This window comes from Symphalangus syndactylus, chromosome X (assembly GCF_028878055.3).
Source record: "Symphalangus syndactylus isolate Jambi chromosome X, NHGRI_mSymSyn1-v2.1_pri, whole genome shotgun sequence".
NCBI classification, from domain to species: domain Eukaryota; kingdom Metazoa; phylum Chordata; class Mammalia; order Primates; family Hylobatidae; genus Symphalangus; species Symphalangus syndactylus.
Window position 1 is genome coordinate 31,029,312 of NC_072447.2, and position 1,153,433 is coordinate 32,182,744.

Sequence of the window (1,153,433 nt, forward strand, 5' to 3'; positions counted from 1 at the left end):
TAAATAGGACCCATGCAGCAACATGAATGAGTCTCAGAAACAAAACTAACCTATAGTGATAAAATCCAGAAAGTAATTGGAGGGACTTGCAGGGGTGGGGAAGGTAGGTACATGGGGATTGACTGGAAAGAGGCAATAGGGACCTCTAAGATGGAAGAAATGGTCTATGTCGGCCTGGCTCGGTTCAAGCCTATAATCCCAGCACTTTGGGAGGCCAAGGCAGGTGGAACGCTTGAGCCCAGGAGTTTGAGACCAGTCTGGGCAACATGATGAAACTCGTCTCTACAAAAAATACAAAAAATGAACCAGGCATGGTGGTATGCACGTAGTCCCAGCTGCTCTGGAGGCTGAGGTGGGAGGATCGCTTGAGCCCAGGAGGCAGAGGTTACGGTAAGCTATGATGGTGCTGCTGCACTCCAGCTTGGGTGACAGAGCAAGACCCTGTCTCAGAAAACAAAAAATGAAATATTCTATGTCTTGATTTTGCTATCGGTTACACAAGTACATAATTGCCAAGACCCATGGAACTGTATACTTAAGATCTATCTAGGCCAGCTGCAGTGGCTCATGCCTGTAATGCTAGCACTTTAGGAGGCTGAGGTGGGCAGATCACTTGACGTCAAGAGTTTGAGACCAGCCTGGGCAACATGGGGAAAACCCGTCTCTATAAAAAATACAAAAATTATCTGGGCATGGTGGCATGCACCTGTGGTCCCAGCTACTTGGGAGGCTGAGGTGGGAGGATCAGTTGAGCCTGGGAGATCAAGGCTGCATGAGCCGTGTTCATACCACTGCACTCAAGCCTAAGTGACAGAGCGAAACCCTGTTTCCAAACAAACAAACAAACAAACAAAACCAAACAAAAACTATATGTTTTATATCAATTATACTTCAATTTAAAAAGTAAGACCCCCCTTTTGTCCCCACCCTGCCAAAGAAGATGTCTGCCCAGACAACCTAACTAGTGCAAAAAATTCTGTTTCAGGCTAAGTCCCTCTAGGTAAGACACAAGCTCTGTTGGACTTGAACTCCAGGTAGGAATTAACCAACATGCACTATGGCTCTATCCTATCTGAACCTGAGGATCCTGTGGTTTAACTAACCTACTTTGGTGTTTTAGTAAAAGCTGCCTTTCCTGCCTCAATTTTTATTTTCCTTTTCTGTCTTAGCTTTTCTGGTCTTTTGACTACAAACATTTGTTGATAAGGCATGATATATATGAAAAAAATTTGTTGTCTTTTTTGAGACTTATTCCATCTCTTTTTAAAAAAGGAAGCACAATGGTGTGTTTGACTTTTCTTTTCTTTTTTTTTTTTGAGATGGAGTTTCACTCTTGTTGCTCAGACTGGAGTGCAATGGCGCCATCTCGGCTCACCGAAACCTCCACCTCCTGGTTTCAAGCGATTCTTCTGCCTCAGCCTCCCGAGTAGCTGTGATTACGGGCATGCACCACCACACCCAGCTAATTTTGTATTTTTAGTAGAGACAGGGTTTCTCCAAGTTGGTCAGGCTGGTCTTGAACTCCCGACCTCAGGTGATCTGCCTGCCTTGGCCTACCAAAGTGCTGGGATTACAGGCATGAGCCACCGTGCCCAGCCCTTTTCTTTCCTTTTTTTTTTTTAGAGACTGTGTCTCACTCTTTGCCCTGGCTGGAGTGTATTGGTGCCATCATAGCTCACTGCAGCCTTGACCTCCCAGAGCTAAAGTGATCCTCCCACCTCAGCCTCCTGAGTAGCTGGGACCACAGGTACGTGCCACCAAGCCCAGCTAACTTTTTTTGTTTGTTTGTTTTGTTTGTTTGATCTTCAGAGAGAGATCAAGCAGGATAAAAAATAAGAAATGACCATTGAGTTAGTGGTTATGATGCCATCCACGCTGTTAGCAAAAGTCATGGAGCAGAGCAGACAGTAGACAGATTGTAAAGGATAGAAAGAAGGGTAGCAACAGCGCCTGTGAGCCTCTGTTTCTAAAATTTGGAGACTGTTGTTGCTTTTGTTTACTTTGGGTTTTTCTTTCTTTGATTTTTGCTCTTCCCTGTCTGCTTTATTAGTGCCAGTTTTCAAGCAGTTAGTGTGCATCTGCCATGCACAGGAGCTGTTCCTGGAGCTGCTGGGATGCAGAGATGGCGAGGCCCCTCCGCGTCCTCCATGAACAGATATCTGAGGATGAAGAAAAAGAGAAGCCAAGCACAATGGGCATCACTGAAGATGATGAATGCCCTATGAGCCCTGCTATATACTGAATATACGTATCCCTCCCAAATTCCTATCTTGAAATCCTAACTCTCAAGGTGATGGTATTAGGAGGTGGGGCCTTTGGGAGGTGATGAGATCATGACGGTGGAGCCCTCATGAACAGGATTAGTGTCTTTATAAAAGGGACCCCAGAGAGCTCACTTGCCCCTCCCATTATGTGAGGATACAGCGAGAAGGCATCATCTATGAATCAGGAAGGAGGCCCTCACCAGACACAAAATCTACCTGTGTCTTGATTTCAGACTTCCAGCCTCCAGAACTGTAAGAAATAAAAGTTGTATGTAAGCCACACAGTCTACACTATTTTATAATAGTCACTGGAATGGACTAAGACAAGCCCCCAGGTTACCTGGAGAGATTTGTTTTTAAAAATTGAAGAGACTTGACCATATTTAGGTAGGAAGATAAAATCTAGAGGATTATTAATGTGAGTTCATGTTGGTACCTTCTAAAAGTGAACTTTGCCACATGAAGCCAGAGGCATTCATTATCTTGAAGATTTTTTTAAAGACTATTACAGCAGGAATGCAAAAACAAAGTAAATATCTAACTTTTAATCACCAAAATAGGCTCTGAAACCCATTTCAGGGGTTTCAGACAGTGAAAACAATTTCCACACAGCTTACTACTTGTATCAACATGCCTTTGCTATCCCCATTCATGATTAGAAAGAGCCTAAATCAATCCCTTATTGTGGTGGGAATTGTACAATTTGAAATTCAGGAGCTCTGTCTCTCAGTAGCCAAGTTCCCTGCGACAAAGAGGGCTTATTAGTTGTGATTGTGTTCAGCTGCAAGCTAAAAAAAAGCTAAGAACGGCTTTTCAAAGAGATGTTTATTTCTCTTATCAAGAAAAAATAATGTGAAACATATAACAACGCAAGAGGGTGACTGAAAGTCTTCCAGATGTCATGTGACAGCACTATCCAACAGGCCTGCCCAAGGTTTATTTCATTCTTTAGGAGAATGTATCTTTGTTTGACCCTTTTTTTTTTTTTTTTTGAGACGGAGTCTTGCACTCTCGCCCAGGCTGGAGTGCAGAGGCGCAATCTCGGCTCACTGCAAGCTCCGCCTCCCGGGTTCGCACCATTCTCCTCTCCTGCCTCAGCCTTCCGAGTAGCTGGGACTACAGGCGCCCGCCACCACGCCCGGCTAATTTTTTGTATTTTTTTTAGTAGAGACGGGGTTTCACCGTATTAGCCAGGATGGTCTCGATCTCCCGACCTCGTGATCCGCCCGCCTCGGCCTCCCAAAGTGCTAGGATTACAGGCGTGAGCCACCGCGCCCGGCCCTGTTTGACACTTTTAATTAGGGTTCATACTCTGTAAACTTACAAGTAAACGTGTAGATTTTTGACCAAGAGTAGTAGAAAGGATAACCCCAAAGGTTATGGCTTTATTGCCCTGTAGGGTATTAAGGGTTTTGATGCTAACGTGCTTATATCAGCACATTTTTCTTGTTTGAATATATAAATTTCTGTCTCTCAAATGATCTTTGAAACAGCTTTCCTATGCTGCAGGTTTCTTCATGAGTAAGTCAAGTAAATTTTTTACACACATTCATCTATATTTAGGACTATGTGGGAGTGGGATGAAGATCTGAGGTCTAGCTGTTCCTTTAAAGAATTTTCACCAGTTCTGTTTTTGGCTCTACCCTGCAACCCACCTTCAGCAGGCTCTCTCCTTCTAATTCCTAAGCTTTTCTGGGGTTCTGTGACACAAATCACCTTGCTTCTTCTTGGCTTCCCACCTTGCAGGCACTTAGCTTTTTCTGCTTTATTGTGTTATTTGCCACTTGGCCATCTACTTTCCAGCTTTCAAAATTTTGTTGTCATATCTCATCTGCTGTCATTTTGATGGGTGTTTTGATTCCTTGTGAGTTTATGTCTTAAAAAATTTCCTTTCAGTCTTTCTAGTGGGGTTTGAAGAGGGGCCTAAGATGTATACATATATGAGATCAATCTGCCTTGCTTAACTAGAACCGAATGTGATTTCAAAATGTAGCCCCAAAATACAGCAGTGGTTTCTTTCTCCACAAATGAAGAAATTCATCAAAGGTTGAAAGAAGGCCAAATTCCTTGTGATTGAGCTGTTTGGACCTTGGTCTGATTTCCTTAAAAATATTTTTAAAAATATTTATGTCCAATATTTTATGCTGAACATTATAAATCACAGTATTTTGGATCTCAAGTGATAAATTCAGACTATTCAATGTATTAAACACAACACAACTATTGGGTATTTTTCCCAAGAAAAAGAAAACAGGCTGGGTGCAGTAACTCACACCTGTAATCCCAGCACTTTGGGAGGCCAAGGCAGGAGGATCGCTTGAGGCCAGGAGTTCAAGACCAACCTGGGCAACATAGTGAAGTCCTGTCTCTACAAAAATATTTAAAAATTGGCCGAGTGTGGTGGCACGTGCCTGTAGTCCCAGCTATTCAGGAGGCTGATATGAGAAGATTGCTTGAGGCCAGGAGTTGGAAACTGCAACTGCTATGATCTTGTCTCTGCACTCCAGCCTGGGCAGCAGAGTGAAACTCTTTCTCTAAAAAATAAATAAATAAGAAAATAAATAAAATAAGAAATCAATATATCAAAGGGATACCTGCACCCCCATGTTTATTGATGCACTATTCACAATAGCCAAGATATGAAATCAACCTAACTGTCCATTAACAGACATATGGATGAAAAAAATGTGATATATATAAAAATGGGATACTATTCAGTTATGAAAAAAATGAAATCTTGTCATTTGCAGCAACATACATGGAACTGGAGGTCCTTATGTTGAGTGAAATAGGCATAGAAAGACAAATACCACATGTTGTCACTCATGTGGGAGCTGAAAAAGTTGATCTCATGGAGATAGAGAGTGGAATGACAGAAACCAGAGGGTAGGAAGGGTGTATGGGGTGGGAGGTGATGAAGAAAGATTAGTTAATAGGTACAACCATACAGTTAGATAGAAGGAATAAATTCTAATGCTGGATAACAGAGTAGGGTGACTGTGGTTAACAAAAATGTATTGGATAGTTCAAGATAACCTGAAGAGAAGACTTGAAATGTACCCAACACACAGAAATAATAAATACTCAGGTGATGGATACCCTAAATGTCCTGACTTGATCATTATACATTCTATGGATGTAACAAAATATCACATGTGCCTCAGAAATATGTACATTATGTATTTTATGTGTATCAAATACATAAATAAATGCACCACTGAATTGCACTTTGGAAAGTAGCAAGCACTGGGACATGCAGAAATGGTCCTTGCTGGCATTATCAGTGTCACACTTGTATGCAGTGTCAGCATCTTTTGCTTGATAGTTAATGCACTCTGGTGTGGAAAAGCCATCTTATGCATGCTCCTATGACTTTTCACAGTATGTTGAAGAAACATGCTCTGAGTAGTGGCAATTTAGTCAGATTACTTCCATACTGATTCAAGAAGCATATTGCTAACATCCAGCAGTCCTAAGTGAATAAAGGAGTGTGAAAAAACTGTCATTTTACTAAGACACTAGAGTTGACATCTATTATTGGCCCATCTCCATCATCCATTCAAACTTTTCTTGGTATATGTATTTGATTTTTCTTTGGGATACCAGCCCTCCTTGCATGTCAGACTCTGCGCTTTGGGGAGAGTTGAATTAATCCCCTTCTCCTGGGGTGGATGGTGACTTAGGTGTGACCAGTCAAAGCATTGCCTTCCCTTGGCCATAGAAACTGATTCATGGATGGGCATGTGACCCAGTTGGACTTAGCCAATAAATTCTCATAAACTTTAGTTGGGGCTATTGGAAGAGTGGCATGTTGGACTTCAACATGAGAGCATATGTGACTGGAATAGCTGGAAGACACTCTGCAGAGCCTGAAATTGAAGCTAACATGGCAGAAGGCAGAGAGGAAAGATGGAGACAAAACCAGTGTGATGATATTGCTTGAGTATCTGAATTCAATTGTATGAGCAAATAAACACTCGATGGCTTAAGGCAGTTGCAATTATTTTTCTATCACTTGCCATCAATCTGACTCACCTAGCAAAGCTTGGCATTGCTGCTTGCATAGCGGGTGCTACCTCAGTACTGGTGCCCACAATAATTTTTACCTAAATAAAAAATCACTTTTGTAACCTGGGTATTCAGAGATCAACAGAAGAAAACACTGAGCACATATCACTCATGTATGCTCATTACATATGCCAAAAGCAAACATATTTTAGCTGTAATGTAAAATATCTGCTCACATAAACACCATAAGTACTTGTTTTTGCAGAATGCCATTGATATTAGATGATGTACAACACCATCATTTGATAAGAGAGTTTTGCCAACAGACCATTCAATTTTCCTTCTTGCACAACATTTCTATTAACTTTGTGACTGGTTTTACAAAGTTCTTGGCAGCAGTACAACTTGAACCTTTAGCATCCTGGAAAGCACAATTTTTAGCTTATTCTGGAAAATCTCAGTGGGTTCACCAGAGAGGTCATTGTGCATTGTTTTTGAAAAGCATAAAAAGGCTGTGGTGGCTTCCTGCCACTATTTGACAGTTTCATAATAGGTGAAGCACAGGCATCTATAGATAGCATCTAATTCTCATATAATTATTGTATTTCTCATTCCTATTCGTTTTTTTCTGCCACCACTGTTACATATTCTTTTGCCCCAGTAATACAGAGTCATACTCTATATTCACACTGACTTCTTATGTATTATTTATATTTATGAATTATCCCGCACTGCAGTATTTAGATAACTTTTTCTTAACCCCTTTTATACTACAATGAACTGTTGATCCATTTTTAAAAACTGGGAATATAATGGGGCACTATGGTTACAACAAAAAATCCAAATTGGACAAATGTAAGTAATAATATGTAAATGACAAAAATATATTAGCTGACATCAAATGTAATCTAGCAACATATATATTAGCTGACATCAAATATACCCTAGAAACTGAATATTACCAAAAGGAACTGACTAATAGAGTCTTTATAGTGAATGCATAAACTTTAGGATTGTGATGATAATTGAAAACATAATGAAGTTTCTGTGAAAATCATAATTTAGGCCAGATGTGGTGCCTTATGCCTGTAATCCCAGCACTCTAAGAGGCTATGGTAGGCGGATCACTTGACATCAGGAGTTCGAGACCAGCCTGGCCAACATAGTGAAACCCTGTCTCTAGTAAAAATACAAAAACTAGTCAGGCATGGTGGCATGTGCCCGTGGACCCAGCTATTCAGGAGGCGGAGGCAGGAGAATCATTTGAACCCAGGAGGCGGAGGTTGCAGTGAACTGAGATCATGCAACTGCACTCCAGCCTGGACGACAGAGCAAGACTCTGTCTCAAAAAGACAAAAAAAACAAACAACAAACAAACAAAAAACACAGTAAGGCATCCCATGCTCATGGATTGGAAGAATTAATATTGTTAAAATGCCCACGCTACTTTAAGCAATCTATAGATTCAATGTAATCTGTATGAAAATACCAATGACATTCTTCACAGAAATAGAAAAAAAATTCTAAAATTTGTATAGAACCACAAAAGACCCCAAATAGCCAAAGCAATTCTGAGCAAAAAGAACAAAACTGGAGTCATCACACTACCTGACTTCAAAATATTCTACAAAGTTATAGTAATCAAAATAACATGGTAGGGGCATAAAAACAGACACATAGACCAAAGGAACCGAATAAAAAATTCCAGAAATAAATCCACACATTTACGGCCAATTGATTCTTGACAAGCCATCAAGAACATACAGCGGGGAAAGGACCGTCTCTTCAATAAATGGTGCTGGGAAAATTGAATATCCATATGCAGAAGAAAAAAACTGGACCCCCCTCTCTGACCGTATATAAAAATCAACTCAAAATGGATTAATCATCAGGAAAATGTAAATCAAAACCACAATGAGATATTGTCTTACTCAAGTTAAAATGGCTATTACCAAAAAGACAAAAAATAACAAATGCTGGCAAGAATGTGGAAAAAAGAAAACTCTCATACTGTTGGTGGGAATGTAAATTAGTATAGACATTATGGAAAACAGTGTGGTGGTTCCTCAAAAAACTAAAAATAGAAATATACAATCCAGCAATCCCACTGCTGGGTATATATTTAAAAGGAAGGAGATCAGTATGTCACAGAGATATCTGCACTCCCATATTTATTGCAGCAGTATTCACAATAGCCAAGATACAAAATCAACGTTAGTGTCCATCAATGGATAAATGGATAAACAAAATATGGTATGTATACTACAATGCTATTCAGCCTTAAAAAAGAATGAAATCCTGTCATTGCAGCAACATGGATGAGCCTGGAGGTCATTATGTTAAGTGAAATAATCCAGGCACAGAAAGATAAACATCGCATGTTCTCACTCATATGTGGGAGCTAAAAAAAAGATGGGTTGCATGGAGGTAGAGAGTAGAATGGTGGTTACCAGAGGCTGGGAAGGGAAGAGGGGAGTGGGGATGAAGAGATGTCAGTTAATGGGTACAAAACATACAGTTACATAGAAGGAATAAGTTCTAGTGTTTGATGGCACAGTAGGGTGACTATAGTTAACAATAATATGTTGTATATTTCAAAATAGCTAGAAGAGAAGAATTGCAATATTCCTAACAAAGAAATAACTGTTTGAGGTGATGGGTATCCTAAATACACTGATTTGATCATTACACATTGTATACAGATGTCAAAATATCATGTGTCCCATAAATGTGTACAACTGTTATGTATCAATTTTAAAAAGTGATTGGGGACAGGAAAGCCTTGACAATAGGAGGAAGAACCATTGGCATCAATATTATGATTTGCCAGAATATCAGCAGCCCACAAGTTGGGTGGGAAGTATGTTTTTGAAAAGATTTTATTAAGTAAGAATTTATATGTTTCGAGACATTAATTTTTTAATTAAAAAATTTTAAATTGTGGTAAAATATACATAACATAAAATTTACTATCTTAACTATTTTTAAGTGTAGTTCAGTAGTGTTAAGTATATTCACATTGTTGTGCAACCAATCTCCAGAACTTTTTCATTTTGCAAAATTAAAACTGTACCCATTAAACAGTAACTCCCCATTTCCTCCCAGCCCCTGGCAACCATCATTCTACTCTGTCTATGAATTTGACTACCCTAGGTACTTCATAAGTGGAATTGTACAGTATTTGTCTTTTTGTGATGGGCTTCTTTCACTTAGCAGAATATTCTCAAGGCTCATCCATGTTGCAGCATGTGTCGGAATTTTCTTTTTTTTCTAGGCTGAATATTCTTCCACTGTATGTGTATATCACATTTGTTTATCCATCTCTGTTGATGGTATTTGTGCAACACAATTATTATTTTTTAAATTTAGTTATTATTTACATGTATATATACCCTACTTAATTCTTATATAAGCTGATATGAGACAGAAGTTTCATTGAGTTAAAAAATAAATAAATAAATAAATAAAACCTACCTAGAGTTAGCCGTACTAAGTTTTGGATGTGTGATTTTGAAACTTGTTAAAAAGAAAGCTTTACATTAACTTCACTATTTAAGATCTAAACCTAACTATTTTCTGGGCTCAGGAAGCTTTTCTCTAATGAATTATATATATATATATATATATATATATATATATATATATAATCATATATATACACACATATATAATATATAAATATATTATACATATTAATTAATATATATTATACAGTTATATATAAATGTATAATATATATTTATATATGGACACAGACTCATATATGTACCTGTAATATAGAATGTTTATATGTCTCCTGTTCTTTAAGTAAACCAGATATATGACCCAACAAAGAAATAGAGGTGATTAGTCATTTACTAAAATGATTCATAATAAGATTTATTTTAAATCTTGTCCTGAATTTGTTTAAATTTCACTTATTTTTATAAAAATCAGGTTTATACAGAAAGTTTCAGAGATATATCTGAAACATATCCCATCACAGGGGTTATCAAGTGAAACACAACTCCCAACACAGGGTGGGAAAGAGAAATGGCTGTCAGGAAGCCTGGGAAAAGGTTAGAGAACTGCCCTCCCCAACTGGATATTCAGATGAAGATGCCTCATATGGTTCTACTCTCTGGAGACAAGGAATTCTTTTGGGGGCCCTGATCCAGGCTAAGAGAGAGGCAAGGAAAGACAAGATTTAGAAAGGGCACCATTTGAAAAGGTTTACTCCTACTGCTCTCACTGCAGAGTCTTTATGTTTGCTTTTAATTGACATAGTCCAATATGATCATGGCATTTTCACAATGCAATGAAGTGGTGAAAGAATGGCAACACCTCATGTGAAGTGTTACCTCTTTGGATCAGTGTAGACTGATATGTCTGGAGAGTTAAATTCCAAGCATGACTTAGGCAAAAGAGAGGAACTAGATTGTTCTCTTACCCACTACACAGTGCTCTTCATTTGCTTCTACAAGGAAATAAATAGGGATGTGGTAGTGGCATGCTATGTATTTAAAAACGCTTTTTCTTTATTTAGATATAATTCACATCCCATAAAATTCACCATTGTAAAGTGTAAAATTCAGTAGTTTTCAGTATATTTACAAAGTTGTGCAGCCATCACTAATAATTCTAGAACACTTTCATCACCTCAAAAAGAAGCCCCCATTTTTCCTCAACCTACTCCTACCCAGCCCCAGGCAATCACTCTGTCTCTCTAGATTGGCCAGTTCTGGACAGTTCATAAACAAGTCTATTTATATTAATAGAGATTCATGCAATATGTGTCCTTCGTGTCTGGCTTCTTTTGCTTGGTATGTTTTCAACGTTTATCTGTGTTGTAGAATGTGTCAGAATTTCACTGAATAATATTCCATTATGTGCCTATATCACATTTTTTTAATACACTCATCAGTTGTTGAACATTTGGGTTTTTCTACTTTATGGTTATTATGAGTCATGCTGCTATGAACATCTGTGGACAAGTTTTATGTGGATGCATGTTTTCATTTCTCTTGGGTATATACCTAGGAGTGGAACTGCTGGGTGATACAGTAACTCTATGTTTAAATTTTTGAGGAACTGCCAGACTGTTTTTCAAAGTGGTTGCACCATTTTATATTCCCACCAGGAGTGTATGAGAGTTCCAATTTCCCTGCATCATCACCAACACTTGTTATTGTCCCTCTTTTTGATTATAACTGTCCCAGTGAATCATGTTACATATTTGATGAACTCTCATATACTTGGCTAAATATGCAGTTTAAGCCAATTCTTTAAAACAATACCTGGAGACATAACATGCTTGTAAAAAGTTTCTAATAGTGATTTCCTAAAGGATCAGAAGTCTGTTGAGGCATTGCTATGTGGGATCTGGCTCCAGAAACCATAGTTGTTTTTTTTTTTGTAAATCTCTGTTGGCTTAAATGAAACAGCTGGTTTCAGTCAAAATTGAGGATGAGTTTTATGAACTACAAAATGTTTCCAAGTTTTCTGTTGCACAGGCCTTGGATTAAAGCCTCATTGTGCATTAAAGCCCTTTTCTGTCAATGCAAGTACAGTACTCTAGTTCTAAAATGGAAATAATTACAGAGGTGATCAACTTTTTAGTGTTTTATTCCAGTGTTATTATTTTTATAGTTACCTGATTGGCATGTGTAATAATACGGAAACTGTTTACAAACACATATTCTTCCAAGAGGTTCTGAAGCTTAAAAAAAATCCAGTTTATTTGCAGTGCTCCTGTACTTAACTCCCATTTTAGTTAAAGGGTGGAGTCTCACGAAGATAATACATCACATGCTAAATAAACATCCTCTTCAAAATGAACATACACTTCTATTTCTTCTCGTGTGAAAGGAAAGCAGCCATTGTCATCCAGATGTGCTGAACTTTCTCATGAAGTCTCATTCTAAAACAACAAAAAAATTGGACTAGTTGCCAGGTATTTCACTGTTTTTAAAGAGAAAGGCATGTCTTAATATTGTTATTTTGTTTCAAATTTCTGTTTAATGTTAACATTCAAAAGCACTTAGATACCGGAGTTGCACTGAGGGCTTACATATAGGAATGAACAAATGCGGCTGCAAATGGATTGCTGATAAGAGTTGATATGTATATATATATTTATAGTATGTAAATATATACTTAAAGTATATATTTATACTTTAAGTTCTGGGATACATGTGCAGAACGTGCAGGTTTGTTACATAGTTATACACGTGCCATGGTGGTTTGCTGCACCCAACAACCCGTCATCTACATTAGGCATTTCTCCTAATGCTATCCCTCCCCTAGCCCTGCACCCCCTAACAGGCCCTGGTGTGTGATGTTCCCCTCCCTGTGTCCATGTGTTCTCATTGTTTAACTCCCACTTATGAGTGAGAACATGCAGTGTTTGGTCGTCTGTCCTTGTGTTAATTTGCTGAGAATGATGGTTTCCAGCGTCATCCATGTCCCTGCAAAGGACATGAACTCATCCTTTTTTATGGCTGCATAGTATTCCATGGTGTATATGTGCCACATTTTCTTTATCCAGTCTATCATTGATGGGCATTTGGGTTGGTTCCACATCTTTGCTATTGTGAAGAAGTGGTTGATATATTTTTAAAATATTTTGTTACAAAAAATTTCAAACATAAAAAAATTGAGAGATTGATATAACACTCCTCCTTGTACCTATCACTCAGCTAAAACAGTGGTCAGCACTTTCAAAATCGTCTTTCAAGCTATCCCCTTCCTGTTTTTTTCTTTTGTACTTGAGTATTTTAATGCAAATTCAAGATATCATGTCATTTCACCCATAAATAATACAGAATGCATTGGTAAATGGTAAGGGTTTCTTTTCTTTTTTCGAGACGGAGCCTGGCTCTGTCACCTAGGCTGGAGTGCACTGGCGCGATCTCGGCTCACTGCAGCCTCTGTCTCCCAGGTTCAAGCGATTCTCCTGCCTCAGCTTCCCGAGTAGCTGGGACTACAGGCGCGCCACCACCATGCCCGGCTAATTTTTTTGTATTTTTAGTAGAGACGGGGTGTCACCATGTTGGACAGCATGGTCTTGATTTCCTGACCTCGTGATCAGCCCGCCTCAGCCTCCCACAGTGCTGCGATTACAGGCGTGAGCCATCAGGCCTGGCCAAGGGTTTCTTTTTCATAAACACCATGACATTATATGACATTATTACACTTTAAAAATAAACAGTGTTCTTTAACATAATTGAATACTCAGTCCATATTCAAGTTTCCCTCGTGGTTAACGGACTTTATTTTTAACTTTTTTACTATTGGAAATTTTAGATATATACAGAAATGAAGAGAATAGTAGAATGAACCCCCATGTAACTACTACCCACCTTCAACAATGATCAGTTCAAACTCAACGTTTCGTGACCCACATGTTCTTCTCCCCTGCCCCTTATAGCTTTTATCTTTCAATCATGGACATTTAAACAATTTTCTACTGTGGTGACATTCACCTAAGGTAAAATTAACCATTTTCAACATTTCACCAGTGTACAATTAAGTGACATTTAGTAATTCACGATCTTGTGCAACCATCATCACTATCTAATTCTAGAACATTTTCATTACTCTGAAAGGAAACTACGTACCTACTGAGCAGTCACTCCCCATTACCCACTCCTCCCAGCCCTGCTAACAATCTGCTTTCAGGCCCAGCATGCTGGCTCACATCTGTAATTCCAGTACTTTGGGAGGCCAAGGCAGGAGGAGCACTTGAGTCCAGGAGTTTGAGACCAGCCTGGGCAATATAGCAAGACTCTGCCTCTACAAAAAAATTCTTTTCTACGAAAATTAGCCAGGCATGCTGTTGCACGCTTATAGTCCCAGCTACTTGGAAAGCTGAGGTGGGAGCATCACTTGAATCCAGGAGTTTGAGGGTGCAGTGAGCCATGATCTTACCAGTGCACTCCAGCCCAGGCATTAGAGCGAGATCCTGTCTTCAAACAAACACAAAAAACCAATCTGCTTTCTTTCTGTATGGATATGCCTCTTCTGGATATTTAATAGAAATGGAAGGCCCCTAATAATTTTGAAATGAATCTGAAACACTGTAAAATTTCATCCATAATACTTCAGTACATATCTTTAAAAGATAAGAACTCATTTTTAAAAAAATAACCACAAGACTATGATCACACCTGAATAATTAAATAATAATTACTTACTATCACAAAATATCCAGTCAGTGTTCAAATTTCCATTTGTGTCATAAATGCCGTACATTTGTTTTAGTTAGTTTGTTTGAATCCGGGGCCAAAAAAGATCCACAGATCGTGATTGGATTATATGCATTTTAAACCTCTTCTCATGTAGAATTTCCCCAGCCATTTCCTTTTCCTCACTTGTAATTTATTTAAGAAATAAAATTGTCTTGTAGAGAATCCCACAGTTTGCTTTGGCTGTTTGTTTCTCTGTGGCAGTGTCTAACATGTTTTTCTGCCTTCTGTATTTCCTGCACTTTGATGGTTTTGTCTAGAGCTGCACTGTCCTATGCGGTGGCCAGTGGCCCCATGTGTTTATTGAACACTTGAAATGTGACCAGTCCAAATTGAGATGGCTGTAAGTGTAAAATACACATCAGGTTTCAACGGAATGTAAACTATCTAATTACTAATTAATTCTTGTTGATTTCATGTTGATATGATGATATTTTGAGTTATATAATTGTTAAAGTTAATTTCAAATATTTCTTTTTAGTTGCCTTGAATGTCGCCACTAGAAGATTTAAAATTACATATGTGGCTTGCATCATATTTCTGTTGGACAGTGCTGATTTAGAGAGACTTGTTAAAATTCAGGTTTGCTTTTTTGGCAGTTGTATTTCGTAAGTAGTTTTGGGTGTGTCTGGCCAGAAGCACATAATGTCTGACTCCTTTTGTGATGTTAGCAGCCATTGATGATCAATGTTTGGATCTATTTATTCATTAGGAATTGCAAAATGGTGATATTTTAATTCTGTCACTCGTTTGGTACTTAGTTGCTGAAACACATAAAGACAAACCCGCCTGTAATCGCAGTGCTTTGGGAGACCAATGTGGAAGAATTGCTTGAGGCCAGGAATTCGAGACCAGCCTGGGCAACATATGGAGCTTCTGTATCTATAAAAAAAAATTAAAATTAAATTTAAAATTAGAATTAAATTTAGGGGCCAGGTGGCATCCACCTGGAGTCCCAGCGACATGAGCTGAGGCTGGAGGATTGCTTGAGTCCAGGAGTTCGGTTACAGGGAGCTATGATCATGACACTGCACTCCAGCCTGGGCAACAGAGCAAAACCCTGTCACTAAAAAAAAATTTTTAAAAAAGAGAAACCCCCCTCACCTACCTCATCTATATTTGGTTCCCCAGTGGTAAAGATTGATATGGAAGGCGAGGTCAATGTTTGATTATCTCCCTTTATTTACCAATTCTCAAAATTATCAGTTCACAAGCCATTGATAGACTAAAAATATTTAGGCCGGGCGCAGTGGCTCATGCCTGTAATCCCAGAACTTTGGGGGGCTGAGGTGGGAGGATCGCTTGAGCTCAGCAGCCTGGACAACATGGCAAAACCCTGTCTCTACCAAAAATAAAAAAATTAGCCAAGGGTGGTGGCACATACCTGTAGTCTCAGCTACTAGGGTGGCTGAGATGGGAGGATCACCTGAACCCGGGAGGTGGAGGTTGCAGTGAGCCAACATCGTGCCACTGCACTCCAGCCTGAGTGATACAGTGAGACCCTGTCTCAAATAATAATTTTTTTTTTTTTTGAGATGGAGTCTTGCTCTGTGGCACAGGCTGGAGTGCAGTGGCACCATCTCTGCTCACTGCAAGCTCTGCCTCCCGGGTTCATGCCATTCTCCTGCCTCAGCCTCCCGAGTAGCTGGGACTACAGGCGTCCGCCACCACGCCCGGCTAATTTTTTGTATTTTTTTATTTTTTTTTTAGTGGAGACAGGGTTTCACTATGTTAGCCAGGATGGTGTCGATCTCCTGACCTCGTGATCCGCTCGCCTTGGCCTCCCCAAGTGCTGGGATTACAGGCGTGAGCCACTGCGCCCAGCCAAAAACAAATTCTTTAAAAATATTTAGGACTGCTTATTTTTATGTGCGTCTCAGGAAGATTTACAAAGCTTACAGAGAAATGAAGATGCAGGTTATAAGCAAATTGAATACCATCTGCTCTTAAACTGTGATAAATGCTACATAATAAATGGCTTGTAGACATCAAGAATGTCAAGGTCATGAAAGACAAAGAAAGACTGATGAACTGCTTCAGATTAAAGGAGGCAGGACCATTAAGTGCAATGTATCCTGGAGGGGATCCTGATTGAGGAAAAAAAAAAGGTTTGGTTTTTTTTTCCCTTTTACTTGAAAGTACATTAGTGGGACAATTGGTAAAAATTGAATAAAATTTGTAGATTAGATGATAGTGACTTCTTTTATTTTGATAATCGTATTGTCGTTATACAAGAGAACATCCTTGTGTTTAGGAAATGTACACTGAAGCACTCAGGGGTAAAAAGGGTATTATGTCTGCAACTTATTCTCAAATGACTCAGAAAAAGAAAATAGATGGAAAGTGGAAATGAAAATTTAAAAAATCTCAGGATCCTCTAGATTTCTTATGCAACAGGAAAGGTCATTGCAACACTCTCTTCCAAATAAATAGCTGTTACTAACATTAACACAGCAGTCAGATCCCCGTGGAGAGGTAAAAGGCCTCACGTATCTGTGAAGGACGGCCTCCACAGATTATTCGTAAGTAAATTCTTTGCTGACCTCCCAGAAAGAAGGACACGCCAATGGTAACTTTAGGTCTACCTCATAAAACTAGTCTGTTCCATTCTGCACTGATAATGTCATCACAAGCTTATCTTCCCAGGTGCAGAACAAAGACAAGGCTCATCCCTCCTCCTACCCGGAGACGTCTGCATAATTGACTCTTCCTTTACTCACTTTCTCTTTTCAGACATTCACTTCATCTTATACGAAATATAGTATTTGCCTAACTGCCCACCTGCCCCTGTTCCTACACACCTGTCCTCCCTTTAAGGAAACGTAAAAACACAAAACCTGAAAACTTCAGAAAAACAGCAGCCGATGTGTCTGTGGCTTGTGTTTTTCCCAGAAGCGCTCTGAAGTGGCTTAATAAACTTAGATGATTGAGACTTATGCCTCAGGCACTCACTTCAATTGTCGAGATAGAGTGAGAGAGAGAGAGAAGCAGAGAGAGAGAGAGAAAAAATAATAATAAACGTTTGTTGATAAAGCAAATGTGCTAACATTTGGAAATTCTGGGTTAAACGTATACAGGGGTTCTTTGTATTATTTTTGCAATTTTCTGTGAATCTCAGATTAATGCAAAAAGTTAGCAAAATAAAATAATGCTCATGAATTTTTTAAAATCCTGTCTGTTCTAAGTTTATGAATAGATTGACATTAATTTGACCCCAAAATAATATTAAAAAGCACTTTGCAAATTTGAGAGAGACTCTGAAAAACAAGAGAGAAGTTAGGAACCAGTGTTATGGTTTAAAATGTACCCATAAAATTTCTTCATGTGTCACCTCTGAGACTGGGTCATAAAAGGCAATATGGTTGCAGAAGCATTTTCTCTTAGATCACTAACTCTGGGTTTGGAAGCCAGCTGCCATGTCATGAGGCCACTCAGGCATCCTGTGGAGAGGCCCACATAAGAAGGAACTGAGGCCTCCTGCCAAGAGCCGTGTGAGTTAACTGTCTTGAAAATAACTCCTTCAGCCTCAATCAGGACTTTAGATAACTACATCCCTGGTCAACAGCTTGATTGCAGACTCCTGAGAGACCCTGAGCCCAAGCTGTCAGAGGCATTGGAGCCAGATCGACTCCATCTTGAATAGGGGCTGGGTAAAATAAGGCTGAGACCTGTTGGGCTGCATTCACAGGAGGTTAGGCATTCTAAGTCACAGGATGAGACAGGAGGTTGGCACAAGATACAGGTCACAAAGACCCTGCTGATAAAACAGGATGCAGTAAAGAAGCCGGCCAAAACCTGCCAAAACTAAGATGGTGATGAAAGTGACCTCTGGTCGTCCTCACTGCTATTATAATACATTGACATGCTAAAAGACACTCCCACCAGTGCCATAACAGTTTATAAATGCCATGGCAACATCTGGAAGCTACCCTATATGGTCTAAAAGCGGGAGGAACTCTTAGTTGCAGTGGTGGGGGAGGACAGCAGTAGTGGGAACTCCTCACTCCTTTCTTAGAAAACTTATGAATAATCTACCCCTTGTTTAGTATATATCAAGAAATAACCATAAGTATACTCAGTCAAGCAGCGCATGCCACTGCTCTGCCTATGGAGTAGCCATTCTTCTGTCTCTTTACTTCTCTAATAAACTTGCTTTCACTTTACTCTATAGATTTGCCCCAAATGCTTTTTTGCACAAGATCCAAGAACCCTTGCTCACTTGGAAAGGGACCCCTTTCCAGTAACAGAGCCACCCAGCTAAGTCACTCCTGAATTCCTGACCCTCAGAAACAGATAGTAAATGTTTGTTGTTCAAGATGCTGTTATGCAGCAAGAAATGACTAATACAATTCCATGTCTTAGGCACCTTGAACTCATACTGCTTGGACAGCTGCCTGAATACAAAATTAATCTTTTCCATCAGATTCTGCTATAATATATAAATTAGAGTAGATGAAGAGGGGGACATTTCCAAGACACAACCAAATCTACATTGTCACTTTGGAAACTGTTATTCATGAGATTATAGTACTTGTTCAGAAGTCATCAGGAAGCAGCTAAACTAAAATTTAAGTTTTCAGTGACTGTCTGGAACTCCTAGAGAAGAGAATTAAATAAATGAGAGTAAAAATGTGAAATAAGACATGAAGTTGGGAATGAAATCATGTCACGAAAGTAGGTTTAAACTTGGAGGGAATTTAGTTGCAAAGGAAAACATAAACCTCTTATGGAAGGAAATCTCGGAAGGACACTTTACCACTGTGTTTCTAGTACTTTCCAGGTAATTCTGATTCCTCCCTTGATTTAAATCGACATCATTTAAAAAAATTTAAGTTTCTATTTTAATTTCAGGGGGTACATGTGCAGGTTTGTTGCAAGGGTATGTTGCATGACGCTGAGGTTTGGGCTTCTGTTGATCCCATCACCCAGATAGTGAACATAGTACCCAATAGATAGTTTTTCAACCCTTGATTCCCCCTCCTTTTGGAGTTCCTAGTGTCTGTTGTTCCCATCTTTATGTTCATGTGTACCAAGATTTAGCTCCCACTTATAAGTGAGAACATGTGATATTTGGTTTTCTGTTTCTGAGTTAATTCACTTAGGATGATGGCCTCCAGCTTCATCCATGTTGCTGCAGAGGACATGATTTCATTCTTTATAATGGCTGCATAGTATTTCATGGTATATATGTACCACTTTTTCTTTACCCAATCCACCATTGATGGGCACTGAGGTTGATTCCATGTCTTTGCTATTGTGAGTAGTGCTGCGATGAACATGTGAGTGCATATGTCATTTTGGAAGAATGTAAATCAACAATTATTTATTAAGTATCAGATGAGTAAGGTACGCTCTTTGTCTTCAAAACGCTACTTGGAAATATCCTTAACTATGAAAAAGGGTGTACTGGCCTCATCGTCCTCATTTAGTTCCTTTGTTTGTTTCTATGGTTCTGTATTAAGAAGAAGTTTTCTTTTTCTTTTTTCTTTACACCAATGTCACTTGCCAAAGCAGTTTTCTTATTTAAAATTTATCTCCAGAAAGAACTTATGTAGCAAGAAGAGGAATGCTATGTGTACAAGAGTTATAGTTCACAGAGCAGGCATCACTGTCAATGTAAATCAGTTAACTGAAATTGTGATTTATGTACCTGCACTCTCCTGTGAGTCGTGACACCCCCAAGGAAGTGATAAATGCATTTGTGGCCTTACAAGGCAGAGAATCAAATCCCAGGTGACTCAGTAGCCACATCAACCTGGTCAAAGTAGAAGAGGGTAGGAAACAAAAATGAAGAATGAGACCACAATCTATATTTACAGTAAAAGGATCCTGTTTGCAGTGCTGGGTTAGCAGTCTTTGTTTATTAAGCATAATGCTATATAGACTGTACTGAAAGCACTTAAATATTACAGGTTGGCTTGTGCTGCACATGTTCTTTTGTGAGATATGGATCGTATTACTCTCTGATATAAAATCCTGGCTCAGGTTGGATTATTTGGGAGCAGAAACTGAAACGGGGATTTTTTGTGTTGGTGCCTCGATGGGGAAGCGCTCTCAGAAGAAGGGGTGTGAGGGAAGCAGGATGGGGCTGGAGAGGGAGCTAGGCAAGGAAGTGGCCTCTGCTGGAGACTTCCCTTAGCCTGAGCCCACGGGCCACTCCGGAGCATGATCAGAACCAGAGTCGGTCCCACTTTGAGTCAAGGAGCTGGCCTTTTAAGGGAGTCAGTCAGTCCTTGCCTGTGGGCTGTTTCATGGCAGGTGGAGGTGTAACCTCCCTGAAGTGACTTGTTTGGCTGAGGGTAGTGTCCAAAGAAGGGAGCAGCTGTGAACCATTAGCAGACAGCACTCACTGGTATGTCCATCATCTGGTGAAGGGAATCTTGGCAGTAAACCAACAGTGCCTACCCTAGGTCTGAAATTTTCTCACGGTCATTATGGCAGAGTCTGGCCAGATATTCCCCAAACTCCTTACTTCTTCTTGGGTACACAGCTTGATAATATTTCCTAGCCTTATTTGCCATATGACTGATTTCCAATCAACGGAAAGCAGAGAGGTGATTTGTGCCACCTCTGAGCCTGACCTCCCCATAAACCCCCATCTTTCCAGCTCTTCTGAGTTCCCACTTGCTTTCTTTTTCTAACCACTAGATGCAGAAGATCTAGTGGAGGACTTTGAGGACCTAGGGGATGGAGGAGCCAGTAGATGGTGTCCCTGAATGAATATGACTAAAACCACCCTTTCTACAGGGGTGACATGAGCAGGAAATAAACCGGGATTATGTTAACCCACTGACATTTGGGGATTGTTACAGCAGTTAGCCTACTCTGACTCATTTGAATGTTCCATTTTTCAGAAACATAACCAGCTTTGGAAAATTTGATTTTCAGAATTCTATCAATTTCATCAATTATAGTCCTTGCTCTCAACTTTATGATGACTAAAATGCTGAATAACTGAAAAATTCTTTCTTAGTCTTTTAAAAAATAAAAAAAACTCTAAAAATACAGCTCTAATGATACATTTGAGTATTATGGGCAATTTTTTAAAGCACCATGAAAAGATATGGTCGCGATAGTAATTATCCAAAACCCTGTTCTGGGAAACAAAGCAGGAAGCTGCTTTCCCAAGGTTAACAAGTAGTGAGAACTCTTGGCTCCAGTTTGTCTGACTTAACTATTGGGCTTTACCAGTGCACGGAAAGCTTTTAACATTTCTGCTCAGCCATTCCCAGGGATACCAAAGGCTTAATTCCATGGAGAGGGGTGAACTGTTTGATACTTTACATAAGAGGGCAGCAGGGCTGCTGGGAACAATTCTTTGTTACTTGAGAGCAGCCACCTTCTCAGTTTGTTGGGCTTCAGAGGACACAGTTGGTATAGGAAGAAAGAGGGCACATGATCACACATCTGCATGGGTGCACGTACACACACACACACGCACACACACACATACACACAAGGGTGGGTGTAAGATATAACTTCACCAAAATTCCAAGCTGGTTTTATGGTAGACAGTCATTTGTTTGTTATTTTTTAGACAGGGTCTTGCTCTGTCACCCAGGCTGGAGTGCAGTGGTGCCATCTCAGCTCACTGTAGCCTTGACCTCCCAGGCTCAAGTGATCTTCCCACCTCAGCCTCTCAAGTAGTTGGGACTACAGGAGCACACCACCATGCCTGGCTAATTTTTGTAGTTTTTGTAAAGATGAGAACTCACTATGTTGCCCAGGCTGGTCTCGAACTCCTGGGCTCAAGCAATCCACCGGCCTTGGCCTCCCAAAGTGCTGGCATTACAGGCCACCATGCCTGGCCGAGACAGTAACTTGTAAGATTTAATTGTCGGCTGGGTGCAGTGGCTCACGCATGTAATCCCAGCACTTTGGGAGGCTGAGGCAGGTGGATCATGAGGTCAGGAGTTCAAGACCAGCCTGACCAACATGGTGAAACCCCGTCTCTACTAAAAATACAAAAATTAGCTGGGCGCTGTGGCAGGTGCCTGTAATCTCAGCTACTCAGGAGGCTGAGGCAAGAGAATCGCTTGAACCTGGGCAGCAGAGGTTGCAGTGAGCCGAGATCATGACACTGCACTCCAGCCTGGGTGACAGAGTGAGACTCTGTCTCAAAAAACAAACAAAAAAAAAGATTTAATTGTCATTAGTGGTTTGTGGGGCATATACGGGTTCAAGAACTTTAACCCCTGTCTTTCTTGATGAGTTTAGAACTACCTGGGTAAGGTCCATGTGTACTTCAACCCTGTTGTTGCTAGACTTGGGTTGGAGATGATGATTAGGATTGCAGCCACACTCAGGCTACTTCTTACGTATTCTATCCCCTTACTTCCCCCACCTCAGAGTCTATAAAACAGACCTATACCTGGGAAGCTGCAAGGAAATTGCTGTCTTCTAATCATCAAGTCCTGCAGGTGGTAACAGAGAGGACTCAAACTACGTGTGCTTTCTAGATGGAATCAGGGTTAGAGTGGGGGTAGAGTGGAGTCCCCTCTGAGGGCAACAGAATTCAGAAATGGTAGTAGGAGAGGGAGGTAGGAGAGACAGAAAGAGAGAGAGAGAGAAAGAATATTAGTCTGTTCTCACACTGCTAATAAAGACATACCTGAGACTGGATAATTTATAAAAGAAAGAGGTTTAATTGACTCACAGTTTCACATGGCTAGGGAGGCCTCACAATCATGGCAGAAGTTGAAGGAGGAGCATAGGCACGTCTTACATGGCAGCAGGCAAGAGAGCTTGTATAGGGGAACTGCTCTTTATAAAACCATCAGATCTCATGAGACTTATTCACTATCATGAGAAGAGCATGGGAAAGACTCACCCCCATAATTCAATTACCCCCCACCAGGTCCCTCCCATGACACGTGGGAATTATGGGGGCTACAATTCAAGATGAGATTTGGGTGGGGACACAGACAAACCATATCATGGAGGAAAAGAGAGAGAGAGAGAGAGAGAATGAACCAGGAATGATCAATTTCTTCTCCCTTTCATCACTTCTCTTTCCTTAGAGAAGAGTGAGGGGGACTAGGAGAAGTGCCAATGTTACTTCATCAATATTCCCTCCTGAGGAGTAGAGAGGAAGCTTTCTCATGAAAATAATGAGGCCAGGGGAGTAGGATTCTCTCTCACACTGTTAAAGATCTGCCTTTTTTCACTAATAGCAGAAAAAAATATTAAAATCATTCAAACAGGTGATTATTTAGTGTTTATATTGGTCCATCCCTTAATCAATACCTTTCAAAATTCACCAATCTTTGAGATACACTCAATAGTACAGTCATGCATTACCCAATGATGGCTACGTTCTGAGAAACATGTGGGGTGTCTTCGTTGTTGTGTGAACATCACAGAGGGTACTTACACAAATCTAGATGGTACAGCCTACTACACACCTAGGCTATGTGAAAGTTGTCAGAATCAAAATGGAGTCACTTGTGTTAAAAAAAACAAAACAAAAACCTGACAAATAGAGCTGAGGAAGGCTATGAAGAGAGGGTTCTCATACTTGTATGCCTGATAACAAAATTACAACAAAAGACTGCAAAAACTGCAAACTTGCACAAATGTCATCACAACCTTCTATAAAGACATCTGCCCAGCAACTGCCTGTCTAACCTTGAACTGGTGCCATCCTTGTTATTGATCCTTGTCGCCAAAAATAACCATTTCAAAACAATTATGTAACCTTCATTTTTCCTTGAAAAATTTTTGTCTTCGTTTACCTCCATGAATATGCACAAGTTTACTGTGGCATACATATTCCCATTGCAATGCCCTATTCCCAAATGAACAACATTTTCTTTTCTTTTCTTTCTTTCTTTCTTTTCTTTTCTTTCTTTTTTTTTTTTTTGACAGAGTCTCCCTCTGTTGCTCAGACTGAGTGCAGTGGTGCAATCACAACTTACTGCAGCCCCAGCATCCTGGGCTCAAGTGATCCTCCCACCTCAGGTTCCCAAGTAGCTAGGACTACAGGTGCACGACACAATGCCCCACACCCAGCTAATTTTTGTATTTTTTTTGTAGAGACAGGGTTTTGCCATGCTGCCCAGGCTGGTCTTCAACTCCTGGGCTCAAATGATCCACCCACCTTGGCCTCCCAAAGCACTAGCATTGCAGGCATGAGCCACCGTGCCTGGCCATAAACATCATTTTCTTTTAGAGAGCCTCTCTCTGACATTTAAGTTGACAGCTATATGGTACAGCCTATTGATCCTAGACGACAAACCTGGAAGCACAGCATGATTGTATTAGTCCATTCTCACACTGCTATAAAGAAATGCCTGAGACTGGGTAATTTATAAAGAAAAGAGGTTTAATAGGCTCATGGTTTTGCAGGCTGTACCGGCAGCATCTCTTCTGGGAAGGCCTCATGGAGCTTTTACTCATGGTGGAAGACAAAGTGGGAGCAGGCATCTTACATGGCAGAAGCAAGACTGAGAGGGGTTGTGGGGAGGCGCCACACACTTTTAAACCACCAGATCTCATGAGAACTCACTCACCATCATGAGAACAGCAATGAGTGGAGGGGGCTAAACCATTCATGAAGGATCCACCCCCATGATCCAATCATCTCCCACCAGGCCCCACTTCCAACACTGAGGATTAAAATTGAGCATGAGATTTGGATGGGGACATACAGCCAAACCATATCATTTTGCCCCTAGCACCTCCCAAATCTGATGTCCTTCTCACCTTGCAAAATCCCATCATGCCTTCCAAATAGTCCCTGAAAATCTTAATTCATTCCAGCATTAACTCAAAAGTCCAATGTTCAAAGTCTCATCTGAGGCAAGGCTAGCTAGCCCCTTCTACCTATGAGCCTGTAAAATAAAAAACAAGTTAGTTACTTCTGGGATACAATGGAGAGATAGGTATTGGGAAAATACACCCATTCGAAAAAAGAGAAATTGGACAAAAGAAAGGGGCTACAGGCCTCATGCAAGTCTGAAACCCAGCAGGGCAGTCATTAAATCTTAAAGCTCCAAACTAATCTCTTTCGATGCCATGTCTTGTATCCAGGACACACTGGTGCAAGAGGTGGGCTCCTAAGGCTTTGGGCAGCTCCACCCCTGTGCCTTTGCAGGGTTCAGCCCCCATGGCTGCTCTCATGGGCTGGCATTGAGTGCTTGTGCCTCTTCCAGGTGCAGGGTGCAAGCTGTTGGTGGATCTACCATTCTGGGGTCTGGAGGATGGTGACCCTCTTCTTACAGCTCCACTAAGCAGTGCCCCAGTGGGGATTCTGTGTGGGGGCTTCAACCCCACATTTCCCACTCTGCACTGCCCTAGTAGAGGTTCTCCATGAGGGCTCTGCCCCTGCAGCAGTCTTCTGCCTGGAATCTAGGCTTTTCCATATATCCTCTGAAATCTAGGTGGAGGCTCCCAAGCCTCAACTCTTGCACTCTGCACACCTGTAGGCTTAACATGAGGTGGAAGCAGCCAAGGCTTGTGGCTTGTACCCTCTGAAGCAGTGGTCTGAGCTGTACCTGGGCCCCTTTGAGCCAGGGCTGGAGCAAGAGCAGCTTGGATGCAGGGAGCAATGGCCCAAGGCTGCACAGGGTGGCAGGGCCCTAGGCCTGGCCCAGGAAACGTTTCTTGCCTCCTAGGCCTCTGGGTCTGTGATGGGAGAGGCTTCGATGAGGGTCTCTGAAATTCCTTTGAGGCCTTCTCCCCATTGTCTTAGGTATTAGCACTTGGCTTCTTTTTACTTATGCAAATTTCTGCAGCCTGCTTTAATTCATCCCCTGAAAATGGGCTTTTCTTTTCTACCACATGGCTAGGCTGCAAATTTTTCAAACTTTTACACTCTGCTTCCCTTTTTAAGTTCCAGTTTCAGGTCATTTCTTTGCTCACATATATGAACATAGGCTGTTAGAAGCAGCCAGGTCATATCTTGAACCTTAGAAATGTCTTCTGCCAGATACCCTAAATCATCTCTCTCAAGTTCAAAGTTCCACAGATCCCTAGGGCAGGGGCACAATCCAACCAAGCTCTTTGCCAAAATGTAACAAGAGTAGCCTTTGCTCCAGTTCCCAATAAGTTCCTTATTTCCATCTGAGACCTCATCAGCCTGGCCTTCACTGTCCATATCACTATTAGCATTTTAGTCATAACCATTCAATCAGTCTCTAGGAAGTTCCAAACTTTCCCACATCTTCCTGTCTTCTTCTGAGCCCTCCACACTTTTCCAGTCTCTGCCGATTACCCAGTTCCAAGGTCATTTTCATATTTTCAGGTATCTTTATAGCAATGCTCCACTCCTAAGTACCAATTTTCTGGAAAAAAAACCATAACGTAAAGAATATCTCTGCAATGGGAATAATTGGATTCCATGAGAAAGAATAAAAAAGAATATCTCTTGATGTCTCTTGGCTATTTCTGAAAATATGATCCTTCTGGCTTTTCTGGCCATCATGGAGCCAAAACAAGTGTGTAAGCTTTGAACCACAAAAAAGTATAAAGATATTCCCTTCTAAAAGGTTCTTATTTACTGTCAGCTTTAAGGGATATGAGTGCTTCTAGTTTCTAAATTCTTTTCTGTGTTTATTTTGAAGTTTGATAACTATTTCTTCTATTGAAAAAACTTGTAGAAATAAAGAACAGTACTTGGCATTCCTTAGATATTAACACATTTTTACAAATGCCATTTTTTTTCCCTCCTGTGCCCTGGGTATTACTGCTGTTGGGTCCCTTTTGGCTGTGCCCCACATCTTTTGTTGAGAAGCTTCTCTCTTACATCCTGGAGACCTTCAGAGCTTCCCTTTCTTCTGACCCAGCCTGCTGTCCCTCACTCATTATTTCCTGGTTGCCAAGTCTCTGGGGCTCCTCCCTTTCTGTCATGTCCTTTTACCTCCCCAGTTCCACCCAGTCACAGTCAACAGCCATCTCAGCCCCCCTGATCAAGCCTTCCTGGCTGAACTCTGGCTCATGAATTTTCTGTCTTGTCTCAACTCCCATGGCAGTTAACCCAGAGTACACAGTTTAGCACTTAATTATATATTGTCTTTCATTTGTTTTTATTTGTTGTGTTAGTTTTGTCTCTTCCAGTGAGGCTTCAAACTCCTTGAAAGCAACATATCTTGTATTAAAGAAAAATTCCTCTTAGTACTCTGGTAGGGATACAGTAAATACTCTTTGTTCTATCAATAAATGTCAGTTGTCTCACTGATAGATTGATAGGCACAGATGTGAGACTTTCTACCTGTCTCTGTCATATCTGGTGTTAATAAATATCTGTCAAATTTATTATACTTAGTTGAGTCATAAAGATCAGTTCTGAATCTGGTATTCAGTGGGACAAATCACACTGTCTCTGTATCCATTTTCTCATCTGCAAAATGGAGATTAAAAATGTCTTCCCAACCTACCTCAGAGAGTTACTATGAGGCTTAAATGAGATAACAGTTACAAAAGTGCTTTGAAAAGCTTTTCAGCTTTTCTTCTCCACTGCATGAATATTAGGGATTATTATAGCTCACATTTCCTTTGACAGTAGTCACAGGGTAAAGTAAGGTTTGGTGTTTATCACACAGAGTGTGTCCCTTTCTAGCCTTTATTAGGATGGTGGGCCATCCTCAGGGAAACCTGAGTACAACCGGAAAGGTAGGAAGAGAATAAATATCTGGCTTCCAGTTTTCCTGAGAAGGTATCACAACTATGGAAACTACAAAGGTGGTGAAATTTCTTTTCTTTTCTTCTTCTTCTTTTTTTTTTTAAGACAGCTTCGCTCTGTCATCCAGGTGGGAGTGTAGTGGCACGAACTCAGCTCACTGCAACTTCCGCTTCCCAGGTCCAAGAGATTCTTGTGCCTCAGCCTCCCGAGTAGCTGGGATTACAGGTGTGAGCCATCACGCCCAGCTAATTTTTGTATTTTTGGTAGAGACAGGGTTTTGCCATGTTGGCCAGCCTGGTCTCAAACCCTTGGCCTCAAGTGATCTGCCCGTCTTGGCCTCCCAAAGTTCTGGGATTACAGGCATGAGCCACCGTGCCTGGCCTTCTTTCCTTTTTTAAATTCTTTTTTTCTTTTTAAATTTTAAATAGAAATAGGGTCTCATTATGTTGCTCAGGCTGATCTGGAACTCCTGGGCTCAAGTGATCCTCCTGCCTCAGCCTCGCAAAGTGATAGGATTGCATGCATGAGCTACCACGCCCGGCCAGGTGGTGAGATTTTGAAATGGAAATTCCCAAATGAAGTTAGCCTTTATTGCTCCTAATTTACCTATCCTTTCTGCACTCTTGTTCCGTTCTGAAGCTTTCTGTTGTTTTAGTTCCCTCCTGGCAGGTTGGATGCAAGACGTGGTGTAAAGAAAGCTTAGTGAAGAGGTGAGAACTTCTTCCTTCTGGAGAAGATCCTCTTCTCTGTTCCATTTTTTTCCAGATTCCAAAAGGGAAATATTACTCTGGCTATCACTGAGGTTGGCATCATTTTTTATTTTTCTTCTTCTTATGTATCTCTCTTCACTCTCTCCCCCTTTCCTTTCCTTCTTTTTGTATTTACAATTTCATGATTTTTTCCCCTTCTCCTCTCTTCCTGACCTTGGTCCTTTAGTTGACCACAATACCGAAGTATATTTGTTATTGTCAGTGGTATTTCTTGAGATGTTTTTTGTCTTCTGTTTTCAACAAAAATAAAACTATTTGGGGTGAAAGTTTTATATATCCCTTTATTAAAGCAAATTCTAAAATGTATTAACTTCTTTTATTGATACATAATAATTGTACATATTTATGGGGTACATGTGATATTTTGATACATGTATACAATGTGTAATCATCAAACCAGAATAACTGGCATATTCATCATCTCAAACATTTATCATTTCTTTGTGCTGGGAACATTTCAAATCTTCTAGGTATTTTGAAATGTACAATAGGCATGGTGGCTCGTGCCTGTAATCCTAGCACTTTAGGAGGCTGAGGCAGGTGGATCACTTGAGCCCTAGGAGTGGGCTAGCCTGGGAAACATAGCGAGACCTTGTCTCTATAAAAAATAAAAAAATTAGCTGGGCATGGTGGTGCACGCCTATAGTCCTAGCTACTCAGGAGGCTGAGGTAGGAGAATTGCTGGAGCACAGGAGGTCGAGGTTGCAGTGAGCCGTGATTGCACTACTGCACTCCAGCCTGGGTGACAGATTGAGACCCTGTCTCAAGAAAAAAGAAATACACAATAAACTGTTAATTATACTCACCCTACTTTGCTATCAAACACTAGATTTTACTCCTTCTAACTGTATTTTTGTATCCATTAGCTAACTTCCCTTTGTCCCCCAGCCCACTCTTCACAGGCTCTGATAACTATTGCTCTACCTCCATGAGATCAACTTTTTCAGCTCTCACATATGAGTAAGAACATGTGATATTTGTTTTTCTGTGTCTGGCTTATTTCACTTAACACAATAACCTTCAGTTCCATCTATGTTGCTGCAAATGACAGGATTTCATTCTTTTTTATGGCTGAATAGTATTTCATTGTGTGTATATAACACATTTTCTTTATCCATGCACTACTGATGGACACTTAGGTTGATCCAAATCTTGGCTATTGTGAATAGTGCTGCAATAAACATGGGGGTGCAGGTATCTCTTTGATTACTGATTTACTTTCCTTTGAATAAATGCCCAGTAGTGGGATTGCTGGATCATATAGTAGTTCTGTTTTTGGTTTTTTGAGAAACTTCCATACTGCTTTCTATAAGGGCAGTACTAATCATATTCTCAACAGTGTAAAAGCCTTTCCTTTTCTCTTATATATGGAGTGAGATGATATCTCACTGTGGTTTTGATTTGCATTTTCCTGATGATAAATGATGTTGAGCATGTTTTCATATACCTGTTGGCCATCTGTATGTATTCTTTTGAGAAATGTTTATGCAGATCCTTTGCCCACTTTTTAATGGGATTATTATTATTTTTTTGCTGTTGAGTTCCTTCTATATTCTGGATATCAGTCTCTTATTGGATGAATAGTTTGCAAATATTTTCTCCCATTCTGCAGGTTGTCTCTTCATTCTGTTGATGTTTCCTTTGGTGTGCAGAAGCCTTTTAGTTTAATATATTTCCATTTGCTTATTTTTGTTTTTTTGGCCTGTGCTTTCAAGGTCTTAGCCATAAAATCCTTGTCCAGACCAATGTCCTGAAGCATTTCCCCAATGTTTTCTTCCAGTAGTTTTACAGTTTTAGGTCTTATGATTAAGTCTTTAATACACCTTCAGTTGATTTTTGTATAGGTGAGAGAGACATAAAGATCAAGTTTTATTCTTCTGCATATGGATATCTGGTTTTCCCAGCACCATTTATTGGAAAGACTGTCCTTTCCCAATGTATTTCCTTGGTGGTTTGTTGGAAGTCAGTTGGCTGTAAATGTGTGGGTTTATTTCTGGGGTCTCCAGTCTGTTCTATTGGTTTATGTGTCTCTTTTTATGTGAGTACCATGCTGTTTTGGTTACTATAGCTTTGTAGTATATTTTGAAGTCAGGTAGTGTGATGCCTCCAGCTTTGTTCTTTTTGCTCAGGATTGCTTTGGCTATTCAGGGTCTTTTGTGGTTTTATACAATTTTTAGGATTGTTTTTTCTATTTTTGTGAAGAATGTCATTGGTATTTTGATAGGGATCACAGTGAATCTGTAGATTTCTTTGGGTAGTATGGTCATTTTAATAATATTAATTCTTCCAATCCATGAGCATGGGATGCCTTTCCATGTTTTTGTGTCCTCTTCAATTTTTTAAATCAATGTTTTGTAGTTTTCTTTGTAGTAAAATATATTTTTTATTAGTGCTTAACCCTAGACTGATGTTTTCTTTTGGGTTAGTGTTTCCCAGTGAGGCTTCATGCATATATTTCTGCAGGTCTTCCCAGGAAAAATTAAATTTAAAAAGAGAATTTTTGGAAAAGAGATGCAGATATGTGGGCCTGATGCTGGAACTTCCAGTGCAATGGTGGGACAGACTTTTTTTCCAGTGGCTTCTTTTCTGGTCTCTCTCTCTCTCTTTGAGACAGAGTCTCGCTCTGTTGCCCAGGCTGGAGTGCAGTGGTGTGATCTTGGCTCACTGCAACCTCTGTCTCTCAGGTTCAAGTGATTCTCCTGCCTCAGCCTCCCAAGTAGCTGGGACTGCAGGCACTCACCACTATGGCCCAGCTAGTTTTCGTATTTTTAGTAGAGATGGGATTTCACCATGTTGGCCAGGCTGGTCTCGAACTCCTGGACTCAAGTGATCTGCCTGCCTTGGCCTCCCAAAGTACTGGGATTACAGGCATGAGCCACCACGCCAGGCCTGGACTTTCTTTTAAAGGTGGCTAGAGGGCCAGGCGCGGTGGCTCAAGCCTGTAATCCCAGCACTTTGGGAGGCCGAGGTGGGGGGGGGTGGATCTCCTTAGGTCAGGAGTTCGAGACCAGCCTGTCCAACATGGTGAAACCCTGTCTCTACTAAAAATACAAAAATTAGCCAGGAGTGGTGGCAGATGCCTGTAATTCCAGCTACTCGGGAGGCTGAGGCAGGATAATCGCTTGAACCCGGGAGGTGGAGGTTGCAGTGAGCCAAGATTGTGCCATTGAACTACAGCCTGGGCAACAAGAGCGAAACTCCGTCTCAAAAAAAAAAAAAAAAAAGTGGCTAGGGTACTAGCCAGGGGGAAACAAGCACATTTGAGAAATATAGTGTGTATGCTTTAGGATAGGGAGGAATGGAGAGAGAGAGGAGGACATGGACACGGGTGGAAAAATGTGGGTTTTCGCGCTGATTTTTGGCGTGAGCTTGAACAAGTTTTGTACTTAAAAAAAATGCCTGTTTTACTACTAAAATAAGTTCTTCCTTTGGAGAGTGAGGGTCCTCTGTTACTGAGGTTTGTATTTTCAGGCCCTAGCATATAAATCTGCTACACACGAGATATTCAACTAGTTTTGGAGGAACGAAGGTGAACATGGCAGTTTCCTCATCTGTAAAAGCAGGGTTTGGACGAAATGATCTGCAAAGTGGGTCTTTTTGTACTCTTACTACTCTAGTATTTACGAGTAACCGATGTTATTCCTTATTAAGTCTCAACTCCTGGTTTGAGACATGTCTGAGGAGGTGGCCTAACTCCAATACCACCCTGAACACTCTGGGGTCAGTGGGACCCTGTTTGTACAGACGTCTGTGTCTTCCAGCTCTTTAGGACATAAGCAGTATTGCTATGGAAGAAAGGAAACCTAATTTCCCATGCTTTGTCCCTTTCTGGAAAGGGCATGGCGTGGTGTGGGCACCACACCTGCCCCAGCCTTCTAGCGAGAAAACAACACAACCTTCCCCGCTCCCCGAAAAGAGCTTTTCTCCAGTTGGGTCTAGATGCCCCCTTCCCAACCAGGGCGGATGGCCAAAGACTCCGCTCCCTTGCAGGGTAGGCTTGGAAAGGCACGGGGCCCGCCTTCCTGGGCAGTGGAGCCGGTGACCGGCGGAGGGCGGGCGGCGCGCTGGGTTAGTTACCTGGCGCTGGGCGGGGCATGCGGGAGGCGGGGGCGGGGCCGGGGTGACATCTCAGGCTGCGATTGGGCCGCGCCGCGCCTGTCTCCATGTGCCGCGCGGCGGAGGCACAACATTCAAGCCCGGGGGCGGGGCCGGCGCGCGCCGGGAGGAAGCGGCCGCGCGGCAGCTGCGGGGCGTGGGGGTGGTGGCGGCGGCGGCGGCGTCGGCGCGGCAGCTGAGGCCGAGGAGGCGGTGGCTGTGGCGGACGCAGCGGCACCCCAGCTAGGGACAGGGTTCCGCCGCGCCCCCTTGCTGGCCCCATGGAGGCGGCAGCGGCGGCTGCGGCGGCAGCGGCGGGCGGGGGCTGTGGCTCCGGGCCGCCGCCGCTGCTGCTGAGCGAGGGCGAGCAGCAGTGCTACTCTGAGCTCTTCGCGCGCTGTGCCGGCGCCGCAGGCGGGGGCCCCGGGTCTGGGCCCCCCGAGGCTGCCAGAGTCGCCCCCGGCACGGCCACTGCGGCCGCCGGCCCCGTGGCTGACCTGTTTCGGGCGTCGCAGCTGCCTGCCGAGACGCTGCACCAGGTGGGTCCCTCCGCCTCCTGTCCCTGCGGGTCTGTGGGGCAGTGTGTGCGGGGGCGGAGGTTGCGAGTGGGGCGACAGGGCTGCCCCCAGGGACCCGGAGGTCTCGGCCAGTTCTCAGAGAGAGGACTCTGCAGCCGGGGATGGCGGCGACGCCCTTGTCCCCGGGGGACACCAGCCTCCTCCGCAGCTCAGCTCCTCGCCCAGTGCTGGGTGCGCTCTCCCCATCTTCCTTCCCTGAGACTGTCTGACACTCCCTCCCCTCCCCCGGCCATTTCTGGGGTTCTGCAGCCGCCCAGACCCAAAGTTTGTCCTGTTCTGGAAGTGGTGTTTGTTTTGGCTGCTGCCTGGTTTAACCTCTGCTCGCTGCTCCTGCCCCTCCCTCTCCTGAGTGGGTTCTCAGGGTGCCTTGCTGGGATTTCAACTTGAAGGGTGTGTGTGTCTGTAGGGTTCGAGGCCCAGGGCTGAATGTTGTCTTCTCTATGTAGTTGTGATATATACGTATCTGCTATATATAATTGCCCATAACATATTTCTAAATATTAATATTAAATCGAAAACCTTAATGACAAGTTGCAGAACAGGCACACGGGACTGCAAGAGGACGTTTGTCAAGTCAAAACCAAATTTCCCATTTGAGGTTAGAGGTGGACTTCAGAAGTCCACCATGGGAAACAGCTGTAGCTTCCCATCTATCATTACTTGGACTTGAAATAGAATTGAAAGGTAAGGGATGTCATAGCTACCACCTTTTGGCTGTTCTATACTTGGAAAAGGACTAGGGGATGATACATACCAGACGCTGTTTTTGTTTTGTGCTTTCCTTGGAGCTTGGAGAAAGACTACTTGATAAGCCTTTGTCTGTCATTTCATGTCACCAGCACTTCATGGTGATCAGATTGTTAATATCAGGTTCAAAACGTGAAATGAAGCTTTTCCTAAAAGCAATAGTATGAATGTTATTAACACCAATGGAATATTTAGAGTGGCGAGTGGTATTTTAAAATCTAGTTTCAAGGGAGAACTGAGGGTTTTATGGTTCACTTGAAATGTCATTGTGTTCATACGTATTTTTTAAAAAATTACTTAAGACTGCGTTTTATACTGCTAGAGTGTTTTTACTGCTATATGTTTGTGAGCATAACTTTAGACACTTTGTAATCTTTCACCCTTTTGAATTTGGGATTTCTGAAAATATAACTAGTATTCACAGAACTTAGCATGGCTGTTTGTCCCTAAAGAAGTCCTTGATATGTAGACAGTTCTGCCATTGCTGATGAGTAGTTGAGCTGAATCAGGTAAAGAGAAAGTCAGTGTCTTAAAACACAAACCATGGCTATTACATGAGGCCCTCAGAATACTCCTGAGCATAATACATTTATTCAGTGCTGTAGCTGCTTCCCAGCTGAAAGAGGAATAATTGACTGAGGCTACGCAGCAAGTAAGTGACAGCTGGGTACCTATTAAGGCTTATTTTGTTGTCAGTAATGCATCGGATAAGAGGAGGTGGGCATAGTAAATCTGAATATGTTGGTTGATGCCTCCTTAGGAATTGGGAAGAAGGATTTCCTGATGTTAAAACCCATGCTTTCTTGAGGTACATATAGTTTTAAAAGGACCCAAGGCACAGTGCCTGTGTGTGAATGAGATTATATTTTTGATGTCCAGTTGAGATCTGCTTGCAAAAGACTGATTCAGATACTGGCAAAAGGGGACATCCCTACGAGATTGCTTGGAGTAAATCTCTCAGAGCTTGAAGCTCCCTTATTCAGCCTAGCAAAACAAAACACATCATCCCCCTTTAATCCAACAAAATTACCATAACTCAATATTCTTGGTACAGGTGAAAATGAACATTGAAGCCATCCTGGACATGTAATCCTAAGAGAGTCAAACAAAGTCAGCAACCAGCAGACACCTAATTTTCACCCATCACTTTGGTGGTGGTGGTGGTGTGTGTATGCTCCATCCACTTTAATTTGCATTACCCCATCAGTGTCTTAGCCATTCTTTAAAACAAACGTAGATGTTTTTACCCTTTCCCTGTTAAACAGGAACCTGTAAGTTGAGATTTAAGTGCCCCAACAGGTATAACTACTCAAATCTTGGAGGCACTAACCAGCCCTGATATTTTCTATGGTAACAACCAGGTTTTCCTCTTAATAAGCGTACAATTAAGATTACCATAATAATGTTCCAGGAAGAGTGAGAATCTTACCACAAGTAAATGGTCTATAAAAATACTTATTTTTTATTTATTTATTTTTTGAGATAGTCTCGTTCTGTTGCCCAGGCTGGAGTGCGGTGGCGTGATCTTGGCTCACTGCAACCTCTGCCTCCCGGGTTCAAGCGATTCTTCTGCCTCAGCCTCCGGAGTAGCTGGGACTACAGGCGCATGCCACCACGCCCGGCCAATTTTTGCATTTTTAGTAGAGATGGTGTTTTGCCATGTTGGCCAGGCTGGTCTCGAACTCCTGACTTCAGGTGATCAACCCGCCTCAGCCTCCCAAAGTGCTGGGATTACAGGCGTGAGTCACCGTGCCCGGCCTTAACATATTTTTTAATAGACTATTTTTTTTTTCAGAGCAGTTTTAGGTTCACAGCAAAATTTAGTAGAGTACCCATATATCCCCTGCCCTGACACACCCGTAGCTTTCCTTACTCTCAACATCCCACATCAGAATAATAGAGTTTTTACAATTGATGAACCTACATTAACACATCATTATTCCCCAAAGTCTATATATTAGGGCTCACTCTTGGTGGTGTACATTCTGTAGGTTTGGACAAATGTATAATGACATGGATCCACCATTGTAGTATCATACAGAATAGTTTCACTGCTCTAAAAATCTGTGCTCTATTGATTCATCCCTCCCTCTCCACTAACACGTGGCAATCACTGTTTTTTTTTTTTTTTTTTTTTTTTTACTGTCCCCATAGTTTTGCCTTTTTTAGAATGTCATATAGTTGGAGTCATACAGTATATAGGCTTTTCACATTGGCTTCTTTCATGTAGTAATATGCACTTAAGATTCCTTCATGTCTTTTTATGGTTTGGTGGCTCATTTCTTTATAGTGCTGAATAATATTCCATTGTCTGGATGTACTACAATTTATTCACCTACTGAAGGATATCTTGGTTGCTTCCAAGTTGGGCAATTATGGATAAAGCTGTTATAAACATCTGTATGCAGGCTTTTTTGTTACATGCAGGATATAAGCTTTTGACTCATTTGGGTAAATAGCAAGGGGCATGATTGCTAGATTGTATGGTAAGAGTATATTTAGTTTTATAAGAAACTGCCAAACTGCTTTCCAAAGTGATTGTACCGTTTTGCGTTCCCATCAGCAATGAATTGGTTTCTTTACAGAGTATTTATTTTCCTTTGCTGACTTATTTTAACGGCAGGATTCTAGCACTAGGTGGAAAACGTATGAGTTTCTGATGTGTGTCAGGTACTGTCCTAGGTGCTGAGGTTATAATAGTGAATCCAACATAATCTCTGTCTTCATGGAGCTTATGTTCGCATGCAAATGTTTTTACACTTCAGAGTTTTTATTTTGTTGAGAAAAGACTTGAAATATAACATCCAAAAATAAAATGTCAGCCTGGTGCTGTGGCGCACGCCTGTAGTCCCAGTGCTTTGGGAGACCAAGGATGGGAGGATTGCTTGAGGCCAGGACTTTGAGATCAACCTGGGTAACATAGTGAGACCCTGTCTCTACACAAAATAAAATAGCCGGGCATGGTGGCATGCGCTTGTAGTCCTAGCTACTCTGGAGGCTGAGGCAGGAGAATTGCTTGAGCCCGGGAGTTCAAGGTTATAGTGAACTATGATTGCACCATTGCTCTCCAGCCTAGGCAACAGAGCAAAACCCTGTATCAAAATAAAGTAAAATAAGCCTGTCAAACCCAAACCAAATACGTGTCAAACCCAGACCTGATTCTCACCACACACTATGCCTTCTAGTAAAATGCTGGCCTTTGAATACCAACAAAATACTTCATAACCTGGGAAACCAACTACTCTAACGTTTGTTGCTCTGTCTTGAAATACTAAACAAAACCATTTACCTGTTCGTAGACATATTTTCTTTTTCTAGTTTAAAAGTATTCCATTCTGCCATTTTCCACCTAGTGCTAGAATCCTGCTCTTAAAATAAGTCAGCACAGGGAAATAAATACTCTATAAAGAGACCAAAAGACCTTTTAAAATAGGCTGTGGCCAGGCCCAGTGGCTCATGCCTATAAATCCCAGCACTTTGGGAGTCTGAGGCCGGAGGACTGCTTGAGCCCAGGAGTTCTAGACTAGCCTGGGCAAGATGGCAAAACCCCATCTACACACACACACACACACACACACACACACACACACCCGCTACCTACCTCTCTCTGGGGCATGCCTGTAGTCCCAGCCTTTCTGGAGGCTGAGGTTGGAGGATCCCTTGAGCCCAGGAGTTTGAGGCTGCAATGAGCCATTATGACACCACTGTACTCCAGCCTGGGTGAAAGAGTCAGAGCCTGTCTCATAAAATAAGTAAGTAAATAAATAAAATATCTACCTTAAAGCAGCAAGTTTTATATTTGATGTAATGAATTAACAGACCGCTTTATAATATCTATCTTTTAGGATAGTGTCAGTCTCTTGGAATGCTGTGCATCTTCCAAGTCATTAAAATTGGTTTTCATTAAAAAATTTTTTAACATACACACATCTTATTGGAGTTCTCTTTTAAAATTCAAAAATGAGAACATTATTTTTTCAAAGCCAAGTAACAGAAGAGTATATAAAAAAGTCAATTTTGTGCATATCTTTTTACATTTCTTTCTATGCTCATGTAAAACATACATGACATGTAATTATACACATATGCTCCACATCTCATCTGTATTAATTTTTTTAATTATACTTTAGTTCTGGGATACACTTGGAGAACGTGCAGTTTTGTTACATAGGTATACACGTGCCATGGTGGTTTGCTGCACCCATCAACCCATCATCTACGTTAGGTATTTCTCCTAATGCTATCTCTCCCCTATCCCTGCACCCCTGAATAGGCCCTGGTGTGTGATGTTCCCCTCCCTGTGTCCGTGTGTTCTCATTGTTAAACTCCCACTTATGAGTGAGAACATGTGGTGTTTCGTTTTCTGTTCCTGTGTTAGTTTGCTGAGAATGATGGTTTCCAGCTTCATCCATGTTGGTTTTCATTTTTATGATAGTTAATTCTTGGACATTAAGGGGAATAATTATAAAACACTGTTGCTTCCATATCAAGGGAAATCACTGAATGATTAAAAAAACCCAATAAGTGTTGTCTGATTGTTTAAGCAGCTTTCATTGAGGTAAATAAGTGAAACAAAGCTGTGAGAAGTAGGGAATATTTAAACAATTTGTGCGCATGCCCTCACCTTTGGGGAGAAGTCTTTTCTGAAGGCTCTCTTCTGATTTTTTGAAGCAACTGTTTAATCATTAAAGAAAATTATAGGTAAAAGACAAATTCTTGTGAACTTTCGCTCATTGCTAGATTATTAGCCAGAACTATTTTTTAAAAATGTAAATGAAACAACTTTATATTTTTACATCTTTAGATCGTATCATTTTGTAACTATACTTTAGGGAAAGAGAGGCCAGCATATTAAAACAGTAACTAGGGGCTGGGCATGGTGGCTCATGCCTGTAATCCTAGCACTTTGGGAGGCCGAGGTAGGCGGATCAACTGAGGTCAGGAGTTTGAAACCAGCCTGGCCAACATAGCGAAACCCCATCTCTACTAAACATACAAAAATTAGCAGAAGAATTGCTTGAACAGGAGAGTCGAAGGTTGCAGTGAGCTGAGATCACGCCATTGCACTCCAGCCTGGGGGACAAGAGTGAAACTCCTTCTCAAAAACAAACAAACCAAAAAACAAACAAACACACACACACACACACACACACACACCAGTAACTAGGACTAACTATATGCTGTTTTAGATTGACAGTGTTCTTTTTTTCCAAAAGAGAATGAATGCCTTCAGATGTAGGAAGTACCAGAGCTAAACCATTGCCTGGTTAAAAGGAGTACCTCTGCATAATAGTTACTTGTTGACTCTTCTGTAATAAAATATTTCAGGCATGTAAAACTAGAGAGTTACCCAAGAAATAACTGTGTATCCACCACTCCGTATAAGTAGAACAGCCCAGCTAGAGTGAAAGCCTCCTATGTCCCCTTCTCTGGTCCCATTCCCCTCCCTCCCTACCCTGGAGGTTACCAGAGTCCTGAATTTGGTGTGCATGATTTGAAGATTTCTTTCTACTTTTATTGTATGTATATGTGGATATATATATTTGTGTATATATACATCACTAAAAAAGATATTATTTTGGATGTCTTTTCAACTTACGGAATATCGTATTCTGTGTAACCTTCTGCAACTTGCTTTTCCTCTCATTGTTATGTTTTTGGAATTCATCTTGTTGACACATGTAACTTCAGTTCATTTATGTTTCCTTTTAAAAAATCTTTACTACTTACGTTTACAATGACTCATTGTTACAGTGCAGTAGAGAGCCTTATGCCAAAGGGAAGTAGGTGGCATTTTTCCTTATTTATATAGAATGTCACATGACTGGGGGACTGTTCGAAACGTGTATGAAAATTAAGAACACCTTCATAGATAGCAGAATGCACACTTATATTCTTGAGCATGCTAGGGGATGTTTGAGCTAATTAATTGGCTTTCATGGGCTTTCTTTTTTTCTCATCTTTTATTTTTTTGAGGCAGGGTCTTGCTCTGTCACCCAGACTGGAATGCAGCAATCTGCATTGCAACAATCACTATAGCCTCAACCTCCTGGGCTCAAGCAATCTTCCTGCCTCAGGCTCCCGAGTAGCTGGGAATACAGGTGTGCAGCACCAAGCCTGGCTAATTTTCTTTTTAAAAATTTGTTGTGGAGATGGTGTCTCATTATGTTGCCCAGCCTGGTCTCAAACTCTTGGGCTCAAGTGATCTCCCACCTCAGCCTCCCAAAGTGTTGGGATTACAGGTGTGAGCCACCACACCCTGCCATTTTTCATCTTTTTAAAAATGGAACATCTCAAATAAGCAAGTAGATAGAATAGATAGAATAATGCATTAAACCCTGCTGCACTTGCCACTCAGGCTCAACAACTGTCAATGCATGGTTAATTCAATTCCATCTACATTTCTATCTTTGTTCCCTCTCTCATTTGTTATCCTGAAGCAAGTCGCAGACATCATATGGTTCATAGGGCTTATCTTTAAGGAAGGAACCAGGGTGGGTAGAAGGAAATGGAAACATGCAGGGGTTTAGGTTGGCCAGAAAAGGTACCTGTGGCCTATGGTCAAATGGCAAGACTGATGATGGTTCAATACTGTCAAGCCTTTGGCTGTCACGGAGATAGACGTGCTTGAGAACTGATTTAGAATAGTTGGGAAACCTGTAGGGAGATTGAAAAAGTAACCAACTGAAGACCAGGAATGCAAGATGGATTTGAACATTGTTCTAGTTTCACACTCCTAAGTAGGGGCTGTCCTATTTTAAGGGTGTAGACAATTGGTTTTGAGGAAATCTTGGGTTGTTTTTGCTAATTATTTGTAACTTTTTTTTTTTTTTGAGACAGAGTCTTGCTCTGTCGCCCAGGCTGTAGTGCAGTGGCGCAAGGTCGGCTCACTGCAACCTCCGCCTCCCAGGTTCAAGCACTTCTCCCTGCCTCAGCCTCCCGAGTAGCTGGGACTACAGGCGCCCACCACCATGCCTGGCTAATTTTTATATTTTTTAGTAGAGATGGGGTTTCGCCATGTTGACTAGGCTGGTCTTGAACTCCTGACCTCAGGTAATCTGCACACCCTGGCCTCCCAAAGTGCTGGGATTACAGGTGTAAGCCACCGCGCCTGGCCTATTTATAACTTTAAAAAGAGGATTTGGTTCCTTTCCAGGGTTTTTCAAACTTTCTATTTGTTTCGTATAGGCAAGTTTCTCATGTTTTGTATTTATGGCATTCTATTATTCATACTTATCTGTTGGTGGGCAACTAATCAACCTGGGTTGCTCAGGACTGAAGGGTTTCCTGGGGGCATGGAACTTCAGTTTTCAGACAGTCCTAGGCAAACTGGGATGGTCACCCCCTCTCTTGGTTGCTGCGTTAGTTATCTATTGCTCTATAATGAATTTCCACAAAATTAGCAGCTTAAAGCAGCACACAGTTATTATCTCCCAGTTTCTGTGGGTTCGGGAGTCTGGACATGGCTCAGCTGGGTCCTCAGCTCAGAGTTTCATAAAGCCACAGTCAAGGTGTCTGGAGCTTGGAGACCTCTGTGGAGGTCCAACACTTGGTTGCAGAATTCAGTTCCTTGTGATTTTAGAACTGAGGCTCTCAACTTCGAGGCCTCCTGCAGTTCCCTCCACATGGCCTTCTCCATAGGCAATTCACAACATGGCTGTTGGCTTCTTCAAGGCCAGCAGGAGAGTGTCTCTCTCCAGTCAGCTCAGACAAGTGGCATCCCATCACCTTTGCCATAGTGCATTAGTTAGAAGCAAGTCACAGGTTCTGTCTGCTCTCAAGGGGAGGGGATTATACAAAAGAACAGAGACTAGGAGGTGAGAATTTTGTGGGGGACACCTTAGGATCTTTCCACCACACTTGCTTTCCAGGATTTGTCTGAAGTAGAAAATTATTTTGTTGAGCCTTTTTGCGGCCAGAATATACATATGTTTTGCTCAGCCACTAATTTAGAATTCCTTTATCTTTTTAAGAAACATTTTCATGCATAATTCATCCTAAGTAGAACTGGCAAATATGTAACTTCTTAGGTATTTTCAATTTTAGTCTTTAGGCAATTGTTTTTCCTCTTAACTAGTAGGAGGCAGGAAAAAAAAGTGGAAAAGCAGATGCGAATGCCCTGCCTGGCTACTCCTGCACACAGTGCTCTAAAGCAGGCCTTCTCAGCCTAGGTCAGTTCTGGGGTCTGTGAATTTAGATGTGGAAAAGAACTACATCTTTTTTTTTTTTTTTTTTTTTTTTTTTTTACTAACTGCCCTTCCCCCAACTGAAATTGAGCACTTCCTTCTATTATGCATGTAAGCAAAAAACCACAGCAGTTTTTTTTTTGTTTGTTTTTTTGTTTTTTTGAGACAGGGTCTTGCTCTGTCACCCAGGCTGGAGTGCAGTGTCGCAATTTTGGTTCACTGCAACCTCTGCCTCCTGGACCCAAATGATCCTTCCATCTCAGCCTCCCAAGTAGCTGGGACTTCAGGTGCATGCCACCACACCCAGCTAATTTTTGTATTTTTTGTAGAAACAGGGTTTTGCCATGTTGCCTAGGCAGCAGGGTTCACTGTTTTCGGTCAAATGACAGCAATGCTGCTGGCAAGTCCATGGTCAGCAGTGAGATCCCCTCAGGCTGCTGTGGTCCCTCCTCCTCCAGTCTGTCCTGCAGGAAGCTCAGAGTGAATGGATGCTCAGCTGTTTCCTCTGAGACCTCACCAGGGACAGTTCCTGCAGTCCTGGCTCTGAGCTCTGCTCCTGACCATTTTATCTGGCCCTCTCAGCTGTGCTTCACTGCAAAGGAGGAAGGACAAGCCTCTCTGGAGCCAGTGCCAGCTGCTTGTTGGGCCTGTTTTATTTACTACTGCTATCTCTACTTCAGAGACTTGGGCTAGAACATAGACTTGAAGAAAAAAGCCATTTTAACAGACTTAAGAAACTCAGCCATCCTCATAATACCATTCAGAACCAGGAGAGGCCATTATTAACATTAGGCTAGTAGGAAATGTTCACTTTGACTGAATTCATTTGTAACACTTTGCCACTGGTTTACAAGAAAAATACTTTGGTTCAGTCTCCTGGAGGTAGGTAATTACATGTTTCACCTGTGTTAATTTTCCAAATAATTAAAGTGAATCCCATAAATGCCAGCAATTAAGAATTGTTGTTTTTGGCCAAGTGTGGTGGCTCATGCCTGTAATTACAGCACTTTGGGAGGCTGAGGCGGGCGGATCACTTGAGGCCATGAGTTTGAGGCCAACCTGGGTAAAATAGGGAGACCGTGTCTCTACAAAAAATACAAAAATTAGCCGGGCTTGGTGGCATGTGCCTGTAGTCCCAGCGGCTTGGTAGGCTGAGGCAGGAGAATTGCTTGAATCCGGGAGGTGGAGGTTGCAGTGAGCCAAGATTGTGCCACTGTACTCCAGCCTAGGCGACAGAGGCGAGATTCTGTCTCAAAAAAAAAAAAAAAAAAAGGTTGTTTCTTAAGTGCAGACCTTCTGAGATGTGTAGTGCTTGCCCCATGCCTTCAAAAGAACATATTTAATACAATAATCTCTTTGTCTCTCCTTTACTTCAGAGTCAGCCTTGTGAAAAACAGATGATGATATACCAACAGTTGTTTGCCCTTGGAGGTGTTTGGTGTGCTCTGCTTTTTGAGTTTTGTTTTTTGGATTTCTTTAAAATTATTTTAAAATGTTTTAACTCCTCTCCTTTGCATACTCTCTGGTACCCTTATAGTCCCAATACTGAGTAAAGCATGTAAAATTTAGCATGCAGATGTTTTAGCCTCTTTTATTCTTTGTTCGAGATCCAGATTTTTTAGTCTCAGCATGACTGACACTTTGGGGCTGTATCATTCTTTGTTATGGAGGACTGTGCTGTGCATTGTAGGTTGTCAAGTAACATCCCTGGTCTCTACCCACAAGATGCCAGTAGCTATTCTTCTCCTGATTGTGACAATAAAAAATGTTTCCAGACATTGTCAGATGTCTCCTGGGGGCAAAATTTAGTTCTACATATATGATGATAACAACCGTGGTAGCAGCCAACATTTGTTCACTATCATCCCCATTTTGAAGAAAGCAAAAACGGAGGCACTGGGGTTCACTTACTTGCCCAAGGTCACATAGATAAAAGCGACTTCTTGAAATACTTTTCATAATATATATGGGTTGACTCTCAGTCTTAATTGAGGAGACAGACTGAAAAAGAATGTAAAAATGGGGAGTTTCCTGATGATGTCTCAATTGAGAGGCTATTGCTTTCATAGTGATTCTGTGTAAATGCTGGAATTCTTGCTTAAACGGGGTGATTCCATGGGCATGTGTCTGAGTAAAGGACTTGGATCATTTCTAAGAAGGTTCTGTGGCATGAAGTAGAATGTAAGACAGTCTAGGGTCAAGGATAACTGATCAAACTTTGAAACCAAGGAAGCCATAGGAAACTGGGGTGAGGCTATGCATCACTCAGGGTCCCACAGGAAATGGCATGCTCAAAGGGTTTTAGTGAAAACAGGAATGTTGAGGCATGAAGGGACTAGCAGCAGGAAGCTATTGCCATTCCTAGACCTGGAGGGGCAAAGGGAGGGGAGGGAATGTTGTTGCTGGAGCTGTGAAAGGTACTCCCTCTACAGGAACAATAGTCATGAAAGAATACAGCCTTTGCTAGAACTATGGCCAGAGAGGGGCCAGTGGGATGAGGGGATGGGGGAGAAGTAACCAATTTCTGTTTCCTGCCCTCTGATTTGCTGCAGTGCCTTTCATTGTTCTAACCCAACTAGAAGCCAGAGGCAACAGAGCCTGAGTGTTGAAGCTTATCGAGGTTAGCCTCTTGGACTGAGTGGATGAAAAGGGCTGAGAGTGGTACTAGGGGGCAAATAGAGCAACAGCCAGCACAGGCTACGAGCAGGAGTGGGAAACACTACCGTGAATCCTAGGGAGGATGGGGCATGGCCAGTGATAGGAGCAACGAAAGTCTTTTTGTGCCAAAAAGAGCCTGGGGATACAGACCTCCATGAAGGAGAAGAGAGGGTTGGATAGGAATGACTGGTTCATCTGAGGTTCTTCCTATTTCTCCAAGGAAGCCTTGAAGAATGTGGGGTTGTCTGTTTGCATTTGTATATGGAAGTACGTGTGTGTGTATACTTTTATTTATTTTGAGACAGGGTCTTGTTCTGTCACCCAGGCTGGAGCACAGTGGCACCATCACAGCTCACTGCAGCCTCTACTTCTTGGGCTTAAGTGGTCCTCCCACCCAGGCTCCCCCAGGTAGCTGGGACCACAGGCATGTACCACCATGCTCGGCTGATTTTTAATTTTTTTGTAGAGACAGGGTCTCACTATATTCCCCTGGTTGGCCTCACTCCTGGGCTCAAGTGATCCTCCCACTTTGGCCTCCAGAAGTGCTAGGAATACAGGTGTGAGCCACTACACCCAGCCTGTTTGTATACTTTTTGGTCAGAGTGAGGCTTTCCATGAGTTGGAGTGTTTGTCCTTATTCATGACACTGGGAAAACATACAACAATGGAGTGACCCTCTTGCAGATTCTGCTAGGAGTAGCTACATATGGTGGGAAAGGTTGCTATGGGAGTGGAGATAAATTCAAGGCAGTAGAGAGTGCTTTATAATGTTTGGGGGTATGGCCAAGCATTAGTTTTGCTTTTTCCTTCCCAATAGGATACGATTTCTGTAGCAATTCTTCCTTACCCCAAAATAGCTATATGTGCTCCCAAAAAGAAAAAGCCCAGGAGCAGATGGCTTCATGGCTGAATTCTACCAAACATTCAAAGAAGAGTTAATACTAATCCTTCTTAAACTCTTCCAAAAGACAGAAGTAGAGAGAGTACTTCCAAACTCATTTTTTGAGGCCAGCATCACCCTGATTTCAAAGCCAGACAAAAGATACCAAGATACCATAAGAGGAGACCACAGGTTAGTATCTCTGATGAACATATATGCAAAAATCCTAAATAAAATACTAGCAGACCAAATTTAACAACACCTCAAAAAGATTATACACCATGACCAAAGTGGCACTTATCCCTGAGATGCAAGATTGGTTTAACGTATATAAAACAATCACTGTAATATGCCACATTACCAAAATAAGAGATAAAAATCCAGCCAGGTGCGGTGGCTCACACCTATAATCCCAACACTTTGGGAAGCTGAGGTGGGAGGATTGCTTGAGGCCAGGAGTTCAAGACCAGCCTGGGCAACATAGTGAGACACTGTCTCTACAAAAAATTAAAAAAAAAATGAGCTGGGTATAGTGGCATGTACCTGTAGTCCCTGCTACTTGGGGTGCTGAGACAGGAGGATCACTGGAGCCGAGGATTTTGAGGCTGCAGTGAGCACTGATTGTGCCACTGCACTCCAGTCTGGGCAGCACAGCGAGACCCTGTCTCTAAAGAAAAAAAAAAAAAGAGAGAAAAACCCATGATCATTTCAGTACATGTAGAAATAGCATTTGACAAAGTTCAACAGCCTTTTGTGATAAACATTTTCAACAAAATAAGTTTAAAAGGGAATTTCCTCAACACATTAAAGACCGTTTATGTAGAGTCCACAGCTAATATCATAATCAGTGGGGGAAAACTGAAAGCTTTTTTTCTAAGATCTGGTACAAAGCAAGGATGCCCACTCTTGCCACTTTTATTCAACACAGCACTGGAAGTACTAACATGAACTCTCAGACAATAAAAAGAGATAAAAGGCATCTAAATTGGAAAAGAAGAAGTAAAATTATCCCTGTTTTTAAATGTCATGATCCTATATGTAGAAAACCCTGGACTCCACAAAAGGCCTCTTAAAACTAATAAATGAGTTCAGTAAAGTTGCAGGATACAAAATCAGCATACAAAAATCAGTTGCATTTCTTTGCACCAATAATAGTCTATCTGAAAAAGAAATCAAGAAAACTGTCCCATTTATGATAGCATAAAAATAATACAATATTTAGGAATACATTTAATGAAGGAAGTGAAAGATCTGTACATTCAAGATTTTAAAATATTGATGAAAGAAATTGAAGACACAGATAAATGGAAAGATATCCCGTGTTTATGCGTTGGAAAAATTAATAGTGTTAAATTGTCCACACTACCCAAAACAATATACAGGTTCAATGCAATCCCTATCAAAATACCAATGGCATTTTTCACAGAAATAGAAAAAACAACTCTAAAATTCATATGGTATGACAAAAGACCTAGAATAGCCAAAACAATCTTGAGAAACAAAAACAAGATTGGAGGCATCACACTTCCTTATTTCAGATTATAATACAGTATAAAGCAGTAGAAATCAAGATAGTATATCCTGGCATAAAAACAGACATATAGATCAATAGAATAGAACAGAGATCTGAGAAATGTACAGTATATATACAGAAATCCAAGTATATACAGTCAACTAATTTTTGACAAGGCCACCAAGGAGACGCAGTGGGGAGGAAAGGATAGTCTCTTCAATAATGATATATGGGAAACTGGATATTCACAGGCAAAAGAATGAAGCTGGATGCTTATATACAAAAATCAACTCAAAATGTGTTTTTAAAATCTACAACAAAACCTCAAAATGGAAAAGAAGACCTAAATGTTAATAACTCAAACCATTGAACTCCTGGAAGAAAACATAGGGGAAAAGCTCCTTGATATTGGCCTTGGCAATGATTTTTTGGACATCACACCAAAAGCACAGGCAACAAAAGCAAAAAGAAGCAAGTGGTACTACATCAAACTAAAAAGCTTCTGCATGACAGAGGGAACAATCCGCAAATAAAAGCGCAGCCTATGAATTGGGAGAAAATATTTGCGACCCATATATATGATAAGGAGTTAATATCAAAAACATATAAGGAACTCCCAGAACTCAATGGTAAGAAAACAAATAACCCAATTAAAAAATAGGCAAAGGACTTGATTATTCATTTTCCCAAAGAAGCCATACAAATGGCCAACAGGTTGTGAAAAGGTACTCAGTATCACTAATCATAAGGGAAATGGAAATCAAAACCACTATGAGATATCAGCTCACACCTTTTAGAATGGCTATTAGAAAGACAACAGATAACAAACGTTAGGGTATGGAGAAAAGAGAACCCTTTTATACTTTTGGTGGGAATGCAGATTGGTACAGCCATTATGGAAAATGATATAGAAGTTCCTCAAAAAATTAAAAGTAGAACTACCATATGATCCAGCAATTCCTCTGTTGGGTATGTACCTAAAGGAAATGAAGTCAGTGTGTCAAAGAGATATCTACACTCCTGTGTTCATTGCAGCATTATTCACAATAGCCAAGATATGGAAACAATTTAAGTGACTATTGATGGATGAGTGGCTAAAAATATCGTGGCATACACACACACACACACACACACACACACACACACACACACACACGACAGAATATTATTCAGCCTTAAAAAAGGAGATCATGCTATTTGTGACAACATGGATGAACTTATGCTAAGTAAAATAAGTGAGACACAGAAGGAAAAATACTTCATGATCTTATTTATCTGGAACCTGAAAAAAGAGTGAAATATATAGAAACAGAATAGAAGCATGGTTACCAAGGGTGGGAACGGGAAGGAAATAAGGCAATGTAGGTCAAAGTGTACAAACTTGCAGTGATGTAGGCTCAATAAGTCTAGAGATGTACAGCAGGAGGACTATGGTTAATAATATTGTATATGGAAAATGTGCTAAGAGTAGATTTTAGGTGCTCTTACTTCTTCTCCCCACAAAGGTAACTATGGAAGGTGATGAGTATGTCAGATTGCTTACTGGTAGTAATCATTTCACTATGGATATGTATATCAAAACATCATGTCATACATGTTAAAGTTATGCCATAAAAATAGCTATATGTGGGCCAGGCCAGGCATGGTGGCTCATGCTTGTAATCGCAGCATTTTGGGAGGCTGGGGCAGGAGGATTGCTTGAGGCCAGGAGTTTAAGACCAGCCTGGGCAACATAGTGAGAAACCTGTCTCTCCAAAAATGTTTTTAAAAGTTAGCTGTGTGTGGTAGTGCATGCCTTGATCCCAGCGACTCGGGAGGCTGAGGCAAGAGGATTGCTTGAGCCCGAAAGGTCGAGGCTGCAGTGAGCTGCGATTGCACCACTGCACTCCAGCCTGCGTGACAGAGTGAGACCCTGTATCTTAAAAAAAAAAAAGATTAAAAAATAGCTGTATGTGTATATGTATACATTCAGGATTTGTTCTATTTGTTTTCTTTTTCTTTTTTTTCATAGGCAGTGGTCCATGGCCTAAGGATTTCTTTATACATTGCTCAAATCCACTAAGGCTCTATTGAGCAAACCACGCCTTAAAAATCTTACAATCCTCTTCATATATTTTAAAGGCAAATGCAAAGAAATAGTTTTGTTCTGTTTTGCATTCTTCATGGGTTAACATATCTTCTGGAAAACTTGTTGCTATGGCAATGGGATATTATCTATCTTGGTAATGTATTACATAAAAATAGCCCTTTGTGTTTGAGAATGATGTTAGTAACAGGTGGTTGGGTGAATGTATAGCAGGCTGCTTTGTCAAGAATAGTTTCCCAACATTCCATTGTTTAAAGTTGTGAAATCAAAATGAGTATTAATTTTTTTCTCTCTCAAAATGTAATTTTATCTGGAAAAGGCAGGCAGTGGTGCTCTGTTTAATTATGAATTACAAGCCTTCCTTTGCAGGTCAGGTCAATATGATGATTGAAGCCACCTCTCACTGTAATAAGTAAACGACTTCCCTATTCTTTCTGTCAGGGTGTGCAGCACAAGGTTGCACTGGGGGGCTGGTAGGGATAATTTTCCCATTCTTGAACACATTGTTCTTCCTAAGCAACTCGTACTTATAAACCAAGAAGTAGGAAGTGGTCAGGTGGAAGAGATGAGCTCTGAGCTGTTAATCAAATCCGAATTTCTTGTAGGTTCTTAGGTGGAACAGTTCCTTGGGAAAGGTCAGATTTCCATGTTGCTTTTAGTATTGAACTCACACATATAACCAAGGATAGAATCTGACCCAAATCTTATTTTTTCCTTTGAAAAATCCTTTGGCCAGTTTCTTAGAGCAGTAACTCTCAAACATTTTGTCGTCATCATCTCACTTTTCTTCTGCTTATCAAAATGAGTATTGATTTAATTGTAATGAGTAAATAACAGCTTCCTGCTACTGAAATGAAATTTACTCTAGCTTTGAGAATTTGAGAGACCCTCTTAAGAAAATACCACAGCTGGAAATTTGAGACCTAAAAGTAATACAATTTGAGTATCCCATATCTGAAATGCTTGGGACCAGAAGTGTTTTGGATTTTGGATTTTTTCAGACTTTGGAATATTTGCATTTACATAATGAGATCTCTTGGGGATGGGACCCAAGTCTAAACACGAAATTCATTAGTGTTTTATATACACCTTATACACATAGCCTAAAGGTAATTTTATACAATATTTTAAATAAGTTTGTGCATGAAACGAAATTTCGACTGTGTTTTGACTATGACCTGTCACATAAGGTCAGGTGTGGATTTTTTCATTTGTGACCTCATGTCAACACTTAGAAACTTTCACATTTTGGAGCATCTTGGATTTCAGATTAGGGATGCTTAATCTGCAGCTCTAATTCTGATATGCACGGTACTACTGCAGAGATGGAACCATTGCCTTTGTCTTTTCTGTTGGAGTCAGTATGGATCTCTTGCTACTAATAATATAAGAAGAAAGTGTTGACTGGTTTGCTGGGTGCCCAATACTGCTCTTAGAACATTTTATGTATTAACTCATTTATTCCTATAAACATTCTTGACAGTTTTTGTGACTATTTCCCAGATGAGGCGTACTTGTTAGCATGTCTTTCTGTTTGTGGTAAACATTCTTGTGTATTGGAAGACTTGCTTACTAGCATGTCGAAGTGTTCTTCATATTGAAAGCATTCTTCTATCAGGAGTTGACGTAATTCAGCCTGTGGGCCAAATCCATCCTGCCACCCATTTTTTGTGTATTTTATAAGCTAAGAATGGTTTCTGCATTTTTAAATGGTTGGGAAAACATAAAAAGAATAATTTGTGACATGTGAAAATTACATGAAATTTAAATTTCAGTTTCCATAAACAGTTTTATTGGATCACAGCTTCACTCATTTGTTTACATATTGCTATGGCTGCTTTCGAACTAGAGTGGCAGAGTTGAGTAGTTGTAATAGAGACCATATAGCTCCCAGACCCTAAGAAAAAGTTTGCCAATCCCTTCTCTATATTCTTCTCTATCTAGAATGGCAGATGGTCCTCAATAATAACAGCAGATTGGTCAGGTGTCATAGCTTATGCCTGTAATCCCAGCATTTTGAGAGGCCAAGGTGGGAGGATCACTTGAGCCGGAGTTCAAGACCAGCCTGGGCAACACAGTGAGACCTAGCTCTACAAAAATTAGCCAGGTGTGATGGTGCACGCTGGTGGTCCCAGCTACTTGGGAGGCTGAAGTGGGAGGATTGCTTGAGCCTGGGAGGTCAAGGCTGGAGGGAGACGTGATCACACCATTGTGCTCCAGCCTGGGTGACAGAGTGAGACCCTGTCTCAAAAAATATATAAACAGATTGGATTTATGTACAGGTTGATATGTATATTAATTTTCTTTTGGTATGCAATATATTTTTCTTTCTTCCACTAAATGTTTCTCTGTCATAAGCTCGGTGTCATGTACTATGGCATATCTCAAATATACTTGATTTCAGCTCTTCGCATACCCATATTGGTTTTCATAATAATCATAACCCTTTCCAAATGAGGGAGAGTAATGAATTTTATCATTTTATTAGTTAGTGTGCTTCCTTTGCTAGATCAGGAATTATATCTCCTAGTAATTATAACCCTCTATTTATTTTTAACTATATTGCTTTCTACTTTTGGGCTTTCAGCCAACATATAAATATTGACAGTTTAATAATCTGAACTAAGCCACCTGGACTGATTGTAATATTTTAATTTAATAAATCTTGCATATAGTTAAGATTACATCTTCTACATTCATCAGATTGGATTTAATGCACTCACCATAATCAACTCTGGAACATTCTTGCAATTATTATTGTTATTTTTAAAGGTTTTCTCCTTTGTCTCTTGTTTTCCCACTTTTTTTTTTTTTTTTTTAAAACGGAATCTCCCTCTGTCGCCCAGGCTGGAGTGCAGTGGCGTGATCTCGGCTCCCTGCAACCCCCGCCCCCTGGGTTCAAGCGATTCTCCTGTCTCAGCCTCCTGAGTAGCTGGGACTACAGGTGTGTGCCACCGCGCCCAGCTAATTTTTTGTATTTTTAGTAGAGACGGGGTTTCACCATATTGGCCAGGCTGGTCTCAAACTCCTGACCTCAAGCAGTCTGCCTGCCTCGGCCTCCTGAAGTGCTGGGATTATAGGCGTGAGCCACCGTGCCTGGCCTGTTTTCCCACTTTTTAAAGTAACAGCCTTGTTGAGATGAAATTCACATACCATATAGTCACCTATTTAAAGTGTACAATTTCAGTGGTTTTAGTATATTCACAGAATTGTGTAACCATCACCACTATTTCCAGAATATTTTTGTCACCCAAAAAAGAAACCCCATACTCACTAGCAATCACCCCCAGTTCCACCATTCCTAGGCAGCCATGGATCTACTTTTTGTCTATGGATTCGTCTGTTCCAGACATTTCATAGAAATGAAACCATATAGTGTGTGGTCATTTGTGATTGCCTTCTTTCACTTAGCATGTTTTAAATGTACCATGTATCAGCACTTCTTATTGCCAGTTCTGTTGTATGGCTATACCACATTTTATTTATCAGTTCATCAGTTGACAGACATTTGGGTCATTTTCACTTTTTGCCTATTATGTATAATGCTACTCTGAACACTTGTGTATAGGTTTTTGTGTGGACATATATTTTTATTTCTGTTGAATATATACCTAGAGGTGGAATTGTTGTGTCGTATGGTAACTCTGTGTTTAACCTTTTGAGGAACTGCCAGGCTCTTTTGCAAAGCTGCTGTACTATTTGACATTCTTGTGAGCAATATATGAGGGTTCCAGTTTCTCCACGTCCTTACCAATGTTTGTTATTGTCTATCTTTTTGATTATGGCTATCCTAGTGGGTATGTAATGGTATCTCATTGTGGTTTTAGTTGGAATTTCCCTGATGACTAATAATGTTGCATGTCTTTTCATGTGCTTATTGGCCACTTGTATATCTTCTTTAGAGAAATGTGTATTTAGATCGTTTGTCCATTTTAAATTGGGTTGTCTTTATAAAATATTGAATTGTAAGAGTTCTTTATATATTCTGGATTCAATACATATGATACAATACATGTAATACATATTTTAGTCTTCTATCAGATAAATGATTTGCAAAAATTTTCTTCCATTTTGTGAGTTGTCTTTTTACTTTCTTGATGGTATCCTTTGAAGCATGAAAGCTTTTAATTTTGATGAAGTTTATTTATTGTTTTCTATTGTCACTTGTGTTTTTGGTGTCATATTTAAGAAACCATTGCCTAATCCAGGATCACAAAGATTTCACTTACATTTTCTTCTAAGAGTTTTATAGTTTTAGCTCCTATATGTCGGTCTTTGATTCATTTTGAGTTAATTTTTGTATGTGGTGTGAAGTAGGGGTTCAACTTCATACTTTTGTATATGGATATCCACTTGTCTTAGCATCATTTTTTGAACAAACTGTTCTTTTCCTAATGAATTGTTTTGGAACTCTTGTGCAAAATCAATTGACCTTATGTAAATGTAAGGGTTTATGTCTAGACTGTGTCAGTATCACACTGTCTTGATTTGTTTAATCTGTTTTTGAGGCAGACTTTCGCTCCCTGATCTAAAATTAAAATGTTTCACAATTGGTGATGTCTTATATGCATCAAAACTTGCAGACTGGCTGTAAGTGGCTTGAGAAAATATATTGGAGACTAAAGTAGGGCTGTTGGAGACTCACAGGAACCAAATAGTTGGAAGGTGGGGGAGTGAGAGAGGCAGTAAGTTGGATGCTTCCCAGGTGTTTAGCAGCCATCCCAAAATGACAGTCAAAAATAGGCTAGCTTTACATAATTTCAAAGTTAGGTACTGATGGTTCCAGTTTCTTTTTACGGATTCTTTTAAGAAGTGCTGTATCACCAAATGCTATTGATGGCATAGAAGACAACACTGTGGAAAAATATGGACATTGACCAGTCCGAGTCAAAAAGATGTACAGATATTCAATTCTAAATGTGAGGAATTTTTAGGAAAACCTTGAGCAGTTAATTTTGCTTATTTCCCTTTCTATGTGTATATGAATTATAAATGAAACGTCTAAAAGAGCTCCTTTAATAAGCCTAAGATAAATGCTAAGTTGTAGAGTACTGTGTCATATCTTATTTGGCACTTTTTTTAGTGCCACCTAAAATACTGGTGTTTTAGCTTTGAGATGCTCTTATCCTCCTGCTTCCAGCTGTATCTACACCTCAGAAGGAGCTGGGTCCTTTCCCAGAGTCTGTTGTATAAATTAACCTTCTTCCTGTAGTCACTCTATGTCCATCTGTTTCCCAGCCACTTTAATTTTGTTCTCTTTTTCCTTTCTCTTGTGCTTGTAGGTTTAAGTCTTTAAAACAAGCCAGGTATTGTTTATAGTGGAGTTTTGAGTAGGAGTGGAGGTTAACATGTACATCAATCTAGTAGGAATATTCATTCAATCACTCAAGGGATGAGCTTATAGAAAAGTTACAAAAATAGTAGCATTCCCTTATATTCCTCACCCTGCTCCTTTAATGTTAACATTTTATATAAGAGATCAAGAATAGGAAATTAATCTTGGTACAGTATTATTAACTAAACTACAGGGCTTATTTGAATTCCATCAGTTTTTCCACTGGTGGTCTATTTCTGTTCTAGGATCCTGTCCAGGATCCCATATTGCATTTAGTTATTATTTCTCCTTAGTCTTATCCAGTTTGTAATGATTTCTTAATCTTTAATGATACCTTTGAAGAGTACAGATCAATATTTTGTAGAATGTTCCTCAATTTGTATTTGTCTGATGCTTTCTTATGAATAAGGTTGTTCATTTTTGGCAAGAATATAATGATGCATATTTTTCAGTGTATCATATCAAGGAGTTCATGATGTTGATGTGTCTTGTTACTGGTGACATTTACCTTGATTCCTTGTTTAAATTGCTGTCTACAGGGTTTCTCTACAGTAAAATTATTACTTTTTCTCTTTATGGTTAAAATATCTTGGGGGAGATGCTTTGAGACTAGGCAGATATCCTATTTATCCTCAAATTTTTGTCCATTGATTTTTTTCATTCTTTGGTGGATCACTCTGTATCATAGAGTATTTGTGACAAATATTTGATTAGCAGAAATAAAGCTATGCCCCACAAGAAGCAAAGATCAATTACATTGAAATCCTATTGTATTGGTTAATATAACGCTGGCAGCTGTGTTCCTCAACTTTCAGGAGCTTAACACAACAGACGCTTTTCTTTTCAATATGGGCATTTCTGGTTGTGTAGGCAGTTTTCTGCCATGTTAATTCAAGGATCCAGACTAAACTTTTTATACTGAAGTAACTTCAAACTGACAGAAAATAGGGATGCAAGAGTAGTACCAGGAAATCCTGTATACCCTTTACTAGATTTACTTAACATTTGCTACATGTGCCTTATTATTTTCTTTCTGTCTATTCATATATGTATTTTATATATCTGTATTTATATATTGATTGCCATATACTAAATCACTTGAGATTAAATCACATACATCATGTTCTTCTATGCCTTAATAGTTTAAACTTAATATATTTATTTGTTTAAATCTAGTATACACAGTTTCAGAATTGCTAACCCATATCTGTTTGAGAAATACTTTCACTAACTAGATTACAGCATTTATACAATTCTTTTATTCTTTAGTTTTGCAATATCTAGTCAAGATATGATTTTCCAGTTTCCCACTGAAGTATTAAGTTTGAAAACTGTACATAAGCACACTGTTATTCAAATTTAGGAAATGTAATATCAGTACTTTAGTATGCAGTCTGTATTCCAGTTTCATTAATTATCCCCAAAATGTTCTTCAGTGGAATATTTTTTTTTCTCCTGATACAGTATCAAGTCCAGGATCACGTATTGAATTTATTTATCATGACTTTTTAGTTTCCTTTGATCTGGAACAGATCTTATAAGCCTTTCTTTGTCTTTCATGACATCGACATTTCGAACAATGACAAATTTATGACATTGTTTTGTAGAATGTACCAAATTTGGGCTGGGTGCTGTGGCTCATGCCTACAATCCCAGCACTTTGGGAGGCCGAGGCAGGTGGATTGTCTGAGGTCAGGAATTCGAGACCAGTCTGGCCAACATGGTGAAACCCCATCTCTACTAAAAATACAAAAAACAAACAAACAAAATTAGCCAGGGCACCTATAATCGCAGCTACTCGGGAGGCTGAGGCAAGAGAATCGCTTGAACTTGGGAGACAGAGGTTGCAGTTAGCCGAGATTGCACCACTGCACTCCAGCGACAGAGCGAGATGCTCCATTTCAAAAAAAAAAAAAAAAAAAGAACGTACCAAATTTGGGTTTGGTTGATGGCTCCTCTTGTTTAGATTGAGATTATGCATTTTTATAAAAACTTTTAGGTTCAGGGGTACATGTGCTGATTTGTTGTATAGGTAAATTCTTGTCACGGGGGTTTGTTGTACAGATTATTTCATTACCCAGGTACTAAACCTAGTATGCAGTAGTTTTTTTCTCTTCTCCCTCCTACCACCCTCCATCCTCCAATAGGCCTCAGTGTCTGTTGTTGTTCTCTGTGTGTCCACGTGTTCTCATCATTTAGCTCCCACTTACAAGTGAGAACATGCAGTATTTGGTTTTCCGTCCCTGCGTTAGTTTGCTAAGGATAATGGCCCCCAGTTCCATCTATGTTCCTGCAAAGGACATGATCTCATTCTTTTTTATGGTTGTGTAGTATTCCATGGTATATATGTACCACATTTTCTTTATCCAGTCTATCACTGATGGGCATTTAGGTTGATTTTATGTTTTTGCTATTGTGAATAGTGCTGCAATGAACATATGCTTGCATGTGTCTTTATGGTAGAATGATTTATATTCCTTTGGGTATATACCCAGTAATGGGGTTGCTGGGTCGAATGGTATTTCTGTTTTTAGGTCTTTGAGGAATCGCCACTCTGTTTTCCACAATAGTTGAATTAATTTACACTCCTACCAGCAGTGTGTAAGCATTCCTTTTTCTCTGCAACCTCACTGGCACTTGTTTCTTTTTGACTTTTTAATAATAGCCATTCTTACTGATGTGAGATGATAGCTCATTGTGGTTTTGATTTGCATTTCTCTAATGATCAGTGATGTTGGGGTTTTTTTTCATCTGCTCGTTGGCCAGATGTATGTCTTCTTTTGAAAAGTGTCTGAGATTATGCATTTTTGTGTGGAATACTGCATAAGTGACATGTCCTTCTCAGGTAATGCATCAGGAGGCACATGATGTCTCAACCCCTCACTGGTGATTGTAATTTTGATCATTTGGTTAAATTACTGTTTGCTTAAGTGTAAACTATTTTTAGATATGACGTATCAGAGTGATCAATACTGTGAAGCCTCTTACAACAGTGTTTAGATTGAAAAATTTTGAGTGAAAAGCCTTTCACAGTCATTCGGATTGAATATGCCTAACATGAAATCCAAACTGTTTTAACATTTCTTTCAAGTCATTTTCTACTATGGAAATAATAATGCACGGTTTAGCCATGCATGAGTTTTATTTCCTCATGCAGGCATTTATTTCTTTAAAAAATTTAAAGTTCACTGTAAAACTTACCATTTTAACCATTTGAAGTGTACACTTCAGTGGCATTAAGTACATTCACAATGTTGTGCAACCATCACTACCATCCATCTCCAGGACTTCTTTATCATCCCAAACATAAACCATATCTACTAAACAGTAGCTCCCCAATTCCTTCTCCAGCCCCTGGTGACCTCATTTTATATGCCATCACAATATTTTAGAATAAACACCAACTTCCTGGGGTAAGATCATTTGACTTTTGCTCCCAGATCAGAATTATGATAAAAATATTATTTGCTATATACTAACAGGGCAATTTCTGGATTTTGGCATGAGTTACTATAACTCTAAATCCTGGTAAGGGAAGCATTTTCATTCTGAGAGTAAACAAAAATAACCATTAGTATGATAATCTTTACCTCTGGGGGTGGGGTATTTTGGAGGGGGTGCGTACAAAGAGAGGTGAAATTATTCCTCTAGGGTGGCAGACCAGAGTTTAAATTGTTTCTTATGTTTTTCACCTTGGTTGTCTACCAATTGGATATAGTCACTCAGATCATCCATGTTTTTGTGCCTGGTTTGATAGGTATAAATACCTATAAATTGGAATAAATTCTAGCAGTTAGAGGCCCATGTTCCTTGGTCTGTAAAGTGAATATAACAAAACTGACTTCTCTCCAAAGGGTGCTTTGAGACAAAACTGTAAAACACTTTGCAGAGTAGAAGGGGGGTCCTTATTTTTAGTAACATTCCTCAGTGGTCTTCAAGAACTCACCTACTGCCAATCATTCCTCTGAGTTAAGAATATATATTAGAACTAGTTTTAATAGCACTATAAACTATAGATAGCATGGCCATATGTCCCTGTTTGCCTGGAGCTGAATAAATAACTACAGGTTCAAAAATACTCAAATAATAAAATTGCCTAGGTGGTGACCTACCTAGTTTGTTGCTGTATGGTGTTGGGTATCTCTTTTTTTTCCTTGACAAATTTGAAAAGGCGTTGAAACCGTGGGCAGATTCCTTGGTTCAGATGAGCTGTAATAGGAGACACCAGGACAAGCCTGAGTCTCTTGCTCTTGAAAGATTAGCATATTGATAGATTGCATACCTGTTATCAGTTAGGTAGGTATCTGCCAAACCATTTGCAGAGTTTCTCTGGAGTTCATACAGTTGGGAAGAATTCCTAGAGGCAAGAGGTCTTTTACCTGAAGATTCAGCAGTTACTATAGGGGCCTTCTTTTGGCTTCTTGCTCTTGGGACACCTTTACTTGAATGAGGTAGTCTCTTGCCAATAGTGCCTGTAGGGCCTTAATGATTCCTATTGGGATGAGTTGGCCAGAAGTGAGGCTCTCCACTTCAGGTTGAAACTAACTTCTGCCTGAGTATTAAGGATGGATGATTCTGAGGTCCTGAGCCAGCTGGAAGGACTTTCATTCACTTTCTACTCTTGTCTGAAGAATGCTTAGGCTACCTTACTGTTACTTCTCTGGTGGTACCAAAGGCCATGTAATGACATGGCTGGATGTGATCACTCACGCCTGTAATCCCAGCACTTTGGGAGGCCAAGGCGGAAGGATGACTTGAGCCCAGGAGTACAAGACCAGCCTGGACGACATAGGAAGACCCCCATCTCTAAAAAATTTTTAAAAATCTAGCTGGGCATGTTGGTATACTCCTGTAGTCCCAGCTACTCGGCAGGCTGAGATGGGAGGATTGCTTGAGCCTAGGAGATTGAGGCTGCAGTGAACCATGATCACACCACTGCACTCCAGCCTGGGCAACAGAGCAAGACCCTGTCTCTAAAAAAAGAAAAAAAAAAAAAAAGATGTGATGATTGCCTCTTTCGGTTATATCCTGCTGCCTAAGAGCCCACCCCAGAACTTAGTGGCTTAGGATAGCCATTTTCATAGTTTTGTCAATGAGGGATTAGGGAAGATGTCAGCTGAGCTCTTCATTTCTGCTCCAGATGGCATTGGTTGGGCAATGGGACTGGAGGTTCTACTTCTAAGATAGCTTCTTCACTCTTATGAATAGCTCCTCAGTGTCTGTGGCCAGTCTCTCTCCATGTGGTATCTCATCCACCCTGGCCTTTCCACATGCCTTAGGCTTCCCACATCATGGTGGTTCCTGGGTAGTTACTCTTCTTACAGAGTAGGATGAAATGAAAGCCTCTATTCTAAATTCAGTTAAATACTGGTACAAATATTTAGTACTGGGATTATGGGATCATTTTCTTACATCATAATTATAACCCAATCAGGGTAGAAAACTGAAAGAAAGAAGGACACTTCATTTTCTTTGCTCTTTGTGTGGATGATGGGTTGTACAAATAGCAGGAGGTTCAACTTTTGGCTTGTTTTGGATTACTGAGCACCATCCTTCAGAAATGATTTCCTAATACTTTCCCGGCCATCTGGCATGAGCACAGAAGACCTTTTACTCAATAAAAGTAAGCTAATAATAATAAGTTGAAACATCTTGATAATAAATATATTTGTACAGCTTTTCAAATCCCAGGTTATTGAAATTCTGTCAGCCTTGGCTGGTTTCCATGCTCCTTCTGTGCCCTTGTGTTTTCTTTCTTTTTTTTTTTTTTTTGTTGAGCCACTCCTGCTGACTTCAAAAGGATGCTCTGAGCCCTAAAAGGAGGAGCAGTTTTGCTGGGATGCAGAAGTGAAGGTAAGGCTTGGATTCAATTACAGTAATCTCAGAAGTTCTTGGTAGAAGAGGGGCACAGAATCCCAGCCTCCATTTTGCAGGTAAGGAAGAAGAAGTATAAAAAGATAAAATGGCTTTTCTTAATGTCAGCATCTGATTCTTTACCCTCTTTCACCCTAGCAACGATTGTTAACATAAAACAGATGTTCCTTGGACAAGAGAAAAATAATAGAACTGGATCTTTTTCATGATCCTTCATTTATTATTTGTAGCACTGGATCTCTAGGAAAAGCAATGTCGATTCTAACTAGAAATTATGGGGCATTTATTAACACATGAGGCAAAATTATGAGGAAAGGTGAGAAACCAAGTGGCTCCTAGCTTCTAACACCTTATTTTATATGGTGTAAGTTAATGAGTGATTCATTTTTAATGCAATAAAAAAGGAAATTTCTGATAGGCTTTACCTTAACTTCACATTGCTGTTTATATTACAGACAAAATGCTAAAGTTAACAAGTGTAAAACGCCCTAGGTCAGGGTTTTGAATGCCCACAAGCAATTCTCTAGAATTATTTTGAGTGCTCAGATTATAGATTTGCCCTCATACCATATACTGTATTACCTATCACTGCAAGATTCTTTATAGGGTGTCAAGTATGTGGGAGGATTTAAACTAATTGTCTTAAATGCTTCATGGGATAGGAGATCATCCAATGGGAACTGAATGTTTTCAGTTAGGATGTTTCCATGGATACTATTAAGCATGACAAGATTCATAGCCACAGGAGATTTTTACTTACTTCAATATTGATTAAGAAATCTGAGAACAATCTCAAGAAGTGTAGGATGTAGGCGGAGGATAAATTTTGAGGATAGTCTAAAATTTGCTTTCTCTTCCATAGTTAAGGCTTAGTCCAGAAAAAGTCTAGGCAGTCAGCCAAGATTTATGTCAAGAGAATGTCCAGAATAAAAGTGAACATGGGTTGTTTCATTTACCCCAGGTGTATTTATTTATTAACATTTATTTAATGTTACTTATTATTTGTTTATTACCATTAGCTTTCTTATGTACTCAGTACAAAGCATTAGAATTACAACCCTTTGTATCTCTGTTGTTTATGAGGAAAACATCCTAAATAGTGTCTACAGACATTTTAAAATTCACATTCCTCTGAGAAAGGTTTATCCCTTAGGTTATTACTTTTTTTTTTTTTTTTTTGCACATGGGTTTTTTACCTGGGTTCTCAGATCTCCAAGAAGTCGGTGAATAGAATTCAAGGTGACTTCTTGGATGGAGAAAAAGTACATCTTTATTTTGACCAACCATGGATATTTAGCATTTTCATCAATTAATGAATGCAGGTGACAAATCACAGTACTATTGGCCCCATCTTTGAGTTTGTCCTCAATAGCTCACAGATATTTTCATATTGTATCACAGCTGTTGCAGATATCTTGAAATATTGTTTATTCTAATCACTACTTCAAAATTTGGGTGGTTATTGGCATTATCACTGTTTTTTTTTTTTTTTGAGCCAGTCTTTCTCTGGCACCCCCAGGCTGGAGTGCAGTGGTGTGATCTTGGCTCACTGTGACCTCTGCCTCCCAGGTTCAAGGGATTCTCCCGCCTCAGCTTCCTGAGTAGCTGGGATTACAGGCACATGCCACCATGGCCCGGCTAATTTATTTATTTACTTATTCTTTATTTTTTATTTTTTTTAGATGGAGTCTCACTCTGTCGCCAGGCTGGAGTGCAGTGGTGTGATCTTGGCTCACTGCAACCTCCACCTTCCAGGTTCAAGCAGTTCTCCTGCCTCAGCCTCCCGAGTAGCTGGGACTACAGGAGTGTGCCACCACGCCCAGCTAATTTTTCTATTTTTAGTAGAGACGGGATTTTACCATGTTGGCCAGGATGGTCTCGATCTCTTGACCTCGTGATCCACCTGCCTCAGCCAAAATGCTGGAATTACAGGCATGAGCCACCGTGCCTGGCCACATTACCACCAGTTCTTGATACTTAATGCCATAACAAAAGGCACATGTATCACTATATCAGAAATTACAGACGTGAGCCACTGTGCCTGGCCACATTACCACCAGTTCTTGATACTTAATGCCATAACAAAAGGCACATGTATCACTATATCACAAATTAGCATTTTATATTTTAATAACGATTTCAATATAAGTGGCTTCCCTTGTAATCATATATTTTATTTTTGCACTTGAAAATATAATTCCTAAAAGGGATCCATAAGGCTTCACCAGACTGCGAAAGCGTCCATGGCACAGGACATTAAGAACCCTGTTCCAAATGGAATGAAGATTAGAAGCACCATCATATGTTCATTTTCTGATCGCAGTTTAAGAAAGAGTTTCCTACTTAAGTGCTTTTCACAGAAAATCTGAACTTAAAGGTTAAAAGGGAATTCTTTTGTGCTGGCTCATGTGTGGGCCCTACAAAGTACTTCGCAGTCATATCTGACTTTCATTTGAGAGTTTGTCTTCAGAAACAGAAGAAGAAAAGGCATTCAGGTATATGACAGGTTGCATTCTGTAGAACATTGTTAAATCTATGGGAGGGGAGAAAAGTTCCATTCAATGTCTTGTGGATTGTGGTAGGAGTCAGTCGTGTTCTTGCAGAAATTTCCCTAGACAGTGCCTCTTGCCTCCTCCTTTCTTGTCCCACAGTACTCCATGGAGCAGATGTGGGAACTTGGATGCCTGATGGGAATTGTAACCCATGCTGTGCCTTATCCTGGTGGGGACTGATCTGAGGTTTATCCATGAAACTGTGTCAGTTCATGGCTGGGAGTAGGAATGCAGAAAACACAAACAAAATGACTGCAGGAAGGTTTAAATAAAATCTCGCACGTGGCTTTTCCTTAACACATTATTTTGCAAAAAGTGGCAGAGTGAATTTGCTGTGATATGATAGCATCATTCTGGACTTTTACTTGATTAAGGGCAACCACTTTATCTTTAAAGCAGTTTTTGTCGCCTTTTAGTGTTCTCTAGCAGAATGCTGAAGGAGCACACATAAGGAGTGGGGAGTTGGTATTTGGTTCTGTGACAAGTGCTATCTTATAACAGAAAAATACATATTTTTGTGAAACTTCAAATGCATTTTTATTCCCCAGCACATCTGTGATTCTGGATCCACTACCTTCTTCCAAGTGTGATCAAGCACTGTACCTGACAGTATCGATTATCCTTATCCGTAGGCAAAAATTGTATTACATTTATTTTACAGTGATCTGGAAAAAAAAGGATGACAACAAAAACCAGACACACTTCATTTCTATTCCGGTAACATTTTTTGGTAATAATTTATTACTGTACAAGTCATACACCATGTAAGTCACACATTTAAAGTGTCAAATTAAATGGTTTTTAGCATATTCACGGGATCGTGCCATCATCACAGTCAAATTTAGAACACTTATTACCCCCAACGAGAAACCTCATACGCTTTGTCACCCCCCTATTGCCCCCCAGTTTTCTAACCCCAGGCCCTAACAACCACTAACCTACTTTCTGTCTCTATGAATTTGCCTCTTCTGGCCATTTCATATAAATGGAATTACACATTTTATAACCTTTTGTGACTGGCTTCTTTCACTTAGCATAAAGTTTTTTAAGGTCTACCTATATTAGAGTATGTATCAGTACTTTATTCCTTTTTATGGCCAAATAATATTCCATTTTCTGGATATACCAGATTTTGTTTATCCATTTATCTGTTGATGGACATTTGAGTTGTTTCCATTTTGTGCTATTATTATGAATAATGCTGCTATGAACATTCATGTATACATCATGTATACATTTTAATGTGGACATATGTTTTTAGTTATCTTGAGTATATACCTAGAAGTGGAATCATATATATATGTTTTTAAACCAAAATCAAATTTTAATGTTGCAGAATCCCTGAAGCACTTTTAGGAATTGTTCACTTCCATAGAACAGTTTGCAAATCAGTGTTAAAGTGGAGAGAGTGTTGATTTTTTTGTGCATGTATTTGGTAGACATCGTTTGAATCTTGATTTTATAGGCTGTGTGAATTTTGTCAAGTTACCTGTGAACATCTTTTTTCCAGTATAGAATGTTAGTACCTCTGGATGTTTTAGGAGTTGATAGACTGTATTATTGCTTAAAAAATTAACTGTCCATTTCTTACCATCAACTTTGGCCACGGATTTGCTTTGGGCAGTGGCCTGTGAGGGGAAGTGATGTGTGCCTTCTTCCAGGCAGAAGCTGGTGGTTTGCCTCATCTCTTTTCCTTTCTGCCATGATGACCATTGATGTTCCAGTTGGACACAGGCTCCATCAGCTTGTGTATCAGAAAGAAAATGATGTGGGCAGAGCCCTCATAGATTTTGTTGCATGAGTATGGAAAAAGTGTCATTTTAAGCCATCAAGATTTGGTGACTATTTGATACTTTAGCACAGTGGTCCTCAAGCAATGGCAGTTTTGCATTTCTCACCCTGAGATACCTGGCAATGTCTGGAGACATTTTTTGGTTATCATACATGGGGAAGTGCTCTGGGCATTTAGTGGGTAGATGCTGCTAAGCATCCAACACTGCACAGGACAGCTCCCACAACAAAGAATTATCTGATCCAAAATGTCAATAGTGCTGAAGTTTAGAAACCCTGCTTTAGTATAACCTAGTTTATCCTGATTAAGGTAGGGTGTTGAGAAGATTAAATGGAAAAAAATATATAAAATATAGCACACAGGGTGGTCTTTTTTTGCTGATTATGTGACAGAGCTTGGCAATGGCTCTGAGGTCTTCCCTTGCATTTGTGGGTCTTTTCCAACTTCCCTAGGATTCAGTATTCAGTTAAATCGTAGTTGTGTTTATAAATCAAGGCTCATTTTTAGCAGAATCATGTACCCTTTAAAAAAGGGGGAGAACTAACATTAAATGCTTGTTTGGCACCAGGCACTTTGTATGTGTTTGAATTTTTACAGATACTCTCTGAAACTGATATTCCTTACCTCCATTTTGTTTTGTTTTGTTTTGTTTCGTTTTGAGACAGGATCTCGCTGTGTTGCCCAGACTGGAGTGCAGTGGTGCGATCTTGTCTCACTGCAACCTCCACCTCCTGAATTCAAGCAATTCTCCTGCCTCAGCCTCCTGAGTAGCTGGGATTACAGGCATGTGCCACCATGCCCAGCTAATGTTTTGTATTTTCAGTAGAGACGGGATTTTGCTATGTTGGCCAGGCTGGTCTCTTAACTTTTGGCCTCCTGTGATCCCCCAGCCTTGACCTCCCAAAGTGCTGGGATTACAGGCATGAGCCCACATGCCTGGCCCTCCATTTTGTTTTTGATGAAGACATTGAGGCACTGAAGTTAAGTAATTTGACCAAGATCACACGGCTTATAAGTGGTGGGCCTAGAATTTGAAGCACATCTGTTTGCCTCCAGAACCCTCTTCTTTCCACACTGCTATACTACCTCTTTAGCAGTGGCTTTAACATAGAGAAATGAAGGTAATGCCTGGTTTCTAACAATTATGTGTTGTATTAGTTATCTATTGCTGTATAACAGGTTACCTAAAAACTTAGCACTTTAACACAACAAACAGTTATTGTCTGACATAGTTTTGAGAATCAGTAATTTAGGAGAAGCTAAGCTGGGTGGTTCTGGCTCAGGATCTCTATGGAGATTGCAAACAAGTTGTCTTCCAGGGCTGCAGCCATCTGAAGACCTGACTGGAGCAGGAAGATCCACTTCCATTGTGGTGCACTCACAGGGCTGTTGGCGGGAGGCCTCAGTTCCTCACTATGTGGGTCTCTCTTCAGGGTTGCTTGATTGTCATCATTGACATGGCAGCTGGCCTCCTTCAGAGTGAGAGATCTGAGAGAGACAGCAAGGCAGAAGCCACAATATCTTTTGTGACCTAGCCTTAGAAGTCACAGATGATCACTTCTGCTCTTTTCTATTGGTCACATACACAACCCTGATATAATGTGGGAGAGGATGATACAACGGCATCAAGAATACTATGAGATGGAAATCATTGGGGGCCATCGTGGAGGCTGGTTACTACATGTTAATGATCCTTATTTGCCATAGTTACAAAATTATGAATTATATTTCCTTTTCATATTCTAATATTCCAAACACCTGTTTTGTACTTTAAGATACTCAAATCATTTAGAATATGAGTGAAAATACAAATTGGCTTTTGTAAACACTTAGTGAATGGGTAAAATAAAGGCCGTGGTACAGATACTTCATTGGGGAATTTTTTTTAAAAAATAGGTTTGACTAGCTGAGGCTTCTTGAATCCTGAAAAGTTTGGTCTGATGTACTTTTTTTTTTTCCCTGGAAATTCTCCTTGTACCAAACACTGAATTCTTCATTTGCCAAAGTCCACCCAACTTTCTGATGTTTTTATTGCTGGTTTGATGTGCTTGAATGCCAGCCAGAGTATAAGGTGAATGGTAGATGCAAGGACTGTGCAGTTTCCATGGAGACTTCTTTCAGGAGCCCTTCATTTTTTCATTCAGCTATTGCTGGGAGGCATCCCCTTCCAGTTAATGTGTGGTACACCTCAATTTTAGTGGCTCTTAGAAAGGGGCTCAGTTTATACAAATTTAGAATTGAGGTTTTTTTTTCTCTGTATATCTTCAATGTTAAATTAGATTTCCATGAAACTTGAAGATGCTAACTGGAAATCTTCCTGAAGCAGTTTAACTATACTTTTGTTTATTATACTTGATTTTGAGCTTTTGGGAATAAAAGAAGGGCCCTGGCTAGGTACAGAGGTATATGGATTTACTGTGTCTAATCGTGCAACCATGAAATAAACGTTTCCACTTCAGGAATCAACCCATCACTTTTTAACCACTGTTGTTTGCATTGGCTTAGAGCTTTGTGCTTCCTTGAACTATTTTCCTTTTTTCTTTCAAAATTGTGTTCAGTTGGTTGTGACCAATTTTACACAGAGACTGGCTCACTCACTTATGTTCTTGACTCCTGCTGTCCCAATGTCATGCTTCATTTACACGGGGATAGCTTTTCCTGGCTTTATCTGTTGACTTGACATCCTGTGCATCATATTTCTTTTCTTAGATATAGAGAAGACTGAAAAAAAATCCACGATTTGAAGAAAATTTGCAAAAGTGCAGAGCAATGTGAAAGAGATAGCTTTAATTTTAATTTTCACTGTAGTCAGAATAGGTGGCCTCCTGATGGGCAGACTTGCTTTCTCATTTTACTCTGTCCAGTGTAGATACCCAGATCAATCAAGGTCAAGCTGGTCTGGTCATTAATACAACTTTTGGTTTTAAACACAGCTGTGTACGGGGGTTCTTAGCATTATTAATAGAGGTTATAATGAAAACAAGGTATAGTCATACAGTTGTCTGTGTGGGTAGTGGCATATAGGTGGAGTTGTTGCTTAAGATCTGAAAGTCAGGAAGCCTGAGGTTTTTGTAATTTTATTCATTATCAATCTTTTATTTTGATCATTATAAATGCATGACTGGTGCTATTTTCCAATCCTGAGGTTTTTTGGGAAATTTTTTTTGAAAAGAGGCCAGGATGAGGATAAAAATTAGTTTTGAAAATCCATTTCAAAGACTCATAATGCTGTGCTCCATCACTGAAATTTTAATGCAACTTATATATTGTGCTTTTACCTTTGGGACTAGCATTCTTAAAAGCTGACTTTTATTTTGGACTTTCTAATATGTGTCAGCTATGTCAGCTCGCGAGTGTGTTTTTATCTGTGCATCATGTTATATTGGGACCTGGGTGGAATGTAAATCTTTTGCTGGCCTAAATCTGAGTCTAATCCTCTGCATGGCTTTGGTAGAAAATCAATTTCCTCTGCTCTGTCAAGATTTTTCAGGTCAGTGCTCTTTGGAAGTTTCCCAATTCTCTTAGATTAAAATAGATTTTGTTTCCGTGCTACATACTGGTATTAGTTAGTAGGACACTGGGATCTAAAAGCAAGAAAACAGAGGCAGACAAGATATCCATGAATTCTTCTATTTCAGTTAACTTGTTGACATACTGCACCTTTGAGGAACCAAGGAGTTTGTGTGCTTTCAGGCATCATTTGGGGGAGCAATTGTAAATGACTCCTGTAGGTGAGGCTGTGCGCTTAATTTTAATGAGTTCAAGTTCATTAAGTGACCTGCTCACTGGGTCATTAGAAGTGACCTCACTAGAAGTGAATGGTAAAGAGAAGAACTACCTAAGTTCCACTCAGTTTGTTTCACTACTGTGGGGTATTGGAAGTAGAGTGACAACTTGGACTTTCTCAGTTTTAGCACTGAAAAGTCCCACATCCCAGGAACTTACTCAGTCCCCAGCAAACTAGGGGGAGGGGAGGATGGTTAGTCACCCTAGCAGTGAAAAGTAAGGGGATGGATGGTTTGGAACTGGCTAGTACCCTTATAGATTTTTTTTTCTGAGACAGAGTCTTGCTGTGTCACCCAGGCTAGAATACAGTGGCATGATTATGGCTCACTGCAGCCGCGACCTCCTGGGTCCAAATGATACTCCCACTTCAGCCTCCCCAGTAGCTGGAACTACAGGGACAAGTCACCACACCCAGCGAATTTTTATTTATATTAATTAATTAATTAATTAAATTTTTTGTAGGGACAGGGTCTCGCTTTGTTGCCGAGGCTGGTCTTGAACTCCTGGGCTCAAGTGATCCTCCTGCCTTAGTCTCTCAAAGCACTGGGATTACAGGTGTAAGCCACCATGCCTGGCCATCTTATAAATATTTTAAGGAGGGATTTATTAGAGACATGTAGTACCTTGCTGCCCAGTGATGCTAGTGAATGAGTGACTCTACTTTGATTTCACAGAAGAAACAATGGAAAGAGGAGAGATGGAAGTTTTTCTACCTAAACTTTCTAAGAGGATGTGTTTGGGGGATGTGTTGGTAAAAAGTTATTAGCATTAATGTTTACCTTTATCTTTCTCATAGATAATGCAAAGACCTTTAACTCTACGTATCCCTCCTTTTAACTTATGTTGTCATTGCCTTATATTTTAATACTATATATTAAACTCTACAAGACGTCATTATTTTATGCAGGCATTGTTTATTTAATCAGAGTTCAGCAAACTTTTTCTGTAAACGCTAGATGGTAAATATTTTAACTCCTGCAGGCTTTATAGTCTGTGTCACAACTGCTCAACTCCACTCTTATAGTGCCAAAATGGCTATAGACAATATGGAAATGATTGTGTGTACCCATGTTCTAATAAAATTTATTTACAGAAACAGACAGTGGGCCAGATTTGGCCTGCAGGCTTTACTTTGACAACTCCTAATTTAGATTTATCTACATATTTATTTATTTTCCCTTCATTTCTTGCTGTATCTTTGAGGTTCTACCTGGGATCATTTTCAAGGCAAGGATGTCTATTCTCATCACTGTTTTTCAACGTTGTGCTAGAAATTCCAACCAGTGCAATAAGGCAAGAAAAGGAAATAAAAGGCATACAGCGCAGAAAGGAAAAAAAAATGAAACTGGCCAGGTACAGCTGCTCATACTTTGAGAGGCGAGGCAGGGGGATTGCTTGAGCCCAGGAGTTCCAGACCAGCTTGGGCAATGTAGGGCGACCCCCATCTCTACAAAAGTAAAAATAAAAAAATTACCCGGGTGTTATGGTGCATGCCTGTGTTCTCAGTTACTTGGGAGGCTGAGGTGGGAGGATCAGTTGGGCCTGGGAGGTCAAGTGAGCCATGGTGATTGTATCACTGCATTCCAGCCTGGGCAACAGAGTGACACCGCCTGTCTCAGAAAACAAAACAAAAACCTGTCTCTATTTGCAGATGTCATGATTGTCTACATAGAAGACCCTAAGAAATCTACAATCTACAAAATAACTCCTAGACCTAATTAAGTGAGTTCAGTAAGGTTTCAGGATATAAGATAAACATACAAAAATGAGTTGTATTTCTACATACTAGCCGTAAACAAATGGACACTGAAATTAAAAATACAATACCATTTACATTCACTCAAAAAATACTTGGGTATAAATCTAACAAAGCATGCACAGGACTTGTATGCTGAAAACTATACAATGCTGATGAAAGAAATCAAAGTCTAAATAGATGGGGAAACATACCATGTTCCGGGTTTCAGGATATAAGATAAACATACAAAAATGAGTTGTATTTCTACATACTAGCCAGAAACAAATGGACACTGAAATTAAAAATACAATGCCATTTACATTCACTCAAAAAATACTTGGGTATAAATCTAACAAAGCATGCACAGGACTTGTATGCTGAAAACTACAGAATGCTGATGAAAGAAATCAAAGTCTAAATAGATGGGGAACATACCATGTTCTGGGATTGGAAGACTCAACATAGTAAAGATATCATTTCTCCCCCAAATTGATATACAGGTTTAATGTAATTCCTGTCAAAATCTTAGATTTTTTTGTAGATATAATTATAAAATTTATATGGAAAGGGAAAAGAACTAGACTAGCTGAAACAATTTTGAAAAAATAATAAAGCAGGAGGAATCAGTCTGTAAGATTTTGAGACATATAACTACAGTAATCAAGACTGTGTGATATTGGTGGAGGGATACATGTATAGATCAGTGGAACAGAACAAAGAACCTAGAAATAGACCAACAGAAATATGCCCAATTGATCTTTGACAAAATTGCAACAGCAATTAAACAGAGAAGGAAAGATAGCCTTTTTGACAAATGGTGCTAGGTCAATTAAACATCAATATGTCAAAAAAAAAAAAAAAACCCCTTGCCGTAAATAGTACATGTTATATGAAAAATAACTCCAAATGTATCACAAACTTAAATGTAAAACATAAAACTATAAAAATAGAGAAAATCTTCAGGATCTAAGGCTAGGCAAAGAGTTCTTAGACCTGACACCAAAGGTATGATCCATAAAAGAGTTGATAAATTGGATTTCATCAAAATAAAAAATACTTACTCTGAGAAAGACCTCATAAGAGGATGAAAAGGCAGTCTACAGAGTGGGGGGAAATATTTGCAAACTACATATCTGACAAAGGACTGGCATCTAGAATATATAAATAACTTTCAAAACTTAACAGTAGAAAACAACCCGGTTAGAAAGTGGAAAAAATACAAGAAGGGACATTTCACTGAAGAGCATATACAGATGACAAATAAGCACATGAAAAGATGTTCAATGTAATTAACCACTAGGGAAATGTAGATTCAGACCAAAGTGAGCTATCACTACATACCTATAAGAATGGCTAAAATAAAAAATAGCGATAGCATCAAATGATGGCAAGGCTGTAGAGAAATGGAATCATTCATACTTTGCTGATGGGATGTAAAATGATACAGCCCCTCTGAAAAACAGTTTGGCAGTTTCTTAAAGACAGGCACTTATTATATTATATAAACATACAACTCATTTTTGTATGTTTATCTTATATCCTGAAACCCGGAACATGGTATGTTTTCCCATCTATTTAGACTTTGATTTCTTTCATCAGCATTGTATAGTTTTCAGCATACAAGTCCTGTGCATGCCTTAAGAAACTGCATGCCTTAAGAAACTGCATGCTTTAAGAAACATGCAACTACCATATGACCCAGCAATTGCACTCCTGGGCATTTATCCCAGAGAAGTGAAGATTTATGCTCATATAAATGCCAGTATGTGAATGTTTTATAGGAGTTTTATTCATAATGGCCCATAACTGGAAACAATACAGATGTTCTTCAATGGCTGAATGGTTAGACAAACTGGTATATCCATAGCATGGAATACTACCCAGCAGTAAAAAGGAGTGAAGTACTGATACATGCAATGATCTGGATGGATCTCCAGAGAATTATGCTGAGTGAGAAAAGCCAATCCTGAGTGGTTTAAATACCATATGATTCTATTTATATAACATTCTTGAAGTGACAAAATTATAGAAATGAACAGATTAGTGCATGCCAGGGGTTGAGGGGGCAAGGGCAGGAGTAAAATGGATGGCTATAAAAGGCATGATGAAGCCAGGCATGGTGACTCACACCTGTAATCCCAGCACTTTAGAAGGCTGAGGTGGGTGAATTGCTTGAGGTCAGGAGTTTGAGATCAGCCTGACCAACATGGTGAAACCCTGTTTTTACTAAAAATACAAAAATTAGCTGGGCGTAGTGGCAGGCGCCTGTAATCCCAGCGACTCTGGAGGCTGAGGCAGAAGAATCACTTGAACCTGGGAGGCAGAGGTTGTACTGAGCTGAGATTGTGCCACTGAACTCCAGCCTGGGCAACAGAGCAAGACTCTGTCTTAGGAAAAAAAAAAAAAAAGGCATCATGGAGGGGGTCCTTGTGGGCATGAAAATGTTCTCTATTGACTGTATCAATGTCAACATTATGGTTGTGATATTGTACTGTAGTTTTACAAGATGTTACCATTGGGAGGAAGTGGGCAAAGGGTACATAGGATCTCTGGGTATCATTTCTTACCGCTGCATATAAAACTACAGTTGTCTCAAAAGGTTTAATTAAAAACGTATTTAAGAAAAAGAACCCCAGGATCTAAAAAGATCAGAGTAAGAGAATCACAAATGCTAAATAAGAAGTTTTGTATTTGGTGATGTTCTGAAATTCTGGCTCAGTTTTGTTATGAAATGGAGCCACGTGGGTCCATGTGAGTGAGTCCCTGTGCCTAGGTGTATGATTGACTTTTTCCCTCAAGTGCTTCTAATTTGGGATGTTCTTCACTGTGTGCCCTTTGAGTGTCTCTTGCCTCTGGTTTTTTGTTAGACAAAAAAACCAGTTTTTAAATGTCAGTTCCAAAGTCTTTTCTGAGCACGGTTAACTTTTATGATTTCATTTATGCAGTGGGTTTTCACCTAAGGGCCATGGTTTCTAGACACTAGACTCGTTTTTCCCAAGCGATTCTTCTCTTTGCCTGTGTGATGGAGAGATTCATTCTCTTCTCTTTTGCAGTAGAAACTCCGGTTTTGAGCTGGGCACCTGGATGCCCAGAGTAAAGGTTGTACTGCCCACATTTCATTGTAGCTAGGTGTGCCTGTGTGACCAAATATGAACCTTCTATTTAGATTAAGCCACAAAATAAGTGGAGCTATCAATTGGCTTTAACAAATATTTAGTGAATAGGTAAAATAAAATACCTTATATAAAAGCTCTGTGTTCTGGTTTAAATTGTGTCCCCCACAAAAAGATATATTAAAGTCTTAACCCCTAGTACCTCAGAATGTGACCTTATTTGGAAAGAGGGTCTTTGCAGATATAATTAATTTAAGGTGAGGTTATACTGGAGTAGGGTGGGCTCCTAATCCAATATGATGAGTGTCCTCAGAAGAAGGCAGTCAGGTGAAGACACAGACACACAGTGGGAACCCCCTATGAAGATGAAGATTGAAGCAATGCATCTACAAGCCAGGGACTGCCTGCGGCTGCAAGAAGCCAGGTGAGACACATGGAGCTGATTCTCTCTCACAGCCCTTAGAAGGAACGTGCCCTGCTGACACCTTGGTTTTGGACTTCCAGTCTCCAGAACCGTGGGATAATAAATACATTTCTGTTGTTTGAAGCCACCCAATTTGTAGTACTTTATTATAGCAGCCCTAGGAAACCAATATACTATGCTTTTGATATTATTTTTAGGATGTTGTGGTTTGAATATTTGTGTCTCCCCCAAATTCCTATGTTGAAACCTAGTCTCTGATGCAATAGTATTAAGAGGTGGGGCCTTTAGGAGGTGCATGAGGGCAGAGCCTTCATGATGGGATTAGTGTTCCTAGAAAAGAGACTTGAGGGAGCTTGTTTGCCCCTTCCAGTATGTGAGGATACAGCAAGAAAGTGCCATCTATGAGGCAGAGAGTGAGCCCTCACTATACACTGAATCTGCTGGCACCTTGATCTTAGACTTTCCAGCCTCCGGAATGGAAAGCAATTTCTGTTGTTTATAAATTACTGAGTCTAAGGTATTTTGTTGTAGCAGCCCCAACAAACTAAGACATGGGGTATTTTAAAAAATGGGTTGAACATTCAGAGACTTCTTAATCTGAGTCCTTAGATATTTGGACTGACTCTGCCTTCTTTTTCCAGGGAAAAAATCTCATTGTATGAAACATAGACATTCTTCATTGCCCCAAAGCCCTTCCAACTTCCTTATGTTTTTATTGCTGGTTTGATGTGCTTGAATGCTAGCCAAAGTATAAGGTGAATGGTAGATGCAAGGACTGGGCGGTTTCCATGGAGACTTCTTGCAGGAGCCTTTCCTTTCTCAGTTCAACAGTTGTCAAGGAAACATCTAGTTTCAATTAAATAAATGTTGGTGGGGTCTGCCAATTTGAGTGTCTCTTGGAAGGGGGATTTGGTTAAACTTTTTAAAGATCGTAATAAACAAATTCAGAGCAGAGCCTTTTTAGGTTTCCTTCCAGTTATATTAGGTTTTTCTGTAACTTAGGGATGTTAACTAGTCCTCTGTCTGAAGTGATCAGACTATTTATTCATATGCAGAAAATGTTATTTTTGAGTATTGTGGGGAGGAAAACTGAGGCTCAAAGAAAGAGAGGCCAAAGCCAGGGAGCTGGTGTTACATGGCACCAGCTATATATACATGACTATAATCCATGCTCTTTAGTACGTCCTGCAGGATAAGAGATCCAAAGGGCCTGACCTTTACAAACTGTTTACAGGCTATGGAGTTTGCTGGCCCAGCACTGTGTGTTTATTGCTTCTAGTTAGCTATTGTTGTATCAGTGGCTGGAGTTGGTGATGGTTCACAGAAATAGTGGTGAGAGTACAGATTCTAGGTATATGCAATTCTAATAAATGAAACTTCTCTAGTGTTACCTCTATTGTGACAGCCTCCCCATTGTGCTCTTTGTCAAACAGTAAGGTATGGTATATTGCAAAATGCTCATAATACTTTGCAACTCTTCCCATCAAGAGGTAGAGTCTGTTTCTCTATCCTTAGGATCTTGGCTGCCCTGTTGATTTGATCTGACCCTGGAATACAGTAGAAAAGACCTTGTGTGGGTTTTGATCCTAGGCGTGAGGTAGAGCTTCAGTTTCTTGCTGCTTTGGGAACTCTGCCACCTTGTAAAAAAGCCCTGGCTGGCCTCCTGGAGGAAGAGAGACTATGTAGAGGAAAATGAAGGTACCCAGACAACCCAATAGTCAATTGCAGAAGCATAAGTGACCCTCATCTGAGATCAGTGGTGCCTGGCTCGGATCAGTATAATTGTCCAGCTGAACTCAGCTCAAATTACTGACCCCCAGAATTATGGATTAAATAAATGCTGTTGCTTTAAGGCACTTAAGTTTTGGGGTGGTGTGTTACACAGCAGTAGATAATTGATACAGCCAAGTTTGAAAGCTCTGGAATGATCAGGGCTCACCTTTGACCTGTCCTCTATAAAACCCAGGATCTTTAGTAACACAGTCCTGTTAATAACAGAACTTGCCTGTGGCTAATCTAAGCGGAAAAGCAGTTTATTGGCAGGATATTGTGTAGCTACATCTTTCTTCAGGAAGACCGGGGACAAGGCTTGAAAACTGCACAACTAGGAGGCAGTACTGCCGGAACTACAGCCAGATAACCTCACAGAATTGGTAGCTACTGAATATTGGATGCCTCCACCTACACCACCAACATTGCCTGCATTGGACGTCAGGTGTGGGGCTGCTCCTGGAACTGGATGTTGTTCCTGTAACTAGAAAACAATCATCTACTGTTCTTGCTGTTTCACAGCACTCATTACTGATTCAGATGCCCATGTGCCACATGTTTATAGCAGCGCAATTTGTAATTGCAAAAATAGGGAGCCAGCCCAAATGCCCATCAATTGAGTGGATAAAGAAAATATATCAAAAATATATTTTATATATGTGTGTGTATGTATATGTATATGTGTGTATATATGTGCGTATGTATATGTATATGTGTGTATATATACACATATACATAGGCACACACATATATATATATACACACACACATACATACACTATGGAATACTACTCAGTCATAAAAAGGAATGAAATAATAGCATTTGCAGCAACGTGGATGGAGTTGGAGACCGTTATTCTAAGTGAAGTGACTCAGGAATGGAAAACCGAACATTGTATTTTCTCACTTATAAGTGGGAGCTAAGCTATGAGGATGCAAAGGCATAAGAATGAAACAATGGATTTTGGGGCCTTAGAGGGAGGGGTGGGAGGAGGTGAGGGATAAAAGACTACACATTGGGTACAGTGTACACTGCTCGGGTGATGAGTTCATCAAAATCTCAGAAATCAGCACTGAAGAACTTACCCATGTAACCAAATACCATCTGTTCCCCCAAAGCTATTTAAATAATAATAAAAACAAAAACAAATGCCTGTGTGGGTGGTGTCTGGCAGAGCGTAGGTCTTGTGCCCATACCCTGATTGAAAAGAAATCAGGAAAGTGAGAATCTGACACTTTTAGGTTATTTAGCTGAAAGCAGGTGGAAAATTTCATAAACACTGGCAAGGGGTTCGGATAACAGGCAGCCAAAAGAAAAATGGCAAATGTTCATTAGTTTCTATTGTATACTCTGGTTAGCTCAGTTGGTTACAGCACAGTTATGATGAAGCCAGCATTGTGGTTTGTTCTTAAGTTCTATTGAAAGAAAATAGTTCTGAGGTTGTCCCCCTTACACCTGCTCTCTCTCTCACAGATGTGTGCTGATAGCCATTTGTAAGGCCAGGAAATAGTGGGGCCTAACTTGCATCTGTCTCTGGCTGCTAAGGTACAAAGAGTATGTGTCTTTCAGTTGATGGGCCCGGAGATTCCATTCACTGGCATAGTGTGCCACATAAGAGAACTGAATGAATGGTATCTGTGTGAATCTAAGGGGTTGGCTAATTGCGCAGTGAATTTGGTTCATGTAACATTTATAATACAAATTGTTGGGCAGCAAGATCTTTCAGTCCAGATGGTTTCTAGTTTTTCAGGATTTCTCTGATAACTTCTCTGAACTCTGAAATTCTTATTTGCAAAACCATCCATATAGGGTTCGTTTAAATATTAGAAATAATACTCATAAAGAGAAAAGCATAATGCCTAGAGGATGTATAATAGATGTTCAATAAATGTTGATCATCTCCCTCAAACTTCTTAGATGCACACACCCCAACCAGATTAGAAAGTCTTTGAGGACACGGCTTGCCCTTTTTGTGTTGAATCTCTCTCAGTTATTAAGTGAAGACCCAATTCAATTGTTAAAATAATAAATGCACCTCTTGCCTCCCTGACATTCTGGCAGCCTCACTCTGCGGAGGCTGGCCCGGTTCAAAGCTGGCTGCTCCAGGGCACTAAAGCTGGAGAAGGGCCCTTCCACCTTGTTCATAACTGTGGACAGTGAACTGTACTTGGGATAGAGCATCTTGGGAACAATAAGGACCTAGACCCAAGCTCATGCATTGTGGTGGGACTGTCAATTTAGGGGGATGGGTAGATTTTATCAGATCTGTCAGTGGAAAGTTTGGGGAGATGGAATAGTATCTACAGGTGGTTCCAGGTAGGAGGAAGAGATCTACCTGGCTTCTAGGGATGTCTATCCTGGGAAGCATTGCTCAGTGGCAGGAGCTGTAAGAGTAGGGAAGGTTTAGGAATTTGGATATCAGGGAAGTGTCAGCAGGTAGCTGGGGATGAGGTGCAGGACAAAGACAGATGAGAGGAAGACCAAGCCTTAAAGTGATGAGTATCTAGATAGGGAAGAGGATGGATGGGTATAGCTTGGACACAGAAAGGGGATTCAGTCATGGAAAGAGGTCAGTCTGCAATATAATGTGGCTATCAGGTCACAGGAAGGCCAAGAGCAGGACAGGTTTGGGGCTTGGTTCTGGTTAGTTGAGGCAGAGCCCCTTAGAGGTGTTTGGATTTGCCATGGTGATGCAGGGGACCTGAGTGTGCTGGTTGTCAGGAGATCTTGTTGTTGGGAGAACAGTCATGAACAGGGTAGAAAGGCCCTTCTCCAGCTTTAGTGTGCCTTGGAGCAGGCAGCTTTGAGTAGGGCCAGCTTCTTCAGAGAGAGCTGCCAGAATGTCAGAGAGGCGAGAGGTGCATTTGTTATTTTAACAATTGGATTGGGTCTTCACTGGGAGCTCTACAAAGAAACTAAATTAGTGAAGTCAGATTGCCTATCCCACCAACAATGGATGTTTATGGTATGAGTTTAGCTCTATGCTAGAGAATCTCAATATATTTAGATTTGGGCTCGAGAGAGAGAACTTCAATGTGATCTGAGACTGAACTTCTATTCACATTCATTCCCCGAGGAAGCATGTTGAGGATCTATGTGTAATATACTGATGTTCCATTTACTTGAAATATCCTGACTTGCTCTATTCTTCTCACTTAGCCATTCACTTCTCTAAAAAATAAATATGTATATGTGTATGTGCATGTGTGTAAAATATAGAATAGACTGAAATCAACAAACTTATAAAAATACCAAATAACCTCAATCTGTAATTTTATTTTTGAAAAGCACTAAAAATGTCAATAAATGAATTGTCTGAAAAACTAATCCTTTGGCTGGTGAGATAAGTCTGAGTTGCCAGAACCAGTTAAAGCTTTATATAATTTGGCAGTACATTTGCGTTCACCTGAGATTTCTCTGCCTCCAGCTGTACAAAAATTCTGTGATATGCAGAGCCTCAAAACCTGGGCCAGAATGCTGAAACTAATTTTCTTTTGTAATCTGAGCTGTAATTGCATTTTAACTCAGTTCTAGTGTGAAGACTGCTTTTGTATGTGTGTGTGTTTACTTCATGTCATTAATTTCTGGCATTTAAGTTAGTGCCTGGCACATAGTCTACCCTCAGTAAATGTTAGTTCTTACTGCCAAGTCTACTGTTCTTTCCTTCTAAACCAGTGGGGTAGATGCTTCCTTTGTGCCTCAGTGGTTCATTCCCTTGCCCTCTTCCCCTCTCCTCACCCTTGAGTTGTTAGATCCTGGTTTTGCCCCAGGCAGGTGCCAACCCCGAGGAACTCCTGACCCTGTGGTGATGCATGCCTGCATGTGTGCAGCCAGCTGGGCAGCTTGGAAAGCCATAGTATTGACTTGCCAAATAAGGACTAGTTTACAAAAGTCATAAGAGATCACTGTCATCAACTGCTATCACTATTATCCTTTCTCTTTCCAAAAAACAATTTAGGTGCATAATAAAAAAATCTGTAGAATTACTCTGTCAAGCCTATGTATGCCCATCAGTTGTGCAAGAACCTCAGTTCCTACTTCTAATGAATTTTATACTGATTATCCCAGACCTTTCTGCCAGCCCCCAATAGCAGAGGAGAGAATACACTGTGGGAGTCAGGGGCAACCAAAGCAGCTAGTCTGAGTATAGAATTTCTTTGAATTCTCATCTTTAAGAACCATGCTCAGCTGGGCACAGTGGTTCATGACTGTAATCCTAGCACTTCGGGAGGCCAAGGTGGGAGGAACACTCAAGCCCAGAAGCTTGAGGCTAGCCTGGGTAACATAGTGAGACTCCATCTCTATTTTTTTTTTAAAAGAACCATGCTAATTCTTATTTGATTTCTTAACATATCTCTGGATTTTAATATAACCCCCCCAACCAAAGGCTGAGTAAATTTCTGGGAGGATGTGTTGTGTTTCTCTTTGGCTTTCCTTCGTGGAATCAGGTAATTACAAAATGACTTACCTGAGGTTCTATTTCTTGATATCCTATGATCGGGTGGAGTCTCTGATCCTTTAAAATTTTAAACAATTGATTTGTTTGAATAGATTGATAGAGTCACATAATTCAATATTCAAAGATACAGAACACCATATGTGGGGGTTCTCATCATGCCATGGAGAGTTAAAACACAGGATGCATATGTATTTTATTTCATGAACCTTCCTAGTTGGAAATCAATGGGATGGGTGCTGTGGGGAATGCAAAGATGATTTTTAAAATGCAGGACTTGCCCTCAAGAAACTTATAGTCTTGTAGGGGAATGTAGCAGGTGTACTGAGAGTCATAGTAAAAAGTAGAAGTGGTATGTACCAAAAGGAGAGGTTGAAACCATAATTTTAGATTTCACCTGTAGAATTCCTTTTTATAGAATCTGTGCATCTCAGAAAAGCCTTGTACTCTGTCTTGTCTTGTTACTGAAACACCAGGGGTTTGGTCTAGGTCCTGCTGCTTGCCACACAGAAAGCCAATCACTGAGACAACAAGTATTGCCAAGAAAGAAGGCTTAAATCTGGTGCTTAAGCTGAGGAGATGGGAACTCAGTCTCAAATCCATATCTCTGACTGGTTAAAACTAGGGATTTATATAGCAGGGAAGAAATGTAACAATGTGTAAGAAAACATGAACTAAGGAGGGGCAAAGAGGTGTATGGTACAGTGACTGATGAGTTTCAGATCTTTGATACTTTTTTTTGAAAAGTCCTTTTTTGAAAAAAGGACCTTTTTTGAAAGGTCCTTTCCTGAGGAAGAAACTCAGATAAAACAAACAAGTTTCAAGCTTTAAGACCAGAAGGGTCAGTTTCTATGTTTATCCAAAACAACTGTCTATGGGACTGTTGGGTTAGTTTCAGTCTGACTGCTAATTCCAGTACATGAGACAAAGAGAGGTCAGGTGTCTTCTCCACAGTCACCCAGTCGCACTAGACAGTGCCACCTTCGACAAAGATAGCTAGTTTTAATAAAGCAAACTACTGCTTTGTTCTGTTGCTTAGAAGAAAGAGTACTGCATTTGTGAGTTAAATCTGGGTTTGGTGAGTGGAGACTTTTGAAGCTTTGTTCAGCTGTAACCCAGGGTTCCCCAGTTTTTTGGGTACGTTCTGTGAAAAAAGACCTATCTTGTCTCTACAAAAAATTTTTTTTTAAATTAGCTGGGTGCGGTGGCACATGCCTCTTGTCCCAGCTACTCAGGAGGCTGAGGCGGGAGGGTGGTTTAAGCCCAGGAGTTCAAGGCTGCAGTGTGCTTAACTGTTGCACCTTGAGTTCTTGTTTCAAAAAGTTCCATGTAGAAGCACAGTCTTGGAAAAGCAAAAGCCCATTTGGATCCAGAGATGCCTGAGTTGGAGATGAATTTGGTGAACTCTCCTCATTACCATACTAAAAATCCCACCCAGGAAGGAGCTTATTTGCCATTTTCTATACATGTATGTAGAAGCATGATTGGTGCCTGCACTCCCTTTACTCCACCTCTGTGTACAATGACTCAGCTAACTAGCCCAATAAAAGCCTTGTTTTCACCTTTGTTTGGGGAGGCACCTTCCTCGTTGCAAGTAATAAAACCCTGTCGTTATATCCTCCTTAGTTGGGGTCATTGGACTGTAACCTGCCAGGTGATTGAACCCACCTATTGTGTGGGTAACAAAATCCTGGTGACCCAAATGGGACTCAAACCCACTTGGATACTTTGTTTTGAAATCATAGCAGATGGAAGGGGAATGGTTCTGGGGTATGTTTATAATATTTCTTCCTGACTTGCGGTTAGGTTGTATTCTTTACAACTTTTCTAATTTTATTTTTAATAGATAATAATGGCCTGGTGTGTTGGCTCTTTTCCGTAATCCCAGCACTTTGGGAGGCCAAGGTAGGCAGATTGCTTGAGTCCAGGAGTTCAAGACCAGCCTGGGCAATGTAGGGAGACCCCCACCTCTACAAAAAGCAAAAAGGTAGCCAGGTGTGATGGCACGTGCCTGTAGTCCCAGCTATTTGCAGAGGGCTGAGGCGGAAGGATCACTTGAGCCTGGGAGGTTGAGGCTGCAATGAGCTGTGATTGTGCCACTGCTCTGTAGCCTCGATGACAGCGTGATCCTGTCTAAAAAAATAAATGGATGATATATCCACATGATTCAGAATTGAAGAGGTACAAAATAATAACCAATAAACTCTTTGTCCCCACTGTGTCCTAGCCACCTTGATTTCTTCCCTGGAGGCATCCAGAAGCCAATTTTGTTAGTTTCAACTTCTGGAGATGGCTTATAAAAACATAAGTAAATGCATCTATATTCAACCCCGTTTTAGAAGAAATGACACCTACTATATCAGCTGCTTTCTGTGCACCTTGCTTTTTTTCTTTTTCACACTTTAGCATGATGATTTTTCTGTATTGGCACATAAAGAGCTTCCTCTTTGTTAGTTGGTGGTTTTTATGGCAGACAACTGAATCCACCCTAGATGGTTAAGCCAAAAAGGGATTCGGATTTTAGGTAACTCATGGAATCCTTTGGTGGGCTGGAGGAACAGGCTAGCATCCGGGTGCCCAGAAACAAAGCCCCAAGACACACATAGTACTAGCATTAAGTGGAAGCCACCTGTGCTGCTGCCTCCACTGAACAGCAGATGCTAGGTATTTGACTTGACTGCAACTGCCTCTACCTCCACTGCTCCACCAGGAAGGCAACCTAGCAGTGACACCTGCAAAAGTAGAAGCTCTGAGCAGAGCCCCTTTCCTTACATTTCTCACTTCTAAAGCAAAGTCTGGTGTGGATGTATCTGATTAGTGGTGACTAGGTGACACATTTGCATCTTAGCTTCAATAGAGTCTGGGAATTTTATTCTCAACTTTTAAACTTGGAAGTGGGACTTGTAATAGGTGAAATTTTTGCAAATAGAGAAATAATTTTCAAAATATGATGGACAGTCACAGATATGGCAAATGTCCACTAGAGCTGCTTAGAATTCCATCGTATGGATCAACCACAATTGATTAAACTAATACCTTAGATGGTAGACCTCTAAGTGTTTTCTAGTTTTCTAGTCTGTGACTTAGGCAATACTGTATTAATGACCATATACATGTGTCATTTTGCTAATGTAAAATGGAATATAAATTTCTAGCAGTGGAATTGCTAGATCAAAAGGTAAATTGTAATTCTTATGGATATTGCCAAATGGTTTCTGGATGCTATACTGATCCTTGCTTCCACTAGTGATGTTCCTGATTTTTTTTTTTTTTTTTTTGCCCAGAGTCTTTTCCTTTTTTAGATTCCATCTGAGCCAGAGTGGCAGGCTGAGTGTTCCCTGCTACTGGGATGAGTTTTGGGCCTTGGGCCAAGAATGCTGACAAATCAGATCTGGGCCATAACCTATGCCAATATAGACTATATTTAGCATCTGGACTGGATTTGGCTTATAGTTTATTGTAGTCCTTCTAGCCCTAAATTAAATGGCATCTTGGGGTATCTAAAAGATAATGTTGCTTCCAAAATTGATTTGCAATGTGGGAGTAGCTTACATCTTGGATTGTTATGTGTTCACTAATGCATAAAGATGTTTTCAAAGAATGGTTCTAAAGAATTATAACACCTTTTCTCTTTAAAAAAGCAAAATCTTATTTCTAGTGTGTGAACTATTGCATAGATTTTGCCAATATCTGAACTATGGCATCCACTTGCTCTGGTTGGTTGCCATGAAAGTTTATAGTAACATAGGAAGCTCCTGTTTGAAAGCTCCTGAAAAATTTAAACAAATGTATATAAATGGGTGAAAAATGGGGGCTGAGGAAGAAGGTGAATACATGTGTTTTCTTCTCATGGAAGTGTTCACTATTTTTTATTTAAAAATTTTTTTTTAGAGACAGGGTCTCACTATGTTTCTCAGGCTGATCTCGGACTCCTGGGCCCAAGTGATCCTCTTGTCTCAGCCTTCCAAGTAGCTGGGACTACAGGCACGGGCCTCCACATATGGCTGTGTTTGCAGTCTTTAAGTTGGCATTTACCTAGTGCAGTTGATTATTTCAGGAAAATACACTTTCTACATGGCTACTGGGGGTATCTGAAAGGATATAAACTATAGCCCAGGGAAGTAGCATGTTGTTAGGCAGGGGTTAGTAACTCTTTCTGGAAAGGGTCAGTTGGTATTTTAGGCTTTGCAGGCCAAGAAGCAGAATCAAAGATATTACATAGGTAATTCTATAACAAGAGAAAAAATAAACTTCTACAAGCTTTTTATTGACAAAATTCAAAATATAATAACTGAGGACTGTTTTTTTTGGTAATACAGGTCTACTCATAAGAAGAACAGCATTCTTATTTTGGGGATAACATTTTGCTTAATGGGATTCAAAGAATAGTGTTCCCTTTCATCAAATCGATTGCAAATGTTCATCAGTAAATACCATTTGTTTTCTTCTTGTGGGCCACAGAAAACCAAGCAGTGGGCTGGATTGACCCATGAGCAGTAGTTTTGCAACCACTGATGTAATGGAAAGACCATGAGCTTCGGACCTGGGTGCATGTAGGTTTGAGTACTGGCTCTGAATTTGTGACCTTGAACATATCACTTAACCTTCTGAGTTGGGAAGGTTTATTTGTGTATAAACTGGGTGTAATGACACCTATCTCATGGAATAAATATTACCCCCATCCTTATGATTTTGCATTAGTATTCTAGTTCTGTAGATGCTGATATAATTTAGCTAGACTTGCCTAGAAAATTAGTATTTAACAGATTTTAAAGCTGACTTTTCAAGGGATAGAACACTCGCATGGTCTTAAAGTACAATGTAAAAATATAGCTTTGCAATGAAGAGATCTGGCAGTCACCACATTAATCAAATGGCCAAGCTTTGCAATCGGTACCAATGGTGGGATGTTCTGACATTGTGCGCCCCTCACTGCTGTGTACCTCTCACTATATCACAGTATCACCTGTGTGGTGTTCTTGCCAGAAACGTTTGACTTTAATGTAATCACAAGAAAACAGACAAATCCAAAACATGGGATGTTCTGAGGACAACTGGCCTGGATTCTTAAATGATTCAGTGTCATTAAGAACCAAGGGAGATTGTTCTAGATTAGGGGGAGACTAAGGGAAAATAAGATAAAAATGCAGTGCATCAACATTGACTAAATCCTGGATGAGGAAAAGAAAATTCAGGTCTGTAGGCATTTTCTGGATAATCGAGGAAATGTGAATGTGGACCATACGTCGTATGTTAGTCCGTTTTCACACTGCTGATAAAGGCATATCCGAGACTGGGAAGAAAAAGAGGTTTAATTGGACTTACAGTTCCACATGCCTGGGGAGGCCTCAGAATCATGGCGGGAGGCAAAAGGCACTTCTTACATGGTGGTGGCAAGAGAAAAATGAGGAAGAAGCCAAGGCAGAAATGCCTGTAAACCCACCAGATCTCATGAGACTTGTTCACCATCACAAGAATAGCATGGGAAAGACTGATCCCCATGATTCAATTACCTCCCCCTAAGTCCCTCCCACAACACGTGGGAATTCTGGGAGATACAATTCAAGTTGAGATTTGGGTGGGGACACAGCCAAACCATATCATGTTGTATGATAATATTGTGTTAAAGTTGATTTCCTTGGGTGTGGTGATGATGGTGCAGTGGTGTACGAAAATATCCCTGTTCTTAGAAGGTGAATAGTAAAGTACTTAGGGGTGGTGTGTCATGAGGTGTGTCTGTAACCCACTTTTCAGATGGTTTGGCAAAATGAGAGGGAAGGAGGGAGGGAGAGAGAGAATGTGTGTGAGTGTGTGTGTATGTAGAATAGGTGATTCTGTGCATTGCTGCTCAGTTCTTAGCATAGCACTCAGCACATTGCTTTTGATAGGGAGGTGCCCAATCAAAACTTGTTAAACTAACAAGTACTTTAAGGTTTTGGTAGGATTCTCTGAAATCACACCTCAGCACTGCCTGTCTGCCCTCTCTTTAGCAGTGTCGTTTGGCTTAGGCATATACTATAATGCCTAATGTTGGGTAATCAGATATGGGGGTTCATGTTTTCTTGAGTAGCTCACCCATGTCCCTCTGGACTGAAAGTCTCTCTTCAATGTTAAAGTATAAATGAATGGGAAAGGAAAACCCAGCATAGAGGTTGACCGGCGTGTTCAGCTGTTCCCTGAGAGGCTGAGGTACAATTTGTAAGCATGTACTTCAGATTCTCTTTTGTATTTCTGTTGCTGAGTTTGCCCGCTTGGGCAGGGTTGACACCCCCTGGGGCTGTGCTGAGTAGAAGGAGGTGCATCTCTGGAGTTCTGACTGGCTGGAGCATCACTGAAGTATTCTCCTGGGCTATGAGGGCTAGGGCCAGGATAAAGAATGGCGGATGCCTTTCCTTACGCCTTGACCCTAACCGGTACCCTCTTAGCTGAGCAGGAAGGGAACAGAGAAATTAATATTCTCTTACATTCCTGCAGGAACTCTTATCGCTATATGGTGTGAGATGACTAAAGCCAATTTAGCAGCTACTTGTAAAAGTAATACAAGAGGAGGGGAAGAAGAAAGATTCTGCCGCAACAGGCTGTGAAGACTAATTCAACATTCATTTATTGAGCTACTGAGCATATAGCAGGCACAGTAAAGTATGAGTCCCCGGGGGATACAAATAATAAGAATATACCCTTGCCTTCTGCTGGGTACTTGGGGCATAGGGAAAGGAGATGGGCTACAGTGGAGATAATTATCAAAATACCAATTGTGTTGTGTTGCAAGGCTAGGGATGTGATAGAAAGCTAGTAAAAAGTGTTGTGGGAATGCAGAGAACATGCCATGTGGAATTGACTACAGTTTCAAAGATAAGGTTGGTCTTGAGGTGACTTGAAGAATGAGCCTGGCAGGCAAAGAAATGGGCATCTGGTGTGACTAAAGTCTTAATTAGCTGCAGGGTGGGGAGGAGAGAGACATGACGATGTTGGAAAGGTAGTTTGGGCCAGACAGGAGGGCCTCAGAAGCCATGCTTGGTTTCACAGGAAGGGCATGAAGAGTCCTGGAAGCCCTTTGAAGTTGGAGGGTGATGTGGTTTTGATAAGAGGTCACGGAGGGAATGTAGAAGCTGGTGTGTGAAGGTGCATGAGTCTGGAGACAGGACTTGAAACAGTCGAGGCGAGAACAAAGAATCTGGATTTTGCTAGCTGCAGCAGAGGGAGAGTAGAAAATGGGGTGCTCTTGGAGAATTCTTCCAGCCCCTCCCACTAGGAGTTTTTACATTTTCAAATCTTTCTAAGGAAACCTTTAATAATACTCGAGAGAAGCTTATTTAAACCTTTGAACAGTTCTGAAAATGTATTACATTTCAGCCAGGAAAGAAAGTATTATTTCAGGCAAACTGGAACATGTGTAGACTGGTTACTCAGCACAGTCGCCTAATCTTACAGAATTAGGTAGGAGGGAAGCTATGTTAGTGGCCTTCAACCTTCTTCTAGAACTTTGTTCAGATTTCTCCCAAATGGTCGGTGAATTTTTCTGATTTGTATCCAGCATCCCAGCCATTTAGTGTACATCTGTAAGCTGTAAGGAAGTTGATTTAATCTATTCCTTTTTTTCATCTCTTGCCTTCCACCTGCGAAAACACTACTCCATAGGTTCTTATTCTGTATTAGGAATTTGCACAATGTGTAACCTAAGATGGATCCAGCTGGGAGTTGGATCCAGCTGGGAGTGTTACAGGTTTAGAGTTTAGACTAAAGAAGAGGAGTGGAATCTTTTCATTTTTTTCCCCTTTATTTTGAGGAAAGCCCAGTGATTTGGACTGTTTGAAGGATCAATCATATAAAATATCTCCACTAATTGAGTATCTGGGATAAACTTTTTTTTTCACCTTATTTTCTTTAGATACCATTAAACATTTCTACCCACAACTTACAGCTTTTCCATGGAGATTTTAAACTTAGAAAACTTTGAACCTTGATGAATGAAAAAAACCTTTCAGAACTAACCTTTTTTTTTTGATTCAGAAGTCCATGTGTAAGTTCCAAAGGTTTATAATTCTTTTCTCTTCCTTGAGGCTTGACTATTTCAGAATGTTCTTGGTATGTCTCTTGGAGGTTTGGTGTACAAAGAGCAAGGAAAGTAACCTATGGGCTTAACTCACGTATGTGTATATATTCTACTTTGGCTCCAAAGCAATGATTCTAGTGGTGATATGGGACCAAGGGACAGATTTCAAGGTAAATAAGGCCGTTTACTAATGTCAGATTAAGGTATTAGTCTTCAAGTACCATAAATGTTTTACCAGCAATTTCAGTTACCTGTAGTAAAGAGCTTTCCAGTTCGATGTGGTAGTTATGGTAAAGGAGCAACTGAAAGTTAACTTGATAGTAGATTAACACTCACTGAAAATATAGTTGTTATTTTTTCACATACCAAGGATTACAATTTCTTTTTTTTTCCTATTTTTAAAATAGAGACGGGGTCTTGCTATGTTGCCCAGGCTAGTCTTGAACTCCTGGCCTCAAGCGATCTTCCTTGAGGCCTCCCAAAGCGCTGAGGTTATAGGCGTGAGCCATTGTGCCCAGCCTACAATTTCTTAATATTAGGAGTTATTCTGCAAGACAACTATCTCAGTGTTGGAACTACACTAATGTTGTTGGTGTGTTTTTTTCCTTGTGTGGGATAGTCTGTATCTTAAGATTTGTAATGTATATATTCACAGTAAGGGCTACATTATAAAATTCAGAGACATTTTATTTTTGAGGGTAGGTTTCATTCACTAGATTGAGAATTTGTTGACTGTATTTTGGGTGCCTATCCTTATGCTAGGAGATGAATGGAAGTTGCCCCCTGTCATTGAAGAGAAGACATTTTAATGGGAGGCAGAGATAAACAGATAATTAATTATAATGTGATACATTTGGAAATAGTCACAAAAAACTTGAATATGGAGATTTTCAAAAGTACAGAGAATAGGATATTGAACCCTCATGAACCCATTACCAAACTTCAACAATTACTAACTCTTGGTTATGCTTGTTTTACCCATATGCCCCACCTCCTCCCTTCCCCCTTTTATTTTGAAGCAAGTCTAAGACACTGTATCATGTGATGGACATTAATAGATACTTGGATAGAGTACTCTGAGAATACGCTGGGAAAACATATTGTATCGGGACGGGGAAAGGAGCTACAGAAAAGTAACATTTGCCTTCAATCTAGGTGGGGAGGAGGATGTTGTTGTTCCAGGTGATGGGATGGAAACTGACAATTATTGCAATGTCTTGAAAAATGTGTATATAGAACTTTTTTGTTCCTCTGAACTGAGCACCCAAGATGTAATTTCCAAGATTAGGAAATTGTTTTGCCTGAGGACTTTATAAAAATAATTAATTCACTTTTAATTTAGATAAACTAGAATAATCCATGAATAGTGGTAATGACTAATCTGTTCTCTTTTCACCCCAGTGACTTTCTAGACTTTGAACATTAGAATGCACTCCCTGAAAAAGTCACTCTCCTTTGTAACTAGAGCAACAGCTATCCTTTGTCACCTTTATTTTTCTCTTTGGAAGAGGAGAAATAATCAGTGGCTCACTTCTGAAACATCATGAGTAGGTAGAATTTAGTAATCTGAATTAAAAACCTCCCTGTAAACTAAAGGAAGAGGAAATTGACCAGTGGGCACACATAGGTTCTCAAGGGACTTTTTTGGTTAGCCACTAGGTGAAATCCTTGAGATTTCATCATGTATGTTGTCTCATTTTCCTGTTGTGAAATTGGGTGTTCAGCATTGTTTTTCTTGTCTGTTCTCAGATCACAGAACTGTGTGGTGCAAAGCGGGTTGGTTATTTTGGTCCAACACAGTTTTACATTGCCCTGAAATTAATTGCTGCAGCACAATCTGGCCTCCCGGTGCGGATAGAGAGTATTAAATGTGGTGAGTATCTCACATTTGTATGTTTTATTGTCCATGGCGAGTTGCTCATTTATGAGAGCCATTTTTAATGGGTTTAAACTTTTGTGGAATTTCTCCTTGCTTCCTCCAACTCTTGTGCAAAACAAAATAAGAAAACTTAGCAGGTAGGTAGCTTAGTTTCTTTCTTTTTTAAATGGGGAAAATTCCGAGAGTAACCTGAGATTAGTTCATTTTAACTGATTTGCAGTTAAAATAGATTTTATTCTTTAGCAGGATGAGATTGGGCCAGGAATTCTAGAGCCTGTGGCAAATAATCACGTTGAGTTTAATTTTCCACTTGAGGTATCTATAATGTTATTGAAGGCTCTGTTAGGGATTAGGGGAGGAGTAACAAGGGAGTTTGAGTGGAACTATGCCTTTTCTCTTTTCCATCCCTGCCAGTGCTCAGCCTTTAATTCTCAGTTTCCAAAGCGCTATTCTGATGCTAGTAAGTACTTGGGTGTTACCAAAGTTTTGGCAGAATGAATTTATCTTCTTAAGGTTCTGATTTAATATTTTCTCATCTTGCCATCCCCGCCCTCAACCCACTATATGCTTGAGCACTTTCTACAATTTAAACAAAAAGCAAAGCCCCCAACTATTAGCAGTATTTCTGCTGCCTCAGGATTGGTTTTAAAAATCACCTTTAAAAAAGGTGATTATTCAAGGGGTGTGCCAAGGTCCTCTGAAAATTCACTTTGATACAGATTACTTTCATATGTCCATACAGGTATGTAGGAAATTTTCTTCTTTTTCCTATTCTGAGGTTAAAAACCTCTTAACTGTTCATGCCTGTCCTGTGAAGTCTCTGATAGACATACAAGTGGATTCAGGATTTATGGTGAGCCCATGGAAACCTCCTAGGACAATCCAAATGGCTGAGAAGATTGCCATAGATGGCTGGCTATGGAAGACCAGTACCTTCACACTAACCATCAGGAGGTGGCAGTCATCATGCGAATCTTTATCAGGGGGCTAGCTTGTGCCAGACACTTTCATTTAATCCTCATGACACCCTACTAAATTTGGTACTTGTGTCAGTTTGCATTGCTTAGGATAAGCTGCGATAACAAATGTCACAATCTCAGTGCCTCAACAAGACAGAGGTTCATTTTCCACTTTGCAGTGGGTCAGGGTGACCCTCTAGGGCAGCTGCCCTCTATGTGGTGACCATGTGATCCCGGCTGCTTCATCTTGTGGCACCTCCAACACAACACCTGTTCCCATAATCGCCACACCAAGGGAAAGAGTATCTCACCTTAGCGGTTAAATGCTTTGGCCCAGACATGACTGAAGTTATTGGTGCCCACAGTGCGTTGGCCAGAACTTGTCACATTAATCCGCTTCAACGCAGAGCAGGTGGGAGAACACAATTCTCTCCTGTGCCTGCAAGGAGAGGACAACTGTGAGTCTCTACTGTGGCTGCACACTGCAAGTCTCTACTATGGTTATGGCTGCACACTGCAGGTCTCTGCTATGGTGCTGCCGTTGTTTGTATCTTACAAGTATGGAAATTTGAACTTTAGGGAGGTTGAGTAACTTACCTAAGAACATAAGGTTAGTAGAATTCGGAGCCAGGATCTACTTCTGGTCCCCATGCTCTTAATTTCTATGCAAAATAGCCTTGTCTCAATTTTTCCTGTTTAGTAAGATGCTGACAGTAATCTGTTATGGAATATTTTCTGAATGGGAAAAATATTGGACTCGAAAGGCATCCCTTGGTATGACAGAATTTGGTTCTTTGAAATAGGTTTCTTGATGGAGTGTCATTTGACAGGCAGGCCTAGTATTCATTGCTGCAAGGCATAGCGGTTATTTGCTTTGATTAGTTGAAAGTTGCATCACGCTGAATTTGGATTTGTGGTAGGCACTGATAGTTTTTATTCCATTGTAAATGATCATTAACCTTTCTTATAGTATCTTCCAATTTTATCTTCTGGAAAACTTAGAGCTGCTTTATTGTATACAGAATAAATTTTTGACACTTTTGTTACTTATTTTAAGTTAGACCTAAGTCTTTTACCTGATTTGTGCCCAGATTGACAGTTTAATTTCCTGAGGGCAGGGAGCAGGATTGTTGAAGTTATCGTTTGTGTAAAGGATTAACAGTTTATCACAAATATAAGGCTTTCTCAGTTTTGTTTTATAAACCCGGTTGCTGCCTTTTACCTCTGAGGGTTTATATATGCCCAGAGTTAATTCTGAATTATTTTCCTTCACCACTCCCTACTAATCCATTTAAAGATTGATTAAATAAAAATTATTTCCAGTTAGCATATGTTGAATAAGAATTAGGGCAAGATTGGGCCAAACTTTGAGCTGCCACTTAGAATTTTCCGGTTTGTTGCTTGAAATCTATTAGCTTAATGCTTGATGACACAAATCTTGAAGGCCAAAGAGATCACTCTGTGAGAACCTAATCTGAAAGGCTGTGCTAGCCCTGTCACACCCAGGGCGTCATACCCAGGGAGTTGTGGGTGGATACCCTTATGTCATGAATAACATGCACCTGTGTGTATGTGCGTGACCCTCTAATCCCTAGTCCTTCCCATTTCGGTAAATGCCACCACCATCCTCAGCTGCACAAGCCAGAAACCCAGCAGCCACCCTGGATTCCTCCTTTTCTCTCACTCCTTAATAGAATCCATCAAAAGTCCTAGCAATGTGGCTCCAAACTTACTCCCTGTTGCCTCTATCTCTTTGTCCCTACTAGACCAGGCAATCTTCAACTACTTACCTGGATACCACAGTGGATTGACATCCTAGCCCCTCCTCTCTTCTCTACTGTGATCTCTCTTTTCCCACTGGTTTTTTGTTTGTTTGTTTTTTGACAGAGACTCGCTCTGTCACCTAGGCTGGAGTGCAGTGGCACAATCACAGCTCACTGCAGCCTTGACCTCCTGGGTGCAAGGGATCCTCCAATCTCAGCGCCCCAAGTAGCTGGGACTACAGGCATGCACCACCACTCCCTACTAATCCTACTAATTTTTGTATTTTTTGTAGAGATGGGGTTTTGCCATGTTACCCAGGCTGGTCTTGAACTCCTGAGCTCAAGTGATTGGCCCGCCTCAGCCTCCTAACTTTTTTTTTTGAGACAGGGCCTCACTCTGTCACCCAGGCTGGAATGCAGTGGTATGATCACGGCTTATTACAGCCTCTGCTTCCCAGGCTCAAATGATCCTCCTGCGTAGCTGAGACTACAGGCATACATCACCATGCCTGGCTAGTATATATGTCTTTTTGTAGAGATGGGGGTCTTGTTATGTTTCCCAGGCTGATCTCAAACTGCTGAACTCAAGTGACTCTCCTCCATCAGCCTCCCAAAGTGCTGGGATTATAGGCATGAGCCACCATACCCAGCCTCTTTTCCTACTTTTGAAAGTGTGATCTTTTCAAAATACACAGCAGATTATTCCATCCTCTTCCTTTAAACCCTCCAGTAGTTTGCTTGTTGTATTTTGTAAAACATTCAAAGTCCCTACACTGATCTGTAACACCCTACACAATCTAGTTCTTGCCTACTTTTCCATCCTCATCTCAAACCTCAAACCCTTGCTCACTACCTGTTCCCCAGTCTCAGTGGCCTTCTAGCCATTTCTGGGTGACCTCTTTCCTGCTGCAGGCCATATGCCCATTTTATCTTGCGGTCTTGGGTTCCTAGGGATCTGTTTTTCCTTTCTGCTTCCCCTGGCTGGCTCCTTCCCAACCTTCAGGATTCAGAGTCTGTCCCTACTATCCTACCGAAAGTAGTTCTGTCAGATTCATCAATTCATGAAGGAACCAGCATATGGTAAAACTGGCTCAAGAAAGTATAGAGAGTCAGATTTATTTATAGTCATAGAAAGAAAGGATGCTGGAATAGAATTGCTAAATTAGGTATAAAGCTAATTAACGCCTTACGGGTAATACAAGTGCAACTTGGCTATTGTCCTTTTTTCTAAGATGAAGGTATTTGCATTGCCGTCAGACAAGAATTACTTGTTAGCTAACAGTTTTTTCCAAGTTAATATATACCCTTTTAGGATTATCAAATGCCCAACCAAGAGTAAACAGTAACTCAGAGCAGAAGTCCATATCCCTAGGAAGTGAGGTGATCCTTGGGTGGGCCTGCTGGGTAATGCTTCTGCAGGGCAATCTCCTCCCCACTTTGTTCTTTCCCAGTATCTGTTTCCTGATAGCACTTAGCAGAGTTTGCAGATATTCCTTACTGGTTTCACTATTTTTTTGTCTGTCTTCCTCACTTGTCCAGCTTGTGTAAGGGGGAGGGAAGAGGATCTGACACCCCTTGCACTGTGGGGCATTATAGGCACTCAGTGTGTATTGGTTGAGTGAATGAATGAAGAGATGCATGTCCACGCATGAGGAGGGTGTCTTAATCATCTGCCACTCTTTAATCTAAAACGATTGGAATTCAGATTCTCCTGGAACTCCAGAGGAGTTTTTACAGAAGTCATCTCAGTCTGCGTATCATCTTTCTTAGGCACTGATTCTCAACCTTGTCTGCACTAGAGAACCACCTGGAGAGCTTTAAATGTAAAATAAAAAAATACAGATGCCTGGGTCCATCTCCAGAAATTCTAATTTCATATATCAGCAGTCCAGTCTGAGCATCAGGATTTTTAACAGCCCTCCAGGTGATTCTCGTATGGAGACATGTTTAAGAATAAAAGCTGCATCAAGCATTTTCAAGAGCTTTGCTTAAACTGTGTGTGTGTGTGTGTGTGTGTGTGTGTGTGTGTGTGTAGTTACAGTAGCTGCATCTGAACTAGGGTGCTGCATGACACAGGGCACATGATTTAAGGGGGCACTTACTGTCAGGGCAAGTGCCAACTCTACATTTACACCACCCTGAGAGTGCGTGCCTCCTTAAATGTTGGCACTAGGTATCTCTCTAGCCCCACCCTAGTCTGAGTTGGGGTTAAACAGATGGCAAAACAGCTAGGGCAGAAGGAAAGAAGGTGAAAATTAAGGACTGGTAGAGAGTTTCTGATGAGGAAATCATGTGGTGAACATTTGCCCTGGGACCTGCTGTTACCTTTCTTTCCAGGGTCTGAAGTTGAGCACGTGTGAGGACTGAGGGAAGGTTAGGCAGAACCTAGAGTAGGGTTTCTCATCATTTTTGTGCCAGGAGCCCCTTTGGCAGTCTGAAGCCTGTGGGCCCTTTCTCAGAATTATGTTTTAAATGCAACAAAGACATGGGATTATAATGGAAACCAATTATACTGAAATAATCACTAAAATAGTTAAATTGTTATATAACAACATACATGCTTCTAGGCCTGGCATGGTTTCTCATGCCTGTAATCCCAGCACTTTGGGAGGCCGAGGTGGGCGGATCACTTGAGGCCAGGAGTTCGAGACCAGCCCGGCCAACGTGGTGAAACCTTGTCTCTACTAAGTTCAAGACCAGCCCGGCCAGCATGGTGGAACCTTGTCTCTACCAAAAATACAAAAATTAGCTGGGCGTAGTGGCACATGCCTGTAATCCCTGCTACTCAGGAGGCTGAGGCAGGAGACTAGCTTAAACCCAGGAGGTGGAGGTTGCAGTGAGTCAAGATTGTGCCGCTGCACTCCAGGCTGGGCAACAGAGTGAGACTATATCTAAAAAAAAAAAAAAAAACCAACCCCCAAAACATATATGCTTCTTTATTAATGCATTAAATAAAACATCTAACAGAGTTTGAAATAACCACTACTTTTTCAAATTAGTAATATGCATAAACAGTACTTCAAGATGTCGGCCCGGCATGGTGGCTCATGCCTGTAATCCCAGCACTTTGGGAGGCCGAGGCGGGTGGATCACGAGGTGAAGAGATTGAGACCGTCCTGGCCAACATGGTGAAACCCCATCTCTACTAAAATAGAAAAAAATTAGCCGGGCGTGGTGACACACGCCTGTAGTCCCAGCTACTCAGGAGGCTGAGGCAGGAGAATCACTTGAACCCGGGAGGCGGAGGTTGCAGTGAGCCAAGATCATGCCATTGCACTCCAGCGTGGGCGACAGAGCGAGATGCCGTCTCAAAATAACAACAACAACAACAAACAAAACCCTAATCTGATAGGTGCCAAAGTTACCGGTATTGCTAGTGATAATATAGTGGCTTGTTGCCTACATTCATAATGGAAAGAAATGCTAAATTTCAGTTACAGTAGGGAAAATGAAGTTGTAATTTTTTTTTTTTTTCCTAGTCAAGGTGACAGACCCTGTGATTTCTTTTCACTAGTTCCTTTGGGAGCCTGTGAACTCTGATGGTGCAGTGACATGATTCATGTAGTCTTTGGGGCTGTGTTCCCCAAACTGGTTTATGGTCTGGTTGCAGTCTGGCACAGTTTAGAATTAGGACAAAAGAATGAGTTATTTATAAAACTAAATGTATTAAAATCTAAGATTGGGTTTTTTTTTTTTTTGGTTCCTCTTGTTAAGTGTCCTTTGTGAAATTGATAATGGGTAATAGTTTGGGGCAAAATTCTTGACGAGATAAAATGTTGGCAACTTTATGTTGGCTTTCTTCATTTCTTTTGTTGTTGTTGTTGGGGGAGAGATTTTTCCTATTTTGTGAAATCCCAAAATTTGTGAGCCACTGTTGTGGTCACGATTCTACTGCCAAGAAGACACTGAGGCAAATCATTGAATTCCCTTGGACTCCTCCCTTATCTGCAAAACAGTTGTTCTCCACCTATGTGATTTCATCCCTTTAGGGACTTTTGGCAATGTGAGGAGACATTTTTGGTTGTCCCAGCTGCGGAGGGGGACTGCCTGGCATCTAGCCGGTAGAAGCCAGGGATGCTGCTCAACACCCTACACTGCAGAGGACAGGACCCCCTCTTCCAACACCAACAAACTTATCTAGTCTAAAATGCCAGTAATGTTGAGACTGAGAAAGCCTTCTGTAAAATAAGGATCAAGACTTAGGAACTCTAATCCTGCTGCCTTGCTTCCTGTGCTCTAGTTAGTTTTTTTTTTTTTTTTTTAATCATACAAGAAAGGTAGAAGGATTTTGCAGCATTGAGTCCTATTTCTGTGGCTTTTGTTTTTGAAGAAGAATTATTTTATTCAAGGAAAAATAAAAGTAGTTATTCTCTGGTTGAATTGAGGGTGGAGGTCCCTGTGCTTTGCCTCTTTGACAAACCCTCCCTATCTCTTAGGGCTAGGAGAGAAATCTTTTGAGTGTGACAATGAGTTTGGTAATTCATAGAAAAGACAGGATAGGAAGCCCAAGGGCAAAGAAAGAAGCCCAGGAGGTAAGGTTATAGCTGGCTGTGTGTGTGTGTGTGTGTGTGTGTGATGTGTGTGTGGTGTATGTGTGTGTGTCCACACAGTGTCTCTGTATTTTGAACACTAAATACTATGTTGGGATGTCTCATTAAGCTAAGGTCAACTCATCTTTTCTGACTGACGTCCAACCCAATCCCCCTTTCCTTTTTTTTCCTCAGTGTTCCTTTGTCAATTTCCTTTACCCCCCCTCTCCCAGCCCTGCTACAGGGACACAGAGCTGCTTTGGACAAAGTTCGCCTACGCAGGTTCACTGACTGTACGGCTGGACATTTGTGTTTTCTAGGGGTCTGTCCCTCTACCCCATACCCCTGTCATTAGCTCTATTGTTGCTCCTTCCCAAAGGTTCTCCCCAACCTTCTGAGCTGTGGATTTTCACCTTATTTGTAAAAATCTTTGTTGTGGGATTCTTTGACAATCTAATAAAAGCTCTGGATCTTCGCAGGAAAATACACACTGACATTATGTAAAAAATGTTGCCTTCAATGTCAGGGGTTTCTGGACCCCTAGAGCTGGTTCATGGAGCCCAGTGAAGAGCCCTTCTTCCAGAGAAATGCAGTGTATGGGATGGATGTAGAGGATGTAAGTTGGAAGAGGTATAGTGGGGAAATTGAAGCCCAAAGAGGTAAAGTAAAAGGGATGCTGCTTGCTAGCAGCAGAGCCCAGTGGATTGTGGACCTCCTAACTCACTCCTGGGGTTCTACCCGTGGTATGGCCAGGAAATTTAACGTATCCACCATCCTTCTCTGCCAAAAATTTACAGGATCACCCTTCCCATTGTAACCTCCACCCTGCCATCTGGCTATTACCTACCCATTTCCTAATTGACAAGTATTTCAGATCAATGGGCAGATAGGAGGATAATAGGAGACTAGATGGCTTTGATTACTCAGGCCTGGGTTGATAAGACTGGCCTGATGTTTTTTTTGTTTGTTTTTTGTTTTCCCCCAAAGTAACTTCAAGAAAATGTGTAGGGATGGTTTCACTTTGGAATTGTAGAACATTATTGTCATAATTCTTTGTTAACGTATAAGTAGCTGGTATAAGTGAATAGGTAACAAAAAGTAGTAGGAGTGAAGGGAGTCAGGAGTCAAGAATTTTTGTTATGGTCATAGCTCTGCCACTGTATTGCTGCATGACTAAGGCAAGTCTTGCTCTCTCTTTCCTGGGCTTATTTCCTCACCTGCAAAATGCAGACATTTGAGCAGATTTTCTCTAGATTATTTTCTGAAATGCCACAGTTTCATGCTAAATGTTCAAATCTGTACTAGGAAGAATTTTAATGTTCAGGATGGCAATATAGTCTTGTGGCTGGGAATGTAGGTCCTAGCAATAGGCTACCTCATTATGAATCTTTCCTTCATTACCTTTTATTTGTGTGACCTCCGGCAGGTTTCTCAATTTCTCTGTTTCAAATGACTCACTGGAGGAAAAGATATACCAATAACACCTGCCTTATAGACTTATTGTAAGTACAAAATCAGGGAATCCCTTATCAAACATTGTAGACAAGCATCTACAACTGTGTTATTTAATATGGTAGCCACTTGCCATGTGTGGCTATTGAGCACTTGAAGTGTGGCAGTGTGGCTAGTGTGACTGAGAAACTGAATTTTTAATCAAATAATTTAAATAAAAGGCTTCAAACACTGTAAAATATTTTCTGTTAAATGCAACCTTATTGATTTAGTAGGACCACATTTCACTTCAACCATTGAATTCTGTAAGACGAGGGTCAACAACCTTTTTCTTTTTTTTTCTTTTTTTAAATTTTATTTTATTATTATACTTTAAGTTTTAGGGTACATGTGCACAACATGCAGGTTTGTTACATATGTATCCATGTGCCATGTTGGTGTGCTGCACCCATTAACTCGTCATTTAGCATTAGGTATATCTCCTAATGCTATCCCTCCCCCCGGCCCCCCACCCCACAACAGTCCCCGATGTGTGATATTCCCCTTCCTGTGTCCATGTGTTCTCATTGTTCAATTCCCACCTATGAGTGAGAACATGCGGTGTTTGGTTTTTTGCCCTTGTGATAGTTTGCTGAGAATGATGGTTTCCAGCTTCATCCATGTCCCTACAAAGGACATGAACTCATCATTTTTATGGCTGCATAGTATTCCATGGTGTATATGTGCCACATTTTCTTAATCCAGTCTATCATTGTTGGACATTTGGGTTGGTTCCAAGTCTTTGCTATTGTGAATAGTGCCGCAATAAACATACATGTGCATGTGTCTTTATAGCAGCATGATTTATAATCCTTTGGGTATATACCCAGTAATGGGATGGCTGGGTCAAATGGTATTTCTAGTTCTAGATCCCTGAGGAATCACCACACTGACTTCCACAATGGTTGAACTAGTTTACAGTCCCACCAACAGTGTAAAAGTGTTCCTATTTCTCCACCTCCTCTCCAGCACCTGTTGTTTCCTGACTTTTGAATGATGGCCATTCTAACTGGTGTGAGATGGTATCTCACTGTGGTTTTGATTTGCATTTCTCTGATGGCCAGTGATGATGGGCATTTTTTCATGTGTCTTTTGGCTGCATGAATGTCTTCTTTTGAGAAGTGTCTGTTCATATCCTTCACCCACTTTAAAGGGTCAGATAGACTTTGTGGGCAGTATGATTTTGGTCACAACTACTCAACTGTGTTGTTGTAGTATGAAAGTAGCCATGGACAACATGTAAACAGAGGATCATGGCTGTGTGCTAATAAAACTTTATTTATAAACACTGAAATTTGAATTTTTAATTTTTTTTATTTTTTATTTTTGAGACAGAGTCTCACTCTTGTCACCCAGGCTGGAGTCTGCAGAGGCACGATCTCAGCTCACTGCCACCTCCGCCTTCCGCGTTCAAGCGATTCTCCTTCTTCAGCCTCCTGAGTAGCTGGGACTACAGGCCTGTGCCACCACACCTGGCTAATTTTTGTATTTTAGTAGAGATGGGGTTTCACCATGTTGGTCAGGCTAGTCTCAAACTCCTGACCTCAAATGATCCACCCGTCTTGGTCTCCCAAAGTGCTGGGATTACAGGTGTGAGCCACTGTGCCTGGCCTGACATTTGAATTTCATATAATTTTCACATCATGAAGTATTTTTCTTTTTTTTTTTGCAAATATTCAAACATTGTATTTGCGGGATGTACAGAAATAGGCAGCAGACTGGATTTGGTCCCTAGGTATACACCTAAGATAAATAAATTCATGTCCATCAAAAAACATTTATAAGAATTTCACAGCAGCTTTATTTACAACGGTCCCACGCTGGAAACAACCCAAATGTTTATCACAGGATAGTGGATTAAAATTTTCAATATATTCTTTTTTTTTTTTTTCTTGAAACAGGGTCTTGCTCTGTTGCCTAGACTGGAGTGTAGTGGCGCCGTTTTAGTTCACTGCAACCTCCACCTTCCAGGCTGAAGCCATCCTCCCACCTCAGCCTCCTGAGTAGCTGGGACTATAGGTGTGCACCACCACGCCTGCCTAATTTTTGTATTTTTTGTAGAGATGGGGTTTTGCCATGTTGCCCACACTGGTCTCGAACTTCTGAGCTCAAGAAATCTACCTACCTCGGCCTCCCAAAGTGCTGGGATTACAGGTGTGAGCTACTGCTCCTGGCTCAGTATATTCTTTTTTTTTTTTTTTTTTTTTTTTTGAGACGGAGTCTTGCTCTGTCGCCCAGGCTGGAGTGCAGTGGCACAATCTCGGCTCACTGCAAGCTCCGCCTCCTGGGTTCACGCCATTCTCCTGCCTCAGCCTCCCGAGTAGCTGGGACTACGGGTGCCCACCACCACGACCGGCTAATTTTTTGTATTTTTAGTAGAGACGGGGTTTCACTGTGTTAGCCAGGATGGTCCCGATCTCCTGACCTCGTGATCTGCCCACCTCGGCCTCCCAAAGTGCTAGGATTACAGGCGTGAGCCACCGCGCCCGGCCGGCTCAGTATATTCTTAAAAGTGGATTGCTCCATAGCAATGAAAAAGAATGAACTATGTGTACAATGCATTGGGTGATTATCACAGACAAAAAGGTTGTAAAATAAGCTTGTCACAAGAACAAATACTGTATATTCAATTTACGAAGTTCCATAATGGCAAAGATAATCTGCAAGTATAGAAATTAGTACAGAGGTTGCTGGGTGGAACAAAGGGAGGGGATTACTGGAAAGGAGCATGAAGGAAAATTCTGTATCTTAATTTGGGAATTTGGGTGTTGGTTACAGGGATATATATATATATATATATTTATCAAAATTCTTCAAGTGGAACACTTACAGTTCCCTATAAATCATCCCACCATACAGGATACTCTTTACATAATTTAAAAAGAAATCAATTAGTTGCTTACATTTAACATTATAATAATAATAAAATACAGTAAAATACAGATTTCTGTCCACAATGGCTCACATTCCCATGTAGCAACTATCAACTAGAGCTGTGCTGTTTCAGTATGGTAGCCAGTAGCTGCATGTGGCTGTTGAGCACATAAAATATGACAAGCAAATTGAGGTATGCAAGGAGGGTAAAATATACATGGGAGTTTGAAGGCTTAATATGAAAAAAATGTAAAATATTTCATTAATAGTTTTCAGTGTTGATTACATGTTGAAATGATAATATTGGGTTAAAATAGATTATTAAAATTTTGCCATTAAAAATGTTTTGAAATTGAAAATTTTTAATTGTGATAAAATACAAATAACATTTCCCATCTTAACCATTTTTAATGTATAATTCAGTAATGTGTAAATATAGTCACATTGTTGGGTAACTAGTTTCTAGAACCTTTTCACCTCACCTTACAAAATGGAAACTGTATTCATTAAACACCTTCCCATTTTCTTTTTCCTACCCAGCTCCTGGCAACTGCTGGATAGGAAACTGCCTTTTTTTTTTTTTTTTTTTTGAGTGCAGTGACGCGATCATGGCTTACTGCTACCTGTGCCTCCCAGGCTCAAGAGATTCTCGTGCCTCAGCCTCCCAAGTAGCTGGGATTACAGGCGCATGCACCACTACACCCAGCTAATTTTTGTATTTTTAGTAGAGATGGGGTTTTGTCATGTTGGCCAGGCTGGTCTTGAACTCCTTGCCTCAAGTGATCTGCCCACCTCAGCCTCCCAAAGTGCTGGGATTACAAGCGTGAGCCACTGCACCTGGCCTGCCCATCTACTTTCTGTTTCTATGAGTTTGGCTACTCTTGACGCCTCATATAAGTGAAACCGCACAGTACCTGTCTTTTCGTGACCAGCTTGTTTCACTTCTTCTTTTTTTTTTTTTTTAATGTGGCTCACATTCTTTTTTGGTAGATAACATTGAAAGATTGTGAACAGCTGCTGCCATTTTGATGGAACATGAGTTCTCTGCCCAGCACCCTCCACTCCATATTGTCTAGCTAATGAGGCTCAATGTCACTTGCCATTTATTATTGCATTTATGCTGTTTACATTTTTTCTAATGGATTGAGGAGATTGAGGTTTTTTTTTCTTTTCTTTTTTGTGTGACAGGGTTTCACTCTGTCACCCAGGCTACAGTGCAGTGGCATGATGCAGCCTTGAACTCTCAGACTCAAGCGATCTTCCTGCCTCAGCCTCCTGAGTAGCTGGGACTACAGGCATATGCCACCATGCCCAGCTGATTTTTTATTAATTTTTTTTAACAGAAGGGGTCTTACTGTGTTGTCCAGGCTGGTCTCAAACTGCTGGGCTCAAGCGATCCTCCCACCTCAGCCTCCCAAAGTGCTGGGATTACAGGCGTGAGCCACCACTCCCAGCCTAAAGTATTCCTAATATATCTGTATCTCTATCAAATATGGAAAAACAAAGGATTTTTCTCTTTTGTAGAGGGTCAAGTGTTTAAAAAGGAGCAGGCATAATTTTCTTTGTGGAAGGGAAAAATAGTCATTTATGTTTAATATACAAAGCATTTCTATGTTCAAAGAATGTAACCTAAGATACCATTATGAAACAAATTGTCATCTTGGATGGCCACTCTCATTGTCTCCTCAGACCCTCTAAACATTTAGTGTGAACTCTTACTTTGTTTACTGTGTGTTAATTCAATTCAGTTTGAGAGACAAGATTCTAACCAATGACTACAAATAGACCTTCTTCTTGACAGACATCATTGTATAGCAGATACTTTATTGATTAATTTTTTTCAAAGTTTCACTATCAAATTTTGTGTACGTGTGACTAGGAAAAACATTCAGCTGAGTATGGTGACTCATGCCTGTAATCCCAGCACTTTAGGAGGCCAAGGCGGGAGGATTGCTTGAGCTCAGGAACTTGAGACCTGTCTGGGCAATATAGCAAGACCCCATCTCTACGAAAAATAAAAAAAGAAATTAGCCGGCATGGTGGCAAGCACCTGTAGTCCCAGCTACTCGGGAGGCTGCGGCAGGAGGATCAGTTGAGTATGGGAGTTCAAGGCTGCAATGAGCTATGTTAGTGCCACTGCACTTCAGTCTGAGAGACAGACCTTGTCTCAAAAAAACAAAAACCAAAAACCAAAAACCAAAAAATATTCAGATTGAAAATTTACAAACTACTTTTACCTTTCACTTTTTAAAAGCTTGCATCAGTTTAAGGGAAATGGCACCTTCATGAAAGTTTTCCATGATAAGAATATTATTATGTATGGTTATAATTCTGTTAAGTGAGAGTTGCTTGGAACAACCTGACCAAAGAAAGTATGAGAGAAATTCAGCTATATTTTGTCTTTTGCTGTTTGGTGGCTGTCTGGGGGAGAGAGGTGGTTTTCTAGGCACATAGTTCTAAAGAAATGCCATAGACAGGGTGGAAGAATGTGTGAAGTGACAATGTCCTAGACAATATCTGGGAGCCCTACTTACATCCTAATACAATAATTGATATTCATAATTCAGTTAGTGTATTCCATTGTTCCTTGGAGGTATCTGTTGAATGCCAGTAAGACACTGGTCAGGGAGCTTATAAATACTGAGCATTTATTTCTTTTCTCCCTCAAGAAGTACTTGGAAGTAGAGTCATCCTTTTATGGGTAGATCAGGGTGCAAATTATTTTATGTGATCTTGTTTCATCTTTTTAGATCCTTTTTCCTGACTGAGCTGGAGCACATATCTGAGACCAAAACCATCGGATTAGTTTATATTTGATTTACTAAGAATCTAGAGTTTCTTTTCTCTTGCTTTTTTGCTTTTGAAGCCCATTCCTGCTTTGAGTGCTGGAGAGCTGCCCGAGATTGGGAAACATTAAGATTGGTTACTCTATTTATGTCTCTTGGGCCCTTGGCTGATTGATCACACAGGGATTTGTCATATTGCCTGCTTCTTTTTTTTTTTTTTTCTTGGACAGAATTTTGCTCTTGTTGCCCAGGCTGAAGTGCAATGGCATGATCTTGGCTCACTGCAACCTCTGCCTCCTGGGTTTAAGCAATTCTCATGCCTCAGCCTCCTGAGTAGCTGGGATTACAGGCGCCTGCCGCCACGCCTGGCTAATTTTTGGTATTTTTAGTAGAGATGGGGTTTTACCATGTTGGCCAGGTTAGTTTCGAACTCCTGACCTCAGGAGATCCACCCGCCTCCTCCTCCCAAAGTGCTGGAATTATAGGCGTAAATGAGCCACTGCGCCTGGCCGCCTGCTTCTTTGAATCAAATGTGAACATAGCAACTAAAAGTAAACATCATGTGGATGTTAGAGAACCAGGGGCCTTCTTTGCCTGGGGAGCTCTAGGATACTTGCTTACTGTTGCTAAGATGTTTTCTGGCCTTAGCACAGCATCAATCATTGAAAGTGCAGCTGTGTTTTTGGAATAGAGAGCTGATGGAAGTGCAAAGGCACACTGATGAGTATTATCCTGAACAATGGATACAGATGCAAATCATTATGCATAATCCATAATGTCCCCATTTTTGTAGGGTTTTGTGCTACGTGATTGTGTGTGATTTGATGTGCTGAGAACTAGAAGTGTGCCAAAGTATCATTTCCGCTTTCAGAACAGTTTTGTTAGAATTTTGAAAGATAAGTACATATACCAGACCATTGCTTTTCAACTCTTTGTAGCATTTTGAGTGGCTAATGGTTTTGACAGAAGAATGTGGCTGAATGATAGATTGATTGCTCTGACTTGATATTGTTTTCCTTATTCCATTATGAAAAGACAACCAGAGATTGGATGTGAAAATTCCTTAAAGAATTACATAGGGTGAGAAACTGTTCTACCCACTGTTCGCCACAGGAACAAGGGACCTTTCTGTAGAGCACTGGTAAAGTACCAGCTTGCCTGCATTCAAACCGTGGCTCTGCCACAGATGAGTTGTGTGATCTTGGGGACATTACTTAGCTCCTTTATGACTGTTTCTACTTTTGCAATGAGGGGGTGGTAATGATAGTTTTATCGTACAGAGTTGTTGTGAGGATTAAATGAGTTAATATTTGCAAATCTTTAATACTGTGCCTGGCATATTTAAGCACTATATGAATTTTACCTGCCACCATTTGTCACTTATTATTGTATTATACAATGTCATATCCTTTTTCTTGGTTGTTGGACTGAAGGATGAAATGGGAGATCAGTCCCAAATCTGAATTTATTCTGTGATTTGGCAACAGTGAAAAACGTTAAGCCAGAATACTTTGGTTAAACCATAGCATTTGAAAAATCAGGACGTTATTATAGGAGTACTCATTGTATCTAAATCTAAATTTATATTTAGTGCTCTGGAATTTTTCCTCAAAAATGATTCATCTTTTGGCCATCGAGTTCCCCTTTTTTGCAGTTTTTAAATAAAGTCTGACTAGAGCTTCTTTGATTTCTGATCCTAAAGAATTGCCTCTGCCTCGCTTTATGATGTCAAAGAATGATGGTGAGATACGATTTGGGAACCCAGCTGAGCTGCATGGAACTAAGGTTCAGATTCCATATTTAACTACAGAAAAAAATTCCTTCAAAAGAATGGACGATGAGGATAAACAGGTAAACAGTTTGATCAGACATGTTCATTTGATTCTGACCATGAAACCGCATGTAGCAGGGCCTCGTATCTACTGTTCAGCTTCCAGCAAATCTCACCATTTGGAACCCAATTAGACTTGGAAGTGAGCCAGTAAAGTTTTCTCCTAGCAAGAAAGAGAGACTGACGCATATGAATCACCACCAACCACTTAAGGGCCCTTTAGAGCTTACTTTAAAGTAGAATTGTGTCTAAAATAAGGCTACCGATTTAATACGTTTATTGATTTCACTAGATCAGTGGTTTTCTAAATGGATTCTTGGAAATGTAACTTCCAGGAGTTTTTAATAGGTTCTCTTCTCCAAAAAGAAGTCTGTAGAAAAGCTTTCTCCTATTATAATAAATGTGTTTGGAGAATGCTGCTTCATATTCCCTTGTTGAGGGAAGGACTAAATCCTCAGTCTTGGAAATTCGTAGTGCACATTAGCACGGTAAAAGCCCTGGGAAGTTCTGCAGTAAAGAGACCTGGAAATCTGTGTTTACTAAACTTCTTTCACCAGGAAATTCTTTCTTGGGGAATATATTTGGAATACTATCTTGGGAAATGCTGCCATTACCCATTTAGCAGGTTTGGAACCAGAATAGGGAGGATAGGCTTTTAAAATTAGACCACTAATTGCAATAGTCAGATGATGATTGGTGGAGACAACAGTATAAAATCTCAGAAGAGTGGGCCTATCCAGAAGAAGTAAAAGTCTACACATTAGTGTACCCTGCAGGCATCAAGGTATAGATCATACTTCCAGCAAAGATACTGAATCATGCAGAGAAGTCAAATTATGTTCAACATAGTGTCTTCTATAAGGTAAAGAAATTTATTGTAGGAACACTTGAGGCTGGGCACGGTGGCTCACGCCTGTAATCCCAGCACTTTGGGAGGCCAAGGCGAGTGGATCACAAGAGGTCAGGAGTTCAAGAGCAGCCTGGCCAACATGGCGAAACCCTGTCTCTACTAAAAATACAAAAATTAGCCGGGCGTGGTGGCATGTGCCTGTAGTCCCAGCTACTTGGAAGGCTGAGGCAGGAGAATGGCTTGAATCTGGGAGGCAGAGACTGCAGTGAGCTGAGATCACATCACTGTACTCCAGCCTGGGCCACAGAGCAAGACTGTGTCTCAAAAACAACAACAACAACAACAAAAAAAACAAAAACAAAGACAAAAAAAACACTCGAATGAAAATGTTTTTAAAATGCAATGAATATTAAACGATTATGTTGGAAAACTAACTTCTGTGACTTACCGTGTGTTGTTGTGTAGATGAGGTCTTGCTACAGAAGTTTTATATGGATAGTTAGGGGAGGTGTAGCACATCCTGTTAAACAATTCCATGTACTGTCACTTTCATAATTCTGACACATTTTAAACCAGTTCTTCAGGGATATATTTAAAAAGGAGGAGGTACAGGAATTTTCAGTCAATATTCTTTGGCATATTTTCCCACCAGCATTTGGAGAGGAATGAGGGTCCACTGTCCCACGGTGGTTGATGCCCTGGGAAATTTCCAGGCCCAGTCCCTGATTGTGTGAATGAGAGTACATCCTTTCACTTCAGGCTGAGTTTATGCATGCCTCACCCAATCAATGGGTGTGAGCTCATGCTTTAGAGCAAACATATTTTGCTTTTTCTTGAAGAAGATTATTTGATCAGTATTTCAGATTACATATTTCTCTTTAGACTAAGGGAGCCTATATATATAGTCTGTGGGTTGATAAAAAGCGTTGGTTTGGCTGGATGTAGTGGCTCACGCCTGTAATCCCAGCACTTTGGGAGGCCAAAGCAGGAGGGTTGCTTGAGCCCAAGAATTCAAGACCAGCCTGGGCAACATAGCAAGATCTCATTTCCCAAAAAAAAAAAAAAATTAGCTGTGTGTGGTGGCGCATGCCTGTAGTAGCTACTGAGGGGGCTGAGGTGGGAGGATTGCTTGAGCCCAGGAAGTCAAGGCTGCAGTGAGCTATGATCACGCCACTGTGCGCCAGCCTGGGTGACAGAGCGAGACCCTGTCTCAAAAAAAAAAAAAAAAAAGCACTGTTTTCTTGGTACTTGAGTATTCCAAAGTTACCAGTCTACTAGTAAAGTTTTTTAAAAAGAGGGAACCCAGCAGCAGATAAGGTTGCTTACTTTGCCTAGGGTTCTACATCAGGTTCATATTTGAATTGAGATTCAAATTGTAGCTTGTTAAGATTTCATCTTAGTGTTTGGGAGTAAGCTGGTTGGAATGGTTTACCTATAATGAATTGTTTTGCAGTCTCTCATTGTTAAAAAAAAAAAAGCTAGCATTTTACTTTGACATAGTAAGCTCCAAGAATATTAAGTATTAAGCATTTAGAAATATATATTTTAATATTCACATTTGCTGGAAGACTTGATAAGTATAAATCCAGGAAATAAATTTATTAATGAATGAAAATGAAATTTATCCACAGAGAGATCACAATTGGGAGCGGGTATGAATGTTATTTCATGTGATCAGCGTCTTTCATTTTCCAAAGGAAAATATTATTGGAATAACCAAAAGTGTTTCAGGCTGGTTTTAGTAATTTAGGTAACTCAGCACTGAGGAGATTTTATTCTCTGGGAGACTTTTTGAATCCTCAGACACTGCTGTTTAACCATGCTGCATTTTTGAGAAAACATTTCCCCCCATTTGTTAAACCAGCTGGGTCACCAGCAGTAGAATTGCGTTATGCTTCCTGACTGCAGCTCAGAACGCCAGGCTTGAGTGATCGCCTCTGAACTCTGATCTGGTTCTTTGAAGCAGGAAACACAGTCTCCCACGATGTCACCCCTCGCCTCCCCTCCTTCTTCCCCGCCTCATTACCAGAGGGTGCCCTTGAGCCATGGCTACAGCAAACTGCGGAGCAGCGCAGAACAGATGCATCCAGGTAAGAGGCGACCTGGGGGCCAGCTGTCCCAGGCAGTGTCTTAGAGACTCCTTAATTTACCAGGCAGTGATGCTTCAAGCTGCTTAATTTCCTGATTTAATTACCCCTGTCTTTGGAAACATGGCTCAATTTAATTTTATATTGTCAAGCTAGGTTTTTTAAAAAAATTGATTTAAACATATTTGAGTAATATTTCATCTCCTGGTCCTAGAAACTAGTTCGTCTTTAGACTTTTAAACAGCTAGATGATTTAATCTTTCATATACAGATTTTATTGAATAGAACATACCATGTTAAGGGCTTGTATTTTTTTGGAATTGTTATTCCTTTCTGCAAACACACCAAAGATATTTATATAGTAACTGCTTTAATGAAATTTCTTAAGAAATATAACTGCAAAAGCAAAAGAGTTGATCCAACCTTTGAAGACTGAGCACATAAATGAAAATATATAGGTCCTGTGCTTTGGAATAAGGATAAAGGAAGTGCTAGGGGTAGCATTTTGCTGAGGGGTATGTAGCATGCACAGTTGTGGGGTTGCCTTCTTGCTCACATTTATGCTCTGCTGGCCTCATTAGGTGGTAAAATACGTTAGTTCTGAGGATGACTTGCAGAGTTGACTGCTTAGGCTGCAGTGCCTAAAGCACTGGAAATTCACTGCAGCATCTTGTGCCTCCTGGGGTTCAGACTCCTAGTTTAAGATATGACCAATTAAAGGTATTCTAGAACTGGATATCTGTAACCCCGCCCCCCCCCCCCGTTTTGTGGACTGTGGCCCCAAATGACCCAGTTTCTGCAGGTTTTTACTGCATTAAAAATAGTGGTGACTTTTAGAGGGACACAGAAATAAAACTGCGTGCTAGGCTGAATAAAGAGAGGCTGTAATCTTGCAGAGAGAAGCAGGCGTGGCATAATGGCAATCGCTTTTGATTGGAAGCAGAAGTTGTGTGGGTTTCTGTGACTAGCTGTAGGACTTTGGGCAGGCCATTTAACATCTCTGAACCATGATTACCTCTTCTCTCTTAAAATGGAGTAACAGTATCCTAGAGGGGTATTAGAGGATTAAGTGAGAATGTGAGTATAAAATCTGTTTGGAAATTAAGTCCTATGCACGTGCAAGATGATGTTGCTAATGGATAGTAACAAAAAAATCACTGTCCTGTAACGTGAATATCTCAGTGGGGTTAGAAACTAAATGGAGTTGAGAATTCTTCATTTTCCTCTTATAGTTTCCCTGGTCTGATTTCCCTATTTTCAGGAGTGGGTTTGTTTTTTTTCTATTTCTAATCTTACTTGGGTTTGGAAGTTGGTTTTTAATTCACAGGTCAAACTGTTTTTGTTCTACTGAGTCAGCCTGTCAGCAAGTTCTACCTTTGGTATTCCTTAGAAAACTTTTCTGTTCCTCCTCCTTAATGCCCCGTTCCCTCCTCATTCCATACAAATTGGGCTTCCATTCCCCCAGTGGTAAGGAAGCAGCTTGCTTCTCTCCATCTTTCTTGACTCTCAGCAGCCTGTGCCAAAGCTGTCCATGCCTTCATTTCTTTTCATACTTTTTAAAAAGTGAGGTAAAATATACATATGATAAAATGTACACGTTTTATTTGTTCATTTTTGAGACAGGTTCTCACTTTGTCACTCAGGCTGGAGTGCACTGGCACGATCATGGCTCACTGTAGCCTTGATCTCCTCCCACCTCAGCGTCCTGAGTTGGTGGGATTACAGACATGTGCCACCACACCGGGCTAATTTTCTTTTTGTATTTTTTTGTAGAGATGGGATTTCGCCATGTTGCCCAAGCTGGTCTCGAACCCCTGGACTCAAGCGATCCGCTCTCCTTGTCCTCCCAAAGTACTGGGATTACAGGTGTGAGCCACAATGCCTGGCCATGCACATGTTTTAAATCTTCAATTTGAGTTTTAGCAAATGGATAGGCCCTTGTAGCTACCACTTTGATCAATAATTGAACATATCCATTATGCCAGAGATGACCCTCTCCGGTCACTCCCTGCCCCCTAATGCAATCACTGTTCTGATTTTCATCACCATCATTAGTTTTGCTTCTTCTAGAACTTCGTACGAATGAAAACACACAGAATGACTAACTGTACTCATATGTGTTTGCCATCTTTCCTTCAGCATAATGGTTGAAATTTATCTGTACTGTTGTATCAGTAGTTCATTCCTTTTTATTATTTAGTAGTGGGATATATTGTGTGAATGCATCACAGTTCGACGATCTATTCTCCTGGTGCTGGACATTTGAGTTGTTTCCAGTGTTTGGCTATTATGAATAAGGATACTATGAACATTCATGTATGAGTCCTTCTGTGACATATGCTGTCATTTCCCTGGCTCCTAGGAATAGAGTCACTCAGTTTTAGGGTAGTAGTATATGAAACTGCCAAAGAGTTCTGGTTTGACACTGAACTTCAGAGTGATGAAATCTTTAGGTTTTGTTTTTTTGTACACCTCCCCTTGGAGAAAGATGGTACTTCTAGTTCTTATTAAACCTCTTGTAAGGGGATCAAAGAATTATTTGTTTTGCATTGTATTGCATGTTTGGGGTTTCATTTGGGAAGAAAGAGAGTTGAGTAATAGCTACTTTTTAACCTTCTGAATTCAGATCCAATTGAGGAAGGAGCGAGAAGTCAGACAATTGATGGCCTGAATATCAGCTTTTTTATTACTGATATAGCTGATCAGCGCACGTGTCTTAGATTTGTGACCAGATGGGCTTTAGACACTCACCTTTCCAGTCACAGGCAGGCTTGGCCATCCCAGGTTTCCCACACAAGTAGGAAGAGAAAATGTGCCTCTACAAAAATGGCCCCCCATGCAGCTAAGTCTTCATCCAAGCCCTACTGATGAGATAGGTCTGTCTCTTCCAAGGGAAGGCCCTTGTAGGTGAGGGATAGAAGCCAAGGGCCAGATGGTGGACTGTTCCCCCATGTGTCTCCCCTGGAAGTAGAAGTAGAAGCTCTTATGGGAAGCAGAGGCATGTGGGATTCACTTCCTAAGGAAAGCCCGTGACCGCTAGCACCCCAACCATGTTGAAATCAGTTCACTGTGTTTCAAACCTTTTGGCAGAGAGCAATTGGTATTAGTGATTTAATTCAGTGCTCCATCAACACGGAATGATTTTAAAAATCCTACTTCTCAGAAGACAATGGCGGCCTACCAGCTGAGACTTACTTTTTAAAATTTGGATTATGTGCTCTCTATGTATGTATGTTTTGCAGTTTTTATATCTGTATTCATTCTTAGCAGGTTCTGAAAATCTACTTGATGGGTTGCCAGGCAATTGTTTTGCTATTTTAATGTGTGTTAATGTATTGTAACATTGTGTTCCAGTTACTAGGAAGAAATACAAAAAGCAGATGTGAGCCCAAGAGTGATTTATCATTCTTGATGTGCTATTGTTGTACCTTCTTTATTTTAAAAAGAGCAAACTATGTTAAACATGAGGTCATAATAGGCTGCTCTGCTCTCTACCTAATTTTATTTGTAAGTAAGCTACAGAAATAAAACATTTTACTTATTTATGTATTTTCAAAAACTTGAACTATTAACCTATAGAGATGAGAAAGAATTTCAACTTGGTGATAATTTCTGCTTTCTGTTGGAGCTCCATACTACCTGGTTATGTTTAATTGTCTCCCTGCCATATTGGTAAGGTCATTATTAAGTCTTCTGGAAATAAAAGGAGTGAAAACAACATACATTCGTTTTTGTGGCTTAAAAAGTTATTTTAAAGGCAGCAAAATTGTTTTTTAAAAGTTTGGTTATTGAATAGTAGAATAATAAATATAAAATATATTTATTCATTTTTGTAGTCTTCTCTACATGATTTTACATTCTGTTTGATTTATTTTTCAAAAATAGTGTTGGTTCTTAGTGTTCAAAATGCACATTAGTTTTCTTCTTGGGGAAGTGAATGATCAATGGAAGACATTTACACAGGGGGGATATATAGAATTTACCTCATATTTAGAATTTGAACACTTATGACACTTTTCTAGCTATTGTTGCTTTCTATCCCAATTGAAGTTCTCACTGTTCCACCTTCACAATTTATTCCTAATCATAACCCAGTGTAAGTATTTTTCTGCTTATCATGAATTGGTTGAATGTCTTTAGATTGTTTAGTGAAATTGTGCCAAAGAGAATCAGGGGTTGTCAGTCCTAGATGGCCCTATGAGTATATACTCATGATTTTGTTGCCAGTTCTTTCTTGAAAAGCAGAGGCTGTATCAGTTTGAATGTGAAGTCATAATTTTTGGATGGAATCTTTGCATACCATACTGACTTTCCTTTCTGCTGTTTCAGCACCTTATGAAGCTAGGCAGCCCCTTGTCCAGCCCGAGGGATCCTCATCAGGGGGCCCAGGAACCAAGCCCCTTCGGCATCAGGCTTCCCTTATCCGGGTAAGTGATGATGCAGGCTTATGCCAATGGGACAGTAGAGTCAAGCTTTGGGCTTCGGGGACATGGCTTTTTGATGGACCGCTTTTCATTGCAAGGAAGATATAAAACTGATCCTTCATGCAAATATTTCATGTCTTGTTTGGTTGCTTGTATAAATTCCTAAATCTTTTCTACTGTGTATGTTTCTGCGCCTTCTCAGTGTCTCTAGAATAAACTAGGCTGCTTATTGATCTTTAGTATATCTGAAATGTCCCTCTTCCTTCAGCTATCTAATCATTAGCCACCACTTTCAGGAGAGCTTCACTTTTTCTAAAGCAGCCCATCTTGTCTCTGCCTTATTCTTTATTATTACTCATTTAATGCATAGTTAACTGTTTTCCATTTTTTTGTGCCTCTAATTACATGGTAAACTTTTGGAAGGCAGAGGTAGTTCTGTATTCTCTCTCAGTGCCTAGACCAAGAGAACAGTTATTGTACAATGGCAGCAGCTGCTGTTTCCTTATGTAATAAATACAAAAGAAATATTATGGCAAAAGCTTCTGGCTATACCACAGCTTAGACAATTTCAGCTTCCCTTTCTGCAGTGTTTTCCTTTGGATAAAGAGCTCTTATTTTGTTCTCTGTCTGCAGCTGTTGCCTTGTGTAGTGTCTCTGGGTCCTGTGCTGGGGAAGTTATATTCTCAAAGAAGGGTGTGTGTGTGTGTGTGTGTGCACGCGCAAGTGTGCAGGTTTACTGTTTGACACTAAAGAGGAAGTGGGGCAGTTTGTATAACATTTCAGTCATCTAACTCGGGAATAAGGAACATTTTTACACAAGCACTTCTACTCAGAATAGAAGGGTGGTGTCAGACACTCCCATAAAGACGTGGGCTGCTAGTTTGGAATAGAATAAACAAAGTCTAAAGAAGATCCTGGGGTTCATGGAATACCTTCTGGGGACGGGGCACTGTGTTAGACATGGTGCAGAACTTGATTTTCTAAGGTGGGACTCTGTACAAATAATTTCTTAAAGATAATAACTTAGCCATAGGCTATTTTTTATATTTAATGCTTCCTACAACCATAAGATCTAGTTACTGCTGCTTCTAATAGTATAAGTGAGTTGACTGTGGTTGAGAGAGGTCAAATAGATGGTCTAAGGTTTCATTCATAACTAGTCAGTGGCAGAGCCCGAATTTGAATCCAGGCCTGTCCAATGTCAAAACCTGCTCCTTTCATTACTTTGTCCTACATTAGAGTCCCATATTACAAGAAGGCTAGGTTCTAGAGTTGCTACATAAAGAAACATTGGGTGTAGTAAAAAATACTCTTGAAAAATCCCTTATTGGTACCACATTGGAGAACCAATATGCCATTTGCTCCCAAGGCCAGTGCAGCTCAGTTTTATCCCCAAGTTGGAAAAGACACTTGTTTCTTCAGCTGAGCTCCAGATGTAGTAGTTGGCTGTGTTTAGAGATCCTGTGGTACAAAAATATGTACCTTTAAACATGAGAATCACACCCACTGTGGAGTGAGGTTTACGTTAGAAAAGTATCAATAGGACTGGGATTTATCCCTAAGCTCTCCAAAATGTGGCTGTGTAGGTTCCTACAGAGTGTGTCCTGGGAATACAGAGGCCAGATCCTGAATGGTTAGGATGATAGTCAAACTACCAGTGCATACTGAGCTTTACAGCAGTGTGACTGGGCTCACTAGACCCTTTCTACCTAGCCCCTGGATGGCATGGGCATGGATGCTCATTTGGATTGGCACCCTGTGGCTTCTCTTCTAATCTCCACATTCCCTTTTCTGCTGACAAACATGCTTCATGAGCCCTTCACTCAACTAATATTTAGTGAACACCTATTAAGTGCCAGGCACTATGTTGAGAATACAAAAATGAGGTATAACACTGACAGTTTCTGCCCTCATGGAGCTACTGGAGAGATGGTCATTAACCAAACCACCACAAAGTAAATATATAATTATGATGTGGGATATCAGTAGGAATTACACTGTACTTTGAGGATGAAAATGGGCATGGGGTATGACCTAGCCTTGAGGGGCAGGGGCTGATCAAAGAAGGCTTCTGGTGGGGGAGCAACATTCGAGTTGGAATAAGGGTACATAGGTGTTACCCAGGTGACGGGGTGGGAGTGCGGAAGCAAGGTGACAAGATAGAGGGAACCGCATATACAAAGACATTTCCTGTGGGTTTGCCATTTTATGGACATTATCTCTTTCAGTGCCCACAGCTATCTTATGACGTAATTAGTGTTGTTATCCCATTTTCAGATAACAAAACCTGAGGTTTAGAGACCTTATTTAATTTGCCCAGGTTCACAGCTAGGAAGTGGCAGGGCTGGAGTTCAAACACTGGACAAGGTTCCTCAGTCTCTGGCTCAGGAACCAGATGGATGGTGGTGTCACCTGCTGAGCTAGGAAGCCCTAGATGAAACACTGGCACTGGGGAAAGATCACAAGTTCAGTGTTTGATGTCAGGAACTGAGGTTTTGAGATAGTCCAGAGAAGCTGTCGAAGAACTGGTAGATTATGTGGGTCTGGAGCTTGGGAGAGAGCTTAGGCTGGGCATAGGTATTTGGCAGCAATTGGCTATCAGAAGGTCTCATGGTATAGTGCAGAAAAAACCAGACAGGTGCTCGCCCAAGTCCAGCAAAACTCTATGTGACCTTGGGCAAGTTCCTTCTCTTTTCTGTAATACAAATGACGTCGAATGGATTTAACAGCCCATTGTAACAATCAGCAACAGTCCGATTCTCTTAATGTGTCTGTGGTTTTCATGGCTGGTGTGTTTTTCTTTCCTCTGTTCTTAGGTTTCCTTCTTATGCCTGTTAACTTGGTTTGGCTGGACTCCATGTTCCAGAAAGCAAAATCCCAACCTGGATTAGTCATGTAGATGAGGGGATTTGAAGTGAAGGTTCTTGGTGATAAGGGATTAATGTTTACTGGGCATGGTGCTAGGCCTAGGCTGGGGTGACTAATTCCCCTCATGTTGTCACGTTAATGTGCCGATGGCAACCTTCTTTCTCTTCTAACTAGTTCTCTGGCCTTGTATTCAAGTTCTTCCTGCCTGATTACAAGGGGGCATGTCCTCTGGGTTCTGGGGGAGGCCTTTAGGGACTCCCAGCCAGTGCTGTTGCAACCCATGGTGTTGGCGTTTTAGAGGTGCTTATGCCAATCCAGTGCCTAAACATTGGAATGATTTGTCTTTTTGCTTACTATTTTAGGAATTTCACTTTTGTTTGGGTGTTGGATTTTTTTCCCTTTGAAATTTCAGACCCTAAGCATATCCTATGTTGGTGGATGATTGATAGTGCTTTGTAAAGAAATTATAAGACTTATTTTCTGCTTCATCTGTTATCACATGTTTACAGGTTGTTTTGTGGTTTGTTTTTCACAAATTACCCTCAACATCTAGATGGTGTAGTCATTTGTAATTTTGCTGGCAAAAGATTTAGAATTGCACGCTTTATTCCTACTGTTCTCAGCTGCCTCTGTTTTTGCCAGGGTCGTGAGAAACTTTATGTTAAGCCCTTTTCTTTATTGTCTCCTGGCAGCTGTGGACACTGACCATCTTCTCGAAATGCTCTCATCATTTGGTGTCCATTATGCCTGCTCTCCTGGTTTTCCTTCTGCTGCTATGGCTGCCCCTGCCTCATTTTTTTCAATCCTTCTTCCTCTGCCATCCCCTTGTTATGCTGGAGACCGCTGGGCCTACTTCTCACTCTACTTACTCTTTAGCTATGTGGATGCTGATGACCACATAGCACCATCTGCCAGACATCTTCACTGTAATGTTCCACTGTCACTTTCAGCTGACATGTCTTTCTCATAAAATCAGCTTTCACTCTTCCACTCCTAGCTCCACCCACCTGTCAGCACAGGCCAGAATGCTGGTCATTGTCTTTGACTTCTCTCTCTCTCCTTATGCCTGTTCAGTCCCCAAGTCCTGACTATACCACTTTTCAAATAGCTTGTGTCTGTCCATCCCTCTGTACTTCTTTGTTCAGGCCATTATCCTTTTCACTGATTGTATTGTATCAGCCTCTCTCTTGTTTCTTCTTGCTTCCACCCTTGCCTTCTTCCAATTCATTATTCTCATTGCACATAAAAACAATCTTAAAAACACAAATCTAATCATCCTGCTGACTTGATTGAAGCCTGTCCCTCTCTGCCCATGGTCTTAACATGTCATCCATGTTGCTGTCTGGCCCTCGCCTACCTCTTCGGCCACAGCAGCTCACTGCCGCTCTCCCTCCACTCTCTGGCCATTTCCCGGATGGTCAGTGTTCTCTGCGTGGGAGCCTTACTCTTCACCCTCACTTTTGCCTTCTTTGTTTTCTCCTTTGTCTCAATTCATCTATGCTTTTTTCCCCATTGAGAACGTGAAATGTGTTTTCTGATATTTTCTTGTATATGCGATGTTTCCTTTTTTTTTTTCATTCTTAAAAAGAAAAAGGTCCATTGCTTGTCAGCTCATTTATATGTGAAACTCAGCCAGAGGGATGGGTGTCTGATCATTATTGGTTTCCCATCTCAGAGGCAACCAGGGTTGCCTGTTTCTTTTGTATCATTCTAGGAACATTTTCCGCATGTACATGCAAATATAGGTATTCATATATATTAATATGTGTGTGTATGTGTGTGCATGTGCTATATGTATATGTATTTATATTTATATGTTTATTTATGTTTTTAGACGGAGTTTTGCTCTTGTTGCCCAGGCTGGAGTGCAATGGCACCATCTCAGCTCACTGCAACCTCCACCTCCTGGGTTCAAGCGATTCTCCTGCCTCAGCCTCCAGAGTAGCTGGGCTTACAGGCATTCTCCACCATGCCCAGCTAATTTTGTATTTTTAGTAGAGATGGGATTTCTCCATGTTGGTCAGGCTGGTCTCAAACTCCTGACCTCAGGTGATCTGCCCGCCTCGGACTCCCAAAGTGGTGCAATATATTTTTACCTGAATTTAGGGAGACAGGTTTGGCAAATGAAATATTTTTCCAGCTAGATCACACTAGAAAAAATTATCTTTTATTTAAAACCAAAACACATTCACTTTTCAAACCCTCAGGATACTGTTGTGATGTTTTCTTTGCTTTTTGGAGGGATGAAAGTAACAGTTTTCTAGAACATATTCTCAACACTCACTACTCTTCTTCAGAGATGAAAAAATGACAAACAGAATTTAGATACCTCTATTACTCTACCATTCCTCAGGGGGCTTAGCTATATTTTTGGTGTAAGTTTTCTAATGATCATGTAGGGGAGGGGATGTTAGGCATTGTTAGCCAGCACCATATTCATCTCGAAGTGCATAACTTGAAAAATGTTTATTTAACTTAGTTATCTCCTTTCCTCCTCATCTCAGTTTCTTGCCGTACCTCCTCCCCTAGATATAACTGCAGGTACTTACAGCCAGACATAGATGATCTCCACTCCTTGGGTCCTCTTGGAACCCAAGAGAAAAGGCAAGTATGTGAAAAGATGATTAAAGAAATGAATATTCCTGAGGCTCTGTCAGAGTGGTGTTGGCCTGAGTCAAAAGATAATTGATAGTCACCACAAATAAATTGTTCCTTCTAAGAGCTTTGATGAAAACAGCAGGAAATAGCCTTTTGGGGAGGCTGATATTGCACCGAGAGATCTTCTTGTGGCATGAAAGATGTTTTATGGGTAGACTGGACCAGGATGCAAGCAGGAAAAGGAGAGCGGAGGAGTGAGAATGACTGATGGTTTGGGATGGGATTGAGTGAGGTGGGTTAGAGTCGAGTCATGAGAGAGTTGGTCATCTGAGTTTGGAAGAAGAGTGAAGCAGGTAAACAAGCGGGGCATACTGGGTACTGTCTTGGCCACTCTGGTTGTCTAACCTAATACCCAGACCAGGGAATTGACCCACAAAGCAGGTCAGGCCCACCCGGGTTCTTTTGGGGATCAAGAATTATTTACCAAGGCATTACTTGGTAAGTAAGTGTTCATACGAATGTGTGTGAACTCTCAAGCACACTTGTTCTTCAGAGCAAATACAGATTTTAAAAATATATCAGACATTCAACAGGTACAAAAGGGCACAGTGAAAACTGTCCCTACCATTTCCCCACTCAGCCACTCATCCCAGGAGCAACTGATATGACCCATTTATTTTGTATAGTCCTATACAAAACATTTATATAATACTGTATATGAAGATCTTTTTTATATACAAGTGAAAATAGGTATTATATATAATTATATGTAATATGTGCAAAACACAGTTATGCTTTTTTACACATGTGGTGGCATACTATACGTCTAACATGCATTTAGCACTAACTATAAGCTTTATTAACGTTCTATAGCAGCACATAAAGTACTTTCTCATCTTTTGTTTTTTACAAATGCATAGTATTTCCTTGTCTGCATCTTGTGTAAATCATTTAGCCAGCCCCTTTTGATTGACATCTCGTACTTGCAATCACTGCGTTGTTTGCAGATATATGGGGACCAATTCCTAGAAATTGAATTATTGGGTGAAAATGCCTATATATTTGTAATTTTTGATAACGACTTTCAAATTGGAGGTATAGCAGCTTATGTACTTGCCAACAATATATGAAAATGTCTATTTTCTCGTACCTTTGCGAAAACAATGTGCTAACAAATTTATGGGTCTTTGCCAATCTGATAGGTGAAAAATGATAGCTCACTGTAGTTTAATCAGCATATCTCTTTATTAGTGAAGTGAAATATCTTAAGTTTATGAGTCGCTTGTATTTCCTTTTCTGTGAACTGTTGATTCATATCCAGTGCCCCTTTTTCTTTTGAGTATTTGTTTGTCATTCTTAATGGCATGAAACCAGAAGCTGGTCTGTCTTTTCCTTTGGACCAGAGATATACTGGAGTGTGTGTGTGGAAGATTTCTCCCTGAGTGGTGAGAGGAGATGCTGGCACCTGAGGCTCTCGAAGGAGGTTATGGACCCCAGCTGCTTCCCAGTTCTGGAGAACCCCAGGCCTGCCTGCAATGGGGATTTCTTGTTTATAAGGTCATGACAATAAAGTTGAATTACTTAGTTTATGGGTAGAGATTAGGGCTAGAAAAAATCCTCTGTTGTTAGAGATGGTAAATGTCAACACTGTGTGTGTGCGTTGATCTCTCAGCATTGATTAGACAGCTAAATTCTGTTCCTTTCACTGAAATGGGAGGGAGGAGGAGATAGAGGTAGAGATAAAGATAGATAGAGGGAGAGAGTATGAGTGTGTGTGTGTGTGTGTGTGTGTGTGTGTGTGTGTTTGGAAGAGTGAGTTTGATGCCTTTTCTAGGTATGTATTTGCTTTATTCTTGAGATCTTCTTTCACCAAATTCATTCCCCATTTCATCTGAGACCCCAGCTGGACGTTTATACCATCTCCTAAGGGGTCAAAGGTTAACATGTCCTCCAGGTGTCCTACTTCACTGAGTCTACTGTAGAACCCACATATACCTGAATGGACACTATTGCCACAAGGAGGTCCTATTTTTTCATAGCCTCCAGTCTCCTGCTTACTTATTTTCTTCACTTGCCTGTAGTTCTCTTTCTGATTTTCTAGCCCTTAACTTTTGAGGAAGGATTTCTAGCCCTTAACTTTTGAGGAAGGAAACATTTAATCTCAACTGATACTGAAGTTTATTTTCTCAGTGCCAATCTTTTCTACTTGTTTCTTTTTTCCTTTTCTTTTCATTGATTGATTGATTGATTGATTGATTGAGATGGAGTCTCGCTCTGTTGCCCAGGCTGGAGTGCAGTGGTGCGATCTTGGCTGACTACAACCTCTGCCTCCCAGGTTCAAGCAATTCTCCTGCCTCAGCTTCCCAAGTAGCTGGGACTACAGGCGTGTGCCGCTGCGCCCCGCTATTTTTTGTATATATTTCTTTTAGTAGAGACGGGGTTTCACCATGTTGGCCAGGGTGGTCTTGAACTCCTGACCTCAGGTAATTCACCCACCTCGGCCTCCCAAAGTACTAGGATTACAGGCGTGAGCCACCATGCCTGGCCTCTACCTGTTTCTTAGTGTATTCCACAGGTGCTCACTGTGTACCCACACTTCTTGACAATAAAACAGATGTTTAGTTAATTTAGCCTCCCAGATGTACCTGAAAACACTGGGTTGAACCGCTGGTTCCAGGCAGTACTTTGTAAATCTGGAAGGGATAGTAGCTTATTCCCCAGGACCTTTTGGTCTCAGTTATATGCCAGGCTACGGATATGGAAGACTTCTTTACAACTGGCACCATTTTAGCCCCTGGGCCTAATCAGTCTTTCCCTTGATCTCAGGCGAGCAGGGAGTGTCATGCCCCCGCAGTTGCCTATCCCAACAATAGTCACTACTGACTGAGGTGCTTCCTTGGTCCCAGTGCTGTGCTGGCCCTTTGCAGTCCTCCCAACAATCTCACAAGGTAGGTATTACATCTTCCATTTGTCCATTTGGAAATACTTAAGTGGCTTCCATGAGTCAGCCACCATGCCAGGGGTACACTGAGGAGTACACATACAGCCTCTTGCTCTCTAGGTGCGTGCAGTCAAAAGGGGGAGATAGATTTGAATCAAATGATCCCACCTATGCATGTGGAATTAAAAACTGGCAATTGCCCTAAAGGCCTTAAAACATGGTACCATGTAGCAAAGGAATCCAGCCTATAGCTAGAAAGTGAGAGAAGGCTCCTTTAACAAAGTATCTGTTGAGCTGAGCTGTGAAGGATGAATAGAAGTTAACCAGGCTAAGGAAGGATGGTACTGGGAGGTGAGGAGAGGAGTGTTTCCTGTAGAGGTAAGAGCCTCTCCAAAACCGCACAGCAGAGCTGGGCTGCTGAGAGAGCTTTGCTTCTGTCACAATCAGAAAGCTACAGCATTGGGAAACTGCTGCCCTAGTGTCAGCTCCAACCAGATCCACACTACAAACAACCTTGGTAGCCACATGAAAGCTTTGTTCCCTGCCCGTAACTCGGGTCTGCATCAGTCTTCCGTGGGTGTATTTGTTGAGTGGAACCTAAGTCCTATTCGGAATTCTAGCAGCAAAGGTGTTTTGACAGTGGAGTTTTTAGCTAGCCAGCTTGTGCAGTGCTGGGACTTACGCCGACGGGTGGAATGGACTCGTGACCCAGTCTCTACCATATTTCACAGGGAGAGCAGATACATTTGAAGAACTGAAAGAAGGCAGCTGTGGCTAGAGCCTGGAGTGGGAGGGAGATGAGGTCGGAGAGGGAGGCAGGGCCCTGTGGGCTATGTGACTGCCTTGCAGGTGGGAGCTGATGGCTCAGAAGTTAATTTACTGGTTAGTAAGTGACCATGCCAGATTGGAACCCAAGTCTGTCTGCCTCTGGAACCTGTACTCTTTTTGTACCTCCAGTCAGTAGCCTCATTCTCCAAAGCATTCTTGAATTCTGTCCAAGTTGTGGATGCATCTGTTTCCCATCTGAACTCAGACTGCCTTGAGTGTGAAGGGGAGAACGTAGTGAAGAGACAGGCAGCCTTGGCCTGACCAGCAAGGACGAGGGTGGGAACGTCATCGCTTCGTTAATGGAAGTCTGCAGCCTTGTCAGAGTCTTCTCTTACTGCTGATTTCTCATTTTTCTTGGCTTTCTCCTCTAAGCAGAGCACAAAATCCTGATAATAGTGAAGGAAAAATGCCCTTCTGGAACAGCAAATCTTGGCCCCTGAGGGGAGAATTGGAGGCAGTGGTTACTAATGAGCATTTCTTATGTTAATCAAAATACTGTTAGCGCCACATACTGCAATCACAGTAAAATGATTACATACCTGGATTGTATGGCTAGCTCTAGGATTCTTTTGTGATGACGTGCCAGATGCTTACATGCAAAAATTATGTGAGAAATAAAATGGTGCTCTGTCAGTATGATTTAATAGTTCGCCAGCCAAAATCTAAAACTAAACTAGATGTTGGGGAGGAAGGTGTAATACAGCATAGTCATAGCTCAAGCACAGATCCTCAATCTGCAAAATTGCAGGAGTGATTTAGGCATTGCAGTGAGGTTCTTTTTGTAATAAATCCTCTGTTTTTACAGGATGGATGAACAGATAGAGATAACTATAGAGCATGATGATCAAGCATACATACTTTGGACCCAGTTTGTATTCTGGCTCTACCATGTGCCATAAGTGTGTGGTCTTGGTAAATTACTTCGCTTACCTAATCCTCAGTTTCCTGTTCTGCAAAATGGGAATTACCGGATTTACCTCGCAGGGTTGTGAAGATGAAAATTGATTGTGTGCATTAGGTACTTACAGTGCCTGGCGCTTAGCAAAGCAATGAATACTTGTTACCTGACATTCTTGTGTGTCTAAGTGATCGTTTTAAAAAGTATAGCTTATTGTAATAAGCAGCAACTGTGTGTTGCACATTAGGCTCAGAGAGATTCCTACAGTTTGGCAGTCAGCCTTCTGAACTATTGAAATTAGATCCCTAAGTAAGTTTGGTAATATGTGGTTAAAGGCATCTTTGAGGGTTTATTTCCCTGAAGAAACAGATAAGGTTAAATTTCTCTGTTGGGACTTAATTTTAACTAACTTCTCTACAGAAAAACCAAATTATTTATTGTAACTTCCTGTGACTCTATAATTATTTTGAAATAAAGACTAGAAAGAAGGAATTTTTTAAAAAGTTCTCTGACTTCAGAGGTAAGGGAGAGGGCTCAGCCTTTATAATGTTGGATGACATTATGTGATAAATGCATATAAAGTTCAACTTCAGTCAGTTTAAGGGAACTCAAGTTAACCTTTCTCTGTCTCTAGATGGGGATTGAGAATTTTTTTGAATGTTTGTTTGTTGACTCATTCAGCAAATAACTTGAGTGTTTCGTATGTGTTAGTCACTTTTCCAGGCATTTGGGATATAGCAGTGATCAGGATAGACAAAATTTTCTGTCCTTCTGGGTTTTATGGGATAGTATGGGGTAGGGTGAGAGGCAGAGCATAAACAAGATTGATAAAGTGTAATTTGGAATCGTTTCATGTTAAAACAAAATTGCTAAGCTCTGTCTCCTTTCCTAGGTCCTTTTCTTCATTTCTCATTGAACGCTTTCCCCACAATTTTACTTGAGCTGTCTTTTCTTTTTAACTGGGAATCTCCTTTAAATCCATGGAAGATAAACCTATATTACTCAAACACAGAAAGACTGCTATAAAAATGAATCAGCATCCTGGTCCTATAGATAGTCTGCATAGATAATTAAATTAGAATGAGAAAGTTGTTTGGGCTCATAATGGTCTAATGTCATTGGTCAGATTGCAAAACCACAATAGCTTCAGGCTTCCATCTCCAGGATGGGCTGTGTGGTGGTGAAGGGCAGATCTTCCTTTCCTTTGGACCTTGCTTGAAGGATACATTCACTGGGGGAACAGCTGCTATAGCAAAAAGGCCCCACATTTTAATGACTTTGCAAAGTTGGTATATTTCTCACTAATATAACAGTTTGGCAGGCCGCTGTCCTCAGCATGGTGATTCATGCACCAGAGCTCCTTCTGTCCTGTCACTCTGCCATCGTCTGTTCAGTGGGCACATAGGAAAGAGAGTAGAGGAGTGCCACAGGGTACTAGTCCTGCCTGGAAGTAGGGTGGGCCACTGGTGCTCACATTGCAATGGCTACAACTCAGTCATATGGCTGCATGTAACTTCAAGGGAGGCTGGAAAATGTCATTTCTGGTTGGGCAGCCACTTAGTGACACCTCTACACCAGGCATAGTAGAGCATGAATTATTGGAGGAGTCTGCTGTAATCCCACCTATCCGCACTGCCACCACTTGCCTCTGTGACTTTTTTTTCTCAGCCCCATGACTGACCAATTCCCATGATCTTTCTTTAGGCAAATTAATATTCACTTGGGCCATAGTGTAGCCTCACCAGCCCATTAGCTATCCTTTTCTTTACAGTAATCAAGTCTTCTCACATCTTTGCTAACGAGATCGTTTTGATCAGCAATTGCCTTGTGGTAGTCTTATTTCCAAAATATTTTTGGCGGAGGAGGCGTCCTCAGATATTCACTGTGGGCTTAGTATGAGCTTTTGATACTCTAGATAGTTTGTTTACTAAGGCACTAACAGGACACTGTTAAAAGATCATTACCCCTCATAGGCGAAATGGCTGGACTCTAAAACAGCATTTATAGGATGCCTTCGGGGTAGGTTTATATTTTAAACAGAAATGTTCTATGATTGAAACAATACACACACCCTTCTTAAGTTCTATCCAACAATGCTTCCTTGCAATTCATATTATTTAGCTTTGTTTGATTTTTAAGATAGTTTGATAGTAGGGGTAAATGTTACCTTTTGGGATTTTATTAATAGTATTACTTTTTAATGAGTCTTTTGAAGTCTTTCATTATAAACAGCCTGCTTTCCCCAGAGATAATAACTTGCCATGCCAAATATTTGCATTTCACTTGAAACAAAACCAAGGGGTTGAATGTTTTAAATATAAGCAAATCTAATTCTCCTGTGTCTAGAGAAACTGTATAATGAACCATATGTATGTGGCTTAAGCAGACAGATGTGAAAGATTTCTCCCTCTCTCCTTTTATTTAAAAAACAAAACACTGGCAGAGCTCAAAATTGGCACCAAGTAGCAAATATCTCTGCTCAGCCAACAAAACCACTGGAGCTGGAGTTGACCGGGGGAGGCCTCTTTAGGGTGCATGCAAAAGTGGAGCTTTTCCTGGTCCTGGCTTCTACTTGGAAAGCTAAGGCTCCACAGCTTATTCGCCCTCATTTCTCAGTGCCTTCAGGCTTCACAATGAGCCATTCTCAGGTGACTGACTTTTCAGATATTTGAGAAGATTGTTGTAGTTGATTGTTGGGTTGGTTCAGAAGAGATGGGTCCATGCATCTGGGTCCTGCGGTGACATGGCCTCTAGCTACTGACGAAGAGGTGCTGAGCTACCAAACAGACTCATAGGCTTCCTTTCACAAAGAACATCATAGGGCAGTGTTTCCACATCTCTTGCAATACAAGACATACCTCTGAACTTCCTCAAGCCTGCCAATAAGTAGAGCTCACACTACCTTTTAGTATCTGTGATGTACCTGCCAGGGAGTATAGGTGGGATAAAGGAGTATCTGATATGGCTCCTGTCCTTCACATTGAAACGTGGGTGAAGATGTTTAGGAACACTTTAAATGTTCGAACCGTGGTACTTACCATGACTATCATAAAGATTCATATATATTTTTTTGAGACAGGGTCTTGCTCTGTCACCCAGGCTGGGGTTCAGTGGTGTGATCATGGCTCACTGCAGCCTTGACCTCCTGGGCTCAGGTGACTCTCCCACCTCAGCCTCCTGAGTAGCTGGGACTACAAGTGCATGCCACCATGCTTGGCAGTTTTTAAATATTTTTTGTAGGGATGCGGATTTGCCATGTTGCCCAGGCTGGTCTCAAACTCCTAAAGTCAAGTGGTCTGCCTGCCTTGGCCTCCCAAAGTGCTGGGATTATGGGTGTGAGCCAACATGCCCAGCCAAGATTCGTATTTTTTTAAGATGCTCAAATCACTTGGTTTATTAAATCAATTTCAAGCATACAGCGAGAAGCAAGGGGAAAGAGATGGGGGTAGGTTAGCACACTTAGTGCAAACCAGTAGAAGGGCCACTCTGTGGGTTACACAGAGCTCATGTGCCCTCTCCCTTTGTCCTAAGGCCTTTCTAGGTTTAGGGAGTAGGAACTCTCCTTGCCCACTTCAGTTTTCTTGAAAAGGAAGAGGAGTTGGGGTTCTCATGGGAATCTAAGAAATGAGAGCCAAGGAGTGGCCCACTGGTCTGTAGGGGTGGGAGTTCTTGGCTGTTCATGCTTGTTCTGCTGTTAACAGGCCTTGCCCTGGTTGCGTTAAGTTTGCTCCACTGTCCACTTATCTTTAGGCTTCTGCAGCCTTTCTTGCCCCCCGGCTTTGTGTCCTTTCTGTACCTACCTCCCAGTTTGTGCTGATGCTTGGTTCTGGCGCCCTCATAACTTTAAGCCCCACTTACCCTTTGTCTATACCACAGCCCCACTGAGCATCTGTTTAGGGTCTACTTTCTCTGCTCATTGGCCTTGATATTTCTCATCCACATTCCCAAGAATGAGCATCTGACCTAAGCCCTTGTCAGAGCATCCCAAAGGCCGGTATACTCTGTGCCCACGAACCCTTACTCCCACTCAGGTGATGCCAGGCGTGAGGTGGGTCATGGTGCCCATACAAAGCTGCCAGGCCCACCTTTGCAGCAGAGCATGGGAACGAGCGGTGCCGTCTGTCATGGCCGTGGGTATGACAGGTACATTGGAGGATTTGAGCAGGGGAAGAGTGTTCTGGGAAGAAGACAAACATCTTACCCCTGAGGAGTGAGCATGTGCAGTCCTGCTGAGAGGAGGCTGGGGTGCAAGGCTTCTGAAGGCCAGGTGGAGGAGGTGGACTTTTCTGTTAGGCAGCAGGTCATCTCTGCAGGCTTTTAAGCAGAGCAGTTAATCACCCCCTTCTGTTCATTCCTGATTTCTGTCGTCAGAGTAGACCTGAGACCTGCTAAGAGGCCACTAATGCCACGCTGGAGTGAGGTGATGTCGAGAGGAGCTAGAAAGCAGATGGTTATGGCATTGAGGAAAGAGCACACATGGGCTGACAGGGACAGCTACGCAGCAGCTTCATGAGCAGGAGGGAAAGGGCATGTTCTAGGGGAGCAGCAGCTTCCATGTTAGACTCAGGAATGCAGCAGACCCAACATCCAACTTGGAGATTTCTTCTCTTTTTCTTTTTTTTCAATGGAACCGTATTTTCGCAAAATGTTACAGATCAGTTATAGCAAACAGAATGGTGATGGTCAAGGAAACCGACTCTGGGCTCCTTTTTGACTGCAGCAGCTATGTGGAAACAGCTGCAGCTGTGATAAGAGCTGCCCAGCATGGAGATTTCTGTGTCTTCATTCGCTGGGAAGTGGTGGGACAGAGCTTCTGACCCACATCCCACCTTCTTCACGAATCATCTTTGCCACCAAATCGTTGACTCATAGGTGTCTGTTCTTGTCTCTCCTGCCCATGCCTAGCTTTTAGGTTCCTTTGCTCCGGCCATTTCTGTCAGGGCTGACCTGGAGGGCAGTGCTCCTATGAGTTCTCCACATTATATCATGGCCAGTAATCTAATCCAATTCAAGCTGACATCCTCCACCCTATGTTCTACCAACGGAACCTGATCAGACATCTGGGCTCATTCAGAAAGTGCTGCTAGGGCATGGCTTTGGAATTTGGTGGGAGCATTTTGGAAGGTTGTGTGGTCTGTTTGGTTGTTTGGTGCTTGGACTGGATTTTGATCTTTTTTGCTTTATTTTTATTGAGACGGAGTTTTGCTCTTGTTGCCCAGGCTGGAGTGCAATGGCGCGATCTCAGCTCACTGCAGCCTCCACCTCCCAGGTTCAGGTGATTCTCCTGCCTCAGCCTCCCGAGTAGCTGGGATTACAGGCGCCCGCCACCACACCTGGCTAATTTTTTGTATTTTTTTTTTTAAGTAGAGATGGGGTTTCACCATGTTGGCTAGGTTGGTCTTGAACTCCTGACCTCAGGTGATCCACCCACCTCAGCCTCCCAAAGTTCTGGGATTACACGTGTGAGCCACTGCTCTGGGCCTGTTTATTTTTATAATAATAAGAGGTTTTTGAAAAAAATTCAGATAGATGCAACCCAGTTAAAAAAAATCCCGTTATACAAAATCCTGCCTTTGAATAAGAGATTTAAAAAGATGGTCATTATTTGCTGCCTGCAGGGGTTCACTAAGGGATATTGGTAAGTTCCCTGAGCTCGGAAAAAGGATAATAATTAATACCCACTTACATCTCCAAAGTCTTGAGGTGCTCAAACAAGTAGGAGTGTGTGAAATGCTTTGTACATATCAAAGCATTCTGTGAAATTTGAGGTATTAACTAATGGATAATGACTTCTTGAACATTTAAGAATGGTTTGATTTACATTTAGTAGAAACTCATCTAGTATGAAAATGATACACTTATTACAAATGACTAACAACCCTACAGCTCTCAACCTCTTTATGTAACCTTCCTTCTGACTAAAGGACCCAAATGACTTTGAGGAATAGCCTGTTTGCTGGGTGCATTCTCACTCAGCACTTCTGGAAATATCCATTCTACAGGTAGTATTTCATCTCATTGTCCTGGCCTTCCCAAAGCACCCTTAACCCAAGGTGTGAGATGTCAAAGTAATACATATTTTACTTCAGAGATGACATCTCAAGGTTTTACAGTAGCTCAACATTTTCTAGTCTCCTTTCTCTGAACATTGTCAGAGGGGAGACAGGCATTCCTGGGAAGAATTAATTCCTGGAATGGTGTGTGCGTGGGTGTGGGGAAGGGGAGGAGATGGCCGGCTGTCTTTTCTAGGGTTAGTGGGTGGAATTGCCCTCCCAATGATTAATTCCCTCCTTGACAGTGTGTTCAGAAGCAGGCACCTTGATGGCTCTTTAGCAGCAATACCCCTCCCCTTCTTTCCTAGCCTCCTTTTGTCATAAAGCCTCATTTTTTTTTTTTTTTTTACCTTTTTTTTTTTTTTGAGACAGAGTCTCACTCTGTTGCCCAGGCTGGAGTGCAATGGTGCGACCTCCGCTCCCAGGTTCAACCTCCGCTTCCCAGGTTCAAGTGATTCTCTTGCCTTAGCCTCCCGAGTAGCTGAGATTATAGGCACGCACCACCATGCCCAGCTAATTTTTGTATTTTTAGTAGAGATGGGGGTTTCATCATGTCGGCCAGGCTGGTCTTGAACTCCTGACCTCGTGATCTGCCTGCCTTGGCCTCTCAAAGTGCTGGGATTACTTGCGTGAGCCACTGTGCCCAGCCAAGCCTCATCCTTCTTGTGTTCACCTCTTGGTCCTGTGAAGGTGGCCCTTGGCAAGTACCTCTTTAGTCTTAGGGTTCATGGGAGGCATAGAACGAAGGCCCACGCCTCCTCCTAGCATCAACATTTCCCTTCGTCTGCCAGTGCCTACCTTAGCTTTGTTTTCTCCCACACTACTTCCCTGGTTTTCTAGGCTCTTAAATCCTCAAATTTGACTTGCATGCCCTCTAGTGGCAGGTCTGATGCACCCCTTGTTACCCTGTTTATTGTGGTACCATAACAGCTGTTCTCACCACCCAGCTCTGTTACTAAATATTATCTGTAATTCACAAATGCCGAATGAGAGGTTCAGTGGTCCTGACTTGCCACTCAGGTAGGAGCTAGAAATGTGGGATTTGAATTGGAGCTTTTGATTCCTGGATTTATACAGCGTTTCAGTGTAATGGCAACAGTAAAAAAGATGTGGTTATAGCTGTTCTAGTTTCTTTTTTGTCGTTTAAAAAGAATCCAGATTATTTTACTATCCACTCAGCTAATCTGAAAGAATGAAAATGTGAGGAATAGTGGAAAATAAGAATGATCATCTTTTTTAACCCTTTATTACGATTAGAAATTTTTGTCACTTACTGAGTATTCAGTATTTCATGCCTCAGTCCTGTTAACTTTGAAGAATACAAAAAATATATAAAGCATGATGTCTGCCCTTAAGTTTCTGTTCTAGTTAGATTCTAGTTATGAGGCCGTTAAATTTCTTCACCTGAGGAAAAAAATTAAGCATAACACATGATAACTTTTATTGGTGTTTAATTTTTCTACTTCTCACTAAAGACAGGTTCTCTGAGCATTTACTTTTTAATTTATTCTTAAAGTCCTTTTCAGTGGAGAGAGAACTACAGGATAACAGCAGTTACCCTGACGAACCCTGGAGGATAACAGAAGAACAGCGCGAGTACTATGTCAATCAGTTCCGATCCCTTCAGCCAGACCCAAGCTCTTTCATTTCAGGTAAGAATGTGGGCTCCCCAGGCATCACTCTCACCAGAATCACAGCCACCATCTTGAGAAATCATTCACGCAAAATGAGTATGGCAGCCTTCTGTGATTTCAGTTTGTTTTTCATCTAAAGTCGAATTTCTTATCAGATGTAAACCATGCAGAAAAAGAGTTGCCAATGATGTTTGGAAAATTATATTTCCATTTCAAAGGGCTTAAGTGGGAATTTGGGGGGAACTTGGCCCAGACCCTGCACCTTATCAGCTGAGGCTGATAAGTTCTTGAAATGCTAGCATGTCGCCCCAAGGGGCCACCTCTCATTGCTTCCTTGTTATATTAGAGCTCGGGCAAGGACAGAATGTGGCCTTCTAAGGAGCTGGTGTCACAAGTCTTTTTATGTTATATGTGCCTTCAAACTTCAAACTCAGGCTCGTTTTCTTTGGCTCAAATGTTTGTCCTCCAGTTTTTCTGAGAGAAATTAAAATGGGGGAGGAAAATTGGCCAGTGCTTTCCTGCTTGTCAGTTCTTCTGGGTTGTCTTCAGGTATATAGATTCCTGTTGAGTTCTCATGTAAAATTCAAGCTGAGAGGAACTGGTTTAATGCCAGCGTGGCTACATTTTACCAGGCTGAAAGACTAACAGTGAAACAGTAGAGTCTAGAAGAAAAATTCATAAAGCTTTCTTTTTAGACTTTAAAATTTGAAGAATAACAGTATGTCCTTAATAATTGTAACCTGCCATGTTGAAGTATGGGCAAAGATTAGTTTTATCTTGTGAAATGAGGCACATAATTGAAATATACTTGTATAAGTAATTGCAAACATCATTTACTGATTGGTGGTAATGGCTGTATTGACGGCAGAATAGTACAGATACAACAAATTAATGTTGACGTCATGATTAAGGAAAATATGCAGAAACCCATATTGCACGATTTGACCACTTGCTAACCTTACCCCGTGCTCATGTGAGTTTCTTCACGACATATGCAGATATTTAGCCAAATACAAACAGGTACTTGTTAGAAATGTTTTTGTTTTCTTTTAACTTTTGTATCTTGCAGAATTTCAGATATAGACACAACTAGACTGGCTGGTACAACAAACCTCTGTGTACCTATCACATAGCCCCAGTGTTTCTCTTACCTACAGTTAACACATAAGGTTGTTTCAGTCAGTCAATGATTGTGGTCCCATAACAGTATCACGGAGCTGAAAAATTCCAGCTCCATTCATCACCTAGGGATGCCGTAGCCATCATGATGTTGTAGCACAAGGCAGTGCTCCCATAAATGTGATGATGCTGGTGAAAACAAATCTGTGCTACCAGTCGTATAAAAGCCTAGTACATATGATTATGTACAGTATATAATACTTAATAATAAATGGCTATTATTAGCTTATTATGTATTTATTATGCTATACTTTTTTTCTTTTTCTTTTTTTTTTTTTTTTTTTTTTGAGATGGAGTCTTGCTCTGTCGCCCAGGCTGGAGTGCAATGGTGCAATCTCGGCTCACTGCAGCCTCTGCCTCCCGGGTTCAAGTGATTCTTCCGCCTCAGCCTCCCGAGTAGCTGGGACTACAGGCGCATGCCCCACACCTGGCTAATTTTTGTATTTTTGGTAGAGACGGGGTTTCACCATGTTGGCCAGGCTGCTCTCAAACCCCTGACCTCATGATCCACCCGCCTCAGCCTCCCAAAGTGCTGGGATTGCAGGCGTGAGCCACCATACTTGGCCTTTTATTATGCTATACTTTTATTGTTATTTTAGAGTATACTCTTACTTATGTATAAAAAAAAAAAGTTACCTGTAAAACAGCCTCAGGCAGGAACTTCAGGAGGTATTCCAGAAGAAGGCATTGTCATCCTAGGAGGTGGCAGCTCCCTGTGGGTTATTGTCTTCTTCTAGTCACCTCCACAGTATAGAGGTGGAAGACAGTGTTATTGATGGTCCTGACCTTGTGAAGGTCTAGGCTGATAAGTGTTTGTGTTTCAGTTTTTAACTAAAAAGTTTATAAGTGTTTGTGTTTCAGTTTTTAACCAAAAAGTTTAAATGGTAAAAAAATTAAAAATTTTAAAAATAGAATAATAGAATAAAGATAGAAAGAAATAAAATATTTTTGCACAGCTGTGCAATTTTTTTAAATTTTTAAATTTTTGTAGGTACATAGGTGTATATATTTATGGGGTACATGAGATGTTTTGATACAGGCACACAATATGAAATAAGCACATCATGAAGAATGGGGTATCCATTTCCTCAACCATTTATCTATTAAGTTGCAAACAGTTTGACTACACTCTTTATTTTAAAATGGTACAGGGTGTTTTTGTTTTAAGCCAAGTGTTACTACAATGGAGTCAAGAAGGTTAAAATAAATTTTAAAGTTTATGAAGTAAAAACTTACACCCTAAGGTTAATTTATTATTGATGAAAGGAATTTTTTTTTGGTAAATTTAGTGTAGCCTGAGTGTGCAGTATTTATAAAGTCTACAGTAGTGTACAGTAATGTCCTAGGCCTTCACATTCACTCACCACTCACTCTCTGACTTACCCAGAGCAACTTCCAGTCCTGCAAGCTCCATTCATGGTAAGGGCCCTATAAAGGTGAACCATTTTTCATCTTTTATACCGTATTTTTACTGTGCCTTTTCTATGTTTTTTTTTTTATTTCTTTCTTCTTCTTCTTTTTTTTTTTTTTGAGACAGGGTCTTACTCTGTGCCTAGGCTGGAGTGCAGTGATGTGATCTCGGCTCACTGCAGCCTTGACCTCCTGGGCTCAAGTGATCCTCCCACCTCAGCCTCCCTAGTAGCTGGGACTACAGATGCACATCACTATGCCTTGCCTGGCTAATTTTTTTGTAGTTTTTTTGTAGAGAGGAGGTCTCTATGTGGCCCAGGCTGTTTTCTATATTTAGTTGTGTTTAGATACACAAATAGTTACTATTGTGTCTCAGCTGCCTATAGTATTCAGTACAGGAACATGCTGTACAGGTTTGTAGCCTAGGAGCAGTAGGTTCTACCATCTAGCCTAGGTGTATAGTAGGCTATACCATCTAGGTTTGTGTAAGTACACCCTGTGCTGTTCGCACAATGAGGAAATCACCTCATGATGCATTTCTCAGAACGTATCCCTTTTTCTAGAAAAGGAATCTCATAATATGTGGTCTTTTGTGTCTCTTTCATTTAGCATAATGTTTTAGTTTTTTTTAATTAAAACATTTGTGTGGGTACATAGATGTATATGTTTATGGGGTATGTGAGATGTTTTGATACAGGCATGCAATGCATAATAATCACATCATGGTAAGTGGGGTATCCATCCCCTCAGGCATTTATCCTTTGAGTTACAAACAATCCAATTACATTCTTTATTTAAAATATACAGTTAAGTTATTGACTATAGTTACCCTATTGTGCTATCAAGTAGTAGATCTTATTCATTCTTTCTAACTAGTTTTCTGTACCCATTAGCAATCCCCTGCCTCGCCCCTACTCTCTCCCTGCCACTACCCCTCACAGCCTCTGGTAACCTTCCTTCTACTCTCTATGTCCATGAGTTCAATTGTTTTGATTTTTAGATCCCACAAATAAGTGAGAACATGCGATGTTTGTCTTTCTGTGACTGACTTATTTCACTTAACATAATGATCTCCATTTCCATCCGTGTTGTTGCAAATGATTGGATCTCATTATTTTTTTAATGGCTGAATAGTACCCCACTGTGTATACATACCACATTTTATTCATCCGTTGATGGACACATAGGTTGCCTCCAAATCTCAGCTATTGTAAACAGTGCTGCAACAAATATAGGAGTGCACATATTTCTTTGATATACTGATTTCCTTTCTTTTAGGTATATACCCAGTAGTGGGATTGCTGGGTCATATGGTAGCTCTAATTGTAGTTTTGTGAGGAACTTCCAAACTGTTCTCCATAGTGGTTGTACTAATTCCCACCAACAGTTAGCATAATGTTTTAAAGGCTCATTCATGTTGTATGTACCAGAATTTCATTCCTTTTTATTGCTGAATAATTCCATTATATCAGTATATCCCATTTTATTTATCCACTCATCAGTTGATAGGCATATGGTGTTCTTCCACTTTTGGAGTATTAAGAATAATGCTGATTTGAATATTTGTGTACCAGTTTTTATGTGAACATACATTTTTATTTCTCTTGAATACATACCTAGGAGTGGAATTGCTAGATCAAACTGTATTGGGAGGTGAAAGCATTCAAATTCAATCTCAGTAAGGTCTAACATTTCAAGTACAGCTGGGTCTTGCAGTTATGTAACATGTAAAGTGGAATGATTGCCTGATTTCAATTGATACAGGTAAATCAACAATGAAGGAAGAAAGATTCCTGGATAAGTTTCTCAAAATGCCACTAGGAATTCTTAAATCTCACCAAAAGCTTTCCCAAGATGTCTGTCTTATCTCTGTGTGGTGTGATCAATGGTATTAATTTTCTTCTTTTTGGTCAGTTTTCTATTTTCTGTTTGAAATTTCTATTTGAAATCTGCCAAATTTGCTCAAAGTTTTGAAATTCATCTTTTAAATTTTTGGAAAAATTTTGCAGATTTTGGTAAAAATTAAGCAGAAATTAATTTATGTGATTTGCATCTTTCATGAGCATTATGTTATTGCTTCTTTTGCCCTATTGTAATTTACATATTTTTAAAAAAGCTATTCATGTGTTGCTTTTGGTCCCATGATTCATAATTGCTTTGAGGAATAAATATGTTTGTGGTTATACAGAAGAGATTGCTGTATGAAAAAATTGTGATTCATTTGTATATAAATGTAAAAGCTACTCTAGCTGAGTAATTAATGGTTTATTTAAACAATGGCATTTGACAGGTTCTGTGGCCAAGAACTTCTTCACCAAATCAAAGCTTTCCATTCCAGAACTCTCCTATATATGGTAAGTACAATTAATGCCATATGACATTCATACCATCATCCATAACTCATCCTTTTGTTCCTACCTTTGCATTTTTTAAAGTCTTATGTTTTGAATGATGTTTTTAACAGACTACAAGAGTGAATACAACTCAGATTTTTGTTGCTGTGAAAATTAAATGTTATATGAAAAGCACAGTGAACAATGTCTGGCACATATTAAGCACTATGAGTGTTAACTATTATTTTAAAGTAATTTCCTAATTATTATCCCCATCTCAATCCCTTTTCAGTCTAGGCAATTGTGGGCACATGAGACTTACCATCCTGTAGATTTCATTTTCAGACTTTTCTACTAGGTGTGATACAAGTAACCAGAGGAGCTTGACAAGCTATTTTTTATATTTTATAAGGCTGAGTGAACAGAAGATTGAGGAATATTTTGGAGTTAGGTTAGGTTTGACTATTCTAGCTGCCTCTGAGCTTTGTAAATTTGGCTGGTGTTTATCAGTTGGGCCCTAATCCAGACTTGCAGCTGTGGTATCCACCGCACCTTTATGCCCTCTGGTTCCAGAAGGGCTGTGCTGGGATGGTCCAGATGGCTCTATTTGCATTCATGAAAATGCTCGGTGCTGCTGTAAACTCTCGGCTGTGTGTGGGCTAGTTCTTCCCCAAAACTGGGCGGGAGATCGCACTGCTATAAATATATAATTAAAAACATTGGAATGTTTATATAAAGCTTTTTGCATGAGGATTTACAGAATTAGGATAGGATTTAAAATTGCTTGTCATGTTTTGTGCATCTTATTGGAAAACTATTCCAATAATACTCATGCATGTCAGTGTATCTGGGATTCTGAGCTGGATTTAGGTTCTTCAACAATATATACTCTGGCATAATTTTTTTGTTTGTTTTTACAAGCCTTATATTAGTTTTGTTTTTGTTTTGTTTTTTGTTTGTTTGTTTTTTTGGAGATGAGGGCTCACTCTGTCACCCAAGCTGGAGTGCAGTGACATGATTATAGCTCATTGCAGCCTCTGACTCCTAAGCTCAAGCAATCCTCCTACCTTAGCCTCCCAGCTAGCTTTTCATTTTTTTCTAGAGACAGGGTCTTGCTATGTTGACCAGGCTGGTCTTGAACTCCTTGCCTCAGGCAATCCTCCCGCCTTGGCTTCTGAAAGCGCTGGGATTACAGGCAGGAGCCACCATGCCCGGCCCTTATATTAGATTTTCTGGCTAGGGAAGAAAAAAGAAATTATCATTTTGAAAAGAATACCATTTGTTTTGGCAGAATTCCCAGTCTAAACATTATTGGCATGAGGCCTCCTATCTTTTTGTTGAGACACGCCTATGAAAGCTGAATGGTGTTCTTTCGATCCAGCATATGAAGCAGTTTCCTGACCCCTCACCCTGGGGAACAGCTATTTCAGGGCCCCAGTGCATTCGAAATTGGAGGAGGAGGATGTGAATGGTCTAAAGGAAAGTTATGGAGCTTACCTTAGAAATATATTTTCTTTCAAATAGTAATACCTTTCTAGAATAATTTTGTATATGTCTTATCTCTATGCTTGTCCTAACACAAGTACACTTGTCCCTGTCTACCTAAGAGATGGTTAAGCTTATGGGGTCTTAGATAGAATACTTTGGCAAGTAAGTTTCTTTTGTGCTGAGTAAATAGGTCTGTGCCTTTTAGTGGGAAATAATGACTGAAGTTAAGCCTGTTTAAGACTCCCCCTTTCTTCCTTTTTGTCTTATCTGGTTCCAGTCTTCTTTAGTTACTAGTTTTATCCTAAAACATAATTCATTCCATTTTTTATTGAGCTTACTTGTATTTTCCCAGGAGGGAGTTCTCAAGCAAAGAACAGTTTGGTACAAAAATTTACGTGACTTGAAAAGTTCAAGGTTTTCCCTTAAAGCTGAAAAACAAAGAGCTTATTTCTGTGCTCCAGGTAAACTGCGTAATGGCTAGGACAACTATAAAATGCCTGGGGCCACCCTTCCTCTGCCTGTTTTGAACACCATGTCCAGGGCTTTTCACCCCATGCAGCCTGCATTTACTGAATGACTGTGGACTTCTGGGTATCATTTTTATTTCTGTGCCGTAGTTTCTTGTCCTATGTCCTCAGTGTTGTAAGACACACCAACTAGGGAACCTGAATAATTTAAATTTTTATTTGTAAAATGCTACTGATGCTGATCCCATCAATCGGCATTTTTCTTCCTCGGAGTGGCTCCCAGAGATTTCAAATGGATTTGGCTAGGAGAGTTTGGGTATCTGGTAGGGCCATCACCACAGAGTCTGGGAGTTTTATTGGCATGTTTGGGCCAAGTAACTTGTTCTGTAAGCCCCATGGTAGGTACTCATGACATTTGTTTCATTTAGGGAGCTTAGTGATGCTGACTGTGATGGAGCCCTGACCCTTCCTGAGTTCTGTGCTGCGTTTCATCTCATTGTGGCTCGGAAGAACGGCTACCCATTGCCTGAGGGCCTGCCTCCAACTCTGCAGCCAGAATACCTGCAGGCAGGTAAGGCCTCACCATCAATTGTAAACCTTAAGTACTTTTCCTCCAGGCTGTGTAAAAAACTTGTTTCTTGAAATGATGTCCAGATACTTTGGGGAGTCCTTGGTATTTACAGTTATTGTTCTTTAACTGCTGTTAGACTTTCACATCTCATAATGTGAGGAATAGGGCTGATCTGGGTAAGTGTGTATTACCTGTTTTTCTCATTCTATACCATCTGGGTGGATTTGAACCAAAGTCACTTACCCTTTCATGACAGTTGTGAAATAGGCAAGTACTGAACCTCACAGCTGGTATAAAATGAAGAGGAAGATCCTGTAGAGCCAAGTGTTAACTTGGCATTTTTAGGCACACCCCAGTGTCTCTGGGTGGCCCTGGGCAATGGAGTGGAATAGAACTCTTATACCTAATTTAAAAGTCAAAAAATTAGCCGGGCACGGTGGCTCACGCCTGTAATCCCAGCATTTTGGAAGGCCGAGGCGGGTGGATCGTGAGGTTGGGAGATCGAGACCATCCTGGCTAACATGGTGAAACCCCGTCTCTACTAGAAAATACGAAGAAAAAAATTAGCCGGGCATGGTGGTGGGTGCCTGTAGTCCCAGCTACTTTGGAGGCTGAGGCAGGAGAATGGCGTGAACCCAGGAGGCGGAGCTTGCAGTGAGCCGAGATCGCGCCACTGCACTCCAGCCTGGGAGAAAGAGTGAGACTCTGTCTCAGAAAAAAAAAAGAAAAAAAAAAAAGTAAAAAAATTACATGCAGTGAAATGTGCAAAGTGTTGTCACCTTAAATGTGTGCTTGATGAATTTTTGTGTATGTATACACCCATGTAACTACAATCAGATGAAGATATAGAATATTCTAGCATATCAGAAGGTTAGAACGGTTATATTTCTCCTTAATAAAACAGTCTCGCTCAAATTATTGTTTTGGACCCTTTAGATGGGAAAGAGTCATGGTGAGTATAACGTGTATTAATTCCTTTGGGAGAGTAGAAAAATTAATAGTGTGTCTTGCCCTTTTCAAAGGCAAGTGGGCACTGGTCTGATTTCCATTATTCATGGAAGTATAGTGCTCATTGAGAGGCCCCAGAAACAGCTGGTGCTTTCAACAGCCTTTCTCACTTTTTTTTTTTTTTTTTTTTTTTGAGACGGAGTCTCGCTCTGTCGCCCAGGCTGGAGTGCGGTGGCGCAATCTCGGCTCACTGCAAGCTCCGCCTCCCGGGTTCACGCCATTCTCCTGCCTCAGCCTCTCCGAGTAGCTGGGACTACAGGCGCCCGCCACCACGCCCGGCTAATTTTTTGTATTTTTAGTAGAGACAGGGTTTCACCGTGGTCTCGATCTCCCGACCTCGTGATCCGCCCGCCTCGGCCTCCCAAAGTGCTGGGATTACAAGCGTGAGCCACCGCGCCCGGCCCTTTCTCACTTTTTAGGGAAGGGCTGTTAAAGAAATGAGAGCTTAGTCATGGGTGATTATTAGCAAGAGGGAGCAGTGTCTAAAGAAACTTTAATTACTTATTAGTAGAGTATAAATTTTGTGATTAGATCTGCAAAAGGCCTTAGATTATCTTGTCTAGCCCTTTCCTCATGATGACACCAGATTCAAAGTGGCAAATGTCTTATCTAAGTCAGTCTCGGGGCCTCTGACTCTCTTAAATAAAAAGTCTGTCATTTTCTGTGTTAAATAGTGAGAGAATAGGAACTCAACCAAAGGGAAGAGGCCAAGTTTGTGGCTGCTGCTAAGTGACAGGTAAACATGTTGGGGGAAGAGTGACCCATTCTGGGATCTTCTTCAAATGTCCACATAAAATATATGAAGGGGAGAGTTCAGAGAGCAAAACCTACTAATTTCTGGCTTGGATTTTGCTAACAATACCTGCTTTCTGCCTACTGCAGGCTGTAACTCTAGCCTGCTGCCCTTCCTTAGATGCTTGGAAGACTCTCATGGGTCCCAGGAATTAGCTTGCAGTTGAGGAGCATGGGAAACTCTTCTTTTCTCTTTGGTGTCTTTCTGTGTCCATCTCATTCTCTCCCTCGTCTTGTCTTGTCTTGTCTTGTCTTGTCTTGTCTTGTCTTGTCTTGTCTGTTCTTTCTGTTTCTCCTGAATCAGGGCAAAGAAGCACTGGCATTCTGGGGGCTATCTTGACGCCTACATGGCTCTCATTGCCAAGGCAGTGCAGGGTCATAGAGGAGCCCCTTTTCTTGGGATTGGAGACACATGGGGCTTTTGTCTCTCTCTAAAGGGAATTAATAGCTGGCAAAGGGCCAAGTTCTGTTCTAGGGTTATATTTAATACTTTCACTGTGTCCTCTTTCAAGCCCTGGAGAGAGTCCTGGGTAACCTCATCTCCCATACCCACACTGAGTTTTCTGTTTGGGGGTCATGACTAGTACTGTTTTATTGTTTTGATGCCATATGGCCATGGAACCTGTGGGACATGCCATGACTCCTTATTTGGTAAGTCACTTTTGTAGGTGTCCAGGTGTTTCACAGACTATTTCAAAAGTCACTGACATAACGGCTGGGTGTGGTGGCTCACGCCTGTAATCTCAGCACTTTGGGAGTCCAAGGCAGGTGGATCATTGGAGGTCAGGAGTTTGAGACCAGCCTGACCAACATGGTGAAACCCCATGTATTAAAAATACAAAAATTAGACAGATGTGGTGGCACACACCTGTAGTCACAGCTACTAGGGAGGCCAAGGCAGGAGAATAACTTGAACCTGGGAGGCAGAGGTTGCAGTGAGCCAAGATTGTGCCACTGTACTCTAGCCTGGGTGACAGAGCGAGACTCCATCTCAAAAAAAAAAAAAAAAAAGTCACCGACATAATTTTTAGACATCTGAAAGCCCTGAGCTAAAAGTATGTTACCAGGAAAGAAGTAATCTCTTGATTCCTTTCCTACTGCCAATGGCTTCTTTTGACCTGCTTATTCAGTAGAGGAGAATCTATAAAAAAGAGTGCCAATGAGCCCCATGTTTCTTCCTGGACTTTTATGGAGACTGTCAGCATGCATTTATACAGGAACAAGGGAAGAATCCGTCATATACACTTCAACTAAACAAAAATTGCACATCATTTCCAGAGCTTGTGGGATTAATCTTAAATAATAATTATATAGTTCTAACAGAAAACATGAAAGAACCCATAAAACTCTATCAAACTCAGTGATGGTATATTTTAAAATGCTTTATCACCTATGTTTATCATTGTATGAAGCTTAAGAAAATGGCCAGAACCACCCAGGTCTCCTCTGCTTTTTTTGCTTTTCTTTGCAAAATATGAGTGATCCTATTCATTTTTTTTGTTCATTTTAATGGCATCTCATTTACTGTTTTTCTTTTTTCTTTCTTTTTTTTTTTTTTTGAGATGGAGTCTCGCTCTGTTGCCCAGGCTGGAGTGCAGTGGCACAATCTTGGCTCACTGCAAGCTCCACCTCCCGGGTTCATGCCATTCTCCTGCCTCAGCCTCCAAAGTAGCTGGGACTACAGGCACACGCCACCACGCCTGGCTAATTTTTTGTATTTTTAGTAGAGATGGGGCTTCACCATGTTAGCCAAGATGGTCTCGAGCTCCTGACCTCACGATCCACCCGCCTCGGCCTCCCAAAGTGCTGGACAACGCGCCCGGCCTAGTGTTTTTTTTTTTTTTAAAAAAAACTTAACTCTTACCTTTTTCCAACTTTTTTCTAATCTATATTCACTCTTTAAAAAATCTAATCCAGTTTTTGATAAGATTGGTGAAGAGTATAAATTTGGTTGATATCTTCATGCATTCATAACTAGACAAGCTTGTTTTCTAAAATAATAATTTTTTTTTTTGAGATGGAGTCTTGCTCTGTCACCCAGACTTGAGTGCAGTGGCATGATCTTGGCTCACTGCAATCTCCGCCTCCCGGGTTCAAGCAATTCTCCTGCCTCAGCCTCTCGAGTAGCTGGAACTACAGGCACCTGCTACCATGCCTGACAGATTTTTGTATTTTAGTAGAGATGGGGTTTCACCATGTTGACCAGGATGGTCCCAAACTTCTGGCCTCAAGTGATCCACCCACTCGGCCTCCCAAAGTGCTGGGATTACAGGCATGAACCACCCACCACACCTGGCCTGTTTTCTAAAATAATGGAACAAGACTTGTATCTGATGCCATTTTACTTGCAATTATGGAAATAGTCCCTTTTCCCTAATAGTAAAACTTCAAGAACAGAGTTGTATTAGTTGGTGGCTTACCCACTAGCCTTTTGATAGTTTCATCCAAAGTCTCCTTTTGATAGTTTCATCCAAAGTCTCCTTTTGATAGTTTCATCCAAAGTCTCCTTTTGATAGTTTCATCCAAAGTCTCCTTTTGATAGTTTCATCCAAAGTCTCCTTTTGATAGTTTCATCCAAAGTCTCCTTTTGATAGTTTCATCCAAAGTCTCCTTTTGATAGTTTCAGCTGGGTGAGATGGCTCACGCCTGTAATCCCAGCACTCTGGGAGGCTGAGGCAGGAGGATCAATTGAGGTCAGGATTTTGAGACCAGCCTGGGCAGCATGGTGAAACCCCATCTCCACCAAAAAATACAAAAATTAGCCAGATGTGGTGGCATGCACCTGTGGTCCCCAGCTACTCGGGTGGCTGAGGCAGGAGAATCGCTTGAACCTGGGAGGCAGAGGTTGCAGTGAGCTGAGATAACGTCACTGCACTCCAGCCTGGGTGACAGAGTGAGATTCCGTTTCAAAAATAATATAAAAATAAAAAAATTAAAAAGTCACCTTTTGATAGGTGATTGGGTGGGTTCTGGTAGAAATTTTTGCCATAGAGTTTGTTAAAAAAATACCTATGGAGTACTTACTGCATGAGAGGTACCACATTGTTCACTGTGGTCAGAATGCTGCATGAAACAGAGCTCCTACTCCCATGAACTTGTGGGCAGTTGATACGTGCCATGAAGGGGAAGTACAGGCGCAGCAAGAGGGTGCATGATCTTAGGGAAGATTTCCTTAAACGTTTGGGCTGAGATGTGAAGGCTGAGCTAAGGACTACATAGGTGAAGAAGAGAGAAGCTTAGGTTCTGGGAAGGGGGAACAGCAGGTATGCTGGGGAGGCTCTGAGGGGGCTGGGAACATAGGAGGAGTGGGAATTTCAGGCCACAGTGGCTGGCGTGCACAGAACCAGGGTAGAGGGGCTAGGTTGAAGCTGAGGAAGAAGGTGGGGAACATATGACGGGCAATAATGTCACCTTATTTTAGGCAGATAAGTGACACAATCAGATTTGCTACGTGAAATGATCATGCAGGTTACTGTCCAGAGAACAGGTTTTGAAGGGCACAGGTAGAAACCAGAAGACTAAGTTGTGGTAGCTGGCCAGTCAGGAGCAGCGGGGTCCTTGCAATGGGGAGGCGACAGTGGGATGGAGAGATGTGGACACCTTGGAGGGAGATTTAGCAGGTAATTGACAAAATTTATAGTTTTGGAAAGTGTTAGCTTTCTTCACAGGAAGATCCCCTCATGATAAAGCATCAGTCATATAATACCAGTCAGAGCCTTGATTGATAGACTAGAAAGAGAAATCGGTGAAATTCAGACCAGAGTAAGCAAATGAACAAATTAAGGTACTTGTACTCAACTCCATGTGGTGCTGATATTCAGACCAGTACTTCCTTACTTACTGTATGTATGTATGCATGTATGTGTTTATTTAAATTAGATAGACACGTAGGTAGGTAGATAGGTAGATACAAAGACAGATGAGACAGGGTCTCACTATGTTGCCCAGGCTGGTCTCAAACTCCTGGGCTCAAGCAATCCTCCTGCCTTGGCCTCCCAAAGTGCTGGCATTACAGGTGTGAGCCACCATGCCTGGCCAATGGCCAGTACTTTACTGCAGAAGGATATTGGCATTTCAGTCCCTGATGGGAGTGGGAGAGTGGGGAAAGATTAAAAACAATGCCACTCCACTTTTCACATTTGATTCAAATTTTTTTAAACCTTGCATTACAATTTTATTTCCTAATAGCTTGTTTTGACAAATTTGATTTGTAGCTTCTGTTTATTATCTGCCACAGTCTGCTTTTCCTCTTTGGAATATTGACAAATTTTCTAGCTGTTGAGGTATTTCTTTCCTAATTACTTTGTGACAAAGTAGTGAAGCAGAATCTGCTTCTAAGACATAGCCTGGTGTGAAGTAATTAGCTTACCAAGTAGCCTGATTTTTCCTCATGTGAATTCACTCAACTACGGAAATAACAGCTAGTGTCACTATTACATATTGAAAGAAACCCTTAATGTGATTTTTTTTCTTTGTTGTAAATCAGCAAGAATTTATGCTCTTATTTTTATCATTCCTGCCAACCAAGGAGATAAATATTTCGTAAAATCATGTTGGGTGCACATCATTATAAGATCTTGCCTATTTCCAACAATAGTTAAATGATGTATTTCCTTAGTTAATGTCCCTATACATTAGAAACTACACTAGTAACATAGTTAAGACCTACATATTGTGATAGTGATGGTTATTGTGGAAAATTACTATGCTATAACATGAAGCGTTCAGAGCACATACCCTTCAGCCAGACTGCTGAGAGTTCAAGTCCCCGCTCTTCCATTTATCAGCTGTATGACCTTGAGTAAGTTGCCCTGTTCTCAGTTTCATCACATGTGAAATGGGGATAATAGAAGTACTGGGTTGTCCATATGAAGAACTGAAAATACTACCTCAGCATGATGAATGCCATACGTGGTCTATCAGAGCTAGCTGGTTTTGTTGTTATATTTAGCAAGCACAGAAAAGCTGATGGGAAACACTGATTACTATGGCTATAGGAAATATTCTTATATATTCTTTTTGTTTCTTCTTAGCTTTTCCTAAGCCCAAGTGGGACTGTCAATTATTTGATTCTTATTCTGAGTCACTGCCGGCAAATCAACAGCCTCGTGACTTGAATCGGATGGAGGTAAAAAATCTTCATATGCTGATAAATAAGGATGTGTATGGAGTTAAATCCATTAGCCTATGTTCTTTATGAATTCTGGAAAATGAACTTTTTTTTGTTTGAAAATGAGCTTTTATAACATTTCCTTTTCATACTTGGTAATTATTAATACTTTGATGCTCAACCTTTCAGATCTAGACACCAGATGTATCTATAATTTTTTTCCCTTTTCTCCCTAAAACTGGATGTGGTAAAGTAAGTAACATAATCTCTAGACCTTCTAGATGTGAAATGTAGATGTAGCCAAACTAAGCCAGAAAATTCTAGCCAAGTTATTTACTTTAACCGAGCTTTAATTCCCTAGTAAACAGTTTTAATTGTATTTTTATCAGTTGGGCATTAGTAAGCTATACTGAACCAGAACTGTTTTGAGAAGAGGTTTGAGAACTTTATATGAGGGCCCCAAATCACATTTGGAACTCCCTCAGGGTTTTTAGCTTTTGGACCAAATGAGGACTGATTTGGATGATCCCCAGAAGGAACTTGGAGAATTCCCCCAGTGTTGGGCCATGGATGGAAGGGCTTAGCTAAGTGCTTAGGAAGCGTTAGCTATGGATCAATAAATAGGAGTTGTTATAGTTATTGCTGTCATCACCATTGTCATTATCATCATCATCACCATTATGATTACTATGATGACAATTTAGGATACCTGCTGTTCCTTTCCTTTAAAGATCTGGAAATGTTTAATAAATGGAGCTTTATTCACAGACTCCATAATAGTCAGAGACTATTAGAGTCCTCTGACCCTAGTTGAAACCATTGCAAGATGATAGAAGTCAAAGGCAGGGAACAGGGACATTTCTTTAATATCTTGTGACTGTGCATGATGATTTATTTTCTCACATGAGGCCCTCATGCCTGTAGCATGTGTTATGGATGGCACCGTCTGCTCCCCTGTGAGCCAGTCAAGCCTGCCTTTCCAGTGCCCCTCTGACTAACATCTCTCTGCCATTTTGCTTCTCTTTCTTTGAGTTGTATCCTCCATGGTACTTTCCTCAGATTTCTACTCATGGGAAAAAGACATAAAGAAAAGTCACTTCAGGAGGAATGACAGATGTGCATTTGAAGAATTTTGGTTAAAATTTTTTTTTCTGCAGAATGCATATGACAAAGAGACAGATAAAATAGTTTGCCACTTTTCATGGCCTTCAGTTTACTTTGGGGCTTCTAGCAGTGTTTAAAGAGCTTTGTTTATCAAGCCAGGATGGATACGTCTATGGCTCTCTGACTATGTGTGTGTGTGTGATGGGCTCCCCCTGCTTGCATAAAATGATGAAGTTATTCGTTGGTCCTCTTTAAAATGGCCATAAAATCTGTTACACACGCACACCCTGATGTCTGTTTTACTCTGTTACACACACACACACACACACACACACACACAGTCTCTCTCGCTTGCTCTCTCTCTCTCTCTCTAATGTCCTGGATGACGTTACATATATTCACCTTTGTGGATATTATATGCAGCTAGTTTTATATACTTTTGTATACTTTAAGTGGCCTCCTTGGGGAGGGGAGATTAAAAACTACCTAGTCTTTTTTTTTTTTTTTGCCCTATCTAAAGAAGAAAGCAAAACAACAACAAAAAATCCCTCTTTTCCAACCAAATTGTTATTTTTGAGGATGCTATGGTTTTAGACAATGAACGCAGTAAACAAAATTCAAGGACAAAGTAATAGGGTTTATTGATGATTTGTTCATTTAAGAAGTACGGGTCAGATTGCAATAATGATTCAATATTTCATGTTCTTCTAAGCTATTACTGATTGTTCTTTCTACCAGTCTTTTAATCTGTCGTGAATGCACGGAGTTTAATTAGATTTTGGAACCAGCCCTGTGATCGATGACTCCAGTATAGGTGGTTGTGTTCTGAACAAAGCTGCAGGTGATTTAGGTCTCAGGTCATGAGAAATTGGCTTAGTGATACATCTTTTTCTAAAGAAAGCAGAGCTGTAGCCGTGTACTTATTTCCATTGAGAATTACAGATGATAATTTCAGGTATATTTCTTTTTATGAGTGTCTCTTACATTACTGGATTTCTTTCTTTTTCTAAACAGCTTTATTGATAGAGACTTTACATACCATACCCATTTAAAAGTATACAATTCAGTAATTTTTATTATATTAACAGTTGTTCCACCATCACTACAGTTTAATTTTAGAAAAACATCATCAGCCCAAAGAGAAACCCAATACTCACGAGCAGTCACTTCCTATTCCACTGTCTCTGCCAGCCTCTGATAATCACTAGTCTATTTTCTGTCTCTAGATTTGCCTATTCTGGACATTTCATATAAATGGAAGCATATAGTATGTAGTGTTTTGTGACTGCATTCTTTCACTTAGTATAATGTTTTCAAGGTTCACTGAGATCATAACATGTATCAGTGCTTCATTCCTTTTCAATGCTGAATAATATTGCATTGTATGGATATGCTACATTTTGTCCATTCATCAGTTGATGGATATTTGCATTGCTTCCACTTTTGGCTTTTGTAAATAATGCTGCTATGAACATAGATGTACAAGTTTTTGTGTGGATGTGTGTTTTCGGTTCTCTTGAGTGTATACCTAGGAGTGGAGTTGTTGGATTGTATCATAACTTTCTGAGGAACCACCAAACTGCCTTCCAAAGCAACTATACTATTTTACATTCTTCCACTAGCAGTGTATGAGGGTTCCAATTTTCCCACATCCTTGTTAACACTTATTGTCTGCCTTTTTGATTTTAGACACCCTAGTGGAATGAAGTGGTATCTCATTGTGGTTTTGATTTGAGTTTCCTAATGATTAATGATGTTGAGCATCTTTTTGTGTGCTTATTAGTCATTTGTATATCTTCTTTGGCCAAGTGTCTACGTCCTTTGTCCATTTTAAAATTGCATTACTTGTCTATTGAATTGTAAGTGTTCTTGTGCTTTTGGCATCATATCTAAGAAACCATTGCCTAATATTAAATCACAAAGATTTACTGCCGTGTTTTCTTCTAAGAGTTTTGTTTGTTTGTTTTGTTTTGTTTTTTTGAGACGGAATCTCGCTCTGTCACCAGGCCAGAGTGCAGTGGTGTGATCTCAGCTCATTGCAACCTCTGCCTCCCGGGTTCAAGCAATTCTCCTGCCTCAGCCTCCTGAGTAGCTGGGACTACAGGTGTGCGCCACCAAGCCCAGATAATTTTTCTATTTTTAGTAGAGACAGGGTTTCACCATGTTGGCCAGGATGGTCTCAATCTCTTGACCTTGTGATCCACCCACCTCGGCCTCCCATAGTTCTGGGATTACAGGCGTGAATCACTGAGCCTGGCCTCTTCTAAGAGTTTTATAGTTTTAGACCTTTACATTTAGGTGTGTGATTAATTTTGAGTTAATTTTTGTGTATGTTCTGAGGAAGAGGTCCGACTTTATTTTTTTGTATGTGGATTTCTAGTCGTCCCAGCACCATTTATTGAAAAGATGTTTTTTTCCCCATTGAATTGTCTTGCACCCTTGTTGGAAATCAACTGACCATAGATGTAAGGGTTTATCTCTGAGTTTTCAGTTCTATTCTATTGATCTATATGTTTATGACTATGCCAGTACCACAGTGTCTTGATAATTTTAGATTTGTAGTAAGTTTTGAAATCAAGAAGTGTGAATCCTTTAACTTTTTTCTTCTTTTTCAAGAATATTTTGCTATTCTGACTTCCTTGCATTTCCATATGAAATTTAGGACAAGCTTGCCAAATTCTGACAAAAAAAGATTGCATTGAATTTGTAGATCAGTTTGGAGAGTATGGCCACCGTACCAATATTAAGTCTTCCAACTCATGAACATGAGATGTCTTTCCATTTATTTAGATATTTAATTTCTTTCAACAATTTTTTGAGTTTTCTTTTTATCTACATTGCCTACTTCTAAATTATGTTATTCTCCAAAGGGGCCTGATTTATAATGCAGGTGGGAAAAGACAATGAAAGAAATGCACTGTTATGATACATTGTCTGTTCTATTGGAGATAGTAGACTTTGAATAGAAAATTATATCTGGATACTTCGTTTTAATGAGTAAATCCCAGCACTATGTGAGGCTGAGGTGGGTGGATCACGAGGTCAGGAGATTGAGACCATCCTGGCTAACACGGTGAAACCCTGTCTCTGCTAAAAATACAAAAAATTACCCGGGCATAGTGGCATATGCCTGTAGTCCCAGCTACTCAAGAGGCTGAGGCAGGAGAATCACTTGAACCCGGGAGGTGGAGGTTGCAGTAAGCCAAGATTCTGCCACTGCACTCCAGCCTGGGCGACAGAGCAGGACTCTGTCTCAAAAAAAAAAGAATTACCTGAGTGAAGACTGTTAAATCTTAGACCAGTTTTCTACTGAGTAATACTTCGGTCTCTTTCTTCAGATCAGTTTAAAAACAAAAGTATTGCTTATCTCTCTGGGGTTGTTTAGGTTCTGAGAGGTAAACCAATTAACTTTTTGGAACACCAGATGGCTCCAGGCATTTACTCTCCTTCCTTCAAGATAAATGTTACAATTTATCTTTATTTGATTTGTGACTATGTTTTAAACATAAACAGTATCAAAAGACATATGTTGACAAGTCTTCCTCCCATCTACCAACTCACCTTTCAATTCTTACATATCTTTTCAGAGTTTGTGTATATAAATAAAGCAAATGTGTATATATATTATTCTTGAACTTAATCTTATAGGCCTTAGAGTGCATATTCTTTTCCAGCTTTGAGGTATAATTGACAAAAAATGTATATTTATGATGTTTTGATCTATGTATATATTGTGAAATGATTACTGCAATCAAGCTAATTAACATATCTGTCACCTCTCACATAGTTACCTTTTTTTGGTGTGGTGAGAACATTTAAGATCAACTTCCTTAGCAGTTTTCAAGTATACCATACATTGTTATTAACTATAGTTAGAATGTGTGTTAAATTGAGAATTTACAAGAAGTAAATTTACAGTAAGTAGATTTTAAACGGTTTAAAACTAATTCATACTTGATAGATTTGGGTATTCATATTAGTGTAAGGACTTCCCCCCGTTTGCATTAGGAGAAAATTTTAATCTGCTCATCAGTAAAATTCTTTTATCCTACAACAAGAAGGCTATTTTAATCAGGTTTAGACACCATCTGCATGACAGATCTTGGCAAACACCCACATTGTGGGGCCACTTGTCAGAACTTCTTTGTGTTTGTGAAAAAATACATAAAGAACAGGTTTGTTCTTGGCCAAATGGACAAGAGTTGCTATGCAATTCTGTGGCTGAATCCCAGTCTGAATTCAGATTTAATACATGTGCCTTAATCTGAATCATTTTTTCCTCTGTGTATGTAAAATTTCAATACAAATTAACATATACCTCACTAGGAACCTAAAAAAAATAAGATAGTATTAAATGCAGGGTTTACTGCAGATGGAAATGTTGGCAAGAAATAATAGCTTTTAAGACATTTTCGGCCAGGTGCGGTGGCTCACGCCTATAATCCTAGCACTTTGGGAGGCTGAGGCGGGTGGATCACGAGGTCAGGAGATGGAGACCATCCTGGCTAACATGGTGAAAGCCCATCTCTACTAAAAATACAAAAAATTAGCCGGGCGTGGTGGCAGGCGCCTGTAGTCCCAGCTGCTCAGGAGGCTGAGGCAGGAGAATGGCGTGAACCCGAGAGGTGGAGCTTGCAGTGAGCCGAGATCGCACCACTGCACTCCAGCCTGGGCGACAGAGCGAGACTGTCTCAAAAAAAAAAAAAAAATTTTTTTTTTCGTCGTATGTGTGCATCACTTAATTTCTATTCCAACCAGTTTAATTCATTTACTTTTCTTTTTCAAAGAAGACATCTGTTAAAGACATGGCTGACCTTCCTGTCCCTACCCAGGATGTAACTAGTGATGACAAACAAGGTAGGAAAAGAGTGAGTTTTCTTCCTTAACCAACCTTCTACCTCTGTTATCTTATCTACTCCTCTTGGAATGGTGGCTTCTAGAGCATATGAGGGCGGTTCTCAGCATGTAAGCACATTTGGATAGATTAAGTAGTTCAAATCATTGTCATAAAACAATAGTTAACAAAGTGGTAGCAAGAGCTTGAGTGTCCAGAGTCTTCCAACTCATTGGCCCTTTAGTCATTGCTGACCCTCAGGCTACTCTTAACACCTTACACTGGAATCTGATTGTAGCAATTAGGAAATGACAGGAAGCTGAACAAATTGAGAACTTAACATGTTGTGTTTGCGGATGTGATCCCAGACATCAGTGTAAATGCACATTTGCACACAGCTCTAATCCATGAGGAAGTTCTCTTCTGGACAGAGCTTCTGTCCTTAGTGTTTATCTGTTTCTTGGCTTTGCGAGTGTGGGAGTGTGACATGGAGCCCAGCTACAATTTTCCTATCTTACTGGGCAGCTGAGAAGCAGTGCAGCACAGCATTCCTTGTTAGAGCTACTCCCAGGGAAGAGTTGGCCTGGGAATATCTAGAAGTGTGGGAGGGACCCTCTCCCCCACCTCCTATACTTGGTGTAGTGCTTTATAATCTACCAGGTCCTTCCTCATATACTGTCTTATTCAGTCCTCACAAAACTGAATGGAAGCTGGTAAGTTTTATCACCTGAAATTTAGAGATGAGTAAACTGAAATTCAGACACTATGAATCATTTGCCTAGTTATTAAGAAAAAGATTTGGGACAAGAACCAAGATTTTTTCTAAGCCTCAAGCCAGTATTCTGCCTGTTATTTGATATTGATTTACTACCCATGAATGAGAGGCTCATTTGAAGGGACTAAAAATCAGTGAAGCTATTTCAGGTTTTATTGTTGAGGCCTGCCATTGATTAGGCATTGTATGGGGGCTAAACATGAAAAATAAGTTTTCCATTAAGTGACAGTAATTGCATGTTCTCTGTTTAAATACTTGCTTCGGAGAGACAGGTAGAACTTGACATTGTCTGCAGTAGCATGTACTCTGACCATTCTCCTAACTGCACAGTGGAATAACTGGGCAAACTGTAAAAATATTGAAGCCTGGATTTCACTCCCAGGGATTCTCATGTCATCAGTCTGGGTGTCAGGAATGAAAGAGGGAGAAACTCCCAATACTTCCTAGTAATACTCCTCCTATCTGCTTGAGGTGCTCTCTCTGGAAAGTTGAAAATACATCTTTGCTCTTTGTAGAAGGAGAACCTATTTCCATACTCCAGGAGGTCTTTATTGTTTTAGTAAATGCTATAGCAACTTTTAGAGGTTTGTGAGACCTGTTTTTGTAAGTGATGACTAGCGATTCTTTGTTTTAATCCAGTTTGCCTCAGAAATAACATTTTATAGTTTTAATTTTTTTTCCTCTTTTCTCTTTCTTGTTGCTTAAAAAACAAAACACCACTAGCTTTGAAAAGTACTATCAACGAAGCCTTACCAAAGGACGTGTCTGAGGATCCAGGTAGGAGAAAACCATTTTTGTATACTTTCTATATAATTATTTAAAAATAAAAAACAGCAAGTCAGTGAGTAGAAGACTGATATCTCTGTGATAGTGTGTCTGTTTCTGTCTATTTATTTGTCTTGTATTTTATTATAAGGAAACCTTTTGGCTTTTTACCCTTTCTCTCTTTTCAGGTATGAGAACAGGGTGATATCTTTTCAAGTTTTTAAGTTTCACTGAAAGGATCACGAAGGATCACTCCGTGTGAATATAGGGTCTTGTTACTAAGTGCAAAATTGAGAAGGCTTGAGGTTGAGACGATTTCAACAAGCCATTTTGGGTTTTGTGTAGAGTAAGGAACTTATAGGGTAGATCAATTGGAGGCCCAGAGTTGGTATTTTCCATTTCCAAAGCAGAAATCTCAAATATTTTTATTATGCTTCACCACCAGGAAGGCAACTATATGTGCTTATATATGGAGTGGATTCCAAGGAGAAAAAGAAAAGTTGTCCAGGTTTTTGGAGCGTCAGACCTATGTCTGTGGAGTCACGGAGAATGGCTGCCCCTGTGTCCTCAGCTCTCTGTTGATGGAGCCATCATTGAACCAAGTTGAATCTAGTTAAAAAAACAAAGTGGCTACAGAAGACATTACTATTTGGAGCTCTAGTTATAAGGATATGAAAGAAGTTGTTGCTTTCTCTTTTGCTATTTTATTTCTTGCATATTTTTAATAAGTCAATCATGTTTGTTGTGATAAGCTAGCTATCATCCTAGGCTTATTTGTTGAAAGTTGGAACAGAGGAATCAATATAATCTTGAGGCTTATGCTGTGGTACAATATTTCCCAAATGTCAAGTTCATTCAGAGTTTCAAAGAGAGATGGGTGGAGGGAGAGGAAGGAGTTGGGGGAGTGGGAGAAAAATACGGTAGGGGGAAGGAGAGAGAGAGAGAATATGAGAATGAGAATAAATATGAATGAATGTGGATGATGAATTTCAATTATGGAAGCCTGAGAAGCTGTATTTTTAGGCAGCTCCCCAGTTGGTTCTGGTACATAGCCTATTTTGGGAACCACCAGCTCTGGAAGGTGATGCTACAAAATAGAAGGTTATAGATCAACCATGACTCCAAAAGTGATGGGAATTCCCAAGCTTAATTTTGACTCTCGAAACAGATTTGAATTCATTCCTTATTGGGTGAAATGCTCTGTTAATGTAGGCCAACGCCTGGGGTCAGTTCTTTCTAGCTCTTATTTCTGGAGCTAAAGTGGATGCATTCCAGTTTTCGTAAACTTCATGTTGTAGTATTAGTAAAAGCTGTTTAAATTTGGAGTGTTAAATTGGTGCTTCTCCAACAGCCTTTGAGGATCATAACTCTTCCTACTTTTTTTTTAAGGGATTTTAGCACAAGATCACGTGTCCTCTTGGGCATGAGCTTTAGATCTCATTTTTAACATTCCTTCATTGACTAGGACATGGCATCACCAAATAAAACTTGTTGGGTATGCCACAGCATGGGAAGTATGTCAGAATTGATTTCTCATTGTGCCCGGCAGCATGCTATGTGTTTTCTGATTTGTTCTTCCCACTACTGCCCCTCTCTGGGTATGAGGGAGTTCCTCATCTTAAACATAGTTAATCCCTCCTTTTCTGGGAAATGTTTGGATTCCCAGTGGGAGACACAAGCGTTTCAAGGTGGTGATTTAGAATTCTGGATGGCTGTCCTTGCCATGTGGACCTCAGTTCAGTTGCTGCCTTTTGGAGGGTTAATCTCTAGGCCTGCTCCTCTTTCCATTCCCATTTCCTGGAAAGATGACATGCCTTGAGTGTTCTAGGAAGTTGGCATTCCTCTTCCCTCTTTCCAGCTACATGAGAAGCTATGATCCATTTGTTGTAGTTGCTGAGAGTGTCTGTATTAGTGGCGTCTTAAGAGATTTTTTAAACCAATATCCCATTCCAACCTAATTCAACAGAGCACCATGCACAACGATGGTCTTTTTCTTGATGTTTGTGGCCCATATTGAGGTGTTTTCAGCTGGTTCACCCTCACAGTGCTGTCTTTAGACTGCTGTTGGTGATTCTAGCAGCCGCTCCATTGCCAACTGTCACCCCATGTTTTTATTGGGGTAGAGCAGTTCTGTCCTTCCATTACCTGCTCTCACCTGCACCTCCTTTGCTGTCCTAGAAGAAACTAAATTTAGAAACCAGATTTCCAGGCTTGAAAAATTAGGAGCCTTTATTTATGCACTCTACAATAGTAATATTTTGCAATTCTAAAGTACATTCAGTTTTTAAAGTACTTTCACCTTATCTGTCCCTGTGAGAAAGAGACTGCATTTTTATTGCCTTTGTTTTCTAGGTGAGGAGACTGAGGTTCAGGGAAGTAACAGCTAGTTAGTGTCATGGCCAGGAGGAGGGCCTTAGTCTCAGGACTCCTGGCCTGGTCTCTAGTCCTGTCTCTCCACTACTCATCCACACCCTCACCCCATCTGTCTGTCTGTCTGTCTGTCTATCTCTCACCAGCAGGGCTCACCCCTCCTTCCACACCCATCCCTACCAGCAAAAAGACAAAGATAATGGCAGTTGACAAAGGAATTAACAGTCACCATGGTCTGGTTTGGGGAACAGTATTTTATCATGGCCGGGACCTCTCCTACCCACGTATTTCTTGAAAGCACTGGGGCCTGAGGGAGAAGAGGGCCACGGAGCCAGCTGCAGGCAGCCTGTGCAGAGGGCTTCCCCAGCTCTGCGGTGAGTCTGGTCCACTCTGTCCACCCAGCCCCAAGGCAGCCTCCTGAGCTGGGAGAGAGGCTTCCTGAGGCCGCTTTCTTTCCTGCCTGGGGTTTGTAGGAGGGAGGGAGGTCTTTTTCTGTCTATATCCAGGTGTGGGTGCACGATAACGGGCAAAAGGGGACTCAGACTCCTTGGGCTTTCCAGGCTTTCCTGCACTCTGGCAGCGTTTCAGCTGTTTGAAGCTGGGAGATCCCTGTGTTCTCACTACAACAAGCCAAAATGCTTGGGTTGGGAGAAGTGTTTTCTTGTGCAGCTGACCAGTAGTTTGCTTTGTGCCTTGTTAGCATTTATGAGGATTTTCACCTCCCCTCTCTGCCCTGTTATCTAACCCAAGGATTTTAATGATCGTCATAAATTCAGGCTGCTTCATACCAAGGAGGGTTTTTATCTTTGGAGCAATGTAAAAGAGGACGAGCAGCATTAGGAGATATACCTAATGCTAAATGACGAGTTAATGGGTGCAGCAAAACAACATGGCACATGGATACATATGTAACAAACCTGCATTGTGCACATGTACCCTAAAACCTAAAGTATAATAATAAAAAATAAAAAGAAGAAAAAAAGAAAAAAATAAATAAATAAAGAGGATGAGATAATGCAGTGAGACATTTTCTTTTTGGAAGAATTCATGCAGACAAAGAAATTACATTCTTCTTGTTCTGTGTTACTAGCACCTTTTCTATGATTTTTTATGACATTCTATGATGAAAAATTTGCAATGTTTTTAACACCTGAGCATAGCTACTGGTTCCTAAAGTTGTCTTCCATAGAGGATTGAAAGCATAAAAAGAGGATCAATGTTTTTGTAAATGTTTCTAAGTACTCCTCACAACTTGTGATGGGGAAGAAGGCTGTATGGGTGTTGGCAGTGAGCAAGTTAGTTTATGATTTAAATTTGATGAGGAAAAGTCATATGGCTGGGAAAAGATTCAGCGATTTTGTTCATAATTCTCTATATGATTTGATCACAGACGTGGGACACAAGGATATTTTCTTACAGGAGAAGCTGTATAGCTCATTTCCACTTACTTGTGAGAGCTTTGTTTTTTTGTGGCCATGCTGCTCTGGTAGTGTATTTTTTTTTTAAACGTGTAATTAGACTTCTTCCCATCCTTCAGGGTAGACTAGTTCAAAATCTGTTACTAGACTATCATGATAGACCAAGAAACCCTCAAGTGTGAATCCGTCATTATATAAAAAGACAACCCCTTTCAAGGGGTTGTCTTTTTATACTGGAATGTCTTCATTAATCAACTTGGATTTGAGAATGGCCTCTCAAATAGTGCTCTGACCAAAGGAAAAATATGCTGGGTTTTCTTTCCTTTTAATCGTTTCTTTAGATTTTGAAATAAAACAAGGAAATCATGAAAATGTGGGAGCCATCCAGTTCTCCACATGGGCACTTTTACCTCACATTTACCTGTTGATGTGTTCTGTACTAGCCCAGGTGCTGCATATAAACTTGTTTAACTGCAGAAATGAAACCCAAGCAATATCTTTGTTTCAGCAACTCCCAAGGATTCCAACAGTCTCAAAGCAAGACCAAGATCCAGGTAGTGTTCGTTTAATTTCTGCTTTAATGCCCTTTGTGTCCTGCCCCTGCCTAGAAATAAGAACCACAAACCAAAAACCCAACCCATGATTTCCTCTTCTTTTAGATGTAAAGCTTAGGATATGAGCCATTTCACTCGTGCATGGCCTGATGGGATCATGCAGTAATGCTGGGAGCCTTGGTTTCTGTGGTCATTAGTGCTAGAAGGTGGCCACTAATGCCCTATGGCCCCTCAACGTGAAGTGGATTGTGTGAGATGACCCAGTTGTTGCAAGATGATAACTACTAGGGGGAAGTAGCTTTGGAAAGAGGAAAATATGGGTAAGGTAACAAACACGAAAATTTGCTATCATGACAAGGTGAACACCAAAAAGTAAAAAGTCTGGGTAATAAAATCTATAGTAGGGAAAGAAAATGCTTCTGATAACTTCAGTGAAGCTTGCAGTTTCAGGTAAGCGATGTTTATGGTCTGTTTGAGCCTATCTTAGTGCCCCTCTCAGCTTCACATTTTTAAAGAGGCTAGTGCAAGAGAGAAAGCCAGTAAGGCAGAGCTGTGGTTGATGTGAGACTCAGAAAAGAGGCACAGAGGGGAAATACAGAGACACTAATAGAATTAATCCATTAAGGAAGGGAAATGGTATTGGTACTGTATTTCACTGGTAGAACTGCAGTGTAAGATAGGATAGCAAGGATACCATGTGTGTGTTTTGTGTTTTGCTTTGGCTCTTAGTGACATTTTCCCCTCCTTTGCCTACTAGACACAATCCTGAAAAAGCAAATTTAAGTCTGATCATATTTTATATGCTTGAGATACTGATATTTAAGGAACCTCATCTCTTTGTAAGTCAAAGAGTTATCCTTTAGTTTATATCTGCATTTTCCAAATTGGGGTTTTGTTTCCTTGTTTATGTAAGATACAGATATCTATATTTTTATATTTATCCATATTTAAAAACAATAGAGTAATTCATTTAGGTAGGAAGAAAAGGTGTAGCATTCTTTCTGTGGTCAACACATTTACTCATCTTTTTTAAAAGGATGAATGGATCTTTTACAAACTAGTCTGTACTAGTTGTGGGATATGCTTTCACAGTAGGAATTGCCTTTGAATTGCAGAAATCTGTTATGTGTACTATGTTAACCATAAATCGAACCTCAAAGTTTTAGCTTCTGCTGACTTCCTCTCTCCCTGAAAGCCAGTGAAATTATAAAATCTCATAGCCACATGTTCTATTATTAATGTGTCTGGCTAAATTTTACATAATATCCTTTCAGAGATTGTGCTTTTGGTCTAATTTGGAGGATTTTATTTTCATTACTTCCCACTGGGAAGAAGAGAATTGAATTATTTTTATCCTCCTTTTTGAAATAATAAAGTTTTGTAGAAATATAAGTGAAAGAGGGAAAATCACCATTTTAACACCACTGCGTTCATCATTTTGTTAACTCCCTGCACATTTATGTTTTAATTGGTTGCAGCAGTCATGGTTATACAATCTCACTTATTATATTCAGTAACTTTCCACATGAAGATATAAACATACAGGTTATATATGAAAATAAAATGAAAATGAGGAATGTGCGCTGTGGGATTGTGTGCTTAACAATGTGCATACATACACATTATTTACACATACATTATTTCTTTTTTGAGTGAAAGATGTCACTAAAGCTATATGTGGCATAGAAAGTTCTTTTCATTTCTAGCTAGGGGCTCTAATTGTCTTTTTTAAGTGAAGTGTTCCCATTTAAGAACCTTGTCCTTCCGTATTGGTTCCCTTTGATTCTTGTTGAAAGAGCCAGAGCATTCTTCCCTGCTAGTTTCTGCCTGTCGTTGCCTTGCCTGTCTTGCCAGTTATGTTACAGGGACCACCCCAGAACATGTCACATGCCATTATGGTGGCTTTATTAAAGTTGCAACCTTGTAAGACAGACAGAACCCTCAACTACCACAAAGAATCCTTGAGAAACTTATTCAGGAAAATAAAAACTCACAGTGTCAAAAACAGCTCTGTCAAGAACTGAAGGGGTTTAATAGTAACTGATATATTCTAATTTCGTAAATGCCACTCTAATAGCTAAGTACGAAGAAGGTTTTCAGAGGTTAATTTGTCTCTAGGATGTACCTCTGACTCAAAGGTCATTTTCTGCTTTGACTTGAAGCTAGTTGAGAAGCTAAATACAACAGATGTATACATCTACATCTTAGGGCCTTTTTGTGATCATCGTATTGGGAACCCGTCCTTAAACCTATTCCTAAGCAGTGTATGGAGCTGAATTTTATTTGGAAAGTAAGTAGGTCTCCAATAAATATTCTAGTTGCTATCACCAAAGTATTTCCCCCCCTGACTCATAGGCAGTATGAGAACACTTTAAAAATGGGATATAGAAACAGAGATTGGAGTTTGAATCGAACTGTGTAACTTTCTATCTGACCTTTTGCAAATTATTTAGTTCCTTTTTAAAAAGATGGTATTACCAGAGTTACAATCTCAGAAGTTGCCTAGTTAATTATGCCTTGCTATAGATTGAGTAAGAAGGTTAAAAATGAGACTTTTGCTTTCTCAGGGAAAGACAAGCTAGACCCCTCAATCTGATTGATGTGTGTTTTCCTTTCCTAGCTTCGTTTGTGGCATATTCCCCTGAACATTGAATTCTTACCCTCAGCTTATCTGTCCCAATTCCACATGAGCCTGTCATCACATTTGCAAGTGAACAGGAGAAAAGTTCTCTGATCAGTTTATACCATGAAGCCCTTCTGTTAGAACATGGAAATACCTAAGCTGAAGGGCTCCATATTATTCTTATTAACAATTCCAATAGAAATGGATTTGAATTTACACAAAGTTTTTTTGGGGAGTTGATTTAAATCTAAGGTATAATAAGAACAAAGAGGTTGAAAATATCCCAATTCATAGTTGGATTTGGACAATTATTGTACATAGTGGCATTCAATGGCTAATAGAATTTATGGCTACTTTGGTAGCTCATCGGTTCCTTGTAGTCACTTTGACTTTGTGGGTATTTTCCATTTCACCCCAACTTCAGAGAGTAAAGCTTTGCTATTTCCCTTCTGACCTTCCCTTATTTTGCTACAGATCTTACTCTAGTACCTCCATAGAAGAGGCCATGAAAAAGGGCGAGGACCCTCCCACCCCGCCACCTCGGCCACAGAAAACCCATTCCAGAGCCTCCTCCTTGGATCTGAATAAAGTCTTCCAGCCCAGTGTGCCAGGTGAAGTGCCCCTTGTCCCCTGAGCCCTTTCGTTTCCTGTTGGAGCCAATGGATGTGTGTCTGCCACAGTGGCCTCTGTGAGTCCGGAGAAAGAGCAGACCTGGCAGTTAAGCATTCCGTGAAGGTCTTCACATGGCTATGGTATTCTTGGGAGAGAAAGCAATTCTAGACACATATGTAACACATGTGTCTGGAGCCTTGCCCACACTTGTTATGGATCAAGAATTAGGAAATTCTCTACCAAGAGGATAAAAATGCTTCACTCCCATGCAGCCTGCTGAGTGTGTGGCTGGGGTCTTACTCTCTGCTTCATTGGTAATTTGTGAACAAGATAGATCGCTGTCTGTCATTTCCTCAGATGCCTGTGTGGTCTTCTATGACAGATCTTGGAGATTAAGGCCTAGCTAGAACCTTCTCCTGCATTTTACACTTATGGAGAAGATCCTGTGTCCTGTAGGATTTAATGCTGAGGGGACTCTGAATCTGACTGATGGGTGGTTGGTGGAGGGTCCTAGGGCAAGGGCTCCTTCAGGTGGACTGCTCTGGGCTTCTGGGGATGGAATGTTCTTGAGCCAGCAGTTGTGTAGCTGGGCTGGAGGCGGGCGAGGCCCAGAGGGGCCCTGTCTGCTTCCTTGGCTTCCTGTGAAGTAGGAGATATCCTCCTAAGGAATAGAAGATGAGAGGCATGCCTTTGCTTTAGTGAAGGTGATAGGATACAGTGCTGTCCCAAGTGTTATTTTGGGAGCAGCAAGGGCCTTTCCACTGACTCATGCAGGCAAGCTATAAATACAATGATTTCCTGGAACTTTTTCTCCATCTATGTGCATTTTAAATCAGGCCAGCCTCAGATGCTAGTGATTTGCAGATTATTATCTTTTCTACTAAAGCAAGAAAAGACTATCCTTGGCTCACACATTAGCATGACCTCTGTGTCTGGGCAGAGCTCAGCATGTTTTATTTGTTCTAATAAAGTATTCTCCTCACAGTAAAGTTATAGATTGTTTTTTAATATACTAAAATCTGGAACTCTCTATCAAATTTAATTCTCTGCCATGAGTTCATCAGACAAAAATTTGCCTTGAATTTCCTCTCATACTTTGATCTGAATTCTGGCATAAATTTCATAGTGACTGGTATGTAGGGTGGGAGTAATCACAGGTGATGATGCTATAAAAATTTCACATGGCTGGCGGATTATGACCTGGAAGATTTTCCTATGGATGCAAGAAGATTAAAACAATCTGGGAAGCTATCTCAATACCTTTACCTTGTAAAGAGGGAGGCTGGAAATGCTCACAGGTCTCTCTCAGGTTGTGTGACCCAGTAAGGGGATGCCACTATACTGGAGAATTCACATGCTGTGGTTTTTACGACACTGCATCACATAGTCGAAGAGACAAAACTGGGTTTGGAGCTCAGCTCAGCTGCTTATTCACTGTTTGATTTTCAGCAAGTAGCTTAATGTTTGTGCATCTCAGATTCCTAATCTGTACAGTAGAGCCAATACTCCATGGAGTTGTAAGGTTTTGGTGAGATAATAAACATACTCTAAATACGGGTTGAGTATTCCTTATCCAAAATGCTTGGGATCAGAAGTGTTTCAGGCTTTGGATATTTTTGGATTTTGGAATATTTGCATTATATGCTTACCAATTGAGCATATAATAAAAAAATCTGAAATGCTTCAATGACCATTTCCTTTAAGTGTCATGTTGGCACTAAAAAGTTGAGGGTTTTGTAGTATTTCGGATTTTGGATTTTTGGGATTAGGGATACTCAACCTGTAGTACTGTATTTGGCCCACAGGCCTTAGTAGGCATGTAAGGCCCATATTCCCGTGGCCTGCAAGTATCAAGAATTTAATGCCTGAAATGGCAAGCCTCCACCGATTAGGATAACACCCCAGCTTCCTTGACCCGTGGTGGACAATTCTGTGATTCCTCCTACCCAGTTTCTCAGAAGGCTCGCAAAAGGACTGAACCCCAGTTGCCTGCCGTAGTACACCATTCATTGATGTACTTTTTCTTGTTTTGCTTCCCTCCTGCCCTGTCTCACTTTCCCCTCACTCGAATAATATACCTGTTCTCAAGTTCATATGTCAGGGGCTTCTTTAGGGAAAACCTGAATTAAGACAGCTTTCTTTGATATCTCTGTGTCGATGTGACTTCAAGATGAAAAGTATTTTGGTTTGATAACGCCCTGATGAGGTCCCTTGTGGTAGGGCCTGATAAATCTAAGATTTAGACAAATAATAGCTAGGTGGGTGATGTCTCTGTTCATAGCCTAATTCCATTGTCTTTTCAGTACAAATTTATACAGATGAAATTTTAATGAGCAGTTTAAATTTATCACATGAAGAATAGAACATTTCTGCAGTATGAAAAGCAGCTGGTATAATTGCATCTACTTTATTTATTTTCATGTTGGTTAATTCTCACAGAAAAGTATAAGGGTCTGTCTAAATTATATAGAATTTTAGTGTATTGCATATTGCTAAAAATTAATTATCGAAATGCTGACAAACTAGAAATGCATGAAATAGAGCTTAAACCTACCAGAAGAGTCTACTCTCTGAGAATCATGGTGTACATGTAGGCATCCCTTTGCTGCACTTATCTTTATGTATCACTTTAGATAAATGGTATCACACTATGCTTGCTGTTCTGTATCCTGATCTTTCCAATTAACCATCTTTCTATTTCATATGGAGGATTGCACCGTTCCCTTTAAGGTGTGCCTGATATGGATATATCATGGTTGACTGTGCTTTGATGGAGAGATCTCTCCCTCCTTCTCTCTGCCTTTTCTCTTCCCCATACTTTCCTCTTAAGCTCACCCAGCACCCCATGACCCCAGCCCCCATTCCTTTCTCACCCTTGCAAACAAAGCTCTCTCTCTCTCCACCCCGACCCCCGTGTCCTCTTCATACCCCTCTGTTTCTCTTTTTGTCCTTCTCCCCCATCACTCCTTCACAGGTATGAGCCTCCCCTCACCCTCCCCTTGCCAAGCTTCCTCACACCACCACCTTGTTCTTATAATATAAACAAGGCAGAGGTTATTAATAATTTCATGTCCATATCTTTGTTTCATCATCTAATTATCTTCTTAGGTTAAATCCTGCTGGTTGGAGTTGCAGGGTCAAAGGCTGTAGATGTTTAAAGTGTAGCTATATGTTGCCAAAGGGTGAGGTGGAACACCTGTCAACTTGCTCCGTCATCAACACTGTCTAAAAGTGTTTCCTCACAATCTTGCCAAAACTGCTTCATGTTCATCTTTTTAATCATTACCTATATAATAGGCAGTTTCATGTCCCTGATTCCTAGTGAGGCTGAGAATCTTTTTGTATTGTTATTGGCCATAAATATTTCTTCTCTTATGATTTGCCTGCTCAGAAGGCTTGGCCAGCTTCTGTTGCTACATGTCTCTTTGCCTAACCACGGGGACCACTTCTTTCTTCTTCATTTTGCCTACGTTCTGGACCTCCCTCCTGTCAGGCACTTGGGAATGTGAGGGTGGCCATGGGGAAGCCTACCTCACCTGCTGCTCTGCTGTTCCTTGTCCCTCCAGCCCCACCCCCCCGTATCCTCTCCTTCTGCCAACTTTATCACTTAAGACAGACTGCCTGGGTCACCCTGTTTATGACAATAGAAGAATAAGGAAAGGTAAAGAAAAGAGGGGAAAAATAACGTGAGATGAAGTAAGATGTGGACTTGAGTTGAAAGGGAAAGATAAAATGCAGCGCTTGTTTAATAAAATGAGACTCACAGGATTGTGAAAAGCAGAGTGATTGAAGCTAAGGTGCTGAGACAGAGTGGCTTAAAGTGGAGTGATAGTGTGGAAAGGAAATAGGATGGAGAGAAGATGCAAAGAACAATGAAAGAGGAAAATGAAGAGAAAGATGGGATGGATGTTACATAGGAGTGATGATGTTTATCCAAAGGAAAAAGCAGGAAATAGAATAAAAAATTGTAGAACCAATGGAAGGAGAGTCCACAGACTCTTGGCGTAGGATTCAAGTAGCATTTAAAGAAATAGCTTAGAAGTAGGTGGCATTAATGCCTTTACATTTATGAAAATAGGTAACATGATACGGGGAAAAAGAACAAAGGGCTGATTTAGAATGTAAATCTATAAGAATGAACAAGGCCAACTTTGGAAATATAGAACAGTTGGCTTCAACTTTGGCATCTGTAAAGAGAGTGTGAATGTGTAATTTATAGTAGCCTAGATGATTCCAGGGCCCTAGGTACTGGCATCAGACCCGAGGCATGTGTTTTCATAAGGAGAAGTGGATACACTGTGATTGCTGTGTGTAACAGGGAGATCACCATTTGTAATAGCTGACCCAGTTCTTGGAGCCGTTGCCTCACAGTCCCACACAGCTGCTGTGTTTGAGAGATAGCAAAAATGTGCAAGAAAGTCTAAGTCAGTGACAATGGAAGTATGCAAAACCCAGAGGCAGTCAGACCCGGAATTTGCTCAATGATGTTTGGATTTTATAGCTCTATATTTATAGCTATGAAACATCTTTTATTACTGAGATTCCTGTAAGAAAAATCACACTAAGCTGGTACCTAACCTCCTTTTCCTCAATGAAACAGTTATTTTTGTGAGGTAATTTTTTTTTTTCATAAAAAGGGGTTTCTTCTGTCCACGGAGTCAGTAAGAACTACCCCTCTCTTCCACTCTTGATTCAGACCTGCCTCTTCTCAAAGCCATGCCTGAGGTTTGTAGCCTGAGGTTTCCATGGTAACAGTAAAAAGCCTTAGCTCTGCCTTGTTCCAGTCATTGAGCATCTGTCTGGCAGAAGGGGCAGAGATGGTGTGGAGGAGACATAGCCATTCCTTTAAAGTTTCAGACCGGGCATTTTCATCATTTCCACTCATATCTAGCTGGGGGGACCTAGGCCCATGGATAGACCTAGTTGCCAGGCAGCTGGGAAATGTAGTCCTTGGCAGGGCAGCCATTTCCCAGAAATACGCTTCTTACTGCAAAAAAGGAGAAGGGGATGTTGATGGTCAGTTTTTTTTTTTTTTTTTTTTAAAACCACACCCCATATGGCCAAATACATTGAGATCCATACGTTAAAACCATTGTGATGGCTGAACAGAACACATCCGGGGCTAGTGTCTGTCCATGGGTAGCTAATTTCCTGTCTCTGCTTTAGATATGCTGATAATAACAACTCATTCCATGGTTAAGAAACTATGGCATATCCATCCTATGGAATTGTATGAAGCTGTTAAAAGGAACAGGCACGTATACCACATGGAGAGCTCTCTCGGATAAATTAAGTGACAAAAGTATGGTGCAGAATGTGTATGTTTATAAATGTGTAGACAATTTCAGGATGATGCTAAAGAAACTGGTAATGATAGTTGCCTCTGGTCAAGGGGAACAGTATGACTGAGGACAGGACTGGGAAACAAGCTTACTTTCTGTTGAATGCCTATTTGTATCTTTTTAATTTCGGTTCAGGTACAGATGTCACCTATTATAAAAAATTTGCTTTTCACTCTTTAGCTACAATGATGGTATCTGAGAGTACCAGAGATGTCTTTCCTGCCTGAGATTACCTATCTCAATCTTCCCTACGATTCTGTATTCGGGGTATCTTTATGACCATCTGCTACCACCTCCTGGAATGCAGCTGAAATGACAGAAGTGTTCCGAGCACTTTTTTTTTTTTTTTTTTTTTTTTTTAAAGACGAAGTCTTGTTCTGTCACCCAGGCTGGAGTGCAGTGGCGTGATCTCAGCTCACTGCAAGCTCCGCCTCCCGGGTTCGTGCCATTCTCCTGCCTTGGCCTCGCAAGTAGCTGGGGACTACAGGCACCTGCCACCACGGCCTGCTAATTTTTTGTATTTTTATTAGAGACGGGGTTTCACCGTGTTAGCCAGGATGGTCTCAATCTCCTGACCTCATGATCCACCCGCCTCAGCCTCCCAAAGTGCTGAGATTACAGGCATGAGCCACTGCGCCCAGCCCCGAGCACTCTTTTAAGCTCTGATGCGTTCTTCAGATTCCATTTCAGTGCCTTTCCAACACTGAGGAGTAGTTCTGGAGGACCTCCCAAAGATTACATTGTGAGATGTATAGTTGGGTAAAACGTCATGGTAAGGGCTCTGTCTTAACTTGGAAGTGGCTGTGTTTATTGAGTGGCGAATTGAGAAGTCTTTCCTGGGTTTTCTGTAAATGAATATTTGTTTCTGTAACTTAAGAAGTAGGTAAACTCCTTGGGAGTAAGAGATGTTCCTAATACCAAACTTACCTTTCAGGTTCTCTAAAAGATGAATTTGGCCACAAAAGCAGCTGTGACCTTATAGATTTCCTTACTGTATTTTTCCTGTGAGTGCTACTTGTTTCTTTTAAAATCTAGTGGGACTATGGGATTCCTGACCCACCCCAAACTTTTGGGTCCACAGTGCACAGCTAGCCAAGAGTTCAATTTGGCAGTCTGGGCAGTTTTTTTTTTTAATGAAAGCTTTATTGAGATGTAACCCATATACCATAAAATTCACCTTTTTAAAGTGTACAATTCAGTGATATTTAGTGTATTCATAGTGTTATATAACTATCAGCACTATGTAATTTCAGAATATTTTCATCCCCCCAAAAAGAAACCCCATACCTATTAGCAATCATTCCCATTCCCCCCTTTTCTTCCCCTATCCCTTGGCAACCACTAACTTACTTTCTGTTTCTATGGATTTGCCCATTCCGGAATTCTGTATTAATGGAATCATACAATATGTGGTCTTTTGTGACTGGCTGCATTCACTTAGTATAATGTTCTCAAGGTTCATCCGTGTTGTAGCATGAATCAATACTTCATTCCTTTTATGGCTGAATAATCTTTCATTGTATGGATAAACCACATTTTGGATATTTGGGTTGTCTCCACTTTTTGACTATTGTGAATAATTCTGCTATAGATGTTGATGTCCAAAGTTTTGTGCAAACATATTTTTTCTTTCTCTTGAGTATATAGGTAGGGCTGGAATTTCTGGTTCATATGGTAACTCTGTGTTGAACATTTTGAGGATCTATTGAAGTATTTTCCAGAGCAGCCGAACCAATTTATTTCATTAGCAATTTATGAGGATTCCAATTGTGTTTCTTCACATCCTCAAAACACTTGTTATTGCCTTTTGAATTTTAGCCATCCTAGTGGGCATGAAGTGGTATTGTGATTTTGATTTGCATTTTCTAATGGCTAATGATGTTATACATCTTTTCATGCACTTATTGGTCATATTTATGTTGTCTTTGGAGAATGTTCAGAATCTTTGCTCATTTAAAAATGGGTTGTCTTTTTATTGTTGATTTGTAAATGTTCTTTATATATTTTGCATAAAAGTTCCTTTACAGATATTTGATTTACACATATTTTCCTGCATTCTGTGGGTTGTCCTTTCATCTTTTTGATGGTGTCCTTTGAATCATGAAAGATTTTAATTTTGATGAGGTCTAATTTATGTATTTTTCTTTTGTTGCTTGTGCTTTTGCTGTCATATCTAAAAAATGATTGCTTAACTCAAGGTCACAAACACTCCTCCTTTCTTCTAAAAGTCTTATAGTTTTAGGTCTTACATTTATGTCTTTGTTCTGTTTTGAGTTAATTTTTTTATATGGCATGAGATAGGAGTCCAAATTCATTTTTCTGCATGTGGATATACAGTTGTCCCAGTATCATTTGTTGAGAAGACTACTAATTATCCATTTAATTTTCTTGGCACCTTTGTTGAAAATCAATTAACCATAAACATAAGGATTTATTTCTGGACTCTCAGTTCTGTTCTGTTGGTCTATAGGTCTATCCTTATGCCAGTACCACAGTGTCTTGATAATTGTAGATTTATAGTAAGTTTTGAAATTGCGAAGCGTGAGTCCTCCTGCTTTATTCTTTTTCAAGATTGTTTTGGTTATTCTGAGTCCCTTGCATTTCCACATGAAATTTATGATCAGCTTGTCAATTTCTGTAAAAACAAAAAAGCCAGCTGGGATTTTGGATGGCTTGCATTGAATTCGTATATCAGTTTGGTTAGTATTGCGGTTTTAATAACATTAAGTTGTCCAATGCATGGACACAGGATGTTTTTCCATTTATTTAGATCTTTAAGTGTCTTTCAACAATGTTTCAGTATACAGGTCTTGCATTTCTTTTGTTAAATGTATTCCTAAAAGTTTTATTCTTTTCGATACAATTCTAAATGGTCTTTAAAATAATTTTCATCACATTATGCATGTTTTCTTCATGCCTTTTTTATATACATTATACATTATTTCTTGGAGATATCCATGTCAGTACTGATAATTTTGTATTTCTTTTATATATCATCTATATGCTGGCTACTCTATTAAAAACCATATTATGAAAAATTTCAAATTTATGCAAAAGTTGAGAACCTCCACCCCCATATTATTTTGAAGCAAATCCCAAATATCATATAATTTTATATATAAACTCTTTATATATCTAAGAGATAAGGTCTTAAAATACTTGAGCACAATACCTTTGTCATACATTACAAAATTAACAATAATTCTTTAATGTCATTTAATATTTGGCCAGTGTTCATATTTCCTGAATTGTCTCAAGTATGTCTTTTTATACTAGTTTGTTCCATTCAGAATTCAAACAAGGGCTACATGCACATTGCACTTGTTTTCGGCATATTTTAAGTCTCTTAACCGATAGGTTCTTCTCTCAATCTTTTTTTTCTCTTTGCTATTCATTTATTCATAAAAAATCATCTACCCTGTAGACTTTTTCACATTCTGTATTTTGCTGATTGTTCTTCCATCCCCTGTATTTCCTATAAACTGATAGGTAGGTCTAGGCTTGATTAGAGTTAGTTTAGATTTTTGACAAGAATACTACCTGAAGATGCTGTGTACTTCTTACTGCACCACATTAAGAGCTCTCTAGTGTCTAATGCCTTTATTTTTGTGATGTTTGATTGATTAGTGGGTTTACGTAGTATTAGCCTCATCCGTGTGTTACGATAAAGATCCCAGCGACCTTTCAAATAATGGTTTTATCAGCTATTGATCATCATTGCCTACATCCAGTGGTGTGTCAGTAAATGTTTAACAACCGGCCACTTGCCAATTTTTATGGTGTAAACACTCCTGCCACGGCTAATTTCATTCCTACTGATGTGTTACTGAATGTGGAGTTTGGAACAGATGCACACAGCTGGCTCTCACAAGCTGGCATGAGCTTTTTCCAGCAAACCACTGCTTAGATCCATTATTTCATTGGTAGTTGCAAAATGGCGATACTCTATTTTTTCTACCTTTGTTAATTGGGACTATGGTTTATTTAAGCATTTTCCTATTGTTGGACATTTAATTTGTGACTATTATGAAGCTTGTGAGCTGAAGGAGATCATAAAACAATATAATTCTCAGTACATCAGTAAATTCTTTATATACATCTGAATTTATAGAATTGTATGAAAACTGAAATAGACTTCAGTAATGGTGACCAGAAAAGTGTCTTATTCAACCAGTATTTAATGAGCATTTACTGGGTACTTGGCACTTTGGAGGATCCCAAGAGGAATAGGGATATGCCCCTAAACTTTGCTAATCAATGTCATAGTTGTGTGTGATTGTTAGAAGGGTTTAGAGTTTGGGTGGTTGCTAACTAGAATGATCAGTGGATTTGTGGGCAGGGGGTGCACAGGGCTGGTGAGCTAAACTTTGAAGGATATGACTTTTCAGTCAAATCCTATTCTTTTTTGACATCTGTCTTGATTTACTTCTTATGACTAGTTTCCTGGGAGTCTACTATAGTAGCCTCAGATCTGGCTTGCTTGCTTTGTTCTTTCCTTCATAAAGCAACAGGATTAATTTTCTGCAAGCACAGCTATGATCACTTCCCTACTCAAAACTCTTCAGGACCTGCTATGTAAACACCAAATTTCTGGTGGAACTGAACCCGAAGCCATGTGATTGTATTAGCTCAGTAAGGGACACAGTACCATGGCCTGGAGTGCCTGGGGAGGAGTGTATTACAGGAAGGAAGTAGAGACTGGAAGATTCAAGTTGGCTGGCTGGCCAAGAAAAAGGGAGACTGGTGGAGAAGGAGTTTGTAGATGGTGTCTTTGGGAAGTCTTAGGAGAACATCCCATTAGGGTGGTAGGGTTAAGCCAGATTGCAAAAGATTGTGGCATAAGCAAGGAACTTTGGTGTGGAGAAGTTGTCATCACAAAGTCATTTTGAAATGTTGAAGGCTTAGCAGTTGTGCTGACTGTATGTCACATTTTAAAAAATAATGGTAGTGGCCAGGTGCAGTGGCTCATGCCTGTAATCTCGGCACCCTGGGAGGCAGAAGTGGGTGGATCACCTGAGGTTAGGAGTTCAAAACCAGCCTGGCCAACATGGAGAAACCCTGTCTCTACTAAAAATACAAAAATTAGCCAGGCGTGGTGATGCATGCCTCTAATCCCAGCTATTCGGGAGGCTGAGGCTTGAGCCTGAGAGGTGGAGGTTTCAGTGAGCCGAGATCGTGCCACTGCACTGCAGCCTGGGCAAGGATACAGTGAGACTCTGTCAATAGATAGATAGATAGATAGATAGATAGATAGATAGATAGATAGATAGATAGATTAGATAGATAGATTAGATAGATAGATAGACAGATGTAGAAAAGAGCCAGTTCCAAAATGATAGACTCTTTTTGTAGATTGCCTTCCTCCTAACACACATTTGTATTCTCTCTCTCCCCCACCGCATTATTCAGCACTAATGAAAGTGTGATGGAAACAGCTGCTAGTGAATGAATACTAACTAATCCTGAAAAAAAGATGTATACTTCTTGAAATTTTAGTTTGATTTACCTGAAAACATATACAGAAACACAACTAGTGATTTCAACCAACCCAAGAGTTTTAATAGTAAAATGCTTAGGAGGAATGCGTTTGTGTAAATGTAATATGAGAGAGGAAACCAGACACCCATCTTTAACCAAGATTGAATCTCATGCATTTTTGTCACTTAAGTCTGCCCATGTCTCCATCCAGGACCTAGTTAACCCTTATTGCATATCCTATGGTACAGGAAAAAGGAGTTATTAGTAAACATGGATAAATTTTAGAATCATGAAGTGTCAATGCTAAAAGAGAACTTGAATGTCATCTTGGCCAACTCTCACATATTACCGATGAGGAGACTAAGATCCAGGCAATATAATGGCTTTGTTCTCCATCAGAATCTTTCTTTCCTTTTTTTTTTTTTTTTAAGACGGAGTCTCTCTCTGTTGCCTAGGCTGGAGTGCAGTGGTGTGGTCTCAGCTCACTGCAAGCTCTGCCTCCGAGGTTCACGCTGTTCTCTTGCCTCAGCCTCCCGAGTAGCTGGGACTACAGGTGCCCACCACCACGCCCGGCTAATTTTTTGTATTTTTAGTAGAGATGGGGTTTCACCGTGTTAGCCAGGATGGTCTCAATCTCCTGACCTCGTGATCCGCCTGCCTCGGCTTTCCAAAGTGCTTGGATTACAGATGTGAGCCACCACATCCTGCCCAGAATCTTTCGAAGTTGGGAAATCTTTGTTCAGATCTTTGTTGCAGCAGATTTGGTATCAAAGAAAGCAGTCTACGTTAAATTAATTTGGAGGGCACACCCTACTGCTTTTCTACGGGCAATAACACTAATTAATATCTAAAGTTAAAGGATGTATTAAAGAATGAATATGGTAACCTTTGCAAGGCACTCTTTAATGTGTTTTTTTCTGTGTTTTCTTCTATGTGATTTAAAATGTTAGTAGATTTCTCTGAGGTACTTCAGAGAGATAGGAAAGGAGCTTTTGCCTTCATAGATACTTGGAAATAATATATCTATTTTCTTTTTTTAATTTCAGAAATGAAGTTATTATTAAAAGCTCTAAATATAGCAAGAATATAAGACAAATAGTATACTGGACATCCAGCTTCAACAGTTAATCAACTGTATCCCATCTTGTTTCATATCTGTCTTCCCCCACATTATTAATTATACTTTTTTCTACCCTTAGCTTAAAAAAACTTTATTGAGTTATATAGATCATAAAGTTTATCCATTTTAAGTGTAAAATTTAATGATTTCTAGTAAATTTATCAAATAGTGCAACTTTCACCATAATCCAGTTTTAGGTCATTTTCAGGACTCTGATAATACTCCACATACCTGTTTACAGTTATTCCCCATGCCCAGCCCCAGGCAACCACTAATCTATTCTGTGTTTCTGCAGATTTTCCTTTTCTGAACATTTCATATAACCGAATCTACAATATGGGGTCTTTCGTGTCTGACTTTGTTTACTTAGCATGATGTTTTTGAGGTTCATTCCTGTTGTATCATGTATCAGTACTTAATTCCTATTTATTGCTGAATAGTATTCCATTATATAGCTATATCACGTTTTGTTTATCTAGTCTTCAGTTTGACAGACATTTGAGTTGTTTCTGCTTTTTGCCTGTTATGAATAATGCTGCCATTAATATTTGAATACAAGTCTTTGTGTGAACATACGTTTTCATTTCTCTTAGCTAGATATATAGCGGTGGAATTGCTGGGTATGTGGTAAATTTATGTTTAACTTTTTAAGAAATGGACAAATTGTTTTCTAAAGTATCTGCACCATTTTACATTCGCATCAGAAATATGTGAGGGTTACTATTTCTTTATATCCTCACCCACACTTATGATTATCTTTTTGATTATCCTACATCCTAGTGTGTGTGAAGTGATATCTCATTGTGGTTTTGATTTGTATTCCCCTGATGATTAATGATGTTGAGCATCTTTTCATGTGCTTATTAGTTGTTCCTGTATTTTATTCGATGAGATGTTGTGTTAGTCCGTTTTCACGCTGCTGATAAAGACATACCCAAAACTGGGCAATTTACAAAAGAAAGCTTTAGTCGGACTTACAGTTCCACGTGGCTGGGGAAGCCTCACAATCATGGTGGAAGGCTAAAGGCATATCTCACATGGTGGCAGACAGGAGAAGAGAGCTTATACAGGGAAATTCCCATTTTTAAAACCATCAGATCTCGTGAGACCCATTCACTATCATGAGAACACCATGGGAAAGACCTGCCCCCATGATTCTATCATCTCCCACCAGGTCCTTCCCACAACACACGGGAATTATGAGAGATACAAGATGAGATTTGGGTGGGGACACAGAGCCAAACCATGTCAGATGTCTACTCAAATCATGCTCATTAAAAAAGTGGGCGTTTGTCTTATTGTTGAGTTGTATATTCTGTAATTCTTTATATATTCTAGATACAAATCCTTTATGGATAGATGATTTGCAAATATTTTCCCGTCTGTGACTTGTCTTTTTGTTTTCTTAATGATATGTTTTGAAGTATAGAAGTTTTGAGTTTTGACAAAGTGTAATGTTAAATTTTTTCCTTTTGGATTGTGCTTTTGATGTCATATCTGAGAAGTCTGCCTAACCCAAGGTCTTGAAGATTTTTTCTTGTTTTCTTCTAAAATTTTTATAGTTTTAGCTCTTACATTAAGATCTTGAATCCATTTTGATTTAATTTTTGTATAAGGTGTGAGGTAAGGATCTAAGTTAATCTCTTCGTATATGAATATCCAGTTATCCCAGCACTGTTTGTCAAAAAATACTCTCCTTTTCCTGTTGCCTTGGCACCTTTGTTGAGAATCACTTGTCTGTTAAATATAAGGGCTTATTTTTGGACACTGCATTCTGTTCTGTTGATTTATATGTTTATTTTTATGCTAGCACTATACTGAATGTTTTTTAACACAGGGGAGTCATACATAATCTTGCAAAGAGGTAATCCCATGACTCAGAAGTCTAAGTATTTGCTACAATGGCATATTTTTTAGATAGTATATAGTATCTTATTTACTTCATTTGTGGTTTGTAGCATGTTCAGAAGGATCCTTTGAGCTCCTTGAGGTTGCAATACTTTTTTGCTTTGAAGCCTTCTGTCATGCTTATTCCCTGAATGTAGAATACCCTCTGTCTAGCTGTTTATCCTCCATCTCTGCATTTTTCTGCTCTGCCTGCCCTGTAGGTTCAAAATGTGGTACTGATTACTGCTCGATAGTAGCCTTGTGTCCTTGGCAAGGTCATTTTATTTCTCCAGGTCTTAATTTTCTCATCTGTAAAGTGAAAGAATCAGATTTGATCTCACTACTTTTCTAAACTCAGTCATTAATGTTTTCCTTGTTGAACAGTTACAAGGATGTGTAAGTTAATCTCTTTTAACTGGTAACAAAGTATATTCTGTTCCATAGAGAATTAAATGAGCTTGTATTTTGGGGGGTGGTGTGTGGTCGTCAGGGGATAGAGGCAGGTATTTCTGGAAAGGTGTTCTTGGCAAACATTTTGTTACATACACTGGTGTATATGCCATACATGTCCATCACTGTGTATGCTGGGTGATCAAGAGGTATGTATAAGGTCATACATGCTTTTATGATTAGAAAGGAAGAAAGAATGAACAATTTCTGTTACAAAGAAATAGCCATTTTTATGAACTTGCCAAGAAGAGGAATGGTCCTTACTGATGAAATCCTTAAAGCTTTGCATGTGGCTCTTTACTTGATTGATATTTAAAAGTATAGGTCCCACTGAGAGGCTCCTTTCAACATTTTCCATTCCTTGAGTGTTTTTCCCCCCTTTGGTATTCGAATGCTTTTATTTTCTTCACATAAAATATTCCTAGTTAGGGGGGATGGGAGCCCCTTTCCACAGCTGAAGTTATTCCAAGTTTTGTTCCCCTGAAGAATCGGCTCTCTGTTCCTGAAGCTTTCAATGGCCACATCTGCTGCTTTATTTCCACTCAATAAGTTGGAATATATTTTCATTTAGTTATTGATTAGGGGCTATGTAAAAATCTGAAGGAAATTAGTAAATAGTAATGTTTATGAATAATGTTTTACCTAGAAATTTCTAAGCATAATGAAATAAGAGGATAAAAATTGTTAGAGGTTGGAGTTTTGGATGAAGATACTAGGAAGCAGAGATCCAAAAGCAGAGATCCAATAAATCAGTATCAGAATCTGCATGTCTTTCAATAAACTTAAGAAATTGTTTTAAACAGTAGGAATTATTAGTCTGTCTTCTGAATTTAGGATTAAATGACAGTTTCTTTTCCTGAAGTTTTTAATGTGGTTTTCAGGATTGGGGTATTTATTATTTTCCTTTGGATTACACTTACACAAATTTTTGGCTGGACAAAGCCTTGCTGATATCTAGTATCCCACTTTATTAACTATAATATTTGACAAACCTGCAATTGCTTGACGAGTATGGTCACTTTTTAAAGTATGTGGGAACAACATTCTCCTCCCGTCTTCTTGCTTTCTTTTCCCTCCCAGGAAAGCAGCTGTTACTATTAACAAGTACATTGTCATCTTTTGCAAATGTACACTAGATTATTCAGCTATTTTTTTTCCTTTGCCTTTCACCATGTGATCAAAGTATTTTTTAAATTTCACTTTGCATGAAGGTGTACTTTTTCTTTTGACTGATTAGGGCATACTGGATAAAATATTTGGATCCAATTTTAAGTCAAGAGCAGACTGAAAATATTGTAAGAGAAGATTTTTAAAATTAAATTTAATTCCAATTTCCACCACTGTGCGAGTACCGACCAAACATAAGGCAGTGTGTTTAGGTGCTGTGGGAGACAAAAAGATGAATTAGACAAAATTGATAGAATGTAGCTAGATTAATATCTCCCACCATTAAAGGAAAGGAACACAGAATTATAAATGCAAGGAAGAGATTTTTCAGCAGCAGCCGAACAAGGAAAAATGCATGAGTTAATGCTGTATATATATATATATAATATATATATAATATATATATATATATATATATATATATATATATATGTATTTTTTTTTTTTTGGAAAGAGTGGCAACTGAGAGAAACCTGAGGCTTTGGGTGCACTTCTGACTCTGCCTGCTTCCCTGCAGAAGCTGTGTGTGAGTAGGCAAATCTTGAGAGAGTTCTCATCGAGACCCTAGATCTAGAGCAAAGTGAAATGAATGAGTACTCTTAATTTTCCTTTTTCATGACTAAGGGTCAGTGGAAAGACTTCAGGAAAGAGAGCTGGAAAAGTAAATAATCATAGCTGATATCCTGATATTGTAGAGGGGAAGGCCCAGAGCTTCATGCTGAACTGGGGACAAACTGAAGTCTGAGAAGTTCCTCCAAGGCCATTGATAGAACTCCAAGACTTAGGAGAGAATGTGCTCTGCTGCAGGGTTTTAAAATGTTGATTATTTTGGTATTTCCTTCGTAATTCTAAATAACATTATTTGTGTAACTTCTTGTAGATTTCAATTTTTGCCATCATCTTCCCTCCCCCAGTATCTTTCTCCTCCACCCTTCTGATATATTATAATTTTGGTTAGATTAATATTTAGTGTTTATATTATTGTTGTTATAGCCATGTAAGACATATAGTAAATTACTTTTTTTTTACTTGCACAGGTTTTTGTTTGACTTGGAGTGAATAATCAACTTGTTTCTTTTCAATGTACTTGCCCCTGATTCAACCACAGACTTCTTCAATTTTCCAGAGTTCCTCTTATGAAATTCTCACACCTCAGGTGTTCCGTCAGTTTCAGCTTTTTGAAGAAATATAAACTGATTGTCTTCAATGCCTGGTACATAGTTTTCATCATGGGATCTCTCTACACTGTCATCCAAGGATTCCCTTCCTCTTTTTCCCATGTTGGATTTCTTTTATTACTGTATCCTGTGTCTTTCTCTTTCTTTGTTTACTCTCTTGTTTTGGTGAGGCACATCCTTTAGCAGCTTCCTTAGAAAGGGTGCGTGGAGCTCAATTTGAGACCCTGAATGTCTAAAAATGTATTTAATTGTATCATCATGCAGGCTGCTAGTCTTGGATATACAATCATCAGTTGGAAATAAGTTTTCTTTACAATTTTGTTGGAATTGTGCCAATGGATTCTAGCTTCTAATGATATATGAAGAAGTCTAAAACCATTTGGACATCTGATCCTTTGTATATGACTTGCTCTCTTCTCCCATGCCCTGCTGAAAACTTGTAAATTATTTTGACTCTAGTACTTTGAAATATCATGATATACCTTGTCATGAGTCTGTTTTCTTCCATTGTCCTGGGTATTCAGTGGGTCCTTTAAATTTAGAAACTCATATTCTTCATTTCTGGGAAATTTTATTGAACCATTTAATTGATTATTTTTCCTGCCGTTTTCTCTGTTTCTCTTTGTGGATCTTTTATTTGGCTACTACCCTATTTTCTGGAAGATTTCCTCAGATTATTTTTGACCTTTCTATTCTCTTTCTGCTATCTTACTTTTAATTTCCGAGTATTCTTTTCATTTTGTTTTGTTTTCTGGATGTTCTTTTTAAATAGCATCCCAGCATTTCACCTTAGCAAACAGCATTTCTTATGTCTTACTGAGACTTTCTCTGATGACTCTAGTTAAAATTTTATCTGTCACTCTCTACCCCATTGTCTCTTTTCTCAGTAGAATATGAGCTTCATAAGGGTATAGCTTTTTTTTTTTCCTGTTTTTCCCATGGATATTTTCCCAGTACCTTGAACAATACCTCCCACATAGTTAGTGTTTAAATGTTTCTGGAATAAACTTAATGATCATTCTGATGATAATAATATATATTTTAATGTTTTCTCCTAGTAAAGGTCTAGTCGGTTTCTATGAGGTAATTTCTTCCTGTTTTTATTGATCCCTACCTTAGGTTAGAACATTTTCTGTAGATATCTGGTAATACTTAGTCACCCACTTATATTTAATAATGAAGGATAAAAAGTTGCTTGGAATATATGAGCAAATTGATGGAAGTTGCCAGCTATTGGCTTCATGGTAGAATGGTCTGGCCAGGCCGTCTTGTCGAAGATCCCTTGATATCAACTCTTTAGATGTGTCTTCCTGGCTGATCTGATTCTCTGGAACACATTCTGCTAATCTCTGGGAGGAAGCAGCAATCTGGGAGCAGAAGGGAAGAAGGCTGGAAGAATCTCAGCATCCAAAGTGCATATTTTTACTGAATCTGTCTGTTTTCAGCATGGCCCTCATGCCTTCATCTGGGCCTGGTGCCTTCCCTGAAAAGAAAACTATATCTAGCATTTTGCTGGAGTGAGAAACATGCTGAAACTGTGCAGAATGTGGGAGAAAAAACTGCTCCTAAACTGCTTCAATCAGTCTTTTTTTTTTTTTTTTTTAATGAGGATGGAATATAATCCTATAGATTTTAAGGTAGTTTAAAGAAATATTTGTTGATCACTTACTGTATTTTGAGTTATCGCGTGAGACAGGTATAAGGCATAGCTACTACAGCAGAGGGGACTGTAAGAGTAGGGCCCCTGAAGCCAAAAACAGCATGAAGAATAGCTAGAACCAGATCCTGAAGGGTCTTGTCAAAGTATGACCTTTTCCTGAAGGGTAGGAAATAAATCCACTATTAGTTAATTGCTTTAGGTTTTTATTGCTTTCCTCATTCTACCCCTACATTCAGAGGTGTTTGATGCCACCAATTCCTGAGAACTGGGGGGCTTCTGTGGTACAAATTGGCTACTCCCTGCTTTCTCAGATCTGTCTAGTCAGCTATCAGTTGCTCATCTGTTTTCCCAGTTCCAAATTTAAACAAGAGCACTTAAACAGTTCTCTCCATTTTTCTGTTAATGAGTTAAGAGTGAGATTAGCTGCATGTATTTGAACTGCTGTCTATACTCAAAAGTCTTTGGATAGGACATTTAATAAAACGTTGGGTCATACAGCAGAAACGAGGAGTTTTACACAGTATCAAGCCAAGATTTTAGTTTAAAGTGGTCCCAGGTTGATAGTACCCTCAGATTTCTGGCAGAAGCGATGGAGGGAAGAGGAATTCACTTTCCACATGCCTCGAAGTTTTCCTATAGGTAAAGTTCCAAGGAATTTGAGTTTAGAGTCACAGGTTGCTAAACACACTAGGAAATGAAGCACAATGACCAAGAACAAACAGGAAATACAAAGCCCTCAGATATTGAAATTATATAAATATGTTGAAAGAAAAGAGGAAGAAAATGAGTGGCCAAGAAATTATAAAAATGAAAAAAACATTTTCAAAAAAGACCAAATAGAACTTCTAGAAAAGAACAATTCTGTAACATAAACTCGAAGACTGGATTTTGTTAGACATTAAGAACAGCTAAAGAGGGAATTGGTTACTTGGACAGTAGATCGTAGAAAATTATCTAGAACACAGTACAGTTAGAAAGCTCTTGAAGGAGAGGGGAGAGAAAAATGGTAGAAATACAACATTTAAAGAATCACTGAGAATTGACCAAAATTAATGGGTTGCTACATGGTTCAGAAATTCCAGTGAAGCTCAAACAAGTGATAAAATAAAATGATGATAGAGAAATACATGTGCAGACATAGGATAAAGTTTGATATTTCAGAGTACCCAAAACAAAGAGGAGATCTTAAAAGCAACCAGAGAGAAGATGGGCCATCTAACAAAAGAGTGATTCGACTGAGAGCTGGCTTCTTACTAGCAATAGTGGAAACCAGAAGGCAGTGGAATGTTACCGTCAATGTGCTGGGAGAAAATAGCTGTCAATTTAGAATTCTATACCCAATTAAATCCTCTTTCAAGAGAGGAAAAATGACTTTTCAGTCAAACAAACTAAGTTTGCTACTAATAGACTTCTCAATTAAGGAAATTCTAAAAGACATACTTTAGACATCATAAAATAAACTATAATGGAAATTAGGAAGCTTTTAGCACTGAGTGATAATATCACAAAGAAAAACCTATGATATTCTACTAAAGAGGTACTTGGAAAAAATTGATAACCCTAAATGCTTACATTAGAAAATAAAAGCTACAAATTAGTGAACTAAGCAACCAATTTAAGGTAGAAAAAGAACAAGATATGCCCAAAGAAAGTAAATGGAAGAAGATAAGCAGCATTAATAAAACAGAAAGCAAGCATACAATACAGAGGCTCAAAAAAGTTAAAAGTTGGTTTTTTGAAAAGAGTAACAAAACTGACAAATGCCAGCTGAGATTAGTGAAGAAAACTGGAGTATGAGGAATGGGAAAAGACAATTACACATGCAGAGATTAAAATAATAATAAGGGGGGTATGGACACCCTTATGCTAATAAATTTGAAATTTTAGACAATGAATAAATGCCTAGAAAAATATCATTTATCAGAATCAACTTAAGAATTAGAAAGTCTGAAGAGTCCTATAACAATTCAAGAAGTAGAATCATAGTTTAAAATCTTGTTTAAGGGGTGGAGCCAAGATGGCCGAATAGGAACAGCTCTGGTCTATAGCTCCCAGCCTGAGCGACACAGAAGACGGGTGATTTCTGCATTTCTGTTTGAGGTACCAGTTTCATCTCACTAGGGAGTGCCAAACAGTGGGTGCAGGACAGTCGGTGAAGCGCACTGTGCGCGAGCCAAAGCAGGGCGAGGCATTGCCTCACTCGGGAAGCGCAAGGGGTCAGGGAGTTCCCTTTCCTAGTCAAAGAAAGGGGTAACAGACAGCACCTGGAAAATCGGGTCAGTCCCACCCTAATACTGCGCTTTTCCAACGGGCCTGGAAAACGGCACACTAGGAGATTGTGTCCCGCACCTGGCTCGGAGGGTCCTATGCCCACGGAGTCTCGCTGATTGCTAGCACAGCAGTCTGAGATCAAACTGCAAGGCTGCAGCGAGGCTGGGGGAGGGGCGCTCGCCATTGCCCAGGCTTGCTTAGGTAAACAAAGCAGCCAGGAAGCTCGAACTGGGTGGAGCCCACCACAGCTCAAGGAGGCCTGCCTGCCTCTGTAGGCTCCACTTCTGGGGGCAGGGCACAGACAAACAAAAATTCAGCAGGAATCTCTGCAGACTTAAATGTCCCTGTCTGACTGACAGCTTTGAAGAGAGTAGTGGGTCTCCCAGCACGCAGCTGGAGATCTGAGAACGGACAGACTGCCTCCTAAAGTGGGTCCCTCACCCCCGAGCAGCCTAACTGGGAGGCACCCCCCAGTAGGGACAGACTGACACCTCACTCGGCCAGGTACTCCTCTGAGACAAAACTTCCAGAGGAACTATCAGACAGCTGAATTTGTGGTCTCACGAAAATCCGCTGTTCTGCAGCCACTGCTGCTGACACCCAGCCAAACAGGGTCTGGAGTGGACCTCTAGTAAACTCCAAAAGACCTGCAGCTGAGGGTCCTGTCTGGTAGAAGGAAAACTAACAAACAGAAAGGACATCCACACCAAAAACCCATCTGTACATCACCATCATCAAAGACCAAAAGTAGATAAAACCACAAAGATGGGGAAAAAACAGAGCAGAAAAACTGGAAACTCTAAAAAGCAGAGCACCTCTCCTCCTCCAAAGGAATGCAGTTCCTCACCAGCAATGGAACAAAGCTGGATGGAGGATGACTTTGACGAGTTGAGAGAAGAAGGTTTCAGACGATCAAACTACTCCGAGCTACAGGAGGAAATTCAAAACAATAGCAAAGAAGTTAAAAACTTTGAAAAAAAATTAGACGAATGGATAACTAGAATAACCAATGGAGAGAAGGGCATAAAGGAGCTGATGGAGCTGAAAGCCAAGTATCGAGAACTACGCGAAGATTGCAGAAGCCTCAGTAGCAGATGCGATCAACTGGAAGAAAGGGTATCACTGATGGAAGATGAAATGAATGAAATGAAGCGAGAAGGGAAGTTTAGAGAAAAAAGAATAAAAAGAAATGAACAAAGCCTCCAAGAAATTTGGGACTATGTGAAAAGACCAAATCTACGTCTGATTGGTGTACCTGAAAATGATGGGGAGAATGGAACCAAGTTGGAAAACACTCTGCAAGATATTATCCAGGAGAACTTCCCCAATCTAGCAAGGCAGGCCAACATTCAGATTCAGGAAATACAGAGAACGCCACAAAGATACTCCTCAAGAAGAGCAACTCCAAGACACATAATTGTCAGATTTACCAAAGTTGAAATGAAGGAAAAAATGTTAAGGGCAGCCAGAGAAAGGTCGGGTTACCCACAAAGGGAAGCCCATCAGACTAACAGCTGATCTCTCGGCAGAAGCTCTACAAGCCAGAAGAGAGTGGGGGCCGATATTCAACATTCTTAAAGAAAAGAATTTTCAACCCAGAATTTCCTATCCCGCCAAACTAAGCTTCATAAGTGAAGGAGAAATAAAATACTTCACAGACAAGCAAACGCTGAGTGATTTTGTCACCACCAGGCCTGCCCTAAAAGAGCTCCTGAAGGAAGCACTAAACATGGAAAGGAACAACCGGTACCAGCCCCTGCAAAAACATGCCAAATTCTAAAGACCATCGAAGCTAGGAAGAAACTGCATCAACTAACGAGCAAAATAACCAACTAACATCATAATGACAGGATCAGATTCACACATAACAATATTAACTTTAAATGTAAATGGGCTAAATGCTCCAATTAAAAGACACAGACTGGCAAACTGGATAAGGAGTCAGGACCCATCAGTGTGCTGTATTCAGGAAACCCATCTCACGTGCAGAGACACACATAGACTCAAAATAAAGGGATGGAGGAAGATCTATCAAGCAAATGGAAAACAAAAAAAGGCAGGGGTTGCAATCCTAGTCTCTGATAAAATAGACTTTAAACCAACAAAGATCAAAAGAGACAAACAAGGCCATTACATAATGGTAAAGGGATCAATTCAACAAGAAGAGCTAACTATCCTAAATATATATGCACCCAACACAGGAGCACCCAGATTCATAAAGCAAGTCCTCAGTGACCTACAAAGGGACTTAAACTCCCACACAATAATAATGGGAGATTTTAACACCCCACTGTCAGCATTAGACAGATCAACGAAACAGAAAGTTAACAAGGATATCCAGGATTTGAACTCAGCTCTGCACCAAGCAGACCTAATAGACATCTACAGAACTCTCCACCCCAAATCAACAGAATTTACATTTTTTTCAGCACCACACCACACCTATTCCAAAATTGACCACATAGTTGGAAGTAAAGCTCTCCTCAGCAAATGTAAAAGAACAGAAATTATAACAAACTGTCTCTCAGACCACAGTGCAATCAAACTAGAACTCAGGATTAAGAAACTCACTCAAAACCACTCAACTACGTGGAAACTGAACAACCTGCTCCTGAATGACTATTGGGTACATAATGAAATGAAGGCAGAAATAAAGATGTTCTTTGAAACCAACGAGAACAAAGACACAACATACCAGAATCTCTGGGACACATTCAAAGCAGTGTGTAGAGGGAAATTTATAGCACTAAATGCCCACAAGAGAAGGCAGGAAAGATCCAAAATTGACACCCTAACATCACAATTAAAAGAACTAGAAAAGCAAGAGCAAACACATTCAAAAGCTAGCAGAAGGCTAGAAATAACTAAAATCAGAGCAGAACTGAAGGAAATAGAGACACAAAAAACCCTTCAAAAAATTAATGAATCCAGGAGCTGGTTTTTTGAAAAGATCAACAAAATTGATAGACCGCTAGCAAGACTAATAAAGAAGAAAAGAGAGAAGAATCAAATAGATGCAATAAAAAATGATAAAGGGGATATCACCACTGATCCCACAGAAATACAATCTACCATCAGAGAATACTACAAACACCTCTATGCAAATAAACTAGAAAATTTAGAAGAAATGGATAAATGCCTCGACAAATACACCCTCCCAAGACTAAACCAGGAAGAAGTTGAATCTCTGAATAGACCAATAACAGGTTCTGAAATTGTGGCAATAATCAATAGCTTACCAACCAAGAAGAGTCCAGGACCTGATGGATTCACAGCTGAATTCTACCAGAGGTACAAGGAGGAACTGGTACCATTCCTTCTGAAACTATTCCAATCAATAGAAAAAGAGGGAATCCTCCCTAACACATTTTATGAAGCCAGCATCGTCCTGATACCAAAGCCTGGCAGAGACATAACCAAAAAAGAGAATTTCAGACCAATATCCTTGATGAACATTGATGCAAAAATCCTCAATAAAATACTGGCAAACCGAATCCAGCAGCACATCAAAAAGCTTATACACCATGATCAAGTGGGCTTCATCCCTGGGATGCAAGACTGGTTCAACATATGCAAATCAATAAATGTAATCCAGCATATAAACAGAACCAAAGAGAAAAACCACATGATTATCTCAATAGATGCAGAAAAGGCCTTTGACAAAATTCAACAACCCTTCATGCTAAAAACTCTCAATAAATTAGGTATTGATGGGACGTATCTCAAAATAATAAGAGCTATCTATGACAAACCCACAGCCAATATCATACTGAATGGGCAAAAACTGGAAGCATTCCCTTTGAAAACTGGCACAAGACAGGGATGCCCTCTCTCACCACTCCTATTCAACATAGTTCTGGAAGTTCTGGCCAGAGCAATCAGGCAGGAGAAGGAAATAAAGCGTATTGAATTAGGAAAAGAGGAAGTCAAATTGTCCCTGTTTGCAGATGACATGATTGTATATCTAGAAAACCCCATCGTCTCAGCCCAAAATCTCCTTAAGCTGATTAGCAACTTCAGCAAAGTCTCAGGATACAAAATCAATGTACAAAAATCACAAGCATTCTTGTACACCAATCACAGACAAACAGAGAGCCAAATCATGAGTGAACTCCCATTCACAATTGCTTCAAAGAGAATAAAATACCTAGGAATCCAACTTACAAGGGATGTGAAGGACTTCTTCAAGGAGAACTACAAACCACTGCTCAATGAAATAAAAGAGGATACAAACAAATGGAAGAACATTCCATGCTCATGGGTTGGAAGAATCAATATCGTGAAAATGGCCATACTGCCCAAGGTAATTGATAGATTCAATGCCATCCCCATCAAGCTACCAATGACTTTCTTCACAGAATTGGAAAAAACTACTTTAAAGTTCATATGGAACCAAAAAAGAGCCCGCATCGCCAAGTCAATCCTAAGCCAAAAGAACAAAGCTGGAGGCATCACACTACCTGACTTCAAACTATACTACAAGGCTACAGTAACCAAAACAGCATGGTACTGGTACCACAACAGAGACATAGATCAATGGAACAGAACAGAGTCCTCAGAAATGATGCCGCATATCTACAACTATCTGATCTTTGACAAACCTGACAAAAACAAGCAATGGGGAAAGGATTCCCTGTTTAATAAATGGTGCTGGGAAAACTGGCTAGCCATATGTAGAAAGCTGCAACTGGATCCCTTCCTTACACCTTATACAAAAATTAATTCAAGATGGATTAAAGACTTATATGTTAGACCTAAAACCATTAAAATCCTACAAGAAAACCTAGGTAATACCATTCAGGACATAGGCGTGGGCAAGGACTTCATGTCTAAAACACCAAAAGCAATGGCAACAAAAGCCAAAATTGACAAATGGGATCTCATTAAACTAAAGAGCTTCTGCACAGCAAAAGAAACTACCATCAGAGTGAACAGGCAACCTACAGAATGGGAGAAAATTTTTGCAACCTACTCATCTGACAAAGGGCTAATATCCAGAATCTACAATGAACTCAAACAAATTTACAAGAAAAAAACAAACAACCCCATCAAAAAGTGGGCAAAGGACATGAACAGACACTTCTCAAAAGAAGACATTTATGCAGCCAAAAAACACATGAAAAAATGCTCATCATCACTGGCCATCAGAGAAATGCAAATCAAAACCACAGTGAGATACCATCTCACACCAGTTAGAATGGCCATCATTCAAAAGTCAGGAAACAACAGGTGCTGGAGAGGATGTGGAGAAATAGGAACACTTTTACACTGATGGTGGGACTGTAAACTAGTTCTACCATTGTGGGAGTCGGTGTGGTGATTCCTCAGGGATCTAGAACTAGAAATACCATTTGACCCAGCCATCCCATTACTGGGTATATACCCAAAGGACTATAAATCATGCTGCTATAAAGACACATGCACACATATGTTTATTGCGGCACTATTCACAATAGCAAAGACTTGGAACCAACCCAAATGTCCAACAATGATAGACTGGATTAAGAAAATGTGGCACATATACACCATGGAATACTATGCAGCCATAAAAAATGATGAGTTCATATCCTTTGTAGGGACATGGATGAAACTGGAAAACATCATTCTTAGTAAACTATCGCAAGGACAAAAAACCAAACACCGCATGTTCTCACTCATAGGTGGGAATTGAACAATGAGAACTCATGGACACAGGAAGGGGAACATCACACTCCGGGGACTGTTGTGGGGTGGGAGGAGGAGGAGGGACAGCATTAGGAGATATACCTAATGCTAAATGACGAGTTAATGGGTGCAGCAAAACAACATGGCACATGGATACATATGTAACAAACCTGCACATTGTGCACATGTACCCTAAAACCTAAAGTATAATAATTAAAAAAAAAAAAGAGAAAAAAAAATTTGTTTAAAGAAAACTCCAGCCTCAGGTGGCTCTCCTGGGAAAATTTTTATTTGATATTCAAGAAAAAGTTTCCAATCTTATACAACCTATTTAAGAGTATAAACAGGGCATGGTAGGGGGTGGGGGGTGGTGCTCTCCACCTGAATGAAGCGTAATAGAGGACCATATGAGAAAGGAAATCACTTGCAGGTCTCACTCATGAAGATAGTTGCAAAAATCCTAAACAAAATATCAGCTAACCAAATCTAGCAGATATAAAAAACTTACCAAGTTGAGATTATCCCAGGTCTGCAAGGGTGTTTTAATATTAGACAATCCAGAATGTAATTTACCACATTAACAAATTATAAGGAAAAAATAATACCATCATCTCAATGGCTAGAGTTACAGCTCCGATTAAAATCCAACAACAAATTATCCTGAAAAGAAGTCTCAAAATAAGGATAGGAATTTTCATAATAATCTATTTTTTCAGGGATTACATATCTATAGTTTTATTAAGACAAAAACTGAGAGTGTGGTATGAGGTTTACATTCAAACAGAGTTTTCAAAGAAATCTAACACATACCTAAAAAGATTTTACAATGTAGCTCTAGATCCAAGTCTAGATAATATCAAGAACTGATGGATCTCATGACTCAAGACAGAACATTTTGGGCATCAGTTACTTCTTAGAATTTGTTAAAAAATGGTTTTGTGTGTGTGTGTGTGTTTTAAAGTGAACCACTGCCCAGTATGAAAGTTTATTCTTCTCCTGAGACCAAGGCTTTTGAAATCACTCAACTCTTGAGTCAATTCAGTGAAACTTGTGCTGTCAGTGACTGAACCCTGCCACCAATGGTTTCAGAGTTCAAAGCTCAAAAGAGAATGGCACCAAAAGTTGTCCCAACTAAGAGTATGGGCCCTTTACTTTCCCTCCTGTCTTATCTCCTCTACCACCTTCTTCCCCTTCCCAAACACCTCAGCCAGTGGCTACGATGAACAAGCTGATATTTATAACTTCATTATTGGAAAAGAAAGGGTCTTCTAATTTCAGGAATTAGCACCTCTGAGGCAGAATGACCTGCTTGTACTGTATACTCTCCAATAAAAGACCTTCCTTCCTCAGTCAATTTCCATCTCCAAAATGGCAACTCTGGTAACTTATTAACTGGCTTAGTCATTTGTGAGACTAAGTACATTAAGTTTAGGCAGGGAACACTGTGGCTTATAGATTTCAGACATTCACAGCTTTTAAACAGTCTCTCACAGTCCGTATTTATGGTGCCAGTGACATTTTTTTCAAAGGTAAAATATTCTGGACATAGAAGCAAATCATTAGTTTTCTGTTCTTTGCATTGCTTCACCATTTCCCCTATCAGGCCCCAAATTGTAATCAAAATGATGCTACCCATGTCCCTTTCCCCCCTCCCCATTCCTCCCTCTCCCACGTAATACACCAGTAATAGCCAGAAACTACACATGTGCTACGCTGTAAAAATGTAGAGTTAACACTATTGGGAAGAAAGTTGTGCGTTGCGGAGATGCTCTTTGATTATCTACAGTATTTTTTTGCTCTCCCACACACCCAGTTCTGCAAGTTTTGTCCTTCATAAAGGGCCCTTTGCTTTTTCTCAGCAAAGTGTGGAAAAGGTTGCCTTGAAGCACTTATACCCCTTCCCCTCCGCTGGGACGGTTGTGCAAACTATACAGCTTGGAACGGCTTTAAAACACTTGGGCTGCTGCAGGGAACAGAAACGATACTGGCTCTTCAAAGGGCATCTTCTCAAGCTACCTCTATGGTGTCAAGACAAGTAGAACTTCTTTCCTTCCCACTTGAAACCCACAGTCAGATGTGACAGAGGCTGCTACTCAGGAGAGTTAATCCTTGTCATCTGTTTTGTCATCATCCTCTTTGGGGTAGGAATCACGTCAGCCTTTCCTCATAGAAGGATATTACAACCCGTGGGCATTTGACATTGACTTCCTTGGCAGGGACCAGGTCAGCCTCATCAGAATTTTTCCCTTTCATCAGGAACATGAGCTCTCCACTGGAGTCTGTAGCTCCAATAATCTGCTCCGGCTCCAAACCCCAAGCAAAGCCTCGTGGCTTTTCTGACTCTTCTTTCTTCTTTGGTTTGCTCTCCTCTCCCTTATCTTCAGAATCAGAATCAGCTTTGTGCTCGCCTCCCTCCGATTTGTCTGTCTCATGTGCTGTTTTCTGTGATGGCAGAAACTCATGAGGTCGGGGCAATCCAAGTTCTCTTCTGGCTCCCATGTGTTGTCCTCATCTGAGAACCCCTTCCACTTTAGGAGGTACTCCACTTTGCCCTTTACCAATCAACGGTGGAGAACTTTTTCCACCACGTATTCCTGTTTCTCCTCTTCTAGCACCTCCTCCACTTTCTTCTTGTTTTGTTTTTTCCCCATAGCATGTGCCAACTTTCTGGTGTAAAGGGTGATGCTGCTCAAAGCAGCGCCCAAGAGCTGGAAAGGAATCGGTGCTGCGCTATTGGCACGTTGGGTCGGCCAGGGCAGTGGTGCTCAGAAAAGCAGCAAGGGTAGCCGCAAAGGAGCCCCTCACTGAAATGGCGTACCGCAGGCCTCGGCCAATGGCCCTCCTCTCAGCCGAACAAAAGAGCCTTGTACTCTGTGCTGCCCACTGCCCACTGCCTGCACCGCTTTCATAATCTATTAAAGGGTATCTACAACATACCTACAGCAAACACCAACACCATACCTTATGGTGAGCTAGTAAATGCTCCCCTTTGAGATCAAGAGAAGACGAGAATGCCCATTATCACCATTTAAATTCAACTTTTACAGTAGATAATTCTAACTAGGTAAGACTGGAAAAATAAAAAATGTGGCAAAGGTACTGAAAAGAGGAAACAAAGCTGCTCTTAGTATTTGTTTAATATGGTTGGGCACAGTGGCTCATACCTGTAATCCCAACACTTTAGGAGGCCGAGGTGGGAAGATTGCTTGAGCCCAGGAGTTTGAGACTGCAGTGTTAATGATCACGCCACTGCACTCCAGCCTGGGCAACAGAGTGATATCCTGTCAAGTATAATATTTTTGATACAAGTGTGGGGGCTTCCCCCCAAAAAATGCTCTCAGAATTTAATGAGGAAAATAACCTATGCTAACTCTTGTTTTTTTTTTTTTTTTTTTTTTTTTTTTTTTTTTTTTTTTTGAGATGGAGTCTGGCTCTGTCGCCCAGGCTGGAGTGCAGTGGAGTGATCTCGGCTCACTGCAAGCTCCACCTCTTGGGTTCACGCCGTTCTCCTGCCTCAGCCTCCCGAGTAGCTGGGACTACAGGCGCCCGCCACCACGCCTGGCTAATTTTTTTTTGTGTGTGTGTTTTTAGTAGAGATGGGGTTTCACCGTGTTAGCCAGGGTGGTCTTGATCTCCTGACCTCATGATCCGCCCGCCTCGGCCACCCAAAGTGCTGGGATTACAGGCGTGAGCCATCGTGCCTGGCCTCTATGCCAACTCTTACAATGAGAGATTCAAAATGAACAACGGACATATACCTGTGATACTGTTTTGTTGCTTGAAGCTCAATTGTGAGAAATTAAAACAGAATTCCATATTAAATGGCCTCAGTCTTTTACCCTATTTCTTCTTCATATTTGGGGCAATTTCTGATAAACCCCAATAAATGGTGTTGTAGGTGACATGCTTTTATCTAAAAGTGTATTCAGAAATAGACCCACACATCATCTTTTGCAAGAGCAGGGCATTTGTCTTTTTAAAAAAATTAACCATACAAAAGAACTTAATGAGATCCGAATGAGGATCTAAATACTGTTCCTGATAACTCTCAAGGCAGTGAGTAGGAACAGTCAGCCACAGGGCTCACCTGGTTGGTTCCTCTCTCTCAGGGGTCACTGTCTTTTGTTGCCTGATTTTCTAGTGCCTTGAAAACTGTTGTTTCATATTTTTTTTTCTATGTGTTTTTGGTTGTTTTAAATGGGTGGGTAAATCTGCTCTCTGTTACTTCATCTTGGCTGGAAGCACAAGTCAATTTAATTAAATGGCTCATCATTTCTTGTATACTCCTCTTTTTTGTTAATAAAGAGTTGTTTTAACACACATTACTCTTAATACAATTGCTTGGCCTTTCCCTTAGAGGCTTGCATAGATTTATTTTATTTTATTTTATTTATTTATGAATGAGACAGGGTCTCACTCTGTTGCCCAGGCTGGAGTGCAGTGGCACAATCATGGCTCACTGAAGCCTCAACTCCTGGGTTCAAGTGATGTTGCCGTCTCAGCCTCCTAAGTAGCTGGGACTACAGGCGTGCACTACCACGCCTGGCTAGTTTTTGTATTTTTTGTAGATAAGGGGTTTCTCCATGTTGCCTATGCCAGTCTCAAACTCCTGAGCTCAAGGGATCCGCCTACCTTGGCCTCCCAAAGTGCTAGGACTACAGCACGAGGCACCATGCCTGGCTGGTTTCATTTGTTTTGAAAGTAACTGTTAATTTTAAAGGTCCAATCTGTGAGGATCTAAAGAGTAGGAGCCCTGAGATGAATAATTCCTGAAGGCTTTCAGCATTCTCTCCTGCTGTGTGCTTTGTTATTGACAGCTGTTCAAGGTCTCACCACCTCTGGAGTTTTGACCCACCAATGTGTTTCTTAAATTTGAATGAAAGACAGATTGAGAGAAATCATAGATAGGCCAACATGATTGTACCATATCCGTGCACTGGCTCAAAATGAAAATCTCTGTGATATTACCCTGAGTTACATTTGTGGAACACACCAAACTCCATCTTCTAGCTTGTCTGATCCAGCTAGCTAAGGGAAATCAAAAGTAATTTGCAAAATCTTTTATGTTCTTTTATGTTCTTGGTACATTGCTCTGATTTATTTTTTAAGGCACAGAAAATTGTCCAAATGCATAGTACAAATTTGCAAATAAACTACATATAGTTATTTGGATGATGGTGTTTTTCTAAGGAGTTTGTAAAGAATGTGGTTTAACTTGCCAGTGTGTAATGCTAAACTTTTTTCTTGTGTGTTCTTATGAACTTTATTTATAATTTCATAGCAGCTGTTTATTTTCATTGCTAAGGTACAATTCAGATGTTCTTGGCTTAACAGTATTCTCTGTATCTCACAAAATTTAAAATTAGACTGATACTTTGTAAAGATTCTTCAGATGTGGCCAGAGTATTCTAGAAACAGCTTTAGTTATCCCTGATAATAAATATTAGGGCGAGAAAAAGAAATTGAGGTCTTTGAAGAATCCCTAAATATCATTTCAGTCCATCACTGTCAGCCTCCCTCACTGCTTTCAGATCCATTCCCAGGAGCATTTACAGGGTGGCCAAGCTTCCTCATTTGGGTTCCAGCTCCCTTAGTTTCTGTAGCCTACTCATTGAGCTAATGAGCAGTGTAGTGGCTGAGAGCTAGGGAGAAATATGAGAGAAATCAAGGAAGACCCTTTCTGACTTTTGTCCTAGATTGTTTGAAACCAAATAACATTAGAATAATGAGGAATTGACCACCTTTCCCTTGCTGCGTTTTAGATGTCTTTTCTGTACTGTTTTATTATGTCGTCTTAATTATAACAGCCTACATAAATACTTGAGTTTGGGTTAGGATGAAAATGAAAAAGGGATTAGAAATAATGTGTACTCTTTTTTCTTAAGCCTTCAGAAGGATTGTAAAAACTTAAAGATGTTAAATGCAAATGCCATTGCCATTCCAAGTTAACAAGCATAAGAGTTTTTTGTTGTTTATTTTTGGGGGTGATCCTTAACAGTATGTGTTTTTCTTTTCAGCTACCAAGTCAGGATTGTTACCCCCACCACCTGCGCTCCCTCCGAGACCTTGTCCATCACAGGTAGGAGACATATTTGATTTATGTTAACTGTTCGGTGGTAGGGAAGTTGTCCTATCGCTGTGCTTCTTTGAAAGGGTTGATCACCACAGATCTGGTCCATGAGATTCTCAAGCTGATACCCTGTGAAGAGAGCAGAGAGTGGTTTAATTTATTCTCATCCAGCCAGCTCCCCAGCCTCATGTGGAAGAGAGAAAGTTTCCTCAATAAGCCACCAAGCATACATATACTAGTTCACTCTTGGCTGTCCAGGGGTGCGTCTGTTTTCATCTCCAGAGAAGGGTAGAAGAAGGGGCCTCTCTCTAATTGGAGGTGGGGACATGGTTTTTCTGTATAGTATATGCAATCTGGGGGCCTATATTTTCGTCAGCACTTTAGGAGCTATGTTAATTCTACATAAATGAAAAATAAATGGTTATCAACATGGGGTTAGTGCCGTGGTTTTGGCCTATGGTGCTTTCTTTAGGATGGTATTTTTCCTCAGAACAAAAAGCTGAGATAGCAGGAGGGGGAGAACATGTCACCAAGATCTGTTTCACCCCTAAATTAATTCTGCCTTATTTACATGTGCCACTATGGCCTTATTCATCAACACTTTGCAGAGCTGAAAATGAGAAGCAAACAGTGGAGTGTGGTATATGGTGCTACAGATCTTTCCTTTTGTTAATTGCTGCTGAAGAAACTTTCTATCTTTAAAGACCCTTTCTGATTTTTGGCAGAAAATGTTGGGAAATTTCTCTGTAGACAGTCTCTGTTTCTACTTCATTGTTCTGGGTGGTTCAGAGCTATCCTTCCATACGGGGACATCTCAGGACTCATGAGTCACTGAAACCACTTTTAACACATGCTTGTCCTTCTTTCAGTGAATGAAATGGTTTTTAGCATCCACTCAACCTTGAGATGCAAATACTATGAGGTATTGGCTTCCTGCTTTAGTGCGAAGGGTAATAAAAAGCCCATTTCTTCCTGACCTGCATATAAACCAGCGAGAACTCCTTTCCAGGATGTAACATTGGCCTTAAGAGATATTGGTTGAACCGTCAACAAGTATTTATTGAGTCCCTGCTGTATATCTAATGCCAAACCTTAGTTTTGCCCTAAGCCTTTCATTGGCTGTAATTTCTTCTCATTCAAATTATTAGCTATGTCTATTGAGCATCTCCAATAAATCAGGCATTGTGCTAAGTGCTTTCAGTGCATTATTTAATCCTCACAAAACCCCTCTGAGGTAGATACAGGTACTAATATTATCCCTTTTTTTTTTTACAGATAAGCAAGTTGAAGTATACGGGGGCTAAGCAAGTTACCCAAGGTGGCATAGCTAGTAAATAGTAGAGCCAGCTCCCAAATTGCAATCTGTCTCCTAAAGGCTCCTTGTGTCACCATCACTGGAGTCTGAGTGGCTATGTATACAGCCAGACAGCAGATCCATTACACTTGCAATGGAGGCTTTCATCACAGGCCCCTAAGGAGGACCTTGATGAGATGAGGCTCCTGCTCCACACTAACAGCAAACCTGGACTTTGTCACAACAAAATGAGCAGGCATTTGCTAGCTGTTAGTTCAAGCCTGGGGCTTGAGAGCCACCTGGTTGAATGCATGGAAGACCTATCTGAAATGGCTTTTGTAACCAACCTTCTAGCTTTCTCTTGCTTCACAAATGCCAGTAGTTACTTCCCGGTCCCAAAATATGCTGCTGCTATCAACAGTCTTCATCTGAGCTGCTTGAGGTGGGCTTCTTGCCTGCTTTTGGAGCTTAGTCACCAAAGATCTGACTGGGGGATCTGGGAATTCTCTAGTCACTGTTAATGAATGAGTCTGCTTCTTTGTCTACCAGATTTCCCATCACAATATAAACAGTGAGCCCAGTACTCAGCCTAAGCCTCTGGCTCAGCTGCCTAACTATGGAGATTTCAGATTTCAGGAACAGGTGTGTAAGAAACGGAGGCAGAAGATACACATTCCATTTCTCTCCCCTATTCCCTCCTTTCACCCATTGTAAGTGGGACACACATATTCAAATATATGAAGTCCTGGGCAATAAACACATGGTTATATTTAGTTTTTGTGCCATGTCAAGTTGATATTGACCCTATGAGCGTCTTACTAACCACTTTGTATGGGACACCTATATATTCTAGTCTTTCCCAAACTGCTTGTGATAAAACAGTCTCTGGGAGTTATTAATAGGGCTCTGTGGTACACATTTGCAGACTGCTGCCCCTCTACCCCTCTGGGAGAGTCACTGTGCAAGTGAGCTCACTAAAGGCTTTGGAGGCCTACAGTAAATAAAGCTAGTAAATTTTGTTAAAGCCAGCAATTTCCTAGCTTCTGTGACCATTGATATCTTTATTTATAAAGTACCTGTTAGGATACAAAATCAGTGTGCAAAAAGCACAAGCATTCCTTTACACCAAGAATAGGCAAGCAGAGAGCCAAATCATGAATGAACTCCTATTCACAATCACTACAAAGAGAATAAAATACCTAGGAATACAGCTAACAAGGGATGTGAAGGACCTCTTCAGGGAGAAGTACAAACCACTGCTAAAGGAAATTAGAGAGGACACAAACAAATGGAAAAACATTCCATCCTTATGGATAGGAAGAATCAGTATCGTGAAAATGGCCATACTGCCTGAAGTAATTTTTTTTTTTTTTGAGACAGAGTCTCGCACTGTCGCCCAGGCTGGAGTGCAGTGGCGTGATCTTGGCTCACTGCAAGCTCCGCCTCCCGGGTGCATGCCCTTCTCCTGTCTCAGCCTCCCGAGTAGCTGGGACTACAGGTGCCTGCCACCACGCCCGGCTAATTTTCTGTATTTTTTAGTAGAGACAGGATTTAACTGTGTTAGCCAGGATGATCTCGATCTCCTGACCTCATGATCCACCTGCCTCGGCCTCCCAAAGTGCTGGGATTACAGGCATGAGCCACCGTGCCTGGCTGCCCAAAGTAATTTATAGATTCAATGATATTCCCATCAAACTACCATTGACATTCTTCACAGAATTAGGAAAAACTATTTTCAATTTCATATGGAATCAAAGAAGACCCCATATAGCCAAGAAAATCCTAAGCCAAAAGAACAAAGCTGGAGGCATCATGCTACCTGACTTCAAATTATACTACAAGGCTACAGTAACCAAAACAGCATGCTACTGGTATCAAAACAGACATATAGACCAGTGGAGCAGAACAGAGACCTCAGAAATAACACCACACATCTACAACCATCTGATCTTTGACAAACCTGACAAAAACGAGCAATGGGGAAAGGATCAAAGGTCAAAATAAAGGGCTCTATTTTAAAGTAAAATCAGGTTCTGATAAATTTATCATTTGGCCTAGATAACGTTGTTTTAAATTTATCAAGGTTGAATATTCAAGTGGAATCCTTGTTTTGTGTAATGTATTTTTCCTTTGTTAACTTTGGCAGTACCTTTTACTATATGTTCGCTAGTTATAGAATCGGTTCATAGATTGCTCAGAGCTACTCATATCTCTGGATTCATGTATTACGAAGAAACAATTCCATTTCAGACCAGCTTGTGTTGATTGAATCTCAAGTTTTAGAAGTTCTCTTATGAGGATTTCTTAAATTTGAAAACTACTATTCTGAAGTAGTTAGGGACCATAGGCACACACTACCAAACCTGGCTTTCCAGGTTTTAAGTATGTAAGAAAAATGAGCTTGTACATTTGCAATATGCATACAGAGATATATAAAGATCGTTTCTACATACACCAAAAGCATATATTCTTTTATCAAGTGAGAGAGATGAAGTATAGGTTTTCAGCATAACATGCAGTTTAGCTGGCTTATACTTATTGAAGCACCACTGTGATATGAACATCTGGATTAAGTTATATAAATGGGGCCCTGGAGTTAGGAAAAGGAATAAGTTAAAGGAAACATCTTTTTGTTTTTCATACTATAGGTAAGATCAAGAAGAACCTAGTGACTATGTACAAAATTAAGTAGTTTGTGTTTCACATTTTCCTGTGGCAAGACTAGAGACTAGGGCATGGTCTTTTGGCTCAGCTCAGAAGAGGTGACTTTTTTTTTGAAAAAAGACTCATTTATAGCATAAATAACCAAAAAGCAATTAAACTATTTCATATAGAGCAGTGCATTCTTTTGGTTTTTTTGTTTGTTTGTTTTTGTTTTTGTTTTCTTAAGATGGTCTCGCTGTGTCACCCAGGCTGGAGTGCAGTGGCGTGTTCAGGGCTTACTGCGGCCTTGACCTCCCAGGCTCAAGTGATCTTCCCACCTCAGCCTAAAGTGTTGGAGATTACAGGCGTGTGCTACTGTGCCTGGCCTAGAGCAGTGTTAAAGTGAGAGCTAAATGTATTAGTCCACTGTTTGTGTCATTTTAATAAATCCAGTAAATTGCCATCTGTAGAGTTTGTGTTTATTCTTTTGTTTTTTGTTTTTTTGTTTTTTTGTTTTTTTGAGACGGAGTTTCGCTCTTGTTGCCCAGGCTGGAGTGCAATGGCGCGATCTTGGCTCACTGCAACCTCCACCCCCACATTTCAAGCGATTCTCCTGCCTCAGCCTTCTGAGTAGCTGGGATAACAGGCATGCACTACCACACCCAGCTAATTCTGTATTTTTAGTAGAGATGAGGGTTTCATCATGTTGGCCAGGCTGGTCTCGAACTCCTGACCTCGTGATCTGCCCACTTCAGCCTCCTAAAGTGCTGAGATTACAGGCATGAACCACCGTGCCCGGTGAGTTTGTGTTTATTCTGTAGGTCAGTTCTCTGCTAAGGGACTATTTGGTACTTCAGTAGCTAAGTCCTTTTAATAATGTTGATCTCATGACAGTTTTCTTATGGCAATTGTGATAGAGCCACAGCTTCAGTGTAACTATAATAAAGAAAAGATTTTGAGGGTGCAAAACATTATCTTTTAAGTTTTCTGTTAGCACCACATTTGATAAATTGGGGTTCCCTGCAGACTAATGTGCTCAGAATTTTCCTATTTCTGCCACTGATTTCTCACCTTATGCGTAACAAAGTATTCCTCACTAGCAATGTAATTAGTACTAAAAATAGCACTGGAAGGTGAAAGCACTGTGGGAGAAGCATTTGATGAATACCTTTAAGCTTAGAGAGACCAAGAAGACTCATGGAAGGGGTGAGATGACCAATGAAATTAGTTTTAAAGAAACAACAGAACCTTTTTTTTTTTTTTTTAGCTGGCTAAAAGATACAGAGCTTTACTGCAGATTAAAAACAACAACTACAACAACAAAACCCAAATGCAGAGAAACAGGCATGCAAGAGTTCTTGGTATGTTTGAGGAGCTGCCTGAGATTTGGAAAGCCAGATTGTAGGGAAAATGGCTGTAGTGTTCTGGAAGTGACCATGGGGAGCAAGCCTCCTACTCACTTCTAGTTCCAGTTCCGGTAGGGATGTGGGAGAGAAACAGCCCCTACCAAAGGAGTTCTGTCTGGGGAGCAGAAACTGACAGGAGGACAGGGTTTTAGTTAGCCCAGTGGTTCTCACCCTTGGCTGCACAGTGGAATCATCTGGGGGATCTTTGACCGTGCTGAGGCCTGAAGCCCCTCCCAGAGATTTTGGCGTGTGGTGCTGAGGTCCGGCCACTGGGAGGTTTAAAAACCTCCTCAGGTGATTCTGAAGTGCAGCCAGAGTTGAGAAGCACTGAATTAGGGCAAGAGGAAGGAATGCTCAGAGAAGAGGTTGAGAATATAGGGAATTTTATTGATGAGTTCTTATAGGGCACAATGAAAGGGGTTCTGGAGTTGGGGAGGCATGAGGTCAGCTTAGGGGATATACTCAGACCCTATGGGGACAAGAACTCAGATCACAAGGGGCCTGGGAGTCAAGGGATTCTTGTGGTGACTGATGTGAACAGGGCTAGAGGATGTGACAGGAAGGTCCTGCTGGAAGAACTAGTCACTGTGTGCCTCAGGTCCTGTGTGTACTACTGTGAGAGGCTAGCTGTGAACACAGATGGCCTCGAGAGGAAACCAGAACAACTGTGGTCCATTCAGTTAATTCCTCATCTAACTTCGTCATCTGGCTAGAATCAGGTCCTGAAAGTGATATCAAACCCAATAGGAATATGGCAGTCATGCTACTCCTTTTCAAAGACTAATTTTTTAGACACAGCTTTCTATAAAATACTACATTTGTTTTATTTGGAAGTAAAAACTGCAGCTCACTTAAACTTAAATGGCAGTTCATAGGCCGTGAATTTGTGAAATATTCAACACCGTTTTAAATACTCTATCCTTTTAATTAATATCCTGTCATTTAAATTATTCTTTCCACAAGTTAATACACAGTTGGTGATTCAAAATAGTAAATTTTTCTGGGAGAAATTAAGAGTTTTAGACCACACATACTTTTTTTTGGGGGGGGGGGAGGAATTCCTGGTGATTATGTAAGTCTCTTACAGGGCTATCTAATCCATTTTTAAGTGTTAATTTTATTAAAGCATAACATACATACTGAATCTATTTTTAACACATACTAAATCAATTTTTAAGATAGTAAAATGAAGTACAGGTTGAGTACCCCTTGTCTGAAATGCTTGGGACCAGAAGTGGTTTCGATTTCAGATTTTTTTTTTTTTTGGAATATCTGCATTACACTTACCTAGTTGACCATCTCAAATCTGAAAATCCAAAATCCTAAATGCTCCAGTGAGCATTTCCTTTGAGTGTCATGTTGGTACTCAAAAAGTTTTGGGAGGCCGAGGCAGGTGGATCACCTGAGGTCAGAAGTTCGAGACCAGCCTGGCCAACATGGTGAAACCTCATCTCTACTAAAAAAAAAAAAAAAATACAAAAATTAGCTGGGCGGGGTGGCAGGCGCCTGTAGTCCCAGCTACTCAGGAGGCTGAGGCAGGAGAATCTCTTGAACCTGCAAGGCGGAAGTTGCAGTGAGCCAAGACCGCGACATTGCACTCCAGCCTGGGCTACAAGAGCGAAACTCCGTCTCAAAAAAACAAACAAAAAACAAAAAAAGAGGCCAGGCTCAGTGGCTCATGCCTGTAATCCCAACACTTTGGGAGGCTGACGCGGGCAGATCACCTAAGGTCAGGAGTTTGAGACCAGCCTGACCAACATGGTGAAACCCCATCTCTACTAAAAATACAAAAATTAGCCTGGCATGATGGTACGTGCCTGTAATCCCAGCTACTTGGGAGGCTGAGGCAGGAGAATTGCTTGAACCCAGGAGTTGGAGGTTGCAGGGAGCCGAGATCGAGCCACTGCACTCCAGCTTGGGTGACAGAGCGAGACTGTCTCAACAACAACAACAACAGAAGTTTTGGGTTTTGGAGCATTTTGGATTTTGCATTTTCGGATTTTGGATACTTAACCTGTATTATATTGTTGTCAACTTTCAAATATCTATAAGAAAATAGCAAGAAACATTATTTAATGTAAGCAATAGAGAAATGTCACTGCTTTTAAAATTGCATGTTTGTTTTTTCTTTATCAAATTAAAACTCCGTGAATAAACACCAAACATCATGAAATCTCTTGCTATAACATATTCAAATGACCTCATGTAATATATAAAAGTCATTGAATCACCTTAAGATACTGCCTGTTAAAGCATATTTATGAACTTTCAAAGGCATATACAACATCCTAATTTTTACTCATCAAAATATGAATTTAATATGTATCAAGATAGTTTCTATTCATACATGTATTAGAAAATCAGAAATTATTCCAAAGTGAATTTATAAACATATATCACCTAAGTTGCCACCTTCATTTTCCTCCAAAGTGTTACTTTGTTCTGTCCTACAGTGTATGCTGTAGATTAGCTGAAAATCACAACATGTTTTTATTTTTTTTTTATTTTATTTTTTTTATTATACTTTAAGGTTTTAGGGTACATGTGCACAATGTGCAGGTTTGTTACATATGTATCCATGTGCCATGTCACAACATGTTAATGAGTATTTCAGTGATTAAGGAAAGAAGATATAAACCAAGGCTGTACCTTCATTTGTGATGATGAAAGAACATACTGAAAGCTGTACCACACTGTGCTGAATGTAGTAATATGAATGTGTCTGTCTGTGGTCTTATCCTTAGTCCTGCTATTGTGTAGCTCTGTGGCTTTGTGGGAATTAAGTAAGTTAGTCTCATGGACCTATCGCCCCTTCTATAAAATAAGAAGATTGGACTAGAGGGATCCTACTAGTGCTAAGATGTCTGATTCTATTTTGTATTCTCTGTTCAAGAATATTTTTTGTAATATAGATAAAACATGAGGAATACAGTTGAGGGACAAGATAGGTTGGACTAATTTTCCCTGCTCCTCCCTGCTAAGTACAACTAAAACCCCCAGAAATACTATAATGGAAAGATAATTTTTTTTTTTTTTTTTGAGACAGGGCCTCGCTCTGTTGTCCAGGCTGGAGTGCAGTGGTGCGATCATAGCTCACTGCACCCTCAACCTCCTGGGCTGAGGGGACTCAGTCTCCTGAGTAGCTGGGACTATAGGTCCATGCTGCCACACTGAGCTGATGTTTTTATTTTTTGTAGAGACAGGGTCTTCCTATATTGCCCAGGCTGGTCTCAAATTCCTGAGCTCAAGCAATCCTCCCATCTCAGCCTCCCAAAGCCTTGGGATTACAGGTGTGAGCCATCATGCCTGGCCAGAACAAAGACTTTGAAAGGTTTAAAGAGGAAAGAGGACTGGCATGACAGTGAACTAGAGACTTCAAGTAAACAGAAGACCAATAAGGAAATAGAAAGCTTGAACAATACCATGATTCAACTTCATAGATAACTATAGAACACTCAGCATCAGCACAATAGACATTTTTCTCAAGTGCACTTGGAATATTCTTCAGGATAGACCATGTGTTAGGCCACAAAACAAGTCTCAATAAATTTAAAAAGATTGAAATTATATTAAACATCTCCTCTGATGTCAATGGAATGAAACTAGAAATCAATAACAGAAGTAAAATGGAAGATTCACTAATATGTAGAAATTAACATACTCTTAAAAACACAAAGAAGAAATTATAAGTGAAATCAGAAAAGACCTTGAGATGAGTGAAAACAAAATCATACCAAAACCTAAGGGATGCAGTGATAGCAGTACTCGGAGGGAAAGTTTTAGCTATAAACACTTAACATTAAAAAAGAAGGGATCCAAAATCAATAGTTAGCTTTACACCTTAAGAAACTGGAAGAAGGCTGGGCGCAGTGGCTCACACCTGTAATCCCAGCGCTTTGGGAGGCCAAGGCGGGTGGAACACGAGGTCAGGAGATCAAGACCATCCTGGCTAACACAGTGAAACTCCGTCTCTACTAAAAATACAAAAAAAAAAAAATGTTATTCCGGGCATGGTGGCGGGCGCCTGTAGTCCCAGCTACTCGGGAGGCTGAGGCAGAAGAATGGTGTGAACCCAGGAGGCGGAGCTTGCAGTGAGCCAAGATTGCACCACTGCACTCCAGCCTGGGCGACAGAGCGAGACTCCGTCTCAAAAAAAAAAAAAGAAACTGGAAGAAAAAGAGCACACTAAATCCAAAGCTAGCAGGACAGAAATAATAAAGAGTAGAGTGGAGATAAGCAAAATAGAGAACAGAAAAACAACAGAGAAAATAGTTGAAAAGTTGATTTTTTGCAAAGATCAACGAAATTGACAAAACTTTAGCTAGACTGACCAAGAGTATAATTAAGCATGTGTTAACCTCTGGTTAAAATAAAGGGCTCTATTTTAAAGTAAAATCAGGTTCTGATAAATTTATCATTTGCCCTAGATAACATTGATTTAAATTTATCAAGGTTGAATATTCAAGTGGAATGCTTGTTTTGTGTAATGCATTTTTCCTTTGTTAACTTTGGCAGTACCTTTTACTGTATGTTCGCTAGTTGTAGAATCGGTTCATAGATTCTACATGCTCAGAGCTACTCATGTCTCTAGATTCATATATCACGAAGAAACAATTCTGTTTCAGACCAACCTGTGTTGATTGAATCTCAAGAGTTTTGGAAGTTCTCTTATGAGGATTTCTTAAATTTGAAAACTATTCTCAAACAGTTGGCACTGAATGACAAATTCAAAAGACAAAGGAAATGGCCATAGTGATAAGTGCAAGGAGAAGAGAAGGTGAGAATTAGTAATGAAATACCAGCATTGGAATGGAGGAGAAAAGTGTAAGCCTGTCCCCCTTCCTTCTTTTTGAAAGAAGCACTCAGCATTTTGCTCTTTATCAACAAATGTCTTTAGAATTAATCCTAGTAACTAATTCAAAAGAAAGGAAAAGTTCTATGATGACATTTGTTTTAGTATTATAAATAAAAATAAGAACAATACAGACCACCTTAATGTCTAGGAAGAAGGCACTGGTCAAGGGTAATGTATATCTGCCTAATTAGAATATTAGGCATCTATTAAAATGACTACATGACAAAACAGTAGAAAAGAGGGGTAACAGCTGAATACAGAAGTGTTTCCTGATTGTACCACTTAAGTATATGGTAGACCTTTGATGGTAAGGTTTTCTCATCTCTGAGGGTGACCTTGAAGATCCATGGTGCATGGTAATTGGCCCCTTTCCAGTGGTCGGATTTTGAATTACTTTTAGATTAGCCACTGTTCCCTTCCCAGTAGGGTTTTGAGATTCTTAGCTCCTTAGTGAATTTCTACTAACTCTTTTTAGGGGTCTAAAGGGATCGCTTAGGTAACTCATTTATAATTTACCTATCTTTGGAAACTACTTTTAGAGATCAGCTCTCAGAAATAGTGATAAGACATATATTGCATAATTACATTGTTACGATGACTCTAGCAATTGTGAGGTTCAAAGAAATAGTGTACTGAAGTATTATCATCTAGTCATTTTTTAAATCTGTGTTCTTTGGATAGTAAACTCTTATTGCCCTCACTCTTAGATAATTTTGCTGTGTACAGAATTTTAGACTGGAAGTAATTTTTCCTCAGTATTTTGAATGCATTACCTCCTCTTCTAGCATTTATTGCTGCCACTGCTCTGGATTGTACTGTCAATCTATTTTTTATTCCTTTGGTGCAGCTTTGTCTTTCCTCTGGGATTGCTTTTAAAAGTTTATTTTTATTTTCAGTGTTCTGTTTTGATGGCGCTGTGATGGGTTTAAGCCTAGATTTAAATTTGTTTATGCCAGGTGACACTTGGCATGCATTTTCCTTCTGGAAATTCATCTTTAATTTTAGGACATTTAGTGATATCTCTGTGGGTTTTGCTTCTCTACTTATTTCTTCTGTTTTCTTCTTGAACTAACTGTATTTCTGTCAACACATTTCAAAAAAAACTCTAGTAATGTGTCTTTCATCTTTTTTTTTTCTTTTTTGAGACAGGGTCTTGCTCTGTCACCCAGGCTGTGCAATGGGATGATCCATGGCTCACTGCAGCCTCAACCTCCTGGGCTGAAGCTGTCCTCCCACTTCAGCCTCCTGAGTAGCTGGGACTACAGGCGCATGCCACCACACCTGGCTAATTTTTTGTATTTTTTGTAGAGATGGGGTTTTTTCATGTTGCCCAAGCTGGTCTTGAACTCCTGGGCTCAAGCAGTCCTCCCATCTCAACCTCCTAAAGTGCTGGGATGTACAGATGTGAGCACCGCACCTTGTCACTTTCATCTATTTATATTGTGATCTTTCTGGGCTTGCTCTGGATGAAATCTTCATCTTCCAAATTAAAAATCCTCTGCATAACTATATAGCCTAGAATTTTTCCTATTCTGTTATTAAGACTCTATCACTATTCTTTGATTCTAGATTTTATAATCCATTCTTTTTTATAACAACCTGTTCTTGTTTTATTTTTCCCTATTTTTGTTTTATACCCATCTATTCTTTTTTAGGATCTATTCTCCACTTTTAACTTTGAGGATTCTAAAATACTTAAAGTTATTTTTAACTTGTTCTATTTTTGTTTTTGTCAGGAGCGAATTTGCCTTTTTTATTTGGCTGTTCTACCATGCTTTTGGGAATTTTGTTTTGTAGGCTTATTTTGAGTTGGAGTTCAATCTCATTCTCAGTTCTCTGAGCTCCTCCCTTTCTGCTAGTTCAGTGGCTGTCTCTACCAACTATTCCTGGCATCCATGGCTTCCAGTCAAGAGCTGATTCTTATACTTGAAATACAGCACTTCCATCTGGTGCAGGTGTCAGGGGTCTTGTAGATGGCACCCAATAGTGCTTAGCCCAGAACCAGGCTTCAGTGTTATGTCTGCTTCAGTTCCTTTCCTAAGTAGGCAACTCAGAGCGTCTCCACAGGCTTCATCTTGGTTTTGCAGCTTCACAGGTAGCAAAGTGATACCTTAGCCTCTGGCATCAGGGAATGAGCTTTGTACCAGTCCCTGTTATTAGGAGCTCTCAGCTGCCTCTGTCTGCTTCTGCACCCTCTGCCTGACCTACCACTTTGTGATTTGGCCCCACAGGGACCTTTATCTTGCTTCTGAGTGGGACTGAGTCTTTTAAATTTTAACACTTCATGCTGACACCCTCACATCTGTCATTGCATATCATTTTATGGAAGGGGAAGTTGAGATTCAGAGAGCAGAAGTTAACTACTTGGGCCTCGCAGTTGGTAAGTAAGCCAGCCTGCTGTGGAAGAAAAGGGCTGGAAGGGGGTTTCTGGGGAAGTGCTAGAAATTTAATAAGCATGTAGAGAGAGAAAAATCATTCACTACACATCACAAAAATTAACTGTAGATCTGCTAAGTAAAAGTTGATTAAATTTCTACACTCTATGCCCACCAATAATTTTCTAAATGTGAACTCTTTCCTACATTAATCTCAAATGCTTATTTTTAAAGTGCCTTCCCCAGTGCAGACTTACATTCATCTTAGCCAAAATGGCCTTCACATTTGGTCTGTGGGCCATATTTGATGTAGCAAAAGGCCAAGGGTAACCCTTATCCTACCCCCTAAAAGGGAACAGAAAGAGAACTTTTGCATAATAAATATTTATGCATTTCAAAATTGATTTTAAGAGTACACAAACCATAGAGGCTTTGCGATTCTTCATGTATTTTATTAATTTATCAAGCACTTCAACAGAGTGCCCAATGCTCTTCTAGATGCTTTACAAATATTAACTCATTTAGGCCTCACAACAACCACGTGCGGTGGGTTCTATTGCTATCCTAACATTGCAGATAAGTAAACAAGGCACAGAGAACCTCAGCAACTTGCTTGAGGTCACTGACAGAAAGAAAGAGTTAAGGCTACGATTCCTACCTTGGCTATTTAGCCCCAGTGTGCCAGCTCCTACTATACTACTATGCTGTGCTGTGAAACCACGTCTCACAATTACTTTATTAACAATCAAACTGACACACTATCTTTGTCAGGGATACATTTTATTTTATGGCACTAGTTAAAAATTAGCTTTAACTCACTTCTGGTGACTTGTTTTCTTAGGTTCTTCCTCATTGTATTATGTCCATGATATTGTTATATTATATAAAGCTCACTCTGCTAGTGTCATTCTTCTGGAAGATGCCATAAGTTCATCTAATCATTTCATCAGATGTTAACGGAATGTGCTCACTGTAGGCCCACAGTTTGCTGAGAACTATAGGAGCACAAAGATTGTGATGTGATCCTTATCCTGTAGCTCCTTTATGCTGCGTCACCCTCTCACAGCAGTCATGCCCAACACTATCTATTCTATAGTCTCTCATGGTTCTTAGAACTGAGTCATTTTCTGTGTGTCTCATTTAAACCCATTTCTTAATGCTTTATTGACACAGGTTGTAGGCAATAAACTGGTCACCATGTTTCTAATAACTAACAATATAGCCCAGTTTTCCCCCTGGGGGCTCAGTTATGGTGGTTTTCTAGGTTTCTGAGCAATGGAATCCTCATTTCTCTTCTCTGCCACCCCCTATCGCATTGTGAGTTTTTTTTTTTTTTTTTTTTTTTTTGAGAAACAGTCTTGCTCCATTGCCCAGGCTGGAGTGCAGTGGCGCGATCCTGGCTCACTGCAACCTCTGCCTCCCGGATTCAAGCAATTCTCCTGCCTTAGCCTCCCAAGTAGCTGGGATTACAAGCACATGCCACCAAGTCCGGCTAATTTTTGTATTTTTAGTAGAGGTAGAGTTTCACCATGTTGGCCAGGCTGGTCAGGAACTCCTGACCTTGTGATCCACCTGCCTTGGCCTCCCAAAGTGTTGGGATTACAGGCGTGAGCCACTGTGCATGGCCCACACTGTGACTTTAAGGAAGCACTCCTGAGGGGGTCGGGGAGGAGCAGATGTGGATTGGGAGGATGCCCAAATGTGCTACTGTGCTAATGGGAAAGGACAATGGAGGACAACGAGGGGTTGGGCTCAGGGAGGCAGCCTGACAGAGGATTTAAGAGCATGGGCTTGGGGTTTCAAATCCTGTCTCTGCCTCTTACTGGCTTTGTGACTTTGGGCAAGTTAGTCTCTCTGTGCCTCAATTTCATCATCTGTAAAATGAGGATCATGGTAGTATCCATTTTCATAGGGTTATGATGATTAAATGAGTGAAGATCTCTAAAGCACTTAGAATGATGCCTGGTGCCATAGTCAACCCTCAATAACATTTAGCTGTTATAATTATCATCACCACAGGCCTAGTGAAACAGAGGTGGGGTCTAGTTGGCAAACACAGAACAGACTCCAGATAGCTAGAAATTAGTTGCCACCAGCTCAGAATGAGTGCTGAAGTGGCTCACTAAAGCACTTGCGGTCAAAGCACATTGTTACCCTCATCTGTGACCTTTCATGGGCTATCTCTCTGCCTATGTCAGGAGTTGGCAAACTACAGCATACAGGCCAAATCCATATGGTCACCTGTTTCTATAAATAATGGAAATGTGAAGGAGAATCAATTGGCAAGAGGCACGCATAGGGCATCTTCAACCTTTTCCATCAGGGAAAATGAGTCTTGAGAATCCTGCCATAGATCAAAAGAATGGCAATGAGAAGAACCAGTGGACAGATGGATAGGCCTCCCCATCAGCCTTTAACCCTGCTGCTCTTATCTCAAGGATCATATGCCTGTGTCTGTGGTTTCTGATTTTTCCTTGAGGACCTTTGACTGATATGATCTGTCTTTCAGACTTTACTAGCAAAATTCTGAGCAGTATCTTTTATATAACTGGCAGCTTCAAAGGCCTGCAGTGGATAGGCCTCCCCAACCCTGTTTCGCAAGCATAATTAAAAGAAGCCAGACTAGGCCTCATCACAGTATTGTACCTTGAAGGAGAGGAAGAAGAAAACAAGCCTGTCCAGAGAAAACGGGGTAAAGGAATTTTTCCTCCCAACTTCCTCCTAAATACCCTGCTCTGCCCAGCAAATTTTGTAGGTATCACCCGGTGGTGTGTTGGTAAACCTTCTTCCCTGCGGAGTGGGGGAAAGCCCCAATTTGCAGCCGTTGTTGCTGTCTGTGTTGTTTATGCTCCCACCATGCTGACTGCAAGTGGAGCTGGGAAGAGATGTGTATCATCGGCTCACTAACACTAGCATGCTCTGTGGTAGACAGCTTCCCTTGCCTCTGAATCCTTGTGTCAGGATTCTACGTGCCAGGCAACAAGAGCTTTTTTTCTTTATGTATCATGCCAGTGATTTTAGTCTAGGGCACTGTTTTAGCCCAATCCCAGAATGTGCTATTAGAAATGGGGTCATATTTTTGAAGTTGCTAGGGGCAAAACTTCCCTCTTGTTTACGTTTAACTTGTGCCACTAGGTGGCACTTTAAGTACATTACAGGAAATTGGCTCTACTGGATTTTTAAAACTTTTTTTTTTTTTTTTTTTTTTTTGAGACGGAGTCTCACTCTGTCACCCAGGCTGGAGTGCAGTGGCATGATCTCAGCTCACTGCAACCTCCGCTTCCTGGGTTCAAGCAGTTTAGCTCACTGCAACATCCACTTCCCGGGTTCAAGCAATTTTCCTGCCTCAGCCTTCCGGGTAGCTGGGACTATAGGCATGTGCTACCACACCCAGATAATTTTTGTATTTTTAGTAGAGATGCGGTTTTGCCATGTTGGCTAGGCTGGTCTCAAACTCCTGACCTGAGTTGATCCGCCCACCTCGGCCTCCCAAAGTGCTAGGATTATAGGCGTGAGCCACTGTGCCCGGCCCAAAACACTTTTTATTGAAGTATAATATGCATGTAGAAAAGCAAGTTGCACATTTAATGTGCAACTCAATTTTCACAAGCAGAACACATGCATATAATCAGCACCCAAATCAAGAAACAATATTACTAGCACCCCAGAAGCCCTCCTTGTGCTGTTTTCCAGTCGCTATCTCTTATTCTTAGGGTTACCACTGTTCTGACTTCTAACAGCATAAATTAGTTTGACCTGTGTTCTACTTTATATAAGTGGAATTATGCGGTATATACTCTGTCTGGCTTTTTATTAAATGATGTTTGTGTGATTTATTCATACTGTTGTGTGCAGTTGAGATCATTGCTGTATAGTATTCCATTGTATGTGCAAATATAACACTGTTTTCTACTATTGATGGACATTTTTATACTTTTCAGATTTGGGCAATTATGAATAGTGCTACTGTGAACACTCATATCCAAGTTGTTGAGTGGATGAGTGTTTTCATTTCTCTTGGCTATATACCTAAGAGTAGAATTTCTAGGTCATGGTGTAGGCATATGTTCAGCTTTAGTAGGTACTGCCAAACAGTTTTACGAAGTGTTTGTACTGATTTACACTCCATTAATGGTGTTCCCACTCCAGTTCCACGTCCTCATCAATGCTGAATTTATTTTATGGATGGTTCCTAACTCTTAACATAATTTTTATAGCTCCCTTTCTGGCCAGCTATTTCTAATTGAAAATTTTTAAAGCCACATTATTCTGATGGACATGGCTCATGCAGGAAGGGCTGTGTCAACCCAAAAGGGGACATTTATCACAGTCTAAGTGTGAACTATCAATAAGTCAGAAAGGATGTTACTCTAACACTCCATCACACTGATACACAGAGCAAAGGAACCAGGAAAGGAATTCAGATTGTAAGTGTGATAAGACATCGGTTCATAGGCCAGGGCTCTGAGGCATTTTGAAATTTGTATATACATTTGTTGTTATTGCCAGGCCTATATATGTCAGGAATTGGGGCCCAACAGAAAGGATTTCTAAAGGCCTCATAATGAGGTACCTTTCAATTGTGCTGCTGGTGGGTGCCTGTTTTAGTAAGGGTCTCTTTGGTTTGGCAAGAGGCATGCATGGGGCATCTTTCTTCAACCTCATCCCTGGGGAGCGTGAGTCTCTAGAGAATCCTGCTTTAGATCACCTTACCTGTGAGGCTCATGTTGTTGACTCTGCAGATGGTGTTATAATATGGCTTTAGGTATGTGATATAGAGAGTGCAGTTCAGACTTGACTCAGATTTCTGTTCCATTACTAGAAACTGGACATAGAAGAACAAAACCCAGGTCATGGTCAAAATATTTGTCTTTTAGACCAAAATAAAGTGCTCATAGTCCTTTAGTTGTAACAATAAGTCTGTCTCATGGATGTTGTCCATAATCTAATGGGTTCCAAGAATCCCCAAGGCATTCTGTCATGTGACTGCTGAATCCAGCAACTAGTTGCCCATTATAGTCACTGGTACCCACTTTCACCAAAGTTGTTCCTGAGCCCCTCTGTCAGTGTTTTCCTGAGTGTCTCCAGTGTTGGATTGTTCTACCGAGGGGGATGCCCACCAGAGATGTTCACTGCACACTGCCTGAGATATCTATGTTAAAGCAGCCATGAAACATGAAAGTCTGAAAGGGCTTTTATTTTTAAGATTTTCTCCCCTACAATATTAGTAGCAGTAATATCCAGTGGCACAGATTTAGACTGTGGATAGCCTGCTTTGTGGGATCTGCTTATATTCTAAATTGGAGCCAGCATTTTCTCAGGCTAGGTTTTCATCTGTTTGGCAAGGAGGAAAATGCCCTTATGTTGGATTGGCTGCTGCTTGCAGTAGGAGGAACTATGCCTGGGAAACCAATCATAATTTTAATCCTAATGATAATAGTAGCTGCTATTGTTGAACAGTTACTATGTAATTGTGCTTAGCACACTAGACAGATATTTTGCTTAATCTTCACAATATTGTGAGTTAGGTGAATTATCCCACTTTGCAGATGAAGAAATTGCAGCTCAGAGAGACTAAGCATGTGACCAGCTCACACAACGAGCAAGCAGAAAGCCTGGGTTTGACTGCAGAGCCTATATCCTCTAACTGTTCTGTGCTTTGTGGGTGCAGTTACCAAAGGATGAATTACTGACCTCTTCTCCAGTGGAACATGAAACAGTATTGGGTTCATTGCTGGCTTATTCCACACATTGATTAGAGGACCTGTTGTTTGCTGGCATTCAGCTTAGGTATCAAGAAAATGATAGGGAAGCAAGACAGATCCTGCCCTCCAGGTGCTTACCATTCGTTTATCATGTTCTGTCTCTCACAGGTGACTTCAGTCATGGATTTCGGTAATCATTCTTGCTAAGAATTCAGTCTCTTGGACCTTCTTGAGGCTCTATTTACCCCTCTCTCTGAGCCTGGTTGGGGAATGATGGGGTGGAACAGTGGTGTGCTGCGCCATTGGTTCTACATCTTCTGTGACTGGGTCTAGCAAATGGCTTTCTGTTGTGTTCTTGCCCAGCGGAGATGGGGGACAGGTGAAAACTAGGCACCAAATGACATTTAGAATACTGACAGAATGCTGGAAAGGCCCTGGAGGCAGCAGCAGGATTGTCTTCTCGTCTGCCTAGAATTTAGCTGCTGCCTTTGTGATCCCCATTCTTGGAATCCACCTGGATCCTTGGATGATAAAGCCTGAGTTCGTTTTTCTGACCTGCCAATATTGCAAACCTAAAAAAAAAAAAAAAAAGTTACCTATTATCCACACCTTGGCAAAGTTCTACAGATAGACTTCTTTTTTTTTTTTTTTTGAGACAGAGTCTTGCTCTGTCACCCAGACTGGAATGTGGAATGCAGTAGCCAGATTTCGGCTCACTGCAACCTCCACCTCACGGGTTCAAGTGATTTTCATGCCTCAGCCTCCTGAATAAATGGGATTACAGGAGTGTGTCACTATGCCCAGCTAATTTTTGTATTTTTAGTAGAGATGGGGTTTCATCATGTTGGCTAGGCTGGTCTCAAACTCCTGGCATCAAGTGATCTGCCTCTCAAAGTGCTGGGATTACTAGCGTGAGCCACCATGCCCAGCCAGACTATTTTTTAAGTGGTATTTGACTTTTTTTTGTTGTTGCAAATTTGACTTTTAAACAAAATCTTACTGCTGAAGATTTTGCCCAGCTGCAAATATTTATCTATAGAACCATGTGGCATATACCCCCACTCCCTCTATGATGAATGGATGAGAAAACAATTAAGAAGCTTAGTTAGTTTTGCAAGAGCACCTGTGGACTTGCCCAGACTAGGGCCTTGGAGACTTGGTTTTCTCATCTCTTAAATGAAGAGTTTGGACCATCAGTGGTTCCCAGTTGATATGGTCTGGCTGCATAAAAATCACCTAGGGTGCTTGTTAAAATATAAGTTTCTAATGCCCCATCCCTAAGGGATTCTGATGAGGGAAGTCTGGAATAGCATCTACAAGTCTGAATTTATAAAAAGTTCCCCAGATAATTATCCTGCTCCGGTTATATTTGGGAGCCACTGGGCTAGAGGGTCTAGAACAAACATAATTAAGTTGGGGAGAAACTTCCAATGTGCTTGAAGATTTGGGGAATACCTATATGCCTGGAGCAGGTTCCATATGGGCGAACTAACCCAGTTATGTTGCAGAGGTAAATTGGAGCCAGAGGATGGAAGACCTTTAACTGGCTGAGGGATTGTGTTGTATGCCATAGGCCCTGGGGAGCCAGTGAAGGGCTTTGAGAAAAAGCATTTTGATTAGATGGTGCTTTACAAGATTAATTTCTTAGTGGTGTGCAGGGTGGATCAGACTGCACTAGAACTGAAGGCTGGAAAAAGACCCAGTGAAGTCTTTGCAGTGGCCCAGGTGATAAGTGTGATGAGTACTTGGACTCAGATGGGACCAGTGGGACCTTTGTAAAGCTAACCTGCCTCAGTGGAACTGGAATCTGAGACATACTGTTTTAAACTCCTTAAAAAATGCATAATTTATTAATGTCGTGTTCATCTGCCTAAACTATTATAATTAACTATTTTTATTGTGTTTTTGTCCAGGAGGTTTTAAAGGAGCCCTGTAAATAAATTCATGCAGAGAAGTAGTTGGCAGCAGCAACAGCTGCAACCGCAGGGAGAAGGGACCCCCTTCTGGCCAGGCAGCAACCTCATTCTCACCCTGCCTCCATACTCTAAGCCAAAGCGAGAGGGGAGGGGAGTGCAACAGGGGCCCCTGGAGTTGGATCTGCCAACCACAGTGGAGAATGCACCTCCCCAAGGGTTAGGTGTGGAATATGGCATTTGGCATTCAAGTCAAATAGAATGTTCTTCCTTTGTTCCTCTAAAATCCAGTCTATAGTCAGTGTTTCTCAAAGTATGTTCCACAGAACATTTGTTCTTCAGGATGTTAATAGAAATTACATGAGAATAAGGAGATGAAACCAAATAAATTTGGGAACTGATGGGCTATGCAAAGGCAAGTGACTTCCGTTCAGAATTTCAGAGTGTGTAATGTTCTATGTGCTCAGTGAATCTCCAAGGGGGAGATAGACCAGGCAGTGTTTCCTAAGCTTATCTGTAGATTCTTCTTCCCTCTAGGCCAGGGGCTAACAAATTATGGCTCATAGGCCTCATCTATCCTACCACTTTTTTTTTTTTTGTAGATAAAGTTTATTGGAACACAGTTGTGCCCATTCATCGTATTGTCTGTAGCTGCTTTAGCACAACAGGAGAGTTGCAGAGTGGCTACAGAGGTAGTCTGGCCCTCAAAGCCTAAGATATTTACTATCTGCCCATTACAGAAAGGTTTGCTAATCCCTGCTCTAGACAATTCATGGAACTGGTGCTTCCTGGTACCCCCTTTCAGAGATGCTACTAGAAGAAGATATATATGGGTTGTTCTAGCACTGCTTTATGATAAATCTGCCTAATTTTATTCTGTTTCCGTACTGCCATAATTCCTGCCTCTTGCTTTAAACTACTTTATCTCTCAACCATTTACCCATTATCCAGGATCCAAACCTGGGTTCCATGTGTCCTTATCTTTTCTTTCACTCACAACATTCCAAAAATGGCCAAGGGTGTCTTCAATTTCCAGTCCGAGTAGCTCTTAAGACAGCCCGAACCCATTCCTACCAACCTGGCCTAGATGACCATCATCTTTTCTTTTTCAGCATTCGAATTAGGTTCCTTTTCACCAGGTATGAGTTGCCTCTAGTCCTTTTTACTCACTGGATCTAGAATAACCTTTGTAAAATACAAATCTAGTCAGATTGATTCCTTACTTCAAATCCTTCAGTGGCCCCTGTGGCCCTCAGGATAAGCTCAGATCCTCAGGATGGATGTGTGTCAATCTGGTTGGGCAAACAGAAACTACTCCTGGTATTTCCTACTGGAAGAGATTTAATTTAAGGAATTAGTTACTTAAGAAAAGGAGTAGATATTTCCAGGCTTCTGCCTGCTGTGGCGTAGAGAAGGGCATGGAAATGGGGGATGGTGTTGAGTGTCTAGCAAATGACCCAGAACAAACCAGGTCTGAGAAACCATGTGTTACCCCCTGCTGCCCTTCTCCAGCTTCAGCTCTCCCATTTTTCTCCTGACTCCTCACCCTTCTTCCACCCTGCAAGTCCCCAAATTCTAGATATATCAGGATGCCTTTTTATCCCCCCAGAAACTTAAAACAACTGACATTTACGAACTCACAGTCTCTTTGGGTCAGGAACTTGGGAGTGACTTAGCTGGGTGGTTCTGGGTCACATCCTCTTGTGAGGCTTCTGTCAAGATGTCTTCCAGGGCTGCAGTCATCTGAAGGCTTAACTGGAGCTGATGATCCACCTCTAAGATGGCTCACTCACAGGGCTGTTGGCAGGAGGCCTCACTTCTTTGCTGTATGGACCCCTTGTTAGGACTGCTTGGATGTCCTCACAATGTGGCAGCTGACTGTCTCCAGAACAAGTGATATGAGAGTGAGAGATAGAGATAGAAACAGAGACAACAAGGAGGCGCATACTAGAGTGCTTTCAGTCCCCTCTCCTGGGAGTACGTTGCATAGGTCAGCTTCCCTAGAAGCAGAACCTGAGATGAGGATTCTTGAAAAGTGATTTGTTGAAGGAGTGCTCTTTAGGAAAAAACCTGGAAGGAGGAGAGGGAAGAAAAGTAGGGAAGGGGAAGGAGCCAAGCAATGATATAGTCTCAGAAAAAATCTGACCTTGGCCTAATCCACACAGGCAGGATTCTGGTACGTAATTGCATAGTGGAGTTAACCCTGTTTGAGACAGGGGACTGGCCTTTTATATCCTTCTCTAAGTCAGTCATTATAGGCTGCTGGAGGTGGGGGTGGGAGGTAGGCTCCCATTAGTTGAGAATAAGTCTCTAGAGAAGAGGGCGGCTGTGAGTCCTCAGTAGCTAACACTCAGAGCAGCTGGGGGATGGTGTGCCAGCCAGGGAAAGGTGACCCAGGTGGGGCCAACACAGCACCTACTACAGTGGGCCTCCCCCTACCCATGTCCCAAGCACCTACCATGGTCCCTGACATACCAGAGGTATGAAAGAAATATCTGTGTAATTGAATAAATGAATGCATAAAAATGCTTAGCCTCTCTGGACCTGTGTCCATTTCTGGGAAGCCAGCTCAGCAGGGATCATACTGTCCCATCAACCATGGGAATGGTCAAAGACCCAGGACAGTTTGCCACATCATGAGTGGCAGCACTGTCTAAGTCCAGGATTTTCATTGCAAAATTAGAGTGAAGGTACATTTGCCATTTGTGAATAAGGAAGTATTAATATTACAATATTAGATATATATTTTTAAAAGGAACTCTAGCTCACATTTCAGTGAGCTCTTTGCTAAAAGTACATTTTCCTGGTTTGTCACATCCTGACTGGGTACATGTTGTTACACATGGAACCATGAGGGCAGAACTGCCATTTGTTATATTAATTGTAATCCATATATCTGTTTTTTTCCCACAAGAATCAGTCACTGGATTTCAGTTCAGAAAACCAAAACTTTTGGACAAAGCCCTATTGTGTTGGCAGAGTTGTTCCCTGTGACCCCAAATACACAGAGGAGGAAGAGAACCACTGAGGCCCCCTGTTTTCTTGGATTATCATTCTTCCAAAGTTGGTAACTTAGAAAAGTCTCAAGAAATAGCAAAGAAACCTCCCCACCTTATTCTGCTTTCCACATCCCAAGCCTAACATAAGCCTCAAACTATTTTTATGAAGGAAAGCTTACTGTGAAGAGGGTCTTTTACATGCCTAAATCTCATTAGTTTTTCTTATCACACAGCCGGTTATCTTTGCCCATCTCTTTTCCTGGGATAATGTCTGGCTCTGTCAAGGCTGTGCCTTATTCTGGGACCTTCCTAATGCCTGTGTTCCAGGTCCCTCCTGAGATTCGCTCCTCCGAATGCTTGATAGATGGATCAATTTAGGGGATTGATGGTCAGATTTAGCCTGACATAACACCATGCAGTGGTCTGTTACCAGACATAGAGCTGGAAAACCCAGGCCTCTGCATACAAGTTCAGGAAGGTACATTTGCAAATGAAAAACATTTTAAGACACATCTCACAGCTGCTTCCTCATCCCCCACCGTATTGTTTGTGTTTTTAGAGATGTTTAAGAGAAAAGGAGGCAATAACAAAGACACTGTGCTGTGCTTTGGAATCCTCACTTATGTTGAAAAAGGGTCCATTTATCATCTCCTTTGATATTTCCACAAGGAGACTTTGCTCATCTCACCAGGGAATGGAGTGGTAGAGCAAACACTTCTCTGTCCACCTGATGATGGAGGAGAACCAACTAACTGAAAGGCAGAGAGCCTGAAATTATTATCCTCTCTCTGCCTGTCTGCTGCAAGATATTACTACATACCTGTGGTCCCTGCAGGAGGCTGCATGCGTAGACTTGGGCCAGAACATATATTACCTTCCAAGCAATAGATTTCTAGGTAAAAGGCAAGAAGGGGCCTCAGGTTCAAGTTGCATTCTTCAGCGTGGTTCACAGGAGGCCCTGCATTCAGGTGGTTACTGGGCCCTCACTCAGCTGTTAATAAAACTGACTTTTGGCTCATAGAGCTTGGAGTATGCCTCCATTTGTATGAACCTCCAGGGAAAGCAGGGTGAGGGCTTGTGTTCCCTAGACTCCTGACAGTGAATGGCTCCTGGACAGCTTTGCTTGGTTGTTTCCCAGGTACTTCAAACTCAGTCTGCCTAAAGATGAGTTCCCCCTCACTCCTGCTTCTCCTGTGTTTCCCATCTTGGGGATTGACCTTAGTGTTCTTGTGGTAGCCCTGGCTGAAATTATGGATGTTGGAGCATGGGAGACCCTTTGTGAACTTACTTTTGGGTCTTTCTCACCATTCCCACACATTGCTGTTTTAGCCCAGGCCTCAGCTGAGACATCACCTGCTCCTGAGTCTTTGCCGACCCATGAGACTGGGTACTTCTGTATTCCGCATACTTGCCCTCCACAGTCCACTGAAGCAAGTTGGCTTTGTCACTTCCCTGTTGCTGCCACTAGACTTCAAGCTTCTTTTAAGCAGGATCTGTATCTTGTTCATCCTTGAGTGCCAGTGCTAGCACAGGGCCTGCTTGTAGTAGCTGCTTAATAAATATGTCTTGAATGAGTAACACTCAGGCCTGAGAGTACCTGAGACTGTATGGCATAGTGGTTATAAGCTCAGCTTTGGAAATCAAGGCCTGTGTTCAGACTCTGCTATTTGTGTGATTTTGGGTGAGTTCCTTAACTTCTTGATCTTCAATTTCTTCACCAATAAGATGGGGATAATAACTACTTCCTAGGGCTGTGATGATGAATTGCAATGATCCATGCAAAGCCCTTTGATCAATGTATGACACATAGTAAGTGTTGTGTGCATCATAGTACCTATTAGTAACAACAACAACAGTATAGTTATGTTTAATGGAAGGGAGAAAGCTATAAGAACTAGTTGGAACTAGAAGTGAGGAATATTGAGTGCTTGCATAGCGGATTTAGAGGAGATGGGGAATTGCTTGGGATAAAATGTAGGAACAGATGGGATTACCCTGGGAGAGAATGAACAGGGAGGGAAAAATGGGTGGAGCAACTAAAGACAGAACCTTGAGAAATCCTACATTTGAGGGATAAGAGGAGTTAAAACAGGAAAAAGAGTGAATAACTACAGTTAGGGAATTGCAGCTTCTCAGATGCCAGGGGCAGGAGTTTAAAAAAGATAGTCAAAGGTACTATACTGGGCAGAAGATCAATGAGGAGAAGACGAGAAGAGGTAGCCATAATGTGTTAAATGGGGGTATGTTAGCTCCCTTGGGAGCTAGCCATTTCAGTGGAGTCAGAGGAAGAAGCCATGCTCTGAAGGAGGTTAGAGAAGGCCAGGTTAGCAATGAAGTGGGCATGCTAAGTCAGTTTGTTGTGCTACAATGTGTGTTTCTGTAATGAGGATTATCTGTGGGTCAGTAGATGACTGGTATCAGTATGATGTAGAAGTCACGTTGTTTCATATGTAGGGTTCATTCTCAGCACATGAATGTTTTGGCATCACTGGCTACTAGTGGCTGAAAGCAGACTAACACAGCTGAAGGCAGAAGACTGGGGGAAATGGGGGACATAAAGAGCTGCTCCTGAGGTGCAGTCACCCTGTGTTCTTCCACTTGGCTGATTGGCACCCACTCTGTCTTGAAGTGCTTTGGGGACATTCCTTGCCAATCTTGGTGAATTTAGTCACTGATTCCATCCCACTCAGCACCCTCGACCCTTCTGATAACTCCTTTGACCACAGTCCCCCTTCCTTTTTTAAGAAGGGCCATATTTACTAGAGTGTTTTTTTTTTTCCAAACTTGTGTCCAGCTTTATTAAAGATACTTTTTGTGAACAATCATGGTATTTCAGGCAGGACATGAGCGACAATCATTAACAGTATACAACTTTCAGACTCCCTCCTTCAATGGACTTCCAAAATCAGAAAGCCATGGTAAAACCCAATGAAGTCTTCATTTGGTACCCTGAAGAGGGAAAGTTCAGAGTGAGGGTTGACATTTCACATTCAACGTGCTGTTTAACAACTTTTCATGAGCTGACCCTGACTTTCGGGATGGCAGAATTTATCTGAAGATCCACAATCTAGAAACAGAGCACGGGTCTTTCAAGGGTTCTCGCTGGAAAGTCCAGATTGCCAGCCTGACTGGTAACCAGTTACTGGGGGCCAGACCCCAACAGGTATCTGGGTTTGAGGGAGTTAAGTGTATACTGAAGGCAGAGAGGGAGAGGGGGACATAAAGAGGAATTTGTTTCTCCACACCACAAGGCCTTTGAGTGAAGGTGACTCTGTGTGTCAACGTCAGACAGTCCCTCTTTCTGGGAGCCAAGAAGATGTCTTTCAAAACTAGAAGGGAAAGGTGTTTTCTCCACATCAGTCCAGCTTCATAGACATTCTTTTTCTTTTTTTTCTTTCCTGAGACGAAGTCTCGCTCTTGTTGCCCAGGTTGGAGTGCAGTGGCACGATCTCGGCTCACTGCAACCTCCGCCTCCCGGGTTCAAGTGATTCTCTTGCCTCAGCCTCCTGAGTAGCTGAGATTACAGGAACCCACCATCACGCCCGGCTAATTTTTGTACTTTTAGTAGAGACGGGGTTTCGCCATGTTGGTCAGGCTGGTCTCGAACTCCTGACCTCAGGTGATCCACCTGCTTCGGCCTCCCAAAGTGCTGGGATGACAGGCATGAGCCACTGTGCCTGGCCTCAGAGACATTCTATTAGTGACATATACCCCTTCTCCATAAAACAACAATGACGTGTTCGGTGTGCTAACAACATGGCTTAAAATAAAAACATAAAAACAATTCTGCATTTTTATAAAACTTAATAAAAAAAATACTTCAAACTGCACAGTCACCAGAAATACACAGTTATCAAAAATGCACACACTTCCCTTGGCATCCCCAGCGCCTTCAACTTTCTGTGCCTGCTCTGTTTTGGCCTCTGCATTTTCTGCAGTTATTCCCCTCTTTGCCAGCATGGGCTTTTTCCTTTTTCCCCTTTACCTTCTCTCCCTTCTTTGCAGGGACCTCTTTAGGCTTGGGCTTTGGAGGAGCAGGTTTGGCAGACAACCTTGCACATCTTCTCTGTGGTTTGTCCTCACTTTGGTTTTATCTCCTTCAGCGTCCCCTTCAGCCTTTCTCTTGGGCATGATGGTGGTGACTGCAGTGGAATGTAGGTGCTGGATCCGGGGATGCAGCAGCACGTGGGCTTTGGTTGGCCTGGGGTATAGTTCTTACCTCTTCTTCTTCACACTGCTCATAGAGTATTTCTTTATTAGAAATTTAACATTTAAAAAAATCAGTGTTTTTAATGGTGATGATTGTTTTTGTTGGTGCTCAAGTTAAAATCTTTTTTTCAACCCTGTTTTTCTGATAAGCCTTGTTATTTTTAGAGTTTGTTGTTGCGAAGCATTAGTTTTTTAGCAATACATATGTTCAATTACAGAAGAAATTCCCATGATTCCTTTTCCTAAGGCTGAACAATCTGGGAAGGAGGGATGGGAGGGTTAATAGCAGCATCTATGGGAGGTTTTTCCCAAGGATCAGCAGATGTAAGCATTCTTGGCTGCAACTTGGCTTAAATCAGTTTTCCCTTGGTGACTATCTTCCTAAGTGTTCTTTATTATATATTTAGGTGATTGTGTTTTTGCATTTCTGTCCTCTCTCTGATCTCTTGCTACAGTCTGAACAAGTGTCGGAGGCCGAGTTACTCCCACAGCTGAGCAGAGCCCCATCCCAGGCTGCAGAAAGTAGTCCGGCAAAGAAGGTAAAGTCAGCCTGAGGATGCTGTCAGATGGCGTTGCGAGTCCCACCCCTGGGCTTCTTATCTCTATTAGCTGATCTATTGTTTTAAGGTTTCTGTGTCCTGAAATGAATGTCAATGATCCAGATTTCCTAGAATGTGGGTTCTTTGTGAAGACTGGGGTCCTGAAGATTCCTGGGCTTGACCCTTAATGCATTTTGTACATGACAGTACATACTCAACCTCCTTAGCCCCCCAGCTAAACATGGTGGCCTTGTTTATGGTAAGAGCTAAAAGGGCTCTGGGGAGGGACAGATGTCTTTAGCAAAATCCCATCCACCTGCTAAGCCTCTGTGAACACCTCTTGGGGTGGGGTAGTCTCTCCTTTTTGGTCTTTGTACCATGGTTTCCTCTTGCATCATGGCATTTTCACCTGGCATCTAACCAGCCATGCCATTGGGTCACCTTTAATTTGCTCAGTAAGTACCCCTCACTCATCATGCTCTCCATTCATCTCCTCACCTTCTTCTCGTCCTTCTCCCAGGCTCTTCTCCCTTCAGAGAGAGTGGGCCTTGGGCTTAGGAGCACAGGTGAGGTAGAGGCCTCCAAAGAAGCAGGCCAACTGTGTCCTTCCAGAATACACTGTGGCTCTTCTTCTTGACTTTATGTAGGAATTGGGGATAGGAGAATGATGAGCAAATGACTAAGACCTTTAAAAACTTCCAAAGCTTAGGGTTTTTTTTGTTTTGTTTTTTGTTTTTTGTTTTTTTTTTGATACGGAGTCTCGCTTTGTCGCCCAGGCTGGAGTACAGTGGCGCGATCTCGGCTCACTGCAAGCTCCCAGGTTCACGCCATTCTCCTGCCTCAGCCTCCCGAGTAGCTGGGACTATAGGCGCCCGCCACCAGGCCAGCTAATTTTTTGTATTTTTAGTAGAAACGGGGTTTCACCGTATTCGCCAGGATGGTCTCGATCTCCTGACCTCGTGATCCGCCCGTCTCGGCCTCCCAAAGTGCTGGGATTTACAGGCATGAGCCACCGCGCCTGGCCAAAACTTAGGTTTAAAAGGCTTCAAAGTGAGGCAGGAGCCTATCTTGTCTTCAGCTAGGAAAGGCCCCATGGTGTGAGATGCACACAGGGTCTGTGTGAGTTTCAGGTGACAAGAAGTAATAGACTTCTTGAAACATTTAAAAAGAAAAAAGGGAAGACCACTGGACTCTGATGACTGTGTCCCCCCAGTTCTTGCTGAGCCATGGGTCAGTAAATAGAGTACCCTCCTGATCTTGGGGTTGGGGCTAAAGGAATGTGGGACACTGGAAGGAAGAGTGGAGGGAACATTAAAATGTTTAACTTTTTAATTTTTATTTTGTTTTAAATCCACAGGATGTACCGTATTCTCAGCCACCATCAAAGCCCATTCGTAGGAAATTCAGACCAGAAAATCAAGCTACAGAAAACCAAGAGCCTTCCACTGCTGCAAGTGGGCCAGCTTCTGCAGCAACCATGAAACCTCATCCAACAGTCCAAAAGTAAGTAGACCACATAAACAAGAGTGAGGTAGGAATCTCGCTCTGAGATGTCCACGGATATGTAAATGTGCTGACATTTACATGCACACCAACAGAAGGATTTCATGGTTGTAAATTTTATCTTGCTCATCTCTGTGATGGGATTCAAGTCTCCCAGTCACATAGAAGGCTTTATAAGCTATAGGGCTTAACCTGACCTAAAGGGGCGGGCAAGTCCTAGGCTGTGGTGTTTGGTTTGGTTTGATTTCTTTCCCTTCCTCTCACCTTCTGTTGTTTCCTACTCCTCTTCCTTGTGAGGGCCCAAATTTTCCTGGCAAGACGAAAGTATTGTAAGTGGCAATTTTGCCTCTCTGCCTGTGTTATCTCCTTTTCCTTCAGGGCAAATGGCTAGCTCCTTCACCCACAGACACACTTTAGGTAGGTGTGGTATGTGATTCTTTTAAAATCTCCGTAAAGAGTTTCTGTTGTTGGTCGCCTCAGCACAGAATGGATACATGCAGAACTTCCATTATATTTATCTAACCAGCTGGAACAGGTATTAGAGGGAGGGTGAAGACACCTGTGGACATGGCCAGGGACTGAGACAATGATGCTCTGGACAAACTATCCTTCTCTGTAAAACTTTGGCTTTGAGAAGAGCCATCACTTGCTTCAGTTTCTTTGTAGTGAAATTGAGGGAGGTGTTGAGGACAGAAACCTGCTCCTGTCACTTGACTGCCAGTGAGCCTGACCGGTCACTAACATAAATGCTCAAGACCCATCATGACCCTGCTTTTGGGGTCTTGCAGGTCTCAGATGCTGCTGCAGATTTTCTTCTGCTTCCACTGTTGTAGAACGAAAAGCAGCAGGTTCTGTGGGAAATGTTAGTAACTTGTCTTTGAAGCCAAAGTCCCATTCTGAATCTCTGCAACCCTCTCCCTCAGAAGATTTTCTTTTTTTCAAATGGACAGGTCCCTGGTGGTATCAGTCCATAAAGGAAGTATATTTTGTTCATCACTTTCACCGAGAACTTTGACCATCTTCCAGCCCCTGTTAAGCCTGGAAGGTGAATCCCTATCAGGGACAAAGATGGCTCAATTTTCTTCCATGTTTTACCCCAGCACTCCACTTTAATTTCAGCTTCATGTCAATTTTAGTCAGCAGTGGCTTAACAGTCTCCAGAGTAGATGTCAGGGCATCTGGTGGAGTTCATACAGAGATCTTTTCTTTTTCTCTTTTTTATAACAGCTTTATTGCAATATAATTCACATAGCATACAGTTCATGTTTTTAAATGTACAATTCAGTGGTTCTTAGTTTATTCACAAAGTCATGCAACCATCACCACAATCTAACTTTTGTCATGCCTAAAATAATATCCATGCCCGTTAGCAATCACTCCCCATTCTCTCCTTCCCCCTCAGCCCCTGGCAACCATGAATCTCCTTTCTGTCTCCATGGCTTTGCATATTCTTGTCATTTCACATAAATGGAATAATGAAACGTGGTCTTTTGTGACTGGCTTCTTTCACTTAGCATAATATTTTCAAGGTTCATCCAAGTTGTAGCATAAATCTGAACTTATCTTTTTATGGCTGAATAATATTCCATTGTATGGATAGACCACATTTTATTCATCCATTCATCAGTCAATGGACATTTTGGTTATTTCTGCTTTTTGGCTCTTAAGAGTAATGCCACTATACTGTTTGTGTACATGTTTTTGTGTGGACTTACGTTTTCATTTCTCTTGGGTCTGTACCTAGGAATGGAATTGCTAGGTCATGTGGTAACTCTATCTTTAATATTTCGAAGAACTACCACACTTTTCATAGTGGCTGCACCATTTTATGTTCCTGTTGGCAATGTATGAGGGTTCCAATTTCTCCATTTTGTCAACACTTACCTTTTTTTTTTATTATAGCCATCCTAGTGAGTGTGAAGTGTGATCTCATGGTTTTGATTTGCATTTCTTTTGTGGCTAATGACATTGATGATCTTTTCATGTGCCTATTGGCCATTTGTTTATCTTCTTTGGAGAAATGTCTATTCACACCCTTTGCCCACTTTTAATTGGATTATTAATCTTTTTATTTTTGAGTTATGAGTTCTTTATATATTCTGGATACAACTCCCTTGTCAGATATATGAGAAAATTGAGCCATCTTTGTAAATATTTTCTCTCATTCTGTGGGTTGTCTTTTCACTTTCTATTTATTTTTATTTTTATTTTTTAGAGACAAAGTCTCACTCGGTCACCCAGGCTAGGGTGCAGTAGCATGATCATGGCTCATTGTAGCCTCGAATTCCTGGGCTCAAGTGATCCTTTCCCCCTCAGCCTCCTGAGTAGCTGGAACTACAGGCATGAGCCACCATTCCCAGCCAATTTCATTTTATTTTTTGTAGTGATGGAGTCTTACTGTGTTGCCCAGTCTGGTCTCAAACTCCTGGCCTCAAGTGATCATCCTGCCTCGACCTCTCAAAGTGCTGGGATTACAGGCCTGAGCCACTGCACCCAACCAATTATCAATATTAATCAGATCTGTACAGTGGTCACAGTCCATTCTAGTTCAGTTGCTCTTGTCTAGAACCCATCTCCCAGTAATGGCACATATGGTTGTTTTTCTAGGAGAACATCAATTGCTCTTTTGCTCTAAGAATTCGGTGTTTCTTGCTGTGGGATGAAAGGTTGTAGATTATCCCTGTGGTAACCACACTGATTTATCATCCCAACCATGGACGGTTTTGAAAAGTAAAGAGAGCGCTAATGTACTTATGCTGGACAGACAGTTTAAATGGAGACTGTAATGGGTACAGTAGGATGCGTGGTCACTCTGGTTATGCCTGTTCTGTGAATTTGCTGTTAATTGGGAAATACTGGTATTAAAACGTTCTGTATTTTTCTCAAGAGCCACAGATATATGCTGGTCCATGCACATACACATGAGTGCACATTTATGCACACACACACACACACATATACTTAGGCATTCATGCCTAATAATAAATAAGGTAGAGGTAGGTAGTCTGGGTAAGTTAATGTAGAATTTTTGATAAAAAGAAGGTTCTTGTGTTATTTTCCTTCAGACTTGTTCACAGGGGACACCTGCAGGTCTTTTAAGTGCTATTAATTCTTACACAAAAAGGGCATTCCAGTTAATATGGTTTGTCAGGAAGAAATACTTATTAAAATGTCTTGGAATAAATGGAACACAAATGTTTGAAAAGGCCCACTTCACAGCTTTTATTCAAGTTATAAAATGGGAATTACTTCAGGTGTAAATAATTCATCCCAACAAATTGGTTTCATTTGTTGTCTATCTTCCTGACCGCCTGTGAATATGAGATTTTATTTTTGGAGCCCTGTGTTGTTAACCACTTGTTAGTTTAACACCTCTCATGAATCAGAGTTCTGACCCTCAAGGGTCCAGACCTCTAAGTCCTTTTTCACCGAAGTGTTTGTGCTTTTCTATAGGCAGTCTTCCAAACAGAAGAAGGCCATTCAAACTGCTATCCGCAAAAATAAAGAGGCAAACGCAGTGCTGGCTCGGCTGAACAGTGAGCTCCAGCAGCAGCTCAAGGTAAGGAATGAGTCCCAGCTTTGGATGACCAGGCTTTTCCCTGGCTTTTAAAAAGTTTTTTTTTTTAATTTAATAGGCATATAATAATTGTACATATTTATTGGGTGGGGTACATAGTGATGTCTCCATACCTATCATATACAGTGATCTGATGTGACCATTGGCTGACCATTTAGTTCCATCCCTGTTGATAAGACTTGCCTCTTTGTTCTCAAACCCTTTTTGGAAGGTGGAGAATTACTGTATTTAAGTTTCATGGGTTGGTTCTTGCATAGTCAGAGGAAGACTAGTGACTTTAATATGTAGGCTTCATATTGTGTGTGAGTTAAAAGGAAAGACAATCTATTACGAAGGCTGTTTGAAGCATTCTTTATTATCCAAAGCTTCTGGGTAATCCCTTAATAATTTACATCCTCTCTGAAAGAGGATGTAAATTCTTATTTCAGTAGAAGGAAGTCACCCTGATACTATCAAAGGCCAGCCCCTCCTCTGGTACCTTGCAAATGGTTCCATTTCACCTTCTCAACAACATCACCCCTGTTTCTCTTCATCATTACTCTCCCCTGTGTTAGTTTCTCAGGGCTGCTATAACAAAATACCACAAATGTGGTGGCTTAAGATAACCAAAAACGATTCTCTCACAGCTCTGGAGGCTAGAACTCTGAAATCAAGATATTGGCAGAGCTATGCTCTCTTTGAAGGCTCTAGAAGATAATCCTTCCTTACCTCTTCCCAGCTTCTGATGTTGCTGGCAGTCCTGGGCATTCCTTGGCTTGTAGCTGCATCACTCCAATCTCTGCCTCTGTTGTCACATGGCCTTCTTCCTGTATCTCTCTGTGTCTGTGTCCAAATTTCTCTTCTTATTGTATCCTCTTATAAGGACACCAATCATTGGATTAGGACCCACCCTAATCTAGCATGACCTCATCTTAACTTGATTACATCTGCAAAGGACCTATTTGCATATAAGGTCACATTTACAGATACTGGGGGTTAGGACTTAAACATATATTTTGAGGGGACATGATTCTATCCACTATATCCCCCAGTTCTCTACTGGATCATTCGCCATCCACATGTAAATATGCTCCAGTATTGTCCATTACACTTGGCCAATTACTGCCTCATTTCTTTGGTCCCCTTCACAGCAAAGTTTCTTAGGAGTGGTTTTTATTCATTATCTGTACTTTCAAACCAGTAATTTTCTCTTCCTTCCACTTCAGTTGGCTTCGTCCTCCTCCGCTCACACCCGTCTTGTGGCTAAATCCAATGGGGCTGTTTTAATATTATTATTTCATTTCAGAAGAATTCTACACAATTGATCATTTCCTCCTCTGAAATTGCTTTTATCACTGGTTTTTGACATACCATACTCTCCTGGTTTTCCTTCTGCTTCACTGGTGCTTCCCATTTTCATTCTCTGCTGTCTCTTCCTTCCCTGACTTAACTTTTATACCCCAACCTCATTTGCCCCAATATTTTAGTATGAAAATTTTCAAACATACAGGAAAGTTGAAAGAATCATAAGTGACTGCTTGTATAGACATCACTTCAGTTCTACAATAACATTTTACTATACTTGTTTTTAATCACGTATCTACCCATTTATCCTTGTGTCCATCAGTTCATCTTATTTTTGACATATTTTCAAATAAATTGCAGATATCTGTATACTTTCCCTGAATGTTTTAGCATGCGTATAATTAGCTAGAGTTCAATATATTTTTACAGTTTTTTCTTATGATGTAAAATGTTTATACAAAATGCATGCACAAATATTATTATTATTATTATTATTATTATTATTAGAGATGGAATCTCGCTCTGTTGCCCACGCTGGGGTGTGGTGGTGTGATCTCGGCTCACTGCAAGCTCCGCCTCCCGGGTTCACACCATTCTTCTGGCTCAGCCTCCTGAGTAGCTGGGACTACAGGTGCCTGCCACCACGCCCGGCCAACTTTTTGTATTTTTAGTAGGGACGGGGTTTCACTGTGTTAGCCAGGATGGCCTCGATCTCCTGACCTCGTGATCTGCCCACCTAGGTCTCCCAGAGTGCTGGGATTACAGGCGTGAGCCACTGAGCCAGCACAAGCACAAATCTTAAGTGTACATTTGCTGAGTTTGTAACAAGTACATGTACTTACGGAATCCAAACCCCCAAAAGATAGAGAATATTACCATCACCCCAGGAAGCTCCCTCATGCTTTTTCCTAGTCAATTCCTGCCCTACCCACAGAGAGGCAATCACTATTCTAATTTTTATACCATAGTTTTGCCTGTTCTATAACTTTATATAAGCGGTGTCTTACAACTTATACTTCGTGTAAAGCTTCTTTCACTTAGTATTATGTTTTTGAGATTCATTTATATTGTTGTGTGTATCAGTAATTCATTCATTTTTATTCATGAGTAGTATCCCATTGGGTGAATATGTTACAGTTTGGTTATCAATTCTATTGACAGACACCTGAGCTGTTTCCAGTTTTTTGACAATTTGGAATAAAACTGCATTTTTGAATAAGTCTCTGTATGGAAATATGTTCTCATTTCTCTTGGATTGGGATTCGTAGGTAACATGGTAAGTGTATGTGGTTAGTTTCTGAGAAACCGCTAGATCGTTTTCCAAGGTGGTTGTAGCAGTCTTTACTCCTACCACTGATGTATGAGAGTTCCAATTGTTCCGCATCTTTGCCAACATTTGGTGTTATGATTCTTATTAATTTTAGCTAGCCATGTAGTGATATAGTTTTTATCATCTCTTTGCTGACTAATTATGTTGTCCACTTTTCTTTGTGATTATTTACCTTTCATATCTTTATGAAATATCTTTTCAAATGTTATTTTTCTCCAAAGTAGTCTATAGATTTATTACAAAACCAGTAAAAATCCCAGCAGGATTTTTTGTGAGTATAGACAAGCTAATCCCAAAACTTACGTGTAAAGGCCAAGGAGCTGGAATTGCTTAAACAAATTTGAAAAGGAAGAACAAAGTTGGAGGAATCACTTTACTGTCAAGCTCCAGTAATCAAGATGCTGATGCATAGATCAGTGGAATAGGATACAGAGTCCTGAAATAGACCACATGAAAACAGCCATTTGATCTTTGACAAAGGTGCAAAATCAATTCAGTGAGAAATAATAGTTTTCAACAAATTGTTTTATAACAATTTGTCATTTGCATTTAAAAAAAGAGCCTTGATCTAAGCCTCACATCTATACAGAAATTAACTTGAAATGAGTCATAGATGTAAATGTAAAACATAAAGCTATAAAATTTTTAGAAGAAAACATAGAAAATTCTTCATGATCTGGAGTTAGAAATAACACCAAAAGCACAATCTATAACAGAGAAAAACTAAAAAAATTGGACTTCATCAAAATTAAAACCTTTTATTTTGCCAAGCATAGTTAAGAAAATTAAGAGACAAGCTGCTGAGTGGGAGAAAGTATTTGCAAAACACATATTTGATAAAAGACTTATAGCTCAATTATATAAAGAACTCTTAAAACTCAATAATAAGAACTCTCAAAACCAAAACATCTCAATTTAAAAATGGGCAAAGGATTTGAACAGACACTTCACTAAAGAATATATAAAGATGGCAAAAAAGTACATGAGAAGATATTCAACATCATTAGCCATTTGGGAAATGCAAATTTAAACCACAATTACATACCACTATACACATACTAGAATTGCTAAAACAAAAAATGTGACATCACCAAGTGCTGGCAATTAGAACTCTCATTTATTGGTGGTGGGAATGCAGAATGGTACCACCACTCTGAAAAATTGTTCAGCAGTTTCCTGTGAAGTTATACATACACTAACCATGTGACCCAGCTGTCTCTCTACCTTAGTGAAATGAAAGTTTATGTTCACTCAAAAATCTATATATGAATTTACATAGCAGTTTTATTCATGATAGCCCAAACCTGGAAACAACACAAATATCCTTCAAAAGATGAATGAATAAATTGGGATACATTCATACAATGGAATAGTACTCAACAGAGAAAAGAAATGATACACAACTTGGATGAAACTCAGACATTATACAGAGTGAGACAAGCCAGTATCAAAAGGTTGTGTACTGTATGATTCCTTTTATTTGACATTCTTGAAAAGGTACAACTATACTGATGTGAAGCAAATCAGTGGCTATCAGGGGTTATGCATGAGATGAGAGTTTGTATGAGTAGTCCCAGGGAACCTTTGGGGTTGGTAGAACTGTAATGTATCTTCTTTGTGGTGGTAGTTACACAAATCTGTACACTAAAAGAAAAAAATTGTTTTACCCTATGATAATTTTAAAAAGTTATTTTTTAAGTGTCAAAGTTCATTCTGTTTTATAAAACTTTGTATGTGAACTTGTTTTGTTTCGCATTTTGTTTGGTTTTGGTTTTCTCCTCTCTCCCTCTGCTTTGGGGTAGGCCAGTTTCATCCATTATTCTCTACATTTGGTGGGCCCTTTTAATTTGGAAACTGATATTCCCCAGTTCTGAAGAGTTTTTTATTTTCATTTTTGTTGTCGTTGATTATTTCCTCCCCCCCTGCCCTCACCCCCATTTTTTTCTCATTCTCCCTTACTGATATTCAGACATTGGACTTCTCAGCTTAGTTTCTAATTTTCTCATATTTTCTCTTCTGTTTTCTTTCTCTTCTTCCTACCTTTTCTTCTTTATTTTTGTCTATTTCTGGAAACTTAATTATATATTCTAAATCTTCTGTTGTTTAATAACCAATAATTTTTTGTTCTCTGTTTATTTTTGATGATATCCTATTCTTGTTTCATTGTTGTGATCTTTTTTTAAGTTATACTTTAAGTTCTGGGAAACATGTGCAGAACTCATTGTGATCTTTTTTATGGTCATTTTTCTTTCTTCTTCCTGAATAGTTTGTGTGTGTTGTGTTGTGTTGTATGTGCTTTATCTTAGATGCTTTCCTTCGATATCTGATGGCCCTTCTTTGCTCATATTTAAAAGGAAGATGAAAACACTGACTGGAAGTTCATTGCATGTTGTGAGGCTTGTCAACTCTGAGCTTCACTGTCTGGCAATTTGGCTCGGCTGTATAGTTGGGGAACCCCCAAAGGGAGTATGATTAGCTCTTTCCTCTTGGTCTGGTTGGGGTCTCCAGAGTAGAGACTGTTTTGGTCACCTACATGGAGGGAAAGAGTTGGTTCAGTGGAGCAAGAGGGCTGTAGGTCTCAGCAGTCCAGGATATTCCTTCACTCTCCCTATTTCTGGCCCAGTGTCTTGTCCTCAACTGTGCTTGTTTCTTGCTAATCCAGATGCTATCTGTTGTACCTTTTCAAGAAATAAACCTTCAGCATTCTGCCCTGGTGGCAGGAATGATCTGGGGATCTAATTGCTTCTGAAACAGATTTTCAGCCAACACTTAAAATTTTAGCCAACCCCCATCTCCCCTTATGTACTCCCACTTTCATAGGTATCTGGTGTTGCCAATTTGAGTCTTTCAGGAATTCTCCTATGTAAAATCAAATTGGTTCTTATTTTTCTTCATGTTAGCTTGGGACTCAGCTTTCTTTACTTGATCTGTGTGAGTGGAAAAGTTCTAAGTCTAGTGAACAGAAGTCTGAAGAATCATTGAAACAGAACTATAGTCATAGCCCCTCAATTAATTCCCAGGCTAAGCCAGTTTATAGATCCAGAACCTCTTGAATGTTGAAGGGGCATCTATGTCTCCTTAAGGAAGGACCCCACTGTGCAGCCAAAAATTTACACTGCAAATCTTTCTCCCAGCCTTTCCCAAGGGGACCCTGCTGCCATTTGCCAGGGTGACTGTGCATTAGAGGAAGGGAAATAATTAGACTTTTGGGGAATTACTAGACACTAGCTCTGAACTCACACTAATTCCAGGAGATGCAAAGTGTCACCGCGGCCCATCAGAGTTGGGGCTTAGGGAGATCAGGTGATCAATGGAGTTTTAGCTTACGTTCGTCTCACAGTGGACCCAGTGGACTCCCAAACTCACCCTGTGGTTATTTCCCTAGCTCTGGAATGCATGCTTGGAATAGACATACTCAGCAGCTGGCAGAATTCCCACATTTATTTTCCTGGATTTCCTAAGTCATTTACCATTCACCAGTTTGCCACTCAGCTTTCAAATTTTATTGCTATCATCTTGTCCCTTTTGTTTTCCCTGTCTTGTGGGTCCGTGACTTTTTCAAAAGTTGCTGTATTGTTTTAGTGGTGCTCCAGGAGGGAGAGAGTGTGGTACCCCCTGGTCAGTCTTCCATCTTTACCTGAAACCTCTATCTATACTGTTTTGCTAGATGATGTTGTATGGTCTCATGGCTTTGAAGACCATCCATAAACTAATGAAACCTAATTTATGTCTCAAGCCCTACTTCTCCTTTACTCTGTGCTCTAGACTTGCATACATAACTTCTTACTTAATGTTTTCTCCTTAGATATCCAATACACATCTCAGATAATTAATTGTCAACCCTCTCCTCGAAATACTCATTTCTTATCTAATCTTCTCATTCTCAATATCACTAACAGCCAGCTACTTTCTTCATACAAAAATCCCAGGAGTCATCCTCAGATTTTCCTTCTCTCCTACATCAACTTCATCAGCAAGTCCTACCAGTTCTAGATTCAAGATTTATCTGGAATTCGTCCACTTCTCTTCATCTTCATGGCTTCTACCCTGACGGAAGCCATTTTCATTTCTCACCTGGGTCCCTGCAGTAACCTCCCAGTTGCTCCCCTGCTTCCACTCTCACCCTGCTATAATCTACTGTCTACACAGTAGCCAGAGTGAAAATTTTGAATTTTAAGTTGGGTCATGTTCCTTCCCTGATTAGAAACTGTCAATGCCGGGCTGGGTGTGGTGGCTCACGCCTGTAATCCCAGCATTTTGGGAGGCCAAGGTGGGCAGATCACGAGGTCAGGAGATCGAGACCATCCTGGCTAACATGGTGAAACCCCGTCTCTACTAAAAATACAGAAAATTAGCCGGGCGTGGTGGTGGGTGCCTGTAGTCCCAGCTACTCGGGAGGCTGAGGCAGGAGAATGGCGTGAACCCAGGAGGTGGAGCTTGCAGTGAGCCGAGATAGCGCCATTGCACTCCAGCCTGGGCTACAGAGCCAGACTGTGTCTCAAAAAAAAAAAAAAAAAAAAAAAAAAGAAACTGTCAATGCCATCCCCGCTACACTTCCATACTCTTTCCTCTGCCCACAAGGCCCTGTACGATCTGGCTCCTTGCTTAAATCTCTGACTTCATTTCCTGCCAATGTCTTCCTTGTTCCATCTACTCAGGTCACACAGGCTTTTTGTTCATCAAATTCACCAAACTCACTCGCTCCTCAGGGCCTTTGCAGTTGCCCTTTTGTCTCTGTGAATATCCTTCCCCTCATATCTTCATATGGCTCACTCCTCATTTCATTTAAGTCTTTGCTCAAGTAGTGCTAACTCTGAGAAGCCTTCCCAGGGCACTCTCTCTCCTTTATCCCAGATCCCCCTCTGTTACTCTCTATTATGTTATCTTATTTCCTTCTGGAAGTATCTTGTTCATTAACTTTATTATCTTTCTCAAGTCATTTGAATATAAGCCCTATTGCTCTGATCTGGCATATTCTTTGCTGATACCATCACAGCTAGAGCATTACCTCACCTGTAGGAGATAGAAACCAAAAGACTTCTGGCTGGGTGGCTAGGAGAGCATGTGAATAAATGCTTGTGAAGTTGTATACTGACTATTAGTATGCTGATTCTTCTGAATCTCACAATTCAGCCTTTATACAGGATTCTTTCCCACCTTGACTGATTCTACTTGAATACCTTTATGTGTCCCCTCTCTTCCTGCCAAAAAATCTATTTTAGGCCCGAAAGTTTGAATTCCCAAATAGCAGATTGCTCAGCCTCTTTTCTACCTTTCACCCAGATGTCGTACCTTACACCATATGTTGTGCAGAAACCTGGATGAGACTTTGGTGGAGTGGCAACTAGCGTACCTTTTTGGCCCTCAGACCTGACTATGGTGCGGGATTACAAGCCAGAGATTGCAACTAGAAATTTAAGTCCTGTTGGCTCACTGCTCAGTATTGGGAGTCTGGTTTTGCTTTCTGCTCTCTCCTAGTCTTTTAATTTTTAATGACTGTCTCTACCAGCTACTGATCTTGTTAAAACAGGCTAAAACTAGGGCAGGGTAGTAGAGGGGAGTAGGTCAGTTTCATTTCATCAACTTCAGAAAGCAGTTGAGAGATTACAATTGTGAAGCCCCTTTTGTCTGGTCACCAGCATTAAATCTGATACCTCCCAGTCCTCCTGTTCTTGAGTTATACAGCACTTGTATTTGTGGGTCCAGTTATAAGTTTCCGTTTAATATCTGATGAAGTAGGGATGAATTCAAGAAATGACCCCTTTGCTTTTTTGTTTTTCTTGTGTTTTGTACAACTTAGGAGGTTCATCAAGAACGAATTGCATTGGAAAACCAATTGGAACAACTTCGTCCAGTCACTGTGTTGTGACCCCCCATGGTTCAAGTGACAGTGGGTGACCTTGTCTGCCAAGATCTTTCTTTTGAATGTTTTGAACCCAACTACTTGTCATAGATGTTTGACTGTGTCAAAAGCTGTGAGCAGCAAAATATAATCCATATGACCTTTTCTCTTGCACTTCACTTGTATGTTTTACTGTGGTGGAAAAAATACTTCAACTGATTATCACACTTGAAATGCTAATTATCAGTGGAATTTGTCTCCTATTCTTAAGTACTTCTGCAAGGTATTAGATGCTGCTCCTTACCAAAAATCAGTCTTCTAGCAAATAAAAATAACTTAGAGCATTATTTATTTAAAGAATTTATGTTTTCTATAAAACCTTATAACCAAGAACCTTCAGGATGCTTGTAACCAAGTACTTTCAGGATGCTTTTTGTATGTATATCACATAGAGTAGGTTGGTTTCCTGAGTAATTGGGATTCCAACTAGATAGTCATTGGTGTGACCATAATAAAAACAAAAGCTAAAATAAAAGCATCAGATTTAGACTGGCGCTGTGCCCTCTACCACTATATGCCAAAAATTGCTTCTCTAGTGCCATTTTGATATTATATCTAGCTATAAATAATACATGACTATTGTTTTCTATTGAATGTCAAAGACTTACTGGGTCTTTACACCTCTGTAAAGTGGAGGTTTTGGCAATGAGCTATTTAACCTGGCCAAGCTAGGCTGTCAACCCAGACAACTCAGTCCTTTCATGTAAATTTTTGGGCAAGAGAAGTCTGCTTTGACTGCCTTGCCTGACCAAATTAAATAAATAGTTGCCAGATCTCTACTTTTATCCTGCATGGGATAATATATCTGTAAATGCATGAGTTTGGAAACCACCCATCAAATACGAAAGGCTGATGAGACTGTTAGGATTGATAAACATTTGTTGTTTGAACCCAGGTATCCAAACTGGGGAAGAAGGGGAAATGGTTGTTACCAACAATCTCTAGTAGTTATTTTAATCTTTATTTTAACCTGGATTGCAAATGTATGGGGTATGAAGAGATAAAGAAAGTGGTCCTCATGCTGGATATATGACTGTTTTGTTCTCTGTAAAGTGTATTCTTGGGAAGTGATTGGTTTATATCAGATTCAGAGGAGCCCAATTAACTCCAGTGTAGGTAATGTAAAACAGTAAGCTCAAATTGCAGAAGCCAGTATCCTACAGAAATTGAAGTAGCTACTGCTTCTCCTTAAAGCCCAAGTTGAAAATGGGACCTCGGGGGCACAGGGCTACTGACCCTCACAGGGCATGCCAGCGTTAACACCACTTTGAGAGACTAATGGCAAGAGATGCTGTCTCTTTTGCATTTTACTAATTTCCCCATTCTTAGGGTAGCAGGGTGGGGGTGTACAGGGTCTTTTTGAAGCAGTTTTGGATAGGTTTGCAATATGTGGGATTCAGCCTTTGATTTCAATAGAGTTGAGAGCTTTTAGAACAAGCAGGCATTTATTTAATGTTTCCTTAGTCCATTGGCAAACTTTATCAATAGCTTAATGGCAGAGGATAAAGGCTCAAACAGATGATGTTTTTCCACAGAAAAACAAATTGTCAAATCTACTCCGTGCATATTTAAGGATTTTGAATTGATTTTGAAAATCATGAAACTTGACTATTTCCCTATTCCCTTTTTTTCTTCCCCATTTGCTGCCTTTTTTGTTTTTGTGGGGGAAGGGTTGGGAGTAAGTTTAAACTCTTCCGAAGATTATGAATGGGTCAGCACAAATTTTTAGGCAACTGCTTTTTCCATGTTCTGAGATCTAGGGGCTACAACAAATTTTATCAGCAGTGTTTTTTTTTGTTTGTTTGTTTGTTTGTTTTTTTTTGAGATGGAGTCTCGCTCTGTCACCCAGGCTGGAGTGCAGTGGCAAAATCTTGACTCACTGCAACCTCCACCTCCCGGGTTCAAGCAATTCTCGTGCCTCAGCCTCCTGAGTAGCTGGGATTACAGGCGCCCACCACCACGGCCGGCTAATTTTTGTATTTTTAGTAGAGATGGGATTTTGTCATGTTGGCTAGGCTAGTGTCGAACTCCTGACCTCAAGTGATCCACGCGCCTTGGCCTCTCAAAGTGCTGGGATTACAGGCGTGAACCACCCGCCCGGCTATCAACACTGTTCTTATTGCAGACGTTTCACAGCATGTTTGGCTTTTGGTAAATTCAATCCAGGAAATACTAGCATGTGCACTTTATCTCATAATCTTCCAGTACATATGCTCTCAGTTGGGATAGCACTTCATTTCCATTAGGCAGACGTATAAACTAAGGAATGTTAGTCTGCAGTGTTCATTTTAAAAATATTGACATGCTTTTCCCCTCCCCTCCATGAAGTCAGTGCCAGAGTGAGCCATATTGGGAGGTTGGGGTTTTGTTTGGTTGGCTTGGTTTTCATTAAGGGAAAAAACTTGCACTGGACAATCAAATTCCCCTGAGTTTCATAATCTCATCAATATTTTAAGATAGGCAAGCACACACTAATAATAACTGTACCTACCTTCTTGGGTGGACTTAACTGTAACCACAGTTTATTAGTTGCTTAGAAGTGAATTTTTAAAAAACAGTTAAATGTGTGTGCATAACACACAAGTAATGACACACTACTATTATTATTACCTAAGTAGTGCTCATCCTCTCTTTCTGTGTTTTCTTAGGATGTACACTTTAATTTAGGATTGTAACGCCTGATAATATTTCTATGAGCCTTTAATGTGATTTATAGGATGGCTGAATTACTGAAATCACCATTATACCTCTTCCATAAAACTACTCCAAGATTAGACCTGCCTGTTGGGGAGAATTCTGTAGACAGAAGGTCAATGTTGTCCCCATCCATAGGGGTTGAATTACCTTGCTGTTAAGTGGTCTTCCCCCATTGGGATCCTACAGTCCCCCAGATGAAAGCACAGTAGTAGCTGACAGCTGGCTTATTTGGTCCCTCGGCATCTCTCGTACGTGACATATTGCTTTTGCTACTTTCCTATCCAGCAGACATCAAAGCAAAACTAAAAGGTAGATATCTGGAATGAATGTATATGTTGTAATTGAGGCAGATATTTGCCTTAATTGGAAGGATCTAACTGCTTTACAAATATTAAACAAGTGCTTGGGCATGATTGGGAGAGGAGGCAGCTTAGCTGGAAGCTGTGCCCATCTTACTGTCACTGGAGAATAGGATGTCAGAGCTGGGCAGGACTGGTACCCATCACTTGCAGTTTGCATGTGGGGAAACCAAAGCCCTAAGAAAAAGCAGTTGCTGGCCCAAAAAATCCATAGAAAGAGGTAACTTGTGACAGATTTGGGGCACCAACCTGATTTTATGGCTTTCGAGTTAGATTCTCTACCCTCTATCAATACTAAAAATAGATTAGGAGGGTTTTTTTTCTGTTTATCATGTTGAATTTCATTGACGTAATTAGTCTTTAAATTTGAATACATGTTTTAGGGAGTTTAGTTCTAGAAATTTCTCTTGGATTGAAGTGACAAAATCTGAAAGAAAAGAATATGACTGAGCTATTTGTTTTCCTGAACACCTCACCTTTTAGGATGCAGTAAGTTACTCTGAGTTTCTTGGCAGAGTTTTTGACAGCTGTTGCTTTCAATGGATTCTATTCCTGTATTCCTTATGGGAGGTTGTTTTTAAAATAGACTACTGCGATTGAAATGAACTCAATATGTAGTTAAGTTATAGTTTTCTTCAATGTATTTTTAGTTACTTGGGTCACAAATGTTCAATTTCAGCATATTTTAGGGTGAGTAATCAAAAATGTGAATTTGCCTTTGATTTCCTACCACTGTCTGAGCTATCATAAAGCATTCTCTTTAGTTGTGATTTGATTCTATAGTCTGTTTCTAAATGACATTTGTCTGTTTCTTAAATGATCTCACAGCCATGGTAATAATAGATGTGTACTCAGAAGATCAATAAGGTAATATTGGAATTCATATGTTTTTTGCAATTAAGGCAGGCATTTGCCAATGTCTACTTTCAAGCAGTAGTTGGAAAGATCTCAATTACAGTATAACACCTTAGAGCTAAAAACATTTGTTCAACACAAACTAGAATCACACCTTCTCACTAGATATCGCCAAGGGAATGTGGTTTTAAAAATAAAAAGAAAAGAATATAACGTATCATAGCAACCAGAGCTTCCCATATTATTGACAAGTAGGGATCATTAGGTTCTGGTTTGAACATTCTGAATGTGAACAAAATGAAATAGTAGTTAAGAGGTGTTTTCCCACTCTGTTTAAAGAGAACACTGGTAATTTTGGTTTTTCTTTCTAACTGCTTTACTGTTTCAAGTGTATTCTTTTAAAACTCTGATTTCGAAGGATCAGTTGAATTTATACTTTAGTTATGGGTGTTTTGTTACTTTTTTTTTGTGTCATGACTATGGTTCAATTTCCTAGTAAGAAATGGGGATTTGTGTTTTTGGAGTCCTCAGCTCACGTCTTGTTCCTCCTTCAGCACAAGCTAAGGGAGATCCCACCAGCACCGATAGGTCAGTCATTGATGGCAATTTGAATGTGGATATTACTCTGTGAGCCACCCTGCTTCGCTTGTTTGTAAGGAGAAATGCATCTGGTTATGTGAATTTCCCAAGAGCAGCAGACATGGAGGGCCAGACTTTAAAAGCAATGCAAGCAGATTCGAAGAGCTGTTGCCCTCCTCTAAAAAAGGCTTTTGTAGGCTGTGTTACATGCATGCCCTAAAGCAGTCAGTCTGTTAGTATGAGCAAGACATCCGAAGTACACAGTTGCTTTTAGGCTTGTATAGTTATTTTCTACACATGCCAACACACATGATGATAAAGGAACCTTTTCTAGGAGGCATTGCAGGGTTTCAATACACAGGACATGTTCTAGTTACAGAAGCCTTGCTCTGCTGTCAACAATTCGGTAATGCTCATTTTTTCATGTTTTGTGAATACTCTGGTCTTGCTGTAAGCTAATGTCATGGCTGTGGGATATAAGAGAAGTGGGGTTATGACTCTGAAGACCAGAAGACACCAGACTTTAAAAGGGCTTAAATTGGAATTTGGGAACTACAGTAAAGAAACCTTCGGATACCAATTCCATCCTGAAGCCCTCTGTTGAACAACAGGGCTAGATCCTAAAGCTCTTTCAGGGAGCTCTCCCCTGGGGCTGGAACAGTTGATTCTGCAACCCCATTTTGTGGAGATTGGATCAACTGAGTTGTGTTATTTTTGTTTTAAGTCACCTTGTGCGAGAACCTCAACCGCACCTATCTTGGGAACCGGGTATACCCTTTTCTTTAGCACTGCCATCCTTTTTGTCTTCAGCACAAATAAGATGTTCAAGTGAGCCAGAAGCAAGAAGAGCCGTTTTAGTCTTCATAGCTATTGGCTAAGAGAGATAATGAGCTGATGGTCTATTTTAACCTTGAAAGTAAAAATGTATATTTTTTCACTACAAGTACATTGAACAGTAAAAAGCGTAACAGCAAAGTATATATTTGATGCCTTCTGTCTTTTCATGATAATGTGCTAACAAGTTGTGTTAATATTTTACTCAGCCAGAGTCTCATTCATTTGCTAAGCATTGGGAACATTATGTATATTGACCTTAAACATAGGTGTCCTATATTTGGATTGTGACTTGTAGACTCAAGCTAACCTTACTGCCTCTTTTTCACACTTGTTGAAGTCTGTGAAGAACATAGTTAAAGATCTCCAACTTTGGAAAATATACATGATGTGAAACTGGGGTGCTATGTTAAAAATAAATGTATGATAACTAAGTGTGGGTTTTATGGAGTCTTGGTGTCAATATATTGTGATTTGCATCTGGTCTCATGCATTTAATGAAAATGATGGGAAAAGGAGTTGGGAGTCTTTCCAATTAAGTCAAAGTCTGAGATTTGGTTACTTTTACCTCCTGGTGATCTAAGACAGGTTCTTAAATAACTGCACACAGTAAACACTTGGCAGTCATAGGATATCATGGCTGACTCACAGTGCATTTTAAAGATCTGCTAAATTGAAAACTTGGCTTAATGTGGGGCCAGATTATTTGCTTTATCTTGTCACTGTTCTTTTGTTCAAAAATATTCCCATCATGATGTCTTTAGCTGGAGTTGGGGTGATGGGGAAGAATCAGGAAGAGTTGGCTTGAAATCTCAACCAAGTAATCTGGCACCCTAGTTACAGTTTCTTACCTTTAAAATTTGAATAATTTGGGGAGGTACCTCTCCTGTTGGGTGAGGGGTTTTATTCCATATTGTGAATGCAAATGGTGGGCTACACATAGGATATTTCCAGTCTAGTAGTCCCAAAGGACAAACTAACTCTGGAAGAATCATCTATCATTTGGCCCATAAGCTTGGATGCTGGAGATCACCAGGCCCTGACCATTCCTAAGCATTGATATGGATGACTGACTGGGTCATTTACTTTAGAGATAAAAGGGATCTGAGATAATCTATGCAAGCAGTTCTCAAAGTGTGGTCCCCAGACTAGCAAAATCAGCATCATCAGGGACTTACTAGAAATGCAAATTCTTGCCACCCCTGCCCTGCACCAACTGAATCAGGAACCTGGTAGTGGGACCCAGCAATCCATGTGTTAATAAGCCCTCTGGGTGATGCTGATGTACGCTAAAGCTGGAACTACTGACTAGCCAATCTCATTTTACAGTCAAAGAAACTGTGGTGCAGAAAGGCAAAACTGACTCATCCAGAGTCTCAGCTGATTCAGAGCAAAGGCTAATTGTGTTTCCAGGGCATAGTTTTTGCTGTGCTACATTTTCTATCCATGAGTTTGTTCCTTCCCATGACCCTCCTTCCATCGATATTTATTTAATGTGTTCCTCCTGTTTAACTGAGCACTGTGTTAGGAGCTGGAGATGAGACTAACAAGACACAACTCCTTCCCCCAAGGAGCCCACAGTCCAGTGGGACAGAGACCTACAAATGCATTGCAGTGCAGAGTGGGATAGGTGCTATGTTGTATAAGGGTAGGACAACTGCTGTAACAAAGAACCCTGGGAGTTCAATGAATCTCATTCACCTCACCATCCAGGGTGGGTGCTTACAGTTGTCGTGTTTTCCTTGTGGTTGTTCAGGGACCCAGACTCCTTACATGTGTGGTGCCATTGTCCCCTAGGGCTGGGGAGTTTCCTCCCTTTAGCCAATGGTTTGAGAAAAGAGAGATGGTGGAGAAGATACAATTACCTTTCACAGAAGTAACACACATCACTTTTCTTCATTTGGAATTCAATCATCTGACAAAAGTTAACCACAAGGGAGACCAGGAAATGTAGTCTAGCTGTGAGCTCCAGAGGAAAAAGTTTTGGTGAACACAGTATGTACCAGAAGACGCAAGGCCAGGTTGCTCTGAGAACACACAGGAGGGGTATTTAACTCAGATTATGAGGATTCAGGAAGGCTTCATGGAATACTCTTAAAAGAGGGATAGGCACTTACTAGGAAGAAGAGGATATTCCAGGCAGAGAGAGCTGCATGTGCTAGGGCGGGATAGGATAAGAACATGATATATTCTGGAACTGCAAAGAAATTCTCATGTGGATGGAATAGATGGTGTCTTAATTTGTTTTCTGTTGCTTATAACAGAATATCCAAAACTGGATAATTTATAAAGAAATGAAACTTATTTCTTACAGTTATAGAGGCTGAGAAGTCCAAGGTCGAGGGGCCACATCTGGTGAGGGCATTCTTGCTGGTGGGACTCTCTGTAGAGTCTCAAGGTGGCGGGCGATATCACATGGTGAGGGAGCTGAGTATGCTAGCTCAGGTCTCTCTGCTGCTGCTGCTTATAAAGCCACGAGTCCCAATCCCATGATAACCCGTTAATTCATGAATGGATTAATTCATTCATGAGGGCAGCCATCATGACCTAATTAACTCTCAAAGGCCCCACCTCATAACACTGCCACTTTGGGGATTAAGTTTCAATGTGAGTTTTGCTGGGGACAAACATTCAAATTATAGCAGATGGATATGGAATATGGAGCAGAGAAGGACGCAAAGGTAGGGCATGAGGCCAAATGGGAAGGCCTTGCTTGAGAAGGCATAAACCACCCTGAGATTACAGCTCTTTTCAAGATTTAAGAAGTGCATGAAGTTGCTTACTTCATGAGTATTCAAGGAATGATTTGTGTTCTCCCAAATTTTTCCTACTCTCTAGAAAGGAAATGCTTTACTGGAAGATTGTAAACTAATGTTTTAACATGGACCAAACCTGCTAGTTTAATTTGTTATATATCTTCTGGCATGTGTTTGGGCAAAGGACCAAAGCCCAGAACACAAGTGACTAAACCCTGGTAAGCAGGAGTCCTAGTGAATGATGTGAGACTTTTTCTATCTTCAGCTCTTTTTGAAAGGGGAGATGTCATGGGCCCTGAGATGACTGAGAGGTGCAGGACTCCCTTTTTATCAAGAAGTCTATCAAAGGGCAGAAATAAAGAGTGTGGAAATGAAGCTGAAATATACAATTCCATTTGAACAAGAGTGCTCTATGAGTTTATTAAACACTTTTGAAAAATTACCAAGCCTGCAGGAGAAAATGCTTCAAGTAGAGCATCTCCATGGCAAACTGTAACTTCAAAGAACCCTGCTGTATTGTTTTTCAAATGTGAAGTGTTCTGGAAGTGTGAACAAAAGTATTTCCAGACTCTGAGTGGTGTTTACCTCATTGCATTTTTCTTTCAAACATAGAGGGAAAAGGATCTTTATCTTTGGGTATTAAATTATAACCCAGATGTATTTTCCTTTATTTGCCCTGAAATCCTCTTAGCAGATTTGGCAGAAAGAAGGAATTGACAAAGAAACTGTAAAAATTTCAAGATTCACCTGTGAAAATCCTCTAGCATCATCAGCAGGAGACATTATATATGTGTGTGTATATATATACACACACACACATATATACACACACACGTGTGTGTATATATATATATAAAATACATATGTATATATATGTATTTTAAAACAACAATAGCCACAGTAATTGTTTAGAATGTAGACCAACAAAATATTTTTTAGGAGGATGAGTATTTTATCATTGACATTGTTTAGACTTAACGGGTTCATGGTGATGATAAAAGCCAACTAACTTTTAGTCAATTTTATTGTTTTAACGTTTTCTACAGAGAATACACCCCTTATTCTTGTACCTGGGGTGGACCATTTCTATCCTGGGCATAGCACTCAGAGAACAGAGTGAGTGCCTTCATCCCTGTGTTAGAGTTAATAAAAACTACAAGGCTGAAGGAAAGCCGGGGGAAGAAAGATAATGCATAGGGAATGGAATAAAGGATACCAAAGTAAATTAAATACAGATACAGAGAATTGTGATGCAGGTCCTTTGAAATTCAAATGAAATTGGCTTGAACTTCAACCCGTGTGTGCTGGGAGCCTGCATCCCAATCTTTCTGGAAGTTCTGAGAGGCAGAGGTAATGGTGGAGGGACCGATGTTTTTATCCTAGTCACTTCTGGCTCTGATATGCTTCCTAGGCATTAGTTTGATAGATTGACCATCTATTTTCCCCCCAAATATCACTTACATGAGGCATTTGTGTGTATGTGTATGGAGGATGGGGTGGAATGGAAATGGGGCAAAATTCATAGAATATTTAGAGAGATGAGAGCTTTTAAATAGTTTATATCCAGAACCACCACATTGCACAGCTCCAGGGGACATTGTTTATGTTGTATTTTTAAATTTATTTTTTAAAAAATTTCTGACCATGGCAAGGACATCACCTTGTATTTTATGTGATAAGAACAGCCCTTGGAGTTGGTGATGCAATTGTCCTCTTTATGGCTCCATGCTGCATAGTCCACTCTTCTCTCAAAGTGTTCTTCTTTTTGCTTTTTATAGATGTATTGTTCTGCTTCTGCTGGCTGAAGGAAGGTGAGGAGGTGGGAAATTTAGGGGTCCTGTAACCATTTCTAACCCAGTTATTCTACCCCCACATCAGATCTCTTCTACGCTTACTGTTTCCATTATGGGTTTAGGCCAGTTGTTCTCAACTGAGTGCAATTCTGCCTCTGCAGTGTCTGGCAATGTCTGCAACTTGGCAATGCCTAGAGATAGTTTTGGTTGTCACAACTGGGGGATGCTACTGGCATCTAGTGGGTGGAGGCCAAGGATGTTGCCAAATATCCTACAGTGCACAGGACAGTCCCCCACAACAAAGAATGATCTGGCCCAAAATGTCAATAGTGCTAAGATTGAGAAACTGTTACAGAAGAGCCCTCAGCCTTCTCTCCCTTTCTCTCAATTACCCATAGCAATTTAGCCTTCTTACCATTATCAGGAATAACCTTTCACATGGTCAAAGCTATATCAACAGGTTCTGGTAAATTAGTCCATTAATTCAAATATCACCAGGGTTCAGGTGGCAATATAAATTGAGTGAAGTGAGTCAGGAGTAAGATGAGAAGTGGGCACTGGCCCATCTGCTTCAGTGGTAGGGAACAATGGGGTAATGGTGGGGACTGTGGCAAATTGGAGACTGCATACCCTGTGTATAAAGGCAGCCCTAAATTATTGCCATGCAGGCACCTGTGTTGATAAATGTCAGATTCCTTGAGAGAGACTCAATATCTTGCCTCCCTCATCCCACAGTAATCCCCTTTTGTGTTATTTACTTTTTTAGTTGGGTTGTTACATACACACATGCACCAAATGTAAGTGTGCAGCACAATGAATCATCAAGATAATACGGAAGAACGAACTTGGATTTAGACTACCAGGTTCCAAGACTTACATAGCTACAGTAATTAAGACAGTGTAATATTGTTGCAAATGATAGGTTAATGGTACAGAATAGAGAGCCCAAGTACATAGCCACACATATATGATCCCTTAACTTATATATATATTTTTAAAAAGCCATCATAATTCAGTGGTGGAAAAGATGTTCTTTTCAATAAACGATGGTGGAGCAATTGGATATCCACATGGAAAAAAATGAACCCAGAAAACCTACCATGCAGAAAAATTAATTCAATATGTATCATAGATCTGAATGTGAAAGGTAAAACAATACAGCTTCTAGAAGAATGCATAGGATAATATCTTCATGTGTCTCATGAAAAGTTTTTTAAACAGGGCATACAAAGGACTAACTTTAGAAAAAAAATTGATACATTGAATTTCATTAAAGTTAAGAACTTTTTATCAGAATTCAGGACTAAGAGAGTTTTGGCAAGCTGAAGAACAGTAGAACTTATTTGCAATACATCTGTCAAGGATACTTGCCTGTTTTTTCTGTGTTGGCAACTATGTCTAATTTAAAACACTGAGGGGAAAGAAACCACTGTGCAGGCTGACAATACACAGGCCAAACAAAACAGGTCTGCAAGCCAGGTTGGGCCCACGCATTGCCTGTTTGCGACCTCACCTTCAGCAGCACAGAAGAATGAAAGAGGCTTTAACATTTCCACATTTTCTCATTCTTTACTCGACCAGCCTCAGTGAGGGGAAACAACAATGTAGACATCTGTTTCCAAATAATAAGAATTTTCCCTTAGATGGCAGAACGGCTGGTTATAGTGAGTTTAGGTCTTAAATAAAACTTTCTTCCCGATAGATGCAATAATTAAAGAATATTTCAAAATATGATTCCATCAAATTGTTTTCACTGGCTCCTACTGTGTGTTCAGCTTGGCTTGGCTCTGTGAAGACCACAACTGATCCCTTTTTCACTTTGTTTGCTCTCTGACTCTAGAATTTCTCAGCCTCCCCAGATGACACTTTAGAGACCTGGGAAGTCAGCTTCAAGCTTCGATGAGGCAGAAGTCATGCAGAAACAGACTGAGTTTGAACTTTTTACGTTTCAAGCTCATTAATATCCAACCTCCTTACTTTCTACCTCCTTCCCAGACTCTGGTTCTAGTCTCTTTCCTTCTTCAAGCACCACTCTTACTTAAGTTGGAGGCAATGGGGTGAGGTTGGAGAAAATTTCCTCTTGTTACCTCTTGTAACCCCACTGTTAGGATGAATAAGAGTAGGTGGCCTGAAGGATGGCACCCTGGAAGCATAACATAGTTGATAAAAACATAGGGTTTGGAGTTAGACTGCCTGGATTCAAATCCTGTCTCTATTCCTTTCTAACTTTGTAAACTTGGGCAAGTTATTTGCTTCTCTGTGCCTCACTCCATCATCTATATGTTACCGATAATAGTGCCCCCCACCCTCCCAATGCACATCACTTAAAACAGTGCCTAGTAAGTGCTAGACATGTGTTTGTTAAATTAAAAATTGACTGTTGCCTGGTTACCTGTGAGGCCTTGGAATTGTGCTGAACATTGGGAAATAGATGTGACCCCTGTCCCAGAGAGTATCTCAAATACCACCAGTCCACTCTTGATTTAAAGATGGGCAAACAACTTGGCCAAATTGACCCTCCTCCTTTCCTTGAACTGGCCAAAATGTGACCACTGGATGATTTGATGACATCCTTCTTTTTGTGAAATCCAGTGATGTCTAAAATCCAAAGCCACTCAGAAGATGATTAAGATCATTCTGTGGAATTCTCTCTCCTAAAAATTGAAACTATTTGAAATTGAAATTATTATGCAGGTGAGGAAACCTTTAACCTTGAGAAGTGAAGTGACTTACCCAGGATCCTTGTTATGGTGGCAGAGAGCTTACCAGAATTGTGTCCGACAATAATGTGGAAAGCAGAACTTGTGAATGATGAACTTATAATTTTCACTGAGGAGATTTCCAAGCAAAATGTTGAAGGTACACATTGGTTTGTTCTTTTTCTTTTTAGCTAAATGTGAGAGGAAAGAGATAAGTTGAGGGAAGAACCATTAAACAAAAGGGAACCAGTACTTGATGGTTTGGGAAATCCTTAGTCTATTGGGATTGCCAAGGTCAAAGTATTCAGTCACATAAAGGCTCTCTAAAGAGGTTAAATGTGTGACTCACAGATTCTCACAGTCAAACCAGGGGGTCTTTAGAAAGCTTAAGAGCATTATCCCTCAGCCATTTTAGCAGAAGTCAAAAACAGATGAAGTTATTTCAAAAATTGTAAGGACCTGGCTTTCATTCCATGACATCCATGGGAGATTACCAAAGTTCTTAAGAATTGTATACCAATAGAAACACTGTTGGCTTGCACCAAAAGGAACAGAGAGTATATTAAATGGAAGAAGGCTGTTATATCTCCCAAACTCTGCTGGCAGGCAGCAAGCTGATATAAATACTTAGGTACAAACAAATACCAACTTTCATAAAAAAGGGAGGATGACTCAAAGGGTGGGACCAAGAGTCCAGAGGGTGAAGCTGAGAGCCCAGAAGGTAAAGTTGAGAGCCAACAGAGGATTATTTCTAGTCCTTGAAACCTAATGGAGTTTGGCTGGACTTAAAAATTGCTTTGGGTCAATGATTCCTTTTTCCCTTCCATTTCCTCTTTTTAAAAAACATAATGTCTTTAAATGTTACCCAATGCCTGTCCCACCATTGTATGTTGAGAGCAGATAACTTCTTTAGTTTTATACATCCACAGATGGAGAGGAATTGTGCCCCAGAAGTTATAGGGATTATACCCAGAGCCATATCTGTACTTAGTTTAGATGATGTAAATGACAAGATGTGGAACTTTTGAACTAGTGAGATTTAGATGAGATTTTTGGACTTTGAGTTGATGCTGTAATGGGATGAGACTTTTGGGGACCTTGGGATGGGGTGAATATATTTTGCATATGGAATGGATGGGAATTATAGGGGCCACCAGAGGGCAGACTGTGATAAGCAGAATTTTGGCTGTCATGATCTCCACCCTCTGATGCTACTCCTGTGGTTATAGTATGTTACATGGCAAAGGGGATTTCACACATGCAATTAAGGTTACTAATCAGTTGACCTTAAAATAGGGAGACTATCTTGGATGGAGTGGGCAATGTAATGAGGAATGCAAGGCAACCATAAGGAACTGAGAAAGGTTTCTAGCTAGCAACAAGTGAGGAGACAGTGACCTTAACCCTATAGTCACAAGGAACTGAATTCTGCCGACAACTTGAATGTGCATGGAAGCAGATTCATCCCCAGAGCCTCCAGAAAGTATCATAAACCTGCTGATCTCCTGCCTTTTTTTTTGAGAAACTCTAAGCAGAGGATTCAGTTGAGCCATGCTGTACTCATGTTTTTGACCTAAGAGACTGTAAGATAATCAATGTTGTTTTAAGCCACTAAGTTTATGGCAATTTGCTACAGCATCAATAGGAAACTAATACAAAGTCTGTATTCAGTTTACAACATTATGGTGTCCACCAGGTATTCCTTGGAGTTGGAGTAGGATGGGATTGGGGAAAGACCAAATGATAAAAGGCCCTTTCTGATCTCTCCAAGCATTCATGGTTTTTATGAAAGACTGTCTTTTGGAAAATGGAAAAGATTCTAGAGGTATAGTGGCTTAGTGGCTGCTTCTGATATTTTAACTTGTCCATTTCTCATCTTCCTCTCCCCAGTTCTGTGATAGCCTTGAAAACTAATAGCCTGCAGAGTAAAGAAGTAAAGACTGGCTTGGGTGTGCTTGATCTATGCAACTGCAGTGAAAACCAGCAACCTGGTAGCCATTGGGTGAGTCAGAACAGAGTTGGAGCTCTTTTAAAGCCCCATTCTTAGAGAACTGTCATAATTTGACCTATTTTATATTTCCCTGGGAAATCTCACTCACAATGCTTGTCTTTATTTGACCTGACTCAGACCTCATCCAGTGTGAACTGCCTTCTCCTCAAGGGCATTTGTCAAAAACAATCGGCAACAATTGTTTAATATCATGGCTGCCTGAGGCAGTGGTAAAAGTTGAGACAAATAACAAGCTAACTAAAAAACATAAATGGAAAAACTAGGGAATGAGATGTTCATAGATGGCCTTGAAAAGCTGTCACATATTCCTGGAAATTTAGAAGGCTACACACATGTTCACATGTACAGGTTTGAGTGCATACTAAGGGCTGCATAAATGCTGAAGAAATAACTGAGAAGGTCACTTCTGACTGACCTTAGGCTTCTGCATAAGCAGAAAGGGAAGACTAAGACAGAGTTCTAAACTAGTTCTGTAAGTTAACCAATGGCTTATAACAATTAAAGAAAAATGGCTGCATCTAGACAAGAACTGTAAGAACATTCATACTGGCTGAGTGTTAAAGATGTGTCCTAACATGCACAGAAAGCCCCTCAGCAAAGACTCAGATTTATTGGTTCAAGGCATTTAAGGAAATGACAGTACAATTATTAACTACTAAGCTGAGTAGAGACAAAGAATACAGACTTTACAGAATTAGTTCAGGAATGTCACTGAACAAAGAGCAACAACACCAAACAGCAACAACAACAAACCATGGGGAGGAGGAAGAATCTGATTTTCAGAGTTGCCACATCACATTATACAAAATGTCCAGTTTGTAATGACAAATTATAGGATATAAGAAGAAACAAGAAAATATGCCCCAAATATGGGAGTAAAAGCAATCAATAGAAACTGTTCTTGAGAGGCCCAGATCTTGGGCTTATTGGACAAATACATAATTTAAATTAGCTTTTTAAGTATATTCAACAGTGAAGGGAAACCATATCTCAAAAACTAAAGGAAAGCATGAGAATGTTGTCTCACCAAATAGAGAATGCCAATAAAGAGAAATTATAAAAGCAGACAAATAAAAATACAGGGTTGAAAAGTACTAGAGGGGAAAAACAGCAAATTTCTTTAGGCTGAAGAAAGAATCAGTGAACTTGAAGATAGGTGAATTGAGATTGTTCATTCTTAGGAAAGAAATTTAAAAATGAAGAAAAATGAACAGAGCCTCAGAGGCCTATGGGACACTGTCAAGCATACCATTAGTTGTATAGTGGGAGTCCCAGAAAGAGAGAAGACAGATAAAGGTGCAGAAATAATGGGTGAAACCTTCCCAAATTTGATGACAAACATGAATCTACAAATCCAAGAAGCTCAATGAACTCCAACTTGGAAAAACTCAGAGCATCACACTAAGACACCTCATAATCAAACTGTTGAAAATCAAAGGTAAAGAAAGAATCTTGAAAGTAGCAAAAAAGAAGCAACTCATCACGTACAAGGGATGCTCAATAAGATTAAGAGCTGATTTTTCACCAGAAACCACTGAAGCTAGAAAATAGTGGGATGACATATTCAAAGTGCTGAAAGAACAAGTATCAACCAAGAATTTGATATTCAGCAAAACTGTTCTTTAGACATGAAGTCATTCTCAAATAAACAAAAATGGAAAGAATTTGTCACAAGCAGACCTGTCCTACAAGACATATTAAATACTGAAATGAAAGAACACTAGATAGTAAGTCGCCACATCAAGAAATAAAGAACACCAGTAAAGGTAACTACATAGGTAAAGATAAAAAACAGTATAAATATACTTTGTTTGTAACTCTTTCTTTTCTCCTCTCTGATTTAAAAGACAACTACATAAATCAATAGTTATAAATATGTTGATGAACATATAATGTATAAAGATGTAATTTGTAGAAAAATAACAGCACAAAAGAGGCAGGAAGGAATGGAACTATGTAGGAGAAAAGTTTTTGTATATTATTGAAAATCAGTTATGAAACTAGATTTGTATACGTTAAGATACAAATTTTATATGTTAAAATGTAAGTTCCAATACCCAGGGCAATGACTAAGAAAATGACTCAAAAATATAGCAAAATGGTAGATGTAGATCTCACATTATTAATAATTACATTAAGTATAAATGGGTTAAACACTCCAATCAAAAGGCAGAGATTGACAGAATAGATTACAAAAAGCATGATCCAATAATACATGGTCTACAAGATATATACTTTAGATTCAAAGACACAAATAAGTTGAAAGCAAAAGGACAGAAAAAGATATATCATGAAACAGTAATCAAAAAGAGCTAGAGTGGCTGTACTAATATCAGACAAAATAAACTTTAAGACAGAAATTGTTACTGGTGACAAGGACATTTTATGATGATAAAAGAGTCAATTCATCAGGAAGATATAACAATCATAAACATGTTGCCTTAAAACAGAGTCCTAAAATACATAAAGCAAAAGCTGTCAAAATTGAAGCAAGAAATAGACAATACTTGTGAAATGCAGCTAAAGCAGGGCTTACAGAGAAATTTATAGCTGTACATACCTACATTAAAAAGGAGAAAGATCCCCAGTCAATAACCTAATTTTCCACCTTTAGAAAATTAGAAAAACAACAGAAAACTAAACCCAAAGAAAGCAGAAGAAAGGAAAGAACAAAGATTAGAATGGAAATTAATGAAATAGAAAATATAAAAACAATAGAGAAATATCAATGAAACCAAAATCTGGGTATTCAAAAAGATGAACAAAATTAATCAACCTTTATTGGGTCAATTCTGTGGTGTTTTTGAATCAGTTATCTTTTATGTCCTTAGCTCCCCTTCTTCCATTTTCTGCAGGGGTTATTTCTAACCCTCTTCATTTTCCTAGACATTCCACCACCACCACCACTACCACCACCACCACACACACACACACATACATACACACACACTCACACACCACTTGAACTGAATTTACAGGAAATACACTTGTCATTTTCATAGAGAAACCATCAGATGGGAAATTCTTCAGCTTCTGACCACCAAACTTACTAAGCAGCCCTGATTCACTCCATGGATCTATTGAGTCAGTCAGACTGTGAGAGAAGCCTTTGGCAATGACTTTTGAAAACAAACTGCATATTTAAGTGGATGATGAACCAGTTTGGATAAACTAAGGGACCCTGGACCTTTGCCTACTGCCACCAAAAGAACCAAGGTGGCTTCTGGCTGCTTTGCTTGGGATGGGCTCAGCAATGAAGTGCCTATTTGTTTGCTGGTTAGAAATTGTTCATAGTGTTTGCCTTCCTGGGAATCTTGTTCTCCCCTTGGGCATTTAAAGTGGGTTCAATATTTTCATGTGGCTTTCCTCAGAATTCTGTTTTAAGGGCTGCTACTCCATTTTTATTCCATTTGCAGGGAATCAGATTGTAAACCAATCTGCACCCTATTTAGTTGTCTGAGGGAGGAGCAGAGTGTGCTTTTGAACAGATTCTGCTTTTGAAAATTACTTGGAACGTGCTTTTTGCAATGCCCTGGCCTAATGTCGAAGCATCATGCCAGAGAGGTTGTTTTTAATTACTCATTTACTTCTAAGCTTGGGAAGCAGGAGTGGTATGAAGGGAGGAGAGGTTGGGTGGTGGGGAGGAAAAAGAACAGCTTGTGTACTTGTTTGCTCATGGTGGTGAGAATGTTATGCCCTGTCCTTACTCTTGAAGAGAAATTATTCATAGCTTTATACAAGTAACCTGACCCCTCCTTGCAAAAGGCACTGATATATATGTGAACAAAAGAGATATCCTTGCATTTGCTGAAATAAAGAAAAAAGAGAGAAAGAAAAAAGCAGGCAAGCTGTGGCTTCTTCTAATGCTCTATTCCTAAAATTCCTTTATGCCTTCATGATCATTATATATAATTTTTATGATTATATTGGGTTCCAGCACAAGAGGGAGGCTAAATAATTCCAAAGCTCTCTTTTGATGCTCTGATCCTCTCACCGCTGACCTGTGTGATAATAGCAGTAGAGGGGTTGGAAGTTGCTGTGGGAAGAGAGGTGGAAGAGGTGTTGCTTTCTTTGTCACCCACAGAGTCCTTGAATGTATTTCTCCTCTGGTACCAGAGGGTTTGTGTTGTCAGTTAAGCCCAGAAAAAAAGAATTATAGTGGCTAAGACACAGAGTGATTGGGCTTATCTGGGAGTCCAGTGACCGTGGGCTACTACCCAAGAAGTGCAGTTGTTTCATTGCTACTAATACACAGCCTGCTGTAATGGCGGAAAATAATAAATGAGCCCAGAACATTATGTTGGGTTTTAGCTCATTGACTTAAAAGGCTGAGCTATAATTTCCCTGAGATTTTTACAGTCATGAACATCTGCTCACAGGAGCCTGCAACATCTGCAGCACTTGTAGTCATTCTTTGCAAAGGACCATAAAGTTTATAGAAAAACGAGTCTACCCAGACATAGAGGAGACCTGGCAGAACCACCTTCCTGGCTGAGAAGTTTATTTTATATTCCAGCCTGAGCTACAGAACATTGTGTGCCTACACTTGAGGATGTGTAGAGAAAACAGAGCTGGGATTTCTTCTCTGCCCTTCTCTACACACATGTGTATGTCCCAGTCACACAGAGTCCCTGCTGTATGCTGGGTGCTTTCTCATTTATGCTATCTTCTTTAACTCTCATAGCAGCCATGTTGGTGGCCACTAGCTCTTTCCACAGTGGTGCATACATATGTACACTGACAATTTTAGGTGTACATACTGATTTGGGAATTTTTAAGCCCCAAATATAAGTTTCTGTAGTCTGGATTCACAATTATGTGGTGAGGAAAAGGTAAATAGAGGTAGTGTCATATAGAAAGAGGACTGGGTTAAGATTGGGAGACCTCAATTCTGATCTCAGTTCTGGGGGCTTTTTATGTTGATTTTTTTGGGGCTTCTATTTCTCATGTATACAGTGTGGGAGTTGGATTTAATTTTCTCTATCTCTTATAGTTCTCATGCTAAATAAACCAGGAATCAATACCCAGTATGACTTCAACCATATAAAATAAATATGTAGGAAGAAGGCAAGAAGGAACTATGCCACAATGTTTTCAGAGATTGCCTTTGGGTGGTAGGATTATGAGGGAGCACTAACTATGTTCTTTGTTCTTTCTGGCTTCTTCCAAATCTTCTATAAAGCATGTATATTATATCTATGATCTGAAGAACATAGTAAAAATTTTGAACCATTTGGTGAAGATAGCACTGCCTTTTTATTGTATTATCTCCTTCTTCAGATAGACTTCTGTTACAGCCGCCAGACCAATGTAACACCTCTCCTGAGTCTTCCCTACTTAACTATTGTCCACTCAGTTCCCTCCCATGGTACTGCCTCAGACATGCTTACTTGTTGCTTTGGGTGTTTTAAACTTTATGGTATATATGTGTGGTTTGTATATACAATTAGATTGAAAGATTCTCAAGACTGGGGGGAGTGGGTCTTCTGCTTGTTTTTATTTGTTTGTTTGTTTACAGATGCTCTGGTATTACCCATTGTAGGCACTTACAGTTACATGTTGACAGAGCAAATGAGTGAAATAGTACATTCCAATGTCTTGGATCTAGGAGTTTCTTCCATTACGCAGCCAACAAAACTGACAGAACTTTGCATTAGGGGCCAAGATTGGATTTTAAAAACTTCTGTCCAATGTGGCTGCTGTTTTCCAGAAGCTTGTAGTTCAGCAGGGGAGATTATACACGTTTATGAATGTCTGCAATTAAAAACTGTATGATGGGTGCCACTGGAGTGATGGAAACTTTGGAGCACAGGATCTCTGAGGAGGAAGAATTTACTTCCAACAAGATATCAGGGAAATTATACCTGACATTTTTGGCACCTCACAAAACCTCTGGTCTCCCTCTGGTTTCAAACACAGCTGCAGTGGATAGTTCCAGGCAAACTTGGAGCCATGCTGACAGCATCCCACCTCAAGTCGGCACATGTATCTTTCTGCCTCAGGGCTTTCTCTAATGCTGTGGGAGCTGGCTTGGTCGATGTGCAAGAGCAGTTTAAAAGTGTGGGGAAGATACTGTTCAGTGGGGTAACTCTCAACCAATAGAAGGTGGGGGCCAGGCATGGTGGCTCACCAGTAATACCAGCACTTTGGGAGGTGGAGGTAGGAGGATTGCTTGAGCCCAGGAGTTTGAGACCATCCTAGGCAACATGGTGAAACATCGTTTATACAAAAAAAATACAAAAATTAGCTGGGCATGGTAGTGCATGCCTGTAGTCCCAGCTACTTGGGAGGCTGAGGTGGGAGGATCTCTTGTCCTGGGAGGTGGAGGTTGCAGTGAGTCAACATTGCACCACTGAACTCCAGCCTGAGCAACAGAGCAAGACTCTGTCTGAGAGGCATCCCACAGCTTCTCAGGGATCTCTGTGGAATTTACCTCTCACTGCCTACAACAGTGATCTCAGTAGAGCACCCTTATATTGGCTTGTCCTCCATATCTGTTTTACTGTCTTCACTTCTTCACCCAATATCTGCACTCAGGTTCTTGTCTCAGGCTCTGTTTCTGGAACAACTTAAACTAAGGCAGAAGCCATTGTGGATTCAGAGGCATTTGAACTGGGCCTTGTCCACAGGCAAAGACAAGGAGAAAGGGGAGGTTTCAGTTAGAGGCACATTGTAGAGAAGGCATGGGAGAGCACAGTACATTGGTTGCAGTAGTAGTTTTGAACTTCCTCTTATCAAGATATGGAATCTGTTCTCTACCCCTTGAATCTGAGCTGGCTTTGATATGCTTTGTCCAATAAAATGCTGCAGAAGAGGCTGTGTGAGTTCTAAGCTTGGGCCTCAGGTGGCTCAATACAATTCTGCTCTCATTGTCATAAAGCAGAAACTGCCATATTTGCAAGCCAGGACTAGCCTGCTGGAGGATGAGAGACCATGTGAAGCAATGACAAGCTGTCCCAGCTGAGGAAACTTCTAGACTTATAGCCCTCAGCCAGCTCAGCAGCTGACCACAGACATGGGTGAGCACAACTGGACCAGAAGAACCTCTCAGCTAAGCTCAATGCAAATTGTGACTTGAAGAACTGTGTTGTTTTAAGCTACTAAGTTTTGGAATGGTTTGCTATGCAATGAAAACTAACTGATATATCCAGGGGAAAACTGGATCATCCTGATGAGCTAGAAGATGGCATCCATGGCGAATTGGGGGTACATTAGGGTTTGAATGCCATCCTAAAGATTTCAGCATTAATTCAGTAGGTAAAGAAGCACTGTGGGGCCAGGCATGATGGCTCATGCCTGTAATCCCAGCACTCTGGGGGACCGAGGCAAGAGGATCCTTTGAGCCCAGGAGTTTGAGACTAGCCTGGGCAACAAAGTGAGACCCCATCTCTACAAAAAATGTTAAAAAATTAGCCAGGTGTGGTGGTGCATGCCTGTAGTCCCAGCTACTTGGGAGGCTGAGGTGGGGGAATTGCTTGAGCCTGGGAAGTTGAGGCTCTAGTGAGCTGTGATCATGACACTGTACTCCAGCCTGGGTGATAGAGTGAGACTCTGTCTCAAAAAAAGAAACAAAAGAAGCACTATGGAAGAAAAGACTGTCTGACAATCAAAGATTTGGGTTCCCCATTCTGTAGTGTTGAGTTTTTTGCCAGGGAGGGTCTACCCAGCCAGGGACTGTCTTGTCCCAGTTCTTTTTACACATGACTAGTTCTCTCCAGTGGGATGCAAGTGGCAGGGGTGTGTGTAACCTTCAGGCTGAGATGGCTAGGGCTTAGGTTTAGGACTCTCAAAGCTCTCCCTCTGTCCCATCTGGTAGTTGGATGATACCCAGGCAATCTTACACCCACAGGATGGTAGAACCTCAAGATGGACACACCCCAAATTCCTGAGTCTCCCCTTGGAGGAGAACCATTCAACAGAGTGGACTTTGCATGAGCAAGAAATAAACTTTTATCATGTTAATTCATTGAGATTTGCCGGTTGTTACAGCATCTGGCATTGCTTGCCCTGATGAATGTTGGCATCATCACAGGAATTTGAGTTGAGTATTGTACACCTCAGAGCAGTGATTTGGAGATGTAGGCTTTAGCCGCCAAAGGCAGGGCAAAATGGCTCCTCCAGCGTTCTGGTACTAAGAAGACAATGACCTGGATATGGCTTTGGCTATGAAAGCAAAAAGGAAAGCACCAGAGTAGAGTGTCCTTTCAAGTTAGACATTTTCCTTCCAGGGTAAGAAGCTGGTTAAATTGTGGACAGTCCTACCATGCACAAGAAAATATTTACGCCTAAACTTGTTTCCATCTGTTTGGTTGTTAGTTATAAAACTTGCTCTAGCATTTCAAGATTGGAATCTTCAAAGGCCAGTTCTTCAAAAACAAACACATCCGAAGGTTCTTTTAAAGGGTAATGATAATAATGCCAGACCTGCCAGAGAGGCACTGTCCCTTCTCTGAGTCTGGGATACATTGTTCCTTTCGGCCATGCACTACTGAGATCCTCATCCAAACAAAATGGATACCACCATTTGGCTGCTTAGTTTTTCTTTGTGAGTGGACACAGGCCCTCTTGAGGAAATAGGATGATCTTTAGGAATTTTCTGGGGAAAGATTTAGATGGATTTCACTTCTGGTCACTCTGGGGGAAATTCAGTGCCTGTCCATGGGAGTGTTTTGGAGCCACATGCTTCTGAGAGAGACTCATCCCTTAGAATTGCTCCTTGAGACAACAAGCCATCTTTGGCACTTTGGAGCTGTGGCACTGCCACTAGTAACTTTGCTCCTTTGTGACATTGGTTGGCTTGGCCTAGCCTCTGCCCACCTCTCTCTGCCAGACTCCAAAGGCCAGGTCTGTCTTAGACAGGGAAAACTTTGTAGGACATCCTTGACTCCATCTGTCTGGCTGGCAGGGTGTTTGCCTATTGCCTGTGGCCACACCAACAGACGCCCTGCTTACAGGTCCCCTGGTGTTGGCCTCTCCCCTGCTCCAGCCTGTTTGTCAAGTCTCCTTGGCCTGGCCTGCCCCAGCCAAGCCCAGATTTTGACAATATCCCAAGGGCAGCTGTATCTCTTCAGCTGTGCTTCATGGCGGCCTTGGAGTGCTTCCCACCCAGCTCCCAGAGGCCTCTGGAATGTTGAGAGAGAGCTTTGACCTAGACCTGGCTCACCTCACACCATAACTAACCAGTTTATTATAGCATGCAATAAATCTCAAACCAGTTTGACTCAGATTCTTAAAGGGCCAGTTCCAACCACCCCATGTCATCCTGGCAGAAGCATAACGCTAATTTTATTAAACCTCTTTTTAACATTGAAATGGGCAAAATGTGTCTTCAGCATCCCACAGCATCCACTTTAGGTCTTTCAAGAGATGTGAGATTCCTTCTAATATCTGAACATATATGCCATAATTATAATTTTTTTTGAGACAAGGTCTTGCTCTGTCACCCAGCCTAGAGTGCAGTGGTGTGATCACAGCTCACTGCAGCCTTGGCCTCCGGGGTTCAAGTAATCCTCCTACCTCAGCTTCCCTAGTAGCTGGGACTACAGGTGCACACCACCACACCTGGCTAATTTTTATATTTTTTTTGTGGAGACAGCATTTTGCCATGTTGCCCAGGCTGGTCTCAAACTCCTGGGCTCAAGCAGTTTACCCACCTCAGCCTCCCAAAGTGCTGGGATTACAGTCGTGATCCACTGGCTCATAATTATAATTCTTATGTTTTTCTTCTGCACTTGTTTTAAGAACTGAACCTAAGAATAATACTGGGACTGAAATATTGGCCACCCCTACGATGGGAGGTTGGTTAATAATAATAATGATGGTGGTAACACTAACCAATGTTCATTGAGTACCTATTACATGTCAGGCTCATTTAAAGATAAATTATATACATGATCTTATTGAGTCCCCATGATACCCTTGCCCTGTGAGAGATATTATCCCATTTTATAGATGAGGAAACAGATGTACAAAGGCCAAATCATTTGCCCAATTTCAGAAAATACAATACTTGGGTAGCCAGGCTTAGAATCCTGGCCATGTCATACTAGAATTTGTGCTGTTAGCTCTGTTATCCTATATCTTGATTTGTGGCAGACAGGCTGATACGGTTTGGGTCTGTGTCCCTGCCCAAATCTCATAGCGAATTTATAATTCCCAGTGTTGAGGGAGGGACCTGGTGGGAGGTGGTTGGATCATGGGGATGGATTTCCCTCTTTCTGTTTTTGTGATAGTGAGTGAGTTCTCATGAGATCTGGTTGTTTAAAAGTGTGTAGCACCTCCCCCTTCACTCTCTTTCTCCTGCTCCACACATGTAATATGTGCCTACTTCCCCTTCACCTTCTGCCGTGATTGTAAGTTTCCTAAGGCCTCCCAGCCATGCTTCCTTTGCAGCCTGTAGAACCATGAGCCAATTAAACTTCTTTTCTTTATAAATTACCCAGTCTCAGGTAGTTCTTTATAGCAACGTGAGAACGGACTACAGGCCCTAGGTGAATGGTTTTTCTGTCTTAATTAAATCTGGGACCAATGATGGTAGAATTTTTTCTATACTGGAACAAACAATTGAGAGTTATTTATTCTGTTTAATTACACTAGGCAGTGTCAGCTCTTCAAAGCAGAAAAATTCAAGTAACTTCCTAGAATTTCAGAATATAAAATTAATACATAATTTTACCACCCAGAGATAACCACTGTTAACACTTGAACATTTTATTTAGTATTTAATTTCAATGTTTTCTAATAGAATATTAATAATAAAAGTAATTTTAGAAAGTACAGAGAATCAAAAAGAAGGAAATCAAAGTCATTCCAAATTTTACTATATTGCTATTTTTCAGTCTGTGTGTGTGTATGTGTGTGTGTGTATGTGTGCATCATAGTCCTTTATAATCTGAGCTTTGTAATTTAATAATATTTTATAAATGTCTTTCATCTAAAATAATACCTCTATTAGTTTTCTATTTCAATGTAACAAATTACCACAAATTCAGAGGCTAAAAACAACACATATTAGTTATCTTACAGTTTCCATGAATCAGGAGTTCAGGCACAGTTTAGCTTGATTCTCTGCTCAGAGTCTCACAAGGTTGCTAGCATGAGGTAGGTAAAGCTGTGTTCTGATCTGGAGGTTTGACTGGGGAAGAATTCTCATCTAAGCTCATTTGAGTTGTTGACACAATTTATTTTCTTGAAGCTGTATGACTGCTTCTTCCTGGCTGTTGAATGGAGGCTGCCCTTAGGTCCTAGAGGCCACCCACAGTTGCCTGCCAGGTGGCCCTCTCTGTAGGCAGTTCATAACATGGTGGTTTGTTTCCTTAAGGCCTGTAAGATAAGTATTATATCTCTATCTCTATCTATCGTAATCTAACCACAAGAGTGACACCTCATCACCTTTGCCATATTCTATTTGTTAGAAGCAAGTCTCAGGTCCTGCTCACACTCCACAAGTGGAGAGCATTACACAGAGTGTGAACATGAAGCTACTCTAGGATCCATTTGCCATACACCACTTAGAATTGAGCCACACTATTTCTGCTTTTGATACACTATTTAATGAATCCCTTATATTTGAACCTTAGTGTTCCAATATATTTTTGTCATTTTAAATAAAACTGCAGTGATCACCCTATTACCCTTGTGGTTCAATCTTTTCATAGACCCTTAATTATTCCGTTTTCACAAATTATAAAAGATGGATGTGTTGGGTTAAAAAGTTCACATATTTTAGAGGCAATTGATAGTGTTGCTAAATTGCTCCCTAGATCAATTTCCCCGGGTGGTGTAGGAGGGCACAGGAGGCATTTTAGCAAACTAACCTAAGTTAACATTTGTAAAGTGCTTGAATAATCCTGGGCACACTGAAAGGTCATATGTACATATTAAGTCAAATGAATTAAAAAAAAAGAATTGAGTTACTTCATCCTCACAACAACCCTGTAAAGTAGGTACTAATGCTTTTCCCATTTTATAGAAGAAGATGAGGCCAGAAGGGTAGGCAAAAGGTGACTGACTTAAATACCAAAGGCCTGAACTGCATCCCAGCTTCTTCACTCATCAAGCATATGACTAAGCAAATTATTCTTCCTGTCTGAGTTTATTGTCTCCTTTGTCAAATAGGGTTAACAGCACTTACACTACCTTGCGTACATCAAGGGAGTTAATGCTTGGGCCGGTACTTGAAAGCTGTAGACCAGCGATTCTCACCTCTGGCTGCACAGTGGAATCACCTGGGGAGCTTTAAAAATGACAGATGCCAGGGTCCTGACCCCAGAAATTCTGATGTAATTGGTCAGGGTCGTGGCCTGGGTATCAGGATTTTTTAAAGCTCCCAGGTGATTCTAATGTGCAGCCAGGGTTGAGACCCACTACTAGAGCCACCCACACTTGCCAGGGATTATTTCTGCATACAGCTAGGAAGCAACATTCAGTTCTTGTTCTCTGTTCTGAGCTGTCAGGAAATGGCCTGCTAGGGTCAGGCTGGAATCAAAGTTCTGTCTTAAACTCCAGAGTCAACTCAGTCTGCTAAGTTAGTTTGGGAAGCCATCAATTACCTGCTGTTTTACCCTCTGGTGTGGGTCCCTGGGCAGCGGGGCATCAACCTCAGCTGTGCTGGCAGGGCTGCTTTTCAATGGAGCCTGCTGTCACTGCTGCCGCCACTGCTGCTGCTGCTATTTTTCTAGAAGCCAAAGCAGATCCTCACATCAGAGCTTCAGCTCCCTGCTGCCTGTCAGTCACAGCTGCATGACTGAGACTGAGGGAACAGATGCCTGGCTGCCCGCCACTGGAGCTGGGTAGCAGATTTGCTGAGGTGTCTTCGGGGCCAGGCCAGCCTTCCAGTTCGCTGTGAAGGCTGGAGATGAATTTCTCTGGGCAGCCAAATGCAGTTCGAAATGAACGTGATCAATCAAGGGAATGAAAGCCTTGGTCAAGCGGCCCCAGCATGACAGAAAAGGCCAGCACCAGCCTCTGCCTTTCTCCTACGCTTGAGAAATTGGGAGAAGGTATATGTGTGTGCCATTTTGCTGAGGTCAAACACTACCCAGTGATTATGGGGGAAATGGTGGTATAGAGAAAGACAAGGAAAAAAAATGGAAAACTCTTATTTCAGGCAGGCCTACTAGGTGTCAGGCATTGTATGGGCACGTTAAATGCATAACCTCATTGAATCTGAGTGATAGAACCACAAGAATTAGACATGGTTATCTCCATTTTACAGATAAAGAAGCTGAGCCTTAGAGAGGAAGCCTCCTTGTGAGGTCACATCACTAGCAAATGACAAAAGCAGAATTCATGCTTTCACCTGCTGGCCTGCATAGCACTTATTTTTTGCATACCGCCCTGCTTCTCAAATTGGGAAGGGACATTTTTGATCCAGGCAGCTAGTTTTTTTGTGTAAGTTTCTTTGCCTCTCATTAAGATTGTTGCCATCAGGGCCCATCCTTGGCTCAACAGTGCAATATTGAAGGTTGCTTTTGTCATGGTCCAGCTTCTTCATTGAATTAATTTAGGCAATGTTAGCTGCTATAACAGACAAACCCCCAATTCTGAGGGGCCTAACACAATAGACATTTCTTTCTTGCTCACATAAAGTCCAGCTGGCCGTGTGAGAATGAAGGTTTTGCTCCATGCAGTCATGCAGAGATCCAGGTCCCTTCTGCCTGACGCTCTACCCTCCCCTAGAGCTTCAGTGTCATCCACTAGGTCCTCTGCCTCAGAAAGGCAGGTGGGGGAAGGAAGCATGGAGGATCCTGTAGGAGGTTCCACAACCCAGGTGAGGACACAGTACACCTTACTTCTGTCCACATTCCATTAGCCAGAACTCAGTCATATGTCAATGCCTAAGCCAAGGCAGGATGGGGAATGCATCTAGCTGTGTGCCACCCAATAACCAGCACCCACGTCTTGGTTGGGGGGGCTGCCCTAGGCTGCCAGCATCTGCTTGGTCCTTGGGTACAGATAGCTGGGATTGCCCAGGGACAGCCCATTGGCAAAATGGCTGATGGGTACATGGTGTAAACTCCCCCTTGTCCCCTGATGGAGACACTATCTCCAGAGCACTGCTGCAGGATTAAGTCAAAGTTTTATCTCCATGGGGTTTTCCCTGATGCACCCTTGCTTGGCCTCCTTCCCTTCTCAGTGCCACTTCTACAACCCTCAACTGGCTTTTAATACAGATTTACCCACACCAGAGGGTAAAGCAGCAGGTAATTGATGGCTTCCCAAGCTAACTAAGCAGACTGAGTTGACTCTGGAGTGTTACACAGAGATTTGATTCCAGCCTGACCCTAGTGGGCCATTTCCTGACAGCTCAGAGCAGAGAACGAGGACTGAATGTTGCTTCCTCAGCGGTATGCAGAAGAGAAGGAAAAGGATTTCAGTGAACATAGAGTAGTTCTGTTCACAACCATGTATGCCCCTGAAGTCTCTTCATTCTTGAGGCCTTACCTTCTTGATCTTACCCACACCCTCTCCAGAAACCCATCCTACACTTCATTTCAGTTCTCCTCTAATTGATAAATACCTTCTACCAAACGTCTGCCCATCGTGCATAGGTCAGGGCAGGAACACCAACGGTACCCAGCCATGGCTCTGCTGAAGGTCTCTATGGGGCCACCTCACACCCAAGTGGCACTTGGGCTAAAGACCATGGGCCTCTCACAAGACCTCTGGCCCACCTTCTGCTGGCCCTTCAGAGGCAGGAGTCAATAATGGGGAGGCTGCCAGCCCTTGGCTTATCTCTTCGTTTGACTAATGATGATGAATGTCAGTGTGTGACTCCAAAAGCCCGACTGCTTTTCCTGCAGTGTCTCCTCCTCGGTGTGTTTTCTTTCTTCCTTAGCTCTGCTAGCTTCAGACCCCAGGGAAATGATGAGTTTTACAGTGATGGACAGTAGGGATTTTTCACAGCTGCTAATTCTGAAATCCCAAGTCAGCAGGATCTGTGCTACCAAGACACATGATTTAGAGGCACTCCATTAAGACTGAAAATGTTCCCTTAGTATTTCCATAACCCTCTGTGATCAAGGACGCTTATACCTTTAAATTTCCTTCAGAGCAAATATGGCAAGGAAGGGCCCAGTTGATGTCAAATGAGCATTCTTTTGCTAGCTCCCTTTCCCAGGTGAAAGTGCTCCCAAATCCTTCCTCATTGGAACACGAGGAGGAGTGGTCAGGACTCAAACCTGTGTGCCTTTTCCATGACGCTTTTCAGAAACACGAGGGCCAGCCTGAGCAAAGTTTATCTGTGATGCTACTTTCAGTAGCTTCCAGGAGAACTATTTGCATTTTAGTGGGGAAGACCTTGGTCTAGAAAACACAGGGGGGGCTCATTACCTTGCCAAGAATGGAGAGAAACAGGGCAGTTGCTGAGGGGAGGCAGGCCTTGTGGCTTATGGCTGAACTAGGAGGCAAGCTGGCCCAGATGCCTGTCACCAGATTGTGAATGCAAAGGTCTGAGGCTTTTAAGCAAACTTCTCTTTTCTGCTCCCCTCCAATCAATCACTTGAACAAAAAATCCCTATCTCAGGCTCTGCTGCTGGGAAACGTAACCTGAGACCTACTTAGGGTTAGATTAATACCAGCTGTTTCAGTTTTCTCTTGCTGCCTTAACCTGCTACACTAGGCTTGTGAATTTGGGAAATAAGTAGAGAGAAACCTAAAATCAAGGGATGTCCTACCTACAGCTTATATGACCGAAAAAATATCAGGAGTTGGGGGAGAAGTTGCCCTGGATCTCAGCCAAGAGTGTGTTTGCTGTCAGTGTCTGGTCTCAACTCTACAGGCCTAATCCTCCAGAATGAAGGAGGAAAAGACATTTGGAACTCCATTAAGGGGTTACCTGCCGAGTGGGGGTTGCGAGGGCACAGGTGTAGGAGGATGCAATGTGGGTATGGGAATTGTTCTTTGGAGACGAAACTGTTAACTAAAAGTACTAAACCCCCAAAGTAGATGTAGCCACAGAGGAAGGCCATGGTTTATGTTTTTGGTAAATAGAGGAGACATCTAAGTGGAATAAATAAGCAAGGCCAAAAACCCAAGAACATTTTTTTAATGTAATATTCTGAAATGCACTCATGGCCTCACTTTGCACAGTAACACACTTACCTCCGGGGCTTTGTCTGACCATGTAACCTTGTTCATTTATGTGGTAGGGAGCTTTTCTGCCCAGCTAATCTTTCATTCTTCCAGTCTCCTGGTTTGAAATGCTCCATTCTGTCAAACCAAAACTGTAAAAAGAAGAAAAGCATAGAATAAAAAGCTGAGCTGAGATGCTTTTCCTTTCTTTGCTGATGACTGTGAATTATTGTGGTTGAATGATAACTCCCTCTGGGATAGATGGTAAGTGATGAATGGGAGCTGCAGTGCTAGACTGACATCTTGTGGAAGGGAGTTGGTTGCCAAGGCCATTAGGAGGTCCCTGTGGGTCCCTAGCCCCCTTGTCTTTAACTTTGCTACGCTATGGGCATAAAGGCATCTAACCACAGACAGGGGCTCTTGAAGTCTTTGGATAGGCCAGGTGCGGTGGCTCATGTCTGTAATCCCAGCACTTTGGGAGGCCAAGGCGGGTGGACCATGATGTCAGGAGATCGAGATCATCCTGGCCAACATGGTGAAACCCTGTCTCTACTAAAAATACAAAAATTAGCCAGGTGTGGTGGCATGTGCCTGTAGTCCCAGCTACTTTGGAGGCGGAGGCAGGAGAATTGCTTGAACCTGGGAGGTGGAGGTTGCATTGAGCTGAGATCATGCCAGCCTGGCAACAGAGCGAGACTCGGTCTCAAAAAAAAAAAAAAAAAAGTATTTGGATAATCCTGGTAGGTTAATTTCCATAAGGTTTAGTGCACAGTTGGCTCCCCTGTTCAGTCTTTCCTTGACTTGGTTTGCATACACCAAATCCAACCCTAAGAGATGACTCCACTCACATACTAATGAAACAGCATCACATTATGGAATGAAAAAACAGACCAGGTTTTTAATCTTAGTTTCATCACTTACTAGCTCTGTGAGCTTTGTCTGGCAGAACTGTATTTTCCAAAGGTGGCTGCAGTAGTAGCTTCTATCTTACATGTTCTTCTAGAACTTTGCCTTCCTCCATCAAAAGGTGGAATCTAATGCCCCTCCCTTTGGAGCTGGCTGGGTGGATTTGTGGCTATTTCCACAAATAGAATGTGGTGGGAAGTGATGTTGCATGACTTCAGAGGTTAGCTTCTAAAAGGATCATGCAACTTCTGCTAGATTCTTTTGAGACACTCACTCTTAGAATTCAGTCACCATGCTGTGAGAAAGCCTAAGCAGCCTGTGGAGTGGCCTAAGTGGAGAGAAACCAAGGACCCTGACCCACGATCCTGACTCAGCTCCTAATTGACAGCTGACACCAGCTTACCAACCATATGAGTGAACCATCTTGAAAGTAGATCTTCCACAGCCCAGTTGAGCTGCCCCAAATGATACCACTGAAAACAGAGACGATCCATCCCTGCTGAGTCCTTCCTGAATTGGATATTTGAGGGCATACATCAATTATTATTATTTTTAACAATAAACTTTAATAATGAGTTTTGGGGTGGTTTGTTGCACAGTAATAATAGGTAACTGCAACATTTGGGACCCAAGAGTCCCACATTTCAGAATACATTTTATAGATATTATCAGTAGATCTATAAGGATGTCTTTGTGCTATGGCTGTAGGGGAAAAAAAACCCTTGAAGCAACCAGAACACCAGGCAATTAGAAATGATTGCACATATTGTATATCCTGTTTGTACCTTAGACTGTGCAGTTATTGCAAAGAATCAATTAGCTCTATATTAATTGCCTTAGAGAGATGGCTATGATGTATTGTTAAGGTAGAAAACCATGTTACAGAGTAATTTATAATATGATCCAACTTTTGTAAAAATGGACAGCAATTAACTCCCTCTGTACATGTGTATATATGTTTGTAGGAGTGTGGAGAATTTCATAGAAAGACACATACCATGATGATAACATTAGACACATCAGCAATATAAGGGAGTGGGGCAGGCAGGAATCATGGTCACAGTGGTGATACTGAGGAGGGTCTTAGAGTAAAAATATTAAATTTATACATCTTTGGATTGTTTCACTTGGTACAATGACCATATCTTGTTTTTGAAATAAAGGAAGTGCAAGAAAGCAAAAGAAACTTTCCTACTAAGTTTAAGAAAGAAAGGAATAAAGGGCATGGAACTTGGAATCTGACAGATCTAGATTTGAATCCCAGATCTGCTATATACTAAGCGATCTTGAGCAAGCTACCTGACCTCCCTGGGCTTCTGTTTCCTCACCTGGAAAAAGGAAAAATAACAATGCCTACTTTGCAGTGTCATTGTGAGGATTAAAGGAGAACATCATTTTGTGTGATTACCCTCAAAATAAGCCTTAGTTCCGCATATCCAGTCTCGGTTGATGTTCCACCTGAAAAACATAGTCCAACAGACAAAAAAGAAAGAAATTAGCACTTCAGGCTTTGGTTCTCTCTCTCTCTCTCTCTCTCACACACACACACACACACGCACGCACACACACATGCACACACAGAAATGCCAAAAGAAAATTGTGGGGGCAAGTAAAATGTTACAACACTTCGTGGAAATCCTTTCGCCTACCACTTTTCCTGTCAGTAACCTCCACACAGATTATAGTGAGGATGATGATGCTAATGATGATGATGATTCATTCATCCTTGACTGTGTGCCAGAAACTTTGTGTTTTACATGTATTATCACATCTCAATGTCAAAAATAGGTAAGCAGAAGAGTGCCAGGATTGTTACCCAGGCAGTCTGGCTGCAAAACCAGCCTTCTTAACCATGCTGTCTCTTGCTGGCACCCTCAAATTCGCTTTCTCTACCTCTCAAATCCCCAATATTTCAATCAGAAATATTTTGAAATATATCTCCTTTCTCCCACTCAGTTCTTCCTTGCCTAAAAGTATACTGTCTTCATTCCAGGCTAGACATAGTACCTGGACTGCTCTTCATGATCATGAGCCATGTAGGGCTGCCCTAGACTAGAAGCCCTGGAGACTTCTGGCCCTGCTCCTCCCTCACCCCCCTAGGGGGAAGCATAAGGAGTCTTTAACATGGTCCTTCTCTCACTGTGACCTCTAAGGGAAATTATTGTGGACAAGTAGGTGAACAACATTTTCTGTCTCAGGCTATGGTAGGTTGCAAGGATGGTCACAAATTCTTCCCTTCCCCGTATCCACACTCTTGCAATGTTTGTGGAGCTGGTCTGTGAAGGGGTGGGTTGCCCCTCCACACCTGTGGGTGTTTCTTGTTAGGTGGAACGAGAGACTTGGAAAAGAAAAAGACGCAAAGTATAGAGAAAGAAATAAGGGGGCCCAGGGGACCAGCGTTCAGCATATGGAGGATCCCGCCGGCCTCTGAGATCCCTTAGTATTTATTGATCATTCTTGGGTGTTTCTCGGAGAGGGGGATGTGGCAGGGTCATAGGATAATAGTGGAGAGAAGGTCAGCAGATAAACACGTGAACGAAGGTCTCTGCATCATAAACAAGGTAAAGAATTAAGTGCTGTGCTTTAGATACGCATACACATAAACATCTCAATGCCTTAAAGAGCAGTATTGCTGCCCACATGTCCCACCTCCAGCCCTAAGGCGGTTTTCCCCTATCTCAGTAGATGGAACATACAATTGGGTTTTATACCGAGACGTTCCATTGCCCAGGGACGGGCAGGAGACAGATGCCTTCCTCTTGTCTCAACTGCAAAGAGGCGTTCCTTCCTCTTATACTAATCCTCCTCAGCACAGACCCTTTACAGGTGTCGGGCTGGGGGACGGTCAGGTATTTCCCTTCCCACGAGGCCATATTTCAGACTATCACATGGGGAGAAACCTTGGACAATACCTGGCTTTCCTAGGCAGAGGTCCCTGCGGCCTTCCGCAGTGTTTTGTGTCCCTGGGTACTTGAGATTAGGGAGTGGTGATGACTCTTAACGAGCATGCTGCCTTCAAGTATTTGTTTAACAAAGCACATCTTGCACAGCCCTTAATCCATTTAACCCTGAGTTGACACAGCACATATTTCAGAGAGCACAGGGTTGGGGGTGAGGTTATAGATTAACAGCATCTCAAGACAGAAGAATTTTTCTTAGTACAGAACAAAATGAAGTCTCCTATGTCTACTTCTTTCTACGCAGACACAGTAACAATCTGATCTCTCTTTCTTTTCCCCACAGTCTGGCCATGTGACTTGATTCAGTCAATGGGACAATAGCAATCATGACATAAGGAGACTCGAAAGGTGCCTGCATAATGGGGCTTGCTACTGCAGGACCCTTCCACTATGTGACCAAGCCTGGGCTAGCCTGCTGGAGAATGCAAGACCACACGGAAGAGAACCAAGGAGCCCCAGCTGACTAGCAGCTGACTGGTGATGCATAGCAGGCCCAGCAATCTGCTGAGCCTGGCCTAGCTCAGAAACACTGCACAGCTGAATCCAATTCAAATTGCCATCTATAGACTCATGTGCTCAATAGTGGTTGATCCATAGTTAGCTTTATGTAAAGCATTCAGGACATACAAATAGGTACTCAAGAAATATGAGTTTTCTTCTTCCCCTTTCCCTTGCTCCATAATCACTCTCTCTCTTAAACTGATAAAGGTAAGGGCATTCAAGTAAAGCTACACAGTTAGCCAATTCAAGTAGGGCCTGTGACTTTTTGTTCACATGGGTATTTTCTTGGCCAGCACAAGTTGTGCTTGAACTGACTGCCTCTTTCTGTCTGTGGCTGAGCATATTTTCCCAAAAATGGCCATAATATTTCCAGTTTCACATGCTCTTCCAGAACCTTGCTATTCCCCTATCAACAGGAGGAGTCTATGTTGTTTCCCCCTGAATATCGGGTGGGACTTTGCTACAGCCTCAAGGAATAGAATACAGTGTTATTTGTGATTAGTAATAATAGACTTCAAAGGCTAGGTCATAAAAGGCAAAACATCTTCTACCTAGTGTGCTCCATCTGTCTGTCTGTCTGTCTATCTATCTATCTATCTATCATCTATCTATCTATCTATCTATCTTAGGACAGGCTCCGTTGAAGTCCTGAGCTGCCCATGTAAGAAGTCTGGCTACCGTGTGGCTGACATGTTGGAGAAGCCACATGGAGAGACCTTACAGAAGTAGAGAGAGATGCCTGCGGAGCCCCAGTTTTTCAGCCCAGGCACTGGAAATTTGACCGAATAAGGTTGCAAGATGTACAGCCCCAGCACCACTCTAACTGCAACCACCTCTCTGGAGCAACAGGTAACTTTACCATGATAGTTTCAGATATAGTCTCCATGCCCTATGCAGTTGGCAGCTTTTTTCCTTATGTGCATAATCCACTGGTTGAGAACTCAAGGCTGCTGCTGGCCAAGGGGACAGTGAGCATGACAGCCAGTCATTAGTAAACAATAGAAGTACAGTCAGAACTCACAGAGTCAGAAAATTAGGAAGGGAGTGCTGAATTAGGGAAAATCAGAAATAAAATTATTTTTGGCCATTTTAAAATGGAATGCTATTTTGCGTCTTTCGAATAGTCACACTAAGAAAGACATGCAGCCCAGTGACTGGCATCGCAAGGGCATTTGACGTGAAACAAGAATAGTTAACACTGAGCGAGCACCTACTATGTACCAGTATTTTATGTATGAGTATTTTAATCATCACACACCACCATATGGGAGGTACTATTATTACCTCATTTCAAAAAATCTGCCAAGCATCACACAAGTAATAAATGGCACAGTTGAAATTTGAATCTGGCAGACTGGCTGTGGAGTCCATGATTTTAATCAGCAAACTATACAGTTTCTTGATAATTGTTAAATAAACCAATGTTTCCAAATTAACTTCTAAGAAAAATAACATTTTAAGCAAGTGGTTTATAAGCAAATGTGGATATCTTGGGAGACTATAATGGGAATTCTGGTGAAAAATGTTCAAAGGAAGAATGTTCCTTGAAGGAGGTTCTGCCTTCAGAGAACTTACTAGGGAAAATTTGAATCCTATTCACAAAATTGTAAAAACAGGAATTATGAACCAAATACTCTATTCTACACACAGCCGATGCTGGATTTATGTTTTATCTGCTTTAGTAAGTATGAGGAAAACTTCATATGCCTATTATTAATAATTAACAATAAAAACCTGTATGAAATATGAAGAAATGATACACTTATTCACCACCTTGTATCCCAAAATTATATATAATTATTGTCAATTAAAAATAAAATTAAACCAAAAAAACTTCTCAATAAAAGTTGTAGAATAAGTATATGAAGAGTAAAGCAATACCAGTGACCTAAAGTTTATTAGACCCATGGATCAAGTTACAAAATTTTGCTACAAGCCAGCATATGTGCTGTATGAGGCATTCCTTCTAAAATAATTCCAGAATCTGATCCCTTCTCACGACCACCACTGATACTTCTCTAGTCTAAGCAGCATCTTCTCTCCCCTGGACCTTACAACAGCCTCCTAACCAGGCTTCCAGCTTCCACTCTTGTAATTCTACAATCCATCCTCCACCCTACAGCCAGAGTGAACTGTAAAAGATGGAGATCAGAGAACTCTAAAAGATGGAGATGAGATGATGTCATTCTTCTGTTTAAAGCCCTCCAGTGGTTTCTTACTGAACTTTGCTCACCTTTCTGATTTCCCCTCTGGCCGCATTTTCCCTCTTTCACCAGTCCAGCCACACTGGCCTTTATGGTATTTCTTGAAAACACACCTAACAGGGTTTGACTTGCAATTTCCTTTGCCATAAGGCCTTCACGTAACTGGCTCCTTCCTTTCATTTGGATCTCCGCAAACAGGTCACCTCTTTAGAGAGGTCTTCCCCAAATATGTTACCCATAGTACTTCTTCATCACCTCATCCTCTCTGTTTCTTTTAATGTACATGTTATAATCTGTATTATCATAGCCATCTATTTGTTTTCTTCTTTACTTTCTGTCTTCCCCATATCAGTTAGTCTTCCCTTCATCAGTTTTATTGTGTAACAGACTACCCCAAAACTTAATGGCCTAAATAATCACTTACTCAATTACTTATGATTGTGTGGGTTGCCAGTTTGGTCTAGGCTCAGCTGAGTGTTTCTTCTGCTTGGGCGAGGGTTGGCTGATTTGGGCTGGGCCTGCTCATGCACGTGCTGTCAGCAGAAGGATCGGCTACAGCTGGTTGTTTTATAATGGTCTTCGTTGGGAAGGCTGGAGTACTGGGGCCTTTCTCCACATGTTCTTGCATCCTCTAGCAAGTCAGCCCAGGTTTGTTCACATGTCAGTTGTAGTGTTCCAACAGCTTGAGAGTGGGAGATTTTGGGCTTCTTGAACTCTAAGCTAGGAATTGCAGTGTTACTTCCGTTGCATTGGATTGGTCAAACAAGTCACTAGACCAGCCCAGATTCAAGGAATACAGAAATGGGGTCTTCCTCTTGAAGAGAGAATTTGCAAAGCATGGCAGCCAGTATTGCATTTTATCATGCCCCCATTGGATTGTAACTCCGCGAGAGCAGAACTTTGGCCCTGGTCCATGGACTGGTGTTTGGAAAGTATTGCTCAAAAGCCCAGAACTGTGCTACATTCTGGTCAATCCCATATTCAGTCCTCGCTTGGGCTTAAGTTATTCAAGATGTGGCAATTCTGCCTTTCACATTAACCCACTCTGGAATGCAACCACCAACTGAGAAACTGTCGCTTTAGAGAAAAATTACCCAAGTTGGAATGGAGAGAGGAGAGGGGGTAATATGAGAAACTTTAAATTGAAGAGTGAGGCTGAAAATCTGTCACGTTCTATAAGATAAAAATCTTCTCAAAAGGGCACATCTGCCAAGACTGCATTTTCACAGGCAGTCTTGACTGGAAACAAGGTCAGCATGAAGCGAGTGTCCTCTCTTCCAGCCAGGCCTTGGGAGGGAGTGGAGGGATTTTGATGAGGACTAAATTGGATCCCCCAAAGGTGGGGCTCTGTGTCCTATCTAAAGAAAAAAAAATCTTCTTAAATTGGCTAGAAATGCTAGCAAGGGCAACCTCATCCTTGCTGTGGAATTAGAATTAAGTTACATAGGATTTTCTCCCTCCTCACACCTGAACTGTTTCAGAGTATACTCCATCAAAATATACATATTTCAGAAGGAAGTCATTAAATTAGTCAGCCCATCAATAAGTATTTAGAGCTGACCTACCATATTTGCAGTGCTGTGCTGAATATCTTGAGGACACCCCAAAGTGGGAGATTCTGCTTCAGAGAACTTAGTAGGGACACACAGTCCCTGAAGGTGCTAACAGTGGACACTGTCTCCTGGCAGCATTCCTTGCAGCTGGGGCAATGAGTCTTTCATTGAGGGAGGATTTGGGAGTACAGTTTCACGTCTATCACAACTATCCTTTATTGAGCAATTCAAATGTGTGGACATTCTGCTCAGAGCTTTGTGTTATTATGCAATTGAGTTTTTATGACAACCCTCTCTTGAGGTGAGTGCCGTTAGTATCACATTTTATCAATGAAAACTGAAACCCAAAGTTATAGGACTAATTGGTGGTCAAGCCAAGATTTCAACTCACATTTGTCTAACTCCAGCTAGAACACTATGCTAGCCTTCCAGTATAAGATTACCAGTAGTAAACATAATCAGTAGCATTTATTGTGTTCTTATCACCAGGCTTTACAGTATTATTTTATTTAATCCCCACCATAGCCTTAGGAGATAAAGTTATTATGTCCGTTTCACATATGGAAACACAGAAGCACAGGGAGATTAAGTTCATGCCCAAGGTCACAAAGCAGGTCAAGGTGGCCCTGGATTTTCTCATAATTTTAGTAACTGATGGTGACCCTCCTGTACCTTCTTGTTCTGGGTGCTGACCTGATTCAGTGGTAGGAGAGCTGCCATTGTTCCACCCACCCACAAGTACCTAAGACACATTAAAATGGGAACCATGTATAATGGATGTTGGAGACTCAGAAGCAGGGAGGGTAGGAGGAGGGTGAGGGATTAAAAAAACTACATATTGGGTACAACGTACACTACTCAGTTGACAGGTGCACTAAAATCTCAGACTTTACCACTATACAATTCATCCATGTGACCAAAAATTAGTTATATCTCAAAAGCTATTGAAGTAAAAAAAACTAAAACAATGGGAACCATGGCTTTTTCCGAAAAACCTTGCCACTGACCCCGATCCCACTCCTGGTGGGCCTATCATGGATTTTATTCCTCTTGCTGCCCTAAATCCCCTCCCTGCCGGAATCTTTACAAGTCTTTTCTTTTGCTTTTTCATTATGGGAGGACGGCTCTGCAGAAATCTCTTCCTTCCCTCTTTGTCTGTCATGTTTTCCCCTTCTAAGCAGGCTGCAGGGACCAGGGCACACAGCCAAGAAGAGGGAAGGAAACCTTCAAATCCAGGCTGCAGAATGGGCCCTCCTTAGAAGCTCCTGAGAAAAGAGATCTTGAGCAGCTGACACAGAGGAATGTGCCCGGAATGCAGCAGACTCCTGTCAGCTTTATTTCAGGCAAATTAAAGCTGACTGCAGAAGGGGCCAAAGAAACCCAGCCCTTCACACTCTTCTTGGACATAACACCCAGCTTCTATCTTGGAAGATTCCAACTGGACAGGCTCCAGAAATTACTGCAACTAATGCTTTCATTCTACATAGGATGCGACAGAAGCTCAGAGAGCTCAGTGGCTAGTCCAAGGTCACATGGTCCTTTAGTGACAAAGCCAGGCCTACAGAACCCAAGTCACTTTTCTTTCCAACCACCTTTCAGCAGGGCTTCCTGCTTTGAGACCTTTGGGGACCACCTTCACAATTTTGGCCACATCCATAAATCATCTGTGCCAATAATTGCTTAAGATTTTCTCAAAATTGACTAATGTTTTAAATAGAAATTATTGAAAAAAGGAAGCTTTCCATCACCAGTTTGTCCTGGTTTTATATTTTTTCTAATAACTATACAAAATATAAAATTATATCATTTTGTACCCCACAAGCAGTATGCCTTTCACTTTTCTCGGAAACCAGGTCTCAGAAGTAACCACAATGAGGTATAAGCGTCGCTGAGTTCAAGTTTCTTCTTGGTTACTTCCCAGCTGCAATGTCATGGGCAAGTCACTTCACCTTTCTGAGCCTGTTTTCTTAGCTGTGAAATGAGAGTGAATACTAATTCTCACTTCTGCACTTCTTACAGGGTTGTCATGAGAACCAAACATGGGAATATACTTGAAAGAGCTTTATTCATTTAGAGAAGCTAGACCAATGGAAATTTTCATTATTACTCCTCTTAGGAGCTTCACTGTTTTCCCATTTACAGTAGAAATATTTCTTCGGTTGCCCACTTTCCAAGAGATATGAAGGTCTCCTGGTGCTGGTCCCACTCTTTTTGAGGACAGAGTGTCTCTGAGCAAATCCCTTAGTTTCACATGCTTATCTGTCCTGTGGGGTTTCTACTCCTCTTTAGTACTCGAGGACATGCCCAGCCAGATGATGAGTGAAGGTCTGGTTTTACACGGTTTGATGAACAGACTTTCCTAAACACCATGTCCAAAGTCTTCAAAGTTAGTGAGAAAAATATCCTAGGAAAGGCTCAGCTGTCATATCCAGCCCTGGCTAGCTCTGGACAGAGGAAAGGAAAATGCTGACCTATAGCTAAGAAATCTGGAAATCTGATCTGAATTTCCAGTTATAAAGTATTGAAAGGAGTGTCAGTTTGTAGGCCTTGTCCACTGGAACTAAAATTTAAGGGTAAATTTCACCAGAGATAATTCATTTTCTGATTTTTTTTTATTATTATCCAGTCTTTGTGTTTAAAGATCTTGAAGAAAGAGCTTGTTTGGGCTTTTAGATTTATAATGGATTGTCATCAGGGATATGTGTGTGTACCATTCATAGCACTTATGTGCCAGGCACTATTCTGGAATTTTACAAATATTAACTCATGTAATTGTCTCACCAACCTGTGAAGCAGGTACTATTAGTAGCCTCATTTTATAGACGAGGAAACTTAGGCACAGAGTAATTAAGTGGCTAGCCCAAGGTCAAACAGCTAGTATTGGGCAGATCTGACATTAAAACCCAGACAATATAACTCCAGGATATCTTTTTAACTACTCTACTATGTTATGAAATATAAACATACTGAAAGTCTAAATTCCATCTTTCAAGGCCTAATTTCAAAGGTTCCTGCTGCTTGAAGAATTTCCTAATCTAACACAAGAGAAAACTTCCTTAAACTCCAATTGTGCATTCTCTGTATCTCTCTAAAGGCATATGCCACTTTCTTTTCTTTCTTTTTTTTTTTTTTAAGACAGAGTCTCGCTCTGTTGCCCAGGCTGGAGTGCAGTGGCGTGATCTCAGCTCACTGTAACCTCTGCCTCCTGGGTTCAAGCAATTCTCTTGCCTCAGCCTCCTGAGTACCTGGGATTACAGGGGCCTGCCACCACACCCAGCAAATTTTTTTGTATTTTTAGTAGAGATGGGGTTTCGCCATGTTGCCCAGGCTGGTTTTGAACTACTGAGCTCAGGCAATCCACCCGCCTGGGCCTCCCAAAGTGCTGTGATTACAGGCATGAGCCACCGCACCCAGTGGCACACGTTACTTTCTAGCTTGCTTTAGAATGATTTTTATTTGTCTTATTTTCCTCTCTCCTCTCTCTCTCTCTCTCTCTCTCTGTGTGTCTCTGTGGTGTGTGTGTATGTCTGTGTGTCTGTGTGTGTCTGTGTCTGTGTGTGTGTATTCCTTAATAGTTATTAGTGCCCTTCACAAAATATTTCTGGCTCTCCACTTCCAGGTGTAGAGTAGAATTGCATTTCCTTGTCCCCTCCTTTGCTATGGCATGGCCACAGACAATATTTAAGAGAGTGGCTGGTCTATCTGCCCAGGTCCCTAACAGAACATGAAGGGAAGAGTCATGTCAAGCTATGGTGGACAGATATTGTGTGCAAGATATAAATGTTTTCTTGTTGTAAGAGATATTTGTTGTTCAAATATTGGGGCTATTTGTTACCACAGCAAAACCTAACCTACACTGACTGATGTAGTCTAGTTGGTCCCCAGTTTTAGTCATCAGTATGCAGTATGGGAGATGGACAACTTCTTAAGAACTACATAGTTTGGCTTTTGGAAGGGAAAAAATTTAACGAGGGATGGAGGTGGACCTTAACACGAATATATAAAAGGTATCCATATTGGAAAGGAAGAAATAGAGTTCATTCTACTTACAGAAGATGTTATTATGTGGAAAATCCTAAAGAATCTACAAGAAAGCTCCTAGAAATAATAAGTCAGTTTAGCAAGTTACAGGACACAAGACAAATACACAAAAATTTACCATATTTCTATATACTAGCAATAAACAATTGGAATTCACAATTTTACAGTAGCACCTCCAAAAAGTGAAACATTTAAGTGTTAGTCTTTCAAAATATGTATAGGATCTTTATGCTAAAGGCTACAACACACTGAAGAGATAAACCAAGGAAGGTCTAAACAAATGGGAACATATACCATGTTCATCCATCAGAAAATTCAATATTGTTCTCCACAAATTGATCTATAAATTCAATGCAGTCCTAATCAAAATTCCAGCAGGATTTTTTTGGGGGGTAGATATGTATAAACTGATTCTAAAATTTACATGGAAAAGGAAATGGACTAAAATAGCCAAAATAACTTTGAAAAAGAGCAGAGAAGTAACACTATTTAATTTCAATACTTACTATAAAGCCACATTAATCAACATAGTATGGTATTGGTGAAAGACAGAAACATAGATCAATGAGAAAGAACAGAAAGTCCAGAAGCTAACCTACTCAAATATGGTCCATTGATTTTCATTAAAGTTGCAAAGGCTATATGCAGTGGAGAAATAATAATATTTTAAATAAACGGTGCTGGAACAATTGGACATCCATATGCAAAAAGATGAACCTTAACCCAACTTCACAACTTATACAAAAATTAACCTCAAATGGATCATAGACATAAATATAAAAACCAGTAAGCTATAAAGCTTTTAGGAAAACAGAGGAGGAAGTCTTTGTGACCCAAGGAGTCCTTAGACATGACACAAAAAACATGATCCATAAAAGAAAAAATTGATAATAAATTAGATTTTATCAAAATTAAAAATGTCTGCTCTTCAAAGGACATTGTTAAGAGAATGAAAAGACAAGCAGATTGAAAGAAAATACTTACAAATCACAATTCTGACAAAGAACTGATATCCCAAATATACAAAGAACTCTCCAAATTCAGCAATAAGAAAAATGGGCAAATGATTTGAACAAACATATCATCAAAGAAGATATGTGAATGATAAACAGGTATATTAAAAGAAGCTCGCCATCATTAGTCATTGGGGAAATAAAAGTTAAAACCACAATGAAATACCACTTCACACTTATTATAATAACTACAATTTTTTAAAAGCAACAATATCAAATGTTGACAAAGATGTACAACAATTGGAGCTCTCATACATTGCTAGTGGGAATGTAAAATGATAAAAACACTTTGGAAAACTGTTAGTGTCTTATAGAGTTAAACCCACATTTACCAGCAATCCTACTTATAAGTGTTTGCCTGATAAATGAAAACATATATTCATATAAAAACCTGCACATGAATTTTATAGCAACCTTATTCATAATTGCCCAAAACAAGGCATAACATATATGGCGGGGAATACTCAGCAATAAAACAAAATGAAATATTGATACCTGCAACAACATGGATTATTCTTAAAGGCCTTCTGCTAAGTGAAAGAAGTCAGGCCCCAAAGGCAACATACTGTATGATTCCATTTATGTGACATGTGGAAAAAGGTAAAACAACAGATCAGCACTGAAGAACGCATCGGTGGTTGCAGGGTTTAAGTGTGGGACAAGGAGTTGATTACAAAGGGGGCACCTCAAGGGAATTTTTTGGTGTGATAGAACTGTGTCTTGATTATGGTGGTGCTTACAGAAGTGTATCATTTGTTCAAGCTGATAGGACTGTATGCTACAAAGAGTGAACTTTACTGCATGCAAATTAGAAAATAGATAAATAGAAACAACAAATGCATATATTATGTGAGCTTGGTACACCTGCTAATTTTTTTGAAATCTCTCTCTCTCATTTTGAGTATTTAAATCACTCTGGAATCAGTGCCTGTCAGAGATAGATTCTGCCTCCTACGGCCGATGTGTGTGTGTGTGTGTGTGCGTGAGCGTGCGTGTGTGTGTGTGTGTGAGCGTGCGTGTGTGTGTGTGTGTGAGCGTGCGTGTGTGTTTTCTGTCTCTTTAACTCAAGTTTCCAAGAGAGTGGAAATCATCCATGCTCAAGTAATTATTTCATCTCCATCTCTGCATGAGTCACCATTTTGTTAACAGGAGACAGGAAAAGTCTCTGGAGGCATGTTAGCATGAAGTGCTTATCCTGCCTCAGACTGCAGTGCCAATCTCTCATTTGGTTTCCCACTAAGTATGCCTACTATTGTATCAATTTGCCTCCTCCCAATAATCTGTTGGGTGGAGTAGTCAACTGGCCCTGCTACATGTCCTGGTGTCCACAGATCCACAGATGAGAAGGAGGAGGACAGGAAAAAAGGGTGGCCTGGTCCAGTGTCCCATGAGGTGAATGGGGGAGCAATTCTCCCTTATATTTTTTTGAAACTTTAAAATTTTTGGTCTAACATTTAGTTTACACAGTAAAAGGCATAAAGTGTACAAACTCTTAAGTGTTTTACTTGATATGGTTTTGTATATACCCAAATAACCACTACCCACATGAAGATATAGAACCACTTTCGGCACCCCAGATGGTTCTTCGTGCCTCTTTTCACTCAGTAACTATCTCCCACTCCTTCCCAGAGGTAACCACTCTTCTGCCTTCTATCACCATAGAATAATTTTGCCTGTTCTCAAACGTCATGTAAGTGGTATTACACAGTGTGTACTCTTTGTGAGCATGGCTTCTTCTGCTTAACATAACACCTGTCAGATTCATCCATGTTGTACGTATCAGAATTTTATCTGTGTAGTATTCTATTGCATGAATATTCAATAATTCTTTACCCACTGTGAACGTTTGAGTTTTTGGCTATTATAAACAAAGCTGCTATGAACATTTTGTGCATGTCCTTTGGTGGGCATATGCATGCATTTCTCTTGAGTTTATAGATAGGAGAGGGATTTTTGGGTTACAGGAGATGCATATGTTTAGCTTTTAGTAGACATTACCAAACAATCTTCTAAAGCAATTGTATCATTTTGTGTTCCCACCAGCAATATATGAGAGCTCTTGTTGCTTCACACCTTGTCAGCACTTGGTATTGTCAATGTTCTTAGTTTTAGCCATTGTGGTGGCTTTGTGATTGTATCTTATCATGGTTTTAATTTTCCCCTTGAAATGTACATGTGTACCCTTACTGTTGTCCCAAGGAGGAGAATTTCTGATTGGTTTGAGGGATGTGGAGTGGGAGTGGCAATGGCAGGTGATGGGATGGTGGGAGAAGCACTTTCATTAGGAGGGAGGGCTTGTGAATTGTCCCAGCATTGCAGTCCAAAAGGGGGTAGCATCCATGTGCCTATTTCCCTAAAGGCTGTTCCCTCAGAGGGCTGGCTCATTATTAACAGGCATACTCATTTCTCCAGGAGGCTGTGCTTGAGTTATGACAGGCAGAATGTGTCCCCCTCCTAAGCAGATGGGCTGCTTGGAAGCTTTTTCTGGTACTATATGAACTGGTGTGGCATTTCCAGTCATTTGTTTTCAGAATGACAATGTGTCAGTTTAACTACCACCCCCCTGATACACTTGCCAATAAGAAGAGACAGTGAGAAAACAGCCCAAGAAACAATTATTTATCAAGATGGGGGAAACCAAAACTCACTTTTACCTATTTATTTGGTTCGTCGATGACCCTCTAAGCACAGGAACCTCCAAAACACAGATCCATCAAGCAGGTGAGCTATCAGTCATTTTACTGTACATTTCCTCAGATCTATTCTGATTTATGGTGGGAAAATAATGGAGAAAACTGGGGATGCATCGACAGTCCTAAGTGCTCTCTGCGTTCATTTTAGCTGGCCCCAGCCCCAATGCCTGTGATAACCCAAGGAAGAAGTCATCAAATAAACTGACAAACAGCACTCATCAGCTTGAGAATTGAATATCCAAGTATGAATTCTAACCTGCTACTTGCCAATTGTGTGACCGTGGCATGTTAATTGGTGTTGTGTAGCCTCAATTTCTTCTTTTGTAAGTACAGACACTAAAGTTTATCTTACAAGGATTTTTTCAGTGGTAAAGATTAGTTGGAACAACAAATATGAAAGTACATAACATATTTAATAGGTTCTCCATATATATTACTGATCTAATAGCCAAAAACAGCTCAGATGTCCTTCTACAGGTGAATGATTAAACAAACCATGGTATGTACATCCCATGAAAAACTACTCAACAATAAAAAAGGGACAACGATGCATACAGTACAAACAACTTAAATGAACCTGCAGAAAATTATGCCAAGTGCAAAAACCCAATCTTAAAAAGTGACATATTGTATGATTCCATTTATATAATATTTTGGTAATGACAAAATTTTAGAAATTGAAAACAGATTAATGGTTGCCAGTGTTTAAGGATGGGAAGATGGCTGGGAGGAAGGTGGGTAAGATTAAAAAAGGATTATGAAAGGACTTTGTGGTGACGAAACTGTTTAATATCTTGAGTGTGGTGATAGATACACAAACCTACACACGTGCTCAGATTGATAGAACTAAACACACACACGAGTACAAGCAAAACTGGGGAAATCCAAGTAAGTTCTACAAATTCTTAATATTCTGAATGTAATATTGAACTACTTTTGCAAAATGTTACCATTAGGGGAAACTGGTTAAAGGGCATGTGGACTCTCCCTATTATATCTTATGACTTCACCTAAATTGACAATTACCTCAATAAAATTTCCAATTAAAATATTACTGATCTCTTTAAGTGTAACGTGGCATGGATTATAAGAAGCACTATTTAATAACAAGCTCAATTTAATAATTTAAGACAAAAAATACACTGCCTTATTAAATCTATTTTTAGATTGCAGGATAAATCCTGACTTGAGAACTATTAAAATGTGGTTGTGAGGGAGGGAGAAATTGCAAGCTAAATTAAGGAAATTTGATAGTTTCTAGCAGCTTCTATTTATCCTCCTTCTTCATGCTCTCTCTTCAGATAACCAAAGTTTTCATTAAGCCTAATTCCAAAAGGAAGAAAGAACCTCTGGCAAAAGAAGCCACACAAAGCTGTTGTTGACTTAATTCATTTATTTATTTGTTGCTTCTCCCTCGTCTGCCCACCTTTCATGCCTAACTCATCATTGAGCCCTAGAATAATAACTTGTAGATAGTGTGCATTATATATTCGGTGAAGATAATGAAAGAATTTTAAAACACGATTGCTGATTAGGGTAATTCCTAAGTTACAGGAATAACAGTCTAATGGTAAAATGTTTAGCACCTTGGCAGTTTGGGATAAAAATCATTTCGGCCCTGTTCAAATAGCTCAACAGAACCGCCTGCCCACTGTAACCTTAACAAAATCCATCCTTTCCCAAATATATATTCCAAGTTTTAAAAATTGAGCCTAAAATTGTAAGGGTATGTACACATTGGGAAATGAAATTGTCATTAACACAAATGTGACTTCTGGTGGGTGTTCTAGATCTATCAGCTGATAATTGATGATGAGAATTTTGTCTTCTAAATAAGGAGGATTCTTATTCTGTCCTGGGAAGCCACTTTAAAGTGTTTTACCTGGTATGTTTGAGGTAATATTTAAAGATTTTGCCCTCTGGCTTCAAAATTCCTCTCTTGATAACAATAATTAACTTGAATTAAGGTTTATGCGAAATGCAATAAAAATAACTCAATATTTTAATTATTGGCAAACCAATTTTCATTTTCTTGAAGTAGAAATAATGAAAAAATAGATTCCAACACTCCACTACTTCCCATGATTTTATTATTTTAGATGCGAGGATAATGTTTTAAAATATTATCCAAATGTGTTTTCCCTCTTTGATGGGTAGTTAACTAAAGGAGGAGGAAGAGGAAGAGGAGGAGGAGAAGAAGAAAAGAAGAAGCACCTGCTGTTCTTCTGCCATTAAGATTATGCAATAAGATGAAGGCCTACTGTCTTGGGAGGAGGAGGTAGATACAGCGTAGGACAAAATAGTCATTGCTCAGTTTTAAATTTCAACTAGATTTTTAAAAAACCCTTACTGGGGCAATAGTCTTGAAAGCCAGACTAAAAAAAGAAATAAAGGAGTTTTCCTAGGGCTCCCAAAGTTGGGCCCCTGTATAATAGAAACCAAAGCTTAGATGGTTACTATGGTCTGAATGTTTGTGTCTCCCCAAAATTCATTATGTTGAAACCTAATCTCTAATATGATGCTACTAAGAGGTGGGGCCTTTGGGAGATGATTTGTTCATGAGGGGAGAGCTCTTATGAATGGGATTAGTGCTCTTATAAAAGAGGCCCCAGAGAGCTGCCTTGCTCCTTCCATCATGTGAGGACACATCAAGAAAATGCCATCTTTCAACCAGGAAGTGGACCCTCATAAGACATAAAATCTGCTGGTATTTTGGTCTTGGACTTTTTCAGCCTCCAGAAATATGAGAAATAAATGTTCATTGTTTATAAGTGACTTGGTCTGTGGTATTTTCTTATAGCAGCCCAAAATGGACTAAGACAAGAGTTGGCAGTAGAAAAGCCATAGAGTAGGAAAAACAGAGACACAGTGAAAGTCAGGGACACTCCTGCACACTGGAGAGGGAACAACCTTCCAGTTCTTGGAGGTGACACTGGGCACAGAGAAAGGAAGAAGATGCAAGTGTCCCTCTACATTCCCATTCTTTCCATCATCCAAATAGCCCTCTTTCGGGGCAGAAGTAAGGGGTGGTAGGAACACCCAGATAGGCTTGGGAGAATCTGAGAGCACTGGGGTAAGCGACCACCTCACCAGGCATATCCTGGATTAATACAAGCATTTCAGAGAAACTGGCAACAACATTGTGCCTCCTTCTTGATGAGGAAGAAGCCAAGTAACAGCAGTGGAGAGAGGTACCTCCATAGCCTCACAGTCTCGCATACTTCAGAGGCGGTAGAGAGTTCCAGGACCCCTAACTTGGGCACAGAAACATTGAGAGGAGAGATGTGTTCAAGAAAGTCCGAGGACAAGGAAGGTGTAGAGTTTGGGGACCTCACAATGGAGGCAATGGCAAGGTCTATGATCAATAGCAGAAGATGCCAGCACAATGTCCAGAAACTAGCCATAACTCAGTGGAGACCAGGGCAGGATGCCAAATGAGTAGGTGGTCCAGGCTACTCCCAGAGGATAGCAGGAGGACCAGGCCATCTTTTCTCAAATCATAAAATTGCACCCAGTTGGCTGGGCACGGTGGCTCATGTCTGTAATCCTAGCACTGTGGGAGGCTGAGACAGGCAGATCGCTTGAGCCTCGGAGTTCGAGACCAGCCTGGGTGTAAGGTACATGGATGTGCTTTGGTCAAGGAATAGGCTGAGGCAGATATCCAGTCCTGCATGACTCAGTGAGTATGGTGCACAGGCACACACCTCCACTTGCTATATAACTTGTTTGTGTAAGTTCATGCTTGGCTCTGAGCCACTATTGTCTATAAAAGATATAATTGCCCTGCTAATGCTGTATAGGGGTTCTTGGGGCTCGGCTTAGCTCAACATGGCTTGACATGGTAGGCATGCTGGTGCCCAGAGAAAGAGAGAGAGAGAGAGCCAAAGCTATCCATCTTGCAGATGGACAGGAGGGAGCCAGGACACAGCTCGGCTTGCTCATGCCCAGAGACAGAAAGGGTTAAGCTCCTAACCCTGAAGGCAAGGGAGAGCTGGCCATGCAGCTGCAGCCATGGGGGCAAGCAGAAGCCGCAGAACCAGAGAAGACAGCTGAGAGAAAGGTGGACAGTGTGAGAGAGCTAGTGTCAGTAAGCTATTGATGAGAGCCGCTGCTGAATAAAACTACATTTCACCTGCCTACAGCCCCCCAAGTGTTCTTTCTGCCCATCCGCCCACTCCCTCGGACTTCAGCATGGGCTGGACCTGGACCCCTGGATCTGACACCGGGCAACATGGTAAAACCCCATCTCTACTAAAAATACAAAAATATTAATCAGGCATGGTGGCATGTGCCCATAGTCCCAGCTACCCGGGAGGCTGAGGCAGGAAGTCGCTTGACCCTGGGAGGTTGAGGCTGCAGTGAGCCATGATCGCACCACTGTACTCCAACCTGGGTGACAGAGCGAGACCCTGTCTCAAAAAGACTTTTTTAAAATGGACCTAGTAACCGTATTGGGAAAAAGAGGGGGAAGAATTTTTGATAGATAGGGAAAAGTCAGAAAAACAGTACACTTGAAAGAAGCAATTAAAGCTAAGAAACTGAGATGTCTATAGTTAGCACCATCAATAGGGACAGGAGCTCAAGAGCAAGGAATAAAGTTATATTTCTCTATGCCCTAGTTGGTGAGTTTTAAATTTTGACACTGGTATATATTTTTATAAAAAGTATAGTTTATTCAAAGTAGAATGGGGGAAAGGGATGTGGCAAGTGCTCTCACTGCCCCACCTATATCCCCTTGGCATTTACCACTTCTGTGTGTGTTTGCCTGATATCCAACTGCCAGCACCTGCAACCCCTTGCCTAAGAGGTTTATCTGGCAATTGGAACAAGTTTGTCCCGGGAAGGCCGGTAGTGCTGGGGAATTAACACTTCCCAGGGAATTGCCCGTAGCCAATGACTGATGGGAGTTGATGGATAAGTGCCCTGGCTCACGCATCCCTTGGCTCTGAGGTATGTGATCTACACTGTCTTCCACAGTCCCCAGTGGGTTTAAACTCTAATTGCCCACAGGGATAACTCATTTGACAATGCACACTTCCCATCCCTTCTCTGTCTCAATTTTTCCACTTCATTCTTGGTGTTTTCCAGGATCACCACCTCAATAAATAATTTGCACTGGAATCCTTTCCCCAGAGTCTGCTTCTGGGGGAACTCAGACTATCAGGGAAGAATATGAGTGGAAGAATGGCCCAAGATAGAGGTAAGCAAACTTTTTCTGTAATGAGCCAGATAGTAAATATTTTAGGTTTCGTGGGCCACATATGACTCTCTGTTGCATATTCTTTTTGTGTGTGTTTTTTACAATCTTTAAGAAATGTAAAAATTATTCTTAGCTTGAGGGCTGTACAAAAACAGACCATGGGCCACATTTGGCCCATGGCCCACAATTTGCTGATTTTAGGAAAAGAATCTATTCTGATAAAGATTTTAGATTCCAAGGGAGATTCTTCTCTAGCTCAGTGCCTAAAATTCTGGTCCTTAATATACATTTAGATTTGTTTTCAATCTCCCTTTGGAAGACAAACATTAAAAGAAAGAAGATGAGTAGGGCAAACTAGTGACAAGCAGTTTGAAACATTTAATTAGAAGTTCAAAATTGAAAAAGTCAGGAAGGGCAAGTTAAGAAAACAGGGCCAGGTGCATAGATTGGAATAGCTGGGGCTGATACTGCTCACAGTAGAAGGTAGTATCAGATTCCCCAGGCTTTTCATTACTGGGCTGCCATCATTTATTTTAGCAGAGTAACTTTTGGTAAGTCACCTGATTTCTCCAAACCTAAGTTTCTTCATCTGCAAAATGAGGACAATGATGATCATGATGATAGTGGTAATATATGCCCAGTAGGGTTGTTGTGGCATTTGCACAGTACTTGGCCACATAGTAAGCACTTCCTTAGTGCTACAATTGGATCAGAGCACCATCCTGAAATGTAATTTGTTCATTCATCTCAACATATACTAAGCACTTATTATATGCCAGGAACTGTATACTAGGCTCTAGGGGGCATGAAGGTGGAGACGATGGAGAAGAGGGCGGAAGGGGTATTCTTAGTAGAGAGAACAGTAAGAGAAAAAGCTTGGACAAATGTCAAGCATGGGGTGTTTTCATAGAACATAGAGTAGTAGAACATGGCTAGATGGTAAGTTGACAGATGAGGAGGGCTAGGAGGTAAGGAATTCTGGGAAATGAGTCCAGGGCTAAATTTTAAAAAAGCTCTAAATTATTTCTAAGTCTTTGAAGGTTGAGTTTATATTGTGGTTGATGGGAAGTTACTAGTAGATTTTAAGAAGGGAAGTAAAAAATTCAGGCGAGTTTTTGATGAGTCTGGCAGAATGGATGCTGTATTGGTGGTGGTTATCAGGGGAGGTTGGTGGGCTTGGAAGCAGGAAGATTATTTAGGAAGCCATTGTCTTGTGTATCAGTTAGCTTTTGCTGCATGATAAACTACCTCAAAACTTAGTGCTTAAAGCAAAAACTATTTGTTTAGCTCACAATTCTGCATGTTGGCAATCTGGGTTGGCTCAGCTGTGTGATTCTTCTGGTCTCAGCTGGGCTCACTCATGCATCTGCAATCAGTGGCTGTATTGCTTGGGAGCTGTCTGGCCTATGATGGTGTCAGATGTGATGGCTTGTTTCTGCTTCATTTGGCCTTTCATACTCCAGCAGACTAGCCTAGGCTTGTTCACAAGGCTGAGTTCCAAGACAGTGAGTAGAAATGCACAAGACCTCTTTAGGTCTAGGTCCAGAATTGGCACAACATCACTTCTGCTTTATTCTCTTGGCCAACATGTATCACAAAACCAGCTCAGATTCAAGGGAAAGCAAACAGAGTTCCTCTCTTAATGGTAGAAACTGCAAAGTCACATTGCAGAAACTGTGGATACAGAAAGGGGAATAATTGTGGCCATTTTTGTAAAACATCTCATGCACCATAGTGCAAGCAGAAGATGCTTAAGGCCTTAACTAAAGCAATAGCACATGGGAGTGAAGAAAAGGGGTTCCATTTCAGAGGGATACTCCTTAATTTCCAGCTTGGGTGGCTAGTTAGTGCTGCCAACCTTTCTAAGACAGGAAATAAGAAGGAAGAATGCAGATTGTCAGTAGGAGAATGTGTGGGAACTGGTTTGGGATGATGGTCAGAGATGCTGCTGGGATAATGAATTCAAGATGTTAAGGGGTCAGGGTCTTCCTTTCCTCCATGGGCCCGATAGGACTGTCTACATTTCCAGGTTCTTGACTTAGCTCAAGAATGTTGATACCCTGGGTCCATTTCCCCTACAAATCTGTGCTATACACTCCTCAGGTAGGTTCCATTCCACTGAAAGCTTTTCATTTCTAAAAGACACATTGTCAATTCCCCATAGCTCTATTTAAGAAAGCCTTCCCACTTCCCAGCCTGGTTTTTGTGGTCATCTATTGCTGTATAAGAAGTTACTCTCACTGGGCACAGTGGCTCATGCCTGTAATCCCAGCACTTTGGGAGGCCAAGGCGGGTGGATCACTTTAGTCCAGGAGTTCAAGACCAGCCTGGGCAACATGGCAAAACCCCATCTCTACAAAAAATACAAAAGTTAGCCAGGCGTGGTGGCACATGCCTGTAGTCCCAGCTACTTGGGAGGCTGAGGTGGAAGGATAGCTTGAGCCTGGGCAGCAGAGGCTGCAGGTTGCAGTGAGCCAAGAGTGCACCACTGCATTACTGCCTGGGTGACAGATCAAGACTCTGCTCCCTGAAACAACAACAACAAAAAAAAAAAAAAAAGGAAAGAAAAAAGAAATTACTCCCAAACTCAGTGACATAAAACAACCACTTATTAGGCTCATGGCTTCTGAGGTCAGGAATTTGGACAGGGCACAGCAGAAGTGGTTTATCTCTGTTACTCAATGGGGCCCCAGTTGGGAGACAGAGGCTACTGGTGACTTGACAGCTGGAGGCTAGAATCGTCTGAGGACTTGTTCACTAATATGTGATGTTAGCTGGGGAGATTGGCTAGAATACTTATACATGACGTCTCCACATAGCCTGGGCTTCCTTACAATATGGTGGTTCTATTTCAAGGGTGAGCATCCCAAGAAAGAGAACGCCAGGTAGAAGATAGAGTAGCTTTTCAAATCTGGTTTTGAAAGTCACACATCACTTCTGCTGAATTCTAGTTGTTGAGGCAGTCATGAAGGCCCACTTAGTTTCAACAGAAGGGAAAACAGACTCTACTTGTTGATGAGAAGTAGCAAGTTTCTGGAAAAGCATGTAGAACTGCTTTTTAATTTTATTAATTTAATTTTTTATTGTTAAGGCGGTTTTGGGAAAATATTATCTGCCTTACAGGTCTATTCCCTTTCTCAGTAGATTAGCAACCATTAGATACACTTCTACCTATTTTTTCTCCAGCCCCTCATTTTATAGAGTCTTATTCCACCTTCTTACCATTTCCATCCTTTTCTTAAAAAAAGAGGAGTGTTCCTCTGTCTCTCCAGGGTCCACTCTCCTATACACTCCCATGATACACCACTCCTTACTCCAACCTGCCTGGAAATTTTGTCTTTCTGTATCTTCCTCACTCTCACCACTGAATATTTGCCCTCATCTCACAAGCCTTTTCACATCTTCCCCATCCTCTGAAGTCCCTTCCTGGGAACTTGCTTCCTCCTAAGGTAATGTCTTGGCCCTTGTTTTCCACTTAGCATTTAATTATTTTTTTAATGTGTCTATACTTGCTTCCATTATGTCTTCACTATGAACCTTTTTCTTAGTCCTTTGAAACATGGCACATCTTCCCTTTTAAATCTGTTGACCCTGCTCTCTTACAATTTACCAGTGTCATCTTAAATTAAGTTTCATAGCCATTTCTTAATTCACATAATCTTTATTCTCTCTGAAGTGTTAATCAATGTTGACTGTGCCTTTCGTTTTGAAACTCTCCCTTGGCCACTATGATGTAAAACCTGTAAATTCTCCTACTTCTCTGTTCCTTTTCTGACTCTACTTTCTATTCTCAACGCTTTAAGGCAGATGTCCTCAAAGATGTTTCCCTTGTACATTTTTAGGGGGTCTCTAAGTTGTCCTCATGGCTTCAGAGCAACCTCCCTATTGTGAGGACGACTTTCAACTCTTTGACCCAGCTGTGACTTTACCCCTGAACCTTTAATTGTCAATTACTTTCTTAACAATATGTCCAAAGCTTCCCTCCAAATCTGCTTTCTCTTCTCTACTTCCTGTTGGAACTTATTGTGAGGACTGCTAACAGTTTTACATGTTCATTCTCACTTCTTTCTTTTAGTAACAGGATCCCCTGAATTTTAACAGAAATATGCCTGCCCAGCCCCCCTTGCAGCTGGATAGGCTTATGTGATTAAGTTTGGTTCAGTGGGACATGAGCTGGAGTGATATGTGCAACTTCCAGGTCATCTCCTTAAAGAGAGTGCCTCTAGCCCTGGAACTTTTCTTTCTTCTTTACACCCTACAGATAAGAACAAAACCCTAAGGGAATGGCAGATCCACAAAATGGAAGGAACCTAGATGCCTGAATAATTTCTAACATTGGCCTTATCAGTAATACATATGAATGATATTTTGGCCTGCATAGGCTGACTCTTTTGTCTTAGTTCTCATTTGGTTGGGAACTCAGAGAAGGGAGAGTGCACTATTTATTGGTCCCCTGACACTCTCAACACTTGCTAAGAGCTCCAAATGGTGTGTCCTTCTCTCTCTACATTTCCTTTCCTTCCCTTCTTTTGCTTCTCATTTCCCTTCTCTTTCCTTCTTTCACAAAAGCTGAGAGATGGGAGGGGTTGCTCTGGATTTCAGGGGACATGAGAGCATTAAATCATCTCAGGATCTTTACACAAGTGTTGGAGCTAAAGTTGGAGTGGTTGGAACCAAATTCAAATTTCACCTTTTGGGTGAAGCCTTCTCAGCCTCCTCTGGAGTATTTATTTATTTATTTATTTGTTTGTTTTATGTTCTCTGAGTTCTCAGAGCACTTGGTTGCAATCTCTGCTTTGGTACTTGCCTCCTATTACTATAATTTAGCTGTTTGCGCCCCTGGACTGTGCTGTCCTCAAAGGGAATGATCATTCTAGGCTTATCTTTGTATTCTCACTGCCTGTCACGGTGCCTGGTAAAAAGTACATGCACAATAATCATTTGTCAAATGAAAAAATGAAGGACAGGTGGTAGATGTTCAATAAATGCCTGTTTTTTATAGAATGCAATAGTTACCGTTTATTGGATTCTTTCTATATGCCACAGACATTTATATATGTTAGGGTCTAATACAGCACTTAGTAGCTTGCATTATGGTCACCCCTTTTTACAGATATGGAAACAGAGGATCACAGAAGTTAAGAAAGAACTAAGGTTGCCCAGCTGGTGAATGACTAAGCTAGTATCTGAACCCATGTCTTTATGACTATAAAGCTTTTCTTCTCTTCGCAGTATCACACTGAATCTCATTTATAAGGCAGATTTATGTAGTTATATTCCTTGAGGCCTTGCAAAATGGGATCAATACAGAACCCAGGGAAATAGTTGTCATTTTTTTGTCATCCTTTTCCCACTTCCCTTGCCAACCACCATTTATTGAGAATCTACTGTTGGGAGATTATTCCTCATGAGTCTCTTATACATCTGTGCATCTTGCAAGCAGACTCACTGCTCTTGATTCTGGACTACCTTTTCAAGGATGCCTTGGAAGACAGACATAGTGCCTCCCTCCAGAGCAAAGGACCAATACCCTTACCACCTAGAATAATAAAGGCAATGGCTCCTTCTGGAGCAAAAGGAAAAAATGTGTACTGTCCATTGTAAAAGATTCAGGTTTTCTAAGCTCAGGGTTTCTCTCCTGTAATAGAACCCACTTGCATATGCAGGTATCACCTGGCCCTCTCTGGATCATCCTGTGGGAATTGGGGCTTGGAAGACTGATGCAAAAACTGCTGATAATCTGTCTATGATTATTCTGTGAGTAATAAACTGTCCTTCATTTCTGACCCAGGTGTCTCATGTCTTCTACCAGCATCCATAAAACTGTGACAGGCTAGCTTGTTAGTTTGCAAGTAGCATCGAATCTTAGACCCTTTGCAGTTCTTGACACCTACTTTGGGCCAAGTGCTTTCACATACAGTGTATCTCATCTTCACAATAACCCTTTGATGAAGGTGTGAATAGCCCCATTTTCTAGAGGAGGAAACAGATTCCAAGAGGTTTAGAAATGTGCCCAAGTTAGTGGCAGGGGTTGGATTTGAACTCAGAACTATATGTTTCCAAAGCTGTGTTTTTTCCACAGTTCTGTAGAAATCCTGTAACCATAGCTCCTCTTTGCTTCAGGGAAAGAATGAGCCTTGGTTAGGTTACTTACACTGATCAGTGCCCTAAAGAGTGTCCTAAAGAGTAGAGGACAAAGCCATTCCACGAACAGCCTTCTACTTGACTTGTGAAATCTTTGGAAATTCAGAGCTATTTGAAACAAAAACCTAACTCCCCACTATATTTCATCTCTCTGTGGCTTTTTACATATATATTCTCTGTTATTGCAAAGCTCTACATGGAATTTGAGATTCTGGCAGTTGGTGATTTTTCTCAAGGAAGAGAAACATTAAGACGTTTGTTCTTAGAAAAATAAATCAGTGTATGTGACATGCGTGCCCACATGTATATACAATGGAGCAATCTATTCAGAATTTATTTTTATATAGAGGACTGCTGTTATGCAAATATACAGACCCACTCTATATTTTAAAGACATTTTCTACATAGAGAACGAGGGATGGCGCAAAGGGGAAGGAGACAGAAAGACACTGAAGATTGCATGGACACACCAAATAAATCTACCTTCCTTAGGCTCTTTGAGACGTCTTTGGAATAAAGGTAGTATGATGGTTTGAAAGCATATTCAATATTTTAACTCAACCTCTAGAGGGAGAGCTCTAAATGCTAATGGGTTATCTGTTGTGACTTCTTGAGGTCCACATTACTGTAACTCCACAATAGCATCAGAGCCCCTTTGTTTAAGAAACTGAGTAAAAACAGCAACAACACCTGACTCTTTATGCCCCAAATCTAGTTTTAAAACCTGCTTAAAATGACTTCTCTCCAGTATTTGCTGATGAAAGATCAGATTAACATTGATGGCATATCTTGCTGTCCTCTACTCCACACTCTGGGATGTGGGCCCAAGTGTTAGGAAAATGAAAGGAAGATCAGGGGCCCATCAACCTCAGACCTAAGCCTCGAACACAAAAACAACTGCCGACGCCCCCACATGCTTTTCCACCCACCTCCAGCTCCCAGACTCAAGTCTGATTTCACCACGTTCACCAGAGCAACCCCCATTCCTGGTTTCATTAGCATAATTGTGGCTGCGAGAGCACATGGCAAAGATTACAGTTTCCATGACCTCACTGATTCTGGAAAGCACACTGATATTTCAGAAAATATATGTATTCTTTCCTTCTGAGATTAAGAACAAATCTAATAATGCATACAGGATGCCTCCTCTGAGCCTTCTCCTCTTACCACTCCCTCATTCCCCCAAGTACAGATTCTCCTATTCCTTTTCACACAACCAAATTCAGGAATCCATTGAAAAGAATTCAGGGTTAAGAAGTACAGACATGGGCCACTTATCAACACTCTAACCAATAGATGTGGTCCAATGTCTCCTGCATACCTCTTTTTGGAAATGACTGTGCAATGCCTAACCTAAAATGTATAGTACTTGCATAACCTTCCCCCATCAAACCCAGTTGGACAAGTAGGTAATTTTTTTCTCCATATAATTGCCCTCTTGGTGAGCTGCTGTAGTGGGAAGCAGCAAAAAGAGCTCCTTTTTAGCAGACTCTGCTGGTTCTCTGTCCATATCCCGTGAGCTCTTAGCATTTCAGAGTGCTCCCACTGACTTCCAAGTGGCAGCATCTACATCTCTGTGCTTGATGGCTTTTTATGGAACAGCAGAAACCACTCCGTACCTATATGTGGCAGGTTTGAAGCACCAAGGAATTACCACTGCTGGGAGCAGCCTTCAATGACTTTGCTGTTAGTGTATAACACCTCAGTTCCCTTTCCCTTCATGTGGGATAAATTTGAGACCTGTGTTTTTCACCACGTTCCAGAGCTTCCCCATGGGATTAATTTCAATTACCTATTGTGAGCAGAAGGCTTGATAATGTACGCCTTATCCAATGCCTTGCCTTCTCTGAATTAACTTCCCACTTTCCTACACGTGTTCTCAACTCCTCCCAAATAAACTATGTACTCGCTCTGAATTCTTCACAGAACTCAAACTATGATAACTGCTAAAGGTTATATAAGATCACTGAAGAAGTTCCATTAACCCGTAAGCTGAAAGTGCAAGGAAGCAAAGGAAGCATGGGGAAATGATTCTGCTACTCTTTAGAGGCTCCAGCAGAAGTGAAAACTCTGGCAATTAAGTTGCATGTGAACAAATGCATTAATTTTAGCTTCTGTTGGTCAATTATCCTCCAAACAACTCAAGCAGCCCCCTCGAGTTTGGTCATTTTTAAATGCTTGCTCACCAGTCAGTCTTCTTGCCACACTGTCATCTCTCCAAGTGGATAAAGTTGAAACCAGCTTTGCAAAAATTATAACATAAAATTATGGCAGTGAAAGAGATCTGATCTAGTCAACTCCATCTTGCCTTTAATCTCCAAACTGTCCTTGGTCATTCCTGGGTGTGGGCAAAGCTAACTTTGGGAGAAATTTAATTTATAGTTTAAATGATGATAGCCCTTCCCAAAAACTAAATCGCCCTTATAAAACTAATGCAAGTCCACCAAGTTAGGAGGATGAGAGTGGCCTGAATTCTGCTGGATGTCACAAGATCTGCAATTTCCCCAATTACTCCTGTAATTAACATCACTATTGTAGAACCTAAGATTGTTCTTTTGAGGTGTCTTTTCAAGCTTTTGCATTTCTGATGACCTGATGGCACCACCCGGACCAGTGACTCACTCAGTCCTGTGGCCCCCACCCAGAAGCAGACAGTGCGCAAGGACCATTTTCCACACTCCTATGATTGCATCCCCAACCAAGCAGCAGCACCCATTTCCTAATCCCTGCCCACCAAACTATCTGAAAATCCCTAACCTCCAAATTTTCTGGGGAGGCTGATGTGGGTAATAACTGTGTCTCCCACATGGCATAGCCAGGTTTGCATCAGTTAAACTTTCTTTACTGAAATGCTGTGGTCGCAGTAAATTGATTTTGTCTGCGCAGCAGGCAGGAAGAACCCATCAGGTCATTACAAAGTGAATATTATTTCTTGATGGAAATAGCCTTTATAGGCAAAACTCTGTCTCTACAAAAAAAAGTGTATATATATATATATATATATATACTTTAAACTATATATAAAGTATATATAGTGTATATATAGTGTATATATAAAGTATATATAGTATATATATAAAGTATATATATACTATATATACTATATATAAAGTATATATACTATATATACTATATATAAGGTATATATACTATATATACTATATATAAGGTATATATACTATATATACTATATATAAGGTATATATACTATATATACTATATATACTATATATATAGTATATATACTATATATACTATATATAAAGTATATATACTATATATACTGTATATAAAGTATATAAAGTATATATACTATATATACTATATATAAAGTATATATACTATATATACTATATATAAAGTATATATACTATATAAAGTATATATACTATATATACTATATATGAAGTATATATACTATATATACTATATATGAAGTATATATACTATATATACTATATATGAAGTATATATACTATATATACTATATATACTATATATGAAGTATATATACTATATATACTATATATGAAGTATATATACTATATATACTATATATGAAGTATATATACTATATATACTATATATAAAGTATATATACTATATATACTATATATGAAGTATATATACTATATATACTATATATGAAGTATATATACTATATATACTATATATGAAGTATATATACTATATATACTATATATACTATATATACTATATATAAAGTATATATACTATATATACTATATATAAAGTATATATACTATATATACTATATATACTATATATAAAGTATATATACTATATATAGTATATATAGTATATATACTTTATATAAAGTATATATACTATATATACTTTATATAAAGTATATATACTATATATAAAGTATATATACTATATATACTTTATATAAAGTATATATACTATATATAAAGTATATATACTATATATACTTTATATAAAGTATATATACTATATATAAAGTATATATATAGTATATATACTTTATATAAAGTATATATACTTTATATAAAGTATATATACTATATATAAAGTATATATAGTATATATACTTTATATAAAGTATATATACTATATATAAAGTATATATACTATATATACTTTATATAAAGTATATATACTTTATATAAAGTATATATACTATATATACTTTATATAAAGTATATATACTATATATAAAGTATATATACTATATATACTTTATATAAAGTATATATACTTTATATAAAGTATATATACTTTATATAAAGTATATATAGTATATATAGTATATATACACTATATATACTATATATACTTTATATAAAGTATATATACTATATATAAAGTATATATACTATATATACACTACATATATAAAGTATCTATACTATATATATACTATATATACACTACATATATAAAGTATATATACTATATATACTTTATATATAGTGTATATGTATACTATATATAAAGTGTATCAAGTATATATACTATATATAGTATATATATAGTATGTATATATACATATATAGTATATATATAGTATGTATATATACATATATAGTATATATATAGTATGTATATATACTATATATAGTATATATAGTATGTATATATACTATATATAGTATATATAGTATGTATATATACTATATATAGTATATATATAGTATGTATATATACTATATATAGTATATATAGTATGTATATATACTATATATAGTATATATATAGTATGTATATATACTATATATAGTATATATAGTATGTATATATACTATATATCGTATATATATAGTATGTATATATACTATATATCGTATATATATAGTATGTATATATACTATATATCGTATATATAGTATGTATATATACGATATATCGTATATATCGTATATATACGATATATCGTATATATATTATATACGATATATCATATATATACTATATATATACGATATGTAGTGTATATAGTATATATAAAGTATATATAGTATATATAAAATATATATAGTATATATAAAGTATATATATACTATATATACTATATAAAGTATATATATACTATATATACTATATAAAGTATATATATACTATATATACTATATAAAGTATGTATATACTATATATATACTATATATACTATATAAAGTATGTATATACTATATATATACTATATATACTATATAAAGTATGTATATACTATATATATACTATATATACTATATAAAGTATGTATATACTATATATATACTATATATACTATATAAAGTATGTATATACTATATATATACTATATATACTATATAAAGTATGTATATACTATATATATACTATATATACTATATAAAGTATGTATATACTATATATATACTATATATACTATATAAAGTATGTATATACTATATATATACTATATATACTATATAAAGTATGTATATACTATATATATACTATATATACTATATAAAGTATGTATATACTATATATATACTATATATACTATATAAAGTATGTATATACTATATATATACTATATATACTATATAAAGTATGTATATACTATATATATACTATATATACTATATAAAGTATGTATATACTATATATATACTATATATACTATATAAAGTATGTATATACTATATATATACTATATATACTATATAAAGTATGTATATACTATATATATACTATATATACTATATAAAGTATGTATATACTATATATATACTATATATACTATATAAAGTATGTATATACTATATATATACTATATATACTATATAAAGTATGTATATACTATATATATACTATATATACTATATAAAGTATGTATATACTATATATATACTATATATACTATATAAAGTATGTATATACTATATATATACTATATATACTATATAAAGTATGTATATACTATATATATACTATATATACTATATAAAGTATGTATATACTATATATATACTATATATACTATATAAAGTATGTATATACTATATATATACTATATATACTATATAAAGTATGTATATACTATATATATACTATATATACTATATAAAGTATATATATACTATATATATACTATATATACTATATAAAGTATATATATACTATATATATACTATATATACTATATAAAGTATATATATACTATATATACTATATAAAGTATATATATACTATATATACTATATAAAGTATATATATAGTATATATATACTATATATATACTATATATACTATATAAAGTATATATACTATATATATACTATATATACTATATAAAGTATATATACTATATATATACTATATATACTATATATACTATATAAAGTATATATACTATATATATACTATATATACTATATAAAGTATATATATACTATATATATACTATATATACTATATAAAGTATATATATACTATATATACTATATATACTATATAAAGTATATATATACTATATATACTATATATACTATATAAAGTATATATATACTATATATATACTATATATACTATATAAAGTATATATATACTATATATATACTATATATACTATATAAAGTATATATATACTATATATATACTATATATACTATATAAAGTATATATATACTATATATATACTATATATACTATATAAAGTATATATATACTATATATATACTATATATACTATATAAAGTATATATATACTATATATATACTATATATTTATATATATTTATATTTTATATATATTTATACTATATAAATATATATAGTATATATATTTATACTTTATATATATTTATACTATATAAATATATATAGTATATATATTTATACTTTATATATATTTATACTATATAAATATATATAGTATATATATTTATATATAGTATAAAGTATATATATATAGTATATAAGTATCTGGGCATGGTGGCAGGTGCCTGTAGTCCAGCTACTCAGGTGTTGGGGTTTGGGGTGCTGAGGTGGGAGAATCACCTGAGCCCAGGAGGTTGAGGCTGAGGCTGAGGCAACAGTGATCTGTGATCTTGCCACTACACTTCAGCTTAGGCAACAGAGTGAGACCCTATCTAAAAAAAAAAAAGGAAAGAAAGAAAGACGGAATGAAAAAGAAAGAAAGAAAGAGGGAGGGAAGGAAGGAAAGAAAGAGAAAGAAAGAAAGGAGGGAAGGGGGGAAGGAAGGAAAGAAAGAGAAGGAAAGAAAGGAGGGAGGGAGGAAAGAAAAGAAAAAGAAAAAGAAAAAGAAAATAGCCTTTATATATAAGGGGGTTGGGGTTTCTATCCCAACTCACTCATTTGTGGTGTATTGGCAAGTTTTCAGATTCTTTTGAGCTTCAGTTCACTTGTCTCTAAATCTCTAAATTAAAGGCAAAAATGTCCATTACATTAAGTCATTCATTTAACAACTATTTTTTGAGCTCCTACTAGTTACCAGTTTTGTGCTAACTCCCTGGGGATATAGTCATAAATGGCTATCATTTCTTCCCTCAGGACACTCACAGCACAGATGTCGAGGACTCTGAAGCAGACAGCTACTTTCACTAACTCCATGACTTCACTACACCTTTGTTTTTTTCTTTGTAAAGTGGGACCAATTTTCTCACAGGGTTGTGAGAATTAAAATCTATGATCAAGACAAAGCACATAGGAAATGTTCAATTAGTGGGTAAGACATAAGAAGAGTACAAGAATTGATATTTATTGAGTACTTACAACATGCCAGACATGGCTTAAACATTTTAAAGATATAAACTCATTTAGGCCACTCAAGAACCCTCAGAGGTAGAGGTTATTCTTTGCTATTTTTATCATCCCCATTTTAGGAATAAAGAAGTGCAGAAAGGCCAGGTAACTTTTCAAAGGTCATCTAGCTAATATACAGAGACAGGATTTGAACCCAGGTGTGTGGCAGGCCAGATCTTACTAATGCAGGCCTCCATAACAACTGTTTCAGTACTGAGTGGTTCAGTTAAATATTAAAAGCCAGTGCCTGTATTACAAAGGCTGGGATGTAACAAAAGCCCACCAAGAGTTTTTGCCTAGGCCTTTCCTGCGCCTTAAGGCATGGCAAAAAAAGAAAGAATTCTTTTTTTTTGAGACGGAGTTTCGCTCTGTCACCCAGGCTGGAGTGCAGTGGCGCAATCTTGGCTCACTGCAAGCTCCGCCTCCCGGGTTCACGCCATTCTCCTGCCTCAGCCTCCCGAGTAGCTGGGGCTATAGGCGCCCGCCACCAAGCCCGGCTAATTTTTTTTTGTTTTGTATTTTTAGTAGAGACGGGGTTTCACCGTGTTAGCCAGGATGGTCTTGATCTCCCAACCTCGTGATCCGCCCGTCTCGGCCTCCCATAGTGCTGGGATTACAGGCATGAGCCACCGCGCTGGCCCAAAGAAGGAATTCTTAACAGGACCTATTCAGGATTAAACAAGTTTTACTGTGGGTCTGAAGAAACTCCCCAGGCCTCCACAAACAAGTTGATTGGGGGTCTGAAGGAACTCCCCAAACCTCCGTGATTTGGCAGGAGACAAGATAAGGCTAATCACCTCAGCACCTGGACCCAGTTAGGTTAAGTAAATTTATTGAGGCTCCAGAGGAAGGTCTTCAGGACTCAGACCTTAGTTATAGATTAAAAGAAGTTAATCACTTGTGTCTTTAGATGAATGCACACTTACATGTAGACATACAGCTTAGAAGGTATATAAGCTCTGGAAAACTTTGTAATTTTGAGTTGGTCTGGTGATAATTTCCAGGCCTTCTCCCTGTAACCAGTTGCAGAAATAAAACTCTCTTCCTCCCCAGTTCATCTGAATCTAGTTACTGAGCTATGAGAAATAACAGCCCAGCCCTCAGTTTGGTCCAGGAACAGGTGATCTAGATTCAGAATCCATACTTTTAAACTCACACCCTTGCTTCTCAAGGTGTGGTCCTTGGAGGAGTGTATTAGTCTGTTCTTGCATTGCTATAAAGTAATACGTGAGACTGGGTAATTTATAAAGAAAGAAGTTTAACTAGCTCCTGGTTCCACTGGCTGTACAGGAAGCATGATGGTAGCATCTGCTCAACTTCTGGGGAGGCCTCAGGAAGCTTACAATCATGGCAAAAACCAAACAGGAAGCAGGCACATCTTACATGCACAGAGCAGGAGGAAAAGAGTGAGGGGAGGTGCTATACAGTTTTAAAACAACCAGATCTTGTGAGAACTCTATCACTAGAACAGCACCAAGGAGATGGTGCTAAACCATTAGAAACCACCCCCATGATCTAATCACCTCCCACCAGGCCCCACCTCCAGCATTGAGGATTACATTTCAACAGGAGATTTGCACAGGGACACAGATTGAAACCATATCAAGAAGCTTGTTAGGAATGCAGAATCTTGGGCCCACCCTAGACCTGCTGAATTGGAATCTGCATTTTAATGTGATTCCCCAGGTGAATCATGTGCATATTACAATTAGGCACTGCTGTACACCATGCCAATTGGAGTTTGATCAGTTGAGGGCTTCATTGGAATTATGTGTAAAGTGCTATTAGGGCAAAAGTCCAGGAAGGCCTGGACTGAAATTAATTCAGTAAATTAGAATGTATTTTCTCTGAAAGTCATTGGTTAGTAGGTGCTCAATAAACACTAAAACACACACACGCCACCATTGTGAACATGAGCACGGGCCAGCGACTTGTGAAGGCCTGGCTTTTTCCCTGACTACAGCTGCCTCAAAGATACCACTGGCCTTAACTCAATCTGCATTTGTCATTGACCATTAGGCATTATTGCTGACAGCCATGTACTCTTATACCTTGATGGCTCAGGAAGCAATTTGCATAGGCACGATTGTTTTGGTTTTTTTCAGCTTCTTTGTTGTCATGGTTACTCAGTTTATTTGCATCTTCAAGCTTCTTTCACATTAACCTGAAAGCCACTCAGAGGGTCTCCTTCAAGGAGGGGGAAATCCACAGGAAGGGTGAAGCAGAGTCTTAAATCCCAAGTGTCTGGGTGATGGTTTTTAAATTCAGGCATCTCTAAAACAGAAATAATTTTTAAGATTCTGCCTGAAATCACAAGTCATCTGGAGTCCTCATCTTCAGATCTGGTGTTGGAGCTCTGTATCTTGTATGTGCATTGTCTCAGTGGCAGAGAATGTGTCCTGAAGCAGAAAAAAAGTCATAATGTTACTCAGTGCAAAGACTATAGAGAGAACGTACATTTCTCAAGGCAATTTCACTCTTCCAATTGCTCAGGAAAAAAAAAAAGGTTACCTTCTTAAGCCTTTATCTTTGATGATGTCAGTCATCAAAGAAACCCAAGGCTCCTTGGTCATCCCTCACCTACTTACCCTCGTCCCCAGATGATTTTATGCATCTGTTTTAGTCATCTCCTGTACCCAAACCACTCAAAACCATAATGGCTTAAAACACCAACCATTTTCTCTCTCATGATGCAGTGGGTTGAATAGGTTCAGCTGGATGGTTCTTTTGCTCATGTTGTCAGCTGGGCCAGCTATCATCTGAGTGCTTGATTGGACTAGAATGTCCAAGATGGCTACTCACATGACTAGCAGTTGATGCAGGCTTCTGGTGGAAAGCTCCAGTAGGCAGTTGGTCAGATTTTTTTGGTTCCCCTCCTTGTGGCCTCTCCAAATGGCTTGGGTCACTAACAGTATAGTAGCTGAGTCTCAAAAGGAAGTATTACAAGGAAAGAAGTACTCTATTGGTCGAGAGACTGCATTGATTCAAGGGGAGAGGAAATAGGCTCTCTTCTTCCTGAGGAGCCCATTAGAAGGGCAGGACTTGTTGGGGAATCCTTGGAGATAGCTTACATAATCCCCCTTCATGACTTTTTTTGTTTACCTTTCCTCAACTCAAACTTTGCTACTGTGCCCTCTGCCTTTGAAATTCTTATTCAGTCATCAACAAAATTCCCTCTAGCCTAAGTCTCTTCTTTGAATGTTTCCTTTATTTTCTTGCTCTACATGAAATCTGATATTTTCCTGAGGACAGAGCTTTTCCTGCCACCCTCTGAGGTGATGGCTATTTTCTCTCCTATGCTCCTTATATTCCTGAACTGGAAGGTGGGATGGATGCCTTTCCTTGCTGTTCATTTCCCAAGACTACTGGGAAATACCATTGTTCCCAAGACTATTCTCCCTCCACACTAATGCCATCCCTCTCCCTATCTTTGACTCTTAGGTTGTTGGATTATACCACCCACTGCTCTTCTTGGTTACTGTCATTGGCCAACCCTATGTCACTCTCTCTCTCTTCTTCCTCTGAGATTTTAGACCTCCCTCATTGTCAGTTTCTCTAATACTGCTCTTGTCATGATTCTTGGGGATTTCCATACCATGTCAATAACCCTTCCAATATTCTGCCTCGCTGTACCTTGACTTTCCTTCCTCCAGTGATTTTGTCTCTTCCCACTGCAGCTGCACACCTGCATAGTCATACCCAAGAATTATTTCCAATTCCTTTGCCTCCTCCATAATTTTTGTTCTCCCAAGGCATCCAATCCAAGCAATTGTTTTGATTCTGTAAAATGTAGAGCTGAGTCATGACAAAATTACCCACAATACTCTAAATGCTTTTGGACAAATAGCAGAATGGTTTTAGTCAGTTTATTTAAGAGCTGCTTGACAGAGATGAGCAAGCATTCACCAATTGAATTTCATGTTCAACACTGAAATGAAGAGATCTGCTCAATCCACTGACACATAACAGTGTGTGTGCATAATGCAGTGGTGATCATGCTGCATTTAGAGTCAGAAGAGCTAAGTTTAAGTTCGATGTTTGTTGGGCATTGCGATTCATTGAGCAATTCACTTAATTCCTGTAAGCATCAGTTTCCTTGTACAAAACTACTACAAGACATTCAGCTGAGTCCATCTCATTATATTCTTTTGAGGATTAAAATAATATATGTGATGTTCATTTGTAAACTGTCAAAGACCTTACAATGTTATTTTTTAATGCGAATTTATACCAGATTTTGGTCTGAAGAATAGAATGATAGCCAGAGTTTTAACAAAAATGCCCTCATTTTTAGAATAAATAAAGGTATATTTGAAAGGTTTTCCAAGGAGAGTTGATTGTTAGAAGCTATTTATTTCTGATGTGTTTTGATACCTGTTCCTAATGTCCAGCAATGCAACTTCTGCTTATTTTAGGGAAGCTCGTTTTGTGACAAAGAACAGTTTTTAGTGCCCTTTTTTTCTTGAGACAGGGTCTTGCTCTGTCACCCAGGCTGGAGTGCAATGGCATGATCATGGCTCACTTGAGTCTTGACCTTCCAGACTCAAGTGATCCTTCCACCTCAGCCTCCTGCATAGCTGAGACTATAGGCATATGCCATTCTGTTCAGCTAATTTTCATTTTATTTTTTTGTAGAGACGAGGTCTTGCTATGTTGCCAAGGCTGGTCTCAAATGCCTGGGCTCAAGCAACCTCCCACCTTGGCCTCCCAAAGTGCTGAGATTACAGGTGTGAGCCACCATGCCTGGCTGGTTTTTTAGAGCTTTATGATATTATTTCTTTCAAATTAATATTAAGGGTTATTATATGCCCTGCACTAAGTGTTGGGGATATACTGGTGGGTATAATAGGTGCAATGCCTCCCCTCACAGAACTTTTAGCTGGGCCAATCAACAATCACACGATTGTGTAAAGAGCTGGAAAGAAAATAGGCTCAGACTAGGAGGGCCCATATTAGATAGATCTAACTTAGCAGAATGTTGAGAAGGCTTCCCTGAGGAACTAAGATCTGAGGGAAGGTAGAAATCAATTATGTGAAGAAGAGAGGTGTATTAGTTTCTGACTGCTGTTGTAAGAAGTCACTACTAATTTAGTTGCTTAGAACAGCATAAATTTATTATCTTATAGAGGTCAGAAGTCCTAAAATCTATGTGTCAACAGGGCTGAATTTTTAATGGAGGATGTAGGAAATAATTCATTTCTGTGCCTTCTCCAGTTTCTAGAGGCTACCTATGCTTCTAGAGGCCATCTTGGCTCATGGCCACTTCCTTCATCATCAAAGCCAGCAACATAATATCTTTAAATCTCTTTCCTCTCTGACCTCTACTTCTCTTATCACATCTCCTTCTCTGGCTCTGACTCCGCTGCCTCCCTCTTTCCCTTGTAAGGACATGTGATTACAACGAACCCACGCAGATAATTCAAGATATTCTCCCTATCTCAAGATCCTTACCTTAATCACATCTATAAAGTCCCTTTTGCCATATAAAGTAACATATTCACAGGTTCTGGGGTTGGGACATGGACGTCTTTGGTAGAGGTGTTATTTGGTCTACTGCAAGAGGGAAGAGCATTTTAAGTGGAAGAAACAACATGTGCAAAAGCCCTGGGGTTGGACAGAGTATCTCAAATCAAAGGGACTAGAAGTAGGTCAGTGTGGCTACAGCCCAGAAGCTAGAGAAAGGATGGGACATGAAGAAGCTAGAGAGATAGGCAGGGACTAGACCTATATAGGACCTTTCAGGCCATGTAAAATGATTTTGCCTGGATCCTCAAAGCCATATGAAAACACAGGCTTTAAGCAGGAGAACTGGCATGCTTCTATTTACATTTTGAGAAGACAATTCTGCTGCAGGCTGTGGAGAATGGACTGGAGGAGCTAGTAGTTGAGGTGAACAATAATGACAGCTTGTACTAGCTGGAAATGGAGAGAAGTTGAAGGATGGGAGAGATATAGGAGGAAACTCAACAGGGCTGGATAATGCTTGGTTGTGAGGCTTCAGCGAGACAGAGGAATGAAGGATGCCAAAAATAACTAACTGGCTTCAGTCCTGCATCCTTGGGATGAATGATGACGCAACTCATTATGATAGGGAACAGGTCATGAACAAGGATGAAGTTTGTTTTGGACACTCATGAATTTGGTTTGGAATTGCTAGGTTTGGCATGCCCTTGAGCCATCCATGAGGAGGTGTCATGTAGGCCATTGGTAGAGGTCTGGAGCTCAGAGGAGAGGTCTAAGGTGGTGATAGAAATTTATGAGCCATCGTCATTTAAATGTCTGAGGTACGGTGTGAAGGAGTTTTTTAGGAAGAGTGGATGGGAAGGGGATGTAGTTAAGGGCCAAGGATTAAGGAACTCCAAAATTTAATAGCTTGGCAAGGAGGACAAACCTACTAAAAACAGAGAGCCCAGAAAGGTAGAAAGAAAAGTTAGCAGGACATTATTTCCTTGAAGCCAAGGGAAGTGAATTTTTTTTTTTTTTTAAAGTAGTGACTGGTCACCAGTGTCAAGAGGAGAACAGAAAAATGTCTCTTGGATTTAATGATGTTATCAAGTACATTCCTCAGCAGTGTAGGGCTGCCTAAGTCTGTATATTTCTTCTCGTTTTTTTGAGATGAAGAAACTAAGCCACACTAGAAGAAAATAACTTAACCAAGGCAAAATCACAGGAAACGGAACTGGGCGAAGCCAGTTTCTTATTTGGAACCTCAATCCTCTGATACCTGTGATCCCAGGTTGAGCTTACAGCTCTCCCTCTTCTTTGTTAAGGTCCAAAGAAATTACCAGAAGTGCAGCACTTTATACACCATTGGCACTCAAACATTTATTGACGGATTACTTGAAGAACTCACACATTTCTTCCTGACATGTACTAATCTTACCCACAGGAATTAGCAGTTCTTACTCATTTACTGCCTCAAGTTTCTTATTCATAAAACAAACAAACAAACAAACAAAAACCAAAAAACCCTTCTGTCTTATTCATTGAAGTATGCTTTTTAAAAACCATAATAGCTTTTGCATTCTCACATGCCTGAGAGATTATTTTTGTATTGTGTGCTCTTGGTCATTTCCTTCTTGTGTGTGAAAATGTTTGGGAACAGTTCTTTGTGTAGACAAAGTGGAAACAATATTTTTAAATGGAAGAGGATGTTTTCACTGTGGAAGAGATGGTAGACAGGGCATTCACAAGTTTGACCTCCCAACCAGGCTCTGAAAAATCATCACGAACCAGCTTTCCACCATTTGTCTTTTTTTTTTTTTTGATGGGCCCATAGCTTGAACCCAGGAGGTTGTAGTGAGCCAAGATTGTGCCACTGCACTCCAGCCTGGGCAACAGAGTGAGACTCTGCCTCAAAAAAAAAAATGGGCCCATAGTACTTGCTGCTACTGAAGAAAAGAAACAGAAGTTATGAGCAGAAAATGAAGCTCTATGTGTGTGTGAATAATTTGGTACTTTAAGAATGAAACAGAACTACCAGCAGTTTTACTCCTATAATCAACAGAATTGAACACACTTGGATGACTTGTAGCCAAAATGTTCATAGCAGCATTATTGCCAAGAGCCCCAAACTGAAATAAAAAGCCCCCAATTCTCATTGCATCAGTTAGCTTCTGCTGCATAACAAATTACTCCAAAACTTAGCAGTTAAAAAAAACAAATTATGATTCTGGAGTTTAGCAATTTGAACTGAGCTCAGCTGGGTGGTTCTACTAATCTGAGGTAACCAAAATCAGCTGAGCCTGTCTCAGACCAGAGAATAACTCTCTAGTAGAATCTAAATTAAATACAAGTTGTTGTGATAAGCCACTGCATTCTGGGTGGTTGCTATCCAGTAATAGATAACTGATACAAAGCCACCTCAGCTCATGGTCTTAAAGGGCATAGGTAAGTTTCTCAAGTTCCTAGAATAAAAGATATAGCAGTTATTTCCTCTAAATTTTCCCTTCTCCTTTGCCCGAAAGACAAATTCATGATCTTGAAAACAGAGCAATTGTGGAAACTGCTGAAGTTTTTCTTAGTGAATGTAGTTATAGGCATCTTTAAAATAAAATTATTTCCTTAGGTGCAGTTTCCTGCCAATTTGCACAATCACCTGGAGTTTTATACAAATCTTTAAAAAAGAGTGTCTTAACTGCAACACTACTGACACTTTTGACCAGATAACTCCCTTTTGTCCTATGTGTTGAAGGATGTTTAACAGCATCGCTGGCCTCTACCCACCAGATGCCAGTAGTCTCTCCTCCAGTTACGGCAACAAAATATCTCCAGATAGACGTTGCCAAATGCCCCTGTGGGGCACAATTGCTCCTGGTTGAAAATTACTGCTCTTGAAAAACCGTTTAGGGAACATCAATGCAGGTACTACTCTGAAAACTAAGGAGGGTGATGGGAATGGATGACAGTGAAGCAAGTGAAGAAATAGGGAGAGAGGGATGAACAAATATAGAGAGAGGAATGAACATTTATTCAGCTCCAACCATGTGCATTGCTAAGGTCATTAAAGTCTCACAAAAGTCTTGTGAAGAAGATACCATCACCTCATCTTACAAATGAGGAACTAGAGGCTTAGGGAACATAAGTAACAGGTGAAGCTGGTAATGTAAGCCAGGTGTGTCTAATTCCAATATCCACCATGGATCCAGGGCTGCCTCCCATTTACGTCAAAACAAGTCAGAGATATCCAGCAGTAGCCACCCAAAGATGGTCGACGGTCCTAAGAAGGGAACACAGGCCCTTCTATAATGACTCAAAAGGCAGTATCCCAACTCCGGTGAGTGACTGTGGGGAGTGCAAGGCTCAGGGAGGGTTATAAAGCAGTACACCATTCACCATTAACAGCTTTCTAGGGCTTAGGTTGGAGATGGAGAACTGTTATTAGTTTAAGATAAGAAGAGAGTGATCAATTGAAATCCACCAATAATGTCCACACCTCATTTCATTATTTATTTTTTGAAAGGGAGTCTTGCTCTGTTGCCTAGGCTGGAGTGCGGTGGCATGATTTCGACTCACTGCAACTTCTGCCTCCTGGGTTCAAGCCATTCTCCTGCCTCAGCCTCCTGAGTAGCTGAGATTACAGGCGCCCGCCAACACATCCGGCTAATTTTTGCATTTTAGTAGAGACGAGGTTTCACCATCTTGGCCAGGCTGCTCTTGAATTCCTGACCTCCAGTGATCCACCCGCCTCGGCCTCCCAAAGTGCTGGGACTACAGGCGTGAGCCACAGTGCCCGGCCACACCTCATTTTATTCTACATTTCTTTTTACAAATTTTTTTTGAGAAAAGTTCTCACTGTGTCACCTAGGCTGGAGTGCAGGGGCACAATCTCAGCTCACTGCAACCTCTGCATCCCAGGCTCAAGTGATCCTTCCACCTCAGTCTCCTGAGAATCTGGGGCCACAGGCGCATGCCACTGTGCTTGGCTAATTTTTGTATTTTTTGTAGACAAAGGGTCTCACCATGTTGCCCAGGCTGGTCTTGAACTCCTGGGCTCAAGTGATCCTCCCACCTTGGCCTCCCAAAGTACTGAGATTACAGGCATGAGCCACCATGCTCAGCCTTTAAAAGATTTTTTAACCTTTAAACAATGCATCTAACATATTTTAACAGACAATGCATGCACATAGTACTAAATTTTACAGTAAGCAGTAAAGGATAAGTTTTCCTCCTATCTTTCACCCCTTTCTCGTCCCAAAAGGCAACCACTGTTATCAGTTTTTTGTGTATCGTTCCAGAGATATTCTATATTTAGTCAAGCAATATATGTATTTTTTTCATCAATGGTGATATAGTACACATATTTTTGGCACCATAACTATATATGTGTGTGCTCATGCATACATATGTAAATGTATATTTGTATATGGATACACACAGAGATATATATACAGTCATGCACCACATAACAATGTTTTGGTCCATGACAGAAATGACAGTGGTCCCTAAGATTATAATGAAGCTGAAAAATTCCTATCACCTAGTGATGTCATAGCACAACACGTTACTTGCGTGTTTGTAGTGATGCTGGTGTAAACAAATCTACCACGCTGCCAGTAACATAAAAGTTCAGCACATACAATTATGCACGCTCCATAATACTTGATAATAATAGGCCATGTTACTGGCTTATGTATTTATTATATCATGATTTTTATTGTTATTTTAGAGTGTACTCCTTCTACTTATATGTTTTGTAAAAGCTAACTGTAAGGCAGCCTCAGGCAGGTCCTCCAAGAGATATCCAGAAGAAGACATTGTTATCATAGGAGATGACAGCTCCATGCATGTTACTGCCCCTGAAGATCTTCCAGTGGCACAAGCTGTGGAGGTGGAAGACAGTGATATTGATGGCTCTTGCCCTGTGTAGGCTTAGGCTAATGTGAGTGTTTGTGTCTTAGTTTTCAACAGAAAATTTTAAAGTAAAATAAAAAAGCCATAGAATGAGGAGAAAGTAAAGAAAGAAAATATTTTTGTACAGCTGTACAATGTGTTGGTGTTTTAAGCTAGGAATAATTACTAAAAAGTCAAAGTTAAAAAAATTGAAAAGTTTATAAAGTAAAAATGTGTAAATGTTACAGTAAGCTAAGGTTAATTTATTATTAAAGAAAGAAAAGTTTTAAAATAAATTTAATGTAGCCTGTGTACAGTGCTTATAAAGCCTGCAGTAGTGCACAGTAATCTCCTAAACTTTCATATTTACTCACTACTCACTCACTGCCTCACCACTGCAACTTCCAGTCCTGTAAACTCCATTTATGGTAAGTACCCCATACAGATTGATAAGGTTTGAATTTGTGTTCCGACCCAAATCTCATGTTGAACTATAATCCCCGCTGTTGGAGGAGGAGCTTGGTGGAAGGTGATTGGATCATGGGGGCGAATGGCCCCTTGCTGTTCTCGTGATAGTGGGTGAGTGCTCATGAGACCTGGTTGTTTAAAAGTATGTGGCACCTTCCTCTTTGCTCTCTTCCTCCTTCTCCAGCCATGTAAGACGTGCCTGCTTCCCCTTGCTTTCTGCCATGATTATAAGTTTCTTCAGACCTCTCCAGCCATGCTTCCTGTACAGCCTGTAGAACTGTGTCAGTTAAACCTCTTTTCTTCATAAATTACCCAGTCTTGGGTAGTTCTTTATGGAAATGTGAGGATGGACTGATACAAAGGTGAACCATTTTCCATCTTTTATACTGTATTTTTACTGTACCTTTTCTATGTTTAGCTATGCTTAGATACATAAACAGTTACCATTGTATTACAACTGCCTACAGTATTCAGCATAGTAACATGCTGTACGGGTTTGTAGCCTAGAAGCAATAGACTATATCATATAGTTTACGTGTGTAGTAGGCTGTACCATCTAGGTTTGTGTAAGTCACTCTATGATGTTCACACAACAAAACTACCTAACACGCTTAGCTTCTCAGAATATATCCCTGTCCTTAAGTGAAATGTTACTGTGTGTGTGTATATTTATAATCTTGGAGCACCTCTGAAATTAGTACATTAAGATCTGTCTCTTTTGAATAGTTGCCTAGTATTCCATAGCAGGAATATGGAATAATTTGGCAAACTGTTCTTCTAGTGATGGACATTTAGATTGTTTCTATTCTGTTGCCTCAGTGAATAACCTATACACACATTTTTTTCCCATTATGTGCAAGTGTATCTGTTTATCCAAATTGAATTTAATTACTTTACATTTCCTCTTTCTTCCTGCAGTGTCAGTGCTAAGATCAGTGTAACTTTGGAAGCAAGGAAAAAAAAAATAGAGCATCTGAACAAAATATGAAATACACAATTAATCTTGATAAATCAAGCCTCAAAGGAAAATAGGAGAATGATCATAAGTGGTAAGTAAAATATTAAGTTGCCTGATTTCTCAGGCCCCAGATTCTTCATCTAGAAACTGCTAGGAGATAGGACCTCAGCTATTCTTCAGTGCATTCCCCCTCCACGTTTTTACATATGAGGACACTGAGATCCAGAGATACGTGGAAATAGAAATGCTCAGTTAGATTGAAATCTAAGTATTCGAAGTTCCAGTTCTGTGCTCTTTTCAATACACTATCACAATGTCCTTCTCAACCCTACTATTTTGAAACTAAGAAAAAATTATTCTTTAAAACCCAAACAGACTGCATCCACTTCTGCCTTCTAAAGTGGTAGCATAATTCAACAGTGAACTAATCTCTGCTACCTTTTAATAACAGAAACTTGGGAATGACAGAGAAAGCAAAGATGGATATTTCAAAACCTCTGCCAATAAAGTATTTGGCCCATTTTGTAACAAGATATAGAATAATGATATGTGCAGGTGACTGCCCTTCTAGGCAGAGGAGTAGTGAGCTAAAAGACTTTGCATAATATTTGAGGGGAATGGGACTTTCCAGGGAACCCTGAGACAATGAACCCCAAAGGGGATAATCAAGAAGCTTTAGAAGATAAAGTGTGGCTCAATATCATGGAAGGGTAGCCTAAATATTTTATAAAGATAAAAATGTCTGATATTTAAGCTGTGTGGCCTTGTTGCGATACAAACTCAGACTTTAAAGGAAGCCAGTTTCATACACAAATATCTTCTGTGTGTGAACATTTTTGGTTTATGGAAATGAAAAAAAGAGAGCTGAGTTCTACATACAACTTAGGCCAGATCAGAGATTCAAGAACAACAATGAGAAAAGAGATAACAAGGGAGAGACCACGACCTGTGGGAATGACATTTTAAAGCCAGAGGGGATCAGGTTAAAAGGAAGCCTTCCAGCAGAACCTGAGAGCACTTAGACACTGAAAATCACTATACAAAGTGAAAGGTTACTATTATTTAATGCCTTTCCCCTTCTAATGATTAGGGGGTGAATAAGGAATCATTTCGGAATGTTTTGGTTGCACATAATGGAAAACATAACTAACGTTGCTTTAAATAAAAACTTTATCTAACAAGAAGACTGAGGGCAGAAGTTCTAGGATTATTTCTTCAACTCTACCAAGTCAGGGCACTGAGTCGGCATCGTGTGATTCTCCTGCCACTTTCTCCCTCAAGTTCAGCAGCCACAACTCTGTGCAAACTCGTCTTTAAAATACCTTAAAACTCATGGTCAGAAGATGGGGAAGGGAGAAAAGTGTTCTCCTTGTATCAGAGGGAAGAAGCTTTCCTGGGAGTCCCCAGGAGGCTTTACCTCTCTTTGGCCAGATCTGACTCATTCCATCCCCAGCTGCAAGCTAGGGGGTGCTGAGAAGCAAGCATGCTCATCCCTCACTTAATTACTTTATTTTTTTCTTGAAAGCTTTGCCTCTAAGTGGTAAGCTGTTGATTTTTTTTGAATTCTATTACTTTTAAGGGAAACATTACACTGTGTTCTGTCCCAATCCAAGATATCCAAGTAATTTTCACAGATAAGAAAATATATTCAGTGAGCAATGAAAACAAATTTATATAATAAATTAAGAACCATTTGAAAGTAAGCATATACAGTTTGTACACAAAATGAAATGTAATGAGGAAAAGCAGACTTGATAGGGATGGTGGAGGAGAGGGTGAGGGATTCATATTTTTGGAAGGTGAATTATTTTGTCTACACCATTTGCTTCACCAGCTTTCAACTTAGGGGAGGCAGTTCATAATTATTTTGTACCCTAACTTTACTTAAAAGGTATAGACTAGAAATCACCTTTAGGGCAAAATAAAAGCTAAATGTGAGAGTGTGTTGAAACGTGAAATTGCACATGCACAAAGACAAAGGAAATGTAGACAGCACATCTTTATCCCTCTCACTTGGCATCTGTATGCAAAGCAGAACATTGTAGGCTCATTCAAACATGATGCTCATTACAAATCTGTTCCATATGATATGCTCTGACAAGTAAATGTATGTCAAGTAAAATTTGTGAGCATGACTTAGCCTGCAACTGAAATGATGCAATATCACGTCTTATAGCGTATTTGTTTGGTATGTTTGGGGAACAAAAAAAGTCAATATATTGAAAAAAAATGAGTCATTGTTCAAAAAGTGTCACAACCTTTTAAGAGCCATTATGACAAAAAGTCATTAACTAACAGTTGTTATGTACAGTGAAGTCTGTACCTGGAAAGGGGGAACAGAATCATCTCAGCTGGTTTCTCACTAATCATAGCCACCCTTTAAGCCTGGGAATATTGCCAACCCTAACCAAATTAGAGTCTCTTCTCACAGAGAGGGAAGGTGGCTGTTGGTTAGGTCACTGAGTGTGTCTGCCACAAGATATCTGTTCCCTTCCAGATTGCTTGGAAAATGTGCATTATGCAAGAAGTTAACTGAGGCTTGGTAATAAGACTTCCATATAATTTTAATCACAGAATAGAATTTTCTTATAAATACTATACTGGCAAGTAATTGATGGCCAGTTGCTGGTGCATCAGTATCCCACAGACAGGCAATAGCCACACTCCACACCACAGACAATGGAACTTTTGGCACTTGCATTGAAATGTGAAGATCTATTTGCGTCATTGTCCCTTTAGCTATCCAATTTGGCATACCCCATTCTGCTTGCCAGACTTGGTGAAGACTCCTGTGACAATTTCTCAGTGCCATCCTTCATGGCTATGAAGCATACCTCAAATCACTTTTCAGATGATCAAACTTGAAGCTTTCTATTTTTTGGACTTGCTGGCTTTGAAATTGAGTTATTGATTCAATGGCCCTTTACTGAGCATCTATTATAGGTTAGGCACTTTGCTCAGTCCTGAAGAAAATTTGAGACAAATCAGACACGACCGTTCCCTCAAAGAGCTTACAGTCTAACAGAGGTGATAAAATATGAGTAACAATTCTAAAATGTAGAAAGTAGTATCTGTACCATAAAAGTGGGACAGATAAATGTTTCTGAAAAAAATTAGGAATATTTATTTTTTAAAAAAGGAATATTTATTAATATCCTTAAAATTTTCATGCCCCTTGATCTAGTAATTCAAATATATCTGACCTAGAAATTCTTGGACCCCTAAAAATTCCACACATAAATTTCGGCAAATTCCCTTAAAGAATATGCAAAAGTGTGGTTATATGTTTTATTGCATTATTCTTGGGAAAGTATCCCTAATTTTGTCTAATTCTTAAATAAAAACATTAATTCACTACAATACTCCAACTTCTAGAAACCCATCTTAAATAAGTGATTAGACACGTAGACAAAGCTTTATTATTAAGGATGTTTATCACAGCATTATGTATAATAGTATAAAACTGGAAATAACCCAAATATCAAACAACTGTAAATGAGTTAATTATAGTACATCTGCACAATGGAATTTATATTCCTGTTGAAACAAGACTTCAGAAAATTAACGACATGAAAATGTGCTCATAATAAAATGTTAAGTATAAAAAAACTGTATCCATGGTATGCTCTCAATTACGTTAAAAATCATCTGAAAGGCTAAAGGGATAACAGAAGAAAATGTTAACAATGATTATCTCTGTGTGTTGTGGGATTAAGAGTGATTTTTTTCTTTAATCTTTTCCATATTTCTCAACTTTTCTACAATGAGAATGGATCACTTCACAAATGAGAAAAAAATTAAAATTTTGTGAAAACTAAGCTAAAGCATCATGGCAGTTCTGCAGTGAGATCCCTTTTATTTGGGAAATCAGAGAGGTCTCTTAGAGGAGGTGGCTTTTGAGCATATCTTCAAACCATGGCCACAGTCGACCTTCTGCGGGGCTAAGAGAGGGCAATCAAGGAGAGTGGTGGAAGATGTCAAGAGTTGTAGGACAGTGCTCCATGTAGAAGCTGGGATGTGGTGATGGTCTAATCACTCTTTCCAGAAGTCCTGGTACAGGGAGGGCCAGCCTACTTTCAGGCAAACAGCAGTTGTGGAGTGTAGGCTGACTCCTAGGGCTTCTTAAGACTCCTGAGAGGTAGCCTCTGCTGTCCAGAGACCCTTTGCATTCTGCAATAGAGAGTTCAACATGGGGTTACACTGGATAAATTATGAAGGGTAGGAGTAATCAAAAGTTTGGCAGGTGGACTTTTTTGGAGGGATTAGTCAAAAATTCTGAGATTTAGGAAAGAACGGTTAGAAAGCAAAAAATTATATATCTCTTTGTGACTTGAATTGTTTTGAGGCCAGCTGTCTTAGTGTGAAACTGCCCTTTTCAATCCTTTACATATCTAGAGGAAAATGAAAGCTGGTAACAGATTGATTAACGCCATAAGATGTATGATTACACTGCATAATGTTTATTTGTACAACTTACTATTCTACATTAGCTTTAACAAGACAATAACTTTTAAGGAACTGATTATGCATTTTGACCCATTCATTCATTTGGGGAACGGCACGTAAGAAATTAACTCAAAAAGGGAAAAATAGAAATTTGTATAAAGTAACTGTTTTTGTAACAGAGGAAAAAAATGTTAGAAGTCTACTCGCACAAGAACTCAAGGGTACTGAAATATATTAAATAAAAGGAATATAGTATTATGAAAATTATTAACTAATAGGTTTAAGAGTTGTATGGATACAACCATAAATTCATGTTAGGAAAAAAAGCACAAAACTAGTATGTATAGATTAATTCCACTTTGTTAAAAGCATATCTGTACAATATTAGGTCACAGTCTTAAGAGTAGTGGATGATATAAGGTTAAGAGGAGTTGGGAGGTCTGCACTGCTATGCTGGATGGTTTTATTTTGGCAACCAGTATTCATTCCCATTTCTTTATATGATCTCCAAACTACTGAGGAGCTAGAAACCTAGAAGCTACATTTCCTAGAAGACCTTGCCATCAGGCTGCCAGGAAACAGTCCACCAATGAGAAGCCCCCTTGCAAGATTTGGAAGGCAGAAGAGAGGCAGAATCCATTGTAATAGCAACAGGAAGGTATGTGGGCTTTGCCAGATGGGGTTTTCAGCAGCTTCAAGGCATTCTCTTGTAAATCACTTATTATTATTATTTTTTATTGTTGTACTTTAAGTTTTAGGGTACATGTGCATAATGTGCAGGTTTGTTACATATGTATACATGTGCCATGTTGATGTGCTGCACCCATTAACTCGTCATTTAGCATTAGGTGTATCTCCTAATGCTATCCCTCCCCCCTCCCCCCTCCCCACAACAGTCCCCAGAGTGTGATGTTCCCCTTCCTGTGTCCATGTGTTCTCATTGTTCAATTCCCACCTATGAGTGAGAACATACGGCATTGGTTTCTTGTCCTCGTGATAGTTTGCTGAGAATGATGGTTTCCAGTTTCATCCATGTCCCTACAAAGGACATGAACTCATCATTTTTTATGGCTTCATAGTATTCCATGGTGTATATGTGCCACATTTTCTTAATCCAGACTATTGTTGTTGGACATTTGGGTTGGTTCCAAGTCTTTGCTATTGTGAATAGTGCAGCTATAAACATACGTGTGCATGTGTCTTTATAGCAGCATGATTTATAATCCTTTGGGTATATACCCAGTAATGGGATGGCTGGGTCAAATGGTATTTCTAGTTCTAGATCCCTGAGGAATCGCCACACTGGCTTCCACAATGGTTGAACTAGTTTACAGTCTCACCGACGGTGTAAAAGTGTTCCTATTTCTCCACATCCTCTCCAGCACCTGTTGTTTCCTGACTTTTGAATGATGGCCATTCTGACTGGTGTGAGATGGTATCTCATTGTGGTTTTGATTTGCATTTCTCTGATGGCCAGTGATGATGAGCATTTTTTCACGTGTTTTTTGGCTGCATAAATGTCCTCTTTTGAGAAGTGTCTGTTCATGTCCTTCACCCACTTTTTGATGGGGTTGTTTGTTTTTTTCTTGTAAATTTGTTTGAGTTCATTGTAGATTCTGGATATTAGCCCTTTGTCAGATGAGTAGGTTGCAAAAATTTTCTCCCATTTTGTAGGTTGCCTGTTCACTCTGATGGTAGTTTCTTTTGCTGTGCAGAAGCTCTTTAGTTTAATTCGATCCCATTTGTCAATTTTGGTTTTTGTTGCCATTGCTTTTGGTGTTTTAGATGTGAAATCCTTGCCCATGCCTATGTCCTGAATGGTAATGCCTAGGTTTTCTTCTAGGGTTTTTATGGTTTTAGGTCTAACATGTAAGTCTTTAATCCATCTCGAATTAATTTTTGTATAAGGTGTAAGGAAGGGATCCAGTTTCAGCTTTCTACATATGGCTAGCCAGTTTTCCCAGCGCCATTTATTAAATAGGGAATCCTTTCCCCATTGCTTTTGTCAGGTTTGTCAAAGATCAGATAGTTGCAGATACGCGGCGTTATTTCTGAGGGCTCTGTTCTGTTCCATTGATCCATATCTCTGTTTTGGTCCCAGTACCATGCTGTTTTGGTTACTGTAGCCTTGTAGTATAGTTTGAAGTCAGGTAGTGTGATGCCTCTAGCTTTGTTCTTTTGGCTTAGGATTGACTTGGCGATGCGGGCTCTTTTTTGGTTCCATATGAACTTTAAAGTAGTTTTCTCCAATTCTGTGAAGAAAGTCATTGATAGCTTGATGTGGATGGCATTGAATCTATAAATTACCTTGGGCAGTATGGCCATTTTCACGATATTGATTCTTCCAACCCATGAGCATGGAATGTTCTTCCATTTGTTTGTATCCTCTTTTATTTCATTGAGAAGTGGTTTGTAGTTCTCCTTGAAGAGGTCCTTCACATCCCTTGTAAGTTGGATTCCTAGGTATTTTATTCTCTTTGAAGCAATTGTGAATGGGAGTTCACTCATGATTTGGCTCTCTTTTATAGATTGGTGTATAAGAATGCTTGTGATTTTTGTACATTGATTTTGTATCCTGAGACTTTGCTGAAGTTGCTTATCAGCTTGAGGAGAGTTTGGGCTGAGATGATGGGGTTTTCTAGATATACAATCATGTCATCTGCAAACAGGGACAATTTGACTTCCTCTTTTCCTAATTGAATACCCTTTATTTCCTTCTCCTGCCTGATTGCCCTGGCCAGAACTTCCAATACTATGTTGAATAGGAGTGGTGAGAGAGGGCATCCCTGTCTTGTGCCCATTTTCTAAGGGAATGCTTCCAGTTTTTGCCTATTCAGTATGATATTGGCTATGGGTTTGTCATAGATAGCTCTTATTATTTTGAGATACGTCCCATCAATACCTAATTTATTGAGAGTTTTTAGCATGAAGGGTTGTTGAATTTTGTCAAAGGCCTTTTCTGCATCTATTGAGATAATCATGTGGTTTTTGTCTTTGGTTCTGTTTATATGCTGGATTACATTTATTGATTTGCGTATGTTGAACCAGTCTTGCATCCCAGGGATGAAGCCCACTTGATCATGGTGGATAAGCTTTTTGATGTGCTGCTGGATTCGGTTTGCCACTATTTTATTGAGGATTTTTGCATCAATGTTCATCAAGGATATTGGTCTAAAATTCTCTTTTTTGGTTGTGTCTCTGCCAGGCTTTGGTATCAGGATGATGCTGGCCTCATAAAATGAGTTAGGGAGGATTCCCTCTTTTTCTATTGATTGGAATAGTTTCAGAAGGAATGGTACCAGCTCCTCTTTTTACCTCTGGCAGAATTCGGCTGTGAATCCATCTGGTCCTGGACTTTTTTTGGTTGGTAAGCTATTGATTATTGCCTCAATTTCAGAGCCTGTTATTGGTCTATTCAGAGATTCAACTTCTTCCTGGTTTAGTCTTGGGAGGATGTATGTGTCCAGCGATTTATCCATTTCGTCTAGATTTTCTAGTTTATTTGCGTAGAGGTGTTTACAGTATTCTCTGATGGTAGTTTGTATTTCTGTGGGATTGGTGGTGATATCCCCTTTATCATTTTTTATTGCGTCTATTTGATTCTTCTCTCTTTTCTTCTTTATTAGTCTTGCTAGCGGTCTATCAATTTTGTTGATCTTTTCAAAAAACCAGCTCCTGGATTCATTAATTTTTTGAAGAGTTTTTTGTGTCTCTATTTCCTTCAGTTCTGCTCTGATCTTAGTTATTTCTTGCATTCTGCTAGCTTTTGAATGTGTTTGCTCTTTCTTTTCTAGTTCTTTGAATTGTGATGTGAAAATTTTCTTTAAGAATGTTGAATATTGGTCCCCTCTCTCTTCTGGCTTTTAGAGTTTCTGCCGAGAGATCAGCTGTTAGTCTGATGGGTTTCCCTTTGTGGGTAACCCGACCTTTCTCTCTGGCTGCCCTTAACATTTTTTCCTTCATTTCAACTTTGGTGAATCTGACAATTATTTGTCTTGGAGTTGCTCTTCTCGAGGAGTATCTTTGTGGCGTTCTCTGTATTTCCTGAATTTGAATGTTGGCCTGCCTTGCTAGATTGGGGAAGTTCTCCTGGATAATATCCTGCAGAGTGTTTTCCAACTTGGTTCCATTCTCCCTGTCACTTTAATTCTGCAGAGTTGTTCAGTACTGGCCCAGCTCCAAAGGTGAGAGTGAAGATTCCTAGAGGCTGAGAACTGGCTCAGAGACATGTTTCAAAGTGGACCAGTCATACATGCCCTCAAAGTAACTAGACTCACAATATATTTCTTCTCACCCCACCATGCCATCAAGTGGATTTTGAAATTCACCTAAACCCATATTTGTACTTGGAGATATAGGCTAAGGAATGAATGAAATGTAGGCAGGCATTGAGTGAATTTATTTTAAGACACTCACCTCATTAAGGATTCCCCTCACAAAAGAACTTTGCAATGTGTTCAATAGCCAGAAACAAGGTTGGTAATGAGCTTGGACAATGATAGAATGGGAACATGCAAATGTATTACCTTGTGACATTGCTTATATTCTTGCCTGGAATTTTGACATAGTTCTTGTAGGCGTATTTAGTTTTTGGGATGCCTGTGCTTTATCCTCCTAAGGAAACCGTGAGTTCCTTGAGGTTGGGGAACTCACTTTTTTGCTTCTCTGAATCCTCCATATTTCTGAGCACAGTATAAGTTAGATGGCAAGCTCTGTAAAGTCAAGTAATATTGCTGTCTGTTTCACTGCAATATCTCTAGTACCTAGTAGAGTATCTGGCACATAGTAGGGACTAAATAAATATTGAATGAATGAATAAATGTGTCATCAGATACTTCATAACAGCTGTTGAATGAAAGAGTGAACTGATGCATAAATGTATGAGAATGAATCAATTCTTGAAATCTGGTGCTGGCATCCTCGAAGAGCCTAGGGTTATGGATGTGATTACAATAGTTTACAGGAAGAAGGGCTACTAAAAGCATACCTACGTTTGCATCTTTCATTTACAGAAGGAGATGGCCTTTGCTGCCTTGATTTTTGCCACTTGCTGAGTCTTGGTCACCTGGTTATTAAAAATTGCTTCATATGCTTTCCATTCATTTCTCTTTTGCTCAGCTTCTGTGCTTTAGGGGTTCATTTCCCACTAATGGGACTTGTTGTCTCTTAGCTCAGTGTGACACTACTCTGAAGACCTTGGATCAGTTTCCATGGTTACTTCTTCTGGGATTCTGCTTTTGGAAACCTTGTGTTCTTTCCTTACCTTTAACTTCCATCTGAGAAACTTAAATACACACTTCAGGGTCCTCCAGAGTGTTAACATTCTTCCTAGAAATGCTTCAAACCACAGAGGAGAGAAATCAAGGACTTCACATTCCTTTTCTTCTGTTATAGATGGAATGGGGCACATGATTTGATCCTGAAACCCCTTGAAGGACAAAGAAATCTAGATATTTCCTGCAAAAAATAAATAAAAAGACTTCCCCATATTGCCAAAGCCACAGTCTCTTTATTCCAAGTGATTCATATCACAAACATGGGCATTGCCATCAACATCAAAGACTTTTCTTTCTTCTTTCCTTTTTTATTTCTTTCTTCTCCTCCTCCTTTCTTCTTTTTCTTCTTAATAATCCTCATGCTAAACTATTTACTGATGTGCCTTGCCTTGAAGTGCCTTAAATGTGTTAGTGACTGAGAAGAAAATCAGAAAAGAGTAAGGCTGGTAGAAATTGGGAGACAAAGGCAATTTTCTTGTGAGGAATTTCAAAAACTGAACAGATTTATGAATTAAATTTGACTTTCTAAAGTCTTCTACTCCTTCTCCTCCTGGGATTATTATTGAAGGTCTAAACAATGAGAAACTTCCAGGGAATCAAGTTCCGGACTCACGTTGGGTACACCCAGATACACTTGTGGATCCCAATGGACTTCAAATAAATGTCTGAGCTATGCAGTCAGTAATAAAAAAAACACCCTGGGGGGACACCTCCCCTTTTTGGCTCCCTTCCACCTGCCTATCCAGTCTCATCTCTATGCCTTCATTTCCCCTATACAATCTCTTATTCTTTCTTCAAACAGCTCCTCGCGAATTCTCTTCCCAGCTTCCAATGGCCCAGATAGTAAAATTAGAAGAAACCATGTCTAGTTCTTTCCAGTGGGGCTCCATGTATTCAGCAGTTCTTCAGACCCCATGCTCCATGCTTCTATTCTCCAGAGGTATGCTTGGCTCTGGAAAGAGCATAAGGCAACCAGGCCTTTTCAATGGGCTTACTGCTTCTGCCTAAACGGCAGGAAGTTTAACTGGATTCCCTTGTGGATATTCCTATCTTTACAGGTCTTTACACTGTGGCCAGGCCTGTCCTGGTAGCATGGGCCCATCCCTATGCCACTTGGGAGCTGATATGGTTTGGCTCTGTGTTCCCACCCCAATGTTGTGTCCATTGTAATTGCCAGTGTTGGGGGAGGGACCTGGTAGGAGACGATTGGATCATGGGGGTGGATTTTCCCGTTGCTGTTCTCATGATAGTGAGTGAGTTCTCACCAGGCCTGGTTGTTTAAAAGTGTGTAGCACTTCCCACTTCTCTTTCTCTCCTGCTCTGCTATGGTAAAACATGCTCGCTTTCCCTTCGCTTTCTGCCATGATTATAAGTTTCCTGAAGCTTCCCAGCCATGCTTCCTGTACAGCCTGAGGAACTGTGAGTCAATTAAACCTCTTTCCTTCATAAATTACCCAGTCTCAGGTAGTTCTTTATAGCCGCGTGGGAACGGACTAATATAGGAGCCCTCAGGGAGGAAGCAGCAGTAATGGGGTTGGAATCTGGAAGCATTTTGGTAGGCATTATGGGGTAGTGCTAAAAGTGCAGGTTCTGAAGCCAGGCCACCTGCGTTCACATTCTTACTTCCCTGCTTACTAGCTGAGTAATCTTGGGCAAGTTGCTTAGCCTGTCTGTGTCTTTGTCTTCTTATCTGTAAGGTGGAGACGATAATAATCGTACCTGGCTGTTCTGAGTATCAAATGAGTTAATCACATAAAGCACTTAGAATAGTGTATCCACATGGTAAGAACCCAAAAAGTGTTGTCTACTATTATTATCCACATCAAGGCTTCTTTCTTTTCTCAGTGAAACAAGTACTGGTCAAAGTCCTGCTTCTGCCGCTTTGGGGCTATGTACTCTTAGAGCAACCCACATATTACAGCTTCCCTGCCATTCCTACCATGAACAGCCACAACTAAAGCTGGGCCTCAGTTTCCCCAAGATAGTTAGGAAGGTTAAATGGGTTAATGGGCATGTAAGTACCTGAAAATGAATAATAGTATGTTTTCCTTCTTGTTCTTGATGATCAAGAACAGATCTCTGGGTGATATTTGACATCTCTTTTTTCTCTCATATCTTTTTCTTTCCTTCACTCTTTGACTCCCTTCCTTCTTCTCTGACTTTCAACTCTTGTTCTTTTCCTACTTAATCTCTTATAACTATTTTGCCAAATTATGTCAAGCATGAGAAAAAACAAGGGCCCGAATAACCCTTTAAAAACATTGTTGAGTTTCCATCTCCCAGGTCCTCCTTTGGTGAGTGTAGAGTGGCTGAAAGGAGGAGCCCAGTAGGCCTCCTCTTTCTGGGCCCCGGTAGCCTAGGCCGGGGCAGTGAGGACCCAGTGTAGGGATCCTATTTCCCCTCTGCTCATTAGCCACTCATCCTGCTCAGCCTGGCTTACTAACTACCACCTCAGGGGCTTCCATGAGCCTCCTTATGGTCTGGAGCTATTACATCTATCATATTACAGCTTTTCTCCATCCTCACCATGCATGGCTGCAACTGACATCAGCATTTGAAAAGAATAGCCATTCTCTTCCCTCCTGTATCAGTTAGCTTATGGTGCATAACAAGTCACCCTAAAACTTAGTGGCTTGAAACAACAAGCTATTACTTAGCTTACAGAGTTGGCAATTTGGGGTAGGCTCAGCTGGGTGGGTCTACTGTTGCCTCATTTGGAATTACTCATGTACCTACAGTCAGCTGCCACCCAGAAACATGGTTCTGCTTCTGCAGATTGACTGGCTATAAACTAGGATAATGGGGGAAACTGCACCATATGTTTCTCATCATCTATCAGGCTAGCCCAGGCTTCTGCATATGGAGGTGGTGGCAGGGGCTTTAGAAGTAATGGAAGGAAATCTCTAATATACATTTTTCAAGTCTCTGCTTCTGTCACAACTACTATTGTTCCTTTGGCCAGAGCAAATCACATGACCAAGCTCAGGGTCAGTATGAGAGGGGACTATCCAAAGGCTGGATACAGAGAGGTATGAAAAAATTGAGGGCTACTACTCTAACAATCTACCACACCTCCTGAGAATGCAGGACGTGACAACTAATTTCAAAGTCCCTGTCACATATTTTTTTTCCCCCATAGAGCCTAAGGCCCTCATGAAAATAGGCACATCTGGTGAAATATCTCAGAATTCACAAATTGGATATGAACACTGGTTCTTCAAAATACATTAGCCCTCTGTCAGATTGCCTTCAAATATAAGTGTATCCTTCTTTAAGAAAATCCAGGCTCTGAAAACAACTACATTAGCAGTGGCTCTTAACTCATTTTTTTTTTTTTTTTTCTGGAGATGGGAAGGTAGTCACAAACTCCTTTCAGAATCTGATGAAAGCTTAGTACCTGCTTCTCAGAGAAATTCACATTTATGCATAGACACAGAATGTTGCTTATAATTTCACGGGATTCACAGATTCCCTGAAGCCAAACTCCAATTTAAGGAACTTTTCATCAGAGGGGGAATATATACTTTTATAAAAGAATTCCTCTGAATCCAAAAGGATTTGCCATAGGCTTGCTTATTGAAAGGAAATTGATTCATAAACTACACTGCCTCAGGTTTATCTAGAACACTTCCAAAAACATTAGTTTGGTTAGCTTGCTCTTCAATTAGGAAAAATTTAGTTTCCACTTGACTTTTCAGGAATTGCATTGATTAAAGTCCAGATGGGCTCCTTTAGATCTATTTCTGTGCCTGTTCAGGCTGATTCTTACAGACATTACATACATCATGTACCAATGCCAGAGAATGTGGCCAAGGCAAGTGAAAATATATAAGCCATTAAGAACATTTATGGGTAGATTGGCTATAGGTTTAAGCCATTCTTTCATAAGCATTTTTTAAAAAAAACTAAGTTCCAAAGTCTAAGGGCTTTATTATATCATTTAAGGATGCTTTTGGTTGCAAGTAACAGATGACCCAACTAAAATGGGCTTAAACAATTAGATAAGCAGGCTCTAGGGCAGAGTTAGTGGCTCAATGACATAGTGGCTCTAATTCTACTTCTCAGATCTTCTCTTTGATTTCCCTCTTGGTTCCAAGAGGACTGTGGCAATTCTGGGTGTTACACACAGGTGACGATTTCCAGAGGCAGAAGAAAAAAAGAAACCTTTTCATGAGCAAGGGAAACCTTCCCAGAGACCTCCATTGGCTATTCTATAGGTCTCAGAATTGTCTAACATGACAATATCTAAACTAGTCATTTGTCTGGCCAGACGCTGTGGCTCACGCCTGTAATCCCAGCACTTTGGGAGGCTGAGGCAGGTGGATCACCTGAGGTCAGGAGGTCGAGGCCAGCCTGGCCAGCATCGTGAAACCCCATCTCTACTAAAAAATACAAAAAATTAGTCGGGTGTGGTGGCATGTGCCTGTAATCTCAGCTACTCGGGAGGCTGAGGCAGAAGAATTGCTTGAAACTGGGAGGTGGGAGGTTGCAGTGAGCCATGATCGTGCCATTGCACTCCAGCCTGGGTGACGAGCGTGAAACTCCGTCTCAAAAATAAATAAATAAATAAATAAATAAAATAAAAATAAAAACAAACGAAAAAAAACCTAGTCATTTTCAAGGGAAAGGCTAACACCCTGATTGGCTTTGACCAAAAAGTATTTCCTCCCTGGTTCTGGGGAGAGGTGTGGCCTCCCCTGAAGGACATGGCTTCTACTTGAAGGGTAAACAAAAATCAGTGTGTTCTTGGCAAAAAGAAGAGGATAGAATGGTCATTGGCTGGACAATGCACAGTGTCTGTCACAGGGCTGTTTAACTTAGTGCTCATTTTGAATGGGCAACCTGATCTTTTATGGAGCAAGAGAGAAGGAAAAGCTTTTGCTAACGTAAGTCATGGGAGAAGTGACTTCTGAAATATCACAAAGGCTGATTCCCAAACAGTTGGGAAAGAAGCCGATGGTCAACATAAAGGGGAAAATAAAGAATAACAGCTCAAGGATGAGGGAGTTGAGCAAAACACAGTGTGCCAAAGAGGGCACTAATATAGGTTGGTGGCAGGAGGTGAATGTAGTGCAGAAAATAGAGTAAGAATGAGGCATAAGGATTAAATAGGAGCATGATTACAGAGGAGGAGAATGGCAAGTGCATCACACATACTCAGCAAGATGGCAAAAGAGAGACTTTGAAGGGGAGTGGGATGCAGGGAGGGACAATAGGATGAGGCCGAAATATTGAGCTGCTGATCTGTGCTTGGCATGTGCTGGTTACTTAGAGTAGGTGCTGAGCTGCTCTGCTTGCATCCCGTGGTCCTTTCAGAATGCTTTGGCCCACTTCCAACTGCAGGTGGTGGTGCCTGCATGCCTGAGGGCTCATTTCTGCCCCCTCCTACCTGCTAGACAGTGTGAAGGTTGAGGAATTAACACCCTCCTGGAGTAGCCCTCAACTAATAACTCTTAGGAATTGGGATGTAAATACCCCAGTTCCCTCAACTCTTGTTTGAGATAATTCTGAGCTAGAGGGTTTGACGCTGTTTCCCAGAGTTTTCCTGCAGGATGAAATCAGTTGCCCACTGTGGTAGCCAGCTTACCAATGCCCCCTTTATGGGCTGTCTCCCTTCTCTGCTTCGCTTCTCCCACTTCCCTACCAGTCTACTCTGCACCTCCCAAATAAACTAGTTGCATCTGAAGCCTGGTCTCATGATCTGCCTTATACACAGTTACCACAACAACCCTAAGGGTGGTAGGTATTATCAGCTCCAATGGAGCTGACTCAGGCAGGTCAAGGGAACTTCTCAAGCTCATTCAGTTGGTAAGTGGCAGAGCTCAGATTGAAATCCAGGTCTGTCTGGCAAAAGCCCATTCTCTTTCCCTAATAACAGTTTGTATCTTGGTGATATTGAACAAGACGCTAAAGCAAAGACTGGAGGGCCTGGATGAAGCTAAGAACTGTGGGACTGCTATGCCACATGTCCACAACCTGTTCTAGGCAGCAGCTGGTTGCTTTAGGATTTACATCTATCAGGCATTTTCAGGCCAAAGTTCAAGAAGCCGAGGCAACATGTCTGCTTGTAAGCATGGTGAGATGAGACAGACCAAAGACCGTAGTCACCCACAGTGTATCAGAGGACCCATAGAAGAACATGGACCCTGATTTCAAATTACAATCTGAACCAGAACTAAGATGAGAACTCAGGGTCTGACAGACCATTGCCTATAGCTTGGACTACATGGAAGAGCTTTCCAGGCAAGAATGTGACCAGTGAAATATATCATACATGGTTGACCATTGAGGCAGTTTGATGGATGGGTTAGAAGATGGACTTTGGAGTCAGACAGATCTAGATTAGAATCTTATTCCATCACTTTCTAAATTTCCATTGTTCTGGCAGCTCCCCACCTCCAGAACTTAAATGTCTCTGTTTCTTTCCTAAGGGCATTCACTGACATCACTGGAGACTGCTCAGCCACAAGTAGGTACAATTCAGAATCACTGGGTGGGTTAACACCCCTGGGGGAACTCTCAACCAATGAGGAATGGGAGTCAGTGGATACATGCTGCAGCCTCTCCATATTCCAGTGAGATGATTCTGAAGGTTTTTTTTTTATTCCAAAAAATTTTGATTTCTCAAAGGATCCCCAGGAGAATTGAGCCTCAGTTGCCCAGAGCTCTAAGCCACTCATTAATGCACTTATTTATTGTTTTTTGTCCCATCCGTATGTCACTATTACCAAGTTGCTTAATTTTCTTAAGCCTATGAAATTCAAATCACGCCGTCATCACAGAGTTGCTGTGAGGATGGAAAGAGCTCCTATGTGTAGAGTGGTCTGTACTTAATAAGCATTCAAATAAGAACATGGTTATTATTGATTCCTTGTTTTCAGCGGTTAAGCTCCATCTCTGCAGTCCCAGTTCCTCCACTAGGTGGCAGAATATCAACATTCATCATCCATGGATGGCATGTCTCTTAGAGTAAGTAAAATAAGTAAATTACAGACTCTGAGGGACCTTGGCCAGCGTGACATGAGAAGGGCAAGCCTATGATTAAAAACCAACCCAAATAAAATAAAGAAAGTGGTGCCCTGAAATTCCAGCCTCAGTCAGATCATTGTCTGATTTACGGCTTTGAAAGGTAGAGACTGTTGGATGAATTCCCAAAGCAACATGGGGAACCTGTATGAGAGAAGCAGGTGGAGTCTGTTTACAAAAAATTACTGGGTGCCATTTTCCCATGCCTGGGGTAATCCCAAGTCATGGGAGATGGTGGGGGAATGGCAAAGAGCCAAGGAGAACCCAAACAATCACACAAACAAAGTAGAACTTGGAAAGGGTCAGTGTGATCCTGTGGTCAGTTTTGGGGCAAAAACCTTACAGGATTATATGTTACTCCTTTTGGTAAGATGTTTGTATCACTGGACAAATCATACTAGCTGAGGATTCATCAACTCTCTGGTTAAAGCGTGGGAAGGATGGACCTTTATCCACTGGCTTCCATCCCTCCTTGGGTGAAGGTTTACCCTGGGGTATTAACCTCACCATACATGCAAGGAGTTAAGATGCAGGCATTTAAGGCAGGAAGCTATTGGCATGTTAGAAACTGTCTACCACACCTGCTGATGAATTAGGTGGGAAGATGAGATATGGGTTGGGGGCATCAACAATGACTGCTACAGCAGTGCTTTTCAGAATTTAGGGTATATACAAATTACCTGAAGATCCTGTTAGGTTGTGGATTCTGATTCTATAGATTTTGGGTGGTGACTAAGATTCTGCCCTTATAACAAGCTCCCAGATGATGGTGATGCTGCTGGTCCGTGGACCATATTTTGAGAAGCAAGGGCTAAACTATTCTTTAAACCAGTCTTGCTATTTATTTTATCATCCCACATCATTGTTAACCCAAACAACACTGCAGGTACTAGGACCCTTGAGCTTTGGTGTTTCCCTCTCTGGACTTTCAAAATGGGGGGCTTGGCTTAGGTGAGCTATTCCTAATTGGGATAGCGGATGTTGGGAGGATAGGAGAGAGGAATCTTTAAAATGGCATTTCAATATTTAGAAAACACCAAGGTATTTTTTTAAGCTACAAAAAAGTAAAGTAGGAACAAATCTTCTGAGCTGGCCAAGATCCACAGAGGGCAACTCTAGTTTCACATCTCCTGGTTTCCTGAAGGTGACCTAGAGATTTTCATTTTTACGTAAAGGAAGGTATTGGTTCTAAAAGGTTGAGAAAGACTGGATTTGAAGATCCATAAGACCTCATTCAGGTCTAATATCTTTACACTGCATTTTATATAACCTGTTATATTGTTATATCAAATTACCAACTAATGTCTGTCTTCCCCATTGGCCTAGAAGCTTCTGTAAACAGGGATTCATCTGCATCTCTATCACCCACTATAGTGCCTGGCACGTAGTAGATGCTTAGTAAATCCTTGAATGTGTGCATGAGTCTATGGATTTCTTAGCTATAAAAAAATTGTGATGCTACACACGAGGTTGAGCTACACTCTGCCTTTTCAAAAATGTCTTTCAAGATATTTTTTGATCTATATGGTACTAACCCCTTTGAGGTTTTATTGTAATGGAATTCTAGCCATATACAACTCTATGTCCAGAATTTAATAACCTTATTAATTAATGAGAGCTGCTCCAGGGCAAGGACCATTTAGTGACATCTAAATGACTATTCTTTGGCAGAAGAAATGGTTGAAAATGATGCTTTAGGCTGGGCGCGGTGGCTCACCCCTGTAATCCCAGCACTTTGGGAGGCCAAGGTGGGTGGATTGCCTGAGCTCAGGAGCTTGAGACCAGCCTGGGCAATATGGTGAAACCCCATCTCTATAAAAAATACAAAAATTAGCTGGGCGTGGTGGTGCACGTCTGTAGTCCCAGCTACCTGGGGGGCTGAGGTAGGAGGATCGCTGGAGTCCAGGAGGTTGAGGCTGCAGTGAGCCAAGATCGTGCCACTGCACTCCAGCCTATGTGACAGAGTGGGACCCTGTCTCAAAAAATAAATAAATAAGAAAGGAAAGAAAGGAAAAAGAAAGAAAATGGTGCCTTGGAGTAAGAAACATCTGCCCTGGTTTGCCACGGAAGAGGAGTCTGTGGAGTACATTTGGATGGGCTTTGCCTGATTGAGCTTGCCAGGGAGAGGCGGAGGCACCACTAATTACATGTCTTGCATTATGGGTTGGAAGTAGATACACAGAGCAAATGCTCTGGCCCACAAAGCCCCAAAATGCGATGAAAGCAACGTAGACTTCAAGTTCATTTTCAAAATTCCCAGCAATGCAGAGCAAAGCCAGCTATACGATTTTTTCCTCTTGTTTTCACGTGGCACTTAAGACACAAAAGAATAAACCAACTGAAGATCTGGAAATCAACTTGCAAATCCAGAAAAAAAGTGGTAAAAATTATAGAAAGTGACTATGTTAACATGTAATTTTTATTAATTAGTAACTCTCTTGAGCCCTTGCTGTCCTTGAACTAGGTCAGCACCATTGCTTTGCTTGATTTTATACAAATTTGATCACACTCAGTTAAAAATTGCTCTTCTCCAGGTAGGTCTCAGTTATATGACAGCCAAAGGGATCTTCCTAAAGGGAACTTGGGAGGCTGAGGCAGGAGAATCACCTGAGCCTGGGAGGTCGAGGCTGCAGTAAGCTGTGATCACGCTACTGCATTCCAGTCTGAGTGACAGAGTGAGACTCTGTCTCAAATAAGAATAATAGTAATAATAATAATAGAAAGAAAGGAAGAAAAGTGGTAGAAGCAGCAGGCACAATGAGAAACCCAAATGGGCAGTGAATGGGATAAGTGAGCAACCCTGCCTTGAGGTTCAAAAGAGAAACTCTATAATTACAGAATGGGGAGGCCAGCTTAGCAGCAGCCCATAAAAGTAAAAGCTAAGAGGGTTCAGACAATCTCAAGAAACCAACAATGAAATGCAGATGCCCAATGGCTAAGTATCTGTGGCGGGGTAGTTGGACTACATTTCCCAGCCTTCCTAGCAGTTGGGTGTGGCCATGTGACTGAGTTCTGGCCAATAGAATGTGAGCAGAAGTGAGGTCCTCTATTTCTGGATCTGGTCCATAAATATTGTCCACACATGCTCCTGTATATTTTTTCCCTTTTTATCTTTGCTGTTGTTGTTGAGACAGAGTCTTGCTCTGTCACCCAGGCTGGAGTGCAGTGGCACAATCTTGGCTCACTGCAATCTCCACCTCCCGAGTTCAAGCGATTCTCCTGCCTCAGCCTCCAAAGTAGCTGTGATTACAGGTGCACACTACCACCCCTGACTAATTTTTGTATTTTTAGTAGAGACGGGGTTTCACCATATTGGCCAGGCTGGTTTTGAACTCCTGGCCTCAAGTGATCCACCTGCCTTGGCTTCCCAAAGTGCTGGGATTACAGGCATGAACCACCTCACCTGGCTCTCCCTTTCTATCTTGACACAAATAAAACAGGTGACTTGGGAAGTTGTGTGTTGGATATAACAGAGCCACAAGATGGAAGAGGCCTGAGTCACTGAGTCACTGCTTGGAGTAGAGCTGCTTGACAATCAGAAGTTTCTGTGAGAGAGAAATAAACCTTTATTAAGGTGTTGAGATATTGCGGTTTATCTGTTTCATTATTTTAATTAAATTTATAGTCATTGGCTGTATTAATAGAGGGATTGTAGGAAGAGCAAAGGAGGGTGCAGTTTTGCTATTCTGTAAGGGGGATTTGGTCAAACATGCACATAAATGAAAGACAAGAGTGATAAGGAAGTGGGAAATGATCTACTGGTGAGTATAAAAGCAAGGGGCTTCAGCCTAAAGAAAACTTTGGAGTAGAATAATAAGGGCATATAATATCTATCTTTAAAGTCTTAGCAGTATGTCACAAGGAAGAAGGTTTAGAGTTATGCTGAGGCGTTCCAGAGAGCAGTGCTAGGAGCAAGATTTGGGCTCAACGTAAAGAACTTTCCAGCTGGGCGTGGTGGCTCATGCCTGTAATCTCAGCACTTTGGGAGGCCAAGGCAGGAGGATCACTGGAGGTCAAGAGTTCGCAACCAGCCTGACCAACATGGTGAAACCCCCTCTCTACCAAAAATATAAAAACATTAGCCGGGCGTGGTGGCACATCCCTATAGTCCCAGCTACTCGGGAGGCTGAGGCAGGAGAGTGGCTTGAACCCGGGAGGCAGAGGTTGCAGTGAGCTGAGATTGCACCACTGCACTCCAGCCTAGGCAGCAGAGTGAGACTCCATCTCAGATTAAAAAAAAAAAAAAAGAACTTTCCAATAATTAGCACTTCCTCAAAGTAAACTGGCCTTTCTTAAAGCCTTCTTCTGTTGATTAACCATTCAGCATCCATTTGCCCCTTCTTCTCTGACTACAGAACCCCAATTTTGTTGAAGTATTGTCCTCATGTGATTATGGGAGAGGGAACTCCATGCCCAGTTCTAGGGATGGATCCTGATTAGTCCAAGCCATTCAGCACATGGCATTCTCTTAGTGGCTCTTGCTGGTCCAAAGATTGGTACATACCCTAAGCCAACCCAATCAGATTTAAAGGAAGGTCTTCTATTTCATGGTTAGGAGAGAGGGTTTCCCCCTGTCCTGCTGGACATTCATCAGAACTCATTAGTCTTAACTGTCACTGACAACCATCTTGTGGCCATGAGGGAAACCAGCTTTAGGATGAAACCAGCACTGAGGATGGCAGAGCAGAGAGATGAAAAGGGCCTGTCCATTAAGCTGCTGATCATCCTGAGCCTGAAGGCTCTTCTCCCCTTTGATTTCACTTTGAGTTGGAGTTTCCCTTATTTCTAGTTTGAAACATCCTAACTAATACATGGATCCTGAAGAGGTTGAGGAATACAGGTTGAATATTGCCTTGTCATCAGAACTGCTGGAGGGTTATTCTACCCTGGGCAAGTAGGTGGGCCTCCCAGGGTACATCCAACTCTGAGACTCATAAACTCTGGTAAAGGACTTACAGCTAACTTCATTTAAATTAAAACATAGGCTTCCTTACAAGTGTCTGGAAATCCATTTTGTTACAATCATGTGTTGGATTTTGTCAGTTACACACCTGACCTACTCCCTTCCTGCCTCCATTTCCCTTTGTAGGAAGTTTCCTGTAACAGAGACAATTCTTTGTCCACTGAAGATTTGAACTTCCAGAGTATAGATTGATTGATTGATTGATTGATTGATTGATTTAGAGACAGAATCTTCCTCTGTCACCCAGGCTAGAGTGCAGTGGCGCGATCTCGGCTCATTGCAACCTCCGCCTCCCAGGTTGAAGCAATTCTCCTGCTTCAGCCTCCTGAGTAGCTGGGATTACAGGTGCCCGCCACCATGCCCAGCTAATTTTTGTATTTTTAGTAGAGACGGGGTTTCACCATCTTGGCAAGGCTGGTCTCTAACTCCTGACCTCGTGATCCACCTGCCTTGGCCTCCCAAAGTGCTGGGATTATAGGCATGAGCCACCGCACGTGGCCACAGAGTGTAGAATTATTGATGAAAGCAGCTGCTTACTAGGAATTACATTTCCTAAGTCTCCTTACATGTAGTTGAGGCCAGAGACTTGTTCTCCTCAATGGAACGGTAGCAATATAAAGAATATAAAGAATATAAAGATGTGATATATATCACATTTGGGTCAAGAAACTTAAGCAGTGAGTGTACCTTCATTGTCTTTGTTCATTCTCCAGTTGAATACAAAGGACTCTAAAGCCCAAGAGGAGGGTGGAGCCACAATATGGAAGCAATCTGGGTAGTGAATAATCATGTGGAAGGTTGACCACCAACCAGAAATACTTGTGTTGTACAGTTACATGACTGAGGAACGCACTTTCATTGTGTTAAGCTGTTAAACTTTGGGGTTCGTTTGTTGCTGCAGTTAGCATTGCCCTAACTGATACACCTCCATTGTGCGTGGTCTCAGTAGGAGGGCCATAGCAATCTCGGCCACCTGCTCATGCTCTCATTACAGAAGCTGAAGGGGTCCAGCCTGGTTCAGCTGCTCCCTGGTTCAGCCTACATTTAAATAGGCAATTAGACACTTGCTCCTGGGATACTGAGTCTCAAATAAGGGACACAAAGATGCAGGGAAAGTTAAGAATCAGACATATAACAGTGGTAACAGAAACTTGAGGAAAATATGGTGCTTATGGCAATTGAGCTTTGGCTGAGGTTTCTACTACTTCAGGAGCACACTTGGGTCCTGCTGGTTGTCCAAGCATTGTCCTCCAGCTTCTGATTGATTCTGTTAGCTCCTGATAGCCAGCTAATTAATTCCCCCTTTGCTTAAAATAATCAGAATTATTTTCTTGCTTGTAATCACTTGGGGATGCATAATAAGTGAAGGCTTTCCCTTACAAAATTCTGTATTTATCTCAGCATTTAACTCTGCCCTACCATCTTAGATTCATGATCTAACAGCCATTGAGGTTGGCATTTCTCAATTTCCTCCTTTCATTGACTGCCTGTCCAGATAATCAAGTCATTATTTATTTTTTTCCTTTTGTTGACAGTTTGGTCTCTGTCCCAGCTTTCAGCAATTATTTTCCTCTCTTGCCTTACTTACACATTGTCCTCACCTATGCATTTTCATGACATTTCTACTTGTTAACCATTTCTACTATTGAGTTGTACTTGTACCATCCAATTAGTAATCTGTAACATTTTTCTGATGGTAGACGGGCATAGTTGGCAGAGAAAGCACTGAACCCATTGTCCTAGACACCTGTTCCTGTTACTTACAAGATATGTGACCTTGGGCAAATCATTGAACTTGTCTGTCCCAGAGACTTGTTTTGCAAAGTATTAGAATAAAAGACTATACGAAAATCTCAGGATCAGTTACAATGACAACAGTTAATTAAAAGCAAAATAGCTAGAGAAATACAGTTGAAGAGAAGGTAGGAAAGTACGAAGGCAGGAAATCTACGACCTTGCCTGCGAAGTCAAGAGGTGAGAGGTAGGAATCAAGGAGGGACTATTCATTGGTACATGCACACTGCCATCAGCTGATGGGAACTACACAATTATGTTTTTTTTTTTTTTTTTGAGACGGAGTCTCGCTCTGTTGCCCAGGCTGGAGTGCAGTGGCGCAATCTCGGCTCACTGCAAGCTCCGCCTCCCGGGTTCACGCCATTCTCCTGCCTCAGCCTCTCCGAGTAGCTGGGACTACAGGCGCCTGCCACCACGCCCGGCTAATTTTTTTTGTATTTTTAGTAGAGACGGGGTTTCACCGTGGTCTCGATCTCCTGACCTCGTGATCCGCCCGCCTCGGCCTCCCAAAGTGCTGGGATTACAAGCGTGAGCCACCGCGCCCGGCACAATTATGTTTTTCTTTTTCAGCTGACTTTATACTTTTGGTTCATCCTTAAATACCACTCCCGAAGAGAATCCAAGATGAGCAGTGGCCCTGCTTCGACATTTTATCCACTCCTTGCACACAGTGAATACAAGACAAATTTGATACCCCACAGCTGTCTTTTACATCATTCAATTTAATTTCTCAATTACAAATTCTTTTGCAACATCTCTGATTAGCTGTTCATATTTGGAACTGAACTGCATTAAAAACTCCACCTCTGCCTCCCAAGGTGTACTGGGGACAAGATTTGGTTCCTTTTAACACCGGGCCTCAGTTTCCTCATCTGCAAAATGGGGTAGCTAAACTGAAGCCCCCAGGGTTCAGTCTCGGGTCCCAGTGCACTGTGGTGCTAGAACACAATCTTGTGACTCCTGAACATCTGTTTAGACTCTGGATGGAGTTAGCTCAGCCTCCTCTGCCTTGTGTTTTAGATGAGCCATCTATGCAGATGTTTTGTACACTGGGTACATGACTTCAACAACTTAACCACAAGCGGGGCTTCCTTCATGACTTCCCATGCGTTGAGGCCTCTCTTTGTCATCCACTGTCCAGCTTGCCTTTGTCTCACTGTTCTTTCTCTTCAGCTACCTCATGTACACGTCTGCCCTTTCCCTTTACTTCCTCAAAGCAAAGGATGAACTGCCTGGAGTTTTTCGTCTTGTTGAATACCTTCTCTTCCCTTCACTGGGGTGGAGATTGTTGTCATGGTAACCTACAGCCAAAGGTTCTAAGGTCGACACTAAATCCAGCCAAGTGGACTCATATACATGGCTGCAGAAGGTCAGGACAGAATGTTTCTCCAAAACTGAAGACTTGCTAATAAAAAACATAGTATTTAGCTGCTCTGACAACTTTTCATAAAATTTCCCCTTTTCTTTAGGAGTCACTTGACAAATAAGAGAGGATGGGGGCCAATTTAGTTCAATTTGCTAACCTTTTTGAATGTTTTTATAGATAGATACATTCATCTCAGACCATCTTTTGCCTTTGAAAAAATTATCTTCTCCTCTAAAGCATATTCTCTTGAACTTTACCCAAGAGGAAAAACAAAATGCAGGAAACATGAGCTTGAATAACTAATAATATTCAGATAATATTCATCAGGTATTATTCAAATAAATATTTTGAGCAGTATCCTCTCCCAGCCACACCTATATACACATACCTACACCCTTTTCTAACTACCTCCCCATATAACCAGATGAAACTTGAAGAAAAAATAGTAATGACTCCACAGAATTTGGAAAATGCTGGGCTAGCTCTGCCTTTCTGATTATTCCACATAGGTCCAAGGCCAAGTATAGAAGCAGTTGGTTAAGGACAATATGGTACCATGGGGACTTGGAGGGTTATAGAATGCCTGAGCCAGGCAAATTCTTTTCAAGTGGAGCTTACAATAATTGAAAATAAGGAGGCTTAGAATGTAGGAATTCCAGCACTTTAGGTGCCATCATGAAACATTAGGAGCACCCGGGGCCCCAAGATTCAGGCGAGCTCTCTGTTTGAGGCTTAGAATAAAAGGCATGTTGCTAACTGTGACAAAGCTGAAAGGATCCACGCACAGCCTAGGAGCAGAAAGGATCTTTCTGCTCCTAGGCTGTCAGACTGTATTTGTGTCTGCCTGAACTGTTCTGAAAAGATCCTCCTTTCCTGAATCACTAAGACCCCCAGACAATAGAGGAATGGAGTGGCAACGCTCCCTGTGCTAAGCAACAGATTGGAGATGTGGGAGTGGGAGTGGGAGCTTTTATCTTGGCTCTGTTACTCACAGCCACCACTGAACCCAACGCTAATGGCCTCAGCTTCCTTGGCTACTCGGGTGGAGGTAGTCCAAGACAGTAAGTCACAATGCGATACGCCGCCCCCTCCACTTTAAGCTACTATCATTTCACACTGGGGTTTTAGCAGCAGCCTTTCACTTGGTCTCCTTGCTTCCACTCTTACCTCCCTATAGCCTACTGTCTACCCACACCAAAGCCAGAGTGATCCTCACAAAATACAAGTCAAATTATGTCCCTCCTCTGTTCAAACCCCTCCAATGGCTTCCTAGTATTCTTACTATAACTTACAAGGTCCTACACAATCTGCCCCACACCCCCATTACTTCTCTAACCTCATGGACTATTACCTTCTCCCTCTGTTACTTTGTTCCAAACATACTGGCATTCTTACTTGAACTTTCAATTCACGCTTCAGAGCTTCTGCAATTGCTGTTTCCTCTGCCTTGAATGGTCTTTCAGCAGCTACCTGCATGACTTGTTGCTTCGCCTACTTCAGATCTTTTCTCAGAGGCTGTCTTCCAAATGAGGCCTTCCCTTATCACCTTATTTAAAATTGTACCTGAGTGGTGTCACCAACATGGTGGAATAGGAAGCTCCTAACTCTCCCTCCACCAGTGGACACACCAAATAAACATCTATCCATGGATCAATTCCCTCTGAGAGAAAGTCAGAGACTGGTCAAGAGACTCCTACCCACCAGGCAACTGAGAAAACATTCACCTCAAATGATATGCTTGGGTATGGCACTGTGCCAAAAAATTGGGAAAGGAATCCCCAACACCCAGTTTCTTCCTGTGGAGAGGAGGATCTGGATCTCACATATAGGGCCCAAGCCCTAAGTTTCCCCATGGTTTGACTCTTAATTCACCAACTACAAAAGCAGAGGGGATTAAACACACTCATGTCCCCTAGACCATAACAAAAAAAAGTGGTGAGTTTATAATGGTGCACGAGCACTTCCAGGGCCTTCATCCCCCTGGGAACAGTGCAAAGAAGGGGCTTAAAAAAACACAGCCATCTGTTTGGGTTTGAGAAACATCCCTCCAGCAGCTGCCTGGCAGCCTGGCTTCTAACTTGCATCAGGAAGTTAAAGAGACAGTCAAGTATTAACCTGCTGCCAGCCTTGGAAGAGTTTGCACTCACATCAAGCACCCCAACTCTTACAACGCCTACCCAAGAGATTGCATACTAAATCTCCTAGCTCTGGGAGCAGAAGGAACTAGCATACATGTGTCTCTCTAGACTGCAGGAAGAGGAGCAGTGGCTTTCTGCCAGCCTGCAAGCTTTTTAAGGGACTCCATCCCCCCTAGGATCAATACTGAGAAGGGGCCTGTTTCTCTCCAGAAGGGGTTTATAAAGCATCCCTCCAGTAGCTAACTGGTGGTCTGACTTCTAACTAACTTACATTGGGGAGTTAAAGGGACAGTCAATAACCCACCATCAGCCTAGGAGGAATTTGTACTCATAATAGAAGCCCCAACTCTTACCTGCATTTATAATAAATCTCCTAGCTCTGAGAGCAGAAAGGACCAGCATACATATTTATCTCTAGGTCACAGGAAAAAAAAAGCATTTTTAAACAGGTATGCAAGTACCTTCAGGGAATTTATCACCCTGGAGTGATACAGAGAAGGGGCCTCCAAAAACACAACTCCCTGTTTCTCCCCAGTAAGGGTTTATGACACACATCAGGAGCCCCAGTTTTCAAAGCTGCCTCCTGAAGGACTCTATCATCAACTTAGTAGCTCTGAGAACAGAAGGGACTAAGCATATGCAGGTCTCCCTTGATCCAAGAACAAAGAGATGGGTTTAAAGGGCAATCCAAACATTCCCAGGGGCTACATCTCCTTGGAGCAGTGCAGGAAAGGAGCAGGAATGTGCAGCTCTCACCTTCTTTCCAGAAGGGGCTTATGACACACACTTCCAGTGGCTACTTGATGAGCTGGTCTCCAATGAACTTGCATTGGGGAATTAACACAGTAAACAAACAATAGCCCTTTGGTAGCCAGAGCCAGAGCTTGGCACTTCATGGGACCTCCACCTGGATCACCTCAGAGATAAATCCAGGCCTACCTATTCTTTTTGGAACGAATTTGGCTATGCACAGTGTCATGACCTAGCTCTGGAAGTCAAGTGGGCTTTGTGATCCTGAGTGACCCAAGACCATAGAAGACAAAGAGGTGGAATATAACAAGTTCACACCCAGTAGCTAGTCCTCCAGGATGAGAAGGTGCAGGCTGAAAGTGAGTCCAAGTATTTACCACAGATCTTCTCCCTAGCTTAGTGCAGAGAGAGTTGTAGATAAACACTCACACCCAGCCTCATCATAAAGATAGAAAAAAATGGAACACTTCCAACACCCCAACCTTTCCAGTTACATTTAAATACCCTGGATCCTATCATACCAGTCTTGGGGTACTGACAAGATGTGGCACATCCTAAGCTCCAGGGGACCACCAAAAACAGAGATGGTAGTCTGGACAAACACAAAAATTAGAGAGGTGTCTTAAAATTTCTGGCCAGATGGATTGGTGGAAACCTTCTCCTACACAAGGCTAGTCTAACAAGACAGAGAGAAGTAAGTGGCTTATAAAATGCACAGAAACCAACACAGAGAATCAAGGAAAATGAAGAAACAGGGGGAATATATTCCAAACAAAAGAACAAGATGAATTTCCAAAAAGCAGCCTGAATGAAATGGAGTTCTGCGATTTACCCAATAGGGAATTCAAAGTAATGGTCATAAGGATGCTTAGAAAAGACAAGACAGCAATGTAAGAACAAGCTGGGAACTTCAATGAAGAGATAGAAAGTATAAGAAAGTAGCAAACAGAAACCATAAATCTGAAGATGCTACTACTGAACTGAAAAATTCAATAGAGAGGTTCAACAACAGAGTAGATCAAGCAGAAGAAAGGATCAGTGAACTTGAAGACAGGTCACTGGAAATCATCCAGTCTGAGGAGCAAAAAGAAAAAAGAATGAAAAAGAGTGATGATAGCTTAAAAGACCAAAGGGACACCATCAAGTGGGGCAACTTATGCATTATCAGTGTACCAGAAGGAGAAGAAATGGAGAAAAGGACAGAAAACATATTCAGAGAAATAGTGCTAGAAAATTTCCCAAGTCTATGGAATGAATGAAAAATCAGAGCCAGGAAGCCTGTAGGACATCAAATAAGATGAATCCAAAGAGAGCCATATCACAACACATCATAGGCAGAATGTCCAATTTAAAGACAGAAAGTATTGAAAGCAGCAAGAGAAAAGTGAATTGTCATATATAGTAGAACCCCCATAAAGCCACAAGAAGACTTCTCAACAGAAACCTTGCAAGCCAGAAAGGAGTGGGATAATATATTCAAAATCCTAAAAGAAAGACTGTTAACCAAAAATATTATACCTAAGAATCCTGTCTTTCAAAAACAAAAGGGTGATAAAGATTTTCTCAGACAAACGAAAGTTGAGAGGATGTTTCACCACTAGACATGCGTTACAAAAAATGCTAAAGGAGGTTCTTCAAGCTGAAGGAAGAGGACACTAATTAATGACATAAAATTATGTGAAAGTATAAAACTCACTGGTAAAATAAGTACATTGTCAAACCCAAAACATTCTAATACTGTAATGGTGGTGTGTAAATCCATTGTATCTCTAGTATAAAGGTCAAAAGGCAAAACTATTAAAAACAACTAAAGTTACAATAATTTGCTAAGGGATACATACTATTAAAAGATGTAAACTGTGGCATAAAAACATAAAATGTGGGAGGAGGGGGTGTAAAAGTGGAGAGTATGTGTATGCAATCAAAATTATGCTATCAGACTAAATTAATCCATTATAAGATGTTTTATGTAAGCCTCAGGGTAGCCACAAACCAAAAAACCTGTAATAGATCCACAAAAGATAAAAAGAAAAGAACCAAAGCATACCACCACAGAAAGCCATCCAATCACAAAGGAAGAAAGCAAGAGAGGAAGAAGAGAACAAAAGATGTAAAAAACAACTATAAAACAGTTAACAAAATGGCAGGAGTAAGGCAGTACTTATCAATAATAACCTTGAATGTAAATGTATTAAATTCTCCAATTAAAAGATATAGAGTGGCTGAATGAATTAAAAAAAAAACTGGCTGGGCATGGTGGCTTATGTCTGTAATCTCAGCACTTTGGGAGGCCAAGGCGAGTGGATCACTTGAGGCTAAGAGTTCAAGATCAGCCTGGCCAACATGGTGAAATCCCATCTCTACTAAAAATATGAAAATTAGCCAGGTGTGGTGGTGCACACCTGTAGTCCCAGCTACTTGGGTGGCTGAGACAGGAGAATCACTTGAACCTAGGAGGCGGAGGTTGCAGTGAGTTCAGACTGCACCACTGCACTCCAGCCTGGGCAACAGAGTGAGATTCCATCTTAAAAACAAACAAACAAACAAAACACTATATGTAGCCTACAAGACTCACCTCACCTTAAGGATATGCATAGACTGAAAGTGAAGGGATGGAAAAAAGATATTTTATGCAAATGGAAACCAAAAGAGAGCAGGGGTAGCTATGCTTAAGTCAAAAATTATAAAAAGAGACAAATAAGGTCATTATAAATAATAAAGACGTTAATTCAGCAAGAGGATATAACAAATGTAAATATATATGCAATCAATACTGGAGCACCCAGATATATAAAGCAAATATTAATAGATCTAAAGGGAGAGATTTATAACAATACAGTAATAGTAGGGGACTTCAACACCCCACTTTCAGCAATGTACAGATCATTCAGACAGAAAATCAACAAAGAAACATCAGAGTTCAACTACACCCCAGACCAAATGGACCTACCTGACATTTACAGAACATTTCATTCAACAGCTGCAGAGTAGACATTATTCTCATTGGCACATGGAACATTCTTCAGGATGGACGATATGTTAGGCCAGAAAACTGCCTTAACAAATTTTTAAAAATTGAAATCATATCAAGTATCTTTTCTGATCACAATGGAATAAAACTAAAAATCAATAACAGGAGGAACTTTGGAAACTGAACAAATTCATGGAAATTAAGCAACATGCTCCTGAACGACCAATGTTGAATGGAGAAATTAAGAAGGAAATTAAAACTTTTTTTGAACAAATAAAAATGGAAAAACAACATACAAAAACCTATGGGATATAGCAAAAACAGTACTAAGAGGGAGCTTATAGCAATAAATGCCTACCTCCAAAAAGCAGAGTGATTTTAAGTAAACAACCTAATTATGCACTCAAGGAACTAGAAAAGCAAGAATAAACCAAACTCAAAATTAGCAGAAGGCAAGAAATAATAATGATCAGAGAAGAAATAACTGAAATTGAGACTTAAAAATAAAAAAATTAACAAAACAAAGAGTTAGTTTTTTGAAAAGAAAAATAAAATTGACAAACCTTTAGCTGAACTAGAAAAAAAGAAGACCCAAATAAATCAGAGATGAAAAAGGAGACATTACAACTAATGCTAAAGATATATGAAGAATCATTTGAGACTATTATGAACCACTGACGACACATCAACAAACTGGAAAATCTAGAAGAAACAGATACATTTATAAACATATACAACCTAACAAGTTTGAATGATGAAGAAATAGAAAATCTGAAAAGAACAATAATGAGTAGTGAGGTTGAGTCAATGATAAAAAGTCTCCCAACAAAGGAAAGCCCAGGACTGGATAGCTTTACTGCTGAATTCTACTGAAGAAGAACACCAATTCTTCTCAAACTATTCAAAAAAAAATGAAGGGGATGGGAGTTTTGCAAACTTATTTTATGAGGCCAGCATTATCCTGATATCAAAACCAGACAAGGATGCAACAACAACAAATACAACTAAAGGACATTATCCTTGATGAACATAGATGTAAAAATCCCCAACAAAATAATAGCAAATGAAATCCAATAGCACACCAAAAAATACTATACACCATGATCAAGTGGGATTTATCCCAGGGATGCAAACATGATTCAACATATGCAAATCAATACACATAATACATTACATTAACTAATGAAAAGACAAAACCATATGATCATCTCAATAGGTGCAGAAAAAGAATTTGATAAAATTCAACATCCCTTCATAATAAAAAAAACCCTTTCAAATTAGATATAGAATGTACTTCAAAACAATAAAGGCCAAATATGACAAACCCACAGCTAACATCATACTGAATAGGGAAAAGTGGAAAGCCTTTCCTCTAAGATCCGGAACAATACAAGGATGCCCATTTTCAGCACTTTTTTCAACACAGTAATGTGTTGCTTCCTCAAAGCAAGAGAGGAAGTTTTAGCCAGAGCAATTAGGCAAGAGAAAGAAATAAAGGGCATCCAAATTGGAAAGGAGAAAGTCAAACTGTCACTGTTTACAGATAACATAATCTTATATTGAGGAAAACCTAAAGACTCCACTAAAAGACTGTTAGAGCTGATAAATAAATTCAGTAAAGTTGCAAGATAAAAAAAATCAAATTACAAACATCTATAGAAACAGTGATATTAGTATAGAAACATTGTTTCTATATACCAATAATGAACAATATGAAAAGAAATCAAGAAAGCAATCCCATTTACAATAGCTACAAAAAAAATTACCTAAGAATAAACTTAATGAGGTAAAAGATCTCTACAATGAAAACTATAAAACACTGATGAAAGAAATTGAACAGGGTACACATTAAAAAATGGAAAGATATCTCATGATCATGGATTGTAAGAGTTAATATTGTTAAGATGTCCATACTACCCAAAGTGATCTACAGATTCAATTCAATCCCTGTCAAAATTCCAATAACATTTTTCACAGAAATAGAAAAAACAATCCTAAAATTCAGATGGAAACCACAAAAGACACTGAACAGCCAAAGCAATCCTGAGTAAAAAGAACATAGCTGATAGCATCCTCCTATCTGACTGCAAAATATACTACAAAGCTATAGTAACCAAAACAACATGATACTGGCGTAAAAACAGATACATAGACCAATGGAACAGAGGAGAAAACCCAGAAATGAATCTATATCTTTATAGCCAATTGACTTTTGACAAACGTGCCAAGAACATACATTGGAGAAAGAACACCGTCTTCAATAAATAGTGCTGGGAAAATTGGATATCCATATGCAGAAGAATGAAACTAGACCCCTATCTCTCACCATATTCAAAAATTAATTCAAGATAGATAAAAGATTAAATGTAAGACCAAAGCCTATAAAACTACTGGAAGAAAACACAGGGGATATGCTTCAGGACATTGGTCTGAGCAAAGATTTTTTGGATGAGACCTCAAAAAGCAGAGGCAATAAAATAAAAAATAGACAAATGGGATTATATCCAACCTAAAAGCTTCTGCACAACAAAGGAAACAACAAAATAAAGAGAACCTAGAGAATGGGAGAAAATATTTGCAAACAGTTCAACTGACAGAGAAGTAATATCCAAAATATATAAGGAACTCAAACAACTCAATAGGAAAACAAACAAAAAACCAAATAATCGGATTTAAAAATCGACAAATGTTCTGAATAGACATTTCTCAAAAGAGGACATACAAATGGCTAACAGGTATATGAAAAATTGCTCAATATCACTAGTCATCAGGGAAATGCAAATAAAAACCATGATGAAGTTTCATCTCACCCCAAGTACTGGTGAGGAAGTAGAGAAAGGGAAATTCTTATGCACTCTTGATGGGAATGTAAATTGGTACAGCCATTATGGAAAACAGTATGGAGGGTCCTCAAAAAATTAAAAATAGAAATACCATATGATGTAGCAATCCTACCATGGAGTATATATCAAAAGAAAGAAAATCAGCGCATTGAAGAGATAGCTACACTCCCATGTTTATTGCAGCATTATTCACAGTAGCCAAGATATTAAATCAATCTAAGTGACTATTGACAGATAAATTAATAAGGAAAATGCGATACATATAGAAAATGGAATATTATTTGGCCATAAAGAATGAAATTCTGTCATTTGTGGCAACATGGATGAGCCTGGAGGACATTATGTTAAGTGAAATTAGCCAGGCACAGAAAGACAAATAACCACATGTTCTCATTTATATGTGGGAGTTAAAAAAATTGATCCCATAGAAGGAGATAACAGAATAGTAGTTATCAGAGTTTTGGAAGGGGAAGAGTACAGGGGCTAGGGAGAAGCTGGTTAATAACACAAAATTACAACTATATAGGAGGAATAAGTTCTTTTTTAATTCAAATTTTCAGAGGCTTTATTCTATTTTTTAGTTTTACTTTTTTAAAGGTTTTTAAATTTTTCAGTAGATTTATGGGGAACAGGTGGTGTTTGGTTTCATGAATAAGTTTTTTAGTGGTGATCTCTGAGACCTTGTTGCACCCATCACCCAAGCAGTGTACACTGTACCCAATGCAGATAGGAGGAATAAGTTCTAATGTTCTATATAACACAGTAGGGTGACTATAGTTAACAATAATTTATTGTATCTTTCAAAACAGGTAGAAGAAAAGATTTTTAATATTCCCAACACAAAGAAATGATAAATATTTGAGGTGATGGATATGCCAATTACTCTGATTTGATCATTACACATTGTATACATGTATGGAAATATCACAAGTACTCCATAAATATGTACAATTATGTATCAACTTAAAAGTTTAAAATAAAATAAAATTACATCTACTCTGTGTTAGTCAGCTATTACCAGAATGAGGCAGCATAACAAAACATGCCCAAACTCAATGGTTAACAAGCATTTATTTCCATACTCATGAGTTCATCTGAGACTTGATTCATTTAGGATGGGCCTTGCTTGGGCTTAGCTCTGCTTTAGGCTGTGGGTTCGGTTTAGGTCTGCTCTATACGTGTGTTGAGGCACAGAATTATGGGGAAGTAGGTACCCTGGACATGCTCTTCTCATGGTGTATCATCACAGCATAAGCGTCAATCCAAATAACATAAGCAATATTGGTCAAAGGAAATCACATGATCAAACCCAATATTAATGAGGCAGAGAACTATACTCTGCCCACACTGGGAGAAAGAAGGGAAAGAATATTTGCTGAACAATCACCCAAATTATCACACACAGACACACAGATACTCACGCACACACCTCCCACCCATCTCCATATCTCCCTTCCATGCTTTGCCTTTCTCCTTAGGGCTTATCACTACCCTACATATGACATATTTTACTTATCTGCTTTGTTTATTGTCTGTCTCTTTGGTTAAAATGGAGACTCTCCGTTTTTATTTATTTATTATAGTTTTTGGGGTATAGGTAATTTTTGGTCACATGGATAAATTCTTTAGTGGTGATTTCTGGGATTTTAGTGCACTCGTCATCCAAGCAGTATACACTGTACCAAATATGTAGAGACTTTCCATTTTTAAATGGAGCAAGAATTTTTGTTTGTTTTGGTGTATCATCAGTACCTTGAAGAGTGCCTGGAATCTAGTGGACACTGCATAAATATTTGTTGAATGACAGTAAAGAAGTCCACCCATTATCACTGAGGGCACATTCAAAGAAATTCAGAAATAAGTTCTAGGCTCTTAAAGCCTTCTGAATAGGGACATTTTCTCCGTAAAAGACTGGTCTTATCATTATATCTACCATATTACTACCTCTATTACCACCATCATCAACACCATTCTTCTCACCACCCCTATTATTATCATGATTATCATTACCATCATCACCATTACCATCATAATCTCCATCAATATCACTATTACCACCGTTTTCCTCACCACTGTCATTGTCACTGTCACCATCACCACCAGCACCAACACAATTACCACTACCACCATCACCACCTATATTGCATCACCATCAACGCAATCCCCATTTCACTTCTACCATGATCAGCACCACCACTACTGTCACTGCAATCACCACCTTCACCACATTGCCATCACCACAGTCATTACCATCCCATGCCTACCACTATAATCATCACTACTCCCATCTCCATCACCACCATCGCTATTATTATTAACATCATCTCCATTATATAGTGATGATGGACAGTAATACTGATTCCACACAGCTCTCAAACTAATTGCAGTATGGGAAGCAAAAGAAATGATCATTCTGTCCCAGTAGGGTAGCTGCAATGAAAAAATTCCAATGTGAATGCAATGAATCTAAATGCCCATCAACAGTAGACTGGATAAAGAAAATGTGGTAAATATACACTACAGAATACTACACATCAATAAAAAAGAATGAGGTCATGTCCTTTGCATCAGCATGTGTGCAGCTGGAGGCCATTATCTTAAGCAAACTGACATAGGAACAGAAAACCAAATGCTGCATGTTCTCACTTATAAGTAGAAGCTAAATATTGAGTACATATGGACACAAAGAAGGGAACAACAGACACCGAGGCCTATTTAAGGTAGAGGGTAGGAGGAGGGAGAGGATCAAAAACTACCTAGCAGGTATGATATGGTTTGGCTGTGTCCCCACCCAAATCTCGTCTTGAATTGTAGCTCCCATAATTCCCACGTGTCAGGAGAGGGACCCAGTGGGAGGCAATTGAATCATGAGGGCAGGTCTTTCTTGTGCTATTTTCATGATCGTGAATAAGTCTCATGAGATCTGATGGTTTTATAAATGGGAGTTCCCCTGCACAAGCTCTCTTGCCTGCCACCATGTAAGTTGTGACTTTACTTTTCCTTTGCCTTCCACCATGATTGTGAGGCCTCCCCAGCCATGCTGAACTGTAAGTCTATTAAACTTCTTCCCTTTGTAAATTACCCAGTCTCATGTATGTCTTTATTAGCAGTGTGAGAACAGACAAATACAGTAAACTGGTGCTGGGTAGTGGGGTGCTGCTGTAAACATACCAGAAAATGTGGAAGTGACTTTGGAACTGGGTAACAGGCAGAGGATGGAACAGTTTGGAGGGCTCAGAAGAAGACAGAAAAAAGTGGGAAAGTTTGGAACTTCCTAGAGACTTGTTGAATGGCTTTGACCAAAATGCTGGTAGTGACATGGACAATAAAGTCCAGGCTCAGGTGGTCTCAGATAGAGATAAGGAACTTGTGGGGAACTGGAGTAAAGGTCACTTTTGCTATGCAAAGAGACTGGCGGCATTGTGCCCCTTCTGTAGAGGTCTGTGGAACTTTGGTTTGAGAGGGATGATTTAGGGTAGGTGGTGGAAGAAATTTCTAAGTGGCAAAGTGTTCAAGAGGAAGCAGAGCATAAAAGTTTGGAAAATTTGCAGCCTGGTGATGTGATAGAAAAGAAAACCCCATTTTCTGGGGAGAAATTCAAGCTGGTTGCAGATATTTGCATAAGTAGCAAGGAGCCAAATATTAATCACCAAGACAGTGGGGAAAATGTCTCCAGGACATGTCAGAGGCCTTCATGGCAGCCCCTCCCATCACAGTCCAGAGGCCTAGGAGAACAAAACGGTTTTGTGGGCCAGGCCCAGGGTCTTGCTGCTTTGTGCAGTCTTGGGACTTGGTGCCCTGCATTCCAGCCGTGGCTAAAAGGGGCCAACATACAGCTCAGAGCATTGCTTCAGAGGGTGCAAGCCCTAAGCCTTGGCAGCTTACATATGGTGTTGGGCCTGCGGGTGGACAGAAGTCAAGAATTGAGGTTTGGGAACCTCTGCCTAGATTTCAGAGGATGTATGGTAATGTCTGGATGTCCAGGCAGACATGTGCTGCAGGGGTGGAGCCCACATGGAGAACCTCTGCTAGGGGAGTGCAGAAGGGAAACGTGGGGTGGGAGCTCCCACACACAGTCCCCACAGGGGCACTGCCTAGTGGAACTATGAGAAGAGGGTCACTGTCCTCCAGACCCCAGAATGGTAGATCTATGGACAGCTTGCACCATGTGCCTGGAAAAGCTGCAGACACTCAATGCCAGCCCATGAAAGCAGCTAGGAGTGGGGCTGTACCCTGCAAAGTCACAGGGGTGGAGCAGCCCAAGACCATGGGAACCCATCTCTTGCATCAGCATGACGTGGATGGGAGATATGGAGTCAAAGGAGATCATTTTGGAGCTTCAAGATTTGACTGCCCTGGTGGATTTTAGACTTGCATGGATGGGGCTTGTAGCCCCTTCATTGTGGCTAATTTCTCCCATTTACAGATGTATTTACCAAATGCCTGTACCCCCATTGTATCTAGGAAGTAACTAACTTGCTTTTGATTTTACAGGCTTATAGGTGGAAGGGACTTGCCTTGTCTCAGATGAGACTTTGGACTGTGGACTTTTGAGTTAATGCTGAAATGAGTTAAGACTTTGGGGGACTGTTGGGAAGGCATGATTGTGTTTTGAAATGTGAAAAGGACATGAGATTTGGGAGGGGCCGGGGGTGGAATGATATGGTTTCGCTGTGTCCCCTCCCAAATCTCTTCTTGAATTATAGCTGCCAGAATTCCCATGTGTCATGGGAGGGACCCAGTGGGAGGTAATTGAATCATGAGGGTGGGTCTTTCTCATGCTCTTCTTGTGATAGTGAATAAGTCTCACAAGATCTGATGGTTTTATAAATGGGAGATCCCCTGCACAAGCTCTCTTGCCTGCCACCATGTAAGATGTGGCTTTGCTTCTCCTTTGCCTTCCACCATGATCGTGAAGCCTCCCCAGCCATGTGGAATTATGAGTCAATTAAATCTCTTTCCTTTATAAATTACCCAGTCTCAGGTATGTCTTTATTAGCAACAGGAGAACAGACTAATACAGTGTACTATTCTTATTACCTGGGTGACTAAATAATCTGTATACCAAAGCCCTATGACATGCAATTTACCTATATAACAAACCTGCACGTGTATCCCTGAAACTAAAATAAAACTTAATAAACAAACTCTCAATCTGAGAAAATTATTTCTCTTAAGAGCCCCAGAATAAATATATGGCAATTATACAATCAATATTTACTACAGCTTCAGAAATGCCACTCACTCTTTTGGAGGTCTGCAGAGATTGTCAAACCTCCAATTTTAACTTCTAAGGGATACTGAAATTTTCTCCACTTCCTCTTTCCCTTATCCTTTGGGAGGGAAAAAAGTTGTTTACTAAGTTGTTTTCTTTGGTCACTTAAAGTTCATTACTTCTTGTTGCATAATAATGGGCCATGTGACTCCTTATTAATCTTTTCCACCCTGAAGCAAAATCTTTTCCTGAATCGTTACTGCTTCTCCAGTTCTTTGTAAACACTGGCTGACAAAAATGTGTGGGTGCTGGAAGGCCTCCAAATACCAGAGATAAGATGAAAGTCCATCAAATCTCTACTTCAGATCAGTTCTTTCTGCTTAAACAGTAAGGCAGTATAGTCTTTCTCTTAACTCTACTTGGTTTTGTTTTTGTTTTTATAATTTTCCTCTTTAAGGCCAGATTTCACTCTAATTTTGTCTGGTCTGTGACTCTAAAATTATTTGATAAAGCCTCCACTTTATTTATTTATTTTTGCTGAAGACATCAAATGAATCAATTTGACATATGGAAAAATACTAAAAGATCATCCTCATAAAATATTGTGTCATGGGTTGGGGAAGGGTCTGTTGAGGATAGTATACAGAAGAAGAATTTTATTTAATTCTTAAAAGCAATTTTCCCCTAAAGGGAAGAAATTGCCACTGTTTGACTTTGGTCCCAAATCTGCTATTATGATGAAACACGAATAAGTTTATACTGTATGTTTGATGGCAATGCATCTGATTTAGATTCTATTAAAATCAATGAAAAATTATTGGCTGGAGGAGGAGGGATGGTTGAAAGAAGAACATTAGAGTTTCCTGAGAAGCCTTTTTTCTTTTGTGAGAATGAGAGAATGTTCCACAGGCAGAGGGAGAAAGAGATGAAAAGGCCTATACTGTTAAGAAGCTAATAAAGAGACCTTTGCACAATGATTCCCAGACAATGATGTGGTTGAGATTCAGTGTCTGCTGTGCGCATCTGACACATCAATAAGTTGGATATCTCCAGGGCTGATGTCAAGAGATGTAGCTGTGTAGCTGCCCTAGCTATTGACCCCAAACCAGTCAGGTCAAATCTGTGTTTGATTGTTCCCATCATTCTCTCATTCCTCTAAATGATTCTTGGTTCTAGTTGGCTTTGGGCTGGACTAGCCTGGAAAAACCCCAGGCTGCACTCTGCTGAGGGGCAGTGGGAGCCATCTCTACCCCAGGAGCCCAAAGGCTATCCCCAGCTGAAAGGAGTACCTGGTGGTAGCAAACCTGAGCTGCAGCAACTCTGCAAAGGATGCTGGGAGAGCAGCTGGTCTGTGCCAAGGGAATCTCTACTGAGCTGAAAGTTTTGCTGTGCGAGACAGGACCGCCTCTTGACAGGGATGCTGAGATTTGAACTTGGGAGGTGCTCAGTTGTTATAAGATATTGGACAGGCACTTCCTGTAAAAGGATTCTGTTTCAACTAAATAGTGTTCAGTTTACAGTTACTTTGGACCCAAAGAAGGAATTTTTGTCTGTTTGGATTGTAACAAGGTCTCTGAGTGGAGATGCATAGACAATTTATAGAGGAGTGGGAAGGAGGGGGGCAGGGCGATAGAGTAGTGTCTTGTAAGTGAGGCTGCATCCCTATCTCCTTATCCTTTAGGCCTCTTTACTGAAAAGTCAGCTAAGAAGTAGATCTGGGTTCCAAAAGGTACTTGATGTTTTATGGATCAAGCCTGAGAAAAGCACATCTAAAACAGAGGTTACAGAGTTTTGCCTGCTGTGTTCCCCAGGATGCAGATTCTGATGGAGAGATTCGTGTGCAGAGAGTTTATTAGGGGTGCTCTCAGGATCAACACCTGTGAAAGAGGAAAAAGTAGCAGGATTTGAACTACAGTGAAGTTGCAACACAGGTCTCTGTTGATCCTGTGGAGAGCTCTAAAGCATTGGCCCATCATCAGATGAGGGCACCTCCAGTAAAGGGGCACACCTTTGCCAAGGAAGATATTTCCATCAAGGGAAAAATGCTGTCTCCAACACTCCAGGCAGCTGGGGGAATGAGTAGTTCAATTCTGAAGGGCGGATCAGGGTGGCATGTCAGAGCATCCACTACACTGAGCTAGAAAGAAAGCTAAAGAATTTGGTTTTCAACTGGGCATGGTGGCTCACGCCTGTAATCCCAGCACTTTGGGAGGCCAAGATGGGCAGATCACGAGGTCAGGAGATCAAGACCATCCTGGCTAACATGGTGAAACCCCGTCTCTACTAAGAATACAAAAACAAAATTAGCCGGGCATGGTAGTGGGCGCCTGTAGTCCTAACTACTCAGGAGGCTGAGGCAGGAGAATGGCGTGAACCCAGGAGGCGGATCTCGCAGTGAGCTGAGATCACGCCACTGGACTCCAGCCTGGGCGACAGAGTGGGACTCCGTCTCAAAAAAAACAAAAAAAGAATTTGGTTATCTTCTAAAGAAAAGGGAGGGGTAGGGGAGGTGGGTGACAATAAGGGAAGGAATAAAGATGTCATACTAATTTATCCCTTTTTAGTTTCAATTAAAAAAAATTGAGTGCTTACTGGAGTCTAGGCATTAGAGATATACAGATGAACAAGACAAGAATCCTCCCTCTGAGAAACCCATAGTCTGCTGGAAAGATAGGTGTATCAGAAATTAACCACCAATCAACATGATTATGAAGGCACTGAACAGGTAGAATGTGGTGCAGAAGGAGCTGCCAGCTAAACTAATATGTGCTACACTTTAGAAAAACAACCATTTCTTGGCCGAGCGTGGTGGCTCATGCCTGTAATCCCAGCACTTTGGGAGGCTGAGGTGGGCAGATCACCAGAGGTCAGGAGTTCGAGACCGGCCTGGCCAACATGGTGAAACCCTGTGTCTACTAAAAATACAAAAATTAGCTAGGTGTGGTGGCAGGCGCCTGCAGTCCCAGCTACTTGGGAGGCTGAGGCAGGGGAATCACTTTAACTCTGGAGGCGGAGGTTGCAGTGAGCTGAGATCGTGCCACTGCACTCCAGCCTGGGTGACAATAGTGAAACTCCATCTTAAAAAAAAAAAAAAAAAGGAAAAGAAAAACAACCATCTCTTGAAGTTTTCTTTTTCCCATTCTTATGAAGAAGAGCTTTTCTCCTGAGTTGTTACTCAGGAAAGTGCAATTGTCGATAGTGTCAGATAAATTATTTTCAAAAACATTAGCACTTTCTTTTGGATAAAAAAATGTTTGGTGACAGAAATCCGAAAAAGGGAAGAGGAAGGGAAGGTGGGCAACAATAAGGGAAGTAGTAAAGACAATGTCATAGCCACTTTTGCAGAGGTGGAACTGGAACTCACATTTTCTATCCTCAGTCCAGAGTTCTGTTTTTTCCCCCAGCACTGAATTTTCCCTGCCCAGCCCTTCCCACCGAGTACCCTTTCTTCCATTAACTGATATTCTCTTTGCTGGAGCACACTGTCTATACTTGGTTAGGTGAAATCTCCTGATGGCCATGGACCTGATCCCCCTGAGAGACAATCAGCCTTGCTCCATTCCCTGGCCACAAAAATGTACCCTTAGCGGAATTCTTGCTGTGGCGTGCTCGTGTTCCCACTACAGAGCAAGATGAGAGGGAGGGGATAGATCAGTGCAAACTGATCAGCAAGACCAAGGTAGATATTACAATATTTTAAAAGTATATTTTTAGAGACAGGGTCTCACAATGTTGTCCAGGCTGGTCTTGAACTCCTTGGCTCAAGCGATCTTCCTACCTCAGCCTCCTGAGTAGCTGCGACTACAGGTGTGCGCTACAGTGCCCAGCTGGATATGCAGGTATTTATCACCTGGTGCATCATGGAACCCCACTAATCAGGCTGAAGGCAACCAGCGTGGCTAAAACTGTGCAAACAGGTTGAGTATCAGCCTGTCCAGGATTATTCTTAAAAATTGAAGCATTTATCTTCTAAAAATAATTTCTATTTGTAAAGAGCATTCTTGTTATTACCATTGAGCCAATTATTTTCCTAATTTATTGAACTGCTAAATTGTAGTATTTCCAGAAATTAATCAAAGGTGAACTGGAGCAAAGACTAACATGTTTCTCCTGTAAGCAGGAGGGCTGGAGATGACACTAAAATTATCGATGGGGCTCCCAAAGAGGCTTCAACAGCCACACATCTGAAGCCTGTGTTTCTTTATTTCCTTATTCCTTTTTCTCTGTAAAACCAAATTAACAATGTCTCTTGGTTGCAATTTACTTTCATTAAAATGACACTCTTATATGTTCACAAGTAAGGTTATTTTTAGTCTTCTTAAAAATGTTATAAATTTAAATACATACAAGAAAGATGGAGAAGAGTGTAATAAATACCTGTGGTCTCACCTTCCAAAATGACGAACTTTAACATTTGGTCATTTTTGCTTCAGATTTGAAGTGAAGTTGAAGACTCCTCCTGCTAATCTCACACTTCTCCCTCATTGCCTTCCCCAGAGGCAATCACTATCACAGATTTTGTATGTCTACTTCAGGCGCTATGGTTCTCAACCCTGGCTGCATATCAGGATTACCTGGGAGTCTGTTGAAAATCCCTGGTTTCTGGACCAATGCCGGAAAAATAAAATCAGAATCTCTGTAGGAAGTAGAGAACTCAAGCCTCAGTTAGTTTTTTTCTAAATCAAAGTGATTTTTATTCATTTCTTCAGTATGATTTTCTCAGATTCTTAAGAATATTTTTGTGTATGTTTTTCACCCCCTATTTAATGTAGATATGGATATGTAGTTTTACTTCTTGAAACTAAGGATCACTACAGTGACAAAGGGAAGAACTGAGACTTACCCTCTTTCCCCACATCAGTAGTTTTTAAAGCTCCTCAGCTGATCCCAATGTGCAGCCAAGACTGAGAACTAACCACTGTCTAGCCCATGTTTGTATACTTTTAGTACATGTGTATCTATGAAAAATGCATTTTATTGCCTGTGTGTATTTTATTTATTTTTTATTTTTTGAGACAGAGTCTCACTCTGTTGCCTAGGCCAGAGTGCAGTGGTGCGATCTCAGCTCACTACAGCCTCTGCCTCCTGGGTTCAAACAGTTCTCCTGTCTTAGCCTCCTGAGTAGCTGGGACTACAGGCACCCACCAGCATGCCCAGCTAATTTTTGTATTTTTAGTAGAGACGGGGTTTCACCATGTTGGCCTGGCTGGTCTCAAACTCCTGACCTCAAGTGATCTGCTCGCTTTGGCCTCCCAAAGTGCTGGGATTACAGGCATGAGCCACCATGCCTGGCCTGCTTGTGTATGTATTTTAGAAGAATACGTAAATGAGATCATAGTATAATGTTATGCACCTGCATTTTTTTTTTTGCAGACAGGGTATTTCTCTGTTGCCCAGGCTGGAGTGCAGTGACGCAATCATAGCTCATTGCAGCTTTAACCTCCTGGGCTCAAGCGATCCTCCCACCTCAGCCTCCTGAGTAGCTGGGACTACAAGTGCCTGCCACCATGCCTGCTTAATTTTATTTTAAATTTTGTAGAGATGGGGGTCTCACTATGTTACCCAGGTTGGTCTTGAACTCCTGAGCTCAAGCAATCCGCCCACCTCAGCCTACCAAAGTGCTGGGATTACAGGCATGAGCCAGCAGACCCAGCCCTGCATGTGGATGTTTTACTCAATATTGTTTTCTTAAAAAATTTTATATTGGGCCAGGTGCAGTGGCTCACGCCTGTAATCCCAGCACTTTGGGAGGCTGAGGTGAGTGGGTTCACGAGTTCAGGAGTTTGAGACTAGCCTGGCCAACATGGTGAAACCCCTTCTCTACTAAAAATACAAAAAAAATATTGCTGGGCGTGGTGGCTCATGCCTGTAATCCCAGCTACTTGGGAGGCTGAGGCAGAATTGCTTGAACCCAGGAGGCGGAGGTTGCAGTGAGCCGAGATCACGCCACTGCACTCCAGCCTGGGTGACACAGTTAGACTCCATCTCGGGAAAAAAGAAAAAATGTTTATACTGAAATCATTTTAGACTTACAGATAAATTGCAAGAATAGTATGAATTTCCCATATGCTTTCAACCCAGGTTCCACTACTGTTAACATCTTTCATAATCATAGTACAATATTGAAATCAGGAAATTAAAATTGATAAAATACCATTAATTGATCTGTAGGCCTTATATGGATTTTGTCAGTTTTGTCACTAATGTCTTCTTCTGGTTCGGGGTCCAATTCAGAATTCCATATTGCATTTAGTTGTCATGTCTCCTTAGTCTCTTTAATCTGTGATAGTTCCTCAGTTTTTCCTTGTCTTCTACTACCTTTGCACTTTTGAATAATATTGGTCAGTTATTTTGTAGAATGTCCTTCCATTTGGGCTTGTTTAATGTTTTCTTGTGATTATATTGAGATTATGCAGTTTTAGCAGGAATCTCACAGAAATGATGTTGTGTCTGTCTTAAGCCATCCTATCAGTGGTGCATGATGTCAATATGTCTTATTACTTGTGATGTTAACCTTGATCGTTGGTTGAGGTGGTGTCTGCAAGGTTTCTCTACTATTTTAAAGTTATTATTTTAAGCTTTGTAATTAAAAAGTATCTTGTGAGGAGAGGCCTTGTCACTATGTAAATATCTTGTTTCTAATCATACTTTTGCCCACTAATTTTAGCATCCGTATTGGTTAGCTAGGGCCACCATAACAAAATACCATTGATGGGCTTAAACAACAGAAATTTATTTTCTCACAGTTCTGTAGGTCGGGAGTCCTAGATCAAGGTGTCAGCAGGATTGGTTTCTCTCAAGGCCTCTTCTCTTGGCTTGCAGATGATCACCTTCTCACTGTATCCTCATATGGCCTTTTCTCTGAGTGTGCATTCCTGGTGTGTCTTCCTCTTCTTATGAGGACAGCAGTCACATCAGATTAGAGCCCATTCATATGACCTCATTTAACCTTAATTACTTCTTTAGTGGCCCCATCTCCAGATATAGTCACATTTGAGATTAGGGCTTTGACATAGGAACGGGGTGGCATTCCGTCCAACAGCATACATTAATAACTCTTGCCGGTAACAACTATTACTGTGGTCTTTGCCAAATGGTGATGTCTTTCAATTTACATCATTTCTTCTATATGTATTAATATAATTAATTCTACTTTAAGAAAGAGCTGCTCCTTAAGTCTCCATTTATGTATGTATGTATTTATTTATTTATATCAGTTTAGATTTTTTTCCTGTGGGTTACAAACTGTTACTATTATTATTTTCTTGTTCAAATTGTTCTAGATTTTGCCATTGGGAGCTCCTTCAAGTTAGTTCCATATCCTTTTGACATGCCCTCATCATTTTTTGAGCACTTCCTTACTTTCTGGTACCATAAGATGTTTCAGGCTTATCTTGTATTTTCCCTGCCCCAGCCCTGAGATAATTATTTCTTAAGTAGACCTGGTTTCTTTTGTGGAGAATTGTATTTAGAAATCAAGATGTGCGCACTAGGCGTGCTCATTGCTACTACGGTGTCATTACTTCCTCATGCTCTCAGTTAACAGAGTTAGGGAATATATGCAGATATGTTCATGCATGTATAATATACACCTATATCTATTTCTATACCTCTCCATATGTACATATGTTTAAACTATGAGTTCATACTGATACTTCCTTCAACACAGCACTACAGGGTTCCTTTTAGCCTTTCTCTTTATTTGTAGTTCCATTTCCTAACAGTGAGAAACTTGGTTCTCATTATTCATGATAAATTTAGGTATTTGCTAAGCCCTACTATACACATAGAGCAGTTTCAGAATTGCTAATCTAAATCCCTGTGGAAAACAATTTTGTAACTGGAGAACAACATACACTGTTTGCTCTCTTTAACATACGGTATACAATCAATCTTGCTAAACAAAGCTACTTAGGTTAGTTCTTTTCTTTTCAGTGTGGTTATATTGTTCACCTGCAATACAGTTAGACTCATGTGTTAACTGATTGTATTCTATTTTGAACTCTCCTTACATATCAGTTTTAATTTCTTAGGGTATACAAAGCATTAACATAGTTCTAAAAGCCAGAACTAACCAAAAATGTATACACATACAAGTGTCACTTTAATGTCTGTTACATATTCCCCATTCCCTCAATTTTTTCAACTCTCTTCCCATGCACCTCCTGTAGTTACCCAGTCTCTTCAGTTTCTGGTTTATCCTTTCTGTATTTCTTTTGCACAACTGGGCAGATACATGTGTATTTTCTTATGTCCTCTTCTTTTTTGCATGAAGGGTAGCATGCTACTCTTTTGTACTTTCCCATGTTTTTTGTTTCATTCACCATTATGTCTTGGAACTCACTCATCAGCTTTCTTATTCTTTTTTTTTACATTTGTGTAGTACTCCCTCATGTAAATGCTCCATTTATTTATTCAACCACTCTCCTATGTATCAGCATTTGGTTGTTTCCAATATTCTATGATTACAAATGATGCCACAATAAATAACCTTGTTGCATATGTACTTTTGTTTTGTTTGACAAAAATACATCAGAAGAAATATTGCTGTATCAAAAGGTAACTTGCATATGCAATTCTGTACATATTGTTAAATGCCCTTCAGAAGGATTGTATGAGTTTGCATGCCCACTAATAAAGTATGAGAGTGCCTGTTGCCCACGGCCTTGCCAACACAGTTTGTTCTTACACTTTTAAAGTTTACCAATCTGACAGGTAGGAAATGGCATCTCAGTGTTGCTTTGTTTTGTATTTCTGTAATTAGGTGAGTTTGAACATTTTTCGTATGTTTAAGGGCCATTTTTAGAACTTTTTTGTGAGTTGTCTGTTCATGTCTTTTTTCAATTATTCCATCGATTTTTTTGCCCTTTGTTCTTCAAGTATTTTTAAGATTAAAAAAATGCTTATTGTGGTAAATAGGTATAACACAACATTTACTGTCTCAACTATTTTTAAGTACACAATTCAGTGGCATTAAGTACATTCACAATGTTGTGCAACTATCACCGCTATCTGTTTCTAAGACTTTTCCATAATCCCAAACAGAAACTCTGTAACCATTAAACAATAACTCCTTATCCCCCACTTCCCTCCATACTATTTATTAACAATATGTTCTTTCTCTACTGATTTATAATAGCATCTCATTTACATACCAAGACCCTACAAATGCTTGATTGTGATTACTCTTTTGTACTTTCCCATGTTTTTTGTTTCACTCACCATTATGTCTTGGAACTCACTCATCAGCTTTCTTACTCTTTTATTTTTACATTTGCATAGTACTCCCTCATGTACATGCTCCATTTATTTATTCAACCACTCTCTAAAACTGCATTGGTTTTATATACATATTACCAATTTAGAAACGTAATCTTGGAAGAAGCAAATAGTTTACTAGGCTCAAAGAATTTTTGATAGAAAGGGGCTTCAGAAATCATTGAGGTCAGTTTTCAATGGCATCTCATCGTTTTCGTAGATGAAACTAAAACCCTTCATTTTAGTTCAAGAAGTTCCTCATGATCTGATCCATGCCTGTCTCTCTAGCGTTTAGTCCTGCCTCCTTCCTCCTATATCCCACTGAATTTCTCACCTTTTCTCCTCCTCCACAATGCTGTTTCATGCCTCCAGACCCTCACATGTGCTGTTGCATCTGCCCAGAACCTCATTCCTTCTTCTTCTGAGTGGCTTAGCATTCTGATCTCATGTCACTTCTACTAGGAAGCCTTCTCTGACCTTTTCACTTGAGCCAGAACCTCCTCTCTTGGACTCTTGCAGTAGCTAGATATAATATCATCACGGTCTCGTTGTGCTATATTTTAATTGTGGGTTTACTTGCCTATCTCCCCCACTAGAATATGAGTTCACTGAGGCCAAGGACTGGGTCTTCATCTTGTGTTCTTTTTTTATCACTAGATACAAAGAAAGCTTGGTAAATAATTATAAGTTCATCTAAGCTTGGCTTAAATTCTTCAAGTAACAGACAGTTTGCTACCTCAAAGAAAGCCTGTTACATTTTTACATTATTTGAAAGTTCTTCCTCACAGCAAGCTGAACTCTGCCTCCTAGTGATTTCTAACCACTTGTCCTTGTTCTGTCCTTAGGGCCTAAATCTCTTATTAAAAGACAGCGATCTACTCCCCAAACTGGGCTTTGGCCAGCGATACAGCTGTAACTGGTAGTTCTTTTTGAAACAATTTAGGACTGCTTGTTTTGGGTAGGAATTCTCCTTTTCAATGAATATTTGATTTAAGGTAAGAAAAAAATTGAGTTTCTTCTAAAGTGTTTCAGTCTGTTATGCTATTTTGGTGTGTCCCCAAAATCTGCTTTCCTGAAAACATTTTGCTACCTTAATTCAAGCAAAGTAGTTACATTCAGCACATTATTTGTCACTTCAGTGATGACAGTTACCCTTTCCCTCCACCTTTTCATGCAGACTCAATGGATTTCACTGGATTCTTTGTTCTTTGTTCTGGGCATTCTGTGGTGCTGACTTGCTAGCAGTTCTGTGCGCTATCATGTTACTGCTCAGTGCCCCAGGCTTTGGCTGAAGAGGCCTGGCCTAGATCTGCCCATGAGTTCTGGTACCACATCTGCAAAGTTCTGTGGAAATGCCGCACCTTAGCACAGGCTAGAGTTTCTCAAAGGATCATCTGCATTAGAATCTCTCAGCGAATTGGTTAAAAATGCAGATTCCTGAACTCCTACTCCTGATCTTCCAGGTGAAAATCTGAGGATGAGGCCTCATAGTGCATATTTTAAGAAGCCTCTGGATGATTCTCATACAAACTAAGGTGAAGAACCACTGTCCTAGATGTTGGCAAAATAATCAACAAATACACCATCAGTCATCTGTTCTGGATATTCATTTATATCTACGTAGATGCAAACCTGTATCAATGTCCTATCTACTCATTTTGCTTTTTTCTCAATTATAAGCTCAGTGAGGGCAGAGATCCTATCTATTTTGGTCATTGTAGCCCCAGTGCCCAGGATAGTGCATGGCACATAGGTGCTGTTGAATGAAAGCACAGGAAGCAAACATGTCTTTCTCATTGATCCTTGTAATACTGGGAAAGGCTACGGTGGAAATGAAGTGAGAGGCATGGGAACCAAAGGAGAAAACTAAAATGCATGTAATCACAGTGTATGGTGGACCCAGAGCTCTGGAGAAAGCCCTCCCATTAGTTAGTTCTGTAGGTGCAAGGTCTTCAGGCCATTCTTTTTGACTGAGCAGCTGTACCTTGAAGAGACAGAGACTCCAATATGAATTCCTCCCTCCACACCAACCTCAATGTCTTTGGAGTTTGAGGAATGAGGGAAAGGCAAGATATGACAAGGGATTGCATTGTCATATCATCACTCATCACTCAAATTAAAGCCTCAAGGAATTTTAATAATAATGGCTATAACAATTACTTTGAGAAGGTAGGATGTGGAGTTGCTGTGAATCACACAGACTGGGTTTATATTCCAACTCTTACTAGCTTAATTTCTCTTTACTTCAGTTTCTTCATCAGTAAATGGAGATAACTTGATTATGTAATCCATGTGTGCTAGTTAAGGTAATGTCAGCTACCATACCATAGACACCCTCAAACCTCTTGGTTTACTACAATTGAAGTTTATTACTAGATCACATAAAGTCCAAATGGACGTTGTGGTCTGGTGAGTGGCTCCTCTCCGCATGGTGATTTGGGGACCCAGGTTCTGTCTATATTGTAGAGTCCTCAGCTAGAACCTCTGCATTCAGTCAACAGACAGAGGAAGAGAAAGTGAGAAGGCACACCAGCTCCTAAGCCACTTTGGCATGAAAGTGACACATGGCCATTTCCACTCAACATTTCATTGGGAAGAACTAGTCACATGGTGAATCCAGAAGCAAGGGAATATGAGAAATGTAGTTTAGTTGTGTGCTCAAGAAGAAACATGTATCACTTTTTGTTTCATTACAAGCAATCACAAAACTTAGTGGTTTCGAACAACAGCCCTTTATGTAGCTCGCAATTCTGTGTGGCAGCAATTTGGGCTGGGATTAGCTAGGCAGTTATGCTGATTCCAGTCAGACTCACCTGATCTCAGCAAGGCTTACTCATGGCAAATGTGGTCAGCTGCCATGTTGGCTGGGGACTGGTTAGTCTAGGATGGCCTTATCTGGAAAAGCATGTCTTTATTCCATTTGTCTCTCACTCTCCAGTAAGCTAGGCCAGTCTTGTTTATATGGCAGGTAGGCAGGCTCCCAAGAGCAAGAGCAAAAGTCTGCAAAGCGTGTTGAGGCCTAAGCTTGTAAATCACACAAGGTAGCTTCTCTCATATTGTTGTCCAGAATCAAGGAGTAGAGATATATAAGCTGCAAAGAATTGTGGCCATTTTTGCAACCTATCAAAAAGAGGAAATATGTTTAATTAAACAGGTGGTCTATAACTTGTTTAACAGAGTATGTGACATCACAGTAAGTTCCCAATAGATTAATCTATTGACATTATTATTGTTATAATTTATTGAATATCTACTATATGTTAGGCTCTGTACTAGGCAATTTATATATATATATATAATCTTATTTAATTACCACAACTATTTATTTTACATATGAAGAAACTGAAGCTCAAAAAGATAAAGAAAACTACTGAAGGCCATTTGATTAATAAGTGATGGTACCAAAGCTCACATTCCCTACTTCCTTATGTCTTAGGATGCAAACTAAACTTGGATTGCCTAAAACTCTGAAGGAGAAACAAAACTTGAAGCTAAGATGAAATTAAATATTTAAGAAGGTCTGAGAAATGACATGCGAAGAAAGAACCTGGCATTCTGACCTGAAATATGAGGGTGATGCCCAGTGCCAGTTTTGGCAGATGACCCTCAAGTTGGTCACAGCTCATCTCAAGGGCAAAGCAATGATGATTATTGTGACTCATTTGATATCGTATGTTGCCTGGTTCTTTCCCTTTTCACAGAGGATGAGGAAATTCCTTTCTGATCAAAGAACCTGTGTTAGTGTTAGAAGATCTTGAGTAGAAGGAAGGAGGTAGAAGGCAAGTGGGTAGAAGAAAGGGAAATTTAGCTTAGGAGGAGAAAATACTGGAGCAGAGGAGGAGTTTAAAATCCCCTAGGCCAGATATTCCCAGCATCTTTTGGGAATGAGGACACAGATAAGATAGAACTTTGTTGATATTATAGACAAGGCTTAGAGAGCATATCTTGAAAAACATATTGCAGTAACCTCATTGCCTCTCGGCAGTCTGTAGCCCATAGGTTGGGAACTGGGGGTCTAGTCCTGAAGAATAGATAGGTTTAATTTTGAGACCAACTCTATTAATTTGGTAGTGATTACTGGAAGCACTGTGTTGAGATGGATTCTGAGGACACATCCAGATGTTAACAGAAAAGATTGCTATGAGTGATTATTGATCTCTCTCACTGGTCTGGACAAGGATGGAGGTGGCATGTATACTAAGTATGTTTTCTATCTCTGATACAGTCACATCTTCATAAGAAGAACTGCAGCAAAGAAAGTTGGCATGATTTTCTTCCTATTACGAAGTGAGTTAATAGAAGCAAACCTAGATCCCTGATGTCCTGATTCGTGCCTTTTCCATGACACTAAGCCAGTTAAAGAACCATATTTTTTGTTACCATTTATTCTCAGGCAAAATATGTTTTTCAATTTTCTTTCTATGTTGCCCCTGTTTTTTCTGGAAGTCTGCTTTCATGCCAGACACAGTATAGTTTTCTTCTTTCATTTAAGAAAACAAAATTAACCAAAGCTTATTCGGGGATTGCCTGGTGAATTTAATGGATTGTCGAAAAAAGGGTCTCATCTCTGCCCCATTTCCAGGTCCACCCTCTGGTTATGACACATTTGTGCCCAAGCATTAGACTTTGAGATTAGAGGACTAGGTCATCGCTGAACTAAAATCTAGTTCAATTCAAGAAAACCCGGTGAAAGTCTCCTTTTCTCCTCCTTTTCACACCATCCTCAACCTCCAAGTCCTCTTGTTCTCTTTCTATTTTAATGCTTTTCAGGCACCTGAGATTAATTAATTTGTTTACTCATATGCACACTCCTGCCCCCACCACACACACACACCTCTATACCCATGAATCTTGAGGTTCCCACAAAACCTTTGTTCACCAGAGCTAGAATGGATTTAGGCTTCATCCAGTTTATCTTCTGAGGACATTAAGGCTCAGAGAGGGCAGAGCTTGAAGCCAATGTTCCAGGATCCAGTACGCAAAATGGCCAGTTTGCTGAATGGCCAATGCACAACCCAGTCTTGCTTTTGTGAACTCTTTAGTTTATGGGTTTTCATTTTGTCTTCATTTTAAGGATTGTTACGTTTTCCTCTGCCCCAGCTTTCTCCTACTGCAGCTGAGTCTGGGGAGAAGAGAAAGGGGAGAATGAAGAGCATGAAAAGATTGCATAAAGAATGTGAATAATTTCTCTTAGCATCTTCTCTATTAATAATAATTAAAATGCTTCAGATATATTCAGAATGTATTATTGAATAAGACTCTATTAATGAAGGACTCTAAGAAAGAACATACTATCATGACCCCATTCCCCTGATAAGCATATGAATAAATTTCCCCTGTACCCCTCAGTTTTCTCTCTCTCCCTCTCTCTGGTCCTCAATCCTAGAAGCCTTTCTTCTTATCGTCTCTCAATTCTCTCAAAACACCAAGCCCTTTCCTATCTCATGACCTTTGCACTTGCTGTTCTCTGTGCTTTGAATGCCCTACCCCCTCTTAGCATCAATATCTCCCTGGCATTTTTAAAGTCTCAGCTTAAATGTTCTCTTTTTAGTGAGGCTTTACTCAGTCACCTAATATAACTTCACCACTTTATCCCATGTATCAGTTAGTTTTTGCCATGTAACAAACACCTCAACATTTAGTAGCTTAAAACAATCAGCGCTTATTTAACTCATGATTCTGCTGGGCCCAACTGGGCTCACTCATGGATCTGAACTTGGCTGGTGAGTTGGTGAGGTCTCAGATGACCTCAGTCACATGTCTAGTGGTTGGCTGGCTGTCACTTGGGGTGATGGGGATAACAGGGCCATATATTGCTTATTCTCCAGAAGGCTAACCCAGGCTTATTCACATAATATCTTAGAGTTCCAAGAACAAGAGTGTAAGTCCTTAAATGTAAACACTTTTCAAGTCTCTGCCTGCATTGTATTTGTTGTGATCCTAGTGGCCAAAGCATATCAAAAGGCCACCCCAGATTGAAGGGGAAGAGAAAGACTTCACCTCTTGAATAGAGAACACAAGTAGAGGTTTGAAAAGCCCTTGCATATTGGAGTTTGCTCTCTCACTGTGCTTGGGACCCTGAAGCTACTGTATGACAAGCCTAGTATAGCCTGCTGGAGATTGAGGCTACAGGGAAGAGAATTAAGGTGCCCCAGCTAATAGCCTGCCAATCACCAGACATGTGAGTGAGGCTGTCCTGTATCATCTGGCTTCCAGCTGATCCACCAGCTGAGTATAGACATGTGAGAGAGCTGAGCAGAGATCAGCAGAGTCAGCCCAGATTTTTAAATCACCTGGTCAACTCACAGAATTGTGAGCTAAATAAAATATTTATTGATTTAAGCCACTGTGGTTTGGGGTGGTTCGTTACACAACAAAAGCTAACCAGTACGGGGGGCTTGATTAAGAAACCAGACTGAATCAGAGAATAATATATGATCTTATGTGGTTGGGTCTTGTAGCTGACAGTGTTAATGCCCCACCCTTAATTGGTCAGGCCATTTCTGTCCATGTTTATCTGACTTCCAACTGCCAATTTCTGCATTTTTTTTGCCAAAGGGCTTTCTCTGGGCACCAGAGCCCACCTTGCCTGTGCACACAGTGGGCCAGAAGTTCTGGAGAATTGACATTTACTATGAGCAGGCTTCAACCAATGATGAATGGGAGTTCATGTATATATAACCCAATAACTTGCAAAATGAACAATATTTTCCAAACCATCTCCTGGAGTTCCCCAGTGGGATTGTGCTCCAGGAATTGGTAAAGAGCTTCCAGGTTCAGCAGACGGGAGGACTGCTGGCCAGGGCCTTTGGTATGCTGCTTCAGTGAGGAGCTCCACTGCCGCCACCCTGCTTGCTGCCTTCCTGGGTGCCACTCCCCCAGTGAGTCCAATAGGACATGCTCCTCTCAGGCTCTTGGATGCTGCTCTGAGCAGTGTCACCCTTTACACTAGAAAGCTGTCAGAAACTATGGGGGAAAAAACAAAACAAAACAAAAAGGAAATAGAGGAGGTGCTAGAAGAGGAGGAAGAAAATTATGTGGTGGAGAACATTGTCGACTGTAACTGGTAAAAGGCAAAGTGGAGCACCTCCTAAAGTGGAAGAGTTTCTTAGATGAGGATGACTCTTGGGAGCCAGAAGAGAACCTGGATTGCACGACCTCATTGCTGAGTTTCTACAGTCACAGAAAATAGCACCTGAGACAGACAGATCAGGAAGAGGCAAGTGCAAAGCTCATTCTCATTCTGAGTATAAGGGAGAGGAGAGCAAACCAGAGAAGAAAGAAGAGTCAGAAAAGCCACGAGGCTTTGCTGGGCTTTGGAGCTGAGCAGATTATTGGAGCTACAGACTCCAGCAGAGAGCTCACGTTCCTGATGAAATGGGAAAACTCTGATGAGGCTGACCTGGTCCCTGTCAAGGAAGCCAATGTCAAGTGCCCACAGGTTGTCATATCCTTCTATGAGGAAAGGCTGATGTGGGCATTCCTACCTGAGGAGGGCAATGACAAAAAAAGATGGCAAGAATTACTTCTCCTCAGCACCAGCCCCTGTCAAATCTGGCTGGGAGTTTCAAGCGGAGAGAGAAGGAGTTAAGACTTGTGTTGACATCACAGAGGTGGCTTGAGAAGAGTCCTTTGAAGAGCCAGTATAGTCTCTGTGTCCTGCAGCAGGCCAAGTGCTTCAAAACTGTTCCAAGCTGTGTAGCTTGCACATGGTTCCAGTGGAGGGGAAGAGGGATAAGTGTTTCAAGGCAACCTTTGTTGCACTTTGCTGAGAAAAGCAAAGGGCTTTCTATGAAGGACAAAACTTGCAGAATTGGGTGTGTGAGAGAGCAAAAAGATACTGTAGATCCTCAAAGAGCGTCTCCACAACCCTCAGCCTTCTTCCCAATAATGTCAACTCTGCATTTTTAGAGTGTAGCATTAGGTAGTTTTTGGCTATTACTGGTGTATGCTTTGGGGGAGGGAGAGATGGAGTGGGGAGAAATGGAGATGGGTAGCCTCATTTTGATTACCATTTGGGACCAGATTGGGAAAATAGTGAAACAATGGAAAGGGCAATGATTTGTTTCTATGTCCAGAATATTTTACATTAAACATGTCATTGGCACCATAAATAAGGACTGTGAGAGAATGTTTAAAAGCTGTTAATAAGTATGTTCATACCTCAGTGTCTTGTGTATCCCAAAAGTATATACACCCACTATGTACCCACAAAAATTATTTTTTAATTAAAAAACCTGAATGTCTGAAACCTATAAGCCAAGGTATTCCCTGCTTGAATTTAATGCTATTCCCCACAAAGAACTAAGCCAGATCATAAGTTACCAAAGCTGCCATTTTGCAGATGGAAATTGACTGAGGAGGGAAAACCTTTTATTGGAGCCTATACACAGGTAGATCATTCTGTCTTAGAGGTGCTAATTCCTGAAATTAGAGAAGAAAACCCTTTATTTTCCAATTATGAAGTTATAAATATCAGCTTCGCCATCCAAGCCACAGGCTGAGGTGTTGGGGAAGGAGAAGAGGGTAACAGAGGAGATGGAAGAGTAGGGAAAGGCAAGGGCCTATGCTCAGGATGGAGAACTCTTGGAGCCTTTCTGTTTTTTGAGCTTTGAACTCTGAAACCATTGGTGGCAGGTTTCAATCACTGACAGCACAAGTTTCATTGAATCAATTTAGGAGGTGAATGATTTCAAAAGCCTTTGTATCAGGAGAAGATTAAACTTTCATACTGGGGCAGTGGTTCACTTTAAAACAAAACAAAACAAAACAAAAAACATTCTAAAAGGAAATCCTAAGAATTAAGTGATACCCCAAATGCTCTGTGTTAAGTCAGGAGCTCCATCAGTTCTTGATATCATCTGGAGCTACATCGTAAAATTGTTTTAGGCGTGTGTTAGGTTTCTGTGAAAACTTTGTTTACATGTAAACTTCATACCACATTGTCAATTTTTGTCTTAATAAAACTATAGATTTATGTTTTTAAAAAGCACTTCCATCATCACCTCCCTGCTCTTGTCTCATTCATCTCTAGCCTGATCTGGAAACATACGGCTCATTTAGGCTGTGTCACTGGCTGAAGCTGGACATTTGAATGCAAAAAATTTGGCATGATGATTTTGAAGTGGGGAGGGCAGAGCTTTTGATATGGTTATCAGAGATAGAATGAAGGTCAAGGATAGGAAGAAACTGGGAGACAAGAGAGAGGAATGAGACTGGGGAGAGATCTTCTCTATCTTATATAGCAAGAAACAAAAGTTACAAGTTTAATATGTTCATTTTTCTTTTAATAGTCTTTTTTCTTCCAATACTATTTTTAGGTGTGTGCTTGTTTGATGTATAATTTACATATAGTGAAATACATAGATCTTCAATGTACTGTTCAATGAGCTTTAGTAAACGTATATGCCTGTATAAGCCCCTCACAAATCAAGATATAGAGCATTTCAATCACCCCCAGATTGTTCCCTTGTACCCTTTTGCAGTCATTCCTCATTCTTCACCAGAGCTAATCACTACTGTGATTTCTATCATTATATATTATAATTGGCTGTTCCAGAATTTCATAAAAGTGAAATCATATAGTATGTACTCTTTTATGTCTTGCTTCTTTACTCAATACAGTGTTTTTGAGATTATCCATGTTGTTGTATATATCAGTAGTTCATTCCTTTTTATTGCTGGATAGTGTTTCATTGTATGACTATAGTATAATTTATTTATAAATTCTCATGTTGGATATTTGCGTTGCTTCTTGTTTTTATCTATTCTGAATAAAGCTACTATGAGTATTTATTTACAAGTCTTCTTATGGGCATATATTTTCATTTCTCTTGAGTATATATCTAAGAGTGAAATTGCTGGATCATAGGGTAGGTGTGAAGCCTTTGCTCTGGTTGCCTTTGTGACTGACTCAGTTTCCCCAGCCCTCTGCCTTGCCTGCCTTCCTTCTGGGTCTAGAGTACTAAGATTCCAGCAAGCATTCTGTGGAGGGGCCTCATGCATTCCCCTGCAAGCTTCAGAGCAGGAAATAGGGGAGGGTCAGGAAATAGCATAGGGCTAGAAGTTAAGCATGAGTGATTAGGAGACCAGGGTCTAGTCTTGGTTCTTCCATTAATAATTTTGAGGCAAGTAATTTTCTGACCTTTAATCTTCCCCATTGGCTGCTCTTCAAGACTCTTTCCAGATGGTTCTACACCTGTCTTGTGAGTTCATAATAGATGCTCAGTTAGAATTTGTTTCCCTATGTAGGAGAGGGAAAAGTATTAAGTTATTTGTTTTTCTCCTGACTACAAGACATTAACATAGTTATTTTTTCACTGATTTTCCTGCCTTCTGATAAGGGCAGGTGCTAAGGATGCTGTTTTGTTTTTGTGACCTGGATGGCTGATAAAGGATACAAATAGGGGAAGCCAAGAGAGGCCAGACTAGAAGGAAGAGGAGGCTCTAGAAGGACAGCAAATAGATGATGACGGGGTGTGTGTTTGTGTGTGTGCATGTGTGTGTACGTTGGGGGTGCTAGCATAAAAGCAAGAGAACGAAAAACACACAGAGAGAAGATGGTTGCCACAAGGAGTAAACTTTGGGGAAAAAATATGTTTTGAAGCAGTTTTGCTGAGTCATGATCAATGTCAACAACTCTTTTCCCCCTTACTGAGAAAACTGCAGAAATACAGCCATCATTCTACAGTCTTTTCAGGCTTGGATATGTGTTTCTAATGACCTTAAGGCCAGAGGAGAATTTTCCAAAGGGACCCTACGATATTTAGGTTGAACGAATGAAAGTATTAGGATAAAAGCTAACGTGCTGTAACAAAGACACCTAACAACATCATAGCCTACAGAACCAGGAAGTTGATTTCTCTTTCAGGTAACAATTCAGAGGTGCATGATCCAGATTAGTGAAACAAATCTCCTCCACAGTCAATCAAATCTGAGGTCCTTCTATATTGTGGCTCTAAGGTATTGTTGTTATCTGTATAGTTGAAGCTAGATTGCTGTGGGTTCCAGTTGGTGAGAAGAAGAAAGACAACATGGAGACATGCCTACCATCTTAAATTCTAATTCTGGAAGTGGCATACATTATTTCTTCTCACATTCCATTGGCCAGAATTCAACCATATGATGAAGCTAATCTCAAGGGACACAGAAGTGTAGTCAAGCTGTGTGCCCAGCAAGAAGGGGAGAGTGGATTTTAAGGGACAACTGGCAGTATTTACCCCAAAGAGAAAGCCTTTAAATCCCCCAAGGGACTGCTTGGGGGGCCATTTTATTCATGTCCTGAGGGAATAGCAATATTCTTCAGGCTTCATTGAGACTTTTTTCTACTCTGGCCTATCCCGCATCTGTCTTGTGTGTGTGCACTCACACCATGTTCTGATGGGCTTTGGGCAAGGGGATTATTTACAGTTCTTGAATCCTTGCTTGATACCAAGTTAGGCTAGAGCTGCATGTGCTTCAGGAGCAGGGTAAAGCAGGAGGGAAGCGAGCTAAAGGGCTCTGTCCCTTCCCCCATGTTTGTCTCACAGTGGGGAGTTGAAACTGAAGTCTCAAGTCCCTCTCCTTTCCTGGAAAATCTTCCCTAGCCATATGTGTCCTTTTCTACTCACCTTCATTATCCAATAATCTTTTTTATTCCGTCTTCCCTCACAGACCCCAATAGTGTTGACTGACTATGACAGTATGTAATTGAATGCAGAGTATTCTTCCCTCCAATATGATTAGTTAACCTTCATCCCATATGCAGTTAAATCACCTTCAAAAAGATGCAGCTAATGTCTCCATCCTACAAATTCCTCCTGAGGTGTTGAGTGGTATGTGCTTGGGTGTTCCTCCATGGTGACATCAATGCCAATTTTATTAACTGAGCACTTCCTCTCCTCTTTCTCTCTCTTCTTTCATGACTTTGACTCTTCAGTTTTTCTTTATTCCAAGCCCTCCATGGCCTGTGAGCCAAGTCCACACTGCCAACAGGTCCCTTGGAATGGCATCCTATATTTGGCTTGTCCTGAGGGACAAGCTGACTTGTCATTAGCTGACTCCAGGCAAATGAGATATCTCAACCTAGACCAAAAGAACTACTTGGACAAACCTCAGAATTGTTCTAAGTAAACGGGGACTGTTTTAAGACAATAAGTTTTGGGGTGGCTTGTGATGTAACAAAAACTAACTGATACAACTAAGCAGCCAGTGCATATATGTTTGCATGTCTACGTGTGTGTTTCTATACATGTGTCTCTTGTCTCTTACACTTTGCCCCGTATCCATAACAAATGTTCCCAACATGTCCTGAAATCAGTACAGTCGGTTAAGACCTTTACTCGGATGCTCTGTAGGACCTTCAAGCTTGGAAAATAAACATATAGTAAAGGAGTAAGTCTCCTTTTTCCTCTCTCATTCCTTTCCTGTCCCATGCTCCTGAACTTGGAGCCTGGCCTGGCCAATCTGAAGGAAGGCGGTACCTGTAATAGAATGCCCTATATTCCTCATTTCCCTGGAGATATTGCTTCTCCCTGGCAGCCCCAGCAAGAGGGATGAAAGAAGATATCTGTGTGCTCCTAGGTTCTTCCAGTCCTAGGGAAAGGAAGGACTACTATTGGTGCTTTCTTCCTTCTCGTCATAGGGTTCAGATACCAGAATCTTACAGCCTCTCCCACTGCACCTCATACCCCACAAGGGTTGGCTGTTGCTGATGGCTTTTTTAGGCAAGTTCCCAAAGAGTGTTCTTATATATCAGATGTGGCTATTGGTTCTTAAACCACATATTTGGCATTTCTGGGTATGAGGAGTGGGGGACTCCTTTGGTTAGACAAAGCCCACATGAGATCCTGTCTTTACTGTTAGTTTTCCATATTTGAGTGGGCAAGGTTGGCCTAATTATTACTTGACCTCTATAAAATATGTTGATTTTATTTTGGAAGATACTGTAGTAAATATAGTTTTTATGAAATGTAAGTGGCTAGCAATAGGACTTCTTTCTTTCACTTTTCTCTGTCCCACTTTTTCCCACCCCATTTCTATACATGTTTCAGCCATGAAAATCATTTATATTTCTTTAAAATAGCTTCACTGAGGTATAATAAAGGAAAAAAAAGTATAAAAGTTACCTGTTTAAAGTGTATAATTCAATAGCCTTTAGTAAATATACAGAGTTGTGCAACCATTAATACAATCCAGTTTTAGGAGATTTCTATCTGTATTACTCCATTCTCACAGTGCTATAAAGAAATATCTGAGACTGGGTAATTTATAAAGAAAAGAGGTTTACTTCGTGCATGGTTCTGCAGGCTGTACAGGAAGCATGGCAGCATCTTCTTCTGGAGAGGCCTCAGGGAGCTTTTACTCATGGCAGAAGGCAAAGTGGGAGAGGCATCTTACATGGCAGGAGCAGGACCGAGAGAGAGAGGATAGATGCCACACACTTTTTTTTTTTTTTTTTTTTTGAGGCGGAGTCTCGCTCTGTCACCCAGGCTGGAGTGCAGTGGCGCAATCTCGGCTCACTGCAAGCTCCGCCTCCCGGGTTCATGCCATTCTCCTGCCTCAGCCTCTCCGAGTAGCTGGGACTACAGGCGCCCGCCACCACGCCCGGCTAATTTTTTGTATTTTTAGTAGAGACGGGGTTTCACCGTGGTCTCGATCTCCTGACCTCGTGATCCGCCCGCCTCGGCCTCCCAAAGTGCTGGGATTACAAGCGTCAGCCACCGTGCCCGGCCGATGCCACACACTTTTAAACAACCAGATCTCATGAGAACTCTATCATGAGAACAGCACTAGGGGGATGGTGTTAAACCATGAGAGACCACCCCCATGATTCAATCACCTCCCATAAGACCCCACCTCCAACATTGGGGATTTCAATTCAACATGAGATTTGGGTGGGGACACAGACTCAAACCATATCACCATCACACCCAGAGATCTCTTGTGCCATTTGCTGTCAGTCCCCATTCCCACTCTCAGTCCAAGGAAACCACTAATCTATCTTCTGTCTCTATAGATTTGCCTGTTCTGGACATTTTATATAAATGGAATCATACAATATGGGAGGTTTTTTTTTTAAAAAATAAAGACAATACTTAGGATAAAAATTTGCTAAAGACATAAACATGTTTATAAAAGTTGCTCTTCCTTTGAAAGGTTGATTCATGAGTATGAGCAAGATAACTTATCTTGGTTTGAGTTCCCTCAAAGAAGATGCCAAGGCAAGGACTTGAGGGTAGGTAGTTTATTTGGGAGGTAATCACAGGAAACAAAAGTGAGGAAGTGGGGAGAATGAGACACAGAGGGGAGAAAATACAAAACAAATAAAAAGCATACAGTGAGAAGATTACCACTGTGGACAACTGGGGCTCAATTCCACTGAAGATTGCCTGAGAAACCACGTGGAGTGTGCTTCTGCAGAAGCTAGGGTGTTTATCTGCCATGCTAGTTTGCTAATGCTGTGTAACAAATTACCCTAAATGTAGCAGTTTAAAGCAACAATTAACATTTATACTCTCTCACTGTTTTAAGGGTCAGGAATTTGAGGTTGGATTAGTTGGATGGTTCTGGCTTGGGGGTCTCCCTTTAAGATTGCAGCCAAGCTGTTGGCTGAGGCTGCAGTCAACTGAAGGCTTGACTGGGGTTGGGGGATCTGTTTCTGAGATGGTGCACTCACCTGGCTGACAACTCAGTTGCTAGCTGCTGCAGGAGGCCCCAGCTCTTTACCACATGGCCCTCTCTGTAAGGTTACTTGAGTGTCCTCACAATATGGCAGCTGGCTTTTCCCAGAGCAAGTGATCCAAAAGACAACAAGGTGAGAGCAGCAATGCTTTTTGTAATCCAGCCTTTAAAGTTGCACACCATTATTTCCTGCTGTATTATACTGGTTGCAAAGGTCAGCCCTATTTTTTTGTGAGGAGGACTGCACAAGGGCATGAATACCATGAGGCAAGGATAATTGAGGTCACTTTCAATCCCGAATACCATATCCATTAACTCCTGTTCTTCATTGGTTGAGGGTTATCCTGTGGGGTGAGTAAGCTCCAGGAGGGACTGCTGGAAGCCTCAGGCAGAGGGTTAGTAGGCGTTTGAGGTAAGAAGCTGCCAACATTCCAGGAATTATCTACTGTGGCTTCAGGTAAACTCAGAGGTGGGCCTACAGGGGCTATGGGACAAAGCCTCACAAGCATCTTCCAGATGCCCAAGGATTCCATCACTGAGACAGTTTTTCAGGTCCGCCATTGATAATGAAAAGAGAAATCTTCCACAGCTCAGACTTATAGGTGGAACAAAATGATAGGTCGTCAGTGAGGTATTTATACCTTTGGAATGCCTCAGTGAGGTATTTATACCTTTGGAATGCCTTCTAGGTGACTGCCACACCAGACTGAGCTTTGGGTTTTTGTAAGCCCATTATCCCCAAGGAAACAGCTCCCAGAACACCAAAACCACCCTGCTCCTCATATTGCTACAGAGTGTAAAATCACAGGCCAGTCCTGGGCAGAAGTCCAGCCACATTCTTGATATATGGGAAGGGAGCTGGATTCAAAGACAGAAGTCAAGATTTAGAGCCTCAATGTGGTGAAGGTCCCTCTCAAGGTAACCTGGGGTAGCAGGAAATGATGACATACCAATGCTTGGAAACACTGCCAAGCACTGGATTTAAATCACTGACATCAATGGGTTCCATCACTCATGCCACTGAAATCTGCTATCCTATAAAGGAGCAAAAACAGGGGGAGATAGGGGAAGGTAGGAACAGGATAACAGAGAGAGGAGAGGAAACAGGCCTATAACTGAGTTAGGCCCCTTGCTGAATGGCCAAAGCTAGAGGAACTATATGTCCTGCCTGGTCCAGGACAATTCTGGTTTAACCTGTTGTTCTGGAATAGTTATCTATAGCACCTCCTTTTACTCTCAAAAGCATCTAGGTTTGGGTGGTAAATTACATGTTTATCTTACCCATAGCACACAGTACTGTCCCAAACATGATCTTCCTCATAATCAGTTATACATGTTTAATGTCTGTCTTGTCTGCTTAGCTGTGACTTCTGGGTGGATAGGGACCACATCTAACTTTTACACTACTCTATCTGTATTGAAGTATTGGCATTTGTGAAGTGCTCAATATATACTTTGCTTACTTATTGAATGCATGAATGAATGAATGAGTGGCTGAATCAATGAATGGATGCACTAGCTCTGTTTAAAAAGATGTGGTATGATTGGAATGAACTGAGGGGAAGGAAGGGGGAAGTCATTAAGTCTAAAATTCCAAGGGGAGCCATAGGAAGCGTGTTTTAAAACCCCAGGTCAAGGCTTTATTCAAATGTATTTCTTTTATTTAGTTCCAGCGGCTCTGGGGCCAGATGGTGTGTGCTCACAAATAGAGCTGCTGCTGGTGAAAAGTATGGGGCTGTGAAATGTTCAGAAAAGCCCCAAGTGTGAGTCAACAGGCTTTGCATCTCTGCTCTCTAAGGGTCTGCTCTGTCAGCAAGTGGTTCTAAAAGCCAAGAAATTGTGTTTTCTGTGGCATGGGACTGTAATGCACATTTTCTGTATTATTTCCTTTTTAGGGAGAGGGACCCAAGCATTTTGCCACCAAATAAGGACCATTTATGGACTACTCAGTCACATTTGCTGAGAGCTAGCTGGGGCTGTCACGTGATTCTAAGCATAAACTTTAGCCCATCTCACAGAGCCAAGAGTGCAGGCACAGTGTTCATGAGATCAGAAAAAAAAAAAGAGAAATGAAAGTTGAAGCCAGAGTTCTGCACAAACTGCTATATGGTGGCTAATTTAGAGGGGAAACTTCAATATCTCTAGTGGTAAGGTTTGATTTACCACCCCAGCTTGTCCAAGGACATTAAAAACTCCCAAGCATTTGGGTCTTAAATTCCCCAACAGAAGTTGCTAGTATTATTTTTCATTTAGATTTTAGAAATAGAGTGAGGACGCTTCATAAGTCATAATATCTGGCTTTTCTTTCTTATTCTGCCATTAGGTTGTTGTTTAGCAACCTACTTAACATTTTTTTTTGTTAGATGTTTTTCTTCTAAAGTGGGAAGCACTATGCTGACTACATCATTATAAGACTAATGCCTTGTACATTGTTATTATAAATATTGATAAAATATTCACGTCCTCCCATTCCAGTCTTTTCCAAGCATAATTCCAGAACACACCCTTCAAAAGTCTCCCCAAAATTAGAAAACTTCACAGCAAACTGTCTGATATTTAGTACCTACTAGAATACATATAATTACAGTGCAATAGCAGCAGGCTAAGGAAGTAGATAGTAAGTAGTCATATTATAGTTGAAAGGCGGAAGATGGATAGAATTTAAATAGGCAAGCAGGAGAAAGGGCCTTCCAAGAAGGAGAACAACATTGGTAAAGTCATGGAGCAAGGGCTGGCAAACTGCAGCCTGCAAACCAGATCCAGCCTGCTGTGATTTTGTAAATAAAGTTTTATTGGGACACAGACATGCTCATTCATCTATGTATTGCCTATGGCTGTTTTCATGCCACGGCAGTAGAGTTGGGTAATTGTGACACAGACTGTATGGCCCCCAAAGACTAAGATATTTACTATCTAGCCCTTTTATAGAAAAAGTTTTCTAAGTCCTAACACAGACCATGGTGGAAGTGGAGTCTAGGATTTTTCCTGATCAGAATGGGGTTTCAGAGAATGTGAGTTGGAACAGAGTGGATGGGGCCAGGTGACAGAGATCTTCAAAGCCATTGTGGTAGGAAGCAGGGAGCAGGCTCATGGGGAGTGGACATTGCTTTTCTCGCCCTGCAGTAAATTCAGTCTCAGTCCCAGATACTGAGAATATAGAGGAATGGAAATTGCTTAAATTTATTGACTACATCTATCCTATCTGTCAATCCATCCATCTATTCATCTGCCCACTGAGCATATATTTATTTATTCTTACAGAATCATTTTGTTACTCAAATAAAACATGGTAATTGTAGGGAAAAATATTTTGAAAAATACAAATGAGGCCTACCCCCGCAAAGTAGAAAACCACCCGTAATCCAACTAACCACAGATAAAACCACTGTTAAATTTCAGTGTGTGTCCTTTTAATCTTTTTTATTGCAAAGAAAAAGAAGTTTTGGTTAGGTGCATACTATATGCCAGGCAGTATGCTAAGCATTGAGGATACAAAATGGTGTAAGCCAATAGCAAAGGCAAGGAATCAACCTAGATGCCCATCAACAGTGAACTGAATGAAGTAAATGTGGTACATATGCAACATGGAAGATTGTGTAGCCATAAAAAGGAACAAAATCATGTTCTTTACAGCAACATGGGTGGAGCTGGAGGCCATTATCCCAAGGGAATTAATGCAGGAACAAAAAACCGAATACTGCATGTTCTCACTTATAAGTGGGAGCTAAACATTGAGTACATGTGGACACAAAGAAGGGAACAAGAGACACCAGGCCCTACTTGAGGGTGGAAGGAGGTGAGGATCAAAAAGCTACCTATCGGGTTATGTTCATTACCTAGGTGACAAAATAACATGTATAACAAACCCCTGAGACTTGTGATTTACCCATGTAAAGTACATGTGCAAAATCTGCACATGTACTTCCTGAACTTAAACTAAAAGATGGAAAGAAAAAAAAAAAATAAAATAAATGGTATAAACTTGGCCTCAACCTCAAGAATGAAGAGCAATGACTGAAATTGCTGAAGTATAGGGTGAGAAGTATAATAATAGCTGCCTGCAGAGATAAAAGGAAAGCAGGGCAGAAGGAGTGATCACCTTTTCCTGGACTGTTATATTCAGTGTGAGCCTTAGAAGGTGTCTGTGAGTCAGCTAGGTGGCCAGGAACATTCCAGACAGAGGGGAAAGTAACTGGTGTTTCCCATGTGCCTGTTAGGTGCCCAAGAGTTTTATTTGCAATGTCTCATGTAGTCATCGAAACTACTCTGGGCAATGGGTATTATCACTCTCACTTTACAGATGAGAACTTGAAACTCTCAGAGGTAAGGCATTTGCCCAGGGCCATTCAGATAGCTTGAGGTGGAGGCAGTATTTGAGCTCAGAGCTGTTCCCCATGCTTTTCCCAGTTTATCGTGCAACCTCCCCATTATAAACAAAGTCATGGTGGCTACTTTCACTGGTTTTATTTAACAAATATTTATTGAGCATCCACTGTGTACCCAATAAAGTATACATTGACTGTATTCTCAAGAAGCGCTTTAAAAACCCTCACGAGTGTGTGTGTGTGTGTGTGTGTGTGTGTGTGTGTGTGTGAAATAATAATTTCTTCCCTCCTTGGTTGTAGGACTCTTGATCCGTTCTTGGAGGATGTGGACCAAGCATGTTGCATTGTGTGCCCCCTAGAGAAGCCATACTAACTGGGTGATTTTAGAACCCCCAAAATGGAGATGGAGGTTGCCAATCATTCATTAAGTCGGTCAACCAATTACCAGCTCCGGTGGGGTTGAGCTCTGTGTATGAAGCGGACAAGGTGACAGGAAAGTAACATTCTTCCATAGTTGCCACTTTCAAAAGAAATGGCTGCCTAATCGTGGACGGAAGACATAGGCCAGGCTCGACAATCAGTGCTGTAGGAGTTCTAGGGAAGGGGACTTATGGTGGACTGAAGAGACCGGGGAATGCTTCCTAGAGCAGTGATATTTCAAACATCTCTTACCATGGCTGGCCAGATAGCAAGCATGAAGAGGAGAGGAGAGGTTAAAGTCTCACTTCCAAAAACACGGGAGGACCACCTGTCGAGTACTATGTTAACTATTTGGGCGATGGGTTCACTAGAAGCCCAAACCTCGCCATTATGCAATATACCTGTGTAAAAGACCTGCACATGTACTCCCTGAACCTAGAATTAAAAATAAAATAAAATTAAAATTAAAAACCCAGGAGATGCTTTAACCTCCAAATTCCACTGGGAAGGGTGTGTGAAAGTTGGAGGGCGGGGATGTGTCTCACTCTCCCTTTCTCTGGAACACACACAAAGCCACCCACAGAGTTAGTAAGTTGCACCATAAAATATGGCATGGCCATAAATGAAATTACAAAGGAATCGCTTCCAAAGGCTTCACCTTGAAACCTTAACTTCTACATTGAGAGCACACCATTTATTACCACTGCTGCTGGGAAAAGGAGCTGTTAGTGTAATACAGAGAAGAGAAGACAGGCAGGCTAAGGAGCAGAAAATGGTAAGATTTATTGTGGGAATAAAACCCTGAGTGAATTGCGTCTTGTTAAATGTGGGTGTTGGGACCATTGTCAAAGCAGCTCACTCCAGGAAAACACAATGGTCTTGCTGGAAAATTCTCTTCACTGCTCTGCACCTCTCTTTCTCTCTTTGTATGATGTCATGGTAAGTGATCTGATAAGAAAGGATTAGTGAGCAGGAAGATACTTTTTTTCCCTTTAGGTTCCTTGGTCCAACTGTCCCTTTACCACTTTATGTATGACTTCTTACTCAGGTGACCTTCTAACCTACATTCAACAGAACTCTTGTGAGGGCTTTCCATGGGGCAGCAACTGGGTAGGGGAAACAGTGATGAATAACAGTGTTCTCATCCTTACCTTAAGAGATCTACCTGAGCTTGACCTCTGGACCTTCTTATGTCTGGGAGGATGTGCAACCATCAAGCTAATCTTGGCATCAACAACCTGAAGCCCCATAAGAACCTGGCTTCTCCTATTTTTGGGAGAGTTAAAGTTCAAGATTCTAGCCTAGCCAGAGAGCCTAGGGTTCTCTTCTGACTTCTTGTCAACTATAAGCTCTTAATATTGGGTAAATGATACAAACAAACAAGACCGGCACTGTCCAATAAAACTTTCTGCAATGATGGAAATGTTCTGTATTTTCACTGTCCAATATAATAGACAGTAGCCGCAGGTGGCTATTGAACACTTGAAACGTGGCCAGTTGGAACTGAGATGAGCTGCAAGTGGAAAATATACTTTGAATTTCAAAGCCTAGGTACCCTCATCCTAAATAATGCAAAACATCTCAGTAATAATTTGTATGTTGATTCCATGTTAAAAGTATAATCATGTGGGTATACTGAGTTAGATATGCTATTAAAATTAATTTCACCTGTTTCATTTTACTTTTAAATATGCTACTAGAAAATTTTATATTATATATGTGGCTTGCATTATATTTCTGTTGAACACCACTGTTCTAAACCTTGGTTTAGAGGGGCTAGACCAGAGATTGGAAAGGTGAACTTATCTCAAAATTGCTATAATTTTCCCCACACCTGACCCATTGGGAGTTGACTACCGGACAGTGGGAACTGTGGTCAAGGTGCTGTCAGTGCCCCACCCACAGCCTCTCAGCACTTGCCATTCTAGAACATGCTGAAGTCATCCTATTTCAAGAACTTATAGCTCTTCCCCTTACAGTTCTTTTTTTTTTTTTTTTTTTTGAGACAGAGTCTCGCTCTGTCGCCCGGGCTGGAGTGCAGTGGCGCAATCTCGGCTCACTGCAAGCTCCGCCTCCCGGGTTCATGCCATTCTCCTGCCTCAGCCTCCGAGTAGCTGGGACTACAGGCGCCCGCCACCGCGCCCGGCTAATTTTTTGTATTTTTTAGTAGAGACGGGGTTTCACCGTGGTCTCGATCTCCTGACCTCGTAATCCGCCCGCCTCGGCCTCCCAAAGTGCTGGGATTACAAGCGTGAGCCACCGCGCCCGGCCCCCCTTACAGTTCTTGATCAGCCTGCAGGAGGGGAGCCTAGCAATGCCTCCAAATTGACAAATGGGATCTAATTAAACTAAAGAGCTTCTGCACAGCAAAAGAAACTATCATCAGAGTGAACAGGCAACCTACAGAATGGGAGAACATTTTTGCAATCTACACATCTGACAAAGGGCTAATATCCAGAATCTACAAAGAACTTAAACAAATTTACAAGAAAAAAACAACACCATCAAAAAGTGGGCAAAGGATATGAACAGACACTTCTCAAAAGAAGACATTTATGTGGCCAACAAACGTATGAAAGAAAAAGCTCATCATCACTGACTATTAGAGAAATGCAAATCAAAACCACAGTGAAATACCATCTCATGCCAGTTAGAAAGGCGATCATTAAAAAGTCAGGAAACAACAGATGCTGGATAGGATGTGGAGAAATAGGAACGCTTTTACACTATTGGTGGGAGTGTAAATTAGTTCGACCGTTGTGGAAGACAGTGTGGCGATTCCTCAAGGATCTAGAACCAGAAATACCATTTGACCCAGCAATCCCATTACTGGGTATATACCCAAAGGATTATAAATCATTCTGCTATAAAGACACATGCACACGTATGTTTATTGTGGCACTATTCACAATAGCAAAGACTTGGAACCAACCCAAATGCCCATCAATGATAGAGTGGATAAAGAAAATGTGGCACATATACACCATGGAATACTATGCAGCCATAAAAAATGATGTGTTTGGCTGGGCACGGTGGCTCACGCCTGTAATCCCAGCACTTTGGGAGGCTGATGTGGGCAGATCACAAGGTCAAGAGATCAAGACCATCCTGGCCAACATGGTGAAACCCTGTCACTACTAAAAATACAAAAAATTAGCTGGGCATGGTGGCACATGCCTGTAGTCCCAGCTACTTGGGAGGCTGAGGCAGGAGAATCGTTTTGAACCCGCAGGCAGAGGTTGCAGTGAGCCGAGATCATGCCACTGCACTCCAGCCTGGTGACAGAGTGAGACTCTGTCAAAAAAAAAAAAAAGAGTTCATGTCCTTTGCAGGGACATGGATGAAGCTGGAAACTGTCATTCTCAGCAAACTAACACAAGAACAGAAAACCAAACACCGCAGGTTCTCACTCATAAGTGGGAGTTGAACGATGAGAACACATGGACACAGGGAGGGGAACATCACACACAGGGGCCTGGCCGGGGGTGGGGGGCTAGGGGAGGGATAACATTAGGAGAAATACCTAATGTAGATGACTGGTTGATGGGTGCAGCAAACCACCATGGCACGTGTATACCTATGTAACAAAACTGCACGTTCTGCACATGTACCCCAGAACTTAAAGTATAATAATTTAAAAAAAGAATTCTCGGCATGTAATAAATTAAAGTTGGAGGATAAATATCCCAGTTTCCATGCCCCTCAAGTGGCACACTCTAAGGTATTTCCTACACAGTTTTTTAGAGTTCCCCAGCAGGGTTGAGCCTGAGCAACCCACAGTGGTACCCTGCACAACAATACTCCCTTTATTGGCTTCCTTTCCTTCCCTATTTCACCTCCCCATTCCTCTACAAGTGCTTCCTGGGGTCACCTCCTAAATAAACTACTGCACTCCCATTCTTTTCTTAGGGTCTGCATCTGGGTGAACTCAACCTAAAATAGCCAATTAACTAGCCCTGAAAGGTAATGATGTTTAGAGGCACTGTCCCAGGAGCCTTTGAATGGCTTCTCCTGTTTTATCAGTTCATCAGGATCTCTTGCACATTAACCAACAAGTAGATTGCTTTGTGTTGTTCTCGAGTTTGTCCTATCCCATAGAACTGCAGACATAATTACTTGGCACCCTCTCCTTGCCCTCCCAAACATACCACCTCACATGAGTTGGCATTTTCAGCTACATTTTGCCTGTATTAATGACTTCTATTTTAATACTAGTTTCCAACCTCAATTTTCATCAGACCGAGCTCCTAGTTTCATTTTCTCCTAATTGTAATAAGATGCCACAAGACATCTTAAACATGATGGGTCTGGGTGGGTGTAAATTGTTTGCTGCTGTTGAAGACACACTGGGAGAGAATCTTCCGGGATCTGACAGGAAATTGTTCCAGATGTCAGAAATCCAGCGCCAAAAAAATAAAAATAAGCTCCAGTTACTAAACTGATTAAGGTCTGGTATTTCAGAAATAAGAGAGCCTTCAGGATGAACAAAATGTGAAATCTCTGGAAATGGTCCAGAGATTCAGCAAATATATGGTTTAGGAGTATTCTGGAAGCTGGAAGATGGCTTGTGGCCAATTAAAGAATCATTTTCTTATGTCACATGAGAGATTAGAATCCTAGAAGAGCAGGAAGATATCTTGAAAATGCTCTTATCCACCCTTCACTCTCTAATTTTATGAGTGAGAAAAACGAAAGCCCAGAGAGGTGAAATGATGAGCCTACACACGCACTGATAATGAGCTGAAACTAAAACCAAGACCGGTTCCTTTTTTACAACCCCAAAGCATTATCCCCTAGTCTACACAGAAGAAACAATGATTCCAGACCAACAACAATTGCTTCCACCCCATAACCAGTGAGGACTGGAGAGTCAGGACATCCAAGGGAAAGACTATAATTCTTAGAGCCATCTCTTGGCTGTGCAAAATGATGGAAAACACATTTGGTAGCTCCTCCGGGAGGGTACCCAGGGTCTATCTAGAGGGCTGGCCTGTGAAATACACTGCACTAAAAATAATCCAGCTGGGCATGGTGGCTCATGCCTGTAATCCCAGCATTTTGGGAGGCCAAGGCGGGTAGATCACTTGAGGTCAAGAGTTCGAGACCAGCCTGGCCAACATGGTGAAACCCTGCCACTACTAAAAATACAAAAATTAACTGAGTGTGGTGGCATGCGCCTGTAATCCCAGTTACTTGGGAGGCTGAGGCAGAAGAATTGCTTGAACCCAGGAGGTGGGGGTTGCAGTGAGCCAAGATCGCATCACTGCTCTCCAGCCTGGCGACAGAGTGAGACTTCATAAAAAAAAAAAAAAGTCCAATATGGTGAAACAGCATGAGAACCAGAAGAGTCTTTCTGGTACACCCTTATGATCTTATGATGCTGGGCTCTGTGCTAGGCCCCCAAGGATCTGAATCTGTTGTAGACTTGTGCTCTCCTCTGAAGTTGTTTCTAACTGAAATGGTGGAGACAAGGCAGACAATAAGCCTATTTAAAATATATAAAGGTGATTACCAAGTCTCTTTCACCACAACACTCATAAGCTCTTCAGGATTAGAGACTATATTTTTATTGATTAATTCACAAATGTAATCAACAAATTTACTGAGTGCCTACTATAAGTCACTATAAGTCACAGTTAATTTTTTCCCATAAGTTACTGGGGTACAGATGGTATTTGGTTACATGAGTAAGTTCTTTAGTGGTGATTTGTGAGATTTTGGTGCACCCATCACCCGAACAGTATACATTTCACCATATTTGTAGTCTTTTATCCCTAGCCCCCTTCTCACTCTTCCCCCCAAGTCCCCACAGTCCATTGTATCATTCTTATGCCTTTGCGTCCTCATAGCTTAGCTCCCACATATCAGTGAGAACATACAATGATTGATTTTCCATTCCTGAGTTACTTCACTTAGAATTATAATCTCCAGTCTCATTCAGGTTGCTGTGAATGCTGTTAATTCATTCCTTTTTATGGCTCAGTAATATTCCATTTTATATATATATAAATATATATATATATAAATCACAGTTTCTTTATCCACTCATTGATTGATGGGCATTTGGATTGCTTCCACAATTTTGCAATTGTGAATTGTGCTGCTATAAACATGCGTGAGCAAGTACCTTTCTCATATAATGACTTCTTTTCTTCTGGGTAGATACCCAGTAGTGGGTTTGCTGGATCAAATGGTAGTTCTGCTTTTAGTTATTTAAGGAATCTCCACACTGTTTTCCATAGTGGCTGTACTAGTTTACATTCCCACCAGCAGTGTAGAAGTGTTCCCTGATCGCTGCATCCACGCCAACACCTACTGTTTTTTTGATTTTTTGATTATGGCCATTCTTGCAGGAGTAAGGTAGTATTGCATTGTGGTTTTGATTTGCATTTCCCTGATCATTAGTGATGTTGAGCATTTTTTCATATGTTTATTGGCCATTTGTATATCTTCTTTTGAGAATTGTCTATTCATATCCTTAGCCCACTTTTTTGATGGGATTGTTTGTTTTTTTCTTACTGATTTGTTTGAGTTTGTTGTAAATTCTAGATATTAGTCCTTTGTCAGATGTATAGATTGTGAAGATTTTCTCCCACTCTGTGGGTTTTCTGTTTACTCTGCTGACTATTCCTTTTGCCGTGCAAAAGCTCTTTAGTTTAATTAAGTCCCAACTATTTATCTTTGTTTTTATTGTGTTTGTTTTGGGGTTGTTGGTCATGAAATCCTTGCCTAAGCCAATGTCTAGAAGGGTTTCTCCAATGTTGTCTTTTAGAATTTTTATAGTTTCAGATCTTAGATTTAAGTCCTTAATCCATCTTGAGTTGATTTTTGTATAAGGTGAGAGATAAAGATCCAGTTTCATTCTCCTACATGTGGCTAGCCAATTATCCCAGCACCATTTGTTGAAAAGGGTGTCCTTTCCCCACTTTATGTTTTTGTTTGTTTTGTTGAAGATCAGTTGGCTGTAAGTATTTGGGTTTATTTCTGGGTTCTCTATTCTGTTCCATTGGTCCATGTGCCTATTTTTATACCAGTACCGTGCTGTTTTGGTGACTGTGGCCTTATAGTTTGAAATCAGGTAGTGTAATGCTTCTAGGTTTGTTCTTTTTCCTTAGTCTTGCTTTGGCTATGCGGGCTCTTTTTTGGTTCCATGTGAATTTTAGAATTGTTTTTTCTAACTCTGTGAAGAATGATGGTGGTATTTTGATGGGGATTGCATTGAATTTCTAGATTGCTTTTGGCAGTATGGTCATTTTCACAATATTGATTCTACCCATCCATGAGCATGAGATATGTTTCCATTTGTTTGTGTTGTCTATGATTTCTTTCCACAGTGTTTTGTAGTTTTCCTTGTAGAGGTCTTTTGACTCCTTGGCTAGGTATATTCGTAAGTATTCTTTTTTTTTCAGCTGTTGTAAAAGGGATTGAGTTCTTGATTTGATTCTCTGCTTGGATGCTGTTGGTGTATAGAAGAGCTACTGATTTGTGTACATTAATCTTGTACCTGGAAACTTTGCTGAATTCTTTTATCAGTTCTAGGAGCTTTCTGGAGGAGTCTTTAGAGTTTTCAAGGTAAATGATCATGTCGTCAGCAAACAGTGACAGTCTGACTTCCTCTTTACCAATTTGGATGCTCTTTATTTCTTTCTCTTGTCTGATTGCTTTGGCTAGGACTTCCAGTACTATGTTGAAGAGGAGTGGTGAGAGTGGGCATCCTTGTCTTGTTCCTGTTCCTAGAGGGAATGCTTTCAACTTTTCCCCATTCAGAATTATGTTGTCTGTAGGTTTGCCATAGATGGCTTTTATTACATTGAGGTATGTCCGCCATATGCCGATTTTGCTGAGAGTTTTAATTATAAATGGATGCTAGATTTTGTTGAATGCTTTTTCTGCATCTATTGAGATGATCATGTGATTTTTGTTTTTAATTCTGTTTATGTGGTGTATCACATTTATTGACTTGTCTATGTTAAACCATCCCTGCATCCCTGGTATGAAACCCATTTAATTATGGTGGATTATCTTTTTGATATGTTGTTGGATTTGGTTAGCTAGTATTTTGTTAAGGATTTTAGCATCTATGTTCATCGAGGATATTGGTCTGTAGTTTTCTTTTTTGATTATGTCCTTTCCTGGTTTTGGTATTAGGGTGATGCTTGCTTCATAGAATGAGTTAGGGAGGGTTCCTTCTTTCTCTATCTTGTGGAATAGTGTCAAAAAGATTGGTACCAATTCTTCTTTGAATATCTGCTAGAATTCTGCTGTGAATCCGTCTGGTCCTGGACTTTTTTTGTTGGTAATTTTTAAATTACCATTTCAATCTTACTGCTTGTTATTGGTCTGTTCAAGGTATCTAATTCTTCTTGGTTTAAGCGAGGAGGGTTGTATTTTTCCAGGAATTTATCCATCTCTTCTAGATTTTCTAGTTTATGTGTGTAAAGGTGTTCATAGTAGCTTTGAATTATTTTTTGTATTTCAGTGGTGTCAGTTGTAATAGCTCCTGTTTCTTTTTTTTTTTGAGATGGAATCTCGCTCTGTTGCCCAGGCTGGAGTGCAGTGGCATGATCTTGGCTCATTGCAACCTCTGCCTCCCGGGTTCAAGTGATTCTCCTGCCTCAGCCTACTGAGTAGCTGGGATTACAAGCAACTGCCACCATGCTTGGCTAATTTTTGTATTTTTAGTGGAGTTGGGGTTTTGCTGCTATGGCCAGGCTGCTCTCGAACTCCTGACCTCAAGTGATCCACCCGCCTCTGCCTCCCAAAGTGCTGGGATGACAGGCATGAGCCACTGTTCCCGGCCCTGTTTCATTTCTTAATGAGGTTATTTGTATTTTCTCTTTTCTTTTCTTGGTTAATCTTGCTAATAGTCTATCAATTTTATTTATCTTTTCAAAGAACCAGCTTCTCATTTATCTTTTGTATTTTTTTGTTTGTTTGTTTCAATTTCATTTAGTTCTGCTCTGCTCCTGGTTATTTCCTTTATTCTGCTTGGTTTGGGTTTGGTTTGTTCTTGTTTCTCTAGTTCCTTGAGGTGTGACCTTAGAGTGTCAGTTTGTGCTCTTTCAGTCTTTTTGATGTAGGAATTTAGGGCTATGAACTTTCCTTTTAGCACTGCCTTTGCTGCATCCCAGAGGTTTTGATAGTTTGTGTCATTATTGCCATTCAGTTTGAAGCATTTTTAAATTTCCACCTTGATTTAGTTTTTGACCCAATGCTCATTCAGGAGCAGGTTATTTAATTTCCATGTGTTTGCATGGTTTTGAAGGTTCCTTTTGGAGTTGATTTCCAGTTTTATTCCACTGTGATCTGAGAGAATGCTTGATATAATTTCAGTTTTCTTAAATGTATTGAGGCTTGTTTTATGGCCTATCATGTGGTCTAACTTGGAGAAAGTTCCATGTGCTGTGGAATAGAATACATATTTGCAATTGTTGGATGAAATGTTCTGTATATATCTGTTAAGTCCATTTGTTCCAAGGTATAGTTTAAATCCATTGTTTCTTTGTTGACTTTCTTTCTTGATGAACTGTCTAGTGCTGTCAGTGGAGTATTGAAGTCTCCCACTATTATTGTGTTGCTGTCTATCTCATTTCTTCAGTCTATTAGTAATTGTTTTATAAATTTGGGAGCTCCAGTGTTAGGTGCATATATGTTTGGGATTGTGATATTTTCCTGTTGGACAAGGCCTTTTACCATTGTATAATGTCCCTCTTTGTCTCTTTTAACTGCTGTTGCTTTAAAGTTTGTTTTGTCTGATAAAAGAATAGCTACCCCTGCTCGCTTTTGGTGTCCATTTGGATGAAATGTCTTTTTCCATCTCTTTATGTTTATGTGAGTCTTTATGTGTTAGGTGAGTCTCCTGAAGGCAGCAGATAGTTGGTTGGTGAGTTCTTGTCTACTCTGTGGTTCTGTATCTTTTAAGTGGAGCATTTAGGCCATTTACCTTCAATGTTAGTATTGAGATGTGAGGTACCATTGCATTCATCATGCTATTTGTTGCCTGCGTTCTTTGTTTTTTGTTTTTGTTTTTGCTTTTTAACTTGTATTTTTATTTTATAGGTCCTGTGTGGTTTATGCTTTAAGGAGGTTCTGTTTTGATGTGTTTCCAGGATTTGTTTCAAGATTTAGACCTCCTTTTAGCAGTTCTTGTAGTGGCAACTTGGTTGTGGCGAATTTTCTCAGCATTTGTTTGTCTGAAAAAGACTGTATCTTTCCTTCATATATGATGCTTAGTTTCACTGGCTACAAAATTCTTGGCTGATAATGTTTTGTTTGAAGAGGTCAAAGATAGGGCCCCAAATCCCTTCTAGCTTGTGGGGTTTCTGCTGAGAAATCTGCTGTTAATCTGATAGATTTTCCTTTATAGGTTAGCTGGTGCTTCTGTCTCACAGCTCTTAAGATTCTTTCCTTTGTCTTTGGATAACCTGATGACAACGTGCCTAGGTGATGATTTTTTTGTGATGAATTTCCCAGGTGTTCTTTGTGCTTCTTGTATTTTGATGTCTAGGTCTGTAGCAAGGCCAAGGAAGTTTTGACTATTCCCCCAAATATGTTTTCCAAGCTTTTAGACTTCTCTTCTTCCTCAAGAACACCGATTATTCTTAGGTTTGGTCATTTAACATAATCCCAGACTTATTGGAGGGCTTTTTTCATATTTTCTTATTTTGTTTTTCTTTTTCTTGTTGGATTGGGATAATTTCACGACCTTTTCTTTGAGCTCTGAATTTCTTTCTTCTACTTGTTCAATTCTATTGTTGAGACTTTCCAGAGCATTTTGCATTTCTATAAGTGTGTCCAATGTTTCTTGAATTTTTTATTGTTTTTTCTTTAAGCTATCTGTTTCCTTGAATATTTCTCCCTTAACTTTTTGTATTGTATTTTGGATTTCCTTGCATTGGGCTTTGCCTTTCTCTGGTGCCTCCCTGATTAGCTTAATATCTAACTTCCTGAATTATTTATCAGGTAAATCAGGGATTTCTTCTTGGTTTGTATCCATTGCTGGTGAAATAGTGTGATTTTTTGGGGGTACCAAAGAGCCTTGTTTTGTCATATTACCAGAGTTGGTTTTCTGGTTTCTTCTCATTTGGGTAGGCTCTGTCAGAGGGAAGATCTAGGTCTGAAGGCTGTTGTTCAGATTCTTTTGTCCCACGGGGTATTCCCTTGATGTAGTATTTTCTCCCTTTTCCTATGGATGTGGCTTCCTGTGAGCTAAACTGCAATGATTGTTGTCTCTCTTCTGGGTCTAGCCACCTGGCAAGTCTACCTGGCTCTGGGCTGGTACTGGGGGTTGTCTGCAGAGTCTTGTGATGTGAACTGTCTATGAGTCTCTTAGCCATGGATATCAGCACCTGTTCCAGTCGAGGTGGCAGGGGGGTGCAATGGACTCTGTGAAGGTTCTTAGTTTTGGTGGTTTAATGCTCTATTTTTGTGCTGGTTGGCCTCCCAGTGGTAGGTGGGGACCTAGATCTCCCAAGATTATATGCCCTTTGTTTTCAGCTACCAGGGTGGGTAGGGAAGTACCATCAGTTGAAGGCAGGGCTAGGTGTGTCTGAGCTCACACTCTCCTTGGGCGGGCCTTGCTGCAGCTGCTGTTGGGGATGGGGGTGAGGTTCCCAGATCAATGGAGTTGTGTACCTAGGAGGATTATGGCTGCCTCTGCTGAATCACGCAGGTTGTCAGGGAAGTGGGGGAAAGCCGGCAATCACAGGTCTCACCTAGCTCCCATGCAAACCGAAGGGCTGGTCTCACTCCCACCATGCCCCATCTAACAGCCCCAAGTCTGCTTCCAGGCGGTGGGCAAGCCGGGCTTGAGAACTTGCCCCAGGCTACCCACCTCCCAGCTGTGAAAGAAAAGGGCTTGGTTCTTCCCTGGCCTATGGAGTCTACACACTGGATTCACGCCCTGAGTTCTGGCCAGGAGGCTTCTTGCCCCGTTCAAATTGTTACAAAGTTCAGCTGGAGATTTCCTTCTCCCTGTGGTGTTTCCCCACCCTCTGCTCCTCTGGCTGCCCTCCCAATCAATCCCTGTGGTGCCAGGCAGGAATGGCCTGCTTGGGGACCCAGCAAGCTCCCAGGGCCTTCCTCTGCTTCCTCTGTCCCTGTATTTCACTTGGCTCTCTAAATTTACTCAGTTCCAGGTAAGGTTGAAAACTTCTCCTGCAAACAGACCTTCAGTTTCTCCTGTGCAGGTGTGTGTCGGGAGAGGAGGCTCTCCCTTTCCCACTTTCACAGTTGGGGTGCTCACAGTATTTGGGGGGTCCTGCAGGAGCAGTCCACTTCCTTCAGAGGGTCTGTGGGTCCTCTCTGGATTGCAAGTTTGTTCTTGCAGTTGATCTGGTGCCAAAATTCACAGTGTGAGCCTCCACATACTGCGCTGTCCATCCGAGTTGGAGCTGCAATCTAGTCCTGCCTCCCATCCGCCATGATCATCAGTTTTATTTTTTTAGGGCAGTTTTAGGTTCGCAGCAAAATTGAGTGGAAGGTACAGAGATTTTCCATATGCCCACTGCCCCTACAGTGGCACAGCCTCCCTCATTATCACCATCCCCCACTAGAGTGGTACATTTGTTACCATTGATGAACCTACATTGACACACCATTATCACCCAAAGTCCATAGTTGACATTAGGGTTCATTCTTGGTGTTGCATATTCCATAGGCTTTGAGCATTATAAAAATATAGTAGTAATAATTGTACTGATCATTCTTCAGCCCCCTACCCCAAGATGCATTCTCTATCCTTCTTTGCTCTGATCTGTGCCAGGAGAAGCAGACTGCATCACCCACACTCCCCTGCCAGCTGATTTCTAATTGGATTTAGCCAATGAGAGGGCCCAGCAGGTGATAAAGAAGGCAGTAAGAGAGAAAGTTTAGAATATTTTTTTCCCTAGTCTCTCCCTGTTTCGGCACTCCATCTCTGGTGAGAGCTGGGTCCCTTCATAACAACATATCCTGATAGGTGGCCCCTTTTCTATGGCCCAAGCTCTCACTGGGATCCAGTGACACTATTTCCTCCCCATCTCCTTTAGCACGCGGAAGATACTAGTCGCTCATCATAGTTTCTTGATGTTTTAATATCCCTTGTTGGTTCCTTTACCTTGCCCATAAAGTAATCTCTTCATTCAAGTCTCTTCATTTGAACCATCTGGGCTGAGTTCTTTTTCTTGTTGGAACCTTGATTCATATCAACATAACAGCAGCAGCCATAATAACTCAACAACAACTTTGTTGAATGCTTACAATGTGCCAGGTGCTATGCTAATCCCTTCAAAAGCATTGGCTGTATTAAGGGATAATTGTCAAAGAAAGTACAATCATGACTTTCATACAGATGTAAATTGAACACATGTTGATAAAGACTCTCTCTTTGACTAAACTTTAGACAGGCTCCTCTGAACCTTCTTTTTCAACTAGGCCTCATTCTTGGGCCTTGTATTCAGCCTGCCTAGCCCAGTTTTACAAGAATCTTGCTAAGTCAGTTTAGTGAGAATCTCCCCCTCCTTGAAATCTGATTACTTTTGATATCTGATCAAATTCCTCATTCTCCACCTTTGATGTCTGATCACCCTGGCCTGCCTTCAGCAAGAATCCTGTTAAGTAGGATTAGCAAAAATCCCCCTACCGTTGATGTTTCCTCTTAGTAATTTTCCATCCACTGCCTCCCCGACCGCAACTCTGCTCATGGGCTACAAATCCCCATCTGTCTTTGTTGTATTTGGAGTAGAGCCTGACCTCTCTCCCCTATTGTGATAGTCCTGATGTCTCAATAGGCCTGAATAGTCTTCCTTACCATTTTAGCAAGTATCAGAATAATTTTTCTTTAACAGTTATGGTGACTTATGAGTGAAACAGGATCAGAGTCATCATTGGATCCTTAAGCCTCTCACCAGGACCCCAAGTAAAGATAGATTAGAGATTCATTGGTAGTCCAACTCCTGAGCTAATGCTCTGAATACTAGTCCACTGAAGCAGGGTATGGACCAATTTTTAATCTTAACATTCTGAATATACTCTCTGAGGCTAGGATAGAATCTCAGCATTTTTTATTTGAAAGGCACCTCCTGAGCTGGAAGGTCTTCTTGGCTCCTTGTTTCAAGGAGATATTCACTCCCTGCCTGACCCTTGGGCTGAAAGTCCTTCTTTCTGGCTCTTTGTTTCAAGTGGGGATTTATTACCTGATTCTTGTGCTGAAAATTTTTTGTTGGCTCTTTGTGAAGTCTCTCTGTGCCTTTTATTTGATCTTGCTTCTCTCATAGGAATGTCTGAAACCCCCCTTCTGGAATTCCTGTTGACTATATGCTCCACTAATAGGGTACTTTTTCTGTCCACTTTCTTTCTTGTTGGCATGATTTTACTAAGAATAATCTAGAACTTCAATGGCTTCCCCAAACTAACTCTTGTAAGACCTCTCCCTTCCCATCACCTCTGCTTCTCCTTCCCCCTTTTGCCACCTTAAGTCTTCAATTCAGTACCGTTGAGTCCCTTCATGCCTTTATCTCTTCTATCCCTCTGTTCACTCCTTGACAGACTTTTCCTATCCCACTCCAGCCCCTCAATTCTCTATCGTCACTTGAACTTTAGCCCTCCTACCTCCCACTGTGGGGATCTCAATGGACTCAGGGACTCCTAATGGCAACTAGCTAAGGCTAAAAAGAAAAACAGAGTAATTGGAAACAGACTGGATATTTTATTCACTCAGATGGATTTTGGAAACACCCAGACAGCCACTTGGTATTTGCAAAAGACCCCTCACCTAAAATTTGGTCCACAGCCTCCATAATATTACATATCAGGGCAAAAGAAAATCTTAATAATCTCCTCTGCAAATATTGGCAAAAAGCATTAGCCTCATATTGAGCAGGTAACCTTAACTTTTTTCATCTGACAGAAACACAATTCAGATAAAAATGTAAAGTGGAGCAAAGAGCCAACTATTTTATATAAATTAGTGAGTTTATGTATGTATGTATGTATTTATTTATTTATTGAGACAGAGTCTTGCTCTGTTGCCCAGGCTGGAGTACAGTGGCATGATCTTGGCTCACTGCAACCTCTGCTTCCCGGGTTCAAGAGATTCTCCTGCCTCAGCCTCCTGAGTAGCTGGGATGACAGACATGCGCCACCATGCCTGGCTAATTTTTGTATTTTCAGTAGAGATGGGGTTTCACCATGTTGGCCAGACTGATCTCAAACTCCTGACCTCAAGTGATCCACCTGCCTCGGCCTCCCAAAGTGCTGGGATTACAGGCATGAGCCACTGTGCCCAGCCAAATTAGTGAGTTTATATTACTGTATTTTTACCTGACTCATGGTTAAAATTTTAGAATGGAAGCTAGAAGGCTTCTATTTGTGTCTGTTTATATGTTCACTTAAGTATGTAAATGTGTATATGTGATAGTTTCCTACATCCAGATGGTATTACCAAGTTAATTCACAAAATCCCATAAAGAAGTGCTATTCAAATTGGCTTACATATACATAAGCACTTACATAAATTAAATATTTCTAAAACTCTCAGAAATATAGAACTAACCCAAATATTTTTCAAGTGCATACAGTTTAGGTAAATCTTTGGCAAATAAGACTAGTGTGATATTGGTTTCATAAAAACAGATATGTCTTCTAAATTATCATTATTTATAATATGAATATACATTTGTATTCTACTTGGGTTTACTATTCAAATAAGGTAATATTACCTCTGTCAAATGATTACAATTATAAATACTATAAATTCAAACTAAACAAATGTATGAGTAAAGATGCACGAAAATGAATTTCTTGATATCCATTAGTTCATGTATATCAACAGCAGCAGTAAAACAAAAAACTCATGTTTTTTTTTTTTAGGTTTTTGCTTTTTGATACTTGCCTAATGTGCATGTGCTATAAAAATATTTATCAGGGAAGTAACTTGAGATGATGGCTAGCTTTGTTTAATGTCTTAAGAAATTTTTATGAACAATCCAAGCATAATTGTTAAGACCATGTGTGTTAAGTTGATGTAAGTAGAATGAAAGTTGGACAATAAGGACAAAGGGAAACGGTATGCAAAGCTTGTGAGGTATGTAGGATATATATTTGTTAAGGGAAAAAGAATAATTTTGTCCTAAAGTATAAAGAGGAAAATGTAGGACAGAAATTGAATGGATATAAAAAATTGTAGAAAGAGAGTGATGTCAGCAAGATGGAGGAATAGGAATTCCTGGCCCTCGTATTGCCACAGAAATACCAATTCAACAATTATCCACAAAATAAAATACCTTTATGGTAGGTCCAGAGTCCAGTTGACAGGCTCTAGCACCTTAGTGAAGAACACAATCAGAGAATGCCCACACTAAAAAGGGTAAGAAGAATATTTTCACTTTACCTGCATTATCTTTCTCCCAAGCTGGCACAATTCAGGGCCAAGAGAGACCCACCCTCAGCTTGTGATTTTTCCTAAGGGGGAAAGAGAAGGCGACGTGAACATTCAGCTTCCCTAGTCCTTGAGGGTGCTGCCCAGAATGCTTCTCTCTCTCCTCACCCAGAATGCTGAGGGAACCAGTATGACTAGATTGCCTGGGGGCAGCCAAGAACAAAATAAAGGGACACGTTCTCAAACAAACTGACAAGCAGATTTCAACAACCAGCCTGCAGACCCTGCCAGCCAGCCTGTGGATCCCACTGGTCATCCCATCCACAGACCCCAGCAGCAAACTAGCCCATAGACTTTGGTAGTCAGCTTGCACATGCCCCCATAAATGGTGCCTCATGTGCCCTCACAGATGGCACACAGATACCAGAAGCTGGCATGGATCTCTGCAGCTGGCATGGATCTCTGCAGCTGGCTCAACTGCAGAATTTGGAGAAGGTTCACAACCTTGTGATTGATTACTCAGGGAGGAGGGACAGAATTGGAGCTTGCACCCCTTGTTCCAACATCTTGGTGCACTGATCTTGGGAAAAGAATTAAACAGCTCTCAGAACCTGGCATGGCTCTGCAGGATTGAGAGAAGACCTAAAATCCTAAGACTTCTCCTCTAGGAAGGAGCAAGAAGAGTGGAGCAGGTGCATCCATAGAAAAGTTCTGAGAGACACCCAGAATCTCTAGCAGGATTGACTGGTAAGGGTCTTTCCCTAATGAAGCCAATTCATAAAGATTAAAAGAGGTGACTGCTTCTTCAAATGTGCAGACACCAAGACAAAGCCACAAGGAACGTGAAGAATTGGAAAAAACATAACACCAACAGAGAACCAAATAAAAATTTAGTGACTGACCTCAAAGAAATGTAGATCTACACATTTTCTGACAAAGGATTCAAACTAATCATCTTAAAGAAGCTCAGTGATCTACAAGACAACACAGAAAAGTAAATGAAGTCAGAAAAACAATACATGAACAAAGGAGAAGTTAAGTAAAGAGATAGAAATCACAAATAATCAAATAGAAATTCTGTAGCTGAGGAATAAAATGACTGAACTGAAAATTCAATAGAGAACATCACACATATACTTGATTGAACAGAAGAAAGAATCAATGAACTTGAAGACAGATCATTTGAAATTATCCAGTCAGAGGAACAAAGAAAAAAGAATGAAAAAAAAAGAGTGAAGAAAGCCTATGGAACTTATGGAACACCATCAAGTGAACTAATATAGACATTATGGCAATTCCAGAAGTAAAGAAGGAAGAGAAAAAGGCAAAAGCTTATTTTTAAAAATAATGGATGAAAGCTTCCCAAATCTGAGGAGAAAAATGAACATCCAGATTCATGAAACCTAAAGAACCCTAAAATATTGAACTTAAAGAGGTCTACACTGAGATACATTATAATTAAATTGTCAAAAGTCAAAGACAAAGGAAGAATTTTGAAAGCAGCAAGAGAAAAATGACTTGTTACTTACAAAGGAGCCTCCATAAGACTATCAGCAGACTTCTCAGCTGAAACTTTGCAGGACAGGAGAGAGTGGAATGACATATTCAAAGAGCCAACAGGAAAAAAACCTGGCCAACCAAGACTACTATACCTGACAAAACTGTCCTTCAAAAATGAGGAAGAGACAAAGACTTCCCTAGAAAAACAAAAACTGATGAAGTTTGTCACCACTAGACCTGCCTTACAAGAAATGCTAAAGAGAGTAAAGGTAGTTCTTCGAGTTGGAATGAAAGAACACTAAAGAGAAACATGAAAGCAAATGCAAGTATATCTCTCACTGGTAAAAGTAAATATACAGACAAATATAGATTAATGTAATATCCCTGTGTTGTTCAAGGTAGACTATATATTGCTACAAAGAAATCAAATCAAAAGAAAGATGGCAAAAGAAAAATAGAAGAACAAAAGAATCACAAAACTGACAGAAAACAAATAATGAAATGGCAATAATAAGTCTTTACCTATGAATAATTGCTTTAAATGTACATGGATTAAAGTCATCAATAAAAAGATATGGCCAAGTGCAGTGATATGCATCTGTAGTCCCAGCTACTCAGGAGACTGAGCTAGGAGGATTGTTTAAGCCCAGGAGTTCAAGTCCAGTCTGTGCAACATAGTAAAACCCAATCTCTAAAAACAAACAAACAAACAAAAAAGATATGGAGTATCTGAATGGATAAGAAACAAGTTCTAAGTATATGACATCTGCAAAAGACTCACTTTAGATTTAAGGATGCACATAGGCTGAAAGTGAAGGGATTGAATAAGATGTTCTGTATAAATGGTAACCAAGAAGGTTTAAGTGGCTATACTTAGATAATTAGACATTAAGTCAAAAGTCAAAAAATGTCACAAGAGACAAAGAAACTTATACAATGATAAAAGGTCCATTTGACAAGAAGATGTAACAATTATAAATAAATATGCACCCAACATCAGAGCACCAAAATATATAATGCAAGCATTGACAAATTTGAAGGAAGACACAGTAATACAATAATAGTAGGAGACTTCAATACTCCACTTTTATTTTTATTTATTATTATTATTATTATTGAGACATGGTCTCACTCTGTCACCCAGGCTGTAGTGGAGTGGCATGATCACGGCTCACTACAGCCTCGACCTCCTGGGCTCAAGTAGTCCTCCCACCTCAGCCTCCTGAGTAGCTGTGGCCACAGGCATGCACCACCACATTCAGCTCATTTTTAATTTTTTTGTTGAGACGGGGTGCTACTTTTAATAATTAATAGATCACCCAGAGAGAAAATCAATAAGGAAATAGCAGACATGAACAACAGTATAGACCAAATAGACAGACCTAACAGACATATACAGATCATTTCACCCAATAGCAGCAGAATATACATGCTGAAGCACTCGTGGAACGTTCTGCAGGACAGATCATATGCTAGGTCACAAAACAAGTCTTAACAAATTTAAGAAGATTGAAATCATTTCAAGTATCTTTTCTGACCACAATGGAATGAAAGTAGAAATCAATAACAAAAGAAAAACAGCAGAATTTAAAAATAAATGGATATTAAACATTTTTAAACAACCATTGGGTCAAAAAAGAAATCAAAGGAAAATATCTGAAGATCAATGAAAATGAAAACATAACATAACAAAATTTATGGGATGCAGTAAAAGTAGTACTAACAGGGAATTTTATACTGGTAAATGCTTACATTAAAAAAGAAGACCTCAAATAAACAACCTAACTTTACACCTCAAGGAACTAGAAAAAGGAGAGCAAACTAAGTCTAAAGTTAGCAGAAAGAGGAAATAACAAAGATTAGAGAGAAATAAATGAAATAGAGAATAGAAAAACAATAGAAAATTTGATGAAACTAAAGGTTGGTTTTTTGAAAAGACAAAATTGACAAAACTTTAGCTAGTCTAAGAAAAATAGAGAGGACTCAAATAATTAAAATCAGAAATTAAAGAGAAGACATTGCAATGGAAGCCATAGAAATAAAAAGATCATAAGGGACGATTATGAACAATTATACACCAACAAACTGGATAATCTAGAAGAAATAGATAAACTCCCAGAAATATAAAACCTACAAAGACTAAATCAAGAAAAAATAGTAATTCTTAACAGACCAATAACAAATGAGATTGAATCAGTAATCAAAAACCACTCAGGAAATTAAAGCCCAGAATCTGGTGACTTCACAAGTCAATTCTATCAAACATTTAACGAAGAATTAATATCAATTCTTTCTAAACTCTTCCAAAAATAGAACAGAGAACCCTTCCAAACTCATTTTATGAGGTCAGCATCTCCCTGATATGAAAGCCACACAAAGACATCACAAGAAAAGGAAACTATAGGCCATTATCCTTGATGAACATATATGCAAAAATCCTCTACAAAATATTAGCAAACAGAATTCAACAGCATATTAAAAAGATCATTTACTATGACCAAGTGAGACTTGTCCCCTGGGATGAAGGGATGGTTCAACATATGCAAATCAATCAATGTGATACACTGCATTAACAGAATGAAGGATAAAAACTACATGATCATTTCAATAGATGTGGAAAAAGCATTTGGCAAAATTTAACACCATTTTATGATAAAAACTTTCAATAAATTAAGTGTAGAAAGAACTTACCTATCACAATAAAGGCCACATATGAAAAGCTCACAGCTAACATCATATTCAATGGTGAAAAACTAAAAACTTTTCCTCTAAGATTTGGAAAAAGACATGGATGCCCATTCTTACCACTTCTATTCAACATAGTACTGGAAGGCCTAGGCAGATAAATTAGGCAGGAAAGATAAATAAAAGGCATGTGTATTAATCTGTTCTCATGCTGCAAATAAAGATATACCTGAGACTTGGTAATGTATAAAGGAAAGTGGTTTAATTGACTCACAATTCAGCATGGCTGGGGAGGCCACACAATCATGGCAGAAGGTGAAGGAAGAGCAAAAGCACGTGTTACATGGAGGCAGGCAAGAATGTGTACAGGAGAATTCCTCTTTATAAAGCCATCAGATCTCGTGAGACGTATTCACTATCATGAGAACAGCATGGGAAACCACCCCCCCATGATGTAATTACCTCCCACAGGGTCCCTCCCACAACATGTGGGGATTATAGGAGCTACAATTCAAAATGAGATTTGGGTGGGGACACAGCCAAACCATATCAGCATCCAAATTGGAAAGAAAGAAGTAAAATTACCTCTGTTTGCAGATGACATAATCTTATATGTAGAAAACCCTAAAGACACCTAAAAAAAAAAAAAAAAACCCAGAACTAATGACCAAGTTCAGAAGAGTTCCACAATACAAAATCAACATACAAAAATCAGTTGCATTCCTATATACTTACAATGAATTATCTATAAAGAAAGATAAGAAATCAATACTGTTTACAAAATCATCAAAAAGAATAAAATACTTAGGAACAAACTTAACCAAAGAAGTGAAAGACTTACACACTGAAAACTATAAGACATTAATGAAAGAAATTAAAACAGATATTAGTACATGGAAAGATATTCTGTGTTCATGCATTGGAATAATTAACATTGTTAAAATGTCTGTACTACCCAAAGTCATACAAACAGAGAGTAACATGGTGCTTGCCAGGGTATTGGTGAAGAAGGAAATGTAAAGGTACTGGCCAAAGGGTGCACAGTTTCAGTTATACAGAATGAATAAGTCCTAGAGATCTACTGTACAGCATAGTGCTTATATTTTACAATACTATGTTGTACATTTTAAAATTTTCTAAGGGGAAATTTCTTATGTTAAGTGGTCTTATCACATGAAAAAGATGATAAAGATGGTGGAGGAAACTTTTGAAGGTGATGGATAGGCTTATGGCATAGATTGTGGTAATGGTTTCACAGTTGAATGCTTATATGTAAACTCATCAAGTTGTATACATTAAATATGTACAGCTTTCTGTGTGTCAATAATACCTCAATAAAGTAGCTAAAAAAGTTGTAGAAAGCTTACAGAAAAGGAATCTTGGAAAAGGAATCATATGTGATCAAAGTTAGCTAACATCATTTATTTATAAGGTTTTTAAAGAAATGAACTTCAGGCTGGGTGTGGTGGCTCATGCCTGTAACCCCAGCACTTTGGGAGGCTGAGTTGGGCAGATCACCTGAGGTCGGGAGTTCAAGACCAGCTTGACCAACATGGAGAAACCCTGTCTCTACTAAAATTACAAAATTAGCCGGGCATGGTGGCACCTGCCTATAATCCCAGCTACTTGAGAGGCTGAAGCAGGAGAATTGCTTGAACCCGGGAGGTGGAGGTTGTGGTGAGCTGAAATCAAGCCATTGCACTCCAGCCTGGGCACCAAGAGCAAAACTCCGTCTCAAAATAAATAAATAAATAAAAATAAATAAAAATAAAGAAAGGAATGAACTTCAATATCAAAAGTACACTGATACAGTTTGGTTTTATCTCTGTTAAAAATGATGAAGTATTCTTGGATTGCTGATCTGCTCTTAATAAGAGATTATAAGAGGTTTTTCTTTACCTTTTCAGTAACCTACCTAGATAAAAAAGATTCTGTGCTTTATGTTAATCTTTATCATGTTCTTGATTATTTAAGAGGACTGAGTCTTTTTACTTTTTTTTTTTTTTTTTGAGATGGAGTCTTGCTCTGTCGCCCAAGCTGGAGTGCAGTGGTATGATCTCGGCTCACTGCAACCTCTGCCTCCTGAGTTCAAGCGATTCTCCTGCCTCAGCCTCCCCAGTAGCTGGGATTATAGCTGCCCATCACCACGCCCAGCTAATTTTTGTGTTTTTAGTAGAGACAAGGTTTCACCATGTTGGCCAGGCTAGTCTCGAACTCCTGACCTCGTGATCCACTCGCCTAGGACTCCCAAAGTGCTGGGATTACAGGCATGAGCCACCGTGCTCTGCCTTCTTTTTACTTTTTAAAAGAGCTAAGGTTTTTCTTCAATTATGTTACCTCCTATAGTTATTTTTGAAATCTTTGATGTTATTTTGGTTAAATAAGTAACTAAATATTGTTTCACAGTGACATAGAATCCCACCTAGCCAAGTGTTTAAACCTTTTGACATCTTTAACAACTTCCCCTTGGTTTTGTTTTTGTTTGTTTGTTTGAGATGGAGTTTCGCTCCTGTTGCCCAGGCTGGAGTGCAATAGCGTGATCTTGGCTCACTGCAACCTCTGCCTCCCGGGTTCAAGTGATTCTCCTGCCTCAGCCTCCCAAGTAGCTGGGATTACAGGTGTCCACCACCACACCTGGCTAATTTTTTTTTTTTTTTTTTTGAGACAGAGTCTCGCTCTGTCACCCAGGCTGGAGTTCAGTGGCGCAATCTCGGCTCACTGCAAGTACCGCCTCCCGGGTTCACGCCATTCTCCTGCCTCAGCCTCTCCGAGTAGCTGGGACTACAGGCGCCCGCCACCACGCCCGGCTAATTTTTTTTATATTTTTTAGTAGAGACGGGGTTTCACCGTGGTCTCGATCTCCTGACCTCCTGATTCGCCCGCCTCGGCCTCCCAAAGTGCTGGGATTACAAGCGTGAGCCACCGCGCCCGGCCAACACCTGGCTAATTTTTGTAGTTTTAGTAGAGACAGAGTTTCACCACGTTGGCCAGGCTGGTCTTAAACTCCTGACCTCAGGTGATCTGCATGTCTTGGCCTCCCAACATGCTGGGATTACTGCACCCGGCTGACCCAAATCAATTCTAAGTTAAATTTTACTGATCTCAAACTGACTTTGAGAAAATCCTAAAGGATTTGTTCTTTCACTTTGTAAAAATAAATTAAAAAAAAAAATTAGGTTTATTTAATATGTTGAACTGCATAAAAAGCATTGTCAATTAAGAAGAGATGCTTAATCTTCCCTAGGTAATATTAGCATGAGTAAACCTTTTTTTTTTTGAGACAGTCTTGCTCTGTTGTCCAAGCTGGGGTGCAGTGGCGCAATCTTTCCTTCCTTCCTTCCTTCCTTCCTTCCTTCCTTCCTTCCTTCCTTCCTTCCTTCCTTCCTCTCTTTCTTTCTTTCTTTCTTCTCTTTCTTTTCTTTCTTTCTTTCTTTCTTTCTTTCTTTCTTTCTTTCTTTCTTTCTTTCTTCTCTTTCTTTTCTTTCTTTCTTTCTTTCTTTCTTTCTTTCTTTCTTTCTTCTCTCTTTCTCCTTCTTTCCTTCCTTCCTTCTTTCCTTTCTTTCTTTCTTTCTTTTTTTCTTTCTTTCTCTCTCTCTCTCTCTCTCTCTCTTTCTTTCTTTTTCTTGGGTCTGGCACTGTCACCCACTGGAGTGTATAGTAGCATGGTCTTGGCTCACTGCAACTCCCCCATCCCCCGGCTAAGGCAATCCTCCCACCTCAGCCTCCCAAGCAGCTGGAACCACAGGCACACACCACCAGGCCCAGCTACTTTTTTGTACTTTTGGTAGAGACGGGGGTCTCGCCATGTTGCCCAGCCTGGTCTTGAACTCCTGAACTCAAGGGATCCACCCACCTCAGCCTCCCAAAGTGCTGGGATTACAGGTGTGATGCTACCAATTTCCAATTATTTCTAGTTTCCTCCAATATCTGGCTACAACTCTCCAACTTAACATTTTCAATTTTTCTCCCACTCTCCTGACTTGGCACCACTGAGAGCTAAAACCCGATTGCCAAGAACTTTATTGGGACTCTAGGTTGTTTGTAGCTGATTTCCCCCAGGACTTAAAGAAGCCCTGCAAACTGAAGCTAGACAATGAGGAACCTTCATGCCTGGAGCTGCTGCTGTGTAGGTCACTCAGGATGCTTAGAACTCAACATCTAGAAATCTCCTTGATTGACTGCTGTAATACCAAATCTAACAGATGGTTCAGCTTGTCCCTAATGAACAAAAGGCAGCCAAATGAGAAATGGACTTATATTGTTCAAAGGAAAAATGAGTCTCTTCTTTTAGCAAGAGTATTACTAAGTCAGTTTAACATGAATCCCCCCACCATTAATATCCGATTATCTTGGCTTACCTTTAGCAAGAATCCTAAGTAAATTTAGCAAGAATCCTCCTTCCCTTGATGTCTCTTCTTAGTAATTTTTATCCACTGATTCCCACTCACTCTGCTCGTTGGTTATAAATACCCAGTTGTCTTTGTTGTATTCAGAGTTGAGTCTGGCCTCTCTCTCCTATTATGATAGTATTACAGGAAAGGGGTCCTGATCCAAACCCCAAGAGAGGGTTCTTGGATCTCACACAAGAAAGAATTCAGGGTAAGTCCACAGTGCAAAGTAAAAGCAAGTTTATTAAGAAAGTAGTGGGCCAGGCACGGTGGCTCATGCCTGTAATCCCAGCACTTTGGGAGGCCGAGGCGGGCAGATCACGAGGTCAGGAGATCCAGACCATCCTGGCTAACGCGCTGAAAACCCGTCTCTACTAAAAATACAAAAAATTAGCCAGGTGTCATGGCAGGCGCCTGTGGTCCCAGCTACTCCGGAGGCTGAGGCAGGAGAGTGGCGTGAACCCGGGAGGCGGAGCTTGCAGTGAGCCGAGATTGCACCGCCACACTCCAGCCTGGGTGACAGAGCGAGACTCCGTCTCCAAAAAAAAAAAAAAAAAAAAAGAAAGTAAAGTAGTGAAAGTACAGCTACTCCATAGACAGAGATAGACAGAGTAGGACATTCCTCAAAGTAAGAAGAGGAATGCGCCTACCCTTGGTACAATGCCTTTATATATGGGGAGATGTGCTCTGCTATAAGGGTTTGTGACGAAGGATTAATTTTCTTAATTACTATATTTTGCAAGAATCAATATTATTATCTTTAAAGCAAAATTAGGAATGCCTTTGTTTTCCAGATATCGGGATATCTGGACACTCTCAAGTCTGGGTCTGTTTAGTACACATTATTAATTTGTTCCCTGAACCTTAAACATCTAGAGGCTAGGAATGCCTGATTTTCTGAGAACGCAGCCTAGCAAGTCCCAGCCTCATCTTCCTAGCCCTCACTCAAGATGGAGTTGCTCTGGGTCAAACGCCTCTGACAATAGTGCTGACACGTATTGCAATAGTCCTGAATAAAGTCATCCTTACCATTATAACAAGTGTCAGAATTTTTTTTTTTTCTTAACAGTGTTAAAGATTTAACTCATTAGTAAGGGAACTGGTAACATGTTACAACCAGTTGAAGGGAGAGTCAAAGAACAAACATGTTTATAGATCAGAAATATTGAAATGAATGTGCAAATTGAGGCAAAATTGGTCTCTTCTACAGTGGGGGAAGGAAATAATTTAAACCTCTACTGGACAAATTATAGAATTTACCTGTCTATGGACACAAATTATTTTGCAAATACAGAGTTGTAAATTAGCTCAATGGCAATGAAAGGCTAGAATCATATAACCAGAAAAGTTGTGCTGTAGATTACTGATCATGGGCCAAATGCAGTCCATTGTCTGTTTTTGGAAATAAAATTTTATTGGACACATTCACTTGTGTATTGTCTATGGCTGGTTTCATTAAGTCGAGTAGTTGCAGCATTGGCCATGTAGCTCACAAAGCCTAAAATATTTACTACCTGGCTCTTTACAGAAAAGATTTCCCTTTACCTCTGTGCATAATTTTCCATTATTTTTTTTTCCCCTACTAATAAGGAACTTTACAAAAAGGAAACTAAGACCAGTAAGTGGAGAACCAGAACTCTAACCCAGGTCAGTCTGATTCTATCATTTGTGCCATGATCAGTGAGCAATTTAGCTAGCTCTAGTAACAAAAAACAATCCTGAGGCTTGTTATAAAGCTCCAAGCATTTCAACTCTTTAGAAATTATTTCATCTTTAAGAAAGAAAATGTTGTCTTTAAAAAGGTATGGGTGCATGTGCATGTATTTGTGTATGTGTGTGTGGAGGGGTGGGATTTAAGAAAGGAGTGACTGCTTTGTTAGCTAATTAGCAAAATTTTACTTTTATTTCTTGGTCTAAAACTACTTTCACAAAAGCAAATGAATTAAATTGCAGCACATTTGTTCTAGACAGGGTTCCAGTTGTACAGCATCGAGCAAGGAATTGAGCCAGAAACTGAAAATTATTTCAATTTTGTAGCATTTTTCTTTTAACATTTGCTCCTTCTGAATCTGTCCAGCACCACAGCTCTCTCTATACTCAGTGCAAGTTCACTTTGGTTTTTGCTTCTTAAAATAGTTAACTCTTCCCTCTTTCCCACTGTTTACACCTTTTTTCTATTTTAAGGCAGTTGAAAGTTCTAGTCTCTGAAAAGGATTATGTAGGTTAATTAACATTAAAAAGCCCCTTCTTGGCCTGGCGTGGTGACTCACGCCTGTAATGCCAGCACTTTGGGAGGCCGAGGCGGGCAGATCACAAGGTCAGGAGATCGACGCCATCCTGGCTAACATGGTGAAACCCTGTCTCTACTAAAAACACAAAAAATTAGCCAGGTGTGGTGGCACAAGCCTGTAGTCCCAGCTACTCGGGAGGCTGAGGCAGGAGAATTGCTTGAACCGGGGAGGCAGAAGTTGCAGTGAGCCGAGATTGTGCCACTGCACTCCAGCCTGGGCAATAGAGTGAGACACTGTCAAAAACAAAAAACAAAAACCCTTCTTTTAGTATTTAAAATCTCTAAATACCACCCCCACTACCCACCTGTCCCCTATTTTTTGAATAGGAAGGTAAGATGCAACACTCCAGGGGGAAGAGAAAGTTCTGAGATCAAGCCCAGCCCAGTCTATTCTCCAGTCATCTGTGGTCATCGTGTCTTTAGTATGAGGTTGCACTGGAAATCTTTGTTAAATCTTTTTTTGTACATGCTCATAAATAATGCTTCTCAGAGTATCACTAATAGTCACAAGAGACAGTGGTGAATTTCAATGACTGAACTGCCATGGAGGAAATGAATAGACTGTTAATAGGATCACTCTGGAATAATAGCTAAATTATTAAACTGTAGTGTGGTGGGTGTCACTTCCTTAGTGTGGCAAATTAGATTTGAAGGTGCAAGTGTGAACGTCTCAGGAATATTCCATTGCACAGCCCGTTGGAGTGATTCTAAGCTTTTCTGTAGCCTTCTCTCCTTTACCAGAGCTCATGATTATTTTTATTTTCCATTGGCTTTTATTAATAAAGGATGTAGCCAACAGTATCAGTTTTCTGCCATATCCCCTCTGCATCCACCTCTACACCAAAAGGTCTTTATTGCAAATACCTGCAATGCCTTGCCGGAGGAAATTTTCTAGCCCTAGGAGCATCTAGTATTGCCCTCAGGGCAAGCCCAAAGGGTTGAAGAATTAATCCTTCAAAAAGCTACCCTCATCCAATGATGGATGTGAGTTGGTGGATCAATACACAGCTTCCCCACTCCTTGGTTGGAGTAGCTATGAGGTAGAGTAACTCAGGGGTGTGGGGCAGCCATGGCCTCTGAGAGTTCCCCAGCAGGACTGAGCTCCAATTGTCCCTCATGTTTGATAATGCTCCCTGTATTGGCTGCCTCCCCTTTCTGTCTCATTTCACCTGCTGTTTCTTGCTCCCAAAGGAACGACTTGCATTCACATCCTTGTCTTAGATTCTGCCTCCAGGGTAACCCACATAAAGACAGACAGTGAATATAAAGACTTTTCTTCACCAATTTATCATGCAGCAAAGGAGAACACTGTAATTCACTTTCATAGAGCAGCCTTGCTGTCTCAGTCCGTCTGGGCTGTTATAACAGAATACCATGGACTGGGTGGCCTAAACAACAAATATTTATTTCTCACAGTCCTGGAGACTGGAAAGTCCAAGACATAACACCAGCAGATTCTGGGTCTGGTGAGGGCCTGCTTCCTGGTTCATAGACAGCTGTCTTCTTGCTGAGTCCTCACATGGTGGAAAGAGCAAGGGAGCTCTCTGGGGGCACTAATCCCTTTCATGAAGGCTCTGCCCACATAACCTAATCACTTCTGAAACCTACCTCCTAATACCATCATTTTGGGGATTAAGATTTTAACATATAAATTTTGGGGGGACACAAACATTTAGTCCATAACATTTCCAAAGTCCTTTGCTCTTACAGGAAGGCAGCATGTTGCAGCGGGAGAGCCATGGGCTGTGGGGTTAGATTCAACCTTGAGTTCAAATCCTGTCTTTGTCATTGACTGGCTGTTTGACCTGTGTGACCTTGCTCAAGTTGTTTTGCCCCAGTGAACCTCAAGTTCCCCATTTATTTAAAAAAAGAGATAATGATACCTCCCTCCAGAATTGCAAAAGAATGAACTATGTAATGTATATCAACAGCTCAGTACAAGTGCTTGGCATGTAGTAGCAACCCAAGAAATGTCCGTTTCTTGACCTCCAGTAAGTTTCTCCTCAATCACTACCGGTAGAATGCAATGTTCTTGTCCTTGTAGCATTTCTCATGGGAGAATAAAGCAGATACCCAGAGTGAGAATATATCAAGATACCAAGTTTCATGTTATTGCAAACAATAGTAAAGATAACTGTAAAGAAAACCTTGTCTAGCTAAAATGTTTTTCTGGTCTATCTTTTATTTTGGAAAAAGTTTCTAACATTACAGAAATAAACTGAGTTGTACTAATATTCCATTCTTGTCATTCCATGTATAAATAACTGGATGGCCAAAGTGACATTTAATCTGCCTTCAATCATACCCTCCATTCACCCACAGGGCGCCTGTGGCCTTCCTGCTGCTATCTATTGTCCTCTGGCCTTCCACTTTCCACCTGCTCTCTTTCTCCTCAGTTGTCTGGAGCCTGCAGTTTTTGGCTTTCACCACTACCAGTGACCAAAGACCTTACCAGTCAAAGTCCAGCTCCCCAGAAGATCACTGGACATGGAGACAGGCATGATTAAAGGAGACACACAAAGCACTAAGCATAAAAGGAAAACAATTGATACCTTCTGATTATACTTAAATGAAGAACTTCAGTTTGACAAAAGACACTATTAAGGAAAAGAAAAAGCTTCTATTTCTGTAGGGAATACTAAAAAATAAAAATAAAATAAAAAAGAAAGAGAAAAATCAAGCCATAAAGAGAAAAATCAAGCCATGAAGAGAAAGAAGACATTTTCATCTCCTATACTCAATAAAGGGCATTTATCTAGAACATTTGAAGCACTCCTATAAATTAAGAAAGAAATAGAAACCCAGTAGAAAAATAAGCAAGAATTGAACATAAACCATACAAGGTATCCAAATGATCAATAAACATAATAAGACATACTCAACCTCATTACTAATCAGAAAAAGGCAAATTAAATTCTTCACTATGCACCAAATAGATTGGCAAAAATTAAAACATCTCACATTACCAAGTATAACCTAGGATGTGGAGCAACTGAAACTCTCATATACTGGTGATAGGAATGTCAGTTGGCACCATCAGTTTGGGAAACAATTTGACATTTGCTGTCAAAGTTGAAGATGCTTATACCTAATACCCCCACAATACATACTGTATAATTCCATTTACATAGCTTTTGAAAACAGAAAAAAAAAACAGTCCATAGTTTATGGATGCATACTTATGTGGCAAAAAAATAAAAGTAAAAATAAAACACTGCAAGGAGGTTATTATCATAAAGTCAGGGAAATGGTTACCTCTAGGGAAGAGGGAGGGATCTGTGATGAGCCAGGAGTACAGAGGGGTCTAGTGAAGGGGTTAGCAAAGTTCTATTTCTTGACCTGGATAGTAGTTATAAGAGTGTTTGTTGTACAATAATTCACAATGCTGCATGTTTGTGTTTCATATACTTTTCTATATGTGTGATCTATTTCATTATAAGAAAGTAAAAAAACTTCCTCAAAGTCTACCCGGAGAAACATTGGTTCTGAGATTTTAATATACCTTACAAAAAGAGTTCCATGATCAAATACATTTTGGAAGCGCTGAAGTAAATGAAGGCCAACAAGCCTTTAATATGTCAAGGTATACTGTGAAATTCCCAGACGAGTAAAGAGTGTACTGTGACTGATGAGACCACAGAACCCATTTTCTAAGGGACCTCTTACAGAGCACACACTTAGGAAAAGTATGTGGAAAACAACATCATAGAGCAAGTCCCTGTTTCATGAGCCATTTGAGCTTGTCCAAGCAAAGGCTTCAAGAGCCTTATGCAAAACAAAATGCCAAGCAGCAAGTAGCAAACAAATGAAGTTTTAGGTGGTGCTGAATTGGAGGCCCTTCCTATTCTTAAAATCCTTATCATTTCAAGTGTCTACTCAGTTGATTCCAAACACTGAGTGGTGAGAGGTCAGTCCATACCCATACCCCTGCATAATAAATCTGGCCCATAGCCTTACTTATCTCTCTAGCTATATTTGTTCTAGTTTTCATAGTGACCATGTTGATAACTGTTTTTCTGTGGATGGATGGGCCATTCCATATTTGCTCACTTCCTGCTATTTTATGTCGATTTCAATCACAGCTGTTTACAAGTAAAATCATTCTGACGGAATCAATCATCTGCTCTGATGCTGTTGATACAATTCTGTTCTCACTGGACATGATATCAGTTAGCTTTCACTGTGTAACAAACCACCCCAAATCTAGTGGCTTAAAACAACAACAACAAAAATCCTGTTGTCTGACAATTTGAGTTGGGCTCTGATAGATGAGTCTTCTGCTGGTCTCAGCTGGGTGATACTCATGTGCCTGCAGGCAGCTGCTGGGTCAGCAAGGATATTGGCTGGGTGTTAGCTGAGGCAGCCATTTGAGTTCCAGCCATGGATCTCTCTCATCAGCCACCAGGCAGCCCTGGATGGGCTTGTTTCTGTGGCAGCTTTCACAAAAGTCCCAGGAATAACAAGAGAGGGATGGCTTTAATGTGGCAAGTGCTTTTCAAATCTTTGTTTGCATCACATTTGTTATTGTCCTATTGGCCAAAAAAATCGTATGGCCAAACAGTATAGAGTCAGCATAGAAGGAGACTACCTAAGGACAAGGGTACAGAAGACTTGAACAAATTGGGGGCCATTACTGCAACAATCTCCCAAAGGGACTTCTGGTATCATAACCATTAATTGTCAAAAGTATCTCTCAAACTGAGCTGACTTATGGTAGCCTCTGATACTAGTCAAGTTCACCACTCAGTTGTATTTTTAAAAACAAATGTGTTCATCATTCTTTTGAAGGAATGATCTGAATAGAAAATGCTGATTTAAATGGAGGTGTATTAGGGCTCTCTAGAGGGACAGGACTGTAGGATATATGTATATATGAACGGGAGTTTATTAAGGAGTATTGACTCACAGGATCACAAGGTGAGGTCCCACAATATGCCGTCTGCAAGCTGAGGAGCAAGGAAGCCAGTCCCAGTCCCAAAACCTCAAAAGTAGGGAAGCCAGCAGTGCAGCCTTCAGTCTGTGGCCAAAGGCCCGAGAGCCCCTGGCAAACCACTGGTGTAAGTCTAAACGTCCAAAAGCTGAAAAACTTGGAGTCTGATGTTTGGCGGCAGGAAGCATCCAGCACAGGAGAAAGATGAAAGCTGGGAGACTTTGCCAGTCTAGTCCTTCCACGTTCTTCTGCCTCCTTTATCCTAGCCATGCTGGCAGCTGATTGTTTTGTACCCACCCAGATTGAAGGTGAATCTGCCTCTCCCAGTCCACCAACTCAAATGTTAATCTCCTTTGGCAGCACCCTCACAGACACACCCAGGAACAACACTTTGCATCCTTCAATCCAATCAAGTTGACCTCAATATTAACCATCACAAGAGGTTTATTTCATTTACAAAGATATGAAGAAACGTAAACAATTTCCCCTAAGGAAAGTGTGCAAGGTGATTATTCAAGGAAAATTTTATTTATAACCTAAAAAACAGGAATTCTAGGAGATATAGATTTTTATTACATTGCATTTGTTATAGAAATACAAAAGCTATGACCTTTCCTTTGGTTTGTTCTTTTTATTTAACAAAATCTGTTCGTTGCGTGTGATTGTTTTTTAACATGACTCTGTCCTGTTTACGGTTTAACCGTTGCAGCCTTCAAATTATTAACCCAAGACTGGATATATTAACTCTGTCTGTTGGAAGAGAAGAAACTTACCATGTTGGGTAATTATGACTGTAGGAAGGCAATAACGAAAAGGCAGACCAGGCCCAGGCCTGCTTTCTGTTGTCTTCAGGCATTGACAGTCTATGGCTGTGGCCATGCTGAGTTGGAATGGGACTCACATCTCGAAGTCACAACAGTATCTGGAGGCAATTTCTCTCAGGAAATGGCAAGGATCATCAGGTGACTCCAGATGGGATCATCAAACTTGATTCCCTTTGACCACCTAAGGCCACTATCTTGTATCATGACTGCAATAAAAGACTGTCACCAAGAATTTTATGCTCCCAGTCCTGTCTTCTACAGTAAAGATCTCCTATATTTTTGCTTTGAATGACATTGAACTCTATAGGTAATTTAGAACTTGGTGGAGTCATAGTTTTTAAACTTTTTATTGATGAGATGATAATGATGATGATGAACATGACAGAGAGTAGCAGCTCTTGCCAAGTTCTTGACAAGAGTCATATCATTTAATCTTTATAACCACCTTCTTGTCTCTATTTGACACACAAAAAAATCAAAGGAACCAAGAGATTGATTTGCCCAAGGACCCGTGACTTATAAATGGTGGCTTTGAGATTTGAACTTAAATATAATCTGACTCTAAAGTTCTACTCTTACCTACTCAACCACATCACCCCCGTTAAGAACTTTCTGGATATGTGTGAACATCATCATCATCATCTAGACTTTTGTTGGGCATTTGCTGTTTGTAGTGTATACAGAACTGTGCTGGATGAGTGGTATAAAAATGCCTCTTGCACAACGGAATGTGGGATAAACAATCTTATAAATAGCTCTCTCTAGTTAGCTGTCTTGATGAATGGGGAAAATAGGAATTATAAGAACTTGTCAATTGGCAAACCTGCTTTTAGTTAGAGGCTTAACACCCTCCACCCCCTTTAATAAATTCCTGCGTAAGAGTTGATAACAAGCAGTGAAATTGAACCATTTGAGTTCTAGCACATCTTCTCTATCACATCCACTCCAACATTTTTTTGTTCAGTGAAATCATATAAAGTTAGAAAACTCAAGAAAGACCAGGGAGCGTCCTGGATATCTCACAGCTGTAACTTTCAGAAACCAAATCATTGAGAAATTACCTTTCAGATTAGGTATGGCTTTGTCTCTTGAGTCATGCTAGTTAAAAGCACAGACTCAGAAAATAGATTGTTTGGGATCAACCACAGATCTGTCATTTCACCAGCTGCATGAGCTTGTACAAATTACTTAACTCTCTGGGCCTCAATTTTTTGAACCAGAGAAATGGAGTGATAACAGTACACTCTGCAATGGAATTAGCATGGGATTGAGATAATATATGTAAAACACGTAGTGCCTAGCACAAAGTAAGTACTATTTAAGTGTTAGCTGTGACTATAACTATTGTGCTAAACAGCTGAAATCAGGTAGAGGCTTTCTTTTTTCTACTTTTAAAAAAATTTTTAATAGAAAAAGCTATTCTTTTCTCTGATTTTAAAAGTAATGCATCTTCTTTGTAAAAGGTCAGAAAATGCAGAGTTACTAAAAATTGCTTTAAACTTTTAAGTATCGAAATTCTATTATCCTGGTGTCTTAGTTTGTTCAAGTGATAAAATACTTTAGACTGAGTAATTATAAACAAAAGAAACTTGTTGCTCACAGTTCTGGAGGCTGGAAGTCCAAGATCAAGGTGCCAGAAGATTCAGTGTCTGGTGAGGACCTATTTCTCATAGAGGACACCTTCTGTGTCCTCAGATGATGGAAGGGCAAAAGGGCGCTGTCAAGCTTTATTTGTAAGGGCACTAATTCCACTCATGAGGGTTCTGCTCTCACGACCTAATCACTTCCCAACAGCCTCACTTCTTAATACCATCACATTGGGGATTAGATGTCAACACAAATTTTGAAGGGCCAAAAACATTCAGACCACAGCACCTGAGAGAATATATCAAATCACTTAGAACTCAGTGGCTTGAAGCAAAAATCAATGATTACCTGATGGCTCTGTGCATTGGCAATTTGGGCTGGGCTCAGTGTATCTCTGCAGTCTTCTAGAGGCTTGGCTGGGGCTGGATGGTTGAGGACCGCTTCATTCACAGCGGACAGTTGGCCAGGGCACCTCAGTTTTCCTCTAGTCATGTTGTGATCTTGTAGTTAGGCAAAGCTCCAAAACAGAAACCCTTTTCAGACCTCCACTAGTACATCTGCAAATGTTCCTTTGCCGAAGCAAGTTACATGGTTAAGCACAGGATCAAAAGGGCAAGACACAGACTTCACCTTTGAATGGGAGGAGTGCCAAAGTCACATTCCAAAGGTACAGGCATACAGAGATAGAAGTAATTAGTGGCCATTTTTTGCAATTCATCACAGCCAAATACTGTTAAAAACTATATATATATATATGTGTGTGTGTACATATATATATGCAGCACATACCAACACATGAAAAATACACACCCAAATGAAATCATATGAAACATGATGTTTTGTAACTTGTTTTTTTTCCATTAATTACATACTGGGGACATTTTAATGTTCTTGCTTTAAGGTGTGCATAATTTCCCAATGTTTAGTTTTATCATGACAGATTTAACCAAAGTCTCTTGTGTGACTTTTAGGTTGTTTCCAATTTTATGATAAACTTCTATGTACATACATTTTTATACATTTTTCTCATTAGTTCTTTGGTATACATATTTGAACTTCTGATATGTAGTCATAATACTCCACAGAAAGATTGTATTCAGAGATGATATTTAAAATACTTAACCACCGAATGGATACTAACCTTAGCATTGAGGAAAGTCCTGGAGGTAATCTTTTAGTTGCTGAACTCTGGAGAGGTCCAGATCCTGTGAGAGAGAGCTAGGCAGCTGGGGTAGTGGGGAGTGGTGGGATAAGTTATTTACCTTTATAACCATACCGAATATTAGTCCCAGAGCAATGTGTGGAAATCTCCTTTTCCCATCACCATCTCCAACCTGAGATTTTGTCTACTTTTTTCATCTTTGCTAATCTGATCCATGATAATGATGAAAATAATACCATATTTTATTTTGTATTTTCCTAGTGAGAACATTTTTTAAGTTTCATCACCATTTGTATTGAGTTCGTGTTGTTGCTTTTAATGAATTGTTTGTTTATGTCTTCTGCCTATTTTTCTTTGAGATGTTAATTTTTTAATTAAAAAGCTAGTATTTATTGATGCCTTACTACACGCCTAAGCCCTTATAAGACATACCTATTTTAATATTCACTATGACCCTATAAAGTTATTATTATTCCTATTTTAGAGATGAGAAAACAAAGGCAGAGGTTCAGTATTGTGCTGGGGTCAGGATTCCAACCGAGACAGTGAGAGTCCCTAACTCAGGTTCCTTGTCCTTCTGCTCTTTTCTGTTGCCTCTGCAGTACTTACTGGTAAGAACTTTTTACATACGTATATGTAAAAAAAAAAAATTATGAGATGCCTCAAACTGTGTCATACATGTTGCACATTTTCCCTAGTTTGTCATTCTACTTTTAACTTTCCTTACCGTATTGCCTACTGTACAGGAGTTTAAGCATTTTATGGGTACACTTTAAACTTCAATAAGAAGTTCACAAAACTACTTAATGCGGTCAAATATTTCAAGCTTTTTTCTTAATGGATTCTGCCTTGAACATCATTCTCAGATGTTCCTCATGTGGAGAGTATAAAAATATTCACCTATATTTTCTTCTAAGATAGTGAACTTCAGAATTATATGAATTAACAAAGTACTTAGCTTCTTATGCCCTACCTCAGACCTACTGAACCAGAATCTCTACAATAAGGACTAGATGTGTATGTTTTTAAAAAGATACCAAAATGTCTAGTCCAAAAGGACTGGTATACATAGATTTACCTCTTCTTATTCCCCAAAGCACATGAAATTGGCTGAAGACATAATAAATTAAGAATATATCTACAAAATCAATTCCAGATGGGTTAAAAACTTAGTTGTAAAATCCCAAGCTTAACTTTTAGAAGCACACATAGGAGAATAGTTGTGTTAGTAAGGGTTCTCTAGAGAAACAGAACCAATAAGAGATACTTATGTGTGTGTGTGTGTGTGTGTGTATACATATATATATATACACACATATGTGTGTGTATACATTTACATATACACACATACATATATGTATATATATTATAATATATACATATATGAGAGAGACAGAGAGAGGGATTTATTTTAAGGAATTGGCTCACACAGTTGTGGGGGCTGGCAAATCTGAAATCATGAGAGCAGGCCAGCAGGGGAAATTCTGGCAGGAGTTGATGTTGCAGTCTTGAGTCCAAAGGCAGTCTGGAGGCAGAATTCCTTCCTCACTGGGGGACCTCAGCCTTTTTTTCTCTTAAGGCTTTCAACTGTTTGGACAAGGCTTGCCCCCATTATGGAGAGTAATCTGCTTTATAAAGTCTACTGATGTAAATGTTAGTCATATTCAAAAAACCACCTTCACAGGAACATCTAGACTGGTGTTTGGCCAAACAACTGGACACTATAGCCTAGCCAAGTTGGCACATAAAAATTAACATTCACAATATCTTTTTGACTCTGTGGTAGGGAACAATTTGTTAAATGAGACACACACATACACACACACTGAAGGATTTGATAAATGGTTTGAACAGGAAAAAAAGTGTTGCATTTTCTTTCTTTCTTTCTTTCTTTCTTTCTTTCTTTCTTTCTTTCTTTCTTTCTTTCTTTCTTTCTTTCTTTCTTTCCTCTCTCTCTCTCTTCCTTCCTTCCTTCCTTCCTTTTTTTTTTTTTTTTTCCAAGATGGAGTCTTGCTCTGTCGCCCAGAGCTGGAGTGCAATGGCACGATTTTGGCTCACTGCAACTTCTGCCTCCTGGGTTCAAGCAATTCTCCTGCCTCAGCCTCCCAAGTAGCTGGGATTACAGGCGTGTGCCACCACGCCTGGCTAATTTTTGTATTTTTAGTAGAGACAGGGTTTCACCATGTTGGCCAGGCTGGTCTCAAACTCCTGACTTCATGATCCGCCCCTCTCGGCCTCCCAAAGTGCTGGGATTACAGGTGTGAGCCACCGCACCCAGCCAAGTGTTGCATTTTCTGACCTTGTATAGTTCTTCCCCATCATTTGAGGTGTCCCGAGTAGACCAGAGTCCACATTAGATAATACACTTCATGGGATCATCACGACTTGCTTCCTTGCCAAAGAGCTATTTTTTTTTTTCATTTCTGTAATGCCTGATAAACACCAAGAAACATAGTACAAGAACATAAAAGAGACAAGTGTGTTTTAATTTAGGTATCCACAAACCTAGATATTAGCTGTGGTACTACAATATCCCAAGCCAAAATACCAAACAATGATGGATTTATCGTTGCCTTAATTGAAAACAAGCCTGATTTATTTTGTAAAATTCAACCTCAAAACACAACTCACCAGACATGATAGGGAATGCTTTTTATGCCGAACTAAAAAACAAAATACTACTCAGTACAGTGGACTTGAAAATTTTCTTGCTGTTAATAGATCTCCCGAATGGCTGTGATCTGTTGGATTTAATACATTCAGGTTTTGGCAGCTGCTGAGGACTGAAAACAAGCCGTTCCATACGTTATTACTTAATAAAGAAACTAGGTCACAAAATAGCCCTTTGGTGAATTTTTTAAAAAGATTCTGAATAGCCCACTTCCATATTTGAAAACTGCTTGTCACCAAGTACGCTTGGCAAAGCAGCAATGTGATTAGCAGCTTCCTTATCTGAAACTGTGTTAAATTGAGAGCAACTTGGGTGTGCTGTTACTTTCATCTCTTCATTTGGCACAGATGCCTCAAACATGGTGCACCCACAACAAATATTTGCTCAACAGAAAAGCATCCCTCTCTTTCCTTTTATATTTTGACGGCCTGACACTGACCCACTGATTCAAATGTTTGAATTGGTCACCTTTAGGAACACATTCTCATGGGACAGGTAAAAACTTTTTCAAGAGTTTAAGGTAGCACTGATCTGCTCTGCTAGGCTCAAAATGTTTTTTAAATGTTTAATTGGAAGACATTTCCACCCACTGGTCCCTTTAAAAACAAACTTTTTTTAAAAAGAGATTTTTTTAAAAAAACTGGTGGATTTTAAGCTTTGGTTTTTTATTTCAAAACAATACTTGTTTTGAGTTGGATTCCCCAGTAGTGGCCTCTGACATGAAGATTCAAAAAATCCAGTAAGGGAATGGGAGCAGAAAGGGGAGAGTGCCCAGAAGGTGAGATACCCAGCAACATCCGGAAGAGGCGGACAGCCCTACTCTGGGGGCAGTGTAAGTCCTTATCAGGGAACAAGACAGCTAGACTATTTGTAGACCCTCTCCCCACCAACACCATGATAATGGATCCGGACTCCCTGCATCATGGACTCCCAGGCACTTCTGGCAACCTGAGGACTGTCCTCCAACATAGAGATGCAGATGTCAGCTGTGTGTGGAGCACAGGGGGACAGGTGAGGATGAAGATGGTAAAGGGCTCCAAGGAGACATATGCAGACATCAGATAGCATCACTATTCCTCAAGGGATCATTTGTGAAGTTCTCCTCTACAAATGAAGAGGAAGCCCAGGATGAGGGGAAGGAGGTACTACATATGTAATGTAAGATTTGAGGCAGGCAGCCATATTTTCTCTGATGTCCCTCCCCGTAAGTTGAGTCAACAGAAGAGAGGTTCAGAGGAGTTTGGCTTGAAGATGGATGACTTCGAGTATATGATACTTCCCTCATGAAGGCAACTCTACCAATGGATCCCAAAGGCTGGGGAGGTGGTGGACAGTGAGAAGGTCTGGAAATCAAGAGCAGAAAATCAATCCTGAAAGGGATGCTTGGGTCAAAGACTGAAAAATTAGCTCAAGCTAGGGCTTCACTGAGGAGAAGGGGATTGGAGGAAAAAACTGCAACTGGAATAACCATTATTATAATACAGTTATAAAGCTATATTGTACAACATATACAATAATGCAATATACAAATAATTTAAATAATTGCAGTACATATTGAATGCACTATCCACATTTCAAGTGCTCAATAGGCATGTGCAGTTAGTGGCTACTGTATTGGACAGCAAAGCTCTAGGACATTCCATCACCACAAAAAGTTCTGTTAGACAGTGTTTGTTCATGTAGAGCTTATTGAACGTATTAAGAGTTGAGATGTAATGGCCTCACTTTCATCCCAAACTCTTGTTACCTCCCTCTTCATATTCAGCTTATAATAAGTCAAATTTAGCCACTGGGATTTCCCTGAAAAATTTGGAGAGGCAAATTGAAGATGAATAGTACAGAAACATTTTAAAAACTTTCTGTCAGGAGCTACTTTTCTTAAGTGACATTTGATTTCTTAGGTCTAACCTGAGTTTTTAGAAGTGAAATGTTAACTCAGAATTAGTAGAAATTGAGCTTCAGATGAACTATTAGAACAATCAGAGTCATCTTCACTTTCTTTTTAGATTGCTGTTTTCCATTATTGATTTGTTTGTGTACTTGTTACTCTTTATAAGGGAGAGGAACAAAATGTGATCTTAAGAAGGAGGAGACAAGAAACCATACAGGAGTAGAAGAAGTGCCAGGATCCAACTTTGTCACTCTCTCCTCCACTACGATCTCCACGTGGCCAGAGGACGGGACTTAGCTGCTGGGAGAAATTCCCTCCAGACCAAGTGACCCAGTAGAATTTGGGCATGGTATTTGCACCATCTTCAGATCTGCTGCTGCATTCATTGACATCCAGGAACATTTGTAAATTGTGGATTGCCTCCTGGACCACCAGTAAAAGTCCAGGGTTGAGGAGATCCTGTGTTATCATTGATCATCTTTTTTCCAAAGTTGAATTTTAGCTTGTCTTAATTTGGGGATCCACAGAAGACCCTGACACAAGGATTCAAGTGCAAATAGTTTATTCATGGGTGATCCCAGAAAAGACTGGTAGAGGGGGTGGTGGGGAAGAGAGAAGAAAGGGAAGGAAGCCACTAAAGGATACACTATCAAGCAAATTTCAAAGTGGAAACTCTGGGATCTAGTGCCTCAGAGTTATCCCACTGAAAGGCAAGAGAGCTGGGGCATTTATCCATCATCTCCCAATGGCCACTGATTGAAGGATGCTGGAGTGTAGGGTACAGGAGCACTTTGGGCCTATTGTATGCAAGAGAAGAGAAAGCCCTCAGACAGAGAAATGCAGGTTTGGTCACTCAGGCCAACATGCAGGGAAATGGCAATTAATGTGAGATACAGGTGCAGCCTCTACAATCTGCAACATGATTTATTTTTACTTTTAAGCAGGCAATATAGACCTAAGCTTCTTAGAGTACCGTCCATCCATGTCCCAGTAGGGCTGACCCACTGGCACAGAGAAGATAATGAATCACTGCCAAATGCAAAAACAAAAGAACGTTTAATGAACAATGCAGCCTTTGGTCAAAACATCTCAAATAGTTGAGAGTGAGGATGAAGCCTTTGGTATTAAAGGCCTCTGAATTGAAAGAGTGGGGAAAAAGTGTTCTGGCTTTCACACCAAAGAAGACATCAAAAAATTTATTTTAACCACTTGCCAGAGGATACATGGGCTCCTTGTAGATTCTGGAATTTTTGAAAGAGAATTATCAAAACTTTCTGCTGAGTCTGATGAAGCCAAGCTGGGACATCTGTGGGCCAGGAATAAGTATATATAATATATGTATTTATTTATATTATATAGATGCATATATATATATATATATGTTAGTTGCATCTGTGCCATTGTTTGTGTTTGCAAAACATGCCATATGTTGACAGCCAGACATATGTTCAGCTATATGGAAGATCAGTCAAAGAGAAAGAAGAGCTGAAGCAGCAAAAAAAAGGGAGGTAGAAGGAAATATATGAAAGAGAGGAAAACAAACTCTTGTGACTTTGGCTAGATGGTGAATTCCTTGAGCATAAGGGGTATGTTTGGGTCATCCTTAATCCTCATTGCCTACAGTTGTGCTGGGTACATGAGAGATGTTTAGTGTATCCTGAGGATGAAAAGAGGTAGCATGTGTAGGGTGCTTAGACCCATGTCTGCTACATACATAATGCATGACAAGTGTAAATTGAATTAATGAAGGAGAAGCTGTTAGAGCTAAAAAGACTAAAAGAGCTAAAAAGACTGATATAAAGAAATTTCTTTCTTTTACACATGAAACGTAATTTTGGAGGTGTGATGTGGCAGGTTGGGGCTGATTCTGATCCCATTCTATATCCTTTTCATCATTACACGGAAGGAATATAAGAAGAAAAAATTGAATAAAACCTTAAAATGTAGCCAGTCAGGGATCATTTTGTAGTGCAGTCCCTGAGCTGCCTGTGGTATGTGCAGGAAGATTTTGCCTGTCTTTGACCGTTTGATGTTCCATGCACATTTTTAAATCTGCTTATCAAGTTTTACAGAACAAACAAGTAGAAACATTATTATTTTTATTGAAATTACATTGAATTTGTGTACTTAAAGAGAACCAGCACTTTCATATGTTGACTCTTCTGATTCATTTTGATAAACAATCCATTTATTTAAGTCTTCATTAATTTTTGTCAACAAAATTTTGTAAAATTTTTAGTGGAGATCTTGGACATATTTTGTTAACATTACCTTGGATCTTTGGTATTTTTTTGATGCTATTCTAAATGGTATGTTTTAAATTTTTCATTTTCTGTTTGTTGTTGGTATATAGAAGTGCAATTGATTTTTTTTAGTGCAATTGATTTTTAAATGTACTATATATCCAGCAACTTTGCTAAACTCTCTTATTTCCAATTAATTACCTGTAGGTTATTTTGGATTTTCTTATGCATACAATCACACCATCTGCAAGTCATGATGGTTTTCTTTCTTTCTTATTTTTAATTGTTTTCCTTTTCATGACTTTTGCATTGCCCAGAGCTCTCAGAACAATGTTGAATAGAAAATATCCTAATAAGCACACATGTCTTATTTCTAATATCAGAGAGAATACCTTCAAGGTGATGGGTACATGAGTATTAATTTAATAATTTCTGCATTTTGTGTATGTTTGAGAAATTGATTAATAACAAAAAAGTTATTTCTAAGGGAAAGCTTTCAACACTTCATTGTTAAGGATGATGTTTGCTGAAGGTTTTTGGTAGATACTCTATCAGATTGAGGATGTTTCCTTCTGTATCTAATTTGCTAAAATCTTAAATCATGAATAGAAGCTGTACAAATAAAGTTTTTATTGGCATCAATTGAAATGAGCATATGATTTCCACACTTTGGTTGGTTATTGTAACAAATTGCATTGATTTATTTGCTAATGTTCAAGCAGCCTTGCATTCCTAGGATAATGCCAACTTTGTTATTAGTGCTGTATTTTGTTAATATTTCATTAAGGATTTTTACATCCACCCCATTCTGTCCTTGTGGTGTTTTGCTGCCTAGATTATACTAGGATTAGATAATAAGTTGGGATTTACTCCTTTTTCTATTATCTGGAGAAGTCTGTTTAAGATTAAGAGCTACGGCCGGGCGCGGTGGCTCACGCCTGTAATCCCAGCACTTTGGGAGGCCGAGGCAGGTGGATCACGAGGTCAAGAGATCAAGACCATCCTGGCCAACATGGTGAAACCCTGTCTCTATTAAAAATACAAAAATTAGCCGGGTGTGGTGGCTTGCGCCTGTAGTCCCAGATACTTGGGAGGCTGAGGCAGGAGAATTGCTTGAACCCAGGAGGCAGAGGTTGCAGTGAGCTGAGATCGTGCCATTGCACTCCAGCCTGGCAACAGAGCAAGACTCCATCAAAAAAAAAAAAAAAAGATTAAGAGCTACTTCTTTCTTAATTGTTTGGCTGAACTAATCAATAAAGCCATGTACATCTGGGATCTTCTCCACCAAGCTTTTCTTTATCATGTCAATTTTGATAAGTTGTCTTTATATAGTGATTGTCTATTTTATCTAAATTTTCTTTTGAGGAATATAAAATATTTATAACGTCAACTGATCATTTTAGTGTCTATATGAGTTTTTCAGTCCTGACTTTGATAATTTGTGCTGTCTCTTATTTTTCAAGATTAGACTAACCAGAAGTTTATCAATTTTATTAGCCTTTTAAATAAAATCAAGTTTTGGCTTTGTTAAGCCTCTGTAATATATATTTGTTTTCTATTTCAATATTTTTCTTTTTTATTATTTTTGTCTACTTTCATTGGATTTATCTTGCTATTCTTTTTCTAACATATTAAAATGAATATTTAGCTCATTAATATTGACATTGTTTTATGCATTTTAAGGCTATACAATCCCCTCTAAACACTACATTTGTTGCATCTCTCATGTTTTGATATGTAATATTTTTTCATATAGTTCAAAATAATTTCTGCCACAGAGTAAAAAGTTATTTGAGAACAGGATGTTCACATCATCTCCAACTATCACACTACAGATTACTTATTAATTACAAAGTGAGAAAAGTACCTTGTGGCTCCTTGATATTTCACCTAACCTAGTGATCAAACTTGGCATCATCAAAAATGGGATAAACACATTCTATGTCTCCTGATGTGAGGCAGTGGGAAGCATACAGCATTAACTATGTAGTTTTCTCACCAAAAATGTTTAAGCTAAACCTGATAATGAGGAAACAATCAGACATGGGGTATTCTATAAGAAAATCAGCCTGGACTCTTCAAAAATGTCGATGTCATGAGAGACCACAAAATAAAACAAAGAAAAGAGGATTATTCTAGATGAAAGGAGCTAAAGAGCCATAGCAACAGAAACTAATGCATGATCTTTAACTGGTCCTGAATACAAAAACAAACAAACACAGCTATAAAGAATATTATTGGAACAATTGAAGAAATTTGAAAATATTCTGCAGTAAATAGTATTATAGCAATTCTAATTTTCTTGGGGCAGTAAGGATATTGTGGTTATATAGGGGAGCATCTTTATTTTTATAGAATATATAGTAAAGCAACATGGTGTCTGCAATTTTTTTAAACAGGCCATACACACACATATAGAAAGAAAGAAAAATAGTATGGCAAAATGCTAACAACTCATGATTCTAAGTGAAGTGTATTCAAGTGTTTTTTAAATTTTTTTATTTAATTTTTTTTATTATTATTATACTTTTAGGGTACATGTGCACAATGTGCAGGTTTGTTACATATGTATCCATGTGCCATGTTGGTGTGCTGCACCCATTAACTCGTCATTTAGCATTAGGTATATCTCCTAATGCTGTCCCTCCCCTCTACCCCCACCCCACAACAGTCCCCGGAGTGTGATGTTCCCCTTCCTGTGTCCATGTGTTCTCATTGTTCAATTCCCACCTATGAGTGAGAACATGCGGTGTTTGGTTTTTTGTCCTTGCGATAGTTTACTGAGAACGATGGTTTCCAGTTTCATCCATGTCCCTACAAAGGACATGAACTCATTATTTTTTATGGCTGCATAGTATTCCATGGTGTATATGTGCCACATTTTCTTAATCCAGTCTATCGTTGTTGGACATTTGGGTTGGTTCCAAGTCTTTGCTACTGTGAATAGTGCCGCAATAAACATACGTGTGCATGTGTCTTTATAGCAGCATGATTTATAGTCCTTTGGGTATATACCCAGTAATGGGATGGCTGGGTCAAATGGTATTTCTAGTTCTAGATCCCTGAGGAATCGCCACACTGACTTCCACAGTGGTTGAACTAGTTTACAGTCCCACCAACAGTGTAAAAGTGTTCCTATTTCTCCACATCCTCTCCAGCACCTGTTGTTTCCTGACTTTTTAATGATGGCCATTCTAACTGGTGTGAGATGGTATCTCATTGTGGTTTTGATTTGCATTTCTCTGATGGCCAGTGATGATGAGCATTTTTTCATGTGTTTTTTGGCTGCATAAATGTCTTCTTTTGAGAAGTGTCTGTTCATGTCCTTTGCCCACTTTTTGATGGGGTTGTTTGTTTTTTTCTTGTAAATTTGTTTGAGTTCATTGTAGATTCTGGATATTAGCCCTTTGCCAGATGAGTAGGTTGCGAAAATTTTCTCCCATTTTGTAGGTTGCCTGTTCACTCTGATAGTAGTTTCTTTTGCTGTGCAGAAGCTCTTTAGTTTAATTAGATCCCATTTGTCAATTTTGGCTTATGTTGCCATTGCTTTTGGTGTTTTAGACATGAAGTCCTTGCCCATGCCTATGTCCTGAATGGTATTGCCTAGGTTTTCTTCTAGGGTTTTTATGGTTTTAGGTCTAACATGTAAGTCTTTAATCCATCTTGAATTAATTTTTGTATAAGGTGTAAGGAAGGGATCCAGTTTCAGCTTTCTACATATGGCTAGCCAGTTTTCCCAGCACCATTTATTAAATAGGGAATCCTTTCCCCATTTCTTGTTTTTGTCAGGTTTGTCAAAGATCAGATAGTTGTAGCTATGCGACATCATTTCTGAGGGCTCTGTTCTGTTCCATTGATCTATGTCTCTGTTGTGGTATCAGTACCATGCTGTTTTGGTTACTGTAGCCTTGTAGTATAGTTTGAAGTCAGGTAGCGTAATGCCTCCAGCTTTGTTCTTTTGGTTTAGGATTGACTTGGTGATGTGGGCTCTTTTTTTGGTTCCATATGAACTTTAAAGTAGTTTTTTCCAATTCTGTGAAGAAAGTCATTGGTAGCTTGATGGGGATGGCATTGAATCTACAAATTACCTTGGGCAGTATGGCCATTTTCACGATATTGATTCTTCCAACCCATGAGCATGGAATGTTCTTCCATTTGTTTGTATCCTCTTTTATTTCATTGAGCAGTGGTTTGTAGTTCTCCTTGAAGAGATCCTTCACATCCCTTGTAAGTTGGATTCCTAGGTATTTTATTCTCTTTGAAGCAATTGTGAGTGAGAGTTCACTCATGATTTGGCTCTCTGTTTGTCTGGTATTGGTGTACAAGAATGCTTGTGATTTTTGTACATTGATTTTGTATCCTGAGACTTTGCTGAAGTTGCTAATCAGCTTAAGGAGATTTTGGGCTGAGACAATGGGGTTTTCTAGATACACAATCATGTCATCTGCAAACAGGGACAATTTGACTTCCTCTTTTCCTAATTGAATACCCTTTATTTCCTTCTCCTGCCTGATTGCTCTGGCCAGAACTTCCAGCACTATGTTGAATAAGAGTGGTGAGAGAGGGCATCCCTGTCTTGTGCCAGTTTTCAAAGGAAATGCTTCCAGTTTTTGCCCATTCAGTATGATGTTGGCTGTGGGTTTGTCATAGATAGCTCTTATTATTTTGAGATACGTCCCATCAATACCTAATTTGTTGAGAGTTTTTAGCATGAAGGGTTGTTGAATTTTGTCAAAGGCCTTTTCTGCATCTATTGAGATAATCATGTGGTTTTTGTCTTTGGTTCTGTTTATATGCTGGATTACATTTATTGATTTGCGTATGTTGAACCAGCCTTGCATCCCAGGGATGAAGCCCACTTGATCATGGTGGATAAGCTTTTTGATGTGCTGCTGGATTTGGTTTGCCAGTATTTTACTGAGGATTTTTACATCGATGTTCATCAAGGATATTGGTCTGAAATTCTCTTTTTTGTTTGTGTCTCTGCCAGGCTTTGGTATCAGGATGATGCTAGCCTCATAAAATGTGTTAGGGAGGATTCCCTCTTTTTCTATTGATTGGAATAGTTTCAGAAGGAATGGTACCAGTTCCTCCTTATACCTCTGATAGAATTTGGCTGTGAATCCATCAGGTCCTGGACTCTTTTTGGTTGGTAAGCTATTGATTATTGCAACAATTTCAGAGCCTGTTATTGGTCTATTCAGAGATTCAACTTCTTCCTGGTTTAGTCTTGGGAGGGTGTATTCGTCAAGGAATTTATCCATTTCTTCTAGATTTTCTAGTTTATTTGCGTAGAGGTGTTTGTAGTATTCTCTGATGGTAGATTGTATTTCTGTGGGATCTGTGGTGATATCCCCTTTATTATTTTTTATTGCATCTATTTGATTCTTCTCTCTTTTCAGTGTATTCAAGTGTTTTTGTATTACTTCAAATTCGCTATGATTTTGAAATTTTTCAAAATAAGAAGTTGGGAAGATATTTTGTAAATTTTAGTGTAATTTCTTTTTTGAACGCATGAGTTACTTAGAAGGGAATGTCAATCTTTATAGATTTCTGATCATTTTTTGTTATTGATTTTTAAAATATTTTCCTTTCAATCTGATAACATATTTTTCACGACTTTAATTTTTTGAAATTGGTTGAAACTTGTTTTGTGGCCCAGTATATAGTCAATGTTTGTAAATGTTCAATGTGTACTAGGAAATAAAAGTGTATTTTGCAGATGTTGGATGGAGTATTCTATAGATGCCCATTAGATCAAATTTGTTAGCTATTTTGTTCAGTTTTGTATTTTTAATGATTCTTGTCTGGTAACTATCAGTTATTGGGGGAGGGATGTTATAATTTCTCACTATGATTGTGGAAATTACCTATTTCTCCTTGTGGTGTTGTTAATTTTGCTGTATGTATTTTGAAGCCATGCTATTTGCATATCAACTTAAAGTTATTATATCATCCTGGTAAGTTTTATCTTTATTATTACAAAGAATGTTGACTTTAAAGTCCATTTAGTCTGGTATGGATGAAGCTATGCCAGAATTCTTTTTGTTTGTGTTTGGATGGTATATATCTTACCATCATTTTACTTTCACTTGTTCCATTTTCTTTTGTTTCTGATGATTTCTTATAAACAGCATTTAGTTGGATTTTTTGTTTTTAATCTATTTATTTCAACCTATGTATATCTAAGTATATTTAAATAAAATTTCTAAATCCACAAGATGTTACTGTTTTATACAAAGTTCATTTACATGTAGCCACACATTTATCATTTTCATGGTTCTCTTTTTCTGCCTTTCTAACATTTGATCTTGTTTCATTTTCTTTTTTCCTTCTGCCTGAAGAGCTTCATTTAATGCTTTTTAGCATTCTTTAGCATTGATTTGCTCATAGATAACTCTCAATTTTTGCCTGAAATAATGTTTATTTTGCATGTTTTATTGAAGAATATTCTCACCGGATATGGAATTCTAAGTTGTCAGTCATTTATTTTCAGTACATTGGATATATTAATCATCTGTTTTCTGCTTTCTACTCTTGCTGTTGAAAAGTCAGCTGTCAGTCTAACTACTGTTTCTTTTAAAAGTATCTGTCTTTTTCTCTGATTTCCTTTAAAAGTTTGTCTTTGCCCTTAGTTTTCTGCAATTTAACTATGATCTGTCTAGGCTGGATTTTATATATAAAATCATCTGTTTTTCTGTCTTCTCGCCTTTGGGAATTCCAATAAACATAATGTGGACCTTCTCATTCTGTCCTTTGTAATCTCACTCTTCTATAGTTTCCTCCCTTTGGTCTCTCCCTGTCTTAATCTGGATAATTTCTTGTGACCCTTCTTCCCATCCACTGATTCTCTCCTCAGCTGCTGATAAAGCTGTCAATTGAGTTGTTAATTTTGATCATTTTATTTTTCAGCTCTAAAATTTGTATTTTCTCTTTGAAGTTGGCTTTGTCATGTTTTATATTGTCTCTTTCTTGCTGAAATTTTCATGCTTGGCTTTTATGTTCTTCAATATAATAAGTGGTAATTTTACAGTTTGTATCTAACAATTCTGCATATGTCACCCATCTGTTACTTTTTTCTATCATCTGCTGTTTTCAATTACCCTTAGCCATGCTATCTTGTTTCCTCATGTCCCTGGTTATATTTTATTGTGTGCTGGATATTGTATATAAAAAATTATTTGTATCAATTATTTGTTACCTAGGATGATGCTACTTTCTTCTGGAAAAGATTTGCTTTTGCTTTTGCTAGATCCTGGAGGTGAGAGCAGTCTAGTATCACCTTTATTCAAAGTCAAAGGTTGGGATTTTTGGAGCCCCCGGATGATGGCAAAACCAAGCGGCAAATCCTGTAAAGGCTCATTTACTTCCTTTTCATTCTTCCTCAAAGGGTGCGGCCTTCAAGATCTCAGTGAAAAGAGAGGTACTTTACCTGGGTTCCCACATTTCATGGGCCTAGATTTTAACTTTTATCCTCTAGTCCCATGAAGCTGTTGAAAGTGCATCTCAGTGGTCCCTTCCAAATCAGAAAAAGCCCCTAGGACAGAAGTTGCTCTGAGTGCTTTTCTTAACTTTTAAGGTTACTGTCCTTTTCTGGATCTGATTGTTGCTCACCATCTCATAGCTCCTAGATGATTTTTAAGATGTTTCATATATTTTGTGCAGGTGAGTAATGTAATTGTCTCTCTGCTCCAAACCCATCTGTTACAGACCGAGTTGTGCCCAAGCCCCCTCCACCCTCCACCCACACAACCACACACACACAAATTCCCGTGTTGAAGCCTTAGCCCCCAATGTGATTGTATTTGGAGATAGGGCCTGTAAAGAGGGAATTAAGGTTAAATGAGGTGATAAGAGTGGTACCCTAATCCAACAGGACTCATGTCCTTATAAGAAGAAGAGTCATCAGGGATGTGCATACACAGAGGAAAGGCCATAAGAGGACACAAAATGAAATCAGCTGCAAGTCAGAGAGAAAAGTCTCAGAAGAATCCAAGCTGACTGACACTTTGATCTTGGACTTCCAGCCTCCAGGATTGTGAGAAATAAATTTCTGTTGCTTAACCCACCCAGTCTGTGGTATTGTGTTATAGCAAGACTGATACAACACTCTTCTGTACTCCCTCCTGTGATGTTGGGGCAGAGACTGTGCAAACCCATTTTTTCTTTTCAAGCTGGCTACCTAGGGGGCACTAGAGGAGATTGGAAGGCAGGAGATGGAGGAAAGGACATTCTCCTTCCTGTCTGCTTCGTGTTCCTGTGAGCATCACACCAGAAGCATGGCACCTTGACAGTGGCAGTTAAATCTAGTTTGCAATTTTCTAACACTCCAGATCACCTTCATTGCCACCCTTCCCCACCACCACTCCCCCATGAGATACCAGCACCACTGGTTGATGTCACTTCCTGAGGGGTCTGGGTCTCAGCCCAATGGGACCCTCCTCCAAGCTTCTAAGTTTTTATAATTCCTGTATCTCTTTCCTCTGCTTCCCAGCCCCAGGAGTTGTAGTGGCCTGCAGCAGATGTTACCTTTGTAATAACTTAGTGTTCTCATTTTGCATTTTCCATTACCTGGTTAATAACTTCATACCTAGTTGACAGTTCTTTATGTTAAATTATCTTCATTAAAATGGGTGATTTCTGTCTCTTCATTAGATTTTCATTGATTCATATTTCATTAGTGTTTTATGTATCTTCTGTGAGAGTGTTGGTCAAAATTGCTGTTCTCCCATTAGCAAAATTAGAAGCTCCTGCCAATGTTATTATTATGTTATTCAAACAATGGTTGCATTCGTTGCATCATCACTAAGGCCAAACCATGTGGTTTTTGCCCCAAGATAGGTGATGGGGAAGTCCTATTTTTAAATGTGTCGTTATCCTCTTTCATGGGGGGATCTTTCAGCTCTGTTAGGAGAGATGTACACCTCTGGTCTCACAGGGGGCTGTTCCCCTTTCAGACTGGACATAATGAAAGGTGGCCTGGCCTGCAGTTTAAAGGTTTGTGAAGAGCAGCTGATATGGTCACTCAACTCGAGACATCACCAGCACACATCATTACTGCATTTTGACTCAGGCTGAAGGTGGCTTACTAACCACCTCGGCTTTTTAGACTTACAATGATGTGTCTGAACAGGATCTTGCCTATCACCTGGTCCAATGCCCTCCATTCCTAAGTGAAGAAACTCAATCTGGAGGTCCTATGGCCTAATTAATACAAATCAGGAGTAGGACCCGGAATTGCTGACACTATTCCAGTTCTCCTTTCCTTCTTGGCTTTAGTTTCTTATGTGCCCACATGCCCATCCGCCTCCGGCCTATCTTATGCTTTGTCTTCTGCTGTCCACCTTTCTAGTCCCCTTGTCTCCCTCAACCCTAATGCATACTGTGCTTCAGCTAAGCATCATTGTTCATTCTTCCCTGAGCACAACACTGATGGTCTTTCTTCTGAACCTTTGTTCCCATTGTTTCCTCTGCCTAAGATTCCCTTCCCCCTAATCAAACTGTTAAAATCACCACCCATCTTCAGGGTCAGTGTAAATGCAATCTCTGTCATGCATCCTTCCCTGGAATACAAAGCTGGAAATAATTTCTCCATCCTCTGTGTTGCTATGACACTCTGTATTTCTGTTGGAACATCCATTAGTTGTACCTTTTTTATAGTTGTTTATTCTCATTTTTTCTCTATGAAATTATAATCCACCTGCATGCAGAGATTCTTTCATCTTTGACCCTCCTCAGTGCCTATCACAGAAGCTTCCATAGAGTAATAATAATAATTGGTATTAAGCCTCATGTTTAAAGTTTTACGTGGATTCTCCCAATAACCCTATGAAGTCAATGCATTTACACATGAAGAACCTGAGACACAGAGAGATTGAGAAACTTGCCTAAGATAACACAACTGGGGACTCCGTCTCAGGGCTGCTAATGCCAAAGTTCAAGCTCTTATCTACAATGCTACACTTCCTTCTAAGGACTATGTGGGGACCTGAATCTATTTTATTGTTATTAAACACTGAAAAGATAATTTGTACTTGGAAAGTATTAAATACTTGAATCTATGAAATTAGTTGTTATCCAAGTGAGGAAGAAAAAACGAAAACACTAAATAAAGGTTAAGATCCCTCAAATGTTTCTCAGTAAAAAGTGAAATGCACTTCAAATTATTTAAAATTTCTGATCTCGTCTCTCTATTTCGAGAGTAAAGTGTAAGTCCTCTCCCAGTAAAGAATGATTTTATAAAGTGTAATGTGGTTTATGAAACCTTTAAAATGCATGGAAGGAAAGAGAACAACATGAGTCATTATTATTAGTTGGCTTAAATGTTATGAGAACTCTTGTGGGTGAATAAGGGCTGGCATCACTTCAGGAGTCTGCCATTCTTGGATGGGTGTGGGATTATCGTGCTTTATTTTTATCACCTCAAGTGGGACATAACTAACTACAGCAGTGTCAGTTCTGTAGGATACTAAAGATTAGTATAGGGCTCATTTTCCTCACTGAACCCCCAAACCACTTGGTAGCTGAGGGGATTTTAAATGCAAGGATACATAACCAACCATTCCTCAGAACAAGGCCTTCTAAAACATTTGGCCCTGAAAAGAAACCCAAGGAGTTAGGTCACAGTTGGCCGGAGTTACTATTATATTTTACTTGGAGGAACTACAACAAGGAAGTGATGGGTTAGCAGTAAGGTGGGACACAGTTTTGTGTTTACCTGAGAGGCTGTGTGGTGAAGTGTTCAAGCTTAAGGAAGCTTTGACAGCAGACAGGCAGACCCCAGACCGCCCATCTGGGCCTGCCATTTAATAGCTCAGTGACATCGGCTAAGTTACCTCGACTCTAAGCTGCACTTTCATCCTGAGTCAAATGGGGATAATGATACTCATCTTAAAAGGTTGTTATGATGACTTAATAGCACAGTGTGTCTTCCCAGACCTGAGTCATTCCTATATTACCATATCTGTCAGGGTAATTTTGAGGAAACTTTAGGAAAGGGATCTGTTACAAAAGTGTGGGCAGGGCTCAAGGGAACCAGCTGAGGGACAGTGCAGGACCCAAGGTTAGCAATTGCGGGGAGCTGTTATCACACCAGGCCTGAAGGAGGCAAGAGGAGAAAACACACACAGGACTGGGGAGCTGTTTAGAGAAGGCTGCAGGACCATGGCTATCAATGAAGGGCCCAGTCAGCCTGCAACAGTCCAGCTGGAGAGGAAGGCGGGAACCGAGCATGTACCTCAGCCTCACTCTCTGCCTACCTGCCATCTCCTGCTGGGGCTTCCCATTGGCTGAGCCCAGCAAAATGCCAGAAGGGAGTTGATAATATGGTCCATGTCAGTCAGCTTCCTGGTAGAGGACAGAGGGAAGGAGGCAGACAGAAGTGGGTGCAGAGGGGCAAATGGAACCTATCACTACACTGCCTTGATTAATGTTTGCCCATTTCCCTTTTAAAATAAAATTTCCTTTTATTAACTGAAATAAATTTGCTTTCTAAAAGAGACTTCTTAAACCTCGTCCTAAGCAATGATATCCATGAAATCACAGGTTGGATGTGCTAGTTTTTTTCCTTATAATATACAGTAAAATCAATATTAAAATGGAAAGTGTGCACATATGTACTACATTTTGGGAAGTTTGGTCTCAGTTCAGAGCTTGGAACATAGTAAATACTCAAGACAGTGGTCATTTCTGTTGCCGGAAGTTGCAGATGAACATGCAGTGGAACACATTGTGCATATTCAAGCTAACTTTAAAAAACGTATGTTACTATTACTAACATGATGTTTTCCCAATGCATTTTCTAACCATATATTGCTAATTTATAGAAAAACATGATACAAGTGAGTTTTGTGTATTTTTAAAATAACTGGTCCACCTTAATAAATTTGATTATTTGGCCCATTGATTTTCCATTAGATTCTTTTGGTTTCTGCAGGCAAACAAGCACATCATCTGGGAATGCTGATAAGTTTTTCCTCTTATTGCTGTTTAATGATGTCTTATCATAGTAGCTAGAACCTATAGGGCAATATTGAACAACAATGAAACAACAGTGGTGGTATCTGGAATTCTTTGTTTCTTCCTTACTTCAGTGGAAATGCTTCTAGCTTTTTGTTGTTTGATGTTTTTAGTAACATTAAACATGATGTTGGCTATTGGCTTATGAAAGATATTTTATATCTTGTTAAGGCAGTGTCTTTATATTTCTGGTTGATGAAGAATTATTATCAGAACGGGCATTGTGTTTTACCAAATACTTTTTTTTCTTCTTTCTAATTATTTTTTATTTCAATAGCTGTTGGGGTACAAGAGGTTTTTGGTTATGTGGATGAATTATATAGTGGTGAATTCTGAGATTTTAGTGCACCCGTCACTCGAGTAGTGTACATTGTACCCAAAATGTAGTATTTTTTATCCCTCACCTCCCCCTTCTGAGTCTCCAAGGCCCATTATATCATTCTGTATGCCTTTGCGTACTCATGGCTTAGCTCCCACTTATAAGTGAGAACATACGATTTTTGGTTTTACATTCCTGAGTTACTTCACTTAGAATATTGGCCTCCAGCTCCATCCAAGTTGCTGCAAAAGACGTTGTTTCATTCATTTTTAGGGCTGAGTAGTATTCCATGGTTTTATATATATATATATATATATATAAAGAAAATTATATATATATAATTATATATATATAAAGAAAATTATATATATGTATATATATATACATATATATAATTTTCTTTATCCACTCATTGGTCCATGGGCACTTGAGTTGGTTCCATATCTTTGCAATTGTGAATTGTGCTGCTATAAATGTATGTGTGCAGGTACCTTTTTTGTTTGATCACTTCGTTTTCTTTGTATAGACACCCACTAGTAGGATAGCTGGATCAAATGGTAGATCTACTTTTAGTTCTTTAAGCAATCTCCATATTGTTTTCCATAGAGGTTGTACTAATTTACATTCCCACCAGCAGTGCAGAAGCATTTTCTTTTCACCACCTCCACACTAACATCTATTGTTTTCTGACTTTTTAATAATGGCTATTCTTATAAGAGTAAGGTGGTATCTCATTGTGATTTTAATTTGCATTTCCCTGATGATTAGTGATGTTGAACATTTTTTCATATGTTTTTTGGCTGTTTGTATAACTTCTTTTGAGAAAAGTCTATTCATGTCCTTTGCCACCTTTTTGATAGGATTGTTTGTTTTTTTCTTGATGATTTGTTTGAGTTCCTTGTAGATACTGGATACTAGTCCTTTGTCGGATGCATAGTTTGCAAATACCAAATGCCTTTTAAATGTCAGCTGAGACCTTACATTTTTGGAATAAACCCTGCTTGATTATGATGTATAATTATTTTATTATATTGTTTTATTATTCTTTCTAGAAGAGTTAGATCTTGGTTGAATAAAAGGAGAGTGTGTATGCCTAAAAAGTCTTGTTCAAGATTTAAAAAATTTTTTTAAAATTATTTTTAAAGATTTTTGTGGGTACATAGTAGGTGTATATATTTCTGGGGTACATGAGATGTTTTGATACAGGCATGCAATGCAAAATGAGCACATCATGGAGAATGGAGTATCCATCCCCTCAAGCATTTATCCTTTGAGTTACAAACAATCCAATTACATTCTTCGTTATTTAAAAATATGCAAAGAAGTTATTACTGACTATAGTCATCCTATTGTGCTATCAATAGTAGGTCTTATTCATTCTTTTTTTTTTTTTTTTTTTTTTTTTGAGACGGAGTCTCGCTCTGTCGCCCAGGCTGGAGTGCAGTGGCGCAATCTCGGCTCACTGCAAGCTCCGCCTCCCGGGTTCACGTCATTCTCCTGCCTCAGCCTCTCCGAGTAGCTGGGACAACAGGCGCCCACCACCACGCTCGGCTAATTTTTTTTGTATTTTTAGTAGAGACGGGGTTTTACCGTGGTCTCGATCTCCTGACCTCGTGATCCGCCTGCCTCGGCCTCCCAAAGTGCTGGGATTATAAGCGTGAGCCACCGCGCCCAGCCCTTATTCATTCTTTCTATTTTCTTTTGTACCCAGTAACCATCCCCACCTCCCCCCCAACCCCTCACTACCCTTTCCAGCCTCTGGTAACCATACTTCTACTCTCTATGTTCCATGTTCAGGATTTTGAGGAACTAAACGTGTACATAAAATTCAAGTACACAGTTTTTTGTGGTTCATAAGCATGATGATTGGGTTTTCATGCTCATGTGTGAGATGTGCCTCCCTCAAACCTTGTTACGACGTTGGCACGTTACCCATCTGATGTGAAAAAAATTACATACTATTTACTCTGATGAAGAATAAGGATGTAAGAGCCTATTAGTAAAATTGTATGTTGTGTGTAGAATAACGTTTAAAATAATGTTATATGAGAAATAACTGTAGTTGCAGTTTCCCAATAAAATAGAAACATCCTTCCCTGGTATGCAGGCTATTGAGTCACTATTTTACCTCCAGCACCTTAGTAGTTTCTCAAAGAATGGAGGGACCGAAAGTTAGAAGATTCTGTCTCAGCTGTTCTTGCCCTTTCAGAATAGAACTCAAGGCAGAGATTAATTTGGGCCTTGAAAATCTTTCTACTTTTTTTCTGCTCCAGAATCAGACTTTTCTTTTTCTGTACCTACTTAGAGTAGGTAAGTTTATCCTAGTATGAGCAAAGACAACTAAGTAAGTAAGTAACAAACCAAAATGTAGCATAAAGGAGTTGTATGTATGTGTGTGATGCACACATATGCATGGAAGGGATGTACTTTACATTTGTTTTTTTGTTGTTGTTGTTATTTTTTTTAATTTTAGTAGAGACGAGGTCTCACTATGTTGCCCAGGTTGGTCTCGAACTCCTTGGCTTAGGCGATCCTCCTGCCTAGGCCTCCCAAAATGCTAGGATTACAGACATGAGCCACCATGCCTGGCCACCTTTCTAATCTGCATAAATCTGGGCCACCCTAGTGTTCACCTCCGCTTAGTGCATATTCAGAAGATACACTGCTCTAAGAATCCAAATTAATTGAAAACCTATTTAAATTGTTTACAGCAGTATCCACAAAATGTGAAGAGGGAATTCCATTCATAGCACTCAGCCAAATTCCTCTTCACTCACCTTTCATCATAACTTCATCATCACAACTATTGCATTATGATGAAAGCCCCATTTCTTTTCCATTTCTTTTCTCTTCCTTGAAGTTACGTACTCTTGACCCTTCCCATTGCAAACCAATCAAACTCTTTTCAGTTCAAGCCCTCACCCGTTGGCCAGATATGTATGTTAAGTCCCAAAAACTATTAGGCAAAGGCAAAATCCTTACTAGGCAGAGTTTTTATTTTGTTTTGTTTTCCCATAATACATGCAAAAACAAAATTTCCAGGCAACCTTTAAACTTTCGCTTACCCAGGCCTTTAATTTTCCCCCTCCAGTAAATATTTCACCATGTTCTCATGTGATAGATTCTAAATCCCCTCCACCTCCATCAGTGAAATTATAGAAGAGCCAATAAACGACAAGGGGTCAAAAGCAGGGAGACCTGGGTAGTCCAGGACCTAGCAAAGGAATTCTGCAAGTAATGAAGTGTTGCATTTGTTGGCAAAAACATGGTCACAAAAAGTACCGTCTCTTCTACTTGGCCTGGTTCCCTTGAAGCTGAAGTTTCCCAAAAAGTATTACTAAAGTCTCAAGAAAGAGCTACAGGAAGAACAAGGTGCATTAAGATGTCTCTCTGCTTCTTAGAGCTGGAGGGTTTCCAAGGGCTGAGATACATCTAGATGGAGGAGGGGGCCCTGACTGCCTTGGGCAGTTTCTGTCCCTGCCTTTGCCCCTGCCCATGCCCCTCAATCTCTAAAGCCCAGACACCCCCTCCAGCAGAGTGATGAGCCTATTTTTAAAGACCAGGCATACTCTGAATGAATAATGACTTCTCTTTTTCTCTACTCTGTGCCAATCAGTGACTCATCAACCATTTTCTAAATGACTATGTTTTCATTCCCCAGTTTCCTTCACAGTGCGATATTAGAGAAGATTAAATGCAGCCCCTAGCTGCCTCCCTCTGCTTTTCTGCGTCTTGTTTTAGAGATGTTAATGCCCCCAAAATAGAAGCATTTCGTTGAATACTGATCATTTAGTGGCAAGTGAAAACACACACACACACAGCCGTGTTAGGGAAAGGTTTGTATGACTTCCAGGAGGAGGATGGGTAAAAAGAAAAGAAAGTGGTATCCTGGACTATGATGGCAAATGTGGTATCTCATCTGGACCTCATTCCCTGCCCCTCACTGGACTCCTAGATTTCCAGGCTGGAGCCCTTTATTAAGGAGCTACCTACACTTTGTATAGTCACTTTCTACTCCTTGCTATTCTCTTACTGCCAAATCGTTGTTTTCTTTTCTAGGGTTTTCTCTTCCTACTCCTGCTCCCGGACATCACTGTTTCCAAAATGAGGCTTGCCTTTTTTCCCAGGGGAAAAGAGAGGGTTTGGATGGTGAACATAAACTCATCACCGTTTTTGGGCTAGTTATATTTCACTTATCCTGCTGCTGATGGGCCTGTTGTCTTATCTTCTTGACCAAAAAGAAGAAAAAAAAAAAAAAAGAAAAGAAAAAGAAACCCAACAACCCAATCTGTGCCAGGGATTTTCTATTTGTTCTTCTCCACCTTGCTCTGTGGCCCATGAGCTTCATTTACATGGATTACATCAACAGAATTCTCTAGTCCACAGACTTCCAGATGAGTGTGAACCGGGGAGAGCATCAGAAGTAGATTTGGTGGGTTGGGGGTGGGAGGACAGTGAGATTTAGGTATTTATTCTGCTCAGTTCCATCTTTGGGCCGATTCTGTCCCCTGCCCTAAGGTCACTGCTTCTTTCAAGAAAGCCTGCCTACATTACTCTCTCCTTCTGGTAACCACCCTTCCTTTGGGCCTAGGGGTGGTAACAGCTCTGCTGCTAAGTCCTGAGTCCTTGCATTGTGCCCACTTGCTGCCATTGTGTAATTAGTCCCTCAGTAAAAGAACACCAACGTGGCACATGTATACATATGTAACAAACCTGCGTGTTGTGCATATGTACCCTAGAACTTAAAGTATAATAAAAAAAATAAGTTAGTACAATAAAAAAGCAGAGTTCATTATTTGTTTACAGCTTTTCCAAGAAAGCCTTATTGAAATATAATTGCTATTCAATAAAGTGCACATATATAAGAAATTAATTGTACACTTATACGTGTACACTCATGAAATCGTAATCACAATCAGAATAAAGAATATATCCTTCGAAGAAAAAGAATGCTCTTCAAATCATTAATTGGTTTCCTGTTAAGATCCCAACTGGCTCTATCTTCACCTGTTCTCCGTCCCCACCCTACCCTGTCATCCTACTTTGCTCTGATTTTTCTCTCACTTCCTGCAGCATCTTCTGGCCTCCTTAGGCCTCTAGCAAGAAGCACAGCTAGCCTTCTGAGGCATCTGCTGACCCTTAGAGAAACAGATCAAAGGGGCACAGTGGCAGGGATGAGTCTTTCTGGAGCAAGAAGTACGGCCTCTCAGAAATCTTCAGACTTATGATCTCAACGTGTTGTGCATGAGCTTCAGTTGCTGGGGTTAAAGGATGGGGATTGATTTGGAGCTGGTATCCCTTGACTAGAGCAGTGATTGAAAAAAAAAATGGAGCTGGATTTTTTTATCACGGCTCAAGCCCTCCACATTACAATGTACTTGTCCTGAGCCTACAGGACTTCTTCCTCTGTGAATCATTCCCAGATCATCTAAGGCCACAGTAAGCTCTACAGCAACTGCATCTCAATAATCATAATAATCATAATTATAATCATTATAATGGCTACCAATTACTGAATGCCAACTCTGAACCAGGCGCTCTGCCTGGCTTTTTGCGTCAGTAAACCAAATGGAAGTTTCCGTCTCACTCTTAAGGGCTGGCTTCCGCACGGTATTTGAGAAAAGGTCACGTTGAATCCCGATCCATTCCCAAGTTGTCCACTGGGGTCTCTTGGCTTCCCTGAGTCACGTGTTACTTCCGGTTCCACCAGGGGGTGCAAAGAACTTCACTGTGGGTGGAGGTCTGGAGCCCTTAGAGGGCCTGCACTTCGGTATGTCTGGGAGTTTTGCGGGGTGGGGGCGGAGGGGGGTGTAGTGATGATTGCCGAGTCCCAGCTCTCACTTTCCTTCCCGACACAGCCAGATTGTGATGCGGGTCTGTCAGTCTGTGAGGAAGGTTTGAGTAGCATCAAAGGGAAAACTGCCTGTGAAGGGAAGGATGAAAAATCGCAGGACCCTTTGAGGTGTTTAGCTGTCACAGGGGGACTCTTAGAAGCACACCCCAGTTCATGTCCTGGCCCTGGCTCTCCACCTCCACCTCAGGTCAGCTCTCTCTGTGGAAGCCCTTGCTTCTTCCACCTCTGCCTCTCCCCTTTTGGAAATGTTCATCCACTGGGACCATTCTCACCCCCAGGATGCATCCCTCTTCCCCCAGCAGGACCCCTCCTCCAGTGCGAGTTAGTCAATGGGAGGACCTCTGCCCTGTCCCCTGGGTGGTATATATCTGTTCTCTCTCCCTCAAGACCTGCACGCTAAGGTGAGGGACAGATGCATGTCTTTACTCTTCAGCTTGTCTTGACAGTAGCTGTGGGCAGCGCTCTCTCTCTCTCTCTCTCTCTCTCACACACACACACGCGTGTGTACACACACAGACACACACACACACACACACACTTGCAGAGATCTCCCAAGGACAAATATTGATTCTCAGGGTCAACATAGTCTACACCCAGATGGAGAAAGAATTCTTTCCCTAAGTGCTTCCACATTTTGCAAGGCCCCTCTTCCACAGTGAACTTGGTACTTCACATCATTATATGATAGCAGTTGGTTTGTCTATTCATTTTTCCCATTCAAGTTGCTCAGTCTCGGCTCTTTGAGAATGGACTCTTTAATGGCCACCCCTTTCTCTATGCAAAGACCCAGTCCAGGTGGAGAGATGGCCAACTATATGAGATATTGCATTTCTTAGTTAAGGTCCCTCCTCTGCCTGATGGAGTGGGTTTGGTTTCATTCCTCCAGTTCCATATATCTTAAGCTCTAGACCCTCACAACTTCCTGGGGTGGCTGAGATTCTTTTCCCACATTCTTTGCCCTAGTGAATGGCCCATCAATCTGGGGACCTAAGAATTGGCCTTTTCTCATTTCATGCTCTAGCCCTTATATCACATACATTACCAAGTTCTGGTGATGTTAACTCCTTGACTGTTTCTGGAACTTATCTGCCTCTTTCCATTCCTCCCACTTCCACCACTCCCACCATTGCCGGCATGGTGGCTGCCAGTCCGTTCATCCCGTCATCCTTCCCATCCTTTATCTGCCATTGCTGTTCACTTTTTCACTACTTGTATGTGGTCATGCCTTCCCCAACTAAACTGCAAGCCTATGAGGGCAGGAATTTTGTCCATCTGGTTCACTTCTGTATCCCTTGTGCCTGGCACAGTGCCTGGTAGGTAATAGGCGTTCAATACTTACTTGCTGAATGAATGAATTGTTGAGTCCAATTCACTTATCGCAGAGGCTGGGAGATAAAGCCCCTAGCACTGTCTTGTATACAGGAAGCTGTCGAAGAATACCTGTTGGATAAATGAGTGTTTCTTTTGCTCAAGGCCATGTAGCTAATTAGTGGCAGCACTTAAATCAACTGGAGTACATTAGAAACACCTGGGGAGTTAAAAAAATTCCTGATGCCCAGGCTGTACTCTAGACCAATTAAAGTAGAATTTCTTGGGGGGGTCTAGGTGTAAATATTTCTTAAAGCTTGCCAGTTGGTTCTGATGTTCAGCCAAGGTTGAGAACCATAATAAATCATGAAGTAGGGCCAAGGTAACCCCACAGTCCTCATACTGCATCTAATAGAAAAAGTTTGAGAAAAATTAAAAACCTCACTGAGTGAATTGAACATTGAATGCCCTCAAATAGTGGTAGCTTGTGGGAGAAAGAGAGTGCGTCATCATGTTGGGTTGGGGCCATACCCTGGTAAGAACCAACATGTGTTAATCTCCAAAAGTGAACCCTGAGGGCAGAGAAATTGTTTTGTAAGGTGGTTGTAGGCACTAGAAGAAAATAGGTAATAAGAATGTATTCGAGACTGGTTACTGGGACGCTATTGCCTAATAATCCTCTTAGACCACAGAAGAGTAACTCCAGAGATTTGAGGTGGATTTTTTGTTTGCGTCATTTAAAATGGGCAAATCTCCAGCTGTGTTTACCAAGGAAACCCTTTTAGGCAATGATGGGTAATAGGTCGGAGGAGTTGTTTTCTCCCAGAAAAACATCATGTTGGATAGCAGCGGTACTTGGTGGTTCATATTATCCCAGAATCGCCAACCCCTTTGCTTGAGGCTTGTTTTCAGAACTGCCATATGTGAAGCTGGGAATTATGACTTGAAAGAGAAGTGAGAAAAGAAAGGATGGGTGATTTGCCCAAGGACTGCTTTAAGTCATTGAAATCACTGGGAGAGAATGCTGTTCTCAGAGTTCCCAATTTTGAGCCCCTGCTCCATCCTTGGGGTGTTACCCTAACCACAGAGGGCCAATGTCGTGCAATTAGAACTCCTTACAATGACAGTTTCTTAAATACATTACTGGGTTTCTTAAAATATGAGGGAATAGCAAAGTAAACCACTGTCCAATAGCACAGAATTAGATTTTGTCTATTTGTAACATATATAATAAATAGACACTGACGTTAATATATAAAGTACTTAAGTTAGGTATTATGACTCAATACAATGTTTAATTAAAATACTATGTTTACATGGCCAATACTTCTATTTATAAAGAATTGCCCAGAGGGATTTTGCAGAGCTATGAAGATGCATGGACTAGCCTGTCAATTTGTTCTAGGTTTTAGCCATTCAAGTGGCATACATAGGAGAACAAGTCTAAGGAGGAAGAAAGGTTATACCAATTCCAGGGCTTTACTAAGATGGAATCCTGTTTTGGGTGGAAAAACCAAGCCATAGTTATTGTAAAGCTGATGGAATTGGCCCAAATGGAAACTCAATTTCAGTAGCTTTTCTTACCTCCCAAGTCTAACAGTTCTCTCATGTTACCTTCATTTTACACATTGCTTTATTCCTCTGGTGTGAACATAATCTGCAGTGTATATTTCATGTGTTTTAACATTAAAAACAATAAACCAGCATGCAAGAATTCAGCATGGATTAATATTGAAAATGTCAGTGGTTGGAAACATGCAATCTTGAAATCAGAAGGGTCATTTAGGTCAGTTCCTTCCCTCTAGGTATTTGAATGCTTAAACACCAAGATGTTGAATTTGGAGACAGGTCATTGTAAAAGATCTCTAGGACTAGAGAGTCCATAAACTCAATTCAGGGTTTCTACAGTCAAGAGACTTGTATCATTTGTTTATTTCATATCTTATCACATTTTTTCCCCTGGGTTAAGCCCAATTCTTCCTGTTTAGAAAAAATTACAGTATAAGGAGACAGGTCCTAGGGCAGAGGAAGGTTTCATAGGTTATGGGACACTAACAAGGTAGTCTTTGCCAAAAGTGGTCACCTTAGGGCTGTGCAATGAAAGAGTAGGGAAGACTGGGGCAATGTTCTACTTCTGAATACTTAAGAACTGTTATCTAATTATCTACTAATATGATAAAAGATTAAGTTTCCAAGGCATGCTACAGCTGCAAATTGAGCTTATGGCAGAACAAGCATAGTTACTCAGATCATATGTGATTTCAAAAATCAGCTATCTCAGCATTTCCATTTTATGAACGCTTGAATCCCTTTGAAAGTAATGCCATCTTTCCAGTTCCTTGAAATATTAAAAGATCATTTTCTTCTTTTTGTATGGTAAATAATTTAAAAACCCAATTTTAAGCAAATACTGTTTAATTTTAGGTTAATAATGGATTAAACAAGTAATTAAAGCTTACTAGGAAACACAATGTAATTTTTTACTACTATTCATAATCTATAAAGACAAATTTTAATATTTTCCTATTTAACAAATGATATTATTTATTGGCCTTAAATTTCTTATATAATAAAAACTAGACTGTCAACAAATTAAATCGACATATTATTTTGTATGTGGTTCTGGGACTGAACGTACATCAAAATTCAGTAGAAATTTAAATCTATGTTCAGACATCAAAATAGACAAAAACTATTTTCGTGACATGATGTTAATAATTTATATTGTACTTTTTGTATATGACACATTTGAAGGTTTTTAAAAATGATAATGTAGGATAAAAGTTTTAATGCTATTTTCTATGAGCATAACAAATCACAGTGTGAATAGTTTTTATTTAGTGCAAATGCAAAATGGTAAAATTATCACTATACTTTCTAAATTTAACATTAATTATTGAGGTACCAGAAACATCCTGACGAGTACATAAGATTTTGATAAGTTGAATACTGATCTAGAGGAGATTATCATAATTATTCCTGTTTTTATGCTTCACATTAACTTGTGCCTCAATATTAAGAACGCTTATGCATCTTATCTTATGCACTGGCCAATTGAAGGCCAAATTATGATTAGTAGTTAAAACTATTAGCATGTTACACTGGTCAGAACCAACATGGTGGCTAGCTATGTTTAGTTGGGTGATGATATATTGTGTGAGTTATAAGCAAGCCCCTCTAATTTCTACTAACCTTAATTCAAATGGGAATGTTTTCTGATGGTTTGTTCCAAAGGAGAAATGCAACAAATTCTATTCCTTATTAATTAAAGAAAAATGGCAACAGACACTGCCTTAGATCAGGATCCTAGGAGCAGAACCTGAGGTGGGGAATTTTCAGTGCAGATGATTTAGTAAGATAATGCTCCCAGGAGAAACCTGTGAAGTATGAAGGAAGCAGAGGTGGCAGGGGAAGGATCTAAGCAAAGATGTGGATTCAGGAGAAGGCCAGCCTCAGCCTGATGCCATAGAGAGTGCTGGAGTGTGAGTACCAGCACAGGGTTTGTTTTACACCCTACCATTGAGTCATTGGCCATGGGCTTCCCTTCTTGGGGGGATATAATCTTCCAGGAGGGACCCTCTGAGATACAGGAAATCCTCCAGAGCAGGGTGCACCTGTGAGCAGTTAACGTCCACAGCCATGGAGGCTGAGTGTGCTGGCTGGGTGAAAGGAATCTGGAAGGGGAATCAACCATCATCTGCTACAGACATAATTTCTTTTTATTATTTTAAGTATATAAACCCAGTAGAAGCAGCTCCTGAATACATAAACTGTTTGTTGTGGAACAAATGAATGTTTAATATTGAGTGCCTGTCTCTCCCTAATTGTCTCTCCCTAATTGGAAGTTAAGCTCCATAAGGGCAGGTCTTGATCTCATTAGTTTGCAGATGATTCCTTGGTTCCTAGAATAGTCACAGACACATAGTAGGTATTTGTCAGATAACATCTATGGAATGAATGAATGAGACAGATCCAGAGCCCTCATCTCCTGAGTTTTGTAGCATTGCTTTGTAGGGAATTGGTACTCCTGCCAGTCAGAACCACATCTGACTGCTTGTACAGTGGCCGACCCAAATAGGGGCATTTTTCTCACAAATACAAGAAATCTGGAGTGGGGCAAATCCAGGTATGGGAGGACACTTGGCTTTATCATTTATAATCCAAGAGCTTTCTCTCCTTTAGCTTTACCATCCTTTGCATGTGACTTTTATCCTCATGTATGACACGGTCACAGGATGGCCCTTCCATCTCAGTCTGGATTCCATTCTGGTGTGTGTGGGGGGGGTGGGGGGAGAGGAAAAGGGAAGGAGCAGGAAGCAGCAGCCCCTGTATCAGGAAAACAGAAACATTTCCAAAAATCTCTAGCAGATTTCCATGTAGATGTCCTTGTCCAGAACTGTGTCATCTGGCCAATCCTGAATGCAAGGGACTCTGGGACTATTAGCAGATTGGCTGGTGACATGGCCACACAGGACAAAATTGGGATTGTGTTAGGAAGGAAGAAGGGGATAACGGGTGTCTGCCACTGTAGCAAAACTACACCAGGCCTATGGGTGTGTGAATACAAATACCCAACAGCAAAGAAGGCAACATTCAAATAAAAATAGAAAATAATTTTAAAAACTCAAAATCCCTTCTTTCTTCTTTTTCTGCTTCTCTATCCTTTTATTATGACTTTCTTAGCAACCAGAGGTGAAGTTGTCCCCAAAGTCAGTAGGCAGGAAATACTTTAAACGTGTTTCAAAACAGATCAAAATGAAGCTGTAACTAAGGCACTTGCCTACAGCCCTTTTTTTAACAAAATTCTTGTACCACTGTTTATTTTCATCCTAGTAGCCTGGCATTCCATCTGTACACTAGTGAGTGTGTAGGATGGTCACCTTTTAAATTCTTTTTCTCTACAGTAGGAAATTCAGACTCCTGCAATGTTTCTGCTAGTGTTGTCGTTACTATAGGAGACTCCTAGCTGCTATTGTGCTTTATAGCAAGTCTTGAGTTTCTCCATGGAGAAGGTTTTATTATTTCCAGACTCTTATTGAACCCATTATGAGGCCATCGAGACAGGATGAGAAATAAAAATGACTACTTTGTGCACTGGGCTGTTATTCCTGGATCTTTACAATTGAAGTGGAGAAAGAAAACACCTCCGAAAAAATAATTTAAGAGGCGTGGCTGGTTGGTTGTCTCAGATTTGATCCCAGGAGTCCTGTAGTTCATGCACAGATATGAAAAGGACCACATAAGTACATTTTAGTGACATTTTTTAGTTACAAATCTCCTGGTGACAAAATCACCTTTCCCATTAAGGGTCATCTGGGTGCACAATTTAAGGGTTGGCCTTTCTATTAAAGTGCCTTTGCTCCAAGAGTTCTGAATTTCCATTTACAGAGGAGTTCTTTCTCTGAGTGTTTGATCATGCTGGGTTTGAAGTGGTGTGTTGATATTTTTGTGCCTTTGTGTTCCCCATTCATAAAATTGGCTGTAATTTTGGTTGTATTGATGAGGAGGCACTGAGTCAAATATCCTGGCCCCAAGAGGGTAAGACACCATTTCTGCAAGTAGATTTGTTAGCTAAGTTCATCAGAAGGGTATAACAGTTCCTTCCAAAGAATAAGACTCTCACCTAGTATTGCTAATTGGCCAGATATTGTTTTTGTTGTTTGTTACAGCTTGTCTAATGCAATATCATATATTATTATCCAAGTGAGCGTCTTACGGTGATGTTAACTTGTTATACACCCACATAAAATATGTTATTCTCTGGTTTTCTTATTAGATTTACTAACATGTCATTGTTGTACCATTAACATTTAACAGCCTAGGAAGAGGAAAGAACATGTTATATTGTACAACTCTTGGCAAAGCCAACACTGATATAGAGAAGTCATTAAGCTTCGTGAAGTTTTTACTTTCTTGTATGCAATTTCTTATCATTAATATACAGTTTGTATTCCTCCCAGGCCCCCTGATTTTGTAAAGGAAATAGAAGGAGAGAAAGGGGGAGGGGAGCCAGGAAGAGACACAAATGAGACTGAGCCATTTCTAGTGCCTGCACTTACATCAGTGATTAATCAAACTAATGGGGAGTTCTAATTCGGTGCTTTGCTACCCTTAAGCCCTGTAATTGCGGTGTCTCTGAACCCAAAGGAAACACGTTGCGCTCTGCATGCCCAGGCGCATAGCTTTTAAATCTTCATAACTCTGTAATTACTACAGTGCTTTCCTTCAAATCTGGCTCAATTTCACTTCCTTAATGAGCACCACAATCTTGATAAAGTTTGAAGTTTGCTGCCTCTGCTGTTCGCAAGGACTCAACCCCAGACTGATAATGTGAGTTGTAGATTTTACTCCCTCAAGTTTCTCTCCAAAAGAGCTGATTTATTACAGGACCACCACAGTCAAAAGCACTTCCTCTGAGTCAAGGCCAGCACTGGGTGTTTTCATCACAGAAGGGTGCTTGGGGAGGAAATTCTGAACAGTTAAAAAGTGGGGGGAGCTTATGAACCCCTGGAGAATGGCTGTTTAGCTTTATTAGCACCCTGTGCCCTAGAGACTGTGGTTCATCCTACCTAATTGAGGACTTTTCTTCATAGGAAATATATTAAAAATCTTCCACTTCCTCTTTATAAACTGAGCCCTGCCAAAGAGTGAAAATTATAAATCAGCTATTTTTTAAAAGAAAAAAACCTACATAATTTCCACATTATTTCTCCTACCGCCGGGTTTTCAGGGTTTTTAAAAGACTTGCTGGGAATGCCATTTAGTGATTACAGTCAAAAGCACATTTTCTCCTGCAGCTGTTTGGAGGGTGTCTTAGTTTTAGCCACTCTGTTTTGTTTTTAACCATGTAGCGCTGCTTCGTCTTGGCTTTGGTCTTTCCGTTTCTAACCTGTGAGAACCAGCGCCGAAGCTTGCGTTGTCTTTAGAATCCCTGCTCCAGTCTATGTTTCCCCCAGACAGTGTTAATCGCTCTGGGATTCTGAATAGCACTTAATTCTTATCTCTATTATAGCTTGCCTGGCGTTGCACTACAATTATTTGTTTACGTGTCTGTCTACCCCACTAGACAGCACCCTTTGAGAGCAATGTTTATGTCTTCTTTCCTTTTATATCTCTGGCATCTCACAGAGGCCTAAGCACCCAATAAATGTTTGCACTCAGTAAATGGAAGCATCCGGTCAATGTTTGTTACATCACCAAAGGAACGAATAAGTGAATGAAACTCCATTGTTGTTTGCTATCACCATCTGCTTTAATTCTGTCAGTTATTTTGAGTTACGTATTTGCAGTTCTGACTAAATCCAGATTTGGCATGTTTAAAATTATATTCAGTTGTAAAATGTGAGGCTAGGATTTTTGAAGATTAGAAAGAAGTAAGAATTTCTCCCACAGGAAACAATGTGAGTAATCAACAGTTCTCTGCAAAGGAAGATAAAAAGGCTGGTTGGAATAGTCTTTGTATTCACAGTCTTTGGCATTTTGGGAAAGCCACTTTAATAGCATTATTTTTTCTGCCCATGTTTTCCTATCAATAAAATGCAGAGAGAAACCCCTGTCCTTCACACTTGATAGACTAAATGAAGATTTTTAAGGAAGAAAAGCACAAGCTGAAACAGGGGAAAACCTTCAATGGTGGTATATAGTCTTTTTTCTCCCTCGAAACTATACACATGGTAGTTATCAATATATGTGTAAATATATTTATGTGTATGGTGGATTAATATTTTGATGTATTAATATGTTTCTCTCCCAGTGTTTCAAGGGAATACCTATACACAAAGCCACATTCAAGGTTCCTGAACTGGAAGAACTTGGACTTTACAGTTGCAAAAAGTAAGCTATGAAGGCTTTGGACATCATAAACCACACGTATGGAAGAATGCATGCTTCCTCATTCAAGATGGCATACAACCATGGGCTGTGAACTTCCTCCCGTGAGCCAGCAAAACTAAAGGAAAGAGGGATTTGGGGACTCTCAGAGCTCAGCAACTAACATTAAACTTCGGAGAACCTCTTGGAAAGCCTGACGATGGTGGCCTTCTGGTGTGGGAGAGAGAGGAGTGAGTAACATCTTTCTGTGACCCTTCAGTCGGCTATGTGTATGAGCTCTTTCCACCTGTTTTAAGGCTCTCTGAAGTTTATCCTTTATTTTTCTCTGAAGGTGTTGTTCTGTACTGTAACTTTATTTGTAAGTGCAGTTTAAGTGTAGGATAGCCATGAGCTCCAAAAAGTTTTCTGCTTCATTGTGAACCACATGACTCTCCAATGATTTCCCAAAAATGACAACCTCACCCTCCTCCACTCCTCACCACCCAATTTCAAATCTGCTCTTCTTCCTTCACGAGATATTGTAACATTGCCTTTTATGTACAAACTATATTTATTTACTTTCAAATTGTAGCCCTTCACCTATGTAAACTTGCTATATTTTTCTATCTGTGAAATGGTTTAAGTAACTTAGCTTGGGATGGAATGCTCATAATTTTTTCCAATAAAATTAATGGAAATATTTTTCATTTAACAGGTTTTTACTTAGTGGCAGGGCTTTTTAGGAGTAGATTACATCGATTAAATGAGGAATAGGTGCAATTAGGTGGAGGAAAAGACACTTCAGTCACTATAATTCAATGATTATGCTAACGTGCCCCATGTATCTCCTGGCATTTCTTAGTCAAAAGAAATATTTTCAAGTATAAATAACGGTAGGATATTCGAATCAGAACATTTTTAGTGAAGAGTGTTTTAGGAATCTCTGCTTTGCAGCTTGTGAGGTTCTATAGGAAGCCTGACTAGGGTTCTGTGGAGGCATGAGGACAGCCAGGTTGAGGACAGTGGTGCCTCATGGCGCTCTCAATGCTGATCTTCAAGTTCAGCAAAGCCCTTCTTCCTTCTGGGCTGGAGCAGGCAAGAATGTAACTGTGGGGCGTGGTGACACAGACAGGATCTTTGGTTCATTTTACAATGGATACAGTTTATACTGACCAAACATTTGAATTTATGGGCAAATTGTGCTGGCCTTTGTGCTGCATGAATGACTGCTGGGAATTAGGCGATGGGGTCATTTAAAAATGTTTCCTTTCCCTTCTATTTTGGCTACAAGTGCATGGTAAGTATACATGTGTACATGAATAGGAGGCGGTGTGATTGGGAGAGATCAACACACACCTAACAATCTGGTGTAAAAATCTGGCTTCTGAAAGCAACCTTGACTTCATCAGAACTTTTTGTGGGAAAATTTGGAGTAAAATGTCACAATTCAGGATTTAAACAAGAAAGACACAGCTCCCAGGTATGCTGAAAACTCATCAGCTTAAGACTATTCACATATCCTGTCAGGATTACATGTGTTGCTACCCTTTTTAAAATTTCAGTATTTTAGTTCTAGAAAGCAGGAATAAAACCCAAAAATGTGTGTAGGGGTGTGTGTGGGGGGGGTAATTCACATGGGAGGGACTTGAGTTGGGAAAAGGGTAGGATGGGGCCAGCAGGCTGTCTTGAAGTTGCCTTCCCAAAGCTAGCAGTTTTTCATTTAGATGGTGTCACTAATGTAAAACAATCGTTATGTTTTCTAAAGATACCTTTATTCATATCTTACAGAGGACTGGGAAAACATCAACCAACCGTATCAATGAATATGATCATTTGCATTAGTTTTGGTTTTGGTGACTTTGAAGGAGGGTGTCTTTCTCCCCAAATAAAACAAAAACAAAAACGTAATGTGCTCTTGGAAAGGTCGCTGGGGACCACCACCAAAGGAAGGGGAGAGGACAGCGAGAATGAAGGAGATCAAAAGCCAAAATTAAAGGTTTTTAAAATTTTAACCAAAGGGCTTTATTAGCACACAAGTCAGAGTCGAGGAGATTACAAAGAGGGCACTCCTTTTTGCATCTTTGAACTGTGCTTTGAATCATTTTGAAATCTCTGCTTGAATCTGAGCTGATCACTTGGGGGCAGACACTAAGGTAGCTGGCCTGTTTTTTAGCTTAATTACCCCCTTGAACCCTTTCTCTCCTGGGCCTTTGCCCTTCCTTTCTGATCATGTCTTTTGGGAGCCCTGGAAGGAACTTGCCAATAATCTGAAACTCCCTTTAGGAGTGAAAGTCCCACACCACTTATTCATTGCCCCTGTCAGTGCTCAGATGGGCCCACTCCACTGGCGCCCTTGCTATTAATAGGACAGTGCTAGGTAAAGAAGAGTGAGAGGCAGGGCAGCCTGTTGCCACAAGGCTTGCTAACCAGATGCCTTTAATATCCCTCATTGTTCTCCATGCTTCCATGTGTTTAGGGAGAAGTGTCTGGCTTGCCTACCCAGCAGAACTCATGTTCAGAATTTTGAACGTATTAAAAAGTCAAGCTCAATTTAAAAACAGCTAGCTCAACGCTTTTCAGATTTGTGAGATAAAAAACAAACCTTAAAAGACCTTGTTCCAAAATATTCTTTTCTTTCATTTTTTATTTGGAAACAAAACCAAATTCAAAGTTGCAAGAAATGTACAATGAACCCTGATATGCCCTTAACCTAGACTATTTTGAACATTTTGCCATATTTTGTTTTTTTGTCTCCCTTCATACATACACATCTTTATTATTATCATCATTCTTCTTGTTGTTGTTACTGAAACATTTATGTGTATTTTGCAGACATCACGGCCCTTTACCCCCAAAGCCTCAGCCTGGATCTTTTATGAACAAGGATATGTCCTTGTCAATTTTTTTTTTTTTTTTTTTTTGTAGAATAAGACAAGGGTTTGTTGAAGCCTTTAAAACCAAAGCGTGGGCCAGTCCAAAGTGCTGACTGTTGGAGCCTCCTCCCTCTCCCGCCTTTAGAGGGAGGAGAGGAGACACCACCGCAGGTCTGGAGGACTTTATTGTTGCCATAAAACATATTTTTTCCATGTTCTCTTTAGAAACACGAAAAGAGGCTGCATTCCCAAGATTTGGCTTGTGGCTTTAAAATAAAAAATATTTTTACAGTATACTTTTTGGAGGCATGAAAGCACGTGTTTTATTAACATTTCCCAAACTCTTTTTACGTTTTGGTCTGACGGCATACAGCCTGCAGCCTGCTGCAATCGAAAATGCATGCCTTTTTAGAAATTATACCTTTCAGTTAACTGAAGGGGAAAACTTTCCCTTCTTCTGTAAATCATCATCTCTCTGATGGAGAACTTTAAAAATCCGGTGTATGATCAGCACAGTAGGGTGACGAGGAGGTAATGCCGTTTATCTCACCCAACGTGCAATGAGTTTCGTAAGCAGTTTTCTGGGGATTTTGCTCATTGGTGGTTTGGGTCTCATTCATGATATTCTATAGAGCCCGTGCCCAAAGCAGGGGGCCACGTGATGCTTGGGAAGGGGTATAAACAGCACTCTGGCTGCTCTGGCCACATGGAGATGCGCCTACGCCCTTTGCCCTCCCCAGTTGTCTCCTTGCGTTCCTAGAGCCCGGGGATCTCCGAGGAGCAGCCCAGTTTTCCCTGTAAGAACCCAAAGGTCTTGTACAGAGCTGGAATTCGGCGAAAAACTTGCTCCAACACGCCAAATCTGCCGCATCCCCAATACCCCACCCTCTTCCCTCTGCGCTTACTGCCCACACCCCTACTCCCAACTTGAGGACTCCCCGCCCCCACCACGCTGACAGTCTCAATTCCAACCCCTTGGATGTGAGGAAGTGTCTTTGCGCCTGAACGCGCCCAGCACGGCGAGGCCACCAGTGACTCCCAGCGGCCGCACAGGGCGCTGCGCCCCCCTCGCCCCGGCCTCCCCCGCCCTGCGTCCGCCCCGTCACCCCCGCGCGGCCTCCTGCGCCCGGGCTGGAGGCAGATTCCTCTCTCCGGGTTTTCAGAGCGCCTTTCCGAAACCTCCTCCCCGCCCAGCCAGGGAGAGAGATCCCGGGCGCAATCGCTCCCCGGAGCGGCCGAGGGGCGCGCGGGGAGAGGCCTGCGCCGGGGTACTTTCAAACTGAGGAGCGCGCACACACTCACACCCACCCACCCACTCACCCACACACACACAGACACACGCACGCCCATTTATATAGGCGGCGGCGACGGCAGTGGCCGGGGTGGCGACGGCGAGCACAGAAACGATGGAGCTGAGCCAGTCGACCCTGGTTGGAAGCAAGTGAGAAGAGACCAGGAGCACCCCTAAATTTCTGTGCGGGGCGCTTGTCATCCTCCCCAGAGAACGGTGCACCCGAAGGAGGACTGGCTGGACTGATTTGCTAGGGAGAGGGCGGGGAAGAGGAGGCCAGGTGAGCAGAGAAGCCCCCTGCGTATCCGGACTGCCAGATCGCGCCTTTGCCGGACTCCTGCCCCCTCCCTGCTCAGGTGGGCGCGCCCGGTCTCCAGCTCACAGGGGCGCTCGGAGGAGACCAGAAAGTCGCCGCCTGGCTGCGCGGGATGCCTTTCGCCAAGCGGATCGTGGAGCCGCAATGGCTGTGCAGGCAGCGGCGCCCTGCGCCCGGCCCAGCCATGGACCCGAGCGGAGGCAGCGCTGAGCCGCCGCCGCCCCTGCAGCCGCCCGGCCGGAGGGACCTGGACGAGGTCGAGGCGCCAGGGCCAGAGGAGCCAGCCCGCGCGGTCACTGCACCTTCAGGGCTGCCACCGCCGCCGCCGCCACTGCCCGCGCCGACCGACCAGACTCAGCCGCCGCACGGAGAGGCGTCCGTGGCTGGCGAGGAGAGCACGGCGGGGATCCCGGAGGCGGCGCCCGCAGCTGGCGAGGCGTCCTCGGCGGCGGCGGCGGCGGCCGTGCTGCTCATGCTGGACCTATGCGCGGTCAGCAACGCCGCTCTGGCTCGTGTCCTCCGGCAGCTCTCGGACGTGGCCCGGCACGCTTGCAGCCTCTTCCAGGAGCTCGAGAGCGACATCCAGCTCACCCATCGCCGCGTCTGGGCGCTGCAGGGCAAGCTCGGCGGCGTGCAGCGCGTCCTCAGCACGCTTGACCCTAAGCAGGAGGCAGTGCGTGAGTACCCCCGCCGGCCGCCCGCCAGGCTATGTGTTTCCGCGCCGCACCCTCGCGCCCTCCCCAGCGGCGGCAATCCCAGCCCCGCGGCGCCGCGCCCGTTGCAGCCTGCACCTTACTACTCTCGCCTTCCCACCCTTCCCATCCCCTGGGACCCACCCCAATCCTCCTGGGGCCGAGTGGCTGGGCTGGACCCCGGTTCAGTGACGTGGACGGTGGAAAGTTAAAAGGGCGACCTCTGAAGTCGCAGGCAGCGTGGGCTGAGAAGGAGCAGGAAGGGAGCGTTTATGGGAGCACAGGAGGCAGAGAGGGTCTGTCCTTCACCTCCGGGGCTCGCCTTTCACGTCCTTCACGGGGGGGTAGGGAGGAGGGTTGCAACTCCTGTGGTTTCCAGAAGCCCAGCCCTGAGCCCTGTAGCCCACCCCATGCATGTTCAGGGTTGGGGGTTCCAGGAGTAGTGAGTGTTCTTTTGAGACTGCTGCAGCACCGCGGCTGTTTCGTCACTCGCTGTGACCTCAGGTGCTGCCCCGAGCTCCGAACTTGTGCCTTGCCCTCGTGTGCGACGTAGCGTGGCGCTGCTCGCCTCCTAGACTGAACTCCGTAGTGCTTCTGCCGAAAACCCTTGTGGCCCGGAGGGACCGCGGGGAGGGTCAGGGAGAGATGAGGGGGGGAGTGTCAGGGGCCCCGGGGAGATCGAGGAGACAACTGGGCATCTTTTCTGCCCTGAACAGCCCAGGGTTCCTACTAAATGGCTCTGTGCCATCTGCCCCCAGAGGATCCCACAGGCTGTCTTCCTCCGCCCCGGTGCACTGTCGCCCAAATCTACTGGCACGTGGACTTAGGTATGAACTAGTCTGCTAGGCGGGCTGCAGGGAGACGACGAGGAAGGAAGTCTGGGAGACCCCTGGGCATCTTTGCTGTCCGTTGACTTTGCTCTTACGACACCCAGGGGCTCCCAATAAATAGTCATTCTATGTCATCTCCCTTCCGAGGGCAGTCCCCTTGGCTCAGGATCGCCCAAATCTGGCGACGGCAGAATCATTTAGGAACGACTTAGGAGGTAGACAGGGGCGCTGGGTTGGCGCGACGGTCCTTTGGCGCCTAGTCAGGCTGCGACGCTCGCGGCCAAGGTGATGTCAGCGGCTCTGACTTACGTAAGAAGCTTCCTCGGTTGCTGCAGCAGCTGCGCCGGTGCGCAGTGGCCTAGGAGCGCGCGGGGCGGAGGCGCTTTGGAGGCATCCTTCCCTGGGGATTTCCGGGCACCTCTGCCCCACAGCCCAGCTCAGCCTCCTAGCGGTCCCTGCCCACCCGCGTGTTCTCTCCCTCTTCCCCTCCTCCTCCGAAAAACCCTTTGAACCCCGTCCCGGGAATTCACCGCTTTTCTGCAATAACAATAGTAATAAGCGTAATGAATAAATGATGTGCTCGATCGGTTTTCGCAGCTGTAAAAGAGCCGGAGTTGGGTTAATGACTGGTTGTTTAAAAGGGCAATTCCGGGGATGAGTTCTGGAAAGAATTAGGACTGCCATAGGCCAAGTCGTATTTTACTTTTGGGACTTGAAATGAGCGTTTTAATCCTGCCTCCTTTTTACCCCAAACCACACAGCAGGGACAGGCCCTTCACTTTCAACAGCGCAGGTATCTGGGGAGTGCGGTTGTGGGGAGTGGTGATTTCACTTCAAAAGAACTGGAGGGAAGTTTTGCAGACTGTTGAGTGGTACATACATTTCCCGCGCGCGTGTGTGTGTGTGTGTGTGTGTGTATGTGTGTGACACACCTCTCCTTAGGTTAGATTTCACACGAGTGAAACTTACTGCCAGAGCAGAATGTGCCCACTTCTTTCTCTCTTTAGATGCAGCAGTGGGCAGTTATGTACCTGGAATGTATCAGAGTTCTTTCAAGTCCTTTTAACTGTTTGGGGTACAAACTAATAGTTAATAGAGATAAGAGAGGATCTTGAGTGTGTGCATATAGTTGGTGAATATATACTCTATACATATTTGTACATGAATAATAAAGATGGGGCTGATTTCTACCTGGGATTTAAAATCTCCTATTATTTTAAATTTTATTTTCTAAAATGCTATATCTCCACACTTTATGTCCAGATCTCTCTCTTCTCTTGTTCATTTAAATTTGGGATGGCATTGTTCTTGTTTGATGTCATAAAAGGCATTACCTTTGGGAGAAAAAACACACTATTACGTGTCTTGGTTTAGGTTTCCTAGAATGCAGAGCCTGAGACAAGGATTTCGATGCAATTAATTTATTTGGGAAGGGTTCCCTGGAAGCACAGAGAGGGGGTAGGGAAGTGAGACAGGAAAGGGAGGAAAGAGGAAAGCCAGTACACCATGTAGGCTGGTTAGCCCTGTGGGCAACTGGGGTTCAATCCAGCTGGCGACCGTCTGAGCACACACCTCAAATGTGTTCCACTAATAATTAAGGAAGCTGGAGTATTTATGCACCAACTTCTTCTTCTCACAGATGGAAGTAGCACCTGGGGCATGAACTCCATGGCTTCTGAGTCTTGCCCCACATGTAGTCCCAGCATGCTCCCAGGGCCAGGTAGAGAGATGCAAAAAGCCTATGATATGCACAGGAATGTTGACAGAGGTCCTCTGGGGAGGGCAAAGTAGCTGTGGGTAGGTCACCAGTGGCATCAGCTGCATTGTGCATCTATCTCCCTTTAGTATTGCTCAGGCCTAGGGGAGTTTGAAAGGGAGAGGAAGACTAAAAGTAAACCTTACTTTTTTTCTCTTCCTTTGAGGGTGCCTTCACACCCCCTGTATATCCTTGTCACCTGATCACAATTCCCCTGCGCAATCTGCTTGCTATTTCATCCTTGGACAGCTGCTTCCTGTTGCCCTGAGACAGGCTGGGGGGCTTCTTGCAGAGGCAACATGATCTGATGTACACTTTGGAAGAGTCACTCTGGAAGCAAGTCTGGTGGCTAGTAAACCAGTTAGACACTGTGACTGGTGATGGTGGCTAGGACTAGGGAGGTAGCTGTAGAGACGGTGAGAAGTGGTTAGATTCTGAATTCATTTTGGAAACAGGATTGTCAGGACTTAACTGATTTGATTGGGTACAGGGTGTGAGAAAAAAATAATTAAGGATGACTCCTAGTTTGTTGTTTTTGCTCGAAAAGCTTAAATAACTTGTAGAATGTGGCTGGGCACGGTGGCTCACGCCTGTAATCTCAGCACTTTGGGAGGCCGAGGCAGGGAGATCGCCTGAGGTCAGGAGTTTGAGACCAGCCTGGCCAACATGGTGAAACCCCGTCTCTACTAAAAATACAAAAATTAGCCAGGTGTGGTGGCAGGTGCCTGCAATCCCAGCTACTTGGGAGGCTGAGGCAGGAGAAATGCTTGGACCCGGGAGGCAGAGGTTGCAGTGAGCCAAGATCGTGCCATTGCACTCCAGCCTGGGCAACAAGAGTGAGACTTCATCTCAAAATAATAGTAATAATAATAACTTGTAGAATGTATTACCGTTTGTAGAAATGGGGAAAGCTAGTGGGAGAGTGAATATTTTCTTGTGGAGGGAATGGAATCAATAGTTTTATATTTGAGCCATGTTAAGTTCGAGATACCTGATGTGTCTTACACAATTACATGTGTGAGTTGAGAGGTCCAGGCTGGAGATGTGAATGTGAGACCTAAGCATAGAGACAGTATGTGAAGCCTTGGAGCTAGACACAGTGGAGATAGTAAAGAAAAGGAGGCCAGGACTTAGCCCAGGGCAGTCCAACTTGGAAAGCTTCACAGGGGAGGAGAAAGGCTGAGAAAGGACAGCCAGAAAGCTAGAAGGAAAATCAGAAGAGTGTAGTATGATGCAAGCCAGGAGGTGTTTCCAGAACTGGGGAGAAGTCAACTTGGTCAAGTGCTTCTGAGAGGAAGATAAGCACTGAGAAGAGGCTATTGAGTTTGGTGACCTGTAATTAATTAGTGGCCTTGAGAGGTGCCATTTCATTGGAGGGGTGGAGATGAACGCCGAATCAGAGGTGTTGGAGAAAGAATAGGAGAGGTGGAGAAGAAATAGCAACTACAGACAGCTTTTTTTTTTTCACTCTGTCACCCAGACTGGGTGCAGTGACTTGATCATTACTCACTGCAGCCTTGACCTCCCCAGGCTCCCATCTTAGCTCCCCAAGTAGCTAGGACTACAGATGTGCACCACTACGCTAGGCTAATTTTGTTTTTTTTCGTAGAGACATGGTTTCTCCATGTTGCCCGGGGTGGTCTCAAACTCTTGGGCTGAAACAGTCCTCACGCCTCCCAAAGCGCTGGAATTACAGGCATGAGCCACCGCACCCAGCTCTACAGACAACTCTTGTAAGGCGTTTTGCTCTGAAGGGGAGTGGAGAAATGGAGCAGTGGCTGGAAGGGAATACAGTATCAAGGAAAAATGTCTTAAAATGTATCGATATTTTAGGCATGTTCAGATTCCAAGAGAAGGGTGAATTGATGATCCTGGGGTAGAGAACTGAATAATTATGGATATCATTGAGAAGCTGAGAGGGGATGAGATGAGAGCACCATTTCATCCATGGCCCCTGGAGGGAAGCTGAAGGATACAAGCAGGGAGGCAGGTGGACTGGTGAACTGCTGGTGGTGGGATGGGGTGTTCTTCCATAAGGGGATCTATTTTCTCTGTGAAGTATGGGGTGAGGTCATCAGCTGAGAGTGTTGGCAATGTGAAGAGAGAAGAGAGGGTGTTAATAAGTTGTCTCAGGGAGGGAACGTGAAGGCATTAAGGAAGCGTATTGGGATGATCTCACTGTGTTGAGAGCCTTCTGAGACTGATGGTCATCAATTTGAAGAGTCCAACTTTTCAGTCACTGAAACCTGAGACTTTGGAAGTACTTCATGGGCTTCGACTCCAGGATTTTCATCTTTAGGCATTTTAATGTTGCTGGCATTTTGGTTGCTGTTGATTTATTTAGTTACTGAGTTTTAAAATAAATTTTATATTAAAGTTTAACATTCCCACAGAAAAGCACACAGACCATAAGTGTTCATCCTGGTTAATTTTCACAAAGTGAACAGCTCATGTAAACACCACCCAGATCAAGAAATAAAATGTTACTGCACCTGAAACATCCTCCCCTCCCTTCAAGCCACCTTCAGTCAATATCCCCCTTCCCAAAAGTAACAACTCTCCCAATTTCTACCCTTATCAATTAGATGTTCTTGTTTTTGAAGTTTATATAAGTGAAATCATGTATACTTCTTTCTAGCATTATTCACTTCACATTATGTATGTAAGATTCTTTCATCTTATTGCATATATAGCTGATTGTTCATTCTCATTGCTGAATAAAATTCCATTGTGTGTACATACCACAATTTCTTGATCCATTCTCCTGATGATGGATGTTTAGGTTGTTTCTGTTTGGGAGCTATTGCATGAACAATTTTTTCTGCATGCTTCTTGATGAGCTTATGTATACACAGTTATTTGGTGTGTATCTAAAAGAGGAATTGCTGGATCAAAGGGGATGATTTGTTTGGCTGAACAGTTTTCTACACTGGTTGTACCAATTTATAACCCTGGAAGTATATGAAAGTTCTGGTTGCTCCACATCCTCACTGATATTGGTATTGATGTTTAAATTGTAGCCACTTTGGTGGATGTGTAATGAAATCTCATACTGGTTTTGATTTGCATTTCTCTAATGGCTTGTGAGACTGAACACCATTTTATATAATTTTTAACTACCTAGATATTCTCCTTTGTGGATTACTTGTTCAAGATATTTGCTCATTTTTATTTCTCTTTTCTCTCTCTTTTTTTTAACTTTTATTTTAGGTTCAAGGGTACACGTGCAGGCTTGATATATAGGTAAATCATGTGTCATGCCGTTTGGTATACAAATTATCTCATCGCCCAGGTAATTGCTTATTTTTCAGTAAAGTTCTTTGCACCTTTTCTTACTGTCTTACAGATGTCTTTTATGTATTTTGAATATGAGTCATTTGTCAGCTGTATGTATTTCCAATACCTTCTCTTACTCTGTGGCTTGCCTTTTCACTCTCTTAGTGTTATATTTTGAGGGCAGAAGTTCTTATTTTTGTATAGTCCAGTTTATCAATCCTTTTCTTTATGGTTATTGTGTTTTTGTGTTCTCTCCTGTTTGTTCTTAAATTCTTCACCAACCTCGAGGTCATGAAGATATCTCAAAAGTTCTAGAAAGTTTTTGTTTTGCCTTTGTCATTTAGATCCATGTTTCATATGGAATTGATATTTGCAAATGGTGTGAGGTAGGGCTCAAGATTACTTTTTTCCCAAATATGGATGGACAATTGGCCTACTGCCACTTATTGAAAAGATCATCATTTCCCCATTGTACTGCAGTGACACTTTTGTTACCTCCCCCACCTATGACTTTTCTAGAACTCTGTGCTCACCTTTATCTTAGCTTTTTTCATTCTGTACAGTAGACATTGTTGGTGCCCTGTCTATATTCCTTTAGCTGTCATCTCTTATGCTGAAGGCTACTTACTGCAAACTCCTGTAACTCTGCCTGGAACTTTTGTTTTGTACTGGCTTATGGACCATGCTTGGCCTTGCCTGTTGGGAAGGCCAGAGGTGCCAGCAGGTTAATGCCTCAGAAGCAGCACTCAACCAAATATGGACAGGGAATTGGTGGAAGAATGCACCAGTGCCATTACTCCTTGGATAGGAGAACTCTGCTGCATTTTCTCCACCATTTCTCAGAATTCTCAAGTAGGACTGAGCTCCAGTTACCCACAGTGATGACTTATTTGATGACACATCCTATCTTTGCTGTCTTCCTTTCTCCATCTCACTTCTTCACTCACCTATGGGTGTTTCTGGAGTCACCTCCCACATAAACTACTTGCACTCAAACCTGTACTCGCAGTCATAGGGTCTACTTATGGGGGAACTGCAACCAAGACAATCTATTTAATCTTTAAACTGTGAAGGCAAAGACCTAGGGCTGGGGGTATGGTAGAGATGAAGTTTCTCACTCTTTTTCCTTAAACCGTTTAGCCCAGGATTATTATATTAGCCACACCCCCAGCCCCTGCCAGAACACTCTATGGTGTGTGTATTAGTCTGTTCTCTCACTGCTATAAAAAAAACATACCTGAGACTGGGTAATTTATGAAGAAAAGAGGTTTAACTGACTCACAGTTTTGCAGGCTATACAGGAGCCATGGCCAGGAAGGCCTAAGGAAACTTACAATCATGGCGGAAGGAAAAGGGAAAGCAAACACATCTTCACATGGTGGCAGGAGAGAGAGCAAGAGGGAAGGGGGAAGTGCTACACACATTTAAACAACCAGCTCTCATGAGAACTCACTCACTATCACTAGAACAGCAAGTGGGGAATCTGCCTCCATGATCCAGTCACCTCCCACCATGTCCCTCCTCCAACATTGGGGATTATAATTCAACATGAAATATGGGTAGGGATACAGAGCCAAACCATATCAGTGGGTCTGGAAATAGCTGTTACTACCATTAGTGGATGCAGAGTTTGAATCCCTGTCTTGGCATGGGAGAGCTTCAGTGCTTCAGCAGTGAGAAGGGTAACAAAAGGAACTCAAATCTATGATAATGAAGACATACCCCCTAAATTTCTCCATGTTCTATTGACAAGCCTTTGAGAGTGTTGTTTATTGCCCTTTGGAATGCATAAGTGACAGCCCCAGGAGATCCAAACTACCTATTTGAGAAGGATAATTTTCAGCCAGAGCAGACACAGAAACTGCTAACCTCTGAAAGGAACCAGGAGGTAATACATTGGGTGAATTGATCATTTTGGGTTGGTGTGGCAACACTGATCATGGGCTTATTCTGGTTTCGGAAGGGTGGTCCTCCTTTTCCTTCCCTTTCTGTTCAGTCTACCACTTGTAAAAAACCTTCACAGTTTGGTTAGTGTGTTCTCTTGGATGTTTCTGTAATTGTGGTTAAGTTTCTTTTCCTCCTGGCCCTGCTCAGTGAGTTTCTGTGAGGCATTATGAGATCCTAACAGCTTCATTGAAAACTGCTTTGAAACCCATCACAGAACAGCTGAGAAGAACACAATCTTTCAAAGGTTTAATAATTCATGGTTGTAATTTCCTCATAACCAGTAGCAGCATCACATTTCTTTCTAGACTTTTCTTGTAGTACTGGATTGGGCTTTTAAATCAAAACTCCTGAATTACTTTATCTAAGAAATCCTTGAGATTCTGTTGGACTGATATTACTGAGATGATAATGATAAAGATTTCTTTCTTCCTGTGTGTGGAGGCCTTTTCTACACAATGCCATCAGGACAGTGTAAAGTCCACATAAACTCTCAGAAACATCTTCAGTCTCAGCACTTCTAGTCTACTTTTAATGGGCATTACTTTCAAAAGGCAATGACATATAAAAATCTCTCCTATTGTCCCATGTTAGTCCCAGAGTCTTGAAGATTCACTGATTTTGTATGACATTTTGAAATTTTAGGGTCAAGGACAATTTTAAATATAGTTGGAATTTTATTTGATAGTTCAGCTTAATTTCTTTTTGCTTTATTAAAAATTGTGGGGCACAAGATTTTGAGGGACATTCTATTAAAAAATCATAGGAGGAGTAAGACTGGAACAATCACAAAAATTCCTGCAAGTTTTTGTTGCATCAAGAATTTTTCATGAATCCTATCTTAATAACAAGTGGAAATAAAAATAATGAGGTAGGAATGGTTCCTGAATGTAAGGATCTCATTCTGGGGTTGAAATTTTTGAAACAAAGTTTTAGAGAGCCCACCCACCAGACTAAGCCCAGAGGGCAGGGAAATTGTCTACTTTATTTTTGTGAATGACTAAAACAGGTATGGTCAAGTTTTGTTTCTGACATCTCTCAATCCATTAATGTACATGAGGTTTGGCTGTATTGAATGAGTAATCTGAGGACCTGGGCATTCATGTGCTAAAAAATTGCTTAATTCTGGGAGGCCAAGGTGGGAGGATTGCTTGAACCCAGGAGTTCGAGACTAGACTGGGCAACATGGTGAAACCCCATCTCTACAAAAAATACAAAAATTGGCCGGGCATGATGGCATGTTCCCGTAGTCCCAGCTACTCAGGAGTCTGAGATGGGAGAGTCGCTTAAATCAAGGAGGTGGAGGTTGCAGTAAGCCAAGATCATGCCACTGCATACCAGCCTGGGTGGCAGAGTAAGATTATATCCCGAAAAAATTTTTACTTAATTATTTTTTTATTTTGTTTTCATTTTTTGTGTGTTCTAAGCTTAATTGGTGACAGATATGTGACATCTCAAATCATGAGATTGCTCCTCAGTTTTTAAAAACACTGCATAATATTCCCCTGCACAAACGTGCTCAAAGCATTTAACCACCTTTTACCCATATGGTGGCATTTTCTTGGTTTTAGTTATTCTAAACAAATCTCATATAAACAGTTTCCATATATATGTTTGCTTATATGTATGAATTTTTAAGAATGGTTTCTTAAAAGTGTAATTGCTGGATCTAAATATATCTTGCCTACATCCTTCGAAGTGAAATTAACCAAGAATAAAGTTAATTTAACAAGAGTCCTAGAATCTTGGAATCATAGAGTTGGGAAAGACCTTAGTACCCATAGAATCAAACTTCTCACCCAGAGTGGGAATCTTTTTTAAGATGTCCCAAATGGCAGCTCATCTGGTTTCCATGCCCTCTGAGACTCCAGGGAGTGGGAAGTGGCCACCCCTGCCCCAACTGTATTGCTGGATAGCTCCCATTCTCAAACAGTCCTTATCTACATTGAGAGTGAATCTGTCTTTTTGTAATGCAAGCCTTTTCATCTTTGTTCTGGTGTCTCATGTCATACGGAATCTACCTATAACTACTTGTCTAGAACATCTTTTAAGGGTCTGGAGGTTACTGTTATGGCACTGTCTAAGCTTTCTTCATCCCAGGTAAAACAACTTCAATTCCTTCAACCAGGCTTCCTAATGCCAAGTTCCCAGGCCATTCCCACTCTGGTTGTCCTCTACCACAGGTGCAGGGCACAAATGGACCCATTCCTTTCTTTATAAGAATGTCCCAGGCCAGGCGTAGTGGCTCATGCCTCTAATCCCAGCACTCTGGGAGGCTGAAGCAGGTGGTTCGCTTGAGGTCAGGAGTTCAAGACCAGCCTGACCAACATGGTGAAAACCCGTCTCTACTAAAAAATACAAAAATTAGCTGGGCGTGGTGGCATGCACCTGTAATCCCGGCTACTCGGGAGGCTGAGGCAGGAGAATCACTTTGAACCCAGGAGGTGGAGGTTGCAGTCAGCCGAGATTGCACCATTGCACGCCAGCCTGGGCAGCAAGAGCAAAACTGTCTTAAAAATAAATAAATAAATAAAAGAATGTCCCTAATGTGGTCCTTGTTTTAACCACTGCATGACACTGTTGGTGTAAAAATGCTCTTATGGCCCAGCAAACTCCCTTCCTTTATAGTGGCAGTTTTTAACATGAGGTTTTCTTTATTCCATGTGTGCAGTTGGTGTTTTGAACTTAAATTTCACAAGAGTCTCCCATTGTCTCTGTTAAATTGAATCTTGCTTGCTTTGCTCTTTCATTTCCAATCAGTGGTGATGGTTTAAAATCTTGATTCAATGTGTCAGCTACTGCTCACAGTATTTTGCTCTCTGCATACACCATGAACAAGATTCTATGCTATCACCCACATCTTTGATAAAATTATTGTTCAGATGGATTCAAGGCCAGAGCCCACTGGCAGGCAGTACTAGCAATGTTTCTCCAAGTTGAGATCTATTAATCAACATTCTTTGGGTATCATTGTTGCAGCAGCCACAGGTGCACTCCCTTACCTTCCTGTTCAAATCACATTTCTCCACCTTACTCACAATATCTATCATCATGAGCAACTGTTAAGTGGTTTGCTGAAATCAAGATACCATATGTCTGTAGCATTCTTTTGATCTCCCGGTGTAATTACCGTACTCAAAAGGGAAATGAGGTTAATCTGGCTCAAATTGGACTCAATTCCAGCAATCAGAGGGGCCATTTTAATTTTCTTATATATAATGGGTAAGGAGTTTATTTGGGGGAAATCTGCTTTGGCATGTTGGTCACAGAATAACTGTAACATTGGACTACAAGGGGACTCTGTGGGTCTTAGAGTTCATTTCTCTGACTCTAGAGTGCCAGAGTGCTTTCCCCTTCCTTTCTTTTAAGGTACCTGGATGTCCTTGTTCTCTGTTCCTTAAGGAAAGGTTGAAATTCATGATCTTTTGGCATTTGCTGAGGCTCAGTTTGAGTAACATTGGCAAGTGTCTGGTTTAGCTAATTGTTGAGAAGCAAGAGAGTATGTGGTGAAGAGAGTAGACTCTGAAGCTGGACTACGTGGGTTCAAATCCCAGCTCCACTCCTTCAAAGCTGTATGACTCTGGACAATTTATTGAATTTTTTTTCTTCATCTGTTATGGAATGGAGATAAAAGCAGTATTGATTGCATCAGGTTGTTGACAAAACTAAGAAAGTTAAGGTGTGCAGGCACTGAGAACTGTGCCTTGCACATGGTTGGCCTCTGGTAATTATTGGCTATTATTGGCTATTTTATTGATACTATAATTGGATCAGACAGAGTAGGAGGTATGTGTTAATTTCTTTCAAGTAGGTGAAAACCTGTGTCTGAATCTGTGAAGTGCTGGGTCAGGGTAAAGTATACAGCTGACCAAGCAATGCTGTGTGTCTCTGCCTGGTCAAAGATGTCTATTAAGGTTCTTTGTTGTTGTTGTTGTTGTGGCTTCTTTTTGTTATGCAGAAAAGTAGAGAAAAAATTGACCAATAATCTTATTATCCAGATTCATTCGTTTATTACACAGGAGTCACTATTCTAGGCCCTTAAGTTTCATCAGTAAACAAAAAGTTACCAGGACCTTATGTTTCAATGGAGAGAGACAAATCCTAAATAATAAACACAATACATTTGACGAAATTACAAAACATGTTGGGAGGTAGTAAGTGCTGTGGGCAAAAAGAAACTAGAGCAAGGTGAAGGTGATCCAGAGATTTGGGGTGGGGTTACCATTTTAAATGGAGTGGTCAGGTGGGCCTCATTGAGGAAGTGGCATTTGAGCAAAGATTGGAAAGAGGTAACGGTAAATTACATAGAATGCTGGAGGAAGAGTGTTCCAGTGGAGAGAAACAGAGCTAGTGCAAAGGCCCTGAGGTGAGAGCATGCCTGGTGTGATCAGGGGACGGCAAGGAGGCCAGTGTGGTGGATGAGGAGTTAGCAAGGAGGAGAGTAGGAGGATAAGAGGCCAGCAAGGAGAAATGGCAGTGGGGCGGATCACCTAGGGTCTATTAGGACTTTGCCTTTTGCTCCAAGTGGAGTGGGCAGTTATTGAAGGCTTTTAAGCCCAGGAGAAACATGATTGATTTAGAGTTTAAAAGGATCACTTTGGGTATTGTGGCAAGAAGAGACTGCGGGAGAGGCAAGAGGGGTAGAAGCCAGGAGACCAAGTAGGAGGCTTTTGCAGTAATCCTGGTGAGAGACAGTGGTGGTCTGGTAAAAGTATTGAGAAGTAGAGCTGTTGATGGTTTTTGTTTCATGTTTGGGGCTAGGCATGCAACTCATACAGAAGGGTACAACACTGAAAGGAACAAGAAAACCCTCCTCTCCTCTCTCACTCTGCCAGACTTGCTCCAGGTCTAATGCGTTTTGCAAAACCATTGAATGTTGAGGAAGTAGGCACTTCTCCTATGGTCTTGTTGATTAATCTGCTGTCTTGGAAAAATTTAAAAAGTGTCCTAACTAATACTCTTTTAAAAAAAATCAAGATATAATTTACATGCAGTGAAATGTACAGATCTTGATGAGTTTTAACAGCTGTATCCGCCTGTATAACACACACCCCTATTAAGATAGGGAACATTCTCCTCACTCCAGACAGGTAATACTACTTTCAGGTAGGAAAGCAGTATTTGAACTCTGATAGCCTAGCACTATCCCCTACCAAGGTTGTTGTGTGAATATGGGCACAGAAGAAGATAATTCCATGGGGTGCTTCTGGGCTTTCGACCAAGACTAAGAATTAGTGATTCCATGTATAAGATATCCAAGACAAATTGAAACAGTGGAGTTTCCTCACTTTTGGTCTGATGGTGTTGGGCTGTTTATGACATCATCGTGCTGGATTTAGGGAGAATCAGGTTTTTGACAAGGATAAAAATCTAGCCTCAGAGGCCCCAGGGGTGACTTAGAAGTAGGAGCCTTTTATTTTCTTATTTATTTATTTATTTATTTATTATTTATTTATTTTTTGAGACAGAGTCTCGCCCTGTCATCCAGGCTGGAGTACAGTGGTGCAATCTCAGCTCACTGCAACCTCCACCCACCGGGTTCAAGCAATTCTCCTGTGTCAGCCTCCCAAGTAGCTGGAATTACAGGTGCCCGCCACCATGCTCAGCTCATTTTTGTAGTTTTAGTAGAGATGGGGTTTTGCCATATTGACCAGGCTGGTCTCGAACTCCTGACCTCAAGTGATCTGCCCGCCTCAGCCTCCCAAAGTGTTGGGATTACAGGCGTGAGCCACCGCGCCTGGCCAGTAGGAGCCTTTTCTATGATAAAGCTAAAATAACATTTTTAAAAAACATGAAAAAAAAAGACCTTGATACTCTCTGGTATATTTCTAAGTAGCAGGAAATACTGATTTGCAAACTGTGTTTTCAGCTCATGCTGATGCTTGAAGCCTGGATGGAGGACAAAATTGTTTAGAATTGGGTTTATGACTGTCCTATCTAAGTGCATTCAGATTTGTGAAATAAGAAGCCCTATTCTAGAGTTCAGTTACTCTTGATTTTTCCTACTAGAAATCTAAGGGAAAGAAGAGGTAGTAGCTGTGAGGGCAGATGACAGCCCGTGAGATCTAATGTTCATTAGAATATAACATCAATATTTATGTTTCTCTCCAGTCTACATCTGGACTCTGTTCCTTGAGCCTGTATTTATATTTTAATAATGCGAGGAAAGCTTTATTTTCCTTTTAAATTTTGTGTCAGAGTTCTGCTACCTCAGCCCACCCCCTCCCCACCCCTGAAGTGATTCATTTACAAGATGGCGCATGTTTATTGAGAGTTTGATTCTAGAGATTAACTTCAAGAAGTGCATCATGAAGTGCAGCAGGAATAAATACCACAGAAATCCTTTTCCATGTGAGAAGTCATAGGGCTTTCTGCTGCACAAACAGGAGAGACGGAGGCTTCAAAGTTTGGGGCAATGTGGGGGAGAAGTGGGAAAACCTAGAAGAGACATTGGGAAGGGTTCCCTGGAAGATTTTCAAACAGTATCACTTGTGTTAAATGCCTTTGGTATGAGAAAAGAGATGTTGGAACCCTGCTCAGGTATCAGATGTCACCCAGTACTCATCTGGCAAACTTTTAGCCTTTGCTAATTAAAACTAATCCAATTGCATGAAGAAAAATATATTGCGTAAGCTTGCCTCTTGTGTGGCTTTATTTTAACCCTTTGCCCCATATCCTAATACCAGCGAATCTCAGGCTGGTTACAGGGTAGAAGACGATAATGAGAAATGGGGTTCACTTACAAATAAATTTCAGTCAAGACAATGAGTGGAGCAGGCTGTTGAGAATATTGGCTTGTAAATGTAAAATTGAAGCCCTCTTGGGTTTTCTTGATTGATTTGTCAGTTCAAAGGTTTTAGTGGCTGTTGAGTGGGAAGGAAAATTAAAACAAACGAACAGACAGACAGACAGACACCCTCTTTTAATTATCAATTTATGCTTTGCTGTCTTTCCAAGTTGCTTTGTGTGCTTCTCTGTGGCCCGGCCAGCCTGGTTGGATCAAGCTTTGCATTTTTAAATCTTAGTTTCAAGGTTTACTCTCTGAGGGACTGGAGTTTTGTCATAATCACATGCTTGCGTTCCTAACCTGAATAAACTTTCTAGTTAAAAGTGTATCTCAGTCTTTGATTCTCTCAGTTCCACCACTTACCAGCTGTGTGACCTTGGACAAATTCTTACCTCAGTTTGCATATCTGTGAAATGGAGATACTATTGGTGCTCATTTTATAGAGTTGTGTAGATTAAGTGATTAATTCATGGACAGTGCCAGCAGTGTATGGCATATACACAGTATACATACTATGGGCTAATATGTGTACGCCATTGATAGTACTGCTTTTGTTGTTGTTTTATCATTATTATTATCAAGAGGCTTGGGTAAAGGATGTAGGTATAAAAATGGATAAAACCCAGCCCTGTGACTTCTGAACCAGTGTAAACATTCTGGTCAGCTGGATGCGTGTGAAATGGGAAGAGAAGAATGCTGCTCATTTTCTGACTTGGCTCGTCTAACTCACGTTGTGAAGTACTGCAAGAACAATTTAGCATCTGGCTGCCATGACACTCTCATTCTTGGGGAGTGTGTACTTCTGCTGATGGGTGGAGGAGGCCTGGATGTGAATGTTTGCCATCATGGAAGTGGTGGTGTAGAATGCAAGCACCCATGCCTTTGCTTTGTGAGACCGTCTGTATCTTTTCCTATGATGACGGTATCCTCTCCTATAATGACATGTCTTCTCTTTGTAGTCAGACATCAGGCATGGAAGAGCTAGCAGAGGGGAGATTATGGATCTGGCATGGCAGAGAATGCCTAAGTGTTCACCAACTCCTTCCCTTTTGCTCCTGGGTGCATGGCTAGACTACATTTCCCAGCCTCCCTTGCAGTTAGTTGCAACCATGTGACAGAGTTCTGTCCAATGGAATGTGGAAGTCATAATTGCTCCAATTGTAGGAAGGCCATATAAAAGCTCCTAAACAACCCTCTGTAGTTTGTTTCTTCCCCACTCTGCTGGCTGCATGCAGAGGGTTCAACAGATGATTCCGAGGCCCTAAGGGATGGTAGGGCCACCAGATGGAAAGAGCCTGGGTTCCTGAATCACCACATGAAAGGCTATCTGCCAACACTTGATTTGATTTCATGTGAAGAACAAGTAAACTTTTATTGTGAGATTTAGGGGATGTTTGTTACAGCAGTTAGCCAACCATGACTAACACAGAGGTACAGTGCTGGGAGCAAAAAGGGCCAGTTTTCCTGAAAAGGCACAGATGACAAAGTTACTCCAAAGTATTTGATGTTCCTTCTCTGAATAAAGGATGTACTAAACTGCAGAGTTTTCTTTTTTGAGAGATACAGAATTCCTATGTGTGACCGGAAGCCATGTGACAGCTTTCCCTGAGTAAGCAAATGGAAATAAAAACTTGTTAGCAGAGTTCCAGTTTCTAGAGAAATGTTGCTACCAAAAGAATTCATTCTGCCTCTCTCCCTTTCTCTCTCTCTTCATATATAAATGATATAGATTGGTTTGTGACATGTTTAAAACCTAATTATAATGCAAATAACAAATGTGCACAAATCATGTGTGTACAGCCTCAATGAATTGCCTCAAAGCAAACCGAACACAGCTTTAAAACTAGTACCTGGGACAAGATACAGAACATTTTCAGCCTTCTAGAAATCCTGCCAATGTTCTCTTCTGATCCTGCCTTCCCAAGGGTAGCCATCATCCTGACCTCTGACAGCATAGATTACATTGGCCTGTTTTGGAATCATATAGTATGTGCCGTTTCTATATCTAGATTTTTTGTTCAAAATTATATTTCATGATCCATTCATGTTGTTGCATGTAGTTGTAGTTCATTTATTTTCATTGCTGTATAGTATTCCTTTGTATGAGTATACCATGGTATGGGCATCTGGATAATTTCCATTGTGGGCTATTTTGAATAATGCTGCTGTGAATATTCTAGTTCCTGTCTTTTGGTGAATGTACCTACACATTTCTGTTGGGTTAAAAACTTCTTTCCTTGGAGTTTTACAAAACTTTCTTCCTCAATAAGACATTTCAAGGCTGTGACAATGACTGTTCTTATTCCTTGCTGTACCTTGACTTTCTGATCTACACCAAGCAAAAGCTTTGATCTGTTTTTCTGTAATGTAAAAGATTATCACTGATGTTTAATAACAAAGTTCTGGTGCCTAAAATAGCAGAAACCCGATCTACTTAAAAGGAACCCCCCCAGCTTTAAAAAAAAAATTGGAGCATAGTTGTGGGGCCTTTTGATTCACAGACAGTGGCTCTTCACAAAGCCATGTTTCAAATCACTTGCAAACCCTGTGTAATTGGAGTTTGACATCGGAATCTTTATTGGCACTGCTTCAGCTCTTCCTCTGTGAGGAGAATCCTCTTGGATTTTCAGATTGCATCCTTTCCTTGGGGAAACAGTGGAGGAGGAAGAGTGATGAGTTCTCTAATCACTTGGTTGGATTAGCCTTAGAGTTATCGAGAGTTGCTTTCTATAAGTGCCTGTACTATCAAGGTTTCATGGAAAATCTAGGCAAGGCAGAACTTCCTCAGAAGGACAAGAGACAAAGAAGTGGGGATGCCCTCCTATCCATAGCTGAGAGGGTTTATCCTTGTGGTTCTGCTGTCAGAGCCTTGGATGTCTGGTCTGAGATGGAGCAACCCCAGCTAGACAGAACTTTGTAGATTTAGGGGTTTAAAAGGCCTCAAGCAAATTCTAAAACTTTCTTTGAAACCCCTGGCATAGGCTTAGTTTCCCTGACTCCCTTGCTGAGTTTGAAATACTGGACTCAATGAATAGTATGACATTCCGCCCCCCACCGCACCCTCAGCCCCACAGGGTCTCTCACTGTTTGGTTTGAAATGACCATGATTGGAGAATTGAGGGGTGAATGTTTTAGTCTGAGCCTTTCCCTTCAAGCATATCAGGAATATCTGAAACATCTTTGAGGCCAAAGCAGACCGAAGGCTGCTTTGTGTTTTGATTGAACGTTTAGTTCACTTTGGGCGTGAGCTGTGTGACGCCTTTACAGTTAAGTCTGAAAAAATGGTTGTGAAAAGCCCCCGGGGGACCTGGCTGCTGAGTGACACACAGCTGGGCCTTTGAAAGTGGGCTTTTATGATAAATTTGAACATGGTTTTAGACCTTACTATAAGTGCTTCATTTTTTTTTCCCCTAACTACAGAATAGGTGAGCTGATTTTTCCATGAGGGAATTGCTTTGGAACATTAACCAAGATTTTCTTCAAATATAGAGGTGACTATGTAATTTGCTTGTGCCTTTTAAAAACTGATGGAGGCCTAGTGAGGCATCTCTGTGAAGTCAGAAGTTAGACAAGGGATGCTTTTCTTCACTTGCCAGGTGTGGAATGCAAATGAGCTTCGTGCAGAATAAGAGGCCTTTAAAAGTCCAGATTGCCTCTGAGGACCTGGTAACTCTTGCTTCAATCCACTACTTCTCCCAGGTTGCCTATCTTTTCTGTAGGTGACAGCTAAGCCCATGGCCTACACTTTGTCTTTCTTCAACCCCCCAACTTCTTCCTATGGCCAACCCCACCCCCAGTTTTTGGAAGATCGCTGATTTTTTGTCTTAGATGACTGAGTGTTATCAACAGGGTTCTAAATGTGTTGAGGCAGATACGAAACAAATTCACACATACCACCCCGATATTTCTTGTGTGACTGCCTTCTGCTAGTACAATGTCACGTTATTTCACAAGCCCCTCAAAATTCTGTGATGGAAATAGTATAATATTCTTTTGGTAGATGAGGAAATGAAGGCTCCACTAGTGGCTTTAAGACCGCAGTGTTAAAAAATTGTCTGGTCTTGGATTCAAATGTGGTCCTTGCATCTTCAGTTTGGGCACCTCCTCTGCTCTACCCTACTTCTCTCTGTCAGCCTACTACTCTTCCTCCCATCACCACCACCTTATGGCCACTGAGGTGACATTCTCCCTCCCAGTTTATTATGGAGAAACAGAGGCAAAGAAAAAAAAGAAAAAAGACATGAGGACAATGTCCAGGTGCAACTTTCAACACTCAAAAGGGCTGGGATTAGAACATCTAAGCAAAAAGGCCCATGAATCAAGAGGTACTTCTGGTGCAGCCAGAGCAGGCATACAACTGGGTTACAAGTTAACACGTGTACTTGGGTGAGGCTGTGGCTATCTGTCTGGTTCTAATTAGTTGCTTAGTTTTCCCCCCAAATTAATAGGAACATGCTGATTGTCTAAAATAAGTCATTCACTACAGCAGGAGTCATTTTATATATCAAGGCCTTTACTATCTAAAGCCAAAACATTCACCTCATGGATACACAAGTTTCTTTTCTAGCTCAGTGGTCACCCTTTTGTATTCTCTAAGGTTGCTTCAAGGCTGGTGTAAATGAACTGTGGGGGACCCCAATTCAGGAACAAATCAACCCAAATTATAATAGATTGCCATTTTTTTCATTTATTCAGATAGGCCAAGGTGAAAAAATGATAATGGTCAAGTTTGGGGTGGGCATAAGGGTAATTTTAGACACTACTGATGGAACTATAAATTAGTATACTTTTTCTGGTAGGCAGTTGGCATACACAAAAAGCTGTATGCCAAAGATTTTATTTCAGAATTTAATCTAAGAAAATAATTGCAAAAGTAAATAAAAGAAAATAATATATAAACACTTCAGTGCTGCTTATAAGTAAGAAATATTGGAAATATCCTAAATGATTAACAATAGAAAATTGGCTGAACAAACGACATTACTGTGCATTGGTATAGCAAACAACGTTACTACACATTGGTACAGTGAAATACTTTATCACCACTAAAATGATTATCCAAATGGATATTTATTAGCCCAGAAATATGTTTATGATACATTCCAAAGTTAAAATGACTTGTTACCAAATACTGTGCATTTTGTTGCATGTTTATTAAGAAGATATAAGAATACAGGAAAAAATCTCTGGAAGGGTATATACCAAATCAGTATTTTAAAATCATATTTTGATCGTGATCCACTATGAGAAATACATTTTGCATTTGTGAGTCAGTAGACACATGTAGCTGAAACAATAGTTTATTAACAATACTTGTATTTTCTTATGTGGTACGTTCTAATATGTTTATTTATTTATTTTCTCTTTTTTACCGTATTATCCTATCCTATCCTTTCTTACCCTATTCTACTTTATTCTAATTCTATTCCTTTTCTCTTCTCCTTTCTTTTGTTTCATTTTTTAAAATGCTAGTCATGACCTATTAAGTTGATTTTATGATCTCCTAATGAGCCACAAACCACAGTTTGAAAAACTGCTCTCAAATGTTAACAGTAGTTATGTCTAGCAGGTGGTAGATAACTCTGTTTTGTGAGGAGACAAGATTACTGTGACTTCTCTGTGTTACTTATATGATCTAAAAACTAATGAAAATTTGAAAAATGGTATAATAATTCCATTTATAAACAAATTGATGCCCACAGCTTTTTAGGAGGATACTGATTGTATAAAGTAAGATGCCTGCTCTGCTCTACAGCTATTGGGCATTCAGAATGTTCTGGGAACTTTAAAGAACATTGTGGCAGGAAAAATATATCCATTGAGACACATAGTTTAAATAATAGAACAACAAGAAAATAAAACATGACTTTACATCTTCAAACTCGAAAGATCATCAGGCATCCATACATACTGCTTTACCCCAGCAATGTTGCATCCTGTCTGTGGGATTTATTTCTATTTCTGATCCAGATTGCATTTTTTTTCATACTCATTCCCCACCTTAAAAAAAAAGCTACTAAATTCACCAGACTTCTTTCTGGCCAGCTTATCTTGGCTTACAGTACTGTTGAAGTTAGCCTCCTTTAAAGCTAAAGATAAGTTTAAATGGAAGGTAGTCATTAAGAACTTAGATCAGGAAGCAAAAGCTTTAAAGGAGGATGGGAAGAATCTCTGGCTAGAGCCAGTACACTTCCCTATGGGCTTCCTGCTTTCAGCACAGAGCTGGAAATCTGCAGAACAACCCCAGGAGCCCCTCCTGGCATGGCCGCACAACCAACCGGGTGGCATGTTAAGTGAGCTTTCCCTGGGTCTTCTCTGGGAAAACCTTGATGAATAATAAATTCCACAGAAATGATGCAGCATCACTGGGGTAAAGTGATGTGTATGGGTGCTTGGTGATCTTCTGAGTTTGAAGGTGTAATATCATGTTTTATTTTCTTGTTCTATTAAATCTCTGGGCACCATGAGCTAACTGACCATGAGGGAGGGTGATCTGCTGGGTTGTGGTTGGGGAGAGGCTGGCTGGCATTTTCAGGGAAAGAGTATGGAAAGAGATGCTTCCTGCCTTCGAAAGGAATTACTGATAGGAAATAACCGGAGTTGCTTTAAAAGATGTAGTTCAACCATTGTGGGAGTCGGTGTGGTGATTCCTCAGGGATCTCGAACTAGAAATACCATTTGACCCAGCCATCCCATTACTGGGTATATACCCAAAGGACTATTAATCATGCTGCTATAAAGACACATGCACACGTATGTTTATTGCGGCACTATTCACAATAGCAAAGAGTTGGAACCAACCCAAATGTCCAACAACGATAGACTGGATTAAGAAAATGTGGCACATATACACCATGGAATACTGTGCAGCCATAAAAAATGATGAGTTCGTGTCCTTTGTAGGGACATGGATGAAACTGGAAAACATCATTCTCGGTAAACTATCGCAAGGACAAAAAACCAAACACCGCATGTTCTCACTCATAGGTGGGAATTGAACAATGAGAACTCATGGACACAGGAAGGGGAACATCACACTCCGGGGACTGTTGTGGGGTGGGGGGAGGGGGGTGGGACAGCATTAGGAGATACACCTAATGCTAAATGACGAGTTAATGGGTGCAGGAAATCAACATGGCACATGGATACATATGTAACAAACCTGCACATTGTGCACATGTACCCTAAAACCCTAAAGTGTAATAAAAAATAAAAAAAAAAATAAAAAAAAAAAAAACACTTAGGGAGTGAAGAAATAGACTCTACTTCTTGACTGGAGAATTTCAAGGTTTTTGGACACAAGAAGAGGAGAATTGTTGCCTTTTTTGCTATCTACCACAAGAATACTAAGTTATTGCTATACCTTGTCTTCTTAATTTGGACATTGGAAAAATACATGTTTGAAACACTATCTAATTCTAAAGCCATTTTTACAAGGATCTGAAAGCATGGCTCTTTCTATACCCCATGGGGATTCCTACCTACTTGAGTTTTCTCTTTTTTCTTTTCTTTTTTTTTTTTTTCAGACAAGGTCTTGCTCTGTTGCCCAGGCTGGAGTGCAGTGGTACTATCTCAGCTTACTGCGACCTCCACCTCCCGGGTTCAAGTGATTCTCCTGCCTCAGCCTCCTGAGTAGCTGGGATTACAGGTGCACACCACCATGGCTGGCTAATTTTTGTATTTTTAGTAGAGACAGGGTTTCACCATGTTGGCCAGGCTGGTCTAGAACTCCTGACCTCAAGTGATCCACCCGCCTTCGCCTCCCAAAGTGCTGGAATTACAGGCATGAACCACCATGCCCGACCCCTACATGAGTTTTCAAATTGTTTATATTTGAGACAGGTGATAGTTACTGCTTGTGGTAAGGGACACTGTACCCTAAGAACATTCCTGCTTTACTCCCAGTCACAGTCTTTCCATCAACAACTCTTCCTATGGAAAGGAACCTTCAGCTCTTGATTCTGTTAGGTGTCTCTGAGGGATAAATTTATCCTCATCATTTCCACAAACATTTATTGTTGAGTGACTCTTACGTATCATGCACCTCTCTAGATATTGAAGATACAAATAAGTCTAAGATGGACCCCTAACTTCGGGTAACTCACAGTCCAGCAGGGAAGGAAGAAAGATATACAGATTGTTACAGTGAAATAAGTTGGGAAAGATGGCTGGAAATTGAATTTTTTCAGTGGTCATTGTTTTCTTTGTAATAAGAAGGTGTGGTTGTATGATCACCCAAATGGATGTAGGAATGGCATTTGACAAAATTCAGATCCTTTCATGACAAAAACCCTTAACAAACTAGCAGTAGAAGGGAATTTCCTCAATCTGATGAAGTACATCTATGAAAGACTTACAGCTGACATCATACTTAACAGTGAAAGATTGAATGCTTTCCCCTAAGATTGGAAACAAGACAGGCTGTCCATTCTTGCCAATTATATTTAACATTATACTGCAGATTCTAGCCAGAGCAATTGGAAGAAAAAGAAATAAAGGCATCCAATTGGAAAAGCAGAAGTAAAAGCATCTCTACTCACAGATGACATAATCTTGTATATAGAAAATCCTAAGGAATCCACAAAAATTATTAGAACTAATAAATGAGTTTAGCAAGCTTTTAGGATACAAGATCAATACACAAAATTCAATTGTATTCTATACACTAGCAATGAACAATCAGAAAAAGAAATTAAGAAAACAATTCTAAGGCCAGGTGTGGTGGCTCATGCCTCTAATCCCAGCACTCTGGGAGGCTGAAGTGGGTGGATCACGAGGTCAGGAGTTCGAGACCAGCCTGGCCAAGATGATGAAACCTCGTTTCTACTAAAAATACAAAAATTAGCCGGGCGCAGTGGCAGATGCCTGTAATCCCAGCTACTCGGGAAGCTGAGGCAGGAGAATCACTTGAACCCGGGAGGCAGAGGTTGCAGTGAACCCAGATCGTGCCACTGCACTGTAGCTTGGGTGACAGAGCAAGACTCCGTCTCAAAAAAAAAAAAAAAAAAAAAGAGAGAGTGAGAAGAAAACAATTCTATTTACAATAGCATCAAAAAGAATAAGATATTTAGGAATTAATTTAACAAACGAAGTGCAAGACTCATGCACTGAAAAACATCAAAGTTCATTGAAGGAACATAAAGAAGATTAAATAAACAGAAAGACATCTTGTGTTCACGGATCAGAAGATTCAATGTTTGCGAGATGGCAATACTCCCTAAATCAATATACAGATTCAATGCAATCCATATCAAACTCTCAGCTGACTTTTTTGCAGAAATTGACAAACTGATCCTAAAATTAATGTGGAAAGGGAAGGAACCCAAAATAGCCAAAAAACAGTCTTGAAAAAGAAGGACAAAGTGGGAGAACTCACACTTCCCAGTTTTGAAACTTATTACAAAGCTACAGTAATCAAGACAGTGTGGAGCTGGTATAAGGATGCAGATATAGATCAATGGAACAGAGTCAAAAGTCCAGAAATAGGTTTTTACATTTATGATCAGTTGATTTTCGATAACGGTGCCAAGACAATTCAATGGGGGGAAACAATAGTCTTTTCAACAAATGGTGCTGGGACAACTGAATATCCACATGCAAAAGAATGAAGTTGGGCCCCCTCCTCATATCATCACAACATTTAACTCAAAAGCAGTCATAGCTTTAAATTTAAGAGTTAAAACTATAAAACTCTTATAAGCAAAGTAAGTCTTTATGACCTTGGATAGGGCAATTAATTCTTAGATATGAATCTTACAGTACAAGTGACAAAAGAAAAAATAAATAGGACTTCATAGAAATAAAGAATTTTGTCCTTCAAAGAATGCCATAAACAAAGTGAAAAGTCAACCTACAAAATGGGAGAAAGTATTTGCAGGTCATTTACCTGAAAAGGCACTTTGTATCAGTTTCCTAGGGCTGCTGTAACTACTGACCACAAACCGGGGTGGCATAAGACAACAGAAGTTTATTTTCTCAGTTCAGGAGGCTGGAAGTCCAAAATCATGGTGTTAACAAGGCCATGCTCTCTCTGAAGGTTTTAGGAAAGAATCCTTCCTTGCCTGTCTCTTGGCTTCTGGTGGTTGCCAGAAATTCTTGGTGTTCCTTGGCTTTTAGACACGATTACATTCTGTCTCCATCTTTGCATGGTGCTCTCTTCTCAGTGTGTCTTTACATGGCCTTATTATAAGGATAACAGTCATTGGAGCTAGGGCTCACCCTAATCCAGTGTGTCCTTATCTTAAATTGATTACATCTGCAAAGAGCCTATTACCAAGTGAGGTCATATTTACAAGTACTGGGGATTAGGACTTTAACATATCATTTCGAGGTGCACAATTCAACCCATAACAGGCTTGTATCCAGAATACATAAAGAACGTATATTACTCAACAATAAAACGACAACCTTAGTTTTTAAATGGGCAAAAGATTTGAATAGATATTACTCCAAAGAAAACATAAAAATGGCCATAAGCACATGAAAAGATGCTCAACATCATTAGTCACCAAGGCAATGCAAATCAAAACCACAATGAGATACCACATCATCATACCCATTGTGAAGGATAAAATAAAAAAAGGCACACAATAGCAAGTGTTGGTGAGAATCTGAAGAAATTGGAACCGTCATACATTGCTGGTGGGAACAGTTTGGCAGTTCCTAAAGATGTTAAATGTAGAGTTACCATATGACCCAACAAATTCACTCCTAAATATATATCCAAGAGATCTGAAAACATATTCTCACATAAAAACATGTACATTGATGATCATAGCAGCACTATTCATAGTAGGTGAAATGTTGAAATAGTACAGATGTCCATCAACTGATGAATGGATAAAGAAAATGTGGGATATCCATGCAGTAAAACATTGTCAATAAAAAGGTGATTAAAGGCAATAAAAATTACTGATACATGCTACAACATGGATGACCTTTGATGACCTTTGAAAACATGCTAAGTGAAAGAACACATATTGCATGATCTCAATGATATGAAATATCCAGAACGGATAAATTTATAGACAGAGAGTAGATTAGTGGTTGTCTAGGGCTGGGAAGAAGGGAATGGGAAGTGACTGCTAATGAGTATGGAGTTTCTTTTAGGGGTGATGAAAATATTCTAAAATTAGATAGTGGTAATTGTTGTGCAACTCTGTGAATATACCAAAAACCATCGAATTACACATTTTAGAGAGTGAATTTCATCTCAATAAAGCTGTTAAAAAATAAGATGATGTCCTTTACCAAGAGTAGAGGGTATTAGGGGACTTGAGGAAAATGTTGAAGATTTGAAATTCCCATTCAAAGGAATAAGAGAGGGAGATATATTAGTCATATTAGGCTAGCTACTGTAATAAACAGACTCCAACTTTCAGTGACTGAACACAAGAAAAGTTTATTTCTCTCATACAGTTGTCTGATCTTGGTCAGGTGACCATCCTCAATGGCTCTCCTCCAAATGGTGACTCAGGGACCCAGGTTCTTTCCATCTTTTGTCCCTGCTATCTTTTTGGTCCTTGGTCTTTTGGATCTTTAGGTCCTGGGCCTCCCCACCCATATGCTGGCTGGGGAAAGAGAATGGAGGATTGAACCTGGGAGGGTTTTATGGAACAGGCCTGGAGGTAACTTCCTTTACTTTCACTCACATTCTCTTGGCCAGAACTCAGTCACATGGCCACACCTAACTGCAGGAGGGATTGGCACATACAGTCTCCTTATGTGTCCAGGAGGAAAAGATAAACAGGTTTGCTGAACAGCTAGCCAGCTTCTGCTACAAGGGCTGACCAAGGACAAAGAGAACGATTGCAGGCTCCAAGCCCAGCTTGAGGTGGCATGTTTTCGTGGCTGAGAGCAGGGCTGGATCGTTTTCTCCCACTGTTCTTGGTGGAACATTCATAGGTTGAAAGTACTGCTATGGGGCACATTCCTGCTGGTAAATGTAGCCCAGTCTCCACCGGTAATATCTGGTGATGGAGTAAACACTAGAGCAACCTTGAACACTTTGGCATCTTACCCACAGAATGAGAAATGTAGCCATGCTGTCCACACTGTCATTCAAAGGGGAGCAGGAGATGAATGTGGGAAATAAACTGCTATTTCTTTGCACTTGGACAAGGGTTGAATAAAAATAAGACTCTGTCCCCTTTTAAGGTTGTGCTTTAAATAGAAATCTGACCCAGGCCCTTCTTGATCTTTTTCTTCCTGGATCCCTCTCTCTTAGTGTCCTTCACTCCTGGCCACATCTGCTCCTTTGTGGCTGAGGGGCCTGAGTTCTCCTTGGGAACCAGATTGCCTGGTGGATCCCTCAGATTGAAGCCCCCTCCCCACTTACCTTTTCATGAGTTTCCAGGGCTACCCGGACAGGTGCAGTTATTTTAGTTATATTTCTATAGTGGTTGTGCCTGCCCTTCTAGACAACTGCCACCTGTCTTTCTGACAGACTGTTTGCTTGTGTCTGGCTGCTAATGCTGTAGTAAAAATCACTTCGCTGTCCTGTCCTTGTTTTCAGAGGCACTTGTCTCTTGGTATAATGCTGGATGTTTAATGGGCATTGTTTATAAGGAGTGTAAGACGGAATAGTACAGCCTCTTGCTTTGTGTCCTAATTCCCTCTGGGCTTGCTGAAAAGGATGCTGGGAGTGAGGCCAGGCTGGCAGGAAGAGGGATATAAATTAGAAAGGGAGGGAGCACCAGGGCCAGAGAGAAGTGATTCTGTTAAGAGTGGGCCCTCAGAAAAGGTGGCCAAAGGTCTAAATAATAATGACCAAAGTGTGCAGTAAGGAGGGTGGGATCCGGGTTGGTGTCAATGTCTAAGAGTCTGAAGCACTATATTGGTTTCTGGAAGGGGTTTTCAACTGGTGATTATGTTTGCCTTGCCTTATTCTCCCCTAATCCATTCTCTACACTCCTGCAGAGTGAAATCTTGCAAGGTACAATTCCTAGTTCACGTTCTTCCATGGCTTCTTATAATAATATCTAAATGAACTGGTTTTCAAGACCATATGAGCCTGGCCCCAGCCTCTCTCCAGCCTAATCTCTCCTTCTGCCTCCCTAGATTCATTGCCATGGCCCCAGTTCTAAGATTCTTCTGTTTCCTTCTTATACACCAAGCTCTCCAGCACTTCATACAGCTCCCTCTGGTCCCAACTTTGATACCACTTTTTTCCTGGTAGCTTTCCTGACTAACCGTCCCCATTGAGTTAGTTGCCCATAACACTCTGTGTCTCTCTCTGTCTCTTTCCAATGGCAATTATCTCACTCTATTGCAATTACCTGCTTATTTTTGTGCTCCTTCACTAAACTGGAAACTTCATAGGATCAAGGACCATGACTTAGTCCACACTGTACTCCCAATTCTATAGTCAGAATAGGCTAATTTCTGTAATAAAGAACCCCAAAAGTCTCAGTGTCTGAAGACAACAGAAGTTTTATGTCTTACCCACGTGGAATTCAATGTGGGTGTTCAGTAGATAACCTTCTACACTGTTATTCAGCAATTAGGCCTCTTTCATTTTGTAGTTTTCTTATCTCCTGGGGCTGTTCTCTCTTTCCAAGTCTGCATCTGACAGACAGATGGAAGAAGAGGGAATGGAGAATTGTATAGGAAGGTTTTTAATGGGCTCTGCCTGGAAGTTGGATACTAAACCCCCACTCATATTCTATTGGCTGGAACTCAGTCATATGACTGCATATACCTGCAGGAGCTGCTGGAAAATGTCATCTAGCCATGAGCAGGCTTGGTGAGCAAGTAGTGGGTCTCTGCATGCCACCAGTTAGTGCCTGCCTGGAATGTGGTAGGAGCTGAGTGAATATTTGTTGAGTGAGTGAACTTTGGATTCTAGGTTTCATCTTGATTCTTAGGTGATGCAGTTTAATCATCAGGAGGGACATGTGATGACTGATCACAGTGGATTTCAGGGCTCTGGGCACCTTGGAAGGGTTACGGATAATGATAGAGAGAAAAGTAGTGCTGCCTAGGAGTCCAGCTCCCAGTGAGGTGCTTTCCGTCAAATCCAACAGGGAAAGAGATTTTTAAAAATTAATCTTGAATTTTCATTTTTTGGAGAGGACAAAGGAGGAGGTAACAGAGAAGAGGAGTGAGGACTGCTTCCTGGATTTTGTAGACTGTGACAGTGTCAGCTTTTTCCACACATGCCTCCTAGGTTGATGGAAGTAGTGTGTGACATGCTGGTGCATGCACCCAGCTGCCTGTCACTCCCCTGCTTGAGAGGGAACAGGTGTGTAGTAGCACACGTGATGTGTCCACTCTCTGTTTCACAGTTAGAGCATCCCTGAGGCCATGCTTCCTCAACTGAAACATCCACTCAGGCTTCACCCACAATCCAGTTCCCTATGGGTAGAAGAGAACTCATTCCCCTGGTGGGTAGGCAGAAGCAAGAGAACCACGTTGTGAGAGCTAGCATGGACCAACAATTTAGTTTGAAAATTTGCCTCCAAAGACTCAACTTCTGGAAGAGCTGGGATATAATAACTCCTTACCTGTGGGTGGCTCTTCAGAATTTTCTAAAGCACTTTCCCACACCTTATCTCATTTCATCCTTGTAACAACATGGTGAGGTAAGAAAGCCAAGAGTTATTATGTCAGTCTTACAGATGATAAAACCGAGGCTCAAAGTAGCTCAGATGACTTTCCCAAGACCACTTGGCTGCTTTTCCTCTCCTGCCATTTCCACCCCAAACCCCCTTGTTCACATTGGTAAAGTAGTTTCTAGAAGATGTCCTCTTAGTTTGCAGTCAGGGAGACTGGAAAATATGTCTCATGACTGACCTTATCCCTCAACACTGGCCATTTATTTTCCTGTCTAAACAAGCAGGTCTGCAAGAAGCTACCACAAAATCCTCCCCTATGTTTACATCTCTGTGAGCTGTGGATCCATGCCTTCCAGTGTCCCCTTCGATTGTTGGTGGAGAAAACCAAGACAGCTAAAATGTTTCCCAGGTTGCAGCACCCCACATCTCAGCTAGTTACAGCAGTGTCTAGGTGGAGTTGTGCCATGGGACTCTTTTTCATTAAAACAAAACAAGACAAAACAAAACAAAACAAAACAAAACACCACAGAGCTAGGACATTTTAATGTCTGTGTGTGCGCTGGCTAGGACACACTACTGTTGCACTCACAGGAATCATTAACACCGTCTCCCAACCTTACTCAGACAGAAAGCTGACGTTACCTTGCCGTCCTACCTAATTAAAGATGAAGGCTATAGTTTCCCCAGTCTATTATAGTCTAGTTTCTGTATTTTGCCATTGCAGAGGGAGAGGGAGAAGCTAAAGGTTGACTGTGATGTGGGAGGATGCAGCCAGGGGCGAAGAGGGTGAGGATGAGTTGCTTACCCCACAGAACCTAACACCAAATTTTTAGCATCAAAATCCTAACAGCAGAAAGAAAGTATCCCTGTGGAAGAAGGACTGGGCCATGTTAATTCCCAAACCTTCCATCCTTCCTTCCTCCCAACGGCTCAGGTATACCTGAGAAACCTGCATCTGCTGGCATCATCTCCTATGCATTGTTTTTGCAGAAGCAGAGCATGACCGACATCTAATAATATCTATGTTGGTATCTGTCTTAGCAAATCCTTTCTGTATTAAAAGATTAATGTAGTAAATCCAGAGTTACAGGGAGATTGTGGTGTTTCCTCTTCTGGTGTCAGAGTGTTGTTTTCTTAATACTATATTTTGTTTTCCTTTTTCACTCTCCCTTCTCATCCCTATAAACCATATTTTGAAGCCCTTCTCCAATTGCTTGATTTTCCTAATAGTAATAAAAAGCCTAGACAATTTGGATGGCATCTGTACCACCTCTTTTAGGGATTATAACCCAATTTTTCTCCAGCAGTGAAGTTATGGGTCTTTTATGATCTGGCTTTAGGTCTCTTGAATGAGGCTGACATGAGGATGTAAGGCTTGAATCATAAGATTTTAGGAAAGGCTCTGAAAAGCAAGCTCTTTCTGAGGATTGTTGAATTTTTTTGGGGTGGGGAGATTATTTTGCCAGTGTTCAGGTAAGAATTCACATCTGCTTCTGTTACTAGTCATGATAGCTGAATGGTGTCCTTCATTCAGATACTGTGTAGTGATCACTTACTTTGAATTGCATATTAAGACATGTGACCATATAACCTTTTATTTGAACCAAGCAATTTACATGGTGGAGCTGAAGATTGGTTGTTACTGGTTCATTTTTAGTGAGCACTGACTGTTTATAAGACTCTATCCTGGTCAGACTCTCTCTTGAGGTCTCCCAGGGTAAGTCAGCCAGACCGAGACTGACCCAAGAAGATGGGGCAACATTCTGAAGAAAATAGAAAATAGTGCTGTCATGTGGTGAAGAGGCCAGGGAGCATTTGTTTCCCCATGCCCCTACCCACCCCGTTATTTATTGATTCTGCTCATAACGTAACAGTATATGTATTTTTGTTGTTGTTGTTGTTGTTGTTGGAGACAGGGTCTCACTGTCACCCAGGCTGGAGTACAGTGATGCGATCTCCTCTCACTGCAACCTCCGCCTCCTGGACTTAGTCCTCCTACCTCAGCCTCTCTAGTAGCTGGGACTACAGGCATGTGCCACCATACCTGGCTAATTTTTGTATTTTTTGTAGAGATGGGGTTTTGCCATGTTGCCCAGGCTGGACTTGAACTCCTGGGCTCAAGCGACTCTCCCACCTCAGCCTCCCAAAGTGCTGGGATTACAGGCATGAGCCACTGTACCTGCCTGAACAGTGTATGCACCTCTATAAATAATGATCAGATGATCAATATTAATGTATTGCTTGGTTCAACTCCCAGCGTGATGTTTAATAGCACATGGTGGGTGCTCAGTAGATGTTTGTGGTATTGAAGCAATGTGTTTATTCTATGTGTTTTCCACTAGACTATGAGTTCTTTGGAGTCAGGGCCCATGTGTCCTTTGTCTTTGTGTCCCCAGCCCCATCCCCAGTGCCCAGTACATAAGGAATATTTGTTGAGCTCCCACAAAACAACATCCGTCAAGGATTGTTCAAATCCCTCCTTCCAACTTGTTCTCCCTTCTCCCTTAGGATAAGCTCTTTTCTTTTATTCTAGTGCCTCAGCCCTGAGAGAATTTTTTTTTCCAAGTAATTACCAACTCATGTCATCGGATGCCCATTTGACTAGTCCCAGTGTGTATTAGTCTACTAGGGCTGCCATAGAAAGTACCATAGATTAGGCGATTTAAACAACAGAAATTAATTCCTCATGGTTCTGGAGGCTGAGAAGCCCAAGATCAAGGTGACTGCCAATTCAGTTTCTGGTGAGGGCCCTTTTCTTGTCTTGTAGATAACTGCGTTCTTGCTGTATCCTCACATGTTAGAGAGAGAGAGAGGGAGAAACCGACAGAGAGAGGAGAGAGAGAGAGAGAGAGAGCAGGAGGGAGCATACAGGCTCCCTGCTGTCTCTTCTGATAAAGATACTAATTCAACTGGATCAGGGCTCCACCGTCATGAACTTGTTTAACCTTAATCACTTCCTTAGAGCCCCCGTCTCCAAATACAGCCCCACTGGGGGTTAGGGTCTCAGCATATGAAATTTGGGTACAAACAATCAGTTCATAACACAAGGTACTTGTTGCCCACTGTAACATCTGCTGTTTCCCGATCAAGACAAAGGTGATGATAATTAAACATGGTACTAGACTATTCATGTTAAAAAGCATAGTACCGTGTGTGAAGCATCTTAAATGAGTCAGGCAGGAGCACTTAATGAAAATCTATGGTCAATCGAACATAGGTTTACTGTGCCCTTGTCTTTTCCTTCCATTATGTCTTTTTTTTTTTTTTTAATTACTATTCCATGGGGATTCTTCTAAGCTTGTCAATTACAGACAGGTGCTCTTGTTTTGGAGACAGAGCAGCAGTTGTAAAAAGAGGTGAAACTGGAAGGTCAGGATAAGCTGGGTTATGCCATGGCAATAAACATCTCCCAAATCCCAATGGCTCATATAACAAATGTTTCTTTCTCCCCTACACTACATGTCTAAGGGGTGTCAACAGGGGTGCTCTGTTAGTTGTAATTGTTCTTGGATCCAGACTGATGGAGGCTTCATTTTGACACATGTGTCACAAAGGAGAATATAGTAAATTGTATACTGGCTCCTAAAGTTTTCACCTAGAAGTGCCACATACCACTTTTGCTCATCCTTCATTGGCTAAAGCAAGTCACATGGCCACATCCAACCTCAAAGAAGTAGGTGAAACAATCTTACTAAGAAGGAGGAGAGCTAAAGCTTTCCTTTGGCAAACGGCACTGATTAGTACTATAATGGGGTAATAATGAGGCCTAGGTAAACAGGGTAGGACTTGAGCAAAACTTGTGGCACAAGTGAGAAATTTTATGTACTTAATGGTTTTTTAGAAAAATGCTGCTTCCAAAACAGCTCTAACATCCAGGATTTCTTGCCTAGCCAGTATTTCTGTGCCTAGAGTGAGATTCAGAGAATGAAACCCTTTTTTACTGAGATCCTGAGAGTTGCCTTTCAAGTGTCCATAGAGTATAAATAACAATAGCCTCAAAGAAACAATTAAAGGCTCTCCGGGTGGCTTATCTCAGATCCACTGAGAAATGAAAACCCCCAAACATGCCAGGACACTAAAAAAATGGCTGTGTCTGAGGGTGGTCTCCTTGTCATGATAAAGCTTTCTCCTCATCCTTCCTGAAAGTGATACCACCCTCATGTTAGCAACAGTATCGCTGTCTGGAAAGGGGCTGGCTGAATCTGGTGGGATTACTTTGAGTTGCATAAACACAGATTGAATTAAGCATGGCGAGTTGATGATGGGGAGTGTAGAAAGAGTCAGGACCTTGCGTTGGGATAATAACTAGTTCATTATCTGCCTAGATAAAGGTCGTACAGGCTTTTAGCAACAGCATGGAAAGGAAACCAGATTGACCTTTCTGACGGCAACTCTCTGCTTTTTTTTTCAGACCTTAGAACACCAGCGAGTAAAGAAATCCGTGTCCCTCCTGACACCTTTCCTTTCCCTTTCCTGGCATTTCCAAAACGCAGGTCTTCATTTCCATTGGTTTTGAAATGGCTGCCTTTGTTTAAATTACTTATAATAGAATGTTCCTGGAAAACTCTCACATAAGCCCATGAGCAGATGTTAGTATCTTATATGCCTCCAATTTTATATGCTATATCACACCTCTTTCTTGCTCCAAAATTTTGCCTTTGCATCAAAAAAGGCAAACATCCTATCATTTAGTCAAAGGAAACTTCTGCTTCTTGGGCTATATCTTCCAAATTTCTTTAAAAGAGCTCATTATGAATCATTTGGAAGGAGCCAGCACACCATATTGTCTTTGTGTGAAACTTAGAAAGCAGTGTGGTGTGGGTGGAGATACGTCCAACTATAAAGAGAAATTATAGTTACAAGTGGCTTTCAAGACATTAAGGATATTTTGGAGTCTTAAATTAAGCAATGGCAGGTTAATCTTTTCCCAAGAGGTGGTGATTTTGGCTAAGTATCATGAAAGGGTTACCCCAATGTTTTCAATGAGGTTTCAAGTGAATGATCGTCTCTTATTCATTTTTCATAATCATTTTAATATGCCACATATATTCCAAAATGAGTTGGCAAATTTATTTTCTTTCTGCTACCTTAGAAATCTTGTCAATAAAATGAAGACTAGTAATATGGATTTCTTACGTAGCTATCATTTTTCTTTGTGAGAGAGTTAAGATGTGTACTTCAGTAAGAGGAATGGGCTGTGTTGAATGCCAGATCATAATGAGGCCTCCTGGCGCCAATAAATTACATTTGCTCTAGGTTGACTAGCCATGGAATGAGGTCATGTATCCTTGATCTGGATCATGAATGTGACAGCCTGCATCTACATACGGTATAACCCAATCATTGCTACCGTACTATACTTCATCACAGTCTGTGTCACCTTCAGGGCATGGGTTTGACAGAAGATGACAGTAGTGATGCATATTATGCTCAATCGTTAGCCTCAAACAGCAAAAGGCCTTACATTTAGATTTTTTTTTAAAAGAAGACAATTTTATATCACCTACAGATAATTAACAGGCTCTGTGTGAAAAATGAAATTAGAAATATTGAACTTAGAAATAGAGGAAAAAATGAAATATTCTTTGAAATATATCCAGGTAGTGCAGAATAACCCATGACCATATTCTGTAAGATTTTCTTTTTCCTGGCTCCCTACCCTATGTTTATATTCACCCCAAATGCACTTTTAATCACAGCTTTTTCTCCATGAGAAATAAGAACAAGTAATTTTTTTTGAAATAAGATAATCTGTTTTGTAAGGGGTAAGTGTTTTATCCAGGAAAGATGTATTTCACAATGGTATTAGAATTATGTGTAGTTTCATACTTTTGGTAACAGGAGATTTTTAGATGAACGTTCAGCCACCCCGATTATTTATATAGCTCCCTGAAGTTTGCAGTGACATAGAATGAAGTGATAAAGAATGATGGTAAATGTCATTACGGTGTTAAGTGCATCTTTTCATATGAAATAGTGAGAAAAGCCTTGTGCATATATGAAGCTCTTGAAATATGGATGAGTAACATTAATGTGGCTCCATTTCAATGATATTTATATACTCGAATAATGTATTCTTTTATAATATATATTATATATTAAGATAACATATATGCATTCTATCATCATATCAAGAACATAGTTCAAAAATGTTTTCAAAGAAATTGAGATTGAAAACAAGCGTTGCTGGGTGCAGTGGCTCATGCCTGTAATCCCAGCACTTTGGAAGGCCAAGGCCAGCAGATCACTTGAACCCAGGAGTTCAAGACCAGCCTGGGCAACATGGCAAAACCCCATCTCTACTAAAAATAAGAAAAAATCAGCCGGGTGTGGTGGCATGCACCTGTAATCCCAGCTACTCAGGAGGCTGGGGTGGGAGAATCACCTGAGCCCAGGAAGTCAAGGCTGCAGTGAGCTGTGATCGTGTCACTGCACTCCAGCCTGGTCAATGGGAGTCAGACCCTGTCTTAAGAAGAGAGAGAGAGAGAGAGAGAGAGAGAGAAAACAAAGGTAGCAATTATGCTGTCTCAAAAGTTCCTTTTAACTGAATACTTAGTGTGTCCTGATATTAACATCACTTTCCAATAATCTGAAAAAAAGTCTAGTGCTTGTTGACTCAAACTTGAACAATGTTTGCATGTTGACTTATGCGTGAGTCAGAAGGTATCCATTATCTTAATCAAAGATTCACAATTTTTTTTCTGTAAAGATCCAGAGAGTAAATATTTTGAGCATTGCAGATCATGAAGTCTCTGTCACAGCTCTTTAACTTTGTCACTGAGTGCGAAAGCAGCCATAGACAATACGTAAATGAGTGAGCATGGCTGTGTTCCAATGAAAGTTTATACAAAAACAGGTGGTGGGTCAATTTGGCTTGTGGGCTGAAGTTTGTCAGCCTCCGATCTTAACTATGAAGCTTTTAAACTTAGCCTAATTGAAAAACTATTTCTATATGGCACCTAGTAGAATATGTGACTACCTGTGTATTTAGTGCTTGTGTGTGTGAGCGTGCACACACACACACACACATTCACAAGAATGAAGCTTTACATGCCTTTTTGAGATCAGTCTGGAAAAACTCCTGTACATGTAATTTTGTCTTACAGTCAATAAATATGTTCCATTTTCTAAATAAATACTCCGATTCTCTATGGGATTGTGGCTACCTTATCCAACTAAAGTTTATGTAGTGTTGTCATTGTTATCTTTTCTCCTCTCAAGTTCATTGCATCATGATCATATGGGTTGCTTAATTATTACTCTTTAGTGGTGATGATGCTATTCACATGGACTTTTTTAATGTGGGCTGTGCAAGTCACTTTTGTTATGAGTCATTCTCTCTTGATGTCATTAGCTGTTTTAAACTAGGCATTAATTGAAATGAAACCACAAACTTGGTTAGATTGATTAATCTTTTCAGAGTCTATTCAAAATACTTTCCTTTCTTCCCAGAAAAAGAAAACTATAGTCATTTGCCCAGAAATGGGAGAGAATCATGCTTTTCCAAAGGCGAAGACTGTTTGTTTTGAAAACTGGATTTATTGGGATGATAAATCTGGCTTGTTCTATCTGCTCACCTGTTTGTCCTCGGGGGAGCTATCACTCTATTATCCTTTTACACTGGAAATGTTGAAATGATAGACAGTTCCAAAAGTTGCACCCAAAGAAAAAGCAGATAAGCATAGAAAAAAACTTACTCTTCTACTTTGGATATGCTTTGAATCAGCATGCTGGGGCACTTCCTTATAAGAGGAAGGCAATCAGACAGGAGCTTTGGTCTTTTGTAACCAGGTCCTGCCTTGTATTTGGGAAGCTCTGTCATATAGAGAATCAGGTTGCAGGTCTTACCTTCTAAACTCTCAGCTTTAACTTTTCTTTCCTGTTTTTTTTTTTTTTTCTTTTTTCAAAGAAATAATTGATCTTTCCACATCTAAACTGCAGGTGCAGAAAGGCACACAAAATGACACTGTCCCAAGGTCCAGGCTACTTCTTCTGGACATTTGATCTGCCAGGTCAAATTTCCAGGAGGACTGGCCCAGACAATGTCAAGATGAGAATTTTTTCCCTTACTGCTTTCTGTGCAATTGGTTGCAGCATCTCTGCAAAACCACTGACATTCTCTTAACCTTAGTTTGCTTTTTTGTGAAATGAGTGAATCCCAGTACAAGGCAGCAGCAAACAAAGGTGTAAAAATCACCTGAGGCAGGATGGCCAGAAACGAATCCCGGTGGCTTGAGGTACAGTTGTGCATTCATAAATTCCATCTGCATGTTTGGTCATGAATGTTAGTGTGACATTTCAGTCATTTAAATCATTGATGGTCATGTACTTTTATGTGCAATTTGCTTTTAAAAATATGTGGGCTTTCCAGGCTTTTATTTCATAATGTCCCCCGCCCCTCCCCGCGCCAGTGAAACAATTAGGTAATATGTTTTAGAGAATGCCCCTTCTTAGCTTGGGCCTGTTTTCTCTAAGACGTTACTAGCAGTTTGCTCATTAGCAGTGACAAGGAAACGGCACCAGAGATGCTTTCCCGAGAGGTCTCCCTGCACTGGGACCTGGGAGGTGGCTGAGACCCTGGGAGTTTAACATGAGGGCAAAGGGGAACAAGGATTTTCCTAGCCTATGATGTTTTCAAGTATCCACTCTGAAAATGATGAATTGGATGAATTCTACTTTAGGATAGGCAACACAGAGAGAAAGACAGACAGACCTTCCCCCTCCTTCCCCCCTTCCACAGAGGCAGAGGAAAAAAAGATTAGAGGCAGAGCAGCAAGGGTTCAAGAATGGAGGACAGAAAGGCAGAAGAGAAAATGGTGAGGCTGCAGTTCTCTGTTGCCCTTGGCAACACTGCATGGGGGTGGGGGTTGGCTGGTATCTTGGTACTGAGCCTGCCCTGTCCTGCCCCAGGAGGTCGTGGGATATCACATAGGGGTGGAGACCTCGCTGGGGACAGCTGAGCAGATGACAAGTCTGCACCAAGAACAAGCAAGTGTTCTCTGCCGGGACACTGGCTCTATCTATCTGGCTCCTTCCAGGACCTTTTGAACTTGTTTCCTGGGACACGATATAGCCCGCTTGCGGCTCCTGTAGATATTCGTTTTTCCTAAGTGCATTGATCTATCAGAGTAAAAACTAGCCAAAAATAAGAATGGGGAATGAATCAATCCTCTGGACTCCTCTTTCCTCTGCCTTCCCGAGTCTCCATGGTATCAGATGGCCGGTTGCAAACATTTATTTCTGACTGAGTGCCCTGATTTCTTTAGTCTCTTATCTTCTCCCTTTCCCTCCTTCATTTCCTTATCCCTTTTCCCCTCTGCCCTCCTCTCCCCACAGCTTTGGTAAGAAATAGCCAGCCTTGAATTCAAGCATAATTGCTCGGCAGGGGGGACTTCCTTGAAAAAACCTCAAATTTTTGGGCTGTAACAGTGGAAATCTGTTTGAACCCTTGAACTTCCTTTATTGTTGAAATGACCACCTACAGAAACATGCTGGGGGAAAGTAGCAGAAGCACAGTGGTCCCTTTTATGGGAAAAACAGTAGCTGGAATTATTTCACTTTTGCAAGAATTCTGTAATGAGGAGGCATTTCTGAAGGGAGAGTATGGCACAAACATTCCACAAGTTGGAGATGTCTGGCCTGCGATCGGGATATTGTAATAATCGATGTTTCTGGGCTTAGAAACAGAGTCTTCATTCTTTTTTTGACCACAAGCATAGAAGCTGGTAACTGTAGCATTTCTGTCTACTTTTGTTGCCATTTGCATCGGCTCGCCCTGGGTACTGGAGATTTTCAGGCGCAAAAGCTGCAATAGAAAGGCGACCGGTATTTGCCTCTTAGAAAGTAACATTGGCATGCTATGATTGCTCTGTATTTTCCAACCAACAGACTGTGTGGACTCTTTCCTCGGTTCACTCAGGCACCAGGATATCTTCCATTTATGGATGCCCTGTTCAGTCAGTGTGCCAGAGAGGGCTTCTGCGTGGGTGGACATACACTGATAAATCTGGGAAGTCGTTGCTTTCAGTCTCTCTGTCACCCTCATCCTCTCTCCACCCTACCCCCCAGCGTTTTCATCTTAAACCGAAAATCAGAGTATGCCATTTATCTGCTTAACAAATGCCTATAACCCTCACCTATACAAGATAAAGTTCAAACTCCCTAGCAAGGCGTAGGTCTGAACCCAGCTCACTTTTCCCAACTCATCTCTTTACACTTCCCTGCTTCCCCTGGACTCCAGCACATGGGATGTGCAGGTCTCCAGATCTATCATGTTTATTTCACTTCACTGCATGTGCTGTTGCTCCTGCTGCTTAAAATACCTTTTCTTCTCTTTTTCACTGCAAGCAACTCCTACTCACACTTCCAAGCACAAGTGAAATATAACTTCCTCTGTGAAGTCTTCCCTAACTTCATCTGCTCACTCCATCCACTTTGCTGCTAAAATGTTTTCATATTTACAGATATTTCTCTTAACAGTACTTACTGCATGGGACTGTAATCAAATGTTACATGCCTGTTGCAGTCTGCTGCAAGCCTGGTGAGGGCCGGGGCCATATGGTATTCTGTTTTGGATTCTTAGGGCCCAGCATAGCACCTGGCACCTAGTAAGTATTCAGTAAATATTTTCTGAATGAGTGGTTGAGATCCATTAGGAAAATGTAGGAGTGTGTGTGTGTGTGTGTGTGTGTGTGTGTGTGTGTGTGTGTGTGTGAGAGAGAGAGAGAGAAAGAGAAACAAACTAGGGAGTGCGTGTTTTGAGTTGGAAGGCAGTTACTGCGATTGGTGTAAATTGTTATCTAGTTACAAAAGAGTCATAGTTTTCTTTCGGTGAGCCTTGAAAAAGGGGGTGTTCTCTTCAAGAAATAGATAATTACATTCACCCTCTTTATCACCCTTCTGGACAAACACTTCGATGTTGTTATGTGATGACACAATGCTTCTGTATTTGTGGGTCTGTGTGAATTTAAGAAAACAGAATACACACACACACACACATACACACACACAGAGTCTGAGTTTCAAAGACACAAAAACTAAGTTTTTTTTTTTTAATTGAAGTATTGCATACCAGGGTCAGAAATTTTTTTTCTGTAAAGGACCAGATAGTAAATACTTTAGGCTTTGTGGGACATTTAGTCTTTGTCACAGCTACTCAAAGTCTGCTGTTGTAAAGAAAAAGCAGCCACAGACAATATGTAATTCACAAGAACATATTTTTTTTAAAGGTTTTTAAAATTAACATACAAACTCTCTACACTTAAAAAGTGAACATTCAGTAATGATTTTATCTGAAAAATTATTCTTTTCCTGAAACCTTTTCAATTATATAAACCATGTTAGGGTAGATAAGCAGAGCAGCAGGAGCAAATGCACTAAGATTGGGTGATTGCATCAGAACCACTTTGGTTTCATGTCATCATGTCAACCACAAAACTTGTGATGAAACTCTTCCACCTGCCAAAAGTAAAACAAAATGCAATATAAAATCCAAGTTTTTAGCAATAATTTTACTAACTTATGGCCTTCAGGGTCCATTTTGTCATTTACAGTGATTAATCATTGGCTTATCTGAGAAAGAAATTTTTTCTGCATTACTGTTCCTTATTGGCATTGTGTTAATCAGACCAATCCTAATTGGGCATTAAAAACATGTTCATAGAAGTTACAGTGTGGTCAAGATATCTGCATATTCTGCAGAATGTTCTGTGAACAGTCTAGTGACTTACATTTGGATGAGAAATAAAAGACCATGGATTTTGTGTGTCAATGTTGTACCTTTGGTTAATTTTGCAATTTTCCATTTTGTTAGTGATGGCTTCCATTTGCAGCCACATTTGCAGATGCCTCATTTTAAGCAACTCAGGTCAGGATTATGCTTGACACCCAAGCACATGTTCATGAAAGAACTTCAAAAATTGCAAAGTCCTGGAAAAGCATAGGCTTCATTTTTATTATTTATTATGAGGCTCCTCAAATCTCCTCTTAAGCATGAAGCCTGATATTTTCACTGCAGAATATTTGGAAGGTGCTGTCCTTGTCCATCAAGGACTCTTTCCAACAAAACCAAGTAGCAAGACATTAATGCAAAAAGAGAAGGTAAACAGTGAGCTAGATGGCAAATATATGTGTGAATGCCTTGATGTTATGAGAGAGCAAGTTGGTGCATTCAGAGAATTCATTCATTCTCTGAATGTTGGAGACATTTTACTATTGCTTATTTACAAATAGGCTAGAAGTGTAGAGATAACCTCTTCATCATCCTGAAATGGACTGGCCCCTCTGGGTAATTTCCTCCTACATTTCTGGGAGAAATTTTACAACTACAGTTTCTTCAGCTGGGCCTACCTGGAGAATGTCCCCAGCAGTCCCAAATCTAATCTGTCAAAACAGGATAGTTTCTTTCTCCTCACTCTTGGCTGCCTTCAATCCAATGCCAGGGAGGCCAGAAATTCCCTCAACTTCTTCCAGGTTCGGGCCACTTTGCAGAAAAGATAAACCTCTATTATCTGAGGATTTGTGCATCCTCAAATCTCTATGTGGCATTAGAGCCTATGACATATTTTTGCAAAGACCTGGTGCAATGGTCCTTCCCAGTGCATTTTCACAAGTCTTCTCTTTGTGATGATGTTTATTCAGCCCATTTAATTGGAAGTGAAGGAAAGAGGAGAAATGAAAAGAAACTGAGGGCATGAGAGAGTCAAAGAATGAATAAGGAAAACTAAGGGATGGAGGAAAAGAAGGAAAAGAAAGAACAGCTCTAACAGCAAAGAGCAAGTAGAGGAGAATATTGATGTCAGGCTGGAGACTGATAAACGTTAAGTTTCACAGCTAAGGCTCTCAGAGCAGAGACCACTCCTTCCTTCTCTTGTGTATGTATTTGTGGATAGAACCAAAAAGGAATGGGATTATTCTGCTGTAGATATTCTTGTCGCAGTTTTATCTTAGTGTCTTTATAGTTTAACATATATCCTTTCCTTTAATTAAATGCATCGTAAAATCAGCAAGCTTTGCTATAGACTTTCATAAACAGAATTTTCCCTTTTTAGTAAGGAGCCTGGAAATCTGAAGGACATGGTACTGCTTATGGGCAGATCGTTTGTTTAAACTCTTCAACGGCCTGCCATCAGCACCAGGAACATTTTTAAATCGGGTTCTGAGCTGTTAATCTTTGGTTTGCACTAAAATTCTCAATTGAAACATTTTTCTTTTTCAAGTGGACCTTCTGAATCTGGACGTAAACTTCTGCCATCTAGTGTGTTTCTCAGAATAGGAACATTTAAAGAAAGCTTTTGTGTGACTGCCATTTCTGGATTGAAGTGAGAACAAAAATGTAGACAAAATGCACGTGTAGACAACATGAAAAAAATAACTGTTGTCTTTAATGCTGTGGGAAGCCTCGGTGGTATTTGTTCTGAATTGTGTCAATTTATGTAATGTTGCTTAAACTTGGTCTGCTGCTTTAAGAACCATATATGTGCCCATGTGTGCATATATATGATAGAAAGAGAGAATATTTCTAGATTTAGTGTATAAAGAAAAATGGCCTAGAAGTTCTAGAAAGTGAGAATCCGTTAGTCATGGCCATGAATCGCCCACCTCAAGGATCTGTTGCCAACCAACTGTAAGATATGTACCATGAAAAGCTAAAATTGTTTCCTGATATCACTTTAAAAGGTAAGGTATATGATAGCTTCTATTCTAGAAAGTCATAATTTTGAATTATCAAAGTGCCTTGCTTATAAATACTTTTGGAATAAGTAATTCTATCTTTCCTAATATTTCTAGATATTGGGAGCAAATTCATGTTTACCTTATGTGTATCCCTCATGGATTTTTCCATTTCCATTGTATTAACTGTGACTTTCTTCAGCAAATCTGGTGGTTGTAGATTTATTTTAATTCTCTGTGCCATAGTATTCTACCTCAGCATGCAATCTGCTGATTCCTTCCCCTTTCTAAAATGAGCTTGCATTTTAATTTTTAAAATTAGTATTAACCAGGTAATAAATATTAACTGAGTACCGACTATGAACCTGACTCTGAGAAATGTCATAATGAGATATTTAATGAAAACAATTTGAGAAGCTAAAAAATAATTTGCCAAAGCATATAATTTATTTGCTAGTGCTTTGTTCATTCATCCATTCACCCATTAACCTGACTTCCATCTTCTTATTCCCCATCTGCTCATCCATCCACCCATGCACCCATGCACTCATCCAATAATCCATTCATTAATTTACTCACTCATCCATTTATTCACACACTCATCCACCCATCCACCCATCTATGAATCCACCCATCAATTCATTCTTCCATCTACCCACTTACTGAACTATCCATGTACCCATCCACCCATCTATTCATCCACTCATCCATTCTTGCACCCATCTACCCATCTACTCATTCACCCATCCACCAGTCCACCCATCCATTCAGCCACCCATCCACGCTTCCACCCATTCACTTGTCCATTCATTCATCCATCTGTTGTTCACCAGACAGATGCTGAAGGCCTTTGATGGTCTTGCACTTACCTTGGCCTTTTAAATATAAAGTTGGCAAAGTAGTTCCTGTCTTCTTAAAGCTCAAAATCCAAGCAAGGAGACAGACCACATAAAATATTATTTGTAAATATTTTGAACTTCCTTATAGAAAAGCAATCTTCAACCTCACAGTGGCCTAATCTCAGTAAATGTGTATTGGCATTCTTTAATAGTTATCATTAAAAAATACTAATTTCTCCTTTGGCAACTGAATATTGTTTTCCTGCATTCTTCTGACTTCTTACTTAGAGTTATAACATTTTTATAATGATCTGTAATGGTATGCTTTTAAAATGGAAATAAGAAATATAGAGACAGGTGTTACATGGAGGGGGCTACTAAAATGTAGGAATTCATTTGGGGGACAGATGAGAATTTACTGGTTTTAAAAGTACTTGACATCTTTTTTTTTTTCAGTAGCAGGAAACTGATTTTTTTTATTCTTGGGAGGGAGAGGGCAGGGGTGGTTTCTTAATTATGAAGTGCAATTGTTTAGATTTTTAAGTAGTGTTATTCCTGTTATGAGCTGCCCCAGGCAGCCACATCAAAAGCAGCTCTACGTGTGTGTGTGTGTGTGTGTGTGTGTGTGTGCGCGTGCGCGCATGCTCGCACACACATGCACATGCCAGCCTGGATTGTGGAGACAGACCTGGTCTCTCAGACCTGGATTTAATTTTATTGCTTGAAGGAGAAATAAGTTGGTGTGTTCTTTCTGGCGGAGAGTCATTTTTTCCTGCCTTGTTTCCTAGCTATCAATTCTGTATTTGCATTTTAATTAAGAAAGAAAACAACTGTTGGAAATGAAATTTAGATGAAATCTGTGAATATTTACCATTTGAACGAGTGGTGTTAACATAAGTCTACCTGTTGAAAACCATGGTTTTGAACTTTTATACTGTGGCTGATTTTTTCTTTTTTGTACTTTTTGTTTATTTTATTTTATTTTATTTTATTTTTGAGACAGAGTCTTGCTCTGTCGCCCATGCTGGAGTGCAGTGGTGTGATCTTGGCTTACTGCAACCTCTGCCTCCCAGGTTCAAGCAATTCTCCTGCCTCAGCCTCCCAAGTAGCTGGGATTACAGCTGTGCGCCACCACACCTGGCTAATTTTTGTATTTTTAGTAGAGACGGGGTTTCACCATGTTGGCCAGGCTGGTCTTGAACTCCTGACCTCAGGTGATCCACCCACCTCGGCCTCCCAAAGTGCTAGGATTACAGGCATGAGCCACCGCGCCCGGCCTCTACTTTTTATTTTTAATTAATGTTTTCCTTTTCAAAAAATGAGATATAACTGACATACAGTAATGTGAATAAATCTTAAGTGTATGCCTTGACAAATTTTGATGTGTGTACACATCTATGTGACCACCAATCAGATACAGATATAGAACATTTCCAGTGATCCAAAAAGTTCCTTCATGCACCTTTTTCAGTCAATACTCATACCTTGCCTTTCACACAGTAACTACTATTCAGACCTCTGTTATCGTAGATTTCTTTTGTTTGTTTTTGAACTTCATATAAATGGAATCGTACAATAATAATATGTATCTTTCGTGTTGGGTTCTTTTGATCAATATTATGCCTATGAGACTTCTAAAGTAAATAAACCTTATGCTTTTATTCACAGACTGAGGTAACAAAACTATCGGGATTCTACTTAGGTTCTAAAAAAGTAGAGTTGCTAACTGAGTTGTTGTTTGTTGGGTTTGTCTGACTTTGTTTTGGCAACAGGAATTGGTCCCAGTGATAGGGCAGCTAATGATTCAGTCCATTAATCTATAGGTTTTTATTGAAAACCCTCTATATGCTCAGCATGTGTCTCATCTCGATGGTTCTTTTCAAATCCAGGGTTTCCCACCCTCAGCACTACTGACATTTGGGGCTGGATCATTCTTTGCTGTGGAGCTGTCTGTGCACTGTAAGATGTTTAGCCACACCCCTGTTCTCCACTCACTGGGTACCAGTGGTATCTACTCCTCTTTTGTCCAGTTATGACACCAAAAATGTTTTGAGATATTGCCAATATCCCTGGTGAGGCAGAATTACCCTCAGTTGAGGGTCACTTGTCATAAACCTACTGCCACTGCTTTCTACATTTTAGTTCACAAACTTTTTTGGGTACTTTCTGATAAGAAGAACCTATGAGACACTTTGGAAGAGTAGGGAAGGTGGGCTCCAAGTTCTTTATTTGTTATGTACTTGGTTGAGTGAAGCACACAGTTTTCATTTCTAGGGGTGGGTAATATTATGAAAAAAAGGTAGAAATTGGTAAGATTTGATAATAGCTACTGACAGGGTGACTGGATCAAACTTCAAAGTGGCAATTCTGAAAATGCACTAGCAGTCTGAATCTCCAAGTGATTTTTAGGCCTTTTGAAAAATGCAAGAAATTCTAAGACAAGACCACCACAGTTTGGAACTATGCCTTGAGTAATAGGCCTGGGATAGACATGAAATTCCTAAACTGCATTTAATTAGGAGGTTTTGATCAGGGTTCCAACTGGCATTTGCAGCTGAGGTTTGATTAAGAGAAAGTCCTGTCTCAAAATATGAGAAAACTTGAATAATAAAAGCACTGTGCCAATGGCTTTTCATGTATTTGTTTAGAACCTGCCTTGGTTCCAGGAAGGATTTAATGTGGATTTCTATCATTGCATGTGCTGTCTTCATCAATGGTTTAAAATATCAACCAGGGTGAAGATATAAGAGAGGAATATCGAATCATTGCTTAGAAGAAGACTTGAGCAGGCATCTCCTCCTCCTCCATCTAAGCTTCAAAAGAGGCCTTCCCTAACCAGACAGTCCAGTGAGATAATGAATTAATTAGAGACTTGGAAGGGTTAGCATGAGAGCCTTGTCTGTCTTGCCTCTGGCCCTCTGTCTGCTCGGCTACATCCTGGTTAGGAGCTTTTGGCAGTCCTCAGGTTGGGGATGAGATACCTTGGCAGGCTTGAGTGGGCATCAAAGACACCAGGAAGGATCCCAGCCCAGTTTCTGGCAATTCTATCTGTCACCGGGTTTTATGCCTGTATTCAAAATATTCCATTTCTCCATCTGTAAAATGGAGATAATCCTTCCTCACCTTGCAGGGATGTTGGGAGGATTAATTAGCTAGTGTTCCTCAAGTGCTTTGAAGATGAAAAGGCTTGTGGAAGTGCTCAGTATTAAGGCAAGGCAGTGAATGCCTGCTGGAAGTGCTCTTCCTTTCCTCACCCTCTTGTCAGCAGTTGTGTTTCTCTTGCCTTTTCTGCGTGTTTCACAGACCAAAGTGCTGGCATGGTAGGCAGGACAATGCATGGATCAGCACAGAACAAAGACAGTAACGCCTTATTTTATGCCTTGCTACTAACTTGGCTTATCAGTTGGCATGACCTCTGAAGATCTCTTTGCTCCAAATGTTTTAATCATCAAGTTCTGGTGCTTATCCAAGGTGATCCTAATCTACTTTGGGGTGGAGGGAGGAAGTGGTGTCAGGAGAGGTCAAACCAGACCACCTTGAGCTGGAAGCTCCGAAGGAGAAGGATTCCTTGAAATGGAGGTAATTTTTGAATTATAATAAGTGAGAAGACTGCAAGGGAGACAAGCTGAGAGACAAATGCTCTGTGCTTTTCTCCTCACTTTCACAAACAGGAGAAGAACTTCCACTGACCTAGCAGTAGTTTGCTCCTCCAGGCTGTCATGTCTTCTGATCATGTCTTTTATGAGGTGAATTTCTCCTCATGAAAGACCAGACTTTGAGGAGAGATCCTGTGCAGGTCCCTACAGTGTGGAGATGGATTGATTGGGCCTACAGATTACAGCTAATCAATTCATCCTTTGCTTCCCAAAGGTTTATGCATTTGGGTGGAGTTCACAATGAGTGGTCTGGGTGCAGGGCCGTGTGGAGAAGCATGTCCACTGCTCTTGCCCCGGTGGCTTCTTTAGATAATCTTGCAATCTTCACAGGTTCTTTTCTAGGTATGTTATTGTTTGGAATAACTCCCTTGAGTTTGGAAGAAGAAAATGAATAGTACCAGGTTTACTCAATCGTTTGTTAGTTTGCTTGTTATCTTAAAAAATTCTATAAAATTCTTTTGAGAAGTTTCTCTGCTCATTGATCTTGAAAATCTCCTTGCTTTAGAGAATGGATGTGCTCCTCATATGCTAAGGATAAACCAGATTTTGGTAAATTAGGTTATCTTAGGGGTCCCAGGTGAGTTTGCCATTTTAACGATGCTTAGAGTGAATCCTTGTATAAGGGAAAGTATCTTGTATATTCCGTATCCTTTAGGAACTCACATATGTTGACTTTATCAAATGTTGGGGTGGTGGTGAGGCTAAAGACCAATAGGCGACATATGGCAGGATCTCCCCTCCAAGTGACCCTCTGGAAGGGGCTATACTTACTTCATTTTGGTGGAGCTCATCATAGGGTCAGGAAAGCAGGGAGAAAGCTGAGCAACTGGCATTTATAGATCTTTCTCTTTAAATTAGGCTTGCTTATGATCTGTCTGGTCTTTATTCTTCTCCATGTCTGAAACTGAGTTCCTTGGATTCCCTTCTCTTCAAAGCCCTCTTGGCAACCTTCCGAGGAATGGCAGAGTTCATTCTGATCCACGTCCGGTGAGTGTAGCTCAACCATGATGGAGCTTGACCTGTCAAATTCACAGAAAAATGTCCATTACATATTCCAACTGTTCCTTAAACATGCTCCCTAAGAGCTAGTTCCATTTGTTAGCTGTCAGAACGATGTGGAGGAATTGCTCCAGACCCTCGGATGTCATCAACCACTTTTGTTTATACACCAGTTATTTTCTCTATTAGCAAATCAATGTTTGGCAAAAAGAAAGCATAGGCTAAGAACTTTTCCTGATGAGTTGCTGCTCCCAGCCTTGGAACTCTTTCAGCCAAAAAAAAAAAGAAATTGAGGAGGAATTCAGTTTTACATGTTTTCCTTCCTGCTTACATGAACTGAGGAGGCCTACCTGAAGCTGAATCCAAGCACCGCCTTCGACGTTGGTAAAGATGGGGCTCTGAGCTCACATATCACCTTGGAAACTGGATCCTGTTACTGCTGGGAAAGGAATGCTTGGTTGCCCAAAGCATTAAGATAGGGAATGTGGAATCCACTTCTCAGTGCTCCTGCCTTGGATCAATCAGGTAGGACACTACCGAGAGATACAGACATGATGGACCAAGTAAATTCTCCAAAGTTTGATTCTCTCTGGATCCCATGGATATGGGAACTGTGATGTCCAGGAGATCTAGAGAGAATCAGAGTTTCAGTGAGTGAAACTTAGAGTGTGTGCTGCTAGGATTTTCCTCATAAACCTGGGTGTTTTATTCTTATGGGCCAGAGAGTTATTTCATTTCCAAACCCGTGATGTAGACTTCTCAGAAATTCCAGTGGTGTGGAGGATCCAGCTTCTATCAGCTCACAAGAGCTGATTGCACATATCTCTCCCCAACTGCTGTTCAGTGACATCAAGTTGGTAGCTTGAAATCTGCCATGATGAGAGTATTTACACTATAGAAATTGGCAAATATGGCAAATAAGGGTCCCCACCACCCATGCTTGTGAAACATCTGCCAGCACACCTAGGAAATTATCCTAACACGTAACATCCCCTCAGGCTCACTTATGGGGGCTGTTTAGCTTCAGGGGAGGAAATCCCCTTTGCTCTGATCTCATTGTGTGTACCTGCTTTGCATAGGCAGACTGCCCCTTGTTCTCTCATCTATTAAACTCGGCCTGAGAGAGAGCTTCATGAGGTGGGCTGTGTGACAGGAGACCACCAGGGTAATGAGTCTGTTCCTTTCACTGCTCAGCTATATGACAGGTTATTTTACCTCTCTAGGCCTCAGCTTCCTCTTCGCTATAATAAAAGTAATTTAGATCGTTAAATAATTGCTAAGTTTCCTTGTAGCTTCGACATTCTGCAATCTGATGAGTGCTTGGCTGCTGGAAAATGTCATGTGTTTCAAAGGCTTGGGGCACATGCACATCATTCACAGTGACCAGCTCAGCTCTCTCATTTTCTTTCTGGGTCTTGGGCTCCCAGTAATTCTACTTTTATCTGGACTTCTATCTTCAGCATGAATGAGCAGGGTGCCTCTAAGTGAGAAGCATAATTGATTAGTGCCTTCCATCTCGGGGTGTCAAAGCACTTTCAAGGCAGTAGTCAGTATCCATCATGGTTGCTCTGCAGGGAAGACTGCCTGAGAGTGCCTGTTTTGCAAGGGATCTATCACAGTGGTGGACCAAGAACCCAGAATTATTGGCTTGTCTTTTAATCAGAAAAGGGGCTACTTCTTGGTCTTAAAGAAGTTCCAGCTTTGAGATTAATCTGCTGTCTATAACCCCAGATCACTTGGCATGCTCGGCCTGGCTGACCTGCTGACAGAACTTGATATATTTCCCATCTCTCTAACATGGAGATAAACCTGAATAGGATTTTGCTAGTTCAGAGGATTTGGGGATACACGTTTAGGTAAAGTTTTCCTATAACATTCCTTAAAAGAGGTGTGGTGTGGGTTTGTGTTGGGAATTGAGGCTACACTTAACGGAATGTGGAAGAGACCAAATCCACCTTTATGGGGTGCCTGGATGGAAAAGGGGTACTGATAGGAAGTTAGGACTGACCACAGACTTGGGCTGCTTTGTGATTTTGCTTACAGTCTTGCCAAGACCTAGCACGTGCCAAAATATGTGTCTCTGGGCCCTCTCTACCCAAATGTACACATTGACATGCACCAACTCATGCCGCTGTTGTTATGATTGTGTTTATGAAGCCATTTACTCTTGAATCAAGAATCTGAGTGCCTTGCTGATTGTTTGTAGGTTTGTTGTCCACTGTGCCAGCTGACTGGGCTGTGTGTGTTCAGTGGCTGAAGCCATGATTCCCACAGCTGAAGGTTTGGGCCATTGAGTCTGCCACCATAAAGCACAAGCTATGTGAAGGGCTGGAAAAGAAGTAAATTCTTGTGGGATTAACTCCAAAGCAGAAGTATAGTTCTGTCTTGTACAGATAATAGAGGCTGGGTTCAAACTTATTGGGGTCACACTGCCAGCTGTGACCCACAGTGGAGGTCTACCACCTTTTCTTGTTGGAATACTTTCTAAGAATATATTTAAAAAAATCAAGCACCCCTTGTATATTTTACATTTGATATCTGAATTTTCTAATCATAAATTGAATTCATCACAAAAGTGTATTTTCCAGCACATTGTATATTCTCACAGCTCAAAGTCTGATGCATGGGTCAGCAACATCAGCATCCCCTGGCAGCTTGTTAGAAATGCAGAATCTTGGGTCTCTCTCCAGCCCCACTAAATCAGAATAAGCATTTTAGTAAGATTCCCAGGAGATTCATGTGCACATTTAAGTCTGAGAAGCACTGGTGTATATCATATACATGCTTTAAGTATATCTTCATTAAAACCTTTCAATTTATGAAAAAATTATTAGATCAGGGTACACGACCTAACTGCAAAGTCATTTCTTATTGTCAAACCATCAGCCAAGCCAGACTAACTTTTAGTCAGTATAAAGAAAGGAGTTTCTTCATTGATTCAGGTGAATGTGTTAACATGTATACTTGGCCAGTCTTCATCCTTCTGAGTTCTGGTTTTAGGATAAGTAGGCAGCTGGCTGGCCAGATAGATATATAAGGCACAAAGCTGTGCTTTGAATTTGTTGCCTGAATAAAATATGGCACTGTTGCCTTCAAATCTTTTTGAAATGTTCTTTCTTTGCCCTGGGAATTCTCCTTCTAAAGTGATGCTGACTCAAATGATACCTCGGTTTGGGGCTGGGGAGATTTTTACTCCTTAGGAAAATGCACCCTCGTAAGATTGAGAATAGGTGGGCAATTTCCCTTTCTTTATTAAAGGAGGAGGAGGGCAGCTGTGAAAAAGGGAATATGGAGAAGCAGAGCTGCCACAGAGATGGCAGGTCAGCTTTGGGAGGCACGCATATGGAAGCAGAAAATATGGAAACTGAATCTCTTAAAGCTATCCATATGCCTATATACTGCCAGAAAGTCTCTGGGGACCCCAGTGGTAGGTGAGCCCAAGTTTAAGAAAGTTGAGTTGGAGAATCAATTAATGCCCTTTTGGAACTTCCTGGTTTCCAGCCTTTTTATCTCCTTGAATGCACATGTCTCTCTCTCTCTCTTTGTGTGTGTGTGTGTATGTGTGTGTCTATGTATAAATAAGAGTCATTAAGCCCCAATTCACCACAACCAAAGCTTTTGCCTGTTCCCTCATCTCCTCTTGAATTCCAACTGCAATTAAATTTATCAAATATTTATTTAATCCAACTGTGCATCAGGCACTACACCAGGCATTGGTGATGTAGAGATGACCAATGGAGACAACAATAGTCATTGTTGATAACAAAGACGCACACACTTGTGGAATTCTATAGAGATTTTCAAAAGAAGGGATGGCAAGCAACTTCCAATGTTATCCTTGGAAATCAACCTCCTTATTAGGGGGGAAGTTCCTAAAGAAAGGATAATGAAGTCTGCTAAAGAAAAGATGCATCTGCCTGTGTGTACTGGGGGATGTGTGTGTGTGTGTGTGTGTGTGTGTGTGTGTGTGTGCGCATGCGTGCGCTATACAGATTAAACCATTGCAGACCTGCAATGTTTTCCAAGTGCTTTAATGTTTAATTCTCTTTGATTTGGTCCATGGTGACATCAGGTGTTCCTGCGGGCAATTCCAAGGTGTCTGAGGACCCTTGCTGGGTATCAAAATCCAGTAAGACCTTTGGAGAAATTGAAGAAGGGGAACTTTGTTGGTTTTTAGGCCAGTCTTATAATTTCATTCTGTTTTTTGTCTGAAACACACATGCACGGAATCTTTTATCGTCCGTTAGGCATGTGTCCTACCAATCACAAGACTTAAGATGAGAAAAATAAGCAAATGTTTGATGGAGAGAAAACAGCTGTTGGAACCCTGGATCCATGCATTAGAAAAGAATGGTGAGAGAGAACTATTGTCCCCTTTGAGCTGTGGCCCATGGTAAATTGTTGACTCTGATCCTAGGGTCAGGTTATTGCTGAGTTGCTGTTAGCTTTAATAATTATATAATGGCCTTCCCATTTTTCTACCCCATGTGGATCATTTTGGGGGTTTGTGGTGAGAATGCTCTCTAGGTGGCATCACAGAACTTCTCACCAATGCTGTTTAGGGGACCCTTGGGCCCAGTCTCCTCCTTCTATGCCTGACATTGCAGCTTGACCTGCAGCACTTGCTGCCTTTTCCCCCTCACTGTACCCACTTTGGTTAACTTGGCTGAAGGCTGGAAACCTCATGAAAGAGGTTCATGGCTATGAACACCCAAAATGATCTCAGATTCAGATTATGCACATATTTTTCCTTCCTTCCTTCCTTCCTTCCTTCCTTCCTTCCTTCCTTCCTTCCTTCCTTTCCTCCATCCCTCCCTGCCTTCTTTCCTTCTTCTTTCTCCTTCCTTCCCTTCTTTCCCTCCCCTCCCTCCCTCCCTTCCTTCCTTGCTTCCTTCCCTCCCTCCCTCCCCTCTTTTTTCTTTCTTTCTTTCTTTCTTTCTTTCTTTCTTTCTTTCTTTCTTTCTTTCTTTCTTTCTTTCTTTCTTTCTTTTCTTTCCTTTCCTTTCCTTTCCTTTCTTTCTTCTTTCCTTCCTTCCTTCCTTCCTCTCTCTCTCTTTCTTTCTTTCTTTTCTTTCCTTTCCTTTCTTTCTTCCTTCCTTCCTTCCTTCCTTCCTTCCTTCCTTCCTTCCTTCCTCTCTCTCTCTCTCTCTCTTTCTTTCTCTCTTTCTTTCTCTTTCCTTATTTATTGGGTGCTAAACATTTATAGCATAAAATGTTTATTTTAAAAAACATTTAAAAATAACAGCTTTATTAAGATATAGTTCACCCATTTAAAGTGTACCCATTTAAAGTTTAGTGGTTTTTAGTGTATTCACACAGTTGTGCAGCCATTACTACATCCATTTGTAGTCACTCCTCATTTACTCCTCCCTGCAGCCTCTGACAACCACTGATCTACTTTTTGTTTTCAAAGATTTGTCTATTCTGGACATTTCATATAAATGCAGTCACACAATATGTGATCCTTGGTGTCTGACTTCTTTCCCTTAGCATGATGTTTTCAAGGTTCATTTATGTTGTAGCATGTATCAGTATTTCATTCCTTTTTATGGATTAAATACATTCCATTCTATGGATATACTACATTTTATTTCTCCATTTATTCATTGATGGACATTTGGGCTGTTCCCACCTTTTTGCTATTATGAATAGTGATGCTATGAATATTTGTGTGCAAGTCTTTGTGTGGACATATGTTCTCATTTCTTCTCTTATATACCTAAGGAGTGGAATTTCTGGGTCATATGATAACTCCATGTTTAACCCTTGGAGGAATAGGTTATGCATTTTTGACCTGTTATTGTCCCATGAGGTCTGAAGGTGGGAAAGGTAGGGAGAATAACTTCTTATGGGGTAGACATCAATGGATCTCAGCAGTGCCCAGGCTGGCAGTGCCATTTTTATGGGTGTAACAAGTTTATCTTCTTCAGCCCTTTGAGGCCTCATTTTCCAGAGACTACTGGCCCTCCCGGGTCTGTGACCCTGGCGAGAACTAGGATTTTTTATTTTTAACCTCTCATAAGGGATGCCTACGAAATATGACCCACTAGAGTGCTTGGTGGACTGTCAGCTCTGTATCTGTGGGGAACAAAATCCAGCTGTTCAGCTCGGTTAGCTGCCGTCTCATCTGGAACTGCCTTTCCTAGGTTTATTTCCCCAAACAATGGCCCAAGTTATAGCCTTGTGGTTGCCAGCCCCCTTTAATTTGGTCCTTAGTTACATAGTCTGTTATTTGTGCTGTGACTGGCTGTGATTGAAGGGGTATGCTTTTTTCTAAACTCGACAGTGTAGTAAGATGCTTGATGGACTCCAATAATTCATCTAATCCCATGAAGAATGTGAGGAGTGTGTGTAGTGGTGGTGAGGGGCATGGCACACTGAGGGGAAAGTACCTTTAAAACAAAATACTGAATTTAATATCAGATCAGGCTGATGTTAAACCTCTGCTTTCCATATGAGAATACTTTCCCAGGGGCTTTAATTATAAAATGACAAAAGGGTCTTAGTGCAATTTCATTGACGAATAGCCTTCTGGTGTGGATTTCCATGACACAAGCAGGGCTAACTAAGAGCTTCGTCACTTATGTTCCTGGAGCACATAGAACAATTTTCTCCCATTTTGTTGAACTTACTTGAACTTGGGGTAGAATACCTCCCTGGACTTACACTACCAGCAGGTTTAGGATCCAAGTTTCATTTATGTGTCTTCATCCCATGTATAGCAGTGGCTCCCACCATTGGCAAAGACTGAACTTGGAATGCCTTGCTCTGGAATTCAAGACCATTCGTGATTTAGAGTATAGTGGATAAGGAGGACAGCTATGAAGCTATGCTACCCAGGGGGTAAACACAGCTCTGTGTGACCCTGGACAAACAATTTAACTTTTCTAATCTGTAGAATAGGAATAAGAATACTGTCTACCTCATGTGGTTGTTGGGAGGATTAAATAGGTTGACAAATGTAATATATTAGAAAGGTGCTTAGTCAGTGCTTAGCTGTGCTTGTTGTTATTCTTATCCTATGTTCTGTCCACTCATGGCTGTTGGCCCTGCTCAGATACCATCTCTTCTATGAAGCTGTGCCTGAGTGTGTCTTCCTTACTGCTTTGTGCACAGTACCAAACATAGTGACTAGCATATAATAGATACTCAATAAATATTTGTTGAATGAAAAATGAATGAATATTTGTTGAATGAATGCATTTTCCCACTTGGGAGCAATCCACTGTTCCTCTATGCTTTTATATCACTTTGCCTCTACCTCCTTTTATGGAGTTTTCTACATTTAACCTTTATTTTAGCTAATTGTGCTTTAGATGCAACCCCTTCTCTAGAAGGTCAGCCCTTGGAGAATAGTGCCTGGGTCAATTGTTTTGGTATTTCCTGTTAGGACTTGCATGGAGGGCCATAAATATTTGGTAAATAATTCATCCCTTTTGGAAACAATGTTCTTAAACCATTAAATTGCTAGGTGCTTTTTTTTTTAATTAACTGAACACAAACACAGAGACATATGCATGCAGAGACAGTATCCCTCTAACAATTTCATGACATGTTGCCTTCTTTTTTGTTTTCCTAAAGGACATGATAAAGGTAAAATTTGAAGAGGTAGGCGACAGCGGGAGCCAGAGACTCATAATAAATAAAAATGTGAGTTCAGTTCAAAGAACAGGTTGATATTAAAGTTTTATTGGAGTTCAACAATTTCAGAAAATATATAGGTTTCATTCTTCTTTGAACTCCTTCAAATGTTATTTTTGTTCCCCCCTTTTTTTTTTTGAGACAGAATCTCGCTTTGTTGCCCAGGCTGGAGTTCAGTGGCACAATCTCAGTTCACTGCAAGCTCTGCCTCCCAGGTTCACGCCATTCTCCTGCCTCAGCCTCCCGAGTAGCTGGGGCTACAGGCACCCGCCACCACGCCTGGCTACTTTTTTTTTTTTTGTATTTTTAGTAGAAACGGGGTTTCACTGTGTTAGCCAGGATGGTCTCGATCTCCTGACCTTGTGATCCGCCTGCCTCGGCCTCCCAAAGTGCTCCCTGTTTTAAATAAAAGCTCACAAAGCCCCTTGGTTGTCTGAAAAATAATGGACTATTTGACTTGAGTTCTGGGATTGGAAGCTAGTCACTGTTGCTGTGCTTCTTTGGTTCATAGCTGGAAATGCTGTGGTTGTCTAGTGGGGAGCTGGGCTTGCCTATTCCAGGGCATGGCTGGTTAGAGAGAATGAGAAGTCACTTGGCCGGTGGTCCAACAGATCAGAGCAGAGTTAGTCCACACACAGGCCAGGCTCCTTCCTGGATGCCTAGAGGAAAGGTGGCAGGTCAAAGGGAGATGGATGCCAACTGGCACCTGAAAGGATCCCTGCACTTGGTTTGGGATCAGACAACACTTGACCAAACTGGAAAGCAGAGAAGTAAGTTTTACTGAACTCTTTCACACATATTCTAGGGGAAGAAGCTGTGTGCCTGAAAAACAGGAATATGGAGTGGTTAAAGGTGATTTTTCTTCACTTTGACCTTTGAATTTATGGATTACATGTACCCTGAAGTTTTGGTAAATTGGTGCAGTTTTAAAAAGCGTATATTATCCACGATAAACTAACTTCTGTAACATCCCCAAACCTCAGTGACTTAACCCAATAAGTGTTATTTCCCACTCATACCATTGTGGGTTAGCAGCGGGTGGAGAAGAGTGCTAGGCTACATATGGTCACTCAAGAACCCAGGCTTCTTCCATCTTGTGGCTTCATTCTCTCTTGGGCCTTGGAGTCCTCCACTGGATCTCAAATTCAGCCAGCAGCCCAAGGATGAGAGCAAGCGAGTGTAGGGGAGTGCAAAGGCAGTTTTTATGGGCTTTGCCTGGAAATGGCGTTTATCACTTCCATCCACATTCCACTGGGCATCCTTAGGCCACACCTAGCCACAGGGAGTTTGGAAGCTGTGGTGTAGCAGTGTGTCCAGAGGAAAGGCAAATGGTTTGGTGAAAAACTAGTCAATCTCTGCCACAAAAACCCAACTGGAAACTTTCCCTCTCAGTTGGCGTAAGGAGAAACAGAATATTTTACTGTAGTTTAGAAAATGCTCGATTCAAAAATTGCTACCAATGTGTCCTGGGGAAAGAAAGACCCAGCGCTGAAGACACAAAGCACATTCATTCATTCAAACGTTTTTTTTTTTTTTTTTTTGAGACAGAATCTCACTCTGTCACCCAGGCTGGAGTGCAGTGGCGCGATCTCAGTTTACTGCAAGCTCCACCTCCCGGGTTCACGCCATTCTCCTGCCTCAGCCTCCTAAGTAGCTGGGACTACAGGCGCCCGCCACCACACCTGGCTAATTTTTTGTATTTCTAGTAGAGATGGGGTTTCACTGTGTTAGCCAGGATGGTCTCAATCTCCTGACCTCGTGATCCACCTGCTTCGGCCTCCCAAAGTGCTGGGATTATAGGCGTGAGCCACCATGCCCGGCCTTAAACAAGTTTTTATTAAGCACCTACTCTGGCCCAGGCATTAGGTTGGGTGTGAGGGCTGTGATGGCAAGCAATACCCAGAAGCAGCTCCTGCCTTCTTGGAGCTGGCATCTGTTGGAAGCCAGGCAATTGAATGAACAAATTCCATATACTATGAGGGCAATGTGAGGAAAACTAGGGGTGTTATGGAAGCTCATAGCTGGAGCCCTGGGCCAGGCTGGGAGAGCCAGAGAAGCTTCTAGAAAGAAGTGACATTTCCACTGACACCCAAAAGGAGGCATATGAAGAGTTCATCAGCTGAAGGAAGGCAGGGCAGTGGATATGTGCCAGGCAGAGGGAAAAGCTCAGTGGTTTTCGGCCTTGATTGTACTTTGGAGCCACATGAGGTAGACCGGGCCAATTAACTCAGAATCTTGGGTGGGGTGAGGGATGGCAGAGTAGGTCCAGATATCAGTTTTGTTTTGTTTTTAAAAGAAACTTTCCAGGTGATCCTGATGTGCAACCAGGGTCAAGAGTCATTAGAATGGCAGGCTCAAAGAGAGGCCAGGAGCAGTAAAGCACCTAGCTGTTATGTGAGGGACTGAAGGCTTTCCAGGTTGCTGAAGGCATCCCAAAGTGAGATGTGTCATGGGATCGGTGGGGAACAGGGCAAAAGGGGGAAAATGGTTCATTGAGGAGAAGCCACTTCCCAGGCACTCTTTCCTGTGTGTGGAGAGAGGGATCCTTTTTCCCCAGAGCTCCAAGCCTGGTGGGGCTTCACAAGCAGTGAGGTTCTGCCTGCGGGCTCTAATTATCTCCTCCCCTGCCCTTGGTGATTTGGGGAGGGCAAGACAAGCACAAGGACTGGGAATGTGAAAACCTGCCTCTCCCTCTGAGTTCTTAAGCAGAAAAGGGCCAAAGGGCAAGCCCTGCTCAAGAGTTGCTGTTGTTTGCGTTTCACTGGGGTTGGGCAAGTTGCAGCATCAGAATTGTCAGCTTATGGTTCAGCAGGCTAGTGAGTGGAGTTACAAAGAATCCAGTGGGATTTATCTGGTCAGCATGGGGTCCTGCACATAATGGAGGAGTCCACTGGCTGTTGTTTCTGCCTCCTCTTGGGCCTATCAGTCTTTGCCACCATCAGGAGAACCGTGGAGACCCTCAGGTCCCAGGCCTGCATACTAAACAGGCTTGGGTTTTGCAGGACTCATGCTGCCTTCCCCAGGCCACATTGTTTTGCTCATGTGTTTGGAATACCCTGAAATCCTTGCTATCAAAGATGCCTGTGCCCACCCGAGGAGTTACCTTAAAATGAAAAGCAAACAACTTTGCTCTTATTTAGAAAGCATGAAACCAGTGCCTTAACCTTATGGTTTTATCATTCAAACTACAGAGTTGGAAAAAGTGTGTTTTTTTTTTTTTTTAAAAAATAAAACTTCAAAAAGTTGGGGCTGGGTGTTGAATTGAAGTCAGGGTTGTGTCTCTCAGAAGGCTGTGAGGTTTTGGGGGAAACATCCCAAATATAGAGGATAGCTTGTTTAAGAATAAAACTGAAGGAAAAGCTTAGACTCATTCTTACTATTTTTCTCACAAAATCCCCTATCGTTATTGGGTTTTTCTCAGAGATTTAAAGAAAAGCCCTCCCTTTATCTGAGCTCTGTCTTCTCATGGGGGCCGCTTGGGCATGCATTTTTCTAGACACCTTGGACACTTGCTGTGGAAACAGATGTTTGCAAATGATCTATATCTGGATGCTTTCCTCATAAATATATATGGATATATAGGAACTACTTTAAAAATAAAATTTTAGTGATTATTTCTGTGTTATATACTGCAGCCATTTTGCCGGGAGATTCTTGGTAAATATTTAGGCTAAAAAAAAAAAGAAAAAATCAAGCCACCTCTCCCCTGGTGGTTTCCTGCTGTGGGGGACCAGCTGTGGCAATATGGAGCCTGACTTGTATCTTTTCAGATATGTGAGTGTAATATCCAGCTGAATGCCTGGGTTTCCATCACCACACAGGAAAAAGATATCTACTGGAATCCAAGAAGTCCAGGAGAGTCACCTTGGGTTCTGTGCCAGAAACAACCTCTCTTACCTCAAAGTTCTGCCAAAGTTCTCCCATTTGACAGCTGGGGAAACAGAAGACTTGAGATGCCAAGTGCCTTTTCCAAAGTTATGCAACTAGTTAGTGGCAAAGCTAGGACCGGAAACCTGGTCTCCTGATGCTCGGGGAAAGCTCATTACCTCAGCAGAGATGGCAGGAAGGTTTCCTATTGCATGCCGTCATCACTTGATAGTAGCTCAACACTACATGGAAGTACTTGTTGAGAAGGATACTGCAGCTTGATATTCACACACCCAGCAAACATGCGGTGGGCCATTAGCTTGGTCTGCCTGAGGTACAGGTGAGAGGATTCGTTGCACTTTGTGTGTGTCTTCAGCTGTTATACCATGCTGTGTTTTGATTTTTTAAGTACCATGGGTTCAAGAGTTCCTGTTGCCCTCCCCTGCTGGTGCAAGCCCAAGCTTCTTTAGGATGACCTGATAGACACACATGCACACACACATTGTAGTCCAAAAGCACCAGGAAAACCATTCATCGTTTAGAAGAATTAGATGCCTCACACTAGGAGGTTTTGATGCATTCCTCAACTTTGACACATTGAGGTTACATTGTCTTTCTCTTCTTATCATTTGTTCTCCTTCCAGTCACCCATTTCTCTGGTAGGCAGGCTCTTCAGGCAAGGGTCACAAAGTGCTGTACCTTCCCTCCTTGGGAAATGGGGCCCAGATCCAGGATAGCAATGAGATCCCTGGGCCTCTCCCAGGGAGGCTTCAGTTTTCAGTGTCATAGTGATCAATTCCCTGGCATCTTTTTAGATCACAATTTGGGAAGCAATTGACATTCCGTTTTTCCTCATCAGCCAGTAGCACTTCCTGTAAGGTTTGAGTGAATTGCCTAACCACACTAAGCCTCAGTTTTCCCATCTGTAAAATAGAGATAGTGATAGTTTCCACATCACAGGACTGTCATTGGATTCAATAACACATATAAAGTACTTGGCAAGTGTCCAGCAAATGTTCCCTATTATTTTTAAGTCACAGATACAAGCCCTTGAGGAAGCATCAGTTGTGTATGCTAATTTTGTGTGTGCTGTGTGTGAGCATTTCAAAGAGAGGGAGGGAGAGGAAGAGCAAACGAGCGAGCTAGTGGTCTGTGCCTAAGATGCATTTCAAAACATCATGCTGTATGTGATAAATACAATTTTTATTTGTCAATTAAAAATAAATTTTTTAAAAGATGTAGTGACACATGGAGAATTGCCATCAGGTTTGCCGGTTTGTGTATTGTTTAGGCTGGTGCATTTGAAACTTTAGTTCATACATGGATCATCTAGGGATCTTATTTAAAATGCAGATTCAGTAGGTCTGGGCTCAGGGCTTGGGATTCTGCATTTCTCACAAGCTCCCAGGGGATGCCAATTGTGTTGGTCTGTGAACCCCACTTTCAGAAGCAAGAGTTTCAGGGACTGATGCTGTCCTTTACAGTTGGGATAACCAGAAACTTCATGGCCCCACGGCCAATTAGCTGGATCGCTGTATCCAGCAACTGATACCTGCTGTAGAAAAAATACTGAAGCACAATTCTGAAGAGCCAGATCCTAGTCCTGAGAGGCAGTGAGTGAGTCATTTTCCTCCCTAGGCCTAGGCAGCTTTCTGATCTTTAAAGGAGGTGGGGAAGGTGCTCTGAGACCTTGCTGTTCCCAGAGTGGTTCTCGGCCCAGCATCATTGGGCCACCACAGATCTCCTGTACCCTAAACTGCATTTGAACAAGTTCCCCAGGAGATTTGCTTGCACGTTAACATTGGAAAAGCACTGGTCTAAGACTCCTTTCAGCTAGAAGATTCTGTGAATCTGAAAGTTCTAATTCTAGCTCTGGTGACAAAAATCTACAAAAACAAATCACTCCAATTATAAAATGGGGATGTCTTCAGCAAGAAATAGTTCTCCAACACCCTCCTTGGTGATATACAGAGATGGCCAAACTAACAAAATTTAATCTGAACCAGCATTTGCCTGAATTTGGTTGGGAGGGGAGAGTGTTGAGGATCCTGATAGAAATTGGAAATGAGGCACTAGATACCATATTTAGATTCTGTGGCTTCTCTAGACCCAGGGGAGGTGTTATGGGTAGTGTTGGGGAAGCATGTGGTCTGGAGTAATGGCCTCCACCATCACTGATACCTCTCTAGGGACCTCAGCGAATTTCAGCATGATCTCCCCATCTTTCCAGAGAAGTCCCAGACCTAGCATCAGTTCCTCCATCTTCCTTCAAAATTGGTGCACATTGACAAAATGGGGAGAAAGATGGCAGGGGTGGGGGGTGGGGCATGTGCCCATAGGTCTACATCCTAAGGTCACCTTCTGCTCTTTGATGGGGATTGAGGCTAAGAGTGAAAAACTTGTATTCTGTTGAATCCAAAAGGAAGAAGCAAAATTGTCCCAAGACTTCTGTTCCATGGAAATTTTTTGAACTATAAAAATGTCATATATATATGAAAAAGAGAATGCTATAAGAAACACCACCAAGATTAAGAAATAAACTATTACAAAGAAAACTGTGATTGTAGATTTCTTCCTAATAGCATCACCTTCTTCAACCACACCCTGAAATTTGGTGTTAATAACTCCCAGCCATGTCCTCATATTTTAATATATATATTATATATTCCTAAGCAGCATTTGGTATTATTGTGCGTGTTCTAAAATTTGTAGACCTTGTTTTGTACTGTTTGTATCTTTCTGCAACTTGTTGTTTTTGCTCAACGTTATGTATGGAGATTTATTCATATTGTTGCTTGTAGCTCCCATTGATTCCTTTTTAATTGCTATATAGAGTTCATTATATGAAACTACTTCAGTTTATTTATCTATTCTCCTATTGATAGACACTTCAGATGCTTCTAGTTTTTCTTCCTTCAAACAATGCTACAATGAACATACATTGCTTTTGTGCATATATGTGTGAGCTTTTCACAGAGTGTGTTGTGACCCATTCATGGATCACGAACTTGAACAAATGGGTTGCAAATAGTATTTTAGAAAATGACATAGAATCAACGGCTTTGGAAAATATCAGAATATGTTGCACATGGTAAGAGTAGTTACTGTTTCATTAAACTTGTCTGAATGACAAAGTAACAGAATTTACTTTGACACCCAATTAAAATGGAAACCAGGCCAGGCGTGGTGGCTCACACCTGTAATCCCAGCACTTTGGGAGGCTGAGGCAGGTGGATCGTTTGAGGTCAGGAGTTCGAGACCAGCTTGGCCAACATGGTGGAACCCCTGTCTCTACTAAAAATACAATAATTAGCTGGCTTGGTGGCCCATGCCTGTAATCCCAGCTACTCAGTAGGCCAAGGTGGGAGAATTGCTTGAACCCAGGAGGCAGAGGTTGCAGCAAGACGAGATTGTGCTTGTGTACTCCAGCCTGGGCAACCGAGCAAGACTCAGTCTAAAAAAAAAAAAAAAAAGGAAACCAGTTTAATGATACAGTAACTACTTTCACCATGTGGGTCACGGTCAACAAATGTGAAAGTTCCAGGGTAGGAGATACACCTGAGGATGGACTCGCTGGGTTGAAGTCCGTGTATGTCTTTGGCTTTGTGGGAGACTGCCAAATTGCTCTTTCAAGTGTTCCAGTTCACAAGTCTAGGAGATTTTACATCGCAAAGTGCAAGGAAAAGAAATGGACCTCAAGGACAGATGGAAGCCAGAGATTGAGTGAGAAGAAAATAAAGCTTAAAATTGCCACCTCCTTGCTCTTCTTGTATGCCTCTTCACCCTAAGTAAACATTATGGGTTTTCATGACCTTGTAAATTTGCTTTTAATCTTGAAAAAGAAAAAAGTTTGGAAGGAAATTCCTTGTCTTCCTGTCTCTCTGGCCTCAGTTCAGGAAGGGGCGAACTGGAAGGAGGTCAGAAATAAGCAACCCCTTTCCTTTTTGGAATCCATTAATAACAAGTTTGAGGTGAGCTGTGGCTAACCTTTGCTCTCTAGCTGCCGTTTGCAGTTTTTCAAAGTTAGACAAAGATTTCTCTGGATCAGAGTCAGTGGTGCCATTGTTGCTGTTTGTTTTAAAATTAAGCGGGGATTTGGGGAGCCTAAGGAGCTATCCTCCCATAGGTCATCTCTCTGGGGGACTGGGTCAGTTTCTGTTCTTGTTCCAAACTCTCCCAGGAAGGCCAGGCTCTCAGTGACTGCCCCTCACCCACCACTCCCAGCTGTGAACTGTGTTCTGTCTGACTTATACCCTATTTTCCTGGAAATGTGTATTCTTTTCCACTCTGCATTGCACAAGTAAGACCTAGTGATATAAAGACGGCAGACGTTGGGGAAGAGGGAGCTCCCGAGTCCTCAGCCTGGCCCCCTCCTCCGTGCTGGTCCTGGTGCTCTGCACCTACCATCCGTAATCTCAATTCATCCTTGCAATACCCTTTTCTATAGATGAGGAGACTGAGGCTCAGAGAGGTTGGATGACTTCCCCAGGTCAGTCATCCAATAAGATGTAACTCCTAATCTTTATAGAGCACTTTCTACATGCCAGGCATTATTCTAAGCACCTTACACGATTCTCTTTAAATCCTCCTCTCATTCCAGTGAGAGTGTCATTATTATCTCAACTATATAGATGAAACTGAGATACTGAGAGGGTGAGAATGTTTACTGAATTGTGGCTTGCACAGTCACCTAATATTTTGGCGCTTGACACTTTCTATTTTCTGAATGTCAGTAATTAGTGACTTGGTTATCCTGCCCTGTACTGTATCATGGGTAATGCCCCTTCCCACCTTCCCGTCTCCCTCCTTTCCTCCTTCCAGTCTTTCTTTCCTTCCCTCCTTTCCTTCCTTCCTTCCTTCCTTCCTTCCTTCCTTCCTTCCTTCCTTCCTTCCAGCATTTACCAATAGGCAAGGGAGGTGTTCTCTGCCCCATGGGAACGTGAGACAAGCATGCACAGCACAGGGGAAGCAGTGTGTTCACAATGACAGTGACCATATGTAGTTAAGGGCCAAAATGAGTGAACGGCGCAGAGATCAGAAAAGGAGGAGCTGGGTGAGCCTTGCGGGAAGTCTTGTAGATTTCACCGGTGAATTTCTACTCACTGAAGCCAGTGGTTCTTAAACTTGAATGAGCATCGGAATCACCTGGAGGACTTGTTTAAACAAGATGTTTGGGCTCACCACCCCTGCCCCCAAGTTTCTGATTTAGTAGGTCTGGAGGGAGGCCTGAGAATTTGCATTAGTAATAAGCTCCTGCTGCTGCTATTTCAGGAATCACACTTGGAAAATCACTGACACAAACAGTAAGTAAGATTTTTTAAGTGGCAAGATAAAGGAAATGAGTGTGATCTGTGTATTAGTCAGGATAGGTTAACTGTCATAACAAATAAATGCTAAAGTCTTTGTGGTGTAGCACAGTAATATTTGATTTCTTGCTCATGTTACAGTCCAGTGTGGGTTGACAGAAGAGTGCTCTGCTCCACGCAGTCATTCTAAGGACCAAACTCCTTCTACCATTGGCTCTGCCACACCCCAGTGCCAAAGAGCCCTGAATTGAGCCAGAAGATGAGGGAGGAAAATATGGCGGATTTGGCAGGTTTTTATGGGTCAGACCTAAAGGAGAAACACATTACTTCTGCCCACTTGCCGTTGGCTGGAACTCAGTTACACACCTCTACTTAACTGCAAGAAAGTCTGGGAAATGTGTCCCAGCCACGAGGTTCCACATGGAACTTGGTTTGACTAGAGAGGAGCATTCAACATTCATGTTGAGAGAATAAATGGACGTCTCATGCTCTTCCAAGGAAATTTGCATCAGACAATTCGGGTCATTATTTAGCATAATTATAGCATAGATTAGAGTGGGGGGTAAATCACCAGATTTAGGCCCAGATGCTCTTTATTCAAAAGCAAAATAGCTGACTGTAAAGTTACATAACTTCTCAGTACCTGTTTATTTTTTTCTCTATAAAAACTGGGATAAGATATACGTGAAAATCACTAGCCTGGTGCTAAGCACATAAAAACAGAGTAGTTATTCCCGTGTTTTCTACATTCAGATGGACAGACAGTGACAAGCTATTGTGGCCCTGAGAGCCCCTTCATGTGGACAGCTGTGGGATTCACATTTTAAAGGACATGGGCACGACCTGATCTCAGCAGTTGCATGGCTATTCTAAAGACTGCTACACTGATGTCTCAGATGTACCCTAGGAAATCAGGCCATGCCAGCAAGGCCCAAGGGAACACATAGGCCTCAGACCACAGGATTCATTAAGTACTTGGTTTCTGGAGTCATACTCCCTAGAATCAACACTATTACCCAGCTAGATGACTTTGGCCTTTGGACCTCAGTTTTCTCATGTGTAAAAAACACGAATCATATTACCATGTTATAGAGTTGTTGTGACAATAGAATGAGAAAAAGCCAGCGACTATATACTGAGAAATATTTTCGTAAATTTCCTAGCCTCCGGTGGTATTCTACTATGTCTTCCTCTTGGCATGGTTAGCCGAGGCCAATATGGATAGAGGTTCTTTGAGCATGTAAACATGCTATTCTCTGTTTGGTCTTAGGACGGCCACCTGGTGCTTGCCAGAGCCCTGTCCTCTCCCCATAGCTTGACTGTCCATGAATGATTCTGGGTCCCCTGAACTGTCCATGCACATGAAAGCAGGCTGAGGGAGGAGGTGGTGAGGAATACTCTGAGCTCTTTCTTAAGGCTGCACCTACATGCTTGATTAGTGACCCACTACTGAGTGAGCCCAGCAGTGGAGATGAGTCTCCTGGGCTCCTTGATGGCAGTAGCAATACCTCTAAGGCTCCCCACCTCCTCATCCCAGCCCCATTGCAAATTTCCTTCATTCCATCTTGTAATTTGCTCTGTTCAGGTCTGGGCCCTTTAAAAGCCTTTCCCTCCGCCTTGTTCAAATGGTGCAATTGTGGGTGATTGAAACCACATTTTTATACGTGTCGAAATCAGTTCAGCCCTTAGAAAGAAATCTTAATATAAATTGGATCATATATCCTAAGTGGATGCCACCAGCTAATTCGTTTGTTAGACATTTCAGCTACATGGGATTAAGTGAGTGTTTACTCTTAAGCAGTTACATGTGGGCTTCATTAATACACACACTCTGGCATGGCTTGTGCCTAATATCTTGTCAAATAAGGGAGTGTATAGAAGTAAGGGAGCCCTTACTTCCCCAGTGGAATCAGCCTCTCTTAGCTACCAGGGTGAGACTGAGGGAGGTGACTGGCTCTCTCTGACTTGATGTTCCAGAAACTTGGTGTCTTGCACTTCCATTAGCTTCTCTGTAAAACAGAGGAGGGCAAAATGAGGGCCCACACATGTGCATTAGTACAAAGGGGACATGGATCTGGAAACTCATTGTGTGCAAGCAGGCACAAGGGGCTAGAAAAACATCTATTTTGGAAAATGTTTCTGCCCCTAATTGAAATTAGCTTTCCTGCAGCTCCTGACAGGCCGTGGTCCATACCCTTACTAGGCCAGGTTGGGTCAGGGACCAACAGCACCACATTCTTGAGTCCCACCCTAGACCTACTGAAACAGAATCTAATTTTAATGTCCAGTGTATGTGCATTAAAGTTTAAGAAGTGCTTCTCTAAGCCATTTATTGTCAAACTTAGCTGCACGTTGGATATAACTGGAGGGTTTATTAAAATGCTGGTGCCTGAGTCCCATTCCCGACATTCAGAAGTAATTGGTATAGACTGTGCCTGAGCATCACATTGGGATGTCTGCAAGCTCCTTAGGCGATTCTAATATACAGCCAAAGTTGGGGAGCACTCCTCTCACTGGCTGTGCCTCAAGTTTCCCCCCATATTTTAGTGCATTGCAATGCCTGGTTTGTAGTTGGCTGGGAGGATTTGGGGAGGCAACCCTGGGAATTTACCCAGCACACCACAGGCACCCAGAGGCCTCTCTTCCTTCCTACCTTCACCACATTTCCTTCTGTCCTTCCTGACTTCCCATTTGTCCACTTCCTGAAGAGTTTTCTTTGGCCCAATATGTGAGAGTGTTGGGAAATGGTGCTGAGAAGGGTTCTGGAAGTCTTACGCATTTTTTTTTTCCATCCAGAACTGTCTTGTTGGCTTTGTGTTTTTGTAATGTTGTAGCAAGAGCATCATTTATTTATGATGGCTTTTATTTCACCCCCAGTTTATACTATTTTTTTTGGTACTACCAGCCAGTGAGCACTGAAATGTGGGGGAAAATGAGTTTGGAAATGCTTCCTTCCTGGTGCGTGTGCTGGGATGCAGACTTGTATCTGAAATTTTGGATATGTGCTATTGGCTGCTTGTGGTGTAGATCAGAGCCCAAAGGGCACATCAAGCATTTCATTTGGCCACGAGATTGTCTTTTACAACAGAGGAGGTAAGGTATTTTAAACAGGATCTGTGTTAGGCTGGGAAGCCCACACAAGATGGGAAAGACTCATTTCTCCTAGGTCCTTCCCCCTAAGTACAACTAGAAACCCTGGAAATAATGCAAAAAAATAAATAATGCTAACAGTATCTACTTACCCCAAGGGTAAATGCTGCCCTAACTTCTGACATCATAGTGTTATCTTGCCTCTTTTTGTGTTTTAGGTAAATGGAATCATTTAGTTTGTGCTAAATGATTTTTTGTGTATCTGGCTTTTTCCATTCAGTGTTATGTTTTTGAGATTCACCCACGTTGTTGTGTGTAGCTGCAGATTGTTCTAGGAAAGAATTTTGACAAAACATTGATCTTGGACTCTTGGCAGAGTTAAGACTTGAGTAAAACTGAATCTTGCAACAGTTTTTACTTTTTCTCTTAGTATAGAAGCATAAAACCTATTAAATGAACAGAATTTAAAAAATAAAGATAATTGTTCTTTAACAAACAATTGCTGGCTTTGCATTTTCTCTTTCCTCCAAAATCGCTGAGGTCTCAACTTACTGACTGCTAAAAAAAAAAAAAAAAAAGGGACTCTGTATATTTTTAAATGAAGAGTGCTGTTTTTACCTAAATCAATCTGGCCTGGTATATGACAACATTAAAAAAAAAAAACCTCAAAGAGCCTAAAAACTTGCCAACCAAGCAAGTAATTACGCTGAACCCCCTTGGATCCCCTTGGACACTCTCTAATTAGATGTCCTGGGTCCTCCCAGTTCTTAGTCTTTTTAATATCTGTTTTTCTCCTTCTCATATTCGGACCTTACGTCTTCCGTTTAGTTTCTCAATTCATCCAAAACTGTATCCAGGCCATCATCAATTATTCTATATGACAAATGCTCCTTCTAACGACCCCACAATATCACCCCTTACCACAAAATCTTCCTTCAGCTTAATCTCTCCCACTCTAGGTTCCCACGCTGCCCCTAATCCCACTCAAAGCAGCCCTGAGAAACATCGCCCATTATCTCTCCATACCACCCCCCAAAATTTTTGCTGCCCCAACACTTCAACACTATTTTGTTTTATTTTTCTTATTAATATAAGAAGACAGGAATGTCAGGCCTCTGAGCCCAAGCTCAGCCATCACATCCCCTGTGACCTGCACGTATACATCCAGATGGCCTGAAGTAACTGAAGAATCACAAAAGAAGTGAAAATGGCTTGTTCTTGCCTTAACTGATGACATTACCTTGTGAAATTCCTTCTCCTGGCTCCTCCTGGCTCAAAAGCTCCCCTACTGAGCACCTTGTGACCCCCGCCCCTGCCCGCCAGAGAACAACCCCCTTTGACTAATTTTCCTTTACCTATCCAAATCCTATAAAATGGCCCCACCCCTATCTCCCTTCGCTGACTCTCTTTTCAGACTCAGCCCACCTGCACCCAGGTGAAATAAACAGCCTTTTTGCTCAAAAAAAAAAAAAATCAATAAAATAAAAGTAATAACAATAATCTCCAACTCTGTCACCCAGAGAGAATCACTGTTAATATTTTGGTGTATATCCTTCAGGTTTTGTTCTGTACATGTTTTAATAAAAGTGGTTTATAGTCTACATATTGCTTTGTAAATTGATTTTTTTCACTTATTAGAGCAAGAATATATTTCTGTGTCACCAAATATTCTTTTACAACATCCCCTTTAATTATTGCAGATTTTCTTTTTTGGAAAACAAAATTAGGCTTAATAGATCTTAAACTTCTTTTTTTTTTGCGTGAACTTATGAGTTGCTTCAGCTTTCACTGTCATAAAGATGCGATCAGTAAGTAACATCGCCAACTCTTTAATTTTGGCCTAAATGGCGCATTTGACTGCACCTGGCTTGTGGGTGCCAGTTGGTGTTTGCTCGGTGGTGAGAAGCTGGGTAAGATAGTTGTCAAGATAGGTCTCCATGTGTTTGTGAAATGAAGGCCAATATTAATTGTCTACTGTCTTGATTTCTGCTTATTTTCAGAAAGCCAGGAACTAAGGGGTGATGTTTCACTGACTTACCTTTAGGGTAGGGATTATGAATTTTCTCTTTCCCATCTGCCCCAAAGTCAAATTGTGTCTGCTAGGCATTAGGATCACAAGATTCTAACTCTGAAAGCACTTCTTTTTAATTTTATGAAATAATTCAATTCTGTTAACTAGCACCTGTGAGCACTGGTTGATTTTTTTTTTTTTCCCCCTCTTTTTACCACAAGAAATTAAGTGGGAATTAGATATCTAATTATTATGCAGTTTTCTAACTGAGGGCGAAAGGGACAGGTGGACATTGTAGTTTTTATTGGTGATGTTATTGGAGTGTTTATAAAACACAGAACTGTTTTGGAAAACTTCAAAGTATTTTAAGCCAATAAGCTCACTAATGATGAGGAAAAGGAAATAAAATTTCAATGTTTTTATATACATGCAGTGGCCAAAGTCCAAGTAATTTTGGCTAATATCAACATTTGCTGGCTAGCACTTTGAAAACGAATAGACAAAGTATTAGCAAGATTTTGAGTCAACAATAAAAATTTGGACTTTGGCCACACACACACACACACACACACACACACATACACACAGAGAGAGAGAGAGAGAGAAAGAGAGAGAGAGAGGATTTTGTGGTTCTTTCTTCTTTAACTGTAAAACAAGAAGAAATAGCTAGATCTGAAATTCTTTGAGATCTTAAGAAGTATAACTATTTTTGCTTAGAAAGGCCTTTCCTTATTTCATACAATATGTTACTGGCCATCCTGGGATTTCAGAGTCTTTAGCTCCATCGCTGTTCCATTCCCAAGTCCCCTCCTTGTTGAACTGATCTTTAAGATTGGGTTTTGAGTTGCTTCCTTCTGATCCTTTTATGTATAGCAGTATATTTTCATCCCATGGTAACCTCCTGGGTGAAATGTTGGAGACAGATATATTACAGGATATTTGTAATTATACTAGAAGATGTTTTAGTGGGAAAGTTCCTTACTTATGATCACAGCATCTCTGAAAACTTTCATCGCTGTCTAGAAAAAAAATCTTTAGAGTTGTCAAATATATTCCCTTTAGAGCCATGGACATCTTGATACTACCTAATGCCACTTCCCTATCTCTCTCCAGCTTGGAGATCTGGGACATTTCATAGATGTCATGGAATTCTAAAAGTCCACAGAATTTCTAAGATGATACTCTGGGATGACTTGATTTTGTATCTAGTATTTGCTCTAATGAGAATTCAAGTAATCCAACTGCCTTTCTCCTTTCATGAATATCCACTGTGGTTGGGGGCCCATGAATCAGGTCTCCCATCAGGAATTATGGCCATTTGGTGACTTCCAGCTCACATAGTGCCATCTCAGAATGAGTGAACCCAGTGTGCACTCAGGAAGGGAGACATTTGAGTTCTCCAGACCTACTTAAGGCAAATATTTTCCTTATGAACGAGGTTCCTCTCCTTGTTTTACACTTCCTTTACTTTGATCTCTTGCCTCTGGTTTTTAATGAGCAGGAGCTTTGTAGGAAAGTGAGGAGAATTTTTGTCATCTATAGCCTGAGCAGAGGGGAGTTGAAGTTGCATATGTGTGGGCATACACACACACACGTGTATGTAAGTATATGTGCATATATATGTGTGCATCTGTGAGCATGTGGTTGTATGTGCACACTGCACGTTTGCTGGTCTAGGCATTAAGGGTATTGCCTAGATTATAATAATATCTAATCTTTATGAAGTACCATGTTTCAGGCAGTGCTCTAAGCATTTAATCTCTACAATATCTATGGCAGCAGGTACTGTTGTTGTCTCCATTTTTCAGGTGAGGAAACTGAGGCACAGAGGTATGAAGAAATTTACCTGAGGTCACACAGCTAGAAAATGAGAAAGCTAGGCTTCAGACCCAGGCTGGCTGTTTCCAGCTCTTAACTTGCCCACTCAACTGAAAGGGAAGTCCCTATGGGACGCAAGACCTCCCCCATCTTGCTCCAGATAAAGCTGAATCTTGTTATAATTTAGCTCATTGCCCCATGGCAGTGGGTCTGATGTCCTACAGAGCAGACCTAGAAGTGGATTTTGAATACCTGAGAAGCTAGAGCTGTAGTGTTCGTGCATTAGGGTCAGAGGACCTGAGCGTAGCGTGTTGTTGTGTTTGGGGACCTGTCATCATATCTAGGGCTGCATTTCTGATAGGAAGGAGAAAGGTGGCATATCAGTTACGTGCGGTTCAAAACCAAGCAAAGTCCTCCTCTGAGATACAGGTCAGAAGAGTGATTATCTTGGGAGGGGCCTGAAGAAGTTTGCTGGAGCACTGGGAATATTCCATATTTCGACCTGAATGACCTTAACATGGCTGTATACTTAAGTTTTATGCACTTTACTGTCTGTAAGTGATGTCTCAATTAAAAAGTACATAAAAATGGAGGCATTTAAATTGACTTGTGGCACTATTGTAGAAGCAGTGTGAGGGATGCCAAGGGAGAGGAATAGACATATTTGATGCAGATTTAAAGGAAAAATCAGTCAGGGGTTTAGAGATGTAGATAGCTCTTAATCTGTAAGAATCAGAAGTGATTTCCAGGAAGACACAGTTGCTTATATTCGGAAGACAATAATTTTATTGCTCTTAATTTCATCTTTTTTTTTTTTATTTGTATTTTGGCTTCTAATCCCCCTGAGCATTTGTGTGTTTGCCCTGCCTTCATTTGATTCTGGCTCTGCCTTTTAAAACAGTTGCTGCTGCCACCTCTCCCAAGTTCTGAAAGATTTACAAATGTTTGAACAGAGAAACAAAGACAGAAAATGGGAGACATGGTCTGGTTTGTTGCAAATGGCTTTTCCTGCCAAGCTGCGGGGAATGGTATTTGGGCCAGCTTTGCCTTCCTAATTGGAACCATAGCTCCTTGGATTGCCTTCAGATTGAAAACTTGAGGGTCTGCCACTCTGCAAGGACCATTCCATGCTGGGACGCTATGTACCAGGATTCTCACTTTCATTGGCCTGTAAGAGAGAACAGCAGAGTTCCCTAATCAGTTTGGCTAACACTGAAAGGGGAGTAGCAAACTTCTAATTTTTTATAGGTTTTATACTTCTCTGCTACTCTCTTCATGCCCCGCTCCCCCAGAGCTGTAATAATAATACCAGCTAACATTTATTGATAGCTTACTGTGTGCCTGATGTCACTCTAAGCGTTTTGCATGTGTTAATTCATTTAATCCTCACCAACTCTGGAAGCTGGTATTGCTGTTGCTCAATATAGATGAAGAAATTAGGCACAGAGAGGTGAAGTCAGTGGTCCAAGATCACACAGCTGGTAAGTGACAGAGCCAGCATTTGAACACAGTCTGGTTCCAGAGTCTGAGCTCTTATTCACTGTCTAAATAAAATTGATTCCCTGGGTTGGGCGTGGTGGCTCACGCCTGCAATCATAACACTTTGGGAGGCTGAGGCAGGTGGATCACCCGAGGTCAGGAGTTCGAGACAAGCCTGGCCAACATGGCGAAACCCTGTCTCTACTAAAAATACAAAAATAAGCTGGGCGTGGTGGCGCATGCTTGTAATCTCAGGTACTTGGGAGGCTGAGGCAGGAGAATCGCTTGAACCTGGGAGGTGGAGGTTGCAGTGACCCAGGATCATGCTACTGCACTCCAGCCTGGGCAACAAGAGCAAAACTCCGTCTAAAAAAAAAAAAAAAATTGATTTCCTGGTGAGGTGATCTCCACAGCTGTCTTTATACAATCTAGACCCGTCCCATTCAGCCACTAGCAAAACATGGCTATTAAGTACTTGAAATGGGGCTAGTTGGAAGTGAGATGTGATGTGCTGTACGTGTAAAATACACACTTGGTTTCAAATACTTAGTACGACAAAAAGAATGTACAATATTTGTTAATAAGTTTTTATATCGATTACATATTGAAAAACATTTTGGATATATTAGGCTAAATATAATAAATTATTAATTTTACCTGTTTCTTTTTACTGTTCTTAATGTGGCGACTAGAAAAGCTAACATTACACATGCGGCTCATATTGTATTTCTGTTTGTTTCTAGTGCTGAGCTAGACCTTCCTTCCAATCTGCTACAAATACAGTAAAATTTTGTTCTAGCATAGTCATGGGTAAAATGGACTTGGGAGTAACATACCACACATTAAATTCTATTTTCCACCACCATCACCTTGCTGACCATGTACAATTCGACAGTTTTTTATATATGAGGGAAAAAATCCAAACCTTTAATGAATGTCTGTCATGCACCAATTATGGTACCACATCCTTTCACATAATTAATTGCATTTAATCCTTGTAACTTTTCTATTAGGTCTGTATCATCAGCTCCATTTTACAAACAGGGAAATTGAGGTTTAGTTTAGCAACTTGTCTAGATTTCTGTTACTAATAAGGGGGAAGAGCAAGATTTAGATATAGGTCAGCTGACTCCAGTTCTAATAGCAATTCTCCCCCAAAATGGTCTATCTCTTATAGTATGTATCTCATTCTGCATTGTGTTTGAGATAGTTCTGCATGCTTTACCCTCTTATATTTGTTAAATCCTTATGAAAAGGTAGTGTAACCTATAGTAGGTCACAGTCAATGTTCAGTGAACCGAATTGCTTTAACATATGTTGTATGAAAGACCTAATTCTAATATTGTCCTATGGAGTTTGGTATTTGCCCCATTATTTTCCTCTTAATTGCTGTGGCTAGATTACTAAACCTGCATCCTTAAATTGCTATTTTATGTCTCTATGGCTTACTGAGTCTTTGGAGCCCTGTTGATTTATGTAATTCTTTGATTTAGTAAGTATTTATTAAGTATATACTATGGGACATTTACTGTGCCAAGCCATGGGAATCCAAAGGAGACCAACAATTCCTGAAGGGTCCTTGCCCTCAAGGAACTTATGGTTAATTGGGAGGTAGATATATGTAAATAGGCAATTATGATGAACATGGTTCCTGCCTTGATAGCAGTAGGTGAAAGGGTTTGGGGGCACATTGTTGAAGCACCTCACCCAATCTTAGAGGATATATGAAGGCTTCTCAAAAGAGGGGAAGGGAATGCAAAGTTTCGTTTCCAGCTTAGTGAAAATAAAAATACGATTTTTTTTCTCTAATGCCCTGAATTTTATTCATGAAATTTTGCTATGTAGATAGGACGTGGAGGCTGTACAGAGACAGGAACTAAAGGATAATCTAAATCTGGGGCCTCCCCGGGGACCCTGCAGTGGGGCCCATGGTCTCCAGTGCAGTGCTCCACCATTCCCTGGGCTCGGTATCTCTCAGTTTTTGTTGTTGTTGTTTTTCCCCTGTAATTACCCTGAGTCAAATTCTGGGCTTTCCTCTGTACTTTCTTTCAGCTTTGACTTCCACCTGTAATTGCATTTTTGCAGTGTGTCTCAGTTCACATTCTCCAGGGGAGCATGAGAGAGAGAGGCTGTCTGATCTAGATCATTTTAAAAATTCTTATTTTCAAGCCACATCATTGGCTGCTTACCAGGCAATAGTTAGGTTGACCTTGAATCTGGTGCTCACCCTTGGTCCAATCAACTATGGCATGAGAAGGGTCAGGAACAGATGGCATAAAAGAAAAAGGCTGCCAAAGTCACTCTTCTACGTGCATGTCTTTCCTGAGCTGTGGTAGGTTGGGCAGTTTATCCAGGGATGTGGCATGGCAGGCCACTGACCTGGAAAGTTCTTTTAATACCTACAGACACAATATAATGGATGACAAGTGAGCAAGTTGGAAAAATCCACAAGCCTGTCTCTTTAATTTTACCAGGGGCAGTCCCCGGATCCCTTGCTTTGAGATTATTTAGCTGTAGTTAAACCAGGCTTGTAGTGCCATGTCCCAGAACATAATCTTTTCTTCATTGTCAGGGCCTCAGAGTGTTATTTCAATATTTAGAAATTTCCCTCCCCCCACCACCAAAAATTGGCTGTTGACATACAGTCTCATTGAAATAGGTAGCTCACTGAGTTCCTTTTGAGCAGTCTATCCATGTGGCTTGTCTTTAGGACCAAGGGCAAAGGTTGATCCTAACCTGAAATCCACACCCCCCACCCAAAGGACCTGTGTGTAGAAGGCATGGGGTTCAGGAAAAAATGACATCTTTAGTTCCACTAATTTTGAACTGGAATTTAGCATTTCCTTCCATTACAAATAAAGACACAAATCACAGTAGTGTTAGCTGTACCTGTAACTTGGTCACTAGCAGAAATCATAGACATTTCTGTATCATGTTACAGTTCCTATTGAGATCTCATTATTACCTCAAAATTATGATGGTATAAGACTCACTACTAGATCTTGTTATTCAATGTGTTGATAAACAAGCGCACATTTTACTGTATGACAAATTTGCTGTTTAGTATTTGGATAACTGTATTTTGATACAATTGATTTGCTTTATAATCCCATGCAGTTTACCTTATGCATTTAAAATAACTGTTCTGACATGGGGTCCATTGGTTTCACCAGCTTTCCAAAGGGGCCAACACACAGCAAAGGTTTGGGACCCCTGCTCAAGGATGTAATCCTTTGATGAACAAACTCATCATGGAGGTCACTGCTCACTCTAGGAATTCCTACTGATATGTAGCAGTCTGAGAGAGGGAAATCCTGAAGCTGAAATCTTACAGTGATCCTGGGGAGGATGATTCAGGTGATTCGTAGTCAAGAGACAAAGCTATGCAAGTAGAACAGTAACTTAAAGAAGACGGCAGCAGGGGGCCTTTAATTAAAGCCATCCTGATGCAGCCACACCCATGGTATGTCTATGTCTATGAGTGTGCTCCACAGAGTGCATGTCTTCTTGTCTGATTGTTAATCAGCCCCACGTTTGTAGTGTTATTGAATGATATGAGTCCTTAAGTTGATGCTTCTCTTTCCTGGATTAGAAGGAAGTAGAGCAGGCAAATTTTGTATAGGAGCCCAACTCTGAGTCTTTGGAGCCCTGTTGATTTATAGGCTATTTGATAGCATTGAAGCTTATTGGTTAACCAGTCCTTTCCCACTAGAAAGCCAAGTAAAGGAAGGTGCTGGGTAGATGGGATGAAGGAATAAGCTCAGGGCAGAAGAGACCACAGAAAACATGGGCTACAGCAAGTCAAGAACTCCTCATGGACACCATCTTGTCAGTGGTCCTAGCCACTGGCAATCCCAGGTGGACATTCACATAGGCTACTTCTGAGGTTCTCCTGGTACCTGACTCAGAGCTACTGACTCCCTTTCTATTCTAGTCACAAGCAATCCATTCGTTCATTCTGCTAGTGGAGATTTACAAGCTCAGTTCAGCAGCTGAATGTTGGCTAGAAGGCCTCTTGGTGAAAAGAACTCAAGTTTGGAATAAGGAAACCGAAGTTCTAACTTTTGCTGTTCTAGTGACAGCTCTGTGATCTTGCAGGAGCCATATTGTCTCTGTCCACTTCAGTTTATTCATCTGTTAAATGAGTTCGGTAATAAGTTGCCTTCTAGAATTCCTGGGAGCACCAAAGGGTATGAAAACACTTGAAGAAGAACAAAATCATATGAGTGCACAAGGGAATATCATAAGGCATCTATGGACTCCATCATAAGAGCTTCATGGCAATTTCTTCTTGCTGTCTTTCCATTTGGTGTTCATTGAAGAGAAGGGCCTGAGGGACTGAAGTTTGTTTCTGTGCCTGGAATACCACTAATGGTCATCTGTCCAATTGCAATCAGAGAGTTTAATTTTATGTTCAATCAGAGCAGGGTTCCTGTTGGTTTCTTCCTCTTAGAGGTTGAGCTCCAAGCTTAAGCATGAGGGATATGTGCAGATTTCCTTCTTTACATGGGTTTAATATGGCTATCCCAGAGGGTGCCAGAGGGGAGAGAGGGTTATAGGTAATAGTGAAAAGTAAAGTGGAATTGCCCTTTAATTTCCCCTCTACTACTTTTGTCAGGGGCTGGCATCCCCAGCAACTGTGAGCTAGAATCCCAGGGCTTTGGAAGGATCAAATGTAGTTTCTCATACAAAAAAATACTAGAAATGTTGGTGTTGGAAGAAGAGTTTCACAAGACTAATAGCTACCCCTGGTTACCTCCCAATAGCTAAGACAGCTCCTCTTCCTCCTTCTCCTCCTCCTCATCATCATGGCCATCAGCATCACCACCACCATTACTATCACCATCATCATCACCATTATCATGATAACATATTCCATAGCTCATTCCTATGCTGGAGAACTGTGCCAGGTGTTATGTACATAGTCTCATTTAGCTCCAGCAACCACACTCAATTGAATGTAGGCAACTGAGGCTTAGAGAAGCCAAGTGGCTTGACTAAGGACACAGCTGGTCAAGTGGTAGAATTGGAAATTGAGCAGGTCTGCTTGAACCCAAAGCACATACCCTCAACTAGCATACTATATATAGTCTCTTTGGCACTTGATAAACCTGTGATGAACACACGAGCAAATGGATAAAATAATAAATACCAGAGGATGGAAAAAAAGGACTAGGGTTCATGGTAGTGGATTTACTGGAGTGTCATTTATTCTATCATTGTCTCCTCACTTTCCATCCCAAATATTATTAAACCCTGTTGTCCTGTTCCTGTACATCTCAACTCAGAGTTGAGCTGCTTTTGCTTGATGTGGCAGTTGAACCCCTCCCTAAATGCCACCATGGTGCTACTACAGGGCTCTTGAACCGTGGACTGCAAGGTGGTGTGTAATTTGTAGCCAAGGCAGGCAAAATGGAGCTCTTCACAAAATTTCCTGGAGATATTTGCAGGGAAGCAGCCCCTTCCTGAGAGGAAGGAATTTGGAATTTACAAAGGGGCTGTGAGGTGCATTTTATTACCTGTCACCTCAGCCTGCCAGATACCAGAAGAGACGCTGTGTCCTTTTGAAGCAGCCAGGCTCATTTGTAGAAACACAAATATAGTATGTTTTTTTGCCCATGAAGAACTCATGTATGGAGATCTATGCATACAGACATAAATGTGTATACCTCTGCACATCTTGGTTTGTATAAAATCTAGGCTCCTGGTCCCTGGGAGATCTTATGCCAAATTATAAAATGAAGTCCATTTGTTCATCTAGAAGAGTCTGGGTTATTGGTTTATAAAAATTTGCCCATTGTGAGGCCTCCGAGCCAGTTTAGATAAACAGAGATGGCAAATAATTATCTGCAGATCTGGGATTTCAAACTGGACAAGGGAGAGAGGAAAGAGAGTTGAGTTGCTATTTTTTAATCCAACCTTCCTCAGTTCCATGTTGGGGATCAATAAACTATAAAAACAAGAAGAAAAAGCTTCAGAGAAGAGAACCAGTTGCAGCTGGCAGAAGAAACCTGCCATTGAAACTGGTAATGCCATTTTAATTAGGCTAAAACCTGAATGAGCGCCGCGTTAAGACCTTCTCCTTGGTGCCCTGGGTCGCTGGGAGAGAGAATGCGCTCCCTTTGTGTGCTTTGCCAAAGCCCACCAGCTGCTACCTTGCAGGAGAGTTACATCTGAGTCACTGGTTTCCAAAAGGGCGACAAGTAGGCTATGTGTGGCTGAATGAGAGGGGCCTGTCTTTTCTTGATCCTGCCAGCTTGGGCCTGGACTCAAGCCATCACAGCAATGGCTCTGATTTGTAAATGGGTTGGATGTTTCAAGAAGCTGCTACAAGAGCAGATTGGGGGAGGATGGGAAAACCAAATAGGGTGAAGAAAGAAAGCTGTAGGACTCGGCTGGGATTTTTGAGGCCCAGAAGGCTGTTTTGTTTATCTCAAACTCCATAAGCTGAGATGTATCTTGCCCTTGAGGGGATCAGTTTTTAATGATAATGATGATGAAGATAGTGTTGATAATAATAATGCAAACAAAAATTAACAGTGAACATTTAACAACCCCTTTCTGTGTATCAAGTGCTGTTTTAAGTTTATCATGTCAATGAGCTCAGTCTTGATTCTAGCCTTGTGATGGCAGTTCTCCTGTTATTTCCATTTTAGAGATGAGGAAACAGAAGAACAGAGAGGTCGTCTTAGTCCATTTGTGTTTCTATAAAGGATAACCTGAGGGTGGGTAATTTATAAAGAGAAGAGGTTTACTTGACTCACATCCTGTAGGCTGTGCAGGAAGCATAGCACCAGCATTTGCTTCTGGTGAGCACCTCAGTAAGCTTCTACTCGTAGTAGAAGGTGAAGGGAGTCACCTGGCATCACATATCAAGAGAGGAAGAAAGAGAGGGGGTGGAGGGAGGGGCCAGGCTCTTTTTAGCTATCAGTTCCCATGGGACCTAACAGAGTAAGAACTCACTCCTGGGCACCAAAGCATGCATGAGGGATCCACTCTCACAACCCAAACATCTCCCACCAGGCCCCACCTCCAACATTGGAGATTAAATTTCAACATGAGCTTTGGAGGAAACAAATATCCAAACCATAGCAGAGGTTAAGTAACTTACCCCAAAATCCATAGCCAGCAGACCAGGATTTAGAGCTGGAGACTGCGATATTTAAGACAGATCTCAGGAAAGGACCCAGTGGGCTTAAGATTTAAAGTATGGAGAGCATCATATACAGTGAAACCTCAGACTCTCAGCTTTATGAGGGTAGAAACCATGTATATCATGTTCATCGTGGGATCCAGCACAGAATGTATTCCAGGCCCGACACAGTCAGTGCTTGTTGACTCATTGATTTTTGATAAGGCAGAGAAATGCACAACCAAGACATGAAACTTTGTTACATAAATTTAATGAACAAATGCCTATATTTATATTTGTTCTTTTATTTAAAAAATATTCTATTGAGCCTCTACTATGTGCCAGGTGTTAGAAGTAGAAAAATAAATACAATGTGGTTTTTTTTGCCCAGGAAGGACTCATGTATGGAGATATATGCATACAGCCCAACCTTTTCTCTCAGTTTCTCTCACTTGCTGTCTGGGTCTCTCCTAAGGCTCGTCATGTGTTACCTGGTGTTAAAGTTTTGTTTTTCATGTGTTTGTGTGTGCATGCATTCTTTTTGTTTGTTTGTTTGTTTGTTTCTTGACAGTGTCTTGCTCTGTGTCCCAGGCTGGAGTGTAGTGGCAAGATCTCGGCTCACTGCAGCCTCCGCCCCCTGGGGTTCAAGTGATTCTCATGCCTCAGCCTGCTGAGTAGCCGAGACCACAGGCGCACACTACCACACCTGGCTAATTTTTTTTATTTTTAGTAGAGATGGGGTTTCACCATGTTGGCTAGGCTGGTCTCGAACTCCTGACCTCAAGTCGTCCACCTGCCTCGGCCTCCCAAAGTGCTGAGATTATAGGCGCAAGAGGGAGTCTCACTCTGTGGCCCAGTTTGGAGAGCAGTGGGTTGACATCGGCTCACTGCAACTTCTGCCTCCCGGGTTCAAGCAATTCTCCTGCCTCAGCTTCCTGAGTAGCTGGGATTACAGGCGCCTGCCACCATGCCCAGCTTATTTTTATATTTTTAGTAGAATTGGGGTTTCGCCATGTTAGCCAGGCTGGTCTCGAACTCCTGACCTCAGGTGATCTGCCTGCCCTGGCCTCCAAAAGTGCTGGGATTACAGGTGTGAGCCACCGCACCTGGCCTGTGCATGCATTCTTTAGGTCCAGTAATTGATTATAGTTACTTCAGGCAAACTCCACCTATTATTCACCTTTGTAACCCCAGGAGCAGTGCTACTCTAAGTTTGGTCCATGGACCAGAAGCATTAGCATCACTTGGGAGCTTGTTAGAACTGCTGACTCTGGACTCTACCCCCAGACCTACTGCACTAGTAGCTCTGGGGGTGGGACCCAGGAATTTGTGTTTTAGCATTTCTCCAGGAGGTCCCCATGCATGCTCCAGTTTGAGAAGCACTGCTAAGGATAGGGAAGCCAGGTTCTGTCATGTGTGGTTGCTCAATAAATAATTTTTGATTGATTGCCTACATAAATTACTGCATGAACAGGGAAAGTGGGTTGGTCTTACTAGGTCTGGGCATGACTCCAGGCATCCATTTTGCCAAGTCTGCGGAGACTGTGAGGAGGTGGAGTTGTATTTCCTTCCCTCTCCGAAAATTTGGATGGATGTGTTTAAATGGCTGGGAAGATAGACTCCATCAGCATCAATGTGGGAAATGGTGAGCAACTGAGCATGTAACCTGATGGGAACCGAGTGAATGGGCCAGTTCGTAATGAAGGCCAGAAGATAAAACAGGGTGGAGGGATGATTTCACAGAAGGGCTGAGAACTCTGTGCAGATGGTTTGGGGCAAGATGCTAAAGCCACAAGTTTACAAGAATTGTATGCTTGGGACTCTTGTCTGTTCCAGGGACTTATTACAAATTAAGCCCTCCCTATTCCTGCATATGTGGCAGAACCTTGCTGTAAATCTATTTCAAACTGTTTTTTCTTTCTCATCTTATTCTCCTTTTCTCTTTCTTTAACTCTTCCTTCCCTCTCTATCTCCTTTTTTCTTTCTGACCAAGAGGCTATTGTTGTCCGTGTTTTGATCAGGGCTAAAGCTACCCTGTGGCATAACATTTGTCAAGGACAAGGATGTGTGGGTTTTTGTGAGTAATCAGCAGCTGCTTTTGGAGTCATGGTTTTAAGGAATCTCCCTCCCTCAATAGTGTGATCATTCCCTCCTCCCAACACCCCCTTCCAAAAGAGAAAACTTGCATAAGAGCAGTTGGCTCAATATAATAAAATACAGCTTGGCATCATGAGCTATATAAACAAGAGGCATTTAATATACTGCACAGAGTTTTGGCAGTGGGAGGGACAGTAGCAGCCAAGGACACACATATGGCTGGGTTTAGCAGCATCCTGGGCTCATGGGAAGAGGATCCCCAGCTTTAGATCCCTGTTGGGGGGAGGTGGGGTGAACAAGAGGTTAGAAAGATGAAGATGGTTCAGCATCCAGGGAACATTGTTATACCCACATTTCCCCAAGTACAATGTTTATTTATTTTTCATAAACAATCACCTAGTGCTTATTTTAGGCCAGGCACTGTTCTCTAAGCCTTTACATTTTTCAAAGCAGCTTTATTAAGATATAATTTACATACCATAAAGCTCACCTATTTTAAATGCACCATTCAATGATTTTTTTTTAGTGAATTTACAGAGAAATGCTACCATCTTCACAATCTGACTCTGTCACCTCTTATGCCCATTTACAGTTAATTCCAGATCCCACCCCCAGCCCCAGACAACCATTAATTTACTTGCTGTCCCTATTAATTTGTCTTTTCTGGACAGCTGATATAAATTGAATCATATAATATGTGATCTTTTGTGACTGGCTGCTTTCACTGCGAGTAATGTTTCTGTTTGTTCCTTTTGATTGCCAAATGGCATTCTGTTATATAGATAGAGTGCTTTACATTTATAACCTCGATTCATTCTTATAAGAACCCCATGAGGTAGTTGCTTCTGTTATCAGCAATTACAGATGAGGAAACTGAGACACAGTTAGGAAGTTGAGGGGTAACGATTCAAGCCCAGGGAGTCTGACCTCAGAATCTGTGCTCTTGGGCTCTCTTGCTATGTTGCCTCTCCATAGGTATAAAATATGTATTCACTTCTAACTTGGAGAGTTTCTTTTATGTAATGACCACTGAATTTCTTGAATACCTACTTTGTGTGTGGAACTTTGCTAGGTACTGTGATGGACTGAGACAGGTTTTGTACCTTCAAGGAATGTAGCATTTTATTTGGTAGAGAAGACTCAGATCCATGTGATCAAGTGGATTCTCTAGGGCCACACAGGATTCCATATGATCCAAAGCCTAAATGCACACGCCAGGTATCGAAAGTCAACGAGACAATGATGGTAGTGAGAAGAGCCAAGGAAAGCTTTTCAGGGGAGATGACACTGAGCTAGTTCCATCTCCTTGGCCTAATCAACCCCAAATTCCATGAATGGAAGCTTGGAATTATTTAGAGCCCACCGTTTGTCATCATGTCCCTTCCAAACACAAAGTCCTTTTCTTGGTGTGTTCCAACTTTTAGATCCCATGTGTGTGACTATAATTACACCAAGAAGCTTTTCCTCTTAAGCTGATTTTAATAGAAATGTCTTAAAGAGGGGTTGTTCTCTTTAGAAAAACTAGTTGCTTCACAACATCCAGTTCTTGGGCTGGCCACAGAAGCCTGGCAGACAGGGAATCAGAAGTAAGAATGGTACATGGAACTACATGTTAGACTCTACAAGGCCTGTTTCAGTTAGCTTGTGCTGTGTAATAAACCACCCCAACACATAATGGCTTAAAACAACAACCATTTATTTGGCTCACAATTCTGTGGGTCATCCAGGCAGTTTTTCTGCTCTGGACTGGCTCAGCAAACCTTTTGGGCTCACATATGCATCTGTGGCCAGCAGGGCTTGTGGCTGAGCCACAGATCTGGCTTTTGGCTGGCCATTGGCCAGGGTGACTTAATTCTCTTCCATGTGGTCTCTTATCCTTCAGCTGACTAGCTCAGGCTCATTCACAAGGTAGACAGACACAGGGTTCCTAAGAGCAACAACTGAGTCCCAGTTCCTAAGCCTCTTTTCAAGCCTCTGCTTGCATTATGTTTGCTAATGGCCCATTGTCCAAAGCAAGTCACATGGCCAGCTCAGATTCAATGAGTGAAGAAATAGATTCTACATCATGATGAGAGATCTGCAATGTTATATTGCAAGGATGTTAATGCAGAAAAAGGATGAATTTGTGGCCATTTGAATAATTATCCACCAAGTTAGAGAGTATAATAGCGACAAGGTCAGCCAACACATTTATTAAATGTTTACAGAGTGTAGGTACTATTTAAGTACTATATATATATTCATTTAAGCCATACAACATCTCTGAGAGCTAGGTGTTATTTTTTCCCTTATTTTTCAGAGGAATGACTTGTATCTCTGAGAAGTGAAGTAAAGTGAGAAGTTGGCCAAAATCATACAACTAGTAAGAGGTGGCCCCAGGATTCTCTTCCAGGCAGTCTGGCTTCAGAGTCTGTGGGCTCTTAACCACTATACCATCCTGCCCATTATGAGCTTATTGAAATTGAGTTGATGTGCCACCAAACTATAGGGATAATGATTAGTACATAGTAACATTAATTGAAGACCTAGGATGTGCCTGGCACTGTTCCAAGTACTTTACATACGTTATGGTATTTAAATATATGTAAAGTACATTGAAATGTACTTTATGAAAGTACAAGGAGGCAATCTGATCCATCAAAGACTGCTTTTATCCCCATTTCACAGATGAGGAAACCAAAGCTCCAAGAAGTAAGTTATATGTTGAAGAGGTTGCACAGTTAGTATATGGGCAAGTTAAGATTCAAATCCAGGTCTGAAGGGTCAACTGTCATATCTAGTTCACGGCATCATTTCACTTATTTACACTTTATTTCACAGTCTCAATTTACAGACGTGGGGGAGGGGGATCTGGAAACTCTCCAGAACATAGATGATAATAATAAGAAAGAAGAATAAGGGGCATAGAGCAGAGCATCTAGAGTCATTGTCACAAAGCCCATGTATTTGCTGGGGAAGTTTTTTAGTTGATATTAATATTTCTTGTCCATTGTGTATGTTGGAGCTGACTGTGCACTGCCCTCACTCCAAGGGGCACCAGTAGCGTGAGCTGTGATGCAAATAGCACACTGGGTTGTGCAATGTGGCACCCATGCAGTGCTCCCATGCTCACTCATCTGGGTCTCCACCTTGCATAAATTAGCAAAGCAATTAAAATGGACTTAAGTAAAAAATCTGACAACAGCTTATAAGCTCATTACCATAGGACAATGAAGGAAATCTCCTCGGAAGAACTAGTTTACCAAAAAGCACAACAACTCAAAGTACGAGAGTTTGGGCAGTTGATGTAGAGACAAATAGCCCATAAAAAGCACCATAGCTCCTGGCGGTTTGCTGGGGGGCAGGGCAGGTCATTGTCTTGCTACTTGGTTTAATGGCGGGTTCCCCCCCCCCCCCGCCCCGCCCCCGGAGGAAGAAAGGTTAGATTAGGTTTATATGCTTTGGTGTTCAGAGGAAGGAATTAAATAATGTAATTTGGAAAGGTTGTCATAGATGATCATGATGATGATATTAGTATTTCTTGGGTAAAGCATGTCATATCCTGAAAGGCCAGATAAATAGGATATTACTGAAACTGATATTCCAGGGTTGCTGTGGCCTCTTGTGATCCCTGACTTTTCAGATTTTTGCCTCTTGATTTTGTTGGGGCCAAGGGAAAGATTCCCTTTTGCCATCTGGAGGTTCGCTGAAAATCACCAGCGAGAGGCAGATTGATTAAACTGTTAAAAAGGCATGTAAATGTATTTAACATGTATACATGTGAGCCTTCAGGATGAAGACCTAAAGATCTAGGGGAAATTCTCCATTTTTATGCTTAGGCTTAACAAAGTATGGAGAGCTGTGGAGAAACAGGGATAAAAAGGGCCTGATCGAATGCTGATAGACTGAGTGGGGAAACCCAGCAAGGCCTGTCTGTCTAGATCCTTCTTGGCCTCTCTGAGCAGCATTCCTTTCTCCTGGGTGTGGGGCAGAACCCTCTGGAATGGGGGCCTTATGACCTGCAGTCAAACAAAGTAGGTCCAAGAATTTTTTTTTTTTTTTTTTTTTTTTTTAATTATACTTTAGGTTTTAGGGTACATGTGCACAAGAATTTCTTTATAGCCAATTTTTACACAGAAAAGCAGAGTGAAAGTTAGAGTTGTATTTTTAGGTTTATGGCTGGCTTTGGGGAAAAGGTGTTCTGGTTTCTATGACCCGCCTTGGGGGAGAGGGATTCTAGTTTCCATGGGTAGCCTTGGAGAGAATGGGACTGAGAGATAGAGGCAGGAGAAGGTCAGAGAAAAACTTTTGCTTCTGAGGCTGCTGCTGAGGCCTTCATTTTGGGGTATTGCTTTTTGAGTCCCACCAGTTTCCTGTAGGGTTGATGTAATTCCAAAGACAGAAAAGTGAGGACTCTCAGAGATCAAGGAGATGGCCCAGTGACCCTTTAAGACTTGTGAAAGAGCATGACTCAAGCAGCTTTCAGACTCAAGAGGTGGCTGGTTCCTCACTGGGAGGGTTTGCACCTAGCCTTGAGGGTGGTTGTGAAGAGTCAGTGCATAACAATGAGAAGCCACAACAAGCAAGTCTGTCCTGGATTGACCAGTGTCCTGAAATGAGTCCCCACCTCCACACCCCACCTCCTATAATTAAGTGATGGAAAGGACTCCCATTTCTAAAATGCTCTGAAGATCAGATAACAGAGGGAAAATGAAGATAAGGGGAGAGGTTATTTTTCTGAATCTCTAGGGTTGGTGCCAGCAGGCAGCTGCAAGAATCAACTTGGAAGATCCCAGCTTCGTGTTTCACTGGAAAATGGCCCACCATTGTGCTCAGAGAAAGCTTTCATCCTCCCTTTGTCCCACCATTGTCCTCCTTTACTTTATGAGAACTTTGAGAAAAATCCTAGAGCCAGATGCCTCATGTCCCCATATATAGCCAGGTCTGCCTTTGGTCCGCCAGCAGCCATGTCATGGTAGCGGTGCATCTGTAAAGGGAGAAGAGGAGGCTAGAGTCAGCTGCATGGAAACACCAGCCTGCCAAACCAAGGCGGTCATGATCTCTGATGCTCTAGCTGGCAATATGTGGACACTGGTATTATATCGGCAAAACGCTTTAAATTCCTGGGAAGGAAGATGTAGAACAGAAGGTGGGAACTTGCAGCCAGCTTATGAGAGCCATTACCATGGCCAGCAGGTCACTGATGCACAAATGCATATTTATGGGGGCAGCAAGGAGATCAGTGTCTCCAGGTAAGTCCCTTGGAGTGACTGCAATTGTGGATTGTAGGTGTCTGGGGTGCTGAGTTTGACCAGAGCTCAGAAACTTTTGGATGGTTTTGGGAAGAGTGCAATGATACTGTGGGGCAAATAAATGGATGCAATTGGCTGCTTGACTCATGAAAGTCTTGGTAAATGCCCCAAAGCAAAAATATGGAAGGAATTAAAGAAGTACTTTGGAGGCCTCGATTTAAATTTCTTTTCTGTGTATCATATGTGGTCAAGACAGCAGCAGAGACATTAAAGGAAAGGGCTCTTTGTGCCCTTGTTGGTGCAGGGCTCAGATAAGGGTGAGGTTGTTCTTTGTTAATACTTATAATGGTATTTATGGAGAGGAATAAAAAAATGAAATTCCCTTTGGCTAATTTCTCAGATTGCTGGAGGAGTAGATGAAGAGGCAAGAATAGGGTTGCATGCATCTCAGAAGAATCTGCTCTTCCAGGCCAAAAAAAAAAAAAAAAAAATTACTCCTTACATAATGGAAGCTAGAGTCTAAGAGAATGTTCCCTTTCTCTGGGAACACATCATTTTTGCTTTTCACTGTTTTATACTTTTGTGTGTGGCAATTTCTATTTGCCCTGTCTATGTTAAAGCATCATATTCATCAGTGTGAGGTTCTACTTTATCATGTGTAATGTCTAACATGCCAAAGCTGTTTTACATCCATTTCCTGAGAGAGCTTAAATCTTGCTGTGTGCTCACCCAGTGACACTCTCCTTGCCCCTGGGGAAGCAGCATTCTGCCGGTCTATTCTTTCCTCTATGGCCTACCTTCGTTATATAACGGAATTTGAATGTCTAGCATATGGTGATTAGCTGGGACACCGGGTGTGTAAGCATGCCCTGTGAAATGATGTGCATCTGCATGCATGTGCCTTCCTACAAATGCAAACAGAGCACAGATCACAGATGTGGTTATTGTGGAGGTAATTATACATTTGGTCTGAAACCAAATAAAGTTTTGCCCTCCTGCCCTGTCGGGCATCATATTTACCTCATTGACCAAGAGAGAGCTGCAGTGGGGCAGGCAAGAGGGCGAGGCTGGAGCGAAGGAGATAGAGATGCCATATGGAAGTGGTTGGAAAACAGATGGGGGAAGTCTGGAAAAATCCAATTTGTTGTTCTCAGGTGTTTAAAGGAATGTCTCCATGTTAGGACATTAGAATGGATTTCAGTGCTCAAGACAGGTTAGAATTAGATGATGCAAGGCCACTTCCCAGGTAGAATTGGTATATAACTAAGCTTTGAATAATGATGTTGAATTAGTGGCTGATCAATAAATGGAAAGGCTAGGTCTATTTATTAGGCAGGCTTGAGTGGAAGAAGTTGGCCAGAGTTGGGCTAGTCAAGCACCTCCTAGTGGAAAGAAGAGTCTGAAAATAATCTTATTGTAATCTTGTCAGCAATAAAATGGGATGGAGGAACAGAAAGTTCCTTGCTTGAGGGCTGACGAATCCGGTTGCATCACTGAGGCAGAAGCCACTGCCAGGAGATCTGTTATCTAACGGCAGACCCCTAGCATCTCCTTCGTTATTATCACCTCAGAGGGGGGTTTTGATGCAGTCCAGAAACATAGACCTTCCTGTCCTGGGCAATGCACATATCCAACTTTTATGCAATTGTCTGTACCTTTAGAGGTGACAGAAGCTTGTTTGATGTGTTTGGTCCCGTGAGGTGAGAAGCTGGACACTCTCTTTGTAGATTCCTTTCATGGGCTTCTGTTGAAGAAAATCAGATTTGAAAAGAGTCATGCATAAGCTCTGGACGTCCACGTGAGCCTGCTGTTAATGTACAAAGGCCAATGGACCCACAAGGAGTAAAAGATTTCTTTTTACTGGCTCCTGTACTCAGCATCTAGTCTCAGGGCATAAGAGCTTAGCAGGCCCTGGAAGGGCTTCAGATTCCTGGTCCTCAGACATGGTAAGAAGAAGGGAACAGCCCTGGATCTCCTGCTTGACTCCTAATCCAGTGGTCTTTCTGCTCTACCATTTTTTAAAATTACCTTTTCTTCTACATTACCTTAATTTTCCTAATTAATGAAGATGGTCTTACTGAAGTTGCCTTTTCTTTCTTTTAAATTCCAAAAAAAGAAAAAAAGACAGAGACGTACTTTTACTTACTAAGGGGAGTTCATCTAGTTTCCCAAAACTGTTGTTCTGGCCGGGCGCGGTGGCTCACGCTTGTAATCCCAGCACTTTGGGAGGCCGAGGCGGGCGGATCACGAGGTCAGGAGATCGAGACCACGGTGAAACCCCGTCTCTACTAAAAATACAAAAAAAAGTTAGCCGGGCGTGGTGGCGGGCGCCTGTAGTCCCAGCTACTCGGAGAGGCTGAGGCAGGAGAATGGCGTGAACCCAGGAGGCGGAGCTTGCAGTGAGCCGAGATTGCGCCACTGCACTCCAGCCTGGGCGACAGAGCGAGACTCCGTCTCAAAAAAAAAACAAAAAAAAAAACAAAAAAAAAAACAAAAAAACTGTTGTTCTTTCCTTTCAGTGACAAACACAGCATCTCATCTCTTGGTTTCATTTAAAACTAAACAAATGAACTTAATAAGGTTTCATGATTATAGGAGTTGGGCATATTGAGTTCCTACTACCTTAGGACTCTTTCTTGAGAATGGAGGGCCATGGGGAGGTGATATTAAATTTCATAGTGATTAAAATTAGATTTTTAGTTCATAGCAATTTAGTTTACCATTCTTCCAAATTATAATTTTGCCAATTATAATTGAACATGTTTTTAGAACCTGAATTTTCTCACTTAAAGTTATTCCCCTAAATATCGTTTTAAAAATTAAATTAATTACCATTGCACTAATTAATTCCTTAATTGGCTCTTAACCCAAGAATTAGATTGCCTAGATTTTAACAGAGAAAGCAAAACAGACAAAAACAACAAAACCACACAAGGATTTTTTTCTTAACCAGAATATTCTGAAGGGATCATTTGATCAGATCTATGGTATGTAGGTGAAACTGGGATAAAACATTTTTTAAAAGACATTATATAATTGATAAGAGCCATATTTTTGACTTGATTAATTGGTTATTTTGATTAATTAAAAATATGTAAAATATACTTAGACCCTCTCCATGAGAAAGAACAAATTTGTGGATTTGAACACATGATTATAAATAATCATTTTTATTTTTGTCTCTTACCATCCCCCACTGCCACCCCAGGGATTTGGGAATGGGCTGTCTCTGCTTATATTAAGAACATGTAAAAAATAGACTCATTGATCTATCATAACAGAGAAAGGAAACAAAGCCATGGGATTTCTAGACATGACATGTAATTCTTATACTCTTCTCACCTTCCATACCCTCTGCTGGTTTTTCCCATCGTGCTATTTGCCAGTGTTAAAAAAAAATGAGGAATGAGCTCACCATGTCATCTAAAATAAAAAAAGAAAAGTTCCTTGCCATCGATCACAGTTTGTAAAGTACTTTAAAATCTTTCTCTAGCAGCTTAGATGTGAGCCTTTGGCAGCTTCAGCCATATATGAGGGGCCTGAAAGAAGGTGTCTCGCAGTGTGGAAGTTGCTGTTTCCATTCACTCTCAGCTCATCATTTAAAGAAATTGGGAGAGAGCTTTTTTTTTTTTTTTCTTACTGAGAACACCAAAACCGATGATCACCACAGGAAGACTTAGTTACTATCACAGCTCAACCTCACCAAAAATTCTTTTTCATTTTTTTTAATGTTTATTTATTTACTTACTTACTTACTGAGACAGGGTCTTGCTCTGTCACCCAGGCAGGAGTGCAGTGACATGATCATGGCTCACTGCAGCCTTGACCTTCTGGGCTCAAACTCTCCTCCCACCTCAGCCTCCCAAATAGATGGGACTACAGGCACATGTCACCATGCCCAGCTAATTTTAAAAAATTTTTTGTAGAGACAGGGTCCCGGTATATTGCCCAGGCTGGCCTCAAACTTCTGGACTCAAGCAATCCTCTTGCTTCAGCCTCCCAAAGTGCTGGGATTACAGGTGTGAACCACCTCGCCTGGCCTTAATACATTTTTTAAGTTGAAGCATAACATACACATAGAAAACTGTACCAAAATTAACAGTATAGCTTGGTGAGTTTTTACCAACAAATATTATAAGCACCCCAGAAGCCCTTCCTGTCTCTGTCTACCTGCCCTGCCCCCAGGATAGCCACTCTTATGACTTCTAACCCCTTAGATTAATTTTCTTGTTTGGAACTTTATGTAAATGGAATCATACAGTATGTGCCCTTTTATGCCTAGTCTCTTTTGTTCCACATTATGTTTGTGAGAGTCAACCATGTCATGGTGTATAGTGGTGGTTCATTCATCCATGTTGCATTCCATGGTGTGAATAGACCACAATGTATTGATCCAGTCTGCTCTCTGTGGGCATTTGGATATTTTCCAGTTTGGGGCTATTACTAGCAGTGCTTCTGTGAATATTCTTGGATGTGACTTTTGGAAAACATGCGTTTATATTTCTGTTGGGTGTATATCCAAGAGAGAAAATTCTTGATCATTCAAGAGGGACTATTCATAAATCTTGTTTTGCTTTTTTCCTCCATCTTCTCTAAGAGAGGGTAGTTATGGGATTTCAGGACTGGAGGAGGCCCCACAGAACATGTATCTGGCTGGTGTTTTTCTGATTCTGCCTCAATATCCTCTAAGGAGTTCAGGCATCTTCAGTGAGGGGAGAGGCGAGCTTGTGTGGGGCCCTGGGGCTCTGCTTCAACCAGAGCAATGCCCCCTTCATCTGATTCATAGACAGTGGTGAAATTACAAAGAACATATTGTTTCAAGAATGAGTTCTATAAGTTTGTTTGAGTCTCACTGTGTCACCCAGGCTGCAGTGCAGTAGTACCATGGCATGATCTCGACTCTCTGCAGCCTCCGCCTCTTGGGTTCAAGTGATTCTCGTGCCTCAGCCTGCCAAGTAGCTGGGATTACAGGCATGCACCACCACGCCTGGCCAATTTTTGTATTTTTAGTAGAGAGATAGAGTTTTGCCATGTTGGCCAGGCTGGTCTCGAACTCCTTACCTCAGGTGATTGGCCCGCCTTGGCATCCCAAAGTGCTGGGATTATAGGCCACCATACCCAGCCGTTTTTGCTTGTTTGTTTGTTTTTTGAAGCGCTTGAAAAGCGATGATTTGAGTTTATTGTTTTCACTTGAGAAAGGGGAAAGCAGGCCTACACAGCAGACTGGGGTGGATTGATGTACGTGGTGGGTGCTGGCATTTTATGGGTGCTATTTTATACAACCCTGCAAATCAACTCTATGAGACAGGCATGTTCTTATCCCTATTTACAGCTGGGGAAACTGAGGGGGCGAAGCAGCTAAGTGACATTCCTAAGGCCACCCATCTAAACGAGGCAGAGCTGAATCCAGGTGGTGTGACTCCAGGGCTTCCCCCTGCTCCCTTAATTATCCAAACCAGAATACTCTACTCCCACGCACTGCCCATTTCACAGTCTCCGTCACAGACTGTCAAGGGCCTGCATGAGCCATTATGGTGACAGTGGTTTACTCTTTGGGTTTTTGTTTCTCTGGTATGTAAAGCTATTGCGCAAGAAGCCAAGGCGTAATATAGAGACAGGCCCACATGAAACTGACTCCTCCACTTAAGTTCATTTCAAAGCAGCGTGTAATCCTTCGTGCTTACCCTTTCACATGCCCGATGTTATATGATTGTTGCTGGAACCCTGTGAGATAAGCATGGTAAGTGCTACTGGCCCTTATTTTGCCAATCTCTCTGCCCAGGTCTCTTTACCTGCTCACTGCACTCCAGCTACCACTGGCTTCCTAAATATGCCACAGGTCCTTTGCACTTCTTGTTTCCTCTGGCTGGAATTCTCTTTTCTCAAATATTCTCATGGCTTGCTTTCTTGGTTTCTTCAAAGCTCTGCTCAAAATCATCTAATGAAATAGACCTTTTCTTACCTCCCTATCTAAAATGACATCTCCATCATGTTCCACTGCCTGATCTACTTTACTTTTCTTCAAGGCAAGTCTGCTTCCTGACTTGTGACATATTTATTTACTTTGTTTCATAGCAATTGACAGACAAGGTAGGCTTCAGGTGGGATGGGAGTGTGGGGGGGTGTTGATCATTGTGTATCTCTGGCACATCAACAAATATTTAATGAATGAATGAAACTGGTGTTAAAATTTAGATACTTTATACCCAAGGAGGGTAGCTGGAACTTATGTTTAATGGGATAAACTTGTAGGTGCTATATCTCCTTACATTTCTAATATTTGTTTTGCTTTCTCTCTTTTATCTTGATTATTCTTGCCAAAGGTTTATCTTTTCATTGAACTTTTCAAAGAACCAGCTTTTGGTTTGGTTGAGCCTTTTATTCCATGCCTTTCTTCTTGTTCAGCTCTATATTTATTTACTTTAGTTTGTATATGTCTGTTACATCTCTGCACATTAAGGATTGTTTGAGTGCAGAGACCATAGCCAACCACAGCTATGATGAGGCTTGCTGACTAGGTTAGACCCTTGAGCCACCATGTCTGGGGGTCTGTGGTTTAAATCTCTCCTTTGCCAAGATTTCCCATTTTTGCATGAGCCACCGGGGTGGAAAAGAGCAACACTTAGATTTTTAAAAAATAACAAATTATCCAATTATCATTTTAACTAAGCTATTTCAAAACAGCATTTCAGTTGGTAGGGGCTGGTTTCTAACCTATGAATATGATTGCTGTTATAGTATCATTTGTTAATTCCTTTATAACAAATGTCTTCTATAGCTTGCAGTATTACTTATATTATTTTACTGCTGTAATTGAAACCATAGGGAGATGAAGGTTATGCTAGAATGAAAAAGTTCAAACCACATTTTGGGGCTCTTTTTTCCAGATCTAAGTGAAATCCGTGTTAGAATAACAAGACAGAAAATCTGTCTCTGTAATTAGGAAATTACTGGAGTCAGAATCAAACTGTAGGAAGGTGCATAGCTAAGGAATGCTTCTAAGACAGTAGAAACTAAAGCCTTATGTGAACAAGGAGAATCTCTGTGCATGGACCTTCAGGGATGGGGATATGTGCTTGCAGGGGCAGGGAGGGGATTGATGGGAGCTCAGTATCTACTTAAAGCACTTAACCTCTGGGGTGAAATCTTAGTCCAGAGAACACTGAATGGTTTCACAGCAAAATGTCATCTGATGAACCCTGCTGTATAAAGTGGCGGAGAAGTGGTCGTAAATTTGTTCGGGGATTCTTGTGGCTCATTCTGACTTTGGTTTGCAATATGATAGGTTTGATTTTCCTAGGAAGTCTCCTGATGCCATGTCCACTTGTGTTAAGATCAAGGCATTTAGTTGGTATGTGAAATGTGATCAGGGAATGCACCAAGGATTCGGCATCTTGGGGGCATTATTTCTGATCCTAAGGTAGATCAGAGAAAGTGAAAGGGAAGGAGAAATGATGAGGGAGGGCAAGATAAATAGATAGACAGATATTGAAAGAGAGAGAGAGAGAGAGACAAGAGACATAGCCGGGCTGTTTAGGATTATGAAAAAGCACATCTGTAGTGCCCTGTTAAAGATGAAAATTTTACCCCAACCCCATTTTTCAGGCTCCCACCATTAGATCCACAGTGAGAGAATGTGAGAGAGACAGAGAGATCTGATTCCCAATATTCCTTTTGGCTTGAAGCTCCTTTGATTCTAAATGCAGGGAAGGACATTCTCTGCAAGGCAGAGCAACTTTCAACGTACCTTGAGAGTTCAAAGGTCAGTGTTTATCTCTAAGTGCTGTTCAACTGTGAGCACAGGAAATGTTCCCTGCAAATCCTGTGTCCAGGGGAATTTGGGTCCAGCATCCAGACCACCATAGACGCAGGTTAGGGTGCTTTTTAGAGTCGGATGGGAATCAGTCTGGATTTTTTGGACCCAAAGGACACTGACCTGGTGGAGTGATGTAGCCACCATGTGCAGAACAGTTTTCATGGGTGAGTCTCTCAGCGTGTGATACCAAAGGCGTGTTTCTTTTAGCAAAAGGAATTCAAGTTCCAAACAGCAGCTGTAACAGAAGGAAAAGGTTGTATTCTACTTTTTCAAAGGTGTCAAAGGAATAGAGACCACGGATTAAGTACAAATTTGGGTAAGGAAGATTCAAATTTTCCAATGATTTGCAGACAGTGAAAAGTTTGAACATAAACACACATGATTTATTTACCACAGAATATCAAGACTGTCCAGCCAAGTCAGGAAGCAAGTGTGTGCCAATAAAATCTTGACAGATACCAGAAGAAAAATGAGAACCCAACTTACTAAGTGGTGGGAAAGAATAAGTGGTGGTAGATGGAATTCTTTTTAAAGAGCCCATATAGAAATGAGTGAGTGTAGTGTTCTTGAACAGTGGCCCATTTATACTGGAAGCTATTTCTTTGACATATATGAACCAGCCAGATCACTGAGAGGGAGGATGCTTCTTGCCACAAGAAGAGTAATCTGATTGTTTTTCCTCAAATAAATAACCAATTTATTATCGACCCAGATATGCAATTGTTAAAGACACTAAGGTTGTCCTGTTCAATATGGCAGCCTCTAGCCGCAGAGCTGTAAGCACTTGAAATGTGGTTAGCGCGATTGAGGAGCTGAATCTTGAATTTCATTTAATTTTAATGAGTTTAAATTTTAAAATGGGTGTTTGATTCAGTTATTGGAAAAGTTTTTGTTCTTTGCAACAATTCTGGTATGTGAATCTACTTTTTCAACCATTTCATGAAATCTAAATATAGATCAAGTAATTCTGATGAAAATTTACCATCCAAATTGAGCTGTGCTTTAACTGTAAAAACACATGGGATTTCAAAGACTTAATATAAAAAAAGAGAATGTAAAATATCTTGTTAGTAAATTTTTTACACTGATCACATGTTGAAATGATAATATTTTAGACATAATGGATTAAATAAAACACATTATTAAACTTAATTTCACCTCCTTTAAAAAAATTTTTTATGTGGTTATTGGAAAAAATTTAAATTACATATGTGGCCTGCATTCTTGCATTATATTTCACATGAACAATGCTTTATCTATTTATTTATTTATGTTTAACTTTTATTTTAGGTTCGGGGGTACACGTGAAGGTTTGTTATATAGGTAGACTTGTGTCATAGGGGTTTGTGGTACAGATTATTTCATCACCTAGGTATTAAGCCTACTACCCAATAGTTATTGTTTCTGCTCCTCTCCCTCCTCCCACCTTCCACCCTCAAGTAGACCCCAGTGCCTGTTGTTCCCTTCTTTGTATGAACAAGGTTTTACGTGCCACCTTTGGTGGATAAGGCCAGCTTTGCCACTGAAGATTGAAATGAACTGGGAAATGAGAAAAATGGTGAATCCTTTACTCTTGTATGAACTGAAAGTTTTCCCTCCTCTTCCCTTCTGTTCCTGAGCCTAACCACTAGGTGATTTATTTAATGTAAGTCTTTATATCCTGAGAAAGCTAGGTATTAATGAACTTTGTCATGTGCTGTTTAAGTCTTAAGCTCAATGAAGAATCTAGTTTGTAAGTGATTTTAGGACAACGTGCTTCCTTCTTACGCATCTGTCTTAGGTTGGGTGCCTAGGACAGACTCTGAGATGGAGACCTGTGCACAGGAAAGCTACTGGGGAGTGCCAGTGGAATCAACACCTGCAGGGAGTGAGGGAAGCAGGGCTGGGCATAGGGAAGAGCTGAACCACCATGCAGTACAGCAAAGAAAGACCTCAGCTGTGGAAGCAAGCTGGCCCTTTAGAGTTGTCCCAAATTGAGGCAAGCGGGCCTGGCCTTTGTATTTTCCAAATGACCAGTCTTTGGATGCAAGTTTCCTCTAGGTAGGGGGCAGGAGCTTGGGTGAGGCAGCTCCTTTCTGCAGAAGGCAATTCCCAGAGCAGGAAAAAGCTGTGAGCTCTCAGAAGCCAATAATCCCAGCAGCTGGGATATGGGGTACCTCGATCCGGAATGAGAGGTCTTGGAGGCACCCCACAGCATCCACTATGACATCTCAATCTTGTTCTAATCATAAGCCCCCAGCCAGACCCAGACAGGCAAAGCCTTTCAAATGGCGTCATCCTAGACCTGGGGAACTGAAAAAACTCCCTGTGCCTGAGAATGAGGAGTAGGGTATGTGTCTTCTTGCATTCCTCTCCTTCCTGCCCTGGAATGAGCCATAATTTCTACAACACAGATGTAATAAGGGATTGGGGGAAGGGAGGGAAAAACAGAGACAGAGAGTAGAAGGATGAATCAATATGACTCAACCACTTATAAATCCCCCAGTGGCATAGATAGGCAGAGAGCCATTTTACTTTCCTCTAACTTCTGAATTGGGCTGTAGCCACAACCCAGCAGCTATTCGGAAGTGTGGAGAAGGATGAGAAGGAAGCCTGGTCCCAGAGCAGACACCCTGCCCAGATCAATTTAGAAAGAAGTCAAGACCGTCAGCTTAGGCTAGTATTTCACTGACTTCCAGCCACACGGAGAACGAATGTCACTCAGATAATAAGCCAAGAAAGAGAGCAGGTCTTGGCCTCCAGTTCTTTCAGAGAATGACCTGCGGTTGCTGCAGAGGAAATAAGAGCTTGGTAGCCATTCAGTCCCTGAGAGCTTGACCCCAATTCTTCTCTGTGTGTCTGTCTGGCCATCCATCTGGTTGTTCTGTTTCCCGTTTTCTATTTTGTCCTTTAGGACAAATTTTCATCTTAGTATGGCTTCTTCCCAAGCATCTCCCCTGCCTGTTTGCAAATACTGATTCATCAGAGATGCCCAACAGCCTGTGATCATTGGGCAGGGGCATTTTCCCATAAGCCTTTTCTGCTTCTCCTGCCAGTTATCTTTAATTTAATAGATATTAAATTACATGTCACACATATACATGTCACACATGCACATACTCACAGAGGGATGCACACATTCTTTAACTCACACACACCTCTAAAAGCACATTAGTGCAAACTGGGTTAAAGGTGCTTCCAGCTACCTCACTTCCCTTCCTGTCCCTCACCTCGTCCTTTTCCTATCTCCAGCCACCTTGCTCTTTGCCTCTCATTTCACGCTGCCTCTGAGAGAGAAATCTCATTATTTCTGATTTAGGGGCTCCTGTGCCCTCCCCTGCTACATGTCATGCCCACTGCCAGCTTGTTACAACATCACAAGAGAATTCGGAGCTCTGATTTATCCGCCAGAGGAATGCCTCCAGGGAGGATGGGGGTGGGTGAGACTGGAGACCAAGAAAGGGTGTAAAAGTGGGGAGGGATTGGCAGAGAAAGCCTGAGTTTTTAGAGCCTTGGTAGCTTCAGGATGCTTGGATTAGCTGGGTTAGACCACACTATGAATACAGCACATTTTGTCAGAAGCCTAAAGAAGAAGCAGTGCAGCTTTTGTTTATTTGATTTTGGAGATGGGCTGAGGACATGTCATTGGGGCTTGGGCAGAGCTATTGAGGGATGCTACAATGGGCTTTTTAATCCCTCCCTCCCCTTTTCCTCCTGGAAAGTAGTAAATGGTGAGGACAGTCATGTAACTTATAATTTAACAGTCTTCATAAATCCATCTTTGCCCCATTCATTAGCCTAAGAGCAGGAATTAGATGTCTTGTGTTGAGCTTAACACGTGGGCACATAGTGGGATTCAGAAAATGTTTGCTCCATATGTAATGCAGAAATCAGCCAGGTCTTCCTACTGTCTTGGATTTGGTTCCCCCAGACACAGATCCTGGCATAATGATTCAAGTGAAGGTAATTTATTTTGTGTGTGGGTGTGTGTGTGGGGGTAGGATACAGGATAACACTACCTGTAGGTAGTGAGAATATGATACAGGGAAGGAGGGCAACAAGTAAAGGACATTATCTAGCTGAATCCTACAGAAGGATTATCTCACCCAAGGGACAAGGGAGCTGGAGTATTTATACACCAACCTCCCAATAATCATTGCTTGGAGGCTGCTCCTGGAGGCATTCATTAGTTCCTTGGCAATTCCAGCCCACCTCGTGCACTGGCAGAGTGACCTTCTACAGTCCTGGTTCAGGAAAATTAGCCCGTAGGCTCAGAGATGCAGGCACTAGCAGTTGGAAATCTCCTGGTGCTCACCTGGAAGGTCTGAGGGATAGGTGCAGGGGCACTGACAGAGTCTGCTACAGTAGCCAAGTTTCATACATCCATTTATCCACTCAACAAATATTTATTCAACCACTCCTATGTTTCTGGGACTGTTGTAAGTGTTGAGGATACAACAATAAACAAAACACATACACATCTCTGTTTTCGGAGAACTTGCAGTCTAGTGGAGGTGACCAACATAAAATAAATATGTTATACTCTCCTTAGGTGATGACACTGTAATGAAAAGAAAAATAAAGGTGGGGAATAAGGATTGCTTAGGGTGCCATATTAAATCAAGCAATCAAGGAAAGCCTCACTGAGAAGTGGATATGTGAGTGAAAACCTGGAAGGAATGAGTCATGTGGATATCTGAGGAAGAGAGTTCCAAGCAAAGGAAATAGTAAGTGCAAAGGCCCTGAGGCTGGGGTGTGTGCCTGTCATATTTGAGGAATAGCAAGGAGCCTGGTGTGGTCAGAGCTGCATGGGTAAGGCATGAGCTATGGGAGAAGAGCTCAGAGAAATCCCAAGGTGAGGGCAACAGTGCAAGACATGCAGGATCTTTTGGGTGATTGCAAGGCCTTTGCTTTTTACTCTGAATGAGATGGGGAGTCATTGGGGAGCTTTAACAAAGAAGGGACACATTGTGGCTTATGTTACTGTGTTGGGAACATACTGAGGCAGGGCAGGGGTGGAGGCAGGGGTGGATGGAAGCAGGGAGATCTTGTCCAAAGCACATCTTCTAGGACCGTCTATTTTACTCCATAATAAATGAATTAAAGATGAGAGTGGGAACAGGTTTCTTGAGCCCTACATGTGGAACTGGCATGATACAATTTTTGCTGCATTTTGTTGGCTAAAACAAATTATAAAGTGTGACTAATTTCAAGGGATGGAGAAATAGACTCACCTAGTGATGGGAGGGGTTGTAAAGTCCCTTCGCAAAGGGGTGTGGATAGAGGAAGGCAAATTATTGTGGTCATTTTTTGCAAACAATCTACCATGGCAAATGACCTCAAATTGAACTTTGAATATCCCAGTTCTTAAAATATCCTGGGGCTACCTCACCTCATGTTATGGAGTAAAATGGAAGGTCCAAGAAGATATGCCACGTTCACTTTAGATCCTGCCCACCACAGATGTCAGTGGGTATTCATGTGCCAGGCAGAGATGAGGAACTAATTGTGAAGCTACTTCCACTTAACCGCTTTGCTCCTTTTAACCCTAATACCATGTCCTTTGGCCAGCTTCTTCTTTCCCTTCTCATCTTTGCTTCTTCCAGTTCTCCTTGAGAACAAACACTCAGTCCCTTGTGTCATGAAGAAGACTTTGCCAGATCTTTAGTAATCTTGTTCCTGAACACTTTGCACTAAGTTTCAAAGTTCACATCAAGTAGTGACCAAGGAATTTTCCCAACCAAAATCAGACCTCCATCTCTAACGTGCTCAAGATGAATTCTGTGCCAGTTGTTAATATAATCCATTTTTGATGTGCTTTATAAACGAATAGGCTTGACCTTGAAACTGACACCAAGGTTCTGTGGGTTGGGTGGAGAATGGTATTATAGATGTGGTGTTGACAGAGGTCTCGTTCTATGCTCTTTTGCTAATGTAGTTTATGGCTATTGCTTCTTGAAGCCAAGGTCTGCGCCTCTTTCTTTGATTCCCCTCCCAATACCTAGGACTTTGTAGATTCTGAAGTAATGTGACCTTGAAATTTAAGGTGAGTTTCTACAACAGTCTATCTAATATCTTAGACCTTCCCCTCTTCTCAAGCTAGGAGGGAAGGATCTCAAAGAATTCCCGTAGATTAACTAGATTTTTGTATATCTAGACCAGTGCTGTCCAATAGGATTTTCTGTGATGCTGGAAATGTTCTGCATCTGCATTGTCTAATATGGTAGCCACTAGCCACTTAGGGGTATTGAGCACTTGAAATGTGGGTAATGTAACTGAGGAACTGAATTTTAAATTTTCTTTAATTTTTGTTTAATTTTATTTGAATTTTTTTATTATACTTTAAGTTCTGGGATATATGTGCAGAAGGTGCAGGTTTGTTACATAGGTATACACGTGCCATGGTGGTTTGCTGCACCCATCAACCCATCATCTACATTAGGTATTTCTTCTAATGCTATCCCTCCCCTAGACCCTCACTCCCTGACAGGCCCTGGTGTGTGATGTTCCCCTCCCTGTGTCCATGTATTCTCATTGTTCAAATCCCACTTATGAGTGAGAACATGTGGTGTTTGGTTTTCTGTTCCTGTGTTAGTTTGCTGAGATAGATGGTTTCCAGCTTCATCCATGTTTCTGCAAAGGACATGAATTCATCCTTTTTTATGGCTACATAGTATTCCATGGTGTATATGTGCCACATTTTCTTTATCCAGTATATCATTGATGGGCATTTGAGTTGGTTCCAAGTCTTTGCTATTGTGAATAGTGCTGCAATAAATATATGTGTGCATGTGTCTTTATAGTAGAGTGATTTATAATCCTTTGGGCATATACCCAGTAATGGTGTTGCTGGGTCAAACGGTATTTCTGGTTCTAGATCCTTGAGGAATCACCACAGTGTCTTCCACAATGGTTGAACTAATTTACCAACAGTGTAAAAGCATTCCTATTTCTCCACATCCTCTCCAGCATCTATTGTTTCCTGACTTTTTAATGATTGCCGTTCTAACTGGCATAAGATGGTATCTCATTGTGGTTTTGATTTGCGTTTTTCTAATGACCAGTGATGATGAGCTTCTTTTTCATATGTTTGTTGGGCACATAAATGTCTTCTTTTGAGACGTGTCTGTTCATATCCTTTGCCTACTTTTTGATGGGGTTGTTTTTTTCTTATGATTTTTTTTTTAAGTTCATTGTAGGTTCTGGATATTAGCCCTTTGTCAGATAGATAGATTGCAAAAATGTTCTCCCATTCTGTAGGTTGCCTTTTCATTCTGATGATAGTTTCTTTTGCTGTGCAGAAGCTCTTTAGTTTAATTAGATGCCATTTGTCAATTTTGGCTTTTGTTGCCATTGCTTTCCATGTTTTAGTCATGAAGTCTTTGCCCATGCCTATGTCCTGAATGGTATTGCCTAGGTTTTCTTCTAGGGTTTGGACTCTCATTTACAATTGCTACAAAGAGAATAAAATACCTAGGAATCCAACTTACAAGGGATGTGAAGGACCTCTTCAAGGAGAACTACAAACCACTGCTCAAGGAAATAAGAGAGGACACAAACAAACGGAAAAACATTCCATGCTCATGGATAGGAAGAATCAATATCATGAAAATGGCCATACTGCCCAATAATTTATAGATTCAATGCTATCCCCATCAAGCTACCATTGACTTTCTTCACAGAATTAGAAAAAACTATTTTAAATTTCATATGGAACCAAAAAAAAGAGCCTGTATAGCCAAGACAATCCTAAGCAAAAAGAACAAAGCTGGAGGCATTATGCTACCTGACTTCAAACTATACTACAAGGCTACAGTAACCAAAACAGCATGCTACTGGTACCAAAACAGATATATAGACCAATGGAACAGAACAGAGGCCTCAGAAATAATGCCACATATCTACAACCACCTGATCTTTGACAAACCTGACAAAAACCAGCAATAGGGAAAGGATTCCCTATTTAATAAATGATGTTGGGAAAACTGGCTAGCCATATGCAGAAAACTGAAACTGGACCCCTTCCTTACACCTTATACAAAATTAACTCAAGGTGGATTAAAGACTGAAACGTAAGCCCTAAAACCATGAAGTTTTAATTAATTTAAATTTAAACTTAAATACGATATTAGCCTGTGCATCTCTAGACAGTGCTTCTCAAACTTTTCTATTGAAGTCCTCTTGATGGTAGAAAAAAGATAATGCATACCCTGATGGTTTGGGGGCTTCAATTTTTCAAGTACAAAATTACTTTGAAGTTAGTTTAAAAAATGCACGGCGATTTTGCATTTCTCTTTATAATATGTATACTCTAACATGGAGCCAAGTGTATGGTCTAGAAACATGTGCCCATGACTTCCTTAGTACATGGCTTCCATGCAGTCTTGAGGGGTCATGATGGCCAGTTAGACATAGATGAATGCATTGCAAGTAAGTTGGCTTAAAGTTTAAACTTTACATTCTTCCTATTTTTAGTGCAGCCTGAGAATAAAAACATCTCATCAAACACTCATTCAGTGTTATGAACGACCTTCTGGCTGGTATAGGTTATAACCGTCTTACTGCAGTGCAAACCTCCTATTTGATTTAAAAGAAAATTCTCTCCCAGAAATCTCTTCAAGTGCATTTAATGAATAAGGCGGTGTCCGTAACTTTCTGTGACATTTACTTTAATAAGCCATGGGAGTGATTTAGTGATCAGTGGGCACTGACATTTGAGGAGGGAAAGATAAACTTTGCTGCTTCTGACATGACTTTTTTTCTTCTCCTCTTGACTCTGGTCTTGCAGCCATGGAAACTTTGTTTCCTGAGAGAGATGCTGTGTTCTCTGGCTTTTGGAAGTAATCTATTTTTTTTCCTTTAACAGGCAGCCACAAATTAATTTCTCTTTTGTGTATTTGATGTTGCAAGTGTTTCTACTGAGTAGAGTATGTTTTCCACAGTATTTGAACTTTCTGTCTTGTTTTTCTTGTGTGTGTGTGTGTACATGTTTTTCCTCAACATGGAATTTGTTCTATCATGTTTGGAAGAAAAAACATGGAATAAAAAGGATTTTAAAGGGAAGATTTAAAAAAATCACTACACAAATACATATATAACTACAATTATAACCCTGACTATATATATCTGTACAATCACCATACAGACCAAGATATATAAGAACATTGTCCTCACTCCTCAGGAGGTTCTTCTGTGTCCCCATTCAGTCCATACACCCTGCCCAAGAGGCAACTATTCTGACTCGTGTCACCATAGATTAATTTTTTCCTGTTCTTAAACTTCATGTAAATAGAATCATATAGAATACAGTTTTCACTTACTCTTAGCCAAAAGGTCAAGAAGCAATCAAAATGCACTTTCGACATTATGTCTATGACATTCATCCATGTTGTGTGTATCAGTACTTCATTTTTAAATTGCTGTATGAGAGTCCATTATATAACTATATCAATATTTATTTCCTGTTGATGGGTATTTGGGTTGTTTCTAGCTTTTGGCTATTACAAACAAAGCCGCTGTGAATATTCTTGTACTTGTTTTTTGATGGACTTCTATACTTTTCTCTTTGGGCATATACTTAAGAGTAGATGGCCGGGCGCGGTGGCTCACGCCTGTAATCCCAGCACTTTGGGAGGCCGAGGCGGGCGGATCATGAGATCAGGAGATCGAGACCATCCTGGCTAACACAGTGAAACCCCGTCTCTACTAAAAATACAAAAAATTAGCCGGGCGAGGTGGCGGGCGCCTGTAGTCCCAGCCAGTCAGGAGGCTGAGGCAGGAGAATGGTGTGAACCCGGGAGGCGGAGCCTGCAGTGAGCCGAGATCGCGCCACTGCACTCCAGCCTGGGCGACAGCAAGACTCTGTCTCAAAAAAAAAAAAAAAAAAAAAAAAGAGCAGAGTTGCTGGGTTATCAGATTAAAAGGAAGGTTTGGCTGCTCTAACAAAGACCCAGTATAACAGTGCCTTAGACAAGGTAGAAGTTTATTTCTTTCTCATATACTAGTCAGGGACCTAGGATCAGTTCATCTTGGTGCTCTGTTATTCCCAGCGTGAGGTCCTCATTCTGGTGGTCCAAGATGACTGACCGCCATGTCCACATTCCAGACAATGGATAGGAGAGAAAAGGGGGAAGTCAACAACATGCCCCTTCCGCAGAAGACAAACTTCACTAGATTCAGGCACAACACTTTTGCTGAGACTACATGGATCAGGATTTGATTCACGGCCACCCTCCCACAAAGTGCAAGGAGTCATCTGTATTTTGGGAAGCCTTATGCTCATCTAAATATAGAAGAAAAGAGGGATAGATATTGGGATATTATGAACACCTTCTTCCAAAGCTTACTTCTTGGGGTTGACAGATGCCCCACTTGGGAGAATGAGGGTGTAAGGTCTATGTTGCAAGGTTCTTCCCTAACCCAGGAGAACCTCTGAGAACTTTCCTGACTCCTTGGAACAATTATACCAGCCATGCCACCTAAACTTACTAAGCATGGGTATTGTCAACTCGTCACTGGTACACAGCTGTGTCCCCAATAACTGATCTGTTTTCTATTGATACAGTTTAGATATTTGTCCTCTCCAAATTTCTTGTTAAAACTTGATCCCCAGTGTTGGAGGTGGGTCCTAGTGGGAAGTGCTTGGGTCATGGGGTTGGATCCCTCATGAATGGCTTGGTGCCCTCCTCAAGGTAATAACTTCTTGCTCTATTAGTTCATGTGAGAGCTGGTTGTTTAAAAGAGCCTGGCACCTCCTCTCTCACCATGTGACATGTTGGCTCCCCCTTTGCCTTCCTCCACGAGTGGAAGTTTTCTGAGGCCTCACCATAAGCAAATGCTGGCACCATGCTTCTTATACAGTCTGCAGAACCATGAGCTAAATAAACCTCTTTTCTTTATAAATTACCCAGCCTCAATTATTCCTTCATAGCAGTGCAAATGGACTAATACATCTGTAAATAGAATATTGTTACACTTATTTTTTTCACTGTTTATTGTTATTTTCCTAGCAGGAGACTGCATCTTGGCTCAGTCACTTATCAGTTTGTGTTGTCTCAGAATAGTTGCTTATTCTCTCTGAGCCTCTGTTTCATCATCCATAAAATGAAAAGAAAAATGCCCATCTTGAAGAACTATTTTCAGTAACAGAGATAATATACACCCAATATAACTGGAGCTCCACCTGGTCCAGACTTTGTGTAGTATCACAATAGGAAACGTGTAGCGACCAGAAGTGATAGTAGCGACCAGAAGTGATAATAGAATAGAATCCTTGTTTCTCAAAATGTTAAAGGAGAGATCCAATTCATAACCTACAGAAACAGTTCTTTTTAAAAAATCTGCCTCTTTTCATCTCTCAGGGACACCTAAGCATCTCAGAAGGTTCTTTCTCTCTTTTGTCTGCATTCTTCTCAATTCTTGCAAACTCTCCCAGACTCTCTAATAGCCCATCTATATGGATGCTTATTTTCCATCCCTTTACCCACTTCTTTCCACCTTGATTCTTTTCCTCTTAGAAGGAAAGAGGCCATGATTTTGCTTACATCGTTAGTGCTTTTGTCTGTAACATGTGTCTGATGTGTGTCACATAGTAGAAAATCAGTGGTTGCTATTTGCATTACTATCAAGATGAAGATATTGGTCTTCTTTGCTTATCTAGGCCCCACTTAAGAGTTCCAGTAGAGATGATTACCACTGAGGTTGACTCTGACAGCAGGGATATGTGGTGGGTGGGCTGTTGTTAGTCATGACAACTGTTATGCAGTTTACAAAGTATTTGAGTTTCATTCATTCACTCATTTAATTTATATCCATTCATTTATTTATTGATGCCTTTCAACAGTTCCAAAAGAATCGACAGAAGAACATCCAACAGAGGATGAAGTAAATAAATAATAAATATGATCAAAGGGAAATAAAACAAACCCCTCCAAAATGCATACCCCAAACTGATGTTCATCTCAGAGGCATTGGGGAAGCTAGAGGAATGTGACTATCCAGCCTCGCAGTCATTTTGAGGATGAAAGCTTAAGAATCATGTGATAATGCTTACCCAGGTATAAACTGCTCAAGAGATTATGTGGCGAAATGAGCTTTATCTCCCCAGTGTGCACCTTTGTGACTATGGTGGATGCCTGGTCTATTTTGCCTGATTTCTGCATTGCTGCCCTAGTGGCTGGCTTTGAACAGAAGAGGCACTGCGCTATCAGCTCCCAAGATCTTGCGGCCCAGCTGGACCTCAGATACCCTTAATCACTTGTTATTCATCACAGACAGCTTAGTGAGTTTTTGGTATTCTGAGGACTATTAAAAGATGAGCTTTTTCTTTTATTAACCTTTATTTTACGTACGGGGTACATGTGCAGGTTTGTTGCATAGGTAAAAGTGTGTCACGGGGGTTTGTTGTACAGATTATTTCATCACCCAGATATTAAGCCTAGTATCCATTAGTTATTTTTCCTGATCTTCTCCCTCCTCCCACCCTCCACCCTCAGATAGACTCCAGTGTCTGTTGTTCCCCTGTATGTGTCCATGTATTCTCATCATTTAGCTCCCACTTATAAGTGGGAAGATGCCATATTTAGTTTTCTGTTCCTGCATTAATTTGCTATGGATAATGGCCTCCAACTCTATCCATGTCCCTGAAAAGGACATGAACTCTTTCTTTTTTATGGCTGCATATGGTGTATATGTACCACATTTTCTTTATCCAATGTGTCACTGATGGGCATTTGGGTTGATTCCATTTCTTTCCTATTGTGAATAGTGCTGCAAAGAACATAAGCGTGCATGTGTCTTTATAATGGAACGATTTATATTCCTTTGGGTATATACTCAGTAATTCATAACAAGTTTGGGTGCTGGATCCTTGGCTGTGGTATACGGGAGCCAGCTTGTTCACAAGAGCCAGTTGTGTGCATTTCTTCCCAATTCCATGTTCAGTGACATTACGTTGGTAGCTGACGTGAAGTCAGCCATGGTGGAAGTATTTACACCACAGAAATCAGCAAGCACTACAAGTCAGGACTTTTTTTTCCCCTATGGAAAGTCATTTGCTAAACACTTACCAGCATAATGTCAAGTAAAATAGATGCTACTGTTTCGAAGAGCTGTGGAAATAATTTCAAGGCATTCTCTGGACTCAAAACTGCTGTGTGACATTGCAAAAGAATTCCAGATAATGCTTACATCTGACCCGAGAACCCGAATGGAATTATCAGAATTCCAGGTTGGGAGACTCAAGGGTTGAACATTGTGATGAATGTCCTTGATTTGTTTGAAAATCATATGGGAGAGAGGAGGTTGGAATTTTCTGCTGAAGCCAGAAGCATAAAGCCTGATATCACATCCAGGGCCAGGACTCTGAAGCATTCCCTTCAGGGCAGCATGGAGTTCAGCTGAGATGATCCTTCCTGACACATCCTTTAAGAGACAGAGAGGATGACAAGAGAACAGAGAGGGTTATCTCTCTGCAGCTGATGCCCTTATCCTAGTAACTCAGCTGACAAGGCATCCTTTGGCTCCCGGTTGTCAAATCAACCAGCACTTTCATGTCTTCACAGCCAGTAGCCAAGGCTGGTGTGTTGGCTGTAGCCAGAGAATTGTTCAGGATCAAAAGTCACCACAACCCCTCAAATACTGCTCTAAATGTACCTAATTAGCCAGGAAACTTTTCAATCTTTGTAGTTCTTTCAGGATGCATCTATTTTGAATAGTGACTAACAACGTAGGCTTTGGAGCTTCACTAAATTGGGTTCAGATCCTGCTTCTGTTACCTACCACCTGTGTGACCTTGGGCAAGCAGCTTTACTTCAGTTTTCTCATTTCTAAAATGCAGATACTAATAATATTTAGCTCAAAGGTTTGTGGAGAAGAACAAAAGGACTGCTTCATCACATGTTTCTAAGTGTTTTGAGTAGGCCAGGAGAGCTCCTGCAGTGGAATTTCTGCTGCCGACTTTTGGGTGCCCACTCATTCCCAATGGGAAGGATAAGAGACATCTCAGTGCTTTTTTAGGGAGCTCTTGAAGTGTCTCAGCAACATGACGAAGTATTAACTGCCCAAGCAGCAGTTTATCCACAGTCCCTCTCTATAAGGTGAGCTCCATTTCGTCTGCAATGCTTGAGCCAGCCAGCAAAATTATTTACTTCCTAAACATTTTTCCAACCTCCAAAACAGCTCACAGGTGCGGACCCTCTGGCCTCCAGGAATCTTCTAGTGCTGAAGGTACCATGTCTAGGTTTTCTGAATCACAGATCATGGCAGAATATTCGTGATTGGTACTTGTTGAGGACATCCACTTGCCATGTTTCCAGGACTCCAGATGTAACTGTGGCCAGTTCCTGTAGGAGTCAAAGCATGAAAGTAACTCAGGAAACACCCAGTCAGTGGGGATGGAGTTGGGAATTGCATCCAGTGCTGTCATGGATTGGAGAGCCTTGTCTGGGGCCAGGTAAGCCATAGTTAGGATTTCTGGTGGGTAAGAAAGGGAGAACACCGGGCAGTAAGCACCATCCTCCTATTCAGTGGATTTCTCTTTTAAATTTTTTTAAAGTTTTATTTTATTTTTAATTGACAAATAATACTTGTATGTACAACTCATAGAATTAGAGAGTAGAATGGTATTTACTAGAGGCTATGGGGAGGGGATGGGGAATGGAGACATTTTGATCAGTGGCTTTCTTGATGTTCTGACACCTCGTGGGGACATGGAGCTGAGACTTTTCCAGGGGGCATCTGCCCCACTGCTGTCACTCAAGTAAGTCTGTTAATGCCCCAGAAGCTGTGAGAATAATAATAACGATAATAATAAAGTAGCTACCATTCTTAGTATCACTCCAGGGATTCTTGTTGTTTGTCTGAAATATGGCAATGTAGTGAAACCTATGGATCCCTTCTCAGAATAATGTTTCTTAATGCATGAAGTATAATACATAGGATTACAAAGGAAGCCAAGTATATTGAAATACAGTTATCAAAGTATTTTAAAAATTTCAATATTATAATAGATATATGCTGCTTTATTACTACATTAAATAACAAGAGTTAGTGGTGAGTCCAACAAGCATTAGAATTTGAAGTAGTGGTGGTGTAAATAATATTTCAATACAGCAACTTTAACGTGATATGAAAATATCTGTAATTCCTATTGGTAAGAAACTCACAAGTACTGCTAATACCACCGTGGTTTGTTACTTTCACTCATAATTGAAGGAAATATTAAGTTTCAGTTACAAATGAATGAAAAATATCTATTTGTGGCTCTCTTGACCAGTTTAGGAACTTCTGTTTGTGTCAGGCATTGTGCTATTTTCTGAACGTGCATTATTCCTAGCCTTACAATCCAGCAATGCTGGAGTTCTTATTCCCATTTTACAGATAAGTGCACTGAGGTTTGCAGTCAGACTAACTCAGCCATGGTCACATAGCAGTGGAGCTTGCTGTCCAGGCCAGGGCTTTGTGATAAGCAGAGCTCAGGTTTTCCCTCCCACACCTTGCATGCCTTGAACTCCTGAGCCACATTTCCCCCTGAGAGACATTGGGATAAGAGATGCCCAGGGACTTTTAAAGGAACATAGTAAAGGCACTCTTTCCTAGACTTTCCATAGTTCTCCAAAGAGAAAGCAAGCTCCTTTCTTCTTCTGAAAGCCTGTCCTGTGGAAGTATCAAGCAGCTTTACTCTTGGACCTCCAGGGCCACATTTTGGGAATTCCCTTGAGTCTCCCAGCAAATAGTAGGTGGTCCTATTCCACTGGTGTGCCAGAGCTGACATGTAAAGGCTTGCAAGAGCAAATTGTGTACATCTCTTCTCACATTGGTAGCTTGAAATCAACCATGGTAGAACTATTTACATCATGGAATTCCTAAACACTACTAATGAAAGCGTTTTTATTTTAAAAGCCAGTTGTTTAACATTTACTCTTGAACATACTTCTTTGTCCCTCATGTGTTCCCAGTCCTCACTCCTCCAAAGGAAAGGGTTTGAGCAACCAACCACCACACAGTTGGAAGAACTAGCCTGCCTTGGTAACATAAGGTCTTGGCTTACTTGCTTGCTGTCTTCCTCCTTCCTGGGTACTGAAGCTGTTTTAAAATATAGGTTTTATTATTCTTCAGGTACAGTGAGGCCAACAGATCAGGAGATGGACAATTCCATTGAAAAGACAGTTTGTTACTCACAGATCCTCCCAAGAGGAGGGGCTATACCACACCATGGGGGCCCACACAGGGAAGCACTAGGGTGGGTCAGGAGACAGGAGAGGGTGCAACTGTGGACAAGAGTCTTACTTGTGGTTTTCATGGGAAGGAACAGGCAAGGCAGGGTAATCAGGCTTTGGACTGGCTAGTTTCAGGAATTTCAGTGGGCTCTGGGGCATCCCAGGGCCAGGTACCAGACAACTAAGGACATCTATGCCTTCGTTGTCTGGTACTTGGCCCTGGGTTGATTAGGGCAGGTGGATGGTGACCTGGAGTGTGAGAGCTCCATAAAGGAAGTGGTTGGGATGTGGACTCTGGATTGGTTGGTTCACATATGAAAGGAGCTCTCCCAGGTGAGTTGTTTGCTATCTCTAGGAATTACCCAGCCCTGGGAGGGGCAGCTCCTCTAGGGTGAACAAGGCCTCGAGATGTCAAAGCATCAAAAATACATAATTAATGCAAAAGCCAACACTGTCCTCAGAGTGGATGGCAGCAGCATTAGATTGGAGTGATTTCCCAATAAGTGGTGTGAGAGGCCCACCTCTTAAATAGCTCCAATGGCGAGAATGTTTTACATCGCACGTATTGGCAGCTCCGTTGTCCTCATAAAAAGAAGCATGATAGAAAGTAAAAGCTGAGACTTGATGGCCAATTTAAGCTTGAGATAACTCTGCTGTGGTAGATCTAAAGAGGCTCCCAGGTTACCTACGTAGCACCAGTCTGAATCCTATGTGCACTAATTCAAACTTCAGGGGACACACATTTTGCATTTCTACAAACCAAGCGAGTGTTAGGAAAAATAAACACTCACCAGTTCTTTTTATGCTATCACATTGTATGTTGCACATAAGAAAAAAATATGCTTTCTAGAGAGTTGTAAACATTCTGCACACGACATCCATTATGTTATAGCTCGCAATGGGGTCCAAATGGAATAATCTGCAGACTAAACCCTTTCTTTATCCCCAGAGCTGAGGCTGAGGTCAGTAGGACAGTGTGGGTGAAACAGCTTCTGAGGTGCCCTCCGACTCTGAAATGTGCTGACCTGGAGTTTTGCCAGTTGGCTCAGGTTGGATAATAGACTGTTATATGGCCTACATCTAAGGGATGATAAAATAGCAGCCCAGACCTTGATCCCTGCTCCTGCCAGGTTCTAAAGCATCAGCTCTGGGTGGTGGGGGTGGGGTTCCGGATGGACTGCTTTTCAGTTTTCCCAAGCCCCAGAAAAGCAGTCAGCTGTTACAGACCAGGATTGCTTTATCCTGAAGGAGAGGAGAAATGCAACTTACTGCCTTTCCGATCCTAGGTTTGTGCTGGGTTGTATTGAGCAAAAACATGGCAGCGTTTTGGATTCTGAACATCAGTGGCAATTTGAAGGCTGTAGAACTTTCTATAGGGCTGAGAGGATCCTGGACACTGACAGCCTTCCTGTTGAGCAGACACATGGCTGGCTAAAGACTTTGGTGGATTCCAGAGGTGATCATGGCATGCAAGCCTTCCTCCCCTAGCTGGGACTAATATATCACAGGGCACAACTTGGCTTCTAAGAATCAGCATATTAGGCAGCAAAACATTATTTCACTGCAGGAACTAAATGGAGATGGTCCTGAAGCATGTGTTTCCCCAGCACCTAGTGTGACGTCTGTCTGCATGTAGTAGGTGCTCAGTAAATGGTAGTTGAGTGAATGAACAGATGCTCGTTTTATGTATCCTACAAGGAAAAGACAACAATTCCTCCTATTGTTTCTTTTAATAGTGAGAGTTGAGGCCAGGCGCGGTGGCTCACGCTTGTAATCCCAGCACTTTGGGAGGCCGAGGTGGGCGGATCACGAAGTCAGGAGATCGAGACCACAGTGAAACCCCGTCTCTACTAAAAATACAAAAAATTAGCCGGGCGTGGTGGCAGGCGCCTGTAGTCCCAGCTACTTGGAGAGGCTGAGGCAGGAGAATGGCGTGAACCCGGGAGGCGGAGCTTGCAGTGAGCCGAGATTGTGCCACTGCACTTCAGCCTGGGCGACAGAGCAAGACTCCGTCTCAAAAAATAAAAAATAAAAAAATAATGAGAGTTGGCCAGAAATGGAATGGAGTGACTTTTGAGATTTAACATTACAACCTCAAAGTATACAAGCTGTAGCTAGATGGTAAAAATAACAGTATCTATTGGTCACTCATTGCTGTATAACAAATAACTCTAAAATTCAGTGGCAAGTATCTATTGTCATGTTTTCAGTTTTGCAGATCAGCCATGGTGACGCTGCTTCAAGCTGCAGGTCTGTGCATTGATTACCTAATGTAGGCTGCGCTTGGTTCTCATCTTCAGGTTTGGTTCCAGTCTGTTCCACATGGCTTTTGTGCTTCTGGGACAGTGGGCTCTCCAGGGCATGTTCTTCTTATGGCAATGGCAGAAGCACAGGAGGACAAGCCCCACAGAACAAGCACATTTTAAGCTTCAGCTCACATCGTATTTGCCAACATCCCATCAGACAGAGCAAGTTATATGGCCAAGCCCAAAAACAATAAGTAGTAAAATATACTTTGCCTTCAGTGAGACCAGGAGGGAAATTAGTTATCACTGAACAATAATAAGCAACAACAATAATAAATGAGCAATAAACAAACTACCTACCGTTTATTGGATGTTACTGTGTGCCAGGCACTGTTCTAAGCATTTTCCATGCTTAGAACATTTTCCGTACTCATTTTCCAATAAACTTATCTAACCACCATAACAACCTAATGGGGTAGGTGCTGCTATGGTTAAGCTCCATTTTACAGATAAGAAAACTGAGGCACAGAATGACTGATGAAGTTGTTGCAAGGCACACATCCAAGAGGCAGTGGAACCAGGATTCACATCCAGTTAGTCCAGCCCCAGTGCCTACTCTCTTAGCCACTCTACTCTCCTGCTCCCCAAAGCAAGAAGCATGCTAAACAACTTTGGGGCACTTTGAAGTTTGCAAAATGCTAGCACAAATGTCTCATTTAATATTTCATGGAAGCCGGGATAGGCTATTTCCATTTACTAAGCACGAGGACACTGAGGCTCAGAGAGGTTAAGGAACTTGCCCAAGTCACACAGCTGGGAAGTGACTGAGCCAATATGGAGTCCCGAGCCTTGCTTCTAGCAGGAATTCCACTCTTGTGAATGAGGAGCAACTCAGCAGTTATCCAGGGTTTTTCTCTGCCTTTGGGCCTTGGGAGGCTTCTAATTTAGGGCGCCCACCCTCCAACACAGCCATTTACTTTACTTATTTATGTATTTTCTGGCTGGAGGATTTGTGCCCTTGTTCCTTGGAATGGGATTGATGTCATGGCAAGATAGCTGTGCTCTAGTTCTCACGGTCTCCAAGGCCTTAGTTTCTCATGACATGGCATGTCCCTGAGTGTCCCCTTCTCTCCCTGATGCACCCGCCCTTGCTTTCTTCCTCTACTGAATGCTGGGACAGCCTTGGCTGTCCTATGTGTCAGGTTACAGGCTCAGAAGGGCGAGACCAGCTCAGTGGCTGTAATTTTAGTCCTGGATGAAAGGCAAGGGGAAGCAAAGGGAACTCTTTAACAGGTGTACCCAAGCCACAAGGCTCTATCTCCTGAACTCTGGTAGAAAGCAGACACTTAGGGAAGTGTCTCAATGTGAGCAATATTTTCAGGATCCAAAGCCCCCCAGTGTGGGGAGTGCCAGGGAGTCAGGAGTTCCCAACACCAAAATAAAAAGTGCGGATTGACAGCTCTGAACATAATCTTGTGCTTGCTGCCCTCTGCAGTGTAGTGGGGGGCAGGGGGTGGGGGTTTATGCCAATATATGCTCCCATTCTTGCAACCAATTTAAACAAGTCTCAAAACCAGCAAAAATCCTATTACTGTGTTTCTCCTCACCTGTATCCTGCCGGCATCCCACCTGCCTGCCTTTTCCTCCCACCTCGCCGCCTCGCTTCTGTCAGAATCTGATGGCTACACAACTGTCATTCAGGAGTTTCCGCTACGGGTAGAGATTCCCATAGATAAGGCACAAATGAGCCAGAAAGGACAAGCAGAGAATGTTACATTTTATTTGGCCCACTGCCCAACATTTCTTACCTCATTGCCTGAATTCTGTCATACTAGAGTCAGGGCTTATCTTCAAGACACTGGAAATTTCCAGATGCTTCCAGCTCCCTTTCCCCCATTTTGAGCCTTCCAGTCAGGGTGACGCTTGGGCTTGAGGGCTGAAGGACCTGCATTTTTTGGTGGGGGAAGGGATGGGAGACGTTCTGCAGCTACAGGCAGGAGAGGCCTCCTGTGGGGTTACAGGGGCGATGGAAGTATGCAATCACCACGTCCAGAAACTTGACCTAGACCTGGAAACTAGAGCCGGCATTTCTAACTTTTTCTATGCCATGGACCCCTGGGGCAGGCTGGTGAAATCTGGACTCTTCTCAGACTGAGGTTTGAAAATATGTAGAATTACAAAGGACCTACAGTTACTATGTAAATTCAGTTATGCAAATATGAATTTGTGATATAGTAAAATATGTGCTTCTTATTAACCCACGAATTATCAAGATCTAGTTGAAGTGTTAAAGTTGTACTATTTCCAGATATCTGAAACAACTGTTTCTGTGATGTGAAAATATCTGTGTTTTCTTTTTTTCTTTCTTTCTTTTTTTTTAATTATAATTTAAGTTCTGGGATACATGTGGAGAACGTGCAGTTTTGTTACATAGGTATACGTGTGCCATGGTGGTTTGCTGCACCCATCAACCCGTCATCTACATTAGGCATTTCTCCTAATGCTATCCCTCCCCTAGCCCTGCACCCCTCGGCAGGCCCTAGTATGTGATGTTCCCCTCTCTGTGTCCATGTGTTCTCATTGTTCAACTCCCACTTATGAGTGAGAACATGCGGTATTTGGTTTTCTGCTCCTGTGTTAGTTTGCTGAGAATGATGGTTTCCAGCTTCATCCATGTCCCTGCAAAGGACATGAATTCATCCTTTTTTATGGCTGCATAGTATTCTGTGGTATATATGTGCCACATTTTCTTTATCTAGTCTATCACTGATGGGCATTTGGGTGGGTTCCAAGTCTTTGCTATTGTGAACAGTGTGGCAATAAACGTACATGTGCATGTGTCTTTACAATAGAATGATTTATAATCCTTTGGATATATGCCCAGCAATGGGATTGCTGGGTCAAATGATATTTCTGGTTCTAGATCCTTAAGGAATTGCCACACTGTCTTCCACAATGGTTGAACTAATTTACACTCCCATCAACAGTGTAAAAGCATTCCTATTTCTCCACATCCTCTCCAGCATCTGTTGTTTCCTAACTTTTTGTTTTTTTTTTTTTTTGAGGCAGAGTCTCGCTCTGTCACCCAGGCTGGAGTGCAATGGCAAGATCTTGGCTCACTGCAAGCTCCGCCTCCCAGGTTCACACCATTCTCCTGCCTCAGCCTCCCCAGCAGCTGGGACTACAGGTGCACGCTGCCACACCCAGCTAATTTTTTTGTACTTTTGGTAGAGATGGGGTTTCACCATGTTAGCCAGGATTGTCTCGAACTCCTGACCTTGTGATCCGCCTGCCTCGGCCTCCCAAAGTGCTGGGATTACAGGCGTGAGCCACAGCACCTGGCCCTGTTGTTTCCTAACTTTTTAATGATTGCCATTCTAACTGGCGTGAGATGGTATCTCATTGTGGTTTTGATTTGCATTTCTCTAATAACCAGTGACGATGAGCTTTTTTTCATATGTTTGTTGGCCGTATAAATGTCTTCTTTTGAGAAGTGTCTGTATATATACTTCACCCACTTTTTGATGGAGTTGTTTTTTTCTTGTAAATTTGTTTAAGTTCTTTGTAGATTCTGGATACTAGCCCTTTGTCAGATCGATAGATTACCAAAATGTTCTCCCATTCTGTAGGTTGCCTGTTCACTCTGATGATAGTTTCTTTTGCTGTGCAGAAGCTCTTTAGTTTAATTCGATTCCATTTGTCAATTTTGGCTTTTGTTGCCGTTGGTTTTGGTGTTTTAGTCATGAAGTCTTTGCCCACGCCTATGTCCTGAATGGTATTGCCTAGGTTTTCTTCTAGGGTTTTTATGGTTTTAGGTCTTATGTTTAAGTCTTTAATCCATCTTGAGTTAATTTTTGTATAAGGTGTAAGAAAGGGGTTCAGTTTCAGTTTTCTGCATATGGCTAGCCAGTTTTCCCAACACCAATTACTAAATAGAGTATCCTTTCCCCATTGCTGGTTTTTGTCAGGTTTGTCAAAGATCAGATAGTTGTAAATGTGTGGCATTATTTCTGAGGGCTCTGTTCTGTTCCATTGGTCTATATCTCTGTTTTGGTACCAGTAGCACGCTGTTTTGGTTACCGTAGCCTTGTAGTATAGTTTGAAGTCAGGTAGCATGATGCCTCCAGCTTTGTTCTTTTTCTTAGGATTGTCTTGACTATACGGGCTCTTTTTTGGTTCCATATGAAATTTAAAGTCGTTTTTTCTAATTCTGTGGAGAAAGTCAATGGTAGCTTGATGGGGATAGCATTGAATCTATAAATTACTTTGGGCAGTATGGCCATTTTCATGGTATTTATTCTTCCTATCCATGAGCATGGAATGTTCTTCCATTTGTTTGTGTCCTCTCTTATTTCCTTGAGCAGTGGTTTGTAGTTCTCCTTGAAGAGGTCCTTCACATCCCTTGTAAGTTGGATTCCTAGGTATTTTATTCTCTTTGTAGCAATCGTGAATGGGAGTTCACTCATGATTTGGCTCTCAGTTTGTCTGTTATTGGTGTATAGGAATGCTTGTGATTTTTGCACATTGATTTTATATGCCGAGACTTTGCTGAAGTTGCTTATCTACTTAAGGAGATTTTGGGTTAAGACGATGGGATTTTCTAAATATACAATCATATCATCTGCAAACAGAAACAATTTCACTTCCTCTCTTCCTATTTGAATATCCTTTATTGCTTCTCGTGCCTGATTGCCCTGGCCAGAACTTCCAATACTATGTTGAATAGGAGTGGTGAGAGAGGGCATCCTTGTCTTGGGCCGGTTTCCAAAGGGAATGCTTCCAGCTTTTGCCTATTCAGTATGATGTTGGCTGTGGGTTTGTCATAAATAGCTTTTATTATTTTGAGATACGTTCCATCAACATTATTGAGCGTTTTTAGCATGAAGGGGTGTTGAATTTTATTGAAGGCCTTGTCTGCATCTATTGAGATAATCGTGGTTTTTGTCATTGGTTTTGTTTTTGTGATGGATTACGTTTATTGATTTGGGTATGTTGAACCAGCCTTGCATCCCAGGGATGAAGCTAACTTGATCATGGTGGATAAGCTTTTTGATGTGCTGCTGGATTTGGTTTGCCAGTATTTTATTGAGGATTTTCGCATCGATGTTCATCAGGGATATTGGCCTGAAATTTTCTTTTTTTGTTGTGTCTCTGCCAGGTTTTGGTATCAGGATGATGCTGGCCTCATAAAATGAGTTAGGGAGGAGTCCCTATTTTTCTATTGTTTGGAATAGTTTCAGAAGGAATGGTACCAGCTCCTCTTTGTACCTCTAGTAGAATTTGGCTGTGAATCCATCTGGTCCTGGGGTTTTTTTTTGGTTGGTAGGCTATTGATTACTGCCTCAATTTCAGAACTTGTTATTGGTCTATTCAGGGATTCGACTTCTTCCTGGTTTAGTCTTGGGAGGGTGTATGTGTCCAGGAATTTATCCATTTCTTCTAGATTTTCTAGTTTGTTTGCATAGAAGTGTTTATAGTATTCTCTGATGGTCATTTGTATTTTTGTGGGATCAGTGGTGATATTCCCTTTATCATTTTTTATTGTGTCTATTTGATTCTTCTCTCTTTTCTTCTTTATTAGTTTGGCTTACAGTCTATCTATTTTATTCATCTTTTTTAAAAAAACAGCTCTTGGATTCACTGATTTTTTTGAAAGGTTTTTCATGCCTCTATCTCCTTCAATTCTGCTCTGATCTTCATTATTTCTTGTCTTCTGCTAGCTTTCGAATGTGTTTGCTCTTGCTTCTCTAGTTCCTTTAATTGTGATGTTAGGGTGTCGATTTTAGATCTTCCTCCTTTCTCCTGTGTACATTTAGTGCTATAAATTTCCCTCTAAACACTGCCTTAGCTGTGTCCTACAGATTCTGGTACATTGTGTCTTTGTTCTCATTAGTTTCAAAGAACATCTTTTTTTCTGCCTTAATTTCATTATTTACCCATTAGTCATTCAGGAGCAGGTTGTTCAGTTTCTATGTAGTTGTGCAGTTTTGAGTGACTTTCTTAATCCTGAGTTCTAATTTGATTGCACTGTGGTCTGAGAGACTCTTTGTTATGATTTCCATTCTTTTGCATTTGCTGAGGAGTGTTTTACTTCCAATTATGTGGTCAATTTTAGAATAAGTGAAATGTGGTGCTGAGAAGAATGTATATTCTGTTGATTTGGGGTGGAGAGTTCTGTAGATGTCTATGAGGCCTGCTTGGTCCAGAGCTGAGCTCAAGTCCTGAATATCCTTGTTAATTTTCTGTCTCGTTGATCTGTCTAATATTGACGGTGGGGTGTTAAAGTCTCCCACTATTATTGTGTGGGAGTCTAAGTCTCTTTGTAGGTCTTTCTATTGGTGATGGAGTAACAGGTTCTGTTCATACTATTGTGGTTTGTTGCCTATGATCATAACTAAAAGGAATGCTACATTTCAGTTAGAGATGACTAAAAATAAAATTTTAAATTTCTCTCCAAGTTTCTGGACCCCCTAAATTCTAGCTTAAGGTCCCCTGATATAGGATGAAGCTACATGGTGACTTGTAGGTTCTTGGAGGGCAGATATTATGTTCCAACCACTTACATACTTGAATTCTGTTTTTTATTGTGGAAAATGTCAAATATATAATAAATGGAACAATATGATGAACCTTTCCTAGGTACCTATGAACCAGCTTCAACTATTACGAACTCACAGCCAATATTGTTTCACCTATACGTTTACCCACTTCCCTTCCTATGTTGTTTTGAATTCAGACCTAGACACTGGATGGTTTCATCCCATACTTTGACTTATACATAGCAGGTGGGCCATTACGTATTTGTGGATTGCTGATGGCTTGATTTAGAAATGCCATTAGAGGTGCTTGCTTCCAGTGATCATGGGTCAGTGTCCCTGAAGTGTGGACTGGGGTCAGAGAATCCCCTCCCTGTCCTCAGTAATGGTCTATTCCATGCTTCCCAGCACATACCTGATGCTGCGTTATTTATTTATTCATTTCCACATCTATTTTCAGTCTTTTTCCACTGCAGTGTAAACTTCATGAAGGAAAAGGCTTTGTCTGCTTGTCCACTGCATCGCCAGTCCCCCAGCACAGTGCCTGGCATATAGTAGGTGCTTAGTAAACTCAGTACATTTCGAATGAGTGGATGGCTAGGCCCCCTGAATTGAAAGTGAATGAGGAAAGGGAAGTTATGGAGATGTATGCTATTTCTACTCAAAAGTAGGGTCCCTGTACCACAGCATCAGTATCTTCTGGAAGCTTGTTAGAAATGCAGAATCTCAGGCCCCACGCCTGATCTACTGAGTCAGAATCTGCATTTAAACAAGATTTTTAGGTGATTCTGTAGTTACATAACAGTTTCAGGAGCACTGCTTTGCCACCTTAACCTGCAAGGGAGAGAATGACAACCAGGAAGAGCTTTCCATTGATTTCCAAGATGTTACCAACCAGGACGGCAGGGCAGGGCAAAGGAATGCACTCATTGGTGAGTTAGGGATCCTAGTTTTGAAGTTTGGTTCACTGGGCCTCTGTTTCCTTATCTGAAAGGTGGGTGAATAAGACATTGCTCCAAGGGTTATGGGAAGATTAAATGAGGCAATGGCCCTGGTATGAAGTACAGAGCAGGTCCTGGATGACTTTTTTTTTTGACAGAATTTCACTCTATCACCCAGGCTGGAGTGCAGTGGTGCAATCTCAGCTCACTGCAGCCTCTGCCTCTTGGGTTCAAGCGATTCTCCAGCCTCAGTCTCCCCAGTAGTTGGGATTACAGGTGCACACTACCACACTCAGCTAATGTTTGTATTTTTGGTAGAGACGGTATTTTACCATGTTGGCCAGGCTAGTTTCAAATTCCTGAGATCAAGTGATCCATCTGCCTTGGCCTCCCAAAGTGCTGGGATTACAGGAATGAGCCACCGTGCCCGGCCCTGGATGACTCTTGAACTAATTCCACATGGCTGTCTTTCCAAAATATGAAGGAATGATATTTGTTCATTTTTCAAATGCCATTTGATATTTTTGACTTCTGACTCCAAACTTGTCTGGGAATCTACCCCCTTCTGTTTAATCATAACTGTGGAGAGTACTTGGAAAAAGTGTGAAGTACGAGGCTCACCTTTGGTGCTCCCAGCCATTAACTTCTGCACCCTTTCTCCTTTTCTGAGATATCCTTCTCCTTATGGGGCATCACAGATCCTCTTCCATAAGATCCTGCTCCCAGGCAAAACAGCCAAGATCACAGTCACATAGCATTTCATTCCCTGAGAACTGGGGGTCCTTGATGGTAGAATAAAATTGTTTTCCTTGATGTAGGTATCAGAGGGCTAGTGGGGGAATTTTTAAAAAACCCAAAATGTTTTGCATGTGCATGCCATTGAGGAAGGGACTTCCCAGCCATTGAAATATTATAACATCCCATGGATAAGTGCCTGCTTTGGCCTTGGGTGTTAAGAGTTCTGATGGTCACAATCACTTCTTTGTGTTGGAGCCATGGACCAACAAGGTTGGGTCAGTTCAGCTCAAGAACAGTTGGACAGATTGAGGCACTTCTTACTTCTAAACTCACATTTGGCTGTTCTAATCTGGAGGTATTCAAAACAACTGGCTGAGGCAGGGAAGCGGAACTGAAGCTTTTTAATGCTTACAGGGAATATTGATAGCCCAGGTGAATGCTCCTCACCCCTTGCCTCCAAACACTCCCTAGCCTTGCCTCACACATCCATTACATGATACTCTGTGTTTACCCGGGGCTTGTCCCAACAGAACTTAGTAATCCTACTTCTATCTTGGCCTGGCTGTGTATTTACATGGTAAACATTTCTACAAAAGACAGGGAAGTATTCACTTCAAAATACCCTATAAAAATTGCCCTTTAGAGATGAGTGGATAGGAAAAAGCAAACATTTTATATTTATAAAATGAATCATTTTTATAAAAATGTTACTTTTAGACCAAAAACTTAATAATAATAATATTGTTGGTAGCACAGTAATACTTGTATAGATCTGTTTCGCATTGTAGAGATATATAGATGTATTCTTTCATATACATAATTTCATCTAAGCTTCTCAGAATCCAGTAAGGTAGACACCATTATCTCTAGTTTTAAAAATGAGAAAACAGGGGCTTAGGAAGGTTGTATGAATGTCCAGTATTATGCTTCTAGGCAGCCTGAAGGTAAGGATATGAGGCTAGGTCTTCTCAGTCAAAACTAAATGCCTATTGGCATATTTCAGCCAAGAGTACCTCAGAAGCCAGTTGTAAACCCATTGGCACACAGCTGTCTCAAAGTATCTGTACCATTGAGTGTTTAACCAGGAAAATGAAACTACTGCAGATATTTCACACAGAGGGAATTTAATATAAGGAATTGGCTCCACTGATGATGGAAGAGCTGAGAAGTCACACAGAGAATGGTGAGGTAACCTGGAGTTTAGCAATGGTAGTAACCTGCTACCTCTCTCAAGCTGGAGGGACATAGGGAAGGGGCCAAGCTACCAGAACCTAAGGGCTGGTGGCACTCTGGCAAGGCTGGAACAATGGTAAGCCAGCCTGGAGGGAGTGGAAACCCCAGAGGATACATGGCCATGGTCTCTAAGAGTGAAGGGAGGAAATACCCTACCTTTTCCCCTCCTCCTGCCCTCCAACCTCCTCTGGGTGCCTCCTCTTGGCTGAGCCCAGCTAGAAGCCAGTAGACCTGGGATATGCAGCCTGCAGGGGTAAGCAAAGCAGTAGAAGGTGAGGAATGTATCTAGGGGAACAGGCCCAGGGCAGCACAGAATCTTTTATTCCTAGGTATGGGTGCACTCTTGGAACTAGGTTTGTGCCATTGAATATTCCTCCCCCAAGGACCCCTGATTTAGCCTGTTTCTTTGGTGACACCCATCTCCTAGTTGCCCCCCCACCCACCTCAAACAGGCTTGACAGCAATCCGTTTTTGACCACTTTCCAGGATAAAAAAGGAAAAGCTCAGAAGTTTGTAAAGGTGAGAGAAAGTGGTTTAGATTTGTCCAGTTATGCGTTTGAGACCCAGATAGAAACTCCTGTTGATTTTGGGACACAAAGACCAAAGCTCCAGTCATTCAACAAAGGACTGTGTCAGTGAATATCTTGGCAAGCAGATGTCAAAAAGAGCACTGCCAAATGTCCTGCCAGGAGAACTGGTTTGGCAACAAGCTGATAGACCCAAAGGACTAGAATACACCACCCGTTCTTCTTCTAGATACTATGTAATCAGCTCTGATTAAAATAATAATTTCAACCTTTGTTATTTTGCAAAACCCTCTCGCAATTTGCTGGATTTTGCAGGACTGTTGTCTTCCTCTATCCACTGCCCTCCCTCCACTCCCAGGATCCTGCTTTCCATAGATATTTCTCTGTTAAAGGTAAGTTTGTTTGCAGGACTTTCTTTGCTGTCGTTCATTCCACAACCCTCTATGTAGATAACTGGAGACATCTGATGCCCTTAAACTAAAATGGGAAAACCCTGGCAGAAGAAAAATTGTGTCTGTGGTTCATAGCAATTTTGCAAATTTTTACCAATGAAAAAAGAAACTCATGGTTATTTGGGTTCATGACTGGGATGAGATAAAAAGGAAACCCTACACCTCATTCAGGGTTGGGTGCACAATAGGTTCTCATAAAAGAAATGCTCGCTGAATGGATGGGAACATGCAAAATGTACAGTACCCTGTTCATTCCCTTTGACAGGTGCCTTTTTGTTTTAAATATACACGGCAGCATTTGATAGCATGCAACTAATGCCTTGGAGTTTTTCTGGGGACTTAATAAAGCCCAAATAGTAAAAAGTCTTCAAGGTTGTGTTTGGTTTCTTTTAAGGAGTTGCTACCTCTGTCCTCTGTACTGTTGAGTTTATGATGAATTTGAGGTTTATGTATACGTTGAGTCACTTTATCTGCTTGATCACTTTTATATTCTGTAGCTTTAAATATTTATTATGCAAGCTTTCAGAGAATGACATAACAGTCATGTATCAACCATTCAGTTCTACCAAAGCTAACATTTCTCCCATGCCTGCTTTGTGTTTAAAGAAATAAAATGTTAGTTAGAATTGAAAGCCCCTGCTTTCCCATCCTAATCTAATTCTGTCCTTTCCCCAGTGTTAACTTTTATTCTAACTTTTGTATTTCTTCACCTCGATATGTTTTAATATTATTACTATGTATGTATATATTCAATAATAGTATTAACATGTTTTTAAATTTTGCAGAGCTCATATAATGTATGTGTCATTCTGTAACTTGCTTTATGATTTAAACATATCGATACACATGGTGTACTGTATTCATCTTTAACTGCCCTGAGGAATGCTATTAAATGAATACAGTACAATTTATTTATGCATGCTCCTATTGATGGGTATTTAGGTTACTTCCAATTTCTTGCTCCTGCAAACAGTGCTGCCATAAATAATTATGTCAAATGTCCTTATGGCACATGGGGGAAAAGGTCTCTAGGGCAGTGGATCTCAATCTTTTGTACACATAAGAATTGCCTAGGGATCTTTGAAAAGTCCCACTGCCAGGTTGCACCCAGACCAATTAAATCCGAACACTAAGGTGAAGCCCAGGCACCTGTATATTTTTAAAGCTCCCCAGATGATTCCAATGTGCTACCAGCATTGACAGCCATTGCTTTAGGTCATATAACTAGAAATGAAGTTTCTGGGCCAAAAAGTTTGTTCCTCTTCAGCTTTCTCGATATTACCAAATTATTCTCCAATGTGGTCTTTCCAATGGAAATGCCACCAGCAGGGTATGAGATCTCCTGTGCCTGTGGCATTATCTCACCTAAACTTGATGGATCTTGTCCCTGCGGGGATCTCAAAGGGATCTGTCGAGAGATATCCCTTTCATGGCCTCCCACACCTGCCTCTATCTGATTCATCCCCTGGTAAAAATTTTGCCTCGCTCAAAAGTCATGGAGTAGGAACCGTTCTCACAAAGTGTAACTAAAAACTTGGGGCATCCAGCACCACATGATTTTGCAATTCAGGGTGTTGCAGTCAAGAGGTTGTTGCCATTCATTCTTGTTTGTATAGTCTAACATTCATTTCATGGCATGATGTGGTGCTTATATGTGATGTCTAGGTTTGGGGGTAGAAAATGATACAAGCCTTGTTGCTATGATGTTGCTATACCTTCCATTTAGCCACAGGTCCAATATGATAGTGCCCTGAGCATCTGGAAAAACAAGATGCTCAGCCCAAACTCATACTTCCATGATGGTTAGATCAGAGTTATTGTGGAGAAACATCAAAGAGATCCTAGCCTTGACCTTAATCAAGCTATAGCTGTGTAGAAATAAATATCTTCTAGCCATGATATCCTCTCTCTTTGGACATTCTGGACACTTGAGTGAGGTTTTTTAAGCTGCTCACATGCTGAAAACTTATGTTAAACCCTCTCCCTGTATTGGTGCAGATTTAGAAAATTTCATGGATAAAAATTGATGGGGTTATAATTGTTATCCACTTTGAATTTAACAACCTTAAACATAATACAGTAAACTTCCCTCATAGTGTGCAAGTAAAATGCCATGCCATGAGGTCAATGAAAAATTGGGCAAGTCTTCATAGCTACCTGGCCAGGAGTTCCTGAAGTCTGACTATGTGATCAAAATCTGTTCTAGCACTGGCTGCAGTTTCTGGTGGCAGTGGACCTCTCTGGCTTAAATATTCATGGGGATGATTCTGGGTCCTATGGTTGGCTAGGATACTCCAGGAATCTCCTGGGGGAGTTGGCACTCTTTCATTGGCCTATTTGGGGAGATTGGGTCAGAAGAATACTGGGGATTCAGGGACTTACTGTCTTCCTCCCTGCATCACTTGCTGACACAGGGTTGCCTGCCATTTCCCAGTCCAGCCTCACCTTCCCCTACACAATTCTTCTATCCACTTTCCCCTAAATAGAACTTTATTTTGCCCCTTTTTGAAAGCACAACACACCACTAACTGCATTAAATCCAGAATCTTGCTATCATGGGGTGCCTTATTGCAGGGTTTTACTCTTGAACTTATCTTTGCTTCCAACTCTGTGTCTTGGATTGGGTTCCCTAGAGACAGCACCCGACACAGGGATTCTAGTGCATGTGATTTATTGGGAGAGAGTTCTCGGGGGAAACCTGTAGGAGTATGAAGGAAGCTGAATGGGGCACAGGACACTGCTGAGCTGGAATGTGGTCTCAGATGGAGCCTAGCTTTGCTTTTATCTGCAGGGAGAGAGCTTTTGTCATGGGAAAGGAGTGACTTACCTTCCAGGCAAGGTGGCTCTCATCAGCCAAGGAGAACTCTCCTGAGAAGTGAGTAGTTGTGAGACACTAGCAGCCACCACTCACAGTATCTGGAGAATAGCTACACAGGCCTGGTAAAGGGGATCTGAGTGGGGCACCCTGTCCTGGGTGCAGGGCTCTGAAAGGAGATGAACTTTCAGCTCTCACACATTGCCATGCAGGGCTCTGAAAGGAGATGGGCTTCATGTGGATAGTCAAATAACAAGCATGACATCCATGGGTATGGAGTGCTATAAAATGACTATGTTTAATAATTCATGTTTCTTCTGGCTACAGGTCTGAGTGTATTTTGCTGTTTTAATCTTAATCCTGGAATTGAGTCTGGGACTTCCTCCGTGCCTGTAAACCACTTTGATTTTATGTTGAGAAGCATTCTGAGGCACATGTGTGAACTGATAACCAGGATAAGTGGCATGATGAAATTAATCCCCTAGTAGATGGGAAAGGAAGGCCAGTACCTTTCCCAGTCTGGGCTTCTAGAGATGATTCACAAGCTGGGGCTTTAAGGCATGGAGAGCAAACAGCAGACACAGGAGTGTTGGATGCAATTGCTTCCTTAAGCCATAAAGCTGGAGAACCCAGATGATTGAAGTGAATGTTTGCTAGGCTGAGGTCAGGTTTGATTTTGCTGGGAGCCTTCCTTGATTCTGATTGTGTCTTATCATTTGTTTGTCTTCTGAAGGTTGTCGAGGAGGAGGGAAGGATTCATAGAGATGCCCTGGCTGTGATCCCATTGTTGCCGGTTGTAATGTCTGGCCACGTTTCCTCCTGGGGTGTCTGATTAGAACTTCCACTCTGATCAAGCAGCAGGAGCAATCAATAGCTAGGTCTGTGCCTCCTTTTCTATGTGAAGCTAGGGAAAGGACTTTATGAGCTTCAAGCGGTGCCTTGATGGAAGACTTTACGCCTCTGCACATACTGTCAGATGCTCCCTCAGAAGAGAATGACAAGGGTTCAAGGTAGCATGGAATAGGGACAAGTGTGTGGGGCTTTTGCGTTAGGCAGACTGGGGTTTGAATCTTGATTGCAGTGCTTATCAGCTGTGCGAGCTTTCTTAGTTGAGTCCCTTACCTGCTCCCAGACTCAATTGTTTCACCTGAAAGTGGGGATAATAGTACCTGTTTTAAAGGGTTAGTTGAGAGATTAAGTGAAATAGTGTTGTATAAATTGCCTGTCATGTTGTACATACTCAATAAGTGACATCTATTATTAGAGCTTTCTTTAAAAGTTGTGCTGCATTTCTGATTTATGGGGAGGTCAGAATAGACAGAGCTAATAGCCCTTCTTGAGGAGATCAAGAAAGGGATCAGGCCAGGCAGGGTGGCTCACAGCTGTAATCCCAGCACTTTAGGAGATTGAGGAGAGAGGATTTCCTGAGCCCAGGAGTTTGAGACCAGCCTGGACAACATGGCAAAACCCTGTCTCTAGAAAAAAAATCAGCCAGGTGTGGTGGTGCCTGCCTGTGGGCTCAGGCTGAGATGGGAGGATCACTTGAGCATGGGAGGTTGAGGCTGCAGTGAGCCGTCATTGTACCACTGCACTCTAGCCTGGGTGACAGAGCAAGACCCTATCCCAAGAAGAAAAAAAAAGTGGGGGGATTAGGATATTTAGAAGGACTTACTTCCTTGAGACCATAGCCAAGGTGGAAATAAGAGAAGGTCAAGATGTGTGGGTGGGGCCCGCACAGTGGCTCACACCTGTAGTCTCAACACTTTGGGAGGCAGAGGCAGGAGGATTGCTTGAGCCCCGGAGTTTGAGACCAGCCTGAGCAACATGGGGGAAACCCCATCTTTATAAAAATTAGCCAGGCATAGTGGTGGGCGCCTATATTCTCAACTATTCAGGAGGCTGAAATGGGAGGAACGCTTGAGTCCGGGAGGTCAAGGCTTCAGTGAGCCATGATTACACCCATTGCACTCCAGCCTGGGCAACAGAGCAAGACCCTGTCTCAAAAACAAACAAACAAACAAACAAAAAGATATGTGGGCTGGGTAACAACAAGTCTTGAATGTTCCAGGACAGTGATGATTTCAGATATTCCCTTTCAGCGAGAAACCAAGTATATAGATTTGGGGTTCATAGAAAACATGATCACTATCCTTGTGAGAAAATGGAGCTCTAGGCCAACTTACTTGGGAATATTAAGAGTCTTTGGCACATCTTCAAAGAAAAGTTTCCCCATGGGGTTACTTCTGACGTTTATGCTTCCAGTTTCAATTGTTTGTTGGAGAGTCCATTGAACTCAGTTAATTCTTTTTATTTACCTCAATGTTCGATATGACAAGCCAACATTTTAAGCACTATTCTAAATTGCAGCTTGTGTACACTCGGGAAAAAAGGGCCTATTCGTCTCCTCGGGTCTCCTCCATTTTTTTCTTCCTGCGTTGGTTAATGCTCCCTTCTCCTTGTTGAATATTTGGAAGTTTCCTTCCAAAGCTTGGGAAGGGCTAGTTTCACAGGAAGGTCACGTGAACACGATCTCTTGGGCAGTTCATTGACTCTGCCCAGCTTTAATCTCTGCAGTTGGAGCAGGATAGTGAAGGGCAGTGGACAGACACTGCCCTCTCCCTCTCCATTTATTCTCCTCCTTCCATGCCCCTTTTCTGCCTGGAACCTTCTCCATGCTCTAGTTAACAAATGTGCATTTCAGCATTCAGGCTGAAACTCAACTGCCAGCACAAGGCAACTAATGCCATTTGACTTAAGAACAATCTGCATTTAAGAAGTCAGGGTTAGGCCGGGCGCAGTGGCTCACGCCTGTAATCCCAGCACTTTGGGAGGCCGAGGCGGGCGGATCACGAGGTCAGGAGATCGAGACCATCCTGGCTAACACGGTGAAACCCCGTCTCTACTAAAAATACAAAAAAATTAGCCGGGCGAGGTGGCGGGCGCCTGTAGTCCCAGCTAGTCAGGAGGCTGAGGCAGGAGAATGGCGTGAACCCCGGGGAGGCGGAGCCTGCAGTTAGCCGAGATGGCGCCACTGTACTCCAGCCTGGGTGAAAGAGCGAGACTCCTTCTCAAAAAAAAAAAAAAAGAAGTCAGGGTTTTCTAGTCTGCCCGATGCTTCTGCTTTAGAACAAATTAAAGAGGGGGACCTGAGCCCATCTTTATATCCCAGCTTTATCCATTTACCTGTCAGAAACACACCGTGTTTTCCTTTGAGTTTCTATACATCCCACTTTCAACTCTTCCCTCTCTTGTGCCTCCAGTATCCTGAGTCTGCAGTTCCCACCTCCATAGCCCCCAATGCACACTGTGAACATCCTCTTTAAAAATGACTTAATCTTTCTAGAACCTTAAGGCTGGCGAAGAAAAAAATATCAGTGCATCCCTTGCCTTCCTGGCCCTTATAAATTTTAAAATGACACAACATGTGTTTCTAGAAGGGAAAGTGTTATTTGAATTCTTGGGTTTTGCCCTGGCAATGATGGGCCTGTTAACCTCCCATTAACACTGGCTTTTTGATGATGGCCAAACCATTATCCTTTTCATTTCACTTTTTTAAAATTACTGCTTGATTACAGTGAAAGTGTTGTATAAAAATGGTAATGTTGGAGTGACGATACCCCACTTTAGGACCTCAAGATCCCAGTGACTTTATTTTGCTTAAAGAAACATTTATATGGTACTTACTATGTGTCAGGTCGTGTCCTGTGTGCTTTACAGCTACAAACCCACTTAATCCGTATCGCAATCCTATGTGATATAGACTACTGCTATCTTCATTTTACAGATGAGGAAATAGAGGCCCAGAGAGGTCAGGTAACTTACTCAAGGTCTTGTAAAATGCTGGGATTTGAACCTACTCATTCTGGCTCCAGAGTCCCAGCTCAGAACCACTAGCACTGTTTTCTCTCTGTTGAGGATTATCTGGGACACCATTTCTTTATTTGTACAATGAAGGAGTTGAAATGTATAACTTCTGAATTCATTCCAGGACTAATATCATGGGGGACAGCGATAATTTCAGGGTGTTTTGTAGGCCATAACACCTGGCTTTTATCATTTTTGTCCTGACCCATGTGTTGAAATAATTATTTTGGGTACAATATTCTGTGCATAACTCTTAAGTCCCATGCCCAGCCATTCTGTGATCTCAACATTGAGCAGGAGAAACAACCCTTGAATGAATTGACTTCCCAAAGCACATTCCAGGACCCACCAATGCAGTGCCACGTTTGAAAGAAAGGGTTCCCCAGACGGGAAGTCTGGGAAACACTGCATATCACATCTCACCCTTTTGAGGAATCATAGTACACTGAACATGTTGGAAGAACCTGGTTGTTCTGCAATTGGGAAACCAATTCAACTTTGATTATTCAAGTGTTTACCGTCCTTGTCTTACAAGGAAATCTACTCTTTGAGCAGCATTTTATTAGCATCCCCTACAACCAGGCTTCTGAAAGACACTAGGGGCACACTGGCTGACACATTTTTATAAGTGGTTTCTACAGCTTTGAATCTGCAGAGATGTGAAAGTTTTCCTCTTTTGTGCTGGTACCCATCTGTGTATATATAGCTGTATAAATATTAGGAACAACAGGAGTCTTCTGTAAAAAGATTACATATCTACCACCTCTTGAGATTCTCAGCTAACAAGATATGTATACTTCTCCCGCAGCCATCCTTATGGTGAAAATATTCACTGAAATACAAACTGTACATGTAAAGATGTGAAATTGACCCTCAAGCTGTCTCTCCCTTCACAGTTCCATGCCAGCTAGAGAATGTGGTCAAACGTTGACTTTCTCTCACCCTCTTCTTACATCATCTTTTCTTCCCATATATTCTTGGGCTTTTTCTGTATTTATTTCCTTTGGCTTTCCATTTCTATTTTCCCCTTCTTCCTCTACCTTTCATAATTCCCAAAGACAAGGATGTTCAGGAGAGAGAGGACTGGCAGCTAACAGAGCAATGTCCCTAAACACTGGGGCTGGGTCACCACATGTGGCAACGCAGTGTTTCCATTTGCTGATTTATTATTTTTACAATGCCCACTTGCAAAAAGGGTTTCTTTACTCCACTTGCTAGTTTTCTTTTATGGTGTGTAATTTTGAATTAAAAAATTAAAATACATGTACACTGTTAAAAATAAAACCTAACTCTAAAGAAAGGAATAAAATAAAATGAAATGTGAAAGTCTTCCTCTCCCCTGAGTTCTAGTCTTCTCTCCAAAGATAAACACTGCTAACAGGTTCATGTGTATCATTTCAGAAAGGTTTTATTCAACTACCTATGTGTGTGTGTGAATATATATGTATATATATAATGTAAATCAATCTATCTCATACTACACACAATGTTCATTATCTTGTTTTTTAGTTGCCTTAATAACAAACCTTAGACATCTTTCTAGTTCTAAATTAGCTACTCATTTTTTTATCAGATGCAGAATATTTAAAACTTTATAATATATTGAACCAGTACCCAATGACAGATGTAGGTTTTTCCATTTTCTGTTATCAACATTGCTGCATTGTGTATTCTTTTACATATAATTTGGCTTACTTTTGCAGCTATGTCTGGGAGTAAATTCCATACAGTGGAATTGCCAGTTCAAAGGGTGATATGTTTTCTAACTGGAGAAAAGTTTGCCAAATTGCCCTCCAATTAGGTTGCACCATTTGTGTTTTTTACCCTGTGTGTACGAGAACCTTCTTCCTTCCAACCTGCAACAACCTTAGGTATTACCAAGCTTTTAACTTTTGCTCATCCGAAATAGCTGATACAAGTTATATTTACTGATTTAAAATGACGACTGTCATTTTTATTGTGATTTACTTTACAGAATACAGATTACACCTTCTTATTTAATCTGCATAATGAATAGTGACATCGGGATCAGTGTTTTTTTTTTTTTTTTTCCATATGAGGAAGCAGAGGCTCAAAGAGGGAAAGTGACTTGCCTGAGCCAAGCAGTGAGAGAACAGAGAATCAAAACCAGGTTTCCTGACTGAAGATTGATTGATTGACTGATTTTTCTAAATTGCACTGTCTCCAGCAGGGGTGAGGGTGAAAATATTGTGTGGATATGTGTGTGTATGAGTGTGTGTGCATGTGCCTGTATATGCATGTGTGTGCATCTGTAATGGGGAGCCGGGGCCTGAGGAGGGAAGATGACTGAATGTAGGATCTTTTCCCTTCTTCTCCCCACTAGTCCCCCTTAATACCCTGAAAAAGAATCACATTTGAGCATCAGGTGCTTTCTTCAACATGATCAGATTTAATTCTCACACCCAGCATCATTCTTCCTCATCTGACTCTCAGCCAAATCCTCACTTTGTGGATCCCACAGAAATAGAACCGAGGAATACGGAAATAAGAGGCCATGTGTGAAATTTAAGTTAGAGCCAAGTCAGAACTTTGTCACCTCACATTTCTAAAGCACTCAGTCCTAGAATCAGCACCCACAGGCTGCCTTTCTTTTCTCTTATTCACACACACCCCACTTAAAGTCAGGTGCACTTGGCTGGGTGCAGTGGCTCACGTCTGTAATCCCAGCACTTTGGGAGACCAAGGTGGGCAAATCACCTGAGGTCAGAAGTTTAAGACCAGCCTGACCAACGTGGCAAAATCCCATCTCTACTAAAAAATACAAAAATTAGCCAGGTGTGGTGGTGGGCTCCTGTAATCCCAGCTACTCAGGAGGCTGAGGCAGGGAGAATTGCTTGAACCTGGGAGGTGGAGGTTGCAGTGAGCCGAGGTCACACCACTGCACTCCAGCCTGGGCGATAGAGTGAGACTCTGTAATAAATAAAAAAATAAAATAAATAAATAAATTAATTAATTAATTCAGGTGCACTTGTCCTGATGTTACTGAGAGACTTCGGGGACTTAGAATCTTTGCCTCTTTCTCCTTGTGACTGCTGGTAATTCCTTGAGAGAGAGGGTAACTACAGAAATGTCCGCCTTTTAAATTCTCAACAAGATAGTGGATTGGCCTCTAGCATCTATTCTCACATCCTTCCAGCATATCTTCCTGTAATGTGCTAGGGAGGCTGGAAAGCTAGAAATGATGTTTTGCAGACTCCCTTGCAGCTAGGTTCCAGTTGGAAAGTAGATTTTGTTAAGTAGATGTAGCTACTTAATCCACTGGGGGATTTTTCAGATTCACTGGCTTCTAGGGCATAAATCTGTGACATACCTTCCCCCTGCCACATTTAAGGCTGGGGAAAAAAACACCAGTCAGATTAGATGACTAATCTTGCTAAAATGGAGTATAGTTTGAAGTGTCTACTTTTCAGATTCCTTACTACCTTTTGTAGTTGACAGATTTTTTCCAGTCTGCATCTGGGTTGTATTACAATCCCAATGGCCAGTCTTATTAGGCTTCTTGCTAAAGCAAACAATCCCTAAGTAGCCAACAAACAAAAACAGGACAAAAGTTTCTACTCTTCCTTTGTAAAAGGTGACATCTTCAGATGCCATATATTATGGGCTTCATAAATGTGTACATAGTTGATGGATCATTAACAATAATGAAATGAGTGGAGAGATAATGTTATTGATGTTTTGACATCTGGGGTATTTCTGTGGTGAGATATTTTCTGTTGTAACTTGGGTGCTCCTGTGAACTTGTCTGTCACACCTTTCCCGCCCTTCACTTGTGCTGGAGTTTTGCTTTGAGATGGGAAAACACAAATACCTAAAAAAACATACCTCACCCCACTGTAATGAAGATCAAAGTGAAAAAATGAAGAATGGCAAGACATCCCAGGTGTGTTTTTAAATTCCCAGAAAATTTTGCCTCTGGGGATTCTCTGTGCTTCTTGCCAGAAAAGGTTTTCCTTTTTAGAATGTAAGGCACTGTTGCTTATTTTTCAGTTACAAATGGGGATTTTTAGTAAAGACCTGGCCCCCTCTCACCATTGTTTACCTGAGGTGTCTGATCACTTTCTTTATTGGCATATTGCCCAAGACATAGACAAAACTGCTAAAGAGTTTTGGATGCATTAGGTGAGCAAAAGGTGTGTGTTCCTCTGTCTCTAGAGCACAAATTCGATTAGCCCTTTTTATTAGGAGTCAAGAATGACATTCAGTCTTAACCTAGCTCATCTCTCACACTGTGGCTTTGGTGTTTTATCTTCTTTCTCTGAAAGATGGGGGCAAGCATGATAAAGGACAGCATTTCTTGGGTGTTTACTCTGCCAGGCATAGTGCTAAGTGTTTTGCATATGCTATCTCATTTAATCCTCATAGTAAGCCTGAGGTTGTTATTGTTATTATTATTATTTTGGAATTGTATATTTTTTCATTGAGGCAAAATTTGCATAACAAAATTAACCATTCTGGAAGTGAACAATTCAGTGGCATCTAGTACATTCACAATGGTACAACCATTGTGATGAACTGTGGTACAACCATCACCTCTAGTTCTAAAACATTGTCATCACCCCAAAAGGAAATCCCATATCTGGTAAACAGTCACCCCACCATTCCCATTTCCCCCCAGCCCCTTCCCACCACCAATCTACTTTCTGTCTCTATGGATTTGCCTATTCTGGACATTTCATATAACTGGAATCATACAATATTCATTCTTTTGTGACCAGCTTCTTTCAGTTAGCATAATGTTTTCTACGTTCATTCACATTACAGCAGGTGTTAGTATTTCATTCCTTTTTATGGCAGAATAACATTCCAGTGTATGGATATACCACCTTTTGTTTATCTTTTTTGTTGTTGTTTGTTTGTTTGTTTTTGAGATTGGGTCTCACTGTCACCCAAACTGGAGTGCAGTGGCACAATCTCGGCTCACTGCAACCTCCACCTCCCAGGCTGAAGCGATTCTCCTGCCTCAGCCTCCCGAGTAGCTGGGATTACAGGCATGCGCCACTACTGCCCGGCTAATTTTTGTGTTTTTATTAGATGGGATTTTACCACGTTGGCCAGGCTAGACTTGAACTCCTGACCTCAAATTATCCACCTGCCTCGGCCTCCCAAAGTGCTGGGATTACAGGAGTGAGCCACTGTGCCTGGCTCACCTTTTGTTTATCTATTCATCTGTTTATGTAGTTTTGGGCTCCTTCTACCTTTTGGCTATTGTGAGTAGTGCCATGTGAACATTTGTGTGTGTATTTGCTTGAGTACTAGTTTTCATTTCTTTTGGGCATATACAAGGAAAGTCAGCATGTGGAAGTGTGGGTACAGAGAAGGTAAGTATGCTAGTAAGGGTTGGAGATAGGATTCAAACCCAGAGCCTTCATGTAACCACCATGTGGTGCTGCTTCCTATAATACAGCACTGTCCCTGGAATCCCTCTTAGGGAACTAGCTTATAACAAAGTCTCTTTAGCATTTGGTAATGAAAGTCCTGCAGGCGTGATGGGGTTCAGGTAGAATCCCTTTAAAGTATTCACTGCTCTCCAGCAAATGGTGTTGTTGGGAGGCATTCTTCTTTATTCTTGAACTTCAGGTAATAGTTAGAAGTTATGTATGTATGTATGTATGTATGTATGTATTTATGAGACAGAGTCTTACTCTGTTGCCCGGGCTGGAGTGCAGTGGTGTGCTCTTGGCCCACTGCAACCTCCGCCTCCCAGGTTCAAGTGATTCTCGTGTCTCAGCCTCCAGAGTAGCTGGGACTACAGGCACCCGCCATGATGCCCGGCTATCTTTTGTATTTTTAGTAAAGACGAGGTTTCTCCATGTTGGCCAGGCTGGTCTCAAACTCCTTACCTCAGGTGATCCACCTGCCTTGGCCCCCCAAAGTGCTGGGATTACAGGCGTGAGCCACCACGCCTGGCCCAGTAGTTAGAAGTAATTTTAATCTCTATGGCATGTTACTCTTAAAAAATATTTTTACATAGGGTTTTCATTTGGCCATTATAACAACCATCTGAGGTAGCCAGCTTTATAACTTGCATCTCCATTTTACAAATGAAGAAACTGGGACTCAGAGAGGTCAAGGAACTTGCTCAAGGTCACACAGCTTAAAGGTAGACAATCCAGGGCCTATACTGGGTCTTCTATGGCCTTGGTGCCTCTCCACTTAGCAATCAGAAATGGTTAGAAAATAGGCACATGCAAACTGCCTTCTTTACTTCAAAAGCTAGTTGTAATAAAGGAGTGAAGTTTTACAGCTATCATGCCATAATAATGGTAACAACAGCAGCCACAATAGTAGCAGCAGACAATTCCAGCGTCTCTACATTGTGCTTATGCAGCAAATATAATCCAGCACACAGTGACTTTCTACTAACATTTTCTAATCAGTGCACGTTAGTATGTGGAATAAGCATCATAAAAGCTCTCAATCCTGAAATGTGTACCCTTGTCTCCTAGGGTCTACCTTGAGGTTTATCCCCGACAGTTGTTCATCCTTGGTGACCTTATCATTGACTACAACTAGAAACTGTTATTTTATTTCTCTTTTTCAGTATCTCCTTCTATTTCCCACTATCTCGGATAGTATGAACCGTCTCCTGTTTTGTAGTTAAGCACCCTGGAAGTGAAACATCAAGTGAGCAGAAAGAGCTAGGCACAGAATTCTGGGTGCCTTTCTAGAACTTTCCAAATTGCCTTGCTTTCCCTCGGAGGGCTGAGCCCACCACACTTCTCCCTGAGTATTGGTCATGGGCCTTTACACAGGCTCCCAGTCTAGGTCTCATTCCACCTCATGAATTTACTGGTCTGCAGATGCCTACCTCCTGCTTTCTTGTTGGAATATTTGTTCCTAAGATGTCATGTGAAGATTATTTCAATGTGAACCACTACTAGTGAACAATGGGGAAAGCATTGCTTCCCAGGATGGCCAGTACATACCCATGCCCAAGGTTAGCACTGTTCCTATAGCAGCAGCTGAGCTGGTACTTAAGTGGTGAGGTTATAAATTGAGTGGTGAGGCTGTTTAGATTTTCCCAAAGTAGCCTGGGTGGCTGGTCTCTCCATTTCCCTTTATCCATGAGGGATGGTTCTGTTTTTCTGATTCAGACATTGTTACATGTAAAAATAAACTCCAGCCTTATTACTCTGACATTTTATATCTGGACATTTTTTGATGTGGGCATAAGGCTTCAGTGGCCTATTTAACTGAAGACATAGACTTATTTACTCATCAATTCTAAAGCAATATTCTGTATCATTCAGTTTCATAGATGAGGGCTTTATTCATTTGACCAGCCTCAGAAATGAGCCATATTTGGGGTTAAGGAAAAATAAGGAATTGAGGCTGATGCACAAGAGATTGTCCCTGGTTGTAGATGGACTGGCTGGCTGCAGAATTCCAGTTCTGTGTTCAGCCATGGGAGGTGAGGTGGGATTGCCTTGGCCTTAAGCTCTAGGAGATTAAATGTGCAGCAATTTCCTGAAGCCGAGTTATCTCTAGGAAGAGAGAAGCTATTCTGGGGCCTTAAGTCACCGTACTTGTGGGTGGGCAGGATGTGACCTTGGCTGGGAGGCCCTCATGCCTGCCCCCTCGAGCTCTCTATAAGCCACTTACTGCCGTTGAAGATTAAGGGAAGAGACAAATGACCATAGCCTGCCTGCCACCTCCTTGTTTTCTGATAGTGGGTGCAGTTGGGGGCTAGAGGGTCTGAGCACCACCGTAGGTCTCTCCATAGTGATTTCTGGGCACTCTTCTGCCCTGTCACATAGTATAGGAACTTCTCCTGAGGCCAGTCAGAATCTGGCAGAACTAGTGTATTATTTGTTTGGCATTGTTTCCCAGGCTTGCCAGATAAGACAGTCACCTTTGGAGGCTGGCAGTGGGATGGGGAGAGGTTTGTTCATGATAAAAAAGCTTCTTAGGCCCTTCCTCTAGAGAATTTTATTCAATAGATGTACGGTAGGTCCCAGGAATCTGTATTTTAACAAACCTTGTGTTATTCCTAGTGCCAGGCAAGCTTGGAAAACACTGGCTTACAGGAAGAGGTTTTGAAATGTGCAGTCCCATCTCTTGTCTTCTTTTCTTCTGCAGTATTTTTCCCTTTTCTGCCTTGGTGGCAGATGCTCATGAGAAGATGACTCACATCCCTTGGATCTTACCACTTCAGTGTGTTCCAATGGGATTTCCATCTATTTACAGCTCATTGCCTTCCTGGGGACTCAGGAAGGAGGGATCCATGAGGGATGGTTCTGTCCTTCTTATTCAGACATTCAGGCTGGAATTAACCCCAGGAGCAGCCCTCAACCAGGACCCAAGAGGAGTTGGTGTATAAATACCCCAGCTCCATCGCCTGTCAGCTGGGATAAATCTGAGCCATGTCCTGCACCATTTCCCAGAATTTCCCAGTGGGATTAAACTCTAGTCATGCACAGTAATAATATGCTTGACAATGCACTCTTTATAGGCTGCCTTTCCTTCCTGTCTCACTTACTTGCTTCTATATTTCCTTATGAGCATTTCCTTGCCCCTCAAATAAACTACAGTCAGTTCTGCTATAACATGACAAATGAGTTTCTAGAAAATCACCATGCTATGCAAAATTATGCAATAAAAACCACAGGGCTTGTGGGATAAATGAGATTGGGGGCACAACACTTAAAAACGTAGTGATATATAAAAAATAAGATAGGAACCTAATAAAAATTATAGTTTTACACATATTGTATGTTTTAAAAATGCATAAGTACAAAAATAGATATGGCATTTTACCTAGAAAAATCCCTGAAGGTGGCTTGTGGAAGTGGTCATTGGAAGAGTTGCAGCTTGTGACTTACCATGCAAGAGTGGAAGGAAGGTGGTCAGAAACCCAAAGGAAAATTTTAACACCAGATATGGATGGTTGTGGCTTCTAAGGTGAACTGAGGTAGCTGGTCGATGTTCAAGGTGTGTGTATGTGTGTGCATTTTGTAAATGCAGCTCAATTCAGCTGGGTGCACTTTTCTGTGTTCACCTACTATTTCTTTCAGACAAAATGGCACATAAGCAAATGTGAAATTTGCATGATGCCCAAGTCATTTCCTAATGTATCAGTCACATTGGAACAAATTTTTGTTTTTAAGACAAGTGTTTAGAGCAGAATTTTCCATACTTGTACTAGTGTTCCTGTTGCAGGGCTTGCTAAAACTAAGCTAAAATTACCTATCAGTGACAGCTTGATGGTGGTTTTATTTTTTAAGTGGCCCTTTCTCCTGTTGAACAAGGCTGATAAGCAAAACACAAGCCCCTTCACACCCAAGTAAATTCAGTAGAGACTGTGGCTGGATGTAAGAAGTGACAACTTAAGCCAGAATGTCCCTGTTGGAGGCTCTGCACTCCAAGTTACCTGGTCTCACCTGCTCATTTTCTTGTAACTCACCTGGGGACTGCAACCCTGTTTTACAGGTCTTGAGAATCTTGGCTGCCTATTTACAGTTTCTTGGAACGGGCTTAAACCTAAAATCAAATGTCAGATTATTACGAGCCGAAGCAGAATTCTGTAAATGCACAGTTTCTTCATTAGGGGAAAAAATTAAAGTGGAACCTTGGTAGATATATTACTCACCTGCATTCAGTACTTCCCAGGAGGTAAAATTACAGTATGAGCTCAGTGCATTCTTAATTTCCCATGGCAGGTTACAAATGGGCTCTTTTCTATTCTACAACTTCTTTAATCTCAATACCTTATTTCTCCCACGTGTAGCTCTACACAATCAAGCAACTTATACACCACATGGCTCATTTGTCTAACTGGTTCTGCTTTGGTTTCAAGTTCATGCTTTCTATAACCTTGATTTTGACCTGGGTGTGCATGCAGGCTGCAAGTTCAATGTTTTTCAGAATGTGGACTTCAGATCAACCACATCAGAATCTCCCCCAGAGAGCTTGTTGCAAGCACAGCTTCTTGGGCTCCACCCTAGACCTCCTGAATCAAACTATTTTGAGAGTGGGGCTCAGGGATCTACATTGTTTTCTACAAGCTATTGGGTGATGCTTATGTGCGCTCAAGGTTGAGACTCACTGGTTTCGACCAGTGGGTCTCAGCTGGGGCCAATTGTGCTCCACAAGGGGACATTTGACAATGTCTGGAAATGTATTTGGTTGTCACATCTGGAGGGAGGTGCTACTGCCTAAGTAAGTAGAGGCCAGGTGTGATGGTTAATATTGAGTGTCAACTTGACTGAAGGATGCAAAATATTGTTCCTGGATGTGTGTATTAGTCTGTTTTCTGCTGCTGATAAAGACATACCCAAGACTGGGCAATTTACAAAAGGAAGAGGTTTAATGGATTTATAGTTGCACGTGGCTGGGGAGGCCTCACAATCATGGCAGAGGGCAAGGAGGAGCAAGTCATGTCTTATATCAGTGGTGACAGGCAAAGAGAGAGCTTGTGCAGGGAGCCTCCCCTTTAGAAAACCATCAGATCTCATGAGACTTTTTCACTATCACGAGAACACCATGGGCAAGACCTGCCTTCATCATTCAATTACCTCCCACCAGGTCCCTCTTCCAACACATGGGAATTCAAGATAAGATTTAAGTGGAGACAAAGCCAAACCAAATCAGCATGTCTGTGAGGGTGTTACCAAAGGAGATTAACATTTGAGTAAGTAGACTGGGAGAGGCAGACCTATCCTTAATCCGGTGGGCACCATCTAATCAGCTGCCAGCGTGGCTAGAATAAAGCAGGCAGAAGAATGTGGAAGGACTTGACTTGCTGAGTCTTCTGGCCTTCATCTTTCTCCTGTGCTGGATGCGTCCTGCCCTCAAACATCATACTCCAAGCGCTTCAGCTTTTGGACTCTTTGACTTACACCAGTGGTTTGCCAGGGGCTCTCGGGCCTTTGGCCATAGACTGAAGGCTGTACTGTTGACTTTCCTGCTTTTGAGGTTTTGGGATTGGACTGGCTTCCTTGCTCTTCAGCCTGCAGAAGGCCTATTGTAGGACTTCACCTTGTGATCATGTGAGTCAATTCTAATAAACTCCCCTTCATCTATACATATATCCTGTTCTGTCCCTTTAGAGAACCTTGACTAATAACACCAGGGATGCTGCTAAACTTCCTATAAGTGCACAGGACTGCCCCCAGGACATGTAAATGGTGCCACGGTTGAGACACCCTGGTTTCAACCCTGAGAGATTTCTCCAAGGTCTGCTGCACTTATAGGGCTCTTTCCTTTGTCATTATTTTCTTTGGTTTCTTTACAACCAGATGGCTTAGAAGCAACAAAGTTCTCTGGATAAGCAGAAATGTGTGTGAGGGCAGACTGGCAGCTTTATGTGGGTAGAACCAGGGTTGGCATGAGTGATCACTGACTCCTTGAAAGATGCCTTCCCCAGAATCCAAGAGTTGAACTATAAATCAGGTCAGCTTAGGTCATCCTAGAGATGAGGGGCCCTTGCAGAGTTGGAGCAAACAACACAAATTTGGAGAAGCAGAATGGGCTTTTCTTTCAGTGTGTGTGGATTCTTTGTCAAACATACTCAGTTGTTATTACCTGACATGTACATGATACAGTGAAACCTGGCCCTATTCATCACCTAGGACAGTGCCTGTATGACCCTTCCATGCTTCATGTGTTACTGACCTGTGCCTACTAAAAACTCTGCAAATATCTTCTAAATCATCAAAGAGGGGTTAGTGTGTTTAATACCATTTCAACATTGGGAGTATTCCATTGCGCCATGAATCTTTGAAAACTGGTAATTTATGTATATGATAAATGGTGATTCAACTGCCAGCTCTGAAATTCCGAGTCTGTATTATATACCAAGGAATATTTATCTGTTTTATAAGTCTATTATTCAGTGATAAGACTTGTCCACATTATGTACAAAGAAGGATGTTTCGACTGCTAACTAGTGAGATTTTACAAGTTCTTGTATATTATTGAAATGTTTTTGTATATGCTGTAGCTTGAATGTAGAACCTTTTTCGTCTATAGCCAGTTGAAGTCTGGAAAACCTTTTAGGATCCTTTAAAATGACTAAAATGTTAGCATGGTTTGGATAATTATAATGCTTAACATCTATTGAGCACTCACACCTGCCAGATGCTCTTCTAAGCACTGGACATTTATTTTGCTCATTCAATTCTCACAACAACCCTATGGGATAGAGGTATGATTATTGCCATTTTACAGATGAGGTTAAATATGAAGGACACGCAGCTAGTAGATGGCCAAACTACAATTGGAACTCAGTCAGTCTGGGTTCTTAACAAGAGTATTATTCTGCCTCAATTACTTCAAATGTAGTCAATAATTTGTCACATCTGACTTGAATCAAGTGAAATAATCATTAAGATGATTTTCCTGGTCCAGCATAGAAATGGGATGCAAGTCACGTATAATTTTAAGTTTTCTAGGAGACAAACTGTTAAAAGATGTAAAAAAAAAAAAAAGTGAACTTAATCTTAATAGTATATTTTATTAACCAACATATCTGAAGTACTATAATTTGAACATGTGATCACTATAAAACATTGTTAGCATTTTACGTTTTTCTTTTGTAGTATGTCTTTGAAGTTCTGTGTATATTTTACACTTACAGCACATCTCAATTCAGACTAGCCAAGTTTCAAATATCCCAAAGCCATATGTGACAACTGGCCACCATATTGGACAGTGCATCCTTAGCTGATACTTGGTGAGAAGCATTAGGCTTGGAGAACTGAGTTTGAATGATTTTTGAAAGGCAGGAAGATTGTTTTCCAATCCTGCTTATTTAGCTCAAGTCAGAGAGAGGCCTTAAATGTTTTTGCATATTTTGACAGACTTCGGTGGCTACTTCTTTCCAGGGGCTGGCTTCTGCAAATGGACCCAAGCATTTATACCCTCATGTGCACACATGCCCCTCCTCTGCCAATAAATATCCTTGAAAGGGGATTTAACTTACAACACACACACACACACACACACACACACACACACACACACGAAGAAAACACTGACCATCTTTGTTACCAATGTGTTATTTTCATTGGATTGAGGAGTGTACAGGAGGGGAGAGATGTTTCATTTGTGCCTGTGTGATATCTTCCTATGTCTGCTTGACCTTTCAACCTCCACATATTGCCAACCTGGCCCCAGTGTAATTCAAATGGAACACACACACACGCGTGCACATACACATTTTAACCCAGGAATGGGAATATATGGATCTACAGTCTTAAAAGCAAAAGCTTGTTGCATGGCTAGCCCAGAACTCAAACAAAGCTCCCACACTTGTGTCATAATGGCATCAAGTTTGATGAAAGACATCAGCTCAACTCAGAAGCATATAGGGCTGCTTTAGAGCCTAGAAGAGCAAGTGCCTTTTGTGTATCTGTCTAGTGGAAGACATCTATCTCTGATTGCTGGATAAAATGCACAGAGGCGCCCCTTGAACACTCAGACCAACAGGAACATTAGCCATTGGTATTGTCATCTTTCTTTTAATTAAATTCATGGGAGCAAGTGGTTCTTCTAGAAAAACACAGTCATTGAGAAGCAACATACTGCAGTGAGAAGATCATGGATGAAAGGTTTTAGTCTTGGCTTTTGCCATTAACTAGCCATGTGACCTTCATCCCTCTAAGCCTTTGAGATAATAAAGGGACTTGGGATTAGATTTCAATCCAGGATGCACATTAGAGTCACTGAGGAGTTTGTTGTTAAATGTTGATGCCCAAATCCAATTCTAGACCAATTAAATCAGAACCTCTGGGGTTGGAGCCAGGTTGAGAATCACTGGATTAAATGATCTGTAATTTTCCTCTAAGTCTTCAATGCTATAGTGGATCACCTGTTACAGATAGTATAGCATATTACCTACTTCCAAGCCTTTGGAAGGAAAGTGTCATTTGCATTGTGTGCCTCCTATTCCTTTTGAATCAGTCAGGGCCCTGGTTTCAGGGTGGGAAGTCAAGTTAGGCTGCTATCTGCCTCAAAATCTTCATTCCTAAGGAACTACTAGTATTGGGGAGAATGTTAGAGGGCTGAATGTGTTGTAAATGGGCCCTCACTCTTGGTGGAAAATTAGGGGACCAGAGAGGAAGAAGAGGAGGATTTAGGTGTCTAATTTCAAATGCTATTTGTTTGTAAGAGAGAGAAAATGCGTTTATTTTAATTCAATTTCAATTAGGCCCTTTCCAGTCTCAGAAATGATTTAAGGTATCAGGGGAGGAGAACTAACATTAGGTGTCTCCATTCCTCCCTCCTGAGAAGAGTTCCATAGAGAAGGAAATGCTCTGGTGTGTCTCATCCGTATTCCCTAGAGTATAGATGAAATCAGAGTATTTCAAGGGTGGGTGATTGTATCAGTCAGGACCAGCCCAGTAACAAATGACTCCCAAATCTCACCGGTTTACAACAGCAGATGTTTATTTCTTGCTCATGAAAAACATCTGATACAGGTCAGCTACAGCTCTCTCCTGTCTCTTTCACTCCAGGACTGGGGCTGATGGGATTGGTCTCTGCCTAGAACACTGCTGGCCCAAGTGGCAGATAAAAGAAGAGAAAATGGTGAATCACACACTTGATCTTAATGCTTATGCTCAGAAGCGACATAACCCTTCTGCTCACACTTAATTGGCCAAAGCAAGTCATGTGGCCAAGCCAACTCTGAGTTCAACAGAGCAAAGATGGGGATGTGTCAACCTTCTGCAAGGATAAGGATGAAAACAGTAATACAATCTACTACGGTAGCAAAAGATGCTGTAGTAAAGAGAGTCACAAACTCCCATCTACACAAAGAGTGACCGCATGGCCACAACCCAAGTTAGCTCATAGCTGTCGTGGCCTGCCTCTCCCCGCCCCTCCAGTTGATCTACCAGAGTTCACTTTTGCCCTGAACACACCAAGCAAGAGCCCTTGGGACATACTGTAACAGCAATTCCTGTCATACTGGCCTCTGCTGATCTTTGACCTTTCCAAAATCCTTCCATCTGCTGAAAGATGCTTGTTTGCTCTCCATGCAGATTTACTGATGACTTGAACAAAGATCTAGGATGGCCCCAGCATTTCCACCTGGCGGCAAGGAAGCATGGTGGCTGGGAACAATGGTTCTCAAATTTGGCTGCACACCAGAGTCACCTGGGGAGCTTGAAAAAATACTGATGACTAGGTCCTACTCTCTGAGATTCTGATTTAGTTGATCTTGAGTGCAGCTTGGGCTTGGATGATTCTAACGCAAACTCTGAGAACCTCTGGTTAAAAGCACCGGCTTCCCAGCCAGCTGAGACCTGGGTTCACAACTTGACTTTCCCATTTCTCAGCTGTGTTGCTTTTGTCCAAGTTACTGTATTTCTCTGTTGCTTGGTTTTCTCATCTGTCTCTATGTCATAGGCTTTTGTTGTGATAATTAGAGGAGGGTGAATAAAGCACTAAGTGTTGTGCTTAGGTCCTAGTAAGTGTTCAATATGTATAATAATTGTCGTTACTGTCATCATGCTGCAGCTTCCTGTGCTGCACCAATGCCTCCTGGAAAAACCAGCTGTTCTACTAGATTGGCCATTGAAGAAATGGTTGTAAAAGCCATACTGTGCTATTAAACATGATTACATTTAGCAATGGTCTAAGCAATGGGAATGAATGCAGCTTGTGGCTTTCCTTGACTTCTCAAGACCTCACAGCAGAAAAAATCCTCTGGACTTTCTGGAACCCTCACCACTCATTCTTTCATCTCCAGCATGGAAGGCTTATTTTGGGGGAAGTGTTTATGATAAAACCAAAAAGTAAAAAAGAACGAAATGTAACGATTTTGAAATGTGTCTTTCCATTGTTTTGCGGCCCATTTTAGTTTCCAATATGAATGAGCAAGCTGTTGAGAAGTAAGGGGGACAGCCTGTTGCTGTCTTCCCAGGGCCTTACACAACAAGGAGGCTTGGGCCAGCTGGACTGAGACCCAGGAGCACTTGCACACGCACACCATTCCCCCGGATGTTCCGGAGTGTGTCTGGGTTTCACTTTGAAATAAAACACGAAACATGGGAAGTGCCAGGAAGGGGCAGGGTGGCTATCAGATTAAAAGAGCTCTAATACCACTTGCTTCTAGCTATAGTCGTATTTCTTTGTGGTTTAGGATAACCCACCGGGACCACCATCCTGAGGGACTTAGGGGAAGGAAGAGAGATGATCACTGGTGTACCTCCCATCATCATCATCATCATCCTCATCATCCTCATTTCATTTAAAATAAGCATGTAGGGCTCTTCAGTCTTTTAATTCTGATTTAGCAAGTTATTTGCCTCTTAATCTCTCAATTCCCAACATAAGGCATTTCCCACTCCCCACCCCCACCCCCATTTGTGCTTATGGAGTTTTTAATGATTTAATGAGCAAATGTCAAGACTTACATTTCTGTTTCCAGGAACTAGTTCTTGATCATTCCTAATTCTTTGCATATGACACACACATCAGAGTTAGTTCCATTTGACATTTGTGAATTTATGAGAAACCTCATCTTTGTGGACATTTAAAACTTGGCTGCACCCATTGAATCCACCCTAGGGAATAATTTTGCAAGGTTCCCTAAAGGATTAGGCGAGATAACCAATAACATGCTATTTCTGCAAATTCCAATTCTTGGGGGGCTTTGATGAGAAAGGCACTTTTTCATTTTTGTTTTCTTTCTCCTGCAAACATGGAAAATAGGAATGTCTCTGAATGATTAAGATCTAAGAGTGGATAATGAAAGCACAGACAATGATAGTCTTGCTGACTGCCAAGAAAGCAAGCTCTGTAGGGATTTGGGGCTGGCTCGGAGGATAGCATGGATTGCTCACATTCTATTTGGACAGAAAGTAGAATTGCTGGATCTGAAACATTTTACCCCTTTTAGGAATTGCTTCTCCAGTTGTGGACATCCAGCTGGGTTAACATGCTGTCTGAAGGGCATCATGCTTATTGTCATGTTAAGAGGGGTTGTAAGGGAAGAGAGGGAGAGACTGGAGAGAAGAAAATTAGCAATTTTTAAATGGAATTTCCCTAAGCATGATTGGAAAGCAGAAACACATTTCCATCCATTCTAAATATTGCCGTCATTATTTGGGTGAAATTGTGCAAGCATGAACCCTCTCTCTTAATTGCAAGTGTGATTTCAAGATGGAGAAGAGGCTGAAAGTAGAGGGTGTTTTCATTTATTTGAACTGGGATGCATACCCTGCCACCACGCTCTTTATTTACAGGTGTATTTTAGAGCCTGCTTTCTCAAAGTGGGATCCATGGAGCCAGCAGCATCGCATCGTCAGGGAGCTCATTAGAAACAAAGACCCTCAACCCCACCCCAGACCCACTGAGTCAGAATCTGCATTTCAGCCAGGGCCCAGGATGGCTGGCTCGCATGCACAGTACGGTCTGAGAAGCATTGCTCTGGAGAATTTTAAAGAGTTATAGATTCTTTCCCTGCTGCATTGACTGTCTGCAACCCAGTTACGTGAAGGAGCCCAATCTGGCCCTCTCTAAGCAGCACAAAGCTAGGGGCCTCACTGTGTGCTCAGAAATGTTATATCCATGGTGGGAATAGAAATGTTCTGTTCCAGAAAGTCTAGTTGGAGGGATGGCAGGGGCAGGGTGGCAGATCTGTTTGAGATGCCTCTTCCTGTAATGTGTGACCGATGAGATCTTGCAGAGTTAAGCTGGGCCTCCCATTTCTCTATGCTTTTGCTACTGAGGAAAATCTCCAGTGAGGTCTACCTTTTTCTCCTGCTCACTATCCCTTCCCTCTTTTTTTTTTTTTTTTTTTTTTTTTTTTTTTTTTTTTTTGAGACAGGGTCTCACTCTGTCAACCAGGCTGGAGTGCAGTGGCATGATCTTGGGTCACTGCAGCCTTGACCTCCCTGGGCTCAAGCAATCCTCTTACCTCAGCCTCCAGTATACCTGGGACCACAGGTGCACGCCACAATATGTGGCTAATTTTTTTGTCTTTAGTAGAGACAGGGTCTTACTGTCTTACCCAGGCTGGTCTCAAGTTCCTGGGATCAAGTGATCCTTCCACCTCAGCCTCCCAAACTGCTGGGATTACTGGCGTGAGCCACCATGCCTGGCCTATCCCACCCGCTATTCTCCTACAAATATCTATTACATCTAATGCATTATATGTTTCCAAAAGTGCTTCTTTGGGAGAGATGTCTGCTCAGTTTTTGCTAGCTTAATTTTCTTCTTTTAATCATTCATTCATTTTGCAAAGCCAAATGTATTTTTATTTGCTAGTGCTTCATTTTCATTATTAAGCTAGCTAAGGCCTGGTCACCATAGCTGAAGCAAAGTGGAAAACTAAGAAACGGTCTTCATTTAGCCGAATGATGTTGGAAAATCAGGGTTTGGTTCCAATTCTCTGGATAATTCCCTGGTTGCTTCATTTTGGTTTGGCAGAGGAAGCAGCCAGCATGCTCAGCCCTTAACTGGGTTTTGTCAAAGTCAAGATACCTTGCTCTCTGCTCCCCTGGGGGTTGTGGCATGAGGCCCAGGCTTGGAAGACAGAGACAGGTAGGTCCTGGGCCACAGCCATGTCCAGCTACAAGGGCCACTTGAGAGATGGTGTCCACTGTTCTTTGTGGCATTTTAAGGTCGTGCTTTCTGATTCTCTGCTTTGTGCTGCCTCCGAGTCACCTGGAGCAAGCTCTTAGTGTGTGGAATCTGGCCTCGGAGGAATGCAGTGGCTCCTCCAGAGCCGCCCCACTGACATGTAGGATAAGGGGGCGGGAGGGAGAGCTGGAGAATATTTCAACCTTGGCTTTTTCCAGATGGTTTGGCCTGGTTGGTGCTGTAGCCTCTGAAGAACCTGTGTTGGGAGTGGGGCTCTGTGTCAGGCCCACAATTTCCCCCTGGGGGCAGCTCTGACACATTTGCTCAAATAGTAGCCAGAAGCCGCCCCCACTGCCCCATCTCCCCCATCCGGAAGCAGCCCAGGGCCTTCTGTGGTCCAGGTTTCGGGAGCTGCAGCCGCCTGGGTGTGGCTGCTCTTCTGAAGTTCCCGGTGCTGCCATCTGGAAAACCCGGACTGGATTTCAGTTCAGGCCTGGCCCAGAGCAAATGTGGGCTTGCCTGTAGCAGGGAAGCTTTCTTTGTGAGGTGTTGATTTAGAGACCCCGAATGTTAATTTGTGAAGTTGGTGGTTGGCCTGTTAGGAGCCATCTTGTGACACTTCCCCTAAATCTTTCCTTGCTTTTCTTAAGATAATTCCTCTCCAAGTTATTATGTGAGAACCCAACAAGGCCACCTTCAGTAACTGCAGTTGGGAAACTGATGTGGCTCCGTCATGCAGTTCTAATTCATCTTCTTCCTGGTACCTGCTCTAGTTACATCAAGAAGTCAGGTTTGCACTGGTGTATGGTTCTATGTTGGAGGTCAGAGGTCGTCTCTGAGGTTACATTGTCCATCACTTGTTAGGAAAAAAAAATGGATAAGGAAGACTCTGAAGAAAAAACTTCTCGCATTGGTGACTGCCTTTTGAGGAGTTGTCCATGGTCAGCAAGGCAGTTCTGTGGCTAAGTATCATGAGTCTAGCATGTGTGCTCATGGAGTTGGAATATGGTGAGTAGGGATGGTAGTGGGGAAGTACAGAGTGCCTGATGGCTCTGCAGGGAGAGAACTAGGGCACCATCAGGCTGAGTCTTAGAGTCTGGCAGGACTCAGGCCTGACAGAATGCAGGAGTGCTGGAATGGAAACTGAGGTAGCAACACAGTCACATGATTGGGTGGACACAGCAGCAATTAGGAAACTCAGCAGCAGGTGCCACTTGAGAGGCAGAGACCCAGCCTTCCTGCCAGGGATGTCTTTCCAGGGCCCACCCCCCCAGGCCTTGATCTCTGCTGCTGCCAAAAATGGCAGGGCTGACACAGCAGGATTGCTTATCTCTACTGAGCAGATGAGGAAACTGAGGCATAGAGCAGCCATGAGACTCATCCCAAGGCTCCTGACAGTCCAGAGGCAGAGCCAGTAGTGGGGGCAGTCTCCCCAGATGAGCTGACCTCAATGGATCTCTACACAGAAGAGGGAAAACAGATAGGGCGGCATCCGATAAATACCCCAAAAGTTCATCTTAGAACCTGTGAGTCCCTGCTTGTGTTTCTTGGCTTCCCAGGTCCCCTCACACCTCAATAAAAGCCCAGTCTTGTCTTTCTCTCCCAACAGTGCCGGCAAAAGAAATAAGACCTCCAACCACCACGGTGAAAAACCTGCAGGAAGAAAATGTTCACAAAGAGTTGAACCATTGCCCGAAGTGGTTTTGGTTTTCTTTCAAGGCCTGCAGCATCCTGGAGTGCCAGGGGCCTGTGGTCACAAAAGCTTCATCTCAAAAGAAGCTAAGAGGGGGTCCATTCTGGGGAATACTCTGGACAGTGCTATGAAGGGTAGCTGGGAAGAGAGCTGGCTCTCTGCTGCATATTGACTACTCTGGGGTCCAATTTTGTCTTGCCCTTGCCCTTACCCACCGATAGCAAGCTCCACAATTGGTGATGTTTGCTTGTTTGTTTCACTTTTTATTTTGAAATAATTAAAACTTACAGGACAGGTGCAAGAATAGTGTAAAGAACTCCTGTATACCTTTATCTAGATTCACTAATTGTTCGTATTTTGTTGCATTTATCCCTTCTCTCCCCCACACTAATTCAAGTTCATATATATGTAAATTTTTTTGCTGAACCATTTAGGAGTAGGCAGCTGTCATCAAACTCCCTTTACCCCTTGCATTTCTCAAGAATGAGAATATTCTCTTGTATATGTGCAGCTATCAAACTTAGAAAATATAATATTTATTTCATACTTTTATGTAACCTGTGTCCCAATAATGCCCTTTATCACAATTTTCTTAAGGTTCACAATCTAGTCCTGGATCCCACATTGCATTTAGTTGTCCTGTCTCTTTTGTCTCCGTTAATCAAGAACAATTCATAAATCTTCCTTTGTCTTTAGTGGCCTTGACATTTTTGAAGAGTACCAGTCAGTTATTTTATAGAATGTTCCTTGATTTTGGTTTCTCTGATGTTTCTTCACATTTACATTTGGATTTAGGCATTTTTCAGTTGGAATGCTATATAGGCGATGTAAGTGATTTGTTCTCTGGGGACCATATCAGGAGGCACAGATGTCCATTTGGCCCTTGTTGGTGAGGTCACATTTGATTAGTTAAGCTGGTGTCTGTGTAGCTGTTCTTTTTCCTTTTGTAATGAATAAATATAATTTGTTGGAAGATATTTTGACATTATGTAAATATCCCATTCCTCATCGAACTCTCTCCACCTAGCTTTAGCATTCATTGAGGATTCTTGCCTGAATAATGATTTACTCTAATGGTTTCATCCATCATCGCTTCTATATTTCTTAGTCCAAAATAGTCTTTGATTGGATGGGAAGGCATACCGAGCCTGCCGATCTTAGTAGCTGAGCTCACAGGGAGGAAGGGCCTTGATTTCCTCCTTCGACCCTGACTGACAGCTCTTTTGAAGCAGTCCTGTTCTGTTGGGTGTGTGTTTTGACACATGTAGTAACTCATTTTGGACATACTTATTGTTTACTACATAACTTTCAAGTAAGTTTTTAAATACTTTACAAAAAAATGGTAGGATGTTGGTTGCGTATGTTATCATTTATTTTTGTGGCATCTGCTGGAAAATTGCACCTGGTTCTTTTACACAGTGTTGATCAACAGAAACCTGATCATGATGATAGCAATAATAATATCTTCTCACCATCTGAACCCTGCTCTAGAGAAAGGGATGAAATTAGAGAGATTGTTTGAATTCTGAGAAGGATGGTTGGACTAAAAAGGAAAACCAGCTATTGGAAGCAGATGAATTAAGTAAAACATGAATTTCCAGGAATGTTTCAAAATACTTGTGTGGGAGTTCTTTTTGGAATGTTAAAGCAGTGAATGGCATTGCTTGGAATTTTGTTTTTTTCTTTATTGATTTTGGTTCAAAACGAATCCTTAATCAGTTTCTAGCCAGTTCATTTTTGTCTATTTTTTGCAGCAATTTACTTTTTGTTTTCTTTTTTCTTCTTTTTTTTTTTTTTTTTTACAGTGGAAGGGGTTTTTATGGGAGAAACCTTTGATTATTGTTTTGGTGGGCCTAGATATTAAGTTCTTGGTTTTGATTTTTGTCTTTTTAAATAGTTCTTTATAGCCCATAGTAAGAACAAAGGACTAATCGGGAATGTTTGGGAGGCTTCTCAGCTCTTATATGTTGTTATAACACTGATTGTTATAGTTGCCATTAAGGTTAATGTTTTCAGAACAGCAGCAAAAGCTATAAGTGGACATGAAGGAAAAGCAGCTGTTTTTCATAAAACTTACAGATGAACCAATGCTAGTTACTCCTGTGATGAGTGATCTAGAGCAGCCTTTCCCTAGTGTGTGTGTTCCTCGGAATGTGCGTGTATATACACACAGAAGAGAGAAAAGGGAGAGTAAGTTCATGGTCAAATAAGTTTCAAAAACATTGCATATCGTAACTCCATATTGGAGAATCACAAGGTTAAAAGAGTATAGTTAATGCTTTGAATGTTATACCTTTGCTATAAAACAAACTACCCCAAAATGTAGTGGCGTTGAACAACAAACATATATCTTAGTCTGTGGCTGAGCTCAGTGGTTGTTCCAGTCTGGGCTAGGCCAGGCCAGGTGGTTGTAGCTGGGCTAGCGCATGTGTCCACAATCAGTGATAGGTCAGCTGAGGCCTAGCTGATCTAGATTGGCCTCATCTGGGATGTTCCCCCTGGCAGTGTCCTCTTATCGTCTAGCAGGCCAGCCTGGGCTTGTTCATATGGTGATCACGGAATTCTGAGCATGTGAGCAGAAGTGTGCAAGGCCTTTCGAGATCCAGGCTTGGAACTCAGACAGTGCCACTTCTGAATTGCATTGGCCAAAGCAAGTCACAGAACCAAACCCAGATTCAAGGGTTTGAGAAATAGACTCCACCTCTCGATGGGAGGGCTTACAAGGTCTCATTGCAAATGGATGGAGAGATACCGAAAGGGGAATGATTGCAGCCATTTTGACAATCTAGCACAGAGATCAACTAATACGTGACTGGCTATTATTTCTATGCACATTTCTGGGTTTGGGAGAATTTGTAGGGGAGGAGGAAAAGAGATACAGATCATTTATAATTGCAGAAAGTAAAAATAAGACTTCAGTTGGGATTTAATGAGCTAATCTATTTCAAGTGCTTTGAACTCGCATGTAGTAAGAGCTCTATAAATGTGGCTGTTATTATTATCATGAATGCATATGTCACTTGAGGTCCTCAACCTCACTTCGAAGTGAAGCAGGAAGATTCATTTGACAACAAAATGAACAAAACTTCAGATACTTGTGCAAAACATATAATCAAGTGAAGGAATTTAAATAAAATACCCCCAGCAAAAACAGTCTGGAGCACAGAACAGACATTTTCCTCTGGGGGTTGAGGGTGGGAAGATGTGTCCAGTTTTGCCTTCTGTGACCAGTTCACCCTGTTAGGCTTGTTTCCGAGGTAAGGTCAGAGCTTGCCGGGTTCTTGCTAAACTGGAGTCTGTAATAAAGAGGGTACCCAGGTGTGAAGCGTTTTATGTTCTCAGGACTTGTTCTTTGTTTCTTTAGTTAGCCTTTATCACGTGCACTGGAGCCTTGGAGGGCTCTGCAGTGGCTTTTGTTGCATGATAAAGGCGGCGCGTAGCTTTTCTTTGGCTGACTTGGGCTCCCAAGTGAAAAAGGCAGAGGGGGCCCTGCCAGCTTCCCTGGCTCTGCCCCTTCAGGGCATTTCGGGGAGCAGTCCAGTGACTGACGCCAAGTGCCCTTGAGCACTGTGCCAGCCCCCTTGACTGGAAGCTGGGGGAAGGAAACTTTCTCAGGCCCTCTCTCTCAGGCCCTCTTTGCTTCTATTTCCCCTTTCATTTTGTGGTCTGAGCAGCCCCCGCCCCTCCTTGCGTAAACCCCTCTGCAGTTAGCATCAACAAATCCCAAGTTGTTTGTATGTGTGTCTAAAAGAAAAATTCTCTGAGGATTAAAAGCAGACACAATAGAGGGAGTGCTCCCTTTTGCTTTAATCACTTCAGGCTCCTACGTGTTGACAGGAAGTTTTGTTAGTATCCAAGTTTAAGGAAAGGAGCATTCGGGGGTGGCATTTTTTTTTTCTTTCCTGCGTTGAATTCTTAAAGTAAGTTTGATAAGGTATCTGGTAAACCACAAGCCGCTCCCTTTTTAAATAGGCTTCACTGCCCCCTTGGCCTGCCTATAAAAGCACTGCTCCCTTCAAAGGGACCCATAATCATGCTGAGTCTGTGGGTTGCACGACTATACCCACTGGTCTTATCTGCAAGTTGAGTTTGATCTTCCTGGCTGAAATCTGTGAGATGTTCCTTTATGTCTCCACATTCTTTTCTTCCCTTTCTGCTCCCAACCCCACCCCCAAATTAATTGGTGTCTGGTGACTTTCTCTAGCGCTTCCTCTTGTTTTCTGTGGCTTTTGTCTAGGGCAGTGGGGGATGGTGAGTCTTCCCTCACCCCCAGGGGACATGTGGCAATGTCTGGAGACATTTTTGGTTGCCACAACTGGAGAAAAGGGGCTTCTGGTGACGAGAAGCTAGGGATGCTGCCAAACCTCCTACAATGCACAGTGCAGCCCCCACAGCAGAGAATGATCCAGCCTCAAATGTCACCAGTGCCACCACAAGGAGCCCCTGATCTAGCAGGTTGCTTTCTGGTAGGGTGCTCCTGCTTCTGATATGGCTCCTCCCTCTCTCTTCTTCCTCAAGAGGACTGTTCTTGTGTCTAGTATTGGTTACATCACCCCTGCCCTTAAATAACTAAACTCACAGAAGGAGAAAATTTTTCCTTAAGGATGCTACTGACTCTGGAATCCTTGAGTTACATGTGAATAACTGGGTCGTGCATGTCAGCATTAAGAAATAATCACAGAACTCCTGATTCTGGGTTGCTCTGGGTGGCAGCTGTGCTGGGTTTACCAATGGAGGAACTTCATGGCTGCTCATCTTTGACTCTTTTTCTGAGGAACCAGATGTCTCTGGGAGTGCTGACTAACTCACCCCTTCTTCAAACACGCTGTGTGGCTTCAGGATATGGCTGCTGGCTTTAAAAAAGAAGGAAAAATAAATTAAGACACCCACACTTCAAGACAACCCCTGTGAGTATATGTTATACTGGGAATGCCCCATTTCTCAAATATTTATAAATATATGGTCTCTTGGAATGTTCCAGGTCTGTCATTTGGGAAGGTTAGACAGCCCTGGGCCACCATCCTTTTTCATAAGCACAGGACACTTTCACAAATACCAGATTGACAGCTGGGTGATGCCAAGGGAATGGTGATGTGTTGCCCTGTGTATATCTGGGATGTGTCAGACATCCCTCCCTTCCTTCCTTTCCTTTGTTTTCCCTCCCTCCCTCCCTTCCTTCCTCCCTCCCTCCTTCCCTTCCTTCTTTCCTTTCTTTTTTCTTCCTCCCTCCTTCCCTTCCTCCCTCCTTCCCTTCTTCCCCTCCTTTCTTTCCAAGCACATCAGTGAGAATGTAGCACAGCTTGATTTTCTGAAGTCCGTCAACTACTGTGTACTGCTTGTCAAGAAGGGTGCTATATAAGCTGAAATGCTGCTCTAAATTTCACATTATCCCTTCCTGCTGCTCATTGAGTTATTTAATTAGAAGCTGCCATATTTTCTAGGGAAAACACTTTGAACAGAAGGCCTGATTTCACTGAGAATGGATGCCTTTATTATGTGTCAAGGAGCTAAAAATTGCTAGTAAGATGTTAGTGTGTATATGTATATGAAATACAGAAAAGTGCACGTACATATATGAAGAGCAATCAAAAGAGAAATGCGAAGGGTTTGGAAAACGAAGAGGCGTCAGATCCAGTCGATGATTTGGTTCCTGCTCAGGAGTGTGTAAGCTTCAGTTGGCTCCAGTTTGGCTAACACTGCAATGCCTTTAGTGTCACTGAAGCCGACAAAGAAAGCTGACGCGTTGTTTTTCTAGGGGAAAAAGAAATGCTCTCCTTCCACATTCCCAGTGCAGACAATAGCAGAAAACAGAAATGAGACCGAACTGCCCAGAGTCCACACAGACTCCAGCTCAAAGTCTTTGAATTATGTATTCAATTCTTGCCACTTTGCACATTTTCCCTTAAAAGAAAAAAAAAATCAGTTCATAGTAGCTCTTAAAAAGCATGGAGGGGGCATTTAGGATTCAATTTATCCCAAGAGACAGATTTTAAGTTTCATTCTTAGGAGGAGATTTCTTTCTTTCTTTCTTTTTTTTTTTTTGAGGCAGAGTCTCGCTCTGTCGCCCAGGCTGGAGTGCAGTGGCGCAATCTCGGCTCATTGCAAGCTCCGCCTCCCGGGTTCACGCCATTCTCCTGCCTCAGCCTCTCCGAGTAGCTGGGACTACAGGCGCCCACCACCACGCCCGGCTAATTTTTTGTATTTTTTTTTAGTAGAGACGGAGTTTCACCGTGGTCTCAATCTCCTGACCTCGTGATCCGCCCGCCTCGGCCTCCCAAAGTGCTGGGATTACAAGCGTGAGCCACTGCGCCCGGCCTCTTAGGAGGAGATTTCATGTTTAGGGTATGACAGTGTGGAGTTCATAGGAAGGGATGTCAGCTGAAACCAACTGCATCCTGTCTTTTGAGTTTGTTTTCCCTTTGGTGTCCCCTGTTGACATGTGCCTTTCACTTCGCTTGGAGACTCTCTAGATGTGCAGGCTGCTTCACGTCCTTTAGGTTCTTCTGTGGCAGCCAAGGGGATTTCCTTTTTTCTTCCCTCTATTTCTGGGCCACAGAGAGGAAAGAACAAAGATGCTTTCCCTGCACTGACTCCAAGTTGAAGCTAATCAAACTCCCCTCTGAAAGGGCTTAATCATTTTAAAATAGCTCGAGAATAACTTGAAAGTGACTTTCAGTGAACACGTCCAGCGATCTCTGGATTTAAATCCCCTCCTCTCCTCTCCCTCTCCAGCCAGGTCACTGGATGGGAATGGCTTATTTCTATCTGCTCGCTAGGTTTTTCAGTCCTGCCGAGAGAGACGCCAGTGCTGGGCTTTAATGTGGAGGAAATTCAGTTAAGGAGCATGACATTTCTCAGGTTTCTGGAGAGATGGATGTTTTGGCTTATGTTGAGTGCTACCGACCCCATTTGTCACCAGCAAGCAGGTGGATAGTCCCTTAACTTCTCAGAATGGGGTGAAGGGATGATTTGGACCCTTGCTACTCAAAGTGTGGTCCTCGGACTAGCAGTATCGTCTCCCCTGGGAGCTGGTTAGAGATGCAGAATCAGGGCTCCACTGCTGACCGACTGAATCTGAATTTGCTGTTTAACATGATCCCCAGGTGATTCAGAAGCACATTAATGTTTCAGAAGCGCTGGTCCAGGGCAGCGGTTATCAAATTTGAGCATACATTGGAATTTGTTTCAACAATCCCATTAAAACACAGATTGCTCAGCCCTCCTTTCAGAGTTTTGAATCCATCAGGTTTGAGTCAGGGCCAGAAAATCTGCATTTCTTCCTTTCTTTTTTCTTTTTTTTTTTTTTCAGACAAGGTCTCACACTGCTGCACAGGTTGGGGTACCGTGGCACAATCATAGCTCACTGCAGCCTCAAATTCCTAGGCTGGTCTTGAACTGCTGGCCTCAAGTGATTCTCCTGCCTCAACCTCCCAAATTCCTCCTGGAATTTCAGGCGGGAGCCACCCTGCCAGCCAAATCTGCATTTCAAACAGGTTCCCTGGTGATGCCCATGCTTCTGGTGAGGTGGAGGAGCACACATTGGGAATAGCTGCTCTCAAGGAACCCTGGCCCTTCTGGCAGCCTTTATTTCTCTCTCCATGGAAACCCTCACACCAGCCAGGCTACGCTTGCCCCCTGCCTCATGCTTTTAATTCCCTTCCCCTTCATCCCTTTGGAGACCAGTACGTCCCCCTTATGAACCTCCCCCATTTCCTAGCTGTGAATCCAAACCTACACTTTCCTTTCCTGGCCACTCTGAGCTTTCCCATCCCCCTTCAGTGGCCCCCCAGTTCTTCCCCTGGTGCCCCAGCCTTCCCAGTTAGATTGCAAGCTCGAAGTGGGCCTCCCCCTCCCTCACTATCCCCCTAATCCATCACCAGGATCATTCATTTCACTGCCCAGTGTCTCTCAGATCCCTCTTCTGCCCTCTACCCTAACTACCACCCCTGTGGTCTAAGCCCCGTCTTCTCCTGCAGCTGTCTTTGGAGGTCTCCTTGTAGCCTCTCTTGCATTTGTCCAGTCTCTTTTCTACTATCAAGTCCAAGTGACCTATTCAAAGTCTCCTGCACCATTACTCCCTCCCCCTCCTCTGCCACTGCTTCAGCTCTTTCTGTGACATCATTGGTCATAGCCTACAATCCTGAGCATGGCCCTGAAGGCCCCTAGGGTGGGCCCTGGCTATGCTTCTGTCTTTCTCTCTGCTGCCCTCCCCTGGCTTTGTGCTACAGCCATACTGGCGTATTTTCAGGCCCCCACAGGGCCTTTGCACAAGCTGAGGTGCTTTCTCCAGCCCCACCTCACCTGCTTAGTGCCTCAGCATCCTGCCAATGGCCCCTCAAGCTTCCCCAGGGAGGCTTCCTCTGACCTTCCCCAGCCAGTGAGATTCCTTTCTTGTTGACCCTCCTTCTTATCCTCATAGTGCTTTTTGCCCTATGCAGTTATATATCCAAAGTGTGACAATTGGATTAATGCATTAATGCATGTCTCTCCTGCTAGACTATAAGTTCCATGGAGTGAGGACCCATTCGTTTGTGTTGATTCTTGTCTCCCCAGGAGCTGGTATCTAGAATGCACCCAACAAACATTTGTTGGTGAGGCCAGTGGGATCCTTTGCAACTCCATGCAGTGGTTCACACCCCACATAGACTGTCCACTCCATATAGGGGGTATGTAGGGGCATGGGTCTCCTAAAATATGATACTGGAAAATGAAAACTTTTAAAAATTGTTTTAAATATATAAGAATTCAGCTCTGAATGTCTAGATAATTGGTAGCATGAATTGGCCCTCGAGGTCAGGAAGACTTCTTTGCTCTGGTTTTAATTAGTGCAAAGCGGAAGCCATTTCTATGTAAATGAATCAATCCATCGAGGCACACTTCTTCAGCCCTGATTATATGCCAGGCACTGGATCGGAGCCCCAGGAAACAAAGATGAATGACATAGTCCCTGCCCTTGAAGGGAGGAAAAGCAGATGGCTGATCCCTGGAGACCTTCCTAGCAGTGAAGAATTCAGTAACAGTATGGACGATGGCAGCAGAAGTGTGCCTGGAGTTTAGCATCAACCTCAGTGCTCCCCTCACTGTGCATTTGAAGGCTTCCTCCTTGACAAAGACAAGAGCAAATTCAGAGAGCCTGAGACGTCACCATGGGCTATGGTCTATAGAATGTCTCCCAGGAAGGGATGAGATCTTGGTCCTTCAGTGAAAATGCCAACATTATTGGAAGAAAGCCTAGACCAAGGAAGGGGCTAGGGCTGGGGTTCTGGAGCAAACTAACTGCTAACCTGGGTTCAAACCCTGACCCAGCCACTTACTGCTGGGCAACTTGGGCCCTTTTCTTAACTTATCTGAGCCTTAGTTTCTCATCTATGAAGCGGGTATAATAGCTTCTACCAGTGGAGCCATGGGGAGGAATAAATAAAATCCCGAGTGTGGGGCATTCAGCACAATGCCTGTAGTATAGACATGCTGAATCTATTGTTATGATGAGTATTAGCTCTGCAGAGCAGGGCCTACCAAAGACCTACGTGGATTTTTCTATAATGAACAACAACCATCACCAGAAAAGGCCAGTAAGTTGCTGTGTGGGGGCAGCAAAGACATGGGAGAGGGCCAAAGCTCTTAGAGAAGTGAAAGTCATTGGCATGGCTGTATATGGAACTGTCTCCAGTGTGTGAGTCTTTGTGCTGAAGTCCTTTACAGATTTTTCGGCAACTTTTTTTTGTAAGGCTGCTCGTTGATTTTTATTTTTTTGAGTGAGACAGGGTTTTGCTCTGTCACCCAGGCTGGAGTGCAATGACACGATCATGGCTCACTGTAGCCTCGACCTCCCATGCTCAAGTGATCCTCCTGCCTCAGCCCCCCGAGTAGCTGGGACTACAGGCATGCACCACCACACCTGGCTAATTTTTGTATTTTTTATAGAGACAGGATCTCTGTATGTTACCCAGACTGGTCTTGAACTCCGGAGCTCAAGCAGTCCACCTGCCTCGGCTTCCCAAAGTGCTGGGATTACAGGTGTGAGCCACTGCACCTGGCCTTGTTGACTTTTAAAATTATGACTTTTAAAGCAATCAGGGAATAATCATTTTCAAGTACTGAGCACAAAGTGCTGACTCCCGCTAGGAAGATGGACAGGGCTGGGGTAATAGGCATGGCCTTGGGTCTTGGAGAACTGAGTTTGCTTCCTGACACAGCCCTTTGGGTCCCACGACCTTGGGCAGCCCCCACAGCTTCTCTAAGTCTTGCTTTCATGGCCTGCACTATGAGGTTAATAGTAATGGCTATTCTGAGGGCTGTTTTGAGGATTACAGGACATAAATACAGAAATGTCTAACACTATGTCCAATAAATTGTTGTTTCTCTTCTCTTGCCATTAATATGCACTTTTCTTGAGCAAAAGTCTTGTCAGCACTTAACAGAATTAATTACAAAACCTAATTAAGGGAGTCTATAAGTGTGATATTTTACTGTTTTCTCCCTTTTGATGATGAGTTCTGTCACCTACTGAGAGGAAGAAAGGCTTCTTCAGACTGTTGCCTGAAAGGCCATTGTGTGTGTGTGTGTGTGTGTGTGCACGTGCACATGCGTGTGCATGTGTGCATGCACACGTGTGTCTGCTCTCACATTAACACACTTTGCCCAGGATGCATTCATGATGCCCTGGCAGCCAGTGGGTCTTTGGAAGGAATTCATAGGATTGAGACTATGAGTTGATTTCATGAGCAGAAAATTGTATATTTTGACGAGAGAACATTAGAGAATGCCTCCTGAAGAAGGTCACAAGGAGGCCAGTGTGGTTAACGATGCCTGGAACATTGACTTTTGGGAAGTAATGCCGTGTTTTTCTTCCCCCAGGCCCATAGTTACCTTTGCTTAGCCAGCACACGCCCTCATGTTGGAGACCTCGGTGGCTCTTGGTGGATTTTTGTGTTGCTGTAGCTTTCCTGTTTTGAAAGTTAGGGACAAGAGCTCAGAAAGCAGCAACGTCTTCAAAGAGAGACATTAAAAGTATAGTTATGACTCTGATGACTCTAGTGGCCCCATAAATGGCAACTCCCCAGGGTCTATGGCTTCATGAGAGACCCTTGGCCAAATCCACTGTGGGGTTCCAAAATTTAATTGTATGGACTCTTCCAAACATAAAGGCAAGTTTATAAAAAATCATTTCCAACAATTTCCACAGGCCCTGGTTGTTTGATAAGTGCCCAGATTCATGTTCAATGTTTGTCCTTGCTTTTCTAGCAGATGCTATTGGTGCCCACCCACAAGTTCTTGGCATCTGGTGTCCCAGTGCACACCTGGAGAGTGTCCTACTCCAAGTGTCTGCAGTTCTCTGCCTGAGGGCTTTGTGTCAGCCTTCGAGCAGGGCAGGCCCAGAGTGCCTGGGGATTAATGTTCCTGAACAGCCTTCAGTCAATGAAAGATGAGAGCTGGAGAATCAATACCCTAGCTTCCTCACTTCTCAGGTGGGCCAGCTCTGAGCTGTGTACTACAGTGACTCCCAGAGTCTCCAAACAAGATTGAGCCTCAGTTGCCTGTGGCAGAAACCTGTTTCATAACCTACCTTTATGGCTTCCTTCCCTTCCCCGTCTCACCCCCTCTCCCACTATGTTTCCTGAAAGCATCTCCCAAATATATCCCACCGTTTCCTCTGACATTGGGCATTTCTTGAGATTTTGTCCCTCCTCTATAAAATGATGGTCACATGTTGCTTACGCTGGGGTGTGATAGGTGGGTCAGGTGGAACAATGATTTGTTGCATGGGATGAACTGAGCATTCCAGGTCATCTAGAATCTCTGTGCCTACTAGAAGCAGTAAGGGAGGCCCTCTCCTAGCCACAACCAAAAGCACCCCCGACACTGCCATATACCTGTAGGGGGCAGCACCGTCCCTAGTCAACCACTGCTAACAGATATTTCTCATCTGCTCTAGTTTTGACATTCTAAGGTGAGTTGATTGATCAAGAACCTCAGACTGGGATAGCGCCCACCATGGTATATTTCAGTCTGGGGAGTGGTGAGGAATGGCTGAATGGTAACTTTTTCTTTTAGAGACAGGTCTTGCTCTGTCACCCAAGCTGAAATGCAGCAGTGTGATCACAGCTCACTGCAGCCTTGGACTCCTGGGCTCAAACAATCGTTTTGCCTCAGCCCCCCCAGTAGCTGGGACCACAGGCACCCACCACCACGCCCAGCTATATTTTAAAAAGCTTTTTGTAGATATGGGATCTTGCTACATTGCCCAGGCTGTTCTTGAACTCCTGGATTCAAGTGATCCTCCCATCTTGGCTTCCCAAAGTGCTGGGCTTGCAGGTGTGTGCCACTGCACCCAGCTGGTAACTCTTGAATAGATTCTGTATCGTCAGAAATAACCACTGACTTGCCTCCTTCCTGAAATGTTGAAGAAGGAAACATTTAACTCATTCCCTCTGCTTCCCTAAACTCCTTGGCCAAGTTCCCCCTTCATTCACTTGACAGGTCTTCCCTGTGTCTGTAGCTGGTGATGAACTTTAAAAACTTGCAATCGGGCCGGGCGTGGTGGCTCCCAGCACTTTGGGAGGCCGAGGCGGGCAGATCACGAGGTCAGGAGATCGAGACCATCCTGGCTAACACAGTGAAACCCCATCTTTGCTAAAAATGCAAAAAATTAGCCGGGCGTGGTGGCAGGCGCCTGTAGTCCCAGCTACTTGGGAGGCTGAGGCAGGAGAATGGCGTGAACCCGGGAGGTGGAGCTTGCAGTGAGCCGAGATCGCGCCACTGCACTCCAGCCTGGGCAACAGAGCGAGACCCCGTCTCAAAAACAAAATAAAACAACAAACAAACAAACAAACAAAAACAAAACAAAAACTTGCATTTGGACCTATGTGTGCTCCAAAAGCACTGGCTCTTTCTTAGAGCCAGCTCATCCCTGGGCAATAACATCTCCAGCTGTCTCTACCTAGTCAGAAATCCATGTGTAGATTATAGAGGGAAGGAAAAAGTACTGGAAGGTTTGCTCCATCTGAGTCAGAGTCAGATTTGTGATTTATTGATTTATTCCTGAACCATTTGTTGTTCTGCTAGTGGGGTGGTTTGGGATCATCACCATTTTCCTTTCTGTTTCTTACAGAAAAGTTAGAGGAACCCAATAAATTGCTTCTTTTTCTTTAAGAAAATCTTAAAGTATATTCCTGCGTGGGCAAGATAGGTCTCACTTATGCCACACACCTAGCCACTGTCTGACACGTAGGAAACCTTCCATAAATGTGTACTGTGTTGACTGATCAACAAGTTGTTCTTGTTCATTGCATGAAACCTTTGAGAATGTTTCTTTGCAAAGCCTCTTTTTTCCATTCTAAGAAGGTATTTGAAGACCATGCTACCAGGATTTTATGGTGTATGGTGAGTTGAATTTTTCCAGGAAGGAAACTTTTGGGGAATTCTAATCTTGATTTTCCATAAAGTGATTGAACTGTGGAGATAAATTGAAATATGAGTCATGAAATGTGTTGAAATAGCAGCAAAGACTTGCCAGATGGAAAGCAAAGCAAAGACTCTTGTCATGTCCAAGCAAGACAAAGACCAACTTACAAAAAAAGGGTAAGTGGGGCATCTTCCTTCCATCTCTCCCATCTCAGGCACATATATGGCATCAAACTTGAAGTGAAGTTTCTGGTAGATGTTTTGCCTGTTCTGTTAGGTTTTGGAATCAGCAAAACTGACCAGCTAAGTTCGATCAAAGCACCATTAGGAGATGAGAGCTTTATCTTTAAATGTGATCCAAGCATAATGAACAATGAAATTCCTGTGATTCAAGGTTTAAACTGGGGCAAATCTACACCTAGAAGAAGACAGAATCTCTTTGGATGAGGAGGAGAAAGCAAAATGAATTGGAAGTAAATTATGTAGCTGAAAAATTTCCGGTAATATGCTTCCTAGCCTGCCCCAGGCAGAGATAAGGACAGTGTCCTGCCTGGTGCTACCCTGAGCTAACTTCTCAAAAATCAGACACTCTGGAGGTGAATTTCTGTAAAAGGACAAAGTTGAACTTCAAAGTAGAAAAGTATCAGGTCCCCCCAAAATGGAGGTGGCCTGTTGGCTCAGCAGAGTGGCTAAGTCAAGTAGGAAATGTGGCGTCTGGCCTAGCAGTGACAGGAGTCTATGTTGCTTTAGGGGTTAGACAAAGGTCAGCAAAGCCAAAGGGTTTAAAAGAGGCGGGCGTGGGGACTGTCCTGCTCAGCTTCCTGACCCGCCAGGCTGATGTCAGAGGGTTTATTCAGATTTGAGGGCTTTTGTTTGGGGGGATTGGAGTGATTCCTAAGAGACAATGCCCGACTGGAGGCTGGGGGCACGCGACGCCTGAATTGAATTTGGGCAGTTGCTGAGCAGATGGGGATCAGAGGGGAAAACAAAAGGGAAGCTGTTCCCAGCACATCCACAGGAAGGGAGAATTGCAGAGCCAGCCGCGGGCAGGAGGGCTTCCTGCTCAGCCTGGCTGTGGAGGCCTCCAGTGCCCACATCTTGCGGAAGGCCAAGCATTCCCAGGGCTAGTGGGACTTTGGCCCTTTCGCAGAGAGGAGAGAGGGTGGAAGTGGAGGCAGGTCAGGAGCATGAACTTCTTGAGTTCAGATTTCAGGTTTGTGCATTTCCTCATCTGCAGGCTGACAAGGTTCCTGGACTCATATAGTCTCACACCCTCATTTTCAGGTGCAGGAGCTGAGACCTGTAAAAGTGAACTTCCTTTCCTGGACTCTGTCAGTGTCTTAGGTTGGCTTCCTCTAAAAGCAGACATGACATGAGGAATGGAGCAAACGCTCTTTGCTTAGGGGAGTCCTGGAAGCAGTGGTTAGGGCCTGGAGAGGTAACACAGGGACGAGAAGGAAGCTGACATAGGTGCATTAAAAAGTAGGCTCCCGGCATGGGCAATTGGGGCTCTGTCCTGCTGGGGACCTCTGGGAAACTAAGCAGAACACACTTCAGAGTTTCCTGCCTGGGGGGGTGAGGAAGCTGGGGTGTTCTTCATAATTCCTGCCGTTTGCTGATTGCTCCCAGAGATGTTGAGTCCCTGGCACTCCTGTGCTCCAGTGACCAGAGAAAGCCCTCAGGGAGAGGGTCATAGGTGTATGGAGCAGGAAGCCATGAACACGTGCAAAGTGGGAAGGGGCTTCACCAGATAGATTTCTGGTCATGCTCTTATCAATTTCCTTAGCTTGTGGGGAAGCCAACCTTTCTGAGGCCAGGAAAGCATTTCTCTGGGTGCTCAATGTTGCACAGACGGATCAAAAATGCTTTTCTTTGCTCTTAAGTGGGGCATGCACTTCTCTTCTTCCTGGGAGCGCGTTAGATGTCCAGGTTGGATGTACAGTGACTCTCCCTCTCTCCTGCTTCCCTGTCTAGCCACTGCCCTTGTCTTTCTGCCTCCCTTTCAGCCAGGCTTTTTGGCTTTCCATTTTATTTCCAGTAAAAGCCAGAGTCCCAAGCACCTACAGGAGTCTACAGGATGGGCACATGCCCTCTACCCACATGCCTCTCTGATGACACCTCTACAATTTTTCCTCTTTCTCACTGCATCCCCACCGCACTGCCCCCTTGTTGCTTCTCAAGCCTACCATATACGCAGGGTCTTCCTTCAAGGCCTTTGCCCTTGCTGTTCCCTCTGCCTGGAATGCTTTCCCCTGAAAGCATGGCTCTGGCTCTTTCCTCTTTAGGAGAGAGTCATATCTTGCCTTATTGGTTAGTGAGGCCCTTCCCAACCACCCCATTTAAAACATCACACAACCACTCCCTTTCTCTGTCCTCCTTCCCTGCTTGATGGTTCTCCACAGTCCTTAATGCTCTGCAACACAGCATATAATTGGTTTATTTAACTTTACACCATGTATCTGCTTCTCTGCTTGACCTCTCTTGAATATAAGCTTCATGGGGTCAGAGACCTGTGTCTGGTTCACTGCTGTATCTCCAGTGCCTAGAATTGTGCCTGGCACATAGTAGATGCTAAACAAAATTATTGAATGAATGATCAGTAGCAATTAGACAATGTTTTCTCTTTTCCCTCTTTTCTCTAGCTCTCAGCACATGTCTGGGACCTTTCTGCCCTAAAATTGAAGCATTCCCGGGGAAGTTTCTCCTTGTGCAGTAGACAGAACAGAGGCTTTGGACCCTAGCAGACCTTGGTTGGAACCCCTAGGTTCAAAACCCAGCTCCTCCAAAATTCTAAACGTTACCAGCTCACCAATATCCAGCTCTCCCCTCCTTTGGGCACATGGAATCTTATACTCCTCAGTGCTCTTTAATGGGGCAGGGTCACATGACTAGTTCTGGCCAGTGGACTTTCAGTATAGAAGAGCAGGTGTGAGGTTTCTGTTTGCTTTTGTCACCTGCCTCAGCAAACCCTGAAGCCACATGTGGAGATGGTGGAGCCTTTGTCAGCCTGGATCCCTGAGTAATCATGTGGAACAGAGGCTTCTACTATCCTGCTTTGGACATGTGATGTGAACAAAAAGCAAACCTTTAATTTTGGAGTTATTTGTTACTACAGCATAACCTAGCCTATTCTAACCAATAGAATTAAGTACTAGTGGTGTTGCTGTGGGAAAGTCATTTCACTCTGAGCCCACACTTTCTCATTCATTAATAATCTTTGTACCATAGGGCAGATGTTCAACGTGGTATGTTGAACACACTCATACTTTAACTTATGACTTCCACAGTAACCCCAGGGAGTTGTTGCTGAGGACTCCATCTCTCTTACAGATGCAATATCTCAGCCAGGTAGACATAGCACGATGCCTTTACAGTCAGAAAAGGAAGCAAATTCTGTGACATGGGACTATCGGGGGGTTTCTTGGTGCATTTGGGCCTTGACCTGGGTTCTTTAGAATCGCAAATTTTGCCACCAGGAAAAGGCAGAAGAGATTGTGATTGATAAAAGCTAAAGGAGTCTGGGCCAGAAGAGCTACATATGAGTTCTGTGTCTATACAGCATGTGACTTTGTTATTTAAGAAAGTAGAATGTCAGGTTGAGGGAGAGAAAAACAGATCAGGCCAAAACTACTAGGCATCTGATTTGGGTGGTGGAGAGACGGTGGGCAGAAGAGAACAGAAATGATGAAATCTGGGTCCTAGTTCTTGATAAACTGTCAACCCTCTGAAGAACTTTGGAAAATTAATTTCACTTATCTGAACTCTGGTTAGGGCAAAACACAAGTCATTTCCCAAGAATCTTTAAATAATGAGCATCATCACAATTGTAAGGGCTCACACTTACTGAATGTTTATTGTGTGGGCGGGGCACGGTGGCTCATGCCTGTAATCCCTGCGCTTTGGGAGGCCAAGACGGGTGGATCACTTGAGCCTAGGAGTTCAAGACCAGCCTGGGCAACATGGCGAGACCCCATCTCTACAAAAAATTAGCTGGGCATGATGGTGTGTGCCTGTAGTCTCAGCTACTTGGGAGGCTGAGGCGGGAGGATTGCTTGAATCTGAGAGGCAGAGGTTTCGGTGAGCCAAGATTGCACCAATGTACTCCAACCTGGGTGATGGAGTCAGACCCTGTCTAAAAAAATAAAAAAAAAAAAAATGTTTATTATGTACTCCTTGCCTTGCCTTTAGTGGATTACTTGAATCAACTCATGTGACTTTCTCCACATTTCACAGATGAGGAAATCAAGGCACAAAGAGGTTAAGAGACTTGCCTGGAGTTAAGTAGCAGAGTTGAGATTCAAACTCAGATAGTCTGACTTCAGAGCCAGGTTTGAATGTGACTGGTTCCTGCACAAGGCTTTTCTATGAGATGCGTAAAATGCTTTAGTGGACAGATCTTTCCATTTTTCCCTCTGGAGGGGGTTTAATTGGTATTTGTCTTCCCTCTTCCTCACAGGGTGATTGCAAAGGTGAACAGCTTAGTAACATACTGGGAGTGGGAGTAGTGATATAGCCCACTCTGCAATGCAGGGTGTGTGATTAAACCTGTAAATTAAATGTTGATAATGATAATGATTTTTACTTTACAGATAATATTTATCACGTATTAATAAAATATGGAGTAAGATGCACGTAAGTAAAGAATGTAGTTACTCTGTCCAGACCCTCTGGAATTTTTTAAGGGTCTTTGCCCTACTTCAGCTTTGATGGGCTTTCAGCGGCCAGCCCTGCAGCTCCTCTTCCCAGAATTGTCTTTGGACTATTGGACCTGCATTGACCCCAGGATGAAAGAGCCCAGTGCATCTGAGTTTGCAAACACACACACACACACACATACACACACTTTAGCCAAAGACTGATGGGTACAAGAGCCCAGCTGCCTCACCTGAAATTGAGACAACTTTGAGGGTGTAACTCACACTCTAGAGTTCCCTGTGCGACCTCAGTGGAACTTTGCCGGAGACCTTCGCCTTGCTTAGCTCTTGCCCTTCTCTCTTGGGAGCATCTCTTATCCAATAGCTTGTAATCCTGATTTCCTTGGGAAAAAATGAGAAGAGAAAACATTGAAAAACAAACCAGTAGGGACATCTAAAGCTTCAAAAGAGGCGTGGCAAGGAGGGCTTGATCTTCTTGGTTTGACAAGTCATTGTTTGCTGATTGCTTGACATCCATTACAGAGCCAGGCCTGCCACCAGCCATCTCTGCCCCACCTCCCTGCCAACATCGTCCTGCAAGACGGCCAGGGCCTTTTGAAGCAGCCTGTGGAGAGCCTGCCAGGGTTCTGTGTACTTGCATGCCTGCTCCCCAGTTGCAGAGGAGCAGTTTTTACATTTCTGCCACTTGCCTGACCTGCTGCGGCAAAGCAGCCCACTGGGGAAACTTGGCATCACTGCCTGGCACTGGTGCTCATTCCTTTCTGGCATTGGCCCATGCCAGCAGGAACAAGGACAGTGCCAAGCATGCCACCATGGTTGTGCCAACCAGTTCCACTGCAGCAGTGGCCTGCGGATGCTTGAGCCTGCCCGGCTGTCATTACAACTAATGCCAAAGACACTGAAGGGGGTTGGCCATTTCCTTGCAATTTTCTTTCTCCAAGCAATTGTGGCTTGCTGGGTCAGCTTCAGAAGCATTTATTATTCACATGCCTGAATCCAGAGAAGGTAAAGCTTCTACAAAGTGACACAAAGGGAACTTTTCCTTGTGGAAGTCCTGAATCCAGAGAGAGAGAGAGAGAGAAATGGGGGAGAAACAGACCACAGGGACAGAGAAAGTTGAGATGCGTAGTACTCAGACCTGGGTTCAAGCTCAAGATCCATGACTTCTAGGCTGGATAACCTTGGGCAAGTTATATGATCATTCTAAGCCCCAGTTGTCTTGTCTACAAAATTGGTAGAATGATTATATCCAGCTTGTAGGATTTTTATGAGGAGTAAAGGAGATATAAGTAATAACACAGTATATAACACATAGTATTTATTCAATTAATGTTAGCTGTTACGATTACTTGTATATTATTAATAATGTCCTCATACGTGTTTTATCCTCTGGGGGAGGTGGTATAAAGCAGTGCTTCTCAAACTTTAGTACATAATAATCATCAGGAGAGTTGGTCAAAATGCAGATTTCTGAGCCCTGCCCCCAGAGATTCTGATTCTACAGGTCTGTATTTCTAACAAATTCCCTGGTGATACTGGTGATGTTGGTCCACGGGTCACACTTTGAGCGGCAGCATTGGTATAAGCCACAGGGCAGCATTATCCTTATCTGCAACAGATATTCTGATGCATTTGAGGGATGGATGCAATGCATTTCGTCTTAGTTCTTGCTTTACCTGCCTGCAACTCCTATTCCATTTGGCTACAGAATGAGTGCTTAACATTGTCCTAAGCATTGATAAGATGAGAAGGTAGAAGCTAATGCCTAGAAAAACTAGCATAACTAGGAAATGCTTAGAGCTTGAAGGTTGATCCCATTGCTGAACCTGACGCTACTTAGAAGTCAGAACATATTCCAGTCACAGATAAGTGTGGGTTCCTCTTCCCAGGGAAGGCAGATGGAGCTGATGGAAGGAAAACATGCTCATTGTCTGCTTCTCTTGTACAGAGCTCATGCAGGGGGGAAAATAAGGGTGCTTCAGAAATACTCTGTAGGCAGTTCTTGTTTTTTTTTTTTTTTTTTTTTTGTAGTTATGAGACATGAAATCAAAGACTGTTACTATCAAAATAAGAGGCTAGATGGCTCTCCATGTCCTGTCAATTTCCCCTAACATCTTCCTGTGTCAGTGCTTTTCCATGCCCCCTCCTGTTTTTCCTTTTGATACCAGGAGCTACTTCACTCAAAAGTGCCTGGATTCTAGGAGTACCTTGGTTTGGGGCCATTCAAGGCCAAAATGAAGACAAAGAGATGGAGCTGCGGGGCATATATAAATCGTGGTTTCTTTCTTATAATTTCTTTCCAAATTTTTCTAATTGCCCACAATTAGGAAGTGTCACTTTTATAGTCAGAAAACCTAGATACTATTTTCTTTCCATCAAGATTGATAAGTCTGTCCATAGCCTATAACAATAGCTAATACCCTTAAGTGCTTTGTCTCAGCCATGCAGACACTATGCTAAGTATTATCATGTATAACATCATTTAATTCTTGCTACAAATTGAATGACATTAGAATCGTTGTCCCCCTTTTATAGATAAACAAATGGAGACACAAAGAAGTGAAGTGACTTGTTCAATGTTGTAGGGCTGGAAAGCGACAGAGATAGGATTTGAATCTGACACTTTGGACTCAATTTTTAACCATGATGCTTTGTGTATAATCACAACCATGTAAAAAATATTAGCCAGGCAAAAATTCAAGAAGGAAATGTATCAACATTTGACATTGATTTGTCTGGATGGTGCAATGGTACGACTATGGACTTTTTTCCTTCTGCTGATTTTCTGATTATTTCCTCAATGACCATATGCTATTTTTCCAATAAAAATACTTTATTTATTTATTTATTTATTTTTATTTGAGACAGAGTCTCTGTCTGTTGCCCAGGCGGGAGTGCAGTGGCGCGATCTCGGCTCCCTGCAACCTGTGCCTCCCGGGTTCAAGCGAATCTCCCTGCCTCAGCCTCCTGAGTAGCTGGGATTACAGGCACCCGCCACCATGCCTAGCTAATTTTTGTATTTTTAGTAGAGATGGAGTTTTGCCATGTTGGCCCGGCTGGTCTTGAACTCCTGACCTCAGGTGATCCACCTGCCTCAGCCTCCCAAAGTGCTGGGATTACAGGCATGAGCCACCACACCCGGACAATACTTTATTTATTAATTGGAAAAAATCACTTAGCTCAGTCTCTTTCCTCCAAGTTCAATGTCTAAAGTCATCCCGGGCAGATGATCTTTTGTTATTCTGTGAAGAGTCCCAGCGACACTAACTCCGCAGGAGCTAGTCAGTTTGGTTAATCATTCCATAGATTTACCTATGTGAGGCCCCAAAACTGGCTGACTCCATTTTCAGGATGGAAGGACTCCTTGTAATCATGTACTCGCCCTGCTGGGCAGGGACCTGCTGTCAGGAGGCTGTGCCCTTTGAGCTGTTCCTCCAGGTGTTGAAATGAGCTTGTGCTGATCATCCAAATTCCTGCTTAGCCACCTTCATACCCCAAAGCCTGCACTGAAGAGTGTGATGGCCAGGGCTAGAGATCAAACTTGTGCCCTTGGCCTCTTTATTGATCTGGGGAGGCTAATTGCTGGAACAAGCAATTCCCAAATCTCAGCAGCTTAATACAATAGACATTTATTGTTTGCTCGGCTAATAGTCCCATTTCAACGTTTTCTGTTTCAACATTTGGCAGGAGGTCCTCCACCTGGTCATTCGGAAACCAGGCTCTTCCACTCTAGAGTTTTCCGTTGGATCGTCTATACCTGGCCAGTCCACAGAGGAGTCTCACCAGTAGGAGATGTCTGTGGGCCAGATTTGGAGGTGGTATACATCACATTGGCCAGGACCCATTCACATGGGCACCCCTGACTGTAAGAGCAACTGGGAAATGTAGTCCAGCTCCTGCCTGGGGAGCACATAGCTGTCTCTGCCATGGGCCCATTCATTTGTTCCATAAATGTTTTTGGAGTGTCTGCTGTCCAGATACTCCATACATTGGTCAGTGTCCAGGCCCATGGACATTGTTTGTGTCCTGTTTGCTGTAGGAATGAGGCATTTTGTTTGTTCTCTAGGTCAGAGCCAGATTTGGAAGGGTCCTATTCAAGTCCAAGCAGAGGTCACTGTGCCTGACTTCTAATCTTTTGGGGGAGTGCACAAGGTATTGTTGCCCCTAAAAACACCATGGTTCCCATATCAGTTGGGATTCAGCCCAGGGAAGAGCAACATGCCAATTATTATAACAGAGAATTTAGCAGAAGGCATTGGTTAAACAGATCTAAGAGGATGGAAGAGGCAGAAAGTGTAGCAGAGATGGGAACTGCAGAAAGCAGTGAACACCCTTAAGACTGGGCTGACAAAGGGAAGGGATTAAGGTTATGAAAACTTTGGAGTTAATACCCTGCAGAGCTGAGGCCCAGACACCTGAGGAGGAAGTGCTGCCTGGCTAGTGCTGGCGTCTCAGAGGGGGTACAGTGAGACTGGCTCAGGGACTGCCAAAAAAGGGGACTAGATTCTGGGGCCAATTGCCACTGCCTGAATGAAGGGCTATTATTAGGGAATGCTCATGGAAACAGGAGGAAAGGGAGGCACAGGCCCCTTCTTCTTCCTCCATCCTGCCAGTCTCTGTCTCATTCCCCTCCTGGCAGGGCCAAACAGGGTACAGCTGGCAAAACGGAAATGAGGTGTTCAGAGTCCCAGCCCTGGTATCACAGAGCAGAGTATAGAAAAAGTGGGTTTGAAACTGAGAGACAATAACTTAATAAATGGTGCAGGGGCTTTGTTTCAAGCTCACACAATTTATGTTTTGGCTGCATGGTGCAACCACAGTGGAGCTTCAAGGGGTCACTCACCCAGAGAAACCTCTGAGTGTGATCTATTCATTCATTCATTGGTTCACTGAGCACATAACTGAATGCCAGGCATGTGCTTGGTACTGGAGATAGAGCTATAAATAAGGCAGTTCTTGCCCACAAGGAGCTCACACCACACCTGTACACACGTGGCGCACACATGCACGTGCACACATAGATGCACATGACGTAAATGAAACAAGGAATGGAGAAGCACTGAAAGATCTGGGATTAAAGACACAGGGCTTTTTTATTCTTGGCTGCTGCCACTGAAAGATTGTGTAGAAATGAGTTTAGCTTTTCTCATTGAAGAAAAATGAGAGGAGGAGAAGGTGGCATTTAACACGTCCTTGGCATGGCATGGAGATCATTGATTGTTCTGCTGCCTGGACTTGTTCTGCTGATCGGGGTCAGATCAAGTGGAGAGATTGACCTTGACTCAACAGAATGAGAAAAGTATAAAATAAATGACGGCAGTCAGTGTACGCTGGCCTCTTGGAGGCCTCTGCTTTCCTCCCTGGGGTCCAGGAGGAGTCTGCTCCTTTTCTTTGCACCCTTTAGGCATTTGCTGCAGGGTGCCCAGAGCTAAACTTTTTCTCACATTGGGAAGGCGGTACATTTTCCATGATTCTGTGTGAGTGGAGAAGAAGGGCCCTGCAGGTATGATTTTTTTCCTTTAGTGTAACAAGTTTTCCACGTGGGTGTCCTCATTTGACATTAATGGAGCACCTGCTGTGTGCCAGTCACACCAGACAGGCTCTGTGGATTCAAAGCAGTGAGCAGTGTGCACTGCTGAGCACATCCCCACCCCTCTGATCCAGGCAAGTCATGAGTCATCTGGATACCCCCTTTCTTCGTGTATTGAGCATCATGTTGCAGGGGAGTCCTGCCATTAGTTATACGACTGAGGGAAGCCACATACTTTCCTCGAGCCTCTGTTTTCTCATCTGTAAAATCGGAAGTGAGATTAGGTGAGCTCAGGAGTCCAGCCAGTATTCATTGAGAGCCCACTCTGTGCCATACTCTGCGTGTCTCTAGGCTGTCATTATGGTGACCCATTTAACTTAGCATCTCCCATACAGTCCTCATTTTATATAGTTTGATTCCTTTCAATAAAGGGAAGTTCTAAATATATAACCAAATGTGATTTAATGTTTTCTGTTTTCTTTAGACATTTTATCTGAGTTGGGAAAAATGAGGCTAAGTGTTAGAGATGGTGGCTGTGGGGAAGTAATGCAGGTGTTTCTGTTATCTCTTGCTGTAACTTAGTGACTTACAGCCACATACACTTATTCTTTCTCATGATCCTGTGGGTCAGCTGGGCAGACTGCCAGGTCTGAGCTGACTCAGCAGGGCTGGAAGGTCTAGGACGGCCTCACCTCCACGGCTGGTGTCTCGGCTGCGGCAGCTGCATTGTTGGGTCCTCTCTCCATGTGGTCTTGTGCCTTCCAGGAGGCTAGCCCGGGCTTGTTCACATGGTGGTGGAAGGGCCTCCAGAAGCAAGCAGGAGAGGACAAGCCTGGAGGCACAGGTGTTTCTTCATGTCTCTGCTTGAGTCAGACTTGCTATTTTCTCATGGACCAAAGCAAGTTGCAAGACCAAGCCAGAATCAGCATAGGTGGCGAGGACCCAAGGGCCATTCTGCACACAGTTTTTGCTGGATGTAAGAGATACCAGAGACATTTTGGAGGCTTGTTTCCACATGGGGGCTGGGCTGGCTAGAGGGAGGCCAACTGTGAAGGTGTCAAGGACATGGAGCTTGATAAGAAAAATGGTGAGGCCATTAAGAGCCAGGAAACCAGAAGGAAGAATAGATTTGACGAATGAGTTTTTTTTTTTTCCCCACGCAGATTGGGGTGCAGATGGGTCTCACACCAGTGCTATCTAACAGACTGCTTGAAGTCATTCAGCACATTCTTCCTGGGCTCCATCTATGTGCCAGTTTTGTGGATCCCCAGGGAACAGAGGCTGAGGTGGGGGTAGTAACATAGTAGAATCATATGAGTTCTTGACATGGAGATGATGGGAGAAAAGATGAATTTACAGGAGAGATTCAAGACTGCTAGAAACTAGGGCCATGCATGTATGCACATGCACCCCCCCCCCACACACACACACATCCCTGCATGCACATACACATATAGACATGCATGTGCCCCTACACGTGTATGCTCTCTCACACACTTGAACACACATCCTCATGTGTACATGCTTGTAGATGCCACACGTGTATATGTACCACATACATGCATGATCTTCCAAACAGCCTCAGAGGACTCACAGAAGCCCATCCTAGGGGATCTATGAATTGCAGAATAAAAGCCAGGCTGCAGAGAGAGGAAAGGGAAGAGGGCTGACAACAGGCCCCTGGGGGATGGCTGCCCCTCCTTGCTTTTAAGGTGAACGTTGAATCAAGACACCACCATGCTCTGCTCTGCATAATGCTTCCCGAAGTACAATTTTGTAACGTCATACTTGTCCCATTTTTTTTAAGAACGGGGTTGACACATGTCTGTTTAAATTAATTTTCCCGTCTCTATGGATGCATTTGGGGGAAACAAGTTTTCCTGCTTAAAAACAAAGAGGGTAGGGGTGGAGAGACTGGAAGAAAGGGAGGGGGAAACCTATTTAAAAAGGTTTCAAGATGAGTAGGCCCCTCATTAAAAAAAAGAAAAGAAAAGCTAGGCTGCAAATTAGCATCAGAAAAACAGCCCTCTTTAGTGTCTGCCAGGGCCGGGGCCAGGTCCTTTGGTGGCTGTGAATAACAGGCCCTTCTGGAAACTGTGGAAGGCAACAAGCACTGTCCTTGCCTTGCTGCCTGAAGGGCTGAGTTTTTCCTTTAAGTACTACTTTGGTGCTAACTGCCCCCGTTGTTCCTGGATCTCTTCGTCCCAAACACTCAGCAAAAATGTGGCCTCATCCCACCCTCCACCCTCCCCACTACCACGAAAAAGAAAGACAAGCTGTCGGGTGCCCCTCCCTGCAAGCCCAGGACTCTCCTCCTGTTTCTGTTTAGAGGTTTTCAGCTGACAAGAGTGTCAGCTTCCATCCCAGCACTCAATGGCATTACAACCAGCTTTTCACAGCAGCGGTGGGTGTGAGGATGCGCTGACCACAGAAACGCTCGTTTCTGTTTAGCAGAAGCCTGAGGGCGCAGGGTGGCAGCTGCTGCTACAGTCTCTTACAGAAATGGGCACCATTTATTCTCCAAGAGGAAGCTCAGGATGATCTTCTCAGAGGTAGAAGGGCAGCTGATATCAGGACCAGAGAAAACAGCTGGGGGATGAGGGACGGGAGGGAGCAGGAAGAGGGATGGGGAGAAAAAGAATTGAGGAAGCCTTTAGCCCTGGAAAAGGAACAAGTGTGTTTGAGTTGGGCCACATCTTTGGTCTGAATGGGGGGACTTGAACAGGCCCCTTGGGTCAAGAAGGGATGTCTTTTAGAGACCACGAGGGATTTGGAAGAAAGATTGAATTCATTATTACTAATGGGGAGCTCAAGTTCAAATGCAGGGCATTTAAACTGCTTGCTATAGGGTCATGATTTTTCTTAAGATGGTAAAAATAAATGTAAATAAACAGCTAAGGTGTTGATTTCTTGACACCCAAAGCCTTCAAAGACACAACTCTCACCATCTTGCTTATACATACAAGATGCACACACATGCGCACGTGCACACACACAGCTGGCTGGCTTTGTGAGGCAGAAGGGAATTCACGTCACAGGGCAGTCTGAGCTTGTTCCTGATCACACACTTAGCTTTTCCTTTTTGAACATCTCAAACCTTCCTTGGACTTGGCATTGCCTCTCAAGACACATCCTGGGGAGACGAATGTTTCATTGTTTGGGTGCTTTCAAGATTCTAACTCACTAAAGATAAGGCTGGTGGATGCCTGGGTCAGCCTCTAGTGGCACTGTGGTGTTGCAGCAATGAGCAGTCAAAGGCAGGATATAGCCAAGGGTGCCTGGATTTTGCTATTGCTTAGCCATGGGGTGGCCATTGGACACCAATGTCAGGGGCTGGTCTGCTGGCCTGGGGCTGAGCCACACAGGTCTGGCTTGGAGTCACAGAAGTGGTCTAGTTGGATACCCATGGGGCTCCTCTCTTTGCTCCAGCCCCGCTAGGTACCCTGAATGTCTGGAGTTTAGGAGGCAGAGGACACCAAAGCCACTGTTGCCTGTCACCTGGATTACTGAGGCAGCCTCCTAATGGTCTTCCCACTTCCCCCTCTGCCCACCTCGAATCCATTTTGCATACAACTGCTAGGATAGTCATTTTAAAAGAGGTCATGTCACGTCTCTCCACTGCTCAAAACCATTCAAAGGTTGCCAACTCACTCAAGGTACAAGCCAAAGTCCTGGCTTTGGAGTGGCCCACAAGACCCTATGTGATCTGGCCCAGTGTATCTGCTACCATTCACCCCGTCTGCACAGCTCTATGCAGCTGCACTGGCTTCCTGCTGGCCCTAGAACACACCAAGCCCATCCAATCCAGGGTTTTCTTTCTTGCTGTTCCTCTGCCTGGAACAGTCTTTCTCCAGATATCTATGTGGCTCCCTCCCTTATGTCCTTCAGAATTCACCTTTCCTGACTGCCCTATTAAAAATTGTCACCTGCTAGGCTCTCTGAACCCCCCTACCTCACTTAATTTTTCTCCATAGCATGTATCGCCTTAACTATGTATTTTGTGTATGTGTTTTGTTTAGTATCCACCTCCCCCACTAGAGTGTAGGTTGCATGGGGGCAAAGGTTTTTGCCTTATTTAACACTGTACCTGTGGGTCCTAGAATGGTAGGAGCTCAATAAATGTTCCTACAAAGAATGAATGGATCTGGACCAGAGAATGTCTTTCTGGATGACACCCAAATCATCACTCAAGTCCTGGCACTTCAACTGAGGTGCAGAAGCCAAATTCTTTTTCAGCCTTGAAGACTAGAGTAAGCGGGATGGATTGTCTCTGGAACCTGCCCCCTTCCCCAGCAGTCTTGATGTTGATGGCTGCACCTAGGCTGGCCAAAGCTGCCCTGTCAGATCTTCCTCCCGTAAACACAGCACTTGAAATAAAAAGAATGGCTTGTTTCCATGGCATCTGTTAGAGCTCCTTGGTCTGGTAATACTTGTACTTAAAGCTTCATCATGGTGGGGTGCAGGGGGGCCCCTTGATGAAGCTGCCGGTCCCATTAAGTGGTAGCATGCAGCAGGTGCACAAGTGCAGAGAATCAAATGAAGGAGGGTGGCCTTTCCGTGTGCTTCCCTGATGTGCCCCTCTCCTCCTTGTGCCTGTTCGTTGCCCTGCCTGCACCCTTTCACAGATGTTCCCTGCAGTAGACTGGGCCTGCCACACTGCAGCTGTGGGAGGAGGAGACCCTTGTAATCACTGCAGCCGTTCAATGCAGGGTGCTCCAAACAGCCGCCAGTACAGATCATATGGGTTTTCTGTTATAGTATTTAGATGCTATTTATAGAGTATCTGCTCTGTGCCAGGTGTTTTACACATATCTTTAGTCTTTACAAGAATCCTCCCAAAGAGGCATTATCATTCCTCTTTAAAGGGAGGAAACCGAGGCTCAGAGAGGTTACTAACTGGTCCAGGACCAATTAGGAAAGTAAGTAATGGAACTGAGTTTTACCAAGGTCTGGCTTTAAAGACCACACTACCTCCATGGCTACCTTGCATCTTAATGCAGGTTTTGCACTACACAAGTCCAAAGGCATTCTGAATGGTGTCTCCTGGAGTGTGCAGTTTGCATAGCTGTACACAGCCAACCCTAACCATCTGCTGGGAATAGTATTTGGCTGAGGGATCAGTTATATCAGTTTGAAATGCATTCCACTGTAAGGAATAGAAAACCTGAACTCTTGGGGCAGGAGGGCATTAAACAAAAGGGGGTTTTAGTTTTCTCACAGAGCACAAGGTCTAGAGATAGGAGGCTGTAGGGATTGGTTCAGCAGCTGAACAGTGCTGGGTTTGGTGTCTCAGAAATTCTCTTGGCCTTTCCTCATGATTGCAAGATGGCTGCTATAGCTCCAAGCATCATGTGTGTGTTCTAGGGAGAAAGAAGATGAGGAGGGTGGCATTAGTCACATCTGTTCCCTTTTTATCAAGAAAGTTAAACTTTCCTAGACTTCCATCTGGGATCTTTGAAAATTTGAATTTCAAGGCTTTAAGAGAGAGGGGGTGGGGAAAGAACTCTAGGCTAGTGCCTGCCACTCCAGTATTTGTGACTTCCTAGCCAGATGCATTTTAGCAGACCCTGTGGTCAGTAGTGTTCTGTTCTTTTTATGGCCACACCAAACCAACAGAGTTTATTTGTCCTGGGATGAGGCATAGAAGAAGAATCGGAAGGCAGAGCGATGCTCAGATATGGGTTGTGGCCTCCCTGAAATAGAGAGGAATTCTAGATCCTTCATGCTCAAAGCATAAGCATCATCCAGGAGCTGTGAGAAATGCAGAATCTCAGGCCCCAGCCCAGACCTACTGGATTCGAGTCTGCATTTTGGCACAGTCCCCAGGTGATCCACGTGCACATTAGTGCTTGAGAAGCACTGTTTCCAGAAATTGACTGATAACACAGGACTTCTTCTTTACTTTCACCAAAGTTCTCACAGCTTTCAGCTCTTGGGCGACCAACTCATCCTGGTTTGCCCAGGACTGTCCCAGAGTTAGTGCTGACAGTCCCACGTCCTGGGAGACTCTCCAATCCTGGGCAGACCACCCTATCACTCTTATCTGTGGGGGTCCTACCCTCCTCCTCCCACCAAACTAAGGCAGAGCCTATAACCAAGAGGCAGAAAGCCTAGAAAACTTCCTCTGAGGAGTCAGGAAAGATAGATAGATGGTCTTTCCTTTGGGGTATGGAATTGAACAAGTCCTGAGCCAGGACTCACAAGAATAAGAACATGGCAAGGCCCTCCCCTCCCAGTGGGAGGTGTGGAGAGCTGGCAATGAGATGGTTAAGAGCCCCGAGGGCGTTTGATCCAGGTGGGTCTGAGGTATCATTACTGGACTTAATAATACATTAACAGCTAGCATGAATGGGTTTTGGATTAAGAACCTGGTAACAAAGCAGATTAACTCTTTCCTCACTTCTTTCTTTCATCCCTTCATGTTTCTTTCTTCCTTCTGCCAAGAAAATAGAAAAGAAATGCCCAAATCCCACACAGGAAGCATTTGTCATGAGTAGCACTGGTGACTCAAACTTATTTTTTAGCCCTGCCAGCCAAGAGCAACAGGAATGAACTTGAGTGATCTGATTTATTAGTGAAAAAAAACCAACTACAAACTTATCCTGACCTCATACCTCCTCCCAGACCTTCCCGTTCTGCCTCCCAGCCTCCTTCTTTCCTTATTCATGCCCTGGGCAGCCCCTGTGGCTACCTGGAAACTCCTGTTTCGGGGGCCGGGTAGGGGGGCGGTGCTCAGGCCTCAAGCTCCATTAACAAATATTTGCAATGGGCCTACTGGAGTTGGAAAGAGAAGACGGAGCCTGGCTATGGATGCCTGGGTGTCTGGGAGCCACTTGACAAGTAACACAGTGCAACACAACAGAACTTCTGTGTGCTACCTACAGAATGGGGGCAAGACATTCTAGAACACTGGGGACAACTTCCTTAAGAACTACAATTTGCTCCTTCATTTTGGCCATTCTGGTGGCTCAGTGGAGTTTTGGGAAAACTCTCCCACACAGCTAAGGAGAAGAATGCCTTCCCCCAGGGCCTTTAGTCAGCTCTCTGCAGCCCAGCATGTCCATATGTGTCTCCCTCTTAACTACTGTGCAATTGTCTAAGAGATGTTTTTGATTCAAGGAAACTGTTGACCCAGGAGCCTTGCTGTAGACTTGCTGAGCTGCTCCAGACCCTTCTGCCGTCCATAAGGACAGCTGTGAAGTGTCAGGGTGGAGTTCCTCATTCCAAGCTTCTGTGACTAAGTTTTGTCAGTGCCTTTCCTCAGAACACTGTGCAGAGACCTTTTAAACATTCCATATTCTCATACACAGGCCAGAGCTGGAGAGGGACATGGGTCATGAGGATGGTCAGGGATGACAAGGTGATGATGACAAGGTCATCAAGGAAGATGTTCCCGTTAGGCACCATTTGCCGAAAACAGGCAAATAAGGGCAGCCCCTGCCTGGTCTCAGCTCTGGAGTGTCAAAGCCTTCTGGGCCAGCCAGGTTTAAGTCAGCTCCTTCAACGGCTGGAGGTCTGTGAGTTTAAACAAAAGCATGTTATGCAGAACAAGGAACTGTGTCGTGGTTGGCCCAACAGGACCATTCTAGTAGGAGCCATTGTTCACTGACCCGTATATGTTGAGACGCGTGTCTGTCTGTTGTCCCAACCAAATGATTCTTTATTGTACTGTATTTGTCTCCAAGAGTGTGAAGCCCAACTGGAAGACTCATGTTTATTTTGCAGTACTGTCAGGAATGGCTGTTTCCTTTTTTTGTTTTCTTTTTTAAAATTATACTTTAAGTTCTGGGATACATGTGCAGAATGTGCAGGTTTGTTACATAGCTATACATGTGCCATGGTGGTTTGCTGCACCCATCAACCCGTCATCTACATTAAGATATTTCTCCTAACACTATCCCTCCCCTTGCCCCCCACTCCCCAACAGGCCCTGGTGTGTGATGTTCCCCTCCCTGTGTCCATGTGTTCTCATTGAGAAACAGCTGTTTTCTAAGGGACAGTGGCCATGTTTACAACTACAGTGACCGTTAATCTTTGAGTTAGAAGAATCTTCCTTTCAGGGAGTTCATTGTGTTGATGCTGAGGGGGACTGTGTGAGGGCTGTTCAGGAAGTGGGGTGGGGCTGGCAGTGGGTTATTTTTGTTTTCAAACCTTGGTTTGGATTTGTTTCCCATTCAGTAGTTTATCTGTCCCCTCACTAGACTGTAGGGATGATTTGAGCTCCAAGGCCATGAATCTCTGTTGCATGTGGCTGACTACCTAAAGCAGGGCTTCTCACAGTGGAGAATGCATAGCATCATCTGGAAAGCTTGACAGTGCCCAGATGCTGTGCTCTCCTCTCAGGGATTCAGATTCCATAGGTCTGGAGTGGGGCCCAAGAATTGGCATTTCTCACAAGCTCCTAGATGGGCCTGATGCTGCTGGTCTGGGGACACACTGAGTAGCAGTGGGTCAAAAGAGGTGCCAAGTGCTGTTCCTCTCTCTAGCTCCTGCTTAGCACAGATTGCATATGTTAGGATAAGAGGAAATCAATGTGATCTCTACCTTTCCTTTTGAGCCTAACTCTTAATTTCCACTCTTCCAATCCTCACTGAGGGGGGAAGTTAAGATACCATCTTGGAGTGTGAAGCAGGAATCCTAGGTCCTAAGGGATTTGCCTGGATTCCCCCCATACTCCCTCCTCCACCCACCCCCAGGAGGTTTTGGGGGCCTAGGAATTCCGGCTGGCACTGCAGTAGCAGGCGGCTTGCATCTGGAGTTACACCCTTCAAAGGTCTCTGGAGGAACAGGAACAAACCGGAGGAGAAAATTACATTTGAAATAATTTATTTTCACATGCAGGGGAGAAATCACATTTGGTCTAGATTCATGTAAAGAAAACAGAGATTAGATTTTTTAAAATGTGTTGCTGGCAAGAGAGAAGAGCAGACGGGTTTGGATAAAATACACATTCTGTTGAAACTGGCCTTCAATCCCAGACTACATTTAAAGGGGTTTTGAGTTAGCCTATGGAGGGGAATCAAGTCTGGATTTTATTTTCAATTGTTTCTTTCTTTTGAAATACTTCCTAGGTTGGGACTGGGAGTGACAGAAACATCTGGACTGCAGGAAAGATTGTTCCTAGAATTCCGAGGTTTTTCTATCTGAGCAGGCTGATTTAGAAGTCTTATCCAAGACGAGAGAAGATTTTCTCTTGGAATTTCTGGCCAAAGCCAGAAGAAACAGGAGTCTGGGGAAGGCAAGGAGGGCAAGCTGGAGCAAGAAGCGAAGGCTGCACAGGCCATGCAAATGGCCACGCCCGGAGGGCTCCTCTATAGAGCCTTAGTGTGGAAAAGGGTCAGTGTCAGGTTTAAGTCCGTCACAAAGATGATTAAAGAAACAACCACAGCAACACCTGATGCTTATTGGGTACTCACCATGTACCTGGCTGTATGTTCATCATCATATGAAATCCTTACTTAGCTCTATAAAGTAGTTACTAGCATCATCTCCACTTTATAGATGAAGAAAATGGAGAGAAGTTAAATAATTTTCCCAAAGCTGTACTGGTAGGAAGTGGCAGCGTTGGGTTCTACAGCCAGGGCTGTCTGACTCAGATGCCCATTCCAAGAATCAGTTTAGATAATGATATAATAATTACCATCAGTAGCATTATCATTGTCAGTAAAGGGCCATTGTTTGTGTGTATGAAAATTGGTTAGGTTGGGCCGGGCGCGGTGGCTCACGCTTGTAATCCCAGCACTTTGGGAGGCCGAGGCGGGCGGATCACGAGGTCAGGAGGTCGAGACCATGGTGAAACCCCGTCTCTACTAAAAATACAAAAAATTAGCCAGGCGTGGTGGCGGGCGCCTGTAGTCCCAGCTACTCGGAGAGGCTGAGGCAGGAGAATGGCGTGAACCCGGGAGGCGGAGCTTGCAGTGAGCCGAGATTGCGCCACTGCACTCCAGCCTGGGCGACACAGCGAGACTCTGTCTCAAAAAAAAAAAAAAAAAAGAAAAGAAAATTGGTTAGGTTGGATCATATGAAAGAGCTATTTTTGTAGGCAAAAAATGGCTGAACATTGGTAATTTCATATGACTTAACAAAATATCATACCTTATGATTGGTGGGAGGAGGGATAAATTGTGTTGTAACTAAAAAATGGACTACTATACAGGAATGAAAGATGACTGGCTTAAAACATGGAGATATATATATATTATATACAGTTAGATAGATAGATAGATAAAACATACTGTTGAGGAAAATATCTCATTGCAGAAAGATACATGAAATATAATACCATTTATATATAGATAGGTAAATATATACAAAGCTATTTGTTGTTAAGGGAGATTGTGTGTGTGTGTGTGTGTGTGTATTCAGGCTTTCTCTAAAGACAGAGAAGACCCCTCTGATGGTTCTCTTGGCAGTCCAGATGTGTGAGAGAGTTCAAATACCCTCCAAGAGCCATCCACTTAATGATGAGAGTCAGGGTGTAAATATCCCAGCTCCTTTGCCTCTGGGAGAATATTTAGTGACAGAGATTCTGTGATATATATATATCTTGCTGCATTTCAATTTCAGTCTGGTTCCAGAGAGCATCTGGAGAGGAAGGAGGGGAAAGTGATGAAGGTAGAATACAAGGAAGGGGCTTTAAGTATCTTTGTAATTTGTTTTTTTCTAAGGCTGCATGCTACATGGGCCGTACACAAGTATTCACCAGGTTATTCTTTATACCTCTTTGCATTAGTTGTCTATCACTGCATAACCAATCACCCCAGAGCTTATCGGCTTAAAAGAACACACATTTACGATCTCACAGTCTCTGTGGGCCAGGAGTTTGGGCACAGTCTAACTGGGTCCTCTGCTCCGGCTCTCACCGGCAGCATTAAGGTGTCAGGTGGAACTGCAGCATCTCAAGGCTCAACTGGGGGTGGATTTGCTTGAAGGCTTGCTCATATAGCTGTTGGCAGGCCTCAGAAGGTCCACTTCCAAGTTTACACACATGGTTGTTGGCAGGATTTTGATTCTCATGGGCCACTGGACCAAGGCCTCAGTTCTTCACTGGCTGTTGCCCAAAGGCCTCCCTTAGTTCATTGCAGTGTGTCCCACCTCACAGGGCAACTCACAACCTGGCAGCCAGATTTATCAGGGTGAGGGTTTTGAGAGAGAGAGAGAGTAGTCACAATATTTTATAACCTACTTACAAAAGTGACATCCCATCACTTTTGCTGTATTTTGTTCATTAGTAGTCAGTCACTAGGTACAGCCGACACTCAAGTGGAGGGATTTACACAACAACATGAATACTAGGAAGCAGGGATCACTGGGGGAGCCCTTAGAAGCTTGCCTGGTACAATATGTCTGAAATATCTTACAATAAATTTTGAAGAGAAAAAACATATTTAAAGGTGAATTAGAACTGATTCCTGGCGTTACAAACTCCTTAATCCTCAGTGGCAGCAGCCACATTTCTGGCTGCTACTAAATCTTGCCTGTGCCTCCTGCCCGCATCTCATTCTCCACAATGTACATCATAATCGATGACAAAATTAATTAAGGATGTTTTCTCATTACTAGATTTAGAGAGATGTCAGCATCATATCAAAAGTGCTTTTATTTCTTCAACTATACCTTTGTGGAGTCAATGGTAACAGTACCTTTCAGAAGTCTGTTTTCCAAGAGTGCCCGTTGGCTAGAGTTGTAAGGAAGGCGTTGTGGAACAGTAAGATGTACATGGGCTTCGTAGCCAGAGAGCTAAGTTCTGATCCCCGCTCCACCTGTTACCGGCTGTGTGATTTGCTGACAGATACTTACACTCTTAAAAAGCTAGTCTTCTCATCTGTGAAATGAGAGGAATGGTACCTATCTCAAAGCTTCCTGGAGGATTAAATATAGAAGAAAACGTGTGCTAGTCCTAGGGCAGTGATCAGCACAAAGTAGGCACCTGAAAAGGTGAGGAAAGTTTCCTCCAGATCTCTTACCTTCCAAAATGCTATGTACCCCTTCATGAGCAGGCTGTGCAAATTGTTTTGAAGGGTGACAGTGTTGGGATGCCATGAAAAAAAGGGATCTTCATAATTTCTCATTTGACCCCAAGATTAATTTCCTATTATAAACTTAAAGTTTCATGCATTCATTGATTCATTTTTTCATTCATATACACACTCATTCATTCAACAAATAGAATTTCTTAAAGAAAGTAAAGACCAATCTTCTTCAAAACTCTAATGCCTTTTTATCTCCCAGGGGTGGATAGGATAATCCAAGTTACATGTAAGCAATTTCTCATGTCCAGGGTAGCAAAAGCATCAGAGGTGGTGCAAATCTACCTGTTTTCCATGTGGCTCCCTGAGAGGGCTGTTCCATCAAGGGAAGATGCTCCGATGTATGCTAGCCTTTGAGATTTTGGCTTAGTAGAGGAGAGGAGCTAGTGCCCAGAAGGAAATACAACACCATGGGATAGAGGTCCATGTAAACATGTTCTTTGTGGAGCCCTGCCTGCCACTAGGATACCCACCATCCCCACTGGTTGACTTACTGCTACATACTGGCCTTTGCATCCAAGAAAGATTGTAGTACTTGACTTCAGAGACCTTTAAGCGGAGGCTTGATTTAAGCCTCCTGAGTCAGCTGAGGTGAGGCAGGGTGCTCTTAGCTGGAACCTGGGCTAAGGCATTGCACCCCCATTGAAGAAAAAAAGTAGAGCAAAAATCCATATTGTTTATTTATGAATTATATGCATGTGTTGCTGTATTAATAAGTTACTTACTATAACAGTCTCTAGGCCCCTGCCCATATCCCTAACCTTTCTCATTTAGAGGAAGCCTTCTTTTGATAGCCAACTGCCAGATTCTTCATCTCTTTGCCTGCAGTCTTTCTCTAAAGATGGAGAAGACCCCTCTGATGGCTCCCTGGGCAGTCCAGACATGCAAGGGAATTCAGACACCTCCCAAGAGCCCTCATCCACTTAATAATGGGAACCAAGGTGTAAATATCCCAGCTCCCTTGCCCTTGGGAGAATACTTAGTAGCGGACATTCTGTGCTTCTTTTGCAGCTTCTCCCTGTGAGACTAAGCTCCAGTTACTCGCTAACTCTCTCTTTATTGGCTTCCTTCTCTTCCCTGTTTTACTTCCCCATCGCCCTATCAGGGTTCCCTGCACCTCTGAAGTAAACTCTTTACCCTGGAATCCTTGTATCTGAGTCTGCTAGAAAAACCCAATTTATATTTAAAAAAACCCATAAAAACAGACCATTTAACAGTACATAAATATACATACATGTACACATAGTCTAATGTTTTTCCTTACCCCTAGAGTGCACACTCTGCATTTTGAAGGCCGCTGGTTTAAGGAACTTAGAGGCTCCCATTTCAGTCTTGTAATCTGATATCTCAAGGTTGATATCAGAGTCAGCCCTCTCTCCCTTGGGCTGCCTGCTTCCAAGCCCTGTTTAACTTACTCAGGGTGGCTTGGCATACTTTCACGTTGATTCATGGTAGTGATTTCTGGGTCACAGGCTAGCCAACTGGAAGGAGATCTTCAGGACTGGATTTGCTGCACTCCTGTATTTGAAAGAATAATTTCTGTATCTTGGACTTCCAATGAGGAAACAAAAACAAAAACCTCCAAGTTCAGAGTTGGACAAAAGTTTCTCCACAGGCACTTTACCCCACTTTGGGACCTCGTAGTTTCTCTCAGTTCAGCTCTCTGTGTAAGGGAGACCAGGCAACAGGTACATCATTGCCACCTTGAATCATCCTGCTATTACATGATGGGCAGCCCCATGAGATCGGGATGGTATGAATATTCTGACTTGTCATCTTTAACCCCAGCACATGGTTCAGCACTATGTAGACATATAAACACACTTCAAACAGCCTTTTGCTAGAAAACAGACTCTACTGGCCCCAGCATAAAGATTTGCAAGAACCGAATGCTCCCTTATTTTCTCTCTGCCTGGAACAAAGCCTCCTATTGTTTTTCAGGTGATCACATTCTTTAGACATTCAAGTTTAAGTTGTTCCTCAACAGCTGAATTCAAAGCTAGAGGCTTACTCTGCTGGCTGTGCCTGCACAAGCAAACAGTCCCACCCAAAGGCCCTTTTCTCCAGGGCCTCCCAGTGGCCTTTGAATGATTTTGGTCTTCAACATCACAGTCTCCCAGAATGCTTATCAGAGGACAATGTCACCCGCTTTCATGCCTGCCCACCATTTCTACTCAAAAGCCACTCCTGTTTCCCTACAGATAGCTCATTCTCTCAGAAATGAACCTAAAGCAAATAAATGTCCAGTGAGGCCTGGCTTGTAGGGAAAGTCTTGTGTATCCCTATGCTCTTCCAGGTTGGCCATCCAGGACATAAGGTCCATGAGCTTAATCTTGTTCTAAGTTCCCTCGAATTTCCCATTGACTCTATTTTCCTTGGCTGAATAGATGTTGTTGCTCTGTAATAGTGAGAAACAGTATCTGTGGTGATGGAACAGGCAGAAATAAAAATATTTCCCTAGCTCTTTCCTCAGTCCTAATGCCTACAAGTCTTGCCCCTTACCTTTGCCAGATCATCCACTTGGGAGGATTCAGAGGTGCTGTCTCCATTCCATCGTCTGGGAAGGAGAAGAGGATTCACACAAGTTTCAATTTTGTATTAAAAAGTCTCCTCTTGTAGGGTTTTGAAGGGAGGAGGAAGAGCCAAGAGGAGTCTACGTCTATACTCCTCAAGCCACTGGATAGAGTTACTTTGAGTTCTTCACACATGCAAGTGCACACACACACACACACACACACATCATGCCTTCCCAAGGCACTGGCGTGGCTTGGCAGGAATGCTGGATTTGTGCTTGGAGAGCTGTCCACTGCTTGGTGCCCACTTTTAGAAAATAAAGAAGTGACCCAGGTTCATGGGTGAAGTTTTAATGAGATATAAGTCACTGAAGCAGTCAGGGAATAAACCCCAAGAACAGAAATCATGATGCTAATCTCCCAAAATAGGGCAATAAAATGTTGAAAGGTCTTAAGGGGTTGTGAGAGGAAAGATCAGGGAACTGGGGCACGTTTGTCTAATCTTGAAGGATGATATGAGGGATCTAAATTCATATGTTGGTCAGGAATAGACTCCTACTCCACATGAACCAAGGTTTGGTGTTTCTGGCTTTCATCTTCCCTAATATTTGTTCTCACCCTTTTCCTTAGTATGTGTGTATGTGTGTGTACTGTAGAAAAACCCCATGCTACTGTCCTGAAATTGTAGATTCTATAAATGGATTGGGAATGACCATCTTAGGTTGGGTTCGTCAGAAGCAAACCCTAAAACAAGGCATCAAGTGTAAGTAGTTTATTTGAGAGGTGGTGGAAAAACTGATAGGAAGAGAGGAAAAGGGGGTTAGGAAAGGGAATGAAGCCAAGGAAGGGTTATTAAGTGAATTGCTACTGTGAGTAACTGGAGCTGAATCCCAAGGGAGACTCTGGGAGGCTATGCATAGAACTCAGAGTTATCCCACCTGAGGGGTGAGGCAGCTGGGATATTTATACTCCCAACTACTAAGAATCGTTTGTTGAGAGATACTCCTGGAAGTTGCGAATTCCCCAGAATTTCAGGCCAAACCTATGGGTATAGTGGCCTTCATCAGTTATGGGAAAAAGCCAGGCACAGAGACACAGGTAGGGGTCTTTGGAAGTCAGGTGCAGTGAACTGAGGTGAGAGGTATAAGGGAGATGGGGAGGGCACTGATGGTGGCTGCTATAATCACAAAGGGGTGGGTATGTAGATTGTTGGGGAGGAAGACTTTCTCATAGTTATGGTCTTGATAAATATTCCTATCCTTTAATAAAATATAATGGAAGTTTTGGAATAATAAACAAAGAATCTTTAAAGAAAGAGAGTTTTACAAAAACCAGAGGATAGTGGTGTGGGATCCGAAAATTAATTATACTATACATTTGAAATCTGTGTATTTCACTGAAAACAAATTATACCTAAATTTTAAAAGAAGCAGGTATGAGATTCCAGATTGTAACATCTTTCAATAGAATCCTAAGCTCCTGCGTATTTGAGATATACTTGCCTGAATCCCTAAAATTCTGCCTGGGCTGTGGACCAATAGTTGAAGCATTTTCTCTAGAACTTCGGTCAGAAAATGTTGAAATGTGCTCTGGGTAGTGACTCCCCAACAAGAAAGCAGGCTCCTTCAGCTGCTTCTGTGCCATGGTTTGTGCCCACGCTGCCTTTTCTAGGTTTTCCTTGTGACCATGGCTTGCATTTTCTAAGAGAAACGACTAGGGATTTCATGTCTGGGGCCACAGGACAAACATCTGCAATGCAGAAGAAACTGACAGAGAGAGCCTGTTCTTACAAACTTAACCTGTTTGGTCAAACTAGCTGAGTCCACCTGCCATGCCTAAATAGGGAAATGATGATGAGATGATGTCCTAGGACGGGCACTAGGTCAGGACTGACCTCAGTGCCTGGCACATAGCGGGTATTCAGTTAATGTTTAATGGGCTGAGCAGATTTGCTCCAGCTCACTGACATCACCTATGACTAGCCTCACCTGAGAACAGAACAGGGTGGAGGTGGGAGAAGCACCAATAATGTGGAGGCCATCGGCCCTCCTGTTCTTTCTTGAAGGACCCAGATATGGAGCTGGTGAGGTGGGCCTTCACAGCAGAGGAGCTTTCTAATGACTTTTCAATTAATTGACTTGAAGCTGATGGGGAGAGTGCCAGAGTCTGAAAAAGATGAAAGGTATTGAAGAGGAAAAGCTTTGATGTCACTGCAATCCCATTCAGATTTGGAAAGGTTTTTTCAGGAACTTTATATTTTAACCACAAAAGCCTCATAGGGTCGATCAGTCACGCAAGAAGATTTTTGTCATTCGCTGGGATTGGTGGGTGATGATAGGTTGAATGGAAAGCCAGAAAGGAAGGGCTGTGTGTGGTTTCTGTGGGTGGCAAATGTATGTGATGGAGTGGGTGGACGGGTGGGGGAGGTGGAGAGGAAAGGTACACAAGGAGGGAATGGGGGTATGTAGGTATGAATTACATTTTCAGGGCAGTGCTATGCCTATTCTACAAGGTTTGGCATGGATATGTTTTTTCAACAGGTTTCATTCGTTTAGACTCAGTGACTTCTTACTGTGTTTGTTCCTAAAGCTAGTCTAATCTAGGTATAGTAACCAATATAACCTGACCATTTAGATACATGCCCACTCCCATACAGCATATTTGTGCAAAATTTAAATAGTCAGAAAACTTACAGAAGTACAATTACCTCGCAGATCAATAATGAATACAATTTTAGAAGTAGACAGACCCGAAACAGCAATTGTGCTGTTTTCTGCTAATGGTAAGACCATGGAGGTCTGGATGTGAAACTGATCTCTCATCCACCTAGACCAGGTCTTGGCCTTGGTACTCATGACGTTTAGGGCCAGGTAATTCTTTGTTATTGGGACTGTCCTGTGCATTGTAGAATGTTTAACAGCATCCCTGGCCTCTACCCACTAGATGCCAGTTGTACTGTTCCCTAGTTGTGTCAACCAGAACTGTTTCCAAACGTTGCCAAGTAGCTCCTGGGGGACATGATCATTGCTGATTGAGAACCACTGGCCTAGATAGAAGCCTGGTGGGTCCTAGAATCCAGCACTTATTGTACTGTCCTATGCAATTTGGGGGTTTCAAACGATGATGCTTATATGGCTTCAGAATCACGTACAAACATTGAAATGGAACGATTCTGTGTGTGGTGTGCATGCTACAATTGGCAATGTTCAAATGCCAGCCAGGCTATTTGTCTTACCAGGACACTCCATTCTCTAAAAGCTCTAAATGAGGTGTTTCTTTTTCAGAATGTGTTAGGTTAGAGCATGTCAAATTGCCATTTTTTTGTGTATGGCCCTAACGGTCAAATACCAGCAATTTCATAGATTTGATGGGAACACAGCAACTTTAGGAGATATGTCCTGAGCACCTACTGAAACTCCCCGAAATTGTGAATGTGGAAATGTTTGTTTAGGCTCATGACTCTGTCCCGTCACATTTCAAAGGCGAGTTCAATGCTTCCATGCGGAGCCTTGCACCACAAGCTAACTGCATTGCAAAATTCCCCTCAAGATTTCTTTCTCATCCTGTGGCAAATTGGGTATAGCCACATTTTTTTTTTTTTTTTTTTTTGCAACAACTCCCATTAAGAGGTGGAGCCTATTTCTCCACCTCCATTGAATCTGGGCTGACTTTGTGACTTGCTTCGAGCAACAGAATGTGGCGGAAGTGGTATTGTTCAAGTTTCAGAACCCAGATCTTTAAGAGGCCTTGTAGTGTCCGCTTTGTAGTGTCCCTCTTGGCCACTGTCCTGAGACTGCCCTGCCAGGAAGCTGGTGTAGCTCACTGGAGGATGAGTGGCCATGTGGAGGACTGCCAGGGCACCCTGCTAACAGCCAGCACCACTAACCAGACGTGTAAGCAGGGCCATCTCAGACCTTCCAGTCTGCTGACCCTCCAGCCAAATCCAGTCAAATGAGCGAGTCCAGATAAGACCAGCAGAAACACCACCGAGTGTATGCACATAATCATGAGAAATCATAAATCATTGTTGTTTTAAGTCACTAGATTTTGGAATGGCTTGTTATGCAGCAGTGGATAACTCATAAACATCCCATGGCAGCTTTACAGCTTTTAACAATTTCTTAGAGTTTGACTTCAAATAGAGAGCAGTGAACCCATGCTCCCCTGGGCTGCTGGATGGTGGCTAGCATCTCACTAGCTGAATGCCTCATTCACACCAGCCTTGCAGTGGGCACCATTCAATCACATTTTTCAGGAAAACTGCTGATTTCTAAATTTGGAAGCTAGGAGAGAGGGCCAAAAAGTTATAAGTAAAAGCTACACTAGGCCAAGTGGCTGCTTTACGTAATGATCACCTGCACAGCATTCATATGTAGTAGATGCCTCATATGTTCTGCCCATGAATATACACCACATACAAATGTCACACATATACATATATACCCATTGCCTACTGAGTTTAACCATGCTCCATATCTTAGGCATGGTTATGTGACTGAAAATATCTTAAGCCTACATTTCCTATTATAGTTTGGAAGGGGATATTTCAAACCAAGAATTTCTTCACAAATGGTGAGCCGTAATTGACTTTCTGTCTTTTTTTTTTTTTTCTTTTACAGGGTCTTGCTCTGTTGCCCAGGCTGGAGTGCAGTGGTGTGATCATGGCTCACTGCAGCCTTGACCACTCTGGGCTGAAGCAATTCTCCTACCTCAGTCTCCTGAATAGCTGGGACTACAGGTGCGTTGCACCACACCCAGCTAATTTTTAATTTTTTTTTGTAGAGACGGGATTTCACCATATTGCCCAGGCTGTTCTCTAACTCCTGGGCTCAAGTGATCCTCCTGTCTTGGCCTCCCAAAGAGCGGGGATTATGGGCATGAGCCACTGTACCCTGCCTGACTTTCCATGTTAATCACTGAACATCTCTTTTGATCTTCAGCGGATGCCTTAGGAAGCCCTTTCTCTATTATGTAAGGAAAACCGTACTTAGCATTCTCACTGTAGTTAGAACTCACAATTCTTTGTGATTTCTTTAATGTTGCACACACCAGCTCCCACTGGACTTTACCTACGTGAGAAGAGAAATTCTGTCTGTCTCTTTGCTCACGGCATCCCCAGCTCATAGCGCAGGGTTTGGTCCCTGTTTGTTCCTCAATAAATTTGTGGACCAATGAACAAATGAGTAAATGAATGAATTATGGAAGCTGAGAGCCAAGAGAGACCTTAGAATTCATTGTCTTCCATCTCCTGCTCTGCTTTGTAAGAGAAGACACTGAGATTCAGAGAGGATTAGCATTTTTTTTTTTTTTAATTCCAGGATTTTTTTCCTTTCAAAAGCCACTTGATACACCTGCTTATCTGATCCGTTACAGCTTGTGATTATGGAAGAGGAAACACTGAGAATTCCTTCTTGGACTCAATGGGATGTACTGTGAACATCCCTGACATTGGGCTAGCCTCATGCCATTCAGGGCAGGCTTCTGTCCACCCCATTTAACCCTGTGACTCATTGAGGGGTAGCCAGACCCACCCGGGCACTGAGCAGGCACCAGATATACCTCTCAGAGTTACATTATAATCACTATTCATCTGCCTGTCAAGCTGAGCCCTTTTCTGTGCTCCGGAATGTGAAAGCAAAATGGCCTTTTCCATTTTGAAGCTAATAATAGTTCTCATCTTGATTCTACTTAACACTGAACTGAAGATTTGGCCTCTAGGGTGAAGCTCATAGTTAATTCATTTATTTTAAAAATAATTACAGAAACCGTAAAAGATACATCCCAATTGGGCCCACGAGTGGTCTGATTCTCAGTGTTTCTCAGTAACCAGTTGTGTGCTGGGTGCTTGAAGAAATGCGAATGTGGCAACTGCGTTTGAAGCCTTAGGCAGAAGGTGAAGCCGGAATGGAATTCCTTTGCAGTCACTCTGGTTAGGAGCAGCGATGCCCAGCCTCCTGCCACCCACTCACTTCATTCTCTGTGATGACCTAAATGAGAAAGACAGTTGGCTTCCTTCCCCCTCAGCTCCGTCCCCCATGCAGACAAACAGGCTGCATCCCTGGCAGACTGCACCAGGGTTATGTGCTGTCTCATCCATTCGAGAATGATCTATAGCTTCAAAGGAAAAAATTAACAAACAAGCAAAGTCGACCCCTGTCTAGGAGGAAATGGATGGGTTTTGGGGCTTCCACCTCCCCTCCACATATTGCCTATGCCCCTGAGCCCCAGGGAAAGAACAGCTAGTGAAGAAAAGAAGCTGTTTCTAGTTGTTTGTGGGGCAGGGAGAAGAGAGAGGGGGAGGAAGAGAGAGAAAAGGAGAGGAGGGAGAAGGAGAGAAGGAGGGAGAAGGAGAAGAAGAGAGAGAAAGAAGGAGAGAGGGAAACAGGCAAGAAAGAGGAAGAGAAAAAATATCCAGACAGGGGAGGAAGGAAGAAGAAGGGAGAAAGGGAAAAAGAAAGAGGGAGAGAAAAGATAGGGACTAGCTTAAAAGAGGGCAGAGCAGTGATTCAAGTAGTGATTTCAAAATGTGAATAAAGCTATTTAAAGTATCTTTTCCCTCCCTAATTTCACTGTGTCCTTCCAGATATACTTGTAAGTAGCCCCTCCCCCACCACCCCGTCCTCTTGTCTAATTCTGAAATATAATGGAGACTTGGCAGCACAGGCCTCAGGCAATTCATCCCCAGAAGCAGTAAATAAATTCAACCTTTCCATGGTATCTGGCTACAAACGTCAAAGAGAACAGTTCCCACCCTCCTGGCCTCTTGGTTAGCTAGCATGAAAGCCATGGACTTGTTGCTGGGCACATCAGAAACAGCTGTCCATGTCTCAGCCTTTCCAATTCCAGAGTGCCATCCAGGTGAGCTGTCCCACATAGAAGGCAGCCTCAGAGAGGGCCTTCCCCTCCATGTGTGCTGGATGTGATGTTCATGCTAGCGCAATGGAGAACCCATATGGTTTGCCATATGTATTATCACTATTCAGGGTAAAAACTAAGTGAGATAATCTATATCAAGCATATGGCACATAGTAAATGATCAGGAAATAGTAGTTACTATAATCCGATGGCATAATAATAGCCAACAATTTTTTTTCTCTTTAGCACTATGTGCTGGGAACTATTCTAAGTAAATCTTTTTTTTTTTTTTTGTCTTAATGAAACGAAAGTTTATTTCTTGCTCATATAAAAGTCTATTTCAGTCCAGACAACTCAGCGGGGAAATTGTCCTTCATGTAATAGATCAGTATTCCAGGTTACTTAGTTATTATTATTATTATTATTATGCTTTAAGTTCTGGGGTACATGTGCAGAACATGCAGGTTTGTTACATAGGTATACACGTGCCATGGTGGTTTGCTGCAGCCATCAACCCATCACCTACATTAGGTATTTCTCCTGATGTTATCCCTCCCCTAGCCCCCCACCCCACAGAGGCCCCGGTGTATGATGTTCCCCTCCCTGTGTCCATGTGTTCTCATAGTTCAACTCCCACTTATGAGTGAGAACATGCGGTGTTTGGTTTTCCGATCTTGTGATAGTTTGCTGAGAATGATGGTTTCCAGCTTCATCCATGTCCCTTCAAAGGAAAGGAATTCATCTTTTTCATGGCTGCATAGTATTCCATGGTGTATATGTGCCACATTTTCTTAATCCAGTCTATCACTGATGGAAATTTGGATTGGTTCCAAGTCTTTGCTATTGTGAATAGTGCTGCAATAAACATACGTGTACATGTGTCTTTATAGTAGAATGATTTATAATCCTTTGGGTACATGCTCAGTAATGGGATTGCTGGGTCAAATGGTATTTCTAGTTTTAGATCCTTGAGGAATCACCACACTGTCTTTCACAATGGTTGAACTAATTTACACTCCCACCAACAGTGTAAAAGTGTTCCTATTTTTCCAAAACCTCTCCAGCATCTGTTGTTTCCTGACTTTTTAACGATCGCCATTCTAACTGGCATGAGATGGTATCTCATTGTGGTTTTGATTTGTATTTCTCTAATGACCAGTGATGATGAGCATTTTTTCATATGTGTTGCCTGCGTAAATGTCTTCTTTTGAGAAGTGTCTGTTCATATCCTTTGCCCATTTTTTGATGGGGTTGTTTGCTTTTTTCTTGTAAATTTGTTTAAGTTCTTTGTAGATTCTGGATATTAGCCCTTTGTCAGATGAATACATTGCAGAAATGTTCTCCCACTCTGTAGGTTGCCTGTTCACTCGGACAATAGTTTCTTTTGCTGTGCAGAAGCTCTTTAGTTTAATTAGATCCCATTTGTCATTTTTGGCTTTTGTTGCCATTGCTTTTGGTGTTTTAGACACGAAGTCTTTGCCCATGCCTATGTCCTGAATGGTATTGCCCAGGTTTTCTTCTAGGATTAAAATGGTACTAGGTCTTACATTTAAGTCTTTGATCCATCTTGAGTTGATTTTTGTATAAGGTGTAAGGAAGGGGTCTAGTTTCAGTTTTCTGCATATGACTAGCCAGTTTTCCCAACACCTTTTATTAAATAGGGAATCGTTTCCCCATTGCTTGTGTGTGTCAGGTTTGTCAAAGATCAGATGGTGGTACATGTATGGTGTTATTTCTGAGGCCTCTGTTCTGTTCCATTGGTCTATATATCTGTTTTGGTACCAGTAGCATGCTGTTCTGGTTGCTGTGGCCTTGTAGTATACTTTGAAGTCAGGTAGCATGATGCCTCCAGCTTTGTTCTTCTTGCCCAGGATTGTCTTGGCTATGCGGGCTCTTTTTTGGTTCCATATGAACTTTAAAGTAGTTTTTTCCAATTCTGTGAAGAAAGTCATTGGTAGCTTGATGGGGATAGCATTGAATCTATAAATTACTTTGGGCAGTAAGGCCATTTTCACGATATTGATTCTTCCTATCCATGAGCATGAAATGTTTTTCCATTGTTTGTGTCCTTTTATTTCCTTGAGCAGTGGTTTGTAGTTCTCATTGAAGATGTCCTTCACGTTCCTTGTAAGTTGTATTCCTAGGTGTTTTATTCTCTTTGTAGCAATTGTGAATGGGAATTCACTCATGATTTGGCTCTCTGTTTGTCTGTTATTGGTGTATAGGAATGCTTGCGATTTTTGCACATTGATTTTGTATTCTGAGAATTTGCCGAAGTTGCTTATCAGCTTCAGGGGATTTTGGGCTGAGATGATGGGGTTTTCTAAATATACAATCATGTCGTCTGCAGAAAGAGACAATTTGACTTCCTCTCTTCCTATCTGAATACGCTTTATTGCTTTCTCTTGCCTGATTGCCCTGGCCAGAACTTAAGACTATGTTGAACAGGAGCAGTGAGAGAGGGCATCCTTGTCTTGTGCTGGTTTTCAAAGGGAATGCTTCCAGTTTTTGCCCATTCAGTATGATATTGGCTGTGGGTCTGTCATAAGTAGCTCTTATTATGTTGAGATACATTCCACTGATACCTAGTTTACCGAGAGTTTTTACCATGAAAGGCTGTTGAATTTCGTCGAAGGACTTTTCTGCATCTATTGAGATAATCATGTGGTTTTTGTCATTGGTTCTGTTTATGTGATGGATTGCATTTATTGATTTGCATATGTTGAACCAGCCTTGCATCCCAGGCGTGAAGCCAACTTGATTGTGGTGGATAAGCTTTTTGATGTGCTGCTGGATTTGGTTTGCCAGTATTTTATTGAGGATTTTCCCATTGATGTTCATCAGGGATATTGGCCTAAAATTCTCTTTTTTTGTTGTGTCTCCATCAGGCTTTGGTATCAGGATGATGCTGGCCTCATAAAATGAGTTAGGGAGGATTCCCTCTTTTTCTATTGTTTGGAATAGTTTCAGAAGGAATAGTACCAGCTCCTCTTTGTACCTCTGGTAGAATTCGGCTGTGAATCCATCTGGTCCTGTACTTGTTTTGATTGGTAGGCTAGTAATTATTGCCTCAATTTCAGAACCTGTTATTGGTCTATTCAGAGATTCGACTTCTTCCTGGTTTAGTCTTGGAAGGGTGTATGTGTCCAGGAATTTATCCGTTTCTTCCAGATTTTCTAGTTTATTTGTGTGGAGGTGTTTATAGTATTCTCTGATGGTAGTTTGTATTTCTGTGGGATTGGTGATGGCATCCCCTTTATCATTTTTTATTGCGTCTATTTGCTTCTTCTCTCTTTTCTTTATTAGTCTTGCTAGCGGTCTATCTGTTTTGTTGATCTTTTCAAAAAACCAGCTCCTGGATTCATTGATTTTTTGAAGGGTTTTTTGTGTCTCTATCTCCTTCAGTTCTGCTCTGATCTTAGTTATTTCTTGTCTTCTGCTAGCTTTTGAATGTGTTTGCTCTTGCTTCTCTAGTTCTTTTAATTGTGATGTTAGGGTGTCTATTTTAGATCTTTCCTGCTTTCTCTTGTGGGCATTTAGTGCTATAAATTTTCCTCTACACCCTGCTTAAATGTGTCCCAGAGATTCTGGTACGTTGTGTCTTTGTTCTCATCCGTTTCAAAGAACATCTTTATTTCTGCCTTGATTTCGTTATGTACCCAGTAGTCATTCAGGAGCAGGTTGTTCAGTTTCCATGTAATTGTGTAGTTTTGAGTGAGTTTCTTAATCCTGAGTTCTAACTTGATTGCACTGTGGTCTGAGAGACAGTTTGTTGTGATTTCTGTTCTTTTACATTTGCTGAGGAGTGTTTTACTTCCAATTATGTGGTCAATTTTGGAATAAGTGTGATGTGTTGCTGAGAAGAACGTATATTCTGTTGATTTGGGGTGGAGAGTTCTGTAGATGTCTGTTAGGTCTGTTTGGTGCAGAGCTGAGTTCAAGTCCTGGATATCCTTGTTAACCTCCTGTCTCGTTGATCTGTCTAATATTGACAGTGGGGTGTTAAAGTCTCCCATTATTATTGTGTGGGAGTCTAAGTCTCTTTGTAGGTCTCTAAGGACTTGCTTTATGAATCTGGGTGCTCCTGTATTGGGTGCATATATATTTAGGATAGTTAGCTCTTCTTGTTGAATTGATCCCTTTACCATTATATAATGGCCTTCTTTGTCTGTTTTGATCTTTATTTTAAAGTCTGTTTTATCAGAGACCAGGACTGCAACCCCTGCTTTTGTTTTGTTTTGTTTTTTTGCTTTCCATTTGCTTGGTAGGTCTTCCTCCATCCCTTTATTTTGAGCGTATGTGTGTCTTTGCATGTGAGATGGGTCTCCTGAATACAGCACACCAATGGGTCTTGGCTCTTTATCCGATTTGCCAGTCTGTGTCTTTTAACTGGGGGCATTTAGCCCATTTACATTTAAGGTTAATATTGTTATGTGTGAATTTGATCCTGTCGCTATGATGCTAGCTGGTTATTTCGCCCATTAGTTGATGCAGTTTCTTCATAGCATCAATGGTCTTTGCAACTTGACGTGTTTTTGCAGTGGCTGGTACCGGTTGCTCCTTTCCATGTTTAGTGCTTCCTTCAGGAGCTCTTGTAAGGAAGGCCTGGTAGTGACAAAATCTCTCAGCATTTGCTTGTCTGTAAAGGATTTTATTTCTCCTTCACTTATGAAGCTTAGTTTGGCTGGATATTAAATTCTGGGTTGAAAATTATTTTCTTTAGGAATGTTGCATATCAGCCCCCACTCTCTTCTGGCTTGTAGCGTTTCTGCAGAGAGATCCGCCGTTAGTCTGATGGGCTTCCCTTTGTGGGTAACCTGACCTTTCTCTGGCTGCCTTTAACATTTTTTCCTTCATTTCAACCTTGGTGAATCTGACAATTATGTGTCTTGGGGTTCCTCTTCTCGAAGAGTGTCTTTGTGGTGTTCTCTGTTATTTACTGAATTTGAATGTTGGCTTGCCTTGCTAGGTTGGGGAAGTTCTCCTGGATAATATCCTGAAGAGCGTTTTCTAACTTGGTTCCATTCTCCCCATCACTTTCAGGTACACCAATCAAATGTAGATTTGGTGTTTTTACATAGTCCAATATTTCTTGTAAGCTTTGTTCATTTCTTTTCACTCTTTTTTCTCTAATCTCGTGTTCTCACTTTATTTCATTAATTTGATCTTCAATCACTGATATCCTTTCTTCTGCTTAATCGAGTCAGCTATTGAAGCTTGTGTATGCTTCATGAAGTTCTCGTAATGTGGTTTTTAGCTCCATCAGATCATTTAAGCTCTTCTCTACACTGTTTATTCTAGTTAGCCATTCATCTAACCTTTTTTCAAGGTTTTTAGCTTCCTTGCAATGGGTTAGAACATGCTCCTTCAGCTCAGAGAAGTTTGTTATTACCGACCTTCTGAAGCCTACTTCTGTCAACTCATCAAACTCATTCTCCATCCAGTTTTGTTCCCTTGCTGGCAAGGAGTTGTGTTCCTTTGAAGGAGAAGAAGCTTTCTGGTTTTTGGAATTTTCAGCCTTTCTGCTCTGGTTTCTCCCCATCTTTATGGTTTTATCTAACTTTGGTCTTTGATGTTGGTGACCTATGGATGGGGTTTTGGTGTGGATGTCCTTTGTGTTGATGTTGATGCTATTCCTTTCTGTTTGTTAGTTTTTCTTCTAACAGACAGGCCCCTCAGCTGCAGGTCTGTTGGAGGTTGCTGGAGGTCTACTCCAGACCCTGTTTGCCTGGGTATCACCAGCAGAAGCTGCAGAACAGTAAATATTGCTGCCTGATCCTTCCTCTGGAAGCTTCATCCCCGAGGGGCACCTGCCTATATGAGGTGTCTGTTGGCCTCTACTGGGAGGTGTCTCCCAGTCAGGCTACACTGGGGTCAGGGACCCACTTGAGGAGGCAATCTTTCCATCATTAGAGCTCGAATACTGTGCTGGGAGAACCACTGCTCTCTTCAGAGCTGTCAGGCAGGGACGTTTAAGTCTGGAGAAGCTGTCTGCTGCCTTTTGTTCAGATATGCCCTGCCCCCAGAGGTGGAATCTAGAGAGGCAGTAGGCCTTGCTGAGCTGCGGTGGGCTCTACCCAGTTCAAGCTTCCCTGCCACTTTGTTCACACTGTGAGCATAGAACCATCTACTCAAGCCTCAGCCATGGTGGACGCTCCTCCCCCCACCAAGCTCCAGTGTCTCAGGTCTATCTCAGAATGCTGCGCTAGCAGTGAGCAAGGCTCCATGGGCATGGGACCCACAGAGCCAGACAGGAAGGAGTCTCCTGGTCTGCTGGTTGCAAAGACAATGAGAAAAGCACAGCATTTGGGCAGAAGTGTACCGCTCCTCCAGTTACGGTCACTCATGGCTTCCCTTGGCTAGGAGAGGGAAATCCCCTGACCCCTTGTTCTTCCCAGGTGAGGCGACACCCCACCCTGCTTCGGCTCACCCTCCATGGGCTGCACCCACTGTCCAACCAGTCCCAATGAGATGAACCAGGTACCTCAGTTGGAAATGCAGAAATCACCCATCTTCTGCATCGATCTCACTGGGAGCTGTAGACTGGAGCTGTTCCCATTTGGCCATCTTGGAACCAGCCCCCCTATTCTAAGTAAATCTTAAATCAATCCTATGATGTAGGTGCTGTTACCATTATAGATGGGGAAACTGAGGCACAGAATGGCTCCAGTTCCTAAGACCTAGACATGAGAGTCTGTTTTAACATGATGATATTGATCCTTCATGAGCAGAGACAGTGACAATGAAGGGAGAAGAGTATTCAATAATATCCGTTGCCTCCTCTCCATCTCTGGCACCACTGCCTAAAACTACTGCATACTCTTACCTGGACCATAGCAGCTGCCTCCTTCCTGGCCTCCCTACATCCACTAGTGTTTGCTGCAGTCCATTCTGCACACAACCATCAAAGTGATCCTTTAACTCATGGGCCACACGCTGGCGTGCCCCTTTATAAACTCTTCCTTTCCTTCCCACTGCACTTAGGATGAAATCCAAGCTCCCGGCCATGGCCTGCAAGGCCCTGCATGACCTGGCAAGCTGTTCCCACCTGTCCAGCTTCATGCTGGGCCGTACTCCCTCTGGCTCAGCACCCCCTTGGCACACTGGCCCATCACCAGTTTTTAAAATACATACAAGCTCTTTCCTGCCTCAGAGCATTCATACCTACTGTTTCCTCTGCTATTTTTCCCATCACTTCATCCTCCAGAACTCTGCTTAATGTTACCTCCTCATAATTGAGTATCCCTCCCCCTCCTCCATTTTTTCTGTATCTCAACACACTCATTATATCCTTCATCAGTCTTCTCACAATTTATTAATAGAAGTCTTTTCATTTATTTGAGTAGGTCCTTGATTTCCCCCACTAAACTGTAAGCTCCATAAAAGCAATAGCCATGTCTATATTGTTTGCTGTTGTACCTCCAGCACTCAGCACAATGCTCCTCTCATGGTAGGTGTGCAATCAATATTTATTGACACACAAGTGGCTGGTGTATCTGGCATGTCTAGGATGTCTATTTGGAAGCATGAAGGGTTATGGCTGGGGCTCAGCTCCTCTGACTTCTCTGACTACCCCAAATCTTCTTTATACCCCCTTGCCTGCCATTGTGTGCCCCAGACACGAGCAAAGGCCTGTCTCATTCCAGAGAGTGGTACCCTCCTTGGAATTTCAACACAAAGAGGCCACAGATCTGTTGCACAGCAAGAAAACATAGTGTCTGTTGCAGTTGGTTCTCTTGGCCTTGTGGCAGGATGCAGAGCGAAAAGTAGAGGGATATTAGAAGTTCAATAGTTCTCTCAATGTCTAGAGTATCCAGGAAATGTTATTCCCTGAATAGCATTTATAGAATATCTAATATGTTATTCTCTCACTATCCTCAGCCACCCAAAATGGTTGAATCTCTGACTCACAGATAATCAATCATGTATATATTCACCCTCCAATAATTTAATATTACAGAAAGTAAACCAGAATTCAGCTTTGCAACTTTGGAGTTAATTTCTTCTTTGTATGATTACTAGAGACATTCTCTGATAAGGGTAACGGGATGTATAGATTTGGTCTCTTCCCACCTTCCTGACATTCCTTGAATTTTCCTCAGAAAGACTGATCCAAGGCAAATCACATTTTTTCTCATCACCCCACCTTTGTCCCGGCCAAAGGGTGAACTATGGGAAGATCTCATGGGTGGTGTTCTAAACAACTTTCCCTTGATTAAATAACCCTTCTCCCAAGGGCTATTTGTGTGGTTTAAATTACTTAAAAATAAAACAAACAATCCAGAGTAAGAGAATTAGTTTGAAAAACAGAAGGTTACCAACAGCCTTGCCCTGTACAGCTGGAAAAGATGTGAAAAGCACAGGCTCTAAGCACCCAAGAGGATAAATAAACGTGTCGCAAGTGCCATTAAGAAAACACATCTGCACACTGTCAATGGTGAGGATAAACACACGATTGTTTTCCCTTTCACAAGAAGCAGTGATGGGGAAAGGCGACTTATGGACCCTATCTAGTTCTGTTCAATTTACAGCATCTCAAGGTTGAGGGATGGGCACTTATCCAGACTTGATGCATTCCCAAAATCTCTCATCAGAAGCAAATCTTCAAAGAAAACAAATAGTATGTTCATTCTCCTCCCAGTGCGCAGACAGGAGAACAAACAAGGAAGAAAATGCCCTAAAGGTTATCTGGTGGACCTCAGTTGCCCGAGATTGTGTTTTTAGACCCGACATCCTTCTCTGGTTTTCCTCCTTCTCCTAATCCCCCTGCCAGTAGGAAGATCAAATGGAACTGACATAAATATCCTTCCCAGCTGTTAAGTGTAGTCATTGTTTCTTCTTTTAACACTACACTACACTCTAAACTTCCAGGCTCCATCAACTTCCCTAGTGTCTTAATGAAATAGATTATACATTTTTATGAACCATAATCAGAATTCATGAAAGATAACTGGAAGCCTAGGGAATTATGATGGATCCATTGAAATCCTCATGGACTTAATTTGAGAAAAAGTTCAAATGCACAAGAAAATAAAGGTGACCTTTTGGAGATGCCAGGCACCTGGAACCTCTGTGCTTTGTACTTCTAGGGTTACTGATAGTTTGCTATAGAAGTCGTAAGTTGAATCTTCTTCATTTTTATTAGATCAAATGCCTCTTATATTATGTGCCTAAATCAGAAAATGGAACACGATGAATGTCTTACACCAGGCTTAGAGTCAAACATCTATATGCCCTTAGCCACCTGAATTTTAACATTTGATCTCAAGTGGATTAAATATCCACTTTAAATTGAAATACCCACTTTAAATTGAAAACCTCAATTTTTCATACTAATAGAAGGTGGCCAAAAAAACCTGCCAACACCTCAGAAATCATTCACATTTGACTTTGGAAAGTGTTCCTGGTTTATTGGCTGACATGCTGAAAGTTGGCTGTAAAGATAATAATGAAGAAATATGGGAACTGACTCAGAGTTAGAAACCTGTCTACATCTACCTCATTCTGTCTTGTCTCCCTTCCTCTACTTTCTGTACTTCATCAAACTCTTTCCATTTTCTCATCTTTAAAAAGGGATAGGAGTGTTTTGGCAGGGTGGTTAAATGAGAATGTTTCTAAGGACTCCTCCAGTACTACAGTTCTGCGATTTAATAGAACATATATGCCCTGATATAACTTCCAGCTATTCATTCATTCATTCATTCATTCATTCAACAAACTTGTTTGTGTGAGTGGCTGTTAGGTGTTACTGTGCTAGCCGTGAAACTAGCACCATTCTTGTCCTAGAAATAATATAAACTATGTTTGTTAAATATGTAGTAAGCATTTCATAAATGCTCTTGAAGGGTGTACACAATAGAGGCTATAACAGCTTCTCTGAACAATCCTGTGGTTAATGATGTTCTTTAATTTTGCCAACATCCAATACCTCATGTTAAAGACTTTTAGCATTTTCCAGATGTTGGAAGTGATCAGAAAATTATATATTCTCAGTAACTATGAAGAATAATCTGAGTTCTTAGTTGAGGATACTGAGGCCCAAGAGATATATCCTTCATCAAGTTTACATGTGGGTAGAGGTAGATGCCTCCTGCATCCCAGTGTTGGGGTAGTTAGCTAAGAAAGTAGGCTCGAGGCCCAACTGCCAGGGTTCCAATTCTGCATCTGCCACCTATAGGTTAAGTGATCTTGAGCAAGTCATTTAACTTCTCTGTGTTTTAGTTTCTTCCTCTGTAAAGTGGGGCTGAAATAGTAACTGGCTGCATAGGGTGTATGGATTCAGTGAGTTCCTATATATCGAAATACTCAAGAGTCTAAACAGTATAGTTTCATGTGTAATAACAGCCATTAGCAACAAGAAGTAAGGCTGGACTGTTTTCTCACATATGGCAGAAATTCAATTGGTGTTATAAAATAATCAAAACTGGTAAATAGCCAGTTCTTAGATCTATCTGTCCAAGATATTTCATGAGCAGATTGTATTTCCACAAAGAAAGAAAAACCTGTTTACAACTGTACCTGGCATATAGTAAGTGCTCAATACATGTTAGCTATTATCATGCTGCACTGCTCTCATCTCCTGCAGTGTTGGAGAGGGTATTTGAAGCGCTTTATTGGAGCCAAAGGATAATGCTCCCACCCCCTGACTCTGTGCGCATGTGTGTGAGTGTGTGTGTATGTGTGTGAGTGTGTACCAGTGTACAAAAAGGTGTGTTGTAGTGGAAAATCAAGTAACTCACTCAGTAAATTATCTCAGCCAAAAGTTCAGTTGCAGGAAATCAAATTCAGATTTGTAAGCCTGGTGAAATTCAAATTCCTTTTAAACATTTATTGCCATTTCTAGGCAAGAAACATTTCCCCTGATCATATCGTTCTGGCTGGGAAGCCTTGCATTTTAAAGCAAGTAAAAAGTGAAAAAAATAATTCTCAGTACATGACACAATTTACAGTTAGCTCCTCAGGAATATGTGTCATGTTTTAAACTTGAGTAGGTTGATGCTCTCCAAACATCCCAGTGCTTCATATTTATAGAGTGCTTTATTTTAGTGTGTTAACAATGAATGAGAAAAAGCGGAACTTTCTGTAGGCATTTTTTCCTGATGCTATTTTGATTTGAATGCAGCCTTGCTTGCTTCTCCTGTCTTTTTCAAGCACTATAGGATTCCATTCTCTCTCTCTCTCTCTCTCTCTCTCTCTCCTTTTTATCCCCAAAGGAAACACTTCAATTGCCTTTATTGATGACGAGAGGAAAAATCTAAACATCAGGCAACCAGGCTAATGAGGGACAGGCGGACATGCCAACTAACAAAGAACAAAACCAATTACCCCCTCTTTGCGCAGGCATAGCGGATCCAGACAGAAACAGTGAAGAACTGTAGCAGATACTATGAGTGCCCTACCCCTATCCCCTTGGTCCAGTTGGTGGTCACCTGTAGCTCAGTGGAAATCGGCTACACACCTAGTTTCTCACCTCAAGAATTGCAGTCTCTCTGTCTGAAGGCTTTCTCTGGGCTTCAGGAATGTATTGAACACCCACTCCACCCTGCTGCAGAGTAACCGGCAACCAAAGTTGGGTGAGGGAGATGATTTGGTGGGAGAATACCCTAGATTCCTCCCTGCCTTGGTGAGATGTGTTCTCTACTCTCCCTCAGAGGCTCCCCAGCAGGATGGAGTCCCAATTGCCCACAGTGGCTTGTACTGGCATCCTTCCCTTCCCTGTCTCACATCCCCCCCTCTCTTTCTGGCCTTCCTAGAATTACCCAAATCGTGCACCTGAATCATCCTTTCAAGGTCTGCTCTTTTGGGGAACTCAAAATAAGACAAAGACCTAAAAATATTTCACCAATGATAGTCATTATCCTGCCCCTTTCCCCACTCTCTCCAAATGCCAGAAAAAAAAAAAAAAAAAGAAGGGAAAAGATGGACTGTAGAGCTATCATATAACCCTTCATTTGAGCATTTTTTAATGCCATACACTAGTTTGGGATGTACAATTCTCTTTAGGTACTTAAAGCTAAGGTTTCTTCAGCTGCTAATTTTCATTAAGCTATTCAACAAGTATTAATTGAGCACCTACTATGTACCACACACTATCCTGGGTACTGGGATGATATTAGTGAACAAAGCAGAGAAAGTCCCTTCCCCCTTTTCTCTAGTGGGAGGGGGCAGACAAGAAACAATAAATGTAATGAATAGATAAAGTAGATAGTATGTTAGAAATTCATAACTGCTACGAAATAAAGCAGTCTAGCCGAACACTGAGCACAGGAGCTCAGCATTGGGAGGCGTGGGGAACTGGTTGCAGTGTTAACTAGGGTTAGCAGTAGCTTCTCTGTCTCCTGCGGAGGACAGAGTGTGGAGCTGGATGCTGTGATGTGTTGCTCCTGCCAGATAGCCACTCCCCCTTCTCATTTCCCAAGTCAGTCTCCAAGGAGAAGCTAATGCTATTAATAGTCACTAAGGACAGGAAACAAATGTCTGTCTTCTCTCCAGATGGAATTCTTTGCTCACATTGACTTCTTTACTCATAACTAGAGCTTGGCTAGCAGTATACATCAAGAAGTAAATGTTCAATGAATGAAGCATGTGTGTCGGGAACTCTCTCTGTTTGAAGTCCAGTTGAACTTTAATGGGCAACCTTGCTGCAGCCAGGACCACTGGGGCGGGGAGGGCAGTGAGGAAATTGGAGAGTGTGCCTCGTTCAAATTTCCCTGTAATTAAAAGTGAAGCTTAATCATTAGTTTCAAAGGCATGGGGTGGCTCTCGAGCATAGTAGGGAAATCTGAGTTTCACCTTCTCTTGCCTCCTGGGACTATGCAGACGTGATCTCAAGGCTGTGACTCTGGATGAGGTTACCAGGGAGACAGGAAGCAAGTGGCAATTCCAATATCCCTCTTCACAGGGTGACATCAGAATGTGAGAGGACAGGGCTCAGGTTAATTCTGGCAACATCTATTCCTCGTATTGTTCCTGGAGAGGAGTGAAAGTGTGGAGAGAGAACTGGGCCAAATCTATGACTGGGAAAGAAGGTGGAGAACTGGTATTGAGGAAACACTGGAGGCTTGCACCCAAGAGTTGATGGTAGAGGGTCCCCCAGAAATGGGAAGAGAGACTGGAGGTGGGGGAGCCAAGCCAAAGAATCCAGCTGAGAAGACACAGGGGCCACTGCAGAGGGTGTTTTGGGCATTGGGACCACCAGCCATGAAGTGAACGGAAGGAAGGGAGAGAAGTCAAAGACACACAGGAGAAGTGTGTTGGAATTGGCTAATAATTCCAACAGAGTAAAATAAGGCCGCTGCAGCTGGTTTCTTCTCCACTCTGTGCTTTCTGTGGAATCGCTTGGAGGAAAGGCAGGCTGGCCTTTGGAATTAACAGGTTAATTAGGAAATTGGGATTTCCTGCTTTCTAGGGTTGCCTTTCACCGTCCCCTTCGTGGTGACTTGAAACTGATGAAGGCAAGATCTCCTGTGAACGTTTGGAATGAAACACTTTGTCAGGAAAACAAGCAAGGAAATTTGACAGCTGCTTGATGTAGGACAGTCATTAAATTTTCAAGAATGTAGGTCTTCTATTATTTAGTGACGTTAATCTCTCTTCCAAAAATGAAACAAAAAAGATTCCAGAATTGCAGAGTGAGGAAGTTGTGTCCTGCCTCCACACTCCCTTTCTTGATGGGGCTACTGAGCTGGTCCCGTCCGGCCATTGAATTAAAATCAGATAATGCAGTTGGGTTTTCGGGAGCTGTTATGAAGGCCTCAAATTTATTCAGTTTCCTCACTTACTTTCTCTTTTCTCTCCCGTTACCTACTTTTTAGCTATTTCCCTACTTTTAAAACCCAGCATAGGAGAAATGGGGCGAAGAAATAAAACTTCAGTCAACCATTTGTTCTGTTGCCTGAGGGTGTTTCCGGGAGGAAGATTTGGTACAAAGGGAAGTTGAAATGCTGGCCAAAAGGAGATTTTACAAAATTCTGTAGCTTTCCTTGTTTCCTGTCACTGAAGAGGGATAACTGAGAATTGATATATTTATTTTCCAAGAAAGGCTGAAACATCATAGGGGGTAAAAGCAAGGTTGTGTAGCAGGGTTTTCTTCAACTCCATCTATACCTAGAAGTGAGAGGGGTTGTCCAGTTGGGAGGTGGATGAGGGAATGATAGGAACTGCTCCTCTGGTGGCTTTGAGAAGAGAGAGTCCTTGGCCTTTTCTTGGATGTGCTAGAGCTCTTCAGACATGGAGGACAGTGCGCTCCCTGGGCATGCTAGGATACAACCTGACTCTGCACAGAGAAGCCTTTTAGATGCATGGTGTGTTTCCCCACATTCTAGGTGGGTGCAATGGGGGCTAAGTGCTCAGGGGTGAATCCTGCCTCTGCAACCTTCCTGCAGCACGACCTAGGTCAAGTCACTTAGTCTTCGTGTGCCTCAGTTTCCTGTTCTTTAAAATAAAGATAATAAAACTCAGGTTGTATAAGTGTGTGCTCACAGGCAGACATTCATACCCATACACATATGCACACAGGTATGTAAAATGGATGCCAAGTTAGGAGGGGCCATAGCCAGCTGTGAGTCTGAGCTAACTGGGTCAGGATGGTATGGGCATTGAGGCCCTGTCTTGGCTCCCACTGGGACCATATGCCAACCTACTGATTGAGTCATTGGTTTGGTCTTTCTGTCATAAGTTGGAGTTTAACTGCTCTGGGAAGAATCTGGATGTTTTATAACTTTTGGGGTAGAACATTCCACCAGGCTTTTTCTGCATGTCATTTGGAGTGCCACTTTCCGATGATCTTGCATAGCTAATCAACAAATATTTCTTGGCCACTGTGTACATAATTCTAGGTGCAGGAGATACAGGGGTTTGCAAGTCAGATAAGGTCCTTGAGCTCAGACAGCTTATATCCTAGGGAAGAGAGGGAGATAATGAACTATGTCAGGTGGCGGTAAGTGCTATGGGAAAGATACCACAAATCCATCCCATAACAAGTAATGCCTCCAAATCCATTCATTCATTTGGTATTGATGGATCGTCTGAGGATGATGTAACGAGCCTCCCAACTTCCAGGTGTTTACACAAATCAATCCTCTCTCCTTCCTCCCTAAACATGGTATCTTGGGTTCAAGGGAATGATCTGGAGTAGTTAATCTTGAGCAAAACTAATTCAGCCTTGAAATGCCCACCAGACGTGGCCCCCCAAACAAATTATTTCCACCAAAGGAATGACAAAGGTGAATTCGGAAGACCTAGATTTGGACTGGCTGTTGTGAGGAGGAATTCCCCCAGCAGATAAGCAACTCCTGAAGGAAACGAAGGAAAGTCAGTCTTCATGCCATCCCACCTTGCCTCACCCTGCCCCACTTCACGTTTTAAACCAGAGATGTCCACAAATTATTGTAGGATTTCCCTGTATACTTTCCTTTGTTAGGTTTGACTGGGGATAATATCATAGCTCTAGTGAAAGTTTTCTGCTATTTGGTGGGTTGTAAATTGAATCTTAATGAGGTTTTAGAACAATGTTCATGTAAAAATATATTTAGGCCATTTCCAAAATGGAGCTTATTAATCCAATTATGCAAATGGATGTGGCAACCAGCAGATGTCCCTGATTCTTCTTCCTCTCTCTCTGTCTCTCTCTTTTTCCTGCTCTGTTTTCTGAGAGGGTTGGGATTTGGCATAGAGGAAGCCCTGATCGAAGTGGATAATTTGTTTGCTGAGACAGGCAGTCCTGTGTCTCTGTAAGAAGACAAGAAGCTTTCCTTATGGGGGTTTGATGGGCAGTGAGGAGAGTTTGAGCTGCCGAGTTTTCTAGATTCTCTGATTTGAAAATTAGAGACTCTCAAAAGAAGTCTGTCCTTCCTGGGTAATTGCATCCTGACACTGTTGAACTTCCTCTGGGTTTCGACTTTCACACCCCTCAGAGGCTCTGAGGAGGGAGGACAAAGGAGAGGCCACCCCTTCCCTGGGGAGGGAGGGCACGGTGGGGCACACACCCCAGCTACTCGGGTGGCTACTGCTCCTGCTTTCTGGGCAGAGAAGCTGGGTGTCTTGTTTCTCCTTTTCCTCTTGCCTGCTGCGTTGGTGGGCCTCCTATTTGTGTTTGTTCACCATCAGTGTCTCGTGGCAGCTGCCACTCAAAGTTCTGTTTTTGCAAAAGGCGGTGGCATCAAAGATAAACATTGGATTTGGCAGTAATTCACGAATTTTATTCAGCTACTCTGTTCTTGTGATATGAACAAACCTTGTTAGACCAGAGCCACTAGTGTGGAATTTGGGATGTTGATTCACCAAGGACTAGAAAATGAGTAATGCTGGGAAAGCTGGGAGAATATTTAAAATGCCTCAGAAGATGAAGCATTTTAAGCATCCCCAGTCACTTGAGGTCCCCTATTTTCAATACCTCTTCACAAACAGTCTCCCTAGAAAACCTTACTGGGTGGTACTTGGTTGGCCTGGCTTCAACACTTAAAGACGAGAGCTATACTTTCTTTTAAAATATTGTCATCAATATAGGAACTTAGCTTTTTTTTCATGTCGTCTGAATTAGGCTGACTTTATAGCTTGCAACATCCTTTTTAATTGCAGAAGTAATGCAGTTGCTGGCGGCTAAAAAAATGATAAACAGAATGCATACAATTTTTATTTATTTTTGTGAGGATAGAGACAGGGTCTAGTTATGTTGCTCAGGCTGGTCTTGAACCCCTGGCCTCAAATGATCCTTCTGCCTGGGCCTCCCAAAGTGCAGGGATTATAGGCATGAGCCACCGTGCCTGGACTACAATTTTTTAAAAGTGGAAAGTAGCCCCTCTCCAAACTGTTCCTTAAAGTTAATCATTATTTATTATTGCTCTAGCTGTGTGTCCTTGGACTGGTTACCTAACTTCTCTGTGCCTGTTTCCTCATCTGTAAAAGTGAGACAATATTAGCACTTACTTCATAGGGTGGTTGTGAGGATTTAGTGCAATATCTGACATTTTCTGGGCTAAACTACTATTAGCTATTGTTGTGAGTAGTATGTGCTTTTTCTGTATATCAGTGCTGAGTGCATGTTTCTTAGATTCACACCTTTAGGGGTATGGCAAACATCAATGAGCAGTGTTTTGCCAGCAGCATTTTCACCCAGGATGGGGCGATGTGAGTGAAGAAGCAGGGCCCTCTATTTGGTTTTCTAAAGATCCAACGGAATCCAGTGCGGTTAGATTTTCTTCATGGTTGCTCTCTTCGGTAAGAGAGGAGAATACCTGGAATGGGCCTTTTGCTCTGAGGAGGGGTCCGCCAGGTAAGGCTATTCCTTCCCTTGGACGCACCTGCAGCCTTCCTACAGATGCCACCATCCAGAGGAGGCCCCACATCCCAGGGATATCATGGGGGATTTATGGCCAAAAATAATAATAATAATAATTAATAATAATAATAACTCAGACTGACTTAGAACCAAAATCACATTCTAGATGAGCTGATGGAAGATCAATTGAGGTTTTAGGGGTTTTTTTATGAAGTGAAAAAAAGAACTGTTTATTTTGCCAATTTCACTGTAAAAAATAATAAGAGTGTGTCTCTGGGGTTGTTTGTACATAGAAAGCAGAAGAAATGAGAAGAACCTTGAAGTCATCCGGCAAAAGGCGGGACCAGACTGGAGATGCTTTTTTTTTCTCTTTTCAAAACCAAGAGTGTATTTGTTATCACACAATTTAATTCAAAAAGTCCAGTGGTAGAGTCAGAGCACCCATCTCCTTGTCTTGGCTCTGCCACCAACCAGCTTTGGGGCCTGGGACAAGTTACTTAACCTCTCTGTGCCCCCTCTTATCTATTTAAGAATATGGGTCTGGAAGTTCTTGTCTTGAAGAACATGTTGGTGGTCTGAGAGCAGTGACGATGAGGTGCTGTGGGTTGGGTGAGTGTGGGCATGTCTGTCCTTTGTATACTGCAGACTCTCTTCTCTGGATGTGCCAACTGAGAATGGCTACAAGAATATCAGAAAACAAGCCACCGCCCTAAAGGTACTTAGATCCAAAGAAAACCCAAAGCACACATGTAAAAGCTGCTCAAACACGTACAAAGGAAAGCATACAATTATAGTCGCCACAAGAGCATTTAATAATAATAAGATGCCTGAGAGAAAATGTAGCTGGGAACCCACATGGGATTGACAGAAGGACAGGACACTATGTCACTTGCTTTTTTAATAAAGAGATCAGATTCTCCTTTTAAACCACATGCTCCTTGGCCACCTTCTGTGAGCAAACACAGGATTTGTCAAAGATCTGAGAATGCTGCTAATGTTGCTTGACCCCTGGTAGGACTAGAATCCATGACTTCCTTAGCCCAGCCCTCTAATCAACCCTGCCCATCCACCAGGTCTTGGGAAGCTGGGCGGAGATGCCATAAGCAAAGGACTGCTGGCTGAAGCACCATGGGAAGCATGGATGCTCCTGCTCTGTGGCCAAAATGGCACAGCAGCCCTGAAAAAACTTTCTCGGCTGTGCTGTAGGCTTTCCACAGGCTAGTTATTATTTTTTGAACCCTCTGAGATTGACAGGGCAGGAAATGGTATCACGATTTTCTCTTAACTTCTAAAGTGACTTGCTATAGTCACCTAGGTTTTTCATGAATTATAGAAGAGAAGGGGCCTAAAAACTGAATTTCCCAATACCTGGGACAATGCTGATTTAGTAAGTTGGGGTTTCTAGGAGAAGATAGAAATGCATTGACATATATTAATCCATTGATTAATTAGTTTATGAGGCAACTGCCATCTACATTAAAGAATACACATTTTTTTCACTTAATAAAAATGAGATCTCTCTCATACACTTCTTAAGCTTCTTCCAAAAACAAACTACCAAACTGGTAACTGTCCAATTAGTTGGAATAAATTGAACAGGCGCCCTCAGTTAATTGTCAAACTGAGTAGTCTAAAAACCACGTAACACCACCAAGCACAGAGTGTTCCTTCCCTTCCTCACCAGGTGTGCTGCTCTGGGAACAGGGTTGAGAACCCCTTCCAGTTTCAGTCCAGTGAAGATACGTTCTTTGGCTATGAACTAGAAGCCAGTCCTCCATGCAGTGCCTTTCGGGCTGGAGCCAGTTGTCCACTAAATCTGCTTGGGAACTGATTTGTTAATTATTCTTTTCCTTTTGTGACATTTTTCAAGATAAACTTACTTGGGCCAGCCTCCTAGAAAACCTTTTAAAATGCTAATTACGCAATTGTGCGAATAATGTAAAAATGAGTCCTGTGGTGCACTCAGCACTTGACTAATTAACAAGCAGTAAATGAATCCTAGCCTAGCAAATTCTGTACCGGGCCATGTGAATGGCAGAGAGCTTCCTGGAGCCACAGCTGGAAGAGTGGTTTTAAGCAAATAGGTTCTTAGAGAAATTGACCAGTGAAAATCAAGAATTATTTGGTCATAGCATAATCTTTTACCAAAATTGAATATCATTGGTGGATTTGATTCAGCAAATGTTTGTTGAAGCCTTGTAAGGCTCTATAATAGACCTAGGGAACAAGGATACAAAGATGAATTAGATATGAAGGATGTCCTGAAAGCTGATGATCTTGTGAAAGACAGAGGCGAGTAATCAGAGACTACAGCGGGATGGCTTTTAGCTGCAAGGACAGAATACCATAGTAATGGTGGCTCCAATAATAAAGATTGTCTTACAAAATATAATGCCTGAATGTAGATGGTTCTAGGGTTGTCTCTTCCCATTCTTTTGCTTTGTCATTCTCAGCATGCTGGCTTTGTGTTCTTAGGCTTGTCTCGTTCGTGATTGCAACATGGTTGCCTTGTTCCAAGCATCATATTCCAAAATAACAGAGTTCAAAAGCAGTAAGCAAGTCAGCGGCTGGGGAGGGGTGCAGTATGGTAGGAGATCTATGCTCTCACATTGCATTCACAAAAATAAGTCACATGGCCACTCCTAGATGCCAGGGTTGGGGAGAGGGTGCCTGGAAATCCAGTCTGGCTCTGCAGCTACTTTCCATCAGCAGCTCAAGACTACGGGAGGGATTAAAAAATTTTGTTGGCCAGTTGGACATCTCTGCTACATAATACAGTACGTGCTGTAGTACAGATGCATACAGAAGACAGAGACAGTTAATTCTGCCTTAAAAAATAATGGGAGGTTTTGTAGAGGACCTGACAGCTTAGCTGAATCATCAGGTGGATGACAGAGAGAAATGTGCAAAGCATAGAGGCGTGAAAGAGCTTATCAAGTTATTGTGCTCCTTGTGGGGGAATTATTTTGCCCTCTTTCCCCATTTTTTGGTCAAACCTCACTATCTAGCAAGTCATTTAACTCTTCAGGGTTTCAGGATCTTCATCTGTGAAAGTGAGGCAGTTGGACTCTGTAAACATAAAATGGTCTCCATTGTTCTTTCCTCCCTTTTTTGTTTAAACCTTCAGAGTAGAAGTTACATGGATATTAACAGTCTCAACATTTCTTGTACAGATATAGCAGGGTTCTTTAATCTTATCTCCTCTATAAAAATACATTTCAAAAATTTCTCAGGGAGGCAATGTGGTATCGTAGGCAGAGCATGAGATTGGGAATCACGGATCTACATTTGAAGCCAAACTTTGTCATTTCCTTGCTCTGTGACCTTTAGAAGACACAACATCTTTAAGTCTCAGTTTCCTCACCTGCAAAATTGAGATGATAGTACCTGTATTCCAGGTTTCTTGGAAGATTTAGTGATAACTGTTTTTCCACACATAGCACAGTGTTAGATACTTACTAGGTTCTCAATAATTCACAAAAGAAGAAATACAAATACATGAAGTTTTATTTTTATTTTTTAATTTTTTATTTCCATAGGTTTTTGGGGAACAGGTGGTATTTGGTTACACAAGTAAGTTCTTTAGTGGTGATTTGTGAGATTTTGGTACACCCATCACCTGAGCAGTATATACTAAACCCAATTTGAAGTCCTTTATCCCTTCCCACCTTCCCACCCTTTTACTCCTGAGTCCCCAAAGTCCATTGTGTCATTCTTATGCCTTTGCGTCCTCATAGCTTAGCTCCCACTTATAAGTAAAAACATACGATGTTTGGTTTTCTACTCCTGAGTTACATCACTTAGAATAATAGTCTCCAATCTCATCCAGGTAGCTGCAAATGCCATCGTTTTGTTCCTTTTTATGGCTGAGTAGTATTCCACGGTATGTATGTGTGTATATGTGTAACATTTTCTTTATCCACTCGTTGACTGATGGTCATTTGGGTTGGTTCCATATTTTTGCAATTGCGAATTGTGCTGCTATAAATATGCGTGAGTGAGTATCTTTTTCGTATGACTTATTTTCTTCTGGGTACATACCCAGTAGCGGGATTGCTGTATCGAACGGTAGATCGACTTTTAGTTCTTTAAGGAATCTCCACACTGTTTTCCATAGTGGTTGTACTAGTTTACATTCCCACCAGCAGTGTAGAAGTGTTCTGTTTTCACTGCATCCATGCCAATGTCTATTATTTTTTGTATTTTTTTGATTATGGCCATTCTTGCAGGAGTAAGATGGTATTGGATTGTGGTTTTGATTTGCATTTCCCTGATCATCGGTGATGTTGAGAATTTTTTTTCATATGTTTGTTGGTCATTTGTATATCTTCTTTTGAGAATTGCCTATTCATGTCCTTGTTTGAGAGCAATACATGAAGTTTTAAATGTTCAATGAGAAATAACTCTGTGTGTGTGCAAGTGTGTATGTATCAAATGGGCAAACATTTTTTAAATTGGTGATCCCCAGCATGGGTGAGGGTGTGATGAGACAGAGATTCTCATATATTCCTAATGGGAATATGAAATGATACATTTCTGGGGGACTGTGTGGCAGTTGGAATCTGTCTTTTGAAAATGTTCAAACCCTTTGACCTGGTAATTCAAAATCTAAAAGCTTATGCTAGGTGGACCATCTATGATGATATGATAGGATACGATTAGTATAAAGTTGTTCATCTTGGTGCTATTTGGAATAAATAATATTGGAATCATCACAGATGATCAACAACAGACAATTTGTTAAATGAATTAAGCTCCATTCATGGTTTTTAGTATTACCCAGATATTAAAAATCATGTTTTGGGAAGATATTTAATGATATGGAGGAAATGGTTGTTATATAAAATTATTTTAAAAAGGCAGTCTATAAAACAGTATATATAGTATAGTCCCAGTATATAAAATTATTTAAAAAGGGCAGTCTATAAAACAGTATATATAGTATAGTCCCAGTTTGGTAAAAACAAACACCATAAATGGAAAAATGACTGGCAGTAAAATGCCAAAATGTGAAAATGATTATCTCTGGGCACTGAAAAAACAAGGGTTTTTTATTTTCTTCTGTGCCTCTGAATTCTCCAAGCTGTCTTGCATTGTGCATGTAATGATGTGGAAAACTCTTATAAAATTAAGAGAAAATATCATATCAGGCTAGAATAATTACCAAAAATGTCAGAATACAAATGGACTCCAACCATGTAAGAATACACACACATCCCCCCCCAAACACACACACACAAAGAAAAACCAAGAAGATGAAAGGAACTACGTCCAACTCTTAGAATTTTCTCTGAGATGGTGGGATGATGGATTATCATCATTTTCTTTTTTATACTAGTTTGTATTTTTCCACTTGAATAGAAAAAGAAAATCGCCACCAAATAAAACCTATAAAGAGAAGTTTTCTTGAGTACTGTGTTCCATGTAGTCACTGGCTCTGGTAGCCATAAGCAACACATAAATCTGAAGGCCAGGACTTCTTTTACCCCACAGCTGGGGAATCATTTGTCCTGTGTGGAACCTGGTACCCATGTTAATCCTCTGCCTCCTGAATACATCAAGTCCCACATTGTAAAAGGCAAAAGGGCAAGGCCAGAGTTACTGTTGATGGAGAAAATGAGTGGGTTTTGCTGGTGTAAGAGATAGCAATAGAATCTGCCCTCTAGGTTGCAGGGAGGGCACCCTGCATTTTGCAAACTTGTGCTTGCTGATCCAATAGGCACCCCTGGTTGGATGCAGGGAGCTCTCTGGTGGCCAAAGGGTGTCAACGCAGCAATTTTTGCACTTTCACAACCAAACCCAAGATCTACTAGCCGAGATCAGAAGCCGATGCATACTTGCAGATTACATTTTAAGCCCCCATAATGGGTAGGAAAACATCTGTCTCTATTCTTTCCATGGTATTTGGTATGAAGACAGAATCCTCCACCCTGCCCTTAAAATTTCACATAGAATAGGTATGCTTTCTGCCTTCGTGCCCAGGTCAAACTCACTTGACACTGCTTAGTTTTAAACTGTGTAATAAATTGCCCGAGGTGCACCAACTAATGTGTGACCCCGGATCACACTGCTTGCCCCACAAATCCATACTGTGTGAAATTGACCTTGTTGGTTGTTTTTCAAGTGGGTCTTTATAGCATCATAGAATGGAAGGAGCCTTAGAAACAAAAAGACTGAGACAGAGCTTGCTGAAAGAAATGACTCATTACTGGCTGAACCGGGAATGGAATATATTTCCCATCTTGAGAATTTTGTCCAGCAGGCTCCCTCATTTCTCTCTGGGTGCCTTTATCTGAGGTGGCCAACTTGAAACCAAAACTAAAGCTTCTGACTCTCTCATGGTTCCTGGATAGTCTTGTATTTCTGTGTATTTGCATCCTACTGCGCCTGTGCATCTGAGATGGAGTGGTCCACTGGTGTGTGTGTGTGTGTGTGTGTGTGTGTGTACATGTGCAATCACTGTAATAGTCACTGTATACCTGTCTATCTCTGTCATTTTATTTAGGCATAGTCCATACACTCAACCATATTATACATTCCTTGGAGATGATCTTCTGTGTCTTTTGTACTTCAGTATAATACTATCCAGAGCTGTTGGAGCCATTAGCACAATTCAGGCTACTTTCTTTGTAAGCCATGATTGAAAACAATGTCTGACTCATTTGGGTCCTTAGACTCAGGATTTTGTTTATAGAATATTGTTCTATATTTAGCTCTTGTGTCAGCCCTAGGTTTTAAAGAGGCCTGAAGATTAGTGGAAACTTACCCCCTGGGTATTCTAGAATGTTCCATTGAGAGGTAATTAAGGGGAAGAAAAGGAACAACTTGTACTCCCCAATTGGCAAGCCAGCGACTTGGTTATATATTTCTTTTTGCTGGAGCAAAAGAGCTTTGAATTCTATCCCATTTTAACATCGTCTCAACAATCACCAAGGTAGTTTAATAATGGCATCTTAGAACTTTGCCTGGCAAATGGAAATCTGAGGATAAGCCCTGAAATGTTCTCTATAGTCCATTTGAATGTTCTATCAAATTTATTCGTTTTGACAATGACTTTTTAAAAAAAGAGAAATGTGCCAGGAAATGATAATTTTAAGTGAACCTTAAGAATGTTATAATAAAGCCCAGTGCTAAGACAAAGCAAGGACCAGCTTGGTGGAGGGTTTTGGAGGCAGACCAATGGGGTTTGATTTTTGACACTGCCAAGCTGGGAAGGAAGAAGTGCAGGGGATATAGACAGGGCGGATGGGACCTAGATGGTTGTTACATGTGTGTGATGGGTATGTGGAATTTCATGGTAAAGTTCTGTCTACTTTGGGTATGTTAAAAATTCATCATTCACCATAATAAAAACCTAAACATTTTTCCAAAAAAAAAATTTAAAAGAAGAAGGAAACAAGCTTGGCCAAGGGCATTCAACAAGTAAGTGGCAGAGAAAAGCAGCAGCATGTAATATAAGAGGATACTTATTGAAACATCATGGCACAAAATTAACATGAGCACAGGCTTTGAAGTAGGATATGAGTTCACGTCATGACTCTTACTCCATTTGTAAACCTTAAGTCATTTAACCTCTCTGACCTCAACAGTCCCCTCTGCTATAAAATGAGGATACAACACTCACCTCCCAGAGTTGCTGCGACCATGAGAAATTAACATATATGTCAAGCACCTAGAACTCTATTTGGCCTTGATAAGCATTCCTGCTTTTATTATTAATATAGTAAGCAGATTAAGAATCCCAGTGGATTCCAGTGGGCCCACTGGGAAGGAACGTATTTCGGAGTCACCATTCCTTTGGTCTTCAGGAAAACAGGAGCTCTTCGGGCACATGGGGAAGACCAGCCAAGAAGTCTCAATTTCTTAGAACTTGGTAGTTCGGGAGTCTCTTTCAGGCTGCAGCAACTTAATGGGGATGATTTCCCATCAAATCCCAAGGGATACCTAGTTGTTTTGATAGGAGAATGAAAGAATCCTTCACACAGGAAGGACTTCAAGAATAAATGACTTATCAGTGTGGAACCAAGCCCCTGATCTCCTGTTTCCACCTCCATCCAGGTACCCCTGGATTCCCAAAGGAAGAGGTATGCAGCTATTGTCAGCAATGAGCTGTAAACTTCTTACATGTCTATGTCTATGTCTATTTTACTTCTGTATCCACAATACATGGCTCACAAGGGATACTAAGGTTTTGAGGGGTTTTATGATGAATGGATGAGTAGATGGACAGATGGATGGGAGAGTAGGTGGATGGATGGATGGAGGAAACTGACCTGAAGCGGGATGCCTGTGTGTCTGTGTATGCTAAGAGTAGAATTTTCTTTTTCAGTTTCTTTTTCATACCTGTTTGTCCTTTCTTGAAGTCTCCACTAAGGAGAAGCACCTACTACGTACCAGATAGTCTACCAGTGAGTACCTATTGTGTACCAGGTAGGATAACAATGAACATCTAGTTTTTATATTGTTTAATCTTCCCAACAACTCTGTGAGATAGGTCTTATTAACACCACTTTACAGATGAAGAAATCTATGTTCAGAAAAGTTGAATAACTGGCCCATGTTTACCCACTTTATATAATAAGTCCATGCTCTTTCTGGTACACCATGCAATGTAAGCATCCCTATAGCAAAAGCAAAACAAAACCAAAACCAAAACCGAAAACAAAAACAAAAAACATGCCAGTGTAGAAGTGAGGAAGGGGGTCACTAACTCAAAGGCAGAAGAAAGTCCAGTGGAAGAAAGGGAGTCTTTGCTTGGATATCTGTGAGAGGGTGGGTGGCAGGTGAGGGAGGGCATGGATCAGTAAAGGGAAGATAGAGGTACCTGGCAGTCTTACATGCTGAGGCTTCTCCTCCAAGTGGAATTCAGTCATTGGTTGGAAGGAGTAAGGTGGATTACTCTGTCTCTGTTCTGCCTGGGGTACCCCTGGGATCGGGCTATTCCACCCTTCCATGCAATCTCTGTCAACAAATTCTAAGGCAACTCGGAGGCAGTGGGGGAGACTGAAGGTCTTGCCTATCCTATTGTCTTTGTTTAGGTTCAGAAAAAGAAGCAAACAGAACAGGAGAAGACACTGAGACATTGATTCTTGTGCACGCGCTTCACTGAGAGCATGCTCTCAGAAGGGGCATAAGGGAAGCAGGCTGTGACTGGGGAAATGTTCTAAGCAAGTTTGTGGCCTTAGCTAAAGACTAGCTACAGTTCAATCTCACTGCAGCTGGAATTGCACCACAGAGTTGATCCCACCTTGAAGTAGGGCACTGGCCTTTTGTACCATGCTATCAGCCAGTCATTAGCTATGGGCTGCCTCTGGGAGAGGAGGAATCACCTTCTGAGCTAGATGATTCCCACTGGCCAAGGGCAATTCTCCAGAGAAGTGAGTTGCTTTTAGCAGCCAACACTCATAGCTGGTGGGGAGGAGGATTCCACCAGAGTTAAGGGGATCTGGGTGGATATCAACAGCAGCCACTACACCCACCAAGCTGCTATATATGTTCCTGCTGACATGGAATATATGTAGAAGTTCTGTAGGGATTTTGGCTCTTCTCATTCAGATGCAGGCTGCCTTGTTGGGTGCAGATAGCTCACCTGCAAGCTCATTCTTTGATCCTGAAGAAGAGTGGGTACCAAGCAAGGATCCTTTCCATGAGACTGATGGTATAGACACTTTCCCTACCCATTCTTTGGAGCCATCTGCTGCTGAAGTCCTTCTCTGTCTCAGTTGAAATTTAATGTGGCGACATCTGTCCTAGGGTTTTGACTTTAATGGCATTTATCATGCACACTTCCCTTTGATGTAGGACAGCCAACCTCATGACATCTTCTGTCTTCTATCTCCAGGTTTTATTTCTCCTCTTAGTTTAGATGTCCCTCATATTCTCTCTAAACTCCTGTCCAACCCTTCCCTCTCAAATCTTGTTAATGCTTAACCTGGGGTCAAGGTTTCTTTGGGTGCAGAACAATGAAAAGGCAATTAGCTAGCTGGCTTTGAGTGCTAAGGGAGTGAAAACTGGTTATGACTCTAACTTGAGACATTCCTAAGAGTAGACCTTTCCTGTATGGTCAAGTCTGAAAGAAATAAACGGATGTGGGCTTTTTTCTTGCCTTTAGACTTTATGGATTAGTCATAGGATCTTGTTGAAATTATTCAGTCCAGAAATAAGTGATTAACATTTAACTTCTTTAATGGGCAATTACTCAACAGCTATGCCAGTGGGTAAATATTTACTTATCATTTATTCCAAGGAGTGAATGTTAACTTGAGTCAAACAGTTACTTGTATTGGTTCTTTAATAGCGGAAAAGTGAATTTATGTGGCTCTAAGAGTTCCAATTTCCCACCAACTAAGAACTTACTGAAGGATGTTCAGAGCCCTGGGCTGGAGTTAAATTACAGATAATTTGCTTACCTACTCCCTCCCTCCCTCCAAAAAAAAAGATGAAGATTTTTTTGTACTCACCACTATTTATTGAAATCTGGTAGCTTCAAATCTCACAAAGCCAAACAAATTCACTCAGTTTTTCAGTCTGTAGGTCTGTGACAGCCTCTGTTTACCACAAAACTGCCTGTATCTTGTCACTATGGATGCAAGTCAAAGCAGAGGCAAAGTCTGGATGATGAATGGCTTGTTCTTAGTAATGTGCTTGTAATTGTTCTTCCTTAGAATGGGAAGGATGGCTTGGGAGGACCTGTCTATCATAGAGGGAGTTGGCAGCTTCCAATCTCTTTGCTTGCTTGTCTACAATGCAGCCAATGGGACTAATTCAAATATCCCAGACATGCCCAGATGGATTCACAGAGCATATGGCTTGAAGACTCAGTTATGGGAATAACAGGCACCATTTCTGAGACTTTCAATTCACTTCCAACAAATACATTTTAATCAACAGGCAGGAAACCAAATTAAAAGTTGAAACATGAACCAAGGTCAAAGGTTAAGGGCCAGGATGTGGGATTTTGGTGTTCATGCTCCAGGTTTGGCCTACCATGCAGAGAGGTCAAAGATGACTGCACAGGGAACCGCTGGGAGACAGGAATGTGGTGTTCCAGTTTGTAGAAAGTTTGAGAGTCTGGAACTTGGTATATTAGTCAGTACCAGCCACTCCAAGTCTCAGGGGCTTCACACAAAGTTTATTTCTTGTTCATGTCACATTCCAGGCATGGGAGTGGGGAGGTGAGGGATGAGGACGTATGTTCCACGCAGGCATTCAGACTCCCAAGCTCCTTCCATTTTATGACTTCCCTGTGCCCTAAGGCCTTCAAGTCCACCTCAGCTACTGCATCCAGACTGCAGATGAGGCAAAGAGAAAGTGTGGAGGATAGCGTGGAGGTTTTATGGGCCCACCTATATTCTGGCCAGAACTGTCACGTGGCCCCACTAACATGCAAGGGAGGCTGGGAAACAGAGTCACCTGTGTGCCCAAGGTGTAAAGGGAAATGTTTTGGTGTAAAACTAGCCAGTGTGTCATACATGGCTTCAGGAACTTAAGACTGTTCTTTTTTTTTTGAGACGGAGTCTTGCTCTGTCGCCCAGGCTGGAGTGCAATGGCACGATCTCAGCTCAGTGCAAGCTCCACCTCCCTGGTTCACACCATTCTCCTGCCTCAGCCTCCCGAGGAACTGGGACTACAGGCGCCCGCTACCATGCCCAGCTAATTTTTTTTTTTTTTTGTATTTTTAGTAGAGACGGGGTTTCACTTGATAGCCAGGATGGTCTCGATCTCCTGACCTCGTGATCTGCCCGCCTCGGCCTCCCAAAGTGCTGGGATTACAAGCTTGAGCCACCGTGCCCGGTTATTCTTTTTTTTTTTTTTTTTTTAAGAAAAAACAAAAAACTGGCAGAGGTAGGGACAAAGGGTACATTCTTCCTCAGTGAGCATTTGGAAGAGAGCTGGAGAAAGAGCAAAAGAAGAGAGCAGGCTAGAAACGACTTAAAAATTACTGGGATATTCCTGGAGAGTTGCCAAGCTAGAGGAGATTCACTTCCACTCATAATGGGAGATAAAAATTGTTCTCATTTGGGTTTATTTTTTTTCCAGGCACAGGCTTTAGAGGGTGAGTTAAACTTCCTAAAGCAAAGGATTAGATAAGAGAGAACTCAGCTTTGATTGAAGAGCCAGCTGTGTCAGAAAGTAACAGGGAGAGGAAGAGTGGGTCGAGCCACACCGCGGGTACCTGATTGTGGTGGACTGTGGAGGTTGCCTGTAAAAGGAGACACTCCTCAGGCTCCTCATTCACTAGGGATGTTCAGTGAAGAACAAACTCAAGCGAGAGAGGGTGCCCAGAATGATCGCAGGCTCATTTCTGGGAGGGTAGGACACTCCTGCTTGATTCTCTCTCTTCTCTTGCTTTTCTTTTCCTGTCTATGAATGCAGCCCTGTCTTAGTCAGCTCTTTTTGGAGGAGACCTGTGATGGAAGGGAAGGTTCTGACTGGGAGCGAGAGGAAAGACCAGGGTTCAGGGCCTGCCCTACCCAGCAGGTAGATTCAGGGGGCTGTGGCCTGGCATGGGTCCTGACTGGATGGCACTCTCCCTCCCCAGCAATTCCAACAGGACTTCTTGGGCGGACTCTTTTGTGGCAGTTCCTGGCAGTCCCAGATGTGGCTCGTTGTCAAGCCTCTGGACCAATGCCCGGAGCCTGTTGGGAGTCCAGACTCCAAGTCAAGAAGAACAGAATTAACTGGCCAGGCGCCAAGATAATATTTTTCCCTTATAAGCAGGAATGCTGCCTAGGAAATAAGTTTAACTCCTTTCTTATTTCCTTAACTCTTCTTTAGTCTCCTTTAAAGTAGTTAGTGATCATCAAAAGACATTTCTAAGTGTGCCCCCACAAAGAAAACTTTTATTTAACAAACACTTATATGATGCCTACTCTGTGCCTTACACTAGTGTTGTACAAGTATTAATTTATTAGATTGTCACAACAACCCACAACAAAGGTACTATCATTATCCTCACTTCACAGATAAGGGCATACAGGTGAAAAAGGCTTCATGGCTTCCCTAGGGTCATGCAGCTTATAGGTGGTAAACCTGGGATTTGAACCAAGGCAATCTAGTTTAGAGTCTATATTCACTATATTGACCCTTTCTATGTTCTTTCCCCAAAGAAAACGTGGATTGCTTTCATAAAATGGTATAACATACATATAGAAAAATGCACAGATCCTAAGTGTACACTTCCCTGAATTTTCACAGACTGAACACACCTAAGTACCTACTCTCCTCACAAAAAAACCCCGAAGATCACTGGCCCCAGAAGAGCCCCTTCATTTCACTCCCCACCCCAGGGATAACCCGTATACTGATTTTTCCTTCATTATTAGTTTGAACTGTTTTTTGAACTTATATAAGTGGAATAATACAGCCTACTTTCTCTTATGTCTGATTTCTTTCCCTCTGCATCACCCTGGTTGTTGAGTATAGTTCAAATTTCTTTCTTTTGGTTGCTGTGTAGTATTTCATTTTCTGAACATATCACAAGTGATTTATGAATTCCATTATTGATGGGCATTTTGCTAATATCCAGTTTGGGACTTTACAGAGAATGCTGCTATATACACATCTTTTGGTGAACACATGGATATAGTTCTATTGGGCATATACCCAGAAGCGCAAAGCCATAGGGTAAACAAATATTCTGCTTTCACAGGCACTGCCAAGCAGTTTTCCAGAGTGGGGGCACCAATTCACAATCCCACCAGCAGTGTGCAAGAGTTCCAGTTTTGCTAACATTTGGGATTTTCTGTCTTTTAACTTATAACCATTCTGGTGGGTGGCAGAATTTTTTTTTGTTTTCTTCTGTTTTAAGAAAAATAGACTTTATTTCTTACAACAGATTTAGATTTACAGAAAAATTGAGATGATAGTAAAGACAGCTCCCATATACCTCCCACCCTGTTAACATCTTACATTAGTATGGTACATTTCTTAACAACTCATGAACCAATACTAATATATACTAATATATTATATACTAATATGTTAATATACAATACATTATCATTCACATAATTATTTTTAAATTGCAAATGCACCCAGAAAATGAATAACAATGTTAATGTCTTTTATGTAAAATGAGGACCATTAGATAACAGTTTGCCAGTTACATTATTTAAATAATGGGATGGGTTGATGACTCTAGTACCGTTCTTTGCTGGATAAAGTCAAAACCACCAGTTGATGCAGGGAAGTTGTTACCTAGCATAAACCTTTATGATGATCATTCTGTATCAGTGGGGCTCCTTTTTAAATGTCCATTCTTGGGCCCCTCCCCACACTAAGAATCAAAACCTCTGGAGATGCAGACCAAGAATGTGCCTTTTGATCAAGAAACTTCAGGTGGTTCTAATACATCCTAAAGCCTGATAACCTATGTTTTAGACATAGGAAAGCAAGCCCAATAAATAATGCCTGTAATATTTGAAGTCTAGGGGGCATATCATTTTCTGGGCTGGGCAGCTAGTACTAAGACACTAATTTAGTTCTGATTTTAATAATGTAAAGGTATATGGACAAAAAGGCAGCCTGTCAATACCAGAGTTCTAAGGAGGATGACTCTTGAGTTAGGTTTTCCAAGACCTTGAATAAAAAAGTTGCACTGGAAAAGTTAAATGATGCTGCCATCCCCAGGGGGCAAGGCAGCTGAAACAGAGACAGAGAGAGAGAGAGAGAGAGAGAGAGAGAGAGTGAGTTGGGGATTGTGGCCCTTTGGCATCTCAAAAGGAACTTGAATGTCAGACAGGGTGTGGAGGACAGCAAGAAGAGATCAGTGTGTAAAATATTCCAATGGCAAATTCCAGAAAAGCCTCAGCCACAGCTAAATGGGACAAGAAACAATATACGTTAATTTAAGACGACACCGTCAATTTAGTGGCATGTTTATTGAAATAGCCCTTTGCATTCTAAAAACAGCACTAGGGTATGGACCTCTGAATCCCTGCAGGAAACTGTACAAATTCCTAGGAGGGAACAGCAGCCCCAAGTCTGACTTTAATAACAAAAGGCAATTATTTTTAGTATTTTCCAGTAGATCTCAGCTGTCTGGTATTGTCAGGCTCTATTCATGGAGAGGTGGAATTTGGAGAGAGTTAATTCAGTGAATGGTGAGTGGGGGAGGGAGGAAGGGAAGGAGGAAAATAAGGTAGGGAAAAAACACAGAAAGGTTGGTGGGCGGGGAGCAAGAAGGAAGGAGAGAAGGAGAGAGAAAGGAGAGAATGAGAATATGAATGGGAGCTTGTGAGCTTTTCCACTCTGGTACTATTATCTGGCATCATGGCCCTCAAGGCAAGGTGCCAGTCATATAATAATAAATGCCAAGATCAAACCTCTAGGAACAAATACAAAGGGACTCTAAAACAAGCAATTTGTCAGACTGGTTTCAGGGTACAGAGAAGCATAAAGAACTTGGGAGAAAGTAAGTCACCGATAAATTCTCATGGAAACAACAGGAAAGCCATTGGTGCTAGCATTGTAACTAATTAAGAAGTGGTAAAACCATAGAGGGGGTGGCATTGGAGGGGATGGTGGCAATGGGTTATGAAGGAGAGGAAGGGTATGGAATTAATTTTTTAAAAGCTGCTTGGAAAACCCAAACTTGTAGATTCAGCAGGTTTGATAGATGAATACCTGGGTGAGGAAGAGAAATGGACATTGTGTTTCCTGCCAATTATGTTTGAGAAATCATGGAGAAGCAGGAAGATTGTCAAGTGGAGAGATGACTCTGTAGAGCATTTGTCATTCATAGGAGGTAAAGCACAATCTTGTCAATTACAGGTCAGAAAAAGAACATTATTTTGTTCTCAAAGTAAGGAATAAACACGGAGGAAAATACTAAAAGATTCTAGGTGTGGTGGAACTGTTTATGATGGGCAGCTTCCACATCTTAAATCAAGACAAATGCATTTGATGATGGAAAGGAGCCATCATCCTTAAAAACTTGTGTAACTATTGGACAAGAAAGAAGAACATTATGTCTAGAGCTTTAAAAGATGTTTCTATGGTGTCCTAGGAAATCTTGTGTGGAAATTCATCCAGATTGGCTTGGATACTAGCAGTCTCATGTAGATTTTTCAAGTGGCTTAAGGAGCACAGTCCCCAAACGATAATTCATAGAAACATTTCAGCCTGGGAGGAATATAACGACTTAGTTTTTAAAGGTTTGCTGTTCACTGGTGCTTCATTCGATCCCACCCTCGATACTCTGGGAAACACTGTGAGAGATACTAGCCTCTTTTACATAAAAGGACATATAAACTCAGAGGCATTAAGTCACTGTCTAAAGTCACAAAGCTTATTTAGAAGCTCAGATCAAGTTCTCAACTATTGTTATTTAACCTTGAGAGTCACTTTTCAACACGTTCTCTTACAAACTTGGCTTTAACATATAAATGTGAGGTGTCAGTGCATGCCAGGAAGATAAGAGGATTGCAACCAAAGTCCTCCTGTAGAACTTAGAGCTGTTGACTAAAACAGCAAACAATTCCTCCTTCTAAATAATGCAAGCTAGGATTCCTAAGGAATAGCATTGGTGAGATCAGGCATAAGAACTGATCACACACACAACAACAACAACAACAAACAAACAAACAAACAAAACAGAGAACCAAACCTATGTGGCTCTCAAGGCATTCCTTGGCGAACTAGGTGATAATCTGAGAAATCATTTTAGAATCTTCCCAGGAAAGCATCCTGAGTGCTTAGAACTGGTAAGGCAGGGAAGAGATGAAGAATCACCCCTTCCATCCACATGGGCCTCTGGTCTTTGGTAATAACTGACAATGTTTCCTACTGTGCCTCAGAAATTGGGTGGGGCAGGCTTTCAAGGATGAAAAGGGGAGATTGCTCAACTGGAGAGGGCCCACTATACTCTAAGAAAGGAGTGAGTCTCTGGAAGGTGCCAATGAGACACTGCTAGAGAAAGGTAGTGTATTTGCTGCAAATGGAGAGGAGATAAATATCCTAGTGAGATACCTATGACCTTGCATGAAAAACAGTATGGAGTAGCCTAGCATGGATGCTGCAAGTGGCTTGCTGCTTTACTAAGCAAGTTAACTTTGACTTTTTTTTTTCTCTGAGAACTGTATTTAGGGAAAGAGAAAGGTTCAAAGACAGAAGACAATGTTTATAGTTCTTTTTTTTTTACATTTTTAAACTTTTAATAGACAAATAATAATTGTGGATATTTATGGGGCACAACTACAATTTTTTTTTTTTTTTAAAGACAGGGTCTTGCTCTGTCACCCAGGCTGGAATGCAGTGGTGTGGTCATAGCTCACTGCAGCTTCTAACTCCTGGGATCAGGTGATCCTCCTGCCTCAGCCTCCTGAATAGCTGGGGTTACAGGCGTGTACCACCACGCCCAGCTAATTTGTAAAATTTTTCTTTTGTAGAGACAAGGTCTTGGTATGTTGACCCGGCTAGTTTCCGACTCCCAGTCTCAAGTGGTCCTCCCACTTTCACCTTCCAAAGTGTTGGGATTACAGGTGTGAGCTGCTGCAACCAGCCTATAATTCTTTAAGTGGGGTTTCTTCGGTGTGTGTTTGTGTGTGTAGGGAGGGCCCTTAGAACATGAGGCTACTTGGCAACAACCCAGCTGCTGTTAACATGAGAAATTTGTTAAACTTTAATTTCCATTTTTATGTGCATTTGTGCACACATTTGTATTTCTTTTCTTTGGAATTTAGCAACAGTGATTTTAGGCTTGGGGGTTTAAATCAAGATAAACTACTTTCCTTCTTTCTGAAGAGTGAATTCAAGAAATATGGTGGCCAAGAGCCAGAATAGTCTCAGACGAAACATACTGGCTTCATTTGGAGATACTGCATTGATTCTTGTAACCATTTCAAATCTCTCTCCAAGACATTTCAGAGCTCAGAAAATAGAACAAAAGGAATTTACTTTTTTTTTTCTCTTTCCAGAATCTACAGCTTCTCACCAATGCCTACCAAACCTACTATACAGTTAGACATTTCTTCATTTACTCACATTCTCATTATTAATGGTTCAAACAAAGAACATAATAAAATACAGTTAAAAGTGCCAAAAGGTGTTTCTATGACTTCACACCGTGGCTCAACACCACCTTAACATTACTGCTTTCATAGCCAAGTCAGTAAGCCTCTTAAGCCTTAAGTCTGATTTACACCCAAAGCTAGAGTGGCAGTAAGAGGGGGCACATATTTTAATAAGCTACAGAAACTTCTTTTGCCCATAGCATTGGCCCAGGTGCTATTAGCTTGATTTCAATGACCTCTCATAGTCATTGAAAGGAAGACTACAGATTCCCGAAGGGCTATGAGTTTGCCTCTTTGATGACCTCTTATCTTTACCCCATATCATACTACTCTGGGACCTTATGAATATCACTTAAACAATATCTGTGTCCTCATAATAAAATATTATTAATATACTTTTAAATAATAGTGTTAAAATAGATCAGTTAATAATAGTGTACAAATACAAGGTATTTTATGTAGCACAAATATATATTAATAAATTACATCTCCAGATAAGAGTTGTTTATATCAAGTTAATGGTACATTGCTTTAATAAAGTGTCTCCCAAACTACATGGTTTCCTCAGGATATTAATAGATCACACACACACACACACACACACACATACATATTAATATGGTCCAAAAAGTTTGAGAAAACTGGATGATTTAAAAATAAAATGGGTTTCTTTATTGCAGAACCTATCAAAGCCTTTAATATCCTGAAGTACATTATAACTCTCTCAAAGAGGATCAAACATGAAGGGTTTTCTAAACTCGTTGGAAGATGCAGCTCTGTTACCACATTTGGGATTGAGTTCTATAAAACACATTTTCAGAGATGCTGGTTTAGAATGTAACTTCCTGCAACAGTGATCCTTTATAGGGCAGGCAGGCCATGCCTCTAGGAATGAGGAATTTCTGGGACTATTCAAGAGGAAGAAGGGGAGAAGGAGTTGTTGACCAAGGGTAACCAGGTATCTGAATAATTAAGGTCTTGAGGCCAGGAACTCCTTGAGGACTCTTTGAGGTCACCATGATCAGCATGTAGCATAGGTATTTGTTATTTGACTGTTGGGTGAATGAATGCATGCATGCATGAATGAATGCTTCCTCTAAACCTGAGTAAGCCAAGCACCAGCTGGTCCTGATTATCTTTGGACCCAGGGTCAGATGAGAATGTAAAATGCATCCTGGTGATTTGAGGTCGCTCACATTAGATAAATGACCAAATCAGATGAAGAAATGTCAAAGCTGGCTCACCCTCGGGTGTCTCACAACCGTAGCCCAACCACAATAAAACATTCAAGGGCAATTCAGGTTGGGGCAGGAGGTGCCTGATGCCTCCCAGTTTGACTTGAGAAAGATGAAGGCATGTCTGTTTACATTCTGAGGTGGGTTTTAAAGACAACATCGTGGATATTCTCCTCTGCTCTTACACTGACATAAAGGGGCATCTATTCTCAGATGCAGGTCCTGACAAATCAGTGTGTCAGTTGTAAGCTATGCCTCAAGTAGTTTGTTATTAATGCCAGACATTTGGGAATGTCTTACTTTTAAATATGAATTAGAACAGATTTAAGGCTATAGCTAACTTCACTCTCACTCCCAGCTTGATATGCTTTCTTGAGTGAGAGAGAAAACAGCTTGTTTGCCAGGAATTGTATTCGCTTGCACCATCAGATAGATGTATCTTATTGGAACAAAAATGATGAGAGTGCTGTAATAGAGGTTGGAGAAATGCATCTTCCACACAGATGCTAAGCGAGAAACTAGGTAAAGCGCTGGTCCAAAGACCCTTAACTACAAGCCAGTGGGTAGCTTGGTTAACTTAGATTTTCTTCTCTTTCTTTGGGGCTCATAATGTTTTCCCTGGTGGTGCAAATCTTGATGCTCTCTCACCATGGGTCAGCCACCTCAGCCCCTTTAGTATAGGGGCCCTAAAGGTCTCTTGCCCATTGTCTTTCCTTCATACAATTAGCCCTATCCCCCATCTTAAGCATTCATTGCCAAGGAGTGCCATTCCTCTTCGTTTTCTGCTGGCCGTTCTTTGTCCTCAGCCCTAGGTGGAGGTCCAACTTCTTTGTATCTTCTCCTGTCCCTGCATACAATGAGAAGGGGCTAGCCGGCCTCCAACTCTGGAAGAGTTTGTCACTGTGGGGAAAGGGTTAATGTAACCTTTCCCCTTCTCTGTGGAAATCTGTCCCTGTTTTAACTTTCCAGCTCTGTTGCCCTGGAAACGTGGTGAAGGTGGAATGTCAGCTGTGTTACCAGGCAGTATTGCTTATAGTAGAAATGACCCAATTGTTAAATTGCTTTTATGCCACAGGATCGTAAATGAATTTGAATACCTGGTGAAAAACCATAGCTTTGGGCTTCCCTGAGTGTCAAACTCTTGGTACTAGCATGTCCCATATGGGGCCCCTGGAAACTCTAGTTGTTTACAAGACATATGAGCTCCTGTGGGGTATGGGGCTTCTAAGCCAAGATGGACCCTATACTCTCTGAAGTGCTTCTTGTCTGTTTGCACCTGAGCTGCCACTTGGGGTTCCAGAGAGGAGGCCCTGGACAGCATGTGGGCTGCTGTGAAGACTCCCACAGAGGAGGGATGCCTGAAGCTGTCCTCCTGGCCATGGTGGTTCCTCGCAGTTTGTTTATGAGTAGACTCCCAGAAGCAGTGGCCTACAGTGGTCTTGTGAATCAGTGTTTTGCTGAACTGAAGGAGGTCCCTGGTAGACATAAGAGTCACGTGAGGGTAGGCTTGCTCTCCATACTTGCTGGGGCTGACGTGACATGTTGTCTTCCCACCAAGTTTCCTCACACATGCTGGTCTGGCTCTTCAAACATAAGTTTGCAGGGAGTTGTTTCTCTGTCACTGGAAGATATTCAGAGCCCACTTCCATAAAAAATGACCCTGTTGATTTATTGTCTTTGATCAAAAATGACCAGTTGGAGGGGCCAAAAAGGATTTCTATTCCCAGTTTTTCTAGAAGTTTTCTATTTTCTACAGATGGGGTGGTTTGTACTGCTTTTAAATCTCGTAAATGCCTTGCACTCCCAGAAGCCTCCTTAACATATAAGTTCCAGAAGGCTGGAGCATGTTTTCAGTGTTTCATTTTACTGAGCATATTCAGCTCTGCCACTATTTGTGGGCTCATTGGCACAATTCATACTGAGACTCCTCATTTAGTGGGCTGAACTTGGTAGGAGGAGTTCAATAGCCAACATTTATTGAGCACTTATAACGAACCCAGGAACCGTTCCAAGTGCTTTACGTGTATTAACGCATAAACAACACCACTATGAGGTAGGAAATATTACTTACGATCTTCGTTTTAAACATGAGGCACATGGGGCACAGAGTACATTAAATGACTTGTCCAAGGCCACATAGCTTGTAAGTGACAGAGACAGTGCTCACACTCAGGGAGTCTGGCTCCAGGACTCAAGTTGCCCCACTGAGTCTCATGATAAAAGCAAGATCTTGTCCAGCCTCAGGGAGTTGAGGGTTGAGGCAGTTTGAGGGTGTCCTTGGTGGTCCCTGGTGTACTTGGTGGATCCAGAAGGAGTTTCCCACTGGTCAAGCAAGGAAGTGGAGGATGTTTTTGGTCCCTGCCTTGTAGAAGAAAGCAGAGATAACCTACCCCATCGGATTACTCATCCAACAGCATTTACCAAGCATCTCCTCTTCAGCGCTGTAGTGACTGCCAAGGATACAACAGTGAACCAAAAGGCTCCAACTCCCAGCCCTTGGGGAGGTTCTACTCTAGTGCATGTCCTGGTCACATTCTCCCATCCACAAAAATGAGGAAGGGGAGAATCAGGAATAGGAAAATAAGTACAAAAGTAAGGAAAGAGGAGGAAGGAGAAATGGTTCAGGCTTTTCTGTTCCTCCCCCTAGTAAGGCGTTATCTGTTTGCCGGTATGACTCCTTTCCCCCTCCTGCCTCACCCCATCACAAAACAAAATGGAATCACTGATAATACTGCCTCATAGAACTTTCTATGATGATGGAAATGTTCTAAATTTGTGCTGCCTATTAGTGTAGCCACTAGCCACACTCAATCAAGTGCTATTGAGCATTTGAAATGTGGCTAGTGTGACTGAGGAACCAAATTTTTTATTTTCTTAATTTTAACTAATTAGACTATAAATATAAATATATGTGAGTACTGGCTTCTCTAGTCGACAGTGCAGCCCTAGAACTTTCCCATCCTGAATATGGCATCAAGACCCCTCTTCCCAGCCTGATCCAGATTTCGTTTCTTTTCTTTTTTTTGAGACAGGGTCTGGCTCTGTCACCCATGCTGGCGTTCAGTGGCACGATCATAGCTCACTGCAGCTTCCATCTCCTGGGCTCAAGCAATCCTCCTGCTTGTCTCCAGAGTAGCTGGGACTACAGGCACGCTACCATGCCCAGCTAATTTTTTTGTTTTTAGTAGAGATGGAGTCTCACTATGTTGCCCAAGCTGGTCTTGAACTCCTGTGCTTGAGTGATCCCCCTGCCTCCACCTCCCAAAGTGTTTGGATTACAGGCGTGAGCCACCATGCCTGGCCAGGTCCAGGTTATTCCAATAAATTCCCAAATTGCACTGGGAAAAGTTTAAAGAGGTGGCCAGAGCTGTAGCTTTCAAATGCGCATTGATGGATTAAAATTTAAATCCACAAACATGGGCCGCAAAACTCCAAATCCAGTCTTTCTCTTCAGAGTTGAGTTTCCACCCACTGCTGTTTCCTTTGAACACATTTCCAGGTAGCTAAGTAAAACAAGAGATGCTCAAAAATCGTTTTTGTTCAAAAAGACAAGTAGGAGGCAAGAGAAAGGGCAGGAGGGGAGTGAAAGAAAGGCTGATATTGTAGCATCCTACCAATCTTTGTTTCTAAATCTCGGCAGCCTTGAAAGAGAACATTAAGATATCTTTTACTCTCAGGCCTGGCTTCCCAGGGAGAAGGAGCCATAAATGAAAGCCTGCTTTGTGTGGCTATACTATGACTGCAGAAACAATGAAAAGACTTTTTTTTTTTGGATATAAGTTTGTGTGTGTGTTGAAGCCCTTGTCGCTACAAAGCAATCTCACAATTAGCTACTGTTCACCTTCTTGGCTCCAGTTTTTCTAAAAATAATTATGATAGTAACTTTTTAAAAACCTGCTATCTATACTCAAGGCAATTTCTTGGATCCTAAAGGATTTAACAAATAGTACTCAAAGCCTCAGGCCCTAGCTGAGCTAATCAGCTTGAAACTTGAGCAGTTTTTAAAGACTGAATCAGATATAAAATACCCTTCACTGAAATCCTGGCTGTTGGGATTTAGGCCAAGGTTGAGCTTTGGTTGGGACACACCAGCCCAGCCAGGAATCCATTGGATTGGTCAGTGCTCAGACCATACAGTTGTGAAATATTTTGAATATCACCCCTGGATATTGTGGCTGTGCCAAGCCTCCAGGAAATGAAATGGTTGCAGTGGGAAGGCACTGAGCCACCCCATCATTGATTTATTTAATGCCAAATTGAGTCAGACAGCCAGGGAGACAGGTGTGCAAATAAATAATTACCTTATGGAAAAACTTGAGCCAAGGCTAAAGTGGAAGTGTTTATAAAAAGCTGTGGGAGGCCAGAGGAGGAAGACATCGTTTTGACCTGGGGTATCAGAGAAGTTTGAAGGAGAAGGTGATATTTGATCTGGATCTTGAAGGATGAGTAGGAGCTCACCAGGACACAGGGCATTCTAGGCAGAGGGAACAATGTTTGAAACACCAAAGAGAGGAATCATAAGTTCCATGTGTTTGAGCATAGCATTTGGGTGGTGGTGGTGGTTAGGGTAGGAAGTCCAACAGGAGATAAAGTGGAGGATCTTTGTTGGTGTCATATTCTGAAGGGCTTCCAATACCATGGCAGAAATTGACTTAATCCTGTAAATAATAGGGAGCCAAGACAGTTTATGTTAGCATGTTGAGAGATGATGGGGTTTGATTTGGAGGAAGACATTTACAGTCATGTGACAACATCACCAGAGGAGACAAATGGACTAGTGTGTTGGGGAAATTAGCAAGGAAGCAACAGTTCTCATGAGAGTTAAGGGGACCATTGATCTATGGCAGTAGCTGAGGTGATGATGGGAAGTAAGGAGTGGCTGGAGTTGAGTGCTACTGAGACATAGGATTAGCAGCTATTGGTTACTGGATTTGGAAGACAGGAAGGAGGTGAAGATGGTTCTGAGGACTCTAGCTTGGTGGGCCTAGTGGAGATGGACATTTTAAACTAAGATGTGGCAGCCTTGGGTAGAAATGGGATGTTCAACTTTAGACAGGAGACTTTTGAGATGCTTGGTCCAGGAGATAATTGGAAGTCCATCAGCATGTTATACTAGCCCTACAGTTGAGCATGAAGGCTTTTCTCTTTCAGTTCTTTCTGAGTTGTTAATGATCTGTTATATTCAACTGGCTTTCCTTATTTGTTACACAGTCGAATAGTCAAGGTTCCCTCGTGACTGCAGAGTTTCTACAGAAGTACTTAAAGATGATCACCTGGCTGGAAGGAGACTTCTCTTGAAGTCTCCATTGCATAGGAAACACATTGCTTTTAACTGAATTGTGTATTATGGGTCTATAAAAATAGGACAAGGAAAAAGAACTAATATCAAATAAATCACTTTAGGAATATTACCAAAACATAATTCTTTACCTCTCACATGAGTGGTATAATCAGTTGCCCTGGGACTGATCAACACAAAATAAAACAAAACAAATATAATTAATGAAAATGTGTTACTGCATACTTTGCTCTCATTATAAGGGATACTTAAATGGTTTTATAGAGGCAGAATAATTATTTGTTCCTTTGGGGTAGATTTTGGTGGGAATCTGATGGATATTTGGAGGGGCTAATAGCCCTCCAAGTCATCCTTTAGTGCTGCCATTATGAAGACTTAATTCCAATACATCAAGCTGAAAATTTCTTTTCTAATGTCCAGATCTATCACCTTGTGGCCACATTGCTTCTTGAAGATCCTGTTTCAACTACAGAGATTTAGCTACTGGAGTTTTGCTTGTTTCTATTGGATTGAATTCTACATCTATTGAACTGTTTCTCTCATGAATCATTCACAGGATATAGCCAAAGTAATGTAACTTTGTCCCCCTTTATTAAGGCTTTTATTCCCCCTTGTCTGGGCGGTGATAACACTTGCCTCTCCAAAGACTGTGAGAAGTCATTGTATGCAGTGAATTTAGATACCTTCCTGGGTCTGTGATCTGCAAACTTCACTCCGTGTAATCACATAGATCTGTAACCACTACTCATGTATGATCCTTGGTGAAGTCTGCTAAAGATTACAGCAGATATGCCCATTTAGAAACTTTTACTGGCTACTGTTTTGTTTCAGGATGGCTGGCAGGACCACAAATTGAGCTTAAGATGAATCTTGAAACCCTTTAGCCATGCCCCACATTTGATTAGAATCAGTCAACCCCTTTGAAAGTTATCATGAAACAAATAGGCAGATAAAAGCAAAATGCTGAGTGCCCGAGGTGAAACAGACCCCTTGTTTTGGTTGGTTATTTGATCTCAACCCATATCCTGTCATTAGGCACATTGTCAGATTTAAGAACTAATTCTAGACTTCCATTTATATGAGGGAAGCCAGTGAACACAATAAGAGGGGAGGGGAAAACCCACATGGTTTGTTGCAGCCATGCCTACCCTCCGCTTTCCTTTTCCTTGTTCCAGAGGCACCTTTCCTGCATTCAGGCTCAAGGCTGTGCCTGCACATGTGGACCTAGATCAGTGGACAAAATGTGCTCTTAGCTAGTTGAAGGCTTTTAGCCCTCCCCCTACTGAAACATAACATGTGATTTTCTGGTTTAAAATAAAAAGTTAAGGGGAAGAACTATCAAAGGGAAAGAAACATTTTGAAAAGTTTTTCTTTTCTTTTTTTTTGAATAGAAGAAACTTGTCTGACTGTTTCATAATAAAGTTGGCTTAGCAATGTTAGTTCCATTTAAATTATCATCGACAGGTAGGTTAGGGAAGACTATAGGGCAAAATTCTCAAACTTTCAGTATTTTCAGCAGACAAACAAGAGCCAAATTATCCACACTCAGGTACTCAGAGAAGAGATAAGGGAGTCTCCCTGGGAGTGAAAGCCAAGGGTCTTCAAATCCATACTATTAAGGAGGGGACCTTGTGAAATTTGTGTTCTCAGGGTGTGTAGATGCAACCAGTTAGCGAACTGCCACGGAAGCAAAGATGTCAGTGTTGGTTGCTGTTCAGATCTTGTGCATTTGAAGAGAACCAGAATTTTTGGTACTTTTGGTAAAGAACTTTTGGTAAAGCACAAATGCATGGTTAGTTAATGAGATTCAATAGTAAAATTCATTACTGCACCTCGCCCCCCTCCACAGACAACAAGTTTCTTCTAGGATTGCCCCCCACACCCCCAGCATGTTATTATGAAAGGTTTCAAACAGCACAGTTTTCCCCCAAAGTACCAAACATCACCGAACTGGAACAAGTAGTAGGAATTTGAATCAGGTAGATTCAGACACCAGATTGACTTTGCATGTTTCCCCATGACTTTTTTTTCTTTCTTCTTCTTTTTTTTTTTTTTTTTTGGCGGGGCCAGACTTACACATTATTGTGAAAATGTGGCCGTTCATCTTGCTGAAATAGACAAACACCGTCTTCTGGCACTTTGAGCACCTCAAGTTTGAAACTGCTAGTCTTCTATTTCCTGCCTCTTTCCCCCGGTTCTGTCAATCATCCTCCCACACTCCCACTTCCAAGACCCCCCAGTCTCAGAGGCATCTTTGGTGCTCCCTGTCCTTTGCTTCTCCAGGTCCAGCTGGGTGACAGGTCTCCCTTGGAAACATCTCTCCCAGCCTTCCTTGTTCCTTTCTGGTTGCTACTGCCCTACTGCCCCCCAAATTTATTGAGCATTTTTTCATGCCACATCCCATGCAAAGCACTTTCTACACATTATCTCATTTAATTCTTATGGCAGTCCTATAAGGAAGGTAATTATTATCCTCATTTTGCAAATGGGAAAATAGATCCACACTACTTTTGCCCTGATTGCTGCCCTGTTCACTGCACTCTGGAAATGCCTTGGATCTTCCGTCTGGTCCGCTGTTTCCCATGTTTCCCATGTTTCTGTGCCTTCCTCGTCTCTCTATCCATCCAAACTCTGCTTATTTTGCCAGGCCCTGTTCTGGTGTCCACAGCAGGAAGTGATCATTCCTTAAATCAGAGCTCTAACCACCTATACCACTCTCTTGTTCACCCTCAAACAGAGCCTTGGAAGGCATTTCTCTCCCATGTGCATGTCTTATCTTCCAAACTCGATTGCATCCCCTTGGCTGCCTGTGATAGGTATGCTGTATAGATGTACTGATTGCTCATTTTTCAAAAGTAATTGCTGTTTTCATCACTTTTTTTTTTTTAACATATTTCATAGTCATGATACAGTAATGACATTGAATAAAAAAGTAATGGTGCTAAGGCTGGGCACACTGGCTCAGGCCTGTAATCCCAGCACTTTGGGAGACTGAGGCAGGTGGATCACTTGAGGTTAGGAGTTCGAGACCAGCCTGCCCAACATGGTGAAACCTGGTCTGTACTAAAAATACAAAAATTGGCCGGATATGGTGGCAGGTACCTGTAATCCCAGCTACTTGGGAGGCTGAGGCAGGAGAATCGCTTGAACCCTGGCGGCAGAGGTTGCAGTGAGCTGAGATGGTGCCATTGGTCTTAAAGGCAGTGTCCCAGTGTTTCCAAGTGCCAGGGTTAAGATCCAAATGGCCATTTGTACTACAAGAACAACCCTCCCCCCTAGATTCAGTTTATTTGCAAGGCCTAACTTCATTTCCTTGAGACCTTCTACTTGTTCTGGTCGCCATAATCTTTAGAACAAGAGCTCTTCCCTTCTGACTGACTGTGATGAAAGTAGCATTTTCTGCCCCCCTTCTTAGAGCTTCAGAAACTGAGTTTCTGAAGGCACATCTAATGGCAGCACTGGAGGAAAACCCATCCCTGGCATCTGAATTCAACCCAGGTTCATGTTTAGAGCACAAATCCCACTTCTGTTCTTGTAACTTCTCATAAGAGAATGACCCTTCCCCTCCACAGTGCACGCATTCTATTCAGTTCCTTTTAAGGTGGCCTTTTAAAGAAATATTTTAAATGTACTGTGACAGTGGGATAATACTGAAGAGTGCAGTTAAACACAAGAGACTTGAACTTCAGATAATGGTCAACAAGATCATTCTGACCGGTGGTTCTATTGAGAACGACAAAAAATGATGGAAAAATATAAAGAAGCTACAGATCCATCAGTTCCCCATGAAATTGAATTAATTAATGGGTTTGTGGTTAATCTGCTAGTAGACCCACTTTGCTCAATATGCACTTTCTTCTGGGGGTAGCTATAGGGGCATAGTGTTTGGTTTGTTCTTGTGAGATCAAAAGAGACACCTGGTATCACTTAGTATCAATTGGACTGGGGAGGTGGTGTTAAAGTGCTGAGCGTCCTCCAGAAGAAAGTCTGCACTGTTGAGAATACAGGGAGAGAGAGAGGATGATAGCTATAAGCAGTGGCCCTCACTTTTCAGAGGCGTGGAGCTGTTGACAGAACAAATAATCACATCTCAAAGACTTTGAAGCTTCTCACATGGTCAGCAGACAAGGGGCCGCAAGGCTCAACCATAAATGCTAGAATTAGTTCTGAGAGCAGAAGGAAGGACTTGCCTTTGCTTGAAGCCAAAACCAATCTGAAACCACAAGAACTGAGGGCTAGGGCTAGGCAGAAAGCTTGCTTTTGAAACCTGAGCTCTCCTTGCAGCAGTGGTGGGGGTGGGGGTGTTGGTGTATGTTCCACTCGTACAAGCAAACCCTCTCATAATTTTGACCCTGAAAAAATTACATAATCCTTTCATCACAGCGGGTTACATTTTCCAAGGGCAGAGCTTTGACTTACAACTGATTATAGGTGTATTGTTAGGACTCCAGCACCCACGCTTGATATGTGTTTGTTTCATTTCCAATGTTACATGTATTGTCAACAATCTACACTCATGCTACCTCACGCTTGAAAATTAACTCAAGAAATCACAAAATGAAGACTTTTTCCCCTCCTTAGCAATTTCCCATCTTCATTGTGTGATAAAGGTTTTTGCTAACAGCCAAGTACCGCACTAGACATTAGGTGGGTTCATTGGGCCTGTGGTCTGTTATCAGTGTCTTGTGTTAATCCAGGCTTTCTTCCAAAGAGTTTGCAGTGCTTTTTTTCAGACATCATATCATGTCACATCTCTTCTTCCTTCTGTGTTCCCTAATCTCACTTAATAACAACACCATGAGCTCCTTTCCCTCTTCCCTTACTTCCCTGATAGCTTAATATTCCACTATGTCTTTTGCATCTTCCCTCTCTTTCTCACTTTTTCTTTCCCTGTCCCAGGGCAGGCTCTTGTCATGTGTGTATATATATATATATATATATATATATATATATATATATATGGTCTCACTCTGTTGCCCAGGCTGGGGTGCAGTGGCACATTCATGGCTCACTGTAGCATCAATCTTCTGGGCTCAAGTGATCCTCCCACCTCAGCCTTCTGAGTAGCTGGGACTACAGGTGCATGACAACACGCCCGGCTAATTTTTTTTTTTTTTTTTTTTTTTTTATAGAGATGAGTTTCCTCCATATTGTCCAGGCTGGTCTCCAACTCCTGGGGTCAAGCGTTCCTCCCACCTCGGCCTCCCAAAGTGCTGTGATTACAGGCGTGAGCCACTGCACCCAGCCATGCTCTTGCTGTTTCTTGCTTGGAGTATTGCCATGGTCTCCATGAGCCCATCACTCCCTTCCTCCAAAACCACACTAGTCTCAACTGATTCACTTGTCGTTTGGTCCCTTTGGACTTTTCCAACCTCATCTGTCAGGACCTCTCTCCCTTTTCCCCCACACCATTCCCTGAACGCACTATCCACTTACATGCATTCCTTGGCTCAGCTGTTTACATCATCTGCACTGCCCACCCCCCGCCCCAACCCCACTGACAACATCCTGCATGCCTATCACAGTTCATCTTCAGTGTTACTGCATGGAAAGCCCACCCTGATTGATACTCATAGGCGGAATTCATCACTGTTCACCCTTGTGCTCTGGGAGCCCTTTATTGTGAGCTCAATTTCAGCATTTAGTTCCGTCTACCTTTAAAAAAATAGTTAATTACGTGCCTGAAAACAACTAGATTGCAAACCCCTTGAGCCCAGGGACTATGTCTCATTTGTCTCTGTGGCCCACTATAGCACCCAGCAAGTGGCCTGGCCCTAATGACAACCCGGTAAATGAACAGAGTGAGCGATATCCCTGTATCAAAGGTAAAGAAAGATTAGCATTTTCTGCTGTAAGGATGGCTAAAGGGATTCATTTGTCCAAAGTCCTTCAAAGGGCAAGTCAAGTTGAGACACTGTCACTTCTGTCACAATCCCCAGTTGGCTGGGTGGCACCACCTCTTCAGAGATCTTGGCACTGGATTTTTGGTTGCCATTTGTTATTTTATACATTGGGTGGGTCTGTATGTATGTGCATCTGTGACAAGAACTTGGCGGGGCAGGTAGATGACATCTGCTTGTGCAAATCTCTTTTTATTCTTGAATATAGTTGTCCCTTAGAAATATAATGCAAAACACGGATGTCATTTAAAAATATCTAATAATCAAATTACAAAAGTAAAAAGAAGCAGGTGATGTTAGTTTTGATTATGTGTTTTATTTAGCCCCAAATGTCCAAACGATTACCATTTCAAAATGCAATCAATATTTTAAAATTATTAATGCGATGTTTCATATTTTTTGTATTGTCTTCAAAATCCCATATCCATTGCACACGTGCAGTGCATCTTAATTCAAATGCTTAATTTTCATCAGAAATACTTGATATGTATTTAGATTTCATAAGATTTACAGTTGAAAAAGTAGATACACATATCCAAATTCTTCCAAATGTATTTAAAATTTTCCCAATAACTGGATTTAATATCAGCCTCTACATTTACATTTGAATTAATTAAAATTAAACAAAATTTTTAAATTCCATTCTTTGGACACACTAGCCTTGTTTCAAATGCCCAATAGCCACATGTGACTAGTGGCAATTGTTTCGGGGCATACGGTCCTAGGGCACAAAGATTTCTAAGTATCATTCAGCTTATTCCTCTGTCCTCATAATTTCATTGTAAAAGAAAAAAAAAGTGTGACAGGGATAGTTATTAGAGACCTTCGATTAGCCAGCTGCCTTTCCTCCCCAGCCTTGCCATCAGCTTTGTGAAACTGGGGCCTACTGCTGGCTTCCCTGGACTGTCGTGAAAGTAATAGGATTCTGTTGACAAAGCACTTGAAAATCCAGGGATGAAAGGGCCTGTGTAATTCCCGGGTTTGTTGGCCAGGCTAGGCTGTGAATTGGGGTCTGCGTCTATACTGCAGCTGCCCCTACACAACCACACTGATCTGTGCTTCCTTCTGCAGCCAAGGTCTACACCAGCATCTCACAGCACATGAGTCAACTGCATGTTTTATCGTCCACAGCACTGGGATGCCATGTTTTTAGATGCTCATGGCTTTGATTAGATTATAACATATTTGAAGTTTCAGTGCTTAACTGCTTTTGGGTGATCAAATATGTGGAAAACATCTTTCTCAGCCAAATAGCATATTTTCCAAATCCAAAAGAATTGAATATATTTTTTGCCCTCCTTCAAGTTTCCCATTGAATGTCACCCCAGAGACCAATTTAAAGCTTGAAAAGTTTAGACCAAAAATATTCGGGAACAAATGAAAATGAGATGTGTCACCTAAGCCAGTATCCAGTCGGTGTCTCATGCAGAACTGTGAAAGCACTCGGTATTATTTATTTATAATAGGAAACCAGGGTTAGGAATTGATTTCCCCAGAATGCTGCTAGGGCGAGGCATGGAGCCCTGTGGCTGGCTCTGATGTGAGATTTGAGACCTAAGGGGAAACTGAAATGACTCTACACCCTTAAGGGTTTTGAAACAGGTGCAGTCTCTCTTCTTTCCCTCTGGGAAGCATGCTGTCCACAGTTGGATGAATGCTTCAGCAGCAGTTCACTGAGCTCTTGGATGAAAATGGCAAATTTCTCCCCAAATGAGCTTATTATCTGCTGCTGTTGGGTGCAAGGCATCCCTCAGCTATGGCGGGAATTACAGCTTCCATCTGTTCCCTAATGTGAAAAATGTGTGCAGGCCTCTGTGCTACCAAGCTACATGAACTTTAGACATTCAGATCTGCTGACACATTTGGGTCGCGGCCTCAGAATGGCTTTTGTCAATTATTTCATTACATATCCAAATAACCATCCTGAGGGTGGTCTGGATTTGTGATCTGTGACAGTGTGGTGCTGACATATTTCTTGCCCTTGGAACTATCTGTTTTTTGGCTTTGTTTAGGGATTGATGATATATAAGTACTCAGTATATTTAATCATTATTACGTTTGAAGTTAGCACAGTACCACCATTATGAAAAATTCTTGAGCCAAATCCACATCATTAATTCTTGGCTTCTTCCCAAACTCTCCAGTCTTTCTCCTTGCTCCATTATTTTGTTCAGACAAATCAAATAATGCTTTGTGCTTAGAGAGCAACTTTCATCAGAAAATTTTAAGAACCTCTGCAAATTTTTATTTCTCTAAGTACAAATAAATATCTTCGGAGAGCCATGCATATTTAAGCATGTTTATTTGTGCTGGGTTTTTTCAATGGGTAAGAAAAATTATGGCTTTCTGTGTGCTCACTTTGGAATAGAGACATGCAATGTACAGACTTAAATTTTACTTGACATATTTAATAAATATCCTTTGTGTAAGTGATTAGGTACAGAGTCATATATGTTCTTGAGAATATGGCCAGGCATTAGTTTCTTCTACTAATTTTATATACTTGAACATTGTCAGAGTTACAGCTGGTGCATTAGGTGGATAATTTGTTTCTATCAATTAATAACTGCTTCTGATTGTCACCTGGAGGAGGAAATGCTTTGACTAAAGTAAGCAGGAGTAACTCATCAATTGAAAATTACAGTCTGTTATTTAAGACTTAACTTGAAGTTTAATTGTTGTTGGGTGGTCTAGTGGTTGGTTAATTGGTTTACTCAATGCTACAGATCTATTTTCACAAACTGATCCATTCTGTGTTTTTTTACACTGTTAGGTGTCCTTATGGCACAGAAAATGCTAGACATTTACCCAACTCTATATTCTTTTTGTTCTGGACACACAGAGAGACTACATTTCCCAGCATTCGTTGTAGTTAGTTAGATAGAACCCTGTGATTGAGTTATGACGAATGAGATGTGAGCAGAAGTAATGGAGTCCACTTTCAGCCCTGGCCTTAAATTTTTCCTTTCTAGTCCTCCAAATAGTCTCTCCTTATTGGCCTGTTAGCTAGATTCAGAGAATCTGGTGACGTACACTAGGCCTGTTGGAGAAGGTGGGGCCACAAGATGGAAGGAGCCTGATTCCCTGAATGACTGCATGGAGCAGAGCATCTCAACTGAACTGTGTGTGTGCTCAGCTCCAGTGTGACAGAAGCAGGAAACTGACCTCTGTTGCCTAAAGCCAGTGAAATATGAGAATTGTTTGTTACACTAGTTAGCCCACCCTAACTAATCTTGTATATGTGGCAGAAAATCAGTACTCTCCTCATACACATTCTACAAGTTTCAGAGGGGCATGTAGAACACACTTCCCTGTAATTTACACTGAACAGGAGGTCGTGAAAATGCATAACCAATGAGCCATGTGGCTCTTTGATCACCATGTCCAATTAAGCCACATGGTTATGTGATTTTCTGGTTTGAGTCAGCTTTTTATCTGGGGCAGATGCAACTGTGGATAGCTTCTTGTAGTAAAAACTGATCATTTCAGTAAGTGGCTTCTCCAGAGGATGGAGAGGAAGGTACAGAAATTCATGTTAATTACCAAACACTTCAGGCTTTAGCTTCAAATTTTTTTTCTCTGAGAAACCTTTCCTAACCCCACTCATGTCTGGGTTGCTTGCCTCCCATGCCTCCCACCCTGTGTTCTTGCCACTGCCCATGCACCTACAGCGACTTCTTACCTCACTGGCTGGTAATGTCTAGCTCTTGATCTTGACTCTCTTTCTTTGTAGACCATATGTCTCAGAGGGTAGGGGCCATTTAAACTTGGCTCAGTGTTGTGTCCCCAGCATTCTGCCCAGTGCCCTACACATACATGTTGTTGGCTGAACGATTAAAGGAAATAAATGAATGACAATGGGATTTTGGTTATTAAGCATGAGCAATAGCCTTAGGATCGTTCATGAGCTGCTCCTCAGACCACTTAAGTAAGGCAGGCTATATTTTTTTTTCCTGCCTAACAATAGGAAATATAAGAAGGGAAACTGACGTTCATTTTTGATCAACAGTCAAAACACAAATCAGAATTAGAAATAAGGGCAGAATCTATTTTCAGGTTTTGGTTTATTAGCCCCTGTGAGTTTTTAAGAGTTGAAACTCAACTAATTGGTAGCCCAAATTCCTTAACAAAAACGTTTTAGAGCAAAAATACAAGTAGAAGTTAAAGCCAGATCATCTGTTTATGGCCCAAGACAGCTCTTGATGTTTTACTCTTTTTGTGTGTTCATTTGATGAACATTTATTGAGCCTCTTCTGTGGCAGAGTCTGTTTCTAGGTGCTGGGGCACAGTAGTGCACAAGACAGAATGAACCAGCTCTCAAGAAGGCAACAGTTGAGTGGTAGACAGACTGACAATAAACAATCAAGAAAATGTCAGATGGGATAAAGTTCCCTGAAAAAAAAAAAAAAAAAAAGGGAACAGATTGATGTGATGGAAAGTTCCTGGATCCCGAAGATTCCATAGTCAGGAAGGCCTCTGGGGAGGGGATATTTCCCTGACACAGAAGTTGAAGCCTGAATGACCAAAAGTAGTCAGCCATATAGAAATCTGGGAGGAGAGTATTCTGGGCAAAGGAACGTATCTGGATTTCTCTGCTCCCGAGATGAGGGAAAGTGGCCTGTCCAGGAATGGGACTATGTCTTGAGTGGTGGGAGCAGAGAGTATACTGGGTGGGGAGGGGAAAAGTGGAGGGTTGGAGGAAGGAGTTGGGGTGAGAGACAGGTAGAGGGTTGTTTGTGGAAAGCCTCGTTTGCTCTGTTTCCAGAGTCCACATTTAAGTCTGAGAGCAATGGGTAGCCATGAGAGAGATTTTAAGCAGAGGAGAAGAATGAGCCACCATGCATTATAGGAAGAACACTCTGCTGTTCTGTAAAGAAATCACCCCAACCCGGGACCCAGATGAAGGCCTGATTACGGGAAAGGTCAGAAGGTGTGAAAAGAAGCAGCCAGGTCTGGAACCGCCTGGGAGGCAGAATTTAAGGCCCTTGGAAGTAGACTGGACCTGGGGATTGGGACAGAGGACAGAGTCCTGGGCAATGCCCAGGTTCCTGGCTTGGGTGTTGGACATAGAGATTACAGGTGCCCACCTCTGAGACAGGAAGCTCTGAGGAAGAGTGAGTGTGCAGAGGATGCTGACGAGCTGGTTCTGGCCATGGCCAATCTGAGGTACCCATGACATTGCCTACAGGGACCATACAGGAGACATTTAATATGTGGCTAGGCCAAGATAAAAGAGGTAGGCATTCTGGGTAAACGACCAGGTGCTAATACGGAGGAAGAACACAAGGAAAGGCAGGATGAGGTCAGATTCTGAACGTTTAACCACTTGATTTTATATGACATTTATTTTTGCTTCCTTGTCCATCTCCTCAAGATGTTGAATAGTCATTTCTGCCTCTCCAACCTAGTCTGCTGCAATCTGGGCTTTCCCTGGTCACCCTTCTGCTCCTACCCATTAGCTTTTATCCTCAGAGATCTTCCCCTTCCCAACACATGATCTTGCTATTTCTTTGGTCCTTTCTCTGGGGCTCTAGGAAATGAGCCCCCCAGATAGTGACTCATTCCCTGAACATTAGTGATGAGCAGGCTGCTGCTGGAGCCTGTGTGCAAGCCTGGGTTTATGCCCTAGCTCTGCTGTTCTCTAGAAGTGTGGTTCAGGCCTCCCTTTCCTCATCCGTAAAATGAGGGCATTGGACTGAACAGTACTTTGAGCTTTAACATTTTCTCATTCTAAGTTGTCTCAGTCCTCGGGGTGAAGTGAATGGCCTCTTCTGAATTGGCAGTTGGAGCTAGTGTAATAGCCATCAATACCTGAGAGAGAATAGCTTTTGTTTGTGTGTGCAAGGCCCTGAGGAGGCTGGGTGGGCTGCAGCTGTTCAGCTTCAATTAAAAACATACACAAACCTCCTGCTTTGTTTCGGTTTCAAACCTTGACCATTTGACTGAGTGTGTCTGAATTCCTAAGGCTCCAGTGTAGGTGTGGGGAGGCACTACTCCACAGGCTTCATTCAACCCCCTTGCTTTTCAAATTTCATTTATTGAAGGCAAGAGAGATTTCGAAGTCCTGGAGATACAAGGAAAGAATGTACCTTGGCTTTAAAAGCCGTTGGCAAGCAGCTTCCCGTGCCCATTTATCCATCCCTAGTCAAGGGCATCTTAAATGCAAACATGGGTTTGTGAGCCCTGGTATTTGGGCAGGCATTTCTAAGTGGCTTAAGAGAGAAAATGAGTCTGTCAGTTATGAAGAGTCTACCAACCGCCTGTGGTGGTCTTGAAGCAACCTCACTTCCTCCTACAAAGGCAGGAGTCCCCATGGCTAAACAAAATCATGTTCTGGAACCTCAGGCAGCTGTCCTGTCACTTCAGGGTGGGCTGTGTGCACAGGCCCTAGGTCCTGAGGCTGCATCTGTACCTGCTTGGGGCAGGAATAAGTTGATAGCCTCCGGGATGTTGGGGTACACCCAGTAAGCAAGCCATGACCAGAAATGAGTTGCAATTCCACTGAGTGTGGTGATGGCCTGGACAGCAGGGCGCAGAGCAGGATCCTGGGCAGATGCAGGATGATGGGTGCTGCAGGCCAGCAGAGCAAGCATTTAGGGCCCTGCAATCAGGCATAGTTTGAGAGGTCTAGCAGTCAGGATCATCAGAAGTAGAGGCAAGGTGTATGGGAGGGCTCCACTGGTGGGCCAATGCCCGGACAGAGAGGCAGAGAGGGGTTTCTCAGTGACCTCTTATTTTATTATTTTTAAAAAAAATTTTTTTAGATGGGTTCTTGCTCAGTGACACAGGCTGGAATGCAGTGGTGTGATCATAGCTCACTGCAGCTTCATCCTGCAGAGCTCAAGTGATAGTCCCACCTCAGTCTCCCAAACAGCTGGGACTATAGTCATCCACCACCATGCCCTGCTAATTTTTTCTTTTATTTTTTGTATAATAGAAACGAGGGGTCTCCCTATGTTGACCAGGCTGGTCTCAAACTCCTGGGCTCAAGCAATCCTCCTGCCTCAGCCTCCCAAAGTGCTGGGATTATAGGCACAAGCCGCTGTGGCCGGCCCTCAATGGCCTCTTTGATGTCCGCTGCAAAGTGTTGTTGGCTTTCCAGGCAGGGAGAGGGGAATTAACATGAGGCAGAGGCAGCTACTGCTTACCAATATGCATGTTCTTCTCTTCTTCCTGGACACACGGCCAGGAAGACTAAATTTCCCAGCCTCCCTTGTGGTGGTGGAGTCGTGCTAGACAGTGAAGCCCAGGCTCTTTCTCTTCCTTTCATTTGCATGTGCCTGTGGGAAGTGGGGATGGGGGTAGGGGGGGAGGTGGAACTGTGGCTAGGCTAGGAGATGTAGCTTGTTCCTGATGAAGGTTGGGGTGAAGTGCTCGGTCTTCCGAGAGGCCTTCACAATCTTCCCCAGAGACCTGGGTGAAACACAGGATATAGGTATGAGTCTCAACTGACAGGAACCTATGGTATTGGAAGTGATAGAGATGGCAAAAAGTGATTTCTTGACTGGAAAAATATCCCCAGGGGCCTGCTGGTGAGGTCACATTCATGTCCCTTACATAGTGGTGCCCTCTGTGAATCCTGGCCTCTCGGTCTCTCCTCACTGTCTCCCTCAGTGGAAGAAAGGAACACAACGTGACACACCTCCATCCTCCATGCTCTTCTTCCTCATGCCACACCCTTCCTTGCCCTCTGTAGCCACACCCTGGGCCTTCACTGTCAGTGTAGCCTGCAGGGTCTGCATAGCACAATAGCTCGCGTCACATCTCGAATTATCAGTGGAGTTGTAGGTCTCAAGCTCAACTGCCTACACAGCCAGGCAGCCAGCTTCAGCGTGTGACAGAGTTGGCATAGCATACTAAGGAGTAGTGGGGACTGAGATGCTGTTTGTGTCGTAAGCAAATAAAGGCATTCAAAGTCAATTTAAATATACGTCATCGTACTGTTTAAGCAGGACAGCTCCCCCCAAGCTGCCTACCTCCAAATGAAATCTTCTACTATTATTTATTTCTCACAAGCACTAATGAAAGGGCAAAACTACAAGCCATGTCTGAAAATTCTGGTTTACCCTTTTCTGTGCCTAGCAGAGCATGGTGTAAAAACAATAATTAGTATTTGATTTCTTTTTTTACCCTTTGAGTGATGTCTAACATACATACAGAAAAGCATCCAAATCATACAATTCAAGGAATTATTACAAAGTGAACACACTCCTGTACCGGCTACTAGGTCAAGACTTAAAACATTATTAGCTTCCCAGGATACCCCATGAGCTGTTCTTCCTCCCCAAAGGAAATCACTCTCTTGATTTCTAACACCATAGATTAGATTTTCCTGATTTTTAACTTTAGAAAAATGGAATCATACAACATGTACTCTTTTGTGTCTAGCTTTTACTCAACATTATATCTGAGATTCACCCATACTGCATGTGACAGTGGCTTGTTCATTCTCATTGCTGTATAGTATTCCATGGTGTGAAACACCAGAATTTCTCTATCCATTCTACTATCAATTAGCATTTGGTTATTTGTGGGTTTTGGACTCTCACTAATAGTCCTGCAGCATGAGAGAAAGCCCTCAGGCAGAACAACTGAGAGAACTGGATGTTTGTGGTGGGAAATGGTCACAGTAGCAACAAGTGGACTTAGAGGTGAGCCAAGGCATGATGGGAAGAGATGACAACAGCATCTGCTACCAAGCCCCTCTAGAACAGCAATTGTCAAACTTATAGATCAGGACAGTTTTATACTATTAAAAATTATTAAGGGCCCCGAGTGCTTTTGTTTGTATGAGTTATATAAATATTTATCATATTAGAAATTAAAACTGAGAAATAAAAATATTTTCTTAGTAATTTATTTCAAAATCAACAAACAATAATTACATAGACTACATTATGTATATTACATGTTTATAAATAAAATATTTTGAGGAAAAAATTCTATATTTTTCAAAACCAAAAATGTCAATGAGAAGAATGGCATTCTTGCACTTTTTTGCAAATCTCTTGACTAGCAAGCAATGTGGCTTAATAGAAGACTGCTGGATTCTCATATCTGCCTCTATGTTCCATCTGGTATGGTATCACATATCACTCATGAAAGAATGAGTGAAAATGGCAAGTAGTGTATTCATATCATTATAAAAATAGTTTTGACTTTGCAGACTCCCTGAAAGGATCTCAGGGACCCCCAGAGGTTCCCTGAACAAAACTTGAGAACCACTACCCTAGAACACCATGGCCAAGTGCCAGCCAGCTTTAGAATAGAAACGTCCAATGAACTGAAACCTCTAAGTTAGCCCACACAATGGGGAGTTGCTACTTACTGCAAATCACCATGAATTAATTTGCTTCTTAGCTGATTAAAAACCCATATTTTCTTCTCAACACTTTATAATCCTTCAGTTTGAAATGTATTGCTTTTGTTCATTTTAAGCCAGCAATGTGCATTAGAAATATGATGTGAGTCATTTACATAATTTAAAAATTTTTAGTAACTATTTAAAAAATGCAAGAGAAATTGGTGAAATTAATTTTAATAATGAATTTTATTTAGCCCACTCTTTTTAAAATATTATCATTTTGGTATACAAAATCAACATAAAGTATAATCATAAAAATCAAATCATATAAAATCAATATAAATTATTAATGAGATAGCTTACATTCTTTTTTATACTGTCTTCAAATTCCAGTGTATATTTACATTTATAGCACATCTGAATTCAGATGGTAAATTTTCATCAGAAATACTTGATCTGTATTTAGATTTCATATCATTCTATAAAATTTGAAAAAGTAGATTCACAAATCCAGGTTCTTCCAAATGTACTTAAAAGTTTTCCAATAACTGAATGCAGTATCCATATTCAAATTAATTAAAATCAAATGAAATTAAAAATTCAGTGCCTTATTCACACTTGCCACATTTCAAGTGCTCTATAACCACATATGGCTAGGGGCTGCCATATTGGAGAGAGCAGATCTAAATTTTTAATCCTTTGCTTTTCTTATCTATTCTATCCCTTTGTTCTTCAGTGCTTAGAAACTTGATTAGGAAAAACTTACTCATTCTCATTATTTGCCTAGAAAACTGGTGCCATGATGGATTTCTTCATAGGCAAGTTAAGATATTTGACAAAGAGAGAAGTAAGGGTGGGAGAATCACTGTGTAGCCGTAGTTTGCAATGGCAGGTTCCCTTTCAGCTTGGCTTCCAGGACTTTCTCATTTGATATTTTCACATAACTAGAATAATCTCACTTTGTTTCTGAAACAGCTGTGAAATATGCTGCAGCCCCCAGCCAGCCCTGGAATGGACTTCTTTCTGGTTGGACATGGCAGAAACTTCAATGGGATGACACTATGGACTTAGACCAGGCTGCTGTGCTTATTTGAACTAAGCACTGGGAAGTTTGCTAAGTTCTTAGTGATGAACTCCACATCAGTGTCAGAAAGATAAGGCAGGTTTTCTTGCCTTTTGTCTCCTTGCCTTCATTCAATGGTATGCTATCCAAAAGGTAAAGGGACCTAATGGAATGAAATTCTAAGTCGAAAATACAGCTCTGAGGTTAGCATCTTATAACTCAAAGGCAGCAAAAATAATTTAACAAGTTTCAAAGGAGAGAGCCGAAGAAAGTCTGTACAGAGTTATTTAAGGATTTTGTTCTGTTTGTGAACTGCATCACTTCCAAGCCACTTTGAATATAGGAAAATGAAAAGTTACTCCATTTGACACAATGGGGATCTCTTACTTATTACTCTCCAAATGAAAAAGATGAATTCCAAGTCTAAACATTTGATCCCATTGCTGCAAGTTTTGTGGCTGGTCAATTGTTTGTCATTGAATGGGCAAATGAGAAAAATGAGTTTTATCTCCCTCTAATATTTCCCCTTCCTCAAGTTGATTACTTAAGCTTTTAGCCAATCTTACAATTCCATCGTATCCATTCTCCTAATGTTGGACTCAACAAGAATTCTGCATCTGGGTGCATGATGTCATTTAAAATAAATCTAAAAGGAACTGGAAAGCTTCTGGAATTTCCTTATCTGAGGTAGCCAAGCTAAATAGACTTGACTGGCATCCATCAGGAGCTCAGTGAGGGCTAGCACCATTCTGGTTGAAATGATTTCATGCTAAATGACATGCCAAGACTGAAGTTTTCCTGGGCTCCTTGTTGAACCAGATACCCTAACTTTTCTGCTTCCAAGCCCACAGTGCAGAGTGTCAGAGGACCAGTGACCACACAATACTACTGGCTAGGCACAAAATGCCTTTCAATTAATACAATCAACTCAGAATCAGGAGTTACATAACTAATACAGCAACTGTGCACCATCTTGAATACATTTGGATTGGGGAAGCCAAGCCTTTTCTTTAGCACTCACACTAAAGGTACCAGAGTCATCAAAAGATGAACAAAATTTCAATCTGAGTGCTAGAACTATTAGGGACCTCAGTGATCATCTAATGCTGTCTCTCTTTTCCTGATGGTCTTGCTCTTAGGACCATTTTAATGTTCTTTCTCCTTTCTGGGTAAAATACAGTAAATACAGTTAATACAGTTTTGTTTTTACTAGGATCCTCATGCAATCTTAGGTGAAGTGTTAGCTAGTTCTAGAACTGTAGAAAACTCCATGGTTTCTCCTCCTCTCCCATGCCCAAATCCTCTTCTACCTGCTGGCTGATGCCTCTAGTTTTACCATTCCAAGTTGGTCCTCTCAGCAATAGGCTTGATTTCCATTAAAATGCAAAAACCCTAGGACAGGCTTAAGCCATTATCAGGTGTTTTTCACTTTGTTGTGAAGGAAGGGTCAAAGTAATATGTTGTGGAATGAAAGTTTTATTTCTGTAAGGCCAGAGGGTTAGAGAAAGGAAGAGGAAGTGCCAGCCTGGAGGGCAAAAGGTTCTAAACTGGGAACTTGGGGGCCCACATGGCAGCTCCACAGACTCTCACTCCTTCTCCCAAAATGTCTTTACTTGTATGTATTTGTCTTCGGACTCCCTGTGGTGATCAGGTACTTGGTAATTGTTCTTGCTAAAACTGGAGCTCTGCCAAGTGGAAGGTTCCAAACTGAGAGGCAGCTCAAACCCGGGATGAGGGTCCCCAGCCTTGTCAGAAGGGTGTGTTAGTGCTTTTTTTTTTTTTTTATCCCAGTTTGTGGAAGCAGCACTGGGGATCTGTGCAAAGAGGGAAGGGTAGAGTGTTGTTTTCAACTTCATTTGATATGGGAACTCTTTATCCGGGCTCAAAGGAGAGCATAGGGGGTATATGTCGCCACTCATGCATGCATATGCATACTTACACCCATGGACTCACACACATACACACACAACTCTGTCTACACGTGAATGTTCCTCCTGAAACACTCAGCAAAGCAAGTGACAGATGTTTCCTGTGGGTAGCTGGGATTTCAATCCTGCTCTTGCTTATTGTCTGTTTTACTAGGGTTGGAATGTGAGTGATGGGAGATGGTAAATCTGTGCTTTCTGAGGTGGGATAATGGGTTCCCTGCCATTTATCATTGGGGTAACCCAGCATAGTGGTCAGGAGCCCAGGCTCTGCCATTTACCACCGCCAATGCCTTGGGCAAGTTGTTTAACCTCTCTACACCTCAGTTTCCTGATCTGTAAAATGGAGGTAATACTATTATCTATCTTGTAGAGTTGCTGTAAGATTTAACTGAAATAGCACATACAAAGAACTTAAAACCATGCCTGACACATAGTAGGTGTTCAATACATATTTGCTAAATGAATAAACCATTAAGTTTATCATTATTATCATGAAGAAACTTCCATTGCATGTTGGCTTTAGATTTAGTGGAAACAGTGAGGAGAGAGTTAAGAGTTGTGACTTCTGTTATTACAGTAGGGCCAGATTGCCCTGCAGGCTCATCTACAGATATTTCTCAGTGTATGAAGGAAAAGGGAAAACAACAACTAAATGCCTGAAAACAAAACAAACAATGAAATCTGGGGTGAGGGGGAGAGGGAGATTGACATCTTGCAATTGAAGAACAGCTTCTGGAGAGACAGTTGAGTCAGGCCTGGATATTTCCTGTTTTTAGCTCCAGACTTTAGTTGGAAGTATTGTGCTTCCTCCTGAGTTGAAATGAATCACAAAAGCAAAGCATATTCTCTTTTTTGCAGCACTCCTCACTTCTTGCTCCCTTCTCTGTTTCTTGTCCTGGGTCTCTGCCCTGATATGGAAACCAAAATGGTAACATTTCCTTGATGAGAGCAGAGACTGAGTAGCGTGGGGCTCTATAGTGGTATGGAGAACTATGTAAACTCTTCTTGGTTAATCTCCTGATGAAAAGCAACTGATGAACTCAGGAACTGGGTCCTGAGTGCTTTATCACTGAGGCTCCCCATTTCTTGACCATGTGGTGAGGACGGCTTCAACGGACACTGGCATCAGGCCTGGTGGATGGAGGTTGGAGCAGCTGAGGGTCAAGGCAGCTCCAGGCCACAGCCAGGCCTTTAATTTTCCACACATGTTCACATATGTACAGGAATCCAGCAGATGGGCTGCAAGCAAGCTTAGGCAGCAATCCACTGACAAGTAGCAGTAGCTCTGAATAAATCACATTGGCCTGGGCTGCAAATTTAGCTCCAGGGAGTGGGGACTCAGGCAAACAAGAAGAAAAAGGCATTCACCCAATTTTTTCCTGAAATGCCAGAGGAACAAAACAGGTCAGTGGTGAATACAAAATTAGCTTCTGGCTACCCTCCAAAGTGATCTGACCTATTTGGGACTCATCAAGAATAGGGCAAAGGAAGTTCAGTTGCCTGCATCTTGATCTGTCAAGGGAGAAGAGAGAGGGTACAAATCGCCAGGTGGCCAGATTCCCTGAGTTACTGGTTATGGAGCATATGAATGGATAGGGCTGGAACTCATGAGAAGGGCTCTGGGACATTGACTTTGGGCCAACTCCTAGCACAACTTAGCATGCAAATGATAACCCTGGTGGATGCACTGGTAATCTAGTGTGCCAGCTTGGTGGCCCTGGCCACTGAAAGGAGTGTATCGCATTCTGAAACCCTTCCTGCAGTCTAAGGCCATACCACCCTGAATGCACCCAATCTCATCTGAAACCCTTCCTTCAAGTTAAACTCATATCCAAGACCCTTATGTAAAAGGGGACCTTAGGCCAAGCCAGCAAAGGGACATTAGAGCCCTAGTAGAGTGCAAAGCTGACCACAACTCCTAGCAGGTCGGAGCTGGTAGTGGATGCTGTTAGTGCCCTGCCTACATCTCCTTTACAAGCTAGTGCATTGGTCCTCCAGCTGCTGTGAGTGTTGGCTGCTAAATGCTATAGCTGCCCTCTTCCCCAGAGACTTGCTGTTGGCCAAATGCAAGCCCCATCAACCATCTCACCTCCAGGTGAGACCAGCTCTGTGGTGCATTTTGTGCCCCAGAGATCTCAGTGGGATCAGGCTGGAGCAAATATCCAGCTGAGACTATACTCCTGCTCAGTCCCTTCCCCTACCATATCCAGCTTCCTTCATGCCCCTTCTACTAAGAGCACTCCCTCCATACATTACTTGAACAATAGTGTCAATCTTAACTTAGACTTTGCTTCTGGATAACCCAATCTTAGGCAGAGTTGGGAGGAGGGGCATTTATGAATAGTCTCAAACCTGACTGCACCTCAGAATCACCTGCGCAGCTTTAAAAATACAGATTCCCAGGCCCCACCTCCAGCGATTCTGATTTAGTGGGTCTGGAGTGAGGCCTGAGATTCTATAGTTTTCCTGAGTTCAGTGTTTGGTAATTTTAATGCATCTAGTCCTTTGACCAATGAGAACCACTCATTCTAGCCCTTTGTCTTTATTTCTCTTCTTAGATCTTCTGAGAAACATTCATTGATCAAGTTCAGGGACAACTCACACAATCTGTCAAAGACATTAAGAAGCAGAGATTTAAGTCAAAAGATCCACAGTCCTTGGCAAATCTCTTGGAGTCCAGCATACAATGCTGACTCTCAGAACTTTCTCAGCAAATTGCATCTTTAAATTTTTTTCATATGTATCCTGAAATGTAAAGGTTTATTTTGTTGGGAAAAGGGAGAGACTTTTGAGACATCAGGTTACCATGGAGTTTTCCAAAAAGGGATATTTGACCAAGTTTAGAATATAATTAATGCTTTCCATCCTCCATGCTCAGAAGTGTTAACCTATTAACCCTCCTTTCACTAACAGACCTAAATCTTCATTATTGTTGGTTGTGTGGATGATTTAGTGATGAAATTCAAAGAGAAACATTTTGTTTTGTTATCAGAGACTCTATATTAGGAAGATTTATGAATAGGTTCTCATGAAAGACACAATTCTAGGGATTTTTAAGCAGATGGACAATTAAATAACTGAACGAAGGTGGCTCAGACTAATGCAGAATAGGGGAGTATTCTAGATTTTGTAATGATATTGATGATAATAGTGATAAGAACAGCAACAAAACATGATTGCTAAGATTTGTTTCAGTGCTTAGTATGTATAAGACCAAGCACTAATTATTTGATCTGTATTATCTTATTTAATCCCCCCAGCAACTCTTTGAGGTAAATGTATCTGTTGGGGGATCAACAAAGGCTTTAAAAAGATGAAACTTTATTTCTCGCTTGTGTAAAAGAAGTTAAAGGCTTGTATGCAGACTCAGCAATAATGAGGTACCGAGGCTTCTTCCGGCTCCCAGTTCCACTGTCCCTAGATTGTGGCCCTCATCTTCACAGTCTAAGATAGCTGCTGGAGTGCCAGTCATCACATTATTGGCCTAAGCATCAGGATGAAAGAAGGAACATGCCCCTTGTCTTCTGGGGAGTCTTTCTAGAAATCCCGTACCACAGTTGCTTTGACCACATTGGCCAGGTAGCAATCCCTAGCTAAAAGGGAGACCTGGATATGTAGAATTTTGGTTGTATGGCAATGGGTACAGTTTTTTAAATGAGATTTTATAAATTTGAAAGAGAAGGAGAATGTGGAAGGTTTACTAAGAAATTGACAACTTATGCCACAGTAGGTAATATTCTTATCCCCATTTTGCAGATAAGGAAAATAAGGCACTAAGAGACTGAATGACTTGGTGAAGTTCACACACTATAGGTGGCAGTCACAGTAGGACGCAATTCTCTATGATCATCCCTCTCCTGACTGCTATTTCATCCTGTCCATTTTTTTTTCCGATTTTGTAAAACAGTTTTTTTTTTTTTTTTTAGAAAAACATTTGTTCATTTCCTGCTTTCGTCTTGGTGTGCCTTTTACCACCTTTGCATAGATCCTAGCCATTCTTCAAAGTTCAGCTCCAATGCCCCAGAAAGCCCTCCCTTGCACCCACAACTGCTTTCTAGTAAATATTTATTGAGCACCTATTATGTGCCAGGCACTCTTCTAGGCACTTGGGCTTCATCAGTGATTAAAAAAAACAAAAACAAAAACAAAAAAAACCGAAGACCCCGGCTAGCTTAATAGTTCTGTGACCTTGGTCAAGTTCTCTGAGTCTCAGTTCTATGTGTGTAAAGTGGAAATAATAAAAATTACTGTGCAGAGTTACTTTATTATTGTTGTTGCTATTATTGTTATACTATTGTACTGTATTATTATATTCCCCTAATGAGAAATGCTATTCCTTATTAGGCTGTAAACTTCTGGGCAGGAATAGTATCCAAAGCCTTCTGGTATCACTCAAATACTTGATCAAAGTCGGGGCTTATTAAATGTTTTTTGAGTGGATAAAAAGAGTTTTGATGTAGAGAGAACTTCCTGCTTACTTATGCTGTAGATTTAGGAAACAGTAATAAACAGCCTGAGACCCATAGGAAGGGTTTTTTTTGGGCGGGGGGGGGGTTGCCCAATTTAAACTGTGAGTGTTGGTGAGTGGTGTCCTAAAGCAAAACAAGAATGAGTAATAATCTACTCCTCATACTCTTCCGGAAGTCCTCAGAAAGAAAATATATCCTCTTCCTTTCAGTTTCTTTTTTTCACCTTCACTGATAGATTTCATGTTCCAACAAGTCCTGCTGATCTCCTTTTGTGTTTTATTTCTGTCTCCTAATTCTCTTCTCCATCTCTGATCTTTGCTACCTATGGGAATAGGGCTGCTGGCCTAGTGTCCACAGAAGAAAACTTCTGGAAATCAGGAGGCATGGTGCATCCAGAGTCCTAGAGCTGTTACATTCTAGTCCTGCGGACAGCACCCCAGCAAGAGCTAACCAGTGCTTGCATCAAAAGTGCACATCAGGTTTGTTGAGCACCAAACTCCCTTTATTTTGCCATCTCAGCCCAGCTTTCCCCTCAGCCCTTCTGCAAAGGTGAAAGGCAAGTTCACAGGATGCAGGGCCTTCTTTCTTCCCTGACATCTGGTTTGATTCTGGGCAGCTAAATAGTGGCTTTGCCATGAACAACAAAAGCTAATTCACTGTGGTGGTTTTTAAACACCAAGTGCAAATATTTTTCCTTTTCAGCTTGGGGTCACTGGAAGGGAAAAAACAGGGCTGAGAGGGAGATTAACCTTTTAAAACCTATTATGACTTCCCAGAAAAAATAAAACAATGGCAGCATTTCCTTTCATTCGTGAGAGTCTTTTCATGAGTGATTGTTGTTTGAGGCAAGATTGGGGCCCTGAAGAAGATTTTTAAATACTAGCTTAGCTTGGTTTTCTACTCAAAAGGCCACCATGATTGCTTTTAAGAACCCACACAAATCCCTGTAAAGCCCAGGGCCACCCTCTTTGCTTTCTCTCTCTTCTGTCTTCATCTCTGGCTGACCTTCCCTCCTCTCCAGCCCTTTGCTTTCTTCCCTCAATCAGGGGCCTGACTCTCTGCTAAAGGGAGGGGATCAGTGCAATTAGCAGGATTTTAGGCAATGGCCATGCCAGCCATTGATGCCACTGACAGATGCTTGGGAGGCTGAAGATTCTGTCTGGGTCATTTCTCTGAGGTTCCAGCCAGACTTTCTGTTGATTTGGGCTGTCTTAATGCATCCCAGAGCCTCAGCGCCATTCAGTTCCTCTTCGGAAACGAAGTCACCCATTCTGGTTCTTGCTGCGCATGATTAAGGAGCAGAAGTATCCAATACAGGGAGTCACAGCCATTAGCAGAAATCTGGCAGATGAGGAAAAAGCAAGTCTATCTGCCTCACTAGTAGTTCTTTTAATGTTCTCTCTGGACTGCAAAGGAAAAGCTCGTCTCTCACTCTTCATTAGTTTATCTTCTTTCCTTCTCTCTTCCCTTTCAGCTTCTGCACACGGATTCACTTGCTGGGCTCAGGTGGGAGGCAAATCAGGTGCCATGACAACATAAGGCTATTAGGGCAAAAATGTGGAAGTACCTAAATTCTCCCTTTCTTGTCAAGAGGAAGATCTGAACAGGGTCCAGGATGGTTGCTGTTTGTGAAGTGGTTTGAGTATTCTTGCTATGCGCTATTACTGCTGTTATCAGCATCATGAGAGTCTAACATGTTGATACAGGTGGTGTGTGTTGGGGCGGGGGGGTGGGTGGGAAGGGATCAGAAATTGATTTGTAGCCTGCAAAGAGCAAACTCCAGTTGTATCGCCTCCACCCGCACCATTCTTGTCCTTTCGGTGTGTGTGCAAATATTTGCAGACCTGTTGAATAGCGCACCCTCACACCAACCTAAAATTTTACAGCCAAGTAAGCCAGCCCCATCCTGGTGAGAAGAATGGGTGGCAACCTGGGGCAGCTGTGGAGCGATGGGATGAAATGTATTCCTTCTCCTGATCAGGCAGTTGGTGTAGGGGCTGGGTGGCTGTGGCTCCCTGGATTTGGGTATTTGTCCAGCTTCCTGTCTCTGGCAGTGTGCTAATGGTTTCCATAGCCACATGGCACTTGGCAGAGCTTCTTAAACTGGTGTGGCCGGAGACTCTGCATTCTAACAAGCTCCCAGGTTGATGCCTATGCTCCTAACCCCCTGGCCAACTGCAATTGGAGTAGCAAGGCTGTAAAGAAGTCCCACTGCGACCTAAACTGCTCCAGGGATGAAAAAGGAAAGTGCTAAGCCCCTCCTCTGGAGACAGGGTGTGTCCAGGCTGCCCTGGAGTCCTGATTTGCCATTCAAGTGAACCCTGGAGGGATTAGCAGCCAGCCTAGCACTTGGGTGAGACCATCTCCCCCTCCAGGGGGAAGTCCTAGAGGCAGCACAGAGGTTCTGTGAAAATCTGCCATCCTCCTCGCAGAAGGTTGCCCTCTCTCGCCCTCCATCCCCCCCTGCCCTGCTTGCTGACTTAAGCAGATCAGCTTTCAGCTCTCTGGCATTCAGAGACGTCTTTGCATAAAAGAAAAGGCCCTTCCTTAAGGAGCAGAGCGGGAATCCAAGCATGGCTCTGGCCTGCTGCATGCCCAAGAATGCAGGTATTTGGGGTTTGCAGCATTTCTTGGCAAGACAAAGGGGAGGGGGAGGCTGGGTCTAACGAAGAGGGGCTTGTGCTGTAGCCACCTCCTATTCTGGGGGAGAGGAGAAGTATGCTTCCCAGTGAAAGTGAGCCCTTTCACAGGAACAGCTGTGAGGAGGGGAATCTGCACTTGACCCTCACTCAAGGCTGACTTTGACATTTAGGGTCAGTGGCTCCTCAGCTTTGAGGACCTTGCATTGTTCATACTGGCTGGCCAACGTTTTCACCTTTGCTCTCCTTCTGAGGCATCAAACTACCCAAGACAAAGAGGACAACCCTTTCTTCCTTCTCCTCTTCTGCTCCGACATTTGAACGTCTTAAAGAAGGGCTAGAGGGTAGCTCAAGTAGAGATTCCAGGGCAGGATTCCGGGGCTCTAGCCCAGGACTGCTGGGAAGGGGCCCCATCCTGCATGGGCTTGCACCAGGCCCTATGTTGCTTTCTTCTCCTCCAGCACTGCCCCCTCCAGTCTTCTTGGAATTCTTCAGTATCTTACCTTCATCCTGAGATTACAGAGAAAGATTTATTTATCTCCCAGTGTCCCCAAAACAGCCCTGAACTGAGAGTCCCCAGACCCAAATCCCCCAACCTCTCGTTTCTGTTACATCTTCAATGGCCTTACACAAATCTGGTTAAACCACTGTGGGGCCTGTCTTGATTTCTTTAGCCCTCTAAGCCCTCCTTCACTATACTTCTTTATCACATAAGTTTGGCCATGCAATTGAACCCTATTTGCAAAGCACTGAACTTTTTACAGTATTCTTCCAGCACTGGGATTATTAGTCCTTCAGTTGTAACTCAGGCTCCTTAATGTCAAGGACAGTGCCTTACTTTCATTTCTTGCTATGCGCTATTAGGTTGTTCCGCAGGAGATGGCCAGTGTGACAGTTGACGCTGGCCGTTCTCCTTGCCTCAGCTAAACCCCTTCACTGCACATTTGCCTCCACTGCCTCTGCGGAGGCTGACCCAGGGCCACGTTTCCAGGGTCTCCTATTAGCCCAACTGCTACCAACACCGTGTATGCAGCCTTTCTTAATGAAGGGTTTGTCCTACCTGCTGTCTGAGAACACTCTCTCTGAGCTGCCTTTCCAGGCCATGATGATGGGGAAGCACTGTTGTGTGCAGCTTTGTTACTTAAGATCCCTCAGGAGAAGAAGGAAGCATGCCTGTGAACCAGGCAGCTTCCAATGGGTGTCATGGAGCCTCTATCAGTTTGTTCAGGACATTGTGGTTTCTGAATTTTGTGGCAGAGAAGTTGTTCAAATACAAGTCCCTAATATCATATATATTTATGATAAATAACCATTATTTGATGGGCAGGCCAATTATAACAATTAAACACCTCAGACCAATCAAATCAGAATCTCTGGGAGTGGGTCCAGATAACAGTGCATGTTTTTAAAGCTCCCCAGGTGGATTCCAATGTGCAGCCATAAGAAGTAAGAACTGCACTCCCACCCAAACCCCCAATTCCCCTCAGGGAACCAAGGAAGACAACTAAGGGCCTACGTTCATACATTTTCATACAGATCAGTGGATTCAGGAGAGAGCGTCCAACAGCCAGATAGTCTATTTATTAGGCCTGAAGAACTAAGTAATGGGCGAGAGTACCAAAGAAATAAGGCCCTGCCAGAAGTTTCAGTTTAGGCTCAATAAAAAAGTTGAGAAGGCCTTTAGAATAGCTTGACCCAGTTTTCCCTCAAGAGTTGAAGATCCAAGGCCTATGCATGGCTGACAGACCAGGAAGGGACTGGGCGGGGGTGGTGGTGGTGACAGGGCTACTTGGCAGAGGGCTCAACTTTTTTGAAGCTGCTGGCATGTCATGAGTTTGACTATCTTTGGGCATTAGTCTCAGCAAGGTCATGGTACTCCTGCCAACTCTGGATGGTTCACAAGTGGGAAGACTAGGCCCTTAATCAAAGATGCCTTCAAGTAGGACTTGGCAGATACTGCATTCAGCACAATAAAAGCTGAGGGGAAAATGACTGCTTTTACCTTAACACATTTTATTACCACCAGGTTTCATTATAAAAATGTTAGAGGTTTGGGTGTGTGTTTATTACATAAACAATGGAGTTACTCTGATCTTCACCAGCTTTCAAACTGGAATCTCAAACGGAGTTCTATTTACTAGATTTAAAGCCGTGGGACAATTGTTTCTCATGACTGCCTTATAAGCATAGGAATAATGCAGGGAAAAACAAACTCTCTGTTTTCTTTCCTTCTCAACCCCTGCCAAATTTCCCCAATCTGGAAGAAGGCACAGCCACGTGCTGGATGTTGTAGCTGATAGACTATATTTGGGCTAGGCTTACCAGGGATAGGATGGTCTTCAGGAAAAGTGGGCGTGTGACTCAAAGTTCAGGCTCCTGTTGTGTCTAGCTTAGAAAGGTGTCCTGGAGGCTTGGACAGGTGTGAGAATCACTTAAGCTGATCAGGCAAACTCTCGGAAACACAGACCCTTATGCCAACCCATAGTCAGTGGTCAGAAAGTACAACAGCTATTGTCATTATGTGTTCCCAGATCTCTGGGCATTTGTCTTTTCCAGAAGCAAAGCTTTCATGTCATTATCAATGTCATCTTGGGTCCTTTAGTTCATTCCTGGGAACCCTGCATTCAGAGGGAGCAAGGCATAGGCTGCCACTGTCTTATGGCAAAGACCATTTTGTCAATTTTACTGATGTTCTGTATTTTAAAATTAATGTATCTGATTTTATATTCTTTACTTGAGATTTTAAATTATTAAAAATATTTCTTAAATTGAATGTTTCATTAAAAAATGTGAGAATTGAAAACTATAAATTTACCTCAGAGTATAGCTTTGGTAATTTCCATTGGTTTTTCTATGTGGGCTTACTGTTGTTGGTTTCATCCTCTGAATAGTTAGTTTTGGGCAAGACAGCATGGTGTGAGGAAAATGGGCTTTGGTGTCTGCCAGATCTGGATGTGAATCTTTACTCTGCCCTTTATCAGTTGTGTGACTAAGTTATAGGATCACAACTTCCTTATTTCTAAAATGGAGACAATAATATCTGCTTGTTGTATTCTTTTTTTTTTTTTTTTTTTTTTTAGATGGAGTCTCACTCTGTCGCCCAGGCTGGAGTGCAGTGGCGCAATCATCTCAGCTCACTGCAAGCTCTGCCTCCCGGGTTCACGTCATTCTCCTGCCTCAGCCTCTCCGAGTAGCTGGGACTACAGGCGGCCGCCACCACGCCCGGCTAATTTTTTGTATTTTTAGTAGAGACGGGGTTTCACCATGGTCTCGATCTCCTGACCTCGTGATCCACCCGCCTCGGCCTCCCAAAGTGCTGGGATTACAAGCGTGAGCCACCACGCCTGGCCTGCTTGTTGTATTCTTTAAACGAGGATGAAAGAATGCAGGCAAAGGACTTAGCATGGTGCACCTAGTAGATGCTCAATCCATGGTTGCTATGGATAATAATAGCAGAAATAATAAATCACTGGCACAGGCAAAAGCTTTGTGGCTGGGAAGTGCTCTCCATTTGCATGTCTTGGGCAGAGGGCCAGGACAGTGGGTATCCTTTCTGGATCAAACTACTTATCCTAATGTCCTCCAGAGACACTGGCAGATGGGACATGAAATACCAACAGTGTGCCTAGGGGAGGGCATGCAGCCAAATGTTACACTGAATTGAGCACGCCAAGGCAATCCAGGAAAAAACTCAGCACAAAAACTCACCATTCAGAAATTCCCCTGAACTGTCTTGATCTCATTTTCTCTTGTGGGATGTTCCTCAATGAACTGAGCTTCCCTACCCCAGATCTGGCTTCTTTCCTGGCTACCCAGCTGGGTTACTTTCCCCTCTGTAGGGTTTTGACTGTACATTATAGCCAGATCCTTGAGGGAAGTGAGCATTTGGGGAGTAAAACTTTATGGAGCAGCATCTCTGTGCTGGGCATTAGGCTTGGCTCTGAGCATCAAACATGTCTAAGTCACAGTTCTGTTCTTGAGGATTTCCAAGTCAGATGCCTTAGTTCATTTTCTGTTGCTATAACAGAATACCACAGACTGGGTAATTTATAAAGAAAATAAATGTATTACTCACAGTTCTAGAGGCTGAGAAGTCCAAGATCAAGTGGTTGCATCTGGTTGGCTTCTGGTGAGGGCTTCATGCTGTGTCATAACATTGTGGAAGGCATCGCAGGGTAATAGGGGGGTTGCACTGAGAGCCAAGCTGGCTTTTATAACATATCTACTCTTGTGATAACTAACCCATTCATGTGACAACCCATTTAATCCATTAACCCATTAATCTATTAATCCATTTAATCCATTAACCCATTAATCTGTTAATCCATTAATCTGTTTATCCATTGGGTTATGGAAAGAGCCCTCATAACCCAATCACTTCTTAGAGACCCAACGTCTTAATACTGTTAAATTGGAGATTATGTTTCCACATGAGTTTCTGAGGGGACAAACATTCAAACCATAGCATCAGGAGAATACTGACCCGTAAACATCAGAAAGGCTAAACACAGTGCCTCGAGGCCCATCCACAGGAAAGAGGAACCAACTCTTTCTTGTGGGGTGGCATGGGAAGCCAAGTGAGGCTGATGGAGGAGAGGACTTTTGAACTGACTTTGTCAGGATAAATAGGTTAAGATGTATCAAGTTTTCGGTAAGTTTTTAAAAATGTCTACTTGCCTTTGGTTGCTTCTTGCCTTCTCTGAGTCTGCGGGGCATAGGAGGTGATGGAGGAGATGGTAATATTTAGGAAGGGATAAGGCTGCAGGAAGCTATAAGCAACTGTAATCTGCTATCCACACTCTCTCCATCCTGCAGAACTCCACTGTATATAGAGGTAAACTGAAGTGGAAGTTACTTATCTGTGTTCAAAGCAGAATCTTCTAATTTTCTCTGAAGCCCACCCTGTACTTCTGAATACTTTGTTGGGTAGCATGGCTCTCTCTCTCCTACTCTTTTTGGCTCAGCAAGAATACCAGAAACTCCACTCTCCTGAAGGGTATTACTTTTCATGGCCTTGCATGTGGCTATAACTCATTGATCTTGAATGTAGCTGCACCCCTGGCTCCTGAAATGGCAGAAAGGACATACAGAAGGGAATTAATCTCAGCCATATCCATTCGCAACTGAAACACAGAACTGGTTCTTCAGCATCCAGATGCCAAATGTCAAGCTCCAATAAGAGGAAAGATGCAAATGCTTCCTCAGCTTCAAGGAACTGAGGCCTCCCAGGAATGTTGTCTTTGCTCCTTTCTTGATCCCACCTTTGCAATTGAGTGAGGAGGAAGTTTTCATTTATTCTTCAAGATAGAGTAAATCACTCTTCTCTCATCACCTTGTCTTTGTGTTATTTGGCCATTAACAACTAAGCTCCCTCTTCCATCTAAGTTTTTTACCCCTGGAAACATTCACAGACAAGTAAGAGCTGGATGATTAATTTCCGAATAAGGATGTGTTTGAGAACAGGCCAGGGGCACACATCAACAGCCACATAGCCATCGGCTTAAACGGATGATAAATTCTGCATCCCAACTAATACAGGCCCATAGTTCCTGCTTTGAAAACCAGGGGTGATGACAGGGACCATGGGTTTCTAGTGCTTTCCACACCTGTCTCAGAAAGCAAGCAAAATAACCACTTGGGAGAATTAAGATACTTGTGTGTTGAGTGTTTTTCCCTAAGAAAGAGTTGATTTGTTGCTTCTTTTGATTAGGCTTTTATTTTTGCCCTTCTACCTCTCTCCACTGAGTTTTTAGTTGCTTCTTTTTTATTTTATTTTATTTTTTTACACAAAAGACATCATGGGTAAGAAGAGGAGATTTTATTTTGAAGAACAATGACCACATTAACAAGGTGACAACAGATAAGCTAAAAGTCACTCCATTTTCTGCCAGGGAAAAATGTCCTTTGCTGCCAAATCACATTCTGCTTCTCTTTGTCTACTCTCCTTTTATGGGAGGGTGGCAGGCCCAGCCACTGATGGACTCAGAAGAAATATCTGGGAGATAAGATACACCCTTGATTCATATGAGAAAAGAAGCTTTTGAGTTCAATGATAAAAAATAACTTCCTTTCCTGTTCCACAACATTCTTGTGGCTGGAGCCCTCTGTAGGACAACGACATTTCTCTGCCCTTGGTCCAACATATCAAGCTGAAAATAACTATGAATTCGGAAACTTGGTAAAGGGCAAAAATCCAGTTTATTGCATTTAATAGATATCTAGGCTTAGATTAGATTCTGTAAGTATAGAATCTGCCCTACATCCTGCTCTATATTTGGGGCAAAGCTGAGAACCTCTCTATCTTTAAAGTGTCACAGCTACATTTGGAGACTCAACCCATTCAGCATTCTGTGAAAGAACAGTAGAAGCAAATATCCATGTGTGATTATATTCCCAAGTATGTCTATTTAAAAAAGAAAAGAAAAGAAAAAAACAAACTTCAAAATGATTGGAGAAATAAAAACTGGATGTGGGATGGAGGAGGTGACAAGGGAAAGGAAAGGAAGCTTCTAAGGAAGTGAGATTTGAGCTAGGCTTTGATGAATTGGTAGAAATATATTAGCCAGAGAAACATTTTAGGGTATATCTTTTGTTGTTGTTGGAGTCTCGCTCTGTCACTCAGGCTGGAGTGCAATGGCACAATCTTGGCTCACTGCAACCTCCGCCTCCTGGGTTCAAGCGATTCTCCTGCCTCAGTTTCCCGAGTAGCTAGGATTACAGGCGCCTGCCACCAGGCCTGGCTAATTTTTTTGTATTTTTGGTAGAGACGGAGTTTCACCATGTTAGCTAGGATGGTCTCGATCTCCTGACCTCGTGATCCGCCCTCCTCGGCCTCCCAAAGTGCTGGGATTACAGGCGTGAGCCACCGGGCTCGACCTAGGGTATATCTTTCTAAGTTTTGGTTTCTTCTACAAAATCTCATAGGCTTGTTGTGAAGATTTAATGGCATAATTAAAATAGTGCACATGGCACACTGTTGGGACATAAGGACTGAATAAGTGGTTGCAGTTGTTGTCATTGCTACTATTATTATCATTGCAATTAGGAGGTGGTATTGGAAGTATGTGAAAAGAACCTTCGTAGGGACATGATGCTATTACCACAGGTAATTAAAGCCCTTTTTCCTGGCCCCTTTTTCTCTGATCTTATCCCATTCTTTCTGAGACTGTCATCTTTTATATTTTGGCATACTTTGGTTAATATTAGTTCACTTCTGGCAAGATGAAAGCAGACCCAACCAAGTATCAAAAGATTTTTTTTAACCCCACTCCATTTCCCAATATAACATCTTATACACTGATTTACAATTTCAGTAGAGGGTGGATATTCGAGTGAAGATGTAAATATAAAACCAATAGCTTATGCTATAATTTCTCCAGGGGTCTTTGTTTTTAGCAACTTATTTTAGCAATTTCAAAAAATATTCACTCCAGTTATTTTGATTTTCTTCTAATCTGTTTATCTTCCAGTGATTTCATTCAAGTCACAAAGGAAAGGTGTTTCTGGAAATAAGCAATGAAACATTTCTTTTTTAAGTTTAGCGGTTAATATGGCAGTATTTTTGCCTCATAAGTGATGAATATAATGTGTTTAAGAGGGGCTTGTCCATTGATGTTAGGGACTGAGGAGATTCTCACATGCAGTGGTTGGGGGAAACCAGGATGTTAATGTTAAAAGTAATTTAATGACTCATGTGCTCAGGAGGATTATGCTAATTGCTTGGTCATAGCTTATCCTCATCACAATCCTCTGATGCAGGTACAATTATTCTTCTCATTCCATAGATGAAGAAAATGAGGCTTAGAATATTTACATAACAACTTGCCCAAGATTACAGCTCAGTTGTTGTAGAGCCAGAATTTAGACTCAGTTCTCTCTGGCTCCAAAACCTATGTTGTGTGTGTGTGTGTGTGTGTGTGTGTGTGTGTGTGTGTGTGTGTGTGTTTTCCCAGTAGGTTATACTGTCTGCAGGGGTTTGAAAGTAATGATCCCAAACTAAACATGGGAGTGATGTTTTTAGGTTATCATACAGTGCCTTGGGGAAAGTGGGAGCTCTCAATGAGGTTAAGGGTTAAAAGATGTGCTATGGCCTGTGCTACAATCTCTGTTTAGTTCATCCAAAGTAGAAGGAATTTAGTTCTGATTTGAAGGTGCAAAAACTGATCAGAAGTAATGGCCTCAATCAAAATACAAGACTGTGAACTGAGAAGTGGTGTCACTTGGACAAGGGACAGAGCCAATAGTGTCCTGTGTCTTGAAAAAAGGGAGGGGCATGGTAGGTAAAGCCTGTTACCTTCACTTTTGGTTTCTCTAATGACACTAGAACTTTTTGCTAATTAACTTGATTGCCTGCAACTCATATATTTATTACTAAGCATTGTTTATCAATAACATATTGTTCAAATATTTGTTTCCCAGGAGAAGGTTGTAAATGTCCTCTGGGATCATAAAAGGTGATGGATTAACAAGTGCTGGTAGTTGTGGTAGGTCAAGAAGTTACAATGCAGAATTTCCCATACTGTTGTTTGGATATGTTGGCAGGTCAGCATGAAGAGATGGTGTTTTTCCATGATGAGAAAGATGATAGTTTGTCCTCTAATTTCTTAGCTTTAGCATCTGGTGAAGTTGCTTGCAGGGACTATATTTTATCTCATTCAAAGTCTCTGAATGAAGTAACAAGTAGCAAATATGATTACAACTCTGTAGTTACAAAAACCTAGTTTTAAATGTCTCCCATCTACAATTGGCTATCTTCATACCACCATCTGCCTTCTCAAATTTCCCAAGGCCATTTGCTGTGGATACCACAAAGCTGCCCTGGGCCAACAATGCCACCTGTTGACTGGAACAGAGAACTCTTGGATTCAACATCTTTTTCCCCTCCACCTCCTTTCTTGCACCTTGGAATGATAATGCATGTGTCTCTGAAGTTCCCCACACCAGCCAGATGTTCCAGTCATACAAAATTGCTTGCAATTTCTCATCACATCATGCTCTCTCACACACCTACAGGTCTGTGTACACTAAAACCTCTGAATGCTTTTATGACCTATTTTGCCCGGCTATTTCTTCAGTTTAGAAGCCTTGGCTTAAACATCACTTTTTTGGGGGAAGCCTTCCCTGAAATTGCCCAGGGTGATTTAGATATCTCCCTTTCCATAGCCTATATGTAAAGGAAAGATAGTTGTGCCTGTCTATCTTTTAGTGGATGGTGGTGCTTCCAAGGGAAGAGGGTGAACCAGTACCCCTATAAGGACCTGAGCCAGTGGTGGAGATAGGGAGGGATCAAGTCAGGCATGGCCCCAGTCTTTTATATCATCATCTGAATTTTTTTTTTCGTAATTGCATGCCTCATCCTAAACATTCTTATAAAATTAGCACTATTATCTATGTTATGTAATATAAAATAATCTCTCCTCAATCATTGAGTAAAGCTAGTGGTCCAGGAAGATCCTTCTGTATTTATCCTGTGGCTTCCTGAACTGCCAGGCACACTACAGCGTATCTCGGGAGTATGCATAAGTCCCTCTGAAAACCAGGTATAAAATAATGTCTCTCAAGGCAGCCATTCAATGGTCTCCTTCAGAGTAGGCACTAGGTCTTTCATCTCTGCTATAGTATTGTCTAGTGGATTTTAGATACTCAAGAAATATTATTTTTTGGAATGAGTTAATCTTTCAAGTGATATCAGACATAATAAAGAATCAGTGTCATTAATCTTCAAAATGACAGATATTTCATTTGTAGACCCCAAAGTCTCCATCAGTCTACTACTCTTTCTCTAATTATTCTTGCATTTTATCAGGTACTGGCATTTAAAATTAATTTTTAAAACTATCTTCTTGAGTTATATTAACATTGTTTACTCACTACCATGATACCAGTATTGTTTTCCACTCTTCATTGCAAATACATATTTTCCAGCAATATTATGGGGGAAATAAGCCTTGATGGAAAAACCCGGAACTCTAAACACCATCTGTAGTTTCTTTTCCATGGGAAAATATGTCCTGAATTAAAAGAGAAAACTGACTTAGAAATGAGCTTCGGAACACTTTGAGGCTGAAGAAGACTGCATTCAAGCATCAGACCCCTGCATCCTATGGCTCCAATTTATACAGATTACTGCCCAAAGCCTGGGGGCCTAAGGGAAGGAGCCTAAATCCAGAGACACAAAGTGACATCCTAGAACTGCTGAAGTGGGCAGGGAGGACCTCAGTGTGGTCCCCCGCTGGGCTCTTTCAGAGTTCTATCAGCATCATCATTAGGCCATCTTGGATACATATTGACCATCCCAGAAAGCCAGAAAACTTCTTTCTTACAAATCCTACTGAGATTTACATCTTTATGATCCCAAAACTGTTCCCTCTTGAGACAAGAAACATCCGAATCATCTGTTTTCTCTGTTTTAAAAAGTCAATTTTTAAAAATATTGTTTGTTAAGAAATATTTATGAATGAAGGAGCTCCTATGTGCAAAGCAACTTTCTAACACATGGTCCATTTATTATGAAATTATTCTGCAGAAACTTCCTGTTGCTTTGTTTTTCTCCTTTTATGTATGTATGTATGTATCTCTTTAGAGACAGGGTCTTGCTCTTCTGACATCCAGGCTGGAGTGCAGTACCGTGATCACGGCTCACTGCATCCTCGATCTCCTGGGCGGAAGCAAGCCTCCCACCCCAGCCTCCCAAGTAGCTGGGATTAGCCACCATGCCCAGCTAATTTTTTTTATTTTCTGTAGGAACAGGGTCTCACTATTTTGCCCAGGCTGGTCTCAAACTTCTGGCCTCAAATAATTCTCCTGCCTCAGCCTCCCAAAGCGCTGGGACTACAGGCATGAGCCACCATGCCCAGTTCCCTTTCTCCTTTTAGAAGTGAATTACTCTAAACCAAAACCTTACAAGAGCAAGCCAAACTGTGCCTTGATTCTCTTTCATGTCAAAGTCTAGGTGGTAAGACATGGATAAGGGGCTTTTTGACAAGAACAGGAGACTTCTTTACCTGGCTTCTCTAGTAAAGCTTCTAGTATCTCAGAGGGGCCGTTGATTCTCCATACCTGGTCATTTCTCTTTCCTGCTATTCCACTCAACCCTATCCTCAAATGAGGAAACCTTCCATCCCAACTGAGTACATGATACTTTTATATCTCCTCTGCTCTGGAAATGTCATTTCTGATTCTGCTGGGAAGGCAACCAATGGAGGTCTCAGCCTAGAGCCTTAATCCACTGTCCTGGGCATGTTCTCAGACTGGGAAAAACTGTTGGGAAACAAGTTCAGAACCTGAACTAGGTGAGACTGCAAATACTGGTATAGACAGATTTGTTTTAATTTATAAGGTTGCTCAGCAAAACATCCCCTTTTCTGGAACATAATTAGTATGTTTTTAACTACAGATGTAGAAAAATTATTTAGGGTACAGACCAATATATTTTCTTAGGTTTATAAGGAAGGTTTCCTTCTCTCTGTTTCTCCTTTATCTACTCTTTACGAAACCTTGCAAGAGTAGACTAAGAGGGACCTCCTTTCATTACACATCTTTTTTCCTACGAAGCAAAATGAACTAAATTAGTTCATTCACTCAGTACTGTAAATACCAAATGAAAAAGCCATAGATGTATAGATGTAAGTACTGCTTCTGTAATGATTTTTTGTGTGTGTTTGTATAACTAGAGGGCACTGGGAGAAAGAAAAAAGAAATTATTCAAAGTTCAAAGGCTCCAAGATTTACTAAGAAAATAAGAAAATGGAAAAAAAAAAAAGCCCAAGCATTCACATGCTAAGATAGCTGAAGGATCAAGTAATATGTTACCCCAGCATTTTCTTCAAAAGAAATGGCTTTTGTAGAAACTGGTAGAAAGTCCAAATCCGAACATTTTTTCTGATTATAATAAATAAAGCTAGTAATCCCTGTAGAGATTAAGAATGCAGGCTTTGGAGTTGCTTTCACTATGCTGAAATTCCAACATACAGTCAAGGTTGAGAACACTGCTTTAAGTACTTAGTTGTAACTTCCTTTCTCAGATAGTTCAATTTGGCCCTAATTTGGTTTATAATTACAGCATTCTTTCCTTCCTTTTGAGAGTCTCCATCTGTACATTTCCCAAGTGTGTGGAAAGGGAGGGTGGACATCTCTTTCCCTCTCTCCCACCTGTGTCTTTGCATACCTTATCTTCTTAGGAAGACAGCATGACTGTTGTTGTTAAATACAAAACTGACCCCATATTCTAACAAATCATAGTTCTTCTTGACCCATAGCATTACTTTTTAATTTCAATGATGGATTTCTAGGGGTCATGCATTGGCATTAGCAGTCTTTAAACACATCATCTCTTTTTCTCTTCCTTCCATCCACTGATTGTTTCTTGAGGGAGGCTCTGAGCCATTCACCTTGGTGATTCTTTCCCTCAAACCATATCACCCAAAATCAAGCTGACAAGCCCAGGATTGGAGGACGAAAGGTGGTCTTCTGGAACTGTATCCATAGGAATCCTTTCCAAACTGGCACTTTCATGGGGCATATTGAAGTATTGTGAAGACCTTGAGCAGCGACAGTATTTGGAGCCATCAGAAAGGATTTACCTTTTTTTTTTTAAGTCTTTAGTTTATGATCCTTGTGCTCAAACCAACAATCTTCAACCATTAGTATCTGTTTTGACATATGGCCGGAAATTTATTTTAAAGAACAGCATTAGTTAGCCTTTTCTGCATAAAAAATCACCCAGTACTTAGTGGCTTAAAATTTACTAGGTGATTCTTCTGGTCTGGGATGGCTCAGTTAAGCTCTGTGGAGTTTGCTTATGTGTCTATAGTCAGCTGGGACTGAATGACCTAGAGTGGCCTTATTCATGTCTGGTGATTAGCAGACCAAGATGGGGGTAGGGGACAACTGGGCCACCTGTACCTCGTCATCCAACAGGCTGGGCCAGGCTTCTTCATGAGCAGCAGTAAGCAGGGCAGGCGCCAAGATCAGCAGAAGCAGAAGTTGCAAGGCTTCTTGAGGCCCAGGCTCAGACATGTACAATGTCACTTCCACCACATTCTTCTGGCCAAATCAGGTCATAAGGCCTGCTCAGATTCAAGGTGGAGAAATAGACTCCACCTCTTGCTGGGAAGAGCTGAAAAGTACCATGGCTATTTTTGAAATTTACCGCAATAACGAAGCACCTGTATTTGCAAATTTTTATATACATAAATTAAAATGGATTTGAAGTTCTTCTAATAGTAGGGTAACTCTCCTTGTATTCAAATAAATGGGAGAAAAGGGCGTGGGAATTTCCCATGGTTGTGATAATGAGTGGTTCGTGTAAATACCATGGGTCATGAAAGAAAAAGGTTTTGAACAGCTGCCCAAGAGACAGTGTAGTGAGGTGGAAAGAGCATGAACCTTGAAATCAGACAGACCTGTGTTTAAACTCCATCTCTCCAACTTGTTAGTTGGATGGCCTTGGGCAAGTTATTTAACCTCTCTGAACATCAATTTCCTCACCATAAAACAGGAATAATAATACCTAAGGCACATATCTGTTGTGAGGATTAAATAAGATTATGGGGTAATGCCCGGAACCTAGTAAAGAGCCATTTCATGGTGCTAGTTTCCTTCCTTGACCCCTTAATTTTGTGAAATTGGTGTGTAGTGGGCATAGTGATTCTTTCATTCAGAATCAAAGCTGTCCCACCCCTTTCCCTTCCAGATACCAGCTTGTCTTTTTTCACATATTGCATATCTTTGAGAGATGACTTCAATACAATATTTTTCAACCTGGGATCTTTGCAATGTTTGCAAACATAAACTTACAGTTAAAACTTCCAAGACAATTCTTAGCTTTGGTGCTATAGATTATTCACATTTTTGAGTTGTGCATAGCTTGCTTTTTCTTTATAGTCTGGATATACTGTGCAAGTTTGGAAACCCACCATTAGAAAAGGAGGCTTTGAAATAGTAGAAGTTGGGCAGCAATGTATGGGAACCATGTTTTTTCAGAAAGGATGCATTTACATTGGATAAAGTTTTCAAACATATCCAGGAATTCTAAGTAGTGAGGTTAGTCTTTGGGGGCTAGAGGAGGCCAGGTTGGGCAAAACCTTTGCTTAATCTTCTCCTCTGATGCATTCTATAGGGCTCCATTTTGGCTAAATCATCATAATTCCCACCAAGACAGCACAGAATGATAATGGTTTTGTTTATTATTTTATATTCATTGCCGGTATATGCAAAGTTTTATAGCCTGCTGTAAATCGAGAGGGATTGTCACAGCTGTTACTTATTTTAACAGGTCACAATACAGTAGTTTATGCCAGATGGTTTGGAGAATTTTGAGGGAGAAATTTTATACAGGCAGCCATATAGATACTAGCTTGGGTAGTCACACCCTGAAATTAATTTACATTTGTTATGATATAAAATATATATGAATAAACATATAGTTCCTTATGAATGAGTGATCCATTTTATAGCAGCTATTTCTTCTGGAAGTCAAGGGAGTCCCTTGTGAGCAGTGGTGGGGCAGCAGCAATAGTAATGTGCTGCTACTGGGATAGGTGAGAAGTAAAGCTCCACCACATGCATAGCTCTGGAGGGGACATTCAACTTGCTCCAGGGAAGTAAGCCTTGGAGACAAAACTGAGTTTTCACAATTGGGTCTCAGCACATATTTCAGTCAAAGAGAATAAAGCAGGAAACTCACCCTAGGTAAATAGAAGGAGAGAATGGGTATGGTATAAATACAGTAGAGCTAGAATTGGGATCCTCAAGGTCACCCTCAAGGTCAGTCTGGGACCAAAAGGTTATCCAGCCCTGGGCAAATCACAGAACATATTACTTCCCTTGCAGATGCTGAAGTTTATGGGTAGAATGGCCAATTCTGGATGCTCAGCAGAAACAGGAAGATAAAATAAGTACTGATGATCAGAAATCATTTTAGAAGGTATTTTTGGTTCCAAGTCTCATAGAAAAATTGACTTACACAATGAAAGACGTAGAGAAAATTTTACAGATCATCTCTACCATCCTTATTTTATAGATGAAGAAATAGACCAAGAGGATCATTTAAATATGATTGTCTTAGTTTTTTTCAATAAAGAAGTAAAATCAGACTGTCAAAGTATTTGGGCTCCATTGGCTTCCTCCAATCTTTGTCCCCTTGATCCAGCCCCACGAGTTCCTCTCCTGTATCCCACCTCATGCTGGGAAAGGACCACATTCCCACCTATCAGAATAATCCAAAGACCAGGTGTAAAGCACACCTGGATTTTCTTGGTAAATTGTCTGAGGCATAAAGTTAATATACCACCTCTTGAACTGAATTAAAACTATTTGGCCTTGTAGAGTCAATTCTTCCAGCTCCTGTAAAAGAGGAGTCAATTAAGATCTGTTTGTGTCAACAAAATAGTAAATTAACCAGAAAAGGTGAATTTAAAATGGAGATTTGGAGCATATAACAGCTAAAATCTATATGTACAAAATCAGGAAATGACAGTATTTTGACAATTGAATAGTCCATGCATGTTGAAGGACAGAACTGGAATCTGTATCATGGAGTCCCCCAAGATGGCTAGTAGAAGAATGAAAGCTTTGAAAATTTGTAAGCTCAGCAATACAGAAATACCCCCACTCTTCTCAGGGCTGCTGAAATTCCAATAACTTCGGCTTTTAGGAATACAGCACCAAACCTGGAAGTAAGTGAAAAGAGTTTCCCAAGGCTACAAATAATTGTATCCTTTTGGCTCTTGCCAGAGAATTGGTAACTCTTCTTTAATGGACAGATGTTTCCCAGCCATGGCTGTCTGTTATCTCCAGCTCACTGGAGACTTAAACTCTGGGGAAAGGAACTAGAAGAAAGTTGCAAAAGGAATAATAGTGGAGAACTAAATACCAAGGAAAGAGCATGGAAATCCAAAAAGGAGTCTTAGAAATGTGTTACCATAGAGACCAATAATAAGCTTTCTTAATAAAGACCCTAAGTAATCAACGAAACATTAAATTATGTTTTGTAGCATCTGATTAAAGAGATAGGAAGGTGAATTACTCAAGGTAGGCTAATTCTGGTAATAAACCCCCAATATTTTAGTGTCTTACCTTTCACTTTCCTTGCAGTTTAATGCTGGTTAGCTTGCAGGTGGGTACCTAGGCTCTTCCCATCTTGGGAATCCACCATCCCGTATAGCCTCTGTGTTCAGCCAGCAGGGAAGACAAGAAAGCGTGTGTAGGAATAGGTAAGAGTTTTTATGTGCCAAGGCTGGAGGCACACGTAACTTCTGCCCACATTCCTTTGGCCAGGACTCAGTTAGAGGGCTGTACGTAACTGCAAGGGAGGCTGGGAAATGTAGTTTAGCTGTAGGAGAAAGAAGGACACTGTTTGGTGGACAACTAATTAGCCAGTTTCTTCCAAGGAAAGTATAAAATATGCTTCAGAACAATAAGGGGTTTCCAAAAATTGTTCTTGGTTGGATAAACTTTAGTTATATGGAAAATTACCTATGTAGACTTTACCATTTCCTGGCAATACCAGTTAAAGGAAATAGTTATCTCCTGAACCACACTGTAGATCAGAGGTTGGCAAATTATGGCCCATGGGCCAAATCCCACCCACTCTCTATTTTTGTGAAGAAGGTTCTATTGAAACACAGCCACATCCATCCATATATGCACCATCCATGGCTGCTTTTGAGCTACAACAGCAGAGTAAAATAGTTGCAACAGAGACTACATAGCCAGCAAAGCCTAAAATACTTTCTACCTGGCCCTTTACAGAAAAAGTTTGTTGACCCCTGCTATAGATCATCACTGTCCTAATGCAATTGTCTGTGAGACCTGGTATCCTTGGCTTTCAGTAAAAACATCAGTATGTTGAAGAGACATCTGCACTCCCATGCTTATTGCAGCACTAATTGCAATAGCCAAGATATGAAATCAACCTGTGTCCATTGACAGATGAATGGATAAAGAATATGTGGCTTATATACACAATAGAATACTATTCAGCCATAAAAAAAGAATAAAATCCTATCATTTGCAGCAACATGGATGAAACTGGAGGGCATTATGTTAAGTGAAATAAGCTAGGCACAGAAAGACAAACATGGCATGTTCTCACTCATATGTGAGAGCTAAAAAAAGGATCACATAGAAGTAGAGAGTAGAATAGTGGTTACCAGAGGCTGGGGATGGTGATGTGGGGATAAGGAGAGTTTGGTTAATGAATTAAAAAAATTACAGCTAGATAGGTGGAATACGTTCTAGTGGTATATAGCACTGCAGGGTGACTATAATTAACAAGAATTTATTGTATATTTTGAAATAGCTAGAATAGAGGATTTTGAATATTTCCAACGCAAAGAAATGATAAATGCTTTAGATGATCAATTTGCTAATTACCCTACTTTGATCATTACACATTGTACACATGTATTGAAATATACTGTATGCCGAAAATATGTATAATTATTAAGTATCAATTAAAATAATAATTTAAAATACATATCAGAAAAGTAGGATACCTATATGGACTGGGATGTAAACTCAGTCCTTAGAACGTCAGCTCCAACTGGGCCCAGACTCTGCTGTATCCCCACAAGCACCCAGCACAGTACCTGGCATCTAGGAGATACTCAATAAGGGCTTATATTTGAACCTTTGAGCCATAGGAAGCATCGGGCACCCTAACCACCGTATAGGGGATAGGGGGACCTAAAAAAATGCAGTATGAGCATTATGTGTGAAGACCTCAAACACAGGTAGGAAGGAACATCTTTGTTGAGCTTTTATTATGTGCTAGGCACTATCATGGTGCTTTATTGTTTTATTTACTCTTTTAAGCAACCCTATAAATTAGGTATTCTTATTTTCATTTTACAAACGAGAAACTGATTCAAAGAAGATTCAAGATTCAGAGAAGTCAAATAATTTTCCCAAGGCCACACTTGTTAAGAAGTGGAGGAGCTAGGATTCAAACACAGGTCTTTCTGGGTACAAAGCCTATGTGGTTTTCTTTTCTTTTTTTTTTTTTTTTTTTTTTTACCTCTCTGCCATGGGACTTGCTAAAATCTCATTCAAATTTAAGCAATCTAGTTATATCATTATTTTTGCCGTCACTGTTAACAACCACCTCATTATTGTAAAGATCAATACAAAGGAGAAAAGACATGGCCATTTTCATTGCTTTGTGGAATTCTGCAGACTTCATTGTCAAGGCTCTCCCGTGTTAGAGCAGACCTGAAAACCCCGAGCAATGCAGTTCATTTCCTTGGGCTGCATGATTAGTGACTTGGCCACTAGCTACCCACGCACTTGCCAGGGACTGCTGTCGAGGGCAGCCATTTTGCTCACCCTAATGTAAATTCTCATGTCAAGACCTGAGAGGTTTGAGTCTGTACATGGTGAGGCTTCCTGTTTGAAGTTGATCTGAGAGCTTGTTAACATACAGATGGCCAGGCCTCACCCCAGAGTCTGATTTAGCAGGTCTGGGAAGGCCTGAGAAGGTGTATCTCTACCAAACCCCCAGGGGCTGCCGGTCCTTTCAGAAGCAAGGCTAAGGGAAGGACTTTCCTTTACCTTTGAGAAGCTCTGACTGGTATTCCCAACCACTTCACATCTCCCATCAGTAGCCAATCCATCAAGCCTTCCCAAAGCCTCAGGGCTCCAAGTCTGCCCTTGGCAGGCAGAACTCCTCCCACTGACCCCTCGGTGACATTTGACATTATAAATCACCCTGCCTTCTTAAAACTCTTTCGTCCATCCCCCTGTTTCTGAGATGGGGCCCTTCCCCTCTTCCATCCGGGTCTCCTGCTTCTCTGAGTAATGTCTCTCTTCCTTTCTGATGACCTTTTCCTTTACTCACCCACCCCTTAAACTTTGGGGTGCATGGCTGTCTTCTCACCTTCACTGGGGGAGTGGCCATGCCATCTCCTCCCACCTCATCCTTCCTGTCCCAGCCACACTCTGTCTTCCCGGGGACTCCCACGAGATTCTCTGTCGTTGCCAGCAGCTGGCAGCCCTCCAAGGAGGCTAGTGGAGAACAGCTAACCCAGACTGACTTGGGTTCTAGGTGATACTTCATGTGACCACAATCATTAATTCATAGTAATGCCAATTAGGAAATATTCTTTATTTCACACACAGGCAAACCCCAAGATTTCTTATGACCTTGGCGAGTGGAGTGTTTCACAATTGTGAATTCTGGAGAAGTTACAGGCCTGGTGGATATAGTATTGCCCACACATGCAAATCTGCCCAGCGCCTAAACATCCCTAGTAGAAAATAGGCAACCCAGTCAGAAAAGAGTCAAGTTTTCCCTAAATAGGTTTCAAAGACATATTACCAAAAACAACATCCCACAAGTCATCTTTGGATAATTTCATTCACTGGGTTTCTTCTTGTTATGTATGGTATTCGGATATATCCCATAAGTGTTGTCTTTGAAGTGGCCCTAAATGGCTCTCTGCCTTCTGCATTAGGTCGCTATATGGAGAGCCTACCAACTTACGCTATGGGCACACACTGCCATGGTTTTTAACCCTGGTTCAACCTCAGATCTGGTTTAGTAAATCGCCGCTCCCTGGAGATGAATACATGGCAGCATTGTCCTTGCAGTGTTTTTCAGCCTGGGCAGGGTGACATGTGTCTAGGATGCGAGGTTTCAGCGTCCGGAGATGAATGGGGGGAGGGGACGCAATGTCACATTTTTCGGGTGCTCTAGTCCTGTTATATGCGGGCACATGCTCTACGCCAGTCTCTGTCCACCCTCTTGCCCGGGCTGGAGGGGTTGGCACGGTCGGCGTTTCTGATTCCTTCCTCTGCTGTTGGCCATAGACTAGGGATAAGGGAGGTGAGAAGAGAGCCACGGGGGTGCGGTGCTGAGCAGCTGCGGTCGGTCCAGCCTGTTGGTGATGTGCGGAGCCCGCCGCCACTCTGGGCATGGGTAACGCGCAGCCCCAGCGGTCGCGCTACGGGAGAAGGAACACAGAGGTACAAGAAATCCGGATCCGGGATCCTCCGCAGCCTCCGGCTTGTCTAAGCTCACAGGCCGGGCTTTGTGGCTGGCTCCCGCGCACCACCGAGTTTGGGGCTGGGGACTGAGTCCTGCAGCTCACTGCAGCTGGCGGCAGGGGACGGATTATTTTTAGCAGGTTCCCTTTAGCCCGGTGGAGCTGGGAGATACTCGCGGAGCCAGGCGGCTGTCCGCGAAGCATTGGTGCAGCCGTGCCTTGCTGCCCGGGAGGTTTGGCTGCCGCAGTCCTCTCCATTCACTGAGCTGTAAATCGAAGCTGTCTACACCGGCAAGGCTCTCGATCCCAGCGTGGCCCCAGGGCTACGTCCCGCCCAGGTCTCCCGGCACCTGATTTCCCAGTGGTCAATTAGGTGTCTCAGCCTGCAGCATTGAAGCAGTGGAGGGGCCAATGCCCCTGCTTTGATGGAGCGCGCCGTGCGCAGAGACCTCCCCAGTCGACTTCCTCATCAGAAGGCAGCATCCATTCATAATTCTCTGCCTGTGGACCGAGTTAGGCTGGAGCTGGGCATGGACTCCTGCGATCTTTCTTTTGGCATCTAAAGGAGAAACTAAGATAAAAGGGAAAAGGAAGTGGGAATGCAGTCCTAACGCAACAAGGCGCTGGGAAGTCCCCGAGAGGCCTCTCTTTTGCGGGGAGAGGGAGAAGAGGCAGATTCCGAGCCCAGCGCCCCAGCCAGCTGCTGCTTCGCTGCGGAGCCGGCACGCATGCCTACCTCACCTGACGGCCGCATTCCCGGGGAGCCAGCGCGGGGCCCGGCGGCGCGCCCAGGGCGCACGGGCGGTAGGATTTCTGCACCAGGGGAACGATGCACGGGCGGGCTGCCCAGGGCCGAGCCTGAGCCTGAGCGGGCGCCGGGGGAGGCTAGCCTCGGCTTGGCGCCCCACCGCAACCCTCCGGGATGCTCTGCGACTCGCAGCCCAGGCCATGCGGGTGTGTGAAATGGGACCAGCCTGGGGGGAGAGGGTATGGGCAAGTGACATCATTTTACACTAATTTCTCGCACCTCTGGGTACTGGGTGAACTTGGGGGTTGGGGGAGGCTCGAGGCGCAGCCCAGCCGCGCGCTAGCCCGAGAGAAGATCCCCCTTGGTCGAGATCTGAGAGCTGGGTCCCCTTGGCAGAGCTGAGCGAGGGTGAGCCGACAGTCCAGGTGGACCGCGCATAGCTCAGAGGGGCGAAGGGAACAGCGCTGGCTTTCAGGGGTCTTTTATTATTTTTAAAAGCATATTGCAGCTGCAGCTTTTAAGTTTGCCGCCTCCTCCCTACCCCGATCCCGGGTTCTGGGGCGGGGCGGCACTTTTCCACTCTGCCTACCCTCTGGGTGGAGGGGTCTGCAGGGGCTGCAGCGTCTGGTGTTGGGTTTCCTGCAGGGGGAATGAGGATTCCACAGCGCTGTGAGTGGAAGGGCGCCCTGAGGTTTGGCCTTTTGAGGGCTTCTAAGAGCTGGGGAGAAGTCGGGGATCCCGCTTGGTGCCCTCTCCTGTTTTCCTGCCCTGCCACTTGGTGTTGGATGACATTTTGCCTGTGCAGGGGTTTCACTGTCAAGGAGCTGTGATGCTGTAAAGCAAATGGACTGTTAGGATGAGCTGGAAGAGAGGGGAGTGAGCTGGAGCTTTTCCTTTTGTGGCAGTGTTAACCCCATCGCCCCCACCTCTCTGGCACACCTGTCCCCTGGGGTCATCATCTGTGCGCATGAGTGGGGCAGCCTGACCCACTAGCCATTCCAGGGACAGTGAGCCAAAACTGGACTTGCTCAGGGCATGCTAGGCCAGGAATGTGTGGGCAGTGAAAGAGCAACACCCTCCCTCAACCCCCTGAGGGGAAGACTCAGCAGGCCCCGCCATGATGGTGCAGTGTTTTGCCATAGTGTGGTATGCTCTGGAGTTTTGGAGCTCTTGTTTTATGAGGTTTTTATTTTACAGTTTCTTGCCTCTTGGTGACCAGTTTGTTTTTCACAGCTGCTTGTGAGCAAGGCAAAGATAACAGCATCTAAAAATAGCCCTGCAGTTGGAGGTACAGCTTGGCTTGACCCCGCTATTAGAGGGGTGGGGTCTCCCTTCCCAGCTCCCTGAGGGTGGGCCAGACTTGGACCCCCAGATAGCCTCAGACCAGGTCCACACATCCTTCAGAGCAATTCACCTTCAGGTCTCAAGGCAAGGCAGGGATGCTGAGTGCTGGTCCATGTGAGAAGGGCAGCAGCTCTGAGAAGCCTCATCCATTCCTGGGTGAGGCCCAAAGCCACTGGGCTGCAAGACTGGAGGGTGGGAGCCTGGACAGGGGTCCCTCTTTTGCCCCCAGCCATGGATATCCATCCTTGGCTTTATATCCCCTGGTTGGATCCAGCCATATGTATGGGGCTTCCTCCTTTGCACTTTAAAGCCAACAAGCAACTCCCTCACAATGGAGTTCGTTCCAGAATACAGAGGGACAAAAGGGGCCAGGTGGCACTCAAACCATGCCAACTTCCTACTGTGTTGATAGCAGCTGGGCTACTACTCTTTCCTTTCCAGGTGGAAACCCCTGGACAGTTGGCTGAGGAGCCTCTTCCTGGTCAGCAGGAGGGTGGCCCCAGCCTGTCTGAAGGGGGCCGCCTCCAGCTGATGGTGAAGAGGCCACCTGGAATGGAGATAGGAAGGGACTGAGGACTTTGCAGTGATTGCAGTGGAAGCAGGAAGTGCAGGTTTTCTGTGGGTCCTAGATTCTGTGAGCCTGCTAGGCTCCCCTCATTATTTATTTTCAAAAGCCTTCATTTCTTCCCTGTTCACTTTTTCTTTCGTGGTGATGGTGGTAAAGTCCAGCTTGAAGAAAAAAGGCCCCCTCTGTTCTTGATTTGGTTGGATGATAGGATTTTTATTTTTTTGGCAAGAATGCATTAGCAATTGATGAAAAATGTAAATGCCTATTTTTTCTCCAGTGAAATAAATGAACTAAACAGCAAGGGAATGTAAGGGCAAGCATTCTCTGTTCAAGATGGAATCTACCAAGTGATTTTCTCCTCTCTTTCAAAACGAATTTTGATTTAAAATTTTTACCTTTATTTTCTGTATGTCGTAACTATAATCATTGGGCAACTATTAAGATAGAGATCGTGATTGGGGGGAAGAGACCAGGAAACAGCACCTTTGAGATATCAGTCATTCCTCTAGTCTTCTAGTGGAGACTTGTGCACAGTTGCTAGTTTATCTTTAAAATTTCCACCATCTTTGTGTTCCCCATGGAAGACAAAGGATTAATGATGATGAAATGTAGTATAAGGACCCAGTGCAACAGTGGCCAAGTTTGGCCACCTTAGAAGAGTAGATATGGGAAGACCATGGGTTGAGATTTCAGTTTTATAAGAACATCATTGGCTTGGCTCGACCTGTACCAAATAAGATATCAATGATCCCTTGGTCTTAAATAGAAAGGGCTGCTTCCTCTTGAAGATCAGAACCTAAACCAGCAATTGACTAGAGACCCGCAGTGAGCATATTGGTCAGGGAAGGATAAACACCATAATAGGTGAGCCCTAAATTTCAGGGTTTAACACAATAGCAGTTTATTTCTTACATAATGTCAAACCAGCTTTGTGGCTTGTGATTATAAGGAACCTAGTCTCTTCTCTTCTTATGAATCTACCATTCCCTAGGGCCTTGAAGCCCCTGCTGGGTCTTCTGCATCCAGCCAGGAGAAGGGAAAACAAGAACATGGAAGATTATCCTGGAAGTAGCACCTCTCACTCCCACCCACATTCCCTGGCCAGAACTCAATCACATGGCCACATCTAACTGCAAGGGGACTGGGAAATCTAGTCTGTGTGCAGTTTGTGCTATGGCAGTACACTCTGTGGCATGGAGGGGCCCTTTTTAAGCTCTACTTTGAGATTGGAGTTTGGCTCTGGACAAGTCATATGGCAAATACAGATCTCCATCTTAAAAATGGTGGTAACTCCACCTCCTCTTTCCTGTCTCAAAGGGATTTGGAAAGAGGTAGCAACATAAAAGGCTCCTACAGGGACCATCTGGTCCAACCTCTGTAGGCAAGGTCATTATCATTTTCCTCAATTTATAGATAACTTTCCCCATATAACACAGCTGGTTTATAGCAGGGCTGAAATCATACCTAGATCCCCTTCTCTTGGCTCAGTGCTCCTTCTACCATGCTATGTTGACCCTGCCCCCTTATGAAAACAGTTATATAGAATATTGTTTCTGAAAGCTGACATGCTTTCATAATGTGTAGTCATTAAAAATGACTTCATATGATTTAAAATCCATGTATGATCTTCTTCTGGTTCTTACTGTATAATCACTTATAATCAGGCAAAGAATAACCAGACACTAATCTATGCCCTGCACATATATAGCTCATTTAATCCTCACAATAACCCTAGGAGGTAGAGGTTATTATTATCCCCATTTTATAGATGAAGAAACTGAGGCACAGAGAGAATAAATAACTTGCCCAAGGTTTTATGGCAAACAAGTGACAAATTTGGGATTCGATCCTGGGCACTATGGCTCCAGAATCCAACCCTGGATTATTTTACTATACTACCTTTCTGATCTGGTAGACTCCTTCTCAAGCCCTTTCTGGGATGTCCAATTGGGACACTTTTAATTTCCTTTTTAAGTGAGTGACCTTGAAGATCCATGAGGGGAGTCATTTGTAAATTTGCTGAGGCATGTCTTTGAGCCTCAAGCATATAAAATGGATACACAGGATTGTGCTACTTAGCTAGTGAAGAAGCTCAGCTCCCAACCTCCAGCTCCAACAGCCCAATGAAGTTTGTTTTTTTTTTTTTTTTTCTGAGACGGAGTTTCACTCTGTTGCCCAGGCTGGAGTGCAGTGGCGCAATCTCGGCTCACTGCAAGCTCCACCTCCCGGGTTCACGCCATTCTCCTGCCTCAGCCTCTCCGAGTAGCTGGGACTACAGGCGCCCGCCACCATGCCCGGCTAATTTTTTTGTATTTTTAGTAGAGACGGGGTTTCACCGTGGTCTCGATCTCCTGACCTCGTGATCCACCCGCCTCGGCCTCCCAAAGTGCTGGGATTACAAGCGTGAGCCACCGCGCCCGGCCGAAGCTTTTTTTTTTTCTTTCAAGATTTTTGGGATAGACACTACTGTGTAGTCCGTTACCACTGTGAAGTAATAAAAATGTCTGTTTCTTTGTGAAAAGCAGCCGTGGTCAACCGTAACCTTTGGTGCAAGATTAAGAGGCAGTTGACTTGGTAGGGGCAGGCAAGGCCATCACAGTCACTTAACTCTGGAGGAAACTGCTTTTTGTGGTTGTTTATCTATTGTTGCAGGAGAAACCACCCCCAAAATTTACTGGCTTAAGATACAAGCCAATCTATTGGTTCAAAATTCTGCAATCTGGGATAAGCTCAACTTGACAGCTCTGCTAGTCTTGCTGGTGGTTGGTCAGATGGTATGTCACCTGCAGGCAAGGTCCAGCTGGGTCACTGGGCTGGCTGTGCTTACGTCTCTTTCTGGGTAGTCTCAGGGATTCTCCCTCTCCACATAGTCTTTCCCAGTGGTCTTTCCATGTGATCGCTCCAGCAGGGTAACTGGATTTCTTACCTGGCAACTCAGAGTGCCCAAGGATGCAAAGGCAGGAGCTTCCAGGTTTTCTTAGGTTGGGCCTGTGTCTTGTTTTACCAACAGAATGAGGCAAGTCACAGGCCCAGCCCAAACCCCAGGTAAGGGAATTAACCAAGGGCATAAATAACAGGAGACATGGAAACAGACATCCACAAAGGTAAAGTCTGAAGCTTCTGTATTTACAAATTTGAGGATTCCCAAAGATCTCAGGAGGAGTTGACGGTACATTAAAATGTAGGTTAAATAAAATCCATTCCTTTTGCTCCAATGGAGCAAGACTATTATATTAATAGATGCTTGATTCTTTCTTCATCCTGAAACTAACAAATCATTTATGCCCTATGGAAGCATCGAGGCTGTAGATGTGACTGCCCAAAGAGAAGGGGAACAGAAGTGTGTGACTTCTGCTCTCTTGCCGCTGCCATACTGTCTCAAAGGTATCTATTTTTAAAAAGGTATCAATACCTATCCTCAGACATAAACTAAGGATAGTTTCTGAAAAGGCAGGAGCATACCAACTGGATGAGAAGATAGATAGGAGTATTTATTTTTTCTTTTTATTATACTTTTAAGTTCTGGGACACGTGCAGAACGTGCAGGTTTGTTACATAGGCATACATGTGCCATGGTGGTTTGCTGCACCCATCAACCCATCATCTAGGTTGTAAGCCCCGCATACATTAGGTATTTCTCCTAATGCTATCCCTCCCCTTGCCCCCCACCCCCCGACAGGCCCCAGTGTGTGATGTTCCCCTCTTGAAGACAGGAATATTTCTAATCTCCATTTACTTTTCTCTGGCAAGTCACACATTCCGAGGGGATTCAGCATGCACAACAGGAGTCCCTGCCTGCCTCAGGAGGCAGAGCTGCTCTCCTGCAGAAACGGGCTAGTGGGTTCAATCCATTGGGACTCCATTTCAGATTATTTTCCCCAGGCTTCTGAGTCACTGTAGTCAGTGAGGGTGCAGTGGCTACTTTGATTCACTGTCTACCCCTCTTCATCAGGGCTCAAGCACTTATTCCACAAGCACTCATTTGCCAGAGCTAGGCGCGGTGGCTGACAGCTCGCAGCTGCATCCCTCTTTGGGAATTGTCCTTCCCTGAAGAAAGTCACCCCGTCTAAGGTCACACTCCTTCCAAGGGCAGCACTCATCTGATGAATGGTCAATACAGTAGTATAAAGGCCCACCCACCTTGCCTCAACTCAGGACAATTCTATAGGGCCATCCCAGCTCTAGAGCTCCCCATGGGATGGGCTGAGCCTTTGTTGTGACTCTCCTAGCCCAACTTCTCGCTCTGCCCAGCCCTGCTTAATCCACTTCCTCCACAGGTGTTGCCCCAGAGAACATTTCCTGATACGCTTCCCACACCCCAATTTCTGTCTCAAAGCTTACTTCCAGGGAACTTTCTTGGAGGTCAAGTGAAGGAGGGGTTATAGATTGGGCTACTTCCTACTACAGGCTGGGCCACTGTGGGCACACACAGAAGTGGGACATCCAGCCTGGGCCTTCCCCAAACTTCCAATTGAGAAGACATGACAAGCACTTAAGTGACAGCATGAGAAGTTAAGCAAACATAATGTACCAGGGTCACAAGTAAGTCTGATGCCTCTAGGATTTTCCCCTCCTCATACTACCCCTTACAACATCCCCCAAAGTTGTATTTTGTGTTTTTTTAGGGGATGGATGATTCATGACATTGATTATATGGTTAACAATTGTGCCTAAGTGCTCTCCCACCTGATTATTTCTTCCTTTGGGCATGGCACTGGCAATCAAAATTTATCTTTCAAATTAAGGCTATAATTATATTTTGATAAAGATCTAGCAATTCAATGAGAATGAAATTTTGAGGGTTGCCAGGATACGGATGACTCTGGGTTACAGAGAAGGGTTTGCATGCAGAATACTAATAGGTGGTTCAGCGCTCTTATCTAGACCTTTCCAATAGCGTCTGATAATGCAGGCCCATCAAGTACTGTTTCTCTGCTATTATTCTAGCAGGATAAAAGTGATGAAAGATATAAGCAGGGTTTTATGAATGAAAAGGTGATTCATCAGATGTCTTTTGGTCTATCTCACCACAGTTAAGAAATACAGTAATAATAATGTGGTGTTACCTCAAAATCTAGGAGACAAAAAGCTTTCTCTTATTTCCTTGCTTCCTCTTTTATTGTAAATAAAAGCAAAATGTCTTAGATATTGGGTTATTGTTTTTCATTGGGAATAGAGACCTGTGTTTGCAATGGTGTTGATTCCCAGGAAAATAGAAACAGTAGAAATTGGTATGATGTTATATTTTGACTTTACTTTTCCTTTCCATTTTACTCTGATTATTATTCATTCATTCATTCATTCATTCATTCAACAAATGTGGACTCCCTAGTATTGTGCAGGCTCTGCTTGAGGAATCTAAGAAAGTTTAAAATGGATAACCATGCATGGAAATAATAAATAATGATACAACACAGTAGCATCCAACATGTCATTTCGTGGCGTGGGGGGAAGGAAGGAGTAATATTTTTTGTTAAGTGAGATATAATTTACATACAGTTGAGTTATGCATAAGTCTTAAGTGTTAAGTTCAATGAGCTTTGACATATACATCCATGTAACAACCTCCCAAAACAAGATATAATGCATTTCCATCATCCCAAAATGTCTTCAGTACTCCTTTCCAGTCTCTCTCCCACACCTTTTGGCAACCATTATTCTGATTTCTATCATATAGATTAGATTCACCTGTTCAAGAGCTTATATTAAATTGAATCATAAGTATGACTTTAAAAAATGTCCAGCCTTTTTCATTCAGCATGGTATTTTTGAAATTTATCCATGCTGTTGTATGTATCAGTAGATTATTCTTTTTTATTGCTAAGCAGTAATCCATTGTAAGAATATACCATACTTTATTCATTGACTTAGGCTGTTTCCAGTTTGGGGATATTATGAATAAAGCTTCTAAGAATATTCTTGTACAAATCTTCGTGGATTTACATTTTTCGTTTCTTTTTGGTAAATATCTAGGAGTGAAATTGCTTAGTTATAGGGTAAACGTATGTTGTTTAGTTTTATAAGAAACTGGCAGAGATTCTTCAAAAATTGTATCATTTTGCACTCTCATCACCAACGTATCAGAGTTCTAGTTGTTCTGCATCCTCATCAATCCTTAGTATGTCAGGAGCCATTCTAGTGGATATGAAATGGTATCTCATTATGGTTTTCATTTGCATTTCTGTGATGACAAATAATGTTGAACACCTTTTCACGTGCTTAGTAGACATTCATATATCTTGTGAGGTGTCTAATTAAGCCTTTTTCTCGTTTTTAATTCTTTTGTCTTTTTATTATTCATATTTTTTATTTGTAGTAGCTCTTCATATACACTGAGTAAAAGTTCTTTGTTAGATATTTGTATTGCAAATATTTACTCCCAGTCCTTACCTTGCCTGTTTTTTAATAGTGTTCTCTTGATAAGCAGACATTTTTAATTTCGACGAAGTCCAATTTATCAATGTTTTCTTTTATGACTAGCCTCTTTTGGGCACTGTCAGAACAATCTGCTTCCCTCAAGTTCATGAATATTATTTCATACATTTTCTTCTAGGAGTTTTATGGTTCTAGCTTTTATGTTTAGGTCTATGGTCCTTCTCTAATTACTGGTTGTGTATGGAGTAAGGTAGGGTCAAAATTCATTTTTCCCCATATGTATATTTAGTTGTTCCAGAACCATTTGTAAAAAGAAAACCAGAAAACTCCTTCCTTTCTCCCATGGAATTGACTTAACGCCTTTTTCAAACAATCAATTCAACTGTGTATGTGTGGGTCTATTTCTGAATTCTCTGTGCTGCTTCATTGATCTGTATGTCTACTTTCTTGCCAAAACCACACTGTCTTGACCTCTGTAGATTTATAGTAAGTCTTGAAATCAGATAGTAAAAATCCTCCAAATTTGTTCTCTGTCAAGATTGTTTTAGCTATTCTAGAACCTGTGCATTTTCATATACATTTTAGAATCAGCTTGTCAATTTCTTCAAAAAAGCATGGTATGATTTTGATTGGCATTCATTTGAATATATAGATGGATTTGGAGAGCATGGACATTTTTAACAATGTTGTATCTTCAGGCCCTGGATATGCTATAGCTTTTGATCATATAGGTCTTCTTTAATTTCTCTTAGCAAAGTTTGCAGATTTTAGTGTAGAGGACTTGTATATTTTCTGTTAGATTTGTTTGTCCTTTGTATTTGATATTTGTGATGCTATCATAAATGGTATTCTTTTTATTTCATTCTCTAATTTTTCATTACTAGTTTATATATAATAATATATAAATCTATACAATCAATTATATTTATATGTATGTATATATAAATATATAAACGTGATTGATTTTTATATATTGACCTTTTTGTATACAGTGACTTTTCTAAATTCACTCTTTAGTTCTAGCAGTTTTTTTGTAGATTCCATAGGGTTTTTAACCTACACAATCATGTTGTCTAAATAATGACAGTATTCTTTTTTATCTTTTTGTCTTATTATACTGGTGAGAGTGTTTTTTAAAATTCTTCCCAATCTTAAGGGAAATCAACGTTTCACCATTAAGTATATTAGCTATAGATTTTTCAAAGATGCCTGTCATCAGGTTTCCATATTAGGATTATATAGACTTCATACAATGAGTTGGGAAGTGTTCTCTCCTCCTCTATTTTCTAGAAAAATCTATGTAAATTGGTATTATTTCTTCCCTAAATGTTTGATAGAATTCACTGGTGAAGCCATCTGGGTCTGGAATTTTCCTTGTGGTTTTTATTAAGAATTCCATTTCTTTAGAATTTACAGGACTATTTGTATTTTCTATTTCTCCTGTGTCCCTTGCTAAGTTTTTCAAGGAATTTTCCGTTTCATCTAAGTTGTTAAATGTATCAATACTGTAGGCTAGAGTAGGCAGAAAAACCAAACATATCACTTGAAGTAGGACTTTGAAGAGAAGAGATTGGCTAGACAAGGAGGGGAGTCCTGGGGAAAGAATGGTGTGAGAAAAGACATGGGGTGTGGGATTACCAATGGTGTGGGTTGTTTAATGTCGATTATCCCCATCTGGTTGTAGTGGAAGTTTTGGGTAAAGAAGAAGAGGAAAACGATGATAGAAAGATACTTTTGAGCCAGATCAGTGCCAAATTGAGGAGTTTAGATCTTATGTAGGAAATGAAAAACCCCTATATTATTTTCAAACAGGGGCACGGCCTGCAGAAATGGTATTGAGGGAAATGATTTAGAATGATGGATTGGTGAAAGGAGAAGGGTAGAGGTAAATGCAACTCTTTTAGAATGGTGCAGTATGCAGTAGTAAGCACTGCCTACAAGTTTGATAAAGAATGGAGCTAGGACCGAGTAGGGAAAGGCCTCTGAGTATTTATTTCTCTGTACACAACGTGGTGTGATGCACCTAGTACAAACTTATCACACTCTTAATATTTTCTCTCTTCCCATATCCATCTCCTCACCTGGACATCCAGCTCCTCTGGGAAAAGACCCCAAGGTTTATCTATGCTAAAGTACTAGTGCCAGCATGCAGTAAACACTTAGTTAATACCAAGTGAATGAATGAAAGCTGAAAATATGAATGAGCAACTGGATGAATGAATGAGTGAATGAATGAATGAATGAATGAGCAGGCAGGATAAAAAACTGGATTTGTCAGGATAGGATAGGCTATGCTATGATTACAGATAAGCCAACAAAGCTCAGTGCTTTAACACAATAAAAGTTCTCTTCCTTCCTTACACAAAGTCTGGTGTAAGTCATGTACCCTCCTAGCAGCAGGGGAAAAGAGAGAACAAAGGCTCTTGGGAAGTTTGGTTAAGGATCCAGCGTGGAAGTGGTGTACATCACTTCTGCCTACATCCCATTAGCCAACACTGAGTCATTTGGCCCCCATCGAACTGCTGAGAAAGCTGGGAAATACAGATGTGGAATGGAAATCTGGTAAACACTAAGGACAGTTAGAAAGGAGCAAAAGGGAGCCCTAAAACCTATTTGCTATTGCTTCCAGCCTGAGAGAAAGCTAAGTCCTAGAAATGTTAAGGGACTTATTGAGGACTCCCCATACAGATTACAGATTACTTCTGCCAATAGAGCTCAGACTCTCTGGCCTGCCTTTCAGGCTCTAATATTTATAATCTCGTGGCTCACTTATTGCTAACTAATTTTTAGAAGCCAACTCCTCCAAGAGGAACTGTGAGCAGAACGAAGCACTAATAGACTCTGCCGTTGGTTACGCGGTAGCTCCAGCCAGAAGCACAAATGGAGAGAGGCAGGATATGGGTCAAGGCAGGGAGTTTTGATGATAAACCTCCCAGGAGTCAGCAAAGCAGTCCTGCTTTGGGAGGCATCTGTGCTGAGCTCATGCCAGCTGCCTAAAGAGAACTCCACATCCTCTGTGATCTGGAGTCTCCCGTTCAGGATCAAACTAGCTTCCTCCACAGGGCCTGGAATGCATGGCGAGGGCTCTGTGGCTTTGGAAAATGCTGCCGAGGTGACTCAGGTGGAGCCAAAGATGTGAGGGGAAGGACCTCATCTGCTGCAGGAGGGTAAACTAGATGGAAGGAGGTTGTGTTCCTCAGCCAGATGTAGGTATTGTTTGGTTTTCAGAGTGGTGTGAGCATCAGAGATGATGAAGGCCAAGCACATGGGATGAAGCTTGGCCTAAGGCGAGTTCTCAGGAGAAGGTATTGGCGATAGGAGGATAACCATGGAGAAGGAGAAAAGAAGCCTCTCATCTTTCTTAAATTTGGCAAGGAGAGGGGGCATCAATGACAATGCATAGAGCCTGCTGCATTCCCCTGGAGGCAGCTTCCCTAAGCAGGGTCATGGACAGTCCCCCAGCTCCCCTGCACCAATCAGTGGTTACACATCAGACTTTCTGCCTCACATTTTTTTTCCTTTTTAAAGGTACAGTTAAGGGCCAGGCATGGTGGCTCATGCCTATAATCCTAACCCTTTGGGAGACCAAGGCAGGCAAATCATTTGAGCCCAGGAGTTTGAGACCAGCCCTGGCAACATGGCAAAGCCCCACCTCTCTAAAAAAAAAAAAAAATACAAAAATTAGCCAGGGGCGTTGGCACACACTTGTAGTCCCAGCTACTCAGGAGGCTAAGGCGGGAGGACTGCTTGAGCCCAGGAGGTCAAGGCTGTAGTGAGCTATGATCACGTCACTGCACTCTAGCCTGGGTGACACAGTGAGACCTTGTCTCACACAGACACACACAAAAGTACAGTAAGTACAGTTAAATAGAGTGAACGTAAGAATACAAAAAAAATGACAGAACTCTCAGAAAATGAGCCATCAGAGAAATGAGAAGTGAGCATATTGGAGGAAATCATGAAAGAAAGGATTAAAGGAGATACTGTAACTGTGAAATGAGGAAAGTAATACCTGTTCTGATGCCCTTTGCCTTACTCCTTCTGTTCCTGTATTCTGGCTTTGCTGTTCCTCAAACATTCAAACAAGATCTGACCTTGGGTCCTCTGCACTTGCTGTTCTTTCTGTTTGGAATTCTCTTACCACACATTTTCACACAGCTCGCCCCTTCACTGGATCAGGAGCCTGCTCAAATGTCACCTTTGCAGAGATGCCTTGCCTAACTACTATCTTAGTTTGAATTCCCCCAGAAGTAGACCCTGAGACAAGGATTCGAGTACAAGTAGTGTATCAGAGAGACGAACCCAAGTAACACAGCAGGGGAGTGGTGAAGTGAGAGGGAGAAGGGAAAGGATCTAAGAAAGGTGTGCTATCAAGCAGCCACCGTGTGGGTAGCTGTGACTCAGTCCTGCTGAGGAACTCTGGGAGATAGTGTAGAACACACTTCAGAGTTATCTCGACCACAGAGGAGGGCATCTGTCACTGCTCCAGTGTGTGCCCTGCATGTGGGCCAAGCATTCTCCCATTGTCAGAGGGGAAAAAAATCCCCCTTAGGCAGAGGGTCTTGGGGAATCATGAGAAGCAGCCTTCTGAGTGTTGAAGTGAATGCTGAAGGCACATTGGCAAGGCAAGAAGCATCTGCCACAACATCCTCTCTAAAATAGCAACCCCATCACTCTTTATCACCTTGTTCCACTTTCTGACTTCATAGAATTTACGCCACCTGACAGTACATCTGTATGCTTATTTGTCATCTATCTCTCCCAGTAGACAGCAAGTTCCAGGAAGACAGAGACCTCATATGTCTTTCAGTGCCTCAGACGGGGATAGCGGGTGTTTGGTAATTATTTGTTGAGTGAATGAATATTCAGAGAAAGACTGAAACTCGTTGACATCAATATTATCCTCAGCACATGAAAGAGTGAGAGAAGCAGGGCAGAAATCAGTTGCAGGAACGAAGGTAAGCATTGGACAATGAGAGCCATAGTAGGGTCTTCAATATGAATGGATAAGAACGTTATTCCAATTTCCTGGTCTGATGTTTCTGGGGACTTAAAGATTTCATCCTTGCCATGGCCATAACAGCTATTATTTTTTGACCTATATACCATATGGAAACAACAACAAGAGTTTCTTTGCAGGCTGGGAAATTTAATATATCCAAAAAAGGGTACCCTAGTCTTGATCCACTAGAGGGCTCGGGCCAAGGACAACAGGGAAAGAAATGTGAATGGGACAAAGGAAGGAAGTAGGGAGAGAGAGTGATGGAGAAAGTGCGGTTCAGGGAAGCAGGTGGCAAAGGAAGGGCCTAACAACCTTGGAGTCCTCACTAAAAATGGAATATTCAACTGGGATTTTATTAACTTTGAGATGAGCATTTGGAGACCTATTCAAGTAAACACAACCCACCCCAAAGCCCCAAATCCTCACTTGTTACTGTAAAGGCCTGTTAGTCCCATAGTTCAGGCCCTGAATGCTCTGCTCCAGGCCCCTGGCTTGAATTCACCCCAGGAAGAAGAAACTTCTGCAGCGTGTTGTTGCTGAAAAGGTAGCTTGCCTGGGCAGCCCCAGTAGATCCTGCTCTCTGTGGCTTTGCAGAAAACCCCATCACAAAGGACATTGGCGTTTCTAGAATGGACTTGAGCCCATAGCTACTATTGAAAGAAGACTCAGAAGTACACAATGGGAAGCTGACACAATGGTGAAAGGGATGGGAATCTGGGCATCTCTGTGTGCCACTTGTCCCAAGTGGCTTTTGTTCTGGAAAGAACAGACTTTCCTGTGGGTGGATAAAAGGCAAATAAATGTTGTATTCACCAAACCTATTGGTTTGACAGCTTTTAAAAGCAAGTACAAAAAGTCAGAAGAGTGGCCAAAGCTCATTCTTAAATAAAATGAGATTCCCAAGTTGTGTTTAGGTTCCAATTGCCTTCTCTTCAATACCTTTATCTTTTCATGTAAACATTCTTGCCCTGATATTTAATTCCTCACAGAACTGACAGAAGAAGCCTCATAACCACCCACTAACAGGGGTCTGTGCTATGTCTACACAGGACTGAATCAGCACATTTAATTGAATTCACTGGCAACTTTTGGGAAACATCCAGTTAGAGGACTGGTTTATGGGTTGTGTAAGTGTAATGAAATAATTAATGGTTCTCATTTGTTACTGGAATGCCCAGATTAGCCAGCTGTTTTTGCAATGTCAAATTCTGTCAAAAATGCTTATGTCTGGAGTTGATCCATTGTTAGAACAATCAGTGTGACCCTACGTGTGGCTTGGACCATTGCTTGGGTTCAAAACAGACCTCTAGTCTGATGACACTGACTCATTCCATTCGGTTTGCAGGTTGGTGTCATCTGCAATTTCACCTCTATTCCAATTGCTGCATGGGTTTGAGGGCTTAAAAAAAAACATACAAAAAAGTACTTCCTTACTCTTTGAGGTTATAGAGTAGCCCGTTCCTTTTCTGATCATGGTCTTTGGCCAAGTTGGTCTGGCCTGGATGTCTCTGAGTGAGTGAGCTCTGCAACAAAAGTCACTATCTGGGGCTGGAGGGTGCCTGAAGGCCAGAGGTGGTGTTGGGTTGGGTGACTTCCTGAGAGGGTGCTGGGAAGGCATCTGAGCATGGGCTAGGCCACAGGCACTCCCAGTTCCTCATGCACTGCCTGAGGATTCGCCCTGAAGAGAAATCAAACTCACCCTTTGGGCCAACCAGGTGCTTGCAGCTTTCACTGGCAAGTCTTGGCAAGGGGTGTGTTAGAACAAAGAGTTACTCCACCTGCAGATTCCAAGAGCTAATTTGAAGGTTGAGTTAGAGAAGAAAAAGCAAAAGAGGGGGGGAAAAAGCCAGCACTTAGCAGAGCTGCAGCAGAAAAGCAGAGCCCCATTTAGTGTACCCTCCCGCACAATCTTCATTTCTGTGGATGCCCCAAAGCAACTCCTAATTCAGCCTGACTCCTATGCATCTGGCTTTCAAGGAAAAGCTTTTGTTAATACTGACTGTAAATTGAGGGGGTGGCTTTAGCAATGTTTTCTGAAGAACAAAAACTTTGGCAGATTATTTCTATAGCACACCGGTGTATTTAACAACATTAGACAACCTTATTAGTTCATAGCGCAAGCATTTATGCAGTACCTACTATGTGTCCAACACTGTGCTTGATGCAGAAATATAGAGAATAAATACTCCTTGCCCGGAAAAAGCATCTAGTTTGACAGGGAAACAAGCAATTAAAACAGTGTATGGGTGGTCCTGTCTTGTTAACCCAGGTCCCCGATTCAGAACTGATCACCATTTAGGGAGGGACTGTGATAGGATTACATTTGTATAATAGTAGTCTAGAAATCATGTCTTCTCAGCAAACTAAAAGAGGAAAAGATGAAAACATTGGTCATCCCCTTACCTAAAAGTACCAATGACTTAAAGGGACATAAAAGCATCCATTGACATGATAGAGCAGTGAAAGCAGAAGCCCACTTCTGGTAAGAGCTGGTAAGATACCAAAGCACTGGAAGGGCGAGCCTCTAACTGCACTCTTGCCATCTGAGTTGAGAGGGATGGGACATACAGGAAGGAGAAACTAAAGAAAAGCACATAATCAAACAATGATACAATAGAAACCATGTCCTAGGCTAAATAGGGACCAAATGAGTACTCATAGCAATGATACAGCGAGTTCAGTGAATTAGTGTACCATTAGCTGCTGTAACAAACCCCAACATCTCAGTGGCTTAATAAAATTCAGGTTTATTATTCACTTGCATAGTGTCCAAAATGGGTTTGCCTCATTGGTGGGTAGCTCTTCTCCTAGCTGGAATTGAAGGATGCAGATTCCTTCCATCTTAGGAATCTATTGTCTTCAGTAGATGACTTCTAAGGTCTCTGTACTCATCTTCATCAAGAACATGAAAGAGGATGTGTGGCAGGTTTCAATGGGCCAGGCTGGAAGTGGTGTGTGTCACTTCTGCTCACATTCTACCAGGTGGACCTCAGCATATGGCACACCCAACTGCAAGGGAGGCTGGGAAATATAGTTTAGCTTTGTGCCCAGAAAGAAGAGGAAATGGCTTTGGTGACCAGTGAAGCCAGATGGCCACTCTGAGCTACAGAAGAGGTCATTCCACTAGCTTTCAGCTCCATGTGAACAGGGACCCTCACTCCCTCTCCTTGGTGTCTCCGATGCCTACACTTGAGAATCTCAGGCCTTCCTGGTCATTAAGTTGCCATTGTCATTTCCTCAATGCCACATCTCCCACTATTCTTACTCTCTTTCACATCTCCCTGTTGTAGTTCATCAGAGTGCTTATCACTACCAATGACATTCTTCCTTATCAATCAATTTACTTACTGGCTTTTGTCCCACCTGGAAGTAAGTTCCATAAGGACAAGGACAATGGCACATGTCATGTCCACCATTCTATTGCAGTGCCTAGCACAGTGGTTGGCACATGGGAAGTCCTTAATAACTCATTGATCAATGAATGAATGAACCAACTGGGCCCTGGGAGGTCTTGGATGGCTTCACCAAGGAGGTGCAACTTGAGCTTGGTATTGAGTAGAATTTGTCTGGGAGAAGAGATCAAGAAAAGAAAGGACATAGATTAAAAGGAGACAAAAAGGACCACAAGATATACAGATTGAACCATTTATGGAATTGAGCCAGATCCATTCAAGTCACATTTGAGCACCTATTACACACAGGTCAGTGTTCTAGACCATTGCTCAGCTGGAAGATGAAACACACACACACACACACACACACACACACACACACACACACAAGAAAGCTCATCTCTATCCTCAAACAACTTGTCTTGAGCTCTGCTTTGAGCCAGGGACTAAGACACTTCCCTTTACATAAGAGGGTTAAGTTTGAGCTCCACATCCCGACCACCAAGGCCCTCCACTGAACCACTTCAGTCTTCCTTTCTGGGGTGAACATGGTCTCCCCACACCAATATCTGCTCCTTTGTGGGGAAGTGATGTGGGGTAGAAAGATCTTGGGCCTTGGAATCAGATGTATGTGCTTCCAGTCCTGCCTCTATGGCTTATCATTTTGCGGCCCTCGAGCAAGCAACTTAACCTTTCTGTGCCTATACAGTAAGTTGGAGATAATGAAACGTTCATCCTGGGTTTATTGTGGGAACCAAATAAGATTAGCTATACCGAGAGCCTAACCCGCTGTGTGGTTCATGGACATGCTCACTAAGTCATCTTCATCTTCTTCCTAAGCAGCTCCCTACATGCGCCTCTCTGATTCACATGACTCCTGGCCAAGCCACAATGAACTACTCCTGGGACCTATACCAACAGACTCGTTCTAACCTTCATATTAGGTTGGATCACAGGAAATTGCTAATATTAAAAAATTTTTGCCTCAAAAGCGAAATTCCAAATGGTTTAACCTAATGCTTTAGCATATGCTGATCTCTCCCAGCATTTGCCGATCCTAGCCAGCCGTTAACCCTCCTCCTACTTCAATGTTACCTCTTCCCTGCACCCCTTCCCTAACCAGAGAGCATGTCTCTTGAACTTGTGTGGCAGCACACTTGATCCTACCTTGGATTATCACCTAATTTGTCTAATATGGCTACCAGGTTATAAACTGCTTGACGGCACTGATGGTGTTCCTTTCTCTTTAAAGCACCTCTGCACAGTCCCTTGGACATAATAAGAGGTGACATGTTTCCTTTCCCAGACCCAAGTGTGATTAGCTGGGGCCTCCAGTACACTTGGAGGGATTGGGGTCAAGCTTTGCTGATGATCCTCCGCACCATGCCAGCCAGCACCGGGGCCCAAGGCACTTGTTCTCTGATGCGACCCTCTAGAATCAGTTGCCTGTTATAACTTTGCTCTCTCTTCTCCCCTCATCTCTGTCTGCCTCAAATCAACCTGAGAAGAGAAGCACAAAATGCCTTGAACTTGGGAGGGGGAAATAGGGTGTCATTTATCTGGCTTGAGTGATTATTGAGTTTTTGGCTCTTCATTTGCTTACTTAAGAGCTGTAACATTGAACCATATGAAATTGCCAATATTCAACTATTTTGACCTACAAAAATGTCAATTTCATTGGGTTCAACCTAGTTTTTAGTATTTGGACTCAGGCACAGTCACTCAGGGGTGAAGCTGTCTGATCCCTGTGTGTGGTCTACTCACCAAATCCTTGGTAGAGAGATCCCCATGGAGGCTACTCATAGCTTCTGATAGGCCTGTGGCCTTTAGTAGATTCTGCCATTGCTTGTGGAGTTCCCATCATAGGCTCTGGATTCCAAAAGGGCCAGTTCATATTTCCCTTTTCCCTGCAGGTGCCAACATATGTGTTTGATCTCTGGGATAAATGCCAAGACCTCCAGACTTAAGTTTTCAAGTCTTCTGGAGATCAAAGGCTCTCCTCATCACTGTGTGGGCTTCTCTGTGCTGTTACTCAACAAAGCAAGGCCAGCTCCTGCAAGGGCCAGTGGCAGAGTTCACGAGTCAAGGAAGGAAGGGGAGGAGCTCCTAGTTTTCGAAATACTGCAACATGTGGAGCAGATGAATGTGAAGGGAAGGAAGGCTTTATGTTTTTCTCAAATAAACTGGAAATCTAAATTGCAGGAACTTTACATGAATTTTAGTTATTTATTAACTAGATCCACCTGAATGGGATGGCCAGGAGCCTTTCATAGTTTTCTCATTTTATGTACCCAAAGGAATACACAGGACCTTAGCAATCATTGCACTTAACACCTTCAATCATTTCATGTGACTTCCAAAGAAAGTACCCTTTACTGTACATTGCTAGTAGAAAATATCCTAATGACAAATGAAAAACAAAAAGAAATCTAAAACTGAATTAAGTTGTCTTATTGTAGTCATTTTGCAACTATTCAAATAAGTAATTATGCCATTAGGAATCAAGATTTTCAGCACAAGAGAAAAGAGATCAATTATAAAATCAAGGAAGTTAAATTAAAACCTGTAATCTTAGATTTGAATTGGCAATAATGTTTTAAACTCATGATTTATTTTCACCTTCTGAAACTTACATATTTTCTAGTCCTGTCTACTGAAGAAGTCTAGAACCAATGACAGCCTAGCAACCATGAATACCCCTACCATGCAGAGTGTGGTCTCTAAAGTCTGTTCCCTCTGAGAGGAGTCAGGGCTTCTTCAAGAAAGGGCTGATTCTAGGTCTGAGGCAGCAAATGTGCAAAATGAACGTAGGACACCTCCCTTGATACCACTGCAGACTCAGCTAGACTCAAGCTAATTGAGTCACAAGAGAACCCATCTCTTCTGACACCAGAATGAATCCATTATGGGTTAAGTATTTGCCACTCATCTAGCTATGTCTGTTATAGAGAGCACATAACTCATTACAAATATCTAGGCTTTTGGGTTGGAAATGTCCTCGGAAAAGAATGCCTTTTGGCTTGCAGGCTCATGTATTTATAGCTTCTTTGTTGGCCCAATAAAGAGTATCACTTCTCTTCTACCTGCAAAGATACTAATTAGCAAGTAGTGATTCTAAGTAAGTGTAGCGGAGGTGGTATGTGGGGCCTTTTGTAAGTATTTTAAAATTTTCCATCATCACTTATGCTCTCTAAGTAGATTTTAAGAGACTAACCTCTACCTAGGAGAAGGGATTTATTAGCATATATAATTGGATGTCATGTGCTAATTACCTTACTGCTTCACAATCTAACCAAGCCAAGGGCATCTGTCCAGGAGGACAGAAGAGACTCCATGCGCCATATTGAAAAATAGAACCCTTTTTTTTCTTATATCCAGTGGCTGAGTGCAGTGGTTCTTGAATAAAATGGTGATTTTCACATGCTTTTTCTGACCTGCCTGTCCCACTCCAGCTCCATTTTCTTTCCTGGGATGTCAGAGGCACCCATGTTTATGACATCTCATCTTAGTTTGAACAGGAGTGAAGGGATTTTAACATGTCATACTCATCTTCGTGGGTGCATTGCCTCCTTTCTTCTCTATTTTCCCATGGAGACAGCCTGCTTTCAAGAAACTATGAGTACTAAAGGATGATACGCACGGTCTTCCCTGTAATCGGCCTCACCTGGTTCATCTCAACTAATGGAAACAGATTTGTGTCATTCACCAAGGAGTTTTATTTTTAACCCTTGTTAAGCCCATAATCTTGGAAGTATTTCTTAACTATTTGTTTCGCTCTCCTGAAAGAGCAAATTCCTTATTTCTGATCAGTATTATCTTTCTATACTTTTACTTGTTTGCAAACTTGTAACACTGACAGTGTCTCTTCAGGGGGTGTGAGGCTGACAAAGTAAAGATTGGGTCAAGCCCCCATTTCTCCTACCCTGGTTTAAGCTCAGGCATGGAAGCCTTGAAAACTGGCACAAATGTTTCATGACTTGGTGATGGGCTGGTCATTTTCAGTACAGGTTGCTGAAAAGCAAGCACTTTACTGCTATCTAAGAGCACAGTGACCCTTCTGGTAAAGATGACCTTGGAGTTGAACTAATTATTAGACTGAACTATTGAGATAGGTTTTTAAGGTCAAGATGGCTGAATATCACCAATTTAATATGGTTCAATCTAATACCTACCTTGTTACCTGGCCTCTGTGGTCCACTGACTGGCAACATCAGCATCCCCCTGGGACTTGTTAGAAATGCAGATTCTCAGATCCCATCCAAGACCTACAGCATCAAGATTTCTGGCAGTAGAATTTGTTTTAACAAAGTCTCCAGGTGATTCCTATGCATACTGGAGTTTGGGAAGCTCCATTTTAATCTATTATGTTAATATTTAAGTCTGCCTTTGAGGGCAGCCTTCTTAGTTCCCCAATGGTGTGGTTTGTATCCATACAGCCTCACATACAATGATGGTTCCTGCTTAAGAACAAATATTTTCATCAGCATCGTTGAGGCAGGATGGTACATTTTGACAAGAACAATTATGAATCCTCTGCCTATTGTGTGCTCTGTGGAATGGTAGCTTAAACCGTACAATTTCTAGCCTTGCCAAGTGACTGCCACCTTAGTGTCTGGTGTTTTTAACAGGATGTACTTTGCTGATATATATATCAAACACTAGGCCATGTGTACGTCTAAGATGCCAGTCTGCTCCCCATCCTTTGATTAGGGAGCTGAACTCTGGGGTTAGCTGTGTCTTGATAGCCTCTGTTCAAACTGGCCAAGGAAAGGACAGCCCGGTTCATGCTAAGGAGAGCAAAATCTCCAGTCTTGCCCATAGCATACTCACAATCACATGGAGAATGTGGCCTCGACAGGGGTTTTTAAAGAGAGTTGCTCCTTGCGGTCTGTGTTATAACTGAGAGCTAATCCAAATCCAATGCTGGGAGAATGGGTAAATAAACTACAGTACACCCACATGGTAGAACATTATACAGCTATTAGTAAGTATTGAGGTTGATTCACAAAGGAAAATTCTTTTATTTTATTTTTGAGACAGGGTCTCACTCTGCCACCCAAGCTAGAATGCAGTAGCACAATCTCAGCTCACTGCAGCCTCCACCTCCCAGGCTCAAGAGATCTTCCCGCCTCAGAGTACCTGGGATTACAGGCGCACGCCACCACACCAAGCTAATTTTTGAGGTTTTGTTGTTGTTGTTGTTGTCTGTAGAGATGGGGTTTTGCTGTGTTGCCCAAGCTGGTCTTGAACTCCTGGGTTCAAGTGATCTGCCTGCCTTGGCCACTGCATTTGGCCAAATTCTTTTATTTTTAAAAAGCAGTATACAATAGGGTATATATGCTATATCTCAACTATTTAGAAATGTACTTACTTGAAAAAACTGCTTGGAAACATGCTAGCATGCTAACAGTGGCCTTTGGTGACAGGATTAAGGGTGGCTTTTTGTTGTTCTTTTAGACTTTTTTGAATGACTGTGTGTGTGAGAGAGAGAGAGACAGAGAAAGAATTAGTCTGTTCTCACAGTGCTATAAAGAAATACCTGAGACTGGGTAATTTATAAAGAGAAGAGGTTTAATTGGCTTATGGTTCTGCAGGCTGTACAGGAAGTGTGGCAGCATCTATTCCTGGGGAGGCCTCAGGGAGCTTTTACTCCTGGTGGAAAGCAAAGCAGAATCAGGCTTCTTACATGGCAGGAGCTGGACTGAGAGGGGTTGGGGGGAGGTGCCACACACTTTTAAAGAACCAGATCTCATGAGAACTCACTATTGCGATGGCAGCACCAATGGGGGTGGTGTTAAACCATGAGAAACCACCCCTGTGATCCAATCACCTCCCACCAGGCCCCACCTCCAACATTGGGGATTGCATTTCAACATGAGATTTGGGTAGGGACACACATCCAAACCATATCAAAGAGAGAGAGAGAGAGCTGTATTTTAATCTTTGTAGCCCTTTCACTACTACATAATAGACATTTAATAAATGCCTGAAAGAAACAAAGAATAAATGAATACTACATCATAAGCACTTGGATGACAGGGATCCTGTCTTAGCCCTCTGTGTGTCCCCTAGTTTCTAGCCCAGAACTTTGCAAAAGTAGCTGCTCAATACAAGTGAGTGGGTTTGAATAAAGGTCCAGACTCCCAGAGCTGCTGGACATGTCAACTTTATCTAATACATTTTTCCTGCTGAAAAACCAAGTTTGTACTGCACCTGAGTCAGTGCTTTCTATAAATCAGAGACTCTTCTAAAATATCCTCAGGCCCTAGAATGTGTACTATCTCTCTAAGGTTGTGCCCTCCCCCACTCACTTTCCCCACCCCTGCAATTTTTCTTTGTTTTCCCACATTCCCCTCTCTACCCCTTCTCTCTAACCTCTTTTGATAATGCCATCCATCCCCTCTCTAGACCCCTGTGATTGAGAATTTCTTCTTTGTATTGAATCTAAATTTCTTCTATTGCAATCCTGTGGATAAATGAAACCCATAGTTGGTGCAAAACCCCACTTGAGCTATTTGTGCCAATTTCATTTCCCTGCCAAAGTATACAGGGAGTCATTAACAAGTAACAAAAGCAATCAAACACATTTCCTTTAAGAACTTACATGGGACAATGCCTGGCATTGTCAGGAATCTCAAGAAGTATAAGCTGTGGCTCCTCTTGTCAGGGGCATAAGGATGTGGCTGCAGATGTGTATGGCAATCTAAGATAGTCTGTGAGGAGTGCAAATGAGAGGTGGGAAACAGTGAGTGGTCCAGCAGCTTGGGGGTGGGAGGTAGAAGGCTTTTGTTGAAGATGAGGCTTGGAGGGTAGATAGATGGCAAACAGTGCAGGCATTCTAGGTATACAAGCCAACCAAGGTAACCAAGTTGGGCTCTCCTTTTTCCCTGATCCAATCCTCTTCTGAGTTATTTGCTCTGGAAAACTCAGAATGCAAAAGAGACAGAACACAGGGAAGGAAAGGAGTTCAGATATTTCATATACTGAATACCTGAGTACATTGAATACCCAGCTTTCTATCTTTAACCAGAAGGACGAAAGGGGAGTGTGTGCGTTTCCACTGCTGTAGCAAAGGTTTTCCATCAATGTCATCTTTCCCTGATGATATGTATACTCTAAGTCTCAAAGTGGCTCATAGTTGTTGCTGGTAAATGGGCAGGGCCCTCTCTTGCAGCCATAGTCCCCTCAGAGCAGCTCTTGGCGGGTGTGTCCTTCTGTAAATAAACACAGGGCAAACCCTGGCTTCTGTGGCTGGTTCATCTCAACAACTGCTCTCTGAGCTGAAGTGCACCTGGAATTTTAAAATAAAAATGGATGGAATGTGTACTATTCACAGGTGAAAAGTGTTTTTCCCCCGCCTAAAGACAATCTGATAAATGTGAAAGGTAGAAAATAATGACCGAGAGACACGAAGGGTGCAGAAGCTAGGCTGATTATCCCCATGGGAGGAAGAGGCTGCCGAGGGAAGTGCATGGGCCTGGGCTCAGAAGACCTTGGCTTTGGTTTTTGCCTCTGCCAAAAATCAGCTCTGTGATCTAGGGTCAAATATTTTAATCTCAGTTTTCTCATCAGCACATGAAAGGAGTGGCCTAAACAGTGGCTTTCACAGTGTTTTGACTGCTACTCAGAGTAAGAAACACATTTTTACATCACAACCCAGCATACACACACAAACACACACGTGTGTGCACATGCACATGTGTGACACAAGTGATAGCTTCACAGAACAACACTGCATACAGTGCTCTTGGGTATTTTCCAGTCTGCTTTATTTTATTTCATTGTTTCTGTTTGTTTGTTTGTTTTTTAATTATACTTTAAGTTCTGGGGTACATGTGCAGAATGTGCAGTTTTAAAATGCTAGTCTTGACCTGCTAAATGGATTTCACAATCCACTAATGTGTCATGCTCTTGCAGCTTGAAAAAAAAAATACAGAAGTCCATAATTTCCGAGGTCCCTTCCAGTAGTAGAATCCAATGACTCTGCTAGATGCCTAAAGGAATTTTCTTAAAACAATAGCTGAGCTGTGACAGATGACTATGTGCTTACATTCTGGAGGAAGTGTCTGGTATAGAACATGGCAGCAGAATGACCTGAAGATAAACAAGTAAATTACAAACTGCTGCTAAGAAGAATGTCTAGGACTGCAACTCTGCCACTGGCTCAGAGTTAGGATCGCTGAGTCATTACACTAAATGCTGTCCAAGTCAATAGATGGCAGAGACTTGGGGACATTGAGCCTGTCAGAGAGGTCACAGGCTCCCCAGTTGTGGGCAGTCTTCTTTCCAGTTTCCAGAAATGAGACCCTCAAAGAGTGATCTTTAATAGCCTCATCTTTGTTTATACTTCACTCAACAAGAAGACAGGCAAAATAAAGCAAAAAGAAACTTGGAGAGCTCCAGACTTTCCTCTTGTGAATTTGGACCCTGATCCTGGCCTCCCAATCTTCTTTTGTTTTCAGCCCAGGAAAGAGAGCTAATATTTATTAAGCAGTGACACATGCCAAGGATGTTGTTACTTAACTGGAGCCTGAACCACTGCGTGAAGGCTCTGTGATTTCCCTTTCATAGAAGACTTGCTCTGGATCACACTGATGCTGTGATCCATCTTTCCATCCCAGAGCCCAAGCTCTTTCCACCAGCCCATCCTGCCATAGCTTAACTACAGAGTCTGGGTGGATTTTGGTGACTGGCATCAAATGGAGGGCAGGACAGGACAGGGCAGCACAGCACTCAGAGATCAAAAAGTTCAAACCCCTCCTTTGTAAAGATGGGGAACTTGAATCCAGGAAAGGTTCAACGACTTGCACAATGTCACATGGTGACAGAACTGCAACTAGAACAGGCTTCTACTGGTCTTTCCACAGGACGTTGGACATTAAAACAACAATGGTAATAGTAATAATTAAACAGTCTTCCTGGTATGAAGCATCGTTTTGTTTTAGAAGCTGGGAAAACTATTTCTGTGGGAAAAATTGTTCTAGATCTTTTTAGCATACAAATAAACACACAGATATGTTCTCCTGTTCTGTAAGTGTTGGAATGTTTCAAGATGCTGGAATTTGTTAAGAGACTTAAATCTTTCTGATGCTGAGAGGTGAACATGAGACACTTCATCCATAGTGGGGAACGAATCTGAATTATTATGGTTCTACAGAACAGGAAACCCAGCAAGGAAAGACTCTGGGAAACTGGCTCTGGCTTTAGGCTGCTCTGCAGGTGACAGGAGACTTGGTGGTCCTTGCTCTCCTTGTACTTTACCCTGTTCCTTCCTCCAAACTGCCAAGCAGAGTGGGCAAGGGGATGGTTACCAAAGAAGAAAGGGCAGGCAGGAATAAATAGGTTCACTTACTGAAATCCCCTTCCCATCCTCCCAATAGATCTGAGCACTCAGGCAGCAGCAACAGACACCTTAGGGAGATTTCCCATTTTGCTTACCAAGCTGATGGCTCCTGAGGATTGGCTTCAGCGTAGCAGGGACCCGGAGAACAGACCGGCTACGTATCTGTGACACTGACAGACAATTTCAGATGCTTATTAATTGATTAATATGCCAACACACTCCTCCCTGTCATGGGGCACCAGAACGGATGGTTTGTGGAGGGATGTGTTCCTGCCCACAAAGCCGTGTGTTGGGGGTGGCTGTGATGGTAGAAGGGCAGGAAGAAGATTAGCAAGGTGTGGGTGGGTAAATGTGTCTGCAGGCACTCTGAGAACGTTTAAAAATTTTTCTTCCCTCCCTTGAAGGGGTACAAATTCCATTTCTGAGTCATTTTGTGCATTTTTCTGAAAATTTCACCACACGTAGCAGTCAAACTTTGATCTCAGCTGTCACCTCCCCCTTCTTAAGGAAGAAGGAGTAGCAGGGGAGAAAGCCAGTGTGGGGTGGGGATGTGAGGTAAGGAGGCTTTCTAGGAAGGGAGGCCAAGAATAAGCATTTTGCACTGCTCCCAGGGGGGCATAAAGCTGTAAGGCAGTGGGATGCTCACAAGGCTAGGAAAGAGAGAATCAAATGAGTAGCACCCCTAGCAGGGCAGGGGAGATGGGGCTAGAGAGGCTGGGGCAAGACTAAGTTTGCCCCTGATTTTTACCCATTCCCAATAGTTCCTAAAACCAAGCTTCCTCCTGCTCTTAGAAATGAGCCTAGTCTTTCCAAGAGAGTGGCAGCCACTAGTTTTCCTTAATGTCTAAGTTAGCTCATTTCAGAGGACCCCAGTGACCATATCCATCCTTCCAATACATCATTATGAATCAAGATCTTGACAATTCCATTATCTCCAGTGTTTGACAGGGGAATGAACTACGATCAGTCTATAAAGACTTTTCATTGCCCTGTGGACATTTCCTGCGATGGCATTTTCTTTCAGCAGTTTGGTTTTGTGGTATCTGTTTGTGGTATTGTCTTTCTGATATAATAGAACACATCTTCCCAACCTCCTGCTAGGCACTTTCTGGAAGAGTCACTCAGTTCTTGGTTATACCTGATGCTATGGATGATACAGAGAGTAGCAGTTCTGAATCTTTGTTCTTTATCTGGAAAAGCACTAGATCCTTTTTATGTGGCAGATGGCCCATTCTCACTCCCCTAGCCCATCACCCTTAGCTTAGGGAAACTTATTTCAATATTGGTTTGGGAAAGGGTGGCTTAGAAGCCAAACAGAGATGGTTTCTGATCCCAGATCTTCTACTTACCAGGTGAATGACTTTGCAAATTTACTTACTTTCTCTGAGTTCCCATTTCCTTATCTATAAAATAGGGGCAATATTTTCCTCTTTGAGTTGTGTGAGGGTACCATGATATTATTAATATAATGCACCTGGCTTAGAACTTGGCATATGGTTGGAGCTTCCCACAAGAGCTTGTAGTCTTAGATGAGGGAAAAGATACATCCAAATAACCTTTTTCCTGTTGTGGAGGATAAAAATGACACATAGAGCCTTATTTCCTGTTGTAACCCTTGTCATTATCTTTCCCTTTCTTGGAGAGCAGTAACAGAGGGGAGGAAATGACAAGACAAAGCAAGTGACTGACTCTAGAGAAGTAAAGTAGTGGGAGTGTGCATTAGTGATATGGTTTGGCTATGTCCCCACCCAAATCTCATCTTGAATTGCACCTCCCATAATTCCCAGTGTCATGGGAGGGACCTAGTGGGAGGCAATTGAATCACAGGGCCTGGTTTTTCCCATGTTGTTCTTGTGGTAGTGAATAAGTCTCATAAGATCTGATGGTTTTATAAAGGGGAGTTCCCCTGCACATGCTCCCTTTGCCTGCCACCATATAAGACGTGACTTTGCTCCTCTTTTGCCTTCTGCCATGATTGTGAGGCCTCCGCAACCATGTGGAACTGTGAGCCCATTAAACCTCTTTCCGTTATAAATTACTCAGTCATGGGTATGTCTTTATTAGCAGCATGAGAATGGACAGACTAATACAATTAGTTTTCTATTATTATTTCTATTATTGCATAGCAAATCATTGCAAACTTAGCACCGTAAAACACCACCTATTTATTATCTTTCAATTTCCAAGGGTCAGGAGTCTGGGTATGGGTTAACCGGGTCCTCTGCTCAGGGTTAACTGGGCTGAAATCAAGGTGTCAGCTGGGCTCATCTCATTTCATCTCATCTCATCTCATCTCATCTCAGGCCCAGAGTTCTCTTTCAAGTTCATTGGTTGTTGGCAGAATTCAGTTTATTGAAGTTGTAGGAGTGAGGCCCTCAGCTCCTAGAGGCCACCTGCCATTCCCTGCCACATGTCCCTCTCCACAACACGACAGTTTGCTTCTTCAAGGCCAACAGAAGAGCATCTCTGTTGCTTTTTGTCTCTTTTAAGTATTAACTCAGGATTATACGCTCTCTTTTGATTAACTCAAGTCGCTTGAGTACAGACTGTAAAACCCTTTTCGCCTTGTAATGTAACATAAGTCACAGGTTCTTCCCACACTCAAGGGAAGAGGATTATACAGGGTATGTGCACAAGAAGGCAGGAATCTTGGGAATCATCCTAAAATTCTGCCTATCACACAGTGGCCCCTGGATGTATCCAAATAAACAGAGGAAAAACCTTCTTGCTTTGCTTTGTTCCATTTTTATGAGAACAAACATTCCTAGGGCACTAAGCCTGCTATCTTGCATAACTCAGCCATGGTGAGATTGTTAAAAAGGGAGGAAAAGGGAGCATGGTGAACCCGAAGATGCAGGGCAGCCTTACAATGGCAGTGGAGCAGCTCATGAATGAATGGATTCAACTGTGGTTGAACTGTTACTTAAGAAAATGAATAGATTTTTTAAAGAAGGAAAAAGGGGACAGTTTTCCCTGGAAGAGCTCTATTAGTGCCTGTCTGCCTGCCTCTAGTGGACACATAATACTAGTTAATGCTCTGTGACCAAATGACGTCACTGAGAGCAAAGGCATTAAAGAGTTTTCCTCCTTTCCCTGTCTAAGAGATAGACAGGATGGTGGCAACTGATGAGTGAAATGTTCACCTGCTAATATGTGGCAGAAATCCGATTTAGCTTCTCAATGGAGAAAGAAAAAGATTTTGGAAAGAAAAAGGTGACGATCCCTGGCCCTGAAGGTTGTCATTGTGAGGGCTGGTTCTTCCCGGGGGCCATGACTAGGCTGCCCATGCTGGAACTCATGCATTACTCTTTGTATCTGTGAATTCACAGTCCCAAGCAGCAGGCAGAGTTTAGCAGCCCAGGAACTCAGCACTGGCTTGCCCAACAAGCACAGTAGAAATGTGTTTAGGGTATCAGCAAAGCATGGGCACCAAAAAATGCTTTTTTTTAGGTAACTTGATATTTAATATTTAATAATGAGGGAAGAGAATTTGCTGAACATCTTTACACTAATTTTATGATATGCCAATTGATTCTGAAATTTGGGATCACCTACTGCAGAAAAGTGGAGGTGGAGGAGTGAGGACTATAACCTTTTTGGTGTTCAAGGCCCCTAGAGTCTTGATGCCTGAGACCATCCCTAGGGAACTGTATAATACCAAAATAGGAAAAGTCTGCCAGTGTCATTGCTCCCAAACTATTTCATCCAGGCAGAATCACAGTTAAGCCATTTTGCACAAAGCCAGAGAACAAATGCTTTATGAGGGTAGGGATTCCTGTGTGTTTTGTTCTGTGCTGTGTTCCAACACCTAGCACCGTGCCTGAGACTAAGAGCTACTTGGGAATGTTCCATGGGTGGATGGATGTTTCCATTTTCAGCAGCCTCTTCCCTTCCCTCATGTTGCCCAACTCCTTTCACTCCCACAAGATCCCAAGGCATCATCAGAAGACATTTTGTGTTTCTCAAACCTGCCTGATGATAAAAATAACTTTTCACATAATATAGATTACCAGGCCTTTCTTTTGGAAATTCTGATTCAAAGTCTACACTGATGCCCAGGAATCTGTGTTTTTGACAAGCACTTCTGATGAGTCTTTTCTTCAGAGTAACATTAAGATAAATAGGAGGGGCTCAGGTTTTCCCCACACAAGAATTAAAGAGCCATGGCCACTTGACCTGGTTTCTGAGGGGCTGTCAAAAGTTGCCACCCTAAGCCTCTGGTCAGCAGTGCTAAGGGAATGAAGGACTAGAAAAGAGTCTTCTGGTCTACCACTTAGTCACCTTGGCCCAGCCCTGTATCCTGGCTCCCACCTTCCTGAAAAGACGAGCCTAAAAGGAAGGGGTGCTCAGAAGCCCCTCTACTTCTAGGACTGCCCACCTGGCTTCTTGCCCATTCTTTCCACAGGCAGGCTTTCTGTTCTGTCCCTTCTCCCAGCTGTCATGAGCACATGAATTCATGGTCCTCTCTGTTGGGTTTAGTAATGACCTCTGCCCCCATTGGGTAGGAGTTGACTTTTGCATGCAGGGAGAGCCTGATTTCTTGGTCAATCCCCCATTACTCAACCAGAGTGGAAAGAGATGAGACTGGGAGGTGGGAGGAGTAGGGTGGGCCCAGGACAGGAGTCTGGATCTGGATAGCGTGTCTGGAGGGTAAAGCAGACTGGGCCAGTTCTTGCCATTCCCGAGGCTGACAGGCTACCCAGGTACTTGTGAGGTCCTCTTTGCAGCCATTTCTTAGTAAAAATCCTCTTGGTTCCTAACATCTGCTTCCAGCAGAATTTCTGTTTAACTCATGGAGAGTTCCATCCTAGGATCCATGTGTACATGAAGAAGATGAGAGTGAGTTAAATGCTGTGTTTGGGGGAAGGAAGCCTGCCTTCCTTGATCTCTTGAATGAGTTGCAAAAACTCATCTTGCATCTGCCTCAATACTCATTACCCCTATGATGGTTTCTTTAATGCGTATGCTCACCCCTGGGTGAAACCAAGGAAGAGCATTGCTTTGAAAGATGACAGGCAATGGAGCCGGTAGGTGTAGGACATGATAAGGATACCTTGGGGACGGGACCACAAGGGACAGAGGCAGGGCAAGGTATAGGCCAAAGTTCAGGTTGACAGCAGGGGCGGTGTGCAGAACTACAGCTCTGAGGCCCTGCGGCCAGAAGGCTGGAGCTGAGGCAGCCTTTCCATTCATCTCTGAGGCTTTCCTCCACATTTTTCAGAAACAGGACCCCCATCTCCACCCACAAGCAGGCTAGCCAGGGGCTTGTCAGTGTTGATGAGCGACTGTGCCAAGGGTGAGGAATGAAGGTACGGAGAGGAAATTAGCTAGTCATAGGTAGACGGTTGGTGTCTTGGAGCCTCCCGTGCCTCGGCTCAGGGGCAAAGGTTGTCCCTATCAGTATCGTAAATGCCAAACCTTTCTCCCGCCTTGAGTTAGTTCTTAATGTGAATGCAGTAGTCTGGACTTCCACTCCACCCAGACTTTACTCCTGTCCTCTTCCCTATCCCAGGGTTGGCCAAAAGCACAACTTAAAGCCACTGATGGACAATGCCCTGTTTCTTTGTCTTGCAGCTGTCTCCAACCTGGACATCGAGAGTAAGCTGAGTGTGTACTACCGCGCCCCGTGGCACCAGCAGCGCAACATCTTCCTCCCGGCCACAAGGCCACCCTGCGTGGAGGAGCTGCACCGCCACGCCCGGCAGAGCCTGCAAGCCCTGCGCAGAGGTGACAGATCCTGGGCTTGGGGGCTTTTGCGGGAGACAACTCAGAGGTTGTCCCATCCAGGTGTCCTCTGTCCCATCAGCCCCAACACACCCCTTTATTGTAGCAAGTACTTTGAAACGCTCCCGTTTCTACCCTGAAATGAAATCCATGGGTAATATGCCCTACCCATACACATAAGAAAAAACAATATTATGGTCTAAATATGATAATAAAGAGAAATTAAAAGGAAATCATTTATAATAATATCTATTTCAATATGCAAATGCTCAGGCGTGACCCCACTGGAAGACATCATGAAGCAGTCAGATGTTTGCACTTGTCAAAAGTAAGTCTGGATTAAGTACAGACCTTCAGAAACTATTCCGAGGGGCAGGAGAGCATGGCCATAAAAACTGGTACATTCAGTATATATTAGATATGGGCAAAAAATAAATACTTTGGATTATAATGAAAAGGGAATTTGGCTTGACTCACAAATAGGCACTAGGTTTTTCCCCTATAAGAGATTCTGATGGAACATTTAAAATTGTGTGAGACCTGGGACACATTTTCATTGACCATCCTCTGCATTGTGGGATGGCTGTCATCTTTGGCTCCCATCCAATCATTGTAACAATTAGAATGATCCCCTAGAGGGCTCTTCTGCTTCTCTCGAGAACCAGTGATCGGTCTAATGCCCCCATTCTTTAGTGGGACACGTGGAGGCCTAGAAAGGTGAGAAAACTTGCTCAGGGTCACACATAGCAGGTTAGGTGTGGTACCAGGACCCAACCTAAGCCTCTGAAATGCCTGCCAGAGCTCTTTTCCTCCTTGCCATACACTGTGTCTCATGGCAATAGATACTGATATTTACATGTCTCTCACAGTCCTGAGAAAGCTAGAGATAACAATCTTTTAAGAAATGGCATTTTGCAAAAGTATTAAAATGCAAGTAAAATATTTTAATGTCATTATCAAGGTGGAGAAACAAAATGGTGATATTGTTTTCATCTTACTTATTCCACATTTGTATAACTCCTGCCTTTTCCCCTATCCTTATCTGCAATAGTTTGTTGCCTTCAATTATCATCTTTTTTCCCTCCTCATCTTTTTTTTCCTTTTAATGAAAGAGCTAACCTCCTAATATCCCTAAAGTAATTGTTTCTAAAAATTTTCCTTGGTTATTAGGGGAAGACATTGTGACACTTACAATGAAGAGTGATGATCAGTATCCTCTAGAAACATCTTTGGCATACTTACCATTCACTTCAATTTTATAGTTGGCTAAGAAGTTCTTTTTTAACTTAAGCCACCTTCTGAAAATCTTTCTTTCCATGCTTGCCATTCCTTTGCAGCCTGGATTAGGCACCCTTCCCATAATATCCTGTGCATCCTCCCATCCTGCCACTTAGAAGCTTATAATCAACCACTATGGGCCTGTTTTGCCAACCAACCACTAATAAGCCATTAATCTATGAGCAACTCAAAGGCAAGGATGATATCTTATTAATTAATTTAATCAAAGCACTTAGCATGAAGGTGACATATAGTAGGTCCTCAATGAACATTTGTGGAACTGAATCAAGTTTTGCAAAAAACTGGTTGAACATTGAGGGCACAGGATGACTATAAAGGAATCTCATTGTTCTCACCAAATCCTTTCTCAGGTCCCATCATTCGAAAGCTTGGGTAACATTAGCCTTTTAGGTATAATTATTTTTATCCCTTTATTTTATTAATAAGTCATCCCTGATTAGGATTTTATGGATTCCACCAGATAACACAAAGCTGCTCGTAAACTATCACATTTCACTGCTTTGTCAGGTTTAGACTTAAAGCAGAACTGAAGAACAGCAAGTGCCAATATCAGTTTTCTCTGAACTTCCTCCTGGGGGGCGGTGAGAGAGGGATGTGGGGCCTCCTGGGGTTTGGAAGGAAGACTGTGGAGATGCATTTTACCCTCCACAGACTGGCTTGTTTTGCGGTTGGCTCAATAGCATATCTTGGGTGTAGTAGTTTTAATAGCACTGCAGAGAGCCATAAACAAGAATTATAGCCATCATGGAATTAAAAACATGCAGTGTAGAATTAAAATTAGAAAGTGACTTTTTTTTTTTAACCTTGTCCAAGAAACACAATAGCATACTGCTGTATTCATCAGCATAATCTGCTTCTGCCATCTGGTGGCCATGAATAATACTGACCTATCAGACAACTGCCATGCTCAGCAAACGCTGCAGTGAGCATCCCTGTAGGTTCTCTATTTGGACAGCTGGAATAGCCTTGCTTCCACCATGAGGGAGTGGATAATGAAACATAGACAAATGAGGCTGTGGTGGCAGCAGCTCTGTGCTTCTTTTGGAGGTGAGACTGTAAGGAGAGAGCTGGAGGACCAAGATTAAAACCTAGAAATTGGCTGTCTTCAAGATCTGCTTGATAGCAAACCCCCCAACAAATTTTATTGAAGGCAAGGGAGTGTTCTAGAACCTAAGGGTCAAAAAGCAATAACATATGCTGCCCACAAGGAATCCCTGGTCTAGTGGAGAGACAGACAAGTAACCAGGTAATTTCAATACAGTGATTGATAGGGAGGCTAAGAAGAAATGTACCAAGTCATTTCATAGAGCTTCAGGGAGGGCTTCGTGGAGGAAGTAGCATCTACATGTATTTCAAGTTATTTAGGCTCTGATTACTTTTTCCCCCTTTTCTTAGTAATTCTTTAATGCTCAGAGCCAGTAGTGGCTTTATGTGATGCTATCATTTATGTTTATAAACTATGGAGAGAGAGATTCATAAGCAACCATAAATAGATAATTATATTTTATATTTCCTTTCCTTTCAAGTTTCAGGCTGCAGCATAAGTTTCATTGGTCTAAGGGAATAAGGAGCAAGATTCCACTGCAGTTTCAGGCTCTAGTGGACTAATGTTCTCCCTACCTCAGCACCAGAAAAAGGTATTATTAGGGAGCCACTAACCTAGCCTGCCTACTCCCAGCCTAGGGCAAAGAAAGACATATATTTAAGATTGTGTAGGAGGGGAGCAATTGAATGGAAAATTGAGTTGATATCTCCCTTCCAACTACTCCCCTCCTTTCACTTCTTCCTAACCAGTAACACCTGTAAGTGACTCTTCTGTATTGATTTAAGAAAGTAAACACTTTTCCTTGTGTTACCCATTTAGAAAAGCCCACTGTTTGCTTGCATAATGATGGTGGCATTGGAGGTGGGCACTTTAACAAGGAAGACATTTATCTTAAACAGCCTTCTGATAAACATTGACTTTGGAGGCAGTTTAGCAAAGACTACCTACATGGTTTTGAAGACTTTGCTCTGATTGCTTATGGGAGCCAACATTTGTCAGAAGAATCCCAAGCAAAGGGAGATGGGGAATACTATCACATCTTCTCGACACAGACACTACGTTCAGGCAGCGAGGCACATGGACAGCCAAGTCAGACATGGATAGAAAACAGAAAGTTCAAGAGTGCTCAGTTCCTAGTTTAGGGGGCAGCACATTGAATGGGGCAAAGAAAATGGAGCCAGCATTGGGGAGGCCTGTCAGAAACAAGTAACAGGACCTAGAAAAGCCCATGGCAGTGAAGGCACCCACCACAGCCCATTCGAAATACAGAGAAATGAAATACATTCTAATTTTAAAAGACTAGACTTTGATGAAAGCATAAATTCACTCTCAGTCACTCAGCAAACATGTGATGTAAATACTCCCAGCATGAGTTATTTCCAGGTACCAACAGTTGAAAAATGGACTCACACAAATTCCTGAATATGTAGCAATCAGCTCCCCTGAGCCAGTGACAGCCAGCTCCTGTACCCAGTGGGTGGGCCGGGCAGCTCTGTTGTGTCTGTACCTACTTTCCACTCCAGTACTCATGGCAGCAAATCTTCCACTATGTTCTCAACTTTTGTTGTTGTTGTTGCTTATGTTGTTTTGAAATAAGTCACACTGAACTCAGAAGTGAGCCCTCTTGCACAGATTATGAGATGGACCCACTGAAATGTACGCATCCAATTTCATATTAATAGTAAGTGAAAGTTCAATTAAAAACCATTCTGAAAATCTTATTTGGTATCCAAATTAGCTAAAGTAATGAAAACTCACTTTTTTTTTTCAGCCTTTTGCTAACACTCCCAAGGGGAAAAGAGAAATTGAAAATGCCAAGTGTATTTCAGTATTACTGCTTTTTCTCCTTCTCAGAACACCGGAGCCGGAGCGATCGCCGAGAGCAAAGAGCAGCTGCCCCGTTTTCCATTGCAGCTCCTCCACTGCCAGCCTACCCTCCAGCTCACAGCCAGAGGAGGCGTGAGGTTAAGGACCGTCACTTTTTAACGGTAAGCTTGGTGGCCACCTGCAGCCCTATGCTTGCTGCTGATGAAACATCAGTTTGTCTGGGAGTCAGTTTCCTGCCTCTCAGTGAGAGAGGCTGGGCTGGCTAAGAGCTCAAATCATGGGCATTTGGGAACAAATTCATTTCCCCTCCTTTCATTACTGAAAGAAATGCCTCTTTTTTGGAATACAGACATATTTTTTAGTTAACTGGTAGCACAATGCAGTAAAGCAAGAATAGTTACAGACTAAAATCAGGGAAAAAAATACATACTTCAAACCTCAGTTCTTCTGCTTGCAAGCCGAAGGACTCAGGATAGGTTACTTATGTTCTTTGCCCTCAGTTCCCTCATCTATAATATAGGGATACTAATAGTACCTGGTTTATAGGGCTAGAGGATTAAATGAGATAAGGCATGTAAAGCGCTTAGCCCAATGACTGACTGATACAGAGTAAGACCTCAAGAAATGTTAACCACAGCTGCCACTACTGTTATTACTAGTGAAGTGACAGCATGGCTGACTTGGTGGGGTGATCTGGTAAAGAACTTAAGTGATGCGAAAAATTACCATTTGAAGAGTAATCATGCCATCATTTCATGCTTTCCCATTCTCCAAAGGAGGCTAGTTCTCCAGGGTAACTTAATACCATGGTGACATCATCGCCTCTGGGGCTTTCAGCCCTGACCAGATGGATGTGGCTGTAACTCAGCCCAAGCCCTCAAGCATGGGTCACAGATGATAAAGCTGAGCCCAGCTCAGAACACCTGCAAACACTATCAGCAGCCACTACAAACACATCACCGCAGATGTGCCTTCTGGGGCCTCAGTGGGGACAACTGAGCACTTTGTGCCTCTGAGCAGGCATCATTGAAGTGAGGGACTATGGCTTTTGTGACCAAATCAGCCCACACTGCCTGTCTGAATGTCTGCATTGCTGCTGTCTTGTCTAAAGAAGTTACAGTAGTGTGGGTGCGAGTCAAGTGTTTCATTAGAAATTAAATTTGCATGTATGACTCTAAATTGTGCACTCTCATGGCTTTTACAATATGCAAGAGAGATGCCAAATATTTCAGTCACACTGTGCCAAATATCCAGCCAAAAACAGACTTTATCTAAATGAATCCACATGATATAACATTCACATAAGACCTTGAGTGATATTGGACAAAATATAAAAACATTTTTCCTATTTGTAGCTGGACTGCAGGCAGGTCCTTCAGTGCTCATCAAGTGCACACTGAGTGCCATGTCTCACTCACTACATTGCTGCACTGCAGCCCAAGGATAAGAAAAGGAGATAAGGGCCTCTTAGGGCTTTCTAGTTCTTCAGATTAGAGCAGTTTCACATGCTAGTGATTTGTCATAAAGCAGAAGTTCTTAAGCAGCTCAAATCTGCTTGCTGAGGCATTTGCTTTTAATGAGGCATTTTCTGCATAAAAATGCTAAAATATTTTCCCATTCATTATAACATGTTTTATGGCTAATTAAGTTGGTTCTCTTGGAAGGGGGAGGTGAAAGAGAAGGATTTTGAGCATTTACAAAAATTACATAAAATATAACCCTTTCTCATGATCTGCATAATTTTTAATAGTGTCTAAATACTAAAGTAAGACTATAGGAAAAGGCTTAAAATGATGAATAGCAACGAGAGTACTTCATTTACTTACCCAACAAACATCAATAAGAGAGGACTATGGATTACACTTAGGTAAACTTCAGTAAGTTTGTCCATCCCAAATGATAATACTTAGTATTTCTAAGTAATTTTAACTGTTTTATTTGTTCAAGAGTTTGGGTCACTACAAGGATTAGAAGATTTTCATTTGAGTTATATCCCTTAGGCCTGGATAGAACATATTTCAAACTTACAAGACTGTATATTGCTGAAAGACAAATGGCTGCAGGTATAGGGACAGGAAATTTGTAGTCAAATTGCTGGATAGACATTTTCTTAGACAACTCTCCTTTCATGTATGAGATTTGGTGAAGCCATGCTTTTCTTCCTTTAAGAAAGCATTCATAATGAGATTGATATACAGTCTTCTGCAACTCTGCAGGCTATTGTACTGTACCTTGGTCATTAATGGCATGGACCATGAAGCTAAACTGCCTGACTTTGAATACCAGCTCTACCACTTGCGAGCTGTATGACCCTGGCAAGTTAGTCATTTCAGTGTCTTGGGGATAGAAGTAGATAGTACCTCATAGCCTTGGCATGAGAATTGAACATGATAATACATGTAAACAGTACCTCATACATAAGCACTACATAAACATCAGATATTATTATTATTAGCCAATAAATTCCCTGAAGTATCTATAATATGGTGATAAGATCATAGGTCTAACCGTGTTTAAATCCCAGCACTACAACTTTTTGGATGTGTGACTTGGAAAAAGCTATTGTATCTTTCTGACTTCCAGTCTCTTTATCTGTAAAATGGGGATAATATCAACTTTACAAGGTTGTTAAGGAGGCTAAATATGATGTTTTATAAATAATATTAAACTATTTTATAAATAAGATTAAACTATGTATATGTATTTGTATTTGTGCAGTGCCTAAAATACCTGAATGTGAGTCTATATTCAAAATTGTTTACAATAAAATTCTTACCATCAAATGAAAAGCCTGTAACATATACTCACATATAAGACTAGAGGAAGTATAAATTGTTACACTCTTTCTAGAGGGCAAAACTCTAAATATTCATAACTTTGATCCAGCAATTTTATATCTAGGAATTTACCCTAAGGCAATAATCAGTGTATGCAAAGATTTATTCACTAGGGTGTTCATCAAAGCACTGTTTACAATGGGAAAGTTAATCACAAATATCCCAAATGTCTAACAATAGGGATTTAGTTTAATGAATACTGATATAACTATAGGATAGAATACAATATCAAAAGTAGTGTTAGAGAAGAACATTTAATGACATGGGAAAATGTATATTTTATTATCAGGGATTTTTCCATAGTTTATAAATTTGTGTATAGTATAATCTCAAAAAATGTCAATGAGTGTATATGTATGTGCACATATACATATGCATAGGGGGAAAAGGCTGGAAGGTTGTATATCTGTGATTCCCAAACTGTGTGCTGAGGTGCCTTAGGGCACTGCAGTGAACTCCTAAGGGCGCCATGGGATATTTTAAAATTTCAAGGGACAAAGTGTCATCTGTCTAGTAGCATCTGGTGATGGCTCCAAAGTAACCTCATAACTCCTACAAGTGAGAAGAGAGGACGCTTGGTTTCTTGACATTTAATTTGTACCAAAAGTTCTCCAGGGGGAACTCATGGGAAACAGGACGAGCCAATTTAGCATAAAACCCTAAACCCTTTGTTAGCTGAAAATTCAAGGAGTATCTCTAATTAAAGCCCATCTAAGAGTCCTTACTTATCAAGGGTGGCAAAGGAGGTCACTTCACGGAAAGGCTTCCTTAAAAAAAAAAGGGCATCTATTCCATCCTGCTGGATTTTGAAATTCTATAGCCAGAGATTAGTTTAAGATGATTTATTTGGGACATGAAGTTACTGTGGACCTGAGCTACAGAGAAGAGATTGAAACACACTTGACGAAATCAACACTTGCACATAGCATCTCAACCTTTTCTTTAATGCACCACATAAACTACAGCTTTAGGCTGGTAAAGGATCTGAAGAGTTATCTGGGCCTGGCTAGGAACCAAATGTAAAAAGTTTGTAGTAAAAATGTTCCCAAGGGCAATATGAAAGAGAAATTGCCTGGGATCAACTTCTGTCCACATGAACTCTTGGCTGCAGACTGACTTGTTAAGCGTCAGAATACTGATTATTTAGGGAAAGGTAGGGAGAGGAAAGGGTTCCCAGTGAGGTGTGTTTGTGTACTAAACAAAAACCCACTTACTGAAAGTCATTTGCCTCCAGGCAGAATTTCTGGGGAATTTTTCTTCCTTGTCTAGGCTGTGGTCAAATTGAGAATGGCAAATGTGTATCAAAACAGGAGCATTTGCCAGAGCTGTAACAGGTAGCCTGTTCCCTGCAAATCCAACCATGTGTTTTCACTCTTGGTACTAACCATTAGAAATAGTCTACACAGCCTTTCTTTGGTAAGAAACAATACTTTTATGTGCTCAAAAACTATTAGACTTACACTTACAGTGCTGATGGCTAGAAAGTAGCCTGTTTGAGGCAGTTGAATACACAGGTTTTTTGGTGGATCAAAATATACACTGAGACTCCCAGGTAGCTGACGATAACAGTGATACCCTAGGTCCCCATCTCCCATTATTTCCTCCAAAAATAATATAGAACAAGAAGGGAAAAATAAAACTACACAGAAAAACACACCATCAGCATAACTTGAGGACAGAGAATTCCCAAACATCAAATTGACTGTTAAGTAAAAAGAGAGAAAACACCAAGTCTCAGCATATTTCCTCCTGTTACAAGGTGAGGGAGGGCAGATTCAGAAAGCTACATGGAAGAGATGCACTAGCAGTGGGTCCTAAGATTGATCTAAAACCACCACCAGAAAAATTGTCTGCCCTAAGTCTGAAAAATACTACAAATTTTTTCAGATAGACACAAACTACAAAAAAGGACCTAAAAGTATGCATATTTTACAGGAGCAGTTTTCTCTATGTAAAGCTTCTGGGGGAGATAAAAGACAAACAGGAAGGGAAATCTGCCCTTCAGCAATTGGGAGTGAAGAAGAAAAGAGGCAAAAAGGAAATTTCTAGGACCCTGCAAGACAAAATAAAACCAAAAAATTCAAGGGCACGCAGGAGTTGTGTGTGTCCTTCAACTCCTGCCTCACCACCAAAACAAACAAATACACTAAAATATTTGAACTTCAACAAACTGACAGAAGATGGTGCCATTAAACTAGGGATCTTGTGAAACACACCAAAGCCACACAAATGAGTAAGAGATAGATTAGCAGATCCACATAGAGTGATTGCAAAAGATCAATGAAAGAATACATGAAGCAAGGGTTTTATGTCCAACCATGCTGTTCATCAAGTATAGAAAAGCAATTTTCAACATACAGGAACTTAGAGAATTCTGCACCCATGAGTCCTTTATGAGGCATCTACCACAGGACAAGCTTCATCCAACCAAGGGATAATTGGGGAAATGTCAGCAAAAGGATGGGTAGCATACATTTTAATACATGTAAATGTAGATCTAAAACTAAAAGTATAGTAGAGGTGAAGATAGAAAACTAAGGTGCAATTTTAAATGTTGTGACAACAGAGAATGATACAACTAAAAATGAGAGAAGGGAGAGGTAAAGAAGAAAATAGAATAAGCTAATTGATTACTGTCTAGGCAATAAGTGGCTGTTAAAGGATACCAATAAGAACTAGTTAACCAGATAGTAAAGGCTTGAATAATAAAACAGGGGACTAAGGACATTAAAGTGGTATAAGAACAAAGAAGACTACTAGCAAATAAAAAAAAAAAAATACAAATCTTCCTAAACACCAAAAAATTGTTTTATATAAAGAGAGAAGACAACACATCTTACAGAGGAAGAAACATAACAAATATAACAAAATACACATAATTATAACATTTATCAGAGTTTAGTCATATCAACGAATATGAGTGAGCTTAATTTGCCTATTTAAAAACTTTTCAATTTGGCTCACAAAGCAAACCCAACTATATGCTCTATACATTAAACACACACAAGATTTTTATTTATTAATTAGGTCCTGATTGTTTGAAAAAACATGACCAAGAAAAAGAGAGAGAAAACACAAATAAAATAAGCAATGACAGGAAAAAATACCACTGAAACAAAAGAAATTTTAAAAATTATAAGAGACTATTTTGCAGACTTCTGTGCAAATAAATTTGAAAACCTAGATGAAATGGATAATTTCCTAGAAGAATAAAAATTGCCAGAATTGGCCTCATTAGAATTGGTAAGCTTAAACAGACTGACTTCCATGGGAGAACCAGAAGAAGTTATTAAGGAGCCATGCCACTAAAAAACATCAGGCCTAGATGGTTTCCCAGAGGAATTCTACTAAACCTTCAAAGTCCAGATGTTCCCAATGCTCTATAAATTGTTTATGAACATTGAAAATGAAGCAAAACTTCCCTATTTCTTTTATGAAGCAAGTATAACATTGACACCTAAACTGATAAAGACAGTCAGACCAATATCACTCATGATTATTGATTCAAAAATACTAAATTCAACATTAGCAAACAGAATATAACATCATATTATATTAGGAGATTAATATGCTGTGACTAATGGGATTTATTCTAGGAATGGAAGGTTGGTTCAGTATTAGGAAATCTATTAGTATCATATATCATATTAACAGATCTAGGAGGGGAAAACCCATATGGTTAGCTCCTTGGATACTGGCTAAGCTTTAAACAAAATTCAGTATCTATTTTTAATTAGAAATGCCTCTAATGTTTCCATACATATATGCATATATGTATGTATATATATCTAATGTTAGAGAAAACCCCATTTACAGCAATAACAAAGAAGACTAAATACTTAGGAATTAATTTACCAGAAATGTGTAAAACTTCTATGAGAAAAACTTTAAAGCACTCCTTAAAGACACAACATTAGACTTTTTCAAATAGAAAGACATCCCCTGTTCTTGGATAGAATGATTCAACACTACAAACAAATCAGTTCTCTCTAAGTTACTTAATAAGTTTAACACAATTTCAATAAAAATACCAATAAGCTTTATTTTATGGAGTTAGATACTTATGGGAAAACAAACATATAAGACTAGCCAGGAAAACACTGAAAAAGGAAACCTAGCCCTACCAGACGTTAAGACATATTTAAAGCCTCTATAATTACAAGATTGTGGTATTGGCACATGAATAGACAGATGTATCAGTAGAATAAAACACAAAGTCCAGAAAGAGACCAGAGTATATATAAAAACATTCAATAAAGGCAACATCACAAATAACTGAGGCAAGAGATGGAGTTTTTTAATGATGCTGGAACAACTGCATAGCCATTTGGTGAAAGGAAAAATTTGATCAGTGTTTCTCAACCTCAGCACTGTTGACATTTTGGGCCAAATAATTTTTTGTTATGGGGACCATCTTGTGCATTGTGCAATGTCTGCCAGCATCCTTAGCCCCTCCCCTCACTTGTGACAACCCAAAATATCTCCAGACACTGCACTATGTTCCCTGAGGGGACAAAATCACCTCTAGTTAAAAATCATTTAATGGGATGCATACTACCATACACAACAGTAAACTCCAAATGGATCAGGGACCTAAACCTAAAAAATGAAACCACACAAGTACTAGAAGAAAATATGCATGAACTATTCTTTGACCTCAGTCCAGGGAAACACTTTCTAACTCTGGCTAAAAATACAGAGGAAAGAAAAGAAAAGAAAAAAGAAAAGATTGATGCATTTAAACAGTAAACATTTTTGCAAGCCCAAACACCATAAAGGAAATCAAAAGACAACTGAAAAACTGGGAGAAGATATGTGCAACAGAAAAAGGGCTAATACCTCGAATTGATAAATACCTCTTAAAAATTGAGGAATAAAGAAAAGAGCAAAACCTTGGAAGAAAAATTGAGGAAAAGATGTGAACAGACAATTCAGAAAAAATATAGACATGTTTCTTAAACTGAAAAAAAATTGTTCAAGCTCACTCTCAATTAGAAATGCAGGCCAGAGCATTATGCAGCCTAGAATCCCAGCATTTTGGGAGGCTCAGGCGGGAGGATCACTTGAGCCCAGGAGTTTGAGACCAGCCTGGGTAACATGGTGAAACCCCGTCTCTACAAAAAAATACAAAAATTAGCTGGGCCTGATGGTGCATGCCTGTAGTCCCAGCTACTCAGGAGACTGAGGTGGGAGGATCACTTGAGCTTGGGGAGGTTGAGGCTGCAGTGAGCTGTGATCACACCACTGCACTCCAGCCTGGGTGACAGAGGAGACTGTCTCAAAAAAAAAAAAAGAAATGCAAACAACACTGAGATTCCACATATTACCTATTAGACTGGCAAAAATTAAACAATGTAACAATATATTCTGTTAGTGAAACTGGAGAAACAAGCACTCTCATACATTGCTGGTGGAAATTCAAACGTGGTCCAACCTAACTGGGGGCAATTTGGCAATATCTAACCAAACTACATACGCACTTACCTTTTGCTTCTGCAATTCTACTAAAGATACACCTCCAGTAATACAAAAAGGTTATTTCTTTCAGCATTGCTAACAATTACAAGATGTTGGAAACAACCCAAATACCTATACATAGAAGAGTGATGGAATAAAAGAAGCAGGAAGACCTTTATGAACTGATAAGGAGTGATTTCTAAGACATATTCTTAATTGAAAAAGGCAAAGCCCAAAAAAGTGCCTACAGTACACTACTCTTCATGTTAGAAAGAAGGGTATGTGGTCATATAGCACATAATAATGCTTCTGTCAACAACAGACTGCATATAGTCTGTTGGTCCCATAAAATTATAATGTCATATTTTTGCTGTACCTTTTCTATGTTTACCTGTGTTTAGATATACAAATACTTCACATTGTTTTACAATTACCTACTGTATTCAGTACAGTAACATGCCACACAGATTTGCAGCCTAGGAGCAATAGGCTCTACCATATAGCCTAGTTATGTAGTAGGCTGTACCTTCTAGGTTTGTGTAAGTACTCTAAGATGTTTGCACAAGAAAATTGCCTGAGGATGTATTTCTCAGAATGTATCCCAGTCATAAGTGATCTATAACTATACAAGAAAATATACAAGTAACCACTTATTTGCATAAAAGAGTCCATTCTGCTGTGACACAACATATGCATCCCTAAAAATCTCCACACTGTGCAAAATTGCACAATGAAAAACAAAGGGCTTATGGAGAAAATGGGAGTTAGGGGCACAACACTCAAAAATTTCTTCCATGACAACACACACACACATACAAACACACACACACACACACACACACACACACACACACACACACACACAAATAGGAACCTAATAAAATACAATAGCACAGTTATACACATTGTAAATGGTTAAAAATACACAAATACTGCAATAAATTGGCACTTCACCCAGAAAAAGTCCTGGAGGTGCCTGGGGATTGGGCAACAGAAGGGCCACAGCTTGTGAGTTACTGGGAAGGACTGAAAGGAAGGTTACCTGAAACTGGAGGGAAGGTCATAACACCAGGTGTGGGCAGGTGTGGCTCCTAATATATGGAGTGAACTGAGGTGGCTGGTAGATATTTGATGTGTGTGTGTGTTATGTACTCTTATGCAGCTCAGTTCAGCTGTGTGCAGTTGCTGCGTTCATCTAGAGAGTCTCACGTTATGCTCAAACGTGAATACCTAAGATATCTTAGGTATTCAAGTGATACCTAAGATATCAATCACATTGGAACAATCAATCACATTGGAACAAATCTGAATCAATATCAATCACATTGATATCGATCACAGTGGAACAAACTTGAATTTTCAAAACATGCTTTATAATGAAATTGACTGTACAGGAAGGATAAACCAGAAATAAATGAGATGGATTTCCCTACAGGGGATGAGTGAGAGTGGGGTAGAAAGAATGGGGGGATGGGATGGTGGTAGCAGGTTCAAGGGGGATGGCATTTCTCTGAGTATATTTTTTGGGTTATAGCTCGGGTAATGTTTTATATATCCCCCCATAAATAAATAATTATCATCAACCAAGATGTGAGGAGAACCCCAAATGGAAAACAAACAGCACCAAATAAACCTAACTGCATTACAAATGAATAACAACCACCCTGAAAGAGGTGGGGAAGAAAATAGCTAACTTTTAATAACTTTGGAAAGCAGTATTTTCGTTTCATTTTAACCACGAATATTTATTGATAGATTAATGATATAATTTTAAATGGAACAGTAAGGCATAACTGTGGATTAAAACACCTTGCTTCATGCCTGTAATCCCAGCACTTTAGGAGGCCGAGGCAGGCGGATCACTTGAGGTCAGGAGTTTGTTCGAGACCAGCCTGGCCAACATGGTGAAACCCCATCTCTACTAAAAATACAAAATTAGCCAGGCGTGGTGGCAGGTGCCCATTAATCCCAGCTACTTAGGAGGCTGAGGCAGGAGAATCGCTGGAACCTGGGAAGCAGAGGTTGCAGTGAGCCGAGATTGCACCACTGCACGCCAGCCTGGGTGACAGAGTGAGACTCTGTCTCAAAACGAAAACAAAAACAGCTTGCTATACAACCAAAAGGGGAAAGTCATACACTTAGGAATTTTAAATATGCAAGTCAAAGAGCCTTTGAGTCAAAAGCCCACAGATGACTATCAGATAATTCTTCCCTTTTATACAATTCCTATATTACATCACTTGATCACAAAGTTAAAATTTTACTTTAAAGGGAATTCTTCATTCATTCACACTTGAGTCACCCCACCTGGCCACTCCCCTGCTTCCCACCCCTTCCCCATCCCTTTAAGGTGGTATTCTTTAGCCATTCCCTTCCTGAATAATTGTGTGGGTCAGGCACGGTGGCTCATACCCGTAATCCCAACACTTTGGGAGGCTGAGGCTGGTGGATCACTTGAGCTCAGGAGTTTGAGACCAGCCTGGGCAACATTGTGAGACCTCTGTCTATAAGAAAAAAAAAAAAGAAAGAAAGAAAGAAAAGAAAACAAAAGAAAAGAAAAAATAGTCAGGCATAGTGGCGCACACCTGTAGTCCCAGCTACTCGGGAGGCTGAGGTGGAAGGATCACTTGAACCCAGGAGGCAAAGGCTGCAGTGAGCTGAGATCCTGCCACTGCACTCCAGCCTGGGTGATAAGAGCAAAACTGTGTCTCAAAAACATAATAAAAAAAATGTGTGTACATTTTCCTTCTTAAGCAAGGAAGCAAGCAAACAAGTAAGCAATGAGTCAGAGAAAGTCCACCAAGGGCAGATTTATGATTGAAGAGACTTACACAGACAGATGTTAGGATGACAGCAACCTGATTACCTGATTCAATGAAGTCTAAACTAAGCTGACTCTAGCAAAGAAGCTGCACTGGCTTGCTCAGAGGCTTATCATTCCACCTCAGATTGGCCACAAATGTGAGACTCCATGTTTCTAAGGGATTAGCAGTGGTCTACATGAGAAGCCAGGAAGCCAATATAACCACGCAGCTGATGCTACAATACATTTGATGCTTTAGATCTCCATTAGGAGCTGACTATAGCTTCCAGCATAATCATTTGCCACATGTAAAATCCTTCAAGATACTGAGGACAATCTTTAAATCTCAGACAGGATCAATTAGGAATTTCCTTAACAGTAATCTATTTGGAAATGTGAAGTGGAAAGCATTCCAGTGTACATAACATTGAGGCATAAACCATGCTGCAGAGGTGTAAATGCAGGAGGCTCAATAGGGTGCCCAGACTCCTTGTTCAAAAAGCCACGAGAAAGCCCCCAGGCATATTGTCAGAGCAGCCATTGTGGTGGTGATGGTGTCCCCAAACTAAGCAAATCAGCAGGCATATGGCTATTTTCTGAAGAACCAACACTGCACTAACAACAGTAGTCATGTAGATACGTGTGTGGAGAATCACAGGCCAGAGAGAGAGAATGACCTGGGCAAGCCACCTAGAACACTTGGTTGTACACCTCACGCCTTTCAAGAAGAGCATCTCCACTAGGTGCAGTGGCACGTGCCTGCAGTCCCAGCTACTTGGGAGGCTGATGCAGGAGGATCACTTGAGCCCAGGAGTTGGAGGCTGCAGTGAGCCATGATGGCACCATTGCACTCCAGCCTGGGTGACAGTGAGACTCTATCTCTAAAAAAAATTTAAAAATTAAAAAAAAATTTTTTTTTGGAGATGGAGTCTCACTCTGTTGCCCAGGCTGGATGGAGTGCAGTGGTGCGATCTCTACTCACTGCAAGCTCCGCCTCCCGGGTTCATGCCATTCTCCTGCCTCAGCCTCCTGAGTAGCTAGGATTACAGGCATGCACCACCACACCCGGCTAATTCTTTGTATTTTTAGTAGAGATGGGGTTTCACCATGTTAGCCACGCTGGTCTCAATCTCCTGACCTTGTGATCCACCTGCCTCAGCCTCCCAAAATGCTGGGATTACAGGCATGAACCACCATGCCCGGCCAAAATTTTTTAAAAGAAAAGCATCTCCATCAAGCAGACCTTTAATGACTGACTGGGCGGAATGGAGGGGACTAAGAGATGGTCACATTCTTCTGAGAGAAGTGCTGGTTCCTGAAAAGCTCCCAGGGAGACAATGTCCCAGAGCCCCATTTATGAGTGAAGGTAAATAAAAACTTCCAGACCACAGAACTTTCTTGCCAAGTCAGAAATATATTCAATAGGCACTGCTTGGGGTGCCACGTGGAACAGAGGGAATTTGGGGGGTTAATAAAAATCAGGGAGACTAAAAGACCAAGTGCAGTTGCTGCATTCACACCCCTGTTGGGTGACAGAAGCAGGAAGCAAAGGACATATGGACAAGATTGGAGGAGCATGTGGAAGCCTACAGTCTAGTCCAGTGAAAGAGTTTGGCCTGGTTCCCCCTCTCACTTTCTCAGACTGGATGGACATGTGGCATCAGCAGCAGAAGAGTGGAGATAACATTTAGAAATGGAGAACCAGTGAATTCAGGCTGAAGAGAAATAGACGGGGTGTAGTATTCTGTAGTGCCCTGTTTGCATCAAAGGCAGGCTTGTGTTGACAGAGCACATCTGGAGTTGTCATGCATCAATAGCAGCATTTTGGGAGATGGGGCATGATGGGGTAGAGGTGGGGCTGTTGGACAGGAGGACCCTCAAGTTCCAGTTGTTAAATACTAGAGAGCACGGAACAGTTTAGTCTCAGTTCTTTAGTCAAGAAATCAGATGTTCATTTTCTGTTCTATGTCCACCTTCTCCAAAAACTTAAAACATCCTGTGAAAGATATTGCATCATCCCCATCCCAGTTAGCCTCCTGGATGGTTCTGTCTGTGATGATGCCCAGTCGCTCATCTGAGTTATTCCCTCTGACCATTATGCATGGCTCCTGTAACAGCTCACTGCAGGAGATGTTGTCTAACATCTATCCAAATCATAAAGAGCAAAGTGAAGTTTGCTGCTTCAGCTGTCAAGTGGTTCTGGTCCATTCACATCTTTGTTCCTTTCGTAATCATCAATGGGTCAGAAATGAGCCAAGGTTCTTATGAATCCACAGAAGTTCATCTGGTCCTTCCCATCTTAACCAAGTGACCAAAGTTAATATCACCAGTAAGGGAACACACCTGTACATGGACCTCCTGATGTGATGCACTGAGATAACACTTCTGTGAGAGACCCTTGTCAAAAAATATGTTGCCTCAATCTAATCATGAGAAACATCTGACAAACCCCAATTGAAGGACATTCTAAAAAATAATTGACCAGTACTGTTTGAAAGTGTTAAGGTCATGAAAAACAAAGACTCACGCCTGTAATCCCAACACTTTGGGAAGCTGAAATGGGAAGATTGGCTGAGCTCAGGAATTTGAAACCAGCCTGGGCAACATAGCAAGACCTCATCTCTACAAAAAAAAATTTTTTAAATCAGCCAGGTGTGGTGGTGCATGCCTGCGGTCCCAGTTACTTAGGAGGTGGAGGTGGGAGGATTGCTTCAGACTGGGAGGTCAAGGCTACAGTGAGCCATGATTGCACCACTGCACTTCTGCCTGGATGACAGGGCAAGACTGTCTCAAAAACAAAACAAAACAAAAAAAATTGAAGGGGGCTGAGGAAATTTGACAACTGAATGCAATGTGCAATCCTGCATTGGATCCTGGTTGAGGAAAAAGGCATCAATGGGAAAACTGACAAAATTTAAATAAGGTTAATAGATCAGTTAATAGTATTTATCAATGCTAATGACCTGGTTTCAGCAGATGTACTATGGCTATGTAAGCTTTTCCATTAGGAAAAGCTGGGTAATGAGTAATGGGAATACTCTGCTATTTTTACAACTTTTCTTTAAGTCTAAATTATTTCAAAATAGAAACACACACACACACACACACACACGCATACACACAGTTGGCACCATGGACATTTCACAGTTTCTGGGTTGGCACTTACACCCCTAGTGCTTCTGATGGATATATGACTTCAGGTGAAGGTGAGTTCACCCAAGAAATGCTTAGTGCAGAGCTTCTTTAGTTTATATAACAAAATCTAGAAGATCACAGAGAATCTGATATAAGATGATGAAAAGCTGTCACGGTATTGAGCACTTTGGCTCCGCGCACACTGTCACAGCATAGATTCCCATTTCAGACTATGGAGTCAGTTAGCCATAGCAGTTCACCCTCACCCGCTGCTGAATGGAATGTTCAGCTCATTGGTTCTCATCAGTCACGTCTCTCAGTCCAGGCCTGGATCTGCAAATACTTGGGACATGCACTTGCTCTTCCTTTTCGCAAGCCTAAGGCAGACATTCCTATTCAATTACAGCACTGTTTTCCACTGAGTCCACACAGCCACTACTCACCAGGGTTAGCACTTGAGTTGAAACATCTCCTTTTTCTGCTTTCACCCTGCAGTAGAGTCCATGAGGACCCTTGAAGCCCAAGTCCCTGCTTAGATTCTGATATCTAGACAGACAGGCAAGGAGGTCACCCTTCCTTAAATGTAGTGGGATGCCAGCAGTCTCAACAAGTTTTCCTCTCCAAGCCTCATCAGAATGATCGAGGGGTGGGATATCTGATGGTCTCTATGGCAGTGGATGAAGATACTTGGTATGAGACGGAGCCCTTATGGCAAAAGTTGATTTGGTTCCGGAGGAACACTAAGACCTAAATCCTCATCATCAGGATCAACAGTGAATTCATTTCAACATATTGCCTTTACAGTTGTATTGTTTGCCAGACTTGATAAAATTAGCCAGGAGCAAAATATCAGGGATTCTTTGTCATTTCACAGTCTGATAATCCAGGGATTTTAAAATAAAAGACTGATGTCAAGTCAAACTTTTCTTTTTACCAAGGATGTGTCTTTGAAGGGCAGGGGACATTCCAACTGCCTTATTGGGAAAGAAATGAAGGAAGCCACTCAAACTAGGACCCAGACCGTCTTAGTCATAGTTCAGAGCTATAAACAATGACCATGTTTACTCTCCCATTTTCTATCAGGAAGAAAAAAAATGGGTCTTATGAGAAAGCAGTTTCTGAGAAAAATCAAAGTAACTTACAGAAGAGCTAGCCGGGAGAGAAGATCAAAGACTAGAGCTGGCAGGAAGGGTGTTTCAATAGTACTTGACCAAGAGATAAAGACCTTCTCACTGCCTTGTTCTCTTTCCCATCCCCAGCCCCGTCTTCTCTTGTTCATCCTCTTCCATCCTTCCCTTTCTCTGTGGGTTCATTTAAGATTTTCAGTTTTCCATTGGTTTACAATAGAGTTGGGATTGAGAAACGCTGATCAAGCCTCACCTTTGCTGTACAAGAGTTAGACATATCCAGACTTGTCCTAGACAAGTCTATTTTACCTTTATAAATTGTCTTCATAGTTTTATAAGCTCTCTCAAAAGTATTCTGTTGTTTTATTAACTTCTGTCTAAAATGGTTCTGTCCATCCAAATTAAGTCTTTCTTGCTTTGGCTTAGGTGTTCTCTGTATCTCAGATAATTTGCTCCTTTAAACCAGTTAAGGAAAATACTAACCTTGCTATGCGAATCTCTGACATACAAATCATTCTCTGATCCCAAACCTTCAGTTCCTCCATTCTGCCCAAAGAAATAAGTTCAAATCCTTAGCCCAACTCTCCAGACTCTCTGCAATTGGGTCCTAACTTACCTTTCCAGATAGATTTCCCACAAATCCTTTGCACAGACCATAGACCTCAGCCAACCCAAACTACACATGCTTCTCCAGAAAACCTCCTGTACTCTCGAAACAATATCTCCACTTGAAATGCCCTTTCTCTCATTGTTTTCTCATTTACTCCTTCATTTTGAAAAAAATTAACTGAATGCCTACTATTAATAAGTACTAGAAGGGTACAAACACGAATGAGACATAATCTGTTTCATCCAGAGTACATTGAGACTAGAGGCAAGTCTATTGTATTGACTTGAAGGTGTGAATACCTAACTGGTGTATGGTGTTGGAATGGGGTGGGGTGGCAGGATTAAACTTCATGGAAAACGTAGTATTTGAGAAGGCCTTGGAGGATGGGGTAGAATTTTGATATGAACACCGGGAGGAAAAGGATTATAGACTGAGGAAACTATGAGAGGCAGGAGATGAAGTGTATACACATGAGTTCAAATACTTTGCTTTGGCTGGTAAGAAAAGGGGTGTGTCAATAGAGGTCACTGGCTATAATGCTTCAGTAGGCCAGATATTGAAGGATCTTGAATGCCAGACTAGAAAGTTTGAATTTATTCCATAAGCCTAGCAAATTATTGAAGGGTTTTGGGCACAAAAATAACAATGACCTGAAGGAGCTGTGCTTTATGACAATATCAGGGTATGTGTGTATAGGATTAATTTCCTCAATCTCTAGAGATTGCTTTTTGGTTTAGTAGAGAGAGGAGCGTTTGATGTTAGTGTCAGGTATAAGATTGCAGAAGTGGTGATGCCTATATACCTTCCGTTTAACTCACCTGTTTGGTCTTTGGAGAAGGGAGATGGATCTTGGAGACTGGCTATAAATAGTTGGTGACTTTAATTGTATCTGCTGTTCAGATGTGGTATTTTTCTTGAAGTAAATCAGCACAACACCTGGCCTGTGGAATAATACAGCTATTGATCACAATAAATTCTTTTCCCCTCTATACCCATTTTCAAGGCTCACCAGAAGCAGTTTGCTTTTGAGATCATGTCAGCTCTCCTCTCTGCCATAACATAAGCTGCAGAGATCATTGTCATCTTGACACCCCATATCATGCTGGTTCATATTGTCCTGATTGGACTTAGAACAGGAAGTAGCAAGCACCTTAGGTATCTTAGTCAAGAGCAAGCCAGAGGGTAAAAGCCTGGTTCCATGTGCTTTATCAGTCAGGCTCCAGTCAGGAAAACAGAAATCACGCCAGCTATTTTCACAAAGGGAATTTAACATAGGTACATTATTATTACAAGACTGACAGGGCAAATGGGAAACTAAGATGACACTGAGATAGTAACAGCAGCAAGAAGCTAACACTCCCAGGGCTGGAGGAATGGAAGGAAGGGGTTGGAGTTATTCGAGCAGCCTGCGGTACTAGAACCCAGACCTCTGGAGAGTAACCATGGCCTGGCTGGTGCTGGTGCCTCAGGAGCTCTGGAGCTCAGAAGCTTCTGAGGAACTGGGACCCAGACCTCCGAGTAGGGGGTGCTGCCTGCCAGGTGCTAATGCATCAGAAGCTTCAAAGAAGGACCACACACAGCTGGAATCTAGAAAGGGGTACTGGACGGCTGGGTCTGACTAGCATCTCTGACAGGGGCCATAATGAGGCTGGTTCTGGAAGTGAGGAAACAGATGAGGGCTGAAACCAATTGCCATAGCTGGGGGCAAAGGACCACTGCTGGGACAATGCTAACAGAAACAGTGAGTGCCAAGAAGTAAGTCCCTTCTTCCTCTTCCAGCCTTCTAATCTCCCTCTTGCACTCCCACTGGAAGAACCTAACAGGGAGGAGCTGTCAAGAAAGAAATGTTTGCAAAGTCCCAGCAGGGCACAGAATAGGTTCAGAACTGAGAAACAATAGCTTAATAGCCAGCACAATAGCTAATGAAAACATTAGCCAATGAGTCTGGTTCATATTAAATACTGTGAGAAATAAAGAAAATTCCTTAGTTTTGGAATTCTTTCTCTTTTAAATATAGGCCTAGCTGTGGAACTGTCAATAAAAGTACTTATCTATACACATTATTACAGAATATTCTCAGGTTGACATTCTGTTGCATGCCTGAGACTTTTTTCACTGTTCAAAATATAGGCAGACAATGGAACACTACTCATAATAAAAAGGAATGAAATATTGATAAACACAACAACTTGGATGGATCGCAAAGGCATTATTCTGGGTGAAAGAAACCAGTCTCAAATGGTTACCTAGTGTATAATTCCATTCATATAACATTTTCAAAAAGACAAAACCATAGAGATGGAGAACAGATTAGTGGCTGACAGGGGTAGGGTTGGGGGAGGTTGTGACTATAACGGAATACCACAGGGGAGTTTTGGGGGAGTAATAGAACAGTTCTATGTCCTGATTGTGGTCATGGTTACAAGAGTCTATACATGTGCTAACATTAATAGACTGTACTCAAAACAAATAAAAAGGGAAAAACAGTAAAGGCAGAATGTGCATGGTTTGTGTGTGAGGTCTTACATTTTTTGCTTTTTAAAAATTTGCAGTGATGAGGTCAACTATGGCTCTGCTGAGCTTTAGCCACAGCTGGCCTGAGTTAGCAGTGCAAAGGCTCCCCTGGAGTGGGCCTGAGTGTGTGACATTTCTGCAGTTACCACATGCCTCTGACTTCCCCAGCTGAGGGCCATGGAGGAGTGCTGCTGTCACTTCTGGGCTGTTCTGTTGACTCACATTTCCAGCTTCTCTGATATGGGTGAGGGTATTTGCACTGTTTGTAGCAGTTCAAAGACTCTTTCTTCCCTGCACCTCAAAGCCTGGCCTGCCTTTTCCTTACTCATGTCTTTTATTTGGTTCTAGCAACCTTTGAGGGTTGATGGAACTGAGTGGCCCTTGGCAGTGGCTCCACTAATTGGCAAAGCTGACCACAGGGGATGAATAAGATACTGGCATCAACATCACAGTGATCATGGTCCAGTGGGCCCTGTTTTGTGTTCTTGACAGTACAGAGCAATTCCTGGGAATAAATGACTGTGCTGACCAGCCAGCAGGAAGCATTCTCCATCCTGGGCTCCCTATAGCCCTCTTTTCCATTCATGTGGGGACTATTTTCCACAAATGTTCCAAAATATAATTGGTTATGCTTTGCACATTTAAAATGCTTCATTAATAGGATGCGATTAAACAAAGTGTTCTTGAACTTTAAAATATATAAAATTATTTTGCATTCCATTACCCTAAGAATTTTTGTTCCATTCCAGCTGAGACCAAAAGGAGAGAGAGAGATGCTTTGCAGTCACACACTCTCTTTCAGAAAGCCTCTTTTTGGGTAAAATCTGCACCATTGTCATCGCCATTCAAGCTTTGCTCACTAGGGACAGTTGTCATACCCCAAACATCTACCAACAGGATAGGATTTAAAAGTGAATGAGCATGTACTCTTTTTGTGTCTTGGCTGCTTTTGCTACATATACTTTTTTGAGATGGATGTTATTGTGTAGTTTTCCATTGTATGAATATAGGATTGCACAATCTGTTTATCCATTCTGCTGTTGGGAGATAGTTGGGTTGTTTCTAGTTGTGGGGTATTGTTTGTTGACTTTTATGAATAAAGCTGCTATAAGCTTTATAAGTATTTTATAAGTATTTTTGTGCAAGTTTTTTGTGGACATACTCATTTTTCTTAAGTCTATATACTTGAGATGAAATTAAAGGGTATACATATGTTTTTGTTTTTTTGTTTTGTTTTTTTTTTTTTTTTTGAGACAGAGTCTCGCTCTGTCGCCCGGGCTGGAGTGCAGTGGCGCAATCTCGGCTCACTGCAAGCTCCGCCTCCCGGGTTCACGCCATTCTCCTGCCTCAGCCTCTGAGTAGCTGGGACTACAGGCGCCCGCCACCGCGCCCGGCTAATTTTTTGTATTTTTTAGTAGAGACGGGGTTTCACCGTGGTCTCGATCTCCTGACCTCGTGATCCGCCCGCCTCGGCTTCCCAAAGTGCTGGGATTACAAGCGTGAGCCACCGCACCCGGCCGGGTATACATATGTTTAAGATTAGATACTGCCAAAGTCTCCAAAGCTACACCATTTTACACTCCCACCAGCATTTATGAGCATTCCAGTTGCTCTACATCTTTGTCAACATTAATATTATTAATCTTTTTCATCTTAGCCCCTCTAGTCCACAGTGTGGTTTTCTTTTGAATTTTCCAGATGAGTAATGATGTCAAGCACCTTAATATATGCTTATTGGCCTTTTGTGTATATATACACACACACACACACACACACACACACATATATGTGTATATATGTAAGGTCTTATTCTTGTTTTCAAATGTAACACATTTGTATACACATATATATATACACATATATGTGTGTGTGTGTGTATATATATACATATATATATATATATGTATATATATACGTATATATATACATATATATATATATATGTATATATATACGTATATATATACACATATATTTTGCAAAGTGCCCCTCAGGAGAATCAAGAAAGTGGTGATAGCTGTATCTCTCAGGGAAAGGAAGTAAAGGTATGATTTGGAAAAGCAGACTTATCAATAAGAGGATATTCCCCAGGCCTGAATAATAATGCTTTTTTGTGTTTTAAATAAATATTAATGTATATGGTGGTTAAAGAAAGAACTCAGTAGGCACCTGTTCCCAAATATCCCTCTCCACAACCATTACCCAGAACTCTGCCACAGTGATTGGAATAAATCACTGTGGATTGGGTTTTTCATGATGTGTTGTCAGCACCCTAATAAGGGTACATTTGTGGGCTTCTTTCTAACCTTGAAGCTGGCTGAAAGGTTAGTGTGAAGGGTTTAGGCACTTGGGGTTAAGGATGGCATGCCAGGTGGGAGTGCTGCATTCAGGTACTTTGGGTAAGCATGAAGGCTCTGACTGCCGAGGAGAGAGTGGTGACAAAGGACAAACCCGGAGAGGGAAGAAGCCCTAAAACAGAAAGCATAGGATGTGCCTTAAACTTCTGCCTACCTCTTCATTGTGTTTACCCATGATTGTTCACCTTGATGAATGTTGGAGTTGAGGAGAGGGGAAGAGGGAAGCACAGGGTGAATGTAGAATGATGTTACTAAACATGTTGGGAAGACAAGAGCACAATGCCAGCCTTTGGGAGATTTTGAGACAGTCTCAAGGGAATAAAAAAGTACTACATAATTGTAGCAACAAGAATGACATGTGAAGAAGGCATTGTCAGACTTCTTGAAGCCTTTGAGAAAGATCAAAGGAGTTCATATTTATATACGATACATCCACAAACACTCCTTCATAGGAAAAGCTGAGGCCAATAGGACACAGTATGTGCACAAATGCAAGGATTTGGTTTAAGGACAAACGAGCTCCATGGTAGAGTGAAAATAAAAGCCCATATCACCTCACTAGAAACCCAGTGTGGTTTGCAATGGACATCTTTGCTGTAAGGTCTTATTCTTGTTTTCAAATGTTAACACAGCATCCAGCCTCCAGTAAATATTTTTCACGTTTAAGACAGCATGATAGCAATAAATCAGCTCTGAAAGTCAACTGCTATAAGTGCCATGTGGTATCAGTTAGATCACAAACCAAAGCCAATTTTTCAAAACATTTCCTGCTGGAATACCCACAACATTTTAACAGATGTATTTTGGACCGTTTCGAAGGAAAATAAGCCCCCATCAGCATATAAAATAAAACCCAAAAGAAAGTAAAATATGGAGTGGAGGGATTATTTTTTCTTTTGGTAGTAAGAGAAAGATTGAGGATCATCTTGAAACCTTTGGGGAAGTGTTTGTTCATAGCCACAAAAGGGGAGAAATTAACTTTTCTCACACACATACCTCAAGAAAGACTGGAGTTTGAAAAATCTTCCTTCATTATATACCAAAGACATTTATTTGGCTGCTTTTGAGCATAATGTTTGTTATTTCTTATTCTGAACACTGGTCGTAAGTATAATTCTGGCTTTTGTTGAAGCAACTCATGGGAAGCTAGGGAAAGGATTTGAGGATATGACTGATGAGGCCAGCAGGGACAGAGATGGAGTGAAGGCATCAAAAGAATCATCTTTTGTCAGGGACAAGATGAGCAAGGCTGGTAGTTGCTGATTCTAAAATGCTGCAAGTTGGAGTCTGAGGCTTCTCAAAATCAGTGGTAGAAGGGCCAGAATAGGAGTCTGGAAAAGGAGGAGGAAATCACTCTTTTTTTTTTTTTTTTTTGTATTTTTCTTCAACAGTTTATTATGAAAAATCTCAAAGGTAGAGAGAAGTTGAAAGACTTGTACAGTGAATATGCATATACCCATGAGGGAGAAATTATTTTTAAACTGATGGTTTGTTTCCACTGGGGCCAATTTTGATCCACATCAAATAAACGATCTTGAATGAATGAATGAATGCCTAACACTCCTCCTACCACACTTATTCTGGGGAAACCAAAGTTGTTCACTGCCACTCTTGTACTGAGTGATGATTCCACAATCAGGAGTCCCCTGTGGATCTGCTTCCATTATCTGTTGTTTTGGATGCTTCCTGCTCATGCTGTCTTATCTCCTCCTGTGCTTTGCTGTCTTTGACCTTGTACTGGATGTTGTACTGAAAAATTATATGTGGGTGGCAATAATTTGATGTTATTTCTCTAGAAGATAATTTTTGTTTGCTTATGCCAGGCACGTGAGCATGTTAGCTGTACAACACGTATTTATTGAGCGCTATTGAGGCAGTAAAAATAGAGTTATGAACAAGAAATGGTTAGTCTTTCTCTGAATAAGCAACGGGATTCATTTAAACAGTTGTGGAAGAATAATTTAGTTCATATAAGTTTGATCAGCATTCAGCTTTCCCTAACCTTATCCATCAACACCCATTAAGGTGTGGCAGGCTGAGCCATGCAGAGACGCCCTGAGGTAGCAGTTCTCTTGCAGTTGTATTTCTTAGATAATTTAGAAAAAAATATATACTGTGAACTGATTATTGCATTCATCATATAAAAATGTAATCAGAAATACTCAGAACAATCTTACTTCTTTTGACTAAACATCCAGGAAGGAGGATGCTTTTATTTTTAAGGTTTTTTTAAAAAAATGTTTCAATAGTTTTTAGGTACAGGTGGTTTTTGATTACATGAGTGAGTTCTTTAGTGATGAATTCTGAAATTTTAGTGCACCCATTAAACTGAGCAGTGTACACTGTTACCCAATATATAGTCTTTCATCCCTCACCCTGCTCCCAAAGTCCCCTGCCCCAAGTCCCCAAAGTCCATTATATCACTCTGTATGTCTTTGCGTCTTCATAGCTTAGCTCCCACTTATAAGTTAGAACATATAGTGTTTGGTTTTCCATTCCTGAGTTACTTCACTTAGAATAATGGCCTCCAGTTCCATCCAAGTTGCTGCAAAGGACATTATTTCATTCCGTTTAATGGCTGAGTAGTATTCCATGGTGTATATTTAACACATTTTCTTTATCCACTTGTTGGTTGATGAGCATTTAGGTTTGTTCCATATTTTTGCAATTGCAAATTGTGCTGCTATAAGCATGCATGTGCAAGTGTCTTTTTCATACATGACTTCGTTTCCTTTGGATAGATACCTGGTAGTGGGATTGCTAGATCAAATGATAGCTCTACTTTTAGTTGTTTTCAAATTTTATTTAACTTTTATTTTAAGTTCAGGGTTACATGTGCAGGTTTGTTATATGGGTAAACTTGTGTCATGGGGATTTGTTTTACAGATTATTTTGTCACCGAGGTAGGAAGTCTAGTACCCATTAGTTATTTTTCCTAATCTTCTCCCTCTTCCCCCCTCTTCCCTCCAATAGAACCCAGTGTGTGTTGTTCCCCTCTATGTGGAGGGCCCTCTAAAATACTAGACTAAGGCAGTTACTAATTAATGGCAGAAATATAACTGTATATTTATATACTTATAGCTCATTTTAATACTATAAACTTAAATACTCTGAATCTGCAGACCATCTGCAGGGACTCTAGAGCTTGTGTCTACGTGGAGGAACCAAAGAACACAGTCCTTCCACATCCAAGCTTCAGAGTACCTAGTTTCAACCCTCACAAGCTGGAGGTTGGAGCTACTATCAAAATAGTGGAGAGACCAATTAGCTGAGGAGGAATCTGCTATGGAGTGTAACCCAAGGAGACCTTAACTCTCTATCACAGTGACCACAACTGAAAAGTCTGTGCTTTCTCTGGACTTGCCATCCTTAGTCATTGTGAGGTGTGACCTCATGCTTATTTAATGGGGTGGGTGGGTTTCTCAGACAGATGAAAAATGAAGTCCACTCCTCACCCCTCACTATTGGAAAAAATATTCAACAGGAAAGCTGACTTAGGAGATTTAAGACAAACTACCATAATTTATATATTAACATTAATATCATTCTGCAGTTTCTGACGGTGTAATTTTTTGAAAATACTTTCATGAGACACCAAAGCTTTTGGTTTCTTTGAAGTAGGTTCCTTTCCCATGTAGGCTTTGCTATCAGGCTCCCTTTTTTCCTACTTACATGAGTTTTCTCTCTCATTTACACACCCTGGTTTCTTACTTGAGACTTCCACATCATTGTCTGTGGCTGATTTTTAGGAGAGAACCAGGTTAGTGTCTGAACTCGGACCACATATACCACATCTGTCAAAATGGTCACTTTCAGCAAGGGAGCCATAGACCCTACAAAATCATTAGTCTTAAATAAGATCTAGATCAAAATTAACTGGGCCCGAGGAGGAGATATTTGCTTTGCTTAAACATTAATGAGCAACTCTTTCAGTTAAAACTTAGAAAAATAGAACAGAATTAGACACCAAGCTTTCCCCACAAAAACACATGTCTGCCATAGGCTTAAGAATAACTAGGCCCAGCATCCATCCTTGCTTCCATCAGAGGAAGCAAGGATTACTGGCAGTTTCCTCTACTTGTTTCCACCTGTTTGCATGAAGATGGTAAGTCCCTTGGATTCTGAGGAATTTACTTCCTCCTGAGACCTTGAGCATTCCCCTTTTTTTTTTTTTTTTTTTTTTTTTCCCTCCGAGACAGAGTCTTACTCTGTCACCCAGGCTGGAGTGCAGTGGTGCAATCTCGGCTCACTGCAACCTCTGCCTCCCAGGTTCAAGCAATTCTCCTGCCTCAGCCTCCCAAGTAGCTGGGATTACAGGCATGCGCCACCACACCTGGCTAATTTTGTATTTTTAGTAGAGATAAGGTTCCACCATATTAGCCAGGCTGGTCTCGAACTCCTGACCTCAAGTGATCCGCCTGCCTTGAGCTCCCAAAGTGCTGGAATTACAGGCATGGGCCACTGTGCCTGGCTGCCCCTTACTTTCTTTGGGGTTCCCATCACTGCTAAAACACACAGAGACAATATCATTCAGGTGCACAAATATTTTGATGAGTTCTTACAGTGATGCATCATGGAAGACTGAAAGACAAATCAAATGTGGCCCCTGACCTCCAGGAATTCGCAATCTAACAAATGAAATAGACATATCCAGGGCCAATTCCTGTTCCATTAAAGCCATGCTGTAGGATAAGTGCTATAATAGAGGCCCAGCTGAATCTAAAGCTGATATGGCTTAGAGTTTTAAAAGTTTCAATGGCCTTCTCAGTAGATCCTGAAGAGGGGATTCTGGTTACCAGATTATTCTCCAAATAGGACTGGCTGTATCATTTCTTGGGTCCAGTGCAGAATGAAAATGAAGAATCCTTTATTCAAGAATTTCAAAACAGTGACAGCACAACCTGAAACCAAGTATGGGGGCCTTCTGAGTGCAGGGCCCTATGGGACTGCTACACAGATCACACACTCATGAAATTGGCCCTGTCTCCAAATGTGGTCTGTGAATAGGAGAAAGAAGTAAATTTTGAGCAGTCTAGAGAAGGAAATTACACATACAGAATTTTCTTCCAAGTAGTTCACAAATAAATAAATAAATAAATAAAATCACTCCAATGAAAGCAAATAATTCAATCTTCTCCAAATTAGCAAGTGGTGTTGGAATCTAAAACATAACAAAGTTACAGTTTGCAAAGACATTTTCACAGATATTTCACAGCTACAAGGTAAGTACATTAATAATAATAATTGTTGTAGTAGTAGCTGGCACTAATGTATAGAACTTATTAAGTGCCAGGATTCTTCTAAGTCTATTACATATACTTTACTCATTTAATCCTCAAAACAGCCCTGGAGGGAAAATTCTATTATTTCTCTATCTTACCACAGATGAGGAAACTGACCTTAGAGAGGTTGAGGAATTGCCCCTGGCCACACAGAAAATAAGTGGTGGAGGCAGGATTTGAATTCAGACAGTCTAGCTTCAGAGTCTGTGCTCTTAACCACTATTTATGCTACCTCTGAAAAAATAAAGATAGGAAGGAAAGGAAGGAAGGAGGGAGGGGGGTGGGAGGGAGGGAAGGAAGAAAGGAAGAGAGGGAAGGAGGAAGGAAGGGAAGGAAAAAGGAAGGAAGAAGGAAGAAAGGAAGGAAGGAGAGAAGGAAGAAAGGAAGGAAGGAGAGAAGGAAGAAAGGAAGGAAGGGAGGGAAGGAAAAAGGAAGGAAGAAGGGAAGGAAGGAGGGAAGGAAGAAAGGAAGGAGGGAAGGAAGAAAGGAAGAAAGGGAGGGAAGGAAGAAGGAGGGAAGGAAGAAAGGAGGAAGGAGGAAAAGAAGAAAGGGAGGGAGGAAGGAAAGAAGGAAGGAAGAAATTAGGAAGGAGGGAAGAAAAAAGGAAGAAGGAAGGAAGGGAAGTAGGAAGGAAAGTAAGAAGGAAGAAGGAAGGGAGGGAGGCAAGGAGGGAGAGAGGGAAGGAAGAAGGAAGGAAAGAGGGAGGGAATAAGGAAGAAAGAAAGAAGGAGGAAGGAGGGAAGGTAGGAAGAGAAAGAAGAAGGGAGGAAGGAGGGAAGGAAGAAAGGAAGGTAGGAAAGAAGGAAGGAGGAAGTAAGGAAGGAAAGAAGGAAGAAGAAGGGAAGGAAGGAAGAAGGAGGGAAGGAAGAAAGGAAGGAGGGAAGGAAGAAGGAAGGGAAGAAGAAAGGAAGGAAGAAAAAAGGAAAGAAGGAGGGAGGGAAGGAAGGAAGGGAAGGAAGAAGGGAGGAAGGAAGGAGGGAAGAAAAGGAAAGAGGGAAGGAAGGTGGGAAGGAAGGAAGGAGGAAGGAAGGAAGAAATGAGAAGGAAGGAAGGAATAATAAGGAGAAGGAAGGAATAATAAGGAGAAGGAAGGAGGAAGGAAGGAAGAAATAAGGAGAAGGAAGGAAGGAATAATAAGGAGAAGGAAGGAGGAAGGGAAAGAAGGAATGAAGGAGGAATGAGGGAAGGAAGGAAGGAAGTTATCCCAGTATATTATTTCATTAATGTCATAGATTTGGCCTAACCAGTATACACTGTGTTGTTTGCACGTTTTTAATTTTTTCTTTTTTTGCATTTCATGTTCATAGTTTAACAGCACCCGTTCGCCCTCCCCCACTGAATGTTGCCACATGACCCCGTGGAGTAGAAAGGTATTGGTTCTGAGAACATTCCTTCATGGCCCTATCCCACTCTGTCCAGACACTCTTCCTTTTTTCCCTCTTTTAACTTTATGGAAAACTTTCTTGTTTCTAACTAACGGTTTTTCTTTGAAATCAATTTAAAAAGTGGTATTTTCCTAACTTGAATTAAATAGAATATAACTTAGACAGTCATGCCATTTGCCTTTTTCCCCCATTCACTGCCCCCCACTCTGCAAACTGTATCACCTAACACTACTCTTGGACTTTTTGTAGTCTGGCAGAGGAAACTTTTCCTATATTTAATTTATCAGAACTGTAAATGTTCAGCTTCTCAAATCAAAAAAGGAGAACAAGACAAAAGGATTCTCTGGCAGCCAATCGTCCTGTCACCATTAAATAAAAAGTGCTTTTGGCTGCTGGTCAGAGCCTGTATCAGGTCACTATCCTGTCGACACTTCGCAGTCCATTGTTATTCAAGGAAGGAATTGCCTACAAAATGAAGCCTCTGGTGGTGGGGTGTTTCTCTCTAGTGCTCATTCTCTCTCTTTGTCTCCCTCCCTCTCTCTCTCTCTCTCTCTCTCTCAATCAGTTTTTTTTTTCTCTCTCTCTCTGTATGCACCAAACTTTTTTTCTTTTTGGAAGTTACCTAGGAAACAAAGTCTTTTGTTCTCGAACTTTATTTGAGCTATTCGCTTCGCTGGGAATCTGCACAAAAGCTGAAGAGAGAAAGAAGGTTGCAATATTTTACTAAAACGTTCATGATGAACACATTTTTCCCAAGGGGGGAGTCATATCCTGTTGGGTGTGTTGGGGGGATTTGCAGAAACCTCTGACAAGGTAAGTAAATGCCGGGGGTCAGTTTAGACAAGTGGCTCTGGAATGAGCTCTTTAAGGGGACTTGAGAACAGTTCGTTTGACAATAGGTGAAATCCTCTGAGTCAACAGGGCATGATATTTCCAAATGTAAAGACAGGAAATTTTTTTTGATGATCCTAATTTTAGGGCAGAATATTATTAAAGTCTTACTGGGATAACAGCAAAGATATTTATTTTATACAGATACCCACCTTCCTCCAAACTGTGTAGAAACCCAACCCTGAAATCAAAACTGGGATGGAGCTTTTTAAATAATCTGGGCTAGGAGCCCAACCCTGAAATAAAAGTTAGACAATATTGATATTTATCAAAGGTTTGGATGGAGAATTTTCCAATGTCAGGTAGAAATCAAAGCCCCTAACTATACAGCTGGAGGAAAAGTCTTGCACCACAAAGCTGAAAAGAAAATAAACTAGGACTGTTTTACCTTCCTAATTTGAAAAATAAACTCACTGGAATATTTTCCCCCAGTAACAGCATGTGTATTTTCCACTATTGTTGGTGGGGGGAAATTCTTCACTTTTGCTTTCCCATGTGCATACAGTGTTCATGAAACTGAATTTTTAAAATGTTATTTAAAAATGCTGTAGACCTGCAGTGAAATTAACTCCTCGTGTTTTAATGCGGCTTCTCAGATTAGGTTGGCTTGTCCTTCAGGTGATGGGTTCTGGAATGTCTCCTGACTCCAGGTTTTCTGAACCTTTTCATAGGTGTCTAACTCATCTTCTTCCTTTGATCCTAGTCATCTAGAGATCTCAAAACTTTTCATAGAAATTTATGGTGAGATAGCTTGAAAGTGGATCTGTCTTTCATTAGAGTAGAGACTCAGTTTTCTTTGGTGTAAAGTTTGGGGATTTCTGGCTACCTTGTCTCTCCTGTTAATTCCATTTAACCTGAGAAGCATGTTTATTTAGCCCATTTCTTTCCTTTTGTGTTGCTTGACTATTGAAATAATACTTGCAATTAGTTGTGCTTACTAACTATTTCTAAGAATTCTTCCTTTGTCCTAAGGGCCTATTTCTAACCTCATTTTGTCTTCTCTAAACTAGGAAATTCCTTATATGTGTGCTTATGTATAAGCTATGATGGCTGAACCTGATTGTACTTTGTTTGCAGTCCCATCCCCCAGAGGATGAAGATACAGATGTCATGTTAGGGCAGAGGCCAAAAAACCCAATACACAATATCCCTTCTACACTGGACAAGCAGACCAACTGGAGCAAAGCACTACCTCTCCCGACGCCAGAGGAGAAGATGAAACAAGATGCCCAAGTGATTTCTTCTTGCATTATTCCCATCAATGTCACTGGTATCGTTCTGGTTTTTTCTTATGGGCAGTCGGGTCAGAATATTCTGTGTATTAAATATGTTCAAAATCTGTGCTGCTAAGAATACCATTTTGTAAACAAGTAATGCCTTTTTGTCATCAAAATACAAACCCAGAGGATGTTCGATATGCTTTTGTCAGGTTTTGAACATCAATTTACATGTTTTCCGCGGGCCACTTGTTATGTAAATTATGGACAGTTTCTTTTTGAAAAAAATCACCAAATAGCTCTTTGGCCATAGCTGACTGAAATAATGGAGAAAGCGGCAGTGATTAATCATATGATAATGATGTGTGGCACTGCAAGAAAGAAAACAGCAAACCCAGGCTTCTCAAACTGCAAGTAATGGTCCTGTAGGCCAACTAGAAAACTGTTTTCATGCTTCCTTGGATGAAGGTAGGCTTTTTTAAAAAGACTGTTAAGACTTCTGTATTGATTTGGGGGATTTTTGACCTAAAAACATATGGATACATAGATGAAGGCCGAATTCTATTTTAAAACCAGCAAGGCTGTCTTCCTTTCACTCTCTTTTTTTCTCCTCCTGTGTACTGAGAGTGTGAATATTAGTCTAGATAGAATGGAAGCATAGCCAGACCTTTCTGAAAAATTTATTGGCAGCAGTTATAAATTCCACAATTGGATCTAGTAATCTTAGTTGTAAGTAAAATAATGTTATAAAATATTCTAACTTTCAAAGACATAAATGGTCTATCCATTGGGCTTTCTTACATCTCTAATAGTTACATTTTATCTTATTTGTATATTTAAAATTTCAAAACAGCCATGTTATGACTGATTTTCATATTGGTACCATGTGACTAAAGATTGCATGTCACTTGAGATGCATGTTGCACACAGCTATTATTAACCCCACTCAGATTTCTCTCAAATAAAGTGGGGAAGCAAATGGACCAGATATCTGGGATAGATGTTATTTTTTTTCCTGAGAAAAAAGGAGTCCTAGTTCATGGGTCTGTGGTGAATTGGGAGTTAATTTTCCTGATGACCTATTCAACTTGTAAGATAAATTATTCTAAAGATGTGCCCCTATCTGAGCTCCACAATCTAAATGGGATGTATTAGGGGAGTTCAGCTGCCAAAATGGATCATTCTGGCACCCTCTTAAGCTAATTTTCATTTCTGGAAACCTCTGATTATTAGCAGCACGTGCTTTTTTCATGGCACTGTAAGTAAAATCTCATTTTCAAATTTAGTGCTATGATTATGGGCCATTATTTTATGATTGAGGGAAAGGGACACTTTTTCCTTCTGCTTTATTTCAGGAACTCTCTGATTAAAACTTAGATCAGATGTTGATTTCAAGAGCTTTAATGAGAACATTGTTAATGATGTCCACATAACACAAAATGTCTGCGTCTATATATAATGCATTCTATAATTACTATGATCAGAATGAAGGATTTTAATTTGGGGTTGGAACTAAGAAAAATTCCATTAGTAAGAATTCTCCAATAATATTGTAATTATTCATCATATGATATCTCATACAGATTTTTCAAAGTGAGTTCTAGAAACCGTTGGCACTGTGACGTTAAACAGAACTCAACTCTTTCATTATACAGCTGAACCAAGACTTGACATACCACCCAGCCCCATGCTTAACAATCAGGATAAATGATGAGGTGACCAAATTCCAAAGCACGGCATTGTGGCTTTCTGAGGCAAAGCTCACTCTGAAAAATCCATGGTGCAGACAAGAGTTTGAGTTCCTCACCTCCCCTCTCATCATTCTAGTTGTGATGGGACTGCATGTAATGTTGATAATGTGATTATGGAGAGAGAAACTAACAAGCACCATGGTTTGCCCTCTGTGTTTACAAAAACAAACCTATGGCATAAAGACTGGGAATTCCAGCTTTACAGTTGGTATACAGAAGGTGGATCCATTTAAGTGCAGAACTGGGGACTGCCTTGTATGTTTATTTTATATTGAAAAGACATCTCATGCTAAACCAGAAAGCATTCAGTTTAGTAAACAGAAGAAAGTAGACAGAGTTGGGTGATGCTTTAAAAAAACAAATCCTTAGACTGTTGAGTTTCCTCACAGGAAAAGAGGTGTGTGTGTGTGTGCGCGTGCGCGCGCGTGCACATGGGGAATGGGAGAAGGTTTGGACCATAAGAGATGGAGGGAACAAAACCTCACAAAGATGGCTTTTAATGAAGAAATGGTCAGGATATGTTAGCTGAGCTAATTCAGGTTATCATCCTGGCTGCTGATTTACTATGCAAAGGTATCAGCTTCAGAGAGCCCAGAAATAGATCAGTAAATAGTAGTAACTAAAGGTTATAAATCCTTAAGGAGCCATTTCTGTGTGAGAGGGATTTTTTGGATGTCTTTTTCTCTTCTCTTTCTTTTGATTTTTCTTCTTTGCTTGTTTTTGTTGGCAGTGCAAGCTGTTGTGGAGAGCTGCATTTAGAAGTAAAGCTTAATGTACTGCAGCATAATTTAAATAAGAGCTGAATAACAGCTCCCTTATATTTGTTCACAGGCTTAACCCAAACTCTTTCCTCACTTCCCATCAATAAATATCACTGTGTTCCAAGTAAATGAAAATTTGTTTGCCATTTCTAAAGCTAATGAGACCTATTTGTGGGTTGCAGGAGTTGGCTTTGACAGAGAGGCTAGTATACGCTGCTCTCTGGTTCATTCACAATCGGTACTACAGAGGAGACGAAAATTGAGGAGGAGGAAAACCATCTCGGGTATCCCCAGAAGAGTTCAACAAGAAATAGGTGTGATATCAAAAAATGTTAATGGTTAACATTCCTCCGCCTAGTACAGATGATAGGGAGATGAAATAGAAGAAATAGATGAAATAGAAAAATGATTAAACATTTTAACTTGTAGAGGTTTTAAAATGGTGTGTATTTGTTTTGTATTCAGCAAGCCAGGTGGTATTACTTTTTAACTCTCTATTCTTGACTGTGAAGGTTTGACCTTATAGATTTAGGCATATACATTCAGGTCTTACGGCTGAAATATAATACTTAGCTGATTTTTGAAAGTTTTATTAAGGTGGAAATTGAATAAAAAGTAGCAGGAGTCAATGAAAGTTTTCTTTTTGGAAAATTGTAACTTAATTTAAGACAGATATACTTTCATGTCATTAATTATTTTAAAAGGTAAATTCCAGGCATATGCAATGAAATATTGAATATTGATAATATGATACCTTTGGTGACAATGTTTCTGTTTAGTGCATTTAAAATATCTCTGCCTACGGTTTTTAAAAAATTATTAGGGTATCATCTCTTGCAAATAAGATTTTTATTTCTAATAATGAGACCTATGATTTTTATTTCATCATGTTTATATTACAAAATAAAAATGAAGAGTAGTGGCCAAAAAGATAAAATGTACTTTAGTTTTTAAAAGTAGTCACTTAGTGTGGCAAATTAATGTGATAGTGAAGAGAGGGATAATTCACAAAAGACATAAAAGCATATCTTCTCTTGGTATGTATATATACATATATGAGGGGGACGTGTATATACACCCTAAAGCATTTTAACTCTCTCCTAATTCTATATATTGATTTTTTTCTGTTAAAGAAAAAAAAACAGCTCTAACCTGCCAGCCCACAGATCTACAGACATAGCTCAGAATGTCTGTTGGTCTGCTGATATAGAAAATATCTCACTGTGCTTTCCATGTGCCCTAGATTCTGATGAATCACCAGTGGCCAGGGAAAGGAATGTGATTGTGCACACAAACCCAGACCCCTCCAACACTGTCAATAGGATATCCGGAACCAGGGACTCTGAGTGCCAAACCGAGGATATTCTGATTGCTGCGCCATCCAGAAGGAGAATTAGAGCTCAAAGGGGTCAAAGCATTGCAGCTTCCCTTTCTCATTCTGCTGGCAACATTTCTGCCCTAGCAGACAAAGGTGACACCATGTTTACTCCTACAGTGAGCAGCCGCACAAGATCTCGGAGCCTTCCCCGGGAAGGTAATAGAGGTGGGGATGCTGAGCCCAAAGTTGGTGCTAAACCCTCAGCATATGAAGAGGGACAGTCTTTTGTGGGTGACCATGAAAGAACCCCTAATGATTTCAGTGAGGCTCCAAGCAGCCCGAGTGCCGAGGACCACCAGCCTACTTTGGGCCTGGCCTGCTCTCAACATCTTCACAGCCCCCAGCACAAATTAAGTGAGAGGGGAAGGTCACGTCTGTCCCGAATGGCTGCTGACTCTGGCAGCTGTGACATCTCTTCCAACTCAGACACGTTTGGGAGCCCCATCCACTGCATCTCCACTGCTGGCGTCCTCCTTAGCAGCCACATGGACCAGAAAGATGACCACCAGTCATCCAGTGGCAACTGGAGTGGGAGCAGCTCCACGTGCCCCTCACAGACCTCAGAAACCATCCCTCCTGCAGCTTCTCCTCCACTTACTGGCTCTTCACATTGTGACTCAGAGTTGTCACTAAACACAGCCCCTCATGCCAATGAGGATGCCAGTGTTTTCGTGACAGAGCAATACAATGACCACTTGGATAAAGTGAGAGGCCATCGGGCAAACTCCTTTACCTCCACTGTTGCAGACCTGCTGGATGACCCCAACAACAGCAACACAAGTGACAGTGAGTGGAATTACCTACACCACCACCATGATGCCTCCTGCCGCCAGGATTTTAGTCCTGAGCGTCCCAAGGCAGACAGCCTGGGCTGCCCAAGCTTCACAAGCATGGCCACTTATGACAGCTTTCTGGAAAAGTCTCCATCAGACAAAGCGGACACTAGCTCTCACTTTTCTGTAGACACGGAAGGATACTATACCTCCATGCACTTTGACTGTGGTCTCAAAGGTAATAAGAGCTATGTCTGTCACTATGCAGCCCTGGGCCCAGAGAATGGCCAGGGTGTAGGGGCTTCCCCTGGTCTTTCAGACTGTGCCTGGCAGGACTACTTAGACCACAAGAGGCAAGGAAGACCAAGCATCTCTTTCAGAAAACCAAAGGCAAAGCCAACCCCACCTAAACGTAGCTCATCATTGAGGAAGTCTGATGGAAACGCAGATATTTCTGAGAAGAAAGAACCAAAGATAAGCAGTGGTCAGCACCTGCCTCACAGTTCCAGGGAAATGAAGCTGCCTCTTGATTTCGCCAACACGCCTTCTCGAATGGAAAACGCCAATCTTCCCACCAAGCAGGAACCTTCTTGGATAAACCAGAGTGAACATGGCATTAAGGAACCTCAGTTGGATGCTTCGGATATTCCACCATTCAAAGATGAAGTTGCCGAATCCACACACTATGCAGACCTCTGGCTCCTAAATGACTTGAAAACAAATGATCCTTATAGATCTCTATCTAATTCAAGCACCGCTACGGGTACCACAGTCATTGAATGCATCAAATCTCCAGAGAGCTCTGAATCCCAAACATCACAATCAGAATCAAGAGCCACCACCCCATCTCTTCCTTCTGTTGACAATGAGTTTAAACTGGCTTCACCAGAAAAGCTGGCTGGCTTGGCATCTCCATCAAGTGGCTACTCAAGCCAGTCTGAAACGCCAACATCCTCTTTCCCTACAGCTTTCTTTTCAGGTCCATTGTCTCCTGGAGGTAGCAAAAGAAAACCTAAAGTCCCAGAAAGAAAATCCTCACTACAGCAACCCTCTTTAAAAGATGGAACTATATCACTGAGTAAAGACCTTGAACTTCCAATTATACCTCCTACCCATCTTGATCTAAGTGTTCTTCATAATGTCTTGAACAAACCATTCCACCACCGTCATCCACTGCATGTTTTTACTCATAATAAGCAGAACACAGTAGGAGAAACACTGAGGTCGAATCCTCCACCGTCCCTTGCAATTACACCAACGATCCTGAAATCTGTTAACCTTAGGTCCATCAACAAGTCTGAAGAAGTTAAGCAAAAAGAAGAAAACAATACAGATCTCCCTTATTTAGAGGAAAGCACACTCACAACGGCTGCCTTGTCTCCAGGTAAGATTAGGCCGCATACAGCAAATAAATCAGTATCTCGTCAATACTCCACCGAAGACACCATACTGTCCTTTTTAGACTCTTCTGCAGTTGAGATGGGACCAGATAAACTACATTTAGAAAAAAACCCTACTTTTGATGTGAAGAATCGCTGCGATCCAGAAACCATAACATCAGCTGGTAGCAGTCTTCTAGATTCAAATGTCACAAAAGACCAAGTGCGTACAGAGACTGAGCCTATTCCAGAAAACACACCAACCAAAAACTGTGCTTTTCCCACAGAAGGATTTCAGAGGGTCTCTGCTGCCCGCCCAAATGATTTGGATGGTAAAATAATACAATATGGACCTGGTCCAGATGAAACTCTAGAACAGGTACAGAAGGCACCCTCTGCAGGTCTGGAGGAAGTTGCACAACCTGAATCTGTGGATGTAATCACATCTCAGTCAAACTCACCAACTAGAGCAACAGATGTAAGCAATCAACTTAAGCATCAATTTGTTATGAGCCGCCACCACGACAAAGTGCCTGGTACTATCAGCTATGAATCGGAGATAACACCTGTAAATTCATTCCCTGAAAAATATTCCAAGCAGGAAAATATTGCTTCAGGTATTTCAGCCAAAAGTGCCTCTGATAACAGCAAAGCAGAGGAGACCCAAGGAAATGTGGATGAGGCTTCATTGAAAGGTCAGTCACTGATAACTTTGTCATAAAGGAAATGTGTCTCATGGCACTTCCTGGAATTTTTTCTTATGTTCCCAATAATACAGTACAGCCCTGGGTGTTGGTTTTCCTCCACTATTTCTTTGCACTTATTAAAACAATTGAGGTGAAAGCTTTTGTTACTGGGTGAGTAAGCTTTGACAGGTATCTCTCTCATTTTTAAAAAATGGCAGCAAGGTAATTTCTGTTTGTTTGTTTGTTTGTTTGTTCCCTGAGTCAGTGAAGTACGGTAGTGTGCTGGGTAACTTCCTCTTAAAGATTCTCCTGTTCTTATTTTAAGAATCATCACCGAGTGATGACTCCATCATTTCACCACTTAGTGAAGACTCCCAAGCTGAAGCAGAGGGTGTGTTCGTGTCTCCAAACAAACCTCGAACAACTGAGGATTTATTTGCAGTCATTCACAGGTGAGGCAACATTACCAAGTCCCCCAAAACAAAAGGTACAACAAAGGTTTTGCCCCTTCAGGTACTTCTCACAAATGCAAATACAGGAAAGCTTTTCGTAATTGTAATACATTCAGCAAAAACAAAAGCAAGCAAAGAATAATTTTTCCAAATCAAGTTGATAGACTGATATGCAAGTTGGGAAATAGGATCTTTATATAGAGTTTGATAGACCTCGATTGAGAGACTTTCGTAAGAGTGGCTTTATTTTTTCCCAGGAAAAGACATTCTGGAACAAGTTTTTATGTGAAAACAATCTGTGGTGAAGTGACTTGGAGTGAAAGCTCAAACTCTAGTGTAATCTCTGACTTTTGAATACTTTCTTGAACCTAAAAAATATGATCAAAGCTGTAGCCATATACCAGCAGAGACAAACAGAAGTTGATTCACCATGGATGCACCAAAATCTCAGAAATCACCACTAAAGAACTTATTCATTTAACCAAATACCACCTCTTCCCCCAAAACCTATTGAAATAAAAAATAAAAAAACTCACATTGTACCCTATAACTATATACAATTATTTGTCAGCTTAAAACTTAGAGAACACACACACACACACAAAGTTGATTCACAAAACAGTCTCAAGTTTGAGAAAAGATAATACGTGTTCCTGTCCATTTTATAGCTCAGAACAAGTAATAATTTCTCTCTGTTTTTCTTTCTTCTTAGAACTTAAATTTCTTTAATAGTACTGGCCTTCATCCCCAAAATTAATGCCCATATTCCATGAATACAGGTCCTTTGGGTTGCTTTTCCAGGACAGTGTTGTGTCCATGCTGCAAAGGCATATTTCCTCCTCTGCCCCAATAAGCCCCTGTGATCCGTGGTCCATATTTGCAAAAAATATTCCTTATAGCTGATGACCAAAGAACAGAGCAGGAACTAGCCCTTGGACACCTAATCTACATCCAACTGAGCTAGCCAATCATGATGTGCCATGCCTCCTCCTTTCACAAACACGACTGTCTTCTTACACCTCAGGAACCTAGATGGAACTCCCAAGAGATATAACTTGGGGATTGTCTTTTCTACCTCATAAAGTTATCATTTTTGAAACAAATTCATTGCAAGCAGCTTACAATCTTTTTCTCCTGGAATTCTGCTTTTTATAGGAATTTCTGTTTTCTGTTGATGTGGTTCTCTCATAAAGAAGGAGTACTGCTGTTCAACAATTGTTTTAAAAGGAGCCAATCAGAAACACCTTCTATGTATACCTTAGCAGGCATACTTCTCTACTCAGAGGGTGAAGAACCATTAGTTTCTTTTCCTTCACCCCTGTGCCTAGTCTAAGCTCTGATTATATTTCCCTCACCCCCACACTTTATCTTCAATCCCAGGAAAAATTACTAAACTGCTATGTAAGTTAAAAAGCTATGTAAGTTAAATAGTTACTCCCAAAGGACCAAATGCTAGTGTATGGAATAGTGGACAGGATATAAATAGTGGGGTCACAAAGACCTGGATTTGAATCCCAACTCTGCTACTTACTATGCAGTCTTGAGTAAGTTAAAACCTCTGGACCTATTCCCTTATTGCACATGGGAATGCCTATAGCTCACATATTTGATTTTGATGATAACATTTTTTGTGTCTAGAATATGGTAGGGGCTAAAAGCCAATGTTAGTTTGAAAGCCCTAACTTAGTGGAGTGCCAGACACTGCCATATACAAGATATCAACCACAGAGGTTTCTGTGAACCAAAATCAAGCAGATCTACACTTGTGAAGCTCACATTTTCTCTACTGTATGAATCTTTAAGCTGATGAAAGTACATGCTGCCTATCAATGAACTGAGTCATACTGAAGATCCACCAAATTTATGCCTGCTGATTTACCAAAGAAAATCAATAATATGATGATGGGTGTCAAGGTTCAATAGATGTATTGAGTTTGGTAATCTTAGACTTGCATTTGTGCAGGGTTTACTTATTTATCTATTTACTTGTTTATTCACATCACAGCAAAAAGAATTATTTTGTTTTCTTGAGAGCTTACAGTATACAAAGCTTTAAGAGCTCCAGAGATGGTCTGGGATTTCAATTCCCCACAGAGAGCTGGCTTACTGCTTAATATGCTCTTGATGCTCTTAGGAAGCTATAGGAAATGATATTTGCAGCCCAAGATGAATTGACTTAAAACGTCATTTAATTATGTTTTTATATGGAGGGATTTTAAAAGGTAGAATAGTATAATGTTTGCTGACATATCCATCACCCAGGATTATCAACTGTCAAACTAGAGCCAATCCTGTCCCACCCACACCTCCATCCACTTGCTTTCTCTGGTATTATTTGGAAGCCAATCCCAGACATCAGATCATTTCATCTGTATTGCAGAGACAGAGTTAATAAGAAAAAGTTATAGTCTTTCACCCCCGGAACCAGAAGTATAGTTTAGTTAGCAGTATAGTTTCTTTTTTTTTTTTTTTTTTTTGAGACAGAGTCTTGCTCTGTCGCCCAGGCTGCTGGAGTGCAATGTCGTGATCTCAGCTCACTGCAACCTCCGCCTCCTGGGTTCAAGGGATTCTCCTGCCTCAGCTTCCTGAGTAGCTGGGATTACAGGCATATGCCATCATGCCCGGCTAATTTTTGTATTTTTAGTCGAGACGGGGTTTCACCATGTTGGCCAGGATGGTCTCAAACTCCTGACCTCAAGTGATCTGCCCATCTCGGCCTACCAAAGTGCTGGGATTACAGGTGTGAGCCACCGCGCCTGGCTGTTAGCAGTATAGTTTCTTAAACTTTTACAAAGTATCCTCTAGAACCTCTAGCCTCCACTTAGCCATTATCTGAAATGATCATCTCTAGGACCTAATTTGTGTCCTGGTTATCAGAGGATTTCTCTCAGACTGTGGGTGCTACAAGGACAAGGAACGTATCTTACTTTTCATCTCTATAGCCCTAATGCTTAGTATCCCATCATATAGGACAGGCTCAAAATGCACTTTAAACAGATGTGTGAATGCGACTGAATACTTCAGTTTCATAAAAACGTGGACTGAGATGTTTGCCCCATTTTCTCCTTTTCTCAAAGATCCAAGAGGAAAGTACTTGGAAGAAAAGATTCCGGGGACATGTCTGTTCGAAGCAAATCGAGAGTTCCCCTCGGCAGTAGCAGCAGCAGCGCCAGTTCCATCACTTCACCCAGCAGTAATGTGACAACCCCCAACAGCCAGAGGTCTCCTGGTCTCATATACCGAAATGCCAAAAAGTCCAACACATCCAATGAAGAGTTTAAGCTGTTACTGCTCAAGAAAGGCAGTCGCTCAGATTCCAGTTACCGCATGTCTGCCACTGAGATCCTGAAGAGCCCCATACTGCCCAAACCTCCTGGGGAGCTCACAGCAGAGTCCCCTCAGAGCACCGATGATGCCCATCAGGGGTCACAAGTGGCTGAGGCATTGTCCCCACTCTCTCCATGCTCCCCACGAGTTAATGCAGAAGGCTTTTCCTCGAAGAGCTTTGCCACCTCAGCATCAGCAAGGGTTGGACGTTCTCGGGCCCCTCCTGCAGCCAGCAGCAGCCGCTACAGTGTCCGCTGCCGGCTGTACAACACGCCCATGCAGGCGATCTCCGAGGGAGAGACGGAAAATTCTGATGGGAGCCCACATGACGACCGCTCCTCCCAGAGTTCAACATAGACTGCCTGTACCAGGCTGCCTGGCAAAGGCCAAAACCCTTACTCACATGAGGATGGAGGAACAGAATAGAGGACTTGGGAAAAGTCTCAACTTGATGGGGGTAGCATCACTGCTAAGCAATGAATGAATTTCTAAATACAGTATGTGCTGGGTAAACAGAAAGTGGTTTAGACATTCTTGATTAGTTTCCATGTTTTAAGTAGCTGCAGTCTTTCATGTTTTTCTTTAGCATAGTTTGATTTACGCAATCTCCTTCCTTGTGGAAATAGAGGATACAAAAATGTCTAATTTTCATGACACCTAGAAAACGTTTTCCCAGAGCTGCCTATTCAGAAAATAAAGCCCTCACTGTCATTATTCTTTAAGAAGATGAAATTACTCTGGAGGTTTGGTATTTTTTTACATTAAAACAAACTAAAGCAAAATTTAGAAGAAAGAACTACACATATGTAAATACCATATTTTTGATAAAAATGTGTAAATAGATTTATCAATGATGAGTGGACATGTGGTCAATTATCTACTGCACACCAACTGTTTATAGAATACACAAAAATAAAATGTAATAACTGTATTCTGTGAATACCATTTTCATATCAAATGCCATATTTAAATGTCCACCAATATGATTTCTGAGTGGTAAACCTCAAATATGAATTTTAAACTGGTGAACTAAAGGAAATATTGAGGTCATATACTGAAATATGAATAATTTAAAATAATGAATTCAGATGCAATCATTTTTGTGACAAATTGCAGCACCAAACAAACTAATAGCAACTCATGGCTGTGATTTGTTGTGTGGTAATTTGGACAGAATGAAAAGCATGCTTTTGATTTTTTTTTTAATCAATGAGAGAAGTCATCATTCTCAACACAAAGCCCTGAACAACAGCATTTGACAGTGTCCTTTAGATTTTAATTTTTTCAATGGATTGCTTTAAAGAGAATGAGTAGGGAAAACAGTAGTTAATTTTAGGTTATGTTTTATATTAGGCTACTGGGGACATAAACGGTCATAATTAATGACTATAATCGTTAAACTCCTTAAACAGTTTAGAAATTAGCTCCAGGTTCTTAAACTAACAAAAATAAAACCTAAGCATGCCACAGAGCTATTGATTAATCAGTAAGTACCTGTAACGAGTTTTCAGTGAAGCTTTCTCTCTGTGCTGATGAGATTCATGCTACCTAAAAATTAACAGAAATGACACTGTGAACAATGTAGTTGGAAAATAGGTATGTGTATATGCATTATTTATATTCATTGTTAAACTGGGAATGGGGAACAGCTCTGGTTCACAATACTACATACAACTGAGTTTTTGTCTGGTTTTACTAGTGTCTGCTTGATGGCAAAAGGGGAGGGTGGTGGGTGGGAGAGGAAATGTCAGGGCAGGTGCTCTGATAAAATAAAGGCAGGGAAACAAGCTGAATTACTTGAAATTACTTGAATTTTCTTGTCTTAAAACTGAAAAAAAAACTGTAGTTACAAGTTAAAATCTGCAAATGGTTTTTACACCTCTGATTTTAACATGAACTGATACTAATGTTTGGAATCTTATGTCAGAAATATAAGCAGCTACGTACTTAGAGTAGGTTTGGAATGGGAGAGGTAGAACGTAGAGAGAATTAAGAAGGGATCTGACTTATAAAAGACTAGAATGTGATTAGAATGATAGAACATACCAAGGTTACCAAGAAATTGACAAGCTGCTGGCTTTAAGCTTATGCAAGTGGTAGTTGGGAAAGTAGGAGGTGTGGAAGGGGATTTGCATTTTGGATTAATTCATGCAAAATGAAGGAGGAAGCCTGGTCTAAGAAGATACTGTCTTTCAATAGAAATGATTTCTAAACTGCTACAGATTAAGAATAGATAATCTGATTGCTGTTGTTTTGTTTGTTTGGAAAGAAAAAAAATGTCTGGCTTCTTCTACTATTTGTTTTCACTACCAAACTGTGTTACTAAATTTCTTGTCATCCTTGTATGTAAAATGGGTGCTGGGGGTGGAGGGGTATAAGAGGAGGGAGAGTCAGAGTGTGTATGTGTGTGAGTGTGAGTGTATGTGTGCGCACACACACACTGGGGATAGATAAGCTACCTGGTAAAGGGTTTGAACATTTACAAAGTGTTACACTTTTTCTTAAAAGAAAAATGTTTTGGGGTTTGAATAAAATGGACCATCATTTGTCATTGGAACCCATTAATTAAGAAAACCAGCATGGTTTGACACCACATGGGAACATGAATAAATCTGTATCATGATTTGAAAAGTACATCTTGCAAAGTTTTAAAAATAAAGTTTTTAGGCAAATGCGATAAGAAACCATCATTTCCAGTCACAGTAGGTGATCTTTTGTAATTTCATAAAAGCAGTTCGTTTGCAGTGTGGCTTTTGTGTAGTTAGGGGTTTTTTAAGCATGAAGAAAGGTATGTGGGCTTTAAAAGTGATTCTAAATCTTGAATAGAAAACACATGAATTGGCTTTAATAAAAATGTCACCTTTTTATTATTGACATTAATTTAAGTAATGGTACCATATATTTTTTAAAATACATATTGACTTGAATTGTGAGGCAATAAGATACCTTCTATATGTAATGATCACAGAACTAACCCTTATAATATAGTTTTACTTATTTTGTTTACTCTAAAAATCTATAGCAGAGTTTCTCTATTTTATATTTCATAGATTTAAAAAAACCAAATAAAGATGGATTTAAAATTCACTGTGGAAAAGAGTATTGAGTTACAAACTGAGAAGAAAAAGCAGGAAGTTCCCTAATAATCTGGAATATTCTACATGGCTTGATTACATAGCAAAGAAGACCAAGATTTAGGGCTGTCTTTAACATCACAGCCGTCTTGAAGCAGGGTACACACGTTAGGTATTGTGAAGAACATCAATCCGAACTTTTCTTCTGTTGTTTGCACTGATGCGATTTTTTGTTCTTTTATGTTTATACAACTTATCTATGTTGTGTAGGGGAAATTTTTTCATTTTTTAAAAATTCTACTTTGATTTTGTTGTTGTTTTGTTTTGTTTTGTTTTTGGCTAAGTAGAGGACATGGACTAGTTGTAGCAAACAAAACGTGCTGTTTGCTCTTGCCAAAGGTCAGTGAGTGAGTGCATTTGCTGCAGTGGTGGCACGTAGAGAACTAGATGGTAATAAAGATTTAAAACTATGAAGAAGGTTACAGTGTAACTATTTTGGTACTAGAACCAGTTCATGCTGGCCGAAACGACAATGGTTTATGGACTTGCATCCATTTTGTATTTTTGTAATATTTGTAAATATGAACTTTTTAAATTGCTGCAAAGATGGTTTCTTTTGTAAGATGTTTTCAACGTTTACATTCAATCCAAGCCTTTGTATATTTTAGAGCTGTGCAACACTTTAAGTCTTGTATTTATTTTTAGTAAAAATGGTGACAGTTTCATTGTGAACCCCTCTCCAAAAAAATGTATCAGAAAAGTTTGATTACCTAGAAAGTGTGTATAGAAACTGCAAATAAACGTGACTGCAATTAACCTGTTTCTCCCTTCACTGTTACGTAATTGATTTCTTGGGGCTTCACAACAGTGTTTTACAGGCAGCAGGACATAAGGGCAGGATCTGTTATGGCAAAAGTAGGAACAAAAAGAACACAGACCAGCCTGTCCAACATGGTGAAAACTGTCTCTACTAAAAATACAAAAATTAGCTGGGCATGGTGGCAGACGCCTGTAATCCCAGCTATTCTGGAGGCTGAGGCAGGAGAATCGCTTGAACCCAGGAGGCAGAGGTTGCAGTGAGCCGAGATCGCACCACTACACTCCAGCCTGGGCAACAAGAGCAAAACTCCATCTCAAACAAAAACAAAAACAAAAAATCCACATACTATAATGGGCTTTAATCTAGCTTCGTATTTGAGAGGAAAAATAATACATTTCTAACGTCCAGTATACTTTCTTTGTAGCTCCTCTCTGGGCCAAGAAAAGATGTATAGCTTTACTTTGAAATATCTGCCTGCTTTGCTTCTGATAATTACTCAGACTGTGTCTCCTTCCCAAGATGAGCAGCCTCGACATAAGTATGTAAGACTATATGCCACTAGATGATGTCACATAGCCTTTATTACAATAGCAAAATTCTATGCCAGTTACTGTTCTAAGTGCTTTGCATACATTAACTCATGTAATCCCCATATTATACTCATTTTACAGATGGGGAAACCGAAGCACCAAGCGGTTACTTACTTGGCTTGCCTAAGGCCATAGGAGGACTGTGTTGGAGTTGGGGGTCCAATCCAGTAAATCTGCCTTCAAGGTCTGCGGTAGTTCCCCAGTCCAACTTGTGGGTGCTGCAGACTGGAAATATCTTGCCCGCCCCTCACCCTGGCCCCCCTCGCCCTTCCTACCAGACCTGGCTCAGGGCAACTGCTAAGGCCCCGCCCCTCTCCTCATTCCAAGTCAATCACTGGCGTGCGTCCAGGAAACCCAGTTTACGTCGACGTCTCTGGTGCGTCACAGAGCGCGGGGGAGGGGCGGGATCACATTAAAAAAAAAAAAAGCTTCGGACACCCCAACAACGAAGTGGGGACACCACGTTCCTAACTACAACGCCACTGGAAGGGTTGCGCATGCGCGCCAGCCTCCTGCGCAGCCGCAGAAACCACTGTCAGCGCGCGAGTCTCTGAAAGGTCTAACGTCCATTTTCAATCCTGCGAGTCCTGCGAAGGAAAACCTGAGGTAAGAGGCCCCGCCCCACAGCCATCTCCTTAGCAAATTCCCGCCTGTGGCCCGGCCCCATAGCCATCTCCTTAGCAAATTCCCGCCCTCAGCCCCGCCCCACAGCTATCTCCTTAGCAAATTCCCGCCCTCGGCCCCGCCCCACAGCCATCTCCTGAGCAAATTCCCGCCCTCACCCAAGGACTGGGAGAGCACCCGCGGATTGGCCGATCAACGGCAACGCCTGCCAGTGGCCAGACGCCAATTGGTCAGCGGGTAGTCCCGCCTCCGCCCCCAAACGCGAGTTTGGGAACTCGGCGTCGCGGGAGGTCTCTGATCCACTCAGGGGTCAGGGCATCACTGGTCTCGCGTGCGCGTGACCAGGCCCGGTTTCCGGCGCCAGGACCTTTCCGAAGCGTCAAGTGGCCTAACGGTCACAGCTGTCGCCCATCGGAGAGGCAGGACTACTGCGAGCGGTTTTACCGCGACCTCCGGAGGCTGGCGTGACAGGCTCTGTCACTAAAATAGGTCTGTCCAGTCGTACTTTTTCCTCACCTTGAGCTTTCCCGTCACGGGAATACACGATTTGGCTTAGGGGCCGGGGCTCTCCTGAGGAGAGAGGGTTTGCTTTGCGGGGAAGAGCGAGTCTTGCACTTCGCAGCCTCAAATTTCAGCCGCAGTGTGGAGGGGGGTGCTTTGGGTGGTCCCCACAGCCTTTCCGGAGTGCCCGCGCGTGTGAGCTTTTGAGATTTGACAATTTGTGAAGCGCTTGTTGCTGACTTTCGAGGACGACAGGATCCTTTTTCAGTCGTTCTGTCAGGGGAGGCAGGTGGGGAGCAAGGAAGGATCCAGATTTTGTTAACAGAGCTTTGAGTTTAAAGAATTGACAAACTCCCGAGTTAATTTCCTGTCAGACCTTTTGCGGTTGAGACATAGAGTCTGAGGCTTTGATGGTAACCGCGTTTGATTTAGAGACAGACTGTGCAGCTTCGCTGTTCTATTGTAAATACGTAAATGAGGAGGAAGAGAAAAACGTAGGGTGTTGGGAGCAGAGGCGGGAGTCGGGAGATCCTGTGAAATCGGAGTCCCTTTGGAGGGGGGCAGGCCGTCGAGGCGTGCGAGGGCCCGGCCCCCTTGCCGCGTGGTCGTTAACCGGAAAGGCTCTGATTTGGCTGGTGGTGGATCGCGTCCCTTCCTCCTCTCCCCGGCTCTCCCCGAGTGCGGCAAACTGGCTTCAGGTTGACTAAAAGATAGCGATTTTCCGAGCAGCTTTGCCGCGCGGTGGTTTCTAAAGCGGGGCGTGGCATGGGTGCCCTTTTGGGCCTCACTTGTCCAGCCTGCGGCAAGTGCTGGGCGATGGGATGCGGTTCTGGCGTCAATGGAAGGGGCTGCCTTTGAGAGTCCCGCAGGAAGATTTAGAAAGTGATTGTTCTTAAAACAAACAGCGGTCTGGCTGTTGTAATTGGCCCCGTTTTGCTGTGTGTTCCTCGAAGTGGTCCGGGTGTGAGTGGTGCCTCATTGTGAGCTGTGCCTTATCTGATGAATTAATGGCAGGTGAAAGCCTTGCGCCTCCGGAGCGAATATTTACAACTTTTGAAAATGTCTTTAATGTCTAAAAAAAGTCTCTTAGAAAACCAGACGGCCTCTTGTTCTTATGTTATCAAGAGTTTAGATTTCTGTGGTAAATATAAGTGAGTTTCATTTTAAGTAAACTCATTTTGCGAGATTTGAGATTTGAAAGTGAAATTAATTAATTTTGCACAATCTAGCCTTGGGCTCTGAGAAAATGTTGTAAAGCTGTAATTAATCTTGTGGGACGAAGTGAAAAGGAACTAAAATGTATGGTGTAATGAATAGTTTAAATTTCTGTGGTAAATACAAGTGAGTTTCATTTTAACTCATTTTTATGGGAGTTGAGATTTAAAAGTGAAATTAATTAATTTTGAACAATCTAGTCATGGTTGGACTCTGAGAAAATGTTGTAAAGTTGTGATTTATCTTATGGAAAGAAGTGAAAAGGAATTAAGGTATATGGTGTAATCAAGAGTTTAAATTTCTGTGGTAAATGCAAGTGAGTTTCATTTTAAGTAAACTCATTTTTACGGGATTTGAGATTTAAAAGTGAAATTAATTCATTTTGCACAATGTAGTCATGGTTGGGCTCTGAGAAAATGTTGTAAAGCTGAAATTATTTATCTTGTGGGAAGAAGTGAGAAGAAACTAAAATGTGTGGTATTATCAAGAGTTTAGATTTCCGGGGTAAATATAAATGAGTTTCCTTTTAACTAAACTCATTTTTGTGGAATTTGAGGTTTAAAAGTGAAATTAATTTTGCAGAATCTAGTCATGATTGGGCTCTGAGAAAATGTTGTAAAGCTGTAATTTATCTTGTGGGAAAAAAGTGAAAAGGAACTTAAATTTATGGTGTTATCAAGAGTTGGCCAGGCGCGGTGGCTCACACCTGTAATCCCAGCACTTTGGGAGGCCGAGGCGGGCAGATCACTTGAGGTCAGAAGTTCGGGACCAGCCTGGCCAACATGGTGAAACCCAGTCTTTACTGAAAGTGCAAAAATTAACTGGGCATGGTGGTTCACGCCTGTTACGCTAACTACTCGGGAGGCTGAGGGAGGAGAATTGCTTTAACCTGGGAGGCAGAGGTTGCAGTAAGCCGAGATAATGCCACTGCACTCCAGCCTGGGTGACAGAGTAAGACTCTGTCTCAAAAAAAAAAAAAAAAAAAAAAAATTTAGATTTCTGTGGTAAATATATAAATATGAATGAATTTCATTTTAAGTAAACTCATTTTGTGGGATTTGAGATTTAAAAATGAAATTAATTTTGCACATTCTAGTCATGGTTGGGCTCTAAGAAAATGTTGTAAAGCTGTAATTATTTACCTTATGGGAAGAAGTGAAAAGGAATTAAAATTTATGGTGTGTCTACTATGAACCAGGCATGATGCTGAGAGTTTAACTGTGTAATTTTTGGCCTAAATAGCCCTGTGAAGTAGATATTATTCCAACTTTACAGGTTAGAACATTTGAGGCACAGAGGCAAAATATTTGCCTAAAGTGAAACGGCAAATTTGGCAATTTGGACTTGGATTCAAGTGTTTATAACTAAAGCCCAGCTCCTTGCATCATACCCTGGTATCTGAAAGACATAACAATTCATTTCAGGTGCAATGTGAATGAAAATTACATGTTATGACCCAGACTTGTTGTCTGTGTGCTCCTTGAGAAATAGTTTTGTTGGATAGATGTGGTCAATACTCAAAAGCCCTTGCTATCTTTGCCATGCATTACTCTAAGCACTTGACGTGTATTAATTCATTTAATCCTCACAATTCCATGAGGTATGTGCTATTATCATTCCCATTTTACAGACCAAAAAAAAAAAAAAAAGGATTTAAGTAAGTTGTTCAACTTACTTACGCAGCTAGTATGTGGGGGAGGTGGGACCCAAACCCAGGTATTCTGACCACAAGCCTAAGGTCTTAATGCTGTTTGATGCTGCCTCTCATGTAACCAGATATGTGTGACAGTTGCCGTAGAACAAGTAGAGTGTTCTTGTAGTTCAGGGAAAGCCGTGTCACATCCATACGGGATGATCATTGGCATGGTGCCCTTGCTTTTTGGAGGTGAAACTTGAAGTAAGCCTTGAAGTTGAATAGATTCTCCTAGGCGGAGACACAACAGGGTATTATGGACGGAGGGCATAACAGGAGCGAGAAGCTCAAAGAGTGAAAGGTTGGTGTTGATTTGTATATGTACCAGAGATGTAAACATGTTGGGAGTCCAGTGGTGGACTCACTGCACAGTGCTCCTGTGTCTTAACTACAGCCAAATTTTGACAACATTGTAATTAATCCAAATAGGGAGTTCTCTGTTCTCTGGATGTAAGAGCTTGTAAGCATTGTCTGCAAACTTGCCTGAAACAGGCAACATAGTAAATATTTTAGGCTTAGAACTGCTGTCCCCAGCCTTTTTGGCACCAGGAACCGGTTTTGGTTTTGTGGAAGACAATTTTTCCACAGATGCAGGGATGGGGGAGTGCTAGTGGGGTATGGTTTCCTAATGAAACTGTTTCATAAGGAGAGTGCAACCTAGATCCCTCGCATGTGCAGTTCACAATAGGGTTTGTGCACCTGTGAGAATCTAATACTGCAGCTCATCTGACAGGAGGCGGAGCTCAGGTGATAATCCTTGCTAGCTCCTGCTGTGCTCCTAACAGGCCAAGGACCAGTACCAGGCGGTTGCCTAGGGGTTGGGGACCCCTGGCTTAGAGTAAAGGGGCAAGTGGTAAGAAGTGACCGCTGCGCAGTGGGCGGGGTCCTGATTATGGAAGGACCTTGCAGGCCATGGTAGGAGTTTGGATTTTACTGTGTTATTGGTAGCAAAGGTATACCAGGTGATTTTAATAATGAAGTAAAGTGCATAGAGTGTGATGGTAGACTGCACCATTTACTAGCCATGGGACCTGGGTAAATTACTTAAATCAAGCTTGTCCAACCCGCCTTATTTTGTTGTTGTTGTCATTGTTGTTGTTCTGTTTTGTTTTGTTTTAGGCTTTCGGCAGCCTGAAGCTATGCTTTTTAGTTTCTGTCTCTAGGGATAAGTGGAAAAGAGGGATGAGGAAGGGGCTTTACTGGCCCAACCAGAAACAAACTAAGAACCCATGACTATATTCCCTCCCTTGGACACCCCTAATAAACGTTCTTTGCTTCAGTTTCCTCATAAGGAAAATGAGGACAGTAATAGAACCTATCCCACAGGGTTGTCAGTAATTTAGCAAGATAGAATACCTAATCAAAGAATCAAAAGAAAGTACAAATTAAATTAGAAATAATAATTTTAAACTGTGGTTTTGCTAAAAATTCTGTAATTATGATGAAATGATTATCCTTCTGGATAAAAATAATTTGTCAAAACAACTCAAGAAAAAGTAGGATAATTTGACTAGATCATCAACCATGGAGGAACTTAGAAAATGTTATAAAAACTGGACCCAGAGAGTTTTTTTATAAATTCAACCCTTTAGAGCACAAAAATTCTCGTGCGATGTAAACTTTTTTAGAGTATAGAAAGAGATGAAAGGCTTCCTAGCTAATTTTGTAGAGCAATTTTGATACCAAGTGTTAATAATGTAGCAATACAATACTGATTCATTAATTGTGAGAAATATACCATCTCACTAATGTAAGATCTTAGAAATAGAGATGCAAACAATTTCTAAATAAAACACCAACAAACTGAATGTTGTTGTTTATAATCAGCTGGACCCCTCACCCCAAGAACATTAAGAAATATATTAATATGTTGCATCAGTAGATCAAAAGAGAAAAGTCACTTAGTCATCTGATGCTGAGAAGCTATTTGGTACTATGTATTATCTGTCCTGGTTTTAAAACTACATGCAGGACCGGCAGGATACTACCTTAGTTTATTTCGGAACATCTGGTTGACCCCAACAGCCTTCCTTAGTGGGAAGAAGTAGAGGAGAATTTTCAAATGTGGAGACCTATCCATTGTTTCTACCTCTAGGAAATCATCCCATAGAACTACTTGCACAGGTGCAAGACTGTTCTGCAGTGTTCTTTGTAAGAGCAAAACTTTAGAAGTAACTTGAATATTTATGAATTGGCGGCTGTGTTTAATAAATCATGGCATATTTACAAGATAGAACACTAAGAAGTCGTTACAGTAACTACAGTAGACCTAAAAGTACTGGTTTGGAAAGACTCTTTCCACCACAGGTTAGTTTTGCCTGTTTTTGAGTTTAATATCAATTGAGTCATATACTGTACTCTTTTGTGTCTGGCTGTTTTTGAACTCAAGGTTATGGTTGTGAGATTCAGCCTTGCTGTGTACAGCAGTAGTTGGTTTATTCTTATTGCTGCGAAGTTCCTTTATATGAATATACCACAATTTAATTACTGATAGTTTGTATAAGTTTTATGGTCAGAAAACTCAACTAGTTTAGAAAGTGAAATTTGATTGAAGTTACAGCTCCAATTAGAGGTATTTTATAACTTGGTACTTCTATGCAACATTAGTCTGCGTTTATCTAACTCGAGTTATTTCTCCCATCTTCTTTATCCCCTTTTGATTTCTCTCTTTTGGGTTCATGGTCATTAGTATCTCCACTATAGAATGAAAGGGAAACAGGAAAGAGATGAAACCTGAATCTCTTAATTGTGCCTCTCATTACTGCTGTGGTTCAGGAAGGATAAAGTGGGGTAGCTCTTTCATTAACGTACCCTTCCCAGTAACTGTGATGCAGACATTCAAAGCAAATCTCTAGTACAAGATATAATCCGATACTGTTGCAGCCAGTTTTCTACCTCCATAGTTAAGTGACTCAGAGCGATAACCAAACCTTCCTAATTTTAGATTGTTTGGCTTACCTTTCACATCCAATTATTTAGGTTTAATATAAAATTTAATAAGGCAATCCTAACTTGAAAGTTGAAATGGACCTTAGAGATCATCTCAACTGGTGTTCGAAACCTGGTGGATGAGGAGGTGGTGTCTCTTGTGGTCTGCCCAGCCCACATAGTCGGGGGGGACCCGATCCAGAATAGACCCCTGGCTTACATTTTGGAGGCAATGCTCTCTCCTTAGTCAAGAGCCTTTTGGAGCTCCTTTGCAGAAGCAGTTAGCCCTTGCGTTCTCTTGTTCATTTGTTTCCAGCATTTACTCTGTAGGCTTTAAGTTACTAAGCAGTCACTTCACAGTTTGTAATTGTGTTTGATTTGATTCTTATTTCTAGTCATGGGCAATATGGCCCTTCAGTTTTGAAAGATTTATTTTAAATTGGCCATGGAAGAATTCTGGTTTTGTCACTCTCTAAAATTCAACCCAAAGTCCAATTCTATTTGAGTTAGCATTCTGAGAGTATATCCATATTATTAAGGTAGTAAGTGTATGAAGTAACTTTTTTATGCGTTGCTTTTCAGGAGTAGAGGTTTACCACTCTTAGGTGACTAAGCAGTATCACAAATAAACCCTCCAGCAAGTTTAAAAATAATTAGGTCCAACTCAGAGGAAGTGGAGTTTCTCCTGTTGCACAAAAATGATGTCTAGCAGCTCCAGTGAAATCGATGTGGTTTGTATTCAAATTGAAAATCTGTCTTTGTTTTTTTTTATTGTGCTATACTTCTATTCTAAATTTAGTTTAATTTTATACACTGAAATGCATAGACCATAAGTAAATTTTTGTTATGTATTTTAACAGTAATATATAAAGCTCCTGTGACAATTTGTGTACAAGTTTCTTTGTGAACACACACTTAAATTTCTTTTGGGTGAACAGACAGAAGTTGAATTACTAGGTCATGGAGTTCATGTGAATTTAACTCTGTGAGAATCTGCCATACAGTTTTTCAAAGTGGTTGTGCTGTTTTTACATTTCTCTTATATTCTTCTATATTTCTTAATCCGTCAAGTTGAATCAGTATGTAGATTATTAAACTATAAATAATTTGGCTTAACAGAAAACACCTTTTTTTTAGTCACATAAGGACATAGATATTAATGCTACCTAAGTAGTCTAGGCAATTCTCTTAACTACTATCAGTCCAAATGTTTTTCAAAAATCTTTGGAGATAACTGCCTACCAAGAGTCATTTTTCTCTGATATAACTATGTAAAAGCACTTTGAAAAGCATAAGGCACTATACAAGGGTAAGATAGTATATTTTTAAAAGTACTGAACTGTAACCCAATTCCATATGTTTTTGTGATTTCTATCATGTATTTTGAAACAAAAACATACATAGCTACCAAGTATGTTTATTATAAAATTATTCCCATAGTTCATAATTCATTCTTAGAATGAAGAGTTATTATACTGAAGTGTAATGGTTATTTACTCCTTACTTATTTATACCCTGTCTTATTTTTTAAAGTTTTAAGGTACTTTAGAGATTAATTTATCAAGAAAAATAGGTGCTCAAATGTTTTCTATCTTGTCCACAGAGGGGCACTGTTGGATTATTTAGGAATCAAAAAACATGTAACATTTATTTCTTTGTTCATGGTTAGAAATACTTGCTTTTAAAGTATTTCTGGTGCTAAAGGACTAGTCTTTCTACCATGAAGCATATAAAGGGTTAAGCTCAGTGAAAACTGTTGTCTTAAGTGTAGTTGGGTTAATGAGAACACAGTTCTGCAAATACATCTTTTCATGTAGTCATAGTATTTACAATGAGCAAAGGTCCTTTGATATCACAAATAGGCCTTTGTAACAGCCTCTTGAAAGTGAAATTAAACCCTCAACTTTTCTTTTAGTTCTGTCTTTCATCTTCCCTTGTAATTTGTTGATAAATCTTCCTCAGGTAAAAACAAGAATACCTACTTATGATGAAGATGACAACACTGTTCTTTACGCGTATGAAACAAAACCTGAATTTGTCAATAAAGTATGTTAATTGCTAATTGCCAAATATATTAACATTTGCTGTTTTAAAGGAAATGATGTAAATTCCTCATATACTATGGAGTTCCCGTAAACTCACACTCAAGAAAATATCTCTCCCCTGAATTTGTATGCTTGCTTTCATCAGAGAATGAGCACTTAACCAATTTACTTTCCCCTTTTTCTTATATAGTAGAAAATTAAGAGCAGTTTTGTACTCACTTTCAGTATAAGACTCTAAACCTAGATTCTTCTGATATAATAAATTCTTTTCTTGCCCCCTTCCTCAATTGTCAGTTTTCATTCTCATATTAATGTGAATTTTAAAAATCTCTGCTTAAGTCTTCTGAAACCCCTTGAAAAGCTGGTGATTAATAAAAACAATTTAAATAAATAAATATAGTTCCCCCCTGCCCCCAGTGTTCAGTTTGGCTGTTACAGAAATAAATCATTAATTACTTTTAAAATATTACCAGGAACCGAATATTGTATCTGATGCATCCTGTAATACTGAAGAGCAACAGAAGATAGTTAATGATGTCCTTATCCATTGCCAGGTATGGAAGTTCTGTCTCTTCAATGTAGTTTTCTAAAATGTTAAGCAAAAATTCTCTTTATCTCACATAAAGGGAAAGTGTACAATTAATTGAAATTTTGCTTATCAATTTATTTATGATTATCATCCCATTGTGATGATTTTTTTAAAAACAATTTATAGTTAGAACCACATCTCCTGAATAGCAACATGTAGATTTTATAGCTTTTTAAAAGGCCCATTACCAACCAAATGTAGTTACGTCTCTTTCATCTACATTGCTCAGTATTGAATTAGTTTCCCCTACAAAATCCTTAAAGGAAATTGACTGATTTGGATGAAATTTGGTATGTGCCTAAATGCACATCAAGATATCTCAATGGAAACAAAGTGGCAGCCCATCAAGGTTTTGTAAAGAAACATACCTAAGGTAGTTTTAAGGGGTTGTTTTAAGAATCACCATGTTGGTAGAGATGTGATTACTGGGAATTTTGTGAGTTGCATACCCCAGAGGTAATGAAGGTTTATATATATATATATATATATATATATATATAAAATGTTTCTTACCATATATAAGGTTTCTTGAATGGAATGAGCTAACATACTTTGGAAAGTGAAATTGTTTGGGTGTTTATCATGATCTTGGGGGAGAACAGAAGTGGAGTGCTTCCAAGGGACACATGCAGTCTTGGGGGGAAGTGGGTGCAGAGGCGAGCTGAGAAGGGAGGGAGCAGGTTCTCCCCAGCCTGCCTCCCCATGCACTGCTAGGTCATGGTCTAGGTCAGCTTGCACGCTGAAGTGGGAGGTAGCATCTGTGGGGGGAGGTGCCCAGGGCCATGGTCAGCCTGAAATGGCCCCAAGGGCCCCTCTCCGTTGCTGCCAAGGGGCTGGCTCTTTCTTCCCCTACCCGTTCTAGATCACAGAGGTGGCGCTGCAGCCTGCCTTGTTCTTTCATCCCAGTTCCCTCTTGAGTCCATCTCCATCCTGCTTAGGCTGGGAGCAGAGGAAGACCTGGCCATCCCCTGCCTACCTCAGCTCCCTAGTCCTGCCTCTTCACTCCTGGAGATAGTGGAGCACCTGGGGCAGTCCTCTCCTCTGAGTCCTCAAAACTGTCCCCACAGCCAACCAACTGCCCTCATCCCTGCCCTTCTTCTGACCCCTTCCCAACCATTCTAGTGACCAGGGCTGACACCCTTGCTGCTTTCTGCATCTAGTCCCCTCCCTGAACTCAGAGCTGCCCCCCATCAGGCATCCCCCTCTCCCTCCTCTGGCTCCAGTCCCTGTCCCTCCTTCCCCTCTACGAGTTCTCCCACATCTTGGAGAAGCCACTGCTCTTGCTTCCCATCCATCCTTTCCTGTCATCGTCACCCTCTTCTTCCTGTGACAGCCCCACTCCTGGAATGTCATTCATACTTGCTCTCTCCACACCTGGCTTCCTGTTTTTCTCTCTGGGTATTTATGAACCTGCTGTTCCTTCTATGCTGTAAGCCCTTCCATGCATCCTCACCTGGCAAGGGCCTTCTCATGTTTTAATTCTGACTTCAGACCTCACCTCCTCTGAAAAGGTCTCTATGACTGCAGCCTGGGTTAGGACTGCTTTTCTGTGCACGCTTAGCCTCCTGTTCCCGCCTGTGTCACGCCACTGGTAATAACAATAGTAACATGAAGAGACCACTGAGCACTGTTGGACCGGGCATGGTGTGGTGCTGTTACTGTTAGTATTAACCTAATACTATAGCAAGCTTCTCGTCCTTGAGAGAACCCTGAGAGAGCTTTTCATCCTGATTCCCTACATGAGGACACTGAAGCACAGAGAGGTTAAGTAACTTGCCCAGGGTCACACAGCCAATAAGTGGCTGGACTCTAGTATTTGACCCCAACCATGTTCCCCGAGAGCCTGCACTGTTTACCTCAGTGTGGCAGCCCTGTGGTTCTCACTAGCGGCATCAGAATCACCTGGGGGGCTTGTGAAAACATAGACCACTGCCCCCACTCTCAGAGTTCCAGGTTCCGTAGGTCTGGGGTGCAGCCTGGCATTTGGCATTTCTAATGAGCTTATAGGTGATGTTGATGCTACCGGTCGGCGGACCACACTTTGCAAACCACTGTTCCAGGCTGTTTATCACTTTGTCTACTGGAATCCTCTTTTTACTTGTCTTTCTCCCAGCTGAGATGGTAGTTCCTCTAGGACAGGCTGGAGTGCAGTGGCGCAGTCATGGCTCACTGCAGCCGCAACTTCCCAGGCTCAGGTGATTCTTCCACCTCAGCCTTCCTAGTAGCATGGACTACAGGCATGCACCACCATGCTTGGCTAATTTTTTGTATTTTTGGTAGAGACGGGGGGTTCACCATGTTGCCTAGGCTTGTCTCCAACTCCTGAGCTCGAGCGATTCACCTGCCTTAGCCTCCCAAAGTGCTGGGATTACAGGCATGAGCCACCGCACCCGGCCAGGAGCTTTTTTCTTCGGTCCATGTTCTCAATACCTAGCAAAGTAGTTCTGCCAGGTGGTAGGCCGTCAATAAAGGTTTAGTTGAATGAGTGAATGAATGAATGAATGAATGAGGAAATGTTTCTGGCCCTTTGTTTAAGTGTATTTTTCTTTGCCCAAAGTTTCTGTGTATTTCAAGAAGAATTATCAGATTTTTATCAGTCTCCTATGTGCTTGATTGCAATGTTTCTGGCCCTTTGCTTAAGTGTATTTTTCTTTGACCAAAGTCTCTGTGTATTTCAAGAAGAATTCTCAGATTTTTATCAGTCTCCTGCGTGTTCGATTGGCACATAAGAGATGTGTACTTAACGGTTTTGTAAGGTTAATTGCTGACTGCATGATTTAAAAATACTTTGAAGCCAAAAGTCACATCTGTTATATTTGGTTCACTGTTCTTTCTGGAGTGGAACATTCACTGTCTGTATATAATATAGACTTCATATTTGTACATATATGAACATATATGTTACATATGTATATCATAAAGTGAGTCTTTGTTGTTTTAGCAGATTTCTTTCCTAAAATAGCACCTTCTTTGATGTGCAGTGTCTTCATCATCAATGTGCTAGCATAGAGGCATTGTGGGACATTCATTCACCAGCATTACAGCTTCCTCAATTCCTACATGGAGTAGAGCAGGGGAGGGGACGCTGGGGCTCCTGAGCTCAGCCTGTTGGCTCTGTGTCACCTACAGCCATGCCTTGAATAGGAGCAAGACATTTCTGATGGCTTGAGAACTTTTGTTGTTAACATTTGACTTAATGGTATTTTCACATTATTTTTCTTTGAAATAAAAATTATATTTTACATTGTATACCAATTATATGACTACATTGTGTTATAATAGGTTATATATGATGCTATGCAAAACCTGGATAAGAAGATTGATGTGATTCGTAGAAAGGTTTCAAAAATCCAACGTTTCTGTGTGAAATCCCTGTGGACAAATCGTGTAAGTGTTATAAAAAACATTTTTACAACTGTGATAAACCTCTGGTTTGTAAAGATGCCAATAAGCTAGAAGTGAGAGAGTACCAGTATCTGTGTGAGATTAGCAAGGCATATCTGTACTTGTAGCAGTAGATGGAGACTAAACTCTGTTGGAAAAACGCTGAAGTTTAGGTTTAATAATTTATGATGCTGCCTATTTTTATGTTTGTAATTATAATGTGTAAAATACAATTAAAATGTAGGATTGAAGAATTATATAATCAAAAGGGACCATTTATTTTTAATAATATAAAGGAATGTTGCCTGGAAAATAAGTATTAATGTATTTACTACTCATTTTATTTACTTTTTTACTCACTGTTGGTTTATGCTGTGTTTGTGTGATTTCAGAAGCGATATGGATACAAAAAGTATTCTTACCGGCTTGCTAAAAAGCTTAAACTCAAGAAAATGAAGAAAAATGAGGTTTACGAGTCATTCTCCTACCCTGAAAGTTACAGCCCCACTTTACCAGTGTCAAGGCGTGAGAATAATTCCCCGAGCAACTTTCCAAGACCATCCTTTTGCATGGAAGAATACCGGCGAGCTGAGCCAGAGGAGGACCCGATCCTCAGCCGTACTCCGAGTCCAGTGCATCCCTCAGATTTCTCTGAGCATAATTGTCAGCCATATTATGCATCTGATGGTGCAACGTATGGTTCTTCTTCAGGGCCCTGCCGTGGCAACCCTCGGGCTGACAGCATCCACAACACTTACTCAACTGACCATGCTTCTGCAGCACCACCTTCAGGTATGCTGGCCCAGGGAGCGCCCAATTTAGTACATGTCCCTGAGATGGTGAGTTACTCAGCTTTGATGGAGAATAGGTACACTGGATCATCTCTCTTCCTCCCTTCTGGTGTTGGTGAGTTTGAAATGCCATATTTACAAGTAGCACTATTTGACCTATATTTATCAACATCCTTGATGCAAACTAGTGGAAGCTGTTCGTTTCCTATTTTGAGGGCTGGTTTTAGGTGATATTCAGAATGATGACTAACATTTATTGAATGCATATTATGTGCAAGGCACTGTGCCAATCAACTGACATGCCTCTTCTCCACTTATAATGACCCCATGGTTTTGGCACATTTATTACGCCATCCCCAAGGTCACAGAGCTGGTGAGTAGCACTTCTAGAACTCTGCCCCATTGTGCTTTTTCAAATCTTCTGTTTTTATTTACCCTTTCCCTAGATAAATAAAAAACACTCCTGATATGGCAAGAGCCCAGATGGTAGGGAAGAAAGGGTATGTTTTTGGTTAATTCACACACACACAAAGATCAAATTGTGTTGATGGTCCTGGTTGGAGAAACAAATTTTCCTAACTAATTACAAAACCCACTTTAGTCATCACACACTAATTGTAGGGAGTCTAGCACTCTGGGTGAGTAAAAGGGTACTTGTCAGTACACAAAGAAATTTCAACACAACTTAGTGTAGAGCATAGCTAAAACTTTCTGAAGTATGAGCAGTTAAACTGTCTCATATCTCAGTTATTTTTTAAATATATAAACCTTTGACCAAAATCTCTATTACTATGCAATTAAACATGAAAGAGGAATTAAATAAAATGTTAGTTACTTCTGACCTAGTTCAGCAGAAAATAATCTTGTTTTCTTCAAAATGCACATTAGCACTTAAGCCACGAGAGACAGGAATCTTAAAAAGTAAAGTGATACTAAAAATAACCTTATTGAATACATGGGGAAGATTTGATAAAAGTACTAATTTGGTTCTTAAAGATAATGGGGTTGTTATTGAGATTCATTGATTAAAAGGAACAAATTTAAGCAATTATAAAACTAAATTTGGAGAATTTCCATTATATTTTGCTAGTAAAATTAACCTAATCTAGATAGAGAGATTAAGAGAGAAATTCCTTGAAATACTTGAAGAGAGTCATAGGTTAGGTTAGATTAACCTAATTTTACCCAAGTGACAGATCTTTTGCCATATTTGCCTGTGGCCAAAGAAGACTTGGTTTACTTAGTCTGTTTTGTGATCTTTGAAACTTCAATGTAACTTCTGAACCAGCTTTTGCTATTTAGGGGAGGTCAGATGGGACACTCTTGTGTAGGCAGCCCCACATCGTCTTTATATAGGCTTTCACTAGATTTTACAGTTGGAGTCTTGACTCCTTGCTAGGAACGTCGCAGAAGGTTCCAACAAAGAGAGCATTCCTCCCTACCTAACATCTCTTCTTTCAGGATAATGATCAGGTCGAGTGTGATTTGTCTTTTTTTTTCCCCCTCTCCATTGAAGTTGCAAGGTCACCATTTGAAAATGACCGTTACATAGAGGAAGGAAGCATCACTAAGCACCCTTCAACCTGGTCGGTGGAAGCAGTGGTCCTGTTTCTAAAACAAACAGATCCTCTTGCATTATGCCCTCTTATCGACCTCTTCAGAAGCCATGTAATGTATTTTTTGATCCTGTTTTCCTGCTGTAATGCCTTTGAATGACCTCTGTGCAGGTCTTTCAGTTGGATACTGTGTGAATGGTGGGAGAACCCTATTAGCTGATTTTTCCATATATGAGAAAGCTTATTTTGCCCAAGGTTAGCCTTAAATGGTAGGCTAATAGTCTGTTCTTTAAACGGGTATAGAAGTGCCTAAAATACAAACTGCCTCAGCTTCTTAAAACATGATGATTCAGCATGGCCACTCAGGTGTACCTCCCCTTTATAATGACAGATACAAAGATCCTCCCCCTATCTGCTCCCAGCTGGGCACCAGGACCATGAGGAGGAGGGGGTAACCACAAGCTATAACAGGGTGGCCTTCTTTTTATAGAACCAGTGATTCAACAACTGATTCCATTTGCCTCGATTATTGATGATTTGTAATGCTAATACCCTCTTGCTATTATCAGACCATTTACAAAGTAATATCCTAGGCCGAAGTTTTATAAGTTCTAGTTTCTTTAATTTCGAGTTTTACGTAGTAGAAAAAGTATAGAAGGTGCCAAACAAAGGTTGTGCTATAAGGGATTTCAGACCTTTTCAGATAGTGTTAAATGAGTAAATAAAATTTTATTCTTAAACTGGAACATATAAAACCAAATCATATGCTTCAGCAGCATAAGTTTATCAATTAAGATAAGGAATTTTAGGAGGATGCTTTGTGACTATGTTTTATTTATTCAGATATTTTCACAGTGTGTCCTAACAAAATTAGTAGCCACGTATCTGATTTTTAATATAGTAAGAAAATTGGTAATTAGTTTTAGCATCTAATTAGCTTCAGACAACTAATTGGCATTCATCATAAAGACAACATTGTATAGACATTTACAGTTTGCACTGATGTTGACATACTCATCTTCCCAGCCCTTCTCAGAAAGTTAATGAACATCTGAAATTCATTTTTACTATTCATAGTCTTTACTGTTTTGTCATGGATGTGTAGTATTTTATTCAACGTACAGTATATATTTAAAGTTTGACACAGTTTATTTTTTAAGATATTATGTTAAATTTCCTTTTTCTTAGAACTTGAAGTGAGTTTATACATTACCAAATGGTGCTTCACTGTACAAGTTATATTTTTAATAGCTTTCATAAAGTAGATGCATATTCAGAGAATATACATCTGCAGTGAGCTGCTCTCTAGTTTGCTTTACATGTTCTCATAAAGAACTAACCATTGTGATGAAAATATGGAAGCATTATTAATTATCTTTAAGTTTCTTCTCTCCATAGGAAATTGACGGGAAGGCTCTGCTCCTACTCACGAGTGACGTGTTGCTGAAGCACTTGGGGGTGAAGCTGGGAACAGCTGTGAAGCTATGCTACTACATTGACCGACTTAAACAAGGAAAATGCTTTGAAAATTGAAAAAATCCTTGTGCGAATTTAGATTGGGCCAACTTCTAGAGGCACCAATGCCTTCTTAGTGTAGAATCATTTTTCTGCCCTTTAGTCGTTTTTGTTTTGTAGAAAGTATCTCTCAAAATATATTATAGCTAGAATTGTAGAGCTATGTTATAGTCTAGTCTACTTCTTTAAAAACCATTTAACTGCTAGATAGTATTAGAATAGTCCAATAGGAAATTCATTCTTTATAGGTCTTTAAAAATTACTTTTATTATATTGTTTACAAATATATTTCATGCAAGAAACAGAAAAAAAAAACCCTTTGATTCTGGTTCATCTCGATAACAGAGAACCAAAACAGCTAAGAGAGGTATTATCAGGGTTGACAACTCCTATGATTGAATCTATGGGAATTATTCCTCAGAAGAGAATTTAAAGGTGTACCCATAGATATCTCTTTCTGGAGTATTTTATCTGTCTGATGTTGCAGTATTCTACAAGTTTCCAGAAAGAGAATAGCCATATAAATTATTTTCCTGCCTGCTATTGTTTCTCTATATGTTTTATTTATTCAGATTTAGAGAAAAAATAAGCATATAAACTTTTATTAAGTGCTCTTAACAGTTTTAAGATAAACTATAGGATAGATAGAATGGTTATTTTATGCAAGAAATATTGTACCGCAAGAGTGGTTTGGATGAAGTCTGACTACTTTTTTCCAAACAATTATATTTAAACTTTCATATTTTGGCTAAGTTTGGACATATAACTACACTTTCATTGTTTGCATCTCTCTATGAAGATACCTCTGTCCAAACTTTTAAAAGGCATAACTTTATTTTATGTGTTTATTCTTTATATAGATAGTATTTTATATTTTATTCTCACCCGAAGTATACACACAATCTTTTTTAAAAAAATTCAAAATGGCATTTTGTATTGCCACAGAGGTAGGATGAGCCATGTATTAGTGAAATGTTTTATTTTGTAAAATGTAAATGGATTCTTTGCCATCACTAGTACCTCTCAACTTACTTTTTAGAGGACAAGAAACAATCTGTAGATTGGTTTCCATACAGGGAAGTTCTCTGTCCTATGCAATGTTTCTAATTAATTTGCTTAATTCTGAGCCATTAATCCTGCTACACTTTGAATGATACATTAATTCAGACTAATCTTTGGGGGCTTTATTTTGTAAGTTAGAACTTTCAAGGGAAACATGTTCAACACTATTATTTTGTTATAAATTTATAACTTTGTTATTACATTGTATAACAAATATAAGGTTTATAAGCTATGAGAATTGGTGCTATCACCATTGGCTATTTGCTGTAAATGTCAAGAAAATGTTCACCAGATGCAAGAATGTACATTTTCTTTTTAGAAAGCCAAATGTACTTTAGACATGAAGGCAACTATTTAAAGAATAGCTTCATCTATGTTATTCCTTATATGTCATAAGATTCTTACTTAAACTTGGTCTTCTTTCAAATTGTATGAAGATGCTGTACCCACTTGAACAGTCCTCAGGTGTTTACATAAATACTATGTTTTAGTTTTCATGTTTTAAAATATAAATAAAGTTAAATCACAACAGTTCATTGAAAGCCTCAGATGTGATTTCATTTATCATCACTGTATTACATTAATGTGTGTACTTGTTGTAATGTGTGAACTGAAACAGAGCCACTCTAGTAAGCTTGTGGCTTTCCATGTCCAAATACTTGAGTTTTAAAACCTGCCCAGATTCTACTGCTAAACAGATGCCTAACAGCCAATGGCTGATTTCTTACAGGGGTCTTCAATGAGACCCCAGGGGGGCTGTAAGAATTTCAGTTGATGAGATGTATCTGTACTCAGAGCCTTTGTTATTTATGATATCATCAGTGATGCGAGAGTGCTAGAAAATGCCCATGCCCCGAGATATCTCATCCCATCTGAGCCTGTACGCCTGGCTGGCAACTCCGGCTGCTCTTTTACCACTGGGGGCCAGAGGCCACCTCCTGGATGCACCTCCTCTTGGCCCTCTGCCTTCAGATGGCCCAGCTACCCCGGTGGGATGCCCTTGGAGGACTGGGGTTACAGTTGCATAGCCTCACTTATCCAACCCCTACCCCCACCCCAGGAGCTGCGGCTCCAGCCGAGGAACCCAGAAACCCTCACTACTCTTGCTCCCCAGCAGCGTGTCCTATGATTCACTGGAGACAATAGGGCCCTGCCCGAGGCTCCATGGGTGATGCTCAGCGACTGGAACGGGGGTGTCAATTTGAGTGATCTGAGACTTGAGTAATTTGTGGCTCCTTTTTTTCTCCTATCTGGCTTATAAATTTTTAGTCCATAGACTATCATGCCATATTACCCTTCCTGTGAATTTTCCAGACTTGAAATTATCTTCCTCTAGCTTTGCCTCTCATTCCATCCTTTGATGCTTTGTAGCCTGCAGAATTCTGCATCTTGAGCTCTAAGACTTTCCAGGCACACCTAGCATTTGCGTTGGTCTTTTGTCTGTGTGATTTCTTATTGTTGAAATGTCTTACAGTACATATTTTAGAGTGGGATCTCCTAAACTTTTAAGCCAAGGCCTCCCTCTGTAGGCATAGAAACACCATGCCCTTCTGTAATATTCAAAAGTAAAAAGTAAATACTGTGAGTAGTGGCAGTGTAATTGGGAGGAAAAGCACAGCTTTTTCAAGCCGCAGAAGGGATTGTCGCCGGGCGCGGTGGCTCACGCTTGTAATCCCAGCACTTTGGGAGGCCGAGGCGGGCGGATCAAGAGGTCAGGATATGGAGACCACGGTGAAACCCCGTCTCTACTAAAAATACCAAAAAAAAAAAATTAGCCGGGCATGGTGGCGGGCGCCTGTAGTCCCAGCTACTTGGAGAGGCTGAGGCAGGAGAATGGCTTGAACCCGGGAGGCAGAGCTTGCAGTGAGCCGAGATTGCGCCACTGCACTCCAGCCTGGGCGACAGAGCGAGACTCCGTCTCAAAAAAAGAAAAAAGAAAAAAGAAGGGATTGTCCTCGCAGTTGGCTGAGTACATGAAGTAGGTTAAAATTTCTGGGGCTATAGCTGGATGCTGGGGCTTGCTCACAAAGTCTCCTGAGGCTGATCCAGGCAATGTGGGAGAGCTTTAGGTTTGAGAGGACGTGCAAGCGAGAGCCCACCTTTGGAATACGTGGCGGACAGTCCTTCCTCTCTTCTGGCTGTTTGCCCTATTTTGTCAGCAGGTTGATGCCACTAAACCTTAAGAGTGACACTCCGTAGTTAGCACGTGCTCAAATTAAGCTTGGCCACTCCCCCTCCTCTAACAGAGGCAACTCTAGTGTTATGGGATCACCTTTCTGCCTTTAGGGATACTATCAGCATTGAGGGGAGATCTTTAAGAAATAAGGGACCTAGCTCCTCCCCTCGAGCTGCCTAGAACATAACAGACAAACCAGCGTTCATGAAAAGGAGAACGTCAGGGCACTTACGACACAGCATATGAGTCAGTGCCAAGTGCCCATAAGTGACGTGTCCTTATGTATCAGTAGTGGTGTGTCCTGTTCTCCTGCCATAGAACTGAAGCACTTAAGCACATGCATCTGTGGAAATAATCCCTCAGGGACAACGGGGCGGCCAGGGCAGGGTTTTGGCCTTGCCAAGCCCTGCTCCTCCTTTGGCCTCACTCCTCCACCTGGCTTTGGCTAGCCTCGGAGGCTCAAGTCCACTGATGTCAGGGGCGGGGTGGGTGCACATATTCCACAGGGGCAGAAATCAGTCCGTTGGGAGCAGGACACATATCTTACAACTTCCTTTTATATTCATGTAAGACGAAAAAGATGAAGCTTTTCTGCAGTTAATGTACGGAGTCACTGATGTGTTCTAAAGTGCTGAACATTGTTGGTACTTGCCACCATCCCAGCCCTTCTCGGTTCCTCCCTGTCCTTAGAGGCATAAAGCCTGGACGTGACACTTGCCACACTCCTTTGCCAGTAGACATGGATTCTTAGATTCTGCCCCAAGAGACCCTGTGCCCTGATTTGGGGAGGAGGGAGGTGAGGAGAAGCCGCTTCCTTCTGGTGGCTGCACAGGACAGGCTTCTGAGCATCAGCAGGAGGCAGATGTGGGGTTTGCCAGCAGCCTCTGGATATCACCTTGAGACTCACCCACTTAAGTCGTGCAGGCAGCTGAGACCACTGGGGGCAGGGGAGCTTCCCTGTGACTCTTGCAGTCCTGGATTTCTAGAAACTTCCTCACCTTAGCCCCTGCCCTCCAGGAGCCATATAAGCTTCTGATTCTATATTAAACCACTTCCATTCTGAAGATTCAGAATGGCTCATATGTTCCTGACCAAACCTGGACTTGTCTACCTTCTTTGGCATATCTGTCTTGTACAGGCCCACTGTTCAGAAAGAAGAGTAAAACTTCCATAGAAAGGGCCCTTTATGTTGTCTAGTTTAAGTAAACTAGTATATTTCATCAAATCTAAGACCTCTTTGATTGTAAGATGCACCACTGTTTAATAGTAAAGGAAAATGCTACCTATTAAACTATCACTCACCATTGATTATAAAATGCAAACTGATTTCATAGATGTTAACACATGAAAAGATGGGTGGCTTACGACATAAAATGTTAGCTCTCAGAAGCTGAACAGGTGGTTTTAAAAGCTTAATGCAAAGAAATTGCACTAATTGAAGACTAATACAAATTAAAACAAAAGCAATCTAATCAGATCTGCCCCAAATTCACAATTACCAAGGAGACTTTGAAATGTGAAATTATATCCATTGTCTTAAGTAAAAAGCCTTACCACAAATGTGTATTTTGTCTTTAAGTATTAACTAGTACTAGGATGAAGCCATCATATTTAGCAAGGCATTTAACAATTTCCTTGCATCCAGCCAAGGAAAAAAAGGGGAACTTGGAATGATTATAGATTAAGAGAGTCTTAAGAGTCATGTTACCCAAATGCAATGCACAGACCTCGTTTAGATGCTGATTAAAAGAAAACAACAGGAAAAACGCATACATGAGACAATCTAGGAAAAGGTGAATACCCAGTAGATATTAGATAATACTGAAGAGTTGCTATTAATTTCTAACAATGGTGCTAATTGGTATTATAATATATTTTGAAAAGATGGTGCCCCTATCTCTTGGAAATAAGTATCTTATTAAAACTTTACAGATTAAATGAGATGATATCTGGGATTACTTTGAAATAATCCAACAGGGAAGGAGATGCAGATGAAACAGGCTTGGCCTTATGTTGGTATTTGTTGCGGCCAGTGATACATACATGGGAATCCATTATACAAATCTCTCTACTATCATGTATGTTTGAAATTTTCCATAATAAAAAGTTTAAGTATGCAGAATATGAAGACAAATTTCTCTATACTTTTCAGAGATGTCTGAAGTCAAGCAACATTCAATACACAGAGGATTTCAGTAAATTAATGATCAATATTTAGACTTCTTGCTTGAGGTTTCTTAATATTAGCCAAAGACAGCTAAGCCACCTACAACTGAGAAGCACCTGTTCTTCCTGTCGTGGTTGAAAAGGAAACAAGGTTGAAGTAATAGATGAAAAACAATACAGGGCAAAGGATCAACTCATTCCTTTGTCAGTAAATAATTGGGAGGCATGTAGAAAACAGGAAGACTTGAAGACACAAATCCAGATAAATGGCAGGGTGGCAGGTCTGCCATTCTGTTGAATGAAATGACAGGTGTTTCTGAAACTCATCAGTGTCTGGTGGAATCTGATGCTGCTTTCCTGGAGGAAGTGATGCTCAGAAAGGGAAGACTGTCATCTTTTCACCCATGCTCCTCCACACTCTGCCCTCTCCAAAGGGGCCTCCACCTCTAGGGTATTCTGGGGAATTCCTCCAAGTACAAGGCCTGGTGGTTTCAAAGTTGTTAGCACTCTCTCAGTTGGTTATTCCAGTTATTACCTCTCTAATTGTGTTTGCTTTTCAGACAAAGGGATTCAGTTCCTTTTTCATTCTTTTTCCCCATATACTGTCCTCTTCCATACACTTGAAGAAGACCCTTATGACTCATATTTGCCAATATACGCCGTTCTCCATGTTGGGAAGTCTCTCTCCCAGGAGAGTCCACCTAGATCAACATCACCATAAACAACATCACTACGAAGTCACTACCAGTGGGTTTCCGAAGTCCATAAAATCCCTGTTTTTGGCCAGGCGCAGTGGCTCATTCCTGCGATCCCAGCACTTTGGGAGGCCGAGATGGACAGATCACTTGAGGTCAGGAGTTCGAGACCAGCCTGGCCAACATGGTGAAACTTCGTCTACTAAAAATACAAAAATTAGCCAGGCGTGGTGGTGCACGCCTCTAGTCCCAGCTACTTGGGAGGCTGAGGCAGGAGAATCACTTGAACCCGGGAGGTGGAGGTTGTAGTGAGCCGAGATCGCGCCATTGAGCTCCAGCTTACTTGCTCACGATCCGAAGTAGATGTCCTTCTGCCGGATGGTGATTTGGGGACCCAGGCTCCTTCTGTCTGTGGCTTCACCATCCCTAGGGCCTTGGGGTCCTTGGACTCCTGGTGGCGGGGCACACATCACTTCTGTTCCCATTCCATGGGCTGGACCTCAGTCACATGGCCACACCTCACTGTAACAGTGGCCAGGAAAAGTCTGTGTACCCAGGAAGATGAGGAAATGGGTCTTTGGTAACTAGCCAGCAGTCTCCACTACACATCATGATCCTAACATCAGAACATCACCTGTTCAACCCTCTTGTAAGTTTGTCAGTTTCTCTGTGGCACCCCTCTAACCCCAGGACACTCACACACCTGGCTCCCCTTAGTCTCCTTCCCTGATATATTATCTTTATGTCACTTAAACTTATGGCTGCTTAGATTATTGTTCCCAGCAATCAACTCTTCCCTGCAAAGAATATTTCTTCCCATCCATTGCCATGGGATTTGCAGTTCATCCCCGAAGGCAAACTCTGTTGCCCAGCCCATTGCTGCACTTGGCCCTGAACCCTACTTTGGCCTTTGGGAGGTACGCAAGTGAACTGAAGAGCACCACATCAAGCAGAAGCTTTCCCATGGGAGAGATCATCTGTCACATGCTTCTCCCTCAGCTGAGAGCACAGCATTGGCCAGACAGGGCTGCCCCTTCAGACTGGGTTCTGGAGCAAGCAAGAAGGCCCGCTGGGGCTGGGCCAAGGTCATCCTGTGGCCTCCTCCATATTATGTGAGCAAGAAGTAGTGTCTACAGTTGTAACTTACTGGGATTTGGGGATTCATTACCATAGCTCAAAAATACGGTGAGATGCAACTGATACATTTCCTGCCACGATTCATTCATTCATTCACTTGTTTATTTATTTGCATATTGGATGTCTTTCCCCACTAGAATGAACTCTTCATGAGGGCAGTGAGTTTCACCAGCTTTGACTCTTGCCATCAGGAATCAATTACTTGTTGATAGACTCGTAATCCTGGGAATCAGATTGAGGCTATTTTTAAGTAGCAAACACATACTGAGCCATTCCACAAGTGTCAGTGAATGACTGACATAAGGTGCCATTTGGCCTTTGGATTATTTTCTGGTTGGTTTTACTTCTGTGTTTTACATACAGCCAGTCAAGCACTGAAACTACAGGAAGAAAGAGGGAATTATTGGAGGACAGTGTGGCTCTGAAGAGAATTAAAAACTGGTTTAACATGACATCTTACTAACAGCCATTGAGTCACTCACTCTCGCCTTCTCACTAAATGCCTTTCAGAAAATGAAAATGACCAGAACACAGGGTACCCCTGAAAATTAGAAGGGCAGGCAAGCTTTTGCCCATCTGGGAAATATTTCTACAACTCTCAGGCCCTTGAAGCTGGATTGAGAAAATACATACATCATCAATTCTAAGATGTTCTTTTTTTCTCAGGCATGAACATGTCTGACATCTGGATGGGTTTTACCATCCATGGCGTCTTCAGATGCCATGTAGTAAGGTCATTTGGGGCGTGGCCATGCTGCACCCCTTGCGTTGTTCCTTCAGGTTATGTCAATTCCAAAACACCCAGCAAACCCTAGCCAAGGAGGCGGCTGCAACTCCTGGAGTCGGGGCATGGGTAGCACATGTGGACCCCACAGGCACAGCACTGCAGGTGGAGGCTGAAACAGAAGAGCCCTGATGGGAGCACACACTGCCAAGTGGAGTTTTCAAACCCCATGTCAAAGAACCAGGAAGTCAGGGAGGAAAATGCCCCATAAGGCACTGCAGACTGGCAGGCAGCTGGGCATGAGAGAGTGCACAGCACAGGCACCATCCCCAGCCTCAGGATGCTCACAGTCTATCTGGGAAGACAGCATGAAACATACAAACACCTATGTAACTCATGAGTGTGCAAAATGAGGCAGGTGGCGTAGCCATGAGAGATCCAGCAGGCAGCCTCTACCTGGCTGAGAAGATTGTACAGGGCTTGTAGAGAAAGCGTCGTTTCCACCAAGGATGATGGGCAGGGGTCAAGGGAGGTGTGTGTTGAAGGCCAGAGACCCTGAGCAGGAGCGAGCTTCTGTCAAGACACACCCTCTTCCAGTAGGTCTGTGGCTTTCTTTTCAAGATGTCCTCAGTACATCTGGTGATCATTTGATTGAAAACCTTTATCTTTTCCCCAGGATAAACCAATTGTTCCTACACTTTTACCAACGAGTAAATTCATCATCTTTATCACATATTAAATCCTTATAAAATGTTTTAAAAACATAATGTATTATTTGTGTGGAACAAAATTACCCCCAAACTTAGCAGCTTAAAACAACAAACACTCATGATCTCTCTTTCTCTCTCTCTCTCTTTTTGAGATGGAGTCTTGCTCTGTCGCCCAGGCTGGATTGCAGTGGCGTGATCTCGGCTCACTGCAACCTCCGTCTCCTGGGTTCAAGTAATTCTCCTACCTCAGCCTCCCGAGTAGCTGGGATTACAGGCACCTGCCACCATGCCCATGTGCAGCTAATTTTTGCATTTTTAGTAGAGATGGGGTTTCACCACATTGGCCAGGCTGGTCTCAAACTCCTGACCTCAAGTGATCTGCCGGCCTCGGCCTCCCAAAGTGCTGGGATTACAGGCGTGAGCCACCGCACCTGGCCAAACACTCATGATCTCATGCAGAGTCTGATGATCAGAAATTTGGGCGCTGCTCAGCCGCGTGGTTCTGCCCCAGGGTCTTACAGGTCATACACACGCTGTCGCCTGGAACTGCAGTCATCTCAAGGCTTGACTAGGATGGGGCTCTGCTTCCCAGATGGCTCACTCACATGTAGGATGGTTACACCTCGTCCCCGGAGTTAGCGCTGAGAGGCTTGTGCCCCGGCTCACCCCGCAGTCCCGAGATGGTTGGTCACCCACACACGCCGACTGGAGCCCTCAGCTCCTCTGTGGCTGTTGGCAGAAGGCCTCCATTCTCATGGGGCTGCCCACCTCAGCCACCTATTCCCTCTGGTACAAGGCTCCCAAGACTGCAGTGGATGGGAGGCAGAAGCAATTCAGGAGAGAGGCAGAGGCACCCGAAGACCTTTCACAAAATTGAGCACAGGTTCAGCAACAAGGAACATGTGAATTACGGGAAACAAATACTGTCTTTTGTAGCCTAGGATCAGAAGTGACGACTTCTGCAGTGTTCTGTTGGCCCGCAGACCATCCCTGATTCACTGTGGGGTGGATTACACAGGAGCGGGACTACCAGGGGGTGGGGATCACTGCAGGTCAACTTGTGGGCTGATACCACACATGAAAAATGTTGAGCTTCGCTAGTGATTAAAGAAACACGAAGTAAAACAGGGTGTGTGTGATTCTTCGCCTTTTATAAATTTAGCAAAGTCGTGGAGGCCACAATCCTAAGAGAATTAGTGTAGGAACAGAAAACCAAATACTACGTGTTCTCACTTGTAAGTGGGAGCTAAACATTGGGTACCGATGGACATAAAGACGGCAGCAATAAAAAAGTGGGGACTACTAGATGGGGGAGGGAGGGAAGAGAGCAAAGGCTGGAACACTCACTGTTGGGTGCTATGCTCACTACCTGGGTGACGGGATCATTTGTACCCCAAGCCTCAGCGTCACACAATATACCCTGGTAACAAACCTGCGCATGCACTCCCTGAATCTAAAGTAAAAGTTGAAACAAAATTTAGCAAAGGTCAAAGCAATGTCAAATACCCATGCTAACGGTACGTGAATTTGGTGTAGCACGTCCAGAAGGCAGTTAGGCATCACACAGAAAAAGCCTGAAAAAGGCACACACCTATTGATTTAGTAATTTCTCTACTTCCAATGTATCCTGCAGAAGTAACCAGGTGCTCAAAGAGTACGGTATTAGCAAGCCTGTTCATCACAATATTGTTGGCAATGACAAAGGGCTCATAAACGAGTTCACAATAGGGGAACTGTTGAAATTATGTTACACCCATTCAACGTACACATTTGCAGTCATGAAAAGTTATACAGGGGAAAGTTATTTATTCACATGGAAAGATACACGATATGTTGATCAAAGCAGGTCACAGGCGGATTTGTAGCATTCCTTCTCCAGGGGATCCCATTGTGTGTTTATGCCCAGATATCTTTACATGTCTAGAAGACATTTGGAAGATACACATAAACCCGTTTATAGTGGGTGTGGAGGGGCAGGTGGGATTCTGGCCATGTTCTCTTCGTTTTGTTTATCTTCACTTTCTGATTTCCCTGCAGTGCATTGCTGTTATAATAATTGTTCAGTTTCAAGAACACAGGCTATATCATGTCCAAATCACTGTGGAAGACAAAAGGCAATAAAACATTGCCATTTAGCAGGCAGCAGAAACAGTCAAAACATAAGGAAAAAACATAATGTATGTCAGAAGACCAACTTAATGTAATGACATCATATAGAAATAGATTAAAAGTCCACGTTTAAAAGATTCCAGGATTGAAACAATCAAACGCTTTTGCCTAACTTGTCATTTACCTTAAACATTAGAATAAAGGGTCGAGCTGGGCATGGTGGTGCTTGCTGTTGTCCCAATTACCAGGCAGGCTGAGGCGGGAGGGTTGCTTAAGCCCAAGAGTTCAAGACCAGCCTGGGCGACATAGAGAGACCTATACATAAAGGACTGGACAGAAACTGATCAGCAAGCAAACAGAAAGTGTCACCGTAATAATGCTGATCCAGGTGAGGGAGAATTAGAGGCAAAAACAGTCAATGCATCAGGACTGGCTACCTGGTAAGAGGTTCAAGTACAGATCATGAACATGTGTATGATCAATTACATGTAATCAAAAGTAGAAAGCAGAACCAGATGGACCTCACGGATAATTTAATAGAAAGGCAACAGGAATGAAAGACTTTGTTCTCAGCCTTTGGCAGATGTACACAAAATTAAATGGCAGATATTGATATCATTGTAAAGGTATTATCAATAGACATCAAATTCAAAAAGGGAACACTGCCTTTTCAAGATTCCATAGAATGTTCAAAAAATTGAGTACCTACTACGTTACCAAGAACCCTCTGAATGTCAGAAAGCACAGTACAGGCTGTGGTCTGGGGCAGAAAGTTGGAAGTTAATGAGACCCTCTGAGGCACTAACAACAAAATCAACAATCACCACCACCGCCTTTCTAGGCAAAGCTTCTTTCCTGAACTTTCTTCTTGTGTTCCTGGCCCGTGTATCCAACCGTCAGCTAAAGTCTCCACCTCTAAGCCACAGCCATCTCCTTTTCATCATCCCTGAGTCTTTTCCCCTCCTCTTTTTACCACTCTACCCCTCTCCAGTCCTGCATGTGTCAATAGCACCCTCAGGGAGGAGTCATGAGTGTGGGTTTGGCATCTGCTGCTGCCTGTGCACCCCCAAATTATTCCTAGGGACACCTGCCTGAGCCTCAGCCATCTGTAATGGCCCTCCCACTTCCTCAACGTCCTTGGGCACTAAAACTCCCTGGAGGAGCAGGGGTGGGGAGGAATAGAAAGCAAGGAGTGGTGAAATGTCCACCTCCTGCGTCCTTTAGTTCTTATTGCAGTAGTTAGGATGGCATTTGGGTACTTCAACAGAGACAGCCTGAGCCCCCAGAGCTTCCCAATGGTAGAAACTGATTTCTCGTTTCTCTTCACACTGGCGGTCTGAAGGTGCTCCCACATCAGGGATCCATGCCCCTCCCATCTTGTTGTTTTCTTTTCCTCAGCATGTGGCTTCCATCTCGTGGGCTGACACGGTTGCCATAACTCCTGCTGTCACATCCACATCCCCACTTGGCCACTCCTGGCCTCTGGAAAGTCTTGTCCCAACATGGCCACATGCCCAGCCCAGTCCTTATGCCTTCCTGTGCCCATGCCTCACACGATATCATACTTTCCCATCTCTTTCTGTCTAAGAGTGATCCATACACACCCATGATCTGATCTATCCCTACCTATTCCTTTCTTTCTTATTGTGTTCCATACCCACACATGATCTGGCCTACACTCCTTCTGCCTTGCTGTGTTCCATATCCACACATGGTCTCGATCTGCTCATCTCTTTCCATCTTTCTGTGATCCACACCTATATATGGCATAATCCCAGCCCATCTTACTCTCTTATACTAATATATGCCCACCCATGTACTGCTCCCTGCCTGGCACTTCCTGTTTTTCTATCTATCATCCCACACGTGACCTGGACCTTGCCCCACACCTTTCTTTCCTGCTGTGATCCATCCGCACACACAGTCTGGTCTATCCCTACCCATTTCTTTCTTTTTCCAGCAAACCATACCCACACATAATCTGGCCCTGCCCATCTATTTCTGTCTAACCATGATTCCTACTCACATATGATCTGGCTCTGCCCATCTCTTTCTGTTTTCCTGTGATACAAATCTATATATTATCTCTGACGGCAATTTTTGTCTTAGTGCAATCCACACCCAATTGTGAATTTATCCTTACCCATCTCTTTTGGTCTAAATGTGATCCATCCATGCATATGATTTGGTCTCAGCTTACACATGCATTTCAGTCTTTCTGTGGTCCACACCAACACGTGGTCTAATCCTTGCCCATCTCTTTTTTTCTTAATATGATCCATACCCAGGCACTACTGTGTCTCTGCTCTTCTATTTCCCTCTTTCCCACACATGATCTGATCTCTGCTACTTTCTCTCTTGCTTCCTGTTTTCTGTACCCACATAAGGTCTGTTCCTACTGTTCCCCTTCTAAATGTGATCCACATCAACACATAGCCCTGCTCAGCTCTGTTTCTGGCTTCCTGTGATCCGTACCTGCAAGTGATCTGGACATGCAGAACTTTCTTTCTTTCTGTGTTGTATACCCACACAGGATCTGTTATTGCCCTTCACTTTCTGTCTTCCTGTTCCCCGTACCCATACAGGACCTGGCTCTGTCCATCTCCTACTGTCTTCCTGAGATTCATAGCAAGACATGATCTGGCTTTACCCATCTCTTTCTTTCTGTCTTTCTGTATTCTATATCTACACACGATCTGTCATTTCCTCTCCGTTACTGTCATCCTGTGCTCCAAAACCACACATGATCTGGCTGTGCCCATCTCTTTCTGTGCTCCTGAGAACTATACCCACATATAATCTGGCTCCATCCTTCCCTTCTGTCTTCCTGAGACGAACACCCACACATGGTTTCGTGCTGCCCATGTCTTACTGTATTCCTGAGGATCACACCCACATAGGATCTGGCTCTGGCCACCTCTTTGTCTTTCTAAGATTCACACCCACGAATGATGTGGCTCTGGCCATCTCTCGCTGTCTCCCTGAGATCCACATGCACACATGATCTGGCTCTGCCCATCCCTTTTTGTCTTCCTGTGATTCAGACAAACCCACTATATGTCTCTGCCCGTCTTTTTCTATGTGCCTGGATACATACCCAGAAATGATTTGGTTCTTCCCAACTTTTTCTTTCTGTGTTCTATACACATGCATGATCTGTCGTTGCTTGTCATGTACTGTTTTCCTGTGATACATGATCTGTCATTGCCCTTCACTCATTGTCCCCCTGATCCATACACACATGATCTGGCACTGCCCATCTCTTTCTGTCTTTGTGATATTCATGCAAAAACATGATCTGGCTCTGCTCATCTCTTTCTTTTTTTTTGCTGAGATCCACACCCACATGTGCTCTGTCCATTCCAACTATTGCTGTCTTCCTGAGATCCATACCGGCACATGATATGACTCTGTCCATCCCTTTTTGTTTTCCTGTGACTCATGCCACACATGATCTCACTCTGCTCATCTCCTTCTGTATTCCTGAGATTCACAGCTACATATGATCTGGCTGTGTTCATCTCTTACTGTCTTCCTATGATCTATACCCACACATGATCTGCCTCTGCACATCTCTTACTGTCTTTCTGTGTGGGATACCCACACACGATCTGTCATTTCCTATCAGTTACTGTTTTCCTGTCCTCTATACCCACACATGATCTATCTCTGCCTATCTCTTTGTCTTCCTGATATTCATATCCACACATGATCTGCCTGTGCTCATCAGTTTTTGTCTTCCTGTGATCCATACCCACACATTGTTTTATCTGCCCATTTCTTTTTTGTGGGGGAGGGGAGAAATTAAACCTTATTTATTTTAAAAACCAAACAACTAGGAAAATATATCACTGCCTGGAAACAGTGAACAGACAGGCTATATTATCATTTCAAGAAATAACCTGGTAAAACTGCAATGAAGTTGCTATCAAAACAATCAGGTGCCATGCTAGGGCATGAACACTGTGTGTTGCAAAGGCCCCAGGCAAAAATGGTCTTTGGTAATGGGGGACTGCCCCTCCTTTGCCACAGCTTATCTTAGCCCAAGTTGCTTTCTTTCTCTTCCTTGAACTTCCTGTGGTCAGGGGTTTGTCTCAATTGGGCTCTGTTCATTCAGGGGCTATGTAAGCAATGCTGGATTTAGGCTTTCATTGCATTCTGTTCTATGAAAACCAGGTTTTTCCAAATCCACTACTTCACAACTCTCTTATAATCAACCAAGTAGCCAGCAACTCCTTCTTTCCTGCACATTCCTGGATACTGGTATAGATCACAACCAAAACCTCCTTTTCTTCCAGGGGAAAATGCGAGGGGAAGATTGTCCTGTCATTCTTCAGCAGACAGCCTCAGGGCCCATCGGCCAATAAGAGGGAAGCTCTGTTTCCCATAATTAGTATGATGTCACTGCTCATGTTTTTGTGTGGTCCCCAGGCTGAAAGATGCAGTGTGTAAGAATTTTAAGAAGTGCACATCCACACCTTGATGGCCAGAAGAGGGTATCTACAAGGAACCTTTCAGACTTCTTATCTAAACTACTCTCCCTCCCAATTCCACATCTTAAAATCAACTTTATGCCCTTGAGTAAATAATTTTAAAAACCAAGGAAACAAAGACCCTGAAAACTCTTTTCCTCTTCCAAGTTAGTGACCTCATGGATTTTGTTGCCCAGCTTCTGGAAAACGGTGTGGTGATGCTTCTGGGAAACAGGAGGTTGGAAACGAACAGAAACAGCTCTCCTCAAACTCCACCGAATCTGCCCTACCAGCCTGGTGGGCCCTGTGGAGGAAGAAGAATTTGGTCCTGCAGAGGGCTCTGACTTGTGACAAGGGAGATTCCCTACTGCCAGGACAAGCCCTGGCCACAGAAAATATCGACTTGAAAATATTTTCCTGTAGTATCTCTGACACAAATTTTAGCACCGTTTTTTTCCATTTCACTTTTTAGGATTGAACCAGTTTCCAGAGGCAAGTGGCATATGCCTTACACTTGGTGCCATCCTTAATTTCTTCATTCATGAATTTGGCTTAAAAGATTAAAGTTCCCATTCCTTTTAAGACTATATTTTTGCACTTAGCCCCCACGGCCACTGGCAAAGACTTTTATTTCCCAGTGAATAAGAGAGACACCTTCCTTGCCTTGCTCATGGTCTGGATGAGGTGCGTGTGGCCATCCGCACCCTTGGTCACACAATCGTCCAGCGGTTGCTTCACCTGCAGCTCCTTCCTCCCTGCATCTGTTGAGTCTTTGGCTTTGTCATTGCAATTCATGATACACCCGGTCAGGAAGTCCTGGAACTTCTCCAGCTAGCTGGTCCCCATGGCTTGGGCTTGAGCCAGAGGCGCATGCCAGCACTCAATGCACCGGTGCACCTGCTGCATTGCACAACAGCTGGTGCTGCACCAGAACACGAGGCCCTGCAGCTCCCGGATGGTCTATCTCTCCAGACTCTTCACCATGGAGTCCACCTCCTGCACCTGCAGCTGCTGCAACTCCATTACGACGAGTCTGCACTGTCCCCCTATTTCTTACTATCTTCCTGTGTTCCATGCCCACACATGATCTGCCTCTGCCCATCTCCTTCTGTCTTCCTGAGATCTCTGCTGACACATGACCTGGGTAGGCTCATCTCTTTCTTTATTTCTGTATTCCAAATCCCAAATGTTCTGTAATTGTCCTTCAGTTAGTCACTGTCAGTGATCCATACCCACACATGATCTACTCTACCCATCTCTTACTGCCTTGCTCACAGTCATACCACACATGATCTAGGTCTGCTAATCTCTTTCTGTCTGTCTGTGTACCATATCCACACATATTCTGCCATTTCCTATCATCAGTTACTGGATTCCTGTGCTCCATACCCACACATGATCTGACTATGCCTGTCTCCTTCTGTCTTTCTGAGCCCCATACCCACATATGACCTGGTTCTGCCCATTTACCTGGGCCTTCCTGAGCCTCACATCCACTGATGATCTGTATCTTGTCACCTCTTCCTATCTTCCTGAGCGTCACACCCACACATGATCTGCCTCTGATCACCTCTGTCTGTTTTCTATGCCTCCCCCACACATGTGATCTGTGATTTCCTATCAGTTAATACTTTCCTGTGTTCCATACCCATACATGTTCTGGCTCTGCCCATCATTTCCTGTCTTCATGAGATCCTTACCCACACATGATCTGGCTTTGCTCATCACATTCATTCTTCCTGAGGTCCATACTCATACATGAAGGGACACTTTTACTGTCTTTCTGACATGCATATCCACACATGACCTGCCTCTTTCCATTGCTTACTGACTTCCTCATATTCATACCCACACATTATGGTTCTGCCCATCTCCCACTATCTCCCTGGAATTCACACCCAAACATGATCTGCCTCTGCCCATCTCTTACCTTCTTTCTGACATTCATATGCACACGTGATGTTTTGCCCATCTCTTTCTGTCTTCCTGACACTCATACCCACACATGATCTACCTCTGCCCATCTCTTACTGTCTTTGTGTCACTCATACCCACACATGATCTGCCTCTGCCCATCTCTTGCTGGCATCCTGACATCGATACCCAACATACCTGTCTCTGCCCATCTCTTTCTTCCTGACATTCATACACACACATGATCTGCCTCTGCCCATCTCTTACTGTGTTCATGACATTCATACTTGCACATGATCAACTTCTGCTCATCTCTTCCAGTCTTCCTGACATATATCCTCGCATACGATCTGCCTTTCCCCATCTTTTACTGTCTGCTTGACATTCCTCCCCGCACATGATTTGCCTCTATCTTTACTGTCTTTCTGACGTTCATACTCACACATGATCTGACTCTGCTCATCTCTCACTGTCTTCCTGGAATTCATACCCACAGATGCTCTGCCTCTGTTTATTTCTGACTGTCTTTCTGACATTCATATTTACAAATAATCTGCGTTTTCCAGTCTCTTACTGTATTCCTAAACATTCATACCCACACGTGGTCTGCCCCTGCCCATGTTTTACTGTCTTCCTGATAGTCATACCCATACGTGATCTTCCTCTGCCCATATCTTGTTGTCTTTTTGACATTTATACACACACACGATATGACTCTGTGAATTTTTTGTCTTCGTGAGACTCATTTCCACACAGGATCTGGCTGTGTTCATAAGTGTCAGTCATACTCTGTCATATGCACACATAATCTCTCCCTACCCATGTTTTTCAGTTTTCCTGTCATCTATACCCATGTATTACTTGGCTATCTCCACCTTTTTCATACTTTCTCTGTTCCATTCTCTGATGTGATTTTTCACTTGTCTTCACTTTCTGTCTTCCTGTGACCCATTCCCACAAAAGATCTGGTTCTTCCCTACAAATTCTATCTTCCTGAAATGCACACCCACTTATTGTCTGGCACTGCTGATTTCCTACTGTCTTCCTAAGATTCCTACCTGCACAAGAAGGGGCTATGCCCATTCCATTCTCGTTTGTTTCTTTCATACTCACACGTGATCTGCCTTTGCCCATCTCTTATGTCTTCCTGACATTCATAACACACATTATCTGCCTCTGACCATCTCTGTCTTCCTGACATTCATACTCACACTTTATCTGCCTCTGCTCATCTTTTACTGTTATCCTGACATTCATATCACACATAACGTGCTAGGCGTATCTTTTACTGTCTTCCTGAGACCTCATGCCACACCTGATCTACCTCTGCTTATCTCTTACTGTCCTGATGTTCATAGCCACACATTCTCTGCCTCTGCCCATCTTACTGCCCTTCTGATATTCATTCCTACATGTGACCCGCCTCTGCCCATCTCTGTTTTCCTGACATTCACAGCCACACATGATATGTCTCGTCCTACTCTTACCGTCATCCTGACCTTCATACCAAACACGATCTGCCTCTCCACTTCTTACTATCTTCCTGACATTCACACCACACGTGACGTGCTAGGCTTATCTTTTACTGTCGTCCTGACGTTCATACCACACCTGATCTGCCTCTGCCCATATCTTACTGTCTTTTTGACATTCACACCCACACATGATCTACCTCTGCCAATGTCTTTCTGTATAATTGACATTCATAACCACACATGATCTGCTCTGCCCACCAATTACTTGCTCCCTGACATTGATACCACATTGATCTGCCTCTGCCCATCTGTTACTCTCATCCTGACATTCATACCACACATGACCTGCCTCTGCCCATCTCTAACCTGTTTTGTGAGATTCATACTCACACATGATCTGTCTCTGTCCATGCCTTACTGTCTTCCTGACATTCACATCCAAAGATGATTTGCCACTCTCCATGTCTTACTGTTTTCCTGAGATTCATACCCACTCATGATCTGCTCTGCCCATCGCTTCCTGTCTTCCTGACATTCATACCACACATGATCTTCCTGTGCCCACCTCTTATTGTCTTCCTGACTTTCACACCCACACATGATCTGCCTCTGCCCATTTCTTACTGTCTTCCTGACACTCATACCACACATGATCTGCCTGTACCCATGTGTCACTGTCTTTTTGACACTAATACTCACACACGATCTGCCTCTGCCCATGTTTTATTGTCTTCCTGACATTCATAACCACACAAGATCTGCCCCTGCCCATCGCTTACTGTCTTCCTGAAATTCATATCACATATGGTCTGCCTGTGGCGGTGTCTTACTTTCTTTCTGACATTCATACTACACATGACATGCCCCTGCCCATCTCTTCCTGTCTTTTTTTACAGTCATACACACACATGATCTGCTCTGCCCATCTCTTAGTCTCTTCCTGACTTTCATACCACGCATGATCTGCCTCTGCCCATGTCTTTTTGTCTTCCTGACATTCATATTCACACAGGATGTGCCTCTGCCCATCTCTTACCTTCTTTCTGACATTCATATGCCCACATGATGTTTTGCCCATCTCTTCCTGTCTTCCTGACATCCATACCACACATGATCTGCCTCTGCCCATCTCTCTCTGGCTTTCTGACATTCATACCACACATGACATGTATCTTGCCTTCCCTTGCTGTCCTCCTGACACTCATACACACACATAATCTGCTTCTGCCCAGCTTTTATGGTCTTTCTGACATTCATAAATATACGTGATCTGCCTTTGCAAATTCTTTACTGTCTTCCTGACATTCGTAACTACGCATGATCTGTCTCTGTCCATTTATTACCATCTTTCTGACACTCATACCCATGTATGATCTGCTGTGCCCATCTCTTCCTGTCTTCCTGTCATTGATACCACACATTATCTGCCTCTATCTCTTGCTTTCTTCCTGACATTCATACCCACACGTGATTTGTCTCTGCCCATCTCTATTTTCATGACATTCAGACCACACATGATATGCCACTGCCCATCTCTTACTGTCTTCCTGACATTCAGACCACTCATAATCTGCATTTACCAGTCTCTCACTGTCTTCCTGACATATATACTCACATATGATCTTCTCTGCCCACCACTTCCTTCCTTCCTAACATTGACACCACACACGATCTGCCTCTGCCCATCTCTTACTGTCTTCCTGACATTCATACCCACACATGATCTGTCTCTGCCCATCTATTACCATATTTTTGACATTCATACCCACGCATGATCTGCTCTACCCATCTCTTCCTGTCTTCCTGACATAGATACCACACATGATCTGCCTCTACCCATCTCTTACTGTCTTCCTGACATATATACTCATATATGATCTGCTCTGCCTATCACTTCTTTTCTCACATTGATACCACACATGATCTGCCTCCACCCATCTCTTACTGTCTTCTTGACATATATACTCACATATGATCTGCTCTTCCCGTCACTTACTGTCTTTCTGACATTCACACACACACGATCTGCCTCTGCCCTTCACTTACTGTCTTATTTTCATTCATACCCACCCGTAATCTGCATCTGTCCATATCTTACTCTCTTCCTGATACTCATAACAACACATTATCTGTTCTGCCCACCTCTTACTGCCTTCCTTACATGCATCCCCACACATGCTCTGCCTCTACACATCTATTATTGCCTTTCTGACATTCATAGCAAGACATGCTTTGAGGCTGTTCTTCTCTTACCGCTTTCCTGATATTCATGCTTACACATGATCTGCATCTGTCTATCTTATACTGTCTTCTTGACATTCATACGCACACATGGTGTGCCTCTATCCATCTTTTGCTATCTTCCTGCCATTCATACTTACACATGATCATCTTCTGCCCATCTCTTCCTGTCTTCTTGACATATATCCCCGCAGATGATTTGCCTTTGCCCATCTTTTACTGTCTTCCTAACATTCATCCTTATACATGATATCCCTCTGTTCATTCTTTGCTGTCTGCCTGACATTCATACCCACACATGATCTGCCTCTGTCCATCTCTTACTGACTTCCTGACATTCATAGCCAGACATGTTTTGACTCTGTCCATTTCTTGCTGTATTCTTGACATTCATACCCACACATGAGCTGCCTTCTCCCATCTCTTACTGCCCGCCTGACATTCATACTCACTTGATCTGCCTCTTCCCATCTCTTTCTGTCTTCCTGACATTCATACTCACATATGATCTCCATCTCCTCATCTCTTACTGTGTTCCTAACATTTATGCCCACACGTGATCTTTGTCTGTCCATGTCTTACTGTTTTCCCTGAAATTCCTACCCACACATATTTTTACTCTGTCCATCTCTTACTGTCTTCCTGACATTCATACCACACATAATCTGTTTTTGCCTATCTCTTACTGTCTTCCTGATCTTCATACCCACACATGATTTGCTTCTTCCCATCCTATCTATTGTCTTCCTAACATTCATACCCACACATGATCTGCCTCTGCCCATGTCTTACTGTCTTTCTGACATTCGTACCCACACATGATGTGGCTCTGACCATCTCTTCCTGTCTTCCTTTCATTGGTACTCACACAGGATCTGCCCCCGCCCGTCTCTTCTGTCTTTCTGTGCTCCATCCTCACACCTCTTCTGCTCCTGTCCGTGTCTTTCTGTTTTGGTAGGGTCCATATCTACCCGTGATGTGTTTCCTTCCCTTCTCTTGTTGTCTTACTTGATTCCAACCCTTACTGAATATTGGAGCCATCCTTCTCCTCTTGGCCACTCTTGTGAAGCTGCCCTGGCCATTTCTCCGATGCTTCTGCATGTCCAGCTTCCTCCTGAATTCAGGCCCCGCCCTTGCAGTGGCTCTTCCTGGGTTTCTCTGTTCCCAGGTGTTGGGGCTTCTTCCTCTTTGAACCATTCATGTCTCAGTTCCAATGTGGCCTCTCAGAGAAGTCTTCTGTGACTGTCCCTCTTGGCACGTCCTCCCTTCCTTGTCATCCCCTTTCACTTTCTTCACAGTGCTCCACGCCTTCGGAAATAATTTTGTTCATTTCTGTTTTCCCTCCCCTTGCTGAACAGAAGGTCAAGGTCAAGGCCTGGTGTGTGCGGCTGCCTGCTCTGTCCCGCCTCACAATTGTGCATGGTGCCATGGAGGTGCTCAGTGAGGATGTGTTCAATGAAGAAGTGAATTCCAGGAGTCAAGATACAGCTCAGCAGGAGTGGCCATGCACACTGAAATTCACGGGACCCTAAGGCAGAGGAAAGCTGGGAGGAGCCAGTGGATTTGGACTGCAGAAAGCCGGTGGTCGGCTATGGCTAACTGCGCTTGCAGGACCCAGGAGGCGGAAGGTGGTGGAAGGAGGAACTGGGGGATGGGTTCAGGGAGGAAAAGGAACGTGAGAATTTGAGTGGCTGGAGAAGAAAACACGCGGCTGCAAGCGTGTGAGGCAAGCCTCGGGCCAGGGGCTTGGCTGTCCTTTGCGGTGGGCTGGTCCTGCTGTCGTGTTCCCGTCGGGGGAGGGAGCTGGGGCTCCTGGCCTGTAGGCAGGGCTTGGCTTCAGGCACCAGGAGCCGCTGTCTACACGTAAGACGGGCGCGAAGAGCTCAGGTTGGAAGGGGGGTGTTTAGAGGACACCGTGCCCCGAGGCAGGTTGAGAGGCAGGAGGACTGCTCAGGTGGGATTCGCTGATGAGAACCGGGGGCTCAGTGAGAGGGCTGGGGAGCTTGATCTCCTGGTGCAGCGGCAGGGCTGGAGAGGGCAGTGAAAATGGAGACCATCAGAGACAGCCCTTGGGCCACGGGGCCGGGGTCCAACAGCAGTTGGCGTCATTCTGCAGGGGGAGGAGTCGTGGAGCCTGGAGGGGAGGTGCAGAGGCTTCTCAAGGCATCCATGGGGGGTGCCAGGGTCAGGCGGCCACAGAGAGCAGAGGCCCAGCACTGGAAGCCAGGGAGGCGGGAGTCCAGGACAGGGTGCCCCTTGGGTGAAGGCAACACACGAACTCCCGTACCAACACGTGCGCCGGTCACCAAACCCACATCAAGTCAGAAATTCTAGTGCACGCAGACGGTCTACCAGTTCCTGCTGGGGGCCTGCGGAGGGCTTATGGGAGCCGCCTGTTGTCAGGGCCGGCTCCCGTTGGCTTGGCCCTGTCCACGGAGGCCCCTCCATGGCGCTTTCCTTCCCTCTCTTTTCAGGGCCCCTCCTCTCTCCAAGAGCCTCAGAGCCTTTAAGAAAGGGGTTGGAGAGGGAAAGACCTGCCCAAGGCACTCAGGGCTGGGCCTCCCCTCCTCTGCCACCTCTGCCTGTGTGTGTGGCTTTGTCACAGGGCTCAGGCAATCCGAGTCTGTTTTCTCCTTGGTCCAATGAGGACCACCACCGCGCAACACCCCCCCCCCCCGCCCCGCCAAGGGTTGTGACAGTTCAGAGAGATCAAGATGGGAAAGCATCTTGTCCCAAAGGGTGCCCACCCTGTCCCTGCCTGCCTTCTTGCCTTTCCCACCCCCAGGCCCAGCTGCTTCCTTTTCTACAGCCTGGCCACAGCTCACCCCACCACACACAGTGAAACTGCAGCCCCAAGAAGCCTTACTGTTAAGGAAGACTTTGAATTCTTTCTTCAAATTCTTTTGAGCTTGGGTGTTAGAGTCACTAGCTATGGGTTCTGGGTGTCTGTTTCTCTATCTATAAAGTGAGGCTGGGAGGATCTCATACATTGGTATGGACTATGTTCACATAGTGTCCTGGGTTAGAGTATTACTTTTTACTGACTGTGAAAGCAGCTGAATTACTGGACTCTTTCTCCATTTTGCTCACTCCATTCCTGGGGAAATGGATGGGATTTTTTTCTGATCAGTAAATTTGGAAACAGTAGATTAGGCAATAATCTATCCAGGTCCATCTTCTTCTGCTTCTGGGGTTTCTGGGTGGGTGAGCCTGGCTAATACTGGAATCCTCTTGCAGACCTCTTGCACTCTCATGTTCAACTGCATCCTCTAGTAGGAGAAAGATGATATTTTAGCCTCCATCTTTACTCTTTTATTTCTCAACTTTTCAGGACCTGCGGGCAAAGAAAAGAGGGATGATATATATTGGAGCCTCCTTGGAAAGTAGGTGTCTAATCTCTCTCTCTCTCTCTCACACACACACACACACACACACACAGAGTCAGTCATCAGATTCCGTTGCCTCCTTCTCCAAAACACAGCTGATTCTGTCCATCCCTTTTGTCTTCATCTCTTGCTGCATCATTTTACAGACATTAGCTACCCACATTTAGGGTCAATAATGGCTGTCTTCTCCAGGTTGTTATGCGCCATGAATCTAAAATAACTTTTATGTAACCTGAATACATAATCATAATAGTGGCCCTCAGATCTCTAATATGACTCTTCCCTACCTGGCTAAACTCATTTCCTACTATATTCTGACCCACACACTTTGTGCCAGCCAACTTGTCTTTATACTGTTTCGATTTTCCGAACACAGACCTTCCTCTCACCTCAAAACCATTTGAAATAGATAAAGCAGCTCTTTTCTCTTGTCTACTAAAGATACCTCCAATGATCCCTGCTCCCTGGTATCTGTACCCTTGTGCAATCCTCTCCCATTCAGTGTAACTTGGACATACTGAATTCCCTTAAGGACAGACGCGATGAGATATCAATTCTGCAATTAGATTTTAAATGCTATGGGCTCTGTCTTAGACATTTTTTCAAATATCTTCCTCTAGAGGAAGTCAGCTGCCATGTCATGTGGCATCCCAAGGGTTGCACATGCAAGGTCCAAGGTTGGCCTACAACTTTGCAGGTGAGCTCGGAAGTGGATTTCTACCCCATCACCCACTGGACTTTCAGATGAGATCTCAACAAGCTTGACTGAAAACTCAGGAGAAATCCTGAGCCAGAACCACCTGGCTAAGTTGGGGTTGGGCTCCTGACCCATAGAAACCGGGAGATAATCAATGTTATTCTGCAGCAATACATAACTAAAACAATGGCTTCCTGCTTTTTCTGTCCTTTTTTTCCGGGGTTTTGCTCTGTCACACAGGCTGTAGTACCACATGGGTGTCATCATTGAGAAGTATTTATTGAGTGATGATTACTGTTTTTTAATGTTGCATCTTCTTTTATTAATTTATGTCTCAACATATTTCATAAGTGAGCCTTGCTACTTGTGAAATCAATAGCAATGCTTCCGTTAGACAAAGTGCAGGTACACAAGAAATGACTGTGGTCAGAAATGTGATCTGCAGTGGCACAATCACAGCTCACTGCAGCCTCCTCCTCCCTGGGATCAGGTGATCCTCCCACCTCAGCCTCCCAAGTTGCTGAGACTACAAGCGCATGCCACCATGCCTGGCTAATTTTTGTACTTTTTGTAGAGATAGGGTCTAGCCTGGGTTCCCCAGGCTGGTCTTGAACTCTTAGGCTCAAGTGATCCTCCCGCCTTGGCCTCCCAAAGTGCTGTGATTATGAGAAAGAGCCACTACACCTGGCCTTCTGCCTTGTTTCTAAAGACAAAAAGTGTGTTTTTATTACTAATCTCTTTTCCCCAAACCTCACTGCCAAGTTGTCCTCCCCTTGATTTCCTCTCTCCCCGGTAATAACCACAGAATTTGATGGAAAGCTGTCTGTTGCTTATAAGTGCACAGGAAATTCTTGATGGCTGGTTTTTTATTAAAGTCCTAATCTGTTAAATCTGAACTCTGGAAATCTTTGCAGAAAGTCCCAGTGAGATTTTGAAGGAGTGAATGCACTTTCCTGAAAGTGAAAAGATGCAAAGTTCCTTCTTGGTGTGTGAAACGTTTGATATGCGCAACCTGCTCTGGTAGTTATTTTTAGATCTTCTCTGTTGTGGAGTGCCTGGGTCTTGTTTTCACTTGTCTTTTGGTGTTTGTGTATGACTGAATGAGGTCAATTCCAAGGAAGAATAAGGAGTTGCTGAATATGCTTTAGGGGACAGTTATGGATATGTAGATTTATTTCTTTTTCCCCCGTTTTGTTCTTAAAAAATTGGTTTTTGCTGTTTACTTTTTCTATACATGAGTGTACATCTTATTCCTGTATGTGAAGTTTACTATAATATATATATAATCAGCATTAGTGTCACCATTGAGAAATATTGAGTGAAGATTACTGTTTTCTAATGTTGCATCTTGCTTTATTAATTTATGTATCAACATATTTCAGAAGAGAGCATGGCTGCTTGTTAAATCAATAGCAGTGCTTCTGGTAGAAAAAGTGCAGGTACACAGGAAATGACTCTGGTGAGAAAGGAGTGCCCTGTTATACCCTTTCCTGAGCTACCTAGGGCAGTCAGTGACACATGAGCATCCCTCTATCAGGAGACTGTCAAGAGGCTCTGGCCAGGGTAAGGAATGGTGGCCATCAGCATTAAGTTCCACTCCAGATATGGTCAAATGTGTGCATTACCTGCTAAATGGATATACTTATAACGATAGTGCAAAGGATTTTAAGCCTTATTATTATGTCATCATAAGTGAACTGCCTGATTCAGATGTGGTTTGAATCAATATGCTCATATTGGTCAGGATAAGTCATGCTATGCTGCAGTAACAAACAAAGCCTGAAATCCCAGTAGCTTTGCTTGTTCTCTCAGGCAAAGTCTAGTTCTCTGTAGGTGCTGCTTCTTTGGGTGGCTCTGTTCTATTTCTTTTGGGGGGGGGGAGCGAGAGCTGTGCTATTTTAACACATGGCCTCTAGGACCATCACATCAAGGGAAGAGAAAAGCTGGAAGGTAGTTCAGGGTCTTTTTGTTGCGTCAGTCCGGAGGTGACATGTCATGGCACTGCTACTCAGATCCCACTGGGAGAACTAGTCATATGACCTTGCTTAAGTACAAGAGAGCTGGGAAGAGTAGTTTTCCCGAGAAGAGGAAAAGGGGAATGAATGATTTGTTGATACAAATAACATTGTTTCTACCACAAAGCTTTAAACGTTTTTCACACTAAAGTAATTGCAAACATGCTTTTGAGATGGGCCAGTTTGGTGTTTTGAGTGACACTTGTGGGGTGTAGTGCATAGGTGTGCAAAGGTGACTGGAGGGAGTGGTGTCTGGCTGGAACCCACCTGTTGCTCCTAAGGAGGGTAGTGATCCTTCCAGTTCTTGTGTGCAAGGTTTTGTGCCTTATGTTACAGATTTGCCAATGATTAAAAGGAAAATGGAAATGCAGATCTTCATGTAAAATCCCCCAATCTTAAAATGTAGTCTTAAATATAGGAAAAAAAAGCCAAACAAAATATGCTTGCAGGACTAATTTGACTTATGTGCTACCAACGTAAGATTGTAGCTCTTTGTCCTAGGAACTTGGGATCTTGAATGGCCCTCTATTTATCTGTGGGGTAGAACAAACCTTGAATTCCTCAGAAGTATCTTGGCTCTGCCTGTGAGCCTTCTCTCAGTTCAGGTTCAAGTTGTTCATCCTCACATTATTCCATATTCAACTGACTGCTGGAGCACTTGGGGCCATACTTAAAGTTCAACACATATTCCCTGCATTACAGGTCATTGCCAGGCTGTGCAATCTAGAAACGTTTGGTAAACCACAGATATTGGACATGATTGGAACACGGAATGGATATTGGGGAATTGTTATGAACTTGGAGAGCTAAGCATGGCCTGGAGCAGGAAGGAACTTGGGTAGGTTTTGAAGGGGATCCTAAGAGCCACGAGGATAAATTGAAGGTGGTGATCAATGTGGGGAGGCAACATGATCAGATCCGCATTCTAGACAGGTCATTCTGGGAGCTCTTGGGGTGGAGATGGGAGCTTTCAGCCAACAGGAGCTGACCATCTGTTCTGTGCCCTACCTGAGATGCACATCCCATCCACGTATGTTCCTTGGGGTCCACTCGAGGGATTTCTTCCTGCCTTTTTCTGGGCTGTGCTCAGAAGAGCAAGTGTCCCTCTGAGAGTAGCCCAAGTTGTTGGGTTAATGACCTCGAGTGAAGCACGACTGTCTCTCTTTAAAATGGTAGAGGAAAGTACTTTCAAGCTTGCCTGAGGTCTGAGAAGCTGAGCTTTCTGCAGTGGTCTCAGTGGAACCTTTGACTGGAGCATTCGAAGGGTGCCTTTCCTGTTTCCTTTCTCGGCATTGAAACATCAAGATACGGAACCCAGAAGGGTCACCAGAGCCTGACCCTCTGCAAACTGGACTCAAGGCTGCAGACTTGCTGTTGAACTAGGCTGGGCAGGAGGGCAGAGTGGGCACCAGAGCCCACCTTCCTGGGGCCCTGAAAGGGTGGGATGGTGTGTACTGGTCCCCTCACCCAAATGCAGGTGTGGGAGGAGGACATCCATCATGATGATACATGGGATTTGCTTCACCACCAGGAGCAAGGTGAGTGAGAGGTGGGCCCGGAGTCGTGCACCTCGCAGACATCAGCGTGGGCTGACGGTGTGAGAGGAGGCTACAGCCCAGGTTGTGCCTCACTAGGAGGCTTCCTCCAGCTGGAGGTGCTGCTGCCTTCTACCACTCCTGTGGCACACTTGAGGCCCCACTTCCCGGACCTCCTCCCGGGGTCTCAGTGCTAGACTCAACCTGGGAGACAGGCTGAAGTTCTCAGGCAAATTTTACTCTACCAAGGCCACCCTTTTGTAGGTAACCACCAGGCACATGGACATCTCTGGGCTCAGGCTGGGCATCAGGCGTCCTGACAGTTCCCTTGGTGATCCTGGGGTGCCGCCTGGGTAGGGAACCCGGTGTCTGGCAGAGTGACCAATACTGGCTGTGTCGTGGGAGCGCCCCTGGCCCACCCTCCCTGCTTGCTCGAGGGCAGTGGCTGCCAGGCTAGGCCTGTGCTCCCACCACTCCTTCCGTCCCCCAGCTCCCCTGAGTCGCATTCCAAGATCCCCAACATTCCCCTGCTCTGTTCCTATCGTCCCCAGAAATGTCGAGGTCACTGCTTCAGCTCTGGACCCTGCAGTGTGCTGTGTCCCCAACTTTCATTTTAGCCTGTCACCAAGGCTACCAAGTCCCAGGCCAGCGATCTTCTCTCTCGCTGGCTTTGCTGGGCCACAGTTTCCCATTAATGAAGGGTGAGGTGGTTCTTTTCTGAAAATCTGGACCCTTCAGGATTTTCGGTCTGGGACCTCCCCAGGGATGTCTCAAGAGGCTCACAGAGGAGGGGTGTATGCTAGGCAGGTGCCCCTGCCAGGACCACTCTGGAGGGAAGATCCCTGAGGTTGTTGCTGTAGTCTGCCAGCAGAGGGCGCTGTATCCCAGCGCAGATGAAGTGGGTAAGAGGGTGGTTTCTTCCCAGCAGGTGGGTGGAGAAGCAGGGCTGTTCTGACTTTTTGAATTCCTTTGCTGCAAAAAAATCCTCTTCCCGTGGTGGAGAGGTCAGCAGCTCTTAAATGGCATGAGCAAGAGATTCCTTTTCTGTGCTCACCTCACAAACCCTTTTCTGTAGTTATTTCAAATACACTTGCCCCCAATTTATATAGCAGATGTGTTCTTCAGAAGTTGCCCACATGCTAGATCGTGTCTCAAGTGCACTCAAGAAACCTCCCTCATTCAAAAAAGAAACTGATGTTATCTCTTGTAAAGCAAACTTCAGATTTCTAATTCAAATAACAATTCATCCACTCTAAGGCATCAGATTCTCGTAAGAAGAGTTTGATAAAGGGGGTTCAGCTGTATAATTTACTTTTGAGGAAGCCTCAACCCCCCTGCTCACCAGGTTGCAGACTTCTAAGGCTGCATAGCCTCTTGGTGTCACTACAGAGCTGCCCCCAGGGCATGGCTTTCCATGGGCCCTGTGATTGGACGGTGGCTTCTGGATAAGGGACTGTCCCTGGGTGGGGGCACCTGAAAGTCTCATCCTCATCTAGCGTCTATTCACTGCAAGCAAGGAAGGGAACCCTGGCCCTTGTGCACCTCCTACTCATGGGCCCTGGGCGCTTGCATTATCTCATCAAGCCCCACGAGAAAGGCAGCTGAGTTGTGTGGTTTTACTGATGAGGAATCCAAAGCAGGGTGAGGTCTAAGAGCACATGCCACTTTGATTCCAGGCCCAATTTTGCATTCAGGCTTCTTTCTCCCAGCCTGTGTCACTTTTTCTCCTATTCTAATGAGTTCGTTTTCTTGCTGAAAAGCAAGCGATCAACCCTTTTCTCAGGCCAATGGGAAGGAAATCAAAATGACATTTACATTATTTCAAATATTAGTCAGTAGTCTGGAAGCAGGCATGAAAGTGCCTGGCTGGAAACCCACCTTTATGGAACAAAGTGGAATCTAAAACTCTGCTTACTGGAATTAAAGGCTTTTTAAAATCTAGAAGTGTGGTGACCTTGCTCCCTATTATTATCCGTAAACAAGATATAATACAAATACATTTATTTTTCATTATTTATATCATTTATATCCCTTGCTCATGCTTACTGTGTGCTCGTTTATTGAGTACCCTGTCCTTGGTACCCCAATGCACAAACTCAGATACTTGAAGATATTTTATTATTTCCATTTCACAGTTGAGAAAATGGAAGCAGAGAAGTTAAGTGACCTGCCCAAAGGAGAAAAGAGCAAAGCTGGGAATTCAATCCAGACTTTGTGGCTCTAACACTGGCACTCTTACTCAGGGTCTCCAGCCATCCCCCTGCTTAGGTGTAGTGACGGGCACTCGTTCTACTTCTGATGCAGAAACCTCTTGTGCTTGGTTATTTCTCATATTTCAAGAAAGAAGAATGCATGGACCTCTAAGAGAATTTAAAGGTTGTGTTCAGCCAGTTGAAAGATGTATAATAGTCTCATTTCATTATGACCCGGTGGGATACATAAGATAATGAACTGGGGCGTAGAAAGAAAATATTGAACCTATTTATGTTTGTTTCATTTTTTCCAACATCTCTATTTTTGCACTTATTTTACAATGTACATATTTGTTTGGTAGTCCATGCATGTCATTTATAAAGAAATCCACAAACTCTGGGGAGGTGAATGCTCAAACATTTTCTTTGTATACCAGTGATGAGATGTTGACTATTGCTTGCTTTATGTTTTATGTATATTTTTATAAGAGTGTAGAAACCACTTTTGAAGAATCCTTCTTGTTTTGAAAACATAGTAAGCCATACGGTTTAAAGGAATCAAGTAGTTCATCTTCTTTTGCAAAGTCCATTATAGATTCCAGATATTTGTTTCGTATGTTTGGGTTTCCATATATTGTACTGGTTTGGCTAAGAAGGGCACACTTGCACTTTCCACATAGGTTCAGTGCAGTCCACACACATTTATTGAGGGTCCCCTACATGTCAAGCACGGTGTTAGGTGTATGAGATACAATGACAATGACCTTGGCCCTAGAGGAGTGTGTGACATAGTGGGATAGACAGAGTCATACTTTCAATTGAATGAGATGGATGAGATGATATACAGATTGATATACAGATGTGTGCACATGTTGCTATGGGAGGGCAAGAGGGGCTCTTAGCTTATGCCAGAGCAGTCGTGGAAAGCTTTCTGGAGGAGGTGTTGTTTTGAGCTGAATCCTGAAGGATTAGTCAGAGTAAGAAGATGGCGAAGGTCAAGTGCAGTGGTTGGTGCCTATAATTCCAGCTCTTTGGGAGGGTGAGGTGGGAAGATCACTTGGGGCCAGAAGTTCGAGACAACAAAGAGAGACCCCATCTCCAAACAAAAAACAAAAACAGATAAAACCAAGAAGGTGAAGAGGGAGTGTCAATAGGAGGGCACTCCGGGGTGGAACCTCACAGGCAGGGCTGGGAACTGCTAACCTTCCTGTATCCCTGGAGCTTACACATAGGGTGAAGCAGGGAGTTCTAGCCACAGTGCTGGGCTGGCCGTGACCTCAGGAGGCCTGCTGACATGCGAGGCCACAGGGTGCGGGGAGGTATCCAACACCACAGGCTTTTATGCAGCAGAACGATGGTGAGCCTTGCCTATTACCAAAACGATCCTGGTGGCAGTATAGAGGAGAGAATCAGGCAAGCTAAAGATGGGTGCATGGTGCCCATCCAGTTCTGACACCACTGTAAGGGTCTAGGCAGAGGATGATGTGGGCAGGCTCAAGAACAGTAGTATGGAGGAAAGGAATGATGGATTTAAGGAAGACTGGGGAGTCAAAGTCAGGAAGACAGGTATCTGGGAGGTGAAAGTGAGGGAGAAGTCGTGAAGAACAGCTCCACGTTTCTTGCTTGGAGAACCAGGAAGCAGGCAGCAGCAGATGCAGAGGGTGTACATTGGATCTGAGGAGGGGCTGAGGATGGGCGATGCTGTCTAGTTCTAGGATGATAAGTATGAGACACCAGCCTATTAATATGGCAGGTTGGTGAGGGGGAGAGAAAGAGAAAACGGCAGAGAGAAAGAGAGAGGAAGGGAGGGAGAGAACGAAAGAAGGAGAGAAAGAGAGAGGGGGAAAGAGAAGTCAGGGCTGAAGATAGAGATAAGTAAACAAAATAAAAATGTTGGAGACAACTATGAGAATGTCATCCTAGGAAAGCACAGGGAATGAGAACTGTAGGCCTGAAAGAGAGGGAAGAGGTGGAGCATCAGCATCGTTATCTGCAGAGGTCAAAATGAAGAGACAATCAGAGAGACCAGAGCATGGGGAGAGAGGTGTGCCAAGAAAGCTAAGGAGGAGGAGGGGGATGAAAGTGCCTCATACCTCCATGCCTTCACACCTGTACCTCCCAGAGGTCAGGGAGATGAGGCCTGGGAAACAACCAGGGCTCCCTGGGGAGTTCTTGCCATTTATAAAATTAAGCAGAAGCAGCACTTTGGGGAGTTTGGTTAAAAAAGAAAAAAGGAAAAGGGAAGAAAGAGGGAAGAAAGGAGGGTAGGAGGGAGGGAGGAAGGAAGGAAAACTTCAGTAAAACATAAATTAAAATTTTAATTATTTGAAAATCTGTGATTGCTCAAATGGGCTCTGCTGGATTTTAACCTTGATGGTCACAACAAAGGAAGGGTCTAAAGAGTAAATAAATAGGACACGGGACCTTGCTCCAAATGTCTAAATCATGGTGTTCCATTCATCTGGTGCTTGTACAAGTCACCTTTGACTAGGATCCAAAATAGGGCCAAACCAGAAAGGCCTGACAGTGGCCAAGCTTGGGATGGAGCCAATATGAAAGCAGAGAAGGTGCTCCAGGTTTCAATTCAATAAGCAACTATTGAGGCTTTGCCAGATACTATGGGCTATGGACCAAAAGCTGTGCCTGCTCTCAGGGAGCTTCCCACCCAAGGGACAGAGACCGGCTCAATAAAATGGGAGAGGCTTTCCTGGCCTGTTCCTCCCCTGTAGGGAGTCTCAGGGAAGCATGGGGAGGAGAGGAACTGGGGATGGTCTCCCTAGCGGAGACACTGGGGTTGGGCCTTGCAGAGTGGGGAGGGAAGAGGCACTTGCCAGGGAACAGGGGACAATTTCATGGGTCAGTTTCTGGATGAGAGCCAGTTGGCCAGTGATGGTGATCAAATCATGCCTTGTTGTCGTGGAAGCTGAGAAGGGACAGGATTGGAAGAGATTTTAAAAACAAACCAATAAAAAGGCAAAGAAGGAAGGCACTCATGTGGAGTTGGCACTGGGGACAGGAGAGTCAATACCAGCTAGAGACAAACAGCCTCTTCCCTGGACAGCCTGGAGGGCATCGTGTCATCTCAGCCCTGGCCAGTCACCCCTGCTCATAACAATAACATTTCCAATAAAAGGATTCCGAGCTTGAAGAATTGGCCTTCCATTATCTGGCTCTCACACTGCCTGTTGAGTGGTATTCCCCAGACACACAAAGAAAACAGGCTATTCTCCTCCACGCTCAAGTACCTTAGGAGCGCCCATTCACTCACAATAGTTGAGATCCTCTTTACCAATAATGTTAGCAGTGTGTTAACACGATTTCCCCAAGGACTTCTACCAGGCAAGACCTTGTTAGCTGCTTTCCATCTGTGCCTGAAATCACAAAGCCTCATTAAAACACCATCAGTTGTTAACAAAAAATGATTAACTCTGTATGCTGGTCCTGCCACCCTGAAGACTGAATTCCTGAGCGCACTTGTCGTTCCAGTGGTCTCCATTGCTATGGTGGCCACCTTGGGGACTGACACCTGCTGACATCCTGTAATCAGAGACCAAGTCTTTGTTTTGTGGGGACAGTGCTTGAATGCTTGACTGTTACTCTGGGCCTCGCTGTCCCTTCAGTGGAAGGGAAGGATGGTCAGGAGTCTGGTCTCCTCATTCTGAGCCTACAGGTCATTAGATCATATATGCCCTAAGTGTCCTCTTTGCTCCTGGATAAGATGTAAAGCAAAATAGTGGAAGGCACATTGCCCTGCTGTCCAGAGCCCTGACAGGGAGGTGCTGGGGGAGGGAGGGGGAGATGGCATAAAGCTGCAATGCTTCAAGGCCCTACAGGGTGAGGCACCAGACAGGTGGGACTCCAGACCAGGGTGGCTGTTGTTTTGTGATTTTTCTTTTTACACCCTAGTCTGCTTCAAGAGAGTTTGTTTAAGTTAAGAAGCCTATGGCCTAACAGAGTTTGAACCCTGACAGAGAAATAGCGAGGACCAAAATGAGGGCCTGGGAAGGTCTGTTCAGGGGAAACCACTTAGGGGAGAGGATTCCAGATTCCAAGAAATGAGCCATGGAGGATGACATTCCAAGCAAAGTTGTGACAGCCAAGAAAACCTGGGAAATGAGGAGGTATTAATGGGCATATAATCAATCAAAGATGGGGGGGCAATGGAAAATGGGGACATAGTAACAGAGATATAACTATCAAAGATGGGCAGTAACTATTCAGTTCCAGGAGGATTTGCTGGAACTCGTAATCAGTTCCCAATTTCTATCTGGGATTCTTTTATTATTTCTTAAAAGGTAACTTTGTTGAGATATAATTCACATATCATAACAATTCACCCATTTTAAAGTGTACAGTTCAAAGTTTTAAAAGTATATTCACAGAGCTGTACAACCATTGCCACAAGCAATTTTAGAAACTTTTCATCACCTACCTGGAGTTCTGGATTCTACAAAGTAGATGAAGAAATTGGGGAAAGAGCAACCAAGATGACAAAAGGTTGTAAGATAGGAAGTGGGAGAAAGTGAGAAGAGACAGGATCCTTGAGTCTTGAGGATAGGAGGCTGCAAAAAGGTCTAGTGCTTAAATTGGGAACTACTAAAAGAAGGAGGTTTGACTTTTGTTTCCATTAAAGACACACAAAACACTGGGCTCACTTACAGCAAAAAGGATTTAGGTAAAACATGAGAGGAAAAAAAACTTCCTGGCAATGTTTGTAAATTCCTGGTGGAGGGGGTTATGCTGTCCTTGGAAATAAGACCAATTTATGGAGTGAGATTTGAATAATGAGTAAGTCCTTCCAGTTTTGTGTTTGTAAAATAATGAGGAACCTGTCAGGACTGGCAGAGTGCCTACCTTTTCTGTGAGATGGGGGTAGTCTTGCTGACCCCTGTTTACTGGAGAGAAGCTTCTAAAGTGCCCATAGCATGTCGAATGAATGACAGCCCTATGGATGGGTGAACAATGGTACCAAGTAAGTTTCCTGATCAGATCAGCCTCATGGTAGTAAATCAGAAAATGTGAGTGAGGCATCAGAAACCACAGCTACAGCTACAGATTCCTCTTCCTCATTGTTTCTTGATTGCATTCATTCATCAAGGACTTTTTGAGCCCCTGCTGTGGGCCAGGTGTCAGGCCCTAGAGATAAAGCAGTGGTTCTGGATCAAAGATGATGCTACCACTCAGGGAACACTTGGCAATGTCTGCAGACATTTTTGTTATCTTGCAGGAAGAGGTCAAGGATGTTGCTGAATATCCTACAATGCATAGAACAGTCCTCGCCCCCCACAAAGAGAATCAATCATCTAGCCTCAAATGTCAATAGTGCCAAGATTGACAAACCTTGAGATAAAGAAATAAGATTCAGTTCCTGCTGTCAAAGAATTCAGCCCCTGTTCATTGCAGTGTTTCTAAATGTGATTTGAAATGAGTCCTAATAACAATTTCTGCACTGAAAAAAAAAATCTTCAAGTTCCTTACTTGAAGAGACCATAAATTGGGAAAAACCACCTTCCCCATACCATTCTGGACTGATCACATGGAGCTGTGATGTAATAAGTGTTTATTACATCCTTACTAATTGCCTGGCTTACCAAACTTCAGATTTACAACATTATTAAGCAGGGGGAGGACTGTTTCCTGGTGGCCTTTATCATCTTTTTTTAGCAGAGTGAACCTACAGGTGTTTTTTCTTTTTTTTTTGGAAGGGTCATCTTGCTCTGTTGCCCAGGCTGGAGTGCAGTGGTGCCATCTCACTCCAGCCTGGACTTCCCAGCTCAAGTGATCCTCCTACCTCAGCCTCCCGAGTAGCTGGGACTATAGGTGCCACCATGCCTGGCTAATTTTGTGTGTGTGTGTATATATATTTCTTTGTAGGGACGAGGTTTTGCAATGTTGCCCAGGCTGGTCTGGAACTCTTGGGCTCAAGTGATCCTCTCACCTTGGCCTCCCAAAGTGCTGGGATTACAGGTGTGAGCCACTGTGCCCAGCAGGTGCCTACAGTTTTATCTGAGTGTATACAGAGAATACGTTTGGATGGAAAATAACCTACAAGTGGAATTAATTATAGTAAACCTCAACAGTTCATCACCTTTAACTCGGACTTGTTTCTAACCTCAGCAGGGCATAACTAAAATCTCACTTTACTTAGAAATCCCTTGGTCTAATAACAGTTGCAGGTGGGTTATTTGCAATATTTTGGAACTACTTCTTTCAAGCACTTATATATACTACTTATAATAGTGTCAACCAATATGGGTTAATTAAATTAAATGATCAGTTTGTTAAAATAGCACCCTAAGGACCTCAACTATACCCTATTTTGTCTTGCTGATGTGGGAGGTGAGTTATTTGACCTGGTGGTAGTGAGTTGTGGAAAACTGCTTTTTTTTATTTAATGAGGAGTAAAGTCTGCTAAAATGACCTCTTACACTTTTTTTCCCTGCTGTTAAAGTTTTCGGCTTAGCAGCTTTCGAGTGTGGCTTTTAGAGGCTTGGCTTCCCCACCCTTCAGCTTGAAATCACCTCCTCACCATTGTGCCAAGTGCTCTGGGCATTCCAGCTAACTGGAATGGTCTTGAAAATAATTGAAGAAAAATCCGTAATTCAGACTCTCTGCTAATTCATCCTGGCTTTTGCCCCTAAAGAGTCCAAATTCCTGTGGGTTCATTGGGCTTCAGACCCAATATTTAAGACTACGACAAAGTACATATTTTTGAGTTGTTGATGCTTAAAACCTGAAAGCAGAAAGCTCTTCTGAGCCTCAATTTCCTCACTTGTAAAATGAATCTAAATCCTTTCCTGTCCTGTTGTATTAATTATGCTCCTTATGAAGATAATGAGTATATTGACATATTCTCTCAGTAATTGGCTTCTCCCTCTCTCCCTGTCTCTCTCCTTCCTTCCTTCTCTCCCTCCTTCCTTCCTTCTCTCTTTTGGTTTGGAGTTTTTACTGTTGTAGGCCTATTTTTTCATGCTAAAAGTGTGAGACTTTTGCCTTTCAATCTAAACAAATCTTTGACCTCACTTCAGAATATTCTACTCACTGTCAAGGACTTCCGTGGTTAGGACAGTACCTGTTCCTTCTTTAAATCTTTCTTTTTTTCCCCTCTTTAGAGCTACTCGTTTTTCCTCTGCCAGGATGATCACTACCCACAAACACAGATCTTCACAACTTGCTCCAATTTCTTATAATTTCTGAACTGAAGCCAGCTGAAGCCATCTTGACAAGTCTGAGCAAATTTGAACATTCCTGGTGACTAATCCTATTTCCTGAAAGGCTGATCTTTATGCTGGTTGGCCCAAAGCGTTTTTGAAAGAGATGACAAATCAAGTCTTGAGGAAAAGCCTGCTGGAAATCCTGTATGGCCGAGACCTGAGAGTAGGTGAACTGGACATAGTTGTGAGGGGTGGGAGATAAGAGTGATCACAGCTGGCCGAATCAAGCAGAAAAACCACAGGGCCTGAGAGTGTGCTGGTGGCCCTCTTTGTGAGCCCTGTGGGGATCACATATCTCTGTCCAGGAACCATGATTCTGGGCTAATGGCTCTTACTCAAAGGTTTGTGTGAAAGGCTGCATACTCCCGACTGGAGAAGGGGCATGGAGTTGAACCACCAGGGAACCCTAGGCTCACTGGGGCCACAACAATGGGTGCTTTCCCTTCTCTTAATTCCTGGCCGGCTTATAGCCAAGCTGACTGGATCCCAGTTTCCATCAAACGCCTGGATGAGGGGCAGGCAGAGGGTGTTGCTGCCCAAGTGGCACAACCCTGATCCCAACACAACACTCGGTGTGCAGCCTTCACAGGGCTCAATGGGCAAGCCTCCCAATGCCACAGCCAGTCCCCATTACAATAGCCTCATCCCCAAAGGCTCCCAGTGTTGAATGGGAAGGATCATAAATGGGTTTGGCTGGGGCGGGTAGGGAGGCCTGCCCCAGGAATTTATCCCAGGGATGGGAGTTTTTCCACACTGGCTCAAAACCCAGGGTTGGCTGTGTAGCCAGCCTTTCTCATCCAGCCAGTGCTGCCGTCTCAAGTTGGGTGGGCAGCCTTCCTGCACCAGCTGATGGGGCCCGTGTCTTTACAATACATTGGGAAGAGCTGCTGAGTCTCTGGCTTTGAGGGGATAAAATTTGCCATTTGTAGAAGCTGAAAGGATGGCGTCTGGCTGATGCCATAGACTGGGACTAGTCAGCCTGACAAGAAACAGCTATTTGGTCACATTTTGAAAAAGAAATTTTAACAACACAGGAAAAGAACAGGAAAAGGGCTTCCCAGATACAACAAAGAGAAACACGTGGCTTGAGGTTTATAAGGTAATTACAGGCTACCATTGCCTTCCTTTTCTCTTGTATGTCACTCGGCTTTAAGCACTTGCTTCTAAAGGGCAAATGGTGAATTTTGTCCCCTGAAAGCCAGAGACTTGGCAGCTGTTCCCAGCGTATTGCAAAGACACGGGCCCCATCAGCTGGTGTAGGAAGGCCACCCACCACTGCAGTGGCAGGAGGAAATAACCATAAGCATGGGGAGAAACGACAGCTGACGAATGGGAAACGCTGGTGCCCATGCACCTTTGTGTTCCATTTGAAACCAGAAGACATGTGCTATGCTCGGGAAACATGGCCAGAAACCCACACTAGGAATAAAAATGGAAAAAAAGACTGTGCCATGTAGACGCTGAAAGGATGGCGTGTGGCTGATGCTATAGCCTGGGACTAGTCAGCCTGACAAGAAACAGCTACTTGGTCACATTTTGGAAAAAAAATTAACAACACAGGAAAAGAGCAGGAGAAAGAAAATTCACTCTGGGTGTATGATACAGGGCCAGCTAAAGCTGTAACCCTGTACACGGAGGGCCTGGCAATAAAAGAACAGTCTCACAACTGCTTTTCCTCCTGTTCATGCTCCCTGTAACAGCTGGATACGTACTAATTGCAAGAAGTGAAAAAAAAAAAAAAAAAGAGCTCTAAGTTTAAAAGCAGGCGTGCAATCATCAGGCTCTTGCCAGCACAATTTCAGACACAAGTGTGCTGTGCCACCTAGCAGGTCTATTTTAAATGCAGATTCACAGTTCCTCCAGTTTCTCATTTGTGTGGGTGGCCTTTGCTGTCAGGGTAGAGCTGCAGTCTCCTTCCACGCGCATCGTTTCTGTCCATCAAGAAATGGCTTAACCAGGGATTCTCAGCCTCAGCGCAACTGACATCTCAAGTCAGATCATTCTTTGTTGGGGTCTAGGGGCTGTCCTGTGTGTTATAGAATGTCTAGCAACATCCCTGACCCCTACCCACTAGATGCCAGTAGTAATCTCTCCCCGAGCTGCGACAACCAAAAGTGTCTCCAGGCTTTGCCAGATATCCCCCGGGGGTTACAATCACCCCATTTGATAATCACCAGGCTAAACTAGAAAAGAATGACTTTGTCTTCTCTCCCTGGCTCCACCTTCAAAGATCTCTATCCAAGGCTGGGAAAAAGTATGAGCCATCTCTTGATCCACTAGCCTGCGCCACTACTTCTGACTTGCAAGATTTTCAATCATTGAGAACAATGCTCTTACTACCCTTGAAAAGAAGGGCATTTCCAACTAAACTTTTGGTTGGTGGGAAGGAAGCAGGTTACTTTTTTGTTGTGAGACATTTGTCTTGTCTTACACTATGGAAGGTCCAGGCACAGAATTCTACACACCCAAGAACTATATGAACTGGAAGGAGCCTCGGGCACTTGAAACTCACCTCCCTGTCCCTTTTCTTTGCCACTTATTTATTTATTTATTTTACAAATGAAATAAAAAAAAACCCTAAGGCCAAAGTGGGAAATGACTTGCTCAAGGTCATCCATATTCCTAAACCTTCTTTTACTGGGGCATAGGGCAATATTTTCCAATATGCCTGAAAAGCTTAGGTCTCTAATCACAGATAACTTACAGCTTTTCACAAGCAAGAGTTTTGGCCAAATTATGCCAGTTAAGGAATGTAAATTTTATAAATGATGGAATACTGCAACCAATTAGTGCAAACAAACATTTATTGTGAAATATTCATCCTACCCTTTATTAGGTATTACATCATCAAAGCACTTTGTGGCACTGAAAATAGCTTTTTTTACCCCTCTAATTCACCCAATATTCCATTAAAGCTGCAAAAAATGTGCAATCTGCTTGAAAAATAGGTTGCTCTTATTTACTCATTTGTGAAAAGTCAAAAATTAAAAAAGAAAATGATACTGGCATACAGGGCCTCTAGAGCCAATTCACCTTTCCATTTCCCAACTACTCCCCAAAATAATTAACAAAGATAATTTGTTTTAAATGCCTTTTTATAAAACCAACGCACCTTTCCCCATATTATAATCATACAAATTTTAAAAAGCCATTATTTACTTTCTTGGAAAAAAGGTGGCCAGCCGTTGTTTTTTGATTGGGAGCATGTGTATTTCCTGGGAGTTCACTTTCTTTAACTTTATGCTCCGGTTTTTGATGGGTTTCCTAAGGGGCTCTGCATTCCCCATGGACTCTTCCCCTTGGCTGTTGATGTCATAGCCCTGAAGCACGGAGTCTTCTCTTTTGAAGGAGAAGTTTTTGGTGGACACCCCCGAGAGGCCTTTGATCTTGCCACAGAATATGGTAGGCACAGCATCTTCGACAGAGACAATGACCTTGGCCGCCTGGGACTCGCCTACCATCTCAATGCTATTTTCAGCCTTGACCTCGCTGCTGGGGTGGTTGGGCTGGCTGAGCATCTCGGTAGCGGCATCACTGCTGCTGATGTGACTATCCATCATGGCTGGGGCCTCACAGGACGTGGCAGGGGCAAAAGAAATTTCCATGCCACTGGGAAGTTTCTCCATCACTGTGTGACCTGAGCTGTCCACTGATGCACCACTGTCATACAGTGTCTCAGCGGGAGGCTTGGATTTCCGGTGGGCTGCCACTGACAGGTCTAGGGCTGCATCTTCCTGGAAGATTGGGGGACTGACTTCGCCAGCCTTGAGCCAGGGCACTGACTTCATGGAGAGATCCAGGGCCTCGTTCTCACTTCCCATCTTAATGACCGTGTGGCGGCTGAGCTGGAAGTACTCCTTAGGCTGGAGGATGTCAAAGGGCTTCAGTTCATCTTTTTCCAGGGGGGTCTGGGTGCCTTTAAAGGGGTGCAGGCCAAAGGAAGATGGTGGCTTGGGGAAACTGGAGCTGAACTTGGATTCAGAACTCTGAGGCACCGGGATGGGGATGGGAATAGGGACTGGCACAGGCAAGGGGACGATTACAGGATACGGCACCAAGAGGGTGGCTGGTGGGACCAGGGGAGACAAGGGGGAGCTAAAAGGCTGGGGGGGCACAGGGGCATAGCCAGGAGGAGGCTGACAGGGTGGGGGCCCAAGAGTGCCCTGGGAGGGAAACAAATTCTGGAGCACAGCTTCAAATGGCAAAGTGGGCTCCTGCGGCTGGCTGGGGATCCTCAGGTCCAGGAGCTGGGGCTGGGCCTCGGGGTCCTCCGCTCCCTGGAAGAGGTTGTTGTGGATGGTACTGGAGGAGCATGGGGCCTCCTGCGGCAGGACCAGAGGGGAGTTGAGGTGCTGAAAGACGTGCTGCTCCAGCACCACGGGCAGTTGCACGGGGCCCTGGGTGGTCATGACGTAGGTGGCATTGCCATTGGGATTGAGCTCTGGTGCGGAGCTTCCCTCCACCTGCATGTGAATGGGCATCACCACTGGGCTCTCCCCGAGGCACAGGGGCTGCAACACAGTGGCCGCCACCTTCAGAGCCATGCCACTCTGAGACTCGGCAGGGGGGTTCAGAATGGATGGGGCTGGCACGGTCACCAGGGCCTTCTTTACCAGGTCAGTGGAGTTGATGTTCCAGGCCTCGGTGGTGATCAGCTGAGCCATGCCATTCTCCAGTCTGTTATTAGCCAAGGCAGGAGGGGAGTCAGTCATGTCCATGGAGAGGTTCTGGGACTGCAGGTCGTCCATGACTCAGCTCTGATGCCACTTGGCCTGCAACACAGAACATACAATATGAATCTTCCTTAAAAGACTATTTATAATTGCCTTAAGAGCTCTCTCACATCTTTAGAAAGTTTCCACATTTTAGTTAACCTGGGAGCATAACCCATATCTCTATGTATATGTTCAAGTTATAGATATCTCCTAATATATACAAACACAACCACATGATCATGTGTGCGTGGAGAACCCCAATTTAACAGATGATTAAGCTATAAATACAGATGATGTAATCAGTAAATAGCCAAGTGAAGTTAAACCAGGCATTTTTTAAGCCTAATTCTCAGCTTAATATGTTTAGCCTTCAACAAAAACAAAGTTTCAGTCCAAGTTGCTAGGTCAGACAGTTAAGATACGCAGAAATTTGACTTGTTCAAATTCAAATAAGCAGTGAAGACTTACTTTCCTTTAAGGAAAAAAATAATGCCTTGTCACATACGAATATGCTATGACTATGGAAAATGGCATTTTAAATACTCTGTAGCAATCATTCTTCCAAAAGAGGTTTGATAAGGAAGAGCAGTCCATTTACACAAGGGTCATTACAGTTGTCTCTCTGTCTCCCTCTGACCAATGACATTCCCATTTCTTCCAGTAACAGCAAAATCCATTCCCCAGGGCAAGGTGAAGATGGGATGATGACTTGCATGAATGGTCATTGGGTCCACTGGCACTTCCCCAATCAGCTCATCTATCTGATCTGTGGCCTCTCCTAATATCTAGCTGCCAAGAGGAAGAGGGCATTGGTGAGCCGAGGGCTGGGGAGATGGAACACTTGTTGGAAACGAAAATCCTCAAAGGTCAGGCACACTTTCTCAATGTCCTTGGCACCTCCCATAGACCTCTGGCCACCTCCTGAGAGGCCAAAGGCACCTAGCGCATGTGCTTCCTGGTGGAAGCAGGGCTGCAGATGCGGTAGGGCTCTCCATGGAAACCTGTCCATATTTGGCCTTGTTACCATGGAGAAGGCAGGCACCATGTCTAACTCAGGGATCTGAGCAGCCTTGGAGTCTGGTTGGGCTCAATAATAATTCAATAATCCTCAGTTTCACTGGGCAGGCCTTGGGCAACTGAGATTTTTTACCTCATCTATCCCAACTGCCTAGACTTTAGTCCTGTGGTCAGCTCGTCCTCCTCTCCTCACCCTGAAATTACCAACACAACCTCCAAAACAAGAAAGAGGTGGCCCAGCACACCCTGGGGCTAGAAATAAACAAACAAGGCCGGGTGCAGTGGCTCATGCCTGTAATCCCAGCACTTTGGGAGGCTGAGGTGGGCAGATCATTTGAGGTCAGGAGTTCGAGACTAGCCTGGCCAACATGATGAAACCCCATCTCTACTAAAAATACAAAAATTAGCTGGGCATGATGTCGCGCGCCTGTAGTCCCAGCTACTCTACTCGGGAGGCTGAGGCAGGAGAATGGCTTGAACTCAGGAGGTGGAGGTTGCAGTGAGCCGAGATTGCATCACTGCACTCCAGCCTGGGTGTCAGAGTGAGACTCCTTTAAAAAAAAAAAAAAAAGAAAATAAACAAATGATGTCTCACTACAGTAAGGCAGCTTTAACAAATGAACAACTCTGTGGTATTTCCAGGCAATCAGAATGTGTCATATGCACAGAACAAGGAGTTTCTCTGAGGCAGGAGGAGAGGCGGGGAGGGAAAGGATGCTGTGCAAACAACTTTGTGGAGAATGACTGGTAGGCCACACCTTTGGCAGGATCCAGAGCGTGTCTCCCTCTGGAAGCCATGAAGTGACCCAGCATGCTGGCCAGTAACCCCCTTGGGACAGAGTTGGGAGGCACCTGGCCCAGGGAGGCTGAGGGGGCTTGCCCTAGCTGAAGGGTCTGGTTCTTTATGAGTGAATCCTGATTCAGCCCAGAAGACGCCACACCTCTAATATGCCTTTTTTTTTCTTTTTTTCTTTTTTTTTTTTGTGAGAGGGAGTCTTGCTCTGCAGACCAGGCTGGAGCGCAGTGGTGCGATCTTGGCTCACTGCAACCTCTGCCTCCTGGATTCAAGTGATTCTTCTGCCTCAGCCTCCCGAGTAGCTGGAACTACAGGTGCACGCCACCATGCCTAGCTAATTTTTGTATTTTTAGTAGAGATGGGATTTCACCATGTTGTCCAGGGTCATCTTGAACTCCTGGCCTCAAGTGATCCTCCCGCTTCGGCCTCCCAAGTGCTGGGATTACAAGTGTGAGCCACTGCACCTGGCCTCTAATACACCATTCATTCATGCATGCATGTATGAATTCATTCATTCACTCATCCTGAGTGAAACAGACGAGGTTCTTGTTTTCATGGACATTATAGTCTAGTGGAGGCAACACGTCTTTGATCAGAGTTTTGCTGGCATGCAAAGGCATCAACGTTATGCCAGGAGAGGCATCCACATCAGCAGGACAAATATTTGTTGGCCACTTGCACAAAGCCCCATGAAGGCCCGGAGAACCTAAGGCCAGATCCTTGTTCCTCACAGTGGCCAGAACCCTTGGGGAAGGGTAAGAAAAGGCTGAAGGGAAGCTGCAGTAGGACTGGTGAGGACAAGGGCAGCTATAGAAGTCAAGACATGTTCTGAGCCACATTTGGTCTTCCTGTGGGGTTAGGATTATCCAGCTGTGAGACAGCTTTCTCATAACAGCTGCATCTGTCCACCCTTGCAGAAATGGCAGCTTCTCTCCCTCCCTGTCTGCTCCTCTCAATCCCCTCCCAAAGGAAAGAAGACAAACTTCTGGATGCCTCCTCCACCTGCTCCTTGCACACACCTTCAGCTTAGGTACCAGCTCTCATCATTTCCTGTGAAACCTCAATCCCTTCCCTGCCTGGCTTTGGTCTAGGCCTGCTAACATTCCCAGAACAGTCCTGCTCAGAAAGTGAAAAGAGGACTTTGCCAGGGCAGGCGGCCTCCCTCAGGCCCCTGTTCCTCCCATGGATGGCAAGAGCTACAAGTCATTGAGCATCTGCCATTTGCCAGGCCCTCTGTTGAGAACAACCCAGCCAGAGGGGTCTTACAATTATGCCCATCTTGTTGGTGGAAAAACTGATTCCACAGGGAGATTAAATAACTAGCCTAAAGGTACATAAAGGCTGGGCTTCCCAGGCTTCCCTTCGACTGTGAGAGCTGTGAAGGCCACGCCCCTTCATGCATTTTGTTTCCTGGCAAAAGCAGTCCCCACAGCCTGTCCTTCAACACCGAGTGCATGTGCCTGCAGAGGCATGCAGGAAACTGTACGTGAGCATCACATTTCTTCAAAGTGGAGGCCAGGTCCTTCCCAGTAAAGTCATTGAACTGTTGTTCTTTTTTCCCCCACAAGGGGACTCGTCTGTCCCTCTGGTCACTGGAGTTCCTCCTGTCCTTGGGGACTGCAGCCCGAAGTGGCTATTGTTCTGTTACTGGAGGGCTTGACGGGCCTCCATCCTCTCAGCCTACTTCTGGTTACTCACCTGTCCCCAGCCTGCCTTCCAGAGACAGAAGTCACATGGGTTGGAGGGCATCTCAGCACCAACAAGCTACAGAGAGGCCCTTGCATCCCCTGCTGTGACTCAAGTCTCTGGGAAAAAGGCTGAGGCCCAGTGGGCTGAAGGACAGAGGACAGGCCAAGGTGTGGGTGGAGGGGAGCAGTATGCAGGATCTCAGGGCAGAGGGGAAAAACCTCTGCCTGGCCCAAACCTCACTTCCACCTCCTTCAACAGGACAGCTCCAGATCTGCCTGACTACTCAGCCAAAGCAGGTCTGAGAGTAGCCCTGGGCTTTTCCCTAGAGAGCTGCTGGCCCTGAGACAGGCTTGCCTGCCTCCACCTAGTCCCCACCAAGTATGGCGCTTGCCCTAGGACACCCAGGCAAAGGAACATGAACTTGGCCTTCATCATGCACCCTCCCACCTCCCAGAAAGCCTCGTTCCATCTTTCTTGCTACATCTCCTCCTCTTGCTGTTTAACCTGCCAGCAAGCACCCCACTCTGACTCTGAGTCAGCAGCTGAGGTGGTCTGGGTGCATCCAGTGGGAGCATAGTGGGTGTTGCTGCTGCAGGGGCTAATACTGGAAGCCTCAGAGATGCCGTAAGAATACAAAACTAGCTCATGAATCGTGGGTTCAAAGGGTGAGTCTGTGTCCCTGAGGACAAGCCAAGTAGCCAGATAATGACTGGAGAGAAGGTGGAGGCCCATCTCCCCACTCAGCCAATCTGCTGATTAGCTCAGGCCTGGGGTGGGTGGGGGACCTCTTCAGATCAAGGAGCATCACAGGACCCGGCTGATGCTCAAGCCCAGGGGGCATGAATTTCTTCAGAGGTGACAGGGAACATTTCATTTGCGTTTTGCAAAACATTTTCAAATGGGTTTAAATCAGGGTACCCACCCATTCTGCCTGCCCCCATTATCCCTGGGGCTGTGGGAGTGGAGGTCAGTAAACAGTGACACTGTGGCTGGGTAGGAAGCAGGCAACCTGGATCTGCAAGTTGCTGGAGACCGTGGAGACCTCGTTGTCTTGGTTTGCAGCCAGTTGCTAGGGCCTCACCCCCATGTAGCCCATATGTCCCCTGTATGGAGACAGTGGGGAAAAGACTCAGGGCCCAGGACAGATGAGGAGGTACGGAGGGACTGGGAGAGTAGCTCTGCCTGCAGACTTTTGGGGTGTATTAATCTGTTCTCACACTCCTATAAAGACATACCTGAGACTAGGTAATTTATTATTAAGAAAAGAGGTTTAATTGGCTCACGGTTCTGTGGGCCATACAGGCTTCTGCTTCTGGGGATCAGGAAACTTACAATCATGGCAGAAGGTGAAGGGGAAGGAAGCATATCTTCACGTGGCCGACAAGAGGTGGGGGGAGGTGCCACACACTTTTAAACAAGCAGATTTTGTTGAGAACTCTATCATAAGAACAGCAAGCGGGAAGTCCTATGGTCCAATCACCTCCCACTAGGCCCCCACCTCCAACACTGGAGATTACAATTTGCCATGAGATTTGGGGGGGGATACAAAGCCAAACCATATCATGGGGTCACAGAACTGTTATCTGAACCCCTCATCTAATTATTGCAAAGATCTAATTATACCAGAGGCCGGTCTCCCTAGGGTCTGACCATTAGCCTGGAGCTCTCTCCCACCTCAGCCTTCACCCAGTCAACTCCTGCTCATCTGTCCGACTTAAGGGGTTCAGCTGTAAAGTTGCTTCTTCTGAGATCACCCCCCACCCTAATTGGGCTCCCAAAGGACCCCAACTTGATTTTGTCTAGTCCTGACTCTGCCCAGCCCCTACTGGGATTTCTTATTTACTTCTTTCTCCAAGAGCAGGGGATAGTCTCCCACCTCATATCTGGCACTAGTAGGTGCTTAGGAAGTATCTTCTGGATGAATTGGTGCACGAATGAACACCTAAGCCTTCCTGAGCCTGGTGTTCTCATCCTCACCCTCTTGTCGCAGGCACACCATTTATACACTCATGGAGTGTCAAGGTGGGCAGGGACGTTAAAGCTGACATCTCTTCAAGCCTCTTGCTGACCCTTTTTATTGATGAGTAAGTTGCAACTCACAAAGGCTGACTAAAACTTACACAAGGCCACTTCTTACAGAGGTCACCAGGCTCTTGTTTCGGGAAGAGCAGAGGGTCAGACCCGCAGGTGCCATGGTGGGAGAACATGGCAGCCACTCACCTTCACGAGCCATGGAAGACTCCGGTGGGTCAATGTTAAATGCCCGCAACCAACAAATGGGTGGATTTTAGGACTTGGAGAACAGCCTAAATTAGAGGTCAAGTATTTTGCTTTTTAAATTAAGCCATCTATCAAGATAAGTTTCTTCCCCTACAACAATCACATCTTAAAACATATGCTGAAAATTTTCTCAAGATAGGTGTTTTCCAATTGTAAAATATCAACAGCTTTGGTTTCTATGTGGAGACAGCTATCAATTATTTCTAGTCAAAGTAGGACTGTCTACCCAAGCTTGTCCAACTTGCAGCCCAACGGTCGCATGCAGCCCAGACGGCTTTGAATGCGGCCCAACACAAATTTGTAAACTTTCTTAAGACATTGTGAGATTTTTTTTTGCAATTCTTTTTTTAGCTCATCAGCTATCGTTAGTGTATTTTATGTGTGGTCCAAGACAATTCTTCTTCCAGTGTGGCCCAGGGAAGCCAAAAGATTGAATACCCCTGGATGCCCTTGTTGCTCAAAGTGGGGTCCTTGGAGCAGCAGCAGCAGCAGCAGCAGCAGCAGCAGCAGCAGCACCCAGGATCTTGCTAGAAATACAAATCTCAGGCCACCGCCCAGACCCACTGAATCAGAATCTGCCTTCCAAACAGAGCCCCAGGAGATGTGTATGCACATTAAAGTCTGAGAAGCGCTGGTCTACCACTGGTTCTCAGATTTTGCTATTCATTGGAGTAATCTGGAACTTAAAAAAAAAAAACATGCCTAGGTCCTACCCCTAAGACTCTGATTTAATTATTCTAGGATGCAGCAGGTGATTCTAATGTACAGTGAGGTTGCGGACCCTTAATCTAAAGGCCAGAGCACACAACTGCTGGTCTGCTGACCTTCCCAATGGCCCATCTTCCTTCTTACTTCCCAGAAAAGACTGAGGCTATCAACACACCAAACTCCCTCCTCTTTCCCCCCGGCCCCCACAGTGTCTTCCCATGTGCCCCCACCCCCAGGAAGACGTGAGATGGCTCTCCCTCTTGCAAGGCTGACTTCCCAGAGACCTCTGCTAAGAATCTTGCCCCCTCCATCAATGCCCTATTCTGAGTCTATTCTGTGCTTTCCATTCGGTACTTAAACCAAACCTTCAATGACTAACCTAATTCTGCATAAAAATCACCAGCCACTCTCTATGAGCCAAGTAAGAAAAGCATAATTTTCATCATTTAATTCTATATGTACATGGTTTTACCATTCGGGACTTGAGATGCACTAAATATCTAAGAAGTAATTCCAACTGGGTAACAACTGGTTTTTCTCTCCCCATAGCGTATAATAATTGTCAATTACTTGCCCCAGTGATTAAATTTTCTAAGCTTTAAACATCAGCACAGGGCCTTTTTACCAAAGCTGTGAACATAATTACCACATGAATGTAGTCTCAAATTGGTTAAAATATGAGGAATACACAAAATAGTCACCTGCCTTATGGTCGATTGCCTTTTACATCCAGAGGTCTACATAGCCCTCTGAAGGGAATATGAATGCCCAGATTAGCTTTAGAGATGAGTTCCCTGACACGCTAATTCATTTATGAAAACAGTAGAGACCACAAACATTGCAACTGGGACTAAATTTCATGAGGACAGACAGTGGCTACAGGGAAGATCTGTTAGGGAGGACAGAGTACAAATATTATCTCTGATCTGATATTTGTGAAAAATAGGAGAAGTGGAGCCAAGCATCAGAAACTGGCCATAAACAGCAGGAGGGCCCAAGGTCTTCCCAGGGAGAGGAGGTAAGGTCATGCCCTGAGGTATCATAAAACTTATTTATGTTTGTTTTATCATCTAATCTTTTTAATTCCTGTTTTTTATTTTATAGTGTATGTGATAAATATAGGAAGGCATATAAATCTAATTATATGTGTGTGTGCATGTGTGTGTGTGTTAAGGGGAGTGTTCAAAAATTTTTTTTTTCTAATAGGAGTGTGAGAATGAAAATGTCGCAACTCAGCAGGAGAAATGAAGCTCTTAGGGCCCAGGGAGACTTCCAGGGTGTCCCTGCCTGAACAAGTCTTAGTGTTACTGGCCCAGCCTACCCCTTCTGGGTTTTTTGTGTTTTTTGGGGGAGAGTCTTACTCTGTTGCCCAGGCTGGAGTACAGTGTACAATCATTACTTAGTGCACCCTCAACCTCTGAGGCTCAAGCAACCCTCCTGCCTCAGCCACCTGAGTAGCTGGGACTACAGGTGTGTGCCACAATGCCCACCTGATTTTTACTTTTATTTTTGTTGAGACTGGAATCTCACTATGGTACCCAGGCTGGTCTTGAACTCCTGGCCTCAAGTAATCCTCCCACCTCGACTTCCCAAAGTGCTGGGATTACAGGCATGAGCCACCGTGCCCGACCCCACCCCTCTTGTTTTGAAGAAGAGGAACCTGAGGCTCAGAGGAGAAGTGACTTGCTCAAGTTCACACAGCATGGAGTACACTGACTCCCAGACCCGTTCTCCTTCCTTAAAGGCACATTACCCCACCTGTTGCCTCTGTTTCACATTTCAAAGGATGTTGAGAAGCACTTGAGTTTAACACACGAGCTATAGAGTCAGCACAGTCAGTCACCCAAGTTTAGAACATCTCTATTGGAACCAGCATCTAATGCCAAAGTATGTGGGATGGCTTTATTCAACCAACAAAATGTCAAAAAGTTTGACAGGTGAGGAGCTTGCTCATAAAAAGAAGACCGCCCCCATGCCTTGACTCAGTGATATCTAATAGATAAGTCATTGAAATGAAGAAATTCAGGACTCACATGAACTTTTCATGACTGTTGGAATGTTGTTTTATACATCTGGGACTCAGTTTCCTCTTTTGTAACATGGGGGACTGCCCTACTCTCACTCAGGCCTCCTTGGAGCCAGTGGTGCCTGCTGGGGAGGAGTCAAACCTAGCCTCCCAGGAGCTGCCGGAGGAGGAATTGCTGTGGGCCCCAAAGGATGGGCAAGTGGGAGCACCAAGGAGGAATTGGAGGGAGGACGCCACCAGCTCCCAGGCCTGGTTTTCCAAGCCTCTACTACCTTCAACCTGCCCACAAAGGATCTATGCTGGGTTTGGGGGCCCACATGGGCCTGACAGCAGGGCTGGAGTATGGAACTAGATTTGTGTCCATTCATTTTTATTCATTCTTTCAAAAATGATGTGGGCACCTACTGTGTGCCAGGCATGCATCTCTTATTCCTCCAACCTGATACCACTTTCTTTGTAGGCAGGTTGCCATCTCTCTTGGCTCCATTCTCAAGATATTAACCAAATCCATATTATCCCATGATTATCTGCTTTTAACAGGGCTTCTTTAAGGCTCACATTTCCTGCAGAGGTAAAGGAGTAAGTCTGTAAGGGAAGAATGCCAGTCCCTAGACAGCTGGAAGGGGTGATGTTCATGCAAGGATCTCTCTAAGGAAAAGAACAAATGTATATTTTCCAGAGATGGCTGCTGCTGATACTAACAGGAATGAACCGCCTTCCTCAGGTCTTGGCGAACCTCAGCATCACAGAAGAAAATCATAAAGAGCTGCTGGTGGTGGTAGGGGACACTCACCTGGACAGGGGACTGTGAGAGTCAGCAACTGCCCATCCCTGCATTGGGCCAATGCCCTACAGTTCGGTTGGACACCCAGAACCCCAAGCACCCTCAGGTGCTGCTGCTGGAGCAGCCATCTCATGCAGGAGCTCAGGTCACGTTTAAGGTCTTGGGCCAAGGTCTATCATCTTAAAGAGCTATGGTTTTTGGACATTTTTCTGGCAACAAAGAAACCTCTTAAATTTGGAACAAAGAGGAGGAAAAAACCTGCCTCTGGAAGAGAATATACTTCTAATTAGATTGAGATACAAAGGTTACATTTTTGTTCTGGGAAAAAGACTGTTTATAATCCTGTGTCATTAGCAGGACATTTTCCAGAGACCAGTGTGCCAGAAATAGACCCTCTGAGGGGTCACTGGAAGGAAGGGGTGCAGATTTCTGAAGTACAAAGAACTGGAGTTCAGATTTTCCCCTTCTTCTAACGCATGTGAATCCCTTGCCACCCTTTGGCATGGAGACAGTGTCAGCCTCACCCTGGGCACTGCGCCCCGTATGAGAGTGGTTAGGAGTATAAGCTTTGAACTTAGACAGGCCTAGGTTCAGACTTCAGCTCTGCCTAATTTTGCTAGCTGTGTGACCTGGGGCAACTAAGTTCTCAGCCTCAGTTTCTCTCTGTGTAAAATGAGGATTAAAAACAAACCTGTCACATTGGGTGGTTGTAATCATTAAAGGAGATAAGCTAAGTAAAGTACTTGGCACAGTGCCTGACACACAGAAAGTGCTCAGTAAATCATGGCAATTATCATTGTCATCATCATCATTGGTACCATCATCAATGTCATTAGCATTATTGTTGTCACCACTGTCGATACAGTCTTCATCTTCACCATCATTCTCATAGTGCTATCATCATCATTGTGCCATTGGCATCATTGGCATCATCAGATCCACCGGCCATATTTCTTGTGAGCATCTTGAGTAGTATCACCCATGCTCCCTTTGCACCTGAATGGGTTTATACATTCGCAACACTGTTTGTTCAAAGATTCATTTAAAAATCAGCTACTAGGAACTAAGAAGGCACTTACCATAGGATTGGTGTTATACCTGATGGGAAGGTTTCCAGGCCAGCCCACAAAAACCCACCTAACACCCAACATAGCTGAAATGAGCATTTGAAGTGAAAACAGAAAACAATGCTCTCCCAATGTTAGAAATTAAAATATAGTGGGAAGACAAATAAATACACAAATCTGTTTCTTATTCAGACTGAAAGGCTGGGGGAGAAAGAAAAGGTGGCCAGAACCTTTTGTATCTTGAATATGGACTCATGAGCACTTTCAAGGGTTCTGAAGTTACTGCTGATTGACCGCACATAATTTCACTTCATATTCTTCAGTTTTCCTTCTCCTTTGCACAAGAGCTTAAGTAGGTCTCCTCTCCTACTTTTCAGTGGTCATGAAGCTCATTTACTCACTCACAAAAACATGGAAGAAGTGGAAGCGGAGAGGACGAGGGTAAGGATAAGAGGGAGAGAGAAAGCAAAGAGCCTTTTTGAGGTAACTAGGCAAGAGTTGAAGGAGAGAAGATTCAAAAGTTCATGTAGGTCCAAAGGAAAGATTGGTTAGCTGTAACAGAAGAGTGAAAGAACACAGAGAAACTGAGGAAAGCTGTGAGGAAAACACTGAATGAGAGTTACTCAGCTGGCCACAAGGGGATGCTGTAACCCACAATAGCTTGGTTGCAGGACAGCAAGGTGGAGGGAGAGACAGGACTGGAACTTCTTAGCACAGTGAAGACATGGTAAAAAAAGTAAAATATAGCATTGTTCACAAGTTTGAATACTGCAAGTACTTACGGAAGGTGCTCCAAATTTGGGCAGAACTTCTCCTATGCCTCTAAAATCATCAAGCACGTACCCTTGTGACTTGGCTGAGTTATCAGTCCCAGGAAAAAAAATCTAAATTTACCTTCTTTCTGTGTCTAATATTTATTTTTGCCTACCCCCCAGCTCCCCCAATCCCTCCTTGGATAGTCAGAACTAGGTTTCTCCTATCAAAATTGGGTTTTCCAGAAAGAAGCTGATAAACTCATTCTCAATGAGGTGCATGACTGATAAGGCTGAAGTATTATGTTCCTTTATTGGTACAATAAAGATAATCCAGCCAGTAATAAAGCTATGGACAAAGAAATTAAACTATAATTGAGTCATTTCAGATACTGGTCATGGGGAGGAACCTTCCTAACTGTCTTGAAATCTCTCCATAGAGACAAGAACCTACAACTATCATTAAGTTTGCTGGGCTCATTGGAAGGCATCTGAGATCAAATAAAGGGGGCAGGGGCATGACCTTAACCCTTAAGCACTCAGAACTAAGGAAGGACATGAATGTGAGTCAATTATTCATTCCTTTATAGACACAATCAGCAAACACTTATTGCTCACCCAACACGAACCTCCTGAGTATGTGCCTCCCTGGTGCAGAGATTTTAGCAGCATCCAAAGTTGTCCAGGGCCCTGTTACTGAACTGGCTACCTCCTGAAACGCTGGTTTCTGTCTTACCAGGTTTCCATGCAGAAGTTAGGGCTCTCAAAGGACTGTACCCCCATGCACAACACACTACTGCAGCGCTACAGCCACAATGGAACTTCATGACCATCACCAATCATGTGCTTTGAATCATTACTAACGATGGTGATGAACAGGGCAAGGCGAGTGAAGAGAGGAGGCTGTTGGGTTTTGGTGAACCCAACTAGCTAGTTGTCTTAGCTTGGGCTCCCCCACAAACAGGCCCTAAGGCAAGGATTAACTGAAAGTAATTTATTTGGGAGAAGATCCCAGATAACACCAGTATAGGAGTGAAGTGGTGAGACAGGGAAAGCAAGGAAGCCAATTTATCAAACAAGTTACCACTGCGGGCAACTGAAGCTCAATTCCACTGGGGAGACCTCAGAGTCATCTCAACTGAGAGGCTAGGAAGTTGGGGTGTTTATTCACCCGCCCCCATCCATCACTGGCCAAGGGCTGCTCCTGGAGGATGTAGTCATTCCTTGGCACTTCCAGCTAGCCCAGCATGCAGATCTAGTGTGCTCCTGAGACAAAAACCAAAAACCAAAAACTCACACCTTTAGCGAGCATCATGGATGTTTGCAGTAAGTAGCATTTGGTGTATAAAAGGCCAGTCTGGGCAGGAAATGGCAGGACACCGACAAGTGTCTGCTACACCAGCCACGGCCTGGAAAGTCTCAATGCTTATGAGAATATCTAAATGTGATTAATTTAGGCCACCATGACCAAATGTTTCCCCAGTTGGTGGTACCTTCTGTAACCCCTGTGAAGAAGACACTCCTTTATAATAACAATGTTCACACCACAGGGGAATCAGCTCAAAAGGGGTGTGACTCAAGATCTTATAAAAAAACAAGACACACGAGGGGGCCAGAGATGACTATCTTTCCAAAAGCAAAACGTTCAAGAGATGGTCAGCATAGCTAATGTGTTTCTTTGCTAAAATATAACTGGGGCCCTCCAGAAAGTTCTTTGAATCATATTTGTGCTGGCTGGAATGCAAGATGTTCCTGGGATGAGTCACAGAGGGAGTTTCTTTTCTGGTGATGTTGTGTTCCAACTCGGGGACCAAAAATCAATAAATAAACAAACACTACTTCACTTCATCAGCTGCATGCTGCCTAATAATAATAAGAAGAATAACCTCGACCCGAGAAGTACAGACAACGCAGGAAGGAGAGGGTGGAGAGTACTCATCTTTTAGACAGGGAAGCTTCTTTCTGGAATTCTGTTTTGTCAAAAGCACCCTTCTGCCTAGAGGCGCAAAGAGCAGAACAACATCCTCTGCAGAATCTTAGGGTTGGTGAGGCTTTTGAAGTCCCTAAAAACTCACTGTATGTATCCTAAAGCAAATATCATGGTTGGAGCTAATATAGCATAAACAATACAAAGTCGGGGTGGGGGAAGGAAAAAGATCGGCTGTATAACATCTGGCTAGTTAGCAATAACCATTATAGGTATTATTTCCTATTTTATTTGGGGGAAGAGTTCTAGAATGCATGTGTTTGCACGCATGCATGTGCGCACGTGCACACACACACACACACACACAGTAGCCAAGTAGGAGTGAAGCCACCTGTTGTCCCTCTAATAGTCAAGGGGGATCCTTAAATCAGGATTCTCCCTCCTCACCTGTTCCACCTCAGGAATTTTCCCTCTGAATTCCAGTTATCAAATCTTTATTGTTGCAGGTGACCTGTGAACTGGACCTTGCCACGTGAGTAGGATTTTGGCGTAGGAGATGGTAGAATGGAGGAGGGTTTTCCAAAAGTGCAGGACAGAAGGAAAGGCAGAAGAGGACAGGTGTGTCTGGGGCAGGCTAGTAGGTTAGGTGCCTGAAGCCCAGGGCTGGTGAGGGCTTAGGGGAGAATCAAGAGTGCTTCAAACATTAGAGGGGTTATCTATTAGGTTGGTGCAAAAGTAATTGCGGTTTTTGCCATTCCTTTCGATGGTAAAAACTGCAATTACTTTTGCACCAACCTAGTAGCTCTTTTAAAGGGTGTTCAGAATCACCCATCAATTAACCTTGTGCCCTAAAGGACTGACAACTCAACCGACACAATCTTGATGCTCTCCCAGGCCCTGATGAGCAGGAAGCCATCAATTCACTAGTGAGCCATTAGGTTGGGAGGAAAAGATAAAACCGTTTAATTTGCAGGGCTTTGCTAGCTCCTCCTCCTCCTCCTCCTCCTCCTCCTCCTCCTCCTCCTCCTCCTCGTCCTCCTCCTCCTCCTCCTTCTTGTTCTTCTTTCTTTCTTTCTCTCTCTCTCTTTCTTTCTTTTTCTTTCTCTCTCTCTATTCCCCCCACCCCCACTTACTCTCTCTCACACACACACTGACAAGTTGATAATAAACCATTTACTAAGCATTTACCATGCATCCCACTAGGTATTTCACATTTATTTTCTCATCTCAGTTTCTAAGCATCCCCAGCAGACTGGTACCACCTTGGTGTGACTGGGTTTGTTGGATTGTTGCTTCCCACCCCGCCAACTCCCCACCCCCAGGAACTGAGCTGTGAATCCCCCGGGAATGGTTGTTTTGATGGGAGGGAGGGTCAGAGCTTTCCAGAACATGCACGACATTCACTGCAGGGAAGGCACTTCTGGAGGAGATGGAGGAGAGAGAGAGCAAAGGAGCAAAGGTTCCTGGTTGTGTGCAGACAGCAGGTGAGAGTAGAGAAAGGCAGGAAGGAAGAAGCAGAGATGTCTTCGGTCTCTGACCAGAACCTAGGATTTCTCAGCCTGCATCTGCACCTCAGGCAGGTCTGCCTAGCTTTGCTGTCTTGGCCCAGCCCTGCTTGGACTTCCCTCTCCACCATTACCACTGCAGCTAGTGAATATTGGCCCGTGAAGGACACAGCTTGAAATAGGTGCTCCCTTTTCTTTTTGGAGCTCAATTCTCACTTCCCATGCCTCTGGTCCAGCTTGCATCCCAGGCAGGGGTTCATTCCCGTGCTTCCCAGAAATATTTCATCTGTGGCTGACTGGCCAGCTGTTCACCAAACCCATGTCATCTTCTTCCTGGACTACATTTCCCAGCCTCCCTTGCAGTTGGGTGTGGCCATGGGCCTGAGTTCTAGCAAGGGGAACGTGAGTTGAAAGTGAGGGGCACCACTTCCAGGCCTGGATCCTACAAAGCTTCTTTCCATATGTGATGCTCCAACCCTTTTCCCCTTCCCCTCAGCTTGATGCAAAAGGAACTTTTAGAAGCGCCCTGTTGAAGATAGTGGGCCCTGAGAGCTTCATTTCTCCTGCTGAGTTGCAACGTTTTCATTCTCACACTCCTATTAGAAAAAACAAATTTTGAACACTCCCCTTAACACACACACACACGCACACACACATATAATTAGATTTATATGCCTTCCTATATTTATTGCATACACTATAAAATAAAAAACAGGAATTAAAAAGATTAGATGATAAAACAAACATAAATAAGTTTTATGATACCTCAGGGCATGACCTTACCTCCTCTCCCTGGGAAGACCTTGGGCCCTCCTGCTGTTTATGGCCAGTTTCTGATGCTTGGCTCCACTTCTCCTATTTTGTCCTGTGGCTGTCACAGTGTGATTCAGAATGTTCCCTGCGCAGGGGCCCTCCTCTTCTCCACTCTGACTCTCTTGCCAGCCTCCTTCCCCTTCCCTAGTTTCCCGCTCTAGGGCTTCAGCGTTGAGCTTGCCCTGAGGCAGCCCATAGACAGCCCTCAGGGCTGGAAAGACTCTGCTTTAGGGACAGGGATGATTAGTAGAAACCTCCTGTCCGTAAACATTTAACACCTGGTTTCCCTCCTATGGGACCTTTTCAGTGTCTGAGCTGGCATTGACTGACATGCTGGAAAATTCTTTAAAATGTCCTTAAAAAACAACTAAGCAACCATATCTCATCCATTACAATAGCTAAACATTTAAAAGACTAGAAACACCAAAAGTTGATGAGGCTATGGTGCAAGTGAAATAACTGTCCACCACTGGTCAATGGCACCACTACTTTGGAGAACTGTCTCGCACCTTCTAGAAAAGTTCAGTAACTACCTGCCCTGTTGTCAGCCATTCCACTCCTGGGTATTCTCCCAAAAGAAATGAAAACCTATATTCATAAAAGACTTGTACTCAGATGCTCATTGCAGTCCTATTCATGAGAACCACAAACTGGAAGCAACCTAAATGTTGGTCAAAAGGTAAATGCCACACCCAAACCGTGGAATACTACTCAGCAATAAAAAGCAATGCACTGCTGCTACAGGTAATGGCACAACTGCATCTCAAAACCACCATGTTGAAGGAAGGAAGCCAGATACAAAAGTGCAAGTGCACATGCTGTAAGAGTTCATTGACACAAAGTCGAAAAACAGGCAAAAATACTTACAATGCTAGAAATCAGAAAGTGGCTGCTCCAGGGAAGGAGGAGAGGGAATGAATTGGAAAGCAGCCTGAAGGGCCTTTCTGGGGTGACAAGACTGTTTTATAGCCTCTTTCAGGTGGTTACAAAGGTATGTACAATTGTCAAAATGTATCCATCTGACCACTTACGAATTTAGGTTAATTATCCCTTGATTCAAGAAAAGAGACATTAAAAATACTATTGAATAACCACAGAAAGGAGAAAAACCCTCAGTGGTTCTGCATGTGTGCATTGTGGGTTTTCACCACTCCTGAGCCCAGTGTGGAGAGGGGAGCTGGAGTGAAGACTGTTGGTTAGCCAACGGGTGAGGACACTTCCCTGGGCACCTGCCAGGAGGACCCTTACAAAGGAGGCAGCAATGTCAGCCCCCAAACACAAACACTCAATGAAATAAAGCAACAGGGGCCCTGAGGAAGCTGGCTTGAGAGTGTGGGATAGATAGCAGGCTTTGAGCCAAAACCACTTTCCAAGAAATGCCAATGTTTTTGTATTTGGGAACGGAGAGGGAGTATTAAGGCAAGCAAGAGCCAAAATGTGTTGGTCTTTGGACAACAATTGTGCTCAACTGAGGGGGCCCTGTGGGAGAGACTTCAAAGTGCTGCTACTGAGACCTCCTCTGTGGGTCTCTGGGATGCGGCACCCATAAAAGCACCGACTGGAGTGGAAAGTCAGAACTTCCTTAAAGGCAAAGGCCTCCTATTTTGCATGCTGGAGAGGAATATTCTATTTCCCTAGTAAGAGGCTGGCCAAAGTCACACCCATATACCTTGAAATAGCTAGCGGAAGCTTGTGATCTATGGCACAGGAATGAGCTTGTGAGTCAAGCCTGCACACATATCCTGGTTCTGACCTCTTAAGAACTGTGTGGCCTTGGGAAAGTGACTCGGTCTCTCTGAGCTGCAGTTTCCTTGCCTGCGAAATGGGGAAAATGGCACCTACTACTGGCAAAGTAGAAACTGCCTGAAGCCTAGTGAATGCTGAACACAGAATCATATTTGAGCTCCAAGGGTCTTTCCAGATTGTCTATGCCAACCTCTCAGCTGAAGAAGGAATCCTCTCCAGCCAAATCAGCACTCTTTTGTAAAAAGAAAAAAAAAATACAGACATTTAGAGACAGGGTCTCACTCTGTCACCCAGGCTAGAATGCAGTGGGACAATCATAGCTCACTGTAGCCTCCAACTCCTAGGCTCAAGAAATCCTCCCACCTTAGCCTCCCAAGTAGCTGGGACTATAGGTGTGAGCCACTGTGCCCAACCTTAAATTAGCATTCTTTTTTTCTTTTTAATTTTTGGATCTGAAGTATACCGAATTTGCATAATCATTATCCTTGGATCATGACAATGTTCCATGCATGGTCCACTTTTTTGGTTTTATTCTAAAAATTGTTTTTAATATTATCCAATTTAAAATAATAAAATAAATGTGTGAACCGTCCCCCGACTCAACGACATGTAGGTCTGTCACTGGACTTTCCAGTCTATTTCATCAGTCCCTTTGTCCACCCCTGTGCCAGCACCATGTTGTCTTCTTATACTTTCTGATGGTGCTAGGCACTAAGAAGAAAGTCAATCAGAGTAAGTGGATTGAGAGTGATGGGGAGCAGGGTGTGGGGAAGGGCCTGCTTTGGAGAGGGTGATCAGGGAAGGCCTCTTGTTGAGCAAAGATCTGAAAAAGGAAAAGGAGACACCATGGCATCATGGCATAATGACATTCCAGCACTCTAAGGAGGTGTGTGTGTGTGTATGAAAGAGAGAGAGAGACAGCGAGAGAGACAGAGAGGTGGGAGAAGGGGAGAAGGGGAGAAGGAGAGGAGCTAACAAATTTCAGAGTGGTAGGAAGGAAAGGCAGGGGATAGATAACATATGGCTTTCTAATTTCCATTTTTACAAAGACTATTTAGTACAACTCATTGTATAGCTGGGGAAACAAAGGCTCAGAAAAGGTGACTTGGCCTAGGCCACACATCTAGGTAGGGACAGGGTTATGGTTAGAATTCAAGGCTCTGTACACCTTTGTGTTGACCCTCTGGGCCCTCAAATGATTTTCATTCCACACAATGCCTCCAAGCAGCTTTCAGGTAATGAAGTGACAAACAGTATATTGAAATAGTGTTCTTCCAAGCAGAAGTTCTTTACCATGCAAAAGATTATTTGAAGACTAATTAGGATTCTGAAATTATTTAATGGCTAATTCCTTAGGGCCATGTCAAAAATCCATGTGAATATTCCCAAATTATTTTCTTATCATAGGCAATATTAATTCTCAAGAGAAAAACCAAACACATGCTAGTGACATTCTTAGAAATCTGAGTTGGGTGTTATCATATAAGCACAAGCAAGAGTGTGTCTTAATAACTGAGAAATATACAATTAATAATTTTACATTTATTTTAATACAATTCCTTCAGTTCAATAGATGACAAGAATTCTTATTCCTAATATTGTGGATGTAAATATTAACATCAGGGTTTTAAAAGTTCACTTACCCCCTCTCTTTTGAAACTCTGAGCTGGGTACAAGATAAAAACAGGAGAGAGATCCGTGACTAAAGACATTTGAGTAAGTCTGACCTGCATTCCCTATTAAACCTTCAGGGTAAATGGATTTCTCAAATCTGTTTTCTTCTTTGGGCAGCTAATCCTTTCCTTCCAGGAGGAGATTTCGGCCCCTCCACTCTCTGCCTCGTCTATGGCAACAGCCCCATGTGCTGTTTCCATCTTGCATCCCCACATTAGGCTCTGATACAACTGCAGAAATTATGACTCAAGAGATCACAATTACTGACTTCCGAGAGCCTCTGATTTCTCCTAGAAGAATGAGCAGAGGAGAAGTTCTAGGTATTTTCAAAGACAGATGAATTCAGGCTGTTTTGAGTCATGCCCAGGCTTTTCTCAGTCTCTCTTTTTTCTTATGAGGACAATTCTAAAAGTATGCAGATGGGAGAGTGCTAACTGCAGAGGGTTCTGCCTGCCCTTGGCACAGGTAAGAACCGTCTACTTTTAGTTACTTAAGTTATGTCTCCACGAGATCAAGACAACTTGCTCCAGTGGATGCAATGAAAGTGACTCAAGCTGTTGAATGATTCTCTTCCTAAGCTCTCTGTCCTAAGCGACTCTGCCACTGTGAGGGCATAGGGATGCTGATAGATCTCATAGGTGTACACTCACTCGTCCCCTGAAGTTCTGTTTTGAGAAAGTAAATACAATGCAAAGGCATAATAAATCCAAGAGAAGTCCTTCCGACTTAGAAGAGTCCTCACTTAAATGAAATGAGATGTAGATGCCCAACTCAGCCACTGACTGGCTGTGTGAACACTGGCAACTCCTTTAGACTCTCTATGCCTCAGTTTCCTCATCTGTAAAGTGGGAGTGATGACAGTGTATATGCCACAGGGTTGTTAAGAAGGGTAGGTGAGTTCACATGTGCAAGATGCTTGAAACAGTTCCTGGCACATGGTAAATACTCAGTAGGGGTTAGCTATTGTTATTATAACAAAAGATAGGGAGCCAAATGACCTTCACTGTGGAATCCTAAATAAATAAGGCGAGGATTATATTTGAAACTATAAATAAACAATAAATAAGATGAAAAGAGGGATGATTTTTCTTCTCAGCAGCTTTTCCATGGCAATGGTCAGTCTATTCAAACATAAGCCTGGCATGGTGCTGGCCTCCCATGGCCCACAGTAGGCAAGATGTGTGGTGGGACAGTAACTATCATCAAGTCTAAAGTGACAAGTGTAAGGTCAAGAGCAGAGGTGGTGGGGACCTGATGCAGGATTTTCATCAGGCTAGACTCTCTAGGATAAAGGGTGGAGAGGGACAATCAACTCTGGCTGCACAAGAGACTTTGATCAGGTAGCTTTGAAAGACCCAGATAAGTCTACAGCCATACCACCCTGAACCCACCAAATCTCGTTTGAACGACCCAGATTACCAGGCCACACCCAAGGCCAGTGAAATCAAAATCATCCATGGTCGGGCCTGGGCATCGGGATTTGTTTAGAGCTCCCCAGGTGGTTCTGATGTGCAGCCAGGGGGGAACAACCCTCCTCCCAAGTCTGGATCCCCTTTCACCACTACGTAAATGGATAGCTTATCCTGGCCAGTCTTCAGGAGGCCCAGACACAATCTCAATTCTCTTCAAAGAGACAAAGAGAAAACCCACCAAGCCCCACCCAGGGCAGGAATCAATTAATATTTGTTTACAGGTCCACAGTGCCTGGTATACAGTCTTGGTGCTGAATCAATAACTGAATGAATAGATGAATAAATAGATAAATGAATGAATGAATGAACGAACAAACGAATACAGCTGCATAGCAAATGTCTGCAAATAAGAAAGTAAATTGGTTAAAAACTTTCTGGAGGGCAATTTAAAATCATTCATATCCACTGACCTAGAAAATCTACTTTTTGGAATCACCTCAAGGAAATGCAGGCCCTGGCTGGATTTTCTCCCAAGTGCCTGCAGTGCTGATTAAAGGGAGATCCAAGGGCTATAGAAGTGAAGAGTAGACACTCTAGGGCAATGGTGCTCTTGCAATCCCATTTCCACAGGGAGGCAAGAGAGGGGCACCCTCAGACAAGGACCATACTTTTTTCTTTCATTAGGATTTGGGATTTGCACAGACTTTCAGTTAAGAACTCAGTGCAGACTCCAGAATTCAGTGGCCTAAGCATGAAAGAGACTCTTCTAGGTAGGAGAAAGCTGATTGGAAAGTCCTGCCAGCCAGTCAGTTAGGCCTTTAAAAAAATCACAGTAAGGCAAAGTCCAATGTCTGATTTTGAGCAGAGCAGCCCCCCAGGATGAGTTAACTGCAAAATGTGCCCCTGTGTGGTTAATGATGTGACCCAATCTTGCCAGCTGGTATGAACGAAGGTGTCAGCAATTTGAAGCCTTGTCCAACACTGCAGATGGTTATTAACTTGGGGAAGTTAGGAACCTTCCCTTTCTGCAAATGGGATGGATTTACCTTTGAGTCCATCTTGAAGGCATTACACATTAGAGGGAATCCATTCATCAAGACCCAGGGCTTGCTCCTCAAGACAGGAAGAACAGCCTGCATCTACCATGCAGGTGATGAAGGGCTTTCTCCACGGTGTCTGCAACAGCATTATAATGGTGGGGCTTTGAATCAGGGGCTGGAATCAACAGGAACAGAATTTTGCAAATATGCCTTTGAAAGTCAAACCATCCCATCTGAAGCTATTAAATGTGCTTGTATGTACTTCTTGGTACTTAAGAGAAAATAGAATCATCATTCCCTGGGCAAGACCACTTATAAGAAATTTGGTCCAGAAAAAATATTATTCTTGTGTTACAAAATCAAAGCAGTGGGGGGAAAAAATCAAAGGAAACGATCACTCAGGAAAAATGTCCCAGTTCCAAAATGCTGCAGGAGACCACATAAAAAGCACAGTAATATTTAAGCTTGTGCTAAACAGATTTTTTCTACAGTCACTTTTTACCAAGTGTAAGTTTCTATATGCTCTGTCAAATGCCTCTTTAAGGATTTATTCTGAGGGATTTTCTGCCATTCTTGGGCTTAAAGGTTCAGGCAAGGTTAAGGGGCTGGATGGACTTTGGAAGTGAAAAGCCACATAGGGGACAACCATGAGAACATGGCACTGAGAAGGCTGAGGTCAACCCTCTGTGCCCTGCCTGGCCCATTTATAAAGGGCCTAGATAGTTCTCCTGAGTCACAGGCAGCCCTTGGCCTCAGCCAGCCATTCTGCAATGAACATGGGTCATGAATGTCAGAGTTCCAGGGGCTGTGCATGTGTAGCTGGGCTGGTACTGTCCCATACTGGGAAATCATCAAGGGGGTTGATGGTGGGCAGGTAGTGATGTCTTAGATACCAAGGATGACATCACCACTGCAAACATCATTGTGACCATTACAGTAAGTCTTACTGAAGAAAGAATAAAACCAAGTAATTCCCTGAAAACTGACCAAAGCAGTATTAAGAAATGTTTTTGAATTATTGATCCCTTCAAATGCAAGTGCCTATTCCTTGGTGAAACCATATGTTCTAAAACAAAAAGGCAAAGAGAACAGCTGCTCTCTACTTCTCCACAGAGGTCACATTGACCTCCATGTAGCCAGATCCACTGAGAGATTCTCTTGGCCCTCATCTTACTCATCTCAGCAGTGTTTGACACAGTTGACTATTCCCTCCTTCTTTTAAAACATAAATCAAATAGTTTTATTTGTCTGCATAAAACTCTCCAAGGCATCTCATTGTACTTTAAAATAAAAGCCAAGCCCTACAAAGCCCTATCTGATCTGGCCCCACTTCAACCCATTCCAAGAAGGTACCAAACTCCTTACTGCCTCAGGGCCTTTGTACTGGCCATTTCCTCAGCTTGGAATGCCCTTCTCACAACTGGTTCCTTTTCAGCTAAGTCTCAAATCAAAACAGCCTTCTTAGATAGAGAAGGTTCTATGACCATTTGGAACAGTCACCACCTCCATGCGTTTTCCTCTCTCATATCAATCTCAGTGTGTCTTTCCTTCAGCACCTACCACATTTGCAAGCTATCTTTTTTTTCCTTTGTTTTCTGTTTATAGTCTGTCTCTTCTACTTAACCTGGAATGTTAGCTCTCTGGGAGCAGAGACCTCACCCAGCACCCAGAATAATACCTGGTTCATAGATAATGCTCAATGAATATTTATTTGGAGGGAGGAAGGAAGGGAGGGAGGGAGCGAGAGAGTGAAGGAGGGAGGACAATGTTCCCAACTAGTGTGTCCAAAGACTGATATACCTCAAATTCATTACAGAGGTGCTACCAAATATTGAATAGTGAATTGATATGGTTTGGCTCTGTGTCCCCACCCAAATCTCATTTAGAATTGTAATCCCCACATGTCAAGGGAGGGACCTGGTGGGAAGTGCTTGGGCCATGGGGCTGGTTTCCCCCGTGATAGTGAGTGAGTTCTCACAAGATCTGATGGTTTAAAAGTGTGACACTTCCCCCCTCATGCTCTCTCTTTCCTGCCACCATGTAAGATGTGCCTTGCTTCCCCCTTGCCTTCCACCATGATTGTAAGTTTCCTGAGACCTCCCCAGCCATGTGGAACTGTGAGTCAATTAAATCTCTTTCCTTTATAAATTACCCAGTCTCAAGTAGTTCTTTATAGCAATGTGAAAACAAACTAATACATAGATTCCATTTATTTTGGCTACAGCTGAAGATATAGAGAGTTGAGTCATTGTCACATGGAATGTTCAGTTAATGCAGGGTAAAGCAGCATTCGACTTATGATGAGTAAGAGGCACTGCATTGGGGAGCTAAGGCCAGATGGCCTGCTCACTGGGATATGGAGAACTTGACTTTGAGACTATATAGGAGAGCATGGCCAGGGCAGTGGGCTCTGCTTCTACAGCAGCCCTTAGTGCAGAGAGGGAGGGAGTGAACTCTGTGATCCCCTTGCAGGCCACACAGAATCATGGCTCAGAACCCCGCCCAAGTTACTGTTGGCCCATAACCAAACTCAGTTCCAGGAAGGTAGGGTGGGGCCTTGTTCGACAACCAATAAACATTTGTTGAGTGGCTGTATTTAACAGAACTTCTTCATCCATATTATTTATGTTTTATTTACAATACACTTTTATACACAGTGCCAGGTACTCTTCTAAATGTTTACAAATATTCAAGCCTCACAAACACCCCTAAAAGAGAGATGCTGTTATTATTACTACTTTAAAGATGCAGAAACTGAGGCATGAAAAGAATAGGGAACTTGCTACTCAGTTGCAGAGCTGGAACATGAACTTATTGTAGCCTTGGCTCCAGAATCTATGCTCTTAACCACCAGCCCATGCTATCAAGAGTGTCTACTGCCACAGCACTAGCACGATGTACCAAGAACAGGTGGGTGGGATGGCAGCATGGGAAAAGGGTGAATGGGGCAAGTGGGCATTTACCCTTTAAGGGATCGCTGGGTTAAGTCTCATATGCTTCATATACCACTTTTTGGTGCCACCTCTGCAGGCTGAGGGAAGGTGGAGAGGTTGAAGCTTGGGGGTCCATTTCCAACCCAGTATCCCTACCCCTGCAGGAGATCTCTTCTTCCCTTCATGTTTCTACTATAGTTCTAGGCCAGCAATTCTAAACATGGTACAATTCTGTCTCTGTTGCCAAGAGGACATTTGGCAATGTCTAGGGACATTTTTGGTTGTCCCTAACTTGTGGGAGGTGGGGAGGTTCTACTGGTACTGAGTGGGTAGAGGTCATGGATGCTGCTAAACATCCTACAAGCCATGGGACAGCCCCCCCGCAGCACAAAATAATCTGGTCCCAAATGGTAGTAGTGCTATGGGTGGGTCACCCTGGTCTTGGTCCAGAGACTACCTTTCAGAAAATTAATAAGAAAGGTGGCAAGGCCGTCAAAGGCAGGCCCATCTGTGAATCACCGAGAAATGCCAGCTGCACCACTACAAAATCTGCAAGGAAGAGGCAAAGACCTTCCTGCTTGCCTCCCTCTCTCTCCTGATTCCTGGAACCACAGCCTCTCCCTCCTGCCGAGAAGCTAAGAACAGCTCTGGCCCACATGGCATATAACAGAGGTTGTTAATACCCGCTTCCTTTGGCAGCTTCTTAATGCTCTTGGCTTGGCATTTGGTATTCCTCGAGCCCTTTTGCCTAATTACATTCTAGAGATGAAGGGAAACCTATGTATAATTCAAAAATGAACGGCCCTACCGTTGATTCCTCTAAAACATGCCAAATCAGAGTAGAACTATGCTACTCCTCCAAATAGATTATGGGGATCTCTGGAGAAGTAAGTGGACCTTGATGAGCCCAAGCTGGACCCCAGGGCAGAGCACAAGAGAATTTAGAATGCTCTTTATGGATGATAAAATGAAGAAAACTCAGGATCAGATTTAGGATGGAAGAGAGTGGGGGAACTACGTGGTACGGTAAACCCAGAAGGCCCAGGCTTGATTGCTGGCTGTGTCCCTGAGCTCTGTGGCCTGGGATTATCACTCCGCTTTTCCCATGTGTAAAACAAGGTTTGAGACACCCCCATAAAGATACTGGGAGGGTTGGTGGAGGAGGCCGTCAAGGGCCTCACACTGCATGTGGCTTAGAGTAGAGCCTTATCAAATTTTTGTTTGTTCACTTGCCAATGTTCATCCTTTTATTCACTTATCACCATTTATCCTTTTAACCATCTCGAAACCCGAGGGATCCAAAAGCTATTTATGCCTCTAGCTCACCAACTCGGGAGCAGTAGGATGTCCTGAGCACTCAGTAGAATAATAACGAACAAAAATAAACCTGAGGAGCACTGGATGTGACTTGATTTGCAGTCATTTCAAGGAATCATAGAGTTGATTGGATTTTAAAATTGGGCTTCAGCTAACGAATACATGTGCAATCCAGAGTCAAAGGCATGTGCTGAGATGTGATTTCATGGCCATCTGTATGGAAAAAAAAACAACTCTCAATAAATTAGGTATTGATGGGACGTAACTCAAAATAATAAGAGCTATCTATAACAAACCCACAGCCAATATCATACTGAATGGGCAAAAACTGGAAGCATTCCCTTTGAAAACTGGCACAAGACAGGGATACCCTCTCTCACCACTCCTATTCAACATAGTGTTGGAAGTTCTGGCCAGGGCAATCAGGCAGGAGAAGGAAATAAAGGGTATTCAATTAGGAAAAGAGGAAGTCAAATTGTCCCTGTTTGCAGATGACATGATTGTATATCTAGAAAACCCCATTGTCTCAGCCCAAAATCTCCTTAAGCTGATAAGCAACTTCAGCTAAGTCTCAGGATACAAAATCAATGTGCAAAAATCACAAGCATTCTTGTACACCAATACCAGACAAACAGAGAGCCAAATCATGAGTGAACTCCCATTCACAATTGCTTCAAAGAGAATAAAATACCTAGGAATCCAACTTACAAGGGATGTGAAGGACCTCTTCAAGGAGAACTACAAACCACTGCTCAATGAAATAAAAGAGGATACAAACAAATGGAAGAACATTCCATGCTCATGGGTAGGAAGAATCAATATCATGAAAACGGCCATACTGCCCAAGGTAATTTATAGATTCAATGCCATCCCCATCAAGCTACCAATGACTTTCTTCACAGAATTGGAAAAAACTCCTTTAAAGTTCATATGGAACCAAAAAAGAGCCCGCATCGCCAAGTCAATCCTAAGCCAAAAGAACAAAGCTGGAGGCATCACGCTACCTGACTTCAAACTATACTACAAGGCTACAGTAACCAAAACAGCCTAGTACCAGTACCAAAACAGAGACATATATCAATGGAACAGAACAGAGCCCTCAGAAATAATGCCACATATCTACAACTATCTGATCTTTGACAAACCTGACAAAAACAAGCAATGGGAAAAGGATTCCCTATTTAATAAATGGTGCCGGGAAAACTGGCTAGCCATATGTAGAAAGCTGAAACTGGATCCCTTCCTTACACCTTATACAAAAATTAATTCAAGATGGATTAAAGACTTAAATGTTAGACCTAAAATCATAAAAACCCTAGAAGAAAACCTAGGCAATACCATTCAGGGAATAGGCATGGGCAAGGACTTCATGTCTAAAACACCAAAAGCAATGGCAACAAAAGCCAAAATTGACAAATGGGATCTAATTAAACTAAAGAGCTTCTGCACAGCAAAAGAAACTACCATCAGAGTGAACAGGCAAACTACAGAATGGGAGAAAATTTTCGCAACCTACTCATCTGACAAAGGGCTAATATCCAGAATCTACAATGAACTCAAACAAATTTACAAGAAAAAAACAAACAACCCCATCAAAAAGTGGGCGAAGGATATGAACAGACACTTCTCAAAAGAAGACATTTATGCAGCCAAAAAACACATGAAACAATGCTCATCATCACTGGCCATCAGAGAAATGCAAATCAAAACCACAATGAGATACCATCTCACACCAGTTAGAATGGCCATCATTAAAAAGTGAGGAAACAACAGGTGCTGGAGAGGAGGTGGAGAAATAGGAACACTTTTACACTGTTGGTAGGACTGTAAACTAGTTCAACCATTGTGGAAGTCAGTGTGGCGATTCCTCAGGGATCTAGAACTAGAAATACCATTTGACCCAGCCATCCCATTACTGGGTATATACCCAAAGGACTATAAATCATGCTGCTATAAAGACACTTGCACACGTATGTTTCTTGCAGCACTATTCACAATAGCAAAGACTTGGAACCAAACCAAATGTCCAACAATGATAGACTGGATTAAGAAAATGTGGCACATATGCACCATGGAATACTATGCAGCCATAAAAAATGATGAGTTCATGTCCTTTGTAGGGACATGGATGAAACTGGAAACCATCATTCTCAGTAAACTATCGCAGAGACAAAAAAACCAAACACCGCATGTTCTCACTCATAGGTGGGAATTGAACAATGAGAACACATGGACACAGGAAGGGGAACATCACACTCTGGGGACTGTTGTGGGGTGGGGGGAGGGGGGAGGGAGAGCATTAGGAGATATACCCAATGCTAAATGACGAGTTAATGGGTGCAGCAAAACAACATGGCACATGGATACATATGTAACAAACCTGCACATTGTGCACATGTACCCTAAAACTTAAAGTATAATAATAATGATAATGATAATAATAATAAAAAGGTCTGTAATGGTGTGGATAGGATGCTGTCCAGAGAAATGGATTAGGCTAGCAGGTCTCAAAACAGGGCTAATGATTGAAATCACCTGGGGATCCCTCTGAGCTCACAGATTCTCCATCTGACTCCCAAGAGCCCAACCTCATGCATCTAATGGGGTCCAGAAATGTACAAGTCCTAAACTCTCACCAGGTGATTCTAAGGTCAGCTGGATTTAGGAACCTCTTGACAGGGTTTCTAAATTGTGTGGAGCAGTTCACCAAGTGCCAGGCAACAACCCATGATCCTTAAATCTCTTCCAAAATCCTTAACCAAGATGTTTCGCAAGCATTGTTTGAGGCTGCATTTGCTTTTATATCTAAGAGAACATTTTTAGATATGAGATTTGTTTTCCTTCCAGCAAGATGCTCTACATCACTACTACCAATTAGGCAAGTTCATTTAAAAGCTTTGAATCCATACTTGTAAAATTCCCCCTTTGCTCATCCAACTTTATGTCTAAACAGTGCAGCTGATGGCTGTACAGTTCCATTTATGAATTCCACTCTTGTGAATGTATTTCCAAAATTGTTTCAGAATTTCTTTGTCTGGGTAAGCCAGGACTGCTGGTTTTAATAAGAACATGGTTTAAACATAGTTATCCAGGTCACTGATATTTCATGGCTTCCCAGAACACAAACAGCACCCAGTACCCAGAGAGAACCTTCCCCTTTTCAAACAAACACTGCCCTTGCCCAACTCTATCCTTTCCTTTTGCAAAATAACTCCCTCTCCACTTCCCTCGCACACCATTTTTTCTTTAGAATGAGTTATATGGTGCAATAGGATGAAAACTGAGGTTAGACCAAAGGAAAGGCAAGTACTGCCTCTGGTTACAGCTCATCAACATCACAAAATCGTCCACATTAGTGTCTAGCAAAGTGGCTTGCACGCAGTAGGTCCTCAACAGCTAACCGAATGAATTCAATTATTTGAGAGAACGCTTGCACCTCCATTTAGGAAAACCCAAACAAGTATTCTCTGAACAACTGCAGCATTCCATAGCATTCACATCTGAGAACCTGTTCTATTACATAATCAACAAAGTAAAAGGAACTTTATTTTTAGCTACTGGACTTTGCAGGGAAGATCAGAGTCCCATTTTAAACTTCTCTTTCATCCCTAACCTTCAAATGACACTCCTATGATTTGTTTTTTTTTTTTAAAGACTCAGTTAAAGATGGCCTGGAGCACATTTAAAACAATACAAAACAACAAGAGAAATAAACCAGATGGCAAAAAAAAACATAAATCAGGACAAGCCAAGCTGAACAAGCTACAAAGGAAGGCATGGTCAAACTATGAAGGGAAGAGGCACTTCATCCCTCATGGATAAGTCTCCATTATTGCTTCCTTGCAAAGGAAAGCTCAGAGGTCATCTGGGGTATGGGGGGGTGTTATACCTCCACAACCTGTCACAAGCTAGGCTAGAAAAAGCTGCATAATAGTTGGGAGCCTCCAAAGGGTTAGTACTCAGAACAGGTAAGTTGGGCATTGCTTTCCATATGATAGAAAAATAATAGTTTGTGAGGATCTTTGTTTTAATTGAATGATGATAAAGGTAGAGAAAGAAGAAAAAGAAATTGACCCAATGTATCTGTGCTATTTCTAACACATGATGAAAACAGTGAGAACTATCCTCTAGAAAAACCATCCATCCTCATCTTTTCTACAAACATCCATAAAAGGACATACCTTACACAAACATCATTGGCACCCTCTGGGCTGAGGAAGGCAAGAAAGGGACTCTAAAATTCGAGACCCATCTTGTTTGGCTGTGTCTCTGATACTGGAATAAATGTTTGGACTTTTCCATGGAGATAAGGGCTTCAGTTCTGGGAGATTTGTTTTGTTTTATTGGATCTGTGTGATAGCTGGTAGAAAGTAAAATATTCAGGGGGTATTTTTAATATATAATATGGATATATGGACATATGTCAACCTGCATTGGGCTGGCCTTTCAGTTCTTACAACAGCTGCCATATATTTCTAGTACATTAAAAAGCTTTTTTCTTAAAAAAAAAACAATAACTGGGCCTCTTAGGCAAGAGTACATGTCCATTAGTTTTAGTTACTTACAAGTACATGCTGTTCTGTTGTAAAACAACACGCAGAAAATCTGGCACTAAGTTTTCCACCCTGGAGCCCTGTTTACAAACATACTGAATTATTAACCCCAGAACATCATCTTCACCCCTCTCCCCATTTTATCTACGTGATCTGAAAACTTGAAGAAGGTTTTCCAAGGCATGCTTGTCACTCTGAATTTATGGGCACGGACAATGCCAAGGACTCCCGTTCACTACACACTGAATGTTTTGCACCACTCAATAAGGACTCTCGGAGTGGGAGAAGAAATGTGGCTACGTGTTGGGAATGTAAGCAGCACAAAGGGATTACATCAATAGACCTAAATCTGTCTATTTCCTTATCATCCCCCACCCTTCTTGTTGATAGCTGTTATGAGTGCATCAGAGTTTGCTGCAAATGGCTTTTCTGAGCAGTCCTAGAACTTTGTGGATATGCTAAGGAAATAATGAACTGGTAGTGGATTGTCTTTTCCACCTGCTTCCAGAGCTTCCAGAATTTTCCCAATTAAAGCACTCATTGCCTTATTATCTCTAATCAAAGCAAGCATTGCACTGTGTTGTAATCACTTGTTTAAATCCTACCTTTCTTGCTATAGGGAGTACTCCGGAAGGAGGGGCAGAGATCACCACTGTCTTGTCGTTACCAATCTATCCTCCAAACCTTGCAAGGTGCGTGGTCTGTAATAGAAGGCTAATAATATTTGTTAACTGAAATGCACTGATAACAGAGTGAAAAGGGCTCCCTCTTGTAGGGTGACCAATCGTCCTGGTTTGCCCAGGACTGAGGGGCTTCCCAGGCCCTGGAACTTTCAGCACTTAAACCAGGACAGTCCCAGGCAAACCGGGAAGGTTTAAACAACTGATCTCTTTTCATTTCCGCACCACCAGATCCAGGTTGCAGACCCACCCTCGCCTCCCAGGAGTTCCCAACCCTGTCGCACCTGTACATACAGCTGCTCGCCTCACCCATCAGCTGGAGGGAGGGGGCAGCCTTCTAAGGTGACATCCCTTTGTGCCCAGTTTCTGCCCAACGACAAATGACTACCTTAGCCACACTGCCTGGTCAGCTTCTTTATGAGAAGCAATAATGGTTTCTTTATTTCCCAGATTCAGAAAATGGGCAGGTGTCAGAATGATCAGGAGAGATGCCCCAATTTAAGCTGTGTCCCCGAGTCTGCCCAAAGGTGGGCGTGATGCCAGATACCTGTGCACTCCAGATGAAAAACTGCTACTCTCCTTTCCTGGCCACCTGCAAACCCACCCCAGGTCCCCCTGCCTGTTGGTTTCTAAAGCTCACCTTCTTTTCTCCCATATTAGGGTTAATGGAGGCTGGGCGCTGAGGCCCCTCCTTACCCCACAATTATGCTGGGGATGTGATAAGGGAACATGAAGCTCACTTGAGTCTTAAAGGAAAGATAACCCAAGACAGTCTTGCCACTCAGGATCCAGAACGCTTGTTTATGCAGTGGTGAGTGGATTTTACCACCACTTTGAAACAAATTCACCCATGGGCACATCATTCTTGCTTATTTCTAGGATGCCCTTCTATAGACTATCCAGAAAACATAAGTTAAAACTGAAGGCAAAGCAAAAGCCAAAAACAACCCAAATGTCCATCAGTAATACATAAACAGTCCTATATTCATATAATGGAATATCACAGAGCAATAACAGAATGAATTACTGATACAATGCAACAACATGGATGAATCTTGAATATTTATACTGCGTAAAAGAAACCAGACAGAGAAGTACATACTGTCTGATACACTTCATATGAATTTCGGGCTGGGCACGGTGGCTCACGCTTGTAATCTCAGCACTATGGGAGGCTGAGGCAGGCAGATCACTTGAGGCCAGGAGTTCGAGACCAGCCTGGCCAACATGGTGAAATCCTGTCTCTACTAAAAATAAAAAATTAGCCAGCCGTGGTGGTGTGCGCCTGTAATCCCAGCTACTCAGGAGGCTCAGGCAGGAGAATCACTTGAACCCAGGAGGTGAAGGTTGCAGTAAGCTGAGATCGTGCCACTGAACTCCAGCCTGGGTGACAGAGTGAGACTCTGTCTCAGAAACAAAACAAAACTGAAGTTCAAAAGCAAACAAAACTGATCTTTGCTGTTAGAAGTCAGAGTAGTGCTTACCTTGAGCCAGAAGAAGAGAAGAATAATGATTGGGAAGTGAATGTTTTGCAGGGATGGAAATGTTCTATGTCTTGATTTGGGTGGTGGTTATATGAACGTACACATAGGCAAAAATTTATCAACTTGTATACTTAAGTGAACTCACTTTACTTACTTTATACCTCAATTTAAAAAGTAAAACAAAACAAAAATACAAAAGCAATGGGGGAGATACTTGCTTTGAGCTTGATCCAGCAAGCCATGTCAGGCATGTCATTTAACCCTGGGGAAAACATTCTTACCTCCTCTGTAAGTACATTATTCTACCTACCTGCTTTGGCTGTCAAATTAAATTAGATAAAACTGAGTGGGGTGGTTGTTCAATCTCATTTGTTAAATGTATGCTCGACAAAGGCAATGCTGTCAATCCCAATGAAATTAGAGTTAGTCAAATGAGGAAGCTGATTTTTTTTTTAAATAAAAGACAGATTTCTGCATTTAGGGCTTACTCTCAAATATCTTTCTAGCAGCTGTATCTCTCAGCCTATTAGTCAAAGGCAGGCACCCAGCCAGCTGTTTGCTGGATTCAACTTCCCTGTACATAATCATTTCAAAGGTCGTGTATATGTTAATTTACTATCTGGTTGTTATTTAAAAAGACTTTATTATATCATTTTATGGTGATTTATTCTTCCTCCTCCTCTAAGAAATTCTGGATACTAGAACACCCACTGGCAGGGTAGCTCTGGGTGAGTATGAGACTTCAAAGAAATCACTGTTGTCATTTTTCAAATTAAACATGAACACACACAAGCAATATGTTTTGGTCGGACATAATTATGATCACCATTGTCTAGAGCTAGAAGGAAGAAGTAGTTTAAGCAAAAATGATTCGTACTTTTTTTTAAAGAAGAGAGCAAGTGAGATACACACAGCATGCCTATCTAAATCATTACTTGACAATAGCAATGCCCATGTGGTGAATTTGACAACGTCTAGGTCTTTATAATTTGACTCGCTTTTACTTTTTTCCCGGGGACAACCTAAGGGCTTCATAGTTGATTATAAGGCAATGCAGTTTCATTTTCTATGGGTTCTGTGAGGCCCACAGTATCCTTAAGCTGGGATCACATGGGAAGAGAATAAAACACCAACAGGAGGAAAAAGGAGGTTGAGGAGAAGGCAGGGTAAGAGAAGAGAGGTGGGATTCCAAGGTAGCTTACAGGAGGGGAAGGCGGTGGGTTGATGGAAAGAGGTCGCATATGTAACACTATTTCATATGGCAGGTGTTACAGAAAAGGTTTTTATGGTGGTGGCTCAGGGAGGAGAGTTGTGATGAGAAAGGCAAATGGCAGAGTGCCACAAGAAGAGAGAGGCCTAGAGAGATCAGGCCCAGATAAAAGCACTGATTTGCTTTCAAATGAACATATCAGTGCCTCATTTACTTTTCACTGGCACCTGTAATCTCGGAGACCTCCCCAACATGTGTTCATGTTGGAGAAAAGAATGATTCAAGCACAAAATTGTCAGTGAGTGATCACCATTGTTCTTCTGCTCAAATGTCACATTAAGGCGCCCATACGCTACCATTCAGAAATCTATTAGTAACATAGCGAAGTCAGGAACTTCCCTGACCTACTTTTACCAGACAGTGGATGCTTCTAATTCTGCAATCAGTGAAACAGTAAAACAATTAGAAAATGTGTGTAGCATGGTGCGGGATCAGACCAGGCAAATACAGCCGCTGGGGAAAGGTTAATAGAATGTAACTTAAACAGCTTGTGTGCTTCTAAGTTTGCCCCAGGCAATGAGGGGCATCAGGCCAAAGGGAATCCTTCAAAACCAAAACCATACTCCTCCCTCTACCATTCCGAAGTCTTGGATAGCCCGAGTTTATCTGTGCCTTCATATTCCCTGCTCCCCAGCCCTTCCTGCTCCAGCTGTGCCCTCCACACAGATCAACCAAGATCTGTAACTGCAATTTGACATCTTGCCCTCTTTAAATGCTGAGGCCTTCAGATCACCCCAGCCCCACTGAGATAGGTCCGTGTGTTTATCCCCCCAGAACCACAAACTCAAACTCAAATCATCAAATGTTATAGCTAATTATATCCCACTGCCCTAAGCCCCACCTCCTTCCTCTGTTCCCTTTCTTATGTGGAAAAACACCCCTCCAAGAAAAGATGGAAAAGAAACTGGACAAACTGCTTTGTGCATTATGGTTTTTCTCCCTAAAAAGATTCATCCTGGAATTATTTAAAAAATATTCATGCTTACGTTACAACTGAATTTTGGAAAATTTAGAAAAAATGGAAAAATTCATTCAGGAGTCTTATGCCCCCAACAAATCAAAACTATTTGACTTTATTGTTTTGTTTTTTACAGGAAACAACCTATCATGGCACAGATACAATTTTTGTCTTTTCCTTTTCACACTGTATTTTATGATAAGCCATTTTCCTCAGAGGTACAGAGTAGCTGAGAATCCCCTTAAGTAACAATGCCCACCCCTCAACTCCCACCCCTGCAACCCCTGTATCTTAAATGATTCCATTTCCTCACATCTTTTTGGAGTTACATGTCTATCGTGCACAAACAGTATCGGGAGTGACAAGGACAGGGAGCAATGGGACCAAGCTGTCTGCCTTCATTGTAGCTTGAAAATTAAGTATTACAGATGCACCTTGACTTACGATAGGGTTATGTCCTGTCGTAAGTTGAAAATATTGTAGTCAAAAATGCATTTCATATACCTAACCTACCAGAATCATAGCTTAGCCTAGCCAACCTTAATGTAAGCTCAGAACACTTATATTATCCTATTGTTGGGTAAAATAATCTAACAGCAAGCATATTTTATAATACAGTGTTGACTATCTCAGTAATTTATTGAATGTTGTACTAAAAGTGAAAAACAGAATGGCTGTACAGGTATTCGAAGCACAATTTCTACTGAACAAGTATGACTTTTGCACCATTGTAAAGGTGAAAAAAATTCTAAGTTGAACATCGTTAAGTTGGGGGCCATCTGTATTTATTATGGTCCTCCCCTGAGTTGGTCCCTGATCACAAGCTTCTCCACAGCAAAGATATCTGACGATGGCCTTGCTGAACCCCAGACCAGGCGATGCAGACAGTGTCATGGAATTTGCAAAATCCCCAGGCAAAATTAGTGTATGTGGCAGAAAGCATTTTTCCTTGGGGAGGAGCATGGTTAAATTTGGATTCCCCCAAAGGCAGACCCTGTGACCAAGATCTGAGTGCATATAGTGTATGTAGAAGGGGACCACAGGCAGCACCCATGGAGCAGTAGAGAAGTGAGGCAGGAAAGGAAGGCAAACAATTCAGGATGTGTTAATAAGCAGCTGACTGCTATGAACAACTGGGGCTAAGTCCCACTGGGAGTTAACCTCAGGTTTCTCCCTACTGAGGGAGAAAAAACAGGAGCATCTGTCTTCCAGTTACATTGCATCATCAGTTGAGGGCTGCTCCTGGTGACATATACTCCAGAGCCTCTTGCTTGCCCTGGAGTGCCTGGTCTAAGCATGCTTCCAGGGCCAGTACTGAAGTCTTGGAGCAGAGAGCTGCAGGAGTTCGAAGTAAGCACACAGATAGGTGGAGGTGAGTACCCAGGAGGTAGGGGTCAGCCAAGAGAGCTTCCACTATAGAGATAATCAGTCAAAGAGCGAGCTGCTGCAGACACCCAAAAGACCAAAGCCCACCAGTGTGCAGGTGCAAGCCTGTTTGTTTCTCTTTCTTCACTCTCTGAAATCCTGACATCCTGTGGATGGGCAACAGGCTGGATTTCCCCAAGGTCTGAGCTCCCTAGAAGTAAATTGGGTATCTTTAGAAGTTGTCTACACCCAGCCTTACAGGGCTTCTAATGGGAAATCTTGGCATTGGAGCCCAAAACACAGCTCGCAGATCCTGAAGCAGCCAGTGGCCCTACGAAAGATCCCCACTTACCTCCCAAGGAGTAATTTAATCACTGGGAAACCTGGATCATAAACACTGAAGTTCTCAGAAATGTTGTCTGTTTGGTAGTGGAATTCTGTGTCCAGGCAAGCCTGCCACCCTTCTTAATGTGACCCTCTTCCCCAAAAGGAGAGAAGTCAAGACAGGCCTTATGCAAGTTGACTGCTTCATTCTTCCTGGGAAGCCTGCTGGGTTAAGTTGGGGGTTTTGTTATTGTTGTTGTTTGAGTTTTGGCAGGGGGTTATTTTTTGCAAGCTCTATCTTTGTCAAATGCTATCACAGGCAACATTAAGACAGATCTACATATGGCCACAAAAAGACATGTTCAAGAATATTTGTAGCAGCTTTATTTGCAATAGCCCTGAACTGGAAACCACCCAGATGTCCGTCAGCAGGAGAATGGATAAACAAACTGTAATACATCCATACAATAAGATGCTACACAGCAATAAAAAGGAAGGAACTACTGACACAAGCAACAACATGGATGAATCTCATAAGCATTATGCTAAGTGAAAACAGCCAGACAAAAAGACTACCTATACTGAATGATTCTGTTCATATGAAACTCTAGGGCAGACACAACTAATCTACCAATACCGAAGTAAGAATAGTGTTTGCCTTTGAGAGATATTGACTAGAAAGGGGCTCAAGGGAGCTCTTTAGGGTGCTGGGACTGTATTCTATTTTGATGTGGGGTATGATTATATGGGTGAATACACATGCACTTAAAACCCATCAGCACATGAGATTTGTGTACTCTATGACTTTACTGTATGTGTTATATATACACCTCTATAAAAAGGTAAGATAGACTAATATAACAATAAGTTAAAAGAATAATAAAATAAAATAGCACAGCTCTAGAGAATACTGTCTCTCTCTCTCTTTCTCTAACTGTGACCAGTGGAAACTTAAGCCCTTCCCTAGAGCTTGGTCTCCTTAGGGAGAAAATGTTCGAGAGGGTTCTCTTGGTGAAGTTGGCATTTTTGCCACAGGAAACATAGAAGACAGAAGGAAAAACTCAACATGAGCCCAGAGGTCTTTGGTGCGCAACATGAATAGTTTGGGGGAATTTAATCAGGACCGCCTCAAACACACACACACAGCACACACACACACACACACAAACACAGCACACTCATGCGTTGAATCACATCCACACACACTCCATGCCCCATGCCACCCTGCAACACCACATGCACTCACATCCCACACTGCTGCTGCAACACACCCCACACAGTCACACACATGGGACTGCACACATCACACATCATATACATGGCACACTCACATACTCAACCACATCACACTGCACAGACCTGCATACACACAAAGCACACATCACACGCTCATACCACAAGGGATCATACACACAGAGGGGAGGCAGCCCCTCCCCTCTCAGGGTCAACTCTCAGAATGCCAGCGCTGTTTGCGTAATCACCTCCTTCTTCCCTCTGCCACCCACAGCCACTGTCATCATCATCATCATCACCATCATTCCAGAAACATCCCTCATGGACAGGAACATCTCAGAGTGCACACAGCTGTGCCTGCAAACAAAGACATCTGCCTGGAGCCGCCTGCTCACCCCAAAAGCTGTCTGGGCACATCAGGTTTCTGCCTGGTTCTGTGGAGTGAGTGTCCTGCAACCTTCAGCTCCAGCCCTGACAGGAACCCTGCAGCGACATCTATGCACCATCCTCCTCCCTCTCTCTTTCCCTGTCCTACTGGCCACTGCCCCCTTCGCAGTAAGCAGCCTTGCTTCCCTTCTTAGTGTGGAACAGTGTCCATCCTGGGCCCAGATGAGCCTTGACCTTCCAGACAATGCTGACTTCGTTGCCAGGGGAATGCAGAGAAACCAGTCAATATCCAGAAGGTGCCATCCTCTCAATTTGGGATGCTGGCGCCTCCTTGCTGTTAGTCTTTGCCATGGACTGCCATAGCTGCAGCCTTCTGAGATCCCGGAAAACCCCTTTTTTCTGCTGTTGTTACCTTAACTTGAAGAACTAACTCCACTGAGTCCATTTCAATATCTGTTGACCATCTGGACCTTCTGCAGAAAATAGGTCTCCATGTGTGGAAGACAGTGAAAAATTCCCATCAGCGTACCCACCATTTAACTCTCAGGAATCTCCCCCAAAGATGAATGCACAGGCAGGTTTATCACAGCTCTTTTGTGTTATAAAGACTGGAAACAACCTAAATGTCAACTGAGAGGGAACTGGCTTAGTTAATTATCCCAGATTATTACACCAAATATTACCCAGTCCTTGCAAAGGAGGACACAGGTTGGTATGTTCTGACATGGAAAAAAATGTCCAAGGAAACTACTTAAGGGAAAAATAAGTGAAGAAGTCATTTGGCAGGAGAGAATATAGATTTTCTATATGTAACCTGAACTAATTTTTGTTGAGTGAGCATGTGTGTACACGTGTGTGTGTGTGTGTGTGTGTGTGTGTGTGTGTGTTAAGAACTTAAAGAATAAAATCAAGCATGTACCAGTTTTCTCTGATAATATTACAGAGCGCTATTCCTGTCTTTGTTTCAGATATCAATAATGTTTTTATTTTTAAATATGTGCTAATTTTTTCAGTCAGAAAGAGACAAAAACATTTTTTTTCTACGTGTCCATCACTGGCCCTTCACCCACTCTTTTTAAAATCTTGGATTACCAATACTCAGAGGCAGCTGGACCTTGAGGCCAGTGAGTTCAGCATTTTCTAGCTATGGGGTCTGGGCATGTGACTTTGCCTTGTTGAACCTTCCTTTCATCCATCATCAACAAGCCTCATTGAGAGCCTACTCAATGCCACCCTCTGTGCCAATCCTGGGGTGACAGTGGTGGACAAAATGCTCATCCCCTTCCTACTTGGAGTTGCATCTATCGGTGTAAAATCAGGAATCTTTGCAGGGCTACTGAAAGGATTAGTAACATAAACAATTCCAGGCACATAAAAGGCCTTTGAAAACTATCGGCTGCTTAAAAAAAATCCAAGGAGTATGACTTAGTTAAGGTAGGATAAGCCACCTAGTGAATCGCTCCTAACTTGCAATTGCTCAATAATGAAAGCTTATGTCTTGTTTATGTAACTGTCTAGGGTGGGGGCTCCAGATCTGGCAGTTCTGTTCCATGAAATGGCCTTCCCTAGGCAGAAGAGGCTCTGCCATCTTTAACTGTGGCTTTCAAAGTGACCTTGGGACTTCACTCCATCCCAGACAGCCAGTGGATAAGAGAAGAGCTTGGAGGAAAACCTAGAAAGCTTTTATGGTTGGACCAGAGGTGCACACATCCTTGCTACTCACATCCCATTGGCCAGAACTCAGGCAGATGGCCACACATACAACTGCAAGAGAGACTGGGAAATGTAGTCTATCTGGGTACCTAGGAAGATAAACAAAACAGGTTTTGGGGACTAACCAGCAATCACTACCATGGTGAATCAGAGAGGGAAACAAATCCTTATGACTTTGTTTGTGAGTGTTTATTTGTGGCCAGTCTGCAAATAGCTGATGCTCAAAGAAGCCTTTGCTCTAGGAAGTTCAGAAGCTTTTTTTTTTTTTTTTTTTGCTGAACTTTTAGTTTTTTGGAAGAACTCTAATAAGACATCTGTTTAAGATTTCTTTTTTATCATCAAGGTTGTCCTGCCACCGTCTGAGATACTACTAAAAAACAATGCCAGCTCCAAGCTCTGACTTTCACAAGATTTGAGATGCTGTCAAAAATAAATGCCAGCTCCTCAGATTCTGTGTGAAAGAGATGCCAACACGCATCTAACTCAAACTAAAAGCTGCAGACAAGAAGCTGTACCATGCATACATTGTCACTCCTACTCCACTAAAGAACCTCACATGCGAACCAGTGAATCCATGGATTAATCATGGCAACTAAAAGGAAATATCATTTTTTCCCTTAAGCTGGCACTTTGCAGAACCAGTACTTATATGCCTGTCTGTCAGAGGCTTACATCACAGATTCAGAAGGCTTACGATTTAATTCTACAGTATGGTTTGCAGGAAGTCCATATGTGTGGTCGGGATAGGGACAACACGTGTACAATACGATACTATTCATTTGTTCATTTATTCATTCATCCATTCAATCAATATATATTGAGTGACTCCTCAATTCCGAGCACTGTGGGTCCCGGGCTGAGGATACCAAGATGCAAGACACATTCACTGCGTCGGGGGGAGTCAGCTGTGTGAACACACAATTACAATGCAGCAGGACACCTGCTGCAGTGGAAGCATGTGCGATGGCAGTAGAAGAAGCACAAGAAACAGATTATTAAAAAGGACACTCAATTCTTGATTATTTCTCTGATTTACTTGGCACAGAAGCATCAAGTAACTCATCAGAAATCTTCCTATGGCTCATTAGATGAAACGACTGGAAATGTGAAGAGAAAGGAAGTGCTCTAGGGCCCCAAGGGCTCTTTATTTATGCTGTCATTAGAAAGAAAGTGGGAAAAGTACTAGCAGTTGCAGACGTTGGATCTCTCCTGTGTACTAGGCATCTTGCATACTTGTCACTCACCCTGACAGGCAGGTATCACTGCCACCCACTGTACAGTTGGCATCTCTGAGGCCAGAGAGATGAAGACACTTGTCCCATTATGTAGTAGTTGGTAGACCTGAGAATTTGGCCCCTTTGACTCTAAAGAGCGACCCCTTTCCATTGCATCCCCTTACTGCCCACAGTCCATGGAAAACCAGGGAGAACAGACCCAGTGGACAGAGGAAGGCTTAGTCTCACTGCCAGGGAGAGGCAGCAAAGGATGGTGGAAGGCGTTAGTCTCAGGAGCTGATGCTTGCCCCCTGGGAGTAATATGAGGATAAACTGTCATCATTCATTCATTGATTCAACATTTATATTAAGGAACTGCTAGGTTCCATGTGCTTGGGGGATATGACAGTCAGTAGAAGAGGAGAAATAAATATGCTAAAAAAATTTTTTGTCACCCATGAGAAGTAATAAAACAGGTACCTTTTCATTTTTTATGTTAATTATTAGGGAAACATAAATGATCGGCAAAGTTTTGAGAAAATCAATTTAAGCACAAGAAGACTTTGAATTGTAAAGCTCCAAACTCCTGGAGAAGATAAAGGATATATGTATAGGAAAAAAAAAAAAAAGATCGTGAGGACATGAACCAAAACGGTGATAGTGGCAATCTCTGGGTGGTAAGAATGTGAATGATATTTATTCTCTCTTGCTGTCTTTTCATACTTGTATATTTTTTAAAGTAAGTATGTCTACTTTTATGATCATAGGAAAACAAGATTTACTACCAAGCTAAAGAAGATAAAACTCCAAAAAGCAAGAAGAGGAGGATTCCTGTGTTTCATCCCTTTCTCTCCTGGCATGTAGGCGGTGACCGGCATGTCAGCCAGACAGCTATGCCTCACTCCTATAGTAACACCCAATGATATCTTATTTCAACACACTGCCTGATTATTTCAGAACTCACTCGCAGGAGTAGCCACAGGAGGAAATATGCACTCATCACTGAGATATTAGGGACTGAATCCTGAAACCTGATTTTTCATTAGGGCATTATGCCATTTTTCAATTAAGACAGGTTCATCTTTTTTTTTTTTTAAAGTGCTGATGTGTAAAACCTCATTTCCTTCCTTAGCACACTTGCCTGTGGGTTTTATTTGTAATGCATTTCCATGCACTCCAACGAGTGGCAGAGAAACTGAGCTCATGAGCTGTGTTGCGACAGTGCTCCTGGTGCTGGAAAGGAAACTGCAGCTCTGTGAGAACAATGCTCTGGAAAATCTGTGAAACCCAGTCGAACACACCTAAGGTTTGCATGAAAGGGCAGACATTACTCACGGCAGCTTTGACAGTGAGAACGGAGACAGAAAAGCCATCCAGCCCTTCAGCAATGAACGTGCCTGGATGAATTGGTCAGGTCTAATCTAGAAGCCAAGGAAGAACTGTCTAATGTCTTGATACAGTGGATTCATTGAATTATCTTTTTATTAAAAGTATTTTCCATGTTCCTGAATAAAAAAAAGATTCTGACCCTACTCCCTCAAGTATTAAATCTAGAAATGAAAATATCCTCACTCAAACTAACAGGGTCTGTGAGGGGCTTAGGTTCTTAACATAAGATTCTATTTCCTGCTAGAAATATTGTTTCAGAAAAAATAGAAGCTATGATAGAAGGGCCACAGGAAACATCTGTGTATACAAACAGGCCAGCTCACTAGGAATAAAAATGCATTATGCATCACGAAAGTCTAAATATTTTTATTAACATAGTTTGTTAACTAAGAACTGAGAAATAAGGTTCCCTAAGAATACCCCATCAAATGCTTTCTTCAATATTTCATTTTATTCTTAGGAGAGAAGTTGCTCGGAAATCTTATCTTAGATTTTCGCAATGAGTTTTCTATTAAAACTTATTTCTTTTCCATTTCAGGCAGAGCAAAGCTCTGGGCCAAGAGGGTTAGGGAATTTGTTTCATAAAACTGACAGCTTGGCGAGTATTCAATCACTCGGCACTCCACAGCCCAGGAGAACAAATAAGTCCTTTGCTGATGCCACTCCAGACACATTACGATGTATGTTCCACAGCTTGATTCCCACCTTCCTACTTTTTGCCTCCTGCAGCAAAAAAAAAAAGGAGGCAGAGTGCACATAGAAAAATACAATGAAACCTATGAAGAAGAGAAATTCATCAATCATACTCTCATTTGGAAGTTGGAGAAAAATGTCCTCGTTGGATATGCTATTGCTCTTTTAGTCGCTGTGCCTGGCTTTACCTTCCAGAAGGCCAGTTGATTCAGAGGACTCCCAGCCATTTTATTGTCCTATTCTCATTGCTCCCAGACGTGTGTCTTTGCAAGCTCTGACAGAGACTTTAATAAGGCAGATAAAGCAAGCTTGGTGGCTGCCTTTGGCCCAGGTGGTGCCAAGAACAGGCTACTGGCTTGCAGCCTGGGCATTGTCTCGGGCAGAAGAGACCAGCCTGCCCCAAACCCTATACCAGCAAGAACCCAGCTTGGAAACTTCCTGTTTAACAAGCCTAACTCACAGCAGCCAGAGAAAGAAAACCATTACAAAATTTCTGCTCCCACCCTCTCCACCAAAACAAATCGCAGGACTGGTTTTTTTTTTTTTGGTACTCATACACAAAGCTATGATTTAAAAATCCCTGTATGTGATACAACAAATCTATGCTGTTAAAAGATAGTGGCTACTGTTGGTGAGGATAATGAAGAGGGCATGAAGAAGCTTCCAGGGGCTGGTGCAGTCTGTGTCTCCTTCAGGGCACTGGTGACATCGGTGTGCTGTTTGTGAAAATTCTTCAAGATGTACACTTAATAATATATGCAATTTTGTGTATGTATGTAAGAATTTTAGACAAAAATCTACAAATAAAAATTTGTGTTAGATAATTTTTAACACTTCTCCCATCCATATAGCTGGCTTTAAAAACCAAACATTACCAATTAAAGAATAAACCATGTCACCCTACTGCTTAAAAATTGACCTATTTGAACTGTGTGTGAAATAGACAACCTTTTAAAAATGCTGATACTATTATTTAAGGTCTAATATCTACTCCTCATACAGTGGTACAGAGTGCCACAAATGAACAATAAGACTCATTTTCTCTCTCAGACTCATTTTAGGAGGGCAGGGTATCACTGAGGGCACTTAACAAAGAACCAAGTCCCATTTGGGGTGGTTCTCAACTATCTGAACCACATGGCCATGGCCGAGGAATCTTATTCTTGCCTTTTTCACATCTTCCTCTAGTTTTCCCTTTCACTTTTATTTCCCTGAACTGAATTCCTCCTAGACCACCCTCCATATTCTAGTTGTTGAGGGTTCAGGTGACACCACGAGAATAAACTCTGAGTGCTTTTCCCTGTCACTGGTGTCCTAAGATGAGTGTGTCACCTCACCCTGCATTTCTCTTTGTATTTCTGAATGTACCTGAAGGCTTGCACCAGGACCCAACAGGAAAAATCCCTTTTATTAGCTTCCTACTCCAAGCTCTCCACTTTGCACCATTTACAACATGTTGCCTGTTTATTTACTGAGGTTTGCTTTGCAAGAGAAATCTTTGGGATGGGGGTGGAGAAAGGAAGCTTTTGAAAACTTAAAAATTTTTAAATTTGGTTTCAGTAGAGTGATGAATAATGGAAGATTACAGTTGCTTTGCAAAATTAAAATCTGAATGGTCTACTGCTACACAAGAGTCTGCATCTTGCTGCTCCTAGAAAAATAAAAAGTCTTTTCTAATCATGATTTTAAGGATGTAGGAATGCATTATGTAAAGAAAGTGTTTTTCTCACTCAAGACATGCAGTTTAACATATTTCCATGTCCAGTCAAGGACTTTCAAGTCCCAGAGTCCAGCAGGACTGAAGGATTTGTTCACTCATCTGAAATTCAACTGAAATATCTAGACAGGCATCAGATGGGTGGGATAACAAGAAGGGCATAGGGCGGTCTAGTTTCCAGGAAGGCAGGGTAAGGATCTCAGGCTCCTATTTTAAGAGAAGTGCTTCAGTTGGAACCAGAGAAGCTATTGGAAAGGGTTTGGGATATGTTTTGCCTTTTCTATTCCCAAGTTCCTTTTCTTCTCTGTGGTGGCATCCCCATACTGATGCCAGTTCAGGTGGAAGTAAATCTTCACTGCTTTGGTCCCAATCAGCTCAGCCATCCATGTTGCAACATTTCCCCTGGCAGGTGGGGTGACTCACTCACCCCGGTTTGCCCAGGACTAAGTTTTAAAACGGAAAGTCCTGTGTCTTAAGCACCCTCCCAATCCCGGGCAAATGAGGACAGGATGGTTGGTCATGCTAGCAGCAGGCCACCAGCTAAACCCCTCTCCCCTAGCTGGGCCCAGTCAAAGCCTGAACCAGCAGGCTCACCCAAAGTCCCCTCCTGCTTACAGAGTCTGACCTATTTAAAGCGTACGTATTTGTGAAGTGCATTTAAAGCTGCGGACTGAAGGTGCTCCTGGCTGTTGACTATGTCTGTCAGGTTTTGTTTTTGTTCCCAGAATGGCTTCAAAAGGCTCTTCTGACCCATTAATTTGTTTTCATTGCATTTCCCTCAGAACTGAGGGCTCAGAATAGGATTGCCTGGGCCATACCAAGATTTTCTGACTACTCACCTAGGCCTGGCTGCAGGGGGAGGGGAGGCCAAGATGCCCACTCTCTCCCTTCTTCTGAGTTTCCTGACCCACCAGGAGGCCCAAAAGACAGAAACCAGGGTGCTGTCATCATTTAGTCTGTCTATCAGCCTAATATGATTTGGCTATGGCCCTATCCAAATCTCACCTTGAATTGTAATAATCTGCATGTGTCAAGGGCAGGGCCAGGTGGACATAATTGAATCATGGGAGTGGTTTCCCCCATACTGTTCTCATGGTAGTGAATAAGTCTCACCAGATTTGATGGTTTTATAGGTGAGAGTCCCCCTGCACAAGCTCTCTCTTGCCTGCCACCATGTAAGACGTTCCTTTGCTCTTCCTTAGTCTTCCACCATGATTGTGAGGCCTCCCCAGCCATGTGGAACTGTGAGTCCATTAAATCTCTTTCCTTTATAAATTACCCAGTCTCAAGTATGTGTTTATTAGCAGCATGAGAACAGAGCCATCACCAAGCCTCAGTGAGGCAGCCTCCTAGATTCTTTCTGAATCCACCCACTAGCCTCCCCATCCGCTGCACTCCTCTACTTCAGTTCTTCCTCGCCTCTCTTTCTGGGTTACTCCAACAGGGCCTTTTTGGTCTTCATTCCCTCCACCTTCCCCATCCCCCACCCTCCAGTTCATCTCCACTGGGAAAAAGACCAAACACATAAACTAGTTCACATCACAAGCCTCCTGAAAACTGCTCAGGATGAAGTCCAAGGTCTTTATCAAGGCACACAAGACCCATTATAATGTGGGCCCTGCCCACCTTTTCTGCTCATCACTCAGAACTGGCCCTTTTGCTGCCTCAGTTTCTTCATCCCGCAAATGAAAATAGCTGTTTCTGAAAGTGACTGTGTAGTTGAAGTGAAAGCACATATATTAAAGCCCTGGCCCAGTGCTTCACTCCATCTTAGGTTTGGAGAACATGGAGTCCCCCGGCCACAGAAGTGGTCAAAAGGAATGAAGGGGAAGGGTGGAGCACTTGGCATAGCCCTCTGCAGAAAGCAACGAATTTGAAGGCAGCAAATAAGTATCCATATGGATGGGGGAATGAAGAGCTTTCTGTCCAAATATCCACAGTGGAGTTAACAGTGGGTTTGGCCGACTAGAGGAAAGCAGGCCTCAGCCCCTGGTGATGATGGTGACAAAGACTAGAGAGGGCCAGAGCTCTGGGACCCACTACGTGCTGGTATTTACTGAGCCACTCATGGGTAGATGGCAGAGAGCTAAGTGGTAGGAAAATGGAAGTATTAAAAGCCCAAGAAATTTACATTTCAACACCAATTAATGGGGACAGAGCCTCTATAATAATGCAAAAGAGGACTTAACTTCATGCCTTTGGAGACTTACTTTTGGAAACAGACAAACTGAGGGAAACTTGTGTGTTAGCACTTTTTTGTTCAATCTATTATCAGCATCTAAGTGCTGCCAGGAGCCAAGGAGGGCTGGACTGTCATAGACTGTGATTAAAATGAGCTTTAGGAAGTGCTGCCTGGCTCAAGAGAATGAATGTTGGTTTGAGACCAAGCCACAAAAAAAGACACATGATTTCTGCTCTCAAATAAAACAAAAAACAAAAACAAACAAAAAAAAAAGGGTAGGGGAGGGAGAGACAGAGAGAAAAGAAAAAAGCTTAGTCTCTGTGGGGGAAAATAGAAGATTTGTGCATACTCAGAAAAAAAGATTCCATATCACTCTTTCATTTTACAAATATTCATAAGAAAAACAGCTCAACAGCTGCTTTGGTGAGTAACCTCAACTACTTCTTTCCACCTGTATAAAAAAAAAAAAAACACAAGAACATTCTTAGCACTGCTGAAATGGAGATCAAGTGTTAAGGTGGCTGACATCACAGTCTCCTTCCAGGGACCTTTCCAGACCATCCCTGGCCTCCTGGTAACTCACACCCCTTCGCCTCTACCCCTGCCCCAGGGAGGCTGGCTTTTGCCCTCCAAAATGGACAAAGACTTTAATTAGGGTGAAGAAATAAGTGTGGGGGCACGGAGGAGTGGGGGAAAACCCAGCTTCATTATCTGTCTGTCTCACTCTTCCCTAGTCAACTTTTCTGCCCTGTTTAATTACAGAGAACAGCAAATTGGACAGCAAATGGGCCTCTCTGCCTGGGCTTGCCCTAGATTGCTAGGGTGGTCAGGCAGTTCCTAGAGCCCAGGCTTCTTCCTTCACCCACAACTGGCTCTCCACCCTCTTCCTCCCAAAAGATCCCAAATTAAAATGAATGCATTCAAGAACAACTGCTAAGGAAGTGACCAAATCTAACAGTCGCCCAAATAAAGCTGGGATGACGAGGAGAGGGTAAGCTCTTCAGGACAGTAGTGGGAAGGAAGCTTCTCCCTCCTGACTTGAGCCAGCGACCACTGCTCCCTGAGGTACAGAGGCAATTCTAATGCACACTTGCCCTTGAGAACTGCTGGCTACAGGCCTCTGAGAAAAAGCAGAGCTGTGTTTTGTCTAGAGGGGGGAAGAGAGATGTAAAGTCTGCAGAGAGCAGACAGACAGAATGGTGCGGTGAAACAAGCATATTCTAGAGCTGCTACCAAAGTGTACATTCAGTAAAATCCACTTCCTCAGCCACACCAGCCACATTTCTAGTGCTCCTACACTTACCTGTAGCTAGTGGCTACCATATTGGACTGTGCGCAACATTTCCATCGTTGCAGAAAGTTCTACTGAACCAGGCTGTACAGAATCCCAGTTCCACCTCCTGTAAGTGGTGTGACCTTGTGTAAGTTACTAAACATATCCAAGCCTCTGATTCCTTCTCTGTGAAGTAGAGTTCATAATACGTATACCTACCTCATACATATGGTTGTTATGGAACTGGAAATAAAATAATATATGTAAATCACCTGGTACCACTGTCCAGTCTATAGCAGGAGCTTGATAAATGATAGGTAATATCATTGCTTTTATGATTTCATGAGCAGTCACTGGAGGATGTTTCCTAACAGAATGGACATTCTGCATTGGCTAGGATGGACCCGTTCCACTATGTTTGTGTTGTACATTCCAAAGCTTGGGTAAGTGGCTCAGTTCTCAACAGGATAAGTAGTAGTGTAATTCTGAAGCAATACCCACTTGCTGGCAGGCCAGAAAGGTGGTATCCTAACCCAGAGTGGTAAGAGACTTGTAGTAAGGCTGCAATTCTTGAAACCGGAAAGCCTCATTTTGTGAAAGGCTTTCTTTTCTTTTCTTTTTTTCTTTACTTCTCTCTCTTTCTCTCTCACATTAAACTCACGCCTTCCATTTTCTTCAGCTAGAAAGATGCTCAAGATATCCCATAACCTTTTTGGAAATCTCCCCCCATATAAGAAAACAAACAAAACCCAGCACAGAGAAGTTGTACAACCTGCAGACACCCTCCCATGATGCCTTACTGAACGTCAGTCGAAGCTCTAGGAGAGGAGAAATGGGCTGGGAAAGTAGAGAGGGCTTCATATGTGGAGTTTTATTCAACCTTTTTAGGGAATAGAGGGTCACTGAATGTTCTTGAGCTAGGGTGACAAGACTAGAGAGGTGCTTTAGCAGGAGGAAGCTGATGCAGGCCTGTGGAACAGCAGCTGGGGGGAGCAATGCAACAAATCATGCAGAGCAGTGAGGAGAACAGGGCCACGCCGGGGAGCCTTTTGAGGCCTGTGCTCATGACAGCAGTGGGCATGGCTGAGGAGAGGGTGAAGAGGGTCAAGCCCACGAGAACCGGCAATGGCGTTGACATTGGGAGTCAGGGATAAAGGGCCCAGGCTCTCAGCATTGAGGCTGCACGCTTATGCGTTCATGTTCAAGAGGCCAGTTTTGCCCCCTCAAACTCCTCCAAAGAAGCAATTCCATTCTTCACGTGGGCTTAGGACAAAGCCAGCTCTCTATGAGTGAGGGGTCAGAAGAGCTGAGTAAAGAAGGGACTCAGGGAAGCAGCCCCAGGATCCTTCTTCAGGTTGCTGTTTCTGGCTTAGGAATCATAACAAAGCCTCCCCTTCCAGTTCTACTTGGGCCTCCTGCGTGAACCTCAGATTTCTGAATGTTATGGATGAGTAACATTTTTAAAATGAAGGATCCAATACGAGTTAGAAAACTTCTGACTTTGTCAAGTCAAGATGTCAAAATACAAATGTCATCCACTATCTCTTGATAAGTCGCAAAAGAAAGTTTCACACCAAGGACAGTGGGAAAGATCATTTTGGAATATAAGGCAGTTTTGTAAAGTGGAAAAGGTTTAGCTTTAAACAAAAAAAATTCACTGCATTTTCACTTTTCTTCCACTTCACTGTGAAGGGACAGAAATCCTGTCCAATACAGGCAGTGGTCTGCAAACCTGGTCTGTGGGGACCACTGGCTTATGTGACATTCTAAGATGTTTCCCCTTGCAGTTTTGGCTGTAAGCTTCAGCCCTGATAACCTCGAATCCAGCTGCTCAGCCTCTATGAGCACGAACAAAGCTTGGGGTTTCTGGTGTGGCTGTGCCCAACATGGAAGGGCAGGGCAGAATTGGCCTTTTCTAACCTTCTTAAAATGCCAGTGATAGGCCAAAAAGGATCTTAGAAAAATGGCCCCATATTGGTATTTTCACATTCAATAATTTCATATTTGGTCTAGAGGGTTAGTAATTCTTTTTTTCATAAAAGGAAATTGCATCCAGAGCTAATTGCTCAATCTGAAATGGATCTGGACATTGTTTAGATGTTGGAAAGGAAACGGTAACATTGTAGAGCTTTCACAAAGAGGGGAGCATTATTTTAGAACAAAATTTAAATGGAAATTAATAAGAAATGTAACTCCGTATGGTTTTCAAAGCTTTGATGTGCATAGTCGAAAGAGTATCCCTATTTTGTGCTTTCCTTGACATTTTTCTTGTTTATAAAATGCAATAGGAAATTCATCAGCACAGGCTCAATCCATTCCCATCCATTGATTGCTAGCCAATCAATGGCCATTGTAATCTGAAAAAAAGTAACACTGGTTTCTATGACCCTTTCCAAGCACAGCAGTGTTCAGCTAAGCTTAATAAAGAGAAAAACAGCAAGGACCATCTGGAAAACACTCTTCCGGAGTCTCGAAAGATAGTGGCAGCCTCTGCCCAACCTGCTATAAATAAGTGTCTCAGAAACAAAACGAAACAAAACAAAACAAAACAAAAAACACCCGATTTTCAAATCTGTTTCTACTTAATACAGCTGCAATAGGGTTTATTTAGCTTTTCCCTATAGAAAGAATACTGTTTGCGTTTTTATGACAAGTTCCTAAATGTTTTTCACAGCCATTTCCATTGCCATTATTTTGAGGAACAACATACCACTCGGATCTGTCTGTTTGCTTCTGCAGCACACGGCGGTGGCCCCAGTGGCCTCTGCACCACGAAACTGGCCTCCAACGCTCAGATTTATGATCCTGTTTCCTCTCCCAGTGTTGCGACCATCACCCGAATCCTGGCCTGCAACGGACTGGCAACTTAGAATGACCAAGTGTCACGTGCTACAAATCAATTATTTATCCGCCTGAGCCCAGCACACTGTGGATCCCTGCCAGCTCGTTGCCTCTCTCTTCATGGCGACAAGGAAGATTTCAACTACTCTTCAAGAGATGCTGGAACTCACCAATGAAGAAGTGGTGCTGGCTTGCCAAATCCCTCAATGCTCACCTTTCCATTTTTCCTCACTGGCTAGTATGCAAGGGAATCCTACACATGACACTCTTTGGAAAAGGTCAGCCTACCTTGGATGGCTGCAAAATGAAGTGGCCTATGTTGACTTCTGCACTGAACAACTGCCCCTATCCTTCACTACCATCCCCTGCTCCCATACACTCCCAGAGGCTGGCAGGGGAGGGCTGACTGGGGAACACTTTCCCTGTATAATGAGTGATCCACTTCTCTGCCCTCTCCCTGCCCCCCAAACACCCATTCCATTTCCATGTATGGGCAGGGCATGGTTTGCCCCCATGACACCTTCCTTGTGTAAGGCATGACCCTCCTTTCTAGCCTTTCAAGGGACTACCAGAAAGAATATGGCTGAGGGCTTGTCCTGGTGGCAACATTTCATCTGCTGTTGCTGCCTGCAGGCATTACCAGGTGCTAGCTGCCTGAAGGAGAGTTGCTTCAAGGAAACAAATGTGTGTAAAAGGAAATAAAATTGCCAGGGGTGATGGGGGCCACCTGAATTTCAACTTCCAATCATTACGAAAAATGATCCATCTACTGAGAAAGTACTGTTGACTTTCTCTCTCAATAGTACTGGAAAACATGGAATTTAGTGGTGGGTAAAGGGCTGCTACAATCTGAAATGAGTCCATTACAATATCACAAGCAGAGCTCTCACAAGTACACTAAATGGCTAAATTAATTGGCTCGGGCTTAAGATGCTACCGGAGAAACGACAATGGGGAGGGGCTGGGGGTGGGGGGAGATGCCTGCTGACTTTGAAGTCATGCCTGGAATCAGGTGCATATGAAAAAGAAATTAGGGAGGAATAAACCTGTTCTCTTTATGAAAAACCAGAGAAGCCACTAGTTCTTACAATGTGCCCCCCAATCACCTATGATTTATAAAATTGCCTGCCTTGAAAAAGTCTCCATGCTTATACAATCTTACAGACCCTTCCACCAACCTTAGAATTAAATCACTCACATGACCCACTTTCAACTGTTAATTAATCATGCCCATGAATTGTATTTATAAAAGTTAGAGGGGGAAAATTGTGTCTTTTATTATGTCAAATGGAATTTTCCAAAAAAACACAAAGTACTTATTAAATTTTGGTCTAGACAAGTGGTCTTCAACAGGGCTAATTTTGTCCCAGAGGGGACATTTGGCAAGGTCTAGGGTAGGAGGATGTGGTGCTAATGGTGTCTAGCGGGTGGAGGCCAGGGATGCTGCTAAATATCTTAAGGTGCATGGGACAGTCCCCTGCAACAAACAATTCTCTGGTCTAAAATGTCAACAGGGCCAAGGTGAAGAAACCATGCTCCAGATAAAGCCAAATATGCTTGGCCTTTAACATTCATTTTTTTTTTAAAAAAAGGGAAAGGATCCCATTTTTTTCAAAATCTAAGGAAGGTTTACATATATGTTGACTAATATGTTTACTCCTTTTCCATATAAATGAAATAGGTTCTCCATCTGAATCTAGGAACATTAAAGAAATACTGTGATGATTGTGGGGGTAGGTATGGGATATTTTAAATGCATATTTCATCAGTCCAAATGGGTGGAAATTAATATCTCATAAAATAAAATGATTATTTAGTTATGCTCCATACAAAACCAAAATCAATACACTGTATCTTACCTAACCTGCAATTAGAGTTTTAAAAAAACTAAAACAAGGAAATGCTGTTCTTTCCCATTTTTTTGCTAGCTGGGCACACACTTCTGCGCATGAGGCATTAAAAAACAAACAGGCAGACAAAAACCTTTTTTTAAAAAAAAAAAAAAAACATATTTTTCCAGAGCACAAAAAGCTTCCTGAATCTTTCCTTGTATTTACTGTAGATTCAATCATTCTTTAGTGAGCAAAACATGCAGCCCATTCTCTTGGTTATGCTTGCCTGGCTTTCCAAATGCCCTCAAAACTAGGATGATGAATCACATACTTTGGCCCCATTGTGCCAATTAATAGTAAGCAAAAGAATTCCACATGGCCAAGATAGGACTTTCTGCCTGGTTGTGCGTATGGGGGTGGGGAGGGATTCTTCAGCCAATTGCTTTCAGAGAATCTTAAGAACAGGTGTTTCAGTTCCCTAAAATTCCTTTCATCCTAGAACATTCTATGTGGTTCTGCAGTGCCCCCACTTTGGGGATGGGCTTTGATCAGGAAAAACCTATGTTCCTACAGTCAGCCTGGAGCTTCCAGGCTTAAAGCACGAAGGAAAGAATGGCTGACAGCTACACTATTTCAACCCTTCCAGGCCTCCGTTTCTTTCTCTGAATTATAAGGGAAAAGTGGCCATATACACAAAGGCAAAAATAACAACAACAATAAAAACGCCCAAACACACCCAGTCTTGGCTGCCAGCATGGCCCGATTCTGCTGCTGAAAAAGAACAGTTGCTACAGTGCAGCTGGAGGATCTTTTCCAGGGAACTGGTAATACCCTGGCTGTTAATGAATTATTTTTCGCCAGAATGTCGGATTCTTCCTGTGCTCCAGTAAACAGTCTGCTTCTGCCATGTGAAACAAAACCAACTCCTTCTGAGGAGCCCAAGGAGGTCAGCCAAGGGTCCCCTGTGAGGGCAGCCCCCTCGGGAGCCAGAGCCACAGGCGCCTGACCTGTAAATCACTGCAGTCCCAAGTTCATTATCCCATCCCTTTCCGTCTGTCTATTCATGCCATGACCAGTGCCCAGGGAAGGACCCAGGAATGATGTGATGTGATGATACCATAGTGCCAGCCAAAATCCTTCTTCTACCTCCCTGAACTCTCCTTTGGCCAGGTTTCTTCATCTGCTGTGCTATGGTTGTGTGAAATTGACCTTCCTTGCATTTATTCTGTCTCCCTTGCAGAAATTTTATTTATGTCCTTGCTCTTGTTCTCATCAAACTGTCAGGAAATGACAGTGTGCATTCTCTTTTTTATTTTCTCTCCTTTAAGGCTGGCCCCGGCCCCAAATAACCCACTGTCAGCATGAGGGTGTCTACTGGCGACGTTAATCTCCAAGCACAAATCCCTGGGATGGATAGTACTTTAAGCTGCTACTAGAGCAGGTGTCGAGGAATTCACAGATGGACGAGGACACTGGTCTGGGGTGGGTGGGGTCGAGGAAAGGAAAGAGCCATTTCATTCAAGCCGGTCCTGCCTGTGCCCATTCTATTGGGTTTCTGGGTCCCACATTCCTCATAGAGCACGAGACTGAGCCAACACGCTAATGGCTAGTTTCCACTGGGAACCTCCATCATGGCACCTGAGCTACTGAAAATCAAAATCACTTGATGTCAGGCTGCTGTGGCTACTGGCTCAGCCCCCTGCCTCCCACCTGCCATCGAGATGGAGAGCGTTTATGTCCTCAGAACATCTGGAGGCTGAAGTCACGAGGTTGGTTAGTTTGCTCCAGAGCAGCTCTGTCTAATAGAAATGTTTACGTAATTTAAAATTTTTTTGTAGTCACATTTAAAAAAATAAAAGAAGCCAGTAATTTTAATACTCTATCATATTTAACTAATATATTCAAAATATTATCATTTCACCATGTAATCAATGCAAAGCTTATTAATGAGCTATTTTGGATTCTTTTTTTTTTGTATTAAGTCATAGAAATCCCATGCATCTGTTATATTTAATGCACATCCTAATTTGGACCAACCACTTTCAAGCACTCTATGGCTGCATGTGGCTAGTGGCTAGTGTGTGGGACAGTGCAGACATGCGACATTTCCATCATCATAGAAAGTTTTATTAGACAGTGCTGTGCTGAAAGACCAAAAAGTTGTGGGAAGAGGAGTGACAGGTGTGAGCAGAGTGTGCTCCAAAGTTCTCTAGAATTACTGAGTTGTTGGAGCTAATTACAGCAGAAATTGGAATTACGAGGATTGGGATGTTCAAGGAGCCCAGCCCTATGTCTAAGTAGAGATTAAAATGGGCTTTTATGAAAGGCCCTGCGACCATGCATAGTCTGAATGTGTCTGTCCCCTCCAAATTCCTGTGTTGAAATCCTAATCCCCAACGTGATGGTATTAAGAGGTGGGGCATTTGGTTGGTGATTAGATCGTGAGAGTGGAACCTTCATGAATGGGATGAGTGCCCTTGTAAAAGAAGCCCCAGAGCTCACTTGCCCCTTCTACCATGTGAGGGCACAGCAAGAAGATGCCATCTCTGAACCAGGAAAAAAGCCCTCACCAGACACTGAATCTGCCGTCATCTTGATCTTTGACTTCCCATCCTCCAGAACGGTGAGAAATACGTTTCTATCATTTATAAGTCACCCAGCCTATGGGATTTTGTTATAGCAGCCCAGATGGATGAAGGCAGACCATGCCCATGTTTTGGGGTGCTGCCCCACAGCTGTGGGAAGGCCAGCAAGTATGATCATGGCTCAAGACATCTGCTGGCTAAGCTGCCTCCATCTTAGCTGTTCTGGTCTGTTCAGGGCAGGGGCTGGGAGAGAACACCAAAATCACGTATTTCTTCCAATAACAATTCTGGGTTTGAATCTAATTTGGTGAAGCAGATACAGAAACGTGATCAAATTATGTGCGCCTGTGTCTGTGTGTGCATGTGTGTTCGTGTGTGTGTTCTTGGCAGGAGAGAGGAGGGTCATGTGTGAACTCCAGAAGTACTAACCTGGCCGCCAAAATCAGCTTCTCACCAGCTGCCATCAGAGGACAGTGAAGTGGCAGACTCAAGAGGCTCATCAAACATTGTGAACCATGAAGGAAAGGCCTTGAGTCTGGAAAGAATGAGATGATGGGCACCCGGGCAGATGATCAGGTGGGAGGGAGAAGTGGTAATCAGAGGCATTCTCTAAAGACAAGAGCTGCCAACTCTACAGCAAGGATGTCACCCTGATCCCCAAATCAAGCTTAATTCAGAATCCCACGCAGGCTTTTGTGTGTGGGAAGAGTGCAATTAGCCATCTTTCCCCTCATTCTCTGAGGTCTCCCTCATATTCTGATCAAGGAGGCAGCATTCAGGAGCTCCTCATACATAGATTCAAAGCCTAGCTCCCTCGGTGGCTCCAGAATTTCTAGGAGGTTAAAGACTACCACCTGGTTGGAAGGGGGCTACAGGGCTTGCTTTAACGATACATTTGCATAGCAAGTCCCCTCCTCATCTTCCTATAGAGTGTTTGTTTATTTGAGACAGTTTCTAGTCAAAAATACCTCACCCACCCTTTGGTCCCATCGTGGACTTTGAGTTAGTTGCTTAACCTTTCTGAGCCTTAGTTTCTTCACCTACAAGATGGGAATAATCTTGTCCATCTCCCATGGATTTTGTAAGATTAAACTGGGGCTTGTCAGCATGGAGCTACCAAGGGCTAAAACTGGAACATGACACCAGGAACTTCAAGCCCCCAACCAAACATACAAATCTCTGGATCTCTCCTTGCTGGGTCTCCCTTAACAATAATTTACAGCCCCCTCCCCACTGCCATTCAGTCCATCAGTACCATCATTTAGTCACTCAACTCTCATTTATTAAGCAACAGTTGGGTGGTGGGGACTCCAAGATGAAAAGGCACAGTCTGTCCATCTGACATAGGGTATTTCGGATCTATCTACTTGGCACATAAGTATGCACTGTGGGTGACTGGGCTGCCCACTGGTGGCTTCCACCTTCCCCCCAATCCCCACCAACTGGGTACCTGATTTTGCCAAGGTGGAGGGGCTGAAAGATCCAGCAGGAAGAGATCCAGAGATTTCTATGTTTGGTTACGGGCCTGGAGTTCCTGGTGTCATACTCCAGTTTTAGTCCTTTGTGATTCCATGCTGACATGTCCCACTTTAATCTTTACAACGTCCATGTGAGATGGGAAATATTATTCCCATCTTGTAGGTAAGGAAACTGAGGTTCAGACAGGTTAAGAGAAATAAATAAGAGACCTGGAGCAGGGGAATAGAGACATGTTGCCCCTTTAAATCATAACCACCAAAGTCTGAAATCAGATACACCACTGGAAATTTATCTGAGCCTCAGATTCCTTATCTGTAAAATAATTCTTCCATCACAGAGTGGCTGAGAAGGTTTACCACATGTGAAGTGCCTGGCAGACGGAGGCCAACAATACATGTTAGTTCCCTTCCCAATTTATTTCCCTCCACTACTATCCTCTCCAAAATTCTAAGCTTAGGGGAGAAGCCAGAGAACAGACGCTTCCTATTTTCTTATCATAAATTTGGAGCACGCTGTGCAGGGCTTTCTGCACATCCAGAATATCTCCATTCTGGGTCAATGGATTTGGGAGGCCAGTCCTATCCTCAGCTTCTGGGTCATTACAGCTAGAGCACTCCCAGCAACAGCTCCTCACACACCTTCCAGTCTTTGATTTTTCTTTCTTGTAGTTCAGATGGTCCTGTCTCAGGGACTCTGTATTCTGGATACAAGATTTTGAAATGTGTCTTACAATTCTTCCCCAACTGCCCACCAAACCGAGTTCTCACCCCAGCGATCGGCATCACTTGGAAAACTGTCTTTTCATTTGTTCCTCAGATGAACAGGTTTTCCTGGGCAAAACATCACCACTGGAGGTCTTGGCTTTTTTTCATCATAAAGGAACCCCCTCGGGTGGCTGAATGGTCCCCTGGGCTGGTGCCAAAGTAGTCACTACACCCAAGTTCCAGTCTCACTTGGTTCACAGTGCCTGGGCTGCCCTGGGGATGCCTCTAGTGGGCATCTGTCAGGACGAGAAGCGAGTGCCCATTTGAAGGAGACTGTGTATGTGGGGGTGTGGGGACAGGTGGCTTCTCTGGGCTTTTAAGAGGCAGAGAAACTGGGATGCCACCATCTTACAATTCTCTGCCTTCCAGCCCACCCCGGCTTCTCATGTTCCCGTTTGAGAAGAAAACTAGCGTCCATCCTGTCCCCTTCCGTATTGTCCCCCTCCCACCTTGCCACCCCTCTACTGTAACAAAGGCATGTCCACACCACATTTTCAAAGTTATCACAAGTCTCTCGGTCCACCAACAACCAATTCTGATGACTCCAAAGGAGCAAGAGAGACATCTAGAAAACGGTGGGAAAGATTCCCTGGGAAAAGCACAGAAAACCTTGCTTGATGCATGCAAGGCTAAGAATTGTTTTCTCCCTGCTGGCTGCTTTTCTCTCTGTTCTAAAGAGAAGCTTCCAAGAATCAGTTAAATAAAGGGATCACACCAGAGGATGCGAGATTATGCTAAACCAACAAAAACAAAGACCCAAATGAAACAGACAGAGCCATGAGAATACGCGGTTATCAAAACTTTGGCCATATCTATTTATCATCGCTGCACACCCGGGCTCTGCGGAATATCATTCTGTTGATGTCACTTATCCTCAGCAAAATATTTACACATCCTTAAAAATGCCAGATGAGGGGGGCCGGCCCGCGCACTGCCGCAAGCAGCCCCTCAAAACCCCATCGCTGGGTTTTGAACAGCCCAAGACATAGGGGCACGACGGTGGGTGGCACCAGCGGGCACAGGTGAGAGCTACCAACAGTTCCGAGAACACGGTCACCCAGACGCTGCGCCGTGCCCTCCCCACCTCTCCCCTACCTGACTCTGCAAGCAGCAGCCACATACCCGATATGGTGTCGGCGCCTCCTTGTCCTCCTCTCCTGCCTTTTTCATTGATTAAGTTCTCAAACCATTGTTAAAGCTGGGTTGCTTTTTCCTTGGAAAACTGGGCTAAATTCATTAAGCTTCCCTCTGCCACAAAAGGAATATTCATAAAAGTTTGGCAGGCAGAAAGGGAGACTGAGTGAGTGCCATGGTGTGGGTAACAATCCGCTCCTCCAAAGCCACCTTCTTCTTCTGTGCCCCATCCCTCTCTCCATCCACCCGTCGTGCCCCAAACCTACTCCAGGGACTTCTGATAGGGAAACACAAAGCAGCAGCTGTTTGGCAACATTTCTACCCCTCGCCAGCAACTGTGATGGGATGCCATTTCCCCACCCAGGCGGAGCTTATCCTGAACAATAGTCGGGCTTTAAATGGCAAACAAGCAAACACACAGAGCACAACCCCAACCCCGAAAAAGCCACCGCGGAGAGAAGCAATAACTCCCTCCGCAGCAAAAGGCGCCACTGAAACGCACGCAAAAATGCAGCGAGAACGTTGCTCGGTGCCTAACATGGCAGAAAGCCCGAGCTGGTGCGGCCACCCCGGGGCTGGGCATTGGGGGGCACCGGGGCTCCCGGGGCGCCGACGCACACTCACCCGGCTCCGGGGGGGATGCGGGGCTGGCCGCGCGTCACAAAGAGGAGCCTGGCGCAATCTGGCAAAACCCAACTTTCCACCAGGCTCGCCAGGGCCGCCAGATACGTCAACAGAATCCATCTTTCGAAGGGCCTGGAAGGCGCCGGGTTTTCCGGGCCGGGGCAGAACGGCAGATCCGGAGACTGCCCGGTGCGGTGCCCGGGCGCGGAGTCCGCCGTGCACCGCCCTCTGCGCCCGGTGCCAGTGCGGGCGGCGGCCCGAAACCCACTTCGGGGCCCCCGCCCCGCCGGCCGGCGCCGCCTCCCCGGCAGTTCCCGGCCCCGCCGGCCAGTGCGCGGCGCCGGGAACGGGAGCGGGGCCCCGGCGCGCCACACGGGCGGCGGCCTCGGCCCGCGTCCCCGCCCCCGCCCGGCCCTCCCAGCCGGCCCCGGCCTCAGGGCGCCGTCCTGCCCCCGGGAGCAGGCCCCTCCCCGGGCGCCGGGCCCCGCCAGGCGCGCCCAGCCCGACGCGCCCCCTGCGTCCCGGTGGCAGCTCCGCGCGGGGAGGGCGGGGGTGACCCCGGCCCGCACGGGGGCGCCGCGGCCGCTACCTCGCAATCGCGGCTGCCGCCTCCAGGAAGCCGCGGGGTGGTCGCGGGTGCGGGAACTCTCCGGTCTGGCCTCGCCGCCGGCCGCCTGAAGGGGGTGCGCCGCGGTGGGAGCCGCCGTCGCCGCTGTCACCGAGCCGCTGTCGCCGCCGCCGCTGCTGGTTGTGCGTGAGCGTGTGTGCGCCTGTGTCCGGGCGAGTGTGTGTCTGCGTGCAGCGCCCGGCCTTTACTATATACACCAAGGGGTGGGAGGAGGCGGGGAAGGGGAGGGCTTGGGGGAGGCGGCGGAGGAGGGGGAGCAGGAGGGGGGCGAAAGGGTACCCGAGGAGGCGGCGGCGGAGGAGGGACAGGTGATCTCGCCCACGGGGAGGGCGTGGCCGTGGGCGGCGCGGGGTGCCAGGAGGAAGGGGTGTCCGGGGCGGGGAGGGGGACCTTGGGGGGAGCGCCGGGGGAGGGCCGGAGGAGCTGGGACCCTACTGCCTCCCGGCGGGCTGGGGACCATTCCAGACCCCAGGATGGAGAAGAGCGAGGAACAGAGCCCAGGAGGGAGGAAGTGGCTGGCTGATGGAAGCGGGGGAGGTGGGAAGGGCCCAGCGATCACCCGAAAATGCCAATTGTGATACCGGTGGAAGATGCTTCTCACAAGGTGGGAGATTAGGAAAGATCAAATTAGTCCACCTACATAATGTAATTTCCATCCAAGAGGTGATTCATGTATCAATCTAACCTTTATTAAGCACCTAGTGTTTGCCAGATACTGGGCAAAGAACTGGAGTTACAGGGACGGTGACTGTGTGATTGCTGACCAGTAAATAAGTAGTAGGTGTCAGTTGTACTATTGATCATTTTAAAATTGAAAACAATAAATCTTTAGAATTCTTGAGACAGCCAAGGAAGCAACCAAATTGGTTTAATGATTCTCCAAAGATGTAAAGATTTTTTTTCTATTAATCAAAACAGGATGAATTTGAGAGAGAATAGCAGAGCAGAAATTATTTAATCAGAGCAGAGAACAAAATGAATCTAGTTGTTCTTGGTAGTCTTGAGCCCCCTGAAGTTCCAATACTGTGTGTATTAAACATGACTTTCCTCTTATCAAATCTGAGTTTTATAACACAGTTTATAATTAGTATGGGAGCCTGAACTTGTGTTTGAAAGGCTTTATTCTAACTGTTGTGTTGCAAGCATAAGGTGGTAGTAACTGAGGCTGAACGATGTCTGTCTTGAGCGCTTTTGCCTTTGTGGACTCCTTCCTCCATGGAAAGATATTACAAATTACATTTTACAATTGCATTTGTGTAAAGATGAATATAATAGTATTATATATTAAAACAGTTTCTTCAACCTAAAAAATCATTTTTTCTTCTGATTTTAAAAGAATTTAAAAGATTTATGTGGGTCCCTAAACATGAGCCCCAGGCACTGTGTCTACTATGCCTAAGGGAGAAGTCAGCCCTGGTAGTACCATTCCTTGATACTGAATTTCCTCTTTTGAAAAAGAGTTAAATTAAGAAATACCCAGACCACACAGGGGTGGAAAGACACACAGTGCAAGTTTAAGAATTGATAATAATGAATATCAACAGAAAGTGTCAGTTTCTACTTGTTTCAGTCAGGTTTGGGGGGGTTTAAAATCAGCCCCAACTAATTAATGATACCTGTGGAAATATTTATCTATGAATGTGTCTTCAATCATTTCAGCAACCAAAGACTTCCTCTATAGATCTCATAACTGTTCTAAGTTCTTGGATAAGGTATGTGAGGTCTCAGTTGCCAAGATCTAGCCTGAATACAACTAAAGACACAGCTGGGCAATTATAATTGGGCAAGTTCATGGATGAAAGATCCATAAAGGTTTTGTGTGTGTTGAGGGGGTATGTGTGTATAAGGTAGGGATTGATATCCTGGAAGGCAATTACTAGGCTATTTCTTTTGTTGGCCTCATCACAACCCTGGGTTAATGTTTGATCCTCACTGACAGTTGTGATTCATATTTGCTGCCCTTTGAGGTGCTTATGTTTTCAGGAAAGATTATATTGATTCAGATTAATGCAGAAGAAATAGGCTTCATGGCCCCCATTCCCAAATAAACATACAGTGGCACCCTTCTGCCTTTTCATCCTGGCTGCCCTTGCAAAGGGAAGGAAAAAAGTTTCATAAAGGGTAGGTCTGGATTTGTGTATGCGTGTGGGGTGGTGCTTTGGGACAGAAATAGGACACTAATGTGGAATAATTTTGTTCATACAGTTAAAGGGGTGCCTAAGAAAATGGAGGGAAGAAGGAACATGCCAAAACAGCAGGAAAGAACAACCTCAAAATCTTCCAGGGTGGGTCAGGGTGATTTTTGAGATCTGTAATTGTAGTATTTGGTGATTTTAAATAAGTACCCAAGAAATTTCCCATCCCAGATCTTATTCTTTTTACCCATATCCTGCTTCTCTAATACAGCATCTCCTTATAATCGAGTTTTCACATACTTGCCAGATGAGCGATTTGTTTGTTTATCCAATAAACATCTATTAAGCACCTACTAGCTGCACAGTCACTGAGCTAAGGATGTGGGTTAGAGATATGGTGAATATATGGTTTCTGACCCCAGTATGCTCACAGCTTATTAAGAACTGTTAATAATACAAGTTGACATTATATGGTACATGGTGAGTTATAAAATAGGCTGGGTGAACACCCAAGGAGTGGGCCTATTCCTGCACTGGGAAGGAATAGGGAATGGCATGGGGCAGGGAAGTCAGAAAAGATTGCCAGAGATGGTGACAGTTGCTGAATGCTGAGAGATAAATAGAAGTTTCCAAAGTAAACAAAAGGCATTGTAAGTGAAGGGAACTGAAGCTGGGATGCAGAACACTATCTAGAGGCTGCAGATATTTTGTAAGTCCAGAGTAGAGGCTGTGAGGAATAGTAGAGGAGGGGGAAAAGGAAGCTACGGGTCACTTGAAGTCCCTGGTCTGTCCTGTCAAGGAGCTTTTCCTTGTAGTCAGTGAGAACCATTGAAAGGCTTTAAGCAAGGGAGTGACAAGGAAAGATTTGGATTGAGGAATGATCACTCTGTTGGTTGGTGTGGTGGGCTGATCAGAGGGAGGTGAGATTGGCAGCAGGGAGACCAGGTAAGAGAGGCTGTTGCAATGATTGGTCGTGCCAGCAGAGATGAAGAGTAGGAACTTGAGTCAAGTGGTACTTGGGATGCAGAATCAACAAGGCTTGATGATGGAGGAAACAGGAGTAAGGATGACTGACACCTGGTTTTCTGACATGGGTGACCGGGTGGGTGGGGGCGTGGTCACTGAGATAGAGGTCCCTAGGAAGAGAAGCAGATTTGGGGCTGGCAATGACGAGTGTCATAGGTTCCCCCAGAAGCATATCCTGAGACAAGGATTCCAGTGCAGAAAGTTGATTTGGGAAGTGAAGGAAACACTGTAGGGGAGGAGGGAGGGAAGGAAGCCAGAGGGACAGCCATCAATGGGAGGCATGTTCACAAGGCCAGTTACCACTGTGAGCAACTGGAGCTTAAAACTCTTGGACAGGATACAAATCACCCACTCCAGAGATGAAGAAGCTAGTTAAGAGCGGTCCAGGGGGTGCTGATTTTCTGGCAATTCCAACCTGCCACCCAGCATAGGCAGAAGATCCTTCCCAAATACAGAGAGAAGGTCCTGGCAGCTGGATGTCTGTGGAGCACATTGAAGTGGTAGCACCCAAGGGATATGGGTGGTGCATCATCAGTAACTTCTCCAGGGAGTTCTGGTTAAGACATCTCAGATTGGAGGTGCCTGTTGATTAGCCACGTAGACATGTCCAGCAGGCATTTGGAAGAGCAGATCTGGAGTTCAAAATTTAAGTTGCAGACCAAGATTTTGGAGTTGTTAGGCCCTGGGTGTTGGTTGAACCAGTATCACTTGGTGAACTCTGTAGAAGACATGTGTGAATTGGGCTGGTGGCTGAGCTCTTCACCCTGGGGTACACCAACACAATCTGACCTCATCTTTATGAACATGTGGGTTTCTCAAGGGGTTCCTGAAAGCCCTGAAATTGTAGATGTCAGTTTAATGCTCACCGGTGTGAATGCATCTGGGGAAATTGTCTATTGCTTTCAAGAGATTCTTAACTTCTTAAGGGGTCTATATTTTACTGAAGTGGAATAATGTATTTAAAATGGAAACTTTGTTTTACAAATGTTTTCGTGGTTAATAATATTTACTGGGGGATTGAGTGAATGAGGCAGGCATTTGAAAACATAATCACAAGGCAGAAGGAGAAATGCTGAAGAAAATGCAAGGGATAACTGAAGCACAGAGGACTGAAATCAAACCCAGGTTTAGGGAAAGAGGATGGAAAGCATTCAGAGAAACAGTCCGATGAGAATGACATTTTTACCTGAGGAATGTTCAGAGCTCATGAGGTGAGGGAAAGGTTTTGACTATTTGGATGGGACAGAGACATCTACTGCACTCTGCATGGGAGTGGGGAGTTTCAGTATTCTTCACCTGAGGACTTTCTATGAACTGTTTTATGCACTTTGGATAAAATTAGCAAAGACTGGATCAAAGGATATGTGAGTTGGTTCTTTAGTTAGGCAATCAATAAGTATATACTGAACAGCTATTACTTTAAAGTACTAAGCTACATGCTAGAAGGCAAAGAATAATAAAGTACCATCCCTGCACTGCATTGAAGCCTCTCATTGTCCAGTTGTAGCTCTGTCTAGTCTCACAAGCAGTAGAGCATTGCATTTCATAGAGATTTTTGAGAAATTATCACAAGAAGAAGCAGGCTCATTATAAACGGCTTTGCTTGTGGCTGCTGTATTCTGTATTCTCCATTTTTCTTTCCTAACAGAACACTAATATTCAGACATCCATCCCTCTCCTGTGAAACCTACGTACCTTAGAATTTCATCCTATATTTAGGGTAGGTCTATTTGAGCTAAGAAAAATTGCATCCCTCCTGCTATAATTAGGGCCAAATAAATGAGAGGAGAGATTTGCTGGGGATTCCCAGCTAAGTTCTTACTCTCTAGGAGAGCATCCCTCCCTCTCCCGATGGATGTGAGGCTAATGTAACTCCATTTGCAACTGGCAGCAAAAACACTATGCAGGTGACCACATGGTTGATGACCTAAAGCAGGATGCTACTGAGGGTGAAAGGGGTTGCTATTAACAACTATGTCAGGGGAAAAGGCATAAACTGGGTCTTTCCAGTAAACCAGGATGGATGGTCACTATTATGCTAGGAACCAGGCCTAGAGAGGAGCTGATGCTCAAGGCATCACAGCAAAAGTAGAGAAAGAACTTAGGACCATGGCTAGGTTGTGGAACTACTAGAATAAGCAGCTCTAGAGCCACCCAACCATGCACTTCTGGTTATGTAAATTATTACACTGCTTTATAGGTTAAGCTTCTTTGAGTCAGGTCTCTATCACTTGTAATTTCATTGAAAGCATCCTAAGACATACATGCAGTAACTGGGTTGTCTTTGTTTTGTTTTACCTCCAATTCTGGGGGTTAAGGCCATTCTTGAGTCAAGCAATCTGACAAAAACAAGTGTAGGGAAGAAGTAGGTTATGGATTGTCATGGTAAACTGACTTTACAGTCAAACGAAGGCAATAATCTAAACTAGAACGTAGGTGAAGGCCCACTGTGCATGGGGCGGTTTCTGTTCTAGCCGGGCCTTCAAGGCACACTGCTGCCTCTGATGGAGGAGGGCAAGACTCCTGTGCAAGGGGTCAGGATGGGGAGCCTCTGTCCCCTGCTCTGTCACTGCTCTAAGTGGCTTCGAGTAAGCTCTCCTCTCCCTCTGGGACGTAGATGCCTCACACCAGTGGTAGCCGTCCTTCCCCTTGTGTCTCATCTCTCTGAGTTGATGGTGCACATTGAGGGAGGGCTCATGGCTTGCACCTCCTGCAGACACCACTTTAGTTCTCCCGGTGTGGGCGGCCTGCAGTAAGTAGTTGTTAAACTCATTGCTATCTCCCCTCCCATTTGGGCTTGGTCTCTTACTCCGAAAGAGCTGGAACAGCCACATCTCCTACAAGTATCATGACCGTCAAACACACCTTCCTTTTCGGTGTGGAGGGAGGATGTGGGCAGAGTGGGGTTGGGGTTGGAGTCATGTGACTGTCACTTGAGGCCACCAGGGTTTGCTCAAATCCATGGAGAGCCCTGTACAAGCCATGTGAGAAGCCAGGCTGCATGAGACAGAGTAGGGTCCATGAAGGTCACCAAGGAAGGACCAGAACATGATTATAGCCCCAATAGAGAGTTGAAGTCAGGGACATGAAATTATAAGGCAGAGGATGTCAGTGAAGTGAAAAATACACCCAGATTTGTTTTGGGCAGTGAATTATCTTGTTGGATGGGACACCTGTGCCAACTGTGGCATGAGTGTGGGTGAAATACTGGCACATCACAGACCAGGGGTAGGAGAGTTCAGAGATGACCCCACACAACCCAGCCTTCGCATGCAGAACATGAGGCTCAGAGATGTTTGCATGGAAGAACTGGATACACACGCACAAACACACGCACACAAGCACATGCATGCATGTACACATGCACATGTACAAGCACTCACATGCATGCACACAGGCCTGCACATGCACATAAATGCACACATGCACACACACACACCCATTCGCACATGCCAAGTCCTGTTCCCTTTCCAGGTGTGAGACTCACCTTTTCCTCTCTTAGAAGTTCATTCACAAATGAGCCAGATTCATCCCTGAGTAAGAAAGGAAAAATGGGCAAAATTGCCCTGGACTAATAGGGATTAACAATTAGAACACTGCCTAAAACAGATCCTAAAAAGTAACTGCGCAGACACTGCAAGGCAGGAGTGTTATTGTTAAAGAGGACAATGCAGTGGGCCATAAATATCCTTGATTGCCCAAATACACAGGCCCCTGGTGCCCGTCTCTGTGGTGAGTCCGAGATCTAGCTCTGCAGTGGTCGCTTGGGAGAAGAGCTAGTGAGGGCTTTCTCAGCCATCAAACCCACTGGCTTTTGGTAGGGATTAGTTCCCCCAGAGACACAACCTGTTTGACCTGGCTCACATGCATTTCATGAACAAATGAGAGTGTGGCAGTCAGTTTCACAAATGATCTGTGCCACAACCTGCATCACATGCTCCTACCACCCTCAGCGTGTCCATGGCCTGTTAGGTCTGCTCTGATTCACGCACTGCAAGTCTCCTCAGTGTAACTGGCAAGGGTTCTGTTACTGTAAACTCAAGGAATAAGAGGAGTTGCCAGGTCATTCATTTTTGAACAGGACATCAATGTGTAGTACAAAAGAGACTTTAATGGTTTAATGGAACAATGTTATAGAAGAAGGAAAAGAGAGCAAGTGTAAAATCTCTCATGTCTAGGCTGGTTAGCATTTTTAATTGCCGTCTTTGCATTTGTGGCCTCTTCGTGCCAAGTCAACACCTAAGTGCGGTCATAAGATCGCTTACCAGCAGCTCCTGCTCACCTTGGCCTCTTTCAGGTGAATTCCCTCATGCTCTTCACCCCTAGGATTATCCTTGCCCAATTTCTGAGCCAGACCACCAGTGTGTTGGGCCCCAGATGAGGCCTGCTTCTGTCTTCTAAGCTCCTCGTGTTCTCGAGGAGAGTACACTAGGCATCGCTCAGCCATGGAGGCTTAGCATTCACCAGTCATTGTCCATGACCTCTTCCCACATTGGCCCCATTTATAGAACTAGGCTTCTGGGTCTGATCGTCTTCGTAGCTCTCAAAGCTTCCATTAGAAATGTGGCTCCACCACCCAGCCCAATTCACTGAAGTGTCTCCATCAATCTCTGATGTCCACATTTCTCTGCACATGGGAGAGAGTTGGTTTCTCATTCACTGACATCCTGCCTTAAAGGAATTGTCCTCAGACTTAACAGGCACGTTTCATAAATAGTGGGCCACTACCATCTTGGATTTCTGTTTCACTCCATCTATTAGATGAGTCCTTGTTTTTTGAAGAAGAATCATTTTAGAGGAAATAGAGGTGACATTTTGAAAGCTACAACATTATCGCTTCAGAAAATATTCACAATTAATGTAGAAATACTGTAGAATACATACAATTTATTATTTTTTAAATGAATGGTTCATTGTAATAGTCATTAAAGATTAAATATAAGTGTAAAAGTGTATTGTTTCTTCAGCGTACACATTCAGTTACAACCACTTTCAGTGATCTTTATATTTCAAGTTTTTCTATATACTATTTACTCAACTGAAATAATATTACATGTGGTTTTAGTCCTGTTTTTATCCCTCAACATCTTCAAAGAATAAGCATTTTATCATAGCATTCTAATCATACTACACAATCACCATAAATATCTTTAATGGTGGTATACAATTTTATTAGGTGGATTTATTACCATATACTTCGTTTTCCCCCGTTAGAAGTATAAGTCATTTCCAAAATCTGCTGTTAAAAAGAACACTGCAATTAATATCTTTGTGTATATCAATGTTCCCCATTAATAATTATTTCTCAGCATAAATACACAGCTGTAATATTTCTGGGGCAGACACAGAGACATGAACATGTTGCCAAACTGATTTTGAAAAGGATATATGAGGTCTGAGACCACCTGCCTTGTGAGTACTCACCAGTCTGGGCCAAAAAATTTGACTCATTTTGTTTTAAAATGTATTTCTCTGATTACTAGCAAGGTGAGTCATTTTTATTTGTGTACTTGCTACTTCGATATCCAAGGGAATTGTCTTTATTCACTTTTTCGTTAAATCACAGTGTTTGCATCTTATTGGTTTGGTGTGTATGTGTCATTTACTTAATGCAAAATAAATGTTTGTCATAATCACAACAAATATATACTCCATTTTCTTTTCATTCCGTGAGTGTGGCTACTATTTTATATAGATAAGATTTTTATTTTTGTAAAGTTAAATCTATCCATCGTTTGTGTTGTGAAGTCTTCTATTATTTGAGTAAAAACTAATAAATCCTAATTAATTCAATTTTTATTTATTTAGATTTGTTTGCTATTTATTGTAAGGTGGATTCTAATTGTATCATTTTTCCCCAAGTAGTTGGCCAATTGTCTCAACGCTATTTAATATGAAATACCTTCTCCATTAATTTGTGCTTTCTATTTTAGCAAATAATAAGCTAATATTTAAAAGATTCGAATTCGGGGCTGTCAGTTCTGTTTTGTCGCTCTGTCTCTCTTTTTTTAAGATAAAACTTTTTATTTTGAGATAATTATAGATTCACATGCAGCTGTAAGAAATAATACAAAGAGATCCCCTGTATCGTTTACCCAATTTCCCCATTGGTAGTGTCTTGCAAAACTGTAGTGCGATGTCACAACCAGCATATTGACATCGATACAATTCACAATCTTATTAAGATTTCTCCAGTTTTATTTGTACTCAGGTGTGTGTGTGTGTGTGTGTGTGTGTGTATTTGGTTGTATGCAATTTTGTTACAAGAGTAGGTTTGTGTATCCACACTATAGTTAATATATAGAACATTTCCATCACAACAAGGATCTCTCTTATTGCCCTTTTATAGCCACATCCACCTCTCTTCCTCCCCTCCATCCCATCCCTACCACTGGCAACCACCACTCTGTTCTCCATTACTACTTTTTATTTCATTTAACAATGTCACATAAATGAAAGTATACAGTACATAACCTTTTGGGATTGGTTTTTTTCACTCAGCATAATTCACTGGCAATTCATCCACATTGCTGTATCAACAGTTCATTCCTTGTAATTGCAGAATAGTATTCCATTGGGACATACATACCATACCATGGTTTATTTAACCATTAACCTGTTGGAGCACATCTGGGATGTTTTCGGTTTTGGTCTGCTGTCAGCTTTGGGCTACTATGGATAAAGCTACTATGGACATTCCTGCATGGGTTTTTATGTGAACAGAAGTTTTCATTTCTCTAGGATAATGCCCAAAAGTTCGCTTGCTGGGTTGTATGGTAATTGCATGCTTGGTTTTTTAAGAAACTGCCAAACTGCTTTATAGAGTTGTAACATTTTACATTCCCACCAGAAATGTATGAGTGAACAAGTTTCTCCACATACTCACCAGTTTTTGGCATTAGAACCATTTTTATTTTAGCCATTCTAATAGGTGTGTAGTGATAGCTCATCGTGGTTTTAATTTGTATTTCTCTAGTAGCTAATGATGTTGAACATCTTTTCTTGTGCTTGTCTACCATCTGTATGTCCTCTTTGGTGAAATGTCTGTTCATACTTTTGGCCCATTTTATGATTGGATTTTTGGGTATTTATACTGTTGAATTTTGAGAATTCTTTATATATTCTAGATATTAATTCTTTGTCAGATGTGCAGTTTGCACATATTTTCTCTCAGTCTGTATCTTGTCTTTTTATCCTTTTAATGTGGTCTTTTACAGAGCAAAAGATTTTACTATTTATTTATTTATTGCCTATGGATGTCCAATTGCTCTAGCACTACTTTTCGAAAAGGCCATTTTTCCTCTTTTGGGTTGTTTTTGCACCTTTGTCAAAAATCAGTTGGCCATACTTGTGTGAGTATTTCTGGATTCTTTATTCCATTCCACTTACCTATGTATCCATGTGTCTGCCCCTCCACCCACACATACTATCTTGATTACTGTAGCTATATTGTAATCATTAATATCAGGTAGAGTGATTGCTTCTACTCTATTCTTCTTTTTCAAGATAGTTTGAGCTATTCTAGTTATTTGGCCTTTCAATATAAATTTTAGAAAAAGCTTGTCTATGTCTATAAAAATTTTTGCTGGGATTTTGATAGGAGTAGCTTTCAATCTATAGATCAAATTGAAAAGAAATGACACCTTTAGTATGTTGAGTCTTCTAATTCATTAACGTAAAATGTATCACCATTTATTAAGGTCTTCTTTAACGTCATCAGCACATTGTCATTTTTCAGTTAAATTCAGACCTAAGTGTTTCACTTTCTTTGCAGTGATTATAAGTGGTATTGTGTTTTAAATTTCTGCTTCCATGTGCTCTTTGTTACTATATAGAAATAAGACGGATTTTTTTGTGCTCATCTTATATTCTGTGACCTTCCTAAACTCAATTATTGCAATTATTAATTCTAGAATATCTTTTTATGTTTTAGAAATTCCTTGGAATTTTCTACATAAGCAATCATGTCATCTGCAAATAGGAACAGTTTTGTTTCTTTCTTTCCAATCTGTATGCCTTTATTTCTTTTTCTTGCTTTACTGCAGCGGCCAGAACTTCCAGTATTATGTTGAGTATGAGTGGCAAGAATAGACATCTTTACCTTGTTTCTGATCTTAGGGAGAAAATATTCAGTCTTTCACCATTAAGTATAATGTTTTCTATAGGTTTGCTGTAGATACTCTTTGTCAAGTGGAGATAATTCTTCTCTCTTCCTAACTTGCTGAGAACTTTTATGATGAATGAGTGTTAATTTTGACAAATGTGTTTTTTGCATCAATTAATATTGATTATCTGATTTTTTGTTTAGCCTGTTGATATGATAGGTTACATTGATTTATTTTTGAATGTTGTATCATTCTTTTATATCTGGAATAAATTTCACTTGCCCCATGTGTATTCTTTTAATACATTGTTGGATTTGATTTGCTATTTTGTTAAGGATTTTGGTGTCTGAGTTTATAAAAAATATTGATATCTACTTGTACTTTTTTTGTACTATTTGTCTAGTTTTGATATCAGAATATTTGTCTCACAATGTAAGCTGGAAATTTTTTCTCTTATTCAATTTCCTGGAAAAGATTATGTACAGTTGGTGTTAATTCTTCTTTAAATGTTTGATAGAAGTTTCCAATGAAACTGTCTGGGCCTGGATGTTTCTTTTTGAAGGAGTTTTTAAATTACAAATTCAATTTCTTTAATGGTTATAGGACTATTTATTTAATCTTGGCTGACATTTGGTAGTTTGTGGTTTTGGAGGGATTGGTCAATTTATTCTAAGTTGTTAAATTTATTAGTATAAATTATTTGTAATATCCCCTTATTTTTCTTCTAATGGCTATGAGATCTGTAGTGATAGTCTCTGCTTCATTTCTAATATTGGTGACTTGTTTTCTTTATTTGTATTTTTATTTACTGTACTAAAATGTTATCAATTTCATTTCATTTTTTGATGAACCAGCATGTAATTTTATTTTATTTTTACTCATTTTTCTGTTTTTCATTTTATTGATTTCTGCTTTTATGATTTCCTTCATTCTGCTTGCTTTGGGCTTATTTTACTCTTCTTTTCCTAGTTTATTGAGGTAGCAACTTAGATTACTGATTCAAGACCTTGCATCTTTTCTAATGTAAGTTTTTGATGCCATAAATTTCCCTCTCAGTGCTGCTTTAGCTGCATCCCAGATATTTAGTTATGTTGTATTTTCTTTTAATTAATTTCAATTTTTTTTTATTTTCTTGGAGACAACCTCTTTGACACATGGATTATTTAGCAGTGTGTTGCTTAATTTCCAGGTGTTTAGAGATTTTTCTTGTTCATTCTTTCTGTTATTGATTTCTACTTTGATTCCATTAAGGTCAGAGAACATGCTGTATATACTTTTAACTCTTTCAAATGTATTGGGATTTGTTTTATGGCTCAAGATATTGTCTATTTCAGAGACCGTTATATGGATTATTGAAAAAGATGCATATTCTTCTGTTATCGAGTGGGATGTTTTATATATGTCAATAGGATCCTGATGGTTGATTGTGTTGTTCAGCTCTCCTATATCCTCTCTGATTTTCTTTCTAGTAATTTTATCAGTTGCTGAGATAGAAGCATTGAAGTCACTAACTATAATTGTGAATTTGTCTATTTCTCCTTTCAGCTGTATTAGCTTATGCTTTCATTCATTTTAAGGCTCTGTTCTTGGATGCATGTATATTTATAATTGCTGTAGCTTCTTGGTATATTTACATAATGTCTCTTTCTATCTGTAGCAATTTTCTTTGCTCTAAACTTTATCTTACGTTAATATAGGTTATCCTAATTGTTTTTTGTTTTTGTTGTTGTTTGTTTGTTTGTTTTTTGAGACGGAGGCTCGCTCTGTCATGCAGGCTGGAGTGCAGTGGTGTGATCTCGGCTCACTGCAACCTCCACTTCCCAGGTTCAATTGATTCTCCTGCCTCAACCTCCCAAGCAGCTGGGATTACAGGCGCCTGCCACCACGCCCTTTTCAAAAAATTTTTTTTATTTTTAAACTTTTTTATTTTTAGTACAGGCAAAGTTTTACCATGTTGGCCAGGCTAGTCTCAAACTCTAGACCTCAGGTAATCCACCTCCCTCGGCCTCCCAAAGTGCTGGGATTACAGACGTGAGCCACTGCGCCTGGCCCTAATTTTAATTAATGTTTGCATAGTATATCTGTCTCTATCCTCTTACTTTTAACCTACCTATGCCCTTGAATTTGAGGGTTTTTTGTAAACCACATATAGTTGAGTTGTTTTGTAAATCCATTCTGTCAATATCTGTCTTTTTATTGGTATATTCAGACCTTTTACATTTAAGATAACTATTGATATGTTAGAACCTTCGCCTACCATTTTATTATTTGTTTTATGACTGTTTCCTCTGCTTATCATTCTTCTGTTTCTGTCTTCTTGCCTTCCTGTGGGTTACTTGAACATTTTAATAAATCTGTCTTGAATTATTTATAGTGTTTCTGAGTGCATCTCTTTATATAGCTTGCTTAATTGTTGCTCTGGGTATTACAATATAGATATGTGATGATCACATTCTACTGGTAGCAGCATTTTGCCACTTCAAGTCAACTGTGGAAACTTTAATTCCATTTAGATCCCTTTAATCTGATTGCTTTCAAATATAATTGTGTTGAGTATCAAGTGTTATTATAACTAATGTTTTAATCATTAAATATAATTTAAAAAGCTTGTAGGAAAGATAGTCTATTTTATTCACCCAGATTTCTGCTCTTTCTGTTGTTCTTTCCCACTTCTTGATGCTCCAAGATTTTTTCTTTTATAATTTCCTTTCTGTTTGAAGAATTTCCTTTAGACAATATTTAAGGGTAAGTCTGATAGTGACAAATTCTCTTGGTTTTCCTTCTTCTGCAACTACTTTAATTTCCCTTTCATTCCCAAAGGATGTTCTAGATCGGCAGTTCTTTTCTTTCAGAACTTTAAGAATATTGTATCACTCCCTTCTGGCCTCCACGGTTTCAGATGAAAACCCCACTGTCATCCAAATTGGTGTTCCCTGATAGGTTATGCATCATTTCTCTCTGGCTGCCTTCAAGATCTTATCTTTGCTTTAGTTTTCAGAAGTTTAACTATGATGTGTCATGATATGGATTGGGGGGAGGTTATCTTGTTTGGGTTTTGCTCAGCTTCTTGCATCTATGTGTTTCTTTTGCCACATTTGAGACGTTTTCAGTCATTATGTCTAATATTCTTTCAACTCTACTCTTTTTCCTCTTTTTCTGGAACTCCAATTATATAAATGTTTGATCTTTTGTTATTGTTCCACAGGTCTTTGAGAGTCTGTTCATTTTTTTCCAGGCTTTCTCTCTGTTTTTCAGATCGTGTGAATCTTCTTTATTCATCCTGAAGTTCACTGATTCTATCTGCTGACATATTTGCTCTACTATCAAGTCCATCCAGCAAGTTAATAAATATGGAGTATTATACTTTTCATTTATAAGATTTTCATTTCATTATTTTTTATAACTTGTATTTCTTTTCTGAGGTTTTTTCTACTTTTTCACTTATTTAAAAAGAATTCATTATTATTCATTTGAAGTTATTTATTATGCTTGCCTTAAATTCCTTGTCAGATAATTCTAGCATCCTATTTATCTTTTTGTTGCCATCCCTGGATTGTCTTTTTTCATTCAAGTTGTGATTTCCCTGGCTCTTGATATGGTGAGTGACTTTTTATTGTATCCTGGACATTTTTTGCTTTTATCTTAGAAGATTCTAGGTCCTATTTAAAGAAACCAGTTTAGGTTTCGCATACAGATCCTGATCTACTTTTTTGGACTGTGGTTTCAATGACAGTTTAATTTTCAGAGCCTTTTCAGTGCTTCTTGGTATGCTTGATTTAGCTGGTGCTGCTGGGACTTCCACTGGTCCCTGGTGGTGCTGCTTGAAAGGATCAAAAGGGTTTCCCAGGGCAGGGCCACCCGGTGTCTCAAGGTGGAAGAAAGGAATCTCTAGCCCATAAGGACAAAGAATGCTTCCTAGGAATAAGCAGCCTATTGTGTGTGGAAGAACCATCTTGCCAGTGCCAGCCTGCCACCCAGTGTCTCTCGGTAGAAGTGGGGGTGTCTCAGGTCTTGCAGGGGAAGAGAGAATTTGCCTTAGCTGCTTATTTTTAGCAGGGCTCCTGATCTAGCCTTCTTACCAGCACTGTAGGCTCACTGGGCATTATCAGTAGGACTGCCATTCATTCTGGTAGAGAAATCAGCCTACCTGCACTACCTCGTGTTGTGAGGTTGAGGGCTTGGAAATGCCAGGCCAGGGTTGCCTTCTTCTGTTGGGTAGGGGGATATAAGACACTCTGCTGCTGTGTTGTTCCTTCAGTACTGGAATCCCAAACCAGCTCACCTTCCTCTTAATACCTTTCATAGTGTTCTTTTGGTTGCATTTTGGGTTTTTTCTAAGGTTTATAGTTGTACTTAGCAGGTAGGAGCAGAGAGAAACAGGTCTAAGTCATCTTGTCCAGACCTAAACTTCATTTTAATTGTTAATTTCTTGTTTTACAACTAGAGAAAAATTCAAGAAAATGATTATTATGATTATTATATGATCAATACTAAAAATACTTTTGGCATAGAAAGCAAGCACATTTTTAGAAATGATCTGCTGCAGGTGTCAAATATATTAGCTATGCCACCAAGAGTGGGCAAAGTAAAAGGAGAAATTAGAAAGACTGTGAAGAATGGCCTTGAAGCCAAGGGTGGAGAGAGTGTTAAGAAGTTGAGAAGGGTTATTATATTTGTGTTATGATGGGATTAGAAACCAGAGTATCTGAAGCATTAGATTGCTTGCCCAAAATTGCCAGGGCATTTGAGTGCAGGATGGTTGCAGAATTCAGGATTCTGACATTCCAAGACCATGGTAACAGCACACTGTTTCCCAGAGCGCTGCTTTCAAACTCCAAACACAACATTTGCTAGAAGATCCACTGCAACAGTGAAGTTAACCTTTTGCTTATCTGGCAAATGAACAGAAAGTTTCAACGGAAGCAAATGTTTACTAAATTTGACTAGTATTAAATGTCTGTTATTAATTATGTCTTAATCATGCTGCCTGGATGGGACTTAATTAATGTTCATGAATTCATTTTGAGATAATAATTAGCAAGTGGAGTGCTTGCTCCTAGAAGGAGAATATTAAACTATTATTGGCATTTGGATAAGTTTGTGAAACCATTATTTATGTCTTTTTCTAAGCTTCTGACTTCTAGAATTTATCTACAACAATTTCGAATAAGTCGCATTTCTCTAAGTTTCATTTGCCCATGTTTCACTTCCACATAAGTTAAACATTTGCTCTCAATAGTATATACAGGATTTCAGATAAAAGCTGACCACTTTCTGATTAAATGTGTTTGAGTCTTTCATTTGATTTATAAATTTGACCCTGAAAAAAAAATGAAATGGATTTAAAATTTTTAAGGAAACATCTTTTTTAAAAAACTCAAAACAAGATACCTCTTCCCACCCAGAAAAACAACCCTTTAGGAAAACTGTCCCAAGTGAGGCCAAACTGCAGATAGCATCCTGGATGAAAAGATCTGCTTTGCTACCCAGTCCAAAAGGTCTATGCATTTTGTTGATTGGACTGTGGTTATTTGTTATGTTGAGACATGGGAAACTACTCTCTGGGAATAGATTACGATATCTTTGGAAAGTCTATTAACACTTTCAAGACATTGGGATGCCATCTCCCCCACGCCCCAAATTTGTCCAACACATTAAATGGTTTCCCAGCATCCTGAAAATGTGAACCAGACTTCCACAAGTGTCTATCTTGCAGTTAGCTTATGCTCCTGCCTGAGGTGTAACTGGTTTCAGTGGTCTTAGCTTCCTTTTGCATGTCTCATGGTATTCATAGTAAAAGTTATGATGCTTTGGTAATTTGAGATCTCACCTCACAGCTGAGCTATTAAATCATGACTGTATGAGGAGGTGAGATGCCAAGGATTTGGGTGGGAATGATCAGGTTTCTAAATTATGGGAGCAAGAAATTATTAGTATAAATTATTACTCAATGTGCAAGAATCCAAGGGTCAGGTCCACAAAATATCATTCATGTGATGTACAAATGATTCACCAAAGGGAGTGATGCACGTACAGGGCAGGCTCTAACATCTATAATTCTGCAACTCAGGAGAGCAAGAAGCAAGTCTGCCCTTGCAAGCCTGCTTAGAAGAAGCACTATTATTATTAGTTCACCTCCTTATTTGTTCCTGTATATCATATCATCAACTGGTGCTTTAGAGTACTTCCTTGCACCAAATACTGCCCTATAAGAAGTGAACAGGTTAAAGTGTCATTGTAATTTTTTATCTGCAATGTGGCCAGCTCTTTAGTGCCAAAGTGGAGGAATGATTACTTATATTAAATAATCATTTACTTATTTGATAGTAGAAGAACCCAAATTATTATTTGTAACCCAAATGTTTTCTTGGGGATATGAATGAAATCAAATTAATCCAAACTTCCTGGCTTTTAACTCTATTTACTTATTCAGGGTCACCAGCTTCCTGGAAAAGTCCCCCCTTTCCCAATTGAGTATTCCTGGATATCCCCAGCAGGAATTCACAGGGAGCTTATGAATCAGTATGGCAGCTGCAGGTCCCACACATCCATTATCAAAATTTCCTTCTCTTCCTGAATTGGCTTCCCCTTGTCGGTGTTATCTGCTCAGAAGTAGACTGAAAGCCTCTTCCCAGTGCTACTGCTGATGGTGAGAATTCCAACTTCCCCACCAAGTACATTCTCTTGCCATGCTCTCTAAATAGTCCATGATGCAGTAGCAGACAGCATTCTGTTTTGGGCAACAGTTCAGAGATTATCTCTATTCTCTACTGTGTGATATTCTTTGTCATCCCAGCCCCCAAGACAAAAATACTTGTATTCAGTCTCACCAGAGTATCTCATAGAATGTCTCCTTCCATGTTAGAGCTCAATATCTTTTTCCACTGGGGATCAAAACCATGCCATGAAACCAGGCAAGAACAAAAATCTTGCCTTCTCCTTTCTTGTCCTCACTTCTAATTTCTCCAGCCTTCTCTACCTCCACACTTATTGCATCTAACTCCTCTTTCTTCCTTCAGACACCAAAGTAAAGACTTCAAGGACTCAAGGACATCAATTCACAGAAATACTGCCCATCCTACCACAAACCCTCAACTTCCAGTTATAAGTGATTCTCTGTGAGCTCTTTATTGGCCTCAATCGTCCACTTGGCTTTGGTTGCTTAGATATGGCCTTAGATTCTCTAGAGCAGTGGCCTCCAAAATGGAGTGATCATACCCCAAGGGTGAATGAGATAATATATTGGGGTACACAGAGCACATGTTAGAATGATTAGATAGATAAATAGATAGATAGATAGATAGATAGATAGATACAGTTTGACTACCATTTAATATACAGATTGCTACCAGTGAGCTTCCTCTGTCTATATGAACAGGTCATATGTCCCATGTGCTTTTAGAGGTATTCTGGGGAAGGATAGAATGTTCCACACTGAGAAGGGTTGACAGTGGAGCCCTCGTGATCACTTCTTTCAGTGTATTGCAAAGTATTGCAGTTTACATGTTCCTGGTGAGGTAGCATTACAAACTATATTAGCCAGTTGTAACTAAAAACCCTCTCACAATAGGTATGTAACTTTAAAAAGTCCTTGGCTGGGCGCGGTGGCTTACGCCTGTAATCCCAGCACTTTGGGAGGCCGAGACGGGCAGATCACGAGGTCAGGAGGTCAAGACCATCTTGGTTAACATGGTGAAACCCCCTCTCTACTAAAAATACAAAAAAATTAGCCGGGCGTAGTGTCGGGCACCTGTATTCCCACCTACTTGGGAGGCTGAGGCAGGAGAATGGCATGAACCCGGGAGGCAGAGCTTGCAGTGAGCCGAGATCGTGCCACTGCACTCCAGCCTGGGCGATTGAGCGAGACTCCATCTCAAAAAACAAAACAAAACAAAACAAAACAAAAGTCCCTGCAAAGAACCCATAGATCAAGATATTACTATTCATTCAAGCTTACAAAATCAGAAGAAAATGCCAGCACTGCCAATTCTCCTACCCTAGTTGTAGCTCAGCACCAAACCACATTACATAAAATAATGACATTTATAATCAAATTACTTAAAAATAGAGAGCATCAAGGAGACCATTTAAAATGTTATTAACTATTATCTTAGTTTGCCCCACTCCAACAAAACAGACCCCAAGACAAAGATTTAGATAGAAGTATCCTATTTGAGAGGTGATTCCAGGAAGCACAGTAAGGGAGTAGGAAAGTGACATACAAAGGCAAGAAAGCTAATAAAGGATATGTTGATGATTGGGTTACTACATGGGGCACCAGGGACTCTATCCTGCTGAGGACCCTCTGAGAGACTGTATGGGACTGAATTATCCCTCTGTATTAGTCTGTTCTCATGCTGCTAATACAGACATATCCAAGACTGGGTAATTTATAAAGACAAAGAGGTTTAATGGACTCACAGTTCCACGTAGCTGGGCAGTCCTCACAATCATGGTGGAAGGTAACGAGGAACAAAGTCACATCTTACATGGTGGCAGGCAAGAGAGCTTTTGCAGGGGAACTCCCATTTATAAAACCATCAGACCTCCTGAGACTTATTCACTACTATGAGAACAGTATGGGGAAACCACCCTCATGATTCAATTATCTCCACCTGGCCCTTCCCTTGACACATGGGGATTATTACAATTCAAGATGCAATTTGTGTGGGGGCACAGCCAAACCATATCACCCTCTGAGGTGCAAGGAAGTTGGGGCATTTATCCCTCCCTCCCATCCCTCATTGGTTGAGAGGGATGAGAGAGGGACTCCCATCCCTCATTGGTTGAGAGTCATTCCTGGGGTGTTGGGTCCCTAGTACTTCAGGCCTCATGCATACTAGTCACACTTTTTTTGATTGTTTGTTTTAAGGAGCAGAGAGTTTAATAGGCAAGAAAGAAGGGAGAAGACAAAAGGAAGAAGCTCCCCCATACAGAGAAAGAGGGAGGGGGGCTCCAAAGCCAAAAGAGGAGGTCCCCACTAGTCACACTTTAATAGTTAGAGAATGCTTTCATGCAGAGAAGCACATGAGCTGTTGCTTGTACAGGAACCCTACAGATGCCTGCTAGGGTGGACCAAGACAATACAGGTTGAGTCCTGACAGTGTCTGCCAGTGCAATGAAGCTTTCTGTGACGCATATTGTTTGTTGAGCTATTAGCAAATGATAACAGGAAGACATCACAATTGGAAAGTACTTTAAAAATATTCATTTTGTATTTCCCCCATCCTTTCAAAATGTATTTTTGTGTATGTGTTTCATTATGCACATAATACATCAGAACAGTAGTGCACAAATACAATTAAGAAACAAATATATCTGTGTTGGTGGTACATGCTCAAAGTATTTTTTTATTGATATAGGTGCCTGGATCAAAAACATTTTGGAGTTCACTCCTCTAAAGGGGGCTGGAATCTCAAAATGGTTTGTGAGCACTAACTCCAAATCCTGTTGAAACACCATAGGCCAGAGAACCATGGAATAAAAACCATAAACCCCTTTTTCCCCAGAGGAGTCTTATGATGGATTCTCTCCCTCTGCTCTCACAAGATATCTAGCAAGCTGGTTGCTTTTTTTTTTTTTTTTTTTTTTTTTTTTTTTTTTTTTTTTGAGATGGGGTCTTGCTCTGTCACCCATGCTGGAATGCAGTGGTGTGATCACAGCTCACTGCAGCCTCCAACTCCTGGGCTCAAGCAATTCTCCAGCCTCAGCTTCCTGAGTAGCTGGGAGTATGGCACATGCCACTACACTTGGCTAATTTGTCAATTTTTTTGTAGAGAAGGGATCTCACCCTGTTGCCCAGGCTGGTCTTGAATGTCTGGCCTTAAGCAACCCTCCCAGGCCAGCTTCCTAAACCATTGAGATTACAGGTATGAGCCACTGCACCTGGCCCCTGGTTGCTTCTTTAACTTCTCTTTGGACATCATGGCATTGAAGAGCAAATTGCCTTATAGATGAAAATGTCAAAATGTGGGGTTCATGATGGGTAAAGAGGAGAGGAAATAATACAGATAGATGGTATTGAAAGGAAGAGGCTCTGATGATCCAGTGTGTGGCCTTTATTTCACTGGTGGACTCAGAGAGGATGAAGTACATCTCATGATTTTTGGCTATGATGTTCTCCATGTTGAAAAGGGTTGTTTCCCCAGGGAGTGGGGTGGGGGTAGGTGGGCAGCCATAAGGAATTACTATTTGGTCACATTGATCTTTTTGGTTTGCCATTTAGTGCCCTTTGTCTTAAGTAGCCTGACTGAGCCCACAAAATTTGCTAAATCATGATTTTTCTGGGACCTGCTTTAGTCATTAATAATTAGCACATCAGTAGCCTGCATCAATCATTTATAGTGTCTCCAGAATATTAAAACTCAGGAAGTTCTAGAGATAGGGTCATGAGCCATCAGCGCTGGTATTCTGTTTGAGACATGAGAACGAGAGGACAAGTTTTGGAAGGATGTATCTTGCAGACTTCAAGGCTGGAAAGGTACTACCAACACATATGAGTTCTGTTTAGTCACCTAACCACAGCCAATCAACAATTGCTGAGTAGCTGTGCTAGGACTTTGGTGGATTGGGCAAGATGGAAGGAAGGGAAGCAGAGAAGAAAAGAGAGGGGAGGGAGGGAGAAAGGAAAAGAGAGAGGAGGGAAGGATGGAGGGAGGGAGAGACAGGAAAAGAGTAGGGAAGGAGGGAGGGAGAGTGGGAAGGAGAGAGGAAGGAGGAAGAGAGGAAAGGAGAAGGGAGGGAGGGAGACAGAGAGAAGGGAGGAGGGAGGGGTGAGGGAAGGAGGAAAGGAGAGGGGAGAGAAGGGAGAGGGAAGAGGAAGGGTAGAAGAAGGGAGTGAGGGAAAGAGAAAATGAAGGAAGAAAGAAAAGAAAGAAGGGGTGGAAATCATCCTTGGCTTTCTTACAAAGTAGCTAACTGCAAGCAAAGCTGCGCATGGTGATTGCCAAATAAGATAAGCAAACATGGAAGCATCTTAAGAGCCTGGACAAAAGCTGTGGGGATCAGGGAAGCATCCAGAAAGAGGTGAGATCTGAGCTAAAACGGATCATCAAACCTGCAGGGACTGTTACATTGGACTGCGGGTTCTCATCACCAGAGTTTCTGAGCCAGCGGGTCTGGAGTGGGGCCTGAGCATTTGCATCTCTAACAAGTTCCCAGGTGATGCTCATGCTGGTGATCTGGAGACCACACTTTGAGAACCAACCACTTCTCTGAAGGATTTTAGATATGTAGAAGGGAGACCCACGTGAAGGGTTAAGATGAGGAAGATGTTAAGAGGAATAAGGTGGGGAAAAGAGGAAGACCTGTTTAGGAGGATTCTGAAATGAAGGGATTGTATAACAGAAGAGTGAGAGAAAAGAATGGAAAGGACTTGGGAATCTATCCTATAGGCAAATGGGAGTCATTGATTGTGTCTGAGTTGTGACATGGCATGATGGAAACTTTAATTTGGAACTGCTTAATCTGTCATCAGTATACTCTATGGTGTGGTGCGAGGCAGGGGGAGAGATGGATGCAGAAAGCACATGTAAGAGCTCATGAATGTATTTAAGTGGCTTAAAGTCTATTTATATGCTGCTCTTTCCAAACAGAAGTAATGAAAGAAGTGCTTCTTGGGGGGTTAAATTTTGGTGAGGAGCATGGGCCAGCATTCCTCTTGGAAAAGAAGACAGAGGCAAACAAATGGAATCTGAGCTTTGGTCTTCCATTATTCAAGTTTTCCTAAAAAGTGATAGCATGGAAACCCTCAAGTCTGCTCAGAGCCTGTGCCAATTTGATGGGAGAATCTGCAGATTTTCAGGCAGCAAGTTGGTCCGTTGATGGCCTTCAACCCAGGAGTGAGAAATTTTCTGCTTACAGATTTGACTCAAAAAGGCTCCAAATTAACCCACCCTGGAAGTGCATCACTAAGGGGGAAATTTCAATGTTTAAAAATTGTTTATAATAGGATCACATTGAATTTTCTTCTTTTTTTCTTTCTCTGAATATAAATGCAATTAGTGTGACACTGATTCTACATCAGGCAAGAGAATTATGTGGTGAGGGCACACACACACATACACACACACGCACGCATACACACACACACACACACATACCATTGAGCACCGGCAAGCTCATCTCTGCTCTGAGAGAGCTTCCTGGGCATATTTCTGCATGAAGCAAAATCAATGTGGGTGAAACTGAAGACCATCTATGGGAACCTTTGGAGAGGTAGATGAAAGAGGAGATGAGAGGCAAAGGTGAAGACTTGGGAAACAGTCCAAAGAAGCTCTTTCAATGATTCAAATCATTATTTGAAATTGATGTAGCCATCAGTGAGGCACCAAGGTAAGCCTGTAGCCCTGTGCAAAGGAGCCTAGAGACGACATGGGTGGATACAGTCGAGAACAAACCTTTGGCATCTCCCGGTGTCCTTTGGGTCTTTGTTGTTGTCTTCAGCTCCAGCTCGCTAGGCAACCCTTCTTCTGTGTGGTTTTTCTTCTATTTCCTGCTTTTCTCCTTCGTTAGCTACCACCCAGCTCCCTATGTGTTGAATGATAATTTAGCACAAGTTCAATATTTTCAAAATGTTTTGCAATAAAATCTTATTGCCTCTGTTCTCTGTGGCTAGTGGGCTAGAGGCCTGGTATGACTGCCCCAAATTTAAAAGCAGGAAAAATAGGGATAATGGATCAAGTGATTTGCCAGAGAAGAAACAAATGAGATTAGTGCCTGTTACTTTTTATCCCAGCAGATGAAATAAATACAAGAGCTTGATTGTAGTAATTATTTGAGGAAGAATGGAAAACATCATTCTTTGTGATTCTCATGTAATGAATGTGGTAACAGAGAAGATGGCTATGCCAGTTTTTAATTTGATGGAGATTTTGAACATATTTCTAATTCCTTTAGTACATACCAAGTTTTCTCATGCATAATATGCAGCTAATACAATAGTTAATATCTACTATAGGGTCATTGTAAGGATTAAATGATCTAAAACATGTTGAGCACTTAGAGTAGTATGTGGCATCTAATAAGTGGTCAATAAATTAATTATTGTTATACAACAACAACAATTTGTTTTAAATTGAAAACTTCAATATTCAAATATTCCAAAAATGTGTACCCTACAATGCCTAGATGAAAAGGAATCAGGCCTAGCATGGTGGTTGATGCCTGTAATCCCAGCACTTTGGGAGGCCGAGGCAGGCAGATTACTTGAGGTCAGGAGTTTGAGACCAGTCTGGCCAACATGGCGAAACCCCATCTCTACTAAAAATACAAAAATTAGCCAGACGTGGTGCTGCACAACCGTAGTACCAGCTACCAGGGAGGCTGAGGCAGGAGAATCGCTTCACTTGGGAGGCGGAGGTTGCAGTGAGCTGAGATCATGCCACTGCACTCCAGCCTGGGTGACAGAGCAAAACTCTGCCTCAAAAAAAAAAAAAAAAAAAAAAAAAAAAAAAAAAAAAAAGAAGAAGAAGAAGAAAAGAAAGAAAAAAAAGAAAAGAAAAAGAAAAAATCATACCGGTTTTCCTGAAAACTTTTTTGGAATGACAAATTAAGGGGTGGGGAATTGAGTAAATGAGTGGTCCACCACTCTTCCAGGACATTTTGGAAATGAAACCCTTCATTTCAGGTTATTTGTATCAGGGCTGGGTGTGCCTGTGGGCAAATGAAATACAAAAGTTGCAGGTGCCATTCCTGCTTCTACCTACCTGAACCCCGTTATAGCAGAAGTTATTTCCCTGTTACTAGGAAGCCAAGAGTATACTGTGATCAGGCCCTGATGTGACACTAAATTTATCTGTGACTGCTAAGGCAGTCAATCCTGCCTGTCACACCTGTGTCACTTCTCAAATATAAGCCTCACATGTCATCTATCCTCTTGCATACTCTTAGCCAATAATTTTTTTGTTCTGCTTTCCTCCTCTCTTGTTCTTCCTGTCATTCCTAATCCTTTTTACAGTGTTCCCTGGAATTTCCATCCCCTTTCCATAGCAAGCAACCCTGTCCACTCCCACTCTTCCACCATGTAGTGTTAGTTCAAATCTGGATCTCCCATGAAGCTCTGCTTCCTGAAGCTCTCTTAGGCAGATGGTGTTTATTCTACTGAGTTTTGTGGCGATGATCATCAACGTCTACCTGTTCTCTACCCAAACTTTTTTCCTCCATCTTTATATGAAGACCTCTTGGAGAACTTCTACTTTCAGGAAAATGAAGTAGCTGTACTTTTACCCACTCCTCCTGCTAAGTACAACTAAAAGCTCTAGAGATTACATATAAAACAAACATGAGAAGATTCTGAAAAGTAGAAAGAAGAAAGCAAGCCAGCTAGGGACCTCAGGACCTGATGAACAACAAGGCAATGAATTCCCTGGGTTTTCTTTTTGCCTCATACATCCCGGATTTGGACTGGCAATCTGGGAACAGCAAGAGGAGCAGACAGGAAAAGCCCCAACAAAAGCCTGTTCTCTCTAGCCAAAGTACCAGGAAAGTGCCTAAGATGGAACATTTAGAAAATAACCACTCCACTCTAACCAAGCACCACAGAAAGAACCGTGGCCCCACCCCAAGGGACATCAGCAAACCCTGAGTGAATATTCTTGACTTCCACCATTGCATGGCTGTAATGAGGCCCTCCTCTCACCAGAGTGATGTCAGAAGAAGCTGAGTATGGAGTCAGGGCTTTCATCCCTACTGGATGATAACAAACACACTCCCCTTGTGGGAAGCCCGTTCTCCTATCTTTATCTGGCAGTAACAAGGCACCCTTCCCTACTGGGATGATGTCAGGGGAGGCTCAGTGGAGAGTCAGGACTTTTGCCACCAGTCAGCAATAATGAGGCAACCACCCCAGAGCTGTCATTGTCCAGAGCGTCAATGGAGGCTACATATGGAGTTTAATGACATCTCAGATGACAACAGAGCCTGCCTGAGGGACTTGAACTTCTGTGCTCACTTGGCAGGGACAAGGTGGCATTTCTACTTCCCTTGCCAGAGCAGCGTCAGCAGAAACCAGGTAAAGCAAAAGGTTTAAATAAGATCCAGAGTATCATAGTATAAGTGTCCAGGTTTCAATAAAACAATCATGTGTCATGCAAAGAACCAGAAAATTCTCAATTTGAATGAAAAAGACAATCAATGGATGCCAACACTGAGATGGCAGAGATGTTAGGATTCTATTATACACATTTAAAAGCAGCCATAATAAAAAATCCTTTAATGAGCAATTGCAAGCATGATTGAAACCGATAAAAAAGTTGAAAATCTCAGCAAAGAAAGGGAAGATATAAAGAAGAACCAAAGGGAAATTATAGAGCTGAAAATACAAGAATCAAAATAATAAACTCAATGGATGGGCTCAATAGCAGAATGGAGAGGCTAGTGAGCAGAATCAGTGAATTTGAAGAAAGAACTATAAAAATTACCTTATCTGAACAACAGAGAAAAAGAGACTGAAAAGAATAAACAAAGTTGTAATAAAAGATCTAACATCTGGGCATGGAAGTCCTGGAAGGAGAGGAGAAAGAGGATGGCACTAAAAAAGTGCTCAAAGAAATAATGGTTGAAAACTTCCCAAATTTGGTAAAAATAAGTTAATATACAGTTTCCAGAAAGTAAGCAAACCCCAAACAAGATAAACCCAAAGAAATCCACACCAAGTCATATAATAGTCACACTTCTGAAAATTAAAGCCAAAGATGAATCTTGCAGTAAAAGAGAAACAACACATTACCTATTAAGGAAAAACAATTCACATGACAGCAGATTTCTCATCAGAAACCACTGAGGCCAGAAGAAAATGGCACAACATTTTTCAGGTGCTCAAAGAAAAGAACTGTCAGTTTAGAATTCTACATCTAGTGAACATATCCATGACGAATGAAGAAGAAATCAAGACAATCTCAGATGAAGAAAAGTAAGAGAATCTATTGCCAGCAGGCCCTACCCTAAAAGAATGGCTAAAGGAAGCTCTCTAAACAGAAAGGAAATGATAAAAGAAGGAATCTTAGAACCCTAGGAAGAAAAAACAACAGGATGAATAAAAATATCGGTAAATACATTTTCCTTCTCTTCAGTCTTCTAAAGTATGTTTGATGTTTGAAGCAAAAGTTGTAACACTGTCTGATGTGTTTCCAAATGTATGCAGAAAAAATATTTAAGATAATTATATTACAAAACAAAAAAGGGTGAAGACACACACAGAGAGTTAAGGTTTCTATACTTCTAACTCAAACTGGTAAAATGTATAGTAAACTGTGATAAATTATGTGTATATAATGCAATACCTAGAGCAACCACTAAAAAAGCTATGCAAGGAGATACCCTCAAAAATACTATAGGTAAATCAAAATTGAATTTTAAAAAATGTTCAAGTAAAGGAATGTTCATCTACAGGAAGACAGGAAGAATGAGAACAGAGAAATGATAAACAGGAAAAGTGTAAAACAAAATTATAAATGGAAGACATAGCTTTAACACATCAATAACTACATTAAATGTAACTGGTCTAAATGTATGAATTAACACAAAGAAATTGGCTTAGTGCATTAAAAACTCAACACAACTATATGGTGTCTACAAAAAACTAACTTCAAATATAATGATATAGGTAGGTTGAAAGTAAAAGGATGGAAAAAGATGTATCATATGAACATTAGTCAAAAAAAAGCAGGAGTGGCTATATTAATACTAGATAAAGTAGACTTCAGTGCAAAGAAAATTGCCAGAGACAGAGGGGGACATTATGTAATGATAAAAAGGTCAACCCTCCATAGCAATCTTAAATGCCTGTACATCAAATGACAAAGCTGCAAACTATGTGAAGCAAAACAACACCACCAAAAAAAAAGTCCAATATAACTAAAAGGAGAAATAGACAAATCCATAATCATATCTAGAAACTATGGTACCCCTCTCTCAATAGTTGATAGAATGATATAGACAGGAAATTGAGCAAAGATATACAAGAACCCAACACAACCAACAATCAATAGGATTTAATAGACATTTATAGAATACCTCACCCAACAACAGAGAAATACATATTTTCAAGTGTCCAGGGATCATATACCAAGATAGGCGATGCCCTGACCATAAAACAAAACTTAACTCATTTTAAAGAATTGAAATAATACACAGTATGTTCTCTAAGCCCAAAGGCCTCAAACTAGAAATCAATAACTGAAAAAAAAACAGGCAAGTATCCAAACAATTGCAATTCAAAGTTAACACACTTCTAAATCATTCATGTGTCAAAGAGAAAATCTCAAGAAAAAATTTAAAAATCAAATTAATCAAGATTGAAAATGTGCAAATCAAAATATATGAGACTCAGCTAAAGCAGAGGTGGAAATTTATGACACTAATTGTTTACATTAGAAGAGAAAAAGTCCCATATCAATAATATAAGCAGATCAAGAACCTAGGAAAAGGAGAGGAAAATAAGCCTAAAGCAAGCAAGCAGAAAGAAGGAAATAATAAGAGCAAAAAAAAAAAAAAAAATCAATGAAATTGACAACAAAAAACAATAGAGAAAATCAATGAAACAAAAAAGCTGTTTTTGTTTTAAAGAAAATCAGTAAAATTGACAAATTTCTGGCAAGACTGAAAAATAAAAAAGAGTGACAAAGAAAATTACCAATATTAGGCTGGGCACAGTGGCTCACGCCTGTGATCTCAGGCGTGGCCGAGATGGGCAGATTGCCTGAGCTCAGGAGTTCAAGACCAGCCTGAGCAACATGGTGAAACCCCATCTCTACTAAAATACAACAAATTAGCCCAGCGTGGTGGCGTGTGCCTGTGGTCCCAGCTACTTGGAAGGCTGAGGCTGGAAAATCACTTGAACCCAGGAGGCGGAGGTTGCAGTGAGCTGAGATCACACCACTGCACTCCAGCCTGGGCGACAGAATGAGACTCTGTCTCAAAAAAAAAAAAAAAGAATTAACACTAATTCTAACAATCTCTTACAGAAAATAGAAGGAGAGAGCTTTTTTCAATTGTTTTTATTAAACTAGTGTTACCCTGATACCAAACCAAAGACAGTACCAAAATAGTAATACTATCTCTTGCAAATATAGATACAAAAATCCTTTAAAAATATTTCAGCAAATAAATTCACCACCATATTAAAAAAAGAATTATACACTATGACAAAGTGGGACTTATTCCAAGGATGCAAGTCTGGTTCAAATTCAAAATCAATCAATGTAATCCACCATAATAACAGGCTAAAGAAGAAAACTCACAGGATCATATCAACTGATGTAGGAAAAGCATTAGAAAATTCAACACCCATTCCTGATAAAAAGGAAAATCTCTGAACTAGCAATAGAGGGAGAATTTCTTCAACTTGATAAAGAACATCTACCAAAAAACTACAACTACCACTATATTTAATGATGAAAGACTGATTTCTCTCTAAGATGAGAAAAAAATGTTTGCTCTCACCATTCTTATTCAACAAAGTGCCCAAAGTTCTAGCCAGGGTAGTAAGAAACAAAAAAGAAATATAAGGCACAGACATTGGGAAGAAAGAAGTGAAAGTGTCCCTATTTGTAGATCATATGATTGTCTATGTGAAAAATCCTAAGAAATCCACAAAATATTCCTAGAATAAATGAGTTTAGCAAGGTGGCAGAATACAAGACAAAACATATAAAAGTCAATCACATTTCTATATACTAGCAATGGACATATGAAAACCAAAATTTAAAATATAATACCATTCACAATTGCTATAAAAGTTAAATACTATGTGTAAATCTAACAAAACATGTATGAGGGCTGGGCACGGTGGCTCACACCTGTAATCCCAGCATTTTGGGAGGCTGAGGCAGGCAGATCACTTGAGGCCAGGAATTCGAGACCAGCCTGGGCAACACGGTAAAACCCGTCTCTACTAAAAATACGAAAATTAGCTGGGTGTGGTGGCACACGCCTGTAGTCCCAGCTACTTGGCAGGCTTAAGCAGGAGACTCTCTTGAACCCGGGAGACAGAGGTTGCAGTGAGCTGAGATTGCGCCACTGCACTCCAGCCTGGGTGACAGAGCAAGACTCTGTCTTGAAAAAAAAAAGCATGAAACGTGTATGCCTCAAACTATAAAACACAAATGAAAGAAATAAAACAAGATATACATAAATGGAGAGACATATCATGTCCATGGGTTGAAAGATTCAACATAGAAAAGATTGCAATTCTCACCAAATTTATATACTTGCTTAATACAATTTCTATCAAAATCCCAGCAAGATTTATTTTTTAGTTATAGGCAAGATTATCTCACAGTTTATATGGAAAGGCAAAGGAACTACAGTAGCTAAAGCAGTTTGAGGCAAGAAGAATAAAGTCGGAGGATAACTTTACCTAATATTAATGTTACCGTAATCAGAACAGTGTGGTTTGTTGGAGATACATAGATCAATGAAACAGAATAGAGATCCTAGAAATAGACCCATATAAATATGCCAAATTTATTTCTGTCAAAGGTGCAAAAACAACTCAAAAGAAGAAGGATAACCTTTTCAACAAATGGTGCTGGAGCAACTGGACCATCCATAAGCAAACAAACAAAACAAACAAAAAGGACCTCGACTTAAACCTCGCACATTATCACATTATACAAAAAATAACTCAGAATGGATCATAAACTTATATACAAAATGTCAAACTACAATACATTTGTTTTAAAAATAGCAGAATGTCTGAGCTCTAGAGCTAGACAAGAAGTCTTAGACTTGATACCAAAAGTGTGATATGATCCATAAAAGGAAAAATGGATAAATTGGACTTAATCTACATAAAAGCTTTTGTTCTGTGTAAACCCGATAGAAGAAGGTAAAGACAAGCTATAGACTGAGATAAAATATTTGCAAACCACATATCCAACAAAGAACTAGTACCTAGAATATAGAAAGAACTCAAAACTTAACATTCAAAAACCTCAAACAACCCAATTATAAGATGGACAAAAGATATAAACAGACATTTCAACAAAGAGGAGATACAGATGGCAAATACTCACAAGAAAAGATGTTCACCATCATGAACCATTTGGGAAATGCAAATTAAACACACAAAGAGATATGCCTACACCTATCAGAATGGTAATAAAAAACAGTGACATCACCAAACACTGGCAAATGCTGACAAGGATGTCGAGAAACTGGATGGTTCATATACTACTGGTGGGGATGTAAAATGGCATAGCTAGTCTGGAAAATCGTTGAGTAATTATTTTTAAAAATGAAGCATGCCACTATCATATGATTCAGCAATTGTACTCCTGGGCACCCATCCCAGAAAAATGAAAACTTATGTTCATGCAAAAACCTGTTCATGAATGTCCATAGTCTCTTTTTTCTTAATAGCCCCAAACTGAAAACAATCCAGATGCCCTACCACAGGGGAATGGTTAAGCAGGCTATGGCGCTACTCAGCAATAAAAAGGAATGAACTATTGAGACACAAAAAAACTTGGATGACTTTCCAGGGAATTATGCTAAGTGAAAAAAAAAAGCACCAATCTCAAAAGATTAAAAGCTGTATGATACCATTTATATAACATTTCCGAAATGACAAAATTTTAGAACTTAGAACAGATTAGTTGTTGCCAGTGGTTAGGGATGAGGTGGAGAGGTGGAAGAGAGGTGGGTGTGGTTTAAGAGGGCAATATAAGAGATCCTTATGGTGATGGAAATGTTCTGTATCTTGACTATATCAATGTCAATATCTTTGTTGTAATATTGCACTACAGTTTTGCAAGACATTAATTACCATTGGGGGAAACTATTATTCTTTGTAATATTTATTAGCTGCATGTGAATCTACAATTATCTTGAATAAAAAGTTTGATTTAATACAAATCTTTTTAAATCTCCTGCTTTGAGAATCATTATCTTCTGGCTGTACCACTCACTATCTCTTTTCATCACTGTCATCCACCAGATGGAAGTCGATGGTGACTTGGACTAGGGAGGAAGTGATGGAAATTGTGAGAAGTGGGTGGTTTCTGGGTGTATTTTAAAGGTCAAACCAAAAGGGGTTGCTGATGAATCAAATGCGAAATAAATGGAGGGATCCAAAAATGGCTCCAAAGTTTTTCCTGAGCCATCTGGATAATGGATTTACTTCTTGAAATGGGGAAGACTGCAGGGAAGCATGTTTTGGGGGAATGTTGGGAGTGTGGCTTTGGGCATCCTGATTTGGAGATTCCTAGACCTCCAAGTGGAGATGTACAACAGGCAGTGGAAAACATTGAGTCTGGAGTGAAGAGGAAAGGTTAGATCTGGAGAATCAAAGTGAGGAGTCATCAGCACATGGATAGTAATTGGTTATGAGTTTGGGCAAGATTGCCTAGGTAATAAGTATAGGAGAGAAGTAGCTTATGTCTGAGCTTAGGGACTCCAAAGTTTAGAGGACTGAGGAATGAACAGAAAGCAGCAAAGACACTAAGAAGCAATGACCGATGATACAGAGGAAAGCAATGAGAAAGGAGGGCTTTGGAAATCAAGACCTAACTCTCTGACCATCTTTCTTGACCTTTTAAATGAATGGATGAATGAATAAATGGGCATCTGGTTTCATCTTCAGCCCTTCTAACCACCATGTATATGCAGATTCTCCCTAAATTTTTGTCTTCAGCATTGACCTCTCCCTTAAAGTTCTAACTTATAAAATCCATTGACCATTGGACACTCTGTTGAGAGAACATAGTTACCTGTTCTAGTTATTCATTAATGCATAACAAATCACCCATAAACTTAATGGCTTCAAACAATAACAATCATTTATTATCTCTCACAGTTTTTGTGGGTCAGGAACTCAGGAGTGACTTGGTTGGGCAGGTTTTGGCTCAGGATCTCTCAGATGGATGCAGACGGCTGGGATTGAAATCATGTGAAAGCACACTCATTCACATAGTCTGGCACCTAGGCAGGGAAGACTCAAACCATTGGTCCAGGGACACCTCATCAATCTTGGAGTTATACAATGCACAATGCAATGGCAGAGTATGGCATTTCAGGCATAAACAAAGTGGTATCCAATCACTCTCCAACTCTCGTGGCTGGCAAAGTCCAAGTACATACCAGAACTCAGTCGTTTGGAACCAGAACCAGATGTTGGTTTTCCAGATATGGGACAAGAATCTTACCAGATAGGATTGTATTATCCTTGTGTGTCTGTCACAGGCAGTCTGTTCTTCTGGGATGCCAAAATTGTTTATCTTAATCCCCCAAGTCACTGCATTCTCTCATATGCATGTAATAAGCAACATTTACCTTGTTGACAATCCCTACAAGCCTCTCTGTGAGCTTTGTAGAAGATTGCCATTGTGGGAGTATTCTATGTATCAGGGTTAGCAGATGTCTCGGTTTGTCAAGACAGACGTCCCAAGTTTTACACCTGTTATCCTACTTTTTAGTAGTACCCCTTTTACTCACCTCAAATGTGTCCTGGTTAGATAATAAGTTTTATATACCTATATAATTTCTCTACTCCAAATGTGTTTCCTCCTTGCAATCGTATTGTTTCAGAATTAATCTTGAAGTGCAAATTATTCCTCCGGGAAGCAATAGGCTGATGTGTCAGCAAAGGGTTCTGAAAGAGAAAAGAAGCAGTCTTTCCCTAAGTGTGGGGTACGGGGCACGTAAGAACCCAATGTGTCCGATGTCAAAACGGAATCCACATAGACACTAAATGTAAAGTCATTTTCCTCATAATAGTAATAAGTAAAGCAAGCAGAAGCTCTCTTAACCCTTCTCCACTTAATTGATTCACCTAATCAATCAATATTATCCACTGGAAGCAATACTGATGCCCGGGGCCTGCAGCTGCTCAGAGGTAGAGGGCTACTCTCTGAGATGCCAGGATACTTCTGCTCCTGCTGGTTGAGTTGTATATTTAGCCAAGAGTGAATTGAGTTTGTTTCCAATTCTGCTTATGCTTGTAGTTTTCACTAGAATTCTGTAATTTGAAGTGACCCAAATTAATGAAAATGACCGAAAAAGCCTGAGAGTTGCTGGATAGACGTCATTAAGGCAAGTTGCTGGAGGGAAAAAAAAAAGGTGGGGGAACAGCTATTGATTTGGATGTAGTAGGTTCAAAAAGATTAGGTGGACACTAGAAAACTCTAGAAAGAGTCTGTACTCAGATTTCCTCACAAATATGAGAAAATTTGTGATTGTGATTGTAGGAAAGTTGTGGCTACTCAACAACTTTTGAAGATCCTTTCTAGGTTTTAAGAAATTTCCTCCTCAATGTAAAAGTCAGAACTTATTCTCCCAGCATCCCTTGCACCTGGAGAGGAGGCACATGACCTAGGCTCTGCCCAATCAAGATTTAAGTTAGAAGTGAACAAATATTTATTGAACACTTACTTGGTGCCAAGCATTGATATAGACACTATGATGATAAAGAAGCTTACATTCTAGTTGGAGTAGACAATCACCAAATATAAATTATTATATATTAGGTGATGATAAGAACTATAAAGAAAAATGATGTAGGTTAAAGTGATAGAGAATGATGAGGGATGGTCAGTAAACGCCTCTCTGATAAAGTAACATTTGAGCAGAGACCTGGATAAGGTGATGGAGTAAGTCATATTGGATATCTAGGCAAGCATGTTCTAAACAGAGGAAAAGGCAAGAGCAAAGGCCCCAGGGCAGGAGCATACCTGAAGTGTTTGAAGAACAGCAAGAAGGATAGTGGGTCAAGTGGAATAAGCAATAAGGACAGTGGTAGGAGATGAGTGAAGGGAGGAAGGAGATGGGTAGGCCATTCATTCACATAGGGCCTGATAGAAGAATAGGAATTACTTCCAATTATTATATCGAGTTATCTGGGAAGCCACTGTCTGGTTTTGAACAGGATTACATGTTCTGTTCTACATTTAAAAAGTTCACCCTGGCTGTTGTGTAAGAATAATCTATGGGGGACAAGAGTAGCAAAGTTGAGGGCTCATTTAGGTGAATGCTACAATCCCAGCCAGTGATTATGGTGGCTTGGACTACTGTGGCAGCAATAGATATGACAGAGGTTGGACTGGGGATGTATTTTGAAAGTAGAGCCAATAGCATCTGTTAATGGATAGGATGCAGAGTATGCAAGAAAAAAAAAGAGTCAACCAATGCCACCAAGATTTTTTGTCTGAACAACTGGAAGGGTGGAGTTGCCATTTAACAGAGAGGGAGAAGTCTGCAGGGGAGAAGGTTTGTGGGAGATATCAGTAGCTCTGGTTTATACATTAAGTTTGAGATGCATATCAGACCTCCAAGAGAAGATGTTTGCTGGGCAGGTGGATATACAAGAATGGAGTTTAGAAGAGATCTGAACTAGAAATACGTATTTGGGAAGCACTGGTGTATAGGTGGTGTTTTTAGCCATGAGCCTGGATCAAATTACTTAGGGAGTGAGAGGGAATGAGATATGTGAAGACTAAGTCTGGGGGCACTCCAAAGCTTAGAGACTGGGAAGATAAGGAAGTGCAGTAAAGGATAGTGAGGAGGCGAAGCCAGTAAATAAAAAGACAAACTAACGGGATAATGCCTCAGAGACTGAATAGTTTTAAATAAGAAACACTATTGCTGGTGAACCAAGTAAGATGAGGACTAAGAATGACCATAGGCTTTGGCAACATGGACGCCATTAACATTGTTGATAAGAGCAGTTTCAGTGGTCTACTTTTGACGATAGCGTGTTCCCATCTGGGGACTTGTGTGGGCTGTCAGGCCAGTTCAACCATCCCACATCCCAGTTAGGTGGGTCTATTTGTTGAAGCTTTTACCCCAAGCTGAACAACTGTTGTCAAGTTTGGCTCCAGCAGCCTGGTTGTCAACTGGCCAGGAAGGACTTCCAACCCAGTTGACCCTCTGAGACTGAGTAAACTGAGTAAACTCAGTGCTTTCTGAGGAGCCCGTGAATTATCCCAGATATTGGGAAACACCCCATTAGCTCACCCTCATCGACCATTTCACACTTTCCCCTGTTTCTTCAAACCACAAACACTTATCTCCCTTCCTCATTCTCACAGGAAGATCTTGTTTCTTATTCCACTGGAAAACTAGAAGCAGTCAGACAGAAATCCCTCAGCTTCCCACCACCACGTCCACCAACCTACCTGCAACTGTGGCTTCCCCTCTTCTACTATGGATGGACCGTCCATTCCTAGCTAAGGCCAACCCCTCACTTGTGCCCTGGATCCCATCCTTCCTTGCAAACCTGGCTACCGAGTACAAAAGAAAAATCTAGGCACCTTACTCAAAATGTATTAGGAATTTTGAGACATCAACATCAGAGCACTAAAGCAAGCACGGGACCCTTCTGAACACGAGTCACATATCCATAAAACTAGTCCTGTCTATGGCTGGGTTGGAAGACAGGTCCCAGCCTGGACCCAACAAAGGATGCCTGGTTCTTGGGGTAGCCTCTCCCTCAGAGGGCATCCTGGCCTTACTCAGTCCTCTGTGGCTACTAGCAGGGTAAGTGGGTTTCTCCCTGAGGTAACTTACGGAAGAATCTTAAGGAAGTCATTGTCCTCTAGCAAGAAAAGAACCCCAGGAAGTCAAGGCTAAGTGGCCGCCTGAGAGCTGCTTCCACCTAGAGACTTGAGACACTGCCTAGTAACCACAGACACAGAATGAAATGGAGGTTCTTTTTCCCCCCTTGAAAGCCTCAGAACAATCCAAAAAGTAGCTAAGGAGATACCAAAGGACCCCAAGAAAGTGTCTGTTGGTCCACCTCTCTTACCCTCCATGCAGATAGTACTTTAGTGCATCTCCCTGTCTTCTCCCTGGGGTCACTGTCCCAGTTCTGAGACAGTGGGGTGGTATCCTCTGCGGAGCCATCTGGGTTCTTCTCTCTTGCCTCCCGCTCCCAGAGGTTCTAGTTTCTATTGGCTGCTCAGCTGCCCTATCTTCAATTTCTTCCTCTCTGAGGGGAGCTTGTACTCGTGGGCTAGAATTTGCTACAGTTACAGCTGGGCAGTCTCAGAATAGCCTGGGCCCCCTGATCTACTCCCTGCTTCCCATTACCGTGGAAGCTTCCTTCCTGCTTGGGGTCTGGCAAAACCAGCCTGGGGGGTCTGTGGGTCACCTCTTTGAGGACCAGGTGCTGGTGGCAGGTGACACCCTGGCTCCAACCTCCCATTTAAAGGAAGCAGAGGACTCTTACTGCCCAAATTGGGGACGGGGGGGAATCTTTGCAGCTTAGGGTGAGGGGTATGTGTGGCTCTGTTCACCCTGGACTGGTCGATACTTAATATTCTGACCATCCCCTCCTTCTGCTTGGGAGACACCATGACCAAGGAGACTTCCTGGGCCAACCAACTCTCCTCAAGCCCCATCTTCACTCCAACAGAAGTGGCCCCAGGAGGGAAGATGGTGTGCCCACAAACAGGTGTATCTCTCATCCCCTGACTGGCCTGCACCCTGCCCTTCCTGCCTCTGCGTGTGATGGTGAGTCTGCTTCTCTCCTGTTGCCCAGTCTCACCTCCCTCGCCTTCTTGACTCTGTGGTGATTGATTTTCATTTTCCGGTGGTTTCTTTTGAATGTCCTATCCCTAGACATTTGCTGCTTGTCCTGGGAAAACATCTTTAGCTCCATCTGGCTGTGGCATTTCTCTTCCCACTGGGGTCCTCCGTGGTGGTCAGGATATTTTCAGTGGGGGTAAAAGGCAGGCCCTTCATGGCATCATGACTGACCAGGGCCCGAGGGTGACTACTGGGGACACCCATCAAGGTCAGCCCCAAGCTGTAGCCCAACTGAGCCAGGTAGAGTCTGGGGCTCAGAGGCTTCCTCCTAAGGCAGGCTTCCACAGGGTCTGGCCCTCTATCCTGCCGTGTCCTGGCACTTCTGGTGAAGGATAGTGAGTTGCTCCTGGTGACAGGCATGCGTTCCATAGTGGTGGAGAGCTATGTGGGGACCGAGTGAAAGAAGAGGGGCCAAGATGTATTCACTGAAGTGAAGACGGAGTGGACCAAATGGAAGGTGCTGTGTTTCCTCTCACTGGGCTCCAGCACTCAGATATCAAAATGGAAGGAGTCCTTGTAGGTGTAGGGAACAGGGAGGTCAATACTACTCTGCTTGGACAAGATGGTTTTGCAGGGCCATATGCTGTCCAGATGTGGGTTGCCAACTGAGCCTGGAGGTGCAATCCTTCAGCTATTTCTTCTCTAGCTCCAGGCTAGCCACACGCTCACCCTCCTCAACTCTGGCACCTTCAGGTCTCAGCCCTGAGCTCACTCGCCCTCAGACTCAGTGCCGCGCTCAGGCAACTGTGCAGGGCCTGGAGGGGACCAGAAGCTGGTCCCAGAGTGGGACAAGTAGCCTGAGTCCATGGTCTCACACTTCCTTAGCCTGCCCTCAGAGGCCTTGGTGTCCCAGGACTCCTTCAAGGAAGCCGCCTACTGCCACTGCAGCAGCCAAGGCTTGCTGGCAGCTGGACTTCTACTCTGACGCCTTACACCAGGAAGAACTGAGAGGAAGCCATGTTTAGAGTTCAAAGGGGCTTCCCCCTTGGCAGTTTCTAAATGTGGACTTAGAGAACAACTTCTGACTTCGTGTCTAGGCTCTTGGCAGCAAGGGACAAATGTGGAAAGACTTTGGACACTGCCCTGCACCCTCGGTGCCTGGAGAAGGAGGTCTCTCTGATGTCCCATCACCTTCCCTCTGGCTCTGGCTTTCCCCTGCCCTCTGTTCTGAGGGTCTCTCCAACCTTGTCTCCTCCACAAAAGGCCGCCTCTCTTCCACCAGATTTGGAGGATAGTCATCTGTTGTTGAGGTGTGTCTGGGTCTGTCTATGCTTCTGTAAGTGACTGGGGCCTGAAGACGATGCCATGGGTGGCAGACAGGCAAGACATCTTGCTTGAGAGGGACTGCATGTGCCTCTCCAAAATGCTGAGCTTCAGAAAGTCCTGACCACAGTGTGGGTGCAGTTACTTCCTGGAAATGCTTATCTTCCTGGGGTTTCCCACGCATTACATCAAGCACAAGGGGCCTGGGGCCCTGGAAGCCTGCACAGGATGCAGGCCCATGAAGCTGGTCCCACTCACTCATCTGCTCAAGGAATTACCCCAGCAATTCTCTCCTATGTCAGCAATATCCCCCTCTGTGCCGGAGAAAGCTGGGCCAGCTTACAAACGTGCTGTACTATCTTCATGACTTAAACACACACACATGCCTCCTTCAACTCTGCATCCAATGCCAGTCATTGCTATAATTTTCCACTTCCTCTCACACCTGAAGTGCTGGAATGAGTTGTCTCTACTTGCCATCTTCACTTGCTCTCCTGTTTCTTGAACCCACTCCAATCTGGTTTTGTTGGTCACGCCATTGAAGCTGCAGTCAGCATCACCTCTGGATTATCTGCTCACCTTTTTCTTCTCTTCCTTCCAGACAGGGCTGGCTTGAGCACCTGCTGAGTATCTCTGTGGGGTCATTTCACGTGGCTGCCTCCACTGGTGTTGCCATCTCTTTCCAAGGTTGAGAATGGAACTTGAAACAATCTCTACAGGAGATTGTTATTGCAGGTCACCTCAGCCCCAGCAAAGATTCAAGGGAAGAATCAAGCTGCTTTTGCTTAGAGTGGCTGATTTATTTTCCTCTTTCCCTTTTCCTCCCCATCAAAGAGAATACCAGTGCAGATTCTGCATAATAACATTACCGAGGATGCTCTATCTAACTCTAAATTCAGAACATTCCCAAGTTATCATTGCTGCAAGATGTTTATTTAGACACAGTAGTTCGAGCTCCATATCTATTGCCTTTTTTTCTACTTTAAACATACCTCCAAAATTCAAATGAGGGCCAAGAGAATGTTATTGTTCATTATGAAACACCTGGCTTTTGAGATACTTCATAGCTGTCCTCTAATCATGCCTCTAGTTAATGCATTTAAGAACTAGATATATGTTTTCTTGTTTAGGATTTTTCATTTTGAGATCACATTATCATCTTTTTCTTAAGAAAGGAGCTGGTTGGCAAACTTGTTACATCTCAGCAGCAGATCTCACTTTCAGGAAGCCCAGGGTGAAAGCCCATTGAATTTGAAATTTTCTGGTGCCTCAGCCATATGTAGTGAGTCACAGCTCTGCTCACACTATACTTTCATGTGAAAAAAAAGAAGAAAACAAGAAACCATTCAATTTATGTGCCTGTATTTGACCTAATCGTCCTATTCCCTCCTGCTAAGTAGCAGAAAAAGTTCAGCTTTTTAGTTATGTGTTTATTTCTCCCAGTTTTAAAACTTCCCTTTCAGTTTACAAAAGAAGCTCCTTTTTGCACTAATTTCTCTCACATATATAAAGAACTTTTAAAGATCAAGAAGAAAAAGACCAAGCCTGAGCAACATGGTGAAGTCCCATTTCTACAAAAAGTATAACTATTAGCCGGGTGTGGTGGCACACACCTGTAGTCACAGTTACTCTCAAGAGGCTGAGGTGGGAAGATCGCTTGGACCCAGGAGGTCAAGGCTGCAGTGAGCTGTGATTGCACCACTGCACTCCAGCCTGGGTGACAGGGTGGGAGCCTGTCTCAAAAAGAAGAAGAAAAGAAGAAGGAGAAGGAGAAGAAGAAGAGGAAGAAGAAGAGGAATAAGAAGAAAAGGAAGAGGAAGAAGAAGAAGAAGAAGAAGAAGAAGAGGAAGAGGAAGAGGAAGAGGAGGAGGAGGAAGCAAAAACACAATAGAAAAGTGGACAAAAGTTATAAACAGACAGCCCACAGAAAAAGACATGCAGATGACTCTTACATGTAAGAAAATATGCTCAACTTCATTGTAATAAATTAAAACTACACTGAGACTACATACTTTTATCCATACTTAAGGCAAAATCCAAAAGTTTAACAAAATACATTCCTGGCAATGCTGTGGGGAAACAGGCATGCTTCTGCATTGCAGTGAAAGTGAAAAATAGTGGAGCCACGATTGATGAGAATTTGGCTATAGGTAACAGAACTACATTTGCACTTACCCTTGACCCATCAATCTTACTTCCACGAATGCACTCTGAAGAAGCCCCTCCATGAATATAAAATAATGCCTCTCTAATTTTATTCACTGTGGCATTATTTGCATTAACAAAAGGCTGGAAAAGCCCTAATGTACATTGGTTCACAGTTGAATAAACTATGGTACATCTGCATCGTGGAGTACTATACGGCTGTAAGAAAGCATGAGGAAAATCATGCATTTTAAAAGGTAAGGCATAAAACAGGGTATATTGTATGTTACAAGGGAAAATTATAACGCATACATGTTTGTTTTTTATTTTGGAAAAAAAAATGAAGCAGAGAAAGGATAAACCAGAAATGATTCGGTAAGTACTTATAATCTGTGTCATATTACCTAGAATAGCTAGGAGAGAACAGGACTCCCTGGGGGCTCAGGCAAGCCTTGTTGCATCGGAAAAGGGCCAAAGGCAGACAGTCTGACAGATGTGGGGAAGGGATGGGGTGCAAGCCCTAGGTCTTTCAAAAACTCAGGGCATGACACTGCTTACGGCTCCCAGCAGGTCAGCCTGGTTGAAAGCCTTGGGGCTTGACAGACACAAAATCTCCTAATTCCCTTAAAATATAATTTGATTTAGTAAAATGAGATTGACATAGAGTATTTCAGGGACATCTAATGTCTAGATCAGATTTCTCAACGTTGGCACTACTGATATCTTGGGATGGATTGGTGCTTGTTGTGGGGACTGTCTTATGCACTGCAGGATGTTTTACAGCATCCCTGGCCTCTACCTGCTGAATGCCAGTAACACCCCATCCTGCCCCAGTTGTGACAACCAAAACTGCCTCCAGACATTGCCAACTGTTCTTTGAGGGCCACAATCACCCTGAATTTGAGAACAGGTGCTCTCAAATTACGGTGGACATCAGAGTCACATGGGGAGCCTTTTCAAGATATGTTTCCCAGGCTTCACTTGCAGGAGGGAGGGGCTGACTTGGAAGGGCCAGGGTGAGTCTGCCCTACAAGTGAGACACAAAGTGAGGGGCCTCACCTTTGAGTCCAATTCCAATTTGATCTCAATCTGATATAATGGGATTTACAAAGAATATCTCAGCGCCACCTGCTGTAGCAGTGGTTCTCAATGGAGGCAGTATTTCTCCCCCTCAACAAGCCCAGGTTAAATTTGAAAATGTTTGAGAGTGATTCTGATTGTCACAGACTGGAGCCTGTTACTGGCATCTAGTGCACAGAGGCCACGGATACCAGATGTTCTTAAGTTCAGGGAACATACTGGAACAACGAAGTTTTGTCCCACCCAGGATGTCATTAGAACTGCTGTTGAGAAACCACTACAAGAAGTACAAGCAATTTTTGAGCTTGTTTATGTTACCTTGTGAAAATCCTGTTCATGCAGGATAGCTGTAAATCCAGAGATTACTTGGTTCACTTACGATATAAGCTTCCAGAGGGCTTAACTTGACTGTAGATTTCTGAAAAACATACTGTGAGACCTGAAGCTTATAGAATTTGGTGGTGGCGAAGGAACTCTTTCAAAAAGCATACAAAATAACAAATACAAAATTAGGTAACACGTGTGAATATTTATTTAGGATGAAACTAAAACTTGCAACAAATTGTAAATTTCAAAAAAAGATGGCAGATATCCCAAACAAAAATCAAGAAAAATAACATAATATTTTGTATTAATTATCTTCCTGAAATATTTTTATATTACCTTTTCCCCTCCTTTTTTGATGGCTAGATACTCTTTGATCACATCTTCATGTGACAACAATTCTGTAATGTCATTTTCTATAGAAATAATTCAGTCTTACCTCCATCATGGTTGATTGAAATTCTTTGTTTAATTATTGAAAGCTGGGATGCATATAATATGCAACTTCACACACACATTCCTACTGCTTATAGTATTGCTACAAGTTTGTGCGTATAAATAAAGGAATCCAAATCAATTCTATTTCTTCCAATTAATGAAAGAAAGGAGACATATTATGCACTTGTAATTGTAAATGCTGTATTTATGTGCATTGGTTTCCCAGTGTTGCCATAAAAATTAGCATGAACTGGTGGCTTAAAACAAAAGAAATGTATTCTCTCACAGTTTTGGAGGCCAGAAGTCCAAAATCATGCTGCTGGCAGGGCCATTCTTTCTCCAAACTCTCTGTGGGAGAATCCTTCCTTGCCTCTTCCTGGTGGTTCCTGGCATTGCTTGGCTTGTGGCAACATCACTCAATGACTGCCTCTGACTTCACATGACCTTCTTCTCTTGGTGTGATTATGCCCTTTATTAGTCTGTTCTCATGCTGCTAATAAAGACATACCTGAGACTGGGTAATTTATAAAGGAAAGAGGCTTAATGGACTCACAGTTCCACATGGCTGGGGAGGCCTCACAACCATGGCAGAAGCGAAGGAGGAGCAAAGTCACATCTTACATGGCTGTAGGCAAGAGAGCTTGTGCAGGGGAATTCCTATTTATAAAACCATCAGATATTGTGAGATTTATTCACTACCAACAGAACAGCACAAGAAAGAACCACCCCCATGATTCAATTATCTCCACCTCGCCCAGCCCTTGACATGTGGGGATTATTACAATTCAAGGTGAGATTTGGGTGGGGACACAGCCAAACCATATCATGCCCTTTCCTCTTCTTATAAGGATATCAGTCATTGGATTTAGGGCCCACTTTAAACCAGCATGACCTAATCTTAATTACATCTGCAAACATCCTATTTCCAAATAAGGCTGACATTCTGAGGTTCCAGGTGGACATGAATTTTAGGGAGACAATATTCAACCAAGTACATCCCTTGTACTTTTGTTTGGAAGAATTGTTCACAGCATCTACCTATGTACTTTTCATACTTCATTCCTCCTCCACTACTCACGTACATCTTGTACTAGGTGCCAGAGGTCCAGTTGATACCTCAAAGTGGATATGCTATGGCTTGAATGTTTGTCCCCTCCAAAACTCATGTTGAAATTTAACCCCCAATGTGGCAGTATTGAGATATGGGGCCTTTCACAGGTTGTTAGATCATGAGGGCTCTGCCTTCATGAGTGGATTAATCTATTCACAGATTAATGGGTTAATGGATTCTCATGGGAGTGGGTTTGGTAGCTTTCTAAGAGGAAAAATCCTTAGCACAGCCAGGCTCTTGCTATGTGATGCCATGTGCCAAATTGGGACTCTGCGGACAGTCCCCACAGCAAGAAGGCTTTCACCAGATGTGGCCCCTTGACCTTGGATTTCTCAGCCTCCATAACTGCAAGCAATAAATTCCTTTTCTTTATAAGTTGCCCAATTTCAGGTATACAATTTCAGGTATTTCTGTAAGCAACAGAAAAGGGACTAAGAGAGACTAGGAGTCATATTGTGTGCTGAGTCTTTGTGTCACAATGCTGGATATGTTGCCACAGCAGGTAGGATTCCGGAGCCAATTCAATACCAAGATGGCTAGCAATAAGTTAACTATATGCATAAGTCACTGTGAACCACATAAACATCTCCCACTAAGAGTAAACTAAATGTATTCCCCAACTCAAATTCCCCTCAGCCTGAGCTCAAAAATGTCCTTGGCCACTTCAACACCAGCAGACTTGAAGGGAAGTGTGATGGAGAGGGAGTAAAACTAAAAAGAAACAGAGAACTTAACAGATTATAATGAGAACATCCTATTTTTGAAAAATTTATGAAAACATATGACATGTGACCACAGTGCTAGGGCTCTTTCCAGGGCTTTGGAAGGGAGTTGTATAGGTGAGGAGCCTAGACGTTTAAGCTCTGTTGGTCTCACTGTACATGCATCACTATCCATGCCAGTTAACTTTTTTGATAGGGCTAGCAAACTGTTAAACCAGGGAAAGGCCATAGGCTATCTATTTCAGCAAAGGAGTTAGCTGAGATTGTCGTCATTTCTTTATGACCAAATTATGGCCAGTTTGATGGAAGTGAGCAACCACATCTCAGGGGGGCTGTTAGTAGATCAGTGGGAACCTGAAAAGATGCTCTGGAATGTTCTACCTCACCTGCTCCATTCCAGCTGTCCTTGTCCCCTGGTTTTTCTACCTCAATGCCAGGCACACCCCTGTCTCAGGGCCTTTCCACTTACTATTCCCTCTGGCTGCAGTTGCTCTTCTTTCCTCTCCCCATATCTGCATGCTGGATTTCTCATTTCTCTGAGGAAAATGTTACTATGGCAGACAGCTAGCTGTCTGCATTAGTAACAATGCAGACAGTAACAATGCAAAGATGCATTCTCCCTTTCCATAGACTAGAATTATTGCTGGAAAGTGGCATCCAGTTGAAGACATGTGCTGAGGTGACCAACTCATCCTCTGTGCCTGGAACGTTCTTGATTTGGGCACTAAAAGTCCTACAACTCAGGAAATCCCTGTCTTGGCAAACTGGTAAAGTTGATTGTTCTCCATGTGACTGAGCTCTGGCCAAGTGAATGCTAGTGTAAGTGATTATACCACCTCCAGGCCTGACCCACAGACCACAGAAGCCTCTTGAACCATCCTCCATTCCTTACTTTCTGTCATTTGCTGACTTGATGTTAACATCCAGGACAACTTTCAAAGCTCTGTGTTAAGGATGGGAGAGCCTCCATTAACCTGTGCCCCTGAATGACCAAATGGAACAGATTCCACCTTGTAATTCCACAGTTTCTCCCCACAACTCAGTGAGTGGAGCAAGAAATAAACTATCATTATTATTATATTCAGCCACTGAGATTTGAGGCCTTATCTGTTACATCAGTTAGCATTACATTAACTAATACAGTCGTCTTCTCCGTACTTTCCAAACTATCTTATTTTAAATTGTAGCTATTTCCCTCACCCCTCCACTCCCACTCATATACTTTACTAACTCATTTGTTCATTGTCTGCCTCGTCCTGTGAAATGTAGGCTGTATGAAGACAGGAAATTTGTCTGTTGTGTTCACAGCTGCATCTTCAGCATCTAGAACAGCACTATCCAATAGAACTTACTGTGATTATGAAAATATTCTATATCTGTGCTGTGTAATATGGTAGCCACTAGCCACATGTGTCTACTGAGCACTTGAAGTGTGGCTATGGTGACTGAGAAACTGAATTTTTAATTTCATTTAATTTTAGTTCGTTTAAATTTAAATAGCCACATGTGAGTAATGGCTACCATATTGAACAGTGCAGACCTAGAACAAGAGCTCAGTGTGCCCATCCAATAAATGCTTGTTGAATTAATCAATGAATGCATTCAGTGGGTTTTTGCTGAGTGTTTACTATGTGATTTACACAGATGACACACTATTCTTGTTGCACTGACCAAGGCTAACCTAGGTAACTGACTGAGATCTCCTTATGGTGTTATAAGTTTATTATTCTGTGAATGGTCAGCTCCATGTCTGAAAAACCCAAATTTTCAACTTGCTCCATTTTTTAAATTTTTAGTTTATTTTACTTTTTGTTCGACTTTTATTTTATTTTACTTTTTCTTCGACTTTTATTTTAAGTTCAGGGGTATATGTGCAGGATGTGCAGGTTTGTTACATAGGTAAATGTGTGCCACAGTGGTTTACTTCGCAGATCAACCCATCACCCAGAAGTTAAGCCCAGCATCCGTTATTCTTCCTGATGCTCTCCCTCCCCCTCTGCAGCCTTCTACAACAGGCCCCAGTGTGTGTTTTTATCACCCACGTGCCCACGTGTTCTCATCATTCAGCTCCTACTTTAAGTGAGAACATGCGATGTTTGGTTTTCTGTTCCTATGTTAGTCTGCTAAGGATAATAGGTTCCACTTTCATCCATGTCCCTGCAAAGGACATGATCATGTTCCTTTTTATGGCTGCATAGTATTCCATGGTGTATATGCACCACATTTTCTTTATCCAGCCTATGACTGATAAGTATTTAGGTTGATTCCATGTCTTTGTTATTGGGTAGTGCTGCAATGAGCATACATGTGCATGTATCCTTATAATAGAATGATTTCTATTCCTTTGGTTATATATCCAGTAATGGGATTGCTGGGGCAAATGGTATTTCTGCCTCTGGGTCTTTGAGGAATTGCTACCCTGTCTTCCACAATGGTTGAACTAATTTACACTCCCATCAACAGTGTAAAAGCGTTCCTTTTTCTCCACAACTTCACCAGCATCTGTTGTTTTTTGACTTTTTAGTAACAGCCATTCTGACTGATGTGAGATGGTATCTCATTGTGGTTTTGATTTGCATTTCTCTAATGATCAGTGATATTGAGCTTTTCTTCATATATTTGTTGGCCTCATGCATGTCTTCCTTTGAGAAGTATCTGGTTCATGTGCTTTGCACAATTTTTAATGGGGTTATTTATTTGTTTCTTGTAAATTTGTTTAAGTTCCTTATAGACTCTGGATATTAGACCTTTGTCAGATGCATAGTTTGCAAAAATCTTCTCCCATTCTGTAGGTTTTCTGTTCACTGTGATGATAGTTTCTTTTGCTGTGCAGAAGCTCTTTAGTTTAATTAGATCCCATTTGTCAATTTTTGCTTTTGTTGCAATTGCTTTTGGCATTTTTGTCACGAAATCTTTGCCTGTGCCTGTGTCCTCAATGGTATACTGCCTAGGTTTTTTTTTCTAGGGTTTTGATAGTTTTGGGTTTTACACTTAAGTCTATAATCCATCTTGAGTTAGTTTTTGTACCTGGTGTAAGGAAAGGGTCCAGTTTCAATTTTCTACATATAGCTAGCCGGTTCTCCAAGTACCATTTATTAAGTAGGGAATCTTTTCTCCATTGCTTGTTTTTGTCAGATTTGTCAAAGATCAGATGGTTGTAGGTGTGCAGTCTTATTTCTGAGTTCTCTGTTCTGTTCCATTGGTCTATGTGTCAGGTAGCGTGATGCCTCCAGCTTTGTTCTTTTTGCTTAGGATTGTCTTGGCTATTTGGGCTCTGTTTTGGTTCCATATGAGTTTTAAAATAGTTGTTTCTAATTCTGGGCAGTATGGCTATTTTCACCATACTGATTCTTCCTATTCATGAGCATGGAATGTTTTGTCATTTGTTTGTGTCCTCTCTGATTTCTTTGAGCAATGGTTTGTAGTTCTCCTTGAACAGGTCCTTCACTTCCCTTGTTAAATAGGTATTTTATTCTTTTTGTAGCAATTGCAAATGGGAGTTCATTCATTATTTAGCTCTCTGCTTGCCTGTTGTTGGTGTATAGGAATGCTAGTTATATTTGCACATTGATTTTGTATCCCGAGACTTTGCTGAAGTTACTTATCAGTTTAAGAAGCTTTTGGGCTGAGACAATGGGGTTTTCTAGATACAAAATCATGCCATCTGCAAACAAAGATAGTTTGACTTCCTTTCTTCCTATTTGAATACCCTTTCTTTCTTTCTCTTGCGTAATTGCTCTGGCCAGAACATACAATACCATGTTGAATAGGAGTGGTGAGAGAAGGCATCCTTGTTTTATGCCAGTTTTCAAGGGGAATGCTTCCAGCTTTTGCCCATTCAGTATGACATTGGCTGTGGGTTTGTCATATATGGCTTTTATTATTTTGGGGTATGTTTCTCAATATCTAGTTTATTGAGAGTTTTAAACATGAAGGGATGTTGAATTTTATTGAAGGCCTCTTCTGCATCTATTGAGATAATCATGTGGTTTTTGTCTTTAGTTCTATTTATGTGATGAATCACATTTATTGATTTGCATATGTTGAACCAACCTTGCATCCCAGAAATGAAGCCAACTTTATCGTGGTGGACAAGCTTTTTGATGTACTGCTGGATTTGGTTTGCCAGTATTTTACTGAAGATGTTTGCATCGATGTTCATCAAGGATATTGGCCTGAAGTTTTCTATTCTTGTTGTATCTTTGCCAGGTTTTGGTATCAGGTTGATGCTGGCCTCATAGAATGAGTTAAGGAGAACTCTCTCCTTTTCAATTTTTTGGAATAGTTTCAGTAGAAATGGTACTAGCTCTTCTTTGTACCTCTGGTAGAATTCAGCTGTGAATCTGTCTGGTCCTAGGGTTTTTTTGGTTGGTAGGCTATTTATTACTGCCTCAATTTCAGAACTAGTTATTGATCTGTTCAGGGATTCAATTACTTCCTGATTCAGTCTTGGGAGGGTGTATGTGTCCAGGAATGTATTCATTTCTTCTAGATTTTCTAGTTTATGTGCATAGAGGTGTTAATAGTATTCTCTGATGGTTGTTTGCATTTCTGTGGGGTCAGTGGTGATATCCCCCTTATCATTTCTGATTGTGCTTATTTGATTCTTTTCTCTTTTACATTAGCCTTGCTGGCAGTCTATTTTATTAATGTTTTTCAAAACACCCCGATTTATTGGTTTTTGGAAGGGTTTTTCGTGTCTCTATCTCCTTCAGTTCAGTTCTGATCTTGGTTATTTCTTGTCTTCTGCTAGCTTTGAGGTTTGTTTGCTCTTGCTTCTCTAGTTCTTTTAGTTGTGATGTTAGGTTGGTTGTTAACTTGAGATCTTTCTAGCTTTTTGATGTGGGCATTTAGTTCTATAAATTTCCCTCTTAACATTGCTTTAGCTGTGTCCCAGGGATTCTGGTATGCTGTTTCTTTGTTCTTATTAGTTTCAAAGAACTTCTTGATTTCTGCCTTAATTTCATTATTTACCCAAGAGTCATTCAGAAACAGGTTGTTCAATTTCCACATCTCCATTTATTTAAGTTAGACAAGATCCATTTCCAAACCATGTTATATTTAATCTGGGCGGGAGAATTCCCTTATCACCATTTATAACAGCAAAGCCAAAATAATTTCAGAGAAGGAAGTTTCGGTGCTTTAAGTGGTATGGCTTGAGGATTGTTAGAAAGATTTTGTCTCCCAAGAGCATCTTTCTTCCTCTCTTCTTCCATAGCTCTGAGCTCAATACTCAACAGGTGATAACGACACTATGGTCAAAGATGGTATCTGGTCTTCAAAAGACACATTCTTGTCTTCTCAGACACACAACTGGACCACATTTCCCAGCTTCTTTTGCAGTTAGGTGTGTTCATGTGATTGAATTATAACCTGTATAATTCCTTTGCAGGTTATTTGATTTTTTTTTCTTTCTGGTTTATTTTGAGATTTTCTCCTCTTCTTAGATATTCTGTAGTTTCACATTTACCTCTTCTTAGATATTCTGTAGTTTTACATTTATCTAGGTGTGGATTTGTTTTCATTTATCTTGCTTAGGACATGACATGTTTTATTTAATCTAGAAACTCATGTCTCTTTTCAGTCCTGGAAAATTTTCAGCCGTTATCTTTTGGAATATTGCTTCTCATCATTTCCCTTTAATTTTTTATTCTGCAACTTTGATTAGACATATGTTGGAACTTCCACCAAATCACTTTCATGGTTCATTTCTCTCTCTCTCTCTCTCTCTCTCCCCCTCCCTCTCTCTCTCTCTCTCTCTGCCCCCCTCCCCTCACCCTTTCTCTGTGCCACATTTTGGGTAATATCCTCACATATACCATCTAGTGCACCAATTTTCTTTTCACCTTTGTTTAGACTACTGTTTAACCTGTTCACCAATTTCCATGACTCTATTTTTCACTACTAGTAACTCTGATTCTCTTTCAAATTTTTCTGATTCTTTTTTCATATTGTTTTGTGCTTTTATTTTGGCTTTTCTTCTCTCATTTATGTCTTTAATCATTTAAAGTATACTTATTTTATAGTCTAAGATCAATCTATTATATTCAAATTGGGGTGCTAATTCTCTTGTTTGATGAGTTTTCTAACTCTCCCTCACAATTGGTGCATTTTTCTATACATTTATAATTTTTTATTGTGAATTTATCTTTAGGGGATTTCTTTTTCGTGAAGGAATCCTGAGAGTCGCTAAGCTTTACTGAGTTGTGAAAATGGACCTACAGAGTGGTTTGGCATTTGTTTCAATTTGGGAATTCTGAAGGTTTCAAAGGTTCCAGATCTGTTTTTGTGTTAGTTATTTGGCTTGGATTTCCTGTGCCATCCAGGCAGTGCCAATTCAAATTCTACTTTCAGTAGAGTGCAATCTTAGGTTTTAATTCCTGCAGATGACTTGTTTCCACCCAAGAGCCTAGATACAAGCTTCCTCATAAGTTCCCTGGGTCAGGGTTGCTTCCCTGGCAACCTTTCTAATCCCCTGTTCAAAACCTAGATAGGACAGCTGTCTAAGATGCCAGCTCCCCTGCCCCACCAAAGTCTGAAGCCTCATTTCCCATACCACATTGGTATTAGAACCAGTCTGTGGTGCCTATATCTCGGTGTGAAATCTTCATGGTGTGCGATGGTACCTGTTTGGCCTTACTGCTCTGACTTTGGTTCCTTTCTTCCTGTCTGGCACTTGGGGATTTCCCCTGCATCCTTTTCTGAGCTCATATATGTATTTAAATTCTGGAGGATATGTTTTGTCTGCATTTCTATGTATTAGTGAGAGGAGGGGCCTCACTCTTGAGCTCAGTCTGTCTTATTGTTGAAAGTCTGCTGTTGATTCTTTTAGAATCTCTCAGAAGGACTCTCCAGTCTCTCTTTTCTCTGATTTACTTCCAGCATTCTTGCGATAGGCAGGGAGTGAGGAGGGGTTGTCTATGTGATATTCCTAATGTAGACTGAATGCCCCATCATCCAAACAAACCATAGAGACACATAATTTATGTAAAATTAGTCCCCAAAAGACATGATATGCTTGTGTGTGCTCTTAATGATATACAATGTAAATGTCAGACAGTAGCTTGAAAATTAGGGTCAGAAAACAGTGACCTTTGCATTCTGCCAAATATGTCCTTGGGATAAATTGCATTTTTATTGCATTATATTATATTACATCACTGCAATTATATGAGACTCTCTTTGGAATCTTGAATGCGTCTTTTTATCATTTTAAATATGCATGCATATTATATATGGCAAGCTGAGTGTTCTATAGACAAAATTCATTGTATAAAAATGAAATGTAAAAATGCGATAACTCAGTAATGCATAGAAATATGTTGCAAAATAATAGAATATAAAAGAAATTGTATGACTTCTATGAATAATTATCTAAAGCGAATCAGACCAGTATATTGGGCCTAGAATAAAGGACCACTTTTATTTACTATATCAGTATTCCAAGAGAAAAATAAAAAGAAGAAATTTGCAAAAGCAAAAATGATTTTTGGTAGCTTTCAAATTTCTACCAAGCAATTTCAGTAGTATATAGAAATTATGGTGTAAAACTACTTACAGTTTTTGCAAACAATAATTAAGATGTAACGGAAGCCTGCATTTTTCATGTTGGATGATTCTGAAAAAGTGGTGAAAAGGATCTTTTTGGTTTTTCTCAACTCCTTTGAAAAAAAAATGCTGATAAGAAAGAAAAACAGGGAGAAAAAATGCTAGAATTCTGTAACACAAACAAGACACACAAGCCATTTTCCTAACTTCACACTGTTCAGGAGAGTGACAAAACACCAATTTCCACAAGATGGTCTGTCTTACAAATATGGAACACTTCCCATTCAAATAGGTATCTGGGGCATTCTGGGTAAGCCAGCCAAAATGGGTAGCAATAGCGTGTAAATTAAAATAGCAACCTCCTCCATCCTGAGTATTCATCCGTGCCACTAACACATTGCAGAAAGGATGCCAGACCTTTTTACTGGCATAAATCTCATGTCTGTAGCCTGCTGCGAGATCTCCAAAAAGCCCCACTTCCAGCATGTAGGGTTCCTTTGTTGGTGACATGCAGTTGAGCGGAGGAAATAACATACCATTTGGTATCCTCTGGGCAGGTCTGTGAACAGACTTGTTCTGGGTCCCTGTACTGCTTTTTCAAGATGTTCAAGATCTGCATGTGCTATGTGCTGCAACATACAAGTGGCATATAAACAAACCTGCGTTGATTTCCAGGAAAATACAATTACCACTTTAGGGGAACCATCACATTTGTCTCAACCCAACTGATTTGGAAAATGAAGAATGGCTGCTTGTCAGTATGGCTTGTAAGACAACACCTGATCCCTAGAAATCCAAACCTAGCCACAACTTCAAAGGAGGCCTGGGCTATCCTATCAGACACTGTCAGTGTTCTGCCTGTATCCCCCAACCCCTACCACTGTGATGCATTCCAGCCTGACTTCCACTTGTCAGAACCTGCATTTCCTTGCCTTTTCTGGTCCCAGAGGTCTGTGTTACCCTCCCATGCGGCAGGCCAGAAGTACTGGGAAATTAATGCCAATTGCAGTTGGCCACAGCAATCATTGGCTTCATACCACGCCATTTATTTGCTGCCTTCCCTTCCTAGTTTCATGTTCCTCCTCCTCCACAGTGTTTCCTTGGTGCGCTTGAGCCCTTGTGTCCAGGTCGGCTTCTGTAGGAACCCTGTCTAAGACAATTATCTTTTTCTGGAGGTCCTGGCAGCTTAGCATTTTGACAGGCTTCACGATGTCAGGGTTTCAGTTGAGGAAGACACACATTAGAATACTGTGTCAATGCAGCACACATTTGCCAGTTTATTGTTCACTTTAAACGTATTTTTTCATACTAAGTGGACATCAGTATACCTAGTGTGTCTCCCTTCTCCTCATCCCTATGATTCCAGCTTGCCACAAGTGCTCTAACACCTAAAACATCCATATGATAGTGAAGCCACCAAGATCCAAGAAACTAAACAATCGACCATTTTAGGGGATTGCCCCAAGTGAGGAAGCTGGGCTGTGTTTGAAAGCTATGAGTGGAGGTAAAGCCAGAATAGCTTTGAGCCACGTATCTTAGAGTTTAAAATACCAGTTAAAATTTTATTTTCTTTTGTTTCAAAGTAACAGAGACTCTGGTTGCCTTGGTTCTTGTGGGTTTAAGAACACCTGTGAAAATCATCATCTTCTTCACCCTCAATAAAGCAATTGTTTTTGAGCACTTAATATGTGGAAGGCACTAAGTGCCTTACATGTATTGACTTATTTAATCTCCACAAAACATTAAGTGGGCATTATTATTAATCCTTTTTGATGGATAGGGGAAAGGAGAAGTTAAATAAAACTGTTGAGAATCTTGATCTTGTGCTTATGCCTAAAAGGAAAAGGAGGAATGGCAGTACAGGCGGCCTCATGGGAACTGGACTGGAGTTGCGGAGCCTCTTCGTTGGCAGCATGTGGCTTCGTGGCTGCTGCCTGTGGGCTCGCCATTGCTATGACTCAGTGCCCTCGTCCTAGAGACTTCTGTGCCTGCTCCTGCCAAGTAGCTGCTTCACCTTCTAGCCTGCTAATCTTTCTGTGGATTCAAAGCTCATTCACAGTCACGGCCACTCTTGCCTCTTCCTCCTCAAAGGCTTTGCTGCCTGCCTGCTCTCAGACATCTTTCCTCTTCTGCCCTCACCCACCTGCCTGACTGTATCTTTACCACATCCCCAGGATGATCGGGTTGTTCCAGTCAACCTTGGTCATCTCTATTTCTGTGAAACTTTCACTGCAGTCCACCTCTTGGCTTCTGATCACCTGTAGATCTGCTTCCCTTGGGTCATGTGTTCATCTCTGACCAATCTAGTTGGCCTGCAGATGAGGTCACATGGTAGCAGCAGCATGAACTCTCAGTAAGGAGCTACCTGAAGGCAAGGACCATTCAGAGGGGCCTACAGGTGTGGCTGGTGGTAAGAGGTGTGAGATGCCCAGCACCAAAAGAGATCTGCTGAGGGTTCTGCCAAAAGTTACAGAAAACATCAGTGGCCTTAAAGATTATGGTCATATTTGGCCCTGCTTCCTTCTTGCGTTGGCTTGATTGCTATGGGAATCAGAGATTCTAGAAAAATCTGAGCACATTTGAAGCAGGCAGTTGCCTTCCCCCTATTTCAGGGGCAACAAGTAGAGGGGGTGGAAGTCTTGGGGACATGCCTAGCAAAGGATGACTAAATCCCACACATGTTTTGTGGCCTGAATTGCATCTTGAAAACTATATTGGGCTCCATGTTTGAAAAGGGGTGGAAATAGTGACAGGCTTCCTTTTTCCTTCGTATACTTTTGAAATTGAAGAATAACATACATAAAGACAAATGCACAAATCATGAGCATATGGTTCATTGAATTTTTACAAAGTAAACACATCTGTGTAACTACCAGCCAGGTCAAGATACATAACAGGAGGCTTTTTTCATGGCTCTGAAAGTGCTCATTACCATTAGATAGTTCATAAGTCCTAGGATCACCAAATACACTTTTGAAACAATTGGGTCAACATACGATTTTTGCATAAACTAAGCCCCAGAGTGGTCAAGTGTCCTGCGTAAAGCAATGTGGCCAGACAGCATCTAGTTTGCGGGTTTGTTCTGTTTTTTCCAAAATATCAGACAGTTTTTCTGTTGCTTAATCAAATCAGTGCCTGTGAATAAACCATCCCACCTCCCCACTTCTCCCATTTATCTGCTCTACATGCTATATTAATTTTTCTTTTCTTATTTTGTGCTCACTTCATGGTCAAGTCATCCAGGATCCTGATTTTCCCCAGGATCTCCATGCCTGGTGCACGGAAAGATAACTCTTCTCTCATGTCACTAGCAAGTGACAGTCTGTGGACATGTGATACACATCAGCAGAGAGCATGGGGTCAGTGCCTACCCTTCCACAGAGTGCCCTCCACCCCTTTGCAGTCTCATTAGCCTCTTGAGAAATTGAAATTTGTTCCAGCTCAGGTCCTCATGGTAGAGATGACTAGCTAGCCACCAGGATTGGCCTTCACCTCCATGATGTAGAGCTGTGGCTGAAAAGCAGCTCTCCAGCCAGGAAGTCCATTTCTCACACTTCAGGGGTCCCCATTAGAAGACTGCCTGAATGTGAGTAGAAATACACTTTGCCTTTCCAGGCTAAGGTGTTTAAGCAGCAAGTGCACCTTCTGTAGAATCTCTTTCCCCATCCACTGACTCTGAGGCCATTAAGCAAGCTGAAAGAAGTTTGGGCCTCTGAGGGAGGCAGTGGAAGTCGACCTTCTGAGCAAGAGCCCTGGCATTGGACTTGACATTAGTGAGAAATCAACAACTAGTGGATTAATCCACTGAGATTCTAGAGTTACCATAACTAATGCACTTGTAACAGGGATGGAGGAGGGGACTGTTATTTTTAAAGGCTATATTTTTTTTAGAGAAAAGATCTCACTTTGTCTCCCAGGCTGGAGGGCAGTGTTACGATCCCAGCTCACTGCAGCCTCAAACTCCTGGGCCCAGGCAATCCTGCCTCAGCCTTCCCAGTAGCTGGGACTACAAGTGTGCACCACCATACCCGGCTAATTTTTAAAAATATTTTGTAGAGATGTGGTCTCGCTGTGTTGCTCAGGCTGGTCTGGAATCCCTCTGCTCAAGCAATTCTCCTGCCTTGGCCTCCCAAAATGCCAGGATTACAGGCATGAGCTGCTGTGCAGGGCCAGCTATTTTTTTAACCATCTCTTTTGCTTTTTCCAGCTATTGAAGACAACCAGAGCCCCCTTACTTGGACAGGAAGGACAATTCCTAGACATTATATACAGAAAAATAAGGAATTGACCTTTTTTTTATAAAAAAGAAAATACTTCCTGAGGTCATGTGCCCTTTTCAAGATTGTTTTCAGGAATCCCTGGGATGGTGACGGAAGATTGGTCCGCACAGAGCAAGGGAAGCCCTAGTTTCAGTTCTGCTGAGCTCAGCTTGGCACCCTTCACTTCCTTATTTGCTAAAACATTGGACCATCACCTGTATCTGTGATACGGTTTTTATCAACAGAAATGCAAATTTCTCTTTGGGAAAGCTTGTCAATAAAGAAAGTGACCTTTATTCATAGCGTCCTCTGACCTATTTAAACAAGACAAGCTTTTCAATACTGGAAACTTGAAAAAAAAAAAAGATGAGAATATGACAAAGGAGCAACCTTTAAAATGCTGGTATTGGAAAAGAGTAATAGTAAACAAGAATGAGGGCACTGGTTCATAAGAGTTTCCATATTACATAGTCACAGTGGGGGTGCCAAGAGAGTAGCTTCCTGCATTAGACTGCCTGAGTTCAGATTCTGTCCCTACCATGTACAAGCCAAGTGACCTTAGGCAATTTAGTTAACTTTTCTGTGCCTCAGGATCTCCATCCATAAAATGGAGACCACCAGATATCCCTCTTAGCATTGTGAGAATTAACTTATTTAATACAGATAAAGCTGTTGGAAAAGTGCCTGGCACATAGGAGGCCCTCAATAAATGTCAACTAGTATGATTACAAGTCTTTGGGGCCCAGATTTGCCTGTGGTATATCTGGATTCATGTCAGAATATAATAAGAAAACCAAACAATTGCTTCACTGGGTCAGATTTGAGTCCTTTCTGTTTCTCCAAAGAATACTAAAAGGGAGCCTCATGGGATTGGGGAATGCGGAGAGCTTGGGGGCTTCTCTTTTGACACCAGGACTACATTGAATTAGCAGCACACCCGTTTAAGAAATGTATTAATGTACATCAAAAATTTTAAACACTCTTTGACTTAATAATTCAACTTTGGAGAGTGATGTTAAATACATTCTGTTTAATTTGTTTTGAATTTACAAAAGTCTGTAAGGCACAAAGCTGCCCTTGAAAACCAAAATATATAAGGTAGTATTAGATTATAACCCAAAGTATAAAATAAATATCCTTAGTCCATACTGACATAAATAAATGATTCAGTATATCAACAAATGGGGAATGAGAGGCCAGTCTTCTATGCAGAAGCATTTCAAATAAGTCATGTAGTTTCTGCCCTAAAAGAGGTGAAGCGTAACTCCCCACTCCTTAAGTGTGGGCTTCACATAGTGACTTCTTTCCAAAGAGCACAGTATGGAAAGGAGGGGACGGAAGAGTCACTTTACAGTGGAGAAACCTGACAAACACTACCTCAGCCAAGTGACCAAGGCCAATATCAACAGTCATAAATCATCTTGATGGTATGCATCCTTGATATAATATGATTAAAAATGGCACGTTACCTCTGTGATCTTTCTCCTGGAAACCCATAACCTCAATCTAGCCATGAAAAAACCAAACAAATTCCAGTGGGGGGACATCCTACAATATACTTGACCAGGACTCCTTAAAGCTATCAAGATCATCAGAAACAAGGAAAGTCTGAGAAACTGTCATGGCAAAGAAGAGGCTAAGAAGACATTACAACTAAATATGATGTGGCATCCTCATAGTCAGATAAAAAGGGCATTAAGTACAAACTAAGGAAATCTGAATAAGCTATGGACTTTAGTTAATAATAACAATGGATGGATATTTGTTCATTAACTGTAACAACTGTTCCATACTAATGTAAGCTGTTAATAAGAGGGGAAACCACTCAATTTTTCTGTGAATCTAAAACTATTATCTAAAAAAGTATATTCTATTCTCATTATTTGCTTTAGTTATGTTCTATAAAGTCACCAAGAACACTGACTTGGTGAATATTGAATTATTAACCCTAGTTGTGAGCCTCTGGTCACAATATTTTTGGATCAGTAAATAACCTTGTTTTATGTGTGTTTCTGTTTAAAGACACCTTCTTTAACATATATTGTTGACTCATTAGCATTAAACTCATAGCAAACAGCTATCACTCCTGTCTGGAGAAAGCTTATCTAACGCACGTGTTTCCACCATAAGGCATATCACAGCCTTCTTGGCTTAGGGATACTAGACAGCACTTCAGACACTAGATAACACTTTAGCACTAGGTGTGGGGGGCCATTTTAAACAGTGAATCATCAACAAAAGAGCCCATAAAAATGCAAAAAATGTGGCACTAAATAGACTGTGAGAAGGACACTTGTTTACAGTTTGAGAGCTTAAACAAGAAGACAGAGTGTCATCTCGTTTGACCACAGCTGGGAATGTGCACATTGGGCAATTCAACTTTTTAACTGCTCTGTGCATGTCCATGCTCACTAACGGTATTGATTTTGGAGTTCCAGATAAATTTTAGCAAGTAGGCAAATTCACAACTAAAGAATCTGTGAATAGTAAGGATCAACTGTATATTACTTGTTAAAAGCCTATGAATATGTTCCATGACAGCCTAAGTTCTCTCCATAACCCTTTATAGATCTCTCATTCTTAAATTTGCTTAATCTTTAAAGTTTCTTTATCTATTTATCTGCTAGTTTATTTTATTCTTTCTTTTTTTTTTTTTTTTTTTGAGACAGAGTCTCGATCTGTCGCCCAGGCTGGAGTGCAGTGGCGCAATCTCGGCTCACTGCAAGCTCTGCCTCCAGGGTTCATGCCATTCTCCTGCCTCAGCCTCCCAAGTAGCTGGGACTACAGGCGCCCACCACCACACCTGGCTAATTTTTTTTTGTATTTTTAGTGGAGACGGGTTTCACCATGTTAGCCAGGATGGTCTCAGTCTCCTGACCTCGTGATCTGCCCTTCTCGGCCTCCCAAAGTGCTGGGATTACAGGCGTCAGCCACTGCGCCCGGCCAAGGACTTTTTAAAGTTACATACCTATTGTGAGGGGTTTTTATTTTTTTATTTATTTTATTTATTTATTTTTGAGACGGAGTCTTGCTCAGTCACCCAGGCTGGAGTGCAGTGGTGCGATCTCGGTTCACTGCAACCTCTGCCTCCCAGGTTCAAGCGATTCTCTTGCCTCAGCCTCCCGAGTAGCTGGGACTACTGGCACGCACCACCATGCCCAGCTCATTTTTGTATTTTTTGTATTTTTGTATTTTTTTTAGTAGAGACGGGGTTTCACCATGTTGATCAGGCTGGTCTCGAACTCCTGATCTCATGATCCGCCCACCTCCGCCTCCAAAAGTGTTGGGATTACAGGTGTGAGCCACCCCGCCTAGCCTGTTTATCTATTTATTTAGCCTATCCCTGTGCTGTCCAATATGGTAGACACTGAGCCATATGTGGCAATTGATACTTTAAATGTGTCTAGTCAAATCGAGATATGCTATAAGGATAAACACCAGGCTTTGAAGACTTAGTACAAAAAAGGAATGTAAACGATCTCATTAATAATTTTTATATTGATTGTATATTGAAGTGGTACTATTTTAGTATAATTGGTTGAATAAAATGTATTATTAAAATTAATTTCACCTGTTTCTTTTTACTTTTATAAAGTGGCTACTGGAAAATCTAAAATTACAATATGTGGCTTGCATTTTATTTCTATTGGATAGCACCGACTTATATCAACTCAAGGGAAAATGAATTCCATCAAGATATCAGTAGCATGGGAAGGACATAGGACTATAGAGTCCTTCGAGAGACCATTTAATCCCTTCCTTCTAGAAAGATAAGGCTTAGACAGGTGAAGGGACTTGTCCAGGTTTATGCAGCCAGTTACTGGCAGAGCAGGTCTAGACTTCAGTCTCCTGTCTTCTGGTCCAATCTCTTTCCTTAATCCTCTCCCTCGTGTACTCCCACACACCAATAAATAAAATCCAACAGCTTACAGAATCCTTTAAGAGAAAAACAAGATTGGCTGTTCCTGAATTGAAAGAAACCATTTTTTAAAGACCTTGCTAGATTTCTGTAAGTAAGGCTGCCAGATTTAGCAAATAAAAATACAGGATTCCCTGTTAAAATTTGCATTTCAGATAAACAGTAAATAATGTTTAAGTATGACCTAAATATTTCATGGGACATACTTACGCCAGAAAAATTATTCCTTGTTTATGTGAAATGCAAATATAACTGAGCATCTGTGTTTTCAGTATGAGTATATCCCATACACTATTTGGGGACATGCTTATCCTTAAAAAAGTGTCATTTATCTGAAATGCAAATTTAACTTGTGTCCTGTATTTAACCTGGCAACCCTACTATAAAGCCTTTGAGGAAAGAACCTTTTGGCTGATTTCTCCCAGGCACTTATCTTTCTGTGTTCCTCCAAGGAATGGCCCAAACTAGTGAGTCATTCATCGGCTCCATAATAAAAAACGGAATCTCCAGATTTGCCTTCCCATCTGCAGGCTATCTCGGCTGTCAATGCTATCTTTCTAAACAGCCAACTTACCCAGGAATCAAGCTGCAGATCTCAACTGTCCTTCCCAACCTTTATAATCAATTTGAGTTGGGCAAGGTGCCAGCTTCAAAAAATTACACAGAACCAACTCTTGTAACTATGGAGATAAGAGGGGAGGACAAACCCAGGGAAACAAACAAGCTTTCCTCCTCTTTACAGAAGCTCTTCTAAATGGAACAGGCGGCGATTGGCACAAACATGCCAGCCATTTCCTGGATGTGTATACATATCAGAGAGCAAGGCAGAAGTTAACTGGGTTTTACACTTTATTATTTTCTTTTCTTCATAACTATTATTTTGTGGTATTCTAAAGGGGGCAGTAATGGAAGTGGGCCATCCAGTGTGCAGGCAAAAGGGGGGTGCAGGCAATAAGGGGTTTATCGCCTGTAGAGAATTTAAAAACAATAATAAAACTGACTGAAAGTTGCTCTGCTTTTCATTACCCCAATGTTCTGGCAATTCTAAACAATGTCATTGATAAAATACTCCTCCCCCTGCACTCCTCCAACCACCACTGACCCCAGACTGTTCTCATTTTAAGCAATGCCATCAACCATTTTTTTAAAACCTTCCTTATGGAGCTTTTTCTTTACTGTTGTTTTGGGGATGGTCTGGAGGAGGTGGAAGGGAGGGGAGAGGAGCTAGATGAGGCTGGGACACTTAAGTGATCAAAACAGCAAGAGCTAAGCATTTCAATGAATGGAGAGTGCCCTCTCATGCACGACTATCACTGGAGGTTTCCAAGGAAGGATGGGCAATATGATAGTAAAAGGAACACTAGATTCAGAGTCACAAGATCCAGTTGCAAGATGTGGCTTCGTATACGTGTAGGTGTGACTGAGGACAAAACCCATGTCCTCTCTGAGCCTCCATTTCCTCCTGTCAAATAGAATCTCTAACGGCTTCTCTCCCTGTCTACTTCACCTGGTTGTTTTGAGCAGCTAAGAGATAAAACATACAAAAGAACATGTTTTTCAAGTTGGAACGTGCTTTACTGATGTAAATCACTGTTTTAACAGAGACCAAAATAACAGTGGCTTTAACAGGATAGAAGATCTGGTCAAGTGAAAGCCCAAGCTTGCAGGCAGTTGATGAACGTAGAATGACCTTACTCCTCAAGGTCAACTAAGGACCCAGGTTTCTTTTCTCTTATTACCCCATCCTCCCATAGGGTGTCTTCCTTATCTTCAAGAATGAAACTGAATCACCACTTACCACAACCTCATTCTTACCCACAAGATGAGAAAAGAATAAATGGAGGATGAGCAGTTTCCTTTCAGAGCATGATCCAGATATTATACATGTCACTCTGCTCCTTTCTTATTGGTTAAAACCTAGTCACATGGCCCCACATTGCTGCCATGGAGTCTGGGAAATGTAGTCTCTAGCTAGGTAGCCATGTGTCTGGCTAAAACCTGAAGGTTCTATTGCCAAAAGTTGAGAATGGATATGGTGTGATGATATGCAGCTCTGCAACAGTTATTGTCATTATTTTTCAAGCTAGCAGATAAAAGGTCCTTTGTTTGTTTGTTTGTTGTTTCATTGCTCTGGGGAGTGAGAAAAAATGGAAAGTCCTATACTTTCAAAGCAGCTAGTGAATTTTGGACATATATCAATGTAAGTCATTCTGGTTTAAATGGGGAATTGATTTCCAGAGCAGTGGATTTTAAAGCACTTTCACCTGGGGCCTGTGTGTCACTGTTGCCAGGAGAAACATAAACTTTAGAGCACCTTGCTGTTGTACCGACTCTCTATCCAGTCACTCAGCAAGCTCAGAACTGAGAAAGTGGTACGTCATGTGGTTAGGGCCTTATCATCCTTGAGGCCTTGTGTCACTGCCTCCATAATTAAACACAGACAATTAGCTATAACCCACTGCACCCACATCAATTATGCCAGTTTGGATAACAGCCACAGAAACCCTTCTTTCCTGTCTTCTGCCTCTCTGGAAACAATTCTGGTCACATCACACAGGTGTAGTTAGAATTGCCTTGGCTTTTATAAGATGTCAAATTAGCAAGGCTGTTATGCCGCGATGGAACAGAAGCTTTATTCTTCCATATGCTGATTAAAAGGTAATTTAACCTCTTCCAAAGGTGGTCTAGCCAATCACCAGCAGTATTGACATTGTGTTAATGAGAAATTGCTCTCCAGAGTGATAAATTAGCCCTCCGAGACTAGTATGCAAACCCATTTTCACTAGATGGTCCAGCCTTAAAGAGCAAATTTGGTGGTTTCATCACCCTCTGACCCCGCCCTCATTAAATCTGCACGGACTGATGCACTGTATCTGAAATCCTGGATCTGTCTAGATTAAAATGCATACATGTAGCCTCCCCAGTGATGCTAACTGTCCCGGCTTGCTGTTTTCTGGCATGTGCTAGGCCGGGTTGCCTGTAGCTCAGCTGCAATGGGGCTGCTTAATACACCTCATTTCTTAGAGATAAGAAACTCAATTTACCATGAGAAAGATGAGAACAAAGCCAAAGGGTCTCATGATGTGGGAGGAGCCTTAGCACTCACTTAATCCCACACTTTCCCTTTGCATATGAGGAAGCTGAGGCCCAGGGAGATGAAATACCTTGGCCAAAGATGTGAGAAGCTTAAGCAGCAGAGATGAACTAGAATCCATTTTCTCAGAAAATGAGGTCACTGTCTTTTACTCTCCTCTACCCATCTTACCAAACTGACTACTAGCTACATGCCAGTTGTCACATCATCTAGAGATACCCATTCTACCCCATTGGTTTTCCTCCCAGATGAAGAAAGCACTCATCTTGCTTGAGAATATAAACTTGACTTCCTCTGTTGCAGCAGACATAAATCTCAATCCACGAGCAAAAAACACTGCATGTCATTATTTTTAATAAAGCAACCAGCCCCATCCTGCTAAGCTGGTGGGAAATTCAACCTCAGACATTCTTGGGCCCTTTCCTTCACTCTTCAGAATGTGCTAAGGTTCTGTGTCTCAAGGCATGCTAAGACATCAGAGTGACCCTCATGATCTCAGGCAAATCCAAAGCTATCACTGAGATGGAACAGAGCCGGGCCACAGGGTCCTTTTAGCTCCTCAGATTCTGCAGGTTCTTGGCCATGCTGGGAGCTGGAGAAGCCTTGGCTAGCCAGGAGCCTAAGCCTTGGTCCAGCCTCCCTCCCTCAGCTCAGTTGTTGGAAATCTTCCTCCTCTCCTGTAACTGTCAGGATGAAGAATGTAGATACCTGTGGTTCTCCAAGCTCTCAAATTTGTCTCTCCTGTCCCCAGCCAAATAAATTTCTCTTTAGTCCTAGGGAAATCCTTCTTGATTTCCTAAAAAGTATTCTCTCTCTTGCCTTACACTCTCTAGGACACTGTAACAGTTTTCTGGAGAGGCTGAGGATTTGGGAAACAAAGCCCAGAAGGGAAGTGCTTTGTAGGAAACTTCTGCTCTTTGTCCAACCTCAAACCTTTGCCATGGCAAGAACGCAGAGTGGGGAAAGAACAAAAATGCAGGGAGGGGAAACAGAAATTATCTCTCAAAAAATTATACTGCATAGGGTGATTCAAAGTTCCATGAAAGGGGGAACAACTGAAATTCCAATTTATTTTCTCTGGGGAAAGAATGCTGGGAGAAAATTGTCCCAGCTCCATCTTGAAAGGAGCATGAAAGCCATGGAGTAACTTCTTTGCTAAGCAACCTCAAAATGCAGCAATGGCTGCACCGGCTCTTTGGTCTTCCTCGTCATTTGATTGTTCCTTAACTCCTTGCTACCTGGCTACAGATGCCATGATTTTTCAAAATCAACTCCGTCCAAGGTCCCTACTGTCCTATTTGTCCAATCTAGCAGCTAACTCTTGGTCTTCATCCTCTTTGACCTTCTTCTCCTCCTGAAAATTCTTTGGGGGAATGGTTGGTGGCACTGGATCTTGCTGGTTCTTCCTCTATATTTCTGACTGTACTCTCCTTTATTCCTTTTCTGGCTTTTCTCTGATTCATTTCCACTAATCAAAGAGAGCTGATCTTGGCCACCTTCTCTTTTGTCTCCTTTCTGTCTTTCTCCTGGATTTAACCTACTCCTCAACTTCTATTGTCTTTAAATCTCATCTCTAGCCCCACTCAATTTCTTGAATTCTAGACCCAGAATCCGAACTGCCTTTTGGTTGTTTCATGCTGGATGTACTACCAGTACCTCAAACTTGCCATGTTCAAAACCAACTCATCTTTCTTCCCTAAACCAGATTCTCTTTCTCACTTCCTTGCTCAATGAATGCATCACCATTTTTCCAAATTTTGAATCCTTCTTGACTCCTCTTCTCCATTGTCCTTATATCCAATACTGTTTGAATCTAAATAGATTTTGCCTCCTCAGTAGAATAATAAAAGCATGATATGAGAAATACAGAATAAAGTGGAAGCATCCCTTTTCTCCTGGATGCCATCTTTTCATTAATGTCATATAGCATTATATTAACCATGGTTTTCATTCTGGCCTTTTTCCTTCCATAACTTCTTCTACACAAATATGTATTTTTACATAAAAAGGATCATCCTGTCTTGGAACTTGCTCGTCACTTATTATGTCATGACCATTTTCCTATGCCATTAAATGTTCTTTATTACAGTAATTCTCAAATTTTCCACGTGTATCAGAATTATCTGCAAATGCTTGTTAAAAATGTATTTCCCTTGGCCCTCTCCCAGAGACTCTGATTCAGTGTTTTGGAGAGGGCCTAAGAACCTGTATATTTAACTAGCACCCTAGAAGATTCTACTCCATGATGTTTTCAGATCCCAGTTTGAAAAACACTGAAGGAACAGCACAACTTTTAAGGATTGTCTGGTTTTCTTTTGTTTACGTTTACCATAATTTAGTTACCAATGCCCATTGACATATATTTAGGCTGCTTTTCAATTTTTAATATTATTATTAGTTCTGGGCTGACTTTACTTCTATGCTCTCTCTTTACCCCTCCTCCCCGCTCACCTATACATACAATTTTTCTTTAGGGTAAATTCCTAGAAGGGGAATTTCTGGGTCTAAAGGAAATGCAAAATTATAAGATATAGATAGTAATATATCATATACTCTTATATTATTCATTATAAAATTACATAGAATAGGCTGGGCATGGTGGCTCTTGCCTGTAATCCCAGCACTTTGGGAGGCTGAGGTTGACAGATTGCTTGATGCCAGGAGTTCGAGGCCAGCCTAGGCAACATGGCCAAACCCTGTTTCCACAAAAAAAAAAAAAAATACAAATTAGCCGAATGTGGTGGTCCACACCTGTAGTCCCAGCTAATGGGGAGGCTGAGGCAGGAGGATCACCTGAGCTCAGGAGGTTGCGACTGTAGTGAGCCATGGTTATGCTACTGTGCTCCAGCCTGGGCAACAGAGCAAGACTGTGTCTCAAAAAATTAATTAATTAATTAATTAATTAATTGAAATAAAATAAAATAGAATAAATTATTATATATTACATGTTATAATACTATCATATATTACATGTTATAATACTATCATATATTATATGTCATAATACTATATTACATGTTATAATATTATATATTAGTTAATGTACTGCTACTTTAATTATATCATATAATAAATAACAATACATAATATATTAATTTATATATGTTTAAGCGGGGTTTCACTTGGACCATTGCACAAGATTTACATTTATCTATGTTAATTTCATCTGGTTATATTTCACCCATTGCTTCAAGGGTAGTGATATTTTTATATCCTTCCTTTACATGAAAAGCATTTGCTATTTTTCCAGTCTCCTGCATATCTGAGATGTGGTTTCCATACTTTCATCCAAATCATGGGTGAGAAATAGTGAAGAGAATAAGACTGAAAAAACACCTTACTTCTCCCCCAGAAACCTATATTACTTAACACTCTTGCTTATTCTCCAAACATTAATACCTTACTTTTAATAGTGACTGGCTTTTGATTTTCATCTTGTTTCATCTTTAAGGTTGCAGGAATGTATCTTACCACATATGTGCTGAAGTTCATATCCAGTGCTATCTATCTCATGACTCTGGTCTACCAATCAAAGAAGAAAAATAGGTGCATGGATTTTCTATATTAACATGAGTGCTGCTTAGCACAGATTCTTAACACCGCAGTGGCACATGACATAAAGCACGGATTCAATTCATGTTTCTGAGGGTGGACGGGGGGCTCTGCCTCTCTCCTCTGGGCTTGCTTTGCATCTGTGGGTCGGCTCAACTAGGCTGGGCTTAGCTATGTGGCTCCACTTCAGGGTACAGTGGCTGTGGTGGCTCTGCTCTATGTGCCCCTGGTTTTCCTCTTAGGATCAGCAGACTAGCCAGCACGGGTTCTTCTCATCACAGTGGCAGAGGCACAGAACATGAAGGAGAAGTACCGAAGGCCTCTTAAGGCCTAGGCTCCGAATGGACACATTGGCAATTCAGCCCTCATTCTATTGGACAACACAGATCACATAGCCAAACCCAAGGTCAAAAGTAGAGGAATACATTTCACTCCTTTGGTAAGAGACACACACATGCCAAAAGGTACGGAGGGGTGAATTACATGTTTCCCACACTAGCAAAATCTTGCCCTCCTTATGTTTAGTAAAACCAGGGCTGAATAGCATTCAGCACTCTCTTTTCTAGTTTCTGACAAACAACTGGCTTGTCCCAGAATCTGGCAAGGTTTGATTAATCTCTCAATCCTGAGTTTGCCAAATCTACTTTCTTCACCCTTTCAAAAATCAGAATAATGATTCTCCATTTTAAAACTTCAGAAGACAGTCAATAGGTCTGTGATTTAGTTTGCAAGTTCTCTCGGTTCTCTAAGATTCCATTTTATTAGCCCCAAAGGATCTATCTTTCAAATTTTTATTTATTTAATCAAAGTTTCCTTTACCCTATTCATTACAAGGACGACTGCACTCGACACAAAGGCAGTGGAATATGCAACAGATATTTACTTCTCATAACAGTCTTCATAGTAGGAATTGCTCACCTAGCCTACATTGAACTTGCAGGCATCTCAGAGAAAGGCAGAGGAGCATGTTCTGGTAGGAACAGAACCTTAGTTACCTACCCAGTCAGCAAAGAAACATCATTATTTTCCAGTATCAAATATTTTATATATGATATAAGTAAAAAATAGTGCAAATTTTTCAAATTTGGAATTCGAAGTTAAGATAAAGTCAATTTCATGTTTGATGGTGATCTATAACAGACATTCTATAGCTGTTGGCTATGTACATATTATGCAATATTTTGAAATAGTCGTCTATCATCTTTTAAAACGAAGTCATTATAGTCACTGTTCATATTATTATTATCGTGGGTGTTGAAAAAATGTTTAATTCTTAAAAGCTGTGCATGCTGTTCCTAGGTCAGGTAGTTGCAATTTCATACTGAAAATGGCATTAATAAACAAGAACAAATCTTATTCACTGATCTTCTTGGAATGATGCCTCCATCTTTTATCTGTACAGAGGTCTTCAGGGAAACGAATAATGTTTGAGGTTAGCATGACCTGGGCAGCTAGGAGATCCAAAAGACTCAAGATATGAAATACAGTTACTAACTCTTGTTCTTCTGTAGACCATTCACGAGTTTCCATCACAGCTTGCCCAGTCTTTGTGTGAATGAGGAAAAGGCACCTTTTGGGGGTATCTGCTCTGACTTAGGAAGAAGCGCTTGGATTTCAGTGTCCCCTAACCTCCTCACTGGGTGCCCTTATGAGGGGCTCAGCCTGAACAACCCTGAAAAGAAGGGTGAAACTGTTGGTGGCCCCTCTGGCAGGAGAGGGAGAGAGCAGGGAGAAGAAAGAGTAGGCAGGGCGCAGAAGGCTCATGGCAAAGGAAAGAGGCTGGGAGGGGAGAAAGGGAGAGAAGCAGAGGAGATATGTAGGTCACTGGTAGTGTCAATGATGATAGCAATAATAATCATCTCGAACATCAATCAGATCTTTATTAAGCATCCAACATTCTGATGCTTCACATGTATGAACCCATCAATCCTCTTAAAAACTCAGAAAGATGAGTACTGTTATTATCTCTCATTTTACAGATGGAGAAACTGAAGCACAGAGAGGTGGAGAAAAATGCCCAATGTCACAAAGCTATTAAGTGGCATAACCAGGATGTGAGTCAGGCCATCTGATGCTCCCTCTTAAGTATGTGAAGTGATCACTGCAGAACACATAATGTGCCACCCACGCTGTCACGACATTCCAGCTATTATTATTGGTGTACGTGCAGCACACACACACACACACAAATACACAAACACACACACACACACACACACACACACACACCATGGGCAGGAAGCAAATTACCATTGCCATTGCCATTACTATGTGCACATAAATGAATTGGCCTCGGATGCCTCTCTTTATGCTTATTTGAAAACAGTATTTTGAGGAAATGGACATGTCGCCAATGCCCATACTTAGAGTGACAAACTCATCCCAGTTTGCCTGGTATTTCAGCAGTTTTGGCAACAAAAGTCACCCGTGTCCAGGGAAACCCCTTGTTCCTGGGCAATCGGAACAGTTGGTCACACTACCCATACTAATATCAAGAACCAACTGTATGTTTTGTTATTTCTTCCCACTGAATACACAAGGGGGCATTGTAACCATTCAGTCATGCATTCCTCAAACATTTATTGAGCGCCTAATCAGAGGTGTGATTGCTGCCCAAGAACCTAGCTCTGAGGATGGTGCAGGGTGACAGGAAAGTGAGAAACCTTCTGTGATTCTCGCATCAGGAAGAATAAGCTATGTATTCAAGGGAACAAACACACTCAGAGCCCTTACTATGTGCCAAGCACTGTCATGAGCACCCTTACACTTTACCTTATTTGTTCCTCGGAAACACCCTAGGCAATAGATAGTTACAATTAGCATCCTTGTTTGAAAAAAACGGAGGCAAAGAGTGGTTAGGTACCTCACCTGACATGGCCAGGTTTCTCTAGCCCTGCTCAGGGGTTCTTCCCCAGCCCAGTGGTTCTCAATCCTGGCTGCACATTAAAATCCCCTGGAGAGGTTAAAAAATAATACTGATTTCTCAAGGCCCCAACTGCAGACATTTTGATTTAATTCAGCTGCTTTGGCTGGGCATCAGGATTTTTAAAATCTCCTTGTGAGGAGGATCTAATGTGCAGGTGGGCCTAAGAACCTAGATGGCTAGACCCTACTGTTAGCAAACTGGGCTACCCGGAAACCTCTAATCCATTGCTTCCCAGATGTTAATGTGCAGGTCCATCAGCTGAGGACTGAATTAAAATGCAGATTCTGATTCGGTAAGTTCGGGACAGGGAGGACCTAGAAGGCAGTGCTTCTGACAAGCTCCTGGTGGATGTTGATGCTGCTGGTCCATGGACCATGCTTCAAGTGGCAAGGATTTTAAACCAAAGTGTGGTCCTTAGACCAGAAGCCTCAGTATTTCCTGCTTGTTAGAAATGCAGGCTCTCAGGCACCACCCCAGAATCTGCATTTTAATGCGTATTTGACTTGGGGAAGCACTGCTCAAATCCTGAGCTCCCCTGCAGGTGCTGGGGTTGAATTACAGATATGCCAAAGTATTGCCTCCCCTCTTAGGAACTTGCACAGTGACCCCTGGGGCCCAGCTGTAAGCAGCCTCATTGACTCCAGGTGTGTACAAATATAAGTTCCAGTGCTGGTAGCCATGGAGAAAAGGTTGGGAAGTCCTGCTCTAATAGTCTTACTGCCACCTTCCCTCATGGCCCCAGCAAGCCTTTGCTCACCCTGTTTCTCCCACCCGGGCAGCCTTTGACGGGCCTCACCCAATTCCTGAAGGTCCAGCTCATGTCCTAATTCCTCCTCCATGGAACTATTCCCATTTTCACATGGTCATTTCAACTCCATGGACTTTTCCTTCACATAAACACATAATGGCACCTCCTATGTGCTAGGCACTGTTTTAAGCCCATAAAATTATTAATTCATTTAATGCCCACTTTACAGCTCAGGGAAACTGAGGCACTGAGCAGTGTGGTAAGTTGCTCAAGGTCACACAGCTAATAAGTGGCAGTGTCAAGATTCAAACAAACCCAGGTAATCTGGCTTCAGAATCACTACACGGACCCCTTCTCACTTAGAGAAGAATTTGCAAATAATGCAGAGTGTGGACAGTGAAAGAAGACATATCAGTTTCCCATGGCTGCCATAAGAAAGAACTACAGACTGGGTGGCTTAAAACAACAGAAATTTATTGTCTTACAGTTCCAGAGGCCAGAAGTCTGAAATCATAGTGACAGCAGGGCCATGTGCCTTCTGAAGGCTCTAGGGAAGAATCCTTCTTTGTCTCTTCCTGGTGTCTGATGCTTGCCAGCAATTGTTGGAGTTCCTTAGCTTGTAGATGCATCACCCCAATCTCTGCCTCCATCATCACATGACCTTCTTCTCTGTGTATCTCTGCATCCTCTCCTCTCCTTACAGGGGCACCAATCATTGGATTATGGCCTGTTCTAATCCAGTATGGCCTTATCTTAACTAATTATATCTGCAAAGACTCAATTTCCAAATAAGGTCACATTTCGAGGCTCGGGGTGGATATGAATTTCTTTTGAAGGGGACACTGTTTAACTCAGTACGGAAGAGCCCGAAGATGGTTTCAGGGCAGAAATGTCTCTTTTAAATGCTCAGCTCCTCCCTGTCTCAAAATAATGCTAAGGCCTTAGGATCTGTGACTGATACCCTCCAGTTTCGGCTGAAGAGCAACCCATAGAGCAACCGTAAGCTTTGAACAAGAGACTCAAATGTCTTCAGTGCCCAAATGACAATTTTCTACTTCTTCCTAGTGTTCAACATGTGATAGTGCTTGCGGGTTCTCCCCAGAATAAGTCAATCACATTGATTTTACGTGTACAGCACATACGATCAAAACAGCCACTTTTTATTTTTTTATTTTTATTTATTTTTTTATTTTTAAGACACAGGGTCTCTCCCTGCTTTTCAGGCTGGAGTGCAATGGTACGATCATAGCTCACTGTAGCCTCAAACTCCTGGGCTCAAAGTGATTGTCCCACCTCAGCCTCCCAAATCACTGGGATTACAGGCATATGCAACCACACCTGGCCAAAATGGCCACTTTTGAAGGTTTTGCAGGTGGCAGGTGCAAGATGAAATGATGGTTGTTGGAGTGGTCAAGCAGTATCCAGGCCACTGTCTAGTGGGGAAGCAACTTATGATCCATGGGAGCAGCCTGTGGCGATACTGTGGTGTGATGGAGGTCTTTTGGGAGGACTACTTGGATGTCAGCAATTCTCAATGAAAGATCCAAGTCCTGCCTTTGATAAGCTAAGAAAGAATCTTGTCACCAGCAGTCTAGGGTCATGGCATGGATATTCCCAGCCAAGACCAGTGGAAGCAATGTGCAGAGGAAAGTTCCAACTCCAGGAAAATAATGAAAGAAGGCAGCTTTCCCACGCTGTCTACCTCACCACAGAAATGCAGAAATCAGAGAGAGGCAAATAGGTCCTGCCATTGTTTTAGTCACTCCCAGGTGACTTGTGGGTTTGGAATGAGTCAATACTGGAGCAGATAGGCGATGGAATAAAAGTAGGAGCTACTGCTACTGATAAAACAAGCAAAAAAGTAGGGAACGTGAGGTGATTGATGTGGGAAAAAATGACCTTGAGGACTCTCCACCCTTAAAAGATTACACTGATATTGAAGTTACTTCTGAGGATGTGTGGTAGTGTTACTGAGTATAAGAAATTTAACCTTCCAAACAGGAGGTGTTTCTGTTGCAGGGCCTTGAGGAAAGATTGGTATTCAGACTCTTCTAAGTTAACCCATTCTCTCTTCATGCCTGTTATCACTGCTGTACCTCACGAAACAAGGAAAATGAAGGAAAAAGAAAATAATGTCTCAGATCACCAAAGAACCATTACAGTTCCAGTTGTTAGAGCCAAAGATCTGTATGTTAAGGAAGAAAAACCCCAACTTCTTCCCTGCGGCAGATTTCTTGGATTTGGCTCACAGTTCTGAAAGCCTAGAAGCCATCTCAAGCTCAGGACAACAATCAGATAGCCTTTCAGAACAGAGAGCAGATACAGAACGCATGGAGGACTGGCAAAACCTCTGGAAGTCATTTGGCATATGTGAGAAAAGACCAGAAGACAGAAATATTATTCATGGAAGGACAGGTCATCTTGTCATTTATTTTCACTGTACCAGAAGATTAAAGAAGTCTGGTTTTCATGCCTCCTTTGTAAGAAGATTCAGCTGGTTATTAAGGTTTTTATGGCATAGCTGAATCAGCAAGTTGCAGAGAAATGATAACCAGGACCAGGTCAGGGATCAAACCGCCAGTATTGAGCATCTCTACTCAGTTAGTCCACTGTGTCTGCTCCTTTGTTCATGGAAACATTTGTGTGCCAGGATATTTTCCCCATCTAAATTCATATAAATTTGAGAGCAATTCTTCAGAATTAGATTAATTTTGAAACCCCATTTACATAAAAATTACTTTAATCACTATATTCTTCCTCCAAAAAAGAGTTTCTAGGAGGAAGCAATTAACAAGCAGAAAAATACATTCATTCACCACATTATCTGAAGAATAACCTTTTCTCTAGTTAATTTTATTATTCACCCTTCTTTTTATTTTTTTTTTTAGAGAACGTTCTGAAGCATAAAATCCAAAATGGAGACTTTTGTTTCAGCTATGAGAAAAACACTCAACATAACAACAATAAAACAGAAATAATTTGATGTGTTGCGGATCACTTTACCTTGCAGTCAAGTTGCATGATACAAAGAAATCAAAAGAAAAAGTAAGAATCTTCAAAAACAGGAAATTTGTTCCAGCCAGGCACAGTGGCTCATGCCTGTAATTCTAACACTTTAGGAGGCTAAGGTGGAGGATTGCTTGAGTCCAGGAATTTGAGACCAGCCTGGACAACACAGTGAGATCCTGTCTCTACAAAACCTAAAAAAAAAAAAATAGCCTGGCATGATGGCACACACCTGTAGTCCCAGCTACTTAGGAGGCTAAGGTGGGAGGGCTGCTTGAGTCCGACAGGTTGAGGCTACAGTGAGCCATAATCACGCCACTGCACTCCAGTCTGGGTGACAGAGCGAGATCCTGTCTCCAAAAAAATAAAATAAAATAAACAAGAAATTTGTTCCGTGTATGCTTAGAACAATGGTTATCAAACATTTTTGCTAACGTTCCCTTAAAAGAATTTTGAAAAACTGTAAACTCCTTTGCACACTTTAGAAATGGAGGTGTAATTAACATAAAATAAACAATTTTTAAACTTTATTTCAGATGCAATGGTATGTGTGCAGGTTTGTTATACAGGTAAACTCATGTCATGGGGATTTGATGTACAGATTATTTCATCACCCAGGTACTAAGCACTGTACCTGATAGATATTCTTTCCTGATCTTCTCCTTTCTCCCACCCTCCACCCTCAAGAAGGCCCCAATATCTGTTGTTTCCCTCTTCGTGTCCATGTGTTCTTATTGTTTAGCTCCCACTTATAAGTGAGAACATGTGGTATTTAGTTTTCTGTTTCTGCATTACTTTGCTTAGGATAATGGCCTCCAGCTCCATCCTTGTTGCAGCAAATGACATAATCTCATTATTTTTTATGGCTGCATAGTATTCCATGGTGTATATGCACCACATTTTCTTTATCCAGTCTACTGTTGAGGGGCATTTAAGCTGACTCCATGTCTTTGCTATTGTTAATTGTGCTGCAATGAACTTATGCATGTCTGTGTCCTTACGGTAGAACAATTTCTTTTCCTTCAGGTATATACCCAACAATGGGATTGCTGGGTTGAATGGTAATTCTGTTTTTAGTTCTTTGAGGAATTGCCACATTGCTTTCCACAATGGCTGAACTAGTTTACTCTCACCAGCAGTGTATAAGTGATCCCTTTTCTCTACAGCCTCGCCAGCATCTGTTATTTTTTTTTATTTTTTAATAACAGCCATTCTGACTGGGGTGAGATGGTATCTCATCGTAGTTTTAATTTGCATTTCTCTAATGATTAGTGATATTGAACTTTTTTTCATATACTTTTTGGCTGCATGTATGTCTTCTTTTGAAAACTATCTGTTCATGTCCTTTGCCTACTTTTTAATAGGGTCGTTTTTTGCTTGTAAATTTGTTTAAGTTCATTATAGAGTCTGGATATTAGACCTTTGTTGGATGCATAGCTTGAAAATATTTTCTTACATTCTGTAGGTTGTCTATTTACTCTGTTGATAGTTTCCTTTGCTGTGAAGAAGCTCTTTAGTTTAATTGATCCCATCTGTTGATTTTTGCTTTTGTTGCAATTGCTTTTGATGTCTTGATCATGAAATATTTGCCAGGTCTTTTGTCCAGAATGATATTTCCTAGGTTGTCTTCCAGAGTTTTTATAGTTTTAGGTTTTACATTTAAGTCTTTAATCCATCTTGAGTTCATTTTTGTATATGGTGTAAGGAAGGGGCCCAGTTTCATTCTTCTGCATACGGCTAGCCAGTTCTCCCAGCACCATTTATTGAATAGGGAGTCCTTTCCCCATTGCCATTGCTTGTTTTTGTCAGGTTTGTCAAATATCAGATGGTTATAGGTGTGCAGTCTTATTTGTGTGCTCTCTGTTCTGTTCCATTGATCTATGTGTCTGTTTTTGTACCAGTGCCATGCTGTTTTGGTTACTGTGATCCTGTAGTATAGTTTGAAGTCATAACGTGATTCCTCCAGCTTTGTTCTTTTTGCTTAGGATTGTCTTGGCTCCTTAGGCTCTTTCTTAGTTCCATATGAATTTTGAAATAGTTTTTTTTTCTGGTTCTGTGAAGCATATCATTGGTAGTTTGATAGGAGTAGCATTGAATCTGTAAATTGCTTTGGGCATTATGACCATGTTAGTGATATTAATTCTTCCCATCCATAAGCATGGAATATTTTTCCATTTGTTTCTGTCATCTCTGATAGCTCTGAGTAGCGTTTTTAATTCTTGTTGTAGAGATCTTTCACCTCCCTGTTAGATGTATTTCTAGGTATTTTATTCTTTCTATGGCAATTAAATACACAAATCTTAAGAGCTCCTTTCCTATATGTTGTAGACATCTGAATAACCACCACCCAAAACAAGGTGTGGAACATTTCCATCACCCCAAAATATTACCTCATACCTCTTTCCAGGAAGTCCCCCAAACGTTTCCTGATTGCCACTCTAGATTTGTTTTTCTTTTGCACATCTTTGACATCTAAGTTTTAAAAATACATTTAATTACTTGCAAATGAAATAAATGATTAGCTAAAAGTTTCCCACAGTTCCTCAGTTAGGAATGAAAGTGAATATTGGAGCCACATTGTGTATTATTTGTAATTTTCTATGTACTGAATTTTGCTTAAAGGTGTCTAGTTCTCACAGTTTGGTCCCAAGTATTAGCTCAGTTGTTTTTGTGCTCTTTATTTATTATGTCCTGAATAAAATAACCTCATCAGAGTGGTAGGAACATTTGCAACCACAAGTTTGGTGTTCAGAGTGAGCCAACCACGTCCAGTGCCCTTTCTAGAATGCTGTTGAGGGGAGAGAGGGGTGTGTAGGGTTAGGGAAGTGGGTTCCCTGCTACATTTGACCCTACAGTTGGCATTTGAACTTGTACCTGCCTTGAACTATTGGAGAACTGTCTATGGATGAGCTATTTTATTCCCCAGGTAGACTGAAGTATAATGATAAGGGAACAGGAACTGGAACCAGAAGACCTGGGTAGGGGACTCAATTCTGTCATTACTGTGTGATCAGGGACAGATTTCCCAAACTTTCTGAGCCTCTGTCAAATGAGACTAAAACCTACATTCCTGGAATGTTCCAAAGAAAGTATTAGGTAAGAATAGTGAAATTGCTTTGTAGAATGTCAAGTTCTCATCAGTGGGACTTTACTATTATTTTAAACAGGTGCTATTTTTTCTACTTCTTTTAATTCTCACTGAACATTGCATGTAGAAGATCTTAACAAATATGTGTCAACTGAAGGATATATTTATTTATAATAAATAACAATAAGGAGTTAAATATTACTGTTTAGGGAGTCAAGAATTTACCAATTAAATTCTCAACACATACGTGAGTATAGATTTCTTACATATGCTTAATACACATATATAAGGTACAAGAAACAAGCCACATTCCATTTACAAGGGAGCGAAACACTAATTTCTATACTTTGAAGATCTGTATGGAAAATTGTCACCACTCATTCCTTTCCAACCAGTAAAATTAAGTAATGCCACATAACACAGCCTCTCTTTGGAGCATCTACTTTCTATCCTTAATCATACCTTCAGTTCTCTTGAGAACTGTTCCAAATATTTTTACGCTTATATAAATTGTAAAGCCAAGAACAAGAAATGCTGTTCTAGTAAGACTATACCACAGTTGATCTTACGAATCTGGAAAATCAATTACTTCACCTGGAAAACCATTATTAAGGTTCCACTGTGAGCCAGGTATTCAGGCGGGAAATTGGATACAAAAACAAGATGGTGGAGGAGGTGCTGGCCAAGATGGGGTAAGCCATTCGCATTCTACCTGTCTCACTCACTGCAACTACAAATTCTGGGCAGGAAACAAAACCATAACAACAAACAATTGTCTGAGGACCAAAAAATAAGTAATAGCAGGCAGATTGGGTAGGAAAAGTAAAACTTGATGAAGTCAGTATGATGGTGAAGTTCCTGTTTTTGTTTTTCCCTCTTCTATCTCCCAGTTTTGACCACAGGGTGGCCCTAGTTGCAGAATTGTACTATGTGACTTTATCTACCTTGGGACTCCTCTCTTCCCTAGGTCCTCAATCCTCTAGTAAGCTGAGGGGAAAGAGAACAGGAACCGTATATGAGAGGTTGTCATGGGCCAGGCCTAAAAGTGGCACACATCACTTCTGCCCACATTCCATTGGCCAGGACTCAGGCATATAGCTAGCCATCCTTAGCTGCCAGGGAGCATGGGAAATGTGTCTAGCTGTATGCCCAAGAGGAAAGTAAAATATAGCTACTAGTCAGGACTAAAAAAGTCTGTGACACAAAAGTGCTTGGGTAGGAAAACTGTGTACAGACAGCTTTGTGAACATAGAGGAGGAAATTCTAAATCAGAATGGGGAGACAGAAGCCAGAGAAGGCTTTCTGGACAGGACATGAGTTTTGCAGGAGAATTAGAAGAGTGAAAGAAAGGGGGAGCATGGGAGGAGACCATAGCATGTGAAAGACGCAGAGGCAGGAAATACACTGATGAATTTGGGAGACCCCACATGGTTCTCTCTTCCTTGGGCAATGGTTGTGCTGTGGTTTGGTTATGGTTTGTTTGTCCCCAACAAGTCTCATGCTGAAATGTGATCCCTGATGTTGGAGGTGAGCCTGGTGGGAGGTGTTTGGATCGTGGGGGTGGATCCCTCATGAATGGCTTGGTGCCATTCTCAAGGGAGTGAGTAAGTACTCACTGTTAATTCCTGCAAGAACTGGTTGTTGGAAAGAGCCTGACACCTCCTCCTCTCCCTCCTGCTTCTGCTCTCGCTGAGAGATCTCTGTACACGTGAGCTCTCCTTTATCTTCTGCTGTGAGTGGAAGCTTCCTGAGGTGCTCCCCAGAAGCAGATGCTGGCACCATGCTTCTTATACAGTCTGCAAAACCATGAGCCAAATAAATCTCTTCTCTGTAGAAATTACCCAGCCTCCGGTATTCCTTTATAGCAACACTAATGCACTAAGACAGGCCACATGGAGAGAGCGCCAGGAGATGAGCCTGGAGAGGGAGGCAGGGACCAAGACTTAATCCAGAAAATTCAGTAGTGTCATTGATAGATGTGGAGCAGGGGCACAATAGAATCTGGTTTCCCTTTTAGAAAGACCCTGGTACTTGTATGGAGGGTAGCTGTAGGCAGAAATAAGAGTTAGGAGACTTTTGCAATGGTCCAAGTAAGATGCGAGTTGGGCTTGAGGTAAGCAGTGGAGTGCAGTGATGGGATCAGGTAGGAGATCTGAAATATTCATGAGTCAAAATCAATAGTACTAATTGCTTATGGTAAATGAGATTATAAAAAGAGTCAAGGAAAATTCCTTTTTTTCATTCATTTCTTGGTTTATTCCTTCAACAAATATTTTTTGAATATCTATGTGTGTTCCTCCAGGTGCTAGAGATACAGCAATGAATAAACAAGGAATGTTCCTGTCCTTAAAGAGTTTGCATTCTGGTGGAAAATTTTAAAACATTACAAGTAAATATAAACTTACAGTGTGATTAAGGTTGCCATTCTTTAGCAGATAATATGTTGTGTTTGAGATCCTTGTGGGACACCTGTGTGGAGATTGTTTAATTGGATGTTATGGCTATGAGCCTGTTGCTCAGGAGAGAAGCCTTGCCTACAGATGTAGATTTGGGTGTCATCAGCGTATGGGTAGTTGCAAGTGACAAAAAGATAAACAATACAGACTGGTGCATGCAGAAAAGGGAACTCATTGGCCTAGGACACCAAAAAGCCCAGGAGTTGTTTCTTTGGCTTCAGGCATAGCTGGATCCAAAAGTTTATATGATAATTTAGGGGATTTTGTCTCTCTTTTAATGTCTTGGACTAGCTTGAGCGTAATGGTCCCTGGCAACCTCAAAGTCCCCAATTCACATCTATTGGTTCAACAACCTCATCAGAGGCTAGGTGCAGTGGCTCACACTTGTAATCCCAACCCTTTGGGAGGCTGAGGTGGGAGGATCACTTAAGGCCAGGAGTTCAAGACCAGCCTGGGTAACACAGCAAGACCCCATCTCTACAAAAAATTAAAAACTAGCCTGGCATGGTGGTGCACATCTGTAGTCCCAGCTACTTGGGAGGCTGAGGTGAGAGGATCACATGAGACAGGTAATTCAATGCTGCAGTGAGGTATGATCATGCCACTCTACTCCAGCCTGGGCAACAGAGTGAGACCCTGTCTCAGGAAAAAAAAATCAAAGTTGCATTTGTGTTTGTTTTTTTGCTTCCTGTAGTTCCAGCAGAAACATCTCAGTGAATATTTACTGGTCCATTGTGGGTTATATGCCTATTCCTGAACCAAGCACTGTAATCTGGAGTTGGAATATTCTGATTGGCCATGCCTGGGTCGCAAATCCAAACTTGTGGCCGTGGGTGGGGCAGGGTCAGCTTCCACAAGTGTGTTCTTCCAGGAAAGAGAAATTCTGGTACTAGCTGGGGAGAAGAGACAAAGACTAGAATGTTCTTTACAGGTGGAAACTGAGGTTTTGGATATTTGTGAGGTCACCCTTGGAGGAAATATAATGAGAAGAACCCTGAGATGATGTCAAAGTCCTGAGAAGCATGGCATTTAGAAGTTGAATAGAAAAAGATGATCCTGCAAAAGAGACAGAGGAGTGGCCAGAGGGGTAGAAGGAGATCCTGAAGCTACTGTTGTCCCAGAAACCAACTCACTGAGTCTTGAAAAGGGCTGAGTGGTCAATTATGTCAACAGTTGCAGAGGAGTCAATGAAAACGAAGAGAGGAGAGGATGTATTATAATACCCTGGACATAAAAGACTGTGAGGGAAAGCTACACAATGCCCCTCACAGGATGGAAGGCAGTATTAAGGAGGAGCTGGTAGAAAGTACACCAGATCATTTGGTAGGAGGATACTGGGAGTTCAAAATCAAATGGTTCTAAATATCTCAGTTTCTCAAACTGAGAGGCAGGCACATCCAGAGGATCAGGAAAGCCAAGGGATGAATGCAGGGCATCTCTCTTGACTTACAATTTTATGCAAAAAATTATTAGGGCTCACATTACTTCTGTAAGAAAACATACTATAGGCAGGGTGCAGTGGCTCACGCCTGTAATCCCAGCACTTTGGGAGGCCGAGGCGGGTGGATCACTTGAGCTCAGGAGTTCGAGACAAGCTTGGCCAACACGGCATAACCTCATCTCTACAAAAAATACCAAAACAAAACAAAAAAATTTAGCCAGGCATGGTGGTGCACACCTGTATTCCCAGCTACTTGGAAGGCTGAGGTGGAAGAATCCCTTGAGCTCAGGAGACAGAGGTTGCAGTGAGCCCAGATAGCACCACTGCACTCCACACTCCAGCCTGGATGACAGAGACAGACCCAGTCTCAAAGAAGAAGGAGAAGGAGAAGGAGGAGGAGGTGGAGGAGAAGGAGAAGAGGAAGAGGAAGAAGAGGAGGAGGGAAAAACATACTATATTATGATGCAGGATTCAAAATGTGTGGGGTTTTTAACTAAAACATTGAACTTAAAAGAGATTTGTACTTGTAAGTGACTTCCTTCAGACTCTACTCTCAGAGTTCCTTGCAGTGAGCATGCAGGGCTAACCTCTGGTTAGGAGGTCCTTGGGTGGAAGAGAATGGGAAACATGGCTGTTTGTTATTTGAGCTTTTGCCTGTTGCTCTGTGAGTGAAGAGATCTTATTTCAAGCACGTTTTAAGACAGACCCACTTGTATATAACCATAACAATGGCTAGCATTTGTAAAGCACTTACCATGTAACAGGCACAGTTTTAAGTGCTTGACCTCACTTCTCCTCACAATAATCTCCTGAGATGGGTACCACTATCATTACTCCTATTTTAAAGATGAGGAAGTTGATGCACAAAGAGGTTAAATAGCTTACCCAAGGTCACACAGCTTCACCTGCAACCAGGGAGCCTGGCTTTGAAGCCAGTGTTCTTAACCACTGCGCTACTGCCCCCTTCGTTCAGTTCCGTGGTTTCCATATGGCCCAGTGCACTTGTTAGTAGGTTCTGATATTGGTTCAGAAAAGAAGGTCAGTCCTCATTCAATGGTCTGTGAATTTCTAAAAGAGGCAGGGAGTAAGTTGGGGAGGCGAAATCTGGTAGCTGGATCCCACCTCTGCCCTATCCAACTCACCCCATGGTGAGACAATGGGCATGCCACAGACACGCAGAAGCAATTTTGCACCTTGGAGCCATGGAATTCATTAGTCCACTGGGTGATTGTAGGTTTATCAGAATTCTACAATTACCTTTGTTGTTTGGACTTGTATTTTTCATTTGTATTATTTGTAATGTGTTCCCCAAATGAGAATAATTTCAGAGATGCTTTTTACAATAGCTGCTTTCATAAAAACATTTCACCTTAACCTTTTCATAACCTAAGGACGAAGAGAAAAATCTGCAATTTCACAGTGTGAATCTGTTTTCTTAGAATGTATATGTATAAATTACTTTTTATTTTATTTCAAAACTCATGCAAGGGTAAGTAGAGCGGCATATGAACCCACATGGCTCATCATTCAGCAACAACCATTGACCTATGGACAATCTCGCCCATTCACTCCCCCATCCCTATATTATCTTCAAGCAAAAAGCAGACATCCTATCATTTCATCCATAAATATTTCAGGACATATCTCTAAAAGATAAGGATTATTTTTAAAAATATAACCACAATACTATGATACATGATTTCTTAACATCAGCAAATAGCCCATGTTCATATTTCCATAAGTTATTTTTAAAATTCTGCTCATTCTACTGTTCTATACCCCTTAATTATTAGTAACTTCATTATATTTGTTATTGTTGAAATAATTTTCAATTTTTTATTTTGAAAAATTTCAAATGCACCAATGTAGAGAGAATACATTGAACCCCCTGAACTCATTATCCAGCTTCAACAATTACCTATATTTGACCAATCTTCCTTCATCTACTTCCCCTTTACATAACCCCTATTTGCTGCATGTTTATAAAGCAAGCCCCAGACAACATTTTGTGTTATTGGACATGCATTCTTAGCTTGGTTAGAGGCAAGAAAATGTGGAGATGTTCTCTGGTAGGCATTTATATATTTATTTCACTTCTAAATCCCTAGAAAAGGATTAGATTAAATGCAACACTTTTAGCAGATCAGATAAAGTGCCACTTGGCTTTTTGCTATTTCTTTTTTTTTCTAAAAATGTTTAAAATAAAACCAAACTCTAAACAAATTGCACTAATAGTCTATGACATGAGTACCAAACAGAATATTTGTGTCACATGAGCTCTGTCAGCTGTGCCCAGATCTTTAAAAGTATACATTTTTCTAAGACTAATTGAATAAAAGCTGAAACAACAAATTTTAAGCCTAATTATAATTCTGTTTTAAAAGGAAGAAAAGATATAAAGATTTACCATCAGCTGGTTTAGATTCAAAATGGGGCCTGAATGATGACACTCCATTGGCAAAGCCCCTGGGTTCCTTTCACACTCCTTCTGGATTTTAAAATCCACTATTTTTCAAACAGTTCTTGAGGAATCTTTAAGAATTGTGTGTCTTGTTACCTGGGAGGCAAAAGAAAGAGTTCAAGCTTTAGGGGCTGATGAAATAATGACACAGGTCATAATTTGTTGAGATTTACCAAGATGCCTTGTTTTGTCTCAGGGAGACTTACCATGAAATTCACAATAACACTCACACTAACTGTAAAATCACAGTGTGTCACCATATCACTCGTTCTGTCATTGCCACCACGAGCTAATGACAAATGACAGCCATATTGGCTTATACACCATTACAAACCCAGGGGGATAATGAAAACTTGTCATGGGTTAGGTCAAGCAAATAGCAAGAGAAGAGCTATTGAGCATTTTCAGTAACAATAGCAGAAAATCTGGGCAAACAAAAAGTCATCGGTTAGGATTGCAAATTGGTTCGACACTTTTGCAAAAGGTTTGGCAGTACCAATGAAAGCTAAACATGCATGTACCCTATAATCCAGCAATTCCACTTTCTGGCACTAGAGGTCAGAGTAGTGCTTACCCTGGGGTACTGGCTGAGGGGGCATGAGTAAGCCGTTTGGGGGTCCGGAAATGTTTTATATGTTGATGTGGTGGTGGTCACAGGTATACCCTGTGTATAGAAACAGGTATACCGTATTGGTATACACACTAGTGTAGACACAGATATACCCCGTCTTTGTACACTCCTATAAGCTATATCTCAAATAAAAAAAAAAGTAATTAGTAAACATTCCTAATAAAGAGGCTTTTGCAATGTGCTAGCAATTTAAGAGAACTTCTGTCTCTAGGTGAAGACAATGCTGTGTTCACTCTCCCAGGTTGAAGACTCCCAACCGAAATGTGGGGGTGGGGTGCAGCCCTTTCCCCTAAGACACTAGATCTCACCTCTCCCTTTCTTTTTCTTTCTTTTCTTTTCTTTTTTTTTCTTTTTTCTTTTTTTGAGACGAAGTCTCTCTCTGTCGCCCAGGCTGGAGTGCAGTGGCGCATCTCGGCTCACTGCAAGCTCCGCCTCCCGGGTTTATGCCATTCTCCTGCCTCAGCCTCCCGAGTAGCTGGGACTACAGGCGCCTGCCACCACACCCGGCTAATTTTTTGTAATTTTTTAGTAGAGACAGGGTTTCACCATGTTAGCCAGGATGGTCTCGATCTCCTGACCTCGTGATCCACCCGCCTCGGCCTCCCAAAGTGTCACCTATCCCTTTCAACAAGAACCTGGATCCCACCGAGATAAAAGCTCATCTTTCCCAGATGGGCATTGCTATATTTGTGGGCACTGATAAAACTTTACCCACAGATACTGATTTCTGGCTCTTTTTGACTGTTCAAATGGCCTTTCTTTGATGAATTCACACCAATGGTTGACAGTCAGGTTGCTTTGGAATTGCCCTTTCTTGGCAAAGCCAAAATTGGGCAATGTCAAGTCATATATGCCAAATTACTTTTTAAAATTAAGTTAAATGGCAGGCTCTGCTGATATTGCTTTGTATTTGTTCATGCTGATATTGTAGCCTCTGCCACTTGACATTATGTTTGAGCATCCTTTAATCATTCATTGGTGTCCAGTTGTTCAGGTGTACCCATTTGGTTACAAATCATTGAAGACCCACCCTAGCTGCATTTCTATGTCGACATGCTGTCAGCAGAACAGCAGAACTCTCCCAGCGCTCATGCCTGGTAAACTCTGCTTGCACCAAGTTACTCTCTATTCACAGAGTTGAAATCAATTTTATTCTGTAAAGGGAGGCAGACCTGTACTTTACTTGGGAAACTGCAATAGGCTCCCGGGAACACAGCACTGTCTTTATCAAGAGACTGGGGTCCTCTGAAATTGCCAGCACCTTGCAAGGGGAGGAAGACCTGTTGTAAGAGGCACCAAGTTGTCAGAGGATTTGGCTTTCAGTTTATGATGAGTCAATGTGAGGAGGGGAAACTCCTGAAGCTTAAAGAGCACAAAAAGCTTGGAATCAAAATATGGATAAATCCACAGATTTTCTAGGTTAAAGTGGTTTTATGTTTGTTTACACACAGGCTTAGGAAATGTGATGGTATTAATGCCAGAATATGGCTATGATTTAGAAGGGATTGATGCTAAATTGGGAAACAAAATGATGTTACATGTACCAAGACTAAACACTATTTTATTATTCATGACTTGGTATCACAACTTTATGGCATCTTTTAAATATGAAAAAAACCTGTGAGAATGTAATGAATTAAAGCTGTGGAAATTTTCTAAAGACAAAAATGCTCTATATTTTGAGGCATTACATCCCCTGGATATTTTTATTTGATTTTAATTTAAGGATCAAATTTTTATGGTTGGGTAAACAGCAGAGAAAGATTCCATCAGCTGCTTTTCAATTATAATAATACGGGGGAACCTAGTATACCTTTGCTATTTAAAAGATTTTTTAAAAGATCAGAACATGTGTTCTACTTCATGGTATCAAACATAGAGCAAAATGGTTCTAATTGAGAACATACTTGGCATACGATTGGATTAAAATGACTGAGAGTTATAAATGTCTGAAATGTCTATTTCAGGCATGAGTAGGGGAAATGGCACTAATTTCTAGAGTATGCACATAATGATTAAATTAGCCTACAGAGATAAATCAGCCTTCACCCTGGAGAAGAAATACCATATGAATAAGAAAAGAGCCAATCAATTCTTTAGTGGGCAGCAATCACCATGAGAAAGTCCTTTCCCACTATCAAATGTTCCCATATCTAGCCTATTTTTCTACAATTCCATTAGCCTCCCCTGTCGTATCTACCAAACTAAATAAAATGCTGTCTACAAGCCTGTTCCTTAGTCAATTGCTCTGTTTGGTCATATTTAGACCCTTTTAAAGGAGTCCCAGTAGATGCACTGGGCTTATATTGGTATAGTGGAAAATGCCAACTTTTGACTTTGACTTTGGACTTAACCTCTGACTCCATGGATATCAACATTTATATCTTCTCCTCAGCCTCAATTGTTTCTGGAATAAGTTGGTGAACCATAAAAATCTGGATGTATAAAAAGACTCAGATGCACACACACAATCTACATGCACACACATGTACATGTCTTTTTGCTGCTCTTTTTCCCTTTGATCCTGACTCCTGGGATCTTGTGTCTGCCTACTTCAATGTATATGTGGTTGGAGAATATTCTAAGATGAGAGGAAACATTCTGAATGGCAGCAGGATTGAGGTGTGGGTGTTAGAATAAAGGGACAGTCACTGTTAGTGGGGACTCTGCCCCTATCTGCTGTGCATTAACCTTTCCAATATACACTAACAGTGCCCTACTGCAAGCAGTGTCTGCAACTCTCTGCCTGAGCGTTTCCTGTTCGCCCAAGAACTGAGTTATCTAGAGGGGCCATGGAATACACACCCATGAGAGCAGCCCTCATTCAGTATGGGATGGGCATGACTGGTAAATACACTAGCTTCTTCACCTCCTGATTAAGTAGGACAGGACTCCAAGGCATACTCTATTGCATCTCCCCGAGTCCCCCCTTGGGACTGAGCCCCAGTTGCTCACAGAGACAATCTGCTCCATAATGTACTCTTCCCCACCATGCTTCCCTGCTCCCCTGATAGAGTTTCAGATCGCCTCTCAAATAAGCTTCTTGCACTTAAATCCTTGTTTCAGGGTCTCTGTCTGTGGGAACCAACCTAGGCCAGGTGGGTTTAAATGTAAGTAATCATGGCATCTGGAACTCAAACATGTGCATTTGAATCTCGCTTTGCAATTTACTCTCTGTGATCATAGGTGAGTTACTTTATCTCTCTGAATCTCAGTTTTCTCCTCTATAAAATGGGAATAATAGAGTACCTTTGCTACTTAACAGTGTTGTTGGGAGGAACAAATGGGATAACATATTTGGAAGTGTTTTAGAAACTGTACAGAGCCACATAAATATTTGTTATTGTTCATAAGCGCTATTTTTTTCTTGGGGTAAAGGGCTCTTTTTTGCCTGGGGGCAGGACTTTGAAAAAACATTTTATTTTGAAATAATTATAGACTCACAGGAAGTTGCCAGGATAGTAGCACACGGTGCCATGTACCCTTCCCCCAGCTTCTCCCATTTTATATGACTGTAGTAGGATATCAAAAGCAGGCAACTGATATTGGTACAGTACTGCTAACTAGACTACTGACTTTACTCAGTTTTATGCTTTTTAAGTTCTTACCAATTTGACATTCTATTTCTCCTCAGTCCTTTGGTCTCCACTCTCCCCATCTCTGGTCATCTTTGAGGCGTCTAAACTAGGTACTTGAATCACCAATTCTTAGTGTTCACCACGTTCAAGCAGGTTCTGATTTAACACCTTCGGCCATTGTCCTAACCACACTTCAAAACTGAGGAACAAATTCTGTTCCTTCTAATCTAAATCCTGTCACTACCTCCTGACCAATAGGTAGGCTTTGCAGGAGAAATCCCAAAAGCTTGGATCCTGCTAAGCAACTTACTGCAACAAAATGGTGAATGCAGCCAGTACTGAAAGAACTGTTTCCAATGATGAACTAGATAACTATATTTTCATTAGGAGGTTAGTGCATTTTGTTTGGTGGCTTTAGAAGTCTGGGATAAACGTCTTCTTGTTTAATTGATTCCTACGCTTCTTAATTTTTCAAGTTGCCCTGTCACCTTCTCCTTAGTACTCCTGGGACTTCAACTTCAGTGTCTGGAGAAAAAGTGAGGGGAAGCTTTCTGTATCAATCCTCTAGTAAAGAGAGGGGTTGTGGGGTCACTCGGAGTAGTGCCTCAGTAATCTCCTGTTTTTTATTTGAATGCAACCATTATTCCTCCTTGAGCAGATAATTTATCTCTTCTCCAACTGCCTTCTTGGTTAAAGGTTAACAAAAATGACATCCTCCTTCAAGTTCAAACCCTTGGAATGCTATTTTAATAACCCCGCTGCCAACAAAGTCATTCAAAACAAGAGAACAGAAAATGTGCCAGGGCCAACTCTCAGAAAACTGCTGCCATTTATTTATCTTTCTTCTCAATGCCTATGGGTTATGCTCACAATCCGTATCTTCTTAAAAGGCTTTAGGACATACATTTGGAAGGACCCATGCCTGTTTCTTTTGTAGTAATTCGGGATGCATTTTCGAAATGCTGGCAATATGCCTCTCACAGCCTTGTAAGCCTCCATTCTTTTCTCCTAAGTTCTCTCTTCGGCGTCTCACCCCCCGTCCTGGTTTCCAGACATTAGACGTTAGCTCTACAGGTATGATTCCAAAACTACATCTCATTCCCAGCATCTCTTAAGGGATCTGATCCCATATTTCACTTGCCTGCAAGGCCAACCTCTACTAGTGCTACCACCATTCTCACAGTTCTCTGGACTCACTCTCAGGCTCCTTTAATTCCTTACTAAGAAGTGTTCCTGGAACTGTGTGGTCCTGTTCTGTCACTCCTGCCTAACATAGCCACTGGCCACTGCAACATCTCATATGTCCAAGTAATGGATCTTAGAGATCTCCTAACTTGGAGCAAACCAGATAATTCTTTAGAAAAACATCAAAAGTCAGCGATGCAAAGGAACAACAGCCTGCTTCGCTGATTCCCAACTCATAAGACAGTCTTCTTCAAACACTCCATGCTCATCCCCAGGCTACTATTTTTTGCTCTAATTATTCTTCTTGACCCAAACTGACTATTTTCCACCTATGAATTTCCGCCTAGGCTGAAAGAGTCTGGACACTCTCAGCTTTAATGCTATGCCACCTGGTACTGTTTACTAATTTTTTGTCCCTTGTCTTCCTCAACTACATTGCAAACCCCTTGGGGTCAAAGATAATGTCTATTTTTTGTAACCTCTGTAACACCTAGGAGTCTGCCTCATCCAGAAGTGGTACCATGTATTTCTCATGATGGGTTGATATCCATATGTCCACTGTTCTCAAGAAAAGAAAAGAAAAGAAAAGAAAAGAAAAGAAAAGAAAAGTAAGGCAATAAAACCTATTCTTATTGAGCAGCTGGATGTGCTACAACTTTCTTTAACCACCCAATCTAAGGTGGTGTATTAGTCCATTCTCGTGCTTCAAATAAAGACATACCCACAACTGGGTAATTTATAAAGTAAAGAGGTTTAATGGACTCACAGTTCCACATGGCTAGGGAGGCCTCAAAATCATGGTGAAAGAGGAAGGAAGAGCAAAGGGATGTCTTATATGGTGGCAGGTAAGACAGCCTGTGCAGGGGAACTCCCCTTTTATAAAACCATCAGATCTCATGAGTCCTATTAACTATCACAAGAACAGCATGGGAAAAACCCGCCCCTATGATTCAATTACTTCCCACAAGGTCCCTCCCATGACACGTGGGTATTATGGGAGCTACAATTCAGGATGAGATTTGGGTGGGGACACAGCCAAACCATATCAGGTGGGTGCCCCACTCCCCTGTCTATCATGTCCTCAAGTTTCATTGTTTTCATAGCATCTATTTCTATCTGAACTTACCAGGTTCAGTGATGTGTTTGTGGAACAGATGCTCTGTTGTGCTCTCAGATCCTCCTTTTAGGACTGTGGTTCTCATTCTTACAGGTGTTGGGAGCTATGGCTGTTGAGTGTTCTCAGCTGAGTGCCCCTCCAAGCATTGTCCTTGGAAGGGACTACCTGGCCTTTGATCACACCTCTTTCCTGAAGGGAGCCTGGATTCAATGACTGGTCAAGATGGACGTACAAAGGCCTACTTATTTGCCTTCCCTTGGGGCAACTCTGAAGGGCTATCTGTGGGATTGGCTGAAGCCTCTGTTACACTTGCATTGCAGTTCAACTTCTCTCTCTGCTTAATTCCTCTTCCCTCATTCTTCTATAAGTGTTGTTCCTAAGAGCATCCATGATAAACTTCCTGCAGGCAATCGTTGAAGTCCATCTTCAGTGAACCTGACTTAAGGCAGTTACTTTTTCATCATAAGTTCTCCTCACTAGAATCTTCCATGACAGCAGGAACCTTACCTGCCTCATTTACTGCTGGACCTAGAATAGTGTCTGGCATGTGACTGATGCTCAGAAATGATTGGTGAACCATGAATGAATGAACAAATGACTTTTATTTATCTAAATCTCACAAGTATGATGCATTTTCCATATGAAAAAACAATCACAGAGAGACCAATGAAATCACTCAAGGACACACAGCCAGTCAGTTGTGGAACTAGGACCGTGCTTGTATGAATGCAATATCCACACTCTTCAAAACCAAGTATGGCCTCTTGATGTCTTCGTCATTGTGGGTAGTACCTCCTGCTTGGCTGGAGGCCGTGTGTCTTTGGCTCTTGTGGTCTGGTTGACTTCTTGGTGTATTTGGCATAGAAACCCCCATTTAGCCTTTAATTCTTCACTGTCTCTTTCTCTCTGTTCTCTATCTTATCCATACCACTGGCATCTTCCATGCCTCTCTATGTAAGTTTATTCCAAAGTGTCTTTTTTCCTTTGGTTACATTGACAACTTGGTTTGGACCCTGATTAATCCCCAATTCAGTTGCTGCAGTCCTTGCATTGGCTCCATCACCTCATGCTCTCACCTCCTTCAGTTCAACCTACGTGTCACTCCCAACATTCTTTTCCTCACCATCTTCACCATCTCAATCTGGGTCCAGGTAGAACATTGAATTCATACCAGATGCTTTCAGTGAAGAAAGTTCAATGGAGGAACAATTCACTGAGGTATAGACAGGGCTGGGAGAATAAGCCGAGATAGTGAGCCAGTCAGGAACCAGCAAAAGCTGGGAGCAATTACCACCCTTAAAGCTCAAGAAAATAGTGTTACTTTAGCCTGGTGAGAGAGCCATGGAGGGGGGTGCTTCTTGGGGGTTGGAGGAGAACCCTGGAGGGGTACAGATACTAACAGAGACAGAATGCCAAAGCAGGGAAAGAACAGAAGTCCACTGGCTTCTGTCCCCTGCCACACCCAGATCTCCCACTGGTGTCTCCCATTGGTCAAACCCAACTGGTTGTCAGGTGACAAGGGAGACTGGGTGATGCAGGGTGCTGGGGTAAGTTCCTGAGACACAGAGCAGGACAGAGACTGGATCTGGGGTTTGGGAGGGGAAAAAGAGGAACCAGCACACCTCAATTCTACAAGGGCAACAGAAAAACTAATTTTCATGTCCCACCAACATCATCTCACAACACCTTTCTATTTGTAGATTATGGTACAGACTATAAAGCCCTTTGAAACACATATATCATTTGATCTTCACCACGTCCCCATGAGGTAAGTGTTTTAACATACCCTATTTTGCAGGTTAGGACACAAGCATAGAGAAGCAAATTTATGGCTCACCCAAGATGATCACACAGCTAAGAAATGGCACAGTCGAAGCAAGAGCCCAGATTTGTAAGTTCAAATTTTTTTGCCCAAATCCAGCATACAGTTAAGGTGTATAATCTCTTGACACCTCTTTATCCCCAACCTCTCCCCTTTCTATAGACACACACTGTGTTGTGCTAAAGCTTCTTATTAACTTAACTTTTGGCCTTGGCCTTCTCCTGCTCTTCAGCAATTCTGCTTGAGATCTCTTCATCCCTCTTCATAACTCCTTCTTTCAGTTAACTCAGGCTCATCCCCTCTTTCTTTGGGACCTCAACTCCGCACCCACTGCCTCTTGCCTCTAATCTTGAAATGTGATATTATGCAGGGTTGCCCTATGCAATATGGTAGCCCCTAGCCACTTCAAATATGGCTAGTGTGACTGAAGAACTAGTTTTTTATTTAATTTTAATAAATTTAAATGTAAAAGTAATACTCAGATCCCAAACCCCTGCTCACCATCCTTAAACATAGGCTCTGCTTAGTGACTTGCTTCCAAAGAATAGAGTATGGAAAGGGAGAAAAAGGTAACTTAGAGTGCAGAAACCTGGCAAATACTACCTTGGCAGGTGACCAAGATTAATATCCCCAGTGATAAGTCATGTTGATAGCATATACCCTTGATACGTTGTGATGAAAATGGCACTTTATCTCTGTGGTCAAATTCCCCAAAACCCATAACCTCAGTCTAATCAGGAGGAAAATATCAACAAACCCCACTGAGAGGCATTCTTCAAAATACCTGACCAGCACTGTCAAAGTCATGAAAAACAAGAGAAGTCTGAGAAGCTGACTAACGACACAGTATTAAATGCAATGTGGCATCTTGGATTGGATCCTGAAACAGAAAAAGGACATTAGTGGAAAAATTGGTAAAATATAAATAAAGACTGGAGTTTAATTGATAGTAATGTATCAGTGTTGTTTTCTGAGTTGTAATAAGTGGCCATGGTAATGTAAGATGTTAATAATAGGGAAACATGTGAGTTGAGTGCAGAAACTGCTGTACCATCTTTGCAAAGACAAAAAATAGCAGATACTGGTAGGGATGCAGAGAAAAGGGAACTCTTATGCACTCTTGGTGGGAATGTAAAGTAGTACAGCTATTACAGAAAATAATATGGAGAGTTCTCAAAAAGCAAAAATAGAACTACCATATGATCCAGCAATGCCACTACTGGGTATTTATCCAAAGGAAAAGAAATCAGTATATCAAAAGGATACCTGTACCCCCACCACACCATGTTTATTGTAGCACAATTTACAGTAGCAAAGACATGGAATCAACATAAATGTCCATCAACCAATGAATGCATAAAGGAAATGTGGTATATACACACAATAGAATACTATTCAGCCATAAAAGGAATGAAATCTTGTCATTTGCAGCAACATGGATGGAACTGGACATAATTTTATTAAGTGAAATAAGAAATAAGAAAGACAAATATCACATGTTCTCACTCCTATGTGGGAGCAAACAGAATTGGTCTCATGGAGGTAGAAAGTAGAATGATAGTTACCAGAGACTTGGAAGGGTATGGGAGTTGGGGATGAAGAGAGATTGCTTAATGTGTGCAAACATACAGTTAGATCAAAGGAATAAGTTCTAATATTCAATAGCAGAGTAGAGTGACCATAGTTAACAACAATGTATTGTATATTTCAAAATAGCTAGAAGAGGGGATTAGAAATGTTCCCAACACATAGAAATGATATAAATGCTCACTGTGACGGATATTCTCAAAGCCCTGAAGTGATCATTACATTCTATGCATATAACAACATATCACCTGTACTCCATAGATACATACAAATAATATGCATCAATAAAAATAAAAGCAAGCAAAATAAATACAGATCAAGTATTTCCAAAAATTTAGAGTCCCAAACAAGATGTGTTGTAAGTACCATTCACAGGGCTCAGCCTCCAGGGGCAAAGAGTGAGACTAAGAAAGGAAGGGAATAATCTGAGGGAAGCGGGGGCGGACAGGGGGACAAAGGAAGATAATCGGCACACCTCACAACTCCTGTAGCAACTGAAAGCCTAAACTTTAGGCTAAAGCAACCTGCTTTCCATGCCCACTCAGCCCAACCTCTCTGTTCCATCCTTGAACACTGGAAATGCCCCGTTTGGTGAGTTAACCTTAGCCACTCCCACCACTTAGTTCATAGCGAACTCAGCCCTTGCCATACTTAGAGCCTCTGAGCCATTGCCAGTCCTAGACTTCACTTCTTTAGAGAGAATTCACGTACATGAAAAGATCAGCATTTCTCTCTCTTTTCACTGAATGCTTGCCTCTATTCTATAAGAGGAATGGCTGATCTTTGAAGGCAAAAAGCAGGTATTCCCAACATTATGTACACCCCACTGCAGCCGGAACTGACTGATTGATAAAGAGAATGACAATGATGGTTAATGGCCTCAGAATTGTGATTTTAGCATTTTCCCCCCGACAGAATCCTTCCTAGTGTTTCTAATGTCTACCTTAGCTGGCCAAGCTACCATTCTCTGAAATAAATGAAGCTCGAGCAGATCTTTTTTGTGCAGGGCAAGTGTCACCTTTTTGAACCGACTGTACTTGCTTTCCTGTCATGCTGGCCATATGGTCTCATCTCTGCTCAGTTTTTCCAGGGCACACGTGCAAGAAATCTAATAATGGATTCCAGCCAGCCTCTGGGCTATTTTGTAAATAGGAATCCTCTAGCGCCCCCCACACTCCATTAGGAATCTCTCTAATTCATTAAGTTAAAGCACACACACACACACACACCTCCTTTTTATGGTGTTAGGTGATCTAACACTATTCTATTCGGAGGTATGGCTCTACCCTTAAAAATAGCGAGCACTCGATTTTATGACACTGGTTTCTTAAGTGCTCAATTTCATTGAGCTCCTAGTCATCACTTGCTCAAGGGTCATCCAATGGGCTATTTCCCCTGCCAATATTTATGCGCTTTTGGCTGTTTTATTAGGTATATACAAGCTTGGAATTATTTTATCTTTTTGAAGAATTGAAGTCTTTATCATGATCTGGTGATCCCTCTAACCCTGATAATGCTTTTTGTCTATATTCTCCATTAGAGCTTTCTTTTGGTTAGTAATTGCCTGTTATGTCTTTTTATTTTTTAATCCTGTTACATTCTACCTTTCTACATTCTTTATGCCTTAAGTGTGGCTCTTGTAATCGACATACAGCTACATTTTTAAAAACTCCTGTCTGACAATTTCTGTTTTTAATTGGCTAGTTTAATTCACTTGCCTATATGGTGATTAATAATAATTACATCTTGCCACTTTTTGTATACATATTTTGATCATATTCACAGGTCTTTATTTCATTTTTCAAAGACTTTATTTTTTAGGGAAGTTTTAGGTTCACAGCAAAATTGAGAGGAAGATACAGTGGTTTCCCATATACTGCTTACCCCCACACATTGCACAACCACCCTTATTATCAATATCCAATACTAGAGTGGTACATTTTGTTAAAATTGATGAACTTACATTATTGCCTAAAAGTCCATTGTTTACATTAGGGTTCGCTCTTGGTGTTGCATATTCTATGGGTTTGGACAAATGTATAATGACAGCTATCGACAGTTATAGTATTGTACAGAGTAATTTCACTGCCCTAAAAATCCTCTGTGCTCTGCCTATTCATCCCTCCCACCCCCAACCCCTGGCAATCACTGATCTTTTACTGTCTCCATGGTTTTGCCTTTTCCAGCATGCCATATAGTTGAAATCATACAGTATGTAGGCTTTTCAGTTGACTTATTTCATTTAGTAATATTTAAGTTTCCTCCATGTGTTTTCAGAGCTTGGTAGCTCATTTCTTTTTAGTTGAGGTTATCCAACCATCTTATTTTTCTATTTTTTATTTATTCTGCTTTTCTGTGATTTTTTTCTTTCTAATTTCTTCCCATTTTTTGGACTGTTTGTGGTTTATTTATGTGTGTGTGTGACCTTATTTCATTGTTTATTACTTGCTTGGAAGTTATAGATTCTACTTCTATTATTTTGGTGCTGATTTTTGAAATTTCATCATGTGTATTTAACTTACAAAGTCAAAAAGTAAACACTATTTCAACTTCCCTATAGAACAGGAGTTGACAAACAATGACCACCCAATGACTAATCTGCCCAATACCTGTCTTTGTAAATAAAGTTTTATTGGAACACAGCCACGTTCTTCTGTTTGTGTGCTGTCAATGGCTGCTTTTACGCTACAGTTGAGCAGTTGTGACAGAGACTGTGTGGCCAGCAAAACTTAGAATATTTGCTATCTAACCTTTTACAGAAAAACTGTGCCAACCTACGCTGTATAATAACACTCTTAAGGATCTTAGGAGATTTAGACTCTGATCTCTCCCCTCCTCACTCACATGTGACTGCTCTCTAGTATTTTATTTTTGTCATTTTTTCTGAGCTCCATAAATTTGACATTAGTATTCCTTTTCCCCCAAATAATGTTTGCTCATATGTACATGCATTTTTACCATTTTATTGTTCACCATTCCTTTCAGCATCTCAGATCATCTTTCTGACATCCTTTTCCTCCTTCCTGTAGCATAGCTTTTAGAAGAGGTTCCTTTAGTGAAATTCTTTTGGTGATAAATCCCTCTGGGTTTTTTTTTAAGTTGTATCTATAAATATCTTCATTTTACCCTCCTTATTGAAATGTGATTTTCTGAATACATAATTCTAAGCCCATGGTTATTTTCTCTCAATAGTTGGAAAATATTATGCCACTGTCTTCTGAGTTCCATTGTTGTTGAAGGCAACTGTTAGTCTAATCTTTTGAGAATAATCTATCTTTTCTCTCTGGGCCCTTTTAAGATCTCTTGGCAGTTGGTGTTCTGCAGTTGAATTATGATGTGTTTAGGCATGAATTTCCTCTTTTTTATATGCTGCTTGGTATGTGTTATTATGTTTTTCATCAGTCTTGGAAGATTCAGGCCATTATCTCTTCAAATACTGCATTCTTTCTCTCTCTCCTCTTATTCTGGAACTCCAATTAGATTTATGTTTGACCCTCTGTGCTGCATTCTGGGTAATTTCTAATCCTCTCGTCAACTGGATTTAAGCTACTATTTAACCAGTCCATTTAGCGTTTTTGCTTCAATAGTTGTATTTGAATTTATAGAAGTTCCATGAAAAAATCTTCCTGGTTATTTCTGCTAGCCTATTGTTGCCTGCTCATTTATGTGATTGCATCTTTTATTTATTTAAGCATTTCACATACAGCTGTTCTATATTCTCTATCTTGACAATTCCTGTATCCAGTTAGAGTGGGAATCTGAATCTATTATGTATTTGTAATGCTGCCTCTGGTGTATGGCGGCTTGCCTTAGCATACTGTGAACTTCTCCCTTGATTTTAATCTTTGGGTCTAATCCTTTAGGTCTAAATTAGAAATTAGAGAAGCTTTCTTCGAAGAGAATTTGCTTCAGCAGGGAATCAGGGACACATCTGACCAAAGACTACATCAGCCACTGTGAAGATCCACTGTACATAGATCTCAGAGTCAGCATCCCACCACAATGCTGGCCCAAGTATCAGTATTCCCATAACAGCATTGTTATTGATATTTGCTCTAAAGGCACCCCCAACACACCCCCACACATACACCTATTACTTGCAGTTTAAAGCTTCCTCCTCTGGTACAGGCTTGGATTGGTTTTTATTTTGTGGATTGCAGTTGTGGAAGCCTTTGAAAATCTCTCCAACCACTTGCAAATCCAGAAATGCCTTGAAGAGTGTCTTGTATCCAGGATATAGCTATATATCTGCTATGCAGTGGAAGAGTCCCTCAGAGCACTCCCCCGACCCCCAACACACACACACACACACACACACCCCACTATATTGCTAGAAGGAGAAGGCTTATTGTTAAATTTTGAAACACACTGTTTTAGAGGAAATCAGGTTTTCTTTTAAATGCCATTATTCATTGTTGCACTGAATATGGCAAATATACAAGTTGCTTTCTTCCTTTAGTCACTATTTATCATCCTTATTGTTGAGAATGGCTATGGGCCTCAAGATGCTTGCTTTTGGCATACAAACCTGATATTTTGGCACATGGTACCGAAAGATAGGTCCTGTCCCATAAGTGAGTTCATCTCTGGAAGTGGCACTGGCAATCCTGGCCAGGAGGATGGCATTCCACTTAATCTTACAAACACCATCTTAGAAACTGTTGATGCTTCAACACCACATGAAGATGTTATTTAGCATTCATAGCTTACTGTATATTTGCCAAATGCTTTACAGCCCTTTTTTGGTAAGTAATTTTTTGCTAACACTCAGAGAGAAAATCAGGGTGTCCCTTCTAGATCCAATTCCGTATCTGCCACAATCCATCTTTGTGGGATGATTCAAACCCTACAAACTTCCATCCCTTTCTGATCTACATTTATTGAATAAGTGAATTGGCTGAAATGAAAAACTGGCTGCCACATCCCCCTGTTTACTGATACTATTTCTTTCTGATTAGGCGTCAGGAAAAGGAAGTTGATTTGACAAGTATGAAAACAAACACTGGTACACAGGTTTTTCTTTGGACCCCTGCTATGAAATGATGCAAAGGGGAAACCTTAGCACCCAGCATCGGTGCTGTGGACAGGTGCCTCTCTGCATGGCTCTTTTCATTACTAGGCAAACTACTTGTCTTCAAAATTCTCCAAAGATGTATACAGTGTGCTGTCAGAGAAAGGGCAGGAAGCTTTTACGTAGGTGGCCGTGGGAAAAGTGCAGAAGGTTGGGTGGAAAATATATGGAAAGCATTTCAATAGTTATGAGAAGACTATAAGGCCCCCAGGACTATGAAGGCAAGAAGGGAGATTCACATTTGTTGAACTCCTATGATGGACCTAGTACTGTTGTTTCTTGAATAAACTATGAAAAAAAGATAAAAAAATAACAGAGCTTATGGAGAATAACATTTATTTATCTATTATCTAGATTTAACGATCATTAACATTTTGCCATATTTGCTTCATCTATTTTTTGCTGAAGCATTTAGAATCATAGACATAATAATATTTTACCCTTAAAGCTTTATCACATTCTATATAATCACAATGCCATTATCACATCTAACAAAATTAACAGTAATTTCTTGATATTATCTAATACTCATTTCATATTAAAATTTTCCCCAATATCTTTTGTAGCTGCTTGTTCAAAGCAGGATCTAATCAAAGACTATGCATTGCATTTCATGATTATATCTAAGACTCTATTAACGCAGATGGTCCTGGTAATTTTCATGTATTATCTTTTTATCTTCATAAAAACCATAAGAGGCAGTTATCATTATTTCCATTGTACAAATGCAAAAAAAAAATGAGGCTAGAAAAGTACTTAGCCTAAGAGCACACTGTCAGTAAGTATGTAGAGGAAATTTCCTTCTTTTTTAGCTGCCCAGCATCCAAATCCCCTTCATATATTGAGCAAAGTTCTAGTGCATCTTGGTAGGGGCACCCTTGGCAGCCAGGAAGGAAGTGCATAAACTAGCTTGGCAAATTGGATACCTCGGTCCAGGACTTTGAGTCTACACCAGTAAAATTTTCTGCAGTGATGGAAATAGTCTATATCCGCACTGTCCAATACGGTACTATCAGCCACATGTAGAAGCTACTGTATTGGACAGCATGGGTCTAGACAGAGTGATGGCAAGCTGCAGCATATGAGAAATCATATACACTATCAGTGACAGCATTTAGAGCCCAGTGGTGTTGGCAGCTCTGAGGGTTGGGTTGATGGTTGTGTTCTAAATAAATTGCTTGCTCACTTTCAGAGCCTGACCCTCTAATCAGCCTATCAATTATCTGAACCACACAACAGCCAACCAGTTCCCCTTTTGCTTAAAATCTTCAGTCAGTTTCTGTTGTTTGAAATCAAACGTCCCTCGGCAGATACTGTTAGTTGTCAGTAGTTTGTCGGTAGTTTGTGAACTAGTTGTTGGTTTTTCTCCTTAGGAAGAGAATCTACATGCTTAGCTGGCACAAGTTCTAACTAGTTGTGGCTACATAACTAAGTCCTGATCCATGAGATGAAGGTGGAAGTGTGGTGTGCAAATTCTGGAGAGTATTTTTAACAGGATGCGTGCTTTTTTTTCCCCTCTTTCTACTTCCAACTGGTGGAATCTGGAGGTGTGGGTGAAGCTCAAGAAGCCATCTTGGATCATGAAGTAGAAACCCAGTCTTGAGGATGGCAGGGTTTCAAAGTAGAAAGAGCTTATGACCCTGGGGATTATGGAGTCACTACAGTAGCCTTGATTGCTAATATTCATGTGAAAAGAAAAAACTTCTATCTTGTTTATACCACTGTGTTTTGTTTTGGTTTTGTTTCATTTTAGCTGACTACTGCTACTTTTCAGTTGAACCTAACATTAACTAATTAAAAACCCTGAGACAGGTGTCGCTGGTATATCTAAATTTGAATCCACATCTGGAACTAAAAGAGTGGGAAATAAGATAAACATATTTTTCTCTGGGACTATTCTCCAGACACTGATTTCCATGTTTCTATGGGCTAAGCTTATAGTTTGTGGAACTCATCCATCATCTTGCTTATACATTGGGCTATTCTTTGACCCCATCAAGAAGGGTCTATTCTGGTATAAAGGTAGGAAGATTGGCATGTTTTGATTACAAATTTGTAGCTTGTATATAATTTGTAAGTATTTCGATCCGTATGTGGGCTTCCCTTTGTACTCTGGTGCCAGGTGTTACAAATATTCGTGGTGAACCTACTTGTGCATAAGCTTAAATACTACTTCCTACCTCTGAAACAGCAAATGTTGCATACAGTCCCCATGGCCTTACTTCTGAGTTGTTTTCCTCTCACTTTATTATTTTCTTATTCTCTTCCTAATGTTCTTCTCTGGTTGCAATAAATCACTTGTAGGCAAGAACTTGGCTTTCTGCTTCTTTCTAGCATTCTGGATCCTTAACACAAAGTGTTCTAGGTGCACTGGTTGTGCGTCCAGAATGTCTTAAATCTGGCTGCACAGCAGAATGATGAAAATGCTTTAAAAACACAGAAACCCTAGCTCCAACCCAGCAATTCTGATTCTGAAGTCTGGGCTGAGGTTAGGGAATCTGTATTTTTTTTTTAAGTTCTACAGATTATCCTGAAGGACAGCTGTGGCTGAGACACTGAACACAATGACCAACTCACTCACTCACTCACTCCTGACTTGACACCAATGCTGTCAAAGATACAAGAACAAGGGTAACGACATGAGAATGGGGTGATTTAAAACGTTGTCACCCCTGGATGTTCTAACTCCTCCTTCCAAGCTCTAGGGCACTACATCTGTGTCTCATTTCTACTGGCCTCTTGGCGTTGGAAGGATGTCATTAGCACTTCCATGGCTCGAAGCTTGATCATGGATTTCAAAATCACAGTGGTAGCTAGTGGTTCTTAAATTTGTATCCATACCTCTTTACATTTTTTGAAGATACACTCAATCTTCTAGCACAGTGTCTTACCCAGTTTTGTGCCACTATAACAGAACACCAGAGACTGGGTAGTTCATAAAGAAGAGAAATGTATTTGGTTCATGGCTCTGGAGGCCAGGAAGTCTGGATCAAGGGGCTGCATGTGGTGAGGGTCTCCTTACTGTGTCATAATATGGCAGAAGGCATCACATGGTGAAAAAGTACATGAGAGAGAGTGAGGGGGACTGAACTCCCCTTTTATAACTCAATCCCATGTTAATGGCATTAATTCATCCATGACAGTGGTGCCCCATAACCCAAACACCTCCCATTAGGCTCCATCTCCCACCACTGCCACATTGCAGATTAAGTTTCCAACACATGAACTTTGGGGGACACGTTCAAACCATAGCACACAGTAATTGGCACATAGTGGATACTCACTGAATATTTATCTAAGAAAAAATATGTTTTTTTCGTTTCAACTTTTATTTTAGGTTCAGGGGTACATGTGCAGGTTTGTTACATGGGTATGTAATTGCGTGTTGTTGGGGTTTGGTGTACAGATTATTTCATCACCTTGGTAATGAGCATAGTAGCCAACAGGTGGTTTTTTTGATCCTCATCTTTATCCCACCCTCAGCCGTCAAGTAGGCCCCAGTGACTATCGTTTTCTTCTTTGTCTCCACATATACTCATTGTTTAACTCCCACTTATAAGTGAGAACATGCAGTATTTAGTTTTCTGTTCCTGAGTTAATTCACTTAGGATAATGGCTTCCATCTGCATCCATGTTGCTGCAAAGGACATAATTTAATTATTTGTTTATGGCTGTGTATATGCCATGGTGTATATGTACCACATTTTCTTTATCCAGTCCACCATTATGGGCAGTTAGGCTGATTCCACATCTTTGCTATTGTGAATAGTGCTGCAATGAACATATACATGCATATGTCTTTATGGTAGAGCAATTTATATTCCTTTCGGTATATTCCCAGTAACGGGATTTCTGAGTCAAACGGTAGTTCTGTATTAAGTTCTTTGAGAAATCTCCAAACTGCTTTCCACAGTGGCTGAACTAATTTACACTCCCACCAGCAGTATATAAGCATTCCCTTTTCTCCACAACCTCGCCAGCATCTGTTATTTTTTGACTTTTTAGTAATAGCCATTCTGACTGGGGTGAGATGGTATCTCATTGTGGTTTTGATTCGTATTTCTCTAACGATTAGTGGTATTGAGCATTTTTTCATATGCTTGTTGGCTGTGTGTATTTCTTAAGAAAAACATCTTGATCTATGTTCAAGGATCATTGCATTTGATTCTGGGAAAACATTAGAATCATTGGGATTTTATATTCAGCTTCCTTCAAAGAAATGGACTGTGTTCTTTTTAGTTTTACATAACTGCAGACAGACTTGTTTAGTAGCCAATTACTACCTACAGTTAGAATATAATGGAGACTTTAAAACTCCCAATCACCTCACAGAAATACCTGTCCAATCTCTTCCACCTTATCTCTCATTGGCATTATAACCAAGGCTTCTGATATTTACATTTTTAATATTCTCATTATTTAAAACACTGTCAGATACAATATGATCACAATCTGCTTGAAACCTTTAGTGGATCATTCATTTTATGTTATCTTTTAAGATAAATGTAAGTTCTTTTAGAAAACCAAGAACACATAGCAAAGCAGAAACCCAACAAACATTCAGACACAAAACAAGAAAACTTCAGAGCTGGGGGCCACATGTCCTGAAGAATTTTTCTAAGAAACAAATATTTGAGATAAACTATCTCTGTTGGTTTGCTGCCCAGCATTTTTCCCATTGGAGTTGTTATTGCACAAGATTGCAACAGTAGTTTGATCTTTGTCTTGATCTCAGTTATTTTTGGCCCCAGTGGGTTGGGATTATTTTCAATAACTGTGCTGGAAACAGCTCTGTCAAGTCCCGCCTTTGTTTCATGCCACAGATCTTGACTGAATGGCTTCATTAGGGTCTATAAAAGGCTCATACCAGGAATCCTTGGGAAGCCACAACAGAACGATATTAAGGCTGTTTAGGAGGATGAAATGGGAACAACTATCCACCAAAGGGTCAATTAAACATGATTTTCCTCCTTTGCTAGAGCAAGTGAGTAACTGAGTCTCACCATTTGGGTCTGCTTCTTGCAAGAGCTTTCATTGACTCACCCCACAGGGCACTATGCTGTAGCGTCATCGGACTTGATGCTTCATATGAGTACCACTGCTAAGTTCCCTTGAAGGAAAATGTTAAATTAAAACCAACCCCATTGCCAATGTTTCTCAAAATAAAAAGAACCTGCTAAGTGAGACAACCATAACGTATCATCTCCTCCACTCTGCTTTTTGCCAGAATATTCTATTAACTAAGCAATATTCACAACCTTGTCAGGAGTCCGTATTACAGTCCATAGACTTAATTGGGATCATACAGAGAGAATGGCAAATGTGGGTTTCATTTCTCAGGGGCTTGGGATTATTGCAAAGAGGGTCATACAGTGTGGACTAGGATTGAGGGAGCTGTGCATGGGGAGGCAGGCAGCTCCAAAGCAAGATCCACTGCAGTGTAGAGTATCTTGATCTGTTTGGCTTTTGCTCATATGTTAGAATTTTAGAAATTTTTAAATCATAAGCCAGAAAATAATCTTTAAAATAATGCCCTTGATATTTGAATAAAATGCCTGAGACTCAAAGAGGTACAGCAACTAGATGTGAGACTCAAGGTCATACAGCTGAGTTGTGATTGACCCGTGCCTATTTGTTCATGCTCAAGAAATATTTCTGGTAGCTAATGGTAGCTGCTGAAAAGATTTGTGTGAATGAGGGTTAGCCGCTGGCAGCAGCTTCAGAATGAGATTTTGAGGAAAGTAATTCTCAAACTATATTCTATCACCTTGTGTGAAAAGTTCACTCGAAAGTAGACACAACAACATAGAGATAAAATTATGTTATCATTATAGTCAGCATCAGACAATGAGAAATCCTCCTAAACCAATTGTGGGGCAAGGACCCATGTAGGGTTCAATTCTTGGGTGCCATTCCTAATGGTAAAAGCTATGGATGTCACTAGGTTTTTAACCCTGCTTGATGCAAGAGTAGGAAGTATTGCTAAAATATTTGAGCTGATCCACATATCTTGAACTCATGCAATTTAATCAATGAGAGCTCATTTCAACATTCATCATGTCAATTAACAAGTCATTAATTTCACCAATAGAGCCCCTTTCTGATATTTGCTATCCTCATTAGCAAAACCTAGGTGATCTAGATGCAGAAATGTGTATAAGAAGAGCCTCTAAAAGGTGGCTTTCCTGCTGAGAATACCCACAGACCAGCCCTGGGATGTGCACGCTTGACTGGCATCTGGGCTAGTGCTTAACCTAAATTTGACACATGAGATGTCCCTCTGTAATTGGTGAAGTTTTCAAGTAAATTTCAGACAGTATAACAAACTTCTTAGTGGTGAAATATGAACTCGAAACCAGGTTTCATGACTTCCATTCCAAAATCTTTTCCAAAAACCACCTGCCTCTCTTATAACAATAAAAAAAAAAAAAAAAAACAGAAAGCTGCTAAACATATGCCAGAAAGGATGCCAAAATACTAAATCATGCATGCCCATGAAATTGGGATTCTCTGAAACTGATTCTTAGGAATCCAGACTGGGGTGTCCTACAACTTCTAAAAAGGAGTGTGTTTCAGAGCTGAGAACCCACCTCCACAGAGTCCCATAGAGCCATCAGCAGACACACACAGAGTGACCTTTCAGCATCACAGCGCAGGAGGCTCTACAGAAAACTTGATCTTGCCCACAAGGTGATGTTACCTTCTGGCTTGAGTGGACCTGTGGGGTGTGGTGAGATGGACCCATAATAGGCACTGAATACTTATCAAGTTGAATTGTGCTGAAATTCCTGCTCTTCCCCCGGGAGACTCGGGGGTGGGGCAGGGAGAGATTCTGGAAATATCCATGGGGTACTGACTTAAGTTTAGAATTGTTTGGGGTTCTATCCTCTAAGATTTTGTGTAATCCAGTGATTCTTGCCTTGGCTTCCTGTTAGATCCCTTGAGGAGCTTATTGAACTAAGCTAGAATGATTAAATCAATCCCTGGAGGTGGGGTTCAGGCATCAGTATTTTCTTTCAGGGGTCTCAGATGGTTTGAATCTGCAGCCAGGGTTGAGACCCAATTGTCTAATCCAATGTCTCTCAAACCATAATGTGCAGGCCACCTGAGGATCTTCTTAGAATACAGATTCTGATTCAGCAGCTCTGGAGTGGAGCCTGAGAGTCTGCATTTCTAACAAACTCACAGGTGATGCTTATGCTGCTGGTCCACAGACCACATTGTGAGCAGCAAGGGTTTAATTTCTACTCAAAGGGTTTTGAGAGCCAAACCATTAAAGCAAAATCTGGGAGGGGCCAAGATGATCTAACTCATAATGCATCCTTCTGGAGAATGTGAGGAATACAGCTTCAGTGTGACTGTGTAGCAAATAAAATGATTAAACACCTAAACGTTTTGTAAAAACTAGACTTCGACTTCCCATAGACTTGCCTTAAATGTTTAGAAGATTTTTCAAATCACAAAAATAGCATGGCTCTCATTCCAAAGAGCTCACCGTCTAATGTACTCAAAAATTTTAAAAAGAGTTGTCTCTCCATTCCCTATGTCTTGTCCCCTTTATATTTATTGATTGCCTTAACTCTCACTGCCTCTGTAGTTAGCCTGCCAGAGTACAATACCTGTGTTTGCTGTTGTTTTCGCAGCTCTAGTTTAAGCCAATTAATGCACAATCCAGGGAGGGTGCAGAAGAAGCTGCATCACCAACAACCAGCGGGTCTGCAAATAGCATAGGCAGCTGGAAAGGAAGGGGCAATCTTTAAATGTAAACAAAGGAATAGGCTGGGGCTCATTGAGCGGCCTTTTCACTACACCTGCATAAGCGGATAGTGACTGGCATCAGTTACAGCAGCTTGATTCTGAAGGATGAGTGAGAGAATTTTGCAAACTCAGAAAGAAAAGAAAGCCCAAGCCACTACCCACAGAGCCCAAGGTGCAAGCGCCTGTGAATTATGTTATCAGCTGCACAGCAGGACTGCAGAAAGCACAAACTATGAACAATATATAAATTACAGGGGTCATTCTATGAGCGGATCAAGTGCAATTAAAATGCAAAAGACTTTTCTTTTTACCTGACTCAAAAAATGTTGCAACCTCTCTGGATCATACAAGAGGGCTTTCAGTTGTCCAGAAGAGCATAAAGTAGAGCAGGGGGAGAAAAACCTGATTACTGGACTCAAAAAGGCTAACGTGCAATTTGTGCTCTTTTTATGTAGATCAAATGCATTGACTGCCGCTTGTACCGCTTAGATACGCAGCAGGGAGTCAAAAGCTTGGGTATCAGTCAACCACAGCCAGCAGCTGAACCACGGAGCCAAATCTGTTATTGTGCCTTGGATGAGACACTTAATCTAATCTAATGGGAGCAAACCCCCCTGGGCAAATAAAAGGTCATTACCAGCAGCAATGGTAGCTGTAATGTTAAGAAAAAGCACCAAATATTTTTTGTGATAACATAATTAATGACTTCTCCAGTCTCCTGCTTGGTCCTTAAAAATCCTGCCTTTCCTTTCCTTGTTTAGTTCTTCCTTCAGGAGCTCTTTTAGGGCAGGCCTGGTGGTGACAAAATCTCTCAGCATTTGTTTGTCTGTAAAGTATTTTATTTGTCCTTCACTTATGAAGCTTAGTTTGGCTGGATATGAAATTCTGGGTTGAAAATTCTTTAAGAATGTTGAATATTGGCCCCCACTCTCTTCTGGCTTATAGAGTTTCCGCCGAGAGATCCGCTGTTAGTCTGATGGGCTTCCCTTTGTGGGTAACCCGACCTTTCTCTCTGGCTGCCCTTAACATTTTTTCCTTCATTTCAACTTTGGTGAATCTGACAACTATGTGTCTTGGAGTTGCCCTTCTCGAGGAGTATCTTTGTGGCGTTCTCTGTATTTCCTGAATCTGAATGTTGGCCTGCCTTGCTAGGTTGGGGAAGTTCTCCTGGGTAATATCCTGAAGAGTGTTTTCCAACTTGGTTCCATTCTCCCCGTCACTTTCAGGTACACCAATCAGACGTAGATTTGGTCTTTTCACATAGTCCCATATTTCTTGGAGGCTTTGTTCATTTCTTTTTATTCTTTTTTCTCTAAACTTCCCTTCTCACTTCATTTCATTCATTTCATCTTCCATCACTGATACCCTTTCTTCCAGTTGATTGCATCAGCTCCTGAGGCTTCTGCATTCTTCACGAAGTTCTCAACCCTTGGCTTTCAGCTCCATCAGCTCCTTTAAGGACTTCTCTGCATGGGTTATTCTAGTTATCCATTTGTCTAATTTTTTCCAGCCACTGCAAAAACATGCCAAAATGTAAAGACCATCAAGGCTAGGAAGAAACTGCATCAACTAATGAGCAAAATAACCAGCTAACATCATAATGACAGGATCAAATTCACACATAACAATATTAACTTTAAATGTAAATGGGCTAAATGCTCCAATTAAAAGACACAGACTGGCAAATTGGATAAAGAGTCAAGACCCATCAGTGTGCTGTATTCAGGAAACCCATCTCATGTGCAGAGACACATATAGGCTCAAAATAAAGGGATGGAGGAAGATCTACCAAGCAAATGGAAAACAAAAAAAGGCAGGGGTTGCAATCCTAGTCTCTGATAAAACAGACTTTAAACCAACAAAGATCAAAAGAGACAAAGAAGGCCATTACATAACAGTAAAGGGATCAATTCAACAAGAAGAGCTAACTATCCTAAATATATATGCACCCAATACAGGAGCACCCAGATTCATAAAGCAAGTCCTTAGTCACCTACAAAGAGACTTAGACTCCCACACAATAATAATGGGAGACTTTAACACCCCACTGTCAACATTAGACAGATCAACAAGACAGAAAGTTAACAAGGATACCCAGGAATTGAACTCAGCTCTGCACCAAGCAGACCTAATAGACATCTACAGAACTCTCCACCCCAAATCAACAGAATATACATTTTTTTCAGCACCACACCACACCTATTCCAAAATTGACCACATAGTCAAAAGTAAAGCACTCCTCAGCAAATATAAAAGAACAGAAATTATAACAAACTGTCTCTCAGACCACAGTGCAATCAAACTAGAACTCAGGATTAAGAAACTCACTCAAAACCACTCAACTACATGGAAACTGAACAACCTGCTCCTGAATGACTACTGGGTACATAACAAAATGAAGGCAGAAATAAAGATGTTCTTTGAAACCAACGAGAACAAAGACACAACATACCAGAATCTCTGGGACACATTTAAAGCAGTGTGTAGAGGGAAATTTATAGCACTAAACGCCCACAAGAGAAAGAAGGAAAGATCCAAAATTGACACCCTAACACCACAATTAAAAGAACTAGAAAAGCAAGAGCAAACACATTCAAAAGCTAGCAGAAGGCAAGAGATAACTAAAATCAGAGCAGGACTGAAGCAAATAGAGACACAAAAAACCCTTCAAAAAATTAATGAATCCAGGAGCTGGTTTTTTGAAAAGATCAACGAAATTAATAGACCACTAGCAAGACTAATAAAGAAGAAAAGAGAGAAGAATCAAATAGACGCAATAAAAAATGATAAAGGGGATATCACCACTGATCCCACAGAAATACAAACTATCATCAGAGAATACTACAAACACCTCTACACAAATAAACTAGAAAACCTAGAAGAAATGGATAAATTCCTGGACACATACACCCTCCCAAGACTAAACCAGGAAGAGGTTGAATCTCTGAATAGACCAATAACAGGCTCTGAAACTGTGGCAATAATCAATAGCTTACCAACCAAAAAGAGTCCAGGACCTGATGGATTCACAGCCGAATTCTACCAGAGGTACAAGGAGGAGCTGGTACCATTCCTTCTGAATGGTTCTTAACCTGAGGCATCTGTACAATTAATTACATGCAAAAGGTTGTCTATAGGTGCATTTTTCTGGGAAGAAGGTCCACTGCTTTTGTGAGCTTCTCATAGAAGCCTGGGAGCCCCCCAAAGTGTTATGAAGTGTTCCTCTAAGAGATTCTCCTTTGGCCAGGTGCGGTGGCTCACGCCTGTAATCCCAGCACTTTGGGAGGCCAAGGTGGGCAGATCAAAAGGTCAGGAGATCAAGACCATCCTGGCTAACACAGTGAAACCCCGTCTCTACTAAAAATATAAAAAAAAATTATCGGGACATGGTGGCACACGCCTGTAGTCCCAGCTACTTGGGAGGCTGAGGGAGAATCGCTTGAACCAGGGAGGTGGAGGTTGCAGTGAGCTGAGATCGCACCACTGCACTCCAGCCTGGGTGACAGAGTGAGACTCCATCTCAAAAAAAAAAAAAAAAAAAAGAGAGAGAGAAAAAGGAAAAGAAAAAGAGATTCTCCTTCAATGTCTTATTCCTAATTTAATCTACAACCTTAATTCACCCTATGATTTAGAGATCTGAATATCTGTGGGTAATCAATAGATGCAGATGAAAGTGAAAGCCAAAGTAAAGGGCTCTAGTTGGGTTGTGCCTGCAAATGTAGAGGTACATTGTGGTTGGGATACATGGTGGCCTGAGGAAGATGAATGAAAGCCCCCTCTGGGATTTTTAAAGTAGCTGCCCTTCTCCTGTTGCAGTAAGTATAGCCCCAAAGTGTCTCCTAGTGACCTCAAAGAGCTACCATATTCATTTCCATTAGCCTAATTTACAGCCTTAACTAAGGAGATCCTGTTTTTGTATATTGTGAGAAATCATAGCTCAAGTCACATGTCCCAAGGAGTTTATGTCCAGCAAAACTGCCTTACTTCTAGGGCAGTAAAAAAATAAATAAAATGGCCTGCAGGATTCTGAAAGAAACTGGAAATATGAGACCACGTATCATGCCTGTTCCAAGTGTTGAAAATTACTGAGTGGAAATTAAGGGTCTCCAGGGAGTCCATTATTCATAGGAAGGTGTCTAGTCTTTCCCAAGGCTGGGAATGACCTGAATTCTAAGCCAAGGGTTGACATAGAGCTTCCCATTTTACTTGGTGTCTTTTAATACAGCAGATATAAATACATCACTTTCATCTTAAAGAAGTGCGGAGAATTATGGCGCCACCACATCAAGGTCCTTTCCCCAAGAAGCGGGCATGCAGGTAGGAGGTAGAAATGTTTCTCCAAGCAGGATACGGGAGTATTCATCTTTCAGGATTCCCCTTGCTCATGCTTTTGACTAGGGTCTGTGGATATTTTCTCTTGTTGCCCCATTTTTAGACAAGTTTTCCTATACTTTGTTCCTTGGACATTCTAGACCTTGGTCTAAACCTTGGACTTTGGTCCAACCCAGTGGTTCTCAATGTATAATCCCCAGACCAGCAGCACCAACAAATTCTTGGGCCCCATCTGCTGAATCAGACCCTCTGAGGATGGGGCCAAACAATACATTTTAACAAGTCCTCCTGGTCATTCTGACACATGCTCAAGTGTGAGAACCATTGGACAAACCTCTACCAAGAGTTTGCCCTTCGCTGCCTGAACTTGACCCATGCAGTCTCTTAGTAGATCCATATCAAGTTCCCTTCAAGACTGAAATGATGTAAGCAGCTTCAGAGGCATTTTGGATTTTTGAGTGTTTGGGTTTTGTTTTTGTTTTGGCTGTTACTGAGATAATGATGCTGTGTTTAGCTCACGTAAGAACAACACAGCAGAAAAAAATAGCTTCTGGAAAATTAATGTTTTTGGATACTATGAGATGCAGGCATTCTTGGGTCTCCTTTTTCCCCAGGTATTCCTGAGGTGTTGGTTCCCTCTAAGTTGTAATGTGTGGGAAGACCTGCCGGGCACACACAACCTGTCTCATCTTGATCTGGCACTGCAGAAAAGAGATTTATCTCCAGCTGGAAGACAGCCTGATAACCTCTCTTACTTTAATCTACTCCTTTACATTATGTAGCTTCAAATACTCATGTTTGCCTTCAGAGTTTATTAGCAGGAAGGCTGCTTCTTAATGCTCAGAGCTCTAAAGCAATTATTTGATACAGAAGTCATTGCCTGGCAACCTATGCCACTCACAGCCGCCTGCCCTATTTGAGGTGTTCTCCTCGCTCTTCCTCCTCTTTTCCTCATCTCATGACCGTTTCACTTTCTTCCTCTTTTTTCCTCCATTTTCTTCCTTTTCCTCTATGCTCAAAACATTCTAAGACTGTACTTTTCAACCTTTATTTTGAATCATCTGGAGTTCTTGTTTAAAATGCAAATTGCTACGTCCCACTCTCTCTAGACACTGAATCAGCATCACGGAGTGCAGCCCAGGAATCTGCCTTTTCAACACGTGCCCCCCACCCCCACCACCATGATTCTAAGACTTACTGGATCACTGTTCCAAGGTCTCTGAAGATTGCCAGCTCTGGAATGTCTTAGGACTTGGGATAGCATTCTGTTCTACAGAGTCTGAAGTGGGCTGAGCGACTTGTCTGGCTGCATTGGCTTGCAGTCACCTGGCTTCATTGTGGTCTCTATGTTTATTCAAAGTGGCTTTGGAGGAAGGCTGATGGAAATTACGGAGGTACTAAAGTCTCCCTCCACACCCCCCAATCCCGCAGCCATGCCATATGATAGTATTACTCTCCTGCCCACCACTCTCAAAAAGATGCTGAAACCCAAAGTGATCATCTTATTTGAACTCTGAATGAGACAGGAACAAAGATATTTTTTTTAAATCCAGCCTCTTGGCCGGGCACGGTGGCTCATGCCTGTAATCCCAGCACTTTGGGAGGCTGAGGCAGGTGGATCACTTGAGGTCAGGAGTTCAAGAGCCTGGTCAACATAGCAAAACCCTGTCTCTAGTAAAAATATAAAAATTAGCTGGGCATGGTGGCAGCCGCCTGTAATCCCAGCTATTTGGGAGGCTGAGGCAGGAGAATCACTTGAACCCAGGAGGCAGAGGTTGCAGTGAGCTGAGATCACACCACTGCACTCCAGCCTGGGCCACACAGAGAAACTCTGTCTCAAAAATAAATAAATAAATAAATAAGTAAATAAATAAATAAATCCAGGCCCTTGGCACTTGCACCTCAATACCCTGCATGACAGCAGCAATGCATTTTGATTGAACCTCAGTGTTTTTCACGCCCACTCTCCCCACACTGAACTTAGGGACTGAAGAATCTTCCTAGGGTGGAGCAGATGCCCTCCCTGTGCTTCTAAGCTGCTGTAGCAAATCCTATTCGCACCCTTGCATATCCTCCTCCCTCTACACTCAGGCTGCCAACTGAAAAACATCCATAACTCTCTTCGAGGATGCACTTGGCTGGTGCTCAGGGCAAGATGGAAATGCTGTAGAGTTAATGTCCCTGGAAGCAGCCCTCAAACAGTGACAGATGTGAGATTTGATGGAGAAATAGCCCAGCTTCCTCATCCCTCTAGGAGGATAACTCTGGAGTGAATTCAGCCATCCTTCAGAGTCCCCAAAGGGATTGCTCCCCAGGGGTCCATAGTGGGAACTTACTTATTACACATGAAGTAGCAGCTTCCTTCTCTTTCCTTCTCCACTTTCCAACCAGTGTCTCCCAAGATCACCTTCCAAATAAACAATAGTAGCTCCCCCTTATCCACAGTTTTGCTTTCCAAGCTTGGTTTCAGTTACCTGAGGTCAACCACAGTCCAAAAACTTTAAATGAAAAGTTCCAGAGATAAACAATTCATGAGTTTTACATTGTGTGCTGTTCTGAGTGTGATAAAATCTTGTGCTGTCTTCTCTGTCCTGTTGAGGACATGAATCTTCTCTTTGTCCAGAGTCTCCACGCTGTAGATGCTCCCCACCTGTGAGTCTCTTAGTAGCTGGCTCAGGGATCAGATCCAAAAATAACATAATTTATATAGGGTTTGGTACTATCTGCAGTTTCAGGCATCCAGTGGGGGAATCTTGGAATGTATCCCCCTCAGATAAGGAGGTACTACTATACTTGCATTTGAATCTTTGTCTCTGGATCTGCTTCTGAAGGCACCCAAACCCTGGCACCCCTCCCATCTCTAGGACTTAAAAAGCACAAAGATGAGCTAACAGTTCCAAATGGACACAGGAACTATAAGAGACAGGAGTGCTCCCTTGTCTCTGGACTCCAGACAAAATTAGTGGATGCCAGGGAAACTTGATGGCCTGTTTCATAGCTCCTCCTAAATAATGAGCCTTATACTACCTAGAATGACTGGGGCGAGCAACAGCAGTCCTCTTTTGCCCTGTTGCAAACTGAAGGCTCCGTGTTCTATGTCAGAAGGTCAAGATCTAAGCACAATCTGGCGTCTTGCAAAGTCACCATTTCACATTCATCAGAAGTCCTTAGAAGACAAGGCATTCCACATTTGTTCATCCCTTTAACAAATATTTATGCAGCAATTGCTGCTAGTCGGGGTCTGGGAGATACAGAAGGAGTATGTGTGAGTTCAGCCTGGTCAGGCTGTTGCTAGATGGAACCCTACCAACTTCTTCCATTTTACATGGAAGCTTGCATCTCCTCCTGCCTGGATGAAGCCAAATCCTGCTAAACTGGCTCCCCACCTCCAGTTCAGCCTCATCTGCTTCACCCTCCATCCCGGGAGCAGTGTTATCCTTCTGAAATAGAAAACTATGTGGCCCTCCCCTGCTCAGTAACCTGTAGCTCCACTTTGCCTACGGAGTAGAGTACACATTTCAGATTTTATATGCTCCCAAGGGCTCTCAAGTTTGGCTCTTTTCCCATCCCTCTCTTCCTCTTCCCATTAGGTGGTTTGTACTCCTTCAAACACTCCATGCTCTTTCAGTCCCCCTGCCCTTTTTTTTTTTTTTTTTTGCACCTGCTGTTCCCTAGGCCTAAATCTCACTTATTACTTTAGCCAAACTCTATTCATTGTTGAGCACACTTAGGCAGAATGTCACCTCTTCCATGAAGTTTTCCTCACCCCACTTCTCTACCTCCAACAGTACCAACAACCGTGTCCTCCAAATCCCTTACTAATGTCACACATATGACAAATTCAATATTGATCACACTATGTGTCATTGCTTCTCTCGAAAGACTATGAGCCTATAGAAAGCAGGGATATTGCCATTTTGTTCATCTTCGTACCCCGCTGTGGGCCTAAGATAATGCCTAGGACACGGTACATTTGTAAGAAATGTTTGAGAATGACTGCATGGGCCCATGAAAGCCAGAAGAAATTCAGCCCTTTCTCTCTGGTAATTGGCACCACTGCTGACATAAGATTGGCTCCACACTCCTGCATGGAAATGTCAGCTTGGGCTGTCCTCTGCAGCTTCCTTCCATTTCAGGGCCCCCAGCAGTTGTCTCCCCAACTTTAGAGCCGAGATCTGGAGGTTGCCCTGGGATAGGAGGTCAGTAGGGTGCTGCGATCTGTCAGGAGCCAGAGCTGAGCAGATGGATGTTCATTTCCCTGGGGTGCATTCATGCTGCTCCCATGGGACTCCACTGGCACAAGGTGGCAGGAAGCTGATCACATTGCAAGCCCTCATAGGTATTCACAGGGAGTCTTCAATGTTGACGGTCAACAAGGAGATTCAAGACAGGGAAAAAATCAGATCAAGGTGCCTTATACCCAGAGAAGCTGAGATGGCATTCACAGGGAGAGATATCTCAGAAGGGACAAATCAAGGAGTTCTCTACCAGCAGGCATCCAGGGAAGAGAGGGGAGGATGAGTCAATACTACAGCTGCTCAGCTAAAGCCAGCAGCCACTTAATTCTACCAGAGAGCTGGTGGCAGTGCTGGCCTGAATCATCTTTGATTGCTCTCAAACTAAAACAAACAAACAAACAATGCAACACTTTGGGAGGCCAAGGCAGGAGGATTGCTTGAGGCCAGGAGTTGGAGACCTGCCTGGGCAACATAGCAAGACCCATCTCTATAAAAATAAATAAGTAAATAAAGAAAACAAAAAACCCTCACTCAACTCCAAATCCATCCCACATCTTTCTGTACTTCTGCAAAGTATAGGCCAGAATGTTTCATTCTAGAGAGACCTGGGCTTTATAAATATTTACTATGGACCAGGCACAATGCTATGCGTTTTCTGTGCATCATCTCAATTAATCTTCATAACAAACCCTGGTTGATAAGTATTATAATTATCCCCCATTTTACAGATGAGAAATTGGAGGCTCAGTGAGGTGAGCTTGGCCTTCTTCGTACAGTTGGCAAGGAGCAGAACTGGGATTTTTACCAGGTTTATGGGAATCCATGATCTGTGTTTGGAACTTCCACATGATGCCACTGAGAGTACAATGGCTTCCCTGATGTTCACATGAAGAGGCAGCAGAGTATAGAAATGAGGCAGGGGCCCTGATTCCTGGTACTTGGCCACCAACTAGCTGTGTGGCTGTGGATAAAACATCCAATCTTTCTGGACCTCAGTAATTTCCTTGATAGGCAAGTGTGAGGGTTGGACTGAATGATCTCTAAACCTCCTTTGGATCTAGCATTCTAGTACTCCATAGTGGAATCACATTTTCTTATATGCGTGGCCATCAGGGGTGGGTATCCATGCTCTTAGAAAAGACTGACTGGTGGGAAATGAAACTGAGCTTAAGCAGGTGGCATATCCCTGAGTCATGATATGAAGGGGCACTTTAGTTGTCATTTGGAGGCTGTTGAATAAAGCTGCCTAGACAGCCAGATTTTTAGTCCCCTTGACACATTCTGGTTGTCAAGTATTAAGCCCCTCGGGTTGGGTCTGCCCATTTCAGGCTGTGAACTTCTGAGGATGGTAATTTTCTTTAAATTGCTGTGTATAAATCCCAGCAAGTTTCACAAATGGACAGTGTTTCAATTACGACTACTGTATTTAAAAATGTCCCCAAACTTGGTGACATAAAGCAACACTTTTATTATGCCTGTGGATGGATTCTGTGAGTCAGTAATTCAAATAGGACACAGTAGGGATGGTTTGCATCTGCTCCTTGTTGTTTGGGATCTAAGTTAGGAAGACTCAATGATTAGAGGTAACTGAATGGCTGGGGGCTGGAATCTCCCGTAGGAGTCTTCACTCACAGGTCCAGCAGTTGATCTGGCTGTTGGCTGGGATATCCACTGGGTCTGTTTATCAGAACACATTTCTTCTTCATGTAGCTGCTTGGGCTTCCTCACACCATGGTGGCCTGAGGGTAGTCGGAATGCTTCTTTTTTTTAATAGTGTGTAAAGACTAATGGCATTTAATTCATATGTATCATGCTTTGGGATAATTTTTTCTTTTTTATTATACTTTAAGTTCTGGAATATATGTGCAGAATGTGCAGGTTTGTTACATAGGTGCCATATGCCATGGTGGTTTGCTGCACCTATCAACCCATCATCTACATTAGTTATTTCTCCTAATGCTATCCCTCCCCTACCTCCCCAACCCACAGACAGGTCCCAGTGTGTGATGTTCCCTTCCCTGCACCCATGTATTTTCATTGTTCAAGTCCCACTTATGAATGAGAACATGAGGTGTTTGGTTTTCTGTTCCCGTGTTAGTTTGCTGAGGATGATGGTTTCCAGCTTCATCCATGTCCCTACAAAGGACATGAACTCATCCTTTTTTATTGCTGCATAGTATTCCATGGTGTAGCCAAAGGATTATAAATCATTCTACTATAAAGACACATGGACACGTATGTTTATTGCAGCACTGTTCACAATAGCAAAGACTTGGAACCAACCCAAATGCCCATCGGTGATAGAATGGAATTCTTTCATAGTAGTTCAAGATCTAAGTATGAGTGTCCCAGAAACTGAAGAATAAGCTGTATTGCCTTTTGTGACTTAATTTCATAAGTTATTTCCACTTCATTCTATTGACTACAAGTGAGTCATTATGGCCAGATAAGATTCAAGGGAAGAGGACATGAACCCTTACCTCTAAAAGGGAGGAGCTTCAAAACTGGCATAGCATTTTCATTGTTCTATAGGGCAGGGACTGTGTCTTAGTTATCTCTGAATCCCTACAGTCTAACATAGGGAATGACAAAGAATAGATGCTCAATGAGCGACTGGTTATAAAGCAGTGGATAAGTGAGTGATTGAAGGAAAATCCATCCCATTGAAGAGTGTCTTGTTGAGAAGTGTAGGCATTTATTCCGCCTGTTTTTTTTTGTTTGCATTGTCTTTGCTTTGGTATTTCAACGGTAAAATAAACCATGATTTGTGAATGACCTGCAGAGTGGAAAAAAAAGTTCAATGGCATTATGGTAGCTTCGCCTTTAAAGAGGATTCTGTGCTCATTAATTCTTCCTCAGCCCCATATGGTCTTCTGTGTTGGGGTGTCTTCCATGTTTTCCAACAAAGTGGTTCAGAAATCAGGTTCTACCAGAACCGACTGAACATTTTGTAGTGAGGTCTGAGCTGACCTCCCCAACCTGCCCACCCAGCTCTATGTCTGTGTTCTCCTAGTTGAGTTCTAGCCTTCCCCTCTCCTCCCCTGCCCCTTCTCCTGCCTCTCCCCTCCTCTTGTGGGAGGAGTGTACCCTTGCCCCTACCCCACCCCTGACTCCTTCTGCCCTTCTCCATAACACCCTCTTCATTTTTTACTCTCATGTTCCCTCGCCTGCTCCTTCCCCTCCCTCTCTTCCTCGTGCTGTCTCTCCTTTCCCCTCCCCTACTCTCCCTCACTCCCTGTTCCTCCCACAATGTCATCACCTCTAGCTTGGGGTTGAGAATATCTTCAGGATTGTCAAAAGAGTCAAAGGGAAGCCAAGCCACCTCTGCCCCCAGCGCCAAACCAGGAGAATGTCCAAGACCATCAGCCCCTGGACTTCTCCTCATTGGTTTGGTATATGGCTTTTCATCAATTTTATGGGCACCAAGTTATGATGTCACACAAAAGGCTTAAAGCTCCTTTGGCTGTTTCAAACTAGCATGCAAAGCCCAAAATTACAGAAACACGACAGAAAACAAGTCTTTAAGAAGAAAAACCATGACAATGGGAATTTGCCATTCCCAAATTAACATTTGGAAAATGCTAGTCACACACACTTATGCCAGCAGAGACCTCAGAGAGCACCTTGCTCAGCTCCTCATTTAACAAACAGGGAGTTAAGAGCCAAAGAGGAAGAGCTATAACAACAACTAGCATTTACTAGGTACTGATTCTACCCCGGGAACTTTCTTATTTTATGACAGTTGTGCAACAATCAGATGAGTTGAAATCATTAACCCCGTTTCTGAGATAAAGAGACAAACGCTCAGAGAGGGTCAGTAAGTTCTGCAAGGATACACAGCCAGAAAATAGGAGAGTAGGGATTTAAACCCAGTATCTAGGATGAGTCCCCAAACTGTGTTCTTAACCATTAGGCTGAACTGTGTCTCTAAGTGATTTTTTATTACCCTCCCTTTCCCCAGATCACATATATTGCTAATGGTTAGATTAATTTCTGAAAAGTAAGTTGAGCAGTGCCTGAAATTGAACAAGTGATGCTACAGTTCAAGTCAAAGTCAAAGTCAAAGTCAGACCTCATTAAACTGAATTCAAGTAGAAAGGACTCAGAGCAGAGCTCTTAAGAGGCTTAGAGGATGGTTGTTTGCAGGGACAACTATGAGCTTAGAGTCAGCAAAGACCACATGGTTCAATGACTTTAAGACTTAAACTGGAAGCCAGTCTTTCATTCAACACTAGCTCTGATTCTTCTTAGCTTAACCTCTGCACCTAGTTTCCTTCATCTGTAAAACGAGAGATGGTAATAGTATCTGCCTGATAGAATAGATGTGAAAGACCAGTAAGATTCAAAAACGTAAGGTTCTCAGAAGTGTCTGACACATAACAAATTCTTCATAAGAATTTGTTCTGTTATTACTCAATAATATCTCCATGGCCTAATAATCTCCAGGGACTAACATAGTTCCTAACACATGGAAGGTGTTCAATAAATTGTTGTTAAATAAATGAAGAGAAATGTATTAGTAGCTCTAATAATATTCATCTGTTCTTCATCCTTTCAAAACAGAAAACGTGAAAAAATGAGTTTCTCCTTTACTTTACCTTACAGTCTTTCCATATGTTGAAGCCTGATTCTTCAGTGATTAAAACCACTTTTCCTTGGCAAAGGCTGGAGGAGCCTGAGGACCAGCTGTTTTCCACTTTTTCTGAGGCCCATTTTGCCAAAAAAAAAAAAAAAAAAATGACATCTTAAAGATATAGAAGACACAGCCTCAGGACCCTTTCAGTTACAACTGTCCAAAACCCAACTCAAATGGGAAGAAGCAAAGAGGTGAAAGTATAGAATCAATTAAAAACTACAGGGATGACTTCAGGCATGGCTAAATCCAGGAGTTCAAATGATGTCAGCAGGACTTGGTTTTGTTCCATCTCCTCGCTCTGCCTTCTTCAATGATGGTGCTATTCTCAAGCACATTCTCTCCTATAATAGCAAGATGGCTGCCAGCAGCTTCAGATTTATATCCTCACAACTCCAAACCAGGGGAACTAAAACACTTATTTTTATGACAACTCCAGCCAAAGTCCCAGTTTGACTGGACCAACTTGGGTCAGGTGTTCATTCCTAAACCAATCACTGAATCACTATGGCTCTAGGAATGGAACACTTTGATTGTCTAGGCTTCATATATGTGTCCTCCTCCTTGATTCCAAGGGAAAGAGTTAGCTCCAGACAAACTATATAGACTAAGACTGGGATGGTGTTACCAAAGGAAGGGAAAGTGGACTGAACAGCCACAATTGATGAATTTCCATGACAAACATCTACAAGGTAGGGATGGCTAGCAAGTACATAGCTTGCTTCTTGAAGGGTTGTAGATATGCATCCCCATTTTACCTAAAGCTTTCTCATGATTCACGCCCCCAACCCTCCCTCCAGCTATAAGGCAGTGATTTTCAAAACTTTCCACCTCCACCTCCAGCAAAAAAAAAATAAAATTCATATTAAAAACGAGTATCCATATGAACTGAACTGAAACAAATGCTTCATCAAACAATATTTATTTTTCACTACCTGCAATGCACTTTGATAGTTTTTGTTCTGTTTTATTCCATTCTAGTTTAATTTAATATATTCCATTATGTTCCCTCCCCTCCACCCTGTTCCATTTTATTGTTGTAGTTATTAGTCAGGGCAATGCTTGCTAGCTGCTGAAACAAACAGCCCCTAAATCTCAGTGATTTAACAAAAGTGTATTTCTTGTTCATGTTGTAGCCTGATCCTTATTAAGAAGCTCTGCTCAATGGCCTTCATCCTCCTCTAGGGCTCCAGGCTCTTTCTATATCATGGTGCCACCATTTTCAACACAGGATCATGGCATAAAGGGGGACAGGGAGGATAGAGGGAAGGGGAGGAGATGGGAGGGGATGAGAGGAGAGGGAAACAGAGGGGAAGGGAGAGGATAGGAGAGAATCACTCGGGAGGATTTATAGTTAGGCTTGTAAGTGGCTTCTACCACTTTTGCCTGTACTCCACTGGCCAGAAACTAGTCACGTGTCTCCAGCTGCAAGGGCCACATGGAAACATGGTCTGAGCACCCAAGAAGAGGAAATGGGATTGATGGACATCAATCTATATTCACAGTCTATGTCACAGGATTTTATTCAAGTTTGTTGAGAAAAAGAACATGATGGTTCCACTACGTGGAATTCAGGACTCTCTAGTGGATGCAATTCCTTAGTTTGAAAAACCTTGCCCTACCAACCTGCCTTGGTTTTTCTACCTTGCAGACCAAGGCTTTTTTTGCTCCTGTCTTTCTATTCTCATCTGTCTGTCATGGCACCTGAGTTCATCATCCCTGGTGAGGAGATCCCGACCACCTTCCCACATGCCTTCCTCAAACCTGTCTCTGACTCTGCCTGAGAACCCTGAATTCCTTGAGCCAGTCTGTGGCTACTACGGCAGCCATGAGCCATGACTCTTATCTCCTGCCTCAAATTGTCCTTCTCCATCTCTCTTATCCTATCTGGCTACTCTCTTACCCTTGCCCAGCCCAGGGAACTATAGTGACAGAGATAGTAAATGAGACCGGGGTCCGTGGGGCAGCTAGCCACCCCTCAACTCCAGGGCTCTGCCCTGGGCTGGATCCAGCATCTGTCTATGTCAGGACTGAAGTAATTGAGCCAGCCAGGCATGTAATAAGATAGCTCTTTCACCCCCTGCTACTATGGTGAGTGGCTGTGGAATCTGATTCTAGCAGCATCTTTATCTCCGCAATTAGGCTTCAGGGTTCATTATCTAAAAAGCATTGGCCAGTAGCACAGAGCAAGTCGGTTACCTTAGAGGGGAACTGGCCCTTTAATCCAAGCCGGGAGGAGGCCAGGATCTTGGATTTCTCAGTTAAAAGACCTTCTGGTTCTGGAAGAACTGCAAGCTGACTGCTCTTCAAGTTGATAAACAATTTTAGTCCATACTTAAATGGTGATCACCATGTGCCACACACTGGTAGGAGTGCTTTATAATATTAATTCACTTAAGCCTCACAGAAACTCCATAGGTGAGAGAATTAAGGCCCCAAAACAGTAAATATCTGCCCATGTCACACAACTAAACAAAAGCAGAGCCAGGATTGGCAGATCCTGGCACCAGACACTACCCTTTTGACCACTAAGTTACTGTGCCCATGAGAATAAATTTTATTTGTATATAATATTTATATGCCACTTACAGTTTTTGAAATGCTTTTACATACTTTTCTCACCTTCACAAGAACCCTGTGATCCAGTTATGATTATTTTGATGAGAAAAAGATCCCATTTTAACGCTGAGAAAATTGAGGCTCCAAGGAATTCAGTAAGATTCCCAAGTAGTAACACTTTGGAGCCAGCTTAGTCCAACTTCCTCAGGCTAATGGTTCAATCATCAGGAAATTTGTAAGCCAATTACAAACCATGGTTATTATTTAAAATTAAATTATATAAATTTATAACTTAAAAACCCTATTCAAAACAAAGGTAATAAATACCCAGAACTCATCACTTTCCAATTCTTTTCCTACATTTTACTATTATCAAGGCACTTGAGGCCATCTGTAACTCTATTGTATCTGTACGGTGGAAATAATGTTTCATGGGCACTTTAGTGACATCACATTGATAGATTGAAGTTAGCCACAGTGGTGGTATCTACACTTGGGAAATCAGCAAATTCGGTAGCTCTTCCTCCCCCATGAGAGCTTGTTGTTAAATATTTCCCAGCACACCTCTGTTTCCGTGACTCTGGCCATCTCAGGTGTGTGCTCATGTGACTTGTTTTCCTGTCTTACTCAATGTTGTATTTCCAGGGCCTCACGTGATCTCCTTCTTCTCGCATTGCTCATAAACACCCCCGCCCAGCCTCCTGAGTCTCTCTACCCCATCTCTTTGACTTGCATTTCCCAGAAGGGCTTTCCCAAACAGCCCACAGTTGCCCTCACCTGGCCTGAGTCAGCTAACACCCAGCAGCCCAACAGCCTTCATTCCTGCCAGGTCCAAGTTCTGCCCAAGTTTTGCCTTCCCCAAGCTGAAAGACCCCCCCACCTGCTTATTTGCCCTCTTAGAGGCAGGAATCAACAAGGCCCAAAGATGTTCCTGCCCCAGACTTTGCTTCCACCGTCTAACCTAGTTAGGCTGGCAAGGGGGTGGTTAGTTTCTCCGTGTGTGTTCTTTGGGAGCTGTTGCAGATCAAACAGTGGTCCTTCCCTAGTCTTAATGCAGAACACCCCTAAGCATGCCATATACTCCTAACCATGCCAAATGCTCCTGCTTGCAGCCTGGGCACTGACTTATGGGCATCCAAGGGGGGGTGGCAGGCAGGGATTTTAGTGAACCGTCTGACACCTAATAAGCACAAAATATATGCTTGTCTTCATTCTCTCTAAAACACAGCTAGATTTGTTTTTTTCAATTAAGGATTCCCTTCCATTCACTAGCTCCTTTTCAGCCTCATGGACTTCTGGGAATTCTGTAACATTAGCATAATATATGTAAGACTCATTACATGCCAGGCACTGTCCTAATCACTTGAACAATCCAAGGGGGTAGGCACTACTATCACCTCCATTTGAAAAATGAGGAACTGAGGCACAGAGAGCTTAAGTAATTTGTCCCAAGTCACACAGCCAGTAAGGGGGAAGACAGATCTTGCCCAAGTGCTCTGGTTTCAAAGTCTGTGCTCTTGGTGGCTTTGCCGAAGTGATCTGAAATCTAACTGGTTCTCTCTCTGGGTTTCAACAGCTTTCTGTTTATACCTGGGTTAAGAACTTACCAAGTTGCAATATCATTATCTGTTTACAAGTTTGTCTACACTCCTCCCAGCTCCTCCCCTGAGTCCTTGGAGGATGAGAATGATGTCTTATTTTTATTTGTGTCCAGGGTCCGAGGTCGAGTCTGGCATGTGCTAAGTGTTAAACGTTAGCTAAAATGCATAGTCCTCCTCACTTTCAAGATGAGGAAACTGAGGCCCAGAGAGCTGACAGAGGACTGTCGAGAACCGAGGTGGCATGGCTTGAAGTCTGGTACTTGTTCTGCTCTGCCTCACTGCTCTTCTTGCTAGCTTGGGAGTTGTGGGCCAGGTCATGGGGATCTAGAGCAGGCTGGCATTGCCCATCCACCATACTGGAACACTGGTCCATGGTTTCTCCCAGAAAGAACATGCATGTCCAAACCCACCCCCAGGAGAGACTGAGAGAAGCACCACTGTGCCGGTCACACACTCACTTCTGGCACAGGTGGGTACAGCTTGGGAAGCAGGTCAGGTTCCAGCCTCACCTGATGAGGCTGAAGATAAACAGATGCCCAGAGCATTGAGGGCTTAAGAACGAAATTCAAAGACTCCTCATCCACTTTTTATTTGCATCAAGATTATTCTGACCCAAATCCTATCAAAGAAAGCAGAAAGATCCTAAACCATGAATTCTCCCCTCCCACCCTTGCCACCCCCATTTTGTTAGTTTCTCAACATGAGCAGATTACCTTACTCTTGGGTTTCAACTAGCTGTTTTCATCCTTATCCTTAGTTACAAAGAAAAAACTCCTATTTAACCTAAATGCAAATAGCCAGGAAAAGAAAAGGAGGGTCAGGTTCCATGTTATTTTATAAAGCATTACAAAATGACAAACAAGATAATACTGGGAATTAAAAAAAAATTCAATTAACCTCAAGAGCTATCACAAGGTCTGTGTAATTCATAGGAACAATATAATGAAATGTTTATAGTGTCACTAGAGTCCTGGCAAAGATTGAAGTACCTGTGACAGATCAAAGAAAAAATAAAACATTATTCCATTTAGGTGCAGTGTTATGGATATCCTGGTACTATAGCTCTTTGGAAATGATTAACTCCATGTGGTATTGATGGTAATGATCCATTTTCTGGCATAATGAATTAGGCATTCCTCCATTGTTCCGTAGCTTGGCTTCATTGTGTGTGTATATATCAATGGCAACTTTTTTTATATACCTTTCAGTTTCACACTCACAAAATAAAAACACACCCCCTAGGCTGCCAGAGAAGAAAACATAAGCCTCAAAGCTGATTTATTTTTATCACCCACGTAACCCTATTTCCTACGTGAGACATGAAACCACATCAAAGAAGGAATAGTTTTTACTTCTCTGAACTGGGAGGGAAATTGCTACTTTTCAAGCTGAGAGTTCAGAAACCTTTGTTGAAAAGTGTCCATTTTTATCTAACACGTTCTTCTTCTGAAAGGCCCTTGTTTTTAAGGAATAATTCTTCCAACAAAGACTTACCCATCAGGCATCCCATTCATGATTAGTTAATCTGTGAAAATGAGAAACAACCTCTAAGTGGTTGACATACTTTAGCAGCAAGAGATAATCACAGCCTCTAATTTCTGAAAAGCATAATTGTCTTGCAACCGTGGGCTTTTTAAATGGCAGGAACACCAAAAGAAATGAGGTAAAAAGATAGAAAAGTCAGCTATGTGATATTTTTATCAAATGCCATTGTACTGTCTCTTTGGTTTGTTTGTTTGTTCGTTTGTTTGTTTTTAATGAAAAGCGGCCTCTAAGACTAATCTGTTTAACATCATGGCATTTCCTTGTACTACACTGAACCATCTCCATGGCATTTAAAAGTGAAATATTTGCTTCAGAAATAAAAAAAAGATAGGCAATAAAATGTAGCTGTAAACAAGGCTTCATGGCTTTATTTTTCATAGATAAATACACAATAAGTTCAAAGTAGAATTGAATTCCTAAAGCAATACTCCACTAATCTGTATTCGGGGGTCTCGAGCGTATTATCTGTAATTTACAACCAATTTAAATGGCATTAACAGCCTTTCCCTTATGGGAATTTAAATTTGCATCCTACCATTGAATTAAACAGTGATTGCATATTTTCTATAGGGGACGAAATGCTCTTTGATGCTTGTTTTGAATAATGAAGCATCTATTCATGCACAGGGTGTGATGTGCTCCTTTGTCCTCAATGTAATTGAAGCAAAATGTGAGTTAAAGGGATTTTTTCCTCCTAGCCAAAGGTTTGTTGATTGGTGCTTATTTTCATCTATTCAAAATTAAGAAAACAGTCATCTCTCACTACACAGGGAAATCATTTACCTAAAAAGGCCCTGAATGAAGGGAGGTCAAGTTTTGCCTTATTTGATCTTTTCAAAGATGAAGGAGGATGTCAGAAAATATTGCAAACTAACCTTTGGGGGAATGGTATTGTGGAATTAATTTGCAGTTCTTCTCTAGGACCAGAACAAGAAAATTAGAAGTGGAGGATAGGGCAAAGGGAGAATACGGCCTGTTTCCAAAGTAAGAAACTTAAATAACCTTGCTCACCTACACCAAACTATACTGAAATAGAAAGGGCAGAGTCTTTGCAAATCATAGAATCTGAAGCCTTAGAAATCCAGGGATGGCAAATTCATGCGAATTGCCATCAGTTTCCACAGTGTGCCTATGCCAGACATCAGTAATCAGTGACAGCCCTCGTGGCCATTAAATGAAGATAGAACCTCATAATCAAGTGCTCTGGGCAGCAAATAGCAATTGATGTGTTGGCACTAGAGGTGAAACCTATTTGCCATTTTAGTTAATCCACCTATCTCACTTAATACATGGTTCCAGAAAGATGAAGTGGCCCTCCGAAAGTCTGAGAGATGGCCACTGGCAGAGCTGGAACTACCACCACTTTCCACCCACTACCACCAGCATGCACTCTGTGCCTGTCTTGTGCACACTTATATCCCCATAACAGAGCAACTAGTAGATGCTCAATAATTACCCTTTTTTTGAGAGAGAGTCTCACTCTGTTGCCCAGGCTGGAGTGCAGTGGTGCAATCACAGCTCACTGCAGTCTTGACCTCCAAGGCTCAAGCCATCCTCCCACCTCAGCCTCCAGAGCAGCTAGGACTATAGGCATGTGCCACCATGCCTGGCTTATGGTGGCACATGCCTGTAGTAAAGGCGGGGTTTTGCCTTGTTGCTCAGGCTGAATAATTACCTTTTTTTAAGTGAATGAATGAATGAGAGATATATACATTGTTAAACCTTTATCATTATGGAAAAGAAGATCCTTCTCTGAAAAACAATAACTCCCCTGGCCTTGCTGGACCACAATTAGACAAGATCCAAACAAAATTTTAACATCTGTTTACCTAAACCTTTATTTAGAGATAGGGAAAATCACTAGTGTCAATAACATGAACAAAAACAAAGCATTTAGAGAAGAAATAGTTTTTCTTCTTAAAGCACTCTCATAATATCCATTAATACGCAACTGATACACAATTGCAAATCATTATTCAGCAAAGAAGTTTCTGAAAAGCTCACCCTGCTGCATTCGAAGTAAAATCATATTGAAAAATGACATAACTCAGATTTTCCAATAGTTGAAATGGGGTTTTCTGTTTATTATTCTGTATTAATATTCTAGTTATTTCCCTTAAGGAAGTAAAACACTAAGTGTTCTTGACACTTGTCTATGGAGTATCAAAGTTCCTTGATATTAAATGTCAGCCCTTCTCCCTTACAATAGGACCCATCTGCAAGATTTAGAAGGTTAGGAAATAGGAAAGCTCAACTGTCCCACATTCTTAACATAAGTGTATCCCAGTGATTCAACCAGGGTCAGTTTTGCGCCCCCATACACATTTGCAATGTCTCAAGACATTTTGGTTGTCTCAATTGGGTGCTGCTGGCATCTATGGGTGGGAGCCAGGGATGCTGCTGAGCATTCTACAGTGTTCAGAACAATTCCACAACAAAGGGTCATCCAGCTCCAAATGTCAATAGTGCCAAGGTTGGGTAACCCTGGTATATCCCCTCCACCCAAAAGCGTTCATATCAGTTCAGCCCTATGTTGAATTAGAATGTGTCTCTCTGTGCCAAATAAGACATTTAACTGTGGTTGCCCAAATGTGTCTTTTTTTTTTTTTCACTAAGATGTCCAGTTTCCTTATGCAGAGGGAAAGGTAGCTACAGATATTCCTTTTGTTTGCTTTCGCACAGAGCCAAACTAAAGACTAGCTCAGGTAGTTCAAGGCTGGATTTTTCCAGAGCATAGAGAAAGGTTTCAGGAGCCCTCCAGTGTCTCAGCTACACTCACCTAATGTACTGCACGCTGGCCTAATAAAAGCAGGCAGGGGCATGAACTGCCCACTACTGCATATATGTGAGGATGGCCTCCCTTTGAAGCTTTATGATCTAGTTGCTTAGAAAAAAGAGTGGAATTTGTGTGTGTTTGTTTCTCTGTGTTGTTGTTGTTGTTCTGCTAGCTCTAGCTTCACTGCTAATTTGCCTTGTGATTCTAGAGATCATGAGCCTGTCACTTACATTTTTTTGCACTTCAACCTTTCTGTACGTAACACTCCTGTCCTTCTGCTGGAAGATAAAAAGGGAACAGTAAGGGCCAAGATATTTAAAGTGCTACTTAGTGGGGTAGCATTTCTAACTCCACAGGGGAAGGGAGTATGTCTTGTTTACCCTATAGCTTCAGAACCCAGCTGGTGGTTCCCTGCTTGGCACAAAGTAGATCATTAACAGATAAGTATTGTCAATACGTTGGAAACTGTTTGACAGTTTCTAGAAAGCTGAACAGTGATCCAGTAATTCCACTTCCAGGTATGTACTCAAGAGAGATGGAAGAGAAATGGGTGCATATATCCTGCAAAAGACGACTACAAAAAGGTTCATAGCAGCTTAATTAACAATAGCCAAAAACTACAAAGAAACGCGCCTATCTATTGACAGGAGAATGGATAAAGAGTGTTCATACAATGCAATGATGTAGTGCAATAAAAAAGATCCAACTATTTCGTATAAAATGCTCAGTAAGTGTCCGGTAGTGAGGGATGCTCAGTAATGATAAAAAAATGATAATAATTATTGAGCATTCACCTTGTGCCAGGCACTTTTAGACACTTTACACATACTGATTCATCTAATCCTAAGAACAACACCAGGGATAGTTTCTATTCCTGTTGTCATTTTACAGAAGAAAATAGTGAGGTACAGAGAGGATCAGTAAATTTTTGTTGAACTAAACTGAAGTAAAAATACATTCTGACATTTTTTAAGTACCATGTCTTGGTTCAGGCTGCTATAACAAAGTGCCATACAATGGGGGGCTTACAAACAAAAGAAATTTATGTCTCCCAGTTCTGGAGGCTAGAAATCTGAGATCAGGGTGCCAGCATGATCGGGTTCTAGTGAGGGCTTTCTTCAGGGTTGCAGACCAGAAACTCCACCCTCACGACCAAATCACCTCCCAAAGGCCCCACCTCTTAATACCATCACATTGGAGGTTAGAGTTTCACATATGAATTTCGTGGAGGAGCACATTTCGTCTATTGCTTACCGTATCAAAAGCAGTATTGAGAAAATTAAAAGCAATGCCTTGTATTTACTCCGGACATATCATTTCTGTCCTATGTTTTGGTGCTTTATTCCAGGCCATTCCATCTTATTCTTTTAGCCAATATCGTTTTTCACCAAAGCCTGTGTAGATGTTGTTCTTGTGATTAAGGGTTGCTATTCAAAAGGCTCCAGCTAATGGAAACTTGGGGAGGCATTTTGTCTTTGATTTGCTTTGCCTGTCCGGCTACAGGAGGGCAGTCAGTGAATGAAAACTTGAGAGTGAAGTTTTAGGGCAAGCCAGAGGAGCTTGGAGACCTTAGCTTCACTGCTTGTTAAATAATATAGGCCACACCCCTCCAGAGTTGCCAGGGCTGGGGATACGGGGTGATGGAAAGGGCTACTCCTCCCATCCTGCAGTTTCAAGAACTCCACAGTTAATATGGCGTTCATGTTTTACAGTGGATCCGTGGAAATACTCTTAAGGCTGTCTTATGCTTCGTAGTAACCCAAGTGTTTATCTTGTTTGCTGTGATCGTGTTGAGGAAATTGATAGTTGGAGGGGAAGGTGTCATTAGAGTGACGAGCAACTGTGGTCGTGTCTCGATTGTTCGCATCCAATGCTTCTGCACATTATTTTGGACTCACAAAAATTTCTCCATTAGGAAAGGAAATAAATACAGGTGATGTAGGAATACTCACCTCCATGTCATATTGAAAAAAGAGTTCATTGGTAATGACAAATTTGTGTATGTCTGTGTGTGTGAGAGAGAGAATTGGAGAGAGAGAGAAAGATAGAAAGCGAGAGAGCATGGAGAGTTGCAATCACATCCTAGCAGCAAGTTTATTTATGATTTGCTCAAGGTTTATTCCCCCATCCCCATCCCTGCATCATCCCCAATGGAAGGATTCTGAGAGGACAGAGATGGGGCTATTAAATCCCCTCATCTGCACCTCATCTCAGCTCTCAGCAGCAGCTGGTGCCTCCCCCCTGTGGATGTCGTTACCTGGGTAGCCGAGAGTTCTGGCAGAGGTGATGGATAGAGTGAGCCCTGCTTTCTTGGAGGCTATTCTGGACACCAGTTTAGAGTAGCTCAAAAATTCAGTAAGTTCAATGCTTTTAGCTGGATTTAACTGACTGTGTTTTGTGGGGCCTAAAAGAGTAAAACTGTCCCCAAAATTCTGAAAAGAATCCATTTGACGGCAGAAGGTAATGACTTGGTCTTGAAATTCTGAGGACATTGAGTAGAAATTCCCTTTCTCTAAGAAACACTTCTAAGACTTTTTAAGTTAAAAGACGTTTTACATATGCATATGAATTAATTTTTTTAGTAATTGACCCTTTTAAATTATGCAAGTAATAGAGGGTCACTGTAAAACTTATAAAATTGAGAAGTAAAAAGAATAAATTAAAATAACACTCAAAGAACCAAAATTTGATATATAACCTTCCAGTTTTCCATGTGTATATATGTGTGTTTCAATAATTATTTTTCTTAAATGGAATACTAATGCACTTAGTGATTTGTAACCTTTTTTTAATTAAATAGTATCACTTGAATACATTTTCAGGTTAATAAGTAACCTTCTACACTGTTATTTAATACAGTTGCCTAGTATTCCATTGTGTAATGTACTAGAAGGTATTTAACAAATCCCCTTTTGTGAGCATGTTTCTGAAAATGGATGTTTCCAGTTTTCCACTGTCATAAATAAAACTGTGGTAAAATATTTATTTACAATTACTTACGTGCTCTTGTAATTAATTGCTAGAATTGTAATTGGTGGGCCAAGAGGCATTTTTAAGGCTTTTGATATGTATTGCTGAATTGCCTTCAGAAAGCCAACATGGGTACACTCATTCACCAGGAGTGTATTAGAAGAGCCTGTACCCCAAGCACAGAGGGGTTTGTTTAAACAACATTTTAAAAGCCTGCAATTAACTTCCTTTCTGTCACTTTTGCCTCATCTTATAATGTCCATGGTTTCTCTCTGTTCTCTACCCACTGCTCTGGTTCTCTCAGAAAGCCAAGAAAGAGGGCAGAACCCATTAGGGGAACTGGTTTTGGCAAACTCTCAAGGAATTTCAGTTTCATGCTGGAATGAGATGACACAAAGAGCTGCCCATTCATTCTCTGCAAGAGGATATTTACATTATGTTTTATAACAGTCATAAATGAAAATGGCATTAATCTGCCAAGTTGATGTTTTTAAAAGAGAAAAAGGGAGGAGGTGGTTGACCTACCAGAGAAAGCCCTGTGTCTGCCAGAGCTTTGCTGCGCATATGATTTTAAATAGCAGGGCAAAGGTGATAAAGCCAGCTCAACATTTCTGTCTCCATGGCAACAGCATCCCTTCTTTGAGCCTCTGACACAGCAGCAGGGACCAAAATATACTCCTTGCGCACAATTACACTGCAACTTAGGAGTTTCTTTTTATTCCTTGTAAATGCACAGTTTAAAAATATGAGCAAGGACAGAGAAAGAGCAAATCATGCACAGCTAGAGGAGAGTCTTTTAAATGACTAGGCGAAGAAAATGAACATCCAAAGGGTTTCTTGAAGTCTGCAGCCTACATTCACCATGTACAGAGAGGCTGAAAACCTTTCTCCTATATAAGTAGAAAAAAAGCTATGCATACATATAAGTGCATGCATTAACATTTTCAAGTGTCCTTTCCCTATATTTTTAATACAGGTCAATCTTGCTATCAGCATATCCACTTAGCTCAGGTTATGATTTAATCAATTTAAGCAGCCATCCAGTTTACATAGCTGGAAGCTCCTCATATGCTAAACCCAACAAAACTTCAAAGAAACTGCATTAGCCTTGAGTGTGGAGAGTGTAATTGGCCCCCTTTAAGGTCAGCTCAATTCTACAAGTGGACACTAATGCATACTTGAATCCTGTTGAGGTCTATCCGGTCTTCTATTTATTTTGAAAAGATCTTGAAAATACAGAAATGCAGACTTGTGATTATAAACTGTTGGATTATTTCCGAGCTGATGCCAGGTGATTAGTGTTCAAGAAACCTGAAGTGATAATTTAACTGTTAAAGTTAACACTTAGTTCTTAAGAATGTGTCTCAATAAATGTCAAGGGAATAGATGAATGACTGAGAAATACCAAGGAAATATAAGATAGACATTTGATAGTTTCCCTATGTGTGTACTTCCATTGAGTGTACCAAGACCATCTGGTTCAGTGGGTCTCAAACAGGGGCAATTTTGCCTCCCCAGGCAACACTTGACAGTGTATGAAGTATTTTTGGTTGTCACAACTTTGGGGAAGGAGAGCTACGCATCTCCTCCTGCAACCCACAGGACAGCTGCATAGCAAATAATGATCTGGCTCCAAATGTCAATAGTGCTGAGGTTAAGAAACCCTGCTCCAGTCTGATTGTCCATTTGGCTACTTTTGGTCCAGAGGGTTCTGTGGGTAGATTAAATGGTTATAATTTCTGGGTTGTGTATAAAGGTAAAATTCTACTTACCTTACCTCAACATTAGAATTTTCTTCATTGGTTTTATTGTTACATGATTCCCCCCTTGCTTTAAGCACAATATGTTCTATTTTATTTTAGGTTAGGACTCCTGAAAGTAAAAACCAATAAACAGAAAATGAGAGGTGGAGCATTAAAAAAAAAATCTCAGGGTGCATTCCTTCAAAGAGAGCATCTGCAAGGTGGCTAGCACAGACGGATGCTCAAAAAACAGTAGCTATTGTTATTTTTCTCTACACTTTTTAGCACGAAAACACCATATATAAGATAATGTATTGTGTGTTCACTGCTGAAATAATATTAATAATAAACATTTAAGTACTCATTGCCCAACAGCTTTGAAACTTCATTATCCTGCTTTTGTTAATAACTTTCTTGATATTGATATAGATATATTGATATAGATATAGATATATAAATACGTAAATTATTTGGCTTTCCTTGTTCTCGAACTTCATATAAATAAAATCATACTGTATGCTAATTTCTATGAATTGTTTATATCACTCAATAGTATGGTGGGTTTTGGGAGTTTTTTGGTTTTTGGTTTTTAGTTTTTTTTGTTGTTTTTTTTTTGTTTTTGAGATGATGTCTCACTCTGTCACCCAGGCTGGAGTACAGTGGCATGATCTCAGCTCACTGCAACCTCCGCCTCCTGGGTTCAAGCCATTCTCATGCCTCAGCCTCCCAAGTAGCTGAGACCACAGGTGCACCACCACCACACCCAGCTAATTTTTGTATTTTTTTTAGAAGAGACAGGATTTTGTCATGTTGGCCAAGCTGGTCTCCAACTCCTGACCTCAAGCCATCCACCCACTTCAGCCCCCCAAAGTGCTGGGATTACAAATGTGAGTTACCGCACCCAGCCAATAATATGTTTTTTCTTTAATGTGACTCATGTTCATGTGTATAGCTGCAGTTTATTCACTTTAGCTACTAGATGTTATTCTATTGTATGACAATACAATTTATTTATTTATCCATTTTACTGGTGCTGCACATTTGGCTTTGTGGTATTGGTCTATTACAAATTAGGTTGCTATGTATGTTGTTGTACATTTCTCCCAGGGCAAACGCACAACGGTTTCTTTAGAGTGTATGCTTGAAATTAAATTATCAGGCCAAAGGTTTCTGCATTTTAACTTTATTAGGTAATGCCAAATTCTTTTCCAAAGTTTTGTCGTACCAATTTGCACACTTATGAAAAATATGCACTAGTTAGCATTGCTCCAACATATGGAAATAATCAACAATTAATGCAGTCATTTTTGAATTTTTCTGTTTTGGTGGGCATGAAATGATATCCATTGTGGTATTAGAAATTAATTAATTAATTAATTAATTAATTAATGGCGTTGAGCAGCATTTCAACTGTTTATAAGTCTTTTGTGTTTCCCTTGTGAAATATTTGTTAATGCCTTTTGTATAATTTCCTATTGGGCTGACATATATTGTAGCAGGCTGACTTCTAAGATGACCTCCAGTGATTCCCACTTCCTAATATTCACGCTCTTGTGTTATCCCCTTCCCTTTAATGTGGACTGGACCTAGTGATGTGCTTCTAACCAATAGAGTATGGGAAAAGTGATGGGATTACTTCCGAGATTAGCACAGGGACTAAACAAGGGAACAGAAAGGAGACCACAGACACAGATACATACATATTGCAAATTAAGAAAATGAACTATTCAATATATGACACTAAGGTAATAGTCTGTCTCTAGGGGAAAGAATGGAAACGAATCCTCACCTCACCATACACTATCCAAAATGAACCTCTACATTATTATACACAGTTATATAATAAGTCATGATATTTGGGGAACCCAATTCCTCCACTTGGTTTCTCTTCTTTAGGAGCGTCTTAGATAGGCTTCAGCATTATTCTTCATGTATATTTTGGAAGCAGTATGCCAAGATCCAGCTTGTTGAAATTGTATTCAATTGTATTCAGTTTATAGTTCAATCTGGGGAAGAGTAGACTATTTATCCTATTGAATCCTCCTACCTGTGAACACAGTATGTTCATAGACTTGACTGATTTAGTTTTTCTTTACCATCTTTCAATAGTTTTACAATTTTTTTCATAGAATTATTGTACATGTCAGATTTATTCCTAGGTACCTTATATAGTTTTGTTACCATTATAATTGGTATCTTTTAAAAATTTCTTGCAATTCACTTTCATGTATTCATGGAAGCTCCAAAATTATAATGATAATCAAGAAAAAAACTGATAGATTTTTGCCTAAGTTTCCAGGAATGCATTTGAGGAACTAAATGAAACAAAACTGTAATTAAGTTATAGTCGTCTTTTAATAATAATTTATATATTTCTATCCCCACAGTTAATTTAGACATTTTATATCAAAATGTATAATTAAGAAAAGACATTCTTTTCATTAGTTCTTTATATCTGTCTAATTATTTGAACTTTCTTGTTGCTGCCCTTACATTTACTTCGGTCTGACTAAATTTCCCACCAATGTGAGGAGTTATGATTATTTAATGGCTACTCCAGATGGCATTTTCAGAAGAAAATTTTTTCTTATTACTTCATTTTTTCAATTTTCATCAGCTGTTAACATTTCCAAAATTTCATTGGAGACATTCTTCGGCAACTCTGCTTTATTACGGGATTACTGGGTTTTATTGATAAATATAAGGAACTGTACAAAGAAAATCATTATATATACATTAAAACAATGTAAAAGTTTTAAACTACCCACCTAACTACTCTCCTCCTTAACATCTCTTAACATGTGCAGAAAGATTTAAGAAATATGAGTACTCTGTGCACATGTACACTTGTACTTTTTCATCACTTAGTGATTGACTTCAACTGCTGATGTCTATATATAATAAATGAAGATAAATTTATCTTCAAGTAATACTCTTGAGAAATGTTCATTTATTTATTTCAAGGTGGAGCCATGATGAAAAGATGTCTTTTGGAAGCCTTATCCATTCCAGATGAGGCTAAGGCATGCTCAGCTTGGGGGTGGGTTTCTAAAGAAACTGGTGGTGAGAGGCTAGGTTGAAGTTGGAAATTTTCACCTTAGGGGAACTAAAGACAGCAAGGTGAGGAAAGTTGAATTTTGAGGTCCAAGAAGCAGGGAAGGGAGACCAGAAGATTACTAAAACTAGAGGAGCCCATTTGGGTCTCAGAGTTGGAGAACAAGGCTGGGGGAACGAGAGTGCAAGTGTCTGCAAGGTACCATCAAAACATGCACTAAACCCCAAACCAAGCTCTTTGGCATGGCTGCTAGAGAAGTCCAGGTCCTATTGGCTGAATACTCCAGGGCATTCAGTGAGCTGAGAATGACCCTGAGACATGGAATCTGAAACACAAAGAGGGCCTCAGTCACTCATGCTGCTGGGGCCCTGGCTGCCCCACCTTCCATGACTCCACCCCTTTCTTGCCCTGCCCTCTGATGTGCAGCCCTGGCTTCCTGACCTTGCTGGGTCTGTTTCCAGCCTTTACCACTCATCAGTACTGTTTGCTCCTTAGTCGGATGGGCTGAGGTGCTTGGTATTCTTCTTCCTGTCCATATATGATTCCCTTATATCTATTCCCTGTCCCCTCTTGAAGCATCACCTACTAACCATAATAGTTAAGGGAAGCTACGGTGCTATTACAAAGAGCCTCCAAAAATTCAGTGGCTTAAAGAATCAAAGAAGTTTCTTTTTCTTAGTATTGGTCTAAAGTAAGGGTTCTATATTCATAGGCAGCACTGCCTCATGGAGTCATTCAAGGACCCAGGCTCCTTCCACTTTGTAGCTCCCCAAACCCTTAGGGTAAGAATTCTTAACCTGGGGTTCATGGATAGAACTCAAGAGGTTCATGAACTTTGATGGAAAAAAAATCACCATTATTTTAACTAACCTTATATGCATTTCCCACTGCTGCTGTGACAAATGGCCACAAACTTAATGGCTTTGAATAACACAGACCTATTCCCTTATAGTTTTGGAGGTCGGAAATCTTAAATCAGTTTCACTGGGATAAAGTCAAGGTATTGGCAAGGCTGTGTTCCTTCTGGAAGCTCTGGCAGTTAATCAATTTCCCTGCCTTTTCCTCCTTCTGGAGTTTTCCTTGCATTCCTTGGCTTGTGATCCTTCTTCCGTCTTCAAAACTGGCAACATAGCATCCATCATCACATTGCCTTATCCTCCTCTGTTGTCCAATCTCCCTCTGTCTTCCTCTTATAAGGACACTTGTGATAACATTTAGGCGCCACCTGAATAATCCAGGATAATTTTCCCATCTCAAAATCCTTAACTTAATCACCTCTGCTGTAAAGTCCCTTTTGCCATGTAAGGTAACAGTCACAGGTTCTGGGATTCACACATGGATGTCTTTGGGGGCCATTATTCAGCCTACCACAAATCTCTAATTGAAATTTAGCATTTGCTTACATTAGAAATGTAGACAACAACCTACAGTAGGAGTACCTGGAACTTTGTCACCAATAGGAATCACAGACTATGAATGTTCATTTGAATTGAAAAAAAAGAGAAATCACAGATATTTTCCATATTATATTACAGTTTTTGCAGATATCTCAAATTTATGTAAGTCATTATACCTACCACCAGATCTTGTTAATGCATTACTAAAACTGTACATATAGTACTGTTTCAAAGATTTGTGGTTTGTTTTTGTTTCTGTTTTTGAGACAGGGTCTCACTCTGTCGCCCAGGCTGGAGTGCAGTAGCATAATCTCAGCTCACTGGAACCTCCATCTCCTGAGTTTAAGTGATTCTCCCACCTCAGCCTCCCAAGTAGCTGGGATTACAGGTGCATGCCACCACACCCAGCTAATTTTTTGTATTTTTAGTAGAGACGGGATTTCACCATGTTGGCCAGGCTTGTCTCAAACTCCTGACCTCAAGTGATCTGCCCGTCTTGGCCTCCCAAACTGCTGGGATTACAGATGTCAGCCACTGTGCCAGGCCAATACAAATGGTTTTTTAAAATAATCTTATATATTTTACTGTATGCATTCAAAACTTAAATCTGAGACTCTTTAGCTTCATCAAACTAGCATAAAACCCCTGCCCTAAAGCATTGTCCCTATCAGCATGGTTGATCTGAGGTTGAAGCCTTATCTGGCTCTCGCCTGAAGGAAGCAGGACAAGAGCATGGAAGAGGCCTACTCAATGTCTTTAGGCCTAGGCGTGGAAGGACCACACATTGTTTCTATTCACGTTTTATTTTCAGGAACCTCAACATGCATCGGAATCCCCTGCAGGTCTTGTTAAAATGCATACTGTGAGCCCTGCCCCCAGAGTTTCTGATTCACTGAGTATGGGAATTTGTATATCTAACAAGCTCTCAGGTGATGCTGATGTTTTTAGAACCACTGGTCTAGAGCATAGTCACATAGTCACAAATAACTGCAAATAATGCTAGCAAACGTGTTGCCAGGCAATTATGTTTAAATACACTGTAGCTGTACAGAGGGGCTCAAATGTAAGAACATGACAGAGGCCTTCGATGTGTCTGACAACAACTTTATTACTGTGGAAGAAGGGGACAATGGATTTTGGTGGCCAGCTATTAGCCTTCGCCACAATGCCCTTCTGCCCTGACCTGACTTCCCATGACTTATGTAGAAATCTGGGGCTCCTCCCCAGATGCAGATGCGCAGGGTGCATCTGTACAAGGGAAGGAAAAGGGATCTTTGATCCCATTCTGCTAACTCTGAGTGGTTGGAAGTATCCAGGAGCATCTCTTTTGAGGCTTTCTGGGTGTATATTCATTCTCCATGCTGTGGTCCCAGGAATGGTGTTGAAATATACAGTTCTTGAAGCAAGCTCAGTTATCCTCATTGGGTGGTATGCCTGCATAGCATAAGAGGGAAATCAGAATTCCATGTTGCTGTCATGAATATAGGAAAATTCAGTAATCACTTGGTGCAACAAAATAGTAAAAATAGTAAAGATGAATGGGTGCAAGCTGCCAATAAGACAGTATAACATAACAAAGTGGGTTAATATTATTGTGGGCAGGCTTCTACCATTCCCAAGGAAAGCTATTCTTCACATTAAATATAAGGTAACTTGTAAGATCTTCTCTTACAGAGTCCCGTGTGCTGCCCAGGCACCACTCTGATTCAGCCAGATGATCTGTCTTGAGTGACTGTGCTGAGTGCTATGGTATTGTAAACAGACTTCCAGGAATACCAACCTGGCAAGGATCACTGTGGGAGTCTGAGAAAGTCTGAAATCTTAGCCTTTACATTGCCATCTACAAAATGTAGATTGTATCTTCAATCCTGAACAAGGGGCAATTTTGCCTATCAGAAAAGAGCATGGGTTCTAAAGTCAGGCTACCTGGGTTCAAACTGTAGAAACTTAAGGGCTTGGGTGAATCTCCTAGAGCCTCAGTTTCTTCATCTAAAAAATGGAGAGAATTATACTAACCTTATAGCACATGCGTAGAGACTTTAATTGCACTAGTGAAAATGGCTAGCCCAATGGCAATCCATTGCAGAAACTCAATTGTCATCAATGCGTTTCGTTTGTTCCTGTGCATTTCTTGTTTGGGGAGAGTTTGGGTATGCCATCACTGTAAGTGGAAGCAAAGCAATAAGTTATTAAAATCAGTGATATAATAAAAAATGTATTTAGAGCAGCAAGGGATTAACTGTGAAAATAATAGCCTGAATATAGGTATTAAGCCCGAAATAATGGGGTCGGGGGGAAGAACTTGGGCTAGGTTCTAAAAGCATGCTTACTAAGAAGGAAATATACCTTTTTACTCCCTGGTGTAAGTTATTTTCCTTAAGGACTTAGACAAGGACTGTAAAGCTGGGGTTCTATGAGATAAAGGCCAGAGCTCTCCCTGTTCTTTCCTTAAACCAAATCTAATAGCTGGGCTTTGTCCGAGAAACTTCGTGAACTATAATTGTAATTTCAAGAATCACTATACCAAGAGCCCTTGAAACCATTAATGGAGAGAAATCTGGGTCTTTTTCTACATCCTGCGATTTCCTTTCAGATCATTAAAGTTCTCTATAGAAATGGCAAACAGTTGTTTTGATTTGGATTGCAATGGCCCCAGACCAAAGGCTAGAAAGCACTCATCTGTATACAGCCTGGCTAGAAATAGATATATGAGAGAGAAGTTTTTCCCCAGCAAGCTCTTTAAGCTGCCTATGCTGGAGCTGATTAATTCAGGAGAGCAGAGTCCAGGAAAATGCTTTTCATTCCAGTTAAGCTCTTTCTGGCTCTCTCTTCCTTCCTCAATTCAAGGAGTCTGAAGATGCATTTTCTAAAGCATCCCAGTCTCTTATACGGAGAGGAGTATTAAATCCCACAAAAGGAATGCAGACATAGTTCCTTCTAGATGGCTTTTGACGCAAGGGGTTTCTATCTTTCAGTGTCCTCGAAAGGTGAGGAAAATTCTGATTTCTGTAACATTGGAGAGAAATCAGAGCAGACAGCTATCAGTGGTGGGAAACTGGAACAACAACAACAAAAAAAAAACAAGAAATGTTTCTGGGGCAACACCATTTTCTGTCCGCACATTCCTCCTAGACTAATCTCTCCCTTCGTTGCCCAGTTTGAGTAATAATACGTCCTTGGTGCTGAGCAAAGCAGGTTGATTTCATCCATTCTGCTTTCTGTGTTCCTCTTGTGGGGAGGGCAAGACTGTAAAATGATGGTGGGGATAGTAAATTTTTGTTATTTATTGGCAGGACTTTCTATGCCCTTTGCTAAAAGCTCTCATTGGGAGAAGCCAGCAGCAAGGAGGAAAGTATTTCTTTAGCATAGTTGTCATTTTTCAGTGAATGGAATGTAGTTAAAAAGGTCATAAATGCTGCCTCTACCTATTCACAGAGTAGTATCATCACAAGTGCCAATATTTCATATTGAAGTTAAAATCAATTAATTCTTTAAAATTTCCTGTTTTTGAGTAAGTGGTTACAATGGGGCTACCTTTCAGGATTGTATTAATTGTAGTATCTGCAATCTTTAGAGGCTCATTTAAAAATTACCATCCTGAGGATCAAAGTGGTGGCACGTGCTTCCCAAATTATTGAAAGCTGGTTTCATGTCTGGCTGTAAAAATACAAATCGGCCTTTTTTACTCAGCGTCGGCTCAGAGAGCAGCTGCTTATGATATAAAAAATATCACGGCTGGCTGGTTTACAGCATCTACTATAAATACAAGAGTATTTTATTCATCTGAAGAAAACCATGAATTGGATCAAGACAAGTTAGAAAAAAAGGCAGAAGTTTAGATTTTAGTGAGTGTCACAAAACATGGACCAGGTGGGGGATTTGAGCCCTGAGCTGCTTTTCTGGCAGAAAACCCTCTCCCTCTCCACCCGTCTCGCCTCCCCTGCCTCTTGGGACTCTCCAGAGCTACCATCTTCCCAAAGAATTCATCTTCTCCAATAGATATTGTGGCTGGGGACTTGTGGGCAGAATAGGATTGTGATGTGTAGAATAATTGAAATCATGGAATTTGTGTACGATCAAGACTACTAAAAGCCACCTGAGATATTATCCAGTAGAAACCCCTTCATGGCAGAAGCACCATGTCAGAATTCCACAGACAAGGTGAACAGCCATTTCTAAGGCTGTCACTAGACTATAAGGTGAGCCATTTCATGTCAGGATATTAGACTATTTGTATATTAGAATAAAATGTAATTCTCTATAACTTTATTGCATTGCATTGGCTTTGCTGCACATAATTAGTGGTTTATTTATATTCTGCCTCATTCTATGAAGGGTTTGAGGCATTTTGCAAAAAATAAAATGTACACAGTAGCCAAAAAGAGAAAAAGTTGAGAGATGATGAGGGTTAGAGAACCATATAGCCAGGAGCCATATTCAAACCAGAAATGTATTTTATATAGTCATTTACAGTTGTTGAAGGTGGCCTGAAATATGGCTCTGTATTTCCTAACAATCAGAGTGTGTTTTCTACACTGAAATGTAGGCTCCATGAGAGCAAGGATATGTGTCTGTTTTGTTCCCTGCTGTGTTCCCCAGGACCTAGACTAGTGACTGGCACTTAGCAGGTGCTCAGTTAATATAAACTGAATGAATGTTGAATGAAAAAAGAAAACGCAAAACGCAATCAACTATAAGATTTCAAATATTTGGTAAGATTAGAAGAGTAAATTGTTCTGAAGAAGGAATTTCTGGAAAGCAAACTTGAGAATCAATTCCTCTGAGTCCTCAAGTAGAGAACAGAAAGTCATGTAGTGAATGACATCCTTGACAATTTCCCCGCAATCGGTAAAAGAATGAATTTTCTCTACTATTTTTTGTAATGGTACTTGGCGTCAGCAGAAGGTATAAAGCTGAAGTGCTGTTGAGTGGAAAGGAATTCTGCAAGATGACAAATAATGAAATACAAGTCATTAAGGTTGTAACTCCAAGCTTTTCGAGGTACATGTATACATCCCCAGAGGGTTGTGTCTCTGTAGGAGATGAGCAAAGAGAAGAGCTTATGGGGTATGCAGCCACAGATTAAGCATGGCACATCATCCTACGGTGTAAAATTTACTGGAAGATGGGAGGAGAGAGGGAAAGCAAGTAAATAGGTTAGTTCACAATTTCAACCCTGGCTATTTAAACTGTGCATAGACCTTTATCCAGGTGCCTGGAGGCTTCCTAGAAATTCAGAATCTCAATCTCTCCCCAAGACCTACTGAACTGAAACCTGCATTTTAACAAGATACCCAGGGGATTCATATGCATCGAAGTTTGAGAAGCACCTATTTAATCCATTGTTTGTAAATTCACAGAGACATGAATCCATTGTGGAATGAAATGTAAAGTTTACATAACTTTTAAAGATAATAGGAGAAACTTGAGAGAAATTTCTCACTATTAATTGGTGGTTTGGGGCCACACCTCTGGATGGCTGGAAAGATGTGAGAGCTCAGGCTCTGCTGTCCTTAGTGTAAAGATGGGAGTGTTGGAGAGGCATTACTTTCATTTGCTGACAGCAAAAATGTAAACTTTTCAAGTATTTAAAGTTAATACTGAAGTCCCCATCATCCTCCCTCCCACCCACCACCTCAAGTTTTTGTTTTATTTTTGTTTTTGTTGTTTTTATTGAATGTAATTCAATAACACACTCTCTGGCCTGAATAATGTTCCATATTAGGTGACTGATGGAGGTTTCCTGACAAACCCACTCTCTAGAAACAAAAAGTCTTGATTTGCAGCATTTGCCAATTACAATGGTATAAATACTTTCACCATGGCCCATTTCAAGCTACCAAAGGTTTAACAACCAGCTCACAAAATTCCTCAATATTTAGCAATCTCTAGCAAGCAGGTACCAGCCAGCTCCAACACATCGTTGGTTCCAGACTCTTTTTCCACTCTAGCTGCCTGTCTCAGATCCATTGCAGCTTGTCAGCCTGCCATGGTCTAAGTACAATAACCCAGACAGAGTCTGGTAGGTACCAAGTACAATGGAATTAGCCTTCTCATTATACTGTAATTAATGTAGTCCAAGATCACATTCAACACTCGGCAGCCATACACCCTTTTGGCTCATGACGAGTTTATAATAAATTAAAGGTCCTAAGACTCCCCCCAACCACCACTACACTAATGTTAATCTATGTCTCTTTCATACTGCTCTTGCAGAATTTAATTTTTAAACAAAAGTACATGCATTTACATGCATCCTTATTGCATTTAAGCTTGTTCATTTTAACTGTTCATTATAGCTTGCTGGGAACCGTCTGAATTCTGAGTCTGCCATTGGCCACTGAATCTACTCATCTCTATCCTGCATCTCCTACAAACTTGCTGAGATTTCATCATAAGTGCTTATTATAGCCTTTGAGAAAAAGTAGAATAGGAAAGGGTTAAGGAGAAGGTTCACACAACAGTATTGAAGCTCTCCCTCGAAGATGACATTCAAGATCAGACAGAATTCATGCACCTATTCTATCACTCAGACCACATTCTTGGCTTCTCATCCACAAAATGTCATGATAGCCCTATCAAATACCTTGTTGAGATCCAGATACACAATATCTGAGGCATTCTTTTTATTGACAATTTTATTAACAGTATCCAATATAAGGGAAAGGGGGGTTGAGTTTGGTTTTAGAAGGATTTCTTAATAATCATCACTTTCCATTTCAAGTGCTTCCAAATCAACTAGTTAGTAATACACTTATAATTTTTCCAAGGACCAATGTCCAGCTCAATGGCCCGATACTATGGTGTTTTTACTCATTACTGGAAGGTTTCACTGTTGTGAAAATGAACATAAGATTATTCCCAGTCGTAGGAAGAGAGGATGGAAGGGCAGCAAACTAGGCAGATGCTGAAATCTTTAACCTGTGAGCAACAGAATGCCATGCCAATTCAGAAAGTCAGATTCCAGAGTCAGACTACCTAGCTCAAATCCTGGCTTCACCACCTACTAACTATATACCTTTAGGCAAGTTCTTAACTTCTCTGTGCCTCTGTTCCCTCACCTGAAAAGTGAAGAGAGTTTTAGTTCATATCTTATAAAGTTGTTATGAAGAATCAACCAGTCAACATATGTAAAACATGCAGGACCAGAATCCAGCACCCAGTAAGTTCTATGTTTGCTACTGGTACCATTGCCTTTTCAAGTTGGAAAATCCGGACATGCCAATTCTCCAGCATCTCTTCCCTTCTCCATTATTTTCCTGGTAACCAATTGTGGTCCTATTATCTCCTCTGCATGTTCTTTCAGTGACCCCAGATATAACTTGCCCAGGCTTTGACATTTTAAATTATTCAAAACAATTAGGGGCTTTGAAAACATTGCTTAATATTTCTACACTTTATTCTTAAGTAGTTGAAGGCCTTGTATCAGAATACTGCTGAAGCCTCACATAAGACTTTGTCTTTGCTCTTCTTGCTCCTGTTTTAATATGGCTTTTCTTAATGAAAACTGCAGAAGCAAAATAAAATTGAGATTTGGGGCAAGCTGTCAATAAGATTTCAGGGAAAAAAAAGAATTTAGAAAAATTCTCAAAGTAGTGAAAAGTAGCCTTAAGAAGTAATTTAAAGATCTGGCTTCTAGTCTTGCTTTCTGACACAGCAGTTTGACTGTAGCAAATGGCTTAACTTTTCTGATTGATGGGTCCTTATTTGTCAGAGAGAGGTATTGAGTAAGATATTCTCCATGCTTGCTCTGTCCAATATGCTAGTAACTAGCCACATGTGCTATTGAATGCTTGAAATGTGGCTAGTATGAATTGAGATGGCCGTAAGTGCACAATACATATCATATCTTGAAGAATTAATGCCAAAAAGAATATAAACTATCTCATTAATATTGTTTATGTTGATTACATGTGAGATGAGAATGTCTTGGATATATTGCATTAAATAATATATGCTTTTAAAATTAGCTTCCCCTGTTTTTTTCCACTTTTTAGAATGTGGCTACTGGAAAATTGTAAATTGCACATGTGGCTTGCATTATATTTCCATTGGCCAAAACTGTTCAATGGTCTGTCTCTGTCCCAACCATATTATTCTGTAATATTCTGATTGTCTTGCATTGGTGGTATTTTCCAAAGTCTGAGATGTCTATCAGTGAGATGAGACACAGACAGCAAAATTTCTAGTGACATTCTTGAATGATTTCTCTCCTTTACTGCAGCCTGGGCAGGTAAGACTGACCTAGTTCCTGAAGGTGAATTACTAAAAACAATGTAGTAAAATCGCTGTTGTGTTGTCCATTGCACAGAAATGTCAGCTGTTCCTTACTGTAACTCATTCCTACCCCAACTTTCAACAGAATGTAGTAAAGGCATTTGCAATTTAAATTCCCAGTGAGGAATCGTTCAAATTACTTGAAAAATATCTTACAGTTTATATCCTGACTCTCATTCTGGACCACTTACGAGAGGATGAAAAATTTGCGCTTTCATGTTGGTAGCTTGAAAGCATTACAATGGTCCTAAAAACAGATAGAGACCATTTATTTTTAGTGACACCTATAGAACACATTCATTTCCCTTCCAGGTAATCTTACACGGCCAAAGTTAACTTAGAGTGAAGAGGAGTGTTTAGCTTTCTTTGCAAAGAAATTCCTGCCAAAACCAGTGAGGAAATGAGTGGAGAAGATCAGTAACATCAAACAAGTTAAACAACAGTGAGAATGAGAATGAAAGTGAGGATAAGGACAAGAATGTACGTGGGTGTTTGTTTGTATGTGCGTGTGTGTGAAAAAGAGAGAGGGAGAGAGAGAGAAACTACACTTTAAAGAGCACTAAAATTTCAAAACATACTAGAAACATACTCAAAATAATACAGATAGGTATAAACCTGAATTCTCAGGGGGTTAATCCAATGTCTTTGATTTATAATCCCAAAGAAATAATCTGTTAAAAGTGAACTCCCATCTTCAACTTACATGCCTGAGGTCACAGGACCTGAGACTTTGGGTTTATCGTTGACATTATGAATATGCAATCAAGATACTTTACATCCTGACTCTTAATAAATGCTTTTTCCTTAATTTACTTTTTAAGCCTGTTACCAAAATTTGTTGGACCCAGAGCATAGTAAAGTAGGACTATATTACAAAGAAGTAATATTTCCAAGAAGAGAGAAATGAAAAACACAAACACAAAAGCTGTCCTTTAAAACACTAGACATTAAGAATATTCTACAATGAACCTATAAGTTTCTATTAAATCACCATCTTGACAACCAAAATTTATGCATCCAAATGCATAACAGACATTACATACTATTTTGGAATATTTTCACCCCTGTAGCTATGAATGATGAGTGTGCAGGGAGAAATAATGTCACAGCAGCCAGTAATATATAGGTTTGGGTCATAAAACAAAAAATCAAAACAATTTCTTGGTTTCCCCAAATAGAAGGCATTCTGTTTTTGCTTCTGGGTTGGGGATAAAAGTTAAAATGGAGAAGGGAATAGAAATAGAAAGCAATGGCCCTGAAGACTGGCTTTTTTGACTTAAAAATGTTGCCTTGAGCTACTCGAGGTCTTGCACATAAAATAAAATGGTTACACTGTTTTAATTGACATAGACTTGGCTAAGCTTGTCCTGTTTTCTGGGATTCGGATTCAATAAAGCCTTCCTGAGGAGCTGCAATGCTCTGAACATTAGCCACATAAAATGTCAACCGGGCCCTCCAACTCGCTGGGCTCACGCGCAGAGGGCCATTTGCTAGAGGTCGGAGCACACATATCGGCTCAGCAAATGCCCAGGGTAAAAGACATTCTAGGTCCTGTTTATCCTTTGAGAACTGTTTGCCTTACATTATTTGCATGGGTGGCTATCTTTGCCGTAAAACCCTTTTTGTTTGCTTTCTGGAACCACTTCATCACCAGTGACAAACATTACAAAGCATTTTATGTGGATAGGATATCATCCTAGGAGCTGGGGCTATAAAAAGAAAGGAGACATAGGCTCAGCATTCAAGCAGCATATACTGTAGCTGGGGAGAGGATCAGTCAAGGCCCAAAAAATGTAAATAGTAATATAAGTATGGAGCGGGAGCAGACTTGCGTCTTAGTGGGACTCAAATGTGTATGGGCATGACCAGCAACGGGTTGGGTGGGCCTACAAGAAGCCTATTTACATGAGTGTTGAACAGCTGCTTAGAAAAAAAAAATCTTCCCCTAACAGAACTAAAAAAGGCCGGGAATAACATGCTTTTCCCAGTAATAAAGCATAAGGGAATAATTTTCTGAGTGAAACCCAACAGCTATACTGTCTCTAACGCAGCCCTAAAGAAACATTGCTTGGATTCTAGAAAGCAAGCAAGCTGTAAGTAAACTTTTGCTTTCACTAAAATTCTGTAGAACATTAGAGAAAGCATGCTTTGAGACTCTTCTAACAGAATACAGCAAGCAAGAACTATGGTAGCCATTATTGCTATTCTCCAAATATTTCCTGCTCTCATCTTACGGGCATAAAAATTGGATTGCTCTTCTTGGCCCCATTGTGTTTGGGTGAGCCTGGTGACTACTTCTGGCAGGTAGCCGGACATGTGGAAGAGTAAGAAGTTTAAAGATCTAGGATTCTCATGTTAATCCCCACCAGAGAGCATCCATCCTCCATGAATGAGGCACTGAACAATCAAGTAGACAAAATAAACCAGCCAGATGGCATCAATTGGTCTTTGTCACGGGCCACCAGATTTGATACAATGGAAACAATGGAGTAGCCATGGTGGTAGAGATGGAGGTCACACTTGGGCCCAGGAAGAACCTATTGCTATCACCTGTTAGCAATATAGATCAATGCTGAGCCTCCAATATGGTACTTTTCCTTTAGGAGACTGGCCACTTGGTAGCAGTTGACTTTGTTGGATCTCTCCCATCGGAAAATCCTGCAATTCATTCCCTCAGGAATAGATACTCATTCTAAATGTGGGTTTGCCTTTTCTGCCTGCAGAGCCTCAGCCAGGTTTACTGCCCAGGGACTTACAAAGTGCCTGATTTACAAGGATATAATCCCATATAACATAGCATCTGGCCAGGATGCTTCATTTTGTAGCACAGGAAGTGGTAGAGTGGTCCGGGATCATGGGATCCACTGGTTGTGGAATTGCCTTTTGAGGGTACAACAGAAGTGCCACCTTAGAGGAAAGACTCTGTGAAGATGGAGTGCCATCATCCGGAATTCAATACATATGCTGTATCAGAGACCTCTATATGGCATCGTATCCTCCACAGGAAGAATACATGGATCTGTGAACCAGGTTGGGGAAGCAGGGGTGGTCCCACTTGCCATTATTCTCAATGATCCACTGGGGGAAATTTGTGCTTTTAGTCCTTTCAACTTTGGGCTCTGTAGAATTAGGATGCCCCAAAGCGGATGTACTTCTTCCACCTGTCTCCTTTCAGAGGACACAGCAGCTAGAGCTGCTCCCCAGACATTTTGTGCTCTTTGTGTTTTGGGTCCAGCAGGCCAATAGAGGGGTCACCATCTTGCAGGAGTGGTTGACTCTGATCAGCAGGATGAGGTAGGGCCACTTTTACACAATGGGGCAGGGAGGGACTCATTGGAACTCAGTTGTTTCACTTGGGTTCCCTGTGGTACTCCCTTGCCCAAATGTGACTGTGAATAGACATTTACATCAACCTCAGCCTGGGAAAGGAACAGTTACCCGGGCTCAGACTCCTCAGAAATGAGGGTTTGGGCCTTATCACCAGCAAGCCACCAAGATCAGTAGAGGTGGTAGCTGAGGGGGAAGGGAATTTAGAAATGATGGTGAAAAGGAAGATAACAAGTACCACTTGTTGCCCCAAGTCCAAGTCTCACTAATCTCTCTCTTCTAAGTTTCCCCTCAGAAAGAAAGACCCTAGCTCCCTGGACTATTTCCTAAACCTGTGTGGAGAAGTGGATTTGTGTGTCTACCATGGAGAGAAAGAATTTGACTACCCAGAACCATTTCTCCATCACAGTCCCCTCAAACCTCTCAATCAAGGTCACAGAGATTCGGTTCTTACTTGAGATCTCCATGCTGGAGCACATCAAGAACCTGTTTTCCATACATCCCCTCTCCTGCCTCTGTGGAAATAAAGTTCTGAGCCCCTGATCTGCTTTGCCTCCATCTCCTTAATATCCCCCCTAAGCAGAGCATTGCCCTTTTGACATCTGCTTCGACTCCCTCATCTTTCTCTTCTAATTATTCTCCTTAGCACTGACTCGCAACGTGTGACTATTTTATACTAAGTTATTGTGATTGTGGAAATCATGTATGGGGGTAACGCTGCCTATATAGCACTCTGATTCAAGAGAGCTATTTGGCAAGCATTTCTATTGAGACAGTTTCATACAGAATGGCAAAGGATGGCAGAGTGTTATGCACTCTGTTGATTGCATATTTTAAAATCCTAAACATACATGACCCTACTCACACTACTCACAGGTCTATGATACCACAGCTGGGATCCCACTTTACTCCAGCTTGTCTTTAGAGTTCAGCGTAACAGTCACCCAGAGGCACTTGCAATAACCACGTGGCTGCTGCCAGGTGGAATTCGTCTTGCGTATGTGGCAGTGATATATGGGCCTGGAGCCCAGCTTTCCCAAGTTCACCCTCTCCGTGACCATTTGTGACACTTGCCACCTGCCCCCAGTCAGAAACTGTGTGTATGTGTGCAAGTCTGTTTTTATTGGGGAGGGGGATGTTTATTTGGATTACTTGCTGTGGAAGTGAAGCAGTTTCTCATGGTATTGCTCCATTTCTAGATCTCAATGCTAAGGTAATTCTCCCTGGTCCAGGCAACTGCCTCTAGTTGCCTCTTAGGAACTAGAGAAAGAGCGGAGGAAAAAATCCACAGCCTTACATTCAACATGTGCACCTCCCAGCCAGTGGCTGTCCAGACATTTAATGAGAAACAATCATGAGATGTGCAGGCTTGGACTACTTAATCACAGTGTGGTTGAGTCCTGCAGTTTCAAGTGAATATAATAAGAAACAAAATACTTTTGGAGGTCATGGTCTAAATCAAAGAGGAGGGCAGACTCCAGGCACATGATGTTGCACGTCCTGCTCCAGTTGGCTCTGACCCCTCTGTGAGATGGCCAGAGCAGCTCCAGATGTGACAGGCAGACATGGCAAAGTCCAGACCAAGAGGGGGCTTCTCTCTCCATGTCTCCTTTCCCATCCCCCTGGCATAAGTTCCTCTATGTTTCATTGGCCTGGCTTGGGACATATACTCTTTCTTAAATTAATTTCTGATACAGGATTTCCATGATTGGTTCAGGTTAATTAAAAACACATTTTATTGAAGTATAATATACCTCAAAATATGTGTATAGCTTGATGCGTTTATACAAACTGAGCCCACCCATATTACCAGCACTAAATAACCAGCACTAAATAACTTTCTTCTATTTATCTAAATAAGAGTTTTTAACCTTGTTTGTACCAGGGATTCCTTTGGCAGTGTGGTAAAGCCTAGAAGCCCCTTCTAAGAATGTTTTTTAAAATACATAAGATTACAAAGGAATCCAGTTACTTGGAAAGGACATTATTCGAATTTTAATATGTTCATTCAGGTTAATTAAGATTAATTTGGTCATTCAACAAATTTTTGATATAGTAGTATGTGTTCTGCTTTATTGACACATTAAATAACAAAATCTGGTGGCAGATATAACTACTACCATAATTCTGAATTGCTCATGGACATAAAAGATTCTGCTGGTGACAAAGTCACAGGTCCTGCTAACGGTATTGTGGTTTACTGCCTACATTTATGATTAAAAGAAAGCTACATTTCAGTTAAAGGTTAGTGAAGACAAAGAGGTATTTTGTTTTTCCATTCACAGTCATGTATCCCTTGAATCCTATCCATAGACTTGAGGTCAAGAACACCTGGAACTTAGACTCATCAGTTGGAATGGTCTGGATGTTAAATACCATGACCTTCCACAGTAAATCAGGGAAATTGGAGATTTGGGTCCTGCAGATTCATTCATTCATTCATTTATTCAATAGTTATTTATCACACATCAACTATGTGTTAGGTACCATGGTACCATCCTATGTGTGGATACACAGTGGTGAATTAGGTAGACATGACCTATCCCCTCAGGTAGTTTATAGACCAGTGGAGACGAGAGAAAACAAAGAAGTAAACAAAGGTGAACTGGAGACTCAGAGAGAGGCTAAATTTGGCATTGAAGCTGGAGTCCAGAAGGCGGTTCAAACCAAAGGATGGATTGCTAGCTAAGTTTGCTAGAGGTAATTGCCAAGAATTTCTCCGGAACAAAGATTTTCCAGTGAGGCCACTCTGGACCCCTGGTGATCCCCTCCCTGGAGTAGCCCTGTCTGAAACCCTGATCTTCAGTGTGGTGACTGGTTCCATTTTCTTTGATACTGCCTGCTGTAGTCAGAATGTCTGTGTTCTTCCAAAATTGATGTTGAAACCTAATCCACAATGTGATGGTATTAAAAGGTGGGGCTTTGGGGAGGTAATATGTTCAGGAGTGGGGAGCCCTTATAAAAGGGACCTCAAAGACCCAGAAAGCTCTGTCACCTCTTCCTTCATTTGAGAACACAGCAAGAGGTGCCATCTGTGAACCAGGAAGCAGGCCCTCACTAGACACTGTATCTCCCAGTGTCTTGATCTTGGACTTCCCAGCCTCCAGAACTATGAGCAATAAATTTCTGCTGTTTATAATCCACCCAGTCTATAGCAGCATGAATGGACTAAGACATGGTACAATGAAGACCCCTATGACTCTCCTTGCTATGTCAGTGTTTTCCACAAAAGCTTTCTGCCAAAGCCAGGAGTTTGGTCTTTCAGTGATTTATGTTCAGATGCTGTCTCCAAAATACATTATGTCTCTGACCTGCAACTTCCAATAACAATAAAAGCATTTTAGTAAGCACCTTGACGTCCCAAGAAAATAAGGCTTCATTTCCTCCTTCCCTCTTTCATTATAAAACATGTACTAAGCACCTGCTGAATAACGAGCATGATGCTGGGAGCAAGGGAAATAGACATTAATAACACATGGCCCTATGGCCCTGCCCTCAAGCAAATAGCACTCTAGTGTAGACAGAAAGGCATGTAATCCAGTAAATGCCATTAAGTGCCCTAGCTGCCAGGGCAAAGTCTGTGTGGGTTCCAGTGGGAGTACAAAGGCTGAATGGGGACAATTCTAACAGGTCAGAAGGTGGATCAGGCAGAAAAGATTTCATAAGAAGTCAATTATTGGGTGTCATGATGGAAGAGGGGTGAGTAGAATGTTTCTGGATGGTCAAAGGAGAAAGGGATTTTCTCAGCTATGCTTTCACCAGCCACCACAGCCTTCCTCCACCCAGAAGAGCTGTGAATCCTTCATCGAAGCCCCAAAGAGGTGGTCCTAAAATTAGGAGTGACCATCATTCAATCTTACTTTTCTTCAATGGTGCTTAAATCATGCAAGCCAAAAAAAAAAAAAAAAAAAAACTCAGATAGGGAAGAGAAATGAAATGAGGACTAAGCCAGTGGGCAAGAACCAGAAACAGCTTGATAACAGCAAGGAAATAAAATGAAATTAGTATTTTCATGTTCTGTAAGGCAGCAAATATTTTTAGGTCCTCAAAATCACCATGTGTGAATATAGTTTTACATCTTCTTATTTGGGTTATGTGGTTCTCAACATTGGCTGCAAAAGAGAATCACCTGAAGAGCTTTAAAAAAGACCAATGCCTAGGATGTACCCCGAACAATTAAATCAGTATCTTTAGGGGAAGAACTCATGCATCTGTATTTTTTAAAGGTCCCCAAGGTGCAGCCAGAGTTGGGAACCAGTGCCCTATAGACCATGGGTCAGCAAGCTTTGGCTGTAAAAAGGCAGAGAATAAACACTGTGGGCTTTGCAAGCCATACAGTCTGTTGTAACCTCTCAACTCTGCAATTGTGGCACAAAAGCAGCCACAGGCAATACATAAACAAATGGTATGGCTGTGTTCCAATAAAACTTTATTTATGAACACTGAAGTGTCAATTTCATGTAGTTTTTAGGTGTCACAAAATATGTGCCTTTCTTGACTTTCTGGCCACACAAAAGTAGGAGGCAGGCAGATTTGGCCCACTGGCCGCAGTTGATTGATTCCTCCTGTTTTAGGCACCATGAGATACCAGACCAAGTAGAGCAAAATGGAAAGTTTCCATTACTTCTTGGTGAAATGTCAACTTGCAGATAAAGCACATTTTTGAGGGCTGAGCATGTCTTCCTTCATCCTGAATATTATCTCTGAAAATGCAAGCTTAATATTATACACACACATTGCTAAAATTATATCTCATTGCTCTTTAAAAACAAACAGATAAGGTGAGCAAGATATTCAAAAACCAGTTTCGAAATATGGTTCTAACATCCTATTCAATATCCACTTTCAAACTGCCAGTATTGTAACCTGCTTCACAATTTCATCAAACTGGCAGAAACAATTGGACAGCGTTGGAAAGCGATGACTTGCCAATATCACTTGAACCAGCAAGGGCTGGAAGCAGCCTCGCTGATGAGGCTCCAGCTTGGTGAGTGCACACACAGCTATAACCAACCTGTTTTCAACCAAGTAATTACCTTCTCCTGGGGAGACAGAGTGGTATTAAAAAAAATGCAGAAAGACAACACACTGTAGGGGGAGAGAAAAAATGAGGCAGAGAAAAAGAAAGGACGAGAAAGAGAGGGGTGCAAGAGGAAATCGATTCTTGCAAGATATAAAAAAAAAGATAGCTACAGAGAGCCTCACCAAAATTCCATCTGGGAAAATCATCCAGGAGATAGAAAACGAAACGAAAGAGCTGGCAGGTGAACAAGCCTGGCTTTTAATGGCTTAATAATGGGGATGTTTGGTAACCAATGAGGTTAATGCACGAGTGACATAAACCAGCATGGGTTCTTACAGGGGACTTGCTGCATATATTAGTTGAAGGACATTTAATACAGGATAATGGCAGAAAGATAGGGCTGTGGCTGAATTCACTTCCTTTCATTCACAAAGGATGAGCTCGCAGAATTTAATAGCTTGGCACTGTCATTTAAGAGGAACAGCAGTATTGATTGAAATAAAGTCTTCTTTTTAATGTGGGAACCAATGGAGGGAAGGAAGCAAGAAAGGAAGGAAGGAAATGAGGGAGGGAGAGAGAGAGGAAAGGAGAGAAGGAAGGAAGTTAACAAACGAACTTAATGAGAGACCCTGTGGCTGTGATTTCAGGGTTAGAGAGCTATTATCTGCCATTCATTAGAAAATGCCCTGTTAATGCAGTTGATCAATAGACCAGTTTCTTAAACTTTGATGTGCAAACAAATATCCCAGGGAGCTCATTAAAAGACAGGTTTTGATTCAGTAAGCCTGGAGTAGGGCCTGAGATTCTGCATTTCTAGCAAACTTCCGGTTGATGTGCTGCTGCTGGTCCACAGACCACACTTTGAGGAGCAAGGCTTTAAGACCTACGCTGCTCCAATACAGTAGCCACTCGCATGTGGCTACTGGCCCACTGGAATGTGGCCAGTCTAAGATAACATGTGTTGTAGATTTCTAAGATGTAGTAAAAAGGAATCTGAAACACTCCATTAATAGTGCCTATATTGATCAAGGGTTGAAATAAGATTTTGGATATACTGGGTTAAATACAATATATTATTACAATTAATTTTACCTGTTTTTCTTTTTTACTTTTTAAAATGTGGCTTCTAGAAAATGTAAATGTAGCACATGTGGCTGGTGTATTTCTTTTTTTTTCTAGGTACATGGGCAATTTTATTTAAGATTGCAACAAGAATTGGTGTGTTTCTGCCAGTTAGAATGGCAGTCATTAAAAAGTCAGGAAACAACAGGTGCTGGAGAGGATGAGGAGAAATAGGAACACTTTTACACTGTTGGTGGGGGTGTAAACTAGTTCAACCATTGTGGAAGACAGTGTGGCGATTCCTCAAGGATCTAGAACTAGAAATACCATTTGACCCAGCAATCCCATTACTGGGCATATAACCAAAGGATTATAAATCATTCTATGATAAAGACACATGCACATGTATGTTTACTGAGGCACTATTCACAATAGCAAAGACTTGGAACCAACCCAGATATCCATCAATGATAGACTGGATTAAGCAAATATGGCATGTATACACCATGGAATACTATGCAGCCATAAAAAAGGATGAGCTCATGTCCTTTGCAGGGACATGGATGAAGCTGGAAACCATCATTCCCAGCAAACTATCACAAGGACAGAAAACCAAACACCGCATGTTCTCACTCATAAGTGGGAGTTGAACAATGAGAACACATGGACATGGGGCGGGGAAGATCACACACTGGGGCCAGTCAGGGGGTAGGGGGCTGGGGGAGGGATAGCATTAGGAGAAATACCTAATGTAAATGACGAGTTGATGGGTGCAGCAAACTAACATGGCACATGTATACATATGTAACAAACCTGCACGTTCTGCACATGTACCCCAGAACTTAAAGTATAACTTTTTAAAAAAGGAAGAAGAATTGGTGTGTTTCTCACTTCCCTTGGATTCACCTGCATTTTTTAATGTTTTTAATTTTTTAATTTTCAGTTTTTGTGGGTACATAGTAGGCATGCAATATGAAATAAGCACATCATGAAGAATGAGGTATCCATCCCCTTAAGCATTTATCCTTTCAGTTACAAACAACCTGATTACAATCTTAGTTATTTTTAAATGTACAATTAAGTCATTATTGATTATAGTCACCCTGTTCTGCTATCAAATAGTAGGTCTTATTCTTTCTATTTTTTTGTACCCATTAACCATCCTCACCACCCCCACCACCCCCCACTACACTTCCCAACCTCTGGTAACCATCCTTTTACTCTCTATCTCCCTTCATCTTGTATTTCTATTGGCTACCACAGCTCTAGGCTCTTCCTCCTTGCTGTCTCCTCTGGTTTAAGTTATAAAAACTGTTCCAAGCAGTTTGTGTCATTAACCCATGAGCTATGGGCAATGCAGTTTCTCTTCCTCCTTCCTATTATTAAAAAGAAAAAAAAAATGGAAAAACCTGATGCTGGTGAGGTTGCAGAGAAAAGGGAACACTTATACACTGCTGGAAGGAATGCAAATTAGTTCAGCCACTGTGAAAAGCAGTGTGACGATTCCTCAAAGAACTTAAAACAGAGCTACCATTTGACCCAGCAATCCCATTACCCAAAGGAATATAAATAGTTACACCATAAAGACACATATACACATATGTTCACTGCAGCACTATTCACAGTAGCAAAGACATGGAGTCAGCCTAAATGCCCATCAATGGTAGACAGGATAAAGAAAATGTGGTACATATACACCATGGAATACTATGCCGCAATAAGAAAGAATGAGATTATGTCCTTTGCAGCAACATGGATGGAGCTGGAGGCCATTATCCTAAGCAAAGTAATGTAGGGACAGAAAAGCAAATACTGCATGTTCTCATTTATAAGTGGGCGCTACACAACAACAAGAACACACTGACACAAAGAGGGAAACAACAGACACTGGGGTCTATCGGAGGGTGGAGGGTGGAAGGAGGGAGAGGATCAAAAAACTACCTGTCAGATCCTATGCTTATTACCTGGGTGGTGAAATTATCTGTACACCAAAGCCCTGTGACATGCAGTTTACTTATATAACAAACTTGCACATGTACCCCTGAACCTAAAATAAAAATTTTAAATAAAGAAAAAAAAGAAAAGGTACCCATGAGTTTATTGCCCACACTAACTCATTTCTCACACAAGCACTTACTTCAGCACAACCCCTGGTTTGCTCATTAAACCAATGCTGGCAAAAATAAGACATAGATGGCATGTTCAAGATCATGGTCAAAAAGGGCAGAAAAATAGGTATGTAAAGACATGTATACAGAGGGGCAGAAAGATAGGTAAATAAAGGCATATAAGACAGTGTACTGCGTGCTGTAATAGAAGTGTATACAAGGGACACAGTAAAGAACATGATTGAAGCCAGTTTCATTGGCCAGAACTTCCCCTTCTGCAAATTAGCTGTGTGACCTTAAGCAAGTGACTTTACCAATCCATGCCTAAGTTTCTGCATCTAAATGGGAATAATAATAGTACCCTCCCTAACAGTGTTGTATGAAAGCTAAATGAGTTCACACTTATGAAGTACTTAAGTCAACACTTAACGCATAGTAAGCTCCATATACATGCTGGCTAGGCTTGGCCATTGGCAATCTGTTGATGAATGTTTTAGGTATAAATGTCTAAATAATATTATGATCCCATTCCATCCCAATGGCCTTCTGAAATTCAGTACACAGAAGACACTGCAAATAACTCAAAGGATAGATAAATTGTAGTTGATTCATACAACTGAATGCTATATGATGATAAAAAAAGAAATAAATGGCTGCTAATCACAACACCATGAATGCACCTCACATACCTAACGTTGAGCAAAAGAAACCAACCACAAAAATGTACGTGCTCTGTGATTGCATCTATAGAAAGTTGAAAAATATGAAAAACTAATTTATGGCAAAAGATTCTCTTTACTTTTGGGGTGATGGTAATGACAGGATGGATATAAAGTAGGCATCTTGGTGCTAGTAATGCATGCCCTAACCTAGATGGTAGTTCAATGGGTGTGTTCATTTTGTTAAAATTCATTGAGCTGTTCACTTGACATTTGTACACTTTACAGTATGTATATTATTTCACAATTTAGACAAAAGAAGGAACGGGAAGTGCAGAAGAGAGTGCTTTCTAGTGAATTTCAGCTGGAAAATCCAGCCATGAACTCCTGGGTATAAACATGTCAGAACCTACTTAAGGCCAGGCGTGGTGGTGCATGTCTGTATTCTTAGCTCCTCAAGAGGCTGAGGCAGGGGAATCACTTGAGCCCAACAGTGAGAGGTCAAACGGAACACTTTCATAAAATTATGAGATTCACTTTGCTTCTGCTCCCCTTCTTGTCGTCTCTGACCCAGAATTAAATCTTTCTTAGAATAGGAGGAATGGGTGAGAGAAATGAGAATAAGATTCGAGTAAATGAGGGTCTTTCTGAAGCTGAGCTTTCTTCTTCCCTAAGATTTTCCTAAACACCCTCCACCTGCAGGATTTCTTCAGTTACCTGTGGGACTAGAGGGTTTTGCAAATTCTTTCCTCACTGAATTTTTTTTTGTTTGTTTGAGATGGAGTCTCGCTCTGTCACCAGGCTGGAGTGCAGTGGCGCGATCTCGGCTCACTGCAACCTCCACCTCCCAGGTTCAAGCAATTCCCCTGCCTCATCCTCCCAAGTAGCTGGGACTACAGGCATGCACCACCGTGCCCAGCTAATTTTTGTATTTTTAGTAGAGACGGGGTTTTACCATGTCCAGGATGGTCTCAATCTCTTGATCTCGTGATCTGCCCTCCTCGGCCTCCCAAAACACTGGGATTACAGGTGTGAGCCACGGCACCGAGCCCCTCACTGCATTTTTAAGCATTAGGAGTGTTGTGAGAGGATGGGGCTGGCTACATCACATGGTGTCTTGTATTTAATAGCTAAATGAGTAGACTTTAAGCAGAAAACCTCAGAGAATAACCAACGGGCATAGCAGAAGGAACCAGAACTGTCACCAGTCTTATCCATAGCTGCAGAAAGATCATCTAACATTCAAGAGGCGTATGTGCCAAGCAAGGGGTGATCTTGATTATTTGTACTTTGTCCTATAACCAGTTTATTAATTTTAACAATTATATTTTATTAATATTCACACACTACTAGTAACGTAAAGAAAAATTATTTTCTAAATGTTATGACAATTCAACCAAGTAATAATCCTTTAATATTTTAAATATCCTCCTGGTTTGTGAATAACATTGGCAAGGTTGAAAGAATCTAAGATGAAAAGGTGGGAAAACTGGGTTGTTGTTGCAGCCCAGCCACTGCCTAGGTGTGAGATTCTACCTGTCTTAGTTTACTAAGTAACTAAGTAAACTAAGTAACAACAGTTACTTTGATTATACAATGGGAAGGAGGAATAACAGACCGCTCTGGACTTTAGAATGTTTAAGGTCCCCGTGAGGTCTAACCTTTAATTCTACGAAACTTAAATCCTCTGACCCCCACCACTTCCAAACACCAGTACGTGCATTTCTTTCTTTGAGGGCTGTCTCTGGCCAGTGAAGCCAGATTTGTCTGCCCATGTGGCAAGCCAGAAATGCTAGGAAATTAACACCATTTGGAAGAAGCCCTCCTCCAATAATACTGGGGAGTTTGTGTATAAATACCCCAGCTCTCTCGCTCATGGGTAGAACCCTGAATCACGTGTTTCACCCTGTCTCCCAGAATTTCCCAGTGAGATCAAGTTCCAGTCAACCACAGTGATAATTGGATAATGCACATTTTATTTGCTGCCTTCCCTATCCTATCTCCCTTCCCTACTTCCCTACCAGTATTTCCTTCATCATCTAAAGAAACTATTTGTACTCAAATCCTTGTCTAAGCATCTCTTTCCAGGTGAACTTAAACTAAGACAAAACCGCACAAACCAGACACTGTGATGATAGGTGGAAAGCAGCTGAGAAATAGTTCCCTCCCCAGACATGAATTTTAAGGAGTTGAGTAGATAGTGTGAACAGAGGAAGAATCATTGCCATCCAGACACAAAGCTGATGGCAAGACCACTTAACCAACTGCTCTTCTCCTCCCACCAGAATGATACCCCCTTTAAGCATTTTAACTGCTAAAAATGCACAAGTATTATTAGAAGGTTGGAAAACTTGCACCATCTGGCTAAATCTAGTCTGGTGTCTTGAAGACACACTAAATTTGATGTACACTCCATTAAGGAAGATAATGAAACAGTCGTCTTTCAAAGATTCAAATTAAGTCATTAGTTAAGAGCTCATCCTTCCAGTTTGATGGGAGAGACTTTCAAATCTCCTGTTCCAAATAGTTTTCACTATCGGCTGTATTCAACAGTTTATTCTGAAGGGATCTGTGTGAGGCCTTTTTTTCAATCTACAGAAAGACGGTGATTGAATACCTTTGATCCCTTCACTTGTGTTCCTCTCTTGCCTTTCTCAGTGTGGAAGCCTTTTTTTAAATACAGGGAATGTGTAGCAGACACTGTTGGGAGATATTCAATGTTCATTCCACACCCCTTCTCCCTTCTCCGTCACAGCCCATAGAGGTTGGAAAAAATCAGAGACTCACTTTTCCAGTTTCTCTTATACAAAGGTAGCCATTTTACCTAATTCTGATGAATGAGAGTATTGGGAAAATTTGCTGGAAATCTTTGCAAACTGAAAGGAGAGAAGTATCTGAGGAGACCTCCTTCACTGCCCACCTATTTCCGTATAGATATGATGGTTGGAGGCTTAGTTGCCATCTTGTGACCATGAGGGAAGACTCTGCCAGGAAACTGAGAATGGGCAAGAGAGAAAGTGGAAAGATCTTGGGTCATTGGGATGCCGTCAAGCTGACAAATCAACTCTGAGACCACTCACCTCCTTGTTAAATAAATAGCGAATACCCCTCTGGTTTAAGCTGCCAAAAGCATTCCCAACAGATATAGTAGATTTTTAAGGTAAAATTTTCATTGAAATATAACAAACATACAGAAATATGCACAAATTGTAAGTATGCAACTTGAAAAATTTTCATGGAATGTGTTTTTGTTTGTAAATCACCATTACCCAAGTATTTTGGAAACGAAAATAGTGGTTAAGAGCACAGACTCTAGAGCCAGATTGCTGGGTTCCAAACTCAGCTCCACTACCCACTAATTCGATGACCTTGGGCAAATAATTGAATCTCTCTATGTCTCAGTGTTATCACTTGTAATGCAGGAATGACAGTACTACCTATTTCACAGAATTTTTTTAAGGATTAAATATGTTAATTTTAAAAGTTTATGCATCTGGCACATAGTAAGTGCTGATAAGTATTTGTTAGATATCAATAATGTTAACCAGGGCACAACTCAGGTGGGGAGGTAGAGCAGGAAGGATCTGGGAGAGTTAATAGGTATTTGAGGGCCTGAGACCATCTTGGAAGCTAAAAGTGCCTAATGAGCTAGGAAACGCTAAAACTATTTTACAGCCTAGAGTTGCATAATGGAGATACAGACCTCTAGAACTTGGGTGAGGCTTTGAAATCTGTATGGCAATTCTTAACTGGGATCTGACCATGTGCCCCTGGAAACCCACCACCCCTCCTGTAGCATACAAAAGCGATGCTATACATCAACAGGCACATATGTGTGTTTTGCTATCCAGACTTTTCATCAGACTCGTGGGGCACTCATGATCTCCAAAAGGCTAAAACTCCCTACTAGTTCATCTCCCTGACATCATAGTTACGGCCCAGAGAAAGGCCATCTCATACTTCAACTGAATTGTCACATTTGGCTTTAGGTACATGTCCCCAGAAGAAAATGAGGTTAAAGAAAACGTATTCTATTCCCAAATTCTAGCATTTTCCAATTGAAAGGACTTAGTAGCTTTTCAGATAGAATCCTGCTACATTTATAGATGAGGAAGCCAAGTTCTAGTGCGGTTAATATGACCTACTCGGCATCCTAGAGAGAAACAGAGCCATGAAGGACCAGGTGTCCTGGCTCAGCATCTAATTTTCCCCCACAGTAATACTTTGGTGGCAAAAACATCCCACCAGCTAATTTCATGGACTGGCCCCGCTCATAATTGTTAAGTGCTCTAAACTGGAGCCCTTTTAGTGTGGTTGCTAAGGGTAGCCAGGACCAAGGGGCTTCAAACATTCTTTTCATTGCTATAAGCTTCAGAGTGATTAGAATTAGCCACACATAGGGAAAGAGATGGGAAAATAAAGTGACGACTTTTCTGCCAACCCGATTTATCACTGGGAAGCTATTTCACCATCTTCTTTTTGCTTCTTCCTCTCCTTTGAGAAATCTTTAAGAACACCTCTCTCAGTGCTGTGTGTCCACAATTATGAGCCTAAGAGGCACAGAAAGAGTAGTTATATATTAAATCTGCATGAACAAACCAATTTCTAGATACAGATTGCTCTTTCCAGGGTTGGGGTGGGGGTGAGTGACACTGATATTAAACACAATTTAATAGATTCACCCATGAGGATTATATTGGGTCTGGTATCAGGTTCTGATTGATTAAACAAGGTTCGTGTGCACATGAGAGAGAGAGAGAGAGAGAGAGAAAGAGAGAGAGAGAGTGCTCACATAAGTTTAGATACAAACTTGAATATCCTGGCTAGCAGCTCTAGGACTTTTCTGCTGCCAGGATGGCTTTGCCGTTTCTACTGGACTTTTGAGTAAAGTCATACCTGAATTGTCAGGAGATCCAGGCCACTTTATTTCTGTGGAAAGGAAGGGAGACAAGAAAAAAGAAAAGGCATGTATAGTTGTTAGCCTGGTTGCCACTTAAGATGCAACGATTATTCAGACTTCTTGTTAAATGTAACGCTGCAAAAAAAAAAAAAAAAAAAAAAAAAAATATATATATATATATATATATATATATATATATATATATATTTCCCTTAGCACTGATTGACAATTTCACTTTTACTACTGGAGGAGGAAGGTTTTACCTGTGGTTCCAAATTGTATGACATAAATTTCAAAATAACAGGTCTAATTGTGGTTTGCGTTCCATATTTTTTTTTATTATCTAATTTTCCTCCCTAAAGCCTCCTCCCACCCCTACCCCTTCTCTTTCTGAAAGGATGCAACACACAGCCTTTTCCCCAGCCCCCAGCTAATAGCAACACCTTCATTTTATCAAATGCTGGGCTCAGGGAGGAGCCGTGGAGCCTGTCCCAAATGATGAACAGCCAAGAGTCCGCACCCTCTCAGGGAGGTCCTGACTAATTTCTCTTCATGGCACAGAAAGCTGAGTGGGTGACCTTTCTGCCTGAGCCACGGACAACACACAACATGACTAAATCGCAAGTGGGTCGCTCTCAGGCAGGCAGGCCAGAGGAAAGGACACTTAGCACTGAGGAATTAATTGTACCTTCTCAGACCTTCCTAGCCCCGTGACGAAGATAGCTTCTTCCCCTCACCACCTAGCTCGCCCACCGATTCATCCACCTGTTTTTTTGTTTTCTTTTTTTTTGTTTTTTGTTTTTTTCAGGTACAGATTGGGCTAGTCCACTTTCAAAGGATTGAGATAAATCGGAAGGGGCTGGGGGAGAGAGGAAGGAAGACAACAGTGAGGGAACCAGACGAAGAAAAATGGACTTAAATCTTGCTCTAGGAAAAAGAATCATATATTGTAGAAGTCCCCTAAAGAGCAGTATAGGTAGTTAGAGCCAGACTATCATTGCCCCTCCTCCAAATTGGGTAGGGAGGCAATTTTAGGCTATTTCCACATCAATATTTGCCTTCATCCACGTGAGTTTTTATAAAGGTAGATTATCTTAAAGGCAGTTGAAACTGCAGATATGTTAATTAAATTAATTAATCACTGGAGCTTATTTCAACTGCAGCCAAGCCTAATTCCCCAGGGGGTCTGCTGGCTTCCGCAAAATGAGGGACAGTGAGGAGCTGGCACTACCAGGTCCAGCCCCCTGAGACCGAACAGCAGAAAGTAGGGGAGACCCAGCAAGCTGATTCCCCCATTTGGGTCTGCTCATTTCTCAGGATTATAACACCCAGAAGCAGCTTTTCAAAATATCCAAGTGCAGGAGGAAATCAACTCTCTGAAGCTCGAAGAAGCTTCCTGGCATCTCCCTTAAATATTGTTCCCATCTGGCCACTCTGAGTCCGCAAGTCTTCAATCCAAAGACTGTTTATTAGGCACCTCTCCGAAGGGCTATTTTTCTTTCCCAGTCTCTATTTCCAGACCCCTGAAGTGGGGTCTCAAGGATCCTGAGCCTGTTTCCTCTCTGCCTGTGGCCAGCAGACCCAATACACTCCAGAAGGTTTCTGGGGCCCATTAGTGCTGCTTCAGGTGGACAGGCAGAAAATGCAAATGCAAGTTCAGGAGGTCTGGTGCTGGGAAATAAATGACCCCAACAATAGTGTGGCAAGAGCGTCCTGGCCTCTGCAAGGGACAGCTCCTGCCGGGAGCTCCCTTCCCCACAGGCAAACAAAGGATGTCTTTCCCCTACCTCTCGGCCAAGGAGGTTGAAGTTGTGACCAAAATGTGACCTCTAATTATGGCCACTAGTTCTCCCCTTCCCTTTTTGAACACCAAAAGGCAAAGTGGGACCAAAAGACATTTTTCTTTCTTTTTTTTAACACAGCGTATATTAGCAATAAATTAACACTCCCCTTCTAGCACCTTTTAAGCACCAGCAGGGGCCAATTCTTTTTACTATATTGTCTTCCTAAGAGCAGCCGATGGATCATGCTGTCACAGAACGCAACACAGCAAAATAGCCCCTGAAACTGGCATTCTCACAGTCCCATGCTGCACATCTTCTGGAAGCTACTTTGTGGTGTGATATTGCTGTTCCCCTGTTTGGGGCAGTGGGAGGAGGGAAGATTAACACAATGCTGGTGACTTGCAAGGGAAAATTGCTACCTTTTTCTTGACTTTTCAGTATTTAGAAGGAGTGTGAAAGAAGAGACGACCGAGAAAAACCTGAATTAACTCTTCATTTGCCACATCTTTTGTCAGAAATGTCACTCCATGCCCTACTAAATTGCAATCACTAGGTCTCATATCCTTCATTGTGGGTACTGATGATCAAAATTAAAACTTCCTTATCTTTCTCTCACAGGTCCAAGCACCCACACCACTTCTTACAAGACCATTTATTTATACGTCACTGCCTACTCAGGCTGTTGGGAGAGATGGAAGTTTTCTCCCTAAATATTTCAATTTCAAAGCCACTAGAGTAAAGAGGAGTTGATGAGATTTCAAAGTCAGATGTCTTGAGCATTTCCTGAACAGGCAGAATAATTCCATGTTACCAATCAAGAATACTACAGAGGTTCCAGGTCTGTCCAGACCATTTTAATGCCATTGTGGTTAATGGTCTGGACAGATCCTGAAACCGTAGAATAAATTGTCTTGATCTGCCTGTTCTGGGAATGCTCAAGACATCTTGAAATCTTACCATTTTCCCTTGACTTTAGTGTTGAAATGCAAGCATTATGGAGCCAGACATCTGGATTCAAGTTCCAACTCTGCCAACTATGAAGCTGTGTGACTTTGAGCAAGTGGCCTAACCTCTCTGCTCCTTGGTACTCTCATTTGTAAATGGGGCTATTCATAGCAACTGCCTATAGAATTGTCATGAAGAGTAACTGAATTAATATGTATAAAGTGCATAAGACAATGGTGCCACATGTGTCATATAAGAGCCTGTGAAACAAATCAACAAATATCAGAATCTGCACAGTGGCTCTCATTCTCCTTTTCAGGAACTGCTTGAATTTCTAAATCTTGAAGTGCTCACAATGGAAACAATCTTCTGCCCTGATACGGTTTGACTGTGTCCCCACCCAAATCTCATCTTAAATTGTAGCTCCCATAATCCCCATATGTCCTGAGAGGGACCCAGTGGGAGGTAATTGAATCAAGGGAGCGGGTTTTTCCATGCTGTTCTCGTGATAGTGAATAAGTCTCATCGGATCTAATGGTTTTATAAAGGGCAGTTCCCCTGCAGACACTCTCTTGCCGACACCATGTAAGATGTACCTTTGCTCCTCCTTCACCGTCTGCCATGATTGTGAGGCCTCCTCAGTCACGTGGAACTGTAAGTCCATTAAACCTCTTTTTCTTTATAAATAACCCAGTCTTGGGTATTTCTTCATAGCAGTGTAGAAATGGACTAATACATGCCCCTTCCCCAAAGACTTCACGTACCGTCTCAGACCGCAGCTGCAAGTTAAACCCCACGTGAACAAGAACAGTGTACTTGTTACAGTGGCCCCTGTGCCCAAGGTCTGTGCAAAACTTTTAGATGCTTCTTGTGAAAATGGCCAAATGAGACAGAGCCCATGCAGAAGCCACCTCTACCTCACAATAAAATTCCAGACTGTTGGACTTTAAGCTCCTGTCTCCTTCTCAGCTAGACTGTGGGACTAATAAACACCTTGAACTTCTTAGATAAGGAGCAGCCATCCAGATGTATTTTTGGTTCTGGGTTAGCTGTTCTAAGAAAAAAACGCTGGTAGATGGTGAACTAAAGTATATAGAATTTCTGAAAGGCAGACAACAAAACACTGACAGGAAAAATATTGCTGCCTCCCACAGGCACTGCAATGGAACAAGGGTTTGCTTAGCCTGGGGGTATTTTCCTCTCTTTTCTTTGTTGTGAAAAAATAGGAAAGAAACCACTGGAGTAAGGAAATCTTCCAGAGGTGGAACAACAACCCATTTTTATCTCCAAATCCTAGGCCACAATTCCCACTCCCTCCCTCTCTCGCCTGCCCCAAGGTAAAAATTTGGTGCAACATGAAAAAACAGTAGCAGAGAAAGATTGCCAGGGCTGCTGAAATAAAGAGAAGATTTTGACCAAGAATTCTTCTTTATGGACTTTTATGACATTGGGGAACTCCCCACCCTCTCATAGCCACATGCCCCTTTGCTCATAGTGTGGTGAGCTCCACAGACAGGAGAGCAGCTCAGAATATTTATGTGGTTGCTCCAGCCAGCCGGGAGAGGAAGGACAAGAGAGGATGACCACTGGAAAAATGGCAGAAAGGCAACTAGAATCCTTCTGCCTTTTGAACCAGATATAAATTAGGGAAGCCCCAAAGCCCTCTTAATCCTGCTGCTGATCGGACATCAAGGCCGCACATAAACTGCATTCAATCACAAGTGACACAGTTAAAATAACACTACAGGTCTGGTTAAACCTCCAGGAGCTGGAGGATTTAAGAGTTAAGATCCCAAAAGCAAGAGGCTATTGTCCCAAGCACCCTTGAATTTGTGACTGCAGCAAGAATTTCAGCAAAGGCTGATCTTGGAAATTGCAATCTGGGCCTGTGCTAGTCAGCTGTTTCCTCACATCTCACAGGAAAGACTTGGTATGGGCCTCTCTTGTATTGGGAAATAAGTCCCTGACCCAGGCGCCATATGCACCAAGGCCCTGAGCATGTGTTAAGAGTGGAGTATCTTCACTGGAAAAAAACCTCCCTTCCCTTAGTGGTGTTGTGGGTTGAATTGTGTTCCTCCAAAAGTAGCATGAACTTTCATCCAAGATGACTTGTGATATGCTTTGGCTCTGTGTCCCCACCCAAATCTCATGTCAAATTGTAATGCCCATTGTTGGGGGAGGGACCTGGTGGGAGGTGATTGGATCATGGGGACGGATTTCCCCTTGCTGTTCTCGTGATAGTGAGTGAGTTCTCAAGAGACCCTGGCCGTTTGAAAGTGTTTGGCACTTCCTCTTTCACTCTCTCTCTCTCCTGCTCCACCATGTGAAGACTGTACCTGCTTCTCCTTTGCCTTCCACCATGATTGTAAGTTTTCTGAGGCCTCCTAGCCGTGCTTCCTATACAGCCTGCGGAACTGTGAGTCAATTAAATCTCTTTTCTTCATATATTACCCAGTCTCAGGTAGTTCTTTCTAGCAATATGAAAATGGACTAATACAACGGGGATCCTTATATGAAGAGGAAAATTTGGTCACAGACAGAGGAAAGACAGACAACTAAAGACAGAAGCAGAAGTTAGAGTTATGTTGCCACAAAGCCAAGAAATGCCTCGGGCTGCTAGAAGCTGAAAGAGACAAGACAGTATCATCCCTAGGGCTTTCAAGGGAGCACAGCCCTCGAATGGGAGGTCCTATTCCTGGGATGATCAGGAGTGGATTCCCAGAGGAGGTAACATTTCGTGAAATAATGAGTCAAGTTTTCTCAAATAGAAATAACAGTCAGATAGAATGGCATGTACAAAGTCATAGGGGTATGAAACAGCCTGGTGTTTTAGGGAACTCCAAGTCATATAGCATGGCCGTAGCAGGATGGACACACACCTTGATGGGAAACCTTGGTTTCGGACTTCTGGCCTCCAGAACTGGGAGAGAATACATTTCTGTTGTTTGAAGCCACCCAGTTTGTGATGCTTTATTACAGCAGGCCTAGGAGACTAATAGAATTGGCTTTAACCCTTTCCTCAGCTTGCTTGTCTCCTGTCTCCATCTCTAATGACCACAAACCATCAGAGGTGCAGAACTCAAGCAGAAAACCCCCAAAGAGCAAGCTTGGCCTATTAGCATTGAGCAGCAAGAGAGGGGAGAATATAATGTCCTCCTTCCTGATGCCAAATTCTGCCAAACCAAGGCCAGTCTGTCTTCCTGGTCAAAATCCACAGTGGCTGAAACAACTTCCCTGCAGGTCACAGTGACCACAAAATCTGAACCAAGGGTTCCACCCAGGCGATTTCTCCCTCTGTCTCCCACTAGGCCTTAGCCTAAGCCAGCACAGCATTTTAAAGTGAGGGCTTAATCCTCCAGGGCTTAGCAGCCCAGCCTAGCATCTGAGGCCCAGAAGCCAGAGTGGAGGAAGGGGAAGCAGGAGGCAGGAAGAGGGGGCCCAGGGCTCCTGTTTTCTCTCACTCTGGCTACAGGGCTACTACGGTGTAGAAGAGAGATTACAACAAAGCTTGCTGCAGTTGGGGAGTTAAATATTACAAACATTTTAAACAACCCAACTGGACCTCCTAATTGTGTGGCAAAGGCTGCAAGATGTAAAGTTGGGAGTCTTGGCTCAAATGAAAGCCTCTCTCTGAATAACAATTTATTTTAATTTGCGATTTCTCATACTGTCCATATGGCGGGTCTTCATGGGAAAGCAACTGTCTCACAGTTGACAGGGACATCTGAAGTATGCTTTTTTGGCGTACAGGGGAATTTTTTTTTTTTTTTTTCATTTAAATCAGTGGCTTGATTGAGAAGCAGAGTTTGAAAACATTTCTCTAATGTTTCCAGCATTTTTACAACTGGAAATTTATCATCTATTCATGGAAGTTACAAACTGAAAACAGTTTCTCAACCAAATTGCCACACTTTTAGGCCAACACCAGTTTGTAATAGTGGAGTTCAGTGGGCATTGATTTGAAAACAGAAAATCCTATTTGGATGCCTTTTTTTAAACAACAACCCAGAAAGCATGTGAAAAATGTTATGACCTAAAGTAGGAGCTGCTTTGCTTAAGTGTCCCAGGCAAATGTTGTGTAGCGACTTCTAGAATAATCTACAATACATCTCTGGGAGAGCGCCAGGATTTCCAGCCAACTCTGGGTAGGATGCTGGTTCCACCACAGATATGGTGACAGTCTTTACTCTTAGAGAGTCTTCGAACCACATGCTAGGCCCCAGGGGTGTGATGGGGAAAAGAAACTTGTTTGTTCTCTTTTCACCTTTCTCCTCTCAGGCTTCTCACCAGCTGCTTCTCTGAGGGAGAGAAAAGAGATTCTAACAGAATCTCAATTTTTCCCAAACTTATGGCTCTGCAGGGAGGAGGGGAATAGGTGAGGTATCATGAAGTCACTAAGCACGCTGATAAAGTCACATTCTTCTACAGAAACCTCAATACTCAAATGCCACATCCTCTGAGAGGTTTTCCCTGACTGTGGCATCAAAGAAAGCATCCCTGAATAAATGAATGAAATCTTCAGAGGCTCCCTTTTACCCATATGTTCTAGAATTTACTCCTCTGTGGGTTTCAAAGTTCCCTTCCATTTTGCCCCTACCTCTTCCCCATATCTTTTTGCCTTTTACTACTATCTTTGTCATCACCCTCACACCAGCTAAAAAAATTTACTGACTTTCTTTATTAGTGATCCCTGATTGTTGTTTGTTTGTTGGTTGGTTGGGTTTTTGAGTTTTGTTTTGTTTGTTTTTTGCTTAAGCTGCTACCCTGGTCATCTGGGCATTCTGAACTTTTCCTTTTCACATCTTCCCCAGAAAAGCACTTCCTTTATGTTTAGCCAAGATTAGGTGCTTATAAGGCCCCCAGAACAAGTATATTCATAAAACATCCACTCTTCTTACAATACACTAATAACCCAGTTGAGCAGCTAAGACTAACTGTGGCTTGAAAAAATTATGAGCAAGTAAGACAATTATTCAATTGACTCCAAAATTGGGGAATTAGAAACCATAAAATCTCCAAGCACCAAGGGCTGATGGAGTCCAGGAAAACAGCAAAGAGAAGCAGCAGGCTTTGGGCTCTCCCTGACTCATACATAGGGTTCAACTAGAGCAGGCTCTCTCACCCTAGACACTAGTGACATTGGGGGCAGATACTTCTTTGTCGTGAGGGCTGTTCCTGTGCATTGTAGGATGTTTAGCAGAACCCCTGGTCTCTACCCACTAGATGTCAGTAACACCCCCTCCCCAGTTGTCATGACCAAGAATGTCCCCAGACATTGCCAAATGTCCCCTGGGCCAGGGGGGAAGTTGCCCCCAGCTGGAAACCATTCAACTAGATGGAAGAAGAAAAAGGACATCAGAACTTAGAGAGCGCTGAGAAGGGCTTGCTCACTTCACTCAGAATCCTAACTGGGTCCACAATGCATCCAGTTACAAATCTGATTTATTTAGAGTGTGCTAGGGAGCTTTCTATGTATGCTTTGTACATGTTCTAATAAGCCTATACCCTGCATTAAACTGGGATTGAAATTGATGTGGTTTCCAAATGCTTTAGTCATAGAACCCTTTGTTCCAATGAAATCTTATCCAGAAGCACAAATACTAAGGACATAAGCAGAGTGGTTTTTGTTGAAGCTTGGATAGAGAAACTTTACCTCCCAATATGCATCCCAGCCCTGTCCAGTGGTCTAATAGCACAGAAATTCCTGGTGTGTTTCATTGTATCGTAACCATGAGAGAGGCAAAGGTGACATCTCACTCTACCATACTAACTGTAATATTAGTATTACAGAAAAGGAGCAACGGATTAGGAGTTGCAAAACCTGGAACATTTCACTAACTGCCCGTGTGACTCTGGGCGTGTTCCTTAACTTCTCTGAACTTGTGTTTCTTCATTATAATCTTTAAGACCCCTTTCAGCTTCAAAATGTTACGAATAAGTAAGTACAACTGTATCACATTATCTGTGGGCCCAGGATGATGATGCTGATGATTATAGACAAGCTGATTATTTATAATGTCCCCTAAAATTCCCTTTTAGGGGCAAAGGGGAACGGAGAAGTGACTGTGATCTCTCAAATTCTCTTTGGCTAGCACTTTGGCTCTTGCTTGATTTATTCATGCTTGAAATTCACTCATGCACAGTCTGGCTGGCCTTTCTTCAAACGATCATGCTAAATGGGGTCACAAGTGGAGGTGAAAATGAATATTTTAAAAATTCAGAATGAAAGTGAAAAATCTGGGACACTTGCCAAATCCATGAAGTTAGAATAAGACTCTTAAAAATGAAATGCAATAGATTATGTTATGAACCAGCAAAATCTCAGAATGAAAGTCTAAACATAGCAATAACAAGAAGCACATAAGTTGCGGAGCCTGGAATCATCTCTCTCCAACCTCAGGGGCCCCACTAGCCAGCTCTCAGAATGAGAGGGTCTCACACAACAAGCAGAGGCAGAAGAGACAGAACCTTCTCATCCCCTGCCTTGGAATGACTTTCTGTCTTCTCTTACTGCTGCACAAGAGATGAACGGGAATGTGTGTCTTTACTTTCTGTTTTTGCTCCTTCTTTGTAAAAGAAGAAATTTAAGCCTCCCTGCAACTATCTAATACCACAGGGAAATAGCACAAAACCACAGCGACCAAACAATGATGCTAAAATCCACAGCTATGTTGCTATTCAAATATGATACCGTATTAACGAATTCCCTATTCAGGGAGTACTTCTGCTCTCTTTTATTTTAAACATAAATGAGATGTTATGCTAGTCACAGATAAATGATGATTTTTAAATAGGAATCTAAAAATGTTTTCCAATTATCCAGCAACCTGATTCTTAGGAGAACATGACAGACACAAGAACTACTTTAGAAGTTTAAAAAAAAAAAAAACATGCCAGTAGTGTATGTGTGTCAGGGTTGGGGGGACAGTGGGACCTCTGTGGTCAGTGAGGACAACTTAAAGTTCTCCAAAGCTATTTAATATTGATAACTGTCAGGAGAATGGAAAAGTTTCTTTCACGGAGTTGCTTTTTCCAGAAATGATTTCTCCTCATACTAGAAGTGCTGAAACTTTACTATTATTGCTAATTCCTTACATTTTTATTTATTCATTTGAATAAACAAAATGTGGACATAGTGAAAAAATTCAAACAATGCAAGGTGGCATACAGTGAAAATTGAGTCAATCTTCTATTTCAGTCTCCCAGTCCCTCTCCCTGTTACCAGATCCTCATGTTTTTGAAGATATTGATTCTATGCAGTGCACATACATATACTTGTTTATTTACATACATATTTTTGTTATATGTATTGTTTTATATGTGTTATTATAGATATATGTATGTATGTATATTCATATAAGAACTTCCTTGTTACATAAATGGTAAGGTATCCACCCCTTCTGCACTTTTTTCCCTCTGTTTAATAATATGTAATAAAGATGGCTGCAAATTATTTGCCATTACTGCCATTAACAGTTGAAGTCTATTTCCTCTCCTCTTGAATCTAGGCCTGCATGTGACATGCTTTGACAAATAATATATGACAGAAGTGACTCAGTGTAACTTCCAAGGAGGAACTTTCTGAGATTTGCAACTTCCATCTACACATGCTTGGGATATTCCCTCTTGGAACCCAGATGCTATGCTGTGAGAATCCCAAGGTGTAGGGAGAAGGGATCCAAGGTGCTCTAAACAATAACCCCAGCCAGCACCAACAGCCAGTCATGTGAGGGAGTCATTTTGTATGTTCCAGCTCAGTTGAGCCTTCAGATGACTTCAGCTCCAGCTGACAGTATCTGGGGCAGAAGAATAGCCCAGCTGAGCCCGGTCAACCCTCAGAATCATCAGAAATAATAAAGGATGGTTGTTGTTGTAAGCCATTAAGTTTGGGGGTAATTATTCCATTTCAATAGAGTATATAAGTCTGCTTCATCCTTTTAAATAATATTTAAAACAATAGCTACCATATATCTATATGCTTACTATGTGCCAGGCATTGTTCTAAGTGTCTTATATATGTTGACTCGTTTAGTTCCTACTAACTCTAAACATTTTTATAGAGATATATCATCCCCATTTTACACATGAGGAACTGAACTATAGGGAAGTTACATAACTTGCCCAGTATCCAAGTAAGTAATCAACATGACTGGGATTCAAGTTCAGGCCCTTGACTCCAGATACTTTCGTATAAAGTACTACCCTATACCACCTCAGAAGCTACTTTATTTAACTAGTCCTCAGTTGGTGGACATGCCAGTCATTTCTAATCATTTACCTGTCAAAATAAGGTTACAGTATCTCCTTGTACATACTTTTCTGAGCATATGCAAGAAGAAGCCATTCTTTTCCAGAAAGTGGAGGGATGAATAGATTCAATTTATTTTGCTACACAAGTAAGTGTCAGAAGATATATGTCGGGTACAGAATGTCAGGTGCGTCCAACTCCAGTCAAGATAGAGTTCCAGCCCATTTGGCTCTTGGCATTCAGTGCCAAAAACTTCATCGGGGCACATGAGGATCTGGCTACCCCAGAGAGAATATGTATCTTATTTTCGTTTAGGCTGCAAGTGGGGCAAGTAATAAACTAACATTCCTCAAAGTACCCTGTGCCTTAATGTATATTTTTATAAGAATTCTCAGACACCTGAAAAGGATATTTGGAAAGTAACCTATGAACCTTGACCTGTGGCACATACAATAAATCTGCCACCACAATCACTGCCAGTTCTGAGGAATCAATGGCCATATTTATAAGGCACATATGTAAAACTCCATGGCTGTATATCTCCTCGGAACCCACTCTAACATAAGCACCATTGGAAAGGAGGCAGATGGACATGACCTTTTTTGACGACTGACTGGCTCTCTCTAACACCTCTGAAGTTAGACTTCTATCTTCTCCAGGCTGGAGACTGAATGGTGGACACCTGCTGCCATCTCAGCAGCCTCTGGGCCCTACCTTCTGAACTGCCAGAAGGGCCAGAGAACCAGCCCCTTCTGGCTATAGGGAAGGGACTAGAACAGCAGGTTTTTGATATTTGAAAGCTAACGAAATCTGTTTCTATGCATTAAAATATAAAATGAATTAATACGGCGTAGCTCTAAATGCTAATAAGATAATTGTTTAACTATCATGTTTAAAGGATATTCACTTAAGAGCCTCACTTCTGTTCCTGCATATGGATTCCTCCCCTACTATACAAACCCTTGGGGGAAAAAAAACATGGCAAGGTATGTTGCCCTTGTCTTTAGGACAGAAGGAAGAGGCTTTATAGTACATTGTTCAATGCCTTCCTTGAATAGAGAAGAAAACTGAGTTCCAGAGAGGAGAGATGATTTGCTGAAGGTACTCATATTTGGTACATCAGTTAGCTATAACCGAAACGATGTGTGTAACAAACTACCCCAAACCTCAGTGTCTGAAAACATTCACTCTTCTCTGGCTAGGAATTGATTGATTTAGACCAGACTCAAGTGGGCTCAGTACCAAGCCGCTGGTTGATTTCTGGTCTTTTCCATGTGTTTCTCATCCCTTAGACCAGGGGGCTAGGCTAGTCAGAGTGTTGTTGCTTTTTTTTCCTCATGGAGAATGTAAGATGTGCAGAACAAACCTAATCACATAAGCATATTTCACACCTCCATTTGCAGTATGTCTGGTAACAGTTTATTGGCCAAAGCAAGTCACATGGCCAACTCCAACATCCACAGGGATGTATTCTCTGCTTCTAGTGGTAGGAACTACAAAGACACATGGAAAAGGGCATGAATGCACGGAGGGGTGAAGAATTGGAGCTATGAAGAAATCTACTACGGGTGATGAGTGAATGAGTGAGAATCAGAACCCACAGCTCTTGACTCCCAGCTGAGGTCCACAGTTCTGTTTATAAATCGTTTTTGTTTCTCTGTCTTAGGAGCTGTTTCTTTAAGCTAATGAAGGGTTTGTAAAGTTCCAAATAGAAGTAGGGGGCCGGCAGTGAGAAAAAGTAAAGATGGTTCCACTCTCTAGGATAAAGCCAGTGGAGATACTGGGCAATTCCTTTTCCATCTTCTTGGATGCAGAGTCTAAGGCAAGCAGCCAACTTTGTATCCATTTCTGGTAGTACTTAGCTATGTGCGCAGTGAGTTGGGCTCCCTAATAGCTGGGAGTGACGGGCTGTGAGTTCTGATTCTCACTCGGTCACTCACCAACTGTAGTAGATTTCTTCACAGCTCTAATTCTTCACAGCTCCAATTCTTCACCCCTAAGTGAATTCATGCCCTTTTCTGTGTGTCTTTGTAGTTCCTACCACTAGAAGCAGAGAATACATCCCTGTTGATGGTGAAGTTGGCCATGTGACTTGCTTTGGCCAATAAACTGTTAGCAGGCATATTGCAAATGGAGGTGTGAAATATGCTTATGTGATTAGGCTTGTTTTCCTGCACATCTTATGAACTGTGTAGACAGTATGGGCTCCAGAATCAGACAGACATGAGTGTGCACCTGAGCCACTGCTGCCTAGTTGTATGACTTAGGACAAGTCATTCTGTCTCTCTGAGCCTCAGGTTCCTTCCATACATCATCATCTATGTTCTTTCCTCTTCCAACTTAATGCAGACAAGCTCAGTCACTTTGAAAGTCATTCTAAGGAAACATAAAGAAGCTTGCATTCCTGAAGCCCTGCCTGGAATGCCCAGTTTTTACTTTATATGTGCAAGTTTTCCATTGTGTGTGAGTCATCATGCCCATCTGGTTTTTTCTTGTTGCAGCATCTACCATTACCTTAACTGATGCGGTCTTATTATTTTCCCTGCTTTGTACTGATGAGGAACCTGTGGCTTAGTTTAAATAGCTTGCCCAATGTCATACAGCTATTAAGTGGTGGCTCTCAGTTATGCATCCAAATAGTCTGGCTCCAGAGCACCTGATCTTAATCACCACACTCTTCTGATGCTCATTAATAATAGTGTCAGTCTCACAGGTTGGATATATGGAATGAATGAACTAACATTTATCAAGTCCTCAGCACAATATCTGCCATATAGAATCACACAGTAAGTACAGGCTGTGGATGGAATATGATGTTCCCAGGTAATATGTAATGTAAGATATGTTCCCTTGAAGTCGGGAATAGAATGACAGGAAGCCTCAGAGAAACTTCCAATAAATATTTTCTGTTCAGAGCATTTTAGATAATACCAACATAATTTCATTTGATCTTCACAGTCAACCTGTAAGGTGTGTCAAGGGTGTCTCATTGCCCCTAAACCACAGACACAGGTTCTGAGGCTCAGGGGAGATTCACATGGTCAGTGGCAGAGCCTAGATTAGAACCAGTATCTCCCAGTTCCCACTCTGAGGTTGTTAGTCCTAAACGGACTTGAATCAGGGAACCAGGCCAGGGTGAACCAACCTTGTTATGCTCTATCTGTCCAATAGGAATATACAAGCCACAACTGTGAGCCTCATATGCAATTGCACATTTTCTAGTAGCCTCATTTTTAAAAAGCAGGTATCAGGTGAAATTAACTTTAATAATGTACTTCATTTAACCCCAAATATTTTAATTTCCACGTGTAATTAATATAAAAAATTTTAGTGAGATACTTTTTTTTACTAAGCTTTCAAAGCTGGTGTGTATTTTATACTTACAGCACATCTCAATTTGGACTGGCCACATTTCAAGTAATAAGCCACAGTGGCCAGTGGCACAGGTCTAGAACAAATTCCTTTCCTGAAATTTTCTTAGGAGGAAGCCCTAGGAAGGCTCCCAAGAAAAATTGTAAAACATACTCTTCACCCTTTGCTCTTTGAAAGTCTAGTCATATGCCTTTAAATTGGAAATACTGTCTAGGACAGAGCAGTTTGTTTTAGAGCAAGAAAACTTGCCTAAGTTTCAAAGATTGGAAATGTATTCAGCATTAGGGACCCCTAGATATGGAGTGGTCTCCTTATCTAACCAGAAAATTTGCAGCATTCACATTGGAGAATGATGCAGGGCAGGATGACTTACATAAATATCAGTTTAGGTGATTTTAATAAATAATGCAAATGAGAGAGAAGCAGAGAAATATGCTAAAAGCAGGGTCATACAGGGCTTTTACTATTTATTTAGTGTATTCCCACATTCTATCTACCATTTTTTCTCAGCCACTTTTGGAAATGCACAATTACACATGAGTTTCCTATATGCCAATAACAGCAGGTGGGAATCACTGTTTTTTGGAGTCAATAAGGCAGCCTTAAGAGGGGTACCCATTATGGAGCTCTGCTTCTCACATTTTCATTTTCAGTATCTGCTAGAATTTATAGTTAAAATAGTCTTGTTTACTGTGTTTATATGGATATCAAGAAAATAAAACGCTCAGCTTCAAAGCCCCTTTTGGGGCCACATGCCTCACAAGGTCTCTATCTGAGTCATAGCACTGAATTCTCCCAATGTCTGATTTGAAGTTCTTAGACTATGCCTTTACCACCATGCCCCATTTATCCAGCATAGTTGAGGATGAGGCTGTCCATGTATGTAAATTATCCAAAATAACTGAAATATACTGATCAGTTCCAAAATATATATAAGCATTTTAATGGAAATCTTTCTAAAATACAGCCTACATCTCCCTTTTAAAAAAAATTTAGAACATATTTAATTCTTACTTCATGATTTAAAGTCATTGTGAACATCCATTAGACAGGTATGTTCAGAGATTATTGAGTCATATAGCATCCTGAGCACATTTAGTTATTTCAATGTGATAGGTTTGATTGTACATAAGCATTTTGAAAGCATTTCAATCGTTCCAGTCACCTAATGAAGTAGGCATACCCCATTTTGCAGATAAGAAAATTGAGGATTTGAGAAGTGAAAAGACTTATCCATCAAGATGCCAGCTATCACATTTCTACACAGTTCTGGACAAGGACGTATGAATTCTTGTAGCTCTTCTTTTTTCTTTTCATAACTTAGTCTCCTGCTTTTTGCTAATTTGTGTACATTATTTCTCCTAAGCTCCTGATTTATTTTGCACCTAATTATTTCAGAACAAGCTTAGGATTTCTCCTCCTCTTCCAGAACCCTGTGACAGCTTTTTGACACTTGAAGGACATTTTCACACACTTGTAGGTTAGCAGTTCTGCTCTGGACACTGAGGCTGTGAAAAATCCTATCACTCACAGGTGGCCTTAAACTCTCTCTCTTCACAGAAGACTCATTTGAACTGAAATATTTCAAGAAATGAAATTTGACCAGAAAGGGTAAAATACCTGACAAAGTGGCAAATAAATGTGTCAGACTAATGGGTTCAGCACCCACATCCAATGACTCAGGCCGCCACACATGCAATGACAAAGCCATAGAAGGAGAATCCTACTATCTGTTGGCCACTGAGCCACAGGTTGGAACTATGCCAGTAGTACCCATAGGCTGGAGCCCATTCTCCAAGTTTTGATGTTTGTGTTTTCTCTTTATTGAATGAGCTCATTTTGACTTTAGCAATATGGGGTTTTTTTCCATATACTACTCTAGAACATACATTAAAAGGTCTGAGGCTGAGGCTTCTGAATTAATCTAACTCAAAATCTTTCCACAATGCATCATCCTCTATGTCAGAAAAAAAAAACCTGATGATACAGCCTTTCATAGAGACGTGCTCCACTGTCATCTCTGAGATTTTCTTCCAAGCCACTGATGCCCATTCTCCAAGTTTTGATGCTTGTGTTTTCCAGATTTTTACCTGAAGGAGACACTGAAAGTTTTCAGCTCAAGTTTGCACATGCGCAGACAATGCCCACTGCCTGGCTGATGACAATACTAAGGTACCATCCACCAGATCAGGATGTATCCTGATTTCAGAGATGTTAAAATGTGGTGGGGGGGGGAACTATCTCCTGGATAGTTGATTGATGGATTCAGTAAGTCTGGAATATTTATATCCCTATAGGCTTGTTGTCAATATCTCATTAGAGGAATAAGAGGTATATTTTGCCTTAAAAATAATAACTAGGTATGACTGGACATGTTCTCATGAGGTCTACATTTGTTTCTTTTATCTAAAATAATAACTAGGTATGACTGGACATGTTCTCATGAGGTCTACATTTGTTTCTTTTATCTCTTTGAAAGCATGTTGAAGCAAGCCTGAGAATTATGTCTTCTCTTGAGAGTAATGAGAAACACGATTCAAACTTGGGGAACTTTACCCCTAAATCACTAAGTAATGCCACCACCACCACACTGTGACATAGCATTTTTCATCTAATTTTACTGTCAGTAAGTATTACTCTCTCTCATTTTGCCAGGATTCAGCAACGCTCTGAATATTTCTGAGACGTGGTGAAAGAAGAAACTGATATTTTAAAACAGCGTATTTTTAAAAGATAGCCTGTGCATCCTCACAAAGTGTTTTCTGAGAACCCAAACTTTGTGATCCCAATATAAAGGCACAGTAACAATTAAAGGTTCAGGGAGGAGGGCTCTGGGCACACAGAAAACATTTTTTCAGTTGAAGTTCCATAAAAATTTATGTCACGTGACCTTGAGACTGTGCATCTGACACCAAACCTTAGCTAAGAGCAAACTGTTTTTCAAGTGTCAGGAGCCAGGCACCCAATAAATCTCGAATTGAGTTTTGTCTTGTCATTAAACTTTAAAATGATCGGGCTTCTCTCATGGGTATACATGCTTCGTCTTCTGCAAAGAACAAATTGGAAGCACGGGTGCATAGGAGAGGACGCAGGAAATGAAAGGATCCAATGGAAACCAAGAACACGCCCTCTCCCTACTGAAAAGGGAGACTATGTTAGTGGGCTGTCGAATTGAACAGCTGATTTAAAGGGATACGAAAGCCTTTAAAGCAAACTCAGACCAGATTTTCCCAGAGCACACATGGTTAATCTTTACTCAGGGATAGAAACTGGGGCAAGGTAGACAGGAGGATCTGCCTCGCCTTTGAAGTGCTGCGGAGCCCAATATATTACAGTCAGAAGCAAGCACCCCTTCCTTCAGGTGCCGATTGGAGTTTATTAGCTGTGATTTTTATGAGATACTGAAAGAAGCTGAAATACTGCTTCGCAGCCACAGAAATGTGTAGTGTGGGAGCCAAGAGTCATTACCAGTTGTTGAGAAGTTGACAATGGAGTCTTCCTGAAAGATTCTTGCAGTTTGTGTCAAACGTTAACATAGAAGCCTTTTTTTTTCTTTTCAAACTAAAAAGCTCTGCCCATATAACTCATGAATTATTGCCTGAGATATTGTACATTATCCTTCCCGAGCAGGTTCACAGCTTCCAAAATACCATCAGGAAAAGATGCCATCTAAGGAGGCGGGTTTTAGGGGCATATTTTCTGTCCACTGTGGAAAGAAGGGAGTAGGAGTTTCATGACAAAGAAGATTCATTTTGTCCCATATGCCGTGGACTGAATATCTAATAAGGGAAATCAACCACTTACGGTCTTGGAAGGTTGGAGCACATGAATCGATTTTGCATCTATTCCCCTTTCTCAACAAGGGCATTTGTATCACAGGTCACATGACAAAGTAGGTCTTCGGATTTCATTCCTAAACAATATTAGGAATGACCTGCAGAGAGTGAACAATGATCATATCATACCCTTTGACACAAACCTAAAATTCACTTCCTCAGGAAAGGAAGGTGTGGGCTTTGGAGTATAACAGACCCAGATTTGAATGCTGTCTCTGCCTCACACTGACTATACTATAGCAATACTTTTCAAGTGTGGTGGGGCCATGCCAATCAGTTAGCTATAGCTGCATTACAAACCACACCAAAGCTCAGTGGCTTACAACAATCATTTACTAGCACTCAGACATCTGCAGAGGGACTGGGATGCAACTCATCTAGGTGGGTCTGCCTCAGGCTGCAATGACTGGGGAGGTGGGCTTGCCACTGCAGATCTATGAGTCATCTGAGGTGGCTCTGTTCCACATCTGTCACTTCCTTTAACCGACAGGCTAGCCAGGATGGATTCTCCACAGATCAACGGCAGAGGAGAGAGAGAACGCGTGGAAACCTGTGGGGCCTCATAAGGCTTAGACTCAGAGCTGACTCACATCACTCCTGTTGGCATTCCATTGGCCATGGGAAGTCACACATGGCTAAGCCCAAGGTTAAGGGGCCTTCAGAAGAACTACAAAGTCACATGATAAAAGATGCAGATACAGGGGAAGAGGAAGACTTGGGGCCAAGAAAGGAAGATAGGAATCTTCCCTGAAGGCCAATCTTCCACTTATTACTCTCCTTTTTTTCAGAATTATCTTATTTTTACTCATTTACTTTTCCACATAAAATTTTAAATTATTGTATTAAATTATCAATAATGTCTCATGGGAATTTTGATTGGGATTGTGTTGAAGATATCAATTAATCTGGGTAGAATCATTATTATTGTATGTAATATTAAGTCTTTCCATCCAAGAACATCCTATGTGTCCATGATTCATTCAAGTATGATTTTATATCCACAGTAAAATTGTGTGGTTTAATTCAAATAGGTCTTATATTTTATGAATAAGAACATTTCCAGGTATGGACCAAGTGACTTTATGCTCCTTCTGGCCATAGAAATTAGTTTCTGGCCATTGAGTTTTTAGTATTACCACTACTAAGTTTAAAACTCATTGTCTCTCATAACCATTCTAGCTGATGAAACTTACGTTTGTTCTCTTTGAGATGTACACAAACAAATAAGCTTTCTTTATTCAATTGACTACTATGTACTTAAGATGAACCAACAATCACCCCATATTAAAAATAGGGAAGATGTGAAATTTTAGTTTAATAATACTTTATATATAGAGCTTAGAATGTACAAAGTGCTTTCCATATAGTATCTAATATGTTTCTCATTACAACCCTACAAAGGAGGTCAAGTGGCTAAATATCATCTCAGTTTTTCAGGTAGAGGCAGTGAGGTGCAGAGGAATTAAATGATCCCCCCGGGGTCTCCAGGACAGTGATAAAGAGCTTGCTGTTTTGGCTTGTAGTCCTATTCTTATTCCTTTACTCCTAGCCTTCATTGAATTCCTCCTTGCCCTTTAATCCTTGGCAGCTGACTCTCCCACTTTGAGGACCTCTCAGAATCTAGAATAAAACCCAACCCTTAGAGCAGGCCTGCACTTTCAGTGTACGCGTAGAATTGTGTGGCTCTGAAGCACTTCTTGCTGCATGTTTGAAAAGGAGACAATGAGTTCCAAGGGAAAGAACTTAGACTTTGGAGCCAGGCAGACCAGTTTTCAAATCCTCCCAGTCTACTTGCTACTTAAAAGCTTTAAGACCTTGGGCAAATTGCATTAGCATTTGAACCACAGTTTCTTTATTTTTAAAACGGAATGAATGAAAATACTTACCTTGCAAGAACATAATAAGAAAAGAGTTTATATAAATAAAGCACCCACCATGCAAGGGGCATTTAGCAATTGCTGTAATGTGGCACAGTAACCGAGTCCATATACACATGGGTATTACCCAGGAATCTCAGTGGCGGGTTTTTTTCAGGGTTTTTTTTTAGACAAATTTTCCCTCTGTCATTCAGGCTGGAGTGCAGTTGCACAATCACAGCTCACTGCAGCCTTGACTTCCCAGGCTCAAGTGATGCTCCCATCTCAGCCTCCCGAGTAGCTGGGACTATACACATGAACCACCATACCCGGCTAAATTTTTTAAATTTTTTGTAGAGGCGGGATCTTGCCATGTTGCCTAGGTTGGTCTCAAACCCCTGGGCTCGAGTGATCCTCTCACTTCAGCCTCCCAAAGTGCTGGGATTACAGGTGTGAGCCACTGTGCTTGCCTGTTTTTTTCTTCTTTAAAAGATTCGCACCTTATAGGCCCTGAAAAAAGAAATCTGGACTGTCTCAGATGGTATGGGGAAAGAAATGGATTTGCAATGAAATATACTAATCAGGACTCTGAAAAGTTTGCCAGCTTTTCCAAATTCATTTGACTTCAGTTCATTCTTTTCCTGTCCAAAAATTTCATATAAAACAAAAAATATATATGCATTTTGCAGACATTACCATGTAATGACAGAATCTTACAATTCTCTCCAATGCTTGACTGTCTTAGATAATGTGATATGCTCTGCAGAGAATAAGAGAGCCCATAGGGACAATTGCACCACCATGAGTGGAGGTCTGGACAGTTTCATTGATGTTTGCCCCAAGTCACCAAGTGAGTATGCCGCTACAAAACCCACCTCATCTCCACAATGCCTTTCTCTTTGCCTGTGTCTACCCAGAAAAAAACCAGGCCAGCAATCTAACTGGCTGCCAAACAGATAAAACATGCACAAGAATGGATGAGTTTTTGGTTGTTACAGTTGGCCAGACACTTCCATATCATGCTGGTGCTGCTTATATCTATATCAGCACTGTCCAAAAAGAAATATATGATGTGAGCCACATGGAGAATTCAAAATTTTCAAATAATCATGTTATAAAAGGTAAAAAGGAACAAATAAAATTAATCTTAGTGACATATTTTCTTTAACCCAATAGATCTAAAATAGTATCATTTCAACATGTAATCAATATTGATAAATTATTGATGACCTATTTTACATTCTTTTCTTCGTACTAAGCCTTTGAAATCCAGCATTTGTTTTACTCTCGCCACACATCTCAGTTAGGATTAGCTGTCACATTTCATGTGCTCAATAGCCATGTGTGGCTAGTGGCTGCCACATTGGACAGCACATCACCAAATTGTTCATCCCTGCAGAGAGCAAGATGACATGTAGCATTCATCCAGCCTCCTGACATAAAGATTCTATACCAAGGTAAACAAGAGTCCAGAACTTCAGCTAGCTTTTTGGATACGTAGAACTACCACTTTTTGGTTTTTGTTTGCTTGTTCGAAGGGAGGGGAGAAAACCCTAGCTTTCTCAAACTGAAAGTGTGCTATTCCAACATGTTTTTGGATTTTTTATTCTTGTGATGGATTTTTCCCCCATTTGGAAAAAAAATTTAATTTAGGGGACAGAATGAGTGTGACACATCTACACATTTTCAACCTACTTAGGTTCCTTCATATGTCTGAAAAATCCCAACTATTTCCATGACAACAGACATTATAATGACATATACTTCTTGACAGGAAGTGGATTCATAAGCCTTGGATTTATTGCCTATGTATCATTTTTTAGAAATGCATCAGAACGAGACAGGCATACCACACTTTTATGAAATAATTCAAATAGTTGGCTGTCAGTAGAATCAGGCTCTTTGTAAAATACCATGCTTTATATTCATAACACTACTGTCCCACTAACTGTTTCTCACACACAGTGGATTTTGACAAATGAGTAGCAGATATCTGTCACAAATCACATGCCATTTCTCACCTTTGCATTGTAGTGGTTTTACTGAATCACTTGTGTCTGGGGGCAGGCAACATAAGTTGCATAGAACTAAAGCAGTCAGGAAAACACCTTGATCAGATAGCCCCCTGCAGGTCAGCCATGTACCGTTGTAGAGGTTGTTTACCACATGAGGGTGGGTGACTGGTCGATGGGGAAGGAGGGTCTGAAATCCAGCTCTGTAGTCTGCATACCAAGCCATGCACCCTGATACAGGGCTGCTCTGTCTGGAGCAAGCCGTGCCTTTTTCTAATTCACGCAGAGACAGCATATGGACTAGGGGCAGCCCTAGCCACTTACCTTGGCCACCTTAGTGGCCTGTTTGGTAAATATAAGAAGTAAGGCATGGAGAAGTCAGAAAAATCCAGGTTACTTCCTGCAAAGAAAAATAAGAGGAAATGCTTTTCATATAAATATTTTGAGATGTAAATGAGGAATTGGTTCATAGGAAAGTAAAAATATCATTAAAGCAAGAATCCGTAAGTAGGACCAGTCCCCCAGCAAAGCAGAAATCCTTTCTGCAGAATCCTTTCTGCAGACTGCCTTGGACACAGTGTTGGTGGAACACTGTGGGGAAGGAGGCCTTATCTCCTATTTTTGATTGTTGCCCCTTCCCCAGAACATCACTAGAGGGACCTTACCTGTATATATCACTGTGAAAATGGTGTCTGGCATATAGTAAAGGTTCAGTAAATATTCGTCAGTCAAATAGGCTCTCGTTTCTTAGTGAGGCAGCTTGTGTCATCTGTGTACAGCTGTAAGTATTCATATCGTTAATATTTTAAGGTGCAATCATTGTATTATCATTATTTTTTACAAGAACCCTTATCTTTTAGAGATACATATTTGTAGATGAAGTGATATAATGTCTTGGATTGCTTCAAAATAGTTCAGGAGGCTAGAAGAGGGTGGGAACTGAGATGAAATGAGATTGGCCATGAGTTGCAAATTGCTGAGACTCAGCAATGGGAACATCAGGGTTAATTATACTATTCTCTCTACTCTTGCTTGAAATTGTCTGTAATAAAAAATAACCATAAAAGAACATATTATTCATTCAGCAGACATATATTGAGCACCTAATATGTACAAGGTGCTAGAGATTTAGGATGAACATGATAGAAAAGTTTTCTGCCCACATGGGACTTATATTTGGATGAAAAAGTCAGATAATTAATAAATAAATAAACGAAGTAATTACAAGTGGTGATTCACGATACAACTAAAATAGGTGGGCACTATGAGAGAAAATAAGTGATGAGTTGTGGATGTTAATTTAGAGTGAGCAGTCAAAGAAGGCCTCCATGTGGAGGCGATGTTGAAGCTGAGCCCAGAACAAAATGGAGCTAACAATACAAAAGCTAAATGAGAAAATTCCAGGCAGAAGAAACATAAAGTGCAAAGGCCATGTGGCTGAAAAGAGCCTGGTGTGTTTTAAGCACTCTTAGAACGGTGAGCATGCCTAGAACTCAGAGAGGTAAGAAAGAATGGCATGAAATTTGATTGAAGCAGCAAATTGGGGCCAAACCCTGTAGGGCCTTGTGAGCCATAGTCAGAAGAGGGGCTTTATTCAAATTTTCAGAAAATCTTTCATCATATTTAGTTCAAAACTGCATTCCTGCCACGTGTAGCCACATGATTTGCTTTGGTTGACAGAACATGAGCAGAATGGGTACATATCATTTTTGGGTAGAAGCTTTAAGAGCAAGTGCATGTTTTACCACATTCTCTTTTCCCTCTGTTACAGCAACTTGCAGTGTTCTACATGGTGACTGCCCCTTCAGCGTTGAGTCCTGTGATGACAAGGAACAGAACCTCAGCTAATCCTTGGTGGGCATGGAACATAAATAAGAAATAAAGCCTTGTTATTTGAAGGCAGTGACATTTGAGGGATGTTTGTTATTACAGCATAACCTGTCCTCTCCTGATTAATACACTGGAGTAACTAAAGCTAATCAGTCTTCTGAGCCTTTAACTAAAAACTCACTGTAAATATGTATCACTGTAAAAACTCCAAGAGATGGTAGGGTATGCAGTATTTTCCAAACTAATTTGACCACAAAAACCATTTGGAAGAGAATTTTGTGGGACATTGATATGGTTTCGCTGTGTCCCCACCCAAATCTCATCTTGAATTGTAGCTCCCAAAATTCCCATGTGTTGTGGAAGGGACCCAGTGGGAGGTAATGTAATCATGGGGGCGGGTTTTTCCCAAACTGTCCTTGTGATAGTGAATACATCTCACGTGATCTGATGGATTGATAAAGGGGAGGTCCCCTGTACATGCCCTTTCTTGCCTGCCACCATGTAAGATGTGACTTTGCTCTTCCTTTGCCTTCTGCCATGATTGATTGTGAGGCCTCCTCAGCCATATGAAACTGTGAGTCAATTAAACCTCTTTCCTTCATAAATTATCCAGTCTCGGGAATGTCTATTAGCAGCGTGAGAAGGGACTAATATAGACACTCAAGGAAAAGCTAATATTGTGTCTGAGTGCAGCTTTGTATCCAATCTGAAGAGGGCTGGCTGCCTCCAAAAGGACTTCCAGAGGGGACTTCCTATAATCAGAGCCCTTGACCCTTTGTTCTATGCAGCAGTGATGCTCTGATCTTGCCTTGGGATTTCTTAACTTGATCGAGCATTCTCTTCATGCTCTCATTCAGCTAATCCCCAAATGCCTTCTCCAGCCAAGTCCTCTCTCTCCCTGCCAGTTCCTGACTGGTGCCTCCACGCCCCAGCTTCACCACACTCCCTGCCTTAATTGAAATTTTCTCCTGGAAACTGCATATCTCTCTCTTTCTCTCTCTCTCCCCCACCACCCCCTTAGCCCCGATGAAGGACACTTTTAACAAAGCCCTTGTCACGGGGGCTTTCTGTAGGCAATTCATTAGTGACAGTCTTTGGCTACCCCCAACCATCATCTTGCAGCTTGTAGTCACAGCCTCCTAGCTGATACTGGTTGTTTCAACCTGCATGCCTGGGATTCCTGAGAGCCCTCCCTGTCTCAAGTCAGGTGCAGAAGAGATATACATGCCGTCTACATCTTCAGCCAAAATATTAAAGCAGAAGAGACCCCAGTGGTGAGCACTTTAGCTTCACACTAGTGACTTCCCTGGGAGGTTGATATTTCTTAATTAGGCAACATTCTTGAGCTGTCTTATAGGATAACAAGGGTTTGTCCTAGTATGGAATTTTTCGTCAGAAATATTTATATTGTGCTTCTTTAAATAGGTTAAATTGAAGATATGTTCATTTAATTGTGCATAATAAGAAGAAATAATTTTAGATTTTTTTTATAGATTTTGATTGAAACAATCACTTAGATATTTTTTTAAAAATACACAGAGCATGGAATCCTAATGTTTCAGCCTTTCAAAAACTTGCTCTAAAATTTATTGTCTATTCCAATTGAATAAATAAATACCAATTGGTTAAAATATTGGAATCATTTAATTTTCCTTTATGATTTATGACATTCTCCCTCAAGGGAAAAATAACCAAAGAAATTGAGACATTGACGGTGAGCTGACAAGCCATTCAAAACACGCTGATTGAACACATGAGTAAAGAAATGAGATCTTCAAGAAAATATATAAAGTGAGATTTGAATGAATTCTCAGCTTAAAGTGCTAACAGCTTAAAGGAAGTGGGACAAAATATCATTTTGAGATCTGATAACGAGGGATTACAGTTAGGACCAAACACAATGGCAGGTACATTACTGTGGAATTCAGTACGGAAGAAGTAAAATGGTTATCATATGGGATTGCTGAAAATCAAGAATGAAAGGAGGAGAGGTAAATAGTGGTTCCTAAATATTTGTTTCCTAAGGAAATGCACAAGGAAGATAAAGACAGACTGACAGACTATTAATACATTCAGTAAATACTGGAAAGGTAGTTCCTGATTGCTTTCTATTGCCAATCATATTTAACAGGGCTTTATAATGTGATCTCAGTAAGGTCATTTTTGGCTGAGTTGGAAAATGCTAATGCCTGTCAGAATGCTAAAAGATGAGTAAGGATTTGCTGGCCTGTTGGGAGAGATTGTGACTGAATCTGATGCTGCAAAGAATATTTAAGTCCATAGGGAAAGTCAGATGAGACAGAGAATTTTGCAAGCAAAAGCCATCAAAAGATTGTTCTGTATTTTAATTCCTCCACAGCACTCAAGTGTCAATAATGTGGCCCTGTCACTTGTCTCATTTGCTGAGATGATTTTAGATGGATTGGGAGAAAAGTTAGGGATTATGGAAATACCAAATTCTTAAATAAGAAGCTGTATTCCTGTTAGATTACATTAAATTCCAACCAGAAATTTCTCAATCTTTAGTTTGTAGGGGTTTTTTTTTCCTTTTCAACCTTTTTTTTCAGGGGCGGGGGTGCGTTCAAGGGATACATGTGCAGGTTTGTTACATGGGTAAATTGTATGTTGCTGGGGTTTGGTGTACAAATGATTTCATCCCCCAGGTAGTGAGAACAGTACCTGATACAGTACTATCAACCTTCATCCTCCTCCCATCCTCCACCCTCAAGTAGGCCTCAGTATTCGTTGTTCCCTTCTTTATGTACTCAATGTTTAGTTCCCACTTATAAGTGAGAACCTGCAGTATTTGGTTTTCTGTTTGTGCATTAATTTGCTTAGGATAACAGCCTCCAGCTGCATCCATGTTGCTGCAAAAGACATGATTCATTCTTTTTTATGGCTATGTAGTATTCTATGGTGCATATGTATCACATTTTCTTTATCCAGGACACTGTTTATGGGCATCTAGGTTGATTCCATGTCTTTGCTATTGTAAATAGCGCTGCAATTAACATAGAAGTGTATGAGTGTATGTGTGTTTTGGTAGAATGATTTCTATTTCTTTGTATAAGTAATGGGATTGCTGGATCAAATGGCAGTTCTGTTCTAAGTTGAGAAATCTCCAAACTGCTTTCCACAGTGGCTGAACTAATTTACACTCCCACCAGCAGTGTATAAGCATTCCCTTTTCTCTGCAACCTCACCAACATCTGCTATTTTCTGATTTTTTAATAATAGCCATTCTGACTAGTGTGAGATGGTATCTCATTATGGTTTTGATTTGCACTTCTCTAATAATAGTGATGTTGAGCATTTTTTCATAAGCTTGTTGGCCACAGGTTTATCCTCTTTTGTGAAGTGTTTGTTCTTGTCCTTTGCCCATTTTTAATGGGGTTGTTTTTCCCTTGTTGATTTGTTTAAATTCCTTATAGACTCTAGATATTAGACCTTTGTCAGAAGCATACTTTGCAAATATTCTCTCCCATTCTGTAGGTTTTCTGTTTACTGTGTTGATAGTTTATTTTGCTGTGCAGAATGTTTGGCTTAATTAGGTCCCACTTGTCTATTTTTGTTTTTGTTGCAATTGCTTTTGGAGACTTCATCATGAAATCTTTGCCAAGGCTTATGTCCAGAATGGCATTTCCTAGGTTTTCTTCTAGGGTTTTTATAGTTTATTTAAGTCTTTAATCCATCTAGGATTGATTTTTATATATTCAGTCCTTTGGTTTTGATCAGGAATTAACAAACTTTTTCTGTAAAGAGCTAGTGTGCTAGGCAGAATAATGCTCCCCAAAGACGTTGATATCCTAATCCCCAGAACCTGTGAATAGGATACCTTCCATGGAAAAAAGGATGTCAAGGATGTGATTAAGTTAAGGATCCTGAGGGGGGATTGCATCCTGGATTATCTAGGTGGGTCCACTGAATGAAGCAGTGCATTCATAACAGCACTGTTTGTAGTTGCCCCAAATTGTAAACAACTCACTGATCCATCAAGAATAGAAGGGATAGATTGTAGCATATTTGTACAATAGACAAAATAAAAATGAATGAACTACAGCTACATGCATCAACATGGATACATCTCATCAACAAAATTTGAATAAAACAAGTCAAACACAAAGAGTACAGACAACAATATAATTATGTTTATAAGGAGTTCAAAACCAGGCAAAACTAAACTAAAGTGTTTAAGGTTACATATACAGAAAACCGAAGTACAAAGAACACAAGGAACAGTATACTATTCAAATTAGGAGAGTTACTTCTCTGGGGGAATGAAGGGGGCACACCAAGGGCTCTCTGGAGTACTGGAAATGCTGTTTCTTGACCTGACCTATGGTTCATGTGTGTTCATTTCATAGTAATTTATTAAGCTGTACATTCTTGTGTTGTGTTTCACAATTTAAAAGACTTAAAATAGGCCGGGCATAGTGGCTCACAGCTGTAATCCTAGCACTTTGGGAGGCTGAGGCGGGTGGATTGCCTGAGCTCAGGAGTTCGAGACCTGCCTGGGCAACACGGTGAAACCCCGTCTCTACCAAAATACAAAAAATTGGCCATGCCTGGCGGCATGCGCCTGTAATCCCAGCTACTCAGGAGGCTGAGACAGGAGAATTGCTTGAACCCTGGAGGCAGAGGCTGCAGTGAGCCGAGATGGCGCCATTGCAGTCCAGCCTGGGTGACAGCCCGAGACTCTGTCTCAAAAAAAAAATTAAAAAACAGTTTAAAATAAAAAGATTAAGGTGTATTCAGTAGAAAGTTCAGCTAGTGCTACCTGGAACTGTCCCATTAGAGAAGATAGTTAAAGCAAGCAGATATGTTACACAGTTTTGAGTGTTGAGCACTTTAAGTACTAATGTTAGGTTTCAAAGTATATTCACTTCCCACTGTACTGTGGGGACACAGGCACTGTCATACATTGCTGGGGGGTGGGGATGGTAAGGGGAGTACACAATGGTACAACTCTGATGGAAAGTAAGTTGATAATGTCTGACAAAATTTCAATACAGGTCAGGTGTGGTGGCTCACACCTGTAATCCCAGCACTTTGAGAGGCCAAGGTGGGAGGATCACTTTAGCTCACGAGTTTGAGACCAGCCTGGGCAACATAGTGAGACTCCATCTCTACAAAAAAAAAAAAATATATATATATATATATATATATATATATATATATATTAGCTAGGCATGGTGGCACTTGACTGTGGTCTCAGCGATTCGGGAGGCTGAGGTGAGAGGATTGCTTGAGCCCAGGAGTTCGAGGCTGCAGTGAGCTGTGATTATGCCACTGCACTCCAGCCTGGGCAACAGAGCAAGATCCTGTCTCAAAAAAAAAAAAAGGTTTTCATATATTTCCCAATTGGCCAAATAGTCTCACTTCTGCAAATTATTTTATGAATACACTTGCACAAACATAAAATGACATATCACAAGTCACTATAGTATTCTTTATAACGGCAAAAAGATTAGGAACAACCCCTTGTCAATCAATAGGGAACTGGTTAAATAAACTATGAGACAGCCATACAGGAATACTATGGAGATGTAAAAAATAATAAGTAGGACCTTCCAGTGCAGACCAGGTTCTATCTCCAGACTATACGTCTCAGTGAAAAAGTTAAGATATAGAAGCACACGGTTACTATCTTTTGTGTAAGAAAGAGGGATATAGGAACATATTTTCATACTTGCTTCCATTGTATAAAAGGATATACAAGAAATTATAAAAATTGTTACCCCTAGAAGGCAGAGGAGTAGGTAACAGAAGGATAGAGGAAGGAATGGGAGTGAGATTTCTCATCATATAACAAATTTCTGCTGTTCTGATTTTTGACACATGAATGTATTATCTATTCAAAAAATAAAATTAAATGTTAAAGGTCAAAACAAAAGAAAAACATATTTTCCACCAACAAGAGCCCAAGATTAGTTTCAATTAATGTCATTTGAAAGAAAACCCAAAAAAGATTTTTTAGGTTGTTCTAATGGATTGCTAAATAAATGTTTTTGTGTTGATTTGAGTTTTCTTATTTTTTCCATGTTTGTGGACAGCTTAGAATCAGAGAGCTTAGGACAGAAGGAGGGGGACAAATGGTACCTAAAATAGAGGTGAGAATAGAAGACTAACTGAAAAAATTTGTTTTGTGACTATATTTGGTGCCAGTTTGTTGAGAAAACCCTATCTAACTTGATGTTATTCAAACATGCCCAACAGCTTTTAGAAATTTTTTTCTTCCTCAGAGATGTGCTTAAAGTATTTGTATAAGTGGCTCCCAAAGAACTCAGAGTCCATATGAGATGAGTCATCAAAACAAAGAAATAAAAATAAAACATGTGAACATAAAGAATAAATAAATGTATAAACAAACAAAAGACATCCTTGTCTGCCATGCACAGTAATTGTAAATTCGCAGCATCCTCTAGGCTGTAATCATTATTGCAGCCTATTTTCTAATACAGTCTGGATCCTTTTCATTGAAAAGTTTGTAAAAATTCACTTAAAATCAGAAGAGTGTTCCCATACCTTGACCCCCTTTCTTTATTGCCTCCTAAAGAATATAAAGGAAATAAAAGTTTCTCAGTGCCCACTTGAATCCTGTTGCTTGAAATTCTTGAATTACATACTTTTTAGAAAGACATATTTACTTTGCAAGCTGGGATTTTGCCATTCTCTCCACACTCCCCACTTCATTAACCCACAAGTTTCAAGAGTTAAAAAGCAGAGTGGGTTTAAGAACAAGAGAGAAAACATAGCCATAAAAAGGTTTAGAGGCCTATGATCATAGAGTTCCCCTTCCTTTACTTTTAAATGGTTTCTATTGCCTTTCAATATCAGACCTATTAACACTAATTTTATTACTAGAAAATCCATTATTAATCTTTAGTCCACTGAAAGGAGAATTTCTCTTTAAAATTAAGAAAAGAGCTATCATCTTTAAACCACACAGATTAAATTTCCTCTAAATGAATGATAAAGGCTATTCCTAGTTATGTTAATGTGCCCATCCATTTCCCTTTTTTGGTTTTTGGTAAGGTTTAAGTTATTGATCCTACTAGTTCAAATTATAAAGAGTTTTTTGTCGTTGATGTTTTTGGATTTTGTTGTTTTATAAAGGATGAGGCTACCAGGGCTTCCTGATTTGTAGGCAGAGCAGTCTACTCAGGTTGGGGGCTTCCTATACTTTTCTTCATATACCTTTCCTATAGGTATGCGGTACAATGGATTTTCCTCTCTCAAAATGACAAACCTTCCTCTTGGCAGGCAATTTTTGTTCCCATGAGTTTAATTATAGACCAAGAAAAAATGACCACAACACTTGGCCTGAACTGGACTGATTTCAATGTCAGTGGGATTAAAATTTGCAGAAGACCCCTGTTGTCAAAAGCAGGTTGATTTTACTATTATATTTCATTTGACCTATTTCAGTGATAAGCATCTTAGGTGGGCTCAGGTCATGGGAAATCCTAAACATCCGTCACAAGGAAGCTGTATTCTAGTCTTTGTAAAGGAATTTACTAAGCTGCTCTCTCAAGTTGGTCTAATTTACCTAACACCATATCTGGATCGCTCCCACTTCCTTTGCCCTTAAGTTCCTCATCTTGTAATGACCAACTCAAAAAATTCCTTTATAACATGCTTTGGCCTACTTAGAAGATAATTCCTGTTATGGACTAAATTGTGTCCTCACCTCCCAAATTCGTACATTGAAGTCCCTACCCCTTGTACCTCAAAATGTGACTGCATTTGGAGATAGGGCCTTTAAAAAGGTGATTAAGTTGAAATGAGATCAATAGGTGGGCCCCAAACTAATATGACCAGTGTCATAAGAAGACGCCATTAGGACACAGACCCACACAGACCAGGGACAACCATGTAAGGACACAGCAAGATGGCAGCCATCTGCAAGCCAAGGAGAGAGGCCTCAGGGGAAACCAAACCTACCAACACCTTGATCTTGGACTTCGAGCCTCAGAACAGTGAGGAAACGAATGTCTGTTGTTTAAGCCAACCAGTCTGTGGCGCTTTGTTACAGCAGCCCAAGCCGACTAATGCAATTCCTTTGAGTCATTCTCTCCTTGAAAGTACTCCATCCCCTTTCTGCTTCCAGCAGATGGCTTTCATGCTTGCAATTCTTCACTCCTCCATGTACCCATGCCCTTTGCCATCCATGTGACTTTGTGGCTCCACTAGAGGTAAAGTACTTGTTCCCACTCCATTGATGTTGGGCTTGGGCATGTGATTTTTTTGCCAGTAGAATGTGGGCAGAAGGGCCAGTGTGCCAGTTCTGAACCTAAGCCTTAAGGAACATCACATGTTTCTGCTTACTCCCTTACTGTTTCATCAAAAATGGAAAAGCATGCCTCAAGTACCCCCACTGGTCCAAAGAGGGTGAGAGACATGTGGACCAATATTAGAACAAAACTATATCAACGACCCAAGCCCAGCTGGATGTGCAGTCTAAAGCAGTAATTGTCCAGCTGAGCTTGAGCTAGACCAGCTGAACCTCACTCAACTTACACCTTTGTGAGTATAACAAAAAACGCTTATTGCCATCAACTGAGTGCTGGGGTGGTATGTTATACAGCGTAAGAGAATACATAAGAGGGTATTATTGTAGTGATAGCTCATTGATACAAACTCCAAAGTCTTAACACAGGAAGATCCTGCTTTAAGAAAATCTGATAGAGGGCACAAAAGTCCAGATCTAAAAACAACACACGCATACACACCAAGGAAGATTATTCATATGGCATAAGAATCCCTCCAACTACCAAATGCTATTTGCCCTTTTACAATAATATTTGATTTTCATATGACGTGGTGTTGTTTTGGGTGGGTTTTTTTTTCAGGTTTTTGTTGAGATAGATGCACATGTGGTAACAGACATTTTTTTGTTTTGCTTTAGACTCACAAGGGTAAGGGTCATTCTGGAGTCAAGCGATCTAACAAAAACAAATGTAGGGAAGAAGTAGGTCAGGAAATGTCATGGTAAACTGACTTCCAAGATAAGTGACGGCGGTAATCTAAACTAGAACGTGGGTGAAGTGCGTGGCCTATCCCCTGCTCTGTCACTGCTCTAAGTGGCTTTGAGCAAGCTCTCCTCTCTCTCTGGGACATAGATGCCTCACACCAGTGGTAGCCATCTTTCCCCTTGCGTCTCATATCTCTGAGTTGATGGTGCACATTGAGGGAGGCCTCGTGGCTTGCACCTCCTGCAGACGCCACTTTAGTTCTCCCGGTGTGGGCGGCCTGCAGTAAGTAGTTGTTAAACTCATTGCTATCTCCCCTCCCATTTGGGCTTGGTCTCTTACTCCGAAAGAGCTGGAACAGCCACATCTCCTACAAGTATCATGACCGTCAAACACACCTTCCTTTTCGGTGTGGAGGGAGGATGTGGGCAGAGTGGGGTTGGGGTTGGAGTCATGTGACTGTCACTTGAGGCCACCAGGGTTTGCCCAAATCCATGGAGAGCCCTGTACAAGCCATGTGAGAAGCCAGGCTGCATGAGACAGAGTAGGGTCCATGAAGGTCACCAAGGAAGGACCAGAACATGATTATAGCCCCAATAGAGAGTTGAAGTCAGGGACATGAAATTATAAGGCAGAGGATGTCAGTGAAGTGAAAAATACACCCAGATTTGTTTTGGGCAGTGAATTATCTTGTTGGATGGGACACCTGTGCCAACTGTGGCATGAGTGTGGGTGAAATACTGGCACATCACAGACCAGGGGTAGGAGAGTTCAGAGATGACCCCACACAACCCAGCCTTCGCATGCAGAACATGAGGCTCAGAGACATTTGCATAGAAGGATTGGACACACACGCACACCCTCCTTTGTACATGCCAAATCCTGTTCCCTTTCCAGGTGTGAGACTCAAGGCTCACCTTTTCCTCTCTTAGAAGTTCATTCACAAATGAGACAGATTCATCCCTGAGTAAGAAAGGAAAAATGGGCAAAATTGCCCTGGACTAATGGGGATTAACAATTAGAACACTGCCTAAAACAGATCCTAAAAAGTAACTGCGCAGACACTCCAAGGCAGGAGTGTTATTGTTAAAGAGGACAATGGAGTGGCCCATAAATATCCTCAATCGCCCAAATCCATGGGCCCCTTGTGCCTGGCACTGTGGTGAGTGCGAGATCTAGCTCTGCAGTGGTTGCTTGGGAGAAGAGCTAGTGAGGGCTTTCTCAGTCATCCAACCCATAGGCTTTTGATAGAGATTAGTTTCCCCAGAGACAGAACCTGTCTGACCCAGCTCGCATGCATTTCATGAACAAATGAGAGTGTGGTAGTCAGTTTCACAAATGGTCTGTGCCACAACCCACATCACATGCTTCTACCACCCTCAGCATGTCCATGGCCTGTTAGGTCTGCTCCAATTCATGCACTGCAAATCTCCGCAATGTAACTGGCAAGGGTTCTGTTACTATAATTTCAAGGGATTAAAAGAGTTGCTAGGTCATTCATTTATTTTAATAAACATTTCTTTGAGACAGGGTCTCACTCTGCTACCCAGGCTACAGTGCAGTGGCACGATCATGGCTCACTGCAGCCTCGACTTCCTGGGCTCCAGTGATCCTCTCACCTCAGCCCACAGTGTCTGAGACTACAGGTATGTGCCGCTGTGCTCAGCTAATTTTTGTATTTTTTGTGGAGACAGAGTCTCACTGTGTTGCCCAGGCTGGTCTCAAACTACGGGGCTCAAGTGATCCTCCCACTTCAGTCTCCCAAAATGCTGGGATTACAAGCATGAGCCACCATGCCCAGCAATAAATATTTTAAAAAAAATAATTTTAGATTTGCAAAAAAGTTGCCAAGATAGTACAGAGAATTCCCTGAGAACCCACATCCAGTTTCCCCTACTACTAACATCTTACATTACTGTATTTGTCACAACTAATGAAGCAATATTGACACATTATTATTAAAGTCCACACTTTATTTAGATTTCTTTAGTTTTCATCTACATTCCTTAGTTTGGTTTTCTGTGATGTTGCTCTTGTAGTTAGACAAGAGTTCATGGGTTAGAGAGTAAGAATATAAAGGAAAAGTTTTCTTCTATTCCTCTTACCACCTTTCAGGATTCTTTGGTTGCCTCCTGTTACAGGGTTTATAGTTGTGCCTATCAGGGAAGAGCAGGGAGAAATGGGCCTATATCATCTTGTCTGGACCAGAAGTACACCTTGGTCTGTAGGACTATATATGTTGCATAAATTGATAATCCCCATTGTTAAGAAATCTGGTTTTGCTTGAACTGTGGGGATTCGTGATAGTACCATGCAGGAGGAATGGTGGGTACTCCAATAGCTAGAGGTGTCATGTTGAAATCAGCAATTTTGCCAGTTTTTTTCAAGCCCCTCAGTAGGCTAGTTACTGCCTCTTAGTTCTAGGCATAGATGATTGGACGGATGGAAAAATCAACTTAAATGTCCTGGGGAAAATGTCACTAATTCAATAAGTCATTCTATTATGAAAACATATGCACGTGTATGTTCATTGCAGCAATATTCACAATAGCAAAGACATGGAATCAACCTAAATGCCCATAAATGGTAGACTGGATAAAGAAAATGTGGTACATATACACTACGGATTAGTATGCAGCCATAAAAAGGAGAAATATCATGTTCTTTGCAGGGACATGGATAGAGCTGGAGGCCAATTAACCTTAGCAAACTAACGAGGGAACAGAAAACCAAGTACCGCATGTTTTCACTTATAAGTGGGAGCTGAATGATGAGAACACATGCACACGCATGGAGAGGAACAACACACATTGGGTCCTGCTGGACAGTGAGGGAGTAGGGGGAGGGAGAACATCAGGAAGAATAGCTAATGGATGCTGGGCTTAATACCTAGGTAATGGGTTGATCTGTGCGGCAAACCACCATGGCACATGTTTACCTATATAACAAACCTGCAAATCCTGCACATGTACCCCTGAACTTAAAATAAAAGTTGGAAATTTTAAAAAGTGTCACTAATTCATATAATCATTTTTGAGAATGAAAGAAGACTCAAAACTCCAGGATCACAACATTCACATTATTTTGTGCTATGACCCTAGTAGAATGTATCAAGGGTCATTTTTATTTAAGTAGCTCAAGTAATATTCTCTCGAAAGTGGGTTTAAATGCAACACAAACATCCTTTGCTTTCCTTTTAAGAGGTTCTCTTAAATTCTCAGCAAGCTTTGGAAAACACTCCGTTTAGAAACAACCATGCTTATGTGATATTTGCTGCTTTTCTTTCTCACTCTTTCCTCACTGTTGAACGGCAAGGAAATAAGCTGGAATGCTTTAATCTCGGTATCTTTAACATGCTAGGTAACATTTCTATATGGAGCAATCTGTAGCCACCTCCCATCTCATGAGCATCACTGCATACCTAGGTGTGGTGGGCATAGATGTCCACTGCCCAGATCTCTCCTCAAGAAGACCTCGTGCCAGAAATGTGTTTCACTGACAGCCTTGAACTGCTGCACCTTTGAATTCGCCACAGTATTCAAACCAAGGCCACGTTTCCCCTGGGCTGCTAGCAGCTTAGACAGAGCATGGCAGGGATAGTGGAATAGCGCTATTTTAGCCCAGTGGAGGATTCCTCTACTGGGCAATACTTGCCCAAGAACTTCCCATCAACCTGCCTGAGATTTTCTCAGGATTGTGCTGTGGTCTGAAGGTCTTCCTACCCAATCCTCCATCCTTCCCTCTCTCCTTTGAAGGATGTCAGACTGGCATTTTGGCCTAAAGTATCTTCCCACTGTCCCATCTCCCTTTATCCTTCAAAGGAATTTCTCCTGATGAATCTCTTGTACATCTAATCCTATCCTAGTACATGCTTCTCAGAAGATCCGGCCTGACATATTGAAGTTGAAGAATTTGCAGTTCAAGAAAAGATAAAATTCTCATGGGTGGGTGAAGCAATTAGAAGGAAACTCTATGGTTGGATATTTGGAGTTGGTTTCTCTTGAAATAAATTGCTTTCTGCTCACAGATTAAAACTTTTGTTTTTCTAACTCTTTATTGAAGTATAACGGATGTACAGAACAATGCATGTCATAAGTGCACAATTCAACGGACATTTACAAACTGAACGCACCCACATAACTAGCACTCAGATGAAAAAACAGAACACAACAAGCACCTCTAAAATCTTCCTTGTGTTTCCTCTCAACTACTACACCCCAAAGATAATTATAATGCCTGACTTTTAACACATAGATTAATTTTACCGCCTTTGGATCTCTCTATTAATGCAATCATATAATACGCATCTTTGTGTCCAGCTTTTTCACTTAACATTATGCTCGTGAGATTTATCCATGTTTTCCATGCAGTAATAGTTTATTCATTCTTATGGCCGTAGCTCAAAATCTGTCTTAACTCTAAGTCTTGTGAATGTGTCTTCAAGGACTAGATTGGAAATGGCCAGCTGGAGTGTTTTATCATGTTAAATTTTCACTTGACTTTCCATGATTCTGTGAAGACAGTTTTTGTCTCTTCTCTTGAAACACTATTTCACAAGTCCTGACATGTAGAAAATGTTCCTGAGAGTCTGAGTTTTCTTTCCCAAGAATCCTTTTTAGGTTATCTAATTATTCTCCCTGGGACCATTATATTCTTCCAATGATGGAGGACTATTGTTCCCTCTTAGTCATCCTTTGGCTGTAGTGCTTTTCTTTTTACGTTTGTAGAACAACATCTAAATGTCTTCCCATCTTCTGCCACCATTTGGAAATTCAGGTCCAAACCCATCAGCAAAACTCCAGGGACCACGTATTCTCTTCCCTGGTATTCCCAGGTTAGATCCAGCATTGTCTTATCAAAAACACAAGGCCACCTTTGAGAACAGGACGGTAAGAGGGGAGAAAATCAACTGATCCTTAATGACTGTCTTGGAACTTGAAAACATCTATAGCCACTCTTCAGATCTTTATCAACTACCCCCCACACACACTACCCCAGCCAGTTTTCCTAGAATTCTTCATATGGGCCAGAGAACAACTGTGTTTTGAATCACTTTTCTTCCATATCTAAAAATGCAATGGCTCCCAGGCAGTTTTCTAAAGGGAATTTTGTTCTGAGCTTTTTCTGGCCACTTTGAATTATTTCTTCAGTTCCATTATTTTTTATCACAACCTTCAATTTGGGCTCAGAACATCAGCCTTTGAGAATTGTTGCCATAACTGAGGATCTACTCCATAGAGCATGGTTTATAAACCTTCTCTATAATCTACAAACCTTCAATATATGTATCATGGTTTTGTTTATGGAGACAGGGAAACCAAGGCCCAGAGATGTTAAATGCCCTGCTTAAAGTCACACAGCTACCAAATGGCAGAGCTGGGGTTCACACTTAAGTCTTTGGCTTCTAAATTCATTCTTGTTTCACTATCCCATTGCACTGTTCTTCCCTCAGGCTCAGTTATCTACCGGTTTCTTCATTTCTCCATCTGCTCCCCACATTGCTAACACTTATGTGTGCAAGCATGCACAGGCACACCCCGACACACTGTGCCTCATTCTTTTTTGATACAGTTACTTCCCTCCTCCACTCTTCATGCCCTAAGGTCAAAATTATCTAAGAGGATACCCAAAGCATTATGGCCCAGTAAATAAGAACCTAGACTCAGAAATCAGACCATCTGTGAATGAATCCTGATTCCCCCCTTACTAGATGTAAATATCTTACGCAAGTTACATTATCTCTGTAAGCTTCCATTTTCTCATCTTTAAAGTGGGGATAATAAGAGTACCTTTCCCATAGGGCTATTGTGAGGGTTAAATAAGATTATGTAAGTAAAGCTCTTGGCACTGTGCACGTAGTCAATGATAAACATTTTTCTTCTTTATTACTCTGTATCCCATAAAATCAGGAAATAATGATTGGTTAATAGTGGTCAATGTGTGGTTCTCAAACCTGGATTTTGGTCTGAGCCATCTGCTGGGTTTTTTGGGAAAGACTTTTTCCTTGGCCCTTCCCTTAGAAGTTCTGATTCCATAAGATTAGGTTAGAGCCCTAAAATCTGCATTTTAAAAGCTTTTCCATCTGACTCAGATATTCAGCCAGACTTGGAAACCTCTGTCCTAGAGCAGAAGTCCTCAAAGGCAATTGTTTCAGAAAGTAAAATTGAGTCATCTTAGAGCAGAAGTCCTCAAAGGCAATTGTTTCAGAAAGTAAAATTGAGTCATCTTAGAGCAGAAGTCCTCAAAGGCAATTGTTTCAGAAAGTAAAATTGAGTCATCTCAGAGCAATACCTGGTATCCCAAAATCTCTCCTCTTAGGCTGTATGTCCTCCCTCAAGCAGAATAATATCTTGCCCATAAACACAGGACACACACACCATACTCACGCACCACAACCTGGATTGAGCCACAGCTAGGGCTGGATTCCAGGAAAAGAAGACCACTATCTCATTGGCAGGCATTTGAGAGGCCCCAGGAAATTCCTGTATGGTGGTTTTGGGGATGGGAGATCACACCAGAAGGCTGATCACAACCAGCAGCTATCAAATTATTTCTGAACCTCCATATGACCAAAGACATGCCTAACATACCTGCTTCTCCATCTGCAAGACAGCTCTCAAAACTGACCCCACCTCTGTAATCAATAGACCATTAGCAAGGCGAAAATTGGAGGAGAAAGTGTTGAAATTATGGGATTCCAAGGAATTGTCATTTCCACAAATGCACAATAAAATGTCATGTATTTTCCCCACAAGAAGACTCTGCTCTCCTCGCTTCTCGGTGATGACTCTTCACCTTCCAATGTGTACACAGTCAATTTCCATCTTCATACTTGGTTGGGGGGCGGGGTCCAAGCCCATGAATTGCAGTTTTATTAGGTTGTTGCAAAAGTAATTGCGGTTTTTTCCATTAAAAGTAATGGCAAAAAAAACACCGCAATTACTTTTGCACCCATCTAGAAACCTGGGGGAAGTCTGTGAGTTCTGAGGTGATATAAGGAGGAAAGGGCTATGGGGCCTCCACATTTTCTCAGGAGTAACCCCAAACACTCACTCACTTGAGAGCAAAGGTACTTAGGAAATGTGGGAGTTAACTTTCATTCAAAAACGGCTCCGTTCATTTCAGTCAACCTGAAGGGCGAACCAAGGCTTGGAAAAATAGCTGTTCCAATCCCAGCTGATCCGCCAGCCCCAGGTGCTTTGACTCGGATTGCAGCTGGGATTTGTTTTCCTGTGAAAAGGCTGTAGCAACTGCTTTTATCATCTACTGTAAGTACAAATAACAGCAGGAAATCAGGCAGCGCAGGTAAAATTAAGCTCTGTGACAAATGATTTGGTTTCTTTTCGTTAACAATCATGATTTGACCTGAACTGCCTCAATTAAGGGATTGGGGGGAGGTGCCCTTGGTTTATTCTATTATATGCAAGAGAGAGAAAGAGAGATGAAGTGAGACAAAGAAATAGAGTTGAGAGAGTGAGAGAGGGAGATGAAACAGAAAATATGACAGGATGTTAATTCAGTGTGGCATATGTAAGTATGATTTAGACTAAGTAGATGGGGTACTGCGTGATTTTAGTCTTTCCACCCCCCATTCCTCACTCTAATATTCCAAGAAAGATCACAAACACTGTATTTATGAGAGCTCATTATGCCAATGTGTCCATTTGATGAATGGTGTCACTGATTAATGAAGACTTGAAACAATTGGATTCTGACTCAAAAGAAGTACACAGCTTTTAAGGACAAAAAAAAAAAATCAAATAATTGGCAATCCTCCTGCCTTAAATTCTCTCTTCCATGTTTCAGCCTTTAAAAAATGTGTCCTTTTACATCACTGGTATGTGCCTGCTCACAGACACATTGCTCACAAGTAATAAAGCTTGTGAAACCAAGTTGGAGAGGCTCTTCTCAATTTTACCCTTTTAGTCTTGAAACATGAAATATCATTTTCTTAGGTTGCCCACGGGACTGAGATGAGCTGCACAAGTTACAACTTGTAGGAATTAAACACAGAATATGGAAGAAGATAATTATGTACCCTCATCTCGTTCACCGAGCCACTGAGGCACTTGATAGGGCAATATTATGCTAGCTAGTGGTTATTTTTTGTTCTGTTTTGTTTTCAGGAAGCTTTTTTTTTTTAACTTTGTATTTTGGAATAAGTTTAGACTTACAGAAAAGTTGTAAAAATTGTAGAGAATTTGTGAATACCTTTCACCCAGCTTTGCCTAACATTAACATCTTATATAAGCATTAAATCATTATCAAAACCAGAAAATTAACATTAGTTCAGTACTACCAACTGAACTATAGGACTTATTTGGATTTTAACAGTTTTTCTGCTAATTTCCAAGATCTACTCCTCCTTAGGCACCTTCAATCTGTGACAGCTCCTCCACCTTCCCTTGTCTTTTCTGACCTTGAGACTTTCGAAAAGCACTGGTTAGTTATCTTCCAGAATGTTCCTCAATTTGGGTTTGTCTGATATTTTCTCATATTAGATTGAGGTTATGCAGTTTTGGCGCAAATCAATAAATGTAATTCAGCATATAAACAGAACCAAAGACAAAAACCACATGATTATCTCAATAGATGCAGAAAAGATCTTTGACAAAATTCAACAGCCCTTCATGCTAAAAACTCTCAATAAATTAGGTATTGATGGGACGTATCTCAAAATAATAAGAGCTATTTATGACAAACCCACAGCCAATATCATACTGAATGGGCAAAAACTGGAAGCATTCCCTTTGAAAACTGGCACAAGACAGGGATGCCCTCTCCCACCACTCCTATTCAACATGGTGTTGGAAGTTCTGGCCAGGGCAATCAGGCAGGAGAAAGAAATAAAGGGTATTCAATTAGGAAAAGAGGAAGTCAAATTGTTGCCTACCACCAACCAAGTGAGTTTATTGTCCCAAACCGTTTGTCAAACTCCAACATCAGTACTTTATATGCCTGAAGGGAAGCATTATGAATTACTATTTCCCTTGTGAGTTGTTTTTTGAAAGAATTTGAATCCCCAGAAGGTGTTGACCACCTCAGTTCATTTGTTTTGAAAGTCAGCAGTTGAAGACCGTAGGCATGCTGGGGAATGGAGAGTGCAGACTTTCTAGAGGAAAAAGGGAAAGGGTTAGGGGAAGTTAAATCACAATCACTGGCACCTGATCTGTGCCAGTTAATTTCACATATGGAAATGTGGAATCTTCACAGCAACTCTACAAGTTAAATCCAGTAATACCAGTTCATTTCAGAAATGAAAACTGAGATCAAGATAGGTAGAGACACCTGGAATAAACCAGTTTCCAGCACAGGTTGGTTTAACTTCAAAGCTTATTCCTTTTCAATTGCCACATTCTGCCTTTCTGGAGCCCCTTCCACTTTGCCCACGACTTCAATAGCAGTAGACTGGGAGTAAGTTTGACAAACATCCTTTCTGTACATACTGACCCTGTTGGGGGTGTCTTTCTAGACATGGCTTCTAGAACCATGGCTCCAGTTGGAGGACGCACTGTTAGAAGCTACCTCTATCTGCTGTGGGCTCCTCTCTCCCTCTCCTTCATGTGGAAGTACAAATGCATTTCCTGGCTGTATTCACACATTCTCTGAATAGTAAAGTGGATTGTCCAGCAGCCCTTCTGGGCCTTCTGTATATCTCCTGACAGCTCTAGGTGGAGCCAAACACTCTATGAATTGTTCTGAGAGCTGATATTAAAATCAGCACCCGGAGAATTGCCCAGCATTGGCTGGGAACTCAACAGATCTAAACCACTTAAAACCCCATTGAAAAACTGAGAATTTGTGTTTTTCCTTCTCTCCTTTTTACTCCTAATTTTCCTCCTCTCGAGTGAATAAACAAAATCTTTTATGTTCTCATCAAAACACACATCATTAACTGCTAATCAACTCAAGGCTCAGAAATCCCCAAGCTACCTCTCAGTTTTCAGAAATGCCTACAAGAAATAAAGTACTGTTGATAGAGCCTTGGCTAATGGGACCAGGTTAGTCTCAGGGGGCTCCAGGTGCCAGGGACAGTGCCATAAAGTTAGGTCAACAAGCAAGCCTTCTGTTTGTGGGTCATGAAAGACAGACAGAGCCCTCTGGTTCTTAGGTGTTAATACCTTTCACTCAGCAGGGTCACGAGGGCTGGGAATGCCAAGAAAACAGGGTAAGGAGACCAGAGCCCCCCAGTCAAGGGCAAATGGGGGCAAGCGAGTCTGGGAAATGAGACACAGGTGGTCTGAAAAGGGCAAATGAAGCCCCTGGCTTGAGCCAGAGGAAGCTGATTGACTGCCTGACTGCAGATATAGAACAGTTTCCGTTCCAGTTTTGGCCTAGACAGGACTGGCTTCCCAAAACGGAGCACTGTGCTTTCCTTGCCACTAAAGAAGTCAGCAGGCTTGGGGGCTATTATGTAGAAAGTAGGAGGCCCTCACTATGGCTCTTTGGGCTGGGGTAGGTGGTGGCCTTATGAAAGAAGCTTCCATGAGATGGGCAAGGAGAATGGAGGGGAGAAATTGGGGCCATGCCAAGGCCATCCAACAGGTCTGAAATTATGTGGAGGGCAAGACAGGAGGGCCTGCCCAAACTGCCCATAGAATGCCAAATGGTCCTGGCCATTCCATTTAATTTAATTCAACAGGTGTGATGGGATTATGCTATGAAAAAGTACAGGGGATATTAAAGTGGGAGACATGGGGTACCCTTAGCAGCCCTAGATTTATTATTCATATTTTTATCCTAATCATGGCCTCACATCCACAAAATGCGCAAAGGAGACATGCTGTGAGGGCTGAAACTGAATCATGGCAATTTGAGGCTGGTGTGGACAGTGAAGCATTTGTCTAGTAACTGAGTCTAGCTGGCCTTCAGGTACAGCAGCGTCTCTGCTGTCTCTTAATGATGCCAAGAGGCAGTGTGGCAGAGTGGCTAAGAGCATGAACACTGGAATTACACTTCCTGGCTTTATAATCCCAGCTGTGTCTCTTGCTGCTACATAACAATGAGTGGGTTACTTACCCTCACAGCCCCTTTGTTTTCCCAACCTTTAAATGGGATAAATAATGGTACCTACACTTGAGAGTTGTCATGAAGGTTAAATGAGTAAATACAGGATGACCCAAAAGTGTTAGTGCTTTTTTTAAGCTTTAATAACTTCAGAAGTATAAATGCTACAAACTTACAAAAACCATCATTCAGAAGTTAAATTATTCAAATTTATTTTGCACTTCTTTAGTCTTGTGAGTTCATTTTGTGTATTATGAAAAGCACATGGAAGTGTGCTGGAAATATAGTAAATGTCTGTTGTTATCCTCACATGCATTCACCCTGGAAAGCTATACTTTACCCTATTTTATGGGGAAAATGAAAGGTCTGGGGCTCCTTCCTTGGCCAATGTTAAGGATTTGCTCTATTTCTACCAAAGTTAGGATTCCATTTATTGGGAATGAATTTTCACAAGGGATATTTCTGCAGCTCTACAAGGCAGCATCTGTGGTTGAGAGTCACACTATTCAGAGAAGGGGCAGATGGGTTGATCCTCAACAAAACTTTCTCAGGACTAAGAGAGTTCTAAGACCTCTCATTTAAAGCCCTAGAAGAAAGGTCTTAGGTAAAATGTAATTTTATGAAATCTTTTTCTACCAGCTTCTAACATCTACAAGTGGTATGATTTGAGTGGCATCAAAACATATGCCCCCCAACACACACCAAAAAGTATAGCCCCACTAGCCTGTTGCAATGCCTGAAATTTCACCATTAAAGGCTCAGTCTCAGATGGAGACACCCCAGGGAGAGTTAAGTGCTTTTAGTCATCAACGCGAGTGTGACTTTGTTTAATCAGCTGCTTTACCCTAACAGCTAGCTGAGTAGCTTGGAGGGAAAGAAAGGTGATTCTAACTGTAGCAAAAGAAGAGTGAATTTGCAAACCTGGGGCACTGCCTTGGAGAGGATAGGGTTGCTCCAAGGAGCACTCTTGGAAGATTGGGCACCTGTTAGACAAGAGGAGACAGACATTCTGGAGAAGGAAGGCCCAGACAGGGAAGAGCTAAAGCCTTGAAACCATACAAGCTGTCTTCCTTTATACCCCGCACGAATTGCAGCAAAAATGCTGAGCATTATAGTCAATGCTTCATGAATGATGAAATTATTAATGACAATATTCTTCTATAAGGGATTTTTCAAAAGAGTTACAACCGGACAGAAATGTTAAATTTTACCATTGAGTGTTCCTAAATTCTCGTTTGCTTGTTTGTTTGCATCCCAAAAAGATTACTAGTCCCCCACCATAAACTTGCAGAGTAATTTATATTCTTCACAATTAGGTTCCCTTAAGAAGATTCACTCAGTAATGTAATTAAAAGTGAAAACCTTAACTCCTCATCTTGAAAATGCAATAGTAACATTTCCTGGATAGGATATATCATTTCAAGCTTCTTTTTAATTTTGTCTTATGCGTAAGATGGTGCTTTAGTGGTAGACGTTAATTGCACTAAAATGGTAATACAAAACCACCAGCAACTTGTGGCCATATATCTTATACTTGCTCAGATCAATGCTGTGATTATAATTAAGAATGCATGCTTGTGTCTGGGATAAATCTTCATATTGTAACACGTAAAATAAGATTTAAGGTAATTATTTTCTTTCTAGTCTACCCCTAAATCAAAGAAGAATGTGTGGAGAGACTTTTTATTTATTTATTTATTTATTTATTTATTTATTGTTGGAAACGAAGGATATAGCGACCTTCCCTTAGCCAGAAGTCACTTATCTGGAGCATGTAAACTTGTGAAGGACTGCCAAAAATGTAGAACTGGTGTGGCCAAAATGTACCTATTAAATTGCATGTTTAAGAAAGAGGTTTAAAAAGTGCTTAGGTGCCTGACACTAGGAACTGTGTTCACGAGCACCCCCAAATGTGAGTGTGCAATTAGGTGGAGAGTCCTGGAAGCACTGTGAGAGTGGCAGAAATGACCGTGGTGGCCGGTAGGGAGTTGATGTTAGAATCAAAGGTTCTGACATTGCTTACATTTGTTGCCCCTGGGGCTGAGATTAGAATGGGGGTTGACAAGGACGGGCGCAGTGGGTCACGCCTGTAATCCCAGCACTTTGGGAGGCCGAGGCGGGTGGATCACAAGGTCAGGAATCAAGACCATCCTGGCTAACATGGTGAAACCCCATCTCTACTAAAAATACAAAAAATTAGCTGGGCGTGGTGGCGGGCACCTGTAGTCCCAGCTGCTTGGGAGGCTGAAGCAGGAGAATGGCGTGAACCTGGGAGGTGGAGCTTGCAGTGAGCCAAGATTGCGCCACCGCACTCCAGCCTGGGCAACAGAGCAAGACTCCATCTCACAAAAAAAAAAAAAAAAAAGAATGGGGGTTGACAGAAGAAACCTAGAAGGTAGAATTTCTGCTCCTTACCTGAAGAGTCCCTGAAGGAGCAGGACTATGTCTTTTCTCACTGCATCTCCAGAGTCTAGCTAGCACCTTGTGGGTACTCCACAGATATTTGTTGACCAACTGAATGATTCACTCCCTGCACTTGGGTTCCAAAGCTGGAAGATTTGGGAGATGGGACAGGTACTCTTCTGTCAAAGAAGCCTCTGCTATCTGGAAACATGACTAGGAAATGGGGTGGGAGGGGTGCATGACTCTCCCCCATATCTTGAATATCTTCTGAGATATTCAAGCCACAAAAATGAAAGAGGAAAATGGAGTGTTTTCTACCCTCCAAAAATGAGAGAAGGAGGAAGAAACTGGAGGTGTCCAGTTAGACTGAGGTGAGAAGGGGTGGCTCTAGGAGGGATGGGGTAGGGGGAGTTTTTAAAGAATGATAATTAAGAATGTATGCTTGTGTCTGGGATAAATTTTCATACTGTGACATGTAAAGTAAGATTTAAGGTAATTATTTCATTTCTAGTCTACCCCTAAATCAAAGGAGAATGTGTGGAGAGACTTTTTTTGGAAACTAAGGATATAGTGACCTACCCTTAGCTAGAAGTCACTTATCTGGCCCATGTAAACTTTAGGGTCAGTTCCCTGGCCCTTAAAGCATAAAGGAGATAATGTCAGAAGCTGAGGTTGTGCAACACAATTGTGTGGTCTGCAAAAAAGCCAAAGGAGACACATTTTTGTGCAGGTCCAAGATGGTGAGAGAGAACTGGAGGAATTAGGCAAAGCTCATTTGGAATTTGGAGTCTGTACAGTGAGGTCTGACCACCACAATGAACGTCTGAATTCTTGGTGAAGGCTCTGCTTTGCCTCTTCCCCGTGTGGTTTGGATTATGAAGGGTTGGATCTTTATTTCCTGCTTTCTTTTAAGGGGAAATTAATGAGCAAAGGAAGATGTGCACATGGGCCAGCCTCCCCAGGCTGCTCAGTGAACACAGAATGGGGACATCTTATTTTAGGATTTTTATTGTATATACGTTAATTAGCTTGATTATGGTGATTATTTCACAATGTACGCATCTATCAAATCATCAAGATGTACAATTTAAATAAATGCATCTTACTCAGGCTTTTCCAAAGGGTTGAGAGCAAGCTTTTTCACTTGCTTTGTTCCATGCTTTTGGAAAGTGAGGAACCCAAACAGGAAGCCATACCCCACTGGGAATGGCGTTCTTGCCAGTCCTCTGCTCTCTCTCCAGAACTATGACTGGGTTGTGTGCCATTTGAAACCCAGCGGGTGCAGTTTTTAAAATCCTCTACCCACCCATCATCAGACTTGGAGTTTAAAAACCAACCTAATTCCTCTGCTTTTAGCCCTCCTTTCCACAGAAGTTTCCAGAAAAGCTTAGCCAGGGAACTAAAAATGGTGAATGTCCACAAGGTTTCCAAAAAACAGCAACAATAAATTTAATTTAAAAAAAAACCGTCACCCAAACATTTTAAAGTTTAAAACTGCCAGTGTTTTCCCTAGCTTGAGGCAAAAATGACTTTTTTATTACATAGGGGGAAAGGAGCATGAAATCTCTCAAGCCTTTGCCAAAGCTGAAACTCTCTGAGCATGCTTTGAGAGGGAGCAAGGTGTTGAGTGGGCCATGGAAAGCATGCTGTCTAATTGGAAGTGCATGGGTCTCCTTGGCTCCGTCTTTCCGATATTCACTAAGATCTCCCCTGCTTGGTCCCCTTTCGTTCCTAGGGGAGAGACCTCTGGCGTCAGCAGAGGTTCTTTTGTGGGAAATGAACAATGAAGAGAGCAGGCTCACCATAGCCGACCAGAAGAGCTCTGACACAGCAAGCCTTCTGTTTCTTTCCTTGAAATTCCTTCGCAACAACTTCTTGTGGATATTTAGATTATAAGAATTTCTATTTAGGAAACAGACATGTTCCAAACAGAAAAATCTTTGGGTTTGGGCTATGAGACCAAGACCATTTGGCTTCAAACCCTGGGTCTGACACTTTAACTTAATTAGGTCTGCTTACTGTTAACTTCTTAATCTATAGGATGGAGCTAAGAAGGCCTAGGCTGCAGAGGGGTTGGAAGATTAGAGGGGACGTACATGAAGTATTGGCTGATCAAATACTGCCTTCCTGTTAACTTCAATGATAAATTCAGAGATATTGTGCCATGAGAAGGGTCCCCTCCTTCATGAATTAAGTCATTTGATGATAACAAAGTCATTCAGATAAGACTCAGCCCCTCCAAATTTCAGAGAGACTTGAACTTTTTGAAATTTCAAGAGTTCAACTAACCAAGACCTACTTAACTCCTGACTTTATACATTCCGTAAGTACAAATTGTCACATATTGCCTGTCCTTAATAACACATAACATACTTGTTTGGTAGCCAAATTCCTCAACTTCCACAGGAGATAGGTCAAAGGCTGGGAATCAGTATAGAAAGATCCATGGGATATTGGCTCAACACATATTGGCCATACAATCTGGGATGTTAAGTCCCTGTCAGGTAGCCGGCAAAATAATCAAATTTTTCCATTTATTTTTCATGTAATTACAACTGGTAGAGCAGGAAATTTCCCAGGCATCTCCTTCGTGCACTATGTTGACAAGCACTTTCGGGTGGATTAAGGTTTGTGACCCAACAAAGAGACAGGCGCCTATGCAAGTAGAAACACCACTCACCCCTGCACTTGCTCTCAGACACTGAATATTGATGTCACACTGTTGATGTTCCGTTTCCCTCAGAGGGTCCTTATCATTTTAAACAATCACATTAATATGACTTGCGCGCAAATTAAGGTGCATTGAATTAGATAAATAAATAATAAATTTGGAGGAAAGTGAGCAGGAATGATGTCCATTATTAATATGTCCATTTGAAGCATGCAAAGAGATGCTTGCTGCTGGGTCCTTTAAAAAGTAACATCCTTTTCTCCTGTAATGAGATTTGGTTTCTCAGCAGTGAGACTCTTAGAAGGGAATGGGCAATGCTGGGCTGTGAGGCAGAGTTAGCAATTGGACACACAGAGGTTATCAGCATAGATCTTTTAGAAACATAAGTATTAATCCATCTACTCTAATTGAGCAAATTTCATACACCTCAGTTTTATCATCTGCAAAATGGGACTAATAGGCACCTCCTTCCTGCGGTGGTTGTGAAGAGGACCTGGGATAATGCATGCAATTTGGCACATACTGGGCACTCAGTATTACATTTGCTATTATCATGTGACCTTTAGGAAAACAAGAAAGGCTTGGAAAACTCATCATTTTGACACCTATGGTGGGGCCCTAGATGACCACAGGAATTAGTTGGTCAGCAGGTCAAGTTCTGGTACATCTGGGACATCACCTGAGACTGTAAGGAATAGTCAGTGGCCTGGACTAAGTGGGCATAGTCCTGAAACTGACATGTCAGAGGGAATTGGCAAAGTCTGAGTATTCCTCGCCTCAATTTATATGGCCTGAAAAGTACAGGTGATCCAGGACCAGCACCAGCTACACATTTAGCAGAAAATATTGCTGGTTAGAAAAGGAATTGAGATTCCTCAATGGAAAATGTTCTATTAGCTACTGTGAGGGACAAGATCCAATAATAATACCACCACCTTCTATTTGTGTAATCGTTTACAAAGTATTTTTGCAAATGTTACCGCATTTAATCCTTTCATCTGTAAAATGGGACCAAGAATGCTTATCTTATTACCCCCATTGACAGAGAAGGTTATAGAGAAGATGAGAGGTTAAGTGACTTGCCCAAGGGTAAATAGCAGGTAAGACAACAAGTCAAAGTTATCGATGGGACAGACTATTTATGACTACTGTAACAGACATCAAAATCTCAGTGACTTAACACATAGGAGATATTTATTTCTTGGTTCTGGAATAATCCAATACGTGGGTCCCTATTCATTGGGGGAAATTGGGGGTCCACATGGTGACTCACAAAGACAGGTACATGGCATCTTGTAGCTCCATCATTAACTCGTGGTTTGTCTGCATGAAGCAAAAGTGGCAGGACACATGTGACAGGTTTCTGTGAGGCAGGCCTAGAAGTGATAGATATTTGTGCTTAGATTCTGTTGGCCAGAACTCAGTGACATGGCCACACCTAGCCACAAGAGAGCCTGGAAAATGGTGTCTAGCTGTGTGCCCAAGAATAGAACACAGGAGTGGGGAACATTAGCCTATCTCACCCACATCACCTGAATCCAAGTCCACTGTGATTTCTGTTATACTATGTTCACACTGCAATGGATTTTTAATGAATTAACAGATGTACATGGCACAATCAAAGCCCATGACACCTTACAGACCTTAATATGGAAAGGGATTGAAAACCATTGAAAGTTGTAAGAATTCAGGCTTAAAAGGTCGATAGCAGGTTGAAGACACCATAATGGCATGTACTATTGTGGAAAAAGTACTTCTTAGCTCTCGGGGAGGCTCAGGGACACACCTATATATGATGACAGCCACTTTGAGCCAACAGTCTGAAGCAGGAGTCACAACATTATCAAGTGGATTCTCTGCCTTATCACCACCTAAACTAGGACAAAATGTGAAGTGATGCATTAAGCAAGAAGAAAATGTTGGCTCTGGCTTTTGGGTCCAAATAATCAGGTTCTAATAAATGCTCCTTGAGGTCAAGGACTAGGCCTTTAATCCCTGAAACCCCCGTACTTAGCACAGAGCCTGACATAAAGTAGTTTCTCAATAGCATTTTGTTGGATGAAAGAAGAAATGAAGAGATACATATTTAAGCTTATTTTGTCTCCACATCTCATTTTCTGAGGCTTAGCACTTCACATTTGAATCACTGAAAGTGCTTGAATTCTCACTAATGTTAGGGAGTGGGTAGCATCCATGTCCATTTAATGAATAATTGAGAATTAGCAACAATCCAAGTCAATGATGCTATATCACAAAGTGAACTTTACATGTTTTGATAGGTGCAGCTTAATGTGAACTATTTATTATATTTTGTGATGTGTTTTGTAAAAGTAATAAAGATTTAGTAACGTGAGCCACCTCCAGCTTTCTGCTGGTAAATGTCATTCCAAGTCTTCACACTCCCTCCATTGCTGACTTTCAGATGCTTTACTGAGGGACAGCAGTGTGGTGAGGCAAAAGGAAAATACTGGAGCACAAAGGCTCTCCACGGACAGACTGGCAACGTGGGAAGGAACCAACCCACCTGGAGGACTGTTTGTTTTGTTGACTTCTCCAAATTAGCTCCCTTTGAAATGATTTTCATAATCTGTGTTCCCAAGGGGGTGGGGGAAAAATTCCACTAACGTGGGTCTCCTTGGAACCCACGCTTGATATTTTGCTGCAGGAGAATTTTTTAATAATGACTATACTATTTGAAAGCCACATTCTTAATTAACAAGAATAAAAATTAAAATCCAAGTAAAGTTCCGGCCCGCAATGCATAACCTGAATCCAATCTCAAGGAAGTATTAGACAAACCCAAAACGAGGAACATTTTATGAAATAATGAGACTATGCTCTTCAAGATAAGTCGATGTCATGAAAAACAAAGACAGACCGAGGAGGTGTTCCAGAGTAAAGAGGACTAAAAACATTACAGCTGAATGCAATGCTTTATCCTAGGTTGGGACATGGATAGTGTTTTCATTGCTCTAAAGGATAGTATTGAAACAATCAGCAAA

The 1,153,433-nt window shown here is 41.5% G+C and overlaps 4 protein-coding genes, 3 long non-coding RNA genes, 2 other non-coding genes and 4 pseudogenes across 37 annotated transcripts; 8 read left to right on the top strand and 5 right to left on the bottom strand.

Annotated features, from left to right (window-relative positions):
* The first annotated feature begins 33,073 nt into the window (after window positions 1-33,073).
* REPS2 (RALBP1 associated Eps domain containing 2) lies at window positions 33,074-240,810 on the top strand. Of its 7 annotated transcripts, none has more exons than XM_055267321.2 (18): window positions 33,074-33,522; window positions 90,275-90,398; window positions 106,509-106,657; window positions 109,451-109,577; window positions 113,904-114,001; window positions 131,701-131,836; window positions 136,698-136,761; window positions 139,124-139,266; window positions 146,100-146,194; window positions 152,068-152,137; window positions 153,613-153,666; window positions 157,951-157,996; window positions 161,094-161,230; window positions 193,466-193,527; window positions 221,373-221,456; window positions 222,814-222,959; window positions 226,413-226,518; window positions 234,951-240,810. In XM_055267321.2, the coding sequence occupies exons 1-18, from the start codon at window positions 33,265-33,267 to the stop codon at window positions 235,017-235,019; spliced, it is 1,968 nt and encodes a 655-aa protein (XP_055123296.1). In that variant the 5' UTR covers window positions 33,074-33,264; the 3' UTR covers window positions 235,020-240,810. The 7 variants fall into 7 exon arrangements, with proteins under 7 accessions (XP_055123296.1, XP_055123297.1, XP_055123301.1 ...); XM_055267322.2 differs by having other exon boundaries at window positions 109,454-109,577; XM_055267323.2 differs by having other exon boundaries at window positions 33,135-33,522; window positions 152,071-152,137; window positions 234,951-236,078.
* LOC129476571 (small nucleolar RNA SNORA16B/SNORA16A family) lies at window positions 128,760-128,891 on the bottom strand. Its single transcript, XR_008655000.1, has one exon. It is a non-coding gene; the product is annotated as a small nucleolar RNA SNORA16B/SNORA16A family (small nucleolar RNA).
* On the bottom strand, window positions 187,750-190,331 carry LOC129475217 (chromobox protein homolog 1-like; annotated as a pseudogene).
* Window positions 240,811-282,821: 42,011 nt separating the features above from the next.
* Window positions 282,822-450,405, top strand: LOC129475734 (uncharacterized). 2 transcript variants are annotated; one of them, XR_010119597.1, is made up of 7 exons: window positions 282,822-283,858; window positions 285,723-285,814; window positions 286,669-286,780; window positions 311,685-311,862; window positions 312,419-312,549; window positions 317,425-317,562; window positions 449,691-450,405. It is a non-coding gene; the product is annotated as an uncharacterized lncRNA (long non-coding RNA). The 2 variants fall into 2 exon arrangements; XR_008654850.2 differs by lacking the exon at window positions 311,685-311,862.
* LOC129475262 (chromobox protein homolog 1-like) lies at window positions 367,454-368,095 on the top strand (annotated as a pseudogene).
* Window positions 436,614-436,717, top strand: LOC129476604 (small nucleolar RNA U13). Its single transcript, XR_008655028.1, has one exon. It is a non-coding gene; the product is annotated as a small nucleolar RNA U13 (small nucleolar RNA).
* A 3,375-nt stretch (window positions 450,406-453,780) lies between the features above and the next one.
* Window positions 453,781-819,294, top strand: NHS (NHS actin remodeling regulator). 7 transcript variants are annotated; one of them, XM_055267749.1, is made up of 9 exons: window positions 453,781-454,903; window positions 770,962-771,114; window positions 775,310-775,443; window positions 802,712-802,774; window positions 804,758-804,950; window positions 807,592-807,723; window positions 808,653-811,634; window positions 811,951-812,077; window positions 815,155-819,294. In XM_055267749.1, the coding sequence occupies exons 1-9, from the start codon at window positions 454,339-454,341 to the stop codon at window positions 815,759-815,761; spliced, it is 4,956 nt and encodes a 1,651-aa protein (XP_055123724.1). In that variant the 5' UTR covers window positions 453,781-454,338; the 3' UTR covers window positions 815,762-819,294. The 7 variants fall into 7 exon arrangements, with proteins under 7 accessions (XP_055123724.1, XP_055123725.1, XP_063490629.1 ...); XM_063634559.1 differs by lacking the exon at window positions 453,781-454,903 and adding an exon at window positions 718,498-718,598; XM_063634557.1 differs by lacking the exon at window positions 453,781-454,903 and adding an exon at window positions 737,722-739,569.
* LOC129475594 (uncharacterized) lies at window positions 755,386-820,361 on the bottom strand. 4 transcript variants are annotated; one of them, XR_008654832.2, is made up of 6 exons: window positions 820,003-820,154; window positions 816,899-816,952; window positions 792,070-792,192; window positions 760,217-760,309; window positions 757,809-757,951; window positions 755,386-756,218 (listed from the first exon to the last, which is right to left on the bottom strand). It is a non-coding gene; the product is annotated as an uncharacterized lncRNA (long non-coding RNA). The 4 variants fall into 4 exon arrangements; XR_010119595.1 differs by lacking the exons at window positions 755,386-756,218; window positions 757,809-757,951; window positions 760,217-760,309 and adding exons at window positions 762,340-763,335; window positions 765,483-765,557; window positions 773,298-773,463; XR_010119594.1 differs by lacking the exons at window positions 755,386-756,218; window positions 757,809-757,951; window positions 760,217-760,309 and adding exons at window positions 760,937-763,335; window positions 765,483-765,557 and having other exon boundaries at window positions 820,003-820,361.
* Window positions 820,362-820,417: 56 nt separating this feature from the next.
* On the top strand, window positions 820,418-838,327 carry SCML1 (Scm polycomb group protein like 1). 7 transcript variants are annotated; one of them, XM_063634571.1, is made up of 8 exons: window positions 820,418-820,494; window positions 827,432-827,580; window positions 828,812-828,895; window positions 829,368-829,448; window positions 832,766-832,870; window positions 833,260-833,659; window positions 835,175-835,326; window positions 836,613-838,327. In XM_063634571.1, exons 2-8 carry the CDS (start codon window positions 827,548-827,550, stop codon window positions 836,745-836,747), a joined length of 990 nt encoding a protein of 329 aa, XP_063490641.1. In that variant the 5' UTR covers window positions 820,418-820,494; window positions 827,432-827,547; the 3' UTR covers window positions 836,748-838,327. The 7 variants fall into 7 exon arrangements, with proteins under 7 accessions (XP_063490641.1, XP_063490642.1, XP_055124024.1 ...); XM_055268049.2 differs by lacking the exon at window positions 820,418-820,494 and adding an exon at window positions 820,737-821,001; XM_055268048.2 differs by lacking the exon at window positions 820,418-820,494 and adding an exon at window positions 820,783-822,027.
* A 14,280-nt stretch (window positions 838,328-852,607) lies between these two features.
* Window positions 852,608-853,003, bottom strand: LOC129475132 (protein FAM136A-like; annotated as a pseudogene).
* A 24,432-nt stretch (window positions 853,004-877,435) lies between these two features.
* On the bottom strand, window positions 877,436-939,334 carry RAI2 (retinoic acid induced 2). Of its 7 annotated transcripts, none has more exons than XM_055268800.1 (3): window positions 939,134-939,334; window positions 879,263-879,421; window positions 877,436-879,112 (listed from the first exon to the last, which is right to left on the bottom strand). In XM_055268800.1, exons 2-3 carry the CDS (start codon window positions 879,395-879,397, stop codon window positions 877,805-877,807), a joined length of 1,443 nt encoding a protein of 480 aa, XP_055124775.1. In that variant the 5' UTR covers window positions 879,398-879,421; window positions 939,134-939,334; the 3' UTR covers window positions 877,436-877,804. The 7 variants fall into 7 exon arrangements, with proteins under 7 accessions (XP_055124775.1, XP_055124774.1, XP_055124772.1 ...); XM_063635011.1 differs by having other exon boundaries at window positions 877,438-878,971; XM_063635010.1 differs by lacking the exon at window positions 939,134-939,334 and adding an exon at window positions 938,545-938,941 and having other exon boundaries at window positions 877,445-878,971.
* Window positions 939,335-980,556: 41,222 nt separating this feature from the next.
* On the top strand, window positions 980,557-1,012,611 carry LOC129475263 (protein Mdm4-like; annotated as a pseudogene).
* A 93,910-nt stretch (window positions 1,012,612-1,106,521) lies between these two features.
* LOC129475129 (uncharacterized) lies at window positions 1,106,522-1,125,968 on the top strand. Its single transcript, XR_010119559.1, has 4 exons — window positions 1,106,522-1,106,640; window positions 1,117,927-1,118,016; window positions 1,122,282-1,122,386; window positions 1,125,320-1,125,968. It is a non-coding gene; the product is annotated as an uncharacterized lncRNA (long non-coding RNA).
* The last annotated feature ends 27,465 nt before the right edge of the window (window positions 1,125,969-1,153,433 follow it).

Excerpts from the sequence above, each read along its gene's own strand:
- NHS (XM_055267749.1), top strand. The coding sequence starts at position 454,339 with ATGCCTTTCGCCAAGCGGATCGTGGAGCCGCAATGGCTGTGCAGGCAG. Across the intron at positions 771,115-775,309 it reads CCTGCAAGCCCTGCGCAGAG|AACACCGGAGCCGGAGCGAT; the intron begins GTGACAGATCCT and ends TCTCCTTCTCAG. Across the intron at positions 811,635-811,950 it reads GGATGAGGCTTCATTGAAAG|AATCATCACCGAGTGATGAC; the intron begins GTCAGTCACTGA and ends TCTTATTTTAAG.
- SCML1 (XM_063634571.1), top strand. The coding sequence starts at position 827,548 with ATGATGTCTAGCAGCTCCAGTGAAATCGATGTG. Across the intron at positions 827,581-828,811 it reads GCTCCAGTGAAATCGATGTG|GTAAAAACAAGAATACCTAC; the intron begins GTTTGTATTCAA and ends AATCTTCCTCAG. Across the intron at positions 833,660-835,174 it reads TTCTGCAGCACCACCTTCAG|TTGCAAGGTCACCATTTGAA; the intron begins GTATGCTGGCCC and ends TCTCCATTGAAG.
- RAI2 (XM_055268799.1), bottom strand. The coding sequence starts at position 879,397 with ATGGACGACCTGCAGTCCCAGAACCTCTCCATGGACATGACTGACTCC.
- REPS2 (XM_055267321.2), top strand. The coding sequence starts at position 33,265 with ATGGAGGCGGCAGCGGCGGCTGCGGCGGCAGCGGCGGGCGGGGGCTGT. Across the intron at positions 109,578-113,903 it reads CGCAGAACAGATGCATCCAG|CACCTTATGAAGCTAGGCAG; the intron begins GTAAGAGGCGAC and ends CTGCTGTTTCAG. Across the intron at positions 221,457-222,813 it reads AAAGTAGTCCGGCAAAGAAG|GATGTACCGTATTCTCAGCC; the intron begins GTAAAGTCAGCC and ends TTAAATCCACAG.